General features: G+C 34.7%; 31 protein-coding genes and 4 non-coding genes across 58 annotated transcripts; 19 read left to right on the top strand and 16 right to left on the bottom strand.

Annotated features, from left to right (window-relative positions):
- Positions 1–1360: 1360 nt before the first annotated feature.
- Positions 1361–101874, top strand: LOC123309672 (potassium voltage-gated channel subfamily KQT member 1). The gene is made up of 14 exons (XM_044892884.1): positions 1361–1806; positions 11978–12267; positions 17214–17393; positions 27446–27844; positions 56722–56812; positions 69001–69127; positions 71240–71415; positions 74984–75241; positions 80595–80825; positions 85119–85308; positions 90921–91056; positions 94709–94865; positions 97249–97371; positions 101682–101874. The coding sequence occupies exons 2-14, from the start codon at positions 12119–12121 to the stop codon at positions 101799–101801; spliced, it is 2337 nt and encodes a 778-aa protein (XP_044748819.1). The 5' UTR covers positions 1361–1806; positions 11978–12118; the 3' UTR covers positions 101802–101874.
- On the top strand, positions 43958–46044 carry LOC123309673. Its single transcript, XM_044892885.1, has 2 exons — positions 43958–44005; positions 45122–46044. Exon 2 carries the CDS (start codon positions 45199–45201, stop codon positions 46024–46026), a length of 828 nt encoding a protein of 275 aa, XP_044748820.1. The 5' UTR covers positions 43958–44005; positions 45122–45198; the 3' UTR covers positions 46027–46044.
- A 5033-nt stretch (positions 101875–106907) lies between the features above and the next one.
- Positions 106908–117619, bottom strand: LOC123309995. Of its 3 annotated transcripts, none has more exons than XM_044893334.1 (3): positions 117354–117619; positions 109993–110122; positions 106908–109158 (listed from the first exon to the last, which is right to left on the bottom strand). In XM_044893334.1, the coding sequence occupies exons 2-3, from the start codon at positions 110112–110114 to the stop codon at positions 107346–107348; spliced, it is 1935 nt and encodes a 644-aa protein (XP_044749269.1). In that variant the 5' UTR covers positions 110115–110122; positions 117354–117619; the 3' UTR covers positions 106908–107345. The 3 variants fall into 3 exon arrangements, with proteins under 3 accessions (XP_044749269.1, XP_044749270.1, XP_044749268.1); XM_044893335.1 differs by lacking the exon at positions 117354–117619 and adding an exon at positions 116461–116572; XM_044893333.1 differs by lacking the exon at positions 117354–117619 and adding an exon at positions 111363–111604.
- A 13749-nt stretch (positions 117620–131368) lies between these two features.
- LOC123310162 lies at positions 131369–134572 on the top strand. Its single transcript, XM_044893573.1, has 10 exons — positions 131369–131512; positions 131583–131667; positions 131754–132115; positions 132174–132275; positions 132330–132653; positions 132707–133268; positions 133323–133463; positions 133519–134053; positions 134109–134296; positions 134356–134572. Exons 2-9 carry the CDS (start codon positions 131645–131647, stop codon positions 134274–134276), a joined length of 2217 nt encoding a protein of 738 aa, XP_044749508.1. The 5' UTR covers positions 131369–131512; positions 131583–131644; the 3' UTR covers positions 134277–134296; positions 134356–134572.
- Positions 134573–136065: 1493 nt separating this feature from the next.
- Positions 136066–152065, top strand: LOC123310583 (titin-like). Of its 2 annotated transcripts, XM_044894131.1 has the most exons (8): positions 136071–136357; positions 136415–136696; positions 138625–144989; positions 147366–147959; positions 148980–149271; positions 150622–150872; positions 151477–151623; positions 151724–152065. In XM_044894131.1, exons 1-8 carry the CDS (start codon positions 136204–136206, stop codon positions 151955–151957), a joined length of 8319 nt encoding a protein of 2772 aa, XP_044750066.1. In that variant the 5' UTR covers positions 136071–136203; the 3' UTR covers positions 151958–152065. The 2 variants fall into 2 exon arrangements, with proteins under 2 accessions (XP_044750067.1, XP_044750066.1); XM_044894132.1 differs by lacking the exons at positions 147366–147959; positions 148980–149271; positions 150622–150872; positions 151477–151623; positions 151724–152065 and adding an exon at positions 146049–146547 and having other exon boundaries at positions 136066–136357.
- Positions 149448–149529, bottom strand: Trnal-aag. The gene has a single exon. It is a non-coding gene; the product is annotated as a tRNA-Leu (tRNA).
- A 958-nt stretch (positions 152066–153023) lies between the features above and the next one.
- LOC123309231 lies at positions 153024–164842 on the bottom strand. Of its 3 annotated transcripts, none has more exons than XM_044892218.1 (6): positions 164686–164842; positions 159591–159738; positions 157661–157900; positions 154662–154957; positions 154125–154422; positions 153024–153388 (listed from the first exon to the last, which is right to left on the bottom strand). In XM_044892218.1, exons 2-6 carry the CDS (start codon positions 159679–159681, stop codon positions 153375–153377), a joined length of 939 nt encoding a protein of 312 aa, XP_044748153.1. In that variant the 5' UTR covers positions 159682–159738; positions 164686–164842; the 3' UTR covers positions 153024–153374. The 3 variants fall into 3 exon arrangements, with proteins under 3 accessions (XP_044748153.1, XP_044748154.1, XP_044748155.1); XM_044892219.1 differs by having other exon boundaries at positions 154335–154422; XM_044892220.1 differs by lacking the exons at positions 153024–153388; positions 154125–154422; positions 154662–154957 and adding an exon at positions 157028–157286.
- Positions 164843–166440: 1598 nt separating this feature from the next.
- On the bottom strand, positions 166441–166547 carry LOC123310617. Its single transcript, XR_006537389.1, has one exon. It is a non-coding gene; the product is annotated as a U6 spliceosomal RNA (small nuclear RNA).
- A 2246-nt stretch (positions 166548–168793) lies between these two features.
- On the top strand, positions 168794–168900 carry LOC123310616. Its single transcript, XR_006537388.1, has one exon. It is a non-coding gene; the product is annotated as a U6 spliceosomal RNA (small nuclear RNA).
- A 26726-nt stretch (positions 168901–195626) lies between these two features.
- On the top strand, positions 195627–197174 carry LOC123310394. Its single transcript, XM_044893864.1, has one exon. The coding sequence runs from the start codon at positions 195627–195629 to the stop codon at positions 197172–197174; it is 1548 nt and encodes a 515-aa protein (XP_044749799.1).
- An 834-nt stretch (positions 197175–198008) lies between these two features.
- On the top strand, positions 198009–200531 carry LOC123310393. The gene has a single exon (XM_044893863.1). It carries the CDS (start codon positions 198009–198011, stop codon positions 200529–200531), a length of 2523 nt encoding a protein of 840 aa, XP_044749798.1.
- A 590-nt stretch (positions 200532–201121) lies between these two features.
- On the top strand, positions 201122–203644 carry LOC123310392. The gene has a single exon (XM_044893862.1). The coding sequence runs from the start codon at positions 201122–201124 to the stop codon at positions 203642–203644; it is 2523 nt and encodes an 840-aa protein (XP_044749797.1).
- A 590-nt stretch (positions 203645–204234) lies between these two features.
- On the top strand, positions 204235–206514 carry LOC123310391. The gene has a single exon (XM_044893860.1). The coding sequence runs from the start codon at positions 204235–204237 to the stop codon at positions 206512–206514; it is 2280 nt and encodes a 759-aa protein (XP_044749795.1).
- Positions 206515–248984: 42470 nt separating this feature from the next.
- On the bottom strand, positions 248985–272642 carry LOC123309963 (homeobox protein vnd-like). Of its 3 annotated transcripts, none has more exons than XM_044893278.1 (4): positions 272478–272642; positions 252751–252956; positions 250424–250817; positions 248985–249567 (listed from the first exon to the last, which is right to left on the bottom strand). In XM_044893278.1, exons 1-4 carry the CDS (start codon positions 272573–272575, stop codon positions 249345–249347), a joined length of 921 nt encoding a protein of 306 aa, XP_044749213.1. In that variant the 5' UTR covers positions 272576–272642; the 3' UTR covers positions 248985–249344. The 3 variants fall into 3 exon arrangements, with proteins under 3 accessions (XP_044749213.1, XP_044749214.1, XP_044749212.1); XM_044893279.1 differs by lacking the exon at positions 272478–272642 and adding an exon at positions 260519–260675; XM_044893277.1 differs by lacking the exon at positions 272478–272642 and adding an exon at positions 255934–256763.
- A 3577-nt stretch (positions 272643–276219) lies between these two features.
- LOC123310106 (N-acetylglucosamine-6-phosphate deacetylase) lies at positions 276220–283842 on the top strand. Its single transcript, XM_044893488.1, has 7 exons — positions 276220–276618; positions 279092–279366; positions 280277–280406; positions 281019–281107; positions 281172–281310; positions 283231–283407; positions 283573–283842. The coding sequence occupies exons 1-7, from the start codon at positions 276426–276428 to the stop codon at positions 283749–283751; spliced, it is 1182 nt and encodes a 393-aa protein (XP_044749423.1). The 5' UTR covers positions 276220–276425; the 3' UTR covers positions 283752–283842.
- Positions 283843–284036: 194 nt separating this feature from the next.
- Positions 284037–362479, bottom strand: LOC123309483 (protein kinase C-binding protein NELL2-like). Of its 4 annotated transcripts, none has more exons than XM_044892629.1 (13): positions 362124–362479; positions 306799–306954; positions 303037–303464; positions 299234–299389; positions 299031–299159; positions 296482–296575; positions 296105–296296; positions 295295–295414; positions 293914–294174; positions 293299–293535; positions 292644–293233; positions 289522–289571; positions 284037–287026 (listed from the first exon to the last, which is right to left on the bottom strand). In XM_044892629.1, the coding sequence occupies exons 1-13, from the start codon at positions 362173–362175 to the stop codon at positions 286732–286734; spliced, it is 2760 nt and encodes a 919-aa protein (XP_044748564.1). In that variant the 5' UTR covers positions 362176–362479; the 3' UTR covers positions 284037–286731. The 4 variants fall into 4 exon arrangements, with proteins under 4 accessions (XP_044748564.1, XP_044748565.1, XP_044748566.1 ...); XM_044892630.1 differs by having other exon boundaries at positions 289551–289571; XM_044892631.1 differs by lacking the exon at positions 289522–289571 and having other exon boundaries at positions 362124–362477.
- Positions 362480–367447: 4968 nt separating this feature from the next.
- On the bottom strand, positions 367448–373781 carry LOC123309375 (V-type proton ATPase catalytic subunit A). The gene is made up of 9 exons (XM_044892462.1): positions 373621–373781; positions 373137–373227; positions 372969–373081; positions 372687–372914; positions 372460–372597; positions 372251–372402; positions 372065–372189; positions 368777–369387; positions 367448–368511 (listed from the first exon to the last, which is right to left on the bottom strand). Exons 2-9 carry the CDS (start codon positions 373210–373212, stop codon positions 368110–368112), a joined length of 1845 nt encoding a protein of 614 aa, XP_044748397.1. The 5' UTR covers positions 373213–373227; positions 373621–373781; the 3' UTR covers positions 367448–368109.
- A 1005-nt stretch (positions 373782–374786) lies between these two features.
- On the bottom strand, positions 374787–381179 carry LOC123309676 (phospholipase D2). Of its 4 annotated transcripts, none has more exons than XM_044892889.1 (14): positions 380955–381179; positions 380426–380614; positions 380217–380373; positions 379824–380151; positions 379611–379762; positions 379152–379432; positions 378446–378681; positions 378135–378379; positions 377268–377985; positions 376748–376959; positions 376526–376651; positions 376104–376344; positions 375678–376016; positions 374787–375597 (listed from the first exon to the last, which is right to left on the bottom strand). In XM_044892889.1, exons 1-14 carry the CDS (start codon positions 380998–381000, stop codon positions 375496–375498), a joined length of 3372 nt encoding a protein of 1123 aa, XP_044748824.1. In that variant the 5' UTR covers positions 381001–381179; the 3' UTR covers positions 374787–375495. The 4 variants fall into 4 exon arrangements, with proteins under 4 accessions (XP_044748824.1, XP_044748826.1, XP_044748825.1 ...); XM_044892891.1 differs by having other exon boundaries at positions 380426–380608; positions 380913–381178; XM_044892890.1 differs by having other exon boundaries at positions 380426–380608; positions 380955–381178.
- Positions 381180–381908: 729 nt separating this feature from the next.
- On the bottom strand, positions 381909–382027 carry LOC123310612. The gene has a single exon (XR_006537384.1). It is a non-coding gene; the product is annotated as a U5 spliceosomal RNA (small nuclear RNA).
- Positions 382028–384234: 2207 nt separating this feature from the next.
- LOC123310390 lies at positions 384235–404223 on the top strand. Its single transcript, XM_044893859.1, has 27 exons — positions 384235–384596; positions 386539–386756; positions 386814–387001; positions 387181–387248; positions 387300–387490; positions 387859–388019; positions 388484–388649; positions 388708–388892; positions 389766–389892; positions 389950–390133; positions 390272–390414; positions 391899–392007; positions 392088–392164; positions 392418–392446; positions 392862–393106; positions 395210–395409; positions 396686–396918; positions 397035–397105; positions 397651–397850; positions 397939–398102; positions 398161–398329; positions 400525–400706; positions 401048–401168; positions 402364–402547; positions 402956–403098; positions 403829–403937; positions 403992–404223. Exons 1-27 carry the CDS (start codon positions 384320–384322, stop codon positions 404096–404098), a joined length of 4251 nt encoding a protein of 1416 aa, XP_044749794.1. The 5' UTR covers positions 384235–384319; the 3' UTR covers positions 404099–404223.
- Positions 404224–405574: 1351 nt separating this feature from the next.
- On the top strand, positions 405575–416006 carry LOC123309255 (nose resistant to fluoxetine protein 6-like). The gene is made up of 13 exons (XM_044892270.1): positions 405575–405815; positions 406210–406469; positions 408848–409071; positions 411206–411282; positions 411348–411544; positions 411831–412003; positions 412519–412684; positions 413538–413725; positions 414047–414146; positions 414523–414703; positions 415088–415230; positions 415679–415790; positions 415899–416006. The coding sequence occupies exons 1-13, from the start codon at positions 405659–405661 to the stop codon at positions 415913–415915; spliced, it is 1995 nt and encodes a 664-aa protein (XP_044748205.1). The 5' UTR covers positions 405575–405658; the 3' UTR covers positions 415916–416006.
- A 934-nt stretch (positions 416007–416940) lies between these two features.
- Positions 416941–422835, top strand: LOC123309623 (neurogenic locus protein delta). The gene is made up of 5 exons (XM_044892823.1): positions 416941–417265; positions 419930–420227; positions 421167–421358; positions 421684–421875; positions 422332–422835. The coding sequence occupies exons 1-5, from the start codon at positions 417167–417169 to the stop codon at positions 422754–422756; spliced, it is 1206 nt and encodes a 401-aa protein (XP_044748758.1). The 5' UTR covers positions 416941–417166; the 3' UTR covers positions 422757–422835.
- A 715-nt stretch (positions 422836–423550) lies between these two features.
- LOC123309258 (RING finger protein 121) lies at positions 423551–426432 on the top strand. Its single transcript, XM_044892274.1, has 7 exons — positions 423551–423798; positions 423861–423895; positions 423976–424117; positions 424189–424343; positions 425175–425403; positions 425837–425970; positions 426077–426432. Exons 1-7 carry the CDS (start codon positions 423763–423765, stop codon positions 426297–426299), a joined length of 954 nt encoding a protein of 317 aa, XP_044748209.1. The 5' UTR covers positions 423551–423762; the 3' UTR covers positions 426300–426432.
- Positions 426433–427056: 624 nt separating this feature from the next.
- On the top strand, positions 427057–458337 carry LOC123309423 (protein kinase C and casein kinase substrate in neurons protein 1). Of its 6 annotated transcripts, none has more exons than XM_044892537.1 (9): positions 427060–427269; positions 450593–450991; positions 452951–453139; positions 453479–453490; positions 454899–455246; positions 455341–455445; positions 456602–456732; positions 456795–456943; positions 457736–458337. In XM_044892537.1, the coding sequence occupies exons 2-9, from the start codon at positions 450629–450631 to the stop codon at positions 457843–457845; spliced, it is 1407 nt and encodes a 468-aa protein (XP_044748472.1). In that variant the 5' UTR covers positions 427060–427269; positions 450593–450628; the 3' UTR covers positions 457846–458337. The 6 variants fall into 6 exon arrangements, with proteins under 6 accessions (XP_044748477.1, XP_044748472.1, XP_044748476.1 ...); XM_044892539.1 differs by lacking the exon at positions 427060–427269 and adding an exon at positions 427776–427799; XM_044892538.1 differs by lacking the exon at positions 427060–427269 and adding an exon at positions 435391–435541.
- Positions 458338–459369: 1032 nt separating this feature from the next.
- LOC123309477 (thioredoxin-like protein 4A) lies at positions 459370–460701 on the bottom strand. The gene is made up of 3 exons (XM_044892620.1): positions 460549–460701; positions 460050–460186; positions 459370–459918 (listed from the first exon to the last, which is right to left on the bottom strand). Exons 1-3 carry the CDS (start codon positions 460624–460626, stop codon positions 459705–459707), a joined length of 429 nt encoding a protein of 142 aa, XP_044748555.1. The 5' UTR covers positions 460627–460701; the 3' UTR covers positions 459370–459704.
- A 1162-nt stretch (positions 460702–461863) lies between these two features.
- Positions 461864–550496, top strand: LOC123310527 (dynein axonemal heavy chain 1-like). Its single transcript, XM_044894027.1, has 60 exons — positions 461864–462178; positions 463973–464080; positions 464138–464289; positions 464447–464755; positions 466195–466324; positions 466389–466524; positions 467098–467312; positions 467780–467947; positions 468515–468730; positions 469672–469931; positions 469986–470211; positions 470269–470412; positions 471452–471694; positions 472213–472393; positions 473058–473318; positions 473864–474055; positions 474469–474646; positions 478003–478135; positions 478318–478545; positions 479567–479705; positions 479846–480027; positions 480084–480247; positions 481093–481395; positions 481539–481652; positions 482061–482479; positions 489355–489465; positions 490592–490683; positions 515023–515177; positions 515708–516026; positions 517951–518164; positions 521222–521384; positions 522350–522468; positions 522528–522733; positions 523499–523661; positions 525455–525615; positions 526853–527068; positions 527877–528110; positions 528413–528575; positions 528664–528833; positions 529172–529380; positions 530831–530933; positions 531316–531565; positions 531623–531753; positions 533065–533170; positions 533236–533390; positions 533444–533632; positions 533689–534345; positions 536234–536544; positions 537302–537527; positions 537596–537791; positions 539998–540191; positions 540586–540740; positions 544657–545023; positions 547161–547458; positions 547513–547799; positions 547858–548126; positions 548616–548842; positions 549020–549201; positions 550018–550147; positions 550204–550496. Exons 1-60 carry the CDS (start codon positions 461912–461914, stop codon positions 550416–550418), a joined length of 12411 nt encoding a protein of 4136 aa, XP_044749962.1. The 5' UTR covers positions 461864–461911; the 3' UTR covers positions 550419–550496.
- Positions 479801–566316, bottom strand: LOC123310526. Its single transcript, XM_044894026.1, has 7 exons — positions 566255–566316; positions 503527–503712; positions 499649–499885; positions 498305–498410; positions 497322–497424; positions 493961–494154; positions 479801–479991 (listed from the first exon to the last, which is right to left on the bottom strand). The coding sequence occupies exons 3-6, from the start codon at positions 499856–499858 to the stop codon at positions 493965–493967; spliced, it is 609 nt and encodes a 202-aa protein (XP_044749961.1). The 5' UTR covers positions 499859–499885; positions 503527–503712; positions 566255–566316; the 3' UTR covers positions 479801–479991; positions 493961–493964.
- On the top strand, positions 566013–582839 carry LOC123310524 (ATP-binding cassette sub-family G member 1-like). Its single transcript, XM_044894025.1, has 9 exons — positions 566013–566320; positions 569945–570062; positions 579001–579190; positions 579942–580087; positions 580379–580617; positions 580674–580924; positions 581138–581306; positions 581459–581715; positions 582189–582839. The coding sequence occupies exons 1-9, from the start codon at positions 566209–566211 to the stop codon at positions 582594–582596; spliced, it is 1890 nt and encodes a 629-aa protein (XP_044749960.1). The 5' UTR covers positions 566013–566208; the 3' UTR covers positions 582597–582839.
- Positions 582840–596596: 13757 nt separating this feature from the next.
- LOC123310523 (ATP-binding cassette sub-family G member 1-like) lies at positions 596597–629813 on the top strand. Its single transcript, XM_044894024.1, has 9 exons — positions 596597–596980; positions 618417–618534; positions 620918–621107; positions 621508–621653; positions 626175–626413; positions 626605–626855; positions 627355–627523; positions 627636–627892; positions 629238–629813. The coding sequence occupies exons 1-9, from the start codon at positions 596866–596868 to the stop codon at positions 629649–629651; spliced, it is 1899 nt and encodes a 632-aa protein (XP_044749959.1). The 5' UTR covers positions 596597–596865; the 3' UTR covers positions 629652–629813.
- Positions 629814–631958: 2145 nt separating this feature from the next.
- LOC123309755 (galactose mutarotase-like) lies at positions 631959–633203 on the bottom strand. Its single transcript, XM_044893002.1, has one exon. It carries the CDS (start codon positions 633164–633166, stop codon positions 631997–631999), a length of 1170 nt encoding a protein of 389 aa, XP_044748937.1. The 5' UTR covers positions 633167–633203; the 3' UTR covers positions 631959–631996.
- A 414-nt stretch (positions 633204–633617) lies between these two features.
- On the bottom strand, positions 633618–645051 carry LOC123310060 (tryptophan 2,3-dioxygenase). The gene is made up of 8 exons (XM_044893428.1): positions 644894–645051; positions 640171–640325; positions 639983–640116; positions 639733–639924; positions 639454–639621; positions 638930–639179; positions 637739–637832; positions 633618–633873 (listed from the first exon to the last, which is right to left on the bottom strand). Exons 1-8 carry the CDS (start codon positions 644914–644916, stop codon positions 633714–633716), a joined length of 1176 nt encoding a protein of 391 aa, XP_044749363.1. The 5' UTR covers positions 644917–645051; the 3' UTR covers positions 633618–633713.
- A 3629-nt stretch (positions 645052–648680) lies between these two features.
- LOC123309369 (ATP-binding cassette sub-family G member 1) lies at positions 648681–716871 on the bottom strand. 3 transcript variants are annotated; one of them, XM_044892454.1, is made up of 12 exons: positions 716743–716871; positions 696496–696690; positions 681733–681850; positions 660097–660289; positions 655288–655433; positions 653811–654049; positions 653536–653631; positions 651485–651630; positions 651110–651278; positions 650311–650411; positions 650080–650232; positions 648681–649657 (listed from the first exon to the last, which is right to left on the bottom strand). In XM_044892454.1, exons 2-12 carry the CDS (start codon positions 696617–696619, stop codon positions 649313–649315), a joined length of 1830 nt encoding a protein of 609 aa, XP_044748389.1. In that variant the 5' UTR covers positions 696620–696690; positions 716743–716871; the 3' UTR covers positions 648681–649312. The 3 variants fall into 3 exon arrangements, with proteins under 3 accessions (XP_044748389.1, XP_044748388.1, XP_044748387.1); XM_044892453.1 differs by lacking the exon at positions 716743–716871 and adding an exon at positions 705332–705482; XM_044892452.1 differs by lacking the exon at positions 716743–716871 and having other exon boundaries at positions 696496–696916.
- Positions 716872–719889: 3018 nt separating this feature from the next.
- On the bottom strand, positions 719890–737665 carry LOC123309469 (ATP-binding cassette sub-family G member 4). The gene is made up of 9 exons (XM_044892608.1): positions 737187–737665; positions 733075–733382; positions 727670–727815; positions 726213–726451; positions 724857–725101; positions 723637–723805; positions 723476–723576; positions 720978–721133; positions 719890–720791 (listed from the first exon to the last, which is right to left on the bottom strand). Exons 1-9 carry the CDS (start codon positions 737383–737385, stop codon positions 720441–720443), a joined length of 1914 nt encoding a protein of 637 aa, XP_044748543.1. The 5' UTR covers positions 737386–737665; the 3' UTR covers positions 719890–720440.
- A 68665-nt stretch (positions 737666–806330) lies between these two features.
- LOC123309497 lies at positions 806331–1152998 on the top strand. Of its 4 annotated transcripts, none has more exons than XM_044892653.1 (5): positions 806331–806789; positions 1072360–1072565; positions 1102549–1102684; positions 1137979–1138335; positions 1152240–1152998. In XM_044892653.1, exons 1-5 carry the CDS (start codon positions 806708–806710, stop codon positions 1152317–1152319), a joined length of 861 nt encoding a protein of 286 aa, XP_044748588.1. In that variant the 5' UTR covers positions 806331–806707; the 3' UTR covers positions 1152320–1152998. The 4 variants fall into 4 exon arrangements, with proteins under 4 accessions (XP_044748588.1, XP_044748587.1, XP_044748586.1 ...); XM_044892652.1 differs by having other exon boundaries at positions 1152237–1152998; XM_044892651.1 differs by having other exon boundaries at positions 1137979–1138377.
- Positions 855909–857029, bottom strand: LOC123309498 (histidine-rich glycoprotein-like). The gene has a single exon (XM_044892654.1). The coding sequence runs from the start codon at positions 856801–856803 to the stop codon at positions 856048–856050; it is 756 nt and encodes a 251-aa protein (XP_044748589.1). The 5' UTR covers positions 856804–857029; the 3' UTR covers positions 855909–856047.
- Positions 1152999–1153433: the final 435 nt, after the last annotated feature.

The raw sequence follows: 1153433 nt of genomic DNA, 5'->3' as shown, positions 1-1153433 counted from the left end.
TCAGTATCGCTACTAGGCTACTCAAACTACTAGACGAGTCTGAACAATACTTCAGAATTTTAGGGAGATCGGCCACCGAATGCGAAGTTGAGCGAAGCTGTGCTTTTTCAATGCTAAATCACGAGCTACGTCACTCGATTCGTAGCTTGTCAATTATATTAGTACTGAAAATGCTCAGCTTCGCGCAACTTCGCATTCGGTGGCCGATCCGCCTTAGACAGTTGTAGTTAGAGAGCTGGCAACGAAAATTGGCAAAAGTTTTGTAATGGCTCATAATTAAATATGATTTAGTATTGAGGGTGTAAATTAGTCAGCACTCACTCTCAAGGTCAGGTAGTGGAACACCTAGCGGCGACGCGCTTTGATGTAGGTATATAAAATTACAACATACTCTGGAAGTATTTTGTAATGATTTAAAATAGTCACTCAACTAGTTGAGTGTTGAGAACAGAAAACTTGAGAAAGTGGTCAGACCTCATTTAAGTGAAACGCTAACTGTGGTCAGTACACCACAGAAGTTGCTGCCTTAACGATGTCGTTTCAAGAGATTTGTATAATGACTGAAAATGCATTTATTGCTCGAATAACATATATTACTTGGGAATAAAATAGTCAGACCACATATCAATTGAACAGAGGCAGTCAGCAGTCACCCAAAGTATGGATACTGTAATTTTACATAAATCAAAGAGAGTCGCTCGAGAGTGAGTGCTGACTCATGTACACCACCAAAACTAACTCATATTCAATTATAAGCCATTACAAAACCCTTGCCGATTTTCGTCTCCAGCTCTCGGACTTTTAATGAGTTTGACAGATCTGACGTCCTTAGGTATCTTGTATACTCCCTCGTGAAGATCCATGACTGCCTTCTCCATACGTATCCATACGTAGTCCAAATCCAGGAGCGTTCTTTCAGAGAATCATTGTCACCCCCCTTTGTAGGAGCTTACATTGGTCCTGCAGGTTTTGACTTTTATGCCATCTTCTCAGGATCATTGGCATTTCCATTTCCTTCAATACATATTCCCATATGCTCGACCCAGTTTCTGGCCAGGAGTTTTCCGCTGGAGCAGCTATTAATATGTTGAAACAGTTACACAATAACAATTGGTAGTAAAGATAAAAGAGGCGGGAAATGGAAGAATATCATAAGCAAGCGGAAACCTAATTCCAAGCTCGGAGAAAGCTATCACCAAATGCGAAGTTTGGTCACATGCGACGGCAGTGATATAATGCCCCGAAAATTTCCCATTCACGGAGATGTATTTTCCTCGGGACGCCTAATAGAGATTTATCGGTTACTTAACACATAACTCCGCATATTTTAATTTCCCGATTCCCCGTTCCCAGTCGAACAACCCCCGTGATCGTATTCAGATTACCCTAGACCGTCGTTTCGGCACAAGATCGATGGTCTCTTCGAGTTCTGGCACGTTTGCCACAAAAACGAGTGCGCGAAACCAACAGTTGGTTGCGAGAAGCCGTCGCGACGTCACGCGTCCATGTTTCAGGTGCATCCGAAACTAGTGAAAACGGTTTTTTGTCGGCGCTGCGTTTAGCGGTGCTCTGATCTGTGTCGGTGGTATTTACCAAACTTGGTTTCAGCCTTCCTCCTCCTTCTCCTTCCTTCTTTTCCTTCTCTCGGTCTTCTCAGCATGGATGACAAGGGTGCCACAAGTGAAAAGAAGAAGACCCCGCATGTACGTGTCACATGGTTGTACAATTGTTTCGACGAAGGTCGACGATCGATGGATCCGAAGACACAACTATTGCACTGCACCACGTTCCTGTGCAGATGAATAGGTAAAGTAGATACTTGGTACTGCAATAAGGGCCTACCTTGAACTGCAACGTAATGCCAAAGTCACTCGTGATGGGTTAGGACATTTTTACTCTTCACACTGAAATTTCTTAGGAGTTACCAAATCTCGAAACAAGCTAGCAGAACAACTTTTTTTCGGCTTCTGGTTTTATGTATATGTAAGACTAGATTATCCATTACCCTAGTGAAAAATCTTTTGTTCTTCTAATCCTGCCAAATTCTGCAAGCTAAAGGTTAACAGACCCGAACGGATAATGAAGCCTTTCTTCAAAATTTGACCACTTCATACTTTCTGGCTAACTATATTTCACTTAGCCAGAGATGGATCCAAAAAATAACCTAGAGAATCCATTGACTACTTTGAATGATGAAGAGAATTCATAATCAAAGGAAAGGATGATTACTTCAGGAACATTTAGTGAAAACAGAAAGATGGAACAATACAAATTCCACAATTTTTTTTAGAAGCTTAATTCGATAGAATTCAAATAATGTGAGTAAATATGTTTAAAGCCCTAGTCCAAAAACTATGGCTCTTCTTCTAAATAGAAACGATGCCATGAATTGGTACCAAGACCAAGGAAGGTCGCTATAGAGAAAGAAACCATTACTACAGAAAATTTTCGAGAAAATTCAAAGGGTAGATAAACCTGGATGAGCCAAATGTATGCTAAGCGAGCAGTGGTTAAAATGAGCAAAGAATGTCCATATTTCATTGAAAAAGTTCAATTATAGTGATCTTCTTCGAGACTCAATTCTGTAGAAAATATATTGACTACTTAACAACTTTGGAGCTATTTCAGTTAGGGAGCTGGTTGTCATTCTGTAAAAAATATATTGACAACATTAGAGCTATTTCAGTTAGGGAGCTGGTTGCCTTTTTGTTATATAATTTGTTCGTATTCAATCTGGATGGATATGAAACTTCAGATCAATACGAATCGATTCGGTTCTGAAGCTATGCCACTTTGAGGCTATCATTTTGGGGATAATTCTGTCAAGTGGCAGAAATGAAAAAATGAATTGGCATCCTTTTTTTTTATATAATATATATTTGAAACGCTGCCGATTGACAACATATAGGCCTCTCATGGTGACAGACCTCGTCCTTAATTTTTCAATATTAAAAGTCTGCCAAACAAACAAATCATATAGAAATTTTGGCAACCAGTTACCTAACCATTAAAAAAAGGTAACTCAGTGTTGAATCATAGGAATTTCGAATAGGGTGATGAATTAATATGAACATATCCTAAGTTGTTCAAGTAGGTTTGTTTAAATCTGTAGCTTTAAGCTTTAAGTTGGGTTCTGCTAGCTTAATGGTAAAGCTGACTGGCTAAACCCAGTATTCAAGAAGTAAACGTATATGTACCTGTAGGGAAATATTCAAACTTTGCAAGAATCTTAAAAACTTAGTGCAGAGTCAATTTCTTTTTTTCATTTGCTTCTCTTCGTTCTTCAAAGTCTATTATTTCATATACTTGTTTCGATTTCAAATCATCTCTGACCTGTCACCGAAACTGTTTATATAGGTATTTCTTTAAATATCTTCAAACAAAGTTTTCACACATTTCCTTTTTATACAAGAAGTACAAATAAAAATGATCTTCACGTCAGTAAATTTCATTCACATTCATGTTTTTGTTTGTGATGGTATTTGATTGCAGTCAAGGTAGGCCATTGCGATTGCTAAGAATTGTTTGAGCAGAAATTTTTCAACCTCCCTTCCCCATACACAATAAAACTGGCTTGTATTAGTTTTTTTTTCAATTATTCTGTGGATATTCTCCTCTTCGATCAGAGAGGTATTAAAATACTTTAATTATAAAAATTTTCTAAAATTTTGTGTTTCTCCTCCAAGATGTAAGAGAATGGGGAATAAAAATATGGTAATAATTTTGCAGAGATTCCCCCACTATCACTAGTAATTCCATGAAATGTATCTGGTAATTGAAACATAGCCCAAAAATATAATAGGTACCTAAGAAACAGGAAACAAAGGACAACGTAAAATTTCTCTTATTCATAAGACCTAACGACCAGCCTCATAATCAAACTTAAATTTCCTTTCATTTTCAAGCTTCTCTTAGACCTACTCAAAATAACACTAAATTATTCTTAAAGGGACTTTAAATTTGAGTATAAAACTGGCCGTTAGTAATTTGTAATACTCGTCATTATATTATATTTTGGAATCAATAATGATAAATGTATTTAAGGCCATCGACCTGAGTCCTTCAGCCAATAATAAATTCCAGTTACATTCTGTATGCATTTACAAAAAAAAAAGTATACAATATCAGTTACGTAATATCTAGCATATTCAGTTTTTGTCATAATGTGCATGTGGGAAATTTTCTTTGTGGTTGTCTAGGCACATCGTCTTGCGCTAGATCAGTTGGTACATCCTTCAAGTCGTGTAGTATCTTCATGAATTTTAAATTTAATTTTTCCATGCGCTGTTTGATCGGTTCTTCTTCGGTTAATTGGTATAGGAGATTATTAGGCGGGTTGTGTGGTTTGGAATTAATTTTTCAATAAACTTCATTTAACTATGTATATTGCAGTATAGCTATCTAATATATCTATATGTTTGAATCGTATGCATTTTATTCAATAAAAAATTAACTGTGATAATTTACAATGAAAAGTACTATGATATTCTATTTTACCAATAATATCTTTAGAATAAACATCTTGATTGTTCTCAAATAGATATCAATATAAAAAGAGGAATTCACTGAAACGGAAAGAGATCGCTGTAAATTTTGCAATACCCATGAAATGGCTCGAAGAAAGGGACCATGAATTTTGATGAAGGCCATGAATTTTCGACTTTCCATTATTCTTTCACTTTACTCGGTGTTCTTTGTATAATGCAAAGAAGGCACGGCACGTAAACTGTAAATGAGGACTCTGAAAGATTGATGAAATTTCTTATTGGTATCCCACATCAATTAATTATTTCAGGGGACATTGGAATTCTGTGGAGTCTTATTAACCATGATGAAGTGGTTGAGGTAATCATGAGTTGATCCTTATAGAGGGCTCCGGTCCAAGTTACTAACCCAAGAGTTAGCACAATACCTATCCTACTGCTGGGCACAGTAATAGACCTTAAGGTCGCACTGAAATTTAACCTCCTTACCTTACTAAAAACCACTGCTGGGGAAGGAAAATTTCTTAGAGAAAGCATCACATTTTGAATGTTCGAATCAGATAACTGGTTCCAAATATCGATATTCGTGAAAATCATGTCTGATTTACTGATATTTGTATTGAAACTCCTAGTTTCAATACTATCTCTAGACATATGTCGGACTTGACATTAGTTTTTTGTTTGTGATTGTGTCTTTCATCTCCAGTTTCGCATTTTACTTGCTTTCAAAAGAATTTATCGGCAAATAGCCTGTGGAATTTTGAAGATCGATATTCTGTGTCTGAACGTAATTCTCAGGTTCTGCTCTACTGTTTTCCAGGTCAACTATTAAGTTAGGGTTCTGATCTGTCGAATTGAAATTATCATCAAATTATATATGTACATGGCTTTTACCGACATTTATTATTGAATGCTACTTCAGAAATAGGGAGAAAATAGAAGGCGAATAGAAATATTCTATTGATAAATGTTCCAACGATTTCAGGATAGAGTATCTCAATGTTGCTGTAGATTAACAATTTTTCCAAAGCACTATTTCACGATCTGTCCCTTTTCCTTACTCTTGGTGTGAAATCATTATACAGTGCGCGTCAAAATTATGGAACAAATTAATTTTCTCAGAAGAAAAATATTTGGAAACAAAATCCTGAAACAGGTCAATTTTTGTTTCACTTTTACCAAATTTTTATGCATTTTTGACGGATTTTTGTGCACCCTGTGCTATCCTCATCAACCCTCTAAATTTTTTGAATAGGGAAAGTAGGTCGTCATGTGGTAGTTCAAAAAGGTTTTCAGTATGTGCACTTTGTCATGGCTCATTAACTTTGAGACGGTGGTACTTGATGAAATTTGTCACCGAATAAAGTTCGACCATTAAAGTTCTGTACAGAACTTTAATGGTCGAACTTTATTCGGTGACAAATTTCATCAGGTACCATCTTCTCAAAGTAAATGAGCCATGACCAAGTGCACAAAGTGAAAACCTCTTTGAACTAACTAAATTAAAAAAAAAATTTCTTGAACATTTCTGCACGTCTGTAAAGAAGATACAGAGACATTGGCAAAAAAGTACCACATGACTCACTTTCCCTATTCAAAAAATTTAGTGGGTTGATGGGATGTCACAGGATCCAACAAAAATGCAAAAAAATTTGGTAAAAGTGAAACAAAAATTGACCTGTTTCAGGATTTTGTTGCCAAATATTTTTCTTCTGAGAAAAACTCGTTAGTTAACTAGTAATTCTACAAATAAGGCCCCTAAAATTTGAAATTCTGATGAGGCAAATGAGAAAAATCTAAGAATGGGTCTGAACATCCTGCACTAATAAAAAATATTCAAGACACCACCTTCTGAGTTCTGCTCATTTGATATTTTCTGATTTTGTTTTTCTACCAATTTATTTAATCAATACATCAAAATGTAAAATAATTGGATCAAATATGAGGGGTCCACAGCTGAAGTGAACCAAGTCCATGCAGCCTAGTTTTTAGATAAATGTAAGCATATGCTTACATTCTAACCTTTTAAAATCTAAAGAAGTCACTTTCGAATTAATTGGTGATAAACAACTTCTAAGCCATTCATCTCAAAACTGAGATGCATGGACTTGGTTCACTTCAGCTATGAACCCCCCATATAAAAGTCCAAATACTACTCGAATGTAGATATATTATCTCTCTTTGGAATTTCAATAGGTCTGAAAAATAGCCACAATTCTGTTTTTAAATTCGACTGCAATCATTCTCCATCAATTTTGCAGACTTAATTTGAGTATCCACAATTGTGAATGGGACATAAAAAACAAACACATCGAAGGAAAAAGTACTGCTCAATGTAACATTCAGTTGATTCCGTGTTGATTTTTCATCAATAAGCCAAGCCCCATCCCATTCGTGAGGGGAAAATAACATCTTGGTAGCAAGAGGAAAATATTTTCACTAAGCCATATCAAATGTAAGTTCAACCACCGAAAAATATCCGAGTCATGTATAATTTCCGGATTGGAATGGGTATTCGACAGTATTCTGAACTTACACGGAGCCGACAACGAAGAAACCACATCAAAGAACTCATAAAAGCTCTCTTCTCATTTTTATTCTGCCGTTAGAGAACGAATACTTTACTACCCAGAAAACGAAGGAAACCTCATGAATGCACCCATTACCGACGACATTTCCCGACGTCATTGTTTCATATTTTATCGGAAAATCATTTATACCTTTTCATTTCATCGGAGTCAGTAACTGTGTCAATGGCGCATTCTATTTATAGGAATCGATGACCCTCGAGATATTCAATTTCGGAAATGAACTGCGGAGGTATGTCAACTTAAGAATGAAATATTGATTCCTTGAAAGGGATTCTTTGACGTCCCAAAAAAATAAACAATTAGAGAATTATTTCATTTTATGCAGTGAATTGATAGTCAATTGAGCATCCTGAATTATAAAATATATTATAGACATTAAAGTTCAATGTGTGGCTGTGTTTATTGAAGATTTGGCACAAATGTCCGAAATTATTAATAAATATTTCTTGAATGAATTGAATAGGCAAAAGATTTTTCCACAAACAAACTAGTTCATCCGCTTACCGTTTATTTTATTGGTGTCTTTAGTTGAAACCACTTCAAGTTCTCGCCAGAAGTGAATAATAAGCTACTGCAAACCTCATTCTCACAAACTTAAGAGAGTTAGTCGAAAAAAAGGTATAATACTTACTTGTTCTCCATTCAATTTTATTTTAGCACTCGGTTGGCCATGGAAATTTGACGCATTCCACTCTGTATAGTACGAAATTGTGGGGTTATGACGCTTGTCAAAATATTTTTTGGTTTAAAATCATCATGTTGTTAGTTTTAAGTCTAATTATGTCTAATTAATTCAGAAAATATGAAGTAGAAAATATGTGACGAATTCGACTGAAGTTTATACAAACTTTTGAATATATTTATTTTGCAATGGAAGAAAATTCAATTATTGACTTATAATATGCAGTAGCTTGTGAAGAGGTAATGTTGAAAGTCAAAAAAATCAAAGGAAGTTTTAAGGCAAGAGGAACTTTATCTTCAAACAGAAATTCCACATGAATTAACAATTAACAGAACAACATTTATGGCTTTTTATTTTCAATACTTTGATATAAAAATAAGAATGATTATATTTATTGATCCCTTAAGACATTTACAATGTATAGGACAAGTCAAATGAAAAATAGAAAAATTAATTCTACTTTTGACATTCATCAAAATCCCGCAGTAGCTTTTCGCATTCGTTCACCCTAAAATAAAATTGTAAAATGCCACCATTTTTTTTTGGTCTCCCATTAAAAGGACATTTTTGGTCATTCTCTTCATTCACAATCTTTCCGATTGTGGAAACATCCAGCTTCAATATAAGTCGTTTTAATTCAAATGAAACATTTTATAAATTCACTTACATCCTTGGTTGCGTTCACAAACTTACTCTGAGCAAGCTCTGAGTAAGCTCTGATTTCTCGAAGCGTTCACAAACGTACTCGTACTTTTAGTTCCTCAGAGTATGCTCTCTGAGCATTGCCATACTCATACTCTACTCTCAGAGTAAGTTTGTGAACGCACCCCTTGAGTATTACTCAAAGCTTACCTTGAATATGTTCGCTAACGTCTGATATATTGTAGATATTAGAATATCAGGGTTACCTACTATTTGAACGAGCGGACCTAAATTCTATATAACACTTCCTGAAACCCTGTCTTCTCTCTTTTTCAATCACTTTCTGTATTTTCGTAATATTAATTGATATTAGTTGTGGCAATGGTGATATGACATTTCATGAGTGCCAACTTTACTTCATTCGAGTTACAAAAACTTGAGAAAATTATTCCATGGCGAACCGAGTGCTAAAATAAAAGTGAATGGATTATATATATCGAATATCGACTTTCAAAATGTCATAGCCTACTAGACAACGAAATTTTTTGGACGCGCGTTATTATTATTCATGCATCTGTTGAGTTGATATCGTCTATCGTAAATCAATATCAATCACATTGTTTTCCAACTTTCATGTTTGTATTTGAGGAACCAGCTTAGAGCTCCAAGCCAGAGAAATCCACAGAGAATCCTTGTTACTTTAGTCTCTAATGGGGAATTTCAGATAGTCGTAGAAGTATGCTCTATGTTCAGAATTCTTGGCACATGACAATAAAACTTCAGCGAGATATTTGTTCGGTGAACAAACTATCCTGTTTCGTGAAACTCTCGGAAAAAGTGATCTGTACTTCATATTTGTTCATAGTAAAAGACAAAATATGATTGAAATGAATTGCTAGATCCCACCTCCTATCTTTTTCAAAAATTGATTCCACGAAATAATAACTCATGCATGATTTGAAAATAGCTTAATGAATGTATTTCGTTCATTCAAATGTTCACAAATAAAACAAATCACAGCTTCAATATTTGTTTTGTTGAACCTTTCATGCTCGGTTGAGAATCGTATAAAATACTGAAATATTAGGATATTTGACAATGACCAATGATCTGAATATTGTCAATAATGCGTTTGATCGTTATTTGATAACATCACATCGATTGGTTTTTCAAAACAGGTCAAAGTTATTACTAGAAAGTTTCCACGTAGAAAGCGAATGGTCCTTGACATTTCTGTGTCCCCCATTATCGACCTACCATTAAATCCTTTCCATTCTCATTTAATGGATATCCCATTTTGTGTATCCAGCTCTATCGAATGTACATACTACATGCATACCTACCTCAAAGCGTGACAGAGCCAATGAATAATTACAAACTCAATATTTGTAGCCAGTGGATAGCTCTTATCGGATTTATAAAACGATATCGAATTTCTAGTGTCTCCTTTGTAGATTTGGAATACTAGATACCTAATGTTTGTTATTTCCTTCACTCAATCACAAGTGAAATTTATATTTACCTGAAGTGAATTATAATAATCATTAGATAATGGCTAGATTGCCAAAAACTGAATTTTGTCAAGTCAATTCGAATTTCAATTACAAACCCTCCTGAGATTTTTCTTCGAAAAAGTTTATACGCCTTCGTCAACTCCATGACACCCTTATTAATAATAGTGCTGCGAATAGAATAGAATAAAATAACGTTTTCCTCAGATCATAAAGAAAAAAGAGATATACTAGATTTCAATAGCAGGGAAATAAAAATTGAATGAAGCGAAAACTGAAAGTCTCTGTGTAACTAGTATGTGGTTTGTTGGATTGTTAGTCGTTAGGAGCTCGTCTCAAACATTCTTTACGAGGCATATGTACTTCCCATGAGACAATATATGAAGTTTTTGGGACAAATTTGACCAAATATCGTTCAAAGAGTTAGAACGCTACTCTAGATTGTTAATGGGTTCTTCTAGGAAAGAATGTTGTCAAAATATCTCTGCCCAAATATGTTCGATGCAATTCATGTCTGGAGAGCGAGCTGGCCACTACATCCTTTCAATGAGCGACTGTGGTGAGGACGCGCATTATAACTTTAGCCTTCTACGGTTTCCACATTTCTTCCTCTCCAAAGAAACATTAACTCATCCCAGATATCATAAAGTTGAGTTCTGCTGGAGCCCGTTTCCAGTTTTCGGGATCACGGTATTGGTTGGGTCCGGGCTGCTCCTTGGCCTCCTGCACAGATTACCCTGTAATCTGTGGGGTACTGTCACAGATTCTTTGTAACCTGTGGGTAATGTCTCCTCCTCGTCTTCTTGGTGTCAGTGGGATTCCTGATCTTCCCGCACCTCCTGTTGAAGTGGATGGTGTTCTTTTCCATCTTCTTCTGCATTTCCTAGGAGCTTACGTTGCGTTTTTGCCGTTCCTATCAGTACCACATTCTGCACGATTCTATAGATTGTTTCTTCAAATTCTGTAGTAGTTTCTTCGGTATCGCACCTGTTGATGAAATGGCATTTGGGCTGGTCTTGATATCTTTCTACTTCCATTGTTTCCAGATTTGTTTCTCGAGGTCTCTGTATTTCGAAATTTCATTATCATTATTAGGATTATTATGATTATTATTCACTTATTAAGAGCTGAGGCTTTCGACGTTATAGCTCAGAATACAAATACAAAAATACAGGCAGTAGGTATAGTCTACAATAAAATTAATTATCCTATTAAAATGAGACTTTCATCAACAGCTGCTGCAAGCGAAACCATTATTGGTTCAATATGATCACTAAAAGTTTTCAAATTGAGAATTTATTGAAAATACTTGAGTGGACATGAGACACACCTATAAAAATAATTAAAACGAATTGACTTGTATCTGTCAATCAAACGATGATTTTCTGATCATTCTTTGTGAATTCGAGATTCAAAATATCAGGTGAAATATACGAATGACACCCAGAATAATTGTTTATTTTCGGTGAGAGCACCTATTCTTCAACGTATTTAGGACTGCTAGCTTTTATTGCAAAAGTGGGATGAATCAAAGTTCGAAGCAGATTCTATCAATGCTTCTTTTTTCTGAACAAAATGAATTCCAGAAACGTCTTCGATTGAACGTTCTACAAAACTTTGATTGTCCCATCAACGATTTGACAGTCACTCGATTTCCAAAACGAAATCTCTGAAGCCTTTTCATTCCTGAATATTTCAAAGAAATAGCAATTAACAATCATTCAGTGGACGTTAACAGATCATAATTTGATGAGAGAATGATATTTTGAATACTCATGACCAAATTATGCCTCAAAAACAAATTGACGTTTATCCGTCAATCAAGCTTTGATTCTCAGATCAATCTTTTTAAAACTGGGTTAATGCCTAATGAAACAGGCACATTACAGAACCCCAAGTACCTATTGGGACCTAAGATTATCTCATCTTTCATGTTTTACATCAACGTCCTGAATCTCTTCCTGAATAATTTGATGGATAAATCAAAAGAAATTTCTGCTCGAACAATCAGATTGATAATTCCGCTAACGAATGAATTTCTGTATAAGTACTTTTATTTTTACGCAGCGACTCCTCCAAACCAGCAAAACAACGTCCCAACTGGGATTATTGAAGAAAAACTCCTCATCTCGAACGGAAATCATGGAGTGGAAAAGGGGAAATAAGAATGGTCCCTAGTTTAGCCGCAAGGCTGATAGACTGACGCAAATGCTTTCATTTGTGATGTTCCGCGAAATGAACCGATCGGAACAAGAAAATTTATACAGAACCTCTAGGAAACTCAGCTTGGTTCCCTTGGCTGGAAATCAATCTTTCGGCAATCTTCACGACTGCTCCAGGAGACATTCTGCCATAAGGTTTGTATTTCCATTAAAAAAGAGATGGAACTTGTAGGTAAGCATGTACGAGGATATATTGAAAAATTTTAGCCTACTATAGAACCAAACAAAATTTCAGTGTCAAAATATTTTATTACTCAACATATTCTCCTCTTAATTGGATACATTTATTACAGCGAACCTGCAACCTCTAGACCTTTCAAAAAAAAAATGTTTCTTCTTGCTCTGCAAACCAGACCTCCACAGCTTTCATTACCTCCTCGTTGGAAGAAAATTTACGGCCTTTTAAACTTTTTTTCAGTTTAGGAAAGAGTTGGATTGAGCCAAAGCTGGTGAATAAGGGGGGTGTTCTAGTAATTCAAACTGTAAATCACGAATTTTTTGTATGGCAACATGAGATTTGTGTGCAGGGGCGTTGTCCTGCAGAAACAAAACACCTTTGGACACATTCCGCGTCTTTTCTCTTTAATTTCTTCCCGTAGAGAGGCCAGTAATGTCGAATAGTAATCTACGGTTATTGTTCTACCCTCATCCAAAAAATCAACCATTATTAATCCATGGCAATCCCAAAAAACTGAAGCTATAACTTTTCCAGAAGATTTTTGGACACGAAATTTCTTAGGTCTTGGGGGACCAGAGTGTCGCCATTCCATCGATTGTTGCTTTGTTTCTGGATCGTAGAAATGTACCCAAGTCTCATCCATAATAACAATTCGGTTTAAGAAGTCTACATCGTTTTCATATCGAGCACAGATCGAACGCGATGCTTCTACCCTTGCACGCTATTGGTCAACATTCAAACATTTGGGGATCCATTTTGCAGTAATTTTTCTCATGTCCAAATTGACGTGACCTATATGATGAACGCGTTCGTATAAAATATTGGGTGCTTCAGATATCCGTTTCAGCCCAATTCGATGGTCTGATCAAATCATATCATGAACTGCATCTATATTTTCGGAGACTGACACAGAAACTGGCCTTCCCGATCGATCATCGTCAATGGAAAATTTACCTCTTTTGAAGCTCTCAGTCCAATTTTTCACGGTCGCATACGAAGGACATTGATTACCAGTGGTATTAGCATATCTTTTTAAATCTGCTTACCTCTTAACCCTTTTAAATACAGGTACTTGATTGCGTAACTCTGGTTTACTTTTTTGACCTCAAACTTCACACTGACACTTCTAACGAGTTATTGTTCGTTGCTATGGCAACGCAATATTTGTTTATGCATGGAATTGGTTTAGGCAAACTAAATATCAATACATCCTCGTACATATCGCTATCACTATCCATTCTTGATTATACTGAACACTAACATTCAGACCACGTACCTAAATCACTGATAAATCTAGCGAATTTCGTAAATAATTAATTTGACAACATCGAATGAAAGTTATTGTTACAGGCACTTATGTATTCAAAAAATTGATTAAATCGCCCCGGGATCTAATATGTTGCTTAATGACGAACAGCCGGACGAAAAGTAAATCAGTACGAAAAGTGAATCAGGACGAAAAGTAGTCGCCTTCAAAAATAGTCGAGTTTAAATGTTACCTTTTGTTCAGATCGACGAAAAAGGTATTTATTCGACAATACTTCGAAAATAGGAGTCCCCATGATCAACAAATAATCCTTTGCAACATAAGTTATATCCATTTCTGTCACAAAAAGTAGGGGCTCCTATAGAGGGCATGACAAACTCTTCAATTATTTATGAAAAGTGGTCTTACTTCAGAAAAATTTATTTAGTAAAAGCAATTTATCATTATTATTAGTGGCCGCAGCCTACAGGTCCTAAACTCGTAGACAGAGTATTAGCCTGTTGTTGAAATGTCCAATTGGAAGCGGATAATCTGAAGAGAAGCAGGCGAGATGGATGAAACCTGCTCTCCGTTCTTGGGAATTAGCATATCTCGTGGCCAACACAGTGGAAATTTCAGAGAGGCTTGTATCTAATTGATTTCTTGTTCTCATTTCCTTCTGAAATTTCAATTAGATGACATTTTGAAGCCGATCATGGAACACTGTCCATATATTGACTTATTCTGGAAAAAAAAAATTAAATTGGCATGATTTATTCGAGCTTACAATATTCAAGTTGATGACAAGGCAATTCCAAAAAAATTATAATATTTGAAGTAAACCCTCATACATACAAAGTGAGCAAATATTAACTCACCGTATAAAATACTACCGAATTGTACATGAAAAGTTGTATTATTTAAGATAAAAATTGCCCTAAATATTTTTTAAGTTTCGTTTTACACACTATGTATAGAGTAATGTAATTGATGTCTGTATGAAGTGGGTAAATAAGGTTGACGATGTTGACAAATATATTCAAGAATAGTTTTTGTGAAGTTCAATATTTACTTACCGTGCCATTTCCAATACGTATTTTCAAGAGTTCGTGCCTCTGGTCCCATCATGCAATAAACCGTTTATCAGTGCTAACTGAAGAAAGTAAACTCAATATGTACCACGGATCGATATGTCACGGAAACAATACTTACAAAACAAAAAATTAGCAAAGGGAACAGGAAGATGAAGCTGGACAATTACTACTTTTTTTACAATAATGTCGATAGAGCTTTTGCATAATATAATACTAGCTACAAGGATTAAAATAAATCTTGTACCCAACGGAAGTGAAGATTCCTTTCTAATTCCTAATTGATAATTATAATTTCTCTACTTCTTTAGGTACTAAAAAAATGTTTTGGAACAAGTTAAGAGGTAATTGCTTGTGATTTGTGAATGTATTATATGTTTTCAATTCTATTATCGGCATTACCATATCAGACACAGTTATTATTTCCTATACTATGTATAGGAAATGATATGAAATTGAGACAGATCGTGGATACGAGTTGACAAAATAGAAAGTTCTGAAAAGCAACCAAAATTAAGACTGCAAACATTTTACTCAATACCAGTGCTTGAAATTATGCTAATTGTGGAAGATGAGTATCATGTCGTGATTTACTCAATAAGTTATTATCGATACAATAATGTGTGAAGGATATTGTCTATCTAAAGTCAGTTACTCATAAGCCTTGCTTCCCACTCAACAGCCGGAGACACTGGCAGCCCATCAAAGAGAGGAATAATTCACCCAGACTTCCCCATTTAGCACTTCCCGAATAATTATTCCATCAATAGTTACTGTTGTATTGTGAACATCTCGAGTGTATTCAATTGAGAAATATCGAATCCAGAATTGAAGCAGTATGTAATCCTCTTATCAACAACAATTTCGTTTCCAAGCGAGAATCAAAGTTTGAGAAGATGAAAAAAATAAATATGAAGTTTACCGGCCGTTCAGCCTGAACAACTCCGTATAGTTGGGGAGCCCAAGAGGGAAATTCGGGATTTACTCGAGCGTGTCAGATTAATATAAGGGGAGTTACCTTGGGCTCTGTAGAGTACCTCCTCCAAAAATTAGACCTGTATGTATTAAAAAAACCGATTATACTATTATGTATATATTACATACTCGAGCGAGTCAAATTAGGATATGTGGTTGATTATATGTGGTTAATTATATGTTGAAAAGTATATATTCTCTTAATCTGACAATTGTCAGATTGTCAGATGCGCTTAAATTTAAGCGCGACGAAAATGTGTGGGAGGTCGCCAAACTTGCAAAAAAAAAACTTCACGGGTACCTACATTCTCGAGCGCGGTGGCTTTTTTTCTTAATTAGAAGCTAATGATTCAGGAATAACGGGAAAAATATAATTTGACAGTTTCAGCTAGCCGAAACTACAAAAATAGGCTATAAAGGTCACAACCATCAGTTTTTTTAATTCTCTACTCCTATGCTTCAAATTGTTTTCGTATTCATTATAATAATATGATATAAGTTGTAGAGCATAACATTTTCTAATGAATTTTGCCTGAAGCAATTTTTTCTACGTTTTTGAGATATATGGCGATGAATGTACCTACATCAGACTGGGTTTCTACATTGACCTTGGCCTTTCACATGTGTGGCTGAGCTCCTCTCACTTATCACCCTCTAGCTCGAAAACGGTTAAGGGTATGAAAAATTGCTTCAGACGAAAGTTGTATAGAATTTCATTATCTACAACTTTCATAATAAATAAAGAAACGATTAGAGGTAAGGGAAGGAGGATATTTTTTAAAAAAATTTCCTTTTCATTACCTTCAAACTGTCCTATTAAAAAAAACCCTGCGATTAGTGTCCAATTAATGGGTCAACACGTCTGCAACCCCGAGATTAACCATCTTTATAGAAATCTGACACACTCGAATATGTAACGATTTTTTTGCATTTACAAAGGAGCGCTGTGTCCTTGCTTCATTTCGAAATTGTCAGTCCCCTGATTGGTAGCTTTCTTTGGGACCAATTAACATATCCTCTAAAAATCTGACACACGGTCGAAAAAACATTTGTTTACCATTTCTAATTTTTTTTTATTACATCTTTGAAGACCTGCAGACGCTTTCCTCATCGCTGAAAGTGCATACATCATAGAACCTCTATTTTTTCTACCATCTAATCTTCAAAATCTACTAGGTCTCCACGACGCTCGAGTAAACCCCGATTTAGCATCGTCGGCTCCCCAGCTACTAAACTCACTTATATTTCCTGTAGCAGACCATTCATTTATTCATTTATTTATTTCTTAATTTGGGATACAAACAGGATAAATCGCACCATGACCAACTGATAAGAACTTCATTAGAAGCACTAGAAATCACGATAAAAATATTACTGTTCAATGAAGCTAGGCTACGCCAATGTAAAAAGGATTCCACACAAGAGCACACACACACACAAAAGTATGTCACCTCATTCTACCATTTGGTGGCAATAACTGGAAAACTAGAAATCAAAAATCGTTATGCCTACAAAATTCATCTCTATCTTGCAACTTATATCAATGAAAATATTTTAATTCACCCTTCTACTTATGTCGTTCCCATTTTAGACCGGATGAACCCTCTCCGTCTACGTTCACTGGCGAAGATCTGGTGCTAAGTGTCCTGAAGAGTCCTGTGAATCATATGGGGCTGGATACGACCGGAACCCTAGTCACAAATTGCGACGTGACACCGGCTTCGGAGGAGGAGGAGCTTTGCGTTATCGATACACAGGATCAGGATACAAGGTAATGCATTATTGGTAATCTGGCAAGGATAAGGACGAGATGAGGGGGATTTGGATGCTCCCTTATCCCGTGAAATCGACGACTAAGATAAAATGTACCTATAGTTGGAATCATTTATAACCGGACGGTGCGTTGTTATACCGGTAGTCCACAATACAATGTCTATTAATCGATAGAAGAGTGGAAGTCGGTTTAAATTTTCCCATCGAATGGTTTTTTTTTGAGGCAGTTATTCCAAATCAAATTATAGTTGATTTAAGCTTTTTTATCATTGATGAAGAATGTAGGCAAATTATTGATTTCTGAAAAAATTACTTCTCTGGTCGAGACGCGAACTTACAACCTCTTGATTACCGGTCGAGTGCGCTTCCCTTAAATTTTTTTGATTCAGATTCCATTGATTAATTTTTCCTTTACAAACGGGTATAATGTTTCATAATTTATTCAGTTTCAATTAATCATTTCATATTCTGCGAGATTCATCTGTTGAATTCCTATAAATCCCATTTCTGTATGAAAATGCAATGAATATCATGAATAAGAAATGTTTTCAATTTAGGACTACTAAGCACGCTGGAGCACACAGATCATGATGATACCTAAAATTCCATGCATTTCCCACATGAGGAACAAATATTTTTCAATACTAGTACTAGGTATAAATTAATATCCTTGAATCTCTGGATACGATCAAAATTCTTTTGGCCGTTTGGATTTGAATATAGTTACATTGCTAAAGGAAAACCCTCCACAACTGCCCTCTGCTTCTTAGATTTTCCCGAGGATTTTCTCAAATCTTCCAATCTTGCTAGAGTGTTAGAAACCGCAATTTTTGTTATATTTTTCCCTACAATCTAAAAGAAAAACAGTTTAAGTGGAAAAACATATTTTCATGTTCATTTCAATTCATCATCAATTTGAATTCTCTACTAGAGGGTTCACCACGATGTGTAAGTGTTTTCAGAAAATTTCAGTGGGACTGAGCGTTTTTTATTCTTCATCGTACATAGGTTTTATAAATATCTTCTGAATTTGTAAATACTAGTTTTCAAAATATACATCCTACCGATGTCCTACCTTAATCAACCTCTAGCTCTAAAACGGTTTAAGGTATGAAATATTGCTTCAGGCAATAGATGTATAGAATTTCATTATCTACAACTTTGATAATGAATACAGAAACATTCAGAGGTACAAGTAGGGAAATTTCATAAAAAAATACCTTGTTATCATCTTCAAACTTTCAGATTAAAAAAACCCCCAAGGATTATTGTCATGTTAATGGGTCGACAAGTTTGCAACCCCAAGATTAACCATATTTATGAAAATCTGACACGCTCGAGTATGTACAAGTAACGATTTTTTTTGCATTTTCGAAGGACCGCTGTGACCTTGCGTCACATCCGAATTGTCAGTCTCTCGAAAAGTAGCTTCCTTTGGTTCCAATTAACATTTATATCCCCTAAAAGTCGGACACGCTCGGAAAATTTTTTTTTTAATCATTTTCAACCCTTTCGTACGGCCAGCCCCACCACGCAAACTGTCGTATTTACACGAATCTATTAACAGAGACACGTAGGACACATACAGTATCTTAATCTGACATTCTCGATTTTTTTTTTTACATCTTTGAGAACCTGCAGACGCTTTCCCCACCGCTGAAAGTGTCTCTTTCTACCATCTAATCTTCAAAATCCACTAGGTCTCTACAACACTCGAGTAAATCCCGATTTAGCTTCGTCGGCTCCCCAACTATAATCTATCATTGTCACGAATATAGGCTATTGATACTTTCCCCCGTGTAGGCTATGTAGGCCGTAGTTTCAATTTCGTTTTGTGAATGGTTTGCTCTAATCAATGATGAAGACAGATACGATAAAGGAGGGCAGTAACTTTCGGAAGTTTTTGTCTCAACTTTCCTCCAGACACAGCTTTTCCACCACCAAACAAACGAATAGAAAGGATATCACGTTTTATTTGGTATCAATTTCGGAACATCAGCACGGAAAGTATTATTTCATTGTTTATATAGGTGTGTTTGAGAATCCGAACAGGAACGGGAAGATTGGCTCTTTCGGTTCATTTGGGGTCGTGCACGAAAATCAAACGCTGGAAATCTGACCCAATGATAGGTACCTACTGCTTTATACTTTTCATCCAATTTAGGCTCTCAAAATTCATAAATACATAATCATTTTGGTATTTGGATTTGTTTGGGTGTGGATTTAAGGATTTCCAGCATCGAATAATACAGTGTTGCTTCCTAGAGTTTTGCATAGGGAAAGTGAGTCAATTGAGTATATTTCAAAGCATATGCTTGTGGAAAATGATTTTTTATTTATCGACTGAAAATAATGAAGTCGTCTGAAGAGTTGTTATTTGTATGTGACCATTTGAGAATGATAGAACATCATGAAAAGAAGTTTATGAATTCTCCTTTCAATAATTATCTCATTGAAATCGCATAATCTGAGATAAAAACGGCATCAAAAATATGTGGAGAATTACACAATGTACACTTCAATTACTTATCGGCATAAAAAGATACAACAGTGTGGAGTGAGCTTGTAAGAGTTAAGTTGTACCTTCAAATGGAAGCCACTCATTTTTTTGCGTGAAGATATCATGCCCGAATAGGTAGCGATAAATAATAATAGAGAGATGGTGAGATGAACATTTTGAGTACAGCAATTTTTTTTTACGAACCGAAAATTGGCTCATGTCTCCCTAACCCATGGGAGAGTTGAACAGGGGGCGAGAATTAAGTTTGTTTATCAGGAAAAACATTGGAAAAAAAACCATATTCAATGACCAACGATTGTCTATGTCAAGAGTCACTCTCACTTATTTCCGAGATGTTTTTTACTTTTTTGAACCTTTGTATATTTTTATATTGATTCCTATTATTCAATTTTCAAACTATCATCTAAGCTAAGTGCGGGAAACTTGGACCACTGATTATGTCTCCCGATCAAGTCATCCCGCACTCTTTTAATTCTATTCAACAGATGTTTTCTTGAAACTTTTACAACTATTATTAAAAAAGCTCATCGTTTGTAAAAGAATATTAATCAATGAAAGCAAAAAAACCAAATAAAACAACGCGCTTATTACACTTTTGAGACAGCCGCCACTAGTTGTGCCTTGCTACGAGTATGTCGCAAGCTATTCACGGTACAGGTAGCGCGAAACTTGAATTGAAATATTTGAGGTGGTTCAAGTCTCCTTCCTGAGCAAGTCTCCAGGACTTCCCCTGCATAAAGGAAAGGATTTAACGGCCTGTAAGGAAGGACACGTAATAAAAACAACGAAAATGCAGCAAGAAGACTGGTTTCCGAGTTATTAGCTCTCATCAGTACCGCATAACTTAATCCTTCAGGACTCTGCTGATTGTAGATTTTACTGCAATCGGACGGTTGTTATAACGTAGTCTTCGAGACTTTCTTCGGTTTATCCTGAATATAGACCCTCTTCCTTAGAGAAAAGCTCCACTATTATTTGAGCGCTGAAACAATTTGTTAAGAATAGGAGCAAGCTGCTATCCCGAGTCCAGAGTACTCATGGGTATTGCAGGTTCCTCCACCCCGTCTTCACCTTGAATTTGATGTAGCCTTATTTATGTGTGACCACAGATACTGTTGGAAATACCATGTCGATCGAGAAGTTTAGTGTAGAGTTCGCGGCGAATGTCTCATCCACTGGATTTGTTATTCTACACGGTTCATGTAACTTTTTCCATAAAAAGTTCCCATGAAGTTCCCATGAGTGAAAACTACGAATAACCAGAAAATAAACTTAACGGTGCTTTGGTTAATACAGGATTGATGAAAAAGGACGTAGATGTTTTGAAATGAAGTATATACTGTTTATTCTGGAAATATTTCTTTCACTGTTCAAGGAACATAAAGTCGAATTTGATCCTGAGGACTGCTTTGGATTCGGTTTGATTTCGTGAGTTCGAGAATGAGGTTTCTCAGAGGATCGATGTGCAACTCCTCTCTCCGATTATAACTCTTGAATCGAATTTTATAGTCTTGTACTATAAAAGATTGAAATCCTTATCGAAACGTCTCAGACACTGAACCTTTTCAGCAGCAGATAAACGTGCACGAGGCATATCCTCAGAGTTCAATCAATTCTTGGCATTCGAGTTTCACTCGTTTTTTCGGTTATGGGGATTGGAAACGAGATTTTTAGTACAGAATATAAATCGGATTTATTTTTCTGTGATATTTCAATATCGCCGCAAAAATTTTCGAATCAAGTCATTCCCATCCTATTTTTGTCAAGACGAACATGACTCTTGAATGAATCAGTAGGAGAACATGGGCCTATAACTATGTGACCAATTTAGATGGTTTAGAATTAGTTAGGTTTGTCATAACACCATACGAAAAATGCTGATAGTTTACAACATGAATATTCGATTTTTATGTATAAATGAACCGAACGTACAAAAGAGTTTTACTTTTCACACTTGTTTCAAACTATACAAAATGATTCTGAAATAAGTGGTCAATTTGAGAGCATATAAGGAACTATAAAAAATATGACAAAAACCCAATAAAAGATTCCTTAAATAGAAGATAGAGTCCCCAACGATCGCTCTCTCTCTCTCATTCTTACTCTCATTTTCAGGTTGCAAACTTTTCAGTTTTCATTTTACAAAATGTGAATATGAAAATATTTTATATAATAATAATTGATTTTCCGGGAAATGGTGCATCTTATCCAATATGAACAAGAGTATCTTCTTTATGTGAAAAATCTTGGAATTTTATATCAAAGTATTAAATAAATTAATGTACAAAAATTTTGTTATATTCATCTTGTACTACCCTACTTTGAAACACCCCTGAATTGAGTTCAGGGATGATTTTCTCTTCACTATTTATAAAATAACTAGTGAATGTACTACTGTTTAGATTCAGTGGTTCCCAACTATTGGCCCGAACAAGCCAAAATATGGTCCGCGAACTTAGAACATGGAACTTAATTCGAAGTCCTAGAATGACTTACAGTTTTTTTATTCAAGATTTAACCGCTGCTCTCAGACCAAACTGTTTAATAGATGGCTTTAGCGAATAGAATCAGTAGTACAGTCAATACAAACTGAAAAATTAGAGAACGTCGCAAATACATTCATTTTTGAAGATTACCTTCGAGCTTTTATTTGCAAACTTCAATTGTGATTATACGTAAAAATTTCCAAAAAGATGGAATCAATTAAATAATCGTCAAGACCGAACGGCTACATCGAGCTCCGTAAAATTTTCAGATTTATTACAGGTTGTCCTTTTGATGAATCTTTTTCGAACACAAGAAATCACCAACCTGTTCTTGTTTTCTCATTATGGCCATTACGTACCACAAAGATCCCAAAAATTCAAAGAACCCAACTATTGATCTTTTTATCAGGGCTGAATCGGAAAAAAAGAATAGGAAAAAGTGTTGCTTTTGACCTCAAGAATTTTCTGTTAAAATATTTGTCAATGTCAAAGACTCACCCTGTATATTTTGCATCCCTATAAACTGACGCATTTAATACCCCCGCCTTTATCGTTTCTTCCGGCTGAAAGGGAATTGTCCATTCGGAATCGGTTTGAGGGGAAATCATATGAGATCCATATCCCATTTATCAGAATTATCTGAACAAAACAAAGAGTTTACAAGTGAGCAATTTTTCAAATTCCCATATAGGAGATTACATTCTTCCATCCGTAAACGCGAGCAGGAAATAGAAGATACCATCACTCGTTCATCCATCGAATTTCAGATATAAAAGATAATACCTTCCGAAGCCTATTAGGTACACGAGAGACGCTGATGGAAAGATGGAATTATATGAAAGAAGGAATGAAGGATATATATTCTTTCAAGCATAGTTAGAAACTGAAATACCCATTTTCTGTCCCTGTTTTGGAGCACACGGTAGTCTTCGTTTCATCAGTGCATCCTGGAAAATATCGACCTTTAAATTTCGGGTGAATGACATAGTGACAAAATCTACAAACAGTACGATAGAATTCCCAACTCCTAACAGAGTTTAGCACTTCTGAGAAGTTTCGCAGAATTCTCGCAGAAATAAAAATACAGCCGTCGTGGGAAGCCTGATAGAAACATTGGAATTATTTCGTAGGTGCATAAAAACAAAATGTACAGGCCCATTTCAGCAAGAGAAATGGTTGAGACATGTAATGTAGGAAGACGTCTTCGAATTACATGCAATGTTGCAATAATTGCTTGTTATGAACCAATTTCAAGCGAGTAACTGGTTATCATCGGTATTTACCAACTGTATTCAAGCGCTTTTGGTCATTGTTGGTTTTAATCATATGACGTCATGAACTAGCACTTCAACGTCATAGATTTGGACAACAGATGGAGGCAGTTTATTATACTCGAGAGCTGGGTTGAACTTCTAGTCATTGAAGTAAGGGTAAAACCACAAATATTTGCGATAATTACCTACCGGTTATTAGCTTGAAACCGATTATGGCATATGATGAGGAGTAACTTGAAGGGTAGCTGTAAGTTGGGAAAAATCAAGAGGACCAACTGGTTTAGCGAGGCGTATCACAAAGTATCCAGATACACATTTCAAGATCGTTTTGCTAATATTACCGACGTATCAAAGAGCTGATCAATGATTTACATGCAGAGAAATAGGAATCTTAGGCCTCGGAGTTAAAATGCCACTACGTCGAATGGAAAATCTGGAAGAATGCTTTTACGTTGTGTATAGAGGGTGAAAACTTGCCAGTCCAATTATCAGTCACGACAAGGATGTTTTCAGAGAAAATGCCGGAACAGGCCGAATTTTTATTCGGAGGGGGACATATTTTGAGCAGAATTGTAAGCCGAAATCTCCTCAACCCTATGGTGTGGGGGCTATCACCCCTAAATTCTTAATAGGGAATAGTATGGTTTGCAAATTTTTATTGAGTCCTAAAAGCAGTTAGGTACATGTAGAAATATATCCCCCTTACTTTATAAATTGACTTGTTCTGGCATTTTCTCTGAAAACATCCTTGTCGAGACATAATTGTCCTCCAAGTTTTCAAATTGTCAGCCCCTGTAACTACTTCAGGGACTAAATGAAAATTTGCTAACCATGTAGAGGGTCAAGTGATCTTTCAATTGTGGCATAGCTCACCCCCTATTCCCTATTAAGAATTTAGGTTTGATAGCCCCTACACCTAGGGTTGAGGAGATTTCGGCTTACAATTCTGCTCAATATATGTCCCCCTCCGAATTAAAATTGACCTGTTCCGGCATTTTCTCTGAAAACATCCTTGTCGCGGCATAATTGTCCTGGCAAGTTTTTGAATTGTCACCCTGTATAGATACACTCTATATTGCCACATTCGAACTTTTTGCCTTTATGATTAGGAGTTGATGCAGAGAACAACAGCAACAGGTGGCAGAAATGGCAGAATAGTTTAATGATGTCTTCTTAAAGTGACGAATCTCGCTTCTTTTTTAGTATGAACGATGGTTTACTATTAATATATACAGGTATATCAGAATAATGGTCTTAGAAGACATTACCTACAATTAATAGCCATCAACACTTCTATTTAATTGAGTCAGTATAACTGCTACTCGTTATGGTTTACGGTAAGTCGCATAACCCATTTCACTGTCTAATTAAGATGGCTATCGCCAGATCATTTTGTCCAAGATTACACGATTTTCACAAAATGAGTTTTCAAACCACGTTCACCTTCACCCATCTGAAAATGCTATTGTAATAGCGAAACACGTATCGTGGTTTAAAAACTCATTTTGTGAAAATCGTATAATCTGTTTTAAATTCGATGCTTCTCGTCAGACCTTGTGCCTTATACAAGAAGAAGGGGATAATATTTAACCGTAGCGATTTCGTCAACCGAATTTAAATTTCATCTAATATGTGAAGAAAACAATGTAGGTGCACTATTCTTCAATGACTGATATTCAAGTTAGAAACAGGTGCCACAAACAGACATCGAACTTCTATTTTTGTAGATGACTCGATGCCCATATCATCCAGTTGCAGTAGGGTCCATTAAAGTTTAATTCTCCATCAAAATGTTTATTCTCCATTTTTCCCTTCAAAAATAACTGTTTTAAATTTGGATGGGGAATCAAATCTTAATCGACTTTTCTTCAACTGGGAATGAGTCAGGAGAATAATTAAAATTTCTGGATGTATATTACTGATATACTTGCATACATTGGAAAGAACACGATGAAATATATGATTGCCCCTAAAACTAATTCCGAATCAGGTTACAAATAGGTTGGAATTAAGATTGAATATCGCAGGAGAAACCATAAATTCTAATTGTCGTCATTAGTTGAGGATGGAATTCGTGCTTCAGTAGAGTCGTTTTTCTAACTCCAGGCATATAAATATTTTCCTCAAATTCACAGGATTATTTCGATTGGTTGGAGCTTGAATTCGATAAGACATATCGAATGTGATCTAATCAAGTTTCAAATTACCTTATTCTCATCTTGATATAACTCCATATCAATATACAGAATACTTACAGAACGTTACTGATACAGGGTGATTGACGGAGCCAATCCACTAAAATTATAGGGAAAAATATCGACAATATTGAGCTGAAAATTCATACCTAGGGGCTTTGGGCAATGATCTATTCGACTTTCATTTATTGTGATGTTTGCGAAAAGAAAATCGTTCGATACTCAAATAAATATCTCATTAACCAAGAAATTTAATCGTACAACCAAGTACTACAGATTTCATGTTCAACCACTCATTATTGAAATACGAATATAAATTGGGACATTGTGGGGACTAGGAGATCGTTGTATTTGTGTCTAGGTTATCTTTGAATGTAATTTTGCAAGGTGTATTTGAAGGTACGTTTTTTTTTAACAGAAGGTAGAACCGGTCTAAATGAAGCGTTTCAACAAAAATCCCCTACACAAAACTTTCAAAATGACAAATTTGAAAAAAAAATTGAAAATAATTACTGAAATAGATCCTAATACGACCCTAGACCAAAATTATCGCGAAGCAGTGGGAAAAAACTAATCTCCTGATTCGACCATGTGGTTTCGTTTAGGATATTGGCTCGTTCGATATTTACGTGGTAATGAAAATGGAAACTTAGGATTGCCGAATTGTTCACATTATTTTTTAGTAACTTACACGATTTTATGAGTTGGCTCATTTCGATACCAACTGACAGAAGAGACTTAGGACACAAGTGTAAAAAATTGAATAATACTTCAAAATCTCACCAATAAAATTCGACTGAATTATTCACGAAATTTTTTGCAATTGACATTACAATCTTCTTGTTCGAACATTCCAACAAATATCGTAAAAATGGGATGAAATGGGGAACATCATAGCACTTTTTCAACATAACCAACTTAAGCACTTTCAAGAAACTGACACGATTTTCTACATTTTTTTTTCACCCTCAATTGCACGATACAAAAATTATTATTCTTTCAAAAGTGTCCTGATCCTGATGCCTCTAATCCGATGAACTTGGTACTGAACCTGTCATTGCCCAGCCCTATGTTTATGTTTTGTGTTATTTTTGCGAAGCCAGAGTCACCTTCCACAGTCCCGTACTTTAAATTCAATTAAATTTTGTCGAACTTCTAGGGGTTGTATCTCAGGCATCTTGGATATTTTATATAGACCATTTGTGGTTAAACGACTTATTTTGATGAGTTCAACCTTCTGTCAAAAAAAAAGCCTCACCTTTGAAAACACCATCGATGGTTTATGGTCAAAATGAGTAGAAGTTTGAACATTCAATCCATATCAGTCGAAATCTTGAAGTATCAATAGAGAGTCGAAATCAATAAGACAAATATTTGAGTTTATAACCTGACAGCTTTGAACATTTTGACTTTAGAATTGAGAACCAAACCATTGCAGAATAAAATCTAGAACTCCATATGTAAACGAGTTTTTCCGTAGCAAAAATTATGAACTTTTTCAATGCTTAAAATGATAGAATATCCTATGAGTTGCTAGTACCACAGTAATTTCAACCTTTTTCCTCTTATTCAAGGTTCAAAGCTACCATCAGTGAAGATGAGCTCACTGAAGAGTTATCCGAACGGCTCCCTTTCCTCCAGAGGATCAGGAGAGGACACCGGTTTGCAGAGCCCCATCACAAACGCGTTCCCACACCTCTCAAGCGCAAACATCAGAGGTACACGAGGAACCACAAATCTAAGGATGTGATCCAACCCGAAGACATCGTCGACGAGGAGGATCCTGAAGAAGCACCGTCCACCACACCGAGAGGTGTACCCGATCCCTATTATCCCATTTACCTTCCCATCGACCAGGCCTTCAAGGCCAAGTACGTTTTCCACCATAAAAAAGGTAAAACCTTCCAAGAACGAACTTATGTGTTTTTAGAGCATCCGGGGGGATGGTTGTGTTTTTTCTACCATTTTACAGTGTAAGTATGAAAAAGTGTCAATGAAATAAACAAAAACTGGTGTCTACAGATATTTGAATGGAAAGTAAAAACAATACTATAACATTTGATTTGTCCATATAGAATATAACATACTGTTCTATTTATACTTCAAAAAATAATAAAGTTTACCACAATACAAACACAAATTGAACATCTAATATGGGGACAAAAATATCTGGAATAGTATGAGGGTCTGCTTAGAGAGTTAGTAAAAAGTAACACACGAAATTCATATCTTCGTTGTTTACTCTTCCGAAGAGGAATGCTCCACTATATTTTTATTTTGAATCAAGCATTTTATCATGAATAATCGATTTGTATTAACAATATGGGAGCTGGAACTTTCCAACATTCGTCTGATTATCACCTTCATTCATTCATTCTTTGCTGTATCCCGTTACCGAGCATAAATCTGCAAAAAGACTCAAAAACAAAACTATCGGTGCCATCAAATTTATAATTTTTTGGGGCTACTTGCAACTGTGTGCCCTCCTGTGACTGAAAAGACCCAACCGTGATCCTTCCACACCCCGGGTATGAATATTCGTCAACCAGATCTGGCCGCCGCTGTATTCTTCTCGAGTCTCCATTATAACTGTGGAATAAGGACCTCCACTGTGATCCGTCTAACTCTAGTTGTTCCCAGTTATGATTGGCATTAACTGATTTTAGGGATTGATGCAGTATATCCTCAAACCGCTTATACTAGCCTCCAGGTTTCCGAGCACCCTCTGTGAATTCGCTATACAGAGCTATTTTGGGGAGTCTTGCGTGTTGCATCCTCAGAATGTTGCCGCTCCATCTGAGTCGGGCTCTCGTTACTTGAGCCTCAATTGTTGTACAACTCGCGCGTTGCAAGACTTCTGCATTCGAATCTTTGTGGAACCATCTGATGTGCATTATCTGTCTTAGATGACGTTGTTGCGTTTGTTCAAGCTGTTTAAAATGTGGCCTGTAGGGCGTCCAGCTTTCCTTTCCATCAAGAAGCGTTGGGAGGACCATTGCTTTGTAAAGAGCTGTCTTGGTCTTCAGACTGAGGTCGTCATTTTGAAACACTCTGACCTTCAGCTTCCAGAATGCCCGTGATGCCGAATTTATACGGTTGTGTATTTCCGTGTCTAGGTTGGCGCTAGTATTTATGAAGCTTCCCAAATATTTGAACTGCTCGACCTGTTCTACAGTTTCATTCTCTAGGCTGATATGTTTTTGAAGGCTTTCTGGCGGACTTACCAGGATTTTGGTTTTGTCGATAATGAGTCTAAGGCCTAAAGCTTCGTATATATGTTGTGTCTTGTATCCTCCGAATGGGTCCGCTTCATCCGAGTCAGGCCCTCGTTACAATTGAGTCTCAATTGTTATACAACTCTCGCGCTGCAAGACTTCTGCATTTGAAACTTTGTGGAACCATCTGATGTGCATTCTTCGTCTTAGTTGACGTTGTTGCGTTTGTTCAAGCTGTTTAATATGTTGCCTGTAGGGCGTCCAGTTTTCGGTTCCGTAAAGAAGCGTTGGGAGGATCACTGCTTTGTAAACAGCTGTCTTGGTCTTCAGTTTGAGGTCGTGATTTTGAAACACTCTGTCTTTTAGCTTCCAGAATACCCGTGATGCTGAACTGATACGGTTGTGTATTTCCGTGTGCAGGTTAGCCCTAGTATTTATGAAGCTTCCTAAGTATTCGAACTGCTCGACCTGTTCTAGAGTTTCATCTTCCATGTTTTCTGGTGGACTTAGCAGGATTTTGGTTTCGTCAATATTGAGTCTAAGGCCTAAAGCTTGGTATATATGTTTATAGATGTCCAGCATTATCTGTAAATAATCTGAGCTGCTAGCGATAGGTGCGCAGTCGTCTTCATATTGAAATTCCCTGATAAACTTTATACGGGTTTTTGCTCTGAGGCGCTTCAGGTTAAACAGGCCTCCATCAACTCTGAATCTTATTCTAACACCTCTTACAGGCACACTCATGTCAGCAATTATCGAGACAGCTATGGCGAAAATATTGAACAGTGAAGGCGCTGACACGCAGCTTTGTTTTATTTCAGTGTTGGTTAAGAAATGGTCGGTTGTAGAGCCATTATGATGTATTCGTGTATTCTAACGGTGTTGTTCGTATGATTATAACCTATTTCTAACATTTTCGTCGAAATATGTATACATTCAACTTTCAAATATTATACCATTTAAATATCCGAATGAATCTAGTCCAACCCTCTCCCTCGTTTCGAACCACAGCTATAAGGGGGTTGATATTCTCCTGAACCATATTTTCCTCGTAGCTTCATCGTAATGACACGGATACGGATAATTCGTAGCATATATATTAATCCCTAGGGGTGAATACATCATCTCGCAGTGTGCTTTAATTTGTCACCTTACATAATAATGTTGCGCTGGCATGCCTCAAAGATATTTTTATATATGCGCGAAAAAGGTGAGAGTAACATGCACCATATTTTTTTACTTGCAATAAATGAAGCACCGTTATTAATATGGATATTTACACGAATGGAAAGTTTTTCCTGAATCTGAATGAACCAATTTGTAAGCACCGCAAAAGCACCTGCAACTCGGAAATGCTATTGAATGAAATTCTGAAATTTCAGAAATCGGAAAAAATACGAGAAAGCAAACTTATGTTTCCGGATACCTACAGGTCTTTATCATTCAAGAAGTGCAAAATTCGTGAATTTGAACTCCAAACTATATTCGAGTAAAACCAATATAGTAAACGTGAGAAAGTTAATGCAAAAATAAATCAGCATAATAGCAGCAGCAATGATAATTCGAAGCTGATAAAGCCAGTTGTCGTAGTTTTTTTTTTACTCGTTGACCGCAGCTTCATTGATGACAATGTCCTCAGGTTGCCTATTCCAAAGATGAGAGACCCTAATTGTTAGGAAGTAGTAAGTAATTAATTAAGTAAGTAAGTAATTGTAGGAGTAGTGCTACTCCTATTTGACAGAAAGAGCAGGCTTTGTTTTGATTGGAGACGACCTGAATCACTTTTTATGACATCTAGTGTTCCTCAAGGTATAGCCATCTGGGGTCCTCTTTTTTCTGATTTATACTATCATATTTTATTGTATGTTTCTTGAAACTCATCACCAAAATTGGTGGTTGTGTAGAGCTTATGATATAAAAATATCCATATCTAATTTTGTTCCCTTGATGTCCTCTATCAATTTGAAGAAGATATCTTTTAATTACTGAATGTTCAGGGATAATTGCTTGGGTAAGCACGGTAAATCCCAGAGAGCCATGGCTCGCACAGTGAATAATTAATAAGAGGCGAATTCATAGTAACCCATGCGATCAAGTAAAATTTCTCATACATTCCAGAATTTTCACTCAGACTGAACATGATTCGTACCTATGCCTTTGCCCATACTTAACAAAAAAGTAAACTTACCTAAGCCGAAAAAAAAATTACATGAAATTTCATACCAATGATAAAATATGCAGTGACATACCATCACGAAATTAGGAAATTCAATAGACAAACAAACAAAAATTAGACATTAAGAAATATTCTCGAATTCTGAAGAACCTATTTTTCCAAATCTCAATTCAACATGTTTCAAAATTCCGAAGTTTTGAAGCTTTTTATATAAGAGCAACTATGAACATCTAAAAATAATTTCAACATGTATATGAGACGAAATTTCAGCAGAGGTTATTCAGATACTATACAATTCAGCTCAGCATCATATAATACATCTAAGAGCTGAGTAAAAAAAAGCTCAGTAAAAAACAGTGTGAAAAACAGCTGAAATATTTTTTTATCTACTAAATTGATTCTTCGGAAAGACCAAAGTGTAGGTGAATACAAAAATAAAATGAAAAAGTTCAACTTATAAGTCAAGTAAAAATAAGATTCACAACCAATTTCGAAAATAGAATTATTGAAAGCTGGATGATTTATTGCTTTTTCTAATTTCCTGCATTCAAAACTATAGTCTACTTGACTTATTAGTTGAACACTATTAATTTCTTTTTGTATTCACCTACACTTGGATATACCTGTTTGGTCTTTCCGAAGAATCAATTTGGTAGATGAACTCAAATCAAAAAAATATTTCAGCTGTTTTCCACACTCACGAAAAGACACTGTTTTTTACTGAGGCTTTTTTACTAAGCTCCTAACTGTATTCTCCGTCTGAAAAGCATGCTATCTTATAGAATTCGGAATGAAACATAACATTCTGGGACGATCAGAATCAGGAATTGTAATCGAAAGATCAGTATCTATCTAGCATGATTGATGCATTTCGTTAGACTGCCGAAGTTCCTTGTAGATTTTATTCAAACTCAGATAACAGTAGGACCATGAAGGTTTACCCTACTTCAATCTTGGAATCGTGTTGTATGGAATAGCGGAGGAAATGGAAAATTAATCTAGAAGAAATGTAAGAATTGAATTTGAGGAATTCGAAACTGCATATATCTAATAACTCCGGAATCAATTATCTTAGATTAAGAGACAGTTGAATCGAAAGGACCAACAATATTCACCGGCAGATAAATCCAAGGCTAGGGTTGACGTTCGAAGAGTAGTTGCACAGCTTCATGAGGTGCAAATAATCCCATTAAAAACCAGATCGTTTAATTGAGACATTTCAATGTGAAAAGAACCGCCAAATTTGCGTAATTCCTAATTGCACCCATTCAAGACGAGTGGATCTAAAGCCTTGTCATTTCCGTAATTGCATTCACTTGCCAAGATTTTGAAATTTCGAATAATGAAAGACGCCGACTATCGAGCTAAATCTTTGGTAATCTATCATGATTCGACCTGATGTAATATTCCTAATTGGAATCTGCAGGGGAGGAGCTTTGACCGTATTTTTCATTCGACGATGGTACCTTGACACGGCATAGCGTCAATTCATAAATTTCGAGTAAGGGAAGCATAAACAACTGAAAGTTGTTCATTTTAGTTATTTCGAAGCTGTCAGTTATGAAGTGGTGAGAAAACACGCAAGAAGCTAATAGAGCCTTCGTAAATAAACATGATATGTAATTTATCGTTTTTTATATCATAAATGTTACATATTTTTCAATGCTAGAGGTACCTGCATGTTGTGTAGCTTCGATTTCGATTTTAGAGAGCTCTGCGTAACCTGAAGAAAATATATAAGTAATAGAGAACAGTGATACTAGTTTTCAAACAGGGACAATATTCAAATACAAATTCCAGAAATATAAATCTTCAGATGAACGAAATTAATGCATAACATATGGAAGAAACCAAACCAAATTCAGCAGCTCACTAATATTAGTGAGCTGCGCAGAATTATCTTAGCTAATATACATGACGTTCATTGATATAAAAATCAACAAATTTTACGATTAAAATCGAACTATCCATCCAACAACCATAATTCAGAGTAATAACAGAAAAACTACTCAGTCGACGGAATGGTCTCCCTAATTTTTTATACCAATCCATGATGTATCTGAATCATTTTCGTTTATTATTTACCAGCTTTAACCTATGAAAGTGTTATCCATTTTGGGATAGCTTCAGATATTCGTTTCATTACCTGCATCAGATTTGATGGAGGCCTATTTTACCTGAAGCGCCTCAGAGCAAAAACCCGTACCAAGTTTATCACGGAACTTCAATATGCAGACGACTGCGCACTTATAGCTAGCAGCCCAGAGGATCTACAGATAATGCTGGACACCTATAAACATATATACGAAGCTTTAGGCCTTAGACTCAATATCGACAAAACCAAAATCCTGGTAAGTCCGCCAGAAAGCCTTCAAACACATATCAGCCTAGAGAATGAAACTGTAGAACCGGTCGAGCAGTTCAAATATTTGGGAAGCTTCATAAATACTAGCGCTAACCTAGACTCGGAAATACACCAACGTATTCGGCATCACGGGCATTCTGGAAGCTAAAGGTCAGAGTGTTTCAAACCTCACGACCTCAATCTGAAGACCAAGACAGCTCTTTACGCAGCAATGGTCCTCCCAACGCTTCTTGATGGAAGGGAAACCTGGACGCCCTACAGGCGACATTTTAAACAGCTTGAACAAACGCAACAACGTCATCTAAGACAGATAATGCACATCAGATGGTTCCAGAAGTTTCGAATGCAGAAGTCTTGCAACGCGCGAGTTTTACAACAATTGAGACTCAAGTAACGAGAGCCCGACTCAGATGGAGCGACCACATTCTGAGGATGCAACACACAAGACTCCCCAAAATAGCTCTGTATGGCGAATTCACAGAGGGAGCCCGAAAACCCGGAGGCCAGTATAAGCGGTTCAATTATATACTACATCAATCCCTAAAATCAGTTAATGCCAATCATAACTGAGAACAACTAGCGTTGGACAGGTCACAGCGGAGGTCTTTGGAGTTATAATGGAGACTCGAGAAGGTTACAGCGGCGGCCAGATCTGGTTGGTGACTATACGCATTTTAGAACTTTATATTTTGCTAGCCGTAGTATACTGCACTACAAACAGTAGGCGGATGACTTTATTTTTTCATTTTAATGAAATGTCTTTTCAATTTTCAACACTCCATATCTCAGAAGTTATGCCTACTAAACCACTTGTGGCTTCAAATAATATGAATGTTTTCAAACAAGGAGTTGCCCCTTGAATCTGTATTTGAAATAAGTTTTTTCATTTAAACGTCTTTATAATTTACAATGGACAAAAACATCTCCAAACCCATTTTAAATCGATCAAACTATGAAATAAATATGTTTTCATCCAAAGCACAGAGCAAATTCAGAATCTTGGAGCTGCAATATTTCCTGCATTAAAAATCTCATTAAGAATCACATGTACATCATCATTGTGATTATCACATTGTTATAACGAAGTTACCTTTGAAAGATCTCTTCGATTTGCGATGCATCTATGTAAAGTAATGTTTCTCTCCTTAGTATAACATTTCAGAATCAAGAGTTTCGTGTTATGCATCAACTGCGTTGTTCACAATAAAAGACAAAAAAGTTACTCTAATGAAATATTTCTTTGGAAGCCAAACGATCACATCTCATCTGATGTTATCTACTCTGTTACTTTGCCAAAGATGCTTTGCAAATGTGACAACGAAATGTCACAAGTATTGGATGAAGGACCAAGTGAGGTGTCCTTTAATTTGATAGCTATATCAAGATCTGCATGACAAAAAAAATTCTGACTTCTACTAACAGAAACCATTTTATTCTTGATCTTGATCCGGATGACATGATCAGGTCATGAAAAATATGTTTTGGGAAGTCGAAAAACGTTTTTATTGTCGTGAAAGACATGTCACAGGACGTCAGAAATATGGTCGTATCGCTATATGTTAATATGTTACATGTTATAATTATACGCAACTGGAACAGGCTCCGCATTGCTAGGAACCACTTGATGATAATCCCCCACATCATTAAACGCAGGGTTCAGAATGAGATTGTTAGCTTCTCCGGTAGGAACCATCAAATCCGTATCTTTTGTCGGAGGATCATGCCATATGCTCTGTCTCCTTCTCTTATTCTCGTTCTCCATCCTGCAGACGGTCCTTCCGCAATGGTCCTGGAGTCCGTTCTTCTTCGCACAATGACAATTGCTAATGACAACACCGCCGCGTATTTCCAGGGGCAGTTTCTCGTTATTTTTCCTTTGTGCAACTGGAGTGGGCCCTTGAATTGATTGAGGTTTATTCTGCTGCGTTACTTGTGGCTGTTGAGCGAATTGTGCTGGCTGATTTGAGGCGTAATTCATCCCGTAATTAGGTGGATAATTCGGGATGTTAGCGTATCCTTGATTCATTCCGAATGATCCGTTAAAGAAGCCCTGCTGAGCACCCTGATTCTGGATGTTAGGTACGTAGTTGGCGTTCATGCTCAAATTTTGCCCTCCATAAGGCTGTTGCTGGATGGGATAATATCCTGCTCCAGAGTTATACTGACCACCATAACCTCCGGAGAAATAGTCGGTAGCCATCGCTCGTGGAAATTTCGAAAAAGTAAGTAGATTTATTTGAACGAAGGGAGAAATTCACTTTGCAAAATTTGTTTTATTTTGATGGCACTTTTACTTGAATTTCGAAGAGTAATTCTCGAAAATTCGTTGACGTATTCGGAAATTTGGAAACTATCTAATGTCAAACATTATTACCCCGGAAACTACCTTGAAATGGACTCTTAGATTTTGGACGACGATGCTTGTTTGAAAGTGAAATACTAAAATTGATTACTACTAATTTATGTTGAGCACGACGCACCTCTGCTGAAACTCCACCAAATATCAAACAAAAAGTTAGAACGCAATAATTTTCACATTCAATATTTCATGATGAAATAACAAGAAGTTTTCTATCTACGATTTATTGAAACTCATCAAAAATACCAACTATTTATTTTTCGAAATTGCTAATGCTGATTTTTGTAATCAGCAAAAAATTGAATATTACCTTGTTGAATATGGTACCGGCACATACGCCATTTTGCAACCATATATGAAGGCATTCATAAACAAGAAGATCATCAATAGCATTGAGTATTGAATACTCAAAATCAATAGCTAGAGATGAACTCAAAGTTTCTTACGATCAAAATTATATTCCTATTTCAAAGTTTCATAACAATACTCGTATAAATATGGATATACAATAGATTCAGTAGATTAGTTGTCCCACTAGTATTAAATAATGCATTTTGGCTTTTCCAGCATATTCATCAATCATACTGATAATAATCCGTTTGAGATAAACCATGATGTCGTATCCAAGTATTTCTGAACTCGATTCAATTAGTGTAACATCTCATTCGGTTTGAAATCCTCATGATCCCGTTGGGTTTGAAAGTTGGAAGCAGTTTAGCTCTGCATGACATGAACAATTTGTGTCGGAACATTCGCTGTACGAAAGTTACCAATTATGATTGCCACATCCTGTGTTGGATGAACGCTACCTTGTCACATCGATTAACTTTCAAATTTCTAAATGAACCGTTTTAGTCAGACCTCATCTAACCGAATGGTGTGAATGATTGAAGATACGAATTCATTTCGATTTGTAAAGAAGTTAGTGCTATGTTTCCATTTCCAGGAACTTCTCGGATACGGTCATGAAGTTATTTCGGTGCTGAAATAACATACCTACGGCAATAGAAAAGTCAGACTTAAAAATCAATTACTCGTATATTGAACAACAGGTGTTGATCTAAAAAGCTTTTATGATCGATGAACAATGTCCAATGGTTTTGTTGAATTCGATTGCCGTGGAAAAAACTAGAGTCCTACTTGTATTTATGTAATGCCAGGCCTAGCTTTTGCAAACTTTTTTTTATTACAAGTTGTCCGGATTTGACGTTCACATATTCCAGAGGGTGATTCTAGAGGTCAAAATGTGAAGAAAACTTCTTATCAACTTAGGTCCTAAAATGCATCATACGAGCGCTAAAGCCTCTACAACAGGACCTCCAAAAGACAAATAATTTTACGACAGCTCTGTCAAAATTCAAATGAAATTTACTTGGAGGTTTTTGGATAAACTGAATCTGGTGATAAAAAAATCACTGTTTCTCATCAGTGGCGGAGATAATAGTGGGGACTTTCGTAAAATGACTTCAAATTTTTGAGGAAGAGTGATCCAATTTAAATTTAAGTCGAGATAGGCAGTAAGTGGATCAGTTGTCATGCATGTCATCACAAAATGAAAATTTTCTCGGGAAAAGTGCTCCGTATCGCTTTCCACGAATGGTAAAGATACCTTTTTCCTTCAAAAACTTTTGAGGAGTCTATTTATTCGATTAAAATTCAGATCAGATACAGTTTGGTACCAAATATTCAATTCTACCTTCACTTATCTGAAAATGATATTGTGATAATAGCGAAACTCGTGTCGTGGTCTTAAAACTCATTTTTGTGAAAATTATATAATCTGCTTTAAGTTCAATTATGGATTTTCATCAATCCAATAAATATATGAAAGGTAGATCTGGAGTCTGGACATTTCGCAGAGTTCCTAATTATCATTTGCAAGAGTATGCGCTCTCTATTATCACAAATAAAAACGTCTTTTCGGCCTTTTAACAATTTGTGTTCAGATCTATTCTTTCTAGGCTAAGTCATACAATGCCAAATGTGAATAGCACTGCACAACGCCCAAAGTATACTAATACTTTCTCGATGGATACTAAAGTCTTGCGTCAATGTAACTATTTTTTCACGAAATAGAATGTATAACCATTTGAAACTGTAAAATCATAATACTTTCCTTACATTACAAGAACTCGGTGGAGAGTATAATACAGGCTTCAGTAGGCCCTTAAAAGCCCACAGTATAGTAATTCATCGTAACCGAACATATATCCAACCCATAAAATTCTCTAATAGTAGCCATAATAGCGACCTTAGATGTCCGATATGATATCTCATAAAACGATCCTTTCTTTTATGGAAGGAAATTTTACGTTCCGGGGTTACAATAGGTATACATCTATCCATCGAGCAAGAAAATACAAGCATCAAAGTAACACTGAAGGACTGGTTTGAATAACAAATGCCTGTCATGAAAAGTATCGATCATGTTGAAAGGATAATAGCTGTCGAGGTTTCGGACATACATATGGAATAGTATGAAATATCCATATCAAAATATTCAACGTGTGCAATGTAGCATCAACATGAAAAATGCATATCGCTGAGATATTCGAAAACTGTTTTTGTCGGCACGGCAACTATACGTTTCAGAATTACCTGAAAAGATCTGAGTGCTGATGGAGCGTTTTAGTGGAACATTGCTTTAATGTTCACCGAAGGATGCATCGAAATAATATTGCATCTTCGTGTTTTAGGATGTAACGAGCGTTCAAAACATAGAATATGAAATACCTACCAGTAAGGAGCATACTGGGATTGAGAGAAAATAGAAGCTGAATGGAATTAATCTATATTGATAAATATATCAACTACTTCTGGATCGAGTATCCCAATTGTTTTTTCAGATTAGGAATCATTCTAAAGTAATATTCCGCGATGTTTTCACCTATTTTTCGTGAAACAGATGTTAGAAAAGGGTAGTAGTTGGGGAGCCGACGATGCTAAATCGGGATTTACTCAAGCGTCGTGGAGACCTAGGGGATTTTGAAGATTAGATTGTAGAAAGAAAAAAAGGTTCTATGATGTATGCACTTCCAGCGGTGGGGAAAGCGCCTGCAGGGTCTCGAAGATGTAAAAAAAAATCGTCAGGTGTACATACTCGAGCGTGTCAGATTAAGATACTGCATATGGCCAACGTGTCTCTGATAATGAATTCATGCTTATCTGACAGTTTGCGTGGTGGGACTGACCGTACGGAAGAGTTGAAAATGGTAAAAAAAAAAAATCTGCGTGTCAGATTTTTGGAGGATATGTTAATTAGACCCAAAGGAAGCTACTTTTCAAGGGACTGACAATTTGGACGTGACGCAAGGTCACAGCGTTCCTTTGAAAATGTAAAAAAAAATCGTTACTTGTACATACTCGAGCGTATCAGATTTTCATACAGATGGTTAATCTAGGTGTTGCAAACATGTTGACCCATTAATCTGACACTAATCAGGGGGGGTTTTTCAATCTGACACTTTGAAGATGATAAAAATTCTTTTTTTTCGAATATTTTCTTGGCTGTACCTCTAATTGTTTTTGTATTCATAATGAAAGTTGTAGGTAATAAAATTCTACATAACTTTTGTCTGAAGCAATTTTACATACTCCAAATCGTTCTCGAGTTAGAGGGCAATAAGGGCGAGAAGCTTAGCCACACCTGCGAAAGGGCAAGGTCAATGTAGATTCCCAGTCTAATCTACATTCATCCAATTGTCAAAATGACAAGGTATTTCTATGAAGAAAATTTCGAAATTAGTCACGAAAATTTTAGTGTTGTCTGTGACTGTACCTTAGAATGTACTATTTTCCAACGAGTGAATTTTCGCTTCAGCATGTATCGCTAAACACCTCGCATTAATCGCCATATATCTCAAAAACGTTTGGACGTAAAAAAAATTGCTCGGAACAACATTTGTAGAAAATGTTTTGCTCTACAACTTCCATCATGAATGCGAAAAATATTTGAAGCCCAGGGAAGGAGATAATTCGAAAAAACTGATTTTTGTGATCTTTATGGCTAATTTTTATTGTTGCGGCTTGCTAAAACTGTCAGATTATATTTTTTCCTTTATTTTTGAATCATTAGTTTCAAAATAAGAAAAAACACCACCGCGCTCGAGAATATATACGTGAAGTTTTTTTTTTGCAAATTTTGCGCCCTCCCACACATTTTCGACACGCTTAAATTGTCAGATTAAGAAAATATATACTTTTCAACATGTAATTAACCACATATATCTTAATCTGACAAGCTCGAGTATGTACAATGATCTTTTTTTTTACTTTTCTGACAGGCTGTCCTAGACTAGTCCCTCTATATACAGGTCTAATTTTTGGTAGATATACTCAACAGGGTCCAAGGTATGTCCAGTCCACTTATATTAATCTGACACGCTCGAGTAAATCCCGAATTTCCCTCTTCGGCTCCCCAACTATAGCGCTTATGACGAAAGAAGAGAACTCCACAGGTAATCAATAATGTTGAATATGTGATGACAGAAGCTCCACGAACCTCTGTACGGTTCTCATCTCAACTGCCTGGAGTCCCCGTTGGCACATGTCACACGTATTCGAAAGAAGACATCAATTTGTTGCCATATAGATTGACATGATTATTACCCTCGTAGAATGATGTTCTGCCAGTGGTTTCTCAATCAATTCATTTATAACTTGGTTTTGTTGTTCTGGACTTGTCAATGTCCAAGATAAAATAAAATTGAAGTTTTCATCACTTTATATCTTTTTTTCCCCAATGGTAAGAATTCAACAGGACTGTATTGGTTTATTCTTTTTAGTATTTCAATATAAGTTCTCAAAATATTTCAAGCAGTTTATCTCTTAACTCTTCTAATGAAAAGCTACTTGCTTCACGTATTCATGTCAAATTGGGTTATGGGTCATCATTAAAATTAAAAAAATTTTGGTTATCCTTAGTACTGAAAAGAAAAATATGTTTGAAACCATTTCTATCCAATTAAAGAATACAACTACAAACAGTATTGAAGTTTATTCACATGAAATAGATCAATATCTGAATATACAATTTGGTTCAATTCCAAAGGAGAATATACCTCATCTTCTTTTGTCAGTCGGACATAACTTACATTTCGCCTTGGGACAAATATCTTGTAGACCATTGGTGCGTGAAGTGAAGCAACCATAATACTTGCCACCCCTCAATTCCCACCTCTTCGCATTTCTAGACAACCCCAACTGAGTCCTCCTCTCAGAGTTTGGATGGGAATTGGGCCTAAAATCGTTTTTCAAAGTGAAGGGTTTTCTCTGGACAGGGGATGCGTAACGGAATGGCCCAGTGAAGAGGTTGGGAAAATCTGAACACTTGTAATCTCCAATTACATTTGTCGGTCTGAAATTCTTGACCTCTTTATGGGTTGGCTCTTCATATTGTTGGACAGGCTCATTAGATGTAGATTGTGGCTCCTCAACCCTGGCAGGTGGAACGTAATTCGTATTCGGGGTTGCAGGGTAGGACATTTGCTGGGGATCGGCTTGAGGAGGGTTGTAAAAATTACCTGGAGTAGTAGGAGAAGGGTTGAAGGTATTCTGAGGGGACTGTCCTGGATTGTAAACACTTTGAGGATCCACACTACCTCCGTATTGGTTTGGAGAGGTAAAGTTTTGATTCTGAACGCTTTGGTTCGGATAAAACGACGTTTGATTAGGTTGGCCGTATTGGTAACTTTGTTGCACTGATGGGAGAGCCTGATTCATTTGGCTTGGTGAAGGGTTTTGTGGATTAGGTTGGTACTGAACTGCATTTTGAGGTGGCGGAGTGACAGGGGTGAAATTTGAATTCTGATTGTTTCCATATTGGTATTGAGGTTGGTTGTATTGGGGTACTGGAATTTGCTGACTCATCATCGGTTGATTGAACTGGGGAACTGGACTTGCTTGGGGAGCAACAGGAGCGGGGTCAGGTGGTCTAGGGCTCATCATTGGAGGTTGATAATAAGATTGGGGATTCTGCATTGGCATGAAATTAGAGCCATAATACTGGTTCGGATTCATTTGTATTATTATTCAATGTAAATCTTCAAGAATGTAGCGAGCTTCTTGTTGTCTACATAATAAATAACAGATTGATTCATAAAAACGCGAAGTTTGGAAAAAATTGTCGCACACAAATTTCGATTTTGACAACTTGTTGCCAATTTGTCACGATTCAGTAGACTTGCTTGATATTCTGTTCTGGAATTTCGGCTCTCCAGAAATAATCTGTTGAAACTGTATTGAACTAATTTTATCAAGTCAATAATTCATCCTGTCTTAAAAGGCAAGTGGGTTTGAAAATTAATTGTGACAATTAATTTTCTTGTGATGAATAACATATATACAGGGAATCAGTAAATAAATGCTTGGGACTTCATTACTCGATGAAAATTACTCGAAAGCACCCATCCTTTCAAGATAGAATGCGTCAACGAGTTAAATGTTTTTATTTTTTTCTGTTTCTGAAAAACATTGAATGAAATTATCAGTGTCTGAAAGTTTATTTCCCTTCATATAGTATTAAAATTTCACAGGATCAGAGAAATGTGGATTATTGAAAACTTACTTAAACTTGTGCCATGTGCCAACGTTTCTCGGATATATCTCCACGTCTTCGTGGCGACAAAGAAGAAATTTTCGAAGAAAATTAATTATTTTATTGAAATCTGAAATCTTAGACATGAGTGGAAGAAACACATCAGTTCGGCATAGTAATTGAATATGATTCTAGGCTAACCTAGATACGGAAATACACAACCGTATCAATTCGGCATCACGGGCATTCTGGAAGCTAAAGCTCAATCTGAAGACCAAGACAGCTGTTTACAAAGCAGTCGTCCTCCCAACGCTGCTTTACGGAAGCGAAAGCTGGACGCCCTACAGGCGACATATTAAACAGCTTGAACAAAACGCAACAACGTCATCTAAGACAAATAATGCACATCAGATGGTTCCACAAAGTTTCGAATGCAGAAGTCTTGCAAGGCGCGAGTTGTACAACAATTGAGACTCAAGTAACAAGGGCCCGACTCAGATGGAGTTTTAATGGAGACTCGAGAAGAATACAGCGGCGGCCAGATCTGGTTGGTGACTGTCCATGCCCGGAGTGTGGAAGGATCTGTAGGCCACGGTTGGGTCTCTTCAGTCACAGGAGGGCACACAGTCGCAATTAGCCCTTATAAATTATAAGTCTTTTTTTATATCTTTTTGTAGATTTGTTCCCGGTAACGGGATACAGCAATGAATGAATGAATGAATATGATTCATTGCATTCTGCGAATCAATGCTTATATTGAAGATACGGGTGTAATTTTCCTGGTTTCTGTATGATTCTGGTTTCATTTGTTCAATACGATGCTTTCTAAATCTACTGTGTGCAAAATCAATTTACCAACAGAGGGTAATTGTTAATTGGAAATGTGAATATTGATGATGCTGTGTTCATTTTTGATATGTAGATACTTGTGAGATTGTTTGAGGACTGGTTGAGCTTGTATTTCAATATAATAATATGTACCTAGTGATGTTCTTTACAAAATGATTAATCTCCTTTAGAGCCCTAAAAAAGTGGAAATATATTCAAGGAACGTGGCCGTGGTATTAGTTGAACTGTGTTTTTAAAAACCCACATTCCGATATTACTGGGAAATTCAAGTAATATGATCTTACAAGGAAATTGAATATCAGAGACTAAGGGCGGCATTTTAGAAATGTTGTTCTCACTTCGGTTGGTGCTTAAAATGGTTAGAACAAAGCCCTTTCAGAGCTTGTTGAATACGATCGAAAACGATATATTTCTAGTTCTAGTTGAGAGAAATGAATATATAATTTTGATGCATATGGAAACTAGAAATACTTGGAGGATACTTTAGATTGCATGATAATACATTTCATGGAATTCAATAACAATATCATGAATAATATTCAAAATTTATTATTGACCTCAAAAAGTATGCAGTAACAATGAGCATTGTCAGACAAAAATGTCAAATTCGAGTTTTCGGGTTGTCAGATTCGAATTTAAAAGGCGATTTTTAGCGTGTTACCGGTTACTTGTGGTTATGTCATCTGAAGTTACCGTTGTATTTTAGCGTGAAACCGGTTATGGAGGGGAAGTGATATGACGTCATATCCTACGTCATCAGTATTTACCGCAAATAACCCAGCTCGCGATCAGAGTTATAAGCGGTGACAAGGGATTGTTTATTTGTCAAATGTATGACACGATTGAATGAAAAACGTTATCGAGAAAAAAATCGCATTTTTCATTTATTATAATGTGTTCAAAGTGCTATTCTGTATAGTTCTATTCCTGCCGTAATATACTTTTGAGAACGAGTCCATGGACTTTACGGAATGTGGAAAGAAATAAAACATGAACCAGCAGAATGCAAGCAATGCTTTCTTGGAGGAATTGGATGTTGGCCACCAAAATATACCACTCGTTCATCAAAGAGAAGAATATTGATCTCCGCCAGTGTAGAACCTAATTCTTGGTAGAAAAAACATCAGCTGCTATAGAACCCATCGCAGTTTCCTTGAACACCATTCCAGAAATAGTTCCGAGCTTATACCAAGTTTCACCAGTATAACAGAACGGCCCGGAAAATGTTCATATTATATAATGCATGTGCTGCGAAGAGTTCTTTTTTCCACATTACTTGTGCGAATACCATTGTACATAAGTATGAATAAATTTTTCAAATATCTATCGTTCAGAACCAAAATATTCAGAATTTCACGAAGGTTTCCCCTTTTAAGCAGAAAAGTATTGTATCCAGTGTTCATTGGGAATGGATGGTCTGTAATATTCTTTTCGTATCTCAAAATGAGGGCTTATACTATTCAATCTACTATTAGTTATTTTAGAATACATTCGATCGTAATATCGGAAATAGTGTCCATGATGAAGCAAACTTGTTGCGATTCCATTTCATAATATAAGAGAAACTGTCTCAACTGAGTACTGAGTTGAGGTTATTTTTGTTTTGACATGTAGGTACGATCAATCATTTTACATAACCAATCTTATTTTTGCGATTCATACTGGTTATTCAAATCATTCTTCCCGCGGAAGAGTGGGGGGTAACCGCAAGATACCGCTTGTAACATAACCGGTAACACGCTAAAAATCGCTTAAAATTTCTGTATGGAATTTTTGAATAAAACACCATAGTATTTCGATCTAAATTATCAAAATTCCCTGCCTAAAAATGTTGGTGATCTACAACGGACAGTGTTACGATAAGGAAACTCTCTTATCCCATTTGAATAGAGTCGTAGAACAGATCCAATCAGTTGAAGACGTCAATATATCAGAGGGACACAAAGGGTGCTGTTTGGCGAAGAACTCTTGTCGTAGAATTTGCGACAAATGCTGTACATTGCGGCCCAAATTAGAACCAGCCATTCACCATTGTTGTGAAGGGCATCATCATTGTTGCGGTGATATTGCACCAATTAGCTGCGATATCAAAGAAATATGTGACAGAGAAGAATGTTCAAATTGTCACAATCACGCGCATCCCACAATATGTCATCATCACCCAGATCGAAAATGCATAACAGTTCACGAGAAACCACATATTCTGCCTGCAAATATTGCTAATAACCCAACGTGTACGTGCTGCAGGGGATGCATGAAAAACACCTGCGTAATCCTTCCACAAATTAGCAAAAATAGCGAAGCGAAACACACAAAATGTAAACAAATCCCTTGCATCACATTTCCAGAGGATAGAACTGAAAAATCTTCACCGTGCAAAGCCAAGGGGGACAACTTCAAAGGAAATCCATTCATTATTAACGAGAATAAGAACAGAAATAGAAACAATAATCAAGAGAAGCATCAGTCCGTAGCTCACACATCGTCACCGAAAAAATGTACCTGCGAAAATTGTCAAAGTGTTAGATCCGAAGACATGAAAGCTTTCGACTTATGTGCATGTAATAAGACCAATGGGTTGCAAGATCATTGTAAGCTTTGTCATATGCCTAGGGGCAGACTTGGGTATTTGAAAACTAATAAACAAGCATCATGAATATCTTTCAGAAAAAAATTAGACGATGTTGTTTGATCAACATAATCAACATAAAAGTCTAGAAAAAAAGTTTTTGATCGATTCATCCATATAACACAGATTTTGCCCTGTGTGAATGGAGTATATATTTATAATCGAAATAGGTAACTCAGGAGTGAGCTCAAAAAAACGTGGTTCATCTCGGATTATTGAAAAAACTTCTGTTTCGCAACAGCCCCACAGCCCTATAATCGATATCCAAAAAGTTTGAATCAGGAATACTTAAATGAACATTTTTCTTCTGGAGATCAATTATTGACTTCACAAAATTTCAACAACTTATGGTTCTTAGTTATTGGTATTGCACTTGTTAACTCTTATTGGGTTTTGCTGAAATCATGTTCTCTGGTTAAATTAGGAAAGATTCGATAATTCAGGTATCAAGGGCTACATTTTCATACAGGGAGTCCGCGCCGTGGGGCAGTGGTCAATTGCTCTAAATCTATTAACTTCACAAAAAAGAGTTTCAAATAAAACTTTCCTTTTTTTGAGTGGAGCATCTCCTAAAATTATTTAGAACTGTACAAAGTGTTTTTTCAGCACAGTTATCAACTTCGAAATTTTAAATGGAACCCTATATATTTTTGAATTCCTTGTTGAATTTTAATATGAGTTGGATAACACAATTATGTCTGAGTTCTCAACGGTTTTCGTGAAATTTGACTTTTTATTAATATATCGACAATTTGAGGTACTTACATAAAGGACTATAGCTCCGTCTCTATTCTATGTGATTGATTCAAATTTGGACTGTGTCTAGTCAATGAATAAAACACTAAAAATTCTTTTTGTAAATAACTATATTATATACAGGGTCCACGAAAACGTAGATCAATTATCAAAACAGAAATTTCATTTCTTTTCTGTTCATTATTCGAAAATTTTTTGTTCGCTTTTAGTTGTTTTAAATAATGAACAGACAAAAAATGAGTTGCCAAGGTTCAGACAGACGAAAAGAGTGTGCGGACGAAAAATATATACGGACGAAAAGTATATGCGGATGAAAAGAACTTTCCTTTAAAAAAGTCTACTTTTTGTTCGGAATTAGTACGTAATTCGTCATTTTTGTTTAGGTCGAAGAAAAACTTTTTTCATAATTAGTGTTCCAACGAATATATCAAATTAGGCGACTCACTTTTGGGCTATCCATTTAGTTCGTATAGCGTGACCTCACACGTGTTCAGAAATAGAGATATATCAGGTGAGGAATGTTACATGCCATATCGGAATATTTAATCAAGCCCGACGTACCTTCAAACTGAAAATTTAAATTCCGAATATCTAGTTATTTCAGAACATCATCCGAAATCTTGAATAAAAATCTGGAACAGTCGAGCATGCAATATACAGTCACGCTATTATAATTTTCCACTTCCCTGGGTTGGGTTTAACAATTGAATACTCTGCCAAGTTGATGATTTATGTTATCTCTTTCGCGCTTTTTAAACTGAAAAATAGCTTTGCGATAGGATTAAGAGTGGGCAAACCATTTACTCCAATTTATGAGATTTACTTCAAACATAATTACTCAGTCAAGTTGAGTTCAGTGAAAGAAATAGGATTTCTACTTATACAGGGTCAGTCAATACTGCCCCATTGGTCGATAATTGGAATTTTCCGCTATGAGAATGAATCGACTCTACTCAGCTCATAAGCTTAAATAATTTTTTTCACAGGCTAGTCCAAATGTGGTGAATCACGATACCACGCTGCTTTGTCAACTGAAAATACCAAATTTTTATATCAAATTCTGAATTCAATTTCGAAATACCCCTATTTTCATATTTTATCTGTGTGCGTTTTTGACGTAGGTCAATTTTCCGACAAATTTCATGGACAATGTGATTTCTCGAAAATTACTTTTTAAAAATGTCCATTTCTTCAAATGATATGCCCTAGGTCTTTAAGAAACCCTAGTGAAAAACTTTTTGACGTAGAAATTTCAGGGTTTGAACTGAAGATCATATCTTGAAAACCGTTCCGGATGAATGTATGATTTTATTTTAATTGAATTTCCGAAGTCTCTACGTTCGGTCTAAAAGACACTGCCATTTTTCGAAATGGCATTCAACAGGCAAAAAGAGTTAAGGTCATTCCATTTAGCTCTCTAAAAAACCTGAAAAGCATGAAGAAATAAATTTCAGTAGTTTATAATCAGCATCAGTCATATTCAATAAATCCATATACAATCTCACATTATTTTGAAGTTTTGAATAAGCACATTAACATAAAGAGAATTATATAAATTATCGAAAAAAAAAGATTTTGTCACTGTTTACACTGAAGAGCCAGAGAGATAATGAATTTATGCAAAATTTATAAAATATGATTTTTGCATCAAATGCTGCTTCTATTGAAAAAATATATCAACCAAGCAACTCATTTATTCATTTATTCACACAAAGGAACGCAAACAGGACAGTATCCAAAAAAACAGTGTTCGCTGAGTTAAAAAAAAATATTCAATATAAAGTAATTGAACAGAATAAAATTCCTCATTAAATAAAGATTGTCATGGTAGCTGTAAAAAATTTAAAGTCATGATTGTTGGGTAACAGTTTTCATGAACAATTTTACAGATAACCTGAAAACAGAAGCTTACATTTAAAAAGCTTCAACAGTGATCAAGGACGAAGAAAAATATCCACATGGGGACAAAACATATTACAAGTATTCGGCCTTGATCAACTTAAAAAAATATATATTATGTCACTGGACATCCTGTGAAAAAGCGGAGGCCTAGTCTAAAAATGTTTTCCATTTGCTGATGAAATTTTCATTTAATTACTATCCCAATGTTCGGTGTAGAGGTTTTTCATCCGTTTCGTCCTAGAAAATTTCGTGTTCCATAATAACATGTTGTGATATGCAATATCTCATCGATCATATCCAAAATTTAATCTGCCCAACTGTCATGTAATTGAGGGATGGCATGTCTTCATTTCTCGGAAGTCAAATTAAATCTCACCAGTGGAACACCCCGCTTTTCGTGACAGCCGTGCTATTATTTAGATTTGCCAGATTTATTTTCGCTTTCTTCCGCTATTCTTATGCAAATTTTGAAATTCGTGCGAATCCTGTCGGACTAGTGACCTTGCGCTCGGAAATTACTTGATAACTTTTGAACATCAACAATTGCTTTTCGTGGGATTCGTGAATAGGAAGAATAATGCTAATCGGTGTAACAATCCATCAGATAACTATAAATCCAGTTAATTTGTAATTAGAGCCAGAGAGGTTCTAAATTTCATACAAGAATTTCGCTAGAAGTGTTGTATGTTCCTTGGTTTACTGACCAACAATTAAGACTTGAAATCGCAAAAAAAATTCGATGAATTCATGAAAAAAGCCTTGACCCCCAAAGCTGTTTTCTCAGGAATTGCTAAAAATAAATCAATAGTTTTGGGTACCAAAAACAATTAAGGAATAACCCAAACCAAATTCTTACAGTTAGCTAACTAGACTGAAATTCAGCACACATTTATATTTCGTCCAATAAAAGACATCTTTGCTATACATTACTCATGTTATAAAAATTCATTTAAATTCATATTAATGCACCAAAATAATGATCTAAATTATCTTCGCTACATAACATCCATTGATACAAAAATCAATACATGTTACGATCTAAATAGAACTATACCAACCACCATCATTCGTTACTCTTTTTTATGATTCAGATGTCCGGGCAACCGTTTACTGCTAACTTTTTTAAAGCTCCATGACTGCAAATTGAGTTTCCTGCAAACTGAGAGTATGGAACAAATGAATAGATGCTGCTATCTGCACTCTGGGAGTTAAGGAAGTGAATTGAGTTTGGTCTTTTCACTTGTCAGGAGGCGCTGGGGTATGGTCACACTTCATAGCGTCTTCTGGCATTTAATTAATGGTCAATCAATTCGTTTAGTTTCCATCAAGATGGTAGTAACATTTGTTGATTGTTATATCAATAGATATTTTGTATCTGAACTGATTTATGTTAAAATAAATTAAAAAGACCTTGTAAAACAACTGTGCAACGTCTGCGAACAAATTACTTTCCTTATTATATTTATTAATTCTGCTTCACCAAGTGTATTATCGATTATATTTCAGCAAGTGATCAAATATTCATTCGTATGACGCCAAAATGTTGCGAATATATGATAAAAAATCTCTTATCAGTGGAAATCCTCGAGAGTAATCCTATTATAAAATTATTATGGGCGTTAATGGTAATTTCTGCTTACCGTTCATACCTAGGGCAGTTATCTGCATCCCCAATTTGGTTAAAATCACCACTTGCCATAAAAAACTGAGTTTGCTGTATATTATCTAGTCTAGAATGGGTACTTCGAGCTTGTTCGAAACGTGCTTGGATATCTGATAGGAACCATTAATGCGGCCATTTCAAGAGATTTCTCGATTACCTGAATGTTCATTCATTTCATTTATGCTTTTGGTTTATGGCTTCCTATATAACCATCCGAAATCTCCACAACACGTATTTTGGGACATGAGCGAGGGACGGTTATTCAAAGATTCCAGATAGTACCTAGCAAATTTTCGAGTTTAGATAACGTATTCTCGTTTTCTTGCTCTATAGTTTAGAATCATCGAACTATTTAAGTCTCCCTCGATATTATTATATATTATTAGCTGCTGTATTTCACACACTTCCCTCTATAATGGGCACAGTTTGTACTCAAGGCAAGGCTTGATGAAGCTATAATCGAGCTAGCCCATTTTGAGCATGTGAAAACTCGATTTTATGTGACGTGTGGCTTGTTGAAGAATAATTTGATTTTCCACCTCTTCATAGAAAATAAATTTTTCAATTGCCTAAAAACAAATTTCAACCTCCCTGGATTTCACAAGGTTATATTTTGGTAAATATAACATAGTTTGAAAAGTGCTCCTGAGAATTTCAGTTGTTTGGTAACGTAGACTGCGAGTTTAATTTCAAAAGTTTCGTAAAATCTTCGGCGCAACCTGCGTTACAGTTGATTTGAGCTTTCCTTCAGTGAGGCATTTCTTTTTTTCTGCAATCGTTCATTTTTCCTGTTATTAAATAACCTGCATTTCGACAATAACAATTCGACTGCATATGCTCCTGCTCTGGATCTGATTGTTAAGGCGGGCCATACACCTACCGACTTCTCTTCTTACTCTTTGTTCCTGTTCGTCCGAATTGAAAAATGCCTTGTCACAGTTGCTGCAAGACCATCTCACAGAGTGACGAAAGTATTCTGTGCCATTCTTGTGGGCATATTTTTCACATTGTATGTGCAAATATAACAAGTACTGATCTCAGGACGCTGCTTGAACTTAATAAAAAATGGTCTTGCCATTATTGCACTTCATCCAGAAGAAATAAAAAATCAAATTCAACCTCTTCAGTCTCCCAGCCAGTTCTGTCTCAGCAGGCTCAGGATGATGCGGCTCCGGTAACTATGAGGGAGTTTCACCTGCTTATGGCAAAGCTTGACAATCTCTCTTCAAATATCTCTTGCATGAGGGACGATATTGAGTCCATTAAATCTAGTCAGCTTCAGCTCTCGATTGTGGTGGCAGGTTGCAGCGCTAACATAGTAGAACATGATCGGATTCTCGCAGAGCACGCTCGTCAAGTGGAAGCTCACACTGCTCAGCTTTCCTCCCTCGATAATGGTGTTTCCTTGATCAAGACACAAATTGAGCAAATGAGTATCTTGACCCCTCACGAAGGCCATAATAGTCCAACTTCGGCCAATGAACTTTATGTTGAGATCGAGGAGCGTAGAAAGAGGTCAAAGAACATTATGGTCTATAAGTTGCCTATAGAAAACAACGTCACAAACCTTTTGGTACCTGTTAATCATATGCTAGCTGAAATTGATCCAAACCTCAAAGCCATTAAGGCCGTTAGAGTTGGCAAGAGAAATCCTTCTGATGCCTCCCTGAAGATCACGATGGAAAGTTCTGAATCAGCAATTAAGGTCTTGAAAGGTAAAAACAAAATTTCAAATAAAAGTGTAAAACTTCACTCGGACCTTACTCCCATGCAGATCCAACACTTGAAAGATTTACGCAAGGAATTAAATTGTCGTAGTTCTAATGGAGAAGATCTCACTATAAAATATTTTAACGGAGTTCCTAAACTTGTAAAATCATCAAAAAACAATATACAGGATCCCTTGGTAGTGCAGGGGAGGAGCTGAGTGAGGTTATGGTATATTATCAGAATGTGCGTAGTATAAGGGGTAAATCTAAGTTGTACGAGTTCTATAAAAATGTTAGCATTTCATCATATGATGTTATTATTCTAACTGAGACGTGGCTTGATCAATCTATTAAGAGTTCCGAACTTCAAATTCATAATAATTATAATATTTATCGTTGTGATCGTTCGCATAAATCAAGTTCTAAAAAGATGGGGGGTGGTGTCCTGCTTGCTGTTAAAAAGTGTCTTAGATCTGAAATTGTTCTTACTTCTAATGAGAACGTGGAGGATTTATTTGTCTTAGTCCGTGGTACTAAGAGTGTTTTGTTCGGTGCAGCATACATGCCTCCTTTGCTTGGTGTTGAGTATTTTGAGAGTCATTGTTCTAACTTTGAACATGCCATGGAATCTGTCAAGCCGGACTATGTGGTCATAGCCGGTGATTATAATTTAGGAAATTGTGTGTGGGTGAATGACGATTTGGGTGTTGGTCTTAGTGGTGTGAATGATTTGCGTGCTCAAGCTCTTGTTGATACCTTCGGGTTTTATGGTCTTCACCAGGCAAATGCAATAGAGAATGTTCATGGAAAAGTATTGGACTTGGTTTTCACGCAACAACACGATACCGTGGTTGATTGTGCGGTTGATGTTCTTTCTAAATTGGATGCGCATCATCCTGCACTTTCGTTTACTTACAAGTTCTTCAGTAATGTATACAATGAGTATGAGATCACTGCATATGATTTCAGGAACAGCGATTTTGATAGTTTGAATGTCTATTTCAGTTCAATTGATTGGGTTAATTCGTTGCCGGTTGATGCTTGATGTTCTGGTGGATACTCTTTACAATTGTATTTACGAGGCTATTGATGTGTTTGTTCCTAAAAGACGTTTGAAGAGAACTAAATTTCCTGTATGGTATTCACACGACTTGAGGCAGCTTGTATTGGAGAAGAAAAAATTTCATAAGAAGTTCAAAATATCTAAGTCTTGGGATGATTATCTTGTGTTCTGTAATCTGAGAGCCCAATGTAAGTCGCTTGCAAGTTCTTGTTACGCCTCCTATGTTGATCGGGTGGAGGGCCATATAAAGAATAATGTCAAAGCTTTTTGGAATTTCGTTAACGGAAAGCGTCATGATAACGATATTCCTTCTGAGGTCATGTATGGTGAGAGATGGCTCAACAGTGATCGGGACATTGCTAATGGATTTGCAAATCATTTCCAGTCAGTTTTTGCTGCGGCCTCTTATCCACCTTCTGGGATGACGGAGGGCGACTCCACTTCATGTTGTGATGTGGGTGGTATCTTGAAACTTGAATTGACCGAGGTTCTGCAGAAACTTAATAGCTTGGATATAAATAAGGGCCCTGGTCCGGATCAGATTCCCACTATTTTTTTACGCGGATGTTCTTCATCCCTGGCTTTACCTCTTCAAATTGTCTTCAACAGATCCCTTGAATCTGGTACTTTCCCATCCAAATGGGAGGAAAGTTTTGTCAGGCCTGTTCATAAGTCAGGAACTAAACTCAATGTAAGTAACTATCGCCCAATTTCCATCATAAGTGCTATACCTAAGTTGCTTGAACTGCTGGTGTATGATAGAGTCTATGAGAAGATTTTGCCAGGTATATCTCCTCGGCAACATGGTTTCTTGAGAGGCAGAAGTATCGAAACTAATTTGATACTTTTCACGCAGTACTCCATTGATGCGTTGGAGCGTGGGAGTCAGGTTGAGGTCATATATACTGATTTTTCGAAGGCGTTCGACTCTGTCGACCACTCAATTCTCGAATCTAAACTTATCCAATTTGGAATATGGGGTGCTCTTCTCAGATGGCTATTGTCCTACTTCAATTTTAGGATTCAATTTGTCAAGGTTAGGGATGCGCTATCTGACGCAATTCTGGTAACTTCTGGTGTTCCTCAGGGCAGCCACTTGGGTCCTCTACTATTCCTAATTTTTCTAAATGATGTATCCAGTTGTTTTTGGCATTCTCTGTTCCTGATATTTGCGGATGATCTCAAAATTTTTCTTGCAGTTGACAATAGGGAGGACGCTCGTAATATCCAGGCTGATCTTGACAGATTGGTAAAATGGTGTGAACATAATAGACTGCATCTTAATGTCGATAAGTGCAAGCACCTAACCATCTATCGCGGTAGTCCCCGAGTTGACTGCACTTTCTCATTGTCTAACAATTTCCTTGAAAGAGTAGACCAAATCAGAGATTTGGGTGTACTATATGATTGTAACATGAGTTTCAAGCCTCATGTTGATTATATTGTAAATAGAGGTGTAAAGTTGCTTGGGTTTATTATCAGACACTCGCAGGATTTCCAGTCGGAGGAGACACTTAAGTATCTTTTTGTGACGCTTGTTAGGCCGACGCTGGAGTTTGCTTCAGTTGTGTGGTCTCCTTATACGTACATGGACTCTGAGAGGATTGAGAAGGTACAAAATAGGTTTCTTATGTATATTTCCTTTCGCCTTGGCATGGAGAGGATACATTTTTCAGCTTCACTCATGAGATCTAGAATCGATCTGCCCTCATTGTTCCTTAGACGCAAGCGTGGAGATGTGATATTTTTTTCTAAGTTGATTTGTGGGGCACTAAACTGCCCTGATCTGCTTGAGCTTTTCAGCTTTCTGGTTCCTCCTAGGCGAACCAGAGGTAGAACTCTTCTTCATATCCATGGTTATAAATGTAACTATTCTAAAAACTCTCCTGTCCCAAGGATTAGCAATCACGTAAACGTTGCATCTGTCTCAGGAATTGACTTTTTTAATCGGTCTTTATCGGGGTTAAGGGGGGAGATATGTCGGGCGATTGTGGCGTGATCTTTGTTTTTGAATTCTTGAGACTTTTTTGTTTTCTTTTTTCCGCCTTTCGAGCTCCGCCTCAGTTTGAATTTAAATTAAGTTTAAATTTAAATTAAAATTGTAAAACACGTTGTCTACTGTTATGAAGTGCTTTTCGCTATCAATGTGCTGGTACTGAAATTTGTAAATCTTGTCCATTCCATTGTGTTGCACACAGTTATTTGTGTTATTTTTACTATTGTATTAAAGGGTATATCCCGTTTATTTCTTTAAATAAATAAATAAATGAATAAATAAATGTGGTTCTAGTGAAAAAAGTTTAAGAAATCCGCCGTGTCAAAATTTTTTATTTTGTTATTGAACTATATGAGGCCAATTCATGAAATTAAGAACGAAAATCGAGTAGTTTTATCTTTTGGAAGATTTTCAGAAAAGAAATTTGTGGAATAATAAGGGATTAAGAATTGTCACAGCGAATTGGCAACAAAAAGACAATCATAATTTCGCCGGCGTTTCCGAAAAATTCGTTCCTTACTCAAAGCTGAAATGAATTTGTTCTTATATAAAACATGAATAACATCAATAAAATGACAAAACCTTATCTGGAAAATTTGAAAAACATAGTCATACAAAATAAAATGGTTTCGGGAGTCAAAATGAGAGGTTGAAGCTTGCATAATATTTTAAAATTAAATTCAAATTTCATTCTCATTAATGAACACCTGGTGCGGAGAAGCTGACAGTTTTATGACACATTTCTATTTTAATCAATTGCAACGATAGAACTACATGTTAGATGAAATAACAAAATTTTTCCTCTAATTAATAAATCAGAGGAATTTTATCATTCAGATATCCCCAACTAAGAGGACTGAATACCATCAAGTAGTAGAGAATGGGTAATGATGCTAATAAATCTTGAGTTTGTGAATTCAATTCCGTCGAACAGCAGTTTGAGCTTGGCATTGAGGAATTGAATCTAATAAACTATGCAATTTAGGATCAAATCAATTCGTTCAATTTTTCAGTGCATGGCTTCGGCAGATATCTTTTACGAACGATTTTGTTAATTCAGTATGCTGTGATTAGAGCATTTCATTAGATTTAATGAAAGGTTGCTTCAATATGTCATCTCTAAAACTGAGTTGATTCCCTCAAGTCATGTTTTTATAAAATATCAAAAAAATTAGCGTCCTTTTCGATTAATTCACATAAAACATCGTCCCACAAATTGAGATACTGTGCGTTTTTTCAAAATGTTCATATGAATCTTACAAATACCATATGTACCGCTTGGAGAATACTAAGTAGATGGAATTTGCAGGATATGTGAACCGAAAGAGAAAGAGCCGAACATAATATACCTAACGTTCAAGAGTCCAAAACTGAGACAATGACTCTAACCTATTTTGTTGAGCAGGGATGTGGTTAAAAATATGTGATAACGTTTTTTGTCGAAAAGAATAGAAAATAATGCCCCCAGCAAAGATTACTTATAGAGTTAGGTTAGGATAGATAACCTGAACTAACAATTTTTTAGTGTATATAGTGGAATAAAACCATGAAATTTATTTTCATATAATATACGTTAAAATTTTCTGATGCTATTCAATCAAAATCCAAACTTACGAAGATATTTTTGTTACAGATTTATGCTAGTGCTAGTGTGCCTGATATTTAGTGTGTTATCAACGATAGAATCATACACGAATTTCGCCAACGAAACTTTATTTTGGATGGTGAGTATGAAATTCAACAACACAGTCAGACTAAGTAATTAATTTAAGATATTTTAATTTTTTTCAGTTTTCATATTATCATTTGAAAAAATGTAAAAATCGTTTCAGAACAATAAGCATTTCTTTGAAAAATTATTAGGATAGGACTTGCTTATGCTGAATAAAAACCCTGATATCCATAAATTTTCGTTTTGAGAGAAAATCTATGATGATTGTACCAACCTGAAAAATTTGAATGGTAGACAATTTAGTACCGAAATGATCCGAAAAAAACTATATTTTCCATTGAATCAAGAGTCTCTAATTAGTTTGAAGAAATACGTTTTTCAAATACTCTGGCACGTTACTTTTTTTCACCAGTAGGTACTTGAAAAATATGGATGATCTCCTTACCTGCTTAGAGAATTTCTCACTTTCACTCAAACACTAAGCAGTTTCTTCTAATGTTGGTTTGTGGGCTCAAAAGTATAAAGTATATAAAAGGTACTTCAGTGTTGTATTGGATTGATGAATATTTGTTCACTGAATGAAAAGTAATTTTCTAGCTTCTCAAACTCAAAATATTCGATCAAAAAAAAAAAGAACAACCGAATTCTAGACTCTTTGTGAAGCAGGCCAACATTTGAACTATCTGCGTCCTAAACCTAACAGAATTTTGTGTCGTAAGATATTAATTTTATTATGGGTCGAAGGAGTCTTCTATATATAGATATATAGCATGCCGTCAACTACTTGTTGCGTGACGGTGATACGTGATACGGTTGCTCGTCTGTAGGCCGCTTAAGAAGATCTGTTGCATGTCTGTACCCAGCTTCATGTTGTCATGTTGTCAAGCCTGCACAGATTCTGAATCAGTTCGCACAAACTTTTTTTTTTTTTTTTTCTTTTTTTTTGGTGTAGCAGGGGGAAAATCTGCAAACAGACGAACACACCCTCTCCTGAGGGGGAACAGTGTGGGGATTCTCACTATCTGAGCTCGAGACCCACTAAAAAACCCTTAACTGCTTCTTCATAGGTTCCGGGCATTTTGCCTATTAACCAGTTGACTCTTATGGTTTCTGGACTCTCACACGATCATAGTCGTGTTGATATTTGTATGCTGCCTATAGCTTTTATAGGTTAAGCTCTTCTTTGGTTACATTTAAATACTTAACTGATCTCTGGGTCTTCGGTGGTAGGTTCTTGACCTTCTAGCTTCTTCCGTTGGATCGTAGTCGACTAATCTTCGTAGTTCCTCATTTGTATGTTGTTTGGCTTTGTCGAATATCCTTTCCGCCTTTCTCTTCATAAATTCTGTAACTGGTTCCCATTCCAAGTCCTTGTAGATTTGTTTGTTCCTAACAAACCAGGGTACGTCCATCGCCATTCTAAGGAGTTTATTCTCAGTGGCCTGTATTTTCTTGATGTGGGTCTTGGCTGCGAAGCCCCATGCCGCCGATCCATATGTGAGTTGTGGTCGCGCAATTGTTTTAATCATCGTCAACTTGATGTTCTTATTCATGTGACTTCTTCTGCCTATGAGTGGATAAAGTTTACTCATTGCGGCTTTTGTTTTATCAACTGCACATTTGATGTGGTTTTTCCATGTAAGTCCTCTGTCAAGCGTCACTCCTAGGTATGTTGCTTCATTTTTCCATTCAACCTCTTCTCCATCAACTTCAAGGTTTTCTTCCATCCTCAATCTTCTCTTTTGCAGTAATATTGCTTGAGTCTTTCTTCCATTGATTTGTATTTTCCATTTGATGCACCATTTGAGTAATTCATCTATGGCTTCCTGCAGTCTCCGGTGTATGATCTCTGGGCGTCGATGTCTGAACGCTATTCCTGTGTCATCTGCGTACAAGGTGAGCATATTTCTAGCATTCTTAGGGATATCATAGACGTATATTACGTAAAGCAGAGGTCCAAGTACCGATCCTTGAGGCACTCCCGCTTCCAATTGTCTGGTTTTAGAGGTTGCTCCATCTATTTTCACATAAAAGTTTCTATTCCTCAGATAGTTCCTTATAATCTTGCACAGCTTGGTCGAATATCCTGCTTTTTTCATCTTGTAGATTAGGCCTTCGTACCATACTCTATCAAAAGCTCTCTCGATATCCATCAGAACTAATCCTGTGGCCTGTTTGGTCTGCATTCCTTCGGTGACGTATTCTATGAGCCGTAATAATTGGAGTTCAGTCGAATGTTCTCGTCGAAATCCAAATTGTTCGGGTGGAATTATCTTCAACATTTCTGTTTCCTCATTCAGCCTTTTAGCGATAACTCTCTCGACGATTTTTCCTAGTGCTGATAGTAGGCTGATTGGTCTATAATTTTGAGGAAATTTCCGTTCCTTTCCAGGCTTGTTGAAAACTATCATTTCTGCAGTTTTCCATCTCTTTGGGTAGTATTCGGTCCTCATCACTCCGTTTGTTATATTCGTCAAGGCTGCTATTCCTTTTCTAGGCAATTTCTTCAACATATAATTCGTTATCCTATCTTCTCCCGGCGCTTTCCTGTTTTTCAATTCATTATGATCTCTTTGATTTCTGTTGGTGAAGCCGGGTTTGGAATGATTTCGGTTTCCGGTGGTTCCATCATCAGTTCTTCGTTTGCCTCCACTTCTTCTTCTAGATCTTCATTGTCATCATCATTTCTGTAATTTATTCTGGCTTCTCTCTCAATCGAGTCGGCAAGTGCTTCGGCTTTTTCAAGTCTCGTATATACCATTCCGTTTGCTCCATGCAGTGGAGGTATAACTGTCTGTTCTCGTCGTAAGCGTTTTTGCATTTTCCAAGCCGAGTGATCTATTGTATTCAGTTCCCTTAATCTCTGGTGCCATCTGTTATTACGCAGTTCTGTTAAAGCATTTTTCAATATCTGGCTATGCTTATTCAGTTTCTTCTTGTCTTCTTCTCTTTTTGTTGTTCTGTAGATTTTTCTGAGTCTTCTGTTCTTTTTTATAAGTTCCTTTATATCCCTTGGCGTATCTCCGTGTGAATGTTTCGGAATTGGTTTCCTTATTCTCTTGGTGCTTTCTTCATAGGCTTCTTTTATTTTATTTTCCAATTTTTCAACTCCTTCATTTAATTCATCCCGGAATGTCGATAAAAAAGGATCAACAATAATGTTAAGTAATCCAACGATCAACCAATCAGATGTTTATTGCCTACAACTATTGTAGCTGGAGGAAGAAATCAGAGATGTTAAGTTGAGTATTTCGCTACGAAGTTTTATGAGTTCGGAATTACGAAGGTATCAGAAAAATATCAAAAGTTCATACAACAGAATGCAGATATTTGACTGATTGAATTCAGTAATCCGTAGAAAAATTTATGTTTTATTTCACAATGAAAAAAGGAATCACTTTTCTGCTAACCTATACTTATTTTAAATACCAATCACGCTCGACGTAGCAAACCGTCGTATTCAGAATATATTCGATTTCATTGAAACAACAAAAACACGAGCAAATCCATTCTACGATTTCGTCAGAGCAATAAACCGTTCTCTCGAATTGTTTCGAAAGGCCCGAATTGAATCGTTTCCTATCTTCCGATTGACGTAATGTATCCCAACGATTTTCAAATCTGCCGAATTTAACGCTCCAGAGGACGCCCTCATTTCGCCTTCTTGTTACAACTCTATTCTGCCCCTCGATCCAAGGAATTTCCCTGCTCTAGCTGACGTGAAATTTTCTCGTTTAATCGTTCACCTCAGCTCACATTCTAGTTATGTTAGGAAATAACACGGCTGCGTTTTATAATAAAGTTCATTATACTATCACGAAGCCCTGGAATATTTTCAGAATTATGAAGTTGAAACGAAGTTATTCCTGTACTTGGAATATTTGTTTTGGAAACAAGAGAATAGAACTTAACACAGTTTATACGATTATCACGAAATCAGTTTTTAAACATTTTTGAAAATCGTATAATCTGTTTAACGTTCAATTACATACGGATTTTCATCAAGTATCGGCCAAATCAATTCAAACAATAGAATATTTAGTACCTAATAATTCCGCTTTGTGTAGAATTCCTGGATTATTCGATTCTGTATATAGGAATTGACAGAAATATGAAAAGTTATGACTTTCGAACGTCATTCGAACCGATTCATAAGGGACATATTCTGTTTTAATGATTGATTTGTTCATCAGTAGAAATATAGGAAACACCCTAATATCTCTACTACTAAAAACCGAGTACATTGTGGTCAGTGAAAACACTTTTGACAAAGAAATGTCGCTGAAAACGTACTGTCAATACAGAAAAACTGTTTAATAACAGTTTTCTGTATTATAACTGAAGGGCTCGAAATTCGAATTCAATTCCTTGTATTGAATTTCAATGTCGACTTTGTTGAGACCAGAAAACAAACATCCTGAGCGACAAAACAAAAGTATGGTTTTGTTTTGTGATCAGAATATTAGTTTTCATTCGAACATTGTTTGGAATCAATTGATATCAAAGAAAAACACTGAATGTGCTATATTTTTATTTGCACTTCATAAAAAATTCACAAATATTTGAAATTATGGACAACGAATAGAGCTTTGACCGGGACACAATAGTATATGGTGATCTGTTATACGTTAAAGGTGTTATTTCTGTGCGATACGTTGTTTTGAATTGATTAACTTATTGAATTTGTACAATATCAGAAATTAATATGAACCAATATACAATTTATCATCATATAACATACAATACAAATTCCCCTAAATAGGCCCTTCATACAAGGGATGCTTCCTGCATAAACAATTTACGTGGATGAACAGGTCTCCATTGACTTGCAGTAGTTCATTGCATATGGTGTTGTCGCTAATGTTTGCAGGCCTTTACGCCCTGAAAATTTCATCCACTTTTCAGCACTGAAAATAAAAATCAATGAATAACCAAGTCACATGTTACCAGTTTCAATACTTACATTTCCATTATCCCTAGTAAATTTCGTGATCCACAGTTCTTCATCAATAATTTTCGAACGAATCTTGAGGTTTCGACCAAGAAATTGGACAAAAATTTCAATAATCAGCCACTAGAACTAGCCTGATAAGCAAAAGGCGTAAGAGAATCAAAACATTCAAAACTTCTTTGATCAAAATGGCCATCTGAAATCTCACAAAATTTCATTTGTTTCTGGGAATGTCCTTCGAATTAATATTTTAACCAGTATTAGGGCCTTAAAAACACATATGAAACACAGATGGCGCTCACATCAATTTAGTCGCTTAGTTTCCTATCTTTCTACTCTAAAATCTTTGTTTATCACATATTCGAATTCATGTGACGGTTGTGGTTGTCAGTTTTTATAAATATTTTTGAGTGGATAATTATTTGGGCTTTTTCATCATCTCTATATTTCGTGTTTTCCAACTTCAGAGTCTACTTACCATTTTATTCCGGAGTACCTTTGACCTAAACGCCTGAACTAATGATTGTGCCTGGTACCTAGAGAGACCTACAAATCCTAAACTGGGGAAACCAAACCTATACATTTAGACTAAGATTCAAAGAGCATCAAAAACTCACTCGAGTAACGAGTAAACCCTTATTTAGCATCGTGGGTTGCTGTACTACAATTCATCATTTACTCCTGTAATTTTTCACTTAAGGTCTTGATTTATCTTCTGAATTAAAGTTGAGGATTCTCTTGATGTCACTAGGCTTTGTTTTCTTCCAATTTGATAATATTTCCAGTCAAGAAAAATACGTTGAGTTTTATAGTCTTCGAAAATTAACTCCAGGATTTTTCACCTGTTTTTCGTGTTATATCAGTAAATTATCGACGCAGTGACATTGTTTCAATGGTGATATGTACAAGAATAACCCTGAAAATCATGAATTACTGAGAAATATTCAATATGCATTCAGCTTAACTTCAGGTTAAATTGAAACAACTGATTAAAATCATTGATCATTGTACAAAATGTGCATACATTTGAGGTTTTTGTCTTTCTTCTCCAGCCACGAGTGTCAGTACAAAAGCATTCCACACTTCACAGTTGGAATCGAATTATGTCAAACTGCACTCGAACTCTGAAGGCCTTGTCAAATATACATTGAAGAGTAGGCGACGTAAGAGCGAACCGGATTTAAGGGCCTCAGTGCGGTTTCCTTCACTTAATTTGGCAGGTCTCTAGACGCCTGTGACATCCTGAAATTTTAGCTGTAACTGCAGGAGGCCAATAAGTATGCCTGGAAGAAGTGGAAGAGTGAATGAATTCCCTTCATGAAGATATTCATTTTCTTGATAGGAAATTAATCTACAGATTCTACTTCATATATTTTATTTTATCTACCACCTGACCATAAAGTTACACTGCCAAAAAAATAAATATAGATGACCTACACTTGAATTCGTTGACTTCGTTAGTTTAAAAAAAAACGCCATTTTTGGATATTGCCAGATTTTTAAACACAAATTTATATTCAAGAACATTAACTCCCCTTTGGGAGAATCCTCTTCGAGATTTAAAAATGCCAGTTACGTTTAATCTTTAAGCAACAGTTCCTTCAGGATCATCAAGTCTGTTGCTTATTCTATGTGGAGCTCTCAAGTCAACAGTGCTCGAGTCACTTCTCGATAATGAGTTCGGAAAGGAAAAGGTTCATTGTGAAGTTTTAATCAATTCCTCCGCGAAAAAATCTTCAACCACTGCATCAGGTTTTTGCCGGCAGCTACTCATATAATTAATTGGATATCCGAATTGAAAGACATGAATCGTTATTTTTCACTCGAATTCCTTAACCCATGGAATTTTCTTCGATCAATTCCTATATTGCATCGAGTTTTGAATAAGGTTCGAGGATTCTTTTTGAATATAACGAGATGGGATCATTCATTAGCAAATGTGATATGAGAGGAATGTTAGTGCGAATTTCAAAAACACTTCGATCTGGAATTTATCGGAATATTCTCGGAAGTTTTGTACCAGTTCCTTCAGGATAGGACATAGCATTCAACTTTAATTAATTAAGAATGTTGTGGAATAAATTCTAATTTCCAATTGGCAGGTAAGATCATCATTTGAGATTGGAAAAAATCAAATAGACGAATAGATCCATGTTTTCCTTGGTCACAACATTACTTGAGAACTACTCAATCCATTCCATTTATCTTTTTATTCGAAGTTTTCATATACTCTCTAGAAGGTTCCTAAGGAGAGAAAAATCAAGAAAATTGTACGGAAAAACTCAATACGTATTAAACTTTGCTACTTAAGAATTTTTCTCTTGAAAGGCAATGATGATTTCAATGAAAATTCATGAGTGGGTCCAGGTGAGGCACCAGATTGTTCAGAATCAAGAGTCGAGACCAGTATGTGGCGTTGTAGTAGAAGTATAGGATTGATTCTTGAACGCCACGGATGATCTGGATAAAATTTGGTATGTGGGTCAGGTTGGGCCTTAGACACATAGACCATCGAGCTGCCTAGATGACGTAGCAATCGAATAGGAGATTTTTCTTCAATGGCTGAGACGAGATTTACTTCAGGTTTTTTTTTGAAAGGGGGGGTAAAGTTTAGTGCCACTGCAGTCTATTGTGACCCACCATCAGAGCTGATTCCATCACTGTGCCATCTGCAGCTCATCCTTCAGTTCTAGTGCTCTAAGGAACTCCAGTATCTGGAAGGGGTTAAAGGGAGCTAAATCCTCCTAATATTGTCTCGTCCAAGACATCCTTTGCTTTGACTTACAAAGTCGAGGCACTCTGTGATTAGGTGAACAGTTTCCTCCTATTCTCGAAAGAAACTAATCGTCAGTTTCTGATGAACCTATACTCATCATATGCTTTCTGAGGCGACAATGTCGTGTAAGAAAGCCAGGGAGGAGATGTAACTTGTTTTAACCGAGTTCCAGATACTTTTTGAAGTCATCCATTCCATTCGTTACTCCCATATCGGCTTTGAGTCGGTAACAAAAGAGTTCAATGCTTCGATAGCAGCTGCACTATTAGATTGGATCACTATATCACATCCTTTGAAGTTTCTTTCCAGGTTTATGTCTACACTCTACACATCTTTCGATTGCTAGTATATCTATCTGAAAAAAAAATCGAGCAAAAGCCTAACGAATGTGTGTATTACTCCTGCTGTTGTTTTTGAACTATCTATGTAAAATTTTATAGTATTTTCTTTGAGATTTTGGGTGCTGTATTTCCTTTTCCATTCTTCTTTTTTACATAGCATCGTGTTGGCATTCTTTTCAATAATAAACCGCTTTACAGTTGCAATCGTCGACTCATATCATGGATTATAAATTTATGTGTGAAAGACCCAGTGCTGTCATATGACCCCTAGCGACTGAAGCAGTTGTTGAGAATGATGAATCTTGCATTTATTTTACTGGAATTATGCTTTTCAAACAACTCGGCAGATTCATGCAATAAATAAAGCCAGATAAAGTTCCGCTGAAAAAAGAATTGTTTGTCGATGAATTTTCCTCTCTTGCTCTTGTGATGATGACTGAAGAACAGTAAAAGGAAAACTACAAAGGTTTAATGTTCGAACTGGGTACTATATAGAAAGGGCATAAAGTTTGGATGGTTCGATTGAAGGAAGTTTGGGAGAGGAATGAAAATTTACTACGTAACAAAATAAAAGATTATTCAGAATTCTGGCTGAGGTATGGGAATGCAAAATGCAGAAAGCAGGGTTGCTCAGGTCATTGGATTACCTGCAAAGCTCATTTGCTTCTCTATCTATTTTTGAGAAATGCAGTTAGGGCATGATGAAGAACTGTCCCAGAAAATGTGGGAAGTTCTTTAGGTTGCGTTCACAAACTCACTCTGAGCAAGCTCTGATTACTCGAAGCGTTCACAAACGTACTTTTAGTTCCTCAGAGTATGCTCTCTGAGCATGGCCATACTCATACTCTACTCTCGGAGTAAGTTTGTGAACACACCCTTAGTAAGTATCCAAACAACAACTTGGGAGTCTCACACTCCTGAGGAAGCGGTTCCTTGCAGTTTGTCTTCAAAGTGTTTTTCTTCTCCCACGGACGAAAAAAAAGTCGGTTATCGGCTTCTTGAATGAACGAGAAACCATTATGAATTTAAAAAAATATAAAATTGAAAAATCCGTTCATATTTTGCTTTGTCGATACAAACTGAAATCACGTTCGAAAAAACTTCGATGACTTTTCCCCACTAATCCACTGCCTTCCACGAGAGATCGATAAAGAGTTAAATGCAAAAGGTCGATCTATTCAGGTCGGATGAATTCACTGGAAGTCTTCGTTTGACGCTCAGATCCATTTTCGGTTGAAGTGGTAGTCTAGTAAAAGAGTAAAAGCCCATTCATTTTAGATGGAAGCATTTGTACGTAGGAACTTTCGATTTGTATTCAGGGGAACAGGGAATAAACCGCCAGTGAATGTAACAGTAATTATTTTCAAGTCTGAAACGAATGATCCCCGCAGTTACAACGAATTGGTGCACGTAGGGGAAAATCGATTAAAAAGATGAGGGTGCATTTTTTGCGGTACTCGTAATAATGAACGCCATGGCATATTTCCATAGTTCAATAATGATAGATGGTGTAGTGTAAGACGTTGAGGACATCACATATCATTCAAGTCCAGAAGAATTGTTCTAATTTTCACCTCCCATTGTTTAACCGCTACCTGATACAGAGTGCTACTGAGTCATTTCGAATAGCATAGAATAGATATTGATGAAAATTTCAACAATATGCCTTACCTTGGGAAAATCACAATGGCTTATGAGTTATAAATATTCTTACGAAGAAGATTGTGACGATGGAAAGTCCCTCTTTTTCGAATATTTCTGCTGAGAAGGTTTCTTGGAGAATTTAACAATTTTCAATGGTGCCATTATGCCCTACTAAAACACTATTTGGCCCGAAAATATACATTGTGTTTATGAGATCATCAAGTTGGACAAATCGAATTAATCAAAGCTCAAAATTTCCTGCAAAAACCCTATACCTAAGGTGAAAACTAGCAGAGTTATCAAGTAAAAACTTGCAATAAGGAAAGACAGCAATTTCGAACTACTTGATTAGCCTGTGTCTTCCGGAAACCACAAAATTCGATGTTTTAATGAATGAATTTTTACATTTCATGAATTGTTTATGAATTATCATCAATCCCTACAAACAATTCACTACCTATATTATAGGAACAATTCCTGAAATGCCAAAATTAATCATCGGAACACAAAATTGAAGTTTCCTTCTGTGGTTGGCACGACATCTTATGCCTCGTTGCAGAATCGCATCTTTTCCATCTGTTACGTCAATACCGTCCAATCAGAGCGTAGATCTACGTCTATCTACGAATCAGAGCACAGTCTGCTCACTCTCTTTCCTCCGAGATGTAATTCTGGAATTCTACTAGAGTCACACACCAATGTCACACACCAATCAAGCAGTTGGAAATTGCTATTTTTCCTTATTTCAAATTTTTTCTTGTAACTCTGAAAGTTGATGGTGATGTTCTGAGCTTTGCAGACGATACTGTAGTTCTGTACGAAAGTACTTCATGGTCAGACTAGAAGAGGGTAGTGATTCGCGACTTTGGTCGAATAGCAAAATGGTTACCACAGAGTTAACTTACTCTCAATCAAGCCAGGGCAGTAGATATTGGTGGCATACACTTGTATGATGAGTTAACGATTCCGAAAACATCCTCTGTAAAGAACCTTGGCATATTAATCGATGAACATTTAATTCTTGAAAGTGATCCATAAAAAAAAGATATCCTTCCCCACCAAAGCACTTTATGAGTTGGCCATTGAGTACCTGATGTCAGGCAACTCTTTGTACACAGGATCATTTTCAATATTTTTGAGGGAAAAAAACGTGTCAAAAAAAAGCAGCATCAACACCAAACAAGAGCAATGGCACGTGCTTTTGGACGTCCAAGATCAATTAAGAGAATCGGCCAGAGCTGCAGTTACATTGCCCCCAGAATATTTGTTTTAGTGCCCCAAGAATTAGAGAATAATTAATACATACATCCTATATCTACTACATAGTATAGACCGAAATAAAAATGGTAATGGATTATGTGGAAAAAACCTCCTCGGCAGAAATATGCAAAAAAATTGTCAAAGTCATAAAATGACTTTGCCAATATGCTTTCACATCTTATCACATTGATTGTTGTCGATGTTGAAGATAACCTTAATTATCCATTCATGCTAATGACTAAATTAGAAACGTTTTCCATTTTTGGAATAGAGCTTTGATCTCTGGGCCTGACGAAGGTGAGAAATAAACCACCGAAACGTCGCCATAGAGATCTAGGTTTTTATTGTTCCTTCAACCGATATCAATATTCTTAATATTTATATTGGAACCAAAATTTTAAGAATCATCTTGATGCCAATATATATTCATTTCAACTCATTTATTTATCCCAACAATATCAGGAGAGTTTCAAATGAGTATAAAAATAATTTTAAATATGATGAAAAATATATTCATAAAAAAGTATAAAAAAATTGAATAAGGTATCCACCAAAATATAGCGTGTCACTAACTCAAAATCCTCCCCACTTTTTAGCCGTAAAGTCAGGTTATCATTTCAGTACCTTGTAGCGATAAGTGAAGAATGTAATACTTTATTCATCATGAGTCAGTGACAGACAAAAGTCCCTTCTGGCACCCACTGCATTCGTATAGTGAACCTATATATGGTCTACACTCCCTTTTTATAACATTATTCAACTCCGTACTCCTAAAAAGTAACAACGCTTTTTACTAATAACATTCCAGAATCATATCATGAAAGTTTCCCCGCTTCAGAAACTTCAATTGGAGTGTTTCAACTCTTTCTCTAAATAAAAGGGACTTCTTAACTGAAAAAGACATAAAAGTTACATCCCAAGCACTTGTTTGCGAACTTCCAGAGGAAACTTAGGACTTTCTACTGAAATTCCGTCTAAATACAAAATATACGACGAGAATTGAAATTATGCGAATATGGCTCAAAGGAGAGCACTACGTAGTAGTTTCAGTTGAATGCATCAACATGCGCTCATTTATAATATATATAATAGAATTCATGACAAGATAAATGGTTGTGAGATGCCTTGCATTAATTAATGAGACTTCGGTGAATGTACGAAAAGGGATACGAAAATGTTTATGAAATAGTTAACACCGACAGTATATAGCACATATCTAAACCAACAAAGTAATAGGACCTTTCAAACAAATTTTTTCTTTTTTGCAGGAGATATGTTTGGTTGTTTTTTTCGGTGCGGAGTATTTGGTACGCCTATGGTCAGCCGGATGCAGATCGAAATATATGGGTGTTTGGGGTCGACTGAGGTTCATACGAAAACCCATTTGTATCATAGGTAAGTAGACTATTGTTATTCTCTTTGTCCATTTATGGTAAGGTGATGCCCTGACAGCTAAAACCAAAAAAAGCTTCTACTTTGAAGTTTGGCTATTTTCACTTGCTCTGAAATCTTGGCACGAGTTGTCGCAGTTGTGAAATGGAATGTGTAATTGAGGCGACAAGTATCAAAATTAGTATTTTCATTAAAATAGTTATGAAAGACTTGTTGACTCCATACAATATCTAAGAATTTTTAAAGGAAGTTCCTCAAACAGAATCGTCGAAATATCATTACTGGTTTATACTATACTTACCGTGGATGGTCTATAAGTCTTATATCAATAAAATTTCGCCCCATATTTATAGTGAAAAATTTTGGAGACATTCTGAAATAAAGGTTTCGTGACAGGAAAATCCTGAAAGAAAAAGGGATAATCAGCCCCCCAAGAACTAATGAGGTTTAGTTTGAAAGTGAAGAAGGATGTAATTGGAACATTAATTTGAAAATTATTTATTTTCTGTCAAGATATCAATGAGCACTAGGTAATTCATATGCTCTCATGGAACATTCATTTCAGAATTTCTCAAATATGGTATAAGGAACCTCTACCCAAGACCATATAATTGTTGTGAAAGTGAAATAAAACATCCTGATTTCCAAATTTGACTGTCTGTCTCATTCGATACCTGCTTAGATCAGATCCTCATACCATTAAAACAGAATTAAGTATCTTCTTCTATGAAACAAGTCTGAAGTGCAGCATTGCTCTCTTAAGAAACTCGAAAGGTTTCATCTTATTTTTGAATTGTTAATATTTCGACTCAAGATATGCAGGGTGTGAATGAATAATTGTGAAAAAATTCTAGGGTTGATTCCTTGCAAAAAAAATAGTGTGGGTCCTTCATACCTTTCCTTTTTTTTGGAGCAGCGCCTGCTTAAATACAGCCCCCTGAAGATGGAACCTAAATATCCATTTTTTACTTCCTTAGAAACCAAAAAACTGACAGAAATGAAATTGAGCAAATATTCTAAGGGAGCGAGAAGGAAATAAAAAAATTGTCAGCATGCATGATATCCGCCGACTAGCTAAATTTAAGTTCAAAGATATTTCGAGCTTATACGTAGCTGTTGATAAATAATTTTTTTCAAACCATTGCTTCCAGCATGAATTTAAAAGGGATTTTATTTGTTCGGACTTAATCAAGCTATGAAAACTTTATTTTTCAATTGTATAATATGAATAAGGAAGAACGTTTCTTGCGAAACAAAATTTTTGCCCTCTTAGTCCCATAGACTAAACTCTTAAGGTACCACCTTTAGGGCCACCTCAAAAACAGTATAAATATTTACATGAAAGACCCACATTTCTAAAATTTCTATTGAAAACGATTCACCCCTTTTCTTTCAATTTCTCGCAAATATCCATTTACACCCTTTCGTGATATTTAACAATAATACATAGAAAAGTCAATTCTGGAATTGAATAAATTGTTTTTTGATTTTATGAGTTGCGATTCTGTTGGTGAAAATAAAAAGATGATATATAAATGAAAATTGAATTCAACGGATCGTAACAATACATTCAAATAAGTTAAAATATAAATAGTGCTATATCTCAGAAGCACAAGTTGATATCAGCTCACGGTAGAACCGGCAACTGAAAATATTCGATCAATTATACATATCCGACATTACACTGTACCAAATTTTCAAAAAAATCGGGTTTCTGAAACGTCTGTCAGGCCATCCACCGGACCATGTTCATACAGATGGTTTATTTATGATTGTAACATCGCAGTTGGCTTTGAATTGACGCCCACTACGATCATTTAAGAAGATACTGTATGTTCAGATCTTTTCAATCATTGATTACATTCGATGAAATTTTGTTAAATGAAATGTTGTTGCAATACTTTCAGTATTGAGTCCATACTTAATTTTGAACACTAGAAAAATATCAATTTCATAATTTCTCTGACTATTCTTTGTCTACTCATCATCAATCTCCAAAAACACTGAATATTTGCAATTGTTGGTAGACATCGATGAGAATAACTAAATAAAAGCTCTTCCTCACGTTCATGTCTTGTTCGATCCAATCCCTACTGAAATTTTCCCATTTCGCAGACTTAATAGTTGTCGTCGCATCAATGATTGTACTTACCCTCGGTTCAAATGGAAGAGTTTTCGCAACTTCAGCCATTCGAGGAATACGCTTTCTTCAGATTCTCCGAATGCTTCACGTGGATAGACAGGGAGGCACATGGAGATTACTCGGCTCTGTGGTTTTCATTCATCGGCAGGTGAGAGGAAATTTTTTGCATATATTTTATGAACAGGTTGATTTAACGTGGTGAGAGATTTTGTTTGGGGAAAGGCATATCTTGGGTAATTTGGAAGATAAAAACTGTATGTCACAATTAATAAGGAATCGTACTATCACGAAAATGCATGTATTGAATCCCAGCTATGTGAAGCTGGCACACCCAAATGCGAATTTTGAAACAAAAATTTCAGGGTCGTTTGTCCATCGTAGGTCCAGGTTTATCCACCTTTTTTTTTCATTTGTCCAGGCACCGTTTAAGAGATATCGGAAAAGAACTTTTTTCGGTTCATTTTCTGAGCAGCACAACCAAATCGCAAAAACTTATTTTTCCGCAATTAGGGTTCTCTGCTCAGAAAATGCACAGAAAAATTTCTTTCCCCATATCTTCCATACGGTGCCTCGATGAATGGAAAAAAAATTGACAATCATGGATCTACGAGAGACAAACTATCCTGGAATTCGAAAAATCCTGAAAAAGCCTCGCCGAGATGGATGAAATTGTCAGATTTATTACTAGAAGAGTTGCTCTTTCAGAATATCTATCACTTTTCCATCTACGGTTACTTTTATTGAGAGATAAACGACTCGAGAGCTGACCTTCGAAAAATCCTGAAAAAGATAAGTTCAGTTAAAAATTCGTCAAGACCGAACGGTTGCACCTAGATGGATGAAATTCTCTCATTTATTACTAGAAGAGTTGCTCTTTCAGAATATGTATCAAATTTCCATATACGGTCACTTTTACTGAGAGATAAACGACTCGAGAGCTCACCTTCGTAAAATCCTGAAAAAGATGGGTTCAGTTAAAAATTCGTAAAGACCGAACGGTTGCGCCGAGATTCATGAAATTTTCAGATTTATTACTAGAAGAGTTGCTCTTTCAGAATATGTGTCACATTTCCATCTGAGGTAACCTTTACTGAAAGATAAATGATTGGAAAGCTGCCCTTCGGAAAATTCTGAAAATGGTAGGTTCAGTTGAAAATTCGTCAAAACCGAACGGTTGAGCCTAGGTGGATGAAATTCTCAGATTTAGTACTAGAAGAGGTGCTCTTTCAGAATATGTATCACATTTCCATCCATGGAATTTTTTTATTGAAATATAAACGACTCGAAAGCTCACCTTCGAAAAATCTTGAAAAAGATGGGTTCAGTTGAAAATTCGTCAAGAACGAACGGTAAATTTTTGATTTCAATATGTATAGAACTTCAAATGTTGAATACCAACTAAATAATATTTTGTACGATATTATATTATATTGTATTTTATTTAAAAAAAATGATAAACAAAACTGTAAATTAAAAAGGCTGAAGGACCCTAGGTCGATGGCCATTTGTTTAAAGACAATAAAGAACTGTTATATATAGAACTTCAAAAATTATATAAATCTCAAAAAAGTATATTAACAGTAGCGTAGACAACATTCATATAAATTAGGCTAAAAAACTGAAAAATTGCCTTATGTAATTTGACTAGCTTTAATTTCCACATCACTTTGGTAATATTGGATTTTCACACCGTGATGCAGAGCATTTTCTTTTGTCGGTATGTCACTGGTACAGGTTATTCATTTTTTTTCCTAATCCCTTGTAAAAATGTGGAACTAATATGCGCAAAATGAGTTTGAGATTTTCTACGAAAAAAGGTCAGCCTTGTGAGGCTTCGAAAAAGGCACATTCTTATCCTTCAGATAAACAGACCGACATGTTGAATGATAGACGTGATGTTGACAGTGAAACAAATTTGAATACCTGCGCGAACGAAGCCTCAGCCACAGCCAAGTTAGCTGTGAATGAACATTCAAATTGTCGAGTTAAGTTCAGTAATTGGAAAAATGAAGGGTTTCTTTCAAGATTATTCATTCGATAATCATCAGACAACCACGGGATTGTAATCCACAATGTATTTAAATTTTGATAGGCTTCAACTGCTACAGGTGACTGGTCATCTGCTTAATATCTACAACATCGATGGTTTGATGAGTGAACAACTCTTGTGTACAGTGTACATTGTTCTCATGCGCTTACTATGAAATGCAGATTAAAAATGGAAATCTTATAATTTAAATTTATTACTATCAATTCCAGAAATGTGAAGAGTATATTCACTCATAATCAAATTCGTCTTCCAATAATCATTATAGTAAAATATTCGAAAATAATTCAAACTCATGGGAAAATGAATAGAAGCGATCTTTAAATAAATCTAATTTCTGGACTTATTGGGTGCCACATAGGTACGCTCATACTTCAGTTTCTTCACGAACACAACCTAACAAATAAGCAGAACTTAATCTGGCACTGACATTTTAAGAGCATCATCAAAGATTATAGTCTTAATCTTTGAGCATCATTTAATATTCACTGCATTTGCAATTATAGTCTATAATCTTTGAGCATCATTTAATATTCACTGCATTTGCCCTGATGTCCTCCCCTTAGAATCATTTTATAACCTCGTGTAGTAAACAGATGGTGCAAGGATCTAAATGTACGTCATATTTTCGCCAGCATTGGGAGACAAACGCGGCGTTAAAAGTTCAACGTCATGTGTTTGAACTTCAGGCTTAATACCAGACTTTCACGGAATTCTTGTTTTCTAGCGTCGGTTCGCTACTAGCGTTGATATTTCACACTTAGAAATAATCTAAATGGGTTTGCTGAGATTTATCAAGCGGATTTGTGAGTCGCTCTTTTGACTTCTCGAAATTTTTCACTTGAAATCTCATCAAGCTAACATGCGTACCAAATGGACAAATTTTCAACCCTTGTCGTTAAGAGGATATTTAACAAACATTACCTAGAAATTGAGGGTTCTAATTCAACTCAACGATTTAATTCACCCAGTTTAAAGATGGAATTTCGTTGGGTATTTGTTTTTAAGCTCGATACGTTGCTACTCTCGATGTTACTTCTAGTTGATGTTTGTCAGACACTATTTCAACTATTTCAACGACAAGGAATAAAATTTGATATTTGGATATGTAACTTAATATACCCTTCAAGAATAGCTATCTAATCTGACTGCTCAAGCATATTTACAACAAAAATACAGTCTTTGATTCACTGAATTGTATGCAACTTAGACTGGCACTGTATGTTTAGGCCCGTTTGCACAGTTCAGGTTTAAGCCGTTTTCAACGGTGATCCTAGATCAATTTTTACAGTTTCGTTCAATGGTGGCAACTTGAATTGGTCTTAACTTTAAAATCATCTCAATACTGGACTGTAGGTTCAACCGGGCCAAATGAAATAATTTCAAATCTTACTTGGGTGTGTAAGTTGTTTGAATTGAAATTTTCTCATTTTGGATTGTATGCTTGATTATAAATAACAAGTTAAATTCTGAATAGTAGCACTATAATTGATGCCAGTAACTTGGTTACATTGGCAAGTAAGTCTCTTTTCCCAAATTTGTGGCAGATGAGTCATCATTCATTCGCCAAAATGAAACTTGGTCATTTTTAATTACTTCATCTGAAATTCTTTAGAGTTTTCACCATTGTATATAAGGATTACCTGATTTTTTTTTATTTATATTCCAGGAGCTAATCACAACCCTCTACATCGGATTTTTAGGCCTTATATTCAGCAGTTATTTCGTTTATTTAGCTGAAAAAGATGCCGTTGGAGCGGATGGAAAAAATACGGGAGATTTTTCAAGTTACGCTGATGCATTATGGTGGGGTGTCATCACTGTGACCACCATAGGATATGGGGATACAGTACCGAGGACATGGATGGGAAAGATAGTGGCCTCCTGTTTCAGCGTTTTCGCGATATCTTTCTTTGCCCTTCCTGCAGTGAGTATTGCATTTTTAAAATATCAACATCTCGATTGATTCTGTATATTTCGGTAAACACATTTTGAAGTCACTGCTTGGGTGAAATATTGATCGAAAGGAGATTGCTCTGTTGGAAATAACAGCACTAAACAAAAAAGTATTTGTACAATTCAAATCCAATATCATAAATCAGGTTAATTCTCAACTGAACAATATATTCCTGCAAGTATGCCTAGTTACGAAAGATGAACGAAACAAATGGAAGTTGTGTTTCAATGATTGTTTTTCATAATACATACTCATGAGTTTTTATCTTAAAATATCATAGTCAATGGAGCTGATTGCCAAACTTTCTAAATGATTTCTTCGTTAATAATATTCATTTTGCGATTATTACATTAACATAACATAACATTAAGTACCACGTCTGCCACCATGAAAGGCCTATGTTGCCAATTGATTCACTTCAAAACTAATGTTTTCACTTGGACTGATAGTTGTATTTATCCTCAAAAAGATAAAATCGAAGAAGCAGAAATCATGGCCTCTGACTTTTGTTTTAAACAATCTTTACTGTGAGGTTTTCATGATTTCAAAATATGCATATTCAATATTTGCGTGGCAGACCCTAATTGTTCAATTAATGACAATCTGAAGATGCACAGAAAAATGGCCTGCCTACATGGTAGCATGCGATGCAAAAATATAAAGAAAAATGTAGGCTAACTCATTTGTTCGTGTGTGCAACTTGAACTGATGATTGATTATGCTGAATTAGATAAAAATCGAAGAGGCAGACATCCAGACTGCTTATTTTCCGAAGGCAGTCCATTTGAATATAACCTTCTTCTCAAACTCTACACTAGCTTCAAATGACAAATAAAAAATTGTACGGTACCTCGCACGTTATTATTTGGCACTTGCTCTCATTTCGTTGCCAAATGGTTGCCAAAATGTGGTATGATACCTTCCGGCCAGTTTCATAATCCAATTTGAAAAGTTACTTCAATTCTCCAGTTTCATTTTTAGTAGAATTACATGAAGCTTTTAAATTAAAGGGACTTTGTGCTTGATAATGAAACTAACCGTTAATGAGGGTATATTTTGTAAAAATATAACTATAAATTGTAATTGCTGCTTGTTTAAACGAGTTTGTTATGAATATTTTGCCCAAGTCAATAGAACATACGTTCGCTAAGATACAATAGGTCGTCGCCTTTAATGTATCACCTTATACACTTCGAAATCAGTGACCAAAATAAACTTAGGTAGAGAAAAAATTATTCACTATAATGCTTCTTTTACAATTTTGCAACCATGTACAGGAAAATGCATGGCACATTATGTTCCTCCATCTCGTTGTGTTAAAAAGTTGTAGTTCAGGTATCAATTTTGTGTACACTGAATAGGGAGTCTTGCAATCTTGTATTGCCTTCTCGATTTTCGTCGTTAAGAGGATAACAACAAGAGGTAGACACGGATAAATTATTTAGGGCCATTTTTTTTAGATTTTTTATCCAGCCACTAGGAAATTCAATCGACTGAACAAAATCGGTTTTTAGTGTTCTGAACATTGTTAGGTATCTATCAAAATGAAACACGAATAAATCATATACCAAAATGGCAATCCGCTTCCTTACTACAACTTTTTTTCAATCCATTAGTTAAATAATTCAAAATAATCTACCAGCTTTCAAAATGTTGAACGAATATATGAATAATTTCAATTAATTTAATCTCTTACCGTGAAAATATAATAACACAGAGGCAAATATTCTATGGTTTCCGTACCAACATAGCCAATAAAGTTAATATAGGTTATAATAAAGAGAGTGTAGTTGGACCAACAAATGGATCGCCATTGTGTTTCAACATTGGTTATATTATATTTTCATTGATCCATCTGCTCAAATGAATTAACCTTTTCATATTACGAATATGAAAGGCTCTTGAAATTCATGATTTATTCGGCTGCAGTTATGCTTTCTACCAGTATAACTTTCTGGCCTGTTTTGTCAATATGACCTACCTGTTGAATTGCACCAATGCGCAGTGTGGGATACTAATGTCAATGGAATCAACTATTTAATGGGTCTATTCCTGAACTAATTCATTATCCAATTAGGATCTATACGCTGTCGGCCTCGATTATATTATGTATGAGTACCAATCAATATTTCTCCCAACCATTTTTGTCTTTGATTCTGATCGCTTTGAATATACAAAATAAAGGATGCGACAATTTTAATGATCAATATACATTTAGTATATTTTTTGGGAAAATTCCTGGGAAACAGCTCACTTTTCGGTGAACCACATGCTCCTAGGTCTAGCCCAGGTAACCAAATCTCATAACAGTTATGAAGCAGAAATGTATCCCGCGCTTCTTGTTTCATAACAGATATATCACACTAAGGGAGAGCGCCCACCAAAGTAGCGTAACACTGACATGGCGATGCAAAATAATTACTGAAACTTCACTCAGATGTACGATATCTGAAAATTATGAATCGCCTTTGTCATGTATGTGCCAGGTCAGTGCTAGGCTACTTTGATGGGCGCTCCCACTAAGAGTACAAATACAGGGCGCTTATGTAGCAGCTATGCTCCTATGTCCGCCTCAAACAAGGAACATATCTCATTTCTGAAAGGAGCAAAAATAGTTCAAACATGGATCTTGCAAATATTTGTTTCATGGGAGATCTATATGTATTACCTTCATGTGTTATGTTTATTATGTTCCATTTGTTATTGAGAACGCTTCAACAAAAATATGAAAAATTATGGAAATTAATATAAACTATAACATTGAACTCGAATTTTGATTTTTCAAATAGTGTGTTTTTATCAATCATTGTTGAAAAGAAAACTCAAAAACCTCTCACATCAGTTCGGTGAGGTATGTGAACGAATGAACTTATGTTCAAAAACAATATATACTCATCAAATTTAGATTACAAAATTGAAACCGAAAGATTAGTGCACACGTTAATAGAACTAGAAAGAATAAATTACATCATGCAAACTGCTGGGTTCATGGTTACTGCTCTCCAAGAAAGATTAGGACAGGTCTTTCTGGTCTTTGCACTTTCATGCATTCCATAAAAAGATTAATCAACAGTTCACTAATATTTTAGCTTGGGTCAAGAAGTTTTTAGAAAAATTGTGTCTATGTTATGCGTTGTGAGAATGAGAAAAATGCTATGCATATCCTTCTGAAGAAAACTCGAAATATATATGATTTATCCATTTATTTCCACATATGAGGTACATGCAACACGCGAGGAAATAACCTATATCGAAATCTACACCAAACAGGACATTATTTATTCAAATATAATTTTTATATGCTGGAGGTAATAAAAACAGCTTATTATGTTTAATAGGACTGCTATGAAAATACGATAAATGATTTATTGACCTTCAGTTCGATAGCCATAGCACATTCTTTTCAGTAATTCACCATTTCACTGGAAAATCACTATGACACACATGACACATAAATAACTAATCAAACGTTCAATATCTGCACTTCACTTCCAGTAATCCACTATTAACTGACAAAACGTCTAAATGATAATAAATACATATCAAAATGACAGTATCAATAGCATTTCTCACCATCCTCCATATTTCTTGTTTTACAGCGCCCTCGGCGATAGTTAAGACGCTTATTTATGGTGTCATGCTCTTTTCATGATCTCAAAATGATACATGGCAAATAAAGAACAATGTTACAAATATGTTACGTAGATATCATGGAGCGGGAACATGAAATTTACAGAATGTGGATGTAATTTGGATACAGCACAGTTACATCCCAAATGTCGTCTCAGACACCTAATGGTTACAGAAGAATAAGACATTACAAAGTTCTTCATTCGATCTCCCAAATATCAGACATCTTACTAATCCTGATTTGTTTTATCTTGAAATGAATATTAGCTCCCTGAAGATGAATATGAAAGCTGAAAGCTAGAAGATATTAACCGATCGAGATCGTTCGATTCTTATTCTCTCTATTCTCTATTCATTGGTCTCTTGGTTCCTTTTTCCTACTATACTATTCTAGTTCAGCTGAAGGAGATATCAACCACAACTAAGTGATGCCAGTGATGGTCTGATGGATTGAATTATTCGCCATTGTGAAATTGCTCGAAATCAGATCTGAACGCCAGATTATCACGAATCAAAGAGGGTAAATATTATGGAAGCATTCAGCCGGAAAATTCAGTGTGATGCAGGTCCCACATGGTGAGGGGAGGATTAGTTAAAAACGTTTCACTCGCCGGATTGTTCCGTGAAATCATTAACTGGACCCATTACAAGCAGCGTTATTGTTTGGCAGATTGTTAATCGTATATTTCGCTTTGTTCTTGGGAAATCTCTGCGTCGTTAGGTGCTGTTCCTGGAATTTATGGCCTAGGGTGAACCGGGAAGTTTTCGGCATCTGGGAGTAACTAAGAATTTCATCATAAGAAGTTTCCTGGTCTTGATTATCTCCATGAACATATACAAGTTTCGGGGTTCATTTTGGAAGTAGGGGGAGTGAAATTCTTCCTGGTCTACTTTTGGACTCTTTTTGGGGTTTTCCGTTGAAATAAACTGATTTTTAACATGACAACTCCCCTTGATATGAGGAGAAACTTTCACAATGTTGGAAATGAGCTTCTCGGTTGGTTCCGGGAGATGAAAGCTGGTAAATGGAGAAACAATTTTTTTTGTGGATAATAATCAAGAATAGCCGTACAAAATATAAAAATAATCAAATAATCAAGATGATGAAACAGATATGCTGACAGGAAACAATTTGGAAAGAATAAATGCTTCTTGCAACGAAGTTCGCAGATATAATAACTTCAAGAGTTATTAGACGAACAAATACTAGCATCATGAAGGGGACAAAATAGTTTTGAAAGTGGTGGCATTATTCTGAACAGGACGACTAAAGTAAATTATCCGAAGAACGATCAGAAAAAATTAAAATACTTATTCTTTTCCCTTTTTTATATCTGTAATAACAAAGCTTGCCATGAAAAAAGTGATGATATACGGTGCAACTTCAAATTTCAGTTACCATTTACATTTTATGAAAAGTGTGTTTAGCGACAAAACGATAACTCATTGAGAAAAGACATAGATGGATATCACTCAAGTTATGTTTACGACCAATTATGTTAAGGCGACGTTTCGTTTATTTTTATAAACATCCTCAGGGCACTAGAAGAGACAACAGAGAACTGTAATTAATGACTCAATTAAAATATGAAAGTTGTAGGTATAATATTGTGACTTGGTAAAATCCACTTGCCATCAGTATCCCTTCACTTACAGAAAATATATACTTCGTTGCTCATCAAATTCATTTCAGGGTATTCTTGGTTCCGGTTTTGCTCTCAAAGTGCAGCAGAAACAACGTCAGAAACACTTCAACCGTCAGATACCTGCAGCTGCAATGCTGATACAGTGCTTATGGCGCTGTTTCGCAGCAGATAAAAGCTTCAACTCCCTGGCAACTTGGCAGATATATTTGAATGACACCAACGAGACACCACTTAATACTGCCTCTAGTTCAACAAACTGCAATATCCCACTTTCGAAGGTGAATATCCATAATTTCATTTTGATAAAAAAACCTGTGTTTACTTGAGATGTTGAATGTTCATAGAAGCATCGATATTTGTAGCGTTTTTCAGGGATTACCTGCATTAGAATGCTTTCGCAATGCTGCTCGATGATATGTTAGATGTTTTGTTCAGTAATAGGACATCTTTTCATTGGGAAAGTTTGAAGGGTTGATAACTTGTTGCAATTGGAATGAGATTTTTAATAGTTTTATTTTGAGAATACTTTTTCTGGTACTATAATGTGCGTTCAAAAAAATTAGTCGTCAAGTGGGCTATGGAATTTTGAAGGTTTCAAGTTTTGTAGTTGAACATAAGCTTCTTCTGTAACATTTTTTGATTGATGAAACTGTAAGGAAGTAAGTAAGCTTTTCAGACTCTGCTATCATTTCCCCAAAAATTTACCAAAACGAAAATCGCGCTAGATCACTCTGTGAATGTTGTGTTATAAAACACCTGAAAAATTCCAAAGTCTTCTCGATATCATTAATCGAACCAGCTAAATTCAAGTATCCATATAAATACATAGGCCCTACATACAGGGTGTCCAAAACTAGGGAATCAAACGTCTCACCACAATACAGTGGACCAAATATTTCTCGATATTATCCAACTTGATATTTAACTCTTTGTTAAGCCTTCACTAAGTTCCTTTTAAGGGCAGATTCCGCATAGATTTCAGCTTTTTACATTGTGAAAGCTAAGGTGTGAGCTTACAGAATATTAATTTTATCTGCAGCCTAGTTGAAATAAGGCGAAAACTAGTTCTAATGAAATATCAAAAGTACCTACTATTCAAAAATGTAAACAACACAGTATCAATATTGCTCAAAGCAATTTCTGATGATCCTGAATTTTAAAAGGCAAAATTTCACAGCTGAGTACACATACGTTTGCGTCTATTCAGGAAGGCTTTTTTTCAACAGAAGGCAGAAGGTAGAACTGGTCAAAATCAAGCGTTTCACCAAAAATCACATATACAAAACTTTCAGAAGGACAAAATTGAAAATAAAATTTAAAATGATTACTGAAAGAGATCCTAATACGACCCTAGACCGTTTGTTAGCTGAATTATCGCAAAGCAGTGGGAAAAAACTCATCTCCTGATTCGACCATGTGGTTTCGTAAAGGATATTGGCTCGTTCGATATTTACGTGGTATTGAAAATGGAAACTTAGGATTGCCGAATTGTTCTCATTATTTTTTAGTAACTTACACGAGTTTATGAAATGAAGAGACTTAGGACACAAGTGTAAAAATGGAATAATACTTCAAAATCTCACCTATAAAATTCGTCTGAATTATTCACGAATTTTATCACAATGGGCATCACAATCTTCTTGTTCGAACATTCCAACAATCGTCGTAAAAATGTATGAAATGGGGAATATCATAGCATTTTTTCGACATAACTAACATAAGCATTTTCAAGAAACTGACACGATTTTCTACTTTTTTCACCCTAAATTGGACGATACAACAATTATGATGCTCTCAGAAGACCTGATGCATCTAATCCGATGAACTTGGTATTGAACCATTCATGGTCCAGCCATATGTTTATGTTTTGTTTCGATTTTGCGATGCCCGAGTCACCTTCCACAGTACCGTACTTGAAATTCGATGAAATTTTGTCGAACTTCAAGGGGTTGTATATCAGCCATCTTGGGTATTTTATATAGACAATTTTTTGTTAAACGACTTATTTTGATTAGTTCTACCTTCTGTCAAAAAAAAGCCTCGCCTTTGAAAACACCTGCATATAGATTTTTCTTCTCCATTGAGAAATTCCTATATGTTGGTTTTCTAGCGTTGCATTTCCTTATTACACGCTAGAAAACCAACATATAGGAATTTCGCAATCAATTCAAATGAAAGAAAATGGAACTTCTTCACGTCCACCAACAAGTTCACGACAAATTCTTTTTCGTATTTTGTTAGGAACCTATGTAATCATTTATATTGAATGAGGCACATCTCTCAGGTATATCCTCTAGTCCCGATCCTGTTCACTTCATCATATTGAAAATTATTTATAGAGTCAATACTCGAGAGACTGATGGAACATGCTGATCCCCAAGGATATTGGCTCTTGTAGCCTAGACCATTCCATCAATCCATACAATCCTTTCGGTTGTAGCAAAGTGGGTAAACATTTTTAATGCATCCCTCTGCTGCCCTGGGAATAAAGTCGGCTTAGAGCGAATAATTCTTAGAATTAATTTTTCAGTGCTGCTGAAACCAGCAGCTTATACTTTCGGTAATAGAGTTCAGCAGTTGTGAGTTACTATTAGAATGATCAACGAAACCGGGCCCTTGAAATACGTTAAAATTGGTTTTCTTTCCATCTTCTCAGGCCTTTTTGAGGGAACTTACCACACGCTGAATGAATTATAAAGGGTGAATCATTGACATGTACATTGTTGATGGTTCAACAGAAGGTATAGGTTCCTCCCAACGAATAAAACGATATAGTTGTTCCTTTTCCTCGTTATCCGAATGGAGCACGATTAGAAAACTGTTGACGTTCAAGAATACCTAAATGTTTTAGCAATTAATTATGTGCTAGGCAATTTTGTTTGTTAGATATAAAATAACGTTATAGATTACTTAATGGTGATGAGGAACGTTTTCGAATCAAGCACATAAGCTGCAATAATTTAATTTTGAAAAAACAAGATGATAACATTTCAAATAATTCAAAAAGACGGTATCAAAAAAAAACCAAATTTTATTATGATGATATTTAAGTTATTGAACAAAATTGAATTATTTTTCCACCAGAATTTTAGTAAATATCGGGAGTCAGTGGTGCAGCCAAGATCTTGTTTTGGGTTAGTTATCGATGATCTATGAGGAGAAGAATAGTAGCTTGTGCTATTATTGAAGGACATTTACAACATTTGAAGCGTTTTAATTCTGTTATGATTGTTATTTGTTTTCTGATGGAGTTAAGTCTTTTTTTTTCTGATTATGTTCCTTGTACCTTTGTTGAGTATAAAAATCGAAAAAATGTTCCCGAAAGATTGGAGAAAATAATCCTAAATTATGCAAATATTCAAATAACTCCTATCCCTAATAAATTTTGCATCATCAATAGGGAATTCTCCTCTATTTGGGTTATCACTGCATATGCAAGTTTAAACTGAATAATTATGAGTTTCGTTCATGATTCATTTTAAATGCACCGTGGAAACTATTCAAAATCATTCTTCAAATACGGGGTTTTAAAATTTAAATCGCTTGGTTTCAAGTTTACGATTTGGCCTACTAGAAAATAAAAAGAATAATGTCCGATCAGCTGGTTTATGAAACGACAGCTGTTGATTTACAGGCGCGTACCTACTGGCGAGCCTCAACTGCAACCGGCCAGAAAAATCCCATAAAATTTTACGACCTTCCTCGTTCGTCGCAGACTTCATAGACAGTCATCTTTGTCTATCTCATCATCAAGATGATGTATTTGATATCCTCTATTATCAAGGCATATTTCAGTCGATGTTGCCAACCTGTGCAATTGACATGAAACGCTTTAAATTTTAAATACCCATTTCTATTTCCATTTTTAATTTTTTTTTGGGAGAAACAGTTGAAATGTGACGTTTCAAAGTTATTCCATAAAAAATACATCATTTTCATCAGAAGGGGTATTCCCTATTGTTCTACGTCAACCAAGGAAAGGAATTACTTTACTGATGAATGCTTAAATTGCTTAAGATTTTTTCAGGAATTGGTGGAATTCTGGAAATATACAGTACAAGATATGTTTTCAGAATTCGTATGAGCTGGATATTCTGTAGGAAAAAATAGTCTTCGAGAATTATACGATCTCATATGTTTAATTTCTACCATATATTCTAAAGGAATCGTTATATTCAAGTCTGACACGAAACAACAATGTTAAACTGTGGGATTGTTTATTAATGAACGGTTTTTTTTGGCAACAGGCGTATACACTCATGATTTGTAACTTCATTTCATTCACATTAGGAATCGTCATCAAAATGAAATGATATTTGAAATATGTCCACACTGCCACTTATAATCATTCAGTATATTATCAAAACATTTCATATAATATTCCGTATTTTTTCATGGTATCCCGGAATAGTAGACGAAGTGCCTTGCATTATATGTCTCAACACTAGAATATGTTCAATGTGCCGTCATTAGATAATGCTATAGTTATATGTCCTAGGCTAGTTCTAGATTCAGTGCTTGATGTTTCGGTGTTGAGTTTTTATGGGTTGGGTCAGTCCCTCATGTTCCAGGTCGCTAAAAAGGCCTCAGTGCTTAAGAGAAGGAAATCTAAGAACAGAATGGAGAGATCCGACACCTTGGCTGGCACACCTGGAACGCCGCAACAAGACGCGCCGCCACAACAGCACTTGACGGCCGCGAACAATTCAAGATGCGAAAGCGAAACAGACATCATATACTACATGGAAGAGCCAAAAGCAGGTGAGATATATCTGAATGATGTGTACTATATCATCATCATCATCATACAGATACAGCCCTCTGTCTCCACTCCCTCCGGAGCTGACGGAATAAGCAACTACGACGACGTAGAGTAGCAAAGAGTAGAGTAGGTACTTACTTTCATAAAGATTTGTGAGGTCAGCGAAAAAATTTAATATTATGCACCTCGGCCAAAAACTTTCTATCATCATGCCTGTCCTTGGTACATAAACAATTTCAGTATTGTTTTTGAAATAATTTGTGAATTCCTTCCTGTCAATCTCTGATGATGCGCCTCAAATAGCCGTATCATAATTAACTTTTTTTTTGACATGGACCGAAGAAAGTCCTCCGAAAACATTTTGATAAAAAAAAATTGAAATTTGAAAGCCATCAAATAGCCTTTGAACGGGTTCGTCACTTGAAGCAGCCGGTACAACGGAATATTTGCATTTAATTCAAACAACACGTCCGCCATCAAAATTTATCGTGCCTTTCATCAATGCTTCACGATCCAATCGAAATATTTTCCGAAACCTTGTATAGATCAGGTGTGGTGGTGATGAAATACTCATAGTCAAATTCCCGAAGCTCGTGTTGCAATATTTTATTCAAGAGTAGAGGGTTTGCTTACAAAGGATGAATACCTTGGCTTGTAGAGTCAGGTTGGGCACTAATTTGAACCGTAACCGTTCGGTCAGAATTCTGAAATATGCAGGGAATGATAAATCACTCAAATTGGTTTCGTTTGTTCCATTAAACATGTATACATTATATATTTATGAATTCGGGATAATTGAAAAGCGGAAATGAGCAAATATTTGCTTCTGTGTACATATATGTACAGTTATGCATTGCTTTTCCCTATGGATGGCTAATTAGTTCGCTTACATTGGTTTAGTATAATAATCATTTGATCGCCCAGCAAGAAGGTACTGTTTCATCAACAATAGAATGAAACGACATCAAAATAAGTCAAAGAGGTCGAGGTTAGCATTACCCATACTTAAGGCCCTGAAGCAAACCAATCTGATTTATTTTTTTTCTATATATAGATCATTGGCGAGACTTGACATTTCATTGCGAGACAAAACGAGACTTTTCGCTGTCTCTCAGTAGTCTCGTGAATAGAACAAAAAAATTATACTTTAGAATCAACAGATTTCGTATTTGCATCTTTACTTCTAAGCGAATTGCAACGTTATATTCCATTCCATTCCAAAAACATTTTGTATTTCGTATTTTTAATATCTGCAAGTTAGTATCACTGCCTGTTAAACATTACGAGGATGTATTGATATCTAGTTAGCCTAGATCAGTTCCATGCATGAAAAAAATATTGCGTTACCATAGCAACGAACAGTAACTCATTAGAAGTGCCAGTGTGAAGTTTGAGGTCAAAAAAGTAAACCAGAGTTACGCAATAAATTTAAAAAAAGAAGATGTCCACCGAAATTGTGAAAATCGAAAAATTGGAGTATCGAGCCATCATCAAGTACTCGTATTTAAAAGGGTTTAGAGGTAAGCAGATTTACGATGATATGCTTAATACCCTTGGTGATCAATGTCCTTCGTATGCGACCGTGAAAAATTGGACTGCAAGCCTCAAAAAAGGAAAATTTTCCATTGAAGATGATGACCGATCGGGAAGGGCAGTTTCTGTTCTAGTCCCCGAAAATATCGATGCAGTTCATGACATGATTTTATCAGACCATCGAATTGGGTTAAAACGGATATCTGAAGCACTGAACATTTCATACGAACGAGTTCATCATATACATAGGTACATAGTTCACGTCAATTTGGATATGAGAAGAATTGCTACAAAATGGATCCCCACATGTTTGAAGGTTGACCAAAAGCATGCAAGGGTAGAAGCATCGCTTCTGATCTGTGCTCGATTTGATAATGGGCCTGTTCCGATATTGCTGGTTTTACTGGCCCGCAATCGAATAACAATAGAACTCGAACTAATGGGCCAATAAGCATGGTCTCTGAAATACTGACAGTACAGTTCAGGAATATCGGAACAGACGGTAAGATGTGGACTTCTTAAACCGAATTGTTACTATGGATGAGACTTGGGTACATTTCTACGATCCAGAAACAAAGCAACAATCGATGGAATGGCGACACTCTGGTTCACCAAGACCTAAGAACTTTCGTGTCCAAAAATCTGCTGGAAAAGTTGTTGCTTGCAATAACCGGAGATTACTATTCGATAATACTGACCACTCTACGGGAAAAAATTAAAGAGAAAAGACGCGGAAAGCTATCCAAAGGTGTTTTGTTTTTGCAGAACAACGCCCCTGCACACAAATCTCATGTCGCTATGCAAAAAATTCGTGATTTAGGATTTTAATTACTAGAATACCCCCCTTATTCACCAGATTTGGCTCCATCCGACTATCATCTCTTTCCTCAACTGAAAAAAAGTTTAAATGTTTGTAAATTTTCTTCCAACGAGGAGGTAATAAGAGCTGTAGAGGTCTGGTTTGCAGAGCAAGAAGAAACATTTTTTTTGAAAGGTCTAGAGACGTTGCAGGTTCGCTGTAATGAATGTATCCAATTAAGAGGAGACTATAATGAGTATTAAATTATTTTGACATTGAAATTTTGTTTGGTTCTATAGTAGGCTAAGAGTTTTTCAATATATCCTCGTATATATCTTCGAAAAATACCAAAACACTCATGGAAGAGTACAACCGGGCTTCATTGGCTGTGAGAGAAGACAAACACTTTATCAATTCATGAGGGTGGATGTAACGGGGTAGGTTTGTGAACACGGCGGTGGGATCCTATTGAATCCTCCATAATGGATGCGAACTGAGAATTGAGTGACGAAATGACTGAAAATTTCAGGCGGAATCTGAGAGTGTGTGCGCAGGAAGTTCAGAATAATTGATAATTTCCTATTCATTCGAATAATGCCGGTAGATGTGCGTACGTGTATTCAATACATTTCTTGTGATTGAATGAACATTGCGTTATTGTGAGTTAATTCTCGAGGAGGAAGTAATTTTCTGAAACTTGGATAATGCTTAGAAAAATGTGATGAATAAGTGATATGGAACTGAAATTCAGAATCCGGGTTTTTTTTTATCAGAAATAGGTACCATTAGTCTCTGGAAAATTGTTTTTTGAAACCGAAATTGAAGGAAACTTATGAGTAGTATGTTGGTCGGAAAAATTAATTTGAAGTTTTGGTAAACAAATATAATAAAGAGAACTCGGTGAAAGTTCAGGTTGCATTGGAAATATTCATTTGAATATTGTAGATAGTAACAGTATCAACAACTTTTGTAATAACCCAATACTTCCCATTTAACCTCAAACTCAATTCAGGAAAACACAAAGAAATGTTTCTTTTTTAATTATTTTCTGCAACAAAAATGGTTCAATGCAGAAGAAAATTACTGAAAACGTAGATTTTCACTGGTTTACAAATCTGAAACTTAAACCTTCTTAGGCACTTCCATATCTAGAATCTACTAATAAAAGATTTTTTTCCAATTCAAAAAATAATAAATTCAATAAAAGTTTGCATATTAAAAAGAGGTCATTTAATGATTAAAAATGAAAAAAATATTTTGATTTCGTCAGTGTATTCTACGTAAAAAAGTGGCTGTAGAAGGTTCAATTTTGAGATTGGTATCTTCAAAGACAAAAAAGTTATGAGAACTTTACGAAATTGTCAAACTCAAAAACGAAGCATCGTAGGAGGCTGCAGTTTTCACCATTCTTTCTTTCCCCGAAAAAGAACTCGAAAATGTGTCATCCGTTTTCTTCTAGCTACTTATAGTTCTCCAGATCCTCTCAGTAGACAACAAATTCTGCCCATCCTGTATATTGAAGATGCAGCAAAAATGCAGGAGGTGATTCCTTTGCTTTCGTGAAGAAATATGAGGTTGAATAGGAACATCTTCTAGGTATAAGTTTCAAAAATGTGAACTTTTGTCACGTATTGTTGGAAAAAATTGAAAGAGACTTCTTCCTGATGTCTGTCTTCCATCCAGAGGTTTGCCAGCCAAATCCTTTATTTTACTTTCTGCGGTATGTTCTTGGATTTCTGAATTACCTTGCTGTAACTTAATGGAAGAAGAACAGTCGGCTTCACTCTACAAACACCTCGATGAAGTTTGAGCGAAATAGACTTGTTGAAGATATATTCTCGAAGTACATTTATTAACTTAGTTACTTATTAGTTAGTATGCTCGGTCCCTAGGTACTACATTTTTCCTCCTTTCTGGACATTTTAAAATTCCGTTTCGAAAAATATCTCCTCTTTTAAGGAGATCTAAATTGAAAGCCAATTCGTGCTGCATCCGCAGGAGCAACCAGTAGTAAGAAAAAACCATTTCTGGATAATACAGCGGGTGTTGTAAAATGTTTCACAAGAGATTTTCTGTAGGTATATTCTTTACGACATGTGAAACATGAGGCCTTTCAACATCTCACTGTTCAGTTCATGAGGCATTCAGTTCCCTTGCTTTTGCTTTGAATGATTTCCATAGATATGTATTTCAAGTATACGGAAACTGATGGGTCAGGCCACATGATTGTTCAAGCATCCCTTGCGTTTGAATCTGATCTTCTTTGTGATCGAGGTTTTTGGCTGTGCTGAGAGAGTCTTCAACACTATAATCACCATTCTTGAAACGCCGAAGGTATTGCCTGCATGAGTTATCATTTGAAGCATTGTAACCTTAAAGTTCCACAAGCATTCGACGCATTTCAGTTGCACTTTTCTTCCAATTCAAGCAGACAGATAACACCTCCCACAAAAGCTCAATACAACTATTCAATACAACAAACAACTAGATTTTCGTATAAAATTTAACGCAATTTGAACTGAATTCCATGGATTGATATCTAGCCTCTCTGAAACCACCAAAATCAGCTATAAGCACAGTCGAAGCCAAAGCTGTTTTTCGAAACGTTACTTATTGGATTTGCACCCACTATTACTATATTATAATCAATTATTATCGATGAGATGGTAACCGGCAATGAACATATTCCTTAATTCGTGAAAACCGACTCAACAATAAATGTTTCAAGAATTTTTTCGAAACTAAACAACAAGTTAATTAATGACTGGTTTTGATCAAGAACTGACGACTGACTAATCTTTCAACTGTGATTACTGAGCTAAGATTCTCTGGTAAATGGAAAATTCAAGTTGGCATATTCAGCCTGTACGACTCGTCAGTCTTATTAGCGGTTAATGTCAATCACGGAAGGTGACCTATCAACTTGAGTGCTTCTGTTCCATGTTTGTTAGCTGCTTTCTGTCCAATGGAGCTACGAATAAGGCGGAAGGAAATAGAATAATGGACTCGCAATGGTTAATTCGCCTGCTGGCTGCTTTTCGCATAACGATATACTTTATATTGAACTAGCTGTTCGTGCTGAAAAGACCACAGGAATAATATCTAATATTTCAGTTTTATCGAGAGAATCAGCATGAAACAAAATACAGGGTGACCATAACCACGCACAGTCATTTGTGCCAACTGAAATTATTTTTCATCATTTTTGCTACAGAAAATTTCCATATTGAAGTTTGTCGCATATCGGGTTCGTTTTTCCATATTAATTTTTTTTTGCAGGAACACCTAATCGAATTCGGCGAGGTGAGCGTGAAAGTGCTAGAGGAAACGTGTTTATGAGCCAAACAAGCACAGTAACAGAGGCTGCAAGCGACGATATCGACGATTTTGATGGGGAATTACCTCGAGTTACTCAGTAAGATTATTTAGACGTACTAGACGTTCTTGTTGTTTTCTGTACCAATTATTGAATTACATTTTATTTCATCATAACGTTGCGACTTGCGACTCTCTATCGACACACGTAGATAATAGTTGGGGAGCCGACGATGCTAAATTGCGATTTACTCTAGCGTCCTGGGGAGCTAGTGGATTTTGAAGATTAGATGGTAAAAAGACAAAAACGTTTTATGAATTATGCACTTTCAGCGGTGGGGAAAGCGTCTGCAGATTCCTAAAGATGTAAAAAAAGCATCAGGTGTACATACTCGAGCTTGTCAGATTAAGATACTGTATATGCCCTACATGTCTCTGATAATAAATTCATTTTAATCTGACAGTTTGCGTCTTGGGGCTGGCGGTACGGAAAAGTTGAAAATGGTCAAGAAAATTTTTTTCGAGCGTGTCAGATTTTTAGAGGATATGTTAATGGGACCCAAGGGAAGCTACTTTTCAAGAGACGGACAATCGGATGAGAAGCAAGGTCACAGCGGTCCTTTGAAAATGCGAAAGAAAATCGTTACTTGTACAGGGTGGGCAAATTTCGATGTTTTAGCACTACAGCTTTTAAACCAGAGGAGATAGACAAAATCTGATACCCCATTCTCGTTCTCTTTTTCTGGGAAACTTACAATAGTAGTAGTGATTTTTGGCCACTTTCTTTTGTTTTCGAATTATAAGCAAAAATTGGAAAAATGGCGATATCGAAATAAATTTATATCTCCGCTAATACTGATGATAGAGCTCTGAAATTGAAACATTATACAGGCACTTTTTTACGTAGAATCCAGTGGCGTGCCCCCCTTTTTAGCGGGATTTTTAATTACGGAGCAATGACCCAAAGTTATGTTTTTTTAAATGGGAACATTAGGTTTCTGTGCAATTTTTTGAAAGCTTAATTTTTACTGATTTCAAAAATATATAACATTATATGGTTTGTATCAATATAAATAATAGAAAATGGTCAAAAACACTTTTTCCCAATATTTCTATGGTTTCAACTTTTGACGAGCACAGAGAAATGGAGTTTCCTATAACTAAAGCAGTCTCCTTCCGGCAATGTCATTATTTCTATGCTCTTTACCAATTTTCACAAAATTTTAATCAAGATATATTTCATAAATTTTCATAATAATGAAAATACTTATAGAAGGAGACAGTGGTAATCATACGATGCTTTATTTTTCTATGCTCATCAAAAGTTGAAACCATAGAAATATTGAGAAAAGAGGTTTTTGATCATTTGCTATTATTTATGTTGATACAAACCATATGATGTTATATATTTTTGAAATCAGTAAAAATTAAGCTTTCACAAAATTGCACAGAAAACTATTGTTCCCATTTAAAAAAACATAACTTTGGGTCATAGCTTCGTAATTAAAAATCCTGATAGAAAGGCGAGCACGCCACTGGATTCTACGTAAAAAAGTGCCTGTATAATGTTTCAATTTTAGAGCTCTATCATCATTTTTAGCGGAGATATAAATTTATTTCGATATCGCCATTTTTCCAATTTTTGCTTATAACTCGAAAACAAAAGAAAATGGCCAAAAATGTCTACTACTATTGTTAGTTTCTCAGGAAAAGAGAACGAGAATGGGGTAAAAACTGTAGTGCTAAAACATCGAAATTTGCCCACCCTGTACATACTCGAGCGTGTGTCATATTTTCATACAGATGATTAATCTCAGTGTTGCAGACGTGTTGACCTATTAATCTGACACTAATCAGGGGGTTTTCTTAATCTGACAGATTGAAGATGATAGCAAGGCATTTTTCAAAATATCTCCCTTCCTGTACCTTTTTTAATCGTTTCTGAGAATATATAGGTACTTTTCAACATGTAATTAACCACATAGGTATATTTTAATCTGACATGCTCGAGTATGTACAATGTACAATGTGCTAGAGAATTCCCCCATATACAGGTCTAATTTTTGGTATAGGTGCTCTACAGGGTCCAAGGTACCAAGGTCCCTATATATCTTTGAATCGTTTGATAGCCGGTTTGATGGCAATTTCAACAGTATGCCACATCTTCTACTTAAAAAAGAGGTGGATTGCCTAAATAAACCATATAGGTACCTAAAATGGAAATATTGAGAGTTATGGAAAAAAAATTTGAAATAAGAAAAAACGGTCGTTTGAAACCTTGGAACATAAATACATGGAATGGACATTGACGCGCTATGAATGCATTTGTTGTGGTACAAACATTCGATGCTTCTCTGTCTAGCGCGACACTAAGGCAGTGGCGTACAATAAATAAATTTATATAACTCCTACCTTTTTGTACGGAAAATTGACGTGACAATGATGTCAGATTTAACTACCTCAATTGTGATAAGCAACTAACTCACTTCAGTCTTTGGACAACAACAAATGTTTATTTTCCATTCCTTATTGTATCTATGTTCTAAGTTTGAAACCGTTTATCAGTCTGTGACTTCCGAAAACCGCAGAAGAAAAACTAAAATTTTATGATCATCCACATTATTTTGTCATTTCATGAAATGAATCTAAGGGAGAGCGCCATCCAAAGTAGCGTAGCACTGACATGGCACATACATGACAAAGGCGATGCAAAATTTCCAGATATCGCACATCTGAGTGAAGTGTCAGTTGCTTGAAATATGTCATTCACATATGTCATGTATGTGCCATGTCAATGCTACGCTACTTTGGTGGGCGCTCCCACTTATGATTTGTTTGTTGGGATTGTTGAGAATTCATCAACAATTCATGGAATGTCAAAATTATTCATCAGAACATTGAAATTTAGTTTTTTCTGTAGTTTCCGGAAGTCACAGAACTTACAGACTTTCAGATAACTCTGAAAGTGTCCAGTTTAGCTGGGTACTGGGTTTATTTAGGGAACTCCCCTCTTTTTGTACATAGAATATAGACTGAAACAATAAAAAAAAGATAACGTTAAATAGAATGGAATTCGAAACGGTTATATTTATAGAAACAGCCTGTCAAATTTATTTCTGTTAGAGGACTACATCAGATTCAACAATAATTAATAAAGTGAAAGTTCGTTTTCAACTGAAAATCAAACGACATTTTGTATATGATTCTGACTTGATGCATAACGGTCTGAAAAAAGTTATTATAATATTAGGTACATGAAAAACAGTGAAATTCAAAATCAACAGTGAAATGGATTCAGCTCTAACATGCAAAATAAACATGGCGTGAGAAGTCGCATCGATTAATGAAGCGGTTCGAGAGATACTATCTAAATTTTTACCTAATTACATTGGATGACATTATTTAGCAAATAAGTAGATAGCTAACAATTCTACCGCCTTTTGGTTATTTTTACATTTGAATTCCCGAAAAGCATTCTTATGAGAACCAAAATGAAAAAATGCCCAAAGGTGAGCTAGAACACTTGTTGCCTATCTACTCCTCCCTCTCTCCTACTAGAATTGTCCACAGCCTAGTGCACGTAGGCCACAGCAAGCCACTTATTATGAACGTTGTTTGTTGAAAAATGTTATTTTTCAATTCCATCGAGATCGAATACATTTTCATTATCAGTTCTAGTGAAAATAGTTGATCGAATTTCCTAAAAGTTACGTTTTGTAACTCTTTTCCCTTATAAATATTTCTTTCTATAGACTCACAGAAGCACACAAAAATGCTATTCGAGCAATAAGGAAGATTAAATACTTCGTTGCAAGAAGAAAGTTTCAACAAGCCAGAAAACCCTACGATGTTCGTGATGTGATAGAGCAGTATAGCCAAGGACACCTTAATATGATGGTCCGAATAAAGGTTGGTACATTTTCCCTGGATAAACTTAAATAGACTCTGGAAAAACCCTGAATGGAAAAACTTATAGTTGTCATTCTATAGTTTTTCTTCATAAAATTTCAGTATTTCAGTAAATATCTTCCTTTTGTTGTAAAATAATATGTACAATAATTGAATCAAAAGTTTCATAACTTAATTTTTCATCAGTGTTCGATAAGAGAAAAATATTGAATTATTTAAGAGACAGCTTCTATTTATTTGCGCAAATTATTACTCTGGAAAACTCTCTACTGATCCATTGCATCATTTCATCATGTATGTAGCTGAGTAATTTATCATTCGAAAATCCAATTTTTCACAATCTGTTTACATTGGGGCGTACCCGAGTATTCCAATTCGATGGATTCAATAAACGTATATTGGTTGACGTTCATTCAACTGAACGAGATGAAGGGTTATTGAAAACTGATAAAAAAAGTTGTCATATTGAGTCATAACTGTGTTTGGATTGCAACGAAGGGGTGGTTGGGAAATGGAAATTATTTTACACTACTCCGATTGTATGCCTTTGATTTTATTTCAAACAATTTTCCACTCCGTCTTGCTCCACGGTTATTTTTTGCGGTGATGCAGCAATGCATTTCAGCAAGCGCGATTATTGATCGTTCTCAAAAAGCTTTTCATTGGTTTTTACTTTCAGAGTGGAAGCAATAATTGATGAACTTTTCTCACATTTTCAGCTCATCAATAACTTTAGTAGTCCTTGTTGGAGTTGAAAGTGGAAATCGAATCGTTGAACTTCAAATTTGAAATATTGTATCTGAAGAAACGTCGACATTTTTTTTGTCTTCTGATAAAAAGCAATTTTGCGTATCTTCAATTCGAATGAATCTCCAAACAGTATTATAAGTATGTTGTGTACAGGGTGGGCAAAATTATTTGTCTTCTGAGGGGATCTATAAGAGCTAGAAGAAAACGGATCACACATTTCGGAGCTCTTTTTCAGAGAAACAAAGAATGGTGAAAACCGTAGCCTCCTACGATCCTTCGTTTTTGAGTTATTAGCAAAAAATGAGAATTTGACGATTTCGAAAAGTTCTCATAACTTTTTTGTCTTTGAAGTAACTGATCTGACTTGAACATTCTACAGGCACTTTTTTACCTAGAATCCACTGACGAGCTCAAAAAATTTTTTTTATTACGAATCATTGGGCGAACTTTCGTTTTTTTAAATGCAAACTTTTATTGAATTTGTTATTTTCGAATTGAAAAAAAAATCTTCTGTCAGTAGATCCTATGTAGAGAAAGTTCAAATTTCAGATCTGTAACTTCAAAGACAAAAAAGTTGTGAGAAATTTTCAAAATCGTCAAAATCTAATTTTTTGCTAATAACTCAAAAACGAAGAAACGTAGGAGGCTACGGTTTTCACCATTCTTTTTGAGCTCGGAAATGTGTCATTTGTTTTCTTCTAGCTCTTATAGTTCTAGAGATCCCCTCAGTAGACAACTAATTTTTCCCAGCCTGTATAGTGTACAGAGTTATTAAAAAGTAATGCGCAGAATTCATTCATTTTTCGGTATTTACAATTTTGTAGAGAAATGCTTGAACAGATAAATTTTCATTTTGAATCAGCAATGGATATATCTTTAGTTATTGAGGATCATTTGTGTATTGTGGTTATTATCACGATCTTTTTCCCAATATAGGGTTAATAAGGTTGAACTTATTGAATTCTAGTTTTATTTATGTATTTCGAGGTCAATGACATGCACTTCAGGAGTAATTGATGATTTTGAGGTGATATCGACAACATGTCCTCTTCTTAGGGTAGTAATTGATGAAAGATGAGGATATGAATTGTGTATGTTACTTCTTTTCTATTTCTTCTTCTATTTTCTACAATAGAAGTCTTCATTTAAAATATGCGAGTTTTGCTTGCATATTCCGAAAATAGTTGAAAATCAACGTCTATAGCATACACGTACACATACATTAGATCGACAACTAATGACGCAAAATATTTTTTTAAATTCTTTCAATATTCTTTCTCCTGAAAAAAAAATTTGATTATGCTGAAATAAACGATATAATAATATACAAGTTGTTTCACGAATAAATGAAAATATTGAATAGAGGACATCTAGCTCAATTGAAAAAAAACCATTACAGTATTTAATGTATCAGAGTGTTTTCTGAAATTTATTCATTTTGAAGTAACCAACATAAGAAACTCTCAGATCTATGAGTAATGTCGGAAGTCGAAGAAGAACAAATATTTGAGAAAAAAAATTATTGTTTTGCTTTTTGCTATCTCACTGCTTATCCACTGTCCCTCATACTTGAATATTTCGTACCACTTATAGTATTTTAAATATATTCTCATATATTTATTTTTCCTTCCAGGAATTGCAAAGGAGGTTAGATCAAACTCTGGGAAAACCTGGGAGCTATTTGGCAGGAATCGACAGGGTCGGTAATGTTAAACCTATGACAGTCGGTGCCCGTCTTTACAGAGTTGAGCAGCAGGTTTGTAAATCCACCTATTGAGTTTTGTAATTTAGGGTAGATTAATGATGAGATACCGTATTTGGTAAACTTTGAACAATGATATCACTTCTTGGAATAATGATATAAATTCTTGATTGAGATACACACAAGATATCTTCTGCATGAATAACTGCAGAGTAACTGTCAAAAAAGGCAACGAATTGTCCTATAAAATTATTTATTCTAATTTATTTCTTTTGAAGTGGAAATCGTATCGAAACAAAGAAAAAGATTTCACATTCTCACTCTTTCCTATTTGATTTTGCAAAATATTTCTAATTTGCGTAATTCAATGACTCAATAACCAAATCAACTTCCTCAACCGAATTCAAGAAGCCTCAGTTTCAAACCTCGAAATGTTTTAAAATGCAGAATCCTTGTATGTCATCCAAAATGGTTCAATTGTCACAAAATTTATTAATATTGCAAACTGAAATATTGAATTAAATATTTCAGGGTACCTAGGTAACCCTATATTTTGATTAGGAAAGTTGATTTCTGCGTTGTTTGAATTTTTACTAGAAAATGGTCTTTCCAGTTGAAATTACAAAAATGAATCAAATGGAGGTCTGCTGAAACAGGAATAACATTTTTTTTATTTTGAGAAGAATATAATTTGGCCTCTTCTAAATATTGCAGAAAATATCCATTTTGGGGCAGTGATGTTATTTCCACATCTACATAATTTTTCGATGTAGATTCTATTATGACTATAAAAAATGGAGTTCTAATTGAAAAAAAAATTTTTTCACGTTCTAGAGATTGCCAACTTTAACAACGATTATGTGACATCCTGTATTTTGGAAGCCTAAAAACGATAATTTTCCGAAAGAATTCATGTTTCAACAGAACTTTATTTTCAGATTTTTTCGACATTGAAATAGTTATTTATGCAACAAGTTTGGAAAAGCATTATTTTTCGTAATTAGCGTATTTCTGCGCAACGAGCGAAGCGCGTTGAGCAAATAAACGAAAATCACAAAAATACTGTGTTCCAATGTGTTTCACACAATATTTTTTCTAATTTTAAATAGGATGTGACTACTTGAATTCAAATAAAAAGTAACAAAAACGTATATAAAAGCGTCCCCCACAGATTCATTTTGAATCGTCTAGTGACGGAAATATTTATTTTTTACATGGCTGCTGAGGAAGCAAAGTATCGCTTCATCATCAGTTGCGAAATATTTTACTTTTCGCAACTGGTTGCTCCTCCAAACAAATATTCCTTAAAAGCCTCGTATATCTTAGTTGAAATTGAATAAGCATTACAAAGTAAGAAAGCTTTTTCCAGGGAATATAATTTCCCTTATAATTAAATTTTTTTCGACTAATATATTTCACTCGAATTTATTCAACCGTGTATACTCTGGTCTGTTATGTTTCGCCTGAATACCTCTGATGGAATTTTTGTGCCGGATCAACCAATCTCTGGAATTCTCATCTAGTCGAATGCTTCTCAAACAACAACTTTTGTGAGTGCATTTATTTGGCTCTTTAGATTTCAAACATGAGATGCCGAGGGCTAGTAAGTTCTTTTTTATCAATTTCAAAGAGAAATGCTTGCTGAAATTCGCTACCAAATAGATCCTAGCTTCAGTAAAACATATTTATCATCCAACGTTCAGAGAGCTGTACGATGCCAATTAAAATTGCACGGAATTTTATCATCATATGGGTTATGGAGAAGAAATATAATATGGACAGTATGAACTTACACCCCAATAAAGACATATACGTGTATTATACGTTTGAATGTGATAGGTTACGTTAAATAGAGCTTACCCTTCGTTGAATTTCGTAACGTGTTTTTCGAAACCTAAATTGAACCACACGTTGATTCAGGAATGGTTGAGTGACCCAGATCTTATGGTAAGTGTCCACCTGGGATAAAATCTCGACAGAAAATTTCGAGATTTATCTTAGGGCGTTGCTCATCTGAGCAATTGAGATACGTTCAGTCTCGCAGACTAATTCATAACTATTGGGACATAGGCTAAGGGCAGATTGTTTGGACAAAAATATGGTGATAGGACCAAATATACCTCAATAAAATATTGAAGATAGAGTTCGTTAAAGTTGAATTTTTTTATCGTTTTCTGCTAATAATTTCACTGTATATTTTTTCATCCGTTTTTAAGAAAAACACAATTAAACAGTTCAGAGCATCGGAAGGGAATTTGAAGTAACGATTTATTTATTTTATTTATTTGTTTCGACGATAAAGCATAATTGAAAACAATGTTACATAAAAAGAATAAACATAAATTAAATGTTCTACGTGGCCTCCTCCGACTTCTATGCCTTTTCGAATTCTTTCAATAAAGGACTTTCGAACTTCGAAGAAAATATTATTCTGTCCCCTTATGAAAAATTGAACTTTAACGCCCGCCTCTATCTTTTTCCACAGCAATATTTTATTGACGTATATTTGGTCCTATCGCCATATTTTGGTCCAAACAATCTGCCCTTAGCCTATTTCCCAATAGTTATGAATCACCCTGTATAAAGATGTTTATTTTTGTTTTCTAAAGATTATGTTTCGATTATTTACTCAATTTGAAAGAGCAGCAAGTCTAGTCCAGCCCTGAGTATATTTGATCATTTTGAATTAACTTGTTAACACTATTAACAGGATAACAAGTTCTCGCCATTAATGAATGATTTTCCATTTCAACATCAACTTCGTTCAGCTAGGAAATATATCGCAAATTGTCTGAACTTCGAAGAAAATACAATGTTTATTTGTACTGTTTCTTTCGGCCTTTCTATTCAAGATAATGAATTTCTAGTTCCTTTGTACAATATTTATATTAGGTATTTATTTCTGCCGCTCTGTATTCAGACAAAAGTGCAATTAATCTCCACAATTCGAATTCCATGAAGCAATCACATTTCTTGAGATAATGGAGAAGGTGGAATATCAAACTTCTATTTGATACTGACCATAGTTATCTAATTAATAAGATGTTCGGCATTATTCTAAGTATTTTCTTTGTTTGGCTTAAGGATATTGCATTCCGGTTTTCATCAATGTTTCTAAAATCCTATTCAAATACTCTGCAGAATAACGAATTTATATTGTTGGAAAATCTATTGTGATTGAGAAAAATAAATGAAAAACCAAGTACGGCAATGCTTAAGACAAAGAAAGTAAGGAGGTGAATTTGTAACCTTGAGAAGTGTTTAAGGTTTTCTGAATTCAAACAATAAAAATTCATAGAAAAACTACAATATGAAAACGAAGTTTGAAATACTTTCTTTGTTGTCTGCATAGAAGTGATCGCTTTATGGCATTGAACTATTGAGGGCGTAGTAAAATTATCTGAATGTGAAACTGAAAAACCCCTTTCAGTGATAAAAATATAATAATAGGAAGTCGTTATCAGAGAAAATCTGAGAAAACGTTTTTTTCTCCAATAAATATTGAGTCTTGCCTCTTAAATGGTATGGTACAGCAATCAAAAAGTGCCGAGTATGAATAGTTTGAAAAAAATCATAAAATTTATATTGTACACGTGTCGCGGATCTCGATTACGCTTAAGCAATGACATTTTTTTCAACAGGGAACCAATAAGGTCAATTGGGGCTATACATTTTTAAATTGTCTTTGAATATAAAGGATGTCGCAGCAAAGAAATAGAAACCAAATATATGTTTCTTCTTATGGAACTCACTGCATCTATTATAATTTTTCAAAACTCTACTGAGTGTTGGTAATGAGACATCGCATTGACGACATATTCAAATTATAATTTCGGTCTTATTTCGCATGGCTCACCTCGTATTTTATTTCTGCATATTAAAGCAAAATTCATTACCTTTGAAAAATATATTGGGTTCCTACTTCTTTCCTGAGACACGGTGTATATTCAAAACCAATTTCAAAATGAAGGCCCAATTGGCCCTTATAATGATTCTTCGTTAAAAAAATCTGAAAAAATCACTGCTTATGTATAATATAGATACGCGTCACCGGATGGAACTATACATAGTATAGCTGAAAATCTATAGTGGTTATTCTGTAAGTTGTAGGTATGTTACTTTTTAACGGATATTATTTTTGAAACATAAACATTAATCTAGTTATTCCGTAGACATTAAATGAAGTTATGCAGGAAAATAACAGGGCAACTGTTATTGCACATAGAATAATCCCTCTGTATAATATGGGTACCTATTGCAATACATAATCAATCATTATTTGTATATTTATAATCTGGTGTCAAAACCAGTTAATGATTATTCAGTTTTTGTTGTTGATAAATAAAACTTATTTTGCATTTCAGTTGGGCTCCATGGATAAAAAACTTGACACCCTGACACAAATCCTCAACGTTATAACACAGAAACAACAAAATCAGTCAAATATGGCACTTAGAGCAACAGAAGATAATGTTCACTTCTAATAAATCGATTAAAAACTGAAAGAGAACAAACATCTCAACTACTTTAATGCAAATAAAGACTTTGCTGATGGTCGCTTCGAGTGTCTTAGTGCTTTAAATCTTTGTAATTCGAAAGAAGTAGTTTTTCTTTGTTTGTTTGAATAGAGATGAATGGCCATTGGAATTTTAGGGTGATTTCTGAATGAAATATTAGAAATAATCAACCCAAACGAACCATACTCCCAATTCAACTATGCCAGAAAAACATCCATCATTGTTATTAAAACCATTCAGAGAATCAAATCGCAATTTTGAAAAACTACTTCTTCATTTCTGATATGAACGTTTTGGTATTACGAATACAAGCAATAATATTTAATACTACAGTTTGTTGAACTCGAAACTTTTGTATAAGTCAAATGTATAGAACATATCTCCTAAAATTTGTTAACCGAAAACATTCCATTAGCGCATTCATTAACTATGAAAAGAAGGTATTATATTTTTCTTAACTTGAAATTGATCATTCGTTCGAATAAGTGTTTAGCTGATTCGAGCGATGATAACATTTGTATTTCATCATCATGTGTGGCTTTCCCTCTTTCAATCTACGCCATGAAAAGCACAAATTGAATTGTTATATTGATATTCCAAAGGAATTATCATACAAAGTTTTGGTCATTTCTGGTAGGATAAATATCCCAATTAACTATATTGACTATTCGATTGTTAACAATACAGATATTTTTCTATCGATAGCGAAAAAAGTTTTTTACTTGGATTGAGTAGTAGTAAAATGAACATGTTTTTTCCTTTCATTTTATATTAATTCATTGTTCTTTTTGTAACTCCATGATTCTTCGATTAGACATATTTATCGTTGTTTATTCAATTTTGTAAAGTAAGTTCGAAAGGTAGTGAAAATTTTTCCTTTTCAATATATTTAATTGGGACCAAAACTATGAGAAATCTATATAAACAGCACAATAAGCCAACAGTTTACTCCGTTTCTTCATCTAGTTTCAACGATATGTAATATAGTTATTTCGAGTAGGATATTTATAAACGAGTAGTCAATAAAAGTTTTGTAAAATACTGACTATACTTGTGTGATTATTTGAATATTGAACTTAAAGAGTGATTCAGATGAAATTTCATATCTTCAATCTAGATTGTGCCTATATTTAGAAATGTAACTCTCGATGTGTACTAATTTTTATAGAACATAAGAAACAATTTTTCTTCATATGAGACAGATATTTGTTGTTATTCCATATATTTTTTATGTATCAGATGAAAAATTTTAACTCTTCATAGAAAATTTCAATATTTTTGTAGTAAATATTCAACCCGACCAATTTGCCTGAAATAATGTAATTCCGATTGTGAAATAGGGGTACCTAAGTATAGACAAGAACTTTTTATGAAATTTTTCCAAAAGGTTTGTAAAATCTATGTAGACCACTTCGAAGCCTTGTTGAATATCAGGTTTTACAGAAAATAATTATTTGCTTTCACAAACCCTTAATTTGTAACTTATTATTTTTTTAAAGGATTCTTGCATGAATGTAAGGATAACGTATACAATATCGAAGATTTAAAAATTATTGCAATTCATTTCTCATTTCCCAAACATATTAGACAAACAAGTCTAATTGAAATTAACCAGAAGGCTCTAATTAATTGCCAATGACTTAGAAGTCTGAATGTGCATGATGGGGTGTTGATAACCCCAAAACTATTGGTATAAATCAATTAATCCTAAGCTTCTTTTATATCGAATGATTTATTTGGGGCTATCATAATTAATATTGAATGTTTTATTTATAATATGTAGATGTTTGCTAATTCTCGCAAATATCTACTTTTGGTGGAACTCCAAAAATATTAAAATTCCAATTCATTTGAAGTCTCATATGAAGAATATTACAAGGTTTCAAAAACGAAAGACGACAATCTATTGATGTAAACTTATGTATACAACCCATTCATCATAATTTTACTCATTAGGTGAAGTATGTACCAAGTTTTTCTTATCACAATATCGAATTGTATAAAATCTAATGATCTGTCTATTTAACAGATACTATGTATTTTTATCGAATACTACAAAATCCCTAGGATTTTTATACCGTGGGATCCTCTGATTTCGGATTGTATTGTAATACTTAGGGGTCCAATACAAGTGGTTATTGGTATTATTCTTACTCCTAGACTTGTAGATACACAGCGTGAAAATATTAATCATTTCCTTTATTAGGATATAACTTAGTCATAGGCAATAAGTCGAAAAATGAAATTTGAATAATTTTCGAGACTATAACTAGGATAAACGGCCCAGTTTTTAGGGAAAGTTTGTTGATAGACGTTGGCCAATTATTTGAAGAGTGTTCACAACAATTTACAATTCACATCGTTCTATATATCTACCAACGATTTCAGTTCTGAAACTAAAACTATCTGAAACTAATCACTAAAATTCAATATCTTGATTCAAGGTTTTCTCTGAGCTGGGCTGTAAAATATTCTTTCGAGTGTGCCTCTGCATCTGTGATTGTGAATTAAACTCTATTAACTTTCCACTGAACCGAATTATGGTGAATTCATTAAGGGTAACAGAATATTTTGGACCAACACAAAAAATAAATATAAATGTAATTCTGTAACTTTGAGAACAGTCTACCAGATCACTGTATCGATAATTACAAAATAAGATGAGATTATCCGCCGAAAGTTATTGTAGCTTGTTACTGGTAAAATTTTAACGAAATATTCAAGCTTGTAAATAAAAATTGTGGAACAATTTTCAAGGGAGTGAGTATAAAGTATGAATGAATCATTGTTCGAGCGAAGGTATTGCAGCCCCAAAAACTGTGTACAACAAGCATCCACAGAACAGATTAAACATTTATATTGGATTTTCATTTCGGAAATTATTGATCAATCCTGAAATGGTTTCATAAAATATATTCATTCCCAATATTAAAAATATATATAATATCATCATATTCGATTTTTCGAATAATTAACATTGTATTCACAAGTTGATGGTTTTCGCCTTAATGATATAAATCTTTCATTGACCTATTGTGATATCATATTTCTATTCCGTTTTCTCGATAAACTTCGATCAGAAATATTCCTTCTGAGATGTTGAAAATTCATAAATTTAAATTAACGTTAGGAAAACATAATTTTTCCATATATGAATAAGTTTGCGAGAATTCACTTGAGGCCCTCAATATCGTTCCTTTCTTCGTTTTATTCCGTGAATTCATTATTGGAAGTATTATTGTTGATATGGCCTAGTTGCACACTTAATTGTACAAAATTCGTTTGATATTCTTGATGCAATATTGAAGAAACACAGGAAATTCTTGCTTATCTAAGCTATATAGTTGAAAATAAATACATGCCTCTTTGAATTTTGTTTTATTTCGAATTCCTCACTGCCATGTTACCAAACCAAAATTGAAAATGATTCTGATTATCACTCCGAAATTATACTTCTGTTGTTGTTGTTGAATTTCTGCGGTTTATACTCAGCTTCTGCGGCAAAAAATAGCCGAAAACTTTTCACAAAGTTAATTATTTCTATTATGAACAGCATTCCACGCATGGGTATCTACATATGATACAGTAACACAGAAAAAATATATAAAACATTATAGAAATTTTTTTAAGAACCATACTCATATTCAAAGTTACTAAAAAATAATCAACAACCTCTAGGAAAAAATAATTTTTTTCTTGGTTGTCCAATAATGATGTAGGTATAAGTTTCCTTTCTATAGTGTTCACTTAGGAGACTATATACGGGGTGGCCCACCCCAGACGCGGCGCTCATTTTGAGGGAGTAAATTAAGATATTTTGAAAATCTTTTCTTGTGGTGTGTGTAGGATGTCCCATAGCACAGTTTAAAATTATTGTCATATATACAGGGTTTTCGGAAACAAAGATATAGACTAAAGTTACACTTTTTTAAATGGAACACCCTATATTTGACCTCAAAAATGGAATGCAAACTCAAGTTATGATGAGTTTCTTCATATTACTTTATAGCTCAGAAGCACGCTTTATACAAGATAATGGCGAAAAATCGAAAATATGGAGTTTTTTTGAGTAGCAATTAATAAAGAAACTAGTTACGCCAGCGATACAGACAGAATTTTTTCGAGTAGACAAGTTGGCGTCTCCTACATATAAAAGAAAATTTCAATTCTGGAATATACAGAGAGATCATAATTAATTCTCAAACCATCAACTACAAATCATCGTCGGAAACTTTCCTATTTCAAATGGCACACCCGGTATTTCTATATCTCGTTGAACGTAAAAATCAATTTCGAAACCATCTTCATGAAATTTTCCTACATCTAAACCTGATAGTTTCCGAGCAATTTTCGATTTTTAATTCAAAAGTAGTAAATCATTTTCGCTATTATATCTCGTAAATGGTCCTTCTAAGGTATAGAGTGATTTGAAGAATATCATCATAATTTGAGCTCGTTCCATTTTTGAGGTCAAATACAGGATGTTACATTTGAAAAAGTGTAACTTTGGCTTATATCTTTTTTTTTTCGAAGACTGTATATATGACAATTTTTTTAAATTGTGCTTTTGAACACCCTTCAGACACCACAGGAAAAGATTTTCGAAATATCTTTATTTATCCACCTGGTATATTGCATAATGATTAAGCGCTACACGTCTCTCTCTTACCTACTTGTCATTTTTTGACAAACAAGAAAAAAATTATTCTCTCATTTTGGGTAAATTTAAATATAAGCGTGGTTTAAAAATATGATGTTAATATTTTGTTTTTTACTCTTTAGTCTTTGTTTTGTTACTATATCCAGAATTTTTCAATTTTGACAAATAATCACCATATCTGACAGTGGAAAACGCAGATAAGTACAAATTTTAAATCGTATCGGATCATAAAAACAAATGCCATCCAGTGTCATAAGCACTAACCCCAACATCTCTGAGATACAAAACGTCAAATGTTATAATTTCAGAAAAGGTTGTAATCTTTTTATCCTCGTTTTTATCGATTCCGAATATTTTTTTTTCCAGAAATATTGGTCAAAAAAATAATTTCATCTTTGAAATGAAAAAACATGTAAATAAAATACTTTGTTATTTATTTATTTATAAAATAAATACACCGCCTTCCATAGGCCCAACATCAATTTCCAACATTCAAACAGGATTTGTATAGGTAGTTTTTGTTTTCACCTTAAAACTCATAGCAAATGCCTTACTTCTTACTTTACATTACGAAATAACACATGGAGGACTAGAATATCTGGATATATAACAACCAATTAACATACATATTGTTAGAGAAATTTTATACGATTAGCACCAACTGATTAACCAAATCCTCAAGTTATATCCATCATTTTCTTTGGTTAATTTAAAATATTGAAATCTCACGAATATTTTCTACTTGGATATGTAGAATATAGTAAAAACAATAAATTAAATGTGATACATATACAATAACATTTAGATTTTAGATTGATCCCTGAGACAACACATTGACCGTCGAAAACATTTCAAGTCATCTCTGGAGAAATCCTAGATAAATTGTCTACAGAGTCTGTTTCATTCCTTGCACTATCTTGAATCTCTTGCACATTTCCAGGTAAATAGTCTTTCCAACTTCTAAATAAATACCTTGTGAACTTCCTCAGTTGCCTGAATTTACAATATGTGGCTCCTTCAGCTGATTCTAACTGTTGGGTTTGGATCAGGAAGCCCTTTTCCTTGAAAGTTTGTTCCAACTTTTCCCTCTGAAGGGATTTTCTCGACTTCCGCTTTTTATGTCGTGTACTTGTTTCTTGATGGGGTGAATTTGAGCTAGTGGTCGGTAGCTCTGGACTCAAAAGAAATTCTGATTTGACTTGTTTTTCGTTCAGTTCATTAGCCGGGAAAAATTTTTCCCCACAGGCTTGTAAGAAGGCGCCTGTGCTAGATCCTTGAGTGGCACTGGCTGTTTGCTGAAGCGTTTCTCTAGGGAAAAATTCATAACCTCTCATGCTCTTGTCACCAGTTCCGCTGTAATATCTGAAATTACCACCAGAATCTACCGACAGCATCTTTTTCTCTTGAAGGGAGGGTTTCGCACCACCTGTAAATTTAAATTTGCAAATACTGACTTCAGTTGCTGGATTTGTATTGTTTTCAGTTGGGATAGGCGGAATGAAGATGGCAGAACGTTTCCGTTTTGTGGGGGATTTCTCTGACGTTGCCGAGCAACTCCTCTTCACTTTACCTGGAGAAGACCTATCACTCTCATCCTCTATCTTACACTCCTTAGGTTTGATGCGAATAACCGATTTTTTTTCTTTTGATTTCGATTCCAACGGTAGTATATCAGGAGGTGGTCTCGAATTATAAACGGGCATGCCATTCATTGAAGCAAGTCTTTGGTAATACATAAGTTGTTCTTGAATAGACATCGGACCAGCTATACTTTCGGTTCCTGGCCATGCGCAAAATGGAGGGCTGTTAGAACTGGTCGCTGGCATCTGTGGGAAATCGGTGTGGTCAGCAAACTGCTTCAGTAAAAATTGTGGAACACCGTATTCGTCATTTAAATTGTCACTGTTTCCGATATTAACATCCAACTCTTCATCACTCTGTGGTTCAGATTTAACTTGACTTGTGTATGTATCATCTGAATTTTTGGTCAGCCTTATTTTCAATTGGTTATGGTCTCTAACGCAGAGATTCATGGGTTCAGATACAGAATTCTTGGAACTGCCGGATCTTTTGACTTGTTTCGACTTTTTGTTGTCTTCTTGTGTTAGTCTTTTCTCTAATAAACTACTTCCAATTTTGTTTTGTGCAACTTTTTCACTATTGTTTTTGTCGATTAGAGATTTCTTAGATTGTTCGATATACTCGTTTGCGTTAGGTGTCCCAGGTAGAATTGTACCGTAATTCTTATAAATCAAATGACAAATATCAGCCTTCTTGGGTTTCCTTCCTCTCCTCGGTTTCGAATTATCCAAGGTTATTTCCCCCATATAAGGTAGATCCTGGTATTTCATGACCCTGCTAGGTGGCGTTCGGAGACTTCCGAAGTTTTTAGGCTGGGTTTCTACAGGATTTGTCTGCTGCTCTGATTGCATCTTCTTGTATATTGTGCTCTGCATTTCCTTGATTTTCATGAACCAATTCCTAAGGTCTTCGCCTGCAAATTGCGGTGGGTCTTTCAAACTTAAGTTATGCCTCATAATTTCAGCAGGATCGTGTATGAGCTCTTCACTGCTCAAATCTGAAGATCCCACTGAGGATAGCTCCACCCTTTCTATGTCGTCTTCCAAATTGATACCTTCGAATTTGAACTCATCTGGCATATCACTGAAACAGGGAATAAGCAAGATTAAAAGGGTGCCTAATCGTATTTGTTCTGAATTTTTCAGAGAAAAAAGTTCTTTATTGAAAAATAATTCATCATATGTAGGTATATAAACTTCTTCTTTCCTTGTGAAGTGGAAATAAACAAGTAATGTAATGAACAATTAATACAGTATTCCTGAGCATCCATATATTTGGGTACTGTAAGCTGTTATCAAAAAACAGTTCATTCTTTGGCATTTTTTTCATATACATAGGGCTAGTATCAACAGGGAGGTATCTCGACTCCAATTGCTCCTTTAAAATCAAATTTAAAAACTTATCCTTGAAGTTATTTCATAATGTAATCGTACAGGTATTCAAGAACGTAGTTAACATAAGATTCATCACTAAACTGTGAACTGTGTAGAGCGTCAAAGGTATCTCTTTATGTCTTCCAAAATTACAAATTCATGAGATTTTTTATGGTGAATCAAAGCTTTTGTTTTCAGAATAATCAAAAATATATGTATTGAATCAATGATTTCTGTCGATTCCAAGCTACACCATATCTGAAGAAATAATTAAAAACTCTTTGGATGAAAAAGTCTTTCTTTCGAAGTATGCTTTATTTTCAGACATAAATAGGTACTTATTCATGTCAATATAGGCCGGGTATGAATTGAAAACAGCTACTCTCTTGCAAGACGCAGACATAGTGTCAATCATTATAATACATCCTGTAGTTAGGTCTACATTGAAGTGAAACTATTTCCGTGTTTCCTGTCAGCTGAGAGTTATATTTGACTGGTTGCAACATACACATCAATAAGAACAAAGTCTACGAAGAGTACTCACTCTGAAATATGCGATGGTTCAACATTAGGATCTAATGAAGGTGCTTCATTCATTTCGTCGCAAGTCATCTTTTTCTCTATTTCTATGAACGTTTGGGCTTCCTTAGGATCCTCGACTTGCATCTTTTCTTCTGAAATTAAAATCTCTAGTCAGTCACTAGCCACTAGATTTGATAATCTTCGATCGTATAGAAGTAACGGAGATTGAGAAACAATAAGTATGAAAATATGATAAATGAATCAGTAACAAGAAGAATCAGTTCCTTAGTCGCTTTTTCTAACAATTAGATTAGGTCAGTGATAAGGATATCGTGATGCAAAATTTCTTAAGCGAGATTCATGAAAACAAAGTCATGCTTTCAAATACATGATATTTTATAACCTGGTGGACATGAACACGATTATTGGGCCCATTTTACAGAAAATGCTTTTTTAGAACCTAGGAGCAGAGCGCCATAGAAATTTCAAGGTGAAAAGGATGTTTTATACAAGTGTCCTCGAAAATATCGTGCAATATTTCTAGGAAATATGGAACACTGAAAAATACGTGCTTTTTCTTCTAATGAACGTTACTCTCATTGAGAGTGCTGAAACCATTTACGAAGACCTAACGATAATCATTTTTTTCTACATAACTTCTGAAGAGAAAAGCATAGTATGCTACTGGATATCATTCGAGAATTCAAAGACACAAAGATACTAAGGGTAGTTTAAGAGCCCCCAGCTTTTTTAAAGATGCTACTCATCAAAATAATATCTTTCTGTAGAAACTAAGGATTCTGACATCTCTAGAATTTCAGCTCGATATTTCCTATTCATCTTGTATATGCCGAAAACGGAGGTATCAGATATAGAAATAATTTCAAAATTTCCAACATATGTTCAAATGAAGTTTTGGTTATGTTTTTTGTTATTATTATCATTTATGAAACTTCTATATTTCACGGTCAAATTTTTTCTACTTATTTGATAGTTTTTCTTTTATTCTTTTTTGCCCGGTTTTAGGCCCTAAATATGGTGTGAATTTCAAGACAGGTCATAATATTTCCCCATTTTTTATTCCGAAGGCTTATTATTAATATAGGCGGAAGCAACGTCACAATATCAAATCCATCGAAACTGCCATAATCTCACAGTTCTGTAAGTTAAATGATCCCGCATCAGTTTATAGCAAACATAATTGCAACAATAGCATCCAGCTTGCTTGGCTTTCAATTAAATCATAAATAATACCAAGCATAAGGAAAACTCTGAGAAGAAATAGATTCAAACATTTATGATCATGTTAATAGAAAATGAAAAAATTAGATCCAGCTGAAGAAGTTTTCAACTGTTATTATTTGCTAATCTCTCTGCCTGAAGAAATCTCACCTTTAATAATCATTTTTCACGTCTGACGGAATAAATCCTACGATCCATATAACATAAAAAATTACACAGAAACCTAAACAAAAACTACGGTAAAATGGAAAATCGGGTAAATATCGTAAATATTGCCTTAGCTGAAGGCTACTCGCCCAACTATTGACCAAAGTCGCCGCTAGACTGCCAACTAGAAAACCTGATCTAAACCGTACAAGGCGTCGGTTATTTTTGGCGTCCCGACGCCCTCTCTCGAAACCAGCCGGTATATTCTGAAAATGGGAGACACCGCAACAGTGTAACACGAGATTGCGCCATATTTGGAAGACCAACCTTACTGAGTTATTTTAAACTGTTCTTATGTTATGTCCTTCCCCTTCCTCCTGGTCAACATCAGTTTCCTATGCGATTCAAGTTGATCCAAAACGGATATTTTTGGATTTTGTATTTACAATCCTCGTTACGATACGCTGAGTTCATTAGAGCCATTATTAATAAATTTGAATGTTGCAGATTCAGCGAGTTTGTTTTTCTCCATTTTGTATGTTAGAAGTTTAATAGTTGATGATGTCTTGGTCATTGATCTTCCAACTTTTGAGATTACAGAATCGTAACAGTAAGAAAGCCCATATGGTCTCGAAAAATAAGGGGTTTTAGAACGTTTCGCTCATTAAGGGTGAATTTGCGTAATTGGAAATTGACAACAAAACACCAAACATCATCCAGTTCAGCGATGAACATTCTTCAGCCCCTTACATAGATGTAAAAATATAGAAACACCTTCATATCAATAAAAACCCACTAAAATATACTGAAAATCAAGGATCTCTTGTAGAAAGTCATACGAAACACGCTCGAGAAAGGAATGCTTGATCTTGTGATACTTTTGAAAAGAGTTAGTTACTTTTCATTTTAACTGTTGCTAGTAAAAACGTCATCTATCCATCGATTTTTTCCACGGCATGCCAAAATCTTATGACCAAAAAAATATGAAGAATAACTCTCCAAAAATGTGAAAAAGGTTAAATGTAGCCAAATTTCATTTGAACTAAATAATTAGTTACTGGATGCCTTAATAATTAAGTAACTCTAACTGGATGGAACATACTAAGTACTTGAAATTGGTGAGATAATGAACCTATATAACTAAATAAAAAGAGCTAATGAAAACATGGAATTATCAATACAATAATTGAGAATTGATAAAGAAGAAGCTCGCCAAATAGTTAACAAAATGAAACTATTAAACACAATTTGATGGAATGAACTGAATGGAGCAGGTCTGTTTCGATACTCAACCAACTCACAATTAGGTTATATGTTTTATTGATAAATGTCGAAGGGTCTACTGAATATTTTCTAATTTTAACATATAAGGTTATACTTTTTGAAACTCATTAACGTTTCGAAACTATTTACTTTTCATAACTGGTTACGAAAAGTAAAATATTTCGCAACTGATGATGAAAAGGTACTTGTTTCCGTTGTAACTGAGCAGAAAAACTCCTTCTCTATACGATTCAAAAAGAATTTGCAGTAGACTCCTGTATAGTTGGTTTTGGTACTTCCAATTTGAATTCGTAGCCACATCCTATTCAAAATTAGAAAAAAATTTGTGTAAAACACGTTGGGAAACACTATTTTTCGTATTTCGCATTCTTTTGTGCAGAAATACGCTCACAATACGAAAAATTATGCTTTTCCCAACTGGCTGCACAAATAACTGTTCTGAGATTAATGTCAGTGCATTTGTTAGAATGTATCTCATCATAAAACCTCTCCATACGAAAATAGTACTCTGTATTGCTTTCAACTAGATGTAGAGCGTTACTTCAGAAACATTTGGATTTTTTTTTTCACGAATTCATTCAAATCAGTGCCACGGAAATTTGTAAGTCCTCTTATGCAAATCCCTTCCTATAATCTCTCCCAATTATATAGGTTTATATTTTTCATTATCACCTTGGCTCATTCAGAAATAATAGCATACTGCAATCATTCTTCCTGGTCAAATTATGACGAAACAATAGCAAACAGCAAACACACAGGTTTTTTGGGAGTTCTTGATGGAAGTAATCCATTTCGGCAGTGGTACATTTTACGATGTAAGTATTATAATATGACCTCTAGAATCACGTACTGAAATGTACAAAGCTAGAGATATTTTAGAAATCCTTTCTAAAGTGCTGACATTTCCGTAGACATTTTCTCCACCCATTTCTTTCATTGATTTTATTTTCTTGATGAGTTGGACTTTCGGGAAAATAAGGACCAATTCCATATGCAATATACAAAGTCTACATCCTGTAAATACAGTTGTTCGAAAAAGTCTCCTGAAACCAGGGAAAAGAGAACAGCAAACCAGGCATCTGCCCCAGGCAGCATCTTCAGGGGGAGCCAAAATCATAATATGATATAGATATCCTCAAGGCAACAATTTGTGGTGGTTTGTGGTTATTCGGTTATTGTTGAAATACAAAAGTAGTTTCAGTTCGATTCAAGGGACATTTTTGCAGATACTGAGACAAAATTGAAGATGCCTCCATTTTTGAAACATTGTGCATTAAGTTACTCAACTGGCGCATTTGACAGTATCGATTTTGACCATCAATGAATTTTGCATCATTTAGTCCAACCTATTTTTTGCGACCATATTCGGCTGAAAATTAAATTCAAACATTACAGACATTTGGGAATATTCTAAAACATAAATATGGACGGGCCTCTCAATGTTATATTCGAATGTAGGTATTATTCGAATGAAGTTATACGCAATACTCGGAATAACATTGAAAATATACCTCGAAACACTTTTAGGTATTACCGCTTGAAAATGCTAAATTTTCCGAGCTTATAACTGGGTATATTTAGAGACTGTATGCATCAATTTGGTGCTCCAACTACTATCAGAATACAATTGTTAGCTCTTCTATTTTGGTACTTCACAAAAATACACATCTCGGATATCATGTATTCGACAACTTCAAGTCATGTTGCATAATTTCATAACTCAGAATATGTAAGAAAATTGCTGATGATCATGTGAAATCAAAATCCTCCATTCTCTTTTCCTATTTTTATTGCCAACTGATCCTCATACGTTGATCAAAACATAATTCATTGTCATAGTTTCCCGCTAAATTTAAATAACAATTGGAATGCTTTCTCAACAATGCCAATAAGTCATTTAGTCGTGTCAGTCAGTGGGGATAAGCATGACTGAAAAAAAAGTTTTAATATCAATTGGTTCATGCCTTAATTTTTCCGCTGATAAATATCTTTGTTTCAAATTATCAAAAATAAAATAGTATATAGGTAGTGTAAAAGTGACAATCGAAGAAATCTAGACACTAATCAGCCCCTTCGAGGGTTCCGTTGCTTTCAAAATTTGGAAATACAAACAAGTATAGTGAAGATCACACCTAGCAACTAGTAGCAATCAAAACTGTTTGGAATGAATTAGTTAATGAGAAAATCGACGAATGTGGATGGCTCTAGGCTCTACTGAATAGTAGAGCCCAGACAAGTATTCCAGTGCAATAGCGAGGTACTACAGGACGTTCCACAATCAACTGTAGTGGTATAGTGGATAAAAATATGTGTTTATTGAGTGGAATATCTAGGCAGAAAAATTGTTGACAATTCAATGGTTTTTTCATGTTCAATTCTGAAATTGTATATTGAAAACGATATATTTGGTTCTTCCCAATAAGGTTCCGAATTTTTATTAGATTCGCCATTCTTTCTCATCCGATTATTTTCTGATTAACTCTGCATTATGCCAAAAAATTAAGAAAAAATTCTTTTTTGGGAACAATAATACTTCGACATAAATTATGTCGACAATTTTGCGTTATTAGTGAACTATAGCAGGTGGCAATATTAACCAATATTCGAGATTTCTAATATATAATTACAACATCGATAAATAACACCTAAAGCCCCACTCTCCAACAATAATCGAATTTTCTATCGTCGTATGATGTTAACACAATATATTAGGCAATTATTTTATTGATGACTGTAAAACTGGTATCCATGGCTAAACGTTTTGGTAATTATAAGGAGTGAAGGAATATTATGCAAGCATTTGATCAGAAATCGTTCCATATCGTCATTAGAATGGAAAATTTCATTCAGAAAATCTTCTTATTTCAAAGATTTCATTTACTGATGATAATTTCTAAACTTGTTGAATGAAGAGGGGAAATACAAGATGAAGATATCTGACGGCAATCTTTCATTATCTTCGAATTTTCATTTCGAAAAGAATAAAATATAAAATTCTCACTCAGCTTCCCAAGTATTATAACACTTGAGAACCTATTGAGTAGGAAACATTAATAAAGAACATACAATACGGAGAGATACCCAGAAAAGTATAATACCTACTAAGTATTTTCATTTAAAATAGAGCCTTGAAACAATGCAGTGAGTTACCTGAATATATATAATTTCTTATTAGAAAATGCTTGAGGGAAACGCTTGTAATTTTAGAAATTATTTATCTAGAATGTGTATCAGTTTTACTTAACAAATGCTGCAAATCAAGTCAATATTATTGATATACCTGATCGTAGCACCTGTATGATAATCACAGAGACTTTATTAGTGATTGATACATCGCAGGGAACGTTGAAATGATTTTCACGGTTTTAGAAAAAGAAGTTTCACGAAATTCCACTAACAATGGAGATTATGCTAATTACAATGAATGTCATTTTCAAAATTCTATGATATTCGGTATGGAGTGACAAATAATAATTCAAAGCCGACTGAGATGTTACAAGTATTTATAAAGACCCTGTATATGTATTACTTTCAGTAACTGTCATTAGTGTCATTATGTGATTGTTCCATCAATAATTTCGAGCTCTTTTCCGACTAGGGTGGTTTATCGAACTTTAAATCGGACTTAATTGAAGATTATGCAAATAGATACCGAGCCCGAAAAATTAAATGTTATCTCGATTAATTGCATACCTTCTGAAATGTCTTCCCAATTGAATGAATATTCAGCAATTGTTTTCATGCGGCGATATGAATCATGTATGTTTAAATTTAATTCAATAGCCGTTATGAGTTGCAGTTTGCAAGATATATTTACCATAATTGTTTTTAATTGGAGCTAATAACTGGCGAGACTGAGACCATAGAATTTGATTAGGTAGTACTAAAACATGTTGGGTTTTCTATCCATTTCCAATTTATATTTTGAATACCCTGAACCATAAACAATCTATAACTGAAAACTTTTTAATTTTCAGGTGATGTCGATGTAGATTTTAAAGTGTGTTGCATTGCAGGTCTGTGTATATTCGCTGCAGGTATAATAAATATTACGAATGAATACTGCATATTCCAGCTTTAAAATATTCTACAGGTTTTCGGATTTGCTATGAAGATCGATGATAATGATGAAAATTGTTTATTGCTCCTTACAATCAGTATGAGCACCGTCAACATATTTATGTTTTAGAATTTTTCTTATATTTATAGTTCTTTCCAATTATTTTCTCTCGTTTTGTAGCTAGTTCCTCGAGTCGCCTGAAATTGAGGTTCCTCTTATTGTCGAATGGTTTATTATTTCTTCATTTAGGTTTACATTTTCTTCGTTTTTCACTATCATCACGTGTACTGAAACGAACAACTGAAGTTCACTGCCTTTTATTCGAAAGTTTACTCTTCTGATGATATTTCGATTGTCAGTCTTCAGAAAATCAGATTGGATTTTTAAATTTTTCAGACACCTTATTCATACGCGGAAAAACGTTGCTGTTAATTTTTTGAATGTCCTGTCAGACATTATCCTTTAAATGGACATTGGCTCAAATATTTCCTGCTATTTCTCTAGATAGGTAATCTACAGTTTTATCAGTTTTCTTCATTAATTCTTGTTCCCGAATCCTGGAAATCCTTAATTTCTATCAGTATAGAGATAATGTGATGGACTTGTTGATGTTTTCTGAATTAAAATGCGACTTATTCTATTCGACTCACTCGAATATCGATATTATCCACAGCATTTTCACTTAAATATCCGTTTGAAACACAACGAATCCACATCTATTATACGGAAAACACTTTCGATGAGAACAAACGGGAAAACAATTGAACAACCGGAAATTCAACCTTTCCGAACTTCTTATTGTGCCGAATTAAAATCCTTGGCATTCTTCGGAATCTGTATGTAAACTAGGAGATACGGCAAACAGAAAACGTCTCTTTTCCTTCGCGAGGCTCAATTTACTGCATTAATCACGTAAATACTTAAAGAATGTGTAGGTTTTCATTCAGGGCGGACTCCTTGGTGTATGTCAACTGGGCCACATGACACAATACAACATATACACATATAGATTATTAGTATGATCCTTGTTTATATAAAAACAAACTATAAACAGGGGTATGGTATATAGTCCAAAATACAACTGTTAAAATGAATTCCCAATGGAAATGAAATAATTTTTACAATATCAGCAGAAATAGCTTGCGTCAATCTACAGCCATATGTCATTTCCCAAAAATACATAATATATTCTGCTTATCAAATAGTATCAACATGACATTTTGTGCTTGTTTCTGCAAAAGGATTTGTGGAAAATTAAATAAGGGTATAATGGACCCTTTGCAATTTTGTAGAAAAATGCTAGGAGAGTGTAATTTTTTTAATTACGCACCTTTTCTCCTAAAATGGATGAGTTTGTCATGTACCCTCCACGAGGGATGAAAGTTACATAGTTAACTTTTATTTAATGGAAACCTTAACTTTTTGTGCCAGAAATGGATAGAAATTTTGTTGCTGAGGTTGATTTGGTCATTGATGGGATTTTTTCAATCAACACTTATTTTTATAGGAATGGAATGACTTCATTCGAATTTTTACTCTTCCTTTATTTCTTTGTACAGGGTGTCTCAAAATTATGCACAGACTCCTGAGACAGAACTAGAAGCCCCTAATTTTTATTTTTACCTGGTTCCCCTCTTAGGAAGATTTCGTTCCCAAATACAGGGTGTCTGTAAACAAATGCGAAGAACTTAGGGAGATAATTCCTCGATGAAAATAAGCAGAGGTAGTTCCCATAAAAATTTTCGAATTTGACCTCCTTCCAAGATACAGGAAGGCGATGACGAGTTGACAGTTTTTAATTTTTTTTTACGGGTTTCAAAAAACACTTAGTCATAAAACTATACTAATATGAAGCACTAAGTAGATGTTACTCACACAATTTTTTAGATTTCATAACTTTATTATTAGGGGTTGAAAATAACAACCCCTTATGACTTTCCTTGAAAAATTGTTTTCGTGGGATAGCTTTTCGAAACATAACATTCTCTTATGGTTTTCCATTCAATTCTTGAGAAAAAAAGTCTCTTGAAAATTTCGATACAGTCGATACTTTTCTGGGAATAAATAAAAACTTACAAGCAGTTCTGATCACTATTCATACCATTTCATCTTATACATAATAAGTGTTTCATAAAATGACTACCTTCCTCTAAAACACATGCATCAACTCTCAGAGAGAATTTACTACTTGTGAATTTTTATTTATTCCGAGAAAAATATCGACTGTATCCAAATTTTTTCTCAAGAATTGAATGGGAAACCATAAGATAATTTTATTTTTCGAAAGTCTATCTCACGAAAACAATTTTTGAAGGAAAATCATAAGGGGTTGCTGTTTTCAACCCCTAATAATGAAGTTATGAAATCTAAAAAAATTGTGTCAGTAACATCTACTTAGTTGTTATCATCGCCTTCCAAAGGCTGTATCTTGGAAGGGAGGTCGATTTCGAAAAACAATTATAGGAACTACCCCTGCTTATTTTAATCGAGGAATCATCTCCCTAAGTCCTTCTCCTTTGTTTACAGACACCCTGTATATCTAGTCTTTCCTTTTCATCTCACAATTCGATCATACGAAAATCACTGAATACACAGAAACTGATCTAAATCGCATAATTTCGTGCTACTTTTGTACCTACTTGTGTTGTGTTGGAATAGGTACACCTTATTATCCGTAGGTACATAAAATGTGGCTCAGTTGTCCAACACCTGTGGATTCAGATCAGTCGCGGATGGTTCAGCATGTAAATAGAGAGTAACACCGCTGGATGCTGAATAGAGCTGTGTATTTCGCCAAAGACACGTGGGTGGACCAGTGTTCTATTCGCTATTGCCCCCCCTTTCAGATCTGGGGTGCCCCACCAGAGCGCAAATTCTGGATTTCCTCGCACTTCTTGAAGTCTCGAACTAAACGGTCTTGAGTGGAATGTTTACATACAGTCGAAATAGATCAAAATGGGAAAGTTAACATAATATCGGAAATTCCTACGGATTTAACGTGGCCTTCCTATGTTTTCCAGGATATCTTACCATAGAAGGTGAAAACAGAAGCCGGATAAAATCGCGCTTCGCCTAAATGTCCAAAAATTAGTTTTTTTAGCATATGGAATATGTATGCAGATAGTTGTTGCATCATACTATTTCTCCTCCAAAAGAATAAATATTAAGAACACTTTCTTGAATTTGTACATGGATGGGACATTAAGTCCTTGCTTCTTTTCTATTCGATGTTTAATATTAATAGGGGGTTTTCCTGCAAAGGTAATAAAATAAAACGCATAAAATACTTATATAGTATTTTCTCATTTGAAGTAAAATGCTTAAAACAGGTCAATTTCAATTTGAAATTACTAATTTTTTCATTTTTAATTGAGGGTGTCAACTCAGCAACCACTCCACGTATTGTGGGGTCGATCACAAGTGTTCTGTTTTTCTCTGAGCAGTATCATTCTTCGAATGATACAATGATGATGATACAAAACATGAAAATATTAATTTGGATTCTGGTTTCTATAAGATGGGACACCAGACACCACAGTATGCTGGTGTTAATACTGTCAATGTGAGTAATTTTCCCTGGTAGATGAATCGGTAGAAGAGGCTCATCGAGTGGCCTACTCTATCCCCTGATTTAACACTACTAGATTTTATGAGACGTTAGATCCTTCCCTTCATACAATTTAGCATACGTTGGAAGCATTTTGAAGGCTGGCAATGTTCGCATTTAGCAAGAAGACAGAAGTATACACCTCTAGATTCTGCAATAGTATTTTCTTCGATACAAACTGTATAAACATACACATTGCAAAAATAAGAACATAAGGATATGTGCTTATACATAAAGATATAAGGACATATGGATATGTTATACAGGGTTTCCCATGGTGGGTGTCCTGTTAGACGTTTGCGGAAAACGGATCATAAGATTGTTCTGAAAATTTGGGTACAAGGGTTTACGCTTCTGATCTATCTAAAATCTGATCTATACTAAAATATTTTCAATATTGTGACGTTGCCACTTATAGGAAAAAAATACTACAAACCTCGTAATTTCAAATGGGACGATCTATTTATTTATATATTGAGTATTTTTGTCAAGTACCCATAACTATTCCTGATATTAACAGTTTCCACAATAGAGTGGCATCTAATGAAAAGGAGACAGAAAAGACATTTCATAGTTCCGGAGCTAAAATTATGAATCTATGTCTCTGAGATCCGGATGATGAGTTTGAGTTTAGTGTAGAAAAAACTTAATTTGTGATATACAGGTTGGTCAAAAAATTCCTCGTCTTGTCACTCCATACAAAAACGACAAAAGTTGATTATTTCAAATGAGACAGCCTACCCACTTTTCACTTGATATTTTCGAAGAAAATAACAATACGCATCCCTATACGAAAATCCCATGGTTTTGGAAATAAAGTCCAATTTCTATGAAAGTGAGAGTTCTCAGAATACTTAACTAATTTAATCTCACAAACATAATTTCTTGTATGAATGAAATAAGCACCTTCAGTGAAGTTTTGAATGATTTTAGAATCTGAAGAAATTAACGTGGCAGAAATTCTAATACGGTAGCAACAGAACAACAGAAGTCGTACCTTGAAAAACCTCACATTCATAGAAATTTGACTTATTTCCAAAACCATGAGGTTATATTTAGGAACATGATGCATAATTAGATGCCTATTTTGATTTGATTTTCTCTGGAAATATCAGATAAACAGTAGGGTGTTCCGTTCGAAAAAAACAATTTTCTACCGAGATGAAGACAAAGAATTTTGGAACAGCATGTATGTCACAAAACAATTTGTTTTTACAAGAAACTGATCCTCAGAACAGGCTCATGATCTCAGTGACGTATTCTCAAAATTTCAACTTACAAAAATATGAAATGTCTTCTCTATGTATTTCATTGTATCCATGTTTTTGGCATTTTTTGTAGATATCTGAGAAAGTATCAGGAATAGCGATAGGGAAGTACCAGACAAATATTTTAGTCAGATAGATCAGAATCGTAAACCAAATTGTCAGAAAAATACTATGATCCGTTATCCGTAGACGTTCAATAGGCCACTCACCTTGGGAAACCCCGTATAACGTATTTCAAAACTTATCGAAAGTAGTAGGATATACGATTCGAGATCAAGACGATCGACTTTGGTTGCTTTACGGATGCTACCCCATATAGGAAAATATGTCACATCTTTGAGCAATGGCCTGAATTACGTACTGAGTCAGTTGAAAAGTAGAAATTACCACGTGAGAGGTAATATTAGGAATATTGAATAATTTTCAGTTATTCCTGAATTTAAGCGTAATTTTGGCATATATCGCTATTAAAATTTTTGAATATATGAACAATTGAATCGCCGATGTCACCCCGTCGTTATTTTTATCGAAATATATCGAAAAACCGTCGAAAAATAATTTTTAAAACAAGTTTTATTGACACTAAAGTTCAAATTTTTTTTCTCATCAAGAAACATCTAAATTGGAAAAAAAAGAGAAAGGTGTGGCATCAAGGCGTCTTTTTACTCCAATTAAAAAAAAATCAAGGCTTCACTTAATAAATTGAAAGAGTAAATTAGGAACTAGTGAATGTCGTTTTTGAATGGGGATTCTTGAGGTATTACTTATGATAAATCATTTTAGTGAAAATCATGTAAGAAATTCAGTTTTTAGTTCAATCATGGTTTTTCATCAAGTATCGGCCACATCAATTAATTTTTTTCTGCATCTTTACAATCAAATGGGTCAAGTTATCTTGTGTCGCCAACCCATGACTATGCAAAATAAGGAAAATCGAAAATAGGTACATAAAACATGACAATAGTAACACGATATTTTATTCTCAGTTACCATAACTCCATATTATATGGAATAACAACATTCCCAAGAAGCAAACGTTGAAAAGAAAAACAGAATGGGACCGTTCCAACACGAGGGCGGTTATCTTCTGGAGGCGGTGGTAGTTTCCTTATAAGGCAGAGCGTTTGCCACATAGCGATATTCCGGAAGGTCAGGTATGTAGGCAGTAATAAAAATTTAACGGCAACAAGATACAGGCTGGATTCGAATGTTTAATTTAGTGGAACAGGTACAGTCATTGGATTACGATCTGCGGACAGAAATATACCTACCGCATCAATGTGAATCACCTCTTCTTGGAATAATAATTGAAACGTAGATAATGGAGTTTCCAATTCACATTTATGTCGATGAATTGTTGAAAAGTCGGTTTATTATGATTGGATTTATATAATTCTTTCCTCCAGAATGTTGGATCCAGGTTTCAGAAGTGAATCGCTGAAATATTTTCTAACTGAGAAAGATTTTCATTATAAGATTGATGAGTTTTTCATGCTCAGTGTGATAACTGTGTGTAACTGCAGGGCCGGCGCAAGTAATTTTGGCGACTGAAGCGAAAAAATTTTTGGCGCCCTTGCCAAAAAAAGAATTTTTTCTTCCTTGAATGATTGCGTAAAAAAAATTAAATTCGAGTGAATGAGGGATATTGAAATGTGCTATTATATAATACATAATTCACTTAGTGTTTCCAAGGTTTTTGAATGTGATGAAACAGCAAAAAAGAATTCTAGTTTATTCATACATAATTAAAAAATATCGTACACATAATTTTAAAAATAACAAAACAAAAAACTAGTTTATTTATAACAAAGCATGAAAAGTAAAACAAAATATCACATTTGTTAATGAGATTGAGATAGGAACTGTAAAAAAATCGTCATCACATAAGCATGTTTAAACCTACATACATAAAATATGAAAAAGCACATGGAATTTGTAGAAACTAAATGCATATAGCATTAAAATTTTATTAGGATTAGAACTAAGATAAATCACAGTATTTGTACCTTTCTAGATTTAATCCTGGCAAAATCATCTTTAATATTTTCAAAATCTATTTTTGAACTAATTGTGTGTTCAATAGATATTATTGCCAGGCCCGAAAGTCTCTCCTGATGCATCGCGCAGTGCAAATAATTTTTTATAATTGTAAAGTTGCTATTATCAAATACTTTCCCACAAAATATTTGTAATGTTTTATCACGTTTTTTAATTAGTCTCATAAAAATTTGGACTGTTGAAAAGAACAGAGTTTCCTCAGGTGCCTTAATATGAAAGATCCTAATTTTTTCCTTTGATGTAGGAATGAAAAGAGGTCCTAGACAAGCAATTTGATCCAATCTTCCTAATCCTATTCTACATAAAGCTTTTATTATTGCTACTCAATAGAATGAATCAGAGAGGAACACAAAAAATTAAACTTTTGATGGAAGCCATATTCAATTCGGAATATAAAAAAAAATTTCTTTCAAATCCAGAAAAATTTAATTTAATGAATGTGCGGATTAAAAAGTCATTCGATTGGAATGATTTCACAAACACAAATAGATGTAGAAACGAAATTTCTAGAGGAACACGCTGACCATCTTCGACTGATGGTGCTACCTACTCGCGGACATTCCTTCTGTTGGTTCTTATTGATTCGACAAATAGATCCAAATAAAGAACAAATTATCTTCCTACGAGCAACCTTTCAGATTATTTTTTATTGGTCATGTTAGACATCAGTGAAACAGAAATCGTGGATGTACATAGGTATGTATAATTTCGTTATTTATTGACCGAATATCTTGGTGATGGATGGAAACATCACAGAAAAAAAGAGTCTGATTCCGAAGACATAATTATGATCAAGCTTTTCGTTCTAAATTTTTCTTCACAAAATCTGATACCCAATTTTTCCCTTGAATGCGAAAATAATTGGAACGCGCTCATCCCATCTTCCTATCAGTTCAGGTTTGAGGAAATTTGAATGCGCATCCGAAAAATGAATGAAAAACACTTTCATCCGAACACTCCAAACGCAATTTTCCTGTGGGTTCCACAATACTTCCGAGTGCTTGATAAAGCGTCTGAGAATGGTCCATGTGCCAGAAATTCCAGAATTAGAATGAAATCAAACGATTCCATGTGGATTGAAAATATGGTAGTGGAAAATCAATTGTGTAATGTCTATGAACATTATTCGATTCCAAAACGAAATTTCATATCCTGTATACTCGATTGGAAAAAAACGTCATGTACCTAACTCAAGACACTTTTCGCGTACTCTCAGATCCAGAGACAACCAAGCTCATCTAGCGTTGCCAGTAGATTCGTCATAGAGAAAGTCTCTGCACGTCTGCACGACCAAAGATTTTCATACCTGTCTTTGACATGTGTGTGGCTGATAGCTTAATGGCCGCTCATTTCATAGAATTTCTTTGAATAAACGTGGTTTAAGAATTTATTCGTTGTTCAGTGTAATGGCGCAAACGGCCATCTAGGTTTTTTCGTCAAAGATTCTTGTGGTTTATCGTTAAAAGTGCCTTCAAAATTCGACGTCAAGTAGGCTATGGAATTTTCAAACTTGATATCTTGCATTCGAGTGTGAAGGAGCCAACAGATTACTCAAAAAATCGCTGCGTTTCAATAATGATTATGGTTTCACGAAATAGAATTATGAAAATAATCATCTTCATCAATTTTTTCGAGGTGATAGGTGTGAAGTATAAATATAAATAAATATAAAATAAATAATATAAATAATTGCTACATCGCAGCGTACGTCAATTTCGAAATTTTATGATATTTATCTCAACTCAACAATTTTTTAACTGAGAACTGTAAAAAGGACCAACCCAATTGTGTGTTTGTTTTTCATATTGAATCTCTCAAGAAAGCAAAATGTCTTCTATTTTTCAGAAGTCTCAGAATTCGACGAACTTTGTATTCAATATTTTTGAGAATGAATTTGGAGATTAACAAAAATGTGATGCTTATTTTTTCGAGATTGCTTCGAGAAAAAGTGATCCTTGTTCCACAATGATCATCGTTTCCCGAAGTAACATGAATAGGTTTATAGATATTAATCAATAGAAAACTTTCGTGAGTATTAATTAGTAGTATTTTGTCGTAATATTTCAAATTTAATAGGGAATCGTTTAGAAATGGGCGAAACATAATATTCTGACCTCTACTAGAGGAAGAAACTTGCCAATCAACTTCATTTGGAGGTAAGTATCTGTTTTCTTTAATGGAAACAGAAATGACAACACTATAAATATGACAAATATTCATTTAATTGAAGGAGATAAGCATAAGCAACACCATCAATCCATAAATGGTCCATACAAGGTCGTAGTACTCTCTCTATAGTCATTCATATTGTTGAATAGGAACATGAAACTTCATTCATATTTCGGATTTCACTCCAAGATCAATTTGTAACAGCTGCGTATAGTATATTTCTTTTTTTACAGAGATTTATGAAAAAGAGGTTCAGCTTAATAACTACGACTTCATCAGATATCAGACCTAAATAAAGACTGAACGTGGATAGCACCTATGAAGCATTTTTGTTCTGCTCTATTTCATACAATTCTGCTCAAAATATGCCCCCCTCCGAATAAAAATTGACCTGTTCCGAATTTTCTTTGAAAACATCCTTGTCGAGAAATAATTGGCCTGGCAAGTTTTCAAATTGTCACATCCTGTAACTACTTCAAAGAATCAATAAAAATTTGCAAACCATAGTATTCATGTAGACGGACAAGTGATCTTTGAATTGAGGTAAATCTCACCCCCTATTCCCTATTAATAATTTAGGGGTGATAGCCCTTACACCTAGGGTAGAGGAGATTTTGACTTACCGTTCTGCTAGAAACATATCCCCCTCCGAATAAAAATTGACCTGTTCCGGCATTTTCTCTGAAAACATCCTTGTCGAGACATAATAGTTTTAAAATTGTCAGCCCCTGCAACTACTTCAAGGACTTAATGAAAATTTTCAAACCATAGTATTCATCTAGAGGGTCAAGTGATCTTTCAATTGAGGTATAGCTCACCTCCTATTCCCTATTGAGAATTTAGGGGTGATAGCTCCTACACCTAGGATTGAGGGGATTTCGGCTTACAATAATTATGCTCAAAATATGTCCCCGTACGAATAGAAATTGACCTGTTCCGGCATTTTATCTGAAATCATCATTGTCGTGACATAATTGTACAGTATATACTGTATAGTCAATAGATAGATGTATAGATACACAGCTCAATCGGACATAAAAATTTTAAATCCAGCTGCCAGATTTGACCTTTGACTTGAACATGCATAAGTGCCTGCCAACATCGCAAGTTAATTAAATGAAAATTAGTGAAATAGTGTCAATGATAAAGTTGTAGCAACCCCGTGTATAATATGCAAACACATTTTCCTCCGTGCGCTACTTATAGCATCTGAAGTTTATATTTTATTCTGTTTTCAATATCCCACGAATATTCTTGTAGGAGTGATCCATAATATCCAAAATACTTGTTTGCATTTGTTCCAATTAAAATCATAAAATATCACGCAGCATCCTTTCAGAAGTCCCGTTCTTTCTGATTGAGTGACGCGCTCTAGCCAAAAAAAGCAAGTGAAAACTAATAACTTCCAATCATCGACTGGAAATGAGCACGAACCTTGCAGAAAAATCCCACGTTTATCCAAGTAGAGTCTATCTTTGAGCATGTTAAATATTGCGATTTTCAGACCGGTTGTACGACTACCTACCCACTGTACACAGTGGTATATTTTAATGGTAAATGGCTCGACAAAAATGTATGGAAATCGTATTGGTTCGCGTATAAATTCTACCCATGTGGGTAGGGAATTCGGTTCGATTTAACAAACAACATAATATAATGGAACGCTTTAGAACTTCCAAATAAGGACACCAATCGACTGGATAATCTGACAGAAAGTGTGAAAATTATGTGGAATGATTATATATGAATATATTTATTATACAGGCAGTAGCAAAAAGCATCAATGCCTTAATATCTCTAATTCAGTATCGATTGAAAATTGAATTTGTAATTTTGAATTGAATATATACTTACACTGTTTTGTAAACAAATGCGAAGGACTTAGGGAGATGATTCCTCGATGAAAATAAACAGGGATAGTTCCTATAAATTTCTTTCGAAATCGGCTTCCCTTCTTATATACAGCCTTTGGAAGGCGATGACAAGTTGACAGTTTTAAATTTTTTTACGGGTTTTAAAAAACACTGAATCATAACACTTTATATAATATGAAGCACAAAGTAGCTGTTACTCACACAATTTTTTTAGATCTCATAACTTCAATATTAGGCTTTGAAAACAACAACCCTTCATGATTTTCCTTCAAAAATTATTTTCGTGGGATAGATTTTCAAAAAATAAAATTCTCTTATGGTTTCCCATTCATTTCATTTCAGTCTCTTGCAATATTTCGATACAGTCGACACATTTCTTGGAATAAATAAAAACTTACAAGCTTACAAGCTTACAAGGTCTAGACCGAACAGTTGCGCCGAGATGGATGAAATTCTCTGATTTATTACTATAAGAGTTGCCCTTTCAGAATATGTATCACATTTCCATCTACGGTTACTTTTATTCAGAGATAAACGACTCGAAAGCTGATCTTCGAAAAATCCTGAAAAAGATGGGTTCAGTTAAAAATTCGTCAAATCGAACGGTTGAGCCGAGATTGTTGAAATTCTCAAATTTATTACTAAAAGAGTTGCTCTTTCAGAATATGAATCAGATTTCCATCTACGGTTATTTTTATTCAGAGATAAGCGACCCGAAAGTTAACCTTCGAAAAATCCTGAAAAAAATGGGTTCAGTTAAAAATTCGTCAAGACCGAACAGTTGCGCCGAGATGGATGAAATTCTCAGATTTATTACTAGAAGAGTTGCCCTTCTTTCAGAATATGAATTACATTTCCATCTACGGTTACTTTTATTTAGAGATAAACGACTCGAAAGCTGACCTTCGAAAAATCCTGAAAAAGATGGGTTCAGTTAAAAATTCGTCAAGATCGAACGGTTGCGCCGAGATGGATGAAATTCTCAGATTTATTACTAAAAGAGTTGCTCTTTCGAGATATGTATCACATTTCCATCTACAGTTACTTTTATTCAGAGATAAACGACTCGAAAGCTGACCTTCGAAAAAAATCTGAAAAAGATGGGTTCAGTTGAAAATTCCTCAAAACCAAACGGTTGCGCCGAGGTCGATGAAATTCCGAAATTTATCACAAGAAGAGTTGCCCTTTGAGAAATGCAGAGAAATGTTGTTTTGAATATCGAAAAAATATCGAACAAAATTTTTGTCTCGAAAAGATTCATAAAAGGTACTCATTATGAACACAACATTCCAAATCATTAGAACCTTTGGAAGTTGATCAAACGTATGTTATATTGATGAATAGGTACAGGTCAAGTTGACAAAAAGCGTTTTGAAAACAAAATAATAGATTGTTTGTGGATAATTCTCGTTCCTGCAAAAATTCAATAGTAACCAATCTCGGTATAAGGTACTGAATAAAAACAATTTGGATTCCTAAAGCAACGTTTCGGCTATATATTTAGCCTTCCTCAGGCAACCATGAAAAAAAGAAATGAACAAAAACTATCAATACGTTAATGATCATGTAGAAAGAACAATTCAAAAAAATCTTTAAAAACACCATATAAAAAATATCAAAAACTTTTTAAATTACTGACAGATAAAATTTATAACAATATACCTATCGCCGAAAGGTTGCCGTAGGAATCCAAATTGTTTTTATTCAGTTCCTTATACCGAGATTGGTTACTATTGAAATAATAGATTGTTATAAGTGATGAAGCATTCATTTATGACTCAAGTATTAAGCGAACTCTTCAATTTGGCGGAGGATCTGTCTAGACCCTATCAGAGTAGACGAATCTCCATAATAATATAATGTATAGGTAACTACTGAATTCGGTATCCTTTTAGAATAGTGTTACATCACAACGGTATTTCGTCATCATCATTTGCAACAAATAAAACAAGAAGGACCAACCCACCAAAAGTTAAGGGGAAGAGGAAAACCGTTGAACATTCGGAATTTTATTAAATTCGAAATATTACGGATCTGTTCGAATCTACTGATAGACTTCCTTGTAAATAGTTTAATCGGTTTTATCAAGAACTGAGAATAATAGGTTTCATGTGAATGCTTCAATTATGGGTTTTTTCAAATAGGGATGGTTATAACCAAAGATTATAGAGTTAGTTTTTTAACTCGTTGAGATACAACTATGGATATACAACACTAATTTTTTCTGTAACGAAGTTTCCTTGATGACAATACGCAGTACGGACCTGTTCGAATCAAAGTAGTTCAAATAGCATGGTTTTTATGAAGGGATTGATACAACACTATTTTTTTCTGTAAGGAACTTTTTTAGATAGCTTTCTAATTCTTAAACCTGGTTTATGGTAGCCTAGCAATTGACCAAAGATTAACTTTCTTACCTCTTTGCTGACATTCCAATCCAACACAGTAATAAAAAGTTATGTTGGCAACACTCATCTTTCGATGAGATTCTTTCTTTAGGGTTTTACTATGGAGAGTAGAGAGAAGGAGAACGATCGCTGCTTTGAGACCACAGATTTTTTGTCCCCTAAAATATGTACCAATAGTAGTAGTTCATGCTTTTGCCAACAGGCGCGCTGGCCATCACGAGAGTGCAAAATTTTGTTTACACAAATCAAATTGTAGTTGGCTCGTTGGCTGAGTGAACTGTTTCCCTGGTGACAGATGATAGGAATATTATTATTGTCGATTTTTGATAAGAGAACAACATATGACCATGGTGAAATGTTGAAGCGTGCGCTAGTATAAGAGTGTTTTGGCATCGGAAAGAAAAGGAGAAGAGATAAAATTTCCGAGAGCATTTTTGAGAGGAAATTGGGAAAAACCTTATCTCAAGAATCAACTCCCAATCAATTTGTGTGTCAAGAGCACTTTTGCGATGAAGATATCAAAAAGATGATGGATTCATTATAAACGAAATCGAAATTGTCATCCCTCGTGAGAAGTGGACTCTTCTGAATTAGAATATTTAACCAATAAAACTACATGGTTCAGAAGTAAATATTCTTGAAGAATTTTGTTGGCATAACATAATATATGGTTTATATCGGTTCTCAGCTGAGTATTGGCAAAAGAATCTACTCTAATACCTAAGTGATAAATCTGAGACTGCTACCTTTTGTTGTCTTGATGTGTACTGCTCCTCACTACGGATTTATATAATTTTGAAGATTAGTAAACCAACTAACATAGCTGCTTTCAATAAACAATGATAAACAAAAGTAGGTACAATTTTTTTGATCAGTGATTTCTTTTGAATTTCATTGATTTCGACTTGCATTTTATTGCATATAATTCAGAGAACTCATATTCAATATAGATTTGAAGAAAGGTATTTGAAAAATCATCAGAAAAACCACGATGACACATAACCTTAAATAAAATGAAGGCTGTTCATTTCAAATTGACGCTTGAATCCCCACTCCTTATCGATACCCGTTGTAATCGCAGCGACACCTATTTTCCCCGTTTTTGGAGACACATTTTTAGTACGGCGATCGTTCTCCTTCTCAGCATACATTAATTGTCTCCAGATGCCAAATCATATCGACCAATCAGAGTGCAGCGCATCTCCCGCCAAAACATTTCTCTGGTCTGGCCAACTTTTCCCCCGACCGGGTTATTCTCGATCTCGAACGAACTTATTCATGTAATCGTACCATTAGATCCTCTTAATTTTGATGATACTCTGTTATCTGTGAATGTAATAAGTTCAAAATTTCGCATTTCAGTTTGTTCTTTCATTAAATTTCGAAAACAGCGATTATTATCGCTTATACAGATTGCGAAAGAAGGTAATTAATTAATAATTGCTTTTTGACTATATTAAAATATTTGAACGAGTTTCTGATATTTGCCTTTCAGCCGGTGGTAATATCTATATCAGTTTATCAGCTCTAAAAAGCAGTTTTTATTGCTACGTTTGAATGATCGATATGGATCAAGAAAGGTAAAGTTTATTCATATGGTTCATTCCGATCTGAGTTACAGAATAGGGGTGATTTGATTGTTGTCATCAGCTTGCTATTTTTGTAGTAAACAGCTTCTTTGTCACATATGTGGCAAAAGGTTATCCAGTGTGTCTACATTCAACCGCCATATAAAACAGGTGCACCTGCAAGAGCCACTTACAGGAAAGGACACGAAGAATATTAAATGTCCACTTTGTGAGGATAAACTTAAATTATCATTTGGAAGCCATGACCAGTTAGTGGATCATATAGAAAAAATTCATTTTTTGACTATTATACGATCAACTCTTTATTTTGGAAACAAAGAGGAATTTGAAGCTTGGAGAGCAGTTGACAATAGAAATATAGATTATGCCTTTCAAAGAGGTCAAAAGATCAAAGATGATGAGTACATATACTATAATTGCAATAGGAGTAATACAAGAGGTGAGTATATTTAAGCTGTCTATCTAAGTAACTCAATTATTCAATTACTTCTATTCAGGATATGACAGTAAAAGTAACCAAAGATGTTCAAAAGCAGGAGGAAGCATTAAAATATCAGGATTATGTCCATCTAGAATTTGTGCTAAAATAACTAATTCTGGTAACACTTTTAATAATATAGTTATTGTACTAGTGTTGATTCATTCTATTTAAGGAGTAACAGTGAACTATATTGAAACACATGCTGGCCATGATGATGAACTCCGAGCCAAACATTTATCGAAGGATCAACAGGAAATGCTCGCTGAAAAATTATGTGCTGGTGTTACAAAAGAGAGAATACTTGAGGATGCGAGAATATTAGAGGAAGGGAAGCTCACCAGAATGAATTTATTAACAAGAGGGGATCTTGCATACATTATACGTAAATTCAATATAAACAAACAGCGTGATACAGATGACATGACAGCAACAGCCCTGAAAGTAGGAGAAATGAATAGTCAAGAAGAAAATACTGTTTTTTTGTTCAAACAGATAGGTAATATTTTTTCACTGATTATTTGTATTTTCCTGATATTTAAACTTTTTTAGGGGAAAATTACCCTGAGCTGAGAAACGAGGATTTTGCTTTAGCCTTTATGAATAAAATTATGGAAAAAAAGCTAAGAAAATACAGCAAAATCATTTGCATTGACGGCACCCATGGAACAAATATCAGGAATTGGGAACTCACCACAGTTTTAGTCAAGGATGAAAATAATATGGGATTCCCAGTAGCATTTTTAATAAGTAATCGTATGGATCAAACGATCCAGAAAATATTTTTCAGGTCATTAAAAGCAAGACTTCAAGAGTCCCTAAGATGCAAATACATTATGACAGATGATGACATAAAATATTTTAATGCTTGGTGCGAAGCAATGGATGATGTTGAAAAGCCAAGACGCTTACTCTGCACTTGGCATGTCATCAAAAACTGGAATATTCAAGGCAGGAATAAATTGAATAAACCAGATAATAAGAAAGAAATGAAATTAAGAATGAGAAATATCTTGAAAGAGACCAGTATTTCAAAATTTCTAGAATTGAAAGATGAATATTTTAAATATCTTGAAGAAGAAAATGAACTGGATTTCTTGAAATACTTACAGAAGTAAATTACCATATAGTCAGTATGGTCAAAACCATTTCATTATTTTATTTTCAGTCATTATTTCCAGTGCAATGAGAGAATTATGATGTGGGCCCACTGCCACAGAATAAATGTAGGAATAAATACCAATATGGCTATTGAGAGCCTGCATAAAGTAATTAAATATAATAAAATGAAGGGACATCAAAATTTACGGTACAATTTAATATATATAAACTACTCTTTTCACTTCACAACCTATCAATTCCAGAATCGAGAAATTATTAGACTTATTAGAAGACCTTGTTAATGAAAAAATGTGGAAAAGAGTCATCGAGTCTGAAAGGCCAAATGTTAATTCCTACCAATCAAGAGTTAATAGAGAGGCTCATATAAAGGCAGAAAAAGAAGTTTTGGAGAAAGTTGTCTGTCTAGATTCTGGTGAGTTTAAGGTTTTCTCAAGTAAGGTGAGGGACCAATTTTATATAGTTGATTATAATGAATTGTGTGATGACGATTGTAGAACTATTTATTGTGATAAATGTAGAATCTGCATTCATAAATACCAATGTACTTGTCCAGAATACACAGTAAAAACTGCATTATGTAAACACATACATGCAGTTGCTTTGATCGAAAAGAGAAGCGATTCTTTTCCAGGTCCAGGTATTGCTGAAAATTACCCACCTATTGATGAACCATCAACAAGTGGAGTACAGAAGAGGACAGAAATCAAAGAATTCCTAGATGAGACAATACAGAACCAAAATACTGTTCTTACTCTAGATCCAAGCAAAAAACGAGAGGTAAACTAGGAATCTTTGGTGATGGGAATAGCTTTGCATAGGATTTTAATTGTAGATTGTAATGAAGGAGATTTTTATGAAATTGGAATCATTAGATGATGAAGATTTTGATAATATGGTGGAAAATATCAACAAGCAATATGACACACTACAAAAGAATAAAGATCAGAGAGGGAAAAAAAGGAAAATTGAAAAACAATTTTATTACCCCACTAAAAAGTAGAATCTGAACATATTGAAAATGTAAATATGGTTTGATCATTTTTCGAATAATATATGTTTAACATAGCATAGTTTTTCAGGAAAGTGGTGATGGAGTGCTGTTTTGCTTTAGGAAAATTTATTATTACTTTTCTCTTTTTTCTTTTGAATTTATGTAATGTATAATATTTTAAGCCTTGTAGTTTTTTTATATGTTCTCGGTGGTGGGAGGTGATGGAGCAATATTAAATTTTTCCACTAACAAAGGGTCTTATCAGTAGTTACATTTAGAATATGTTGAGTCTTATTTTTTTCGAACTGACAGGTTGCTACCTCTTGTATGACTATATGTGTTGGGAAAAAAATAAAGATAATTGATATTTTTTTTTTATTTTGTCCGAATAGAATATCTGTTATCCTATTCTTGTATTTTTTTATATGCTGTTTAGGTGTGAAGGGAGATGCAATAGTATTTCAATTTTAAGCTCAACAATTTCTTTATCAGTAGTTGCTGTATGCTTTGATAGTTTTGATTATGTAAAAATGCTATGGCTCCGTAACTTTCTAACAATTATATTAAAATTATACTAATAAGTGTCTATTTTTTGAGAATACATCCTTTGTACTTTTTTTGCAGAAATAAACTTGAATTGATTTTACCCTTGTCTTTATTTTCAAAAGTCACAAAATTATTCTCAATTACTCTTCAAATCATTCATAGGAGTGCTTGTCCTCCTATTTCTTTCTAATAACTTGGTGACTCTCATAAAGCATTTTATGATTTTTGTCTGTAAATGAACTCTACCTTGAATCATTATAGATTTATATAGGGGACACTCATTTTGCTTTTAGTTAATACAACTGAAATTTGATACGCAACCTTCAATATACAGAGGCATTGATAAACGATAAATTCAAACCATCACTCGACAAATTGAACAGTTGGTCAATTTCCACATCAATTTCAAACTCGTCCAATTTTGGATTCGTTTACAAATCCATCGCCCCAGTTATATCTATTAGTGTCGGTAAAATCGTACCTGAAAGTATAAATTGATTTCAATGCAAATATGGGAATTCGGGATTCATTAGGAGATTTCAGAAAAGTAGGGAGGTTTACAGCTTTTGAAATCGGGAGGAATGGCAGCCTTCAATCACCCCAACCTAACAAACATTCTTGACTTGACGTCCATTTAGCTAAATTGAAATCGAAACGAATTAACAACAGTCAACTGCACGCAGTTACGCAGATCCATATTGATCATTAAAACGTAGAAATAAAAATTGCTTTTTAGAACTGATAAACTAATATAGAGATTACCACAAGCTGAAAGGCAAACATTAGAAACTCGTTCAAATATTTTTATAGTCAACAAGCAATGATTAAATAATTACCTTCTTGTAATACATTCGAAGGTAACTCAGTATCATCAAGAGGATCTTTGGTAACATTACATGAAGAAGTTCGTTCGAGAATAACGCGGTCCCGGGAAAAGTTGGTCAGAGAGAAGATAAAGTTTTGGCGGGAGATGCGCTGCACTCTGATTGGTCGATATGATTTGGCATCCTGGAGACAATTAATGTATGCTCTCCTTCTCTCTACTCTCCATAGGTTTTACAGAAATATCAAGAAGATATAGCAAACATCCTGCAATATTTTCTTGAGAAATAACTATATTTTTCTTATCGTTACTGTGAATCTCAATTAAGTTGATGACTGTAACCAGAATTTCAGTAATTACTGTAATTAGCCGGTTTTGAAGTTGAAATGTCAATTTATCCCGAACTTCGGTTGGTATGTTGGTAAACCTGACAAACGCGTACCAGTGTTCCGTACAGAAAACAATTGTTTAATATAAACAAAATGCTGATCACTGAACTTTAGTGATTTTTAAATAATTTGATTGAAATATAGTAAATATTGACTACTAGTGGACTTTAAATATATAATGGATGATGGAACAGTTGATATAGATCCCGATTTAACCTCTACTATTGGTGATGTACTGTTATCCACGAAAAATGATAAAACAGACGCCAATGACTCTACACCAACTTCTTCAACTGACGCTGCTTCAAGTTTTCCAGGAACTTCTTTAACCGGTATTATACACCAAAATGATGTTTACTGTCTAGTATCATTTAATTTTTTTTCATCAGTTTCAGAAGATCCTATTAGCAGCACATCATCAGATGTAATGGAAAGAGATAAACTCCCAAATATCAAAAATGAAAATAATGAAACAGATACAGTTGCTTCTAAGAATTTGTTAGGTGCCGATGGAGATGTTGATTTGTTAGATATGAATATACCAAATGTCTCTTCTGAGTTGATAAGTGAAGATGTAGAAGATATTGTTCAAGATTTGGAGAATTTATTGGGAGAACCAGAACCTCATCATGATTTCCCCACTAGGAGAAAAGAGAAAAGTCCTTTTGAAGGTAAATGTTTTTTGTCAATATGGCCAATTTTCTTGTGAATTATTGGATCTGTGAAATTGCTCTGCTTTCATCAGTAAAACTGGTCATGACGTCTACTGGTCAGAAAGTTCATCTTATTATTACATGGGAATTATAAGTAGATCATATTGTTAAGAGCTGAACCTCGGTCAGTTTTTTTATTTATTATTTCCAAAAAATTGTACAATACAAATATAAAACATACCTATGGAATTGAACAGTTTTTTTGAAGAAAGATTTCACTAATATATGAATGCCCAGTTTCTGAAACTTTGATCGGGAATTCATCGCTTGATTGGCAGATCTGGATTGATTCGTTTCATACTCATAATTTAGTTATGCATCAAAAAATGATCTATATATGTCTATTTATTGATTCCCAATTGCTACTTTTCAAATGTTTTGCAAATGGTATCCAAATAACTCTCAAATCGTGTACCAGGCACTCAAATCTTTTTGAACCAGATTGGAAAAGACCAGAGAAAATTGAGATTTCTGATGTTTACCAAACGCAAATGTAAACAAATTACATCAGTTTGACAGTTGACAGTGAGGTTAGAACCGATTAGACTCATAGAGCAAGTGATGTTTTTGGCCTCGACTTATGATCTGAATCAAACTGATATGCAGTAGAGATTGGTCTTTATATGGATGTCTTCAACATATCAATCAATATCAAGCCTTGTTCCTAGAATGATAATTTCAAACTGAACAGAGAAGGCATCAGTGAAAAATACAAGTCCCTTGTGATTTTCATGTTGTATGACTAGTTTTTTCAAAAGAGTCGAGCCTCTGATAGCTGTCCCCTAATCCAGTTATCTCATTGTCCTTTTTTATTTAGCAATTCATCTTTTCACGATAGGTAATGAGATTTTTTTGAATATCAGTTGGAGCTCTGAACAAATGTCAAATATATCACATCACAAGGCTCATTTACAAGGTGACAGTTTATCGTCTCGATTATATGATAATTTTACATTACAGCAGGGGTTGTCAACAATGAATAAGAATTGATCAAACATAAATGAAAGAAAGATATTGGAGTCGAAAAGAATATAGAAAATCCCACTGGTTCCAACAAATTCTACTTATGCTGACCCCAAGAAGACTTACATTAATAAAAATTTCATTTTCGTGTTCTTCCATAATCATATCATACCATTGAAAAATTAGTTTTTGATAGCTTGATTAATTTTTAACAATTAATTAATTTCTTGTCAAAAATATCTGTTTTGAAAAAAATAATTACCCTTGAATTTTTTTGCAACTATTCATTCATTTCATGTATGCAAATGGAAATAATGAGTTGGTTCCGACAATTTTCACTTAACAACAAACGATTAACATACCACTCACAGAAAAAAATCTATTCAAACAGAATAACATGCTAGCCAATGTTTATAAATCGTATAACAAGATGCTGTTCGAGCATATCAGGAACCCGCAGATAATTATTTATTCACAATATCTCTGGTCGTGTTGAAAATCATATTTATCATCTTAGATAAGTTTCAGATCCTAAATTGAATATTAACATAGAAAAGTGAGAATCTTATGATTATATTAATTATCTCATCCGAACACCTATAGCATACGATTTCTCGACCAAAAACAGGCAATAAAATCACCCCAAGTAAATGAGTCTTTATACTGACCTCTACTAAGTTCGCAAAATACACTCGCCTCTCTCTACTCCTATCGTTCTCTTAATCGAATCTTTCCTACTCCAATCGATCAATAGAACTATAGTACGAACTTGATACTTATACTACAAATGTTGATGTATTTTAATCTCAAAAATGTTGTACACAACTTATAAACTTTGAAGGCGGTTGAATTTTAAACAACTTGATCTAAATAAATTGATGATTTGAATAGCAACTGAATTGTTTATCCATTTTTCTTTATAGAAACAGAATTACTGGCTTCTCTGGATGATCAACTCAGTAAAAATGTCGATTCCAATTTATGTCCCACTACATCCAATACACAATTGCCAGAGAAAATCGAAATAGTTGAAGAAATTGAGTCTAAAAATGATGAAACGTCTGTAACAGGGGAAAGTGAAATAAGAGAAAATTCAATTCTTATAGAACAAACGGCATCAGAAGAACAACTTGTAATCCTTGAAATTCCTCATAAAGAAGAAAAACCTGAAATTATCGACGAGGTTAACTGTCGATCAGATAAATTGGAAGTGGCGCCATCTGGTCAATCAGAGGAACAAACTGAGACTGACACGCCACAGGCTGAAGCTACAAAAGAAACACCAGAAAATAAACCTGAGGAGAATGAAGTCAATACAGTTTCATCTTCAGAAATTGTTACACTTTCTCAAGTTCCTTCACATTCAATCGAAGAGAACATTGAAGGTAATGCAATGGAAGAAACAGAAGAAACGGGACAATCCAAGGATTTGCTGAAACTCACAGGAGATGATGATATAGGGAGTACAGAAAAAACAAACAATGATTCACAAAATCTGCAGTCAAATGAGGAAGACCAGGATAAAATTTCTAAAGACCTGGATTCAGAAGGGGTTATATCAACTCCTCAAAAAATTGAAAATGCTGATTCAGTATGCGAAAAGTCTCTTGAAACAAGTGAAGGGGTAGTCATTTCTGAACTAGTCAGTGAGGATGACAAAGATGCTGAACTAGTGGAAACTGAAAATTTTGAAGGACTTCAATATTTCATTACTGATCCATCAGAAGAAGTTGTTCCTTCTGATCCTTCAGCTGAAATTCTTATAACTGCAACTGAAGTAATTGATAGTCCAATTGAAATAATCGATGCTTCAACATCTTTCGTTGATGAATTAATCTGTGATCAAAATCCTGATCTGACACCCTCAAGTGAGGAAATTATTCGAGAGACTGCAGATAGCCTGCCTGAAATGACAGATACTTCTGTAGTTACCACAGATTTGAATAAGGACATCCTAAAAACTGACATAGAATGTGATGTAAATGTGACATCTTCGTCTAATCTTGAAGAATTGGAAATTAACGAATGTAGCACTACTAAAAGTCCAAAGGAAAGTAGTGAAGCCAATCCAGAGGTATTTAATGAAATATCTGAATGTGAACAACTTGTTGAGCCTGAGGATTCAGATATAGTTTTGAATGACCAAAATGTTGTAAATGAAGAAATAAGTGTTCACATTCAAACAAATACTGGTGGAGAAAAAACTGACTCTGGAATAGAACCAGTGAAGCAAATAATTGAACAAGTAAATCTAACTTCATCAGATGAATCTATTGCGATAGTAGAAAATTCAGGAAGTGATAGTACAGATACAGTTTCTGAAGAAAAATCAGAAAATCTTTCAGATAACATAAAACACTCCGTCATTGAGCATCAAGTAACATGTGAAGAATCTTCAACACCTGACGATCTAGAACAAAAATCATTGCCGTCCCTTGAAATTGTCCCTTCAGAAGAAACAGCCATCGAGACAGAATGTGTTGAAACCATTGGAAATGAACCTGAAAATCTCGAACATTTAACAGAAGTGAAGGAAGTAAAATTGGAAACTCCATCAGATGAAAGTGGGGTTGAAGAACAAGTAATTGTGAAGGAAGATATATCGACTGTAGAAATAGCAACAACTGACATTACATCATCAACCAATCAAATTACTGAGTCAATAGAAGAAAAATTAGCAGCTATTCCGAAACAGGAACTGTCCAAAGAAAATTTGGAGCTCCAAACAAGAGATCATGAGATTGTGAAAGAAGTTGAAGCTGAAGATATTTTGGGGATAACTGAAAAATATAACATTCAGTCTCCCCCAGATGGAACATTAAACAAGGAAGAAACAATTGAGCAAGAAAGTACTTCAAAATCAGAAATGATTTCTGTAACAAATTATGCTTCCTCAGATTGTAAAGATGATGAAAATAAAGAAATTGTTTCTTCTGTGGCAGAAGAACGGGACAAGGGTGAAGAAAGAACGGTTACAGAAGACATTTCAGGAATAGAAGATGAAGTAAGGGCTGAGATTGAACAAAAACAAGAAAGTTCAATCCAAGAAAATGTGCCATTTGCTGAGGAAACTATTATTGAAATATTTGGAGAAGATGATAACACAGAGTCAACTGGACCAGTTGAAGAAAATGTTGAAATATCTTGCTCAATTATGTCGCAAGAAAACATCAACTCAGCTTTCCCTAAAGACACCTCGGAAACATCGCTAAATTCTGAAAGAAATTTACCTGATCAAATCAATGCAGATTTTTCAAATAAAGTTTCTTGTTCAATCTCGGAACAAAATATGGTCCAAGGTGAAGTAGAAAATATACAATCATCAGAAACAAAAAACAAACAAAAAACAGAGGATGTAGAGAATTCCAGTGTAGAAAAATTGGTGCCTGTAAATGAAGAAATTTGCATTGAAAAAGTAATTATTTATGAACATGACTGTGATTCCCATCAGGCTACTCATAGTAATATTCAAATTGAACATGAACAAGAGGAAAGTAATACTGAAGAGATCAATGAAAAAATGGATGAGGAATCTGAAGCAGTTACAATCTTGAGAATTGAAGCTCTTGAAGGTGAAATAATACAAGCTGAAGAAGACTCTTCGAATTTTGCACAACATCAAACTGAAAATATTCCAGTCCAAAAAAGTGATGTTGCTGTTGAAGAAATAACTCAAACTCCAGTAGACTCATCGAATTCTCCTCAGCATCAATTAGGTTATCATTCTGAGAATCCTCCAGTCCAAAACACTGACGTGGTTGTTAATGAAGCTATTCAATCTCAAATAGACTTATTGATTTCTGCAGAAGAGAGTACTCAGTCGGATAATCCTCCAGTCAAAACTACTGAAGTGGATGTTGATGAAGCTATTCAGTCTCATGTAGACTCATCCATTTCTACACAACAGCAATCGAGAGGTCAATCTGAGAATGCTCCAGTCCAAAAAACTGAAGTAGTTGTTGATGAAGCTATTCAATCTCAAGTAGATTCATCGAATTCTGCCCAGCAGCAATCAAGTGGTCAACCTGAGAATACTCCAGAGACTGAATTGGTTGTTGATGAAGCTATTCAATCCCAAGTAGACTCATCGAATCCTACACAAGAGCAAACAAGTAGTCAATCTGAGGATACTCCAGTTCAAAAAACTGAAGAAGTTGTTGAGGAAGCTATTCAATCCCAAGTGGACTCGTCGAATTTGACACATCAGCATTCAAGTGGTCAATCTGATAATACTCCAGTAGAAAAAACTGAAGTGGTTGTTGAGGAAGCTATTCAATGTCAAGTAGACTCATCAAATTCTACACAAGAGCAAACAAGTGGTCAATCTGAGGATACTCCTGTTCAAAAAACTGAAGAAGTTGTTGAGGAAGCTATTCAATCCCAAGTAGACTCGTCGAATTTGACACAGCAGCATTCAAGTGGTCAATCTGACAATACTCCAGTACAAAAAACTGAAGTGGTTGTTGAGGAAGCTATTCAATGTCAAGTAGACTCCTCGAATTCTACACAACAGCTATCAAATGTTGATTCTGAGAATCCTCCAAACCAAACAGCTGAAGTTTTTGATGAAGTAAATCAACATTCAGTAGAATCATCACTTCATGATCAAAATAATTCAACTGCTGAAAGTCAAAATAGCCCCCTCCAACTAATCGCAGAACTTCCTGATGAAGAAATTCAACCTCCAATAGATTCTTCAGTATCTGAGAAAGAACAACTATCAGATGAAATTGTAGAGCAGTCCCTGGACACTTCAGAACCGTCTCCTTTAGAGGATGCGAAAATTGATGAGATTGTTGAGGAAATCGAAGAGAATTCAGATATGAACGAACAAAAGGAATCAGCGGTTGTCGAATCCATTATATCCAAAGAAAACGAAAATCTCAATCAAACACAAGATGTTTCCAGTTCAGACCAGCAGAGTATTCGGAACATAGCCGAAGAAACAGGCGAATCAGAGACGTGTCAACCAAATTCCACCATTTCAATAGAACAAGCCGCTGAAGAATCCAGTAGCGGCGCAGTTCCCGAACAAACAATGGAAGATCAAACATCGGCAGCTGTACAATCAATTTTGGAAAATATGTTGACTGAAGAAAAACATATAGAGAAGGTAATAGAGAAAGAGGAAACGCCAGTTGTTCATTCTAGTTATTCTTCATATGAAGTTCAAAAAGCTGTTCAAGAAATACAATGTATAACACAAATAGAGGAAGTTGTTGAAATGCCTCCTGAAGACATTGAAGGCATTTCAAGTTCAGAAAAACCGTGCAATTCTGAAACAATTAAATATGAAAGTGGCAGCTTCGAGGCAATGAATGTTCAACCTGACATTCCAGAGAGTAAAATAACGGAAGAATTCACTAATCTGGAACCGGAAAATACTTCGGCGATCGGAAACATCGAATCAGTTGTATCGGAAGAGGTATCTGATGAAAAAGTTGAAACAATTCAAGAAATAGTAGGTGACCTTGAAAATAATCAGGAATCCGTCACGCAGTCATCTATTTCTGATCAAGATCAAACTCGTCATGCTGTAGAGAGAATAGAGCAACAGTCACCTATTCAATCTAAGGAAGAGTCTTCTTCGGAGACAATGCAACGCAGCGAACCAGTTGTTATACCTTCTCTGGATCTGAGTGAGGAATCATCTAGTGAAGAGTGTTCGGATGAGGATAAGAAACAGAATTTAGTTTCATCAAGTACTTACGATCATAAGGACATGAAAATTATATCGAAAAACGTATTAAAGGTTGAAAAGGTCCTATCGAAGGTCGAATCCAAAAAACACTCTCCTAGAGAAATCCGACATAGCAGCAGAATAAGCGAAAAAATCAAACCACAAAGCTTGAGGGAAGATATGGATCAGCCGCTATCGGTGAATATAGACGAAGTTGAGAGAGAAAAGCCGTACAGTCCTAAAATAACAATAAAACCTATAAAAGAAGATGAACCGAATGAAGACAAAGAGGAGCATAAAGGTTCTTTGAAAATAACCATTACTAAACAATCCGACAATACACATTCAATCCTCAAAATGTGCAGTCCGGATTTCGAACATCGATTGAAACAGTCTGAAAATGACGAACAAAACGTGGTCCCAAAGTTGGTCATCAAAACATCAGATACCCATTCCGATCAGCATAGTCCCAAGATGTCGACTAGAAGTTCTAAACAAGCCTTACCGACGAATTCTAACATAAGATCGGGAAGTCCGAGAATCACTATAAAACCTATAGTTAAACCCGAAACTAAAGAAACTGTTACGAGTCCATTGAAAATTACAATCAAACCAATAGGTAAGCCGGAAGAGTTTTCTCGACAGCAGCAAAGACATAGTCCAAAACAAAGCAAGAATAAAACAGATGATGATCATTATAGCACTCGAAGCAAGATTATGAAATCGTCTGAAAATTCGGATGTGCACAGTCCGAAAGTCACAATAAAACCAGTGAAACCTCCAGAAGAGTCAGAAATGATGTCAACGCCAAAAATAACCATCAAACCAATAGAAAAACCTGAAGAAGCTAGAGTTAGCCCAAAGATCACTATCAAACCCGTACTGAGACCTGTTGAATTAGAAACAGAGGTGGAGGATGAAGTGAAGGAAAGAATAGTTCTGAAAATCAACAAAGGTAATCTTCCCTCTAAAGACGCAGAAAGAATAAGTAGAGAGTCTAGAAAACGAGAACTAGAGGAAGATAAATCGGAAAAACTGGCAAAGATAAAATTGAAGTTTTCCAAGGATGGAGATGCGCACATTGTCCACAAAAAAGAGACAGATACACAGTCTTTCAACAAGAGACAGCACGATTATGAGATAGAGAGATCCAAACGATTCAAGGCTGATGCGACAGACAGCGATGAAGATGTTAAGCTCATAGAAACAAGGCAATCTCCCATTGTGATTAGTGAGGATTCTCAATCTCAAGACAGTGTTATCATTATTGAAGATGCAAAAGATCCATTGGCCGATGTTGTAATACCTAAACCTCAGGTAACACCCCCGGTTAGTGCTCCAAGAAAACGTGGAAGACCACGGAAAGTGCCGTTAGTTGTCAGAGAGGAGTTTCTGAATGAACCAAAAGTGATCCAACCCACAGCTACTCCCATTTCTGTTCTGACCCCAGAGCAGCCCGCCGAGACCGAAAGCACAGGTAGACCGAAGAGAAGTTGTCGAGCTCAATCAGTGCGAGATACGTTAGGGATTAAACCGAGAAAGCCTTCCAAACCTCGTGGTGGTAAAAGGGGCGCAGGAGCTAAATCAATCTCATTTAAACCTGAGAAGGTGAGTTGAAAATCATTTTATTACTTTGAATACACAAACAGAATAAATTGGTTCACAATTTCTATTCACTCTTAAAATGAAAATATTTAATTATTATATTATATTGAGATTAAATATGGATTTAGTTAATTTTTCCGAACCTTTATTTATTTGTTCGTGTATTTTAAATTTTATCACATTGCAGTTCAATCATGAATCACTGAATCATTTTTTGTAACTGAAATTTTTACATTTGTGTTGGATGAGACATTTTGAGTTGGATAAAAGATAGTTTGAGATACAGACAATTAATTGTCTGCATGCCGTTAAAAATGCTATTATCAATTTGCGGTGGGTCAGATAAGCGATGTTGTTGCTGTGACATTACAGACAAGACATGTTCAATACACTTTAGGTATGTAGAGGCAGCGAGCCAATCCATTCGGCTAATGCTATGCATTTCCATGTGGTCGTTGACAATTTTGGCATTGAAGAAGAGCATTAATATAAAATTTTCGCCGATGGCTTCCTCAAAGGGAAAAATAATTAGTATTACAATCAAATCACGATACCTTACCGCTGTCATAATTACATTTATAGGGATTATAAAAGCGCCCAATAAAACAAATGCTTCCCTGAACGCACACCACCGAAAAGAGTTGTTGGCGTCATAAGCTACAAGTAGCTCGCCGGAATGAGCTATTGATTCAGGATACTGTGAAGAAGGGATTTCGTCATGCAGGTACCTACAGTAATACTGAAAATTCGATACAAGTAAAAAAAAGTAAATTTTCCCTCGAAAATTAAATTCAATTTGTGAGTACTGTAAAATATCCAATATCTGTGTTCTGATAATATCTTGTTCGAACAATTACACTTATGTATTGTATTTCGAAATTGTAGTAATTTCGAACCTTTTGAATGTTCTTTTTTGGCATTGTTAAATCACAATAATTTCATTCAAATAAAACATATGCAGAGTGTTAAACATGATTCAGCTGCAAAGTGAAAAAGCATTGAACGTCTTCCCTTTTTGTATTGGTGCAAATTGGCTGAATATTGCTTTTTCTTTCTTTTTAGAAAATGTCAAAGAAGGACAAGTAATATTGAGCCAGGGCTTGCAGATGGTTAAACTTTTTGGAGCGACTGTCTACTCTGACTTGTCAACGGAGATAATCTACTGGTCACATTTCCGATAATTTGAGTTCGTGTGAAATGGGCGCCCAAAATTTGGAACACTGACTTTTTTCGATGATAGCTTTAAAGATTCTTGAAAGAATAATATATTTCGTCCTGTTCACGGAGAACAGTTAACTTGGAAATATTTAAACGAACATCGAAATTTTTCATCATTCGGTTCCATTGTATTGATCGTTCTTCATTTCCCCATCAGAGCATTGATCAAAATATTTTTTCAAAGCGCGATGTTCGTTTGAATATTTTGAATGATGGTTGAAAAATTTGAAATGGAATCATTGAGTTGTTAAAAAAAATTCTTCAACTTCAAAATCAAATACATTTCGTTCATGAAAAAATTACTTGAGCTTTGGTCATGATTTGAAGATTGAAAATATTTCGAAGCGATTCCGTACTGTAATTAATTAATTGCACCAAAACTGATCAGTGAATGTGAAATGTAAATATTTTTATCAATGATTGCATTGATATTTTATTATATAGTGACTGAAGCATAAGTCAGTTGAGAAATTTTATAATAAAAAAATGGATGTTTGTAAATAGTAAGGTTCATCATAACTTTCTGTAATCGTTATGTTGTGGAATATCTTTTTTGTAATAGTTTAAATTAGAGATCGAATTATATATTATTTTTTTTTGACTGATAGAAATTCTACATCATTTTTTCTTTAATCGTAAAGAATTAGTTGTTAATCAAAAATTGTTTCTTTTATAAACATGTTAACAAAATTATCGAATAGTTATATATATATATACATATATATTTCAGAGAATAAATATTTTTTCGATGGTCGTAATATTTTTTTTTCGTTGAAAAATGAATGTGACTTAAAAAATTCTTCACATTCATCAGGTGATAGAAGAAATTTTTAGGGCATTTAAATGAATATTACATCATAAAAGCCCCGTGTCATCGGTTTAACAGCATTATGTGTATTCCTTTGATTCACAATGGCTAAAAATAGTTGCAAAATAGATAGTCGGAATAAAATATCTATTTTTAGCATTATACCTGCAGAGTTCCGAGTACGAAGCGTCTAGATTTATCTTTGTGAAATCCATATAATTCAAGTTCAGAGTAAACAGTGAAATTTAAATGCTCCAAAAAATTTCTCTATCTTTGTTGAATACAGAAATAACTTCGAAAAATTCCGAATAAAAAGCAGGAAATTGAAACGTTGTTTCTCATAATTTGTGTAGGAATCTGGGTTCAGTGAAGGGAAAATCGATGCACTCAAAAAAAGTTTGTTGACTGATAACGCTGTACAGGCTGCACACTGCTCTGGCATTCTGAAAGTTCCTTGTGAAAGCTCTCCAAAGAAGGAAGTGATTGTGAAGGAAGAACCGATCAAGCCGATAGGATTGAAGAGCCTCCTGGAAGCTGCAATAGATCAGAATATAATCGAAGTGATAGAAATCGACACACCAAGTAATTCGCCTAAATCAGTCGTCGATAAAATTGAAGAAGAATGCGTTGTCGATGAAGATGCTTCGGTGAAGATCGATAAAAGCATCAATTTGTCCCATAATATTACCGGAATCAAAGATTTCGGGATTCAAAAGGTGTCGGATTTGAGGGACGATGCAGATTGTAACAAGGAGCCTTCTGACTTCGGCGGAACAGACGCGGTGGCATCTGACGTTGAGATGCAGCCTCCAACTCCCGTTTTCGCTCCACCTCTGAGCGAGACTTCAGCTATCGATATTAACAGCACGACTGATATAGCTATGTTTGAAGAAGAAACTAGAATGAGTGCTGATGCCAGTAGCCGGGCACAAACTCCAGCAAAACAGGTAAACCTTTTAATTCTTAAATTTGTCGATTACCCAATAGCGCACGTGTTAGAGCTTATAGTGCGCTGAACAAAAAAAATACTTTTATATCATTTATTTCATCTTGGATACGATTGCTATGAATGCAGTCAGAACGTACACGTACATTGACAGAATAGAGTATTAAAACCATAAAGCCCAAGGGTTCTGAGTTTATAGCAACAATATTCGAGATAAACTTAATAAAATAGATAAAGTTAGGTTCGTTAAAATAATAGTTATTTATATAACAAGTGAGTAGTGAGTTAAATGAATGTTTAACTCACGAACACGAAGAGCGATAATGTTTATTTCTTCGAATGAATAAACATTTTTAACGCACGTGTTGTATATAAAATTTTATTCCATTCTGATTAGGGTTCAAATGATAAGACTATCTGATTTCTGAAAAGACATGAGAGATATCACTGAATTAATAGTAACTTACGTTTGTTTGATTTCTGCCACATTGTACATATTACGTTTCTCTATACCACGGTAACAAATGAATTTAATCCATCGGTTCTTCTTTAGAAAAGTAATATTCCTCAAAGTGAAAGTAGAAAAATGCTCCGAGAGGTAAATTTTAACTTTAAATTAGGCAATGTTTTTTTCATTTTTCTACAGTTTGCTGCACATCTATTGCTATATTCTTTGAGGAATATTTCACCACGGAAAAAACCATGAGATTCAATTTATTGATCCGTGCAGTGGCAGCTCGTGGTCATTAGAGAAGAGGAGGCTAAAAATTTTTGGGGAATGTTGGAATAAACTCTCATCAGTCATTAAAGTATATTTTTTAAATATAATAAAAAGATGCAAGTTCAATTATTTCAACGAAATATTTTTATTGGATCCATATCCTGGCACTCTTAAATTCGATAAGTTTGAGTTGTTACGTTATCGATAGTTGTTAGAAAATGGAAAAAAAAATTGAATCACATGTCGCGATATTCCTGAATGTAGTATGTACTAAATTTCCTTTCACATCCATTCCTGAAGGTTGTATCCTCGGACGTTGTGGTAGAAGAATCACAGAGCTCAATTCAAAGTACAGCGACTACAGAAAGCGGAAAAATCAGTAGGAGAAGTCGCCTGGAGGTTCATCAGGACCAGGATGGATCCGTTTTTACCGCTGATCAATTAAACGAGTACTATTGGGGTGGTAATGGGCCTTTCATGATTCAAGAGCAGGTAGCCCAATTTTTGGGTATTAAGTCCTTCAAAAGAAAATATCCCGGTATTCCGAGAAGAATGGTGGACATGCAGGAAAGGGATTATATAAGGGAAAACGGTAAGTTCATTTCGTTGCGTAGGAAAGTGACAAATATTTCGGAATATCGTGTTTTGAAAGTAAGACGCATTTACAAAAGGGACGAAGAGCAATAAATCTAATGTAGTGATATGGAATGAGGAGATTGAATGACTGCTTGAATATTGATACACAATAAACGGAGAAAAAAAAACTAATGGCAGCGGTGGGATTCGAACCCACGCCTCCGAAGAGACTGGTGCCTTAAACCAGCGCCTTAGACCGCTCGGCCACGCTACCCATATGACTCTTCATTAGGAATAGGCGATTTTCACTTCCCTTAATGAAACTGCATTTCTAATATTGGTCGATGTTTACTCAATTTGCGACAAAGTGCAGAAAGTAATTCTTTATCCGAAAAAAATTAGTATTTCGTGTAAAAACATGGGGTCAAATATGGAACATCTCTGAGATATGGTGTGTAAAAACAAAAGTTATTTCATTGATACAAATTTTTATTTTGTCAATAATGTATAATATTCAAAAAAGAAATGAGCCTTCCTACTGTTTATTTAAAGCCCTGAAGGCAGATTTACGGGAGGGGGTAATGGGGGTAATCAACCCCCCCCATGAGTATCGAAATCATACGATGTGTGGTCATGTGAACTATATTTCGAAGGTTATTTGTGGGGATTAACCTCCCCTCCATGAAAAATAGCTATATCCGCTCCTATAAGGCCAGCAGCCGAAATTTTTTTCTTGAAAAAGAAAACCCTACAAGGTTTTCAGATAATGAAGTTTTCAGCTGCAAGTTTGAATCTTGCGAGAATTCGAGATGGTTTCAGGGATGGTAACCATAAAGCAGCAATTTTGTACTATGTATTTATACGCATAAAGAGTAGACGGATACCTTATGCGACTTAATTTTTTTTACTATAATGAAAGACTGAAATTTCAACGAAATATGTCTTGCTTTTTCACTTTTATCAATGGAAACTTGAGAGGAGTTCTCATTTTTTATGAGCCACAGACATTCGGCATATCTTTTTTTTTTCAGGTGGGGTGGGTCGAAAATCTAGGGGTGATTTTATATTTGCTTGATAAATCGATGTATCCAGAGGACAGGAACACTACCTCAACCTGTCCTCGCCTAGAGGAGCTTGTTTTTCACGGAATGTTTTATAAACAAGTAATTACCTTCTGCATCCTTACCATCATTATTGAGCACTTCATATAATTCGATAAATTCGTCCATAACCTAGTCTCAAAATGATCCTCGATGTTGTAGAATTGTTTTTCATCATTGTTTCCTTCTCGGTGTCAGAATCTTACGTAAATCAATGAAATGTATCTGACGGAGTATCGTAAAACCAAAAAATATTGGATTTTCAGGACTAGCTTCGGAATCGATGTGCGATTTAGGGCTAACTGCTGTCAATAGTGCAGATATTTTGGATATCATGTACACGGATTTCCAGGACAAGTACGAGGAGTTTTGTAGATTCCAGAGGGATAAACAGGCTAAAGATTTGTTGAATAAGCAGAAAGCGTTGTCGTTGGCTGCCAATCAAGAGAAGAGCAAGATGGACATCTTAGAACAGGCTGTCCAATCTGCTGCGGCCTACAATGCAAACTTCAATAAAGTGAGTACAGATGATGGTGAATGAAATAATTCGTATTTTGCAAAAAACAATTTCATTTCATAATTTTATCACTCATTCCTTGGCAGATAGCGAATGTTGAATTTCGAAATGGGGCTTATCGGAATATTTGATCTCGGACAAGTATTTTGAAAGATTGGGAAATAAAAGAACACTATACATTTTGGTCTTTATTCACAATCACAGAATAATACACAGTAAAATATATTTTAAGAAGGTACTTAATAGTTAGTGGCGTGCAAGTGGAACAGACTCTTACTGTCCGTCTCCAGTTATTTACATTACTTTATCCTTGCTTTTTTCTACCCTTTCTGAACCTCTCGTTACTTACCGAACTCCTGAGTTTCGCAGAGTTGTTGATAATGAAGGCGTTAGCAGATTGTCTCTCATAGTCCAATGTAAAACACCTAATTTCTAATTTATTCAAACTATTTGTTTTCTAAAAGTATAGGATTTTGGATGCTTCTATTCTCTCAACTGTAGCCCAATATTTCGAAATCTGCCTCTACTCAAACTTATTTTCAAAAATAAGCGCCATCCAGAAAAAGAAATTGAACTCAATCAATGTTTTTTTATTCCTTTATAGACTAGAAGGGAACAAAGAAGAGCATGTATGGATCTACAAACAATGAATATTCACTATCCTAAAGGAAAGTTGAAGAAGATAAATTTGCCCAAAATTGGACATTATCCGGTCGCTGTAGTACCTGGGCAATTCACAGATTATTACAAGGTAATTTAGCTTAAAGTTTTTTTTTATCAGACGAAACATTTAGTCAGCTTTGAGTCTATACGCGTATGTGCATAACTATAACTTGATGTTCTATTTTCAGGAATTCACACCTACTGAACTCAACAACCTCCCACTGAACACTATGTTATACAATGAACTTTATAAGATCCTGCCTGAAATGAGCGATAGCGATTCTGAGAGCTCGGGATCCGATAGTGACGATTCCAGTTCTTCTGGCTCGGAATCTAATTCTTCATGCGAAGAAAATTGTAAAATGTGTGACAAAAGTAGTATTCATAGTCCTAGAAAATCACCACTTAACTCTAGTGTATAAGCTGAATTAAATGGTTAATGTTTTTTATTCCTAAACTTGTACATAAAATATTATAGTAATTATACATTATCGACAGGTATCTTATCAGTAATATATGGATGACGGTCAGTGTTTTGTTTTTATTTTTGTTTATCAATAATATAATTTTCTGGCTGGAATGTCATGACGTGTGAATTCGTTATAATGGCATTTGATGATTGGTAAGTAACATTGCTTATTGGGCCCTTTACCCCCTCTGTCACTATACATAATTTTACCAAAGTAGAGTGTTTTTTGACAGAAGGGAGTTACCGCAATTTCGTTAGCGATAAAATATGAATATTTCTTCTTTTGACTATTTTCGATAATATGAATTCAGCTTGCCACCACCCATATAAATTAGTTCTGATATTCATCTCCCATTTGTAATCATTCCTTTTTTATTTCATACAAGAATTACCAGATTCAAACATAACCCATTAATTTTTATATAATTAAATGTACAGACCAAGTTATTTTCATTGGTCTGTAGTACAGACCAATGAAAATAACATGCAACGTCTGCGCCTTAAGATTATGTCAGCTTTGGAGGTTACAAACGGAATGAATTGCGAAGCTAAGACAAACTTCTATGGATCTTGCCGACCAATATTATATTAATGAATTATTTATAAAATATACCATTTTATTGTGAAATTTTGTTTTTAGCTGGTTAAGAAAGGTTCATAGTATACTCATTCCAAGAGAAATAAATCTTAAGAAATTTGCTAAAATATCCAAAGATAAGGCGAGATGTACCCGGCATTTTTAGGCCCATAAGAAATGCATGGGGAATTTAGTAACCAGATGCGCAGATGGATCGCTATTCAAAATTCCCGCCTAACCTCACTTATATATAATCTATTTTCTCTGAACCTGCAAACGTAACCAAATTGTTACACCACCCCTTAAATTTTTTCGCAACTATTCATTCACACCTTGTATCTCAGTTTTACCATCTGACGGATCGATATGAAGAGGTAGGGTTAGGTAGATGGGCTTACTATAATAATATACTTATACCTATTATGATATAAATAAGAGGCTGTTTAATACATAATAATATTTATTATTCATTGACCACATCTGTGAACGAACAAAAATTTTGACTCTTGAAAATCTCACTTCGATTGACTCAGATGGAATGCGAGACACGTTTTCTTCTAGTATATTAGAGTCGGAAGTAAGATGCAAGATCAAATATAAAAAATAAAATAAATAAATTTTGCCTTCTATCCATTCACTCAAATAATATTAGTTGTATATTTTAAGGCACTTATTTTATAATGAGAGAAATAATTTGATCAAAAATGAACACTTTCCTTGAATAGATCTTCTTCTGGTTTTTGAAGCTCATTTGTGTGTCAGTCAGTTTATTTTTCGACCATAAACTTCCCCCTTAGTAAACAGCAGCTGGAACATTCAAAATCAAATTAGAATCACAATAACATGAAAATTATGGAATGAATTTCCTTATGTTTCAAAATTCTTTTTTGAAGATTTTGATAAAGCCAATTCATGGAATCACGAAAATTAATGCGGAGAGTTATATAAGCTGTGAATTGCCATTATTCATGTTACGTTAATACACTTTGATGATATGCAAAAATGACCCCTCAAAAAAATTAGGACACTTCATTTTTCGAAAGTTTACACCAAATATTTTCAGTTTGAAGCGTTTTGTATAGTAAAAATTCACATTTATGTGATTCAGAATATTTTCAAAATCAAGGGGGAATATGTAGTACACTCTGAATCAATCTCTTGATTTGGCAAATTGAAATCAAAATAAATGAATCGTCATATAGATATTTTTAGAAATACCAGCCCAGTGTTCTTTTGTGTTTAAGATATGAAAGTGGCAAAAATCTCCAAAAGGTCCATAATAATGTATACATCTATACAATCTTGCAATTGTCGATTCAAAAATTGCAACTGGATGGAGAAAAATGATTTGAGGTTAATAATTCACATATTATGCATAAACTTCACGAATAAGAACAAAATTGTCTGTGTCGAGATGATTTCAATTTGCCGAATGAAAATCTAGTATTTCTGACAAAATTATCGTGTTGTCCTCCATAAAAAAAGTTGGATTTCAGGTCAGGCATGATGGATCAGCAGCTGGTGAGGTCAGCTAGGAACTTACCGAACGGCCTGATGGGGTGTTTATCCCACAGGTACGTCCTCTTGACAGGGGAGAGGTACGAGTCACGGAGGTAGAAGGGTGACTTCCCCCAAGGGTTGAACAATGATAGTGGTCTCAATAGGGGGGAATCCCACCAGAAGGGGTCTCGGGTCACGGCAGAAATTGGGAGGGAGGGGGAGGGATTCAAAAGATCATTGAACAGTCTCTTACTTGCTCTTGGGAAACCGGCCAAATTGTATATGGGCTGACCTGCGTAGTTGAATCCTACTTCTGAGGGACGTGGAGCAAATTGACCAATCTAATGAAAGAAATTTTCAGTAAGAAAAAAATCAATCGATAATATAATTAGAGGTAAATTAATAATTAAACAAGGAAAAAGTGAGCATCTTTAACCGAACGATGCAGAAATGATTTAAAATCAAAACTTAGCAATTGTTCACAATTTCGCAGAAGAGTAATCTAAATATAACAACTTTACTTCTATTTTGAAAATTTACACTGCTAAAGATATTTTAGCAATGGTTTGTGATCACCCACCTTGATTGGAGTTGGAGAAAGTCTGGAGCTTCCAAATGCTGGCCACAACGAGGGGTACAGTTTGTCCAGCTCGGCGAGTCTGTCCAAATGATCGAGCCAAGCCCTATGGGGGTCGTATTTGTCTGCAGCTGGGGGTGGTCTCTTGCTGTAGACGAGGTAGAGTGGGTAGCGACTGAAGGGATAAGTGGTGTGGAAGATGGTTGGCCACTGGGTAGGATCGCGCTTTCCAACACGATCTAAATGTTCGGACCAAGCTCTATCGGCATCGAAGGGTTTTGGTTTCGTTATATGGAACACTAAGGACAAAAATGATGAATATGCGTAACGACTAGGACAATCTAAGGAGTACAGTCAGATCTACTCAATTTCTACATTCGTCGACTTATTGATCGTTACCCATCTGCGGATCTGCGTGCTAATGATGAATATAAAATTCTCAATAATTGCATGTGAAAAAATTCTATCTCCTTAAACCAGCCAAATTTCATATGCATTTAGTTTTAAGAAAAACATTAATCTCGGAAAACGAAGTATTGGCGGGCAAAAGTTGAAGCAAAGTGTCATTACTTCTTCCTACCCTCTGAAGTAAGTTGCATTTATTCACTGACAATCTATAAAAATATAACTTTGAAAAAAATGGTACGTTGTTTCTGTTCTTATTCTTAATATCTCCGAGTTTTTAGAATTATTTATCTTTCTTGATTCGATCTGACTGCACAACTGAAAACATAAGTTCATGGAAACAAAAGTATCAATACAGCTTGTTGGAAATAACTAGGTATCTAAAAAATTTCATTTTGATCAATGTTACTAATTTTATTTCACTCTTTGAAAATTTCCACGAATTAACTTGAATTTTATGGGATAATTCTAGTGTGTTAAAGGGTTGCTTAGTCAGCGCTGGTTTAAAAGCATTAATGAAAATGAACATCTTACCTCCAAGGCGACCTGTACTCAAATGGATCCCTCAAAAATACTGCAAATTCTCAAAAAAGATTTTTCCAGTTCTCAAAAAAATCGAAAGAAATCTGCAATGGGATGGGATCAACAAAAAAAAGGCTTGGATCGCCCTGGCAAATGCTGGAGACTAGTAATGTTAAAAAGCATTCGTTCAGCTTGAATGAATTAAAGTATTATCGGTATATGTGTAGGTATGTGGGTGGCACATCCCGAAGATGTCCAACAATCAATATCTTATGACTGATCCATGCTCGACAACACATTCTGAATAGTTTAGTGGTTAAGACTTGGCAGCTAGGAACGAATTTTTTCCTCCTACGCTACTTTCAATCTGTCAGTAACTCTCCAGTAATGTTTCGTCTAATATGAAATTGGGATTTGCCAATGGAAATAATCATTTCAGCATATCTGTAATCGATAATTTTACTAGATGTGTTATCCATACTATTCATTTGGAGCTAATTGTTCAATTAAATAAGGTTTTTCGTGACTACTCGTTTGGAGTCCTACAACAGTGGGGTAATTTTTAGGCATGTGGTGATAAAAATTTAACAAACGATTATAAACACAGCAATATAAATCAAGACGAGGAAAACAATGGAAAAAAACAGCTAAAGCGGAGACAAGCGTGAAGTTCACAATTTCACTCGTCTTGAGTTGTCATATTATCGTTTATATTTTTGTTCATAATCGTTTGTTACTTTTTTGGCAGGAATCTTCTACGAATGAAGTTGGAATAGAAACAAAAAACTTCTTCATTTGAATACTTTTGGTGCTTAGTTCCTATAAGCATCTAACAGTTTATATAATTTTCATATGAAAAAAAAATGATAGTGATTTTTCCGAAAATATGAAAATAAAATTATAATAACACTATCGGTGATGCTTTTTTATTCAAAAAATAAACATAAATTATCTATATGAATTTTATGGTTCCGATTACTCGACATTTGGGAAAAATATCACAATACAGAAATTGATAAGAATAAAAAGGGTGCATGATATGAGATTTGCAACAGACTACTTTACACAAAAAATTTTTTAAATTTCTTCTAGACTCCTTTTTTTTAATAAATCCATCATTTCCGAATGAGCAGATACTTCTTGTCTGTTTCAGTTTTCTGAGATCTCATGAGTCTGAAATTCTAGTATTTTTCTCAGAATTGTTTTAGAGGTATTTTTTCAATGTTTACCATACTACATACATGATGGTGTCAATATTCATAACAACAGGATAAAGCCAATGTTTCTTTTATTAATACTTATTTGAAAGCTCATTCTTTTGATATATTTTCAGAATTTGAACCTTTTGAACAACACTCTTTTGAGTCGAATCGATTATTGGACATCACACTTTGTTACCGGACAAGCTCAAGCGTTTGCGGGGCACTTTCCATTTGGAGAAATATCAATAACCAACTTTATTAAAATGTTTGTACACTAAATACAACGATAGTAGTAATAAATATATCAAATATAGTTCACATTTTTCCAAAGCTAGACACACCTCAGTAATTCGTATTAAAATTAGTTAATTTCATGTTAATTCTTGCTGCTCTCATACAATGTTCGAGAAATAAGAAGTAAAAAATTACTACTCGGCGCGACAGTCCGAAAAACAATTTCAATATGCGCAAATTAACATTGTGGGTCGTAGATTATGGGCTGTAAGAGATCGAAATAAATGAAGATATCAGTTTTGTGACGTAACAGAAAGACATAAAAAGTAACAAGTTGTTTGATTATTGATGAAACAAAAACACAAACATTACGTTACATCTATGATATACCTACATCTTGACAGTTGATATGATATGATATGATTATCACAAGATGATTAAAACACTGAAACATAAAACATTTCTAACGTTCTTCTACGATCTACTGATTCTGCTGGAGGTAACAATACGTTGGCACATTACGAATCGCTGTGTGTGAAGCTGATCTAACAATGAGTGAACGATAAGACGGCCACATCAATGTAACGCCACTGAGACGATTGGCGAAGACAGGAACGGCTTAGTTCAATTTGGACTTACCAGGCCGGTATCTGTCCAGTGAACCATAGTTGTGTGGGAAGATTTTGCGTGGGGAGTAACCATAAGTGTCCCTGTGCAGAGGGTCGTACCTGTAGCCGGGAACCTGGATACGGTCACCAGCTGCGATGGGGTCATCGTAGATGGATTTTGAGAAAGGCCATTCGGGGATTTCGCTGATTGGTCTGAAGATTCCACGTGGTCTGGTGTGGATTGGATCTGTTGCCCTTATGTCATCGGATCCTGCAGAAAAATTATATGATAAATATATTATTTGGGGTTCGAAATGTATAACGTTAAGTGGACTACGTTATTTGTTATGTGTTTCGCTACCCAATTAGTGTAGAGCTACCTAACAGATCATATATCGTATGCTTTTGAAATCGAATAAAAGTTGATTTCTTGATGTAATGATAACAATCCAGAAAGTTTTTTATTTTGTTTTATAATTTTCAAATTTTCTGTGTTGTACATTATATACCTTTCCGCCAAGAAGAAATCTTGTAATTTAGGAAAGTAGCTTAGACCGATATATAGGGTGAGTCTTTGACTCGTAGAAATATTTTAACAGTAGATTCTTGAGGTCAGAAAAAAACATATTTTTTACCATTTTTTCCGAATCGGCTCGGTTTAAAAGATACTGTCTGTTGGAAAACCATAACTATTTTTAGTTCTATATCACAAACAGTTTTATCGAATTAAAGGTATTTCGGAATATAGTTTTTCATTCATTTTCGAATACCTACAAGATATCACCCACGTCTTTCAGTTTTCTCATTATGACCATTACGTACCATAAAATTACCAAAAATTCAAAGAACCCAACTCTTGAAACTAAGTTGCACACGCTATCTAATGAATGTACCAACGTTTTGTAAAATAAAAGTAGTCTTCATATTTTCTCGTATAATGCGTCGTTTTTGAATAATTTGAATTAAATTAAAAAGTACCTGTAAAATTTGAAAAATTGGGTACTTTGGCTGAATGCAACTCTGTTTAAAAGATCCACAGATATGTAGTGTCACAGATTTAGCTAGTAACTCTGAAGGTTATTCTCTTTTTCTAGGGTTGGCACAGCTCATTATAAAAAAAAGTGTTTTGACCTCAAGGAATCTACTGTTAAATATTTGAACGAGTCAAAGACTCGCCTTGTATTTTATTTCTGGGAAGAAAAAACCTGGAATGCCAACCATCATATTATTTTACGCCTTCAACGAAGGAATTCTACAAGAAAGATGGCTTCTTCGATATAAATAAGTTTTTTTTTTTTAATGAAATAGATTATTTTCAATATCATCATCACTCATTTTCAAGGTCATTTTGAAAATAACATAACACGTTTGATTCTTTTCACTTAACCAGAGATATATCATCATTTTTGAAAAACTCGTAATTTTTTACCGAACACTCGATGTGTGTGAAGCGAAAATGATGTTAATGAAATTTTTAACTTTTTTACAATTTGATGGAAATAAATATATAATTTTTTCAATTCAGAGCAGCCTGATTTTTTTTATTCCATTGAAAAAATTCTCATTTTGCTTCATATCCAGAAGTTTATTCTTGGTTTCTGCTTTATCAGGAGGTTGTTACATTCGGTAATGAAAATTTGAAAATTCTGCTTTTTTGCTTTGAAAGAAAATTTTTCATTGCCGAATGTAACAACCCCCTGATATAGCAGAAACCAATTCAATGAATATATTTAACAAACATCAATTAGTTAGAAAAAGAAGGAATCTGATTCAACTCACTGAAAAAATTCAGGCAGTTTTAAAATGTTGAATAAAAAAAAAATTAATAGTCAAAAATTCTGTGTGGTATTGGGGATTTAATTAATTAAAATCGAAAAACCTAATTATAGTAATGGGTATTTCGATTTCCTTTAGATAGTTCATTCACTTCATGTCTGCTCTACAATAAAATAACAACTCACCCTTAAGGGAGCGAACAAAGGATTGCCAAAATTTAGCTTTTTTCGACGGTGTTTCATTTCTGCCGATCATATCAAAGTGATTCCGGAACATGATGATGCTGGTTCTTTCGCTGTTCTCCTCTGCAAGTGACTACAAATGGTTTGACTCCTACGAAAAAAAAAAACAAAAATATAATAAATCTCATAATCTTCATTGCGGTAGATAGGTGAAAAAATAATAAACTGAAATAATGATAATGTCAAAAAAAATCTATTAATACTTGGTGTGAGGATAATCAGATTTTCCTTGTATGTTGACATTTTTCTATTGACGGCGAATTAATTCATTATTTTGATATAATCTGTTTGAGCATAATAATTCACCCACCGTACATAAAACTTGTCTTTTGTATGAACTGTCTGGTTTCTCAGGTCGATTTAGTTTTGATGAAATCAATGGAGTGTTCGTTGTGAATCAGCTGATTATTGCAAAGTAAACAATAGTGAAGAAAATGCCAAAAAAATAAATAACCACTGACAGCAAATGTTCGTTTGCTAAATCGGCCATGGACGCCATGACATCCTAGACTAATTTGGTGAGAGCTCAGACTTCAGACCTCAATGATTAATGAATTCTGCAACCACTGGATCACGAACGATACCTGTTCTATTTTGAGGGTTTGCGCATACCATTCCCGCATCGTGTTCGATTAAAAATAGTTTTTAGTTTTAAATATACGTGAATGAGTTGTTCGACGGTTTTCCTTTGGAGAATAATGGAAATTCGTTTTCGAAATCGGTTTCATTCATATGGAGTTTCAATGTGTTGATGAACTATTTTATGATATGCGTATTGAACATTAGTGTAGGTAGGCTCCTGTCAAAATCTATTTCTATATTAACATTTCTAGAAAGACATATCAAAATGAAAATATGCAAACTAGTATATGGGCAAGTGACAAATGTATCCAACAAGACTTGCGAGGTGTGAGATTCAAATGTTCTTTTAACAACGAAATTGGATAACCATCTCAGGTTGCCAAGATTAGTTTATCCTAACATAATAAATTTCCAGATTTCGTATAGTTCTTTATGATGAACAACTCGTTGAGTCTTATCATTAAATCTTTTACCTACTAGTTTTTGGATTGCAATAAATGCAAATAAAATAAAATAAAATTCAATCACTGCCTCTCGATTTTCCTATCTATTCATGAAAAATGAATACACAAACAAGATATTAAACAAATTTTCGACACATTCGTTAAGATAAAGAAAAATATCGAAACTTTTGTTCGCAAATTCATTTTCCGGGATAAGGGTTAAGTTAAAATTTTTCTTAGCAATTGACTATATATTTTATTTATTGCTCTGAAAACGCTCGACATATGCGAATGAAATTTGGTGACATACAATTAAGAATTTTAATTTATGAGGTTTTTTTCAACGAAATATGGTAAGCCACTGAGATTTTTCAAACTAAAAATTATTTTCATTTCCTCCGTCAATTTGTTATGAAAAATCTCTCAGGCCATTTTCTCGTATAGGTTTGCCTTTTTATGCAACAAAGTAAAAAATCTTCAGATATATTTTTGGTTTGTCCGATACATCATGAAGAACTACCTAATACAACATGAAATAACACTAATGAATAAATATGCACAAAGCTACAACAAATTTCAAAATGATTTCCCTCAAAGATAGTCGGTTTTTAAGAGAAACTTTATCTCGCAAAAATGAGTTGTAGAGCAAACAGTCATTATTTTCTAATGCAGAATCATCCCCTGAAATTCGTCGCTGAACCACTGAGTGATTCAGTAGTTCGATTAGTAAAGAATGAAATTGAAGTTTGTTGCAGTGTGCATTATTTACTTAGATATCGTTAGAAAACTATGTAGTTACTTTATATTTTTTTGTTTTCTATATTCAATAAAGAACTGTCAGAAAATCAAAAAACGATGCCCTTTGGATTTCTATATTCTTTATCAAACTAATTTTGATATTTTCCTGAAGAATTGAGATTTTTCTGAACAAATAGAATTATGGATTTTCTATATTTTCTCAATTTCATAATTTTGATTTGGCTTTATAGTTACAAGAAAAAACTTTGTGATAAGTTGCTGCACTAATAATAAAGCATTGTGATTGTTTTCCTCATTCTTAGTAGATTTAGAATGATTTAAGTTCAAGGTTTCAATATTGATCTAACAAAAAGAAATCTGCTACAAAATATCGATTGAAATTATATTATATGGGCGAATTTTTTGTGCTTATATTTTCTCGAAAAAAAAATTTTTTTTTGAAGTTGGGTTTCAAGGGCCTGCCCTTTCCCTATTTCTGCTCTCTGTTTTCCTTCAAAATGAATAATTAGTGTCAGTGTCATTTGCTATTTCTGAGACCTCCTTTTATTACAAAACTTTACCAATCTATCCACATAACATAAAAAAACACATTTTGCAATTGGGTTCCTCCATAGTTTCATGAAATAGTTTTCCACCAATATCTGAAAACGCAGTGATTGTTAGTACATTATTTAGCGATATGCGATATATTATATAAAGTGGTGTGTAAAGGTTAGAGAGTCAAAAAACCCCTTTTTTTTTCGAAAAACTTAGTGTGTTTAAAAATAAAATTATTTGTACATCCTGAGTCCTCAACTAATCATAGTCAGAATGTACCATAATTCAAATATTTTTCAACCCTAAAGATGACAAAGGCAAAGCGTAAAACTTGAATAATATAGATTCAAAACTTTAAAACTTTTGTCGCTCAAATAGTCCGCTAAATATTCAGTATACAAATTTTCCCCAGATATCATACTGAAGACAAAGGTGTTTTATATCTATCTGTACAGAGGATGTCTAATTTTTACACTTTATATTTTACAATACTTTTACATCACATTTTACATGTGTACAATGAAACACATATTTTTGAGTATATTATTTGAATATTTTAATTTTCCTTTATTAACTCTGGTTTCGGTAACTATTATATAAAAAACCTTTTTAAAATAATCTTCAGCTTGTAAAACAAAACAATTGTTTATTGTCATTATTACCATATGACGAGTTTCACGAAACTTTGATTACCTGATCAACTCTTTGACAGTCACACGATTTCAAAAACGAATTAACTGAAACTTTTTATTTCTGAATAGGTATATTGAAATAGTAGCAATTCAAAATCATGAAATGAAAGTATATAGATCATTATTTGATGACAAAATGATATTCTGATTGTACATGACTGAATCAACGATTGAAAATAAATCGACATTCAGCCATTAATGTTTATTTATCATACTTCAATTTTCAAGGGTTCTATTATTATATAAAGATAATTAAATGCAAATCTATGTACGGAAGTTCTATTTTCAAAAGTTAAAATAATCAACCGATATAATTGATTATTGGCGTCAGAAATAACAGAATGTTTCCAACTGATGACGTGTGAGAATTCGGTTCATCTCCCACCCTTTTCACTTGATTATCCTGCCAACTTTTGCCACAGAGTCAGTCCATCTGCTGATAATCCGTGATATAATTTTCCCGTAATACCACTCGAAACCGTTTTTCGCCAAACCAATGTAGGGCATGGTATGCAACACTGAGGATCAAAATAGAACTCTAGAAATAACCTCCTTGAGTTTGAGCTCCCCACATCCGAATGGTGGGTAGCGAGTATCTAGTTTTGCGATTTTTATGATGCAAATTTCAGTCGTATTTTTAGAAAAAGCTTTTAGTTTTTCAGTGTAAGCACTATACCGAACATTCGAAGTTTCCATTAGAGTAAAAGTCTTCTGCCATTCAGTTTAGTTCAATGTCAAATGAAGATCACTATTTTCTTCATAAATCGATCAGAATCAGAAACAGGACACTATTCAGTGAATCAATTCATCTATTTTCGTTATTTAGATTGATTCATTATAATTTGCTGAATACAGATTAAAAGTCAATTACACAAGAATGAGGTGAATAAATTTAGGATTAAAATTTGTTTGTTTGCTTCCTGAAATTACTTAATTTCTTCCCATTTCATTCCTTTCGAATGATCACTTATAAATTTGCAGAGACAAGGTTATGCTTCCTCGCACCCTTGACTGTTTCTGCTGAACCAAAGGATCAACTGTAGTGTTTCTGAATAAAGGAATTAAAACTGTACCTACAATCTAAGTATTGATAATATAATTATTCGGGATATGTTATGCATATACCGAAAGGTTAGAACTATTTAGAGGCAGACTGCAGGAATATCCAAAACCGTTAAAAATACAGGGTGCCTTAAATTACAAAAAAGTAATATGTACACCAGTATAATCGCTTTATAAGATTATGACTACAAACCGAATTTCGTGTAGTTATCTCCAAAACAAATGGGTTATAAAGAAAAAAAGATAATTTTGATTTTCAGTTTTTTCAAGATATCTCAGGAACCATCAGAGATATTTCGGAACTGTTTACACCAGCACACTCATCCTTAAATAACGCAGTTTTTAAGTCACCCTATATTTATAACGGTTTTCGATATCTCTGGAGACCCCCTCTAAATAGTTGTAACTTGTAACCCTGTATATAATGTGTTAAATTTGAGCAATGTTGCCTACAGAAATTTTATTGTAATGCTGATGGTGTACTACACCAAGAAAAAAAATTTAAATTTGCATTGGCCTACTCATACTAATAAAATTCCACTGTACGAAAAGAAATTCTCGTTAAAAAAAGATCGACCAATTTTCAGATTTGCCCATTTATGAAAGAACCATGAATCGAATGAATATAATATAAGATCAGAAAATTCGAACTTATCAATTGAAGAGCAATTTACAAATTAAAGGGAGGTGAAGTTAATAGACAAGAAAAAATTTTCAGTGATGTTAAACGATGCATTTTTATCAATAGAAGAAACTTCAGTTTTCAAAGAAAACTAAATGAATTATTCGGTAATACTTCGTTACATAATTTTTTGCCACACAATCCACTTAGATCCAGGTACAAAGGACATCTTACGAGCTATTGTCACCTGAATATCCTCACAACCTCATAAAAAAATAATAAACAGGTAAAATAAATTCCCGCACTGGAAGCACAATGATCAAACTGTTTTTTTTACTGACCTAACTTCGGCGCAAGGAGCGTCGTGTTCGTTGACTAATGTTGTTCGGCACAAACTGCAACGACGCCTTCTAACGATCCAGCGTCTGGGTAACCCCTACCAGCTTTATAAGATATTTTTGAAAAACAAACTTCGTCCGAATTCGCTGAACATATTACGATATGACTGCGGGTTCGTTTGTTGAGAAAATATCCAAGAATAGATGGGTTTCGATTTAACTTATCGAAGGTCAGCGCGTTTTGTGGAAATAGGACACTGGGAGAAAATCTCGTGTAGTAGATACCTACCGACACTTTTACTTGTCGCGAAAGTTTGGTTTCTTACAACACACTCGCCGCGTAAAATGGCCATCCCCTTCATATTTTGCAGATTTAGTTGTAAATATGTGCTTTAACACATCCAGGCTTGAATTATATGATTTTCATTAACATGAGTTTCCAAACTACCACACGTGTTTCGTTATCACAATAGCATCTTCAGGTGGGTGATGGTAAACGTGTCGTGGTTTAACAACTCATTCATGTTGATGAAAATCATTCAATTTTGTTTTCACATCAATTATGAATTTTAATCAAGTTAGGGCCACATCAATTCAAAATTCAGGCTTTATTTGATACTTACAAAATATGATCTCTAATAAGGAACATTGATATTGAAAACGAAAGGACATTTAAGGTAAATTACTTATAGTCCCCAAATCAAACCAGAATTAACTCATTCTGTACATATGTTCCAGGAAAAAAAAGGCAATACGTTAACTTAGACCTTTCTAACTAACTATAACTATAAACTATAAGCCATACACTCGGCAAATGAATAAATATGATGATATATGAAAAATACGCATTAAGATATTTTATCTTTTTGCATGAAAACGAAAAAAGGCATGAGAGATTTTTGTCAAAAATCGAAAAAGGGTTTCAAATGTGAATTTTTTGGTTAGAAATATCTCAGAGGCGTACAATTTTTTCTTAAAAAAAATAGACCATTATTCGTATGAGCGCCAATGATGGAAATGAAAATCTCAAAAAAAGCGCCATAAAACCCACCGAATATTATTTGCATATTTCGATCCGTTTCCAAGCAATAAATAAGTATACAGTGAATAAGAAAAACTTTTACACCCCATATCTCTGAAAAGGATGTATTTGTATACAAAAGTTATATAGCAAATTGTTATTATTGTTTCATGCGGAATCACCCCCTGAAGTATTTCGCATTTATTCACTAACGCCCTGTATATGGTAGCAGAGTTCCAGCTGTCCTCTAACAGGTGCATATAAAAGCTTATTTTGATAGAGTTGAATGATAGATATTCATTTTAAGCGATTATTCACTAATTTGGTGAACAAAGATTGCTTGGATTATAAAAGATGAATATATGTACGCTGCTTTAGTATCATTTAAAACTATATCATCACACATTTTTTCACAAGGAACAAGGTGTAAGGTACTTATTTTCAAAAGAAAAAGACATTCATTTCAGTTTTTTATATTGACTTTTAAGAAATATAATTTGCTAATACATACTATATTCTGCAAAATTTTGATTTTGAAATACTTCAGTGGATTTTGCTATATTGGAGGAATATTATTTTTGTTCATTATTCTTCCTGAATTGAATGAAGTATGAAGATAGAAAAAAAAATAACAATGCATTATATAGATAAATGTGCCTTTGAAGGTTCATGATTTAGTATTATACATATAGGGTGTTCCTTCTTTTAAAGATGGACTTTTTTCAATGAAAGTTTCAAAAAATGTGGAACGCTTCACGATTTTGCGTGTCATCCTTGCGCAGGGGCCATGCTAATCTTCTCTGTATCGTTCCAATTTTAGTATATGTACCGCCGAAGCGAGTACATTTGTACTATATAATAAACTGGTATATAATTATAATTATCTGGGAACTACTGAGTATTATATACTCCAAATTTATGATTACAACCGAACGATAACTTCATAAAGAAAAACAGCAATCAACTAGTAATCTCAAAATATTTCAAACGAACAATCTCGATAGGTTGAAAATTCTTGAACTACATAAACATAACTGAAAAAACATAGTAATTTATTTAATTTATAAAAATTTCGCTGTAGTGTATTGTTAGTTGCCGGACCCACGCTCAGAAGTGCCATCTGTGAATGTGCATTTCAAGAATTAAGGGTACCTAGAATCAGGACCGGATTTGTCTTATTTGATAGTAACTATTTATTTACCATCTTTAAGAATTGAGCGAATATAAAAAAACACTTACCTTCACTGAAACACTTTCATTTAATAAAAATGCTAATTTGTCTGATATCAAAAATTGTATGGCTGATATTCAAAAGAATATATGTATATAAACAGGGAAGTCAAAAAACTGGAGATACTGTTACTAGACATACTATTATATGACTTACTTCATACATACTATTTATGACATTACTTCACACTAATGTGGCTAGTTTATGGGAACCAGAGTGTGAATGATTCTCCACAAAAATTTAAAAACTGCTTTACTTAATTATAATAATTTTGGCATAGAAACATGAAAATTGAGAACCGTGATTTCAATAGGTAATAAATCGGAATATGTAAATTGCTTCAATCTTTAATGTATCTCATAGAGGGCACTAAGTGTAGCTGAGTGTATTAACAAACCACTTTTTTTTTCTATAAAAATGAGAAAAAATTAGTGAAGAACTCAAAGAACCTGGTGCGATAACCTTTTTTGTTAAATAATATATTACTGCTGCTCAATTCGTAAGCTTTTTCGAGATATTTGCAATGAAAGTTTACTACATCATTTTGGCAATGTACTTACCGAATGACCACACGTAACGTTAAGAAACGATTCAACGAACACCGCAGAAATACACCTAAATCAGCCCTAGGATGCCATCTAGACGAACATAAACATAACACTGACTTTGACAACTTAAAAATACTACATAAGGAACATAATTATTACAAACTAACATTACTTGAACAATTGGAAATTCTGAAGAACAGAAGTAATCAACATTTACTAAACGATTTGATAGAATTTAATTTACGAGATAACAGCATAATAAAAATGATATATTTCCCGAACACAACACACAACGTTGGAAACTCGACAAATGACACCCCAAATTAATATCCTTTTTTCCACTACATTTTACATTTTGAACACGACAGGAACTTCGACGTTTGGGATATATTTCAAAGAATTGAATAGAGAAAAATTATTTCTTGAAGTTACATAATTCATCCTTGATCTTGTCTCATCATATACATGTATGTTTGCCAATTTACCTCCAACGACGGTAAGATTGCACACTCTCATTCTTTTACAATGACCACCGTTTACATAAAAAATAGCATTATTTAAATTGTGAAAATGTAATTTCAGCTGGCCTGATGATGGCTTAATCATAGCCGAAATCGATCGCCAAAGAATTATACAATAATTACAGTGTGTTTTTATTTGCATTCACCGATAATTTACTACATCATATAGGCAACTCATCTGAAATTGCTTAAATGGCTTTTGTGTTTTTATATTCCTATAGTGTGTAAGCTTCTGTCCAATGTTACACTCTGTATTTCGCAAACTGGCAACATTATTGAATATTGAATATATTATAAGAAAAAGAAAAATCATTGCAGGCATTAATTATCTACAATACATTTAAACTTTGATCGCAAATATTTCGAAAACGGTTAAGAATTGTTTCAGTACCTATAGGTTAGTGTTTTTTTTTTTTTGTAATATTTGCTCAGTTCTTAAGGGTGGTAAATAGTTATTGGAAAATAAGACTAATCCGACCCTGATTTTAGGTGCCCTTTACTCTTGAAATGCGCATTCACAGATGGCACTTCTGAGCGTGGGTCCGGCAACCAACAATACACTACATTAAAAATTTTATAAAACAAATCAATTTTTTTCACTTATCTCTATTTGAATCTAGTATTTTCAACCCATCGAGATGTTCGTTTGAAATATTTTGAGACTTCTAGACGATTGCTGTTTTTCTTTGATAAAGTAATCGTTCAGTAATAATAATAAATTTGGAGTATATAATACTCAGTAGTTCCCAGATAATTAAAGTTATATACCAGTTTATTATATAGTACAAATGTACTCGCTTCGGCGGTACATATACTAAAATTGGAACGATACAGAGAAGATTAGCATGGCCCCTGCGCAAGGATGACACGCAAAATCGTGAAGCGTTCCACATTTTTTGAAGCTTTCATTACTTATAAAAAGAATGTTCACCATTCAACTCTCGATTCTTGTATGATCATGAATACTCATTTCGCAGACTCATCAATTGCTTTTATTTTTATTTTTACTATATTCAGGGAAAATATCCATTAAAAAAAAAAAAAAATCTTCTAGTAGAAGTAAAGTCCGTTGAAAATTTTCCAAAAGAGGAAAGTTAATAGTTGTTACTAGATCATATTTCCCGAGAGTCAAAATGAAGAAATGAATGTTTCTTTTTATAAATAGTTGAGTTGATAACATTATTTCTTCGAAGACCTTATTTTTCATCCATTTTCCTCCCCTCATCTCAGATTCGGAAATATCACTTTCCGCCGCACCACTGATGCTCTATTGATTCGCCCTAAATTAACAATCATTATTAACATCATCTGCACGATTATATTCTTATCAATATCTCAGGCTTACTATTTGTTACTACGTTGTCCTTCAATACCTATCATCATCCTATTATTATTCATTTCGAAATTCATCATAGAGTTCAGTTAAATTGCTGAAAGTCTGATTAAGAAGTTCTAAAAATAAAATATGATTTACAATTTATTATTTTCATCGAATAGACTCGATTTGCGTCATTCATTGGATGTAAGTTACGCCTGACGTTGAGATCGGGATGATTATCAGCTTTAGTTTATTCGATCAGACCAAAATAACATGTTTACAAATAAAATGTATCTTCTTGTATGATCTGAAATTACAATTGGATCTAATATTAAAGTGAGAGGTCATATTATTACGTATAGTATGTATGTCCAGTATTGAAACATCGTTTATGACTTATTTTATTAAGTTAACTTAATTACTACTTTTCATAGTAGTGAATTAACCTCTTAACTATCAGAAAATCAAACAATTCTCCACATAATTCATTGAGTTTTTTTATCAAAATTATATCTTTTGGAACAAAAACTACTGTGATTGAAATGTTAACTAAGCAAATTAAAAATACGCCACAAACATAAATTAATTGAATTTTTTACAGTATTTCTTGAAATATTATGTAATCAAAATTATATCCTCCTGGAAGAAACTAGGGCATTCAAATTTCGAGTCAACAAAGCAAATAAAAAATTTCATTCAATCAGCCTCACCAAGGGACTGGAAGGGGAGCAGCCCCCCAGAAGAGTGACCCTCTTTTAAATTAGTCATAAAACACAAAAATCAAAATGCAGCATTTTGGGACAGTTTCGTTTTGCCATCCAAGTCTTCTCTTGATTATACATATGTGTAAAAGAAAAGGATTTTCTTGTTCAGACTATTTTAACATGTTCAAAAGCGTGAGGTGCAAGGGCACCTCACGTTTACCTCATATTTAAATAAACTAAAACAACATGCTTGTAACGCAACAGAATATTATTCCAAATTTGTTCACCTCATATTTAAATAAACTAAAACAACATGCTTGTAACGCAACAGAATATTATTCCAAATTTGTGTTTCATAATATCTATTAGATACTACACGATATTTTCTTGGCTTTACGGTTCTCAAAATCAAAGTATCTAATAGATATTATGAAACACAAATTTGGAATAATATTCTGTTGCGTTACAAGCATGTTGTTTTAGTTTATTTAAATATTTTTTATTTTTTCGACATTTATTATCATTGCATTATTATTCCTGTGAGATTTTCATAGAGTAAACTCGAATATATAATAAACTATAATTAACATTAACAATTATTTATATCTCCAATGATAGTTACAATTTTGTTTATTTACTTTCTGTTAGGAGGGGAATTATATGTAGGTAACATTTTCAGAAATTTTCAGCAAATAATTGTGGTGTTTGATTTACGAGAAATTAATTTCAAGATACTTCACTTTATTATATGTATCCACTATTTCATTTGAGATTTAAAAATCTTTTACATTATATAATTTCCAAAGGGCGAGAACAACTTTTATCAAATAAGGTCTGGATAGTTTTGAATGAACAGTTTGAAATCTCGTGAATTCATGACGAATTCTGCTCATAGTGGTGCTACAAGGTTTCATATTGGTTGTAGTTCTGACAACAGCATTTCACCATTAATGACGTAGTCTTCAATGCCTCATAATTTCCGTGATTACCTCTGCCGATAAAAGCAACGGAAATTCAGTGTATAATTTAGAAAGAAGCCACTCTCCCCATTGTTAGAAAGTGGCAAAATAATAAACTCGGAAGGAACTAATGGAAACTAAACAATTGAAGATAAACGCCACCGTTCACGTGTCCTTAATTGACGTGAAGTTAAATGAGCATACCTTCTGCAGAAGTCGCGTGCGGGGCACACGTTCCCACCCCCAAAATATCATCCCTTGTCTGCTCATCAATCATCCATTTACGTATTGTTTCATGTTGTTGGCGCTTAATGGGGCAACAGATTTCCGAACTTCATGGTGGTGCGATACGTTCAAAAAAAACCTCAAAGAAATATTTCCATGTTTTTACACTAGAATTCTATTGAACTTTTCTATGGACAAGAATTTGTTCGATCCCTTTCAGTGCCGAAATTATGAATAGAAAAATACTGGGAAAAATTATTCCGAATAAGAAAGTTTTGACTACGTTTAAATTATTAGGAATGAAGATTTCGCCATGGATTTAGCACTAGAAGCTAATTAATATGCAGTTTTAATTTTCATTCTATTGAAAAATACGAATTGGCACGTTTCATAACATATGGGTCAGTAAAGTTATTTTTACTTATCTCTCAGTTATGTTAGTATATTTATTATTAGCTTTGTTCAGACTGTTTACAAATGATAAGTATCCCACACTGGAAACAAATCAGGCCATTCGGTGGTAGAGCTTCAGGTACCTCAACTAAAATGAATGTCTTCTGTCTTAAATCTCTAATAAAAATTCATAGCAAATGCTTATTTATTTATACGAATTAATTATCAATAATAATTAAAATGATTTTTAATTCGACGCTGATTCTTGTGTGTGGAAATAGCAGCAATGACTAAATTGTGAACTCCTTTTTAATTACTCAAGCTTTAGAACTCTAATTATGCCTTAATCAGGAGAACTAAAATACAATTACAAGTTGGTATGAGAAATAATATGAATGAATATCATTGAGGTATTTAGATTCAATGAAGTCAAAAAGATTGTCAATAAATAAATTTCAATAACTATCTGATTGTAAAAGAAATATAACCAGATTAACAATGGCTTGACATTCAAAGTTAAAATCGAAATTCTGATGAGTTATTGGCAGCTAAATATTCGGAATATTGCATATTTATGCAATATTTTTTAGTTTTGAATTCAAAACTATTATACAGGGTGTATTTGAAGGTGAGCCTTTTTTTTTCAATAGAAGGTAGAACTGGTCAAAATGAAGCTATTCACCAAAAATCACCTATACAAAACTTTCAAAATGACAAAGTTGAAAAAAAATTGAAAATGATTAACAGAAATAGATCCTAATACGACCCTCGACCTTTGTTAGCTGAATTATCGCAAAGCAGTGGGAAAAAACTTATTTCCTGATCCTGATTCGATTATGTGGTTTCGTTTAGGATATTGGCTCGTTTCTCGTTTGATATTTACGTGGTAACGAAAATGAAAACTTAGGATTGCCGAATTGTTCTCATTATTTTTCAGTAACACGATTTCATGAAATGGCTCATTTCGATACCAACTGACAGAAGAGACTTAGGGCACAAGTGTAAAAAATAGAAAACTTCAAAATCTCAGCAATAAAATTCGTCTAAGTTATTCACGAATTTTTTCACAATGGTCATCACAATCTTCTTGTACGAACATTCCAACAATCGTCATGAATACGGGATCAAATGGGGAAACATCACAGCACTTTTTCAACATAACTAACCTAAGCACTTTCAAGAAACTGCCTCGATTTTCAACATTTTTTTTTCACCTTAAAATTCCACGATACAACAATTATGTTGTATTGTCCAGCCATATGTTCATGTTTTGTTTCGTTTTTCCACAGTCCCGTACCTGAAATTCAATGAAATTTTGTCGAATTTCTAGCTTCTAGGGGTTGTATCTCACCTTTGAAAACACCCTGTATATGTGCATTTTCTCCTCCTTCCTAAAGAATCTGCAGTCATCGTTTTCTGTTATAGAACCATTCTCATTAGATTCTCTATGACGTGGGTAGGTATGCCTTATTAAGGATTCCAGTGCGGAGGTGTTGCATATTCTTGCTGAGAAAAGAGATACTTCTTAGATCTCGAAATTTTGTTTTGAACTAACTTTTTGGAATTATCCAACTAAGGAATATTTCGCTAGATTGTTTCTCTTTAGGTTTTGTTAAATATTGTATTCGGTGAATAACGGTTATAATGCGGAATTATAATACCTAAACAGGATGCTTTTTCAACTTTGTCATTTTGAAAGTTTTGTATTGGTGATTTTTGGTGAAACGCTTCATTTTGACCAGTTCTACCTTTTGTTGAAAAAAAAAGCCTCAACTTCAAATACACCCTGTCTGTATAGAAGTGAGGAGGTAACCTCCTTGAAGCCAACCCAGAGTATAGTATAGTATGGTATAGTATAGTATAGTATGGTATGGTATAGTATGGTATGGTATAGAATAGTATAGTATAGTATAGTATAGTATAGTATAGTATAGTATAGTATAGTATAGTATAGTATAGTATAGTATAGTATAGTATAGCATAGTATAGTATGGTATGGTATGGTATGGTATGGTATAGTATAGTATAGTATAGTATAGTATAGTATAGTATAGTATAGTATAGTATAGTATAGTATAGTATAGTATAGTATAGTATAGTATAGTATAGTATAGTATAGTATAGTATAGTATAGTATAGTATAGTATAGTATAGTATAGTATAGTATAGTATAGTATAGTATAGTATAGTATAGTATAGTATGGTATAGTATAGTATGGGATAGCATATAGCATAGCATAGCATAGCAGAGTATAGTATAGTATAATTAGACATAACATAAAATTGGCAATTGGCACGCTTATCATTTATGATTAGACGAGGAAAACGATACATGTTAGATGTATCTGTTAGGTTGCAGTTAAATCGAATTTATTGAAATTTTTATACCTTCTTATAAGGAAAATTGAACTTCTTACCAACTGTAACCAGTCAGATGAAAGTCATAAACTAACGGAGGCACCCTGACTTCCGTCGTCTGATTGGAAACGTTTCAATAAGAAGATTGTAGAATCGTGTATCGATCTGGAAGGATATCAGTTTCTCCATTCAGGTCTCTCGCCCACTTTATACCCCATTAGGTGAAAATTTACGGGCAGCTATCATTTTTCCTTAGCAACACAATAAGCACTCTCATATTATATAGACGTGTTTCAAGTCAATCCCGGTTTCCATGGCTACCTGGACTAAACAAGTGATTGGTCGGCAGCCGGAAGGAAGTGAGCTGAACACGCCCATAAGTGACTGGGATCCTACATTTAACAAGGAAGGAATTTTATTGAGGAGAAAGGACGACGGGAGGCAGGTTCCGGTAATGCACCTATCCGGGAGAAATATGGGAAAAGTCATTATTATTCTGGATGGAGCGAGTTTCGAAAGTTGAGAGCTAAATCTTCGGTAATATTCCACCCGGAAGTTTTCAGAGGGGATGTTTCATTTTGATGAAAGTTTTCTCGAAGGAGAAAGGAACAAGAATTATTGTCGCAATGAAAACTTTATGCATGCCTTCGCCAAAACGTTTCTCGTTCGGGATTATGTTTTAGGGTTGAAAATAACGTTCGGAGACGCGGATTCGTTGTCTGGAACGTTTTTTATTGGAACCGGGAACATAATGAAAATAGGGTTGTATTGATTCACTTCCGAAATCAATTTCAATATCTATGCAGAAGGAATAATGGATCTATTTGTGGAAATAATTTGGTGTATGTTGTATGTATGTTACTGATTTTGAAAATGTCCTGACGCATATAAAAAATAAACAATAAAATTTACAATTGTTTTAGAGAAGAAAGTAGAATAGCTGAAAGCTCCAACACAGTGGATCCATTTCGAAACAAGATTATGTAAAATGTAGAACTACCTTCGAAGTGGCTCAAAAGATTGCTAGATTTAATACACACAATTTGAATATTCCTACTCAATGATACTACACACTGGCTTTGACCCAGAGGAGTTACAAGCGCAGAAGCACGGCGCTTCACGACTGCATAAAAACTCTTATGAAAACACCAACAATCTACTGAATATTAATGTATTATTAAAGCGATAGGTATTGGTTTTGATTGTTCAATAGATTTATAGCTATATGTAGGCTGTTCCAATAAGAACTGTCCATATAGTAAATGGACAAACTTTGCTACAAAAAACGAAGATTTAAACAAGAACAGGTTAGAAGGAGTATGTTGTGCTATAGCCTATATAGCTTCTCCATTACTCCATTTACTAGTATATACTGACAATTACTAATGAAACAGCGTCTATGTATACAAGGTGAGTCTTTGACTCGTACAACTATTTTTCCTATACCATTTTTTCCGATTCGGCATTTTAAGTTTTCATAATGAGCTGAAAAAACAGAATTACCTTCTGAATACTTAGCTAAATCTGTGACACTACACATCTCTGGATCTTTTAAACGCAGAGTTGTAATCAGCCAAAGTACCCAATTTTTCAAATTTCGCAGATGCTTTTCAATTTTTGAACATCAAATTACTCGGAAACGGCCCATTATACGAGAAAATATGAAGAATACTGTTATTTTACAAAACGTTCGAATATTCATTAGGTAGTTTAGAGAGTTGGGTTCTCTGAATTTTTGGTTTTTTCATGGTAGGTACGTCATGATTATAATGAGAAAACTGGAAGACGTGGGTGATATATTGTGTTCGAAAAAGATTCATCAAATGAATGATTTCAGTCGATTAAAACGTTTGTGATATAGAACTAAAAATAATTTTTTTTTATGGTTTCTCAACAGCCTGTATCTTTTAAACCGAGTCGATTCGGAAAAATGGTAAAGAGTAAAAGTGTTTCTTTTGACTACAAGAATTTACTGTCAAAATATTTGTACGAGTCAAAGACTCACCCTGTATAGAACTAAAATTAATTTGTTCGTGCTTTTGTACACACTCTTTCATATGTAAATACACGATCATATTTAAAAAATAATTATAATTAAGTATATAGGAATATGGAATAATGAAACAGAAACTTTTAATATACAGAGTTAGAACTATTCAGAGGGGGACTACAGGGATATCGAAAACCGTTAGAAATACAGCGTAGCTTATATTACGAAAAAGTTGCGTTATTCAAGGAATAGTGGTTGGGTGTGAACAGTTTCCAAATATCTCTAATGGTTCCTGAGATATCTCGAAAAAACTGAAAATCAAGATTATCATTTTTTCTTCCTAACTCATTTGTTTTTGGAGATAACTACACGAAATTCGGTGTGTATTCTTAATCCTATATAGTGATTATACTGGTGTACTACTTTATTGTTATTTAATCCACCCTCCATTTTTAACGGTTTTCGATATTCCGATAGTCAGCCTCTAAATAGTTCTAACGCCCGGTTTCATAATCAAACCTAAAGTCGCTTTAATTTTAAAGCTTCCTTCAACCCTACTAAAAATGACGTTAAAGGAAGCTTTAAGCTTAAAGTTACTTTAAATTTGATTATGAAACTTGACGTAACCCTGTATATTTCATTATATAAAAGGAATTTTTATACAAATATATTACCCACTCGATGACATTTGTCAATCGGTAAGTAGAAGTTTAAAAAGAAATAAGTTTAAATTATATTTTATTATATTAATTCGTGTTTCAACTAAAATGTTAACAAATTCATAGATATATAAAAAATTAATGAATACCTATCATGCAAAAAATATAAAAACTATTCTAGGTATAAATTAGTCATACTTATACACCTTATAAAATTCCTCAATCGTGAAATGTAGGTATATGGTTAACTTGATCTAATTTCTCTTGACAACAGATTTTCAAGATTTCATTCGAGATAGTACACTGTAATTAGTGTAATGATACATATCACTTTGCATTTAATCAGTTACCAAATCTATCGGATGAGAAGAAGAGTTCCTTCTCGACACGTGTACAATATCGAATAAATAGAACAAAAATTGGCAAAATTTCAGCTATTTCCTCAGCTCATAATATAATGGCTCAACAGTGTTATGTTTCCGAATGAATGTGTAATAACTCGAGTTTCGTTGTGATAATAATGAATACAATTTGGCCTTGTTCCATGGAGACAACTCTAATCATCATTTTTGTTCTCTCACGGGATAGAAGGTGAAGGAATAATGAAATAGAGCTCAATGAAAAAAAATGAAAATAGTAATGATGTAAAAGCAGCGGCTGACTTATATTCCAGTTCCATCTGGGTGACCTCAAAATAATTTTTCAAAATGAATCACACCTTTAGTTGCTCAACCTTTGTATTTTTAATTCGTCCCATTTATTGAAAACATTTCTAAATCCAGGTCACATTCCTATGATCAGCGACAGCATAGTTATCAATGTAAATAAACATGGTTGCAAAATCTGGAAGTAGGTGGAAAATACAAATTTACAGTTAGGTACGCCCAGCTTAACACATTCATTTTAACAAAAAAGGTTTTAAAATTTTAAAGAGCTTATGTTTAAAATAATTTTTGAAAAAAATACTGAGATGATGGGGAAAAAATAGTTACGTATACGGAAAACATAAATATTCTCAACTTTTGAGGAGCAGTTTATTGTTGAGTAATACCAACCCAATGTGCAAAATTCGCCAAGTTTCGTTTTAGTTTTTACATATTTGTGTATTCAGTGTTTTAGAAAACCATTGATAACCAATAAACTTGAGGCCGGTTTCATAATCAAACCTAAAGTCGCTTCAATTTCAAAGCTTCCTTTAACCCTACTTGAAATGACACTAGTGGAAGCTTTGAGCTTGAAGCAACTTTCAATTTGATTATGAAACTGGACGTTAGATGTTCATACCCCTAAATTTTAAGAAAATGAGAATAAATTATTGAAAAGAGAAGAGTTTAACGTCATAATTCATTGAAGAAAAGTTAATGGCCTTCGGAATTCAATAATTTGGCTGCATTCCGTTAATATTACTTCAATGTATGGTTTCTTCATTCAACAAACACATAAAATAGAAAATTCGAATTTTCAGCTCATCTTGAATTTGACAACTAGAAGAAACTTCTTGATTTTAGATTTTTAGCTGTGTAGAGTATTCTAAGTTGATGAAATCGTTACATAAATTTATTCGATTAAATCACGAACAGTTAAACAAGAAAAGTTCAGTATTATATCCTTTGAACGTTGAAAAGATAGTTAACCATGAAGTAAAACTTAATTTTCCCGGATGAGAAATCAGAAAACAAGAAAAGAGTATGAAATTGCTATCAATATTTGGTCTCGACAAACCCCAATAATCCTCACTACTACATATCGACAATCCAGAGGGGATTAACCAAACAGATCCCATAGGGTACAAATTGCCCTATTTGTGTTTGTCCACGCTCTCACACCTTCGATGTCGGTAAGACTGTGAAGGTTTCATTGAAATAGAACCGTGGCGGTTATGTCCTGAGTCGCAAATAGTGATCTGGTTATATCCAGGGCCGTCTCTAAAATATACATCACTACAACGCCAAAAACTTCAAATGGGAAGGACAGTTCGTCAGTTCGTGTCAACCAAGGAGTTATAATCGTTCAATTAAAGGAACAATTTCTTTAAGCAATTTAAGCATTTCAAAAATGTTCCTCCTACTTTGTCTGTCCTCATATTTTCAGAAAACTTAAATTTTTTTATTAAAGAAGGAGCGATGAAAACGTTTCGAATTAATTAATAATCTAAAAAGTAAATTTCTGTTTCCAACTGGCCAAATTGTTAATGAGAATATATTGGACCAACCTTTAAAAGAGTTTCTCCATATCTCAGACCTCAAAAGGCTCATGTTTCTAGAAAAACACTACTTTGTTTAAAATTTACGATTTTAAACTATCAAAATAGTAATTTTTTGCTCTAATTTCACATATTAACTATCTAGCTCATTTCTTCGGAAATTGGTGTGTAATTGATCGTTGATGAATTCAAAACTGGAAAATAAGTCCTTTGCAGTCGATAACAATAACTTTTCAATTCGTTAATGCCTCAAATGCAAATAACAAAATCATAAAACTTATACCACTATCGAATTGAAGCAAAGCCAGACCTGTTCGGTAAAACCATAAAGATACACAGGCATTGAATGGGTCGCACCTCAGTGTGTATAGCCAGCTCTGTTTGTAATGTTTTCAGGGGCAATTGAGCGAAAAACTGGGATCCACCCCACGCATTTCACGCAGATTTACCGATGGTTAGCCGGCTTTGCCAACCACCGGAAGTACCGTTTACCTTTGGACCGACTTTCTCATTCATTCTCGGTTATATCCTTCCTTTTGTTCCGTCTACCATTGACTAGAATTTTCTACGTTTTATCGATTCTAGTCTGACGCACACCTGAGAAATGACAAACTCTATTTTGGGTTTTCCTACAACAGGAAAATTTCCTTTTACCGGGAAAAATAATACTTTTAACGATTATTGTTCATCTTGAATGAAGTTCAATCATTTTTCGTGTATTTGTGTTAGAAATTCATATTATAATGGTTTTCTCATAGACCTGTATTTCTTTTTCAATGAGAGCAAACAAATTTTCAATAGGACATGTCAGATTTTATCAGATAACGATGCTTTATTTTAGTGCAATTGGAAAATTCCTTCAATGTTACCTATTCTTTAATCTTGTTTTGAGGACTTGCTGCAGAGTCAATTAAATAAAATTTTACTTGCCCTAAGCGAGTGCCAAATTAATATCGGTCATCTGGATAGGTAAAGAATCAAGAAATGTATATATATGTTACAGCTAATGATAGGTGTGAACATAAACTTAAGATTAGCCGGCTAAACTTAGGTTTAGCTTCGGGTATTTGATAATGTTAGTTTCTTCTATCTTTAACCGGCTAAACTTAAGTGTAACCACAGCTCATCGGCTAAAAATGTAGAAGCTAATAGAAAAAAATAAAAGTATTGGCAACTATGTGGGGCGCAAATTTTCAGCAATTAAAAAAATGTAAAGAAATAGTAATATAATCAAAATATTAATGCAATGCATTTTTTGTACGAATTTCATTTCACATATTTTCAATAGCAAAAAGCATTCTGTTAAGCAGTTGAGAAATTGAGAATAGGTTAGGTTAGGTATTTGTTTCTACTCTGTTTAAAGGCATTTTTATTAGCGAACCTGAAAATCTAAACGCCTGATGACAATTCGAGACGAACATGCTATTTTGATTGTGAGGAAAAACTGTTGAGTTAATGCTTATCTTTCGTCTTATTATTATATATAATTTGCAAGAAAATTGAATGGGCAAAAAATGAGAATGAAGACAAGAATGATGCCGTGAACTTTTTAATCAAAATACCAAGGTCAAATTCTGGAGAAGTATGAGCAGCAGTAAGCAGTACCCAATCTTGTTTGTAGCTAACCGGACTATTTCGCTGATAAGCTTTACGATGACTTCAACCACAGAACAGACCCTTGACTTACTTTATGACTTCAACTATTCTCATGTTCATAGTTTATTTTTATTCTTTTTTGCCAAAGTATTGAGGTTGGAAAGAAATTGCAACATTTTAGAAACTATCGTTTCTATTTCGTAAAATTTTTCTCCATAAGCCCAATTATTGTATGGTAGGGAAAATATACTTTTGTTCACAGAAAAAATACTCCATATCTAATGTTGATATTTCAAATCCTTGTGAGAACTTAAGCTCGATTTGAGCATTAATCTCCTGAACAGATAAAAATAGGTATCTGAAACCTCAGTACAACAGCATTCGATGCTATTTTGCATATTTAAATTCTAAAAATTGAAACAAAAACGTGTTCGCGTACATTCGTCCTCTCCCATCCGACCATTCAAAAGACATAACACCTCCGCGTGTCCATCGAATACATTTTTAACCGTTTTGTTTTGGATAATGTGCACATTGTGCACATTAGCTGGCTAAAGATGAAATTTTCTGACGCAGATGAATACTTTATCGAACTTTAGCCGGTTTAACCTAAGTTTAGGCGAATGTTAAGTTTATGCTCACACCTATCTTTAGCCGTATCTTAAGCCGGTTTGTAACAGCCGAGAATTCTCTAACAAATTTTGGTAAGAAAACGGCAGAGATTATAAAGAAATGTAAAGAATTCACGGCGCATGAATTCTCGAGTAAATTCTGTAGAGAATTCTCGTCTGTTGCAAACGGGCTTAACATACACAGGATCGTAACCAAGAAATTTTAACCACGTATTCTACATCAAAAATAAGCCCTAGTTTGTCATATAAACATATGTCGAGAAATGTTTCCTCTCCGAGATACGGGGTGATAAAATTATAGAAAAAAAAAATGTTTTTTATTGATAACTTTTACACTGCTTGAAATATTTTTATTGAATTTGAGACATAGGTTTTGAGCGTCAAGGAGCACTTTTTGCATAATATCATTTCTTTTCTATTCTACCAGTGGCGTCCGTACTGCAGCGGGACTGAATATTTTCAGATAAAAAATGATACGCCGCTGGTTTTTCCAACCATAAAAATTACTATTTGAATCCTTATTTAATTTGGAAATAATTCGGTTTCTTGACTATTTGCTGTACGAGGCACCGTTTCCGGTTAAAGAAATAAAACACATTCTCATGCATGAAGAAATCACCAAAATTTAATATGGTAGGTATAATAATAATAAGGCTATTTTTGTGAACGAAACGTGTAACTGAAAAAAATGAGCATTAACGACCACAGACCACACTCAAAACAAAGATAAAGAAGATATTCGAAGTATGAACCATTTTGCTGAACACATAATTCACATCGACATCTAACAAAGTTTGGCGATTTCTTCATGCATTAGAATGTGTTTTATTTTTTTAACCGGAAACAGTGCCTCGTACAGCAAATAGTCAAGAGACCGAATTATTTCCAAATTAAATAAGGATTCAAATAGTTATTTTTATTGTCTAAAAAACCAGTGGCGTATCATTTTTTTGTCTAAAAACATTCAGTCTCGCTGCAGTACGGACGCCGCTGGTAGAATGGAAAAGAAATGTTATCAAGCAAAAAGTGCTCCTTGGCGCTCAAAACCTATGTCTCAAATTTCATAAAAATATTTCAAGCAGTGTGAAAGTTATCATAAAAAACATTTTTTTTTCTATAATTTTAACACCCCGTATCTCGGAGAGGAAACATTTCTCGACATATGTTTATATGACAAACTAGGGCTTATTCTTGATGTTTAATACGTGGTTAAAAATTCTTGGTTATGATCTTGACCAGCCTGTATAAATGATTCACACTTAATTTTCACATGAAACAAAAATCAAATCTGATTAATTCCTTCGTATAAATTCGAATACCAAAAAATATGGGATCCCCCGAAAAGGCTCCTCAGTTGAATTCCATTCTTGTCGCAAAATTTCGAAGTCCTCTTTGATTACCTATATACCAACAAATACGGAATCTTTTCAATCTGGATTACCGACAACAATATATCGGAGAAGCTGTCAATACATTGTACCCCATTAATAAGGTTATTTCGAGGTGTCATTCAGTACTTTTCTGCAAGAAAAATATTCCGTAGGTGCACACAGAAGCGTTAAACGTTACCATTGTGCGACGATTCTTTTAATCCGCCAACATTACAGCTTATCTACGGTTCCATTCGTACGAACGCATTGAATGGAGGTTCAGTAGGTTTTATTTGGACAAAATAGATCTATTAAATGGTCTTTATGAAGACTGCTGTTGTTGTTATTTATTTATCAAATTTCCACTGTATATGTGTGTGTGTTTGGTGATCCGAGAATGATATTCCATTAGTTTCGACAACAATTGGCAATATACAGGGAGAAATAGGACGGTGAAAGATGTTCATCCATAAAGAAAACAATTCGAGGATTTCTCTGAGGTTCCATTAACATATTAAATTGGAAATGTACGAAAAAATCAACATTTTGCGATCCGTCTTCTGCAACAACAAATGAAGATAAGAGTTTTTCAAAAAAATAACAGGCTACATATTATTGATCGCGTGGAAAGTATGGATTTTCAAGATAAATGCTGCACACCTTCATTAACGTATGAATCTAACTTACCTTCTAAAATGCTGAACTTTGAATCATTATCGAGATCGTCCTGTTCAGTTCATTTGTCAACTGTCAATCGCCAGCAAATCTCTTGCGCGCGAAATTTAAATTTCTTCTAGTTTTCTTGATTTACCGAGTTTCCCCGGGAACTTTTTCGATTGTTTCTTCCTTCAAGACCTTCCACAAAGTATGACGAAGGTTGCAGAAAAGATATAAATAAAATCGGTTCAGCCGTTTGTACGTCAAGCCATGACACCACAAAACAGGGCTTCTTTTTTATTTATGAATTCTTCCTGAATTTTGTTGCTCCAATTTTCCTAATAAGACTCATTAGAATTCCTATAGAGTAGGCAAAATATTTCAGTGATGATTTTTTCTAACAGTAAGTATCCTAAACATTAATTTCTGTAGAATTGTCTGTTGAAATCAATTATATGTAGTATATGTACCTCAGACCCATTGCATCGTAAGTCTAAAAATATCGATTTTCTGGTTCCAGTGATTAAGATATTCTTTATCGAACTACAGTATCCTCTGCTAAAAATATATTTTATGAAGTTAGCTAGAGCTATAAAATCGTAAAACCCAATGTATGTATGTTTCAGCCATACTACAATATCTTTTTGGCCCCTCCTGAAATGTAGACCAGTTTTGTTACTTATACTATAATATGGATCTGGGCCACAGTTATATGACTTTTTGACTCGTACAAATATTTTAAAAGTAGATTCTTGAGGTCAAAAGAAACACTTTTTTCCTTCAAAATTTTTTCAGAATCAGCTCGGTTCCAAAGATATAGGCTGTTGAAAAATCATTAAAAAATGTTATTTGTAGTTCTATCTCACAAACGGTTTCATCGAATGAAATGAATTTCAGAATATAGATTTTCATTCATTTGATGAATCTTTTTCTAACACAGGATATCACCCACGTCTTCCAGTTTTATCATTATGACCATTACGTACCATAAAAACACCAAAAATTCAAACAACCCAACCCTTGAAACTAAGTTTAATTAAAGCTGTCTAATGAATATTTGAACATTTTGTAAAATAAAAGTATTCGTCATATTTTTTCGTATAAGGCGCCATTTTCAAGTAATTCGATGTTCAAAAATTAAAAGTATCTGTGAAATTGAAAAAGTGGGTACTTTGGCTGACTACGACTCTGGATGCAAATCTTTTGGAAAGATCCACAGATCTGTAGTGCCACAGATTCAGCTAGTTATTCCGAAGGTAATTTTGTTTTTCCAGGGGTGGCACAGCTCATTATGGAAACTTAAAAGGGCTATATCTTTTTATCAGGGCCGAATCGGAAAAAATGTTTCTTTTGACCTCAAGAATCTACTGTTAAAATATTTGTACGTGTGTATTGTGTATATTAAAATATGTATATATACCTTTGATGAAAGACTTATTTGTTAATATATGATTTTTGTGAAAAGTAAAGTACAATTTGAACTATTTTTTTCGAGTGATAAATGAAATAAATCTCTGACTATACATATTCAAGTTGATTTCTCTATGAGCCAAAACATTCTATACACCTACAATTTCAAATTCCTCTAATCGTTGCCAAATTTTGCCAACGTTTGTGAAACAATAGTTACTGAACCGTTGAAATACCAGATGATACCACGTAAATAAATCACAGTATCGCAACCATTATTTCGAGCAAACCATTTCAATTTGTCTCTCTCTCTAATTTTTCATGAATGGTCTTCGAGTTGAGTCTCGTGACTGTCGTGTATTATTTGAAATTTCGAGCACCCACTGAGGGTCATTCTTGATGTTTCATTGAATTTTACGCTTACAACGAGAACCTTGGGTGGCCCCTTGCAGATTTTATGAATGAAAGGCCAGCAAACCGCTGAATGACCGTGATTTCTTTCAAATAGGCGTACACTCAAAGGCACATGCACCACGGTAAGTGTGGGCGTGTATGGGGTTATGGGACATGCAGTCTGAAAATGTGGAATGTTTACAAATCAGTCAGTTTCACAAAGGGATGTGATATCCGTTATTGGAACTTTATTGTGGCTTGTGGATGTCACATTGGAAGATGAACGACTTGGAACAAAGGTTGCATCTGTTCAATGAGTTCAGCCCACGTATTTAAAATCTTGAGCATAATTTAACGGGGAGTTTTGGAGAAGATTCTTTTTATGAGGTGAATAAAGAACGCTCAATAGAAATCAGAGGTAAGTACCTAGATTCTCGAGCCCCGAATATTGTGTAATTCCGACATTTATCCTCCCTCATACTGTACGTTTCAAATTTAAAAAGATGAATGGAATGTATTTAAGTCTTCGATGATCCGGTCATTAGAGCCTTTTCAGGTCAATGGAAATCATCTTTCTCTGAAATGATTGGCAAAGAAATATTGAATTAATGTGGCCGATAAGTGATGAAAATCCTTAATTGAACTAAAACCAGAATTGTGCACAACATATCTTAGTAAAAATACTGGGTATTGTTATTCTGTAGTGTATAAAAAGCTCACTTGTAAAAGTATTGGAACATAGATGCAAGGAATGGAAAAGAAACATTTGTTGTTGTCCAAAGACTGGAGTGAAATAGTTGCATAGTATCGCCAATCATAATTGAGATAGTTGAATCTGACATCATTGTCACGTCAATTTTCCGTAAAAAAAGATAGGAGCTATATAAATTTATTTATTTTACGCCACTGCCGTAGTGTCGCGCTAGACAGAGAAGCATCGAATGTTTGTACCACAACAAATACATGCATAGCACGTCAATGTCCATTCCATGTATTTATGTTCTACGGTAAAAGTTTATTGAAACTTCTTTATAGTTCAATACATATCCCCCCATATGGAATTGATGATTATTGCAATTATATGATAGAACTGGATATCTTGATTCACCTCTTTTTTACGAAAGCGTAGAAGAGCCACATAATATTTTAAAAATATCATTCAATGTCGGAATTTATATACATCGGAACTCATACATCCTATATGCATAGGGTGACCTATGAATATGGATCATTCTCATTCTGTGTGTGGTTATGACCTCATGAGAAAAAGCAGAAAAAATTTCGAAGAACATTGGTGTAGCCAGGTTTTTTTTGTGAGTCCTAGGAAGCTAATAGTTGGGGAGCCCAAGAGGAAAATGTATATTATATTAATATAAGGGGAAATACCTTGAACCCTGTAGAGCATATCTACCAAAAATTAGACTTGTAGATAGGAGGAACTGTCTTGGACAGCCTGTCAGAATAGTAAAAAAAAACGATCATTGTACATACTCGAGCGTGTCAGATAAGATATATGTGGTTAATTACATGTTGAAAAGTATATATTCTCTTAATCTGACAATTTAAGCGTGACGGAAATGTGTGGTATTGCGGCAAACTTGCAAAAAAAACGTCACGTCCGGATTCTCGAGCGCGCTGACTTTTTTTCTTATTTTGAAGCAAATGATTCAAAAATAACGGAAAATATATAATATGACAGTTTCAGCAAGCCGAAACAATAATAATTGGTCATAAAATTAAGAAAAATTAGTTTTTTTGGTTATCTCCTTTCGTGGACTTCAACTTGTTTTCGCATTTATCGTAAAAGTTGTAGATCATAACATTTTATACAAATTTTGCCCGAAGCAATTTTTTCTACATTCGGATGTTTTTGAGATATATGGTGATGAATCTACATGGGTTTCTACATTGACCTTGGCCTTTCGCATGTGCAGCTAAGCCCCTCGCACTTATCGCTTGAAACAAAAGTTGCATAGAATTTTATTATCTACAACTTTCATAAAGAATACAGAAACGATTAGAAGTACAGGAAGGGAGATATTAAAAAAAATTCCTTCTTATCATTTTCGAACTGCCAGATTGAAAACCCTCCTGATAAGTGTCAGATCAATTGGTCAATATTTCTGTAACACGCTCGAGTATGTACAAGTAACGATTTTTTTTGCATTTTCAAAGGACCGCTGTGACTTTGCGTCACGTCCGAATTGTCAGTATCTTGGAAAGTAGCTTCCTTTGGGTCCAATTAACATAATTGTAAATTAATTTTTTTAACCATTTTCAACTCTCCGTACGGCCAACTCCACTACGCAAACTGTCAGATTAACATGAATTTATTAGGCTTGCTCGTAGAGTGGTTCACAACTTAATCTGACAGCCTCGATTATGTACACCTGATGATATTTTTTTACATCTTTGAGAACTTGCAGACGCTTTCCCCACCGCTGAAAGTGCAATGTGTTTATATTGCGGAACCAAATCGCTCTCAAGAATACCTATGTATATCGTATATCTGGAAATAACCCAAGCCGTCTTACCGTTAAAATGACCTACCTATATATAAGTAAACTGAAGGGACATATGAAAGATGCTTTTTTTAAACGGAATTTAAAAAAGGTCCAACGATATGACACTCTGTATAGCGTTGTCATATCCACGTTGTGACCTCTTATATAAGAAAACTTAGATAATATCGAAGAACACACTGTGTATATACATAATTATTAATTCATCATAAATGTGGGAACACCCATTATTATATTTCAGAAATATAATTGAGCAGACTTTCTATGGGAGCTAGAGGGCCGGCAAACAAATTTTGGTGATGTTTCCCTATGTGTAATTGCAAGGGGTAGAAAAAGCAACCCCTTAAATTTGTTTCGCAAAAAACTTATTTGCTTATTGTGAGTAGCCACCGTTGTCCTACCTATCTAAAAAGATACCAAAGTAATCGAGACGAGAGAAGAGTGGAAAAAAACGTACCACCGAAACAACGAAAAATTCAAAAAATAAAATGTTTTGGCCTATTATTGTTTCGTAGGTGCATTATACTTTTTTATCATTTTCTATGTGTTTGGTGTGTATGATGATCGATTCTCGATTCTCTGTCTTATTTTAGTGATCTTGTGTGTTAGGCGGTTGGCAATGGTGACTAACATCACGTTCAGTCGAAAACGTTTCCCTTATTATCTGGCAAAGAGAAATAAAATTAAAAAATATCAAACAAATACCATTCGATATATTTTCCTAGTGAAGTCGTTGTGCTTTCTGGGTGATAAAATAGAATAAATTTCATGTTTCAACGAATCCCAGCAATTCTCAGTCGGACAAAAATTACTACATACTCTTGGGGGGTGAATCGTTATCAAAAGCAGAAGTGCGAAGTTAATAGCGACTGCCGTGATTCGCTTGTTTCGCCATTCTGGGCCCCCCTGCCCAATAATACGACATAATAGATGTAAACCGTCGCGTCGGGTTCACTTAGCTCACTATGCTAGGCTTTATAAAGTGTTTCGGGGCTCGTTTATTTTCATTAGTTTTGTCACTGTAACTTAGATTCGCCCCCAGGGCAACGATCCGTAATGCACAAAGTGAGCCAGGCAAATGTAATAAGCTCATGACCGAACACGTTTGGGCTTAAATGTGTTTACGTTCAGGTTATACGTGTAGATATTAAATACAGAATTGATTGATTTTATGAGGGGGTTCTTCTTAATCTTCCCTAATATTCATCAAGGGTAAAACGATGTCAACAGCTGAAAAAGCAATTCAAATTTTTAGGAGACTATATTGGATATCTGGGCATCCATGCTTCAAAATATCGAATTTTGAAATAAACTGCTCAACAATTGATAGGAGTCATCTATAAATTCGTGCCATTTATGAAGTTATCTGGAACATCTCTAAAGCTGCATCCACATTATGCCGCTATCTCATCGAGAGAAGACTAAATAATTGCAACTGAAGTCGCTCGAGGCCACTGAGTTCAGCGGTTGGTACATCCTCACTATAAATTTCCTTTGATGGGGACCGACAGTTCAGCGATTTTTCAGCGGTACACAGCGGCATGTTGGCAGAAGCCGACAATGCATCCACATACACAGCTGCCTTGCCGAGCGGCAAGGCCGCTCGCCACACAGCGGCATCGTCAGCCTGTGCCGACATGCCGCTCGGTGCCGCTGAAAAATCGCTGAACTGTCGGTATCCATCAAAGGAAGCCAACGGAAATTCATAGTTAGGATGTGCCAACCGCTGGCCTCAGTGGCCTCGAGCGGTTTCTGTTGCAATTTTGACTCTGTACACCCGTGTTAATGTGGATGCGTCTTCTTTCGTTGGCTTTGCCGATTGTCAAAGCCGCTCGGCACAAATCGGCATAATGTGGATGCAGCTTAACATGCACATGGGTTCTTTTAAGCTGCATCCACATTATGTTACTGTGTGCCCATTGGCTTTGCCGATCAGCAAAACCTCATTGGCAAAGCAAACGAGAGAAGACGCATCCACATTAACATGGGTGTACACAGTCTAAATTGCAACTGAAGCAGCTCGAGGCCACTGAGACCAGCGGTTGGCACATCCTCACTATAAATTTCCGTTGGCTTCCTTTGATGGAGACCGACAGTTCATCGATTTTTCAACGGCACACAGCGGCATGATGGCACAAGCGTAAGATGCATCCACATACACAGCGGCTTTGCCGTGCGGCCTTGCCGCTCGGCACATAGCGGCATAATGTGGATGCAGCTTTAGGAAAAAAAATAGCATTTTCAGTTAGTAGGCTGCAAATAGTGGCATGAAAAGCATGTGGTATTTGTTGCTAAACTGTTTTTCCTCGTGTGAACGCTTATGTTGAATTTGAATCGACAATAATTGAAGAAATGAAAGCAATATCGATGCTTCAGTCATGCCGAGAAGACGTTTGGCTCCTGTGCAAGTATACGGTGTATACAGGAAAGGTTTTCCCAGCGAGAAGTGTCCCGGCGGCATAGCAAAGTGCTGTAAGTCGGGCTTGGAATAGGTAGTAGCTTATATTCATGGATCAGGTTGGTAGCGCAGTAGAGCTCAAGATTGCCTTTTGGTCATTGATGCTAAGAGGAACCGATTGAACGTTCGTGGCTTACGTAGACCTGCACAGCATATCCCAGTTTGAATAGGGATCAAAGAGTAAGCCAATGGCAGTGGGCCTATGATCACTATAATTGATAGTTGAAGATTGGAGTCGATGTTTATTTAGGGATGAGCCTAGATTTCGTTCGAAATTGAGTTGTTTGTTTCGCAGAACGCTAGTATGATCAACCAAAAATAGCAATATTATGATAATTGAACCAATAATCGTCCTGCTTGTGATAGCTTTTGGTGGAAATTTTATTCGACCATAATGCCAGTCGTCTGGTTAATGAAAATATGGAAGCTCATGCTATTGAAAGGATGGACTGGTTCTGTCCCCCTCAAGACATGTATGCCTCGAAGATTGGAATGCTTGAAATGAGCTCAAGGAAAACCAATCAGGTAATACTGGCTTTACTGAGATTTTCAATTTCAACTTTAACCTTTATAAAAAAAAATTTCCTGGTATTCAACATTTGAATGATTTAAATAACTTCATTTTTTCATTCTTTTCCGAAAAAAAAAGAATATCGATTAAAAAAGTTCTGGTAACATATCAGTTTTCATTTTTTCACTTTTGTACATTCTATTTTCACGACTTCTCCGACTAGACTCGAAAGAAATTATAATATCAACTTGATTACTCAGCCTTCACAGGCCAATTTCACCAAACGTTGATAACTTCGCTTTACTCAAACTCAGATTAAAATTCAAACAAACTGTTTCTAACATTGACATCTGCTTTATCTATGAAGTGAAGTAAGGAAGGTAAAGAAACTACACAACACAGAGACACTCCATTTCAACTGAAATTAAGAAGAGTTCATACCACTGGACTTTCTCGCTATACGTATTCGTATTGGCCGTAAGGGGGGTAAGACCCCGCTTACCCATTTCAGCAGGTTTGGAATTGCAGCCAACGGCGAGACTTTTCGAGTAACTTTTTTATGTGAGAATTCATTGAAAAAATCATTTCACTTCGGAAAGTGAATAACATGAATTTGTTCTTCAATGAAAAAATTTTTTCCGTTTGACGAGTAATATTTGCAAGAAATCTTAATAATATATGGATTAGTGTCACTAGCATTGTGTCAAGTTTCTTCGAATTTCCGGGTTTTTTGTCGGTAACAAGTATAACAATAAACCAGATATTTCTACAATCAAGATCACGACACAAAGTCATTTCGCTTTGATTAACCCAATCAAATGCCACTTTTCGTTAAAATTTCATCATCATTGAGCCAAGAACTCCAAGGCAGTATGACGATTCGTCATAAACTCTGCATCTTCAGTTGGAATCTCTATCCGCAACCCCCTGTGAATCAGGTCATGAGTGATTTCATCGTAAAGTAAACGAGGGTGCAATTCAAATAGCCTCAAATTTGCTAACTAAACTCGCCCCAGCGTTAAATGAAACAATACACCGTCGTTTATTGGGGTAGAGGAAGTCGAAGTTTAATAAAGACAGCTTTACTCCAACTATCTAATCTCCTAAACCTCATTCATGCTCAATTTCCTTGAATTTGCATGGATATTAGTTCGCGAAGGGTATGATCTAAGTTTGACGAACATATTAAATGTGGATGAAATCTTTAAGCATAGGATGATGAATTTGGCTTTCATGAGCTTGAAAGAATTACCCTCAGATCAATTATTTAGGAAATGTGTGTGCATGCGAATTATTATTTTACATACATTATATACAGGGTGAGTCTTTGACTCGTACAAATATTTTAACAGTAGATTATTCTTGAGGTCAAAAGAAAGACTTTTTTTACCGTTTTTCCCGAATCGGCTCGGTTTAAAAGATACAGGCTGTTGGAACACCATAAAAAATGTTATTTTTAGTTTTATCATTAACGGTCTTATGGAATGAAATGAATTTCGGAATATATTTTGTCATTCATTTGATGAATCTTTTAGGAACACAAGATATCACCCATGTCTTCCAGTATTATCATTATGACTATTAGGAACCATAGAAACACCAAAAATTGAAAGAACCCAACACTTGAAACTAAGTTGGACGCTATCTTATGAATATTTGAACGTTTTGTAAAATAAATGTATTCCTCATATTTTCTTGAATAGGTAATGAGCCGTTTTCGAGACTCACAGATGTGTAGAGTCACAGATTTAGTTCGTTATTTAAGAGTAATTTTGTTTTTCCAGGGGTGGCACAGCTCATTATGAAAACTTAAAATGACTTTATCATTTTATCAGGGCCGAATCGGAAAAAATGGTATGAGAAAAAAGTGTTTCTTTTGATCTTAAGAATCTACTGTCAAAAAAGTTGTACGAGTCAAAGACGCACCCTGTTATGCATTTTAGAACGTGAGTGGATATAAAGTTTTCTCCATATTGTGACATGTAGAGTTGCTCCCCGAAATATATGAACTCTCTTTCAGGATTTTTAGGTGAATCAAAATGAGAAACAGTTAAGAAATTGTTAAAATTATACACCTATATAGAATTTTAACTATTTATTGTTTGATTTTTTGAAAAAAAATTAAGGTGCACTTTTTCTTGATTGTGTTGTTGATATTTTCGGAAGAGAATATTAATATACCTACCTACCTATAATATTGATGAAAATAAAACAACTAACAAAAAAGCATTTTATTTTGTTGACAATTGTAACAAGTATTAATTCAATTCTTTTTGACACAAGTAGGTCAAACAAGGAAAAATCAGATTCAGTAACCTTATCCAACTGCAACTACCAACTATCGAACTACGTCAGATTTCTGGGAGTCTACATTGATCAATTCCTCAATTGGCGTCAACACACAACAATCATTTCAGTGAAGTTGAGTAAAACATGCTTTGCACTAAGATCAATAACCCAATATATGAATGAGAAAACCTTAAGAACAGTATATTTTGGAAACTTTGAATCCACCTACAAATATGGAATAATTTTCTGGGGAACAAATGAAAACTTAGAGAAAATATTCCTAATTCAGAAGAGAGCAATTCGAATAATTTACAAAATGAAATTTAGGGAATCATGTAGAGGAACTTTTAGATTTAGAGGAATTTTCACTGTTTATGGCCTGTATTTGTTTGAATGCCTTATGTTCTTACATAAAAATAGGAGTAGTTTCATATCTGAGAATATAAATAGTTACAACACAAGAAATTTAAATATAATGTTTCCAACCCATAGATTAACATTAACTGAGAAGAGCGATGCTTGTATGAGCATCAGAGCCTTCAATAAGTTACCAAATGATATAAAACGCATAAATAACTATAAATCGTTCAGGAATAAAGTTAAAAATCTACTGATTGCATTGGAACCATACAACCTCAGGGACTATTTTGAAGCTACTGAGTGAACTAAAAATTTTTGTGACGTCATTTCATTTAATTTTGGATTTATTGTAACTCTTCATGTAATTCGAATTTATCTGAAATAAAGAAATATCTTATCTTATCTTATCTTATCAAACTGGTTTTAGTGTTTTAAATGTTTTAGGTTTTATTTTTCAATTCAAGAAATTTTATATTTATGTTCTTATGATTATTATTTTTTTATAAATTGACATATTTGGTAAATTCGTCATGTCCACGTCAATATACTTGTTAATGTTACGAATGCTGACAAAACTATGAATATTTTTTTTTGTAGAAGTATCGAGAGAATCAAATAAATCAACATGCGTGATAGCATTTTAATTATTCATTAATAGTGGATAGAACTGTTGCATATTGATTTGAAGGATTGGAAAATAAAAAGTTTATGTCATATTGGAAATATCTCTGGCCCCTATGTTTCTCACGTTTAGAACATACTAAACGCCTCATATTTTCTGTAGACTTTATACGGAAACACACATCAACCTATGCATAGTGATGAGACACCTCTGTCAGCATACAGTAGGGTCACTCAAAAAGTCATGTTTGCGGTTGTCAAAGACCAATCTGCTGCCAATGTTTTTCTCACTGCCATTAAACGCCCTTCCCGACGTGGTCGGCCGTCGCGACGCGACGTTGTGCTAATAAAGACGCGTGTAGAGCGGTATTTCGGGGCACCCTTATTAGATCTTGGCAAACAATAAGCCGACCTCCGTATGTGTGGGATCAACGATTGTCGAAGTGGGGACTTGCTGGCATCGTTCACACCATGTAATGAATGTAATACAAGCCTCAAATGAATTATTGCATCAACAAATAGTTTGGTTAACTTCGACACCCTCCGGGACATTTAACTGTGTGCTGCGAACATTTAGAAGGATTATATTATATGTCGAAAATACTGGGGATCATTTATGTCATTTTGTGAGGAAATCTTAAATCAAGGCAGGATAATAAAGTCCACCGATATAAGGTGGTATCATTTTTATTGTTTTTTCAGTTTTTATTAAAAAACAACAAACAAAACAAAACAACAACATAACACATAACATATAACAACAATATAAAAGGACCAATAATTTCAGTGACTCAATAACAGTACTATTTCCCATTGAACAATGAAGCAATGACATGGAAAAAAGAAAACTCAGAATTAATAAATTCAAAAGAAATAATTTCTAGGAATAGGTAGGTATATTAGTTTAAGTCAGGAGAAGAAACGATCAGTTTTTCAACCATATCTACAAAGTGCTTTTCATGTTATCGTCTGTCCTACCAAAAAAAGTATGCACGCGATAATAAACTTGTCAATGCTTCAAGAATGACTACGATAATTGGATACAGGGTGGTTCAGATCTTAACCAAGAAATTTTAACTACGTTTTCTATGTCAAAATTAATCCTTAGTTCGTCATACAAACATATGTCGAGAAATGCTTCCTTTCCGAGATATAGATCTGGACCACCCTATCTCACTTCCACACAAATTTGACTTTGTTTTTTTTGAAACGATGAGGTTTTCGGATACAACGCATCTAACTTTACATCGTTAGGTGCCTATTCTGATTTTCTCTGAAAAAATCAGATAAAAACTAAGGTGAATGAATAAATTAATTTTTTGCCGTTTTTGTATCGAGTGACAAGACGAAGAATTTTTGGAAAACCCTGTATATCACAAACCAGGTTTTTTTCTGAACGAACCTCATCCTCCAGATCTCAGTGATCTATTTTAAACTTTCAGCTTCCTAAAATATGAAATGCCTTTAGTATGCCTATATCAGTGAATCCATATTATTGGCAATTTTTTGTGAAAACCGTTAATATCTCCAAAATTATTAGAAATAGGGATAGGGCGGCGCTTGACAAAAATACTCAGATGAGTAAAGAGAAGCGAAAAAGTTATAATAAATAGTGTGTCCATTTGAAGTAACGTAAACCGTAGTACCCAAATATTCAGAACAATTTTCGATTATTGGTTACGTCCATATTATAAACATTAAAATAATTTTCGCAGGAATTTGGACAAATTTTTATTCGTTATCCTTTTAGTACATCGCCAACGTTTCGAATCGGTTGTGATTCTTTCTCAAGGCTGGAATGTCAAAATAAAACTAGAAACAGATAAAAACGACCTAGAGACGATCTACCACTCACATGGGATTATACCTGATCACATTCCAAAACTTCAACTAATCAAAGATATAGAAAATTTCACACAAACAACGTTTCAAGATGAGGATGAGAGAAACCAGGTCAGAGGAAGATGCGTTGGAATAATCAACAACTTTGTGAGAATGAACCGACAACCCAAAGACCCATTCAAACAACACTTTATACGAACTGGAAGATTCATCAAGGAACACCCGGAAATAATCATAGGAAACTCAGATAAAGGTAACACCACGGTAATAATGTATAAAGACGAATATGTTACAGAGGCTAAAAAAATGCTGAATGATGGAGCAACATACAGGGCATTACCATCTGACCCAACCAAAAGAATCCAGAACAAAATTAATAATTACTTAAAACTACTTAAGAAAGACTCGATCATAACAGAATCACAGTACAAGATGCTAATATCGTATAATAATGTAGCACCGAAAATATACTTCCTTAGGAAAACCCATAAAAGAGAAGTAAAATTAAGACCTGTAGTTAGTAGCATAAAATCTCCCAGCTACAAAATTGCAAAATTCCTACACGAAATACTCAGTGATGTTCTATCAACCTCTGTGTTCGATGTTAAAAACTCATTCATGTTGGTTGAAGAACTGAAATCAACAGTAGTACCGGATGGTTATGAATTAGTGTCACTAGATGTAATTTCTTTGTTTACAAACATTCCGAAAGAATTGGTCATCAAAACAATCAAAGATCAATGGCACTATATTAAAAACTTCACGAATTTGAGAAGGAAAGAATTTGTTCATCTTGTAGATTTATGTTTTGAAGGAGGGTACTTTGTTTTTGAGGGTGTTTTCTATGATCAAATAGAGGGTACAGCAATGGGTTCCCCGGCGAGCTCAACATTTGCGAAATTAGTTATGCTCGCTTTGTTTACGTATGTGATATCAAAGTTGAATTTCCATATCCCTCTAATAAAACTCTATGTTGATGATACATTACTATTGATACCTAAAGAAAAAATTGAAGAGACTCTGAACGTTTTTAACTCATTCCACCAGAAAATAAGGTTTACCCTAGAAAGAGAAAAGAACCGGAGTATTCCATTTTTGGACATATTAATCATCAGAGAGAAAAATAGATTGAAAACAAATTGGTACACGAAGCCGATCAACACGGGTAGGTGCATAAATTTCCATTCCAATCACAGCTTCTCACAAAAGAGGAATATAGCAGGAAATTTGATAAATAGAGCGATTTCTCTGAGCGATGAGGAATATAGAATAAATAACTTGAATAAAGTGACTGAAATCCTGAAACAGAACAACTATCCAACATACTACATAAAAACCTGTATAAACATCTACAATAGAGCGAAACGTACTATCAGATCGAACATCGACACGGACGTAGAGACGGTGAGCACATCACAGAGCACATTAACATCACAACATATAACAACTAAAAAATATTTCAAACTAGTATTTTATCCTACATTGTCATATAAGATTGAAAGAATTTTCCGCGAATACAATAGTGCTGCAGCATTCTATAATGTTCTCAATAATAAGATGAAATTTTACACAAAACTAAAAGAAAGAACACCAATTTTACAGCAATCAGAAATTGTTTATAAAATAGAATGCAATAACTGCACAAAAATGCTACATAGGCCAGACAAAACAACTACTACAGGAGAGGATAAGACAACATAAAAATGATGCAGAAAAATCTCACATAACACAGGGAACGGCTCTCGCTGCACACGTCCATGCTGAAGGACATAAATTCAACTTCTCGGAGGTCACAGTTCTGGATTACGAACCTATCTACGGTAGACGGCTAATTAGTGAAATGGTGCACATAAGGTCCAACAACACAGTAAACTATAGGGAAGACGTCCAACATCTCAGTTTGGTGTATGATAGTCTTATATTGGGCAATGCTGGGGTTCAGTGACTCAAAATGGTGATTCTTAATTATGGATACAACTGAGAGCTTTCGGAGCCTCGATGTTTGTGTTGTTTGTTCATTTTGGTATTTTATGGTGAAAGTCATTTGAATGTGTCTAAGGTGCATCCACCAAGAACAAAATGTTTTGATTTAGTTGTTAAGTTGTATATTACCATTGTTGTTTTTACCTTATTGTTTTTTACCCGAGATGTGATATTTTAACGAACATATATAATGTTTTATGGGAGAGTTGAATGTCATCTCCATGTCACTCATTGCGATTTGTGGAACGTACCGTGAGACGATTCTGTTTACCCATGTCGTATTAACAACACATGAACCACTTGAAGATTGAATGAAATTTAATTCGAGATACTTATACAATTATTTTAATAAAATTGACGATATTCAATCCGATGAAATACGAGGTGAGTGGTAGATCGTCTCTAGGTCGTTTTTATCTGTTTCTAGTTTTATTTTGACATTCCAGCCTTGAGAAAGAATCACAACCGATTCGAAACGTTGGCGATGTACTAAAAGGATAACGAATAAAAATTTGTCCAAATTCCTGCGAAAATTATTTTAATGTTTATAATATGGACGTAACCAATAATCGAAATTTGATACCAGGGGGATTAATGAGTCACATCAGACATACTTACGGTGATGATGTGTTTTCTCGATGCAAAAATATTGTCAATTTGAACAGGAAACTGGCGTCACTGAGTAACAGAGTGATTTTCCTGTTGCAATGCAGATCAAAGGAGGTGTTCCCATCACATATAATAAATAATATCAGACAGGTTTATACACTGGAACTGGAGGAACATCCTTATTCATATTTGGTTGACAGGACCATGAAAAAGTTCCGTAGGTCAATTTTGAATATAGAAATCAAGATATCCATTTGGAAAAGAGATAACACGGAACAAAAACTGAGAAAAGCGCAAGAATGGGTGGTAGACAAAGTGAACAGTACCACATATAGTGCGATTACAGGCGCAGGAATCAGAAATTTTCAGAAAGTATTCCAGAGAGTCAAAACCGAAAATATTAAAAAGCTCGATAGACTAATTGTAGACCAGAGACACCCTGTGGGTGCTATACAGTCAGACCGATTCGTGAACAATTACACCGACGTCGCGATTCCTGAAGAAGTAAAACTAATTTTGGGACTCGGACCGAAACATGGGATTATACCTGATCACATTCCAAAACTTCAACTAATCAAAGATATAGAAAATTTCACACAAACAACGTTTCAAGATGAGGATGAGAGAAACCAGGTCAGAGGAAGATGCGTTGGAATAATCAACAACTTTGTGAGAATGAACCGACAACCCAAAGACCCATTCAAACAACACTTTATACGAACTGGAAGATTCATCAAGGAACACCCGGAAATAATCATAGGAAACTCAGATAAAGGTAACACCACGGTAATAATGTATAAAGACGAATATGTTACAGAGGCTAAAAAAATGCTGAATGATGGAGCAACATACAGGGCATTACCATCTGACCCAACCAAAAGAATCCAGAACAAAATTAATAATTACTTAAAACTACTTAAGAAAGACTCGATCATAACAGAATCACAGTACAAGATGCTAATATCGTATAATAATGTAGCACCGAAAATATACTTCCTTAGGAAAACCCATAAAAGAGAAGTAAAATTAAGACCTGTAGTTAGTAGCATAAAATCTCCCAGCTACAAAATTGCAAAATTCCTACACGAAATACTCAGTGATGTTCTATCAACCTCTGTGTTCGATGTTAAAAACTCATTCATGTTGGTTGAAGAACTGAAATCAACAGTAGTACCGGATGGTTATGAATTAGTGTCACTAGATGTAATTTCTTTGTTTACAAACATTCCGAAAGAATTGGTCATCAAAACAATCAAAGATCAATGGCACTATATTAAAAACTTCACGAATTTGAGAAGGAAAGAATTTGTTCATCTTGTAGATTTATGTTTTGAAGGAGGGTACTTTGTTTTTGAGGGTGTTTTCTATGATCAAATAGAGGGTACAGCAATGGGTTCCCCGGCGAGCTCAACATTTGCGAAATTAGTTATGCTCGCTTTGTTTACGTATGTGATATCAAAGTTGAATTTCCATATCCCTCTAATAAAACTCTATGTTGATGATACATTACTATTGATACCTAAAGAAAAAATTGAAGAGACTCTGAACGTTTTTAACTCATTCCACCAGAAAATAAGGTTTACCCTAGAAAGAGAAAAGAACCGGAGTATTCCATTTTTGGACATATTAATCATCAGAGAGAAAAATAGATTGAAAACAAATTGGTACACGAAGCCGATCAACACGGGTAGGTGCATAAATTTCCATTCCAATCACAGCTTCTCACAAAAGAGGAATATAGCAGGAAATTTGATAAATAGAGCGATTTCTCTGAGCGATGAGGAATATAGAATAAATAACTTGAATAAAGTGACTGAAATCCTGAAACAGAACAACTATCCAACATACTACATAAAAACCTGTATAAACATCTACAATAGAGCGAAACGTACTATCAGATCGAACATCGACACGGACGTAGAGACGGTGAGCACATCACAGAGCACATTAACATCACAACATATAACAACTAAAAAATATTTCAAACTAGTATTTTATCCTACATTGTCATATAAGATTGAAAGAATTTTCCGCGAATACAATAGTGCTGCAGCATTCTATAATGTTCTCAATAATAAGATGAAATTTTACACAAAACTAAAAGAAAGAACACCAATTTTACAGCAATCAGAAATTGTTTATAAAATAGAATGCAATAACTGCACAAAATGCTACATAGGCCAGACAAAACAACTACTACAGGAGAGGATAAGACAACATAAAAATGATGCAGAAAAATCTCACATAACACAGGGAACGGCTCTCGCTGCACACGTCCATGCTGAAGGACATAAATTCAACTTCTCGGAGGTCACAGTTCTGGATTACGAACCTATCTACGGTAGACGGCTAATTAGTGAAATGGTGCACATAAGGTCCAACAACACAGTAAACTATAGGGAAGACGTCCAACATCTCAGTTTGGTGTATGATAGTCTTATATTGAGCAATGCTGGGGTTCAGTGACTCAAAATGGTGATTCTTAATTATGGATACAACTGAGAGCTTTCGGAGCCTCGATGTTTGTGTTGTTTGTTCATTTTGGTATTTTATGGTGAAAGTCATTTGAATGTGTCTAAGGTGCATCCACCAAGAACAAAATGTTTTGATTTAGTTGTTAAGTTGTATATTACCATTGTTGTTTTTACCTTATTGTTTTTTACCCGAGATGTGATATTTTAACGAACATATATAATGTTTTATGGGAGAGTTGAATGTCATCTCCATGTCACTCATTGCGATTTGTGGAACGTACCGTGAGACGATTCTGTTTACCCATGTCGTATTAACAACACATGAACCACTTGAAGATTGAATGAAATTTAATTCGAGATACTTATACAATTATTTTAATAAAATTGACGATATTCAATCCGATGAAATACGAGGTGAGTGGTAGATCGTCTCTAGGTCGTTTTTATCTGTTTCTAGTTTTATTTTGACATTCCAGCCTTGAGAAAGAATCACAACCGATTCGAAACGTTGGCGATGTACTAAAAGGATAACGAATAAAAATTTGTCCAAATTCCTGCGAAAATTATTTTAATGTTTATAATATGGACGTAACCAATAATCGAAATTTGATACCAGGGGGATTAATGAGTCACATCAGACATACTTACGGTGATGATGTGTTTTCTCGATGCAAAAATATTGTCAATTTGAACAGGAAACTGGCGTCACTGAGTAACAGAGTGATTTTCCTGTTGCAATGCAGATCAAAGGAGGTGTTCCCATCACATATAATAAATAATATCAGACAGGTTTATACACTGGAACTGGAGGAACATCCTTATTCATATTTGGTTGACAGGACCATGAAAAAGTTCCGTAGGTCAATTTTGAATATAGAAATCAAGATATCCATTTGGAAAAGAGATAACACGGAACAAAAACTGAGAAAAGCGCAAGAATGGGTGGTAGACAAAGTGAACAGTACCACATATAGTGCGATTACAGGCGCAGGAATCAGAAATTTTCAGAAAGTATTCCAGAGAGTCAAAACCGAAAATATTAAAAAGCTCGATAGACTAATTGTAGACCAGAGACACCCTGTGGGTGCTATACAGTCAGACCGATTCGTGAACAATTACACCGACGTCGCGATTCCTGAAGAAGTAAAACTAATTTTGGGACTCGGACCGAAACATGGGATTATACCTGATCACATTCCAAAACTTCAACTAATCAAAGATATAGAAAATTTCACACAAACAACGTTTCAAGATGAGGATGAGAGAAACCAGGTCAGAGGAAGATGCGTTGGAATAATCAACAACTTTGTGAGAATGAACCGACAACCCAAAGACCCATTCAAACAACACTTTATACGAACTGGAAGATTCATCAAGGAACACCCGGAAATAATCATAGGAAACTCAGATAAAGGTAACACCACGGTAATAATGTATAAAGACGAATATGTTACAGAGGCTAAAAAAATGCTGAATGATGGAGCAACATACAGGGCATTACCATCTGACCCAACCAAAAGAATCCAGAACAAAATTAATAATTACTTAAAACTACTTAAGAAAGACTCGATCATAACAGAATCACAGTACAAGATGCTAATATCGTATAATAATGTAGCACCGAAAATATACTTCCTTAGGAAAACCCATAAAAGAGAAGTAAAATTAAGACCTGTAGTTAGTAGCATAAAATCTCCCAGCTACAAAATTGCAAAATTCCTACACGAAATACTCAGTGATGTTCTATCAACCTCTGTGTTCGATGTTAAAAACTCATTCATGTTGGTTGAAGAACTGAAATCAACAGTAGTACCGGATGGTTATGAATTAGTGTCACTAGATGTAATTTCTTTGTTTACAAACATTCCGAAAGAATTGGTCATCAAAACAATCAAAGATCAATGGCACTATATTAAAAACTTCACGAATTTGAGAAGGAAAGAATTTGTTCATCTTGTAGATTTATGTTTTGAAGGAGGGTACTTTGTTTTTGAGGGTGTTTTCTATGATCAAATAGAGGGTACAGCAATGGGTTCCCCGGCGAGCTCAACATTTGCGAAATTAGTTATGCTCGCTTTGTTTACGTATGTGATATCAAAGTTGAATTTCCATATCCCTCTAATAAAACTCTATGTTGATGATACATTACTATTGATACCTAAAGAAAAAATTGAAGAGACTCTGAACGTTTTTAACTCATTCCACCAGAAAATAAGGTTTACCCTAGAAAGAGAAAAGAACCGGAGTATTCCATTTTTGGACATATTAATCATCAGAGAGAAAAATAGATTGAAAACAAATTGGTACACGAAGCCGATCAACACGGGTAGGTGCATAAATTTCCATTCCAATCACAGCTTCTCACAAAAGAGGAATATAGCAGGAAATTTGATAAATAGAGCGATTTCTCTGAGCGATGAGGAATATAGAATAAATAACTTGAATAAAGTGACTGAAATCCTGAAACAGAACAACTATCCAACATACTACATAAAAACCTGTATAAACATCTACAATAGAGCGAAACGTACTATCAGATCGAACATCGACACGGACGTAGAGACGGTGAGCACATCACAGAGCACATTAACATCACAACATATAACAACTAAAAAATATTTCAAACTAGTATTTTATCCTACATTGTCATATAAGATTGAAAGAATTTTCCGCGAATACAATAGTGCTGCAGCATTCTATAATGTTCTCAATAATAAGATGAAATTTTACACAAAACTAAAAGAAAGAACACCAATTTTACAGCAATCAGAAATTGTTTATAAAATAGAATGCAATAACTGCACAAAATGCTACATAGGCCAGACAAAACAACTACTACAGGAGAGGATAAGACAACATAAAAATGATGCAGAAAAATCTCACATAACACAGGGAACGGCTCTCGCTGCACACGTCCATGCTGAAGGACATAAATTCAACTTCTCGGAGGTCACAGTTCTGGATTACGAACCTATCTACGGTAGACGGCTAATTAGTGAAATGGTGCACATAAGGTCCAACAACACAGTAAACTATAGGGAAGACGTCCAACATCTCAGTTTGGTGTATGATAGTCTTATATTGGGCAATGCTGGGGTTCAGTGACTCAAAATGGTGATTCTTAATTATGGATACAACTGAGAGCTTTCGGAGCCTCGATGTTTGTGTTGTTTGTTCATTTTGGTATTTTATGGTGAAAGTCATTTGAATGTGTCTAAGGTGCATCCACCAAGAACAAAATGTTTTGATTTAGTTGTTAAGTTGTATATTACCATTGTTGTTTTTACCTTATTGTTTTTTACCCGAGATGTGATATTTTAACGAACATATATAATGTTTTATGGGAGAGTTGAATGTCATCTCCATGTCACTCATTGCGATTTGTGGAACGTACCGTGAGACGATTCTGTTTACCCATGTCGTATTAACAACACATGAACCACTTGAAGATTGAATGAAATTTAATTCGAGATACTTATACAATTATTTTAATAAAATTGACGATATTCAATCCGATGAAATACGAGGTGAGTGGTAGATCGTCTCTAGGTCGTTTTTATCTGTTTCTAGTTTTATTTTGACATTCCAGCCTTGAGAAAGAATCACAACCGATTCGAAACGTTGGCGATGTACTAAAAGGATAACGAATAAAAATTTGTCCAAATTCCTGCGAAAATTATTTTAATGTTTATAATATGGACGTAACCAATAATCGAAATTTGATACCAGGGGGATTAATGAGTCACATCAGACATACTTACGGTGATGATGTGTTTTCTCGATGCAAAAATATTGTCAATTTGAACAGGAAACTGGCGTCACTGAGTAACAGAGTGATTTTCCTGTTGCAATGCAGATCAAAGGAGGTGTTCCCATCACATATAATAAATAATATCAGACAGGTTTATACACTGGAACTGGAGGAACATCCTTATTCATATTTGGTTGACAGGACCATGAAAAAGTTCCGTAGGTCAATTTTGAATATAGAAATCAAGATATCCATTTGGAAAAGAGATAACACGGAACAAAAACTGAGAAAAGCGCAAGAATGGGTGGTAGACAAAGTGAACAGTACCACATATAGTGCGATTACAGGCGCAGGAATCAGAAATTTTCAGAAAGTATTCCAGAGAGTCAAAACCGAAAATATTAAAAAGCTCGATAGACTAATTGTAGACCAGAGACACCCTGTGGGTGCTATACAGTCAGACCGATTCGTGAACAATTACACCGACGTCGCGATTCCTGAAGAAGTAAAACTAATTTTGGGACTCGGACCGAAACATGGGATTATACCTGATCACATTCCAAAACTTCAACTAATCAAAGATATAGAAAATTTCACACAAACAACGTTTCAAGATGAGGATGAGAGAAACCAGGTCAGAGGAAGATGCGTTGGAATAATCAACAACTTTGTGAGAATGAACCGACAACCCAAAGACCCATTCAAACAACACTTTATACGAACTGGAAGATTCATCAAGGAACACCCGGAAATAATCATAGGAAACTCAGATAAAGGTAACACCACGGTAATAATGTATAAAGACGAATATGTTACAGAGGCTAAAAAAATGCTGAATGATGGAGCAACATACAGGGCATTACCATCTGACCCAACCAAAAGAATCCAGAACAAAATTAATAATTACTTAAAACTACTTAAGAAAGACTCGATCATAACAGAATCACAGTACAAGATGCTAATATCGTATAATAATGTAGCACCGAAAATATACTTCCTTAGGAAAACCCATAAAAGAGAAGTAAAATTAAGACCTGTAGTTAGTAGCATAAAATCTCCCAGCTACAAAATTGCAAAATTCCTACACGAAATACTCAGTGATGTTCTATCAACCTCTGTGTTCGATGTTAAAAACTCATTCATGTTGGTTGAAGAACTGAAATCAACAGTAGTACCGGATGGTTATGAATTAGTGTCACTAGATGTAATTTCTTTGTTTACAAACATTCCGAAAGAATTGGTCATCAAAACAATCAAAGATCAATGGCACTATATTAAAAACTTCACGAATTTGAGAAGGAAAGAATTTGTTCATCTTGTAGATTTATGTTTTGAAGGAGGGTACTTTGTTTTTGAGGGTGTTTTCTATGATCAAATAGAGGGTACAGCAATGGGTTCCCCGGCGAGCTCAACATTTGCGAAATTAGTTATGCTCGCTTTGTTTACGTATGTGATATCAAAGTTGAATTTCCATATCCCTCTAATAAAACTCTATGTTGATGATACATTACTATTGATACCTAAAGAAAAAATTGAAGAGACTCTGAACGTTTTTAACTCATTCCACCAGAAAATAAGGTTTACCCTAGAAAGAGAAAAGAACCGGAGTATTCCATTTTTGGACATATTAATCATCAGAGAGAAAAATAGATTGAAAACAAATTGGTACACGAAGCCGATCAACACGGGTAGGTGCATAAATTTCCATTCCAATCACAGCTTCTCACAAAAGAGGAATATAGCAGGAAATTTGATAAATAGAGCGATTTCTCTGAGCGATGAGGAATATAGAATAAATAACTTGAATAAAGTGACTGAAATCCTGAAACAGAACAACTATCCAACATACTACATAAAAACCTGTATAAACATCTACAATAGAGCGAAACGTACTATCAGATCGAACATCGACACGGACGTAGAGACGGTGAGCACATCACAGAGCACATTAACATCACAACATATAACAACTAAAAAATATTTCAAACTAGTATTTTATCCTACATTGTCATATAAGATTGAAAGAATTTTCCGCGAATACAATAGTGCTGCAGCATTCTATAATGTTCTCAATAATAAGATGAAATTTTACACAAAACTAAAAGAAAGAACACCAATTTTACAGCAATCAGAAATTGTTTATAAAATAGAATGCAATAACTGCACAAAAATGCTACATAGGCCAGACAAAACAACTACTACAGGAGAGGATAAGACAACATAAAAATGATGCAGAAAAATCTCACATAACACAGGGAACGGCTCTCGCTGCACACGTCCATGCTGAAGGACATAAATTCAACTTCTCGGAGGTCACAGTTCTGGATTACGAACCTATCTACGGTAGACGGCTAATTAGTGAAATGGTGCACATAAGGTCCAACAACACAGTAAACTATAGGGAAGACGTCCAACATCTCAGTTTGGTGTATGATAGTCTTATATTGGGCAATGCTGGGGTTCAGTGACTCAAAATGGTGATTCTTAATTATGGATACAACTGAGAGCTTTCGGAGCCTCGATGTTTGTGTTGTTTGTTCATTTTGGTATTTTATGGTGAAAGTCATTTGAATGTGTCTAAGGTGCATCCACCAAGAACAAAATGTTTTGATTTAGTTGTTAAGTTGTATATTACCATTGTTGTTTTTACCTTATTGTTTTTTACCCGAGATGTGATATTTTAACGAACATATATAATGTTTTATGGGAGAGTTGAATGTCATCTCCATGTCACTCATTGCGATTTGTGGAACGTACCGTGAGACGATTCTGTTTACCCATGTCGTATTAACAACACATGAACCACTTGAAGATTGAATGAAATTTAATTCGAGATACTTATACAATTATTTTAATAAAATTGACGATATTCAATCCGATGAAATACGAGGTGAGTGGTAGATCGTCTCTAGGTCGTTTTTATCTGTTTCTAGTTTTATTTTGACATTCCAGCCTTGAGAAAGAATCACAACCGATTCGAAACGTTGGCGATGTACTAAAAGGATAACGAATAAAAATTTGTCCAAATTCCTGCGAAAATTATTTTAATATTCAGAACAATCCTATGATCTGTTCTCCGTAAACGTTTAACCCACTCACCGTGGAACACTCTGTATACTACCTTTGAGTATTCAAGATACTGCAGTATTCAATGATACTACAGTATTCAATGATACTACGGAAAAAAAGGATTCCGTTAGAAGACAAAATACTAAGAATGAAGAAGAAAAATTATTCGGAATATTGGACACTGTTTTATTTCTATTGTTTATTTCGTGATAATGCCGACGTTTCGAAACAAATTCGTTTCATTTTCAAGGCTAAAAATAAATACAAAATATATCATAAGACATACAATATGACATAACATGAAAATAAATTACCTAGTTACGATAAACAATATTGTACGCTTCTTAAAAACATCTAGACATCTTTCAGAAATCCAAAATTTATAGAGAAGGTATGCAAACATCTATCTTATCAGATATTATTTCCACGTTTATGAAGTTGCATCCACATTATGCCGCTGTGTGCCAATTGGCAAGGCCGCTCGTCAAAGCCATCTTTTTGGAAATTTTCCGATAGTCACCTTTCGAGTGGATTATCTCTAGATAAACATAACCGTTAGATGGAAATGTGAGACATATTCTGAAAGAGCAACTCTTCTAGTTATAAATCTGAAAATTTGATCGAGCTCGATTCAGACGTTCTGTCTTGACGATTATTGTGATTCCATATTTTTTGAAATTTTACGATAGTCACCGTTCGAGAAGTTTTTCTCTCAATAAACATAACCGTAGATGGCAATGTGATACATATTCTGAAAGAGCAACTCTTCTCTTAATAAATCCGACAATTTCATCCATCTGGGCGCAACCGTTCGATCTTGACGGATTCTCAAGTGAAATTTGCAATTTTTGAAAAATGCCATGTCCAAGATGAGAATGTAAACGAAGGGAGACAGGCTCTCGAAATTGCTCGCAATAGATTCAGCGTGTTCGAAAACCTATATTTCCATACAAAAATTTCAAATATCTGGCCCTGTTTAGGAGAAAATATTATTTTTGTTGTCCTCTTTACATTTTCGTGTTGACTTCGAAGAGCTCTCTGGAGTACAATTCTCTATTGAAGCATCAACTGTTCGGTTTTCTTCAATCTTCGGAACAAATTATATGCACTCCATATCCTAGGATAGTAATAGAACATCCTGATTTTCAGACAGAGTAGCAAATAGGTCATTTTCGGGGGGTCTAACCCCTTGCTCATTTTTGACCAAAAAAATTGAGATTTTCGAAATCGAGTTTTTGTGCTAGGGTGGAAGCCTTGGCAATGCTGATTATATAACCGGAAATCCCAATTGGATCAGACAAATATAACAGGAGATATCGCAAATTGAAAATTTGCTCAGTCTTCAGTCTTCTACAAACCTCCATTTGTGATTTTTTTCAAAAAACAGTAAATAACTCGAAAACGGCTCAAGATGGCTATAGGGAAATGTACATAAAATGAATGTGGAATATAAAGATACAACCGAAAATGTCAGAATATTCAGGGTGTTCCATTTGCATTAAGAGATTTGGTGCCATTTCCGATACAACAGGAAGTCATTGATATTTTAAAATATATCAGAAATGAAGTTCTAACCGACTTATCTTCATATAAAATTTGCACGTTTTCGAACAATGTAATTGTTCTTCTCAACGAGACATTTAGTGAAGGAATTGGTGTCTTGGTTCAGTTGTAGACTGACCATCAAGCATTTTCGTTTTCAACCCCCAGAATTCCAGCTGTCTATAAGCAAATATGTACACACCCAGAATCCGATAATAGATCTTCGCTCGTATACTTCCTACCATTGACAAAAAAAACAACTTTCTTGAATAAAAATTACATAATGGACCGTGTTACCGGACCGACGCAGTCAACAATGACTTCTTCTACCTCTGTGGTGACCGCGGCGGAAGTAGCAGGATAAAGGCGAAAAACACGTGTTTACGGGGATGTTTCCTTGTCGCCTTTCAATTACAACTTATAAAATAATCTTTCGGCGTAGGACAATCGATCACACCCTTACCTGCGTCCTTTTTCACCGTGTAAAATGCGACGCAGTGCGTTGGTCGTTACGAACCGCTTACGGAATGGTGTGTCTGAGGAGACAATCGCTTTCACCCCGCCCTATGTGTTCGGGCGTTGTTGAATTATTCGGTTCTTCCCTTCTTGATTCGAGCTATAGCAATCGATTACATGGAAGGTCCCATAGAGATTTTCGTTTCATTCTATTATGTAATTGATGACCCTGTTTGTACATCTGCCGTGATTACGGTTTGATCTTCGTTGGGATTCGTGGGGCTAACTTACAAAATTGAGTTTGTACGAAAATACAGGGTGAGCCTTTGAGTCATACCAATATTTTAACAGAAGATTCTTGAGGTGAAAAGAAACACTTTTTACCTATACCATTTTTTTTGATTCGGTCTTGATAAAAAGATATAGCCAGTTTAAGTTTTCATAATCGTACCACCCCTGAACAAAATTACCTTCAGAATAACTAGGTAAATCTAAGACACTACACATCTGTGGATCTTTCGAAAAGAGTTGTGTTCGGTCAAAGCACCAAATTTTTCGAATTTCACAGATGTGTTTTATTTTTGAACATCAAATTACTAGAAAACGGCACCTTATACGAGAAAATATGAAGAATACTTTTATTTTACGAAACGTTCAAATATTTATTAGGGAGATATCGTCCAACTTAGTTTCAGGAGTTGGGTTCTTGGAATTTTTGGTATTTTCATGGTGCGTAATGGTCATAATGAGAAAACTGGAAGACGTGAGTGATATCTTGTGTTCGAAATAGATTCATCAAATGAATGAAAAACTATATTTCGAAATTCATTTCATTCCATGAAACCGTGTGTGAGAGAGAACAACAACAACCTGTTTCGTTTGAACCGAGCTGATTCGAAAAAAATGGTAAAGGAAAAAAGTAGTTGTTTTAGCTCAAAAATCTACTGTTGAAATATTTGTACGAGTCAAAGATCCATCCTGTATATTCGACTTATCGATTTTCAGATAGGTCGATCAGAATGATATCCTGAAAAGAATTATCCCAATTTTCTGGAAATTTAATTAATACTCCTTAATTTTCTGGGTTGGAGTGAAATTTTATTGAGAACTATTAAAACCCATTCGAAAATTTGTCCTCTCGTCAAATAACTGCAATATTTGGGCTTTATTTAATTTTCCCTCTCGGGCTCAACTTCCGATGGCAAAAAATATTTGCCTTCAAAAAGAGGCCTTAGGTAGGTACTAGAGAAATTAATGGTTGGGCCAATTGAATGACGGTTTTTTCTTTCAATTTCATTTAGTTTTTGTTTAAGGAAGAAAAATTCAAGATGGAAGAAGGGTATTGCAAATTGGCGCATGAGCTTGTTTCCATTTGAGCTTGATGTCGCCACTGGAAGATCTGACTTGTTACTTGTTACCCCCCCATTGTGCGAGTTTCGAAATAGAAGGAATAAAAGTTTCACAAAGTCTAAACTAAACACATTCCATCGTCAGGTTCCTTAGAAATATTACGTCAATAGAATATGATAAAACTATCAGTATAAGTTGAGGCTACTGAATGAAAGTCTGGTCTTATTAATCTCAACACTTACATGCTTTGGCACGAGGTTAAGCTTCAGACACCTTTTGTTGAAGAGGATGTCTTCTTGATCTGTAGGCGTTTGTAGGTACCTATAGGCTAAATTAGCTAGACTGGCATTTTTCATATGGAAAAGTGTGCCCATTGTGTGAGTTTCGAAATAGAATAAATAAAAGTTTCATAAGTTTATTGGATACTACCGGTTTCGGATTGTTATTTACTTTCTATTTATTGGAAAATTTTTTGCGCATCTTTCTATTTATATGTTCATTTTACTTTCAGGTTGAAACTTAATTATTTTGTTTTTTTTTATATTTCAAATTTCTTCATTTTTATGTTCCTTAATTCTTAATTTTTTTGGAAGTGAGGCAATTTGTTTACTGGTTTTGATCAATGAAATACAATTTTCACTGCGTAGGTCTTTATATTTGTTTATTCCACTAACAATTGTATAGTTTTGATACATGTTATTGTGATAGCATGACACATGTAGTTGTAATAAAGCTATTTGTGAGAACCATATTATTTTGTTTTTGTTCAACTTTCGATTTTCATCGAAGTCCATTCATTCATTATTCAGATTTTGTGGTGATGAGGTCCTTTATTTTTCTTATAGTTCTCGAGATTCTCTCAGTGAGCATCGAAATTGGGACACCCTGTACAGCAGCGAAGATATACTTCATATTATATTGATCTCCTCAATATTCTCAATAAACGAATGTTCTGGAACATTCTATAGGCACTTTTTCAAATAGAATCCACTGACAAACTTGATTCTAGAAATCCTAGTTTTCGGATTATGAGACAAAGTTTAATTTTCTTGAATGTGATCTATTATTGAATTGGTCGTCGCTGAAATGGAAAAAATCGCCGACTTCAAAAATATTTAGATGTCTTGATGTCTATTGTTTTCTTCCTCCCTTTCTCGTGTAACTTCTGCTACATTTTTTTGCGCTATTTAACGAAAGAACTGACATTTCGTGAATCATTTTCCAACCAAGAGTTTCCTGTTGAGAAGGCTTCTTTCAGGATACATTGCGAAATATAAACTCAATGAGTCTGTGTATCATAGTTCTCGAAAATATTCGCCATTTTCAAAATTTTTAAATCAGTAGAGACATAATAAGGAGCTGAACTTATTCTGCAGTTTGATTTTTTTTTAATATATACGGATTGGATTTTATACTCCCCCTTCTTTGTATCATATTATATGCTCGCTTTAGTTATTGTTATAGATAATATAATCAAAGGAGATTTGATGAAAGTGGGCGAATTGGATTAATTAACTCAATAATTCATATTTTTTAGCGATTTTTTTCCAGTTCGAAAATTACAAATTCAATAATAGTTTATATGAAAAACCACGAAACTTTGTCTCATATTTCGAAATCTAGAAGATGAAAAAAATTTACAAGATTGTTAGAGGATTCTTACCTAACCTAACCTTGTACCTACTTGAAAAAAGTGCCTGTAGAAGATTCAAGATTTGGATTCGAAGCTTCAATGACAAAAAAGTTATGAGAACTTTTGAAATCTTCAAAATTTTTGCTAATAACTGAAAAACGAAGGATGGTAGAAGGCTACGGTTTTAACCATTCTTTGTTTCTCTAAAGAACAGCTCGGAAGAGCTCTTCTGGTAACCGAGATTCTCTCACTTGACGTTATGTATGTATTCAATTTCTTGTAACCCAAAATACCTAAATTTTCATCTTGTACCCTTGAACAAAAATTTTCTTTCTGCAGTTCTAGAAAACTCCCCCTACATCAATAATAGAACGGTCTCCCAAAAACAAGTATATAAAGAGGTGTGTTCGTGAATCCTCCTAATTGAAAATCAATCGAGCCAGCACCGGTAACAACTCAACCCCTAGCAAGAACAAACCAGGAGTGGGACAGGAAAGATGTGGAGAAAGGAGGGGTGGTACGAGAGGAAGGGTGCGCTGATGTGCGTCGTATCATAGAGTGTAAAGTCTTGTTTCAACAGACGGCGGGCCGGAAACAGGAAATTCATGCCGACGTCTGCATAAAGAGAGCTACGTTAGCGTCGGCGATCGCTGCGCCCCCTCGTGGATCATCTTTCAGCCGGCTAATTGGCGCCGCTGCCACGCAATTCGCGGACGCTACGCGTCTCTTTCCGGCAGCGACGATGATTTACGGTAAAGGAAGGGTTGACAAATTGACACGGAATGATTTTTTCATTCGGCGTGGAAAATAACTAATGATTTATGGGTAATTTGGGGAAGATGTATTTTCGAGGTTGGAGGAAATGGGGCACAACGAAAAACTTGAATGGATGGATGGCATTCGCGAGGTTTTTAATACCCTACTATAATCTATTGAGCCAATACATAGCTAAAATGTTTTAAGAAAGCAAACTGAAAAAATTATCGATATAATAGATCCTTATTAATCTCAGGTCTGACAAGCACAATAAAGCATTCAAGTTCGCATATGTCACAAAACTGAAAATTGATTTTTTACAAAATCACACCATAAACAAACTTCAAAGACTCCAAAACAAGGCAATTAAGAACATACATAATCTTACGTATGAGACCAGCACCATGTGGCTACTTGTATTAAAAGTTTCTAGTGATGCCGACCTAAGAGGCTGTAAAATATGAGCATTGTAAGTGGATTTGAAGATAAATGGCTGATCTGTTGAATTCAAGGATGAAGATATCATTCTGATGAACACAAAAAATACGGTACAAGAAATGGCCTTAATTTGTCATTTTCTCTTGAAAATGATGGTCAAACCTTCCAACATACTCTACAATAAAGTCTTATCATGATAGTAACTCAATTCTTTGGGAAAAAAGGAGAAGAATACCATAAGTTTGAAAAAGGGCTGAAACAATATATTATGCGTGTTCTAAATCGAGGGTGTTATGATTTTGCCAAAAAAGAGTAGTGGACTGCATAACAAGATAATTGAGTTGGAGATGGTATAAAAACATTTATTGTATATCATTCACAATCATAAAATGAACAAGTCTCCTGCATGAAGCTAATACAATAATAAAAAACAAATATTAATGATATCTATAGACTCAGAAAGACATTATTCAATTAAAATAAAAAGATAATCCAGAGCAAATGAGAAATCATTTAAGGTCCGTCTTAGACAGGTTTAATAAATTCAAAAATAACACAGCGTTTACAGTGACAGAGCAATCAATGAAAATTGATTGCGGGAGCCCCTGTATTCCATCAGAAAAACAGAAGTTTAGAATAATGAATTTTAATGAGAATACCGAGTTGTAACAATGATATAGGCCACATTGTATAAGTCTGATCACGAGAGAGAGATGAATACATTAAATGTGAGTTGACCAATAATTATGATGTAAGTATGAGCAGTCCATTAATCGTACAAGTTAAATGAGAAAAGCAAAATTAATTAATCTGAGAAATTCTAGAATATTACGAATGAAAAGATCAAAATTAATTATTAAATGAGAAGAACAATCATAATTAATCTGAGAAGGGCAAGAATAGTACCTATAATTAATATATGTACATTACGTTGGTCTTGAAGAGAGCTGAAATTTATCAATGAATACAACGTATTGTCAGAAATGGAATGCTTGCAAGTAAATCGTCCATCAGAAAAAGATCCATTTGATAAATTATGAGATGTGCAAATCGAGAGTACTAAGATAACCACTAATCGTTGGTTTCGAGAAGTTCAGAAGGCTTAAAACTAACATGTATAGCGAGAAAGATGAATGAAGGTGAGATTTTTTTTTTTTTTTTTTTTTTTTTTTTTTTTTTTTTTTTTTTTTTTTTTTTTTGGTGTAGCAGGGGGAAAATCTGCAAACAGACGAACACACCCTCTCCTGAGGGGGAACAGTGTGGGGATTCTCACTCTCCGAGCTCGAGACCCACTAAAAACCCTTAACTGCTTCTTCATAGGTTCCGGGCATTTTGCCTATTAACCAGTTGACTCTTATGGTTTCTGGACTCTCACACGATCATAGTCGTGTTGATATTTGTATGCTGCCTATAGCTTTTATAGGTTAAGCTCTTCTTTGGTTGAATTTAAATCCTTACCTGATCTTTGGGTCTTCGGTAGTAGGTTCTTGACCTTCTAGCTTCTTCCGTTGGATCGTAGTCGACTAATCTTCGTAGTTCCTCATTTGGATGTTGTTTGGCTTTGTCGAATATCCTTTCCGCCTTTCTCTTCATAAATTCTGTAACTGGTTCCCATTCCAAGTCCTTGTAGATTTGTTTGTTCCTAACAAACCAGGGTACGTCCATCGCCATTCTAAGGAGTTTATTCTCAGTGGCCTGTATTTTCTTGATGTGGGTCTTGGCTGCGAAGCCCCATGCCGCCGATCCATATGTGAGTTGTGGTCGCGCAATTGTTTTAATCATCGTCAACTTGATGTTCTTATTCATATGACTTCTTCTGCCTATGAGTGGATAAAGTTTACTCATTGCGGCTTTTGTTTTATCAACTGCACATTTGATGTGGTTTTTCCATGTAAGTCCTCTGTCAAGCGTCACTCCTAGGTATGTTGCTTCATTTTTCCATTCAACCTCTTCTCCATCAACTTCAAGGTTTTCTTCCATCCTCAATCTTCTCTTTTGCAGTAATATTGCTTGAGTCTTTCTTCCATTGATTTGGATTTTCCATTTGATGCACCATTTGAGTAATTCATCTATGGCTTCCTGCAGTCTCCGGTGTATGATCTCTGGGCGTCGATGTCTGAACGCTATTCCTGTGTCATCTGCGTACAATGTGAGCATATTTCTAGCATTCTTCGGGATATCATAGACGTATATTACATAAAGCAGAGGTTCAAGTACCGATCCTTGAGGCACTCCCGCTTCTAATTGTCTGATTTGAGAGGTTGCTCCATCTATTTTCACATAAAACTTTCTATTCCTCAGATAGTTCCTTATAATCTTGCATAGCTTGGTCGAATATCCTGCTTTTTTCATCTTGTAGATTAGGCCTTCGTGCCATACTCTATCAAAAGCTCTCTCGATATCCATCAGAACTAATCCTGTGGCCTGTTTGGTCTGCATTCCTTCGGTGACGTATTCTATGAGCCGTAGTAATTGGAGTTCAGTCGAGTGTTCTCGTCGAAATCCAAATTGTTCGGGTGGAATTATCTTCAACATTTCTGTTTCCTCATTCAGCCTTTTGGCGATAACCCTCTCGACGACTTTTCCTAGTGCTGATAATAGGCTGATTGGTCTATAATTTTGAGGAAATTTCCGTTCCTTTCCAGGCTTGTTGAAAACTATCATTTCTGCAGTTTTCCATCTCTTTGGGTAGTATTCGGTCCTCATCACTCCGTTTGTTATATTCGTCAAGGCTGCTATTCCTTTTCTAGGCAATTTCTTCAACATATAATTCGTTATCCTATCTTCTCCTGGTGCTTTCCGGTTTTTCAGTTTCATTATTATCTCTTTGATTTCTGTTGGTGAAGCCGGTTTTGGAATGATTTCGGTTTCCGGTGGTTCCATCATCAGTTCTTCGTTTGCCTCCACTTCTTCTTCTAGATCTTCATTGTCATCATCATTTCTATAATTTATTCTGGCTTCTCTCTCAATTGAGTCGGCAAGTGCTTCGGCTTTTTCAAGTCTCGTATATACCATTCCGTTTGCTCCATGCAGTGGAGGTATAACTGTCCGTTCTCGTCGTAAGCGTTTTTGCATTTTCCAAGCCGAGTGATCTATTGTATTCAGTTCCCTTAATCTCTGGTGCCATCTGTTGTTACGCAGTTCTGTTAAAGCATTTTTCAATATCTGACTATGCTTATTCAGTTTCTTCTTGTCTTCTTCTCTTTTTGTTGTTCTGTAGATTTTCCTGAGTCTTCTGTTCTTTTTTATAAGTTCCTTTATATCCCTTGGCGTATCTCCATGTGAATGTTTCGGAATTGGTTTCCTTATTCTCTTGGTGCTTTCTTCATAGGCTTCTTTTATTTGATTTTCCAATTTTTCAACTGCTTCATCTAATTCATCCCGGGTGTTTATTTGGGGAATTTCCGTGATTTTCTCCTGAAGTAAATTCTTATATTTCTCCCAGTCTGTGCGATCCTTGGTTTGTGTCTCTTCTTCTTTCTTGGGCCATGTCCCACTATGAATTCTATGGGATTGTGGTCTGAAGTTCCGTCTTCTATTGTATCAATGCTGATTTCTTCAGTGATGTCTTTCATTACGACAATGTCCAGTACATCGGGTAGTCCATTTACTCTTGGTATGTAGGTCGGTATATCAGGTCCTATCACAACTGCATTAAGTTTTTCAGCATAAATCTTCAGTCTTCTCCCATTGGTATTTTCCACCCTACTGTTCCATTCCTGCGATTTGCAGTTAAGATCACCAATTATGATTTTCGGGTGTCTTCCTACTAGTAGCATTTTTAGATCCTCTTCCAGCATGTCCTTATCCGGTGATTTATAAGTCGAAATAATCTTCACTTGTCCTCGATTGGTATTCACAATAATCGATATTGCTTCTACTTCTTGACCATTGAATATTTGGTCGAAATGGTGATCCATATTCCTTCTAGCCAGTATAGCAACGCCACCTGTGCTGTTAGGTCTATCATTTCTGTAGATATCGTAATTGGGAAATGCTATCCGAACGTTGGGGTTAAGTCTTGTTTCTTGGAGAGCTATGACATCCGGTTTCTTCTCTTCAATCAGTTCTTCGAATTCTGGTCTGCGGGCTCTCAATCCTTCGACGTTCCAAGAGACGATTATGAGATTGTTCTTTATCGTCGTATCAGCCATTAAATATTCTTAATAATTTGCTGCATCTTCTTTTCAATCTCTTTCTCCAGATTCTGCATCATCGTGCTGAGGAGGTTTTTCGTGAACTTATCCAGTTCCTCAGTGATTCCAGAAATTCCTTTTCTGGTTTCGGCTTTTTTGACGGTTTTTGCCTTTTCCGTCTTTTTCTCTGGTTTCTTCGTCTCTTTGACTGCTTTGGTTGCAGTTTCCTGGGGTTTCTTCACTTCCGAAGAGTTTTGGGATGGCCTCGGTGTATTTTGTGTTGGCCTCGAGCTGGTCTGGTTCGATCTTGGCGATCTCTTGGTCTTTTTAGTGACCAATTTCCATTCGCTACATCCCTTGTAGCTGGCTGGATGTCCTTGCTCTCCGCAGAGAACACAAGAGGCATTTCGCTCCTCGTTCTCCCTGGTAAGCGTACACTCCTTGGAGCTGTGATTACCGGAGCATTTCACGCACCTCCATGGAAAAGTGCACTTACTTTGGGCATGTCCATATCGCTGACAGCGGTAACATTGTCCAGGCCCAATCGTCCTTCTCTTAGGTTCAACAACACAGTTCATGTTGTAGAGCCTTTTCACCTCGAAGATATCCTTATTCTGGGTTTTAACCAGCAATAAGGGCATCGGCTGTTTTGTTTTATTTGAGGTCATCCTTATGACCTCAGCATCGACGATCCCTTGATCCTTGAGGTCGTCAAGGATCGTCGGGATATCTGCATCCAGCGGTAGGTATCTCACTACCGCGTATATTTTCTTTTCTTCCTCCCGTTGAAGAGTGTAAAACTCCCTATTTATTTTATGAAGGAAGTCCGTCATCCTTCTATGATCATCGGCGCTTTGTGGGACGATTCTTATACCGTCCTTTACTGTCGTCGCTCTTTGGTATTTAATACCGTTTCGCATTAACGCGTTCGAAATTGAAGTCCATTCGGACGTACCTCTCAGGGTCACAGGGGGGATTTTTTCTTTTCTCTCCACTGGAGTGGTTTTCTCTTGGTCTGGGGTTTCCAAGACTCTTTTCTTGTTTGTATCTTCATTTGACGAGGAGCTATCCTTTCTCACTCTTTTGGCGGGTGGGGAAATTTTGGTTTGAGGGGTTTTGACCACCTCCATCTTCTGTTTTTGAACCGGTAAGTTCACTTCTTGGACATTTTTCAAAATAATGTTCTTCTTGAGTGCTTTGGAGTAACTTTCCTTATTTCCCTCCTGCAACTCGAGCCTCTCCCTGAGATTTTTAATCTCAGCAACTAAGCTAGATACGCATCTATCTAACTCATTCACCCTCGCTTTCAAACTTGCGTTCTCCTCTCTCAAAATATCGTGTTCGGACACGACATTAGCGATTTCTGGCGCGTCTTCTTCCATTACGGAATCGCAGTCCGAATGGTCAGACATTTTAGAATCTAATTAATAATTACTTTGCTACTCAAAGAAATTGGAAATAAAATTTTTCAAGACAAAAGAAAAATGGCTGAGTTATATATTTTCTATACTATGAGAAAAATAAATCGACTCACCAGTGATATCCGTGGAACCAGCGATCTTGGAGGTGATCTGGACTCTACACTGAACACACTGAATTTGAACGAATTTCCGCTCTATAACGCATACACTTATAGAACTTACAAAAAACTTCGGAAGTTTCGTAGACGGAATCAAAAATTCCGTAGCTTCGCTAGTGTCAACTTTCACTTCGACTTTCTCTTTTACAACACGAGAGATGACGTATCGCACTGCATCGCTAGTGTACACTTTCACTTCGACTTTCTCTTTTACAACACGAGAGATGACGTATCGCACTGGTATCATTCAACACATCTACCTGCTACAACGTCTCGAGGTGAACTGAAAAATGAAGGTGAGAATGTCATGAGAGTACAAATTATAATGAGTAGATCATACCAATTGAGTATGCACGATTAGCAGAGCAGGCCTTTCAGGGTGGAGCCAGGGACGATAGTGTATCAGCCTCATCTTCCAGACTTCAATATATCTCATTTCCACTACTTCTGATATGGCTTTTGTACTTGGTGTTAGTTTGACGTTATCTGAAATCTGCTCCACTACTTCTGCCACTTGGGTTTGTTCAACAATAAAAAAAGCACATCCGTCGGCAAGTCGTATATACTGAGCGATTTGATGCAATGAACACCTAATATTTCTATTGATTTCTGCTAAAATGAGAAATGACAGTTACTTAATGAGTTCAATTTTCAGTCCTAGCCTTTAAAAACACCCTGTGTTATCGTATTGCTACAAGAAAAAACTTCAGATTAGGTAAAAGTTGAAGATATGAGAAAAAACGAAGCAAATCAGTTTGAAGGCTGCGTCCATGGACGAACCTCTATTTCTTCTGCTATCTTACCGCAACTCAACAATTCGAGTTTGAAAATTATCAACTCAACACAAGAAAATCGAGGGAAACATTCAAGAAAATGGGAATGATAATTTTTCTAGTTAAAATGAATTCATTCATTTCATCAGCCATAATTTAGTAAGCCCGTAGATCTACCATATTTGGTAGATTCACCTTTTTGGGCTGATTCATAAAATCCCATTTTAAGAAGTAGTACTTAGTAGGTATCTTTTTTCTAACGCCTTCAAGGAAGGAAACTTGTGCATTCTGATGAGGAGTTTGTATGAAGAATCTTAGCGATATGAAAACATATATGTACTTTTCCATTGAGTAATTCTGGTTGGTATTGGTAATGAAATAACACCAGCATTCACTAACAGAAGATGTTTCAAATTTTGTTCTGTTAGTTTATGTTCAGTATATTCTTGGTTTAATCGAACAAGCATGAACTATTACCAAAATAATTTCGAATTTTTACAACCACCCATCAATAATTCTTGAAGCGAGTATAAGCAATTCACAAGATCAAGTTACTACCAAAAACGAGTTACTGACCAAAATTTCTTAGTCTTGATTGGATTTCTACCCCATGCATGTTGTTTTCCCTATAATGTTCAATGATCTTCTTAATGAAACAATGTGAAAAAGCAGATGTTGTTGGGGTGACGCAGTTAAATGCTATACCACCCCTGCAAATTGTTCGATATTGGTAATAAACCAGCTGATTTAGTGTCTTAAACACCTGCTTGTCGGGTTATAGATATTCATCGGCTGATTTACCCTCTCGACTAAGTACCTGTCAGCTGAAAACCATGAACCCTGCGGTGAATCATGGATTTAATATCTAAATGTATCGTTTGATTGTTTCGTGTTTTGGTTGGATAGGAAAAAGGATTCGGCCAACTGTACAAAAAAAACTTGGTTGGAGCAATATTTGGTCACTATTTCATAGGTTAGAGCTCCAGAATTGAGATGGCATGAAAGATCGTTGATGAAGCTTACAAACACCAATGGTTCAAGGTAAGATAATGAATAAACTCGTACATAATTTTTTCAAATATTTCACTTCACGAGCCTTATATACCAAATGTTTTGTGATCTAGATCTATACAGATTTCGCTTCTATCTATTAATGAAACACTATGAAATCGAGAGGCGTCTATTACACACCTGATATTTACAAAATTCTTCCCAAAAAATAAGCTTCTATTTTTTTCTCTATAGTCTATAGCAACCAAAATTATAAGTTTACATTGATGCAAAATTCAATAAAATCTGAATCCAAAATTTTCCCCTAATTTGTTGTAAAATTATAATTTTGGTTGCTATAGAGAAAAAAATAGAAGCTTATTATAATAATAATGAGCGGATGAGAAAAATAATTGATTTGGTAAAACAAAGTATAGCCCAAAAAGCTATTTCCTGTAAGTATAGTGGGTATATTACTTACAGGCAATAGCTTTTTGGGCTATACTTTGTTTTACTAAATCAATTATTTGCTATTGCCTGTAAGTATAGCGGGTATTATATTACTTACAGGCGATAGCTTTTTGGGCTATACTTTGTTTTTCTAAATCAATTTTTTTTCTCATCCGCTCATTATTCTTATAACCAAAAAAAAAAGTTCAGTATTATACTGGGTAACTCGGCATGTTGGGGGAGTCCGGGAGACTTGCTCAGGTAGCAGAGTTGAACCACCTGAAATATGTCAATTCAAATTTCGGGATACCGGTATCATAAATAGATTGCGACATACTCGTAACAAAGCACAACTAGTGGCAGCTCCATTTTGGCAACTAGTGGCAGCTCCATTTTGTTCTGATGAGAACAGTTCAAGAGTGAGAAGGTTCAAGTAAGAAATTGAATAATTTTTGTTTGTTACACTGTCTGAAAAGTTTAATAGGTACGTGGTGTTATTTAGTTTTATTGCTTTCATTGATTAATATTGTTTTACAAACGATGAGCCTTTTTATAATAGTTGTAAAAGTTTCAAGAACACACCTGTTGAATAGACTAAAAGGGAGTGCGGAAGACTTGATCCATGTTATGGTCGGAAGACATAATCAGGTGTCCAAGTTTCCCGCACTGAGCTTAGATAATAGTTTGCTTCAAAAAAGAAAAGTGAATAATATAAATAAATATAAAAAAATTACAAAGGCTCAGAAAAGTGAAAAACATCTCTGAAATAAGTAAGAGTGACTGAAATAGAAAATATGTATTTCATACGCTGATACATGTGATGATGAAAACCTTGACATAGGATAGACAATCGTTGGTCATTGGAAATCGTTTCCTTTCAATGTTTTTCCTGATAAACAAACTTATGGTCAAGTCTCTCTCGACCCCTGTTCAACTCTCCCATGGGTTAGGGAGACATGAGCCAATTTTCGCTTCCTCAAAAAGGAATTGCTGTAATCAAAATTTTCATCTCACTATTCACTATTCATCTCTACCATTATACAGGGTGTTTCCTAATTGAATGTCAATATTTATGGGGGTGATTTTTGGGCCTATTTTAACAAAAAAAAACTTCATATGTCAGTGGCACGCCACTGACTGTATTCAACTATGAGCAAATTTGATCTCCTGAGTTTTTTTAGTCCGACGCACGGGTTTCAACTAAAAAAATTAAATCTACGTATGTCTCTGCATGGTGATATTGTCATATGTATGTATTGGATATTGTTATGATCATGCAGAGAAACGGTTTCTATTTTTTTAATCAGAAACCGTGAATCGGATTGAAAAAAGTCAAGTGATCAACTTTGGTAAGAAATGATTGAGAATTTCAAAAATAATTTTTATTTCAGGAAAAATCTGTGGCGTACCATCAATGTAAAAATAGGTAGGTCAAATTACGAACGCCACTGGTGGAAATTAAGAAAAAAGTGATACATTAAAAAATGCCTCTTGATTCATAGTATACATGTATGACAAATTTCATTAAACTATTTGAAGTGGTATTGTAGATATTGATAATAATAAATGATTTATTTTTGAAAACTTTACCACCCTGTATCTCAAAAGGTGAGACGTTTAGGACATATGTTCATATATTAATATAAAGTTTTTTTCTTAAAATTGGCCCAAAAATCACCCCCATAAGAATGGACATTCAATTAGAAAACATCTTGTATATCGTTACCTATTTGGGCATATCTTCAAGCAAAAAAATGAGTTGCAATCATGCATAGATACAATTTAAGTGGCTTCAGAGTGAAAAGGGGTTCAACTCTCCCGGACTCCCCATATGTAGTATACAGTTTGGGTAGGTATTAACACGTAGACATTATGATGATCATTTCTCATGAATTGTTTATATTAGTCAATACTCGTGTACAGTACCTACCATATACCGACAGTAATTAATTCAGAAACATACAATGGACTTCTTTGACGAATATTCGAATCACTCAAGGTTGAACAAGACCAATTTTATATCATATTCGTAGAAAAATTCAATCGTCAAATGAATCCAGAAATACTTTTGTGATAAACCTAATGTGCTACATTCAAAATTATAGTGAAACAATTAATCCTCAAAGTATTTGACATCTCAGATTGATTTTACTATCGATTATTCAGCGTTTACCAAATTCTATTTTTGGTACCAAAATTTTCTTGGAGTAAATCCGTCTCTGTAATAGGACTGACCCATCATCCTGACATCATCAGGTCACACTTTCCTCCTCCATATTATGTTATCCCCGCTATTTTTTCCTCAGATGTAAGTCGATAAGGTCTTCATAGAGGACATCATCATATTAAAACCGTTTTGTAGCCCCTGGTTATCGGAGAGTTTCGGCTCGAGTAAATCCTATGATGAATGGCCGAACGGATGAGGAATCCGGACCGTATTGCTGCGTCATGTCCACACCATTGACTCCGGCCTTCCGTCGCTCGGTCCAGATAGGATTCACCCCGGAACCGAGATAAGCCCTGCGGACGCACTTTTCATATGTTTATTATTATGATTATTCAACGGTTAATGTATCGAAAGGGGTCAGGGGTCGATGGTCCCTATGTTCGTCTCCCAATTTAAGCAGATAAAGTCGGTAAGGCCAAACCTCTGATCTGAGAGAATGTTTTGGTCATGCCATCACCAAGTCTTCTTCTTCGAATCAGAGCAAAAAGCTGGCGTGTCGAAATTGCTGTTTTCCAGAAGACATGATCTTTTTTCACTAATACGTTAGTGTAGGTTTAACCTAGATACGTGGATTACCATGAACAAATGGAGTGCAGAAAGAGGAGGCTTATTGAAACGTCGCTTTAACGCAGTAGTTCCCAACTATTGGTCAGCAGAAGCCAAAATATGATCCGCGAACTTAGAACATGGAACTTAATTCGAAGTGCGCAACTGATTTACAGTTTTTTATTAAGATCCAACCTCTGCTCTCAGACCAAATTGTTTAATAGATGGCGTTAGTGAATAGAATCAGTAGGTACAGTAGTACCTTCGAGCTTTCATTTGCAAACTTCAATTGTGATAATACGTAAAAATTTCCAAAAAGATGGAATCAATTAAATAATCGTCAAGACCGAACGGCTGCATCGAGCTCCATGAAATTTTCAGATTTATTACTAGAAGAGTTGCTCTTTCAGAATATGGATCACATTTCCATCTGCGGTTATTGTTATTGGGAGATATTCCACTCGAAAGGTGACTATCGAAAAATTTCAAAAATGAAGGAAACGATTATTTAAATAATCGTCAAGACCGTGTTGCATCGAGCTCCATAAAATTTTCAGATTTATTACAGGTTTATTACAGGTGGTCCCTGCTAACAAGATTAATATAAAAGAGGTTCCTGGCCAAGAAAAGGTTGAGAGCCCTTGCTTTAACGCGTGTAAGTTAAAGCTCTTCTAGAAAGCGTGCGGTGGCAGATAGTACCAAAGTTTGGTTGCTCTGGGCTGGTCATAAAATGGCAAAATGAACAAATTACACTGCATGATGTTTCATGCAGTGTTCATTCACCAGTGACACATATTTGAACACCATTGAGACCCGTTTGCACCAAACGCACTTAGTGTTAAGTGTCCCTTTAAATGAACCCTTAACTTAAATTAGGTACGTTGCACCAACTGTAAAGTGACATTTAAATGGCTAAAGCTAGCCTCAAATTTATGCGCTTCTCTCATGACCGCTTAGGTATGTAAGGGCGGGATTATAACCTAAAATAATTTGTTGAACTCATAAACTGGCTGCAGAACTGCTGTGGTATTTCTAATAACGTCAAGTACCTTTTATTGGAAAAGCCATTTCATTATCAATAATAATGCTAATTCAGCAACAAAAAGTTGTCACTCTTTGATAATAATATAAGAGTTTACTTGACACTGACTGGCAGGACAATAAAGTTAGGTTAATGAAATGACAACGATCATCGGCAACCGGCCAACCAATGAAAAGGCTTTATTAGACTAGAATGAAGTTGCACCAAAATAAAAAACTGAAATATCACTAGATATGAAAACTTAAAGGCCCCTTACTTAGGCCCGTTTGCACCAATACCCCTTAAAACGAGTACTTAACTAAGTGTCGTTTAAAGTTAATGGACGCTTCATTTTATTCCCAGTTGCACGACTGGCTTAACAGAATCTTAAGTAAGGGGCCCTTAAGTTTTTATATCTAGTGATATTTCTGTTTTTTACTTTGGTGCAACTTCATCCTAGTCCAATAAAGCTATTTCATTGGTTGGCCGGTTGCCGATGATCGTTGTCATTTCATTAACCTAACTTAATTGTCCTGTCAGTCAGTTTCAAGTAAATTATTATATTATTATCAAAGAGTAACGACTTCTTGTTGTTGAATTAGTATTATTATTGATAATGATAAGGATTGTCAAATAAAGGGTACCTAAGTTTATATAAGTACAACACTTTCTTATGTGAATTTGTTTTATTAATATTGAAGAGGAACGTGAAGAAAATGTCCTTATTGTTTATTGTCCTTGTTAGTACGAATCCGATGAATGATTGCCAAGCAAGTGGTGGTAAACTTACAAAGGACACTCAACTTCTCAACAGAAGAAAAGAGTTTGTTGCTAACTATAGTATGATTTGTGACACAAAATTGAAAATTGAAAGATTGATGGCAAAAAAATAAGGGCAAAAGAAAAGGCTTGATATTCAATAATGAATTCATTCAATTTTCAAAATCCATCAAAAATGGGAAGTTCTGCAGCCAGTTCAACAAATAATTCTAGGTTAGAATACCGCCCTCAAATATTTAAGTGGTCATTACAGGAGCGCTTAAATTTAAGGTTAGCTTTAGCCATTTAAATGTCACTTAACAGTTGGTGCAACGTAATTTAAGTTAAGAGTTCATTTTAAGGGCTACTTAACACTAAGTATGTTTGGTGCAAACGGGTCTTAAGATTCTGTTAAGCCGCAGTCGTGCAACTGACAATAAAATTAAGCGTCCATTAACTTTAAACTACGCTTAGTTAAGTACTCATTTTAAGGGGGATTGGTGCGTTTGCACCAATGAGGCCTGTTTAGGCCTGGATATCATTTTCATATACAGGGTGTCTGTGAACAAATGCGAAGGACTTAGGGTGATAATTCCTCGATTAAAATGGGAAGGGGTAGTTCCTATGATTTGGAAGGCGATGACGAGTTAACAGTTTTAAATTTTTTTACGGGTTCTAAAAAACAATAAGTATAATAATAAAAATATAAAACTATACATAATATCAAGCACTAAGAAGATGTTAGTCACACAATTTTTTTAGATCTCATAACTTTATTACTAGGGGTTGAAAATAACAACCCTTTATGAAAAATTAAATTCTCTTATGGTTTCCATTCAATTCTGGAGAAACTTTTCTTGGAATAAACAAATTTTACAAGCAGTTCTGATCACTGTTCATTCCATTTCATCGTATAAGTGTTCCATAGAATGACTACCTCCCGATAAAATACATGCATCAACTCTCTGCCTCATAGACCTTCGTATACTGCTTGTAAGTTTTTATTTATTTCAATAAAAGTATCGGAATACTTGTCCGTTTGATATTTTCTTTTGCAAAATGATTTTTCACTTATTACTATGTTTGATAGTTTTCCCGATATCTGAGTTGAATAACCTGTGGAAAATCCATCATATTGATGGATGACTAAGATGACTTTTGAATTTTCTTCAATGAACGTCACAAAATCTAGTAATCCGCTCACGTAAAACACACTACAATTGATAAGATATAAATGGTATCTTCAATCCACAATCTTACAGATGTAAAAAATTCCGCATAATCAAGTAACCATCGGTACTATATAATAACAATCCAACAACGTTTTTGTCCGGAACTTCTAGATCAAAATAAATCAGCATCGAAACAACATCATCAAAATAAAGAAATCTTATTGTGCTGGGACAATGGGACAAGACTAATGGCCCAACTCGAATTCTCTATTCAGCTAACTCCTCTGATTTGTCCTTTGTTCAGCTCTAATACAAGTTTGTTGGTGATTAATAAGCTTCTGAATAAACTTTTCAGCATGTCGAGATCCTAATTTCGAGATATTGAATAATGGTAACGCTTTATTTTACCATTCAAAGTGAGCACACTGAACCGCCATGAAAAATAGTGTGCTGTTAATATCTGTCTACATCCACATGGTATTGCTCCATGGCTTTTATGAATAACAAGTTCATGATTTATCGAAATATCTAAAGAAGAGAAGTAGTTAATCTGAAAGGCGGATAACACAATGATTCAGAGGATATTTAACAATTATCATCATATTCTGATTCATATTCTGCAGAACAACGAACCTCTGGGCATCATGGAATTCATGGCTTCTAGATTCACCAATGTGTTATGCCGCAATGAAAGATATCTAAGGACCAAAAATATTTATGAACTAAAATCATTTTTCAATAAATGATTTTAGTTTTAGCTAGAGGTAACAATTGAAAACCCGGTTATCAAGAATCCAATACTATTTTCAATATTCCAATGATTTATAATCATTTCCAAAGTTTTTACAATTTCTATGAAAAAATACAGATCAAAAAATCAAAAGATATAAGGTAGTTAATTTATCGCTACCTCTAAAAAAACACTTAGTTTTAAAAAAAAATGCTCCGAAAATACTGATAAAAAAATTGTTAATATCCTTGAAAATGCATTCAAAAATTTTCCTTATCTATAAATTAATGTGCTATCCTGAAGTAGGACCGAAGAACCAATAAAAAAAAACTGTCATTACCATCATCCTAAATGACTTTAGACATTTTTGTCTTTATTCCAATACAAAGGTGATATCGATTGAAATGTATTCTGGGAGCATTCTGCATTTCCTGAAACTTTTTAGGGTTTTCACTCCCAATCTCTGGAACAAAATCAATTAAAAAAAATAATATACGCTGGAGCAAATCGTTTATTTAAATTTTTTTAATTGATTTTGTTCCAGAGATTGGGAGTGAAAACCCTAAAAAGTTTCAGGAAACAAAGGTGATTTATTCAATTACTTTTTCTCCTTGAATTATTGAATTCCACAAAAAATTCTTTTTTGTGTTTAGTTTCAAGCTGGTGTTTTCTTCTTGTGGTTTAATTGTTACTCCTTAAGCTTTTTCAATGAATAATGAATTAATTCAAATGTCCACATCTGAAAGATTAATCATACAATTAGGTACGAGCTGAGCACTACTTTCAAAAGATATATAAACAACAAAATTTATCAGTTACTTATATCTTCCTCAAGAAATCAAATTTAATTATGTTGAGTTATATATTCATCTTCTCATATTCAGGCCACATTATACCTACTCATTTTGAAATTAATCCAGCCATCAATTTCCATATCAACGCTATCATCCCCTTCGACCAGGGAAGAAGAATATGTGCTCGATTTTATAGCACTGGGTTTATCAGTTCACAAAACATATTGAGCTGTTTGAACGAGGTTTCACCCCTAGCCGGACCCTAATCCATCTGCACATTGCACACTCAGCTGATGAAGCAAGCAAGCTACTTGTTGTGTCATAGATACCTACTATCATTTGTAGAACTTTTCCATTTTTTACAGAAGTTGGATATTTCAATGTTTTGGTAAGTATCATACTGATCATACAAAGTGAGGTTTCTCCTATTTTGTATCTACCACCCATTAACAATATATCTTTTCTTCTGGCTACGATAATATGGGAAAAGCTTGTGACTAGAAATTTTCTCGAGATAAATATACAGGTTGTACATGAATAGTTGCGAAAACAATTTAATGGGTGATTCATTGTCTAAAAACTTCATGAAAAAAAATTTAACAGCTCCTGCTCAGATACAGGCACTTAAAGATGGCACCAAAGATGCAATTTTCTACTTTTTTTTTCCTAGAAACCAGAAAACAGACCGAAATTGAATTGAGCAGGCCATGGAAACAAGAAGGCAATCGAAAAAAATTTTGCTAGTGTTCCCCCATAATTTCAGTAGGAAAGGTATGCGCTTCCTTGGTAAATTTGAGTTCAAAGAATATTTCAGCCTGTGCAACTCATGCTATGCATATCTGAGGATAATTATTGTTTCTTAAAACCGAAGATTTTTGTCAAAAATTTGAAAATACAATTTGAAGCATTAAGAGATTCGTATGGAATGGATGTGTTCAGCTTGAAAGCAGCAGATGTGTTGCTTGCAAGGTTACAAGGTTTTTTTTCAAAATTGTATTTGTGCCTTTTGGTTGCTTTCATCATTTCATAATCCTTAGAATGTGGCCGGCTTTCAAATCCAAGTTATATAGAAGAAAATTGATATTGTGTTTTCAAGAAAAGTGTTGATATTATTCAGGCGTTTCTTCGTGTTTTGTGCATCAAATTCAAGGTTTCGTCACAGAACTCAACTCTTTGAGTATTTTATATTCTCTGCCTCAACTACTAAAATAGACATAGAGACATGGACTGAGCATTCCCTTTCCCTCTGTGCATGAAAAACGGTCGAAGAAAGTGACAGGGAGAAACACTCACGTCTATGTCAACAGAAAAGTGAAAGGTATTGGCCTGACGATCGTTTCTCTCTTTGTATAAAATAGCAAACTTCCTGCTACTATTGCTGAGTCCATGGCGATTTCTTCATGCATGAGAATGTGTTTTATTTTTTTAACCGGAAACGGTGCCTCGTACAGCAAAAAGTCAAGAGACCGAATTTGCTCCAAATTAAACAATGATTTAAATAGTTTTGTCGGAAAAACCAGTGGCGTATCATTTTTTTATCTGAAAATATTTAGTCTCGCTGCAGTACGGACGCCACTGGTAAAATAGAAAAGAAATGATATTTTCAAAAAGTGCTCCTTGTTGCTCAAAACTTATGTCTCAAATTTCATAAAAATATTTCAAGCAGTGTGAGAGTTATTAATGAAAAACATTTTTTTTTCTATAATTTTAAGACCCCGTATCTCGGAGAGGAAACATTTTTCGACATATGTTTATATGACAAACTACAGTTTATTTTTGATGTAGAATACGTGGTTAAAATTTCTTGGTTACAATCTGGACCACCCTGTATAAAACGTTCGGAAGGATAGGGACGTTATTTTTGCACCCCATTAGAATTTGTCATATGAAAAATCTTCTTTAGATTACTTAATATCACTGATAGCCAAAAGAAGAAAACGACAGACGACATGAAAATATAAAAAGAGCCGAAATCATCGAATTAAATTATGCAGATCCTCCACGCTCTACCCCGAAATTTCCACAGGATATTCACGATATCCCGGCCTCGACATATATATTCAATCTGTCACAAGTAAAGACATGCGGACAAAAGAAATCGCGTCGTTCTGCATCGTGGATCCGAAACCGAGGGAGACATACATTCGGAGTTGTTGCGAAGCGAAGCGATTCATCGGGCAAGAAAATAGGAAGTTTGGTTATGGTCGCATTTCCGGAACCCGGGAAATCGACTCCCGACGTCGGATGGGGAAAATTACTCTGAGATTTCAGCAGCTTGCACCGCTTATCGAACAAACACTGCTCGATAAACACGAATGTCGTTAAAACGTATTAAATTATTATGTGAAATCAACTAAGGTTTGCAGCTGCAACTGAAAAATTCGAAGGGGAGGTTTGTGGAGGAGGAATATGTAATTGTTGGATGTTTTTGGGGTAGTTTTACTGAAGATACATTTTGAACATAGAATAAATGACTATTAGACAACTTTACTGTGCGGTGTTTTGATTCGGCTATCGGATAATTAACGACTACATTAAGGGAGAGCGCCCACCAAAGTAGTGTAGCAATGACATGGCACATACATGACATAGATGATTCAAAATTTTCAGATATTGCACATCTGAGTGAAGTTTCAGTTGCGAGAAGTATGTCATTCTCAGTTCATATCTGAAAATTATGCATCGCTTTCGTCATGCATGTGCCATGTCAGTCCTACGCTACTTTGGTGGGCGCTCCCACTAATGGTTGTATTCTGCTTTTCATCTGTAAAGCCCGTTTGCAACAGCCGAGAATTCTCTAGAAAATTTACTCGAGATTTCATGCGCCGTGAATTATGTACCGTTACATACGCACTTTCGGTAGAATTCTCTGTTGAGTTGCGTACTAAATAATCTCTGCCGTTTTCTTGCGAGAATTTTGTAGAGAATTCTCCAGAGAATTCTCGGCTGTTGCAAACGGGCTTAAGTTACAAATCTGTAGCGTACGATCGATCTGTCAGTGTCTGATTGACAGATTAGAAAATAATGCAATTCTGTAACTATCTTCTTTACTTTTGAACTACTTATCGTAAATAGTTACGGATTCCTCTAAGCTACAGATCACTAGAAATGTCCAGAATTGCAATTTTCCTGTAAGCTTATGGAAAGTTACAGATTATCTTACAGATTAAAGCAGAATACCACCATAAGATAGAAAAATGACTTTTCCATCCATAACTCAAGGCTTAATTAACGACAATCTTCCTTCACAAAAAAAAAACAACACTATTCATAACTTCTATAAATGGTGCGTTTTTGACTCGTATAAATATTAAAACTAGATTCCTGTGGTAAAAAGAAACACTTTTTCCCATACCGTTTTCTCCGATTCGGCCCTGATTAAAAGGAATAGCAATTTTTAGTTTTCATAATGAGCTGTGCCACCCCTGGAAGAACTAAATTACCTTCAGAATACCTAGCTGAATCTGTGACACTACACATATGTATTACTCAAAAACGGCGCAATATACGAGGAAATATGAAGAATATATAGTCTTATTTTACAAAACGTTCAAATATTCATTTGATAGCGTCCAACTTAGTTTCAAGAGTTGGGTTCTTTGAATTTTTAGTTTTTTTATAGTTCGTGATAGTCATAATGAGAAAACTGGAAGACGTTGGTGATATCTTGTGAAAAGATTCATCAAATGAATGAAAAATTATATTCCCAAATTCTTTTCATTCGATAAAACCGTTTATGAGATAGAACTAAAAATAACATTTTCAATGGGTTTTCAACAGCCTGTATCTTTAAAATCGAGCCGATTCGAGAAAAATAACAAAGGAAAAAAATGTTTCTTTTGACTTAAAGAATCTACTGTCAAAATATTTGTACGAGTCAAAGACTCACCCTGTATACATATGTTTAAAAGTATTAGATTATATCTTGCCTAATAAGAAACTGAAAAGTTTGTGTGCAATATTCTCGACCAAATTCAGGAAATTTCTCTCTCAAGTATAAACATATGCAAAAAAACAAAACTAAAAAGGTCAATATTCGAATTAAAAACAGAATTATATCATTTTCGTGGTTTCGTGTTAAAAAAAACGTCAGTGAAGATCATATATCTCTGTTTATAGTTCAATTTTGGATTTTCCTCCAGTATCAGCCACGCCACATCAATTCAATATTTAATACTTTTTATTAATATAAAATAATTATTGCAGGAATTTGGACAAGTTTTATTTTTATTTTGTATCCTATTAATACATCGCCAACGTTTCGAATCTTGTGTGATTCTTTTTCAAGGCTCGTATTTTATCAGAATTGAGTAGTGGAATTAATGTCTGTGAATTAAATATCAATGAATATGTTAACGGCATGCAGACAATCCTGCCCGGAGGTGTACTTTTTCAGAATTCAATAATTGTCTGCATGCCGTTAACATATTCATTGATATTTAATCAGAATGTTTGGTCTTCAAAAGTTGAATTATCCTCACATTAAATGAAAATCACTCCGACCAAGATTTTATCAAATTTGACGATATTTATTCCGATAAAATACGAGCCTTGAAAAAGAATCACGCAAGATTCGAAAAAATAACCAAAACCAAATTCCTGCAATAATTATTTTATATTATTGAAAACATGGACGTTACCAATAACCAATTTTTTTTCTATTGTTGTGCACTTTCCGTTCCGCAAAACGCTCCTATTTGGGAACTATATCTCTTTATTCTGACCCAGTTTCATTTTGAATTTTTTATTCTTTTTTTTTTCAAGTGGCCCTCAAGATGTTCAATTGTACACTTAATAACATTTGTATAACTCCAACGAGAAACGGGGACCACAAAACAGGCACTGTCAAGGTATGCGTCTTTGTTTCTCAAAGGATTCATAAAATCAGTGGATATTTTATTTTCAATTACACTGTACAAATAACAATAAATAAATATAAATAAAAATTACGCGTTGAATTGTAAAATCATGATAATTTTCCTTTTCAATCGTATGAAATTTTTCGTTGAATTAATCATTGGAAAAGGTTTTTCTTTTGTCCTCATTTTATTTTTATGTTATGGTGATATTATACTAGGATATGACGGAAAAGAACTTCTATTCAACCTAGCTTTTCTTGTCTATAAAATATATTTTATCATAATATAGTTATTTTCCTAACAAGAGTAGACAGTGATACTTGCCCGCACGAAATTGGCGTTGCCCGGACGTTGCGAGGCAAAGATAATAAAAAAAATTTCATCAAAATATTGCTAGTTTGAAATATACCTAATAGATAATCAAGAATATAAGATATTTCTCTATTCCTCATTCTTTAATATTGCCTTGGGTTTCCCATTAAATTTAAAAACGCGTCAGAAATCAGAATCTGATCTTCATTGAAGAGATCATCATGAATTTTATGATGTAAAGAGGAATATTCAACTGTAAGTAGGGATTCACCTTTCATCCGTCGAAGGACATTAGTAGCATTAAGAAGTTGATGTTGCGCCATTAAACGAGAGTGTATAATCAATCATATTTTAACTAATGATCGTACATTTGCGTGTGGTCAAATTCCTAAAAGCTATGCTTTTAAATCCTGTCCACTTTGAATGATTATAATGGAGTTTTTTGTGGTAGGATTACGAATAAGCTGAATAAAAAGGAATGGCTTCTTGAATTGAGAAGTCCCTGTTGGTATTCTACAATATGCGTATAATGAGCTCTTCTTGAATCGCCACCATGTGGAAGTCTTTAAGCGTTCATTTGAATCCATAACTAGGGCGATCACCCATTCAGATGCTAAACTTGCCTGGCTCCCATATTTTCATTTCTAATATTTTTGCACAATTTAGGGGTCCTGTTGTGGATAGTTCCTGATATTCACATTTTCATCAACTATTTTTTTTTCAATTTTTCGTTATACTATTTCTACAAAAACTACTACGACTACTCTACAACCGGTTACTGGGATTCAATTCAGTTGGATCGGATTTTTTTCAATTATTCCACTTCTTCATGATCGAGCAGATTTTATAATTAGACTGGAGCATTAGAACTAGGTCCCGAATGTTTTCGAATGAACTAAGTGGTAAATACGTCTAGATGATGAGCCCTTGAAGTTAAATATCTGGAAATAACTCTGGATAAGGTGCTTCTCTGGAATGAGCTTGTTGATAACACTGCTCGTAGATAAATAAGGGCTCTGATGGTGTGTGCATAAGTCAAACTTGGTTAGACTTGGGTCTGTAACCCCGAAATGTAATGGATGTACGTCATAATTGTGACTTACCAATAAATCAGTCTGGCATGACCAAACATTCATTCATTCATTGCTGAATCTCGTTACTGAGAATAAATCTACAAAAAGACTATTGGTGCGAAGAAAACTTATAATTTCTTAAAGATGCTTGCGACTGTGTGACCTCCTGTGACTGAAGAGACCCAACCGTGACCTACAGATCCTTCCACACTCTGGGCATGGATAGTCACCAACCAGATCTGGCCGCCGCTGTATTCTTCTCGAGTCTCCATTATAGCTGTGGACCAAAGACCTCTGTGTTCTGTCTAACGCTAGTTGCTCCCAGTTATGATTGGCATTAACTGATTTTATTGATTGATGCAGTGAATCCTTGAATCTCATATACTGACCTCCTAGTTTCCGAGCTCCCTCTGTGAATTCGCCGTACAGAACTATTTTGGGGAGTCTTGCATCCTCAGAATGTGGCCGCTCCATCTGAGTCGGGCCCTCGTTACTTGAGACTCAATTGTTATACAACTCGCGCGATGCAAGACTTCTGCATTTGAAACTTTGTGAAACCATCTGATGTGCATTATTTGACTTAGATGACGTTGTTGCGTTTGTTCAAGCGGTTCAATGTGTCGCCTGTAGGGAGTCCAGCTTTCGCTTCTGTACAGAAGCGATAGGAGGACCACTGCTTTGTGAACAGCTGTGTTGATCTTCAGATTGAGGTCGTGATTTTGAAACACTCTGTCCTTTAGCTTCCAGAATTCCTGTTAAGCTGAACTGATACGGTTGTGTATTTCCGTGTCCAGGTAAGCCCTAGTTCCTATTTTTGAAGCTTCCCAAGTATTATATTTGAACTGCTCGACCTGTTCTAGAGTTTCATCCTCCAGGCTGATATCTGTTTGAAGATTTTCTGGCGGATTTTGACCAATCAGATCATGTACGAGCGAAACCATCGACAAAGCAAAAGGCTGACCTGTGTGTGGCTCACAAGAGCACATGGGATCATGACAGATCTCTACATTCAGTAATTTATAGATCAGACAATGAGGCCATCGTCAGAATATCTAAGGAAGATACAGGTAATGTGAAAATTAAAATTTAGAGACCCTGGCCAATTACATCTTACAAGAGAACCTCTTCAGTGATGATTAAAAAGGTAAACTTTGATTAATACTTCAATACAATAAAGGTACAAAAGAGGATGGAAACCTCCCACCTCCCAAACTTTCAAAGAAAATACCTTAAAGAGGTAAATATTCAGATGGTTTAAAAACCACAACAGGATCTGGCGCTGGAGTATTTAGGGCAGGCACAAAGTGTAGAAATTCGAAAATGTGTGAATATCAGCCAGAAGGGAAACTATCGGAAATGCGTCTTAATAAAGATCAAGATGATATCAAATCGATATGGAAGGGGCCAAAAATGTCAGGAAATAGACAAGAATAACAAGGTCTTCTTAGTCTGGGAATGAAGAGGTCAATACAATTGCCAGGAGGGTAACACTAACACTACTTGCTGGCCCAGAATCATTCTGTGGTATAGGAAGATATATCTATGGAAAATATTTCCGAAAAAAGCAGAAAACCAAAATCCAAAGTATATATGGATCTCAGTGAGAATAAGTTACATCTCCTTTGTGGCTTTCTTAATGAACACTGTCTCCTCTGGATTCTGTGACAAGGGATAAGAAATTCCTCTTCACTTGGCTTGCTCCTTTGCAAGCCAATGGAAGGAATACTTTAGATAAGAAACTTGTAGGAATGAGGACGTAACCTTTTTGAAACCTTATGAGATGCTGGAGTTCATCAGAACTCTAAAACATTCAGCAATGTTCGCATTAAATGCAAGCTGAGGATAGCTTAGTGGTGAGAACAGCGGTGCACTGCAACCCCTCCATAACTATCTATCGTAATATCAGTAAGCTTGTTCCCAAACTCGAAAAGGTTTCCAAAGAGCTCCTGAGAGCTACCAAATTGGTACCTGGGAGTGGGAAAATAGGGATAATAATACATAACTAAGGGGAAAAATTCATTATGATTGATTATCGGCCTCAGAGAAATATTACAATTTGAAACTTATTGAAGATTCGAATCTCGATATGGAATGTACAATACAATAGGCTTAATAGCTGAAATAAGCCACATTTTTTGAGATAAATATCAACTGTTTGAAATCAATCAAGATAAATCTCCACCTTGAAACAAGACCATTTTGCAATAGTCGTAGAAAGTAGCTTTTTCAAATAAAGTATTGAAATATCATCTCAAATATAGGGAATTCGAATTAATCACATGTGGTTAATTGATTGATGATTGATTGATGAATTCAATTACATAATTACATCACATAATTGGGATATTCATGTTTCCGAGCTAATTCCGATCTTTCCTTCAAATTTCAAGTTCCTTTAGCACTTTTCGTTCGGAATTTAGTGATGAAAGATAGTTTGAAAGCATTTTCGTTTTAAAATTCGAAAATCAGAGATATTTGGTCTTAACGATAACGCTGTCGTTTCTATGAACAAACGCAAAAGAAAAGAGTTAGTTGGACGCTCATCATGTCTATCTAATGGTTACTCGAAAGTTTCAGATATCAGCCAGAGAAAATCCTTAGAAAGTTTCAGGAAAAATGCATGCTTCCCCAAAAATGTCTTGTTTTTATCTAATAAAAAACTAAATATAACCATTGACAACTTCAATTGTCATCAGTTAAATTGCTTTTCCAAAAGAGAACATTGAGACATTCTCAAAAATGGAAAGCTACCACTAATAGCGAATAAAATAAAATCATCCACCCTATAGTTGACGTCCTTCGTTCGTGATTATAAGTCGATTTTAATCATTCTTTCACGGCCCATTTCACGGGTTTCAATAAAACGAACTATATCATATTTCAATGTACTTCCAGAGAGAAACGATTGCATGTATATCTCTCATATCGGAAATCCGAAGCTACAATACAAATAAACCCTAATGTAACTGTTATATGGATGAGTAATGATACATCATGCATCGCCAAAGAATTGAGCTATCCATTGTTCGAGCAACGTTTTCGCTGGCGAGGTCAATCGATTTTCAGCACGCGCGGCAGTCCTCAGTCCTCTCCATCCAGGATTGCCGATTTTGCATTCTGCGGTTGACCACCCACTGGAAGTTCGCCAATTACAGAATTACGGGATCAATTCCGAATTAGCGGCATGCGAATCAAACGCCAATGGGAAATTGGTTAATTCGTCCGAATTGAGAATCGTTTAAGGACTTGCTGTCTTTGGCTCTGATAGTCACTGAGCAACGAGAGCAAATTTTAATGCATTCACTAGAGAATAATAATAATAACAGTATTATAAAACACTCGCTGATATGAATATCAACAAGTGTTACGATCTGAATCGAACTAGCCAATTTCTCATCGTCAGGACAAAGAAAGGGAGAGCGTTCCATCGAAAAAGAGTAGATACTGAGCATGATTTCGGTCTCATTTGATCTCAGAGCAATACAACTCACACTCCGATGGAAAATGCTTGAAAACAACCCCCCCAAGTCGGAACCCAAACGAACTGCGGTATTTGTCCTATATTCCTCATAATTCATTTAATATTCATTTCAGTAGATGGTATGCGTCTGAATTAATTCTTATTATTTTATTGTTCAGCTCATTCATTAATTATAATAACAACTATTAATTGAGTTGAAGAAATAAAGAAGATTAGAAGCTGATCATGGTTTCAGTTTTATCTGACATCATCAGAGCAATACAAATCTCACCTCGTTGATAAACGGCCCAAAACTGACGGAAACTAATTAAATGCTAATAGAATCAAGGACATAATGCATTTTCAGTCCCCAATGCAGTTCTTATGAACTCTATGGCCCATATCGATGCATTGCTCTACCCATAGATATAGAGACATGGACTGTGCCTTCCCTTTCTATCTATGCATGAAATACGGTCAAAAAAGTGACAGTGAGAAGCTGAACATCAGGCATGGAGTTGTCTTCTTCTAGAATTTTGATTGGTCCACACTCACCTCTATGTGAACACAAAAGAAACAGGTATAGGCCCTGCGATCATTTCTCTCTTTCTATAAAATAGCCAATTTCATGCTGGCATTGCTCAGTCCATGTCTCTATGTCTATGGCTCTTCTGGTCTGGAAATCATAGAGGGAGATTTGAGCTAGGTGGCTTGATAGCCTGTACTATTATATTATATAATACTTTATTTATACTCACCTCGTATATAGGCAAAACAAATATCTTTTTTATTTCTATTCGGCCTAGGTGAAAAGGTCTAAGCATTTTAAGTTTTCATAAAAAGCTATACCAGACTCAACAAAATTACACTTTTTTGTGGATTTTCAACAGCCTGTATCTTTTCAACCGAGCTGAAGTAGGAAAAATGGTAAAGGAAAAAAATCATTCTTTCGACCTCGGAAACGATAAAAACACCAAAAATTCAAAGATCCCAACTCTTGAAACTATAAGTTTTTCGCTATCTAATGAATTTGAACGCTTTGTAAATTGAAAGTATTCTTCATATTTTCTCGTAAAATGCGCGTTTAATGCACGAATATCTGTGACATTCGGAAAATTGAGTACTTTGGCTAAATGCAACTCTTTTTCAAAGATCCACAGATGTGTAGTGTCACAGATTTAGATAGTTATTCTGAAGGTATTTTTGTTTTTCTAGGGGTGACACAGCTCATTATGAAATGTTAAAACGGCTATATTTTTTATCAGAACCGAATTGGAAAAAATGGTATAGAAAAAAAGTGATTCTTTCGACCTCAACCTCGACATATTGTTGAAATATTTGTACGAGTCAAACACTCACCCTGTATATTATCACCCAATATTTCGCCAATTAAAAATCTTGCTAACGCTGCTATTGTGCAAGTCATTTTCAAATATTAGAATATTCTTGCTCAGATTATCCATGAAAAAAAAATCTTGAAGAAAACATGTAAAAATCTTACATCTCTCAAATTGTATTTGATGCACTACAGACATTTTATGATTTCCCAAATTGAAGGTGTAATTTTTGAGATAAATAAGAGAATCATCAAGTGATGCTTCCTGTAAGATAGGCGTAAATATAGAAGTTGAAGTAATTCAACAAAGTAAAAAATAAAATCTCGAAAAGGCCATTTTAAAAAATTATGTTTTTCATCATTTATTGTCTGTATATAATTCTTGGAATTTTATTTTATTTGATGTTGGGAGACAAATAATCTTTCCAGATTATCATCGATCAAAGGCGAATGGAAAGTTTGCCTCAAAATATTCATTTTCTGAGTACTTCCTTTGCACCCCTCTTCACAATAGGGGATCAATTTTTCTGACAAAAAGCCTGATTACTCTATTAATAAAAGCCGAAAAAAATAAAATATCCCCGAAGATTCCTAATGCCCTATAATGACCACTCATCCGAACTCTTTTTATGGAGTAGGGGACTCCCGCTGTTCCGATAATAAAAAAAGCAGACAATTGAGGCCGGTCCGACTGTCAACGACATTTCTTTTCAAAGACCCACAACTGGTAGCAATTCTTATTTATTTTTCCGTTTTCCGTCCTCCTTCGCGAACTCTAATCCAGCTTAATTTCCATCCGGTCTGCCTTTTTTTGTGCCTCCCGTTGAATCGAACTGTCGTCGGACAAATCGGGGCGTGAAACGGGCAGAGAAATTGGAAAAGTGAACAACTATTAGAAGCTGACCAGGGGAGGACTTGATTCGATGAATTTTTCATTTTTTTTCTTTTGATTATTTGGAATAACTTTTTGGAGGTGAATTTGTTCATGGAAAGTAGATTGATTTTGACACTTCTGTCTGCCATCTTCTCACTGCTGAAAAAAATGGTCAGTTCTACTACTAGCCCCCCATTTATTTCTATGAAAAATTTCTCGAAAATAAAATTAATTTTGATGTTCTACTATAGCTATACTATAGATATTATGATATCCGCCTTCTCGGTAAATTTTTCGGTAAATTCCGATTAACGTCATTATTATTTACAATATACAGGCTGTCGGGTGTCTATAATCAAATGCGAAGGACTTAGAGAAATGATTCCTCGATGAAAATAAGCAGGAGTAGTTCCTATAAATTTTTTTCGAAATCGACCTCCCTTCCAAGATACAGTCTTTGGAAGGCGATGACGAGTTGACAGTTTTAATTTTTTTTTACGGGTTCTAAAAGACACTGAGTCATAAAACTATACATGATATGAAGCACTAAATAGATGTCACTCACACAATTTTTTTAGATTTCATAACTTTATAATTAGGTGTTGAAAATAACAACCTCTTATGATTTTCCTTCAAAAATTGTTTTCGTGGGATAGATTTTCGAAAAATAAAATTCTTTTATGGTTTAATATTCATTTCTGGAGAAAAAAGTCTATTGCAAAATTTTGATATGACTACATGCCGCTAAAATACATGCATCAACTCTGCCCCATAAACCTTCGTATACTGCTTATAAGTTTTTATTTATTCCAAGAAAAACAAATTTTGCAAGAAACATACTTTTTTTCTCCAGAAAGGAATGGAAAACCATAAGAGAATTTTATTTTCCGAAAATCTATCCCACGAAAACAATTTTTGAGGGAAAATCTTAAGAGGTTGTTATTTTCAACCCCTAATAATAAAGTTATGAAATCTAAAAAAATTGTGTGAGTAACATCTACTTAGTGCTTCATATTATGTATAGTCTTATGACTCAGTGTCTTTTAGAACCCGTAAAAAAAATTAAAAACTGTCAACTCGTCTTCGCCTTCCAAAAGCTGTATCTTGGAAGGGAGGTAGATTTCGAAAATTTCGAAAATTATAGAAACTATCCCTGCCTATTTTAATCGAGGAATCATCTCCCCATCGAAAAGGAAATCCAAAAAAACAAGCCTTCAGAGCAATTCCTTAAATTGTAAAAAAATATTGTGATAAAATCTTGAAATTGAATGAAAATTTGTAAAATCTGCTGTATATTCTCAATGCTACCTACAAGTTTTCATCAAAAAAAATTTTATACCACTTTATGGAAGATAGAACTATTAATTCACTAAAAGTTTAGCTGATTACTATTGACTAATTATTTTCTCAATTCGTGAAGTCTCAACACAATATACGGATAGTGTAGTAATTGTATATATACTTAATACCTTTATTTTTATTGAAATATCTATTATTATCTATATGTATGGGAGAAAGAGATATATATGTAAACTATACCTACTTCAAGCTTATGGATCTTCTGGCTGGAAAAATCGAAGGAAAACGAGGAAAAAACTACCCAATACTGTCCTGAAGAGCACCCTGAAAAATTTCAGAGTGAATCTGTTTGTGCATGTTATGTTTGATTTGATTAGGGGTGAGTGGAGGGTCAGCCGTCCTCTTGTCCCTTTGTATCCGGGATATAAATCTGTACTGTTTTTTACGTTACATTTATTTAGACAGATAAATTATTGCCCTTACTGGCAAGGCAGCTAATTCATTAACTTCCACCGAACTGGACTCGGAAAAACTCTGACTCGATGAGAGTTCCATATAAGTTGAAATGGGTGCTTTTGTGCGAACACTGGAGCCACGAATAAATTTCCTACATTAACATACAACATTGACTATCCACTATTTCATTCAAGAAGACTTAAACATCCCAAATTTTGTGTGAAACCCATTATTTCGATGTTACTCATTTTACGGGGATGGTTTTCAATATTTTCGAACCATTTTGTTCATTACTTGTCTTCTACTGAAAAAATAGATTTTAAAATCAGCCAGTCCAGCAAGAAAACACCATTTTTGATTTAGTATTATAGTATTTCACTGATCAATGAATTGCACTTCAATTGTCAGCATGAAGTCAATTGGCATGGTTGATTTATATGCACCGTTTATTTTTCAAAACAGAAATATCGTTAGTTGTTCTTGTGCTGAATTGAACAGTTTTTTTACTTTCATTAATTATAGCATAAGCCCATTTTTCTAAAGCAGTTAAAATGAGAAGTTGTTAAATTCATGAAGTCCACGAGAGTAAAGCCTTCTGTAGGAAGTTGAGAAAAAAAACTACCTCGCATAAAATACACATATGAGAGTCCCGATCTTCCATACTCCTTCAAGAAAAGAATTCATCAAATATTCTCTGTAGATCGATTAATCAAACAGTGATAAGCTATTGATTTATTGAGTGCAGTATAATACTCGATAAAGAAAGTAAACACCATGTTGAATGATAACCACGTCGACTTTTTGTGCAAATATTGAACATTCTACTTTTACTATCACAGGTTGAAATCAAGTTTTAAAGATACCTACTTCCACTATTTCTCGATAAGGAGAAATGGAACTAAGGAATAATTCAATGGATAAAACAGATTTTTCGCTTTCATACATACGGTTAATGTATCAAATTCTTCGAAATTTTAATCATACGAGAAAACATAATCTATAAAAATATACAGGATCTTTATAATTGATCGTTACATCGAAGTAAGCTTCGACATATTCTCATTTTGCAGATTTCAATAATTTTCGTCTTTTTGAAAAGAAGAAGGTTCAATTTTAGTAAAGATTGATGTACTAAGATTATTGAGTATTCCAAAGCATAGAACGAACTTTGAAAGGCATGTTAAATACCAGGGCATACAATTTTTTAATCATCTACCTGTTGAAGTGCAGATCTTGAATTTTAAATCATTCAAGAGGCATCTGAAGGATCTGTTGGTTTCCAGAGCTTATAATTCTGTTGATGAGTTTATGGGCGATTCCATTACCACTTTGAACCACTCTCAATGAATATGATGTTTTTATTTTGGTATCAAATATATTTTTTTTTCTTGTCTTTATGTATCAATGTGTATATATTTTTCTTTTGTAGAACTGATTCATTGTACTGTATATTCTTTTGAATATTCATAATTTATAATATCTATATAAAATGACCTGCCTTATACACATCTTTGTTTGTGTCTTTTGGGTCAATAAATACTATTACTATTACTATAATGGAATAATTAAAAACACTGTCAATGTTTAAATTCTATGATACCTATTTGTAAGTACCGAAGAATATATGAAGCTTTAAATTCGGTTCATGATTTCATTGAAGAATTTGGAGCATGGATGTGGAATACGTAAAATTAAGGAACTTAGTAATATCGGCTCTTTCACACCGAATAAGATACTTCTTCACTACTTTTTTTTTTCAAGCAATATTTACAAGCACAATATCATAACTCGTCGAAAAATCTCATTGAAGTAAGATAGAAAAACATATCGCAAATATTTTTTATGGATTTCTTATCATTTTAACATCTGTTAAAAATTGAAAAATATTGTATTTACTTTTCGAATCTCCATGTCCTATCTTAAATTAGGTTTGAAGTAGTGAATATATCTATCTGAAAATATTTGTATTTTTATCTGTATAATCTAGAATTTTTTTGTATAGGTAGAGAGCTGGCGTACATGCAAAAATCCCAAGAAGTACAAAAAATAAAAAGATAAATAAATAATTATTGGAAAAATATTAATCTCAACCGAAGATAAAATAAAATTTATGCATTGAAGTGGAAGAAATCTTTAAATTTTATGAATACCTATATTGAATATATCAAGTAGCTTGATCCAATTTTTTCACTGGGGATCCCTTAATGACTATATCGAAAATTTCGTATGAATATGAAATTTGGCTTGCACATCAATCATTTTTCGAGTACGAACATTCCAAAGAGAACCTGAATGAATTCATATTTCAAAAGTTATTCTAAATGAACTCGACATAATGTATGTATAATGGTCTGGAAACGGTGCTACCACAACACTTACAGGTTTTGAGTTAAGAATTTAGAATAATCAGCGAATTCTTATTGATTTTTTAATTTGAAAAGTATTCGGGAATATCGTTGGCTCACAGATTAATTAAAATTACTCTTGAAGGGGTACTTTTTTCATAATCAAATAATCGTCTCTGTGCCGTTATAAAAAAAAATTTAAATTAATCTCAATCTTGCCCTTCTACACTGAATTATCTCGGATTATCTATGATTGCTGAAAATATAACCTTCTAATCATCAGGATAATTTTTCTTCGGTTTTGATGAGAAACTTCTCGAAACGAGAAATAAACCAATTTGATTGTTGAATAATATTTTTCAGTTTGTTGTTAGATTTCAAAATTTTCAATAAAGAAAAACGAAAGGTATTCTTTACGTTCGTGGAAATATATAACCTCAATGTGTTTCTATTCAGGCATAATACAATTGATGATCGATAGTAATCTCTTATCCATCATATTTTTCCACTGCTGTGGCGATAACACCTTATTTAATCTAGCTCCCGATCGAAATCTATCCGCTGGAAATAAATCCATTCAATGTAAAATAATGCTTGATTGTATTCAGTGTACTCTCTTATCGGTTTTCGATATAAGAGAATAATGCCCAATGATAACAATCACGCACACTGAAATTCAAGACGGAAAGCGGATCGAATGTTCCTGGATTTTCTTCTGTGAGATATCCGACCTCATTTCTATTACACTTCAAATTATATAAAAAAAGTTTTTCTAACCAATGACCAGGGCAGAACATATACAAAGCCTTTTGAAGACATGGCCCAAACGATTTTATAAACTGATATAGCTATAAGAGATTAAAATTTTGGATTCTACCCAGAATTCTCATTCAAAAGTTAGTCGATAAAAATCATCAGCCCATATACACAGATTACACCAATACCTGAATTAGAAACAAAAATATCCGTCTTGACTCCATAGTAGATGAAACAATAGATTACTCATTTCATTTCTTCTCTGATGGACTTTTGGATTGGCCAATAAGAACCCATTGAACCACAGTAGAACAAAAAGTTTCTACGCATGTTCTACTACTCTTGTAATGCTTATCTTTCTACTACTTAGCAGAATAAACAACATATGACTTTGTGCTATAAAAAATCTGAGTTCATGCAAAAAATTTTTAATTTTTGTATTCTTATAATTTTTTGATTGCCAACTATTTCTTCATGAATTAATTTCGTATTGTAATTTGCCAAAAATTCGACACTCTAAGGCCTGGGTTAGTCGGTCTACTCACTAGTTAATGTGTGTCCTCAAAAACCTGTTTCCCTTTTGTGATAGAATCTTTTGAGTCCCTTTCAACAATTTGCTTCAATACGAAAATAGTTTTTGACTAATGATCAATGTTGAATCTTTTAAATTTATCTTTCGATCGTGGGTATGAAAATCGCAAATCATAAAAAACAAAATGGTTTATCATGATTATCGAAATATTGCTACTGTCGCTCTTCCAATTATAAATCAAAAAAATTGTCACTTGACAGGTCAGACAAGGTGTTGAAATTGTTAGAAACATCTCTAATAGGTACTGCTAAGCATAAACTATAGGCTGATTCTGTAAAAAGTGATATGAAATATCGAGTATAGTTTTGGATATGTCTGCTTCGAATTTCTAGTATATCAACCGAAAGTACCTATAATTTTTTTAGTACTCTTTTATGTTCTACCTTCAAAATAAGTCTAAAGCTATAGTACAATAGTATTGTAGAGTCGTTTCACGATTAAATACTTTTCAAAAAAAATATATGTGGAGAAATAATATTTTTTTCCAAATGTTCATTTATCAGTAAACCGCAACAATAAAAGAGTACCTATAATCATATCTTCAATTTCTAATTATCCATCTAATGTCTGCACTAACTCAGACATTCGTCGATATCTGATTCTCATTTTCCCATACCAAACTACTTCTCACACTTGATCCTGGTTTAATCTCAGGTAAGTCAACCTCATTTCATATTTACTCGAGAATCGAGGAGCCTCTTCATATTTCCTTCAATGGGATTTGTTTATGAATAAATAAATATATATCATTTAGTCAATCACTTCCTGTCTCCTTACGGGAACTCACTTCCAGGTGAGGATTTTTTGTTCAGATATTTTGAGTGCAAGTGTACTTCAGGTGGAGTGGAGTATTTCACAAACATATTCTTCTTGGAATAACTATATTGGAGTTTTTATAGTAGAGAAGTACTCAATTTGAGACAAGCACTTCAATGTTTATCATCGAATATTTGGATTACGACAAGAGTCTTATGAGTTGGTGTTCAGAATATTGAATGAATATCTACTCTCCTCTGAATGTAGTTTGAATTACAATTTCCGTCGACCTGAACAAAAAATGGCATTTGGCGTATGAATTTCCGAACGAAAAGTCGTCCGCAGACACTTCTCGTCCGCAGACACTTTTCGTCCACCAACACTTTTCTTCCGGCTAATTAGATGTATAGCAGAAGTCTCATCCTTTTTATTTTATTTTTATTTCGACGATATTTCACTCAACGTTGAATACGAATATGCGAAAATATACATATATCACGCCATATATGAAAATTGAAAGTTACAACCATTTCCGGTTGAACAGGAAGTCGGACATACACCGTTTGCAACTTCAGTCCATAAGAAATAATATGTAGTGTCCATGTACTAAATCTCAATCCGATATCTGGCAAATTAAGATTTTTTGGGGGTGAGACAGATTTCTGTGACACCCGGTACAGTAGCTATAGAAATTCTTCAAAGAACATCTTTACATAACGCCATAACAAATAATATACATATAATAATTTGTGATGAAAATTATATGGTACAAAAACAACAACAAAAGAATAAAAATATCGCATTCAATTCACACTTTTTTTTACAAGAATTCGTAAACAAAAATATATTACGACACAAAAAACATGTGTGAGAAATAAAGCAAGCTCAGACCAGCTCCCATCAGTTGCCTCATTGAGGCTTGATCCCCTCTGGTTTATTACTGGCCCTAAAAGTGATTTTAGATATTGATATTGAGTACTCAATGTCACTGAGTCACGGAGTACTCACATGTATGAAGCCCTTCAATTAATCTAGGAGCTCAAAATAAGCACATCAGTCTAGTACCCACTTGGAGTATTTGAGCACCATTTTTGAGTACCTTATGCTCGAGTACTGCCCATAATATGTAATATATTATGTCTGTTATATTAAATGAAGGTCCATGCTCCAGATTGATTCGATTCAATCTGTTCATGAAACGTAGCATATCCTTTTTCCTGGTGACGTTCATAGAATTTGACCTGCGCAAAATATTTATCCTGAATAATGGAAAACAAAACTATAATATTTTCTGGGTTTGATCGGAGAAAAAAATTGGCAGCATGAATAGAGAAAAAATTTTTGTGCTATTTTGATAAAAGCTTGGATACAATTTTTCTTCATATCCGAAAACAGTTTTCGAGATTTTTCTACATATCCGAAAACAGTTTTCGAGATTTTTCTACATATCCGAAAACAGTTTTCGCGAAGGTCACCTGAGCTTATTCTAGATAGCTTTCACTTCGATACCAAATAAACACGAATTGTGCTCCATCGAAGTTATTTCAGTCCAATTAACACTGGACAAGACTTGTATAATTTCAGTTTTCTAAATTATTTATTTTATTTTGCCCTCCCCTTCTAATGACAACACCTGAAATGAACAAAACTACCGTAATTTTTCTCAAGTGCATTCATGTCGAAATATTTCAAATATGGCCCAGGGACACCTACTTATAGACGTTGTTCATACTGGACCATGTTTCTGTAATTTGAATAAAATTTCTCTAAAGCTGACTGTTTCTTTGGCGACTCCATCAAATTGACGGGAATATCAGATGTAAATATCACAAAATTTTATGGAAATATCATTCTAACGGTTTCATAATCAAACCTAAAGCCGCTTTAATTTTAAAGCTTCCTTTAACCCTACTAAAAATGACAGTAAAGGAAGCTTTAAGCTAAAAGTGACGTTAAATTCGATTATGAAACTTGACGTAATAAAGACACTTTTTTATTTTCTTATGTAGATCAGGGTAATCTGTATTTTTGCTCCAGTCAATCGCATTGATTGTAAAAAAAATTTTTACTCAAAAATCTGATGCATTTTCAATAAAGCATAGTCCGTCTAAAATTTTGAACAGAAAATAGAGGGTTCATGAATAGAAACAACAAATTATTCTGTAGTATATATATATATTTATATATTTATATTATATGTTAACTCTATCACATCATTTAATATATAAAATTGACTAGTCAGTGGTTAACCACTACAAAACCAACAAGTGTGCTTCGACAATCTGAGTTGATTGTTCCAACTCATTTTACAAAATCACATTCTAAAATCTATGTACACTTTTATACAAGACCTAACATTCAGTTATGTACATTTTTCACATTTCTTAACAAACTCATAAAACGGAATTCGTATTGAGAAACGCATCTCGAATGAAAATCATCTCAATAGAGCCTTTTCCAGTGATTGCATTTCGAGATGTTGATCTTCGTAAATAATAACATATTCCAAAAGGAACTACCACCATATCCTGGGTTGACTGTACATGAGATGGTGTGGATGCGCGCCCATCATGATGTTGGAAGGCGGCATCAAGTTGTCGCTTTTTGGGGGGCCACCAACGCATGGTTTTCCGTCTCTTACCAACACAGGTACTGCCACTCTTCTTGGAGATGGTAAACCCGCGCTTGATCCTTGGTCGTGAAGGCCTTTCTCGTGCTGAGCCCTTTTCGTCTTATATCTGCAATAATAAGAAAAGGTTATATTCCAGATCTGGTAGTCAAACTATGCTATTAACTTTTTGGATAATTTGGACTTTGGACATTGATTGTATGGACAGTAGGACACTAAGAACAGTCAATTATAAAAATAAAATAAGACAGAGATTCTTATCTTTCAAGGGGAATTTTTCACAAGTGAAAGGTGAATAATGCTATAGATTCCGGGTGAAAAAAGCAATATTGAAAAAATGACAATGTGTTCAATTCTGCCTTATCTTAATTTCGTAGATATGTACCCAATTTGTTTAGCTCTGCGAAACTTCATTTTCACTGTTGCTAGGCAATAGATAAAATAATCAAAATTTGATATTCGATCAGCTATAAAATTCGAAAAGATTATCACTGATAATAGCGTGCGAAATATGGAATAAGGAAATGTAATCATTCATTATACTCTTGGAAATGAAGTACCCATATCTACTCGAAAATTAAAGCATATTCTATTCTGCATATCTTTAATGATATCTTTAGGGGTAGGTACTAGCAACGGTTCTACCATGTGTTTGTGCATATCTAGGTCTGCCAATTAAGACCAGTAGAAACAATCCTCTTTCAATTTTTATGCAAATATTGAATGGAACAATTGTTCACAGCAACAATTGCGATGTTAGTAGAGATTATCGAATTTTATATTTAAGGGATAATTGTTTGCCCTGTTCCATCATGTCTTTCATTAGAATTTTGAATTTCATCCGAAGACTTGCTGAAATAGAAACCAAGGAAATGATTTAAACAGCAATTATTCAGCATGTACCCAGTCTCGATAATGGGAGTTTCACGTTCACAATCTATTTAGATCTTCACCCTGATACTAACCTATGATTCTGGAACCAAATCTTCACTTGTGTGGGAGTCAATCTTATGATAGAAGCTAGATGTTCTCTCTCAGGTGCGGAAAGGTATCTCTGTTGCCTGAATCTCCTCTCCAATTCGTACGTCTGGGCCTTGGAAAACAGAACCCTCCGTTTCCTCTTCTTTTGGTTCGACGAGTTTGAGTTGTTGTGTTCATCGGTCAGTTCTTTGTCATCTTCAAGGCCATCTTCATCGTCTTCCCTCTCATCTGCCGATGTGGCTGTGGGGTCGATGGTGCTGGAACTGTGATCCTTCATCGAAGGATCGACGCTTGAACGGTCTGATATTGAGGGACTCGTGCTGTCTGGACTTAGCTGTGATACATTTGGGAGAGGTAAGTGGTTGGTGATGCTAAGAGCTGAAAAAAAAAGTTATTTACAATATTTTTCACACCAATTGATGATCTACTACGTACTAAACCCATGACATATATCGGAAGCGGAAGAATATACAGGGTTTTTATAAATGATTATCTGGGCTGGCATAAGATATCTCATTTTCTTCGAAAGATTATTTGTAGAAGGAAAATGAATACATTATAGAGATGGAATAAGCTTTACTACATTGTAGGTAGTGTTGGAAAATTAATAGAAATATTTTTCTGTTGTTGTTTGCTTCAAAGTATCAATGTCAAAGTAGAAACTGATAATATCGAAGGTTATGTCTATTGTTTTAAAGCATGAAGGCTAGAGATTTACGTCAGTCAACAATCATGCGGAATTTGTTGCATGTAACAAGACGCTAATGAATAATATGATCAAAGGAACCCTAACTACCTAATTGATGAAGTTTTAGGTGAAGGTTTAGGTTTTAGGTTTTTTCATCAGAGTGACTGATGAAAAAGTTATTGTTGTCATTTGGATAGTTTGAGCAGAATAGAATATAATTTTAGCGACTCTAAGCGTAATAACAGCTAGGTACAATCCATTTCACCAACGAGAAGCGGCATAAGTTATACACTTCATCATCTTTCTGATACAGTTCCAAGAGAAAATTCAGTAGCTTTTGTTTGGCACATATCACAGTCATGTTGGCCATGAAGGGTCAGCAATGACAAAAAAGTTCTGGTAGCACGAAGACAATCCAGTACTGAACTACCGTAGAATACTATGTACACATGGATGTATCAAATCAAAACCCCAGTTTCAACAGAAGTTCACATCTGCTCAAAGATCGATGGTGACATAAACGTATCTTAGTCCAGATAGAACAAGAAGCAGCTGCTCATGTTCGATGTGAGGCGTGACTTGTGGATGTTACCGTGATTCCATAGGGTTCCCCCAGCCAGTAGATCGACAGAATTTCTTTTCAGCTACCGACATTTGCCACCTATCAAGGGTAATATATATCGGTTACAGCCCTCCATTCAAGTATCAGCTCTATCAACGAACCTTTACAATTTAAATTGGTTGTAGTGTGAATATAACTGTTCCCAGCACATAATCCTGTGTTCTGTTAGGGGCTTAATTGCACTAGAGGAGGGAGACCTTCTACTCGTACGAACAATGTCTCATCGCTTGGCCATTATGATTTTGATCCCTTCGTTTTCCACATAGAGTTCATAATAAAATATACCTCAGTAAGATGGCGTATATCACACTTATTACTGTCATTCAAGACAATTCATACGAGGTTGCATGGTGCTCCAAATGTCAAAACGACTGACTAACCCCCGGTTTCATAAAGCTTGATCGGGGAATCAACGCTCGATTGACGAATAAACGACAATTTGTTTTCAATCGATAATTCAGTCATGGGCATTGAGAATATCATTATCGCATCAAATTATGATTTATATACGTCCATTCAATGATTTTCAATTGATTCTCCCTCAAAATATTCAAAAATGCAAAGATCTCGGTGATTTCGTTTTGGAAATCGAGTGACTGTCATGTCGTTGATCGAGCAATGACAGTTTTATGAAACCCACACTGAGACATTTTTCGTATATTATTCAGAATCTACTATCAGCATAAATGAATAGAATTATAGGCACCTTTAGCTAGATATGCATACTTTGGTATGATATATTATGTTGGCAAATTTTTTCTAATCGAAATCGCGCAATGAATATTATTTTGAAGAAATCATCGAGACTAAAAAAATTAATTAAACGTTGTAGATAATGGAATTATGAAAAAATAAATAAATAAAATAATTATCTTATTCTACACAATGTTTTGAATTGTATTTGCTCCTTATTTTCCTCTTTGAAAATCATTCTTTATAACTGAATATGGAACTGAAAAACATAAACGTATGTTTCTGAAAAATATCGTAAAGATACTTACGTTCTGTCACCGACGACCAGTGCCTGTTCAGAGTGGTGTAGGGGTTCAAATCGGGCGTTGAATTAGCAAATAGGGAGCTATCTGCAGGAGAATTATCATAAGTGTTGGGAACATTCCTGTCCAGCTCAAGAATGTCGCTTATTGCGAAGCTGGCAGGCCTCTGTTGGTTTATATTTGTTCCAGTCATTTTCATACTATCCAGCAATCTGAAATAAAAAGATTATTTTATAGAAAAATGCCATCAGAATAAAGATAGATATGTTATCTATGTAAAGAAGTAATAATAGAATCTTCCGAATGATTTTTAGTGAATATTTCAGGCTATATTTTATATAATGGTGAGTTTATACAGAGTACTCAAGACCTAAGGAACCACCAAGCTATAATGGGCATCTTCCAATGAGATTGGTGCCTTTTTTTAGGTCATAGTTCTTAGGAAATGTGCATAAACGCACCATAAGACCATTAGAAACGAAAAAATCTAATTGGCAGGAGGTATTCCCGTGACCGTCATCCGCCCATTGAATTGCATGGTTAGTTTCGTTGGTCTTATTAGGTCTTATTTCAACAAAAGTCATATATTCAATGTCACCAGTAGTACCTAATTGCAAACCACCTAATGTTTCTGTTTTTGACGGAAGGATATCAACAAGAAAATGAAATATTAACTATGCCTTTCTGCTTCCTGCAAGCTTTTGTCATTCCAATGATCATTAGAACCCTTAGTCTTTAAGTATTCTTTGTCATCATCAGCTTATGTAACAGAAGTTTGGCAAAATCTTCCAAAGAAGAAGTTTTACCAAAGTATAAAAACACTGCACTGCAGCCTTCAGATTGCACGCTATCAAATTTGTATATTTTCTAATTTCAATAGTTCAGGATTTAGTTCCCAAGAAACATTTTTGAGCAAATGAGTTCCCTTGTAATTTATTTCGAAGTTTTTACGATAAAAACTCTGGAAGAATTTTTTCGATCGTTTTTTTTATGTTATGCCACAGATGCATTATTTGAAATATTTACAAAAAATCATTCTTCGAGAACAAAACTATCAAGTCTTTTTCATGAAAGAAGAACTTCATTCAGAAAGAATAATAGAATAAGCCTGAAAGCTCCGAGAATTTCTTCATGGATTTAACGGTTTATTACAGCAGTTTCAATGCATAATTGCACATATGAAAAATTTACTCCAGTAAAAATCTTTAATTCTGATTATCTACTTCCGCTACTATAAATAACAGATACCATTAAAGACAACACTCGGCTTAATGAAAATAAATTCCACCTATAAATCCGATCGCAAATGCAGAAATATTCCTATATCAAACTATTTATGTCAAAAGAAAAGATAACCAAAATATAAAAACAAAGACAAAAGAAAATGGAGTACGTGGTGATGAAAATAGAAATTTCAAAAATTCAAAACAAGTAACTCGGACTCGAACAAAATAACCAATTAATATTAGCAGCAAATTCGATTGAAATCCCAATTCAAAAAACTATATCCCTTATACTGAATTCCATTTGTCAAATTTGACGCAAAATTACAGATTTTTGGGAATCATGATGGAAGGATTGTATAGGTAGTATATGCTTTAAACAAATTTGAAGGTATTGATTTCAATTTACTTTGAAATCATTTTGAAATAAAGAGCTCCATTTACAGTACGGAGCAAGAAACGATCAGAAAAATCTTGTTTAGTTTGGTTTCAATTCAAATTTTCAATAATGTTAAAATACATCTTTGTTGTTTTAAAAATTTTCTGAAAATTTTTCACTCATTTACAGTTTTTCAGATTCTCATCTTCTTGCGATTTTCGTCGGAACTGTGAGAAAGTTATTTTTCTACCTGTTCGAACCAGCAGCGTGAAAACGCATCTGAATGACTCTGAGAGTCATTCAGCCTTTTGTGCGGCATGCACAACGAATGAAAAATGACCAAATATCATTCCGCTACTTCTCGACTCCTCTCGAGAACTATAAGAATTAACTGGGCCGGAAATAGATCCTTTCCGAATTCCGATTATAGCCGTAACCTGCTATTATACGTGCTATGCCCAGTTTGTTTCGATCCTTGACTGGACCCCTTGGGGCTGCAAGGTATAACAATAATTCTCCCTGAAGATCTTTATTGACGCTGAACCAGAGGTGACAATAAGTCAAATCCATGGAAGTAGCGATATGTCACGTACATGTCGTAAACAGGTGTCCTTTCGGACTTTCCGATACTCGAAATTAGGCATCCTCTCCATCGACCTGTAATTTTTTATTGACAGGTTTGTGAGAGACGAAAGACCGTCGAAATTGGTACTTGAATTGGGCAGAAAATTTCATGGACACGTGGTTTATTGCCTTGTACTCAAGAGGACAAATTGATCTTATTCTCTTTTTGTCTTCATCATAAATGTCTAGTTATTGAAATTTTTAACGAAACTTTTCTTCAAGTGTATCATTTTTAGTTTCAAATTCTGATAGACAAACTAATAATGCCTTTGGTAATTAGATACCAGATATCCTTATCCTGAAAAGAAAACGCGTTTCAACAAGATAATACGGTGCACGACTGATTACAATTTTCAAGTTTATGCATTACAAATTGATTTTATTCTCTTTTTGTCTTCATCATAAATGTCTAGTTATTGAAATTTTTAACAAAACTTTTTTTCAAGTTTATCATTTTTAGTTTCAAATTCTCATAGACAGACTAATAATGCCTTTGGTAATTAGATACCAGATATCATTATCCTGAAAAGAAAACGCGTTTCAACAAAATAATACGGTGCACGACTGATTACAATTTTCAAGTTTATGCATTATTTGTTTTTTATATTGCCTTCATATTTTCTTGTAGACTGTGGAGATATAATAACTGAAATAATAATTGAAAGGACTTATTTGGGTAAATTTGAATGTTTTTTCGGAAGTTGTGATCAGATTGGAAAAAAAATTCCTTTATTCTATACCAAAAGTATTGGAGAAACATTTACAACTTTCTGACAATAGAATATTAAAAGTTCCATTGGGATTTCTTCCTTCAAATTGTTATATATATGAAAAAATAAAAATCAAGACTTGGTTTTTTGTTGGAAATATAATATGTTTGATATTTTCTAGACTGTGGTTTATGAGCAAGGATTTTGATAGCATATTGTCGCGTGTTTAAGGGTAATGAAGAAAGAAAATTACCCTGGTAACGCCGATCGCATAGCCGGTGAACACCAAGCGCCAGGCAACAAAGCTGAGGCCCATGGATGCAGCAGCAAAGGAGGCCAATGCAGCAGTGCAGCTGCAGCTGAAGTAGTTGACGGCACTGTAACACTGGCAGGCGGCATAGTTATGCCGTCTATCCGAGGCTTCTCTTTCTCAGCCACTTTTCGAAAACTTAGCACTTCACCTAGCAAAACGCGAAATCCGCTTCGAACGAGCAAGTCTCCTGATGATGTCCTAAGTGACCGAAACTTGGTTGTGTGTTCGAAACTGAAAATTCCAGATTTCCTATCTGAAAATGTTACGTCGCACAAGCTGCGGAGGTTAAAGTGGTTAGGCACGCGAGCTTCAAGAGCTTCTGAAGCACCACTGAAGAGCGTTGAAGAGGTGTTCTTCACTCGAGAATCTCTCAAACCCACCAATAAAATTTATCCCCTCGGGGGTGGAGCTACGAGCGACCAATAAGGAACGGAATCCGCCCCTTTGCCGAAAGCTGCGTGTGCTTTAGCAGCAGAGGCCCTTTGTTCTCTTTATGTAGTTACTGAAGAGGCTTTTTAGGTCATTTGAGTGTAATTCTTGGTTCTCGATTTGAATACAACATACTGGTTTCTGATTCCATTGTGATGCTAATCGATGTATTGCCTGCATGATAAGTTGGCCTGTTCTTTATTGTGGTGGTGGATATTTACCCTGCCTTTCACGATGCGTTGTTTTGTGCTCGTATGAAACCATGTTGGTAATGATTATATAGAAGTCCATTTCGCTAAATATCTTTCCGATTCGCTGTTCTATTCGTTGAGTTGACAAACAGTATGTATCTCTTCATCATATTGCCTTTTTCAACATTCTTCATTCGAAAAATGCTTCTTGCACTATGACATTCAGATTGCTTCACTTTGGTCCTTCTTCTCTTGGAGGAGAAAGGAGAGCCAGAAATTTGAAACGTGTATGTACATTATTTTGAGTTGGTTTGTCTATTGAAGGCCAATGTTCCGATATAAGTCAAAGCAAAATTAGGCTTTCGACTTTTGAAAAAAACATGCCAGTTGAAGATATTACGAAATTTTACGTTCATTTGTGCGTTACCTCAAAATGATTATACACAAATTGCTATTCAATTCAAACTTGGATTTTTGATAACGCATTGAACAGTGAATTTATTATTTTGTTTCTATTCGTATATTTTGATATTTATAGGCTTTCCTGTACAAATTTCGGAAATGGTACCTACTTCCTTGAATCATAACCGTATCAAATAGGTAAACTATTTATTTTATATATATTATCATTATTATTTTATTACATACGTACATTTATGTATATTCGAAAATGTAGAATTTTTTGAGCTTTTTACTATTGTTGAGTGTTTTGAGAGGCATTGGTTTACAAAATATTAAAAATATAAAAAACATTGATACTTAAAATATTCATAACCAAAATTGGCTCAGATACAATAATTCAAAATTAACCGGAATAAATATCATTGTTATTAGTTTTTTTATATTTTTCTAGTCTTACACGTAGGTACCTATATTTTTACTTGTAATATTTATGAGCAAAAATATTTTTTATATGTTTATACATTTTTAAAAGTTTTTTTTACGTATTTTTTTAAAGAAATGAGTTTTTGTCAATAGACATTTATTTCGGTATTACTTCCCATTCTCTACATAGAATTATACGAAAGTTTATATTTTTGAGAATACTCAACTTAAAATTTCAAGAATACTCGTATCAGTCGTATCTGGGTCAATACGATGACAAAATCTAATTCTCAATTCTAAGACATATTGTAGATTTACCTATTAGTTTTGAAATGCAATTAAACTTTCAGCACTGGATTACCTTTAAGGAATTAGTTACACTTATAGTTTTAACAATGACATAATCTAGGTATAGGATCTATGATTCGATATATTTCCGGTTTCTTTTCCTCAGTGAAAAGTGTTTTTTGTGGAATAGTCTGTTATCTTTTACGACCAACACGCGAAAATAACGCCAAGTATGATTATTATGACATTTTCAATGTTTAGAAGTTCAAACCCCAACTCAGAGACAAAATGTGATTAATAGAGGAATATTATTATCACCAACATTTGCATGACTGATAATCATGACTAAAGTAAATGAAGAGTAAGTAAAAATAATAAAGTAAATAAAGAGAAAGTATTAGTAAAAGTAAAAGTGAAACACAATTATAATCACATATATAAGAAAATATATGACAAAAAATATGAAATATTTATCTTGGTAGAGTTCGATCAATGAGATTTGGGTTTGAGAAATTTTCTACCGTGTTAGTTCCAGTAGTTTATTTAAATTCATTGAGCATGACTTTTTCCGTAGAAAATTTTATTCTCTACAATTCTAAAGTCATTTCACCCTAAATGCCATCGTGAAAAGTATATACAGCAAAAAACTAAAAAAAGGTTTGCATTTCAACTTATCGATATTCTCATCATTTTTTGTAGATTTACTTCGGAAAAACCTTTCTTTTCCATATGTGGAAAATTTATTTTCCTAGTTTCGATCATTCAATGTTTAGGTATAATTCCTTCCAAAGGAACAAAAATTCGTCATGAAAAAAAAATCAAATAAAAAAAAATATATGGAAATGGAATGAACCTTGTTAGCTACATTATTAATTATTTCTAATTTAAGTAGAAAATTGTATACTTATACTATACAGATATAAATTTTAAATGAGTTTAATTTTCCGAGACTTATCATATATAACAGAATAATTAACGGTTTTTGGTAAATTGCCCATATTTTCAAATCTTTCACAATTACCAATAAATCATGCAGAGGCTTCACTAGCTGGATCAATTATATTTTAGCAGGAGCTTAAAAACTCTGAAATTCTCTAGGTACGGTTCAACTCAATTTTCGCAATGTAAATAATGAAATTTAATTTTTGTTCAATTAATCTATCATTGTATTAGTTAAAACTTCAACTTATGCTAGATAGTATATCTAATTTGTTTACGTAAAAGAAATTCAAAATCTTTAATTGTTTAGTGTTCAGTAGTTCAAAAAGGTATATTGATATTGACTTTATGATTCGTTAATAATGATATTAACGCAGAGATTATGATTTGGTGTATTTGCGTAAGAAAATTTATATTATGAACGGTTTCCAGTTGAGAATTTTTCTGAAACAGTATTATTATAATCAAATCTTTTTACACCTTCACGAGGATGTTTTATTAGTAATATCTAATAGCTCATTAAATTGATCCCTATTTTCCTATTTATTAATTAAATAAATGATGAACTATTCTTATACAGAGAGGTCCAGATCTTAACCAAGAAATTTTAACCACGTATTTTACATCAAAAATAAGCCCTAGTTTGAGTTTGTCATATAAATATATGTCGAGAAATGCTTCCTCTTCGAGATACACTCCAAATGCGACGAAATAAGAAATCGAAATTTAGCTGCTGCTGTGGGATCTGTTAGACGTCGATGTGAATTATGTGTTCAGCAAAATGGTTCATACTTCGAACATCTTTATTTGAATTCGTATTTGAGTGTAGCTGTTAGCGCCCATTTTTTTAATTACACGTTTCGTTTACGAAGGTAGTCTTATTTTTATTATGTACCATATCAAATTAGAGCGATTTCTTCGGATACGGTACCTCGTACGTCAAAAAGTCAAGAGACTTGAGATTGGAGAATTTGCTCCAAATTGAATGACTATTTCAAAAGTAATTATTTTTGTTAGAAAAACCAGTAGCGTTTTGTCTAAAAATATTCAGTCTCAATACAGTACGGACGCCACTGATAGGATTTAAAAAAAAAAAATTTTATGCAATAAGTGCTCCTTTATGCTTGTAACCTATGGCCGAAGTTTCATAGAAATATTTTAAACAGTGTAAAAGATATCAATAAAAAAATTTCTTTCATTTTAAAAATCTGTATCTGCATTTTTCGACATTTGTTTATATGACAAACTAGGGCTTATTTTTGACTGATCTGGACCATCCTGTATATGTGTATCATAATATCAGTTTGTTTTCAGCTAATCGTGAATTATTATTTACAATAATTCTACTTTGAAGATTTTGTTAATTTAATTCTGCGATTCATGCAAACAGTTCAATTAAAAATGTTGATCTATGAAATTATAGCAATGTTGAAGATTTGGTATCATTTTGTGTAATTTTTGCTTCTTTTATTCATGTTATTTTTCTGCTGGATTGAAAATTGAATTACATATCTCTAGCACTCTAGGATAACTATATTTCATTGAATAAACATCTTTCAATTTGATTTATTATTTATTATTGAAATATTGATTTCAATTAATTAATTTTTACCCTTATTTTGTATTTTTATTTCTTCTAAAGTCATTTATTTCAGTGGATCCCATCTCTTAGTAAGATTGTTAGTCGGTTTATTTCATCTGTAGTACCTAATATTTGTTTTTCCTTTACTATTTATAATCTCGAGTCTCGTTCTGTTATCAATTTTAGTTTTAGGTTAGGATTGGTGTCTTACTGTTTTTTATACTCAAGTAAAACTCATTTCTCGATTTTATTCGTCAAGTGATATTCTTACCGAAAAATTATTACTCATTATCATTGAGTCAACCCTCCCAATGTCACTGTTTATAAAACTATGGTAGAATCCTTGATTGCCTTGTTGAGGTATGAAATAGTTGCTAGGGGGGGTATGTGTAAGAATGCGCTGAAGCGCCGGTTGACTGCTATAATACTGTATAATATTCTGAAAATCAAAAATGTTTCTGTCCGATCTCATCTACACGACTCTACAGGCTGATTACAAATTCGATGCTCACCACTATCTTCCAAACGATACAAAATAGAAATTCCGTTTATTCACAAAAAGTTCTGCCTTTATGAGTCCTTCAATATGACGATTTATAATGGAAAATCGAAAGTATATGATATTCGAAAATTGCTTATATCTTCATTATTTTACGAACAATTTCAATGAAATTTTGAAATCCTCCAATATTGTCGCCATTTAATAAAATTATTACATTATTTGAAATCAACCTCCTAGATTAAAAATATGAATTTCAACTTTATTTTTCTGATGACAGCCTTTGATGAATAAATACAATAATATTATTTTTTGTTTTCAACATAAGTCTCAGTTTCTTTGAAATGAGAGTCAGATAATCTAGAGTACGTATAAATAGTCTTTTTCCATTGAGATAGTGAAAAGTAATTTTTATTCCTTAAGCATTATTATCCGTTCATTCATATATACCTACGTAATATAAGAAGACCAATTTTAATATAAAATTTATGGCTTTAGTATTACTCCAGGTATTTTCAAAATATCGTCAGAATTCCATTTCTCGATTCGAATCCCAAACAATCTTTGTCGAAAATTCGATATAGCTGCCATAAGAAAAAAAAGTTGAAAGCCGTATCTTGGAATATAGAAGGCCCATTTCAATAAAATGGTGTATCATTAAATGACAATAACATTCAAAGATTTCGAAATTTCATGAGAGTCATTCGTATAAGACAGAAGATAAAAACAATTTTTGAATATCATATATTTCAGATTTTTCATTATAAGTCTAGAACAAAGGAAGATATGTCGGATGTCGGTTCATACGGAATTTCTATCTAGTATAATTTGAAAAATAATAGTGTTGAGCATCGAATGATCGAATTTGTCACATTCCTGTAAATGTTTCTGAAGTGTATAGTGAAACACCCCGTATAATAATATAGCAAACTCACCCATAAATTTTCTTCGAAAACATTACTAAAACTATAATATTCACAAGCCAATGTACAAATTTTGTCACACTCGCACTACACACAAAATCACTTGGGGAGTAACAGAATAACATTGAAGAAATTAAAGGACGAGACAACATTTATATACTCGTAGAACTACAACTAGAAGGTATTTTCTTGAGAAGATAATGCTCGGCAGTCTAGGAAAAACCAAGGGTTTCTGTAGGAATATTCAAATGAAGTGGCTAACGACTGAAGGGATTTGACAGGTAAGTATTTACGCCCTACCCGGAATTCATGAATATTCTCCTTTCAGAAATTGGGTAACTTTTTACCTACAGCTCTACAGTTATTGCAAGTTTTAGATAAAATCGTTTTGCGCAACATTTGATGTCTTAGTTAAATCAGGGTTAGGAAAAAATTCCAGGACGGTCGATTATTTCGAAACACATAAGGGGTATAAAAAAAATCTGACATAATAGTAAGGGCTGTTGAAAATTGTTGAGATAATAGATACCTATATTTCTTTAAATTGAGCACATGTACATATATTATATTGCTTATTTTGATTGCCTACTGTGGGCGACCTTGTATATTTCAATATATTGCAGATCTGTTGATTTTTAACAATTCCACAACTTTTAAGCTTTAAAAACTTTTTTTGATAACCTCTATATATTTTGAAAAAATCGACCATTCGAGTAATTTTTCCTAACCCTGTGTATTATGTATGTTATCGAAATATCATTAAACGAGAATTGCAAGGCATCCTAGAAATCCTAGATAGTGCCAGTCAGATACATCAGTTTTTATTTTAATTTTATAATAGACTGTAAATTTTTTCACATCTCCATAACAAAATCCTATGAGAAAAAAACACCACTTTCCACTACCGTCCGTTTTAACCTATATACACTTTCCTGTGAGTTTCGAAAGTAGATATCACCCCGCTTGTTTGGAAATGTTTGAAATTCACTTGTTTTTATCATGATATGATATGAGATGGAAAGTTTTTCGTCTGCATTCAGTCAGAAAATTAAAGATTCAACAGAAAAATGACTTTCTAGGAGTTCGAGACATCCAAATAAATTTTCTCACCTCTCGATAATAATTCATCATCCCTTAAATTTTCATGAGCAGTTTTTTCATACTACTGTAGAATGATTATAATTTTTCTGAGTTAGTAATTTTTTTACAAATAGCCTTATAACTTGAAACGCAAAATCAAAAATAATTTTTTACAGGTTCTCATAGAACTAGCTCTGAAATGTTCTTTCTTCAGAATAGAAGCGTTTGGTTCAACTTCAGAGAACAATCGGTTTCTGAGAAAACATGAATAATTATAATCTCCCATCTCAAGTCAACCGAAACTATCCCTTAGATTAGACTTTAAGCACTTTTCCTTCTTGGGATATAAACGATAGCACAAAAGCAAATGGATATAGTGTTATACCTATGTACTTATGAAAAGGGTAGGGGTGTTATATCCTTCGAATAATAGGCTTTAAATTGACCACAGTGACCAATACAATCAACAGAGGCTCTGGTTTTTCCAAGACCAGGTCATGAGAAGTAAGTGATGACCAATGGTAACCAACCTTCCTTCAAGGTTCTACCTCAGGTAGGAACCTGAATGTTGGGCTGCATTATTCAAATTAATGAGGAAAAATGAGAAAAAATTCGTATTGCTTTCAAATTATACTTTTAATTATAAAAGGGTTACAGTCAACTTCAAATTTGACTTAAAATGATGAAAATTATTTCTAAAGATGTAGGTACTAGATGCGGTCGATAAAAATCTTCTCAGGAAAAAATATAATATATATGATATATATCCTAGGTAACATTTTGTAGGTATATTCATGTATATACAATGATAACATATTCATTGTATTTAATTTTCAGACATTAACTCCACTTCTCAATATTCATGTATATGTCCAATCTTCTTTCCGAAGAATGATTAGTATATTCTTCTGCATTTCGGATTTCAACAGTTTTTTACTTATTTTTTTCAATTAGTTACTCCAGCTAGGTGATGTATTGGACAGTTGTTGTGGAAACATTGTGGAGACATGGAATAGAAACTGCTTGTCTTATTTTTCAGAGCTTTATTAATGTTATTTTGAACTTCAATTTTTGCACTAGTGTGAAACAGAACAATGCTTTTTACCACAAGTGCCACATTTGCAAGACTGTGATAAATCACCTTAACAAAAATTGAAATTAGTTATATAATGAAAGTACAACAATATTAAGCGAAAATATATCAGCTTACTGGTTTTGATAACACATAATCCTATTCAATGGAAACATCATTTGTACTACCAATTTTTTCATTGTACGACTCATTAGGTCACTTCAAACAATGCATGCTGTTTTGTTTTTATCCACGAATTGATAAATAGCGAAACTATTAAATTTACGCTTAGTAGTTTTTATTAACGCATTATATTTATGTTGGATCTTTTTTGTAGTTTCCTATGAAGCTGTGTGTTATCCATTTTCCTAGACTAGCAAAAGCTCGAATTTCTATCCATAGGACAGCATTTTTATATACGAAAGCTATCATCATTAGAATATTTCACCAAAATTGAACTTAGAGAAAGAGAATAAAAACTATTTATATTATCTTTGCTTATATTTCTCCATAAGTATGTTTCTAAATTCTCTTTTTTGAATTTTTTTTGTATTTGTCGTCGCTGATATGATATTAAAACTTTTATCTTAATCGTTTTGTGAATTCATATTAGTTATTTATTTTAAAAATTATTTTAAAATTAACGTCAATTTCATCACAACATTTAATTACCCCATTGCACCAAATAATGAACATGGAGGTGCCTCTAAAGCCATCAGCCAGAACATATAATAGCACGCAATCACCTCCATGTCAATACTGTACACACTACACCAATGTTCAGCAACACTCAACTAACCAAATTTTTTACTCCTCAATCCTTATGCTTCAATGAATAGTATGTCACAAGTGGTAGCTTCCTTTGAGATTCAGATAGAGCAGTAGTTTTTTGTAAAAAAAAAATTATGAAAATCTCACTAGTTCACCAGAAACAACTGGTGAACTAGTGAAATTTTCCTTAACGTGTACAGTCTTTCATGTTCGACACCAGAGTTTCTTTAGGGAAAAAGTAGACTGAAGCCAATGAACCTCTTTCTCAACTGAACAAATGTATCTTTAGTATTTAACTGAAGGATCCAGTGAGAAAAATAAACTAGTCTCAACGTTCAAACTGCTTTGAATACATCGAAATTTATACTTGTCATAAAACTCTCAACACTGATTATTCTTTTTCGAATAAGCAAAGTACCTACTTGAGGAACGACCCAGACCCAGACTAAGATATAATTGAACAATGGAGTTTGTACCTTGAGCTAAACCATAAAAGTGAATTTAAAATGAATAATTTGTGTAAAGGGTTAAAGCTTATTGCCTGAAAATAAAATTTTGAAATTGGAAAACTATTGTGATGTATCTTCCTAATATAGGAAATATTATTATTATTTGTTATTCAGTTTTGTACTTAGCGAAGCTCTAGATTGCTTTAGACAATGACTGGTCAAAAACAGGTTTTAATATATCTGAAAGCGTTTGCATATACAGGGTTGGGATAAAGTTTGGCACCAAATCAATATATTCAAAACGGAATGGACGGTAATTTTGAAATTTATTGTCAGGAGGTGAATGGCAAGCACTTCGAACATTTAAAATGTTTTTTTTTTATTATTTTCAATAAATTTTTTCTACTAGTAAAAGCCCTGTATTTCTTCTTTTTATAGATTTTCATAAAAAATACGTCATGAAAAGCAGAAAGAGTTATCTAATACAAAGTATTTCGTTTTATTTCTCACTATTGATACAAATAACAACGATTTATTTATTTGAATGGATTTTTTCTCAAATGTACAAAAAGACTGAATTTCTTCTTTTTACAGATAATTTTTACATAGAGCCCGATATGGACAGATCCGAAACAAGGTACACTTTCAGAATCTGCAGAAATATACAGGGTGTCCCATTTAAATAAAAAAAAGTTTTGTCATTTCCGGTTAAACCGGAAGTATCTCATTAATGAAAATATGCTCATCAGATGCATTGTGGTCCATTACACTCAGCTGCCAAATTTCAAAAATATCGCCCGTTTTGTTTTAAAGATATTAATTTGGTGCCAAACTTTATCCCAACCCTGTATAGGTACCTACTTACATATCAATACAGTTGTAGAATTTATGAGACTATCTGAAGAGAAGAATATGAAAATTTCTAAAACTTAACAAAATGATTTTTAATTATTTAGAAACTTCAAATACCAACACTCAACAGATGATGAGAAATTATAAAGATTCCCTACTTATTGAAAAGAACTGAGAAATAAGATTGGACATAAGACATCAGTAAAAGTGAAACAGAAAAACTTATAATGGAAGATTAACAAGCACAATTTTGAAATGAGCATTATTTTTCAAATGACATATACCTGACAAATTAAAAAGAATCTGAGTGGATTAACTAAAAATCGTATAATAATAATTTGGGTCTTTTGGAAGTGTGAGATTTTTTGCGGGTGAGAATCTTTGAAGACGTGAAATATTTCACTTCAGTACTATCAATAAACCAAGGGTGAGGTCAGTTCCCAAGCATCGGACGGGAAATAAAGGAAGCAAAATTCAGACACCTGTGCAGGTAAGTGAACGGACGGACATAGCCAGGCTAGACAAGTGGTCGCCACTCAGAAATTCCAACAGGACCACCCGCGCCGTTTGTAGTAAACTTTGTAGTATATCCGTTCCATTCATAACTTTTTCTAGCCCGATTCTTGCATACAAGGGTTCCGAATGCTCGAAATCCTCGATTCTACACCTATAACTCAAAGGGCGCAGTTGCCTATTTTAAACATTTATCCTTGGAATATGGCACTTTTGAGGCTTTTTTAGTTTTATTCTCTTCAAGTAAAATTGGAAAATTGTAAATTTTATTCCACCTATACTCGATTCACTTTTATTTTAGCAGTCGTTTGGCCATGGAAATTTGACACATTTCACTCTGTATAGTGCGAAAATGTGGGGTTATAACGCTTGTCAAAACATTTTTGAGTTTTAAATCAACGCTATGTTGCCCATTCTACGTAGAAGTTTCTGTTATTACGTATTTTATCACAATATCGAATATCTTCGGAAAATATGTGCCGAACAAAATTGAAGTTTATACAAACTGATTGAAGGCATACCAAATCCAGTTATTTGCACATAAAATACAAGAGATCAGTATAATATCTGAATATGCACTAGCTTGAGGAGAGTTAATGTTCGTTATCTTCTTTGGCTAAAGTTTGAATACGTTACATCAGTTGTAGATTTCAAAAATATTAACCCGAATATGAAATGCATATGTTGAAGTGGTTGGGAATGGGTATCTCCCGAAGGAATCAACAGTTAATTATTACAAGAATGTTAAATTCTTCAACAAAAATCATCTTGCATCAATATATAAGTAAAAGGAATTAAAGGAAGTCTCAATCAAGATGAACTTCACCTTTGAACAAAAATTTCGCATAAATAAACAATTGGCAGGACAACTGGCGCGTATTTGTGGCTGTTCATCTTAATGCATTGATATAATAATAATAATTAGGTATTTATTGGTATACCTTAAGACATTTACAATGTATAGGGTAAGTCAAATGAAAAATAGAAAAATCAATTTTCGGGAACTTATTCTACGATGACATTCATCGAAAATCCTGTAATAAACTTTTCGCATTAATTCACCCAAACATAAAATTCTCAAATGGAACCACTTTTTTAGGTCTCCCAATATAAGGAAATTCTTTGTCATCCTCTTCATTCACAATCTTTCTGATTGTGGAAATATTCAGCTGAAATAGTCGTTTAGATTCAGATAGAACATTATATAAATTCTCTATTCTCTTACATATGTTCGCTAGCGTCTGACGTATTGTTGATTTTAGAATATCAGGGTAGGTATAACTATTTTAATGAGCGGACCTGAATTCTATAGCACTTCCTGAAACCCTGTCACTTTCGGCATTTTCGTAATATTAATTGATATAAGATGTGGCAACGGCGTTATGACATGAACGACATTTCATGAGTGCCAACCTTACTCCGTTCTAGTTACAAAAACTTGAGAAAATTATTTCATGGCCAACCGACTGCTAAAATAAATGTGAATGCAGTATAGTCACTGCCTCACTTACAACCAGTTCGCTAAAAAAAATACGAAAATTGTCAGCTGAACAGCGTTATGAATGGTCGAACAATAAATATGCAGCAGAAGATGAGCAGTTTCTTTCAGAAATGGGGTGTAATTTTTGTGAATATAATCAAATTAATTGTACAGGATAGTGACATATTCGATGCTCACTATCTTTAAAAACATACCAAATAGAAATTTCCTTTCTTGACAAAATTTTCATCATTGAATATGATGTCACTCAATTCCTGTTATCTCTAAGTCTTACTCATCATAGAAAATCGGAAAAGAAGAGTTATACGGATTTCTACTCTCTGTTTTTTCATCTACTTTTGCGATTCCCAGGTTTCGTTTGTGTACTTTCGAAATGAGATATGGCAACCCTGGAGACGTTCAAACACATTATCGCCAACGAACAGATAGACGGAAATGAGGCTTTTATTTGACTTAAACGCTCTTCGATAATTTCACGAGTCGTATTTGATGGGATTAACGCGGGGTGGTTCTGGGACCCACTGAAGGGTTTCTTTTCTTGAGGTGTTAACATGTTTGCATTTCTTTGTGCGTAATTCACCGCTGAAGAAGAAAATTCTGCTTTGGAAGGTTGACTGGCATCTCCAATCGAGCCGAATTCAAAGATACTTTTTGTGCGTTTTGCAGATGTGAATGAAATGAAAACCTTGATCTAATCTCCAATTTTTTATTCGCAGGCGTTGTTTCTGAAATCCGCTCTTTGAAATGCTAAAGAGATCTAGAATTGTTGTAGCCCATACATTCAAATGAATGAGTTGAAAAATACATGTAGTAAGCTACAAATGTAGAATTGAAAAAAGGCCCTTTTTTCTCTTTAGATTTTAATTTGAAAAAAAACATTTTTTCTACAAGCGTGAGCGTTCAACCTTTTTCCCGCACGCATTCCAAGTTGCAAAGAGTCACTTTCCCAAAACGTGCGGGAAAAACGCCTGCTATTTCTTTCCCGCACGCATTTGCGTGCGGGAATGGATTAGCAGGGGTTTTTCCCGCACGCAAATATTATAGAGTAAATTAAATTCTATCATGTTTCTATGCATAGAACGTCAACGATGAGAAACCCATAGTAATGACATGCAGAATTACGTCTGTCATTATATATGAATTAATCAAATGAGATATGATCTGTTTCGTGAAATGGATATATTTATATATTTCAAGCGCTTGTAGAAAAAATATTGTTCCTAACTCTTGCGTAAAGTGTCTTGCCCGCACTCAACTGCTTACCCGAACTCTGCTTCGCATCGTTCGGGCAACGGCAGTTTCGTGCGGGCAAGTATCACTTTCCGCACTTGATAGGAAAATAACTATTCTTCCTATAGCACATCATCTGCAGATAATGAAGGAATTGAACGGTCTTTGTGCAGCTCATTTTGTACTTGATCGAGTACTTTCATCTCTACTTCAGACACTTGAAACGACGGCACAATTTATGTCTTGCATTTTACATAGGGTCCACCATAACTATAACATACTATACTGAAGTACTCATGAGTTCTTCACGATGAGTGGAATTAGACAGTATCTACCAGGAATGTTGATGCTTTCGATTAAAAACTCCCAGTGCAAATAGTCTAACAGATTTTGAGAACGCCAATGGAAAAAGAGTGACGAGTACCCAGCGAGCACAAACATCCCTGGGATGTTTTGGGATGTTTCGAAAATGTTGGCATGAGGATGTTTCTTTGAAACGTAATATGCACTTCCCAAAGAGTTCTCCAAAGGCTTTTGGAAATCTTTATTTGTTCTGATCTGTGCCATCTGTGGCATTTCTTCGTCTACCTACTGAGAGGTACTGTCCAGTTGAAAATAATGTAAACGTGTGGATATCTTCTCTTGACGTCGCGTTTGCCTTGGGAGGTTTATTCCAAATAAACAATATACAATTCACCTATTTCATTTTGCCGCCATTTCGGAGTTGAAAGTTGATTGGTGATTTGTATAATATTAATTACTTCTGTGTGTTTGATTGTGAATTTAGGATCGATCTCTTCATAGTAACCAAATACAATTAATAAGTAAGTATAACATGAATTAAATATATAGTATAATGTCCAGAAACATACATATAACCTCAAAAGAATCCACGCTGCGTGGTTAATATTATTTGTGTATTTGGGACTAGGTATGAGAGATCATTGTATTTCTGTTGGAATAATCGAATGGTATATGGAAGGTTATTATAATTATTCAAGAAATAACTTTATAAAGATAATTCCCAGAATATTTTGTAAGATTACTCTTTGGACGATGATAATAATCATTCATCACTTGTGAATCACAAAATAATTCAAATTGTCCCAGAAAAGTTCTTGTTTTTGAAAACTTCTTTAAATTGTTCCATCTTTAAATATACCAGTACAAATAATTAAATAAATAAAATCGTTTCGCAAATCAACCTGTTCAGGAGCTATATATACAACTCAAATCTTCCAGATCCTTTCATGCAGCTATTTTCTCTGTTATTTTAATTGGAAAAAATCATCTTAACCTTCATATATTTTGTGAATTAATTGTTTGAATTGTTTTTATTTTGTAGATGTGGTCCATAAAAAATTCCAAATCACTAGGAAAGTATTCGAACTCTATGCCAAAGATTGGTTTAGGCATATTAGGCAGAGGAGGAGAGAAATGAAGGGAAAATAAATTTTTCATAATTTTTTTTTCATTTTCCCTTTCGGTACATCTAATATTATAATCAGTTTGTTTTCCATTATTTCTGTTTTTTTTTTATGTTGAATGGGATATTTCTTTTTGGTTATTTATGTTTGTTTTATTGAATGTGATATATTTTTTTGTTTATTCTCCCTTTCTGTAGTATAATATTTATCAATTGTTTTTTGTTGTTCAATTTTTCATGTGAAATGTGATTTCTTATCCTTTTGTACCTATTGAAGTATCAGTAAAATATTTTTATTCTTATATAGTATTCTGTATTTCATTTAAAAACTTTGTAGTTCATTTAAAATAGAATGTGGTATCCTCAAACATTCAAATGAAAGAAAAAAGGCCTCACAAAAGAATTTCATATAAAGTCTTATAAACAGCGATTTCGTGTGCGCAAAGCGCTTTAGAAATGTTCTATTGTGTACATGAAAAGGCTATCAAAAAAACTTCTGAGTAGTTCTTTTTGTGACATCCCAGGGACATCCATATAATAGCCGCCTGCGGCGGACATTGGCTGTTCTATAAAAGTTCTATTCATGTATAAACAGAACATCGCAGTGGATGTTCAATGTCTCGAAATCTCTTACTTTTAACATCTCTGAGATGTTTTTGTGCTCGCTGGGTAAGTAGGTACGAATCTTTCAACTGATGTTTACAGATTGAAGTAATTTATTTAGTTTCAGTTAGGTTAAGTAATAGCAATATTTCTACGAAAAATATCATACTTCTCATAAAACTTAACCAAGATATATACATATAAAAAAGTATGATTAAGTTGAAATTCTAGTGGTTTTTGCACAAACTATATAAGCCCCTGTCACTTTTCTACACACTAAAACTAAATGAATAGGGGTACATGTGACATCGAAAGGTGCAAAATGTTTGGAGCTTGGGAGAACTTCTACAGGGTGCTCTACGACGACGACAAATATTTTTAAAATATTATGTGGCCCTTCTACGCCTTCGTATCCAAGGGTCTATCCATTGGGCTGAATTATTAAAGCGTATTAAAAAAAAAGACAATAAATAGGTACCCTAATAACATATGGCTCATTAAAAATTCAAAATATATCCTCATAATGTCCAAAAAGTAAAACATTTCAACTCTCAACAAAAAAAATACGAAAATCATGTTATATCGTACACTTTTAAAGAAAATCCTGCTAGACGCATGAACGCATGACTGACACGTTGGTATAAAGTATATAAAATGTTCAAAGTATGTTTGCATGTCTATAATTCCATCAGTAGCTCAGAAAATTTGTTATTAAAAATTTTTCAATACTATCCTAAAATATATCCAACTCAAAAATCATGTTATATTAATTCAGGAAATTAATAAAGTCCTGTTCGTTAAGTGTCAATATTAAAATTGACATATTGGTGTAACTTTTATGGAAGGTGGAAGGGTCAAAGTACCATGCTCTATATAGAGCTCGTTAATTCTGAGAGTTTCAATTTCTTTTCTTCAAACTCAGTCTTCTGCTTTCAACCAAATCTTCACGTTAATTTAGAATTGGGTTGGAAAATTATATAAAATGTAAAAGTTACTTCTTTCTTCAAGCACATATCAGGATATCGAACAGTAGAAGTCGCCACTCGTCAGATTTTGTTGCTCTCCTGTCTCTCAAACTCGAATTGTTGAATAAAAATCACTCAATTGCATACATAAAATAAAAGGTTCTAGTATAAAATCCCTCATTGAACCTTTGAAGTGTGCCTACTCAAGGCAGTCTGCCGTTTTGATATTCCTCCCCTACAATTTCCAAATCATCCCATCGAGTATAATCACCGTAAATCAACATATTGAGTACTTGTAATACTCTCTCACATTAACTCAAATCCAAGGGCTTCAAGTGCTACTTACGCATATCTGTATTCCTCCTCCATATGAACATAGTCTGGTGGTATGATATGCCACGTATTGTCATACGGTCCGCACTCGTCATATTCGCTACCGGCCATACTTTTAGACGTAAAAAAAAAACAGAACCCGGCGTTTGAATCCGAACCACTGAAGTGATATGAGTGGCTCTTGCTGAGAGTAGAGGCTTATCTATCTATGCCAGGTGAAGTATCGACATATTGATAAGATAAATGCTTTAATATGGAAATAAAGATGGTGTTTGCCTGTTGACAGGTGCCCTGATGCGGAGTTTCAACCATCAATCTTTTTCGATACAGAAAACACACATGATTGTTTGATTTTACGGTTCAGTAGAATGTTCCAAAGCGTGGTTATTGAACTGGTTAACTCATTCAATAATTTCCTCAGGAAGAAACATCTGATTCCAATATCTTTACTATGATTGAAATGAAATTATATAAATGATCTCAAAAACACTATTCCATTCAAAAAATGGGCTTTCCAATAAGAAATCCCTGCTTCAAAATTGCAATAATATGCAGGCTGTATTAAAATCGAATATATTCTTATAGAAAATTTTAATTATGAATGGAATTTGATCAACCATATAGCCACCTCGTGCTCGTTTGCAGGAATCCATTTTGGACCCAATTTTCTATAACTTTTTCAGTCAAGTCGACTGATATTCCAGAGATTTTGCGTTCAATGTTTTGGCTCTATGAGCTCGGCCAAAATTGGATGGGATCAAAGATTATAGAGTTAGGTTAGGTTAGGCTCTATAATCTTTGGATGGGATTGAATGGCACTGGTAGCTCTGTAACAGTAAGACCTAGGAAAAAATGAAAGACACGTTTCCTACCTCGATTTTCAAAAGATGGATAATAGCCAAAACCGCAAACCTCTATTTTCTTTTGTTTTCATGTTATAAGTTTAAACTCATTTTTCGGCTCGTTAATGGGTGCTTCTAGTATTTCGGTTCAGTGATATCGAAAAAGAAATATATCATTTTAAAGACACTGTTTTATGTAAAATGCATTGGCGTAGTCAAAGATTTTTTTCAGTCCGCCACTTCAATGATATAGAAGCAAATTTAATTTTTTTTTTTAATATAAACCCTATATTTTTCCTACATACCTATTCCAGTCCCATATTTTTTTTATTCAGAATTTATAATACGTCTTGTCTCTAATTGTTCTTCCAACAGAAAAAAGTCTTAAACTAGTTCGGTCAAGTCGACAGGTCATTTTCATTGATAATATGATAATGCGTATAGAACTTTTTTATGCTTCTAAGTTGCGTCATGTAATGAGATACTTTGGAGATCACTTTCATCTGCCAAAGGAATAGTTCCTTTCTTATGTCTTAATTCTTCGGAACCCCACCATTACATGCCTTATTATGTTAGGTATATTATTTTTTATTTTTAGCTATCTTATGAATTTATTAATGATCCAGCGTGAATCAATAAATAAATGAAAAAAAGCAGATTTTCATGAACAACATTCTCAAAGTTGATTAAATCGAATATTATGAAATTTACCACCGAAACAAAATCTAACAATGAAAGAAATTATGGATTTTTGAAATTTTATATTGTTTAGCCCTATTCCCTGTGATGGAGGTTGTATCCGGTAGCTACCGCCATCTGGGTGATTTCGAATCCCCTATTGTTATTTACCCTACTATAAATAGTGGATTCTGGGATATGTGTAAAATACTGGCCATCTATGGAACAGGTTTTGAACTAGAATAATAGGTAAAACCTCATTCACGGCTACTTTCTCACATAACCGTTAGATGGAAATCACTGTCACTGTACAGAATTGTTTTTTAGAATAAAAACATATTTGATATTTGGATTAATTTTTCCATGAAATTTATTGTCGAATGTTAGACAAAACGTTGGATATAATAAAATCATATGATGGCAAAGCCCTATAAATGCTCAGGAGATCAATTATTTTATTTCAACATCTTTAAAACTTATTAATATGAGTATACCCAACTTTTGTTTTTCAAAATCGTTGCATTTCCTACCATTTCTCACAGAATCAGTGGGATCGGGATATGTTGATAACACTGAGGAAGTATTTCACAAGAAAATATCGCAAAAGTATTTTCCAACCATAGACTTTGTATTTCTGGAAGTTTGTTTTATAGAATTCAGAGTAGCTTGGAAAATTCTCCTGATTCCTGAAAGCATTTCACGAATTATTGTATCACGACTTCACTAATATTGTAGATATTTCATTCAATATTGTGAATACGTATTGTGAGGCACTCTAAGAAAACAATTGGCGGGTAAAAAAAATGGACGCTGGTGGAACACATGCATATTGCCCATAAAGTAAGTCAAGATGTGGTATGGGTGTGTTCTGTGATATTGCCCTCCCGCCATTGAAGTCATTGCTGTTACGGTTGCAAGGGTTTTTGTTGATTTTGTGTATATTTATGAAATTTATTGAATTATTTCAAGAATGCCGCTTTTGAATATTGAATTCGTAATATCTATTGTTCAAATTAACAATTGTATTATATCGTAAATCGTTATATCGTTTTTCCATATTTAATGAATCTGTTTCTGTGAATCAGCATTAAAAAACTGAATTGAATTAATTTATTCCGAAGAATATAATTACGACAAAATGAAAATGGACAGAATAAGATAAAATATATAAATAATAATCAGCCTTGCGTTTGGATGTTTTCGGAATAAAAAATAAATTTTAAATTAGCTGATTGATGTAGATGTAGATGAAGCTTTAGATACTAGAGTGCTTGCCAAATGGCACTCAGTTTTTTTGGTGCAAGTTTTATCACTCCTAACAGTAGATTTCAAAGTGTTATGTTGAAATAAATGTCTAGCCATAGATTTTATTATTCTTATAATTATAGTGTGGTTATAGTATTATTGGCAGATTATATTTCGGATGAAAAATTCTTTAATTGATATTTGAACTGATTATACGATTTCCTTTCGAAATGGTTAAATTTTAATTTCGATACGCCAAAAACCTCTTAATCATATCGATAACAATAATCATTTAGGTACTTATAGTGTTTGTGCTATCATCCGAAATATTGAGTAATAATTAATTAATATGCTCTCCAAGTGAAATCCGAATAGAGATAGATATCAATACTGCCTTGCTAACAAGAAAGGTCCTATCTGCAAAATGTGATGACTATAATATAATACAATAGAATTCTACGGGAAGAGTTACATTAAATTATGTTTTGCAATCAAGTCCTATTTATCGACATAATATATAAAATAAAACATGAAGAGTTTCTGAAATACTATGTGTTATATTTATAATGAAAAGAAACAAAAACCCCGGATTTTCTCAAAACCTAAATTTTGCAGATAGGACATTTCATGTTAGGACGGCAGAATGGTAAAAGTCGGTAATTATTGTCGAAAGTAGTAGTAACAAGAAACAATGCAAAAATTTCCAGTGACAGACTAGCAATTATAGTAGATATTAGAGAATGTCGTGAAAATTCTGAAGAGAAGAGAATTCCTCATATAAGTATAGGTACTCAATATCTTTTTCGAAATTCCTGAGAATGTATGATTAAAATTGAATTTGGTTGAATTTGAAGAATAAACAAAGACTCAATTTTGAATGAAATGGTTTTCTTACTTGAAAATGAAAAGAAGAACAAGATATTTTCAGCGACATAGAATCAAGTTGATATTCTCCATAACCTATTCAACCTATCCTATCATATGATTGTTGTCAAACAATTCGTTTTTACAGTTATGTTTCTGTCATCCAAAACCTCTCCGTAGATGCTCGAGCAGTGCTCTGAATTCAGATTAAAATGAGCGCATTGAGATAAGATGTGTATTGAGTACGATGTATGTTCAGATAAAATATGCAGTATTGGGGTCGATCAATCAATTCAGTTTTTATTCGGTGAAATTGATTCTCATTTTATAAGATGCCTCTAAAGCAATTCTTCAACTGTAGGATATTGCGTGATCACCAAATTATTGACGAGCATTTGTGGGTGAGAGATGGGAAAATTATTGATCCCGAAAAAATTTTCTTCGAGGAAAAGTGTACGCCAGATGTGAAGATTGATTGCGGTGGCCTCATTATTGCTCCTGGGTTCATTGACATTCAAATTAATGGTAAGCATTCAAATATCAATGATTCTGAAACCAACTCGTTAATTAGACCAATAATATCGTTCATCCAACAGCTAGCTTGCAACTTCTTATCACTATTTGATAGTGGGATTGAAAATCTTCACATTCCCCAAATTATTATAATCTTGGATAAATCACGAAAATACTTCTTTAAAGAGCGTATTGCATTCTGACACCGTATTATCAATATAAAACGGCCGGTTTCATAATCAAAGTTTATTCATATTTTACGGTATGAGCAAATCTCATTAATATACCAATATCTTTACGCAAGTTCGGGACACAATGCTCATGTGGAACGGGTGTTTTCTGTTGGGTCTTCCAGTGTTTTGTATTTGGTCTTGGCAGTGTACCAAAGAACGAAATACAGTGAGTGTGAACGCAGTAGCGGGCATCTTTCAGTGCGTATAAAAAAATGAAATGACATGCATAGCATGTGGAAATTCGCGAACATTTTCTTAGAATTTTTTGAACTCTACAAAATTCTTCTTGATCATTTTTCTCTATTTCTCGAAGATTACCCAACTTCGGCCAAAAAAGCATGAAATAAACGATTTCATTAACGACTTGTTTATGAAAAAGCGATATTTTTCGTCATCTCTTAATTATATAGGAATGAATTTAACACGAAAACCCACTTGAATAAATTCTGTAGTTTATAGTAAAATTCCCATCAAAATCAAGCATCTGGTTCCGGAGTTACTTAAAGACAAACATACAGAAGTAAAAATATACAAATATTATTTATTGTTGAAGTTAAATTGTACAATTATCTACTCATTTTAGGGGAATTTGTGGAATGTTGAATACTAAAATTATCATGATATTGATTTTCTATTGTCGAAGTAGGTGGCATCTCAAGATTTTCTATTCCTGATGAAGTTGATGGTATGTTTGAAATGCTCTGTATTGCATTTGCAATTTTATTAACTGTGTCTAATTCTTTTACCGACTTATCGATATATTCCTCGGCGTGGACTTCTAGAATTGTTGGTAAAGATCGACGAAAGCAGTATATGGTTTCGCAATTTTAAACATTTAGCAATCTCTTTTGAAAGGACGGATTTACGAGGGGGAGGGAGGGGGAGTAATGGTCAGGCCAAAGATTATAGAGCTAACTCTATAATATTTGGGTCAGGCTAAAGACTCTGCGTTCGGTTCTGTGGCGGTTCGGATTTACATATGGTCAGAAATTAACTAGGGGCTGATCAAGTGTTTTTATTTCATACTGATACATCAAAACAAATAAACCCTAAGTTATCGTATAACTATAAACATGGGAGTTATACTAAGCAGTTGTAAATTTTTAACTCCCCAATTTACAAAAACACACCGACAATTGTCAAATAGTCAAATTGTCTACTGAGGGGATCTCGAGAAATTTAGTAGCACAGCCCTCTTAACACACTTAGCAAAACTGTGTTTAACAGGGCTGTGATAGCAGCAAGAAGCAAGCGGATGACACAATTTCGAGTTCTTTTTCCTGACTAATTCAAATCTGAAAACAGAACCGGCCTATCATTTCTAGATTCTGAGTTTTGAACAAAAATTGAGAAATTGCCATTTTCAATAATGCTGAATTAGAAATAGATGCATAAAAAAGTGATTGAACAATCGGTAATTCCGATCACAAAGCATTGAATACACGAAAAATATATGCATATTTCAGTCGATATAGTAAAGCCTTCCTATTTATTGCCTTAATATTCAATAGTGAATCAGAAAGAAGGAAAAAGTTCATATATTTCTTTCATGAAATATTTAGCTGAATATATGTAGTTACATTATGATACATTTTTTAAATCAGCAAGAAATTTTCAAATCCCTGTCATATCTGTATCTGAAAATTTAATAAAATCATATTCGAATTACTCATAAAAAAGTGCCTGTAAGGATGTCATAATGATTTTCGAGTACGATTTGAAACAAGCGAGTAATTCAGCATCATAGAAAATGGCAATTTCTCAATATTTTTTCATAAGTAACTCAAATTCTAGAAATAATAGGCCGATTGTGTTATTAGATTTGTATTATTCAGGAAAAATGAGTTCGAGAATGTCATCCGTTTTTTTCTAGCTGCTATATAGTTGTTGAGATCCCCTCAGTAGACAACGGATTTTGCACACTGTACATTAGGTGATACATTGTTCTTGTGTAGGTCGAAATCCATAATCGATCAATTCAAGCATGTTTTATTAAGTTCTAATTTCTTAAATAAATTCTGCACTTTTCGGAAAAGAATAATTATCACTGCGGATTGACTTCAAGGAAAACGTATATATTTTGAATCTTCTCGCACAAAATATATACAATAGAAAAAGGTGTTAATTTGATGGCCACAAAAATTATCGAAAAGGAGCTAATCATTCAGTTTCTAAAGTAAAGTTTGCATTTTCCACTAAAGAATCATGAGTGTGTATTGACCTCTTGAAATATATATTTCAAATTCACTCAGGAGGCTACGGAGTCGATTTTTCGCACAACATAGACACAATAGAAGAAGCGGTTAACTTGGTGGCCAGTAAAATCATCGAAAATGGTATCACTTCATTTTGCCCAACGATCGTCACATCCCCTATTCCTGTCTATAGATCGATATTGCCGAAAATAAAAAGGACACCTGGTGGATCACATGGCGCTTCAGTTCTAGGAATTCATGTAGAAGGGCCGTTTATCAGCCCGGAAAAGAAAGGAGCTCACCCACCCCATTGCATAAGAGACTTCAGTAAGGTAAATATAATTTGCACAGCCACCAAAAAGGTGAAATTCCATATAAAAGGCATTTATTTTTATTATTTATTTATTGTATTTTTTTTTTCGAAAGTCCTGTTTCCATTTTCACTGGAAAGTTATACAGAGTTTTGGATATGTATAGGGGCAGTCAAATGAGTGTAACGGCCGTTTTCAATAAACCTATCTATCCATGGTTTCACTGACGATTAGTAACCATTGGTAACCATTCTTAAATATATCTACAGATAGATCATAGAAACGAAATCACATGCATTTTCTATCTTCAGTAACTGAAACAATGGATAGATAGGATTATTGAAAACGGCCGTAAATCAACACTAAATTAGAGATTTGAAAGATAAAAAATGGGATTCAACAAGGTAGTGAGAATAAATAATATTTTTTTATGAAATATTCTTCGAAATGATTACATGAAGTAGGTATCTGAAACTTTTGATATTTAATATCTCTTTAGGCGCGTTTTCATTGAAAAGAGAACACAAAAAATATGCAACGAGTTGATGGAGTCCTACTGGTCGCTAGTGTCGCCCTTCTAAAGATACTAGTGAACTATACAAGATGACTATACAAATATTTAAACATCAGTATATTCTTTAGGTCAACAGAAGCACTTTTTCGCTGGTACCATTTTTTCCGATTTTCCGATATAGCTATTTCAAATTTTCATGATGAGCTGTGGCACACCAGGAAAAACAAAATTACCTTCAGAATAACTAGCTAAATCTGTGACACGCCTGTGGATCTTTTAAACAGAGTCAAAGTACCGAATTTTTCGAATTCTCCATTTCAGTGATGATTCTTTCTTTTTCATTCATTCTGCATAAGAGATTGGAAGTTCGAGAGCATCTTATCGAGTATTTTAAGAACAACCCAAAATTTTTTTTAGGGTTTTGATTGTGTCGAGCTAGCTTATGGATCTTTCGAAAATATCAGCATTGTTACTTTGGCACCTGAACTTCAAAATAGCATGGAAGTGATAAAAAAACTGGTGGAGAAAAATATCGTTGTCTCCTTAGGTATGTTTGGAATAAATGGAAAGATATATGTATGGATCATCTGAATAATAGATCGAATTTAGCATCTTTTCATTATTTTCACATTAAAACTATTTGTGGAATTTCACATCTCCATTCTAATTTCAAAGTTTACAAAGACGAGATTGATATTAATATTGATTTTTTTCGTGAATTCCTATTCTTCATCGATGAGTTTAGGTTTGTTGAAAATATGATAATAATTTTCGACGGTATCAACTGTTGATATCAATTCTTTGATCACTCTCATGATGAAGTTAATGAAATATTAGAATATGTACATAGGTATGTACCTATATTGAGTTCCTCATTCATTCTTGTTCTTATCTATGAATAAAGAAGCGAAGACAAAAATTTTGAAAATACCATTATTTTATTCCTGAAATCAATTCAATACTTATTTGAATGGTAGCCAAAGAGTTTGAAATTGCATATGAAATGAAAATGTCGAAGATTCGAATTCCAGTAGATTATCTAGCTTTGTGGATTTGCTACATCTCGATCTATTTGAATAATTTGGGCTTGTGCTTGTATTAATTCGCATCTGATTTGCTCTAAAGTCTGGGTAATTTTTTTTTAAAAAACTTTTTACAGGACATTCTGTAGCTGATTTGAACAAAGGCGAGGAAGCGTGTAGGAACGGGGCAACTGTAATAACACATCTTTTCAATGCGATGTTAGGCGTAAGGTTTCGGACAATTCCCCAAACTCGAAATTTGTTCGCAGGCTGAAATACTTTCATTTCAGTTTCATCACCGAGATCCTGGATTAGTTGGTCTCTTGACGTCGGAAAAAATTCCTCAACCAGTATATTATGGATTGATATCCGATGGAATTCATACACATCCAGCGGCAGTAAGGGTTGCATATAAGTCCCATCCTGATGGTTAGTATTTTATTATACACTAGCTGAGCTAGTGCATAAACTATCTGACCAAGCAGCATTGAAATGAAGTTGAGGGTTTCTCAATACAGAAATAGACCATATACCGCGTGAACCGTGTGAAAAGCATGGATTTTCGAGATTAATGCTGCAAACACCCAAGAACTATTCATATACTGTCATCGCGAATGCAAGTTGCACTGAAAATTGTAAGAGACTAATAGCAATTTTAACGTAAATATAATTTACAAAACTTACAATCTGAAGTCTAACTGAAATAAAGTGAATATAAAAGTGCAAAGCACAATTTTACTGTACACGTAAAAGTATTTAAAATTAAAATACTGATTACTAATCAATCAGACCTACAATAATTAGTTAACTGATAACAAAAATGCTGAACTTTGAGAACGGTAATATATACTGAGATCGTGTTGTTGCGCGCGAAATTTAAATTTAGTTTAGTTTTCTTCATTTTCCCAGTTTTCCAGTAAACTTTTTCGAATTTTTGTTTGCGTTAAAACTTTCTACAGAGTATGAGAAAGATTTTAAAGAAGAAATGCATAAAATCGTTTCAGCCGTTTTTACGTGGTGCGATGATTCATTCATTCATTGCTGTATCCCGTTACAGAAAATAAATATACAAAAAGATTGGAAAAAAAAATCGGTGATATCAAACCCTAATTTCCTAGGGCTACTTGCGACTGTGTGCCCTCCTGTGACTGAAGGACCCAGCCGCGATCTACAGATCCTTCCACACTCCGGGCATGGATAGTCACCAACCAGATCTGGTCGCCGCTGTATTCTTCTCGAGTCTCCATTATAACTGTGGACCAAAGACCTCCACAGTGATCTGTCTAGTGTCCCAGTTATGATTGACATTAACTGATTTTAGGGATTGATGCAGTATGTCCTTAGACCGCTTATACTGAGGTCCTAATTTCCGAGATCCATCTGTGAATTCGCCATACAGAGCTATTTTGGGGAGTCTTGTGTCTTGCATCCTCAGAATGTGGCCGCTACATCTGAGTCGGGCTCTCGTTACTTGAGTTTCAATTGTTGTACAACTCGCGCGCTGCAAGACTTCTGCATTTGAAATTTTGTGAAACCATCTGATATGCATTATTTGTCTTAAATGACGTTGTTGCGTTTGTTCAAGCTGTTTAATATGTCTCCTGTAAGGTGTCCAGCTTTCGCTTCCGTAAAGAAGCGTTGGGAGGACCACTGCTTTGTAAACAGTTGTCTTAGTCTTCAGATTGAGGTCGTGATTTTGAAATACTCTGTCCTTTAGCTTCCAGAATGCCCATGATGCCGAATTGATACGGCGAAATATGGATGAAGTTTCATATTAGAACTAGTTATTTCGAAAACTAAGCAAGATTAATTAAGGCCCAGTTGTACAGTTCAACACAGCCACACCAAAATCTCGAAATCGGCTTTCTATCTCAATTAGCTCAAGATGGGTCGACTGGTATTGTTTTTTCCCTTTAATCATCAGTAATCGCTTATTGAACACAGTTTTCAAACTCAAATGAGTTCTAGGAGGTAGGTAAAAACGCATCAGAATAAAACAAATATTTCGGTTGCCTATAATAATTCTGAAACCTTGAGCGGAGATTGCCGAAACGAACTCTTAGCATACCCTGATAATGCCATGTCCCTAGTTCTTTTCCTTCAGAATTTAGGTTATTTAGATCGGAGAAAATTGACTTCGACCCGAATTATTCACCGATAATGAGGCCAGCCAAATTGTTTGAGGCAATTTTTGGTTCAAAATTCGAAAATTATTGTAATAATCATAAGATTTGGGCAAACTAATAAGGCACTCGTCAATTGATTACCTAACACAAATAAGCGACTATGCAGAAAGGACAAGATTGGCTGTCAAAAAAGAATGAAAAAAACTAAAACTTTAATTTTTAGGAGCAGTTTTGGTGACTGACGCAATAGCAGCTCTTGGTTTAACTGATGGACAATATCATTTGGGACAGTTGGATGTTGAAGTTAAAGGCGAAAAGGCCATGATAGCAGGAACCGATATATTATGTGGCTCAACTAGTAACCTCAATCAATGCGTACAGAAATTCCATAAATACACAAGTGAGTTAATCGATTATCATGATCCCATAAAATTTGAAAAATATGGTAGAGTTGGTTTATTGCATAGTGAGGTATCTCACCGATGTTCCAGAAGACAAAAGTGTCCTTAGGAAAAATTCTTCAATGTTTTTGCAAATGCAGTAAAATTTTTTACTTTGATTGCAGAGTGCCCAAAAGCCTTCGCACTCGAAGCAGCTAGCCTTCATCCAGCGAAGGTTCTCGGCATAGAGAAAATTAAAGGAACACTAGATTTTGGGGCAGATGCAGACTTGATCTTTGTAAATGACGATCTGCGTGTACAATCAACTTGGATTGCGGGAGAAAAGGTATATCCCAATTTCTGATGGAAAGGACTGATATTACAATTAATGAAAAATTCTTATAGATATACCTATACATAATTGTATTTTATTAAATATATTTTATATTCTTCAATCGTTTTTATACCTGGAAATGGTATTTTTCTTCATGGAGATATCGGGCTTTTTCAATTCATTCAAAGATATAAAGGGAGGCCAGAAGACGCATTTCAATGTGTACGATAGTCACACAAGTGAGTGATCTCAAGGCAAATTTCTAATGATCTGAAATGTGTATAGAAGTCGAAAAAACGAACACTGTTTTTTTTCTCATTTATTTGTAATAATGATTGGCACACATTCATTTACAACAGATTATACAGTCATTGTTCTGATCAATAAATTCAATAAAATAGTAAATGATTTGAAATGAATTTCAGAGGCTGAAAATGATTAGCGGGAGATTTCCGATAAAGTTACAAGAAATCATGAAATCCAATGTCCATTGTTGAATATGAAGCTTTCAAACAATTGGATTGTGTAACTGTGTTCTGAAAGTGGGATAAAGTTTTCCTAAATTTTTTTTTTCAATTCATTCACATCCCTATGTTTCCTAATATAATACTTCAGCAATGATATATTATGTACAACAGTGACCTTTTTGTAAAAAAATCTGGGAAATAGGTACTGCGTCATCCACAATCGGATAAAAATAAATAATATAAAATAAGATTAATATACAATTGTTTAAAATTCTACTTGAAAAGTTGCCAAACATTCGTTGTTCAGCAATTAGCAAATCCTCGGAAATTCCTCAAGTTCAATGCCCTAAAAATTCAATGCTTTATTTGTGCTAGGTATTTACATAACTTTATATCATTTTTAAGCAGATATACTTTTGACTTTACCCATCATCGTTTCTCTCAAAGGTGACAAATACATCAATAATTGAAGCTCAGATTTTAAGTTCTATATTTTATACAACTTCTACATTTAATGAATTATTCAACGGTTTAATATTGAGGTAAATTATTATTTTGGGTTTTCTACATTAGTTTGTTATCAATCAAGAAGTAACTGGGCGACAATAATATTAACAATTTAAATATGAGGAGGATAAACCTTCGAATTTTGCCAACATTAGTGCAATCAGTCGCAATCAATAATATGCAACGCCCTATAAAACTTGATAAGTAGAATCAAAAGTATTTATACATAAGTATTCAAATCATGCCGTAAGCGACATTTGACAAGGGATAGACTGCAGGAACTAATTGTCATATAATGGTTATTATTAGTCTCATTTGATAATATCACAATTTTAATATTGCAATAATTTTTTAGTGGCTAGATATGCTTCCATTACTTAGGTATAAGACTTCATGTAGCTTGCAATAAATGTTTTTCCCGAATTGCAAGCAAGCTCAATTTGACTAGAGATTTTACTTATGCTCATAAAAAATTAAAACAGACTACCAAATGAAATGTCTATGAAAATTATTTCTTACTCAATTTAGGCTACTCCTCAAAAACACTTACAGTGCTTCTAGCATAAAATGTATATATTCTTATAAAAATTACGGATATTTCAATAGCAAAATTGAAACAGCTGTAGACAACATCGATGCCATAATTATAGATTTTGATATTTTCAGTACCAATTAAGTTATTGTGACTTGATATCACCATTCAGGATTAAGATATCCTTGAGCTTTGAATGAACTTCGCATTCTCTTATTACAGCTCAAAGGAAAATTGACAGTGAATTTTTAGTTTATTAATTGAGTTCTCAGCTATAAAACTATGTCTTTGAAACACTTTTCGTGCTTATGTCTAATTATAGTATTTTCTCTATATATTCATATCTATCTAAACTCCTAACAAAGTTCTAGTCGAATGAGTAATGCAACATTTAACGATTAATCAACATAAGATCCGAAAATTGATATTTATATAATGATATTTTTCCGCATTTTATGCTTTAAAAATCCAAAATTCTTTCACAATATATCAACAATTCGTTCTGAAAAGCTCGTTAGGTAACTTGTTTAAAAACTTCACTCGTCTCAATTAAGAACTTGAAAATGAATGAATAATCAAACTTATCACGGAAAATTATAGAAAAGAGAATTTAAATCATATAATTATTCGGTAGAGTTGAAGTAGTTTTGGGAAAATTTAAAATAATATCAATGAGTAAAAATTCAATTTGTCAGAAAAATTTCAGTTTTTAATTATATCTCTAACCTTCACAAAAATCCAAAAGTTGCTATCAATTATATTTTATCTTCACTCAAAAGCGCAGTCTTCGATGATTAAAATTTTTCACAAATATAATAATCTCAATGAGGATTTTCTTCAGAATGGGAATAATTCATCTTATATTTTTTGTCGTTGAGAGCGTCATACTTATATGTTAATACTATATTTTGTATACCAGTAGTTCTACTTTCAATTATATGTTTATAACATTTATATAATACTCCAACAACTGCAACATACGGCTACTCAAGCTCCATTTGTAGGGACAATAATAGCTTTTAAAGCATCTGCATAACTTTATAAGATCTATCACTTCAATGTACTTATTTTAGGCATAATTATATGAATTCCCATTAAAAACTAATACAATTAATTCAGTGAATCAAGACCTAAAAGGCAAACTTTACGTTGAATAGTTATTTGAGGTGATTCTTTCAAGTTTTGCATATATTGATTTGCAGACTTTTGGAAAGAATCGAATTGTTATAAAAATTCAGTTCGAGGAATATTCGTAAAAAAGGCGCTATTGAAGCTCTTCCAGGGGTTTTCAAGGAGATTTATACCATGGACCTAAGTAACTTGGTAGTCTGAATTTAAATGATGATTTTCAAGTTCATTAGTTAATTGTATATGAGTAATACAGTGCTATCGTTGAAAGAAACAAGCAAGTCAGTAGCACACAAAGCTAACTGTGGAACAAGGAAGACACTTGGTTAGAGGCCTGGCAATATTTAAGTTGTGCTTATATGCACAGAGGCCGTAACTATTGCACAAGTGGTTCCAGGAATGTAAGACGATTCTGTACGTAAGATAATTCAGCCCCCAGATGGGACAGTAATTCCCTCAGCTTGTTCTGACTTCTTCTGGTAAGTGCTGGTGACACTGCTACTATCCAAGCGATAAGACGAACTATACTGTCCATAACTAGTGCTGATCTGCGTGGAGCCGACGATTTTGTGCTGCTGAGGAGAGGACGAAGGGACCGTAACTCCGTCAAATCCAACTGCGACTGCATTGTCATTGCAATGGAGATTATAACTGCAGCAAATTGATCCGTCCTATGAAAAAATAACAGACTTTTAATGATCCTCTGGCGACGTTTTTCTTTTCGGTCACTAAATTGGTTGCCCAAAATTTGTGATGGACCTCAAAGGTGCTCAAAAACTGGAAAAAGGTGTTCAAGGTGCAAGTCCACTTTTTTTGTGGATTTCAACAAACTCTTGCATTCAACCATGTGTCAATCTACTTTTATTGCAAACTTCAGAAATTCTTTTTATTTGTATACAAAATGAAAAAGGTCACAAGGTATCACTCGACGTAACTAGGTTTGGATTCATACCTCCTATTGATACCTTTTCAGTAAGAAAAAATTGTTGATAAAACTGATGAGTTGTTAATATCAATTCTCTATATAAGTGATAAAAGCGTAACACAAAATAACATATTTTCGGTTTTACCATTTTTTGTTGAGAAATGAGCCAATAGGTTAGTTTTTATTTTGAAATACGCAAATTTTCAGGTATAGTTGAGTAAGATGGTGCCTGCCGAATAAAATCAATACATAAAAAAAAACTTTCAGAGTTATCAAGAGAAAACACTGAACAAGAGAAAACGGCAAATTTCGAACTGCTTGATTAGTCTTCGACTTCAAGAAACTACCGAAGGCAGTTCGATTAACAATTTTGAAGATTTTTTTTGAAGAAAACCTCATCAGCAGAAATATTCGAAGAAGTGTGACCTCTCGTTTCGAATAAAAAAATTAAAAGATTGGAAATAGTGACACTAAATCCAGACGCCTATCGCCTGTCGATATAAAAATCAACAAATGAACTAGCCAACTTGTCATCCTTCAGGATGCCGACGGAAAAACCATAGCATCGGAGAAGAGTAGATGCCGACCATGGTTTCGCTCTCATTTGACATCTCCACACTGTATAACTTCATTCCGTCAGCATTCTGAACTAAGGCAAGTTGGTTAGTTTCCGTTCTGAGTAATACAATTCGATTTTGATTGCCCTTGTGACCTTATAAAATAAAAAGATTCGTAATTTGGATATTCATCATCAGTATCATAAAAGTTTGGTTTCAGTCAGCTTGCGTACATGCCAATTCACAATCACATGTTCACAGTTCATTCCTTCATACTTTATATTCAACGAAGTATTCATTCAGTCAAAAGTGTCATGTTCATGCATTATAGAGATAAAAACTAAGAGTTATGTATATAGCGATACACATCTATAGAGTGCTCTAGAATGATCATATCTGCAAGATTTGTGAGAAAAATTGGCGGACACTGGCAAAATTTCTGTAGGAAATTCGTATTATGCAATCATTTTCGACATATCATTATTTAAAGATGCAATATTATGCTATGAATGGGTTCATTAGAAAAATTTCAGTTTGTGCAAACACAAAAGGATTAGGCTGCAAGAAAAATGAAGAGACGTCTAATTTTTACGTTTTTCATTTCGCGTTTTCGATTATTTAGGAAAAAAGAGTATTAATATAGCTTGACCTTTATTCACCTTCCCCAGAATTTCTTCCAAAATAACGCAATGCCTTTCCTTTTTGTTTGTAACTCGAAAACGTTGAAGTGAATAAGATATCTTTAAAAAAATAGTTTCTTCGACTTGACGAACGGGGGCATGTGTTTGAAGTTGAAGGTCGACCTTATGTATTTTCTTCTGTTTTGATAATGGGATTAAAACCGAAACATGCATGTCAACGAAATTTCAAGTAAAACTGTGAAACTAGTCAAGTGTTTAATTTCTTTTATTAATGTAAAAATAATATTTCACCAAGTGATAAGCAAGGAATCAATTTCGATGTGAGAAAACTCACAAAAGTTAAATTTCAGCGAAAACGATGGGAGCGAGAAGGCAATCAAGAAAACTGTTGGTGGCGATCCCCTATAATTTCAGCGGATTAGAAAATGCCACCCTTAATTTGTTTCGCAAGAAGCTTTTTTGCTTATTCATAATATACTTACCTAAAATTGAAAAATCGATAAATTTTGGGCATGGGCTTTTATACCCCTTGCAATTTCATTTCTGTCAGTTTTTTGGTTTCTAAGAAAATGGAAAATGGCTTTTCAGGTACCTATCTATCATCTTTAGGGGGCTGCATTCAAGCAGGGATGCTCAAGAAAAATTATACAAAAGACCCAAACAATGCTTCAAACAAGGACTCGCCCCCTAAATTCATTAATTTTGTATACAGGCTGTATAGGAAAATTTGCTACTTTCTGCACCCCTAAAATAAGATTCTCGAATTCTGCCTTCTCTACGTATGGATTTATATGGACATTCATTTCATTCTAGTGATTTTTCAAATGAAACAGGATTAACGATAGTGTCGAAAATAATATGGATAGAGGAAATCGCTTCGATATGTGTTGAAATTTCAATATGCCAGATCTCGCCATGTCAAGTTTAACTGAGCTCTAATAATATAGGTATATAGACTACTAATAACTGATAATGCAGGCAAATAATAACAGGCACTACTAGAGGTGTGTATTGTCTGAGTGTAGTTAGAGTGACGTGATTACCGATGCACACAACACGCGACATTGCTCACCAGTTCGGCGCAGAACGGCACCTGGAAGGGAACTTAGTGTTAATTGTTAGTATTGCTAAGCTTAGCGAGCCTGCTCTAATGCGCAAAGGCCAGCCATGCATTGTTCTTTATACAAAGGTTAATAAAAGTCTGGATTATGCATTGACTTTGTGGTACTCAGTCAACAATATCAGCCACTAGTTTCATCGAAATGTTTGACCACAGGGGTTTTTATTTTGCCATCAGCCAAATTGAATGAAAATTTGTTATTTTGTAGATCTCAAATCGTCGTCGATTCTTTGAACCAGTTATTTTTATTTTCGTTTTTTCACGTTTAAAATTAAGACTGATTTAGGAAGAGTAATTCGATTCCTACTCAAAGACATAAGCTGAACGTTAGCTACTCAAGTACCTACTGCTGAAAAAATTACTAAATGGGGAGCAGAGGAACTTTTGTTAAATGCCGGTAGTCGAATCGAAGTATTAAATACACTTCGCAAAAAATTAACGCACATTATGGAAATCTTCAATTTATTCTACAACTAAAGGTGTTCTCAATGATAATTATTTTTATCAGAATTATGCATGCATATGTTATCTACTTTCAACGGTTTTCGTCAATACAGATGTTTTTTCCCAGCAGGAATAAAAAAAGATGATATTATCAGATTTTGAATGTATTGGCTCCATTCTAAAATCAGTTGTTCTCGATCAATTCTAGTGATCAATAGTTTTTCTTTCGTTTGATTTTCTACACACGATCGCCATGCAACGCGAAACACGCAATTTGACCCAAGGGAATGTACCCATGCGGCAGCTTTGCGAGAAGAAGGGTGGACATACACAAGAATTGCAGAAAGGTTTGAAGTTTCCCATACAAGTGTGTCCAGAATGTTGCAGCGATTCAGGGAGATAGGTATGAATGTCAGAAGACCAGGACAGGGTAGACCACGGGTAACAACTGCCATTCAAGAACGTTACTTGAGAGTTTCTTCGTTGAGACAACGGTTTACAACCACTCGCCTCCTTCAAATTCAGCTTGAGCAAACTCATGAGGTGCAAATTAGCACTCAGACAATAAGAAATCGCCTCAGAGAATATGATTTAAGGCCTCGTGTCGCGGCCCAGCTCTTACCCCAGCCCATCGAAGGGCGCGTTTGGATTTTGCGAGAGAGCATATCCATTGGGAAGAGGCCGATTGGGGAAGAGTTCTCTTCACAGATGAGTCTAGATTCTGCCTCTACCATTGTGATCGACGTTCCCTTGTATACAGACGTCCACATGAAAGATATGCTCAGTGCAATTTCCTGAATACTACTGGTTTCGGGGGAGGATCGATTATGGAATGGGGTGGAATATCTTTGACTGCTCGCACAGACCTAGTGGTCGTTGATAATGGAGCTATGAATGCTGATAAGTATATAAGGAACATTCTTGAAGAGCATGTAGTGCCATTTGCCCCATACATTGGTGAAAATTTCATTTTTATGGACGATAATGCCAGACCCCATCGTGCCCGCATCGTTCAGGAGTACCTTGAAGAGGTTGAAGTCTCTCGAATGGAATGGCCAGCAAGAAGTCCAGATCTCAATCCGATTGAGCAGGTTTGGGACAACCAATAGAAGGCTGAGAAGTTCTGAAAATCATCGAGCTACTCTTAATGACTTGGGAATCCAACTCGGAGAAATCTGGGAAGGATTAGATCAGAACATTTTAAGATCACTCATTTTGAGTATGAACCGTCGTTGCCGAGCTGTAATTAACGCAAGAGTTGGAAATACCAAGTATTAAATCACTTATCAGCATTTCAGTATTTTGAAAATTGTTCATTTCTCTTCTTTCACATAAGATTCGGTGAAATCCTGAATTTTTCTTCCATTTAATGTGTCCTTCCCGAGAGAACATAAAAAATAAGTTATAAAGTCAATGTAGAGTTAACTTTCATTGAAATTGAGATTTTCAGAATGTGCGTGTTTTTTTGCGCAGTGTAAATCAATGCAACACTTGGCCTTCAACGACCTGAGCTTTCTCACAAATGGCTTCTCAAAATAAGTATTTCTCTGCGTACTCGTATATTTCCTTCTCCGATCAAATTGTTTAGCAAGTACTCCGTCTGGAGTCTGATGAGTAGACATGTGTTAGAAAGCTTAGGTTGTTGAATGTCAGGTGTCACATCGATTTATATAGTACTGCATTGCAACTACTGGCATTTAACAAAAAGTCCTCTGCTTCATTTGGTTGGCATCGTTGGTCGAGTTATGCGGTACCGATGAGCTTGAAAAAAGAACTGAAATCATGCTGTTCAGCAGAAAACCGAACGTCTGCAAAATGAGAATATTGGTCGACCACTGCTTTGTTGCGATCATTTATAAAAATCCTGCATTAGAATTGACGAAACGTTGACGTTATTTATATCAATAATAAAAATCCCCAATTGCCGAATGTTACTGAATAATACAGAGTAAAATGTTAAATCACTTATCATTGACTCAAGTTTGTAAAGTGTACATAAAAGGATTCTATTCTTGAATACTTTCGCTATGTTACAGGGCGTCCTTGTCTTGTACATATATTTGATAAATAAAAGATTCCCGAGGTCAAAAGAAACAGTTTTTCACTTCCCCATTTTTCACAATTCAGCTCGGTTGAACGTATACAGGCTGCACAAAATCCACAAAAAATGCAATTTTCAGTTATATCTCACAAACGATTTTATTGGCTGGAATGATTTAGGAAATAAGTGAGACATATAGAGAAGTACCCCCTTTATCGCAAGCAAGATTTCTTTGTGAGAAGATAAAATTTCTCCGATATTTATTTCATCATTAGGAACTGAAATGATTATTACGATTAAGAGATGGAATGAACTAAAACATTCTAGAACCTTTGTATAAGGACATGCTCATGATACAGTTCTAGTTTTCTTCGATGAGAACAGAAATGAAAATGGATCTGATAATGTACACTTAAGGCTATACCTGTATATGCACCAAGCACTTCAATACATTATGGGAAACCATACCTTTATATTTTAATATTAGTTACGGGACATTCAGACTAAAAATTTCTGATACTATTTGACAGAACATAAATACCGAATCTTTCCTAACTTACCTTACACTTGCATGTAACGCATGGGTCATTCGGATCAACGAATTCTGAACCTGATTTATAACTTCTGCTAATGTAGTTGCAATCTCTTCCGTCTCCAGTTGCATTCCACATGCACTGATCTTCTTCGCAGTGAGGACAGCAGTCGTTGGGGCCTTGCACTGGCTTGGAACAGAGCAAAGGAGGACATTCCAAATTGGAACAGTCAGTTTCCCCGTACAAACACTCGCAGGATTGACATTGGTAAGACCATTTTTCTCCGTGCATGAGATCCACTCCTGGCAATTCTTGGTGTGCGCATGCTTGTCTCAAATCACACTGCGGACAGCAGGGGTCATTTTGCTTAGCAGGTATGGAACAGTTACAGGATACTTTCTCGCATTTTATCACACCTCGGTTGCAGGTACATTTGGTGCAAGGATCGTTAGGATGGGATAACGTTTTGCCGTGATCTATTTCTGTCTGTTCGAACAAACAACTTAATCTACAATCGGGTTTTCGGGGTGGACACCTGCATTCGAAGCCACCAAGAGTGTTGACGCACGTTGCTGATGGGTGACAGCTGTCGATTTCTTCCTCACACTCATTTATATCTGGAAGACAAAAAATTTTAAGTTGGTTTGAAAATGCAAAATATATGGATTCAGGTTATCCTTACCTGTACACAGCGTGCCCAAATTATTGTCTGATCCAGGTCCTTTGAACCCTTCTTTGCATGTGCAGTAGTACCATCCAATCATATTCACACATCTAGAGGAAGATGTACACCTGTGGGCATTGGTGGCACATTCGTCCAAATCTCTTTCGCAACTAGGTCCTGTGTACCCGTTGGCGCATGCGCAGATACCTGGTTTCTTACATATACCTCCGTTCATGCAGCTTTGCTCGCAGATAGCTGTTTATATGGAAAATAATAAATATTTAATAAATAAAGAAAAACTGGCTTTGATGATAATTGAATTCACTCAGGATGATAAACTCTTTCGTTTGGCAGTTTATAGTACCTAAATATGTCCAATGGCGGCTCGTAGTCACTCAAACCGAGAAGACTGAATCTTTGAGGAGTCAGGTCTCTGTGAATGGATTACAGAGTCGGCCATTGAAAACGAAACAGTGGCTGTCTTAGTCACATGGTGTTTTAAGTTTGTCAAATAAGCTTTTGAACATTTTTACAGATGGGGAACGTTAATACTCTGGTATGGGCGGTATGGCATAACGGAGAATGGAGAAGATTTTGTGGTGTGGTTACTATGATGAAAACACGCATACTCACGTTCACATTTGTATCCATCTCCGGAATAACCTTCCTTGCACTTGCAGTGGTAGCTGCCTTGAGTGTTGATACATTCAGCGTTAACATCACACTCGTGCTCGCCAGTATGACATTCGTCCAGTTCTGCACAGTTGAATTTGTCTATCCGTCTGTATCCTGGCAGACATTCGCAGATATAAGATCCTGGTGTATTCACGCATCTCGTATTTTGGTGGCAGTGGTGACCCTCTTGACCACCTTCCTGTTGACATTCGTCGATATCTGCGACAGAAAAAACGGATTCTTTTGAAGATTTCCCAAATCATTGTTAGCAATTCATTTCGAGTATATTATTTTCGACGGTTAAAATAGCATATAAATCTGAGAGTGAAGGTGAGGGACTACGAGACTTGATTGAGAAAATCTTATAAATTCTTTTCGAAATCAACTACCCTCAGAGCCTATAGAAAGTGACGTATAACTATAACCTACCGACAGAATGCCAAATAATATATCCTAATAACCTGTCGAAAACGCGAACTTATATATTTTCTTTTTTCCTTCCGAAGATATTGGTATTTTATCAATTGGGGTCCCCACCTTCAATGAATCCCTCTGTATAATCACGAAGTATTAAATCGGCATTTAATTAAGCTTTACCCATTTAGATATTCTACTCCCAATTGAATACACATTAGTCACCTAAAAGAAATTATAGCGATAAACTTAAAACAGCCATGAAATAATTCACTTCCAAGGCATTCATCAATGTCTGGTAGGAAATTCAATAATTGAACATTGCGGGAAAATGAGAAAACAGATGGCACCCTTGCGTGACAGGAATTCGTGCTGAATACTTCTTTCTTTAAACCAGACAAGGTTGGTTCAATCTATCTGCGAGAAGAAAAAGTTGAACTGGAGACAAGGGCTAGTGCAGTAGTAGAAAAAAAAAGAAAGGAGTATTCGTGGATCGGAAATTTTGAATGCGAATGTTAGTTTGGGATCAACGAAAGCTTTGAATAAATAAAATACTCATTTACTAAATGTTATGAGGGAAGAATTATGACTTTTGGAATTTTTCCCAAACAATTAAACAAGCAGTATGAAATACTACACTCTCTCCTTCCTGAACCTTTATTTCCACCCAATTCGAAGAATCAGTACCTACATTTTTCATTTTTCTAAAAGAATTACACCTAAATTTCATTAGCGAAGAATTAATAATTGCTATTTCATTTTCATTGAAATCTGTATGTATATAACACTTAAATATTATTAAAGTTAGTACAGATTATCTAAATCTTATCGTTAACCATAGCTGAAAATAATACAACAGAAAACTGTACAAAAGGTCTTCGTATGAATGCAAAAATGGTTGGTGAAAAATGAAATGGATACTTACCAGTACAATTTCTGCCATCTCCTTGATACCCTTGAATGCACTGACAAGCATATGTAGTCTGTAGGTTGAGGCAGGTGGCGTTAGCATGACAAACATGACCTTTGGCGCAATAGTCAACACCTGTTATGGAGTTAGAGTTAGTTGAAAGCCATGGTTAGTATTGCAGAAGCGGTTGTGAAAAAGACGGAATTGGTTAAACATGAAGCTAGTTATGTACAAGCTTATTCGTTATATTTTACAGGTTTAAAATCAACTCAGGAAATCATAATCCAAAAACTTAAAGTAAAAGTACTGTAATTTGATAGTTTATATGAAATATAATGTTATAGCATTGAGTATTAACCCCGGGGTTGAAACTCAAAGGTTTAAGTGAGCACCTATCATATGACAGCTGAACTTATAGTTATCCACCAGAAAATTAAATGATTAAAGAATTTCAAAGAACGGTAACAACAAAATATCTTTGACCCATATTTGTGACAATGAATTTTTTACACTTTTATGTATTGTGTGTTCTCAAAATGTATGTCTAATTTTATGGCAGCAGCTGATAGACGCCACTATGCTATACCTTTGTGCTAAATTCAGTACTGAAATTGAGTAGGTACCTATTAACTTCGCGCCCATATGATATATGTAAATATTCCAATTTTCAGTGCTGAATTTTGCATACTAGCAAGTGGCTTTGAATCAATTTACAAAATTATCAATTAAAAATAAACAGATATGCGGGAAAATATTTCTCTAAGTTTTCGGAATTATACAGATGATATGTGCATGCATGTAAATGTGATTAACGTTTGGACCTACCTGGACAAAACTTGCAGCAGTTATCTGCCACACTGAATCTCTGCTCTGGAGGACATGTCAGTTTCGGACATTGAGTTTCCGGGTTTATCTTCTTGCAGTTCATACTTCCATCGTTGCACTCACAATCCATGCACTTCGTGACACTCACTACTTCACCATGATCATACGGTGTATCAATCATGAGGCAGCTTCCTGAGAAAGAGTTGTAACATTCCTTCTGATCAGAATTTCATCACTTGAATACAAAAATAATTCAACATTCGCATGAATTGAATGAATGAAAATATTTCGATTCAGATGAAGAGATGAGGTCAAAAAAATTAGCGGCAAACGCCCAAAATTAGTTTCTGAATACAAGAAATAACATTTCAACTCACTAAGACACTGCGGACAGCACTCTCCTTCCTTCAAGACAGGATACTTGCACATTGGCTTCGGACATTCAATTCTTCGACATTCAACCGTTCCATGCTGCAATAAAAAATTTCATTAAAATATCAATTTTTCAGTCCCAATAATTGGGAAATTCCATCTACTTTATGCAGTATTTCAAGAATTATTTTTGTATGTAGTATGTACTGGTTGATTGATTTTATGTCCTTCCCTCCTTCAACTTTTTTGTGTCCCTGTGTAGAGAAAAATTTTCGTTTTGAAGTTCCCTGATTAATAACGAATTTTTGAGACAATTTTTTAATGTATACATGGTGCCCCAGACAATCCGTGTGTGATTTTACTTTTCCATTAGATTTTTTTATTCTCATGAAAATTATAAATCTTTTTTATCTGACATACCTCATAACTAGATATTGACATAAGAAATAGCAAAAAGAACTTTTCGTAGTACAAAAACACTCTTATGTGGGAGGTAGGTATTCAATAGATTCTCTTCTTCGATTAGTTATTCGTATATACTTTTTACCGTTAATTAATTCAATTCTGATTTCTTTCGAAAATATCTTTTTATACGGCGATTCAAGATATGAAGGATGTCTGATGAGAAAGATTCAGCATTTGCAGAAGAATGAGAGGATCAATTAAAAAAATAGTGTAATCATTTGAAAATAGGGAAAAGGACTATGCACGGGCTTTTTTGAAAAATGCTTGGAGGGGTAGATTTTTAAGCAAATTTTCATGTATAATTGAGGAGTTTCTTATGCATCATTTAAGAGGATAGGGGTGGTTGAGTATTGTTATTATCATTATGATAACAAGATCAAAAGTCAAGGCAAAAGCGGCAAAGCATATAAACTCAAATATTGAATAAGACGTTAACCATATATGGATAAAGATTACAGAAGGCAAAAAGTAGATATACCTATAGGTTTTTTAAATGGCAACCCTAGCACTTTGTGCCAGAAATAGATAGAACTTTTGTTGTTGAGGATGGTTTGGTCATTGATGAGTTCTTTTTATAAACTTTTTTCATTATAGACATGAAATGATTGAATTCAATGAATTCTACTTTTCACTTATTCAACGTATTGTGAGGTCAATAACAAACATTTTCCGTGTTCCTAATTAATCTTATTCGCTGAATAAAGAACGTATCTATTACTTAAATGTTGATTTATTCTTGTAAATGCGGTTTTTATTTCAGATAATCAAAAAATAACGAGAAAGGTATGTTTTCGACGAAACTTCAAAAACATCAATCACCCCCAAACGGATTTTGAAATCCGTGTTCAAAAAGTTTAACCATTTCATTCCTATAACAATAAAAGGGTGGACGAAAAACCCTATCAATGACCAATTTATCCTCAGCAAAAAAAGTTCTATCCATTTCTGACACAAAAACCCCTCCACCCCATTCCTCCTATGTATAAAATGTTGCGAACTTTAATGAAAATTAACATGTTTTACAAGATAATAAATACTGAAGATATCTTTCGGGATTATTTCAGTGATTCATTTTTTATTCTCTCTTTATCTTGGAACTTTGAATAATTTCTTATAGTCCGAGAGCTGGCGACGAAAATCGGCAAGAGTTTTGTAATGGCTCATATTTAAATATTAGTTAGATTTGGTGGTGTACATGAGTTAGCAGTTAGCACCCACTCTCAAGGTCAGGTAGTGGAACATCTGGCTGCAACGCTCTTCGATTTATGTAAAATTACAACATCCGTACTTTGGGTGACTGCTGACTGCCTCTGTTCTATTGATATGTGGTCTGACTATTTACTCTCAAATAATATATGATATTTGAGCAATAAATGCATTTTGAGCCATTACAAATCTCTTGAAACGGCATCGTTAAGGCAGCAACTTCTGTGGGGAACTGACCCATCGCTTTTCACTAAAATGAGGTCTGACCACTTTCTCAAGTTTTCTGTTCTATAAAATAGTTGCGTGACTATGTTCAATCATTACAAAATACTTGTAGAGTATGTTGTAATATTGTATACCCACATCAAAGCGCGTCGTCGCTAGGTGTTCCACTATCTGACCTTAAGAGTGGGTGCTGACTCATATACACCCTTAATACTAAATCACAATTAATTATGAGCCATCACAAAACTCTTGCCGATTTTCGTTGCCAGCTCTGGGGCTATTATTATCATCAAGGAATTTTTTGTAACGATTGGCCGCCTCTAATATCTGGTCAATCTAGGCCCAGGTTTAGTCAGCTTTATAGCTAACTAGGATTTGTCTTATGACAAATCCGCCACTGTGTCTGGACATACCCAAAGTTGCCACACGCATTAAGGCCTGGTTGCACAGTTCAGGTTCAGGCCAAGTTCTAAGTTGATCCTCGATTAATTTTGATAGTTTCATTCAGTTTTTTCAGATGTACAACCGGGCCTAAGTGAATTTTTCAGTTATGATAGGGACTAAATGTTCGATAAAGAATGTAGCTTGTCACCACAAACAAAGGTGCTATCAGTTCTTTGCGACATTGGAGAAAAAATTTCGAGACATGTTTACTCACCACACAGGAACACAAATCACAGCCGCTTTGCCACCTGGCGCCATCTGCGTGCACGGTGCCGTTGATGTGACACGAGATAGGACAGTCGCACTTCTCCACCCCCGAGATGCGTCCTTCGGCGGCGGACAACTGCAAAACAAAAAATTTTATATAATCAAAACAGTGTGCGGACCAAGGTTGACGTTACATGGTAGTCCATATACCCTTTCGGTTAGCTCCTGAAGATGCCGCGTCAGCTCCTGCACCGTCGACTCCAGCAGCGAGAACTGGCCACAGGTCGGACACGTGGAGTCCAGGTGGGGACATACTAAAAGGTACCCATGGGGACCGGCTATAAATTGCACGTCTTGCATTGCACCCTGGCGATAAATAAGAAAAAATTAAAGTGTCTCGAAACGAATCATCCCTACTAATATTATAAAGGTGCAAATATGTGTGTTTGTTAGTTTATTTGTTTGTATGTTTGTCTTTCCATAACTCTGGAGCCATACTATGTTATAGAGAATTTATCAGAATCAGATTAGATTCTCTTTTAACATTCATTCCTATTCATTAAAAAATGACGCAAAATATCAATTTTTCCTAAATAAGTCGTTCATGAAGCTATTGATTTCAGGCTTTTATGAACGACGCTGGGTGAACTATAAGAGATAGAGGAAAACGGTACAATTTTGTAGGGCTCCAAAAGTTCCATAAAAAGTCCGCTAGGGCATATAACCAACTTTCGAGGATAACCGACGAAAACAAATTTTAACACTTATTCAATCCAAAATAGTACTCTTTTATTTATTCTTTATTTCTTCTATTTTATTTTATTTATTTTTACCCCTCAGAATCAGATGTCCGATATTAATGGGAATTTCACAATAGTGTAGAGTTGTAGAGAATTTATTCGAGTAGGTTTTCGTGTGAAATTAATTCCCATATAATGAAGAAATATATCGATTTTTGTCATAAACAAGTCGTGAATTTATTTCAAGCTTCGATGGCTGACGTGACGCTTATAATTTACAAGAGATAGTGTAACTCAAGCCAAAGTAACTAGCTGAAAGGGATTTGAGTGACCGGTCGAAATTTCGTACACCTGCAGTGGCTAATTCCAATGATATTGAGTTTCTTTGACAACGTTACATTTTGAGGAAAAGTTGAATATTTCACTTAATTTTTCTTAGAGCATTTAAAAATGCAAGAAAATAAAGGATGATTCATTTAAAAAATATAACTCTTTTAGAATATTTTCCTCGTATAAAATTCATAATTTTCAAAATGTAGTTCAAACCGGCATATACAGGGTGTTTTCAAAGGTGAGGATTTTTTTTGACAGAAGGTAGAACTCATCAAAAGAATTCGTTTAACCAAAAATTGTCTATATAAAATATCCAAGATGGCTGGGATACAATCCCTAGAAGTTCGACAAAATTTCATTGCATTTCAAGAACGGGACTGTGGAAGGTGACTCCGGCATCGCAAAAACGGAACAAAACATAAACATATGGCTGGACAATGAACGGTTCAGTACCAAGGATTAGATGCATCAGGTCACTTTTGAGGGAATCATAATTGTTGTATCGTGCAATTTAGGGTGAAAAAAAAGTAGAAAATCGAGGCAGTTATTGAAAGTGCTTATGTTAGTTATGCTGAAAAAGTGCTGTGATGTTTCCCTATTTCATCCCATTTTTACGACGATTGTTGGAATGCAACAACAAGAAGATTGTGATGCCCATTGAAAAAATTCATGAATAATTTTGACGAATTTCATTGGTGAGATTTTGAAGTAGTATTCTTTTTTTACACTTGTGTCCTAAGTCTCTTCTGTCAGTTGGTATCGAAATGATCCATTTCATAAAATCGTGTAAGTTGCTAAAAAATAATGACAACAATTCGACAATCCTAAGTTTCCATTTTCATTACCACGTAAATATCGAACGAACCAATATCCCGAAACCACATGGACGAATGAGGAGATATAAGTTTTTTCCCAATGCTTTGCGATAATTCAGCTAACAAACGGTCTAGGGTCGTATCAGGATCTATTTCAGTAATCATTTTCAATTTTTTTTTCAACTTTGTCATTTTGAAAGTTTTTTATAGGTGATTTTTTGTGAAACGCTTCATTTTAACCAGTTCTACCTTCTGTTGAAAAAAAGCCTCACCTTCAAATACACCCTGTATATACTTCCCCAAAGCTTTTACTGAAAAAAAATACCTTTCGGCTACGAAACTCACGCTGTATATTCAGTCAGAAAAATTAATTGAGCTCCCAACTCAGGATGGATATCATTAAGTAGATGCTTTTGGTGAACTGTAAAAACTGAGCGGATAAAAAATAAATTAATTCAATGACAGCAATAAAAGGAAGATAATTCTTTACGTAATGAGGATAATAAAATATCAAATTATTCTCAATATGCCAGAAACACGTCAAGAGCAAACCATTATCAACACCCTCCACAAACGCCCTCAGAAGCGAAGGCGTGAAAATTTAATGTGGCACTCTTTTCGTCATTCCTGTTTAGAATAACGCCAACTCGCATGATTCGGTGAAACGTTGCATGATGTAAATGACTTGTAAAACAGTTTAGTATGCAGAAATATTCTCACTCCGACAAACTCCTCAAAATTAAAATTGAACCAAGAAATTAACCTCCATCGATTATATAGTTTTCCTACGCAAGATGTTTGAGAATTTCGTAGTAGCCATAATTCAGTAGTTTTGAGTTTTACACAATTGATCGCTTTGGGACGAAATGAAATACGGGATAATATCATAGAAGTTTTTAATCAGAACTTAACCCCCTGAAGTTTATATGAGTTTTCCGAGCTTTTAGAATTTTAGCCGCTTAATTTTTCCCCTGCAATGTCCAGCAATTTTCAATCAGAACTTAACCCACAAGAGTTTTGTGAGTTCTTGGAATTTCACCTCAAGATTCGTAAAGCTTGATCAGGGAATCAACGCTTGATTGACCAATAGACGTCTATTTGTTTTCAATCGATAATTCAGTCATGATCATTCAGAATATTATTCTCCCATCAAATTATGATGTTTATAGGTCCATTAAATCAATTGCTACTTGTTCAATATATTCAGAAATGTAAAGGTTTCAGTGATCGTTTTAGAAATGAAGTTACTGTCGAATCGTTGATCGCACAATCAAAGTTTTATGAAACCCGCTGTTAGTTTTCTGTTAGAATTCATATCTTCTGTGAATTTAGATGGAGTTTTTGAGCTCTATAGTAATGCCCTTCTTTCGCTAAAACAACGTCAATCGCACTTCTACAGGGTAAGCCTTTGACTCGTACAAATATTTCAACAGTAGATTATATTATTGAGGTCAAAGGAATTACTTTTTTCCTATAATATTTTTTCTGATTCGGCCCTGATAAAGAGATATAGCCATTCAAAGTTTTCATAATAAACTATGCCACCCCTGGAGAAACAAAATTCCCTTCGGAATAACAAGCTAAATCTATGACAATAAACATCTGTGGATCTTTTAAGCAGAGTTGCATTCAGCCAAAGTACCCAATTTTCCGAATATCACAGATATTTCTTATTTTTGAACATCAGATTACTCGAGAACTTCGCATTATACGAGAAAATACTTAAAGAATACTTTTATTTTATAAAACATTCAAATATTCATAAGATAGGGTCCAACTTAGTTTCAATTATTGGTATTTTCCTCGGTATTTTCATGATACGTAATAATGAGAAAAGTGGAAGACGTGGTTGATATCTCGTATTCAAAAAATATTCATCAAATATATATTGAAAGCGTTTGTGAGATTTTCATGCTTTTTCAACGCCTTTATCTTTTAAACCAAGCGGATTCGAAAAAAAGATATAGGAAAAATGTGATTCTTTTGACCTCAAGAATCTACTGTATTTGTACGAGTCAAAGACTAACTTCTTATATTTGAAATGGATTTTGTGCGGAATTATCTCTTAATGACCGAAACCTGAAGACGCACTGAAAATCGATAATTACAACATTCCATTACTCACCTTATAATGATAAAGGCGATTTCTTTGTCCTAACCAAAGCTGCTTAGCTTCGGTAAAGTTACGATCCGGCTTTCCCGGCCTTAAAAGTCTTTTATACAACCTATTACAGTCCACAAAAAGCTCAACAACCGAGCCACTAACAGTCACAGTCATACGATGCCACAAATTGTCCGCTAGCTTATAATGAAAAGTTTCTACGTGCACTTTATTATCTTCTTTCGACAAATAATGAAATCGGATTTCGTTTTTCCGACCACTCGATTCGAGCTCCAGGTATCTGTTGTAGCCCTGGACGAAGCTCAGGATGATTCCCGTGTTCCCCATGTCCTGTTTTAAGTAGGCGCTGATCGTGAATTCGGGACTTCGGCGAAGCATTTCTGACACTTGCTCGAAGGCTGGTGATGGTAGTTTCAGATTTCTATTATCGCCTGGAACAAAGCAAAATAGTTATTACATCACTGCAGAGAATTCAGTTATCTGTAAAATACGGTTTTCGAGGTTTCCTTAATTCTATAAAAAAACGTAACTGGTAACTGGTCACTTTGTACGTGTGTCCCAGTCGAAAACTTTTTTCTTTCACAGGAGATCAAACTCGTTGGCCTGGCTATATCATTCATTTTCTAGAATATCTTGGACACCGTATAAAATAAAGAAAAATATTCATATGCTCATAAAACAGCACAAACCTAGCACAATTCTGCACTAACAACTTTTTCAAAATAGAAAAGTGCTGGGCCAACTTCACTCGTATCATAGAATCTCCACTCGTCAGCTCATGCTAGACTAATTTTCAACGATAAAGACAAAGATAAAGAACCCAAACTTGATTGATAAAGTTGAAAATATGATGAAGAAGTCTCTCACACTTTCTGGTGAGTTCATGCAGAGTCCCTGAAAACAAAAACCTGAAAAAGTAACATATCTAATTCGGCGATCACATGAACTCCATGACATTGTTCTTAGGTATTTGTTCTTAGGAACTCTGCGTAAACATACCACTCCATCCCAGTTTAATCTCAATTTATTTGAGGCTCTTTAAGAAAAAAATACTTAAATGAAGTTATATGTTCACCAATTCTTTCCACATCTGTCGATTTTTTACAAAATAAAGATTTGAAATTCTCAAAATGAGTACAGGGTGTTCATTGGTAAATCTAGGTACATGTTCAACGTCCAGTTGCAGGTGCATTAAAATTGAATGCTCCATCAAAATGTTAGTCCTCCATTTTTTGCTTCAAAATTGACAGTTTTGAATTTTGATGGGACACATCTGTCGATTTTTTACAAAATAAAGATTTGAAATTCTCAAAATGAGTACAGGGTGTTCATTGGTAAATCTAGGTACATGTTCAACGTCCAGTTGCAGGTGCATTAAAATTGAATGCTCCATCAAAATGTTAGTCCTCCATTTTTTGCTTCAAAAATGACAGTTTTGAATTTTGATGGGACATCAAATCTTTATGGACTTTATTTCAACTGGACCTAAGTTGATTTGATCGTCTTCTTGAGTAATATAATAAGATTTTGTTTCCTGTTTTCCTGCCTTGAAATTTTTATTGATGCTTTACTTCCTAATATTCAAAATTACACGTTTTTGTCATTTGAATTTGCTTACATATTCTCAATTTGCTATCCTGCAAACTTCATTCAACAGATATATGAATAGAACATCTACTTTTAAAATTCCGCAGCCTACTGGACTACAAATTTTAATCAACATTCGTTATAAAGGTTAAAGCTAAGAGCTGAGTATAAAAGAGACTTTTTATGCTTTTTACACTTAAATATAACCCTTCCAGTATTTGCTATACCTACTGGGATCAATTCGAGCTTGTGTGGTGTGTGACTCTTTGCGTTATTTTACTTATAATTTTATTCCTTTTGAAGCTTCAAATCTTCATTATGAGACATGTAGATTGTAGACCCTATAACCATAACTTGAAATACCAGGTGGCCAAAAAGCTGATTTCAGCTTTCTTCAAATATTGAATTGATGTAGCCGATACTTGGTTAAAATCCATCATTGAACTTAAAACAGATTATACGATTTTCACATAATCAGTTTTTAAACCACGATACTTGTTTCGCTATCACACTAGTATCTTCAATACACAAAGTTAAGAGCCAAATCTTTTGCGAAATTATGGCAATTCGTACCAATAACTTGAAATACCAGCATTTTGAATACCTGGTATTTCAAGTTATTGGTACGTTATGCCATAATTTCTCATTTGTTCGAACTCAAGAAGTATTCTACCTTCAGAAGAGTGGCTCCTGTAGTTTCAAAATACAGAAACTCAGATTTTCGTCCTTGATTTTCTCGTCAATCTAGATGAATTGAAATGTTGTTAAAAATCAATGTATTGAAGTTTTAAGTTAGTTTATTCGAAAAAATGTGAGTACAAGTGGTCAAATTTGGATTGAAGTAGAACCGAATAATTTAGAGGTGTGGTTAGGTGCTCTTAGGTTGGGACAGTAAAAAAACTTTTTGTTAAAACATTTTTCTTCCCCAACGAAAATATACCTGAATAAATCCACATGTTGATCCCACAAAGGGACAAATCAGAACCTGGAGAGGGGTACAAAAAGTAATATAAAAATCGGAAGAAAAATTTCTTGATGGAATTGACATTTTTTCGACTTCTTTTTTTTTCAAAGAGATTAATATTTCTTAACTTTCACCCTCCGTTCAGTATATATGAAAACCTGTACACGCAAACATTTAAATGATGAGAATTTAAGCTACAAGGTCGAATGGCTAGTGATGTTAATGACCGGAAACGTAAGAAATCGATCACCCTTTCCTGCGTTTGATCGCGAATCGAACCAATTGAAATAGGTTATGACCTACGTACTTCCCTTCAGCTGGGCCAACCTTAAATAAATAGGAATTTCATGCGAACTATATTTGGTTGGATGTATCCAGTTTAACTTGAAAATTTATAGGGTTCCTAGAAGTCTAATCAATAGTTTGTTCCTCATTCGTTCAAGTCAACTGGTTTATATGTACGGTTCGTGCAGAATAGAACCGTGAAGTCCGTTCTTTTATCGTATTCCACTCCTCAGCCATTTTTATTGCTTTGGGGGAAATTTATCACTCGACTCCTCTAGCCAAATTTCATTTCGTCCGACAAAATGTATTGAGTGAATTTTCTGACCTACACTTTCGTGATTACTTTGGGGAAGACCACGATTAATCCAGATCCACGTAGATTTAAGAAGTTGGCATCGCTCGATCAATCAAGTTATTTTCAGAGATTCAATGAGCAATCAGTTGAGCTTTCCGGATGGGTATTGGATTTCGATTTATTGTTTTCTGTTAATTAATAATCGGAGTTGTGTTTGTCGCATTAGTCTAAGAAATAGTGAGTGATAGAAACAATTGGAAAAGAGTGTTTTCTTGAAACTCTTTAAGCGTTTTCTCTTGCAAGAACTGACCCACGAGGAATGAAAGTAAAAAAAGTTCAAAAGCTTTTAATCTTAATTTTTCCTTGTTAGGCAGAATCTTTTTCAATTGCTTCTGAGAAATAGTATGTTGAACTTTCAGCTTCTAACATAGAAGCATTTCTGAAAATGATTTTTCATTTTCAGATGTTGACAGAAAAAAGTTTCAAGAAAAGTTTTTTTTAAAAGTATTTTCAGACACTACTTCGAAACCAATTCGTGAACGTTTAAAGTTTCAATTCTTGTAGTTATTCAAATCGCCTTCTGAAAGTAATTATCGAAAAGAATGGAAAAAAATGTAGTGTTAACAACACTCACCTTGCAAAAGATAGGCCGGTTTATTTCTCTGAGGACCATCAGTTCGTGAAACTCCACTCCAGTTGGTGTTAGGCAAACCCAAGGCACCCAGAAGATCAATTGTTTGACGCGTTGTATTTATAGTCGACAGAAGACCCGATGGGTCTAAGCCAGTAGCTGTAACAAAACAAAAATGAAAATATGTAATATTAATTTGTCCTAATCTAAAAAAGAAGCTCCTCAAACAAGGGCCGGTCACAGCACCACTCAACCACCCTGGGCCAATATTTTTCCAAAACACGAGAAAAAAAAATATTAGGAAAATTTTTGTCCGTTCATGGAGCATCAAAAATATAATAGTAATGTAGAGCATGAATAACCTTATTAACAAGTGACATATTGTGAAAACTCATTCATTTTCACCTCATATTGTGGTTAAATCGCAATCATTGAGGTAACAATCAATAATCGAAAATTTTTCTTTTTATACCCTCAAAAATATTTGCTTCCATTGAAATACCATTCAGGTTTGAAAATTCAACCGTGATATGGAAATCTAGACATCAAATTCTCTCACTATTGCATGTTCATTCAACCACATCACACTATATAAGAAAGATAATTTTTCTGAGAGATGCGCGTGTTGAAAGTTGACATTCCAAAGATTTCGAAAAATATGGGGTCATTCAAAAATTCGTCAAGACCAAGGTCGATGAAGTTGGGAGATTTATCACTAAAAGAGTTACTCTTTTAGATGTATAACTTATAGGCCTACGACTACTTGATCTGGGGTGACTTATATTCGTCAGGACCGAACGGTTGTACCGAGGTCGATTAAATTTTGATATTTATCTCTAGATCAGTTACTCTTTCAGAATATGTATCTTTTTTCGCTCTACGATGGTTTTGCTGGAAGATACGCGTGTCGAAACTTGACCTTCTATTATTTCCGAAAAAGATAAGGTCAATTAAAAATTCAAGAACAAACGATTGGACAGGGTCGATGAAATTTCGAGATTCATTACTAGATCAGTTGCTCTTTAAGAGTATGTGGTATTTTTATAGCTCTACGATGATTTATACGAAGAAGAAGAGTTGGTCTTTCGACTCTATGATTATTTTGCTGGGAGATACGCGTGTCCAAAGTTGGCCTTCGAAAAATTCCGAAAAAGATGGAGTCTTTTATAAATACGTCAAGACCAAACGGTTGCACTGAGATTGATGAAATTTCGTCATTTATTACTAGAAAAGTTGCTCTTTGAAAATATGTATCACATCAAGCTCTACGATGATTTTTCTGAGATATACGTCCATAAATGGAAGGCCTTAAACGATGCTTAAGCATAGAATCTAATAGAAAATAGAAAAATTCAATTTTTTTCACATTATGCTTCGATGACTCACAATTCCTTTGGTAACCTTACTTAAACAGAATAACAACAGTGGTTTCTAATCGAACAAAGAGAAAATTGGTGATCGAAACAGTTGTACCTGATATCAGTTGACCATCTAGACCTAGAGTATCCCAAAGGGTTTATTAATTTATTTATTCATTTCGAATAAGTGAACACAAACAGGTAAGTCAATATGCAAATAGTGCACACAGGTTAATTATAAAAAAATAATTTGTTTAATGATGGATAAATGCTTTGAAACCCTTCTCATCTCATTGTTGAATGTGAACGTAGGAGACCTGGCCAAAGTATTTATGAATCTCGGTATTTATTTGATGAGAGGTGGAATTTTGAAATAGAAAACCATTTGTGCTGGTGTGGAAATATTCAGCTTTCCTGATGTTTAGGTCTGAAAAAATACTGACGGTTATCTTGTGCTTATGAAAATTTAGATACAAACTTTGGAGCGCCCCCAAACATGAGCTCATTTACACTGCGCACTGAACGAAACAAGACACATTAAATGGAAAAAAAAATCAGGATTCCACCGAATCTTATGTGAAAGAAGAGAAATGAACAATTTTCAAAATACTGAAATGCTGATAAGTGATTTAATACTTGGTATTTCCACCCCTTGCGTTAATTACAGCTCGGCAACGACGGTTCATACACAAAATGAGTGATCTTAACATGTTCTGATCTAATCTTTCCCAGATTTCTCCGAGTTGGATTCCTAAGTCATTAAGAGTAGCTGGATGATTTTCTGAACTTCCATTCGAGAGACTTCAACCTCTTCAAGGTACTCCTCAACGATGCGCGCACGATGGGGTCTGGCATTATCGTCCATAAAAATGAAATTTTCACCAATGTATGGGGCAAATGGCACTACATGCTGTTCAAGAATGTTCCTCATATACTTATCAGCATTCATAGCTCCATTATCAACGACCACTAGTTCTGTGCGAGCAGTCAAAGATATTCCACCCCATACCATAATCGATCCTCCCCCGAAGCCAGAAGTATTCAGGAAATTGCAATGAACATATCTTTCATGTGGACGTTTGTATACAAGGGAACGTCGATCACAATGGTAGAAGCAGAATCTAGACTCATCTGTGAAGAGAACTCTTTCCCAATCGGCCTCTTCCCAATGGATATGCTATCTCGCAAAATCCAAACGCGCCCTTCGATGGGTTGGGGTAAGAGCTGGGCCTCTTGCCGCGACACGAAGCCTTAAATCATATTCTCTGAGGCGATTTCTTACTGTCTGAGTGCTAATTTGCACCTCATGAGTTTGCTCAAGCTGAATTTGAAGGAGGCGAGCGGTTGCAAACCGTTGTCTCAACGAAGAAACTCTCAAGTAACGTTCTTGAATGGCAGTTGTTACCCTGGTCTACCCTGTCCTGGTATTCGGACATTCATACCTGTCTCCCTGAATCGCTGCAACATTCTGGACACACTTGTATGGGAAACTCCAAACCTTTCTGCAATTCTTGTGTATGTCCATCCTTCTTCTCGCTACCGCTTGGGCACATTCCTCTTGGGTCAAATTGCGTGTTTCGCGTTGCATAGCGATCGAGTGTAGAAAATCAAGCGAAAGAAAAATTATTGATCACTAGAACACTAGATTTTAGAGTGGAGCCAATACATTCAAAATCTGATAATACCAGCTTTTTTTATTCCTGCTGGGAAAAAACATCTGTATTGAAGAAAACCGTTGAAAGTGGATAACATATGCATGCATAATTCTGATAAAAATAATTATCATTGAGAACACCTTCAGTTGTAGAATAAATTTGAGATTTCCATAATGTGCGTTAATTTTTTAGCGCAGTGTATTCCATCGGAGGATTATTGGGGTCGGACCATAGCAAATTAGGGGGTCGCTCGACTTGCACCCATCTTAAATCATAATCGATCCTGAAATGAGCGATTTTAACAATTTGGCTATACATGCGATATGTAAGCAGTATGTAGAAGGCTGGACTGAGTACTGAAAATATGCAAATATACAAGATGATGATAGTGTACATTCCACTCCGATACGACGGAATTCTATATTTCCCAAGTCTTAGTTCGCTTTCAACGAGGGAATTAACTCAAAAGCAGAACTATCACGAAATCCTATTTGATGTTATCTCACCCACCGCCCCTACAGTTTCGTTCCCGTTTTTTGTTGGGTCGATAACTACAGCACGTTGTGAGGGTTGGGGATTCCTTTGCCGTATAATTTCAATTTATACGACCCTCTAATCGTTATCAATGCTGTTCGGTCTCTGCATACTTGTGTCACGTTTGGTGGTTCGGGTCTTGCAGGGAAGTATGGAAAAAAGATTTTGAAGCGCATCCGAGAGATATTGATACTTTGCTTCTGCCTTATTTTCTCGATTTATCTCGATACTCCTGAATAATTCAAGAATAAGTAAGTAAGGAAAAGGGCAAAATTTAAATACTCATATCAGAATATAGTTCAGAAAAAATAAACCGAATTTACGATATCTATAATTGTAAATTATGGTTGGATTTATTTGGCCATTTCCATCATTTCAACTTATTCCACTACAAATGTTCCATCATCAACAATTGTAAGTTATAATGAAAACATTTACATATAGTGTATATCAATTTGAAATAGTACCACCTTCAATATCTCTGCCCCATGAAAAATCAGAAAATATGCAAAAAGATGTGAATGATGGTTCATAGGGGGACATTTCATACGGTTGTTTCTAATTAATTTGAATCAACCCTGTGAGCGTGATGACAGCATCCCCTAAAATCTTAAACTGGCAGGGGGGTTAAGTGCCATCCAGTTTTTAAAGGTAGTTATATATAAGAATGGGTTAAGAAACCCCAATAACAACCAAACCAACCATTAATCTCATTTAGGTAATGAATTTTTAATTTTAATATGACGAGAGAGATTTTAAGTGTGGAGAATCGGCGTTAGATAAAAATATTGATTTTCACCAGGTGAGTAAGTGATTTTCAGTTTCATTTAAATTGTGTGCAGGAAAAAACATTAAATTTCTCGATGTTGTGTGAACTCTTCAGTTGTCTCTAGGGAAAATAAAGCAGGTGCTGATTTTTTGGGGTAGCTGCCCTTCCTGGTTACGGTTCAGCGACTCCGATTCAATCTATTTCACTGAGGAATCGTTTAATTTAAACTGCTATTGCTGAATACCGAATAACTGAATAAACGGACGTGTTTTGGGTACAAAATTTTATCCTGAATAAGATTTACATTTCAACTGTTCGCTCACACATTATTCTGATTAAGTGTTATAGAAATGTAGGTGATATGTTTTTGGAATTTATTACAGAAAATATTACACTTACAGATATTTATTTTATTTTATTTCAAGATCAAATTTTGATCATCAAAATCACAATTTTAGCTACAGCTCCTAGGTGACGACTTTTTTTAATCAAATTAATAGGATGATACAAATGAAAAAAATTATCCTATCTTCATTTTCATTTTTTCTTCGTACGTTTTTTGCCTTCTGATTCATTTTTCAACAATAAAGATTTCACACAACCCTTATACTCGAAGTTGGATAAGGTTGAATTCAGAGTTCAGATTCATAAATTTCATTTCATTCTTTTTGAAACGTGCTTTTTCTTTTTCTTAACAATACGGATTTCTAAAAACTGCCTCATGGTCTTAGCTGGACTAGGTTTAATTCATAGGAGACAATGTTTTTTCATAGTTCTATAACTTTCTTCTACATCTTTGAATATATCATAAACTTCGCAGGAAATATCTTTTTTGCGTAACATATATATCGGACTGTGCGTGACATACAGTAATTACTACCTGGATGGCTAGACATAAAACTGAGTATAAATAGAACTGGTGTCCACGTATTTTCATAATTTACATGATGATTTTCAAACCGATAATAACTGAAATTTCATGAAACTCTGAAGAACTTTAATCTTAAGTAATGAAACATGTGAAGTGATATTACTGATATGAGTAATGATGGATTTATGCAGCATTCCTAAGAAGTAGTGCTAAGAAGAGGAACAATATACCTAATTGGCATATGGCTAGTGAATGCAACAAGTTTCATAGTCAATTTTAATTTGACTTCCCTTTAATTTTGAAGCTTCTTTTAGTCCTCCTTGAAGGTGGAATTCAATGAAGATTCGGAATCGAAGGCAAATTAAAACTGATTATGAAACTAGCTGATGTTAGTCTCTAAGGGCACAATAGCAGTTTCTTCGAAGAACAATACATTCTTGATGAAGCGTCAGTTTTACGAACTTAATGTCGTGCCTACTGCTACATTTTCATTTTCTTATATCATCTCTCGTCATTATAGCTATAAATCGATGTAATTCATTATTTGGAGAAAAAATTAATAAACTTCAGAGGAGAAAAATATATTATTCGAAATCAACGTCCACAAAATATTTATAATCAATAGAATCTGCAGCTTCACCATTAACAGTAAAAAATTCCAACAACCTTGAGAAATTTCATCATCCTTTGCCAAAGCAGACTCTGCCAAGTAGGTCAATAATTCAGGAAGAAACTCGAGAGTAAAGCAACCTAGAGGTCATTGATAATGCAGGATATACCAACCAAGACACGCTACCCCTAATAATTGAATGAATATGTTGACGGCGTGCAGACAATTATTGAATTCTGAAAAAGTACACCTCCGGGCAGGATTCGAACCCGCGCCCCTCTTGATTACCGGTCAAGTGCTCTACCCAACTAAGCCACCAGAGGTCACGGTTTCCATCTGCGTTGACGGACCTATACTGAATCAGAATCCATATGTTAGTACGTGTCTCCTTGTGAACGTTTTATTGTTCGCAAGGGTTGGAGATTGTTAGGAGGTGGTAAGGGAACAACATTCACTTTCAGTGATCATCAAGATCCTTTTTACCCATTACCCATGGCATCGTCGACATTTAGCGACATCTGCAGGGAGCGGATGCGGAGAATCCGCATCCCGCTCCCCCTAAATTGATTTTTCCTAAACCATTTTGGCACTCCAATTTTCATAAAACGTAGGATAATGAGGGAGCAGTTCTCAGAGGGTTATGTCCGTTGAAATTCTTCTATCTACTACATTTTTTGTTTGTAGTTGAATATGTCTCAGAAGTTGCCTACTCCTCTACGTACGTACGTATTGAAATATTGATGAAATGTTTATGTTTTTTCGAAGAGTTAGATCAATTTATTTTATTGTTTCTGTTAGGGGATTTTTCGTATAAATGCTGCTATAAGTGCTATATTAGGTATATTTTTTCATTTTCATATAACGCTACATAAATATGAATTTTACAATATATCTTCATTATTTTCTATTATCATCGCATTATAAATTTTTCTGTGGAAATTTTCATACTTTCAATTAAAAAAAAGTAATTAATGCCACAGAACTTTCAATATGCTGGTGCTAAGCGTGAAGTCAGCACCAAAAACTTGAATTTGGAAGTGATTATACGATTTTTACGGAATGAGTTTTTTGAACCACGACACGTGTTTCGCTATCACAATAGCATCCTCAGGTGAGTGAAGGTAAACTATTTTACCTTATCCAAAAACTTGAATTGTCAATTTCTCAAAACCTACAATTGGCAATAAAAGTTTCATACGGCGCTGAATATTTGGTACCTATAGTTTTAGAATAAGTGCTTCAAATCTTTCAACCCAAAAATGAGGGTTGCCTTAAAAAAATCTAACCTTTACCCCTTGTAGAGGGTGCTTGACAATCTCCTCATTCATACATAAAAATTTACATAATTCAAAGTTAAAACTGACGAGTTCGAGCATTTTTCTACAAAATAGTAAATACCGAAAATATGAATATTTTTCAACTCACGAACTCTCTCTGAATATTCAAGTTACCGGTTTCGTGATCTAATTGCATATCTTCAGTTTGATGTTATTTATTAAAATATTAAAGAGAATCAATCAGAATGAATCAAAATTGAGAACAAACATAAACAACTCAATCTGAAGATTGGGTAAAGAAACTAGACAAGAGAAAATAACAAGTGTCACTTGATTTCTGGTTATGCACACTTTAATTATTGAACTACATGCTGGTACTGTGTGTTTAGATATAATCTATAATTAATATATTTGATGTTTTCACGGATGAAATTATTTACATAATCTACAGGGTATTTCAAAAAAGGTGACCCAGTCTCTAAGATGGGTAGAAAACTGAAAAATAATTGGGGTTTGCTCTGTAAAAAATTTCGTAAAGCTATCATATGATAGTATTGAAGAAAAAAATTCAAACACATTTTTTACTATTGTCAACATACTTGAGGTTTCATCTAAGCGACAATGAAATTCTAATGCGCGTAATGCCTACTAATTAATAATAATAATAATGATTAATGAGTTTATTATCACTTTATACCATGCAGCAACGGTTTTTACTTCATAAATTTCAAATGAAAATATTCCGAAAACAGTGCACAGTATCGAGTTTTACCAAGAATACCTTCTTGGTGTAAAATTGAATGACGTTTGAGTTCACTAGGAATTTTGATGAATAAATCTCACCTTGGAAAAGTTATGTTCGATACTACTTGGTACTAACCGTCTAACTAGCGACCTCTGTGAGTGTCAGATATGAAAACGAATTCATTGGATAAATCCGCTTCCAAAACATATAATGGTAAAAAACTCCATTTCAATGTTGCCAGTAGTTTCGGCCAAATCGTAAAAAATACGTATAAATCATTTTTTTCAACGTCCTATATCTGGAATACAGATGGTGTTACGAAATTTTTTACTGGGCAAATCTCGATTATTTTTCTGTTTTCTACCTATCCCAGAGATGGGGGTCACCTTTTTTTTAAAACACTATAATTCCCTGCCCGTTTGTGACCCAGCAAAGTATAATATTCAGAATGGGGGTTGTCTGGACATTGGACCGAGACTCCCCCATATTCCAGTTCAGTCTAGCAGCCTTGGAATCAGCTGAGCGAGTCAGGGAGAGCGTAGCCCCCAGCCAGCGGAAACGGCAGTGATGTAAGCCGGGGTCTTCCATAACGACGCGGCGCCTCCAATACTCCCGTTACTGTTACGGAGCCTCGCTAGCCGAGACGGCGTCGGTGGAATGCCAGATTTACAACTCTCTGCTTTTACTAGCCTAACGGGCGCCAACGCTATCCCATAACCCGAATTTCCCCCTGTTTCTCCTATGACGAGTGCAGGAGGATGTTGCCTCCTCGATAATACTTAAACTCGAGCTGCAGAAGAATATAAATTTTTCTATCGCGTTATTGACGCAATTACATCAACATTAACGGCGTTACAAGAGCCCTTTTACGGTTATCGGGAAATAAATCTAGATCACATGATTTTCGTCTAACTTCGTTATAGCGTAAGCTATGTGTATCCGATAGTATACTCGAATGTATTATAGATCGACAATAGGTACATAATATTAAAATAATTATTCATGGGGTTCGACGGATTTTTTCGTCATGTGACTAAAAATATAACATCTACCCTTCATTCATCTGGATACCATAAGCGAATGATTCTGAGCCCCCCAAGGTCGCCTAAAAAAATTCGTGAAAATTTCAATTTCGACCACTTTTTCCTTCTGAAACCTGAAAGCTTGAGCCACGGCCTGAAATACCTCAAAAACGCCTTAGAAAAGCTCGAAAATTTTGGCGTTTCTCCAAATTAATTCCTTTCCTGGCAAACCTCGATGATCAGAGAAAATTATGGGGTTTTGACAATCGATGTCAGATTGTGGTTCATAGGTTAACGTCAGTCTTGATTATGGAGAGTAGAGAGAAGGAGAACGATCGCTGCTTTGAGACCACAGATTTTTTGTCCCCTAAAATATGTACCAATATGGTAGTTCATGTTTTTGCCAACAGGCGCGCTGGCCATCACGAGAGTGCGAAATTTTGATTTACACAAATCAAATTGTAGTTGGCTCGTTGGCTGAGCGAACTGTTTCCCTGGTGACAGATGATAGGAATATTATTATTTTCGATTTTTGATAAGAGAACAACATATGACCATGTTGGTGATGTTGGTGAAATGTTGAAGCGTGCGCTAGTATAAGAGTGTTTTGGCATCGGAAAGAAAAGGAGAAGAGATAAAATTTCCGAGAGCATTTTTGAGAGAAAATTGAAAAAACCTTATCTCAAGAATCGACTCCGAATTAATTTGTGTGTCAAGAGCACTTTTGCGATGAAGATATCAAAAAGATGATGGTAATCGAAATTGTCATCCCTCGAGAGAAGTTGACTCTTCTGAATAAGAATATCTAACCAATAAAACTACATGGTTCAGAAGAATTTTGTTGGCATAACATAATATATGGTTTATATCGGTTTTCAGCTGAGTATTGGCAACAGAATCTACTCTAATACCTAAGTGATAAATCTGAGACTGCTACCTTTTATTGTCTTGATGTGTACTACGCCTCACTTCGGGTTTATATAATTTTGAAGATTACGGTAAACCAACTAACGTTAGCTGCTTTCAATAAACAATGATAAACAAAAGTAGGTACAATTTTTTTGATCAGTGATTTCTTTTGAATTTCATTGATTTCGACTTGCATTTTATTGCATATAATTCAGAGAACTCATATTTAATATAGATTTGAAGAAAGGTATTTGAAAAATCATCAGAAAAACCACGATGACACATAACCTAAAATAAAATGAAGGCTGTTCATTTCAAATTGACGCTTGAATCCCCACCCCTTATCGACACCCGCTGCAATCGCAGCGACACCTATCCTACGTTTCCCGTTTTCGGGGACACATTTTTAGTACGTCGATCGTTCTCCTTCTCTCTACTCTCCATAGTCTTGATGGAAGGTTGGTAGCGATCACAGAGCGAGGTGTTTTATTTCTATTGGACCAGATATATAGAAGATCTATATCTATGTATTGGACTCATAAATACTGTTTTTGGCCTCCGTAGGTGTAAAAATCATTTTATTATGTTTTTTCAGATGTATATCTGAACTCAATGTAATCCCTAAACTCAGAGGCGTATATAGCCAATATTTTCGGGGGGTGGGGGAGGGGGCGAGACGCTTTTTCCCCATCGAATGGTTAGGTTAGATAAAAATTTTTAATTGGGATTGAGATTCGAAGGATAATAAGATTTCCAGAAAAACGATAATATATTCGAAGAAGAGAAGTTCTACAGATGCACGCGACAAATTTTGAAATAGAATTCAACCAACCTTTCGAACTGCTATTGAAATTATGAAAATAAAGAAATTAGACAAAAAAATTAATAATCAGCTATTAGAAGGAGCTAGCGATACGAGAATCGAAACATTCAAAACCTCTTTGATCAAAATGGCCATCTGAAATATTACAAAATTTCATATGTTTCTGCAAATGGCCCTGAAATCAATCTTTTAACCAGTCTTAGTAACACATTCGAATCACAGATGGCGCTCACATCCCTTTAGTAGATTCATTTCCCATCTTTCTACTCTATAATCTTTATGTGAAACGAAATCATTCGAAGAATTGATCGAATAATTATTGAATTCGACCTAATAATTTTTTCACTCATGAAACGTTTTTATAGGACTCAAAACTAAATTCCTTGGGGATGAAAAAATGTTCGGGTTTTCGTTACATCGCATAGCCAAAAACAATTTCATTTAAATGAATTGGTTCTTGTCTAAAAAATTTTATCACTATCAAGAATTAGGGAAGTCATAAAGTAACCGAAAATGAAACAAATTGAATCGCAATAGGAGCAGGAATGACGCTCAAGAGATGAGTTATGATCCAAACATTATGTTGATGACATTTTGAATTACCTGACCAGGTTCAGGTCAATCTACACATGATCGAAAAAAAATGGTTTGAAAACAAGGAAAACCCACAGAAACCCAATTCTGAATTCTCACAAACATCAAATACCTACTAGTGATTCATCTCAACAAGGAATCACTTATGTATTTAAATTTTGAAAATCTGAGTAGATCTGAAGGATAAGCCTACTTGACAACGCATTTTAATGAACATTATTTATGGAATATTTCTAGATTTGAGACTATCAAGCTAATCAGGAGAAAAATGAATTTTTATTTTTTGATACGGAATATATAAGATACAAACAACAGCATCCTATATGGTAAGAGAAATAATATTTAATCACGTTTCTTATTCATTTCAATCACTATTGAGAATCTGGGAAACAAGTATCAACAAGTTTCATCTAGGATGATTCAGATGGAGATCGAATCAAAAAACCAGAGTGAAGTGCAATAATCTGGCTTCAGTCCAAATAATAAATCGGGAGAATCCCAAATTAATGGTTATGATATTCGGTTGGCAAACCGTCCAGAGAAATAATCATTTTGGACTCTTTATTAATGCTGTAATACTCCCGTATTACTTTCGAAGTCCTTCGTGCCTTTGGTGCATTTCCATAATTTTGTTAAGTATGTGACGGCCCACTTGGGAAAGATATTTGAGTCAGTTCAGTAGATACTTGGATTTCTAGCAAGCTTTATCATACTGATAAACCTTCGTTATCTAGTACGAAACTTAATATAACCTCTTCTAAAATTTTCTGTTTCTTTTACAAACTTTGAAATGTTTTTGTAACCTCTTCTCTCGGTCGAATTAATTACTTAAAAAATTATATTTTCAAATTCATTGCAGCAAGACTGAAACTTTGTAACAGTTTGTAACAAATATTAGTAGGGTTTAGGCGCCCTTTGACCACAAACATCTCACAACCTAGGAAAATAGTTCGACTTAACTTAATAAATTATCTGTATAGTAGCGATGTTCGTAGGCTACGGTTAACTTTAATTAAATACGAATATTTCAACGAAATCGTAAAATTGGCGTTTCTTGATTTCAACGAAGCATTTGGGGTAAAATTTATATGGCAAACTCAACCAGTCATTGTTTTTCCAGGCATGCAGAATCACCCCCTGAAGATAGTCGCACTTATTCACTAACTCCTTGTATATTAAGACGATAAAATCTACTGAAACTTCAGGTACCTACTTATTACAGCGGGGCATGATATAATAAGAAAAAGTCTCTTGGTACAGAAGAGGAAAGTTGGTTGCATTATATCCGTACAAATGTACCAATTTCCATTTCGTATCTTCATTGTAAGCAGCGAATTCCGTTTGGAAATACATACAAAATTTTCAATGACAAATCGTTAAAAATCAGATTCAATTCAGCTCAGGAAAAAAAACATATTATATAACCCGAGATATAACCTGAAATCTGAATTTCCAATTCCTCCTGCTTTCCAAATTTCTGTTCACTCCAGATCATTTTTACGACAACAAGATAAATCACGTTTGCACGAACTTAGATAACAAGAAGAAGAATTAAATTGAGAAATTGTGTATATACATTTTAACCCGCTAGTGTCAACATCATCAAAGCAGCTTCTAATGAAAAAACAAGAATAGTTAATAGTTAAAGTCAGTCCACATGAGAGAACTGACAGAAATTGCTGTAAATTAAGTGGAGGCTCATTACATGTCGGTAACAAATTAAAGTGTTGCAAGTTTTGTATCCGGTGCAAAATCAAACAAACAAATGGAAAACCGCCAACTTGTGTTGTCATCATCCAGGTGCGAGTCTCTTTTGAAGAAGTGAATTCAATTCTGTATGTGATACCCGATTTTAGAATGCATGAAGAATTTCAAGAACACATGGGAAAGAGTTTGCAGTTTGTTTCGATTAGTGTGTTCGAATATCTGAAAATCACTAAAATGTTCAATTTCTGGCATTATGTTACCTTGAAATTACTGTTCACATAGTTGAAAAGTCTGAGATTTAAATAATAATGTTAATATTGCTTGAAATACGAATTATGTTTGTACTTTACTTATGTTAGGATAACGACCAGTACCTACATCCTGAAAATTTTCATGGGATGCAATACAGTAATGTCAAACAAAAAAATCGTTAGTGTATTATTACTTCAAATTGATTGAGCACGAATTTCTCACCATATTGAAGAATGGTTGATTCGAAGCACGCAATACTGTGAAATTTGCATTCAAAATCTACTCATTTATATCATTTTGCGCATTCATTTATATGCAAATATTTTTATGGTGTACGAATTAGTTCAGTCCGTTTTGAAAAATTTGTTTTGACTGCAATTAACGTTTTATAGTGGCTGATTATGAGGGTTTCAGAGAGATTGGACTCCATAATATTCAGTTCATTTTGCTTTGCATTTCGTAGAAAAACCTTTTTTTACTGTGTTTATATGTTGTATTAACTAAACAGCATTTGTGGGATGTTTTAGTTTCAAGCTTGAATTGGAAGAAGAATGCAGCTTAAATGCACTGAATGCTAGTTCAAATTTATGGTGACAATGCTATAACTGATAAATCATATAGGAAATGCTAGACTTTTCAACAATGGTGATTTCAACGTTGAAGACAAGCCTCTTTCTGGACAGTCAAAGAATTGGAGGCATTAATTGATGAATATTCGACTCAAACTTTCTAGTGAAACTTTTGAACACACCCGTTGTAGTCTACAAACATTGCCCTTTCTGATTACTGTTTTCTCGAACTGCTCCAACTACTCACTTATGCCTCAAAAGAAGAGGCATCTTTTCGCACCGGAATTCGAAAATTGCCTGAGGGGTAAAAAGAGTAGTAGCCAGCGATGGGGAATACTTTGGATGATCTGTTCCTTCCTTAAGTTTAAATTAATTATAAATATATAAACAAATAAAGATAACTCTCCAAAATAATCAGATGGAAATTATAGAATACAGACCTCTAGAAGATTCTAGAATGGAACCTTTATATACTTAGCTACCTCGATCGATAGAAGACAAAAACTTTCTTCGAAAAGTGCATGTGTTGGTATTTTTACATAATAAAGTAACAAGCTTAAAAAATTCTGTCTGATTTTCAAATGAACTCCCAATGCAGACAAAAACTGAACAGAATACATTCGAATTCAAATTAAATAGAAGAGATCAATAACAATAAAGTTTGAATGATGTTTATTATGATTATCATCAAAACTGGATAAGCTGCATTTGAGAAACAAAATTTATGATTATTTTTTCATATTCTCCACGTTTGATATTTTCCTAATAATTAACAAATATTCAGTTGAAATTTGAATTATTGTATGAATGTTATAATTTGAAAAATTCCTAAAGTATTGGGAAAACGTTGTTCACATAGAAAATCTGTCTACTAAACAGGGGGTCTGTAAACAAGTGCGAAGGACTCAGGGAAATGATTCCTCGACGGAAATAAGCAGGGGTAGTTCCTATAAAATGTTTTCGAAATCGACCTCCCAACCAAGATACAGCCTTTGGAGCGAGTTGAAAGTTTTTAATTCTTTTACTGGTTCTGAAAAACACTGGTGTCTGTAAACAAATGCGAAGGACTTAGGGAGATGTTTAATCGATAAAAATAAGCAGGGGTAGTTCCTATAAATTTTTTTCCAAATCGATCTTTCTTCACAGATTTTATTTTTTTTACGGGTTCTTAAGAACACTGAGTCATAAAACTATACATAATATGAATCACTAAGTAAAAGTTACTCACACAATTTTTTTAGATCTCATAACGTTATTATTAGGGGTTGAAAATAACAACCCCTTATGATTTTCCTTCAAAAATTGTTCTCGTGGGATAGATTTTCGAAAAATAAAATTCTTTTAGGGTTCGCCATTCGATTCTGGAGAAAAAAAGTCTCTTGCAAAATTTCGATACAGTCGATACTTTTCTAGGAATAAATAAAAACTTACAAACAGTTCTGATCACTGTTCATTCCATTTCATCGTATAAGAGTTCCACAGAATGACTACATCCGCTAAAATACATTTTATTATTTTCAACCCCTAATAATAAAGTTATGATATCTAAAAAATTGTGTGAGTAACATCTACTTTCTGCTTCATATTATGTATAGTTTTATTACCCAGTGTTTTTTAGAACCCGTAAAAAAAAATTGAAACTGTGAACTCGTCATCGCCTTCCAAAGGCTGTATCTTGGAAGGTAGGGCGATTTCGAAAAAAATTTGTAGGAACTACCCCTGCTTATTTTTATCGAGGAATCATCTCCCTACGTCCTTTGCATTTGTTTACAGACACCCTGTATACTTTATACCCAATATGTATAACCTTACAAAAAGGGACCTCAAAGTGTGGAGAAATATGCACGAAGAAATAAAAATGCTACAGTACAGATTTTTTGAGCATCGCTTAAGGAAACGCTCATAAGGTAAGGTATACTGAAAAGTTTAATTATTTCACAAATTATTATTTTCAGGAATCCCCTATTTCAACAATGGATCGCGAGATCCCGGAATTCGACCTCTCGGATCGAATTTTACTGCCAAAATTTTATAGGCAACAGTGGCACATTTGCAGTAGCACATCAGCGACATCGTCGTATTTCACACTTCCCTCGAATTCCCACAGGAAAAGTCCGGATCTCCTCTTGCCGCAGTCTCAACGGACGCGCGTTTCACCTTAATATAGCTTGTCGCATCGTCTGATCCAGATCAGAGCATCATATGTAGCCAGGTGCCAGACGATTTATCGTGGGTCCGACTGGATTTGATTTGCCAAACTAACACAATACTTCAAGGATGCCATGCGAAGACATCTATTTGAGACCGAAAGACTTTCCCAGAATCGCCACCTTTGACAGGGGACCACCGACGATGCCGATCAGATAAAGATGAAAGGGTTTTTATATGCAGAACATCCGCGGAATTCGAGCCCATTCATGCCATGAGGTCAATGGGCCAAACCGCGGGTTCGGGTGATCGAATTCTTCTCGATATTAGATGAATTTCTCTGATATAGACTGGTCGAGAATGCCAACGGGGTCTGAAGAAAAAAAGAAAAGTGTTTGGAACGTAGGCACAGGTGACTCGCTGCATTGTCTCACGATATCTGGAGGAATGTTGGAAGGTTCTGCAAAATTGACTGCCACTCAGTTTTGCGAAGCTTTGAAACCTTCAGAGGATTATACTCTGTAGAATTTCATTTGGTTTCAGCGAGACAGTCAAATATCTCAACTATCTGCACTATTAGAATTTAGCAGGAATATTTTGGGACGAGAAAATGAATTTAATTCAAACATTTTTTTCCAAATCTAACAGTATACAAATTTGTCTATACATTATATCCTTTGCAAAAAAATGCTTCGATTTTTCTTCTCAATAGTTACAAATAGTTTCGAATGAGATCCCAAGGTTTAAAAAAAACCATTGCTGAAGAATTTTTTTGGAATAATTTGAAGGGAAAGATGAATGCTCTATATTCATAAAAAATTATAAGTGGTTTTCAATGGTAGATAACAATGAGGAATCCGACATTAATAATTAATATGAAAGTTTTTGACGGCATGCAGATAGGAATTGAATTCTGAAATTAGGGGGTCGTAGGTTCGAATCCTGCTCTGGGTGGTACTTTTTTCAGAATTGAATTCAATTCCTGTCTGCATGCCGTCAAAAACTTTCATTATAGTATATTTCAGACATTAACTATCATCACAATTAATTATAATATTATTAATATTAAATTCCCCAGAATATTTGGAGCAACAATATCCAGATACAGTAATAAATTAACATGAATAAAACCTTAAATTTTTACACAAATCAACTTGCCCTATAGGTATGTTATTAAAGTTTGGTTCCCCTTAACAGTAATGTTAGCATAATCTAATTTCTCTTTTTATTGTGCTCAAATGAGAGAATCCCCAGGTGTATATACAGTAAACTAATAAAATTAATTTGATGGGTGCCAAAAGATCAGAACCAACATCTCTAATTTTCAGGAATTATCTGCACACATTTTTTTTTCTAATCGCAGTAAAAGAACCCATGTTTGAGCACACTCAGATTGAAATACCTTGATTATATACCCCCCTTGAGGCTTAGGACAAGTCTAGGGAGATAATGTTTGCTGAGTGCAATACTTATAAAAACCAGTGAAAACATTGAGTATCAAATTTATACGCAATAATATTGAACAGTGATGCTTTTAGATATAAGGTTCGCATGTCGAGAGGTTCTCCCTGTACTTTCCGGATATACAATGTATCGATGAACTTATCAGATAGATTTCATATTTTTCTAACATAGCAAAAAGATGAAATCGTAAAACGGCATCCATAAAAAGTAATTCTTCTTTATGGCTGTTCTGTCGTGGTTGAGGGTGCATAAATTATATGACATTTGTGAATAGGAGGAAAAAATTATAGAACATGCACCATAAAATTCATGAACAATAAAATGAGTACAAAATTTTTTACTCGCCATAATAGTAAATTTATAGTTCTTGATACTTATACTTAGACACTAATGAAATATGTTGAAATTTGATTATCGCTCTATTATTTCATCATAATTACTGGAAGTAGTAACATGAAATTCAACATGTTCAGGGTGGGCAAAATTCGTTGTCTACTGAGGGGATCTCGAGAACTATAGCAGCTAGAAGAAAACGGATGGCACAATCTCGAGCCCTTTTTTCATGACTAATCCAAATCAGGTCTATCATTTTTAGATTTCGAGTTATAAACAAAAATTGAGATTTTGACGATTCCGAAAAGTTCTCATAACTTTTTTGTCTTTGAAGTTACAGATCTGAAACTTGAACCTTCTTAGGCACGTTCATACGTAGAATCTACTGACAAAAGATTTTTATCCAGTTCAAAATTAACAAATTCAATAAAAGTTTGTATTTGAAAAAATGAAAGTTCACCTAATGATTCGAAATTAAAAAAAAATTTTTGTGCTCATCAGTGGATTCTACGTAAAAAAGTGCCTGTAGAATGTTCAAGTTACAGATTTGTAACTTCAAAGAGAAAAAAGTTATGAGAACTTTACGAAATTGTCAAACTCAAAAACGAAATATCATAGGAGGCTGCGGTTCTCACCATTCTTTGTTTCTCCGAAAAAGAGCTCGGTAATGCATCTTCTTCTCAAACTTCCCATTTCAAACCTATCTTCAGAGTTTGGTTTCTTTAGAGGAAAAATTCTTCAAAGCTTCGAATTAAGTACATATCTATATTTCGGGTGATAAAGGATTTTATTGTGAGTGTATATTATATGAAATCGAACTTTTATAAACCTCTTACCACAGAAAAATCGTGATGGTCAAAAATCTAAAATTGAAATAATTCCATAAGTGGATAACAATCATCTTAATTTATATTTTCCTAGGAGATTTAGGTAAGACAAATGTCATATTTGAATAGATAAAAATTGAATTTAATTATTGTGACATACCGAGTGGCTGAAGAGGCTTAGTTAAAATTGACCAAAAAAAAAAAGAGAATTGCAAGCTTCTGGAATTAATGTTCTGTGATCCCCTTTCTTGAGGAATTCAGCTTGATGCTATGGGGACTCGAAAAATTGATAAGCGTGAAACCCTCCCCTACATCCCTTGCATACCGCACTAAAATCATCCAAGCCATTAACATGAAATCACGAATTCATTATATCCCTGATGTCTCCCTAGAGGACGAGGGTCTTAATGAGAAATTTAATTCAGAATATTCCATGCTATGAATTCGGGGTGCAGAGAAAACTAGCAGTTAAATCATTAGAGATTGCAACTGTCAAGGAATAATGATGCATATGATTGTCCAGACTCTACCGAAATTTTGTGTTAGTGAGAGTACCCTTTTTTCATCACCATGAGAAAAAAGTGAGTAAACCTTGAATGAGCTTCTCTTCACAATATTGTTGTAGAAAGGATGAAATTTCTTTCACTACTTAATAGTATTTAATGAAAATTAAGGAGAGAAGAATTTTTTTTTCAGAATTGAATTAGGTACCAAATTTATGGACCTATGATTTTCGTGAAATTTGAGCTAGAAGTTAACGTCACAAATAGTATGAACGTCATCACACAAACATTTGAAGTAATTCTTACAGAATTTCCAAGTGTTTTCCCATATTTGAATGTTTTTATTTTCATTTAAGGTTTACATATGTTTACAAAATAATGAATTTCGAAAAAGGATAAAAAAATTTATTTTTCGAAGTATTTTGTTGTTTATTTCAAAAATTTTCCATGTTATCTCATACCTAAGCAGAGATAGGTAACCCAAAAAAATATATAATGATATAGAAAATACATTCTTAAGTGCTAATAACAAAACAAAATCCTTATGTTGAAAATATGAATCTGTTTTCAGTTCTTCAATGAATTGAGAAGTCGCAGTAGCATTAATCTACTGAAAGTGTTTGTTTTACCATTAAAATCAATATAATTTTTGTGTGCAACGTCGCTGTTCTCCCCCTGTTATTATAAGGGCAACAAACACACGGTTCAAAGCACTTCCTTGCCGTACGGTATATTTTTCGGGCAGATACCATTAGATGAATAATGAAGACATAAGACATTAGCAAGGGGTGGTTGTAATAGCTCGTGCCATCTGAGGGTGTATCAAGTATTTGCCTTATGCCGTTTCGAGAGATTGAATTTCGGATCTGTCGCACTATTTCATACTTCGATGGACTTAAGTTGCTTGCTAGGCGGTGGCATATGTGGATGAACATTTCTAATGGTTTGTGATGACACGTTGATATATCCATTTCCTGTACTGATACTCCTGAAAATGAAATGCTCAACCTTGTAGACAGTTTCCTCGTAATTTAGGGGCCTAACATCTATCGGTTTAACCTCCATGGGAAATTCACCCCCGTCAGAATTCCCATTGGGTATTTGGAATTTTTCTTGATATTTTTTTATATTGAAGAGGAATTCGAATCAAATAAAGTATGCTGGTCATTGATGAGTTCATCGAATGGAATATTTGGGATAAATATGACAGACGCTTCATAATTCTTGAATTTCGCAGTATTCCCAATTACGATTCCAATAATGGAAAATTATTCGTATAGAAATTTTTATGAGACCCTAATTCACTCTCTGATAAGTTAAAATAGATGTAGAATATGGACAAGACACCGTTCTTTTCCAAGATGTATGTAGAGGGTGGGCAAAATTCGTTATCTATTGAGGAGATCTCGAGAACTATGAGAGCTAGAAGGAAACGGATGACACATTTTCCAAAACAAAAAATGGTAAAAACCATAGCCTCCTACGATTCTTCGTTTTTGAGTTATTAGCAAAAAATGAGATTTTGACGATTTCGAAAAGTCTTCATAACTTTTTTGTCTTTGAAGTAACAGATCTGAAACTTAAACCTTCTACAGACACTTTTTTAAATAGAATCCACTGACGAGCTCAAAATATTTTTTTATTTCGAATCATTAGTCGAACTTTTGTTTTCTAAATGTAAAATTTTATGGAATTCAATTTTATACTTTTGAATTGGGAAAAGAATCAGTAGATTCTACGTATAAAAGTGCCTAAGAAGGTTCAAGTTTAAGATCTGTAACTTTCAAGACAAAGAAGTTATAAGAACTTTTCGAAATCATCAAAATCTCATTTTTTGCTAATAACTCAAAAACGAAGAATCGTAGGAGGCTACGATTTTCACCATTCTTTGTGTCTCTGAAAAAAAAGCTTGAAAATATGTCATCCGTTTTCTTCTAGTTCTTATAGTTCTCCAGATCCCCTCAGTGGACAACGAATTTTACCCACCCTGTACATACCAAATACCTATATGACCTGGGTTTCCAAACTAACTTAGCTACCTGTATCACAGAAAACCTTATGGAAAGAACAAATCTAAAATATCTCCGAGTGATAACAAAAAATTTTCATCCGGAAATAATTTTTTTTTATAAATTTCTAGAAACAAACAGTACTATTTCGATATCTGATATATGGCAGTTATCGATTATCGTCGAAACCATAGAATAAATTAGTGAAAATGTTATGTTTAACGAAACGACCAATTAAATTTAAATTCAAATTTTAATATCTCAATAACGCATAGATTGAGTGAAAAAATTAAATATGCTGAACTCAGCATAGAACAGCCTTCCAAATGAGGTATCACCCCCATCTTCCCTATTCAAAGGCTTCAAGAGACACGGTTTTGTATTTAAACCTATAAGTTGTGTCCCTGGAACAAAAAATCGACATGTCCGAGCGTTTTTATATAAAAATTCGGTTCTACCGATCTACAGATCCTTTTTCCGTTTTCAATGGCCCACTCTGTATTGTTGTTTTCATTACGATGAAAATAATCGTTTTTGATTTCTAAAAATATAAGGTATTTATTATTCATTGATAATTTCCTTAGTTCCTATATTGTTCATTTTAAAATTCTTTTCACTTGATAAAACTACAACTCTAGAGAAATTTTAGAAATTGTCCCCTTAAGCTTCAATACAGGCTAATAAATCTAAGATCATTTGTTTTCACGTTAATGAACATAATATGTTGCATTATTTGATGATATTTTTCTCGTTTCTACTAATGTAGAACGAAAATAGTCGCAATCTGAACAATTGGATATTTCAAACCAACAAGGATTACTAAAAGAATAAACCACATAATCTCAACTGAAATTATTCATCACCATTGAATTGGACCTCGATGACACAAACCCATAAATCGCTGCACCATCTTCTTCTGAACTCCACCTAATGAGAGTTGTCCGACTTGTGGAAAATGAGAGAGCGTTAATTGGGTGAATCAAGAAGTCTGAGTTTTAGCCGAGACGTAAAATGAGTTTGGACATGGGCCATTTAGATGTCAGCTGCTTCTGCCAGCAGGTATAATTCAAATGAAATCTGATTTGCATCTCCGACGGTTGCTTTTATGTCTGATATATATATTTTTGTGAGTTGATATGAATTATACTTGCAGCGATTTCCTAGAAATTTCCTTTCCTAGGAAACTAGGAAAATGGAAAATTCCGAAGAAAATGTACGCTGTATATATTCAGTGAATGCTTCCACAATGGCTCTCTTCATAAAACGTTAGGTTAGGTTAGGTTAGATTTTCTAAAATTATAATCCATAAACCTAAAGGAGTCTTGTTTCTTATTTGATACGATATATTCATATATCGTATATATACACTGTATATTTATAAGGACTAATAGTTCTTGTCTAAATTCTGTCGTTTGTGATAGTTATATTGTATATTCAATGTCTCGTTTTTATTTGTTTAGATGATTTTTCCTGAAGTAGATCTCTCTACCTCTATCTTCACATGAGGATTATAGAATTTCTTGAAGATATTTCCTGGAAAACAAGAGAATTTTTCTCTCCGCTGATGAATACCTTCCGCATTCAGAGAAGAATAAATATCAAACCAACCGCAAATAAAGAAACACCTCAGGACCAGACAAAAATTCATTTAATCCATAGCCGGCAGTACAAAAGTACATAGAATTTGTTTGCCTTCTATCCCATTCGGAGTTTATTACTACAATAAATTCAAGGTTTTGTTTGATTATCGAAGGAGTCGAAAAGTAATTTTATCTGTAGCACATATTTGAACGTTGGTTATTGGGAGCGAAATGTCATCAGTACTGATGGATTGATAATGTTGGGGTTGGCTGTGTGAACTCGGGCACAGATGGGAAAGTTTTTCTCTAGAAATAGTGCAACAGAGGGTGTGGAATATGATGAGCTGCATGAGGATGACATCGATTATAGCTATACAAAATATTTATTCTTTTAGTCAATACTGTTGGAAACAAACAAAAAATCATTTCTTTATACATCAAAAAAAATATATTGAATTTTAATTTAAAGGCCATTTTATTTAATTTGCACGTCTTTAGCATTTCTCAAAAGTTCAAGCATATGGCCTTAGTAATTCGCAGCGCCACACATAACTGATAATTCAAAATCCAGTTATATTTCTCCGAATTATTTCTGTAATTTTTTCAATCAACTTATAGGGCTTTTTCGAAAAAGTCATTCACTATGGTATATAATTTGCAATAAATTAATAACAGTTATTTGTCGTCTTATTTCATCAGAAATAATTCGTTGGTTCAAACAAAAATCATTTTCTGCTGATTTTTCCATCGAAATTTGCAACCTGTGCTCATTATGTAACAAAAGATGAATTCGATATCTTTATTACAATGGTTAATTTTTATTGTTTCATTGATAACTAAAAATTCATTCAGCTATAGTTTCTGATCCAGGTATAATCTTCTCCAATATTTTCATATTTCATCATACATAATATTAAAATACACAATAGATAATTGAAATTTTTATAAATGGATTTTTTGGAAAGAAAGGAGAATTTAATTTATCATTATTATTATTTATTTAATTTTTTAATAGACAGAATAATTTAATGTCAACAATATACAGGGTGAGTTTTTGTCTCGTACAAATATTTCAACAGTAGATTCTTGAGGTCAAAAGATACACTTTTTTCCTATAACTTTTTTTTTCGATTCGACCCTGATAAAAAGATATAGCCATTTTAAGTTTTTATAATGAGCTGTGCCACCTCTGGAAAAACAAAAACACTGGATCTTTTAAACACCGTTGTATTCAGTACCCAATTTTTCAAAATTCACAGGTAGTTTTTAATTTTTGAACGTTAAATTACTCGAAAATGACTCATTATACGAGAAGATATAAAGAATACTTTTATTTTACGTTCGAATATTGATTAGATAGCGTCCAACTTAGATTCAAGAGCTGGGTTCTTTGCATTTTTGCTATTTTTATGGTACGTAATAGGTCATAATGAGAAAACTGAAAAACGTGGGTGATATCTTGTGTTCGAAAAAGGTTCATCAAACCATATTCCGTAATTCATTCCATTCGATAAAACTATTTGGAGATGGAACTAAAAATAACATTTTTTTTTATGGTTTTTCAAGAGCCAGTATCTTTCAAACCGAGCCGATTCGGAAGAAATGGTATAAAAAAAACTCTTTCGTTTGACCCAAGAATCTACTGTAAAAATATGTGTACGAGTCAAAGGCCACTCTTTATTTTCATTTGAATGAAATAAGTAAACAAATGAGGAATGTATTCGTAATAAGTGGATATCATTTTTGGTCAAAATCATTCCTTTCGAAAAGGAATTATTACTGAGCATTCAATGGAGTTGAATATTCCATTCAGTTATCCAATACTTAGAGTAAGCTCGAAAAAAATACGAAAGCAACCTATTTCGAGAATCGTAATGATCTATGCCTAAATCTAATGTCTTCCATTTTCGCTTTTCGGCTTTTAATCATCATCACTGATTGCGACAAATATTTTCACAAATTCTGGAATGTTATATTTCTATCCGATAAGTTCTCAGATATATCACAATGAACTCAGCAAGCTATCACATATTTTCTGAACTGACCTAATGCAAATATCACGGTGCCGGTGTAGGAAAAACGAATAAGGTGAAGTAATTTGAACTACGTTTTCCCGATTTCCTGTTTTATTTATGGGTTCATAAAGTTCTTATATCTATGAGGCTTTGACCTTTATATTTCATCTATACGAGGTCGTTTACACCCCAGAGAATTTCAATTATCCCCGTTACATTATCCCCCGGCTGCCTGGAAAGAAGGGTCAGCAGAAACTCCCTATTGTAATTTCCGAAATTAATTAAATTTTTTCTGAAGGTAATGGATTGGAGTTACCTGCTAGGATAAAATATTCGAATAGACTTGATTTATCTATTCAACGAAGATGTTCTAACCCGTAGATGGAAATTGAATAAAATTGAGTAGATATTTCCAGATTGAAATATTCCTGAATGTGTAAGTTGAAGAAGAAAAGTCAAGATGAGAAGTGCAACAATTTGAAGAAATTTAAGTTTGAAAGAGGAATTGTAGAAGAGGAAATTGAAAAGATATTGATATAAGATTGCATTGAAATACATAAGTACCTACAATTTATTTATAGTTTCATTTCAAAATCACTACTACTATTCCTTATTTATTATATTTATTTAGCGTATGACGAATTAGTATACAAAACATATACAGGGTGTCTGTAAACAAATGCGAAGGACTTAGGGAGATAATTCCTCGATGAAAATAAGCAGGGGTAGCTCTTATAAATTTTTTTCGAAATCGACCTCCCTTCCAAGATAAAGTCTTTGGAAGGCGATGACGAGTTGACAGTTTTTAATTTTTTTTTACGGGTTTCAAAAAACACTGAGTCATAAAACACACATAATATGAATCACTAAGTAAAAGTTACTCATCTCATAACTTTATTATTAGGGGTTGAAAATAACAACCCCTTTTGATTTTCCTTCAAAAATTGTTTTCGTAGGATAGATTTTCGAAAAATAAAATTCTCTTATGGTTTCCAAATCAATTCTGGAGAAGAAAGTCTGTTGCAAAATTTCGATACAGTCCATACTTTTCTCGGAGTAAATAAAAACTTACAAGCAGTATACGAAGGTCTATGAGGCAGACAGTTGATGCATGTATTTTAGGGAGCGTTAGTCATTCTATGGAACACTTATACTATGAAATGGAATGAATAGTGATCAGAAAAGCTTGTTAGTTTTTATTCATTCCGAGAAAAGTATCGACTGTATCGAAATTTTGCAAGAGACTTTTTTTCCAGAATTGAATGGGAAACCATAAGAGAATTTTATTTTTCGAAAATCTATCCCACGAAAACAATTTTTGAAGGAAAACCATGAGGGGTTGTTATTTTCAACCCCTAGTGATAAAGTTATGAGATCTAAAAAAATTGTGTGAGTTACATCTACTTAGTGCTTCATATTATGTGAAGTTTTATGACTCAGTGTTTTCTAGAACCCGTAAAAAAAATTAAAAACTGTCAACTCGTCATCGCCTTCCAGAGGTTGTATCATGGAAGGGAGGTTGATTTCGAAAAAAAATTATAGGAACTACCCCTGCTTATTTTTATCGAGGCATCATCTCATTAAGTCCTTCACATTTGTTTGCACACAGCCTGTATATGACAACAAAATTATTACTTATGAATTCCGTTTGATTAGTAGATATTTATTCAATTTTTCATATCGAATAAACGGTTCAATTTCCAATCGATTTTTGAAATTATTACAGTACCTGCTTTACTTAATTTAGGAATACATTTATTTTCAGTGTTTGGAAGGTTCCGATTCTCTAACTAGAGCATTGGTTCAATTTATGTCAAAATATCGTACTCTTTTATCTAATATGGAGACGACAATTCGAAGAATTGTCATTTCATTAATGTTTGCTGGTCATTATCAGAGAGGCTGAAACACATATATATATATATATATATATATATATATATATATATATATATATATATATATATATATATATATATATATATATATATATATATATATATATATATATATATATATATATATATATATATATACACAAACTGTAGACCAGTTTCGGGATTACTGTCCCTCATCAGTACAGTGCAGTGTAACACATCTCAACCGGAGGATGGTTTCTTCAAGCGAGAAAGAGGGCTCGCCATGAGGGATATTTTTCAATCCTCAGCACGACGCGCCACCTTTACAAGCCTACTAGTATTTTTTGTTACATTTGACAACTATCATCAGCTTGTGCACAGAGTTGCAGAATTGGCAAAAAGTATATCGTAATCAACGAAAAATTGCCTTACTGATATCCATTTATGCACGATAATTGTAAAACAATAAAACATTGAACTCTAAAAGAACAGGTTATGATGCTGATGATGTTCGAAAAACTATTACACTCTTTATCGTGACGTTTCTCAGCAAGTCACTGCACTCCAAACTATATTCTTTCTGCAAGAAGCAAGTGTTTATGATAGGATGTGGCCACCTTGTTTACCGGATTTGACTCCTATGCCTGTAAATGCAATTCTTTCTGAATGAAGCACTTGTAATGTCACCTACTACATCATCCAAACTTTATCAAAGCAATCGATCAAAATCGCTTAGTTACATAACTGTTTTCCGATAGATCGATTGCCATCATCATCTCAATTGTGCACTTTCTGATCCCGAAACGTCTTTCCACCAGCTGCAGCGGAACTTAGCTGTTGGGGTTTTTACGGCCGATGCGGTGAGTGAGTTATTTCCGCTGAGCAAAAGTCAAGAATTGCTACTTTGAACATCATGAAAGGCCATTATCACGTGCCGCACTTTTATTTCGCTAACGCGACTACATTTGCCACGATTGTTGGGGGATTGCTTTCAATCCAATGCATTGGGTGAACCCTAACGAGCTTCAGTTGTGGGGAAAGAATGAGCTCCGCAATGTTTTGAGAGTGAAAAGCCATAAATATCATCTCGAATGGTGCGGAACGAATTTCTGTTCGAAGATTTCCACACAGAACGTGTATCTGTGAATGGTGAAAGAGGAAGGAAGAATATATATCTAGTGAACATTTCATGAACTGTAGTACCAATTTAGTTAATCGAATTATTCATTATGAACCTTGATATTGGTCGCAAGCTCTTCTGCTACCGTTTTATTTTAGTAGGTACTACGCATTTGCACATTTCTTCTTAAGTATAGGCTCAACTTTTCCTTATTTCCCTTGTCAAAAAATATTTTGGACCTTCAATACGATTTTTTTTTAAGCAGCCCCAGCTCACATACAGCCTAATGGCACTTGAAGAGCAATTTTTAATAGTTTTCTTAGAAACCAGAAAACTGTGCCAAATGAAGTTGAGCAGACGTTCTATGGCAGCGAGAAGTCAATAGAAAAAAAATTTGGCGGTGTTCCCCTATACAGGGTGATTCATAACTATTGGGACATAGGCTAAGGGCAGATTGTTTGGACCAAAATAGGGCGATAGGACCAAATATACCTCGATAAAATATTGCTGTGGAAAAAGATAGAGGGCGTTAAAGTTTAATTTTTTTTTCGTTTTTTGCTAATAATTTCCCTGTATATTTTTTCATCCGTTTTTAAGAAAAACACAATTGAACAGTTCAGAGCATCGGAAGGGGATTTGAAGTAACGATTTATTTATTTATTTCGACGATAAAGCATAAATAAAAACAATGTAACATAAAAAGAATAAACTTAAATTAAATGTTCTACGTGGCCTCCTCCGACTTTGCTTATTCTTTTAATAAAGGACTTTCGAACTACAAAGAAAATATTATTCTGTCCCCATATAAAGAATTCAACTTTAACGCCCTATACCTTTTTCCACAGCAATATTTTATTGAGGTATATTTGGTCCTATCGCCATGTTTTGGTCCAAACAATCTGCCCTTAGCCTATGTCCAAAAGTTATGAATCACCCTGTATAAGGTCATAATATTCGTCTACTAGGCAAATTTAAGTTCGAAGTTAATTCCAGTATATGCTACTCACGCAACGTACCTAGTGATAAATCACTTTTTGAAGATTTTATGTTACTGAACTTTTACTATTTTGTATTGATCATTTTCATCAATTCTTTCCTTTAACCAATTTTCGTTCATTGGGACTTTTGATCATTATGTTTCATTTTATCATTCCGTCATGTCATTTTACTCGTTTAGTTACATTGTTTTTAATTTTTTGATTGTTTTTTTTGCTGGTATAGTGTTTTCTATTGCCTATTATGGATCACCCATATATCAGGACATTCACTTCAAGAGCTAAATTGTAACTAAAAACACTTGCAATTTTCGCCAGCAATTCAAAATGAAAGGGACCGAACTAATAAAAATTCCATACTCTTCTCCAATGATTGAAGACTATCTACAGAGCATACATAAAAGCCATGTGTCAAACAGTTATGTCACCTTTACATGTCATATAACAAAAAGTTATATGTTATAAGTTTTCACTCCTTTTCATATCATAGCGTAACAATAATTCTAAACTTCACTCATATTTCATAGTTACAATGAGTACAAAATTGAATTATACTATGAACAATCCCCTCTGTATATGTATAGGTGATGAAATTTCCTAATTGCATTATCTCCGTACGCGACCATTCATAACATGTTAGGTCTTTATACGCAAGTATTTATCGCATCAAGGGTATTTGCTAATTAGTGGGTAGAACTAATAGATTGAGTTCAGAAGCTTATTCCGAAGTGTGGTAATTCAGGGCATCGTTTTAATATATGCACCTATTAATCATTTAATTGAAACACCACAAAGCCTTGTAATGGGCAGAGCAGGCTTAATAGCTTCCTGGGGGATGAATTTCGAATTATTCGAATCGCCAATTTAGAGATTTTAAGTTTCGCTCCCTTCTAAGGATTTTACAGTGTATTGTCCGACTCTTCTTTACCCGATTCAGTTCTCAACAATTCGGACAAAAAGGAGAAAAGAGTTCAGTAATTTTCGAATATCGACCCAGTAGATATTGCATCAGAATAGGGAGCCTCAAATTCTCTTAAATTGGGATTCGAAGAAACACAATGCAAAAGATTAATTTACAGCATGACTTTTCGAATAAGTAAAGTACACTGCTTGAAAATTGATATGGATAATTTGCGTCCATGTAATAATATACATATAAAGGGAAATAAAAAACGATTTTGTATAATCTAGGTTAGGTTAGGTAAAAGCAAGCAGCTCTTGCTCTTCTACCCCCCTAAGTATACAGGGCGACAATTTGAAAACTTGTCAGTCCAATTATGTCACGACAAGGATGATTTCAGAAAAAAGGCCGGAACAGGTCAATTTCTATTCGTAGGGGGACATATTTTGAGCAGAATTGTAAGCCGAAATCTCATCAACCCTAGGTGTAGGAGCTATACCTCAATTGAAAGATCACTTGACCCTCTACATGAATACTATGGTTTTCAAATTTTCGGTTGAGTCCTTGAACTAGTTACAGGAGCTGACAATTTGAAAACTTGCCAGGCCAATTATGTCTCGACAAGGATGTTTTCAAAGAAAAAGCCGGAACAGCTCAATTTTTATTCGGAGGGGGGCATGTTTCTAGCAGAATTATAAGCCAAAATCTCCTCAATCTTAGGTGAAGGGGTTGTCACCCATCTTCTTAATAGGGAATAGAGGGTGAGCTATACCTACCTCAATTGAAAGACAATAGTATTATGTAGACGGACATATTGTCTTCCACTTGAGGTTTAGCTCACCCTCTATTTCCTATGAAGAATTTAGGGGTGATAGCCCCTACAGCTAGGTTTGAGGAGATTTCTTCTTACAATTTTGTTCGAAATATGTTCCCCTTCCCTTTAAAATTTGACCTGTTCGGGCTTTTTCTTTGAAAACATCTTTGTCGAGACATAATTGGCCTGGCAAGTTTTCAAATTGTCACCTTCTGTAACTACTTCAAGGAATGAATAAAAATTTGCAAACCATAGTACTCATGTAGAGGAACAAGTGATCTTTCAATTGAGGTAAATCTCACCCCCTATTCCCAATCAAGAATTTAGGGGTGATAGCCCCTACACCTAGGGTTGAGGAGAATTCGGCTTACAATTCTGCTCAAAATATATCCCCCACCGAATAAAAATTTACCTGTTCCGGCATTTTCTCTAAAAACATCCCTTGCGCGACATAATTGGCCTGGCAAGTTTTTGAATTGTCACCCTGTATACAGCATTTCTACTAGAACTATAGCGATTCCACGCTCTACTTACTACACTTTGGAAACCAGAAGACGGTTAGCAACTTCTTGTTGAGTTAAATCTTCGTTTACCCAATTGTTCAAGATGGAAGGCTTCTAAACTTCTAAACTAACTGTTAAACAGTTATTGATTCTAGACATATAACACTGGATGAGTTTGCAGTTGCCCTTTATCGCACATACCAAAAAATATATAAAAAACCTACAAGATATGAGTTTCCTATAATTCAATTCGATTCAGGAGCGAAAAATAATAAGTAAAAGTAAAAAATAATAAGTTTTCTCTCGAATATCCACTTCAACTTTTGAGCATTGTATTTCAACCGTAGGATCCTCACGTAAATGGAAAGATTTTTCATTTTCCATTTTTGAAAAAAGAAAAAATTCCACTGTAGGTGAATATGAACATTGAATTTACCAATGATTGAACAGAGGGGAGATCTGACTTATCTTTAGTGTTCAATGGGGGACACGAATGCTAAAAGGTTGAGAACCTGTGGTATAAATCATCATCAACCTTCACGTAGATCACATTGATTATATTTCTTTCCATTTCGAATAGACCTCAACCCAATATCATGGAATATTCTCACGTATTTGATAGGTTTTCCTTCCTTCTTCTGCAATAAAAGTAAGAACTTCAAATCAGAAAATAGATAATTTATTGGCGAAATAAACGACGAAGGTGTATTCCTGCACGCATAATTTCGTAACTTCATATGGCCGTATTCGCATAAATTACACTTTCCATATCGGAAATTTGTATTTTAAGGACTGGAGACCGCACAAATGTTTCCGGAGGGTCATTATATAGACTACATATTGTCGTTAAATTTTCCCCGCATTGTGAAATATAGTGTTCGCTTTGCATAGCCGGAACTAGAAATGTTGGGCCGAGGTGGTTGCGTTTGCGGTCTCTGTACATTGATTTTGCGGCTCAGAATATTGATTCAGGCCCGGATTACCATGAATTTGGTATTTTATGCTGAATAGATGGGAACTAAATACGACTAGTATAGTCCATTCACTTTTATAAAAGCAGTTGAAAATCTGACACATTCTACACTGTATGTGTCGTACGAAAATGTGAGGTTAGAACGCTTGTCAAAACCATTGAACTAAAGAAAGTTCTTTAGTTCAATGGTCAAAACATTCACTTTCAGCATATTTGCATAATTGACGACATTTTTCATATGTACCAACCTTACTCTTCAATCCATTCAGTTACAAACTAAACTGATTGTATAAAAGTAAGCGTTTTCGACTTTGGAAAATATTAAGATGCCTAATTTAACTCCAAAACGAAGGAGCAAATTTTGAAGTCAGTTCATAATATTTTGAGTAATTCACAGAATAGATTCAATCAAAAGGTGCCTCATTTCGTCACTTCATTAGTTATACAGGGTGAAGAAAACACTTTGTATTTTGAATTACAAATAATTGATTAGCTTTTTAGAAAGAAGCTAAATTATGCTTCAATTTTTGGTACCGCTTAAAGTTGTCACATCAACAATTATTTTTTTATGAATTTTTTAATTTGGATAAAGTTCGAAAATTGCAATTTATTTACCTGAACAGGACATAATCATCTTGTGCAGGTCGAAAATAAATAATAAATTTTCTTAAAAAAGTCACTGAAGGTGAAGAAGACTATAATAATTTGTTGATATATTGGGTGGCCACCCCAGACGCGGATTTCACTTTGAGGGAGTAAATGAAGGTATTTTGAAAAAAAAATGGTGATGTGTATAGGGTATACAGAAGCATATTTCAGAATTCGAAAGGCTGTATCCAATTTGAAAATTCGGCAAGAGAAATGTATACAAGCTGATGGTTTTTATTTCGAACCACTTTTGAAATATCGTTGACTCAGCAATTCATTCGTTCCTATTTTTATTTTTATTAGGTACTCTTTACTGTATTTTAGTTTTTTTCATTTGTTATTGTTTCGTTACTGAAGTGCTTATTAAAGCTCTGAACTTTTTTGTTAATTTTCTACTAATACATTCGCATTTTATATTCAAACATGAGATTTTCAATTCTCTTCATGGTGAAAAATTCAAATTTTCGAACTTTATCCAAATTCAAAAATTCATAAAAGAATAATTCTTGATGTGACAACTTTGAGTGATACCGAGAATTGAATCATAATTTAGCTTCTTCCTAAAAAACGAATCAATTATTTGTAATTTGAAATACAAAGTGATTTTTTTGCCCTGAATACTTTAAATGAATATTAATGAGTCCGGCCCTGGAATAATGAAATAATTGATATCTTTCTGACTTGACCTTAGCATGTGTCAATAACCTCCCAAGTTTCAATAATATCCGTCAATAAGTTTGGATTTTATGATGATCTAAGTATTTCCATGAAGTTGGAAAATCACCCTGTAGCTTTCTAGGGAAATCCAGAAATTAATTTTTTATAGTCAATCCGTAACCAGCTAGTCCAACTCTATCTCTGGTAAGAGTATGTACAGTTATTCCCCGGACACCCTGTATATAATGGTCATGGTGCACTGAAAAGTGGTGTAAAAAACTGAACGAAAACATACAATTTTGCTGTGGAGGTTGACTGATAAAGCTGATTTATTGAATGTCACTTGTTATCCAAATATTAAATAAACATATATTCCGATCTTTTTTGTCGTGCGCCGTCCGAGGGGTTGGAATGCAAATGTAGTTTTTATTCGATCCCAGCCCAAATCCCTATTTCATATTCATAGTTTTGTCGACGGTCAATTTTCTTTTCAGGATCGAGCAGACTGATAAAAATCCCCAACAGATTTTGAATTTGTTATGTACACAATAAGTTGAAATTAAGCAATTGGACACTGTATTTATAGCAGAACGTTGCAATGAAGCTCTGTCAAGTTGACAACCACAAATTCCAATTTTGGAATATAAAATTCAGGTTCTTTTGCCCGTCGTGGATCCATGATTGTCCACCTATTTTTTTCATTTGTCTAGACGCCGTTCAAGTGATATGTAAAGGAAACATTTTCCGAGCAGTTCATTTGACCACCTTCAGAACTATAAAAATCAACCATGAAAAATTTTGGAAAATACGAAGTTGGCTATGCAAATGCGAATTTTGAAACCAAAAATTTCGAATTGTTTGCCTTCATAGGTCCATAATTGTCAACCCATTTTTTTTCCATTTGTCCAGGCACTGTTGGATCACTATACAGGGTGAATCTTTGATTCATACAAATATTTAACAGTAGATTCTTGAAGTCAAAAGAAACACAATTTTTCAAATTTCTCAGATACTTTTTAATTTTTGAACATCAAATTACCCGAAAACGGCTCATTATACGAGAAAATATAAAGAATACTTTCATTTCACAAAACGTTCAAATATTCATTAGATAGCATCCGACTTAATTTCAAGTATTGGGTTCTTTGAATTTTTGGTATTTTATGGTAAGTTATGGTCATAATGAGAAAACTAGAAGAAGGGTAATATCATGTGTTCAGAAAAGAATCATCAAATAAATAAAAAACTATTATCCGAAATTCATTTCATTCGATAAAACCGTTTGTGAGATCTAAAAGAACTAAAAATAACATTTTTTATGGCTTTTCAACAGCCTGTATCTTTCAAACCGAGCCAATTCGGAAAAAATGGTAATGGAAAAAAGTGTTTCTTTTGACCTCAAGAATCTACTGTTACAATACTTTTACGAGTCAAAGACTCATCCTGTATATACATACGAAAACCCAAAAGTACTCGTACTTCCTTGCGTCTAATATTCTACGATATATGAAACACGCCATATTTCTCTTCAAAAAACTGTTATGTCCCAACAGAATTGTTTCCAAATGAACCCTTACATTCATTGGGGGTAAACCTCATAAAGTGATTCCGACAAAAAAGGAAATTGAACTTGTAATCAACGTTTGCATCTAACTGCTATAATTTTCACCCCATGACTTCCACCAATTGAATCCTCGAATCAAGTTGATGTATATGTTTCAAAGGGTCAAGGCGATATCATACAAGGCACATAAACGCACAACTTGAGAAACCGAGAAATTACATCTGGTAATGTGCGTCCTTGAGGAACAATCCTCCCTGATTCGTGTTTATCTCAAGTAGGAATTTGTTGTGATTTGCTCCCGGCATCAATAATTAATGACCATCATTTTCCTCGGTAAATTCACCCCATGAAACCCTGATTCAAGCTGTTTGATCCCCTTGAACTGGGGAGGTTCCCCGCAGAAAAACTTTGGAAAATAAACAACTCAATACGGAATAAATTGGAGTGGTCAAGGGTTATCCTTCAGGTTTACTACGTACTCATAATCAGTGGAGCCACTGAGTAAGATTACATATCCTTGAGATCACTTCCCTGTTTTTTACTCCGAGTATTTTCTGGGCCTCAAACAAACAAAATTAATCTTCGAAAACGGTAAGGGAATTTTTCAGGATTTTCAAGGTAAATTCATGTACTAATCATATATTCACTTAAAAAAAACAACTTATGGGATATGCACCTTGAGATTATTGAAATAAATAAACTTCAATCACAGGTATTTTACTGCCGACGGGCGACGTTTAAAAAAATTCGACGATACTTTTTTAATATATATACCTATTTCTCAAGAATTTAAGCCGAAACTCCCGCCTAGTTGAAATTCAATTTTTGATAGATGTTATGTCAGTTAAACTGCAATATTTGGGTAGCTGCTTGAGACAGTATAAGTATTATATGACAGTTGGGTCATTTTATACTGCGACATGATAACTTTATCTTTAAGTAGTTTTAATACTGAACGCAAATTTAAATTTGATCACCAAAAAATTTTGGACAATGAATCGAATCGTTACAACTCCGTTCATTTCAGGAGTCAAAAATCTTCATTATGTTAATATATGCGATATGAACGCCATAGAGTCGTCCACAACGATTATGATTCAGAGCGGGTTTCACAAAACCTTGATTGCTCGATCAAGGATATGATATTCACTCGATTTCCAAAACGAATTCACTGAAACTTTTTCATTTCTGAGTATTTTGGAGAAATAGGATCTGAGAATCATTAAATGAACGTATATAGATTACAATTTGATGCGAGAATGATATTCTGAATGCCCTATCTACTCAATAGCGTTGATTCTCCGATCAAGCTTTGTGAAACCGGGTGTTAGACGACTAAAAAGATGCGTTTACTGTATTTAAGATGAAAAAAAAGGATTTATCGCTCATGAAACACCATCGAGTGTTGGTAACCTAACCGTAATTCAATCATACATTATTGATTGGTTAAAAACCAATAAACAAAATGGCGAATGCGCTAGGGTTAAATTTCTGATCAGCATATGGATACACCTATTATACATGGGTATATTTTTCCATAATCCTCTGTTAATTATGATTCATAAATCGAACGATCAGCCAAAGTAGATGAGATCATCAAGTTGATTGATCTCTAGAAATGTGATAGATATTTTCAAAATCGCTTGCAGCTAGAATCGTGTATGTATGTGCTGCTCCAATGCATGATTTCGCTTCCATTCATTTTTGTATAATGAAGGTTTGAATGAAAACATTTGTATTGTGAATTCAAGATCGCAGGTTCGACTCTGTGCTATAAAAAAATTTTTACAATCTGGAATGTTGTGAAATTTGGAGTTTCAAACCTAGTCGAGTGGTTTCATATGATCCCTATTCTGGAATTCTAAATTTTTAGCACTCTTATTGAAACATTTCAAATATATTTCGCATTCATTCAATGGGCACACAACGTTCTATATCATTACTCAAATTGAAAATCATTTTGAGCCAATCTCAAATCTGGTTGACATCCTCTCATGTCAAAGGCACATAAGTTATACTAAAAGTCTTATCCAAACTAAAATCTAAACGAATACTTCTCCACTTTCCCTAAAACGAAATATTAACCGAGGAATAACCTCACTCTTTTTCAGATATCGTTAAGGGCAGCTTTCATGAATTATTCATATGAACACTCTGTATAATGATCGACCTTTAGCAGACGAACAGAAATAGGAAACACGATAACATTGCGTGTAATACATACTTAGATCAATACGTCGTCCGTTGATGACGTTACTACCGAATTCGTAGTATACAGTATACCCCAGTGAAATTTCGGTAGTTAAATATTTTATAGGGTGTTCCTTCGACAGGAATGATGTAATGCGTACAAGGTGATACTTCCATGTAAACACGAGATATGGAAAAAATGGTAAAAACGTTCCGAGGAGTCGTCCTAACAGTGTACCCAACATAAAAAACTTTGTGAGGCTATAACAATTTTTCCAAATTCCGAGGTGATATTTTGTATCCAAATATGAATCGATAGGACAAGCACGAACTTTTATTCAAAGTAGGTACGTCATTTTTCCACTTATAATTATTCTTTTTCAGAAATAGGAAATAGGCACCTCTTACCCTGAAGTCAAAATTAGGGAATTAATTCAGTTTATCATTTATTAATTGGAAAATTGAGAAAAAAACACGCCAAATAACAGATAATTCAGTTAACAGTTGGGAAAATACATCTTCGTACATTCATAGAACTTTCTGGAATAACTTCCGTTATCATCTCGGAAGGATAAGAAATAATTATACAACTTTTATTCAATCCTCTCGTTCTAAATTGAATCTTTGCTAGATAAAACCTCAGCCCAGTCCACCGACAAATTAGGAATTGCGGCATCTGTTCTGGAGCAGACGCCCAAGTTCTGAATTCTGGAGAATTAAATTCAAATGAATCGCTGGAAATTCAATCGAAGTAGAAAGTTGAAACAGTGCCCAAAATTACAACTGCAGTGGGCCTAAGAACCTAAAACTCTTTCCTGAAACTTCTCGTCTATTTTCTTGGAGTGATGAGTTCTTATGAATTTGAAATATTATTAAATGGTTCGAGTTCATTCTTTCCAGAGCAAGAGAATGGAGGAAATGATCCATCCATTGCGGAATGGTTCAGGATATTTATCATCGAAAATGCAAAATAAATGAGTGAAGATTCGATTGATTCACACAGCATAGAAAGGCCTTCCAAATGAGTTATCACTTACCCCACCTTCTCTATTCAAGATATAGGGGTTGGGGTTGTAACACTAAGGGTTGAAGCGATATTGTTTTGAATTCATCTTAAAATTTGGCCCCCTGAAATCAAAAATCGACTTGTTCGAGCATTTTCAATTGCCCATTCTGTATATCTGGGCGCAGTTTTCTTTAAACCACACAATATACGATTTTTTTGTCCAATTTGGGCTGAAGAATGTTGGAAGAAATATAAAAATCAACATTTTTTTTTCATTATTTCTTGCTCAAATTTAGAACAAATGTCCTGATAATATTTTTGGTCATCGTGATATTTTGTATGTAAAGTAATTGAATTATATCTAGTAGGCATATAAAGCCATGAGAATAGGCATTATACAGTGTGATTGGACATAGGCTAAGGGCAGATTGTTTGGACCAAAATATGGCGATAGGACCAAATATACCTCAATAAAATATTGCTGTGGAAAAAATAGAGGGCGTTAAAGTTGAATTTTTTTTTCGTTTTTTGCTAATAATTTCATTCTATATTTTTTCATCCGTTTTTAAGAAAAACACAATTGAACAGTTCAGAGCATCGGAAGGGGATTTGAAGTAACGATTTATTTATTTTATTTATTTATTTCGACGATAAAGCATAATTAAAAACAATGTAACATAAAAAGAATTTAACTTGAGTTAAATGTTCTACGTGGCCTCCTCCGACTTCTATGCCTTTTCTAATTCTTTTAATAAACGACTGTCGAACTTCGAAGAAAATATTATTCTGTCCCCTTATAAAAAATTCAACTTTAACGCCCCCTATCTTTTTCCACAGCAATATTTTATTGAGGTATATTTGGTCCTATCGCCATATTTTAGACCAAACAATCTGCCCTTTGCCTATGTCCCAATAGTTATGAATCACCCTGTATAAAGGGTATATCTGAATAACACTGATAATTGTAATAGGTGATTCTATGGTGGTAATTAAGGTAGATATTTGGTATAAATTTTTTTTAAACTCCCCCGGAAAAGTTACACTCTTCCGAAGATCAACAAAAAATTTTTTTTTCTTATTTTCCCTTTATATCAAACTTAATTCATACTTCTTCTTCAAACATATTTTACCTCAATAAATTTGTGAAGGAATACCTTTAAAATAAGGAAAGTAATACGGAAAAATGATCGCCGGTTCCCTACGTCATTGTTGAGTTCATTTACATATCATAATATGTAATTATTCTTAAAAAATGTGATTCGCCAACGTAATTTCATTAGCATCATGTAACATCTGACGCAATGGAATTGAAGAATGAAGACTATTGTGAAATTGCCTAGTCGAAACTAAATGTTTATAAATTTGATCGAAATAAACAATTCATTCATTAAATTCGCAAACCTCCTGACCATTAACGCTAAGTTCTGGTCAGGTAATCGAAAATCTAGGTGAATGATATGTTCAATCGATACAATAATTAATTAACCTTTAGGAAAAGGTTTTCTTCAACAGTTTGTAATCTTCATAAAACAAATCGTTCAACTAAATCTTTTTCCTTGAAATAACTATTTTCAAGTATATATTTGTTCAATTGTAATGGCCACGAAAACATTTTGAGATTGCAACGTCTATCAGGCATTGCATTGAACAGTTATTCTAAAAATAAAATTCCGTTTAATATTAGACTTCATTGGTTATTATTAGGAATTCATGAGAAATCAATTGATATACATTAATTTTCAATTGAGATTTTCGACGCAATTAGAATGTTTAGACAGATTTATAACATGAAGATTCATTTGATTGTGCTTTGCTTCATAAAATAAACAATTGCATTGATAGAGTCGATTGTATTTTCAGAAACTCATTTCTATATCCTGAATTATTATCACACTAACCTCCCTTCAAATTATTGATCATTGTAAAAATTGGTTTTGCACTTTTTCGGGAATGGTCATAAAGTGTCTGCTCATCAATGTGGGAAGTTATAGTTGTTCCCAGCATTGTAGTTGTTTCCATCATTGTCATATTTGTAATTGTTGTTCATATCGTTAGGATAATGATTTAGGTGAAAATTGGGGGTTGTCAATTTTTTTGGAGATTTCCTATATCATCTTCAAGGAATATTATCCAAATGACTTCGAAATTATAAATACAGGGTGTCTACAAACAAATGCGAAGGACTTAGGGAGATGATTCATCGATGAAAATGAGCAGGGGTAGTTCCTATAAATTTTTTTCGAAATTGACCTCCCTTTCAAGATACAGCCTTTGGAAGGCGATGACGAGTTGACGGATTTAATTTTTTTACGGGTTCTAAAGAACACTGCGTCATAAAACTATACATAATATGAAGCACTAAGTAGATGTTACTCACACAATTTTTTTAGATCTCATAACTTCTTTATTAGGGTTTGAAAATAACAACCCCTTATGATTTTCCTTCAAAAATTGTTTTCGTGAGATAGATTTTCAATCTTGCAAAATTTCGATACAATCGATACTTTCCTCCGAAAAAATAAAAATTCACAAGCAGTATGCGAAGGTCTATGAGGCAGAGTGCTGATAAATGTATTTGAGCGGGAGGTGGTCATTCTATGGAACACATACGATGAAATGGAATGAACAGTAATCAGAACTGCTTGTAAGTTTTTATTTATTCCGAGAAAAGTATCGACTGTATCGAAATTTTCAAACCCTAATAATGAAGTTATGAGATCTAAAAAAATTGTGTGAGTAACATCTACTTAGTGCTTCATATTATGTATAGTTTTATGACTCAGTGTTCTTTAGAACCCGTAAAAAAATTTAAAACTGTCAACTCGTCATCGCCTTCCATAGGCTGTATCTTGGAAGGGAGATCGATTTAAAAAAAAAATTATAGGAACTACCCCTGCTTATTTTCATCGAGGAATCATCTCCCCAAGTCCTTCGCATTTGTTTACAGACCCCCTGTATAGAGTCCTAACTGTTATTCAATATTATCCCTCTTAAAGCTGGAAATTCAAGAAATATTTTTTAGAAGAGGTCTGTGATTTCAAATTCCTACACATACAAATTTCCTTTAATTGTCACAATGTGAATAAGAAACTAGTACTTTGCAATTTGTGAGAACAAAAATTTTGCGACATCAATTTTCTCGGGTTTCCTAGATGGAAAGAAAGCCTTGATACCTATTGTTAAAATTGCGTGAGGATAAAGACATAAACATTATTGACCTCTACTGTTCAAGATTGCGTTCGATGAGTAAAACATTTTGGCAAAGTGACAACAAGAGTTGCGACAAGTCTATAGTATCTCCGAATGGTCAGACTGTTTGGTAAATATTTATCGTGGCAATAACATCAGCCTAGTCCCAGACGATTGAGTTTAATTTTACAGCCAGACTCCAATGATCCCCAATAATTTTTTTCAGTTATTTCCTTCGATTTTTTGGCACGGTAAAATAAACCGGAAGATTTATGTCATTGCCGCGTTTCCTGGTTACAAGCAATTGCGAATAATCCGTTTCAAGAAGAAGAAATTTTTAATATGAACACAATCTCAAACTAGATATACAGGGTGAGTCTTTAACTCACACAAATATTTTAACAGTAGATTCTTAAGGTCAAAACATACACTTTTTTCCCTCACCATTTTTTCCAAATCGGCTAGGTTTAAAAGATATAGGCTGTAAAAAACCAAAAAAAGTTATTTTATCTCTATCTCACAAACGGTTTTATCGAATGAAATGAACTTCGGAATATAGTTTTTCATTTATATGATTAATTTTTTTCGAACACAAGATATCACCCACGTCTTCCAGTTTTTTCATTATGACCATTACGTACCAAAAATTCAAAGAACCCAACTCTTGAAACCAAGTTGGGCACTATCTAATGAATATTTGAAAATTGAAGTATTCTTTATATTTTCTAGTATAATGCGCCATTTTCGAGTAATTTGATGTTGAAAAATTAAAAAGTATCCGTGAAATTTGAAAAATTGGGTACTTTGGCTGAAAACAACTCTGCTTAAAAGAGCCACAGATGTGAGGTGTCATAAATTTGGCTAGTCATTCTGAAGGTAATATTGTTTTTCCAGGGCTGGCACAGCTCATTATGAAAACTTAAAATGGCTATATCTTTTTATCAGGGCCGAATCGGAAAAAATAGTATAGGAAAAAAGTGTTTCTTTTAACCTCAAGAATCTACTATCAAAATATTTGTACGTGTCATAGAATCACCCTGTACAGGGTATCCGGAGATCAAACCGACAAAGCTTACGAGGTTATAAAGAATGTCAATATAATTTTACAAATTGCCATATACCACACGAATGTCGTTACTGAGAATGTCATACAAAGTGAATTAATTATTAACAAAGCAGAGTAACAATGAAAAGCCTATATGCTATAGTCAATGGGTTATTTTTTCCCTATCACCCCTAAGTTGACTTAAGAGTGATTTTCATTTAATTTGATCTAGTATCAAAAATAATTATTGAATGTACTAATCATTTCAGATTTTCGTTATCATTGGTATTGAAGATGATAGATCAACACCATTTTCGAGAACCATCTTTTTGAGGCTCTAACTTTCTTGGTGATTTTTTTTGAGAAAAATTTCATTGAGATTTTCGTCATATTTTTAATTGTTATATATGCTCTCATACCCTTAATTTCAGAATAACGTTGTAGGTGTCACTCGACCCCATTTAAGATACTTGAGGGGGTTTACACCCCGATACACCCAAAAATTCTAAATAAAAAATGTGCCCCTCCAAATGAAAATTGACATATCGCGTCAATTTTTCTTTTGAAACAACATTCAGGAAATAAAACTCATTATTACTTTCGCAAGAGGACGTCTCTTTTAATGGTCCATTCTACACAGAGATTGATTCCGTATCGAATCGAACTTCACCAGCACGAAATTACCCCTGCCATCCCATATTTCATCTTAGACATCACAAATGGGCAAACATCTTCGAATCGATATCCTTGAAGCCATTCTCCGGTCTTCGTGATCCTCTATTCGCCTGGCGAAAGCCGAAAAACATTTCCTAATTCTTAATCTCGGAAAATCAGACTATTGAATCGAATTCTGCCCGAAGAATATCATCCCCGGCATTGTTCGTTCCCCGCTTATCGAGTTTCCAGACTTTGGAGAGACTCCTTTTGTTGACTTTGTTCCTCGCATGACGGAAGGATGCACATGTTATACGGGCGGTTGGAATTTTCTGCTCTTGAAGGATATAAGAACGGATTTCTGTAACTAAATACTCCGTTACCGCCCGGAGAATTTCCGACTTGAAAGGCACATAAGGTGGGGTGATGCATCAATAACATTTCGAAAATAGTCTGGATCATACGAAGTGTAGGGAAGGTCAGTTTGATAGTTCTTTAGATTAGCTTCCGTGCGAAGTTGGGGAGTGCCTGGGTGGCGTTATTTCATTATGACGGTTCGAAACATCGTGTTTTATTAATGCTTGTTCATCCTCAAGGTTCATACAGGTCATGTTGACGATTTTATAGAATGGCCAATTTCTACTTGAAATCCTCCCAAATCTTGTAAATTCCAGTGGAATCAAATAAATAGGAATATTCCTGTTAGCATCATCCATCAAAGTCGAGTGCTTCAATTTCTATGGGTCGGTTCTTAGAACTACGAGGATGTATTGATATCTAGTTAGCCTAGACCAGTTCCATGCATAAAAAAAATATTGCGTTACCATAGCAACGAACAATAACTCATTAGAAGTCTCAGTTTGAAGTTTGAGGTCAAAAAGTAAACCAGAGTTACTCAATAAATCAAAAGAAAGAAGATGTCCACCGAAATTGTGAAAATCGAGCCATCATCAAGTACCTGTATTTAAAAGGGTTAAGAGATAAGCAGATTTACGAAGATCTGCTTAATACCCTTGGTGGTCAATGTCTTTCGTATGCGACCGTGAAAAATTGGACTGCAAGCTTCGAAAAAGGTAAATTTTCCATTGAAGATGATGACCGATCGGGAAGGCCAGTTTCTGTGTCAATCCCCGAAAATATCGATGTTAAAACGGATATCTGAAGCACTGAATATTCCATACGAACGCGTTCATCATATAGTTCACTTCAATTTGGACATGAGAAAAATTGCTGCAAAATGGATCCCCAAATGTTTAAATGTTGATCAAAAGCGTGCAAGGGTAGAAGCATCGCGTTCGATCTGTGGTCGATTTGAAAACGATGTAGACTTCTTAAACCGAATTGTTATTATGGATGAGGCTTGGGTACATTTCTACGATCCAGAAACAAAGCAACAATCGATGGAATGGAGAAACTCTGGTTCTCCAAGACCTGAGAAGTTTCGTGTCCAAAAATCTGCTGGAAAAGTTCTTGCTTCAGTTCTTTGGGATTGCCATAATCATGATTGATTTTTTGGATAAGGGTAGAACAATAACCGGAGATTACTATTCGACATTACTGACCACTCTACGGGTAAAAATTAAAGAGAAAAGACACGAAAAGCTATCCAAAGGTGTTTTGTTTTTGCAGGACAACGCCCCTGCACACAAATCTCATATTGCCATGCAAAAAATTCGTGATTTAGGGTTTGAATAACTAGAACACCCCCGATATTCAACAGATTTGGCTCCATCTGACTATAATCTCTTTCCTCAACTGAAAAAAAGTTTAAAAGATCGTAAATTTTCTTCCAACGAGGAGCTGTAGAGGTCTGGTTTGCAGAGCAAGAAGAAACATTTTTTTTTAACCTTGCAGGTTCGCTGTAATAAATATATTCAATTAAGAGGAGAATATGTTGGGTAATAAAATATTTTGACATTGAAATTTTGTTAAGTTCCATACTAGGCTAAGAATTCTTCAATATATCCTCGTAATAATAAGAAAGGCATCAATCTAATGGGCAGATGGCGATCACGTGAAAGCCAATTAGATCGTTTCTTCATTATGTCTTAGTTTTTATGGTGAGTTTATGCAGAGTTATTATGAATTAATACCTAAGAAAGGGACCAATCTAATTGGTAGATGTCGTGCACGTGTTTGTCAGTCATCTATCCATGAGATTAGTGCCTCTCTTAGGTATTAATTCTCAGTTACTCTGCATAAACCATTAGTAACGATGCATGAACCGACCCTTCCACTGATTCTTTACGAAATAGAGGCACCAGTACGAAGAGCCGAAAAATAAGTTTTCACTTATAACTTGAAAACAATAGAAGATAGAGGGATGCGGTTTTGGCCATTAACAATCTTTCGAAAATCGAGGTCGGAAACATTTTTCTCTAGCTTCCATTCAATTCCATCGAATTTTCCACCCTGTACAGAATTGTTCGTGCTTGATGCTAACAGCAATAGTTATTTCAATCCTACACCTGAAGCATTTTGCGCACACGCGATTACATCCCCTAATTCTAAGGGTGGGAGGTAACTTTCCAGAAATCCTGAAATATGTAGGAATATCATTATTTAGAACAAAAAGTTCTAAGATAAAATTTGAGACCCCTACCATAAAAATTTGCGGAGGTCACGTATCTCCATCCCCTGGTATATGGGGGTAGTGGTTGAAAGTTACAAGTTTCCGAATGTTTCCGTTGTTTGTCTACTGAAGCACTACCCTTAAATTTTTGTTGATCATCAGTAAATCACGAAATCAAGGTTTTTTGAATATCGATAAAATTTGTATAAGTATTAATGTTATTCAATTGAAACTGCATATTTTCGATGAGTTCATCATTGGCGTGCCTTTTGCGAGGTGTATATACTTCAATTTGACACAGTTCGGCCATAAATCAGGCTTTTTTTTATCCAACCTAGTATATCAGAGTTCGTGGAAAATCGTTCAGATCGAAAATTCGAGGACCAAATTTTCGAATTGACGACGCCTGCAGTTGAAGTTCGAGTGGCGTGACCTGCTTCGAAGGCTTGTATCATTTTTCACCTATTCAGCTTAACTGAAACGTACGGCCTCGAACTTCCTATCGAGGAATTTCGCAATTGTGTGCTTCCTCAGGCGATTAAATTCGTTTTTGAAACGTCTGAGTCCAGCGAATTCCTCCTCACATTGAGGATAAATCAGATCTACAAAGCCGAATAAATCGAGCAAATAAGGCTTAATGGGAAGGGTGTAAATCTTGCGGTTTCCGGCGGTCTGAACCGGCCGAAACCGCACAAAGCTGAAGGAATAGGATAATATATATGGTATTTTAATGGTTTTTACGGAGTGTTTGGAGTTGAATCGTTCCATTTCGAATGTCCCCTCGAAATTTGGATAATTTGGCACAGTCAAGGTGAGTTTATACAGCAATCTGAACAGAATAAAAAAATAAAATAAGAAGTAATAAATAGAACTAAAGATTTATGTAGATAACCCAAATAAAATAAGAGAATAAGAATGAACTTATCAAAAACGAATCCTTTGAAAATGACCTTTATATTATGCAAAAATAAAATTCTTGTAGGTATCATTTAGAATTTTTTGTTCAGTCCATAGAACCAACTTTGAGAAACCTGGTTTATTTTCGTGAAATATTTGTCACTAGCAACATCCTGCCACCCAAAATAATATTTTTTATCATCTTTAAGGCGCTCGAAAAACTCAATTTTAGAAAAGAGACAAGCCAACCAAAAATTGTTTGTTCCCTTGCGAGCTTGTCCTTTGAAAAAAGAACGTTGTTCTTCCTCAAGTAGGCGTGGTTTATTGATTTGAAACCGAAACTGCTCTCAAACGATTGGGTTGAACGCATTAGTGAAGAATTGGTGTTTATAACCAATTGTACACTGTATCCTAGACCCTGCAACTAGATAGAACTCGTTTATTTCCTTCCACATTGTACTAATACAAATAATTTGCTAACAAATGATTTTCACATTGAGTTGCTTTGTTTCTGAGTTTTACTGTTTCTTGTACAACTATAGGCTGTAGAGTATACTGGACGTTTTCTCCTGTGATTGATTTTTATCCACGTTCCATGTTATATCTTATTCAAAAGAGGTCCACCATTCGTAAAGAATATACCAGCAATGCGTACAAAGAGGAAACTGTCTTTAAACAGATCAGTATAACTTCCAGAATCTTGAAGAATTTATACCAGCAATGCGTACAAAGAGGAAAATGTCTTTAAACAGGTCAGTAACTTCCAGAATCTTGAAGAATCTATACCAGCAATGCGTACAAAGAGAAAACTTTCTTTAAACAGGTCAGTAACTTCCAGAATCTTGAAGAAGGCCTGGAAACTCGGCCGAAACGTTAATTCATGAATTGAAGGATACTCTTTCTGAATTCACGTCCACGAGAACAAAGAATTCAATGGAAGCATGAATAAAGTAATGAGAATTACACTAAATAAATACAGGGTGTACCAAGTTCGAGAACCTATTAGACGTTTCTGGAGAACTGGACCTATTTGAAGTCTGAAAATTTGGATAATGATATTGTTCGGCATTATCTACTGAGCTAAAATATTCTTGAAGCCTAAGCACTTTCAGTTATACAGGGAATGAAAGTAAAGTTTTCCAAAAAATTTTTTTTTACTTTTTCTTTCCTGATATGATACAATATTTTATTCTGAATATATTTCTCCAAATGGTTTTCATAATATTGAGGAAAAACTGAAAAAAAAAGGAAATATGTTCGATATTCCTATTTTAAGTATCGTAAGCACAAAACGTTTTCACATTTTTGAAGTCGAATAATGTGGGGATATTGTACATTTTCTGAATCTAGAAAAACTTGCCACAGGGTATTCCAAATGTTGTGTCAAAAATTGGGATAAAGATTTGCCCATAACTTTAGTTTTTCAAATTAAAACCCTAAGTTTAACTCTAATTTAATTTACTTCTATTTCCTGTATAACTGAAAGTGCTTAGGCTTGAAGAATATTTTAGCTCAGTAGATAATGTCGAACAATATCATAATCCAAATTTTCAGATTTCAAATAGGTCCTGTTCTCCAGAAACGTCTAATAGGCCCTCGAACTTGGTACACCCTGTATAATCAGCTACAAAAAATTTTTCCTCTAAAACGTAATCCGAAAAGTATTCAAATCTCTAACTGGATCTGGTTTCAAAGGCAGTCTGTTTTATTCCAACTTTCATTGACCCTATATTCTGTTTTGTATTGACCCTGATTGCAAATATCGATCCTTGAATCTGAAGAGCTCTATCATGTGGGAAATGGGTCGTACCTTGCACTCTACTTCTCCTACATAACTCACATTATGAATTGAAATCAAAAACTGATCGTAATTTATTCAAGAAATATTGTAAGTGATGAATCATCGCATTTTTCGAATTGTAGACGAATTAATTTGCAACTTCAGATTATTTAATCATACGCGATATTTGTGGTCGTAAGGTGTCTGACTTTCTAATGCCTGGTCTCACTAGGCTCAATCAAATTGATTTTACGGATCAAAATTTTTTTTTACCTACAACGGAGCATTCTCAAATGATCAAATTTCGATCGAATAATATCTATTTAGTATGAACCCGTATAGTGTTAAAAAATAAAGGATAGGTTCCTTGAAAATGATTCATTTCTTACATGTTAACATTAAATCATGACAAAACTATCCTTTTACAAGAAAAATTTTGTATTATAGCCGTAGAAAAACAAACCTTTTCATTCATTGAAATGGTTTCGCTCATATTTAACCGAACGTCTACAAAGAGTTTTATTGTGAATAATGGAAAAGAAACCAAATCTGAAGTATTGGAGTCGAAATTTGGTGTGCCATGTAGTATTTTGGGGCCCATTCTCTTTTTAATCTTCATAAATGATTTGTATTCCGCGATTTCAGACTTCATAACTGGTTTTGCGGATGATTTGAATATTATTATACATGCTAGTGACTTCCAACATCTATTTGATAAGGCAGATGACTGTTTCAGCAAAATTAAATTATGGTTCAATAATAATAAACTCATTTTGAACAAAGAAAAAACAGCTGCAGTATTGTTTAGTACAAGTAAATTAAGAGTTAAAGAAAAGTCCATCAATTTGGATGGAAATAACATTAAACTAGAAGATTCAACCAAATTTTTGGGAATCTATATAGATGGATTTTTGAAGTGGACACCTCACATAGAATATTTGTCGATGAAATTGAGTAAAGTAGCGTATGGAATAAGATCTCTCCATAACTATTTGAGTGAGCATTGTATCAAAGTGGTTTACTTTGCAAATTTTGAATCACTTTTGAGATATGGTATTTTATTTTGGGGAACAAGTCCGAGAGTGAGTGACATTTTTATTGTAAAGAAAATAATTATAAAAGTATTATTTGGATTAAAATTTTCAGAGACATGTAGGGGAACATTTAGGAAACATAAAATTTTAACAGTGTATGGTATTTACTTATTTGAATGCTTGATATTTTTTTTTCAAGAACAAGGAAACAATGTTACAGCACACAACAGTTCATAATCAAACATAATCAAACAGAAGATTTAGAACCATACTCATTGTCAGAGTATTTTGATTTTAGGCTTAGTAATCCATCAGAGGGTAGTTAATTGTAAATGTATATTTTTTGGACACTATTTCACTCATGTTGTACATTATTTGAAATAAAGATATTTATCTATCTATCTATTTTGGGTGTTTTGCTATTGGAAAGATCGATGAATTCATTATATTTTATTCCCCCAAAACTACTAGGAAAGAAAACAATATCAAGTTAATAAACACCCAATCCTCTAGATTTTGACGAGAGCATTTGATATTCATTACCCGAATGATTCCGAGAAATTCGAATGGAATAACCAAAAACTTTTATCCACATCTAATTGCATCCCTTCTGCTGATTTGCCGACGAACTGTGCTCCACACCATTACGTGATAATTCAGCATCAGAATTGGGCAAATCGGGGGGAAAAGACTCTTTCAATATAGCTAATGGTGTTTCAGATCCCCTTTCACTAGGGAGTTCAGGCTTATATCTTGTTATCTTCGTTACTATCATTCAAAGGTCCCTGGAAATTAGTCATGTATTCACCTAGAACGCGGAATGGGGTGGAAACGATCAATTCTTTCGTCGGACTGAAACTAGCAAAGCTGAAATTCAGTAAGAACTGGATTTTACGACGTATGTGGGAGCAACGAAAACCGAAACTGCATACAACGTTGGAAATAATTATGTAGAAGGATATGGATTTGTAACTGGGCTGAGTGATATCAACATTGATTCTTCATTCAGTGTTCAATAAATTGAATATAGAAAAAAAAATTCTCTTCATTTTTGATCTCTTTTTCTTCAGAACACATTCACACAACTACTATATATTCACTGATAAATAACATTTGAATTATAAAATACAAAATGACCTTATGTGTGACTGACCTCGGGTTTCATCTTTAGCTTGATCGGTGAATCAACGCTTGATTGACGAATAGACGTCAATTTGTTTTCAACCTATAATTCAGTCATAACCAATCAGAATATCATTCTCGCATCGAATTATGAGGTTCATATGTCCATTTTCAATTGCTACTTCTTCAATATCTTCAGAAATTAAAAGGTTTCATTTATTTCGTTTTAGAAATCGAGTGACTGTCAAATCGTTGATCGGTCAATCAAAGTTTCATGAAACCCGCTGAAAGTATTTCATTTCAGAATGTTCTATTATAAGTTTTGGAAATTATCGATTTAGTTTTTTAATTAATGCATTATCTTTCTTGATTTTCGCCAAAAATGCTTTACATATTAAGTTTTTCGCTTCAGAATGTATCATGCAAACCGGAAATAAATAGAGATGGAATCCTCCACAATATTATACACTGGATGTACGTTATCTCTGGCCAAGTTTCACAATTTGATTCTAAAGGCAAATTTCAACAAAAAAGAATTATGGTCCAATAATATTACGTCATAAAGTAATTCAAGATTCTAAAAGTTCGTAACGTTTCACAAAGCATACCTTCAAAATTATAATCGAAAATCTTTCCTAAGAAGTGCTTACTATGAATTTTGATTAATATTTTTTCAAGATAGGTTTTGTTGTGAGTGAAAAATATTAGAATCTTGAATAACTTCCCAATGGAAAATAATCGGACCATATTTCATAGGAACTATGTATTTTGTTGTAAATTGCTTGTAGAATGAGTCTATGAAATGTTACCTGAAATAGCCTTCGGATTTTGAATTACAGAATATCCTCATGCTTGAGGATATTCCGCCAAGCTTATCAATTTTTTATTCGATACATTCATTAACGTTTTTACTCAACCGTAATTTTTATCAAAAATGTTTTTTCGTTTGATGCACCCATCTACAAAATTATACCTTATAAAAGCTGAAAATGAATAAAGTTAGAATAATTTACATTGTTACTGACAAACGGATGAGTATTTCATAATTTGAAACATAAATTGTAAGTTTTGGATATTATAGTCCTCATCGACTTTTTTTTTATAAATTACATTACATTGTTGCTACCAAATAGAGTTTCATATATATCCAGTGAACATTATACTCCAATTGAAACAAATTAATAAAACGTGTTCAAACGTGTCAAGTTTCTGTTGTTTCTTTAGCAATGTTTTCATGTGGATGTATTGTTCTGCGAGATTGTTCTGACAACGGATTTTAATCCTTCATTCTACCATCAAATTATGATGCAACTGTAAATCCAAAGCTGATTCAGTTCATATAGCTACCTATCCGAGTACCTATCCCTTTGAACTCACGTCATTACCAACAATTTTCACAGACAGGTGCTGTCTAGGTCATTGAGCAAGGGGAAGTTGAACAGGGAAACATATGTTGCTTGACCAAAATAAAGCAAACACAAAAAGACAACTAAAACTCGAATCCAATGGTACTGAAGTCTAATGGAAACTGAATAATGTTTTAGATATAATATTTGATTGAAAAAACGAACAAATTCAGGTTATCAATCTCGGAGTTATTTGCAGTCGGAAAGATCCTGTGGGCCTCTGTCAGGAAATGCTTCGTTTCCATGACAAGGTACAGGGTGTTACATGATTTCCAAATAAAAAAACGAATCCAGAACTCCAAACTCCATTAGGAGAAGACTGGAATCTTGTATCCTAGCTAGAGGCGGCCATTTTCAGCAGTTTTTCTGATTTGAAACGGTATTCTAAACAGAGTTTTAGGTAAATACACAGGGTGGCCTGTGTACTATATTGAAACTGGTGCTATACCAGGTCAGTACTGTTTACATAGCAGTAATTTTTAGAAACGAAGATATTTGAGTTTATCCCAATCTGTAGGCAAAGCACTAAAAAATCTGAGGTGAGGAAGTATTTGGTAAAAATAAATTTCAAAACGGGGAGATTTTTACTGATTCACAACAGTTTCACCGGACACCCCATATATTTCTTGTTATGATATCGTTGGTTCCTTCAAATGTAGGAGTTATTGTGATGAATAGTTGAAATATAAATACGGTCAACATTATTTTATCGTTGAGCTTACTCAATAAAAGACGATAGTCGATAATCGAAAATATGTCATATTAAAAAAAATTCAATCAATTAAGCAAATAATTTCTAATTTCCCGTCAAATTGATCAAAAATGTTGTTGAATTTGCCACGCTGCGCCGGTTCCACTTCAATAATGAATTGTTTCGAGTAGACCTTCGAATAAACGGATTAAAATCATGCTTTCCATCAGAAAATTAATTGATAGTTCGATATGAATGGCATCGTTTTAATAAGATTACTAGAAGATTAACTAGAAGATTATTACCTTGTGTATCTATTTTGGCACGAAATGGTGAAGTGAATGAATCAAAGCTTTCCTAGGATAGGAATATTATTCAGCCATTTCGTTCCATATCGATCCATCATGCAATATAATATTATATTTATTATTTGAAACATTATTCGAAAATACTTCTGGAGAATAACTATCAGATATAGATACTGATTTTGAGCCATATGTTAATAGAGTTAATACCATGAAGAGATACCGATTCTTTAGGTTAATTATTGTGCTCTGAGATTCTTGCCACCTTACATCGCTGTCCACTTATATGCCAGGTGGCCCACCCCAGACGCGGCGCTCATTTTGAGGGAGTAAATGAAGATATTTTGAAAATATTTTCTTGTGGTGTGTGTAGAATGTCCCAAAGCACAATTTAAAATTATTGTCATATATACAGGGTGTTCGAAAACAAAGATATAGATCAAATTTACACTTTTTTAAATGTAACACCCTATATTTGACCTCAAAAATGGAATGGCAAGCTCAAATTATGATGAGTTTCTTCAGATTACTTTATTGCTCAGAAGCACTCTTTACGAGATAATGGCGAAAAACCCAAAATATGGAGTTTGTTTAAATACCAATTAATGAAGAAACTAGTTACGCCAGCGATACAGACAGAATTTTTTCGAGTAGACAAGTTGGCTACCCTTACATATAAAAGGAAATTTCAACTCGGTAATATACAGAGTGATAATAATTAATTCTCAAACATCAACTACAACGAATCGTCGGAAACTTTCTTATTTCAAATGGCACACCCGGTATTTCTACATATCGTTGAACGTAAAAAGTAATTTCCTAAGTATATTCATAAAATTTTCTTACATTTAAAACTGATAGTTTCTGAGCAATTTTCGATTTTTGATTCAAAACTATTATAGTAAACCATTTTAGCCATTATTTCGTAAATGGTCTTTCTAAGGTATAAAGTGATCTGAAGAAAATCATCATAATTTGAGCTTGCCATTCCATTTTTGAGGTCAAATATAGGGTGTTACATTTAAAAAAGTGTAACTTTGGTCTATATCTTTGTTTTCGAAGACCCTGTATACTCTGTATATATGACAATAATTTTAAATTGTGCTTTTGAACACCCTACACACACCACAAGAAAAGATTTTCAAAATATCTTTATTTACTCCCTCAAAATGAGCGCCGCGTCTGGGGTGGGCAACCCGGTGTAATAGGTATAATACGAAATATATATATTTTTTCGAATGTCAGCAATAAATAATACAAAATGAATATATCGAATGAGAAAAGGCGAATTCTAGGGTAATCACGTAACCAGCTATTTTGAGTTTAATCACATATGATAGTTTCATCTTTTAATTTTATTTTTCTGATGAATTCTCGTTATCAAATCAGGAAGTATATTAAAATTTCTGATTTCTAGAGAAATAATTCGTTGCTGTTGCACCCCCGTATTTAGATAAATTGATGATGATAATATTTATCTGCATTAAAATCTTCAGAAAATAGTTAGAGAGAAATTATTAACAGATTTGTGCGCATATAAGGCTGGAATAAAATTAATATTCCTTGAATAAATAACTCCAAATGCAAAACGCTAATGCCCGTCAATTGATTTTCAATTACCTACCCTCATTTTCTGTCAATAAAATTTAGTGTTTTTCTACAACCCCTTAGTCGCGAGTCCATCCAACCTTTTCTCAAATGGAAACATATAAGATGTGTGAGCTCGTTGGAAAGCTCACGGATAATGGAATACTACCATAATTACCATAATTACTACCATAAAGTTCTGATTAACTCAATATTAATGAGTTAATATTGGCTTTTCCTTCGAAAAGCATTATCATTTTGAGTTATTGGTTGAGGAAATATTAATTTTATTCCATACTCATGCCCAACCCTGTATTATGCAAGTAGATACATTGTAATTATCAGAAAAAGTAGATTTTCGGTCTTTCCTAAGTTAGTCTAAAATTTTCTTCCATTTTCTAAGGTTCTAGCTATAATTGTGTAGATGAACATAGTATTATTGTTCCAGAGTGTTTGAATTTAATTGCTTGCCTTTTACACAAAATAGGCAATGAGAAACTATATGCTGACACATCGAAATTCGAAAGCAAAAACTCAATCAGTTCAGCAAGGTTGACACGATTTGATGATGCTGTTTGAAATTACGAAAGTTAGTCCAAGCTCTTGCATGTGATATCAATTTTTTTTTCATTTTCATTCAGGAAATCCTAGTCGATTCCATATAATCAGCAATACCTCAGAAAAAAAATGTTCGTTGTATCTTCTTTAGTTCTTTGGCCCTCTGGCACTATATTGTATGAATTTTCAACAAAATTCAAGATTATAGTCCATTGGAAGTATTTCAAAATCATGAAGACCTTATTTTCCATCTATCTGATCTAGATGGTCATCAAACTAGAGGCTGGAATGAGCAGGGTCTAAAATGAGTTCTGAGCCTTGTCTCTTCTTCTATAATGTGATGAGGAACTTTCTGAAGGAAAGATCGCATAATGTAGGTAGTTATCGGTTCAGAAGGTCATTAAACTATAGGCATAGTAGGACATCCTCTAGGCAAACCCCACTAATTGAATTTCTGCAGAGCCACCTTCATGAGGATGTCATAGATTCTCATAGAAAGTGATTATTTTTGAGCAGAATGACCTGGAGGTTATCGAATGGATAGCTGACAACTAACCTAGTTTTGAGTAAGGGTTATACAAGCCAAGCATGCCGGTCAATAGATCCCAGTGCCTAGACCTACTTCCAGCGCCAAATTCGAACTGCTCGGAGCAGTATTATCCCTTTCGGGTTGATCGGCCTTACCTGAGGCAAGCCACAGCAGGGTGGTCCAAGCCGCGAGTAGGCTAAAGGCCATGTCCTATGTCCGCGGCCTCTCCAAGTGGTCAGCCCGAAGGACGGCCCCCGGGAAGTCGGCCCATGAGGGAGCCGCAGCCCTGACTTCGTCACCCACTTTCAGACGAGCCCTTTTCACGCCTTGCGCGACCCTTTCGTTGACACTGTCGCCGCTGCCCTCGTTGTACACATGTTTGTTGCCCAGAATCGTGAGGGGGAACGCACCACATAGACCGTTTACAACCACGGACCGTGCAAAACTGACTGAAGCGGCGTATTGTGACGAGCCGTCTGTAGAGGGTCCAATTCGACGACGTCCGATGTGGAATGGACGTGCGCCGACGCCGCGACGTTCAGGATACAATAGTGCCGTCGCGACGGAGGTACCTTGGGCGCTTGGAGATCAGATGGCTGCAACTGGCGATTCTTGCCGCTATAGAGATATGAGGTGCATTCGGCGGCTTTCAAGTTCTCGTGATGGAATGGATACCGAATTGTTATACTGCTACACAAGAATTCAGAAACTTTTTTCGCAAAATTTTTGAAAATGAGAAATCTGAATGTTTTCTCACTTATCTAACTCATTCTTTGGCCCATTTCAACAAATAGTACAGAATCAGTTCGCTCAAAACATTTAAAAAATAAACTCCAGTAAAGAGTATAGCCTCCTACCCCTAACAGAGCTGTTCTCATCGACTACCAAGGCTATACCCTTGGTTTTTTTTCTGTTGAATATTGTTGCCTGGTTTGGCTTAGCAATGTTCATTTCCAAAATTGACGCACAGCTCAATCTATTCATGAGAATTATTACATGAACTATTAGATCTTCACAAAGGTTACCACTTCTTTCAAACATTGTACCGCCCCATATTCGCAAACAAAGGCAGTATGTCCGTCTGGAATTTATCTCACTCCATTCCGTATTCATTACCAATTCCCTCCTTTAATCCGGACTTAAGTCTTATGGATCCAATTGCCTTCTTAATTTTAGTTCGAATACATATAGTCTACGAGATAATTCGGCAGACACAGCGAGTTTCACAAAACTTTGATTGCTCGATCAATGAATAACGTTAATCAAGCGTTGATCCTCCGATCGAGCTATGTGGAACCGAGGGTAAAATGAATGTTCTCAGAACAAATCCTATCATACGTTTGCTCTTGGCTACTACAGATGCCATGTGGACAAAATTTCATCTAACTATCGAAAGTAACTCCTCGATACAATTTTGAAAGGTTCTACCATGCATAGACCTATGCCTAGTTGAAATTTAAGTTGATGATAAAATGATACTTCTTTCATCATTTCTGCACGAACGTTAAGCGAACTTGTGGGTTGTGAATTACTAGTCTAGTACTTTTTCGATTGGAGTTTCAAAAACTGCCTCCTTTTGAATGTGAATAAGAAGGATCTTAGATCTAGTAAACCTACCACCTACCTAACTTGCAAGTGCGTAACTGAGATCATCAGTTGGTCTTGAATCTTCAAGCCAGTGAATTGAAACCTTCTAATTTTATAAAATTCCTTGGCCTTCATGTTCATAAGAATCTTAGTTGGAAATATCATGCCGATTATGTTTGTTCAAAACTAAGTAGAGCGTTTTTCGACCCAAAAAGCTTATATATGTATTACCTCAAGATTCTCTGATGTATGCGTACCTAATACCTAATACTCACTTGTGTAAACTCAGCTCAGCTATACGCTATAATGAGAGATTCGCCAACAGTAAAGCTGTTCTTCTTGTATAGAAGAACATAATCTGCTAGATTTTCAAACCTAGGAAGTTCTGTTCTTTTATACAGAATTGAATAAGGTGTTTTAGTGTTTTCCTTGTATATAATATTCTAGGCTGACTCTTGTAAGTCTTGTACACTCATTCTCTCATTAAGTGAATGAACCGTGTTCCACCAATATAACACACGACATTAAGAGACTCCATATTCCAAAACGCCGCACTTCGAAATTTCGGCAATTACCTAAGTATGTATAGTGGCATCAAATTTTTCAACCATCTGCCCGATATATTGAGGGTTTTGGAGTACAGAAGATTCAAAAATGAAATTAAGGCCTTGCCTCACCGAGAAATGCTTTCACAACAAGCACGAGTATTTTGAAATGGTCGTAAATTAATATGCAGTTTTTTCTGCTATTTTGTTGTATTCAATTCATTTAGTGCAATATTTTGCATTTTTCTCAATTTTGCAAGGTTTGGTAAAGTGTCTTATACAAATGTATATTGTCTTAAAGGATGAATATTACCATTATTATTATCGGCATCATCTCATTGAATATCACAAATAGTTGACATATCCTTAAACAATTAGCCTCTGATTTTGTTTCAACCCCGAATAAAAACATTCATTATAATCCTTTCGAATCTTTTGTGTACTGACATAAACCTCATACAAGCAGGTACAATATGGCAGTTCACAGTCCAGCGGTCATATACGAACGACCACATGACGCCAGGAGTGAGCCACCTGCCCTCCCCAAGCCATGCTCAGTCAAGTATAAGGACTCAACCGGCTTCCTTGAAATGGATAACGGCCTTTCGAGGTGTGTAGCACGTGTGGCGGTCAGAGAAATAATTACTTAAGTAAGTTCTAGACGTACCCTCCAGAAGAGGAACAGTTGGTGGAATGGAATTTTCGTCTTTAATTAATGAAAAGATGATATCGTTTGAATTCCTCGGGAACTTTAATCTCTTAAACCTTTTTAAAAGATACAAAATTTAATAATGTAAAATGATACCTAAATTTTGATTGAGTTTATGGAATTGAATCGAATCCCCTTCGTATGAAGGGTAGTATTACAAAGTATGAAGTATTACAAAGATGAATTTTTGGGAGTTACTGTAAATGTCGTATTAAACCACCAGTAACTGTATGGTTACACCTTCAAGTTGATAATTCGGTTACCTCATCTCAGAAGGATATCAAACCTATAAGCGTAATCCACTACCCTGGGATTTGGAGAGGTACTTTGTAGATCTTTTTTTTTTAATTTAACATTGTCAATTTGAAAAAGTACCACCCTTATGTCATGCAAAAGAGGTAAACTTATTTTCATACGGTTTTGGCAGCCGCAACTCCTTGAATTGGAATTGATAGGGGGGGAGGTTGAGCAATACCTCATTGTCCTTATTTTAAAGGTAATTCGATTGCCTTTTGAAAATGCTATACGATTTTACTTTTTTGCTAAAACTTCCGAAAAGTAACTAAGTGATAGCGAAATCCATTTTCAGAACTGGTGCGGACTGAGTCACTGAGTGTATATTCTGCAATACATACAGTACCTAATAAGTAATTCCAAAAGATTTCAAGCTAAATTAGCAAATAGAATTTGCTCTTATAGCAAATTCCATTAGTTGAACTGGAGCGTATTGAGTGCATATTGCAAACTTCGATACTATCTGTTGTAATTTTGATATTTATATATTTATTATATTATGTTATATACTTGGGTACAAATTTATGTAAACAATAATTATTATGATCCTAAATTTTTTGGAAAAATCGAAGCAGAAGTCAGATTCAGAACTAATACCAGCTTTTTCCCGCTCCCTCTCTCTGTTATTTGATTACCGCAGTGATGAAGCCCTTTCTGCCGTCTGAGAATTTGAGCAAATGGAGTTTTATTATTGCTCTGACGAGGTCAAAGGCCAAAACCAGAGTCAGCATCTACTATTTCGAAATGGTCTTTCTGCTAATACTTTGAGTGATGGTGGTTTACTAGTTCGATTTAGATTGTAACATTAAATTTGTTGATTTTATATCAGCGGGTGTCAGGTTTGCTGAAAATAGATGTGATTTCTGAATTACAACTGAGATGACTACACTTAATTTCAAATTATTCTTGATAATCTGAATAATCTCAATGACATTATTGGATGTTTACTGAAATACACTTAACAATAGTCAAGTTCGTGTATTTTAGTAAACATTAAATGTTACTTGTATTTCAGAGAATACTGAAATACAAAGAAAGAACATAAGATCAAATCAATAATATCACTTTCTGAATTACAAATGACGCGGTTTCTGAAATAAAAATGTGATTGATTTGAATATTGAATTACAATTTATGATGGTGTAATTAAACTGAGTTAAAACTGGTGGTTTCCGAAATGAATGTGACTATTCTGCATTTAAATTACAATTGACGGTTCCTGAAATGAATATGATGTATACAGGGTGTTAGGTAAATATGCGGCAAAAATTCAAGAGGTTATTCCTTTGATTATTTTTGAAAACGCGCTTTGTTGCGAAGATATAAGGCGAAAAAGAAGGAAGACTTACCGGCGAAGTATACCATGTTTAACTTTTTGCAACAAACGCTATCTTAGGAAAAGGTATGTCTCCCATATATATGGGATATAAAGAAGATCTTCTCCTCTATGGATCAGTGCCATCAGTCATTCTGTATTAGTTCTTACTGCTTATTGACACTTTATTAATTCGCTACTCTGCACGTTATTCATTCTGAAGTCATTCTGTATTTAGTATAGTATTGGTTTTTGATTAATTCTTGAGCGATTCTGCACTAATAATTATTAATTCGATATTTTTCAATTGATTCCGCATTTTTGCTTGATTTTTACTTCACACTCATTGTTTAAAACGCATTTATAGATTTTTCTTGTCGTTTACCTGGTGTACGAGTGCGATTTACACGCCAATAGTATGACTGACTTAAGAATTATGTCGAAGAACTTTAAGAGAATTCCACCCATATTGTCCGGTGAATGAAAGTCTTGGTTCTGGCTGTCGAAACAATCGGGAAGATCCGGAGCGCGTTCGAGAACGGTTCCCCACTATATTAAATACCCAATAATAATACTTAGATAATCTTTTAACTGCGTATAGTACTGTTTGTTGCTTCCATCTTTTGTACCTAATTTACTACATAGTTTATATTATGAAAGTTTTAACGGCATGCAGAAAGGAATTGAATTCTGAAAAAGGTACCACCCAGAGCAGGATTCGAACCTGCCTGGGTAGCTGAGTTGGGAGAATACCTGACCGGTAACCAGGGGGTCATAAGTACGAATGCTGCTCTTGGTGGTACTTTTTTCAGAATTCAATTCCTGTCTGCATGCCGTTGAAACTTTCATGATATTTCAGACATTGAACTATTATCACTATAGTTTATATTCCTGTAAATCAGTGGATTTTATGATTGCACAATTTCGAGATATTGAATTAATTTGTGAACTCGGAACTCGCGGTTTCGGTTTACAGAACCTGCATTCCAGGTCAACAGCAAACGTCATCACGGAGAAATAAAACACAAATTTTTCAAAACAACAATATATTGCCGGATTGTTCACAATAGAACATTTCAACTACATTCAAATTCTAAACTATCATATTATGAATTTGGACAACTGTACAATAAAACATTCTTTATTTAAAATATAAAGCAATAGGAAATTATAGATATGAAAATTTGTACGGAGCGCTTCGAAAAAATGTAGACACGTGAATTAAACATAACAGATAATACTGAGAAAAATCTCAAACTGCAACTTCCCTAAAAATATTATTGGAATGAAGGAAAAATCAAGGTGAACAGAAATAGCTGAAACCTTCACCACTAAGTCCTGATTAAAACTAATTATTCTTAATTTATAGACAAGGTGATCCAAAATTACATCAGAAAATTGAGTATACACAAAGTTCATAATATCATTTTAAACGACTCATCAAGTATCAATACTATAAGGATCCTTTCATTTGGAAGATTTTTCATAGGGCATTTTTAGTCTCAGATGAAGTTTCAGATACAATCTTGATCCACCTCATATATATACATAGTATTGTACACATACAATGGATTATAAACATATGTATGATATAATGGCCTTTTCAAATAGATTTGGAAGTGAAACACCAGATAAACATGTGTCTTAACTGTTTCAGGGGCCTTCCTGTTTCCTAAAATTATTAATTTTATTTAATCTTCTAAGTTCCTGAAAGCTTGCTGTATGTCTTCATAAAGTTGATCAAAATCAGCTTTGATCTTTGCCTCTCCATCTTTAACAGGATCCTTGAATTTCATACTGCTGAGCTGGTACAGAATATTGCTCATAGCCTCCCTGATTACATTCCATGTAATCTTGTTTTCAGATTGAGCGGTTGTTTCAACGGCATGCCTGGCCATATCATAAAGACCAATCATGTTCTTCAGCATACCAACAGTCTTATAGAAGGGGCAGAATCTGTCATAGGAAGAGTACGAATTCTGTTGCAAGAAATCTTCCTTCAATAACTTGGCCACCTCCAGAGTGATCTTGTCGGTTTCTGCAAGTGATGCTTTACCTACCAGTTGTACAATTTCAGACAAGTCTTCTTCTTCCTGAAATAGTAGACCATTGATATCAATAGATTCTGCTAAAAAGGGTCGAAATAAGTATATATGTATCTTTAAGTAGGGAATTACGCAACAGTCTCACAAAAAAATACACTGGCCTGAACCCAATCAAGCAATATACATATTCCAAAAGGTTATATAAGTTCAGATTAAATCAAATGCAATGGTGGTAGAGTGTGAGATAAATTTCACCGAGAACCAAAATCCAAAAATACCTAAGATTAGGAGAGGTTAAAAACGGATGACCCACCTGTAAGATCTCCTTGACCTTGGTCCTCAACGGCACAAACTCCGGGAAGTTCTTGTCGTAGAAATCATCCAGAGCCCTCGTGTACTTCGAGTACGAGATCAACCAATTGATGGAGGGGAAATGTTTACGTTGAGCCAGCTTCTTGTCCAAACCCCAGAACACCTGCACGATACCCAGAGTGGCGGAAGTGACGGGATCTGAGAAGTCACCACCGGGAGGAGACACGGCCCCCACGATAGAGACGGAACCCTCGCGATCTGGGTTGCCGAGACATTTGACGCGGCCAGCTCGCTCGTAGAAGGAGGCGAGACGGGCTCCCAGGTAGGCGGGGTAGCCAGAATCGGCGGGCATCTCGGCCAGACGACCGGAGATTTCTCTCAGGGCCTCGGCCCAACGGGACGTGGAATCCGCCATCATGGACACGTTGTAGCCCATGTCCCTGAAGTATTCGGAAAGCGTGATGCCGGTGTAGATTGAGGCCTCACGAGCGGCGACAGGCATGTTGGATGTGTTGGCCACCAGGGCGGTACGTTTCATGATAGATTCGGTCTGACCTTCGATCTCTACGGTCAATTCGGGGAAGTCACGGAGTACTTCAGACATTTCGTTACCTATAAAGTTAAATAAATTTTTGGAAAATCGCAGAGTTTAGCAAGATTTTTAGTGTTTAATCGAAACAGGCTGATGGGGTTGAGCTCTTTACAGATTAAACAGTTCTGAACAGATACAACATTAAAATTGATCCTTTTTCTAATGTTTGACTAGAATTTGTCAGAGTATGGAACAGCTAGATGGAATCAATTCAGCGCACACTTTTAGAAAATACCGAGACACGTCACCTTCAAGTTCTGAAATGACTTTTGACGTGAAATTGTCATCCCCAAATTTAATTGTCTTCAGGCGCAGCTTCAACCCCCAATCTTTCTAAAGGGTATTATGGACTTGAGACACATAATTTGAAAAAATTTTCATTAAGGTTATAAACTACAAAAAAAAGTGGAGCACCTAGAGTACTGATTACTGGGTGTGTTGGATGGATAAACCAAACCTGCCACTGCGACCAAGCGGTCTATTGTAGCACACAGGCAAGCTCGTAAAGTTAGATCTCCCCCCTCCAGTCCCATCCTACTCAAAAAGGAGATGATGTCGGAGGGGGAGTGATTCTTGAGTACCTCCAGGACCATCCTCGGAGAACCAAATACTCCAAGTCTGACCCTGATGCCGCCGGGCAGTCAAAGGATGTGCTCAATCGTTTCGTCCTACTCTAAGCATAGTCTGCAGAGCGGGTCATCGACGATGCTGAGGTTTTCAAGATAGGCTCTGAGTCTACAATGTCCTGTGAAAACCACCATGATAGATCTCAGATTGGTTCTAGAAAATCCTAGCCAACGACTGGTGTATGGGCTGGGAGGCACTGATAGCCCTATTGTGCGAGAACCCTGTGTATGTGCGAGTGACGCAGTCCAGGATAGTTGCGCCAGTACTCCAGGACCTTTTGCCGGTTTGTTCCGTTCCCTGATTAAGGAATTGGAAATTCCTATACTTGGTTCCAGGCCAATAAGCGCTGATGTTGCTCCTTCTCTGGCTAGAGCGTCCGATACTTCGTTGCCTCTGAAGCCAGAGTGTCCAGGTACCCAAATCAGTTGCAGTCTGTTTAAACTTCCCAATTTGGAGAGTTTAGATTTGCGTTCAAATACCTGTGCCGAGTTGCATTTGTCTGCTGCGAGAGATTTAATCGCAGCTTGACTATCCGTTAGGATTTTTATTGACCTACCCGCCCAAACCATGATAAGCAAATGGTTGGCGCATAGATCAATGGCGAAGATTTCTGCCTGAAATGATGTCGCCGACTTTCCCAGACTGGCACTGAGTTCAGTCAGCGGTCTACGACTGTAGACTACGGCTCCAGATCCCTGACTGGTTCTGGAGGCATCAGTAAACCAGCAAGGTCCTTGTAGATAGAATTCCTTGTGACGGAGCCATTCGTCTACGCTTGGAATCAGAGAACTGAAGGTTCCATCCGTGCTGGTTCTTGTGATTATTTGATCAGTTCTCATGCCCATCACCTCGTCTGCCTCCAATTGGACTGCAAGACGATTGGGCACGAAAATGAGTTTGTCAGGCTCTAAAAAAAAAGCTTACAGCACGCTGACAGCACGCTGTTTTCCCAAGCGGTCAGCCATCCAAGTACTAACCGCGCCGGCGAATCTAGAGTAACTAAAATAAAAGATTTTTATCTATTTGAGCTTTTGTATAACTCAAAAACCGGTTTTTCCAATTTCCACCAAATCAATAGGCTTCTTGATACTGTGGAACTGCATGATCCTGCAGAAATCGAGTTCGACGGCTTCAAAATTTCGGAACTGAATGTATGGATTCCGTGATATATATATTTTTTAATATATTTGAAAATGTGAGGGGGCGGAGCATAACAAGCGCCTATAGCTCCGCAAGAACTGGCGCTTGCAAGTGCCACTTAAGTGAATCAAGTAATCTTGACTTGTGCAATGGGGGCTACCGTTTTTTTGCTCACCAGTTGGCGCCTTTGTAGAGTGAGGTCCTGAACATAGACAAACTAATGCAAGATTTGTTCATCTACGATGACGGAAACTTGTCATTTCACAGATCAAAATATTGGAGAAATTGAATATATAAATATTTGGTTACTAATCAATATCTTGTTCGTCATGTGTGTAAGTCCCTTTCTGACAATGATTTGGCTTCACTTCTTTTATAGCATTAAACACGTAATATCAAATAAGAGTATTATTGATATATGGAGAGTATTATTGATATATGGAGACCATAAACTTAATATTAATCATATAGTTGAGTCTATGATTTGGACCTCACGCTACACTAGCACATCTAGCGGCGAATTCACACGCGGTAGCCCTCATTCGAATAAATTCCCAATTTGAAGTCTAATTTTGAATGATTTCATGAACTGGCGACTTGATAATACAATTAGAGCACTACTACAAAAATTCCATAATCAAGGGACAAAAAAATCAAATGCCACATGAATTGGGATAAATGGAGTGCCGAATTCCCCGATAATCAAATTGTAACAGAACACTTGGTAGAATTTCCACTCAAATACCATTCATTTGAACAAATTCAACTCAAGTTAAAATCAGTATAATTTAAAGTATTTTTAGCTTTCTAGGTAGTTTCTATCTAAAAGACCGCTTGCTGCAAACTACCAAGAATATACACAGCATCAAATCAATGCATTTTCAAAGAAACAATTGTTATATTAAAATAGTCCAGAGAAATGTTAATTACCTCTTTCTCCGCAACCTACGTAGACAATAACATCAGAGTTGGAATATTTGGAAAGAGATTGGGAGATGACGGTTTTTCCACAACCAAAAGCACCAGGGATAGCAGTGGTACCACCCTGTACACATCTGAAATAACCAAATTTTTACTGTTTTACAGTTTTCAAAGAAACAATTGAAGGAAACTCACGGGAAAAGGGAATCCAAAACTCTCTGTCCAGTGAGCAGAGGATGATTTGCAGGCAATTTCTCACTGACTGGACGAGGCTGACGTACGGGCCACACTTGCAACATAGTGTATTTGGTGCGCTCTCCATCAAATTCAGTTTCCAAGACAACATCCTTGAAGAACAAATTACGTTGAAAGTTTCATTTCAGTCATCTTATACAATAACTTACATCTACGGTGTAACTTCCTGGTTCTGCGATGTAGGTGACTGTACCTTTGGATTTTGGTGGCAACATAAGTTTTTGCTTCACCAAAGTATTTTCATGTACAAGAGCATAGATGTCACCACCAGTTAAATGAGATCCCATCTAAAACATTACATGAAATGATTATAGAAAAAGTAATAATTCAAGTAGCACCAAATGAAATAATAATTTAATCATCGAGTGATACTCACTTTGATGTTACAAGGATTGAAGTCCCACTTAGCAGTTCTTGATAAACAAGGCACGTTGATACCCTTAGGGATGTATATACTTTCTGTTAGGACATTGATATCTTTCAAAGGACGCTGGATACCATCAAAAATGGAACCCATGATACCAGGTCCCAGTTCAACAGACAATGGTTTACCAGTACGCAGTACAGGATCTCCAACAGTAACACCAGAAGTTTCTTCATATACCTGATAAATGAGTGATACATTAAAAATTCCAACAATAAATAGAACTCAACCCACCTGAATTGTAGCCATGTCGCCTTCAAGACGAATAATTTCACCTACCAATTCGAAGTAACCAACTCTCACAAGTTCATACATAGCCGATCCACACATTTTTTCAGCAGTTACGACTGAAAATTTTAAGTATAACTCCTTGTTTAAGAAATTAGCAATTTTTCTATTTACCTGGACCAGAAACAGCATGAACATACCCATAGTTGGATTCTCGCTCCTCATCACTTATTTTCGGCAGGTTAGACATTTTGGAGTATTTTACCTATGAAAACAATTGCGTTGTACACAAAAATTAAAATAATCAATAAATAAAAAAATAGTTTATTGTACAAGAGGAAAAAAAGAAATAAATAACTGGAAATACTAAAAGAAATCTACACTTGATGAAGTCGCGTGACCAGACTACGCCTTCCACTTTTAATTAAATCAAAATAATTTAGAATTTTCGAATGGAAAAACTATCAGTTAAAAGAAAATTCAACTAGAATAAAACGAGAATAATAAAAAACTATAGTTGATAACGATTATACTAACAAAAGATCCAATATAGGACCTGATATATAGGTCAGAAAATCAATAGGACCTGGAATATTGAAACCAATAAAATTAGAAGTTTTTCACGAATTGTCACTCACAAAACGAAAATGCTACTCACTGGACGATCAGTAAAAGGAAAAACACCACAGGATCGCTAAAACCTCGCCCAATTTCCCAAAAGACTGAAAATATGAGCTACCGACGTAAACCTGAATTCTGAAATTGTCACAAGGTTCTGAAGAGTCAGCTGACTTGTCTGATGTGTGATAAAAACTTGGAACACAGAATATTCTGATCTGATCTTTTGATATAAATTTGACATTAAGGGGAAAATCGATTTTCCCCTAAAGAAAATCATGATACCGCTAACATTCAAAATTTTCACTAGGGCAATTCAGAATCCACCCCTACTTTTCTAAATAAGAAAAATAAGAGTTCTTTCAGGGGTCGGAAAATTCAAAGAAATTTATATTGCCGCAAGAGGAGGATTAAGAAAAAATTGATTGTATTGATATTTGGGCGATCTCAGCGTTGGAATTTTTTAGATTAAAGGCGAGAGCCTTCAGTCGACAATCGTGAATGTCAGACTTCAGTTTACGCTTCCTTCATGTTGCCGTCAATTAGTCTCTAAAATCGGATCCAAGGAAAAAGTCCTTATTTTCAAATGGAAATTTTCTATATATATAATATGTATATACGTCCTTAGGACTCGCAGTCGCGAGGGCAGAGCCTAAAAGACTTTTAGAGTTTGTTACATATTCGACATCTAGGCGACATTGAATTCATTTTTGAAGGTAAATGGTTGCCTAGATAATAATAAAAAAAAATTAATTAATTAATAATATTTGTCAGGCATTGCCTCTGCCTTTTTTTTAATAAAGACGTTTAAAAAGCCAATGATTTCCCTATTTCTGCCGACGACTATCATACAGAGTTCAATGAAAAATATTAGATTTTTGTTCTAGGTTAAATGGTTAAAATACAAATACCGGATATAGGTATATCGGATTTTAAGTTGAACCGTTTCTCACATTGAATATAATTAATAGTATACACCTTACAGCTAATAAAAAAAATTATTCTTACTTTAACGCATTACGCGGTGCGGAAAAACTAATTAACGCTTACACGACAGAATTTTTTTTTAGCTTTCCTCAGTACGTTCCGGCGAATCAGGGCGGATGATGTACTAGTTCACAAACTTTACAGCTTCCACTGTAGCCTATTATGTGATGATGTATATAGCTTGTATATATAAAACCTAATAAAAAAAATAATTGAAAGTACTCAAAAATCACCTTTATTTTTGTGGAAGACATTATAATTACACCTATATAACAATTCAAACTACAAATAATGGACATGATTGACAAATACTTGGTTTTGTTGAATTAAATTATTAGCACTTACACTAATACACACACCATCAAAAGCATTACAGAAGACAAAAAAATCAAATTTTTTTGGATGGATCCAAGATACTTAAAAATTAGGTTATTTCAAATTTTCTACATTATAATAATTATTATGCATCTATATATTCTGAAGTATAAAATATTTGCCTTAATTTGTGTATATAAAAATTTTTTCAGTAAAATTAATTGATTTACAATTAATGTGCTTGTAAAAGTAAATCTAAAAGCTTTTGTACAGAAACTGACAGAATTTGATTAAGTTTGCTCAAATAAAATTTTCAGCATTAAATTAGTATTAAAAATTTTGTTATAAACTTCATTTTCACATATATTTTTTACTATAATAAATTAATGATCAGTAAAATAATTTAATTAAAATTATATGACATCTTTGAAAAAAAGGTTATAAAACTATGTAGGGGTAGTTTTGAGTTGTCTGTAATAATACTGTTTTGTTGCAAGAAGAATGTTTATACTGCATTAGTCACTTAGTACTAAAATTGAATGAAATTTTAATTATTGAGTATAATGAGAAGGATTTTCTTTAATTCAAAATAGCTGCTTTTGTTTATTCTCTATTATGTCCAAAGTGCAGTAGGCATTATACCTTCCATTGAATTAGCAGAAGGGGTTAATAGCTCCTGTGATAAGAATTTCAGTGGTAACAAAACGATATGACCCTGAAATCAAAAACAGACCTCAAAATAAAAGCACAAAAACCTAATAATCCATAATACGTCAAGTGTAGAATTTGAAATACCTGAATAGTATCCAACATTTTTTGAGCTCTAGCTGTTTCAGTGGTATAATATGGTTCCTCTTGTTTATATTCCCTGAGTTGCGAAAATGTTTCCACCTTGTCTGTTGGTATGCAATGGAACACTTTCTCATAAAGTTCAGTATTCAGCGTTGCTGTATTGTACCAAATTTCCTTATAGAATGAGTCAATAATGGGGTCCGAGACATCAATATTGATATTTTCTGACTCTTTTCCCAAGATACCCAAATGTTCTTTGAACAAGTATTTTCGTAGGCTTCCAGCAAATTTTCCACACTTATAGGGCTGACCATTCATTACACCATCCTCAAAAGTTTCATCCTGGAGAAAGAATAATTATTGAATAATCTGTGTATTGAATCACAAAAAATTATTCAATACTTCAAATGAGAAATGAAAATTGGATACCTCTATCAGAACAGCTATTTCAGAATCTCTCTTTCCAATCAGAGACCTATCATTGATATTAGCTGACCCGCAAATCACAAGCTTATCATCTACAATCATCAACTTCGAATGTACATAAATCAGCTCAGTGATAGGTTCATCATTCAATATTTCATGATTTCTCAAACCATAAAAAGATATGTATTGTGATGGATCGTTTATACCAGCTTCTCGTAAACGATTCAAAAGAGCATCTTTGCCCCTGAAATATTGAAATCAGTCGATTGATTTCTTCTGACAGACAATAAAATATTTTCAAATGATTCAGATTTTTTTTATTACAGTGACTTTATACCTTTATGGGGGGTATGAAGTCACTGTACTTTTCATTTCTACTGTGGGTCACCTGTAACTAGAATTAGTACTTCTGGAAAATACCTTACCTAGATATCGACGCATAATTCCAATGCGTTATTGCATGAAGAGAAGTTCCAGTTGTACCTCCGACTTCACCTTCAAATCCAGGCAGGAGTGGTATCACAACATAGACTCTGAAAACTTCTCTAGCCCTGAAAGTTGAATCCCCATAAAATTTCAAGATTTGTTATAAATTTAAGTGATAAAAGATGCCCCATAAAATTTTTCTCAGCATAAAAAAATCTTACTTGTGAGCTCGAACTATCCTCTTGTACAATTCATCACCTATCCGATTTTGTGTGTTAGGGTTGTGGAAAGATAAGGAGATGAAAAACTGATTTTCAATGTAGATATAATGTTGAGCCATTGTGATACACTGGATGTATGCCTCATGAATGCTTTGTTCAACAGTGTCTGGTTCTAAAAAACCACAAGACCAAGTACTTACACTCCTTAGTGCCTGATGGGACAAACATATAAAGTGGTTCAGGTGGGAGAAAACAATTATAAAAACAGTCCATATCATTTAACATAAATAATGGCGACAAATAAATAAAAAACCACTAAAGGGAGGAAGAATGTAGGAGAAGAATGTAAATTACTTGGTATCAGGTATCATTGAAAAACAAGCATTTCAAAGGAAGAAGTCTATCGTGCTTGGATCTTGAATCACTGCTTGAATTTAATTACTTCAGTAGCGTTAATTTGACAACTTTGGATGGTTTGCCACATGACCCGTTTTGTAGATTAGTATATAGGAAAACTCACTTGGCAAGTAACCTCATAGCATCCATTTGGCATGTTAATTGGTAGAGCCTTGAATTCATCATAGCTTTTTGGCAACAAATATGGATACTGCTCATTAAATTTCGCCTTTTCCAATTTAGTATTATTCCATCGGTGTATAAAATGCCTTGCTATATCCTTAGCAGCCTTGCCCACCACACACATACCTATGTCATGCCAAGGCATCCTAGGGGTTGTATATCTGTCAATAAAATCATCAAAGGGCTTGTCCAGACTGCTAAAATCCTGAACAATGAAATTAACATAGTCCTTGCCAGTCCACAGTTTTGTGGATCCATCTAATAAATCTTCTTCTTCTTCCTCCATCTCACCATTATCATTTTTTTCACACTGATCCGTTTCATTGGGATTGTAAGATAAATTAATTAGATTTTTTCCTTTCTTCATAGTTTTTTTCAGATTTACTAGAACGTTTTTCCTGTTGGATTCTGGAGTATTGCATTTCAATTTATCTAATGGTGGCGGACGGAGTAAAGAGTCACCGGGTTCCAAGGTGGGAGTTTCCAAGGGATCCGACTTATCTTCTTCTGGAGTATTGGGTTTCACAGGGGGAATTGGTGTTTGAATATACACAGGTTTTGGAATTGGATATATCTTTCCCCCTTCAGGTGTACTTGAGGTTTTTTTCTTTCTTTGAGTAGTATCTAACTTAGCATTTATACTGCCTAAATCGGTTAATCTGAAAAACCAGTGTTTATGGCAATAATCTGAGAAATGAAATAATTTATAGGTTTCTATTTAATAAATATTTTGTATTTTTTTTATTTTTGCAAATTGAACACCCTTTATATTTAAACATTTTAGTTTTTATGAACTGAACCACCTTACCTGTGTTTATCATCATCCCATCTGCCATAACATAAATCAATACCTCCTACAAAAGCATAATTTTGATCAACAACAACCATTTTCTCGTGGTGAGCCCATAAAAAAACACCTACTTTAGCATGATCTGGATGTCTGAGCACCTTTATATTGTCATGCATCAACGTTTGCTTGCTGTAATAGCTATTCAGACCTAGAGCTAACTCCACTTCTTTGTACAGAAGTATGAAAACTTTAACACCTTGACTCTATAACAAAAAAGCAAGTGGAAGTTTAATCTTTGCGCAGTTATTGGGAATTTTTCCATAACTTACTGCTTTACGCTTAAGAACATTGTCGAGTCTCCAATAGTGGCCATCAATAACTGGCCTTTTGAGATAAATTTCTGGACTCAACCACCAATCGGTTATGAAAATTTCTTCTTTAGCATTCTCTAAAGCATCTGCTACAGATGACATGTATGATTTTCCATCCACAAACCAACTGGCTGTGATACTATTCCTAACTGGAGCATATGATCTATGCCTGTTGGATAAGACAAATTCTCTTGCTGAAAATTTTTGTCAAATTATCATATCCATTTCCAGTTCATTAAGGGTACCGCACCATTAGAATAGAAAATGGCTTAAATTAATATTGTTTGTTTTATGCTATCGAAAATAGTCAATTAATTTCGATCAAGGTTCGAAAAGTAGTTAAATCCTCAATTCTCAACAGAGAACTTACAGAAATTCTTGAAAATTCTGAGCTGAAAGCTTCTGCTTTCATCTTTAAAACTCTGTATCTCAAAAACTAGACATACGATTTTTGTATGCCCATGACAACTAACCGGAGAGAACAAAATTCACTATACCATAAATTCAGGAAATTTAACCGAACTCCATTTCCCATTCAAATTGAAGTTTTCATGGGTCTAATATTCTTGCCTTTAGAAAAGGTTTGTGGTGTTGTTGAATATTCAAGATCATGATCATCAGTTTTTACAGTACCTACTTCAATAAATCAACAATTTGAACTCACCTGTGGTACCTGCAGTTTCTTTAAGGGCTTCAATCCATTCTTTGCATTTTCTCTTAGTCCAACTTTTGAAAGTAATTTGACGGCTCATTGTAAGAATTTGAAAACCTGTGTGTAAACCTACCGAATACATTCCAGAGCCAACTTCAAATCCTTGATCAAATAAAATAACAGCGTTTATCCTGCCATCATTAGGATTTATATAACCGAAGTATGTATCTTTGACAAAAAACCATCTTTCTGACCATCTTGCACAAAATATTTGATCCTTCAGAAGTTGACACCTCAAAAGTTAAGATACCTATATTTCATCAATGAAATAATTTGTTTTCATCAGCAAGGAATACAAACAGTATTCCACTTTTATATTGAGGAATAAACAAGCTCGAAACAAGAATAACAATTTCTCCAAATGAAACCTCAAGTTCTTACACAAAAAACTATATTTCAATTGAAACTTACTTTCTACAGCACCAGCAGCTGATGAGACCAAAACAGTTACATCCAGATTGTCCTGGAACGGTGCTACCATTTTTTTTCTTCAACATGCCTTCTTTTCCTTTCTTCCCCAGTCCTATTACAAATGAAATTTGAGATAATTCAAGGAATTCGATCTAAAATATCAATAGATTTGTTTTCCTCCAACGCATACTCAAATAGATGATCAGAACTCACAGTGGCAGGATGATTCCTATAAATCCTTATTGATAGCAAGTTATTCAAATAATCTTCTAACTGTCTTTGCCTTGATTCCAATTTGTCGTATGAAACTAATACTTCAGGTTTTTTGGGGAACCTAGGCAGTGAACGTTTTTTCTTCTTTTCTCCCATTTTCTTTTGGGCATCTTTAACATAGTTCCTTTTGTTCTTATGAGTTTTAGTGGGAAGAGGAAAATTCAAACTTGTGCGAAAAATAATGAGCTGTTGATGAAGATTCTGAAGTTGTTTGTACCGTTTTTTTATGTCCCATGTGAATGGTCCGTGTGTAAGAGAAATAGTATATCTGCGATAAATAATAGTTCAAAAAGCGCTCCTCAGAATGAAAGACAAAAGTTAGTCATTACTCACAAATTTGGATTTAAAAGATGTGTCGTAAGATTCCTTTCACAATGAGTAATACTGACATAGATATCTTCTCCTGGTATAAAAACTTCTCTACTAAATGAATTAAATTTAACTGGTTTATTGTGAATTGTACTGAATGAACGACCAGTTTTTCCAAATGCTGAAAAGTTGAATAAATACCTTGCATAAAAATTTTCATAAAGGAGTTTTACCCTCAACTTCATCATCAGACAGAGCTATAGCCACTGGGCCATCTCCTATGTCTATTATTGATATAGGATCTGGAAGAGCCAGTTCTTCATCAAATTCTCCGTCATCTGACTCTAGCCTGGGACGTTTGTCTTCAGCTTGTTCATGATGCTCATCAGTAACAACTTGAATATTATCCATTTCAACTAAAATTAAACTTACAATGAAATACTCTGCATTCCATAACCCATAACCATTGAATTTGAAATATGTAAATTAAGTACCATCCAATTATTTCTTCTGAGAAATATAGGTAATAACTTTAAATAGTTAATGTTTTTTAATTAAATAGTTAATACACAAACTTGTGTAGGAAAATTGAGCATTTGAAATAATCCAGTTGAAGAAAGTATTATCGATTTCTCTGAGGCAAGTATGTGAATTATCTAATCAAATTGCAAATGTAGATAATCTAGATATTAGTTCAAGAATTCTATTCAAAATAGTCACAATTTTTAAAGGATAAAGATCAACAGGTTACTGCCAAGTTACCTTTTTTCAATGCTCCATTTACCACATCGAAGACTTGCTCAAACATCCAAACCACACATTTCCCGAGATTTCAGTGTCTTCTCCATTGACAACTAATTCAGAACTTACAGAAACAAGTAATTTATTTTACTGTAAACAATTAAATGAATTAATGGAAATTGTCGGAATTTCTAACCTATGAAATCATTCATGACTGTGTCTGTGTCATGTGCTTGTCGATGATCATGCAAACGATTGTATTTTTCAAATATCATTATCAAAGGGGTAACAATTTGTTACTCTTTTTGTTATTTATTATCTTAGGTGTTTGCCAGAACCTAGAGAACAGTTGTTGGTGGTAGTACAAATTACATTTGTACATTGACGTTTATACTCCTCAATCATAATGAGAAATACTCCTCTGCATGATCATAAAAATAAAAAATACTTTTCAATCATCACAAACATGTTATGGATAATTCTTCGACTGATTGTTGTTAAGTCCAGGGCCTCCATGGGTTAAGTGAAATTTCTTCGGATCTTCATGATTGATACCTAATTTATTGTGCTATTCGCTATTCTGATTAATGAACTTAATTTTTATTTGTAACAAGTAGAAAGTTTTCTCCATCAAATTACTTGAAGTGTAAGTAAAAATATAATTCCAAGATTAAATCTTCTTTCAATAATTCTGATCAATCTGATTCTGAATGCGAAGCAGAACAACAGGTATTTCTCAAATCATAAAATTATGACCAAAGGTTGATGATGACACAGGTCTTTCCCAAAGATTATTATAGACTATAATACATATTTGGTCTTTCCAATCCAGAGCCAGAATGAATAATGAATTATTCGCTGGATGCTGGATCAGTAATTGCAATCATCGCTTTGATGAACACATGTTATGTTATATCATCATTCATTAACAAGTTGAAGAACCATTAATTAAAATTATGTTTGATTACTCAAGGCGGCCTATCGGAGATAGGCCTACAAAAATTGTTTATAGACTCATTTGAGTTATCCCTCCCCACGGAAATCTTTAGTAAAAGGCGAAAGATTTATTCGCACCTGAGGAGAGATCAGAGTGACGAGTAATCGGTTTTCTGGGGCTTTTATCAGGACACGTAGAGTTGTTGTGAGGTATAATCGACCAAGTTTCCTGTTAATTTTGAACAACTGTATCCATGAAATACAATTTCGTTTTTTTAAATAACTAAGTAAATACTTACTACCCATAAAATAAAACATAAATGAGCCATGACGTGAATGAATTAACAAATAAATCCCGAAAAAAGTATATATTTAATTTCAATTTGGATCTCCGCGACATCTAGTGGTGGTTAGGCTTACTATATTGCACGCTGTGAGCTAGCGCCATCTTGTTCTGTAACGACTAACCGAGAATTGAAGTGAACTAGAACATAAACGTTTCCAAAAGAATACTGAACTATTGAATCTTTTGGAACAATAGGTATTTCTTTTCCTCTTCATCTTGAATAGGATAATGACACAATGAAATAGAAAACATAATGGGGCGAATATTTTTACCAAAGTGAAAAAAATGGAAGAACACATTTATATAATAATAAGTGTAATAAAAATAAAAATAAAAATGTACCTACCTATACAACTTATCTATCATGTAACATGTAACTTAAAACTAATAAAGCGAATTTGATCAGCTAGTTAGCCAATCTAATGTTAATAGATGAACTTTTAATATAATCCCAATAAAACCTCCAAAAAAACAATTCTCTGGGACCTTTAGGTACCTATTTCTTATTGTTGAGGTTTTGGTAATAAAAGTCCCTTTTTATCTCAGATGGACTTTATGGGTAATAATAAATTCTGAATCGTTGTGTAAAGAAAAGTTGTCCTTAAACAATGTCTGAACGTCTGAACCTTTATGTTTATCGGTATATTAGCCGACTAAAGTGGTCCTATATCCTATATGGGTCCTAGGTCCATAGACTTATTTATTATTATTTCAATATGTCAATCCCTAGGACCTATGTTGATAAGATTGCAATCTTCTCAAGAAACTTGGACACTATGTTTCCACCCACCCTGTATACAGGAGAAGAAGTTCTCAATATTGAAAAATGTTTGGTACATATAACATGCTCTCTCCTATCCGAACCTAAGTACCACAGAACACACCCATGTTGACTTTTGACCATTGACTTACTTTATGCTAAGTACCTATATAGGGCCTGTTCCGATATTGCTGGTTTTACTGGCCCGCAATCGAATAACAATAGAACTCGAACGACTGGGCCAATAGGCATCGTCTCTGAAATACTGACAGTACTGTTCAGGAATCTCGGAACAGACGGATAAAATAATGTCGATTTTTTGATCGAGATCAGCGGGAAGCCCTTAATATAAAACACATTGCCTTATTTTTCAATTTTTATAGTTTTTCTCCATCAGGATACAATTATAGAACAATTAATCAACACCAAAATTATGAAAAAATTATTGTGTTGCATGTAAGGTGTGACAATCTTGAAAATTATATTCGCCGTTGAAGGCAATAATTATGTTGCAATTTTTTCATGATTGTATGCTTATTCTACTGGGCTATAAAGCCAACGAATCTTAAAGAACAACGTTGTTCTTTTTTAAAAATACACTGTACAGTCTATTTTTCTTGAGAAGTTTTGTTTAGTTTTTCAAATTAAATGTAAATAAAGACCACATTTTAAACTTCATTTACCATCTAATTAAAAACCTAACCAAAACTAGTCTTGAAAAGTCGATATATCGACAAAACATCGCTTTTCTTTTGAAGCAAGTTGTTTTACATTTCAAGTCCTATTCAAAGAACATCAACTAGGTATACAATGAACGCAGTATAATATTCAGAAATTCATAATAGAGAGTCATTTGGGTAAAATAAACTCTATATATCTATGTATGGTAGTTTGTTCTTCATATACATAAATTTTGTTTTTGTTTAAACCGCTAGACCCCATATTTATAGAGCTATTTCTATATTCATAGAATGATTCATTCGATCTGGGATCTGGGATGAATGTGGGATTTAATGTTAAAATATTTGCCCTACTACGTCTTGAAAAATAACTTTTGATATACCTATATCTACGTCACAACAAACAATCTATTTCCACTCTTGATTCCAGTCAAAGCTACCTGGTGCATTGCTTATTTAGGGAAATTAATGTTTACTTAACACGTCAGTAAGCTTTTTAATCTATTGTTGGATTTTTCTGATGACAAATAATATCACCTCATCATTGTTATCTTCGGGGAGAAATTGATCAAATAGATATGTTGAAATTCCTCTTTGTTTCTGATCATATTAATAAATAAAGCAGGTGCTTGTACTGTTGTGTGAGACGTGAAATTGGGTAGAAATGAAGTTGATTCTTGGTGTTTTTGTTGTACTTTCTTTGACATCCAGCAACTGCCAACCAGCGATTTCAGACAGCGTTTTAGAAGTCGTTTCTCTTTTAACTAATTCTACACAATTTCAAAATACAGTGCCCAACTCGAACTTGTTTTCTTTGTATCAGAAATATATCTACGCCAAGCAATCTTTGAAGGAGCTGTGGAAGATCGATTCGGTTTGTTCGAAGCAAATATTTTCAGTTATTGAAGGCATCGATAGAAACGAACTATGGGCTCTTCAGAGTGAGTGTAATCTGTTTTGAATTCAAGACATATTTCGAATCATCAACAAATGAAACATATTTATTTCTCTTTGAATTCGAATGAATGAGGAATTCTCCCAATAGTTTTTTATATATATTTTCAAATATTCCAATAAGAAATAATTTGAAGCTAATATACAAAATATTTACCTAAAAGGTGACACAAACGGCGCGCACTCTCAAAGCATTTAGATTTAGAAAGTAACAGAAACAAATATTCACACATTTATGAGTTATTCAAACCTATTGCATTTCGATCTTTCTACATATAATAAATATCCATTTTCTGTAATTGTGTGTCTGTTTATTTGTTTCAATATCAAGCGAAAATTATCGAACAAATCTTTGAGTAAAACTTAAATGAACAGAATGTTTGTTCATCATATAAGGATGCTTTGCAGTTTATGTTTATCTCACAATAGTAATTATCACTGAAAAAAATTGCATTATTTATTGCAGTTGCAAAATGGTGAACGCAGAAACTTACCTTCTACTACCGTACTTATTTTTTCCCAAATATTGAAAAAATATCAATCCAATTAAAATAAAGCTTATTAAATAGTTGTGAAGGATACGAAGACTTGTGCAAATTTCGTAAGGATCGTATCTCAAGAAACCAACCCTATAAAAACCGATAAGTGAAAAAATGTAGCACTACTATTAGATAATACGTCATATTTAGTATCCTTGATTAAACGGCAAAATGTCTTTAGGAAATAAGTTTCATCCTTGTTTCGTAGCAATGTCACAACTTCACGTCTATTCTGTAGGTTCGTAACAATCGTTACATGTAGCAACTGTCTTTTTTTTAACCAAAATTCTACAGAGAAATAACGATACAAATGCATTTCGAAATAATTGTTGAGAGACGAATGCTAAAACAATGTTTTTTAGTCTTGTCAGCTGAGGATTAACCATCTGTTCAATCACATTTTCTATTCATCCTGCCTCTGTCATCTATGGACATTAAACAATCATTCATACCTACTTTCTAAACAACACCAACATCCATACCAAGCCAGGACTCAAACCCAGGGCTCCGACAGTCCAGTCAAAAATATTTATTTAGAAAATTATGCACAAATTATTCATATAGGGGGAGTTGCCTTTACAATTAGTTCAGTATATATATACATGCTTATCTGGGATATCATGTATGAGGATATTGAAGAGAGTTGGTCCTCGGACTGACCCTTGGGGAACTCCTGTGGCAATATTTTTGATTTGGGAGACTGTGAATGTTCTCTTTGTCATGTATGAGTTTAAGAGCTTGATTAACGATGTCAGAATTGCGAATCGTCTTATATAAGATGCCTTGGAGCCAAATTTTGTCAAACGATTTTTCTATGTCAAGTAGTATCATGAAGGTGTTCTTTAATTCATTGAAATGTGTGATGATATCAAGGACGATTCTTGTGATTTGGACGACAGTGTGGTGTTTTTTCTTGAAGCTGAATTGAAAAGGATCTTTCATTTTTGATTTCGCCTGAGATTTAATTGTTGAGACGGTTCAGAATTTTTTTTTTCGTAATTTTACTTACCTATTGATGAGGATGAATGTAGGCTGATTGGTTTTAAGTAACCTGTTTTCTATTTTGTCTAGGTCTGGTGTTTTTTTATTCTTCAGTTTTTTAATATATTTGATTGTATACATATTTGAATTTTCCAGTTAAATGTTTTGTTGCTTTATTTCGTTATTTTCGGAAGTATTTCTGTCAATTTATTATAGATGAAAAGTTGCATAATATGAAACAAAAATATACTCACTTTGTCTCGTATTCAAAAAAGGGTACCAAAAATATTGCTAATAATCGGCATATTAGCTGTAACCTATTTAGATAAATCTTTTACATTGATCATGAAAATGAGCAAAGCTTTTTTTATAATACGAGCAACATGCATGATCAATTTATCTTTTATAGTGATGGACGCAACAGCAAAGTTACCTGCTGGAGTATTGTTTGGGAATATCCTTAGTCTAGGGAACTATGAAGAATGTACTGAGATCCATCACTATGATGGCAATCTCAAAACAGATATCAAAGGACAATATTGTTCAGCTGTTGTGACCCTAGGAAAATCTACTGTAGATTTTGATATGCTCGCGGAGACCGATAACCTAGTTGAAGCTGCAGATGAGGTAATTTACCAACTCTCTGATTATTTTCAACATCCCAGCTAATTGTTAACATTTTAGTTTGATTTTACCAACGTCAGAATGATATTCGGACTATGTGTACCCTCTGGTTGCAATTCCAGAGACCTTCAAAATATCAGTAATGCTATATTTCCAGATTTAGCACCAATACGGATGACTTTCATGGAAAAATTCTGTTCACTCGGGGATACAGAAAAGGAACTACCAACTAGGAGTATCATTGGTTTGTAAGTGACTGAATGAAAATTTATTTTTATTTTAACTGCATTTTAAGCTTCGTTCAACCTAAAAACCTAATCAAAGGTTTTATTTGTATTCAAGATTTTCAAGAAGAATATTACAAATCCACTTTTTATTTCATTTTCTTATAAATATCGGCTAGATAATCATTGCATTGTAATTTCAGATGCATATTTTGTTCTTTCGGGATCTTGCTAATTTTTGGAACTCTCGCTGACTTATTGGACCCAACAGGTAAGTAAATATTTCTTCAATAAAAAAAATACCAATAATGAAAAATTCAAGATAACAACGCCATCCTCAGATGTTTCTCAATGTACTCGAATGGAAAGAAGCTCTTTAGCTCTAAAACAGGGGAAGATTCGCTTCTTTGCTTGAATGGTTTGAGGGTTTTGAGTATGATGCTCATAATTTTGGGACACAGGTTCATAATGACCAATGGGATGCCCGCAGTAAATAAGATTGCTATAGAACGGGTGAGTGAGAAAAATTTAGGGCACGTCATTTAAAAAATGGACTTTTGCCACCTGTAGAGTGATCCGAAAAACTGGTGAAGACTTGAAAACTCGCCATGAATTCACCAAAAAAATCATATATTTACCTGGAATGGTTTTCGAGGTATGATCTCTAGTTGAAAACCATCATATTAAAACCATCATGTCATGAAATCATAACGATGAAAGTTGTCAGAAAAAGTGGCCAATTGTTGAATTGAGGTATTTCGAAATTAGAATTTCCACACAGAGTTATCCAAATATCGAGCACTATTGACCCACCCTGTTATAACTTGTACTTTTTTTACCTACGTCTTGTATCATTGCCTGTGCTTTTTTCTCATTCTCAGTGGAAAGAAAGTTTAGAGAATTATATCTTCATCGGATTGGGATTTGCAGTTGATACCTTTTTTACCATAAGTGGACTTCTGGTAGTTTATTTGTGCATGAAGGCTCACGAGAAGGGGCAGTCAATACAGTGGGGAATGTTCTATCTACACAGAATCTTGAGGTGAGTACTCTGTATAAAAATGAAAGAGCTGCAAGAATCACAGTTGAAAAAATTTAATAATCAACTGTTCTTCGCGAAATGAAAATCTTCTCCAATTTCTAAAACCTCTACTCGTTTTCTTTGAACTATTCATATTGTAACGTGTTTTCTTGGGGAAAATGGGTAACATTGTTTGGCTACTTAGCTACAATGTGATATGAAAATTAATTTCCATTTGTCTCCTTTCTAAGGTGAATTGATTTTTGAGTAAAATGGACAGCTTTTCTATCCTATACACACAGTTGTGTGTTCTGACGGTACTGTTTTCAATGCGTATTATCATCAAGTATTAATAAATTTGAATACTCAAAAGTATTATATTGTATTTATTCTGTTAGAATAGCTCAGCACTCAGATATAAAATGGCTTACAATAACTATAGTGATATAGTGAAATAATTTCGAGAATATGTTTCAATTTTTCAGGCTGTCACCATCGTTGATCATGATTGTTCTATTTTATGCAACAATGGTTAATTTCATACAACACGAGCCATTCGCTATCGTGGATGATTACGTGGGGCAACCCTGCAGAGATTATTGGTGGACAACTATTCTGTACATTGAAAATTATTGGAATCCGAATAATATGGTAGAAAAAATATTTGAGAAATGAAGATCTTGTATTTTTACCATAGTCATATTTTTAGTGTGCTGTTCATACGTGGTATTTGGCTATCGATACTCAGCTTTATATTTTATCGCCGTTAATTATTATTGGTTTGAGGAAATTTCCGAAGAAAACCATTCTTATTATGGTTTCCATAATTTTGTTATCTATATGTGCCGCTTTTGAAGTCACATGGCAGAAAAAATTGGGTGCGACCTTCCTGAAGTGAGTATGCTATGAAAAAGTAGAGTATTATTGTATTTTCCCAGTAATTAAATATTTGATATTTACATCGATACCGGTTTGAAAAATAATCTTGGAACTATGGGATTCACATGCATAAGCAAGCTGCAAGAGACCGAGTGTTTAGTGAAACTACAATTGTAGTTGAACAAGTTTCGCAGAAAAAAACAAAGCAAAGTGTGAAGAACCTTAGATATGTCGGAGGTCATGGAAAATATTGAGAAAATAGAGTTGGATCTTCCATATGCAATGTCCCAAATCACTCAGCTGTAGAGTTCTTTTTGGAATTGCTGGCAATGGCAAGGCATTCAGTCACCAGGTGATCTCTGGTGTTTCTTGATACTCCTTCTCACAGCATCCATACTCTTCAGTTTCTGCTAGACCAATTGCCATTTGGAGCTTCCTGAGGCTCCAATGTCTTGTATAAGGAATCAAGTGAGGAGGTGTAGCATACTGCACATACGAGTATACTTACTGGTAATATTCAGATACTTCTGATGTCACATTTCTGGTAGTTTCCAGATTCATTTCCACAAATCAGCTGAGTGAGCATTTACTGATAGCTACTCCAGCGCCAGTTCTTGTCATAGAGAGCTTATTTTTCGTCTTGATATGAGAAAGAGTCAATATATCATACTCAGAGTTCGAACCCCATGAGAATTTTGTTCCTTATGGGACGAGTTTTTGGAGGATATCAATTTCACTCCAGTTTTTAAATAGGGAATTTGAAAGATGCTTTAATTCTTTCCATATGAACATTACCATACAATGTAAATACACGACGTTGTAGTAGTTGAATGTAAATATGTAATTAGTTACAGAGTAGTTTCCAGAATATATCTACCCTTTTTTCAGTCAAAACCCCCTGGAATACAAGAACTTATACACACCGACCCACATTCGAGTGCCTCCTTGGTTGCTTGGAGCAATTACAGGATATTTGATAGCGAAATACAAAGGCCAGAAATTGAACCTCGACAAGGTGACTCTTCATTGACAAATCTATAATGTTTTAAAATAATGTAGAATTATGTTTCAGATATCGGTTCTAATTCTTTGGATCATTTCTGTGGGCTCATTATTATTTATCCTCTTGATCCAGAAGGCTTATCATGACAATGACTACAACGTGTGGTATTCAGCTATTTATAATTCACTCGCAAGACCACTCTGGGGTGCAGCAGTTTGTATGATCATAGTACTGTGCGTCTTTGGTAAAGGCGGTAAGCTGTTACATCAATTTATATGAATCCACGATTAAAAAAAATGCCTCATAAGTTAGGCTCATATCGAGAATTTCGTTTCTTTTCTATATTTGCCTGAGAAATTCTTTGCGTTCAAGTTGAATTTTTCCGTTTCAGGTATTGTTAACAGCTTGTTATCCTGTTCCTTATTCAACGTGCTGATAAGAATGAACTATGCAGTATATTTGATTCACATGATGGTATCAGTCAGTATTCTAGCCAAAATAAGGACGCCAATATTCCTAAGCAATTTTACTGTTGTAAGTATTGTTGGATGGTTTAACATAATCTTTATAATACCTAAGTTCTACAAGATGAATCGGAAATATAGAGCATTCTTTCTAGGGATTATAGGACATCGAAACAATATGTGGTCTTTATATTGTGAAGTTATGTTTGAAACTGCTTATGAAGGGGGTAAAAATCCTCGAAAAGGACCTGGCAATAATCGAATTTTTCTGCATTTCTTCCGCAATAGGTACCATAACAAAATGTTGGATTTTATTTGAGGATACCAAGACACGTTATTAACATGTGCTTGCTTGATTCACTAAAGTAGTCCTCAAGAAGCGAGTTATCCTTTTCCGCACCTATTTTTTTGTTACCAGTTTTTTTTAGATGATACTTCAAAATAGTATTCTTTGCAACTCTTTCTTAAAGAAAGTTACTTTTGATATATCATCCAAAAATACAACATTTTCGAGTAATTCAAGTTTAAAGATAGATAACACATTTCTTCATCTTTTAAAAGTTTAACCTTAGCAAGATGAACCAACATTTTCGACCACTATTTCTGAATAGTGCTGCTGGTATGAAATCAACACTCGATATCACTTGAATCAAACAATTTAAAGTAGCATATAAAGATAGCATGTCTTTGTACCCTAGAATCATATGCAGAATTTCAATTCATTAGAGTCCCTCTTTCAGAAGTCAATAAAAGGAATTGTCAATAGGCCCTTTCTGAGGGTTGTGCCAACAAATGATTCTTTGAAGAATATTATGAATCTTAGAATCGTCAAGTTTTCTCACCATCAATGAAAAAAAATTTTTTGTTTCCAAAAACAATGAGTGATGGCTCGAAAGACATAAGAAAATTTTTTTCAAGAACAAGAATTTTTTCCATACCATTTTCCAGTGATTGCAATCTTTCAGTCCGTTTGGAGTGCATTAAAAAAAAACTACTCCTTCGTTTCCGTGTGGATGCAATAACTAACTCAGAATTTTCGGAAGAAAATAGATGGACTTCATTGAGTCCACTATATGGATATATCCTGCAAAATATTTTTTCTTGCACTTTGACACATTTCTCTTTCAAGTTTTCGTTACAACGTTACACTGGTAATAATTGTTTACTTTGGTACTACCAAAGAAAAGTTGCTTTCTAGATTGGGGCAGAGCAGGCAAATTTCTAGCCTGGGCTCCATCTATAACGAATGAATTCGTAAAAAACTTTCATTAAAATCTAAACCGTGCTTTTAATTGCTTTTTGTTTCATTATTTTATTACGACTCATAACTTCTTTATCAACTTTACAAAGTGAATAATGCAGGAAAATTGGGCCAGAACATTTCTTATTGTTTCATGCGTAGATCATTATTATGCATGTTACCTAATCTATTTATATCTTTGAAAATAACCTGAGTAACTGGAGCAAATATTGAAGACTTTTATCATTTTGGACACTAATTTTCATAAAATGAATGAGACTAAAAGATAACTCATTTATCCAATTGCGTTCCAGATCCATGAAGCATTAGGAGATTACTTCATCGTCCTACTGATAGCAATCTTTTGGACTTTGGCCTTTGAGTCGCCAATAATTGCATTGGAAAAAATTTTATTTCCCAGAGGTAACTATACTTTTCATATCATACATTCGTGCAGATTTTGAGTAGGTACTTCGATTAAAAGAATTATTTTTCAATTTCAGATGAACGATGCAAAAATAAGTTGCCTCTGGATAAAAACAATTCAGACCTTTCTGGAGGAAGTTGTGAAACGATTATTGTGAAATAGTTGTGTCTAGGCTTATAACATAACATTAAATTATCATCGTTAAGTAACATCAATATCATCATAATTTATTTACTTCCTACTGATGAAATATGAAAATTTTGTATTTTTATGCTCCTTGTTTCCTTCCAAATTATCACTTTTGGAATACTAGATGACCTATTTTCTCTTCGAATGAAGATTTCAACTTTTCCAAATCGTGGAATTAAATTTTGTTTTCAAAAAATGTTTTATGGGCCTTATATAGCTCATGAAAGTACCTTTCAAAATTAATAGGTAGGTAGGTAAATATTGAGAAAATAGCTAAACCTTTCTTCAAAATATCTAATTTTCTGAGCGAAATAGTTGTTGCAATCAAAGAAGTTGGATCAAATGAAATATTGATGGTGCTGGTGCTGAGATTTGAAAGTATCCCCCTCCATGCGCTTATTACCCTTGTCTCGGTCAGTACTGCAGCAGGTGGTGTCTTTCCATGAATCCTTGAGGTTAAACTAATCCAAAGCTGGTTGTGTTGACCCATTTTTTACCATAGCTTTTTTCATAATGAAAATTGTTGTTTTCCATATGAAGTTATTAGTATAATTAATTGTTCCTTACATTACTCATTTCATGATAAACTTTTATATGTGCTAAATACTTGATAAGAGCTCCCTTTAATTACTTTTTTATCGTTAAAGTAACTTTCGTAAAGAAAACATTTCACGAAGCACCTTCCAGCCATGCAACTCAATATCGCCATTTTTTACGTTTCATTTTACTTTTGCATAAATAATTTTGGAAATGTTGAATCTTCAAAGTATTTTAAGCATACCGTTAATATTCTCACGAGGAAGTTAGAAAGTGTAGTGGACGAATCCTTGATCAACACGGAATGTGGTAAAGATTTGAAATTGCTGATACACGATTTAATTAAACGGAAAAAATGGGCCATTCAAAGTAAGTATATAATAAACACTAATTAGAATTCAATATGATCTTAGCGGATGGAAATAAACACGTCGTGAGTTCAGTAGTGTACCTATATCACAACATAAAACATATCCCCCACATTTTAAGAAAAGGGTCCCTGCTCTCCCTTTAAGTTTCGTTTACTTGAGGCGGCAGAAGATATGGAACATATTTTGTAGGATCTCTTTCGTCCTAATGTACAAAACACCATACTTTCAAACAATTTTGGTACCTAGGTATATTTCGGTAATCTTCTCAACAAAAACACCCAGAAACTGTAATGAAACATGAGTTTCTTTACAGTGTCATATTAGTCATCAGGCCTACCAAGGCCTAATGCACCTGAGAGTTAAAAGGTCTCGGGCAGCAAATAGTGAAACAACAATGCTTTACGGATAAAAACCAATATTTAAAAATCATTGTATTATAAGTATTGAAATTACTCTTAATAAAGAGTAAGCGCGCTTTGTTGCGCCCTCCACTGAGCTTAGATAAGAGAAAATTCTCTCTAATCTTTGCCACTAGGCGCAAATAGTTGGGGAGTCGACGATGGTAAATCGGGATTTACTCGAGCGTCGTGGAGACCTAGTGGATTTTGAAGATTAGATGGTAGAAAGAAAAAAAGGTTCTATTATGTATGCACTTTCAGCGGTGGAGAAAGCGTCTGCAGGGTCTCGAACATGTAAAAAAAATCGTTACTTGTACATACTCGAGCGTGTCAGATTTTCATACAGATCTCGGTGTTGTAGACGTGTTGACCCATTAATCTGACAGTAATCGGGGGGGGGTTCTTAATCTGACACTTTGAAGATGATAAAAATGCTTTTTTTCGAATATTCCCCTGCCTGTACCTCTAATGGTTTTTGTATTCATTATGAAAGTTGTAGATAATAAAATTCTACACAACTTTTTTATGAAGCAATTTTACATACTCTTAACCGTTCTCGAGTTACAGGGCGATAAGGGCGAGGAGCTTAGCCACACATGCGAAAGGCCAAGGTCAATGTAGAATCCATAGATTTATTAATCTATGGTAGAATCCCAGTCTAATCTACATTCATCCAATTGTCAAAATGACAAGGTATTTTTATGATGACAATTTCGAAATTAGTCACGAAAATTTTAGTGTTGTCTGTGACTGAACCTTAGAATGTACTATTTTCCAACGAGTGAATTTTCGCTTCAGCATGTATCGCTAAACATGTCAAAAACGTTTGAACGTAGAAAAAAATGCTTGGGACTTAAGTTGTGGAAGATGTTATGCTCTACAACTTTTATAATGAATGGAAAACAGGAGGAGATAATTCAAAAAAACTGATTTTTGTGACCTTTATGGCAAACTTTTATTTTTTCGGCTTGCTAAAACTGTCAGATTATATTTTTTCCGTTATTCTTGAATCATTAGCTTCAAAATAAGAAAAAACGGCACCGCACTCGAGAATGTACAATGATCGTTTTTTTTACTATTCTGACAGGCTGTCCTAGACAATTCCCCCTATATACAGATCTAATTTTTGTTAGAGGTACTCTACAGGGTCCAAGGTATGTCCATTTATATTAATCTGACACGCTCGAGTAAATCCCGAATATACCTCTTCGGCTCCCCAACTAAAACATAAATGCCCACTATTCCAATAGAAATGGCTAGACAGAAATTTGAATTACTGCACACTAAGCAGCTGCAACATTTAATGAAATTTCCAAATCATAGAATATTTCAATGCCCACTGTGATGGTAGAATTATTTTCAAATGAATTATATCCTGTTTATTGAGTATGACTAAAAAATGAAATACCTATAGGAAACAAAATTAATAATAAGGTTTTTGTGAGATATCCATTCAAGCATTTATAGACGATATTTTATCGTTTTAACGATCCCAGCTTTTGTTTCCAATTATTATTGTAAAAATCTTGTACTTCAATTTCCTTCTTTTACCTTCACCCTCATTTTACAATATATGAAGTAGCGTGGGATAAATTGGTCTGCATCCCAATCATTCATTTCAGTGTTCATGTAAAAAAACCGATATAAGGAATAAAGGTTCTCATAAATAGGTATATTAACTTTTTCAATGAAAAAATTTGCAGTGATTGATGCAAGTGCTAAAATTGGATCCGGTTTGCTTGTTGGAAATATACATCAAGTAGGAAATTTCGACGAATGCCTGGATATCCGGGTTGAGATTGATAAGAGGATGATCACAGGACAGTACTGCAGCATTTTAATCAGTCCGAAAAATTCCTCTGAAGTTTCCTCAGAATTCAGGGCTTTTTATGATCCATTGCACGTAAGTAAAATGCATTCTTATCAGAATTTTTATCAGAATTTATTCTGATAAACGCATTCAATCTCTGACGACATTTTTCAATTATGAAAATGGCCAAACGTTGTAGTTTACAAGAAGAAGAAAAATTTGCCCAATGTAGGAAGTCCTGTTTAAAACAAATCTACACTTTTCTGTGCAAAATATGCAAGTTTCACAATGTGGAGGAATAACACAGACTGATGCAAGGGCCTACCATAAAAATAGTGCCCCAGAGGAGCTTATCGAATTCTAGAAGATAAATACAGATTTGAGTTCAAAGTAACTCAATACTTTTTGTAAAAAAACAAAAACATCAGTGAACTCTGTGAATTTGGCACTTCTAAATGTGCATTTTTAAGCAAAAATTTTAGAGTCCTTTGTACATCCTAGGTCCATGTTTGTCCACCCTTTTTTTCTCGTTTGTTCAGGCACCCTCGAGTACGGAAAAAAGGTTTATCCGTGCATTTTCTGAATTATCAGCAATTTAGTGTCATATCGTATAAATTGAAAACAAAAGTAGAACATGTCTGATCAATTTGAATTACTGAGGCAGTTCTTACAAAATTAATTGTTTTCAATACTAGAAAAGCTGAGAAGCAACGTTGAAGACATCAAAATTCAAGAAAATTTTGTTAGCTTTGGGACTGCAATAACAACTATACTAAGAGAGACCATTTTATCGCTCAACATACAGGCCTGGGAGAGTGAAGTAAATTTACCATGAGTTCTATTGAAAAATGGTCAATAAAATGACAAGAAAACGTATTTGCATCATGCTAGATTTCTTTACTAAACTTCACAGAAACGTTCAATTACAAAAAAAATGCAAAGAACAGAATGAAAACATAATATTCATCAATATTATGTTTGTGGATTTCCATATGTATAGGAATCTGATCAAATGACCAAATAAAACATTTAAAAGGCATCTAGAGATGATCTTGTCTTTTTTTGGGTCAACTAGATAAAGTTTTTGGCTTGTTTGTAATAAAAATGTAAAATATTTCAATTGAAATTTTTTTCTTAGTTATCAAATGATAAAGAATACCTATGTGTAAAAGGGAGGAGTATCATTAAACTTTACCTTTCACAAGTATGATTAAGCGTTCAACGTTTGATTATTACAAATTATTTACAAAAAATGTTCCCTTCGTTGTTGATTGAAATGTAACTGTGGTTTTCAGAAAGTGTCTTCTAATATTTCATTCAAATGAGATATGAGTGTTTTTTTTATCTCATTCTCTTTCTGTAATTCTAGATAGCAAGTTATGTGAGCAAGAAGGCCATTAAGTTCCTCCGAAGAAACGTAAATTTTCTCAAAATGTCATACGGAATATGTCTTCCTTCTTCTTGCTCTTTGGATAACATACAAACTTTATGGGAATATATTGAGATGAGTTTATCTCCTCCATTCGAAATTCAGTTCAATGATCTTCTGTGTGATTATAAAGATAAACCAAGATTCAGCTTTGGAGTGGAACGCTACATATTGTGAGTATTCGAATTTCCGCAAGATATGAAAATTTACAATTAATTCATTGTAATGAATTAATATATTTCGAACATTCGATTTTGAATTACCCATTGAAAAAATGTCTCTCTTCTAGAATGGCCTTCGCCTTTTATTTCTGTTTACTTCTTGGGGCAACTGTCTATGATATTTTCTACTTCGGAGGAGGTGAGTAGATTCAAAAATTTCGGAAGTACATTTACAAAATATTTTATTCCATTTTTGTGCTTTTGTTCCAGAAATATACAATACCGTTCAATGTCCGCAAATTGACCACATTTTCAGATCTCCATTACTATTATTACAGAAAAGATATGAGTTCAGGACCCACCTATAAGTTCACAATAATGACAAAATATAGTACGAATTGGAAAAATATATATCCATATGAATCAGCAGAAAAAATTGAAATTTGATAAGAGAAAATAATAAAACATCATAAAATAACATTTTAGGCCTAAAATGATTAAAAATAAATTCTTACTTATGCGCTGACTAGAGCATATTCCGTCAAAGTTTGAATCATTCTTCTAGTCCAAAATATTTATAAGTTATGGATCGATCGCACTGCCGATTCACCCTGTGTAGTGTAGACGTTAGTAAAAAAAATTGATATTATCCTCGCTGAGAGATTTGAGATCTGTCACGAAGCAATTTGTTTTTCTTCTGTTCATACAAGATGTGATATTTTATGTATTCATAAAATTTTTTAGATGAGCTATCTTTGTCGAGTTATGTATGTACGTTTTCGTTGAAGAGAAATGCTCAAAAATTATTTTCGACGCAATTGGGTGAAGACAACATATCATGTATCAATGGTCTCAAGGTTTTGAGTATGTTCTGGGTTCTTCTGGGACATCGAGTTATGGTTAATGCTTTGTTGCCAAATGTGAATTCATTATTTATTTTTGAGGTATGTGCCCTATCTTAAATGAGAAAAAAATATATCTTGGGACATTTAATGAAGATTGATACTCAACTTCTTTCTGATCTATTTTCAGTGGAAAGACAATATGGAAAATATGGCTATTTTAGGTGCTACAGTATCTGTAGATTCTTTTCTAACTATAAGCGGTTTATTATTATCTTATATTTATTTGAGATATACGGAAATAAAGAATATAAGGGTGAACATGATATCTTTTTACATGCTTAGAATATGTAGGTGAGTTATAGCTCTAATGAAAATTCAATAAACTTTCATATCTCCCCATCTTTCGTAGATTAACACCGCCCCTTTTGGCCACAATTCTGACCTATATAGCAGTCTTGAAATTTCTCACAGATGGACCAATATGGCTAGCTTTTTCAACAAAAATGGCTTTCAATTGCCTAGTTTATGGATGGATGAATATATTATACGTAAACAACTTCTTGTCACTCAAAGATCAGGTATGTTAACATAGCTTTAGGCTGCTGATGAATGGGCAGTATCATATTATTCTTCAAAAAAAACTCTAGGTTGATGAAAAAGATTTATATAGTTTTCCAGTTGCTGACGTGACAATAGCTATAATAATTTCCGAATCCTGCAACTTATGGCCGAAATTGCTCAATTGATAATTCTCTATATAACGAAATTTTGAGTGATCTTTTTGTATTATATGTATACATAATCAAATCAGTAATGAAAATAAGAAATTAAATATTTGAAATTAATGATAACATACTTAGTACTTTCTATGACATCCATTGTAGTGATAATAAGGATGAAATTTTTTTTACCAAAAATAAGGCTTATTATTTGTTCGATCTCAATTATTAAAAACGAATTAAACTTTTGTTCGAAATTCGAACATTATTCTAAAAAATAATCAAGTTCAATAATATGGAAAATTCCATCTGAATTATTCACAAAACTGGGTCACGCCGAGCGAGCCGTCGATCTACCGAATTCTGCTGACTGGCTAGAAACAATTGATGCAACCGGGGACTCCGTCAGTGCAGTGATACCAAATATGGCAATGTTATTTCTATCGTCATTATTCAATTTAGTATATAAGCTTAGACTGTAATTAATAAAATCATCATTCATCTACAGTTTGATCAATATACCTCTTCGGCAACTGTGGAGTTAAGACAATCCCTTGAACGTTCTGAGTCTGGTCGTTCAGTTGCCCTAAAAACTTCAAGCAAGTGTTGTTTCAACCAAAGAAACAACATTTTTGGTCCTTCGAGCCGGATAGTCTATCCCAACATTAGTGAATGGGTTGGAGGGATTAACTCTTTCTCTCGGTAGATTTCCCATTTTCTGGACACATGGAGTGGAACGATATCGAGTGCATATAACACAACTCCTTATTATGTGTTTGATTTTATTTTTTCCATGTGGTATCCAGTATTCTTGTCTAACTTGACTTAATGTCAGTTGTGTTCCTCCATGCAGGGTTTCGTAGTGTGCGTTTCGGATAATTATGTCAGTCAGATGGCATTTTGTTGGTAGAATTATTGGGTGTCTTTGGTTGAAGCTCAGAGATGAGTTTTGTAGTCTACCTCCAACACGAAGCACTCCCTCTTCGTCTATGTAGGGGTCTAAGTTTTTAAGGTGATCAGATGGAGGCTTATACAAAAAATGAAACAAGACTTCTGGAAGAAATGGACATCGGAATATCTCTCCAGATTGCAACAAAGGAGCAAATGGACGGATAAAAAAGAAAACATGAAAATAGGAGATATCGTACTAGTCAAACAGGACAACGTTAATCCCAACTATTGGCCCTTGGGAAGAGTGACGCAGTGTCACCCAGGAAACGACGGATTTGTGAGAGTGGCTACGATACGATGCAAAGATGGGAAAGAGATCAGAAGACCTATAACCAAAATCTGTATACTCCCGGTCGAGCAAGAAGAAAGAAGAAACGATAAGACTAACAAAGTCGGACCTTCCTCGAAAAATAAAGAATTCCAGACGAGAGACCAACTCCGGACGTCAGCACCCATTCATGACCATGCCCAATAAAGCACTCGATCGAGTGTCACACAAGTTAGAAATAGGAAATTAAGAAATAGGACAATAGAAGTAACAGATTACCAACACTGGAGCTCCAACATCATAGCCTGCAGCATTTCGGCCTTGGGAGTAATGTTCGAAATTCGAACATTATTCTAAAAAATAATCAAGTTCAATAATATGGAAAATTCCATCTGAATTATTCACAAAACTGGGTCACGCCGAGCGAGCCGTCGATCTACCGAATTCTGCTGACTGGCTAGAAACAATTGATGCAACCGGGGACTCCGTCAGTGCAGTGATACCAAATATGGCAATGTTATTTCTATCGTCATTATTCAATTTAGTATATAAGCTTAGACTGTAATTAATAAAATCATCATTCATCTACAGTTTGATCAATATACCTCTTCGGCAACTGTGGAGTTAAGACAATCCCTTGAACGTTCTGAGTCTGGTCGTTCAGTTGCCCTAAAAACTTCAAGCAAGTGTTGTTTCAACCAAAGAAACAACAACTTTAAAAACATATACATATTGTTAGAATGAAGATGTATTCACAATTTCATTTTTGGAAGGAAGGAATAGATTTGCGTTTTCACTAATTACAAGTTGCTCCATGAAAGTTAATTTTTTTCAGTGCATTTCTCAATCCTGGTATTTATCGGTGGATTCTCAATTGTATTTCCTCTTTCCCTTAATTTTCTTTTCCATTAAGAGGTATCCCACGAAAACATTTTATTGGATGTTCATTATTGGAATTTTGTCATCTTTAACTACAATCTTCATAACAGTGCATTATGGATATAATTTCATTATGGAGTGAGTATTGTTCTTGACTTGAAATTTTGATAACGCACACGCCTTTTTCTGTGTTAAATTTTTCGCTTTTTTTCAGAACAAAAATTTATCATTATGAATATTTGGCTATATTCACCAAATTTTGAACTTTGCTATTTTTCAATTTTTCAAAGATCCAGTTTATAGGATATATCATAATTTTTTATTTGTTTCGTCAGTGCTACGAACTGCTCGAAGTTATAACACGAGGAGTAATTTCAATACTACCTACAAAATCAGATCCAAAAATATGAATGAATCATACAGGAACATGCACCTTGAAGATTTTTTATGGAATGATTAATGATGCTTTCCATTCTTAGTTTCAGATATGTAAATACTATTTATCAAAGTACTTTCTTGAGAATGCCTGTCTGGTTGATAGGGGTAACTACTGGATATTTCGTATTCAAATATAAGGACCAGGAAGTTCCCATAAAAAGAGTAAGTTTCCTTCAATTTTTTGGATAATATACGTTCGAAATCACTACGTCTGCTTTTGTACCTTCTCAGAAGAAGGTTCAATATACAGAGTAAGCCTCAATCATCTCGGAAAGGGGATTTTTATAGATTTAGGTGTGCCAGGATTTTGTTATATGGCCGTTATTATGGTAATATATAAATATTACTTTCTTCCTTTTTTTAATTATTTTTGATATACAATGTTTTGTCTGTCGACTTTGACACATAACAGATTGTTTCTCTTTCTCTGTAAACTAGAATGTAGAAACTACTTTTCACCAAATCATTAAAAGGTTCAGTAGGAAATATGTTACTCATCCCAATTCGTGGGCAATATACTCCTTCTGACGAAAATGATGTATTTTTTATGAAATATCTTTGAAATGTCACAATTTGAAGTAACCATTTTAACCGTTTCTCAAAAAAAAATTTTTTTAAGTACTTAAAGATGAAAAATAAAAATGGGTGTTTAAAATTTAAAGCGTTTCGTTTGTATTGCACAAGTTAGGAACATCGACTGAAATATGCCTTGATAATAAAGGACAACAAATACACTATCTTGATGATCTTTTATGGCCGGTTGCTGTTGAGGCTGGCCTGTGTGTACGAGCCTTATGATTCCTGCGAATCAACAGCTTGTATTTTATAAACAAGCCATTGTTCTTTTTATTTTCTAATAAGCGCTGTTGCCAAATCGTAAACTAGAAATGAAACGATTTAAATTTTAAAACCTCATATTTGAAGAATGATTAATGATTTTGCGTAGTTTCCATTGTGCATTTGGAAAATTCATGAATTAAACTCATAAATACTCAGTTTGAACTTGCATATGCTGTGATAACCCAAAATGAGGAGAATTGCCCATTGCCGTTTCGTACGTAAAACTGATCAGAACTCACATTCTCATTTTTGCGAGCGCAAAAGTGACACTTTGCCCACTTGTTTGGTGAATGTTATAAATTAAATTAAATTGATTTCCTCGGCCATCAGTACATGACACATCATATGGTAAAATCATTCGGTGTTTATTATTCCTTGAAGTATAATAGCATACCTATATCTGATGATTTTACATATATCAACAGAGTATGATGTATGTAAATACAATATACGGGTAGCAATAATGAGAAAAGATGAGGGATGTTCGTCATAATCTGCATTTTATTTTTTTTTCTAGCATATAAAGACTTTATTATGGATTTCGTCATTCATTATTCTCAACGGAATTGTGTTTGGTCAGGTTTTTCTCATGAGGAATGAAAATAAATCTATATTCAGTGCGTTATTTAACGCTTTCGGAAGACCGTTATGGGCACTGATGATTTGCTGGATCATATTTGCATGTGTTACGAAGAATGGAGGTGAGCTCTTAAAAAAATTGAACAATTAATGAAGAAGAACTAGCCTGGTATTTCAGTATGTGCTATTTTGTTCATTTTGATCTGTTTCATGCTGAAAAAACTATTCGATTCAAACATATACTTGATTATACTATGAGGAAACTGATGTACCGTATATCAAACACAGGTTGTAACAAAATGCCAGAATTATCTCATAGAATGAATACTGATAAGGCACCCCAAAGAAGAGCTATCTGGCTATCTGAAAAAAAATCTATCCCGACTATCCCCAATGATATTAGAAATGCCTTTTTCCAAAATAATGATGATATTTGGTTAGATAAATAAGAGTCATATATCCTCATACTTCACACAAAACTCGAAATTATGGTAAAATATCGAGAAAATAACGTTTTCCTCGATTTTCAGGAGTTTTGAATACGATGCTATCATTACCGATATTCAATTTCCTTGCTAAATTGACCTACAGTCTATTCTTAGTACATCTGTTGGTTATTTTTGTGATATCTGGAAGGAGAAGACACACTGATCATTTCAGTAATATCAGAGCGGTAAGTGAATTGAATGTGGAAGATTTACGGATTAAGAGATACCTATACCTATAATGAAAAATCAAATAGCGGAAAAGCATAGTAGATAACGTTCGTTGTTTGATTAAACTAAAGTAACTACATACTCAATATTGATTGTTATTTGTGATTTTGATTAATAAAGCTGTCTGCAAAATTCAACACAATTACAATGATATCTTGATCTTAAAATTTATCATATGACACCAGAAGATTCCCTGTATTGTCCTTCAGTTTATTCTTATAAGTAAAAGTTATCTCAGAGCTCGAACTCGGAAGATAAAGTAGATGAGGATTTTGACTTGGGCGATCGGCGAATCTGATAATGTTTTATGCCACTATGCCCACAGTGTCCTACACCTACAGGCAGTTAGATTTGAATGGACTGTGTATAATGAAAAAATTAAATTACCAGGACCAAAAGGCTATAGTTGAGATTAACTGAACGTGAGGATAGAATATCTATAAGTGGAAAGAAAGTTTTTTATTTTAGAAACTATCATTCAGATGACGCTCAAATTTCACGTAGGTACAAATTCAAAAGATTATTTTACAACCTAGTACTAGGTTTCAATACGATTGGATTTTTATTTATGGAAATACATATATTTATTCTGGAAGCAAAAGGGGTATTGAGCTGGATCAGCAACTGAATGAGTCCATCCTTCACAGCAGTGCTATACGTGAATTTTCGAATTTCTTAAAATTACAGATCCATGAATTCTGTGGAGACGCAATCTTCAGCCTAATTGTTGGTACTTGTTTCTCCCTTCTATTCGAATCTCCTATTATAACATTGGCGAAGAAAGTTTTCAGAAGATGTGAGTTTGTTGTTTTTTTATGATTTCGATGACTTCAACGAATTGTTGTTTCAGTTGAACAACTCACAGAGGAAAAAGAGGTTTCAGTAGTGGAGGCAATAATAAGATATAAAATGTGGTTCCTTCCTGTTGATGTCTACACTCATAGTAAAGTCGAATGAGAAAGGTGTTCCTTCGAGATTCGTGAGAAGATAAGCCATGAACATTTGATGGACGAACGAATGTTGAAACAGTTAGTACCTTACCATATAATTTGTAATTTATTGAATAAAATTGTTGGAACTTTTTTTGTTAATTTATTGCAATACTCACATCACCATCATTTATTTATTTAGCCTATGGTCTACGCGAACACACATGAAAAAAAGAAAGAGAGAAAAGAAAGTAAATACAGGTACACACAACACAACACTAGAACACACTTCACAAATACAATCACAATCATTGTCTCCACTATCACAGCTCCAGGCATAGCTGTTCGAGAGAATGGTTTCTCTATAGTTTGGAGGATCTGATCTAAGTAATATCTATTGATGGCAAGCAGCCCTCTTGTAATGCGCATCATCCAATTCTCATAACCTATAGAAGATGTGTTCTCCTTGAAGCTTCTTAGACAGATATTATATTGATGTGGCCGATACTTGAATTAAATCCACAATTGAAATAAAACACTGAATCATTATGATTTTCACTTACATAAGCACACACGTGTTTCGATATCACTGTAGCATCCTCAGGTGAGTGAAGGTAAACAAGAAGTATCAAGGAGTAGATGTAAACAAGTTTTCAGTTTATTTCTTTGACAGATCGTATCATGAGCTAAGGCTAAATGGTAAATCAATTTAAGTTATGATGAAAGCTGCTCAGTTAATTTTTCTATTATTCTCAGTCAGCAAAATCATTCCTTAATTGAAACGAGTCTCCTGATCCAATTATGTCATACTGACAAGTTAGGTCATCACCAAACATTTTTAGTTCCAAAGAACCTTTGGTGAATCGTGATGGACCTTCAAGTACTTTTCTGTGGCATTTTAAATTGCCATCTCTTTTCCACAGGTACAGGTATAGTAGTGAATCTCCTATACTTTGGATCAACTACGCCCTCTTCAGTCATATACCCTTATGTGTTCTAGATTGAGGGTGACTGTCTTATATCTTTGTTATGCTTATTGGAATATGCAACTACTTCAAATAATCATAACCAATTGATATGGAATATTTTAGTATCTTGAACTAATTTTTCCCCATTAACACAAGAACTGTCGGGGTTCGTGGTCATATTCCAATAGCACTCATTGGTTACTTGTTTGAGTATTGGAAGCGAATCCAAAAGAGTTGCTGTCAGTAGACATGACACCTTTGTTCAAGATAAGAAAGCATGGCAGTTTCCTTGTAGACCAACACTGGAACTCACAAATACACATAAAAATTGGGGAAACTTTATTGCAAGACATTTCGGACATTATTATCTATTGAACTATTCACTTTGTAACAAACAGACGTGATTTTGAACACCTATTCAGGTCTCAGAATGACTCAGTTTTATCAACAAACAAATGCTATTCAAGTGAATCCAGTATAATAGATACTAAGATTTATATGCACTCGAACTTAAAATTTTGATTCATTATCTTCTGTAATGAAAGTGACAACAACAGATAAAGATTTAAGTAATCGATTGATCGATTGGGTCTTCGCAGTATTTTCACGAACTTCCCAGAATGAATGTTTTCAATCTTTGCATTGTAATTTTCAGTACGTTTTTGGCCTTGTCGTATGGGGACCACTGCTTGCAACGTGCTGAATCTGTGAAATTATCAGAGATATGCTCGAAACAATTGAAGAACTTGTGCAAAAATCATGACCTACTATTTTCATGTGAGTACATTCATGGGTAGTCAATAGAATGCAAATCAAAGACATGGCTTAGGAATGTTTGATTTCATTTAATTTTCCGAAAACGATAACTTCATGGTACTTTCGCACATACAAAACTGGATAAGATCAAATCAGGTCAGGTCAGATCTGATCAAGTGGTAACTGTTTTTTGATAACATATAAGTTGTCGAAATAATTTCTCAACCAAGTTATCTATAAGAAAATTATGTTGATGAAGAAGTGTTGTTATTCTGGCTCTAACCAATTGAACTAGTAGCTATGAAACTTTCTGGCTAATTCCGATCAAAAAAATATATAAATATTTGACCTGAAAATGTTTGCTTTTGTATCCAGGAGAATGTTTGATCAATATTTGTCTAGTTTTTTTTTGTAGTTTGGGATTCTTCTTCAAGACAAATTCATTCAGGTTTGTCAGCTACAAACAATGAAGATTTGGGAAATTACGATCAGTGTATATCTATAGATGAAAAATTGGGAGATACGAATATATTAGGAAAATTTTGTCCTTTACAATGGGCGACTGCATTACCTAAAAATATTCTGACAGAGCTAGTCGTCGCTTTAGAAGAATACAATCCAATAAATATTTTGAGGCATAATGAAACATCTCGATTGGGATCGAGCACAGAAAAGGTAGGTTCATCCAAATTCAGCAACAGAGAAAAGGTTCTGTTCCCTATACCTCCAACATACTATAATTACCCTGATATTCAGGAATAACTGAAAAATATTCAAAATTTCTAATATTACCTCTCGCGAAGCAGTTAAAATTCTGATGAATAAATGTCTTCAACACGCTGTTATTCCGGATACATGGCAGAACGCACAGGTCACCCTAATTCACAAGAAAGGAGACAAACTGAATCTAGAAAACTACCGCCCAATCAGTCTCCTACCCCATCCATATAAACTCCTGACCAAGATAATCACTAATAGGCTTTCAAATAAATTCGACGATTATCAACCAGTTGAACAGGCAGGTTTTCGAAAAGGATACAGCACGATAGAACATCTCCAGACAATACGTTTACTTATAGAAAAATGTAATGAGTACAATGTACCCCTGCACTTAGCCAGCACTTCCAGGGAATGAATAACGCAAGGATAGACTCCAGATATAGAGATCTCCTCAAGCAAATATACAAGAAAGCTACCATCCAAATAAATATAGCAGAAAATCTAGCCACTCAAAAAATTAGAATTAAAAGAAGAGTTAGACAAGGAGACACCATCTCTCCAAAATTATTCACCCTTGCACTGGAAGATGTATTTAAAAAACTAAATTGGGAGAAACGGGGTATAAAAATCGACGGACAACATCTCACCCATCTAAGATTTGCCGACGATATTGTACTCATAAGTAACAAAGTAGAAGAACTCCAGGAGATGTTGAAGCAGTTGAAAGAGGAGTCAGAAAAGGTCGGCTTGAAGATGAACCTAAGCAAGACCAAGGTAATGAGTGAGCAGGATTTTAAAGTCGAAATGGATGGTAGTGAGATCGAAAAGGTTACTGAATATGTATACCTGGGACATACAATAACCCTAGGAAAACAGAACCAAACTGCGGAAATAACAAGAAGAATCCGTATGACCTGGGCCGCAGTGGGAAAACTTAGAAATGTTCTGAGAAATCCAGACATTCCTATAAATCTCAAAAGAAAAGTATTGAACACCTGTATACTCCCAGTTTTGACCTACGGCGTAGAGACGATGACGCTCACAGTCCATTCAGCAAATCGAATGAGAACGACCCAGAGAGCTATTGAAAGGGCTATGCTAGGAATCTCCCTGAGAGACCATATTCGAAACGAAGAAGTCAGGAAGAGAACGAGGGTGGAGGATGTGATAGGTAGGACAGCGGAGCTGAAATGGGCCTGGGTGGGACATGTGGCTCGTCAGGATGAGGGCGATCGATGGACCAAAAGAATTGTACATTGGAGACCACGAGAGCATAAGCGTAGCGTAGGAAGACCACCGAAACGCTGGTTAGATGATGTCAAGTCAAGAGTTGGAAGATGTTGGCACCAATTGGCTCAAGATCGAGTAAATTGGAAAATTCTAGGGGAGGCCTATGTCCAGGAGTGGATACGAACAGGCTGTTGAAGAAGAAGAAGAAGACCTCTCGCGTGGTAGTTTCTGCTTTTCAACTGACTCAGTTCGTAATTCAGGCTATTTTGCTCAAAGATTTGGGTTATTTCCGTATTTGGGGTAGCATTCGTGAAACAATCAATGTCGATCATCTTGATCTCGAATCTTATGTACTACTTCTCTTCTCCTTAACGTACTATTTTGCAATCCGATATTTCTGTAGGGGCCAGAGATTCAAAACGATTGAAGATTCAAGTCTGATTAGGGATATGAGTATGTTACAAGATTATTTGAATATGTATACATATTTAAAAATATTCTTTGTTCCATCTTTCCCTTCGAATGGAATATAACGTATCAGAAAGTTCTGAACTTTACTGACCAAATTATTTCATTTTTCTTAGTTGATAGCAATAAAGGGGTTGCATACATTGCGACTGGTTTACGGTATTGTTCTCACCGCTGCGCCATCTACAGCAGTTCTAATGAACTGCAATATCTGGGAAGGAAGTTTTATCCTCACACCTATTAATTATAAATTTCTTGTCCAAAGCATTATTGTCGTGGGCTTGCAATGGCCCCTTACATGTTATAATGCTTGTATATAACCACTGGTTGAGTGAGCATGAGATTCTTCCTCTGCCTTACAGAATCTAGCTCGTCAGTTTCTGATAATCCCATTCACATCAGATTTCTGATGGCTTCCTGAGGCCACAGTATAGAAAGGCAATGAGAAGGTGTAGCTTATTCTTATAATGAGATCCATATCGTTTGGATATTGCAATCCAAAAGAAATTTATGGAGTGATGCAACCCAGCTAGATTCCGCCAGAGGCATTCTCTTTCGGTCTCCTCTCCTTCCTAGTCTCCTTCTCTCAAAACTATTTCTCAAAGATGCATCTTCCTATTAATTTACTCTTATAGGTGGATGTATTCAAGCAGGTGGTTAATCTACAAGCCAATGCCGAAAAGGATAATATAATTTTGATTGGATCAATCTGCATACCCGATGGTTGTACACCAGAAGAATTCACTGAAGTGTTCAATCCGTATATTTACCCGGTTGACTATACTGTCCAAAATTCCTCAACTAATTGTTTCACAAAAGAAGATATTTCCCACATGTCAACATTTCAAATAATTGTCACGTAAGTTAAATGCTCCAAAAACAAGCATTTATAAGACACTAGGATTTATGGATTTTGGTAGACCATTATTAGTTCTTGGTGCATGGTGTAATGTATTCCAACAAAAGTTAATTCAGAGATAACAATTATCGGGTTTATTTCGCACGATATATGTTGAAAAACTTTCGTATATTCTATCATCTGAAAACAGCGAACAGCCCACAGGGCTAAGAAAGCCCAGGTGACCATATCTCATAACAGTTATGAAGCAGAAATGTATCCCACGCTCCTTGTTTTATAACAGATATATCACACTAAGAGTACAAATACAGAGCTCTTATGTAGCAGCTATGCTCCTATGTCCGCCTCAAACAAGGAACACATCTACTTTCTGAAAGGAGCATAAATAGTTCAAACATGGATCATGCAAATATTTGTTTCATGGGAGATCTATATATATTACGTTCATGTGCTATGTTTATTATGTTTCATTTGTTATTGAAAATGCTTTCAAAAAAAGCATTAAAAATTATGGAAATCAATATAAACTATTGCAATATTGAACTCGTATTTTGATTTTTCAAATAGCCTGTATTTATCGATCATTTTTGAAAATAAAATTGATTATTGTTCTCCAAGAAAAATAAGGGCATGTCTTTCTGGTCTTTGCACTTTCCTGCATTCCATAAAAAGAATAATCAACAGTTCATTAATGCAGGAAAGTGCAAAGACCAGAAAGACATGCCCTAATTTTTCTTGGAGAACAATAATCAATTTTATTTTCAAAAATGATCGATAAATACACACTATGTATTTGAAAAATCAAAATACGAGTTCAATATTGCAATAGTTTATATTAATTTCCATAATTTTTCATGCTTGAAAAGAATACTATATGCATATTTCATATCTTCCTGAAAAAAATTTTTAATATAAGTATATGATTTATTCATTTACTTCTACGTATGAGGTACATGCAACACGTGAGGAAATAACTTATATCGAAATTTACTCCAAACAGGACATTATTTATTCAAATATAATTTTTATATGCTGGATATAATAAAAACATAGCCTATTATGTGTTATAGGACTGCTATGAAAATACGACAAATGATTTATTGACCTACAGTTCGATATCCATATCACTTTAATTCTTTTCAGTAATTCACCATTTCACTGAAAAATCACTATGATACACAAATAACTTATCAAATGTTCAATATCTGCACTTACTAACTTTGAGTAATCCACTATTCAACTGACAAAACGTCTAATTGATAATAAATACATATCGAAACGACAGCAGTATCAATAGCATTTCTCACAATCCTCCATATTTGTTTACGTTTTACAGCGCCCTCGACGGTAGTTAAAACGCTTATGGTAACATGCTCTGTTCATGATCTCAAAATGATACATGGCAAATAAAGAACAATATTACAAATATGTTACGTGGATATCAGGGAGCGGGAACATGAAATTTACAAAATGTGGATATAATTTCGATACAGCACAGGTACATCTCAAATATCGCATCAGACACGTAATGGTTACAGAAAAATAACACATAACAAAGTTCCCCATTCGATCTCCCAAGAAAACATAACAGATATGTTACTGGTCACTTGGGAGAGGACAGAGTTCATTTCTTCATGAGAAGTTAGAGGTCAGTTATGAAAGTAATATTTACTCAATATTAATATTTGATTGAAAATAGTGGAGAAAATTTCAACAGGAACCCCACTGATCGAAAGCTGAGAAAACTTTATCCTGCAAAAATATATTTCTCGTCTTCAGGAACAATCTTTTCATTGGCACCCTGAAAAATGGAGTTGGACATTTCCATTCAGATCGTAAATAATATGATATTCATATAAACGGGGGTTAATTTTCCCAATATCAATAAATATACCTATACGTATTTATGCAAACTTGGCATGTACCAAAATCGAGTCAAAATTAGAGATTGCCACAAAAGGTGGTGTTCATATTTGAGAAAAAGAAAGAATATGGTAGTTTTTTTTGTTCAATTCCTTAATGGATCCTCTTGAATGGATTAATTATTAATATATCATATAAATTATTAATATCATATAAATTATTAATATCATAATAATGCCAAACATAGAGAAAGTTCTAATTTTTGTTTCAGAATTTGTATTTGTGTTATAGTTTCAATAGTGATTGTTTCAACAGCGTATCATGCTTGGCTTTATAATAAAAATAAAGGTTAGTTATCATTCTGGAAAATCAATGAGGAATATATCACTATCCATCGTTTTTTTTTTTAACAGAAGAACCTCCCGAAATCATCAAAGCATTTTCCGTCCTAAACAATGGAAAGAAACTATTCAAAATAAGCTGGGGTAACAAAGAACAAATCCAATGTATCCATGGACTAAGATTTTTAAGTATGGTGTGGGTCATTGCAGGACATACATTCGCAGGGGCTGACTCTATTCCACATTTCAATCACAAGGATGTAGAAAAAGTAAGTAGCTGAATAATTTTAAAGGAAGGGATTCCACACTTTTCTCAAGGAATATATCCAATAATACATTTTTGAAAATAATAAACTCATGCATGTAAAGTTGAAAAATAATCAAAAGTGGATTTATAAAACTAGTAACAGACATAAATCGTTCGTGAGCGAAATATATACTTTCTTTTTCTAGATATTTCTCAGTTTTTTCAGTTTCATTCAGCATTTTTAAAAACCATTCTAATCCTGAGATATTTGCAGTTTTGTGATATAGTGATTTCGTATATTTTTGTAGTGGAAATCTCAGCTATACTCTGAGTATATACAAGCTGGTCATTATGCTGTAGATACCTTTTTTTTTCTATCTGGTTTTCTATTGGCCTATGGTTACATGAAACAGATGAAGGATGTCCAGGTTTCCAAACAAATAAAGTCCATTCCACTTATGATCCTTCATCGTTATCTTAGGTAAGTCATAAAAATCAATATTGAACATAGGAAATAGAGAAAAAGAAGCTTTTCAAAAAATTTTCAGATGTCTGCATAAAAAAAAACGTGAAAAAAACGTGGTCCTCAATTGACTATGCAATCTAAAATTGTATGTATTGTAAGTGCGGTGTCACTTATAGAAAATTCACTATTATCCTGAAAATATACACTTACTGATTAATTAGAGCACTCCACCTTACTTAATTTCGACAACACAATTCAGGAAATTCACTCTTGTATTTTCCTTTCCCAACTTCTGTAATAGTTTAGCTGATGATTCGAGCTTATAAAATAGTTTGTTTTTTGCAAACGTACAATAACAACGGCATATTTTGATTGACAGGATAAGCGAAAAGTTTTACTTTGTAAAAGATGGAACTAGCCTCATGAATAATACATAGTATATAGTATAGTATAGTGAGAAGGGGTTACAGTTCACTGCGACCTTAAGGTCTATTGTGAATAATACATACCTATACCTACTATTATTTCAGACTGACACCAGCTGTAGCTGCACTATTTTTCGTTTCTCTTTCGTTCTTGGAATCGTTGGGTAATGGACCATTGTGGATTTATAGTTTAGAGGTGATAAATGAACCGTGCAGAAAAAATTGGTGGAAATATTTCCTTTACATCCAGAATTACGGTTCAGATAAAATGGTGAGAATTAATTGAATACCTCAATGTAGGTATCAATGCACGTTTTAACACATGCCACAATCAACTAATCGCTTTGTCAATTTGCACAGAATGTTTCAGAATATGATGGACCTGCATTAGCAGCAACAATTTGTTGTCTTTCATGACTCGAAATTAACATGGAATAAGCTACTAAATGCTTGATTACCGGTCTGTAAACGTCTGTAGAGTGTTAAGACATTTGTTCAGGTCTTTATTCAAAACCCATGCACATTTCATTTCAATTGAAATAAATGATGGCAATCTTGGTTCTTTATAACTATTCTTAAAGAGTAGATATATCAAGTTACATATTTATACCAAGTATATGAAACTCTTATTCCTTGTTGTTTGCAAGATATTCAACTAATATCAACTAATTCGAAAATGGGGAAATCTCATTCATCCCAATAAAATAATTCTGGCAGTTTAAAAATGCAATGTCAAAAAGTAATCGTTTATCATTGTTTCGTCAAACAAAAATGTTGAATAAAAATAAGGGAGGAAGTAGAATCATATGGAGCGGATATTGGCGATCGACCCTCTTTCGAAAAAGCAGCATCACCATAGTGCATTTTATTTCATTTTAGTGATTATTTTCTTATACTCAATACTATCTTTACTTGACGGCTTTTTAGGTATCAGTTATTTTCTTCATTTACGTTCAAAACATGTTTATTACTGTAGAATCTTCTAAAAGATTCAATTATGTGTTTCATACTTAAGTATAGGTATATGAATAATGAAACCAGAAAAATATGTATCTGATCAAAGGTACCAATTTTGAAAACGAAGTGTCAGAAAATGAGAATCTAATCAATTGTTGTTTTTGCAGTGTTACCTTCATACTTGGTATCTGTCCGCCGATATGCAAATGTTCTTGGTTGCTCCTATAGTGCTTATTCCAGCATCTGTATATTTTCGTAGAAATCTGCGTATAGTTATATCTGCACTGGCTGGGTTGACGATATTCTGTGTGGGTTTAACCATAGGTATTCGATACATTGTAGATGATTATTCTAAGTGAGTACTATTTTTGAAAGCCAAATCTGAAATGAGTTAGCTGAATATCAGATGAATCTACAAAAAAAAATCTGCTAATAGATCAAACCATCTTATAGTTCTAAGGAAGTCTGTACAAAAATTCTGTCAAGTTAATGAGGAGAACTGAAAAGATCTACGGCATGTCCTGCTGTTCTAAAACAATAATAAAATTTTATATAAGCGGCATTTTAATCACTATTGGGAAAGTTTATGCGAAAGGAATAGAAATCCACTAATTTTTGAGTTTTTTTTTTATAGTAACACAAAAAATTTATATTAATACCTCACGTTTTATTTCAGTGAATATGATACCCATTCTAGGCTGTCTGACTACCTAGTGGGAATAATTGGAGGTATTTTAATACACACTCAGAGAGGAAAACATATCAAAATAAATAAGGTAATTGTTAATACCCATCGCTTGATTCCGAAAAAAAAATTAAGTAGTATCTGAAGAGAAATTTAGCAATTTACCACATTTCCTTCTTGTTTGCCTATTATCAAAAAGTCACCCTGGCCAGACCCAAGTGGCCTGAAGTTGGTGTTCCCTTTTTTTATACAAGAAACAATCATTACATGGTAATTTGTGTCTGGCTACATGGAAAGAGCCCAAAAGCAACAAAATGTAACTAGCCTTTTAACTTGGCAATCTTGGCATATCCACCACTTGATTCTCCGTATTGAATAATCATTTTCTAGTCATTGTGTGTTGTGAAAGAGCTTTAGATCAGCTCTTTCACAACACGTAGATGAAATATTGATCTAGATATTTTCAGATTCTCAATTTAGTGTTGTGGATTGTATCTCTAGCATTAATGATTTTCTTGGTACTTTATCTCAACGATGTTGTTGAAAACCCAACAAAAGACAAAACGAACTTTTTTTATGCTATACAGAGACCAATATGGAGTGCTTGCATATTATGGATAATATTCTCTTGTCATCATGGTTATGGAGGTAGGTTTCTCACATGAAAAGTAGTTAGTATGGTAAAGGAATAAAAAGTCGCTTTAAGTGAGCTCCCTTGTTTTCTTCTTTTTTGAGTAATAAGAAATAATAAGATCAAAACAAAAGAAACAGCAAAAGAGTAAACAAAAGTATGTTTTTGGAATACTCAATTTATTGAATACATTTAATTATAATTTATTGATATTAGAAAATGTCTTCAATTCTCATCAGAAACAGTAAATAACCAATAAAATGATACGGGAATACAACAATTAACCGTAACCGTAAATGAAATAAAATTAATTGCACACAATGTTATGTTTTGTAGTTTTTTCAGTTTCTTTCCTTCGCGTTAGAAGCAGACGTTGATGATATTATTTTTTGTTCTTACAGGAATCATAAATAGATTTTTATGCATTTCATGTTTCCAAATCGGCTCAAGATTATCTTATTGTATGTACATCGTACATTTATCACTTATCATTTATAATATTGGAGCAGTAAGAACATACCAATTCGTCAACGACTACAATGTGGTAAGTGAAAAAATTCTTCTTCATCCCCCATGCATTTATTGTTGTTCGATGCCAACCCCGCAATATTGAGATTTGATATTTGAAATTGATGTTCGGTGGATCACTTGATGAAATACGATTATAGGTAATATAAATGATTTGAATAATGGAGAAAAAATTCACTCGCATTAGGTTTCAAAGATTTCAATTGAATTTTGTCAATCGATCGAGTAAAGAACCTTCATACCTTCATAATTAAAAATGGAGTTCCTTAAGAACTCTGGACTTGAACGAGTACTTCTTGTAGTATCAATGAACGACTCAAGATAGTGAAAAAAATGGCTGAGCCAACAAATAGATTTGTGTTGGCGACACATAGGAGTATTGTTCTTGCGACATCTATCTAGACCTAGTCGATTAACAAGTATTTAATATTCAACTCAAAAATTATAGTCATAATTTTTTACAGCTTTATACAGTATGTGGAAACGTGGTCGCATCTCTAATAATTTCTTTACTATGGACACTAACATTTGAAGCTCCAATGATTATTTTGAATAAGATGCTCCTAGGAAAATTTGGTAAGTGGCGTCAATGGAACTATTTAAAAGAAACTTTGAAATTAATTGGCTATTAAGCCTTTGTAAGATATAAGCATTCCTCATTTCTGATTTTATTCTTTATTTCAGAGTCTCCCAAGAAGTGACATAAGAGGTTGCATAATATTCTCTCCGAATGTTCGTACTCTACGAAAAATAATTGTTATACTGTAAAAATACAAAATCCAATTTTCTATATTCTTAGGATTTTTCATGATACGAATTCCCTTAAAATTTGCAGTTACTATTGAGCAATTTGAAAAGGCATGAGTACATAAATCAGTCTGTTATAACTTTTTGACTTTTTCTTATTTCGAAAATAACATTTGAGCTGATTTCAATTGCCAACAATTCCGCGTAGATTTTTCAATGTTTCCACTTCATTGTTCTATTTTGGTAACAGTTATTTATCAGCTAAAAAAATGTAACCCCTTTTTGATTTTAAATTTTCTGTGTCAATGACTAAAGATTTGTTGATATACCGGTAAATATAGGTATTTATACCAATAAATTTACATGAAGTAGGTAGGGCTAATCACACGAAAATTTTCAATAATTTTCGCCTTTGAGAGGCACAAAAAAGGTACAAAAAAATCAAATTTGAATCAACTCCACCTGGTTCAAGACGGATGTATTATCGATTAATAATAATTAACATAAAAGAACGGAAAATTACACTAGAGACGAAAAAAAATTAAAACACACAGATCATTGAAAAATGAAAAGGGTGGGACCAAGAATATTCACCTACTTACAATAGTTTCAACTTCATGATTATCGAAGATCAAAGATTATTGAAACGATATATCGAAATTGAAATATTTTTTTCATTCCTGATATTTTTCAATTTGAATAGGGCAACCTGCAAAATTTCATAAATAACATTCTTTTCGTTTTATAGATATTTACTTGCTCCCATACTTTTTCAAAACCCTGCGCACTGTGCTCTGTAGTGTGTCTTGTTTGTCTCCTATTATTAATTATTCTCTAGGATTTCAACATTCAATATTATTTCATATTCTTAAACTATAACATTATTTATATCGATTTAGGAGAAATGATGACGATTAGGATCTTGACCCACATGAATCACCCTCAAATTTGAATATGTGCAAAAAATAAAATGTAGAAAATCCCCATCGATATCTTCTACCTGTATTAAGTCAGTAGGGATCAATGACTTGGAACTGGGTATCAATCAGTGCAATAGGCGCATGAGGAAACAGTTACGTCCAAGAACTTGAGTCGAAGGAGGTCAGTTCATTGAAGACAAAATAAGCCGAAGAAGTTCAGGGTCGCATTGTTTTTTACCTGTTATTATTTAATCTTTCGTGATTGTTTTTTTCGATAAAAATTTGATGAAGATCGTACTGATGTTAAAGTATTTGCTCTTAATAACTTTTTTAACTCATTGCAAAGTGAGCGGTTCCCGGTATGTGCCCAAGTGGAAAAAGCAGGTGAGTTCTCAGAAAAGAAATTGGATGTAATTGTTGAGAAAGTTACAATGATGCACAAATACGATATTTTTTCTTGTACCCACTACGGAAGACTTTCGTTTCGAAAATAGCAGTTGATTTTTCAATCAGTAGTTTGAAATTGTATCATTAAAAACAGAGATTTCGTTTTTTTTAAAACCATGAACATTTCCCGTATAATTTCAACCATAAAAAATGTTTACTTGTTGGTTTTGAATTCTAACGAAATATTTGTATCATACAAATTTCGCGAAAGGATTCTGGGTTGAGGAGTATGTTTATGGAAATTTAGTCGAATCAGGAAGAACTCTGTTGTAATTTTACTCATATAAATTTACTAAAATAAAACTTTTCGGAAAATATCAACTAAAATGAAGCAAATTCATCTGATAAATATCTAGGTTCCTACTTCATTGATTTTTAAAATAGGTAGGTACTTATATTTACGTTTAGAAATCTGAAAAAAATTTGTACACTGTGAAAATTCCACCATAGCATATTAAACTTTTCTCCTATAACATTTTTTCCGATTCGGCCCTGAAGCAAGATAAAGCCATTTTAAGTTTTCATAATGAGCTACGCCACCCCTGGAGAAACAAACTTCCCGTCAGAATAACAAGCTAAATTTATGACACATATCTGTGGATCTTTTAAACAGAGTTGCATTCAGACAAAGTACCCAATTTTCCGAATATCACAAATATTTTTGAACATCAAATTATATACCTTCTCTAAAACTGAGCATCAAAGATTATAGAGAACTCTATAATCTTTGCTGAGCATTATACTAGAAAATATAAGGAATACTCATATTTTATTAAACGTTCAAATATTCATTAGATATCGTCCAAGTTAGTTTCAAGAGTTGGTTTCTTTGAATTTTTGGTATTTTTATGGTACGTAATGGTCATAATGAGAAAACTAGAAGTCTTGGGTAATATGTTCTGTTCGAAAAAGATTCATCAAATCAATGAAAAACGGATGTTCCGAAATTCATTTTATTCGCTTAAACCGTTTAAACGGTATCTCACAATGGTGAAATAGAACTAAAAATAATTTTTTTATGGGTTTTCAACAGTTTGTATCTTTTAAAATGAGCCGATTGGGAAGAAATGGTATAGGAAAAAGTGTTTTTTGACCTCAAGAATCTACTGTTGAAATATTTGTACGAGTCAAAGACTCACCCTGTATAATAATTATAAATGATATTATATTCATATTATAGTAACGCACAATAGCAGGAAATTTGTTGATACCTAGGATTCACATATAAAATTAGAGTCGTCAAGAGTAAAAGAATCAAAACATCAGGAAATGAAAAACTTGCTCAATAAATTAATACGAGAATAATGGAAGATAAGAAACAAATCAACTCGATAAAAAATGTATTTCCATCGTAAAAATGTACCGCCCTTTGCCCTTTTATTCTTCAAAGTGGAGTGCTATATCATAACTATCTTTGGTTATGATTTGAGTCAACTATATTTGGTCGCAGACAAGAGTGCTTTGCATTTATGTGGACATGCAAGTTTCTGTTCAGCTCGGAGTATATGTCCCACAGTGGATGGCGTATCAGACGTTTATAGAGAACTAATCACAATTTTTGCTGAAAATTTATTTTTTGGCTTTACGACTATGAATTGAAATATTTTCAGACTTACGCAGCTTCCGGTTATACAGGAAAAAGCTTAACATGTACTCTCTTATTTCATATGGCACACCAAGTATACCTTTACATCTTTAAATAGCCGAGTGAAAAATTCAACCGTATGCCATAACTTGCTGAAAAATCAAAGGTTTAGGATGAGTTGCTGGGATTTTTATGACGAAAATGGTGAAAACTAGAGGTCACACTTTGTTCAATATATATTCCTCCTGAGGAAGTTTTTTTCGACAAAATCTTCACCATTTTCAATTCTTCTATTATGTAGTATTATACACTTTTTTCTGTTTTGACCGAAAATGTACAGGGTGTTTATCAGAAGATCATCAATTGGACACATCGAATTCAGCAAATATAAAGATTTTCAAATTACCACCTCGATTTTTTAATATTTCAGTTGATTCTATTCAAAATAGGAGAGATGTTACCTAAATAAACAGTATACCTCAAATGAAAACTTAGAGAGTTATCAAGGAAAAAATTGAAATAAGGGAAAATAGCAATTTCGAACTACTTGATTCATGATATGTGAAGATTAATTATCGGAACATCGAATTTTAGTTTCCATCTCTCACAGTCCAATTGAAAACCTTGAGTTTTGATGATTTCAAAATTTTACTTCATTCACGATTGTAAGAAAATTATTCCTACAATATTTGCCCATCCTTTCAATATTATCTATATTCATTTCAATATCTCAATATTCGCAATGGCAATTTCTGACATTTTAATATTGCTATACTTTTATACAGCAATATCCCAATGTTCACAGTCTCCTGTCTGTAATTCTGAGTCTGAATATGAAGTTCTATTATTAGTCATAAATCACAAGTGATTAATAAATGAATAATCAGTGAATAATTGCTCATTAATCATATGTGATTTATCAAGTCTGCTCAAGGAATCGTATAGATTATGATCGCTTGTGCATCGATCATGGATATGAATATTTCAGTATTACAGATACTTGTTTAATTTTATAGGCATGTGAAATACCTGCTTCTCAGAACGAGCATTCTCATTACATATGTACGGATGATGGAGAAGTGAAATGTCTGCCAGGTTGGACTGGAGACCTTTGCGATGTTCCTATATGCAAATCAGGTTGCGACCCCATCCAGGGTTATTGCAACAGACCGGGAGAATGCGTTTGCAAATTAGGATACTACGGAGATAAGTGTAATAAATGCATACCTCTGCCAGGATGTCAGCATGGGTTCTGCAGGGAAAGCTTCGAGTGTAAATGTAGAGAAGGTTGGAAAGGAGTATTTTGTTCAGAACGTACGTATAACTATCCAATTCTTTATTATTAATTTATTTATATTTATCTATATTATTGAGCAGGTATAAGCAAAAGAGCTTATCTGCCTTTCTGGTTGGTTTTTGTAGCGTTAAATGGGTGAAAAGAAAACACATTACCTATATTTACTTGTTATAAAGCCATCTCGACCAACTAAGAATTTCAAAATGCATGAATTCTAATAAATTCAGTAAAGCTTTCATCGCAAATATGTATCTCGAAATCTCTAAAACGTTTGGCAATTATGCTATTGAACAAGAATTGCTGCACTTTTCTTCCAATTGAAGCAGAAAACTAAAACCTGCCACAAATGCTATAAACACGTAATCTTACGTATTTTACGCAGTTAAGAAGGTTTTTTGTTCTGAAATTCAAAGATAATAAATGAAGTGAATATAATATGCTGATGGCTAACCATGCTGAAACTTCCAAAATCAGCAGTCACTATGCACTATAAAAAATTCACAACATTCAAAGTTTTTTTTAACGAACCAAATACATGTAATCTTCTCATTTGAAAAACCTCTGTTTTGTCTTTTGTCAAAATTTTTATTTTCAATTTTTGTAAAAAAAATTTCACATCCGGTATTTCGTAAACATATCAAGTAGCAAAATTGGTAAAAGACCTATTTAGTGTAATCGTTAAATAATCACACCTGTAGTATCTTCAGTTTATGGATTTCTCTTTCGTTTTAAAACCTGTATCTGGTTTCCAAGTTCGAGATTCTTCAACCTTTTCTTCAACAACCAATTTTTATCCGTATAAGCTGCAGAATAAATTGCAACTCACTATAAGTAGGTAAAAAAATGTAAGAACTATTTGCGTCTTCACATAATGTAGGAATATTATCATAGATAGGTAATAGCGAATATTGAAATTGGTAATTTTCAAAAATATTCATTATTTGGTTATCTATCAGCTGTTTGTGGAAAAGATTGTCATCCAGCAAGAGGATATTGTGATGCACCAGGAGAATGTAAATGTCGGCTTGGCTGGGCAGGAAAGAGTTGCCAACAATGCCAAGTGTTACCAGGCTGTCAGCATGGCTATTGTGAGAAACCTTTGGAATGTAGATGTTATCCGGGTTACACAGGACTGCTCTGTCAAATTCGTGAGTATTTTTTTTACCAAATAAGCAAAACAAAATTTTTCTGCAAGAATAATACCAAATAATTTTCTTTCAGTTTCTAATATAGGTATAATTGGCAATTCTATATTATTACTTTATTGTCATCATTAAACACATACATAAAAGAAAATTGGACCTCTAATCGTCTCCAAAAATTACGGAACTAAAATTTTGTTAAAGATATTATGTAATGACTAATATAGTATCCTTAGTGGTATTATTCAATACCTACTCAAGGATATACTATAATGAAACCTTCCTAAGTGAGTTGGGGTATCACTTCATACCATTTTTTATATTGTTGTAGCAATTTGTTCCAAAACTTGCCACCGAGAGAGGGGTTATTGCAGGAAACCTGGCGAATGTAGGTGCAAAGTTGGTTGGTGGGGCAAAAATTGTGACGTGTGCTATCCTTATCCAGGCTGTGTTAACGGGGATTGCCGAAGACCATGGGAATGTAACTGCAAAGAAGGCTGGGGAGGAATGTTATGCGATGAAGGTAAACTCTAAACTCTTCTCAAAACGAATATACGTACGATTTAAATTTGGTCCTATCAACTTTTTCATCTGAGTGATTATTTTTCTCCTTATTCGAACATGCTGTGCAAACTTTTCGCTTAGGTATAGGTATTTTGAAAATGATATCACACAAACAGAGACAACCAAGTTGTCTCTGCACACAAATAATGGCCATATTCTTCTCCACATAATTTGAACTAGATTCACAAGATTTTTTCTAATTTTGATGAATAAAGTGACACTTTTCAAAACTTATTGTCGTTTTCAAACGTTTTATTTTTCGCAACTAGTTACGAAAAGTAACTGTATAAATAAGTAGCAAATAATCATGCAAATAAGTCATCTAAATGCTTCCACCACATTTTAACTTGTGTATTTTGAAATATTTTGTTTTTTGATTTTGAAATATGAATTGAAAAAAGGAAAATTTTTGCAGAACTCACATACTGCAGGGACAACCCTAATACTTGTCAAAATGGTGCAAAATGTATACCACTAACCAAAGAAGATGGCAACTATAGATGTTACTGTCGTGAAGGAAGTTATGGAAGAAATTGTGAATACACTGATGTTTACTTCACAACAACTTCAAGGCCCCCAATGACTTCAACTACTAGAAAGACAACATACATAACTTCTAACCTTACTTTATCGCATGTTGATCCAAACCCAATAGTGGTGATTAATGAACAAGTATCCTCGGAATCAGATAATATTACAACAAATGTACCGACTTTGGCTAGTTCAACAGCGACTACTTCAACAAGCACCACTATTTCTACTATTACAACTGATAAAAATATTAATTTGAATGACACGAATTTCAGCTCAAACAGCTTGTCCGAAAATGAAACTTTCTGATTCTGAATCCAAAGATTCGATTTCTATTTATTTGTTATTATTTATTTTTATTTGTATCCAATATATAGTAATTAACTTTGTTATTGTTTCATTTCCTTTTTGAATTTAAAGTTAGAGTAAGAAAACAGATTTCGTTTAATATTCAGTTCGTGAATGTGATCTTGGCTCCTTGGTAGAATTTTGGATAAATGGAGATGATAAGATGAGATTCTATTTATCTCTTGGCTTGCACCAGAGCAGAGCTGTGCCAAAGCAATGTGCTTATTAGTGCTTGTGAAAGCACTGAAAGCACTAATTTTTTTGTGCTCCCGAGCATTTTTCGAAACTTCATGCTTAGCGATTCGAGCACTTTATCGAAATTATCACATCCAGTTTCATGATCAAATCCAATGTAAGTACCTAAGTACGTCTTCGTCACATTGGTTCAATTAATATCAATTATCAATCATTTGTTTAACGTTGTTCTTGATATCAGATATTGGTTTACTGGAGATAGGGTCTGTGTGTCTGTTGATTGGTATTTGAACTTAAAACAGTTATATATGTTATATCTGTTTTAAGTTCAATGGATTTTCATCAAATATCGGACAACTCAATCCAATGATTGGTATTTACCTACTAACGTTGCATCTTTGCATGAAAAATGTATGAATTCCAAGAGTTGTAATATCGTGTTTGAAATCCTTTACCTCCGTTAAATGTCGATACGTATATCGATACTTTTTTATTTCCGACATTCCGACATCCCTATTTCAAAGATTAACCTTTTTTTGGTTCTATGACCAATAAGTTTTTCTTTGCTTTGACTTTGATCTTGATTTTGATGACACTGACAGAATTATTAATAGTTTCAATTTGTTGTTGTTTGAAAAGTCGATTATTTAAATGGGTTCCCATAAAATAATTTCCCACTGTCCTTACGCATTGTGAAGATTTGGAATTATTACAGTATTCGGATGCGACGATATTAAATATAATTTGATATTGATTAGGTTACAGTGTAAACATGGATTTGCACGAGCCTGTTATTTTAGGAAACAGGGTAAAACTGATGTGTTGTAGTTTAAACATGCCTATCCATCTAAAATATATTCACTTTTTCAGACATTCGATGAGTTGTCCCAAGAAGAAAAAATGAGGTTAGGAAACACTTCCTCGAAAATTTTATTAGAATATATTATTATTATTTTGAAATCTATAAGTTCCTATTGAATTTCAGATATGAACATCAAAAGATGCATGAGCAACACAAGGGACATGATAAGATGCACGCTGAAATGTTTGTTGTGCTAGTAATTACTTTAATAGTAGCTCAGTTTTTGTTGATAGAATGGAAGAAAAGACATTATCGAACATATTCGGTGAGTTACCAGAATTCTCTACAGGATCAATAGAAAGCAGGACCTTTCTTATAAATTTTTCAATATTTCAGTTTGTTACACTATTAGGTTTATGGCTAGTACCATTTTTTTATTCCCTCAAATACCACTTTTGGAGATTTATTTTCACATGGTTACTGTTTACCTGTATATCAGGACTAATAGCTAAAAAAGCAGTTGAAAAACCAATTCATAGGACAACACCAAGGTAATTTCTGTAAGAAAGATTTCTTTAGAGTACTTGATGCAGTTGCTTGAAAGAGGTTTCGTTGAAAATTTATAATGTTATTATTGATAATTCACCATGTTTCAAACAGCCTGCTTCTGGAACTGCTTCATGAACTATTGGGAAAGGAACGAAAACTTCCACAATTTTTTAATTTTGGAACAAAGCTCAGATTCAGAGAAGGTTGCTTCTTTCTGAACATTTGATGATAATAAATAATTCTTGCTACCTCTAAGTTTTCCCAATAGATTATACAACTTTGAAATGATAGTTTTAACTGAAAATATTTGGGGTCATTGCCACTAGAAATACAGTCATTATTCACAAATAATCTGAAATAGTTTTTACTTACTAAGCTATACAGGCTGTCTTAGGTTAGGTGTTGCAAACTGATAGGGTAGCTAGTTCTAATGAAAATCAGAACAAACATCCTAGGTCCTAACTTCTACAACTTCTGAGACACAGGGTGTTGTAATTTAAATTATGTATTTTGTTTGATCTTGTCAAGATTTGAGTTGAAGGCTACTAAAGACAATGGCAGTATTGAGCATTATTTTAATTTGCTGTTTTAAATTTTTTTTTTTATTTTCTTCAGCCATTTTGGAATTATGGAAAAAAAATAGTTATACTTTTCCAACTTTAACACCCTGTTCTTGTAGGTTGTTTTTATATTCATTAGTACTATCTACCCTATGGGTTTGTTACTCGTACTGTGGGACACTCTGTACATGTAACTATCATTTCCCAATAATACTTCATAACTTTTCCTTTTATTATACTAATAGAAAAAACATTCATAGCTATTTATTTTAGATTGGTATATAAATGGTTCCTATTTCTGTATAAACTTAGTTATGTTCTTGGTCTCATAGGTTACTTTGTATTTCTGGCAACCTTTTTTGGACTGAATATTGTTTTTAATTCGAAACCTAATTTGTGGATGGAATGTGGAACTTTATTTGTATTTTATGGAGTGTATTATGGTGTTTTGGGCAGAGACATATCTGAGATATGTGCTGATAAAATGGCTTCTCATATTGGGGTACAGTATCATCTTTACATTAGTTTTTATCTTTAGAAATAATAATAGATACTTTGCCAATATAATAAATTTATTTTTGTTATAACATTGACATCCAGATTAGCTAGTGTTGTTACATTTCATTGTGAAATTTGTTACATTTCAGTTTGAGAGTTGTTTCTTATGACAAATTAGCTATTATGACATTATGAACTATGGCAGTTTGCACCTTTTTATTGAACAAAGATTAAGCTGTTAAAAAAGGTGGTTTAAGATATTAATATCGTTTAATGAACAGTGCATATGGCCATGAAAACATTACAGTAATTTCACAGTAAGAATAAAATAACCTCAAAAAGTCAAAATAATTTGTGCAATGAAAATTTTGAGTTCTGTTATATTGGCAGCTCCTCTTTTAATTATGTGTTTAATTGAGTGCAATAAATTGTTTTAGTATTACACAGATCAAGGAATACCTACAAGACACTTAGACCCCAATGTATGTGCAGTTTGTGGTAACAAATTGCTTGTACCTGAAAATGAAGAAGGAATCATAGAAAATACTTATAAACTGAGTTGTGAACATGTGTAAGTTTTGAGAAAAATGCTTGTAAACAAGTGTTATGCCCCCCCTTACATTTAAGATGACAGAATTTTTCTAGGAACTTGAACTTGACTTATATATTTCTTTCAGCTTTCATGAATTTTGTATCAGAGGTTGGTGCATTGTAGGTAAGAAGCAAACCTGCCCATACTGCAAGGAGAAAGTGGATCTGAAAAAAATGTTCTGTAATCCTTGGGAGAAACCTCATGTTCTGTATGGGCAGCTTTTAGATTGGATAAGATGGTTGTTGGCATGGCAGCCAATGATCATTTTCATAGTGCAAGGAATAAATTGGGTGTTGGGATTGGAGTGAAACATTTGATATTTGCGTACTATTTTTTATGTGTATTCATGCACTAATTCCATCTGGATTGTTGGATAGTTATTTATGAAATTTAATATTGTTGTGTTTTCTTTGATCTCAATAAATATATAGTACATTCTCATCTGCTGTTTTTAGTTGGAACTATACATGTATATTGGTACATGTATAGTATATTTTATTAGCGGCAATGGTCATAAGGCATAACTTAGGCCTTGTTTGCATTGCACTATTCAAGAGGCTCATAGTAGTCATAGTCATAAGGCAGACAACTAATTACATTCATAATTCATAAACCCACGGGTTTATGTAGTGTAACTAAGACCAAGCCTTCCAATTGATTGCCACAGAAATTTAAAAAATGTCATAATATTCGCAGACAACATAGACTCCTTTGAAGAAAAAATCTCTCTTAGAGAGGGTTCCTAGAAACTATCCATCTACTTTTACTTTCTTGCTTATTACAAAATGACATTATATAAGGACAACATATAACATATCTCTAATTCTATGATGCCGGGGACACGTATATTAGTGTTCTGTGGGGGAAAATTGTTGTCCTTATCAATGGAGGGGACATTGTAAGGACAATGTTGTTCTCACACAGGGGATTTCTAGAGTTGTAGGACCCATTTTGAGAGAGGTTACTTTGTCTATGATGAAAGTTACAGATCGGCAAAATGAGATGGCGCAAGCTGTCGCATTTGGAGCCCCATCAATGAGAATAACGATGATTAGATATCCCTAGTGTATCTCGCAGGTTGAATTCGATGTAATATAACTGTACTGTTCGTGCTTGTGTGAGGTGTAATGGTGTGTGACTTGCTTCGTTCTTATTTGACGCATCGTTTGATTCTTTTCGAAAAAAGTGATATTCATGTCTGTTTAAAAAACAACCTTCCCTGAACTCTGGATTTTGTGCCCGATATATATTGAGGCGTTCCAGATTTTCCATAATAAGGTAAACAAAGTGATGACGTTTAGATACATAGGTTAAATTTCAACATATAATGTTGATTTTCTGGAGGAAATGTAATCGAGATAGTTTTCCAACCATTGCAATGTATTTTACTTGGTTTCCTCACTCTATAGGAAAATGATAAGCTGTAGTGTGATAACATTTTCTTGCACTCAACGAGTGCCTACCTGTGAATCAAGGTCGTTCAAAAAAATCATACGTTTTGAATTGATAGGTTATCTATATTTTATCCTATATTTTCACTGAAATTGCTCATTTTTGACTAAATTCACTAATGTTATTTATTTGGTGTTGTACGGTGTTTTAGAATGTGAATTTCTAATGAAAAACTTTTTCATGAAAAAAAGCAGGGGAAGTTTAAGATATCATATCAAATTAGTATAGAATACAGATCAATGATACGAGATTAATTTTTCTCAGATAACCTACTTCTGAATTTGTGAATTCTAACCGGTTCGGTTTTTTAACTTCAGTTTTCACTATTTTGCATGAATTTCCCAGTAACGCAACAGGTAAAGTAAATGATTTTATTTGCTATTAGATTTTTTCAAACTTTTATTAAGCATATTTTATTGGTATATATACTATCTCTTCATGAAGGTAGGTATCTAAACTAAATCTTTTTTCGACAATTATAAGGATTTTTGAATATTTTTCAACTGCATGAATATGTTCCTTATACATATTCATTTTCCTGTCTGTGAAATTTCCTACTTGATATTCGTATATTGTAGTATGATAAATGCTGCGAAACACTGAATATAAATTGAATTGAAGCTAGAGTTTCGTAGTCGGATCATTTTCCTTTGCAGATATATATGTATTCCTTTTAAAAGTTTTATTCGATCATAATCACTACATATACTATTCAAGTCTCCATGCTTTAATACAGGTAGGTATAATTTTCATGTATTGTGTCCACATCTCTACGTAATTTCGAAAAGCGAAAATTATCACACCCCTTCTGAGATTTCCATATTTTACGTTTATTTAGATTTCGCCAAACGTCCAGGCTTATTCTTTCCTATAACTAGAGATAATTTGAATGAATTTGTTACAAAAATTCGAATTTTTCGAATTTTCAATATTTAATCATTGAATATTTTTCATACTTTTAAAATTTTTGAAAACTTTTCCTATTGACCTTGGAAGAACAAAAATTGATAATTATGTTGAGTAGGTATGCAACATACCTAATTTATTGCGGATATGCCTGTATGATTTCGGATATTAATTTAATATACCCTATATGTTTATGAGATATTTCCGGCATTTATGAAATACGGCATTTACTGAGCGGCTATATATTATTGAAATTTTGTATACTTTTTTTCGAAATAGCTCTGAATTTCTGGAACATTTCTTTATTTCCGATATATTTTTGATATATTCTACCGTGATAGAAATAATTAATTAATTCTCGCTTTAATTATATTATTTTTTTAATTTCCATATTTTCTCGAATTTTTTCTAACTTTTCGCATTGGCTTTGAAACAGTTCATATGTTGCGGATATCATTTATAAATTTTTTCTCAAAGATTTTCTGTTTCTGAAATGTTTCAGGTATTTTTCTGTTATATTTTCTATACTTTCTTTTGCATAGATTTTGTCCACCATTTTCTGAGGTGAAAATAAGTCGATCCCTCTGTTTTACCGGAAAGGGGATTTATTCATTAGTCATTCATTTCCGAAGTATTTCTGAATATTTCCGAAATTTCTGGAATATTTCTGTTATTTGCCAAATATTCTTAATATTTCCTACATTTCCCAAATTTTCCCGTTATAGTTAAGTACCTTTTATTTATATTTCCTAAATTTCGGATTGATCTTGAGAGAATTTTAATTCATACATTGCCGATATTTATTGAATATTTCTGAAATATTTCCGACATTTTTCCGATATTTCTAAATATTTTCGAAATTTCTGGAATATTTCGAATATGTCTAGTATTTTCAAAATATGTATGTATATTTCTCAAATATTTTCCATATTCCCTCGACTTTCTTGAACTGGAATAAAGAGCCCCTTGCCTTTGTCTCATGGCATTTACTTTCGTGGGTGTAATAATTGACATAGAAATTTTATGGTTTCTTGTACTATTCGACGATTATTTATATTGCGGCATATACAATGAATTTTTTTCAATTTATATCCTGAAAAGAATGGGCCCAAACTAAATTCTACAATAGAAATGTTGAAACAGCGGTCAATGACTAGTGCCTTCTATTATGCGCCCCGATATGGTTTCTGCAAAATAACACGACAGGTTGCTTTCAATTTGGCCAAGTGGGACGCGCTCATTCATTACACAGAATATTCGTAGTCGTGAAGGAATGGGTGAATAAATTACTCTGCTCCATCATCAAGTGCCACGGTTGGCATAGCTTCGAATTTTCCGCAAATTCTTTTTTCTCCGGAAGATCGTGCATGAATCATTCCAAGATTGACGGATTTTAACGACTCCAGGGATGATCCCTGTTTAGGTTCATTATTTTTTCGGAGAATCATTAGAAATATCCCACAAGCGCGCACAAACACAAACTCATGATTCCACACAAGTTGTTTTTTTTTTTCGGTCCACAGGTACAGTTTACGATTTGTTTCCATCTGTGTCATGAAATCGGCTTTCTTATCAAGGGTATATACTTTACTGAAAACGAATCAGGTCGAATCATAGGATTCTACTGAAAATAATATTTGTATCCCATAATTTATCAAAGAACTAGTTGCGCTAAGCCACCTAACAACGCCTCACACGCGCGATACGCGTCTTAATTTGCGCTTAGCTTAAAGGACAAACCTGCCTCGTGTAAGCCCACTATTCGCCCACTATCAAACTGGCTAAGCTGTGAAAAATTTCCTCGTTGAGTCATTCTAGGCATGGTAAAAAATTGAAGCAAATCTTCAAAACGTATTGTACGATGGTCAAATGCGAATTATTTAAAAAAAATGCAATTATCGCCTACTTACTTTTTTGTGCGAACAGGCGATAACACAAAAACCACTCTGTTAATATGGTTGAAAAACTGATCGTTTCTTATCGTGACTTAAACAAAAATATTCCTAGACATTCTTTCTAATAAATTCATCAATACTCGGTTGGGAGTTCTGTTTTCTGTGTCACTCAGTACATTCCTCCGAAAAAAACATTCAAAAATTATGTCGCTTGAAGATTTATATCCTGAGCGAATTTTCAGTCGCATTGTAACAACATTTCCCAATTCCCGATTAGTTCGGGATAAAATTGAAGCAGTCTATAAAAATTGAAGGAATTCTACTTTGAACTACGGTTCAACAGGATGTGTGAACATGGTCTTGAGAGCACAGGCGCACTTTTACGACGTAAAAGCAATTTTCCACATAAGCTCGAATTTCAGACTCGTTACTTTCGTATCTTACTACCACGAAACATGAATTTTCGACCGTACGCTCCATGAAATTTCAATTTCGTCTAGCAGTCCGTTCAGCCTGAGCAATATCAGGGTCGGTTCTCACGTCTTGAATTCTCAAAGATCTCCCAACTAACGAATAGATATGTTGCCGAAGGGGCCATATATGAAAAATCGATAACATGTACAGAATTTAAATCATGTATAAAGTACTCAGTATTGAAATAAGATCAACGTTATAGTGGGACAAGTGTAATCAGGCCTTCTTATGATATTTTCATACCTAACTGATGAACGTTCTGAAACGTTTCTGGTCCTGAATTCGAAATTATTAACGTTTTCTTACCCATATTACCTTTTATTAACCTCTTTCAGTTCCAATTTCGAAATATTCACCTTGTTTTTTATTTTGACTGCATTTATACAAATTTTGGGAGCGTCCTTTACGATTTTTGATTTCCCTTTTCTCCCACCAACATTATTACACATACCTATATAGTATGACAAGTAAAACTCGATCGACTAATGGACTATTTTTTATTCCACTTATTCTTCTACATACACACATCTCCATACCAACGTTTCGGCACAATTCGTGCCTTCATCAAAGCTCAAATAGTTATTCATATACCAAGGACGAAAAAAGTTTATTACAGTCGATACTCGACTGTAAAATTATAACGTTAATTGTTATTATACATACATATGAAAAAAGAGTTAATGTACCAAGGACAAAAAACTGTCTATTACAGAGTAGAGCCTGCAAATTGATAGCCGAGGCTAGCAAGCAGGCGAGACAATATAGACAGTTTTTTGCCGACGTGCATAGTACATTTTTCGTCGGCACATACCTTTATGGGTGTGCTATAAATCGCACCTGATCGTATTGGCCAATTCCCTCATCTCTGGAGGCTAATGCTATTTATATCCATATCGCTCACTATCAAAAACCACATTCTTAGTTCACTCTATTCCTTAGAATTAATTTGACAATAGCAAATGACAGACATGACAGTTCTTGTCTCAGGCCCTTATGTTTAAAACAAATCCTGGCTCTCGAAATTGATTTATCTCCACTGTCGTATTTGTTTCTATGCGACAAAAAGAGCGGACGAAAAGTGTTTACGGACGAAAAGTATCAGATGCGGACGAAAAATACTTGCCATCAAAAATAGTCAATTCTTAGTTCGGGAATTAGTACGTAAAATGTCATTGCATGTTGAGATCCACGAAAAAATATATTTACTTTGATATGACAAACCTTAGAACATAAATACATAGAATGGACATGCTATGAATGTATTTGTTGTGGTACAAACATTCGATGCTTCTCTGTCTAGCGCGACACAAAGGCGGTGGCGTAAAATAAATAAATTTATATAGCTCCTACGGAAAAATTGACGTGACAATGATGTCAGATTTAACTCAATTGTGATTGGCGACACTAAGCAACTATCTCACTCCAGTCTTTGGTCAACAACAAATGTATATTTTCCATTCCTTGTATCTATGTTCTAATATGACCTACCGAAAATACTACAAACGCACAGAAAAAAAAACACAATATTACGGGACTATAAATATACATATGTAAATATTGTTAAGATCATATTGTGATCGTGAAACACGCGTCGTGATTTAAAAACTCATTTTTGTCAAAATCATATATAATCTGTTCCAGTTCTATACATATATAATATAAATATGAAATGAAAGAATATTGGGATTCTTGGACTAATTTTCTTTATTGTTCTTCAATACAAGAATCCCAATATTCTTTCATTTCATCTAACTAAATGGACGATAACCTAAGAGCAATAAATATGAAATCTTTTCTGATTTACTTCACGCTCAATTAAAACTTCATATGTGATAACTTCATTGTGATAACTTCGAGCTGAATATTTAAATGTTCCATAACTATCCTGATATTCGTTTGCCTACCTATCTTCCAGGAGTGATTACTCGGAAATTCATTCCCTTTACTACACCTTCTATGATGTGAAATTGAGTTAGTGAAAATTCATCTCCTGATGTCATCATAAATTCACCACTATTTCTGCATCAACTTCGGCGTCGTTTTTACGTTCCATTCATTCAACACGACCGACGTAAAGGGAGAAGAAGGGACTGAGGGATGATCGTAAATTGTCGTGGACTTTAATCTGAAAGACATCAAACAAATTTTTCCGTATTTCTGATCCGAGGGATTCGTCTCGTTTGACTTTCATCTCTTCCTCTGATGGTCTCTTGGATCACTCCATCTCCATTTTTTCTCGTTATTTTCTATGAGGTTGAAAATGTTGAAATTCCTTGTTTCGTTTAAACGGAATGAAATAACAGACTCTAAAACACACTCTTTAATCTGTCTTGAGTGTTAGTTCGTCGACTATTGATCTACCCATCCCTAGTGAGGCCACAACGATCAAGAGTATGGAAAATTGATTCAGACAAAAGCTTTATAGAATTATCTACAGCTTTCATGGTGAATACAAAAACGATTAGAGGTATATGAAGGTAGATGTTTGAAAAAATTGATTGCTATCATCTCCAAACTGTCAGATTAAGACACCTCCTCTGATTAGTTTCAGATTGATGTGTCAACACGTCTGCAACTCCGAGATTAACCATCTGTATGAAAATCTGACACGCTCGAGTATGTGCAAGTACCTAACGATTTTTTTGCATTTTCAAAGGATAGCTGTGACCTTGCGTCACGTCTCTTGGAAAGTAGCTTCCTTTGGGTCCAATTAACACATACTCTAAAAATCTGACACGTTCGAAAAAAGTCCACAACGCTCGAGTGATTCCCTATTTAGCATTGTGATCTCCCCAACTATTGAATAGTATACTGTTTTACGTGATCCGATAACCTTATTCGATAAAATAGTTGGGGAGCCGAAGAGGGAAATTCGGGATTTACTCGAGCGTGTCACATTAATATAAGGGGACATACCTTGGACCCTGTAGAGTACCTCTACCAAAAATTAGACCTGTATATAAGGGGAATTGTCTAGGACAGCCTGTCAGAATAGTAAAAAAAAAATCGATCATTGTACATACTCGAGCGTGTCAGATTAAGATATATGTGGTTAATTACTTGTTGAAAAGTATATATTCTCTTAATCTGACAATTTAAGCGTGTCGAAAATGTGTGGGAGGGCGCCAAAGTTGCAAAAAAAAGACGTCACGTGTACATTTTCGAGCGCGGTGGCGTTTTTTCTTATTATGAAGCTAATAATTCAAGAATAACGAAGAAAATATGATCTAACAGTTTTAGCAAGCCGAAACAATAAAAATTTGCCATAAAGGTCACAAAAATCAGTTTTTTCGAATTATCTTCTTCCCTGGGCTTCAAATCTTTTTCGCATTTATTATAAAAATTGTAGAGCATAATATTTTCTACAAATTTTGTCCCAAGCAATTTTTTCTACGTTCAAACGTTTTTGAGATATATGGCGATTAATGCGAGGGGTTTAGCGATACATGCTGAAGAGAAAATTCACTCGTTGGAAAATAGTACATTCTAAGGTTCAGTCACAGACAACACTAAAATTTTCGTGACTAATTTCGAAATTGTCATCATAGAAATACCTTGTCATTTTGACAATTGTAGATTAGACTGGGATTCTACATTGACCTTGCCCTTTCGCATGTGTGGCTAAGCTTCTCGCCCTTATCGCCCTCTAACTCGAGAACGGTTAAGAGTATGTAAAATTGCTTCAGACAAAAGTTGTGTAGAATTTTATAATGTACAACTTTCATAATGAATACAAAAACGATAAGAGGTACAGGGAGGGAAATATTCGAAAAAATTTTATCATCTTCAAAGTGTCAGATTAAGAAAACCCCCCCTGATTAGTGACAGATTAATGGGTCAACACGTCTACAACACCCAGATTAACCATCTGTATGAAAATCTGACACGCTGGAGTATGTACAAGCAACGATTTTTTTTTACATTTTCAAAGGACCACTGTGACCTTGCGTCACGTCCAAATTGTCCGTCCCTTGAAAAGTAGCTTCCTTTGGGTCCAACTAATACATATCCTCCAAAAATCTGGCACGCTGGAACAATTTTTTTTTTTACCATTTTCAACTCTTCCGTACGGCCAGTTCCACCGCGCAAACTGTCAGATAAGCATGAATTCATTATTAGAGACACGTAGAGCATATACAGTATCTTAATCTGACACGCTCGAGTATGTACACTTGACGATTTTTTTTTACATCTTTGAGACCCTGCAGACGCTTTCCCCACCGCTGAAAGTGCATACATCATAGAACCTTTTTTTCTCTCTACCATCTAATCTTCAAAATCCACTAGGTCTACACGACGTTCGAGTAAATCCCGATATAGCATCGTCGGCCCCCCAACTATAACTTCTGGGTGTATTTATGGACGAAAGGTGGATGAAGTTTAAGAAATGAAATTCTGAACAAAATACTTTTTTCTTGCCATTAAAATCGTCCGGTTGATTTCGGAAAACACAACGGAGGGGCGATTTTTGAAGGAAGGGATGTTTTAGTAGGGACATTGCCGACCAAGAAAATCTGCGTATGAGAAGATACTTGGAGTCTCCTTCGGAGGTTCCGTTCTGCCGAGCGCCTTCAGCAGTCATCATTCAGGAATTCTCGTTACCTACTCCATACACGATGCTTTCATACAAACTAGCTAGACCAGTCGCTCAAGACGCTTCTCCAAGTGCGTTTCTTCGGAAAACTGCGAAATTGTTCGCGTGAACTTTCTTGTAACTTGAATCGACTCCGTTCAATTTTTTTCGATCGAGTGTATAAGTCAGTGTCTAGCTACAGTTTCGTTAATGAGGATATAAACAGTTCCATTGGCCTGGTCAGGAGATGGTGAGATGTGGATTAATTGTATTCATAATTACCACTAATAATCAATGTATTCATCAATGTGTATGTTCATTGACTCCGGTCGTGATAATGGTTTAAACGTTGGGTTACTTCAGTATGTGGAGCTGCGCGTAGTGATTTGAATATTTCCAAGCATTGGCAATCATTTTAATCCACTTTCTTTTCCTTCTTTAGATACGCACGAAGAAGAAAATGGAAAAAATATGCTAATAATTGGCGGATTCTAAGTTTTATGGGAATGCCAAGGTATATCATTCATATCATTTGATACTCATGAATGGAATCATCCTATTCTTTCTGAAAAAAGCAGTAATAGCCAGGTTATACAGGGTGTTTCTGAATTAACTTTCTAGTCATTGAAGGAAATCGGAATAATAATAATTGTCCATTATGACACCACCCTGCTTCTTTATTTAACAATTTATCAACCAATAACCTTTCAGGACTTCATGTGAGAAAGTCAGAGATCAATCTTTTTTTAAATTGAAATAACATTTGATGGGAAAAGTAGGTAAGGACATGAAAAATTGAAACGTTTTTCGATTCATTCTGACAAAGATAGAGTATTGGACATCGATAAACAAAAAAAGAGGAAAAAATATATGAATTGAAACATTTATCATGCAGAAAATCCTCAATTGAATAGCATTAAATTGATTTTTTTTGACAGTACATAAACTTTTCGAAAAAATTGCGAGATCGTTTTTTTCAATAGTTGTAACATTTCAAGGTTACAAAAACCTTTAGAAGCTGCCATTAGATAGGCGTTAATATTTTCGATCCACCAGATTTAATTTTCCTATTGTGGGGAGTGAATGAGAAAGCATGGAAACCATTTTGACTATCCTTGACGATCCCGTTACTAACTGGCAGTAATTTCAAGACTATTCAGCAAGCATTACATTACACCATTTACAGTTGTAATTCAGAAAATAATCAATTGAAATTCAAAAACCATCACTTGTATTTCAGCTTAGTCAAGTTTATTTCAGAAAACAGCAAATGTAATTCAGATTGGTCATTTTAATTTCAGAAACCGTCAATTGTAATTCGGATCAGTCAATTCAATTTCAGAAATCCTCAATTGTATTTCGAAAAATATATAAAATTGTAATTAAAATTATGGATTGAAAACAAATTGACGTTTATTAGTCAATCAAGCGTTGATTCTTCGATCAAGCCTTGAAACCGGGGTTAAGTTGACTAATCTGAAATGCAATTGATGTTTTCTGAAATATACTTGACAAATCTGTATTTCCATTGATCATTTTTGAATTACTTACAACTGGAAATAGTTTATTACCTACTTGGCTCTAAAATAACGCTTTATAGTTCAAAATTTGAGCTTCATTTATCTATAATAGTCTATTAGTGATGTGATTTCCACTAAATTCTGCCTTCATAACCATACTTTACATCATTCAATTGGAACAGTAGTTCCAGATTTTGCATATTTTTTTCTGCTCGAATAAAAATTTGAACACAATGTTAAGAGGAGTTTATACCGCGGGACTTTCTCGCCATCCGTATAAGGCGTAAAGGGGGAAAGACTACCAGAATTTGGGGTGTTGCCGGAACACTTGAACAATAAGTAGAAGTTACGAATTGCAGCGAATGGGGAGGCTTTTCGAGAAATTTTTTAATGTGGAAATTCATAGAAGGGATAATTGCACCTCGGAAAGTTAATAACATGAATGAACATTTGTTCTCCGATGAAAAAAAATTTTTTTTCTGTTTTACTATTAAAAAAGTTTCTGACTGTCCGAGGTGAAGAACTGATTGAATTGAATTATAATGAAAACCACATATAAATCATTGGTTTCTGGCGTAAGATATTCATTTACTCTTTTTGAACTGACCATTAAAACGGTATAGACGCCTCTTAACGTTATCGGTTCTAACTAGCTCGGAAAAACTGAGGGAAAAACGTAGGTAACATTCAGACTTAAGATATTCCATTGTGTATTATACCATTCAGTATTCAACCTGCTTAATAATAATACTTAATGGTATTAAACACAAGGATACAACATACGTATGTGTCTTCAATTTGTGGCGATGTGATTTTTTCACAATTATAATGACTCTGAAGTTATTCATGTTTTTTATATCTTAAAATCGTTTTCTTGGGTTGTTGAATAGGGCGATGACTTTTCCCTTACATTTGATATGCTGACAACTGATCTGCGAATTTCGAATTTAGGTTGCTTTCAATCATGATAGATGCGTGAGCTTGCTGAGAAGTCATTGTACGTATGCAATAAATCTTCTTTATATTTATTTATAGGTTTATAGGGAGGAACAGCGTCAGTAATCCATTTAAAAATATCGATCATCCTATAAGTGGATTAACCGGTGCGAATTTCCATGACCTATTTGAATTTGTTAGCCGATCCAGGAAATGGGAGCGGATATGTAGGTACATATTCAATTTGATTGGTATTTTTCTTTCAAACCGCTCGTGAAAAACTGAACGAAATCAATGGCTCCAAAAGATCCACGTATGACACTTTTTTTTTAAGGAATGAGAATTTTTTGCATTCACAGAGTGATTGAGAGAATTTATTTTATTGTATTTCTGCTGTTATATTTTCTTTAAGAGATGAATCATTTATATTATTATTATATACTCGATCTCCAGTTTAGTGCTTGCTCATTTTTGGCTAAATGTAAGACACTTAAGAACTACTATAAAAAGTGTCGAATATCCAAACCAGTGCATATTTTAAAATTATCATATACTTGAATCGACTTATCTTTCGAAATTGTATGGATTTCAGCGCTTGTATTCACATCAGGAGTTACTTTAATCGTTGTTTTTCCACAAGTTAGTCAGACGCTATTATTACAATCGTGAGTAGTGATTGCGTTTTTATCGAGGTTTTTATATACCTTCATGAGAATATGGAACCCTGAATCGAAAAGAGCGACATTTAAAACTTCGAAGGCAAGTACAATGACACATAAAACATGACGCCATGTTTTTTGTTACTACTGTACTTCACCGGAAATACCCTCACCCTTCCTAATTTAAAGGGAAGACGCTACCTCATTATATCGAACACAAAATTTAGTAGAAAGAATTTGAAAAAACCCGAAATAATTACTCTACTTATACCATAACTTACGCCAGATAGTGTCGGTTTAAGTTGTACTTATCAGATACTTTATGCGCCATCTTACTTGCATGCAAAGTTTCATATCGTCTTTCTCGTTTTAATGATATTTACTTGGTTCCATTTTTAATTTCCACCTGTATATTTATTACCTTTATTCTGTGTACTCCTTTGCTTATTGGAAAATATTGAAGTACCTACGCATAAATTTTCTCATGCATAGGTAATAGTTGGGGAGCCGACGATGCTAAATCAGGATTTACACGAGCGTCGTGAAGACCTAGTGGATTTTGAAGATAAGATGGTAGAAACAAAAAAAGGTTCTATGATGTACCTATGGTGAGGAAGCGTCTGTAGGGTCTCAAAGATGTAAAAAAAAATTGTCAGGTGTACATACTCGAGCGTGTCAGATTAAGATACTGTAGATGCCCTACGTGTCTCTGATAATAAATTCATGCTTATCTGACAGTTTGCGGTGTGGTACTGGCCGTACGGAGGAGGAAAAAAATGTTTTTCCAGCGTGTCAGATTTTTGGAGGATATATTAATTGGACCCAAAGGAAGCTACTTTTCAAGGGACTGACAATTTGGACTTGACGCAAGGTCACAGCGGTCTTAATCTGACACATTGAAGAAACACATATTTCAGTAGTTGATGATAAATTTATCCTTGAAAGAAAACTGATCTAGATTTTAGCAAAATCTGAAAGTTAACTTAACTGTTCACTGACTATTGACCACGAAAATCCTATAGCCTACTTGACGATGACGACGCATGTTTTTTAATGCTCGTCGTGTATTGCATGTATTTTTTGACACGATCTGATTTGTGTCGTCAGTTCGATTATATCACCAAATGCATAATACGAGATATAATATCTCTGGTTTTATCGTTGACATTATTGTATTACAAACGCCTATTTGATATGAATGGACCCATTGTATCCGAGCTTGTTGACACAAGTGCTATAAACTAGGTATGAATAATTTTCCTGTTGATGAATTCTGGAACGGATTTCATTTAGACAGAACGCTTAATTCTATGTGTGTCTGTCATTTCCATAAATGAAAACTATTAGCGAATTCCATTCGTACAACTAGATTAGGATCTGCTGGAATTATTTCAGTTCAAAGTATGCACTCAATGCGCAACCATTTTACCAATGAAATTCGCTATAATGGCGAATTCCAATGGTGAAACCAGATTTTGATGTGTTGGAATTATTGTAGTAAGTTCAAAATATGTACTCAGTGAGTACCAGTTTTAACAGAATTCGCTATATGTAAAAGGATGATTGAAACTTCGCCATCCAGAAAGGGGATTTTTTTTAAATTGTAGTTCTGATCCAAATTATATTTTTACTGCCTCGCAATTAAACCCAGAATTACAAAATTGTTTTAATAGCATAATTGTCTCGATTACAACGATACTGTTGATTCACTCATGGATCAACATTATTTTGAAAATAAAATATGCTAATAGTCGACGTTTTCTGTTAAATCTCTCCAATGTTAGATGTTGTTGAATCGGTAATTATTATGTTACGAAATATTAACCAACCATACTCATGCAACGGTACCAGAGTTTCTGTTAAAAAATTGACGAAAACCGTCATTGAGCAACTATATTAAATGGCAATTACAAAGGAGAAGACGATCTTATACCTCGCATCCTCATGATTTCAACCGACAAGCCATTAGAGTTCAAGTGGTTTAGTGCGACTTTCATTCGCAGTGACAAAAAATAAATCGCAACGACAGTCCTAGAGTGTTTGAGGCATTAATTTATAAAATCCATGGTTTTTGTACGTATATAGCCTGTTTCCCTCCTGCCAAACCTTCTACTTTATTTGTTTACCCACCAAGCAACAAAACAGAAAAGTTTGCAAGAAGGTATTGCAACAAAAAAGTCGTTGTTTACTTTGGATGCATAATATAATCAATTTATGTATAGTTAGGTATATTATGAATTTTTCCAATGAAAATTTTAAAATAAAACTTTCATTTGTCATACTATTCTAACTTTTTTACTTCCAATTACTGAATATTCCCTCACTATGACATGACAACGTCTACTTGGTCATCTAGTTGACAAAAAAAAATTTAATGAAACACTGTGGAAAAACAATTATTGTGATATTTATATATAGATCTATAGATACTTATTATTGGTCATTATATTTTTATTAACTTAAAATATTAAAATTCAAACTTTGACATCTGCTTCGTCTATGAAGTGAAGTAAGGAGAGTGAAGAAACTACACAAAACACAAAGATACTCTATTTTAACTTAACAAATTAGACCTAAATCGGCGAATTTCTTTCCAGTTACGTCTAATCTCGGTTTATGCCTTGGTGAATTTTAATTAGTGAATTTAGTTTTGAAAAAGAGATTCGCAAGGTATAAGATACTTCTCCTTAACAATGATTGTTGTTAATCTGTTTATCCTCGACAATTACCAAAATAATAGTACGAGGTAAATTCAAGTATATCCGTGAATGATATCGAATTTCCTTATTTTTGGCACAAAACATATCCTTATTCGTTTTTCTTTTACATCTGATAACAATATTAATTTGAACATTTCCTGTAAGTTTTTGGAGTTTCGAAGGCAGTGATTTTATTTTTTCTATTTTCACATACACATGTGTAAATAAAAGGTGATAGTGTGATGTTTCATCTCATTATTACTCTTCATAGTGTTACCTCGCATATATGAATTGTTTAGACAACTATTTAACTTTTCTACGTTTTTTGCAAATGAATACTTCCATTCACGTATACTAATTTCTACGTTTTCTCTCTCATCTGAAATGAAAGGAATAAAAATACAAAATAGTTGCAGAAATGGTTCCTGCGTATGAAGTTATATGTTCGTTTTCTCAGGAGCGAGTATTCTCGAACCATGCTGTAAATGAAATAATAATTATGAATGATTCAATAATTCGATGTAACCAACGCTGAATTATTTAGGAGTTATTTCTACAAACAAAAATTTTTCATTTTTATTCCTTGTGTGCAAAAACTGGGGGAGTATTTTCTGAAAATGGTATGTTTATTATTTAATCAATGACCACTGATATTTTTCTATGTACAAGCAAAACCATACTTTCGCTAGCAAATCATCGTATTATCACTTTTTTAATAGTTTGAACCGAAAACAATTTTTTTCGTCATATATCTTAAATTTTTTCCGATTTATTTCTGTTAACATATAATACCATATAATTAAGGTATGTATATCACCTACTCTCTACAGGGTCTATTATAGATTATTGTAACATCGCAGTTGGCTTTGAATTATTCTGTGCTCCTTCCCCTTTACCGAAGTGTTTTGAACTAAATATCATAGAATTTTAAAAATAACGCCTAGTCCGATGTAACATCATTTTAAAAATCCTGTATTTGTGCAGGTATATACGATCTGTAAATGAGGTGATTCTATTAATTTATATTATTTCTTCGATATTTTCTATAGATATACTCTCCAGGTAACTATGTAGGTATTAATAATGATACATTTATCATTTATCTCTATGGTAAACTATTGGCAATGGTAATAATTGACATCGAGAACGATATTAGTTATAGTTCGCCCTATAATATTTCAGTGCGGGAAAGAAATAGCAGAGGTTTTTCCTGCAGCGTTTGGAAAAGTTACTTTTTGCGACTTTGAACGCGCACGATTGTAGATAAAATGCTTTTTCCATGACTTGAATCCCTAAAATTCATCATATCGTACCTAATTTGAATTCCGTAAGCATAGGGATTGATATCATCATTAATTCGGTGATGCAACAATTGAAACGAGCACATAAAGATTACGATAAGAGTCGTGTATTTATTTGTATGATGATAAAGTCCATTCAATCCTATGAGATTCTTAAAAACCTATTCCTCTCATTGTCACTTCAAAGTCTCCTTTCTGATTGTTCGATAATGTAGAATGCATGTTGATCTAGAGCTTCTACTCGGCTTCTAGAAATTCAAGTAATGAAACTCTATATGTTGTCACCAATCTGAATTTCATTTCTTTCAACTTCACGATAATAATATTATAGAAAAAACTAATAATAAGACAAAAACAAAAAAAAGTTCCGACATTTCTACTTGAAAATATGTATTTACATTGTCTTCAAGACTATAGCTGTTACATAATTTGTTACATGATACGTATATTTTCCGAAGATACTACAATTTAAAATCATTGGTTTAGTGCCCTTTTAAGAACAACACATTCTGTCCAATGTGCTCACTCTAGAATATATGAAGAATTTGACTTTGATGCTAGTGACTGTCGCTGTGGATTTACTTCTCAGATTTTTCGTCTACCACTGATTGTCTTGTCCTAATAAATTTATTCATAAATCAATATCATATTTTAAATGAAAATGAAGCAAATGAAAACTTGTACACAAAAAAGCCTAGGATGTTTGTTCAGAATTTACGAGATCACCTACAATAATTTCGAGATTCCGAAAAAAGTTGAAAAAATGCGTATTACTGGTATGCAGGCAGCAAGTAAAGTAATTTGAATATGAAATAAAAGCTGACAGTGACCTAAACACCGTTGTTAACTCTGACAAATAGCTTCCTGTTGTGTAAGGTCATAAAATTGAATTCATTCTTTTGACCAGCCCACATAAACTATTGTTGATGTGCAGCCCGAATTTAGGATACAATGCTATCAGGAATATGGCAGATAGGTGTCGGCGGTATCCAGTTTCTCGGCAAATTGAGCTTTTTCACAACCTTGGAAATAATTGGTCTTCCGCAAAATTTCACGTGCTCCAAACTAATATTTTATTCATGTTCAAGATTAATGAATGGGTAGAAGGGAAGGAGGTAGAGAGAAAATAACTTTACAGAATTTTTTCACTTTCACTTGTTTCATTGTTCAGGAGTCCTGTTCGATATTTTTATTGATATGTTGTCTGAACTCCCATTTTTAGCACAACCCTGATGGTTTAGAAGATTATTAAACTAGGTTGATGATTATGTCGAATTCTTCTAGATGTATTGCAGTTTTTCGACGGGTAACAATATTGAGAATGTTTTAGGAAGTGTGAAACTATCAACACATTTCTAGCAACACATTTCTAGCAACGCATTTCTAGCAACGCGTTTCTAGCAACGCATTTTTAGCAAAGCATTTTCAGCATAGCATTTCTAGCAACAGTTTTATGGGTGCGCCGTAACTGGTGATTCCAGAAAGCAAACCTAGCTCATTGAATTATACTTTTCTAAATATCCGGTGATTGTTGAGAAATCTTGAAAATTTCATATATGATATCAGCATTCAATGAAATCCAAAATTTGCTCTCAGGATTGTGAACGAATATGAAAAATTCGACTGCTAATGTTATCGTGTCCAAAGAAAGGTTGAACTGTCACAAATTTATATGAGGTTTAATACCTATATTATTTTTGATATCTAAAAGGATAGATTATTGTCGAAATAATCTTTTATCGGGAAAAAGGAATCTTAGAGAAGAAGTGAATTGAACATTATACTCATCTTTGATAACATGTGCAAGAAAAACTGGATCAATTCATTTTTGAATTTTGGCAGGATTGTATACGTCCTTGAATCGTCACTAGTCTTTTACAATGATAAAAAATGGTAATGAATTACACTTAATGGCTCGCGTTTTTTCGTAGAAAATTTTCTATTTTTATCATGTTAGGTTATTTGATTGTTTCAAAATTGTATTGGTACCTATACGAAGGAGTCATTGACTGTTGCATGACCTAGAGTCTAGACGCCACGCCACGCACAAGTGGGTACCAACATCGCAACTTACCAAGTTCAATGTCAAGTGTAGGGAGTTGCAAACATGATTCATCTAAAAACTATGATTTCTTTTTCAGTTTCCGTTCACGTATGAACGTTCGTTTACAAGCGTAGGTACTTACAACAGGTAAAATCTCATAACAAATGTTCAGGCTTGGAGGTATAGTGACGAAGCTAGCAAAGCATTGATGAATAATTGGTTTCACATCCTAGTTTGTCTATTTCCTATTGAAGTTTCTGATTTATTTCTTCTACCATTCCGTGCCAACCTTCCTATTGCTCATTTATTTCCTCAATTTAAAGCGGAATGCGAAACTTGAAAACAACGGATCATGCCTTGAAGTTCCATCAGTTAGGTTATTTCGATCTGAATTCGAATAAAAATTGGAAAAGAAAAACGCTCGTGTGTAGTCAGTAGGTTGTGCGCGATCTCAAAATGTATTTTCAAAAATTCAGCTTCGATTAAGTTGAAAACTGGCACTTTTCTCTAAAATATCTTTTTGATAGTTCCTGCAAAGTTTGAGCATCTTCTCAGTTAACGAATTTTATTTAATTTTTAATGTCTTTGTATCGGTACTTTTTAACTAGCAAGTTTGAATTTCATCGGTTGGGTATAAGCTTAGATTGGTTCCTTTTTATATGTCTTTACTGCAACTACTGCTCTGCTGTGCTATTTATTTCGGATGACATATTTATAATTTTCCTTTCCAATGCAATCGTTTCATTCTTTATTCAAAACTACCACATTGTCAGAGAAAAAATTGATACATTATTCCCTGTGGATCTTACACTTCTAATGTCACTCAGTATATTTTGTAGAATCCATCAAATTATGGCAGATACCGGAGCCCACCTTCCACTATTCATTGGCTATTAGCTGAGGTAATAATTTCAGACTGCTTTTCAAGGTTTAGCTGAAATAGCTCGTAAAGCAATGAAATTGTCAGGCTAACGATACATAATTCGTTGCAATTGCGCTAAAGATATTGGATTTGCAGTCATGCTGTTATTATAACCTAATACTGCTGGTAGTTTTGGAACGGTTCATTTCCTAAATTATTCTCACTTCATATCCACTTAGTGAAATGTATTGGATGTAGTTTACACCTGCTGAAAGGTTCGTAATTTTCAGTTTTCAATCTTGGGTTGAATTAATTGGTAGGGCTGATATGAAGAGTTATTGCGACTTTGGTTGTTCTTACGATCCACGTTAAATGGGATATCATTTCATGCAACATGATGAAATTTTGAGACATCAATTCATTTTTGAGAGGAGAGTAATGTCTGTGATAATTTATCGTCAGTTCAATTATAATCTTGTGGAAAATCTTCTGAAATGAAAATGCCTCAATGTTCGAAAGAGAAAAGGTATCATGCTTTATATTGTGATCCGAAATTGGTGAAACACTATACCACCCTGCTTTTTAAGAGCAGAATACTCAATTATTAAAGCATTTTCGGAATCTACATGTTTTAACCGAAGAACATAACTTGAAAACCATTCGAGATAGATGTATGATTTTTTTTTATTTAATGCTCGAAGAGTTTTCAAGTCCTCTTCAGTTTTTCACTCTACAGATGCAGGCTGCAATTTTTCGAAAATGACCTTTTAAAAAATGTCAATAATTCATTAAGAAGATCTCGGAACAATCAATCATTCTTTTCTGCACAATGTCAGTTATTTCATTTCCATTTGGGTATGGTTGGACGAAGATTGAGCTTGAAAATAGTGTAAGAAAGTAATCGAATTGATGTTTTTAGATGCATTTCATTCTAGGTCAGGGATCTCGTTTTACCGATATAATCTATACCAACAAAAAGAAGGCGACTGAGGTAATGAAATTATCTTCTTCGTGGATACGGATTATAAACAGCAATTGATCAGCAGTTGAATCCGCCCTATTTGACTTTAACGGTTAGAATCGAGACTCCGCTTCTATAACGCTCAAAAACACTAATGAAATTTTATACATCTCCCCCACAACGCACACTGCAATATTCTTATGATATGAGTGGAAAAAATATTTTATTCGCGATTTTAGTGACATTAGGTGAAAACAGGTATAAATAGGTATAAGATAATGAAAAATTCAGAAAAAATTTTCAGATATATATTTCAGTAAAATAACAAAATTAAGGTATCCACAGTGATGAAATTTTTCACAAAAGAAGGTAACAGCCATTTTTTGATTTGCTGCATATCTATTCTCATATTCCATGAAGAATCCTACCTATTACTCGCAATGTTGTGTGGCATAAATAGTCATTTTGAACAAAAAAGGGAAATATTATCTTATATTTTATTCGGAACGCCCAGTATCTGTATAGTATTTCAGGCTTATTCATTTCGGAACACCTCATATATTCATCGGAAATCCTGAAGAAACGAAATATCCATGTAACAGATAAAGGATGATTTGAAATGTGGGTTTCTAGTTTCCCTCTAAATAGCTACTTCTGAAAATGCTTCTTTGTACACCTGAAAGCATCCGGTGGATCTTTGGTAATGGTAAATTGTATTCGATGGGAATTATCATGATCTGGGAAAGAACGGAAGTGTATCATTAAAAACATGAAGAAATTCACTTGTATCATGGGAGGATAGATCGACCTTCGGTGAATTTATATTTTATGACGTGGTGTAATCTGGTCTAAGATTTCCAGAGTCCATGGGCAATTATTATTATCAGCTCGACTCGTTTTGTTTGACTCAATAACAACAATAATTGCGATGGAGAAGGCAAAAGCATACAAATAATGTCTTTGAATTTATGTCATATTGAATGGTTCATTATTGTAGAGAAGAATCTGATCAGATATGCTGAAAATATTGTGATTTATTATTGATAGAACGGAATTCATATTCAGGCCGCACTTGACTGCCTTTATCCTTTATGGAGCGAACATATTAAGTAGGAAAAAGTAAGTGATGGAGTCAAATTTTACTTTGAGTTAATGCAAGTTAACCTATATCACCATTCATATGAATCTTCACGGACGATGAATATTCTTAATTTGGATAGATCAAAATTGAGAGTTTTTCGAGAATAGAAAATTTTCTTGCAAATGTTTGAGGTAGATTCTAGTTATCTACTAGAATGCCACTTTACACTATCGCCGCTATGTTGCTCTGAGAAGAGACCTGAGAAGGAAACCTTTACTTGGTTTGTGGATTGTTATCTTTGATTGAGTATGTAGGTAAGGTTACCCTACTTGCTGCAGAGACAATCATTATTCGGTTTAATGTGTTGGAATCTAATATAGTGTACATAACAAGTCAACGTGACCAATTCAATTCGTGAGGTCAGTCTGAATGTTGACCTTGGAAGCGTTTTGCTCACCATTGAAGTGAATAATGAATTCAAAATGGGTTAATCAATCAGATCGATGATCAAACCATGTTATCGTTTTTTCATGACGTCGAGTTTAGTTTTTCCTTACCCTATTTGATTAAATAATACAGACGATAATACTAGGTCCCGTGCTCAAAGTGAATCAAATTGACACAATTGGAAGTAACACAAAATCTCCTGAAATTCATAAACGTTTCTTCAATACATCAAACTATAACAAAAGATGATTAACCCTAGACATCTTACATCCACATAAAAAATCCCTCGGTGAAGTATTAAATACTGCGAATGCCAGTCTCTTTCACATACCGAGAGTTTCACAAAACTTTCATTGCCCGATCAACGACATAACAGTCACCCGATTTCCAAAACGAAATCACTGAGATATTCAGTAATGCAAATTTGCTTTACTGAATATTTTGAAGGAGTATCAATTGAGAATCATTGAATGGAGGTATATAGATTATAATTGGATGCGAGAATGACATTTAAAATGCTCGTGACTGCATTATTGATTGAAAACAAACTGACGTTTTTTCTTCAATCAAGCATTGATTCCCTGATAAAGATTTTTGGGTCAAAATGAGAAGAACTCAAGCATTAAGTATAAATCTAAAACTCGTACTCAATGATCATTTTTATACACAAATTCTCACTTTGATTAATTAATGAAGGTTTTGTTTATTATTTACTATTGTTTACTATTTACTACCTGTGACAAATTTCCTTTACTTTACCTTCACTTACTTACCTACAATTTCCAAGGCGGTAGCGGAATGGTGGGGAGTTGATGTACATACCTTATTCAGTTGTTATTTATAAAGGTTTGCTGAGAATATTAACCGAGAATTCCTTTTTCATCTTTGTGTGCTGCGACAGATGAATTCATTGATTTTTGTACAAAAATTGTGTCATAAAACAATGAATTTCTTACTAAGCTTGTGTCTAACGATTCGTATGGTTTGAAAGTAAAAAAATTCTTGTCCTAAAGCTATTAAATACAAATTCATGAAACTCGGAATGTGTTGCCCCGAGTCTACCAACAGAAAACAATCCGTGGATTAAGTCCACGTTGGGGCTTGACCGTACAACATTCCAAGTTACACATGGTCATCGGGAGCGCGTAGGTTAAATATTTCAGACCAGAAACAAGCTCATATTTATCAAGTGGTTATTGTGTATGTTCTAAAGAAGGGGAACAACGTTCTCAAGTTCATTCATTCTCGCTTATAAAAGATTTGTCTGACTCATCAGTCTGGATCGATACACCAATCTAATTAATCTCCCGTAGTTTATCTGGCAATATTCCGATATCTTCATAGAAAACGTGCCTCTTTTTAAGTATCGTTAATTAGATCAGATTTTTCTCTGGAGATTTGTTCAATGCTACATGAAATAGAAGACAGCTGCCCAAGGGAGTTTTAGGATGATTTATAGGATATTAGATTCTGACTCGTAAAAGTTTTACGTTTGCTGTATTGATGGAATCTTGTCTTGCTGAGATTTCCCAAGATTCGGATAATAAAATTAGGTCTTTTTATCAACTAGAGAATACTCACAACGTATGCTGAATTTTTGTACAACATATAGAACATATTCGATATTCAAACTGTTATTGTTCGATCGAATTGGGGTAAATATTTCCAGATGTTGATCGGACTACATATAATAGGAACTGATTAAGTTCCATTAAGAAGCAAAATTTTCTTCTAAATGTACCATTTTTTCCGAATCGGCTCGGTTTAAAAGATACAGGCTGTGGAAAAACTATAAAAAAATGTTATTCTTAGTTTTATTCCACAAACGTTTTCATCGAATGAAATGAATTTCGGAATATAGCTCTTTATTTATTTGATGAATTATTTTCGGAAACAAGATACCACCCACGACTTCCAGTTTTTCATTGTGACCATTACGTACCATAAAAATGCAAAAATTCAAAGAACCTAACTCTTGAAACTCAGTTGGACGCTATCTAATGAATAAATAATTGATCGTTTTGTAAAATAAAAGTATTCTTCATATTTTCTCGTATAATGCGCCGTTTTCAAGTAATTTGATGTTCAAAAATAAAAATATCTGTCATATTTGGAAAATTGGTACTTTGGCTCAATGAATCTCTGTTAAATACTGCTAAAATATTTGTACGAGTCGAAGACCCACCCTGTATATTGTAGCGATCGATATACAGGGTGTCCCAGAAGTTGACCACAAGCCGGAATCGGTTAACAGTCATAGTAGTCGTGTATTTTTCGAATTTTATTACAGTTTTATTCGAGAAAAAGCACACCCTTTGATGATTTTTGAACTCGTGTTGCTACGAATCTTTACTTTTTTCCAATTTAATTTTTCCTATGTTATCCTGAATAGTGATTCTGTATCCTGCAACCTTCAATTCCAAGCCAACTGCTCCAGGTTGAGAGAGGATGGTACTTTTTGCCGAACCAAAAATTTTTTCGATGAAACTACTATCCTTCAAGTATTCTGGGTCAGCCTGTATTATTCATGCCCGCATTTTAATTCTTCGAATATAGTTTTTTTCTTTTTCTTTTTTAAGATACTAATTTTTTCGATCAAACTACTACCCTTCAAGTATTCTGGGTCAGCCTGGTATTATTAATGCCCCCATTTTAATTCTTCGAACATAGTTTTTTCTTTTCCTTTTTTAAGATACTAACCACAATCACTATTACTTATGTCATTTCAATGACATTCAAATTGTCAAATTTTCGTTGTTTTCCAATACACATATTTTTTTCTTTCTTACAGGCTGTCCGAGATAGATTTTAGGCTAGGGCGACAGATATGTCGCACCATAGTGATGACAACATGCTCATAGCGACAAGCGATTCTTTCTGGGAGCCCAACAACTACAAGAAAACGACCAAGAGGATCGAGGATGGTTTGAAGCTCACAACTGACCTGATATCCCTCATATCGGAACGGGCGGAAATAGAGAAGGCTTACGCGAAAAGCCTGAAGACGTGGTCGAAAAAATGGAACGAAACGATAGAAAAAGGTCCCGAATACGGAACGACTGAGGCAGCGTGGAAAGGGGTGCTCGTTGAGGCTGATAGACGGTGCGATTTGCATCTTAGGATTAAGGATAATTTAATGAACATGGTTGTGTCTAGCATAAAGAACTGGCAGAAGGATAATTTTCATAAGGTAATCTTCACATATATCCTAAACAGGACGATCGGTACTTAGACTCCCACAGGGGGTCATATTAGAGCTCATTTACAACAAATTGAGTCCCGTGTATTATTAGTCAAAATAGATGATTATAGAGGGTGAGTCTTCAACATATATTTTAACAGAAGATTCCTGGGGTAAAAATAAACAAATTTGCTCTTCACCATTTTTTTCAATCCGGATTGTTGAAACTGCATACAAAATGCAATTTTGTGTTATACCCCACTAACTCCGAAGACAAAATTCCACCCATAACTTCCAATTTATTCATTATGATAGTCATAATATACACATACCACAACTCTCAAATGTAAGTTGAACTTTAACGAACGAATATTTGACCATTTTGAAAAATAAAAGTATTCTTCATATTTTCTCGTTTAATACGCCTTTTACGAGAAATTTGATATTGAAATTAAAAAAAGTGTGTACTTTGGCTGAATACAATTCTGTTTAAATGGTTCGCAGATGTGTAGTGTCTTGAAGTTTAATCAAAAAACAATTTCAATACTAATAATAAATATGAAAATATCTTTATCCGAATTTTTTTTAAAGATTTTCAGTTGTGTCGGTAGTAATAGGGAGTGAATATCCTTTTTACTGTAGGCTTGTTCGTATAGTGGTTCACAACAGTTGTAAACTGTACAGAGTAAGCGCAAATGGATTTTCGTTACCCTAAAATGGAATTGCGCTTGCTCTGTACAGAGTAAGCGCAAATGGATCTTCGCTACCCTAAAATGGAATTGCGCTTGCTCTGTACAGTTCACAACCGTTGTAAACCACTCTACGAACTAACCTTATAATAGATTCACATAATTCTTCAAATCCAATTGCGCCCGGGTACACCTAAATCAATATTACCAACACAAAAAATTTACGCCAGTGTTTTCAATTTTTATATTTTTCTAGATAAAGTAATTAGACATACCTTCATATATTATGCTTTTTGAATTTTTTTCATATCTTGCTACATTTTCGAGATACAAAATAAAGATCAATTACAATTCCTGGGTGGTACCTACTCGATAAGAAATATCCTGGTGTTATCGAGAGTCAGTGAAAATTGAGTTCCCCCTATTCATCTTAAGGAAGGATATATTTGTCTGAATCATACGTAAGGGTTTATAAACAGTGAAATATCGGTCAGTTATAGGATTAATTCTCTCACGCACGAACTCAGGTATTCAAAGGCAGTCAAATTTGAGCGCTCAGGCGCCAAAAAAGTGAAAATTATATCGTTTTGAATTCCCGTCACATGGTAAGAACGTGAAGAATGCTAGCGCGAAATCAGACGAAACCGGTGAAATTAAATATGGAGAGGACGTCTCACTCTCACTCTCGTATGAAAGAATAAACCTTGAATACTGAATAGTACAACGTACAACGGCAGAATAAACGGAAGTGGACAATGATTTTTGCGAAAGATTTTTATCTGTCGGAAGAAAAATAAATTTTTAATTATTGATGGAAATGAGGGTAATTAAAGTGGCCTACATGCCAAATGATGCAATTGTAGTAGATAATAGCACTTGAATTTCTTAAGAAAAATGGATGTAAATATATAGTCGATCTGAAATAGTATCAATTCACAATAATTTGTTTGCTGATTATGATAATTACCTATATCAGCGGTACGGGAAACTGAAATATTTCAGTGTTTTTATCCTTCTACAATTTCCTTTTATTCGGAGGTCATTTGAAATAGAAAAATGAATGATGCCTGAAATTATACAATATGAAATTAGAAATGTATGGAAAATTCTTCCATCGATCTGAAAAATTATCATCATAATTATAAGTGTGATGAAATTATACATGTGCTAATTTCTCCACTGATAAAATTGAAATTTCTTTTAAATTTTCACATCGAATGAGATGGTTGTGATAGTTTCTCATTTTTTACGCTGAACTTAATTCAATAATTATTTTCAGTCGATGATGCAGCTCAAAGAGAAAAAGGATATGGATGATGCATTCAAAAAAGCTCAAAAACCGTGGGTAAAATTGCTCCAAAAAGTAGACAAAGCGAAAAACGACTATCACACAGCCTGTAAAACAGAAAAATCAGCAATAAATCAAGAAAGAAACGCAGCAGGTGACAGCTCATTATCTCAGGATCAGGTGAGAATCATCAATAATAATATAATTGGTTCAGAAAGGAAATTGATTATTTTTGTGGCGAATTCATTCATTCGCAAAGTGTATTTTCGAAAGTTTCTTCGTCCAGAGAGTATTCTATAAAATTCTCTTCTTTCCACTATTTATTGATTCAATTAAAGTGTTGAACAAAACATTCTGTTGTAATTTCATGTGCATGGACAAGAGTATAACTGAAATTATTATCATCATTGTATTATTTTTTTTATATTTAATGTTATTATTTAAGTTACACTCTGTTCAAACTCCAAGTTAGTAGAACCTCAATTTATGATAATTGTTATTGTTTTTGTTTCATTATAGCGGACGTCTGCGGTGAGTTGATTGAATTTTTTATTGAAGCTTTCCCGAAAGCTGCTTGCTCGAATTTCGCTTGTTTCGCAGGCAATAAACTCGAATCGAGGTTTATTTTAGCCTATGTAAATAGCAAGTGGAAGTTGCTGACTTCTACTCCGCAATGAATCATATGCTCGTCAAATAAATACTCAATTATGGCCTTCATTAATTCAACAGTTACGATGTATACGCTTGAATATTTTGAAATTCAAGATATAAAATACAGTTTGCTTGAGGAAAAATCAGTAATTATTACATGGATGAAATATTTTATTCAGATATCCATGCATCCTTTTTGATGATCTTTCAAGGCATTGGTAGTTGGAAATAAGTAGCATTTTGTTGTTTTTCTGTACCTTCTTGCATATAAAATTTCGAAGTCTTCGTTGGAGTTGTGCTTTACATACAACAAATGCTCAGCAGACATAGAATTCTCGTCTGGTGCCATTAATGAAGCAATTCCTGACGATGTTACTGTGATAGCGTCGTAGCTAAATAACTCATGTTAGTGAAAATTGTGCAGGTAATTCAGATTCTACTCGAATCAAACTTATCTGATTGGACATTGGAAGAAATCGTCTCGACTGCAATAAGTTGATTGTATCACGCGCTGTGGAACTAGGGATCTTCTTCATTCTATTGCGGAACTTGAAATGAAGAGTAATCGTGTTTCTCCAGTTCCTTGGGCTAATCGATCCATTTCACAACGATTTACCGCGGCAAGATGTGAGAAAATCCTTACACGAATTTTTTAGTTTCATTTCAAATTTAGGTATGGTAGTATATTGTTAGTACCATTAAACCATGTATACCTGTCCATTATTCGGTTTATTAGGCATTTCGGAATGACGTAGGTTATCCATGCTCATTTGAGGGGCAGACAAGCTATCTATGACATTGATGATCGCAAAACTTTAAATTCTACCAGCCAATATTGTTAATAATAGTCAGTTTTCTAGCATACCGCACTTCCATATCACCACTGAAGGATATTAACATTCATTGAAGGAAATTTTCTCGGGAAATTGAAGAAGATTTATAAAAGACACAATAACATGAACCTACCCAACGCTTGTTGGTCGCTTTTATCCTCAGAATTTTTTTAATTAATCAACTTTGTTAATCAAAGATTGTTGTCGACTTGTGAATGCCTTGAATGATGCAACCGCTTATTGCCTCGTAATTGATGATGCATTTGAAGTTTTCTCACTCTTGCTTGATGTTTTAAAAGAACTCTTTTCGAATACACTAATATCTTGATAATTTGTTTTGTTTTGTATATATTGCAACTTGCAACTTAATAGATTTTCATTTCAAGTTCTCAAAACAAGAACCAATATAATTTGCCCATTATCCATTATTCTGTATTGATATTTGCTACTACCAGGTGAAGAAACTGCAAGATAGGGTTCAGAAATCGAAGGAGGAGGTGCAGAAATGTAAAGACAAATACGAAGCTGCCCTTACTGAGATCAATCAGTACAATCCGAAGTATATGGAAGACATGACGGGTGAATTCGAGAAATGCCAAGAAATGGAAGCAGTCCGTCTCAAATTCATCAAAGCCACCCTGTTCGATATCCACAAATATCTCAACATCTCTCAGGATCCCACGCTCAGCCAAATATACGAAGAATTAAACCATACAATCAATAATGCCGATTTTGAGAAAGACTTGAAATGGTGGTCCAACAACCACGGTGTGAGCATGGCAATGAATTGGCCCCAATTCGAGGTGAATATTACTTATCTGTACTCACCCCCTTTTTTTTCGAAGCATGTGAGTGTGATCTTAATATTTCCGTGTTTGGTTTGTTATGTTTCTATAGGAATACACTGAAGAGTTCAGGGACATTCACAAGGGCAAGTCTAAAGATGCTCCAGCTACAGGCATTACGCTAATTCACCAACGTCCTGTCGGAGAAGATGTGCATGTATGCTTTAGTTTATTTATTTTTTTTAATAATTTTGAATGCTTTTGATTTTTTTGTGGCTTTTCCCAGAAAAACTTAATCAGGTGTGTTTCGTAAATAGCAAAAACCAAAGTTTAAGCTCTTAACATTACTTTAAAAATAAATATTCCTTTTTATTTGGTTCATCTCAAAATATCTTAATAGGAAGTGTTATAGGGTACCTCTTTGGTAGGAACGAAAACATCTACATGAAATAAAAAAGTTGCTTTCGGAAACTACAGATTGGATATTAGATGTATCTTGATACATTGTTTCCACTTCAAAAAAAGAATTTAAATTCGATAACAAAATCCAGAATTGTTTACGAAAAAAAAGTGTATTGAAACCGATACATTGAGGCCTATAAATGCTGTTCAACAGGTTATACAGGGTGATTCACGTAAACTGTCCTCTAAATGTATGCAGGGTGATTCACCGCATTGCCCATTTAGAGATTTGTGGAGAACTAATCATAATTTTGTGCTGAAAATTTGCATGCTAAGATTTTCAAAAATGAACTTACTCCCAGGAATATTTTCAGACCTCTGCAATTTCCCATTATACTGGAAACAGCCCCCTCCTATGTCTTAATTCAAATGGCACACCTAGTATATCTTCACGTCATCAGATAGATGATTTGATGCCAATTTCTACTACACCTTGGGTAAAAACTCAACTTATGAGTTACTGGGATTCTCTTGAAGAACATGTTGAAAATGGGAAGTCAAACTGTTTTTCAGCCATTTTCAATTTTTTCATTATGTAGAATTATAACACACCATTTGCTGTTCGGATCTTGAATGCACGGATTGTTTATGAGAATTCATTAAAACTCTAAATTTACAAATTACAACCTATATTTTTTATTGGTTTAGTCTATTCTTTGTAAAAAAAGGGAGTTACCTAAAAAAACCCTATACCTTTAATGGAAACTTTCTATGTTATAACAGAAGAACTTGAAAAAAAAATCTCATTCAGTTCTCTTGATTCTTTTAGTGGACACTTCGCGTGGAACACCCTTTATGATTTTACTATAAAGCAAATAGAGCCCATTTTAACAACCGGGCAAAAGCGTACAGACCATTTTTCGATAGACGAAAGCATTATTCACTTCTAAAACATCTTCATATGGTTTCAGGAATTCTCAGCTAACAATAAATCAAGACCTGTACCATCCAGCAAAACAACAATACCGGCCACAAACCAGGAAAATGAAGTCAGAAAAACGGATCCAGCGGAAAGCCCAGCCAATCGATCATCCACAATAACGTGAGTAAACAAACTATCTATCCACAGTGTGCGTTTGCTACAATCAACCTTCATTCATGCAGAAACGGGACAAATAAAGAAGCGAATCCCTTTGAGGAAGAGGAATGGGATGAAAGCGACGCGTTGGTTGACAACGGCGAACCAGGTGTACCAGTCAAGGCTCTTTATGATTACGAGGGAGCAGAAAGTGATGAGCTCAGTTTTAAGCAAGGTATGCGAAGATTAAAATTTCCTTAAGTTGTTTCTTGTTTTTGCGCAACCCAATATGTCCAACAACGCAAATGAGATTAAGTTGAAGACTATAAGTACTTGATTTTGTAGGTTCGTGTAAAATTTGAGCGTCGTCACCTATTTTATGGTGATATATGATCCCCAAAGAATATTGCAAAAGTGTTTCGTATCGGTACTTAGCAATTTCTAAATAATTTTCAATTAAATTGAATCGGCAATATTTTGAATATTGAAACATTTCCTGGTGTACACATTTACTAATTTCATAAGCACCGAGTGGAAAAAAAGAGCGAATTCAGAGGGTTGGGAAGTTGTATCGCTGTTTATTCTTGCCGGCCGCGAAAGAAACCAAACGAGTGCACAAGCAACACTCTCGAAGTCATCAGGTCGGTAAAGACCAAAAAAAGCTCGAGAAAATAGAGATTTGAGTATCAGAGAAGCCCCAAAATGTTCTAGTTGAATATTATGATGATATTATCTGAAAAAAACTCCTTCAGTTCTCTTGATACTTCTAGACGGGACACTTTGCGTGAAACACTCTTATCGTCACAGGGTAATATACACGAAATGAAATCACTGAGATAATTATTTTCACAGCTCCCTTTTATGACGTAGTATTAAATTTTGATGAAATGCTCAATGTGGAAATAATCCCATCATCTTTGAAAGACCATTTCAGAATTTTCGTCAACTTTCACAATAACTACTTTTCCACATCTCCGATGAATCTAACCCGAGAAAAAAGTTCAATTTATGTATTTGTTTTCTTCAGGTGACGTTTTTGAAAAACTCGAGGATGAAGATGAGCAAGGTTGGTGCAAAGGACGCAAAGACGGTAGGGTGGGTTTGTATCCTGCAAACTATGTAGAAGTTATTCCATAATAAAAATTATTTGTGTCAAAATATGAAGAAGAAAATTGTTAATTTTTGAGAAATATTTATCAGAGCTTTCGCTCATCCAGATATAGATTTTGATGTTGTGTTATTTAATGAGAATGAATGCTGTCTTTTCAGACTTGTACAAATAGATTAAAAGTGTAAATAATATAACATTAGTAATCACGAGATTGAAATACAAAGGACAATTTAATGTACTTGTGCAAGTAGATATATGTTACGCGAATTTGTTAGGAAACTGATTACAAAACTGTGAAAAATAAATACATTTTTGTATATTATAAATTATATAGGAATTTTATTTGGATTCGAAAACTGTTTTAAGCGTTATTATTCCTTCTGTTGAATTCTTAGTTTTAAAAGAACTATTTATTAATAATCATAATTAAATATATTTCTTATGTTTTTGACAAAGTATAGATTTTCTTATAATGAATTTCCCTGTGAGATATTAAATTCCGTTGGCATTTCAGAATACTTGAGTGTTTCATTTAAACCCAACATATATCACAATTACTTTCTGTCAAAATTTATTGACTATTACATTGGAATATCAAACAAATCTTGAAAAAGAAACTAACACGAAGCACAAAGGGCACAAATGAAAAGTTAAAAGGCAATACTACCTATTTTTTCGCACTTTTTTAGGAAGGGTGGTGCTAGGCCAAATAACTTTGGGACCACTGATGCCATGCAAAAAACCAAGTACTAACTCTAGTTACAGAAATTGACACCAGGTGTCACTGTAATGTGATTTAAATAAAAGAAATCTACTTTTTTGAGCGTCTTCTCAAATCAGTGACTACATACCCCCCAGGGGTATAAAGTCACTGTAAAGGACTCTATAAAGAAGGGCCCAATATTTTGTAGAGGATAAACACCCAAATTACCACTATTAGATAGGATGCGACAACATCGCGATTATTTTGCGAAAAGAACATTTCCTCTATTATAACCTGAAATGATATTCATTCGGATAATTCCCATACTGTGATTAGCAAAATTTTCTGAATAGGTATCCGAATTTCATGAAGCTCGAAAACAGTTGGATCGACTACGACCAAAATCAAAAGGCTTTGTCACCACATTTCTCATCTATTCATATTGCGAACTGTAGTGAGCCCACAACAATTTTTCAAAAAATTTTAATACCTATTTAAAATTTGTTTTTGCGATCTCACCTTACTCTTTTTTCAGAGATTCTACAGATAGAGTCGTCTGAAATGGATCACGATATGTAGGTTCAGGACTGCAGAATTTCATGTCAACAGGAGATTGGAAGAACACAGGTGTTGTTAAAGGTTACGTCACTCTAGCACACATTGGCATAGCAAAATAAGGCTCGCAACCCTTCCAATTGGCCTTAAACAGAATTGCACCTGATTTCTATCTTCCTGAAATCCTCATATTTATTTTTTTTAAGTAACTCGAAATAAGCTTTTCAGGGAAAAAGGTTGCGAAGTGTTGCAAATGGTACCTTCTCTGCGGACTGTTGATAAAAACAGGTTAAATGTTTAAAAAATGTTTTTAATTCTTCTTGAAATTGATACACAAAGACTTTTAGAATCGATCTCAGGACACTCAAGATAATTTGAAATAAATAATAATCAGTGATAACTTGAATTCAAATTGATTGAAGTTCGATTTTACTGATTTTCATTACCAAAAAATTTCCCAATGTACAAATATAGATAGTTAAGTTCTCTAGTTTCATAATATAAAATAATCACAACATTCAAGTATTTTCTTCAGAAATTATAATCAATCATATTGCCAATTTTAGGCAACGACCAATCAAAATCCTTTATTGACTTCCAAAGATTACCTACCATCATGAAAAATCTTCAGTATCTGTATTTGGTTGAGTAATCTTTGGGTGAAACTACCAAACCTCTGCCCTTCCTAGCACCTCTATAAACAGTTTCCAAAATGTCTATCATTTCTTGTTTATCTTCTAATGGCCAGTTTATTTTGTTGTTATTTCCAGTACCCAAATCTATCATAATATGCTTATTTCTGAAGAAAAACATAATGGTACAGGGATCATACAGTTCATACCTGCAAAAATAAATTTATGATGCATATACTTGATATATGAAAAAGTAGAGAATGAACCATGAATGATTCAGACTCAACAACAAAAGAAATTCCAGCAGTTCTCAATCAGATACAATTGAAATGAAACTCACATTTTATTGAAGTCAGGTACTTCGGTTATATCCACTAGATAGATAACAGCAAAATTCTTCACTTTATCTGCTATACTATAAAGAACCTCATCCATTTTCATACATGAAGGGTCCCAATCGTGTCCAAATCTTATTACCTAAGGAAATAAATTTATTAATGGCTAAGAGCTCTTCGTTTACAGTTAGATAAATAAGTGTGCCTGCTATAAAGGTACAGTAGCCAAACCTACATAGAACATGACCTAAGATTTAACAGATAGGAGACCTAGCAAAATTGAGATCAGGAATCACAGTGTACTATTGTACACAGTGTACTATTGTACACTGTGTGAAATCTTGGATATTTCCAAGATTTCTTACATTCATAATATTTAGAATTGTAGGCAACCGATATTTCAATTTGTATACAAGTATAAGAGATCCCATTTAACTAAGCTATATTTCAATCTCGACTTCTTTCTCCCGATACTAAAGTCTGTTAAGTATAAGAGATACTTACCACAACACGATCTTCTTCAGAAAGTATGGCTTGGTCCACTTGCCAGCCGTTGTGCAAATGAGCTAACATATAAGACATTTTGCAAGGATTGTTATATACTTTTGTGAAGAATGGAACTACAACTTACTCCGCACTCCGTTGTTATTGAATATCAAATAAATTCCAACGATGCTCAGAAGCTCACAATATGTTATCTGCGGTACCTTGTTTTACAGTTTGTTCGTTTGTTGTTACTGCAACTGCTTCACTGCTTCACTGTTTCACTGCACAGAACACACCGACTTACTTTATGTTTCACTGTTTGTTCTGGAATGTGTAGAAAATTTCCTAACAATCCTAACCTAACCTCACAATTTGACGTTTTCTCTCAGAGGCATCGAAAATAAACACTGATCCATAGAATACTCTTTACATTGTAGTTTCAGCCTCAGATCCGTTGATTGAAGTATTGTACAATATATGAAATATTGTATATATTATACAATATATATATACAATACATAATAACATATAATATCAATCAACGCTCAGATCAATAAAATTGATCTTAGATTATAGCTCTTTCATTTCAGATTGGCATTGGCGTCGCTTGAGGGGTAGGCATGGGCAACTTCAATCTCAACGACAGTTTCTCAGAAATAAGGAGCTATTTAGTTGCTTATTGCCTTAATCCTTAATTACCTGTAGAATCACTCCATGAAATTTGACCAGAAATTATTTTCACTCTCTGTTATGGAGGATAACCTCTGTAAAGGGGAAGAACTCTTCTCCGACATTTTCTGTCTAATTTTGAACCGTATATCGCATATGTTACAGTGAATATTCTGGTTATTCAACTATTTTTCGGTTTCTTTAGCTGCAATTTACTCGTGAAATAATTTCGCAAGGGAAATTTCGCTAATGTAAACGCAGCTTAACGTGGGTGGTTAGAAGCAGCTGTTTGATCGAATAGAGAAATTTCTGTATACTGTAAATCAGACAATTTACGAAATTAGCTTAAACAAACCATCTAATTTAACTATCCACTATACGCAACGTTCGAGTAAAACCCCCATCATTTGGGGGCTCCTAAATACTTGAGTCCTGTTGCAGGACACTGAATATTTTTTTGTTTTCCATTCAGTATATATTATTGCAAATAATCAAAGAGTAACAACTGTTACTCTTTGAAATAATGAACAAAAAACTCCAAGTTAAAATACGCTGCCTTGAAGAGAACATTATTGTATTCTATTCGGGTTCTGTGATCTTCCCGGCGATGTGATGAAAGAAACTTTTAAACTTTCCGGAACCAGGCAACAGTCGACAAAAAATTGCCGTCTCCATAATATTTTCAGATTCCTTGAGTTGTCATTATTTAAAAATGGAAAATGATAAAGATAAGGACAAAAAAAGGAAAAATAGAGACGGAACAAGCAGGGGCTATTATTCGGAGTTAGCGACAAATTTGAGGTATAAACAAGAAGTCGAAGAAGACCTACCTCCGGGAGCCCCTAAAAGGACCAAGTTTATATGGCAAGTCAAAACGGAAAAGGACGCACCCATTCTGCCGAAGCTAGTCAAGCCGATCAAACCTTTATTTTTGGCTCCGGCAGAAAGATGGATCACTTTCCTGGAAGATAAACAGATAGTAAGTAGAAGGACGAAAAATTTGTATGCTTTATCTTCATCATTTTCCATTTCATAAAAATAAATATAGGATATTTCATGTTACCACGGTTATGCGATGCTCATTTTTTATCTGGGTCAAGGCCCACTTCGTTTTCGAAAAGTGATATTTGGAATAGAGCACGAAAATTTTGTTCAATAATAGTTAGTTTTTGTGTTGTTTTTGATAATTAAATACTTATTAGGGTCTGTAGTGTCATGATAAATTTTATAGTCCCTTCATTTCTTTGATTTTAAAGTTCCGTTCAGATTCAATTTACGACTTGAGGAGTCTTCAAAATTGAAGGGGCTTCATAATTGTATATGGAAATGTCTGATACTACATAAAGGTGTACAGGGTGTATACATATAAAGTATGCCCTAGCGGGACTAAAAAAAATCACAAATTTTGAAATTAAAGGTTCTTTTTTGACGCTTAGTACAGTTTCTGGCAATAGTTGCAGAGCCTTCGAATTCATTTTTATAACATATGAGAATACGGAAAAAACAAACAAAGATATGAATAAAACAATTAACAGCGGGTTTCATAAAACTTTGATTGTGCTATCAACGATTTGACAGTTACTTGATTTCTAAAACGAAAAATGAAACCTTTTCATTGCTGAATATATTGAACAAGTAGCAATTGAGAATAATTTTGGAGGTAAAAACATCATAATTCGATGCGAGAATGATATTCTGAATGATCATGACTGAATGATCGATTGAAAACAAATTGACGTCTGTTGGTCAATCAAGCTTTGATTCCCTGATCAAGCTTTATGATCTTGAACTAATTTTGTGAACCTGTGGTTTAGTGCTTCGACAATCTGATGTAATTGCACATCCTTTTCATTGTTAGCATTTGTAATCTGATCAATGTTATCAAAATAACACACAATATTTCACATTAACAGAAAATTACAACAGCATACTACAGAAAATTAGCAATGAACAGGACGAAAAGGATATAGAATAGGAATATAACAATTTAATTAACCTATTTCAGTTGAAAAGCAGAAAACTGGTTGTTCTAAGTATACCTTGTTATAGTTTTTGAAGACTATCTGGAGGAACCATTTAATATGTCCGACATTTTGTAACTTTGTTCATGAAAAATTCATCAGGTGTTTCAGGAAAAAAAAATAGAAATAACTCTTGAAGGGTGTCTTGTTTTCAGACTTTTGGGTTGCTTCAATTGATCCCCACCCCTTTCGTGGTATTTAGTGATTTCAATATTTTTGCTTATCATTAGAAATCTCTTCGCCATCGAATATTTGGACCAGAGAATGTTTCAGGGGGATTGATGGTATCTACAGTTGCTCTGTTATTGTGAAAAAAATGAATATTTTTCTTTATTTGCTTGATTTGAGTATCAGTTCAAATTCTAAAATTACTCGACTAAGCCTGAGATCTTAAATTTCAGATCCTTCTATATAGTTTACTACTAACTGATTCACATTATTTTCCGATAAAAGCCGAGGAGGATAAAGTCTTTTATTCAATTTTTAATCATTTTTTTCATGCCGAAATCATTAATTTTGAAAATTTTGACATAATGATCTTGATTCAGTATTTGTACATTGGACTGATAATGAATATTTCGTGTTGAAATTTTCATTCAATAAAATTTTTCTGAGTCTTCTGAGGTTAATAAGAGATTCAGATTTGTCTGCTCTCCAAGAAATATCCCGAGCAATCGAATAATAATTTCATATGTTGGGTTTGAATGTGATCAAGAAAAACCAATACTAATTTATCTGAAACTAAATTGCAGAGTTTTCCCGTTGAGACCTTCAAACCCAAAGTGCAGCTACAACATCAAGTGGAAATTGGTGACTTGCCTAGAAATGTAGCCATTGAGAGAAAAAGACGACAATATGCTGTAAATTCAAAACTGTATTTCGAAATCCACTACTACTCTAAAGTTATTTATCTCCAGGCCCAGAACATTGCCGACATCCTGCAGGATCTGGAAGTATCTCCAAAATCCTTGATACCGGTTGATTCATCTGTACCTTATATGGCGAATACGATGCAGGCAATGAATTTCCTACCGCTCGAATTATTCGACAATGAAAAATTTGAAACCAGGTGAAAATTTTGGTCAGGACCCCTTCCTCACACTAATTTTCGACAAGGAATCATCTCTTGAATTTTTTGCAACTATTCATTCAAACCCTGGAATAACTAAATCACCATAGATACAAATGTTCCTGGATTCCTGATATCTAAACCATTTTTTTTCCAGGACTCCTGAATCTTGGCTGGAACACGGCGTTGTGGAAGGAGTCCGACATCCTATACCTGGCAAAGCCTTCTTGAAAATTCAAGATCCGATGGAAACCTCCAAAGAACAGAACTATGACTGGATAAACGTTGCAGTTACAGATTATTTACCAGAAAGCCAACTATGGTCAGTTTTGACACTGGATGGTTCCCAGCGAACTTTCAACTTGCCTCGCATCTACATCATGTTCAGCGCTGAAAATCCAATGATTTTCGGCGAAAGGATCAAGGCAGCAGTGGACTTGAGGAATCAAGTAGAGGATACAATAAGGTGGGCCTTTTAAAAAAACGATGTTGTGAAACTACCGAAAAGATAATGAATTGAATATAATGCTAAAGGAATAGTCCGAAAAAAAACTGCGGATATTTCGGTCCTTATAACGTGATCACTTACATCAAAACAATATTTATTATTAATAACACTCATATAGGGATAAAAGAATATTAGATGTAATTTCTTCATGAAAAAAGTTCTGAGATGGTGGATTTTTTCCATGCATATAAAAAACTATATAGTATTTTATTGAATGCTCAATAACGAACCTACAAAATAGATATTATGAACGTCAAGTTATGAACAATGAAGTTCCTCCCTCAGTGGATTCATCATCCAACGAACTTACCTCTACTCCTGAGCGAGTACCTTTATCCTCCCTTCCTCTGATTGGCACTTCGAAGCCATCTTGAAACTACTCTCTTCTACTTTTTTCTTATCTATCTTTTTCAAATGTAGGATAAGTTTTTGTAAATTTATGACAGTTACTTTAATGATTATGCTGCAGGCATAAGTTGTTAACATACTTCAACTATGCAAATTATTATGTGCAGATAACTGCACAAATGGTCATGACGAATTTACTTCATGGAAAAATTGAATGAGATATCTTTGTACTATGATAAAATTTCACTTTTGAGAATTAATAGAGTAAAGATTTGGTTTAATTTTAAGTGAATTCAACGGGGGATGATTTTCAAGGTTGAAAAAATATTTGGAATATCATTCTCCTTCGTCATTTTGAAAATGATTCGGTTTTCAAAACTCCACAACTAAAACAAGAAAAATCGATAAATCTACATATACTCATAAATAATTATCTCTATATTATGTGAAATATCCAAATAAAGGCTTCAACTGTTTCCTTTCCAAAGAGTTGTAAATATGTTTCGGCAATCTAGTTGGATATTAAAACCGTTGGTGTTTTCAAAAATCATAGGTTGTATTTCCATCAACATTTGCTATTAAAGTTATCTGTGAAAGAATTAATTTTCAATATACAGAGAACACATGAATACAAAATATTGTTCTTGTTAGTTTAGTTTCGCTTTTATGTTTTGGGTACAAACCTCATAATGTTTCATGATGATATTTTATCCTTTTCGCATGAAAGGGTCCCCCAATTCCTGCTGAAATTTCCAGAGTTTACGTTTCTAGAGTTGTAGATTCCAAAAAATCCTTATTTTCATCCGTCTACAGTTGTCCAAGCTGTTTGTCGAAATGAACTGGTGGTAACTCAATGAAATTTGATTCAAAAATCCATCACCATCAGATGGTAATGCTTCAAGCTTTGAAGTTATTATGAATTATGAGTATTAAAATGGGGGAATTAAATATGGACAATTTTTCTTAGACCTCTGCAAATATGTGATTCTCACAGTGCAATATTTCGTCAGTTTATAACCCTGAGGATTTAATTATTTCTCAAAATTCAGATACGAATTTTATTTGGACTGCATGCTTCTAACCGGAACCTTGGACTTGGACGAGAAAAGCGTTTTGAAAATAAGAACTCTAGCAACCAGGAGTCAAACAAAGAACATTAATCAAGAACTCCTTCAGAAGGTACATTTTATGATTGCTATGTAACGGATATCCATTTGTGTAATTATTTTACGTTCAATTCCAGTTGGAAACTGAAGTTAATTTGAGTTACAAAAGGACACACGGAGAGATGCAATTTTTGCAGAGTATCCAAAATACCCAAACGGATACAATATCGATGGTCCCTCAGAAAATGGTTGAATCGGCGCCAGCACCTAGGGGTAAGCCAAATTCTGAAAAAATTTGGTGGCCTATATTTCTCTCATTTTCGGGTAGTTGGAGTTGCATCAGAGATTTTTTGATCTTATGCTTCATTTCAATTCTGAACTTTACAACAGAGGATTGGACTTATATTATACTATTCAACTTGAACCTATCTTTGAAATTTTTACCATGGAACTTTTTCGATGAGACAAAAAACTTTTCCATTAGATTTATTATGTTAACTTGAGTGGTTACTAAATTTATTGATAATGAGGCAATGAAAGCAATAATAAAAATTAATTCAGATATGAATATCAACAAATGTTACGATCTGAATTGAACTAGTCAATTTGCCATCGTCAGGACAACCAAATGGAGAACGTTCCACCAAAGAAGAGCAGATACTAACCAGAGCTTCGGTCTCATTTGACCTCGTCCACGTCCATCAATTTCAAGTGTTTTTCCATCGGAGAAGGAGCTGTGTGCTCTGACGGGGTCAAATGATACCGAAACCATGGTCAGCATCTGCTCTTCTTCGGTGGAACGTTCTCCATCTTGCCAATTCAGTTCAACTTGGATTTGTCTAACAGAAAAAGTGGTTACGGGTGTAATCGACTTCAAAAAGAAGCGTGAATACTTCAAGTGGATGAATATATACGTGATACCAGAAACGTACATAGCCATGGAGTACGTGGTGAAGGAATGCATGAAGGTATCAACGATGTCGCTCTTCACCGCCAGTTTTGGTGCAAAGTATGTTTCGTTGGAGGAGTTTGATTCGATACAAAGTCTAATAACGAGCAATGTGAGTTTATTTCAGGCTTTTCAATATAATTAGAGCGTTCCATGCTTTGTACATGTAATAAACATATTGTATCGAATTCCTGTTGATGTTCTCCGTGAGTTGCGTAAGATGCGAAACTATGGACGCTTACCTAAATGTGGTTGTTTCAAATAATAGATATGTTTCTGCCGAAAACTAATGAAACACCTCAAACAGTGGAGCATGCAGTATCAAAAATTCTTTGAATATTCTTCTGCATTGCAAAGATACAAATATTTTTCGTTCATAATGATGCCACCTCACTTTGAACTATTATTACAAGGATTACCTTCTTTTTTAACCAGAGCAAAGCATTTTTTTCCCATATTAAGATTATATTAGATTCAATGAAATTCAATTTAGTCAATTCACTTACCATTGATTCGGATAAAGTACGTTAAATTCATTTTCAATTCCAATTCGAGAATAAATGTAGATGAATTTTTCAGCTGATAAAACATTTGAGAGGACCCTGGCTAGATTCTATCGTTTTCAACATACGCGCTTGTTTGAGGGATGTCGGTAAGGGCTGGTTCGACATGCAGGAGAAAAAGTACGAAATATATGAAATAGCGAAAATGACGAGGTTTATGGAGCTGGTTAAACATAGAATGCAGGTACATGAAAATTGTTGTTTTTAGGACCTGCCAACAATGATACGGAATGATGTATATTTGACATGAAGAAGGAATTCTCTCCATATGCAGGACAGGAGAGCTATTTCCATCATTTTGGCTTTTTATATACAACAGTTTTGCTAGCATTTGCCAGTCCAAATGATGCAAATAGCCCAAATATCTAATATCCCATTAAAATATTATTTCATTTCAATGACTGAAATCTCCCTAGCTTCACCATAATATAAGTTACATTTCAAACTACTCATGAGGATCACAACAAGGCTACACGTCGAGGTGTTAACTTCTATTCAGTTCACTTTTGAGGATACAGCCAGAACAACTTTTTTTTGCATTTTCCTTTGGAATACCCATGTGAGAACAAGTTTCTTAGCATATAAAATTTCTCGCTAATTTCGTTAATGTATATGCGTTTTTATATACTTCGAGAAGAACGTGTGCGATAGTTGTGACTGGACATGTTCCAAGTGAAGAACCCCAATATTTCAGAAAATTCATGAAATCAACTGCAGAATTATATTTAAATAATGGATGAATGATTTGCAGTATACTCTGAGACTTCTCGTTCTGAATTCTATTAACATATGGATAAATATGTTGGAGACTCCGTGCCAGCCTTGTATGGAAATAGACGACGATTATGAATGGGGAGATGACTTGATAGCCAGTCGTTTCAAACCACCCGCAGCTCCTTTGTTCCTCCTCATCCTCAGATTAGAATCAGATGGACCTCATTTCTCTACGGATCCAGACCAGTTTGAAGTAAGTGCAATGGCGCATGCTCGACAATTCTTGAAAGAAATTTCAATACACAAAAGGTTTTTCGATATTTCATAGTGGTTCATATGTCCAAAGAAAACATAATCAAGATGGAATCCAAGTAAATCCTAATCTCATAAGAAAGGCATAGTTGACCAATATGGAGGATACTAGCCTAACTTTAGAAATAGAGAGTTTAAGTGCTGCTATAAACGTTCAACATCTACGCATGTGCATACTTCAGTTTTCAACCTTAACGTTGGTGTAAGGTTTACGGCTTAAGTGAAGTAGCGTTCCCTCACGTATACCTTGAAATTAATATTTATAAAAATCGACGAACGGTTACCGAATGTTAAGCGAATAGCACCCTATTTCATTCGTATATTTTCTCATAATGGATGAAAGTTGCATGGACTATATAGGAAATCCGCATTGATTCTGCAGTCATCAAAAGGATCTTGTTATAAAACTTTGTCATCAGATTACTTTCAGGAGGGAAATGGCTTGAACTCCACTGCAATTCTCATGTTTAAAAAATGCACTCTTTTAATTTCATTGATAATGAAATCTTCCACGTCGAAAATTTTTCTATATCATGCATATAAATCATTGGAACATTAATTTTCCCAATATTAATCCAGCTGTCGAGGTTCAGTATTAGAAACCATAAAATACTGCTCGGTTTCCAACAGAATCATTGTTGAATAGGTATATGAAGCTTGAATATTTCAAACATTTCGTCTTTTAAGTCCGAGTACTCAAGTTGTTCTGCTTCAAGTACAACTTTTTTCAACAATAATAGAACAGAGCTTGTTTAAAAATGATAAAGACAATTATCGGGTATGGGTCATCTATGAGTGACCATTGTCGAGCCCGTATTCCTTTTCGGTTTTCACTTCATTTGCCATTCTTGAGTAGTTTTCAAAGCACATAACACGTTTCAGAAAACGCTGCTGAAGCTTTATGACAATGGCATCAGGCAAACTCATTTCATAAAGCAAGTTCATCCGTATCTTCTACCAAACCTACGGTTTCCGGAAGACCTGTGTCTGTCTTCAGTAGGCCTCTTATCAGAAGAAGTATCTTCAGTACGTGATCGCTTCGTACTTGCTTATAAGAAAGCATTGATACCACTGAAAGCTTACGCCAAGAAGTTTTTCGCCTATTTGGATCTCTTCAATAGGGATATTAATGCTTATATAACGTAAGTTGACGTCGCACAAATTTTTCATTCTGACGAGATATTATTCCGTTGAAGGAATTATAAGGCTGCGAACCATTCGGCATCTGAGTATAAGGAAGAAATAACTCATCATTATCGACAAAAGAACAATCTTGAGGCAACACTACCCAGCAATATATCCATAGGACCATTTATGGTGAGCGTTGATACTTTGAAGAATTTTTTGATGAATAAACGACAAGATATAATCAACAAATTACTCGATACGTTTGCTGTAAGAATGAAGGATCTGATCGAAGAGGTAATCCATCCACTATTTTATCTTTTCGCGCGTTAAAAAATTTCCATCTTTCCACAGTCGATAGACAATTACAAAACTATACAGCTGAAATTGAATGAGAAGCCAGATTCTATTGAAGCAATTTTTGATATGAGAGATTGGATGGAAACAGTTCCTATGACCGTCAAATCTTTCGAGGAGAACACCAAACGATACGTTCTGGTGAGCTTGTTTCTTATATCCCATATCTTTATGAATGATAGTAAAACTGCGGTGGGCAATATTCATATATTGCAGATTTCAATAATTTTTACGATTTAGGAACATAAGTATACGAAATTTCAATGAGAACTGAGAATACAATAATAAGAACGACTTTGAACTTTTTATTTTATGTATGTAATGGATACATGCACTCAATTTGGTGATATCAATATAAGCGTTTGTTCACTGCAATACCTCATCTAGTAAATACTGACTCATAGAAAAACCATATGAGTTATTCACATTCAAGTTAAATAAATCGTTTCAGGATCATTAAAACCGAATAAATTTGTATTCAGTACGGAGTATCTGTTGAACCACTGATTCATTTCAGCTTTAATACCGTTTTATATCAATAATATCAACATGTTAATATCTTCAATGCTTTTTGAATTGATATTTATTTGTAATTCACAGCATACCATCTCATGTATAACCAGGTAGAGTGTAATAATAAATTGGACCTCGCTCAAACTATTCAATACAACTATCGCATAATCGTTGATATACATCAGTTAAAAGCAGATTATCATCAGATCATAAGAAAACACACCTTTTGTATGAGCAGAATTTGAAGTTATCATTTTTTTAATTAAAAAATTGTTCTTCCGTTCGATAAGCTGATTCGATGAAAGATATTATGCTAAATTGTCTAGTGAAATGTTGAGAAACTGTGAGCAATAAACCAAAATTGATATTTCGTTATCATGTTCTGTGAAAATTTAATTTAATTATCCGTATTCAGTTGTGAAAGGAAATGAAAATATTGTTTTGCGAGCTCTTTCAATAGAAAATGTGTGTCAAATCCACCTAGATTATGAAATATTCATCGAGACCCGATGAAGATAGTTATTGTAGATATTCAAAATCACAAACTCACCTTCAGTTTGACATGCATATAGTAAAATTTGACTGTCATTATCTTTTACATAAAAGTATCCATTAGGATTTTAAGGAAAATTGTGCATTGTAATTAATGATCATCAAATTTGAAAAGGAATACGATGTATTGGAATACTTTTGGTATGCTTTACCTCAAGAGGATTTCGAAAACAAATGGGAAGCCATCGGATGGCCCTATAAGTTGGTGAAGACCATCGAAGAAACTGACCTTTTCCTGAAAGAAGAAGAGGAGAAATATTTCAAGATACAAGTAGCAGATGAATTTGCTCTCCAGGAGAAGATAGAAGGCCTTACCGTGCAAGTTGTTCAACTGCAGACGTTGAGGGACTTCGCAAGGGTATGTCCTGAAATCTGATTTGAAAATCCCCCATTTCTAAAATGTTTCAAATTTTATTCATGATTTCATTGAAGTTTTGATCCACAGTTGTAATTCAAACTGAAAGAGACTGTTATCTGGATTTGCTCTTCGAATTTTTGAACATTGTCATAAGGTAAAAAAATTAAGCTTGTCTCAACAAGCTCCATTTGCTCGAGTGGCTAAATTTTCGTCCAATTCTGTACTGTGAAAATTTTATTTGGATATCCATGTTCATTCAAGTAATAAAGATATTGGATCCATTTTATGAAGATCGGCTAAACTACCAGGTCAATGGGTCTTTCCCTCAATCAGTCGAAACGGGCAAATAGTGTTCTTTTATCAGTTGTGCAATTGTTTCGGTTTGCTTCTTTTATCTGTTTTCTAGTGGGCACTAGTTTTTTGTTATAGACATGATGAAGATGAAGATTCCCTCTGAAATACTTACTATGTAGCTTTCATATGATTCTTTAAAAATTAAATTACTTTCTACATTCAAGATTCACGAAATTGCTGTCGATATGAGGAGGGTTTGGAAAAACATGAAAGAAGCGCAAGAAACCGGTTTACTGCTGAATTCGAGACAGAAGCTTTTTGGTCAACCTGTTGTACCCTTTGACGACCTGAATAAGTTGGTCAAAGAGTTCGAACCTTACAAAAGCTTATGGGTGACAGCTTCAGGTGAATATGAAATTCTGTGAAACTATAATCCGAAGAAAATATTTTGCACATAATACTGGTAAAAAGAATTATGTTCAAGAATATGTTCATCATTGATTCATCGAGCTACGATCAACATTTTTCTATAGATATATATCTTGTACCAATTGGAAAAATTACCTTCCATATAAGTTAGTCTCAAAGTCAAAAAGAATCACAATATTAATTATAAAATTCCCCTACGGTGAAGTGTTTCATATTTGGTATAAACTTGCGAACTCTCGTTTTAAATAATCGGATCCCTTATATTTTGAAGGGGAGGAGAATTGAATGAATACTTATTTTTATAGGCGGCTGAACTACCTTTTTGAAAATGTGTCATAGGTAATCTCTCACAACCTGAAGTAAATTTCCTCAAAGAGGACGGAAAAAAATTTCAAAAAGAGACCTAAAAATGACACTTTTTGAGATCACTGAGGTCTCAGTGAACCGATTATCATTATCTGAAAACCGTTGTGTGAAAGCTTCATTCATCATGATCACAAATAAGTCAAATAAAGACTGTGTGTTGTTTGATTCAATTATTGAAGTCATGAAGCCAACTACTCTTCAAGAAGTACATCATGTCTTACTTGGAATAATTCTTGTGATGAATAGTCGATTAAGAGTAATTTCATACTTTCAGATTGGGGAAGATCTTATGAAATATGGATGAGCAATCCTCTGCAATTCATAGATGGAGAATCAATCGAAAGAACCTGTACCGAAATGCAAAAAACCATGATAAAGTTGACGAGAACTTTTGCGGATATTCCAGCCGTACAGAAAGTTGCACAGAATGTAAGAGAAGAAATAGATCAATTTAGGCCGCATATACCTTTGATCTTGAGTCTGAAAAACCCTGGAATGAGAGCTCGACACTTCGAAAAGTTCTCAGAAGCTTCAGGTAAGAAGATAAAAAGTATGGGACGAACGATACGATAATAAGCATTGATTCACTGAACGATAAAAGACATTGAGGAGATGAAAAGTTCGTTAAGCTGTTGTTGATAGGATCAGGTTAAGCCTGTTAATGGAAATTTAACAAAAGTATGAAACATTAAATATTACTATGCAACTAATTAATACCTACCTATAGATTACTTATATGATACTCTAATGTTCTATGATATTTTCTTCTGGATATAAGTTATATTTTTGAGTATTGAGGACAAGAGCCTGAAAATCAATAATTTTGTAATAATATTACTTTTGACTATTTATTAGGTCATTGCCTAGAGTCTAGAGTAATAATATCCCCCTCCTGACATTTTTCGAACGTACTGTTCACATTATCTTTTTTATTATTTTATCAGATAACACTATTCCTTGGAATATTCAACAAAAATATATCATTCAATCAAACTCTGTTGAAGAGATATTCTTTCCTATTTTGACCTCCTTATTTACTAATTGAAAGTTCTTTCACTCTAACTTTTGACTCTAACGTAGGAATTCAAGTGGATATTGGTCCTGCCACAACCTATCAATATTTCGTTGATCTGGGTATCACGCAATACGCAGAACTTATCAGTTCCATATCTGAAGAGGCTACCAAGGAATACGCAGTTGAAACAACCCTCCAGAAGATGAAAACAGAATGGGAATCTAATGATTTGGAATTAACTTTGTATAAGAGTACAGGTAAATTGAATAGCATACTTGAATTTGCCCGAATAAGGTACTAATTCAGTTGAAAATAAGAACTAAGAACATGCTCAAATGAAATTTCGCAGAAAAGTTCATTTTAATTGCGAATACAAAAAACAATGAAAACATTCTTTCTCATTTATTCATGATTACGATTTCACCTAATGAACAAATATGTCCTTTATGTACATAATAATCATTGTTGAAATAAAAAATGAACTTAATGGTTAAGTTTAATAACTTCTGTTTGTTTCTTCATTAGTCTAGATTGCAGTACAGAAATTTTAAATTTGTTAATCATTTATATTTTCCAGAAAATAAAGTTGAATAAAGAATAAGTGCAAGATTATGGTTGAGGATTTTCTAAAAATTCTTTTTAAAAGCATGATTCTTTTTTACTTTCACAGGTACCTTCATCATGAAGGTTACTGATGAACAACAGCAAATGCTTGACGATCATATCGTCTTAACACAGCAGCTGTCTTTCAGTCCTTTCAAGGGGCCTTTTGAAAAAATGATAGATGATTGGGAAGAAGCCTTGAAAGTAACTGCTGCGGTTATTGAGGAATGGATGGAAGTTCAGAAGTGCGTATCATTATTGTATATGATTTTGAATATGCCTTATACATAGGAAGGATGAATTTGAGGCCCTTCATGGACATTGATTGAAATCAACTTACCAATAAAATAGTACAGTACCCATAACAAGAAAACTTGAGGCTCTTAATCAATAGGCGTAAAGCACAGATAACAGAATCATATAGATACGACACTTCCCTAATATGGTGAAAAACGCTGTTTGCCGCCGCCATCTACACGGTGCGATTTGAACTACGAATTACAGAGACCCAACTTATCGATACAAAAAATCGAATTTAGCGCGAAATTCAAATAAGCGCTTTGGCGCAAATTCGAATTATTTTATTTGTTGATTTTATGCCGTGATCACACGAAAGCAACTTATGGCTGAGTTCGGCTTGAAGTTCTACAGATCGAACGGAGAGAGCACGGGGAACGTGACGTCATTATTAGATCTCGTTCCCGGTCATTTTCAAACCCGAACGTATTGGGAGTTCCCTGTCGACATCACCTAGGAGTTTCAAATGGTTGTCAAGACGAGTTGACAACTTTTTGCCGCGTCCTATTTTGGCACTCCGAAAATAATTTTATAGAAATATTGGTGAAAACCAACGACGTAATATGCATAATATGCATTCGATAAGTGCAATTTGTAAAAACAATTAGTGATCATTTCGAAATGGTAGAACACGACATATGTAAGAATGAGAAGATTTGAAAATTGTTTTGGGTGCTTTCAAGATTCCCGCAGTTCCTCGGAGCTCAAGAAAACAACGACCAACGTTTAACAGAAATTTGGTACTGGGTACTGACCTCATTGTGCTGAGCTCAGTTTGCCGTCACCATTAACTAGAGGTGCTGCTTGCTTGTGTGATTTAATTATGTACCAAGAAATAAATAGTAATATCATAGTCATTTATTTATATGCTACTATTTGTACTATTTGATTTTTGTTTGTTTAAAAGTTTATCTGATATTTGAAAGTGCAAAATGAATTTGAACCATGCTATTATAAGATTTGGTGTTGAACTCTTTTTGGATTATGAGGAAGAGGAAAGTAAAGGCATCTGAAATGGTACCAACTTTTGTCTTCGATATCAGATTGAATTCTCTAATGATTCCGCAGAAAAATTTTCTGAAATCTGAAAAACATCTTCAAATTTTCTCATTCTAATATCAATAACTTCGAGATTTTTGCTTCATATTCAGTTGCACAGTCCGAACAAATCATTCTGTTTTCCATTATGGCGACAGGGGCAGTTTTTCAATGAGGTACTCGTTAGTTTTTGTCACTGACGGCAGTTACAACTTCACACTTGACAGATCCCCATCGTTCTCTATAAGCAAACTCGGGGAAGTGCGAGCGTGATCGGAGAACATGCTCCGTCATGACCCGAACAGAAAAGGGAATACTCAGAGATCGAAGTCGAACGCGATTGAAATACACTTGACGTGCTCAGAGTCGAAAAGTCGCTAAGCCGAACTCAACCTAAGTCGCAAATCGGTCTCCTACCTGATTGGTGAGATCGCCATAAAACTCGACATTTACGCCTATATCACCAATAAGGCTATTGAAGACTGGTTTGCTACATAAGTTGCCTCCGTGAGCTCACGACCTAAAATGAAAAATTATATCGGAAATACTTTTTCAATAATAGCAGATGTATGTGAATGTTTGATACAGATTTATACAACTCCTCCATCCACTCAAAACCTTAAAAATCTAATGTTCATTAAAATCACAAGCATTGAGATATGTTTGTAAGAAATTAGAAAATGAATGTTTATTCAATACAGTACATTTCTGTTTACATACCCCTTATGGAAATGGTAATTATATTTCAACTCCTCACATCTATTTGAGTCAACTGAATACAATAACTTATAGCTTTTATCTTTGGGTTTGGGGAAACAAACTAATTTTCGAATAGGTAAATCAGCTAAAATGAGCATCACCTACATAATACCTGTTGTACCTATATCTGCTCAACAGATAAATCTTGGTAATATTTTGGCTTGATGATTTCAACCCACTTTTTAAAAAGAGCTGTCTCAGTTTTGGAAACCGATGTCTCTTACGAACAACATCCTCACATCCAAATACACAATAAGTTTTCAATACCATATTTTTTGGAAGATATCTTGAACTGTCCCAACACGTGTTCTTTTACTAATCACTCGATTTCTCTGAAGAAATTCTTCTTTCGAAGGTGAGATTTTCAGCTTATCTTTTGATAATTCCCCGCCAGTAAAAATATATTCGAATTTGTACATATCCATTGAAGACAACAGTGACATTGATATTTGACAAATTAATTTCATTTTTATTTATGATTCTGTTATCTGTTATTCTGTTATTAGAACATAAATATCTATGTTCCAAGGGTTTAAACGATCAACAGAGTCATCTATAGATCAAACATTGTAATATTTGCGTTTACAGAGTCATCTTATCGATGCGATTAGAACTAAATTTGCGATTTGGAGTGGGGGTAAGAGAGTGTCACGACCCTGGCGTAAAGTGAAATACACGCATTTGAATATATTTGATGTACTTCTATTTATCACCAATATTTAAAATCCATTCCAGCAATCCGGAAAATGAACGTTTTTTCGTATGTTAGTCACAATATTCATTTCTGCTTTCACTGCCATTCAAAAATATCATAAAGTTTGCTGAACTGTTTCCAAGTAAACAAAGCTGTATGCCTCTCCTTTAGTATTTATTCATTCAATACCCACTGGTCTTATTTATATTAAACAAAATAATTCAGATGCATAACATCCGCAGATATGTAATTAAATCAACGAACGGTACGATCTAAATCGAACTAACAAAGTATCATCGCTCGAAGTATTACCAGAAATTTCATTTCGTCGACAAAGAGTAGATGCTGACCATAGTTTTGGTATTATTTGACCTCGTCAGAGCAACAAAACTCATTCGTCAACGGAATGCTATGAATTGCCGCTTTATTCCATGTCAGTAGCAGGTATGATGTATTAATACATCGTAGCGACATCTGACAGAGAAACGGGAACCAACCCAATTCAATTTCCTAACTCTCAGAGCGAAGATAGCACTGATAGCAGTATGCATCCATATGCTTAAATCCCATATTGCAGATATCGTATATTACGATAATTAAGCAAGGGAAAAAGGGCGGAAAGGTTCGATCATGGCAGTAACCGATCTGCATCTGAATTAATTTGTTTATTATTCACCTGCCTTACTATGAAGGCGTGATCCATTTCCTATTATTTATATTTCAAACAATCTCATATGGTTAAATTTTCACAGTATTTTCGAAAATATGATTATCCGAATGCCTTTTCGGAAGTTCACAACTGTTTTTTCTTAGGCAATGGATGTACCTGGAGCCCATTTTCACGAGTGAAGATATAACAAGTCAACTTCCCCTAGAAAGCAAAAAATATAAATCGATGGAGAGAACATGGAGACGAATCATGCGATCTGCGTATGATCATCCTAACGTGAGTAGTATATGAATTATTACTAGTCTAACAGTTCCCAAAAGAGGCTGATACACCTTCAGACTGTTTTTTCTTTGAGAGGCTTCATTCTGTTTTTTCTTTTCGCTAGATTTTGACGTTTGATTTTAAAATTTCTCAATCACTACCTAATAATGAACCTCTCCTTCATTCTACGAGTTTAGATTATAGAGTACTGTGGTGACAGAAAACTGTTGGAAAGTTTGAAAGACTGCAACCACATATTAGAAGTTGTACAGAAAGGCCTGACGGATTATTTGGAGACGAAGAGGATGATCTTCCCAAGATTGTATTTCCTCAGCGATGATGAACTCTTGGAAATCCTCTCTCAAGCGAGAAACCCTTTGGCTGTGCAGCCGCATTTGAGGAAGTGCTTCGAGAATATTGCTACGGTAGGTTGATAACAACGAAATATGTCATTGTTTTGCAGGACTGAGTTAATTGAGTTGATACCACTAATTAGTGTGCGTTTTTCTCATCGTTCGGAAGGGTTGATTATCTATTTTTGAAAATTTTGTTGTTGGATGCATAACTACAGGAATTATGAAAGTGTATTTCTTCGGTACTTGTCAAAGTTGAGGAATAATTAGGGACTTGAAGTGAAATTATTTTCAAAATCCGAAACGAATGATTACTTTTGAGGATCATGAATGGAAAGCGTAGGTGAATAATCAATGAGATTGATTCATATGCATAAATTGATATAAAATCAAATAATGTTACGATCTTAATCGAACTAGCAAACCACCATTATTCAAAGTATTGAAAAAATAGCATTTCGTCTATAAAGAGTTCATTTATGAGTTCGATTTCGTAGATTCTTTTCCTGCTTGGTTATCGTGATGTACGATTCCTGCAATCTGAGAGTTTGAGCAAATAATGGACGCACGCTGTTATCTTCACTCTGAAAAGGAATTGAGTTGGCCCTGGTTTCCTATCTGATGGCGCTAGGCCTCTAGCCTTCATCACACTGACTACTGACAACAAAGGAGCCATCAATTCGTTCCATTTTCGTCGAGATATTAGTTGTGTTGCTCTGATGAGGTCAAATGAGTCCAAAACCGTGATCTGCAACTAATCTTTTCCATCAAAATGATTTTTCTGTTAATATTTTGGTAGATGGTTGTTGGCTCGTTGGATTTAGTTCGTAACATTTGTTGATTTCATATAAGTGGGTATTATGTATCTGAATTAATCTTGAGAATGTCTGAACTACAGTTTAGCTACAAACGAGTGGCAAGTATATTACTACAGTACCTCATACGTACATAGGCAGATTGAATCTGATATTTCTTTTTTGATTTGACTGATAAATGACTCAGTAGTAAAAAAGATTTGGTAAAATTGAAGTGAATTTCAAGTAGTGGATACCATTGCTGATTGTGGATGTTGTAATAAGAGTATCCTCCACAGTTGAAATTCGAGTCAGACTTAAAAATCACCAGGATGTACTCAGCAGAAGGAGAAGGAGTTGATCTTGATCCTACCCTCTATCCTGTTGGAAGTGTGGAGAATTGGCTTCTTCAAGTAGAAATCAGCATGCAAAACACAGGTGATTTTCTCGACGAACCGAATTTCTTAGCAGATTTTTTTTCTCTTCGTTCGTAGCAACAATTTTGTCGGTTAACGGTAGGAGAAAAAATTATCCTTTATATTTTATTTAAACAAATACAAACAGTAATAGTATTCTAGTGAGAACAATAATGGGCGCTGCAACCGCTGAAGTTATGAAGGCAGAAAGGACGCAATGGGTGATGCGTTGGCCAGGTCAGGTGGTTATAGCTGGAAGTCAGGCCTTCTGGACAGCAGGTGTCGAGGAGGGCATTAAGAATGGTGCGCTGGAAAAGTTTCATAAAGAAGTTATGTTGGTAAATGTAAGTATGGCGTGAAACTAATCAAATATCTCCTTCTGAACTGGTGAGTTTTTTAGTTGGACGGGCTGAGAAACCTTGTCAAAGGAAGTTTATCATTTCTGCAAAGGGAAATACTATCCGCACTTATTGTTATTGAGGTGCATTCTAGAGATGTGACGCAAAATTTGGTCGATTTGAACATCTCGAATGCTAATGATTTCGATTGGATCAGTCAATTGAGGTAAATATGAGTTGTGACATATATTTATGCATATATGTACCTGTATGTGTTCAGAGCTACGTCACTGATATGAACATGCGCGCAGTCATTAGCTGATCAGGTGATATATGAATAAAAGGACAGTTTAAACCTACAAGTCGTTTGAATAACGTTTGGTATTCAACAAGTTGCAAGTCTGTACCTAAGGACCAGTAGTTGTGTTACGCTATACAGGGCGATAAAATTTTAACAGTAGATTCTTGAGGTCAAAAGAAACACTTTTTTCCCTTAACATTTTTTCCTATTCGACCCTGATAAAAAAAATAGCCATTTCAATTTTTTATAATGAGCTTTTTCACTCCTATAAAAAGACTTCAGAATAACTAGCTAAATCTCTGACACTACACATCTTTCAAACAGAGTTTCATTCAGCCAAAGTACCAAATTCTTCAAATTTCACAGATACTTTTTGATTTTTGAACATCAAATTACTCGAAAACGGAGCATTATAACAAACTAACAACGACAAAACTACAAGAGACCATAAAGTTTAGTATAACAACAAAGCTTCTTTTTACATTTTCGTGTAAATACTATGAGAAAAAAACTTGAGAGAAATTCAAACTTCAACACCTTGTATCTCGAAAATGAAACGTTTGCGATCCCATGTATATGGAACTTTTTTTTCCTTAAAATTAATTATGAAATCTCCAATTCAGGAACACCCTATGTAAAAGGCTAATTTTTGATATAGGCGGAGTTCCCTTTTGATAATCTGACACGCTCGAGTAAATCCCAAATTTCTCTATAATTGAGTACCCTAACACAACGAGAATATCCATTGACTTCCACTGGAACATTTTCAGATATTATTGGGTTGTTGATCAGATGAAAGTCAGAGCTGTTAACGCAGAGTTTCCTTACGGCAACGAATATTTGGGGAACAGTGGAAGATTAGTTATAACTCCGTTGACCGATAGATGCTATTTAACATTAACGGGAGCTCTTCATCTCAAATTTGGAGGTGCGCCTGCTGGACCTGCAGGTACAGGGAAAACGGAAACTACCAAGGATTTAGCGAAAGCCATGGCAAGGCAATGTGTTGTGTTCAATTGCTCAGATCAGCTGGATTTCATGGCAATGGGAAAGTTTTTCAAAGGATTGGCAAGGTATGAAATTCCTATGATTTGAATGAAGCGATGAACAGCATCATGAACAGTTTTCTTATAAAAATAATATCCTATGGAAATCTTGGAGCCTAATTTATATTCTTGGGACAAATATAAAATCAATGAAATTTTAATTTGTGCAGTTCTGGAGCTTGGGCATGTTTCGATGAATTCAACAGAATTGACATAGAGGTTCTTTCTGTTGTTGCACAGCAGATCACAACTATCCAGAAAGCTCAGCAGGCTCGATTGGACAGGTATGTTTATATCATGAACAATAATTATAAGATATTGCAAAATAAATATCAGATCAGAATGTGTATCCTAATAATAAGAAAAATATGATCAGTCATATCTAGTACTATAATTGCTATTGAAATCCTGAACTCTTACCAATCTTCAAACAATCTAGGATGTGGATATAGGATAAAGGCTGTATCTTGGAAGAGAGGTCGATTTTGAAAAAAAAATTATGTATTACCCCTGCTAACTTTCATCGTGGAATAATGCCCTTAAGTCCTTCGCATTTATTTACAGACAAATAGGAATATTTTCCTATTTCTGGAACTGTGTTGTAGTTCCAGGATTATTACAAGGATTAATTTCAGAGTCCTTTGTGTGAAACTAACATTGAATTTCGTTATCACAGAAGACCTTTTTTTCAGATTCTTTTTCGAAGGCTCTGAAATCGTTTTGAAAGAATCCTGCGCAGTATTCATCACGATGAATCCTGGATACGCGGGACGCACAGAGCTTCCGGACAACCTCAAGGCTCTGTTTCGTCCCGTTTCCATGATGGTCCCGGATTACAGCTTAATCGCTGAGATCTCACTCTTCTCATTCGGTTTTGGTAACGCCAAACAGTTGGCGAACAAAATAACGACCACCTTCAAACTGAGCTCTGAGCAGCTCAGCAGCCAGGACCACTATGACTTCGGCATGAGAGCTGTGAAAACTGTAATAGCCGTTGCTGGTAATTTGAAACGTGAAAGACCACAGATGGACGAGCCGCAAATGGTGCTGAGGTCATTGAGAGATGTCAACGTTCCTAAGTTTCTCAAAGATGATTTGAAATTGTTCAACGGTGAGGACAATTTTCAAGTTAATTTGTATATTTCGTAGGTTCCGTTTATGTTTTGGGAGTTCAAATTTTGGTATGTATAATTTTATATGAGACTGATTTGGTTGTAAGTATTAAGATGCCCACAGATTACTCTGACGTGACGTGGGAACACGTCATCATGCGCATGATTCCAAAATTTAAGAGGAAGCGCCCACCAAAGTACTGTAACGTTTTCTTCACTTGATTAAAACGTCCAACTTATTAAAATTATTTATTTACACTTAATAAACTTATAACTCACAAACTAACTATTTCACTACTATTTATTTTCACTCTTGTTTATTTCCACTAGTCGCTTGCACTGTAACTGTACTTGTACTTACTTACCTGCTCCTCCGCTGGGCTTATATAGGCGCCGGAAACATTCAGGTACCTTCGCGAACCTTTCTGGAATTTCTCGACCGCTCTGGTTCTCGAAAGGTCCGACCGCAAGGGCCGGACTGGTTACACTGTCCCCTCCTTAAGCCTGTTCTGTCCCAGAACAGATTTAGTGAATTCCTCCGAGGACCGTGGCGAAACTTGCTCTCATCACCATTCCTACAGTAGCCATTCTGATGGAAGTAGCACTCCACAGTTTTTCCAGGCTCCCTGGCCTGCTTTGGGTTGAAACTGCATACCAGGATCCGTATACCAGTCCCCTGAAATACCACCTCCAGCATGCTTCGCACAACTCGCCAATTCAGCTGGTCCAATCCACAACCGAGCTTGGGAACAGCTAATTTCCTAACTCCAAAGCGTTGAAGGTCTTCTTTCAAGCTATGCAGTGCCGTCCATAGATTCTGATAGGTTGGCTTCTGATAGGAATGTCGCTTGGTGACTAGGTAATAAATGAACCGACCTTCAGCCTTCAATTTCAAAACTTTTCCGATTCTTGGCTGCTGTCGCAATAGTTGTTCCTGACGTCCAAATTTATTTCTGAATACTCTGGCTATTCCTTTGCTCATACGAAGGTCCTCCGCTACGCAATGAGCGAGAGAGTATTCCTCAGACACGGTAAAGAGATCTTGATGTACTTCCTGTGTAGCGCCGAACCGTGCAACGCGTGTCTCACCATAACGATCCATAAACTTCTGGTAATCGCTGCTACCTTGCATCGGGGCTTCCACAAGACGTACCTCTTCTTTGTCCTGCGCGTACGGGGCTAATCGGTTGAAATGGACAACCTTTGGTTTTCCTCTGGGGAGCTTCCTTATCCGGTAAACTACATCATTTATCCTCTTGATTATTTCATACGGTCCCTCCCACTGTCTCTGCAGCTTTGGTGAAAAACCTTTCCTCCTTTGTGGATTATGTAGCCATACCAGATCTCCAGTGGTGAATCCACCTTCAATAGCCTTGATGTCGTAGCGCATTTTCATTCGGTCACTTGCTTGCTGCATTTGATTGCGTACCTTGTCATGAATGTAATCCAGCTTGTTCCTTAATTTACTAACGTAGTCCTCCCCAGCTACGTCTTCTCCAGGCTTACATCCAAACTCTAAGTCGCAAGGCAGCCTTATTTCTCGGCCGAACATTATACTGGCTGGAGTTTCCTTGGTAGATTCTTGAACCGAAGATCTATATGCCATGGTGAATAGATGTAAATATTCATCCCAATCCCGCTGGTGATCAGAAACTACTTTGGCCAGATGTTTTCCCATGGTCCGATTCATTCGTTCGACCATGCCGTCTGATTGTGGATGAAGAGGTGTAGTCCTTGTTTTGTGAATTCCCAATTTGCTGCATACTTCTTGGAATAGCTTCGATTCAAAATTTCGGCCTTGATCACAATGCAGCTCCAGAGGTATTCCAAATCTGCAGAAGAATTCTCTGACCAATTTATCTGCTACCGTACTTGCCTCTTGATTAGGAATACCGTAGGCTTCTACCCATTTCGTGAAATAGTCCATCGCTACCAAAATGTACTTGTTTCCATGATCTGTTTCGGGAAAGGGGCCAGCGATGTCGATAGCTACTCGTTCCATGGGAGATCCGACGTTATATTGCTTCATTGGTGCTTTTCCTCTACCATAAGGTCCGTTAGCAGCAGCGCAAACCTTGCATCTTCTACACCAATCTTTAACGTCCCTCTTACAATTTGGCCAATAGAATCGCTGCCTGACTTTTTCCAATGTCTTGGTTATCCCGAAATGTCCACCTGAAGTTCCATTATGTAGTCTGTTCAGAATGTCTGTCACACGGCTCTTCGGCACAATCAACTGAAGTCTCTGCTCAGTTCCATCTTCATTTTCCCAACAACGTTTCAGAAGACCTCCATCAATCTTCAATGTTTCCCATTGTGCCCAATACGACTTTACATTCTGGCTCAGTCTGGATACTTCTTCCCAAGTAGGTCGTCTACCGCTCTTCTTCCAACTCAGGATTACTTTCAAGTCGTTATCCTCTTCTTGTGCTCTTTGAATTTCTTCAGGTAGCCAGTCGTCTTCGATTACGGTGGTCCGCCTTAAATCGATCTTTTCTTCCAGGCGCGAACAATGGCTGGTATTCTGGGAACACTCAATGGTTTTGGTCGAGTCATTGTCTACCACAGCGACTCCTTTTATTTTCCCAGCTGTAGCCCTTTCAAATTCTGGACGATTTTGCTTGAAATGCCTACTTTTGTTGCAGTTCCAGCACACAGCATCCTTTTTCCTAGCAAGTAATATTCTGCGGACTTTTTCTCTGACAATCTCCTCAACAGATCGATCTGTTTCTTGCTCTTGTCGTACACGAAGGTGTCCTCTATGCGACGCTTGCTTCGCTGCCTCAATTTCCAAAGCCTGGGCTAAGGCATCATCAATGGTTCTAGGGCGTGCTACTCTCAGGGCTTGTTGTATTTCACTATCCTTTATCCCATCCACGAATGTCTGGATTGATAGCTGTTCCAGGAAGCTATCTGGAGCAGATGGATAAGCCAGCCTAACTAATCTCGCCACATCAGCTTCAAACTCCAGGAGATTTTCCCCTGTTTTCTGCACTCGGTTCTTTATTTGTGCATGGTATACTTGTTGCAGATGAGCATCGCCATATCTCAACTGAAGTTTCGATGTAAGAACTTCGTAACAGGCTTGTTGACACTCCGGGATCGTCTGTAGAATGTTGAGTGCCTCTCCTCGTAGAGCTATAATTAATGCCGTGGCTTTTTCGTTGTCGTTCCAATTGTTCGCCAGCGCAGCAGCTTCAAACTGTTTTTGGTATGTCGACCAGGGTATTTTTCCATCAAAAGTTGGAGGCTTGATCTTCATTCTACTACCTTCGCCGTCATTTTCCGCTTTCGCTGTGCTGTAGGGTGTTGAAGCCAAAATATCTGTTCTGTTTGACATTCTTTTCAAGGAATCTATCAATTTGGAATGATGTTCAATTATTCCTGCCATTTCTTCCAATTTTCCATTAACGTCGTCATAAACTTTGCCAAACTTTTCGTCAACTCTATCAAACTTCTCGTCTACTTTTTCAAATTTTTCATTTATGGTTTCCAGTTTCTTATCCAATTTATCTGTAAGTTGACTCACCACATCATTACAATTTTCCTTAATCTGGTCCATGTTCTCATTCAATTTTCGAGAGTTTTCTTCCATTTGGACCATTTGTTCGTTCAATTTACAAGAGTTCTCGTCCATTTTCTCATTTAACTTACAAGAGTTCTCGTCTATTTTCTCATTCAATTTTCGGGAATTTTCTTCCATTCTTTCGTTCATCTTACTCAAAAAGTCCATTACTGCTTGAGTTTCCATTGCGTTCTGTAATCTTGTGGTCACTGGCATGAACAAATAACCGAAAATATTTATTTAATTCGAGCGATGTTGAACCTCACACGTGACACCAATGTAACGTTTTCTTCACTTGATTAAAACGTCCAACTTATTAAAATTATTTATTTACACTTAATAAACTTATAACTCACAAACTAACTATTTCACTACTATTTATTTTCACTCTTGTTTATTTCCACTAGTCGCTTGCACTGTAACTGTACTTGTACTTACTTACCTGCTCCTCCGCTGGGCTTATATAGGCGCCGGAAACATTCAGGTACCTTCGCGAACCTTTCTGGAATTTCTCGACCGCTCTGGTTCTCGAAAGGTCCGACCGCAAGGGCCGGACTGGTTACAGTACCGTAGCACTGACCAAAGTTGCGTAGCACTGACCAAAGTAGCGTAGGCACATACATGACAAAGGCGATGCAAAATTTTCAGATATCGCACATCTGAGTGAAGTGTCAGTTGCTTGAAATATGTCGTTCTCAGTTCAAATCTGAAAATCATGCATCGACTTTGTCATGTATGTGCCATGTCAGTGCTACGCTACATGGATTCACATGTAATAGGTCTACGGATATACAGGAATACAGGAACTACCTGGACATCTTTTTAGAAATTTTCCAAAAATAAATCCCCTTTACTTTTTTTCTCAATTATATTTGGCTGCTCCTGCTTTGGAATCACCTGTATTCCTCTTTATAGTATACTGTATTCTTCTTTATAGTTGACATGCAAAATATGCAGAAAACCTAAAAGTCATCCTACTGGACGACTCAGTTTTCCCAAGTACTGTCATGTACTAATTTTGTTGAAAAACCTATCGACAATTTACTGGATTTTGGACGTATTTTGTTGAAGGCTCTCTAGCGACCGTAGGCTGCATTTTAGGACCTTAGTTAATATAAAGTTTTCTTCATATTTTGATCCCTAGAATCAACCCCTTGAAATATATAAACGTAAAATCTGGACACCCTGAATAGACGACTCAAGCCGATACGAAACACTTCCTAAACTATTTTCATTCTCGACATTCTCCTCAGTGGAGAAGAATCCTTTCCAGTCAACTGCATAATTACGATATTATTCTCCTGGGCCGCATTTTGAAACATTTTCCTTCGTAATAAGGTTTCTCCTTCAAATTATTAAATTGACCTCGTTGAAATGTTATACAACAAAAGTTTCCGTTGAAAGTTATAATTGATTTTGATGCACTGCTGCTTCATTGTTGCATCACACATCAAAAAGAAGCCTTTTTAAGTAAAGCCACACAAAAAAAACTGTATTTTTACTGAAAAAGTCCTTAACCAGTGTGGAAAAATGGTAAAAGAAATGTTTTCAGGAACCCCAATCAGCTCGACAACTTTTCAAACATCTATCCGGTTGTAAAATCGCTTAATTGATATATCAGAAAATAACATTTATGCGATATCGAGAGTAAGTTATCTGTGAAAGAGCTTTTATCCGATATTAGTTTCAAAGTATATTTTATTGATTCTAACATATTAGGTCTGCAAAATCAGGAAAATTAATAACTGTCTCGTTTTCCTAATGGCGACCAATGTGAATTTATGATCGACCTTAAGGAAGAAAAGATCGCGCTAACAAAGAATTAATGTATTGTGGGTCATTCGATTGAAGCTCTCGAAAGCAAAGTTGAAGTTCTTATTATAACTAACCGATCGAGGAAACAGAAAATGCTACAAATTACTTAGTACCTTCATCATGTCATAACTTTGTACCTACTGCCTTGATTTGTCACTATAGATATACCAAATAATATGTCTCAATAAAACCAAGTTTACACTACATTGAATAGATACCTCTTCAAAATTAAATTAGTTCCTTTCAATTTTCATAAGTCTTAGATCTTAGGAACTTTGCATAAACTCACCATAAGTATATCGAATTTTCATTTGATTAATGTTAAGATAAAATTGATACATTAACAGACGTAACTAGCAACAATATGGCAATAATGGCAATCGAACGAAAGACACCAAGAAAATATAAACGCTGCGAGACTCAGACCAGAACAGTCGATTAAAAAAAGATTTTTGTGTATACAGTGAGAGACATGTATTTTAAACAAAATATTTTCACAATTGAAGACTGCATAAAGATTTTAGAAAGATTCAAACAATCTGGTTTTGAGGTCAGGAGCTTTCATAATATCGTTTGAATACATATTACGAAATCACGATTCTCAAAATTATGAGTTAATAAATGAGAAATCAATGACGTTATACGTAATGAAGAAAAAAATGAATAATTGTCGTTCTGACTATGCCCATTCTGCCCTTTGTATTACTCAATTTCGATACTGAACATAAGTTTGCATCTTTTCCAATGTTTGGATTAAAATTCCTTTAAATATCGGGAAACTCGTAAACTCCGTAAACTCCCACGTAATTGCAGATAACGCTGCAATAGCTTGTCAGAGTTGAATAGCTTGTCAGAGATGAATAGCTTATCAGAGATGAATAGTAGAAAACAATCATAAGTTTGGAAAATTGCATGGATAAATCTCTCTTCAGTAATAAAGAAACCGAACAAACTTGGGATATAATGCAGTTTGTTCAGGATTTGATATAATTATTATATGAAGGGAGCATCAGGCTCCATGATAATATCTATAACTGAATCGATAAAATTCCATAACATTCGAAATAAAAAACCGAATAGGTAACAGGAACAAAAATATATGATTGGAAATATCATGCTTGCACGGATGTTGTAAGAGTCCATCGATCAATTCCAAACGTTTATTCATCGGAGAAGAAGCTGTGGTTCTCTGACGAGGTCAAATGAGACCGAACAGGTCAGCATCTGCTCTTCTTTGGTGGAACGTTCGTCATTTAGTGGCCCTGACGATGGCAAATTGGTTAGTTAAATTCAGATCGTGACAGTTGTTGATATTCATATCAGCGAGTGGTATGCATCTGAATTAGATCTTATTGTAAAATTTCGATATTTTGAGGCTTGTTTCTGTTGGCCTCTAACCTCGACTATTATACGCGCTTCTATTTTTTGCAGTGTAGAATACAAAATCCTGCAAATTCAGTAAAAAGTCATAACTATAATTCTGACATTCTCCAGGTATCGTATCTGATCTCTTCCCAAGGATGGTTGAAGAAGCGGTTGATTATGGAGCATTAGAAAAATCCATCAGAGCATCCAGCATCGAAATGTTATTAGAAGATGTTGATGGTAAGTTTCGAAAGACATTAATCGGGTCCAAAATATGTCAAAATTCTCAGGAAATATCAGCCATGCATTTTTACAGGTCTTCAAAGAGGAGGCAGAAGCTCATGAAATCATTTCATCATAATATGCCCATGAGTGAAATCTAAAAGTTAAAGAACAAGTGCGGAAAGTAGTACTTGCCCGCACGGAACTGCATCGGTGCATAGAGACATGACAGAATTATACTTACTCCTTAACATTCGCGTGCGCAAAAGAGTAAGCAGGCGTTTTTCCCGTACCGTTTGCGAAAGTGACTAGTTGCAACTTGAAACGCATGCGGGAAAAGGGTTAAACGCGCACGCTTGTGATAAAAATAATTTTTCGATTTCTATAACGGAAATAGTAATAAACATGAATTATATAAAGGGTTGGGCACAATAAGCGGAATCCTTGTTTATTGCTGAACTGATAGGATAAATTGTTCCAGATTAAAGTTAGTGTGACCTATATTAAAAGTTCGTCTAGTAGGTCATCGCGTTGAATCGCCCTGTAAAAAATTGAATTTTCATTGAATTTTTAATGTTTATTTTTTCTCTCAGAACCAGTTGAATATGTTTCCTCATTCTTAGTTGTTTTTTCTCAAGAAAGATAGCCTTAAACAACATTAAATGACGTTAGTAAGTTAAATTACAAAATCTTGAAATCCCTCTTGTTAACATGGCAACATCAAGAGGTAAGATGAAAAGTCAGGATATTTAATCATTTCTCTCAATTTTCAAATGGTCGGTGGAACGAAGCACTTCGAAGCGGAAACTGCGATCGATAACAAAATTATAACTTTCTTTTAAAGATTTTGAGAAATCCTTCTCCTTTAAGCTTGTCACGGATATCGGAATTTGAGTTTATTTCAAGAAGGTGTTCCTTCCTATCCTATCTTCGAATACGATATCTGATACTTCTCTACAATTTCAATCAATTCTATAAACACAATTTTCCCGTTTGCCCCTCAGCTGATTTAGGCAATAAGAAATAGGCAATCAAAATAACAAAACTATCTCTTTGGAAATCACAAAATTATGGCGAACGTTGAAAAACTCACAATCAACTTCAAGAGGACAAATTGAAAATTCAATTCAAAAATTTTTTTCAGAATACGTGAAGAAAGTTATCCAATTATACGAGACGACCATCGTTCGTCACGGCCTGATGTTGGTGGGTCCAACTGGATCTGGAAAAACAAAAGTGAGTTGAATTCCTCGATCCATCCGTATTTTTTGATGCCAATTAATTCCTGAATAAATTTTAATTCATCCTTCTCTCAACTCTTCAAGAAGTTTCTTAGCAATGCCATTGTTCTGTTCGTTGTTCGAAAGTGGAAAATAGAGTTGGAAGAGGTTTCGAGTTGGAATTTATTCGGGGGCTTGATCGCTTGGATTCTTTTATCGGATAGTTGTCAGAAAATATTTCGGAGGTTCATGGAAGTGGAAATGAGATGAGTTTCACACTTAGAGACTTGGTGCTGATAATAAGGAAGTACGAAATTCAACTCGAAACAGATTATACGATTCTCACAAAATGAGTTTTCAAACCACGACATGGGTTTCGTTATCACAGTAGCATCTTCAGGTGGGTGAAGATAAACTAGGCAGAACACAAATAATGCTGAACGGAAATATTTGGTACCGAAACAAAAGTATATAAACAAGCATTTGACTCTACTCCCAAGAATTTGGAAGGGGTAATGATAGCTTCCGGACCATTCGGAGCAATTTGGGACAGAAACTGATCATTCTAGAGCAGGGGTTCCCAAACTTTTCTTGGCCAGGGACCTCTTTTATATTATTCTTGTTAGCAGGCACCACCTGTAATAAACCTGTAATAAATCTGAAAATTTCATGGAGCTCGATGCAGTCGCTCGGTCTTGACGATTATTTAATTGATTCCACCTTTTTGAAAATTTTTTGATACTTTCCTTTCGAGTGGATTATCTCTCAATAACAATAATCGTAGATAGAAATGTAATATACATATTCTGAAAGGGCAACTCTTCTAGTAATAAATCTGAAAATTTTATGGAGCTTGATGCAGCCGTTGGGTCTTGACGATTATTTAATTGATTTCATCTTTTTGGAAATTTTTACTTAGAATAACAAAGTTTGCAAATAAAAGCTCGAAGGTTATCTTCAAAAATAAATATATTTGCGAAATTCTCAAATTTTTCAGCAAGTTTATATTGACTGTACTACTGATTATATTCACTAACGCCATCTATTAAACAGTTTGGTCTGAGAGCAGCGGTTAAATCTTAAATAAAAAAGAATTCGTGAGAATTTTCAACTTCTCCAAGAGCGAACAAAGTAATACTGAATATAAACCTTTTTAATGAAGTTATCTACTCTGAGACTAGGGATATTCTGCGAAAACGCATTAACTATCGATTATGTTTTTACCTGAAATTTCGAGAACCTTCTATCTTATTTTCCAAGAGGATACTATTTTGCGAAAAATCTGTATTCGTAAACAGACATAATGATTCATGTTTATTTTGAGAAACCAAAATTTTGTTCAACTACTTAAATTGTACAAAAATAAATTAAAAGAAGTTTTATATTTCGAAGAGCGAACAAAAAGAAGAAAGTGATAACACTATAATGAAACCATACTTTCTGAAATATTCTTTTAAAAATGAACTAATACTGCAAATGTGCAGAAAAAGAAAGTGTTATGATAACGTTAAAAAAAGTACTTATTATTATTTTTCCATGCAATAGTTAACAGAAAAAACTGCACCCTCATGCGTAGCTACGCCGCTACCAGACAGAATTGAATACGGTCGATAAACTTTTAATCGGGGGTTTTTAACCAGTCTTTTGATACCATTTTGGGCTCAAAATCAGAAATATAACTTTGGACAAAACAATATACTATTATAAATTAAATGGAAATAACAGGTGGCGTATCGTGATGAGATATCTCAAAGCGGCGTCCCAAGATCGCATAAGACCACCATCCTCCACTCGAGAGATTCAGTGCTATACTGTACTGACGAGGGAAAACGATCCCGAAACCGGTCTACAGTTGCACTTGAATTTTTCGAATTCTCTGGGATTTCCTATGATAGTTCATGACTAACTCACACTATTGGAACGACAATTCCTTCGGAATTGTTATTTCCATTTAATTTATCATTCTTCCGATGCGCCCGGTTAGGCGCTTGGAGTGCTGTACGCTTGTACAGTACTCTTTCTTTTTGTAATATACTATTAGTTCCTAGGAACAAACGCGCAAATACGTAAATTTCTAGACGTTAGAACCCTTTCAGTAATCGAACAATAATTATTGTTTGAATAGTGTTCGATATATAGTCGATAAATGTGACATAAGAACGTTTATTCGCACTTTACGAGGTTAGTTGTTGGCAATGGAGTGTAGGTGGGGAATCAATTTACAGTTTACTTCGACCGATGGGTTTGGTGCACTCTCTTCAAAGAAAATGAAGTAGGTATTTGCGTTTATCACGCTGCCATCGGAAAACTCTCATAAATTTCCAGAGAAGTTTGCATCCCTAGGTGTGTTGCGAGTTCGATACCCTTGGAATTTCTTGGCAAAGGCATATTTTCGGAATACTTTCAATTTTATGTTCCATTAGAAAGGATGTTATCTGGGGCTCCTGCATAAGGGCAACTTTTTAGTTTCGATGTTTGACAAATCAACTGGTTTTCGGTCAAAAACTGGTAACTGAATAATTGACCATGCGTGGGGTTCTCATGAATAGTAATGTGTTATTTTTATTCAGAATACATTATTGATTTTTTATTTTCATAACTATCTTAAATATTCATTATATCTCAGGATACCAATATCATGTGAGAAAGGATAGATTGGATAGATACCCTTGTATGATTCGTTAATTGTCTGTTGGATAAACATTTTTTTCATTAGTGTATAGCTGAAGCAGAAATATATCTCGAAATCTGTAATTGTGTACTTGGAGATTATAATAATAGAATCTGTTCATCGCAGTTCTAGGCGCTCTTTTCAAGAGATAGTATTCTTCACGTTCAAGTTGTCGGATAACAAAGCCAATTTCTATTTCTGGATCAATAGAAACCAGGCTTGGGTAACTTCTTCGCTATGTTACTCAACCGTCACTTTCAACTAATCCGTAAGAATTATTCTTTTTGCTCTAAGGACGAGCAGAGGATATATACAAATCCGATAAAGTGAGAATTAAGTAGTTTCTCGATTTATTGGATCATTTTGAAATATTTCTTCACAAATGAACATCTTCTTTGCATCTTGACCACGTGTTACGGCATGTTGACTAGGTCAGCAATTACGTCACGATTATTATGCACGCATGCACAGGAATTGATATGATACTTAAAACTGGTCAATTCAGATATTGAGTCGAGATATTCATTAATTTACGAATCAATAATATTTTGGAATAATCGGTAATGAAAATGAATTAGTTCATCACTATTTATTATATGTATACAATTGAAAAATTCCTTACCTATTCAATTCCATCTGATCAGTTTCCAAAGACAGCGTCTGAATGTTGCCCCGCACATAGTGTACAGTATGAAATTTACACTGAAGTTGGTGTAATAAAGAAGCATCGCTACTTGCTGGGTACACCAGAGTAATTCCGGCAGTGGTTTCTCGAATAAAGTGAATCCAAAGAAGATCCAAATCCTTATGGAATAACTGTGATATGATAAAAACAGAGTTAAGTTTCAAGTACATACTAACAAAAATTTTGACACTACTTAATATTAGCTTTGTTTGGTTCGCACTTGAAAAACTGTTCAGAATCGGTTCAAAGTAGTTGAACAGCAATGTTGTGGGAAACTACGCGCAATCAGCTCAATCTGAATAAATTGATGTGCGACTATTTGAAACCGATCTGGAACCAAAATCGAACCAAAACATGTTATAAATGTGGAAGTCCGTTTGTTTGTTAATTTGTTTATTTGTTAGTTCATTTGTTTGTATGTTTGTCTTTTTATAACTCCAGATATTGTGGAGAATTTATCAGATTAGCTTTTCGTGTAACATTTATTTCTATAAAATGAAGAGATGATGAAAAATATAGATTTTTTCTCAATAAGTCGTGCATGAAGCTGTTGATTACAGTCCACGTTGGCATGAATCTAACTTTCGAGGACAACCGACGATAACCAATTTTAAAATTTTTAATTCAATCCAAAATAATGTTCCACTTGAAGATAGTCTTTACATAACTCCGGAACCAGTTGCCCGATTTTGATGGGAATTGCACTATAGTGAAGATAATTCATTTGAACCTGCTGTTGATTTTTTGCTCATTTTGATTCTTGAATTATTCGAATAATAGCTGTACTTATTCTATCTTAATGAACTTATTATATCTTAATTTTATCTTAACTAGCGTTTTTATGTAATATTGCGCGAGTGAAGCTAGTTTTCAGTAAAATTATTTTAATGCAATTTGAACTTACTATGGGCACTGCCAGCTATAGTGGCGTCTTCCAAAGACAAATAAAATATGTCTGAAAATCAAAGCTGCTCGACTTCATTTTATGAAATTTCTACCTTTACTATCCATATATAATCATCAGGTTGAAAAAGAATGTAGATTTCGAGAAAATCACAATTTTTTCGAGAAGTGATTTTTTTAAATTTTTACTCAGTACTGCCCTGTTTCGATTGAAATGAAATTCCTTGGAAATACACTCGGTCTTCAAGGATGTGATATATGATATTTCGACTGAGCAGTCAGTATAGTAATTATATCGAGTGAATTTTTTCGTTTTACGTATAAAATAAAATGTTATCTCTCGAATGAGCTGGTTATTCAGCTTACATTAATTCTTCGAACCGATACGAATTTCGCATTCACCTTTCATCATCCACCAATTTGCACATTTTCATCGCGGAGTTCCACGTTTTCAGATAGATGATGAAAATTCCGGTAAATTAAGGCTGCTGAAGTTTTGACTGTTAATTAAAATTATTTGTACTCCCTTTAGTCGATGTTGACGGGTATGATACACTTTGTCCTTATGAAAAGGAAAAATCGATACTCAATTTTGTTGTAGCCGTTTTCGTAAACCATGTTGGAAGGAAATAATGAGAGCAGAACAGTCGAATTGCGAGAATTTGATTTGCCCATTTTTGAAAACTCTATCTGGGAACTAAATTTCATTATTCAAGAGCGCGTAACATAATATTGCGACAGGAAAGCCTGTTGGAATAGAATTATAGCAGCCGAAATTGCATTTCATTATGTTGCTAAAATATCAGTTTGAAATACTGGATTCTGTGTTTTTCAATAATTGGAATCGATGGAACCGAACACTTCAACTAAATATTGGAGGAAATGTGTTTCATCGAACTACAGAGCGATCTTTTCTGTCATACTGAAGATTATGGAAGGCGTTGTATAACTGTGAGTTCCTTTTTTTATATAGCAGGCGGAATCCTCAAAAAGACAAAGTGTGGGGATGCTCACTCTCCTGTGTTAGCAAACCACTAAACCTAAGCTGGGGAATATTTTGCCTCTAAACAATTGATCTCTTGATCGGTTTGATTCTTCCTGTGTGCTGGGCATTTTATTTATCCTGTTCGGATATCATTTCTTGGGATTGTTTCGATGAGTTGCCGAGCTTATTTTAATATCTTCTCAACTGATCCCTCCTTCATCTTTAGTAAATGCTCATTCTTCTTCTGTCTTCGTCCAGGACCTAGGACATATCAAACTAGTATCCAGAGTTTTTGTTTTGGCTGTTCCTTCGTTGTTTCGAATGAGTTTTCTGTTTTCTGCTTTCCTGTTCATGAATTCGGTGATGGTTTCCCACTTAACTCTTAATTTGATTCCGTATCCTATGAGATACGCCATATTCACGCAAGTATTATTCTGTGTAGAGGGCTGCATCAGGTTGCATAATGAAGTATATTATATACATATATAGACCTCATTTCATTCAAACCCACAACTATTTCCGCCATGCATGTTTGTTGAGAATACAGTGTCATTAGTTAGTAATGTTGGTTTTTTTATAAATGCTCTTGCCAAATTAAGGGTTAAAATCATTGTCATTCCTGGCAACCCAAGGTGCATCTATTGCACATAGTAACATACTGTTTTCTGTTGCCTGAATCCTTTCGATATAACCCTTTGCTGCGAATTCTCAAGCACCCTATTTGTCAGTTGAGGTCTAGCTACGACTTTGATTATTTTCAGTATTGTCTCTTTCGACATGTGGCTCCTTATATTTATCAGTGGGTACACTCTATTATTCATCGATGCTTTGGTTTTTTCAATGGATTATATACGTCAATCCTTTATTTGAGGTAATACTTAAATAATTCGTACCGTTTTTCCACACGATTTCTTATCCTTCAACCCCGCCAGGTTGGTTGTAGCCGTCAGTTTTCTCTTCTGAAGTTATATCGCTTCGCACTTCTGCCCCTTGAGCTTTAATTATTTTCCACTTGATTTACCAGTCATTTATTTCAACAGTAGATTCTTAGAATTTTTTTTCTATGACTTCTAGCTGGCAATTATAATGTCGTCTGCTTGAGATTGAAAAAATCGAGAAAACATTAAAAAAAAATCGAATGAATGAATGAGAGATACAGCAAAATATATGCAATGTGGAGAATTGAAATATATAAGCACACAAATATATTGCGCAATACCATTTAGCAATATGGAAAATTTAAAATATTTCTTGATACTATATTCAATATCCTATGACTTTTGTTCAAAGTTAGCTATCTCAGATTCATCAAATTCTATTATCTTATGTTCAACGATGAAAGAATTAGAATAATGGCCTCTCGTTTCTTCAAAAAAATATTTCTTCAAATTAATAATGAGCATACTTTACCTTGGTAAATTCAATCCGACGAACACTGATGATATTATAAGAAGCATTTTGGTTATATTATCTTGACTTCTTGATGACCAACTATTATCAGAACCCCGTACATCTGAAATAAAACATAATTTTTATAACTCCCCAAGGAGCATTTTAATATATTTAACATTTTTATAAATATAATTTCAGTATGAGTTGCCCAATTCGTATAACAGGGCATATAAAAAGCGCAGACATCAATATCATTTACCTGCATGCAACAATATTGTGGATGAAAATAAATAAATGTAAGTGTATGAATCTGAACAGATCTTTGTCAAAATAAGTATAAAATTCTCAATGAAATTGAAGTAAGGACAGTTTTTTCCGCTAAAATTACATAAAATTCTAAAGGTGCGCTTCTTCAAAATTGGCTTCCAATTGTGCTTAATATTAAAGAAAATAGTTATTCTAAATGGGGGAGAATATGCGCACAAATACTAATGAACGAATAATTTTTCTGTGAAGAGTTTCTTCTTGACGAGCCTAATGAACTTAATATACATGGTGTAAATGAATCGTTGCGAAGAAACTTAAGGGAAGATTTCCTTCGGAAAACAGAGTGGGTCTATCATATAAATTGAAATGCAATTGAGCAGACATTTTATGGGACCGAGAAGGCAATAAAAAAACGTTTTGGTGGTGTTCCCCTATAATATCAGCATGATATCCGCCTAGTAGGTAAATTCAGGTTCGAATTCCAGTTCTTTTGGCAAGAAATCACAAGAGAAATTACATGAAAGACAACACTAATTTTTGACAAGGAATCACCTAAATTTTTGGCCAAATATTTATTTATACCCTTTATATTGCTACACAAACATAGTCGATTCATTGCAAAGTCAATAATAATTGAGAGTTCTGAATGTCAAATAATAGATCCATTGAAATACATAACTGGAGCAATCAAACTACAATTTCGAAAAAAAAAACAATGAGCAATAATAACTTACGTATCTGCGAATTCCTTTCGCATAAACTTTGGTGCGTACTAGAAGACTTTTTGTGTTTAATCAAAAACGAAGAAGAGCTCTTTCCTTTCCAGATGGTACTATCGGGCTATAAAAAAAATTATAATGTAATGAGATTCCATATCTACTGTCAAGTGCAAACTGTGAAATAAATGAACTAGGAGAGAGCCTTATAATGAGTTCGACAATCATATTTGCATCCCCCTTTTCTGTATATATGTTCCAATTTTCTCTTCTGAAAGAGCCATTTCCATTTCCCCGATTTTTCATGCTGATACTTTTCGCTCTCATGTTTCATGTTTTTTTTTGTGAAAGCATTTTTCCTTTCGGTAAGATCATCTCACTGTCATATATCGTTTTCGGTATGAGTTTGTCGTTTCAACGGACATCATATCAGACTCCAGATTACAACTGTGCCATACGCAACCTTTTGAAGTTTCATAAATGAGCCAGTAAGCCTTACGTATTGGTGATCATTCTGATTTTCAATCATGTAGGTATCTATATGATCTGAAACATGTACATCCGTTTTAATTCACCCTTGTTAGTGGGCGAAATCGGATCAATATTGACAGGCCTATTTTTCATCTGGGGGAATTATCCGTCGCTTGAAAAAAGGCACAAAAAGTATGTTTCGATTAATTAAAAACAAAGTTTGACTCTGAAAAAGTGAATTAGCTCAGTGTTCAACTCCTTCCTTTCCAGATCGAAACCGACTGTGAAATTTATCTTTTCACATGTCTATAGATGAAAAAAAAATCTAATACTTTTTGCTTCTTCATCGAATACCTATTCATTCATTCATGAGTTACTCAATGGCTGACCGCTGATGTTATAATAATACTAGTAGGTAGGGATTATAAGAAGAGTTTTAGCAGGCTTGGCGTGAAGGGGTGCCATACAATTTTGCGTATGATAGATATAAAAGCTTAGGGAAAAATGAAAGTAAAAAAACCCTACCCTACAATACCCGTGAGTGTAGTGGATTGTAAGAAATGAAACTGTTTCTCAAAATGAGCTGAAATAATTCATATTGAAGGGCATCTTGCACTGCAAAAATTTGAATAAAGAAATCAGAACAATAATCCTGTATTCAACGAAGCTGGAAAAAAGAAGAGATTCCCTAAAAATTTCAGACTGATGAGTCCACTATCGGCTCTTGAAAGAATAGTTGAAAGAGTAATATCCCTTAGCCCAGAAGCTTACAGAAGACACTGAATACTTAGGCTTAGTTGGAGGAACGCCCATTAAGATTCAATCTAAATACATTATATTTGGAATAAATGGATCGTTGTTGTTTTTATATAGTTAAATTTTAATACATACCCTGGACTCGGTAAAGGGAATGTTCCTACTCTCATTCTCTTCAAAAAACCGTCCATTTATTTCCTTTTCCAACATTTTCCTGCGGAACATAATCAAACTTCTGGCGATCATTGCGTTCATCAGAATGATCATGATGAGAGGAACAATGAGAGTTACAATGGTGTCTACGAAATTAACAATCTTCATCACTTCTTGATACTGTGGTAGCATTTCGCATTCGAATTCGTTGAAGTCATTCTGAAAATATAATGCAAAAAATCAATTATGTTATAACGTAAGTATAGAACATTTCTTGAAGAAAATAAATTAGTGTACATTATGTGAGCTGAAAACTCAGAGTCAAAAGTACTTAGTTTCCAAAAAAATCAGTAACTGATCATCTGATTTTTTTGCTATTACGCGTTTTGTAGATCACCTTTATTGCATCACAATATCATTTTCAGATATGTTCAGTTGAAAGGTAGAGGTCAAAGTCAGTGAAAGTGTAGAAGGGCTACGTCATAAAATATTTTGAATATTTATGAATATGAAAAGTTATATTTACATTTTGAAGTCGGAATTCAAGGAATCCAAAGTCTGAAATTTGAGATTCAGAATCAGAAAAATATATAATATAAATTCAGGCTCTGCAGAAAATTAGATTATGAAACATTTAAGCATATCATCATTGAATTCTCCGAAATGAGATTTTCTTTCCATACTAGAATGAAAACTATTTTAAGAATCCTAAACAGTTCTATCATGATTACCATGTTTCACAAAAACTTTCGCTTAGTTTACTGGACTAGGTCTAGGTATATAACTTGACATGAATACTACAAAAATTTTTGTTTATCGTACCATATAACTTGGGATCAATACTTGATGAGGTTTCCATTTAAATGTTCCTGTAAACAATCTAATAATATAATCCAATAATCTAATAAACGTTGAATGAGACTATACATTTTTCCTGTTCAAGTTCTTCAAAATGGGAAATTCTTCAAAAATTGAATTAAATAAAATATCGGTTTAGGCTTAGAATATAGAATAACAGGAAGGAGCATATTGCTCATTTCGATTTGACCGGAATAGAGGAGAAATATGGCCGACATATATTTCCGTTTCAACAGTGGCGTAGGACAATGAAGTTTCCAAAAAACTAACTTCAATAGTCAGTTGATTCTGATTAATCAAAAAAATTAGGAAAGCACTGACGTAAAGTCAGAAGTTTTTTCACGCTCCTTCAAATTGATAATCAAAGCGGAAATTCACCACGCCTAACACTGCTTGGCTATAAACTTAATGGTATTAACGAGGGTATTAAGGTCTATGACTTAACATCACCTACGCCCATGTAGTGTTATTGTCATGGGATAACCTTGTTATGTCATGAAATTCAGAAACTCATAATTAATACCTGATATTCAGCTTAAAAAATCACCTACCTATGAACTATTCACGCTAAAATATCCAAAATCCTTATTTCCAGCAAATTTCAAGAATCCAAATTACCAAAATTAAGTTAAAACATCACTTTGTTCATTTGGCCACAGATAACAGAATCATTTGACTTCCAAGTCTGCCACTTTTCAAATCAGAACTTGGAAGACCAATATGGCCGTTTCCGTCGCACAATTCCCGTCACATTTATTCGAAAAAGCTGGTACGTGATTAAATTTTTTTAGGCATTTTCAAACGATTTATGCTTCGTAGCGATCTGATTGTCCGTTCAAAAAGAATTCGATGCTAAGGAAGAGAATTGCGTATTATTTATTCCACTCAGAGAACCCAACTATAAAATTTCTCCATTTAGGTGAATTGATTGAATGTACATCATAACCTTGGTATTTCTTCGGATTCAAAGTTTTTTGAATTGTTGTATGCCGTGAGATTTTCATTTCATCTTTTTCTTCATTACTTCACTGAGTGCTTTCTGAATTTTCCCTTCAGAGCCTGTGAGATATTGAACCTTTCATTTGCATATTTTCCTCGCTTTCAGACAGTGGTACGAAAAGCTTCGGCTATGATATAAAGCTGCAAATGCATCTAATTTCCATGTGTCAATTCTGAACATACATATATTATAGGTATACCACATATTTTGTCGGAGCATAGGTAAGAAGTTGACATGTACCGAATAGGATGCCGTCAAGTGGAGGAAATTTGGTCCGAACTGAAGCAAATCGACGATAACAAATAAATCTGTCATAAATGTTTACTACTCCCTATTCATTTATACACTGTGCAAAAAAATTAATCTCAATTTTAATGAAAGTTAACTCTACATTGACTTTATAACTTATTTTTTATGTTCTCTCGAGAAGGTTTTGAACGAAACAAGACACCAAGATTTCACCGAATCTTATGTGAAAGAAGAGAAATGAACAATTTTCAAAATACTGAAATGCTGATAAGTGATTTAATACTTGGTATTTCCACCCCTTGCGTTAATTACAGCTCAGCAACGACGGTTCATACTCAAAATGAGTGATCTTAAAATGTTCTGATCTAATCCTTCCCAGATTTATCCGAGTTGGATTCCTAAGTCATTAAGAGTAGCTGGATGATTTTCTGAACTTCTCAGCCTTCTATTGAGGTTGTCCCAAACCTGCTCAATCGGATAGAGATCTGGACTTCTTTCTGGATATTCCATTCAACCTTCCTTCAATCTCTTCAAGGTACTCCTGAACGATGCGCGCACGATGGGGGTCTGGCATTATCGTCCATAAAAATGAAATTTTCACCAATGTATGGGGCAAATGGCACTACATGCTCTTCAAGAATGTTCCTTATATACTTATCAGCATTCATAGCTCCATTATCAACGACCACTAGGTCTATGCGAGCAGTCAAAGATATTCCACCCCATACCATAATCGATCCTCCACCGAAACCAGTAGTATTCAGGAAATTGCACTGAGCATATCTTTCATGTGGAGGTCTGTATACAAGGGAACGTCGATCACAATGGTAGAGGCAGAATCTAGATTCATCTGTGAAGAGAACTCTTTCCCAATCGGCCTCTTCCCAATGGATATGTTCTCTCGCGAAATCCAAACGCGCCCTTCGATGGGCTGGGGTAAGAGCTGGGCCTCTTGCCGCGACACGAGGCCTTGAATCATTTTCTCTGAGGCGATTTCTTATTGTCTGAGTGTTAATTTGCATCTCATGAGTTTGCTCAAGCTGAATTTGAAGCAGGCGAGCGGTTGCAAACCGTTGTCTCAACGAAGAAACTCTCAAGTAACGTTCCTGAATGGCAGTTGTTACCCGTGGTCTACCCTGTCCTGGTCTTCGGACATTCATACCTGTCTCCCAGAATAGCTGCAACATTCCGGACACACTTGTATGGGAAACTCAAAACTTTTCTGCAATTCTTGTGTATGTCCACCCTTCTTCTCGCAAAACTACCGCTTGGGCACATTCCTCTTGGGTCAAATTGCGTGTTTCGCGTTGCATAGCGATCGAGTGTAGAAAATCAAACGAAAGAAAAACTATTGATCACTAGAATTGATCGAGAACAACTGATTTCAGAATGGAGCCAATACATTCAAAATCTGATAATATCATCTTTTTTATTCCTGCTGGAAAAAACATCTGTATTGAAGAAAACCGTTGAAAGTGGATAACATATGCATGCATAATTCTGATAAAAATAATTATCATTGAGAACACCTTCAGTTGTAGAATAAATTTGAGATTTCCATAAAGTGCGTTAATTTTTTTGCGCAGTGTATTTTAAGTTTATTGAACGGTTTATGGAAATTCATTGATGGTCATATTTATGCCGGATTTGCGGACAAGCTTCTAGCGAATATTCATTCAAATTCAAAATATTATAACTGTTTAATACTTATGGAGGAATTCTTATGGTCTTATGTATATGAATCGAAACAAACCTCAATTATTCCAGCAATCCAGAATGTATAGAGCTGAGAGGTAAGAGCGATGAATATCAAAACGCTGACGATTATTCTCGCTCTTCTAACAGTACAAATTTGAGGCCTTTGAAGTGGATATTGTACGGCAATGAAGCGCTCAACGGTGAAAGCTACAATAAGCCAGACGCTCAGGGAAGCACAAACCTGAAAAGAAATAGCTATTATGAGAAATATGCCGATCTCTGGTATCAATATTTCTTAACAGCCTTAGGGGTTTGTGAAAAAATTCTCTGTTCTTGGGGGCCTATCAATAATCAACTCACTCAAAAATTACAGAATCGAGAACAATGTTGGTACTTGTATTTCTTTAACTAAATACTCAAATATTTATCGTATTTAGTAACACCTGCTATCCTTTGGCTTGAAGGTAAATGAAAACAACAAAATTTTTAAATCCAGGGGTAGAATTCGCTCCTTAGCTTTATAATTAAATTAAATTAATTATTGGTGGTAATGATCCAGCGCAGTGAACGTCACAATTTCTATTCATTCTTCGGAATGCACATATCCAGAAACTCAATATTGTGGAAACTTCTACGAGACTTGAACTGAAATGCAGTTGAATGATGAATATTCTGTGTATTCATTAGAATAGTTCAGTTTGCAATGGAATCCTGATAATAATCATTCAGCCAAGGCTGATCTTGTTCCAGATTTCATTTCAGTCAACAGTACACCCTCTTTGAACAACTTATTATACTATGGAAGGGATTCAGCTGTTCCTCTACTTCCTATTGACTCATTTGTGTACCTTTGTGAGCATCAATTATTTGAATTAAATTTAGAGTTCAACTCCTGTATATCCTGCCCCGTTTCTTAATATCATTCGCTTATAATAGAATAATTCAGAGCAATGCTTGAATTAAGAATAAGAGATAGATTATCGAGAAAATTTATCTCAAGCTGATGATTTTCATTGCGGATTTAATTCTACATTAATGAGTATCCGTGGAGATGAATGGCGCTTGATGAGGGACAACATAAGAGGAAAATGAACACTTCTGAAGAGTAAGCACAAATTATTCTTTAAACCTATTAATCGGGAGTGACACCCTTCGCCTTCATCTGCTAAAAATGATTCACATTGTTCTCGAACGATTATGGGAAAAATAAAAAATGAGGAATAAGTAATCGTTCATTACGACGGTAATATTCATGCACAAAACATTGGAGCACAGCCGAATTAATTAATGAGAATTTGAGGATTATTAGATCGTAATCTAGATATTTCCATCTCCAGATCTCCATCAATGGGGATTTTATCACTCTTTGGATGTTTGGATCTTAACAATCATAATGCACTCTTACAATTTTCACTTCACAAACGGCTACAACTCAGGGAGCTCCAAAATGGGATGTGAGGAAAAGTAATCATCTCAGCATGACGACCATTTGGAACTTCCTTTGAAAGATTGTCCCGCTCCATATTCGTAGATAGATTGAAGTCTTGAGCTCTTAATAGAATAAATCTCATTTCTTTCCGAATTCATATCCAATTCTCCTCTATATTCCCAACAATAACCCCCGGTTTCAGAAAGGCTGAACATCCTATTCTCTCATCAAACCATGGATCCATATACATATATCCATTTAATGATCCTCAATCGCGGAATTCTTCAATATAATCATCATAGGAACATTTAGTTTCGGAAATCGAGCGGCTGTCAAATCGTTGATCGGACAATCAATGTTTTTTGTGAAACCCGTAGTTAGATTTCCAGATCGAAGTCGCGTATAGACCTTTCTGCCAAACTGTTCGTTTTTTATGAAGGCGATAAGAATATTCGGCGAGCTTAATGGAAATGCTGCAGTATTTTCAACAAAGATCTTATTACGGACCCTTCTTCTCAATCACGAAAATCTTTTAGGAATAAGGTTCTTGCCCTAAGCTTATTTTACGTTGCTAACAACTCTGCCAATGTGATCTGGACTTTCTTCCTCCTCCCCTTTCGAACATCTGAATTTATTGTTCTCCTTGCTGTCCCATTTCAGAACCCTGATGAAGACAGTGAAGTGAAGTCGAAACTAGTTGTCATTTTATCCAAAAAGCTGATTTTATGAATACTTGAATCATTGATCTAGAAATCTGTGAATCTGCACGATCGTGTATCAACAATACTCAATACACATTTCTTCAATGAAAATCATTTTTCATTCTACTTAATATAGAAACTGTAAGCTCAAAACTGGAGATGCCTGAAAATATTGAGACAAATAGGTAAAGGGTCATCATACAAAATATAGCCATGTGTCGATATTAATTAGGTTCCATTTTCCGAATACGAATTCATCAATTACTATCAAAAAGATGACACAGAAGTAGGACCCATTAGCCATCCTCGCTACAACTTTCGGTTTCGCCAAGTACCTCAAATTAGTTGACGAACGTATTTTCTCTCCTACCGTCCGCAGCTTTTCTATTGGAAGGCATATAACTCCGTTAAAATATAATTTCCTACTTTGTATTGCTAGGGAGATTTCGGAGAATTCTCTTGAGGAAATGCAGACTTTTTTAACGAGTCGAATTGTTATCCACAGATTCTTGGAATAATCATTATCAATTGAACCTATTCATCGGAATACTCAGAAGAATTTTTATGTTTTCAGTAAACCGTTGCATATAAAGGTGATCACATTTTGGATACATTTCGACTTTCTTCAGGCCTTGAGGTGATTACAGCGGGTGAAAAGTATTCACACCTTTTAGGTGATTCAGTGAACCATCCAAACAAACAATTACAGCCTCAGATGCCGTTTGCTTAAATCGTTTGAAGATCTTTTCGCACCCTTTGCTCTTTAAATTACATTTCCATAATTTTTCGTTGATCTAGGTAGCGGGACATGCCTACCTACCCTAAGGCCGAATATTAATTATTTATCGAAATAACTTTTCTGGCGATACGGCTAATGTAGAGGAAAATTTTCAAAAGGTTTACTTAGGACCAATTTTACAGTTCAGACTAGAGCCGAGTTCAACGTTGAACCTTGTTCAGTCTGAGAAAATTGAATGAATTTATCAAAATTGAGCTGGGTTCGTCCTTGAACTCGACTCTAATCTGGACAAAACAAATGGGACTAAGCTCTCATTTTCATGGACTTGTTTCTGTGTTATTTTCGATCTTATTTTAACCTAAGATGCCTAATGATATTCGAAACACTCAATGTATTTCGATGCAGATATTCGAACAATACTGTAATTAATGCAGAAGCATTAATTAGTGGATTTTGGTTTTTACTTTTATACTTTTCATTACCTTACAGCCTTCTTTCCTAAAGTGGCTAGTTTGTCGTGGAGAAAACCTCATTCTAGGAAAAATATTATTATTTATTTATCACATTCTGTAACAAATGATTCCCATACAGGATATTCCGGAATTGAAGCGAAATATTTCAAAGGGTGATTCTTTAGCAAAAATTAAGGGAGTCACTCATATAACTTTTTGTTCAACACCCTTTTCCCTCCAAGTCTCAACCCTTAAAATTAGGCAAGAAAACTTACATCCACTTCGGAAATAAGAATAAAATCAGGACAATGTAACTATTTGTCATAAGACTTCAATTTGACAGCAGCTTACTTGATTTTTTCTATTTACTATGAATTTTTGGGAAAAGAAGCTGAGCAGTATTCCTTTTTTTTGTGATCAAACTAACAACTTCATGATAAAAAGTGAAGACATAAAAAAGTTGATGAAAGACAGATTGAGTCTGTCTTTTCAAATAAATTTTTTGAATGGGAAAATATAAGCGCATTAAACAGTTCTGATTTTTCAGCCCCTTGTGATTATTATTACATTTTAGTTAATGAAAACCCTCAAAAACTGCTATTTTCAGTTATATACCAAATTTAATTCTTCTGAATTTTTCCAATGTATATTGAATAAATTTTTTTACCCAATCTTAAAGGGCTGTAACTTGGAGGGAAAAGGGCGTTGAACAAAAAGTTATATGAAACACCACCTCAATTTCTTGTGAAGAATCACCAATTGAAATCTTCCGCATCAATTCAGAAATACTATAAAATTTATTTATTTTTATTCAAAAATCCAGTTTGGGTTTAAAGGTTCTTTCAGTTCTGCGGAAAAGAGAAGTTTTAAAATTCAAGCCGACTTTAACAGGCAGTTTCATGATCATTTTCCCCATAATCTTAGTGTTTTTTCAATTTCATTCTTAGTAGGACTCAAGGATGGTTCAAATTTAAATGGACTACATAATAAAATCAATCAGGATACTGGTGTTGTTGTTGGTTGTCATGGTTGAGTCACTGGGTGCCTTTTTGACTAGATTCATAATAAAATTTCCCTTCAATTTAAAAGCTTCCTCATGTTTCGTTTGTAGAAGGACTGAAGGAGGCTCCATAATTAAAGGGGCTTTAAATTGAAAATGAAACCTACTGTAAGAGAATATTATAATGTTTCATTTTTCTTCAAATAAGAGGTGCACTCAATTTTTCCTGAATATACAGGGTGTTTTCTGATTGAATGTCAATATTTATGGGGTTGATTTTTGGTCCCATTTTGAGAAGAAAACTATACATGAACATATGTCCTAAACGTCTTACCTTTTGAGATACAGGGTGGTAAAGTTTTTAAAAATGAATAATTTATTATCAATATCTACAACACCACTTCAAATACTTCGATGGAATTTGTCATAAATGTATACTATGAATCAAGAGGCATTTTTTAATGAATTCCTTTTTTTTTTATTTCTGCCAGTGGCGTTCGTACGTAATTTGACCTACCTTTTTTGGCAGACATTGATGGTACGCCATAGATTTTTAATAAAATAAAAATTATCTTCAAAATTTCTTCAAAAAATTATCTTCAAAATTTCTTTCATTTCTTACCAAGATTGATCACTTGACTTTTTTTAATCCGATTCACGGTTACCGCTTAAAAAAATTGAAATCGATTCTCTGCATAATCATAACAATATCCTTAATACATACATAATGACAATATCACCATGCAGAGATATACGTAAATTTTATTTTTTTAGGTGAAACCCGTGAGTCGATATAAAAAAATTCAAGAGATCAAATTTGCTCATGTCAGTGGCTTGCCACTGACTGTCTAAGTAATACCACCTTGTATCTCAAAAAGGAAGACGTTTAGGACATATGTTGATATAAAGTTTTCTTCTTAAGATGGGCCCAAAAATCAGCCCCATAAATATTTACATTCAATTAGGAAACACCCTGTATGTCACATTTTCGTGAAAAAAAATACATTTTACGATATACATATTTGGATAGTAGGTAGTTTTCTGTCTGAAAGTAAATAATATAAATATGAGCTGAAAAATTAACGGCATGCAGACAACCATCGAATTCTGGAAAAAGCACTTCCTGAGCAATACATTTTACGATATATTCCTTCTTGTTTCGCAATTCACTTCAATCACTATCTGTATCATTTTGAGATGCCGCATCTCTAGTTTTAGCAGGTATCATGGCAGAAAAACAATAATGCTTATTCAATGATACCCAATTTTTCCAAATATGCCTTATTCTTTTTATTCACTCTTTTTGCGAGAGTATGCCACTTTCCGAAAGGAATAATATTGGATTGATGTTGCCGATAGAAAGTGAAAATATATTTGAAGCTATCCTAGATACTGGAGTTAATTAGAACTCTAGAACTGGGTGGCGAACTGTAGACGATATATCGTCTATCTTGAGCTCGCAGTGCAACCGCAACTCCCTTCAAAATATACAAACTGTATGGTGAAAATCCCTGAATTACATGATTTCCAAGGATGATGGTTTTACCGCTACACACTAGCTTCTTCAAAGGGGTGGAGTAGGTACTTAGTAGGACCTCTGCCTCCTGAAGAAGCTAGTGTCAGTGGCGTAGCTTGCCTTAGAGGGGCCCTGTATCAAAATGTGTTGAGGAGCCCTAAGGAAGGGTGAAGTAAAAATAAAAGTAGCAAAAAATGTTCAATTGGTATCGAAATGAATATATGTACTTATAATTAAAAGTTCTAACTCATACGTGGTGCTGGGAGCGAAATAATACACAAACAAATAACATACAAACAATATAAAATAATATACAAACAAATAATAAAAAATACCAAAAATTTAAGATACGCTTTTCTAGCATTTATTTCAGCAAATCTATTTATCAAATCAGCCAAAGCTGATGACGATTTCAGTTTTTTGAGTTGTTCCCCCTCTATTGACAATAACGACAAGTCTGACAGCCGTTCCTGTCCCATAGAAGTCCTCAGATAATTTTTTATGAGTTTTAATTTTGAAAAACTCCTTTCAGCGATTGCAGTTGTAACCGGAAGGGTCTAAAATAAAAGGCATGCAGTAATATCGTTGTTTACAGACATTCGGGGGCCGGGGGCCCCTAAAGCCTGGGGGCCCCGTATCACTGATACCGCTGATACCGCGGTAGCTACGCCCCTGGCTAGTGTGAAACACAGCTCATTTTAGTGAAAATCATGTGATTTAGTTTCATTGTTTCGAGAAGATTAATGATAAAAAAAATTCAGTTTCAATTGGTCCGAAAGCAATATTCACCTACCGAGCTCATATAAACGAAAAACTGGCACCATCCTTCAGTGTTGTATATTTCTAAAATCCCGTTGAAACTACACTGAACAACAGTCACAACTATGAGGAAGCCAAGGTCCGCAATCGCCAATACGGCCAAATAATAACTCGAACTCCTCATCTTCAAATGCGACGACATGAAAACGGTGAAGGATAGGCAATTTCCAACGATACCAACGATTGAAATAGAGGGTAAGTAATAGGTGTGCAACAAATGGATAAAATATCCATAGGGATCACAAGCGTCGGCACCGTTCAAATAATCCTCGTCCGCGATATCGCTGAAGTTGTCACTTAAGTTCATCCTGACAGGATACTCCCGATAAGATAACACCAATTATCCTGACGCGGCGACAAAAGTACGGGCGGAAAATAATAACAACCCTTTTCTCTCGCCCGTTCGGGAGAATAGTCGGAGTTCTGGTTCTTCGGGAATGCCGCAGGTCCTTCGCATTCTTCAGGATACTGCTAGGGGTTTCGGATGTTGTGAACTGATTCCTCCACCGTTTGCCGGCCACGCGTGTGCGCGTTCAGGGAATCAACAGGCTGATTGGGAGTTGATCGGGAAGTGTAATAATCCCTGCGGAAATTGCACTTCTCGAACAAAAATTCAGGATTTATTGGAAAATTAGGATAAGGACCTTGGATCTTTACAGTTTATCTGCTCCGTGCGCTCGAGAATTTCGCATCTAAAAGTAATGTTTCTTATTTCAATGATGAAACACATGTGAAATTCGGACTTTTATGAGGCTACTTTATATGCTTATGTTAGTTCAGTTATGGTGAGATATAGTTATGCTAATGTAATTTTTGAATAAGGGATTCGAAGAAGGGTGTGTTTTGATATATTCATCATATGGGTTTACGATAATCAACGTTTCGGATAGCATTCGCCAATGATCTCCAGGGATTCGCTTGTTATTTACCGAAGATCGAAAAAGATTTCCTTAAAAAAACAAACTTAATTTCTTTAAGAATCAGGAATCCGCTTCCATTGATCCTCCACTTGAGAGATGCGAGGGTTTCTTCTTTTGAAAGGGTGAAGTTCTTGGGTGTTCATCTCCACAGCACTTTGAGATGGTCTGATTCTCAATATCAACCCACTTTCCTCCTGAAGACCACTCTTCATCCAACAGACCACTGCTCTGTATGTCAAATTCAGAAGCGTAATTTCCCGAAAGAAGTAGTTGTCGTTTTATATGAAGGAGTCTCATTATTAAATCCTCAAACCAATCTTTGGGAGGTTTTTGTGTTTGATAACGTAATGAAAATGGTTGTTCAATACTTTTTGACCCTTTTTCAATAATTCAGCTGATCAATTCAAGGAGCCTCATTGTTCTTCAGTCTTTCAATTACCTTCCATTTCTTTTCAACTGTATATACAGGGTGTTTTCAATCAGACGTGAACCTTGGAGGGGGTGTTAGTATCACTCATTTGCTCAGTCAGATATTTTTATTACTTTCTTAGATTAGAAAAAGAGAAAGAACAATTTTTTTACAACTTTCGTATTCATATATTTCTTTCTGACATCCCGTTACTAGAGTAACGAAATCTCAGCACTCTACCCCTACACTACCCCCTTTCTAGTGACCAAGTTGTCACGAAAATTAAAATAATAATCCTAAAACACATAAACTTTTTCAACAAAACGTCTTGGGAATTTCACCGATCGACCACTACGCGTAATAACAGTTTTAGTTGGCATTTGGTCACTTCTATCCATCTTGGTAGAATTTGAGGGTTGAGCACCGACGGCAGATTGTGGTGCATGAGCAAGGGCAGGCATCATTACCCTGTCGAACTGCGTACGAACCATCTTCAGAGTCTTCAGACTCCAACTTAAAAGCTGGTTTAAGCCGATCAATAGATATGTTGATGCTTTCCTTTGATGTACAAACAAACATACAAATACTTTTCACTACGTTCTAAATCTTTGAATGGCCCTTCATAACCAGGTTCTAAAGATTTTTTCACTCTATCAACTCTAACAAAAACATGTGAACAAGTGTATAAGTTTTTGTGTACAAAAATTCTTGGTGATGATTTATGCTCCACTACAAACGGTTTCAAGGTTCTCATGCATTTTTTTAAGGTTTTTAGAGAAAGTTTCTGGTTCTGTTTGGACCTTTTGATCTTGGAAAAATTGACCAGGAAGACGAATAGTCTTGCCCAGCACTCTACCCCTACAATTTTTCTTTTTTTGCTTCAATCCCTTTTCAAATCAGAATCTGCAGAAACGAAACTAGTGCTTGCATTCTAACGAAAACATTTTTAGGCAATAAAGAAGGAACAAGGCAAGTTTTTTCATACATAAATTTTGAAATTTGAAAGATGCAGGCAAATTGATATAAGAAATTGATTTTTCTTCTCTTCACATACCAGCTTTTGAATCATACTAATTCTTGTTCAACATCTCAATAAGGATATTTATGCTTTTTTCATAGGTATCATATTTTTTCCTGATGAAAATAATCCAAAAATATAATCAAACTTGTTCAACGTAGAAAAAATTTATGAAAAATGAAGTAAGGTGAGAAATTTTTTGAAAAACACAAGAACTCAAATATCTCGGAAACTGTTGATTTTTGGTAATCAATAAATAATATGGCTCAAACGACAGCAAATGAGTGATACTAACACCTCCAAGGTTCATGTCTAATTTGGAAACACCCTGTATATAGAAGGTTCGCCCACTCTCTTCAATCTTCAAGATCCTGATCTTAAGAGCTCCTGACTGTCTACGTTTCTTTCCATTGTTCCTCAAAATTTCGGAGCATCTCTTCAAAATTTCCTCCTCCGTAATGACTATATATCACCCTTCTTATTTCTGTACATATTCATTCTAGGTTTATTTTCCAGTTTTCCTCGGAGTTTTTCCTCATATCTTCTTGCTCTTCCGGGATTCTTCAATAGTTCGTCTGTATACTTCTTTCATAAAAATAAGAGATAAGGTGAGAACACCTCTTTGCTTCCTTGAGTTTGGTAGCTATCCCTCTTGCATAGTATACTGCGGTTCGGTAGTTCATTTGGGCACTTTAGTATTCAACATTTTATTATTTTATCCAATACTTCCAAACCAATTCATTGGCGCAATTATCCATTTCTAGATAGAAGTTTAGATAAATATGCTCTATAAATAGGCTCTATAACTAATCCACAATAGATGGAAGAAAGCGAAGAAAGTTATAATGAATAGGGTGTCCCATTTGAAATAACGTAGGGTGTAGTATTTTTTATATAAGCGGCAACGTCGCAAGATTGAAAATATATTAGTAGGATAGATCACAAATAATACCCAAATTTTCATAAGACTCCTATGATTCGTTCTTCGTAAGTCCGTAAGCATCTAATAGGCCACCTACCTTGAAACACCCTGTATTTTCCAATACGCCAATATTTGGTGGATTTACAGGAATGTAATAATGTGATTCAATATTGATTATTTAAAAAAATGGGGTCCAGACAGCGTAAAGTTTGTATACTGCCAAAACTTCATCCAATCGGTATCCAAATTGGTAAAAAGCATTATACGGGATTCACATATTTGAATTGGGCTGAAGCCATGTAATAAAAAGTATTCCAATATTGAATAGAAACGGTCGATACTGATGAAAATCCATACCTAATTGCATAAACCAAGACCGAATTACATAATTTTCAAAACAGAAAGTTTCATGAAGTTGCACGTGTTTCGCTAAATTGATTTTGCTCTATGTTATCTGAAAATGCTGCCGCATTATCGAAATATTTGCTTTGTTATTGGAGCCCTTTGTAGTGAGAATTTTTAACTAAGTAAAAGTAGAGTCCTTTCGAGAACTATTATAAAATTATTTCGATTGTCAATATTCTAGGGTTATCACTTGAGAGGAAGCAAAGAGTGATTCTAGTATAAAGAATCCAGCTTGAACACTTATAATTATTAATGAAAGACTTTTCTTCCTCGATTATCAGCACTGTGAATTCAACTCTCTGCGACAATTTTTGGTGTAAGTCTTCAATTTTTGCACAAAATTTATACAAAAACACAGTTCGAAATTTTAAAAAGTTTGATGAACGGCGAGAAAAAGTCCTAAATCTTAAAACTTTTAGGACTTTTTCGTGATGAACAATCAACATTGTTCAATCTTTCAGATCAATATTCATCAACTAGATGAATATTTTTTAATCTTTTTACATACGCAATTTCTCAACTACAAAAACAAAATTTGTAGTATATTTAAAATGGAGATAACACTTCGGAATTGTCGTTCCACTAATGCGCGCTAGTCATGAATCTGCGCAGGAATTCCCAGGGAGGCTGTAATATATATACACAAACTGTAGACCGGTTTCACGATTATTGTCCCTCATCAGGACAGTGAAGTCACTTATCACACTTATCAACCGGCATTAATGGAACGACAATGGGGTATTCTCCTCAATTTGGGTTATTACTGCATATGCAAGTTTGAACTGAATAATTATGAGTTTCATTCATGATTTTTTCTATCTCATCAAGATAATGTATTTGTTGTCCTTTATTATCAAGGCATATTTCAGTCGATGTTGCCAACTTGTGCAATTGAAATGAAACGCTTTAAATTTTAAATACCCATTTTATTCTTCATTTTTAAGTGCTTAAAATAATAATTTTTGGGAAACGAATGAACTGGTTATTTCGAAATGTGACGTTTCAAAGATATTTAATAAAAATTACATCATTTTCGTCAGAAGGAGTATTCCCTATTCAATATTTTCGTTGGGCCCGTAGCACTTGCCGGCAGAGTACTGTGTGCTCCGTGGTACAGGTCTTTAAATTCGTAGCCTATCATTAGGAGAATTTGACGAAAATCTGAATTCCCTGTCTCATTACTACATACCGAGTGATGGATTCTGTTATCCTTTATTTCAGTGTTATCAGATCCTGAAGAAAGCCATGACTGCGCTCAAAGGAGAACCGCAACCCAGCGGTTATCCCTTTGAAGCCGTTAAAACTTATGTCATGAACCCGAAATCGATAACCATGGGTCAGCTGTACGGTGAATTCGACTTGCAGACGCACGAATGGTGAGAAGAAAGTCAATCAATATCCATAATTGAAATTATTACGGTATAATAAGGAGAAAACCGTTATTTCTTAAAAAAGGTGAACAGCTTAAACCAGAAAAAAATCTTCATTTAGGATAAGAGCACAGTGTTGTGTCTTTCTGAAAGAAACAAAATAAGCGGTTTTGTCCAATATTTTGAATCTATTTTTCCCTTGCTCTTACGGTCAGAGAGCTGCCATTAAATTCCATCGAATTTTATTTTACCAACCTTGTTCATTCCAAATGAGGATTAATCTGATTCAGCTGAATGATTCTTCGCTGTTGACCGTCAATGTTGCCAGTCAAATCATTTATGTCGAATTTGGCCTTGTAATGTAGAATATTCGCTCATCTGTTAGAAACAAAATTGAAAAATGTCATGATTAATATGATCTGTGTATGCTATGCTGTTCAACTGCTTTTAGATTCTTTTAATTCTTTATGTTTTCTTATACTACATTTATCAATTTTCTGTCCGAATCCAACTACATATTTCAATTTCTTTATTAGGACAGATGGTATACTCCCATCTCTTGTGAGAGTTGGAATTATAGCGGAAAATAAGGATAAGAGGTGGTATATCTTCGATGGACCAGTAGATGCTGTATGGATCGAGAATATGAACACCGTTTTGGACGATAACAAAAAGCTTTGTCTGAGCAGTGGCGAAATAATCAAACTTCGGGATACTATGACGATGATGTTCGAAGTTGCTGATTTGGCTGTTGCCTCTCCAGCGACAGTCTCCCGTTGCGGTATGGTTTACTTGGAGCCCAGCGTATTGGGATTAGAGCCCTTCATTAACTGTTGGCTGAATGTTCTGCCGGCGGTGAGTTCTGATCGAATTCTGATAATTGCCAAACGTAATTCCTCGAACTGAATTATTGAAATTACTTCGGTTCTCTTAAGATATACTAACTGACAAAGAAACTGCAACACACAGAAGGAGCTATTTAAATTTAAAATTTTTTTTTTTTTTGGTAAAACATAGATAGTATAGCAAGGAGTACATGATTAAAATTTTGAGAAAAGAAATGAAGGGTTTACAATTTTTTTTATTAAATTTGTTTATAATGTGTTTGTTCAGCACGGTTATCTATACACTCCCCAACACGTCTTGGCATTGATGCAAGAAGATGGTCTATATCTTCTTGAGGGATACTATCCCAAGCTACCTGTACTTCATGTCTCAGAGCCGCCAAAGTCCGTGGGGCTGGGGTAAATTTCCAAGCCTTCTACCCATGATGTCCCAAAAATGCTCTATGGGCGAAAGATCGGGGGATCTGAGCGGCCATGGCAAAAGATTCACATGGGTCGCTTCAAAAAAGTTTTAACTAACTCTGGCAACATGAGATCGAGCATTATCTTTCTGAAATATTGGATTCTCAAGCCGGTTAAGGTAAGGGAGAACATATGGCTCCACTATTTCTTGAAGGTAACGAATAAAGACTAAAGGTGACCTACTTCCATGTACAATAGCACCCCATACCATAACGCCTTCTGTCCGGTGTACATAACGCTCAACATCAAAATGAGATTCACGTCTCTCTCCTCAACGTCGTCTTACCCTTCTTCGGCCATAATGTGCACCCAAGGAGAATCGAGATTCATCAGAATAGACGACCTGAAGCCATTCCACATTCCAATGTTGTCGTTTTGCACCACTGTAATCGTTGCGGTCGATGCTCCACCGTAAATATGGTATGTATGGTAAGAGGTAACACAAGATGGGATCGATAATGCTGCAGTCCAAAAGACTGCAGTTACTGGATGGCCTTGTTCTCCTAACCACTCATCAGTCAAAGATCGAGTTGTCGCAAATCATTCTCTAATGGCCATAAGTCTTAGACGCCGATCTTGAACTTCATTTGTGCCCCTTCGACATCCGGTGCCTTCTCTTCTTCGATTTTGGGCATTATCAAACCACGCTTGACAACATCTCGTAACAGTAGTTGGATTTCTGTTCGTACGGTTAGCGATTTCTCGAAATGACAACCCTGCCTCCTGTAGACCAATAATTCGACCTCTTTCAAATTCACTCAGCTGGAGATAAATACCGCGTACACGTACTCTAGGCATTTTAACAATTACTAAACATCGACATTGGATCTCCTAGAACAGCTGGTTTGTTATAAAATTTAAAAAATTTGCAAAAAACGACTACAATATTCAAGTAACAAAAAATTTTCATTTTAAAAAACCTTCACGGTTATTTTTCCAAATTTTAATCATTTCTTGTTTGTTATACTAAAAAAATTGAAATTTAAACAGCTCCTTCTGGGTGTTGCAGTTTCTTTGTCAGTTAGTATATTTCAATACAAATGAGCCCGCATTATACGAACTTATGAGGAGTCTGTGATGTGTAGATATTTTATAATTTTTTCTTTATTGTTACGAATTTGGCTTCGACAAAATTGTTATTGTTTTGGGAGACATCTCTGGATGTGTGCGATCATGAATTTTTATCTATTATATTATGAGAGGACATGCTTTTTTGTTTTAAATGGTTTGATATATTAAGGGAATATATTCATAGCAACTTGAACGTGAAAAGAACGTGGAAATGAATTTCATAATAACCCTTACTTACCCTGTATTCAAGAGGGATTGAAAAGGTGGTGACATCAAATTAATTATCCTAATATCTTATAATCATCATCCCCAGAAATGTATATAATTCTGGATCCCCTCCTGATTTCCCTTGTTCGAAAAATATTTGTGAAAGTATAAAAATGAAAACCATTATATTCCAGCTTGCGAAACCCTTTGCGGACCGACTGAAAAATTTGATCCAGATTTATGTTTTACCAGCAATAGAACTGGTTCGTTACAAGACTAGGGAAATTTTAACTTCCGTCGATTCAGCTCTGTTAATTCACTTCTTGAGACTCATGGATTTTCGTTTCCTGCCAATAAGTGGGAAAGATAACAGACCGCCTCCAAGTGAAGGATTCCGAGCCCTTCTAGGTGAGTTTTACATTCAGGTGTAATGGAAATGATTTGTCATTAAAAGGTGCCTAACAAGAATTTTGGTCATAGGTGTGATTGAATCCGGACTAGGTAGGGAGGAATCATATGTGCTGACAGAAAATTTCGGTTAATAAAATGATAGAATGACAACAGTATCGATTTCAACTAGATACTTTTCGGAATAGAATTTACTGGAATCTCATGAGGAATTCAATCTTCCAAATCGAACCCATATAATATTTTTATTCGGTGAACTTCCAGTTATATCCATGAATCTTTCCTCTTTAATCTTATCATTTTAATCAATAGATTTCAGCTTATCTTAATGCTTTGTGTCTATAGAACTACCCATCTTCTGTATCACCGAGTGTACAAATTCTACCTAGCTGATCATTCCAGGTTACTTATCAAATAATAATATTCAGGGAGTTTCAAAGCTCTTGATTTCATCGAGGAATAAAAAAAAATGATTGAAAATTTCAATATATATATTCTTCTGAATGTCGGCATTCAATTCAGCAATACAACACGACGGTGAGTGTTTTAGTCACCTTCAACAGAAAATAAGTCGGAAATATTCTCTTGAAGTGTCGGGCTAATTCAGATTCCTTTGTTAATTCACAGCCTTCTGAAGGACTCTATAGACGGTTGTGGTTAATTGATACATTCCGAAAGAGGAACGAAAACAAAATTCATGTAGGATATCAAGTTCAACTTCTTTTCGTAACAAATGTAACCCAATTTCTTGAAGTTAGTTCCCCCTTCAATTTTCAATTTAATAATTCAATCATTTAGATGGTTTTGTCATAATACGTTAGACCACATTGTTTGATTAAATTCCTTTTCACAAAGATAGCATATAAATTCTCCGTAGCGTTATACAAACATTCCTTATAATTAATTATTAACAACAGGAAAGATGACAAGAGTTCGAATAAATAAGAAGTGTTTCCTAATTGGAGTGCCAAAATATGAAATGCCTATTTCTATATGTGAAATGAAATTACCTATTAACGAAGAATGACTTTCGTTCAAATGATTTTGATATAATTGGTATTTAATTTTCAGATAAAAATTTAAACAATAAAATAAATTAATGATGGAATCAATTGTGAATCACAAATAATGTTCAAATATGCTTTAAAACGCTTCTCGAGTAGTGAAAACGTAGACTTTTGCAGATTGTAGGAACAACTGTATTCAGACTATGATGTATGGATTCATAGTTTTGATGTTTATTATACATCTACCTTCTACAAATTGATTAAAACTATTGCTTTTTTTAGTTAGATGCTTTCTTCAATTCCATATTTTTTTTGTCAATACCTTTACCAAAAATACTGTAAAAGTGGATTCAACTATAACATTTACACGAATATGAAGTGGACTAGTTTCTATAACATAAAATCGATGTTATGTGGCAAATATTTTCAGGCCCGGATCTACGATTTTTTCTGACCGGGGCAAATATTCATGATGGCGCCCCCCCCCTCCCTTCTAAGGTTCGTAGGAAAAATCTAATTGCATATTCGTCATCACTTTCAACCCGAGTTATTTTTTTCACTAGTTCGAGGTCGTATAGATTACGAATATGCAATTAGATTTTTCCTAAGATGAGTACTTTGGGAAAAAATCACTCATATTTTTTCCCATTGTTCCATTAAAAGTTATTCTTTTCCCAAAATACTCCCAAAAATTGCATAAATAAAAAAAAATTAAAAAGTTTGTATTTACAAGAATGTCGTTTGCAACCCGCCATCGTCTATCGTTTTTACCCGCGCTTCATGAACGAAATTATTCCGATAAAAAATTAATTTTTTTAACTACATATATCGACCCGGATCATTTTACATATTAATTCAAGGTAGATCACGAATATGCAATTAGATTTTTGGAGGATCAGTATTTTGAGGAATAAATCACTTTAAGTGCAAAATTTCGGAAATATTGGTCAACTTTGAGGAGCTGTAGCAGCTAGAAAAAAGGCACTAGTCATATGCTGTTTTTTTGGTGATGAATTGGTTCTTTGCAAATATAAAAATCCACATTTCATTCATCTATCTCGAACGGTTCAAATTTTATGAATTTTTCCGCGAAGGTCCAAAATTTCCGATTTTCCATCGACCAAAACTTGAAAAGTAATTTTTTTTTAAAATATCTGTTTGCATATTCGTGTTTTACGCCCTCGAATTAGTGTACAGAATGAATTCGGTTTTGATCGGAGACCAAAAATATTCTTCAGAAAACCGCCCACTTTGTATATATTTCATTTTGTGAAAACATTAAAAAAAAACTCAATTTCGTGAAACTTTTGTATAAAACATTTTTTTGTACCTCTCTTAGCAACAAAGTTAAAGGGGGGCTCAAATTATGGTGAAAAACTCGGTACATCTATGGAAAATTTGAAAAAATTTCGATCTTACCGATTTCCACCATAATTGGTGTTTCACTAAAGCATAGATTGCGAATATGCAAACAGAATTATGCTGAAAGGATTAGTTTTTATGTTATGGTCTATAGAAAATCGGAAATTTTGGCCCTTAGTTCCAGATGAGAAGGTGATGAGTCGGCAATTCCCCAGGCAAAGAAATTACTGCTTGCGACGCAGTGTAAACATATCAGATCTTTCAACCTATTTCACCCAAGTGTGGCGGTCATTCGTAGATGACTGAATAATATGCAGTTAATTTATCCCTCATAGATTTTAAAGATTTTAGGCATAGTGATGGTTTATCATGTTTCCATTCTACAGTTACCATTTTAGCACTAGAAAATTAATTTTTTCCGAGAAAATCAAATGTAAAAAAATTTTAACCTCTGGTTGATTTTGGCGCCCCCTTAGGCTGGCGCCCGGGGCAAGCGCCCCGCTTGCCCCCCCCTAGATCCGGGCCTGAATATTTTCCTGATTTGAATATCGAGTCGTTTGATCGCGAGGAACAAAATAATCTTTTCGTCTTTTCTCCTCAGAACGTTTAAGATTAATCTTGTAATAAAATGAAAATTATGAATTTTCACAATTAAGAAAAACGATAAATTTTTTCACATTTATTGCAGGAAGTTTAATGGTACCCTTTGTTGTTTCTTCTATGATTTGGAGCATTGGAGCTACTTGCGATAGCAGTGGTCGCAATAAGATAGATAAATTTGTGAGAGATAAAATGCAAACCAACGATCACAATCCAAAATTTCCAAGTCCTGGAATAGTTTACGATTACAAGTGAGTAATTCACTAAATTCATTTTTATGAAATTGATATGATCTTCTGGATGATTGATTAGTTGAATAAATAACTAGTTGAATCAGGATGCAAAACCCAGCTTTATGCATAATCTATAATAGGAAGTATAATAATTCAAAATAATAAATTTTAGTTGTTGTTGTTGAATACTTTTACATAAATTATCCTTACTATTATAAAAGTAGTTGCCAATTCCCTCAACCCTGGAGGAGTGTTATTCACATCCATATCACTATACATTCTTGACTAAAATGAACACTAATATTCAAACAACGTTCTTAATTCACTCGTAAATTCTATCAGATTTCTTGAAGAGTTAATTAGACAAGAGCGAATTACAGCTATTGCAACAGGCACTAATGTTTTCATCAAATCCTCGGTTTTGGAAAATGATTAATCGCCACGGTCGTATTTGTTTCTTAGCGACAAACAGCGGACGAAAAGTGTTTAGGGACGAAAAGTATTTGATGCGGATGAAAAATACTTGTCATCAAAAATAGTCGACTTTTCGTTCGGTAATCATCACGTAAAATATCATTTTATGCTGAGGACGACGAAAAATGAAAATACAAAAGAATGTGACCTCTATCTTTGGCATTTATTCATGATGAAAAATTATAAAATGTTCTGGGTAATTTTTCATCATGAACAAATGTTTTGGCGAGATATGCTAGGTTGAAGAATCAATTACATAGAGCCTAGTGCCGATTCGATTCGAGTTTATGAATGGAGAGGATAAGCATATATATATTAAATAGTGTACACTAGTACAAAAATATTTTGAGCCTAAAGCTATAGGGTTAAGTTAGTAGGGTATATAAATAGGTTACTTCTTACATCAAGCCAATGCAATTTTATTTCCATCAGTTTCATCGATCTGAGTAGCAAATTCATCGATTCATTTCTTTTTCCTTTACCTTATCACATTCGAACTCATGTTATAGACTGAGAGATGGTGGTTTTGGGGAACCATCGGATTCCGGTGAGCCAGAGCAACCATATTGGGAGCATTGGATGGAAAAAGTTGAAGAATACAAAATAAACGTCGAAATGAAATACTCCGGTAATCACATAAAAGAATATAAGCCATCACAAAAGACTATACCATGTACCATTTTATAGATATCGAAGTACCAACCATCGACAATGTCAGGAATTCATATATGATTGGCGCCATTTTGCTCAATGAACGAAATGTACTTTGCGTTGGACCTACAGGAACTGGAAAGACATTGACAGTTATCGCTAAACTAGCGAAGAATATGCACAAAAAATTCATTTGCGATTTCATGAGTTTTTCTGCTAGGACTAGCGCAAACCAGACACAGGTGATGATGGATTTCATAAAAAAAAAATGATACTTCCTAATGGAATTATAGGGGCTACATCCTGAGAAGGAAAAAAACTATTTTGAAATGACATTCACAAGTGTTCCGGTTAACTTTCGTACCGAAAAACAACCGGATGACACATTCGGCGGCGCTTATCGTCATCCTGTCCATAAATCCTCGTTGGGATATGGAGAGGCACGGCATCTTTCATACCATCGGGTTTTATGGTTCAGTCTTTTCCTCTCCGATATCACTCGAATCGGATGTTAATGATTTGACCGCTAGGGAGCGTTTAGAATTTTGGTTTCGTCAATTGTAATGACCACGTGATTCGACAGTATATGCGCACCGTACGGATAAAAACCGATGAATAATTTTTCATCCGGTTGTTTTCAGGTAAAAACCTGAAGGTAAAAAACCCGAAGGTAGAAACCCGTGATGTCAAAAGAGCCTTATATTATTGACTGGTGCTGTGTGTTGATCTTACATCAGAATTAAATAGTGTATTCGTATGCAATAAATTCCTCTGCTACGTTCAGTATTTTCCCAGTTACTAGTAAAAAAGAGACCAAATCACAAAGAACACCCTTTGTATCATAAAGTTTCAAATTTGAGCTCCATTGCAATGTTACAATCAATAATTAAAAAATTGATTATTGACGCGTTTAAAAAAACGCGTTTAAAATTGTTTTGACTTCTCGAACTGGCTCGTTGCAAGGAATGCCTTCGCATGTAGGATTCATCCATTTTTTATCTATGAAGGATCTCATTGATTCCAAACTGGATAGAAGACGTAAGGGAGTTTTTGGACCACCAGTTTTGAAACGCCAGATATTCTTCATCGATGACTTCAATATGCCAGCTTTAGAAGTGTATGGCGCTCAGCCACCGATTGAGCTCATACGACAGTGGATGGACTTCGGAGGTAGGAAGAATGTTTCTACCAAATAATTCTTTGAGAGTTCGTTGATTCTATCACAATGAATTCATATTTTCATCGAAGCTTTTGGCGTTCAATGATCTTATTTTGTAACCTTATATCTGAATAGCCAATTTGAAACATAAATGAAGATATATAAGATTTTTTATGGAAATTGAAGACCATGAAAACATCGAGCGAAAAACTTCGTTGTGAAGTTTAATTGATATCGATTTCATTACGCTTTCGCAGCTGCTTACATTGTTGGAATACGACAAAAGAAAGAAGGATATGGATTCCTAGACAAACTTAATCTCCAGATTCTCAATTTTACATTTCACATTATTCAACAGGTTATTCGGATTGTATCATATCAGAATCACATTTTCCTTATTCACTCGATTACGTATGTGAACCAAAAAATATTCATCTCGTTTCCAAGTATCCATTTCCGATTTTGGAATATGTTAAAGTAATATGAGAATGATATTTCTTCTTATTATGGGAGCTATACTTCATTCAATTTTATTTTAGCAGTCGGTTGGCCATGGAAATTTGACACATTTCACTCTGTATAGTACGAAAATGTGGGGTTATGAAGCTTGTCAAAACATTTTTGGGTTTTAAATCAACGCTATGTTGCCCGTTCTACGTAAAAGTTTCTGTTATTACGTATTTTATCACAAGGTCGAATCTCTTCGGAAAATATGTGACGAACATAATTGAACTTTATACAAACTGATTGAAGGCATACCAAATCCAGTTATTGGCATGAAAAATACAAGAGATCAGTATAATACCATAATATGCCATAGCTTGAGGAGAGTTAATGTTCGTTATCTTCTCTGGCTTACATCATTTGTAGATTTCAAAAATATTAACCCGAAGATGAAATGCATATGATACAGTGGTTGGAAATGGGTATCTCCCGAAAGAATTGACAATAATTACAAGAATGTTAAATTCTTCAACAAAAATCATCTTGCATCAATATAAGTAAAAGGAATTAAAGGAAGTTTCAAGTTAAGATGCAACTTCACCGTTGAACAAAAATTTCACATGAATAAACAAGTAACAGGGCAACTTGCGCGTACTTGTGGCTATTCATCTTAATAAATTGATGTAATAATAATAATTAAGTATTTATTAGTACCTTAAGACATTTACATTGTATAAGACAAGTCAAATGAAAAATAGAAAAATCCATTTTAGGGAACTTATTCTCCGATGACATTTATCGAAAATCCTGTAGTAAACTTTTCGCATTAATTCACTCAAACATAAAATTTTCAAATGCCACCACTTTTTTGCTCTCCCAATAGAAGGAAATTCTTTGTCATCCTCTTCATTCACAATCTTTCTGATTGTGGAAATATCCAGGTGAAATATAAATCGTTTAGATTCAGATGAAACATTATATAAATTCTCTTACATTGCATATGTTCGCTAGCGTCTGACGTATTGTGGATTTTAGAATATCAGGGTATAACTATTTGAATGAGCGGACCTGAATTCTAAATAGCACTTCCTGAAACCCTGTTTCTTTTTTTCAATCACTTTCGGCATTTTCGTAATAAAAATTGATATTATTGTGGCAACGGCGTTATGACATTAACGACATTTCATGAGTGCCAACCTAACTTCGTTCTAGTTACAAAAACTTGAGAAAATTATTTCATGGCCAACCGACTGCTAAAATAAATTTGAATGAAGTATATGTGTTACTCTTACGAAACAATTTCACCTTGAAATTTATACGTATAGGTGATATAACTAATTCGATGTTTCCTCTTTACAAGGGTGGTATGATAGGAAGAACATTGGAGAATTCCGAAAAATAATTGACGTGAATTTTGCTACATCCATGGGCCCCCCAGGAGGTGGCAGAAATCCTGTCACTGCTCGTTTACTCCGTCATTTTCACTTCATTGCTTTCTTGGAGATGGAGGATTTTAGCAAGGTGAAGCAATTGGATTTTCTGAGATTAATATTATTTATATATACAGGGTGGGCATTTTAAAACGAAACAGACGAGACAACAACAACTTAATTGTTGAAGAAAGTAATTATGTACCAATAATAATTATTTCGTTGTCTAATGTTCACAATTAATGGTTACCATCGTAATCACAGAATGAATTAGTCAAATAATGGATGATTTCACAGCGCATGGTTAGCGGAATGACTGGTACTGTACGAAATTCAAAATTGAATATCCCGAAAACAAATGCATTGAATGAGAAAAAAATTAATACACTGAATTCAGGATAAAAAGACCTTTCAAATGAGGTATCACTCACCCTAACTTTCCTATTCAAAATTTAGGCGTTGGTGTTCTAACACTAAGGGTTGAAGCGATATAATTGTGAATTTGACCTTAAAAGTTGTCCCCCTCGAAACAAAAATCGACGTGTCCGAGCATTTTTTCGAAATAAATTTATTCCGCCCGTTATCTCGTCTGTTTCGTTTTAAAAAGCCCACCCAGTATGTATCTTCTCAGTAGGACGTCCCCATACAGAAACTTTTCTCCAGATGATATTCAAATTTTGCATGAACCTTCAAAATGTAATCTGAAGTACGAAGTAGATATTATCTGCATAATTTATAACGTAACTTCATTATTAGTGGTTGAAAATAACAACATAATGTACTAAAATTTTGCAGGAGACATTTTTCCAGAAAGGCATAGGAAATTATAAAAAATTCAATTTTTTTAAAAATATCCTCCTCTCGAAAACAATTATTGACCAAAAATCATATTAGATTTTCATTTTCAACTAAGGACATATACAGAACAATAATAAAATTAAAACTGTTAACTGCGTCTATATTACACCTACAGTTTCTAACAGTTTTTGGGCCAAAATGTTTTCCCTTATTCCATGTGGATGCAGAAAAATTCAATTTGATATTTTACTGCGATCACTGCAAACACGGATAAAGTGCTTTATATAAAACCCTTTTAATTATTTCAAACACAGGTAACAGCTGAAAAGGACAACGTTGCTAATTAGCTTGTGATATCGGAAACTAGGATGATTACTTGTAATGGCAGTCATCTAGTATCGTAAAATTTAACGTCCTCTCTCGAAAACAAAACCGCTAATGTTCAGACATTCCAAACTATTTGTTCTTTCTCACCGATAATGAATATTTGGTTTTTGCGGAATTCATGCCCGTCTGAACTTCAATTTCAGCGTAATATATTCGGGACCATATTGAAATTCTGGTTAGACCGTACGCCAGAACAGAGTGACTATTTCGAAGCAATTCTCCTGTCATCAATGAACGTCTATTCCACGATATTGAAGGAACTTCTGCCCACTCCTGCCAAGACACATTATACATTCAATCTCAGGGACCTGAGTAAAGTTTTTCAAGGATTACTAATGTTCGAACCCGAACAAGTGGAGGTAAGCTTTCCTGAATTATTGATGTCCATGACACGTGAAAGCTTTTTATGGTGAAATGTCATCGGGCCTTCGTTTACGGATCGATAAAACAATTTATTAAAATCTCTTTTGGTGGAAAGATTTTCACATACATTCATGAAAGCACATTCAATTTTTTTTTTCTCAAAATTCGAAAGATGAAAAATTGTTATCATTGTTTATTTGAATTCGTTGAGCAGTTAACAATTCAAACATCAAACATAACTCATTTCACTCTTTTTCATGTATAGAATTTCACAGATATTCCTTATTTTTGAATATTAAGTTACTGAAAAACTACACATTATACGAGAAGATATGAAGGATACTTTTATTTTTCAAAATGATCAAAAAATAGTCAATAGTAGTATACAAATTACTTTTTAAGATATGGGTTCTTTGAATTTCTGATATCTTTATGATAAGTCATGGTCTTAATAAAGAAACTGAAAGATGTGGGTGAAATTTTGTGTTCGCAGAAGATTCGTCAAATCAATTGAAAACTATATTCTGTACATCAATCCATGATGAATCGTTCGTGAGATATAACTGGAAATTAAATTTTTTTATGGATTTCCAAAAGCACCTTTTCAATCGAACCGGATTAGGATAAAATAGAAGAGGGAAAAGGTGTAGCTCTTCTGAAAACCAGCTGCTGGCCAGAATACTGTTCTTGGTTACTTATCATAAATCTGGAGAAACTATTTTTTTCCAGCACCATGGACAAAGCTGGTGGTTCACTCATGAGTAGAAAATGCTCAAACTTTTTCTACTTTACGTATTTTTTCAGGATATTACAGAAGTGGTTCGATTGTGGTATCACGAATGCATGAGGGTGTTTCAAGATCGACTAGTTAACGATGAAGATCGCAACTGGTTCAACGATTTATTGAGGAAGACCATCAAGGATAACTTTAAATTAGATCCTGAAGAAGCGCTGGGTTCTAATACCATTCTCTTCGGAGATTTCTTGGACCCCCAAGCAGATATAAAGCAGTACAAACAAATTACAGATAGAGAAAAGGTTAGTACGGAGAATTTCCATCGCTATTCCCAATAATTTTCAATTTGTATATTGTTATTTTATTACCGTTTGGATAACTTGACAACTTGGTAATCAACTCACAACTATTATGGGAATTAGGATAAGATTGATGACTTGAATACTGTATTCAGAGAATAAAACTTGCACAGCTGCATTGAAATTGCATTTTTTATTGTAACTCGAAGTTTGTAGGTCCCTCTGTTGTTGCTCCTAGAGGAACATTGGGTTTCTTTTTAGATTGCTTATTATTTGGATGAAATAATTAAGGATAATTCTTTCAGTTGTCAGATGTACTAGATTACTACCTAACTGAGTACAATAACCAGAGCACCAGACCTATGAGGCTTGTCCTTTTTTTGGACGCCATTGCTCATGTGTGCAGAATCTCGAGAATAATACGTCAACCTATGGGAAATGCACTTTTATTGGGCATGGGAGGATCCGGTGAATATTTCATTCATTTTATCAGTCTATATAAGAATAAGTATTATATTCTGTAGAAGTTCAGATTTTCAATATTTTCGTTATTCAGGACGACAAAGTTTGACGAGGCTGGCTACTTTTATGGCAGAGTTTTACCGCTTTCAAATAGAATTGAGCAAGGTGTATGGTCCAACTGAATGGAGGGATGATATCAAACAGTTGATGCTAAAAGCTGGTTTACACCGCGTGGAAACAGTATTCTTATTTTCTGATACTCAGGTATCTTTTACTATCTCACCTCTTTTCTAATTCTAGTTGATATTTTTTGTGATCCTTTTATGTAAACATCATTTTATACTTATATGTAAGACGAAAACTACGAACAACGAAGATTGAATTGAAAGAGAAAATCAATACAAAGTTCATACAACTGATTATACAAATAATGTACTGAGTTTTCTTTTCAATGAGAAGAAGCATAACTTATACAAATAAATACTAATAAAATTCATTCATAACGAGAAGGATATATTCAGGACTCAGGAGGTCTAAAAGCAATATGGGTTTCTAATTAATCGAATCGTACCTATTCATTGAATTTCTTATCTCAACCACAGATCAAATCAGAAACATTCCTTGAGGACCTGAACAACATATTGAATTCAGGGGATGTTCCAAACATCTATCAACCGGACGAGATGGATTTGATTTATCAGAATATGAAGGGAATCCTACAGGAATTGGGAATGACCGCTACAAAATCTAATCTGTTTTCAGTTTACCAGAAACAGGTCAGATCGAATCTTCATACTGTCATCACAATGAGGTAAGTATTGATAGGTTTTGGAAGCTCACATAGCCTTCTATTATATGTGCTCAGTAGAATCTCACATTCACAAGGTCTGTGATAAAAGATCTCTCTTATGTGTAGTTAAACTTGCCGACAGGTGAATTTACCAGCTTAAAAGAGTTTATAAAAGAGACATAAATGTAAACTTACCCACCTGAAGATGTGACGTGGTTTTAAACCCTCATTTTGTGAAAATCATATAATCTCTTTTATGTTGAATTATGGATTTTCAAGTATCGGCCACATCAATTCAATACTTTAACGAACCTAAATATATAAATGACCTGGTTTATATGCATTTTGGAATTATTCCTCGGAATCCTTGGTCGAATACGAGGCAACTGAATCGGTAGAACTAGAGAATAAACCAGTCCTAAGAAGAATGAATTATATCTATAAAAAACACTTTGGATGATCCCATCAAGTCAAGAAGAATAATTTAGAACTCTTGTACACTCTGGGTGAATAAATTTTTTTTAGTAGAATCGCCTAAGGAACAAGACGACCTACTTCAATCTTCAATTATTCGATGTCTCAGAAGGTCAGCAATATCCGGCTTATCGCGTCTTATTGAAGAGCTCAAGATTATACTTCGCTGAAAACTAATCAAAAGGGGGGGGGTATTTTTGTGTAAAATCAATTCTAGGAATTCTTTTTTTCACAAAAACAACCCCCCTGATTAGTTTTCAGCGAATTATAACCTTGATATCTTCAAGAGATAGTGAATGATCGTGATACATTTTTGATAAAAGTTCCTTCGGTTGCTGCAGTAATTGCAGCAAAGGAATTGCCTATCATCATTGTTGCTCTTGGTCAGACCAAGAACTTATACACCGGTTTCTTGCAATTTTAGCAGCCAATTCTGCAACCAACATGTATTTGCAATTACTGGAAAAATGATTGCTGCTGGAAATTTTTAAAATTTATGTTGCAACAAAATAGCACTTCTTCACATAATGCTTTTAATGTTTAATGTTTTGAATATTTTCCACCTGAAAACACAAGTTGACAGAAAGTTACCCTTACAAGGCACCAGATTTTCCCTCCCTCGATTTTTATGAACTCTAAAATCTGCAGAACTCAGTTCGAAAGATTTCGTTAATATGTTCAATTCCCCTTGTGTTAAATTTTATAGAACTCTAAATTTGACCCATTCTGGTTGTTCAGTTTTAAATCATGCAATTAATAGTTTGTCATATCAAAATATCATATAATGGTAATCCGCTTATGAAGTATGAACAAATGGTCACATGATTTCTTATACTATCCAATATAACAAAAACAAATTTTCGTTTTTAGCAATATCTCTCCTTAAGAAAACACTCATATTCTCAATAGGTCGTTTTGGAACTGCAAGTAGTAAATGAGATTAAGCTCGTTTTGCGAAAACCTCTGTTCAGTCGCAATAATTGATTCTCATTTTCAGTCCAATTGGAGAAATTTTCCGAGCTCGTTTGAGACAATTCCCTGCACTTGTGAACAATTGCACTATCGATTGGTTTAGTGCGTGGCCGGACTCCGCATTACAAGTAAGAATTGCATAACTTTTATTTTCGAATGAGGAATTGATGCGTAAGTATATAAAAATAATTTTCTGGGGGTTATATGTGTCTTTGCATTGGCATAATATAGCCATAATTTTATGTATATTCATCATTGGCTTGAAATCGCGAAGTTTGTAGATAATATAGGAATTAATTCAGGGGAACTGGTAAACTCAAAATTCCAATACCAGGGAAAAAGGAAAATATTGTCCTACCCCATATGATTCAATTCAATATGAGTAATGTCTCTACAAACCTGAGAAAAACCTTGAAAAATGACTATTAATCTGAGGATTTCTTTAAGCAAGCCCCCAGTAACCTTTGAAATTTTGTTTTCATATTGAAATTTTTTTTTTCTGTTCTGCAGTCTGTGGCACTTCAGTTTCTGGATGATATCCCTGAATTGGACTGTTCGGAGGAAGTTCTGAAAGGAATCGTTGTTGTCTGCCAATTCATGCATGCCAGTGTAGTCGATGCGAGCGAGCTTTATAGGCAGGAACTTTCAAGACACAACTACGTTACACCTACGTCGTACTTAGAACTACTCTCAAGTTATTCCAATCTCATAAATGTTAGAAAGAATTCTCTTCTTGAGGGCACCTCTCGACTTCGAATAGGTAGGTGATGAGATAGATAAAATAATTCTCCTTCTTAGTGGGAAACATTCATTCAAGGTTTGGAAAAACTACAGAACACATCTGAAGAAATCAAAGTTCTTCAAGAAAATTTGAAGGTGATGAAGCCTGCGTTGGAAGAAGCTGCTATTGAAGCTAATATAATGATAGAGAAGATTGCAGAAGATACGGTAATGCGGAACGGACTTATGCATTCCTTCTATTAATACGTTTACGTAGGTTTAAAAAAAAATGATGTGAATATCCCTTAGCATTCAATAACGAATCTCCTGCCAAACTCTGCTATGATTTCTCTAAGTAAGAGTGACCTTTATTTTATCAATAAAGTACAACGTAAGAAGAGAAGGCAATGTGATGAGTGAAAAAATGTTTTCATGGAACAAGGTTAGGTGGTCTCTTCATCTGTATTGGAGAGCATGATAGTACTGAAGTATTTTTAGTGGGCACAAGGGCAAATGGAGAAAATATGCAGTTTTTATTCATTAATCAGCACTTCACTTTCCTATTCACTTCATTCTATGTTTGAAATATCCTTGAATAATACATTTAGCTGTGATTCTGGTTGTTTCAAAAAATTAGAGATATTTTTAATTGAGAATACTACAGGGTATTTCTAAATTGGGGATACAAACGAAAAGAAGATATTCCCTGAGTAATAGTGAGAAAAAAGTCTCATAAACATGGCACTGCAAACTATTCGTTTTCGTGATACAGGGTGTTATTTTGTCTGGAGCACTGTCCCATGTTTTCCTCCAGAACTGTTTTTTGTTGAGCCACTGTTAATTTGAAAAAAATTAAAAAGAAGGCTTGTTGTTATACAAAAGTTTATAGTCTCTTGTCGTGTTGTGGTATCTGCTACCGATTTCGAGAAAAGAATTCGAACGATTCTTTCCAAAATCCCCAGAAATATCCAAATTTTCATAAAAATTCAGTTGGTAAGCAGTGGTGAATAAATTCATTGTCAGTTTTGACACATCAAATTGAACTTGGTATTCCTAATATTGAATGTGTTTTCACAACTTGTTTTGATGGAGGAACATCCTGTATAAAAACATAATTTCTTCATAGAAGCTGTATGATGTATGATGCTGGCTGCTGCATTCTATACATCCAGTAATTAACCTTACTGCTATCTCTAAGATTACTCAATAGGATATTTCTTCATCTTCATGAATAGAATAGAAATAAGGTGAAGGATTATGCCAGGAGTTCCCTGATATTTCGAGCCGAATCTGCTAGACATAATGTCAAATGTGCTTCGTGCTTCTCGCGATGAAAATATACCATATACTTTCAAGAAGACAGAGATAAAAAAAAGTTCGAAGGAACTGGAATCAACCTTGACTTGAACAGAAGAGTGATTAATGTTTCATATACCTTCTCACCCTACTGTAAAATATATTTGTTGAATTACTAAGTACTTCGATGGTTTTTCTTCCTTCTTTTCCTTTCACAATTTCACATTATTTTTCACAATATAGAAAGTTGCCGAAGAAACCAAGGTGCTAGTCGAGAAGGAGGAGTTTGAAGCAACGAAAAAAGCTATGGCCACTGAAGAAATCGCAGAAGACGCCAAGAGAGATCTGGGTAATTTATTTCCAAGACTTCTTGCACTTGGGAAATTGCTACTGAGTCTTTCATTCTTATCTTAGCTGAGGCGATGCCAGCACTGTTGGCAGCCGAAGAAAGTTTGAAACAACTGAATAAAAACGATATCACTGAAGTGAGAGCAATGAAACGACCTCCAGGAGGTGTAGTCTATGTCATTGAATCTATCTGCATAGTAAAGAATATAAAACCAATCAAGGTATAGAATCGGAATTGACTAAAAACGTTTCCTAAAATCAACTTTTTTGTAAGGTCGCAGGGACAAAAATTGGCGAAAAAATTCTGGATTATTGGGAGCCTGGCAGACAAATGTTAGCTGATCCTGGTGCTTTCCTTTCATCCCTTATGAATTTCGATAAGGACTCTATCACAGAGGAAATGATAGAGAAGCTAACGAAATATGTTAATGATGAGGGTTTTCAGCCAGAAAAAATTGCGAAGGTATGAGAAATTCGATTTTGATTCAATCTTTTGATTTCATCGTTATTTTTTTTAAGATTTCGAAAGCTTGCACATCACTTTGTATGTGGGTACATGCAATGTATAAATTCTATTTCGTCAACAAGAGCGTTGCACCGAAAAAGGCTGCTTTGAAACAGGCAGAAGAAGATCTTGCTAAGACAATGGCGGCTTTGGCTGAAGCTAAAAAAAGAATGAAGGCTGTTATGGATGGCCTGGAAATACTCCAGAAACAGCTCGCAGAGAAAATTGCCTTCAAAGAGGAGAAAGAACAGAGTATTGGTTTATGTGAGGAGAGAATGAATAGAGCTGTTAGGCTTCTGACAGGTCTAGGTGATGAGAGAGTTAGATGGATAGGCACTATTGAAAATATCGAAGCAAGTATAGTGAACGTCACTGGGGATATCCTCCTCAGTGCAGGAGCAATTGCGTACCTGACACCTTTCACAGACAAATATAGAAGAGGTCTGCTTTCGGAGTGGATAGAACTTGTTGGAGAGAAGAAAATTCCCCATTCAGAGAATTACGACACAGTTCTTACCTTAGGAGAACCCGTAACTATTAGATCATGGCAGTTGAGTGGACTACCAAGGGATTATTTGTCGACCGAGAATGCGGTCTTGGTATCTTGTTCAAAACGCTGGCCACTCTTCATCGACCCACAGGGGCAGGCGAATAAATGGGTTAAAAACATGGTGAGCAAAGAATTTTTTTTGAATTTTTCATTAAATATTGCACTCTGAATTAAATTCTTCGCATCAGCCAGTTTATATACAATAAACATATGGAGGGTGGTTCGAAACGAAAAAAAATCAGGCACTGGAGATACTAGAAATAATTATACAGGGTGTTTCACAATAGGTTCGCCATAGGCTAGTGGTAAATGCAGCTCATCTTGGCCTTTCAAGAAAGGCTAATAGTTTTGGAGTTTTATGGATTTTAGCCTTAATTTTCGATAACTATAACGTGAGAATGGGTGGTAAGACTCAGAATATCGAGATTTATCTTCCAAATATCAAAATCTATATTTTCTGGATCAGTTGGAAAACTTTTGTTTTCAGAATCGAACAAAGGACTTTCTTGTCAATCCAATTCAATTTTCACTTCGTATGGCACACTTATTGTTACAAAAGAGAAGTAAACGAGCGAAATCATATTTCATGTTCATCAATGTTCTCAATTATTCAGTTATAATTTTCATTGACACCTGCTGATATTTTGGGATAGCAAAATCCCTGCCTTCAATTATTTTCCATTCTGAGACATCAACATACCAAGTGTTTAAGCACGTGGCCTAAAAATTGAATTTGAAATATGTATTATCGAACTATGAATTCTTTCGAAATTGTCAAATATTACATAGAATTACGGGTGAGTACGATCTAGGAAAATGTATTGTGTCTTTGCTCTGTAATATGAGAAAGTTCGTATTGCTCGGAAAATATGGATTTTGGTACATTGAATAATCATGATGTGAATTGATTTCTAAGTGAGATTCCACCTGCCCTTCTGCCTAAGATTTGATGATTTAGAAAGAATTCATAGTTCAATGTAATTTTTTGGCAGCGTACTTGAACATATGGTGTTTGTTGATGATTCAGAATGATAAATAATTGAAAATATAGATTTTGATATTTGAAATATAAATCTCAATATTTTGAGATATTTGGGTTACCACAGCATATGCAAGTTTAAACTGAATAATTATGAGTTTCATTCATCAATTTTTCAAATGCACCGCGGAAACTATTCCAAATCATACTTCAAATATGAGGTTTTAAAATTTAAATATCTTCGTTTCTAGTTTACGATTTGACAACAGCGCCTACTAGAAAATAAAAAGAACAATGGCTTGTTTGTAAAATAACATCTGTTGCTTCACAGCCATCATACGGCGCGTACTCACTGGCGAGCCTCAACAGCAACCGGCAATAAAAATCGAATAAAATTTCACGACCTTTCTCGTTCGTCGCAGACTTCATAAGACAGCCGTCTATGTCATCAAGATAGTGTATTTGTTGTACTTTATTATCAACGCATATTTCAGTCGATGTTGCCAACTTGTGCAATAGAAACGAAACGCTTTAAATTTCAAATAACCATTCTTATTTTTCATTTTTAACTACTTGAAACAATTTTTTTTGGGAAACGGTTAAAATGGTTGTTTCAAAATGTGACGTTTCAAAGATATATTTTTAGTTACATTTGTCACCTGGTATCTACCCAGGTGTCACTAGGCAAGCTCCACAAGTTCGCAGGTTTTCAAAGCACATGAGACTCTTCTGAGATCCTGAAGTTTCATCTGTGTGAAAATAAGTTATGTCTGGTCGCTGGGAACTTGGACTATAAAACGGTGCAGACCCCCCTTTATGTTAATATTTTAAATGCGCTGAAGCTCACAATTTTCGAGATATTCCAGAAATAGTCGAGGAACTAACTCTTTTGAAACTTAAATGAAAGCATTAATGATGATAAAATATATCATATGAGTATGAAGCATTGTAATTGAGCCTTGAGTACTTTTTATTTTGAAGAAGGTTGTAGAGATGAACAACAATCTTCAAGGTGTTTATTCCCTTCTAGGAAAAAAATAATGGATTAGCCATAGCTAAGTTGTCAGATAAAAATCTCATAAGAACATTGGAATCAGCGGTGAGATTTGGAAAACCTGTTCTTATAGAGAATATTGGATTGGAATTAGACCCGGCACTCGACCCTGTACTCTTGAGACAAGTGTTCAAGCAAGGAGGAACAATGGTTATGAAACTAGGAGAGACAATCGTGCCTTATGATAATAATTTCCGACTCTTTATGACTACGAAACTTCCGAACCCTCACTATACTCCTGAAATTGCTGTGAAAATTCTTCTAGTGAATTTCACACTAGTTCCCAGGTAAAGGACAATCAGATTGATTAATCATGAATAATGGTCATCGTTGTGAAATTTGAATACTTATTTGAGGCAGGTCAATGCAATGAATGAAAACTTTATTGTATACATATAGGTACATTATTTTTTACGAAGTTAAATAAGGGGTTGCAATGGATAAAAGTAAAACGTTTCAGAAAGTGTCACTTTACATGTCATATATCATAATTAGAAAAAATTACTTTTTGAAATTTCACATAAAAATGAATGGCACTTATGGATTCAATTTGTACGCGGCCTGATAATTTCATTAGACTATCGGAGTTTATTCGAAACTGCAAGAGGACAAAAAGACAATCTCGATTAAAACCACGCTATAGAAATTCCTCTTCTGATTCTCGAACTTGAAGCAACACAATGGGAATTCCTTGTCAACGTTGGTAGACAGAAATTCAATATTACTCTACTGTATCGTTTTGTGAATTCGACTTGCGATTGAATAGACTGACTCTTCACCGAATTAACAATCCTAATGTCTTGGAAATGGTTCCTTCCCTGGCATTCCAATTCTAGCCATTTCGTTGAGAAATTAAGCAAGGATCCGAATTAATCAGGACTGAATTATTGTTTAGTTTTAGTTGGCGAATGTTTTTTGAACAGGGTTTACGATGCCAAAAAATATCAGTTTAAAAATCAGTTACTTTATTTATTATTTCCAAATTTTATGGCTTTTCGCTTTAGTGTATACTTGGTCTTAAATATCTTCTTTGTGATATTTAAGTGGCCTCCAAGATCAACTTCTAGCGTTAGTCGTGATGCAAGAAAGACCAGATCTTGAGGAGCAACGCCAACAGATTGTCGTCAGCACAGCCCAGATGAAGGCCGAGCTGAAAGAAATCGAGGACAGGATTCTGTATAAATTGAGCATATCCGAAGGTTCTCCATTGGATGATCTGGATTTCATTATAACTTTGGAAGCCTCAAAGGTTAAAAGTGAAGATATAAAAGTAAGTTTAGCGAAAGGAACGTCTACCTTGAGAACAAATTCAGTAACTCCTCAATATCACATTATTAGAACAAAGTGGAATCTGCTGAAATCACACAAATCGATATAGATAATACCAGAGCTCTGTATATTCCTGTAGCCAACAGAGCTCAAATTTTGTTCTTCTGCCTGGCTGACCTTTCCAACGTTGATCCGATGTACCAATATTCTTTGGAGTGGTTTATATCGATATTCATGAATAGTATGGCTGTGACTGAGAAATCGAGTGAGTTATCAAGTTTTATTGCCTCAATTCTACTTGTTTCTCTGACTTATGTAGCAGTTATGCAGTTATAACTATAATCACAGGAAAAAGTGAGCCCTAACGTTAGGTCTACCAACCTGCCTCAAATGCATTGATGCAAACGGAGAGCCAGGGGCTTTAGGTAGATACTGATAAGCTGCATCCATATTATACCGATGTGTGCCAAATGGAAGGCCGCTGCGCATGTGGATGTACAGTCGGCTTATGCTACCATGCAGTTGTGTGCCGCTAAAAAATCGCTGAACTGTCGGTCTCCATCAAAGGAAGCCAACGGAAATTAATAGTGAGCCAGCCAACCGCTGGCCTCAGTGGCTTCGAGCAATTTAGACTTTGTACAGCCGTGTTAATGTGGATGCGTCTTCTCTCGTTGGCTTTGCCGATGAGATTTTGTCGATTGGCAAAGCCGCTGGGCACACAGCGGCATAATGTGGATGCACCTATACACATTAGTGATGTTATAATTCGAATTAAAAATAATCGTTAATCCGATTATTGAAATCGAGAATTCGAATGAAAAATAACCTGATTACAGAACCTAACTTTAACCGTTTTGCATCGTTGCATGAAGATTATGAAGAAATCGATGAATGAAATAACCTGAAATCTAAAACCTTTGAGGTTGGGCCTCGGCACTAGGGTGTAGAGAATCGGGCAGATTCTAGAGTTCATGTAAAGGTTGTTAATGGGCATTTAAGTCTTATTACTTCTTTTAACAGGCGTGGACTAAGACATTTCTCATCTCGGAATTGAACGGAAATTAAAACTTCTTTCATTTCTGACTATATTCAATGATATTTTCGGTAGAACTTGGTCCACGATTAATAACGATAATTGAATCGCAAATCGGTCATCCTACCGATAATAATGAGGTAGGAAGAAATGAAAAAATCTCTTATTTATTTTGGATGCTAAATTCAAAACATAAGTAATGAAACTAATTGATATTGCAGTCCGGTCCTTACCGAGCTTCGAAACTCGATCGAGATAGTTTCGTTTCGAAAACATTCAAATGATGAGTAGAATTCGAATGTCTGCTCGACAACCTGCTGCAACCCCATCGCCACCATTCGAATGCTCGATTCGTAGGTTTCAGTATAGAACCAAAGGTTTCAGGTTATTTTTAATTCGAATGATCATTCGATTATTGAGATCATTCGAATCGCCATAATCCGATTATTGAAATCATCCGATTATGAACAACACTAATACACATGCTCAAAAGTCACACGAGAGTATGCGGTCTTCGTCACCACAGTTTTATGGGATTTTTATTGCCGTTGCAGGTTCCGCTAGTCCGTGAGTAGGTACGTGCTGGTGTCACATACAGAAAACACCCGTTGATTTACTTTATGGTGTCACACACCACAGGTTGCTAGTGGAAATAATGTACAAGCTTAAACCAATTAGTCCAATTCAATTTAATTTGAATGTGTGGCAGGTAGCATACTCGCATTCTCTCGTACAATTTTTGAGCATCTGTACCTTAACATTTATTTACTCCATCTACTTCTATAAGAGCAGTCGGCTGGACATGAAATTTTGACAAACCATCTTGTATAGGACCAAAATCATCGAATAGTATATTTGAAATTTTTTTTATCTGCTTGTAGACAATAATGGAATTCTGAATTAACATTTCCTTCGGTAGCTCAAATGGCAGAGTGCTTGAACGGCTATCAAGGGTCGTAGGTTCGAGTTCTGCTCGAGGAGGTAATTTTTTTCAGAAATCAATAATTGTCTGCATGCCGTTAAAAAAACTTCAGTCTCAAACATCAAACTAACTTCTATATTATATATACTCGATACCGTCTGATATATTGTCGATTTCAAAATATGAGGGTTACTATTAATAACTTATTTAGAATGAGCGGATGTCGATTCTATATTTTGTGCTATTGCACTTTCTGATACTCTTGTCTTGTCTCTTTGGCAAGCACTTACTACTTTCTTGTAGCGGTAACAAGAAATATTAACTTTCTATGTAGTTAATTAATTCTGGCAACCTCATTTTGACATTCTAGTTACAAAAGCTTAAGAAAATTATTTCATGGCCAACCGACTCCTTTTACAAAAGTGAATGGAGAAAACGTAACGTTAGCGTCAACTTTTTCTTCTCCTCAACTTGTACCTATTTGGGGTTTCCTTTTTTAATTATTTTTAATTAAAGGTGAAATTGCCCAGAGGGTGTACATCATAAATGAACATTTCACGTTCAGCTTGTTCACCAACGTCTGCAGAAGTCTTTTCGAAAAGCACAAACTTCATTTCGCCTTCCTGATGTGCGCCAGGATTTTAATGGACATAAATAAAATTGATGGCCATGAATGGCACCATTTCTTAGCTGGAGGATCGCCGATAGGGGTATGTTCCTTTACGTTACTGAAATAAAGGTTGCTGAAAAACCTTTGATCATTCAAAGAAGTCTTTGACGATATCTGAAATCGATAATTAATAGTTCTTAACAAGTTGCGTTCTTGTCCGCTTCTTCAATTAGGCAACCATTTTCTTCCATTTCATTCACCTATAATTTGTCAAGTATTCATTATTTCTATTAACAATAAAGGCTCATTTACACGAAATACAATAATCGAACATGATATAAAATATTAAATCAGTAAACAATACGTAGGATATTGTGCTTGAGAATTTTCTGTATGTTAATCATAATGTCACTGTATTTTCTGAGTGATTTTGTGAACAATTATTTTTACCTGGAAATTACCTTTTTTATCAGTTATATTTTCTTTATACGTAGACGGATCGCAATCCCTGTCCTGAGTGGCTTTCCAGTAAATCCTGGAATGAAATTTTATCCCTGCGAGTACTTCCTACATTTGAGTCATTCACGAACACGTTCGCAGTAAAAAAGGCCCATTATCAGATGATGTTCGAGGCACAGGAACCCCAACTGTGAGTTTATATTGATTCAATGTTGAGTTGCAATATTGGTACCTATTTGCTTGTCTCTGTGTTACTGAATACGACTTCTAGGTGTAGTTAATTCTAGAATTATTTATTGTGCCACATTACTGGGGAACTGGTTAGTAAATCCATTAGCATTTTTTATTTTTATCATGAGATATAGAATGAGAACAGAAAATTTTCATCATATTTCACCAACCGCTAATTTGTTCATTAATTTTTATATATTTATTTATTCATTCATTCTACAACTCCACAATTTAACCCACACATACTTATTAAATAAATCTACAAAACTACAAACATGCACCTAAGAAGCGTTTGCACCAAACGCACTTATGCCCGTTTGCACCGTTTCGCTGGTAACCATGGTTAAACTAATCGATGTTTAATATTTAAACGTTGCTTAGCGGTTGTCGGTTTGCACCGTGGAATCATAATCGCTGTTTACTTTAATCATCGATAGGTTTGGCAACACCACTTACAGCATAGAAAATTCAAAATTTCAGCCAAGCACATCATAGAAGATAAATTAAAAAGAAAAAGAATTCAAGGTTTTGTGACTAAAGTTCTGTTGTCAAGGTGGAAAATTCGAACATTTCTTTTGGAGTTTCGGTGTTGTGCTTCGAATTTGAAGTGCGAACATGAGTACTCTGAGTAGCATGCACACATTCTATTAGTCTAGGAAAAGAAGCCTTCTTGTGAAAGGACTGTTGGATTTGCACTATTTCCTCATCTTTGGCATTTTAATGAATTCGGAATATAATTTACCAATTGCTAATGAAAATTTAGCAATAATTCTTGATGCTGTCGATACATCTACATTTATGAAATTGGCAACAGAAGCCAAGTAACCAGCACTAGCATAAAACCTCAATGTAGCTATCAATTGATTTATTGTTGCCACACTATTATTCCTGAAATATCTATATTTCTATAATATAACTAATTATTAAATTCCAAATCATTCTCCATATATGGCAAAACACGAAAAAAACACGGTTTCTTTCGTTAAACGAAATCTTCTGAAAAAATTGAGGTCCATTCTTTCGAAATAATTTCTTCTACAGGGAAAACATCTGGGAACTTCCAAATCATTCTCCATATATGGCAAAAAAAATAACACGGTTTCTTTCGTTAAACGAAATCTTTTGAAAAAAGTGAGGTCCATTCTTTCGAAATAATTTCTTCTACAGGGAAAACATCTGGGAACTTCCAAATCATTCTCCATATATGGCAAAAAAAATAACACGGTTTCTTTCGTTAAACGAAATCTTCTGAAAAAAGTGAGGTCCATTCTTTCGAAATAATTTCTTCTACGGGGAAAACATCGGGGGAATTCAAATTCGATATTGCCAAGTGCATCAGGATCATCATCAAGTAATATCTCATCTTCCAAATCATCCATTATTAAATCGAATTTTATATCGACACAAATAGAAAACACAGTTGTCAATCGAATTTGAAGTATTACTTCAATCAACGTTTTAATCGAGCTTTAATCGAGCAAATTTCTGCGATTAGTTTAAACAACGTTTGAGGGCCTTATAATCAACGTTTAGGAACGGTGCAACCCGGTTAAGGAATTAAACGTTGTTTAAGAATATAATCGTTGTTTAGAGAAACGGTGCAAACGGCCATTAGTGTTAAGTATCCCTTAAAATGAACCCTTAACTTAAATTACGTTGCACCAACTGTTAAGTGACATTTAAATGGCTAAAGCTAGCCTTAAATTTAAGCGCTTCTGTTATGACCACTTAGGTATTTAAGGGGGCGATTCTAACCTAAAATAATTTGTTGAACTCATAAACTGGCTGCAGAACTGCTGTGGTTTTCTAATAACGTCAAGTACCTTTTATTTGACAATCCATTTCATTATCAATAATAATGCTAATTCAGCAACAAAAAGTTGTCACTCTTTGATAATAATATAATCAAAGATTATAGAGTAGAAAGATAGGAAACGCCCTCATATCGCTAGTACTAAAAACCGACTACATTTTGGCCAGTGAAAACACATTTGACAATGAGATGTCGCTGAAAACGTATTATCAATACAGAAAAACTGTTTAATAACAGTTTTCTGTTTTATAATTATAAAGGGGCGCGAAATTTTGTTTTGTGACCAGGATGTTAGTTTTCATCTGAACATTGTTTGGAATCGATTGGTATCAATGAAATACGCTGTTGGATGTGATAAATTTTTATTTGCAATCTATAAAAAATTTACAAAAATTTGAAATTATGGACAACGAATAGAGCTCTGACTAGGATACAAGAGTACATGGTTAGGTACGTCAAAGGTGTTTTTTCTGTGAAAACGTTTTGAATTAATAAACTGAGTTGAATTTGTACAATTTATATCAGAAATTGATATGAACCAATATTCAATTTACCGTCATAGGATACACATTTCCGTTACTTACATATTATTCAAAACATAATTTTCAGAACCACAATTTTCAGAACCACAATTGAAAAAAAACTAACAGAGGTATACAAGACCTGTATTCAAGCCCGTTAGTATAATTTCTTCATGCTTTTTTATGATTTCTTCATGGTATGGTCTCTTTATGGCACAATATACAAATTGATTGACGAATGAACAAAACACTCACAGAAGGTTTTATAAAACTTTGACTTTCCAAACGACAATTTGACAGTCACCCGATTCGCCGACGTGGAAGTATAAAAGTCATAATTTCCCCTAAATGGGCCCTTCATGCAAGGGATGCTTCCTGCATACAACAATTTACGTGGATGAACAGTTCACAATCGACTTGCAGTAAAATGTTCATTGCACATGGTGTAGTCAGTAGTGTCTGCAGGCCTCTACGCCCTGAAAATTTTATCCACTTCGTAGCACTGAAAATAAAAATCAATGAATGACCGAGTCACATGTTACCAGTTTTAATACTTACATTCCCATTTTCCTTAGTAAAATTCGTTTTATTTGATCCACAGTTCTTCACCATACAATAATTTTCGAACGATATTCTGAGGTTTTCGCCAAGAAATTAGACACAAATTTCAATAATCAGCAACTAGAACGGGCTTGAAAAACAAATGGCGATACGAGGTTGTCTATGGATACGAGAATCAAAACATTCAAAACCTGTTTGATCAAAATGGCCATATGACTCTGACATCTCGCAAAATTTCATATGTCCCTCGAATTGAAATTTTAACCAGTCTTAGGGCCTTAAAAACACATTTGAAACACAGATGGCGCTCACATCACTCTAGTCGCTTCGTTTCCTATCTTTCTACTCTATAATCTTTGAATATAATAGTTTACTTGACACTGACTGACAGGACAATAAAGTTAGGTTAATGAAATGACAACGATCATCGGCAACCGGCCAACCAATGAAAAAGCTTTATTGGACTAGGATGAAGTTGCACCAAAATAAAAAACAGAAATATCACTAGATATAAAAACTTGAGTTGAGGGTGCCTTACTTAAGATTCTGTTAAGCCGCAGTCGTGCAACTGGGAATAAAATTAAGCGTCCATTAACTATAAACTACTCTTAGTTAAGTATTCCTTTTAAGGGGGATTGGTGCAAACGGGCCTAAGTGATTTAACTTGTTTTGTGCAGTGTTAATCGAGGATTTTTCTCTTTTTCTAAATATAATATCCTTCCTATAATAAACCAAAAAATAAAAATTTATAAACAAAAACATGCAAATCAACTGTGAAATCAATCAATCAATTCCATAAATGAAGTATAGTTTATATGTACAATAGTCTTATATTGCATATAGAATCTTCTACAGTTTCTGATATTCAAGGGTAACAAATTGTAGGCCCTCGGGGCCAAGTATTTCTCTTTACGTCTCAAACTATAGACAATATTCCTTTGTTAAATTCATAAACAAAAAAATTCTTCCCATAATTTCAGACAATCCCTGCCAGAACCCTTCGAATCCCAGTTATCCTTTTTCCAACGATTGTTGGTTCTGAAGTGCCTTCGTCCTGACAAAGTTACGAATGCCATCCAGATATTTTTGGCTCATGAGCTCGGACAGCGATTTGTTGAGCCTCAGACCACCGATCTCGGTGAAATGTTCGCGGAGTCTGGTCCAACCGTACCTTTGATATTCGTTTTATCAACGGGTACAGACCCGGCCGCCGATTTATATAAATTCGCTGAGAGGATGAAAATGGCGAAGAGGATGTTCTCGATTTCGTTAGGGCAAGGTCAAGGGCCCAGGGCAGAAGCCTTAATTAAGAGCGGCTGCGATGCTGGATCCTGGATATTCTTTCAGGTAACCTCTGAGAAGAGTGTTTAATTATCATCCATGGTTAATTTGAATATCATCAACAAAAATTATTCTGCTACGTTATCTCACCTCAAGATGCACAGATTGTTTCATCTTCTTCTTCTTCTGTCTAGACCTCTTCCCATTTATTTGGGGTGCGCCTTCCTTGCCCGCATTCTGTCTTGTATTGTGACACCCGATGACTACCGTAGCATGCGCATCACTCTTGCGTTCAGTTTCCTTCCCTGGATTTTGTTAATCAATAATTAATCAGTGATTAATTAATATCATAATGCTCAACGAATCAGATGATTCTAGTATATTATTCAACTTGCATATTATGATAAAAAATAATATGAGAGTAGAATATTACACTTTATCCACGAGCGATGATATCTCTATTCATTTCATTATCTCAATACTCGCTTCTTCTGACTATTCACTATTGCGAACAGCATCTGTTTGTTTGCGGTTATGATCATTAAATTCGACAGACCGCTGAATATAGCATAATTTTCAGAATTTTTGAGATTTTTTTTTTCGAAATACTGTAAATTTTGGATCTTAACGTTCCCATTCATATTTAAGTGGAACAAACTGAAAAAACAGATTATTCAATTTGAATTTTGCAAGAATTCGAGAATTCTTTTTCTTGATGGCACTTTATAAAATACAGTCCATCGAAATGTTATTTCATCTGCATTCTAATATCCAGAAATTGATGAATTTGAAGGAGAGTCTCAAAACTATCAAACAGAGTTTGTTTTTAAGTTATAAGGTAAATAATCGAGAAAATTCACGTAATGTGTTCCACGAGCCTCAACAATTCATTTCCACAAATTATACTCGGTTTGAATTGGGAAGCTTAGAAATGTCCACTAACCTGAAATTGGTGCTGTCTTAGGTAGGGATGAACTATGACAGTTTTTGAAACTTTTAGCCCGGGTTTCATAAAGCTTGACCAGGGAATCAACGCTGGATTGACGAATAGACGTCAATTTGTTTTTAATCGATAATTCAATCATGATCATTCACATTATCATTCTCGCATCAAATTAAGATGTTCCTACGTCCATTCAATTATTATCAATTGCTACTTCTTTGATATATTCAGAAATTAAAATGTTTCAGTGATATCGTTTTAGAATTCGAGTAACTGTCAAATCGTTGATCGGACAATCAAAGTTTTATGAAACCCGCTGTTAATGTTTCTGAAGGTTGAACTGAGTCCCATCGGTTTGGTTATATTTCGTCTGAACTGAACTAGTTTGATCATTGAGTATTTGATCGAAATTGTCAATAAAATGTCAGAAGTTTTTTGAATTTCTTCCCCGTTTTTTCAATTTTCTACTGAATAACCACTGATATATCTATGGGAGATGATTCCCCAATATAAGGGTCCTGTAGCGTTCCTCGAACAACTGAAGAACAGAAGAATCATCACTTGGAAGACTGGACCTGGTCGAAAGACCCTCCCAGTCAAAAGCAAGATTAAGCTATAATTAATTTGAGTACTGAAGGCATTTCTAACGACGAGGGTGATTCTCCACCAAGATCAGCAGAAGATTTTTGACGCAGAGATGATATTCCTCCCAATGCAATTGAAAAACAAGTTATGTACCTATGATTATTCATTTTTTTCTTCAGTCATCATCAAGTCTTGAAATAAGTTTGGATGAAGGTTTTATTATTCTTTTTTTCTCGTTTTCTGCTCTGTTTCTTTGTTTCAGATATTATTTCGAAATGGAAAGAGGATAAAGAAATTTTTATGTCAATGGAAAGGAAGCCCTTCAGTATTCAAAGCTTATTCTGTAAACAAATTTGTCATCACTACACTTCCCACGGGGAGACAGGGTTTTTTTACTGAGGTTTTTCCCTAAGCTCTTGTATCATACTCCAAATTGTATGGTACCCCGTTACACTAACCTTTGCTAAAACTCATACATATGCTATATTGTTTGATAACTAAAAATGTATTGCTTACATTCAAAAGAATATATATATATATATATATATTGAGTATTTGTGCTGGGATTTGATATGCTGAATATAGCAGTAGGACTGACAGACGTGCTAATGGACAGGACCATCTAAAATCTGAAATGAGTGTATTCACAAAGTCCAAATTATCAATATTTTGCAGAACTGTCACTTAGCACCTAGTTGGATGCCAAGACTGGAATACCTCATTGAAAACATCGAGCCGGAAAATACCCACAGAGATTTTAGGCTGTGGTTAACATCGACACCTTCGCCCCATTTTCCGGTATCCATATTACAAAACAGTTCAAAAATGACGATAGAGCCACCGTCTGGCATAAAGGCTAATCTACTCAGGGCTTATATCAGCCAGGTAGCGGAGCTGAGTGATTTCCTTCAGTCCGAACATCCGAAGGCTCCACCTTTCAAGATGCTTCTTTTTGCCCTCTGTCTATTCCACGGTGAGTCGACGTTTCATGAAAAAAAAAACAGTTTTAAAACTCTTTCATTTCTAGCTGTTCTGTTGGAAAGAAGGAAATTTGGCCCTCTGGGTTTCAATATACCATACGAATTCACCACGGGTGATTTGAAAATTTGTATATCCCAATTGCACATGTTCCTCATGGAGTACGATCAGACACCATTCAAAGTACTGACATATACTGCTGGTCACATCAATTATGGTGGAAGAGTTACTGATGACTGGGACAGAAGATGTCTGATGAATATCTTAGGAGACTATTACGATCCAAAAGTTGTTGCCCCTAAGTATCGTTTCGATCGCACTGGTGTTTACTATCAGGTACGATTTTTACCAGGCTAGCCAAATATTTCTGAATAATTAATATTTTTTCGCAAAGTTACCTCCAGACGCGTTATACCTAGACTACTTGGACTACATCAAATCACTTCCAATAAATGATGATCCAGAAGTTTTCGGAATGCACTCTAATGCTGATATAACTTTTGCCCAAGCACTAACCTCTAGTTGCTTGTCTACATTGTTGATGTTACAACCAAAGCAAATTGGTGGTGCAGCTGCGAGTCAAGAGGAAGTTACAGGAAACGCTGCCAAAGATATCTTGGAACATCTACCCCCATTATTCGACTTGGGGGAAATAGCTAGAAAGTGAGTAAAATGGCATTGCTTCACCAATCCTTCTCACTTCTCACTCATCAAATGAAGGAAATTAAAAATTATTGAATAATTGTAGTAATTTCTCAACAATTTGACTTAAATCCATTAATTCTAAATTCGCATATGAATCAAGATCTAAACTTATTTCCCAGAAAAAGGTACGTATAAGGTGATATCTAATTGGATGTAAATATTCGAGGAGATGAATATCCAGTCGACTGAATCACTGGCTCACTTTCGTTTTTATTAAAAAATATTACAAAACGTCATGGTTTCGAAACCATGGTCAGCATCTGCTTTTGGCGGGTTCAATTCTGATCGTAACACTTGTTGATTTATTATTTCAAAATAATTTCACAATTGTCAAGAAAATATACCGTCGCACCATCCTTGGAACTGAAGTCTACTGAAATTATATTTTTTTGAAAAATTTGCTGACGAATAAACTGAGTTCACCCTGTATTTGGTTGCTTGTTTCAGATATCCTGTACTCTATGAAGAGTCCCTGAATACCGTGATAATGCAAGAGGCTATACGATATAATAAGTTACTAAAAGTTATATCAGATAGTTTGAAGGACTTACTAAAAGCTCTGAAAGGATTGGTGGTTATGTCGGAAGCCCTAGAAAAAATGTCAAGAAGCTTATTCAGTAACCTGGTTCCTGAAATGTGGGCATCAAAAGCATATCCATCGTTGAAACCTCTAGGTATGTATCCAACGGTTTAATGCAAAATTGGGGCTGTGAGTGATCGAATATAATGATTGGTGGTTTAAAAACTCATTTTGTGGAAATCGTATTATCTGTTTTATGTTCAGTTATTGATTTTCATCGAATATAATGAATATCAGAATATTTTCAATGAGATGATCTGCTCGTTTTTAGCGGCATGGGTTTCTGATCTTCATGCTAGAATTGAATTCTTGATCAAGTGGAAGAACGAGGGTATTCCACCAGTTTTTTGGATCTCTGGATTCTATTTTCCGCAGGCCTTCCTAACGGGAACCCTTCAGAACTTTGCAAGGAAATACGTGATTTCAATAGATACCATCAATTTTGCATTCAAGGTAAGCCATTACCAGATACGAAGGTTTCGGTGCATGACCACATTCTATAAATAAAACCTCAAAATATGATATCAGACCCGTATCTGAATGGAAAATTAACTGTAATATTTTCCACCCCAAGATTTACATAATTTTCAAAATTTCATTTCAATTTTTATATCATCGAGAATATTGTTGTATCCTTAAAAAAATTGTCATATTCGCAATATATTTTTCTGACTATGCATTTATGTTTGACTTTTGATCACACTAGAATGAAAAGTTTTTGCGCAACCGATCAAATTTATTTTTGGTATTGAATAGTAAGTTCTACGGACATAAAAACTTTTTATCTCCAACTCAATTGAAATAAAACAAAGGTCAGGCTTGTATGAGTTGTAAGTATTGAATGTTACTCGAGTCTGAAGCTTGATTGTCTTTCTTGTAAATTTTTCCTTTCAAGTGTGCCAAATTTGCAGGTTCGCTAATAATTAATGCATTTCTTTCTTTTTTATTTATTCAATTTCATATATTCAAGAGCCCTGTAATCTTCTTCATTGAGCAGGATCAAAGATGCATATATACATGTATATAAATTATTCAATTAGTTTTTTATCCCCCAGTCAAATTTGATGGAACCAACGTTCAACATTTTTTTTGAATAATTTCATATAAATTATGTTTTTTAGTGAATTTATATTATTTTTCGCCTTCAACAGTATGTTACTCATTGATGAATCGATCCGATGCAATTTCGGGAGTAATTCAAAATTCTTTATATTCTCTCATATTACATATATATTATATTACATTTTCAATTAACGTTAACTTTTGAAGGTTTTACCCGAGAGACCAATAAGAAGGCCCCCAGATGGCTGCTGTATATGGGGCCTATTTCTGGAGGGCTCTAAATGGAACTACCAAACTGGTCAGTTGGATGAGTCAAATCCTAAAGAATTATATACGGGTAATTTGTTTGATATATTTTCTGTATAAAATGCGTGAAGGGTGTTATGTTTTTAGAAATGCCTGTAGTGTGGTTAATACCGGAAGAAAATCATAAGAAGCCGGATAATACTTATGTTTGCCCGGTTTATAAAACCTTAACCAGGGCTGGTACGCTATCTACCACGGGACACTCCACAAATTATGTACTGGCGATAGAGGTACCTACCAATAAACCTGAAAGACACTGGATAAAGAGAGGAGTGGCCCTGATATGTGCTCTAGATTACTAAGATTAAAATTCGATTTCAAATGAAATCTCAGCTATAACGTGTACAAATCAATATATCTATAAAATAAAATTTCAACTACGATGAATTTTTTTTGTGCATCAAATAATGAGGTTTTCCTGACTTCTTCCTGACATGTTTTTGTGGTGGCTTTCCGACAATGCCGAACACACGCGATCAGGGGCAAATGATTTTCCCAACTCGTATCCGTGATTTTTGCTGAAACGGTTTATATTGAATTGATTGTGCCGATGAACAATCACTAACATGTGTTCAAAAGAATTCACCTTCCCCCATCTGAAGATGCTATTGTGATAGCGAAACCCGTTGTCGTGGTTAATTAAAGTTAAACAATTCATGTTAGTGGAAAACATATATGTAATTCTGTTTTCAATTCGGACCGACTCAGTTTGACAAGTTATACCTTATGTTCGAAAAAAGAATAACCTTTAAGAACAGCCTGATGTATGTATTTAAGGATGAGTATCCAAACTACAGATCATCGGTACCTTGAGTTGGACGCATTCAAGGCCTCCACGATACTTATCAGGATTTCGAATAATTCATCTGGTAATTAAAAAATCGTTAGTGATTTCAATTTGGATCGAAATTCCATGTTAATGACACCTCATTGTTGTGTCGACATCATATCCTGGCTCAGAGAGTAGCAACTGAGGTAGAAGTTTCTGAATTTACTATAATTTCATCCGAAAGAATAGATCAGTTGTAAGTTGTACAGGAAAAATTGTGTCTCATTAGAAAAAAACATTTATAATGAGTTGAATATGGTTGAATATTGGTGAGACTCAAATCTGGAATTTCAACACTATATTTTGAAAAAAATGTGGCAATTTCAAGAAAACCATTTTCTTATTAATTCCAAGCAAATAAAATACATATTTGAATCTTAATTTGTAGACATAGCCTCTACAACTCTAGGGCCTTCTACCTCTATCTTTATTCCTTACTAGCTGTGCTCGCTTTTTATTTTATTTACTTCGATTACTTGTTCCAAGATGGTGGTGAAATGGCAAGGAGCTGAGAAGTGGAATTTAGTAAAGCCTTCTATGGGGATTTCTTTTTCCAAAAGTCAAAGTTGAGCCCATCGAACTATTAATAATTCATCGGTGGGTCCTCAAAGTAGCCGTCACGTGACAACGCGATGCGCGATATATAAATTTATACCCTTATACGTAAGGGTATAAATTTGTACCCTATACGTAAGGGTATAAATTTAAAACTTTCGAATATACCTGTCACGAATTACATTGCGTATTACATCAATTTAGCCGAAATTATCTAAATCAATAATTGATTGGGAAAATATAACATCTTGGAACTCAATTGATAATAACTAGCACCAATTCTTATGAATATAAAAAACACGCATAATCGAGATGAAAACATCGGTAACCTGTCATACTTCTGAGGATACATAGTTTTGTGGTTAATTTATATTTGTGGGATATGGTATCATCTCTCTGTACAGGGTGGACAAAATTGGTGATACCTGAATTACAACTTTTTCAACCCAACGAGATAGAGGAAAATGCATGGCACATTACGGTCGTCTTATTTCAAGAAACTGCTAATAATGCCATAATCAACAGCATTACTCTATCTTTTGTTTTCGAGTTATAGGTCAAAATTAAAATTTTAACTTTGATTCTTATCTCCGTTTCTGTCAGCTAGGATGTTGAAATGAAAACATTATACAGACACTTTTTTGATAGCTATCCAGTGGCGTACTATGATTTTTTCCAACAGGTATATTTGAGGGTCTATAATATAAAGATGTATTTTTTCTTATGAAAACAAATGACTCAGAAATACTGAGGCTGATGTATAATATATTTCTGAAACGTTAAAAAATGGCGATTCTTTCTAAGTCATACCTCAGAAAATAAACCTGTAGGAAAAAAATCATAGTACGCCACTGGATTGCTATAAAAAAGTGACTATATTGTGTCTGCATTTCAACATCCTAGCACAAACAGAAACGGAAATAATGACCAAAGTTGAAATCGCCCAAATTTAAATTTTGGCCTATAACTCAAAAACAAAATAAGATAGAGGACTGCAGTTGATGGCATTATTAGTATCTCGAAAAAAAACGACATGAATGGTACATTCATTTTTCTTTATCTCGTTGGGTTAAAAAGTTGTAGTTCAGGTATCACCAATTTTGCCCAGCCTGTACAGCGTGACGCAATTGAATTGCGTAAATAGTAAATAGTATATTGAATTATGATTATATATCTCAAGCTGAATTTCAGTGACTAACTTTCTGCGAAAATTGATTGAGAACTGAAGAAATTCATAATATTAAATCATTAATTAGAAATCATTAACTACAATATCAATAAGGACGACCTTGACGCATATTGATACGAAATAAGATGGATAAGTGGTGAGTGAAAAACACTATAAGGAAGTTTTCCCAGTACCTGATGGACTACATTATCACGAATAAAAAGTGGTAACCTTAGGTGATGATGAATCACTGTTTTTCCAAGTACTTTTATAGAAAAGGTTTATGAATAGTCATAAGATATCGTTTATAATGCACAATCCTGAAAGGTCCACAAGTGAAATCAATTTTTGCCCTCGATGTAGCAATAATGAATGAATAATCTTCGGAATTATTGTACCCCGATTACATATTCTTAATTTATGACTAAAGGAGAAAAATGTTATTCTAAATAATTGTTATGGGGTATTTCCGTGATCGACTTTTCGATTGTGTCTGATTTTCATTGGTTCTAATCATGTCGATGTCTAGTAGTCTGTAGTAAAGTAAAGTGAAAATTCCCTTCTTTAGAGAAAAGGCAGAATAGTGGGCATCCGATTTTTCATGGAGCTTAATTATAGGTAGTTATCGCCTGAAAACGAATCATCTTGGATACATCGGCTTGGATCATTAGGATTAGAATAATAAATCTGTGAATATTTATACTTAAATTGCTTGATTTTCAATCGATGAATGACTTATTGAAAAGTTTCCAGTGAGAGGTCACCAGAACAAGGGATTGAATGTAAAATGGTTGGTACACCATTAAAAACTTTGTGGAACCCACTGTTATTGCAATATTTTTAAAAATCAATGATAATGTCTCTTTTCAGGAACACGAAGAAATTCTAACAAGATACAGTGAAACGTGAAACTTCTTCGTATTTGCCCCTAATAGCACACAACGTCCATGGGACGTACAATTTATGTCCATTTAACGTCGGAACGTCCATGGACTTGATTTGTATGTCCTTTGGACGTCCGTTTCCGGACAGTTTTAGGACGTCCACGATATATATCCATTTTTAGTCCGATTTATGTACAATGTCCGTATCGGATATCCATTGGATGACCGTGATGGACATAAAACGGACTATATGACATATAGTTCCAAAATAGTCCCTGACCGACTTAATACAGGCAATGTCAAAAATATGTCCTTACTGGATATCCATTAGGTGTCTGTGATGAACATAGTACGGACCATATAACTTATATGGTCCGTATGACCGTATAACGTCCATGACGGACACCTATTGGATATCCGGTAGGGACATTTTTTGAATGTCCATACTGGATATTCACTAGGAGTCCGTAAGGGACGTAATATGGACCAAATAACATGTATATATTACATGGTCCGTATAACGTCCATGACGGACACCTATTGGATATCCGGTAGGGACATTTTTTGAATGTCCATACTGGATATTCACTAGGAGTCCGTAATGGACGTAATATGAACCAAATAACATGTATATATTACATGGTCCGTATAACGTCCATGACGGACACCTAGTGGATATCCGGTAGGGACATCTTTTGAATGTCCATACCAGATATTCACTAGGAGTCCGTAATGGACGTAATATGGACCAAATTACATATACACGTTACATGGTCTGTATAACGTCCATCACGGATACCTAGTGGATATCCGGTAGGGACATCTTTTCAATATCCATACCGGATATTCACTAGGAGTCCGTAATATGGACCAAATAATACATACATGTATATCAATGAACACCAAAATTTAATATTATTTTTCACTAAACTCCATTTTTCCGCTTTGTAGTACCTATATGAATATCTTATGAATATTATATTATGTATAACGTTATGATGAACGAAGACTAAATACTTGAGTAATTATTATTATAAAATAATCTATGTTTGAGTTTTAAGACTTTAGTTTTTATTATATGGTATTTCTGTATTAATCGACTACTATTCCATAAATCAGTTAACAATACAATGAATATGTTCTTACAAGTAGGAATATCGTATAGTCTCGGTAGCTAGGACGGTTGCAGCGAAGACTCAGTAATGCGATGTCCCCACGTACTCGCGAGTTCGAATCCGGGCCAAGTGTAAAAACTCTCTAGTAAGTATGGATGGAAATAAGAACAACACAGATAACACCATCTGCGTCTGAGTGTAAGACATTGGGTTCTAGGACATTAAAATTCTAATAGATAGGATAGCCAACGTCGTGGTAAATTTTTGTACCGTTGAGATAGCTAATGATGGTCTCAACGGGATATCCATTGGACGTCCGCGATGGACGTCCGAATTCGGTTCAAAGTTGTGACATTTGTACGTCCCTCGGATGTCCATAGAACGTCCATTGTACCAGAAATGGACGTCCCATGGATGTCCGTAATGTCCGAAGAGGACGTCCTATGGATGTCCATAGGACTACTTTGTGCTATTAGGGGCTTCATTATTTGCATATAACGTAGGCTTTTGAAAACGAAACAAATGGAATTATTTAAAAAAAAGCTCAAATAAGTCGATTTTCGATGTAGGGGTAGAATTTTTAAGATTGTATTCATAACTATATCGCTTCAACCCTTAGTGTTACCACACCAGCCCCTAAATTTTGATTAGGGAAGAAGAGGTAAATGATACCTCGTTTTAAATGACTTTATATATTCAGTTCAGCATATCTTATTTGTTTTATTCAATTCAATCATTTTCCAAATATTCACATTCAAATTCTGTACAGCACTGATTAGTCCGTTAAATATGCTGTGTGAATGAATCAAATTTTCTCTGATTTATTCTGAGCAATAGTTTCCACTTTCGTCGAAAAGATGGCAGCATTTTATGAACGTCTTTTTTCAATTTCAGCAGGTTTCGACTTTTAGTCAATGGTGTGAATAATATGAATGAAAATTTGTTCTTCGATGAAAATATTTTTCAGTTTTTTTTCCGTTTGACGACAAAAAAATTTCTGGCTTTCCGAGACGACGAACGATTGAATTGAATTATAATGGAAACCCCAAATAAATTAGTGGATTTCCGACGTAAAATATAACTTATACACTAGATATCGAAAATGAATGAGTGGGTGAAAATTCGATTGATTTACATAGAATGCTCGACGGGAGAACCAGTGTCGTTCAAATTTTAACGTGGATATTTCGACAGCGAATAAATTAAATGAAAAAGAAATTGAATATTCTGAGCTCAGGATGAGATAGGTACTTCTTACACCATCTTCTGTTTTCAAAATTTATGGGTTGGGGTTGTAAAACTAAGGGTTGACGCGATATGGTTGTGAATTTAATCTCAAAAGTTCTTACCTTCTACAAGAAACGATTGACGAAACAAATGACTGGTGCATAAAGCGGAAAATCAAGCTCAATGGACAAAAGAGCCAAGCAATATTACTTGAGAGGAGAAGAGAGCGACCCACAACGTATCTAGAAGTTGACGGCGAAAAAATCGATTGGAAAAATGAAGCCAAATATTAAGGAATAACGCTTGACAAAGGATTAACTTGGAAAAGTCATATCAAACAAGCAATCGACAGAACGAAAGTAGCGATGAATAGACTCTACCCTCTGATAGAAAGAAGAAGCCACATGTCGAAAGAGACAAAATTGAAGATTATTAAAGCCGTTGCTAGGCCTCAACTGACTTATGGATCAGTTGCCTGGGGTTTCGCGGAAAAGAGCCATATAAAAAGAATGGGGAATTCCCCTCAATTTGGGTTATCACTGCATATGCAAGTTTAAACTGAATAATTATGAGTTTTAAATTCACCGCGGAAACTATTCAAAATCATCCTTCAAATATGGGGTTTCAAAATTTAAATCGCTTTGTGAGGAGTTCACGATTTGGCAACAGCGCATACAAGACAATGAAAAGAACAATGTCCGATCAGCTGTTGATCTACAGGCGCGTACTTACTGGCGAGCTTCAACTGCAACCGGCCATAAAAATCCCATAAAATTTTACGAACTTCCTCGTTCGTCGCAGACTTCTTAGACAGCCATCTTTGTCTATCTCATCAAGATAATGTATTTGTTGTCCTTTATTATCAAGGCATATTTCAGTCGATGTTGCCAACTTGTGCAATCCACATGAAACGCTTTAAATTTTAAATACCCATATTTTTATTTTTCATTTTTAAGTGCTTAAAATAGTTTTTTTGCGAAACGGTTGAAATGGTTATTTCAAAATGTGACGTTCCAAAGATATTTCATAAAAAATACATCATTTTCGTCAGAAGGAGTATTCCCTATTCAGGCCACTGAAAACAAGCTGCTACAATGTGCAATAGATGCACCTCGATTTGTCAGGAATAGACAGATTTATAGGGACCTAAAATGGGAAACCATAACGGAATTCATGAACAGAAAAGCAGAGAAATTATTCGAAGCGAAAAACCACCAGAATCAAGAACTCAGAAGACTAGTAGACTACGACCCAGAGGAAGACAAAAAGAGGCTGCTAATTTGCCGAAGCAGAGCAAGAGATCAATTAAAAAGAGATTAAAATAAGAACAGAAACTTATTAAAAAATCCAATAAAGTGTTACCCAATAGAGGATAAACACATAAATCCCAGCACGATAGTGTGCGAGAAGAAAACCGATTGAGAGATGAACGGTTTATAGGCAAATTCCCGGAACCAATATTCAAGAAGCAGTTAAGGGTTTTTAGTGGGGTCTAGAGCTCAGTAGAGTGAGAATCCCCACACTTGTTCCCCCTCAGGATAGGGTGGTTCATCTGGCTTGCAGATTTTCCCCCTGCTACACCAAAAAAAAAGTTCTTACCCTCGAATAAAAGATCGATGTATCCAATCACTTTTTCGACATAAGTTCCATAGATAAGTTCATTTGACTGTTATCTTGTCTGTTTCGATTTCAGCAATTCTGTGTATACCTAGAGCCTCGCATAAGAAAAAACTGCCTGAATTATTTAATTGAGATGAATCAGATGCCTTCATTTCGAGTTAGTTGATGTTTTCAACTATAATGAGAATTTGATATTTCATTTTAAATCCATATCCATGGAGGATGAAATATGTAAAATAGTCATAAAATATAAGAAAAATTATCGATTGTCTCATCTGAAAGTTGGTCACGGTGTGTAATATTTTCTTACATCAAAGTATTTGAAATACTAATACTCTCACTACTGAATTCATTTTTGTTAGACAGACACTAGGTTTGTATTATTTTTCCCCGAATTTTTTTTATTTCCCATTGCAATTCGTATATTTATACTGAATAACATAATCCACTCATAATCAAGTTAGACTTTTCGAATTAATCAGAACAAACCTGAATAACAAGTCTGTGAAAAAATCAATATGCGTGTTTATAATAGTTTTTTTTTAATTCTCACGTTGGCATTTATGTGTACCTTCAATATTAATTTGCGGAGGGTTGAAAAAGCATTAATCAGAAAATGAGATTTCATTAGCGCAATCTTGTAATTTCAAAGTACACAGTATAATTACTTTCATGTCCATGAAATAAAAAATAGTTATTACATACCTACCGGAAGATTGTTAATTGTTTATGACAAGTATATCATTATAACTCATTCTGAAAAATGAAGTTGTCTTCTTGTAATGTTCATCCGTAAGTTCTTGTTCTGGTTAAAAACTGATGGTTGATATGCGTTCCTGATGAATGCAAGATACTAAACACCCCAGACATTTTTTATGATGAAAAGTAGAATATTTAAGGCGTAAATTAACACTGATGTTGTCTCCTGGGGCATGATTTATAAATCTTATATTCGGCCGATAATGGAGTATGCTGGTCCGGCTTGGTGGACTTCTTTGCGAGGCTAGGTGGATGGGTTGGAGTCTGTTCAGAGATGGTGCACCAGAATTCCCTACGGTGTTAGGAGACCTGACTACAAAACAAGGTTGATAGTGCTCGATATGCCCACATTTGAACAACGACGTGCGAGAGGCGACTTAATATTCTCCTACAGAGCGGCCCATGGTCACTTTGGTCCGGATATTATGAATATGTACCGTATGAACACGAACAATTTACGGGGCCATGGATTTAAGCTCGCGAAGGAAAAATTCAGGACTACCCAGAGGCAAATGTTTCTGTCAAACCGAGTGTTCAATGTTTGGAACTCCTTGCCTGAAACCGTCGTAGAATCGTCTTCAGTGAATGGATTCAAGAACAGCTTCGACAGATGGGTGACCTCGTCGTGATGACGGTGTTTCTATAATTTTTTTTTCTCTTTGTTTTCAATCATATGTATTAAGTTCATCTTCAGGTGTTCAATTTAAACTTAGTTTTTATGTGAGTTTATAGGTGTATTCCTCTACTCTTATTTAAATAAATAATAATAATAATAATAATAAAAATAATAATAAAAAAATCAGCGATATCTCATTTTAGTATTTTCAGTTCATTGGAAAATTTCTTCTTTTTTCATCGCTGCTATTGAATATTTCTTTGAATTTATTGAACGAAGAATAACGATGCACTCACTAAACTTTCCAGGGCTCATAATCTCCCTGATAATTTCATGTTTTTGCGCTAGTTCGCAATAGCTGCGTTAACATATCAAAAAAAATTTCAACTGAAGTGGAGAGATCCCGTTCAACATGAGATATTCATTCCTACAAGCAATTAACTGATTCAAATTAATGGGTCATCAATTTTTAATGTTCACGAAACGAACACCCGTCAACCCAAATCGAAAAGCATTAAAAATAACACAATGAATAATTGCATAGCAGACTCGTCCTTCAAAATGACTTACGTAACTTAAAAAAACCGTTTTCACGTGTTTCTTCTCCACTAAATCGACCAATGTCTCATGTGTCGCACACATTTTTGTTTTTTTTTAGACGTTAATTGAGATTTTATTACCCATATTATTAAAAGACTCCATATTAAGATGGTTGCATTTTCAACTGTCATATTAAACTATGCGTAGGTAATTTTTCATGACAAGTTACATCAATCACGAGTTAAAAAAAGATCAATCGAGGAGTAACGATTATCTACCTTGAACCAACGTTAAAATGAAGATCAGGAATTACATTATAGAAACTATAACTCGTGGACATTGAAATTGAATTTTTTCTTTTAGTGAAAAAGTAAACTTAAAAATCCACTTTACAGTTTGAATTTTATTATTATACTCAGCTATTGTACCTTTCTATTAGGATCGAGGATCCACAATATATAATGAACTGCATTATGTTACATTTGATTTTGTCGATGAATAACGCACAAAGATTCACAATAAATTTGACCAATTATCGAAAACTTTCGAAAAAAATTTGAATAGTAAATTACCTATTTGAATATACTGTATGCAACATGATATTCGTTCTTCCAATTCGTGTTTACTCCTAAAGGAATGAACATGTATTTGCTTTATTATTATCTACTACGAACAAAGTGATATTTCTAGTAAAATGCCGATATTCAAAAAACGTGCCACCTAATGGCTGGGTTTTGAATCGACAGGTATTACAATGAGCGCTTTGATCGAGTATGAGACTTTATTTTCTATAGGTACAGTGTGTCCCAGACCACAGAAACGAAGAATTTAAAAAACAGGCCAACTTCTGTTTTGAGGGGGACGAGCTGGTATAATGAGTTTCGTAAAAATCCATGAAGGTGGAATCAACCCCCAACATATTTTGAATAGGGAAGAGATGTCTAGTGTGAGTTAGTTTAAAAATTATTTACTTATGTTCTGTACACAACCCAGTTAAAAAGTTTAAAATCGTTTCATTTTTCAGGAAATAATATAACAATTAACTGTTCAACAGACAGTTGAACCGCCCAAACTCAAAAACCTAAGAGTTTTGAAGAATCCGAATATAATTGTCAAGTTCTGTATTAGAGATTTTGACGACCTTCTTCCGAAAATTCTTCTTTTCTGAGTTCTGGGGGGGATCAATTTTTGTTGGGGCACCCTGTATTTTAATTCAAATTTATGTTTTTTGAAAATGATTCTTCTTAAATATCTGAATGCTGAATGGTAGGTTGACAGATCTCCAACGATAAAAGTTTCTGATAACATATAAAATGAAAATGCATCTAAAGAACTTCCTAGAAGTAAACATTGTAAATTTGATAGATTGCACCTTGTACTTAGGAAATGAGTAAGAATCTTACAAGAATATACGACGTTTATTCTTATAGTACATTCAACGAATTATTGTCATCCCAGTACCGGTAGATTCGGGTGACTTAGGACAGTCCTGTAACTTGGGACAATTACCCTCCTTGCAGATTTCTTTGTTTCTTACTATTTATGAGTGAAGGACAAACTTATAAGATTGTGTAGCGTTTTTTCGGTAATTTTAACAATTATTATTATTATTTAACAATTTTTCGCAGGATATTATTATTTACATTATTTTAACAAATAAATCACCAAAGAATGAAAGAAATCAAGGTTTCCTTGTTTTGTTTTGTTTTTTTACATTTGAATTGCAATATATTTACTTGCCCTGTAATAGGGGTTTATCATTTAATATCCTTACTGAATTTCAACTATATAATCACAAATTCTAATTTTTCTAAACTATACACCGTCCCAAGTCACCTATTTCATTTGAGAATTGAGAAATCAATAGATTTTAACTTGGGTCCCAAGCATCCCAAGTATTTTATTTTTTTCAAAATTTATATCCGAATTCTGAAGCAATAATCAATAGTCTGAGTCATTAAGCATATTCGAACCTCTTGTTCAGATGAAAATAGGTCACCGTTTTGAAAATATGACAAGTTGAATTCAACAATCGTCCCAAGTCACCCGAATCTGGGCCTTGAAAGTCCAGACGCAGCTAAATATCCGGTGACAAAAGATCTCCAATAATTTCTTCAGGTTCAATCGCAGAACTAAAATCTATACCTACTAAAAAATAAAATTGGATTATCTGTCTGTAATTTTCTAGTATTTGATTTTTTTATTCCTTTGACTTTTTTGCACTTTCTTAAGTTATATGTTTGATAACTATGTGCAAACATGTTTCCCCAAAACCGTATCCTCCGATGGCTTTACCAAATCAATCTCAACCATCATGTTATTGTGAAATTCCAAAACATTACAAAAATTCCAACGAAGAAAATAAAAAATTATCACAAAGTATGAATACAATAGGAAGTGAAACAAATTTAGTGAGATAAATCTAACGAGTGACCAAAATTTATGGTGCATCAAGTAGACAGACATAGACAACAATGTCAGTAATCTTCATCAGTTTCTTGAAGGTAGAAAGGTAATTATGAAATACGTTTAGTTCCGAGATACACCAGTTATCGGTATAGGTATAGTAATATCGTAAGCGAATGGGAGAGCTAAGACCGGAAAATCCGCTGAGGACCACGAAAAACTTCCAAACAAAAAACGAATAACCGGAGCGTGCTGAGCAATTACTCTCGATCCGGCAGCCAGCAGATAGGAAAAACCCAAAAGAGCTGGAAGTTAGGACAGTGAATTTAGTTGTATCTCCTTACTTAGTCATCATCTATTCTTGTTACCTTTGATACTGAAATCAACGAATGTTACGATCTGAATCGAAGTAGCAAACCACCATCACTCAGAGTATATTCGGTATCATTCGACTTCGTCAGAGGAACACAACTAAAGCCGCGACAAAAATCGAATGAATTGATATCCCCCTTTATTCGATGTCAGCAGCCAGTACAGTGCAGGAATACACCCTGGCGACATCTGGCAGTAAGCGAGGACCAATTCAATTCACTTTCCTAACCCTCAGAGTGAAGATGGCAGCATGTATCCATTTGCCCAAACTTTCAGATTGCAGGAAATGTATATTCGCGCTAAGCCAGCAGGGATGAAAACCGCCAGAAAAGTTTTTATTCTCGTCAGATTAATATAGGGTATATTCACCGGCTGCTGATGACATCGAATCAATTCATTCCATTTTCGGAGGGGCTTGAGTTGTGTTGGTCTGACGATACGAGGTCGAATGAGACCGAAACTATGTGTAGCAACACTTCCTTGATGAAATGGTATTTCTGATAATATGTACTTCGAGTGTTAGTGGCTTGCTATTCATATTCAGATCGCAACATTTTTTGTTAATTTACCAATAATTAAAGTTAGTGGAATGAATAATTCCTTATTTTACTTCAAACCCTTCCAGAGTATTTGAGCACCTCGTATTCAAACCCACTTAGTCATCGCTCTGTTGAGTAATTTAGGCTAGCATTGTGCCTCAAAAAAAAAAAAAAACTGATTCTCCAAAGGTAAGCACTTACTTACTTGTTTCTTCCTGTTGTCTTCTTCTTTTTCTTCTTCTTCTTCTATTGTCTTCTTCTTCTCCTCCTCATGTCCCCCATTACATTATAAGATTTACAAGAGGTGCATCTTTTCTGTTCTTTATACCAAAACCAAAAAATAATAGTACTAATTATTGTGTTTCATTATGAAGTATACTAATGCAGTTGTTTCCTATTCTGCACTTTGTTCTCTAAGAATGTACTAATGAGATACTACTACTAACGTTCAGGAATTTGTGTAAAGTGAATGTTTAGTGATAATTCAGGAAGTTGGGTAATTATAATAAGAATCACTGAAGCATTGCAGGGTACATTGATAAAATGTAAGGAGGACAATTATCTAATTCGTTCAGGAAATGTTCTTTTTAATTGCGAGAGATGATCATATGTTTGAAAATTATTAAGATTTTACTAATGAGCGCGTTATTGTGATGTACCTAATGATATAACAATTGGCAAGCACTCATAAATTTCTACAGCATACAATTCTTCTTAACTTCTTCTTAACATTCGTATAAAATATGCCAAAAGAGAAGTATATCCAAACAGCGAATGAATCATCATTGATAGATAAAGCTAACTATTTGTTGTAATATTTTATAAATCGTTCACACTGCAATAAATATGATGACCAAGGTCAATTTATCATTCATTTACAACAACCTGACCCAAACCAGATCCACTCAGACAATTTTTAAATATATTTGGGATAGGATATCTCTCGATAGACCTACTTTTTTACTGTATGTTTATCTCCATGAAGCAATTTGAAATAACTCTGCCCTAATGGTCTATATTTGATCGCAAAATAAAAATCACAGATAAAGATGCATGGGCGAGCCTGATTTTAGGTGGCAAAAAGCAAGTCAATATTATTGGAAATGATCAAAAAAAGTGTGTAGAAAATTACAGAACGAGGCAAAGTGGGAATATACAAACACTCCAGATGAAATTGTATTTAAATTCTTAGGATGTTTATTATTGTGCTTCCATTAGTGCATCGAAAAAATATCCCTATCGTAATTTGAGACACACGAAAGCATCCAAGAGGTGGCCTGATTAAATTACGGACACGTTTAGTTCAAAAATTAATTTTTCAATAGAGAGCTGCATACCTATTCTGATACAAAATGATTATTCATAATAAAGAGCTCATATAAAATTCGAACTTGAGATTTGTTTTATATTATTTGTATCTAGAATCTAAATCATCAGAAAATAAACATGAAGGGAAATAGATATACAGGGTGGTCCAGATCGTAACCAAGAAATTTTAAGCTCGTAATCTACATAAAAAATAAGCCCGCAAAAGGTGCCTCGTACAGCAGAATGTCAAGAGACCGAATTTGATCCAAATTAAATAAGGATTCAAATAGTAATTTTAATTGTCGGAAAAACCAGCGGCGTTTCATTTTTTTATCTGAAAATATTCAGTCTCGCTGCAGTACGGACGCCACTGGTAGAATAGAAAAGAAATGATATTATGCAAAAAGTGCTCCTTGACGCTCAAAACCTATGTCTCAAATTTCATAAAAATATTTCAAGCAGTGTGAAAGTTATTAATAAGAAACATTTTTTTTTCTATAATTATTTTAAAACCCCGTATCTCGGAGAGGAAACATTTCTCGACATATGTTTATATGACAAACTAGGGCATATTTTAGATGTAGAATATGTGATTGAAATTTCTTGGTTACGATCTGGACCACCCTGTATATTCCTTCAAAATTCAGCAACACATTTTTAGTTATCAAACAATATAGCATACAGCCTATGAATCAGTTTTAGTAGAGGTTAGTGCAATGGGGTACCATACAATTTGGCGTATGTAACAAGAGTTAAGAAAAAACCTCAGTTACAAAACCCTGTTTCCCCGTGAGTAGTGTTAGTGTCAAAATTGTTTAGAATAAGCTTTGCTGAAGAAACAATGCTATACTAAACTTACAATGTCTTTTTTCATATCGATGATTTCAGAATGCATAAGAAGTAGTTCGGGTTTCGGATATATCGATTGAAATACAGATTTCATGAATTAAAACTTTTGTGTTAGATATACCGGGTGTTGAAAAACAGAGTTTCAGTATTTTAGGAGCTGATTAAGGACCTCAAAATAAGTAAAAAATTTCATATAAACTGCATGGGTCCACCAATAAGCCGTTCTGGAAATATAATTTTCGGTTTTCAAATTAACTACTAAGCGCAACCAAATACGATATTCGATTTATTTTCATTTTTCAGATGTCTTGTTTACTGAACTAACAATTGAAATCTTTTTCAGTCGGTTCGTTAAAAAAAGTCACAGCTGTCATCAAACATTGCTTTTCATATGACATTCCCATACGTGCATTTATGAGTTATGTAGAAATTTTGCTTGTTTCTAAAGAATATTAAAGGAAGTACCTATATGCTTTCCGAAATATTTTCTATCTTTAATTAAATATTAATAAATACTTGCAGGAAATCATTAAAAAGCGGAAATTTACAATTAATTACGAAAATGCCATTCAAATTAGGTTATATATAATAATGTAAACAAAACACTGGGTGAGATCAGGTGCTACCTGACAGGTTGTTCGATTGTTGCGAACCATTACAGTAGATATAATTCATAGTTGAGAAGACATTAGGGATTGTGTCAATCATTCTTTATCGGAGAAATGATGCGCTAGATGGCACTCGAATTTTGCATGATCCTTTAAATGATTTTTCTATTCTAGAAAAAAATAACAGTTTCCAACTCAGTCAGTTCTGTATTTCTCGAAATATGAGGAAATAGTTTTCTCGCCTGGAATCAGAGCATCGATGAGTGGGTTCAGTATTTGGATGGGTTACCGCTCCGATTACGAATTTGAATAGGCGCTCTTTTGACTCGCGTCATTGCTTTTCCCATAATATAATATTGTGGGAATCATGAAGCTACAAACCGGCATTTAATTTTTTTTACCAGTCACATCAGGTTTCAACCGCTATATTATCCATATTCAAAAATTCTGAGCTTCAAAAAAATACCTGGGAGACCCTGATTTTCACATCATATGTCGATTGTCTTGTCTAGCACCCGGTCCACAGCGCAGCAGTGAGCACGCATCTATGAAGAATATAAACAACGCTACCAGTAGAGCGCGGAATTAAAAAATGTTCGATATGATTTGGTAGTATCAGTTCATCCTAAGTAAAACTACTATTCGTTGTTTGTGCAAGTTGATATTCAAGTTCAATATATCCAAACTTGTCTTCATTATGAACAAGTCCGGACTTACTGTGAACAAAACATTGAAATATTTACCTGAAAGGCCACCTGTGGATATTGAATTCCAGGATTTAAGTTTCAGTGTACCTGTTGGAAGAAAAAGTGAGTTAGCTATCTTTTCCTCCAATTTATTTACTTAAAATTAATATTAAGATTTTTATCTACTACTCAAAGACTGATTTTGAAAAGTTGTTTAGGGTCGATCGGAATTAAATTATTTACTAAGTCCATATCCTTTTTCTGATGAGGGTCACTTAATTATTTCATTACAAATCCCTATATACATAAGTCTGGAATCAGTAACTGACAAAATCCATTGATATTCAATTGAAGATAGGTAACAGAATGATAATTCAGACTCGAATACATTTATATATTCATTGAAAGATCGAGGGCTGTTAAACTATCTTTAACCTCAATTTTAAAAATAAATATGTGCTACAAAACTTGGTTCTAGCTCAAATTTTGACAAGAGTTTTCTTATTTCAAATCCATTATCCTTGACTTCCCTTCAAATACAGGAAAAGAATTTCCAAACCCAAATTTTGAAAAAAAAAAAGGAAAACGAAACACAACAGAGAATATTCGCCAATGGTTTATTTTCAGAAAAATAATAAGTCTGAAATTTTCTTACAGTGATATTGATTAATATTCTTTTTAGTCCAGAAAAGCGATATCAATTTTTCGATTATAATAAATAAAATAAATAAAACTATTATATTTTGTTAATCGATGATTTTCGATTTGTCCAACATATTGATATTTTTTGATATTATTAAAAATTATTTGTGCTGAAATCAAGTTTTGTATAAGAGAATAATTTTTGGATATACTTATGTATATCCTATAACTATGGTGATAGGAAATACTACCGCCGAATCCCAATGTAAGTCGATCACTTTATAAAAAAGTCACGGAATTATCATATAAAATGTGTCGGCTAAAACCGATGTCTTTATGGAAAAAGTATTTTCGAGACTCACTTCTCTCATTATACGATTATGAAAATTCAATCCAAACCATTTGTGAAGATATTCCTACTGAATGAAATTAAGTTAAAAAAATTTCAGGCTTGTTTCCAAAGATCATATCATTAAAAATTGCACATCAATGGATTATGTTAATAATCGAATCCCGGATAGTGATAGAAGTTGGGATTTTAAATTGAATAATTACTAAGTAGTTTCACAATTTGATAAGTTTTTGCGAGGATATAATCATTATTCCTTCAATGGAATGATCATCATAATTATAAAGGATTCCAATATTTAATTTACTGTTGGAAAACGAAAATACGTGTAACGGTTTATAAAACTTGTTTCGATGAAAATTCAATAATTGGGTATTTTGATTCTAAAATGCATTACCTACTGTTCGACATAAGTAGAGAGGTTTTTTTCATTTCAGTTTCTCGTTGTTCCGTTATCGCATCGTTCAGTAATTTCAAAGTAGGTGTCAACATCCTATTATTCAACATGTATAATCAGGCTTGATTCGACTGAATATCTTTAGATTATAGAAGCTATTGATTGACAAGCATTGTTACATATTCGAAGCGTAAGGAATTGGTGAATGCTTGAGGGTGGATTGAACTTTTGATCAGATTTTTGAATTATCTCGTTTCCTAACTCAAAGAAGATGAATGGTGTTGAACAAAAATGCCCCTCCAGGTAATTCGTTCAAGATTTCAATGATATCGATTATTAATGACTCCAATATTTTTGCGACATACCTAATACCGCATAAATGTTAATCCTTGAAATACTTGGAAATCAGAAGTTGAGATTTTTATCGTCTAGTTAAAATGCAATAATATTCATTAGTATGAAGTGAATAACACCCAGATGCAGATAAAGATGTTAAGTATTATTGTCGTAACTTCATATGTTTACATGGAAAGTATGAGGCTATTGTACTCTATTTTGTGTCATTAATCTAACACTGAGGGAATTTATAATAGTATATCATTAACCCTTCAGGAGGAATTTTTTAAGGTTAATTATCCAATTTTCAACTCTCTCAATCGATAGATTGGAGTCAATCGCTGGCAAAAAAATGACACACAATAATGTTTGGAGCGAATTTTGTGGATTAAGTTTCCGTGTGAATTTATGTAAATTTGAGGAGAGTAATGGCCTTTTTTTGTACTCGTTTCGGATGCCGATAATTGCCGAAGTAAAATGCAAGCCAATTAGTTGAACAAACGATTTTGTAAGACCCTTCAGACTCTTATTTGACTTCTTCAAATGAATCTCTTTCGTACAAAGAGCACCCTGCATAAACAATGTTTTTGATTGATTTCAAGCTTAGTAATTAGGTACTAAATTTTTAAAGACTCCTTAAAACTGAGAAATGTTCCGAATTTTAATTCAAGCTAGCAGGAGAAATGTTTCCAGGAATTTTTTTATAGAATTGCATGCTTTATTGTGAAATTGAACTTTTGAAACTTAATTTTCCTAGTACAAATTTGAAGAGAGGATGATAATCCAGTGACCCACTATTTCAGGATGTTTTCTCATATGAGTGTCAGTGCTTGTGAATGTGTTTACATTTTGAATAAAAAAGGAAAATTTCCCGAGAAAGCACTGGATCATTTTTGATAACACTCAACTCAGCATCTGCTCTAGATGACCTTTGTCTGAGAGATAGTCAACGTAGATCCACTTAATCGTGCAAAAATAGTACTTCCTTCTCAATCAATTGTTGTCATTCTTCATGTTCCTAGAAATGAATCCCTAATTAGCTATAAAATAAATTAATTACTTATTTTTTGTCGACATCACATTTGCTAGACAATACCATCAAAAATAATCAGTTGATGATTGCAGATATAGAAATACATGTATTATTGGCCTATGCCTTCCTCAGATGAACTAATATTCGCAATACAGAGTGCGAGATCATTATTTGAATGACTTTTAAAGGGTCGCATTCTTCAATAAGACATCGGATATCCTATATGTTGATGAATCTTCAGTCTAGGTTTACAGTAGAAAAAAAACTTGCAATTTTGTAGGTACAGTTTTTGTTTTGATAAAATTCAACTTCTCATGAAAAAATCTTCTACAAATAATACACATTGAATGTGAATGCGAAATCTTTATTCAAATGAATAAAGATTTCTCATTTTTCTTCAGGGATTACACAAAACTTGACGAATCACAATATTTCCTGTGCCAACGTCCCTGATGAGTGATGAGTTCAATTAACATTAACATTATGTAGCTACAGCGTAATTAATACAATAGATCAGTAAAGCGTTATCGTCGTCAGAAAGTGGTGTTCCCTTGCATCACATCTTCTTGTATCCTGTATAGAATTTTTGTCATTTTATTTTATTTCATCACGTTTTTCAATTGATATGGATGGTGAATCTTGAAAATACTCTGTTCCTTTTAAGAATTTTTTTTTTACCTTGATAACAATATTTTTTTTTCACCAATAAATGACAACAGCACATTTTCTTATGGAACGTTGACGTAAAAAAAATAATAGTTTTGAATTAATAGATATTTTGATACAAATATCTATTATTTAGAGCGCAAAATAATTTCATAAACGACTGCCCGAATTCCATGAATTAATGTTTGCGATTGCCAGGATTCAAAAGATGAATTATTCTCATGATTTATATATTTATCTTATTTACAACATATTTTATGCAGTTTTAATATAAAATAGAAGATATATATATATCCCAATTTTTCTAATTTCGTTTATTTTCAGCTTCAAAACTCATCCTCAAAAGTATCAGTGGCAACTTTCGATCAGGCCAAGTGACAGCTATTTTAGGGCCTTCAGGATCAGGAAAAAGTTCACTACTTAATATACTAGCAGGATACAAGTAAGTCCGCAACAATGAGCGAAAGACGTGAGACTAGGAAAACAGTTTTCTTTGTAGTCTATAGATTTCGCGAAAAATCTTACTGTGCAACTTCGTAGTTGGTATATATCTACAACTAATAACTATCCGAAAATTAATTCATGCAAGATATGGTATTTGAAAATAGCTGACAGCCAATATTGGATATCATCTACGAAAATCATATCATATTCATGCTATGATTTTGTGAAGAGAACGGTTCATGAAAGTTAAGTTGAGTTTAACACTTAATGGCGTAGAAATATACCCAAGTCTCATCCATAGTAACAATTCGGTTTAAGAAGTCTACATCGTTTTCAAATCGAGCACAGATCGAAAGCGATGCTTCTACACTTGCACGTTTTTGGACTACATTCAAACATTTGGGGATCCATTTCGCAGCAATTTTCCTCATGTCCAAATTGACTTGAACTATATGATGAACGCGTTCGTATGAAATATTCTGTGGTTCAGATATCCATTTTAGCCCAATTCGACGGTCTGATAAAATCATGTCATGAACTGCATCGATATTTTCGGGGACTGACACAGAAACTGCTCTTCCCGATCGGTCATAATCTTCAATAGAAAATCTACCTCTTTTGAAGCTTGCAGTCCAATTTTTCCCGGTCGCATACGAAGATCACCAAAGGTATTAAGCATTTCTTCGTGAATCTGCTTACCTCTTAACCCTCTTAAATACGGGTACTTGTTGATGGCTCGATACTCCGATTTTTCAATTTTCACAATTTCGGTGGACATCTTCTCACTTTTAATTTATTGCGTAACTCTGGTTTACTTTTTTGACCTCAAACTTCACACTGGCACTTCTAATGAGTTATTGTTCGTTGCTATGGTATCGCAATATTTTGTTATGCATGGAACTGGTTTAGGCTAACTAGATATCAATACATCCTCGTGTATATTTTTTCTGTTCTTCATTTTTTATCTCTAGGTAGCATGACCTATTTCTGCAGACAATTTTCAGGTCAGAAATATTCTTGAATATTTGCACCCAAAAAAGTTCTCCAAATGTTCATTCTAGGTCGATGGACAACATAAAATCCCACTCAATCATTAAATGCACTTATATTTAAATGAGGAAAATTTGCATTTGATAGTTTTCTGTTTCTAAATGCGAACAATCATTTTTCAGTTCATATAAAAAATTATGGATTTTACAAAATATCGCTCTATTTTCTCAGCGTATTTGGGAATAATGGTGAAATTGCTTTTTTTTGTATATTTCATATCATGTTTTGTCTTATATATATTCCTCCAGGAATAAGGAAATTCGTCAACACTGATCGAGAATCAAAGTTCCCTCTTTTTTGATCGACGATGATGTGACGAGATATTCAATATTTTTAAAATCACCTTTTGAAGATAAATATCATCGGATCGATGATGTAAAACCTCATCTTGATTCACTTCAATTCTTTTTACCAATTCATTAATATCCACCTCAATTTTCAAGGACGAATCCGTTGTTGAGAGCTATCAGAAATTGTTTTCTTATTTCAAACATCAAGGTTCCACTGATAGCAGAATAGTTGTTCGAATATGCTAATTCCAAAAACTATACATTTCTTCAGTGGTGTTTATACCGGTTGAATTATTGAGCTAGTTCAATATATTAAAATTCGGGAAACGAAATTTTCAGCGTTCTAATTGAAATGGTGATCATGGCAGCTGCTAAGCCTCCAAAGCATTACTTATTTATCTCGAGATATTAAAATCACCGTGACATATCAATGACTTCCTCATCAAAACTTTTGCTCAGAAACCGCCTCCACGGACTACGATTAATCGTTAAACTCGGATATAAACTGATGGATTTCAATTTTAATTCAACTTAATCCTCTCAATTGCGACCCTGAAATCATTATGAGTAGCTCACAACAAATTAGTAGATGAAAATCCTGAAATTTCTTGTTGAAAATTTGGTGGAATTAATAAAGGTTCTGTAATCGAATAGTAGGCTAATCAATTTAATAAGGTGATCGGAAAAATTGAACCGAACAAAAATTCTCGGGAGTGGAGTGCCTTTCATCCGGTACGTTTCTATACAAAGCTGATTTTTTACGATTTCTGGTTAGTTCACATTTTCTCACAGTACCTACGTGTTGCGTTCTACAGACTCAACTAACTTGACTGCCTTTATGTATAGAAATTATGTCAATTGAAGTTACTTATCGCCTGCTTTATATTTACCAAATATGGTGAAATATGGATTCCCCAACAGTCACTATTATAAGTCATTTTATTTTGATCAAATGAATTGCCGTATGTCATGGAATTGTTCACATCATTGTAAAATTTTAAATCAATAAAATTTCTCTGACGTGAAATTTTCAATGTTTGGCATAATACGATAAGAAGACTTGAAAAGAAACTATTCTACATTAGAAATGGCTGAAGGACTTCGGTAGATGGTCATTTCACTCTGTCAAGAAAGTACTTACTTATTATTATTATAACTGTGAAATGGCGATTTTTATACTTACAAAATTGGGATCCATTTATCACTCCTGCGTTTCGACCTTAGAGCGTTCAAGAATTCTCTAGACAATTTCTGCTACTTTCAAAAACACAATGAAGATGTATGTAGGGAAACACATACAGTTTTGTTTTTCAATTATGTATAAAGTTTTAATTATCGCAATAACCAACTTATTCTGGTAGTAGTTTGGTACATTGTTCATCAGTATTATGAAATAAAAATTGAATTAAACTACAAAAATAAGAGATATAAAAATGTCTTCTATCGAAATCCATTCTGATTGTATACGGACAAAAGTTTTCATCGGCCTTGAGTTTTTGCCATCGTAATTTTTTTTCGTCCATCACATAGTTTTTTGGTTACTTGGTCATTCTTCTTCTTGAATGGACTATTGTGGTATCTTTTACTTTGGTGTTCTCGGAATTTGGGGTTGATGTTACTGATTAAGTGCCAATTCGATTGTGAGCTTTTCTTTTTCTTATGCTTTGTCTCGTAACGTCTTTGTGGAAAGATTTCCTTAGTTTCCTTCAATGAGATCGACAGAAAAATCTAGTAATCATCTTGGTCATTAAATTTTTCACGTGTATCAGAAAGAATGACTCGTTTTCTTCATATAAGAATAATATGTCATTTTGTGCGATTCATACTTTTTATGATATCGAATCATAAGTTATAGATATTATTTTTTTTACACTAAAAAGAGGACTACATTCGATTAACAATGGAGAATCAAGTTAGAAGCCACTTGAACAAAAAACCTTAAACGGACATAAACAACTTTGTAGCTGTTGCACCATTAGAAAAGTGCAGCAGGATTCGCAGGATTGCCAACATCACAAATGGCACCTGACACACTGTGAAACCCAGCTCTATATGACTCCAATTTTTCCGCATATGTCGTTTTGTTCGCATTTCCCCTACTGGTTGAAGGATATCATGGGATATGCTTACATTCGTTTTGAACCTCATTATGACAGTTTTTAGCAATATCTGAACCACGAGGATTAAACTTATAGATTTATTTGTAGAAAATGGTTCTGTCCCTGAGGTTATAGAGTATTTGTCTGAAGTCCTTTCTTCAAGGTAATGTAAAACAAGAAATTATTTTCCCCCTATTTCAGCTGGGACGGAAAACCTTCAAAAATTTTCAAGACAAACAATATGCCTACCCACATTTGGCATTTAGATCCTGCGATTAATTAAGAGTGAAAATGCTATGGATATACTTAGCTTCACCCATTATTTGGAAAAGTTCAGGTCAGAATTTCGCTAATTTCTACATTTTCCATTTATAAGAATACTATCATACTTCGTTTGAGTATTTTTCCATGCATGTATGCTAATAAATATGCAGCCAATTGTAACGGACGTGTCAAGAATAGTTGATGGTGGACTAGACATTCCTGAATCAGAATTGAGTTCTTTACCCTCCTCTGAGTGTAATGCATATGATTTGCCTATGAAATTCACTTCCACAACCACAAAATGCTTCCGGCCTTGATAGACTATCTGGTATTTCTAGAGCCATTTGTTCTTCCTATAAAATACTCGTTTCCTATAATGCAATTCATGAAAAACTGGAATGAGTAACATATTTCTTCGTACTTGTTCAAGAATTCACTCTTATGAGGAGCTGAAATATTTTGATGAAGTGATTTGGTTCTAGAATAAATTAAACAAAATCTATTGTCTTGCTGTTAATTATTTGAGTAATTTTTGAATAGCTTTCGGAAATTTTCAATTATAATCTCTATAAATCATGCATGGCTAGTTTATGAAACTCATTCGGATGTCTGAATCAAGGATAAAAAAATAATGATCTTGAAAAGCGAAAGTAATTTCGACTTCTCATTTTTTACTGAACTCATACTGTAGAAGATACAGAATATCCCCATGGAAAATTTACGACCTTATTCATGTTCGTATGTGTATAATTTCTCCGTCGAGATATTGGCTGAGCAAGAGTCCAATCTGTATTCTACATAATTTTATATTCATATTTCCAAACTTTCAAGCACATATTCCATAATTCGGGGAAGTCACTAATTCAATGTTACATCAGTTCTTATTCTTGTTAGCAATGAACTGTCCTATATATTTCAATTTGTAATGATCGCATTTTCTAATTTATCTTCAAGGTAATCGATAAATAATAATCCGAGTTTTCTAAACTGCTGTTCTAAGGATACCTTGTAATTCACGTAGATGGACAAATGCAGGTACCGAATGAATATAAGGATAGATTTCAAATCGAATAAACGAATTCTATGGATCTTTTAACCAGAGTTGCATTCAGCCGACTTGACCAATTTTTCGAATTCCACAGAAATTTATTTATTTTTGAATAATAACTACTTTTATTTTCGAAATCGCTTTAACATTCATTAGATTAGAGTATTCAACTTACTTTGAACAGATGGGTTATTTGAGTTTCGGATATTTTTATGGTATATATCTAATGGTCGTAATGGAGAAACTGGAAGATATGGACGGAAGAAGATTCATCACATCAATGAAAAAATATTTTCCGAAAATCGATCAGTATCTATAAAATCAACATCAATATTCTAGTAAGTAATGCACACGATAGAACAAAAAATTAGTTATCGTGGTAAATGTAAAAGGGACAAAGCCTAACAAAAAAACCATTTTTAAGGAAGATAAAATGATCCATATAATGAATACTATACTGAAAATGTGAGACTCTGCACTACACCTACAGATTGGAAAAAGCACACCAGCTCTAAGATATAAGGGTTAAGGATATAAGTCAATAACCTCCAAAAATTAGTTTTCCAGAATGCTACAGTAATTATGTATATAGACTCAGTGGAATCTTCAGTCATTTCCAATCCGAAAACCTTGTGGCAGTTTGCAAAAAGTAAAAGAGGAAATCCTGTGGTAGTGTCGATCAGAGATAAGAGCTCTGGTAGTGTTTTGACGGATCATCAGAGTATTGCGGAGGAGTTTTCGAATCACTTCATTTCCGTATTCAGTCCTGCTCATTCTGTCAAAAATGTCATGCCGATGAACAATAAATATAGTTCACACCCTATAAACTTGAACAGTATCCAATCTGAGGTTGTTATGAAGAAGATCAACATACCCAATAAACCCCCTGGACCAGATATGACTGCTGAAAAATTGTGTGCATGGCCTCGTTAAGCCACTACACAAGTTGACAAGTTGTTCATTATGTCTTTGAGAGAGGGTTGCTTTCCACAAATATGGAAAACCGCATTAATTGTTCCAATACATAAATCAAGCAATAAACAACTATTAAGAGAACAGCAGACCTATATATATCTAAACTCTGCATTATTGACAAAGTTTTTGAATCGATTATTTTCGATTTTTTATGCATTGAGGTTAAAGGCCTTTTAAACGTTGAGCATCTTACAGGCTTACAGTATGTTGGGTTTCATCAGACTTTGTGAGCATCAATCCCTTAGAGTGTTATATATGGCTTGTGTGTTGAGCTACGGATCGGTGATTTGGAACCCTAATTAGGTACAATATCTATACTGACCGACCAGAAAAAATTCAGAAAAAGTTCATTAATCATGCCAACAAAAAATGTTACAAACATATTACCTACTGATGTTCAGGGACGAGTAATGAGTAAGTTAGGGTTAACGACTTTAGCTGACCAGAGAATGTTGAGGGACGCAAGGTTTATCTACAAGACTGTCAATTCTTTCGATTCCACTGAAATGGTGAATATACTCAGTTTCAATGTACCTAAATATTGCACAAGAAGTAAGTTTTTATTTCATATAAATAAAAGTTCTTCTAATTACCATATGAATTCACCTTTGATAAGATGCTGCAAAACTTATAATTCTCTGTCTAGTCTCGCTGCCGTTGACGTTTTTTCTGATTCTTTATTGGCCTTCTCTGGCACTTTGAAACGATTACTGAGAAATAACTGAATTTTGTCTTGTTTTTGTATTTTTTATTCATGGTTCAGATAAGTGCACTGTTTTCGTTGTTATTGTTTATTAAGTAACATTGTAATTGGATCATTAATTTATACATAACTTTGGGTTCGTTCCGTCTTGTATTCCTTCAAATAAAAAAATAAATAAATTAACTTCAAGATATATGGTGTTACAGTACATAAACTTGACACCAAAGAAATAAACATTCGAAACATTTTGTCTTTGTTTTCATGCTGGCGGTACCTATGAAGTAGATATTCTATATTATTTGATTGGTATCTCATCAATAAAACACAAGAATTAACTAGTATGAGTAGTATGACATGAGATAAGTCACTTAAACAGTAATTCACTTGAAAGTAATTTCATAATATGAGCATCAAACCGATATGACATGCTCGAATTAATTATTATGATTTTATTCTTGAAATAACATACTCCGTTATCAAAAGTATCCACAAAAATTCCTGGTTTGAGTGGTCCGATAATTGAGTTCAGTAGTTTAAGTTGGGATTCTCCTAATTTTCGCCAATTTTCCTTGGGAATTTCTCGATATAAATTAAATACCCATAAGAGCCCATTCAGAGCGGGATTCCATTTAAGTTTCCAATATCCATGGTACCATAGAGGTTAGTAGTACTCAATAAGATCATTGCAGATACAAATGAATATTCAAGAAATCCTTATGAACTACTCCAAGGTTGATTGGTAGAAATTTAGTCTTATTACTCTTGGCACAAATTTGTTTAGCGCATTCCCCATATATTGTGAACCTATTTTTTTTAATGATATGTCAAGCAGCGACGTCAATAATTACTCACTGAAGAACCATGCTCGAATTCCACATTTTGCAATAGCCAAGATATAAGCTGGTGTGATATGATCAAATTCTCCTATTATTTATTTGATTAGTGATGCCCACCAGAATCTCGTTCTCGATACAAGACTCTGGACGAGACTTGACATTTAATCGAATTTCTGCTACTGATCATTGGGATAACATTTTCGATGAAAAGTTATATGAATAAGGAGAAATGATTCCAAAGTTTTCCAATTCAGAAGCAAAACTACTTTATTGTCCAAAATATTGACGAGACTACGAGACCGCTGAGAGACTCTCACACGAGACTCGAGGCGAGACAAGACTAGAGTCCACGAAACGAGGCTCGAGACTTCATATGTCTTTTCGGCGAGACGAGACGAAACTTCATTAAAGCCTCCTCTCTTTGGTCTCGTGGGCATAACTCTAATATTGATGTTCTCCTCTCATTTGAGGAATAATATAACCATTACCACACCATTTTGTACTATGGACTAAATTAAACAGGAATCTCCTCAATATTTTTGAATTACCGTCATTTCTTAAGTATGAAACTATGTTTTCTCGTTTAATTTTTCTGGTAACATCAGTCGCAATGCTTCCATCCGCTGTCAGCTTTGATTTATAGAACCTGTATATTTGGAACAATTTCGTTCTTTCCAATTTATGACCGGAAAGTGATGGTGATTATAAATTACATGCATATTTTGTCCTTCTGTTACTTTGTAAAGCTATCTACACTTTGGGGAACATGCGTACACTCATTTTCATAATGAAATTAATTGCAAGGTTAATTATGTGCCATAATAAATCCGCATAATATCATGACGATATTTGTTTGTTTTTATAATAATCATATTTGTTGCTTTCTAATTTTCTCTTCGATGATTGAATGTGTTGCTGAATGTTTTATGCGAAATTAATATGTAGAGAAAAAACAATGTCTTTATGAATGATTGTATAGCCTGTAACTTATACCTATGATATCTAGTTCAAAACATTTAGTTGGGAGCAGTACTGAATGATGCAAACCAACTAAGATATATTATAGTCATTTAAAATGACCATCTAAATTTGAACTGTATTAGCTCTTTGACGAAAATTCCCCATTTTTTATCATATTATACTGGGGGTTGTACTTGAAACACACTTTTTCAGAGATGCTCTGCTGACATGTGAATAACTGAAGGTTTCGAAGGCATCAGCTGATTATTTTGGACCCGAGGCTGAAACTCCGAATATATCAGTGATTTGGGGAGAACTTAGAAAAACTAGAAAACTAAAATAAAACGAACGCATGTAACGACATGCTATTAACGATTAGAAATTCAACATGTAATCCGACAGAAAGTAAATGACTTATTACATGATTGTCACCAAACCAGAGATTTTTTAACACAACCCGTGTTTCGCTATCACAATTGCTTCTTCAGAAATGAAGGTTATCCATCAGGTGTCATATTTTATATCGGACACTCTGTATTTTCCTATTTGGTTCAATACTCAATGGTAACCATGCGGAAACCATGCGTTTTTTCTCTTGCTTAGTTGTCGTAATATGCGATATTTGCAATTTGGGAATTTAAGCATATGGATGCATACTATTAAAGCTTGAAGAGTAAAATAAAAAAATTAGTTTCAATTTTATTTTTCCAGAACAGATGACACTACGGGTAACATATTTATCAATGGAGAAAGAAGGGATGTGGACAAATTCAGCAGGATATCGAGATATATTATGCAAGATGATCACATTCAACCTTACCTCACAGTGCTGGAGTCAATGACTGTTGCTGCAGATCTTAAGTTAGGGAGTTATGAAACCAAAGAAAATAAAGGAAATATGGTAAGTTTATCGAGAAATTCAGTGTCAAGAACTCATAGTGGTTCCTTCAACAATTTTTTTACTCGAAATTTCAATGAGTAATTCTAAGGAGTGGTATTAAACTACATAATGTGTAATTCAACTACTTCAAGCCAGTTTGATGATTGGTCATGTGACAGCATTGGCTTTACGGTTGGGTTATGCAGAGTTACTAAGAACTAAGACCAAATCTAACGGGCAGATAGCGGACCCCTAAACACCATCTACCATTTAGACTGTTTCCTTTCTTAGATATTAGTTCTAAGTAATGCTGTATAAACCTTGGAACATAGATACAAGGAATGGAAAATAAACATTTGTTGTTGTTCAAAGACTAGAGTGAAATAGTTGCTTAGTGTCACCAATCACGATTGAGATAGTTGACTCTGACATCATTGTCAAATCAACTTTCCATACGAAACTGTAGGAGCTATATAAATTTATTTATTTCACGCCACTGCCTTAGTGTCGCGCTAGACAAAGAAGCATCGAATGTTTGTACCGCAACAAATACATTCATAGCACGTCAATGTCCATTCCATGTATTTATGTTCCAAGACGATCCGACCCTTAGACTGGTTTTCATTCTGTAGATAAGGATAAACATTTAGTTTCTTCAGGTTATCACGAAAGAATGAAGAATATTTATTTACATTTATTTTTTAACTCTTTTTCAAATATGTTAAAATGAAAAATGTTAAAAGGTTATGACTGATAACGCGATGATTTTCAGATCAACGAAATATTGGATTTATTAAATCTCAGCCGTTCTAAAGCTACTCGAGCTAAAAACCTATCTGGAGGAGAACGTAAGCGATTATCGGTAGCCTTAGAATTGCTGAATAATCCACCTGTGATATTTTTGGACGAACCCACGACGTAAGCTACTATTATTTATTTTCATTTCATCTTCATCAGAGGTTGTACCAAAATTCGAAAGCATATTTTTGACGAAAGACCTCGCACCATTTTTATAAAAAATGGTTTCCTGTTAACGTTCCTGAATTTTTGGTATGCTGTAAATTTTGACCTCCCTCGCAAAACTGTCCCTGGGAATCAAAAAATCGTCTGACGAGTTTCAGAGCTACAGTGCTTCCGAATCGGTTCAGAATTGCACTACTACAAAGTTAATAATAATCAATGAAATTTCTTGGACTTACTCTTTTTCAGTGGTTTAGATGACGTGGCATGTTCGCAGTGCATAGGATTATTGAAACTTTTAGCTTTAGGAGGAAGGACTGTGATATGCTCTCTGCACACACCAAGTGCGAAACTGTTTTCAGTTTTTGATAATGTGTATATACTGAGTCAGGGACAATGTGCTTATCAAGGCTGTGGATCAGAGGTAGTTCCTTATCTTGAAAAAATAGGACTTGTTTGTCCAATTTCATATAATCCAGCCGATTTCAGTGAGTCAATTACTAATTCAGTCTTCATCACGAATTGCTGATCCGCGTTTTTTCAGTTCTGGAAGTTTGCAATCAAGAGTATGGAGATTTCCAGAAAAAGCTAGTGGCTTCGAGCGAAAATGGCCTCAACATGAACTATGTTAAAGAATATGCTGTAAAGAATCAAATGAACGATGAGTCGATGAACAAGATCAAGAAATATGAAGATCCCCATCATAAAAAACATATCGAAGATAGGGGATCTACTTTTTGGCAGCAGATTTCAATTCTCACAATGAGAATATGGATTCAAACTTGGAGAGATAAGGTGATTTTTTGCACTAGATCTGGAATGGCAAGAACTTTTGTACATCAAAATATTATATTATGTATTTACTGGAAGGTTTAATGAAGGCTCCCACACTTGAATTTGAGCAGAACAAGCTGAATTGTGTTGATTATTTAATATTTATATGAATATAGGAATGAAATGAAATATGCAGACAAAGAAGTTATGTGGGACATTTTCTAAATGTTTCAGAGTGGTCTTCTACTGAGAACATTTATTCACCTATTCTTGGGGATACTCATTGGCAACGTCTACATCGGAATGGGTAACGATGGATCAAAAAGTTTATACCTTTTTGGATTTTTTTACGTTTGCATCATATTCTGTATGTTTGTTCCTATGGTTCCATTTTTACTGTGGGGTAAGTTTATTTCTAATGTGAACTTGTAATAGGAGGGGAGGAGAGTTAAAATATTTGTACTAGTCAAAGACTCACCCTTGATGCATTAAGTAAGAACCAAATGTAGGAATCAACATCAGATATAGGGATTTATGAATTTTGTCTCTTTTCAGTTCCAATGGAGATGAGAATTTTAAAAAGAGAATATTTCAATAGATGGTATGGACTGGGATCCTATTATTTAGCAGTTACAATAGCGAATGTCCCCATACAAATGGTTTTACTTGGTATATATGTTGCACTTACATATACATTGACGTCACAACCAATGGACATTTACAGAATTGTATTATTCTACATCATATGCTTCTTAACAGCAATGGTGGCTGAGAGCTACGGTATAATAATGGGTGTAATATTCAATATTGTGGTGAGTTTCATCATTATCAAATGATATACAAAAAATAAAGAGAAGAAATCCGGTATACAGGGAAGTGTTTGAAAAAAATCCCGAAAATTAGCGATTTCGAGAAAATTGCGAAAAAGTGTGAGCGGGTTACAGCAATTTCCTCCGAGTCGATCTCGAATGAATTTCCATCTTGGCTAACTATAGCTCTTATATTTCAATTAAATCAGTTCGTCATCTCGGAAAGTCAGAAATTTTTTTATTCGTCAAACGGAAAAAAAAATTTTGATTGAAAAACAAATATTCATTCCTGTTATTAACTTTCCGAGGTGCCATTATCTCTTTTGTGAATCTCCACAGAAAAAATTTCTCGAAAAGTCTCGCCATTGGCTACAATTCGTATGCTGGTGAAATGGAAAAAAGACGTTCGTTTAGTGCTGCCATGCTTCGTTTGTAATTGAGTTCGAAACTCTTTATAACAATTTAAATTTGCACAGAATGCCCTCTTTCTTGGAACAACCTCTAAGGTACCAATGATGCTGCTCGCTACGTACGGTTTTGGATCTGGCTATGACGCAATACCAGGATGGATACGCTTTTCAATGTACTTCGATTACCTCCGTTATTCCATGGAGGGACTCATGGCTACCATGCTGAGAAATAGAGAAATAATACCTTGCCCAGAAGAAGAAGACTGGTGTCTCTACACTGATGTCAGCTATTTCTTGAGGAGCATGGGGATGGAAAATTCCATTATATGGGTCGACATAGTGGCTCTAGTCATTTTTCTGATAGTTTTCAGGATTGTAGGTTTCTATTTACTCAAACAGAGGCTACGGCCTAACAAATACTTGAAAGCTGTATATGTGGTGGCGAAATTGGTTAAATCACATTTTGGACCTTGAAAAGTCTTGAGATTTTATCGAATTGTTGCTCATTCAAAGAATGTCGAGGTAGAGAGGTGCTATAGAACCCCGGAGTATGGTTGTATTTGAAAATAAAAATTATAACAAAGAGACCATGGATGTTGTTCTCCAATGAAAACTCAAGACCTAATTAAAAGCTACAATCATTGGATTTTATGTAAATTCTTATAATAAAAAATAAGACATGTCTATTTATAAATAAAATAAGGTACTTATATGAAATGTGCTCGTTGTTTCATTTCAGAATAATTATACTCAGCAATATATCAACTGTGGAAAGATACTTGAAAACATAATACCTTCCAGGATGAATAAACAAGTTGATGTGGACCAGAACAAGAAAAAATGCAAACTCGTTTGAAAAATTGTATCAGTATACTGTGTAACTGCATGACAAATTCTTGCCTATCCAGATGTTTCTGGATATTTCATTTTCTTCCTGTAAAAAATTTGCTTGATATTTCAAGCAAAATTGAAAATTAGAAGTGGATCACTACTGACATTTAATCATTTTTCTCAAAACATTATGCGGTGTATTATAATTATGTGGTCCATATGAAGAAACAAGATCGTGAGGAACTGAAAGAAACTATTTATTGGATCTCTATATACAGTAATTCCCAAAAGTAACGAATAAACTCGATAAAATGGTTGTGAAAATTTTTCAGGAAAAAGTCGTTAACCTACTGGTTGATTATCTTTGACTCCCCATCTATAGGCGAATCCAACTACCGATGAGGGCGCTGCGACTTGTCAACAAACATGGCGGAAAATGAGTAATCATCGTGAAAACTCTATTGTGAAAGCAATGTTATCGTAGATTTTATTCGATTATAGAGATATTTGTAAAGGTAGTGAATAATTATGGGATTATTGATTGTGCTCGGGTTCCTCCAGAACTTTCCTGAACATGTTGGTGTCGTTTGATGGAAGATTTTACAAGAACTTATATCCAGAAGATTTCATTCTATCATCACACTCACATGAATTATGTAATTTGTGGAAATAAATGAATGTAAATATTTGGGATAATTTATTTGGATGAAAACATATTATGCAGTTCAAAATGCCAACACAGAAATTATTTTCCAGTAATTACAATCAACTCAACAAGACCGCCTGAAAATTAATTCTACAGTTGTAATTTCATTAACGAAATTTGAAATTCTTGTCGAACGGTTTAATTATTGATCACTTTCAACTGCTTGCAAAATTCCAAGTCAAATCACTACTTTTCATTTAAAATGTTCCCAACGTATCATCCCTTGAAGATTGCAAGTCCAGTAATGCATGTACAACTTCAGGTATGTCAGAAATTTAATCTCATATACTTTCTTCTGCTCAGGTTTCTCGGCACTATTGAAATCATGGAAATGAAAATTCGCATTGCCTTTCTTAATCGTCCAACACTAGAAAATTAATCTAGAACAAAGATATCTCCTAACCTAAAATTATAGTGAAAATTGGTAAATAGTTTCTCAACTGAATGACACTGATATAAATACTCACTAAATTATTTTAATACCTATTTTTCTAGTCAGACATCCAAAAAGTTTTGTGAATATAGTCCACTGGTAACCGAATATGTTATGAAAATATCTAACCCAAAGAAGTAAAACACAAGTTATTACTCACTTTCTAGGTTTGTGATTTGGCCGCTAGGCGGCGTTTAGATTTTTGGATTCGCCAATTAAATCTAAATACATCCATTTGTGACTCTTAGGCCCGGTTGTTCAGTTTGGAATTAAGCCAAGATTTAAGTTAATCCTAGATTAACCTCACATAATTGATCTTAACTGTCAAAATTAATCTAGGATAAACTTTAATCCCGAACTGAGCAACCGGGCCTAAATCTTTACAACCCTAAATATTTGAAGTTATCGAATGAAAAAATCCCAAAAACAAATTTCGTATCATTTGGTGAATATATCTTGAGTAGATGTAGATGACAATGTAATTCAGAAGATATTGGATCAATTGGAATCAACTATTTACACAGGAGGAGCTAGGCTCCCCCTGCTGAGTACCTAGCAAGATTTTAATGATTATAGAATAACATATCGCATGAAGATCAAAGGAGTTTGTATTTAAAATATTGATTGAAGAAGAATTCAACATATAATTGCATTTTTGTTCAAATCATTGTGAACTTCATATCCCAGTATCTGAAACAAAAGAAATATGACAAACATTTATGCAGTAAGAGCATTTCAGACGAAAATTCTGAAGACTTTTTGATTATACATGAGAAAAAAAGTTTCTTGAGAAAAAGATTTAAGAGCTGGCTTCTTCCACAACTTGCAATTTCATATTTTATATTCAACTTGCAATTATAGGAGAACACTACCAGAATTTTTTTGATCCTCTTCTCGCTTCCATGTCTAGTCATACTAGATTTTTCATTGTAGTGATTGTTTCGTGTTTTATGGTTATTTGGATGTACTTATTGTGTTTTCTTTCTCTTTTGTGAACATATGTTATTACTTTACCAGTATATTGATATTTTTCTGGTTTTTTTAGTGAATTTTATATAATAAGAGACAATTTTTTGGGCTTCTTCCTTTAAATTTTGGAATAGGAGTATGCTAAATTTTATACCAATCATACGGTTTGTAAATATATTGAATTTTCCAAATTTCGAAATTTCATATCCGTGTTCATTCATGATTGTGAGGGTAAATATAGTGTCCCCTTAAGATTAATGGTATTTTAAACTTCGGAATAGGATGATACGAATTCTCAGATTGAAATTAATCTATGGTTTGAATTTCAAACCATAGAGAAAGTCTCTGGTTTAAAATTTCCTGCAGAAGTAGTAGAAAATAAGGAGAGATTAACTGAACATGTGTCAAGAAGGTATTCAGCATATCCTAGCGAAATTTATTAATGTTACCTACTGAATGGAAAGATATTTGAACGCCACATCCGAGAAAAACTTTCGCAATTTACCGAATGTTAGGTTTTCTGAGGTAGGTAAATTTCCCACCCAGATAATTGAGTACATGTACACTCAACGCATATAACCATGTTTGCATTTAAATCACAATTCACAGTTCTGAATTGTACTACCAACGCCATCTTACCGCTCTCCGTATATTAATACTAGAACTCTTTCATCGCAAAGTACCGATTCTTCACAGATGTCAGAAGCGATCATTTTTGGAACTTATTTGAAGGAGGAATAAATCAATTTTGAGTTGGAAAAAAAGTACCTACGTATTTTTAAAGAGTGGAAATTTCAAATTAATATTTCCTATATGTGTTATCATTATCATTTCTGAATCAAATAAAATTTTTTGTATTCTGTTCAATTATGAAACATGGGTTTTCAAAATGTTACTTCGAAATCGAAAAATACTGATGATGAGAAAAAGATGTGTGACATTTAATCTTAAAGCCGTAAGCTTGTAGTTTGGGACGTAAATGATTAAAATTTTCAGTTGCAGTCTGAGCTATTAAGAAACAAAAAAGTCATAGTAGGTATCAAATCTCATGATTTCAGCCACAGCAGTTTCATACAAAATGAATAAACCCATCACAAGGGTCGTAGTTTTGAAGAGTTTCAGTTCAGTTAGAAGATATTTTTCGAAAAACAATTGTATTCAAAATTTCTCCAAGATATTCGAAAGTAGAATATGGTCAATTATTGACCACTCATTCTAGAACACGCTCAAGTATTAGGTATACCACTAGAAAAGTATTTTTATCAAAAAAATTCCGTTTTTCATAGTTTGTTTTGGATTTCAACCACATATGCTTGGAAACTATATAGATAATTGATCAACTGTAGGAATTTCTTATTTCTATTGTTCATTGAATCGTACATAGCATCATCATACATTATCATTATAACATTAGTCATTACTCAGAAGCAGAAAGAAAAAACAGTTGTTGTTAGGATTATTTTGTTACTACTATTTCCTGGTGCCGAAATACTAAATGAAGGCCACGCTTTAGTGAACGTTGACATAATAATGGTTCCGACAGTGATGTATCGATGTGAAAAAAATGCATGGAATGAGTTGGGTCGATGAAGGTATTGTATGAAATTTAATGGAAATATCATAAAGTATTTTTTGTTGGATGTTGGTTGGCTCTTGAATTGAGGAAGTATAAGGCTCCCCTCATACTATCGGGTTTCAAATCGATGTCCCGAGTATAAGGCTTCTTTCACACCTTCACACAGAGGTTTCTTTCCATCGGGTTTTCATCAAAAAACAACCGGATTGAAAAAAATTTCTTGGGTTTTATCCATACGGTACGATAAAAATTCACCCTCAGTTTAGAGTGATTTGATCATTTATTTTCTCGTTTTGGTTTTAATTTACCTAATTTTAATTTCACCCTTTAGACCAGCTGTCCAGAGATAAGACATCACTTCGTGCTATTATCTGAGAATCTCAGATTCCTCCTTCACCTATAATTTGCCCCAACTTGCCGTATTCTACCTCTACTGTTAGTACTGCTTGTGTGAAAACCCAGGGGGGACAGAAAGAACTCAGGAAGGGAGCCGTATTGTTTTGTTTTAGTCTTGCTTGAACCCTATCCCTGCTGAGTTCATTCCCCGTTAAGTGTAAGTCTTGGTTCTGGCTGGCGAACAAATCCCGTGGCGCGTTAGGGATCGAATCCCCTTTTCCTTCTGTTCAACTCACTTTGTGAATTCACCACTTTATCATTGCCGAGAAAAATCTCTTTTAGTTGTGTGAAGTGGACTGTCTATTCCACCTTTTGTCCTGTGATTTTCACTTGACTAATTCAGGTATTTTATAGCGCTGTAAATCGGTGGATTCTTAGAAATGTGTAAAAGTTAGTGCCTATTGTGTTTCTAATTGCGAAACAACGAATGAAGCAGGAAATGAATTTTAAGAATATATCGACAATATTGTTTGCAAGACTAGGTAATATGTCTGTTCGTAATGTGTACGAAAGATCTCTGAAGTTTTAAAATTTTAGCCTTGAAAAAAAAAAACAAGCACTTTCGAAACGTTGTCGGCACAGTAAATAAAAGAAGTCCAAAAATCCCAATATATTCTTTTCATTCTAAGCATAAAGGACGATAACTTAAGAGCACAACGAATAAACTTTCTGAACTCGGATTTTGACTTTCACTAGTTATTGCTAATACCCTAGATAACAACGAACATTGTCTTCGACGGGAAGCCACCAGGGTAGGTTTGCTATTTTGCCCTTTAAAGAATAGCTGGCGCTCAAACATCCGAGGAAACTCCGTTACAAACTTCAAAGACAAAAACTTATGAGAACTTTTCGAAATCGTCAAAATATAATATTTTGCTAATATCTCAAAAACGAAGGATCGTAGGTGACTACGGTTTCCACCATTCTTTGTTTCTTTGAAAAAGAGCTAGGAAATATGCCATCGGTTTTGATGACATTTATTTCCAACTTGGGACACCCTATACTGTTGTTTAGGTTCTTGATTTAATCAACAAACTGTGAAAATAATTGTATCAATTTTGAACGCTAATTCATTTGATCTGAATTGAGTGTTTAGTTCAATCACCTCCCTCGGTTACATACAGGGTGTTTCCTAATTGAATGTCAATACTTATGGGGGTGATTTTTGGGCCCATTTTAAGAAAAAACTTTATATGAACATATGTCCTAAACGTCTTACGTTTTGAGATACAGGTTGGTAAAGTTTTCAAAAATAAATCATTTATTATCAATATCTACAATACCACTTCAAATATTTTAATGAAATTGGTCATACATGTATGCTATGAATCAAGAGGAATTTTTAATGTATCACTTTTGTCTTAATTTCCACCAGTGGCGTTCGTACGTAATTTGACCTACCTATTTTGGCAAACATTGATGGTACGCCACAGATTTTTCCTGAAATAGAAATTATTTTTGAAATTCCCCCAATCATTTCTCACCAAAGTTGATCACTTGATTTTTTTCAATCCGATTCACGGTTTCCGCTTAAAAAAATAAAAACCGTTTCTCTGCATGACCATAACAATATCCTTAATACATATCTACATATGACAATATCACCATGCAGAGACATACGTAGATTTTATTTTTTAGATGAAACCCGTGAGTCGGACTAAAAAAAATCAAAATTTGCTCATAGTTGAATAAAGTCAGTTGCGTACCATCTGACTGTCTAAAAAATACCAACCTCTATCTCAAAAGGTAAGACGTCTAGGACATATGTTCATATAAAGTTTTTTTCTTAAAATGGGCCCAAAAATCACCCCATAAATATTGGCATTCAATAAGGAAACACCCTGTATATTAGTTCTATAATTGGAGCTTCAAGATTTTATGACCAGATGTTAAGCTGCGTCTGGATTTTCCAGGCCTTCCAGAATGTCAATAATTCTTGAATACTCATCGGGTCATCCGGTAAAGACCCGATTCTATGAAAGAATCCTAAAGATTCGTCAAACACCAATGTAATGTTTTCATAGTTCAAAATTGTAAAAAAAGTCGTTTAATAACGGTTTAACACCAGATTCAGATGCATCCTGCGACATATCTAGTTCTAACTATTACATCGTCTTCCTAAATGCTGTTATCATCGCAGTGTTAGTCTGATTTGAAATAAGTAAGAATCAGCCTATACCGGAAGATTCGAGTGACTTGGGATAGTTCTGTAACTTGGGACAAAATTACCCGCCTTGCAGATTTCTTTGTTTCTTACCATTTATGAGTGAAAGGACAAACTTATGAGATTGTGTAGCGTCTTTTCGGTTAGTTTAACAATTACTTCGAGTTGAGTTTGCCGTGACCAGAGCGTTTGAATTGACAGGAAAAATTAACGAATTCAGGAGAGTTAAAGCGCGTTTTTTTATGGCCCTTATACTTTCTAGTGTCCTGTACGTGTGTTTCACTTTGTTCATGTGTAATTTTTTTTCTGGATGCGTGGGATATTAGATATGTCATGAAACAAGGTTGATTACGAATCAAACGGGAACAAGGATCTCATTCATTTATCTTGTTGTTTCATAGGGTGACTTGGGACAATGCCGAATAGATATCTACAAGCGGCGCATTGGCAGCAGGAAATATACCGATTTTTCGCAGGATATTATTATTATTTACGTTATTTCCACAAAGAAATCACCAAAGAATGAAAGAAGTCAGTTAGTTTTTTTACATTTGAGTTGAAATATATTTACTTTCGCGGTAATAGGGGTTTATCATTCAATTTCCTTACCGAATTTCAACTATATAATCACAAATTCTAATTTTTCAAAACTATACACCGTCCCAAGTCACCTATTTCATTTGAGAGTTGAGAAATCAATAGATTTTAACTTGTGTCCCAAGCCTACCAAATCGGTGGTTGACTTGGGACAAGTATATTTTATTTTTTTCAAAATTTATATCCGAATTCTGAAGCATGTTATACCTACATCCAAATCCATAGTCTGAGTCATTGAGCATATTCGAACCTCTTTTTCAGATAAAAATAGGCCACCGTTTTGAAAATATGAGTTGAATTCAACAATCGTTCCAAGTCACCCGAATCTAATTGAAAGCCAACTCCGATGCAGCCATATACCCTGTATATGGTACGCCCTGATATTGAAGATAATATGTTTCCATTAATTCTCTTCAGTCTGACTGCATCGTGGGATTTCACTATACTTATAATATGTGAACGATGTAGAAGAATGTAAAACGAGTACCAGTAATGAATAGTTGAGGTGCTCGGTGTATTAAGTTCATGATAAACCACTTCATTTTATGCACCGTTTCTATATGAAGCAAACACTGAATCGCTGGAATCGAGAAACATTTTCTAGGTAAATCTAATATAATGTTCCTCGTGGACAATTTTCTTCTTTCTGTAATACCACAATTTGTTTCAACCTGGAGCTTTGTTGTGTTTGAAAGTGACTTATCCCCATCTTATTTTCAGCCATGTTATCAAGTTATTCTAGACTGCCCTTAGTTTAGTTCGAAATATTTGGTTTACGGGAGTGGCTGTCTAGCCTGTATAACAATTGTGTTAATTATTACGGTAATGGAAAGGTTTCCTGAACTTTGAGATCAATGACGCTGCTGAATATCTTATGTCTAAATTATATTCGTAATTTTCGCCATTTTATAACATCAATTGTCCCCTGTAGATTCGGTTCTTCATACTTCTTCTTCATCAATGTCCAGTCCAGATGAAATAGCCCATAATCTATAGGAAATTCGCCAATATATCCACCCCATAGAGCCCTTTATTATAGGATCGAAAGCATTATATTCTTGCCTGATATTCCGTAATTTTTGGATTTTGAGCTGAAAATTGTTTCAAACCATTGTTAATGAAGGATTCATGGTATTCAGAAAAGATCGAAGATTTAAAATTTTCACTTCCAAGGTGGATTGTGAGTCTGAATGCGCCAGTGGATTTGATAATGTTTATATAGTTGTGGCCGTACAGGCATCTGATTCTTTCGCAATATTTGAAAGAATAACGATACTATTATTTTGAATTGAAACTCAGTAATGAGAAGTGAAGTTAGAAATATTATTTCACTACAGATCGAAAACTCCAATCTTTGGAATTCTAACTACAACTCCAATATTCTACACAAACAGTTCTTCAAGTCGAGATTCCCAGAATTTCCAGCATATCTTTCTGACAAATATTTGGAAGTTGATTTGACAGTCTTCAATGTTTTCCTCTCATGACTCGTTTTGTATATTTGTATATTACAGGATCAATGTGGAAAGAGTTCGAAAAAATTGATCGTTGAGTAGGCTATGGAATTCTGAAGGTCGATATCCTGTACTCAATGTAGAACATAGCTCATATTGTATTCTTCCAAATCTGATACAAATTGTTCAAGTTATTCTTTCGGATTTGGTGTTGTTTCTATCAAAGTTTTTTTTTATAGAAAACTACGCAAGAGAGGTAAATGGCATCACTATTTTAAAATATTTTCAGTTTATGACAATTTCGATGCAGCTATTAACATTCGAAATTTTATACAATCCTGTGCATGTGTGCATATAACATGAAAAAATATGACTTGGTTGATAGCAAGAATGTACTGAGTCAACTATAGACATAGTAATGTAACACTAGAGATAATTTTCCTTTGATAACACATTCGTAATTAGGACTGTAACATCTGCGATTGCAATGTTGTCATATTTCCTTGGGATAGTTTCTATTGATTATTGTGAAGTCACTCAAATTTTCGAATATAAAATTCGTTCAATGATCCAGTAGTTCAAGCTTTCCTATGGAAATACAATCTCTAAAAATCATATTCCAATTTGATTCGAAGTTCGGATTTTTTCTAATAAGCGCTCTTTAACGTGAATAAAAGTATTGTTTGGCTCTCAAGTTTTCTCTCAAGTTTTGGCTCTGATCATATTAGGCACGTTACATATATATTTACATATTCAGAACATTACAAAATGTAGTGTAAAGAATGAGTTCAGGAGGAGGCCTTTTTGAATAAAACACTCCAGTGGAACTGTGGGACAATAAGCTACCAATAGAAACTCCTTTACTTTTGTACCTACTTGTAAATCAAGAAACCTTCATACCCTAATGCCCTAATCTGTAACTTGGCTAAGAGAAAGAAGAAAGCTTTTTGCCACAGGTTTTCAGATAAGTTGAAAGTTGTGTCCAATATAATTAAAAAAAATTGTAGTCGCGAGACATTGCCTTAAATGTCTTACTGCAACACTTAACTTGTTTTCGTTTGATCACTCTGTACGTAAACGTACTCTGAATTTAGTGGGAGCATAGGAAGAAGAGAGAAAGAAAAAAGCATAAGTAACGTAGGTGCATTTCTATGTAACTCTTGGCTTCTCTCTGTCAATAAACCGTTGACCCAGATTCTACACTTCTGCGGGACCTTTCGAGATACGTTGGGTTGGGACATACTGAAACTAATAAGCCTATCAACATTTTTCTTTCGTTTGAGAACTGCTTATAAATTTTTTCTAAATAATAGGAAAAAATGTTACAGTTTTTATTCCACTTTTGGACTTTGTCATTTTCTTGGCAAGTTCGGTTATATTCGAGCAAGTGATGCAGATGAACTATCATCTGCAGTTTGCCGAACAATTTTTTTTAGAATTCTACTGGTTATAAATTTAGTACGAATACCAAATGCTTAAAGACTACGAAATAAAGTGCATTTCGAACCATCGATTTTTGTACTACTAATATATAGTGCCCTATTCATACTTGTATAATGTGTAAGAAAACATTCGTGGCAGATAAAAATGAATGAAAAATTTTTATGTTAGTATAGTATGGTAGTTATAGTATAGGGCTGAGGTCGAATCATCGTTTGATTTGTTTTGTACCATAATAACTAAAACCTAATGCATAAAAGATGTATGATTGTCAAGGTATCCATTGTATACATCATGTAGTTTTATTGCACTATTATTATTTCTTCGTCCAATGCGGAAATTTTTTGAAGATATATTATGTATAAATATTGTGTGTTTATTGTGATGTATGAGAATATCTAGAAAAAATTCCTACATTTATAAATTGACGACATTTGCACTACGAATGAATTCTTGAAATAAGTCTGCTGTAATTAGTTCGAATTATTCCCTAATTGAAGCGGAAGAAATATATAAGTCGTAGCAATACATAGGTTAACACATCTATCATTCTGTATTGATCTAGAAAATACTAGGTAAATTTCTTGTGTTTCATGGATTTGTATAATATTATACCAGGTGATTCTCTAAAGAGGTTCACTGCTATAACTTTTTATTATTGAAGAAAAACGAAAAAACTAGTTCAATTTACATTTTTAACATATTTACTTGCTCTGCCATACATCCGGTTTGACCAGAAATGACACTAACATTCGATTTTTGAATGGGACATCCTATATATTTTTACTTGCAGAAGAGGATCTTCAGTTACTTGCTTGGCATCCCCAATCTATAAGATTGCTGTAAATGTAAAATTTCCTCAATTTTAGGTAGGTATATCATGAAAAATGTCCATAGGCATACGGAAAATGTACGAATAGTTTTGGAGATAAATAAAGAAAGTAAAAAGTGAAGCTTCCTGTTCATTATTATAATTATTATAAATTCTACAGAATTTACAATAATTCCTAGAATAGACCACAGGCCAATTTATTCTGTGAATGGGTACAAAGTATCAATCATGCTAATAGATACAGGGTGAGTCTTTGACCTGTAAAAATATTTCAACAGTTGCTTCTTGAGGTCAAAAGGAAAATTTTTTTTTTATACAATTCTTTTCGATTCGGCACCGATGAAAAATATAGCCATTTCATAATGATCTGTGCCACCCCTGGAACAACAAAATTACCTTCCGGATAACGAGATAAATTTGTGACACTACACATCTATGGATCTTCTAAACTGAGTTGTATCAAGTCATTTTGCCCAATGTTTCAAATTTCACCGATACCTTCTATTCAAAAAAAGGTGTATTATACGTTTATATTCATATTAAGATAATATGAAGAATACTTTTATTTCACAAAACGTTCAAATACCTATTCATTAAATAGCGTCCGATTTAGTTTTAAGAGTTAGGTTCTTTGAATTTTTTGTATTTTTATGGAACGTAATGGTCTTAATGAGAAAAGTGTGAATTGTGAAATAAAAGTATCTATTCTTCATATCTTCTCGTGTAATGCACCGTTCTATTAAATAGAAGGTATCGGTGAAATTTGTGTTTGAAAAAGATATATAGAAATATTTATTTCGAAATTCATTTCATTCCATGAAACCGATTGTTAGATAGAACTAAAAATAACATTTTTTAATGAGTTCTCAACAGCCTGTATCTATTAAACCGAGCCGATTCGAAAAAAATGGTAAGGGAAAAAAGTGTTTTTCTTGATTTCAAAAATCTACTGTTAAAATATAATAGTAGTCGAGTCAAAGACTCACACTGTATATTTGAAGCGCTTTTTGAAAAAATATTTTTCCTAACTCGTGCGGAAAGTGTCTTGCCCGCACTCAACTGACTTGCCCGAATGATGAGAAGCAGTTTCGTGCGGGTAAGTATCCACTTTCCGCTTTTGTTAGGAAACTATCTAGGTATACTGCATTCACATTTGTTTTAGCAGTCGGTTGGCCATGAAATAATTTTCTCAAGTTTTTGTAACTAGAACGGAGTAAGGTTGGCACTCAGCTGCCAGATTTCATAAATTATTATTATGACTTTAGCCTTGCGGCTTTCACACTCCTCTCCAGAGGAAAATTCACTTATCCCAGATATCTCAGATATCAAAAGGATTAAGCTCTGTTGGAGCCCTTTCCAGGTTTTCGGGCTCGTGGTGGTGGTCGGGTCCGGGTCGTTCCTCGCCTCCCTGCTGTAGGTTGGATTCCTGCTCCACCCGCACTTCCTGTCGGAGCAGACGGTGTTCCTCTGCATTCCCTATGTACTTGCGACACTTGCGTACAGTTCTCGCCGTTCCGAGCAGTACCGCTTTCTGCATGACTCTATAGATATTTTCGTCCAACTGAAGTTTATTATTATTATTATTATTATTAATACAAGTACAAGAGTTGAGACATAAGTCTATAAACTCAAAAGAAATATAAATTGAAAATTAAAATATCGCCCGTTTTGTTTTAAAGATATTAATTTGGTGCCAAACCTTATCCCAACCCTGTATAATGTTTCATCTGAAGCTAAACGACTTATACTTTAGCTGAATATTTACATAATCAGAAAGATTGTGAATGAAGAGGATGACAAAGAATTTCCTTCTATTGGGAGACCCAAAAAAGAGGTGGCATTTGGGAATTTTATTTTTGAGTGAATTAATGCGAAAAGTTCACTACAGGATTTTCGATGAATGTCATCGTAGAATAAGTTCCCGAAAATTGATTTTTCTATTTTTCATTTGACTTGTCCTATACATTGTAAATGTCTTAAGGTACCAATAAATGCCCAATTATTATTATTATATCAATGTATTAAGATGAACAGCCACAAATACGAGTCAGTGTTCCTGTTAATTGTTTATTCATGTGAATTGTTCAAAGGTGAAGTTCATCTTGACTTGAAACTTCCTTTAATTCCTTTTACTTCCATTTATGCAAGATGATTTTTGTTGAAGAATTTAAAATTCTTGTAATGTTGTAATTATCTGTTAATTCCTTCGAGAGATAACCATTCCCAACCACTGCATCATATGCATTTCATCTTCGGGTTAATACTTTTGAAATCTACAACTGATGAAACGTATTCAAACTTTAGCCAAAGAAGATAACGATACTGATCTCTTGTATTTTCCATGCAAATAACTGGTCTTGCCTTCAATCAGTTTGTATAAACTTCGATTATGTTCGTCACATATTTTCCGAAGAGATTCGACATTGTGATAAAATACGTAATAACAGAAACTTTTACGTTAAATTGGCAACATAGAACATAGCGTTGATTCAAAACTCAAAAATGTTTTGACAAGCGTCATAACCCCACATTTTCGTACTATACAGAGTGAAATGTGTCAAATTTCCATGGCCAACCGAGTGCTAAAATAAAAGTGAATGGAGTATATGTCTTGGGCTTGAAAGTTATTTTTCCCGTGCTCCGAAATTGAATAATTTTTCCCGAGCTCTGACAATATTTTTCTCGTGGTCCATGAATAAATAAATACAAATTCAATGAAAACATATTTCATACAAAGGCAAAAGTTTGTGAATATAAAAAAAGTTAAAAAAAATCTGTAATTCAGATGCTATTTCTCAGATGAAAACAAGCCAGATTGTCCCAGATAATTATCCACTAAGTAATCAATAAAGAACTGCATCATCAGGAATTTCCGTTCCCAAGTTTGCCTTCATTTTTCTATAAAATTTTCATGAAGCTCGGTATCTATTTTGTGGTTAGGTACTACACGCAACTCCATATTCTCCCCGCAAGTGTTTATTTTTCTTTTAGTGTCATGCAAAGTTCAAACTTCTCCATCGCATCGGATAAAATGCCTTGGACAAAGCTAGCGAACAAATATAAAACACAGGATCTCCATCCGTAAATTGCCATTGCTCATCGCACGCATCCGCAGCGGTTTCTACTAAACCATTTAGAAATTGTCGCGGCCGAGTTTCCACGCCAGCTCGGATCAGAACAGCTCGCTGCTCTTCTCAACACGGGGTAAACATCGGAGGAAGTCTTTCACTCGGCCAACGTTGTTAGTACGCAGGTCGAAGAAGGATCCCCGAAAATTTCGGTTTTATCGAATTCACGATTTAAAGTGTTTATGTTTATATGACTGTGTAGGTGAAAGTGGGAAACATGGAAGATAGTGTACAGGTGATGGCTAACAAGAATCTGACGTACTTTCCTACTAGGCCACCGGTGAATATTGAATTTCAGGACCTGTCCTATGCGGTGCCGCAAGGGAGGAAAGGTGAGCAGTTTATTCTATCGAAAGGGTGCTGTTGTCATGACTACGGGAGTTTCACTAGTCGAGGAAATAATTTTCATTCGATGTGGAACGCTGGAAACCCTCGTATTTTCCTAGGATTGAACCGGACCATGAAAAGAACGATAGTAAAAAACTATATTGTCCCTTGACATTGGCTTCATGAATATTATTCTGATACTGAAAATCGGGTAGCCTTGCTTGAATTTTCATTTTCGTGTTAATCCAAAGAAGAAACAAAGCGATTCGAAATTGGGGTGAATGATGAATGAAATAATATGTTTTCCTTGGTGTCTGAAAGAACTGTTCTTTCTATATTATAAGAACTACATAAATCGATGTGCCAATTTTATTTGTTTACTCCCATAGACCAATTACAATTTGACGCCCTTTTGATTGATCGATTAATTTAAACAAATATTTCAAATTTTTTATTCTATCAGTCAATTAATTTCAACAGAAAAAGTAAAGTGATACAACTGATGAATCGAAAAATTATAAATTATTTCACAGTATTCTTTTTAATTGTTTTTCAGTATCAAAATAAAAATTTGACAAAAACTACTCTTCCTGAAATATTGACTGAGCAAACTAAACCTTCCATCCATCGAAGTACGAATGATTTTCTTAACTCTTTTCTCTGCAAACTTTTTCACTATCTGCTTCATATCACCCTTGCTGATAATTTTGGAATTGCTTCTATAAATCCCCAATGAAACCTACAGCAAAAAATTGAAATCGAGCAATATATCTTGTAACCTTAACTTTTATAAATTAGTGAATAGTTAACTGCATTCACACAGGTATGAATACGTACTCCACCTTTTTTTTTCAATAAAAATTTTTCTGTTCAGAAAAAAGAACACAATTTGTATATATAAATATTATATATTTCATCAATAAAAAAAACAACAAAGTTAATTGATAATTTTAATGAATTTATCTCTGTTATGTTACAGTGTATATTTTTTCATGGAATGAATTCATCGTGTGATTGGCCGAAAATTTACCGCCACTAAGACACGGGTTGATTTAGTGATTACTGTGGCAGTGATGCCAATTTTTTTCATCCAATGATAGTTCTGATGGCATGATTATTTTCAAATACATAATAATAATATATAGTTAAATTGAAACAATTCTGCTAGAATTTCCCAAGTAATATGCAATGTGGAAATGGATAATTCGCAAATTGTTCAAAAACCTCAATTAGACGAGAAAAAACCATTCATATAATTTTTTTTCGTTGCCCTTATGCAAAAATAGAAATATCGTCGCTCAAATTGGTGTGAAAACCGATGTGCGATGAGTGTTTAATCAGTATAAAATAACGTTCATTTGAACCTGTACATTATATTGAATTTTTCAGTTGCCATTTTTTTTAAGTTCCAAGTGGTGAAAGCAGTGAACGCAAAAAAAACAGAAATAAACTAAAATCTCTGGAACCATGAAGCAGTTGTCTACATATTAATTATAATTGTGGTGATCTCATGATATCTTCTAATATATGAAGCTGTTAATCATTATAAAATGAATTAATAAAATTAAGACAGATCGTTAAAGTTTATGATGAGCTGTGAAAAGCATCGAAAGCAATGTCCATTTGCCACTCGTTTGATTTAAAACACCAACTTATAATAATAATGATAATGAGAATTATTTCACACTGTGAAATAACATTATATTATATTTCCTTTACCTATGAAGGTGCATCAATAAAAACCCACCTTGAAAACTCTCGTCAATTGTTTAGTTTAGGATATTAGTCCACTGACATTTTTTTACAGTGTCATTGATTCCAGCAGTTGAACGATAACTTGACAACGAATTACCTCAGATTCAACAACTGTCCGTTATTTTTCAATCAAATACTTACTCAAAGTAATGTAATCATAATAACTGGTCTTCAACCAATGACTGAGAATGAAAAGGCTGAAACCCTGTAATTGATTTTTAATTGACCTAATTTTCTGGCAATAAAAATGAGTGTTTTCCTTCTCCGCAACCCTGCCCAACTTCCGTTTTTCTTATGGAAACATTTACAATATAGGGGCTCATTGGAAAGCTCACGGAAAATGGAATGCCACTATAATATTTGTTTTAATTTTGTGGTTATGAGAAAAAACACAAAACTCTCTCAATTAATAACTCATATTGAAAACTCTGATTGATAATCACGAGACTGAAATAAAAATAAAGAAACACAAAGATTCGTTTGTTCGTATAATTTTGGATAGGGTTGGGACTGAAGGGGTGAGGAAAAATATGCAATTTTATTCTCAAGAAATATGTACAATCGGAATTCAATTAACGTGTTTTGAGAAACTTAGTTTATTTTTTTTGAGAGACTTTTGTGTTTCTTCTGATAGTTACAGAATTAAATAAAAAACAAAGGTTAAAGTCGCATTACAACAAGCCCACACATGGTATATATTAGATGGGGTTGTGGAGAAGGGGTTGAAGAACCACTCCATTTTATGGTCAGTAAATGAGGATTATTGAAAATTAATGAACGGGTTTCAGTGTTTTCATTTTGAATTATTGGTAGAAAAAGATATAATTATAGCAGATATGAAAATTTTGGTCTAACGCTATATAAATGGGATCCTACCTGATATATCTGTGCATCCTTATTGTTGCTGTTATTCATAGCCTAAAAGTTATTTTAATTTCAGAAAGATATGGATAACAATTACAAAATTTCTGCAATCCAACAAGCTTTTCTTTCTTGCATCCACCGATGTGGCTACATAAAAAGAAATTGATTTCTATCATCTTTTTGTAAGTTGTGGGCGATACCCATTAAAATGAACGTAAAGAATTCACTTCTACTTTTACTTCATTATCATAACTGAACACATCGAAAAATATAGTGTAAGGAATTCAACATTGTCAAGTAAAAATCTTGAAATCCTTTGTATCTCAGTATGCTTGTAGAGCTCACAATTTATTAACTCGAAATTTGCAGCATTTCCCTTGAAATTCGAGTTGTCGAGGTTTCAGTCTAGATCATACTTGTGGAAATAGAAAGTACGTGATGTTGGAAGCGTTATAATTTTTTGTTTTTCCTGAACCTTTTTAGGGTTTCCACTCCCAATCTCTGGAACAAAATCAATTGAAAAAATTGAAATAAACACAATGAACTGAAAAAAAAACTTTGAAATTATAATTACATAAGTAACGTTTCGGAGTCTATATCAGACTCCTTCATCAGACGAAAATCAATTTCAAAAAATCTTCTGAATTTTTTCTACTTGATTTGCTCCTGACAAATTAGTGCAAGAATTTACGCAAGAGCAAATCGTTTATTTCAATTTTTTCAATTGATTTTATTCCAGACACTGGGAGTGAAAACCCTAAAAAGTTTCAGGAAATGCAGAATCCTCCCAGAATAAATTTCAATCGATATCATAATTTTTTGTGTGTGGATATATGGCGAATCAATCATTATCAATTCTTAGTTTCGATAAATCGACGACATTCAGTTGATGTTCAACCAAGCACGAAATTGAATCTTTGTTAAGACTGATAGAATGAGAATTCGCCATGAGTCTAATATTGACTATCGCTCCATCGTTAAATTTGAACACGCGGAAACCTTTATTAGACACCTGACCCAGATAATTATAGGGAGATATAGCAATAGTGCTTTCCCTTATTTACGTCACACTATTTTGACGATGCTGGTTTCACAAAACTTTGATTGCCCGATAAATGATTTGGCAGCCATTCAGTTTCCAGAATTAAATCAATGAAACTTTCTCACTCCTCCAAATATTGAAGAAGTAGCAAATGAGAAAGAATCACTGAATGGACGTAGGTACAGATAGATCATCATTGATGCAAGAATGATAATCTGAAAGCTCATTACTGAATTATGTGCCGAAAACAAATCGATATGGACCAGTCAATCAATCATTGACTGCCAGATCATGGTTTGTAAAAATGGGGATTAAAGGGGGAAAATTTGAAAACTCTGTCTCATAGAGTAGAAAGGTAGATCAGAGAACTTTAAGTTTTTTGATGAATATCGGAATTTCGAAATATGTTAACCTGCGTTCATCTGTTTCTTGTTTTCACCATCAGTACGGAAAGTTTCAACAAATCTTTATTGATTAATTCAATATAGTGATGTAATTGGATCTATACTAGGGGAGGAACTTGAATTTTAGCAGCAATTGATAAGATTTCCAGAAAAAACTAATTTGCTCGGTTGAATACCAACATCTTATAGAAATATTAGAGACGAAATACTTTCAGAATGATTGTTGATATATCAAACATGAAAAAATGTTTTGACATCATCAAATTTGAATTTGTTCAGTAATTTTCGTTTTAGTTATTGGACAAATATTTGAATTAATTCTGAACTGATATAGAAAGAGAGTAAAGATTATTATTCGGCACTATAATTTCCAATATAGTAACATCCTAAAAATAATGTATGAAATTGCTAGAGGTAGAGTAACATCCTTAAAATCTCTCGTTTTGGCTATCGATTTTAATATTATAATATTTTCTGACAAAAACTTAATTTTACCTGTTCCAGAAAGCTTTGTACAGGGTGTAAACCACAAACATCCTTAATCACAGTTTCAGAGACAATTGCAAAACGTGAAATAACTAAATATCTCATTCTCAATATCAACAACTAGCCTGGAAACAGGCAACAGTTTTATTCCTGTTGAATAAATTTTTCACGAGTGAAAAAATTTCAATCAAGTAAATCTCTGTATCGAATTGCAAATTAGTTTGCCTAAAAACGTATATAAATAAATAGATTATTTTTTGTGTCCAAACTAAATTTCATGTTTCATTCACCAAACTGCTTTTGAGTATATTAGATAGTACCCAAGAAACTTTCTGTCTGTAGGTACATCAAGATGTGAAAATTCATCGAATATGTCCGAATTTCCTTTTCTTCTATAACGAGAGAGGTCGGGTTCTATATTTGAAGATGTCATTCTAAGAATATCCCTAGTCTCGAAATTCCGTTCAACTGCATATGCCATAACTTTGTTGTTATGATGAGTGCGTTTGTTTTTAGTGCCAGATTGAATGGAATATTTTATGAATGTATGAGGACATACAGAAACGGGAGGGCTCCTCAATTGCACTGTCTGGAGATGTTATCGTTTTTTTTTCTGTTGCTGATTTCAAAAATTAGTTTAAGCATGAATTCTTTCGCGATATCTGATACCACCAAAAATTCTAAACTAAATAATGAACTTCATCATAACATTATCGTTCTCTGGACTTTCACAACAATTTTCACAGCTTAATATCTGAAAAAATCTCATTTATTCTGCTTATTCAGCTTAATTAATCAATTTGCTTAGATGTCATAGACTGAAATGAGTTGCGATGAGCTTGGGAGCTGAGTAGACGTTCATTTGTATTTGCTTGAATGCAATTTCAGTTGTTATCTCAAATTGTGGAATCAGCTGAGATGCATAGTTGAAGCTGATTACACAATCGAATAGCACTTCCTGCGTGAAAAGAAAATTACTCACGTATTGTCGATTGAACTCGAAAATCCCGTTCATACTACCTACGAGCTGCGAAGCCTTTATTCATGTTTTGTAGGCTTATTGACATACAGGAACTGTAAATCTAAGATTTTATACAAGGTCTCTATTAGTGATTGTAACTCTCCAGGTGGCTTTGAATTATGATATACTGCATATTAGTGAATTCAAGACTCCGATCATCCATCCAGATACTGAACTAACCAAAGCTCCTATATACATATAAACTTCATGTTTTTATTGAAAAATTTCTATTTCTATTACAGAGTAGGTAGGTACACAAGTACACACATCATTTTGTAGCTCTTAGAAATCCGTTTTATGTGGAAATATAATACCAATGTGTCTTATGCAAGTAGGTACTACTCGAGGATTTTTCTTCAATCTAAAGTGTTACTACACTATTTAGATTATCAAAGAAACAGTCTTCTGATATCTTCTTCTTCTTGAACTTTGTTCTGGTGTAGAAGGTTGTTCAGTCGCATATTAAAAAATGACGAGTGTTGAAAATTGAAGAGTCAAAATTGCTTTTTCTTCTGATGGTATTAAAGATGTCAAAAAAACTATTCGTCGAATATAGTAGGTATATGATTCTCTTCATGTAATTGCTTTCGGGAATTTTTTGCGCTAGTAATCAACCTTCTTGAGTTTGGCAATGCCGAGTGACTCGTCATGCTTTAGGTTAAATAATACCTACATAGTGCCTTCATCAGAATCCCAACCCACAATTTGAACATTTATAATATAATATAGTAAAATTTACCCATGGAAAAATAGAAGATCTCTTCTTGTAAATTGTTTAAATTTTTTTTCTATCGTAATTTCAATTGTTTACGACTCGTTTGAAGTAGTTTTTTTCGAACTTTGAACTCGAAGCCTTAGGGGTTGCCAAGCTGTAGGGGGGTCGCGAGAATCATCCCACTAACAAAAATCAATAAAGTTCGGAAAGACAGATTCTGTTTTGCTGCTGTGATATTTAAATCGTTTTCCATATTTGATTAAATTCTTTGCTTAATCTTTTTTTGCGCAATTGATGAACATGTCAATTCACACAAATACTAGGTGATAGAAAAAAAACTAATGTTAGAGGGGTCGGGAAATATTTTTTCTCACTATCTAGGTCATGTCATGAAAAAGTTCGAAAAACACTGTTTCAGAGTATTACAATTATTTTTGGCTCTTACCAATTGTATTCCATTTTTTCCTTGAGTGTCTTTTTCCATACACTGGCCAGGGAAAAAGTTTTACGTAATTTTTTTGTATCCTTGACTAGGCGTATCGAATATACGCTATCTACATTAATGTTTTGTTTTTTCAGTTTGTCGAAAAACAAGAAAAGAACTAAAGAGAAACTAGGGAAAATAGTTCTTATATATAGAATTATGTAAATATTGTTTTTCCTAAATAATGATTGCTTTATTCGATTTTTCTGAATAACCCAATAACTTTTAATATTACACATTGTTTATCAAGAATATTTTTTCTGTTATAATTACTACTATCTGAGCATGTAGGTAATCAACATAAAAGGGGCACATAAAACCGTTATATAACCGATAATCCAATTATTTGAGAGTAGGCCAGAACTCAGAATTTCTTCTGTAAAATGTAGGGGACAGTTCCTTCGAATTTGACAGCCCATGAACCGGACGCTACAGTTTTCTACTACACTCGATAGTAATTTAGCATCCTTTACGTAAATCCCATTTTCGCACAAAGGCGCGAGCCACAGGGTCAGCCATTTTCCAAGAGATCTCGATCGATGTTGCGAAAATGGGATTTACGTAAGGGATGCTAAATTACTATCGAGTGTGGTAGAAAACTGTAGCGTCCGGTTCATGGGCTGTCCAATTCAAAGGAATTCTCCCCTACATAAAGAATGTGCATTCGCGATACACATTTCGAGAACCGAAGATTTTCTATCCTTTGATGAATACTTTTCTTGTAAGCATATTTTGATAGCATAAAAAATACTATCTTACTCCTACCCGCTCTTGAGTAACAAACTGTACAAACCGTAAAGCTACTCAACCATTTTTATGCAAATTGGAGTATATTGTAAGGAATTCATTCTAATTTCCTCTACTTCTTTCTGTAACCTAACCTATCAATTCCACAATGATTTACAACGACAAGTAGTTCGAGAATATACAATTCTCACACAAGTTTGTTGTTCCATTTTAAATTTATGTGTGGTCACCGTTTATCCATGAATAGCTATCAATTATTCGGTATATAGGGAGGACAATCAAACTCCAATGTGAATAAACAAATATCAATGCGAAACTCACTAACTATGGTATAATTATAAAGAAAGTAACAATAATCAGTAATGGAATAAACTGCAACAGAGAACAAATAACAACAAATACATGTGAAATGGAGCACTGCGTAGCTTGTTTCTGAAATTTGTACCTGCACGTATCAGAAAATCAGAAATTTCGACACTTGTGTCGATATTCCTTTATAATCAATGAAATTTTCAACAAGACAAGGACCCATTTAACTATCAGTGTTTGTGTGTGATAATTTCGACCAAATCCGAATTTTCCTAATTCCGGCCACAATTATGTATTATGGAATTGTTGTTTAAGATGTGGCAGGTTCAAGATGTTCGACATGTTTCATGATTATGAGATGAAACGTGATTCAACAATTACAATTATCTATGTGTATTCAAGGTCGGATATATGGATTATATTCTTATTGGTTCCAGACGAAGGAACTCATCATTGGTTGATATTTTAGGATTTTTTAGGCTTGCACAGCAGGATAGTTCTCAGGCTTAAAACTCTTCGTCTTTCAATAATATGAAACTCTCCTCCATCTTCTAGATCGTTTATTTATTTCGATAAAGGAAGTCACATAAAAAAATCTCTGGAAAAGCTTTTATATCAATTATATCATGAAAACATTGTGGAATAACGAAATGACTGGTTTGATTAACTTTCCAAGATTATTTTATCTAGAATGCATGCCAGTTTTCAACTATTAGTTTATTATGTCACATTTCCCGATTTCAAAACTAAAAGTTTCGATAGCAGCCTTATTGCACTCAATTTTTGCACTCTGATGGTTTTTATATTTTGCATCTAAAAACATCTTCATGGCAAACGGAGGACTTATTTTGTTTTCATGAACTCTGATTTTGGTTGATTCAATGATTTTTGTTGGAACATTTCATACATTGTTTTATTAACCTGAGTAATACTTCTCGTCACATAAATGGAGCCTTATGTTCTGTTTTTCTTAAACTATCGAATTCATTGTTGAAAAAATTGGTTAAATTTTACCCTTTTTCCTAATCCATTCGTGGAGAAAAATGTTTTTATTATATGAGTGGACATGAAAATGTGAATCTCCCTCTGCTCTTCATAAGCTGATGTTGACGAAAACACAAAGTGCTGTTGTATTTTGAAAGAATAAAATTTGCTCTAACCTAAATTTGTTAATGGCTTCGTTATACCATATTTTATTCTAAATTATAGATTCCTTCACAATCTAATTCCATATCTCCCTCCTCCCTCCACGAATGATTTCGATTAAATAAGCTGTGACAGACTAGACTGACTAGCGCCCATTCTTTTATATCTGATGTGAGGATTTCAACAAATCAATCATGATTAGTTGGTCTAGGATCTCAAGCTTCCAGAGATATTTATAAAGTTCGCTATCTTGTAATTTGTTTGGTATAATATTAATGCTAATAATAAAAAAAAAATTGGAAATAATCGCTGTGCAGTCTAATATCGTATTGATCCTGTTTCGTGATCTTTGATCTCATCAACTTTCGATTGTTAGACACTTATGTTTTGTTTAGTCTATATTCTTTTTCGATAGATTGAGACTTCTCCGAATAGATGAAACTATACCTTGGCAGACAAAAGTGAAAAAAATATGTAATGTTATCTTCATCCAACATTCTACCGCATTGCGGGATATAACACGAAACTGCTGAAATAGAGAATGGATGCATAATCACCAACCATGCTATAGTTTTTCATGGTTTGATGGAACTGCTATTTCACTTCGTCTATTCTCTGAAACGGAACGATTGGCCTACTTTTAGGAAATCGCAATTTTTGGTGGAGTAGTAGATTTTTGCATAGTACATTGATAAAATCAGTTGATTAAGAAATATGTAATAATAGACAATATTCAGAATAGTAAAAGTTAAGTGCTATAATCAACTGCGTATTTTAATTAACCTCAAGAAAGATGATTACAAGAATTACCCTCCTGGCTATATTATTTTTTCAGTAATTGCACAATGATATATTATAAAATACCCATACCTATTATTATTAATGTTACTTGCCACTTCTTTGATTAGTTCGAAACGGCTGTATAACGAATGAGGGATATTTGATAAGGAATTCCGATTTGAGACTTAATAAGGTTCTTCAACTTGAAACTTACCACTTACCTAATAACCAGTAACGTTATGGATTTATGAAAGGGGACGTATTTTGATAGGGATATACGAGGATGTATTGATATCTAGTTAGCCTAGACCAGTTCCATTCATAAAAATTCATTAGAAGTGTCAGTGTGAAGTTTGAGTTAAAAAAGTAAATCAGAGTTACTCAATGAATTAAAAAAAAGAAGATGTCTACCTAAATTGTGAAAATCGAAAAATTGGAGTATCGTGCCATCATCAAGTACCTGTATTTAAAAGGGTTAAGAGGTAAGCAGACATGCTCAATACCCTTGTAGGTGATCAATGTCCTTCGTATGCGACCGTGAAAAATTAGACTGCAAACTTCAAAAGAGGTAAATTTTCCATTGAAGATGTTGACCGATCGAAAGGGCCAGTTTCTGTGTCAGTCACCGAAAATATCGATGCAGTTCATGACATGATTTTATCAGACCGTCGAATTGGGCTAAAACGGATATCTGAAGCACTGAATATTTCATACGAACGCGTGCATCATATAGTTCACGTCAATTTGGACATGAGAAAAATTGCTGATAAATGAATCCCCAAATGTTTGAATGTTGACCAAAAGCGTGCAAGGGTAGAAGCATCGCGTTCGATCTGTGCTCGATTTGAAAACGATGTAGACTTCTTAAACCGCATAGTTACTATGGACGAGGCTTGGGTACATTTCTACGATCCAGAAACGAAGCAACAATCGATGGAATGGCGACACTCTGGTTCTTCAAGACCTAAGAAGTTTCGAGTCAAAAAATCTGCTGAAAAAGTTCTTGCTTCAGTTTTTTGGAATTGCCATGGAGTAATCATGATTGATTTTTTGGATAAGGGTAGAACATTAACCGGAAATTACTATTCGACATTACTGACCACTCTACGGGAAGAAATTAAAGAGAAAAGATGCGGAAAGCTATCCGGAGTTGTTTAGTTTTTGCAGACAAATCTCATGGAGGCATGCAAAAAATTCGTGATTTAGGGTTCGAATTACTAGAACACCTAGAACATTTTTATTAGGTTAATAAAAAAACTTCAAATTGACACTGTGAGTTCCGGTTTTTGATGTTAGACATTGCACAAAATTTTGTTGGAAAAAAGCGGTCATTTGGAAATTATTAGAAAATATTGTAGCAACCTCTGAAAGGCTGCATCGTCCAAACCAAGCATTTTTGGATAAGGTGGAATTCATCCAGTCCATCAGTCTGTCGCTGTATCTTGGTTCTCCTTATTCGAGTTCATTGGGGTTTTTACGAATTTCTTGATTTTTTGTCATGATACTCTCATATTCTCTTTTTTGAGCGGTCTTTAATCGCATATTCCATAATAACGACATTTCGTTACACATATAATTATATCTATAGTCGGTAGCAATCAATATACATGTTGCCTATTAATCTCGAAGATTAATGGTTTCTACCAATAGTAGATGGAGTAATAATGAATGGGATTCAACAAACCTCCACGGACAAATATTCCTTTCTAAAGTACATGCTGGAAACATTTTCAGCGAACCATTCAGTTAGTTGGATGGCTGTACTTACCAGCTCCACTTGCTCAACGAGAGCAACGAAGGTTATTGCCCTAGGTGAAAGAAAGAATCCCTTTCAAGCTCCTGACCTGGAATAGTCTACAAAGACGACGTTTACGATTGAGTTACCATATTCCTTCTATTTTCTGAAGACTTGCATTTAACCGATTTCCTCGTGAAATGCATGCATGGCTTCCGAACGTGATGTTTGAGATATTAATCGCAGTTCAAGATTCTGGAAACTCTTCTGAGATTGTTTTTTTCTTTGTCTTTTTTGTTATTTATAGGAAATATTCAGAAGAGTATGTTGTTTATAACTGATAAAATTTTCCAGCTGCACTTCTGTATTTATAAACTTACCATGAACTGAAGTAATGTCATTTCTAGAAGAGCTTGTTATTCGATTGAAAAAATCCAGATATATAGAAATCATTGGTGATAAAACAATCAACACCCGTAAATAATAATTTCAATAAATAATAATGAGGAAACTCCAGTCTAGCAAGAACTAGCAAGTACCAGATGTCAATCAGGGTGTTTATATATAGTATGCATTGTTAACAACCTGTTTGTAAGAAATTGTCAGATTTAAATCATCTTAGAAATTCTAAACTTTTCTCACTTTTTCATCGATAATATTCAAATAGCAAGAGATATTTTGTTATAATTCTCGTTATGTTGTTAGCCTTTCAGTATTCCATTTTCTACTCTTTGAGAACCTTTTTCTTAGGAATGTTTGGATTTAGAGCATTAATACTGGATTATCTTTAATTCAAGAAACACGCCAAATAATCCAAATAGGATTAGCACTATGCCCTTTGGGGTAACTCTTGATAACTTCACTATAAACAAACAGTTGTTTTAGTTGTGATCTTATTTTTATTTTATTTTTTTTAAATAATAAGAATCTCTCAACATATAGAAAATCTTGACGCAATATCCCTTGCTCTTTGAATTTTATCAAAGTTAAGTTTTGACACCCAATATCTAGGAAGGGGGGCATATTTGATCCCATGTTTCTGCATAAGATATCAAGAGGTGTCTAGTAGTCAGTTCAAAAAGAGGAAATGAATATCTTACGTCAGAAACCACTAATTTATATGGGGTTTTCATTATAATTCATTCAACCAGTTCGTCATCACGGAAAGTCAGATATTTTTTTATTTGTCAAACGGAAAAAAATTAAAAAAATTTTTCATTGAAGAAAAAATGTTCATTCTTGTTATTAACTTTCCGAGGTGAAATTATCTCTTTTATGAATTTCCACATGAAAAAAATTCTCGAAAAGTATCGCCATTGACTACAATTCGTGTCCTGGTGAAATTGAAATAATACGATTGTTGTCATCTTTTCGACGAAAGTGGAAACTGTTGTGATATTCGTAACTTCCACTTATCGTTCAAGTGTTCTGGCAACACCCCACATTCTGGTAGTCTTTCTCCCTTCACGCCTTATACGGAGGGCGAGAAAGTCCCGTGGTATAAACTCCTCTTAATTTTTTTGCAGAAGGAATTTCCCACTGCATTTTTTCCGCATCTTTAGTATGTGTGCGTATAAAATGTTTTTAATAGGAGACACATTAAATTCGTTTCCCTCTATAATATATTGGAATGAACTACCCAAAAATATAGGCTTATCTAATAATATAAAAACTGTTGATACGCTTGTTGTAATACAGTCCACTTTCTGTGGACACTATAATATATTGTAACCCTTGATCTTTTTTGTCCAACGTCGTACATTGATTTGAATTGCAAAGCGTTCAAACCCAATTCGGTTAAGTCTATTGTTTACAATCAATGAACAGCGAGTAATAAAGGAGAGGTCCGCATAACGAGTTCGACATCCCATTTCTATTTCGAAGTAAACTTGTGTATTCTTATGCAACTAGCATCGTTGTACCCATTTCACTGTATTGTATAATATGATAATAATTTAATCGATTTTAAGCAGGTCAAAGACCCTTCACTTGGTAGTGTTTCAGACAGATAGATGAGTATCTATCTAACCATGAGTTTATTATCGATCTTCTCTGACTGAGTTTGGCGTCAACGGTTCTCTACAAATAGTTACTACTTGAATATTTCAACAATGCAGGTCATGGAGTCTGCGAGAAAGTGTTCACATTTTCTGTGGTGTTCATCTCTAGCGAAAGTAAACATACTCGACAATATTTGGAACATACGAAATTATCAACTTGGTCCTGATATTGACTAGAATGGTTCACGAATGCTGAATCTGGACCGATGTATTATTTTAATTTACTCAATAAGCTGATTGCGACGATATTGAAATGGATCATGTCATTCTCGATAAAAAATATCTTCATTGAAAAACAATCATTTCAAGTGGAATTTGGAAATTCCTCTTTATTTTTTTTAATTCATGAATTCAAGATGGTTGCTGTGAAATGACGAACAAATTCAATCATTAAAATTCGATTTGATTCCAAATAGAGGATTCCATCAAAATTACTGATTCTGAAATTCTCTTTACAGTAGCTCATAGATGAGAAAAAACAGTCATTTCCATCTACTATAGAAGTCGATGGTGTAGATAGACTACACCACCATTTACATTTCCATCATGAATCTTAGAAAACTACGAAAAAATGATTGAAATGGTTCAAGTGTGACACTCACACTTGAAAACAGGGCGATTATTGCTTGAATTACCCATTGTTCAGAGATTCCTTGTTCCATTTATTTCATTCTTTCAATTTAATGCACCTCACCAATGGTTGCTGGGAATATTAAACAGATCTCCCATAGCGTTCTAATACGTGACTCATATTACTAATTGCTGTTGTGATTAACTCTGCTGAAATGTAGTGGTACTAAATTTCCATAAAGATCAAATGAGAAGAGCGAACCAAAACAGGCCTAGTTGAGCAATCAACGGAGTATAGCTTGTTTCTTGTTTCAAAAGAGAATATTGATTTAGCGTTGCTGTGATGTGAGATGACTTTTTTGTCAAAGCAATCTGCTTTAAAAAAAATTATTTGTTAATTCTTCAAGAGGTTCTCATTTATTTTATTAAGAAGATATAGTGAATATTGTAATATTTGTGTTGAATTCTGAAATTTATATAAAAAGTGGGTCAACCAAGGGCTAGTCCTGCTGGGCTCTATTTTGTAATCAACATGACTAAACAGATGAGTCAAAGAAGTAGCCTCAATATAGTAGACGAATAAATGAACACACAGATGCGGAAGAGCGCGTAAGGAGGAAGATGCTGCATATTAGAGGATTAATAATATAATATTCATTGGAGTATCTTGAGAGTATCTTCGTATCTACGATGTCAAAACATCCGATGCAGATATAGATCATCAAATAATAAGGAAGTTCTTAGAAGGACACCATAAAAACTATTGCTGTGCCTAAAGTGCAATATGTTTTTTCTTCGATCTAATCTCAGCTATATTATAATTGGAGTTGGAAGCTGAAGGCTATTACATTGCTTATCTCTGTCAATTGTGAAGTAGAACTCTCAAACATCGATTTCGGTGGCATAGTTATAACTTGTGATCATTATATAGCATGGCTTGAGTGTTCAAGATGGAATTGTAACTGTTAATTGCGGTTTATTTATTTGGGTTTTGATTTATTATCTTTTCATTGAACTTTTCAAATTGATTATTTTGATGAAAATTATAATACAGAAATGCCAACCTTAAAAAAAGTAGGGGTAAAATCGAAGAATAAGTTCGAGTACCCACTAAACATGCGCCTTTTTCAGTACCAGGCAATCTCTTTCTTGATCGTTTTATTTCTCCTTTCACATGTGCTGGGGCTTATTTGTTTATTCTTTTCTTTCCGGCTTTTATTTTTCAAGTTCTCCTATATATTTTGCTAGCAGCTTCAAAGAAAATCTCTATGAAGAATATAGCTTGAAATTAGTGATTTTTCTCTTAGGATTCGATGCAAATACAGCATATATTTCAATTTCCCGGTTCCAATCTTCTCTGGTAATAAGTATTTTCTAATGAGCTTCTTCAGAATCCACTTATGCGGATGCTAATTAACCCTCTCAATAGTCAAAAAAGAGTATGATGACTTTGAATAGCCCTATGCTAAGAAACTAACGTAAAGATGAATTGTAAACAAAGTGAAACTTGGTAATAAACGTTTTGTCGTATTGTTGACTAATAATGATTCATTTCGCAACGATAAGGAAGAATGAATGCCATTTATTTGAATAATTTCAGTTATTCACATTGATAAGGAACATTGACATCAGCCCACTTCCTCTATAGAGGGAAACAGGGAGTAATTCAGGATCAAAATAAAGAGAAAATTTCCGATAAGATAAATGAGCTCAAAAATAAAAAAACATTTCTAGCGTTTTATTAGTTCAAAGATTATCAGTATCAAGAAGTTGACTGGCGAAAAGAATAGTCTCATCGAGATATCTTTTTGTCTTTATGTTGAAGAATGATTCCATAATTAGCGTTAATATTGATCAATTAATAAAATAATAATCTAGACTGAAAAGTGTGTTCTGGGCTCCAAATCCCGCACTTCTTGTTCTATTCCAGATGATTTTAAAAATAAAACAAAACTTACTATTTCACAGTTTATTCCTAAATGAGTTTTGCAAGGAATCTAAAGGGATTGCTGCTGTGGTTGGTCCATTGATAAAGAAGCTGAAAAAATCTCTAGTTTACACGCTTCCGTAATTTTTGCGTTAAAGACTCTGTTATTGTTATTGCTACCTAAAAACATTGATAAACAGAATAACGTAGGTTATCCATGAGTTACCTATTTTTATATATTTATAAAGAGGTGCGTTTCTTCAAACTTTTATGTGTTTTAAGATTTTTGAACAATATTGATAAACATATTGCTTACATATTTCCTCTGATTAATATTTACGTTTCGATAATCACCTTTAATAAAAGCGGTAGAATTTGTTCAAAAATTCAATTCCATGTGACACTCGACTATTTAAAGTTTCGAAAAATATCCAGTAATTTTATGAAATGTTATTCATTAAACTTCACTACCTTTCTCTTGCATCTAATGATTTTAGAATATTTGGTACAAGCCTAAAAAATTCTCACCCCTTTACGTTGGTCAAAAAATCATAATTTGTTCCCTTTCGATATTGCAGAAGAACATAATCTGTCATTGCCATTCATATCTATTACTACCGAGGCTACTAAGTGAGTGTGCCACTGAGTAGCTTCAGGAATACATTTGGAAAAAATAGCATTTCAAAGCTTCCTCCTTATCATTACATTTTATGAGTATGTGGGTATAGGTACTGATTAAGTTATGTTATATTGATTATGTATATCATTTGCTTCACAGAAAAGCAGGCACAAATGAAAATAGGTTTAGTTGACTTTAAAAATAAGTTTTTTTATTGCTTTGAAAATTCAGAGTTTTTTTATCACATAGATGAACTTCTATTTTTATCAGTAATTGTTGAAAATAAAAATCAACGCAACTAGAAAATTGCGGTCAAGTTTATCTTGTATCGGAGTGTAGGAAAAATGGAAATTAGTTATATGGTTACATGAATAATGTGTGACCTTTCCCTTCGTTTAGGTTCAATGCAATGTTTTACATTTCCTGCAGAAACAAGAATATTTCGTTGGCTGCGCTCGATAAAAACAATTCCTTGAAGCTTGTCAACTACATATATTGTAAATTTGAAAGATTACTACTGCTAAAGTACTTATTCCCAATTCTCAAGAACGTATTCAAACAAGTCTAGCAAATGGTGCAATATAAAGCAAGGCCTAGAAATAAGACCCACTATTCTGACGGAATATTTTCGTTTTATTTAAGCTCTTGATTTCTGCGAAGAAAACCAAGCCTGTGCATAAAACAATAGAAATATGCCGTTCCATCTCATCGAATTTTGCCCACCCTGTACTTCTCTATTCAAGTATGGTGAATACTCCGAGACCTTACTTGAATGACATTGTTATGAATCTCGCCTGTCTAGTGCTGCTGGCATTATTCAATTCAGACTAGTGGTTAGGCTCTTTTGCTCATCTCGAAACAATTGACGGAAGCAATCGAAATTATTCTCCTTAATTAATGCATGTGAGGATATCATTAATTCGTTACAATCGATCGTATTTTGATCGACTAGTGAATTTTCTTGCCAGTCTTGTTTCGGGAATTTCCTCTGGTTTTATTTCCGAACGTTTTTTACTTCTTGAACTTTAGAATGATTGGAGTAGTTTTGTATTACAATTATAATTCAATCTTGCGGAAAATGAATCAATTACGGGATAATTCCTCATATTTAATGATATGTTGATATATGTATTCATAAAGCTTATTATAACTCCTGAAAAAACTTATACATATGTACCTACTGCGCAAGAAATGTTTCTCATTGAATATATACGAGTATCATTACAAGGTATATCAATTTGAACACTGAACCTAGAAGGATAGTTAGAAACTAAGTTGAAAATTGAGGAATTAGATTTAACTCAATGAAATAATTCATTTTCAAAATTTAATGTCAATAGGTAGGTATTTGCTTGTCGAAGACTTTCGAGGATATTAATGGTACTTTTTGACATGGGAGATAAATCAGGATATCTCTCAGAATCTCTGAAAATATATTTTGTGTTCTCTACCAATCTCCGTAGCCAATCAAGAGTAATCTTTCTATTTTATGGGTTTCGTCTAAGTGGAGTATTTTGTCGGGTTTTTCAACAAAAGTTTTTTTCTCACAATAAGACAAACCAATAAATATCTATGCTAATAGGTAATATATGAATAATATAATATAATATATAATATGCTAATGCTAAATAACTATGACATTAACCTGAATTATTTCATTGAGTTCAATCAGATTCCATAATTTTTTAATGAATTTATTAAATATTTTTTAATATGAAACATATACAACTTGATATTGCCGTTGAAAATAAAATAAGCATTGCCAATCAAAAAAAAATATTCGTAAAGTTTGGATAAACTCTATTACATTTTCTCACATCAAAAACAGAGCAATTTAAAATACTTACCAATCGACCTGTCCGTCCATATTTACAAGAAAAAACTGTCTTTAATTTACTGAGTTCATTTCAAGTTAGAGGCCGGCTTCTTATATGGCTCAAGAGGGATGTACACCGTTCACCTCAGTTCAAAACGGGAAAAGGTATATCTTACGTCAGAAACCACTTATTTATATGGGGTTATCATTATGATTCAATTCAATCAGTTTGTCACCTCGGAAAGTCAGAAAATTTGTTATTCGTCAAACGAATCATTGAAGAACGAATATTCATTCATGTTATTCACTTTTCGATGTGAAATGATTTTTTCAATGAATTTCCACATGAAAAATTCCTCGAAAAGTCTCTCAATTGGCCAGAATTCGAAATCTGCTGGAATTGTAAAAGGATGTTCGTAAAATTCTCCGATCTCTTCGACGAAAGTAAAAACTATTGTAATATTCTCAACATCTACTCATCGTCCAAGTGCCAACATTCTGGTAGTCTTTCCCCCCTTGCGGCTTATACGGATGGCGATAAAGTCCCATGGTATAAACTCCTCCTAATGACTCCTGTTAAATGTGCCCCCAGAGCTAGTGACTAGAGAGTGCATTAAAATAAAAAATATATGAGAAATAACATACAATCTCTCTCAACTAGTTGGGCAAGCCATCAAGTGTCATTAGGATATTTACATTGAATGTAGTAAGCTATACGGAAAAGACGTTGAATTTAATGTCGCAAAAAGCATAATCTTATAACAAAGACAAATACTGATGATTATTCCGCTAATTTCCCAAGGAATGCTTTTTCTCAATAAAAACAAGAACCAACGAAGTTAATGATCTTCAGGTATGTTGTGCAATTTTACTTGAGAAAAACGAGGTGAATATTCATCATTATCTTACTTTCATTTTATGTACAGCATGAAATTAAACAAGTCGTAGATTCCTGAGTCGAAGAACATATTTTTCGTTTGTATCTGAATTAGGCTCTGTTGTTACCATGTTAAGGTTATGAACCAAATGTGATATGCCTAGCCTTTTTATATATTGAATTGAAATAACTGATTTGAAGTCAGGAGCTTTAGCGGGCTTTCAAAATTTAAAACCTGAGAGTTTCGGCTCGAAATTTTAGAGAAAAGAAATTGTGCAAAATTATGTAACGCTCTAGTTGCTAGGAACAAGGGCGCAAATAACTCGTTTCGAGAGATATCATTAATCAGCATTTAAAGGAGATACTGTGAATTATACGAAAAAAGATGTTTGCTCAGCCATTTTGAATCAGTACTTGATCGTTCAAAAAAAAAGTCCAATTCGTTCTTGGATATAATTTATTATATAATTGTCCTTCAATTGACAATGAAGAAAATGATTAATAGTTTTTGACAAAATCTAGGATATAATTTGGAGTTATATAAGGAGTCTTAAGTTCATTTCAACAGAATGAGTTAGTCTATTATCATTATATTATCATTAAATGATCATTTGTTTTGCACCATTGATATACTCTCATTTCATGCCAAGTAAGTCGGTGAATACTCTATATTCACCTAGCATCTAGCAAACGCTCGTATTATACCACTGATGAAGAGAAAAATAAAAACTCTTATTATCGAATTATTTTTTTATGGCGGTTGTGGAAAACATCGTTTTTGTGTGTTCTTTCAGTTGAATAATGATAAGTTACCATTATGATACTAACGTTAGTCGTTTCCGTAAGTTTTTCATTCACAATTCACTGTGCACTGTGATTAAGGAACGATTAGCTATTATTTCATTGCTCACCTATCTGAGTTCGGAGATCTATAAGAAATCCTAGTAGAAGTTTTGATACTACATATTTTGACACGAAATAACATCGAAAATGAATATCTTACTTCAGAAACCACTAATTTATATGGGGTTCTCGTTATAATTCAGTTCAATCAGTTAGTCACCTCGGAAAGTCAGAAATTTTTTCATTCGTCAAACGAAAAAAAAATTTTTTTTCATTGAAGAACAAATATTCATTTATGTTATCAACTTTCCGAGTTGCGATTATCTCTTCTATGAATTCCCACATGAAAAAATTTCTCGAAAAGTCTCGCCATTGGCTACAATTCGTATCCTGGTGAAATTGAAAAAGACTGCCATCTTTTCGACGAAAGTGGAAACTATTGTAATATTCGTAACTTCTACTTATCGTTCAAGTATTCCGGCAACACCCACATTCTGGTAGTCTTCACGGCTCATACGCGGATGGCGAGAAAGTCCCGTGATATAAATTCTTCTTTAATTAACGTTGAAAAGACAATTAGTAATTTGGAGCGCGACTTGCATCCGCAATTAAGATAAATAAATTGACCACAAGTGTGTGCAGCATTAATCTCGAAAATCCATGATTTTCACAGGGTCAATTGTATGTAGTAGCCTGTTGCCTTTTGCTGTGTTGACAAACCCTCAATTTTATTTTACAATAAAAAAAGAGTCACTGCCATGAAAAACTCAATGTAAACTCAAAATGAAAAATGGAAATAATACATAATATTATAGATATTAATATGTACCTACTCAATCAATTTTTTTATGAAAAGTTCAAAAAACTTTTTTCACTTTTCATATTTTTCTAACTCAATGTTCTTCATTTCTCATTTTACTTCCAATTACTAAATATTCCATCGCTATGACAGGGCAACGTCTACTGGGTTAGCTAGTAAATAAATAAATATTGATGCACATATAAAAAATCTGTGGCGGTCAGAATCTCCCTACTTGGGGGGAATCCCCAAAATAAAAATCAACCAAATAAAATAAAGGCAATGGATAGAGTCATACGTCCTAGTGAATGATTTTAAATTGTTCCTATTTTTGACTATCGAAATCTTTCTTGTGGTTGAATGTGAAAGTTGTTATTTCTCAATTTCGCACGGCTATACTTTCATCCGAATCAATTTTTAAGCGGCACTCTTTTCCTTGCAGGTACAAAACTCATATTGAGAAATGTCAACGGTCAATTCTATTCAGGACAACTTACGGCAATACTTGGACCCTCTGGAGCTGGCAAAAGTACACTTTTGAATATATTGGCTGGTTATAAGTGAGTATCATTCATTTCAATCGAATTTGAGTAAATATTACATGCATTCATGAAGCAATGATTTATTGTTTCATGGAGTATATAATTTTTCAACCACTCTGGTATATTGAAAATTGTTCTGTAAACGATTTTTATCAATTGAAATAATTTTTATGTTACTTTTCTTCAATGTCCAATAAGATGTGCAAAATTGAACTACAGAAGAAGAAAAGTAGAAAAATCAACAAATGTAGATAGCAAATTAAATCTTAAATGAATAATCATATTGGCAAAGTCTTGTTACCTTTTCTTCATATTACCATATCTGCCTATCTTCATGTTTATTCTGATGTTCTATTTTGTTAACTATCGAAATCTATGCTTAGAATACTTAGGTAGTTCAAACAAGAATTGCTTTTCATTCATCACTTGTTTTAAATGTATTTCATTTTTCATTTCATCATCTGGAATTGATATGTGGGAAATATTAAGTTCATGAATGTTTCAACAAGAATTAGTGATAGTTTATTATGAATAAGTATCTTCATTTTTCTGTGGTACCTAGTACAGTTTTACCTCTTTCTAACTCTCTATTTCACTAGCGAAATATGGAAATTGATAAAGCAATATTACGTACATCCAAAAAGTTAATGACCCAGACGCGCTTTCACTCTTCAAGCGAATTTGAACTGGGTTAATATACTCGGTTTGAACTAATTTGCTCATTGGTACTTCGAGATGTTTGAACTTACCTAGGCCGACGTCATCTGAAATTCATTCAATCTTAGGCAGTTTCAGAGAAGATGCTCATTTAACTGGTAGCTCTTTATTTGATTAGGAAGATTCATAAACGAGAAAAATGAGAATGTTTGTGATCGCGGCGACAAAATAAACAATAAATTTGTTAAGAAGAGAATAATTAGATATAGATGACAAGTTAGTTGAGGCGTTTTTCGAATATTTTTCAGTTGTGTTGTCCTAAAGTTGCTAATCCACTACTTTCATCAGGTGTTTTTAGACAAACTTAAAAACCTATAGAAACCCTAGGCAAACTTTATGTGATATCATTAGCTCAAGGAGTTCAAGGATGTTTTAAGTCCAATAAAAGGAGATATGATTTTCTTTTGTCCACAACGAAGAAAGAATAGTTCAACGAGATCATTAAGAATTCTGAAAATAAATCCAAGGCTTTCTGAAAGATGATTAATTCTCTGACAAACAATAAAGTTCAAAACGAAATGTCTTTCAGTCAAAGTGATCACTCATCTCTGGCAGATAAGTTCAATACATTTTTTGCAGATATTCCAATTAAGTTGACTGAAGGATTAACTAGATCTCTCATTACGGATACTCAGAGCAAACTTGATAAATCTTCTTTCATGTTTGATATCACACCGGACGAAGTTGAACAAGTTGTGGAATCTTTGAAGAACAATACATCATGGGGTCACTAAGAGATACCGATAAAAGTGATTAAAGTATCCGTATCCATAGACTATATCACTGAACCAACCTTCATAAACAATCGTTCTTTCAAGGAGGGCATTTTTCCGGTTAATCTGCATAGCATATATGTCCTTAACAACTCTAGACTTATAAGCATCGTTTCATCATTTTCTAAAGTTTTTGAAAAGATTTTAAGTAACAGGATGTCGAAATTTTTTCGCAAATTCAATGTTATTTCGGTGTCTCGACATGTTTTTGCGAAGAACAAAACTATTCAAACATTTTGGATGTCTTATATGAGATTGTTCTTGCTCTGGATCATGGACCTCTGTGATCGACTGTGTTGATCATCAGAAACTTTTGGAGATACTTGATAATTGTGTTATACTCGTAAGAGATAATCAACTAAGACTTTTGGAAACCTATTTGAAATCCAGAAAAGAACTGGTGGTCCTGGGGGCTAATGGTGCAATCTTTTTCTCAAATGAGATTGCAACAAATTTAGGAGCCCCTCAGGGCAGTATTGTTGGCCCTCTATTGTAACTAATTTATATTAATTTTCTACCTAAGGCAAACAGATGTGAAAGTGAACCTCTATTTGAGAAAATGGAGTTATGATCTCCAACTTATTTTTACATAATCTGTATCTAACGACTGGATCACTACAGTGATGACCCAAGTGGCAACGTGAATAGCTTGAAAGACTGAAGTAAAATCACAGTTGTTTTGACTAAAAGCATTTTGAAAAATTATGTTCCTTTGAGTATGAGACGTTCGGTTAGGTAAGGTTAGGTTAGGTTTGGTTAGGTTTGGTTAGGTTTGGTTAGGTTTGGTTAGGTTTGTAATACCGCCCCAGAATAGTAAAAAATTGGAAAAATTGAATGACAATCAGTATTCAGCAAACATAATCTTCGGTCAAATTAGTTGCCAAGCTAGAAAAATATTTCTACATTTGCAGATGTACTGGCGCTACAGGAACGGTATTGATAAATGGAGAAGACAGAAACTTGAAAAAGTTCAGGAGACTATCTAGATATATAATGCAACAAGATCTGGTCCAGCCCTGGTTGACCGTACAAGAGGCAATGGTAGTTGCTGCTAATTTAAAACTGAACAAGGAAATGTCTCCTCAGGATAAGCTTCTAGCAGTGAGTAAGAATGCAGATCATTTTTCAGTGAAAGCCTCCCTAATACATTTCAAGTTCATTAACAGCAGAAGGTTATTGCTATTTCGGAATGGATCAAACTATCATTTAGTCATTTTTCACAAAAGTACAGTAAGTAGTTACTGTTATTTCAATACGAGTCCAGAATTCGAATTCGAATTCAAGGTACCTACACATTTTTTTAAGATGTCATCGTAATTTTTTTATTCCATTTGAACATTGATAGAAACAAAAAATGCACCTTCATGTTGTCAATGCATGTTTTGTAAACTTGAAATAAAACTCAAACTATATCGTGAAACATCTTTTTATAGCTGTTTATATTCATCTACAATATTCACCAGTGCTGTAAATTACAGAAATATATTTTTTCCTCCTGTAGATCGATGACGTGCTGGAACTGCTGAGGCTATCAAGTGCAAAAAATACTAGTACGGACAGATTATCTGGGGGTGAGAGAAAGAGGTTAGCAATTGCTTTGGAGCTGTTGAATAATCCACCAGTGATTTTTTTAGACGAACCAACCACGTAAGTGTTACACATAAATTACGTGAGTGTTTATAAAAGCACTGTACTCACTGATTGATAGCCATACTAAATGATTAATAATTGATTGTTAATGGCCTGAATTTGATTGAAACAACACAGTACATCTGGAATAAGTCGCATATTCGTGGCTGCAATCAATAGGTCGTAGTATTATGGATTGAATGAATGAATTCAACAATATTCGAATGAATTCTTATTACCTAAGTTAACTATGGACTCGTTAATTAATTATTGCGTCTTTCGCATGGGATAGAAGTTTTGTCAGGTTGAAATTACTATGGAAAATACATGCATAGTTCGAAAAGGATATATATTTATCGATAAATAATTTCTCGAAGAATATAATGATTAACGGTCAATTTGGTCTGCTTTAAATAGTTATCGTTTTTATAATATCCTATGACTTAAATAAATGATGTTTTTTTCGTATGATTAACAATGCCATCAGGAAAAAATGCCATTTCTAAGATGACGATCCACTTTATGAAGAAATTAAGGCCAAGGTTAAACAGTTCACATTCATTGCATTGCAGCCTAGTTCAACGTTGAACCTATTCCAACCTCTCAAAATTGTGTGAACTTGTCAAAGTTGAGCTGTGTTCATATACAGCTTGAATTTGAACTGCACCACAGGCCCAAGTTTCATTTGGCAGCTGCCTTTTTTCCGCAGAATATATGAGTTATACAGGGTGTCCCAAAACTAGTGAATCAAACGTCACACCACGATAGAGTAGACCAAATACTATTGAATGACACCAATATTAGTTCATCGAAAATGTACCGTTTCAAAAATAATCAGAATTTTATGAAAATACCTAAAGTTGCCGATTTTCGAACTATTTTTTTCAATCACAGGGCCAGTTTGTGACAAAGGATAGCGATTTTAAATCATATCAATCCTAGATTATTGTTTTATCACATCTAATTAAAATTATTCCAAGTAGTTAATCGAAAACCCAAGTAAATGTAAATTGAAACAATTGTTTTTTATGCATAATTTTTATTACTCAGAATAAACCCCCTCTATACGGGTGATAATATGGGCGAAAAACACTGTCCTTAATCACAAATTGGCCCTGTGATTAGAAAAATAGGCCGAAAATCGGCAATTTTAGGTTAGGTTTTTTTGGAAACGGTACATTTGCGCTCAACTGATGTTGGTATTTGATCTACTCTACCGTGGTGTGACGTTTGATTCACTAGTTTTGGGACACCTTGTAGAATTATCGTTAAAAACATAGCACTATGCCCAATATTCCACTTTGAACTCTTTTCATCCTTTTTTTGTGGTCCAATATGATTAAACAAAATTGAAAAAAAATCAAAAACACCCAAGATTTCTAATGTTAACCAGTTTTTTGTTGGAAAATTGGTATTTGCGTTTCGAATCAATACCGATTCGAAAATAATTTATAAACTATACAAAAAGCCTGACTCGAGATTGAAATAGTGTGTTCATCCTGCGAATATTCAGCAAAAACGCTAATGAGTATGAAGTGACATGATATCCATAAACCCTCGTGTAAAATTATTTTTTTGGTGTGCTTTTGAGGAATTATTCGTGTAAATTTGATCATTTCTATTAGATATTGCCATTAGTTTTTATAGGAGGAGGTAATCAAAACCCGTTTCTTTCAATTCATTGAAAAAAAAATGACTTGTTGACTTGTCATTTGCGTACTTTTATATTTTCTTGAATAAAAGCAATACATTTTTAAATGTCAAACAATAGATCATGTGTATATTTGTAAGCAGAGTTTAGTTTAACAGGTAACCATACAATTCGGCGTATGATACCGGAGCTTAGGAAAAAACCTCAGTGAAAAAACACTCTCACCCCTTAAGTAGTGAGATGTTGAATTTTTGCTTTTTAATTTTAAACTGAAGACTGAAACCCTTTCTCGTTGCTGATCACCATTGTATTTCGAAGAATATCATCTTTGTGTCAAAATCAAAATCTTCTGTAGATTTTGATAATAAATCTCTTTCATCGTTGAACATGCGATCAATATTTTGAAATTAACAGTAGTCAACATCTTCAGGTTCGGTCTTTCAAGTGATGATTTTACTGTTTTAAGTTCCTCATGTTAGAGAAAATGTCCCTTAAATATAACGTGTTATTCTTTACAAAACAAGAAAAAAAAGGCAGGACTTCAAAAAACTTTGGACACTTTATTATATGTGTAAAAAACATCGAAGTAGACCAAATTTTGAGCCGAAAATGCTCTCGAATGATTGAGTAGTATTAAAAAATAGATCGTTATCAAATTAAATTCTGTACGTTTGTCGAGTCATCCGTCCATAAATACTCTAATTTCGAAAAAATGCTACAAGAAACCGGTAATTTTCTTAGGCCCGGTACTTTCACCTTCGAATAAATTTCATTCACTGTCAATAAGTATCCGTCAAATAATTTCCTATCTGAAGGATACCTTATTTCGGTGTTCTCAGATGAAATTATTTGACGAATAACAATTCTGTGAAAACACGGTTTACCTTCTACTTTTCACTGATTAATGTAAAATAAGAGATCGCATTGTAAAAATTGTCATAATTTTAACTACAAAGCAAATATTTCGTGAAAATCACACAAAAAATAACCATACATCCAGAATCTTAAAAATTCAACCAATAATGACGTACGGACATTCGATCTATGACAAATAAAATCTTATTAACGAGTTTCAATGACAGATTTATTCGATGAATAACACTATCTGAAACTGAAAAGACTGCATTTTTACTCATCCTAAGAATAAGACTTATTTATCGAATAAATTTAGTTATTCGCACGTGAAAGTACCGGGCCTTAGTGAGTTAAGGTTCTAAATGCGTCGGCTGCATAAATGGTCAAAATCTGCCGTTGGTTTCGGAGTTATAGGCTTTCTTCTCGGTCCAGTGGAAAATAACAATTCAATGGAAGTGAGGATTTTAAGAGTGTGCATTTCCATTTTTTTGTATTCATTAGCTGATAACTTTAATTCCTGAAAAAATTAATGCAAAATTATTTAAGTTTCGTGAGGATATTAGTTCATGAAACAAAAATAAGCGAAGGAAAAAACTAATTCATGTCATCAAGAGTGGAATAATATGTTCTTTATTAATCTGAGAATATTCAGTAAAAACGCTAATGAATATGAAGTGAAATTGCCTGTATAAACCTTTTTTGCTAAATTACATTTTTGGAGCTCCATTGATGATTCATTCATTAATAGATGATTGCTGTTTCTATTGTTAATCATTAGTTGATTCTTGTAGGAAGAGTTGATTGCAATCGGTTAAGGAGAACTAGTTTTCTTTAATGAACCGGAGGATGATATTATTTATTTGTTGACTTGTCAGCATTAGTATAGGAATAAGGTATACACCAGAATTTTTTTCGACACAGCACAAAATATTTCATAAAGATCTATGTGAAAAAGCTTCCTGGTAAAATTATTGAAGATATTCATACGTATGTATTCCTTTGATCATTGCTGTTATTATTGTCTTCCATTAGTTGATTGTTAAAGGAAGAGTTAATTGCATTTGGTTGAGGTCAACTCGTTCTCCTTAATTAATTGACCGGAAGAAAATGGAAACATGAGTTGTGAGTTTGAAAGTGAGGACACCATATGAGAACATTCAATTTCGTTTGGGATTTCATTTTTTTAATTTTTTTAGACTATAAAATGTTCAAAATAACATATGTCAAAGTAGTATCTGTCTTCAATAACTACTAATGGACATTGCTTTGCAATTTGTGTAGCTCAATTAGGTAGAGGTTAGAGGGTTCGCTTAGGAATCCGAGATACCGACTTCGATCCTGGGTATAGAGAAATTTTCTTGTATAAGCGGTATGCTGTGTATAAGTATAACGATTTAGATTCAATACTCAATGGTGTATGTATAGACACAGAAATAAAAGCTCCTTGAAGAGCTTCTGAGAGGTATTTACAACCTCAGTAGCTAGGAAAATCAGGATAGTAAAAATATAAGAAATATAGATGAAAGTAAACTTTGATATTCTCCTTCGTGGACGTTACTCGACAAGAATACTGAATTTTTAGTAGGCAAATATGTGACAAAATGAATGTGTGAAAAAATCACATTTAACCACTTTTCGGTTTACGAGTAAAATTGCTTACCGATACTTCTTCCATCTGCCGATTCCCTTGAAAGGGAAAATTGAGAACAAATTACAGTGACATGTGTTATTCCATTAAAAAATTTTGCAGTATTGAGTCTATTTCGTTTCTTTTTTCATGATGATAATTCGACTTCCTTCATGATGAAATTCTGAATTCCGTCCCTAATTTACAAAGCTAATCCTATTTGAGTTATTTGTCTCAATCACAGAAGGTGCTAAATTTTTTAAATTTTTATTAACTTGTTCTTGAGGTAGAGAGAGATTGAAATAATCAAGTTAACTCACATTCATTGTTTAAGCAGGCTATTGATAATAATCACGGTTTTGATTTTTTTTTAAATGAGAATTTGATAAATTTTTCTTATTTTCAGAGGTCTGGATGACTTGTCATGCTCTCAATGCATAGCATTGCTGAAGCTTTTAGCCAAAGGAGGACGAACTGTGATATGCTCGATACATACACCGAGCGCTAGATTATTTAATAGTTTCGATAATGTTTACTGTGTGAACAATGGACAATGCGTTTATCATGGTTATGGTCCATCTGTTATTCCATTTTTGTCTAATATAGGATTAGATTGTCCAACAACTTACAACCCAGCTGACTTTTGTGAGTGATACTATTATATATAAAGTTTCTGGAAATTATTAATTTCATTAATTAATAGCCAATGTCACTAACTTTGCGTAATTATCGGTTGAATTTTGTAGACCGTTCTTAGAGGTCGAATAATAACTTTAATAATAATAACTTTTTGTTACAAAATCTGTTTCTCTTCACGTTTCGTTTGTGTTTTGCAGTGATAGAAGTTTGTTGTGGAGAATATGGTGATTTTCAAGATAAAATGGTTTCGTGTATAGAGAATGGTCATAATTGTTACGACAATAAGAAGCCGGTTAAAAATGTAGAACAAATGATCGAAGAACCAGTTAATGAAAATGTGAAACGTCAATGCAGTATTTATTCGGACAATAATCCAGTGAAACGATCAGCAACTCAGCAATTTGTGGTTCTTTTGCTGCGGATGTGGTTGCAAATGTGGAGAGATAAGGTGAGAAAACGCAGCTTCAATTCAATTATTAAATTGCCAAAATAGCATTTTCCCTGTGATTTATTTATTAGATAAACAACGTTGTTGCACAAAAGTTGATGATTGATTTCAAATTATCTTTTTTCTAACTTGACCCATTGTCTATACTATGCCACAGCATAGTGTAGACTATGCTGCACTACATTTGATCAAATCGAGTTCTGTCAGTGTCTACATTGCCACCTTCTACGTCATAACTCTTTTCAAAGTTGTATTTGCATAGCAAAGGTCCTCAAATGGATTAGGCCGTTAGCATTCATATTTTAACTTCACGAGCATAAATGAAGAACACAGACAGTGTAAAAAAATTTTCTCGAGTTCATTAAACACTTGAAACATCCTGGAAATGTTCCTTGAAATTTATGTTGGAAATTATGTGGTCTATCGTGTCAAAAAAATTGGCAACTTCTGGTAATCATAATAGAAAAATGAAATTAATTCATTAATTCCAACATTTCAGGGTGGTTTGGCTCTGAGAGTAGCAGTACACACACTTCTGGGACTTTTAGTAGGCAGTATTTATATAGGAATGGGACAAGATGGTTCGAAGACTATTTTCAACTTTGGCTTTTACTTCAATTGCATAATATTCTTCATGTATGTTCCTATGATGCCAGTATTATTGCAATGTGAGTATATCGAAGATATTGAAGAATAATTCAAATGTCTGTTTCGAAACTAATTCTTCTTTATCGTCGTAATATGATTAAAAATAACTTTTTTCTTTATAATTTTTTATAGTTCCAACTGAAGTTCAATTATTGAAACGAGAGCATTTCAACAGATGGTATGGCTTGGGATCCTATTTCATGGCATTAACTTGTTCGACAATACCTCTCCAACTAATTCTGGGTTTTCTTTATCTTGGATTGGTTTATATTATATCCGATCAACCTATGGAATTGTACAGATGGTCAATGTTCTATTTCATTTGTATGTTGACTGCAATCATTTCCGAAAGCTTGGGATTATTGATTGCGACGAACTTGAACATTGTGGTAAGTTTTACGTTTTACCGGCTATTACAGCTAATTGATTCACTATCCAAGAAAAAGCTGTTTACGTAAATGAATCTCAGTTATTATGACTAATCATCTTGGAAACCAACGATTAAAAGAATTAAGGTATAAATAGCATTCACGTAACTCATGACGAAAGATGGGTCATCTTTACTCCTCCCCTAATCACTTTGCTCGCACATTTGCACTCGCAGAAATTCTACATTCTGAACAAAAATTCGTCATCAAGTAGACTTTGTAACGAATAGTTTATAGTAGAAGGCAGGCTAATCGATCTACCCGAATACAGAATATAAATATTGAAAACTTCATAGCCCACTTGACTTGTCCGCATAATTGTCCGGGGACTTTGAGACTTGAAAATTAGTGGGGCTACTATAATATATATACTACTGGTAGTGGGGCTACTATAATAATTTGAAAGTTTTGTTGGTCCTGCAACCTCATTATTAGGAGTTGAAAATGAGAACAACGGAATCTTTTATGATATTTCAATCTTTGAAGCACCTATCTGACAATTAAATGAACGTGAAATCAAAATTAATTTTTTTATATATTTATTCAGTTATTTATTTACAATAACAAGAAAAACAACTGGATAAACTTAATAACATATTCCAATATTACAAATAATGACAAAAAAAGTAACTTTGTGGAAATAACAATAATAAAATAACCTATGCTCCTTACAAAAATGAACATTAAACAAGCATATAAGTAAAAAAAGATTGTCAGATACTGTAGTGTCTAGACATGTACCTACCACGTTAGTTTTTTCTCAATTGTAACAGAGATAAACTGAATACATCCGCTTCATTGATGTACCAGTTGTGAAAGCGAGTTATTCTCAAAAACAAGGAGTTAAAATGCAGAGAGGTTCTAGCCTGCTATATGTAAAACCGACACCATCGACGATCACCAAATAAAACATTGAAATGAATTTACTGTATCACAGGGATGTCAAAATAATTCCAGTCTTATGTTGCTAACGTAAATAATAATCCTTAATAATTGAATTGTTAAGGCAGAATTCAAATGAATTCAAACTAAATATGATTAAATGATAAATGATATTCAGACCCATAACACCTGCTGATTCAAAAATCCCCAACTGTTAGGATCTTAATCCAACTAGCTATCCACCATTCCAATGAAGAACTTACTCTTCAAGGAAGAGTAGATGCTGACCGTGGTTTAGATCTCTTGATCTCGTCAGATCAACACAATAAACAATATTTCTTCATGTTTCCATAATTCTTAAAATTTGAACCAAAATACTTCTCCCTATCAGTGGATAAATTTCTTCAATACTTTTTTTTTACAGAATGCTATGTTTGTTGGACCAGTTGCAACAGTTCCTCTGATGTTACTCGCCGTATATGGTTTTGGTTCCGGAGCAGAAAACATACCTTTCATCATCAGAGTTTCGATGTACTTCAGCTATCTTCGTTATTCAATGGAAGGTCTCATAGATGCCATGCTGAGAGACAGGCCTAACCTTCCTTGTCCAGATGATGAGGAGTTCTGCATTTTCACTGACTTGAATTACTTCATTCGTGTGATGGGAATGGAGAACACCATATTCTGGGTTGATATTGTTGCTCTAGTTTTTTGTATTTTATTGTTTAGGGGTGTTGGTTACTATTTATTGAGGCAGAGATTATCCCCTAACAAGACATTCTTAGCAATTCAATATATTGGAAGATTTGTCAAATCCCATTTCAGTATAGCACGATAGTACGTTATATGTTAGTTATTAATGTTTTGTGTTTCTATTTATTTTTGATACTTATATACATCATGAAAAAAAGCTTTAATAATAGATGAAGTATCTAAGATGGAGACTAACTTTTTTATGGATCGTTGATAAGATTTATTATAATAAAAAACGGAAATTGTTGATTGGTATTAATTTTTTCAGGAAAATTCCAATAACCCTGCGGACCTAATAGTAGTCCATTGTAGAAAATGATCATTTTTATTATCGGTTCCCACTGTGACCACCAAACGTCGAGAAGCTTACTGATTTTTCTATAGTTAATCCTTAAATAATGCCGGAACTACTTTCATCAAGCAAGTATATCCATATGATGCAAATAAAAAGATGTTTATTCCACTATAGAGTAACCAAAGAGTTCCTCTTTGTGCCCTTTGTGGGGTACATCATCTGTGTCAACTCCAAGTGGAGGATAAAGACAACAATGCATATTTCAGAATAAACGCAAGAATACGAAATATTTTCAAACTCCTGCATTTTCTATTCCTTCAACACACATGATTTCTATACAAATCAGCAGATATACCTACATATATGATACATTGAAGCGGATAAGCTTCAATTTTGGTGATAATTGATATTCGGCAAGAAATTGAAATCCATTTTGGTCAAGCAAATACTTATATAATTAAGAAGAGATATTTATATCCCTAGTACCTACGTCCATGAATGGATGTACCTACAATGGATGTCCAATATTGGTTATACATAGTACGTCTATGAATAGATGTACAAGGGATGTCCAATGGACGTCCATTTCTAGTCCATGTCCACATGTACCAAATATGGAACTTTTATGGATGTCCAATAGATATCCTGTGTTTACTGGGGAACGATCGATAAGGAGATTTGGCGGAAGCGTGGAGAACTATAAAAAAATGATGAAAAATTAAATAAAATATCTACGGAGGCGTAGAAAGAAGGGCCATAAAATATTTGAATTTATGAAGTCGAAGTTTATCTAGCTGAGTTTTCACTATTATTCGGAGAATTATTACAATTGGAATTTATTTCAGCAGTCTTCAATACTTAAACGCTAGAAGATGTGAATGGCAGAATCCGATCAAAAGTAGAACCGGATCAAATTGTACAAACTTAGGCCGGTATTATTTCTTTCTCGAAGATATCAATAGTTATGCAGCCTCTCGTACGAATAGCTTTTTTGTTATGTATTTCTTGTGTCACGTGCTATTGAATTGAAACTTAGTAACTAGTGCAGGGTTGTCCAAATTTTGTTACGATCTCAGAAACTCCTAGTCATGAATTCAAACAATTGTAAAAGATTCCCACTTCACGTCACAGTGCTACTTTTATTTGTGATGAAATGAATATTGCTGGATGAGTTTTTTTCAATAAACCAATTTTCTATCAAGTATAAGCGTTTATAACTACAACTACAACTATTTGATAGGACTTGCAACCCATAATGATCGCACCTACGAAAATATATGTAATATACAGGGTGTTTCTAAATTGAACGTACAAAAGAAAAGGGGAGATTCCTTAAGTGAGTTTAAGAAAAAAAAGTCCCATAAACATGGGGTCGCAAACGTTTCGTTTTCGAGATACAGAGTGTTGAAGTTTGAATTTTTTTCAAGTTTTTTTCTCATAGTATCTACACTTCACAAGATATTCAACTGAAATTGGCATAGATATTACATTTAAGAGTTCTCACCACGTGACATGGCAATTTCGATAGAAGACCTACAGGGTGATATTTTTTCTGGAACACTGCCACCTGTTCTTCTGCAGAACTTTTTTTTGGTGAGCAACTGTTAAAGAAGCTTTGTTCTTATACTAAACTTTTCGGTCTCTTGTAGTTTTGTCGTATCTACCAACGATTTCGAAAAAAAAAATTTTGAACGATTCTCTCGAAATCCTCGTGAAAATCCAAATTATGATGGGAAGGCCACTTTGTAAGCTGTGGTGAATGAATTCAGTGTCAGTTTTTATGGAAATTTTCCTGATCTGTAGCGATGATTCATAAAGTTGAATATCTTGTGAAGTTTAGATACCATGAGAAAAAAACTTGAAAAAAATTCAAACTTCAACACTCTGTATCTCGAAAACGAAACGTTTGCGACCCCATGTTTCTGGGACTTTTTTTTCTTAAACTCACTTAAGGAATCTGCCCTTTTCGTTTGTACGTTCAATTTAGGAACACCCTATATATAGGAATCACAAAATCGACTATCGCTGACTTGGTCTTCCATTCGTGCTTCTTAGTTACCTCCCCCTCCCTCTAGTCTATTGAACACAATCCAAAATATATCGCAGTAGTAATATTTCTTATGAAAAAAGGTAACTTATTTTTGTAAAAGAAATTTGTAACGCATAGTATTATAATAGATATCGCCAGGATTGAGAATGAAGAAAGGAACTTTATCTTGATGGTTAATAGCGTCTGGAAAATACTGTGGACTCAAGCAAAAACCTCCATGTTTGTTATAGTTTTTTAGACTCTTCCCAACCAAAGTATCCAATTTCTTAGGATCACCTTTATAGTTCTCAGGGGCAACCGGCAATTTATTTCCAGTGTAGAACTGGACAGTTGGCTGATTTGAATACACCTCTAAGATCCTTCCACTTTGAGAGTGTTGAACTCTAGCAACGAACGAGTCTTGTTGGTATTCCCCTTTGGTAATACAATAATTGTGATCGAAGCCAATCATATCAGGATTTCTTATGAAAATCTCTTTCAACAATTTAGGACTCCTCAGATCGAAAGGACATTTATCAATTGGAATTCTATGTCCAGTTGGTATCATCAACCGGTTGACTTCAGATATATGTTCAGCATTTATACTAAAACTGTGGTTGTACAGCTCTGCAGCACCAGCATCGTGACCTGCTAAATTGAAGTAAATCTGGTTCGTAAGGTTGACCCAAGTTGGTTTTGTGGAATACGCTCTGTACTCAATTATAAACTCGTTTTCATCTGTGAGTTCGAAGAAAGCGTTCACTATAACATCCCCTGGAAAACCTGCGTCGTTGTCAGGTGAATGGTGGCTCATAACGACTCTTTTCTCATCGATTCTTGAGCTCCAAAGCGCCCTATCAAATCCTTTAGTTCCCCCATTCATGTGATGAGGTGGTATGTTCGCGTCTAGTCTGAATGTTTTGTCCCTTATCGTTAAAGCTGCATTAGATATCTTGTTGGCCACTCTTCCTATTGTGGAACCCATATAATAAGATGGTTTTTCCTCATATTGCTCGAAGCTAGAAAAACCGAGGACTACGTCGTCAATACTGCCTTTTTTATCGGGTACTTCCATAGCAGTAACTGTAGCTCCATAATCAATCATTTGTACCTTCATTTGATTCTCATTTTGCCAAGTGTATCTAGTGATCGGCTTGTGTTTTCCGGTTTCAACATCTTCGATCATATCAAAAACGTCATCATTTATCGTTACTTCTTGTGTTTTCTTTGGTCTTGGGGGGCTTATAGGATAAGAAATCTTTCGGCCGCATGCCATTCTTATGACAATTTGTCAAAGATAATGAGCTTGTCGTCAAAAGAATCACAGAACTCAAATCGTTCCAATTTACAAATAGTTCCCAAATGATTGGAGAGATGACCATTTTCCACTCGTAGACTCGTATCTTTAAAACAACTCATCGTAGGTCTAAATGTAATACATAATCTAAAAAAACAACTCTTCTAATAATAAATATCGCAATTTCAGCGAACTCGTTGCAGTGGCGGCTGCATGCATGAGGGCCATGCCACCTCACTAGAAACGCCCTTGTGCGAAACCCAATATTTTTATGAAAATATCCTTAAAACCAACGACCAAGAATGAAGTGCATGACCGTTGATTCTAGTTTATGAAAATTATTAGTTGTTTCAAAATACTGTCATTTTTTGGAGAACTACCTGCACTCTCTGTATCGTATATCGTACAGTTGATGTTGAATGAATCATAATTAATTATTCAGACAAAAAAGTTTATTAACCACATTCCTGATCAATAATATACAATGAAAATATCTGCAAACTTCACACAAAAAACATCCAAACAGTTATTCTTTCTTCTCAACATTACCGTTGGTCAATGGATTAACACCTCCCCAGATGAGACACAATTTACTCCTCATGTCGTTGGTTAGTGGAGGAATATAAGACCGTGGAATCAAGAAAGTGGACAAATTGAAGAGGTCCACAAAAACTTTATATCGATCACTGGAAAAAAAGATTTAGTCAGTTCATCATATAAAAGCACATTAGGACATTTTTGTGGGAGTTTTAAATTTTTTTTTTTTTTTTTTTTTATTTGTAATTAACGTGTCTCGGCAACTAGGCCATTGACACATGGTACAGAGTTCTATTCATCTAGGTAGTACAGACATTAATGTATACAAAGAATGGGTATCTACAGAAAAGGAAATAATTTTAGATACATTGATTATATGTGGTTGTACAATTGGCATTCTTTCAAAAATTTCAATGTTGCTTCAATTTGCGTTGCTGAGTTGAGGTTGTCCTTTAAATTTTCTTTGAGTTCCATTCGACGACGGATTTCATCATAATGTGGGCAGCGAGATAGAAGGTGTTCTACAGTTAAACGAGTTTCTCGACAGTATTCGCATATAGGATGTTCTTCTGATGACATCAAGTAGCCGTGTGTAAGCCTGGTGTGTGCTATTCTTAGTCTCCTAATTACTATTTTGTCCTTTCTATTCAGACTGATTTTTAGCGGGGAATCGATTTCAGGTTGGATTGCATGTAGCTTGTTATTGCTGCTATTCCACTTGGTTTGCCAGTCTCGAAGGGATTTCAACTTTATTGTCGCCTTTAGGTCTGAGTGCAACTGAAAGTTTGTGATGGGAAGATCAGAGGATCGTGCCAGTTTCGCGGATTGGTCTGCAACTTCGTTTCCTTCTATACCCACATGAGATGGTATCCAAATTATGGTCGTGGAGATGTTTTTGTTGGTTTTAAGTATATGGCATCGTTCCTGAATTTTTTGTATTAGTGGGTTATTAGAATAGATGTTGGATAGCGACTGAATTGATGATAATGAGTCTGTGAATATTGCAATATGTTGGCCTGGCGTCATGGTGCTGAATAGAGACTTGTAGATTGCGAAAAGTTCACCAGTATGAATGCTGCTGGTAGGTGGAAGTTTGTAGGATACTGTGTTATTGTGTTCGTTAACTATCGAGCATGCAACTCCGTGTTCATCTTTAGATGCGTCGGTGTAAAATTCCTCATCGAATTTCTCCTTGGTTTTCAATTCAAGGAAATGTTGTTTCAGAATTGCACCATGAGTTTCCTGTTTATTGTATCTATGTAGGACTGTATTTAGCATCGGTTGGTGTCTGGACCAGGGAGCATGTTTCGAGTAGAACATTGGCACTAATGAGTTAAGATTTATGGACTCTGAGTGCTGTTGGACCATCTGTGGAATTGAGAGTAGCGTCATAGGTCTTATAGTGGTTGGGTATTTCGATGTTTTCATCAGATCATGTGCTGGATGGTTTGGCATAGCAGACACCTTCAAAGCATACGAAAGTAGAGTTTGCTGTCGACGAAGGTTCAGTGGCATTTCTTGTGCTTCTACATGGAGGCTCTCTGATGGGCTTGATCGGAAGGCTCCAAGGATGATGCGGAATGCTGTATTGGGTACGGTATTCAGTAGATTCAGATTTGTTCTGCATGACGTGGAATACAGAATGTTGCCATATTCCAGTTTTGATCGAATTACTGATCTGTAGATTCTCAGCAAGATTTCTTCATCGCATCCCCAGTGATGATGAGATAGGGTTCGAAGGATGTTCATACTTTTCATGCATTCACCTTTAACGTTTTTGATATGTTGAGTCCAGGTAAGTCTTTGATCTAAGGTCATTCCTAGGTATTTTAGATGGTCAACTATTTTTAGAGGTAGGTCGTTAATTGTAAGGTGGGGTGGGACAGTTTGATGTCTTCTAGTAAAGCGAATGACTTTTGATTTTGAAGAGGAGAAGTTGAAACCGATGTTTCCCGCCCAAGCAGTTATACCATCAAGAGCATTTTGTAACAGTTTGCACGTACTGTTTGTGTTCTTACCTGAACAGAACAGGAGCAGGTCGTCAGCATATAGAACTAGTTTTATTGGGGCTTTGATAACGTTGCATATGTCATTGATGGCTAACAAGAAGAGGGTGGCGCTTAGTACGGAGCCCTGGGGAATACCATTTTGGGTGGTGTAAGAAGCTGACATTACACCATTTACTTTCACTTTGAAATTTCTGTCGGTTAGGAAGTTCTTCAGAAAAAGGAATATATTGCCACTAAGGTTTATGTTTTTTAATTTAGACAAGATACTTTCACGACTTGTGGTGTCAAATGCACTTTCTATATCAATAAGTGCGGCAATTAGGTCTTGTTGATTTGCGAAGGCATTCGCGATTTCTGTTTGTAGTAAGACAAGGTTGTCTGTGGTGTTACGTTTCTGCCTGAAGCCTGATTGTGTGGAGTACAGAAGGTTATTTTTCTCAAGGTGCCACATAAGTCGTTGGTTAACCATTTTTTCTAAAATTTTACACAAGGTACATGTCAAGGAGATTGGTCTGAACGTGTTAGGTGAGGGTCCTGACTTGTCTGATTTTCTGATGGGAATAATATGAGATTGCTTCCATTGGGTGGGAAACTGATGATTGTTCCAAATGTCATTATATATTTCTAGGAGTTTGTTCAATGTTTCTGGATGTAGTTGTTTGAGGAATATCATAGGGATGTTGTCTGGGCCTGCTGCTGTGTTCTTCATGGAAAATAATGCCAAATTGAGTTCTTGTATGGTAAAGGAATCATTTATAGAGTTTTCGGGATCATTTATTGTATTTGGTTCTTCATTTTCGAGGTGTGTTGATGTTTTTGAAGTAACTGTTTTATCGTAGTAGTGTTTTGCTAGTATATTTGCCATGTCTTGGCTATTGGTTCGTTGTTATCTCCTAGTATAGAGGGTATTTTGTAGTTTGTGTTGTGCCCTTTTATTTGTTTTATTTTCTTCCAAATTTGGGTCGACGGTGTGCTCGAGGAGATTGTGCTGACGTATTTCATCCAGGAGTCACGCTTACTCTGTTTCAAAACTCTCTTAGAAACTGCTCTACATTTTTTGAAATTTATTAAATCCTCTTGGTTTCGGGTTCGTCGGTATTTGTTCAGGGCGCATTTGCATTTTTTAACTGCTTCTTTGCATGATTCGCTCCACCAAGGTACCATCTTCCTACCTGGAGATATCGTGAATTTTCCGACATATTTTTCGGCGGCTGAGGTCAGGATATTTGTGAGTTGGTTAGTGGCCAGATCTATGTTTGAAGAAAAATCTGTATTTCTCATTTGGATGTTCACCTCTTCCGAAAATGACTCCCAGTTGGCGTTTGATATATTCCACTTAGATACGCTTTCTGTGAGAGGTACGTTTTGGTCGTTTATTGATATGGGGAAGTGGTTGCTGTCGTAGAGGCTGTCTAGAGTATGCCAGAATAAGTGAGTTGTTGTGACTGGGTCACAAAGACTGAGATCGATTGAAGAAAATTTGCCAGTGGATATATCGAAGTGTGTGTTTTCCCCAGTATTAAGTAAGTTGAGATCGTGGTTTATCATCAGATCTTCAATTATCTTTCCTCTGCCGAATGTTTTTTCCGAACCCCATATTGTGTTGTGCGAATTGAAATCTCCTACCAGAATGAAAGGTGTTGGCAGCTGATCTACAAGATTGGAGAGTTCCAGATACGTGAGGTTGTGATTTGGTGGTATATATACATTACAGATTGTGAGAGTTTTAAATTTATTTTCATTTCGCAATTGAAATCTGGAGTAGATGAATACCTCGATATGAATTTCAGAATAACTACATTATAAATATCACTAAAACTTATAGAATAAAAAGGAAATGAAACTAAACAAATGATAAAGCTTGTGGTACATGGCTTATGCTCCAATGCAATACTGTCAATTTTGATGGTGATTTGCTGCAACATACTTTGAAGTTCGAATAAACTTTTATCAAGAGGTATTCAAACTTTTCATTTTCGATATAACTTAAAACGAGACAACCTACCTTAATGTTGATCGTAAATATTGATAACCTGATGATCCTCCTGTTCCTAATTGTGTTGATCCTATCATCCTTTGCACCATTAGAACATGATTGTCTGTAAAAAAATTTCCCCTTTATTGAACCTACACTGTACGTTCATAGCACAGAAAATCAATATGAATGAATATTGAATAATTGAATTTTTGTGCCTTTCTAATTGTGGTATTTGTACCTTGTATTTTGTATTTGTGGGAAATATCAAAGCTCTGAAACATAGTCGAACAATGAACATTTTCAAACTATATATTCTTCGGATATATTTCTTTCCGTTTTATGTTAACCCGCAAACACCATGAGAGCTGGCATTTCTGAAAGTCCGTGAAAGTGAATGGATGTATAATTTTTTTCATTATATGCCAAAAATATATTCATAGGTACTAGAAACTAAAGGGTGTTTCAAATTGCGCGGTTTTTTTTAAGAATAAATAAAATATAGATGGCGCACCAAATTCGTCTGGGTATTTCGACTTTTAAAAAGTACGATGTAAGACATTTATAAAAATGGCTTCGTACAAGATACAACAACGCGTTCAAATTTTTAAATTATTTCATAAAAATCAGCGTTCTGTGAAAAGTGTTTTTAGAAAATTACGTGAATTTTATGGTTTACATTATCGTCCATCTGAAAGCACTGTTGGTCGAATTATTAACAAATTTCAAGAGACCGGTTCGGTGATAATCGAATTTTTGTGGCCAGAATATTGATAAAGAGGACATTTGGTTTCAACACCTCACTTTGCAAATGACACAATTGATTTATTGAAACAATAGTTTCCGTTGGACTTTTTTCTTTGGGGGTTATGTGAGAAGCCAGGTCTATAAAAATAATCCACAATCGATTCCTGAACTAAAGAATGAAATAATTCGTGTCATAAGTGAGTTAGAGCCTTAATTATGTCAAAATTTAATTGAAAATTTAAACAAAAGAGTAGACGCCTGTAGAGCTGCAAGAGGAGACCATTTGGCAGAAATTATTTTTCGTACATAAATGTCATAACTGATACTTCAATTACCAATGAACAGTTTTTGAAAACGATTGCAAATTATGTGTTTTATTTATTTTTAAAAAAAACCGCGTAATTTGAAACACCCTTTATGTAGAATTTACTTTTCATATCGATATACTGTTTTGTGTTTTGAATATATACTTACATCTCCATTTTGTAATGAGTGAATCTATATCCATGAGCAAAGTCAAAATCTGATGAGGCTGGCTGAATCTAGGCTCATCTCTGTAGAAAGTTATCATAATTGCACCTTGTAACGCCTTATGGGAAAATCTCCTCTCTCCTCTCTTGATCAAGGCTTCATGTACACATGGATCGAAAATAGACTCATAGATTTCTTGGCGTTGCTCTAAATCTTTCAGTTTATATGTTCGTATCCTCTCATTGTCTTCTTCCTACGTACGTGTCAATTAATCAAATTAATTCGAATGAAATTCAAGAATGAAAAAAAAAAATGTTGTTGAGGTGAAAAGATGTTTGTCGGATAAATACCCCCAAGCGATATACGCACTAGTAAAGAGAGGGATTTTTTACATAATGCTATTCAAATTATTTTCTTATTTCTCATATGTATGTATAGGGATATTTTCATTTATTTTCCGATGACCTGACAGCTTTCAAGGATTGTCCAACTTGAGTATGTTCTGAAAACAAACTCAAATATTTTACCTCTGCTGCTGCTCTATCTGTTTTCAGTAGACGTTCTACGGCTTCCCTGTACTTTCCCCAAAAGTTAAAACCATCGAGTTCTAATCCAGGAGTTCTCTCCAACCATCTCTGCACTAAATCTGAAAGAGCAGGTTCTTTTTCCGATTTTCCAATCAATTCTTTTGCGTTCTGAAACCAAACAGATTCTTTGACTTCTTCACAGTTTTTTATCATAGGGAAAACATTAGTATCAATTGCGTCTTATATTTGATCACTTAGATCTAGTTATGTTTTGCTCACTTCATCATTTCCAAACACTGTGTTGTAGTCTTGGTTATATTTAACTCTATGTTCTTTCCTCACTCCTAGCTTATTTTCGAGTAACCTGAACTGCAAACTCTGGAAACCTGAAGCCGGTCTCAAATAATCCCTAAATTCCATAAAATCTAATGGTGTCATGGTCTCGAGTATCATAACTTGATCAACCAGAACCTGTAATGATAGAAATGAGAGTTATGTTGATATATTTTCGCGATCAATTCGTCAGAACCTTCAATATCAATACTACTCTCTGCAATCTCTTGAGAATTTCCAGGGTTTGTGTTTCCTCCAAAGAATCCATTGTGAACAATTTTCTGATCGAGTCCAATTCGAAAATAATCTGTTTGAACCATAACTCGTAAGCTAAAGATTAGAAAATGATTCAATAAAACTTCAGTTGTGAATTCCCTCTCTTACCTTGATGGGTAACAATGAAGAGGTGTTCATCGTGAACAGGCTTGTCACTCTGGGAGCTTAGCATTCTTTGAGCATTTAGAATTTTATCGAGCATCAAATATTCTCCATAGATCATTCCCTCTTCAGCCCCCAACTGACTGTAATCTTGGCCATCCCTAGAAGAGAAATAATTTCGTTTTATAGCAATGTCATTAATGATGATTAAAAAGTGAAGTGTTTCGCTTCCTCATAAAAAAATATCATGTGCGTGATCGAAGAGTTGTTGAGTTTATGTTGAAGCTATTTTAAGTAGAAAGAACGAAATACAATATGAAATATATAAATTGCCTTTGCTTCAGTGAGGATAGGAGTTTATATTGAAAAGCAACCTTTAGAAATCATCGGTACCTATTCCAAAATATGTGCCATAATGCATAAAAATTTTGGCTAGGGACCAAGGAACTTCATTTGATCATGCGACTGATTCTTTGGATTCACTAAGGGTAGTTATCATGGGGTGAGTTTTCGAATAATTCGAAATATGTTTGAGACCTACTCTTTTCCATCGACAATTTATAAAGTTATTTGTCGATGATCTTTTCAAGAAAAAGCTTCAAATAATATTATTTTGATATGGTCGGGTAATAGTGTTGAGACAATTTTGTATATTATAAATTTAATTTATATGTTTCAAACAACAGAATTGAATAAAAGGTATTTGTTTTTACGAGAGGTCAAGGCCGAAATTTCTTCGACGTTACTCGAATCTCAAAAATAGTAAATTTACTCATTGGATTGATGTGGATACTTGATGAAAATCCATAACAGAACTAAAAATTTCAATTGGATACTTTTATTATCAACGATGAGTTTTTTTAAACTACACGCGTTTTGCAATCACAATAGCTTCTTCATCTTGATGGAAGTACTAGATCTATCATCTTTTGTTGTCAAATAGTAATGCGAAGTTATATAAAATAAGGCCTTCGAAAAAATTTCTCAAAAGTTTTCGAAATTTCGTCTTCAATTTTCTTCTTTTTTCAGAAATAGTCAGTCCCTTCCTACCATACTTTTATTGCGCCAAAATATAGTCTCATCCCCACGTTGCTAATCAAAAATGATATTCTTGAAATATTATAGGATTATGATAAATTCATTGGGAATTGTCTATTTCGTTGGTTATGCATTCTCTCAATCCAAGCGATCGAAATTAATTATCTACTTTGCAGTAGATGTACAAAAAAACAGTTGTGGGTATAGATTAGAAATCCGAGATATTCTACGAAGACCAAGTTCTGAGAAATACCGATTATTTGGAATACATGACAGATAAGGATTATTGCCGAAATTCATTCTATATAATCATAATCAATAAGTGGATTATCATTGTGAAATCATAACAAACTGAGTTTCTTCATTGACTAAGAATTGTTAAATTCTATCTTAGAATATAAATAAATAGAAATTTTCAAATGTAGACAAGGACTTTATATATAATTATAATATCGCACTGGGCACTGAGAGATTCTCATATTTTGCTCATTTCAATATTCTCATCTTTTGGAAAGAGAATGTTTACAAATTTCAATAAGAATCAATGCCATGTTATTTTAGCAACAAATAATTCAAACCCTACGATATTACAATCATTTATAAAGACCCTATAGAATAGCACAGTGAACTATGGGATTCTTGTCGTTGATAGAAAATTATTGATCATGGCTTCATCGGAATAGGTAGGTAGCTCAACAAATCCTATATTCCTTCAATACAGGGTCTTTCACGAGGAACCTCACCCATATTTATACGGGAAACTACTGAACGTATTTTCATGAAATTCAGCAGTTATAAGTATTTCACGATGCTGATGAAATCTAAAATATTTTCAAGGCATGAGCACCTCCGGTTTTTCCGGAAATGACGTCAACTTCCGTTTTTCAAATTAGAACACCATTTTTTTATTGCAGAAATAGATTCCTTAGAAAATTTCAAGTTATTTTGATGTAACATTTTTCAGTTTTGGTTGGAAAATTCTCTCTGAGCGGGAAAATTCGAAAAAAAAATCGAAAATAGAGCTCCGCTGAAACAAGAATAACTTCGAGGTTTTTGGATGGAAAATTTTCATTTTTGGGATTTTTCAAGATGTAAGATTGATGTATCCACTTTCAAAATCGAAATCGCGATTCATGATACAGGGGGTGAAAAAATCGCTTTCAAAGTTAGGGATGACAAAATCGTGAAAAATCAATTTTTTCAAATTAGAACCCCATTTTTTTATGGCAGCTATTGAATCTACGTTAAAAAATAATGTGAGTGTATGCATCACACCCTTGCCCTAAAGTGGATATTTTCTGAGTTATTCACAAAAAACTGTTTTTCGTCTTGAATTTTCAGCTATTTCTTTTCCCTTCACGCCAAAAAGAAGGAATTTTCAGGAACTGTTACTTAAACCATGTTTTAGATTTTACTACCCTAATATGCAAGAGAAAAAAGTTACAGGTTGTTCCTAAATAGATGGCGAATTTTGATTCGAATTTGTATCGGAAACCTCTTTATTTCAACTAATCGGCCATCGGTTTTCTCTCCAGTGATAAATAAATAATTTCTTATGAACCATATGCAAAAACTTACCATGTTTTACATTCTTTTTTTTTAATGATAGATATCATTAATTACATCTGCCAAATTACTCTTTATTCAGTAGCATTTTGTGTTTACTATTAATTTGGTGATAATTCGTATTAAGTTATAAAATCGACCACTATGTCTAATTTTACCATTTATTTAAATCTCATTCTACTTCATGGAGAATGTAATAAAGTTGTAGATAGAACGATTCGACTGTTCATTGAGAGGTTTCCTGACCGACCTAGACCAACGAGAGATACCATTAACAGAACCATGACAAACTTGAGAAATGTCGGATCTTTCGTTAAGAAAACTATACACAGAGAAAAAAGTGTAGTAGAAGATGAGAACAACGAAATTACAGTTCTTGCATATTTTCGTGTGAATCCTCAAAATTCTCTCAAAGATGCCGAGATTGATCTGGGATTATCTCAATCGAGTGTTTGGAGAATATTAAAAAAACATAAAATGCACCCATATAAATTCAATAGGGTACAGCATTTGAAGGAAACTGATTTCGTCAGGAGAACAGAGTTTTGCGAAGCTATGATGATTCGATTTCAAGAGAATGAAAACTTTTTGGACTGTATAATTTGGACAGATGAATCTAAATTCACAAAGAATGGTTCTTTCAATAGGCATAACAGTCATTATTGGGATGAAGAGAACAACCACCACTTCAGACAATGGAACTTTCAAGACACCTGGAGTTTCAATGTTTTTTGCGCCATCAGAAATAATGCAATTCTCGATGTTCACATTTATGATGGGACTTTAACTGGTAAGATAGAACACTACACATGTTTGCATTATTTAAAGAATGTTCTCCCTTAGGAGATAGATATTCTGACATATTGACTCAAATAATTGAGCCGCTAGTACAGAACCATAATGACTTATGGTATCAACAAGATGGCGCGCCTCCACACAATTCACTCAATGTGTCAAATATCCTCTACAGGCTATTTGAAGATCGATGGTTGGCGAACAATGGTCCACATCTTTGGCCACCACGCTCTCCCGATGTAACTCCTTTAGACTATTATGTTTGGGGTAGGATAAAAAATATTGTCTACTCAACTCCCCTGACTGATAAAGAGGACTGCATTGAACGAGTCAGAAATGCGTTCAGGTTTGTTTAGATTTTTAGATTTATAGTTTCGAAACGCAATTTGGTTTTTAAACACTTTTACAGATCTCTTCCTCCCGATGAAATAAGAAGAGCAAAGCACAAAGCATTCCTGAGACGTATAACTAAATGTCTAGAAATTAACGCTCAAAACTTTGAGCATCTTCTCTAGTTATAACTGCGAGAGTTCTCCTAATAGTAACTTGAAGTCGGTTTCAAGAAGGGGTGAAGGGAAAAGAAATAGCTGAAAATTCAAGACGAAAAACAGTTTTTTGTGAATAACTCACAAAATATTCATTTTATGAATATATATTTTTATAGTGTGATGCATACACTCACATTATTTTTTAACGTAGATTCAATATCTGCCATAAAAAAATGGGGTTCTAATTTGAAAAAATTGATTTTTCACGATTTTGTCATCCCTAACTTTGAAAGCGAGTTTTTCACCCCCTGTATCATGAATCGCGATTTCGATTTTTAAAGTGGATACATCAATCTTACATCTTGAAAAATCCCAAAAATGAAATTTTCCATCCAAAAACCTCGAAGTTATTCTTGTTTCAGCGGAGCTCTATTTTCGATTTTTTTTTCGAATTTTCCCGCTCAGAGAGAATTTTCCAACCAAAACAGAAAAATGTTACATCAAAATAACTTGAAATTTTCTAAGGAATCTATTTCTGCAATGAAAAAATGGTGTTCTAATTTGAAAAACGGAAGATGACGTCATTTCCGGAAAAACCGGAGGTGCTTATGCCTTGAAAAGATTTTAGATTTCATCAGCATCGTGAAATACTTATAAAAAATACGTTCAGTAGTTTCCCGTATAAATATGGGTGAGGTTCCTCGTGAAAGACCCTGTATACGTTTTCTATAATTTTGCCCCAAGTCATACAAAATTACTTTTGGCATTCATAATGAAATTTAAAGCTCTATTTTAATGATGTTTATCAACAAAAATTCGTAAAACGTATTGAAGATACTTACGGGCATCTTAGAGGACAGCTCATTCTCAATCTTTTCTATTAGGCAGCTTAACAACAACTGAATTCTGATAATGTGTAAATGATATATCCGTGAGTAGATTCAACCAACCTGACGTAATTTGTTGGGGCAACAGTCTTCATATTTCAAGTATCGAATAACTTATTCTTCGAAAATCAATACTTGTCCAATTGATCCAAATAGTTTGTCCCCAGTAGTTTGTGAATTTGTGTAGTTTTATCGGTTTAGGTGAAACTTATAAATAGAAGGTATACTGGCTGTCCCAGAATGAATTAGCCCCAAACCTCTCATAGTACAGGTTGGGCAAAATTTGATGAGATCGTGTGGCAGCTCTATAACAGTAAATATAAGAGCTGGAAAAAATAAATGGTAAATTTCCGACCTTGATCCTTCAAAGATGTGGACTGGCCAAAACCTAGTTTCTCTATCTTCTTTTGTTGTCCAGTTATATAATATAAAAATAAAATAAATAAAAAAATTCCTTGAGAAAATGCAATTTATTTTTAAATAGCTATTTCAGAGACTACGAAGGCGTAGAATTTAACTAAATTCCGACTTCAAACTCGGAATTTTATTTAGTTCAGAACTTCTACAGGGTGTTCTACGACGACGTAGATTTGTTCCTGAAATAGAGTTTGCTTTTCTACAAATATTCAAATTCATATAATACTAGGTTTTCCCACATTTATGATGAATGAATGATTATGTACATAGGGTGTACATTATTATTTGAGTTTTCTTCTATGGGAGGTCATAACAATGATATGACAACCTTTTACAGACATGACATGACATGAATGTTTTTTTAGATATGACTTTTTTTTAGGTATATATTATCCGGATATTTTATAAAAAATTTCCTTCTCATATGTACTTACTCGTGAGGCTATCTCAATGGACAAGAAATCAGTACATGTTTCTTACATGAAGAGGTCATTACAACGGTGAGAGAACCTCATATAGGCTGCTCTATGACGAATTGGTTCATTTCCAAGTATATTGATATTCATGAGAGTATTTAGATTTCACAAAATAAACAAGTTGTTCTTTAATAAATATTGAACTTGGTGTATTTTATTGAAGAAAATTGTCCTTAGGTACATGTTTTTGAATAATTATGGAATTATGGTCGTAGACAGGTACCTACTTCGTGTCACCCGAAGACATTGAACTAAAGAAGTTTAGTTCAATGCCCGAAGAAGACTATTTGTCAAACAGAAATTATCTTGAAGAAGAATGGTAAGTACTCCTTCGAAACCTTTGAAAGTGTTGAAAGATTGCAGAATTGTTCTAACAACGAAAATTTAAGTGTAAATCTCAAATATTCGTTAACAGCTGACATTTGACGAAATAGTCCAGTTCATTTTTTTTTGGATTCGTTGATCGATGGGGATCACAGATTACTGTAATTTGTGATCGATATCAACGTCGAGAAAGTATCATTGGACTTTCTTTGATAAAACAAGGATAGAATATGGTGGCGCCGCCACGAAACAAATCTCTTATTTTCGATTTGGTCTAATGTCATTATCCATGATGTCATTGCATTCAAAAATTGATGAGTGCATACACCATGTTTTTAGACGTCTTAATTATACCGTTGATCCCGTTTACACCACACCAACATTCTTTTATCAGATTCGTACAGACGAAATACGGATTCACACGTGAAATGGTGACAGAATTTATGCTTTGGTTTTTATTCCGGATCGTTTGACCACAAATTATCTTTTCTACTCATTCCAGGAATGAGCTATAAACTCAGAATTCTTTGAATAAGGGATTTTGTCCTGCAATTAACCGATCTTGTGCGACGGTTGTGTGAACACCCTCTCTTTGGAAGACGCTCTGAATTTGGCCTCTCAATCGAATATACACTGCGCAAAAAAATTAATGCACATTATGGAAATCTCAAATTTGTTCTACAACTGAAGGTGTTCTCAATGATAATTATTTTTATCAGAATTATGCATGCATATGTTATCCACTTTCAACGGTTTTCTTCAATACAGATGTTTTTTCCCAGCAGGAATAAAAAAAGATAATATTATCAGATTTTGAATGTATTGGCTCCATTCTAAAATCAGTTGTTCTCGATCAATTCTAGTGATCAATAGTTTTTCTTTCGTTTGATTTTCTACACTCGATCGCTATGCAACGCGAAACACGAAATTTGACCCAAGAGGAATGTGCCCAAGCGGTAGTTTTGCGAGAAGTGTGGACATACACAAGAATTGCAGAAAGGTTTGGAGTTTCCCATACAAGTGTGTCCAGAATGTTGCAGCGATTCAGGGAGACAGGTATGAATGTCCGAAGACCAGGACAGGGTAGACCACGGGTAACAACTGCCATTCAAGAGCGTTACTTGAGAGTTTCTTCGTTGAGACAACGGTTTGCAACCGCTCAGCTCCTTCGAATTCAGCTTGAGCAAACTCATGAGGTGCAAATTAGCACTCAGAAAATAAGAAATCGCCTCAGAGAATATGATTTAAGGTCTCCTGTCGCGGCAAGAGGCCCAGCACTTACCCCAGCCCATCGAAGGTCGCGTTTGGATTTTGCGAGAGAGCATATCCATTGGGAAGAGGCCGATTGGGAAAGAGTTCTCTTCTCAGATGAGTCTAGATTCTGCCTCTACCATTGTGATCGACGTTTCCTTGTATACAGACGTCCACATGAAAGATATGCTCAGTGCAATTCCCTGAATACTACTGGTTTCGGGGGAGGATCAATTATGATATGGGGTGGAATATCTTTGACTGCTCGCACAGACCTAGTGGTCGTTGATAATAGAGCTATGAATGCTGATAAGTATATAAGGAACATTCTTGAAGAGCATGTAGTGCCATTTGCCCCATACATTGGTGAAAATTTCATTTTTATGGACGATAATGCCAGACCCCATCGTGCGCGCATCGTTCAGGAGTACCTTGAAGAGGTTGAAGTCTCTCGAATGGAATGGTCAGCAAGAAGTCCAGAACTCAATCCGATTGATCAGGTTTGGGACAACCTCAATAGAAGGATGAGAAGTTCAGAAAATCATCCAGCTACTCTTAATGACTTAGAAATCCAACTCGGAGAAATCTGGGAAGGATTAGATCAGAACATTTTGAGATCACTCATTTTAAGTATGAACCGTCGTTGCCGAGCTGTAATTAACGCAAGGGGTGGAAATACCAAGTATTAAATCACTTATCAGCATTTCAGTATTTTGAAAATTGTTCATTTATCTTCTTTCACATAAGATTCGGTGAAATCCTGAATTTTTCTTCCATTTAATGTGTCTTGTTGCGTTCAAAACCTTCCCGAGAGAACATAAAAAATAAGTTATAAAGTCAATGTAGAGTTAACTTTCATTAAAATTGAGATTTTCAGCATGTGCGTTAATTTTTTTATTCGCAGTGTACTTTTCACAACCGAACGATATCCTGTACTTTTAGTTCTTGCGGTATTGCCCCACGTTTTACCTAGTCCTGTGTAGCATTCCTTTTATTGGACGTAGTTTCTTTTCTTGACAGTTTTTTTGTTTTAGATATTTCAGCTCGGGTTTCTGCTGCGTATCTCAAATTCTCAATATTGGCCTCACCGCAGTTTCTTAGATACATAAACCTATTCGGTTGCTATTTACGGATGCTTCAGGTTTCCAGCGAAATTCGCCGATCCGCAATTTTAATAGGAAATAGACCTCCATATCTATGCCCTTAGACCTTCAGGTTAATTCGTCAAAAACGGCTGGAAATGCAGCATAGGATAACAACATAAAACTATCAAATTTACTCAATCATTTTTTTATTACTGAGTTACAGAATCAATGCAAACTAATGTAAGCATCCTACATACATATCAAAATTAGGTTAAACAATTTAACAGGCACTATCGAAGTTTCAGAGCGATTAGAAACCATCTCATCTGAAAACTACAATTCTTTTTCCAACAAAAAATTCAACCAAAAGTAATTTACGAAATTTTTCAATCATACGTAGTTCTTCAATAGAAATGTAAGACTATAATATGCTCTTTCTCAACTTTAGTTTATGAACTCAAATATGTCTTTCTTCATGTATCTAAAGCGTTGACAATAAATATTCAACTTTTACAAAAATCACAGAAATTAGAAACTACTCATAAATAAAACAATAACTCACTGGTGGTACTCTTCGCAAACATAATGTTCAAAAAATCTTGACAGCACCCCAATTTCGGTGTTGAATAGTAATACAAAATATATATGCAAACAATACTGAACTTTCAGTCCACATAATATGCGAACATTATCCCACATAGTCTTACCCTGAGTTCATTCTAATTTAAGGTTTATGTTACTATCACAAAGGTGGTGAATTCGCGGTATGGATTCAAATTAAAGCTCTTTGGTAACTCTCATTTTTCGAACAAGAAGCAAGCTTATCTTTTAGTTAGCTTAAGCCATAATGAGAGATAGGTGGCGGCATGCATTATACACCAAATAGCTACAATCACAGATAAATTAGACACTAAATCAACGTCCACAACGTCCATCTCCTGCAGGAAGGTGTTGGGGTTGGAATAATGGCAGTATACTTCTTCATCTGGACAAGGAAGATATTTTCTGTGCATTCCGTAGATTGAATATACAATTCCATGAAATCCTGCTCTGTAGTAGCTTATGTAATACATCCATCGGAATATGACTGGTGTATTGATATACGTGATACAGAATCCGAATATGGAGAAAAGGCACGCTACGACCGGTCCAATAAAGACAGCAATCTGAAAAAATATCTCATGAAAAATTCGGAAAATAAATTTTATACTTTTGACCTTGCAGGATTTTTCTTGTTACTTATAATCGCTCAGTATATGTGAAGGATAAATTAAACAAGAATATTATATGCTAATAGATAATCAAATATTTAAGAATGAAAAATGTTTCCTATTCTAGTCCCACAAAAATCTCGTATGAAATTTGGAGAATACTAAAAGAAAGTTATATAACTCAAGAATAGTTAACATTCACTAAACAGAACTAAAAACAGTATTATATGATTTTCACTGAAACATGAGTTGTTAAACAACAACACGTGTTCCGCTATCACAATAGCGTTGTGAGTTGGGTGAAGGTAAACTTTCAGAAACTACATTGAGCAAGTTGATCATGGTGAAGTTTTTAATATAATCAAATTTATACACACCTTCATAGGAATTGAAGCACCAAAGAAGTATCCCCACGCTTGGGCGCATAAAGTTGAAGATGTAGCGAATAATACGAAAAGGTACATCCTAAAGTCGGTTGGCTGTTCGGTCAAGTAGTAAGATATAGACAGATATAACCAACAGCATAAAACCTAAAAAAAATAAATTTATTCATTTGGCTCATTACGAATGAATTATTTATATTTTCATGTTCATTTCAAATTATGTACCTGAAATGGAATATCTATCAGCACCACTGATAAAATATAAGGACTCAGTTTGTACCATCTGTTGAAATGTTCCCTTGTCAACACTTTCATCTCCAGAGGAACTGTAAAAAACAATCAAGACGAGATAAATGAGATTATTCAATATGTGTTAAGATGCAAAAAAAATTATATATGGACAGCGATGTTATACTTTTGTATTTTCAAAGCTTAATCGGGAAGAACTCATTAAAATGAATAATTTTACCCCAAATTGACTATAAAAATATTCCAGATGATAGAACTATCATCCCCCCAAGTCCAATGCGATTTCAAATATGGAATTAGAAGCGGTAAGAGTTATTATTGATCCGTCATTGTTTACAAAGGTTCAGTGCATTCAATGCTGGATAATTAGGGGGTCATATGAGAAAATTGATACAATGATACACCCGGTATACCGTGAATATCTGAAAGGGCGATTAGGTAAAACAATGTAGAAGAATTTAGACGTTTCTGAAATTATTCATTGTAATTTTTACGTCAGATGACACTCTTCAAAAATGGTGAAAGCTATAAGAAAATTGTATGAATAATTCAAACCGATTTTTTGAAACTATCGACCAATAAACTTGAGTTCTGGGTTATTTTTTTTGTCAATGGTCAGTACGCATCGAAGTGAATGATGCAGTCATTATAATCTAGAGTGGTGGTATCACTCCACTGTTCATGTGTAGCCCACCTTGAGATAAAAAAACGACTCATCTTTGATAACACTCTGTATAGTAGTCTGTCATTTCAATAACGTTTCAAATATACTTACATGATAGCATCACAGACATCTGACCAGTATAAACCACAAGCAAAAGTGTACCGTACATATAGACATAGTTTCCCAAAATGGTATTGGCCTTACTTCCAACTCCTCTATAGAGATATCCGAATATTAAACCGATGAAGATGTGGGCTAACAACCTATTGAAGAGATACATCTGAAAATATTCATGAAAATTAGTGACGATAGAATTGGAAGAAAGCGATGTTCTTGATTGATACTATTAAGACTGACATAGAAATTGTGATATTTTTGGGTGAAAATACAGAAGTGGGTATTAAGTTTTGTTTGTTTTAGGTTGGAAGATCTCAATAATTCGAGAATATTTTCTACGATGTCAATGTAATGCCCAAATATACTCACATATCCTCTCTTATTTTCCAGTAGATTCCTTTTGTACAGTAACAAAAATTGCATAATAACTGCAGCTGGTAGAGGTGATACATCCTCTAAATAAGAGCTCATAAGTGATTTTCTCCATTTAACGGATTCGTCTAGTAATTTCTTCTCTGAAAAAGTACAAGAAAATATTAAGGGTATAACCACGAGAAACTAAGCTGTGTTTTGAATAATTTCTACGAGTAGTTCTTCTCCACATTTTGGAAAACCAGGAAAAATTAAAGTTTTTCAATCAATCATTCCATTTCCTAATTACAGTTACAGATATGGCTTATTTTCAGAATTTGCAGATTGTGGAAGCTGATTCTTTTGGTTTCAAAATGTTAGACATCGGTCCATAATATTCAATTCACATTGCTTCGAATTTCATACAAAAACCTCGTTTTATACTGTGTTGAATATGTTAAATGTAGTAAAGTAAACAATATTCGCGGAAGGTTTTAGTTTTCTCTGCTTTTATTGCAAGAAAAGTGCAGCTGAAATGGATCGACTGCTTGTGGAAGTTTATGGTGATAATACTCCAACTGATACATAATGTAGGGAGTGTTTTCGGTGTTTCCATACAATTGAAATACATGGGAATTCTTCGAACAACAAATTGCCTCATGATCATGAATTGAATAGTTTGAATGCGGCAATGTTATATCATGGGGAATTACGGCTGACTTGAGCAAAAGTAGAATAAGCCGATGAAGTTTTCAAACAGAGGAATAATATGGTATCAATTTCCGGACTGACGTGTTCTACAATTGATTACGATATTGATTGATGATGTTCTTCTTGAAAAGTCCTTGATACTCATATGAGGACAATACTAAATAACCTTTGCGTTATACTTAATTATAATTGTTGTCATCATATGATATTCTTGTTGAAAGCGGGTGTCATTTTTTGCATTATTGAATTAATGAGCTTTTACTGTCTACTGTGGATTCAACAATTCTTCCATGCGGCTATTTTTGTAACATATCTACTTTTATGGGTCAGTGTTAATGAACTCTTCAATATTTTAATATGCTTCTGAAAATTTGCTTTTCTATTGACCATGTTGCAGGGCTGCTAAGTAGCAGTTTGTTATGTAACAGCTGCATCACTATAGAAACACTCATAGCGATAGAGATGTTCCATAATATATGCCTCACATAGGGTTCGTTTCATGGAAGTCTCTTGCATTTCAGCACAATCACAGAAATGCTGTGGAAAATGAGTATTCGTTTGATGATGAATATGTTACAGCAGGGCAAAAAATTTGGAGAATAATCTCGGAAAGATGCCATTCACAATGCATAAAAAGAGAGCGTCCAATAATCCAGTCAATCAGAAATTTTGAGTAACTGACTGTGCCATAATACTTCTAATCAACGAAGAATGTTTGAAATACCAAACGGGAACAAAGCGAGAGCAAACCAATCAACTACTGTAGACTGTAGACCCTGAGACCTTGTGGATTTTGAAGATTAGATTGTAGAAGGAAAAAAATGTTCTATGGTGTATTCATTTTCAGCGGTGGGGAAAGCGTCTGCTGTACCAAAAAACCTCAGATGTACCTATATACTCGAGCGTGTCACATTAAGATACTGTATATGCCCTTCCTGTCTCTGCCTCCTGATAATAATAAATTCACGTTAATCTGACAGTTTAAGTGGTGGAGCTGGCCGTATGGAAGAGTTGGAAATAGTAAAAATATAATTTTTTTCGAACGTGATAGATTATATGTTATATGTTGATTGGACCCAAAAGAAGCTGGAGAAGAATGACAATTCGGAAGTGGCGCAATGTCACAGCGGTCCTTTGAAAATGCGGTCATCGTCTATTCGGACAGGATGTCCTAGACAATACCCCCTATATACAAGTCTAATTTTTGGTAGAGGTACCTTCTGGATCCAAAGTATCTCCCCTTATATTAAACTGACACTCTAGAGTAAATCCCGAATTTCTATTTTGGGCTCCCCAACTATATCACTATTCGTATTAGGTGCCCATGACTCAGATTATACCATAAGAATAATGCTTACCTTTTGTTTCCTCCAATTCTTGAAGAGCTTGAACTTTAGCCGCTCTTGCTAATGTTTGAACGTCGGTTCCGTGCTCTCCAACTGCAACTTCCATAACTGCAAATACAAGTACATAAATGAAGACAAATTACAGATCAAGACAAGATAATTATTTGGATGTCATGTCATGATTTCATGTTCCCGAATTTCTTCGCAGACGATCATTTCATTATTTCATTTTTGGAATATGTACACAAATCGGAGTGAAACTTCTGCTTATTAATATAAAAACTCACGGAAATCTGCGGGATTGTGATAAGCTGGACAAACCAATCCCATATTCGATAAATATGGAACCAAGTCTCGAACGCTTCCATTATAGATGCAGTTTCCTTCAGCAACAGAATAAAGTCGGTCAAATAATTCGAACAGTAGAGCAGAAGGCTGATGTATAGTGCAAACCACGGTCCTTCCATCTCTGGCCAGATTTTTCAGCAAAGTTACTGTTTGGGTGCAGGATGCACTGTCTAAACCTCTGCGAAAATATGTAAAAGTTAGTTGAGATATGATATTATGGCTCCCCTCGATTTGATGAAAAGAAAGTATTATTAATGATTGGTTTATGCAGAATTACTAAAAACTAATAACTAAGAAAGGGACCAATCGCATGACAGATATCAAACACGTGAATGTCACCTGCATATTAGATTGGTCCGTCTTAGGTATTAGTTCTTAGTGACGCTGTATGAACCGACCTTAACATGAAAATTGTAACATCAAGGAAGGAAGCGAAAGGTACGTTCATTGTGAACAAGTTAATGAATCGAATTAATATCACACGGAAAAGCTTATAGGAAAATTTAGTATTGCATGCTTGTTCATGCTTAGATGTAATTTGGATTTTAATTATCTCAAGTTAGTGTATTATGGAAATTTTTATTCTTTCCTCTCTTATGCAATAGTTTTCTGGGGGAGTTCTTCATTTATGAGTGATATCTTCATAATTAAAAAAAAAAAGCTTCAAGAATCATGCTGCATCTAGGTTTCAGAGAATCATGTAGGGGAGTATTTAAGAAAAATAATATTTTAACAGCCTATGGATTATATTATACAAACAAAAAAAAAGAAAAACCATTTCCAACTTCAAGCCACATCTGTAGCTACGGTTTATTTCCCCTTTGTCACCAAATTTATGCAATAGCGTTATATGACGACTCAATATTGAGAATTTCGACTGGCGTTATGTGCTACCAAAGCCCTCATGTAATATAGGTGTTGTTCCAAACATGATTTTTCATTGTAAATGAGTGAAATGAATATCTGGAAATCAAAATGTAAATTTTACTTCATAACCCAATTAATATTGCATCTTGTAATTCTTATTGAACTCTCCTATCATTTTTCGAGTTTCGAAATCCATTTCACTGAATATTAAAAGTAGTACATTTTCAATCTCAGTGATGAAAACTTAATTGTGAGAACATGGCGAATATTCATCATTTCCACATCAACACTCAATTATCTAAATGTTTTTTCATGATTTCGTGTCATCTAATTGTGTGTCTGTCGCATTGCAATACCGTAATTGGTTGTCAAGTTCATTCAACTTAGCCATCCTTATGCACATGCACATGTCGCAAGTTCTCAACCATGGAGGACAAATGAGACATGTTAATGGTCGTCACTAAGGCGGAAAAGGAGGACAAAGCCATTTGTGTAAACCACTACACTTGTGTACAACCACCAAGATAAATAAGAATAATAATTACTCACGTTGTGGGCTCATCGAGAAATAGAATTGGTGGATTACTCAATAGCTCTAAGGCAACAGCCAATCTTTTCTTCTGGCCTCCAGATAAGCGTGAAGTCATCGTGTTGTGACATCCGTCGAGTCCTAAAATTTCGAGGATTTCTACGACCTGCAAAAATAAGTACGTGAAATAGAAAAACGAAAATAAAACTATGGAAATGCGTAACACTTCATCAAGACACCGTCTGTTGCTTTAGCAGAATAAAAAAGCGCCATGCCCCAATCTGGGAACTTACAGCGTCATTAAATTATCCATACCTCAACATATCAAGCAGCAATAATACGGCAGATCTGATGAGAAGGAGCTCTGATTCACCAGAACACATAATTCGACCTGAAAGATCTGTGGACCTCATCTCATACAAAATTTCATTAGAATAGTTGATAAAAAATAGTAGTTTACTGTGAGTAGCCAGTAGCCTGCACTGCGGCGGGACACATTATTTTCATGCTGTTTTGTATTATCTTTCATTTCGTCGAAAAATTTAAGTTTGTTTAGTTTCCTCCAATAGTTTTCATTACGTTCGATAATTTTAAATTTTTGCAGTAGGTTCCTGTAGCATGATTGGAAAAAAATACCCGAGCTTAATTTTTTTGAAAACATTGCAAATGACTGCGATTTAAAACTGTTATCCTCATTCTGGTACTCTTGAAAAATTTTCCAACATCTGTCTTAAAGCTGACCTATTGATAACTTCAAATTTTATTATTCGACGACAAGGTATTTTTCTATATATTTATCTATTTCTCGGATACGAATGGATCAATTTGAATAATTCGAACGGTTTTCTCTATCTATATTATAGATACATCTCGGATTGTCCCGTATAATTTCCTGTTATTTACGTGAAACATAATTTTTTTTGCGGAGGATCAGCAACAACAGCTATACTTTCGAATATGCAAAAATTGTGGAAGAAACATTAGGTTCCCAATTCTGAATGATTTTGTGCCATTTTATACATACCAATCAAACATTTATTAATTTTTTTCAAATATATACATATTTCACTTTGAATGTTGAATTTGAGAGGTTGTTATGTTCTTTCTCACTAATGGTATTAATGAAATTACGGTGAAATATATGCTCCACCACATTCACGAATTGATAATGTCATAGAATGCTAAAATTTTATGTGGAATATTTAACTTGCATAGGTACGTATATTAATTACAGAATCTGAGAATCATTCCATGAAATGTATATTCGAAAGGATATTCTATCTATGTATTTCGATACTTTTTCGCTATGAAATTATTCATTCAAAGTTCAAGGAAAACTGGAGGAAAGCTGATTTTTTATTGAGCCATCCATTTTTTCCATTAGAACAAACTTGATTTTTTTAGTGGGCTCATGGAAGTTCTTATCTTAGTGAAAAATAGTCTTTTCAAACTATTTCTTTTTCTCTTTCTCATATATTTCTTTGTCTGTTGCTTTAGTTCTCATTGGTTTTCGATAAGAACAATATTTCATTTTGGAAGATTATGCTTTTGTCAGAAGTTAGGGTGATCTTTTAGGAATTGTATACTTTCACCTAGGTATTATATACTTACACCAGCACGGTGACTGAGATTTCTTTAACCTTCTCGTGGTCATGGTGTACAGAGTGGGCAAAATTCGTTGTCTACTAAGGGGATCTCGAGAAGTGTAAGAGCTAGAAGAAAACGGATGACACATTCTTTAGCTCGTTTTCAGAGAAACAAAGAAAGGTGAAAACCATCACCTCCTACGATTCTTCGTTTTTGAATTATTAGCAAAAAATAAGATTTTGTCGATTCCGAAAAGTTCCCAAAGCGTTTTTTATTTGATGTTACAGATCTGAAACTTCTACCTCCTTAGGCACTTTTATACGTTGAATTTAATAACAAAAGATATTTTACTATTCAAAAATAAAAAAAGTTTGCCAATGATTCGAAATTGAAAAAATATTTTGAGCTCGTCAGTGGATTCTTCTTAAAGAATTGCCTGTTGAAGATTCAAGTTACAGATGTGTGTGTAAGACAAAAAAAGTTATGAAAACTATCGAAATCTTCTTCTTGCTAACTCAAAAACGAATCATCCTAAGAGGATACGGTTTGCACCGTTTTTTGTTTCTCTGAAAAGAGAGAAATGTGTTTTTTTCTAGCTCTTATAGTTATCGGGATCCCTTCAGTAGAAAACGAATTTCACCCACCTTGATGTACAGTACTGTATGCAATTGGATTTCTCACAATGAATTGTAAATAAACTCATTAAGAGATGCATTATATATAGAGGACCATTCTGCACACTGTTCCTAAATATTTTCGACACTGAGAAATTAATGTAAAATTGAATCAAATTAATTTCCTAACTACACCTATAGCTGGTAGCTAGCTGATGAATCTTTTTCAGAACTTGGTTATTATATACCAAAATGAAAAGTTTTCCTTACAAAATGCAGCATTTGGGTGCATCAGGGGTGAGCTATTGAGGAAAAAATGGAGCAGTAATTACGAAATTGACTTGAATAAATACAGAATTGCAAATCGTTACATTCCTCATGAATTTTGAGAACTGGGTGTTTAGGTCAAGTGGATTTTTAACCTTCAGCTGAAGTTGTATTACCCAAACCAGTATTTATGTGTTAGTGAATGCTATTGATCTATTGAGATGCACGGCGAGACTTCGTCATTTCAAAATGACTGAAATAAATAAAGAACAAAAAGACACAATTCTTCAATTAATGAACATTTTCATTTATGTAATTCAATCATAGCATTGGTTATTTTCCCAACACAATTTTTTTCATAATTTAGAATCAATAAAAAATGACCTAAAATTATAAGAAGAACAAAATAACCTAATCAAGAAGTTCACTGTTTACAGTTTTTCCCTAGGTTCCTATTGCAAGTTTTTCCTTCATTACTCTGAAAGTTTTCATAGGTTTATTTAGGTAACTCCCCATTTTTTATGTAAAATCGCCAGAAATAATAAGAAATACAGACTGTAATTTGAAAATCATGAGTTTCGATGAATTCGATTCATCTCATAAACACCCTGTACGTTTTCCGTCCAGAAGCGGACGGTGTTTCAATACTACATGATAGCGAAATTGAAAGTATGAATAATTTTTTCGAAAAATTTTTGACGTCCAGTTTGCAGTATTTTTTGCATGAGAATCCCAATTATTCATAAACCGTTGAGTATTTAAAATGTTGAAATGGATTTAAACCAAGCCAAACATTTCCAATTTTCTACACTGCCATATGGAATAAAAATATTCCGGCTGCATGAAGATGGCGCTGGTCTTCAAATTTGCATGATTCTTATGCAGCTATCAGAACTAATGGGCATCAACAATTAGGTATCTCATCTAAATCAGATGGAGAATCTATTTCAAGGTTCTATGTTATTGTGATTTGAATTGTAATGCTAATTGAATTGATTACATAAGGAATAATAGGTATCCTGTGGCAATCGATTTTAATAGCCTGTAGGTAAGTTATGGGAAAGATTTCGAATGGAATATTATTAAAATCCAACGGACTAGAAAAAATATTCCAGTACTTTCAATTCATCCATATTCTGAGATAAAAAGTAGTACCTACATGCTCAGAGTATGGAATTGAGAGAGGGATACAAGAAGTTATCGTAAAATCGAAATGAGCATTTCCAATTTAGTTTCAGTTCTTCAGAATTCCGGAATGTTGTTCATGCAACAAAAATCGAACCTTTAGGTACGCTTCAAAAGCATTTTTGCACTCTATTCCATCATTCTCAAAATATTCTACTTTGGAAATAAAATATCTTCAAAATGATCAGGTTTTGAAAAAATTTGAAAACATCGGATATTTTCATTAAATTTCCGGACATCAAACTATCACTTATTAATTTTGAATAACACTCTCCTCAAAAAATTCCCTGAGTGTGGAAGGATCTGCAGGTCACGGTTGGGTCTCTTTAGTCACAGGAGGGCACACAGTCGCAACTAGCACTAAGAAATTACTTATAATAATAATAATATAATAAGTCTGTTCGAGTTTTTTTTTCTTTTTTTTCTTCTTCTTCTTTTTGTAGATTTATTCCCGGTAACGGGATACAGCAATGAATGAATGAATTAATGAATGAATGAAGGAGCTTCATAGCTTTTTGCACCGTTCCACAGTGATTAAATTGTCAAACCACAATGATTTAATAGATTTTCATAAATCGAACGTATTGAAGTATGCAATAATTCTTTAATGAAACAGTGCGGAGGACCACAAACGCCGCAAAGATTTTAAGGATTAAAGAAGCAGTTTCAGTCCTTTTTAAATATAGAAGAATCATAGTTATTACACCTGATTTGATAGATGTTTTATTTCATTTTTGTATTTCTGTTTAATTGAAATTGGATTTTGAAAGTTAAAATATAGGTATAGTATATAATATACGAGTTTTTCTTGATTTTTTGGGCATAATTAAATTTCAAAAAAACTTGTATTCATATATATTCAATAACCTCTTTGGGCTCTTTTTCTTATTCAGTTTATTAATTTATTATTGTATCCATTCCAAAATATACGACGCTCAAAAACAGAATACTCAGAACAGACCAACATGTCATATTTCCAAAATGATATTACTTTCTTCAGAAGAAACGATAAACAACTGTTTCCTTTCGTGGTATTTTTTATTTCTGGTATATGTAGAAGGAATTAAAAATATTATCTTTATTTAAAACTAGGATCAGAAATTCGTTTTATTCGTTTTGAGTCAGCTCGTTGTTAAGCTCTGCCAGTATAAATAATTTCAATTAGATACTACTCACCTGTTGTCTTTTATAGGCATGTGTCACACTATATCCTAATTTTAAATTGGCTGCGAATGTCATAGATTCATGAACTGTTAGACCCAACCTCAACTCCTCGTCCTGCGGGATGTATGCAGATAGTTTTCTGAATCGTGGGCTATTTGTACGGATCACGTCGTTGTAACGCACTTCTCCAGAACTGCCTCTGGCACTGAAAAAAAAATTACTACGTTTAAACAAACTTAGGTAACCTTTGAAATTTCCAAAAGCACCAATTTCACAGTCAAATTACTGATAACTTGGATTCATTATATCGGATTTATCATGTAGCGGAATTGTATGAGAATTATACCCATGATTTCAATGCCAAGAATATAGAATTCGGCAGTTAGTGAATGTCTGATACTTTTATGCATCTAAGGAAATGATAGACGCCTACACTTCTTGCATGAGTTCTCATTGTCAATATTGATGATTTTCATAATTTGAAGTGTGCCAAACTCGCCAGTCAGTTTGGCAGTTTATTTCCGAAAGGTGCCAATGGATTGAAACCAACCATATAATGTCACCCTCCGAAACCAAACTCTACCATTCGTTCTGATTTTGCATGGGGGCAGAGATATTAAGGGTCTTCAAATGGACACACTGTATGTTAAATTGCTCAGTGTGGATATGCCCCATTAATAAATTCCACGCTGTATAACATTCATTCTGCCGAAGGTCACGATTATTGACATATAACATCAGCAGTAGTACCATAACCATGGACAAGGTTCCAAATGAAATATTCAGATTTGAAATATATGAATGGGTCAAGTATGTTTATTGCTCAATATACATCTTGATGAATCCAACGTGGAAAAAGGTTATTGCGATTATTTCATTTCGAATATTCGACATCGAATTAGAATTCGACCAATCTGGAATTCGAATAAATCACCACTATCCGGAGATAGTGAATGAAAAGTAAATCGATTGTATGAAGTGTATCAGACATTTTCTTTCGTTTTCACAATGCTTCACATACTTCAAGAAGACTGATAAGAGTTTTCGTTGGAAACTGAAGAACTTCTGACGACAAATATTCCCAAAGTAATTCTCCATTGTCCTGCCAATGTGAGAAGGCAATTAGACATGCAATATTTGAACATTAGAATGTTTACATGTTTTTGTAATAATCACACACATCTCAGTTGATTGAACTCTGTATGGTATTATTTATACATTGAATGTCGGTATCCTGCAATATGTGTCAAACAAATAAATGAATCATCATAAAACATTGATGTGTTGAGTGTTAGATTGCTTTTTATTGTTTATTACGAATAAAATCAATTTCGATGGAGAAAGTTTGTATGCATTCTTTTAAAAAAATGTCGAAGACACGATTCTGATGCACATATAGGTTCGTTTCATGGAAACAACATAAAATTTGAGTAAGTGGTAATACTCAAGGATATAAAAAATCTATCTGCTGCTTCCTCCAGCATGAAAAAAGTACCCACTGAAAACTAAAAAATAGTTCGTAAATATGATTTCAGTTCAGAGTTTTCCACATGAGCCAAGCACGATGCCAACAAGTATTCCAAATATGTAGAGTCGATTCTACTCAGCGCATAATTTAAAATTATTTTTAACTTTATATGTTGATCTGAGAGTGGGGTAACACGATGCCACCCTCCTTTTCATATGAAAATAACCAATTTCTATATCATATTCTGAATTTACATGAAACACCAAAAATTTCATGATTAATCTCTGCATGCCTTTTTGACGTAGACCAATTTTTCTTGTCAAATTGATTAAGATAGTCTGATAACCGTTCGAGATAAATGTATGATTATTTGAAACTCTTCAGAAATTTAATGAAAGAACCTGAATGCATCTCTGGCGGTTTTCAAGATATGATTTCTAGTTAAAAACATGAAATTTGTCGGAAAAAGTGGAATACGTCAAAAAGAAACATGGATATATTATGGCAAGTGGGGTATTTCGAAACCAAAATTTGATGTATATCTAGAATATTATATGTAAATGGGTATGCATAAAGTCGAAGTAATTTCAGCTTATGCGCTAATTAAAGTCAATTCCGCCAAAGTTTAAATCATACTCCCTGTCCAACATTATTTCTAATAGAATGAGCACTGTTGACTTATACATGGAATTCTTTTTCATCGAGATGGTTTAGTTTATTCTTCTCATTTTATTTTTATATTTGTCAAATTTGTCAATTTCATTTTATGAAAGTACCTTTTACTTTAGGTCTGTATTCAAGATGATTCTCTATATTTTTTAATACTTCTAATGATTGTTTTTTTACTTTAGGTTGAAATAAAATAAAAGTTACAAGTGTGAATAAAGAACATTACACATACAAGGTCATGTACAACAAATTGGTTTCATGAGAGTGCCAAATGTTCATGAAAGTACATACAATTTTGTATTTCTTTCCATTGTTTTTTGAATGTGTTCTAACCGAAATTTTTATTTCTTAGTCATGGTTTGTTTTATTCCATTCGTTTGATTTAACTTATATTTTCATTTGCTACACATTAAAATGTATGAAGATGAAGACGAAAAAGGTTAGATGACCTATTCTGTCGTAGATTCGGCGACCCCTATCTTCTTCACATCTATTCAACGAAGCATCCAACTATCCATTTTATCTATCTATTATACTATCCATTAATTGTTTTATATTAAAAATTATAATGCTGCGTGCTATAACAGGTTTTTATTCATTCAGTGCCTAATTATGCAAGAGAAGAATGTTGAACAAATAGATACAGATTTGAAAAAATTATTTCCACGAATGCACAAGGTGTTTAAATGAATGATGAGAAATTAATGTTCCATTTGATTTGCATGAATTATTTTTTTACTTTTGATAATTCGCGATATGCATACGTGCTCTACTATCAAATAATAATAGCACGATTCGGTGGCTCGGTATAGAATGTCAAGGATTACTATTTCATATACGAACTTCTTTTTTTTTTCTACTTTCGCCAAATTTCATTGATAATTTTTTTCAAACGTACAATAAAATCGTCATAATTCTGACTGACAGGATCATCGACTGTCATCGAGTTCGAGTTCTTCAGAAAAAGTGTTTCTAGGTCAACGATGAATTACTTTTCCTCCGCCAGTTCTCCCCTGATCAGTTTTGTTACTTATGTGGAAAGTTCTCTAGAGATGGTCAAAATAAGTCTTATTTAAATTACTTATTTTGAAATTATAGTTGTCAATCTAGATAAATCTGTCTGCTGTACACCATGCTACAAAAACCTAACTGACTGGTCTCATAAAAAAATGTGACGCTTCACTTTACGAAGCCGGTCATTTGGCGTGAAAAAAAAAGATTACATTCCTGAATGCTATTTTTATCTCAAAAATAATATTGAGACCGTTTCATATTGTAACGTCCGAATACCCTGAATGATGATTAGATGAGAGGATATTCTCGAACAGGGACGTATCGATATAAAAGACGCGCGGTGGGCTCGAGGGGCAGTTAGTATTCTGAAAAGCCGACAGAACAGTAAATTCGCGAAGAGATACAAATTGCAAAGTAGCGAAAGTAAATTAGTGAGTTTGTAAATTAATTAGAGTGAGTCCGTGTACATAAAAAAGTGTAGTAGTTGTATAAATTAGACGTGCTGGAAGAAAGACGATTCAAATAACCTAAAGAACGTTACAATATATAAATCTTGAATTGAAATAAATTCGAAAGAGATATGAAAAAATCAGTAAAATCATTTTATTGTTTTTAAATAAAACATATCATTCTACTTTGAAAAACACACCATCTATATCTTGTTACGGAATTTTGAAAGGCCCTGTGTCAATAGCAACTTCTGCTTGAACTGAAGAATTCCTATTTTCATCGAATGGAATTCAAACTCCTATATATTTCAGTTAGTTACCATAATCATTAGCACGTAATTATAGCCTATAGTCCCAGATGAATTCAGGCCATGGTCAATGAAATATTGGTGTAACATCGTGTCTCGCCTTCGAAAGAAATAAAACTGAGATCTGAAGAACCCCCTAATATTCTGAAACAATTATTATCGATTGGGAAATTTTTAGAAATTTGGGTGAAATAACACAATATTGTGCACTACCCATAAAATGAGATGAAATCACTTTCCGGAAAGGTAATTTTTGGTAAAAGTGTGAAACTACAGATTTAGGTGAACGATTAGCTATTATTTCCTCTGGAATTATTTCACGTTCTTACGGTTGAAGTGTAGAGCAATTGAATATTTCATTTGAGCGTGACGCTAATCCTCTGAAGATGTTATATTAAAAGCGCTTAGTCTAGTGGTTTCTAAAAATCTTGTGGAAGAAAATGATATATTTTAGTCTTTCTAGTTAATTTCGAACAGATAATCCTCAACATTTGGTATCAAAATAAATCACTTCCTATGCTGTCAGCTTTCACCACTGGCAGAATAAAATATTTACAGCAGAAAATGCCTACTAATGCTTAGGAGGAGGAAAACATATGTTGTGTCATGATGATGTTCTCATGAAAAATAATGTTTTTCCTGCTTTAACAATTTGTAGATCCGAAATTGACTTATTTGGAACATATATCATGATAACATGCAGTTTTTAGTAAAAATGATCTTAAATACGAGTATATAACTTCATCAATTCTAAGAGTTCATTTGTCACCATTGATAAAATATATAGAAATTGAATACGCGCGTGTAACTTCTTATTTCATAACTCTGGAGAGATGTCAGATTGAGAAAAAAACTCCCTACGATTCAATTTGCAAATGACAATAGATTTTTGGGATCTTCTCTTTGAACCTTAGGTTTCCCCAAAATTAAAACTCAAATGAGAAAGTAAGTTAATATCAGTTTTTGTACTTCGTTCCTGACTAAGCAATTATTTTTCACACAAAATGTTGGCAAGGGCGGCTCGTCAGAGGGGGCAAGGGAGGCTATCTCATATAGCTTAGCTGATCAGCAAAATTCATAATGTAGGTACATACATTTCTGACCTATCATAATTTTCATAAATGAATTTGAACTGAATCCTTCAGAACACCAGATGAAAATCGGAGGATTTTCATCTAGTCTGTTACTTTTATTGAGAGACAAACGACTCGAAAAGCTGACCTTCGAAAAATCCTGCAAAAGATGGGTTCAGTTGAAAATTCGTCAAGAACCAACGTTTGCACCTAGATGGATGAAATCCTCAGATTTATTACTAGAAGAGTTGCTCGTTACTCTTTCAGAATATTCATATAATGAAAAAAAAGGGTGGATAAATATGGACCTACGATGGACAAACTACCCTGAAATTTTTGTTTCAAAATTTGGAGGTGCCAGCTTCACATAGCTACGTAGGTACGCTCACAGTTCTCATCAGCTTGCCGACTGACTGGGAATATCCGAGCTGTCAATAGGGCAAAGGAGGCTGAGCTCTGTTGGCTATTTACGGTTTCATTGCAATTTAACGGCTTCGTGGTTAACTCGAATTCTGGATTCTTTGTGATTTTGCTGTCAGGGGTTAATACTGGATCGAAAATATAAGGAATGGAATAGAGTAAATTAAATATTGCGAAATTATTGTACATTGAAATATGGGAAATAATTTCAGTCAGCTGGAATATCTTGGCAAAAAATAAATCTCATCTCCACGATAGACGACTCGTTCTCAGTGGACGAAAAATTTTTTACTGGAAACCATTTCCAAAGAAAATTAATTTAAGAAAAAATATCACTTTTTATTATATCGAAAAAATATAATGATTGCCTGCTAATACTCGAATTCATTTCTCATCAAAATTTTAGCCCCCTTGGTTCAAATGACCACGGGCCGCCACTGCTTGTAGGTAACCTAAGAACAATTACTAAAAGTCTTCGAGATACCTATTCTGATACAAGCAGCGCGAAAGAGGATATATTAATCAATAGAAATCAGAGCGAGATTTATCTATTAATTATCAAGAAAAATGAAAAAAATCGCAGAGTAGTAGGTATCAAATAGAATGTTCGAAAGCATCATCTTTTCATTGTCGTTCATCATTTGATATTGCGGAAGTATTTTTCACGTACGATACGTCGTATGCATACGCAAATTATGGTTACATTAAAAAATTTTGAATGGAAAATCTCTTGAATATTTAGACTGAATGAATTCCTCATTTAAATGTTCGAATTGGGCAAATTGACAATATTCAAGGTTATTAACGAATCCTTTGAAAACAGGTATGATGAAAAAAAGTTTTATGTGATCTAGACACCGAATATTGGATATTGTCGAAAATCAAACATTCAGCTCATACGGAGAACCTCCCAGATAAATATGCTAAATACATATCACAAGTATGCAAAAATATCATTGATTAAAACATGAAATGGACGAAAGAATACCAGTGTACGGGGAACTTCAGGGTGTTATATAAAGACATTTTTTCCTCCATGTAGAAAAACTTCTAAAAAATTTTAAACTAAACAAGAACAGTCAGGTACAAGAATAAATTTTTTCAAGTGTTATCCAGAAATCTATTGTGATGAATCATTTATTTTTGCTAAGGATAGCTTGCAAAATTTTCCAGTTAAATTTCTGGGAATCTAAACTGTTCTTATCAAGCAATATTTGATACATCAAACTTAATCAAAAACAATTTGGACACATTGATATATCGAATATTTGTTGATGAGTACACTTTATTCCCAGAAATTTAGCTGATTAGTTTTGCTAGCTATTCCTTGCCAAAATGAATTATTCATGACAATAGATTTCTGGATAACAATTAAAAAAAATTTATTCTTATGATATTGTATCCATGCATGACGTTGCTCTAGAACGTGCGATCTAAGAGATAAGTTCAATTACAGTTTACGAATGACTTATAGGTATATCTAACCACACGTTTTCGATGAAAAAATTTTGATTTCGGGAGATGAGTGACTAGAATAGAAATTAAAGTTTTTCAATGACTAAGTCACGATCAACCATCCCATCAAATGTAAACAAATTGGAAATTCATATCATGTTATATACTCATGGAAACTGGAACAGGGGTAAAATGTAATTTCAATTCAGTTCTTGTACAATCATTGAGAGTAATTTCCGGATATTTTACTCTTTTTATACAGAATTATTTTATACAATTCAAAACTATTCGTACTCACAACCATTATCAAAGTAGGAACTAAGATAAAAATCATGTCCCTGATACTGAAATAAAATTTATCGTCATAGGGCCATGGAATTTTGAAGGTCCATGAAACAGATTCCTATCTCAAAAAAATAATATATTAGGTATTTAATAAAGTATTATATTGAAAAAGACGGAAGCTGCTGGGAGATTTCCCTGAGATTGATATGATGAAGTATTGACGCCGAGATTGACGATATTCCGGCTAAAGATAATAATGTGCAACATTAGAATTATCGAAAGTAGTCAATGAGTTTTCATTGAAGGGATGATGATAGTGATATTGGCATTTGTTAACAACAAACTGCACTCGCTGTTGAACACGCATGAGTGCATGACACACGAATATCAAAGAGCAAATCGTAGCATTCTTTTGAAGAAGAAATATAAAAAAAGGACAATTTTTAGATGTGACAAGGCCTTCCATTATTCCGCATATTTAGTGATATTTTTGATATTGTATGTGTAGTTGTATTTTGCAAATTTTTTCTAGTTAATTCATTTATTCTCATTTCACTTTCTCCTATGTCATTTACTTGGAATTCAAACTGAATGAATTCAATTTTTATTCTTCTGAACCGGTTTTTGTCAAGATTGCATTAAAGATTAAAACGACTGCAAGCTAGTGCTTATAAACTTTCCAATTACCGAACGACGTACTTCTGCATATCGAAGGCTCTTAATCATATTGGTGAATTTATGACTCAAGCTTGACATTCATGGATATTCATAAAGCGTTTCCAAGTATTTACTTCTCATCAGCGTTTAATCAAGGACAATATTGATGCATCAGCTATCCCCTTTCATCAAGCAGTACATCAGTACTTACTTCTTCGAAAATATAATAAGTTGCGTATGAAACAGAACACCTAGTATTGATGAGATTATTACAACGAATTCTTCCATGCATGCGTGTTAGGGTTAGGTGAGCAATCGATCAAAATGTGAGAAAAATCTAATAGTAGGAAAAAAGAAAAATTAATCATGTGCTGGAACTTCTGCATATGGCTTATCCACTCAGAAACACGTCAGGGCATACAACTATAATGGTCGATAAGAACTTTGAAACTGGATGGACTGGACAACGTTACCCTCCTTAAAAATTACAATCTTCCATACGGTAAATTTCCTCTTGAGTTCGAAGCAGAGGGGGATGTAAACATTCTCCCTTTTTCCCTTAATGTTCTAAGGGTGAAAGAACGGGAGATCTAGATGGCCAAAAAACAAATCTACTTGATTGTTTTCAAAATGGGGAAAAGTAATGCTAATGAAGTCATGCAAAATCTTGTTGGTAAAGTGGGTTGGACAGCATCAAAATATAAGACAAAACATGTGGTTCCACCACCTCCTGCACGGCTCTTATGTTGCCTGAGATGAATACCAAAGGTGACCTTCATTCATAAGAAATAACACCCATACCATAACCCATACCCATACCGAAAGGGTAGTGTAGATCTCGTCTTTCACCACACTACCTTCTTATCCTTGTACGGCTAATAGGCATACCCAAACAGAATCTGGATTAATCACTGAAAATAATGTAAGTCTACCGTTTCCCACTGTTAAAGTAACGTAGGAGAATATTTCTAGGTTCTAATTTCTAGTTTTGATCGATAGCCTAAAACAGATAATGAATTTCCAAGGTCATATTGTGTGTTATGTAGATGACACAGACATTTTAATCAATGAAATATCTTTGAGTGTAGCGCAGAATACTGCGGAGGCTGATAGGCAGAAATTACAATGCTGAATGGAAAATAACCTGCTAGCCTGACTGTGGATAAAACAAACATGAAATTTTTTCTAATATCTAGCGAGCATCCTACTGACATGAACTTCCATATACATATAAACTCATAAACATAGTTGCAATAACAATCACAGGAATTGTTCCTGTCCTACTATACCTTATAATACAGGGTAACAATTTGAAAACTTGCCAGTCCAATTATGATTTTAGAGAAAATGCCGGAACAGGTCAATTTCTATTCGTAGGGGGACATATTTTGAGCAGAATTATAAGCCAAAATCTCCTCAACCCTAGGTGTAGGAGCTATCACCCCTAAATTCTCAATAGGGAATAGGGCGTGAGCTACTTCTCAATTGAAAGATCACTTGACCCTCTACATGAATAGTACGGTTTGCAAATTTTCATTGAGTCCTTGAAGGAGTTACAGGGGCAGACAACTTGAAAACTTGCCAGGCCAATTATGCCTCGGCAAGGATGTTTTCAGAGAAAATGCCGGAACAGGTCAATTTTTATTAGAAGGGGGACATGTTCCTAGCAGATTGTAAGCCAAAATCTCCTCAATCTTATGTGTAGAGGTTGTCACCCCTAAATTCTTAATAGGGAATAGAGGGTGAGCTATACCTCAATTGGAAGACAATAGTATTATGTAGAGGGACATATTGTCTTCCAATTGGGGTTTAGCTCACCCACTATTCCTTATGATGAATTTAGGGGTGATAGCCCCTACACCTAAGTTTGAGGAGATTTCGGCCTACAATTTTGCTCAAAATGTGTCCCCCTTCCTTTACAAATTGACCTGTTCCGGCTTTTTCTTCGAAAACATTCTTGTCGAGACATAATTGGTCTGGCAAGTATTCAAATTGTCACATCCTGCAACTACTTCAAGGAATCAATAAAAATTTGCAAGTCATAGTATTCATGTAGACTTGTAGAGGGACAAGTGATATTTCAATTGAGGTAAATCTCACCCCCTATTCCCTCTTAAGAATTTAGGGGTGATGGGTGATGGCCCCTACACCTAGGGTTGAGGAGATTTCAGCTTACAATTCTGCTTAAAATATGTCCCCCTCCGAATAAAAATTGACCTGTTCCGCCATTTTCTCTGAAAACATCCTTCTCGCGAAATAATTGGCCTGGCAAGTTTTTAAATTGTCACTTGTCACCCTGTATATCTTAGGTACACTTGTATGTATCCTCTAACTATTTCTCTAAAGAACAAACCAGCCTCGCGTAAGGTCATTCTCCAGTCAAAACATTTCTTCCTCATCTTGGTATCTTATTCGACTCTTGTTAACAAAGAATCAATATTTATCTTGAAAAAATTCGTAATGTTTACAAATCAACGTTCCTTCGCAAATATTTAATTGATCAATTCATAAAGAAATCCTTTTCGAGTGATTTGTTTTCGATAAATTAGCAGTTTCGTATGAATATCCAGATAATTGAACACATTTAAATTTCGGAGAGATTAGACTTTGAAGGTTGAATAGATAAAATATACCTATATGAATATTAATTCGAGAATTTAAAATCGCTCGATTATCGTAATACAGTATTGTCATTTCAAATTATGGAAATATTGTTGGTTCATATTGAAGTATTCGACAAAAAAAATTGAAAAAAAAAGTATGTAGGGCTGATTGCTTCCCTGAAGAAAGCTCCCGAAGCAGAAATATAATTTCGACCAATGATATGAAAGATAAGATACTTCTATTTTCCGATATCTATAATATTCAGAAAAGGTGCATTCATGAAAACTTTGAAATAACTCATCATCCAACCAACATTAACTATTGAATAAATTGTGAGGATATCTTTGGACACTATAGGAAGGTGAAATTGATGAAGTAATATCCTTAGCAGAACACAACAGCTTTCAAATGAAAATCTTCTGTTTCGAGATTTTTTCTGAAACATAAATTCTCTGATTCTTTTAGATGGATAACTCTGTATATTTCTAGATATAACTCATTAATCGTTTATGGCTGAAAGTTAGCATTCGAGACAGAGTCAATTGCGTAAATATGAGCGATATAATAAATATACTTACTTGGTTTTAATATTCAAGCTAGAAGTTCAAGTTCAGGTTTAATGCGTCAAAGTAAAAGTAATCTTTCAATTCATCAACCATAACTACAACCAGCGTTAATGTTAGAGTAATCCATTGAGTTTTGATTGTGGAAGCGATAAATCATGAGTGTCAAGGCTTATTTGAACATTTGATTAGAGCATTAATTGCATAGCTGGAATGTTTGGCAATATTGCATAGGGTATTTGGAACAAACTTGACAACTGGTGCAATATTTATTCGAATCGAAATTATTGTCGTAAATCTTTGGTTCATAACAAAAAAAAAATGATTTTATAGGTAGATGGAAGACACATTCGAAGAATTTTTATTTTCATTCTCATTTTCGATAAAAAAACAAGATTTTTCACATATTTCGAACACAACGTTTCAAGTGTTCCGAATTGCATAGTCGAAAATAATTTATATTCTTAGGTATAGAGAGAAGCAATAGAAAATCATTATTTTATGGATTTTAGATCTAACCTAGGATCTAATTCCTTTTTTAATCGATTTTTACAACCCTGAAAGCTTTCAGTGGTCGTTAAGGGAAGTATGCATCAGGACATTTTATCAAAGTTCCAGGAGAATTTCTGGAAAAGATCTTGGTAATCTGTGAAAATTCATTTAGAAGCACTGTTCTACTTTTTTATGTGGTCCCTTTTTCAGAAATTTATTTGGTTTATCGCTTCCATATTGTGGGATAATTTCTAAGTGGAGAAAAAAAATTGTATTCTTAATACTACATAATACTAATCCTCCTAACCTTGTTAAGTAGGCATATTCTTTCGTCAATGTTATATCTACACATGAGAATAGTACTTCTAAGTTCACTCAAAACAGATTATACGATTTTGAATTATGGATTTTCATCAAGTATTGGCCACATCAATCCAATAGGTACTTCTATCTGCATTCTTCCTTTTGGTTGAAAAATTTTTCATTCAATCTGGATTGCAGTAATAAATATATAGCGAATTCAGAAATTACAATTAATTTAGTTAAATTCGAAACGTATATCTGCTGACATGAATTATCGAACAAAGAAGTAGGTATACTCAAAAATTCCTATTCTTCAAGAGAGCCGAATTTTTTTTTATATGCTGTATGAGTTTTGAAGCAGAAACCTGGAATCCACAACCAAAAACAAAAAAAAAACACAATAATAGCATGATTTTTATGAATTGAGTGTAAACAATTGTTAGCCTATTTTTTAAGGCAACCATATTCATATCAGGAAGTTATTTTTCTATTCTTCCTGGGGTGAGCGTTATTCTGACCATTGTAAAACTGTCTCGACGGACATTTAAAAATATGTTTAATGAAAAGATTTTTTCAAGGTCAAAAACATGGCCAGAAGTTTTTGAGATGTTTGGTCAACATCAAAGATTATAGAGTTAGGAAGATAGGAAACCAAGCGTATACACTTGCGGTAGCGCCACCTGGTGGTTCAATTGTTGTACTAAGATGCCAAGAATGGTTAAAATATTTATTCGACGGCCATTTGGAGAAACATAATTTGACTTTTGTAAGATTTGAAGAAACATGGCCGTTTTGTTTTGATTCTCTTTCAGCTCGTCGTTTATTTAGTTCATTTTAGTCGTTTATTATTAGAGTTTTTTGTGTATTTCCTTAGTGAAAACTTCAAAATCAAAGAAAAATATCTTTGCTCAAAATGTCTTATGGAAACTATTGTATGGTGAGGAACTGTGGAAACTGTAGTACAAAAGATTCTCCGAAAATAAGTTTTTCGAATTTACCATAAATATCTGAACGTAAGTATTGAAACTCGAACAATGTGACTCTGATATTGATTGATTTTTATTTTCAGTACTCTGAAGTGAATAGGATTTTCAGTATGTCCAGACATTGACTTGGTGAACTGCAGTAAAAAAGTTTCTCCTGGAATACATAGAGTCATTATAGATTCTTTGAGGTTGCATCTCCTAAATACTGAGCAGAAAAAAGAAATTTGGTTTCTGATGTACAATGAAATTAGTCTATGTGAAGAGTTGCACTTTGGCGATCACCACGTTGTCTATGAGTAAGTGGTGAGACAAGCTGAGGATGGTATAAAAGAGTAAGTCCAAAACTTCAAGTGAAAACGACAGAGCAATACAAAGTACTAGAGAATCCAACTGGTCGAATTTGGAAATAATTTTTAACTTTAAATCTGATTTTCTCAAAACCAAATAAAATGCACTTGTACTCCAAGGCTCTTACACTACAATTTTATACATTAGAATAGATACACGTATTTCAATTTATCACTGAATTTTATCATTTATAGCTGGATATATGTATTATTATGTTGATATGCAATTCATGTTATTAGTGAAGTTATTTGCATTTCGGAGTTGACTTGTTATTCTTACATATCTTTACCGACATACAGGTTACACCTATGTAAATTTGTTTTTAATTGTGGTTCTGAAAATTCTGTAACTAATATGTAAAAGAATTCTTGAGATATGTTGTATCGAATATTTGTTCATATTAATTTCTGATAAAAATTTTACAAATTCAACTGATTCTATTAATTGGAAAAAAATGTATTGTGTAGAAATTACACCTTTGATATATAAAATTCCATCATGTTCTGTTGTGTCTTATATTCAGAGCTCAATTATTTGTGTACAGGATGTTTTCAAAGGTGAATTATTTTCACCAATTGTACCTTCCGTTAAAAAAAAGCCTGACCTTTGAATACACCATGTACAATCTTCAATTTTGTCAAATTTTTCTATATATTTCAAATAAAAAGTATAGCAAATCTAACACAGTATTTCATTGATATTAATTGATTCACAACAATGTTTAGATGAAAAAAACATCTTGATCACAAAACAAAGGCCTATTTTTGTTTTGTCGCTCAGGATGTTTTTTCTGGTTTCGACCAAGTCTACTCGAATTCAATAAAAGGAATAGAATTCGAATTTCGCGCCCTTTTATTGAGGAACAGAATTCGAATTTCGCGCCCTTCAATTATGAAATAGAAAACTGTTATTCAACAGTTTGAGAGCACGATTTCAGCGCCACCTTATTGTCAATTGTGTGCAACACAGGCCAAAACGTATACGCTTTTTAGTACCTACTAGCGATATGAGGCTGTTTCCTATCTTCCTAACTCTATAATCTTTGGTCAACATGAAGCCCTTTCACATTGAAGACCTACAGAAAAGAGACAAGTATTGGCCTGATGACAATCATTTCTCTCTTTCTATAAAATAGGCAATTTCATGCTGGTATTATTGCTCAGTCCATTCCTCTATGTCTGTGCCTTGATTAGGTAGTTGAAACAGATCAGGATTCTCTAACGTCTATTGCATGGTTCATATCGAATGCGATACTACAAAATTGACAATGAAACCTACCAATTACTGAATACTTTAGTGATGTTGGAAGCGACATTGTCACGATAGATATTTGAGAATCGAGCCCCCAACCACAAATAGTTGACAATGTATTGCGCAATTGGGTTGGAATTATTTATTGTTGTGCAGCCTGCAGCTCTCTAAACAATAAAATTGTTTTCTGTTCCATTGAATATAATAGGAATGTTTACACTCTTGTGTGGAATGATAATCATTAAAAATTATTCAAAATTTTATTAGCAATTCAAAAAAGAAAGCAACAACACGCTATATTCACTGATAATTATCTCTGGTGTTCCGAGATATTGAACAATCCATAACAGGATTTTTAAGTGAATGTTGCAATAATTGGTGTAGTTCTGTCATGTTTGTTCTAGCGAATTGAGATATTTTGATTCTAGGAACAGAAGATTCATTTTGGGGAGTACTTGGCTTGTATTTTTCCATTTCAATAAATAAACAACCTGAATATTGCAATATTGGAAAGAGATAGCCATTTTTCAACCTTCGAAATCAGTTGATTTTTTCCCTTACCTCTTCCATTTGGGGCTTACGAAATTAGTATATGTGCATACCCACAAAATCTTCGGGTGTTATGATTAATGAAATGCATAAGTTATATTCATAGATACTTAGATATTTTGTTTGTTTTTGTCAATATAACCTCTTCTTGTTCAATACTTTTTTTTATTGAATACTGAGACACTCAACTTTTAAGTCGTCGAAACTAGATTGGATAGGAATACAAATTATCCAAATTATCCATATAATAAATGTTAACAAGCTTCTAAATCCAAGTATCTCATTAGATTACAATATGCCTTTGCGTTACAATTCATTGGTTACAATCTTCCATGATAAAATAATAAAATTAATTCTTAATTCAAACGAGCAAAAAAAACATAATTCCCAGGGTTCCATTTTGTTATTCATGAATGATTTGAATTTCTTTTTGCTCTGCCTGTTTCTATTGTATGTAGATGATTGTAAATTGTTTCGCCTTATTTTTTACATGCAGGATTGGTGGGATCTTCAGGGACATCGATGAACCGATTCATTGATGCATGAGAATCCGGAAAATCTAGAATTCTTTTTCAATACAACGTTGAAGGTAGTGATTTTTTAGACTGAATGTAGAGATCTGGGATTCTGGGAATCTTAATCTTTTTTTGATCAGTGGCTTACTTTTGTGCCCCATGTGAGTGCAATAATTGTTTCTGAGGGAATCAGAATTCTCGGTTTCTTAGCATTCCAGGTTCCTGTTTGAGACTCGATCTCTTTTTCTTATTCTTACGGAGGTCAAAGCTAGAATATTGATGTGTATCATGGAATCCTGGTTATAGAGTATATGTTGATAATTTGGAGAAAATACAGAGGCGATTTCTGATGTTCGATACTTTCATGGCTGATGGTATCTATACCAACCCCTAGAGGGACGCCAACTGTGATGGGGTCGCAATCTGTGCGAAAAGCTGTCATTTCTTTTCATGTACAAGTGTATAAACCAATTTTATTTCTTGGCTTTTTAATGAGTCTTTGTTTGTGATTTTTTTTTTCCAATATGTAATTGGCTTAGACTGTATTTCGATGTAATTATCGAATAAATAAATAATATGGAGAATAGCTTATATAAAGGGTATATGTCGATTTGAAAAGTTTATTTTCGTCATTGGTGTCGGAGCATAGCAATGTTATTTCTAGTATTTCTAGTTCCAAAATCACTAATAATAGATAGTATACCAAGCCCTGTCTTACGTTATCTGCTTCAATATCCTCACTATAAATTTCGAATAGTAACTTTTGAGTGATAATGGTCCAGTGCTCTAATCATTTTTCTTGTTTCACAGAAATGTCTTTGAGCAACCCTCCTAATGATTTTGAGGAAAAAAATAATCATAGCTGAAAATCATATTTTTCATGAATTTTCGTCTTTCATCTTCATCCATTTATATTATGAATTTCACTTCCTTTACATCTATAATAGATCATCCGGTTTGTGTTACATGCTTTTATGGAGGATAACATAAGGAATTATCCATCAAAAGTATTCCTTTTTTTACTTTAGTTTCTGTGAAAAATTGTGCATCCAACTTTTGAATTGTCTTGGTTAATGCTATTCAAACAAACGTAAACTTCAAGACTGCTACAGGTTTTTCTTCGATTTCAAATCAACCTGTCCGAAGTCTGGTCAATTCGTAATATCAATGATTGAATGTAGAATAATACCTTACACTCACAATGACCTCGACAGTACGAGCATCAACACAATTAAGAACAATGAGAACCTTTTAAGGCCAATAGCGACAAGAATAACAATTAGATACATAGCAATCCTACTCCTTTCCAGTTTCAACTCATGACACTTTTCTTCAGATGTATCACATAATTTGCTTTAAAAAAACAAAAGTTAAATTGCAGCAGTGAAATCTATCTCCGTGAAAATGGCAATAAATTCTCGTAAAAAAAAGAAGATGAATGAGACAATGTAGGGTTTCCTTGAGGATTAAGTATAAGTAGGTAGTTATTTACCTATTTGGAGATTGTCGATAAAATGAGAGCACGGTTTTTTCATTTTATGATGCTTGTATAAATTTTATGATGCTTGTATTCTTCTTCTTCTTTCATCCTTCACTATGTGCTAGGTCGAATTCCATCCACACATAACAATGCATTCTGTTCTTACTTTCATTTCACATAAATGCAACACAGTTGTATTTCACATGATCTAATAAAATAGTCATAACAAATAATAAATCATACTATTATTTTCAAGTTATCAGCATTGTCAGAATGATAAGGGTCCTCCATCTCATAAATAAAAACGACAAAAAGTGGCAGGAAATAGGACAAAGAAAATAGATGTTAACGTTTATTCACATTCGTAGCGACGTTTCGCAAAGGTGACCCTCCCTTCTTCAAGCCTACAATTTATTAAAAGGAATCTTTACATGGTATAGAGTTCACCAAAAATTATCAACTAACTGATCAAAAACATGTATTATCTCAAACAATAGTTAAACATTAGGTCCGGATGAAGAGGATCAAAAAAACTACTAATATAACAAAACATTCAGAAACAAAAAAACAGCCGGCCAGCTATCTTAAAAAAACTTTACAATAGAATAACTCATCAATCCTATTAATCAAGAGTCTCTGTGGTTTTATTTCGACTGGCATAATGGATTAATTGGATTGAAGAGTAAATATTGTACCTGGTAGTTTGAGTTATTTTATTGTTCTTTTAAGAGAGCTGAGCGGCTGTTTTTTGTTTTTGAATGTTTTGTTATATTCGTAGTTTTCTTGATCCTCTTCATCCTGGCGTAATGTTTAACTTTTGTTCGAGTTGATACATGTTTTTGGTCGTTTTCATTATCAGCATTTACTTTTTTATTCGTTCTCTGTTTCCTTCATACAAGATGTTCAATAATCTGGAAATTCCAAGCGTCTAATTTGGTACAGTTTGTTGACCTTTTTTTTCGTGGCTGTAAAGATAATGCCTGAAAACACAAGTGGCAAATATTTTACAAAAATTATGAGTGCTTCATTCTATTCGTATTTAAACATGCTCGAACACTGTAATGAATTTAAGGATAAGATAGATTTATTCTTTCATAGTTCTAGTTCCTTGAAGAAAATAATGAAAAACCACTTCCTCACGACTTATTAACTTTTCACCAGCTTGTACATAATTTGAAATGTTTTGCTTCCACTGTCATGCTAATTGCTCTCACTGTTGATTGTTTATTAGTGAAATTGTAGAGTTTTATTTAGACTTAAGAAATCTGATTTTAATTTACACTTCTGATGAAAATTTTTCTCTTCTTCTAATCTACTGTGAAAACATCTTGTGAGTATTTAATTACCTGTACCTATGTACTCCATAAGTGGAATAAATAAGTAAAATACAATTTTCATTATTGCAATATGGATTTATAACTGTCAATATGCCAAATAGTTCTATTCGACTAGATTATAAAATAATATTAATCCTATTTTACTGAACCGTGTGCAAGGTTTAGCAGAAGAAAATATCAATAAATTTTCTTTATTGAAAAAAAATCAAATGATAGAAGAGCATGTTACTCATTCTGATATAGTTTTAAAATTCAATACGCCAAAGAAAAATATAAATTGATAAATACATCAGTTATTAAGAAGTTTTCACTACCAGAGATTCAGTTTAACAGATTATATTAATTATTTAATTTCATAATTCATTCGAATTTATTTCTGGTTTCTGTATGTATAGCCACAGCCTTCTCAAACAATAAAGACGGCTGGGTATACCCTATCAGGAAATGAAAGTGGCTCACTTTCACTACATTGGATCCTCTTCGAGAGAATAATCATACTCATTTTTAGCGATCGCAAGAGTGAATTTCACTTTCGATTTCATACGAGATCTTTCACTGACACGACAAAAGTGTGCGCATGGTGGTGACCACAAGACAGAAGTGAAAAGTTATAGGACCTACTGTAAAATTCTAAATGATATATATTTGACGAAATTCAATAATAACTGAACTTATGTCTGAGTGAAGTTGATTTGATTTCAAATTCTCTTCCAAAAATCCAAAAATAAATGGTTTTTATAGTCTAAATAAAAATTTATAGAAAATCTGGATGAGTAAATTAGGATAGCTACAGAAGGAGCAACAGGTTGCATCACTCTCCTTTTTCAAACAAAGCGTCATTACTGAGTCATTTAGCGTGAGTAATTTAGATCATGTGATTCTGTGAGCCATACATATAGAGTAACCTTCAGCTGCACTTGAACTTATGTTGATTATAACAATTACAATGTGCTCTATTTTCGTCTATTTTATCAAATCCGGCTTGAAGCTAGAAATACAGGGTGTCCGGGGAATAACTGTACATACTCTTACCAGAGATAGAGTTGGACTAGCTGGTTACGGATTGACTATAAAAAATTAATTTCTGGATTTCCCTAGAAAGCTACAGGGTGATTTTCCAACTTCATGGAAATACTTAGACCATCATAAAATCCAAACTTATTGACGGATATTATTGAAACTTGGGAGGTTGTTGACACATGCTAAGGTCAAGTCAGAAATATATCAATTATTTCATTATTCCAGGGCCGGACTCATTGATATTCATTTAAAGTGTTCAGGGCAAAAAAAACACTTTGTATTTCAAATGACAAATAATTGATTCGTTTTTTAGGAAGAAGCTAAATTATGCTTCAATTCTCGATATCACTCAAAGTTGTCACATCAAGAATTATTTTTTTATGAATTTTTGAATTTGGATAAAATTCGAAAATTTGAATTTTTCACCATTAAGAAAACTGAAAATGTCATGTTTGAATATAAAATGCGAATGTATTAGTAGAAAATTTACAAAAAAGTTCAGAGCTTTAATAAGCACTTCAATAACGAGACAATAACAAATGAAAAAACTAAAATACAGTAAAGAGTACCTAATAAAATAAAAATAGGAACGAATGAATTGCTGAGTCAACGATATTTCAAAAGTGGTTCGAAATGAAAACCAATAGCTTGTATACATTTCTCTTGCCGAATTTTCAAATTGGATAATTACAGCCTTTCGAATCATATCACCATTATTTCTTAAAATATCGCAACAGTTGATTATTCTGTTCATCAGCTGTTCTCTTCACTGGAAGAAGTGTAACTTTGGTCTATATCATTGTTGTCGAACACCCAGTATACATAAGAATAATTTTGAAATATGCTTCTGTATACCCTATACACATCACCAATTTTTTTTTCAAAATACCTTCATTTACTCCCTCAAAGTGAAATCCGCGTCTGGGGTGGTCACCCAGTATATCAACAAATTATTATAGTCTTCTTCACCTTCAGTGACTTTTCTAAGAAAATTTATTATTTATTTTCGACCTGCACAAGATGACTATGTCCTGTTCAGGTAAAAAAATTTCAATGTTCGAACTTTATCCAAATTAAAAAATTCATAAAAAAATAATTGTTGATGTGACAACTTTGAGCGGTGCCAAAAATTGAAGCATAATTTAGCTTCTTTCAAAAAAGCTAATCAATTATTTGTAATTCGAAATACAAAGTGTTTTTTTACCCTGAACACTTTAAATGGAGATTAATGAGTCCGGCCCTGGAATAATGGAATAATTGAGATCTTTCTGACTCAACCTTAGCATGTGTCAAGAACCTCCTAAATTTCAATAATATCCGTCAGTAAGTTTGGATTTTATGATGGTCTAAGTATTTCCATGAAGTTGGAAAATCACCCTGTCGCTTTCTAGGGATATCCAGAAATTAATTTTTTATAGTCAATCCGTAATCAGCTAGTCCAACTCTATCTCTGATATGAGTATGTACAGTTACTCCCCGGACACCCTGTATAACCTGCATATTGAATCAAAAATTCATTCGAACGATAATAATAACCGTTTGAAATTAATTGTTTATAACAGAATGCGCCTGTATAGGTACTGCAACATTATTGCAGTTTGTTCTAGCTTTCACATAAATTATTACTGCACTCTCTCGAGTAACAGGACATGATTTCAGTTAAGCTTTTGTGTTTCAAATGAAAGTAGTATGGTGTTCACGCAACAGATAGAATAAGAAAAATGGATTTTCAGCAAGCGTTCGTTTGTAGTGACCGACATCATTTCTGATTATAAATTCGTTTATCTATCAGCTGAAAATCAATGAATGGACGTTAATTAACGATAATCCAATAATGAATCAACGAAATACTTAATCTTCACCACACAAACATTTTCAGGTGTAACACGAAATGTTCTCAGATCTCTCCATAACGTTCTTAATTGACCTTTCAAACTCTGTGAAACAGAATGAGGCTCTCTTCCTTGTATGATGCAAGATGCAAATATGACGCAGTGAAAATTAGGAACTTCCCAAACATATTTCATGACGTTGATGGAAAAATAACATAACATGAAGTAAGTTAAAAATATCTCATTGGCGATAATCTCATAGAAAATTACAGAAAGTTGAAAAGCGTATAATGTAAGTTATACTCAAGTATCTGCTCATTTTCATTTCGATGTCATATACCTACTGTGATTTTCGAAAAATGTTAGTTTGGTTATAGAAATAGCTCGAAGAATGAGACCACCACTGAAAATATTTTTAGAATTTTTTGCTTGAAAATTATGTCGATTTCAGTATCTGTGATGGAGCAACGAGCAATCTTGATAAGGACCTTGTTCGACTACAAATTCCCATTACTTTATTTATATCAAAACTCAGAAACCTGAGTTTTATGAACAAATTAATCTACTCACACAAATCCTGCCAGAATATTGAGCAGCGTAGATTTTCCAGCTCCAGATGGTCCCATGATGACAGTAAGATCTCCAGACTTAAATGTTCCTGATACTCCATGGAGAATTTGTTTGGTTTCTGTAAAAAAAGATATTCGATCAAGAAGGCGAAGAAAAATTCATAATCAGTGTGGAGACAAAATGGAATAAATTAATTATTTCGGTTACTGTGAAGATTCTTGAAATATCCCGAAACATTTAAAAACTTGAGGGTTACACCTGTATCGAATGGGGTTGAAGGTAGGGTTCTCATTTTCACGGTGAGTGAGGGTGAGTCCTTGAATCGTACAAATATTTCAACAGCAGATTCTTGTCGAAAGAAACACTTTTCTCCTATATCATTATTTGCGATTCGGCTCCATATTGAGTTTTCAAAATGAGCTGTGCCACCCATGGAAAAACAAATAACTTTCAGGTTAACTAGCTAAATCTGCGACACTACACATCTGTGGATCTTTCAAACAGAGTTATATTCAGCCAAAGCACACAGTTTCTCAATTTTCATACACAGTTAGTTTTTTTTATTTTTGAACATCAAATTACTCGAAAACTCTTTGAATTTTTGGTATTTTTACGATACGTATTGGTCATAATGAGAAAACCGAAAGACGTGGGTGATATCTTGTTGTCGAAAAAGGCTAATCAAATAAATGGAAAACCATATTTCGAAATTCATTTCATTCGATAAAACCGTTTGTGAGATAGAGAGCTCTCAAAATAACATTTTTTAATGGTTTTTCAACGGCCGTTTAAACCGAACCGGATCGGAAAAAAGTGTAAGTGAAAAAAGTGTTTCTTTTGACCTCAAGAATCTACTGTTGAAATATTCGTACGGGTCAAAGACCAACCAAGATAATAAGTTCATTACATTTGGCTTTTCGACACTGTATATTTCAGAATTCATTATTATTAGGGTCTCATATGCGATTCATTGGTTAACAGTGATTAAATTTAATGTATTTAGCAGGATGTTGATTTACATCTAAGTACCATTCTTACTCAATACATAAATACATTTGGAACTTATCAGTTATAAAAGATTTCAAGCCAAACATAAATGTACTACAAAGTCACTTGATTAAGGGAAATATTTGATTGAAAATCGAATGCGTAGCTCGTTTTTTAATTTTGGACTCGTATTAGAATATCAGTGCCTTCTTCACTTGTATTCTAAATAGTTATCGTTTCCAATGTTTCCATAATGATGAGAATTTCTTACATAATGATAATAAAAAATGTTTCAACTCACAATCAGTGTATCTAATCAATAGTAATTTACATAAAAATTTCGATTGAACCTATTATTCTCCACTTTGATAATACTCATCCACCTGCTTTTATCTCTCCTATGAGATACGTAATGCATTCTGATATTTCCATTCATTGTGGCTCCATTGTCAATGAATATTTTTCGTTATTTCATTCAATATCCCGTTACTTATTTCTGATTTCGTTAATTCCTCACAACCATGTTCAATTTATCGGAACGAAAAAAATTACTATTTGTCAAGAGAGAATGCTGAAGGGGCCCACTTGGTAGTTGATATAACATTAATTGACCTGAATAAGTGCCTTCAACGAATATCTATCCTCGTGGAGTACACAATTGAGTATTGATACGATGAAAATTATACGATTTGCAATAACATTTATGGAAGACACCAAATAACTTGACTTGCGTCACAACCTAAACTAATAAAATAGTTAAAATATTAATCTGATTTTCTGAAAATCGGAAAAGAAAAAATGATCACAAAAGAATATCAGTCTACAAATACTAACATCAGATAAACTAAAATACAACGTTGAAACGGAGGGTACTTTTGCGATGCTGCTTCTCACATTGGGGGCTGAAATTTTCCATTTTGGTGTCATCGAGGAGATAACACTTTTGTTTCGAAACGAAAACAATGCGGTCGAGATAATTCAGATAAGTTACTGGTTCAGCAAGCTGTCTATTTCGAGGTAATTATGGATTTATCACCTGTGGAAGACGAAAGAGTGAATTGAATTTTTTCTGTCACTCCTTCCTCAGAATTTTCGAAACCAAGATTGTTTTATGATTGACAAGAATGTAAAGATGTTAAAAAACCGAATAAAAATATTTGAAGGAAATAATTTTGAAGATTTTGAATAATTTTGTCTATAGAAGGAGTCATATTGTTCGAGTATTTTTCGTTGAACAACATTGTATCGAAAGAGCTGCTTCAAACAAACAATGAATATTAGATATATCGATTGAGATTTAATCTGGAAGGACACAGCATCTTCTGAAATTCTTTAGGGTTTTCAAGCCCAGTTTCTGAAACAAAATCAATTAAAAATTTAAATAATCGATTTGCTGCTGTGTAAATCTTACACTAATTAGTTTGGAGCAAATCAGATAGAAAAAATTGTGGCCTGACAATGAACAAAAATGGAATTTCAAAATGATAACCTTGTTATAAATAAATGATAACTTCGTTACGTTTCGGAGCCTATATCAGACCCTTTCATCAGATGAATTCGTGAAAATCTTTAGAATTATAGATTTTCAGTTTGTCAATTGACATAATGCTAACACACTGAGACGTTGATTCATTTAATTTTGAAATTACCGGATGTCAGTTCTTTCCTCGGTAAATTAATCCAAATACGATATTTTCCTACTGAATAATTGGCCAAATTATTATCTTGATCCAACAAAATATACGTGGACTCTTAAATTTTTTGTTAATAATCCGGTTTTATCATTAAAATTTAGTATTATCCCAATCCATCATGTGGTCTGCTGTATTAAAAAACACTTGATCTGCCAGCTGTGATATATTAACTTCTCTATTTTTAATGTTATTTTTATGTTCGCGCTTTTTTATTTCGATAGGTCTAGACATCTCACCTGTATAAGTTTTACCACAAATGGGGGAAATTTTGTGAACACAATTTTTCCATTTTTGTTTTTCATTCATTTTGAGTTTTGAAAACATTTCTTAGGTTGAATTTGGAAACGACTGATTCTTCTCATTTCTCTGAAAGGTCATTAACATAAGGAATGACCTTCCTTGCTCTTCACGGTTTCCTGGTTGTTCCTGATCATCAATATGTTAATGGCCTTTCAGAAAAAATGAGAAGAATCGGTTCCACGTGTATTTTGTCGGATCAAGATAATAATTTGGCCCATTGTTGAGTAGGAATAGATGGTATTTGCATATTAATTTACTAAAGAACGAACTGACATCCGGTAATTTCGAAATTAAATGAATCAACGTCTCCGGGTGTTGACATATGTCAATTGACAAAGTGAAAATGTGCCATTCTAATGATTTTCCCGAATTCACCTGATGAAGCAGTCTGATATAGACTCCGAAACGTAACGAAAAGATTATTTATTTATAACAAAGTCATCATTTTGAAGTTCCATTTTTCGTTCATTGTTAGGCAACAATTTTTTCTGATTTGATCCTGACACATTAGTGCACGAGTTTACGCAGGAGCAAATCGATTATTTCAATTTTTTAATTGGTTTTGTTTCAGAGACTGTTTCAGAAAATGAATATAAGAACAATGAAATTGTTTCATCAATGGCACTGGAAGTTCTACGTTTGCTGAACATCTGTTGAATACAAAGCACAACTGCGACGAAAACGAAATTTCAAATATATAAGCTAAAAGTCAAAAATTAAACAAAGATTGGAAATCATCAATAACTCCTCATTATTGAATTTATTTCGAGTTTTTGTGTTCAACTATTAGTATTTTCGTTCGTTAAGTCGCTAACATAAAACAAACATAAAACATAAGAAATTATAAAACGTGCATGTGAAATGAAGAAAAAATAAAAACCTTCGTTAAAATCTAAGGGAGGATGATATTATTCGATAACATCGTGTAATATAGATTTCTTTATCCACTGAGAGAAAGTTAATAGAGAGTTTCCATTGCTATATTATTTAACGACCGATCCTCCGACCGTACCTGTTCCGTAATTGCTCTGAACGTTTCCGGAAATTACCATTACCGTAGAACCTGCTATCTTGGAACATTCTGCAAATGCTAACACATACGATTCGCTTGGCAGATAAGATATAACCGTTTTGAATTTAACACATGTAAGGAAACCCATTCTGTCAACTTCAAAGAATGAAAAATCAATTTTTCAATTAAATTAAAAAAAATGGAGACTCCAATGTTCCAAGTTATCCTCTGAAACTGGTAATTTAGAACATAAAAATTGAATGCATCCATTTTCAATTGCACCAGAGTAATTTGAAACAAATTTGGCCTATAAAAAAAAAGTGATGAATAGAGGGTCTATTCATCACTTCTTTCAGTAACGAGAACATTTGATTGTGAAATTCCTTAATTGAAACTAATTATAAACTCCATTGACTTTTATTTTAGCACTCGGTTGGCCATGAAGTAATTTTCTCAAGTTTTTGTAACTATAACGGAGTAAGGTTGGCACTCATGCAATGTCGATAAGGTCATAAGGCCGTTGCCACAAAACTGATATCGATTTAACATTCTTGTAATTATCCGTTAATTCCTTCGGGAGATACCCATTCCCAACATGCATTTCATCTTCAGGTTGATTTTTTTGAAATCTACAACTGATGTTACATATTCAACCTTTAGCTAAAGAAAATAACCATCAACATTAACTGTACTTAAGCTACTACATATTATGTGTCCATAATTCAATTTTCTTCCATAGCAAAAAAAAAAATATATTTAAAAACCTGATCTATTGATGTATTTTTCATGCAAATAACTAGATTCAGTATGCCTTCAATCAGTTTATATGAAATTATGTTCGTCACAAATTTTCGACTTCATATTTTCCGAAGAGATTCGACATTGTGATAAAATACGTAATTACTGAGAGTTTAACGTAAAATGGACAACATAGCGCTGATTTAAAACCCAAAAATGTTTTTACAAACGTCATAACCCCACATTTTTTTACTACACAGAGTGGAATGTGTCAAATTTCCATGGCCAACCGAGTGCTAAAATAAAAGTGAATGATGTATAGATATTATCTTCAGTGTACAAGGTGTGGTGTAGTGAATGGATAATATATGTTGCCCGCGGGTAGAGGACTTTATGGCGGTTCAGAATAATATGTTTTATGTTTAGTAAAATTCCCTCAGTTTTCGAGATATTGGAGATTTTCGAAAATTCGGGGAAATTACACCCTTTGCCACTCGTTTTGCAGGCAAGACTCCAAATGAAGGAATTTTTTCAATCAGTTTTTGAATGGGGTTCTTGGATAGATGCGCTATCCAATGTAATTTATGACTTTTGGGCGCATGCACAGATTTTCATTAAACTAAACTAAAATTTTCTGTGTTCCTTTTTCGTTTAGTTCAACATAGCGTGGTGTAAAAAATAATACCTGAGTACCAAAGCAAGAAAAATATGCCTGTTTCATTAAGATTCCGAAATGGTATACTCTCTGTATTTCCAGCATTTAATATAAAACAAATTGAGACATGCAAGCAATCTTAAGACAATTTAATAAAGCATACAAGTTTGAATATTTTTGTGGCAATAGCATATTCAAATTCGATCCGAAAGGTGAGTTGAACTGAGATCTATTCAATAAATCTCAATTGCTACTTCTTCAATATATTGAGAAATGAAAAGGTTTCAATAATTTTGTTTTGGAAAGTGGGTCAAATCGTTAATCGGGCAATAAGTATAAGCTCAAGGTATTTAACTAGTCGGGAATATATCAATAAGTATTGCGATTCTACCTAAATACTAAAATCAACACTATGACACATAATAGTGTTATTTTTTTCATAAACTATACAATTTTCACCAGTGAAATCAGTCCCAATTCTTTAGTGAACAAATGTCTCGACAATAAGTTGGGTCTTCTACAACAGAAAACTACCTCATTTCTTACACTTTCTACATTGTTGTAGGTACCTGTATCATCTACATTATCTGCAGAATATTGCATGCAATAAGACTCGGGAATTAAAATTTTCTAAAAGTGGAAAACATTGCATGACGACTATAATGAAAGGAATAACCATTTGCAAATGACGAAGATTGACAGTCAGTCCACTTGGGTAATTGACTTGTCACGTGTTTTCCACAAATAATTGAGAACTTGTGGGAGTATGTTGACTTGTTTTTCAAACAATGCGGAATCAATATGCATAATTATTTTCAGAACAATAGTAAAAATTCCATTGTTACCTAAATAATAGAGAGTTTGCAACCTACTGCGAAACATTTTCCCAGTCAAATTCATTTTATATCAGTTCGAATATGAAAAATAACACCATTTTTTGATAAAGCCTTCATTTTCAATTTATGTAGTTGGAAGCAAAATAATAAGAGGTTTTTTAATGTCATACCTGAAATTTCTAATTTAGTAAGCAGAAATTCAACATTGAAAAATATCTTTGGACAGTAATTTTCATGCTAGGCAGTTCGAATTGAGCTTTCAAGGAATTTCGTACCTGATTTCAGAAAAAATTGAATGTCTATTGCATCTTATGTTCCGCAATTGCCATTTATAATTAATTAAAAGCACTGTATGGGAAATATTCACGTGAAATGTTGCATAATTGAATCCTATATCCTATTCAAAGTGAAGAAATGGTTTTTTCAGCAACCAACATGCGTTTCATTCGTATTATCCATATGTTTTTATATCATTTCTTTGGAGAACAATTGGCAATAGTCCTCGAATATAAAATGAAAGTATTTTCATGAGTTTTTATGGCCTAAGTGATTGAGCACCGAATGGAAAGTAGCACAAAAGTGACGTTTATGTATGAGTAATTTTGAAATCATCCTTCAGGAAAATGAGTAGTAGCCAATGGAATCTTCAATTCATGTTAGTTGACAATACAGGATTCATAAAAACCTTATTGAATAGCGGTGCAACTTTACGATGATTTCATTACAAATGTCAGGTACTCATTCATTTTTGTAATAATTTTTTTCATGAAGCTATTGTATAAGATTGCACAGTTCATGCGGGTGACATCCGTTCTTGTCAGTGAAGTGTTCTTACTGTTCTTCTAATTCGAAAAGGGGGAGAGTTTATAAATATTCCTATGAAGTAAAATCTGTGAACACCAAAAAGACCATATTGACAAAAAATTTCAGAATGCCCGTTGACACGGCAACTGGTTTGTGAGTTCAGGCGCTCATTCGAACTTACTGATCTGAAGCCGATTTTCTGTCCATGGCAGACTCTACAAGCCAATCGATTCGGCCTGAACAAATTTTACTTCTTCTTTCACACGTTCAATGAGGATGCGGCTTGCACAAACTAATATGACAGATTGTGCAGTTTGCGCATATGGCTTGAACGTGCATACAAATGGAACAATTATTTAATAATTCAATTTATTCGCTATTTCTTTCTTTATTCATTCCCAACAATTTCTACAAATGGCAATTTTTGAAATTTTTCCGGTTTTATATACTTGCTAGGAGAGAAAATTCATGAGAAGTATCGAGAAACGCTCAAAAACCTAACCAACTTAAACTCTTTTCACATCAACAATTTTGTAAGCTGACTTGGAAGACATAATTATTTCATGCTGCCACGAGCAGCATTATTGTAACTTTCGGTAGCTCCTAATTTTACTTCTTCGTGTTGTTGCAAATTTGACATCTCTGAGTAGACGAAGGGTATCCACCAAGAATACAAGGGATGAAACTTTCTTAAACCCAATTACTTCGGTCGATGTGAAATAATATCAGTGTAAGTACCTATGAAAAACCTCAATTTACATCTAGAGCAAAACATTCTTTAACTTGATTCCTATGATGCACCGATTTTCGAATAAAGGTTGATTCTCGCTATACGTTTCATAATCTTCCCATATACCTACTTCCACATCTATACACTTTGAGACAAATATTTGTGTATTCACACTATATACATAACCATACACTATGTGGTCGATTGGATGATTGTCGCTTCATTACGATACACTTATGCCCTGTTTCTGAGCCCAGCCGATAACCATCATCAGTAATATTAGTTCTAAAACGTCAACGAATGGATAAACTGTGATTAATTATGTGTGAGTTTCTGAGTTCACTTCAATGTATTGACAACTGTCAATCAGATAACTGGTAGATTTCTAGAGATTAATCCATCCAGTATCCTTCCATCACTACTCATAATACCAAATTCTTACTAGAATAGTATCTACTAAAGTGAGGTCAAATGCCTGTAAACCACAAGGCCATCGTAGACGGTTTAAATTAATCCAAGGTTATTGGAAGTTTTTCTTTCCGAGCAGGCCTCAGCAACTAAAATCACCAGTTATCAGTCCATTAAGTTTATCAAATAGATTAACTCCGATGAATAAATCTCAGAAGCCGGGCATTATTGTGACGGACAACATATGGAAGCCAGAAAGAAAACACTTTCTAGAGACGAAAATATGATAGAAAGGATATTTTATGGTATGTTATGGAGACCAAAGGTGAAAACATCTCTGCAAGACTGCCTGTACTTCATACCTAGCATAGGTCTTAAAGCCATTTTTTGCTTGATGAATAAATTATCAGAAAATGAACTATTTCCACAGCAGACTATACCATACGATAAAATCGACTGAATATTTGCAAAATAAACAGTTTTCAAAGTGGACATCAACTGACTTTTTTCAGTACATTGATGGAGCACATAGCAGAGTTAATTCTTTTCTCCATAGATTCAATATGAACCTTCCATTTCACCATGCAGTCCACATGAACATGGTGGAGTTATCCACTGAAATACATACACAATCCAGCATTATTTCACATGGTAATTCCAAGTTAGGTCTATCTGTATGAAAAATAACACACGCTGTTTTACTTGGATTCAAACTCAAATCATTTCTGGAACACCAATCCTTCACACTAAGAAAGACCTCATTCAATTCAACTGCCACACTACTCAAATCATTAAAAATTTTGATTAGATTAGTATCATCATCATTAATTAAATGATTGATCGATATAATAAGGATGATCATTCATATAGATTTGAAATAAAAGAGGGCCTAATACACTGCCCTGTAGTAGGTACATCAAAAATTATATTTCCCTCATCAGAAATGTCTATTACAATTCTGACTTTCTGTTTTCATTCTTCAAATGAGTTCAAGTTGTTCACTTCTTACTCCGGTTCCCATTTTCAATAGTTTTTCATGATTGACAATATGGAAGATATAGTGAGAATCAGGTCTAAATAAACCTTGTTTAGACTTGAAGCATTGAATTCTCAATATAGGCGGAGAAGTTCAGGCTGAAAGTGCAAAAAAAAGGAATACTCATTAGACTCAATTAGATTAATTCGGTACCTATTATAGGAATAAATGATCGGAGGTCCCATCATCTCTCAAGCAGCTACACGTGCCACAAGAAGATCTTGTCAGCTCCATTCTATGAAACTAGTTTTATATTGAACAGGTTATTTGTCAGACCTCCTCTCGCTGGATTGAACTGTTACCAGTTTAAGGCCAAGAGATTCTCTCACCTTCAGACAATGCTGAAAAGAATGGGTTGGAATGCCTGATATATCAGATTATCGGAAACACTATTCTACAGCTTTCGATCTTGGCTGATGACCATAATTTGAAAGTAGTAACTGTTATACCAGAAAAAAGAATAGAGTGAGTAGTGGAAAACGGTGAACTATGAGATACTGAATATACAGCATGAGGAGAAATCATACAGAAATATATTGCTAATTTTGTGAGTGAGGTTAGGAATATATAGAAAAAAGGCGCAATAGTATATCGTAAGTACTCGTGGCCACTCGGATGTTGCCACAAGCTACGTCACGTCATTGGCGTAGCTATCATAAAATTATGCCGATGATATGCAATCAATTTATACCTATATCTACTCCTGATTCTCTAACTCGTCCCAATCGTGGGATCATCTTCAGCACATCCAGTGACACATTCTATTGAATATGACAGTAGCCTTACGACTTTCACATTTCTCTCCACAGGTACATTCACTTCCCCGGTAGAGCCAGTGATGCAAATTTTCCAATGTAGATTCTGAATAGTAATTGTAATTAGAAATTGGTATTTTTTTGACAATTCTTCGTGTAAAATCTTAGAAACAACATGGTTGGTCTCCTTCTGGCAGTTTTCATCCAGAAGTTTCCCAACCAGAGTGATCGGCGATTTTTAAGTGATCCTGTTGCAGCTTTAACGGGGTAGAACTATCAGCATCACAAATTACTCGATAAAGTTTTGTTAAAACCGTTTTGTTTAGGAAATATTCTTGAAGTCCTCCGATTTCCTGTAACATGCGGTTGGAGAAATCCAAAACTCCCTTACCACGAAGATGTCGTGGCAGCTTTGTTCGTTCTATTGAGCTTTTAGGTCTTATTTCTGATGATGTTTCGTCAGCATATTTTCCTCGATAGGGATGGTAAATCGGCGGTGATCCAAGAGATTATACCGAATCAATAGCTCAGCTCTGAGCAAACACAGATATTAATCGCTTCGATCAGATTCTTGCTTTTTACACTTGGTTTTTTATGTTTCTCAATCTTCAAGTGAACTCCTTCGTCAATTATCTCTTCGTCTGGCTCCCATTCATCTATCTAGCCTGTTTGACCTCAAGATATTTGTACATATCTCTGACGTGATTTCTGCACGTCTTCTATTTTGTCTCGTAATATTGAGAAGGCGATATTCATCACAGCCGAGATCACAGCTCTACTGCCGCTCCTGATAGCAAATCCTTAGCTAGTAGAATTCTGTCGATGAGACTATTGTTATTATTTTATTATCTTAGTTATAACGTTACTTATTGTCTATGCTACGCCAACTGGGTTAACAAACCCAGTATTGTCAATTGGACTTGACCTTGCCACCCTATACGTCATTATCCTTCGAATTTGCTTTGAACGGACCTGCGCCTCTTTTCTGTATGTTCTTCCTATGTTAATCAATTCGTATTCAGAAGTTCAAACTCCTGAGGACACGCGGCGAATGTTATTTTGATTCCAAAACGTTGATAACAACAAAAGACAAAAAATATAGAATAATAATCTAAACTTAATTCTCGTATAATCAATTTAATGAACATTTTCGATCGAATTTGATCGTCCGTCAGTAAAATTCATTGGAAATTGGTGGATCTACCGATAATGGGGGATACACATCCATTTGGATCGACGATTCCAATCGCAGATAGCCAACGCAATAGTACGTATGACCCGATTGATATTGGACCGACCGAAAACCCTACACGGGCATGAGATGACGCAGGCAAGTCTAAAATTTCCCCACACACATATGGGCAATTCCACCGACTAAGCCTTGAATCTTGAATGCGATACCCTTGGTCATCTTGCCGGAAAAAATCGTTTTGAATTGACCATTTAGAAATTTAATTATCTACGTCTGAAATTGGCCAAAATTCCAGCATTGGGCTAGTCAAGATCGAATAAATCTATTTCAACAATAAATACAGATAACATTCTTCGTAATCTGCAGCTGTTGTTCCAACTTCTGTAGTAGATTCTTTCTCAAATAAGAAATGCCAGAACGTTCTGGAGAGATCAACATTATTACTATTTTTGTTTACAGTGGATATTTAATTGGAATATCTGCATGAATATTTCCAGAGTTGTAGAACATCCGAAGACTTCCTCTTGATTCATCGATTATGTTATCTTTGAGTTATGCGATTTTTGAACTTGTTTCCTTGGAACCTTATTTATTGGCCATGAGTCATGCCATTTAATCGAAACAGCAAGTAGTAGCGAAAGTATCTGCTGCAAGGGAATATAATACTTTCTCGAATTTTATGCCATTCTCTGTGGGTAGGATTTTATTTGAATGTTTCTCAATTCATTGAACGAAATTCGGGTTCGTTGGCTTTTCATATCAAGTAAATTAATCTACTAAATATGCTAACATCATTGTCAAATGACTTTGCGATATAATTATGTTGGAATCGATGAATCGAATATCAGAACAAGTTAAGCTGGTATGTGTCTACATTTGCATCGGTTAATGAAAGAGGTCGTTAATTTTGGTTGATGTTGATATGACACAGAATTAAAAGCAGCAATTATACAAATTCAAGTTTATGGTTACCTCATAATCAGAAAAGAATGAAAACTACTCTAGGTAGGTACGTCAGTCGGATTAGGGCACAAGAAATAAGAACTTTGGTTGCAGTATTCAGAAATATCTTTTCTCCTGTCTTTCATTTTCAAACAAAATACGATACGTACGACAAACAATTCTGAAATAAATAGAAAACTAGCTTCAAATCAACATTATAACTGCTGTCATAATAATATTAATTCATAAGTTCACGTAATCGCTGATTAGATTGGTTGTCTTGTTATGTCTCAGTTCTTAAGAACTCTGCTTGAAATCACCAAAGATTTGTCAAATTCAGGAATGTATTTCCAAAGTTTTTCAACTGAAGTAGACCTAGAATAAATCGTTTGTGTGAAAATGTGAAACTTTGAAAGAGTTATCCATTCGAAAGAAAATAACCTCCGGTATGTCAGATAGCACTATCTAATATTCCCTTGAAATTTTTCATGGATATATCCCTCGATATATCCACATAAATTTTAAAGGTGGATTGCACAAAATGCCTTATATAGTATCAATATCTATTATAAAATAATAGAATACTCAAAACATCAGACAGTTCGGTAGACAAGTAGGAAGGAAGGTAATTTTTTCTCATTTCACTAATCTTTTCACTTTTTTCAACTGCAATCCTTATAATTGTGTGAATGGAATTAAAGAATACCTCCCATTCATTAAAATCATTAATTGACCCAGAAACGTAGAAGAATAATACAGATTCATGGGACACCAACCACTCAAAGGCTCATTTCCTAGTAAATAATTTGAATTGAAAGCTGGTAGAATTAACATACCTATACGTGAGCTGAAGAACGTTGATATGAGTCAGTGCTTTTTCCACTTAATACTAAGGTAAATCAATGGATAGGTATTTTTATTATGTAGGTATATTAATTGAGTTATAAGGAAATCTGTATTGTGTTAGAATTGATTCTGCGATCATACATAGTTAGAACTGATCTTTTAATTTCTTTTCCGCATGTAACATTTATTTCATGATACAGAATTCAGAATTCTTCGACTTCACTCGTATACTAATGGCATGCTTAGTCATAGCATGAAATCGATGTATCCGCAGTATTGGTTGAAACAATGGAAATGCACATTTAAAAATACACATAACAAATTGAAAAGTGGTTACTTTTTGCCTTTTTTACCTCTTTAATTGTCTTTCATTATAACAGAGAAATAAATAGAATATTTAATTGTAATTCGTCTGGATAAAGCTGAACAATTTGCAAAATACAGCGATATATCGTATAAACAGGATCTTCATTGCTTGATTATCTTTAATCATATGAATAACTTCATTTAATAAGTATTTGTATGTTGTTGGTGGTGTTATCCACGCTAATAATTTTCGTGTAAATGCAGATTCAAGGAATCAATTCCTTCTCTTTCTGAATAATTATTGTTAAAAGCTTCTTTAATAGAACGCCATATAATGAAAAACAACACTCTTCAATGAATTCTTTTCTAGAGGGTCTAAAAGGGATTTTCTATTTGGTCTTCTTAGGGGAAGTACGATTCTAGATCAAGCCGATCGACATTGATTGCTTTACGGATGCTACCCCAAATACGAAAATGAGCAATTGCCTGAATTACGTACTGAGTCATTTGAAAAGTAGAAATTACCAAGTGGGAGGTGATATTAGGAATATTGAATAATTTTCAGTTATTCCTGAATTTCAGCGTAATTTTGGCATATATCGCTATGAAAATCTTTGCATAACATAAACAATTGAATCGCCGATGTCACTCCGTCGTTATTTTTATCGAAATATGTCGAAAAACCGCAGAAAAATGATTGTGAAAACAAGTTTTATCGACACTAAAGTTCTATTTTTTTTTCTCATAAAAAAACAACTAAACAAGAGACGGGGTGACATCAAGACGTTCTTCAACTTCAATTTTAAAAAAAATCAAGGCTTCACGTAAGAAATTGAATGCGTAAATTAGGAACTAGTGAATGCCGTTTTTGAATGGAGATTCTTGAGGTATTATTCCCCCTTAAATCTGTTTGTGATTTGATTCGATGAGAAATATTGGAAATCTAGGACAATATTCGCTCTGAATAATTAACAAAAATGTATGCATTGAGGTCTTTGTGAAATACGTAACAAAGTGTATCTGTAAATATAATATTTGAATATGAAGTAGGAATTTTCCTCAATTATCATCCATTCTGTGCTTTCTAACGAATAATCATCTGTGACGTCTTCGAGAAAAACAATAATTCATAGTTTTTGTTTCGATATCTGGATGAATAAAATTATAGAACATTATTTTTTTGGACAATTTAATTATTTGTAAAAAAGTGCCAGAATAAAGTCATATTGGAGAAAGCTTCTAATTATGTGTTACCTTATCATTCAACTAGAGGGATTTGGAAGCAAGGGGATGACGTGACAGAATTCTTTAAAGGCCCATATCTACCTTCAATGAAATTTTTTCGCATAATCATTTGTGTAACTTTCAATGAAGGTGTAAAAGTTGTGATAACTCTTAAATAGTTACAGATGAAGATATCAATTCATGAAATATATAGTGAAAAGCATTCAAAACAATTTATTTGTTTTTTTAACGAATTTTCCGTTGCTGAAGAGTTGAAGAATGAAAATTAGGTACTCACCTTTCTGAAATTTCCTGAAGGACCATTGTGTTGCCTGGAAGGTGATATTATCGAATCTGACATCAATCGCCTGTCTCTTGGGAAAACTGTATTCCCTCTGTTTCCCCTGCACAATTTCGCACATGTTGTTGTTCACATTGGCGATCTTATCTTGAATCGCGAACTCATAGGCACCCTCACTCGCTTCTCCAGCCACTGAAGAAGAAGAATTGTTTGACTGACAGCACTTTAGGGAACTCATTTTAATATCTATTTTGTTTTGCGACCATCAATGATTAATATTCATTCCGAACAATAGCAGAAGCTACAGGTTGTTTGTTAAATACGAGGACTGCGCGGAACAACTGCTACTGATGAATGGGTTACGGCTGAAACCGCGTGAAAGTGTGTATTGGACCGAATGCACTGAAGTTCGTAAAGTTCCTGTGTATATATATAAACGGATAAAAATAATTGTGGATGGGGAGGATAGGAGCGGCTCCTATTCGAATTTCATTCTTATCTTTCTTTTCTACGAAGCGATACGGTTTATGAACGCAGTCGTCTCTTGCGATCGTGTTGACGACAATGTTATCATTGATCTGCAGGTCTTCTGTTTGAGAATTTGATATAATCTTTCCTCTATAAAACCACAAATATTTACGTAGCAGCTGCTTGTGTATCCATATCATAAAGCTCGTAATACCTACGTATCATCAGGTTGATGAAGGTATACTGCGAAGGCGTAGAAGGGCCACAAATATTTTTCGCTAAATTCCGACTTCGAACTCAGAATTTTATTTTGTTCTGACCTTATACAGGGTGTTCTTTGACGACCTTCATCATTTATGTGTGTGAAGTTGGCACAGCACTTTCCGATTTTCGAAAAAAAATTTTTGTGCTGAATTGTGCTAAGTTTGTGCTGATTTGTGCCGTTGAATTTTTTGTTTTATTCCACACGGTTCTCAAAATATTTCACAAAATGTATAGAATGGGCTGGCCCAGCACTTATCGAAAAAATGAGTTTTGGCGACTGAAACAGGTTGTGCTATGCATGTTCAGTGTTGTGTCGTTCGAATTTTTGCAAAAGTCACTCTTATCTCCTGGAAAATCTAAAATGAAGAAAAAAGTTAGCCCAGCACTTTTGATCTTTCTCCTCAAAAATTTGTGGAAAAAGTTGTGCTACATTTGTGATGACTTGTGCCGTAAATATTTTCTGGAAAATTCGTCGAATTTTCCGGGAAATCGCGAAATTGAAAAAAAAGTTAGCGCAGCACTTTCGTTTTTTCTCAATGAAAACATATGTGAAGGATTTTCGTGAAAATTTGCTGGGCTGGGCTAACTTTTTTTTCAATTTCGCGATTTCCCGGAAAATCCGACGAATTTTCGAGAAAATATTTGCGGCACAAGTCAGCACAAATGTAGCACAAATTTTTCCACTAATTTTTGTGGAGAAAAATCAAAAGTGCTGGGCTAACTTTTTTCTTCTTTTTAGATTTTCCGGGAGATAAGAGGGACTTTCGCAAAAATTCGAACGGCACAACACTGAACATGCATAGCACAACCTGTTTCAGTCGCCAAAACTCATTTTTTCGATAAGTGCTGGGCTAGCCCATTCTATACATTTTGTGAAATATTTTGAGAACCGTGTGGAATAAAACAAAAATTTCAACGGCACAATTCAGCACAAAATATTTTTTTTTGGAAATCGAAAACTGCTGGGCCAACTTCACACACATTGATCATTTTCCGAAATGCTGGTGGCTTTCCTACAAGTATTCATAGATATACTAGTAGATGCTTATGATGAAATGATGTACAGAGTGAGCAAAATTCGTTGTCTACTGAGAGGAGCTCAAGAACTATAGCAGCTAGAAGAAAACGGATGACACTTTCAAAACTCATAAATTTTTTGTCTTTGGAAGTCACAGATCTGAAACTTCCAAAGGCACTTTTTCACGTAGAATCTACAGACCAGCTCAAAATAATCTTTCATTTCGAATCATTGAGCGAACTTTGGTTTTTTTGAATGCAGACTTTTATTGAATTTGTTATTTTTGAATTGGAAATTTTTTTTTATCAGTACCTATTTCTACGTATCAAAGTGCCTAAGACAGTTTAAGTTTCAAATCTGTAGCTTCAAAGACAAAAAAGTTATTAGAACTTTTCGAAATCGTCAAAATCTCAATTTTTGTTGATAACTCAAAATCTAGAGAAAATAGTTCTGTTCTTTGTTTTCAGATTTGGAGCAGTCAGGGAAAAAAACTGGAGAATATGTTATCCGTTTCCTTCTAGCTGCTATAATTCTCGAGATCTTCTCAGTAGACAACGTACGCCCACCCTGTACACAGAGTGTTCCATAACAACAGGAATTTTTTTTTGGCATATTCTGAATGTTTTATGACAAAATTTGTTTCTTATATGAATACTAGATGCTCGTGAAACTCTCAATGGGTAGGAATATTATGTACATTCGGTGATCTTTGATTTTCCTTTAGATTTCTTACGTGAAATGGCAACCAGATATACTGTGATATTCATGATAAGATTTGAGTTTTACAAAATACACACCTTCTTTTTGAATAATTAAAATTAATGTATTTGGGCAAAAAAATTTTCATTAGGTACATGTTTCTGGGGAATTCATGGTCGTAGAGAGGTAGCGGTGATTTGGTAACGCTTTCCCCACCCCATGTACTAAAATCGACTAAATTTTCGTGCAACCGTGAAACATTGAGCTCCCCAGGACCCCATGTGACGATTTTCTGTATACAGAATGTTGTAGGATATATTTTCTGTGTTTTCCCCTGAGGAAGTCATAACTATAGAGTGGAAACCATAAAAAGATTGTTCGTAATTACCTCCTCATTGAAGAAAGCAGAAGATCATCCAAGAACCATGTGTTTAAAATATTCCTTATCGACTTTGATACTATTCTGTACCTTCATATGGAAAACTAGTTAGGTATATATTAAACATTCGGTATATCAAGAAATGATCGAAGCCGTCATAGAACAGCCTGTATGAGATTTTCATAACGTTGTTATGATTCTATCATTGAGGAGAGTTGAATAATATCAAAGAACATCCTGTATAATTACCTAACACATTTATCATAAATGTGCGAACACATAATATGAATGAATTATGTAGGTATTCATTAAGAATACAATGTGCTTCACATTGGGTTACGAAACCAAAAACTCTCATGAATCCCTCTGTACATGGAGAAATGATCTGTGTCTTCGTAGAACACCCTTTGAATCTGGTCCATATCAGTATCAAAGTATTTAGCGAAAAATAATTTTTTTAATATATTATGTACCCTTCGTAGTATAGTGATATGAAGTAATAATAGATTTTATGATATTATAGAGTAATAATAGATTTTATTCCATTTTGACGTTTAAAGACGACAACGACAGTATTCAACCCGTAGCAACCAAGATGAGCTGATGTTTACCCATTCAGTGAAAAAAAAGTTTTTTAATTCACAAATGAAATAAAACAACATAATGAGCATAATTAGATTAAAGTCATCTTGCTCTTGTTGCTATGGATTAAATAATACCCTAGCAACTAGCAATCGAAGCGATACCTTTCATGTGATTTCATAAATTACATAATTCTCTTAAAAATGTTATCATTTGAGCCATAATCAGAATGGAATACAATTTTTTATACAACACGTGAGTTGTAAATGTTTATTCATTCGAACAAAAACATTTATTTATTTAACTCACTTGTAAAAATTACTTTTATTAAAAAGCTGTGTCGGATCTATACGGGGCGTTTCATGAACATTGCGAACAAATTCAGGATATCAATATCTGACTCATCTGAAGTAGGAAAGGTCCTTTGTCTGGAAATCCTTCGTTTCCAAGATACACAGCGGTTCATGAATAAAAAGCACGATATTTCCGAAGACTAGAGCTGACGGCGGCCATTTTCAATAATTCTTGCAATACAGAAATCTTTTTTATATTATAAAATTAATTGTTGTTAATGTTAGATTGCTATACTCGAATATTTCTCTGAACAACAAACGATTTTCAGTTTTTCACTGAAAAGTGCTTCATCCTAGAAAAAAACCCAGACACTCTTTGAGTTCTGAAATGAATAAGAATTGTAGAAAATAATTCAGTAGGAGTTTATACCACGGGACCTTCTCGCCAGCCTTATAAACAGGGAAAAGACTACCATGTGACAATGTGGGGTGTTGCCAGTACACTTGAACTATAAGTAGCAAGTTACGAATTTTGTAATATATTTCAACTTTTTTCGAAAAGATGGCTGAACTTTACGAACGTCTTTTCTTCAATTTCAGCAAGTTCCGAATTGTAGCCGATGGCGAGACTTTTCGGGAATTTTTTGTATGGTGAAATTCATTAAAAGTATCGTTTCATCTCGGAAAGTGAAAAACTTGAATGAACATTTGTTCTTCAGTGAAAAATTTATGTCTTGTCGAGATGACGAATCGAGAGAATTTTCATTATAATGAAAAGTATGAAAACTCCTTTATAAATCATTCATTCTTATTCTTAAAAATGACGCACTAATATTTTCCTCAAAAACATGAAAGTTAATGCTAACACGCACGCCACTGCTGAAGCCAAGGGTTATTCAACGTGAAATAATGACTTCGATAAGGTATCCATTTTTACCACATCTCTTTCAAATATGTCAAGCCATTTCAAAATATCGAGAAATTTGTTATTTCTTTGGAATACATTCAACTCCTTTTGGAAACAAAGCAGTTCAAGATATAAACATAAAGAAACTTTCCGACTCCGACTAACTCAATGAAAAGTATCCTGAATTTGTTTGATGTTTATGAACCACCCCGTACACATGGAATAAACCAGCCCGATATTTCCATAAATAATCCGAAACTCCAGTCGGTTGTTTTTAAAAAGGAAATTCTGAGACCTTAAAATGAAATATCACTTGAAAACTCTTAAAATTAAGTTGCGTATATGAGAGTGACCTTCTATGAGTTGAATACATCGATTATTGTTTTTTGGCTATTCCTTTACAGTTTTGGTTTTCCCATTTTGATATTACAATATGAATCCATAGAAAGTTTGTATACTTCGACCTTCACTTCACTCAGATCTTCTAAGTATAGAAAGAATTTTTCGTTTCTTTATTAGGTAAAATTTTTAATGCCCTCCTAGTGCTTTCGTCGAATCTCCCTATCGATCTATTTATAGACAAAATTTAGTATGCTCATTCGAGGCAGACTTTTATGTTTACGATTTTATGGACATTAGTTTTTATGGTTATTACTCAATATTCAGGTTTCCTGAAGAGACATTAACGAAAAACTACAAAAACCGACTTTTTGAGGGGACATATTTGACCACAAGGAGTAAAGCTCATCTCTCGCAAGGGGCAAAACCTCATTAGGTCATTAATGAAGCCAATAAAACTATTTCAGGAAACAAAACCGTATTGGGAGATTTGTTCCTAGAATCACTGGATCCTATATAAGGATGTGAAAGTGTGATTTATGATGTCGATTCAATTTTGAGAATGTTAGACGTAAATATCAAAATGCATCAAAACATTGTGTTATCTCCTTCCATAAAAACGAAATACATAGTACATAATTCCAATAATATAAAGTCCAATTTGTGTTACAAGTCATTGTAGTGTTTAATTGTAATTAAACAAAAGGAGTTCAGACCATAGTATCGACCCTATACTACAGATTATGATGTTGCTCATTCGAAATTGTTCGAATTGAAATAGTTGAAGCTGTTGAATTGACAAACTTTGGAATGGGAATTAAATGAAAAAATTATTTAGTATATTTCGGAAATTTCTCGTTCTTTGTTGCAATAATTGGCTGTAAAAAACTCCAAGGACAGCTTGTGGATATTTATCTATATCTTAATAGCCCGACATTTCTAGATATCCATGTTAGGAGTATATTTTGACTAGAAGGGATATATATGTTACATCGATGGAAAGGTTAATTGGCAAAAAAATGTATTCGAAAAGAATACCGCGATTAGGGTCCCAGTAAACCTGATTGAAAGGAAATTTGCAAATTTTTCGAATAATCAATGGATTGCATTGAGTAGAATCACACAAAAAAATGTCGAGTGAAATTCAGTAAGAGCAAAGAGTTGTATTTGAAATATTTCAATAATATGCGATACAAATTTTTTAAAGCCAGAATTAATACCTCATCATCAAAAATCGGGTAGTCTGAATACTCTGAATCGATGATTTAGCTTTGGAAACTTTCTTAAGCTACTTTCACGCCATCTGGTTTTCGCCGTCGGGTTTTTCCCGATATCCCGAGTTATATTCATAAAATGCGACCTTTAACACGTGTGCAAGTTCACATTCGCACCGAAGAGTTACCCGGCGATGGTACCTTCATATCAGTGGCGCGGAGATTTGAGAGCTTGATGTGAGCACACTGTGGGTAAAACCCGATCAAGATTTTTCTTCCGGTTGTTTTCAGATGAAAACCCGACGGTAATAACCAGTCGTGTGAAAGGAGCCTATATTAACAGCTCAACACGATAAGTTCTGGTTATACACTCATTTGCACAACTAGGAGGACATGATCGATTTGCTTCGAAAATGCAGAATCTCAGGCTGCCTAAGTCAATGTAAAGGAATTTCCAGGTTTATGGTGAGTTTATGCACAGTTACAAAGAACTAATACCTAAGAAAGGGAAAAATCTCATGGGCAGATGTCAAAAACGTGAAAGCCAACTGTCAATAAGATTGGTCCCTATCTTAGGTATCAGTTTTCAGTAACACTGCATAAACTCACCATTATGAATTATGGAGTGAATTGACCATGTGAATAACCTTCACTAGGATATCGTACTCAACGGATGACATATCTGGAAATTGCGTTGGCTTTTTCAACAAATTGACTCCGTTCAGTTTAGCAATTATCATGGATTGTGAAAGGTATGAAATGGCGCAGAACAAGAGGTCCTATTACTTCCTGGGCGGACAATATGCTTTTCATAAGAAGTATGGGAGGAGACCTGTTTCCATAAAACAACACCTCATGCTTTTTCACAAACCATATCATCTTCTTCATTTATTCCTACCAACAACATTATCCAAATTCATATCGGTGAATTGTGAATTTGCTACGAAGAAAAAACCTAATCCTAGCTAAAGGGTCTCTACTGATTTGTCCGATTTAACAGTTTGTTAAACTGCCTGTCAACGAAAACGAGAATGGAAAAGAGTTATAGTTACACATATTTCAAGTACCAATGTTCTAAATTTCCGGTAACAAGTACATACTGGAAAGTTGGCCAAGTTTCAACTTTTTTTTGAATTTGTGTACTCTTAAATTACTTCGGGTTTTCGTTTCTGAGCAAAAGTTATGCCACCATATGAATAATGAACAGATCGAATATATTTTTCAACAATGCCCTCTGTAGGAAACTTCAGAATTTGGCCAACGGAACGCAGCATATCTTGTGTCATTATTTCAAAGAATATTAAAAAAATCCAACGTAGGTACTAATATGATGCCGAACCAAGAGGTTATTCTGTTTAGCATAATCTCGTATGTTTATCGAAAATGATCAAAACTTTCCGACTATTATTAAATGTTCTGGTTTTGAAAATGAGAAAGTTTAAGGTATGACGAATAAATTAATAAAGATGTATTTGAACTTATATGTGTTTAGAATCGATATATCATTCATTGGATTGATGTGGCCAACGCTTCGAAGATCGATAATTGAACTTAAAACAGATTATACGATTTTCACAAAATGATTTTTCAAACCCCCTCACGTGTTTTGCTATCACAATAGCATCTTCAGGTGGGAGAAGGTAAACTAAAATATTTGGTATCAAAACAAAATATATAAGCAAGCATTTGACTCTTTTCCTAAGAATCTAGAAGGGGTAATGACATTCGGAGCAATTTTTGGTCAGAAACAAATCGGACTAGAGCTACTAGTGGTAATTACCGACCGGAAACGCTAGAGTAATTAGATGGCAGGAAGCGATCGTAGGATCGGTCATAAAATAATTTAGAAAATAGAATTTTCTATTAACTTTCTATGAGGTCATAATAAAATGTTTATTCATCGATGTTATCGAAAACTATCATCTTCCCTTAGATTTCAAGGAAGTTTTTCATTCATTCCTTCTTCAACATTCAAATTTTATAGTTTATCTCTTTTCGTTTATTTTATGTTAGCGACTAAACTGTCGAAAATACTACTAGTTGAACACAAATATTCACAATAAACTCATAAAGGAGTATTTTTATAGAGGTCAATCTGGTCGTTGAGTAAATCCGTCGAATACTTACATTTATTGATTCCCAAACAAAACAAAATAAAAAATTTATGCGCTCTTATATTGTTTTCTGAAATTTTCCTCCAGTTTGACCTATATAAAAAGATGAATATATGAACAATCGCTACAAGTAGTTTGATAAACTCCACATTCGTCTAGCATATTCGTTTGATCTTTATTATTCTTTATGTTTTTAACTAGAGTATTTTTCATTTTAAAAGCTAATTTGATACCTGTCGATTACAAAAAGTTTGATATTCTTTCAGAACTCTTTCCTAAATAACATGTCACTTTATATTTGTGATTAGTTTCTATTTGAAAAAGATGAACTTCTTTTCTTATATATTTTGTTTCGGTACCAAATATTTCACCCACCTGAAGATGCTATTGTGATAGCGAAACAGGTGTCGTGTTTTAAAAACTCATTTTGTGAAAGTCGGACAATCTGTTTAGAGTTCAATATATCATTCTGTGAATCAAGTAGTATTATACATTTCCTACACCTCCTAACAATTTTTATATGCATATTTTGTAGCAACTGAAAACTCCAACTTACTGTGTGTAAATATATGGTCACCACATTCGAATACTCCCCAAATGCACTTTGAACACTCTCCTATGAACGAAATTAAAAAACAACGAACGGGACAGTAGTCAGTTACGATAAAACCAGCATTATCTAATATTATGAACTGATATTGTGGTTGCAATTGCTATTTTATCAGTGATATCCCAACAGAGATATGAAAATGTGAAATACATCTAAAATTATACCTATGTTTCAATTTACCATAGTCATCAAAATAGAACTCGATTTTACTATGAATAGGCTCATTTCATTAATCTCTAAAATTTCCAACATAGATGGAAATAATTCATTCACATTTCCCAAAAGTGACTTGATTCTCACTTTTTCATGCGTAGGTGCAAGGTATTTGGTATTTAATTGAAATATCACGAGAGAAATTAAATCCCGGTAATAAAATTGAGATTTCGATATCAGCCTGTCCAACGAAATATTATTTAATTCAACTCGAGTGTGGTGCTTTTTCATAGTAGAAGGAATGAATTTAGGTGGCATCATTACAATAGTTCCAATAGCATATGTACCCATAAGACGAGGCAGTCCCAATCTATGGTATACAATATCCTTTGGGGTAAAATCCATTGAACCGTGGCATCTAAAAGAAGTTATTAGTTCAGTCACTATCTCATACTGTTGAAGAATATAATAACATCCATCAAAAATTCTCGAAAAAATTCGAGTGTTGTAAGTGTAGAGGTTCCAAGTACCAAATCTATAAATAATCTATTATATTAGTCGAATATACAGGATGATTCACTGCGAGGGCCTATAAGATGTCCATGAAAAACTAATCAGAATTATGTGCTAAGAATTTGCATGTTGAAATATTCAACAATGAACTTTCGTCCTAAAATATTTTCAGACCTCTGCAACATCCATTTACTGTTTTATTTCGAATGACAAACCCAGTATATCGTTAGGAGTGTTAGGACGTTAGATAGCTGATTTGATGGCAATTTCAACAGTATACCATACCTTGGATAAACATTGAACGGTTTATGATTAATTGGTATTTTTATAAAAAAATTGTGAAAACAGGAAGTCACACTTTTTGGAATATTTCTGCTGAGGATGATTTTGCCAAATTTCTATATTCCGATAAATAAAATAAATTTTGACATTTCGTAAAGGATATCTGATACATAGTTTATTGGGTTGCTTGAAAATTCATGAAAAGTCACAAAATAATGAATCAGTTCGAAATGGGTTTTTACCCTTATTTCGAATTTTTGTTAACTTGAAAGTTTTAATTTTATGTACTATAGAGTTTATTCATCTAAGCCCTCTCTTTGTTTGGGTCGAACGGACTGAAATAATAAAAATTATAGGGTGTAATTTGAAGATCTTGCGATTCGATTGATTTTATTCGTCCAAATTTTTGATCATTTCAAAAATACCTTGAAAATTTGAAATTCGAACAGCAGACATTTTAATAATACTAAATAATAAAAAAATCATAAAGTTTTTTTTTGGAAGAAACCTCCTCAGCAGAAATATTCCAAAAATCTCCACATTTTTAGCACAGACTTTTCTATAAACGTCTAATAGGCCATCGCGGTGAACACCCTGCATAACAAAAACACATTTCCTGAATTTCCGGAATGTCTCAAGTGCCTCAGGAATAGGCTAAGTGAATACGTAAAAAAATCCTATTGAAAAATGTTAATATTAATATAATAAATATTAATTGTAATATTTCATAAAAATCTCTCACTGAATCTGCCATACCCTTTCGAGCGAAAGTTTATTTTTGAATTTTGTGAGAAATGTCACTTGATTATTATCAGGGTTGGCATAATAGATCGTAATTTGTGAAAATATTGACCCTTCATCGAAATGTTTCGACACCTACACACCTTTCAATTTTCATTCGAATAATAATAATGTATCATCTTCTCATTGATACAGCAAATAAATGTTACGATCTAAAAGGAACTTTACTTCATTCAAATTTATTTTAGCAGTCGGTTGGCCATGATATAATTTTCTCAAGTTTTTGTAACTAGAACGAAGTTAGGTTGGCACTCATGAAATGTCTTTAATGTCATAACGCCGTTGCCACAACCATAGAAATTATAACTTACAATGGAAGCGGTAAAGGAAAGAGAAACGTGTTGCCTAGAGAAAGATAGAGCTAATAGTGGCAAAAAACTCGATAAAAGCGCTGTTTACGAGTGTTTAGTTTGCTGTTGTTGTGCTTTTTGTGCGATTTTCCCGAGTGTTTTGAAATAAAAGTGTTCAAATAACACTAATACATCTAATACATAATGGTTATATCTTGTGCAGCCATAAACTGTACAAACTGGTGGTAAAAAGAAAAAATTTCATTCCCATTGAGGAGGACTATTTTATGTTTATGGCAATAAAAATTTGAAAGTAGGATCAGTGCCGTCAGTATTTAACTGTAAAACCCAAAAGAAAACTTTTAAAACCGCACAGCTCGCGTTTGGGGCCCTATGTTTATATGAACTTTTTGCCTAAACATTTCCAAGGGAATATACCCCTAAACTTATTGTATTGAATTTTGAAACACTCTGTATTCATTTAAATTTATTAAATATACCATTACTGCGATTGCAATAGGATTTTTATTTTTCTTCCCGCGAAGTTCCTTGAATTTTCATATTCATGAATTTTTGTAGCTATAAAAACAAATAATCATTCAGGCAATGCATACCCCCAATATTTTCATGTTTGCTCCTAGAATTGTCATGAAAAACGCACAAATAACTGAATTTCCATACTCATTCAATGCTTTTTAAATGGAATTTGCGGGCTTTTTGCCACTACTAGCTCTATCTCTCTCGGCAACACATTCATCCAAAGCTCGAATATGGGAGGGCTCATCCATGTTAGGTTAGTATATCTATGGCCACAACTAATATCAATTTTTATTACGAAAATGTCGAAAGTGATTGAAAAAAGAGACAGGGTTTCAGGAAGTGCTATTTAGAATTCAGGTCCGCTCATTCAAATAATTATACCCTGATATTCTAAAATCCACAATACGTCAGACGGTAGAGAACATATTCAATGTAAGAGAATTTATATTATGTTTCATCTGAATCTAAACGACTTATATTTCAGCTGAATATTTCCACAATCAGAAAGATTGTGAATGAAGAGTATGACAAAGAATTTCCTTCTATTGGGAGACCCAAAAAAGTTGTGGCATTTGAGAATTTTAGGTCTGCGTGAATTATGCGAAAAGTTTACTACAGGATTTTCGATAAATGTCATCGGAGAATGAGTTCCCTAAAATGGATTTTTCTGTTTTTCATTTGACTTGTCCTATACAATGTAAATGTCTTAAGGTACTAATAAATACCTGAATATGATAATTACATCAATGTATTAAGATGAATAGCCACAAATACGCGCAAGTTGCCCTGTTACTGTTTATTCATGTGAAATTTTTGTTCAACGGTGAAGTTGCATCTTAACTTGAAACTTCCTTCAACTCCTTTTACTTATATTGATGCAAGATGATTTTTATTGAAAAACTCAACATTCTTGTAATTATCTGTTAATTCCTTCGGGAGATACCCATTTCCAACCACTGCATCATATGCATTTCATCTTCGGGTTAATATTTTTGAAATCTACAAATGATGTAGCCAAAGAAGATAACGAACATTAACTCTCCTCAAGCTAGTGCATATTATGATATTATACTGATCTCTTGTATTTTCCATGCAAATAACTGGATTTGGTATGCCTTCAATCAGTTTGTATAAACTTCAATTATGTTCGTCAGATATTTTCCGAAGAGATTCGACATTGTGATAAAATACGTAATAACAGAAACTTTTACGTAGAACGGGCAACATAGCGTTGATTTAAAACCCAAAAATGTTTTGACAAGCTTCATAACCCCACATTTTCGTACTATACAGAGTGAAATGTGTCAAATTTCCATGGCCAACCGACTGCTAAAATAAAGTTGAATGAAGTATAGATAACCACCATAATTCTGAGTAAGTATCAATAGAAATTTCCATGGTGATGAATTGTATTTGATAGGTAAAAAATTTCGTTAATTTGCTTCTTTATGAATCCAAGATAAGTGAAATAATTTTAAGGGGAATTGTGGTAATGGATTGTAAGATAAATTTCTCTTGTATCTATAGAATTTTATTCAACCAATAAAGATTTATTTCACAGGTTAGTTATTTTTGAAGGAGTCATTCTCAGCAGGATCGTAGCAAGAAATATAATTTTTCTGTAGCTTTGAGGATAGTCTGGAGAATTGTCTAAAACTTGGGTAAACGCTTGAGAGGTTTATTAGACGATCTGTTTAACAACCTCAACCATATAATAATCGTGAATTAATGTAATAAAAGAGAGATTCAACTTCCTCATTAAGATATTCTTCCTTAAACTAATGAACTTTGATAATTTCCCTAACCAATTCGAAGAAATCATACTATAGTAAAGTTTTCGATTTTTCACCTATTCGAGAACTTTCTATTTTATCTGCTGATAAGTTGATGGAATTTTCCCAAAAATTATTTACTACTGCAGTACAGGATGCATGAAGGCTAACCCGAATAAACAATAGTGAAACAAGTATTTCACAAGATAAGGAAGAAGCTTCAATGCAGCATTTAGTTGAAATTTGTTCGAATGAAGATAACAGAATATAGATAAACAATAACGAAGCGATTTTCGAAAAAAATTGAACATGAACCCAAAACTTTTTTGTTATTCAAAGTTACCCTTTATTTGATTAATTCCTAGTTAGAATTTATCTTCCGTTCACAATCGTATCGGGAAAACCACAAACACTGTGAATTTTCCATTATTATTTGGTAATGTAAAAATATTATTTGTTGATTCCAATTGTCGGATTTCAAAAAAAATGATACTTTTCTTCTCGAATAAATTTAGATAGTCTAGTAATAAGGAAATTATTCAACAATAAATATATTTGTGGTTATATGAATTATGGTGAGTTTATGTAGAGAACTTATATGTACCTAAATACCTAAAAAAGTGACGCCATGGTGTCCCTTTCTTAAGAACGCTGGATGAACCGACCCCTATTACTTCATTTGACAACAACCTGAACATAAATTCAATAGCAGTCTCCATTTTTTGCCCAAACCCCTAGAGGTGGAGGGGAAGGGGGTTATCAAAAAAAATTATATGAAAGACCCACTTACTTTTGCAGAACCACGTCTTAAAATCATTTAAAACAATTCAGAAACTGAATATCTGAACAGAATTGATTATTATTTTCAGTTGAGTGCTTTTGTACCTATACAGTATAACCATATTCTATAAGGGATTTTCATGCTCTATATGTTGATGTTGATCATTCACCAAACATCAATTTCGTTTCAATGTCCTTCAGGATGGAGAAACAAACAATAATTCTCGCATTCAAGAAGTAATTCATCTATATTTCTACTCGATTAACTTCGTGGGCAACATCTCAGCTTGCAATTTATTTTCATCGAATGAAATTCGCTACAAAATGAAAGTATTTCAATGAATTATTAGTGTACTTATAGTGTTTCAGAATACCGTTCACGTGTTTTCGTAATATGAACTAAAATGTTTCATGATGTGTGAATTTGAGATTATTTCTGATCCCCATTTTTAATGATTCTGCAATACACACACAGCTACATTCAATATTAGACGGACGAATGGGAAAACTCATTTCGGCCGATAATATTAGACATATTAGCCGCGGGTTTCCCAAAACTTTGATTGCCCGATCAACGAATTGACAGTCACTCGATTTCCAAAACGAAATCACTGAGATCTTTGGATTTCCGAATATTTTGAAAAAGTATCAATTGAAAATCATTGAATCGACGTATGTAGATCATAATTTTATGCGAAAACGATATTCTGAATGCTCATGACTGAATTATCGATTGAAAACAAATTCACGTATTCGTCCATCAAGCGTTGATTCCAAGATCAAGTGGTGACTAATTGACTAAGGCCCAATTTCACCACGGATATAACCCGAGATTAGACCTAACTGGAGTAAAGTAAAGAAACTAGCAGATTTCTGTTATGACGCATCTTAATTCAAGTTAAAATGGAGTGTCTCTGTGTTGTGTGGTTTTTTTACCTTCCTCACTTCACTTCATACACACAGGATGTCAATGTTTGAAACAGTTTATTTGAATTTTAAAGTGAGTTGAAGTTAGGCGAAGTTATCACCGTTTGGTGTAATTGGCTCTACAAGCATTCTAGAAAAGCTCTAGAAAATTCAATTCCATTAAATTCTCGTGCATACTAGGAACTTTTGAAAACTTATTCGACACAACGAGCACTGAAATTCAAGCCTTTTTCAGAAGGTCTAAACTGTTGGACTTACTATGATATGAATTTGATTTAGCTATCATGAAATGTGGCAAATGTAGCAAGAGAAGACGAAGCAACATACAATACCAAATCGATATTTCTTTTCTTGACCAAAATGTCCTTCTTGTCTTCAGATAGGATTTCTCTCAATTCTTGATATCTCTTTCTGATCTAGATTCATCAAAGATAGATACATATTATGTTCTTTAGTTTCTTGTTAATCTTCATGAAATTACGAAATCTTTCAATGTTATCCGTCATTGAGTGAACTGAAAATCTTTTTCTCCAAATTGGCCTGCTAGATCTCAAGATACTATTTCGCAACATTTTTCCATGACGCCGTTATTGAATTTTAATCGCAAAATTTAAAAATAATATTTTTAATTCAGCATTTCACTCGGTTTTTCCAAAATTGAAGTAAGATTTTTTATAGATATTTTCAAAAATAATGCCAGTCATAATAAGGAGGTCTCCAGCGTTTGAAAATATTTTTTGTCGGAAATCCTATTTTCAATTCAGATCTGGACAAACTGTGTGTAATGTTTAGTTTAGAATGAATACCATTCTACATTATTTTAATGGAAAAATTCAATATTGCTGTTGTATATAAAAAAAAAGTTGTATGAAATCTAGAATGCAGACTTGAAGGAAATTTGTACCATCAGCTTTTAACATTTTTGATTTCAAGATGGAAGCTGGGCTGCTTGGAGGACCATTCGAAAGAATGCAAAAAGTTGTCTAATAAATGTGCCAGTTTCGACTCGATATAGCTCCATCAGTACAGGGTGGGCAAAATTCTTTGCCTACTTCTTATAACTTTTTTGTGTTTGAAAATACAGATTTGAAACTTGAACCTTCTTAGGCACTTTTATATATATAATCTACTGACGAAAGATTTTTTTTTCAACTCAGAAATAAAAAATTCAATAAGTCTGCATTTAAAAAAATCTTAAGTTCGCCTAATGATTCGAAATAAAAAAATATTTTGAGCTCCTACGTAGGAAAGTGCTTGTAGAAGGTTCAAGTTTTAGATCTGTTTTTTTAAAGACAAAAAAGTTTTGGGCACTTTTCAAAATCGTCAAAATCTCATTTTTTGCTAATAACTCAAAAACGATTAATCGTAAAGCCGGGTCCAGACTATGTAACAAAACATTTTGTTAACAAAGTTATACAACAAATGTGTTATACAACTTTGTTAAATAACTTGTTATAAAATAGCAGAGACATCCAGACTTTGTAACAGAATAAAACTAAACAAAAGTGCTCATCTGGAAGCAGTGGCATCTGTAGCATTGAAAATGTCCTCAAACGTAGAAGATGTCATTTTGGCAGCAGCAGCTTGCGTGATTTTATGAAGACGAGTGAAATCTCATCGTTGAGAGCTAGAGGAACATTATAGTTTAACAACTCTTTTGAAGTATCTAGCAATGGATGACAAAGACCCATTGACAGGGGACATTAAATGTAATGGTAGTTTTAAAAATTTCCTAAGTATGACAAGTTCTGATTTCGAATACGAATAAATCAAATCGTCCATAAAATAGGCAAAAAAAGCACGACATTTCAAGATGCAATACCAGTAAAAGAAAGATTGGCGCTGCAGTAAATGTTTAATAACACAAGTGTGGACAAGTTGCGGCGTGTTTTATAACAAAGTTATATTACTTTTTTGATCTTTACCGACACCCAACGGATAACATAAAATTTGCTATATAGCAAGAAAAATGTTGTATAACATTGTGTTATATAACTTTTTCACTTGAATTTCTCTAACAAGTTATATAACTTTGCTATATATCCTGTTTTGTTACATAGTCTGGACCCGGCTTAAGGGGTTACGGTTTTCCCCATTCTACGAGTTCGATGTTCCTCTGACGAAGAGCTCGGAAATGTGTCCTCTATTTTCTTCTAGCTCTTATAGTTCTCTAGATCCCCTCTGTATACCAAATTATGGTCGTTTAGAGGTGTACACTAAAAATGAATAACAAAAAAAGACAAAAGCTACAAATTCTCATTTGAACCAACTCATAATTTCATTAATAGCTACAGTAACTATATACTCTATATATAGCTACAGCTACAGTGACTATATAAACATAAGCGCCCTCTGACTGGTTTCAAGTAGTTTCCTTACACTTATATAAAGCACTGATTGTTCACCTTGCCTCTACCCTTCATAGCTGTGCCCAAGATAGTTTAAGGACACAGTAAGGAAGCTCACACAGAACAAAACTATTTCACCAAACTCGCAAAAGCTCTTCAGCTTCAAGAAGGTACCTCCTTGTCTTGAAAGAATAAGTGATCATTTTATTACATTTTCTTTATGAAACGGAAATTTAAATAAGCATTGGACTGAATCTTTCCAAAGAAATAGATTCAACATCTATCTGACCATACGTTTCCATATATCTTCAAATAAATTTCGTTTCAGAAATTGATTATGATAAAAATTTCATTGCCAAACTAGATAAAATTGACACTGAACTCCTGTTTTGATAACAACTTCCGAATTTGCCGCTAGGTTCAATAAAACGGATTGAAAAATAATCGTTCAATGTTCTTGAAATTTATCAAGTTCTAAGCTGACCACAAGTATCGAGGTAAAAAAAGAGATAAACATGTTATGACTCTGAATTGTTGCATCCTGGTTCCTGTTCTCCAAATATCTCCGAAATATTCAAGTACATCAAAATCGTTATCGGTATGTTTGATATTGAATTCTATGTTTTTTATACGCACAATTTTACAAATGAATAATTGTTTATTTCAGCGTAATCAAGTTGCTTTTTCTGAAGGAAAGGTCGAAAAGAAAATATTTTTGAATCATTCGAGTTACAGGTTACGAAATATTTACATCTCCGTTACTCAATTCGATAACATAATTCCTTTATTATCTGTGAATTTGCCAGATAGATCTATCAAGAAAAGATCAAAAAAACATACCTGAACTCCTGAACTTTGATATTGAGTTCTCTGCATGATTTTTATACGCACAATTTTTACATATTACTTTATTGGTAATTTCGGCTAAGTCAACTCGCATTCTCTGAAGGAAAGGTCATAAAAAAATTATTTTTGAATCATTCGTGTTACAGTTTACGGAATATTTGCATATCCTTTTCTCAATTTAATAATATTAATACTTTTTTGTTCGTAAATTGACCAGTTGATTCTATCAAGAAAAGAACGAAAATATACCTGAATTCTGAAATTCGGAAGCAAATTTCATAATTGCTATAGTAGTTTGAAAAGTTTTCAATACAAAATATCGTATTGCAGTGGGAAAATATAACTAATATTATTCCGCAAATAATTCAGATAAAATCGACTGAGTAACAAAGCAATATAGATGTTGAATTTGCAGTTATTTGGGCATGCATTTTATCAGCAGTGGTTTGAAAAATGAACAATGGATTCATTTGAATTCTCCTTTCCCAACCTAATCACTTTAAGAGGTGTCACACCGTTTTAGTGGTCAGTTCAAAATGAGAAAATGAATATCTTACGTCAGAAACCACTAATTTATATGGGGTTTTCATTATAGGTAATTCAATTCAATCAGTTCGTTATCTCGGTAAGTCTGAAATTTTTTATTCGATTCATTGCTTCATTTCAGGTTTATCTTATCATTGCTTGGACACCCAGTATAAAAAAACAAATTATTCTCCCGATTTTCCGTGAGGTTTGTTTACAAATAATAGTACTAGTGCAGAGTGCAGAGCTTTCATTTATTGGATAAGTAAATACAAAATATACAAAGCTAGCTTTCTACATATTTCAGATTCCAAACAATCATACAATTTTTTATTTGGGTGAGAAACTAATAAGTACTCCCATTACTGACACGTTCCGATTTGAGATGATTAGATGACTATAAAAATAGAAAAAGTTCTATAGTCTAGCTCAGAGTCTAGTAAAATATAATTTCAGCAATCAAATACAAATTAACACATCAAATACGATCTCATATCATAGAGGCTATTAAGTTTGAATAAGAATGATTTTCCTGCTAATCTGAGCATAAACGAATGGAACTTCTATTTTATGGTCAGAATTTTTTTAAAGTTGAGCGAGCAAAGTATGAATCAGCTCACGAAAAAATGGAGATCAAAAATAAATTGTATAATAAATAATTGTATAATATAATGAATGTCCCACCAATTATTTCATATTGTTGTTAATAACTTGATAATGAACCATTGAACCAGGAACACAGCTTCAATAATATCCTTAATAATAATTGTGATTCTTGATGAGATACTTTTACAAATAATATGATTATGAAATTCAATTCGTGAAACTCTTGGTCATAAAAAGTCTCAAAAATCGAAAGACCTCATATCAGTTGCAACAATTGAATTTAATTTCATCACTTGTTTATGAACATTCAGTCTAAAGACCACTGGGTCTCAAGATCGAAATAGTTGTTTGAAATTTGCTTATTATTTATAATAGGCATGGAGGAAATATCGAATTACTACTTCTTTTCGTTGGTATATACCTGACTTTTATATATTCAGTTTATCGATTGAGTTTTTGCATATTCCGTAATTTAATATTCACGTGATGCTGTAAAATATCGATAATTATATACCATTTATATAGTGAAATTTTCTATAAGCTTGCTTCATAGGATTTTCGAAGTCATCTTGATAAGTCAAAAAAAATAATTAAAAATAATATATGATATCAAACAACAGTGGTGATAAACGAGTCGTAATAGCTCGTCTTCTTAAAAATGGTATAATTTATCCTCTGCTAATAAACGGGGATAGCGAAACACTTTAATTAACTAATAACTCATATTAGTGAAAATGAGATATCGATAATAATAATTTATTGTTGAAAGTTACATACTGAGAAGATATTGGAAGGGAAAGATTCGTTATCTTCGCAAAACGACATATATTATATTATTACCATAACATGGTTGGAATATTCTCAATGGAAATAATTGAAGAAAAACCGGCGGCAAAGTACTGAGATCCAATGAATTATTAGAATTATTGAAAAGCATTTGTATCTGCATAAAGCACAATTCTTCGGAGCCTTACCGTGTCAAAATACAATATAAAATGTCAATCCAAGAAACACTGAAACTTATACCCAGAGACAACCTAACCTCACTCGACTGAAACCACTGTCAATAAAGGGATATTATTGACATTGACCTTGAAGGGCTGCTCCAGCTGGAAAATGAAATAGAAAATAATCGATTCTTTCTTTCTAATCTTCTTTGAAATGTGACGTTTCGTATCTTCCATGCGTATGCGCTGCATCCCTTAATTCGTCCCTTATTCTCGTATTGCCTGCATTGAGTATTTTGCACCTGCACCCAACTGCCGACCAGTGGCGTGTTTGCAATTCGTTACTAGGGATACTCTCAAAAAATTACCTATTATGTAGCACCCCAATTGAATCATCAAAAGTATTTCGATAAATGTCAAATTACAATATAATAATCAACCGAATGCAGTAATCACGAACTTGAATGCTAACCGGCTAGCTATTTCAAATTTTAATTTTTTCTGATAGAGTGACATCATTAATCCGCTCTAGTTTTATGTAAGAAGAAACGAACTATTGTAAAATCATTTGCATATATATAAAGTATTGTTCTGTTAATTTTGTGATTATCCTGATTGAGAGAGTGTATTATTATAATGCAGAAGATCGAAAAACTTTTTTTTCAATCTTGAAATTTATAGCTTAGAATATATTAATTTATATGAAAAAGGGCATAATCCTCTTCTTTCCAAAGAACGAGAATGAACAATTTGAGTCTCAGTGATAGTTCACAGAAAAATTGGGATGACTGACAAATCATAGAATTCATTCGATAGCCATAATCATCATTATGTTTAACAATAATAAACAAGGCAGTTCTGCTCTGAACTTCCTGGAAAGATCAACAACCAATTTTGTTTACCGGTGTTGGAAAATTTTGAATGATTAAAAATTAAATAAATGATAAAAAATGAGTATTATTGTGTAACTCCTAAAATTCACATAAGGAAGTTTTCAATTCATATTGTGAAGAGATGGATAGAACTATATTTACCTATCAGCTCGTGATAAATGGACACGTTTTTTGTAAGCAGGTTCTGCAACGCAACAAAGTGAATGAATCTCAATATCATTGAGTATTACAATTAATATTCAATATATCTTTACAGCGAAATGAACGCAATTTATAAAACTCTGGAGGGAAAGTACAATGACGCTCAACCATATTTTTTGTTTGGTTTCAGCAGAACTAACACGAGACACCCTGTATATTCTTGCTCGTTCGAAATCTTACTTTAGTTCAGCGGCAATGAGTTGACAAAACGAGATTGATTTATGCGTCATTATCATTGTTTCTGATATATGCCTGCGGAGTCGAAGTTTCATAAATTAACTTGGTTTTATAATTTATCCCAACCGTGTATACTGGCAATTTCTCATCAGAATCTCAACGTGGAAGTAATAAGGTCGTCAAGTCCTACTATAAAATTTTTAATGTTGATGTTATGCCTTTGTGCGCTTAACTTTTAAGACAAGGTTTTGTCGTAATTATCAAGTTGGACCTTCGAGAATCTTCAAAAAAGTTTATTTTAAATGACGCTATAGACGGGTTAATGTCATTTTAGTGGTTTACGTATTTATTTGTATTTTATAAGGTACCGTCTCGACTTGCTGCGTCATTTCATTGAACTAATTTTTTCGAAAGACATATGATCCCATAATAACTTTCTACTTAATTGATGATTCGTACAAAATATTTTATTTTTCTGTATTTTAGTGTGCCTATCTACTCATTTATCTTATTCAATAGGAGTATCAAATGCATGGGTAGATGGCCAAAGAAGAACCATCACTATATACATAATGAAACTATTAGCATTGAGTTCAATACTCAATGCTATTAGATATGTTCACCTTATACTTTTTGGTTAGATTGCAGTTGTATCATTGTATAAGGACAACTTACAATGGTTATATAGTTATATACCTTATACAATACTCTAGCAAGCATAACAGTGCCATCTGTCATACGTTTTCTACAATGTACTTTTAACTAGAAGATATCTGCCTTAGTTCAAGCATTTCCGATATGAGTATACTCCATAGTATTCCTATTCATAATATGTACCATTTAGTATTGAGTCAATACTTACCTAATGATAATACGTGTATACATATTGGGTTGTAACCATTATTGACTGCTATTTGTTTAATTAAATTTAATTCACTATTAAAATTCTCATGACTCATAGGCACGTAAATTAATCTATGGATCATACTGTGAAAAGCAGCCATTTTTTGTTTCAAGGGATGGTTTAATATTGCGTGAATTGTTATGTCTGAATAAGTTGGTTTGTGGTGAATGCTGAAATTATGTGAATTATTGTTTTTTATAATCCCTTCCCAGAGAGACTGGAACATATATTCACAAACTGTAGACCGGTTTCGGGTTTATTGTGCCTCATCAGTACAGTGCAGTGTAACACTTAACACTTAATCGGACCGGTTAGCGAGAAAGGGAACCCTTCATGAGGGATATTATTCAATCCTCATTACCACGCGCCACCTATCCAACCAAGACTGAACCAAGCCTCACTCACTCTGTAGAATCCTACACCTCCTCCCAAACGATACCACATGACGTGCAGTCAACGAAAGTTCAACTATTCGCCGAGAGACTGCAGGAGGGTATCAGAGATCGCATGCAGACCGCATTCGGTCAGGATTTCAATACCTGTCTGAATACACAAAGCTCTTACGGAAAAAAGAACTGACTCTTTTTGAGATATTCTCGATTTTTCCCACTTTTTGAAGAAAAGTTGTTGGAGTCACGCTGCATGTATCCATGTGAAATTTGACACGATCGATTCCCTAGACCTTAGAGCTTTATAAAGCTTTTTGCTGTTCGTAAAAATCGATCGAAACATTGCGGAGTTTTCCAGTTTTCTTCGTTTTTTTCGACCCAAGGTTCTCCCTAGCGCATTAAATTTTTTTAAAGATTAAGTTTCTATTTCACAATCTGCTTTCATAATGCACCCAATCAATCGATATCCAACTTGTTAACCGCCCTTCGTTCAATTTCTCCACCAACAAAATCGCATTTCCACCTGAAAATTCAGATGCTGTTTTGAAGTCTGAGGTTCAATTGACAGTTCTGCGTTTACTCAGGGGATTCGCGGAGGATTAAAATATCATTCTATAAATAAAATGTATTCTTTCTTCTCATCAACAATAAATAAAAGTGTTGAAATAAGTACCCAATTTACATTAGATTGAATTGCATTGAACAGTCTTTCTCTTTGTCCATTCATGATTTCATGTCAAAATGACAAACAACTGAAATAAATGCTACAAAATCACAGAAGCTTTTTATGTTCCTATAAATAAATTTTGTACTTTCATCTTAGTTCTAACATTTAGGATCATAATCGGTGAACATTGCGATAAAAATGATTTTTGAAATCATTTTTTCTCCAGGAATTCTCTTCTCTGAAGAAATTTGAATTTCTGAATATTTTTGTAGCATCCTACGACAATAATTATTTATAGTTGAATCTTCATGTCTAATATCTAACATGTAACTGAACTTCGTTTGTTCAGATATCTCATTTCTTATATTCTATAATTCTGGAACATATCTGGCGTTACTAATAATAAAATGTATAAGTTCTATCTTCGGCAAATAAATAAATTAAATATCTTGGGTGTACAACACAGCCACATCTAACACATGAATGTAGTATATCTACCTAATAAGTATCATTTTGAGTCTGAGCAATATGTATGATGCAATTTTCAAAACACACATAATTATTAACAAAGCACCAACATCATTCCAGAATTGATCTCCTCTGAGTCCAACCTCTTGAAGGAATCTTGATGGCACAGCATGCATGCAATAATCAGCTTCTTCTGGGCATTCCAATTTCCTCCTCTCCAAGCCATAAATAGCACCCACAATGCCTTCTAAGCCGTATCTTAAGAAGGACAAGTAGCTTCCCCAGTATAAGTAGCTTGGTAAGTCTTGCAGTCGTACTCCAAAGCCAGCGAACATCATGATAGGGACTGCGAGAGCAGGACCAACGAAATTTCCGTTCTGGAAACAGTTCAGCGATAAAAAATTGGAATACTTTTTAGTAATTTGACATCGTGAAAATGTGAGAGGTTGCTATAATTCTTTCTGTATTCAATTTTCGAATTTTATTGTTACAAATTACGAACAAATAAAATACAAATACAAAGAATATGAGTGAACCGAGATACTCATATACCCAATACTCACAATAACATCGAAAGCGGAACCAATCATGAGACCGAAGCTTTGCGATACGAATGTGACTAGTAGACATATGGCAAGAAACATCGTGAAACGTTCCATTTCCATGGGTTGTCCGGTCATCCAGTATATCTCCACTGCAAAAATCGTTCCACAGAAGATCTGAAAAGAAATTAATGAAGCAACAATATAAGTTTGGAAATGTGACATTTTTCATATCTGTTGTCTTCAAAAAACATATGTCATGTGAGGCCTCCTCGAAATGTTTAAAGGCGCATTTATACCAAACGAGCATTATTCGCGAACACTGTTTGCAAACAGTAGTACGGGCGGTGTAAACAGTCATCGGCGCCGAACAGAGTTCGCAAACCCTGTTTTCGAACGTTTCAGAGAGCTCGAGCTCATTTCGCCACATGCCGGTAAAGTAACGTTTCATTATAAAGCACTGTTTGCGAACAATGCACGCAATATGCACAGGCGGTGTAAACACTCATCGACGCCGAATAAAGTTTACGAAGCCTGTTTCAAAACGTTTTAAAATGCTCGATCCCGTTCCGTCTCATGTCGGTAAACCGACGAATCATCAAAGGGATTCGGATTTCCTTGCACATCTGGCGTCATATCATCGAAATCACCGGTGGACCGTGATAAGTTATTGGGTCTTGGTATTTAATTTATTTTGAATTTTGGTTAGATCTCTTGAATCGTGATTTCATAATTGATCAATCCATTTGAAATTGAGTCAATTTACGATGGCTTCACAGACAGACGGTAATAATTTTCGATATTGATGGTTTTGAGATTCGGTAAAGGTACATGACACTTCCATAAGAATCTCCCGTAGCCTAGGCTGACCAGATTATCCAATGTTCAATGACGGACGGACCTGATTTATATATACAGGGCGAGTCTTTGAATCGTAAAAATATTTCAACAATATAGATTCTTGAGATCAAAAGAAAAATTTTTTTCTTGTACCATTTTTTCCGATTCAGCCCTGATAAGAAGATATAGCCATTTTAGGTTTTCATAATGAGCTGTCACCCCTGGAAAAACAAATTACCTTCAAAATAACTAAATGAATCTGTGACGTCTGTGGATCTTTCAAAAAGAGTTGCATTCGGTCAGAATTACACAATTTTTCGAATTTCACAGATATCTTTCATTTTTGAACTTCAAATTACTCGAAAACTATATTCCCGAATTCATTTCATTCGATAAAGCCGTTAGTGAGAACTAGAAATAACATTTTTTTTATATTTTTCAACAACCTGTATCTTTTAAACCGAGCCTTTCGGAAAAAACGGTATAGGAAAAAAGTGTTTCTTTTGACCTCAAGATTCTACTGTGAAATATTTGTACGAGTCTATAAGACTTCCCCTCTATATGATTCCAGCTACTCAGTTTCCTACAACGTATGGCGATAAAAAAAAATCTATTTATTGAAAATAGAGAAATAATAAAAGTCTCTATTACAACACAAAAACGAAAATTTAATAATATTAATATAATGGTTGTGCATTACACTGTGGAATGAGAAGAGGGCTTCAGGCGTTTCTAGAGAAGCTTCTTCATCCCCAAAATTTGAATGTCTCAAATATTTGGTGAGGGAGGAAGACGCTGCTGCATTAAATTTTTTTTTATGTTCGTAACTTGAAACATGCCGTACATTATCTCTTCTTCCTCCAAATGCAATCTGAATTGGCCCAAACACTTCGTACATTGGACTTCAGAATCAAGTTTTGTGTTTTAAAAAATGGAAATTCTTTCGAAAGATCTTCCATAAATTTGCACTTTCTTTTTTTAATATCCATCTCAAATAATCTTGGGAAAAATACTGAATTAAATTTAAGATTTTGACAGACGTTTTCCAGTGACGGACTTCTTGGACGATTGATGGACTGTCCGTCACAATGACGGACGTCTGGTCACCCTACCGTAGCCAAAAATCGTTAGTGCCAGTCTAACCGACGCTGGAATGCTCTCTCGATGATTGATGTCTTTCTTGACACTTTTTCCTCAATTTTGTCCGATAATGACATGCGGCTGAAATTTCTAAAAAGTTCAGTTTCGTCCGCTCTCAAGTCATCTAGCAGCTGGGTAAAATTTCTTCCTTTTAGAAAAGAATTCACCCAGGTTGTTCGTCTCCTCCTTTGGCGTAGTTCTTTCATTTCAGAGATTATTACTATCAGAGACTCTGAGTACTATAGATTCAGTAGAAATTGCAATTTTAGATAATGAGGGCTCCATGCCGGTGCACTTTAGAGAGACCTCGTTGAATTATCAAGAACAACTGCTCGTTCGGACAGGCGCGGGCTGTGGGAACACCTCCCATACTGAGTTTTCGAACGTTTGCAAACATTTCAAAACGTTTCAAAACGTTTTGAAACGTTCCAAAACAATGCTCGTTTGGTGTAAATGCACCTTAAGAAAGATATTCTGAACATGTAGCGATATTTTAATGCCTTTCATCTTATTCTAATTGAATTCATTGATATACTCACTGATAATGGAATGTCGATTAGAGTTACAGATAAATAGTACATCTTCATCGAATACCACCTATTGAAGTGTTCTTTGATTAGAATATTCATTTCTGCAGGGACTGTAAATAATTGTTAATGTTATAAAATAATGAAATTTTTCCTAACAATGTTTTACTCACAAGTCAATATGGTTAGCATCATAGGTGACATCATATTATGCATCAAAATAGAAAACAATAAGTTGTAATTATCCAATGTCCTAGATGCATTGTCCCCTGCTTGCCAGTACAAAGTTCCTAACATAATACCGACCACTATATTAACAATAATTCTCATATATGTCAGAGTCTGAAAATGAAACAAAACGTCGAATGAAATAAAAAACTTAGTAATTCCTTTAGGTTTTCCGCGAAACGAAGAATTCTCTCTCGCATGTAATAATTGCTTATAGAGAGATAACTTTCCTTTAATTATACATAATATTTTTGTGAATATGCTATCATATTATCTCGATTCTCCGTAGGTATAGAAGTTCTGTAAGCTTGTACGAGTTCGCAGAACTCGTTTGATGCAATTGCATCAGAATTTCAGTAATTGACGACATTTTCGAACGATTAGGATTCTCAAATATCCTGACATTATTGATATTTCATGTATATACGCCCAAGACTGTTTGGCAATCAAATGCCGAATTCAATTCACACAGATGCTACAATTCCGTTTTAATTATACAGGGTCAGGGGACTTTATAAATTATCGTAACAATGCAATTTTATTTTTTGCCGCTTCCCAGTAACAAATATCACGTCATTGTGATTGTACCTACACTGATTTCCAATCATGAAAAATTTCGTAGAACTTTTTTCCAAAATTCCTTGAATTAAATTAATCGGCCAAATGGGAATATTTTGACCAAATGGGAATATTTTGACGCTCAATACAGAATTAAAATAATTCATAAACACTCTTCGCCCAGCGGGTTTCATAAAACTTTGATTGTCCGAGTAACGATTTGACAGTCACTCGATTTCTAAAACGAAATCACTGAAACCTTTTCATTTCTGAAAGTATTGAAGAAGTAGCAATTGAGGTATGAACATCATAATTTGATGCCAAAAAGATATTTTGAATGATCATGACTGAATTATCGATTGAAAACAAATTGACGTCTATTCGTCAATCAAGCGTTGATTCTCCGATCAAGCTTTATGAAATCCAGGGTTAATCTATCACGTTGATTGTGAAAATACATACATGTTTCTATGGAGCGTTTGAATAAATTGATGAATGAATTGATTATGCTTCATGCTTCATAATGTTAATTTTTCAATATGGAAGTGTTTTATCCAGAAATTTTATTAGGAAAAGTTTCAGAGGACCCATAATCTTTCACGCTCACCTCATCTCTCTTCATTTTGATCCAACCCCTCCTCAAAAGTACTTTCAGTTGATTCCACTGCGAAGTTACTTCTAAACCATCTTCGTCATCATCCATGAACTCATAACTGACTAAATCCTTCAAGGAAGATAAGGAGGGTAGTTGATCACCTTTGTGGAAATATCGCACAGATCTACCGTTGTCCATTGTTTGCACCATTTTGTCCACTATATCTTTTCCATATTCTCCACACGCTAACTCTATAACTGAAGGAGGAAAAAATGCTTTGTAAAACATCTGAATCAAAATGGTTTCCTACATTCGACAATTTCTTTGACTAATAACAAATTTACACCTCAAATTCAATCTTGAGTATAAATTCCCAACACTTTAGATTTATAAAATTTTTTTATACCAAGTGACATAGAAAATAGCCAGTATTAATGAATTCATTAGAAATAATTATTTTGGAATATATTTTTTTGAGACACGATGAAGGATAAGATGATAAGAAGATGGTTTTTCAACCATATCTACACAGTGATTTTTTGTGGTGAAATGAACTATTTCCATGCTGGGAAAATCCGTAAATTTTACGCCAGGAATCAACATAGGACAATGGAAGTGAACTCCAACATGCGATACATTTCGAACGTCAGGTTGCAATCAAAACACTGGGCTCCCATGTCATCGATTCTAGGATTGTATGGGAGTGTATAGCAAAATATTTCTACAAGAAAGAGTTTCAGGACAAAGAAAAAACTTGAAGATCCAAGAATAATCTGGTCAATAGCAAGAATATGCTACACTTCCTCCCTAAATTTTTACACTAACATGAATCAATCATGAGAATGGATCCAGCAGAAAGTGACGAGTGCAGAGTGCTGAGGATCAAGAAACACAATATCACCTCTCTGGTGATAGAATGCCTAAGCTAACGCAAAACGATTCTGCGAATAAGAAACTTGTAGGAGAGAGGAAGTCGACTCGTTGAAGCCATCCCAAATACTGGAATTCTTTAAAATTCTAGACCTTGATGGCGAACTGTTGAGGACATATTGGCAAAAACAGATCTGAAGCAGTGCTACGCAGCCATTTTAGGGGGAGCGCCCACCAAAGTAGCGTAGCACTGACACAGCACATACATGACAATGGCGATGCATAATTTTCAGATATCGCTCATCTAAGAGAAGTGTCAATTGAGTGAAATATGTCGTTATCAGTTCATATCTGAAGATTATACATCTCCTTTGTCATGTATGTGTCATGTCAGTGCTACTTTGGTGGGCGCTCTCACTTAAAGTACAATCTAGCATGTTGAATGGCATTGTTACATACATAAAAATCAGGAACTCAAACAGATTGAGTTCTACTCACCATAATCCGCAGGATTATGGTACATGGGACATGGTGCCCCTAAGTCATTGAAAAACTGTACCATGCTTTTGGTTGAACCTTGGTAGAGGCACCTTCCATCACTCAAAATATACACCTGGTCGAACATCTGGAACATGGTGGCGGATGGCTGATGTATGGTGCAAACTATATTTCTACCTTGCCTGGCCAATAATTGCAGCAGGTTGATGCACTGCGAGCAAGACGAGCTGTCCAATCCTCTGAAAATTTCAAAATCATAATAATTATTTGTTTTAGTTTATAAGGCTTTTATTAGAAAAGTGAAGTGAGTTACATGAGAATGGTATTTCCTCTAGCACTTTTTAGTTTCATCACAATAAATCACGTAATGATTTTCAAATGGCGAATTCTCGAGATCAGTAATTTCTCTGCCTTCTACAGAAAAATGTGTTGAATCTTCGAGAAAATATAGTGTGCACGCATCACAGATGGCACTAAAATACAAACGAGAAAAAGGACATTTTTTTATGTGAAGTAAGACGGTGGTTCATATTGTTTTCATGAATATTTCTATATACCTTCGATCTCCGAATAAGTAAATATCAATGGAGATGAAACAGATTAACAGAAAAATATTATTGATTTTTGAGATACAACCTAGCCTTGTAGTTACAGGTTACAGACCTCTGTAACTTCTTCATAGCAACCTGGCTATGAAGACAGCTCTTAAGGTCTGGGAACAAGGACAATGGCCTGATAGTGGACTGTTTAGGGGGCACGCGAGGGCTCTCAAGATGGTGGAGGATAAAAACGCATCGCTTTTTTATGGAGGGGACCCCGCAGGCACCAGTTTTTAATTCGCCGAACCCTACAGAGGGTAATTGTTCCTGGAACTATGGTCTACACCAAACAGGCTTCTTGTGCCTTAAGGTCCCACTAAGCGATGACCCTGTGCTGTCCACAAGGACTGGACTGGTCCATGACCGTCCTCTAGTCCTGAGGTCAAAAAACTCCTGGCCCTTGAGATAAAACAGCTGAGTCTGGTGACTAGGGCAATAACTGGCCACCTGCTTGAAAAACATTTAAATAAAATGGGACTGACCGGTTGTTTTCTTCTTCTGCTCATCTCCAGTAACCTTTTAGAGTTAAGGACGTCACAAATAGAAAAAACAACACCTGTCTGTCGACTTGTGGCATTTTTGTCAGCGTGTCTCAGAGTTTGAGTCTCTCCAACTACAAGCGGACGAACAATGGGTCACTAGACTTCTGTTCAGTCCGGTGGGACACCGCACATAGAAGAAGAAGAGAAAGAAGAAGAGATACAACTCATTTTTTATGTGCAGGCCTTGGTCATCACGAAAATGTATACGGAATTTTTATTCGATCAGAAAAACCTATCTAGACAAAATACATACTGCCGCTAAGTGTATATGAAATAATACAAAAAGGCCACGATGTGACCTGTTACTTCTACTTACGTCGTTGGCTCATCTAAAAACATCACAAGTGGATTGCTGATCAATTCGAGGGCAATAGACAGTCTTTTTTTCTGTCCTCCTGACAACTGGCCTGTGAGGGTATGTTTGGCTTTGACTAATCTCAGGGTAACGAGTATTTCATGAACCTGAAACAGATTTGAATTAATTCCAACTTCCCTTTTTCATATGAAAAGTAAGTTCGATTCGATCAATATCAATCTCATAATGATATTTGAGAGCTCTACTATTTTGGGGCATGATATGCCATGAAATATTAAAATTTTTGTTACAAAAATTTAATGTTATGTCGTTTATCATTTAGAATAGGTTAGGTTAGGTTAGGTTTATTGATTCCAGACTTTGGAAAAATGATTATTAAGGATATTTTTGAGGGTTTGAACTCGGATCTTGTCTACTGTCCCAATGCTCGAAACTGCTCCTCACTGTTGGAGCTCAGCTTGTATGGATTCAATTACGTTATGATGGATTTATACGGGCTTCCTGAGAACGGAAATGCCGATAGTGATCGTGGAAGCATCTGCAAAAAAGGTTGGTTCCTTTGTTAGGTCTTAGTTAATAGGAGTTGTATGAATAAAACCATCATAAGGTAGTTAAATCTGCACGAGCTCAGCTCATGCAATAAGGAGTATTGTACAGAGAATTGGAAAAGTACAAGAAAGCGTACAAAACTCACCATTATTCATTAAATGAATAATCAGCGAATATAATATGAATAATTATACTTATTACGGATTCCGAATTCGCTGAGATAAATTAACTTTCTATATAATCTGGCAAAAAATAAAAGGAAAATATGAAAAGGTATGAGTGATAATCTTCAACATCCTGTTTATTTTGTAAATCACTGATTTTTGATTTAGCTGTATAAATATTTCACCATATTAGTCCATAGTCAATGGAACTGATACATCGCGAAACCATTTTTTATTTGAAAAAAAAACCTTCAAAGCACATACGCCCACGCTGTTGAGTGTTGGTGTTTGTACATCAAATTGCTAAGTATTCAATATTAGTTAATTCTTGAGAACAGTGATAAGACATTCAGTTTTAAGTGCTGGGTCGATTGCCACTCATCAGCAAAATACAATGCAAGTGCCTTTTACGACAAAAATGGATAGCAGCTGGATATGAGTTGATATTTATTCATCTCAAAGGTTAAATTATTATCTACAACAACATTGATTATCATGTTAGAAAAATCATCTAAAAAAAGGCCCGATTAATCATCACAAACGATTGTAAATAATCGGACCCCACTTACAATAAATGATACTACGCGTTTGTGAACACTTTGTACCCACAATCCAAAATCCTTTATTTTCCTATCAGAGAGGAATGCGTCATTGTGAAATATTAGGAGATCGATCCTTAGGATAAAGTACTCAGGTAATAGATTCAGATGCCGATAAAAATTATTTATTACAAATGCTCTTCAAATGAAGGTAATATCTAATTAGCTGAAACAATAGCATAATCTCCAGAAGGGCAAAATTATACATATAAGTTCTTTCAATTGTTATATAGATGATCAAGTCCAAAAGGTATCCTCTGGTTGAGTTCGAACTTCGGAAATACCAGACTAGAATGATCTCATATGAGAAAAAGATACGATCATTTGGGATTTTACAAGTCTCTGCATGGACTAGACCCGTGTATTCATACTAAATTTGACTGGTATACATAAATTTATCTAAAATACATAAGCTTGGTGAGGACCACTAGATTTGTGCCTATTGAATTACGAACAACTATAGAATGATCACGTTTTTAATCAATTCGAACTCTGCATAAAATAGGTTAACCTAACTACCTGAGCACTGCTTGAAAATCATAAGAGCAGGTAGCGTCAAATAGAGGATGCGCAGTGGAGAAAATATTCTTGGGAGAACCTAAAATACAAGGTGACTCTGAAATGTCGAGCAATTTTTCTAGCGGTGATAGAAAATAAAAAATAAGTAGACTTTTTTCAACGAACTTATGTCAGAAACCTCTTTGGCTACAACCTTGGCCAACAGTATTTCTAATCAACATTAAAACGAGGACATAACTGAATTATTTCTGATTGAAATATACTTAAATTGTGAAAATAGTGTACAAATGTCGTACAATCCCATACTATTACGGCTTTCAAAAAAGCTGTGAAGCATTGTCGAGTTCTTGAATTTGGAATGAAGATACTTATATGGGACATGACGTGCCTTCTGGTGTAATATTAATGATATTTTTCTTGTCCTTCGTATAATGGGTGCAAAACATTTTTCTACAGTAAGTTATCTATACAGAATAAACTATAATATGTAAATGCTAATAGATTCTATACTCAAGAATATCCTGATGACCTAGAACGTAGAATACCTACTGACCATGAAAATCAACATCAGTAAGTTCTGCCAACTCTGAACGAATGTTAGATTTTCGGGATTTATCTGGAATATCACATCAAGTTCATATTTGTAACATGAATAATTCCCATAAATAGGTGTTCATGAAAGCAAAATTTATTTATGGAATGTGCGATACGTTTTATGGTATTGTTGCATTCGCAAACAAAAACAAATAACATTCTGAAGGAGTATTTTATGTTTATCTACACGAATAACTGACCATTGCGATAAGTGCCGTAAGCGTGGCTCTTATCAGCTGCTCAATGACCCGTGTTTAGGAAATCTCCAATTGGGACAATAGAAATGGAGTAATGCATATCATTTGTTATTGCTCATCTGTGATAATGCGACTTTGTGTTCACCAACAACGGGAGAATGGACGGATTTTGAAATCACGACGAAGATATTTTGTACTTCCTTGATTTTTTTTGAGACAGCTCCTACGCTTTTCTACTCACTTTTTATTTTGGGGCGTTTCGGGGTGACATTATTGAATACCATATGATATAAGGTCTTTCTGTATTTGTCCAGATTTCTGTTACACCTCAGATATCCAAACAACTGAGAATTTATGAATCTGGTACCTAAATGCCTATCCATATCGACGCCTATGCTATATTTCCGATATAAAATACGATTAAAGAGAGACAAAGTTCAATACTGTTTTGCTCGAGGTGTATACCTACTTTAAATACAAAATATTCAAGTATTGAGTAATTACGGGATAGAAGTGCTATTAGAATTCCACCCCTGTGTAATTATACAGGGTGATTCTAATCTTTCTGAAATATGATTGATAAAAGTGGATGCACAAAAGTTTTAATAGGATGATGAATTCTTGTCGGGTATAGTATCAAAACTGTCCTACACGAAGGGCTAGAGGTACAGGAAAAGTCAGAAGAAAGATTCCAATTCAAAACCCTCGCCTCAGACTTTTGACTCGAAGGGACCGCTTCACGCCCACAAGATAGATTGAGGACCAATGCTTTGCAGAGCAGAATAACCTAAGTTCCTAAGATTATATGCATCCAGATTTTGTTTAGGCATGCATGATGGACGTGCAAGGTGAAAGACAAGATAATGAATCTCATTATTTTCTGGAGAAGCAACATAACGTGTCACATTCAGATGTAAGTCAGAATCATGTTGACCAGGTATTGTCAAAATCACGTTGACTCATTTTGAAGATAATCAAGTAGATTTGTTGCCTTGACCCATAGTACACGTTTGGGATATTATAGAAACAAGATGAGATGGAATGGAATGAAGAGAATTTTTCAACTTTTAGCTGATATTTGACCCCAGTTATCTAGTGAAAAGGCGGATATCGTATGTAAAATAGGCCGACCAAAAATCAGACGAATAAAACGAATAAAGATAAATGGATTCTTCCTCAAATAAACGAATTCTATTCCACAATGATAGAAACGTGTTATTATTAATCATCAGTTACAATTATCATAACAGAATTTGATCTCATTAGCTCACAATATATTTATTTCCATTCGTTCTTCCTTTAACCTTGGGAATCTCTAAGTGATTAGGTATCTAGAAACATGCAGATTGAGTGTGCAAAAGTGTAAGTTCAATTTTACAGTTTGTGGGCGGAAAGTTCAGTTTAATCATTCGATGAATCATTTCGAAATTACAATACAAAACAATGAAATGAAGCCTTGTCTTACGAGCATACTGAAATATGCCAACATTTTTGCATCATGCCTTATGGAAACAACAATTATTCAATTTTATACAGGGTGTTTCGAGAAGCGAAAAGGGTCTATTATAGTTTGAGATTTGTCGATCTACGTGTTAGACCAGAAATGTTTGGAGGAATCTTGAGCGAATGGATCATTCAAAAAAATTCCTCCGGAATTTTAAGACTGCAAGATACAAGAAGTATTTGGATCTAAGAAATAATAAGTTACGATTCCTCAGCGGCTTCTTCAAAGGACATTGTCGCCTTAGAAAGCATATTATTATGATAATAATGGGCAATCATCAGAAACTGATGATTGTAGATTATGTGGGGAAGAGCAGGAAACTATTGTTCACCCATTGGACTCAATGAAGTTGAGTTGGGGCACAATAGACCTTGAGGTCGCAGTGAACCTCCTTACCAAACTACAGGGTGAGTCTTTGATTGGTACACATATTTTAACAGTAATTTTTGAGGTCACAAGAAACATTTTCACCTTTACAATTTTTCCGAATCGGCTCAGTTTAAAAGATACAGGCTGTTGAATAACGAAAAAAACTTATTTTTAGTTCATTGAATGAATTATGTATGATTGAGTTCTTGAAGTTGCTCCCCAAGCGCTGAATGGGGTCTATTTTGCAGGTGTTCGTTGAATCTTTTTTTTTTCTTTTTGCTGAATCTTTTTATATGAAGGACAACCCGAATCATGAAAGAAAAATTCTTGGAATACCTTAAGAATAGACCCCATTCAGCTCTTGGAGAGCACCTTCAAGAACTTAATCATACAACAAACTTTGATAACCTTGAGATTTTACATAGCGAAAATAATTACAGAAAGAGAAAATGAATATCTTACGTCAGAAACCACTTATTTATTTGGAGTTTTCATTATAATTCAATTCAATCAGTTCGTCATCTCGGAAAGTCAGAAATTTTTTTATTCGTCAAACAGAGAAAAAATTTTTTTTTCATTGAAGAACAAATATTCCTTTATGTCATTGACTTTCCGAGGTGAAATCATCTCTTCTATGAATTTCCACATGAAAAAATTTATCGAAAAGTTTCGCCATTGGCTACAATTTGTATCCTATTGAAAAAAGACGTTCGTTAAGTGCTGATAGCTTTTCGACGGAAGTGGATACTATTGTAATATTCGTAACGTTTACTTATCGTTCAAGTGTTCTGGCAACACTCCACATTCTGGTAGTCTTTCCCCCTTTACGCCTTATACGGATGGCGAGAAAGTCACGTGGTATAAACTCTTCCAACTTTATGTTTGACTTTTGATTTTATACGATACTTACTATTTTTAGTTTCTCCCTCAGCGATGTATCCGTGGGCAATTTCAAGTCTGCAGCAATCATCATGCTCTCCTTGACCGTCAGGAGCGGTTGTAAACGATCATCTTGAGTGATGTAGCAGGACATTTTTCTGAAAGACCTCATGTCTCTTTCTTCTCCATTTATATACACTGTACCGTCGATGTCAGTCTTCCTGTAGCCACTCAACACGTCCAACAAGGTACTTTTGCCAGCTCCTGAGGGTCCCATAATGGCGATGAGCTGACCTGGTGGAAATCTACCGCTAATATTGTGTATGATTTCCTTGTAACCTGTAAAATTTCGATTACAGTTCAGTGAAAGATTATATTAAGTGATGAAATAAATACCTATCTACCTAAAAATTGAACTTTTTATCATTATTTACTGTCACTGTAGCTTAATTTGTTTTTCCATCAAGACATTTAATTATAACGTAGAATTCGAAAAAAATTGAAAATTGCATTATTGCATGCATAAATTTCCTAATTGTCTTGAAAATTCAACGAACAAGATGAAATTATGATGCTGTCGTCGCCATTAATCTACCTTTATTATCAACGCTACCTAATTGCGAAATAATGAGTTGAAACTTCTTCAAGATGGAAATTATTTTCATTCTAGCAAAAAATAATAGGTTATATTTTCGATCAGGTCACAGAATTTCGATTATTTTATTGATATTTTGCGGTTGGTATTTTTTCTCTTGAATTAAGTCGTTCAATACGACTGAATATTTGGAAATCTTCAAGAAGAATTGCATCCTTCAATAATTTCTTGTTTTCCTTTTATTCCAAGAATTAACGTCTTTAGGAAATGGAGACTGTATTTAAATGATGAAACTTTGTTTTGATGCAATTTCAATTCAGTTGTTTGTATGACATTAGTTTTTAATCATTCAATTTCGTTTACGTTTGAACTATAAGCATTATGAACAATTGTTCACATTTTGTTGTTGACATTCTTTGTCACAGCAGAGAATCAAAAAATCTGAAATATGTATTTTATTATTTCTTGTACAATACGTTCAAATGAAAATCATTCATTGTTTGGAGAAGGAGAATAAGATCTTGGTGAAGTAGAGAGCGTCCCAATCATAGGAATTCGGCTGTTTCTCTTTTGCATATATTTAATTTTCATCATCAGTCTACATGTATATGAAAAGTTTATAATTTTGAAATGATAGATAGATACTCTATAAAATCCGTACTAGATGCTTCGAAAAATTAGTTAGGGGAAATAGAAAATTATGATAAAAAAATTATTGTGTTCCAAGTTACAGTTCAATCCTTAGGGCCAAAAAATAGAAAAAGGTTACAATTCAATATGCTTTTACCTCGACACATTCAGCTATTCGTCTCCTTTTTTGTATCCTCTAATGTAATTAAGCTCCATCAAATAATTATGTGAATTTTGTAATCTAAATAAGGAATTCTTCTCTTCCAATTAATCTTGATAAATCTCAAAATTTCATTGGATCGAATGAATATTTGCCTATCCGAATGATCTATAATGGTTGATTTCATCCTTCAAGCTACAACTCCATGTTTTATAATAATTGTTCCCCAACATAGAGTTATTCGAACATTCATGTGAAAAAGAAGACAAGGGCTAAAATAGTTCGTTGACAAAGATGGACATTTAAGTATAAATATAACCGCATAGAATAATTATAGAATGAAAAATGCTCTTTTGCTCCTACTGCTTTATCTCACCGCTTCTTTATGGAGAAAACAACAACACTTGTAACCTTGAAAGGAAAGTTAAAACGTTATTCATTCAAATTAAATACCGAATTATTTTCGCGATCTACAAACTTCATTTCCTTTCTTTAATTTGTGACGAAGTGTGTACGCGTGTCTAACAAATTGGTAGATGATAGATAGCAGGAACATGGAGCAATATTTTATTCTTCGTGTGAAGAAATCTCAACTCTCAGTGAAGCTCATCGTTAATAAAAATTAGTCTTTATTATTTTGTGAAACTAATCAACATTTCTTAGCTTTGTGAAGACTTTTGACCATTGTCATTTCTACAGATATCGTTATATCGACTTTGAGGATGATGATGAACTGTACTCGTGCTAGTACTGGCCATAGTTGCTAGGCTGCGAAAAAAATTATCCAACGTCTTTTCTGAAGAAGATCATTGAAATCATTGTGTTTGTTTTCAAACTATAAGTTTTTTCAGTTGAGATGACACATTTTTTTTTTTTTTTTGAGAAAATGACAAGCGAGATGCAAAAGGAATTCATTATTTATCATCTTCCTTGATATCAAAATCATCATAGCATGGAATAATGGAAATGTCACTTGCTACAGGTCTATTCTATGAGATAGAAATATTTGACTGTTGAGGAAGCATTTTCTGTCCAATTTCATGGTATTTGTGCTAGGTTTTTAGAAAATAAAATTTGAAATTTTTAAAAAATATGGGAGGTGACCCAACTAAGAGATGGGTCTGTTCAATTCAAATAGTGGTCGTGTATTTATTTTCACTTTGATTGAAAACGATTAAAGTTTCCATATTTATATAATGAAAAAATTAAATTATCTTTTTCTGAATAAAAAATGTTAAAATCGTCATTTGCACCCAAAAAAGATTAAACGCCTACACATTTGAATGTTTTTATAGCAGTAAGTGTAGAATATTTATTGTTTTGTTAATTCCTTGTTTTTATTCATTATTTATTTCGATAAGAAATAAACCTTATCATGATTATTTTTTATTATGAACCAATAGTTCATTCCAAAATATTTTTTATTAGTTATTGAATATTTTGCATAACATAACGTACGCGTCTAATTCAGTTAGTATATTCTTTTGATAGTTTTTCTTGTGTTGAACTCAAGAATAATGCCAGATTTTGCATTCTAGAAAGTTAATGCTTAAATGAATGGAGGTATAAGCTTCTCTAGAACATACTTCTGTTTTAGGAAATAACGGAAATTAAATTCGGATGATAATTTTTTCAGATAATGTCACTTCTTAGAATCAGAGAGTGAGGAAAAATAAATCTATCTATTTTTTGAAAAGACTGACCTTGGAATGATTATGATTCATTTCAATGGAACACAATAAAAATTCAATGGATTGGGATGACTTTTCAATTCCGACTTGAACGAAGTGTTAAAACTAGAAAAATTAATGAATATGATTGTTGTATCGATAGATGGTTTGTGTGTAAATGAATTAGCGACTACTTCATCGCAGTTGGATCGAAGTACCTACGGCAAATTGATTCCTCTTGATGATAATTATAATAACACAGTTGTAAAAGGTATATAGTGTAATCTTTCATTTTTCAATTCGAAGAGGATCAAACGATTTGAAAAATACGAGGGAGTAGATATACAGATTATCTGAGCACGATGAGGATATTGATGAAAAACTTCCTTCGAAGCGGTACATGTCAGTAGTAGAGTAACGATTTTCAGAAGAAAATTTATTTGAGAATGCTCTCAAATATTCTATCGGATATATTAGATCACTTAGCGTACAATGATCGAGAGATTCATAAAAGCTTATGTCATTTTTAACAGGTAAAAAATGTTCATTGCTCATTAATTCAAGATGAAAGCTTCAATAAATCAACTTTTATTATTGATTTTATTGACATCTATATAGGAATACAGCAGATATTATTAGAGAGCAGACTACGATTCTCTGAAAATATTGGGCTTTAAATTCTTGACTCATGAAAAAAAAAATGGAATTTCTGAAAGATATATAAATTGCCAATTTTCCCATGACCTTTCGAACGATCTTTTCCTTCTAATTTGTTTCGGGGAAAGATGATCGTGGACCAGAATAAGGCAATCGATGATTCAATCATGAAAACCGATAATTGAATAAGAATGCTTATAAATTATTATTCCATTTCCTTGGAATTTACCGATAGCGCTAACAGATTCCGCAATAATCGATTAATGGGGAAGTGAATGAACTCAAATATAACAAGTTTAACCCATTTGTCCAGCACTCATCGTAAACAAATCTTTCTTTTTCTCTCTGATAGTCATTGGAACATCTGATGGCATTCGGAAGAATTAAACTCATACTATAAATTCACGAATGTTTCCTTCACAAAGACCTACCTTTTCTGAATCCCAGAGGGGCTGAGAATACGATATTTTGAAAGGTGATGTCCACAGGACTCCTAGTAGGAAGCCTATTGAATTTTGCGTCATTTTTTCCAACTCCACCACACCGCACTTCGTCTGTACCTTTGTCGTACTGAACAGCACTGTCACCATTCACGGCACCGTTGGATACTTCGTGCATTATAACCTCCATGGTTCTTTGTTTCTACTCTTGATCGGGCTATTCTACATCAGATCCGCGATGGCAACAAAGGGGAACCTTGGTACTTCAGATACGAGCATTGACTGCAGCGTTATCTTGCAAGTATGGTCACTTATATAGATTTGTCGTATACGAGCATTTTAGGTTGAGATTAAAGTCCGTCATCGAAAACTGCCATGAAAATAATTTTTTTTCTTTGCTCATCACCGATGACCGATCCCCGTGGTAAAGGTCCTTTTATCGTTTCCGTTGCAGTTTGGGAAATTAGTAAGCTTGAACCGATCAGTCAACGGTGTAAACAGTTCTAATCGATTATTTAAAGGTGATAATCTGTTTCCTAATTAAAGACCAGTTTTTGATTAAAAATGATAATTCCAGTTTATTTTTCGGAAAAAGTGACGTGAAAGGCAAACTTTGGAGTGTGAGAGTCAAATGAAATGAAGAGGCATCTTAATTGTAATATGGAGATTACACGCAGCTCTGTGGACTCTTATCTGTCTGTCTGTCTGGTGGAAATGGTATCGGTAGACGCTGAAAGTGATATTTGCAATAGAAAACATTACACAGAGGAAAGAGTAACGCACAAAATTCATATTTTTGATATTTACTGTTTTATAGAAAAATGCTGGAACAAATCAATTTTTATTTTAAATTATGCAACTTTTCATGTATTATTGAGGAGTGTGTCTTGCACCCTCTACAAGACGAGTAGTTGATTTCTATTAGTAGCTACCCTTACCATTTTGTTTGACAACAAAGCTTAGAACTTCTCGTGCTGGGAATGATTTAGACATGATGGTTTTTTTATCAACCCTTTCTTCATTAAGTATAAGAATTAAATTATTCAATTCAATTGGAATTTTTACATATTAAGTATTTGGTGATGATCCAATCACTTTAGAAGTGGTTATCGAAAACATGGCTATTTTCGTAGGGTAGTACTTGGTACTCAATGAATCATCATTCGACCTCAATGATACTCAAACGAAGGAAAAATTCAGGTTCAATAAGCTCAAATATTTCATGAAAAGACCTGATAAAAACACTCATCAATAATCAAATCATCCTAGCAAGAAAAGGTCTACCAATTTCTGGCACAAATACTCAACTTTCCTGTATCCCAAGGATATGATTGTGAGGGGAAAACAGCAGTAACCATAACCATAGACAGACATACGTTCATAGAAAAGTGTGTTGAAACAAGACGAGTAATGACCAATTACGTGAAGTGAGGAGCTCTTGTTCAAATTCATATCCAGTGTTTGGTCATCCATATTTCTAAACAAAGCCAGAGAGAACTTTCAGGAAATACATACAGTAAAAAAAAAATCGCACTCGGCAATGTTATGAAATTCTGAGTGACACAATGAGTTACTTGAAATTCCGATGGAAAATTGTTCTTTAGGATAATTCTTCATTCTTAAGTGAAAGACCTCCACGAAATTATACACCAGTCTTCGCATATTGGTAAAAACTTCACGGCTACAATGAGTTTCACTTGTTTCAGTTCAAAATCATTACTCGCAAATTCATAAACATTCAGCAGATTTATTAGCATATTTGGACACTGAAAATTTCAAATGCTTATCTCTTTCTTCTCGGAGGATGATGTATTTCCGTTCTGACAAACGGAGAGAAGCAAATATAACAACGAATTTTTCAACAAGGTGTCCACATCAATCCTTCAATACTATGTTTGTCACAAAATTAGAAAACGACTATTTCCCAAGAAAAATTTCTTTTTCAATTTTGAGAATCTGTGTAATTGAGACCATTTTGGATTCAGAATTTTGAAATTGAAGAAAATAATGCATGTGATCGTTTTCACAGAAATGTTCAATACGTTCGCCTGATTTCCCAAGATTTAAAGAAATTACATTCAGTTAGCGTTATTTATCTGCCAAATTTAATTTACATTCATTCATTTTTTTTAAAGTGACTGATACGAATTATGCAGATTGTATCACAAAAATAATACAGTATTTACCATAAAAAAATAATTTGATTTATTCAAAACACATCATTTGATTCGCCAACCTATAACTAAACTGGAAGAGAAGGGGCCTTGAACTTTCCTATTGGCTTCTTTTTCTTTTCTTTTTCACATTTGGAATTGTCTTCGTTTTTCTGTACCGGTTTACTCTTCATTAGACCAGCGAGTCTGCGAGTCTAGTGAGAGAAGTTATTTCATGTTGCATAAATATGTTACAATTTAATTTCAGTTGATAATTGAAAGCATATTATGTACACAAAAATGCGTTTTTTATTAATACTTCATGAACGTTTAAGCAGGTTGTCTGTAAATAAATGCGAGGACTTAAGGACATGAGTCCTCGATGAAAATAAGCAGAGGTAGTTCATAATTTTTTTAAATCGGACTCCCTTTCAAGATACAGCCTTTGGAAGGCGTTAATTTTTTTTAAAGGTTCTAAAAAACACATAACATGAAGCCCTAAGTAGATGTTACTTGCTCATACAATCATCTCAAAGTATATACAAGTAAACTAAAAAACAGAACTTTAAAATAGTAATGTTCATGTTAATCATGTTCATATGAAATTCCTATCGAATAAATGGTAGGTATTATTAACAATTTTACTTTGCACTATACTATTTATATGATTCTCTTTGTATCTGCACTCCTAAATTTTGTTTAATTCGCACTATTAAGTTATTATATTTAATGTCTCTTCCTCTATCTTGTACCTCGCTTCTCTTTATTCTCATATTTGCGTTATTTTCCATTTTTCTGGAGCTGCTTCCGAATGAAAATCCTAAAACAGTTGTCTATAAAACTAAGGACCTAAATCCAACATATAAAAAAACAAAGTTTTCCTTCTTCTTTTATTATTTGCGCTAGTTAACCTGCCTTAATAATCAATAATTATCAAGGATCATTTTACGTGAAAAAATTAATTGAGAATCAAAGTTGAACGTATTCATCACCTTCATGTTAGGTAGGTACATCAGAAATTAATTGGGTTTCAATAAATTAGTTGACAATACACGTCAACAAACTTCAATAAATACGTCTATATAACAGGGCACATGCTCTTGTAGGTAGGCACCTTATTCGAATGAATCTTTATACAGTATGTTTCAACGAAAACTTAACACCTCGATTTTCCGGCTCTAAAAGGAAAATGTGGAATATCGATGGATATTATGAAGCGAAATTTTAGGGTCAAATAGTAATTGATACGAGCTTCAAAATTGGATATCGCTATTAGTTACGGGGATTTAAAATGCAGAAAAGAAATAACAGAAATTAACGAGTCTGAACATTTTCATTTTAAAGGTGTTGAGTTTTCGTTGGAACACCCTGTATATAAAGAATTCATAACATATTATATGTCAGAGCGATTTCAGGTTGGCTCAAAGCTGCTAGATTCGATTACTTGCCATTTGTTTCTTTGGTTTCTTCTCTATTCAGCGAGTAAATGTCCTGTTTGTTTTGTTTATTTCTGTCGAAGTATTCTGTAACGATTGCGAAGTAAATATTGAGTTTATTTTGGTGACTAGAAAAAGGAGTGACTTAAGAAAATTGTAATAAAAATTAGAGGCAATTTATGGGACAATTCGAAGGAATTAGAAAAAATATTTTGTTGTCATAATATATCCTCTCCCTCATTTGTAGGTGAATCTCCGCGAAATATTAACGCTGTGAATTTCAAAAAGTATTCAAGATCTGAATAACTGAGACATGTTGGGTTGGAGTTCTTTCTTTCAAATTTGAATATGAATAGTTGGGTGAAGCAATCTGGAATATTTCGAAGAAAATAATAATTGGACTCTTTCGTTAAATTATCAGGGATTGTAGTTGCAATAATACTTGGGATTACTCACGCGAAATTTTCATCATCATGTTGATGAAATTTTTATATTGCAACGATTGAATTGAATATTGCTATTTTATCAATTATCAATGCTGAGCCAATCGATCTCAGTTCGACTTATAATAAGATACACTTTTCGAGTACCTATCTATTCCGATTTGCCAAACAATAAGATTAAGGAGCACCTTTGTATTGATTTTATTTTTACACAATCAAAAAGAAAGCAAATTGGGAAACCTTGAAAATGAACACGTGAAAAATTCAAAACTCGTCTTATCTCAGTACCTTCGAACGTATGGCCATACTTCAGAATTCATCCATTCTCATGCAAATTGTGCTTTTGACCCCTTCAATGCAATTCGGAAATATCTTATCGTTAAGGTACAATGTCATGAAATGATAATACTTTCCGATTCATCGAAAAACACAGTATTTTTCAATAGAGTGTTGGACCGTGAGATTTTGAAATTTGTGTTTAAATTGAATTACGTTCAACATAAATATGGTTATTGTGAATCAACAAATGTTAAATGAGAGGGAACGTTAGTAGGACTATTTGTCCAAAAATTTTCACATGATCTGTTGTCAATATTTATGAGTGATAGTAGTGGTCAAAGTCTAAGATAATGATTATTCCACTAGGAATATTATCTATTCCGATTCAGTGAACCATATAGGAATTCCGCGAAGGATTTCCTTTTCGTTGTTGAATATTCACAGCCCTGTAAAGTAATATATCCTCAAAAACATGTAGTTTTTCTCGAAACTCAAAGACCGAATAGAATCAGGTCAAGAAAAATTCAATCAGTTTCAGACTAGAAGCTGCCCCAGTAACCATTCTATATTACTTCAATATTGGATTTTTTTTTCAAAAATCTGATTGAAGGCGAGAGTTCAAGAGCTCGGGCACATTTTGAAAGAATTCAAGTTTCAATTGATCGCATACCTAAGTATTTCTGTAATTCTAATTCTTCTAAATTCGTTGGCTCAGTTTGATAGGTTTTTTACAGATCAAATCTATAAATTCTAAGTGTTTATTCCATAGGAAAAATCAAGAGGCGTCGGATCTGGTTACAGGGCATGTCATGCTACAATCTACAGGATCTCTGCGAGCAATCAAACTATCGGGAAAATGTTCACTCAGAAAATTTCAAACTGGTGTGGCATAATGAGGAGATGTTCCTTTTTTGAGAAGGTTCTCAAAAGTATTTCCTTAATTCGAGGATATATCAAATTTTAGAGCATATCCTTTATGTGCTTCAATTTACTTCTAATGAACAAGACATTCATAGTGAAAAGTGTAATTGTATTTATTTATTTATATTCATAACTATACATAAAAGATACAATTTAATTACCAACAAAATCACAATTACCAAATTCATCCTCTTATCAAATAAGGAAATGACTTGAAAACTTACAATATACCTACTTCTATAGTTCATTCAAAATAATATATTGTTTGACGAGAACGAGGGAATGTACAATTTACTCATTCATAACGATAATGACGTTTACTTAAGCTTCTAGGGAATAGTGCAAATTGACTACTGAATTTTTCTAACGGCTTTCAGATTAAATACCGAAATGACATTTAACTTCGATAATTAACCTTAACTGCATGAATTACTTATTGTGCAAGAATTTACGCAGGAGAAAATCAAACATTTCAATTTTTTAATCGATTTTGTTTCGAATACTGGGAGTGAAAACCCTAAAGAGTTTGTGAAGACTACAATGAATTGTTGAAATATACGATGTGGAAATGAAATCACGTATGCTACAAAATTTTGAGAGAAAAATTAGAAAAGCACTGACCTGAATCAAAAGCTATTGCGCGCATGTTCAAAAATTTTGATGTCAGATTTATTTATATGATTTCAATTGAAAATATTTTTCAGACAAAAATTCCTAGGTATCTACTGATTGAAGTGGAAGGAAAAATTTCGTAATCAGTTTGTATATTAAACTAGCGATTAACGATCTCGAATATGAATTCTCTCGTATAAATAAACTAGTTGATTAAATAACTATTATTATTTAATTGAATTTTGTCATAAGTCATAACTTTGATGAGATATATGCGAGCAAAATCTCACAAACATAGTTAATTGCTTGAGGAAGGCCATTTTTGTATTTCTATCCAATATGTAGTACCTATAGGTGCAATAAAATAAAGGCGGTTCCATAATAGCCCATGTTACCTTTGCCCCTTTATATTTGTTTTTGGGAGAACCCGTAGGTACAGATTACTTATCAACAAGCAGTTCGATGTAGCCCCCAATAATGAAAATATTTTCAGCTCAACAGATATAGGGCCTGTTCCGATATTGCTGTTAGTACTGGCCCGCAATCGAATAACAATAGAACTCGAACGACTGGGCCAATAGGCATCGTTTCTGAAATACTGACAGTACTATTCAGGAATATCGGAACAGACGGATAGACAGTCGCAATACCCTTTATAATTAATATTAGTACAACTTCCACTCAATCCATAGCTATAAGAATCTTTCCGAATCACTGCCGTCTAAATTTAAAGAAATTCATAATGTATTTCACTTAATTCATAATGATTTCAAATTGAAATAAATCCAATATTATTGCGAAAATGGTTTTGATTCTCGATAATAATGAAAGATTTCATTTCTCAATAAAATTTTTATATACAAATGTTTTCGGGTATCAAAGCTATTATACTCTAATATAGACATAGACATTTACGAATTATTCTTGGAACAAAATAATGGTGAATTCTCTTTAAAGCATTGCTGCTAATTATTAGTAATGGTGTTTATAATATTATATTGTGCTTATATAATATAGTATCTAATTTGAGCCTTCCAGTTGTACTCTGTCATAGTCCCAGGGCTGAAATATGAGGTTTGAGTTTCAGATTGGCATAATATGAAGTTTTTATATAATTAAAAAATAGTTTGATGATTTACAAAGTTTTTGTGAAAGTTGAACTGAATCAGACGTGTTGGGGTATTGAAATTCATATATCCATATAAAAATATTTTTACTGGATATTCTTGGCATTGATCGTTAGAATTTTTTCCATTTAAACTAAGATCTATTCTAATTGAAATATTAAAATTAAATTGATATTTGGACATCTTCCGGAATATTTTCAATGTTGAATTCATCCGTTATAGGCAACCATATCTGAACTATAAAGTTTGTCGTTCTGTCTCAAAGGTGGCGCCTCATGATAAGATAACAAAGCTTTTGACTTGTTATTCACATTCTCCTTTTCGTTTTAGACATTTAACACATTCAGATATCATAATGGGGAGAGGAAGGAAAAATACAAAACGAGCTAAATCATATTGAACATAGCTGAAGTCATGATAGGATTTGCAAAGTTCCGTACTTAGCAGAGAACTACTAAAAATATTTTAAATAAATTATTCTTTATAATTCGATCCGTCATGCCGACAAAACCTAAAATATAGGATGGCATTAACCTTTTTCATAGACCTTACAAAATCCAATGAATGCTTATCAAGACCATACGTGTTGAGGAAACTCAAGGAAATGGGAATTGAAGGAAATGCATTGTCATGGTTTGAATCCTATCTAACAGAGAGGAAGCAAAGAGTTGTAATCAGGAAATCTGGAATAAAAGCCAAATCATCGATAGATCAGTGAAAACATGGAGTGCCGCAGGGAAGTGTACTGGGTCCAATATTGAACCATATTGAATGGCTCAGAAAGAAATTGAGTTCTTTGGGTTTTGATATAAGAATGATATATGTGAGAGTCTTGATGGATTATGTAGGGAAAAAATTGCTATAGAAATTGGCTATCAAAAATCGGTAAATGTTTTTGACGTCATTCTTCTGCAGTTTATATAGTTTATGTAATTTATGTAGATTGCAATATGAAATAAAGTATTCATCTATTTATTCATTCTGGCCTGATAATGATTTGGATCATTTCTAAAAATTATTTTAATGAAATAATGTTCAATACCGCTTCAGAATAATCTTATTATTCTTATAGAGTATGTAAATATCGGTTGAAGGAACAATACAAAACCTAGATCTCTATGGCGACGTTTCGGTGGTTTATTTCTCACCTTCCTCAGGCTACAATTGACAAAAAAACAATTTAAAACACAATAACGACACTATTATAGTACCTACCTACATAAAATACAAAATTATTATTCTTAATTAATGAGTTGTTATAATTAAAATTAAATATTAACAGTCATCAAAGCAATAATAAATAGTATGAAAATGCGCATCTGGTTGAACGTCTGGTCAAAGCGGCCAGCTTTGGAACCCAGGAATGTGATTTTGGGAAAAAATTCATCCAAATACGTCCGACCAGAACAAAATTGACGATAGCTATCAATTGTGTTACTGAATATGTATAGTGATCAGTTTTAATTAGCCAAGCATCCTATGTAGAATTCATTATTCCTGAAAATAAATAAGGTTATTACAAAATAGGTAGGTATAATATAAAAACTCACATAGATAATTTTCCAGAATTTCTAATCAATAAAGCTACAATTTTCCATCAATTGGGGTCATAATCGGGAAGCATTCAATTATTTCCGCCAGCAATATGAAGGTTGGTGTTCATTCAAACCATTTTTCTCGAATCATATTCGAAACGAGTAGATCCATCGAACAATGAATATCAGGCATCCCTGCCATAATACAAGAGATATATTCCCTGGAAACGATGACACAGATCGAATTGATACGCACAGACCGGGAAAAAAGCAAATAATCCTAAATGAATCGTATCAATTTCATTTTGAACACAAGCTGGAAACATTTTTCATTAGCGACATAATGGATCAGACGGCTGAAGTGGCTTCGGTAATTCAAACTGGACCAACATGTTTGTAGTCTAGCTTTAAATATTCTATTTGGCCCCTGTATGACAGTGCATCATGGTTTTTGTGATGAATGTTCCGGCGTACAACCCGGAATTATGTGTAAGTTCGGACTACTGGGACGGTGATTTATACCAAAAATGCTGATGGCATAAATGCTCGACGATATTAATTACATCTTATTTATGTACGGTTCGTCATGATAATTATTCATGATGAAAGTTTTGCGCTTCTGGAGTTGGGGAAGGTTTGCTTATGTAATATTCTCCAAACAGAGGGCCTCCAATGTTCAGGGTAGTCTGATGTTGAAGTGGTTTTTGCTCATTTGCAACTTACTACGTGAGGCAACATATTAGCTTATAAATTTTTTTCTTTATTAATTTATTGCGCATCAGTTTCACACAACATTAGCATATGAAACAGAATCATTTTGCATATACATATTATGTAATAGGAAATGATTGAAAAGCCAAGCAGATTCAGAATATTCTTGCAATATTTCTTTCTTTGTTACTGTTACTACATGTTATTCCTAGTTTATGTTGCATAGTCTTAACCGATATTAGATGAAAAGAAGTAAAAAGATTTATTGAAACAATTACTGCGCACGTTTTTACGCATACTTCACATTATCAGATCACCAGATCACCAAGAAAAAATTATTTTCCCCATTTTTGTGTCTTTAAGGCCCAGTTGTACAGTTCAAGTTCAAGCTGAGTTTATGTTTTTGAACCCAGCTCAACCCTAAAACTAGGTGCAATGTTGAATTCGGCTCAAATTTGAACTATAGAACCAGGCGTAAAAATAAGCATGGTTCTTAAAAAAATATTTGTCGAATATTTTTTCACACATCTTTACACAGTAAAGTGAGGTCTGTTTTATTGTATTTTATTCAGCGGTCTTCTAGAACATCAATGTGATCGCAATAAAGTTTGTAGCGGTGTACCTCCTCGGTGGAAGAAAATTTACTACCTCTTAAACTTTTTTAAGTTGAGGAAAGAGATGATAGTCAGATAGAGCCAAATCTGGTGAATAAGGGGGGTGTTCTAGTAATTCAAACCCTAAATCACGAATGCTTTGCATGGCCACATGAGATTTGTGTGCAGGGGCGTCGTCCTGCAAAATCAAAACAGCTTTGGATAGCTTTCTGCGTCTTTTCTCTTTAATTTTTTCCCGTAGAGTGGTCGGTAATGTCGAATAGTAATTGTTCTACCCTTATCCAAAAAATCAATCATGCTTACTCCATGGCAATCCCAAAAACCTGAAACATGAACTTTTCTAGCAGATTTTTAGACACGAAACTTTTTAGGTCTTGGAGAACCAGAGTGTGGCCATTCCATCGATTGTTGCTTTATTTTCATAGTAACAATTCGGCTTTGTTACTGGATCGTAGAAATGTACCCAAGTCTCATCCATAGTAACAATTCGGTTTACGAAGTCTACATCGTTTTCAAATCGAGCAGAGATCGAACACGATGCTTCTACCCTTGCACGCTTTTGGTCAACATTCCAACATTTGGGGTTCCCTTTTGCAGCAATTTTTTTCATGTCCAAATTGACGTGAACTTGTGAACTATATGATGAACGCGTTCGTATGAAATATTCAGTGCCTCAGATATCCGTTTTGCCCAATTCCACGGTCTAATGAAATCATCTCATGAATTACAACGATATTTTCGGGGACTGACACAGAAACTGGTCTTCCCGTTCGGTCATCGTCTTCAATGGAAAATTTACCTCTTTTGAAGCTTGCAGTCAAATTTTTCACGGTCGCATACGAAGGACATTGATCACCAAGGGTATTAAGCATATCTTCGTAAATCTGCTTACCTCTTGACCCTTTTAAATACAGGTACTTGATGATGGCTCAATACTCCAATTTTTCGATTTTCACAATTTCGATGGACATCTTCTTTCTTTTAATTTATTGCGTAATTCTGGTTTACTTTTTTGACCTCAAACTTCACCCTTACACTTCTAATGACTTATTGTTCGATACTGTGGTAACGCAACATTTTTTTTTGATGCATGGAACTGGTCTAGGCTAACAAGATCAATAAATCAATACATCCTCGTATAATGAAAAGGATAGCAGACATATAGTTTGTAAAAAAGTTTCTTCAAAACTGATATGCAAGATCTTAAAATATGCATGAAAACCCATCTCATGCTGTATAACACCAGGTGGGAATAATGCTCTATTGGCCAATAAAGCAATCAAACAAAAAAGTATCCCCCAATCAACTAAATAAGGAAAGCCCTTTATATAACCCATAATGAATTATTTCGAATGCGTAAATTACCCGGCTTATTTCGCTCATACCAACAACATAATATCTAAATAGTCTATTTTCTCGGGGGAGCAAAATAACGAGCTTCACTAATTACGTGTTCACTGGAAAAACATCGTAATCGACTTACCAGATCTTGCCTGCTGAATGCCGACATAACAACGTAGAACAACAGTTCTCTTGGTACCATTCAGATCGCAAAACGGTTGCTGTTATTGTGTTGTTGCACTTTTGCAGTTCGTTGAACAAGCAATAACATTCGATTGAATAATTATGGGTTAAGGACAAGTCTGGTCCTTTGTTTTCAGACGGTGGATTATACGATGTCACCGAATCTTCAATTCTGAGTATTCGGGTGTTTGTGACGCTAAAAATTGAATAGGGAATTCTGCCGAATTCAATTGTTTTTGTTGGGAGAGCAAACCGATGGGAATAGATTCGGGTTCATCATGTTATGATTGACGGGCGAAGGCTTTGTGTAAATAGCATGAACTCATAGGGGATACACAAATAAAAACACTCTCATTTCGGATCCACAGGAAAAAAATAGTTCGGTAGGTATCTATAGATCTATAGTTTAATCTGAATATGCATCAGAAAGCGTGATGAATAATTTCACCTCGTAATAAAAAAAATAATATTATCATACATTTTGCACAAAATGTAGATATTTGTTCGATGTATACAGGGTGCGTCTTTGACTGGTACAAATATTTTAACAGTAGATTCTTGAGGTCAAAGGAAACACTTTTTTCCTTTACCATTTTTTCCGATTCTGCCCTGATAAAAAGATATAACCATTTTAAGTTTTCATAATGAGTTGTGCCACCCCTGGGAAAACAAAATTATCCTCAGAATAACTAGCTAAATCTGTGACACTACATATATGGGGATCTTTTGAACAGAGTTGTATTCAGTCAAAGTACTCGATTTTTCAAATGTTCCAAATACATTTTAAGTTTTGAACATCAAATTACTGGAAAAAGGCGAAAATATGATGACTTCTTTTATTTGGCAAAACGTTCAAATATTCATTAGATAACACCTAACTTAGTTTCAAGAGTTGGGTTCTTCGAATTTTTGATATTTTCATAGTACGAAATGGTCATAATGAGAAAACTGGAAGACGTGAGAGATATCTTGTGTTCGGAAAAGATCCATCAAATAAATGAAAAGCTATATTCCGAAATTAATTTCATTCGATGAAACCGTTTGTGAGATAGAACTGAAGATAACATTTTTTTACGGTTTTTCAAGAGCCGATATCTCTTAAAGTGTTCCTTTTGACCTCAAAAATCTATTGTTGAAATATTTGTAGGAGTCAGAAACTCGCTCTGTAGACTCTTTATCTTTTTGCGTGGCCATATTCTCATATGAATGAATACTCAAACATCCCAATTTCTTTTGTAGGTTTGTTTATCAATGATTATCTGATTTAAGATGCATAGAGAATAATCTATCATTCTATCTACAGATTTAGAAATTTTGAGGAATAACTTTTTCGAGTGGCGTTTGCGTCTTAACCCAAATAAAACCGAGGTTTCGTGATTCCATTTGAATAATCATTAAAAATATAGAAAATTGAGTGTAGTTTTCGGTAATTCTCTCTTGGAACATAACTTCAATCCTAAATATCTAGGAGTTAAGCTGGATTCCTCGCTAAATTTCAAAGCCCATTTGGAAAATTTGCGTCTAAAGTTAAAAACCAGGAATAATATCCTTCATAAACTAGCTGGTAATTCATGGGTTGCTGATGCAGCTACTCTTCGAACGGCAGCTTAGCTTTGGTTTTTTCGGCTTCTTAATATTGTTGCCCCGTTTGGGTTAATAGTGCTCATGTGCAAAAAATTGATGCACAGCTGAATCTTTCCATGAGAACTATAACTGGAACTATTAGATCTTCACCTATTCAATGGTTACCAGTCCTTTCAAACATTGTACCGCATCGTATTCGTAGACAGACTGCGGTTATGAATTCCTTGAATAAATTCTGATCCTATCCCGACTCGTTTCCAATTCTATCCTACATTCCAGAAAATACGATTCCAAGGCTGAAGTCGCTTAAACCATTATGGTCCAACTCTTTTCTTGATTCGAATATAAGGAACAAAGACCTTTGGCAGTCTGAATGGAATAGGTGCACTATTTTCAACGAAGAATTAGTTACCGATCCCACGAATAGAGTTTCTGGTTTTGATCTTCCCAGTATTATGCTACTCATATTGGAAGCTATGATATGTAAGAAAGACCTGTTATCTTTAGGCCATTTCTGAGGCTTTTAGCGCCCTCAATAAGCTGTTTCAAACAGTAGTTTATTAGACCAAGAGCAGTTTTTTCGAGGTGCTATAATCCTTAGAAATATTGCTGGACATTTTGGATTCATCTTGTGTAACTCTCGATTAGAACCTTAAACAAAATTATCTAGGTAGAAGACAGCATTAAAGCTTCGTGTGTAGTGTCGTTTTTTCCTTAAAATGGCGATAAGGAGAGAAAATGTCTCATGGCTACACAATATCCTGTTATCCATCGTCAATATCTGAAATTATAATTATTTCTACTCAAAAGAACAAATTGAAGAAAATTCGTGGTATCCCCAAAATATACTTCAATTTTCCTGCACTACACTAATTCACTCCGCTCTCTATCTCTTCCTCATAATATATGCAATTGCTGATAAGGTAAGGTGTATATCTAACATCAAGATCGCGGTATAGCAGGCACTGATGTATTAATCCAAAGTCACAAGCTCACCACACAACCTGGGAATAAATCACTGGCATCTGCGATTAACTTGGAGGATATTGGGACGTCGGCTCCATGAATTATAATCATGTGTGTACCTACTAAGAGCACCATTAAATAGAAGCCGTAATACTTAGTGCCCTGAAATCGTACGATTTCAGTCAATCTGTTTTTAATTAGTTTCCTTAACAAGTATTTGTGTCTACTCTTTATATACTCCAGATGATAAATTACGAAATGAGCAGTCAACATTTTAATGCCAAAGTCCAAATACAAGGTAAAGCCGGTAGGGTGGAACTTTTATTCTTGCTTTCTTCATAAATAATCTAGAATAGCCATATCTTTTTTATCTAGGCCGGAAGGGAAAAAACGTGCTTTTTTTGACCTCGGGAAGCTAGGGTCCAAATAAATGTATACCTTAACTTATACAGGGTGACACTTTAAAAACTTGCCAGGCCAATTATGTCTCGACAAGATGTTTTCAGAGAAAATGCCGGAACAGGTCACTTTTTATTCGGAAGTGGACATATTTTGAGCAGAATTGTAAGCCGAAATATCCCCAACCCTAGGTGTAGAGGCTATCACCCCTAAATTATTAATAGGGGATGGGGGGTGAGATTTACGTCAATTTAAAGACCACTTGTCCCTCTACATGAATACTATGGTTTGCAAATTTTTATTGATTTATTGAAGTAGTTACAGGAGGTGACAATTCGAAAACATGCCAGGCCAATTATGTTTCGGCAAGGATGTTTTCAGAGAAAAATCCGTAACAGGTCAATTTTTAAAGGAAGGGGGACATATTTTGAGCAAAATTGTAGGCCAAAATCTCCTAAAACTTAGGTGTAGGGGCTATCACCCCTAAATTCATCATAAGGAATAGAGGGTGAGCTAAACCCCTATTGGAAGACAATATGTACCTCTACATAATACTATTGTCTACCAATTGAGGTATAGCTCAGCCTCTATTCTTCATTTAGAATTTAGGGGTGACAACCCTACACCTAAGACTGAGGAGATTTTGGCTTACTATTCTGCTAGAAACATGTCCCCCTTCGAATAAAAATTGACCTGTTCCGGCATTTTCTCTGAAAACATCCTTGTCGAGACATAATTGGCCTGGCAAGTTTTCAAATTGTCAGCCCCTGTAACTACTTCAAGGACTCAATGAAAATTTGCAAACCCATAGTATTCATGTAGAGGGTCAAGTGATCTTTCAATTGAGGTATAGCTCACCCAGTATTCCCTATTGAGAATTTAGGGGTGATAGCTCCTACACCTAAGATTGAGGAGATTTCGTTAAAAATTCTGCTCAAAATATGCCCCCCTCCGAATAAAAATTGATCTGTTCCGGCATTTTCTCTGAAATCATCCTTGTTGTCACATAACAAATGGACTGGCAAGTTTTGAATTACTAACTGAATAGATTAGTCTCAAATACAAAAACAAAAACGTTGGTAAAAACGAACAAAGGTTTCGTTCTGATCGTATCAGAGCAGGTACAATATTGAATTAATTCAAGTGCATCAAAATGCATTAGTCATTACATTACTACCGCTACTCCCATAATGTACCTAATCATTTCAAGTTATCAATCCTGAAATTATTAAAGCTCCACTCATGAAACTCACTCATAATACATTATTATGCATTGCCTTATTAATAGGTACTCGATGTTTACCTGATACCTACTTTTTAATTGAATTTTGTTCCATAAGTAATTATTGTAATGGAAATTTCTAGGATTTCTAGGATTTCCGGCTCGGAAGGATAATGAATTTCTTGTTTCACTTTTGATTTTAATACTTCGTGAAAATGGATTTGATAAACGATTGTTTGAAATTCACATTTCACATTAGGCAAACTTTATTTTCACTACTCCACTTTTTTCGATATTCATTATTAATTTATCATATTAAAAGCGGGTTTAGTAAAACTTTGATTTTCCGATCAACGATTTGACAGTCGCCCGATCTCTAAAACGAAATCCCTGAAACCTTTTCATCAGATATCAAGACTTTATTTGATATGTTTTGGGTGATGCCATTTAGGTTCGTTACACCTCTCTCATGAATGTCTTTGACCCTATTGGCGAAAATATTAAATTTGTAATCGTTTTTCACAATCTTCTGTTGATGCCAATTTCTTATCACGAAAAAAGGTTTTAGATTCAGGAAAACATAGTAACCTACTATAGAAACCAACAAAATTTCAATATCAAAATATTTTATTATTCAACATATTCTCCTCTTAATTGAATACATTTATTACAACAAACCTGCAACGTCACTAGACCTTTGAAAAAATTTTACTTCTTGCTCTGAAAACCAGACCTCCACAGCTTTTATTACCTCCTCGTTGGAAGAAAATTTACGTCCTTGTTAAACTTTTTTTCAGTCGGATGGAGCCAAATCTAGTGAATAAGGGGGGTGTTCTAGTAATTCGAATTTTTTGAATGGCAACATGAGATTTGTGTGCAGTTGTCCTGCAAAAACAAAACACCTTTGGATAGATTTCCGCTTCTTTTCTCTTCAATTTTTTCCCGTAGAGTGGTCAGTAATGCCGAATAGTAATCTCCGGTTATTGTTCTACTTTTATCCAAAGAATCAATCATGATTACTCCATGGCAATTCCAAAAAACTGACGCAAGAACTTTTCCAAGCAGATTTTTGGACACGAAACTTCTTAGGTCTTGGAGAACCAGAGTGTCGCCATTCCATCGATTGTTGCTTTGTTTCTGCATCGTAGAAATATACCTAAGTCTCATCATAGTAACAATTCGGTTTGAGAAGTCTACATCGTTTTCAAATCGAGCAGAGATCGAACACGATGCTTCTACCCTTGCACGCTTTTGGTCAGCATTCAAACATTTGGGGATCCATTGTGCAGCAATTTTTCTCATGTCCAAATTGACGTGAACTATAAGATGAACGCGTTCGCATGAAATATTCAGTGCTTCAGATATCCGTTTTAGCCCAATTCGACGGTCTGATAAAATCATGTTATCGATATTTTTGGGTACTGGCACAGAATCTGGCATACCCGATCGGTCATCAACTTCAATGGAAAATTTACCTCTTTTGAAGCTTGCAGTCCAATTTTTCATGGTAGCATACGAGGGACATTGATCACCAAGGGTATTAAGCATATCTTCGTAAATCTTCCCACCTCTTAACCCTTTTAAATACAGGTACTTGATGATGGCTCGATATTCCAATTTTTCGATTTTCACAATTTCAGTGGACATCTTCTTTCTTTCAATTTATTGCGTAACTCTGGTTTACTTTTTTGACCTCAAACTTCACACTGACACATCTAATGAGGTATTGTTCGTTGCTATGGTAACGCAGTCTTTTTTTTATGCATGGAACTGGTCTAGGCTAACTAGATATCAATATATCCTCGTATTACCGTCGATAATTCATTGTAAGTATTGTTCTAATCTCTAATTGCTGCATACTTAGTTCCATTCAGATAAAATGGTTATATAAGCTGATATGGGTGGTGAGAATATCCAGAACGCAGATACGCACGTTGTGCGGAGTAAAATGCAACGTGTGTCAAACAATTTATGCTGGAACTTTTGTTATATTAGAACGGTTACCCAAATTAAGCCATAAAACGTCTTATTTCACCAGCGTCAAGTATGAGGTGGGCTGTTGTGGTATATTATGTCCCGTGTTCTCTTGTCATATTTGGAAACTTTATAGCCTCCTCGGAAAATTATGTTGTAGACGGGGAGATCCCGAAAATCCCGAAGGATGTATCGAAGTTTCGCGTTGTCCCAGGAGGACCTGCTGAAGTGAGTTGTGATCCGAAAATAATATTTGTGATCTAATTTGAGGGGTATATCGGAGATTCGTTGTTAATACGGGTTGAAGCCGGTGGATCACATGGTAATTGGTAGGGACGAATACAATTTTTCACTGACGCATGTAGGAACTTGGTTCGCAACGCAATAGCCGAGGTTGAATTTGAAACTGAATAATGGTGAATTCACATCATTGAGTTTCAGGGATCTGGCCGTAGGGTAAAATTGAACCTTCGTCTGTATGCCGGAATTCTAACAGAATTCATTTGAAGAAGTCCGCACTCCGCACCGAAATTACCAGTGAAAATAGGAGTTATGATCTTTGTATTTAACCAAAACACTGACCTCAAAAAAATTGTGTCATCTTTTATTGAAAAAACCATCTCTTTAAAGTTGAATAGATTCAATAATTAATAGTTTTCAATGATGAAATCGAAATTTTCAGATGATTTGTAGGGTTAATTCATGTTCAATTTGAATTCTTAAGAAATTATCATTTTCTCCAAATCCTGATATACATAGTGAATCTTTGACTAGTACAAATATTTCAACAGTATATTCTTGAGGTCTAAAGAAACAGTTTATTCTTTTACCTTTTTTCAGATTCGGCCCTGATAAAAAGATAAAGCCATTTTGAGTTTTCATAATGAGCTGCGCCACCCCCGGAAAAACAAAATTACCTTCAGAATATCTAGCCAAATTTATGACACCTCACATCTGTGGATCTCGTGAAAAGAGTTGCATTCGGTTAAAGTACCCAATTATTTGAATTTCTCAGATATTTTTTATTTTTGAACATCAAATTACTATTACTATACTTTTATTTTACAAAACTTTCAAATGTTCATTGGATAGCGTTCAACTTAGTTTCAAGAGTTCTTTGAATTTTTGGTATTTTTGTGGTATGTAGGTAATGGTCATTATGAGAAAACTAAAAGACGTGGGTGATATCTTGTGTTCGAAAAAGATTCATGAAATAAATGGAAAACTATATTCCGAAATTCATAAATATCATTCGATAAAATCATTTCTGAGAGAGAATTAAAAATAACTTTTTATATAATAACAGCCTGTACCTTTCAAACCGAGCCGAATTGGAAAATGGTAAAAAAAGTGTTTCTTTCGACGTCAAAAATCTACTGTTGAAATTTGTACGAGTCGAAGACTCACCCTGTTCTTTTTCGGCATTTTCAGATAGGTAAAATTTTTTTTTATTCGAATTTGAATAAGCTGATACGCATAGATCAAAAAATTTTTGCATCACCCTATATTATTCCCCAAAGTATTTTTTCTTGATCAAGAATGAAGTTTACAGGGTGAATCTTGACTTGTATAAATATTTAAACTTAATGTTCCTGAGGTCAAAAGAAACACTTTCTCTCTTAATCATTTTTTCTCGGTTGAAAATTTACAGGCTGTTGAAACTCCATGAAAAAATTTACCTAATTTCGAGTTATATCTCACAAACGATTTTATTGAATGGAAAAATTTTCAGAAAATAGTTTTTCATTTATGTGATGAATCTTCTCCGAACACAAAATTACATCTAATTCTTCCAGTTTCTTCATTATGACTATAATGAGATATTATAAAAATACAAGAAATTCAAAGAAAGTAAGTTGAACGCTCATAATGAATATGTAACCATCTTTTAGAATAAAAGTATTCCTCATATTTCCTCGTACCTATAATGTGTCGTTTTAGAGTAATTTGATATTAAAAAATAAAGAATATCTGTTGAATTCGAAATATTGGGTATTTAGGCTGAATTTCACTATACTTAAAAGATCTACAGATACAGGTGCATAGTTTCATAGACATAGATTTATCGTGTGATTTTAAAGGGAGGTTTGTTTTTCTAGAGGTAGCTGAAGTTCTTCATAAAAATATTAAATGGCTTTATTTTTTATCTAGGCCGAATCGGAGAAATGGTGTAAAAAAGTAGATTTTTTTGTCCTCAAGAATATACTGTTGACATCTATGTACAAGTCGAAGACACTCCCTGTATATAAATCAATAGATTAGTCTGAAAAATACACCAGTTTTGTACAAACTTTTTTATCCACTCTCAAGCTTTCTTTCCTAAAAATAATATCCTATTGAAAAAAAATTCACCCATGGAATATTTTTTTGGGAAAATTAAGTCTAAAATAAGTTTTCACCTCTCTAACATATATGCAGGCTTGAATACGCCTACCTGTAGTGGTCACCAGATTAGAGATGTGCTCCTGAGGGATATTAGGCCTCAAGCCCTAAGGCTTGAACAAGGCATGCAAATTTCTGGACAGCTTCTGCATGATGCAACTAACCTGCTAAGCAAGCACCAAGCATTTTGAATGTGAATCGTAAAAACGATTGATGCCTTCAGTTTCAAGATACCTGTTTACAGCTCTGATGCGATGAGGTCGACAATTATCTCCCATAAAAACGAATGGGTCTTCTATGAACTTTTGAGAATGGCCTTCATCAATTAGAGCCACAATTCTTACACAGCCCATCTCACTTATCACTCTTCGATTCATGTCGGCAGTCAAAATCTACAATTTTACTGCTTTAGCTAACGAAATAATCGCACTAAAATATGACCAATAAAAATTTTTTGAAATGAAAAGAAGAATAATTTGTACTTTATGGATCTTCTCAATTTTGAAAGTGAGCCACTTGTTGAAATAAGAAACCGAGTTAATTAACCACCACACGTGTTTCACTATCACATTAGAATCTTCAATAATTGCTGAAGGTAAACTCTCATCCGCCACGGACTCCTACAGTACTCTCCTTAGACGGCTGTGCATTAATCTGCTACTCTGATAGCGAAACACGTGTAGTGGGCCACTTATTGTCAGAAAGAACTTTATATATCTACAGAAATTGGATAAATCATTTGAATGCACATTCAAATTCATATTTCTCTGAATACCTCGATAGAATTGAACCTGATAGGAACAAAAAGCTTTTGACTTCGAACTCAAAATTTTCCTTCTATCAGTGGGGAACTTCCCAACGACGTAGGTAGAGAAGAGAATAGAAAAGGAACTGTAAATTTAAAAACTTTACCCCAATACAGTTGAAATCGCGTTGGTAGAACATTTGGAAGAACTTGAGAAATTTCTGAGTCAATACAAATAATAAATTCTCTTACTCTGTGTAGATTTGCGAGAAACGAAGATCGACTTGATTGAATACGGGCAGGTTGGGAAGTTTTGTATTTGAAAACTTCGAATCTCCTTGCATATTCCCGGCTCAGTACCAACCGCTCGGAATCGTTTATACTTTGTGTTTCGCCAACTCCAACAACAGGGGATAATACCAGATTTCCTGCTCACTCCTGTTCATGATGAAATGGGAAATATGATTTATATGCGTATAAATATTTTTGGATCCAGACTCCGGAGGAATATCATTTTGAATCGTTCCGAAATGATAGAATGATAGAGAAGCCCTATGTATAATAATCGATTTTTCATCAACAACAGTTTCACGTCTGTCATTTTGAAAATGATAGCATTTTACTCTAGTCAAAATTATAATAGTATCGAACAAAATAAAAATTAATATTTATTTGTCACACAAAACCTGAAGCAGGCCTTTAATAGAATTGACTGCTGCTTAAAAACAAATATAAGTACTTCAATCAAGGCAAAACGTGTTTCATCCAAAAGATTCAGTCGAAACTAGTTAGGTATATCAATGTTGAAGATCAGGATTCTGTAAAATAATTTCTTTGTCTTGCAATGACAGGTAAATAATCTTATCTCATCCTTATTTTAGTTCTATTTGAGATGTTTTTGTTTTGTGTTTATCGTTATTTGAATAACTTTGAATTAATATTAGCGCCATGGCATTACTGTTAAACATCGATATTCCTTTTCAGTAATCTTTTAGTAGATATGTGATAAATCAATATTATTTATTTTTATGAAATATATTTCTCAACAATATCTGTAATAACTATATACTATATAATACTCCTATCTATCTATTGTATATATATTCTTGAGAATCATTGGAAATCACAAGAAGAGGTATTTACATGCACATATGTGAGCATATACAGGGTGATTCCCCCCATGGCCTTTAGGAGATTTAGAGAGCACTGATCATAATTTTGAGCTGAAAATTAGATTATTGGAATTTTCGACAATTAATTTAATATTTTCGGACCCCTGCAATTCATTCAGAGATTTCAGATATCTTTTTTTTCTACCTGTGATTGTAGTTAAAGAACAAGCATACAAATAACATACTTACAAATAAACAAACATCAAAATAAAGACTAAAACAAATAAAATATGAACAAACCTGAAAGAAATATATCAAAAACTAACAAACATACCATTGTCACAAATGCACAAATTATGTTTGTTGATAAGTGAAGAAATAACACACACCTTACATATCCGCTCCGTTAGGTTCGCTCGAATTTTCCTTCCTCTCGTTTCATATAACCCCCGATAATTAAGTCTGTTCATCCCTCTATTTTGGATGATCCTGTTTTCTTGAAGCTCTGGTAAGATAATGAAAATTGCAAATTACTTCAATGTCATAATTTGCGAAGGCTATGCAAAGCACTTAAATTCAGTTGAGGGTTAAAGGGTTCAGTTGCGCCTTTATAGAGCAGAATTTTGCAATTTGTATAATTGCTTTACATCCATTATGAGGCGAGATTTGATGAAATATTCTACATGGTTTATTATTGAACTCATCTCTTTGAATGAAGAATTAAGTTTTAATTAATGTGCCCGTCTTTGAATCGCGTTTCATGAGCAGAAACTTACCGTTAACTATTCATAATCTGGCAACGAATTATTCCCCACCTTTATGGACGGAAGATTCTTTTGATGTTTTTTTCGAAACGAATTCAGGAGATTTATCAGAGGACCTTGTACTGAGGAAAATACTCACTTATGGTTAAAATTTTGGTGCAAATTTTTCCTGTTCGTTTTTTTTAATGTTCAATGTAGACATAAGCAAGTGGAACTGTGAAATGTTGAAAGCATGAATTCTGTAATTATCCCAATTATCATAACACTGCGAGCTGAAATTTCGAATGGATCACGTTTATTTACGAAGCCGATGACCAAATATAGGAAAATTATTCAATATCACAAAAATAGTAATGTTATGTTGTAAATACCAACCCTTCAATTTTCCTCTCAAACCAGAAAGGATATGGAAGAACTTTTGAAATTTCTGAAAGTATTTTTCAAGTAAAACAATAATCAGTTTGCCAGGGGATTGTTTTTTGATAGATTTGCCTTTCAAATAGATTCTTCTTCTCACAAGATTGAAGTTGAATGGTTTAGACTAGGTATATAGTGCGTAGAAAAACCAGACGACATCATGTATATATAGCGGAAATTAGGTGGCAATGGGTGGTATCCCTGGCAAGGCAGACAACTCTTTGGACTCTTTGGAGACCTCGAGAAAGAAAGAGAAGAATAGTCGTCTTGAATATAGTCTAACGTTTTTCAGAGAAGATATCCCTTTTTCTCTAATCTCGTGGATAGAGACGGATATATGGTCAACCGTCTTTTTTGACCTCACTATCCTCACCTCAGTATTTCGATTAAATAATGAGAAATTCATTCGAAATCATTTGGCGAGCATGGCTCAAACACTATTTTTGAATCATTGAGTATCGAATAACAAGAGGGTGCATAAGACCTGAAATTGAGAAACGGAAAGGTACTTGAATATGGCCGACTTCTGTTTCCATATTATAATATATTATAAATATATAAAATATTGGGCATGTAAAATACTGCCTGTGAAATGTTCTACCAACATCCGTTTGTTTTTGTGTTCAGTAAAGCCCCAAGATGAACCATATTGAAATATATATTTGTTTACAACTTTGACAGCAATGAAAAAAAATTTTGATAGAGAACATAGAATTGATTGATGTTAGGTCTACGATGAAGAAAAACCATAGACATAATCTATTATTATGACTGATGAGGCATTCTAAAGGTAAGGGTCGACATTTCCACATCGTACCTACACAACGCACGGATCGCATTAAAATAATCAAGCGATGCATCCGGGCAGCACGATACGTATCAGTCAGTGGACGCACTCATATGAGTTTTTATACAAAGTATTCTGAAATACTTTCGATGCGATCCGTGTTTACGCTTACCTTTATAATATGGCAGGTTCCGTTCGCAAGATTTTTCATAGGAAAATCCCGGCATGCTCCTTCTTGGCATTTTATATACTACCTTTTGAATTGATATACGTTTACATGTAGTTTATTTGCTTACACACTGTGATTTTGAAATAAATATGGAATGCTCTAAGTAACTCGCCTTATTAGGTTATACCTACTTCCAAACCAGCGCTCAGGACACGAGTGCCAAATCATTCTTGAGAAAAGTGTTATTTTGTCTAAAAAGCAGAGAATGCGCGGAAAATGTTGACAAACGTGCTTTAAAGTCGAATAACACCGCTTTTTCCATATCGGTTCTTCGAAATTTCCATTTTGGCATAAAAACTTACGAAAGTGACGAATTTTGGGACAATAAAAAATTCGGTAGGTACATTTGCGAGGATATATTGAAAAATTCTTAGCCTACTATAGAACCAAACAAAATTTCAATTTCATTACTCAACATATTCCCTTAATTGGATACATTTCTTACAGTGAACCTGCAAGAAGAAAATTTACGACCTTTTAAACTTTTTTTCAGTTGAGGAAAGAGATAATAATCGGATGGAGCCAAATCTGGTGAAAAAGGGGGGTGTTCTAGTATTTCAAACAATAAATCACGATTTTCTTGCATGGCAACATGAGATTTGTGTGCAGGGGCGTTGTCCTGCAAAAACAAAACACATTTGGATAGCTTTCCGCTTCTTTTCTCTTAAATTTCTTCCTGTAGAGTGGTCAGTAATGTTGTATAGTAATCTCCGGTTATTGTTCTACCCTTATCCAAAAAATCAATCATGATTACTCCATAGCAATCCCAAAAAACTGAAGCAAGAACTTTTCCAGCAGATTTTTGGACATGAAACTTCTTAGGTCTTGGAGAACCAGAGTGTCGCCATTCCATCGATTGCTGCTTTGTTTCTGGATCGTAGAAATGTACCCAAGTCCCATCCATAGAAACAATTCAGTTTAAGAAGTCTAAATCGCTTTCAAATAGAGCACAGATCGAACGCGATGCTTCTACCCTTACACGCTTTTGGTCAACATTCAAACATTTGGGGATCCATTTTGCAGCAATTTATCTCATGTCCAAATTGACGTGAACTATATGATGAACTCGTTCCTAAGAAATATATTCAGTGCTTCAGATATCCGTTTTAGCCCAATTCGACGGTCTGATGAAATCATGTAATGAACTGCATCGATATTTTCGGGGACTGACACAGAAACTGGCCTTCCCGATCGGTCATCATCTTCAATGGAAAATTTACCTCTTTTGAAGCTTGCAGTCCAATTTTTCACGGTCACATACGAAGGACATTGATCAACAAGTGTATTAAGCATATCTTCGTAAATCCGATTACCTCTTAACCCTTTTAAATACAGTTACTTGATTATGGGTCGATACTCCAATTTTTCGATTTTCAAAATTTCGGTGGACATCTTCCTTCTTTTAATTTATTGCATAACTCTGGTTTCTTTTTTTTGACCTTAAACTTCACACTAACACTTCTAATGAGTTATTGTTCCTTTCTAACTTTTTTCATGTAAGGCATAGCCAACCTGTGCTCCGCCATTCCATTAATCGATGAACTGCAGCCAAATCGAAGACACCACCGGGCGCATCCCACATAATCGCTAGTGCGAAATTCAATCAGATCCGGCAATAGGGCCCCCAAAGCTCGGCGTAAAATGGAGGCGCCAAAGCGTGTCCGAGCCGACAAAGCTTCGGCGTGTTCTTCGGCAGAACTGTCCTCCTAACCTAATCCGTGAATTTATTCTCGTAGGTTATCTGAATCGTATATCTCAGGAGGACCGAGGCACTGGTGGTCTCCATCTGGGCATACTAATAGTAAAGCTACAGATTGTACTGATAAATAGATACCGCCACCAGACACCCCGTCAGCCTCGGGGTAGCTATTTATGGTGGACGAGAGGGATATTCCGCGCCGCACGGGATCACGGAGAGCCTGCAAATTAGGGTGGCTTGGCTAGAGAATTATATCTAATAGGAATTATTGAATTCGGCCTTTCCGCAGATATTGCTATCGCTGGTCTACAATTCAATGATGCAGACCAGAGGATGCCAGTGCTTTTTGGACGAATATAACGATGCGACTCACGAAAAAATCATGGGTGTTTCCTATTTTTTTAAACACCCATTTAGGTTGTCAAATCTCGACAGGTACAGTAGATCGAAATGTTCCGAATGGTGTTAGGTTTATGCTGCTTTGTACTGTTGAAATTCCTTCATTCCATAAGTTTTTCAACACAATGTTTAAAATTGGCCAACTCGGCAATTTTCTAAATATTACATAGTAGCAAAGATTATAGAGTAGAAAGATAGGAAACTCCCTCATATCTCTAGTACTAAAAACCGACTACATTTTGGTCGGTGAAAACACATTTGACAATGAGATGGCGCTGAAAACGTACTGCTTAATAACAGTAATCTGTTTTATAATTGAGGGGCGCGAAATTCGAAATATTTTCCTTGTATTGAATTGCACTATCGACTTTGTTGAGACCACTGAGACGAGAAAACAAACATCCTGAGCGACAAAACAAAAGTATGGTGTTGTTTTGTGACCAGGATGTTAGTTTTCATCTGATCATTGTTTGGAATCAATGAAATACGCTGACGGATGTGCTATATTTTTATATGCAATTTATAAAAAATGGACAAATCCAAAATTATGGACAAATCTTTGACTAGGACACAAAAGTATATGCTATTCGTCAAAGATGTTATTTCTGTACAATACGTGTTTTGAATTGATGAACTTTGTTTGTACAATTTATATCAGAAATTAATATATTTGAACAAATACTCAATATAACATAATCACATTCACATTTCAAGAATTTCCTTATATAGTAGTTCCATATTCAGAACAACAGTTAAAAAAAACCTTACAGAGGTATGAGGTATACAAGAAGGTATGTTAGCCCATCAATATAGTTTCTTTATGATTTTTTATGAGTTCCTCATGCAGAATATTGTCCCTTTATAACACAATATACAAATTGATTGATGAATGAACAAAACACTCACAGCAGGTTTCATAAAAAATTTGACTTTCCAAACAACGATTTGACAGTCATTCGATTCCCAAATCAAAATTGAAACCTTTTGAGGTTTTCACCGAGAAATTAGACAAAAATTTAATAATCAGGAACTATGAAGAGCAAGATGAACAGAAACCGGTAAGAAAATCAAAACTTTCAAAACCTGTTTGATCAATTCAATTCAATTCAGTTCAATTCAATTATTCTTTATTCATCCTTTGGACGTAGAATGATGTACAGCACAAGTCAACATAAGCAAAAAAGAAAAACATGAATATAAACGATTGAATGCAATCAACAATACTACAAAGATAAGAGAGAAATAAATCAACTTAGTAAGTCACACAGAAACTCCTGGGTACTATACGAGTAAAAGCATTCATTAATCAATAAAGATCTGATCTTTTTTTTAAACTTCTGGTATCAAACGATTACAGCTCTTTTGGAAGATGATTGTACAAATGAATCCCAGCAAAAATAGGGATGATGCTAGTGCTATGATGTGGTATGCGTAACATATTATCATGTCGTGTCTGGTATTGATGAAAGGCAGAACACCTCATTAAGTTGAGATTGTTATATTTTACATGTGGGAGACAATTCAAAATGTAAGCACATGGAAATGTGAGAATTCCAAAACTCTTGAATGTCGATCTACAGGACTCCTGGAGGGTCCAGACCAAAAATCAACCGAATGATTTTTTTTTGAGCAATGAAAATTCGATCCAAATGACCATCTAAAATCTTATAAAATTTCATATGCTATATATGCATATTGCCATTCAGAAGCAAATGGCCCTCGATATAATATTTTCACCAGTGTTAGGGTGTTCGTAATACATTTGTAACACGAGATGGCACTTCACATCACTTTAGTCGTGCAGTGACTTTAACGAGTCAGTGGCGACAATTGGAAATTTAGCAAGAATATGGCGGCTTAGAAGCACAGTTTTCAATGCTATGATCTCTAATTCGGAATGCGGATTGGCTCACGTCACGTTACGTCACGTGACCAAATCCGCCATATTCTTGCTGAAACGATGAAAAACGAGAACACAATTGTCGCCACTCTCTCGTTAGAGTCACTGTATTTAGTCGCTACGTTTGCCATCTTTCTACTCTATAATCTTTGCAATATTTGCATATTAGGTTCCAATGCATGAAATAGATCGTGCTATACAGCTACTGAGTTGTGCCATTGGAATTCCTGAGAAAACCCCTCTGATTTTTCGGATAACCAAAAATTAGGAAAGATGTTAGCCCAAAACTCTCAGTTTATCTTCTCAGAAATTGTGCTCAATTTGTGTTGTCTTGTATTTTGAATAATTTCAGACAAAAAATAAGTTAGCCCAGCACTTTCGTTTTTCTTTAATTGGAGTATAAGCCCAAAATTCTACTAACTTAATGCGTTGAAATACGACAAGGATGCCGTTTTGGCCATTATCAATATTTTGATTGCAAATAACATATTGATGTTATTTGAGTTCTAACTATCCCATTCTCTTAAATTGTATATGGTGCAGTGGAGTTGAAACAACCTGTTTTGAGGTTGTGAATAAGATATAGCTGCCTGTGAATAATTTCTGTCTTTCTTTTCATTATTTGTTTAATGCTTTCGAATTTCAGGTCGGAACAGAAGTTTTGTTCTTACACAAATACAAGAAAAACTCACTTTTAAACAATATTTCCATTCTGAAATTACTTCGTGTTACATGCAATTGCGAGTGTTGGTTCTTTATGAACTGATTCGTACATCGAAAACGTGTTCTAGCTAGATATGAGAATTTCATTCGATAACTTCCCTTATCTCCGCGGCTTACAGGCTACTAAGATTATAGCGAAAATATTCTATAAGTTCGCTCGTTTTCGGTCCCGAAAGTGGCAAGATTCCCGTAACTCAGGATAAGGACCCGAGATTCAGCTACATATTTGCAGAATTAACTGGAAATTTGTGTGTTGTGACGTCCTGGATGTCCGCTAGGAAAGACTATAACAGTATGTGTTATCGAGAGTGCCGCCCTAGATACAGGGATTACATCAGGGATTATCCTTAGGTATGGACTCCCCAATGCTAATTCCGAAATTCCGAGTGCCATTTCCCACCCTCATTGTCTACTTACTTATTGCGCCCTCACCGTTCCTCGGCCGCCACAATTTCAATTATGGAACAGCGATATACTCGTGGGATGTATCTGAGCGTTGCAGTGTGCAATGTTCCAGGACAAAAGTAGTTAGTTTTTATAGAGTCGAATTCTGCAAGTGTTTCTTTTCGAGGTGTGATCACTGCTGTTGAATGAAGTCCAGCCAATCTAAGAAATTCGGTTTTACACAAATATAGTCGCTATTTAAAAAGGTTCGCCTTTTTAAACAGGCGGTGGAACGGGTCAGAATCACCTCCATACAAACCTTTCAAAATGAGAAAGTTTGAAAACTCATTTATGAGATACAAGGTGCGGCAATTGGTTCTACCACATTTCAAAATATCGTGGGAAGGGAAAGTGATGGTGAGAGGAGCGTGGGGTTTGTAACATTTGACGCGAAATTACATCTAGTTTTTAGTTGTCTCAATGGTTGAGTCTCGTGAGCATCCATTGTGCAGTCCCCAAGGCGCTCTGCAGAGAAACATGCGGCTGCTCTTCAAATTTCGGATAGAACCATGTGACGAATTTTACACTGTGACCTCATGTTACACCCGTACAATATTGCTATGGTCCAGGAATTGTCCCCAGCTAACTGGGAAAGATGAAATTGATGCAAGGCGATTCTGGAGGCAGTTCCATCCACTGCTGTGTTATGGACGAGGGACCAAGCATATTTCCACGTTTCGGGGTGCGTCAGTAACCAAAATGCCGCTACTGGGCACCCGAAAAGCTTCGTGAGCTATATCATAGACCACCTCATATCCCCAAGGTTACGGTTATGGCCATTGGGATCATTGGGTCTTATTTCTTTGAGGAAAGTGGTGATATAGTCACCGTGACGTCCTGATGATACTTTAGTATGTTTGAGGAATTTTTGTGTCCAAATATTGAGGAATACGGGGAAGACCACAACATAGAGGACTTCTGATTCCAGCAGGACGGGGCTTCGGCCCATATAACCCATCGTTCTCTTGAGATTTTACTGGACATGTTCCCCGGTCAAGTGATCCCCTCACGGACATTGCGTGGCCCCCTCGCTCGCCGGATTTGAGTCCCTGTGACTTCTTCCTATAGAACTCAAGGCGTAGGTCTTCAAACATCGCCCTAGGACCCTTGAAGAGTTAAGGAAGGCTATTCTGGAAGCAATCATCAAAATTGATGCCAGTATGCTGATGAGAGTCAAGGAAAGACTCCGCGAATGACACCAAATGTGCATTACTTGCCAAGGCTGTCACTTGGACGAGATTATTTTCAAATCATAGGTGAAAAAAAACTAGAAGCTTTCAGAATAAAGAATTATTTTTCAAATGTCTCATTTCGTTTTTATTTGACAGCTCTTTCGAATGTTGGGGAACTAATTGCCACACCCTGTAGATCCTAATACAACTCTCGACAGTGATTTGAATCATCGGAAAATTTTCTTATCTCATGATGAAGGAATCAGTCCTAGGGTATCGTTCAAAATATTGACCCACTACCCAGTTTTTGAATTTCAATGAAAATTTAAACCTAGGATATCCGCGTTTTTCTCATGAACTATAAACTTGTAACTTGGGAGATTTTTCATGAAATGGTGAAATTAAAAACGTTTTTCCTATTGATAGCAAAAGAATTAAGACGCCAGTCCTAAATGTCCTAGGAATGAATGGGATGTTAGGTGAGGTTATGCATCAAATGGGTTCAAATACACACCAATAATGAAAGTATTCAAATTATTCACAAAATATCTTCGAAATTTTCAACACAGTCTTTTTCTTGTTTGAATTGGGATGACTTTTATGGAGTGGGGTAAAAATATGGTAGAAATAATGGCAGTTTGTCAACAGAAAATGTCTCAAGAACTTTCAATACAGTCTCCCAACTTTTTTTTATTGTTTTTACACAACCTCTTACCTCCAACGAAACACCCATTTTTCAAGCGACCCAAATAACAAATAGTATCGAACCATTGTAAACAATGATGGTCCAATCATCTGTTTCGTTTTTCTACGACCGGTCATCGCCACCGTACAGTACAGTTTAGGGGATCAGAACCCCGCAATTTTGCGAATTTTTCTAAAGCGATTTTTGGAGAAAAGATTTGTTTCTACCGAGGTTTCTACCTTATGTAAAAAAAATTTTATCTTCGGTATTCAATATTTTTTTTAACATTGCATCGAGCATGTCTGGCAGGGAAGTTATTTTAGAACCAAAGAGTCATAATGTTGTATTTGAAATTCTAAAAGGTGTTTGTTGATATAAAATGAATACATAGGTATATCTTTATCTTTGTAATTATAATCGATGCTGTCTGTTTGAAAAAAAAAAACTCTGAAACTCATTCATATTTGAAGAGGAAAATAAAATCGTTTTTCGATATTCGAAAAAAATATTTTTCTCGAGTCTAAAACGGAGGGCATAATGGAACCGCCCTTTCAGAGAGGTCTAAACAAATGTCCTCCCTAGTAGGTATACATCAACCGATCAACAATCTGGGGGAGTTTTCTTAAGCTGGATATTTGGAGCAATTTGTCTCAAAACTTGACAAATTGTCTCACAAAGTATATCTGGGCTAGTAGAATGCATGAGACGAGCTCGTGGAGGACCAACAAGGTACTATAGATAGTATAGCTCTTCATTTAATAATACTCTATCATTCAAACCCAGAATTTTTCAATTTTTCATCAAACCTTTCATCTTTCATACCTTCGTGAAAAATACAAGAATGTCAACTAAATCTGATCAAAATAAACATCTTAGAGAACGGCGAATGACCTGAGTAGTCAATGCTATTTAAAAAAAAATCATCATTGGGCGTATATTCATGAAATGAATTGATAGAAGGTCAGTGATCCCTATCAATTGTTGAGCAGTTAACCGAGTTTTTCTCATTTGTATAATCAAATATTCTTGAACAAATCTGGGTGGGTTTTATTTACCTTTCTTTCCCTGATATTTTAGAATTTATCTGCCCATATGTAAAATTTGTCTGGTTGATTTCATCATAATTAAGAGAAGGTGAAAGGAATTGATGGAAGTTACCCCCTGGAAATAATTAATTCGTGCTGAACAGAATCAAAATAAACATTAAAGAAATCGACTTAACCCTTTGCTATTACGAACAAATATTCCCTAAAGAAATATATGCTGAAATTGTATGGTCTTTGCTTCACTTTATGCAATGAATAAAAAATATACCTTTAAAAGGCTGTGGAATATTGAGCAATGAAGGAGAAACTGAGCAAAAAACTTTTCCTATAAAAATACTGCCTTTCTTTTCCAACCTCGGAAAGTTGAATGATTTAAAACTTCGCGGATTTTCAGACGTCTGATACTGATTCTTCTGTTGAAGACATGGCCAAACTCTAGTCTCTGCATATTGGAATCAGAACTTTTGATTCAATACTGGAAGTTGCAAAGAAACTTCATTGCTTATCCTGGAAATATCAATTGGAATGATGAGTTAAAGTGAACATATTGTGTGGTTTTCCCAATATTTCCTAGCACATACCTTACTAAAATGAAATTCTCCAATACTCCTTCGAGATATTATTACCTCTCGATTCCTACGAATGTCTAATTAACTGTAAATAAGAATGCTCTCTCTTTTTGTGATGAACACATGAAATATTTAGTTCATTGAAAACTAGCGTTTTAAAAATACGTCGTCAAGTTTTCCATGAAGTTCTACTCAACCCGTAAAATCACTTTTGGGAAGTGTTACGAGCAATATTTTTTATGCAAGCCTATTTTTGCCATTCGTTTCCATTTTAAGGATTTGAAAAGAGGGGAAATACATTTCATACTTCGAGAATATTTCCTGAGAAAACCTTTTCGTCAAAATTTTATCCAAAAGCAATGTTGCTGATAGTTCTACTCCGGAAAAGCTTCCAAGGGATCACCCCGAAATAGTCGAACACTCTGCAGAAACTGATGAGCAAAACATTGAAGACACCAGAACGAGGTCAACCTTGATTACGTCGGCATATCTGTGTCAAAACACTGGTTGATCGAATGTTGCTTTCCGAGACAGAGAGCCATAGAGGATCAAGTGATTCCAGCAGGGAATTATATTAAATATATCGCAAAGGCGGCAAAGGATTCATCAGTTGTGTCACATATCCAAAATCAATCATGATAACTCCATGGCAATAAAAAAAAAACTGAAGCAAGAACTTTTCTAGCAGATTTTTGGACACGAAACTTTTCTTAGGTTTTGGAGAACCAGAGTGTCGCCATTCCATCGATTGTTTGTTTCTGGATCGTAGAAATATACCCAAGTCTTATCCATAGTAACAATTCGGTTTAAGAACTCTACATCGTTTTCAAATCGAGCACAGATCGAACGCTATGCTTCTACCCTTGCACGCTTTTGGCCAACATTCAAACATTTGGGGATCCATTTTGCAGCAATTTTAAATTGACGTGAACTATATGATGAACGCTTTCGTATGAAATATTCAGTGCTTTAGATATCCGCTTTAGCCCAATTCGACGGCCTGATAAAATTATGTCATGAACTGCTTCGATATTTTCGGGGACTGACACAGAAACTGGCCCCCGATCGGTCATCATCTTCAATGGAAAATTCACCTCTTTCGAAGCTTGCAGTCCAATTTTTCACGGTCGCATGCGAAAGACATTGATCACCAAGGGTATTAAGCATATCTTCGTAAATCTGCTCTTAACCCTTTTAAACACAGGTACTTAATGATGGCTCGATATTCCAATTATTCGATTTTCACAATTTCGGTGGACATCTTCTTTCTTTTAATTTATTGCGTAACTCTGGTTTACTCTTTTGACCTCAAACTGCTATGGTAACGCAATATTTTTTTTAATGCGTGGAACTGGTCTTGGCTAACTAGATATCAATACAGCCTCGTATATACAGCATCTGTCTGTGTTTGTGACTATGAAGTTTGATGGACCAATTAATCATAAATAACAAGGGATTAATGAATGTCTTAATGGAATAGACATCACATTATGCGACGATAGTGGATAAAGGATGTTTTTCCTCCAATAATCTTAAAAAATGGCCATTTTGCATTTGGATCATTATTCCGTCCGAAATGATGAAAACTCATAATTCTTCTGAGATAACGTGGAATTTCAATATAAGTTACTTCATCACGTGAACTATCCCGGTATCAGTGTGTTCCCTGTCAGGAGAAATCTATGAAAAATTGGAGGAATAAGGGACTTGACACAGAATAAAGGTCTAGAGGATGATTGTGAATAATACAGGGCCATACTGGATCTAATAAGAAAATGATAAAGCTGCGGATATTCGGTAGAAAAATGACTCCAATAATAAAGCCTTCGGTGAGTAGGTGTGCGTGGTGGGCTCCTCTGGAACATTTCTTCCAAGGGACCCGCTATCTGGAAGAACGGATATTCATTTACATCGAGAACAGATTTTCCATTGCATACGGATTCGTGAAATATTCAAGACCAGGACGAAGAGGTTCATTCTATTATGAAAATCTCTCGAACCGTTAACATTGAGGGAAATGAATGAAATTTTCCTCGTTTTCATTTTGGCATGATTTACTTCTTTTATTTTAGTCGGATTATAAAGCTTCTACTTCCACTTCTCCTCACTGACAGTAATACAGGTTATTCCATACGTGACGGTGAATTTAAGAATGATAGATTTACATAATTAGGTCGCTGGGAAGATTTTACATTTACTGGTTATGGAGGTGGATTTCTAAATAGACGAACAGTATGGGGAGTCCGGGAGAGTTGAACCCCTTTTCACACTGAAGACACTTGTAGTTGTATCATGCCCAAATATATATTTTCGAGATGTTTTCATACTTTTTTGAACCTTTGTATATTTTTTTATATTCATTTCTATTATTCAATTTTCTTTTTTTGAAGCCAACTATTATCTAAGCTCAGGCGGGAAACTTGGACCACTGATTATGTCTCCCAAACATAGAGTGGGTCAAGTATCCCGCACTCTCTTTTAGTCTATTCAACAGATGTTTTCTTGAAACTTTTACAACTATCATCAAAAATGCTCATCGTTCGTAAAACAATATTAATCAATGAAAGCAAAGCAATAAAACTAAATAACACCACGCACCAGTTAAACTTTTCAGACAGTGTAACAAACAATAATTATTCAATTGCTTCCTTCAACTTCCTAACAACAAAATCACGTTTAACTCTCTCACTCCTGAACTGCCAAACGGGAGCCGCCACTGGTTGTGCCTTGTTGTGCCTCGTGTATGTCGTAGATAGAGGAAAGAGAAAGATACCGCATTGCGCAGCTACGAAGGAGAGCTCTCTGTGTCCAAGATCAACTTGTTTTTGTTTACGTTTACCCCAATCCGAATCTATCTTTTTCGGCATATTTTCCTCAAATTACACAATTTCCTGGCATGTCAACACCGAAATTCTTGATACTCAAGTCTTAAAACGCACGAAACACTATTACATCGAACACAAATACGATAATAAACATTCAAATATTGGGGTAAACGTAAACAAACATGGAGTAGATGCACAGTAAATGTTGGACACACTTTTCTTGTTGTTTACGTTATCTTCCCCTTCCTCTATCAACGGTGTATGTCGCAAGCTATTAACGATATCGGTAGCGCGAAATTTGAATTGAAATATTTGAGGTGGTTCAAGTCTCCTACCTGAGCAAGTCTCCCGGACTCCCCCTACACGTGAAGCCAATTTTCTGGGAAAGGAATGTAAATAGACTCGAACATCGAAAAATGTTGTGTGTTCCTTCCATATTATGATGCATAAATTTCGCATTTATAGCAATTTGCCGAAGTTGAAGTACACTGCTCCACAAGAGTTAGGGATATCGTATTCAATCATTTTTAAAAGTATGTAATCTTCGAGAAAATCGCTGTAAAATCATTTAAAACTCAATAACAAGTTGAATCGATAGAATAAAAATCAGTAGGAGACATTTCGTCAATCTGGTCGCCTTTTTTCTGAAGTTTGGTTCTTTGCATATGCTTCATGAATGTTCCTATTTTGAAATGAAGTCAGTTTATCAATGGTTTCGATTTGAAACGGGTTTTCTGAAAATGCCAAGACGTAAATTAACAAACGTTGAAGCTAATAGGGCTATCGGAATGCTACAGGGTGGCCTAACTCAGGTTGTTGTAGCGGAAAGGATCCAAGTCAAAGTGTGATATCTCGACTTTGGAATAGGTTCAGGGAGACAGGTTCCGTGTTAGAAAGACCAAGGTTTGGTGGGCGACGAAAAACAACACCTGCTCAGGATCGTTTCATCACCGTTTCGGCGAGAAGAAACCCTACATCTACGTGTAGAATGCTACGGAATACTCTTCAAAATGCAGATGGGGTTCAACTTTCCATCGAAACCATCAGACGACGTTTGAGAGAGGTCAATCTAGGTTCTACACGTCTATTAAGAGGAGTTCCATTAACACGTCACCATAAGCGTCAAAGACTGGAATTTGCAAGACAACATAACAATTGGACCGATCAATGGCGTAGTGTCCTTTTCACTGATGAATCCAGATATGGACGATTTTCATATTCTCGAAGAATAAGGGTATGGACAATCCCACGCATACCCCGTAATCGTCGCTATGTCCAAGAAGTCCATCCATTTCGAGGGGGTACTGTTATGGTATGGGCCGGGATATGTTTCAACGGGCGCACAGATCTACACATTTGTCCTGGGAATATGATCGCCTCACAATATAGGGAGCCTGTCTTTGACAATGTTGTGCCAAATTTTCACGCTGCTATAGGTAAAACTTTTCAATTTCTAGACGATAACGCTAGACCCCACCGTGCAACCATAGTTGAGAATGCGCGCGAGGAGCTTGGTATTCCACATTTACCAATACCTCCACACTCCACATGTTGCATAGAACATGCATGGGATATGCTCCAAAGAAGATTAGATAATCATCAACCTACTCCAGAATCCTTAAATGATCTGAGAGAGCTTCTGCCCCGTTTATGGAAACAAATTCCTCAAGAAATGTTCAACAATCTCGTGTTTAGTATGCAAAGAAGATGTCAAGCTGTTATTGATGCTCGTGGAGTCCATACATTGTATTGATAGTCTCAAAATGCTTGAATTCTCTGGGAATAAAATTTCGTTATTTTACTCGATTTTTCTTAACCACCCTGTATACGCTGCAGACCAACAGGCTAAAATTAATTTGCAACTTGAAATCATATTAATATGAATTTTCATCACGAAAATCTAATTTTAACTATATTTTTTTGCAATTTAAGTCAATATCCCTAACTCATGTGGATCAGTTTATAATACCTACGCCTCTTTAATTGATTATTCTCGAGAGCAAAGCTTTGAAATCGGTTAATAATTCATAAACCTCAACTAAAAGTTGAAGTACAACAAGCACAGTATTGTGCTGAAAATTCCTACTAATTGCTTTCAGTCTATGACCTGGTCCTCTGAAGTATTCTTATAGAAGAGCGTCATCCGGTTATTCTGGAAACAGCATGTGTGAATCCATTAGTACTCTGAATGAAGCAGGTGGCAGGTGATTATTTCAATAGATATCTTCAGCATACTACATACATACCATTGAGTTCAATACTTAATAAGAGCAGCCTACTACACTATAAAATCACTCAGAATCGCCTACAGAAAACACCCACTATTTTTCTTCCTACCAGATAGGATATCGAACAAATATATCTTTTCCCTTTTAGTCGTTTAACTCGAGGAAGAAACTGGATATAGGTGGCAGTAAACTTTCATTACCGAAAAGCCAAAAAAAGTAGGAGCTTTTCGTAAGGGAATATTTTAAATTAATTGTGTTCGGTACGTGTGTTTCGCCATAGCAAATGGTGTCCTGAAAGCCGGGCTTGTTGATTTACTTTAGCCGACTTCTTTGAACGAACGTTTCACTTGGTCCAATTACACAGAGACTACAATTTGTCCCCAGTACATATAAGATGGGCCGGATAGTTTCTGCGGAGAAATTGAGTTTGAGGATCATTTCACCAGTCTCAGCTTCTTGTTTCCAGTCGTGTTTTTGCATGGAAAAGACGAAAAAGGTGATATATAAAATATATAAAATTTTCGAAACTGAATTTCACTGTATCTACCTTAATATTTCCTTTATCTTTACTTGTGAAATGTGATTCACCCATAATTTGGGTTTCTTCGCAGAATATAATAAAGACTTGAATTACTACCAAGAACGTAAACGTTATAGCAAGAAAAATCAGATATTGGGTATTTGGACAATAATTTTATTTATTCTTCTTGTGACAGTGCCGACGTTTCGCAGTGCTATCGACTTCTTCTTCAGGGCAACAAGAGAATGACGCAGCACCAAGACAATACCCTAGTAATCTATTCACCTTAATTTTCACTAAATTCTCATATTAACAAGGTAACACTTTCTGTTCGAAATATACCGACCGTCATAAAATCATGATGTTGCCTTCTATTGAAGCCCTGAAGAAGAAGTCGATAGGACTTCGAAACGTCGGCACTGTTACAAGAAGAATAAATAAAATCCTTGTCCAAGTACCCAATTTCTGATTTTTTTTTAACACCATGGATGATACTGAATCACGATGTAAACGTTAACGTTATATTGACAACTACGCATGCGCATTCGTCAGATCTTGAAGTTAAAGTTAGTCAGGTTTATTTTATTTTTTTTTTGGTGTAGCAGGGGGAAAATCTGTCAGACGAACCACCCTCTCCTGAGGGGGAACAAGTGTGGAGATTCTCACTCTCCTGAACTCGAGACCCACTAAAAACCCTTAACTGCTTCTTGCATATTGGTTCCGGGCATTTGCCTATAAACCGTTCATCTCTTAGTCGGTTTTCTTCTAGCACACTTTCGTGCTAGGATTTATGTGTTTATCCTCTATTAGATAACACTTTATTGGATTTTTCAATAAGTTTCTGTTCTTATTTTAATCTCTTTTTAATTGATCTCCTGGTCTCCTTCGGTAAATTCGCATTCTCCTTTTGTCTTCCTCTGGGTCGTAATCCACTAGTCTCCTGAGTTCTTGATTCGGATGGTTTTTCGCTGTTTCGAATAATTTCTCTGCTTTTCTCTTCATGAATTCCGTTATGGTTTTTCATTTTAGGTCCCTATAAATCTGTCTATTCCCTATTCCTGACAAACCAAGGTGTATCTATTGCACATCGTAGCAGATTGTTTGTAGTGGCCCGAGTTCTTTTGACATGGCTCTTTACCGCGAAACCCCAGGCAACTGATCCATAAATCAGTTGAGGCCTAGCAACGGCTTTGATTATCTTCAATTTTGTCTCTTTCGACATGTGGCTTCTTCTTCCTATCAGAGGGTAGACTTTACTCATCGCTGCTTTCGTTTTGTCGATTGCTTGTTTGATATGACTTTCCAACTAAGTCTTTTGTCAAGCGTTATTTTTCCAGTTGATTTCTTCGCCCTCAACTTCTAGATTCCTTGTGGGTCGTAGTCTTCTCTTCTGTAGTAATATTGCTTTACTCTTTGGCCATTGAGCTTGATTTTCCACTTTATGCACCAGTCATTTGTTTCGTCAATCGTTTCTTGTAGAACTCGTTCTATTACTTCTGGGTTGCGGTGTCGACCTGCTATGCCTGTGTCCTCAGCATATAACGTTAGTATTGTTCTTGGATTCTTCGGAATATCGTGAATGTATATGTTGTACAGAAGTGGCCCAAGTACTGACCCTTGGGGTACTGGTCTCTATATCTCTTGTTTTGGACCATTCTCCTTCCACTTTCACGTAAAATCTTCTATTTTTGAGATAATTCCGGATCAACTTGCATATTTTGATCGAATATCCACCACATCTCATCTTATATATTAATCCTTCATGCCATACTCTGTCGAATGCTCTGGCGACGTCTAGTAAAACAAGACCTGTAGCTTGTTTATTTTGGAATCCCTCTGTAATGTATTCTGTGAGCCTTAATAATGAGTCCGGTTTATATGGCCTACGTAAACTAGCGTCAACCAAACGTTAAACGATAGCACTCTCAAGATATCTAGATGAATATTTCGAAAGCCTGTGATCAAACGTATTTATTGAAATGGTTAACAAAGCCTTCAGTCATTCAAGATGTTTTCGCAACAACCAAGTTGCTTTTTTCAAGAATTATAAGAATGACCCATTTCTAAAGGATATTATTCATCTGGAGAAAAACAAATGAACTTCAGAGTCAATCAACAAAATCAAGATGTTTGATGACGTGGACTTAAAACAGACAAGTATTCATCCAATTTTCAATCCTGCTCTGTACACGTTTCTGGGATATTCCAATTATTCGCAGTATCAACTCGAATTTCATTTCCAAAGAAGTTCGTTTTCGCACAGCACGGTCTCTATATATCAGAAGTTTCAGACCCTCCGGCAAAACATTTCGGTGGTAGGAAGACCAAATTCTGTTGAATTAATTTTTCCTTTTATTGAGTTCTTCGTAGTAGAATCGAATTATATTTCGTGGTCCCGCTCAGTATTCATGATATTTTCTTTTAAGTCCCGTTAGAAGGGACTGGAAGACATACATCGAATGAAGGGAAAAGGATTCTGCCTGGAACGAAGTATGAGAGCGGAAGATCTGAAGATTTTCCCGATAAACCGAAGCATTCGCCAATTTCCAATGGATTTTCGAATTGCCCCCAGTCACGCTTGATGAATTTCTTTGTTAACCAAAAAGTGATGTAATTAGAATTCACAAATGGTATTTTGGCCAAATCGTATGCTCTTTTGGAATATGTTATTCGATATTACTCTCTAGATTGTAAACTTCACTAAGTGTTAATTTGTATTTGCTGTGATTCTTACATACTGGTTAACAGAGGAATCCCCATCCAATTTTTCCTCATTATTCTCATTATGATAATAAGACAAAATTCAGTGACCAAAACGAATTTGAAATTGGAAAAATAGTAATAAAACATGGTATTATTTTTATATAGCCTTTCCTCTCAAATGCTCACCTCTGCGTTGCTTAAGTTACGTCTTAGACCTTGTCGTCTCAGGATACCTGTGCCACAAGATAATCTATTCGAAACCGCAACCAAAGTTGCACTGACAGCGTTACCAGCTTTTTAACACCTTCTAACGCAGCTCCTACAAAAAGATGGATCAGTCGAACATATTCTTGTGATAGTTCTTCAGCCTCCGCTGACAGCGTCCCTCAAAAAAAGAGATGACCTGCAAGTGACTTTTCATAGGACTTGTTGACTCTCTGCACTCCAATACTATGGCGAGGGTCTTGCTAGGCGGAATAATCTTCAAATCTCTTACAAACTAAGATCCTCATTCCTCCAACATATCCTATAATCAGAATCACCAACCAGTTTGGACATTATGTGTTTGCATTTTTCTTTTTTCTGCTGTTCTATAGAAAAGGGATATTGGCTTTAGGACTGCTAATGGGGTGAATAACACACTCTCTTCAAATTGTCGACGTTTCGATCCTGTTTGGGATCTTCTTCAGGACTAAAAAAGTTTATTAAAATATCAGACGAATGAACAATTTGGTCACAATAACACAACACAACATTACATAAAGTTCCCTGAGAAAAAACTAACATTCAGGTGGAAATTTCATATACAACTTACCAATTTGGTCGAATGTATTACGATGTGGTAGAATTTGCTAAATTTCATCGGAATTGTGCGTATAATTTCGTCAGATCTATAAAATTTATTATGAACCGTATGTGGTCTTAGCTCGGCTAATATGGTACTGATCGACGGTGTCTTGTTTTTCTCCCTAACATGTTACGGTGCGACTCCCACGACGCGATGCAGATTTATTTTTTATTAATTTCTCTCATTAAGTTATTATAAATTATGCTCAATTTTTGAGTATCTGTTCGGATATCAACTGTGTCACGTATAAAAATGTGTATCATTTCACTAATACACCTTTTGTGGTAGTTGCTTTCTTTATCCAAGATTTTCACATCATTAAAGTCAAAATTATGATTTTCTTGGAAGTGGTGTAAAGCCAGCGCGGTTTTTTCGTTTTTGTCTTTATTATTTTCTTTACAATCATATGTATGCTGACGTATACGATTTTTCAGGTATTGTCTGGTCATGCCGACATACGATAGGTTGCAGTCTCTACATGGAATTTGATACACCAAATTAGAGGTCATTAGTTTTGGATGAGAATCTTTCAATTTGGTGTATATTATCTCAAGTTTTGTTAGAGGATAGAAAGCAAGCTTGATGTTGGTTGAGTGATTTTTCACCAAAATTTCAATCTTTTCTGATAATCCCTCAATGTATGGAAATTTATAATAGATTTTATTATGGTTATCATTGGGCTGTTCCGTGTTCCGTATAGTGGTTTTAACAAATTTGTTTTTATAGAGATGTATAGTCTTGTTCACTAAATTTCTGGGGTAATTGTTAATTTTTAAGATATTTTTTATTTTAGTCTCATTAGCTGGCCAAAATTCTTTACTACTGAGACTGTAACATCTGAACAACATATTCCTGACCGTATTAATCTTATGTATTTGTGGATGGTGTGAAAGGTAATTGAGAACCCGGTTTGAAGAAGTTGGTTTGTTATACCAATTGGTTGCGATTGATCCATCGGTTTGTCTGATAAGTTGGACATCTAAAAATGAAATTCTATTTTGTGTTTCCTTTTCTAAAGTGAACTGAATTCGTTTATGGAAAGAATTGAACGTATTGATAAGTTCATCGACTTTATCATAAGGAACAGCCATGAATGTATCATCCACATATAACTTCAAAATTGGTATTATAAATGTAAGTTTTTTTAACACATTTACTAATGACATAGTGCATCACCATGTTGGCTATGGTAGGACTCGCCGGATTACCCATCGCCGTGCCCTCAATCTGTAGGTATATTCGTCCATTAATCGTAAAGTAACTGGAATCAAAAATGAACTCTATAATCCTACATAACATAGTTCTACTTAATTCTGTATAGGCTGATATATGAGACCAATTTTCCTTTATGATGTGCAAAACTAACTGCTTCGGTATATTAGTAAACAACGAGACCACGTCCAAAGACACTAAAACATAGTTTGGGGGTAACTGCACTGTTTTTACTAGTTCAACAAGCTCAAATGAATTCTTCACATTGTAGTCAAAAGTTGTAGTCCAAGGAGATAAAATTTGGTGAATATAATTGGATAAGTTATATGTAGGAGAATTTAAACAACTAACAATAGGTCTCATGCTGAGATTAGGTTTGTGCGTTTTTCTCAGTCCATACATTCTTGGTGGTAAAGAGTTATGTGTTTTAAGTTTTTTCATTGTGGACTCATTTATTATATGTTGATCGAAAAGGTCCTTAACTAATTCGTTGTTTTTTGTTTGAAAAATAGAGGTAGGATCTTTGTTAAGGTTCGTATATGTAGCCTCATCATTCTCTAATTCACTCATGGCTGCCGTGTAATCATCTCTATACATGAAAACCGTGCTATTTCCCTTGTCTGATTTAGATATAATGCATTCAGGATGATCCTGAAGAAATTTTTTTGTTATAATAAGGTTCGTCAAGAATAAATTTTCCTTTTTGTTATTTCTTTTCATTTTATTACAATGATTTGTAGTGATGTTAGTGAAAGAGGATCTAAGGTCATTTTTTGTTTCCTCAGAAAAATCTGATTGGCTATTCAAAATGTATTCAAAGTCTTTAATTATGTTGATATTTAATTTATATTTAGGACCTGAGTTAACAGGGATGTTGAATTTCGGACCTACACTAAGAATTTGTAAAACTGATTCAGGTAATTGTATGTTCGTATAATTGAAAACAACATTATTATTTGTTTCCAGCCTGAATGTAGCCCTCTCATTACATAAACTTTGGATTTTATTCAAGTTATTGTTCTTAAGTGAAATGAAATATCTATCATACGTTTCATGTGTTTTACGAAAAAACGTCGTGGAGACATCCGCAGGTATTCGATTGTTAATTCTTGCTCTGATTGACGATTTTTCCATTTCAAGTCTTTTCAATTTCCACAAAATAATTTTTATTTCCAAATTTAAAACTGCCATTTGACATCTGTTCTTGATTTTTTCAATTTCTTTCGTATATGGACTTCCTTCCGCGTATAAAGTGTCGATACATCTAATATTACTTGCAATATGTTTAGGTGAAACGTTTTTTGTTCTACAAGTCAACAGAAATATTCTTCGATTTCTCGCCAGAGCTAACTTCCGATTGACATTCATCCAAGATTTCAACAACTTCGCAACATCATACCCGTAATCTGTGGTGATGTTCTGAAAAAAGCCAGTGCTAACTTCCATATCAACAATCTCGTCCTTGCATTTAACTATAGAAAAGGGATATTGGCTTTAGGACTGCTAATGGGGTGAATAACACACTCTCTTCAAATTGTCGACGTTTCGATCCTGTTTGGGATCTTCTTCAGGACTAAAAAAGTTTATTAAAATATCAGACGAATGAACAATTTGGTCACAATAACACAACACAACATTACATAAAGTTCCCTGAGAAAAAACTAACATTCAGGTGGAAATTTCATATACAACTTACCAATTTGGTCGAATGTATTACGATGTGGTAGAATTTGCTAAATTTCATCGGAATTGTGCGTATAATTTCGTCAGATCTATAAAATTTATTATGAACCGTATGTGGTCTTAGCTCGGCTAATATGGTACTGATCGACGGTGTCTTGTTTTTCTCCCAAACATGTTACGGTGCGACTCCCACGACGCGATGCAGATTTATTTTTTATTAATTTCTCTCATTAAGTTATTATAAATTATGCTCAATTTTTGAGTATCTGTTCGGATATTAACTGTGTCACGTATAAAAATGTGTATCATTTCACTAATACACCTTTTGTGGTAGTTGCTTTCTTTATCCAAGATTTTCACATCATTAAAGTCAAAATTATGATTTTCTTGGAAGTGGTCTAAAGCCAGCGCGGTTTTTTCGTTTTTGTCTTTATTATTTTCTTTACAATCATATGTATGCTGACGTATACGATTTTTCAGGTATTGTCTGGTCATGCCGACATACGATAGGTTGCAGTCTCTACATGGAATTTGATACACCAAATTAGAGGTCATTAGTTTTGGATGAGAATCTTTCAATTTGGTGTATATTATCTCAAGTTTTGTTAGAGGATAGAAAGCAAGCTTGATGTTGGTTGAGTGATTTTTCACCAAAATTTCAATCTTTTCTGATAATCCCTCAATGTATGGAAATTTATAATAGATTTTATTATGGTTATCATTGGGCTGTTCCGTGTTCCGTATAGTGGTTTTAACAAATTTGTTTTTATAGAGATGTATAGTCTTGTTCACTAAATTTCTGGGGTAATTGTTAATTTTTAAGATATTTTTTATTTTAGTCTCATTAGCTGGCCAAAATTCTTTACTACTGAGACTGTAACATCTGAACAACATATTCCTGACCGTATTAATCTTATGTATTTGTGGATGGTGTGAAAGGTAATTGAGAACCCGGTTTGAAGAAGTTGGTTTGTTATACCAATTGGTTGCGATTGATCCATCGGTTTGTCTGATAAGTTGGACATCTAAAAATGAAATTCTATTTTGTGTTTCCTTTTCTAAAGTGAACTGAATTCGTTTATGGAAAGAATTGAACGTATTGATAAGTTCATCGACTTTATCATAAGGAACAGCCATGAATGTATCATCCACATATAACTTCAAAATTGGTATTATAAATGTAAGTTTTTTAACACATTTACTAATGACATAGTGCATCACCATGTTGGCTATGGTAGGACTCGCCGGATTACCCATCGCCGTGCCCTCAATCTGTAGGTATATTCGTCCATTAATCGTAAAGTAACTGGAATCAAAAATGAACTCTATAATCCTACATAACATAGTTCTACTTAATTCTGTATAGGCTGATATATGAGACCAATTTTCCTTTATGATGTGCAAAACTAACTGCTTCGGTATATTAGTAAACAACGAGACCACGTCCAAAGACACTAAAACATAGTTTGGGGGTAACTGCACTGTTTTTACTAGTTCAACAAGCTCAAATGAATTCTTCACATTGTAGTCAAAAGTTGTAGTCCAAGGAGATAAAATTTGGTGAATATAATTGGATAAGTTATATGTAGGAGAATTTAAACAACTAACAATAGGTCTCATGCTGAGATCTATTTTCAAACAAAAAACAACGAATTAGTTAAGGACCTTTTCGATCAACATATAATAAATGAGTCCACAATGAAAAAACTTAAAACACATAACTCTTTACCACCAAGAATGTATGGACTGAGAAAAACGCACAAACCTAATCTCAGCATGAGACCTATTGTTAGTTGTTCAAATTCTCCTACATATAACTTATCCAATTATATTCACCAAATTTTATCTCCTTGGACTACAACTTTTGACTACAATGTGAAGAATTCATTTGAGCTTGTTGAACTAGTAAAAACAGTGCAGTTACCCCCAAACTATGTTTTAGTGTCTTTGGACGTGGTCTCGTTGTTTACTAATATACCGAAGCAGTTAGTTTTGCACATCATAAAGGAAAATTGGTCTCATATATCAGCCTATACAGAATTAAGTAGAACTATGTTATGTAGGATTATAGAGTTCATTTTTGATTCCAGTTACTTTACGATTAATGGACGAATATACCTACAGATTGAGGGCACGGCGATGGGTAATCCGGCGAGTCCTACCATAGCAAACATGGTGATGCACTATGTCATTAGTAAATGTGTTAAAAAACTTACATTTATAATACCAATTTTGAAGTTATATGTGGATGATACATTCATGGCTGTTCCTTATGATAAAGTCGATGAACTTATCAATACGTTCAATTCTTTCCATAAACGAATTCAGTTCACTTTAGAAAAGGAAACACAAAATAGAATTTCATTTTTAGATGTCCAACTTATCAGACAAACCGATGTATCAATCGCAACCAATTGGTATAACAAACCAACTTCTTCAAACCGGGTTCTCAATTACCTTTCACACCATCCACAAATACATAAGATTAATACGGTCAGGAATATGTTGTTCAGATGTTACAGTCTCAGTAGTAAAGAATTTTGGCCAGCTAATGAGACTAAAATAAAAAATATCTTAAAAATTAACAATTACCCCAGAAATTTAGTGAACAAGACTATACATCTCTATAAAAACAAATTTGTTAAAACCACTATACGGAACACGGAACAGCCCAATGATAACCATAATAAAATCTATTATAAATTTCCATACATTGAGGGATTATCAGAAAAGATTGAAATTTTGGTGAAAAATCACTCAACCAACATCAAGCTTGCTTTCTATCCTCTAACAAAACTTGAGATAATATACACCAAATTGAAAGATTCTCATCCAAAACTAATGACCTCTAATTTGGTGTATCAAATTCCATGTAGAGACTGCAACCTATCGTATGTCGGCATGACCAGACAATACCTGAAAAATCGTATACGTCAGCATACATATGATTGTAAAGAAAATAATAAAGACAAAAACGAAAAAACCGCGCTGGCTTTACACCACTTCCAAGAAAATCATAATTTTGACTTTAATGATGTGAAAATCTTGGATAAAGAAAGCAACTACCACAAAAGGTGTATTAGTGAAATGATACACATTTTTATACGTGACACAGTTAATATCCGAACAGATACTCAAAAATTGAGCATAATTTATAATAACTTAATGAGAGAAATTAATAAAAAATAAATCTGCATCGCGTCGTGGGAGTCGCACCGTAACATGTTTGGGAGAAAAACAAGACACCGTCGATCAGTACCATATTAGCCGAGCTAAGACCACATACGGTTCATAATAAATTTTATAGATCTGACGAAATTATACGCACAATTCCGATGAAATTTAGCAAATTCTACCACATCGTAATACATTCGACCAAATTGGTAAGTTGTATATGAAATTTCCACCTGAATGTTAGTTTTTTCTCAGGGAACTTTATGTAATGTTGTGTTGTGTTATTGTGACCAAATTGTTCATTCGTCTGATATTTTAATAAACTTTTTTAGTCCTGAAGAAGATCCCAAACAGGATCGAAACGTCGACAATTTGAAGAGAGTGTGTTATTCACCCCATTAGCAGTCCTAAAGCCAATATCCCTTTTCTATAGTTAAATGCAAGGACGAGATTGTTGATATGGAAATTTCTGCTGTTCTTTCATGAGCACATCATTTTTGATAGGGAAGGAAAACTGCACGACAAAGTTTAGTCCAGCAGAACTATTATTGCCTAGATCTGTCAAGTTGCTTTTCCAAAGGTATACACTACCAGATTAATGCAAGCTTTGTCATTCTCAACAACTGCTTCAATATCTAGGGGTGCATATGGTAGCACTGATTTTATTTGTCTAAACTCTCTAGTCGATACGATAAACATAAACCGCTCTCAGATGGTAGAGATCTCAAAATGTCGCATTGTGTCCTCTCTATATACCCCGGTGAATCATGGAGTCTACAAGCGACAGGATGAGCATAACAGTTTTCAGAACACTCACAAAACCACAAACCGTAGGCGCATAGTCAGATGAAAATACGAGACTATCTCTCTAAATTACTGAGACATAATTCATTTGGAAGAAACAGCCAAACGTCGTTCGCCGGCGCAACTAGAAAATCCGAAACTAACAATCATTCTTTCGTGATTGCACTGGAAGCTTGCCTCCGTCACGTGGTTTTACGTTTTGCTGTTACGTAACGTGGCTCTCGAGGCAGTATAAGTGCGTTATGTGGAACATTTTTTGAAACTTTTCAAGAATATCAATATTCCATCTAGCTGAAATTATCAATGAATTCAGACAGAAGTTTAAAGCAGTAAAATTAGGAGAAGCATGGCCTCCTCTCCTCTGAGGATCCGTCACTGCCCAATGGCCATTTCTTATGTTTGTTGATGGTGTTCGTATTCCTGACTTTGTAAACACCTGCTGACCTGCAATTCATTATTGAAAATTTATTGACTTAAGTGAGCACTTTCCTTCGATTTTGAAAGAGTTCACATCGATGAAATGTTGTTTGTAAATCATAAAAGTCAGCTGAATTTTATTTCCTTCAGAGTAATCCCTACACGTTGGGGTTGGAGGGATTATTCAAAATGAAATCTCACATCGTGTCCCATATTTCGAGTTGTACAACATATCGCATGTGCCAGAGTCGTTAGCATGTACTCATTACTGAAGTCAATTTGATTAATGACTGCTGCTGGATTCATATCGCCAGTTTATTGGAATGTTTATGGATTTATCAGATATTTTATTCGAATATGCAATTGTTTTTTCCATGTAATAGGAAAGCTTCTCAAGATTGTTGACTCTTGGGTGACAATGTAACAGTTGGATGAATTTTTCTGAAATTTCGAAGGGTTTTTTGTGGGTATATTGTATTGAACAATGAAAAGCAAACTTGACATAAATAGTTTCCTAGATTCTTTCAATTCTGCGAAAAAGCCTTTTTTGTGATTGTAGTTGTCTGGTCCATGTAGGGGTTATGAAAACAAAATTTCCGAGTTAGTAGACCATTACTGCAAATCCGCCGAAAAAATTAGAAAATTCATATCCAAAATCACATTTGGAGCTAAAATATTCGTCTTTCATATTTTCTTTATAACTGTACACGCCTGTTGAAAATCACATTTGGAATATTTTCTTGGTTCCTCAATTTTTTCCAGTTATCAAAGATCTGATTACCCAAATTTCTCAGTGGAAATTGATTCAAGTGGAAAAATGAACCTGCGTTTTCATCATTCTTTAGGTACTCAAACAAAAAACCGATGAGTCTCGTTTTTCCTTAAACACCTATTTAAATTTTAATTGAACTTTATCCAATATTTCAGAGATGCGCTTAAATTACATTGAAGAAATGCTAATTCAGGAATCAGAATAACGAATACGGCTCTGCACAGTAGTACAGAGCGAGTTAAATGACTCGAGGAAGAATCCGTAACTTGCAATTAAAAGTTAGAAGATGTAATAAAAGTTGATATTCTGGCTTCGTTCGATTGTATTTATGGGAGGACACAAATCGTGAACATGATTCGTAGGAAACACGAGGAATGTCAGGCGGTGAAAATAAATTTTGGAAACATAAAAGTTCAATTAATGGAAGCCAACCACAATTGAACGATTAAGAAAATATATTGTTTTATTCGACGAGTTTTATTTTAGGATTTGCTTAATTTCAAAATATAAAAGCATCGTTCTGAGCTAAATGCATCAGGAATGTATACTTATATCCTTGGCGAGCTTTATTTTTAATATTTTTAGATTTGACGAGCTTTGTTTTAAGATTTGCTTAATTTCAAAATATAATAAGTAGTGTCATTCTGATTTTTTTTAAACAGAATCAATGGCTAAAAGTTGCACTTCAGTTGACTGCAGGTTAGTGGTATTGTATGAGAGGAATGAATGGGTGTAGGATTCTACAGAGTAAGTGTGGGACAGGTAGCGCGTGATGAGGATTGAAAAATATCACTCATGGCGGGCCTTCAATTTCGCTTGAGGGCTTAACGACACCATCCTTCTCTTGAGATGCGTAACACTGCACTATACTGATGAGGTACAATAATCCCGAAACCGGTCTACAGTTTGTGTTTATATGTTTCAGCCTCTCTTGGAAGTCCTGCGCCGATTCCATGACTAGCTAGCATTAATCGAACGACAATTCTTTGTCTTTTGCTCATGAGTTCAAATGGGACAAATGCTATGATTTAGGATTAAGGGGTATATTCTTGAACTGGATTCGCAGTTATCTGCATAGTAGAATGGATTGTTTCATAGATCACCATTTTTTAACCAGTCAGTGAACATAATTTAAATTTGGGGGTGTCACAAGGATCTGCACTGGGATCACTCTTGTTCTTTATCCTTACCATTTAAAATTTTTGGATTAGGTAGTATTATAACAGAATTTACTCTTCGTACATAAAATGTACAAGGTGAGAAGATCATCAAGTTTGACGAATGGAATTCATCTAAACTCAAGATTTTCAAATAACAACATATATTTTTTATTGTTTCAGACGACTCTATTAAAAAAAGGGAGGGGTTAACCGAATAAACACTATACCTGAAATGGAAACTTCCAGGGTTGACATAGTACAACTTGAAATATGGAAAAGAGCCATTCCGCACCACTTGAGTATTTTGCGAACATTGGAAGCCACAGAGAACAACTAAAATTTTATGTTCTGATAAATAATTTTGACATTTCATATATTGTATCTAATAAATTGTTTGTTGGAATTATAGAGAGACATGGACTGTGCCTTTCCTTCCTATCTATCAAAAAAAGTGACAAAGAGAAACTGAACCTCAGGCATGCAGTTGTCTTTTTCTAGAATTTGGATTGGTCCACACTCACCTCTATGTGAACAAAAAAGATACAGGAAATGGACCGACTTACTTTTTTCTTTCTATAAAATAGCCAATTTAATGCTGGCATTGGTCAGTCCATGTCTCTATGTCTATGGTTGGAATGTTGAGTATGTTATGACATAACTGACAGTTACTGAAAGGGTTTGCTATGGTTATTGAAAAAATTAACTCGTTACCGTTTTATGCGGATATTTCTATGGAATTTGCGTTTGAAATTCAATTTTTTACTGTAAAGTGGTTCATCCCAGTCAAAAAACGCAAAGGCACTTTTTGTTTTAAATTGATTAAGAATTGTAAGAATGAACATCATGTTGGGAAAAGAATACTATTTTTTCGTCCCAATACATTAAAGTCAGTATACGCCACTGTAGTTGCTGAAAGGAGCCATCCAACGTAAAATGATCCCCTTAAAGAAGTGTTTCTTTCTACTAAATCTCCTTCAAATACCTTAAGACGTCTTCGACGAATTCGTTGTATATTTGTGAAACGTGTGTACCTGAAAAGAAGCATTTCCGGACAAAGGCCTACAGGACCTTTGTGACTCCAAATTATATCCTGAATTTGTTCGCAAAGTTGATGAAACACCATGTGTTACTATAAAATGAAAACAACACAATAATTTCACCACCAACTACCTCTGTAACTTACCTACTCAAAAACTGGCTTATTGTGGGGGATTCAAGACAGAACATTGATTTCATCCGATTCTCAGAGCTTCATTAATGGAAACAGAGATATTCATTACGCCGTGTCGTAGGATCAGTACTTCCCCGAATCAAAATGGTGATATATACATTGGCCGACTTCAATAAAACACGTTTCACGTTGAAGAATTGTTACGTATGTTCATAAATACGGGCCATATCCGCAGAAATTTCATTTGTTTTTGTGCTCCCAGATAATTAATTACAAATAGTAGATTCGGCGGCTCGAAAACCGACTAAACATTATCAGCTTTATTGGACTTCCATCCGCGAATGGTGGCTCCGCTATTTACGTAATGATGTAGTAAATTCGTGTAATTTGGGCTGGATGGGAAGACCGTTGTTTTTACGCTCTCCATCCACCCACATCCCTAACCTCCCCCACAAAAGGATTATATCGAGTTTTTCCTCCAACGCTTCAAATCAGTATTGATTATACATATCCATATATTTATTTGAAGTCCGTATTAAAAATTGTGTTTCCAAATGACCCCAGATAATGAACCCATTTGGGTTTGTTTTTATTCATTTATTTGCATTAACGTGTCTCGACAGCTATGGCCATTGACACAAGATCACATTGGGTTTGTTTCTGAAATTTTTAGTATTTATTATAATAATGCAACCACGGATTCCTAAAAAGATTTTGAACAGCTTTTCTGACCCTTTCAATACCTACCAAAAAAAATTTATATACAAATAAGCGATAGTGAAGTGTGGATGATACGGAAAAAACCTCAGGCAGCAAGCGTACTCGTCATAATGACTAAAGGTGCCTACAGATTACTCTGACCTGACGTGGGACCACGTCATAATGCGCATGATTCAAAAATATAACATATACGATATGCGCAGGAGCGTTCAAATTGCTTTGACATGTGTAAATGCACGTCCCACGTGCAATATGTTAGATTTTTGAATCATGCGCATAATCTATAGGCCTTTGTACTTTATAGGTCATGTCCGACGTAATACTGCCTTGGAGTTTGACCTGATCCTGACGTATAAATGACGGTTAAAGTCAGCATATTTATGACGTCATCAGGACACACAGGGTGAGTCTTTCAAGACTGACATAAAAAAAATTTCTTTTTCATTATCATTCTAATAATTCGTTCGGCTCGGTTGAAAAGTTACAGGCTCTTTCAGTTATGTCTCACAAATGATTTTATTGAATGGAATGATTTTCGGAATATAGTTTTTCATTGATGTTATGAATCTCCTCCGAACACAAAATACCACCCCCAGTTTCTTCATTATTTTAATGCTGATTATGACCATTACATACCATAGTATTACCAGAAATTCAAAAAACCCAAGTCTCCACTTGGTAGACAGTGCCTGTTGTGAATATTTAGGAAATGGAACTGTTTATCAGGAGCTCCATTATATTACATAGTTTGCCGAGTAGTAGATATTTTGCCTCAATACCCCACAAGCCAAGAAAATATTCTCCTCTGCCAGTCCAAAGCTTCTGTTGGTTGAATTGGCAGTGATGTACTCTTATATCTATTACAATTTCAAAAACATACATTTCTTTTCATAATTTTGTAGGTGTCGCAAATTTTATGACAACGGTATACCATAGACTTTTCAAAAACATCCACATTTCTTACTTTGCAATATATTTCACAAACTCCGGAAATATTTAACAAAATTTAATGCAATGCAATGCAAAAAAAACTGTTGAATGGTTCTAAAGTTATGAACTTTTCTATGACACATAGGTATATTAATGAGTCAAAAACTGAGCCAGAAGAATCTAAGAACTGGGGTTAGTTATATCGACAATTTAGTGAAAAACAAAAAATTTTACAAAAAAGGTATTTAAAAAATCAGAACATATGTCTGCATTTTATTTTCGTACACCGGTATACATATAAACATAATATAAGCATAAATTTATTTCCAGAATTACAGAAAAAGAATATCTAATAATTCAGTTACAGTTTGAGATTGATATCTATTTTTTAGCAGTTTACACAATAATATGAAGAATCTGCAACCTCTCAACCCTGCTGAATCTGCAACCCTCAAGGGAACCAGATCAGCCTAAGTTTAAGTTTCACCAAAGCAAATCTTGTGTGCTGATCTGATTACCCATAGTGTAGTGAGCATGTAAGGTAAAATTTTTACTTAGAGAGTAAACGAACAGTAGGGACAAGCCTATATATATATACGAATTTAAAAAATTTCATTGAAATAATCCTGCTTGCCCGTTCATACACTGCAGCCCAGGAGTTCGCAGAGAATAAGAGAGCAGTGTCGTCAGCATATGTAATAACACTGACATCTTGAGAAATATTTCCGATATTATTCATGTAGACTAGAAAGAGAAGAGGACCCAGCACCGTGCCCTGGGGCACACCTGTATCGATCAATATATCGATATGGAAATATTTGAAGGATTATGCCTATTGTCAGGCCAATTGTTTGAAAAGAAAAAAAGGCATGGACCATGTATACACCCGTGGGTCACCATGTATGTAGGTGAACGCACATTCATTCTCCTCTTTTTAGAAAGGGCAGAATTTCTCGATAATCAGAATGTGGTATTTTCTCGTAGTTCTAGAGCCATTGTGTATTAAACCCATATATGGTACTACTCAGTACAACTAAATGTATAATTGTTACCTATATTGTAAGTTTCTAGTTGGAGAATAAAACAGGTAGTTATATGATGAATCGATTACTGTTATATGCCTAGGCACGAACAGAAAAATGCCGCATCATTGACGACTCTGCTCGTGATTGACACAGAAAATTTCTTTCCACTGACGTGTTCAATCCTACGCTTCAAAAAATCTATCAGTATAGTTTCTCATACCTTCATTAATATTTTATGGATATTGATTAGAAACGTCTTCATCACCTTCAAATGGACTTGAGACTTTTAATTGAAATGAATTCGCAAAGCAGACACGCAGCAGGGAATGTGCCTAGGAATAGGGTTAAATAATGCAAAATATGAACATATGTTTCTGTCGTAACTAATTTCGCCGTGTTCATTGTTATAGAAATAATTGCTTCACGCAATAAAGTAATTGAATCAGCCACCATGAATAATTAAAAATGCCAAGGGAAAATATTAATGTCAACAACATGGATAAAAGGAAATCTAGAGGATGAAAAATTGTATGACGAGTTTCGTGCACAATCTACGGAGTTCTTGAGTCGACCGTTTACTGTTTTTGAAGAGTGTATTTGAAAAATAAACTTAGTAGTACTGGAAAGGACATAGAAAACCTTAGCGTTCTTTGAAAATGAGACCATATTTTTGAGTCTCATTCCAAAATTGCCTAATTGCTTATGATGAACCAAAATCGACACAAATGGGATTAGCACAGTAACATATTGGTTTTAGGTTGAATACCAAAATACGAGGATGTATATTGATATCTAGCTAGCCTAGATCATGCAGTTCCATGCATTAAAAAATATTGCGTTATCATAGCAGCGAACAATAACTCATTAAAAGTGTCAGCGTGAAGTTTGAGGTCAGAAAAGTAAACCAGAGTTATGGAATAAATTAAAAGAAAGAAGATGTCCACCGAAATTGTGAAAATCGAAAAATTGGAGTATCGAGCCATCATCAAGTACCTGTATTTAAAAGTGTTAAGAGGTAAGCATATTCACGAAGATATGCTTACTATCCTTGGTGATCAATGTCGTTCGTATGCCACCGTGAAAAATTTTACTGAAAGCTTCAAAAGAGGTAAATTTTTCATTGAAGATGATGACCGATCGGGAAGGCCAGTTTCTGTGTCAGTCCCCGAAAATATCGATGCAGTTCATGACATGATTTTATCAGACCGTCGAATTGGGATAAAACGGATGTCTGAAGCACTGAATATTTCATCGGTCTGTGCTCGATTTGAAAACGATGTAGACTTCTTAAACCGAATTATGACTATGAATGAGACTTGGGTATATTTCTACGATCCAGAAACAAAGCAACAATCGATGGAATGACGACACTCTAGTTCTCGAAGACCTAAAAAGTTTCGTGTCCAAAAATCTGCTGGAAAAGTTCTTGCTTCAGTTTTTTGGGATTGCCATGGAGTAATCATAATTGATTTTTTGGATAAGGGTAAAATAATAACCGAAGATTACTATTCGACATTACTGATTATTCTACAGGAAGAAATTTAAGAGAAAAGACGCGGAATGCTATCCAAATGTGTTTTGTTTTTGCAGGACAACGCCCCTGCACACAAATCCCATGTTGCCATGCAAAAATTTCGTGATTTAGGATTTGAATTACGAGAACACCCCCCTTATTCACCAGATTTGGATCCATCCGACTATCATCTCTCTCCTCAACTGGAAAAAAGTTTAAAAAGTCGTAATTTTCTTCCAACGAGGAGGTAATAAAAGCTGTGGAGGTCTGGTTTGCAGAGCAAGTAGAAACATTTTTTTGAAAGTTCTAGAGACGTTGCAGGTTCGCTGTAATAAATGTATCCAATTAAGAGGAGAATATGTTGAGTAATAAAATATTTTGACATTGAAATTTTGTTTGGTTCAATAGTAGAATAAGAATTTTTCAATTTATCCTCGTAATAATACCGTCGTATTGGTACCACCAATACAACGAACCAATTCAGTACGTGCAAATGTTGATGTGTTGACCCTCGCTGAATACCTAGGGTAATGATATTTTCCAAAAGATCCACCCAACTCTGATGAAACAACTCATGCTAGTGAAAAGTATATTAAATTATATATTATATTATATTAAATTATATTATTATATTATATTATATTATATATTATATTATATTATATTATTATATTATATTAAATTATATATTATAATTCTGGTTTAGTTCAAATTGGAATGGCACTACAAATGGTAATGGAAAAATTCGCAAAGATAATTCTTCCGGCTGTATTTCATGTAATCAAAAAACCAACCAAAACTGTTTTCGAACATACCTCTACTATCTACAGAAATCAAGACTGGTTAGGCCAACGTGCTCTATTGACTGCAAACACTGTAGGGTCCGACCGAAACTAGTTTTTATGGCCGAAACCGAAACCGAAACCGAATTTCGGCTGCGGTCTCAGTTTCGGCCAAAAACGAAACCGAAACCGAAACTTCAATAATGCCATGTTTCCGTGGAAGAAAATTCATCATAATCAGTCTTTATTTTTCAGTTACATAATAATAATCTCGATAATCTGATCTTAAAACTGATAATCAATATAAATAAATAAACATATAATTATTTTTTGAATCCAGTGAATAATTTGTGGTTTTAAAAAAATGTCGAAATGAAATGAGTAATTCCTTCCATATCTTTCCAATTTCATTAAACTTCGAATTACACACACTAGTGGAAAACATGAAATGAAGAATGCAAACAGAAATATTTTTCTCAATATTTTTAATTGTACGAGAATATTCTTTCAACTTGCTCATTTTGATGACTATCTTGTCAATGAACCAAAGATAACTCAGAATGCCGATCAAAAAAGCTGTAGAGATCTTTATTCAACGTTATTTAACGACAACCAGTGGCGGATTGGCCTTAAGGCTAAAAGTAGGCCTGATAGGGCGGGTGTTCGTGACAAAAACAGAGTAGGTGAAAATAATTTGACTAAATTCAACAGGGCTAAGTGCCTAGCGAGTTGCAAATCCGTTATTGACGACAACGTGAATGATATTGTAGATTTTATTTCATATACATGATGTGAATGAAACCAATAGAAAATAAGACTTTTGTCTTCGTCCTCTTCTATCGTTTCGAGATAATGTTGTAATTTATAGGTCATGATAGCAGTACCGAAATTTAACAGCAAACTGCACAAATGCAAAGTTCGCTTCGCCAAGACCAGTCACGCAAATGATTCGATATCATCCAGCGAGGACAATTACAATGAGCGCATACGCGATGAATAACGAAAGAGTAACAATTCTATGGATAACCCTTAGCAGCGCAGCTGCACCGAACTCAGTTTCGGTTACGGCTGTAGTTTCGGCTGGATTTTGGCCGAAAACGAAACTGAGCCGAAACCTGTTTTTTTGGCCGAAACTAGGCCGAAACCTAAAACGAAACCGAAAGTTCGGTCGGACTCTAAAACACTGTTGATATCAATGAACTAAGTTTTAACAACTGTATAGAATACAATTTCTGGCGTATACAAAAAATATTTGTTTTCAAAGAGGCACTGTAATGAAAATAATCAATTTACATACTACTAATATATGCATAAATATGTAATCAATTAAAAAATTTAAATAGAAGTTTTTCACTTCACTTCTCTTCACTTACTTACTATTATTGCTCAATATGTTCTTATTTTTCATTTAACTTTCAATTTCTGAATACCTTGACGTCTGCCAGGTCAGACTCTTATACTATTTCCATTTAATTTTTTTTTTCTTCCAGATTTTACTTCTAATCAAATCAGGCCAACGTCAGCTGGTGATACAATAAAAGTAAGAGAGTAAGAGAGAACTTCAATGTAAAAACCCTCGCAAAATTGGATCCTCACTCTTTAAAATCACATGTTTAGAATTAAGCTCCTGCTCATTTGTCGAATATGAAAATTATTCCGATTAACAGAAATGATTCACTTTTGGATTTAATTGATTATGTAATCCCGGACATTCTCCTATCCTGAAAGAGCAAACCACGGTACCACAAAAAACTTCTTTTCGTGAGCTGTCGAATCATTTCCCTGACTTGAAAAATGTCCAAGACCAACCCTGCAAATACACAAATCACATCCAATCCTGACGTTTCGGACTGAAAAAAGCCGCAATATCTGCGGAAATAAATCCCCAAGAATATTTATGAACGAATCAATATTTGTGCAATGTTAACCACTATTTCTTCGGGTATATATGGAGCCATTTATGATAGCGGCCAAACTTCTCCCGCCACACACCCACACGTGCGAGAAATGATTCATTCAAGAGCTGATGGACTGCTGCACAAATGCCATCCATCCATCATTCAGAACGGATGTTCGATTGGTTCAACAAACGCGAACAATATCGTCGAAATCGGCCATGTCGCTTATGAAATGTTTTCTGTTTGTCATACGAAAATCTGGTTATTAATGGAAATTCGTTTTATATTTAATGCATTTCAATTTGCGGTTCAGCCTATTAGAATATCGAATTTCGGTTGACTGTGTTTTCCATGGGAAAGTTCTTCTGTTTTTGTCGGATAGGATTTATAGTTTGGAGCATTCAGGAATGACGTCCCATACATTCCACGATAAACTCTTATAATTTGTATTTTTGATTTCATAACGAAAAACGCTACAAAGTAGACTGCTCAAAAATTGTAGTGGATATTCCAGAAGAAACATACTCTTTGCACTTGGATTAAATTTTCAATAATAGTCTTTTATTATGACTTTAGCCTTGCGGCTCTCCTCTCCAGAGGAAAATTCACTTATCCCTGATATCTCAGATATCAAAAGTACTAAACTCTGTTGGAGCCGTTTCCAGGTTTTTCGGCTCGTGGTGGTGGTTGGGTCCGGGTCGCTCCTCGGCTCCCTGCCGTCGGTTGGATTCCTGCACCACCCACACTTCCTGTCGGAGCAGACGGTGTTCCTCTGCATTCCCCATGTACTTGCGTACTGCTCTCGCCGTTCCCAGCAGTACCGCCTTCTGCATGACTCTATGGATATTTTCGTCCAACTGAAGTTTCCTTAAGTTCTCTAGTAGTTTCTTCGGTATCAGACCTGTAGATGAAATGACAATAGGGATGGTCTTGACATCTTTCAGCTTCAACCTGGTTCGTTCTTCGAGATCTCTGTATTTTGAAATTTTTTCAGTGTGCCTATCTAGAAGATTGTTACTATTTGGAATCGCCTCGTCGATGAATAGAGCTCTGTCCTCATCCTTGTTGAGCAATATGAGGTCTGGTCTATTTTGAGTTATTTTCCGGTCTGTGAGAACCGTGCGATCCCAGTAGAGCTTGTGATGTTCATTTCCCAATACAACATCCGGATGGTAATCCTAATAAGGAATCTTTTTCCAACTCGGTGGAAGTTGATATTTTAGTGCCAATTCTTGGTAAAGAATCTTGGCAACGGCTTCATGTCTATTTTTGTACTCCAAGCCCGCGGACTTCTGACATCCCCCGGTGATGTGCTGGATAGTTTCATGTATCGCACAGCGATAACGACAGCTATCGTCCGCCACCGAGGCATCCTTGGCGACATATTTTAAATAGTTCCTAGTTGGAATCACTTGATCCTGGATGGCGAGCAGGAAACAACCTTCCGGTAGTCAGCCAGTAGTTCGACGTAATCATGGTTGACCTCGTTCTGGTGCCTTCCATGCAAAGGTTTGCCAATGAGCTTCTGCATTTTGCTTTCTGCATAGTGTTCTACGGCTTCCCAGTGGTCCTGCTGTAGCTTTAACGGTGTAGAACTATCAGCAACACAAACTACTTGATGGAGTTCTGATGAAACAGCTTTGCTCAGGAAATATTTGCGAAGTCCTTCAATTTCCTAGGACTTACGGTTGGACAAATCAACAATTCCTCTACCCCCAAAATGTCGTGGCAGCTCTGTCCATTCTATTGAGCTTTTGGGGTGATGTTTATTGTGTTTAGTCGGCATCGTCCTTATTTTCTCTGTAAGGCTGCTAAATCGGTGGTGGTCCAAGAAATGATACCGAATGAGTGCAAGCGTATTTATTAATCGCTTTTATCAGATTCTTGCTGTTAAGACCACTTCTCATTATTCTTCTCAATCTTCGGGTAAACTCCTTCGTGAATTCTTTCTTCATCTGGCTCTGATTGATTTTTCTTGCCTGTTTTATGCCTAGATACTTGGATGTATCTCCTTCCTTTAATGCTTCAACTTCTGCACCTTCCTTGAGTTTAAACGTACGTACGTACGTCTTCTATTTTTCTTCTCGTTATGTTCAGCATAGTATTATGACTTTAGCCTTGCATCTTTCACACTCCTTTCCAGAGGAACATTCACTTATCCCAGATGTCAAAAGGCTTAAGCTCTGTTGGAGCCCTTTCCAGGTTTTCGGGCTCGTGGTGGTGGTCGGGTTCGGGCCACTCCTCGGCTTCCTGCTGTCGGAGGGATTCCTGATACACCCGCACTTCCTGTCGAAGCAGAAGGTGTTCTTCTGCATTCCGCTTGCACTTGCGTACAGTTCTCGCTGTTCCCAGCAGTACCGCCTTCTGCATGACTCAATAGAAATTTTCGTCCAACTGAAGTTTCCTCAAGTTCTCTGGTAGTTTCTTCGGTATCAGGCATGTAGATGAAATGACAATAGAGATGGTCTTTATATCTTTCAGCTTCCACTGTCTCCTGGTTTGTTCCTCGAGATCTCTGTATTTTGAAATTTTTTCGGTGTGTCTATCTAGAAGATTGCTGTTATTTGGAATCGCTACCTCGATGAATAGTGCTGTGTCCTCATCCTTATTGAGCAATATGAGGTCTGGTCCTGGTCGATTGTGACTTATTTTCCGGTCTGTGAGAACCGTGCGATCCCAGTAGAGCTTGTGATGTTTATTTTCCAATACAGCATCCGGATGGTAATTGTAATAAAGAACCTTTTTCGTATTTTGTATTATTATTATTATATTAACGCGTTAACCTACAGTTAATACATGTAAAATAAATATTTTCAGTGATTTTCATTAAAATCGATACACTTTTGTTGCAGAAAAAAAAATTTATTGTAGATATTGCAACTAACTACGACTCTCACCCACAAAGTTTCTCGATACGAAGTATAATTCAGCCAGCAATCGTTAAATCAATTTCACCCCTAAAACAACCACCTACTCCTGTTCCGGAACTTTACAGAGTTCTCTTCATTGATATTAATTCACTTATAATTTATACTAGATTCTCCTACCAACACACTTCCCTCTCAATTAAGTTTCCTGCACTACACGTAATATTTCACTTTAAAGAAGAATCTTTTGAAAGACTTCATTTGGAATAAAACCATATCATTGAAAAAATTTTTGTTGGAGGAATCTTACTTTCGTTCTTTTCCCCCACACGAAATTCATATTTCCATTATAATGATTGAAATTGATATTTTCATCTAACTGTTTATTGTTTGCCACTCACAACGATCATTCATATCTGCGATCCGAAAGATTCCATCTCAATTTGCGTTTTTCTTCCAGCCACCGAGTTGTCAATATTCAATCACATTACCGAGAGCGAGATAATTCATTAGGTTCTATTCGGTTCCTATAAATATGGATGCATTCGTTTCTCTTATCTCCGTCGGTAGCATATCCAGTGAAACGTATGAGTGATTGACCCTTAAAGTGATTGGTTTTCACGAAATGCTTCGCTACTTCGTTTTTCACAATTGCTTGCCAAATTGTGTTTCCACTTCCAGGGCAAATAGATTGTCTTGGATCCCAGATAGTGTAGGGTTGGATTGATTGGGGGTTTTTCATTCCAGTATTTTATCGATTAAAATATAAATAGGTTTTTCGTTGAACTGCTCCTGGATATTGGAGCTCGGAATGATTATTTGTGAGCTGCACTTCAACCCCCAAATGTGAGGATACATCATAGATAGATAAGCTGTGAGAACTTCGATAGGTTATTATTCGTCTGATTTTTACGAAGGCGTAGATGGCGTAAAAGGGCCAAGGAATTAGTTCATTTTCAATCCCGACTCTAACTCGGGATCTCTAGTTATATGTCGGGATTATATCATATAACTTTCCCGAATCCAACGCAGTCGTAATTTCTTCGAGATTATGAACATAACAAAACACGGAAAAGGTTGGGCAAGGTCACATTTTCTGGCGTTCTGAAACATGATGAGAAGTACCTTTCAACTACTTCATGTGAACTGCATAGAAACGTTGATTCATTTAATTCTGAAATTACCGGATGACAAGTCTGTTTGATCCAGCAAAATACACGTGGACTTTTTATAAACGAAAGATAAAAGAGTCCACGTGTATTTTGTTGTGTCAAAATAATAATTTGGGCAATTTTTCGGTAGGAATAGATCATATTTGGATTAATTTACTGAAAAAGTAGCTGTTATCCAGTGATTTCAAAATTAAAGGAATCAAAGTTTCCATGCAGTCTCTGTTTCTATGTATTGACGACGAGATTGACAATTAATGTCAAATAAGAAGCCGAATACTAACATTCAGACCACTTATCTAATTCACTGGTAAAATCCAGCTGATTTCGTGAAGTATTAATGTGACAAAATCAAATGACAGTTATTGTCACAGGCACTTATGTTTTCATCAAATTCTGTATTGACAAAATTGTTTCAACCACCCAGGAATCTAATATATTGCTTAGTGACGAACAGTGGGACGAATAGTAAATCAGGACGGAAAGTACTTCAGTACTTCAGAATATGATGAAATGGGGAATACTCCTTCTGACGAAAATGATGTATTTTTTATGAAATATCTTTGAAACGTCACATTTTGAAATAACCATTTCAACCGTTTCTCCAAAAAAAAAAAAATTGTAAGCACTTAAAAATGAAAAATAAAAATGGGTATTTAAAGTTTAAACCGTTTTGTGAGAATTGCACAAGCTGGAAACATCGACTGAAATATGCCTTGATAATAAAGGACAACAAATGCATTATCTTGATGAGCTAGACAAAGATGGCTGTCTATGAAGTCTGCGACGAACGAGGAACATCGTAAAATTTTATGGGATTTTTATGGCCGGTTGCAGTTGAAGCTCACCAGTAAGGCCTGCCGCAGACATGCAACTTTTCAGTTTTGCAACTGTTTAGTTGCAGAATTGAGCACAATGAATTTATATGGGGCCGCGCAGACATGCAACTGAAAAGTTGCAGCGATTGCCTTTGTGTGCGCCCTCGAACCGCTTGCAATCATATTTGAAGGATGATTTTAATAGTTTCCACGTTGAATTTGAAAAAATCATGAATGAAACTCATACTTATTCTTGCTATATCCAAGGTTGGAGGTAATATGAGTCTGCGAAAATTATGAATAGAATATTCTGAAACAAATGTTCTATCTGTACAGGCACGTAGCCGAAAATTATGGGGTTGAAATAAAGGACATCTTGCTGAAATCTGTTAACGATAAAACCAAGATCCATAATAAAACTTATTTTTGAATATTGAGCAAAAAAATTGTAGGGTTTATTGGGCTATTTCCATCATTGTGGATCCTTCTCTTCAAATAGATGGATCGAAGGTGGTGGAGCTAAGCCATCCATGGACTGCAAGATTCATAGATTTAAATAGTATAGATTTGTCGCCAAGAAGGAATCTGACATTCCCAGTTTTCCATTGTAATTTGTTTCAGTTTTTATTATGATTATATTCCGAGGTTTTCTTGAAGAGTGATGGTTGATAGATTTTGCGAAAAATTATTAGGTATTGCATGAATCTACTTAATAGTCAACATCTGATTAACGAAACCCTGTATTAATTTAAGAGAGAATGGTTTAAAACAATACCTCTGTGAGTAATGAGTGACTGAATAACTTTGTATTGAATTTTTCAAACTGATGGAAATAGATTATACAATAAATTTACAATTGATCCACGTCAACGTTTTCAGATAAAATTGCAATACAGAAAGAAGTATTTACAGCTTCTCACAACAGAACAGTAACATACTTAAACTAAGTTCTTTCGGAGAAAATAATTCGATTAATTGCAATGTTACTAAAATTATATGACAGATTATACGATTTCATGAGTTATATTTTCTCAATTTCCCAAAAGAATCGTTATATTTAAGTCTGTCTTATGTTAGCTATCATCAATGTACCACGAACACGACACGACTAAGTTGAATCCGAAAGTTATAGGTTATAACCCCGACTTATATCTCGAGATAAGTCGGGATTAAAAATAAAATAATTCCTTGGCCCTTCTACGTCTTCGTAGATTTTCAAAACCCATATTAAGAGCTCCTTCGGAGAATTTTATACGATACTTATTTGATTCTGTATGCAACATTTTGTGTATTCATAGTTCAGTTTTTTCAGCAATTTCTTCATTATTATCTGCTGTTTGAATGATATTCAAGTAAACTCTGCATTTTGTTCTATTCACCTCCCCCACTTTGTCTGTTTAAGGACCATTGAGTATAGAATAGTCTTCCACGAATTATCTGGCGAATAAACAGAAGAGCTTGCCGGCGGATCCCCATTATTCTAGTTCTACCTATATCATTAGTACAACATTGTCGTTCCCCATTTAACCTGATGAACCCGAATTTCTAACACGAACGGTTCGGCTTCGCATATCAAATGTCGGAGACTCGTATTGTTATAGATAGTCTTCCTGCTCTTAGAGAAACGGAACTATTAGCCTGAAACCACACATTTTCGAATTTAATCACGAAGTTGTTGCGAAATTTTGCGAGGTTTCAGCAAAACACGAATAAGGATGGGTTAAAATTATTCAGGTTCCATGTAATGGAATGATATCGAAGCTGATTCATATAATAGTACCACCCTTGATATCTTTGCATTAAACTTTGAATCGAAAATTATGGGGGGTAAGACATAAAATGAAGTCTGTATGTTAAAATAGTTCATCAGTTTTCTTAACTGTTATATCAAGATACGAAATCTCTGGGGATACAAATGAGTCTTGAACGACAAGAGTGAAATTATCTATCAAAGGAGTTAATACCACGGGACTTTCTCGCCATCCGTATAAGGAAGGCGTAAAGGGGGAAAGACTACCAGAATGTGGGGTGTTGCCAGAACACGATCAGAAGAAGTTGCGAATAGTACAACAACTTTCGTCAAAAAGATGGAAGATGGTCTTTCTTCAAATTCAGCAGGTTTGGAATTGTAGCCAATGGCTGGACTTTTCGGGAATTTTTTTTATGTAGATGTTCACTGAAAAAATCATTTCAACTCGGAAAGTGAATACCAGGAATGAACATTTGATCTTCAATAAAAAAAATTCTATTTTTTGGTCCGTTTGAGGAATGGAATATTTCTGTCTTTTCGAGATGAAAAACTGTCCGAATTGAATTTTCATGAAAACCCGATATAAATTAGAGGTTTCTGACTTAAGATATAACGTAATGAAGGATTCGAATCCTGCTCTGGGTGGTACTTTTTTCAGAATTCAATTCCTGTCTGCATGCCGCTAAAAACCTTCATTTCATTATATTTCAGACAATAAAACTATCATCACAATTAAGATATAACTTTTCGCTTTTTGAACTGACCATTGAAACGGTGTAGACCCCTCTACCAAGATACAGAATCAAGCTTTGCCATGAATTTTTCAAATTCTGTTCGATTATTTTTGTATTCTCTCAATAAAGTGTGGCAAAAAACATTCAGTAATGTATACATATTCAATTGATTAAATTCATAAAGATTCTAAATTAACTCTGTTATGAGATGAACACGATGTTAAAAATTGACACGAGAGAAAATATTATTGTCACTCAAGAGAAAAAAATCAGTCCTCGGAAACGTGGATAGTTCCACATAATATTATTTCGCGAATTGAATGATTGAATCTTACAGTTTATGCAGATATCGAAAAACTTATGAAATTCATTGTACAGGGTGATTTCGCGAACTTTTAAGAAATCTCCGAATTTCTGAGATATGATTCAAGTGAGTAATATATCCCATGAGGATTTGCAGGTCTATCCATAGGATATACTTTCAGGACTCATTATGGATATCCATACGTGGCTATGAAATGTAAATTTAAATTTATTCAGTCTATCCATAGGATATCCATTCAATACTCATGCTGGATATCCATTCCGTGGATATGAAATGTATATGCATAAGATATCGAACCACGGAAGTGAGTAGGATATCCCATTAGGATTTGCTTAGTCTATCCTTGCATGGATATCCATTGTACATCTATCCTTGAACATAATAAGGACAACCAAAAAAGGACATAGAAAGGCTATCAATAAATAATAATAGATAATCATTTTTTGCCAAATATCAATAAACACCAAAATTCAATATGTACTATTTTTCGCTAAACTCATTTTTTCCGCTTCATACTATATGAGTATCTCAATTGTGTACGATGAACGAGGACGGAATACTCGAGTATTGCATACCTTTATAAAATAATCAGGTCACAATTTCGACCCAAGAACTGGTGTCAAAGTTTTGCATGTTTGTGAGAAGGGTCTTCAATTGGATCTTCTGGAGATCAACAGAGCGTTAAGGTCTCAAGAGTACAACTGCGTCAATGAGCAGATTATTGATTGTTCAACATTTTTCAATTCCATACGAGATTTTTGATGAGTTTCTTTGTTTTTGTTTGCTCGTGGACTATTTATTTTTGTAATTTCAGACAATATTGAAGAACATAAAGACATCTGAGATTTCTTTCTTGAGTTTCATGTGCTTTCGCATGTTCCCCTTTTTGTTGAACATGTGATTGTTGATATGTTTTATTGTGATTTCAATTGTTGAACATGGATGTCGTTATTAGTGTATTTTCCTTGATGATTTTATTTCATCTTGCTCATGTTACATTGTTGACGTTTTAACAACTGCATCGGTAGGTTATAATTTATATAATTTGTGATCCTTTCATTTGTTTGACAAATTTGTTTGATTTAAGAGCACCTAATGATGGCAAGTTATCTTGCCCAATGCATAGTGCATAAATTAAATAATATAGTGGAGTAGACCATTTATTTGTTTATAACTATTATAAAAAACTCCACCGATATTCAACCGCGGTAGTAAGAAGGATATCCCATTAGGACTTGCTCAGTCAATCCATAGGATATCCATTATGGACGTCCATAGGATATCTATCATGGATATCCATAAGATATCCAAAACGGTCACACTGTCACATCCCATGGACGTTCATAGGATATAAAGGATCCTTCAACGGATATCCTTCGGACGTCCAACATATCCATCATGGATATCCATAGTATATTCATGGGATGTATGTGTGCTATTTGGGTATCTCACATTAAAATATTTCTTTATCTTATCCGGAACACCCCGAACACCATTTCACTAATGAGTCTTCTAGGATGAATAAAAAACACTCCAGATGAACAATCAAGTGTAGTATATGAGATTGACTGCTCGAAATATGGAGGAGTGTTTGTGGAGCATACATTGTGATGGTGGTAACAAAACAACCTTAACCCAACACTTAAAAAAAAGGACACAAGTTTGACTTTAATGATGTCAAAGTTCTAGATAACTAAGAAAAAAGCTAAAAAGCATTCAGTGAACTTTCGAAAGACACGAACAATCGATCTTATCTAGCTTCCTGAAACCATCCTGAAATTTATAAATTGGACAATGATTAACCAGATGATTTATGATTACTTCTGGTTCCCCGCATTCAAAACCACAACTCAATTGAATACCATCGAAAAAGCATACTATTGCAACGTCCGTGACCTGTTCTTTACGATTCAGAATACATCATAAATCTTTTCGAGGGATAGCTAACTAATTCTTGATTGAAAATAGTGCACGCATTCCATTCAGACTGCAAAAGGTCCTTGTCCCTTATATTCGAATAAATTTTGATTGATTTTTATGATGGTTTCCAGGATACCCGTGAAGGTGAATATTTTGAATCGGAAAGATATTGGAAGATCTAACTAAACCTCAGACAACCGTGAAGTACAGGTGTAAATTTTCAACGATTCCTATAACTCTAGGGGGTGATCGCCAGACAAATACAGCTGGAAAACCCATGACGATAATTATAGGCTAGACACGAAGCTCACAGACAGACACAATCGAACATTTGTTCTTAAACCAAAAACCACGATACATTCTAAGGTGCGGCACTGAAACAGCTGCGGACGTTTCCTCTGAAAAATGGCCTTCGCTTGCGCTACGGTCCGATGAGTCGGTGAACTTATTGTAACATATTTAGGGCTAATTAAATACTTAATGATAATATATTAATTGCAGACCATGCAGACTTATGGGGTGCAGGGTGTCGATAACACACGATCCAGCGCGACTGCCCACGAGTTTGCCGAGTGGGAGTGAAATACCGTTGCCGCCGTAGTGCGATTCTGACATCTGTCGCGGGCGTAGGGCTGGGAATCCCCGTGCGACAAACGCGTTCGCGGCTAATTTGATTTTACGCGCAACTTTAAAACTGTGCGTGCGATCTTTCGCAACCAGTAAATTGGAGACGATTACCAGCTTAATTGGAATACACTTAATCTTCACCTTATCGCGGATCAACAGAGCCTATTGAAATTAAACTTTGTTGTGTTTGTACAATAAATATTATCGTCTGCCTCAACCCAGAGCTATTGTTTTGGATTGAATGAACTATGTAGTTCAGCACTGAACCAACATCAGGATCTTACAGTTGTCATTTGTGCCAAAGTGTGAATTTTTCGGTGTGGAATTTGAAGTGATCTGTGCGATATGATTGGTTGTAATTTAAAGAAATTCTGTGGAACGATGTCCGTCCGCCTCCAGTTATTTCTGGCCTGTTTTCTATTTAAAGGTAGCGAAATTTATTTTGGTCCTCGACCTGCACATAGCGAATAAATAGTGCTTGATAACATGAGAGTAGTCGACAAAATTGTTGCGGTTCAATATTTACTTAAAAAAAACATTTTTCAATTAAACATTGAACTAACATAATTATTCTTTTTATCGATTATGAGAATATATGGGTATATTCATATTTTCATGACTGGCAGTGTCGAAAAACATAAAAGAAAATCGTAAATTGCTCATGTCCCAGTTCCAAAACAAATTTTGAAGTCCCTTCAATTTTGAACGAGATATTGAATCTTCCTTTAGTCCTACTCACATTAAAAATTAAATTCTATAGGAAGAATTCAAATTAAAGGGTCTTTGGAATTTATTATGGGACTGAGGCATAAAAAATTTACGATTTTATTTTCTGTATTTGAACACCAGTGATGACAATACTCCTGAAAATATGAATAAATACATATATTCAATAAAAAGTTAATTAACAATGTTATAATAAAAAATTGGCGAATGATCGTCATGGTAAAACGTCGTGGTAACAATGTTCCCTTCATTCCTCTATTTAAGAAAAAAATTCAGAGTGAAAATTGTGCTCATCATTGATAGAGCTGAATTGTTCAATGAATAATTTTTTCAGTTTTATTTTTATTACAGTATGGTAGATTTTGCCACAATTGGATTGATGTGGCAGTTACTAGATTTTTTCTCTGTTTTTCTGTTTTAACTTGGATTTTTCCACTATAAGAATAATATATTGTCTTTTCTACATTTTTGGTGATTTTGAAATTTTCTTGATTTTGATTTTTCACCTTATTCATTTGAGCAATAAATGAAGTCTCCATCAACCATCGACATAAATTCACTAATTTGATATTCGATATATAGAGTGTCCCAGGATTAAAGATCAATAATTCACCACCGTATTATAGGATGAAAAATATTCGAGAGAGTTCGATACATTTTTTTTTCATGACGAAGCTATAGCCCTACTGAATGAATTTCTTTTATTCATTATCGCCTCAAGAATCAATAAAGTTGTTGTATGGTTTTTTGGTGCCCCCATCTCCTAGGTAGGTATTATTAAGATCGCAATTAAGATATTACTAAAATTTCAATCAGTTACACTTCCAACTGTTAACCATAGCACACTAATAGTCATTCAGTAATATCCTGGGTAATATCATTGAGTATATTATAACTCAATGGCAAAATCGAGGGTAATTTGATACTGTTCGATGCTGTGAGGTGTTGACTCGGGTGTTTGAAATCCTTTTTATTTTTCATTATGTGTCGTTAATTGTGAAATATTTTTGGTCGGCTATATACTCGGCTATATACAGGCTGAGTATTTGACTTGTACACGAGCTTGTACATATATTTTAACAGTAGATTCACAACAAAAGAAACACATTTTTCTCAACCATTTTGCCGCTTCGGTCTAGATAAAAAAAAGCTATTTTGAGCTATGCCAACACTGGAAAAACAAAATTTCTTTCAGAATAACAGGATGAATCTCTGGCACTACATATCTGTGTGAATCTTTCCGAAGATCTTTCAAACCTACTTTCAAACAGTTATATTCAGCTCGATTTCAGCAAGAAATTTCGAAATTTTCGATTTTCGAATTTCAGAAATATTTTATTTTCAAATATGTTTGATATTTGAAAAAACGAACGAGAAAATATGAAGAATAATTGTTTTCTCCAAAATGGTCAAATCGGAGGTCAAATCTTTGTTAGTTAGCGTTCAACATATTTTGTAAGGTTTTTAGAATTTCTGGTATTTTTTTGATATTTAATAATAATAATCGAGGTTATGATGAGTTGTGGGTGAAATTTTGTGTTCGGAGAAAATTCATCGCAAACATGAGAAACTATATTTCGAAAATCATAACCTTTCATGCGTTTGTGAACTGAAAATAACATTTTTTCATAGATTTTCATTAACTTGTATTTTTTCAACTGAACCGTGTTGGAAAAAATAATAAAGGAAAAATTATCGAAAAAATTGTTCCTTCGACCTCAGGAATCTTTTTTGTTGAAATATACGCACAAGTCAAACACTCACCCAGTATACTTTCAAATGACCACAAAACGCGCAAAAAAACAAATGAATAATGATGCTGATTAGCCAAATCCTCGGCCAAATGTAAAATACTCGGTAAAATATTTCTTTTCGACTTTTCTTTGAGCTCTTCTCCTTTTCCTGTTAGTCTATATTTCAGTTTTCTCGACATGAATAAATCAGCGTCTTTTCAAATTTTTGGATGAATAAGTATATTCAATGTGATGAACTGTACGGGTGTGAAGGCAGCAACGGTTTCCAGCAACGGTTTTTTCATTTTCGCTTTTACCATACAGATTGTAAAAATACCTGTTGTTCGGGATTTTTTGATATGAATGGGTTATTTAGAACATTATAAACACAGTCTATAGGGTGAAACAATTTGTGCATCGAAAACTACCCCCACCAACCCCCTGAAATTTAACTATCTTGATACACAGTGAAAAAACCCCGTTGCTCGGAGTTTTTCTATGAAAATGGGTTCTTACCCACACACTGAACATGATCTATATGGTGAAATAATTTGTGCATCAAAAACTACCCCCTCCAACCCTCTAATGTTGAACTATCTTGATACAGTAAAAAGTATGAAAAAAAACCGTTGCTCGGGGTTTTTTGATGGAAATGGGTTGTTACCAACATACTAAACACGATCTATAGGGTGAAATAATTTGTGCATCAAAAACTACCCCCCTCCAACCCTCTTATGTTGAACTATCTTGATACAGTAAAAAGTGTGAAAAAAACCCGTTGCTCGTACTTTTTTGATGGAAATGGGTTGTTACCAACATACTGAACACGATCTATAGGGTGAAATAATTTGTGCATCAAAAACTACCCCCCTTCAACCCACTGAAGTTGAAATATCTTGATACAGTAAAAAGTGTGAAAAAAAACCGTTGCTCGGGGTTTTTTGATGGAAATGGGTTGTTACCAACATACTGAACACGATCTATAGGGTAAAATAATTTGTGCATCAAAAACTACCCCCCTTCAAACCACTGAAGTTGAAATATCTTGATACAGTAAGAAGTGTGAAAAAAAAACCGTTGCTCGTAGTTTTTTGATGGAAATGGGTTGTTACCAACATACTGAACACGATCTATAGGGTAAAATAATTTGTGCATCAAAAACTACCCCCCTTCAAACCACTGAAGTTGAAATATCTTGATACAGTAAGAAGTGTGAAAAAAAAACCGTTGCTCGTAGTTTTTTGATGGAAATGGGTTGTTACCAACATACTGAACACGATCTATAGGGTGAAATAATTTGTGCATCAAAAACTACCCCCCTCCAACCCTCTGAAGTTGAAATATCTTGATACAGTAAAAAGTGTGAAAAAAACCCGTTGCTCGTTGTTTTTTGATGGAAATGGGTTGTTACCAACATACTGAACACGATCTATAGGGTGAAATAATTTGTGCATCAAAAACTACCCCCCTCCAACCCTCTAATGTTGAACTATCATGATACAGTAAAAACTGTGAAAAAAAAAACCGTTGCTCGTAGTTTTTTGATGGAAATGGGTTGTTACCAACATACTGAACACGATCTATAGGGTAAAATAATTTGTGCATCAAAAACTACCCCCCTTCAAACCACTGAAGTTGAAATATCTTGATACAGTAAGACTTGTGAAAAAAAAAACCGTTGCTCGTAGTTTTTTGATGGAAATGGGTTGTTACCAACATACTGAACACGATCTATAGGGTGAAATAATTTGTGCATCAAAAACTACCCCCCTCCAACCCTCTGAAGTTGAAATATCTTGATACAGTAAAAAGTGTGAAAAAAAAACCGTTGCTCGTTGTTTTTTGATGGAAATGGGTTGCTACCAACATACTAAACACGATCTATAGGGTGAAATAATTTGTGCATCTAAAACTACCCCCCTCCAACACTCTTATGTTGAACTATCTTGATACAGTAAAAAGTGTGAAAAAAACCCGTTGCTCGTACTTTTTTGATGGAAATGGGTTGTTACCAACATACTGAACACGATCTATAGGGTGAAATAATTTGTGCATCAAAAACTACCCCCCTCCAACCCTCTGAAGTTGAAATATCTTGATACAGTAAAAAGTGTGAAAAAAACCCGTTGCTCGTTGTTTTTTGATGGAAATGGGTTGTTACCAACATACTGAACACGATTATTTCACCCTATAGACTGTGTTTATAATGTTCTAAATACCCCATTCATATCAAAAAATCCCAAACAACAGGTATTTTTACAATCTGTATGGTAAAAGCGAAAATGAAAAAACCGTTGCTGGAAACCGTTGCTGCCTTCACACCCGTATGAACTGTAGGCTCGGCTGTAGGTTGTGGTGTATTTCATTATGTGTCAATCTTCCAAAACCAGATTCGGAATATTTCGATGATGTTAAATAAACATGTACCGCTATACGTACATTGATACGAATGGAATCATCAATGGAAGAGATTTTAATCATGTTTTTCGCATTCGTCGTAGGTAAAAATTATTCTGATAACCCCTGGCTTCGGCGAATCAGGCTAACTTCAATTTGTCAATGTAAATTGGAACATTGGTAGAAGGTTTTAATTTGAGATTATTGCTGCTCCGATTGATAATGTATTAATTAACTCTTTGAAAAACTTTTGAAGAAGTGGGACAAACACATTTCCGAATTATTCCGAAGCAACTTCAATACGAACGTAGCTCCAAACGTAGCTCTCATGAGGTCGTGGAGCCCATAAAACGTAGACTTTTTTGACGCCATTAAAATCAAAACGACTGCTATATTCCCTTCACACTCATTTTGCCCATTTTCGTAGCTCACCAACTAGAAATGAACTTAATTGCTCAACCAAACTTTATGGGAAGACAAGCGAAGATTCTCGAACTCAAACACTATTAGGGAAATTAATTAGCATATGTCCATTCATGAAAGCAATTCTACTTCCGTTTAATTGGAGTTTTCGAGAAAATTTAGCACACTAGGAAAAACTAATAACCGGAGGAAGACCACCAATCGAACAGGCTTTCATCAGGAGGAAGAAAAGAACAGAAATTTTGAGATATTACTTGGAAGCTCGCTTGAAAGTTTACAATGCGTCGCTGCTTCTATAACCTTAAAAATTATTTAAAGCCCTCACTGAGGTGTGCTGTCCGCTCGGCTGTCCACTATATGAGCTTTCAAAGCGATGAAGCAAGCCGTAATAGGTACTAATTATTATCCGAGTTATTATGGGACAGACAAAAAATTTAGTTTTCACAGACGTAAATTAATTTCTCATCAAACAGAACTTATTACGAGTCTGAACTACCAAAACACGCACCTCATCCATTTTCACTAGTGTTATCGCTTTTTTATGATCTAATGAATTGTATCATGGTAAAAATATCTGAATGCACGAACTATTGTACCCAAACTCGCACCCAAATTATTATATTGAACCTCTTATTTCCTCATTTCTGACTCATGGATTATTTTTTATAAAACCTCGTTTAGTTTGTCGAAGTGGATTTATTACGCATCTCTGGCTTTTCATGAATGATGTTTCGACTTTCAATGCCCTTCTAACACTAGTTCTACCTGTACTTCCATTGAGTCACTCAAGACCTCGCTCAAGACTACTCAACATGGAACATATAAAATATATAATAAATAATAAAATATAGATGAACTTTGGTTCATACGAGGACCTTTTATTTGGTAGGTTTATAAAAATGGTAACATTTTCAGACCTGAAAATGAAAACCATCGACCCCCTAAAACGTCGTCATAACCATTAAATTAATTAATTTTCAAATTCGGCCCTTAAATTTTTGAAAACTTGTTGAAAAATTGAAGTTTTTCAAAATGTGAGGGTGAGTTTGAAAACAATTAATTTTTTTGTGGCAATGTATAGCATTTTGACGGAAATGACTGAAATGATTGAAAATTGGTGGGAATCAACTTTGCAATTTCACCTTAATTTTTTGAAAAATTAATCAATCTCTGAGCAAAATTTAATGTTCCGTAGCAAGCTGGGGTAGCGATTTTATTGTTGAAATTCATAAAATTCTAATTGTTTAAAAAACGCTAATATTTCATTCAAGTTTTTATACATATGATATTCTGAACCCTTTATAACCTGGTCTATTGCCAGTTTCAATATTGTACAAAATTCACCTAGACTCCCTCTAATGATTATAGAACTCCCAAATCCTTTTGTATGTTTTGTTTGTAGATCTAATAAGCAATTTATCACGTATTGATTCATCAAGACAATTTTGTTTCCATAATTCTTATGTTTGCGTAGCTGATGAATAATTAAACATATTGCTATTAATTGCTTTATTATCAAGATAATTTTATTTCTATAATAACTATTATTGGATTATTGCTATTGCTTGACGGATATGTTTTTTAGTCCAAAAACTAATCAATTAAATGAATTACCCAGAATTGGTAATTTCATTCGATAACATGTTGTATATCTAACTCAATATGAAATTATCAACCATTGTATGACTCCTTTATCTGAAGTTTCAAAACTCGTTTCTACTTGCTAAACCTTCTAAAGAACCTTACAGTAAAGAGTTCTACAAATTATGAATATTGGACTCGACTTCAGAAGAGTTACATATTTATTTTTTTTGTATACTAATTGGTATCCGTCCTTCTGAACAATTCTTCACCCCTCATGAAAAATCTTTGGTCAGCTTGAATAAACGCTTCTCTAGGACTATACCTCTACGTTTGATTGTACCCTCAACTTTCATTTACTTACAATCTATGTTGATCAATCCCTATCTGAATTGACTTGAATTGCTTTATACTCTCGATGAAGAACAAAAAAGATTTCATATCCCGAATATTTAGCACAAACGTGTATGTCATCCCTAAAAAGAATAGAATTCTATGCAAATTCCACCAAAATCTAGAATATGATCGACTACAGTTCATCGCGCGAATGGTTGCAATTGAAAGTGTCCTCGTTCGTTATTGAAGCCTTTGACATTTAAATTTTGGGAATACCATTCCTCCAACTGGATCCGTGTTTTCACTGACAATTCCCGAATGTGAACACACTCACAAAAATTTTAGCTTATTTCCATGGAATATCAAGTTTGTTCATTGGGAACAGGTATGGAGGTAATTGAATTTGATTTCGATTTCCGATCATTTTGTTATCTTATTGGATGTTTGAAGGGCACTGAAAATACCGAAGTTTAAGCGTTGGAAATTTCCCTACTTGCTACCAGGTAAAGAAATCATTACAGTTGAATATAAAAATCGAAGGATTTTGATCAATTTTCGTTGTTTTAGAATTTTATTGCAATCAATGGGGATGCCAGAGAGTTCTGATACAGTTTGATAAAATGAATTATTTTTAGATTTTTGATTCGAACAAAGTGACTCCCCTCGAAGAGATAAATGATTGGCAGATATCTAAGAAGAAATACTCATTATCACATCCGTGATCACATTATTTCGGCTGTTCAGTAACTATATGATCAAGCTTCTCAAATGTGAAAAAAATTAAGAAAATTTTTTTTAATTCAACATTCTTCGCAACAATTGAAATTATTTGTTTCTCTGCTTCAATTCATTAATAGCTGTACATGTACATTCTGAGGTGAATTCCGAGTTTCCAATACTGTCCAATACTGAATTTTTGTAGCGTTAATAGAACAAAAGTTCTCGCAAAAGTTATCGAAGCTTTCAAGTGAATAAACACAGTGAATAAAAAACAAAAATTGATTCTCTGGAAAGGGTTCACGTTTTTTGGTTCATTAGAAGTTAGAAGTAGATCAGTAGATATAAATAAATATTCTTTACGAAGTTTGGTCACATATTGAATCAACAGCCCGTTATCATTGCTTCAAATGGGATCACAATATTTTCCGTTTTCTCATGGATGCTTCTCGTTCTGAATGAGTAACTCAATAAAATGCGTCCCGTATTTATCTCAACGTAAAAAGACTGGATGAGCTTTTGATTGCAGGAAATGCAGTATTTCGAGTATACCCAAATGATAATTGAGATTTTCGTCATTTACCCGAATCAATGGATTTGAAAATATCACTCACGTGATTTTCTCACAATATTATATGAATGACTGAATGAACAGGATTATGAACTCTTGTTTTCTGACGTTTTGTTTCCCTAAGTATGAGAATTTGAGATGATTGAAAATTGCTTGGAAAAATAAGGTTTTACAAGGTTTTTCAAATTGTGTGAATAGCTTGTTGTGTGTATGATTGATATATTATTTAACTTAGTGAACTGCAACGCAAAACTCTCGGTTAAGTTATTTCTGGGCCAAGCATATTAAAGCTTTTCAGAATGAACCTATTATATGTAAGGTGCCGTTTTTATGAAACTATTGGATGACAAGTATTAAATGGGAATCTTATTAACTGATGAGACCGATCTTTTTGATCCCAATAACTATTTTGCTGCTCAAACTGTGTTGGAAAATTCAGCCATCATCAATATTTCACTCCATATCGATCGTCAGTGTCCTTGTCTAAGGTTACCAGTTGACGAGCCAGTGAACAACAAGCTGCTTGAATTAGTTCCAGAAAGAGGAGCTATAGAAATAATGCATTCAGAGAAATCCTATTGCTGATTCATTTTTAGGAAATTATGCGACCGAGCAATGAGTGAAAATCACGTTATTCAGTTTTTAGTTCATAATTGATATATCAGGGTGAGATGCAGATCATCCCATGGAACTTGGTATCAATTTCAACTAAGCGCACAATTGAATTTTTGGACATCCATTAAACCCGAAAATTTCTGTTGCGAAGAGGACATGTTTGGATTTGACCTACAATACTCTTTGAGTGAGAAATTGTCTCCTCAAGTTCTTGAATAGGTAACGTGGCCCATCATTTCGAAGTTTTTCAGAATGTGTCGCTTTGAGTATAGTGTCGTATATACAGGGTGCGTCTTTGACTCATACAAATTTTTGCAACAGTAGCTTCTAGAGGTCAAAAGAAACACTTTTTTCCTCTAACATTTTTTCGGAATTGGCTAGGTTTGAAGGATACGGGCTCAAATAACCATAAGAAAATGATATTTTTAGTACTATCTCGAGTACTATCTCATAAACGGTTTTATCCTCGGTTTTATCGAATGAAATGAATTTCGGAATATAGGTTTTTCATTTATTGGATTAATCTTCTTCGAATACAAGGTATCACCCACGTCTTTCATTTTTCCCATTATGACCTACCATATAAATACCAAAAATTCAAAGTACCCAACTCTTGAAACTAAGTTGGACGCTATCTAATGAATAGGTGAAAGTATTGTAAAATAAAAATATTCTTCATATTTTCTCGAGTAATTTGATGTGCAAAAATTAAAAAAATTGGGTATTTTGGATGATGACTCTGTTTGAAAGAGCCATAGATGTGTAATGTCAAAGATTTTGCTAGTTATTCTGAAGATAATTATATTTTTTCAAGAGTGGCACCTCGGGTAGCACGAAAATATCATTTTATCAGGGCCGAATCGAAAAATGATATAGGAAAAAAGTGTTTTTCTTACCTCAAGAAACTACTGTTGAAATATTTGAACGAGTCAAAGGCTCACCCTGTATATGTATTGTTCTACATTGTGAATAGAAACAACAATATTATCTCAATAAATTATTGATGATTTTGGAAAATTAGCCAATTGTTTCATCTTCGAACATTCGTAAAAAAACGTATTAAAATTTCAAACAGAAGAAATATGCTCGGAAATATGTCATTTCTGTCGTCTCTAATCATCATAGGACAACAATGATCTACATGAATTTATGGGGAATCATTTGAGCCCGAGGAAGTTGATGCGGAGAATGCGAAACGTTTCCATATATAGTATATTCAAGAATGATTGACATCCCAGTAGGTCTTGAAAGTCCAGACTCAGCTTAATATCTGGCCACAAAAGAGCTTTAATAATTTCTGTAGTTGTCATCGCAGAACTGGAATATATAAATATAAGTTAGAAAAGCATTTGGAAAGAAGAAATATTCAAATTCAGAGCATATTAATCGGTATTCAGAATTGATACAATAATGTTTCCAATTTCTACGAATAAATTAAAGACATACAACAGCAGTACAACATTCAAATTATCTCAGTGCCTAGATTCACATATAATAGTTCACTGTTCATTCAAAATACCAACCTGAATTCCGCAACACAAAATCTTAAATTATGGGATACTAGCTGACCCGGCAAACCTAGTTTTGCCATTTAAATTATTTCTAGGGTAGATAATAATAACTAACTCATCGTGATTGCTCGATTGATCGTAAGAAAAAGGAATGCCTTTTTTTCTGTTCTGTACAATTTTTTTTGGGAATATTTCGTTATATAAACCTTGCCCTAACAATAATAAACACAACAAAAAAATAATTGTCCAATTTGGTGCGATCGTTTGAACAATAAAGCATTTTGAAGTAAACCATAGATCCTCTTTTATTAATATAGATTACCAACTTAAATTCGATTTTCCATAGCTAACCGAGATGTCGATCATTATTGAATGGACTATACAATTTGAGAGTTTTGGTATTCATTTCTGTCCTTTTCCCACAAACACTTTTCTTGTCGTCAATCAATATCAAGATTAACACTACCATATCACTTCTTTTTGGGTTAGTGTTGGACGCTCAGGAGTTGAAGATATGGAAAAGTCATCAGATTATGAGTGATTTCCAAATAGAATTGACAGGTGGGAAGAATGTCACCAGTCACGTGACTAGTTAGATCTTAAATATCGTTTCTTATATTTTACTCCCCCAGCCATTAACCCAGCATCGGCAGTCGAGATATAGGAAGTATAGTCCTTGCTTGGGAGATTTAAGCAAAGCAAAGAAACTTCCGGACCGAAATTCTTATTCAAAAAACCCAACTTCACGGGGGAAACATTGCATGCTGGAACTTTTTCCGAAACGAAGAAAACTGTGATTTCTGTGTTGTAAGTAATGCGCCTTTTCTCTCATATTAATCAATCCTTCCCTGAAGTTTCTTGGGCGGGTACAGATTTTTTGGGTGCTCTGAAAACGAAATTAGTTTCACTAAGTTCGGAGTTCAGTCTACCCCGGTATGAAAACCCTAAAACATTGCCTCAACTCCACGAAAGCCTGCGAGGAAACAAGAAGTGGGGGATCGTTATGGAATCGAGTTAACGGTAGTGTCCTTAATTCCGGCAGAAATTCTCATACGAACGATAATCGCGAGGAGGTTCAACCTGCGATAAAGTTTCTGGTCGATTTAACTACGGGCCACGAACACAATTTTATATTAGGTCGTGATTGGATTTTCAGTGCTGTGACTGGAAAGGTGTTATCTGCACTATGAACTCCCCGAAAATAACCGTTTTCAAGTTCGGGTAGTTCTGTGATGACTCCGGGTTACTACACCGTGAACTCTATACGCCCGAACTGGGTTTCTGCTGAATTGTTGCTTATTCTGAAGCTCGCAAGAAAGTGCCAACGAGTAACGTAAAATAACTGACGGCCAGTTTCACAATCAACTTTGAAATCCTTTCAAGCTTCCTTTAGTGTAGATAGTTTAGGTAAGACTGAAGGAATCTTTAAAATTGAATCGCGAATTAAAGTGACTTACAATCCCTCGAAAAAACCTGAGTGCACTAATGTACAAGGTGGGCAAAATTGGTGATACCTGAACTACAGCTTTTTAACCCAACGAAATAGAGGAAAATGAATGACGAATGATACATAACGGTCGTCTTTTATGAGAAACTAATAATGCATTCCTCCATCTTCTTTTGTTTTCGAGTTATAGGCCAAAATTTAAATTTGGGCGATATCAACTTTGGTCATCATCTCCGTTTCTGTTTGTGCTAGAATGTTGAAATGAAGACATTATACAGACACTTTTTTGATAGCAATCCAGTGGCATACTATGATTGTTTCCAACAGGTTTATTTGCTAAGCTATAACATAAAGTTGTGTTTTTTTTGTATGAAAACGAGTAGTTCGAAAGTACTCAGCATAAATCGCAATTTTTGTAACGTTTCGCCTATATACAGGGTGTTTCCTAATTGAATGTCAATATTTATGGAGGTGATTTTTGGGCCCATTTCAAGAGAAAAACTTCATATGAACATATGTCCTAAACGTCTCACCTTTTGAGATACAAGGTGGTATTATTTAGACAGTCAGTTAGACACTGACTGTATTTAACTATGAGCAAATTTGATCTCTTGAATTTTTTTAGTCCGACGCACGGGTTTCATCTTAAAAAATAAAATCTACGCATGTCTCTGCATGGTGATATTGTCATATGTATGTATTAAGGATATTGTTCTGATCATGCAGAGAAACGGTTTTTATTTTTTTAAGCGGAAACCGTGAATCGGATTGGAAAAACTCAAGTAATCCACTTTGGTAAGGAATGAATGGAAATTTCAAATATAATTTTCATGTCGGGAAAAATCTGTGGCGTACCATCAATGTCTGCCAAAATAGGTAGGTCAAATTACGTACGAACGCCACTGTTGGAAATTTAGAAAAAAGTGATACATTAAGAAATGCCTCTTGATTCATAGTATACATGTATGACAAATTTCATTAAAATATTTGAAGTGGTATTATAGATATTGATAATAAAAGATTTATTTTTGAAAACTTTATCAACCTGTATCTCAAAAGGTAAGACGTTTAGGACATATGTTCATATGAAGTTTTCTTCTTAAAATGGGCCCAAAAATCAACCCCATAAATATTGGCACTCAATTAGAAAACATCCTGTATATATTATACATCGCCCTCAGTCTTCCTAAGTCATTTCTAACTACAGTTTTCATAAGAAAAAACATCTCTTTTAGTTATAGCTCAGTAAATATACCTGTTGGAAGAAATCATAGTAGTCCACTGAATTGCTATAAAAAAAGTAAATGTTTTCATTTCAACATCCAAGCACAAACAGAAACGAGGAAAATGACCAAAGGTGAAATTTAGACCTATAACTCGAAAACAAAAGAAGATAGAGGAATACAGTTGATCGCATTACTAGTTTCTCGAAAAAAGACGCCCGTAATGTGTCATTCATTTTCCTCTATCTCGTTGGGTTAAAAAGTTGTAGTTCGGGTATCACCAATTCTGCGCCCATCCTGTACAGTAGTTGGGGAGCCTAAGATGGAAATTGGGGATTAACTCGAGCGTGTCAGATTGATATAAGGGGAGATAACTTCGACCCTGTAGAGTACCTCTACCAAAAATTAGACCTGTATAATAAAGGGGGAATTGTCTGGGACAGCCTGTCAGAATAGTAAAAAAAAAAACGATCATTGTACATATACTCGAGCCTGTCAGATTAAGATATATGGGGTTAATTACACTTTGAAAAGTATGTATTCTCTCAATCTGACAATTTGAGCGTGATGAAAAAGTGTGGGACGGCGCTAAACTTGCAAAAAAAGTCACGTGTACATTCTCGACCGCGATGACTCGTTTTCTTATTTCAAAGCTAATGATTCAAGAACAACGTAAAGAATATAATCTGACAGTTTCAGCAAGTTGAAACAATAAAAATTGCCCATAAAGCTCACAAAAATCAGTTTTTTGGAACTATCTTCTCTCCTGGGCTTCAAATTATTTTCATACACCTTATAAATGTTGTAGAGCATAACATTTTCTAAAAATTTTGTCCGCTGCAACATGATTCTATGAGATCTACTGACTCCAGGTGTAATGGGGAATTCTCCTCAATTTGGGTTATCACAGCATATGCAAGTTTAAACTGAATACTTGTGAGTTTCATTCATGAATGTTTCAAATGCACCGCAGAAACTATTCAAAATCATTCTTCAAATATGAGGTTTTAAAATTTAAATAGCTTCGTTTCCAGTTCACGATTTGGCAACAGCGCCTACTAGAAAATAAAAAGAACAATGGCTTGTTTATTGGGTAACATCTGTTGATTTACATCCATCATAGGCGCGTACTCACTGGCGAGCTTCAACAGCAACCGGTCATAAAAATCCCATAAAATTTTACGACTTTCCTCGCTCGTCGTAGACTTTATAGACAGCCATCTTTGTCTATCTCATCAAGATAGTGGATTTTTTGTTCTTTATTATCAATGCATATTTCAGTCGATGTTGCCAGCTTGTGCAATAGAAACCAAAAGCTTTAAATTTGTATTTTTCATTTTCAAGTGCTTAAAATAATTTTTTTTGGGAAACGGTTGAAATGGTTATTACAAAATGTGACGTTTCAAAGATATTTCATAAAAAATACATCATTTTCGTCAGAAGTATTCCCTATTCTCATGGATAGATTTAGCTGTGCATAAATTTTTTGCACATGAGCACCATTAAACCAAACAGGACAAAGTAGCTTTATGTAATTAGTCTAAACGAAATAAATATTGAATAATTCCTAGTCTCTCCTTCGAGTAGACACCATCTAACTTACTATTGAGAAAACTTGGGATCATGAACCCTTTAACAACTTAAAACTTTATCGTAATTTACGTCTTTCATGTTCTGAGAGAATCAAGTTAACAACTTGGAAACTCAACTGTATTTCAGGACGAGCGCTGTGCACTTTTGAAATTGGGGCATTCTAGCTAAGTTGAATGCCCTTTCAGTGTCGTGAATTTTCAAAGAATGAAACACCGATGTCAAAACCATAACCATTTAATGTTTTGTGGAATACTGCAATACTCCCTTGAAGTTTTCCAGGAAGCTTAACGAATTTATAGATGAAACATTCGAAGCAATTGAAAACCAAATTGTTAGATGCACATCAGAAGGAAGGTGTACGTATTCTTACTTTAAATTTTTCTACAGCTGGGCAGAAAAATTATAGCATTACGAGCTCGAATACGAGCAGCATTACCTACATCATACGAAAAACAAATAATAGCACCATATGTGTTCATGCCTTAAAAATGTTGCTTTTATTCATAAAACTGAGTTCAAAAACAATCTGAGATGCATGAAAAAAGAAACCTTCGATTTTAATATCCTACTGAAGACGCTGAACAATCGATACTAAATGTGGGTTTATGAGCGAATTACTTCCTTGGTTTTGTATCGATAAAATGATAGCTGTTTTCTCGGAAAACTGCAATGCGGCGACCGGAAGAAGAGAAACAAGCGTGGATAAATATTCCGAACCCGTCTTTGATTTCAATTCGGAAGAAATAAAGATTTTCCCAGAAGGCATGTATCTCAAAGACACAGGAACAACAATCTGATATGGAATCTTAATCATCAGAAAAAACAGCTTGGAAAATCTGCAGAGTTCAACAGCAGCATTGGATTCTCCTTTTGAAAAGATGTTTCCGCATATTCTCATTGCGGTATAATACGCATCGTTGTATCCTTATTTTTTGTTAATTTCCACGTAATTACCTTATTTTGTTGATGATGTGACGCTTTATGCCCTACGAAGAATTTTTGAATGTTTCTGTTAACTGGTAGTTCTTCTATTAGGTGTTTCAGGATTGTTCATTCATTTTGGGCCATCCTGTTTCATGTATACAGGTTGTACAGTGGAAGTCTGATTTACTCATAAAGAACTAATCGAAATTTTATGCAGAAAAAAATTCAGGCTTCCCCTCCTAGTTTATACCGCAAACTATACTATCTTCTTACTTCAAATGGCACACCCAGTTTATCTTTGCATCGTTAGATAGCTTGTTTAGCAATGTCATACCTTTGGTGACATTTCAACGGTTTATGAGTTATTGACGTCGTTTATCTTTGCATCGTTAGATAGCTTGTTTAGCAATGTCATACCTTTGGTAAAATTTCAACGGTTTATTAGTTATTGGGATTGTTATGAAAAAAAAATTAAAACGGAAGTTTGCACTTTTTGAATATTTCTGCTATACTCCATTCACTTTTATTTTAGCACTCGGTTGACCATGGAAATTTTACAACTTCAAGTCTGTATAGTACGAAAATGTGGGGTTATGACGCTTGTCAAAACATTTTTGGGTTTGAAATCAGCGCTTTGTTGTCAGTTCTACGTGAAAGTCTCAGTAATTACGTATTTTATCACAATGTCGAATCAATTCGGAAAATAAGGAGTCGAAAATATGTGACGAACACAATTGACGTCTATACAAACTTATTGAAGGCATACCAACTTTAGTTATTTGCATGGAAAATGCAAGAGAAAAGTTTTTGAATATAATTTTTTTTCGCTATGGCTTGAGGAGAGTTAATGTTGGTTATCTTCTTTGGCCAAAGGTTGAAGACGTTACATCAGTTGTAGGTTACAAAAAAATCAACCCGAAGATGAAATGCATTTGATGCAGTAGTAGGGAATGAATATCCCCGAAAGGAATTAACGGATAATTATCCGTTCTATTATTAATTTCTTCAATAAAGGATCATCTCGCATCAATGGAAGTCAAAATAATAAAGACAGGGTTCAAGGCAAGAGGAACTTCACCTTTAAACAAAAATTTCACATGAATTAACAATCAATAGGACAAGTGGCTCGTATTTATGGCTGGTTATTTTTAATACTTTGATATAATAATGATAATTATATATTTATTGATCCCTTAAGACATTAAAAATGTAAGTCAAATGTAAAATAGAAAAATTTATTCTCTGGAACCCATTCTACGACAACATTAATCGAAAATCCTGTAGTAACTTTTCGCATTCGTTCACCCTAAAATAAATTTCTCAAATGCCACCACTTTTTTGGGTCACCCAATAAGGAAATTCTTTGTCATCCTCTTCATTCACAATCTTTCTGATTGTGGAAACATTCAGCTAAAATATAAGTCGTTTAGATTCAAACAAAATATTATTTGAAATTCACTTACATTGAATATGTTTGCTATCGTCTGATATATTGTGGGTATAAGAATATCGGGGTTACCTACTATTCGAATGAGCGGACCTGAATTCTAAATAGCCCTTCTTGAAATCCTGTCTTCTTTCTTTTCCAATCAATTTCGGCAATTTTGTAATATTAATTGATATTAGTTGTGGCAAGGGCATTATGGCATTAAACACATTTCATGAGTGCCAACCTTACTCCGTTCTAGTTACAAAAACATAGGCAAACTATTTCATGGCCAACCGAGTCCTAAAATAAAAGTGAATGGAGTATAAATAGGTAGGTTTAAAAAAAATCGTAACCATATACTGGTAGGTATAACATTATAACCTCACGGTTACCAAGAAAAAACTTGAAATAAAAAAAAACATCAAATTCGAATGCCTGATTACTATTTGACTTCAAAAAGAGATATCTAGAAAATATTTCTATATCTTCTTGCACCAAAGGAAATAAAAATTCGATGTTTCAAGTGATAATTGTGACATTTCATGAATTGTTTGTTCGGATTGTTGGGAATCCATGAACAATTCATGAAATGTAAAAAAAAATTTCATCCAAACATCGAATTTAAGTATTCCTTTGTAGTTTCTGGTAGTCACAAAATAATCAGTCATCAACTGCATGGAATTCGAATTTTCTGTTTTCCCTTAATTCAAGTGTTTCCTTGATCGCTCTGAACGTTTCCATTTTCGGTATTGAATATATTTAGGTAAACCCCCTAATTTTTCACATTTTTCATAACCCCTCCCCTCATCATGTATTTTTGTATAGTGTTCGCTATTGAATGACAAAAACACATAATCTGCGATAATCACCAACAAAATACAATCTTCCTTATGATCGCTATTGTAGCAGCACACTTCCAACGTTATTTCCATTATTCAGCATTCAAAAATAAACCTTTCCAGGCTCATATAGTGGATGCCAGGCTTCACGGCTGAAATATTTCGTTTAACAACCTCTGTAAACGGATTTCATACTATACCCACACAGCATGGAATATTGCAGTGAAAAATTTCAAAATATTTTCAAGAAAGATTTCATTGAAATATTTATGAAAGGTTTCGACAATATTTACGGCAAGAAAGTTTTCGCAAGATTGGCAGAATATTTCCATGATATGTAATAAATGTTTCATGAAATATGACTTCATAAGATTCATTAATATTTCATGAAATATTCTACGAAATTTCTATGACAGATTTTGCAATATTTCAGGAAAATAAATATCCATAGGAATCAGAATATTTGTGAGAAATATTCCTTAAATTTTTCAAAAAATATTTGCAGGAATATAAACTAAATATTTCTAATTCGCCTACATAATACATTGAAAAAAACCTTAAAGTAATATTTCAGTGGAAGATTTTCGATGAAAAGCTGAAAGTGTAAAAATTATATCAATTTTCATTCCCGAAATCTTACTGAATGCTGTTTGAAAGATTGGCTGGCCAATAATTTGTATAAAGATCGCTAATATGTATGAAATATTTTGTCTTCCAAAGTACCTATAATGCAACTGAATATCTCATTAACGTTTCAAGTAATACTACAATAAATATTTCAGAATCGCTCCAGAATATTTCTTTGCAATATTTCTGAAAGATGAAGTGGAAGCCCAAATAAATTGTCAATATTTCATGAAATATTTCAGGAAATGATATTTTGATTTCACTGAAACGTTTTCAAATAAGAATTCATATATTTAAATAAATATATAAGAAATACTGCAAGAATATTTCAACACATCTCCGGATTTTTGTGCGGAATATTTTGGGTTATATCCGTGAAATATTCTACTGACTTTTTATTTAATGTTTTGTCGTTAGCATCCCTCTTGTCTGAAGTTACTGTCTTTTTAATGTGTGAATATGCTATTATTCTTTTCGCACTGGGTAGTCATTATAGTACGTCGAAAGAGCAAATAACAACAACAAAATATCTATCTGTATGAATATATTTGACGTTATAGTCTATACCTTGTTTTTTCAACAATTTATAATTTCGTCTGAAACAATATTGCATAGAGTAGCATTAATTTATATTTCATTTTATCCCTTGAATTACTTCGGAGATACTCAATTACATTCACCTACTACCCCTTTATGTATATTAAATTCATCTTTAAATTTTCGTAATTAACTTTCAAATAACGCGCTCTTCTCTCGACTAGACTAGTGTGCGTCGACGCGGCATTCCCAGTCCCCCCCGATAGAATCAGCAGCGATGCCAGGTTGGAGAAATTTTCCTAAGATTTATTTTCCGATGTCCAGAAATCTGTTCTATTTCATATATTACACTATCTTCAATTACTCTAAGCCACGGTTTAACATTCTACAGTTCAGGTTCAAACCGAGTTCAAAGTTGAATCCATTGTAATTTTGGACAGTTCAGTTCTATTTTGTCATTGTCAGGCAGTCAGTTGAATTGGGTTCAACGTTGGATTCAGCTTTTATCTGTAACTGTATAACCGGCATTCAATCATTATAAGTACCTAATAAATAATTTGTGGAGTAGATGTATTATTTTTAATCATATTGTCTTACGAACTGACTTAAAATAAATAATTTTATTCCTTGGATACAAATGAACTTAACAAGTACTACTTTCAGAATTCGATATTCTCTATATCTCTATCCGTTCTTCTCAAGGCTTGATAAAAATGAAAATCAAGAATCTAGGTAATTCAACATATTAAAGATTTACTCTACTCTGGATACCGTATACTGGGGAATAAAATTTCTGGACCCGGCAACGCTGATCACTAGCCACTCTAGCCACCTGCTTAGTGCAGAAACGAGAAACGGGAGTACGTGAGATTTGGGTTTCATTAGAAGAAGCGCAAGCCGAACAAGGAAGCATTCATTGGTGCCATTTTGATTTTGTCGTTTGCGCGTTGTCTCGAATCGATCGTTTTGTGTGTTTGTGTGAAACTAACGTGTATATTGATATGGAACGAAATAAATTCCAGTTTGATTACCACTTGATTCTTGGTAAGTAACTTATTTCCTCTTTAACGTTTTCAATCTACTTGCACGTGTTATTAAATCTATCCATTTGTGCCACAATGTCACCGAAATATTTGTATATGCCCATTTGGCTCCTGTTTACTTTAGCGACCACCTTGGATGTTTGTCTTCGATTTTTCATCAATTTCAATTAATTCGAATGTTGGCATTAAAAGAACTCGATGAGTTTATGATTTCAGTTAGTTTATTATGAAAAATGTGGGGAATTTTTCAGTTTTCGATGAAATATAAATAATGGTTTTGAGGTTAGTTTATGTTAGGACAATGAAAAATCATACTTGTACATGAAAATGCCATTTTAAGATATTAATTAAACGAATAAACGATTGGATTTAGTTATTGAAGGGCTGAACAGGGAAAATATTACAATTCGACTGATTTATATCGCAATTTTCATAAAAACTTTGAAAAATTATATCTCCCAAACTACAAGTCTCCTAAGGTTGAGACATGTTACCAATCGATTTTTCATACAAGACTTTATCTAAGAAAAAATCGACGTCAAAATCGGAGGTGGGCACTAATCTAAACTTTTTTTAGGTTGAACCTATTCAATGGAATTTTCGAATTATTCTTCATTCTTTTTATATCTATTTTAACATGTGATTGGGAGCTAATGAATTCCATGTTTTACGGATTTCTACTCGTATTTTTATTTTTTGTTGTTTGTTTACCTATTTATGCAAATTATATCATTTGATTGAAGTTGGTATCATACTTCATACTTTGAATGTTTTGCAGTAGCTTTTGGTGTAAGGACAAAATATGAAGAAGCGACAGATGCCGAAATAATTCAGTGTTACCCATACGGATATGGTTAAATGACTTCAGATGGTGGACGGAATAAAAAGTGAGTTTTATGATGTTTTCATATCCTGAGATTTTTTGCTTTTCTTCAGTTCACCCTCAGAATAGAATGAATTTTGTGGTTCTTTTCACGACTACTTGCTGTGCGAGTTGCTTTCAAAACAGAATCTGCACTGAAATTGTTCTCGTGATGTGAATTTTTTTAGGGATTTTATTGTTTTGTGAATAATGACTTCACTTTATTATTTATTTATAGAGTGTGAGAGTCTAACTTCAAACAAATTCTGTGAAAAAGGGCAGTTTTTTGTTGTAAATATTCTAGCACAGGTTGAATTAGTATTTTTAAATGGCGCTTTCTTAAGTAAAGGAATATGATACTGTAATTTGATACACCATCGAAATTTTTTTTATTTTTTCCGAGGGGGTAACCACTTCCGAAATCGATGTACTTTTGAAGACCGAAATCATCATCCAAAATCCCGGAATCATCATTCGAAATCCCGAAATCATCGTCGAAATCATCTTGATTTCCGAAATCAATGTACATTTTTCACATAGTGGTTATCCTCTCGATTTTTTAAGTCCATTTCTGAATGCTATCGATTGAAATTTATTTTAGGAGGATTTTGCATCTCTTCATAAACTTTTTAGGGTTTTCACTCCCAATCTCTGAAACAAAATCAATTAAAAATGAAATCAACGATTTGCTCCTGCGTAAATTCTTGCACTAATTTGTCAGGAGCAAATTAACTAGAAAAAATTGTTGCCTGACAATGAACTCAAAATAAATAACGTTGAAACTATAATTCTTTGTAACGTTTCGGAGTCTATATCAGACTCCTTCATCAGACGAAAAAATCTACTTTTGAAAATCTTCTGAATTGTCGTTGATTTCATTTTTAATTGATTTTGTTTCAGAGATTGGGAGTGAAAACCCTAAAAAGTTTATGAAGAGATCCATTTCTGAATGTACCAAATATCAAAGTCTTATTTCTTGTCGTTGAAAAGATATTCAACAAACATCGACTAATTCGAAAACGAGGGAATCTGATTCAACTCGAAGAAATAACTCGGTTATTTCAAAAATTGAATGTCACGAGGTTCTTGATAATCATTTTCTGTCAAATGGAAAGTCGAATAAAACTGATTAATGAGAGTAGCAGCGAAGATTAACGAGGATATTCATTAGTTTGTCGTTCTGTGGGTCACAACGTTTGTTGAAAGATCGAACAAAAGAATATTAAATGAAAACTTAATATTTGGGTGCGTATGTGTAACTTAAGAGTAGTCATAAAAAAATCACAATTGTGCGCAACTTAAACCTCCGATCGCTCTGTCCGGGCATATTTACAAAAAAAAACTGCCTTCGGTATACTGAATTTGTTCAAAGTTAAAGACTTGCACTATATAATCTTCTGTTACCATCTATTTGTTCTAATAGCAAAAATCACACCGATGAGGAATTTGACAAGTTGAAGAAAATATATTTCAGTAAAGTGTATCTTTTCAGTACTATAAATATTCCATACCACCAATGTAGTGTCATCTTGTACCATAGACATAGAGACATGGACTGAGCAATGTCAGCGTGAAAATGTCTTTTTTATAGAAAGAGAGAAATGATCGTCGGGAATTTACCTGTCTCTTTTTTTGTTCACATAGAGGTGAGTGTGGACCAATCAAAATTCTAGAAAAAAACATCTGCATTCCCGACGTGCGTTTCTCTCTGTCACTTTTTGTGACCGTATTTCATGCATAGATATAAAGGGAAGGCACAGTCCATGTCTATGTCTTGTACTGACAGGTGCTTTATAAATAATTTTTACATCAGTTGGCGTCAATTTCGAAATTCTATGATGTTATTCAGTTCAAAACCCTCTAGTAAGGAGCATCATTCGAAGCCAAATGCTATGCAACAATCTTTAATAAAGACCCCGTATTTACTGCTGCTGAATTAATTTTCTGAAAAGTACATATTAATTATTTTTCCTCCAATTTTGCGATAATTACCCCAATTCTTCATAGAAGAACTTTCATGACCCTAAATTGACAAAATATGAAACTTTCTGTTTCTGAAAAATCATAAAAATATATTTATTCCAGGAATGCCAGTACCCAACGACAATTTCCGTTTCAATTATCTGCAGATCCAGATGACGAAGATAAAGGTTTCATTGATACATATTTTAATGTAGGTAATGGAAACTGAATAAATTCTTTTAACTGATTCTGTTCTATTCAATACAAATATAACCTTGTTATACTATTTCAGGAAAACCTTATATATATATATATATATATATATATATATATATAAATATAATGTTCCTCAAAAAAATATCTTGCGAGATCTTTGAACAATATTTAGCAAGGGACTTTGAAGATATGTGTTCAAAGTATTGCTCAATTCTTCGGGAACATGTATTTTATGAAGTTACCCAGCTACCCTGGCGAAATGTTGTTCAGAGAATTTGCAAGATATTTTTTGCATATTATTGCAGAAATGCAGATAACGCTTAATATAATTCAAAACATTTCCTAAATTTTTATGGAAATATTTCCTATTATTGCATATAAATCCTACAAAAATATTTCTAGAAAGATTCCAGCAACTTCACACAAACATCGCAGAAATATATTTCGTAACATTTCAGAACCCCTCGTTGGAAGATTTCGAAAACCTCTTCTGAAGATTTCAGGAAACATTTTCTTCAATTAGAAGAAATCTTGCGTAAATATTCCATGTAATATTACTATGATCTTTAGAAGAGATTTCACATAATGTTGTAGAAAATATTTCAAAAATCTATATGAAATATTTCATGAAATATTTCAATGTGAGAAAAAGTCGGACATAACTTTATTTCATGAATATTTCAACGAAAGATTTATTAAATATTCAAAACCTTGCGTACAAATATTTCATAAATATTTGACAAATATACCATGCTATGTGGGTATGCTGCAGTGGCATGAGATCCGAATTTTTGGAATTCTGCAAGGACTAACGATCTAATTACATGCAACGCAAATGCTAAGCTGATACCCCAATGCAGCGGATGTGTGTATTTTTCTCGTTGGAGCTTGCTGTTGCATTAATGAGATTACTCATTATTCTGTATATCGAAGAATCTGATGTACAAAAATCGCAGCATAAGGAGTGCGGAGCGTGCGTAGTGGATGGAGAATGCCAGATTACAGAATAGAGCACTTTGCGCTGTTGACTTCCAACTCAACACATCTTTTGTTATCAGCCACGCATAATCGCGTTGATGTTTATTCGTAAAGCAGCGATTAATGGTCAGTTCGATAAGCGAAACCGGATGTCTCGTTTATTAGGAAAAAAATTGCATTTTTGAGAAAATAGGTTTCCCTAAACAGGCTCTGAAGAAATACGGAGATTTGAATGCTCTTTCCTGAAGAAGCTCCTATATTGTCATTCATACCCTACGAGTGGGATAATTTTGTTATCCTATTACGACAAACTTTTTTCTGTAGGTGCTCGATGCTTGTAAAAATAAATATAACCGCCTTGTGTAAAATCAAAATTATTTGGGATTTTACCAGGAAGCAGTGATCAAATCATTGATTTCGGAGGAGAAACAAAAATAAAAGGCTCAGGTGTCGTTCGTATTCACTTTTATTGTCTACTTCCTCCGCCACTTGTCCTCTTCGGGACACAAAAACAACAGACTAATATGTGGGCAAGACTGCTACAGAAATACAGCTGTATGTTATGAATAAATTCAAGATTTTATGTTCTATTTACTTCTGTAGATTTCAGTTTGATTCCTACTGCAATTAATTCAACACGAGAATGAATAAGCCTTAATGTGAGGTTATGATTAGTCACATCTTCTCTTCTTGTTCATCCACGTGTTGAATCAATTGAAGTGAGACTTTTTCAAGTGCATATATTGGGGCAAGTGCGGATCCTCTGTTTCATATGAATGGAAAATTACAGTTGCCGACGAGGGAAGTGAGGAATCAATTCTTGATTTGGAATTTTTATCTATGTAAAAATTCTTGAGAATACTGCACTTGATAATCTTACTATAACTTGAATGGACCAAAATCGCAAACAAATATTTTAATCTATGATAATTGTTTATGAATAATTGAGACTTAAAATATTTAAAGGGTAAAGGTCGAATTTCGAGAATAGGATGATGCAAATAAATAAATATTCCTGCATTATAGTACGAATGCGCTGTGACGGTTAGTTATGATAAAATATTGCAGTTACATAATATAAATCTCGATATAAATGAAGTTAACCCAGAGGTGAAATAAGCAGATTTATCAGGCTCATCTTATCATCACCTCTATAAAATCCTTTGATTCCTTTGTGCCTCAACTGAATATTAGGAAAATCAAAAACATATAACATAATTCGAACAAAAATATTATATACAGAAACGAACAACCCTTTTCAATTAAAGGTGGCACAAATACATACCACTCATATTATTCAAGCATCAAAATCAACTCATCACAACCATGAAGAAAATTAATGAATTGATTTCATATGCCAACGACATTCCCTATATGAGTAATGTGAAATAACAGGACACAACAAAGTTATCTTCACACACCGTTTATCTGTGATGAGTAAACCTCACCGAAACATTTCGCGATTTATTATGGTTTAGTGACGAATTTATGAAGCAGAAGGTGGAGTCAAACCACTTGAATTCATTATAAACAGAGTTCAATAGCTCGGCTCCTATACAGCATCAGAAAATAGGTGCAGAAACAGATGTATTTCTATTGTATATAGAGTTGGTTCAATTTGTATCAACCCTTTGAGCATGATAATATCAACCCCTAAAATCTTGAATGGAAAAAGTAGTGGAGTGACACCTTATTTCGATGTGATGCGATTTGTCTTGTTAGTACTACCGAAAAACCAAAAAAAAAGAATAGTTACAATAGCAATGATTGCAATGAAACATGAAAATAATTGAAAAATGTTTACCTATTATAAAAAAATTTTCAAGATGTGGTTCATTATGTTCTAGTCAAATATGACCTAATCTTAAAGTCGACCTCACGTTTTTCATTTCGGGGATGTGTTTTATACACAATCGACTTTGTAAGCCCCAAGCTTGAATTTCAAAAACTAAGACTCCAAAATGTACTTGCAATAATTGCCGGCACCATTTCAAAGAAGTCGACAATCCAAAACACAAAACGGAAGGAAGAGATCTCGGAAGAGAAGATTATTTTTATCCTAATTTTGTTCATAACTATGCAATAAATCCGAATAACTTATTTGGTTAATTAGAACGGATGCTCATTCTCGTAAATCGGTCTTATCTGTCTCGTAGATCGAGATGGAGGTAGATAACAAACAAGAAAATGTCAGAGTGGAGTGAATTAAATATCTAAATATAACACCTGGCATACATCATTTTAAATCCTTCAGCGTGTGTTGGAAATGAATGCTTGCGGGCGCAGAGGCATGTGCTACGGTCTACGATCTTCGGAAATATACAGTAGTCCTTCTGGTTTATCCATCTATAATATAAAATCTGAGTACAAAATGATGCGTGTATAGATGGGAACTACGGAACCGTTTAATCATTGCTTACTCAGAGGCCGGTGTCGATTGAAAAATGTGCTTTGCTGATAATGCAATGGGAATTGTGATGATCCCGAGCTTTATTGTTATTATACCGTAGAGATTTGTTCCACGTGCTTTACGATTGTGAAATATCTGCAATTACCCGGAGTGGAAAATGGTTGTTTTTAGACCAGAAGTTAGTTTTAGATTTATGCGCGTCCGTTCTTTTTCATATTGGAAAAATTCTGACCGAATTTCAACTCGAATTTCAATTGAAATATAACCGAGTATTTAGTTTTACCTATACAAAGACCGCATTACTAGAAAATAAAAAAAAAATCCGAAAACTAATCGGATTTACAAGACCTTCAAAACGTTATTTCAGAGCCCAGAACCAAATATCAACTTATCAATTTACATTTACATACTTCAGGCAGCAGCGTTAGTTGCTTTTCTCATTTTTCAAATTTTCTTGCAGCAAATACCAGTGCTCTGTGTCAAAATGTCCCCAACCTAAACTTCTGAATGCTGTCTAATCCACAGCACAACTAATCTATCGATCCTCAATATCAAACTTCAGGATAGAACACATCGGCTGATATAATAAGCCCTAGAGCAATGGCTGCATGTTATATCGCATGAAATCGAACTTCTCCAGTAGTAATTCCCTTTATTTATACGGCTTGAGCTCGATGTTGATTCGATTCTAAGGCTTCTTATTTTATATAATACCGCCCGTTCCGAGGGATGAAAATGTCATCATGAACGAGTCCCATACGCGTGACTTCCTGGGGTGGAAACTTCTCATGCCATTTTCCTAAAGGTCCCGAAATCGTTTGATGAACGAGCCCCATGTTAATAATCTCTCAACGAGTCCATTATTCCCCTTGTTTCTCTCAATGTTTTTCCCTGATTTCGAGGATTATTCTCCTGACTTCACTTCACATTTTAGTGTTTGGCAGATACCTATTACTTTTTATTTTTTATCCCAGGTAGGTCAACCATTCATCATCCTATCCCAAAGAGGATCTGATGATGAACTAGGGACATCGGCAATATTTTTTCGAAATGCCCACTTCACCTCAAGTGGTTTAGTGCAGTTTTCATCCTGAAATTTCCATCATACAATAGAATGTTCTCGAGGCCTTCTGGGAGTTTTCACTTCATATTTCAACAAAAGCAGACAAGACAAATCTGTCGAACAGTATGCAATTGGTATGGTGTTCAGGTCACATGTGCTTTTAATCTCGCTTCTTATAATTAATGCAGATGAATGTAATTTTTATCTCATTTTATTCTCTGTTTTCTTTGAGTTTGTTGTTTTTGATTTAGAGTACATTTTGCAAGTTCCTTCTACATAATAATAAAAGTGATTTATTAATATTTGTTTCAATGAATACGATTACCTCTATGTATCATTCTGGACAGGGTGAGTTATTATTCGAGATTGCATTGTAGATTGAAGTAGTGCCTTCATTCTTCTGTGGTGATTAGGAGAGTAACAAATAGTTTCCGAACTGTTAATCCTGGTTTATCGCAATAATGATTCACCGGCTAGTCTAAGAATAATTTATGCAATAATTTCCGTCCTATTTCAAGTCTATGGAATTGACCTATCGATTCCATGATTACGAACAAAGTGAATCTTCATGTCGACTAAAAAACTGTAGTTTCTGGATAGGGCCTGATCGTTTTCTAATTTCTATTTATTCTTGGGAACTGGACGAAATATATGTAATTAACCAGGAACGAATTCTTATCAGTCGGAATGCTAATGGTCAAATTATTAGTTCCGCTACATAGACGAAGTTAAGAATAGGTATAATGGCATTCTGGGCTGCCTTATCAATCATTTCACATGCGAAAGCTTTTGACGGCTGATTGTTCTGAACGATTTTTATCGCCAACTCAATGTACCTTTCAGAAAATTCTCTTCCAGAAGTTGACCACAATTATGATCCTTCCGATAAAAAAAATAATGACGTCATTGTGCCTTTTTTATATCGAAGCGGAAGGAGTTTGCAACTAGCACACAAAAGGTTACGTTACATGATTTGTCAGTAAATAAAGCTGAAGCACTTCAAGTGGCTTATTCATTCGATTAACAAAGTATTCGCACATGAGTTGAAGGTATTTTGAATAATCCATGCTACGCCACTGCTAAAGAACCGAGATTTGTCAGTGAGCGTGAATGTGCCACTTTCTACGTCATCAACTTCCAATCGGTTTTGAACTGAATTGCACCCCTTTTCTAGATCTCTTTGATCTGGCGTACCTTTTACATATGAGCAACGTTGATGTACAGAGTGGACCTTTGAAAACGGAAGAGCGGCACTGCAGTTCGTCAGAACAGAATTATTTGAAAATGCTCGGATACGTCGATTTTTGATTCTAGTGGGACAACTTCTAATAGTTGGGGAGCCCAGGAGGGAAATTCGGGATTTACTCGAGCGTGTCAGATTAATGTAAGGAGAGATACCTTGGACCCTACAGAGTACCTCTACTAAAAATTAGACCTGTATATAAGAGGGAATTGTCTAGGACAGCCTGTCAGAATAGTAAATTAAAAAAAATGACCATTGTGCATACTCGAGCGTGTCAGATTAAGATATATGTGGTTAATTACATGTTGAAAGGTATATATTTTCTCAATCTGACAATTTAAGTGTGACGAAACTGTGTAGGAGGGCGCCAACTTGCAAAACAAACGTCACGTGTGCATTCTCGAGAGCGGTGGATTTTTTTCTTATTTTGAGGCTAACGGAAGAATAACGGAAAAAATATAATCTGACAGTTTCAGCAGGCCGAAACAATAAAAATTGATATCTCCTCGTTGGGTTTCAAATTGTTTTGGCATTCATTATAAAAGTTGTAAAACATAACATTCTCTACAAATTTTGTCCGAAGCAATTTTTTCTACGTTTGAACGTTTTCGAGATATATAGCGATGAATGTACATTAGACCGAGTTTCTGCATTGACCTTGGCTTTTCGCATATGTGGCTAAGCTCCTCGTCCTCTAACTCGAAAACGGTTGAGCTTATGTAAAATTGCTTCAGAAAAAAGATGTATAGAATTTTATTATCTACAACTTTCATAATAAAGACAGAAACGATTAGAGGTGCAGGAAGGGAGATATTAAAAAAATGCCTTGTTAACATCTTCAAACGTCAGGTTAAAAAAAACCCTCCTGATTAGAGTCAGATTAATGGGTCAACACGTTTGCAACATCGAGAGTAACCATCTGTATGGAAATCTGACTTATCTGATCATAATTTCTACAGGAATCAAGTGATCCAGATATCACTTTTCACATCCCCAGAAAATTCAATTAGGTTATCCGACCTATTGTGTGGAAGCGATCGGAAAACAGTTGAGCCGTGGATGCTATATGGCAGATCATTCTCCAGATTGATGATTTTTCCATGTAAAATCCGGGGTAAAATCATTAGACGATCTGGTAACCAGTAAAAAATGTCAACGCTCCTTTTTCCCTCATTTGTTTCTATCTCGAACTTTCTGTTTTTTTTAGAGGCGCCCGACATGCTGCCTCAGTATTCCTTCTTTCGCCATCTCTGGGGAATGGCATCAACAAATTCGGACTGAAAAAGGGATTTCTCTTTAATATTTGAATATTACCCACAGGCATTCGGAATATCCGTTGACATTTTCAAAGGAATGTATAAAGTTGTTAGGGAACCTCCGCAACTCAGTTCGCGAATCCTTGCTTCCTACCACGTTTCCTTTTATTATCCTCCGTTGAAAATTGTGCGGTTTCCTACTCCTTTTGGATGCCTTTTTGGCAGGAAGTTGGGAATTTCTACTAGTTATATTCAGCGCTCAATATTTCATGAAATTTCTATTGTCAGAGAGTTTCTGGATGTTGGATTTGAAGCGAAGTGTCTGTTACCACTTTTTATATCTATGTACCTCGACTCAACTTTCATATAGAGAAAACAACTAATAATAATAATAATATTTTTGTTTAATTTAGATCATCCAACTGCCTTTATTAGATTTCCAAATCACTACGTCGTTCGGCCATTTTTATGGGCGATTGAAGCGCATGCCATCTGCATTTTTACTTTATGATCAAACTGTTTTCTAGTCGTCCTATCAGCCTACTAGCCTATTTAGAAATCTACCTCAGCCAAAACAAGTATTTTATTTGTCTCTCAGTATACGGAAAATAGTAAATTATTGGGTACTCTGAACAATAAAAAAAATAAACCACAAAATATACACAAGTATACCCATAAAGCTCAACGCTTGGATAAGAAATAATTTTGAAAATATAAATAGAAAAAAAAAAGAATGGAAGCAAGTGACATTGCTGTTTCACCAAAATAGTTATTTACTTATTTTGCGTTGCCAAGCCTTTAACGATGCAAAGGTGGTATTTTGAACATTTATATTATTTATTTAAGTTGAGAATTGGTGATATGTAGAATCCGGCAGATTTTTGAAGTCTAATATCTCGCAAACAGAGCCATATCCAAAAATTTTATTTTATATTTTTTATCGAGAATATCAGCCTCTATACGTTCCCTATTTTTTTTTGCCTCGAGTTTTGAATAGTATTTGGTGTGTATACAGGGTGTTCTACAAGGTCTATGACAAAGTTTGACAGAACGTAGCTGTGCTTCTTTTGAACATTTTTCTCCTATGAACATAAGTCCGACTCGTTTTCGTTTAGGAGTTGTAAACATTTGGAAATTGTTTTCATGTTTTGATTGAGTGGGCCGGAAATATCGGTTGATGTGGTAATTGACTTTATTTCATTTGACACTTGTTTCACTAAGGATGGTATCAACAATAACCGTAATGATCATGTATGAGCACTGCAGAATCCATATGCCATTAAACAAAGACGATGTCAGCAGCGTTCCAATGTGAACGTTTGGGGTGGGATTTTCAACAATGATTTGATGCCAGTACATGTTATAAATGATCGTCCAAATGCAGATTTGTATGAACATTTTTTGGAGTACAACCTGGTTGACTTCACTGATGACTCAGAGCTCAACATAATTGGAAATATGTGGTATCAGCACGATGGTGCACCTCGACATAGCGGGAGAAAAGTAGTCAGTTGGCTGAATGAACAATACCATGAACCAATACAATGGCCATATCGTTCGCCTGATCTGACTCTATTAGATTTTTATTTATGGGGACATATGAAGCAGCTTGTTAATCATGTTTAAATCCAATCTCATCAACAATTACTTGAAAGAATTCAAGATGCAGCAAACCAAATACGAAACGACTGAAATCTTATCCGCCGAGTATCGGCATCTTTAGTTCGTCGGTGGACATTTTGAACAATTCATGGTCTCGAACTTTAAATTTGTTATCATGATATGAACATAAAAATATGATTTTTCGAATGCTTATATCTTCTGAACAAAAATGAATCAGATATATGTTAATAGGAAAAAATGTTCAGAATAAGCACAGCTACCATCTGTCAAAGTTTGTCATAGAGCTAGTTGAACACTCTGTATAAGCAATTTATGTTTATGAGCGAAATATTCTTTTTTTCATGTAATTGTCGCTAGAAAAGTGCCCTAAATGCGAGCTTATAGTGTATGTCACAGCAAGCGCAAAAATTTCCATATCGACCTGTGTAATCCCGAAGGTATAGTTTCAAGATGCCAAATTTAGAAATGAACGGGTTGGCTCGCAGATCTGCCTTAACAATAGATACCTTTACCTTTTCGAAGGAGGCATCAAAAACAAACGAGAGACGAAACTCGTCAAAAAAATTCGATTTAAAATGCCCATGGACACTATATAATCTTTATGTTTCGTTCATTTGGAAAAAATCTGATGAAAACATGTTTAAATAAAAAAAAAATTTTCTTCGTTCTCGAGTTATATTCACGTCCTTTCGAAAGCAAAGTCATCAGCCTTAGTCATATAACTTGAAATGGTTTATGTCAATATCCTTCTAACGAAATCACACTAAAAACAGTTCAATACCTCTACTGAATTTTGCTGAAAAGAGCCAATTTTTCACCAGAAACATACGTAATATTAGTACTGCCATGACTTATTGGATGGGCACACTTCAACTTCTTCTGCGTAGTTTGAAAATGATAAATGCTTTCGAATAACTAAGTTCGTTGGACGATATATCGACCGTAAAATGAATTTAGCGCAAAGGGTTCGCAACTGAAACAAACTTATCGGGGTCAATTTGTACAATTTGCTCGTGTAGCTATTCAGCAAACCGAAACATATTGATGTAGTCAGCAACCATTCATCAAACTTACTTTTATTGATCCTCTCATTCGAACACTTTTTGTGAGGGCTCATCAATGAAAAAATGATATTCTTTCTTCTAATTTCACTGCTCAAAACAAATTGTAAAAACACATACTTACCGTAGATTCGGGTGATTTGGGACGATTGTTGAATTCAACTTGTCATATTTTCAAAACGGTGACCTATTTTTATCTGAAAAAGAGGTTCGAATATGCTTAATGACTCAGACTATTGATTAGGAAATATACCATGCTTCAGAATTCGGATATAAATTTTGATAAAAATAAAATATACTTGTCCCAAGTCACCCACCGATTTGGGAGGCTTGGGACACAAGTTAAAATCTATTGATTTCTCAACTCTCAAATGAAATGGGTGACTTGATACAGTGTACAGTTTTGAAAAATTTGAATTTGTAATTATATCGTTGAAATTCGGTTAGGAAAAGTAAATATATTGCAACTCAAATGTGAAAAAACGAAACAATACAAGGGAACTTTGATTTTTTTCATTCTTTGGTGATTTCTTTGTGGAATTAACGTAAATAATAATATCCTGCGAAAAATCGGCATATATCCTGCTGCCTATGCACCGTTTGTAGGTATCTATTCGTCATTGTCCCAAGTCTCCCTATGAAACAACAAAATAAGTGAATGAGATGCGTGTGGCCGTTTGATTTGTAAACAACCTTGTTTCATGACATATCTAATATCCCAATATCCCACGTATCCAGAAAAAAAATTTCACATGCACAAAGTGAAACACATGTACAGGACACTAGAAAGTATAAAGGCCATAAAAAAACGCGCTTTTACTCTCCTGAATTCGTTAATTTTTCCTGTCAACAGGAATCAATTGTTAAACTTACCGAAAAGACGCTACACAATCTTAACTCTTACTCATAAATGGTAAGAAACAAAGAAATCTGCAAGGGGGGTAATTGTCCCAAGTTACAAGACTGTCCCGAGTAACCCGAATCTACCAGCACCTAACTATTTTCAAATAAAAAATACTTCAGATTGGAAAAACCCAAAAAATAAGGTTGTACATATGTTCGTGAAATTCTGGAAGTGAAATCTGTCCTCTTAAATATGATACATGAAGTAATAATAGTCATGTGAATTATTAAAAGCTCAGGTGAATTTTATTTGAAATTCAGCAAATTCTCCTTCAGTCAATTTGAAATAATAAGTAAGATCGAGGCATATATTTTTGAAAGATTGGATCGAAGAGATTATAGTTTCGTTTAGTAATCCTTGACACCAATTTTATTCCCGTGATGAATGAATTTCTGAACTATGTATCATTTATCAACGTGGTCACTCAAATGAACAATGACCATCTGGTCCTACCTAATCTCATTAATTACCAGTGAAATTCGGGACACATTGACAAAAAATGCATTTTAATTAGGTTTCATGAGATCTTAGCTGCCAGATATTCTCCTGGTTTTCCATGAATAAAAGATGATCCTATTCTGAATTTTTCATGAATGCGTATTCATTAGTGCGATATTAAAATTTGGACATCCGAAAGAAAGTCATCCGTGTCAACACAATGAACACAGTTGGTAGACCACACACTGCGATGTCTCGCTGGAAATGGGAAATGTTAACATAGAATCAATTACCGCTTTGTGCAGGGCTTAAAAGAACGAAAACTATGCGACAAAATGTTTACAGGATATCCGTTTTTCAACAGCACGCCATGAAAAGGTCATTATCTGCGCATCGTTTCCTCGGTGGCTTCTTTGGAGTTCAATTTTTTATTAATATTATGGTTCGAACTTCGAACTTTCTTAATATTTTGAAATCGCCTATTTTCATTATTGCCTGTGGCAGTTTTGGGGCAATAATTCATGATTCAACCATGGCTGTTAATAAAGAATCACGATGTGAGTAGCTTATGAGCCAGGTGGGGTATCTTTTGCAAATTGTACTATTATACTATTATTGTAAGTGAATTCGAATTTATACTTTTTTCTTATTTTGTGGTCAATGACATCCACTTTAGTAGTGATTGATTTTCTGAAGTGCCATTTTAGAAGGTAAGTAACTTTTTAATGACCTATCTCAAATTGAGATCCTAAATGCAAAAATAAACGAAAATGTTATAGATAAAACTTATCTATCACATTCATCAATTACTATCTCCCGAAAAAGGCACGTTTTCGATAATATTAATCATTCCTAAAGTGTATGTCATCACCATCAAAATACCTACATGAAAAAGTAATGATACGAATTCAATAAGTGAAATGAATAATCATATCATCCCTAGAATTAAAGGAGTAGTAAGAAAACTATCATCAGCAACAAAATCTATCCATTTACCTAGTACGCAAACTATAAAGAATGAATGTACCTACCTAGAAACGTATGTAGGCCTAGTGTAATTTGTGGAAATAATTTGTGAATTTTCCAAATTTGGATAACTATACAGGGTGACAATTCGAAAACTTGCCAGTCCAATTATGTCACGACAAGGATGATTTCAGAGAAAATGCCGGAATAGATAAATTTTTATTCGGTGGGGGACAAATTTCTAGCAGAATTGTAAGCCAAAATCTCCTCAATCTTAGGTGTAGGGGTTGTCACCCCTAAATCCTTGATAGGGAATATAGGGTGACCTATACTTCAATTGGAAGACAATAGAAGGTATTATGTAGAGGGACATATTGTCTTCCAATTGAGGTTTAGTTCACCCTCTATTCCTTATTTTAGAATTTATGACCTGTTCCGGCTTTTCCTTTGAAAACATCCTTGTCGAGACATAATTGGCCTGGCAAGTTTTGAAATTGTCACCACTTGTAACTGCTTCAAGAAATCAATAAAAATTTGGAAACCATAATATTCATGTAGAGGGACAAGTGATCTTTCAATTGAGGTAAATCTCACCCCCAAATCCCTATTGAGAATTTAGGGGTGATAGCCCCTAGGGTTGAGGATATTTCGGCTTACAATTCTGCTCAAAATATGTCCCCCTCTGTATTAAAATTGACCTGTTCCGACATTTTCTCTGAAAATATCCTCGTCGAGACATAATTGGCCTGGCAAGTTTTCAAATTGTCACCTCCTGCAACTACTCCAAGAAATCAATAAAAATTTGGAAACCTTAGTATTCATGTAGAGGGACAAGTAATCTTTCAATTGAGGTAAATCTCACCCCTTATGCCCTATTAAGAATTTAGGGGTGATAGCCCTTACTCCTAGGGTTGGGGAGATTTCGGCTTACAATTCTGCTCAAAATGTCCCCCTTCGCTAAAAATCGACCTGTTTCGGCATTCGAATTGTCACCCTGTATACTTAAAATTAAAGATATCAGTGAGAACTGGTTCATCCAAGAGAAATAACAACAACGAATGTTCCAGCTGAGATAGTGATAAATTTTCAACAAAAGTATAAATCTTATGCCCTCCCGCTGTGGAGAAACAGATAATCACAACTTCCCTACATTCTGCATCTCATTACAAAGTTCGCAGAATTATTCAACCGTACTTCACCCTGTGAAGATACCACATCATTTGATTCGAGATGCGCTCAATATTGACGGTTAAATCAACAAAATTCGAAATGAATCGAGTTTGCTCTGAATTCGTTATTGCTAAAGTTCCTACCTAATTGATTTCGTACCTCCTACAGATATCCTGGATGGTACATTATTGAATTCAGAAGTTCTTCAATAATATACTTTGCTCTCTAACGATAACGACACCGAAATTTAAACAACCGAATCATGAGTTCGAAAATTAAAAAAATCATAGTCATAGCTTTCCAGTGGGGATTTTTTCTGCAGTATTTTTACTTCAATTTTTAGAGAAATTGGGGATTCTGCTAGCTCAACTTATGATATTGTAGAACCCCGAAGTTAATCGAATATATATTTATGAAAAATCAAACAAAATAATAATTTAAGGGAACCATTGGAGATTTCGGTTTGGTGCGTTTTTGTTATGAATGGGCTCTGCTGGTTTTACTGTAAAGCTGTAACTAAATGGGGAACACAATACTTCCAGGATTATTTGATGCTAATTTATTACCACAGGGCTCTTCAATTATTGGAGGCATTAGGTTTCCGCGAAGTCAACGATTATATAGTTGGAAGAAACCGATAATGGATTGTTCATCCAGAATATTATTACACTTTTATTTTACATTATTTTAGGGCGAATTCATTACCTTAATCAGGAAGTTTTTGCTCGATAATTTTTGGAGGAATGGTATGTTCAGCTAGCCCAACTCTCATACCTAGCTCGACCCAGCCAATGAACGCAAAAAATGGGTACATCTAGGCTAGCGGAACATCTGATTCTTCCAACATTTAACCAGCAAGAAATTTCTCACAAGGGTAAGAAGTTAAAAAACTAGGTACGAGATAGAAACTATGAAATTTGTTTTCTAAAAACGCTGTAACATTCTATGCCTATATTTGAATAGTTCCTCCGATAATATATTAGGATAGCCTGTGAAAAATGTCATCGATATCGTGAAATGGTTTCCACTGACGGAATTTTCATGAAAATCGCGCCCAGGACTCCTCTCAACGTTTTTCCCTGTAGAGGGTGAGTTTTTGACTCGTTTAAATACTTTAACGGTAGATTCTTGAGGTCAAAAGGTTTTTTCCTATACAATTTTTTCCGATTCGGTCTTGATAAAAAGGTATATCCATTTTGAGTTTTCATAATGAGCTGTACACCTCTGGAAAAACCAAATTACCTTCAGAATAACTAGCTAAATCTGTGACACAACACATCTATGGTTCTTTTAAATAGAGTTGTAATGAGCCAAAGTACCCAAGTTTTCAAATTTCACAGATACCTACTTTTTAATTTTTGTACATCAGATAACTCGAAAACGGCGCATTATACGAGAAAATATGAAGAATACTTTTATTTTACAAAACGTTCAAATTTTCATTGGATAGTGTCCAACTTAGTTTCAAGAATTTCTTAGAATTTTTGGTATTTTTATGGTACGTTATGGTAATATATAAGTAATATAAGTTTTGCTGAAAACGTTCACGTAGGTACATTACTAGATGGTTCTGGTGTGATTTGCGGCACTCATTAATTAATGAGAAAACTGAAAGACGTGGGTGATTCATTCCGTATGTAAGATAAAACTATAAATAACATTTTTCAGGGATTTTCAATAGCCTATATCTATTAAACCGAGCCGATTAGGAAAAATGGTAAAGGAAAAAATATTTCTCTTGACCTCAAGAATATGTCGAAATATTTGGACGACTCAAAGACTCGCAGTGTATAGCGTAAAATTAACAGAAACAGCCAAAATCAAACAGTTTGGGATACCCTGTACATGCTGAACATGAGTGAATGAAGAAATATTTGAAATTGCCGGAGTAATATCGAGTTGATTGTGAAAAAACTTGAATTGAATTGTTCAGTTCAGTTATGGACTTATTTTTTGTCGAAATACCATCATATTTGTGTACATTGACTTCGCAAAAAAAAATATATTTAATGAGCTGTTAGAAGGACTTCTATGGTCATTTAAGGGGCTGCTATCGCTCCACTATTTAGCTAATCTCGAATCAGAATTACAATGCTAAAAAATATCACATCAGGAAGTCATTAAAATTGACATTCATTGCATTGAAAGGGTGTATTTTGTAGATTTATTCTACATCGCATGACGTTATATATTCGAAATAATGTCCATCATTATCAATATTAATTATTTTCAACGCAGAATATCGAAAATTTGATTAAAACCGCGATCAACCAACGCGAACATTTCCCGGCATGGGGTGATCCAAATTAAACCAGGCCGAGGGGCGGAATATGACTGGCCGCATGAAAAGGACAAAGTAACTGCAATACAAGCAGCCCGATTACCCTTGAAGGACGAGGCCGGCCCTTGAAATTGCCAGTGACTTATAAGTTACGGAAGACAACGAACAGTAGTATTTGTTTCGACGTGAATCACCCCGTAGCACCTCCCCCGCCCTACGCTGGGTTTCTGCCATAAATACCCGTTACATTACTACTGCCGTAAAACGGGGATGGCGGGTGATGCACCCCTTATTGCGGATCCCTATCGCCGTCGATCTGACCCTGCTGCGGTCGGGAGCAATTATACCGACGCATAAAAATATATGGCTGGAAATAGAGAGGACATTGTCATCGCGAAATGGTCTTCATTAGCGGCTCTGCGATCCGCAACCAAATTCCCGGCTATGGAATAAGGGTTGAAAATTTGATGGCGTCTGTTCGAATGAACTGATGAATTTTTCGTTGAATCGCACTGGAATAATATGTCATAATGTCCAATCACACTTGTTAGACTTCAGGTTGAGTATCTCAAAAATTCACCTTCTGAATCGAGAAAAAAATTTACTGCCAAGAAATATTTCACTATGACAGTAGCTCTTGGAAGACCTCAGAATATTTTATTTCGAGGTTTGGGTGTCCTTAGAAAGTCAAGTGTAATAAATTTGTGATAAATTCTATATATGTAGTCGAAATGCCATTTCCCTATCACAATTACTTCAAGAGTTACAAGTAGTTGGGGTAGAACCAACACCAAACAGCAGAAGAAGGAAATGACAAAAATACAAAAAAAAACTTGAAAATCAATAAACAACTACATAACACGATATGGGGAGGTAGGAAAAGTTGATGCTCATAGCATTTTATTTATTTATTCATTTATTTATTTAGTATACAAAACCCGAGGTATAATATATGTGGCTCAAAACAAATATAACAAAAGAAGAGACACAGAATGGGCAAAATGTACAAAAAAAGCTGAAAATTCCTTAATATACAGAAAAAACAACAAAACAAAGAAATAATAAGATAAAAAGAAGAATTAAATCAATTTTGGATAGTTCTACACCAGCTATCAAACATCACCTTGAATTGGTTAACATTAGGCGCACACACAACACTACACGGTAGATTGTTCCAAACATGGAACACTCTGTTTGACAAAAAGTGTTCACGTGAAACCGATCGGAACGCTTCTCTGGACATATTTGAAGTTACGATTTATTTATTTCATTTATTTATTTCGATAAAGCATAATTAACAACAATGTAACATTAAAAGAATAAACTTAAATTAAATGTTCTACGTGGCCTCCTCCGATTTCTATGCCTTGTCTAATTCTTTTAATAAAGGACTTTCGAACTTCGAAGAAAATATTATTCTGTCCCCTTATAAAAAATTCAACTTTAACGCCCTCTTTTTTTTTCCACAGCAATATTTTATTGAGGTATATTTGGTCCTATCGCCATATTTTGGTCCAAACAATCTGGCCTTAGCCTATGTCCAAATATTTATGAATCACCTTGTATTATAACAGAAGACTCCTGAAACCAAAATAACATATTATAACTTAACTTTTTTTTTTAATTCGGATCGGGTGGAAAGATACAGGCTGTCGAAAATCTAAAAAAAAAAATGTTATTTTATAATTCCATAAAAATACGAGATGTTCGAAAAACCTTATCCTCAAAAGTGATTTAAACGCCCACTAATGAATATATTGCTATTTGGAAAAATTAAAGTTTTTTTTATATTTTCTCATGTAATGCGCCATTTTCGAATAATTATATTTTCAAAAATAAAAAATCAGTTGAATTCGAAAAATTGGGTTCTTGGCTGAACGCCACTCTGTTTGAGAGATCCACAGCATCAACATTCAAACATTTCAGATTTGTAGTGTATATTAAGTTTATTAATCTGAAGGGGATTTTGTTGCCATTATAGTGTTTATCAACTTGACAAAGAAGAAGAACGTTTGAAAGTTCAGAGAAAAAAGCATTTATTTATGTAAATCGAATAGAATATTAATAGGTTATATTTGAATCTGGTCACTTTTTCACGAAATTAAATGAACAATAAACAAATATAATAATAGAAGATGAATAACAGAGCTAATATCGCCAACGAAATTGCGATAACTCATTGTCTAATGAATATAACTTCGTTCACCAAATGGAAAATGTGAGTTTATGCTTGTTATTCTGAAATTAGAAGCTTATTTGCAAAGTTGAAATGGTATATTTAATGTTTGGAAAAATTTCAGTGTCAGGTCGAGTCGGAAGAAATTGGTGAAGGAAAGGTGAAATCAACTGTTGAAATATATGTAGAAGTCTTAGACTCACCCTGTATATCTTTATATCAGGTAATTACCCATATAATACTTAATTTTTTTTTCAGGTAAATATACCAGTTTGGCGAAAGGGATCCCGTTGTGCTGTTGACATGTTTGGTAGTATACTCAAGACTTCTGGGATGGTTTTTATCGGAGTAATCAGTGAGTTTAGTTCCGATTCGAAATTTTGTCTTTGTTTTTTTATGAAAAAAGTGAGGAATTAATATCCTCCTGAAAGTTGCTACGGAAATCTTTTATATGGTATAAGAATTTTTTCCATTTTCGGTTCTCTCAAGCACTAACTACACCAATTTGGGGATTGATCAGGAAGGAACCCAATTAATTTTTAATCATTTATTCTAGCTTTTCGGATCACTCTACAGGTGGTCCGAAAGACACCGCGATTTTTCGAAAATTACCCTAGCAAAATGTTAAGATTTTTCCTCGATTGGTTTCAATGGCATGCAGCTTTCGCCAATCAACCAGAACTTTTTGCTGCTATGGTACAGAAAAATTAGTAGAAACTGGGAACTCAAGCTGATAAACCTTATTACGCTGATCTTTGTGTGGTGCACTACCGTTTTCGACTAATAAGCACTACCGTTTTTGATTAATTAACAGCGAATCCGTACAAACAGGATACAGATCAGATATACCTTTCACCAGCCATTGGAAACTGCATTGACACCGTGTATGAACGAGATAATCTGATCGTTTTTGTTTTTGAGTAATACATTCTGCAGTAACTTTATAGCAACTCGCTCCGTCAAAGCCTTGGAAGCGTCCCTGTATTTGCTTTGCCAAATTGAACAAATTGATTTCTGGAATCCAAGTTCCATTCACCGGCTTTTGTTCTCCTTCACACTGATTCTATCATGAAGCGACTGCTTGATTGTGAACTATTGATGTCTCTGATGGAGCATAAATTATTTATCGTACTCTGAGGTTTCCTCTGTACATTGGCTCCGGTTCGACTGAATGTCTCAACGTATTACCTATCTGTATTGACTCAAGATTGCTTCACCAAATATTTGCGATTGGAATTTGAAACTTCACAGTATAAGGGTTATTCATCGAGTTTTCTGTAGATTTGAGACATTCGGGGTGTCTGTTGAATGGATTAAATTGCTGCATTCACGTGAATAATAGCCGTAATATGCGAGTAATAAATATGTTACTTTATCCACCGTCCTGCAAAGATTGGTTCTGAAATATTTCACCCCATTATCAATGACATTTGTATTCATTTCTCAATACCTACTTTCTACTGCAACTTTTATACTTACTTATTAGTGATGCCCACGAGATCAACGGGAAGAGAATCGCCGTGGAGTCTGCTCTCGTGGGCCCTAGTCTTGTCTCATAGTCTCTAGGTTTACAACGTTTTGTGAAATCTAACAATAATTATAACGCCTACTCTATTTGAACCACCTGGTAATCTTCTTCAATAATTTTGCTTTCGGAAGTATAATTACAATAGTGTTAATTCTTCTGAATTTTCAAAATGAATAGAGAGCTTCCTGACAAAGATTTTTAAATTTTCGATTTCAGTCGTCTTATTTTGAAGTTAAGAGGAGTTTATACTACGGGACTTTCTCACCGTATAATGCGTAAAGAGTGAAAAACTACCAGAATGTGGGGTGTTACCAGATTTTCAATTTCACCAGGAAACGAATTGTAGCCAAAGGCGAGACTTTTCGAGAAATGTTTTCATGTGCTAACTCATAGGAGAGATGATTTCACCTCGGAAAGTTAATAACATCAATGAATATTTATTCTCCAATGAAAAATTTTTTTCCGTTTGATGAATGAAAAAATTTCTGACTTTCTGACGATATGACGAACTAGTTGAATTGAATTAAAATGAAAACCCCTTATAAATAAGTGCTTTCTTACGAAAGAGATTCTTTTTGACCACTAAAACGTAGACCCTTTTAAATGTTATAATATCATGAAACATTATATGTAGGATATGGAAATTGAAATTCTTCATTTTTTTCTAAAGCCTTCTACACACACAACCGAATTCGGTTGGGTTCAACTGTATTCGATTAATTCTTTGTTATTTATAAACCGCATTACTCGTCAAGTCAATTCAAAATGCGCTCGGATTATGAAATGGGGGAATCCAAGGAAGCTATTCAAGGAGTAGATACCTGATTTAATATATCAATGTATGGAAGAAATAGTCTTCTAAAATATGAGTATACAGATTTATTCATAACATCATAATCATAATGATTTGAATCAAAATATGACGATATGATCAAGTAGCACTCAATGAAATTATTGCTGTGAAGAAAGATCAAAGTTGAGTTTCTTTCGTTTTTGCTGATAATTTGAGCGTTTATTTCCTAGTGTTATCAAAATCGGCACACAGGCATATCAATGCGAAAGTAATCTCATTTCATGTATTAATTCAAATTTTGCTATAGCGGACGCCACGTGAATGATTTTTAATATTGAATTGATTTGGCCGATACTGATGAACATCCATAATTGAATACGATTTTCACAAAATGAGTTTTTAAACAACGACACGTGTTTCGCTATCACAATAGCATCTTCAGTTGGGTGAATGTAAACTCCACTGTCAAACTAAATAAGAGAATCTACAGAGAGATATTTTTTCAGGGGTTGTTCTCCCTTTTTCTCTCATGGATTTTTTAATGTGGGCTTCTGGTATTATAATAATAATAATAATAATAATAATAACCTTTATTCAATTCATAGGACATTTGATTGTACAAGAATTAATGTCAAAAAAAAGCACAAGAGTTAAAGGGTTACATTCCTTTCCCTCTTACAGAAATCCATAAATTCTTCCATGTGGAAGGTTCACATTTCATTATAAATTCATTTAATTTTTTAATAAACAAAATTTCCCTATTTACATTACGAAATTGCATTGGTAGAACATTATACAACTTAATACACATATACATAGCATTATTGTGGGTCCCAGTTAAAGAGTGTACTGGATAGAGATATTGATCAATTTGCCTTGTTTTTAAATTATTATTTTTGAACTTCTCGAATAATTCTTTGTGCTGCAGAAGAAACTTTATGCAATTATAAATGTAAAGTCCAGTCAAGGTATGTATTCTGTGAGCACGAAAAACACCCCTGCATGTTTGCCTGTATTTCATACCAAATATAGATCTTATAATCATTTTTTGCTTAACAAATAGGCTAGGTATAGATGAACTATTGCCCCAGCACACAATACCATATGACAGGTTAGATTGGAAACATGAAAAATAAACAACCCTCAATGTAGGAATATCTACAGACTTTTTCAAAACATTTATGGCATACAAAGACGAATTTAATTTCTTGTTCAACTGATCTACATGATTTTTCCACTTCAATTCGCTGTCAACATGAATACCCAAAAATTTAGTAGAACCAGCAATTTCAACATTAGTGTTCTCCAAAACTACACTACTTGGTAACTGAGTTTTTGATCTAGAATTATGAAAAATTACACATTCCGTTTTTCCAGCATTTAATTTCAAGCCATTCATGGAACACCAGTCCTTCACATCGACAAATGCGCTATTCAGTTCTTCAACTAATTTTATTAGATCATTTAGTAATTTCAGTATATTGGTATCATCAACATACAAAATCATATTAAGCAACTGACTAATATTGAAGGGCAGATCATTTATGTAGAGAATGAAAAGGAGTGGACCTAAAATGCTGCCCTGTGGCACACCACGAGTGATCTCTTTTTCTTCAGATATAAAAATATTGTTATCAACATTAATACGCACTTTCTGTTTTCGGCCTTTAAGATATGATTTCATTAACTTGAGTTGATTGTCTCGAATTCCATAAGCTTTGAACTTCTTTAAAAGTATATCGTGATCAACGCAATCAAACGCTTTAGACAAATCCATAAATAAACCAATCGGAATTTTGCCTTCCTCTAAAGCTTCTGTAACTTTTTGAGTTAGTTCAAAAACTGCAGTTGTTGTATTTTTCTTATTCATGTATCCATGTTGGGCTGGGCAGAAAATTTCGTGTTTTCTGAAAAACTTAACAAGACGATTGGCCAAAATCTTTTCAAATATCTTAGAAAAAGTTGTTAATAGATTAATCGGTCGGTAGTTGCCAAGATCATCCTCAGTACCCGACTTATGTATAGGTGAAACAATTGAAACCTTAAGTGCACTTGGAAATATACCAGTTATAAAGGCCTTATTAATAATATACTTTAATGGCTCAAAACTCAAAACTTTTTGAACCCCCGACTTTTTTTGGTTACTCAGGGAATATACCCTTGAAACTATTAGTATAATAGTATATTGATTTATCAATTCCTCTCAAAAAAATTATATTTTTATCACTTCCAATGAAGAAATTAATATTTTCGAAATCAGGAACACATTTTATACATCAAACGTCGCAAAGTAAGGTGGTTCAAAGAATTAAACTTTCTATTTGACATTGTACAGCAAGGTTATTTCAAAATTTTCAGAAAAGTTCTCGAGGAAAAAAATTTCGCTAGATTTCCGAGAATTCCCCCTCCTAAACGCCCCTAATTCATTCAGAACTTTTCACATTGTTTGTATTTTATCAAGAATCACACTCCGCTCTGCATCTATACCAATACATGAGTATTATCGAATAAAAACCTGCCAAATTGCAAAACATTCAATTCATGGGATATTGGTTACGTGATCAGTATAATTTCCGTTCTTTCATAGAATCTACATCTACCAATTTATGTGAAAGCCAGCGAAGAGTCAAACGAACCTTCTGTGGCAGACTTCTAGAATTAACTTAGAAATGTATTTCGTGTCAGGTTCATTGCAGAATTTAGATGTGAGGAAGCCTTTCGGTGTAATTCTGGGATATACTCCAATTTATGGAACGTCTTTCATGAAACGTTCTTAATTAATAAGTTTCACTTATGGATGAAGTGGCATTCACCTCTTCTGAAATATGAAAATAAAATCGCTGTTTTTTTTTAAATACTGCATGTATTTGGGAATTTCAAATTGATTCATTCTTCAGATAGTTCTAATTAAATGTCAATATTTGAAGGGGTCTATGCATGTTTGAGGTAATGTTTTCAAAAGAAACACAAATTTCTTGAAAAAACTAATGGTCAATTGAAAAAAATTATGGTGTGTTTTTTTTCTGTCAGCTTTGCAACGAGCCCACACATGGCTAATGTTTCTTTTTGAGAAAAGGAAGTGGGGGGGTTGCAGCTAGGGGGTTGGAAAAAAAATAAAAAAATTCAATTTTATTGCCAAAAAATTGAAATCAACGATAAAAGGCTGAAAAACTCCTGATTACGAACAATTTTATGTTAGTTAAAAATATCATAATATCAATAACGCATTGGCCATAGAATAACGGTTTCTCGAAATTCGTTCAGAGAAAAGTAAAAAACTAATATCGAAAATAAAACTTGAACGCCATCGTTTGAATATAAACGTCCTTGATGATTTTTAATGCCTTATATATAGGTACTAATGATTAATGTGTCAATGATCTATCCTGATTATCTGTCAGGTACACACATTTATTTACCTAAACGATAACAGCGGATTTTAATATATGGTGGAATACATCATCAATAAAAAACGAATGACTCTTTGTGAAAAAATGTTATTTGCATCCGTTAGATTTAGCTTCTTTCTACTGGTGAACGTTGTTCAATTCATCTTCCACTCATAATTCGAACTCAGGTATTTCTTCATTTTATGTCAGCCTCAGCGCGTATAGTCCCGAAATTATTCAAAAAGATTGAGTGCAGGTGAGGAGAAAACAGCCTCCTCGAGTTCACGTAGTTCTAATACAGCTGATGGCGTGAATTCCCCAAAGAATGGATTTCATTTGTGTAATGGCTGAAATACAAGGAAACTTACGATGTTTCAGGGGGTGTGCTGATTAGTGAGCGTATTCACATCTTATCACCTTATTTCGACTCACTCATTTATTTGATTTTCACAACATTGCGAATATGTATCAATGAATTTAATCGTATTATTTTGGCTGTTTCTCGAACTTCTAGGTCAGATTGACAAAAATATTGAAAGGATTCTCGATCTCGATTCTCGCTAAAACTCCATAAATGTTTTCCATACAATCATTTGTCCTTGAGATATGACCGATTTCACAATTTGTCTATTTCTAAAATATAGTAAAACTCTTCTATTCTTTGATATTTTTGAAAACGGTAAAAACTTCATTTACTTGGAATATTTGAAACATTTTTAATCTCTTTAATTTATAGTGAAACTGAGAGTGAAACAGAACCTCGTACAGAACACATTTATTGTTCCAAATACAGATATTACCAATTTACTACATTTTGTAAAAAAAAAATAGCTTATACTTATCGATATGCCATCGATATCCTAAAAACAGAAAACACATTCTAAAGAAATAGTCATATTTTATTTAATATTTTATGAAAAATGTAGCACAAAACATTTTTATAGTAAGAAGAATGGACGAGTTCAGAAACGTTTGCCAACCTTGTAAACAATAGAAAAAACTTTTTCAACGGAAACGTATCTTTACAAAATTATATTTGTGCCTTTCGGTTGCTTTAATCATATTACAATCCTTGAAATGTCCCTGGCTCTCAAATTCAAGTGATATGAAAGAAAACTTATATTGAATTTTCAAGGTAAGTTTTGACGCTATTCAGTCTTTTTTTATGTGTTTCTTTCATTATAATTATAGTTTTATCCATAGATTAATGATTTATGCATTATTAAACTAATAATAAATAATGCGCCTTCTCTTTATATCTATGCATGAAATACGGTCAAAAAAAGTGACAGAGAGAAATGCACGTCGGGCATGCAGTTGTCTTTTTCTATAATTTTGATTGGTCCACACTCACCTCTATGTGAACAAAAAAGAGACAGGTAAATGCCCGACGATCATTTCTCTCTTTCTATAAAAAAGACATTTTCATGCTGACATTGCTCAGTCCATGTCTCTATGTCTATAGAAACCATAAATATAATGCACGAAACACGAAAAAACCCCTGAATAATTTAAAAACTTACCTTGAAAATACAATACACATTTTTTTTTCTACAAGCGTGCGCGTTCAACCTTTTTTCCGTACGCATTCCAAGTTGCAAAGAGTCACTTTCCCAAAAGGTGCGGGAAAAACGCCTGCTATTTCTTTCCCGCACGTATTTGCGTGCGGGAATGGATTAGCAGGGGTTTTTCCCGCACGCAAATATTATAGAGTAAATTAAATGCTATCATGTTTCTATGCACAGAACGTCAACGATGAGAAACCCATAGTAACGACATGCAAAATTACGTCTGTCATTATATATGAATTAATCAAATGAGATATGATCTGTTTCGTGAAATGGATATATTTATATATTTCAAGCGCTTGTACACAAAATATTGTTCCTAACTCTTGCGTAAAGTGTCTTGCCCGCACTCAACTGCTTATCCGAACTCTGCTTAGCATCGTTCGGGCAACGGCAGCTTCGTGCGGGCAAGTATCACTTTCCGCACTTGATAGGAAAATAACTATTTTCATATCACTTGGACCTGAGATACGGGAACATGCCAAGGATTGTAAAATGATGAAAGCAACCAAAAGGCACGAATATAATTTTGGAAAAATACGTTTCCATTGAAAGAGCTTTTTCTATTTTTTACAATGTAGGCAAACGTTCTTGAACTCGTCCATTCTATTTCTATTAAAGCTGTTCATAGGGCGGAATCAATCTTTCATATTACCATTGAGTATTTAACATTAATACTCAATGATATTACACAAGAAGCATTCTTCCGGCAAATCGATCTTATTCTTGTTACGTTAAATTTCGATTTTAATGTGTGGAGCTAAGATAAAGGTAATTTTATTCCTATAGCTCGATATTTTGCATGATAAAGTTTCAACCTATGCAGAAAAAATTCGAATTTGTTCAAAACATGATGGTGCCCAAGTTGTGAATTTAGTAAAAGTAAAATTTTAGTTCCTAATTAAATTAAAGGTAACATGATGTTGCTTGTTTAATAAGAAAATCTGCGAAAAGAAAGATTGATCTCACTGCATGAAATTCCATTGTAGAAAGAGGAATTTTCTGGCGTAGTAATCCTCTGTGTCCGATTTTATCAAAAAACATTGATATATTGTTGCTCAATGTTTCATTATATGTTCTGTAGATAAAATATAGAAAGAAGTATCATATTCTGAGGAAGGAAGAAAATTTAACAGTTTTCTGATATATCAAAGAAGAGAGGAGTTATACTGCATTATCGCATGGTCAATTAAAAAAGACATGAATGTATTGAAAAGCACTTTTCACTTATGGGGTCTTCAATAAAATCGAAATAGGAATTTTTGTAGTTCCACTTTTTCCGTTCAATTCCATGTTTAATTTGGGAAAAAAATGTGAAGATTTTTGTGGAGCAAGCTTCTTCACTGCTAATCTTAAGGATCCATGTTGCATTGTAGGAAACAAAAAATATTTTTAATGAGAATTTATTATGTATTGTATCAAAAACAAATCAACAAATGGAAGTTGAGAAAATCATTTTCTCCAACTCCAGAAAAATACAAACACTAACAATTAACAAGCAAAATTCCTGAAAAACCCAAACATTCTCAGTGGTGTCCACTGCTGAAACCATATTCTTTACCACCGGAGCTAGATCCTTTCTTTCCATAATCATCATGGTGGGAGTGATGGCTTTCGTCTCCATGGTGTCCCTTGAAACCTTTGTGGTCTTCATCGTAATGTCCCTTATCACTGTGTCCTTTCTTTCCGAAGTGATCATCATGGTATCCAGATTTGTGGCTACCTCCCTTCTTGTGGTGACCCTCTTTGCTTCCGTGGTGTCCATGATGGTGACCATGTTTGGAGTGGTGTCCGGCTTTGTGGTAGTCATCGTAAAATTTGTGTTGTTTGTGGTAATCGTCCTTGTGGGATTTGTGGTGATACCCGGTGGTTTTGTGACCTTTCTTGTGGCCCTTCTTCTCTCCGAATTTTCCACCTTTGTGGTGTTTACCATGCGCATGATGTTCATCGTAATGATCGGCCTCATCGTGATGGCTCTTGTGGTGACCACCTTTCTCTGCATGATGTCCTTCCTTGTGTTCTTTTCCGTGTTTTCCGTGCTCGTGCTTTTCGTGATGGTGATCGTCTTTGTAGCCCTTGTCACCCTTCTCACCATGCTCGGCGTGATGATCTTCGTGATGTTTTGATCCGCCTCCGGATTCGTGATGACTAGAATGACCATGGTGCGAGGCAGCTGGCACTAAATCGAAAACTTCCTCGTCTTCATTTTCCACTATTATTCTACCCGATGCGTAGGCAACGTACAAAAGGAAAACACTCAAACTTAAAATGAGCCACCTCATTGTATTGTATTGGATGAAACCGAGAGTTGAACTGATTTTGGAGTTGTGAATTGGCGTATTTATACTGACAATATTTCCTCATGATGATTAAATTTTCGCGGTGAATTTACCTATGACATTGCTGTTGCAAAAATACAAAATGGGTTCGATATTGTACCGTTTTTTCTTGTTGGTTTCGGTTTTATGTAACAGGCTTTCTCCATCGTTGCAGTTTGTTGCTTGATTGAACTGCATTACTTAAGTCTATCGATTAATGTAACGAAAGATTTGGATTTGATTGATAAGTGGGACATTGTTGTAATCATACCGCCGGTGTTTATCGCTGATTTCAATTATTGATATTCATCATCTGATGGTATCGAATATTACTCGATTTCAAACCTATACTGATATTCCAAATTATTGGAATCGATGAGAGTTGGTGAATTCAGAATGCACGAGCAAAGACAAGAGAAAAAAGAATATTTCACAGTACAAATAACTTATATTATCTGACTCGGAATGCCAATATAAGAAGTGTTTTATCACCTTCAGACGGTTTCAAAGTATTTTTACTGTGATTGAAGTTCGTTTGGAAAGGAAAAAAAGACCTGCAACCCTGCAACAAAAGGTGATTTTCATGCACATATTTTTTCCGACAGACCTTATGTGTTGGTGCTCTCCAACGTAATTTAATGAATTTATAACGTAAACACAGTTCGAAATTCTGTAAATCCGACTTATCCTCAAAATGAAATGGTTTCTAGACATTTTTCCTCTTTTTTATACGTATCGAATGCTCAATTTTTTATTCGTATATATGAATGTGCAGGCAGTTTTATATTCATTTAATCATTGAGAAATAGCCAGAGGGATTTCTATCACAACTTTGGAAAACTATATCCAAGTTGTCGAAACAGATAAAATTATTTCACAATTTCACATTTAGAATTTTTTTGAATTATGGATACTTTAAGCGAAATTTCATTGCAAATAACCTCATGATATTTTTGAATAAAAGTACATGAAATTAAAATATTATAATTATACTCATGTTTGAAAAGAAAATTGACTAAGTATTCAGAGAACATGGAAAAACGTTTTCAAGCAGGTACATTGCGCAAAAATCCAAGTTTTCCAGAAATCCGGAAGTTCAAATCAAGCATGGTCAAAATAGTCAGAAAATATTCAGAGTTAGACTAAAATACTACTATTTTTTACCAGTCGAATTTGCAGTTTTTTTTCAACGGGTTTCCTGAAATAACTTGCCTTCTACAGGGTGATTCACAACTATTGCGACATAGGCTAAGGGCAGATTGTTTGGACCAAAATATGGCGATAGGACCAAATATACTTCAATAAAATATTGCTGTGGGAAAAGATAGAGGGCGTTAAAGTTGATTTTTTTTCCGTTTTTTGCTAATAATTTCACTGTATACCTATATTTTTTCATTCGTTTTCAAGAAAAACACAATTGAACAGTTCAGAGAATCGGAAGGGGATCTGAAGTAACGATTTATTTATTTTATTTATTTATTTCGACGATAAAGCATAATTAAAAACAATGTCACATAAAAAGAATAAACTTAAGTTAAATGTTCTACGTGGCCTCCTCTGACTTCTATGTCTTTCCTAATTCTTTTAATAAAGGACTTTCGAACTTCGAAGAAAATATTATTCTGTCCCCTTATGAAAAATTCAACTTCAACGCCCTCTATCTTTTTCTACAGCAATATTTTATTGGGGTATATTTGGTCCTATCGCCATATTTCGGTCCAAACAATCTGCCCTCAGCCTATGTCCAAATAGTTATGAATCACCTTGTATAGAGATAGCTCGTGAAGAATACTGTTAATATTAATTTTAATTGTCGATGGAAAGAAATTGAACAATTAAATTAGATGACACTCACCACAATAAATTGTATTAAAATGATTGCCTCATACGACCTCAATTCACCAAATTCATTTGGCGAAAATTATTAACTATTAGCTGAAATATTCCATGAACTCAGCCTCATGCTTTTTCGGCAATACTAAATCAATCCTGAGGACTTTTTAGATTTCTTCCTGTAGATACATAATTAGAAAGGCAAACAATGTCTGAAATACTCAAGAGAAACTTCATGGTATTCTTAATTTTTCTTTATCGAGGTACTTTGAAACTTCAATTTCGAAAAGTGAAAATCTATTAATATTCCAGAGTAATCGAGGAACTTGGGGTGAACTTAATTAACTTCCTGATGCTTGCATGTTAAGGGCTTTACGCCTAAATACTCAATTATGGAAAAATTAATTTGATCTTTTCATTCTCACAAGCCCTAGGGGGAATATTTCTGCCGTAGGAAATCAATAAAATTGTATTAATTACATAGGCAGAGAAAAGCAGATGCAAATAATGCTTATCATTCTGCTGTGAACTCCGAACTGAACAAATTGATAAAACTGAACGCAGGGTTCCCAAATAGTTCCTTGTTTCCACATATCCTCTCAAAAACAACCTCAACCCAAATGACTTCTTTCGATCTTCAGTCATCGAATGGTTTTCATTCGATCTGAACAATAAGGAATAATAAGCAATATTGTAGTGAGAACATTTTTTCTGCTATACATACGTAGGGAAATAAATCTAATTTTCTGAATTCTACTTAAAATGTTAATCTTGAAATAAACTGGCTAGAAAGTGTACATTCTAGCCAGCATTACCTCCTTCCCTGAGAATCTGAAGCCTAAAATTTTTCACACAGGCCATTTGTTCCTCAATTTCATATCAAAATTCCAATGCAATTTTGATGATTTATTGAAATTGTCACATAAGATGAAGATACTCGCGTATACAGAATATACGTTTAAGCCATCAAAGACCAAGTGAAAAGATACTTATTTAATGTTGAGAAAAGTTGTGCTGGGCTGAACTTAGGAAATGTTTTCAATGCTTGTCCAACTCACGATTATTTTTGTACCTTTCATTTTATTTCTCCATAACCTACTAAAACGGTCCTTACTATTGTCCTCCAAAAATTGTCATGAAATTACGTGAACGCGTTCAATTTTTGTTTGTTTCTATATAACGTACCAAAATTGCTTTCACCTCTTGGAAGATAACCATGGCGTTGTATCGAGAAAAGATCATCGGGACGGAGACCGTAACGATGCCCTAATTTTCATTGACCGTAGAACATTTGCTCGGCCTTTCCACCATTCCATTGCGAGAAATTGCATGCGCCTGTTATGTATCGGAATGCTATCCTATTATTTTCAATCTAATTTCCTCCGATTCTTTTCATTCCTATTCTTGCGCTCCCAGAAATACAACGGAAGAACCTTTGGTTCTTTCCATGTGTATACACAAAGCGGGTCTCTATAATATTGATAAGTTGAAAATTGTATTGAAGGGTGTTTCATTTGCCTGCAAATGTTCTTTTTTTAAAAACTTGTTGTGTTTTGCGTTGAACGAATTTATAATATTTTTGAGCGAAATAGAGCTGGAAAGGTGTATGCTAATCAACTGATATTCTCATTTTACAGTTGCAATTTTATTTTGTTTCTTGTCAATTTGGAATTGATAAATGTCAGAACTTGATTATTGCTTCTTAGTTGGAGAGCCAAAGAGGGAAATTCGGGATTTACTGGAATGTGTCAGATTAATAAAAGGGGAGTACCTCTGCCAAAAATTAGACCTGTATATTGGGCGAATTGTCTAGGACAGCCCTTCAGAATAGTAAAAAAGGATCATCGTATATACTCGACCGTGTCAGATTAAGATATTTGTGGTTAATTACATGATGAAAAGTGTACATTTTTTTAACCTGACAATTTAATGGTGAAGAAAATGTGTTGGAGAGCGCCAAACTTGCAAAAAAATCGTCAAGTATACATTCTCGAGCGCGGTGGTTTTTTTTCTTATTTTGAAGCTAATGGTTTGAGAATAACGAAAAAAATATAATCTGACAGTTTCTGCAAGCCGAAACAATAAAAATTTGCCATAGAGTCACAAAAATCAGTTTTTATCGCATTCATTATAAATGTTGTAGTGTATAACATTTTCTACAAATTTTATCCGAAGCAATTTTGTTATGTTTGAACGTTTTTGAGATATGTATATAACGATGAATGTAAATTAGACTGGATCTTCTGAAACTCTTTAGGGTTTTCACTCCCAATATCTGGAACAAAATCAATTAAAAATTGAAATAACCGTTTCGCTCCTGCGGAAATTATTGCACTAATTTGTCAGGAGCAAATCAAGTAAAAAAAGGTCAATTTCTGCAAATCATTTGAAGTGTAGCCCTAAAAAGTTTCAACAGATACAGAATCCTCCCAGATTAAATTTATATCGATACATTAGACTAGGTTTCTAAATTGACCTTGACCTTTCGCATGTGTGACTAAGCTCCTCGCCCTTATCGCCCTCTAACTCGCAAACGGTTGAGAGTATGTAAAATTACCTCAGATAAAAGTTGTATAAAATTTTATCATCTACAACTTTCATCATGATTCGGAATCTCCCGACCTTCCTGAATAGTGTCAGATTAATGGGTCAACATGTCTGCAACATTGAAATTAACCATCTGTATGAAAATCGGACACGCTCGAGTATGTACAAGTAACGATTGTTTTTGCATTTTCAAAGGACCGCTGGGACCTTGCGTCACGTCCGAATTGTCAGTGTCTTAAAAGCTTCCTTTGGGTCGGCTTAACATTAATTCATTCATTCTTTCATTGCTGTATCCCGTTACCGGGAATAAATGTACAAAAAGACAAAAAAAAAAGATCAAAGGTGCGAACAGACTTGTCATTTCTAAGTGCTAATTGCGACTGTGTGCCCTTCTGTGACTGAAGAGACCCAACCGTGACCTGCAGATCCTTCCACACTCAGGGCACGGATAGTTTCCAACCAGATCTGGCCGCCACTGTATCCTTCTCGAGTCTCCATTACACCTGTGTACCAAAGACCTCCACTGTGATCTATCTAACGCTAGTTGTTCCCAGTTATGATTGGCATTAACTGATTTTAGGGATTGATGATAATATGACACGCTCGAAATTTTTTTTTTACCATTTTCGAATCTTCCGTACGGCCAGCCTCACCAAACTGTCAGATTAATCTGAATTTATTATCTGCGACACATAGGGCATATAGAGTATCTTAATCTGATACGCTCGAGTATGTACACCTGACGATTTTTTTTACATCTTTGAGGACCTGCAGACACTTTCGCCACCACTGAAAGTGCATACATCATAGAACCTTTTTTTCTGTCTACCATCTTATCTTCAAAATCCACTAGGTCTCCACGACGCTCGAGTAGGCAAATCCCGATATAGCATCATCGGCTCCCCAACTATCTCATTAATGTCAGTGTCAAATTGAGTTGCCAATTCGATTTTGATTTATGTCATTTTCATTCTGATCAGCGCCAATTTGAACTTGAAAAGTTATAGAGATCAAACCCCGGTTTCATTAAGCTCGATCGGGGAATCAACGCTTGATTGACGGATAAACGTCAATTTGTTTTCAATCAATAATTCAGTCATGAAGATTCGGAATACCATTCTCGCATCAAATTATGATCTATACACGTCCATTCAATGTTTCTCAATAGCTTCTTCTTCAATATATGTAGGAATGAAAAAGTTTCAGTGATTTCGTTTTTGAAATCGAGTGACTGTCATGTCGAGGTTAAGTGGCGTATTCGTTAAGAGGTGAAAATTCCATCGGAAAGTAAAATTTCATTTTGTTTAACGTTTCATTGATCACCAATCAGATATCTGCTGATTGGTGGAGCCATATCTTGTCTCTTGATGTTCTGGTCGTTTTGTGAAATGTTTTCGTTTCTCAAAGGTTGGGTTAGACAACAAATCGAAAAATTCTTCGGATTATCCAGTTGTTTCACGCAAAATTTTGTGTTGGACATGTACCGTATGGGTTCATAATCTCGAGATCTCGACTTATACATTCGTTCTTCAATGAATATTCTTCCAAAAAGTGAAGTTTCACTTTGTTTGACCTCTCATTGATCAGCACCTCTTCTTCTAACGTCCCCTTCAATCGACACTTTACTGGTTTTCCATTAGTCGATGAATAATGAAACAGCCACAACTGCCGTTTTGTGATGTGAATAGTCTTCATCAGTGCACAAACAATATCAATTTTCGCACCTTCATCTAATCGAATATTCATAGTTCCAGGATTCGAGTTTGACGTGGATTCAGTGCGTTTCAGTCAGGATCTATCGAGAGGCCCTCGAAATGGTTGCGCACCATATTCTCTTATCTTTTCAAATGTCCATCAAAAGAGGTATCGACGACAGGTTCATTTTCCCCTTGCTTTCCGTACCTTCGGCCAATATTTGAACAACATCAATAATTTACATTTTTAGGGAAGTCGAACCGATCAATGGCTTCCATCTTTGAACAGGTATTGTTACAGTTGGCGTTTTGTCATCAATGTGATTTCTACTGGACTCACTGATTCTTCGCTCTCGACACTAATTTGTATGAGAAAAAAATGGTTGAAGAATCAGAAAACTAAGAAGTTACCGAACGAAAAAGAGGACATTTTATCATTTTGGTGAGTTAGAATGAATGAATATTCTGGCCGAGGTTCTTGGTGAACTTTTGGAGATCCAAATTGAAGAGATTACCTGAAAATTCTTCTTTGGTAAATAAAACTGAAAGTTGGAGAAAAAAGGGTTCGGGTTTTATTCATTCGAATCGAATCAGTAGTGAATACAGTTTTTGTACCCAAGTTCTGAAAACTATATCGCTACACTCCATTCACTTTTATAAAATCACTCGATTAGCTATTAAAATTTGACACATTCCACACGGTATAGGGAACTCTAACGATTTGTCAAAATCAGCTAAGCTTTTGTTGCCGTAGGACACACAAGCTTTTCCCTCCATTGATTCGCATGCTCTTTTGGTCGAGTATTATGTTTTGTGCATGTTTTTGGAAAATGTTCTTCCCGACGTTAGATTCGAGTGATGAGTCTATAACTTGCCTCTTTATAGTGATAATAAAAAGCTTTGTGTGCCCCACGAACAATCAGCTGATTTTGACAAATCGTTAGAGTACCCTATAGTACGAAAATGTGGGGTTAGAATACTTGTCTAAATATTTTTGGGTTTTAAATCAGCGCTATGTTGTCCGTTCTACGCAAAAGCAAAGAGTATCTGATAATCTTTGGTAAACGTCTCAGTTATAACGTAGGTACCTCTTGCAATGTGAATTTACGTCGGAAAGAAAATCAATCCGAAAATGTGATGTGATGAACATAATTAACGTTTATACAAACTGATGGAAACATTCCTAATTCAGTTATTGGGAAAGTAGAGTAGATCAGTTTTTAAATATATTTATTCATTATTCTTGCATTGGAACAAAATTGAATTATTGCTACATAATATGCATTTGCTCGAAAAGCGTTCGTGTTGGTTATCTGTTATTGAAGACGAATAAAAAAAATCAACCCAAAGATAAAATAATGCAATGTACCTGGTTGGTCTTTACAATCATATTTCGAAGGTTTTTCAACATATTTCAATAAAAATAGTGATATTTTTATGTCTATAATTGCGAGGTCGACACAACCAAAAGAAAGAAAAAGAACACAAATTCAACAATGGACAGACCATGAAGTACATAACCAAAAATTGTATATTTTACGTCGTAATTTTTGAGTTGTTTTTGGAGGATTGTGCAGATTGTAAAGAATATCATACATTTTGTAAAAACACATATGCTTTTCCGAACTAAAGGTCTAAATTTGAAAAATCGACGAAGTAACCACATCCTCATTGTTTATCAACATAAATATCCTAATATGAAGTTGTCTTTGTAGACTTGAGAAAGAAGAAAGTTTCTCCTAAACTTTGGCAAAGTTGTGAATAAAAAATTTAGAACCACAGCCTAATTTGTCCACATTCCCGCAATAATTCACAGTATTTCTAATATTACTTCTAGCGTGGTAATTTCTACTTTTCAACTGACTCAGTTCGTAATTCCTTGGGAATAATTCTTAAGCAACACTTTTTTGAACTAATTGAGCATGAAAAGTTTGACGAAGAACTATACACCGACGCCTCCAAAGACGAGCAGGGAATAGCATGCTCGATCACCAATGAATCGAATGCCCCATTATCCTACAAACTCCCATCCATCTGCAGCATCCACACTGGTGAACTCTTCGCAATTTATAAATCTCTTTGCAGTCCTCTTATCCCAGGTCAAAAGCCCGCAATACTCACAGACTCTTTATCTTCAATTGAATCTATAGACAACATTTACTCGAAGAACCCTCTGGTACAGCAAATTCTAGAACGATGCCATACCCTTAAAGCGAACCACTATAATCTGGATCCCATCACATATTGGTATAACAGGAAACGAAGCTGCAGATCAGGCCGCAAATCAAGCACGAACTTCCGACCTTCCTGTGACCCAAATTCAACTTCATACAGACCTCAAAAATGCCATAAAGCTGAGATCCTTACAGGAATGGCAAGTCCAATGGGAAGGAGCTAGCACTGGACTACATATGATACAACCCAAAATACATAATCCACCACAAATTGGTTTGGACAGAAAAGACAAAACCGTAGTAAGAAGACTTCGAATAGGCCATACCAAGCTAACCCACAGCTATCTGATGTCTTCAGAAAATCAGCCCAAATGCGATCACTGTCACAATACCCGTCTAACTGTTGAACACTTACTATCTATCTGCCCATATTACGGAGATGACCGACGACGACTTGGGCTGAGAGAGAATCTTGGAAATATCCTCAATTCACAAAAACAAATTGAATTAGCTCTTAAATTTCTCAAAAAATGTCAACTTTACGATAATATATGAACTTGTATATTCTCAAATTTTAGTTCTCTAAGCTTCGAATACTTAGATTTATATTTAGAATCAGTTAATGTGTACTGTACCTCGTGTCAATGATCTCGATGTCGAGACACGTTAATTCGAAATAAAAAAAAAAGTTTGTAATTCAGGCTATTGCTCGAAGATGTGGCTTATTTCCGTATTTTAGGTAGCATCCGTAAAGCAACCAATGTCGATCGTCTTGATCCCGAATCGAAAAATCGAAATTGATTCATGGCCAACCGAGGGCTTTTATAAAAGCGAATGGAGTACCTATACGTAGTTGATTTCGGCAGTTTTCGACCGATTTTAGACATACAGCGAGCTGCGAGGAACGAATTTCTTCGGTTATTCGCTGCTTGAGTTTATCCTGCTGAATAATAACTAATTATATTAGATGTGTAAAAGACCATCCTCTAATTGTGTGGCGCTGAAAAACATCAATTATTATGTAATGAAAAGTGACATAAAATATTATAACTATGTAATGTAAATACTGAGATGATAAACCATGAATAAATTGACTAGTTCCAACACACCCTTTGAATTTGCGGTACTCGTTTGATCCCTTTTTGTAAAGATAAAAAAATGATAACATAACAAATTTAACACGAGAAAGACTTAATAAACATAATGGGTTATATTCCAACCCAATTGGAGAATTTATGACGATTCCTAATGACATTCTCAGATAACAGTCAAGAAAAAAGAAAAAGAGACATGCAGGTAAAAAGAAAACTTAATCGAAACAGTTAAAACAATGTCAATCTTTCTTGGCTTGAATCTTCTCACTCTACAATATTTCTGAAACATGCCAATAATAGAGGTTCAGAATGGTAGTTTGCTCTCCGCACCTTAGAATTAATGCTACTTTAGTTAGCTTTAGTAATACCATTTAGCCTCAAATACTCGTTTATATTTAGGTTTATTACCTCAGCTCTTTATACTATGGAAGGTATAATAAAAATATAAACAGTACAATGAACAACAATATACAAGCTTCCAATCTTTAGTTTCATCTGAAATGTAGCTGTATTTCGAGCTGCATTCACTCTTGATTGTCTTGATTTCATCAAAATTTTCATTTTGTTATATATTAGTAGGCAAGAAATTCGCGGTTGAATCAATAAATAATTTTAGAAGGTGAAAAAGAACAAAAGATTGCGTATATCGAAAACGAGTTACCTCAAAACCCCGAAAGAGGTTGTTTTGAATTGAGCTAGCTGTCATTTACTTTCAGTTTGAGATTGTTCGTTCACTCCTGACACACTCTGTATATGGATTATGTACAGTAATTATTTTAAAATATCTAGTTCATTACTGGAACAGTTACATCTGTATAATGGTAGTCGAAGTCACAATTGGGACTTTAGCACACAATTAAGAGGTAGTGAAAAGTTGGCCTGCAGGTATTTTGCGTATACAAATTACATTCTTGTTCCCCTATCCAGTTCCGCCATGCCCATTCGAAAATTCTCGAGTTAAACGAAAATTTCCCTCGTTGCCGCTGTTGAGACTCCTCCGCAACTGACGTCTTGTTTGAGTCCGCACCGTTCTACTTTATGTCGGTCTCGGTGGCTCATTACCCCAGTCCCCCGTGTGAGGGCTGAGGGAGACATAACTGGAGAAGGCAGGGATGTTATCATGACCCGTAATCCGCTACCGTACGCGGTCTTTGATGTCTTTTTGTTTCATTATGACAAGCTGACGTTGATAAGCCTGGTGTGAATTACTGTATGAGAGTGAAGCGTCAACGCAATACTTTTCGCTTTACGGGGTGGCTTTCACATCGGCATAGGGAGTATCGGGAACACTTCTTGGCGAGAGGGAGAATTTGGGGGGTAAGAATGGTGCTTCAACTATTAAGCTAGGTTTTTATGCAAGGATATGTACTGAAGGAAGTGGCAACTTTTTTGAAACAAAAGAATTGTGTCAGATGTTGGGATGAAAGAGTATTTGTTTCAGCTCCCTGTGGATGTCCTAGGGCCCATTTCGACTTAATGTTCTAGTTCTTTTTTTTCGCTTTGATTTCTAGTTTCTTCGAGGTGCGCCTATGCGATATCAATAACATACTTTTCGAATTGATTTGATGTGGAAATGGAGTACACAGTACTCCTCGAAGTATTTATCCATTGAAGGGGTCGACAAGACAAGAATTTTTGTCTTGATGATAAACTTCTTGTCTTGTCTTGAGAAAAAGTCTAGTTATTTAAACAAATCATGTTTTGACGTTTTCTTCACATATTAACTCTTGTCTTGACTCAATAAATTTCAAGATCTTGAAACACGACAATCTGGTGGTTTCTCGATATTTATTTGTTTTCTGACGAACTTAAAATGACGTCGACTAGTTGCACCCTTTACCCCGTTTAAAGTGAGTGAGTTTATTATTACCTAGAAAATATAAAAAGAAAGCTCAATAGAAGAATGAAAATATTCGGCTCCCTTTGGTATAACCACACGCCACCTCACACAGCGCATTGGCCTATCATATGATCAGGCAGTGCAATTTGAAGAATAACAACGTTTTGGCACAAAAGTTATTTTAAATTATATTCTTTTTAACTTTACCGTTTACTATTGTCTAGTTACATCAATTGAAAATGACCTTCTACGTCATCACCCATAGAATCGGCTTTGAACTGAAATGCAACTTCTTTTTATACGAGGATGTATTGGTATCTAGTTAGCCTAGAACAGTTCCATGAATAAAAAATAATGCGTTACCATAGCAACGAACAATAACTCATTAGAAGTGTCAGCGTGAAGATGTCTACGAAATTGTGGAAATTGGAGTATCGAGCCATCGTCAAGTACCTGTATTTAAGAGGGTTAAGAGGTAAGCAGATTCACGGAGATATGCTGAATACCCTTGGTGATCAATGTCCTTCGTATACAACCGTGAAAAATTCGACTGCAAGCTTCAAAAGAGGTAAATTTTCCATTGAAGATGATGACCGATCGAGAAGGCCAGTTTCTGTTTCAGTTCCCGAAAATATCGATGCAGTTCATGACATGATTTTATCATACCGTAGAATTGGGCTAAAGCACTGAATATTTCATACGAACGCGTTCATCATATAGTTCACGTCAATTTGGACATGAGAAAAATTGCTGCAAAATGGATCCCCAAATGTTTGAATGTTGACCAAAAGCGTGCAAGGGAAGAAGCATCGCGTTCGATCTGTGCTCGATTTGAAAACGATATAGACTTCTTAAACCGAATTGTTACTATGGATGAGACTTGGGTACATGTCTACGATCCAGAAACAAAGCAACAATTGATGGAATGTCGACACTCTGGTTCTCCAAGACCTTTTCCAAGAAGTTTCTTGTCGAAAAATCTGCTAGAAAAGTTCTCCCTTTAGTTTAGAGATTACCATTCGACATTACTGACCACTCTACTGGAAAACATTGGAAAGGTTTTGTTTTTGCAGGACAACGCCCCTGCACACAAATCTCATGTTGCCATGCAAAAAATTCGTGATTTAGGGCCTGAATTACTAGAACACCCCCCTTGTTCACCGGATTTGGCTCCATCCGACTATCATCTCTTTCCTTAACTGAAAAAAGGTTAAAAGGTCGTAATTTTTTTCCAACGAGACGGTAATAAAAGCTGTGGAGGTCTGGTTTGCAGAGCAAGAAGAAAAATTTTTTTTGAAAGGTCTAGAGACGTTGCAGGTTCGCTGTAATAGGAGGACAATTAAGAGGAGAATATGTTGAGCAATAAAATATTTTGACATTGTTTAGTTTTATAGTAGACTAAGAATTTTTCAATATATTCTCGTAACTACTCTTGATTATCATAAAGTGGTCTTATTTTACCATAGACCCTTCAGTAAACAGTACGTCTGCTAAACCATTTGGCTCTGATTCTGACTCACAATATTCACTAACACGCAATACAGGGAAACGTAAGTTTTAGTAAAAATATAAAATGATCGGTGAAACTAAAGCGACTTCGACTAATGCGAGTGAAAATGATAAATCTGTGTCTGAAACCGTAGATGCAAAAAGGCGTGAAAAGGAAAAAGGAACAGTATTGTCCAATGCAAGATAGTGCATTACGGAAATTATGTTATTCCGATTCTTATTCCAGGTCTTGGGGGTCCAGAAATATCCTATGGTGCCGACTATTGTTTTTGTCTTGAATACGAATAAAATAAATGAAGCTAAGTGCGACACTAAGTACGATGAATTCAAAACTAGGAAAGGAAAGACCGAGGCAAAGACTTTTGTGTCTTTCGTTACCCTGTGTTTCCTACATAGTTTCAAAATGTTTCAGCCAGAACACGTTAAATATTTTATTCTCATGCAAACAAACACAATTGAGAAATACCCTGCATGACGGAAGTTCTCATGTTCGAAAATTCAGAGGGAAATTCAGTCTGCACTGTCTTCTCATGATAAGACAATGAAACTTTAAGCTGCTTGGGTTTCCTGAGTTTCGATTAAATAAGGTATCCAGCAGTCTTTCTCACTTATTGATTCATTATATTATGTATGGGGAGTTCGGGAGAGTTGAACCCCTTTTCACTCTGAAGCCACTTAACTTGTATCTGTAAATGGTAGTAACTCATTCTTTGGCGTGAAGATATCATGCCCGAATAGGTAACGATAGATAGTAGTGGAAGAGATGGTGTGATGAACATTTTCAGTACAGCAATACTTTTTTTACGAACTGAAAATTGGGAACCTAACCCATGGGAGAGTTAAACACAGCTCGAGAGAGACTTGACCAGGAAAAACATTGAAAGAAAACAATTTCCAATGACCAACGATTTTTCTATGTCAAGGTTGTCATCATCAGATGTATCAATGTATGAAATACATATTTTCTATTTCAGAGTCACTCTCCCTTATTTCCGAGATGTTTTTTACTTTTTTGAACCTTCGTATATTTTTTTATAGTTACATATTTCTATTATTCAATTTTCTTATTTTGAAGGCAAACTATTATTTAATCTCAGTGCGGGAAACTTGGACCGCTGACTATGTCTTCCGACCATAGCATGAGTCAAGTCTCCCGCACTTAGGCTTTTCAACAGATGTTTTTTTGAAACTTTTACAACTATTAGTAAAAAAGCTGATCGTTTGTAGAATAATACTAAATAAAACCACGGATCTATTAAACTTTTCAGACAGTGTAACAAACAAACATTATTCAAATTCTTACTTCCTAACAACAAAATCACGTTCAACCCTGTCACTGCCGAACTGTTCTGATGGCGGCCAAAATGGAGCCGCCCCTAGTTTTGCCTTGTTACGAGTATGTCGCAGGCTATTTACTATACCGGTAGCGCGAAATTTGAATTGAAATATTTGAGGAAGTTCAGTTCTCCTACCTGAGCAAGTGTCCCGGACTCCCCCTATACAAGGACATTTTTTTTTCACTTTTCTCAGTTGTTTCCAAAACATGAATTTTTCTTGTAAGTCTCTATATACTAATGATTAAGTATGATACATATATGTTGGTGATAAAATATTGGTAATTATGGATTAATTACGAAGGTGAAGCTTACTGAAAATGTCTTGAACAAAAAATAGAAAAACACAACTATCCTCAGAGATTGAGTATACGTGGAAAATCTGCATACTTCTCAAAGTATGTATGAATTAAAATCGTAATAGATCTTTTTCTTTATGCTTCTATTCTACACTGGATGGATGTTGAATTCCATTTGATAGTTTTCCCTTCCTTTCAACATCTTATTTCTCTTATAATGAACAGATAAAGAGATACTACCCTCATTAAAATTGTCATTAAAATATTCCACTTCGTACTCGTACAAAACAACCACTCATCTCACGAACGGGGTGGAAAATTTCCTTTGTGTTGTTCCTTCATTTCTTCCCTCCCGCTTCGAAATTAACCTTCTTGAGGAAACCGAACCCTGAACGATTCCGTTGATGTCAAATGAAGATGAATAAGGAACGCCTAAGCGTTCAGAACATCCGAAAGAGGTTAATTAATCTGTTAGCATACAAACCGCATTACTTCTTCGCCCTTTTGAATGTGCAGCCCGCCCCTGTTCCGGTATATGGCATCGGTGGTGTTATTTTACGGTTTAAACGAAGCATGTCATGACAGCATTACCATAAAGAACGGGCACGAACTCAATGCTGCCAACCTACCGGTACTTCAGGCACTCTTAGCTTCGTAACGATTTTTCCGATGTAGCGAATTTTGTGAAGGTTTTATTGATCAGATTTTTCACGCTGGATGTAACATTTTGTGTTTTTGCTGGTAAGGGTTTTTTCGACATCATGTTTTCTTACACAGCTTCATTAAAAAAATCGATGCATCCTTTTGGAGTTCGTTGTCTGTTGAGGATTAGAATTTAAATGTTGTACGCCCTTAAAGCATCGATGCTTTTCTGGTATAAAATGGAATACAAGTGATTCTTTGAAATCAGAGCCATCTCTTTCGTAATTAAATTCAAAACAATAATTTCGGAAACAACGATTTTTGTTATAATAATAATAATTAATAATAATAATTTTCTTTATTTACCCAACAGGAATATCCCAATTACAGGGTAAAGTAATAAGTATTTGTACATTACAACGTGTTACAGCATTTATGAAATAATATAATCCAAAAAAAACCAAAATATAATGAGAAAAAATTGGTATGGTCCCCATACATTATAGTACGAAAACGTCCAAAGAACAAGAGGTTTAGGAGGGCTGATTCTTCAATGAATGAGTCCTTGGACTCCCTCGAACAGAAAACGATACCTTTGCCAGCTGGTACACTCTGCGCAGCGCACCGTTATAGGTAAAAATGATTAATTTGAATTTTAGGAGGATTTATTTTTGTTGCATCTACATTATTACACAATTATGAATTTTTTTATGTCGTTTCGGCTGTTTCTAAATGCCTGGCAGAAGCCATTTTTATGAGGAAAAAAGTGGAATTTGACATTGAGTATTAACCCTCCTTGAGGGTTTGAGTACTAAGAGGTAAAACTTGAAATTCGACATTAATTCGGATGCTAAAAGAAGGCAGACGCCTTCAAAGTTTCAAAACTCGCAAAATACAATGTTATCGGATAGGGCCATAGACATATTAAAAAAAAAAAGGGGTTATAAGTCTATGGATAGGGCACTTGCGAAGTGAATTATTACAAAAGGGTCAAAAAACCATTCCAGGAAGGGTGAGAAATTTTGATATTATATTATTTAGATAATCAATACTCAAACATGAAATTGGCAGAAAACAGGGAGACACCAGATATAATATTGCTCCAATATATTTAAGTGAAGCTCAAGAGAAAAATGGTCTACACCTTAAAATATGTCGTCTGCGCTAACGTCACCAATTTGTAAACATGCAGCTTCGGATAGAGTAACCTCAATTTTTCTTCGGAAAAAATAATCACTTCAACGTCGAAGCAATTCATCTTCGTCGAAATAATAGAATGAATTTTACGAATTACGAATTTCGAATAATGAAGTAAATGTTAGCAGTTTTGTACTCAATAAAAAAAGCTAAAAATGCAGGGTGTCCCAAAACTAGTGAATCAAACGTCAGACCACGATAGAGTAGACCAAATACTATTGAATGACGCCAATTTTAGTTCAGCGAAAATGTACCGTTTCCAAAATAATCAGAATTTCATGAAAATACATAAAGTTGCCGACTTTCAAACTATTTTTTTCAATCACAGGGCCAGTTTGTGACAAAGGATAGCGATTTTAAATCATATTAATCCTAGATTATTGTTTTAACACACCTAATTAAAATTATTGCAAGTAGTTAATCGAAAACCCAAGTAAATGTAAATTAAAACAATTGTTTTTTCTGCATAATTTTTATTACTCAGAATGAACCCCCTCTATAGGGGTGATAATATGGGCGAAAAACGCTATCCTTAATAACAAATTGGCCTTGTGATTAAAAAAATAGACCGAGAATCGGCAATTTCAGGTTAGGTTTTTTTGGAAACGGCACATTTTCGCTCAACTAATGTTGTCATTCGATAGTATTTGATCTACTCAAACGTCGCACAACGGTAGAGTAGATCAAATACCATAGAAATACTATCGACTGACAACATTAGTTGAGCGAAAATGTGCCGTTTCCAAAAAAACCTAACCTGAAATTGCCGATTCTCGGTCTATTTTTTTAATCACCTACTCGTATACGAGTAGGTATATTTCTATAACCTTGAGTTGAGACCTTTTTTCATCATTCACAAGAATGCTGAAATTTACTTCATTACTTGAAATTTACTCTAAAATATTAGGCTTGTTCGTAGAGTATTTCACAACGGTTGTGAACTGCGCAAAAGGATTTTTGCTACCCTAAAATGAAATTGCGCTTGCTCTGTACAGTTCACAACCGTTGTGAACCACTCTACGAACAAGCCTATTGATTTCATACATATGGGGTTAGATAAAGAAAAAAAAAATAACAATTTTCAAATATCGCTTTATTGAATTAAGTTTTACAACAGATGCTTTAAGTGACCTCCATACTCTAATACATGCTTCAGACCTTCTAATGAATGATTGCTGTATTCTGCCTGCATATCAACCGATTCAAAATCAGTGTATCGTTTCATTAAATTAAATTGCACAAAAGGTGTTCAAAGTGGCCACCATGAGCTTCTAGTACATATGCTCTACACCTTCTTATGAATGATTGCTCTATTCTGCTTGTATGTCCCATTTCAGCTGCTGAAAATTAAAAAAAAGTTTCGAATTAAAGAAGGCCTTGATTCATTGTAATAGAAATTTTTTTTCATTGAATTCTGCAAATACTGTGGGTTATACTATTTCTGAACCTTGATAAAACAGGCATGATTTTGTTTTTACTTCGGATTTCAGGTTCCTAACCATATTTTCTTACACGACGTTAGATTAAACTTAGCAAAACAGGAAATTAGAGTTAGATATTTGTTAAAAAAACAATGCATGCCCCCTTCAAACTCTTGCTTGCAAAGCGATCGGCAAAGAGTGTTATTTTCTCGAATTTTGAAAAACACCGCCATAACGTGATCTACCTGCAGGTACCATATAATCCATATTGAACAGACAACAACAACAACAACAACAATTTGAACAGACTGGCAATTATCTATCTCTTCTTATCTAGTCTCATGAGAATACGAGATATTCTCTTTACAAATCTGGAATTTTCCACAAAGCTCTGATTGAAAATACCTTCATATTTCATCAATGTTTGACGAACACAGAAGTATAATTGGAATTTGGCTTTTTCTTATAAGTATACTCTTTTGGTTTAGCCAGAATTATTCAACACGAACTTCTGGAATTTTTATCGGGGAACATGAGAATAGTACTCGTTCGAAAATTACAGCACATATCTGACAAAGAAACAATTTCTTGATGTTCGTGTAAACAAGCTGAAAGGCACCAAAACGAGATTTGTTTCGAAATGTGAGAGACAAGAGTGAGGATTATGTTTCCCATATTGTGTCTGAAGTCTATACGGAAATAACCCACAAAAATTGAGCGTTATAAACATTCGATATTACAGAGGAAAGGATAGAATGAACACGGAAAAACCGGAGAGCTATTTCGACATTGATATCAACACGAAGATTGAGTGTCGGTGGTATATTTGTATAACTATGTACATAATCCTGGACAAACAAGTCCCTTTTATTCAGCTCGTTTCCAGTGAGTTTCTCATCAAAAGAATATGGATACATTAGGTTCCTTGAAAATGAATGAAAAACATAAATATTTGTTCAGTTGAGCAGGAATTTTAAACTCTTTTTCTTGTTAACTTTTTTGTATCCAATCGCTGCTCTGGATGGATTTGAAAGAGTTCTGAAGTTTCTGATAGAAACTTTGAATAATTCCGGCAAATCAAGTTAACAGCTATTATATGGTCAGAAACAAAAAACAATATTTCCTATGTTGAAAAAAATGAAAATCGTATAATTACTCTTCTGTTATGAATTTTTGCAAACATCGGAAAAATTTGTTTCTCGAATATTTGACCTTAATATAGCTGATATTGAAAAGTTTCGATTTTTTGATTAACCTCTTTTGACATGTTTATTTCGTAGAACTCAGCAAGTGCTACTCAGAACTCTTCTGAGATACATTTCTGCCAACATACGAAATTTCGAATTGCTGAACTCATTATAACTCTCATCAGAGCTTGGGATCCATTTTTGCCAACATTGAAATATTGTATTTTTCTTAATTTCTGCCTTGATTATTTCGATATACTAACAGCTGATGAAAAGTTTTGTCTTTTTCGATGAAAACATGAAGTTGGCGCTACCTATTCTGGAGGTAAATTTGATGTGATAATCGGAAATTTGGTTACTTTGGCTGAATGCAACTCTGTTTAAAAGATCCACAGATGTGTCATAGATTTAGCTTGTTATTCTGAAGGGAATTTTGTTGCACGGCTCATTATGAAGCTTAAAATGGCTTTACCTTTTTATCAGGGCCGAACCGGAAAGAATGGTATAAGAAAAAAGTGTTTCTTTTGACCTCAAGAATCTACGGATAAAAAAATTGTACGAGTCAAGGACTCACCCTGTACAGTAATGCATGCCCTCAGTCGGATATGTTAGGAGCGAGGAAAGTTACGCCCGGTCCTGAAACTGTTTCGTATCACTATGTCCCAAATTTATGCTCACTTGATTCAATATGCTCCCATACACAGACTACCTTCACATCAAATATTCTATATATTGAATTACGGGGGTAGCCAAAGCTCGGAAGGAAAAATAAACCACTTCAACCGTACAAAAAGCGGCCTGGATTCAGTGAAATGGCCAGCATATATCAAATTATACTCGTTAATTCTGAAGCAACGTAGTTAGGTTAATTAATCCTCCCCTGACTCGTGCTTTTAGCTGCTTGGATTCGAGCAAAATTTCCGAATTTTATTTTTGTATGCTCTGCTTGCACTTTCAATCGCCTGAGGTATAATTAATTATTCTGTAAACAATACCGCGAATTAAGGAGTCAGCTCTGAAATAATGTTATCTTGAGATCTATTGTCCTTGTTTTTCACATCAGAAAGAGAATTGAATTCATTGATCTTATCGACAGCATTTTTTTCAGTATTGCCTTCATTTCTGTTATCTGCTATGAAAGCTGAGTGGATGGGTAGTGGAGTGGGTTGTTGGGGTGTCTTATTTGTGTAATTTTTCGTATACAGGTTCGTTCTTCTACTCCCATTATATCCTGAGCTGGTTTTGGTGACTTTGAGATAATTGTATACCCATAGTCCAATAAAGGTCTGCGTATCTTTTTGTAGATCATAGTTGCCGTTTTACTGCTGACTCTTAGGGGCGAGACCTGAAGTACCCAGCTCGTGTGCTAGCTGTTTTACTTTGGTATTTTAAGTGTGTTTTGTAGTTCATTTTGATTGATCTGTGTGCCCAGATATTCGCTTGAATCAGTTGGAGTAGTTGTGTCATTTCCAAGTTTTGTAATGTGAGAGTTTGCGTTGATTTTGTGATTGAAGATGAAGTTTTGATTTTGCTTGGTTGGGTTTTATTCTCCATCGTCTCATCCATGCCACCGTGACACCTGCCAGCTTCTTTAGTTCTTTTATACGTTCTTTTAATATTTCGTGGTGGGATATTGAAGTTGTCTCATCAGCAAATTGTAAAATATATGCATGCTCGTTGATTTTTTGATTCCTTTCATTGTATAGTTTGTACATGTCACAGCAGAACAAATTGTAAAGCAGAGGAGAGACTGGAGAGCCTTGTGGTAGGACCTTGTTCTGCTGTGAATTCTACTGAAGCTTTTTTTTCAACCAGTGCCTGCCATTATCTGTTTAGAAATGAACTTTTTATAATTTTTGTCTAATAAACGGCGTACCAGACACTGTCGAAGGCTTTTTGAATGTCCATAATTAGAGCAGATGTTTTGTTTCCCATTTTTCTATTGCTTTGAAAGTGTGAAGTGAGTATTACTGAAGAATGAATAGTTGATGTCTTCTTCTTGAAACCGAATTGGTATTGTCGTATGTACTGATGTCTCTTTAAGAATTTTTTCCTCCCAATAATTTTTTCAAAGTTTTTTCTCAATGTAGGTAGAAGTGTGGTTCATGAAATCATAACTGATTGACCAAAATTTTTTATTTTGTTGATTTTCACTTCACATCTAGGTTCACCTGCCTCATGGAATCATCCTGCCTGGTGGAAATTAAACATCCGCATAATTCTAAAATACAGGCTGTGAATAGGTAGTTGCGAATGTATGAAGTGGCGATAATTTTTTTCGAAAAAAAATTTATTGATCCCAAGATATGTAGCTTGAGTCGTATAGGCTGGAATCATCTTCGTACACGAATTTACTTAGTAGTTAGGCGGATATCATACTAAAATTATTACGAAATACAAAAAAATTTTTTTGCTTGGCTTCTCACTCCTATAATCTGCTTAGTTTCATTTCTGTCGGCTTTCAGGTTTCCAAGAAAAAAATTGAAAATTGCTTTTCAGGTCCCCTCTGTAGGGGACTGTATTTGAGCAGGCGCTGCTCAAAAATATTATATAAAAGACCCACACTATCTCTTGACAAAGAGATCCTTAGAATTTTAATTAATGCAGATGAGGTAAATTTGAAAACACATAGATATCATTTTGATCCAAATTTATGCAGAGAATCCTAGAATGAATGTAGATATGACTTGTTTTGTTCCTCAAAATAGCGATCTTGCTACACTACATTGTGTTTCTGTTTAAGTACGGTTACAAATAGTTTGAATCGATAGATCGTATAAATTGCATAGAATATACAGAATGTAGGATGCATGAATAGCTGATATTCAGTAAAAATTCAAGCACAGGTGGGGAAAATATAGATAAGAGCCGGTCAATATGCTCCCACTAATTCAGTAAAAAAAAAACTAGTCGAATTTGCAAAATTCAATTAAATTAATTGGTTTTTACGTATTCACTTTTCATATTGGAGAGTGTTTCTTATTGTTTATTTGGATTTTGGTTAACCTTTCAACTTGATAGTTCTTTTTTTAATTCACAAAACCCAGTGACCCGCTTATACAGGGTGTTGAACGTAAATTGAACGTACAAATGAAAAGGGGAGATTCTTTAAGTGAGTTTAAGAAAAAAAAGTTCCATAAACATGGGGTCGCAAACGTTTCGTTTTCTAAATACAGAGTGTTGAAGTTTGAATTTTTTTCAAATTTTTTTCTCGAAATCGTTGGTAGATATGACAAAACTACAAGAGACCGAGAAGTTAAGTATAAGAACAAAGCTTCTTTTTACATTTTTTCAAGTTAACAGTTGCTCACCAAAAAAAAGTTCTGGAGAAGAACAGGTGGCAGTGTTCCAGAAAACATATCACCCTGTAGATCTTCTATCGAAATTGCCATGTCACGTGGTGAGAACTCTAAAATGTAAAATCTATGCCAAATTTCAGTTGAATATCTTGTGAAGTGTAGATACTATGAGAAAAAAACTTGAAAAAAATTCAAACTTCAACACTCTGTATCTCGAAAACGAAACGTTTGCGACCCCATGTTTATGGGACTTTTTTTTCTTAAACTCACTCAAGGAATCTCCCCTTTTCGTTTGTACGTTCAATTTAGGAACACCCTGTATATTAGATACGTGAAAGATACTAAATAATAGGATTCGATGATTTCATATCTCAAAACGCAATGTACCTGATGATCTGGGCTCATGAAAAGTAACATATCTGACATTTTTAGATCACGTGCTTGTTAATGTTGTGAAAAGAACATACAGGGTGAGTCTTTGACTCGTACAAATATTTTAACTGTAGATTCTTGAGGTCAGAAGAAAAAATGATAAAAAGATAAAGCCATTTTAATTTTTCATAATGAGCTTTGAAAACCCTGTAAAAACAAAATTAACTTCAGATTAACTAGCTTGTTCTGTGAAAGTACTCAAATGTGGTTCTTTTAAACAGAGTTGTGTTCAGCCAAAGTATCCAATTTTTCAAATTTCACAGATAATATTCAATTTCAAATTTCTCGAAAACGGCGCATTATACGAGAAAATATGAGATATACTTTTATTTTAAAAAAAGGTTATGATAACTAAAGGTGAGAATGAGAAATCTGGAAGACGTGGTTGATATTTTGTGTTCGAAAAAGATTAATAAAATAAATGAAAAACTATGATCTCAAATTTATTTCATTCGATGAAACCTTTTGTGAGCTAGAACTATTAATAACATTTTTTTATGATTTTTCAACACCCTGTATCTTTTAAATCGAGTCGACTCGGCAAAAATGGTAAAGGAAAAAAGTGTTTCTTTTCATCTTACTTATCTACTGTTAGAATATATATACGAGGCAAATACTCGCCCTGTATATTTTTGTGTGTTTATTGCCCTATAGCTCTTCCAATAATGAGGTGCTCATTCATTATTTCTCAGATGTTTTGTTTGAAATTATATTGTGGTTCAGTATAATAAATGAATAATGAATTCCCAGTAATCTTAATATTATCCAAATAAACCTGTAGCCTTCTTGGAACTAGATATGCAGTACTGAAAAATAGGGTAGCTCTTCAGAGTAATGAAGAATAAATTCATGAATTCATTCTTCACTTTGCACGAGAAAACGTAATTTAGCGCAACAAAAAACTAGCAATCATCCCGTATGAAATCCCCCTCAGGCGAAAATCTAATTATGGTAATTTATTGTTTCTAAAACGACAACGTGGCATCAGAGAACGAAAATTAAACATTCCCAGCTTACCAATGTAGTTAATAAATTCGGTGAAGAAGTTGTCTCAGCGTTCCCTTACTCGAAGCCATTTTCTGCCGACCGACGTGACTGACAGAATTCCGTACATGTTCAGATTGTGTAAGCCGCTCTTTGAAGTAATTTATAGAGAATGTTTGAATTAAACCTTGGAGGACTTTCCAGCAGCGTTAAATTCACTAATTATTTCTGGGTCCTCAGATTCAATTATTCCGAAATATCCGACTATAAATCTCGGTGAAATAACGATTTTTCGGGGTAGGGCTTACGCTCCAAATCTGGTAGGTATTACGGAGACCATCTCATTACGTCTGTCTAGAGTTCGTGCCTCATTCGGTGTGTAGTTAGTTTTTCTGCGGGAATGATTGGAGTTCGAATGAATATGGCAGTCCCATTGAAAAATCTGATTTTTTTTTGGTGCTGTTAATTTCAACATGCAGGGGAAATGGACTAATTGGAAATTTCACTCGGATTTCTGACCAGAGATTATTCATTGACGAATATCCTTTGGAAAATTTGAGAGAGATTGGATTACTTCTCAAGGAAGAAATTTTTTGTGAATAACAAGGTGAGTCAAAAAAATGTGTACAGAGCTTTCTGGGGGTGATAGTTCATTGAAAAATTTATTTGATAAATTAAATCATTATCCAAAATGCATATTGGAGCAGCTATATCCTTCCAAAGTTGATAAAATTAAAAAATTCATCCGCATAACTTCTAAACGGTGACTGCCACCAGACTGAGATATCGTGCATAAATATATGTTGTTAAAATACATTTTTTTATTACACTTGTACAGGGTGCGCAAAATTGGTGATACCTAAATTACAACTTTTTCAACTCAACGAGATAGAGGAAAATGCATGGCACGATACGGTCGTCTTTTTTCGAGAAACTAATAATGCCATAAACTGCATTACTCTATCTTCTTTTGTTTTCAAGTTATAGGCCAAAATTAAAATTTCAACTTTGGTCATTATCTTCGTTACTGTTTAAGCTAGGATGTTGAAATTAAAATATTATAGACACTTTTTTGATAGCAATCCAGTGGCGTACCATGATTTTTTTTCAACAGGTATATTTGCTGAGCTATATCATAAAGATGTATTTTTTCTTATGAAAACATTAGTTTAAAAGGACTTAGAAAGACTGAGAGTGATGTATAATATATTTCTGAAACGGTAAAAGAAATGGCGATTCTTTCTAAATCATTTTAAACTACTGTTTTCATAAGAAAAAACACAACTTTATGTTATAGCTCATCAAATAAACCTGAAGGAAAAAATCATCGTATGCCACTGGATTGCTATCAAAAAAGTGTCTGGATTGTGTCTTCATTTCAACATCCTAGCACAAACAGAAACGGAGATACCTAATGACTAAAGTTGAAATCGCCCAAATGAAATTTGGGCATATAACTCAAAAACAAAAGAAGATAGAGGAATGCAGTTGATGGCATTATTAGTTTCTCGAAAAAAGACGACATGAATGGTACATTCTTTTTTTTCTACCTCGTTGGGTTAAAAAGTTGTAGTTCAGGTATCACCAATTTTGCCCACCCTGTACATTTCTAATATTGAAAAGGCGTTTTTATGAGTCATGATTTATTTGGAACAAATTCTTTCGTTGTATTCGTGATGGTGAAAATATAGGGTTATGCGATGGAACGAAGAAAATTACTTAAAGAAGGTCCGCTAATCCAAATACTAAAAATTTAACCGTTTTCGAGATTTTTGAGTTTTTATAGTCACATGATGTCATCAGATTTAGAGATTAATGGATAACTATATTTTAGCCGCCCATGAACAATTCTGTTTTTAATGTCATCGATGATATAACCTTCCTGTGCCGTTGATAAACAATAAGTACATAACAATTATCTCGCGATGAATGAATCTGCTGACATCATTTGACTACAAAAACTAAAATCTCTCGAAAACGGTTCGAATTTTTGTATTTGTTTAAGAGTAACTTTTTCATGCAATATTCATCGCTCCATCGAATGTTTCTATTTTTTCACTAAAATAAATAAAACGAAAGAAGTTGTCCCGAAAAAATCATGACTCATCTTTTGAAAACACACTTTAAAATTATAACGATACGATAGAAAGGTCAAAGTAATGAAAAAATGTATGTCAACAGCATACATTTATACATGAAATTTCAATATGGTGGCATTCACCGTTTGAAGTTACGCGGAGATATTTTTTTAATTTTATCAAATTTAGAAGGTTTATCTCTCTTAGAAAGCATTTTGGGACATGAGTTATCGAACTATACTCCTTTTTCAATATACTATCACCCCTAGAAAGCTCGGTACACATTTTTGACTCACCTTGTAAATTGATATTATTTGATGAAAGTACCATACAGGTGTAGATCGTGTCAAACTAAAATACATATAGGTAATGCAATTGAATACAAATCAACATAAATCTTCTATATTTCTCTCAACTAAGAAATCACCTGCTCTATATATAATAAGCTTCTTCAATCAGAAATTTTCTATTTGTTGATTTTGTAGGTGTCTTGCTTTATTCTAGAAATTTTCAAATCAATCTTGTCAATTCATCCCTTAAAATCTGCTCTGACACCTTCTCTTATTGTCTGCCTTACATATTATTGACGGATCAACTGCAAACATTAGGTACCAATTAAGTTTTAACTGATTTATTCCCGGTTTTATAAAGCTTGATCGGGGAATCAACGCTTGATTGACGAATAAACGTCAATTTGTTTTCAATCGATTGTTCAGTCATAAGCATTCAGAATATCAGTCTTGCAGCAAATTATGATTTACATACTACCATTCAATGATTCTCAATTGATTCTCCTTCAAAATATTCAGAAATGCAAGGGTCCCAGTGAGTTCGAGTGACTGTCATGACGTTGATCGGGCAATAAAAGTTTTATGAAACCCACGGTTATTATATGGTTTTGACCTCGGTTTTGACGATTATCGTAAACCAGATATCAAAATATAACTGTTTGTTCCTTTCATTGAAAATAACGGTAAAAATTGTTTACTCATTAGCAGAGAGAATTGAAATAATTTCTTTAACACAAACGTTGTTCAAAATTCATGTGAATATTTCGAGAACAACTGTATTGAATGCAAAAAATTTAATAAGCTGAAATCAGTATAGAAAGGCCCTTCTTATAAGGTATCACTTACTCAATCAAAATATAGGGGTGGCAATTGTAATGTTCATACTCTGTTAACATATGAACCTTCTCCGAGGGTGGCTCAATTTGGCAGTTTTGATTTTTTCTCATGAAGGTGATATAGCCTTCATAAATTAAACAACTTCATAACTCTAATGTGATACCATGCATGTTGATTAACGGAAAATTTTCAGTCTATTCCCTAACCTGAAATGAAGCGGTTTTTTTTTCTGAATATTCATTCCTGTTGAGATACAAGCTCTATGCAAGGAGTGCATTTAATTAAACGTTGAAACTCTCGTTATTGTTTTCAACCTTCCAAGTAGTTATAAGGGGATGCAATTCCAACCTCTTGAAATATTCGCCTTATAGCTCTTTAAGAGATGAAGATAATACCAAAACTGATCCTAGTCCACCTTTGAATCGCTGAATTGTGAATGTATTTCCAACATCATGATAAAATATTCGCCAGAAAGCTTTCCGGTGAGAGGTAATAAAAATTATTATTTGAAATACCCAAGCTCACTGGGTTGGGATGGATAGGAGAATGTACCCAAGAATAGTTTGATTGTTTCGAATTCAAAAAACCGTTCTGTTGTGAGGTGAGCAACGATCAAATATACTTTTCACAAACAGTTTTGAGTCTGATAAAAAAAAAGTCACTTAATAAATTATAGAAATCGATACAACAGCAATACAAGGAAATGAATTTTGGAAAACTATGACTGAAGGAAATGAAATCGTATTACAGAACATCATTCATCACCAACACCAATTTCCATAACTTAAGAAATCAATACACACAGTGAGCGGAAGAGTTAAGCATAAAATTGATATTTAGCTATGCGAATCGATAGATGCCGACGTACTTTTGTAAGGAACCCCTCAAGTACGGCAAATGACATTCTGACGACCCTGTGCGTTGAAGCAACAATACTAGGTACATCAATATAATAGGCAGTAATATTCAAGTTATTGATAATTAAAAAAGGTGAGCAATTTATCAATATTATAATAGATTGTTCACCATGTATGTTCACACAATTCAATAAATAACAGATAAATTGGTCGAAAATAGTACTGATCTCCCGTTTTGAACTATATCGAATAGAAAATATTGGTAACACAGCAAGTAGTTGGAGGAAGCCGCTGCTGATCTCATACCAGTGTGTTCTTGTGTGGTATGGGTTTGTTAGAGATCCACTCAATTTCACTAGCCCTGTTTCCTCTGTTCCTTTTCTTTTTATATCCACTGAGCTACAAAATTCTGAGTGTTATTAATTAGCCGTAACGTAAGGACTCTTACTGAAGCTGCGAACTTCCTTTCGTAATTGTCATTACGTCTGAAACGTCAGTCAAAGTATCTGACTGAACTTAATTTAAAAGTTTCATACCTGTGGTGGCTCTGCATTTAACTTTTATAAGTGGATTTCTGCCGACAGGTCGTAGTATGTTTAGGGGTTTACTTCTAAACCATTTAACTTTCAACAATGGAATTAGCTGGTTTATACGCGCGTTAGTTAGAGAGCTTTTTCAAGTTGGGGTGCGATGCGAATATTTCTTAATGGAATTTCGCGGAGTTTCATAGGTGATATCATATTTAATTACGCGGCACTCGCGTAGCACAGTGAATTTTGAGAACTTGCGAACTTTCTTTTATGATCGTTGCTTCCTCTCAAGAAATTCCGAATACAAGGGTTCTTCGTCCACTATCCTTCCCCAAATTCATGCAAATTTCCTACTACATCTAATTTAAAAAAAAAAACTCAGCGAAGGTTGAACGAGGATAAGAAACCGTATTGTCTTTCCATGCATTAGTTATCATTCACTTATTTACCTGAACCCAATGTACCTACTATATCATTTTGAATGTCCTGTACACCTTGATTGCTATTAAAGAAGAGCATAGTAGTAAGTGCACACATTCCAATTTGTCTTTATACTGGGTGCCCGTTCCGTGAATGCATTGTCAAGTGCGAGGTCAATCTATGGACTCTTATGATGATATGTGGGTTCAAAAAAATTACTCAAGTAGACTTTGGAATATTGAAGGTTCTGTGATTGAACGTAATTCCTTTCTTAAATTACTGGAATAAAAATATATGTGAACATTGACGATACGAGGATATATTGAAAAATTCTTAGCCTATTATAGAACCAAACAAAATTCCAATGTCAAAATATTTTATTACCCAACATATTCTCTTCCTAATTAGATACATTTATTACAGCGAACCTGCAACGTCAATAGACCTTTCAAAAAAAAAGTTTCTTCTTGGTCTGCATACCAGACCTACACAGCTCTTATTATCTCCTCGTTGAAAGAAAATTTACGACCTTTTAAACTTATTTTCAGTTGAGGAAAGAGATGATAGTCGGATGGAGCCAAATCTGGTGAAAAAGGGGGGTGTTCTAGTGATTCAAACCCAAAATCACGAATTTTTTGTATGGCAACATGAGATTTGTGTTCTAGGGCGTTGTCCTGCAAAAACAAAACACCTTTGGATAGCTTCCGAGTGTTTTCTCTTTAATTTTTTACCGTAAAGTAGTCAGTAATGTCGAATAGTAATTTCCGGTTATTGTTCTACCCTTATCCAAAAAATCAATCATGATAACTCCATGGCAATTCCAAGAAACTGAAGCAGATTTTTGTACACGAGACTTCTTGGTCTTGGAGAACCAGAGTGACGACATTCCATCGATTGTTGCTTTGTTTCTGGATCGTAGAATTGTATCCAAGTCTCATCCATAGTAACAATTCGGTTTAAGAACTCTACATCGTTTTCAAATCGAGCACAGATCGAACGCGATGCTTCTTCCTCTGCACGCTCTTGATCAACATTCAAACATTTGGGGATCCATTTTGCAGCAATTTTTCTCATGTCCAAATTGAAGTGAACTATAGGATGAATGCGTTCGTATGAAATATTCAGTGCTTTAGGTATCCGTTTTAGCCCAATTCGACGGTTTGATAAAATCATGTCACGAACTGCATCGATATTTTCGGAGACTGACACAGAAACTGGCCTTCCCGATCGGTCATCATTTTCAATGGAAAATTTACCTCTTTTGAAGCTTACAGTCAGTTTTCACGGTCGCATACGAAGGACATTGATCAAGCATATCTTCGTAAATCTGCTTACCTTTTGACCCTTTTAAATACAGGTACTTGATGACGACTAGATACTGCAATTTTTCGATTTTCATAATTTCGGTGGACATCTTCTTTCTTTTTTTTTTATTGCGTAACTTTGGTTTCCTTTTTTGACCTCAAACTTCACACTGACTAATGAATTATTGTTGAATGAGTTATTGTTCACTTATACGATGAAATGGAATGAACAGTGATCAGAACTGCTTGTAAGTTTCTATTTATTCCCAGAAAAGTATCGACTGTATCTAAATTTTGCAAGACACTTTTTTTTCTCCAGAATTGAATGGGAAACCATAAGAGAATTTTAGTTTTCGAAAATTTATCCCACGAAGACAATTTTTGAAGGAAAATCCTTCGCATTTGCTTACAGACACCCTGTATGTGCCGCTTGTCACAGGTATAGCGACGCAAAAAAAATTATGTATGTATATATAAACTGTCAGAAAGAAAACGTGACGTATCGAAAGCCAAAGCCCGCTTTGATTCTTCAGGAAACACGTAATAACGTAAGTTCTTGCGATGGAAAATAAACCCGTGTAAACAAATCGCTCTCAAAGGAAACCTTAATTGAATTTGTCTGGCAAATCTGGGCTACTGACTATGCATATAGCTAACAGTGTGCCACCAACCAGGCTCGCTCTTGTCAACGCGATGAGTGAATGTTACTTTTCACTGTATATTGCCCGCTAACAGATTTGTTGAAGTCAATATTTGCCTGAAATTAATTGAGTCGATCGATTCTGTTGAAAATTGGTGTAGGTGGTGATTGGAAAGATGGGGAGAGATGAAGGGTAAGAAATTCTTGGAATTGTCGAACGTGAAATTCAAACACAGCAATGTTCTGTCGTCACCCTTTGGAAATAAAAATATTCAATATCATAAGAAAATTTTTCACTATAGGACGTTATCAATGTGACAAAGAGAACAAATAACTTCGTATAACAGCTTAACGAATTGTATGATTTTGAAAATATTATAAGAGAAAGTCTGTCGAAAAATGCTGGGACTTTTTTGAAAAATTCTGCTTCTTCTTACTTTTACATCTTGGGGCTGTACTAACAGAAAAACCCCATTTTCATTTAAAGGGTTGCTGTTATCATGCTCATATGGTTGATTCAAATTGATTGCAACTAACCATATAGAATGTCTCCCTCCCAAGTTTACCTCTTTCTTCATTTCTTCTGATTTTTTATGTAGGCCGAGACATTAAGAGTGGTACTTTTTCAAATTGACACACACCATATTATATAATGAAATGGTGCAACTGGTTTTGTCAGACGACTTTCGAGGATTTTTTACGGAATTATTATAGAAATCTTTGAAATAATATAGACTTTATCCCTATCGCCCTAAGTAAGACCCCAGTCCTTAAAAATTATACATATCTACACGTTCACAAAAAGATATCGATGAAAATGCCAATCCAATATTTCCAAATTCCCTAAATAAATTGAAGGGTTGTGTAGGGGTGATCTTTCGCATAAGAGGAACTCGCAAGTTTTTCCCAACATCCTGAGAGTATTTTTTGGATCTTCTCCCTCGCATAAATTCAGCTGACAAAATGATAAATGCATTCCATTAGAAGTTGGCCCATGTTAAAGTAAGCGTAAAAAAACATATCAATCGGTCCCGCTCTTAAGATACCCCATTTCGATAGTTGAAAAATGTGGAACGCTGTAAAAACATGGCGCGGAAAGAAACACTAAGCTATTTAAATATAGAAGGAATCGGCTTCTGCATCTGGGGACGTCTATGTTTCGCGTTGATTAATGTTCTGTTTCCAAAAAGCTTTCAGTATTTTCCTTGTTGTATCTGTGATGACAGCGTAAGCGTTTGAGGGCGGAAAATAATTCTTACAATATCTCTGGAGTCATCTCTGTCCATAAGGAAATACATTGCGGAATTTTACACATAGTAACTTCATCAATAGAATAGTCCAAATGTACTGTTCTATTCTTTTTTTTCATACGGTTGAATCTCCGATTTAATTTTTTGAGGAATTATTCATTAAATTTCATTGAGGAGTGTAATTATGACCAAAATTCTTCTTCAATAGTTCTTTGAAAAATTTCAAATTTTATTATCTACTAGCTGACCCGGCAAACCTAGTTTTGCCATTTAAATTATTTCTAGGGTAGATATAATAATAATAACGAACTCATCATTTTAAATTTGCGATTTACTCGATATAACTTAACTTTTTGTCCAAATGTCGAAAACCTATAAGTACTCTATGATTGCTCGATTGGTCGTAAGAAAAAGGAATGCCTTTTTTCTGTTCTGTACAATTTTTTTTGGGAATACTTTGTTATATAAACCTTGCCCTAACAATAATAAACACAACAAAAAAAGAATTGTCCAATTTGGTGCGATCGTTTGAACAATAAAGCATTTTGAAGTAAACCATAGATCCTCTTTTATTAATATAGATTACGCAACTTTTCATATGGGAGGGAGTGGAAGGACTCTTTGTGTGCCTTAGGGTCTGAATTTATTTTTATTAGTCGTCACCATGATTTGGATTGAGATGCATCAGGGCTTTGTGGCACTCTTCAGAAGTGATTTATATTTTTGAAGTTTTTAATATGGTTCTGTCGATGAAAGAAGGAAGAACATATCAATTACATGTTCATTTTTGGAAATGGGATTTTGATATCAGCTCAACCGAATGACCGGTACTGTACAGAACTTAAATATGAATATTTCGAAGACGAATCGACTAAAAAATCGAATATGCGAGGTTTGTTCTACCATATCTTCCCCATTCAAAATTTAGGTGTTGGTGCTGTAAAACAGACATGTGGTTGTGAATTTGATTCTTGCCTGTTCAAAATCGGGGGTGTTATGATTTTGTGATAAAGGAGTATTGGACTATATGACAAGATCATTGAATTGGAGATGGTATAAAAACATTTATTGTATATCGTTCACAATAATAAAATGAATAAGTTACCTGCATAAAGCTAAAACAGTAATAAAAAATAAATATTAACATCTATAGACTCAGATAGACGTCATTCAACTAAAAGCAGAGATAATCCAGAGCAGTTCAAATGAAAAGTCACTTGAGGTCAGACTTGGACTTTGAGAAGTTCAATAAATTCAAGATTAACATAGCGTTTGCAGTGACAGAAGAATCAATGAAAATTGTTCGCGAGAGCCTCTTTATTCCATCAGAAAAACAGAAGGTTAGAATAATGAATATTAATGAGAAGACCGAGTTGTAACACTGAAATAGGCCAAGAGGTGAAACTACATTGTCTAAGTCTGATCATCAAGGATAGATCAATACATTGAATGTGAGTTGACCGATAATTATGATTTAAATATGAGTAGTGCTTGAATCGTTAAAGTTAAAGGAGAAGAGTAAAATTAATTAATCAGAGAAGTGCTAGAATATTACAGTGAGATGAAAAGATCAAAATTAATTAATAAAATGAGAAGTAAAATCCTAATTAATCTGAAAAGATCAAAAATAGTATAATTAATACACATTATGTTGGTCTTGAAGAGTGCTGAAATTTATCAATGAATATAACATTTACAGAGACGGACTGCTCACAAGTAAGCACGATTAGAACGTCCATCAGAAAAACAGAAGATACAATTGAAATTATGAGAGGTACAAATCGAGAGTACTAATGAGGGAAACCACTAATCGTTGGTTTCAAGAAGTGCAGAAGGCTAAATAATAACATGTATATCGAGCAAGATGAATGAACGTGAGAATGTATCATGAGAGTACAAGTTACAATGACTTGATCATACCAATTGAGTGTGCACGATTACCAGAGCAGGCCTTCCAGGTTGGAGCTAGGGACGAGAGTGTATCAATCTGTATCATGGTTTGCCATTGATCATAATTGTACCATAATTGACAAGTTCATTTCGTGTTCTGAAGGAAAACTACTAAATCAATTCATTCATTTCATTTTTGGCGAATAGTTGCACTATCGTTGACTGCACGTTTGTGGTATATTGTAATGGATGGGTGTAGGATTCTACAGAGGAAGTGAGGCTTGGTTCAGTCTTGGTGAGAAAGGTGGCGCATCGTTATGATGATTGAAAAAATCTCTCATGGTGGGCACCATCCTCCGGTTGAGATGTGTTACACTGCACTCTACTGATGAGGGACAATAATCCCAAAACCTGTCTACAGTTTGTGTTTATATGTTTCAGCCTCTATGGGAATTCCTGTGCCGATTCATGACCAGCTCTCAATAATGGAACGACAATTCTGAATTGTCGTCTCCATTTCTTGATGAATTCATTCCGTCTATTATATCCTGTGTGTCGTTTTCGAAAACCCATTTTGTATGGTACGGCATCGCCCACATTTATAAACACTGGTGTACAGGACACAAAGACTACATTCAAAAACTCTAGAAGTTTGCCAAAAACAAATGTCTGGTATTACATTCTATAAGAATATATGCACTAGGCAGTTATAGAAAGTTTGCAACATTAAAATGGCATAACAAACCGATAACAAGATCTTATTCAATAATATTACCCTGAAAGGACTTCCGTCCTTCCCTGTTTAATCAGAAATCCGTAAGTTGCACCTATAACCCAACGCTCGTAAATTCCAAGCTGCGTTACATTCAACATTGAAATGATTAGGGAATAGAGGAAACAAACACATATCTTGGAGAATTTCCTGTACGCCACCTACGGTAATCTCGATGTTCGCATGTACGGAAACAAACGAGCGAGCTGCAAGTGTTGGCCGCGCCACCTAAATGTCGAATGTGCAGCTCGGTAACTTCAAATAACGACTCAATTGAGGATACAAGTTAGTTGCAAGCCGGGAAAGTTGTAACATAGCAAGACGTTGATAATTTAATACTCGTTCTCAATTAGCAGACCAAGCTGTTATTAACACGGAAAGTTATCTCACAGAGGTTCGATTATATCAATTGGTGTTGGGAATGAGCGTAGTAGGACATCGCGTCTGCTCCAGCTAAGAATGAGCTGGCTTCTGTCTGGTCAATTATTTATTGATCTAAGTTTCCTTATCCATGCAATGTTATGATAGAAAGAATAAGTAGTTCTCAAGCAAGGCATGAAAAATGTCTAACAATGCTATACTCATGGTTTTTGAAGTTGAGTTTTTATTCAACCAAAGATGAAATTCATTAAAATAAATAATATTTCGAAACTTTCAAAATCACTTTTGAAGTTCAATTAAATTTAATGAAATATGCAGTAGGGATCTGTTACCAAGCGAAACTCTTCCAGCCTTCAGAACAAAAGTCCTGCATACATTTAGAAGCCCAGTGCAGTATGTATTGCTTCCACACAAAAAATGGCATCAGATACCTTATACATTATATATTTAACTTACCAGAAAGTTCATTAAATATAGTCCTTTTCGTTTCAACGTGCGTTCGAAAATTTCGTCAAGTAGGCTATGCAATTTGAAGATAGACAGTCTGTGTCTGAACGTAATTCTTAGCTTTTGCTATACCTGTACCATTTAACAAGTTTACTGTCATGTTAGTGTTCTGTATTGCTGTTGTATTCAAATTATCATCAAACTATAAACATGTGTTCTACCAAAGAAGAAAAAAAGGTAATCAACAATGTTGAAAAGATGAAGAAGTGTTCTGATTTGATCTCAACTTGCTGGAGTTTCCGTTGTCACATATGTCACACGAATTCGAAAGAAGTCAATTTGCTTCATTATAGATTCATTATAGTTCATCTATGTATACACTGACGTGTTTTCAAAGCCTTCTGCCAGTGGTTTCTTTTCCATTCACTGATAACCTGAATCAATTTTTTTTTCTGATGGAGCCTGGTTCAATTTTTCTGGATATCAACTCTTAAAATACGATGATGTGGAGCAGCAAGAAACCAGATTTTTTTTATGCAGCACTATCTACTTAATTCTCAAAAAATTTTAGTTTCGAGTGCTAGGTGAATTATGGGACTTTGATGGAACTTTGTAACAGCAGGGAGAAAGAAAAATCATGCCTTTTATAGGTGAATTGAGTTTTGTTTGGTACAATAATAATTTTCAACAAAATGAAGCTTCGGCATACACATTTACAGAAATCTTAGCTACTCTAACGATGTTTATCAGGATCTTCTTATTACACTCAATAAGCTCAATTTTCCTCAAAATCACCTGACCTTACAACATTTGATTTTGTCCAATTGAAGACTGAAATTATTCAAAAATTCTTTAAATCAACGATGATCCTTCCATTTTGAATGCTACTCCAATAAAATTATGAAGAACTCCGAAACCTGAAACTCATTTCAATAAAAATTTCTGAAAGTGCCTTTTCATATAATATTACGATGTATCTATAGGTTACTGTTATCGTTGTTTTCATTTTGTAAACATGAGGTGATTAAATTTAAAGGAAAGAGTAACGTCGAGAGTAACGTTCACTCACAGAACATCAACCTCCAAAATTCCATAGCCTACTTGACGACGAATTTTTTTGAACGCACATTTTTTACTTCTTTCCATACTTCATCCCAAGCCTTTATGTGCAGATAATTAAAATAAAACTACATGAAGAGTCGAATTGCCGCAAGTGAAAAAATCTTTGTAGAAATTCACAACATTAGTCTGAATCAAAAAAGTTTGGTAGATAAATGTTCCATTACAAAAAATAAATATTATTTATCGAATTCGATTTTCTTCTTCCCTTTCACGAATTTCCAAAGAAACGAAACATCAATGCAATCCGATACGTCGTAACTCGTAACTCTAGAATAAAAGCAACGCAATGGTCCTCTCGGAAGTGAGGAATTTCTAAGAACTGTTCCTGGAGCGTAAAACAACAGATTTATGTCCCATTCATTCTCACGAGGTGAAGGGCATAAAAGGAGAGCCGATACGGTTAAATTCGAATATAAATATCGCTGATATTTCATTTCAACAAGACGTCTCACCTCACCCGGAGTAACATTCTAAATTTCATTCAGTAGAACGAATGCAGATCGTGTTTTATGAAGGTATACATTACAGAAGCCTTTGGCTGTCGACTGTCGAACGTTAGAAGGCTGTTCGGCACCGTGGAGCAAGTATTGTGTTTCGGTTAAACTTTGTAGTTAAGCTGACACTCAATTTATACATTTGTTGGGTCACAGCAGCTCTTTAAAGGTTTCCGTCAGTAATTAGTAACGATACCCTGCCGCCACAGACACAATAAAGGCTGCCGCCTCTGTGGTTCGCATGCTGAAATTTATTGGCGAATATAAGATAACGACTTTGGTGGAATTAGTCTCGGGTGTAATGAGTAATATGTTGTTCTTAATATCGAATGACCCAAGTATAATTCCCTCTTTCCTTTGAAGTAATTGCATTGCTTTCCTAACTTTCTATCTTCTACTTAGCAGACTGAGACTTTACAGTTTTCTTTTATGTTGAATGTGTTAATAATTTTGATTGATTCAGGAGGATTAAGTAGTTGACCGACTTTGTGATCTACAGTCTTAAGTACAGACTGAGTGAAAAGTAACGCATAAAATAAAAAAGGCAACATTGGCCAGAGCATCCTCAGCAACAAGATTTATTCATTTTAGCACAAAAAGCAGCCATTAACAAAAACTCAACAACCCCTCATCCATTGAAGATGCACGACAAAGGTTTGAATTATACATTGAAAGTTGTGTTATTTGAAAAAAAATTACCGTGCAGTTTCCTACAAAATACAAAAATACAATACAAAACAAAACAACAGATCAGTTACCCATCCAGGTACTCTCGACACTACTTGGTTCTCAGAAAAAGAAAATTGGTCGGAATTTTTCTAAGAATTCAAACACTATAAAATTGAAAACTAGTCATATGGCTGAAATACGTTTTTGAGTAATCACCATCGATTGATATTTTTGCTTCTTTCTCGAGGTAATTTTATTTCAAGTAATAACTATGATAGTTACTGAGTTTCATTTCCAGTTAATGGCTATCATTTTGTATCATTTGAAAAAATCAAACGCCACGTCATAACTTAGAACTGGATAAAACTTTCTACACTATTAATACTCCCCCTAAAACTGAACCAAGTTTCAAACTATCTTCAGTGAATGCGTTGATGTGCAAACAGCTTTCGACTTAATTTCATAATTTCGATTCGGAGAATACGTAATAAGGAGATATATTAATTCTAAACTGAAACAATAGTTCCTGGAAAATATGTGAACTATGTATAAATATTTTTATCCTGGCTTCAACATTAAAAGCTAGCCTTTCTGAAAAAAACCGTGCAATATGGGCGAAGAATTCGGACCAAAACGAAAAATACTCCAACTTTGCAATTATTCATTCTTCCATTATGAGCAATTCCAGTTATAAAGGTTTATTTTTCAATCCGTACTACCAAACTGCCCATCCTAGGTTAGTTCGACAGATGGACTGGCATAATTGATAGTTCAAAGGGAGCAGACTGTATAAAAGGAGGGCAGGCTGAAATATTCACGAAGTAATTTCCGTTTTTAGGTTTTGAATTAGAGGACGCTTTTATCTCGTATGTAAATTAATGTACTACATATGGATAGGAGGGCGATTTATATGGAAATGTTTTTGGAGGATGATGTTGCTGCATACCGCTCCATCTGGATGCTGTATTCGGATCTTTTATCTGGTTTTCCGAACTTATTTTTCCGAATGGCCTCTTCATGTTTTTGATTCATTAATTCGAATGCTGATACTCAAGATTTACGAGAAAAAGAATCATTCTGTAGGTGTAGGTATATAGAATTCAAATTTCGACCTCAAATTCTTACCCAGGGCCGGAAATACCTAGGAACATATACCTACTTCTTTTCTATTCAAAATTCAAACAGAAGTGGAGTTCAAACCATTGATCAACTCATTCTGAGGGTTGAGAAAGGAGGAATAAAATAATATTTTTTCAAATGTTGGCGATAAAATATTTGATACCCTCATTGTGATTATTTGAATTTCTGTCAAGTTATGTTCAATTCAGGACCCTTATTTCATAAATATCTCTAGTATTGAAAATGCAACCTTGAATTTCAGATAAAGATGCCATGTTGTTAATTTGGGATACTGCTAGTGAATGTAGTTCGGATTATACAGGGTGTCCTGAATCAACATACATATATCAGGTCAAAATTTCAAAAAAAAAACTTCATATCAAGTTAGGTCCTAACATGCATGCACCTCACAGGCGCTAGAGTCTCCATAATCCAGTAAATTTTCGATAGCTTTGTCTTTGGTGGATTAGAATGAACTTTAGTACCTAAATGGGAGTTTATGTATAAACTGAATCGTTTGGTGATATGAAATTGACTGACTCCAGTCACTGGCGGGGATTCTTGAGAGGGCTGTCATAAAATAAGAATTTCGAAAAAAAAATAGACAATTATTTTTGAACGAGGCAACCTTCGTTGAAAAAATCACGGATATCCTGTATAACAATGTAAATGGAATGGAATTGAATTGAAAAATTAAAGTTTCTGCATTCTTCAGAAACTGAAAATGTGTGGGAAAGATCCAAAGTTGCAAAAAAAAACGTCACGTGTGAATTCTCGAGCGCGGTGGCATTTTTTCTTATTTTGAAGCTAATGATTCAAGAATAACGGAAAAAATATAATCTGACAGTTTTAGCAAGCCGGAATAATAAAAATAAATAAAAGGTCAAAAAATCAGTTTTTTTGAATTGTCTCCTCCCCTGGGCTTCAAGTCTTTTTCGCATTCATCTTTAAAGTTGTAGAGCATATCATTTTTTACAAATTTTGTCCTAAGCAATTTTTTCTACGTTCAAACGTTTTCGAAATATATGGCGATTAATGCGAGGTGTTTAGCGATACATGCTGAAGCGAAAATTCACTCGTTGGAAAATAGTACATTCTAAGGGTCAGTCAGAGAAAACAGAAAAATTATCGTGACTAATTTCGAAATTGTCATCATAGAAATACCTTGTCATGTTGACAATTGGATGAATATAGATTAGACTGGGATTCTACATTGACCTTGCCCTTTCGCATGTGTGGCTAAGCTCCTCGCCCTCTAACGCGAGAACGGTTAAGAGTATATAAAATTGCTTCAGACAAAAGTTGTGTAGCATTTTATTATCTACAACTTTCATAATGAATACAAAAACGATTAGAGGTACAGAAAGATGAATATAAAAAAAAAGCATTTTTATCATCTTCAAAGCGTCAGATTAAGAAAACCCCTCCTGCAGAGTGTCAGATAAATGGGTCAACACGTCTACAACACCGAGATTAACCATCTGTATGAAAATCTGACACGCTCGAGTATGTACAACGATTTTTTTTTTACATTTTCGAAGGACTACTGTGGCCTTCCGTCAAGTCCAAATTGTCAGTTCCTTGAAAAGTAGCTTCCTTTGGATCCAATTAACATATCCTCCAAAATTCTGACACGCTGGAAATTTTTTTTCACCATTTTCAACTCTTGCGTATTCCGCGCAAACTGTAAGCTAAGCATGAATTTATTATCAGAGACACGTAGGGCATATACAGTATCTTAATCTGACAGCTCGAGTATGTACACTTGACGATTTTTTTTACATCTTTGAGGCCCTGCAGACGCTTTCCCCACCGCTGGAGGTGCATATATCATAGAATCTTTTTTCTTTCTACAATCTAATCTTCAAAATTCACTAGGTCTCCACGACGCTCGAGTAAATCCCGATTCAGCATCGTCGACTCCCCAACTGTAATAAAGATTTATAATTGTTTTACCGTTTTATTGTATTGGCCAACATTGTTATTATTCAGCAACAAATTCAAATACACTAAATACAGCTGACCTCGCACCTGACATTCATTCGAAAATTCTTAAATTGAGTTAATTAATTGATTTCACTAAGGTGGCGGGTCGACAACAATGAATGAATTGTTGAAAATACGAACGCAACTTTGGTCTCCATTTCGAATATTTTGTTTTTTAGTAAATTTTTGAGTCCTCATTATGAAACATTTTTCTCGTGTTGTCTCTTGGCAGATCTGTTTTTTTCTCTTCAGGTACATAGTCTTAATCTACACGGCGGCGGTATAGAAAGCAGCGCGCCATATCGGATTACGGCGACTGCAATTTTATTCCGAATGCATAATAAATAAATCGGTTATGGCACGTGGCCGTGCTATGCTCCGTGACAGATTCACGCTCTGACGGATCAACGGTCGCCATACGGAAATTGTGAGGCTCAATTTGAAGAATGAAGAATATGAGGTCTGAATCCGGCGCTTAGATAATTGAGTTGGGTATCGTTGTTCAACTTCATTCAAAAACAATCCATGACGAAATAAACGTCCTAGATATATTTGCGGATAATGGAAATTTTGGTTTACGATTGCCGAAGTTTGTGGTCGGTCGATATTACAATAGTGTTTTTCTCTGCCTGAGGTGCAGTAGTTTGAGTACATATACATACAGAATAATGCTGGAAGTTGGCGAAGAGTTGAGAACTGCAGTTTTTTCAGTTCATGACTAATTAGTGCAGAATTGGAGCCGTTAAGTGCTGCCTGAAATGTATTGAGCATCGTTGCGGTCTTCCAGTTATACGCGATAGTTGCGTTTATTGCCATACTTGGTCGTCATAAGGGCCGGATTGTGACTTTTGCTGCTCATATTGCTGTATTAAAATGAATCCTTCTATTGGCGTCGACCACTAGTTCAATTTCTGACCAATTAGAATAAGATATTAGACTTCAGTGAAATCAAATACTCGTACATACTCGGAATATTCAATTTGAATCATTTTTTTTTCTGTAAACATAACGTCACACGGTATAGAAAATCAACAAGTACTGAAATCAGCAGGCCATGTTGAAAATTACGCTCTCAGATTTTTTGTGGGGATACAACCTTTGATATCCTCACAGTGATCATTTGAATTTTTGTCAAGTTGTTCAATTCAGGACTTTCATAAATATCTCTAGTATTGAAAATGCAACCTTGAATGTAAAGTAAAGATGGCATGTTGTTAATTTGGGATACTGCTAGTGGATGGAGTTCGGATTATACAGGCTGTCCTGAATCAACATGCATATATTTTAGGTCAAAATTTCAAAAAAAACTTCATATCAAGTTAGGTCTTAACATGCATGCACCCCACTGGCGCTAGAGCCTCTTCATCAAGATCTCCATAATACAGTAAATTTCGATAGCTTTGTCAAAATTTTGTGGATTCGAATGAACTACATGAGAGTTTATGTATCCTCTTGTGATAGGAAACTGACTGATTCCCATCACTGGCGGAGATTCTTAAGAGGGCTTTCATAAAATTAGATTTTCGAAAAAAGAAATAGATTCCTCAATTATTTTTGAACAAGGTAACCTTCGTTGAAAAAATGACGGAGCACTTCATTCTATACTCTCTTATGGAATAATTTTCTGGGGAAGTTCCTCTTTTATGAGTGATATTTTCATTGTTCAAAGAAAAGCTTTGCGAATCATGTTACATCTAGGAGTCAGAGAATCATGCAGAGGATTATTTAAGAAAAATGATATTTTAACAACATATGGCTTATATGTATACAAAATTTTGATATTATTTTCTAACAACAATCATTATTTTGATGCAATACAAAAATAATAATAATAAATAATACAAACAATACCAGAAAAATCAATGCTTTCCATGTTCCTCCACATACTAGTGCGAAAAGGGAAAAATCTGTAGATACTGTAAGGCAGTGAATCTGTTAAATGTTTAGGAGCATTACTTGTAATAAAAAATTCAAGAAGTCACTGTATAACTTTTTTCTGTCTAGTGAACCATATAACTTTAACGAATTCAAGGACTATTGTAAAAACCAATTTTATGTTTTTCAATAGGTTTATGTTAATGTAAATTTATGACATGTTCCATTTAATGCAAGAATGATTTTTTGAATGATCATGACTGAATTATCGATTGAAAACAAATTGACGTTTATTCGTCAATCAAGCGTGGATTCCCTAATCAAGCTTCATGAAACCCGGAGTCAGATTTTGAAAGGTGGAAAGTTCCCTTTGCGCATAATCCCCGATAGAGGTCCGCGAACGTTTTATTGCATGGGAAAACTCGTGCAGGAAACGATTTTTTCAAGTATCGTCTAGCAGTAGGAGAGTTTTTATCAGTTTTTTCGTGCATAACAGTTATTTCTTGATTTGCATAGGGCACCATTTTTCTCGAATCAGGACTTTTTGGAGACACAGGAAGGTAAAGAATGCCCACAGAATTTTCGTGTTTCAGTGACAATATCAAAGTCAATGATTATAGAGTAGAGAAATAGGAAACGCCTTCATATCGCTAGTACTAAAAACCGACTACATTTTGGCCAGTGAAAACACATTTGACAATGAGATGGCGCTGAAAACATATTGTCAATGCAGAGAAACTCTTTAAGAAAAGTTTTCCGTTTTATAATTGAGGGGCGCGAAATTCGAATTCTATTCCTTGTATTGAATTTCAATATTGACCTTGTTGAGACCAGAAAACAAACATCCTGAGCGACAAAACAAAAGGATGGTTTTGTTTTGTGTCCAGGCTGTTAGTTTTCGACTGAACATTTATTATTTACAAAATTTTCAGAACCACAATTGAAAAAAACCTTACAGAGCTTTACAAGACTTGTCTTCAAGCCCGTCAGTATAATTTCTTCATGTTTTTTTATGATTTCTTCATGGTATGGTCTCTTTATGACACAATATACAAATTAATCAATGAATGAACAAAACACTCACAGAAGGTTTCATAAAACTTTGACTTTCCAAACAACAATTTGACAGTCAGCCGATTCCCAAATCGAAATCCATAAAACTTTTGCATTTCTGAATATATTGAAGGCAGAATCTTTGAATGGACGTATAAAAGTCATAATTTCCCCTAAATGGGCCCTTCATGCAAGGGATGCTTCCTGCATTCAACAATTTACGTGGATGAACAGTTCTCAATTGAATTGAAGTAAAAGGTTCAATGCACATGGTCACATGTGACCAGTTTTAATATTTACATTCCCAGTTTCCTTAGTAAAATTAGTTTTATTTGATCCACAGTTCTTCACCATACAATAATTTTCGAACGATATTTTGAGGTTTTCGCCAAGAAATTAGACAAAAATTTCAATAATCACGAACAAGAACGAGTTTGACAAACAAAAGGCGGTACGAGAATCGAAACATTCAAAACCTCTTTGATGAAAATGGCCATCTGAAATCTCAGAAATTCCATTTGATTCTGTAAGTGTCCCTCGAATTGATATTTTAACCAGTCTTACGTCCAGTTTCATAATAAAATTAAAGTTCACTTAAGCTTCCTTTTGTGTCATTTTTAGTAGGGTTAAAGGAAGATTTTAAATTAAAGCGACTTTAGGTTTGATTATGAAACCGGCTTTTAGGGCCTTAAAAACACATTTGAAACACAGATGGCGCTCACATTACTTTAGTCGCTTCGTTTCCTATCTTTCTACTTTATAATCTTTGATCAAAGTGACAGACGCCTCTATTATAATTTTTGAGATTAGCAATCCGTGGTTTAGCTGGAATGCATATCCTCACAAAATCATATTTTTCTCTTGAATGGTTTTTCAAAGTTTCTCTTTTCTCCAAGAGTGTTTGAGAAGTCTATTTCTCTGATTAAAATTGAAATTAGACCACTTTATCCACCACTGATGACAAGCAGTGAAATTCTTTATCACCATACGATTATGCAGTACGTTCAAAAGCCTTCATTCACTGAAATTAATTTGAATTCTCCAAATTTCAATAAAGCTTCATTAAATTGATTCGATTTGGAAATAAATGAGGAAGACACATGGAATCGTGTATCTAGATCAATTTGACTCTTGTGGTCGATAGTAAATTTCCACCAACATTATGCTTTTCATCCTTTTTCTGGGTGACATGAGGTTCAGTTATGTAAATATTTGTACATGAAGGATGAAATATCTATTTGAAAACTGTCAAGCATGTTTATGGACGGGCTTTCATCTTGTGAATAAAAAAACCAGAAAAAAGTCAATTTCATCCTCCTGCTCCGAATTGCACTCCTGCTGTGCTGGAATCTTCTTAAATTGCTCCGCAGCAACGTCTGCAGGAAAGTTCGACTTCTTGTTGCTCTCGTTTCTGACCTCGGTTACCTGTAAATAACCAGCCATAAATAGCGAAATAATTTTCCAATAATCTCGCAAGACCGCCTTCGATTCTCATGCCGATGATGGTGTGATAATTTCGGGCTGCACTCACTTGTGTGCCCCCGCCCCGATTAACGAAATCGAATTTGAATGGAAATTCTGCGAGCTCCCCCGAAATTCGAAATTATAACATTGTTTAGAGCGCTGCTTTCGTCTAATCGATGAAGATTTATTGGATTAGGCTTCGTGTCAAACTTAATGTATTCACGAATGTTAAATTCAGTATGTAGGATGCCTTGAAGGTGAGTTTGGAACAACTTGGATAGAGCACACCGAGTTCGATTATCTTGAACAAGAATATCTGTCTATTTGTATCGCGACTACCTATAGCGTTGATGAATATTGGATGATCTTGCTGTTTACCTGGAAGTTCCCCATCAGCGTATACTCTAACGTTCCTAAATAACCCAGTTTTCTTTCTGCTTCAAATGAAATCGATATGGAATACGTTAATACGAGGATATATTAAAAAATTCTTAGCCTACTATAGAACCAAACAAAATTTCAATATCAAAATATTTTATTACTCATCATATTCTCCCCTTAATTGGATACATTAATTACAGCAAACCTGCAACGTCTCTAGACCTTTCAAAGAAAATGTTTCTTCTTGCCCTGCAAACCAGACCTCTACAGCTTTTATTACCTCCACGTTGGAAGAAAATTTACGACCTTTTAAACTTTTTTTCAGTTTAGGAAAGAGATGATAGTCGGATGGAGCCAAATCTGGTGAATGAGGGGGTGTTCTTGTAATTCAAACCCTAAATCACGAATTTTTTGCATGGCAACATGAGATTTGTGTGCAGGGGCGTTGTCCCGCAAAAACAAAACACCCTTGAATAGCTTTCTGCGTCTTTTCTCTTCAATTTTTTTCCCGTAGAGTGGTCAGTAATGTCGAATAGTAATCTCCGGTTATTGTTCTATCCTTATCCAAAAAATCATTCATGATTACTCCATGGCAATCACAAAAAACTGATGCGAGAACTTTTCCAGCAGATTTTTGGACACGTAAACTTCTTAGTTTCTTTCTTGAAGAACCAGAGTGTCGTCATTCCATCGATTGTTTCTGGATCGTAGAAATGTACCCAAGTCTCTTCCATAGTAAAAATTCGGTTTAAGAAGCCTACATCGTTTTCAAATCAAGCACAGATCGAACGCGATGCTTCTACCCTTGAACGCTTTTGGTCAACATTCAAACACATGGGGATCCATTTTGCAGCAATTTTTCTCATGTCCAAATTGACGTGAACTCTATGATGAACGCGTTCGTATGAAATATTAAGTGCTTCAGATATCCGTCTTAGCCCAATTCGACGTTCTGATAAAATCATGTCATGAAATGCATCGATATTTTCGGGGACTGATACAGAAACTGGCCTTCCCGATCGGTCATTATCTGCAATGGAAAAGTTACCTCCTTTGAAGCTTGCAGTCCAATTTCTCACGGTTGCATACAAAGGACATTATTAGGGTGTTAAGCATATCTTCGTTAATCTGCTCACTTCTTAACCCTCTTAAATACAGGTACTTTATGATACTCCAATTTTACGATTTTCACAATTTCGGTGGATCTTCTTCCAATTCATTCCGTAACTCTGGTTTACCTTTTTGACCTCACACTTCACACTGACACTTCTAATGAGTTATTGTTCGTTGCTGTGGTAACGCAATATTTTTTTATGTATGGAACTGGTCTAGGCTAACTAGATATCAATACATCCTCGTACTAAAGAATGCTCTCTCTGTTTTGAATGCGACCAACAATTTCTGCAGTTCTTGAAACAAGTTTCATGGACTTTTCAAGTTGAAGAAATCTACGAATCAATTCATTAATTCATCTTCACGGACGCTGTGAGTCGATGCGGATACCACGAAGTGGCGAAGCGAATATTCGGGACCTAGAAGGCTCAAATAAACCCACATTGAGTTGAAATTCACTCTGAATTTTGCGCCTCGGCAATTCCGGCGTGAGGAAGACAAATACTTAGGAGCCCAGGCTTACAGGGGGCCCAGGTCCACAAAAATCATTTAATTGAAAATAAGAATTTGAAATGCATAATTTCTAAGTCCAAGTAGGTACCTAGTTTGCTTTTTATATTGAACAAGGAAAGCGCGTTTCGATGAAGAAAAATAATAAAATGACTTTCGTCATCAGGTATATAATTTTTTGGATTATAACATTGCTGTTAAAAATGAGCGAAATATAATTTGATAGTCTAGGTGCTTACCATCGGATAGTAGCACTTAATATAAACGTGATATAGACAATATTGTTTACCCTCCACTTTAGCTTTATTTCACGTCATTTTTGTGACGCGATATTTATTGGAAGTTTCAGGTTATTTGATTCTATCAACGCCATACTCAAAACAGGTTTAATTGTTTTTTTTTAAATTGCTTGAAATCGGCCATTTTTTTTTTATTTTTAACGTCATACTCGCGTCACATGAAGAAAATCGTACATAGTTACATTGCCTTTATTGACCTTCATGAGATGTCATATTATTTGTGTGTAATCTGTGATTTCAACGAGTTCAAAATATAAACTGGGCCATTTTGTCAGCTGTTAACGAATATTTGTGATTTATACTTTAACTTTCGTTGTAAAAACAAATCTGCTGATATTTCAACACTAGGAGTACCTACTATTGTTCTTCAAGATGATTTCTGTTGGCAAATTGTATTCACAAGGAGGGTAATTCAACATGAATTCAATGAAACACAGTTGATTAGGGAAATATCCAATATATTCAGTTGGCAGAAACGGAGTTTTAACTACACTCATGAAGAATATAATATTTGAAGAACAGGCCCGAATATATTGATGTTTCTCAATACATGCTAACAATTCACATTACCCATTTCCAATACAGTTTCTTTGATTAAATATCATCAGTTGCTATGAAACTGCTAACTGATTCATCTGATTTGGTTCTGGCTTAAATTCCAATAACAAAGGGTGGTAGTGTAACAACACCGAATTTTTAGCTGTAGTTCTTGATTGTCCATACAGAAAACTGAACGACATGTTGAGGAAATGAAAGTTCTATACACTCTTCCTCGAAACTAATACATTTTCACACACCAGTCATGAAATATCAATTGACAATAAGCTGTCAATTTTCAAACAGCGCTACCTACAGTGGGGAAAGTGAAACTGATCCCATATTCTGAAAATTGGATAAACATAATCGAGTGAGTGCATACACCATGTTTTTAGATCTCTTAGATGACCCCACCGTCAGGAAATCACCATCATGTGGCATTATGAGGTACGTTTGCTGCCCAAGCAACAACATTGTCGGAATATATATAGACTGTATGCAGATCAGATGTTTGTATAGCCAAAGAAAATACATATTTCAATAATCCAAGTAGTATTCATATATCAAAAGAACATAATTATTATACATTCAACAATTATTGGAAGTAATTTGACACTTGTGACAGTTTTGGACTTTGTTTAGCTACCTAGCATCCTAGCATGTTTGAGACACCTCGTCTTCAGCAACTATAAACTATATAATGGCGTGCGTATAGGTATTGAGGTTCATGTTTTAAACCATTGATGTATAACAGATCACTATATACTTATTTGTTCTATATTCAAATATTAGTTGTTCAAAATCTAAAATTTTTGTCCTAGCTTTTTGTTAATCGCAAATTGAAAGTTTAGCAAATCAGACAGCGTTTTTAATTACTTTCAATTGATTCCAAACAATATTCAGATGAGAACTAACATCCTGATGACAAAGCAAAACCATACTTTTGTTTTTTCGCTCAGAATTTCTGTTTTCTGGTCTCAACATAGTCGATATTGTAATCCAATCCAAAAAATGGAATTCGAATCTCGCGCTCTTCCGTTATAAAACAGAAAACTGTCATTGAATAGTTTTTCTGCATTGACAGTACGTTTTCAGCGCCATCTCATTGTCAAATGTGTGGAACACGGACCATTATTTAGTCTGCTTTTAATATTAGATATATGAAGGCGTTTCCTATGTTTCTCCTCTATAATCTCTGATCGTTATTATTTGCAGCACTCGTGTTAGGTATTCCCCATTCCTTTTGGAAATCTGCAACTCTCTCAATATAAATCGACGGAAATTTCCCAGGGGAGAACTCAATTTTTTCTCTGTTTCTGAAATCCCCAGCATAACATTACCGCAGATATAAACCTGATGAAATTGCACAGAAATAGTTGTGCTAACGTTATCTTTCTGTGATGATAAAGCTCGTTGAATGAAATTCCATATCCTCCCGAATTCCGAAAGGACTGGGCGGCTGCTTATTTATACACAAAGGAGCCCCCATTTACCATATGATGTTGATGCTACTGAATCACTTTGATCCCTTTATGCAAATTTGGACAAACCATTAATACCCCACGTTGTGGGAATTTATCAGCCGCGCTCGATAATTTGTTAATGATCCTTGTAATATTGCAGGCGCCCCGGTTATATTTGTCGTGAGTTATTGGGCTTTTACTGGAAAAGGGTGTAGGAATATTGAGTGGCCTCGATAGATACCGCTGACGTTAGGTTATCACTCAAGATCCTCTTGGATCCCACATTCGCTTCAGATCGTAGGAACTCGAGGAATGTGCAGATGATGCAGCTTTCTGTAAAGGATAGCCGCTTTTAAGTTGTGTCAATTTGTCGCGTTACACTGGCTTGAAAGTATTGCTAGTTTCTCGGAGGTACGAGTATGTCAAATGCCATGTCCTGATATCTTTCAATACAAAGCGTCAACACTGGATTTCCCCTCATTTTAAATGGTCCTTATTTCGCCTTATGCTCGAAATTCAACCACTCTTCGTTGAACATTAATTCTATCAACCTTTTTACAAAATCTTCATAGTATATATTTTTTTGAATTTTTATTTTAAGGCAGTAGGTGTCCGTGTGAAGTTAGCACCCACTTTTTCGAATTCAGAAATTTTTTCTTTGCATTTTGTTACTAACCATTTGTAACAACAAAAGTTGCGATGTTCGATTTCACTCCAAAAATAAAGTCTGTCGTTAGTAACTATGGGGAGTCCTAGAGAATTGAACGCCTTTGCACTCTGAAGCCATTCAAGTTGTATCTGTAAATGGTAGCAACTAATTTTTTAACGTGGAGATATCATGCCCAAATTGGTAACGATAGATCATACTAAAGTGATGGTGAGATGAACATTTCGAGTACAGCAATTCTTTTTTAGGAACCGAAAATTGGCTATGTCTCCCTAACGCATGGGAGATTGGAACAGGGGGCGAGAGATACTTGACCATAAGTTTGTTTTTCAGGAAAAACATTGAAAGAAAACAATTTCCAATGACCAACGATTGTCTATGTCAAGGTTTTCATTATCAGATGTATAGGTGTATGAAATACACATTTTCTATTTCACAGTCACTCTCACTTATTTCCGAGATGCTTTTCACTTTCTTGAACCTGTGTATTTTTTTATATTTATTTCTATTATTCAGTTTTCATTATTATGTCTCTCGACATAGGTCAAGGTCAAGTCTCCCATGCTCCCTTTTAGTCTATTAAACAGATGTTTCCTTAAATTTTTCGCAACTATTATTAAAAAGGCTCATAGTTTGAAAAACAATATTAATTAATGAAAGCAATAAAACTTAATAACACCACACACATATTGAACTCTTCAGACAGTGTAGCAAACAAAAGTTATTCAATTTCTTACTTCCTAACAACAAAATCACGTTTAACACTCTCACTCCCGAACTGTTCTGATGGCGGCCAAAATGAAGCCGCCACTAGTTGTGCCTTATTACGAGTATGTCGCAAGCTATTTACGATACTGGTAGCGCGAAATTCGAATTGAAATATTTGAGGTGGTTCAAGTCTCCTACCCGAGCAAGTCTGCCGAACTCCCCCTATTTGTAAAACAAACATTTCAGTTTGTAACCAAACCTATAATGGGAAAATGACACAAGAAAAGAAAATTCATTTTAAAATTGTTGATATACAAGCCGAATATAGCAATCATTCATTAGAAATTGTGGAGCATGTATAAGAGTTCATGGTGTCCACTTTGAATATGTCTTGTGAAACTTGATTTAATAAAACCGAGAATAAAACGATATTTTAAAATTTTTATTTTGTCTCTCACTCTCATCATCGAAACCCACAGTAATGAAATCATCATTTTTAAGTTAATTTTAAGTAATGGAGTGAATTTCAGCAAAAAGTCGTGACTCAACGTAATAGGGATCAATTTTCAGATTTTTTTTCTTGATTACAAAAGTGCTTGAATTTACTTCAGTATTTGAAATTCACTATAGGGCTTAATAATAAATGAAAACGAGAGAATTCAACCATTTTAAAATATCGTTTCATTGAATTGAGGTGTTCAAATTGACCATGCATCCGGAGCTATACTAGATGCTTTACACCTTCTTAATGAATGATTTTTTTTTCTTTCTGCCTGCATGACTCATTTTAGTTGCTAAAATAAAAAAAATTGCATTGTAATAGAATTGTTTTTTATTTAATGCTGGAAATACCCTGAATTATGTCATTTCAGAATCTCAGTGAAAGAGTCATGTTTTTTCTTGCTTTGGCACTCAGGTTACCCTATTATTTTTTACACCACGCTTGGGGAAAAAACCAAAACTATGCATGCTCCCCAAAAATCATAAATCACATTCGATAACGCAGCTATCCAGGAATACTATACTCAAAAAACAGATTGAAGAAGGGTTGCAAAAAGTGTATTTTTTTTTCAATTTTTGAAAATATCGACAACCAAGGAACTTTCACTATACATAAAACATATTTTTCTGAACCGCCTTTACGTCCTCTACCCGCAGGTATCATATTGTCCATTCATTACGCCACACATTGTATACTTGGGACCCTGTATATTGAAACTATTATTATATTCGGATGTACTCAATAATGAAAACCAATCAGTTGCTATATCACCTGATAATAAAACACCTTCACCGAGTTGGCTAAAAAAAATTTCCCTCCCTTCTTGTGACTTTCGTTCCGCTGATTATAAAAGATAATGCAATTCCATGGATGGCATAAAGAAACGGCTAAAATTTAATTCGTCCGTACTTGTCCAATCCGGCGAAATAAAGATGAATGAAATCTCTAGATTATGGATGCTCGCCCTTGTTAACGAAATACGTCGGTTTTTTATCCGTGCATCTCAGAACATGGAATATTTATCATAATCTTCGGAGGAAACTCAACTAATTCATTTTACTTTAGTTTGAATCTCCAAGAACAGCGAGGTAACGAAATACTCCTTAAAGTCGTAATGATTTGTTGCTTCCAGTAAATTCGGGAATTAAAAAGTTAAGTGTGTTCACTGAAGCAATTTTTCGTGTGCCGCCTTTCAGTTTACGCTCGGGTAATTTATTCAAAATACGTCGCAGGGAAATGAGTGCGGCTATTAAATGGTTGGATCCCTGATGCCAGGCGATATATCGAAGGTCCGCTTTCGGACAAAAAAGCGCTTTCCAGATTGCGTTTTTTTATAGTTTGATTTAACTTTCATTGATGCCGGACACTCGTGTAAAAGATGTTTCGTAAAGAAATGATTTGAAAAGAGCAAATGACAGTTATTGTCAAAGGCACTTATGTTTTTATCAAATCCTGACTCTCGAAATTGATAAATCGCCACGGTTGTATTAGTTCTAAGCGACAAACATAGCGGACGAAAAGTGTTTACGGACGAAAAGTATCTGATGCACACCAAAAATACTTCTAATCAGAAATAGTCGACTTTTCGTTCGGGAATTAATTCGTAAAATGCCATTTTATGTTGGGGTCGAAGGAAAATAAATTATGAATTCTTACTAGCAAATTTGATAGATTAGCTCCATTGTCCAAATCTTAGCGGGCCAGTTTTGTTCAATTTGCTATATTTGCACTGTGTGGACAGGGTTATGATGGAATTTCATTGTTTCAAGAAACTGTCTATTAATAATCAAGAAATGATATCAGATTAGTGCGAAGATGGGCCTACCTTACAAAAAAAAATGCAGAAAATAATCGATATATTCTATTCTTTTTAGGAACGACAACATCGTTGTCAAAACTTTCGCCTCTCCTCTTACTGCTCACATAATCATTTAAGGAATAAGAATTTGAATCCAACAATTTGGAATTTTCAAAAAGTCAGAAACTTCTTAAGTCTACTACAAATAGAGTTTAAGGTCTATTATATAGTATATTGCAATGGCAAAAAAGATTTGTAGCCTTTAACTGCAAGAGCGAGAGCAGCGAAGCGAGGGTGGGTAACAGCTAAGGGCTGTATTTCTTGGTATTTCAACATTGCTCGTCAATGTTTTGACTGATATTTGGCAAAATATTCCTGAAACTATCATTGATAACCTTATTGACACAATGGGAAATAGAGCAAGAGCACTACGAAGAGCTAGAGGAAGCTCCACCCTATATTAAATCTTGTGGCTTACTGTTGTCATTTCAGGCAAGTTAACCGTATTTAAATAGCTAACTTAATACATCCTCTTTATACACGGTGTTTGATAAACATGGCGAACGAATTAAAAATCTCGTTCAGAATATTAACCTCTGGGTAATTTCTCGGGTTATCTGGAGTCGAAAAAGTCCTGTAGGCTATTGTCCGGAAATACTCCGTTTCTAAGATACAGTGCGTTACATATTTTACAAATGAATAACAAATTCGGAAATCGATGAGGAGAAACTTGAAATCCCGTATCCTAGCTGAAAGCGGCACAATTACAATAATTGTAATTTGAAAAGCTTTTCGATGTAATGAAATTTATTGCTTGATCGCTGAACTCGAGTAGCTTTTTGAATAACAACGGTAATTGGTCGCAAAATGTTTCCGACCAATTTCAGACGATTTTTATTGTAGATATTGAGCAACTTAACAGGTGAAAATACAATCACCTAACCCAAAGGGCTTGAGAAAAGAGGTTCCAAAGGAAAATGAAACAGGGATCTAACCTTCCTTCCGTACAAGCTTCTTGGTAGTACCCAGCTGATAGAGAAGACACAAGGCCATTCACTCAAAGGTGCTCAATATCAAAATGATATTATTTTGGTGTTGACTGATTGACGACACTTTGTTTTCGGTTCGCAAAGCGTCGCCACCGACTAGGACAAAATCCGTCTGAAAAACCCTCGGAAAAACCCGAGTCTGGCAACCTGACATGTTTACAGTGTAACAGTTATCAATTTTTAACTGAAAAGTGGTGCATCCTAGAGAAAAAAACGCAATGACTTCATTGAATTCATTTTCGAAAAAATACACTTGCTTACTTTTTTATTCATCGAGTAACTGTAGTTGCTGAAGACAATTAAAAAAAAGACAATGAAATGTTTAATGTTTAGGCTCTCAAAAATATATTTGATACAATTTATCATTTTGCCTCAACAAAATACTCAACTCTCATCATTCCTTCTCATGGAAAGAAACGAAGAACGTTAAGCGCATTCTGTCCCTTGCCAATATTTTTAGCGGGCTGGGGGGGTAAATCGCTGGTTTGTTCAATACCGAAACAATTTTTTTATAGGCCCCTATTTGTGACGTAATTTCCATATGAAAGGAAGTACAGCGATGTCGAGAGGAAAGTGGCTTCGTATTAATATTTTCCCAGCGATATTTTTCAGAGTTGAATACCTTCCTCTTTCGGCTTTCATTTTAGGAGAATATTCAGAGCACCACTGCGAGGTTCTCACAGGTCGAACGTGGAAAATGCGGTCGAAAGTATGTAGATAATCTGACATCGAACACTTCAACCATTCGTTGTTATTCGATGAAAGAAAATTGAATGTTTCAAGTTTTATCTCACACTGATGAATAAAGTTATTATTATTAGTTTGAATTTATATCCCATAAATGCCAATTCACAATGATGTTGATGGTAATGGTAATGTTAACGGTGAGCATAAATAATAATAAATTCAAGAAATAGTGATGTGAACAATATCGTAGTAGCTTTATTATTCATTATTATTTAAGCGTTAACATCATAGCCCACTGTTAACATTGATATTACCATTAACATCATAGTGAATTGGCAGTTAAGGGGATTTCTGGGTTAGTAAATGGAAGTATGAGGATGTAAAACGTCTCGTCTCGTGTGATGTATACGAAATATATTGGTTATTTCGAATGATAAAGCTTTTTAATCACGCATATCGAAAAATTATGAGCTTCTTTGGAATTTCATCAGACCTGATGCATTTTGTGGAACAAGCACAGCGATAGGTGAAAAATACATATTTTTACCTTATAATATATGAATTTGTATATGCAAAGTGTTCGACTGAAATATGTTGGGCATCAATTTTTATCGTTCCTTTTTTCCCTCACTGTGAAAGCTACGATTAATTTTTTTATTGATTCACAGTTTTTTTTTATTCACTTCATTTTTCTGGCTAAATATCATTATTTTTTTTATATTTGGGTCATGTCATTCTTGGAACCAGTGATAAACTGATTTTTTATTTTGTCAATTTTTTTTTATTGTTGACAGAAATCTTCACACACTATTTTTCTTTCATGAATATATTCAAATCAATTTCCAGAAATGAATTTCGGAATTTGTTCACTTATAATAGTGGATTCCGAGCCTCAAAGATTTATAAAGTTTTCCTTTTCAAGATTCGTTTTTGATTTGTTTTGTCATGAACTCATTTCGTCATTTCTCAATCATAGTTATTGGAGAAACAATGATATGTTTTTATTTGGATCAAATCAAATGTGGCAATATTCGCATAGGTAAACAATTAAACATAGTCTACTGCTCTCTGAATAAAAAGATTCGTTTTTTTTGGTAATTCATTTCTTCAATAACCCTACTATAGACAGTAAAAAGCTCTTTGCATATATGTTTTGAAATTGATGCTATTTTCTAATTCTCCCTAACCTTAACCATATCTGAACCATCTTTTACTGAAGCAGTCTTGTGACTCCCATGCTCTGAGCAAACCGTACGCAAGGTGATATCATTTCCCTGAATCATTCCATTAAATCAGACTGTCACTGTCAGTTTCACCCCCTTTTTATAGATAGGGTGGAGCGGAAACCATCGCGAAAAATTCAGAAATGAGTCAGAATATGCAAAAAGGAATTATATCATGGTATCTGAATCACATTACAGGATACGATTTTTCATTTTTCACGTAGGGGCTGAACCCCAGTTCATTTTTAATTCAACGGAAGATAAGAAAATGACAGAATTAAATTGAATCGCTCATTCCCGACAGTGGTGAACGTCGATAAACAAAATGTTCGAATTAAACTTTGCCAATGAAATGAACCGGTGACAGAGAATAGGTAAGGAATGAAAATACTCGGGTATATTTCTCAAGAATATTGCTCTGAAAAAAAAATTGATTTGAACATAAGCTTTTATTTGTGTTGAAGTTTGTGCTTCTTGATTTTTTTTTCAATTTTTCGGAATGAAGCGTTTACTCAATAAATAATTAGATTTTCTTGAAAAATGCGAAAATCCTTCATATTAACCGTTGTTCACAGTATCAGAAACATGAAGAATTGATAAACGTTCTGGAAATTTCAGTAACCCGAAAATTGAGTTTATCGAAAAACCTAAGGATTACTTTCACTTTCAGAAACATCTAGAGATACAGACAAAGCATATTATGTGTCAATAGAATAATTCTCTTTCATAGCAAAAATAATATACTCTGATTTATTCCACACGAATAACTGAATGAGGAATTCGTTCGATCAAGTCATATAAAATGCGACGTTCGTCGCATACATATTTTCGAAATTCACATTGTGAGAAATAGGTAGGTATACTGCATTCAAATTTATTTTAGCAGTCGGTTGGCCATGAAATAATTTTCTCAAGTTTTTGTAACTAGAACGAAGTTAGGTTGGCACTCATGAAATGTCGTTAATGTCATAACGCCGTTGCCACAACTAATATCAATTTTTATTACGAAAATGCCGAAAGTGATTGAAAAATGAGACAGGCAAAGATTATAGATAATCTTTGGAGACAGGGTTTCAGGAAGTGCTATTTAGAATTCAGGTCCGCTTATTCAAATAGTTATACCCTGATATTCTAAAATCCACAATAAGTCAGACGCTAGCGAACATATTCAATGTAAGAGAATTTATATAATGTTTCATCTAAATCATAACGACTTATATTTCAGCTGGATATTTCCACAATCAGAAAGATTGTGAATGAAGAGGATGACAAAGAATTTCCTTCTATTGGGAGACCCAAAAAAGTGGTGGCATTTGAGAATTTTATGTTTGAGTGAATTAATGCGAAAAGTTTACTACAGGATTTTCGATAAATGTCATCGGAGAATAAGTTCCCTAAAATGGATTTTTCTATTTTTCATTTGACTTGTCCTATACAATGTAAATGTCTTAAGGTACTAATAAATACCTAATTATTATTATCACATCAATATATTAAGATGAATAGCCACAAATACGCGCAAGTTGCCCTGTTACTTGTTTATTTATGTGAAATTTTTGTTCAACGGTGAAGTTGCATCTTAACTTGAAACTTCCTTCAATTCCTTTTACTTATATTGATGCAAGATGATTTTTGTTGAAGAATTTAACATTCTTGTAATTATCTGTTAATTACTTCGGGGAATACCCATTTCCAACCACTGCATCATATGCATTTCATCTTCGGGTTAATATTTTTGAAATCTACAAATGATGTAAGCCAAAGAAGATAACGAACATTAACCCTCCTCAAGCTAGTGCATATTATGGTATTATACTGATCTCTTGTATTTTCCATGCAAATAACTGGATTTGGTATGTCTTCAATCAGTTTGTATAAACTTCAATTATGTTCGTCACATATTTTCCGAAGAGATTCGACATTGTGATAAAATACGTAATAACAGAAACTTTTACGTAGAACGGGCAACATAGCGTTGATTTAAAACCCAAAAATGTTTTGACAAGCGTCTTAACCTCACATTTTTCTACTATACAGAGTGAAATGTGTCAAATTTCCATGGCCAACCGACTGCTAAAATAAAATTGAATGAAGTATACGTTATAGTTGGCGAGCCGACGATGCTAAATCGGAATTTGCTCGAGCGTCGTGGAGACCTAGTGGATTTTGAAGATTAGATGGTAGAAAGAAAAAAGTTTCTATGATGTATGCACTTTCTGCGGTAGGGAAAGCGTCTGCAGGTTTTCAAAGATGTAAAAAAAATCGTCAGGTGTACTTACATACTCGAGCGTGTCAGATTAAGATACTATATATACCTTACGTGTCTCTGATAATAAATTCATGTTAATCTGACAGTTTGCGTGGTGGGCCTGGCCGTACGTAAGAGTTTGAATTGGTAAAAAAAAATTTTTTTCGAGCGTGTCAGATTTTTAGAGTATATAGTAATTGGACCAAAAGGAAGCTACCTTTCAAGAAACTGAAAATTCCTACGTGACGCAAGGTCAGAGTGGTCCATTGAAAATGGAAAAAAATTATAACTTGTATTACATACTCGCGCGTGTCAGATTTCCATACAGATGGTGAATCTCGGTGTGGCAGACGTGTTGACCCATTAATCTGACACAAATCAGGGGCGGTTTTCTTAATCTGACAGTTTGAAGATGATAGCAAGGCATTTTTTTAGATTTCCCCATTCCTGTACCTCCAATCGTTTCTTTAATGAGTTGTAGATGACAAAATTGTATACAACTTTTGTCTGAAGCAATTTTTCATACCCTCAACCGTTTTTGAGCTAGAAGGTGATAAGAGCGAAGAGCTTAGTCACATATGGGAAAGGCCAATGTCAATGTAGAAACCCAGTCTAATGTACATTCATCGCAATATATCTCAAAAACGTTCAAACGTATAAAAAATGGCTTCGGACAAAATTTGTTGAAAATGTTATGCTCTACAACTTTTGTAATTAATGCGAAAACAATTTGAAGCCCAGGAGAGGAGATAATTCAAAAAAACTGATCATTGTGACCTTTATGACCAATTTTTATCGTTTCGGTTAGCTGAAACTGTCAGATTATATTTTTTCAGTTGTTCTTGAATCTTCAGCTTCAAGATAAGAAAAAAAGCCACCGCGCTCGAGAATATACATGAGGTTTTTTTTTGCACTTTTGGCGCCCTACCACGCATTTTCGTCAAGCTTCAATTGTCAGATTGGAATAATATTCACTTTTCAACAAGTAATTAACGACATATATCTTAATCTGACACGCTTGAGTATGTACAATAATCGTTTTTTTTTACTATTCTGACAGGCTGTCTCCGAAAATTCTACTCTACAGTGTCCAAAGTATCTCCCCCAAGATCTCCCCTTATGTTAATCTCACACACCTGAGTAACTCCCGAATTTTCCTCTTGGGCTCCCCAACTATTATTACTAAGAGCTTTATGTAGAAAGGACAACATAACATTTAGGTACTATACAGTGTGGAATGTGTCAAATTTTCCAAGCCAACGGTCTGCTGTGATAAAAGTGAATGAACAATAACTACTGTATAAGATTTCCAGAACTTCTTGAACCGAGTCTTAAACTCCCCTCCTTCCAAGTGCTGTTAAGATGAAAAATGTGAATTTAATCTTTTGTCTCAAGATTTTAGTTGAAGATTATACGCAAATACTGCCAAATGCCCGAGAAATACTAGAATGCTGCCCTCTTCTATATGGCCCATATTCAAACCATTTTTCCTGGAATATTCATAGTAATTTGGCATACGGGATCAAATTAACAGGCGAAGGGCTCGCGAATTTACGAAATTAATTTCGAGTACATTTCTCAGGCAGAGAATGAAAACAGGACATGACGGCCTGTTCTGAAACTCCGGGGCAATTTCGAGTAACGAGGTGGCAAGTAACTCAACCGAAGAATTCTCCTGCTGACATCGAATTTCTTCGAAGTTGTTCACTATTAACTTCGGAGTTAATTGAAAGTTCGAACAGTAATAATATTATTTTTGAGTAACCTCGCTCGTGATTTCAGAATCGCTAACATGTCTGCAGATGGATGAGAAATCAATATGTTCATGCTTGATTTCATTCCCTCTTTCTGTGGAAATTTTAATTTTTTATATTTTTTAGATTGAAATTTGGGTGCTTTCGTTTTGATTCATGCTGGTGGATAAAAATTATCGTAATAATACTTATTTGTTAAATTAAATTTTTTGAATGGTTCAGTTTGATTATTTGATCATAAGATATAACATAAGTTTGTTTCACACGTCAAAATGGTGGCGAAATGGGGTGGCCTTCATTGGATAGAAATCACACAGGTGTCCCAAGTTGAATAATTTTGAATGTTTCTCGAATTTTCAGCCTAGGTGGACAGAAATGTTGAAAGAACTCTCGATCACAATTTCTGTGAGATACACCTATCTGTTTTGGACATAGATATTGCCAAATTCGAAAACCTAAAATTTCATTCACGCAATAGTATGTTCTTTTTTTATCATATTTCAACATTAGATTTTTGAGGTTAAAAGAAACACTTTTTTCGTATACCATTTTTTCCCATTCGGCCCTGATAAAAATATATAGCCTTTTTGATTTTGATAATGAGCTGTGCCACCCCTGGAAAAACAAAATTACCTTCAAAATAACTAGCTAAATCTATGACACTACACTTCTGTGGATCTTTTAAACAGAGTTATATTCAGCCAAAGTACCCAATTTCTCAAATTTAACAGATAGGTACTTTTTAATTTTTGAACATCAAATAACTCGAAAACGGAGTATTATACGAGAAAATATGAAGAACACTTTTATTTTAGGAAGGAGAAAAGTGTTTTTTTCAACCTCAAGAATATACAGTTGAAATATTTGTACAAGTCAAAGACTCACCCTACATGTATATGCACATGCAATTATTATTATTATGATGAAATGTTTTGGTGAATTTCGGATAATTTCAATTTCTTGTTTGAGATATGTCAGTATAATCTATAGAAGAAAATTTGTATAAAAATTTTTGGCATCCACCATTGGGCTATTGCACTGACTAATCGTTATGCACACTAAGTTTCTCAACAGAGATAGATTGTATGTTCTGTTCAAATATGGAAAGTAATTGAAATATCTATAATAATAATTCTCAATTGTTTACTCTTATCAATTTCCTTAAAACACTTAGGGATATCTTGAAAGGTCCTTAGAATGGAGTTCTGTGATCTATTATTCACAGGAATTCAATAAGTAATGAATGGGTCACTCGCTTTCGAGGATAATTTGTTATGGATTATGGCCCATCAAAAATATATGGCCAAACATGCATTCGTTCTGTTTCGTTGATAGTATATTCAATTGATAGATGTTTGGCTACTATGCCCCATTATCAAGGGTTTTAACATATATTTTGGAAGCATAAAGCCTTATGATTGCAGAGTTGTATATGAATAGGGCGTGTCTGATGGACTAGGCTAAAAAGCCTTTATGAAACTTCATGATTTTTGATTATTGTGTTAACTGTTCACACTGGTGTCACTAGTTATTGTAAGACGAAATAATTGTCATTGTTATATACACTACCCTAATTTCTAGTTACTCAATAGAAGGCATAAGTATATACCATTAAAAAACGACTTGTGATTTCTATGTCCTACGAAGTTTATTTGAAGTGAAACTATCAAAAACATAAAAAGGTGTCATTGATGTCTTCAGTTCATGTCGTCTAGTAAAAAGTAAAAAGAAATGTATAAAATTAATACCTTCTGTAGAAGAATGTAGAAGAATTCCGGAACAGGTCAATTCTTATTTTGTATTACGCAGCTTTTCATTCCTCAGGCCGAATTATACATTAAACGCTTTTTCATTCAAAATGAAAATTGACTTCTTCAAGATTTTTCTACGAAATCGTGAATGTTTCTTACTCTCAACTGACTCTGTATATGAGGGGGGGTGTCTATAAAAAGCACGCTTCATCTCATTCAACGCAGAGTTTATAATGATTAGCAAATTCAAAAATTTTCTGTGATGTTCATCAATTTTCATATAGGTTACTTCCATTATGTTCAAACTATAGTTTCGGAGATATTGTCTAAAAACTAATGTTGAAACATTTTGCAGTATCTCTGAAAATTGGGCCTGGATTTGCAGTTCTTTAGTATGGTAAGGAATTGGCCTCATTCGACGCAATATTCAGTGCCCTAAAGCTCTTTTAGTAGATGCTCCTTAATATTCTGATTGACTGGGAAAATACCACCGAAAATCTTCGGAAACACCCCTGGGGGAGGAATATTTTTGGGTACCAAAAGTGAGCTCACCTCCCGTCCGAAGCAAAACATAGGATAGTCTTATGGGGTCACTAATGATGACCTAAAACCAATAAAACTTTTCTGGGAGTTCATTTTTTTTTAGTGTCAGTATAATTGGTCCTTTGAGTATTTGATTTTCTATCGACTGGACTAAAAACGCATAAAATCTGTAGAATTCCACGAAACGACATCGATTTATGTTTACAGTCCTATTTTTCTCCCCATTAAATGAAATGAGTGAGTTGAAATGAAACTTATAAACTCATAACTCTTATTAGAAAATAACATAAATATATTGATTTCCTGAGGTCGATATTTCCCCAGTTTGTTGTTGACTCTTCTTCATTTCGAAGAAAAGACGTAATTTTGCTGAAGGAACTCGAAAATCCATGAAGTGGTTCCCACTTAAAACATTCTCAAAATTAAAACTTTCAATAAATTTCGATACCTTTAAATTGCATTCGACGACGGTTTATTACATTCCCTCGATCGAAATGGGAATTCAGGAAACACAGCACATCCAGAAAAACAACTTTATATTTCTCAGAAATGCAGGCGTCACACAATTCCATAGAAATCAAAAAGGAAACGGCAATAAAACGTAGGCTGTCTCCAAGAATCGCTAATGAAACCCGCTAAAAGTAACGCCATAAAACATACCTCACGAAGAATACTCCAGGGAATTTCAACCCCTAACATCGCCTCATTCATTCCAAATTTCGAATTCATCATGGTGGCTGTCGGGCTGTGGGAGCCACAAAGAGTTCTTGCGGTCAAAAAGTGGAGTTATTACCTACGTTAGCATACCTTATCCTATCGATTCTTTTTTCATCAAAGGGAGCTCACGACACCGCGCTCCTCTCCAATACTTTTTTGCTTTGAGTCCGCTAACTTTCTTAGTGGAGGAAGCGTATATTCTTTCATCGTTTTCTTTTTCCAATTTACGGGCATGATATATTTTCTCGAGGCTCCCAATACGACCAAACTTTTTCCTTACTCGCGGAGAAAAGGGGGAAGATAAGTTGAATTTTATTTGGTAAACAGGGTGCTTTCATTCGAATGGAAAGCATATTATGTACGTGAGTTCAAGACAGTCTGATATTTCTGGGCCATAATTTTCGTCGTTAAATATTCATTCAACATTTCTCTTGATGGCTCTTGCACAAATTTATCTCTAGAAATGGCAGACAACCGGGTTAAAGCTAATTCAAAAGATACCTTATTGCAAGGGAGATTGCTTAATTACTATTTTTCAATTTTAGTTTTGGTCCGAAATAGATAGTATATAACATTACTAGCAAGGTAAGAGGGTTTTTACTGGCGAATGGAGGATATAACTGACGATCCGCAAGCGAGTCAGTTACCTCCTTGAGCCAGTAAAACCCGTTACCTTGCGTGTATTGTTTTATATTTTATTTGTTTCTCATTTGTAAAAAGGTTAGATAAATTCCAAAAAAATCTCAATAATTTATCGCAAATGTCTTAAGCTATGGAAGCGTTGCCATGAACATGTCTGTTTATTTTTCTTTACATTTGTTTTGGCGAAAGCGAAAATGAATGTACCAAAAGAAATTATTGCGGCAGCCAGCAGTGTAGCTTCAAGTTTATTACCTGCAAAATCAGCTTCAAGGTACGAGCTAGAATACGACGACTTCAAAAAGTGGTAAAACAAAAATAGTGTGATTGGGGAAACTGAAGATTTTTTGTTGGTCTACTTGAATCAACTATCAGCTAGATTCAGTTCAAATACTTTATGGGCAAAATGGTCTATGCTGAAAAGCTGATTGGAAATGAAAGAAAATGCCCCTGTTCGCAGGTTTGTTTTCCTTAAAAAATTTATTGAAAAATATGTTTAGTTGTCATTTGCAGATTTCAAAAGATAATAGCGTTTCTGAAACGAAAAAATGAGCGTTATACGCCAATAAAGGCCAAGGTATTAAGTAAAGAAGAGGCTGAACAATTTCTTTTACATGCTCCTGATGACCAGAGGTTGCTGGCGAAAATTGTAACAATATTTGGGATTGTTGGATGTTGTCGATGTGATGAAATTCTCTCCTTAAACATGAATGATGTAGAAGATATGGGAAAATACGTTATTGTGACATAGCGGCAAACAAAAAATTTAACAACAAGAAGATTCACCATAACCGATGATGGCTGCAGCTTCAAGCCCTGCATGTTATACAGAAAATATGTAAATCTTCGGCCTCCTGGAACAGAAAGCCTAAGAATTTTTTTTGACATACCGACATGGAAAGTGCATTTCCCTTAATGTTGGCCAGCACACTATTGGTAGTGTCCCAAAGCAAATAGCGAAATATTTAGGTTTAAAAGACCCAGAGCAGTTATACACCGGCCATTCTTTTCGCAGAACTGGAGCCACTATGGTTGGGTAGAAGAGCACCGAAATTGCGATGAGTTATGTCGATGATTCGGTCAACAAAAAAATCGAATCATCAGTATCAACTTTTTCATAATCAAAAATCTGTGTTACTGGAAATAACAATTTTACCATGATTTTCAACATATATGACGATAAAACAAAATTTTCTAATGTAAATAATACTACTAACTTGTAAAAATTTTGCAAGTTAACTGTCAGTTTTATAAGTTAGTGACTTGATAAAATCAACTTTCTTGATTAATATTATGTTTTTGGAAACTGACGTTTACAAATGAGAAAAAAATAAAAATTATTTTTCAATCTACCATAAACGTGGATAATATTACCTTCTATATTCACATTCATGTTTAGGGCAAAGGTTCGATCTCATTTCAATAAGATTTTCAGTTAGAAACTAGGTGGAGTATCCCATGATTTTTGTGAAAGCCTTATCCATACTAGTTGGGAATCAAAAAGGGTTAAACCTAAACAAATTGCACTGTAAATCCCAATTTTGAATTATGAGGGTACTGTATTATGAACCTACACACAACATACCTCGATCGAAGACTACCTAGAAAAAATACGCCACTCGATAATTTCCTCCTATTCTACACCCTTCATCCATTGTACCTTGAAATTGCTAAATTGCAGACTGCACAAAAACTGATAATTTCAACACAAAAAAATTATCGCCTTGATGATTTATCATTATTTTTCTTCTTCGAATCTTTAATAACTACAATATGTTGATCACACTGAATCCCAACAGCTCTTTTCCAAGAAGTAGAAAAGCCCTAAAGACATATTGGATTTTTTGCGCAGGGGGTTGTTAATGCAGGTTTTTTTGTTTCCTGAAGCAGCAAAAGGGAATAGGTTAAACCTGGATATTTCATGAAAACGTGATTCAATTCTTGGTATTGCTTCTATTGTTAGCAAAGGGGTTTGCGACCAATTTCAGATCATAATTATTGTGGATATTGAGAAATTGAACAGGTGAAAATGCTATGACTTATCCCAATGGGCTTAAGAAGAAACCTAGGCGAATCTCCACTGGTCTGGTAGCAGAAAGGGGGTTTCAAAGGGAAGGGAAAGAAAAAACAAACCTTTCATCCATATAAGCTTCGTCGTTATCACCTCTCTGATAAAGAAGACACAAGGCACTTGACTCAGACTTGCTCAATATCACTCTGGTTTAATTAGTAGATGATTTTAATAGAGACGCCAAATGGTGCGATAAATGCGGTGATATTACAGAGGACAACTTCAGTTTCACGAGAAAAACTTTGGCGCGTCCGATGAGGAAATTGTTGTATTCTGATGAAGAATTCCTTTTTGTGCCCGCATGGTGTCGCCAGCGACTAGGACAAAAATCCGCCTGACAAACCCGAGTCAGGCGACCTTATTAATGATCGGACAGCTTCCAATATCTGCTATTGCATTATTTTCAGAGCTAGCTTTGAGTGTTTAAAGGGGGTTAGTATTCAATAGAGCTAGATATTCCAAGCACTGAGGAAATGTCCTTCGAGCATTAACCACTTAAGTACTCCGGAAGCCGGAGCACTAATCACGTTTTCCAAAAACTGTTGAAAATGGCCTTTTTTTAATGTTGAAAATTGGCTTCAATCGAAATAGTAAAGTGAAAGTTTTAATCATTTGTGAAAATGACGCTTTTCAAATTCAGACACTTATATTATTATTGCCGTATACGAAACGGAGTATAGCGAAGTTAACTTTTTTTCGAAGTATTGTTTTCCACAGTATAATAGTAAAATGTGGATAATTCAAAGAAATAGAGAAATTGTATTTCAATTCGAAGAGGAATAAGTGGAATAATAAAAAGGAGTGATGGCGAAAATCTGGCCTATAATCACATATCAAGAAACGATAAAGCCGTCCATTCATCCTTTCTCCATTAGATTTTTCTTCTGTTGATCTTTCTTGCAACAAATAATGGGGTAGCATCCGGATTGAAATGGGGATTATTCTTCACGGGAGAATAAAGAACCGATTTTTCCGAACGTAGCAGGAAATAAATTATTCTCAAAGTTGCTGAAATTGCAATCGACGATTCTCCTCCATCGGTATTTTAAATTATTTATAAATCTAGTCCGGATGAAAGCTACTATGTCGTATATGTTCAGACGTCTCAGGCCCGCTTCTTCCATTTGCTATATATCATTGCTTCGGAGCTGAGTGCATCAAATTACCATCTTACAGGATTCATTTAATGCTGCAGAAGAATGTGGGGATATCAGATTATGTGGGGCACTATGTCGAAGTGCTTTGAGCGAATGTGATTTCAATTTCTGAATTAATGGGGATAATGGGATCAAGATGTATACGGATTTTTCAGGGACCTTGTTTGTTTTTGTATTATTCGATCAGCATAACGATGCTCGGTTTACCAAAGCATCGATAACTCAAGGGGCATTTGAAATAGCTCATGTTTACACTGAGTTGACGCCTTGTTAATAATTTATCAAAGTACCTCAACCAAATTTCATTTTTCACCCGGTCTACTTTCATGAGAAAATTTTTTTGGATGACAGGTGAATGTTTTTATTGCTTATATTGCATATATGAAAATTTTGCATTGATATCACAATACTTGATGATAATCCATAAATGCACTGAAAACAGGATTATATGATCTTAACTAACATGAATTGTTTAACACGACACGTGTTTCGCTATATTACAATAACATATTCAGGTGGGTGAAGGTAAGCTTATCTACCCACTCTGAACTTTCTCTAGATGATGCCGCTCTGAGAAGTTCATGAAGTGGAGTTTATGAAGAGTTACTGAGAACTTAGACCTAGGAAAGGGACCAGTTTAATTGGCCGATACGTGATCGCCATTGAATTGGTTCATTCCTTAGGTCTCAGTTCTTAGTACCTTCGCATAAACCATCAGTTTATGAACTTCCCAGTGCGGCATCATCAGTAGAGAGTTTACAAAAGTTTTCTCTGTTTCTAAGGTTTGTATGGATTGAGGCTGTGGAAGCCTTTTTTCCCCTAAAAATTAGAGCCTACTGAGAAGGTGGTGAAGTTGCTGTTTCCTCAAGGGGTAATCACCAACACACTACTGACCACTAAAACCCAAATTCGTTTCAAAAAACACAATCCTATAAAAAAATAGCTTGGTAATGATTTCACCTCGAGTTTCATTTTTTTTTCAAAAACTCTGGGAAATACGAAAAATTAGGTACCGGAAGATTCGGGTGACTTTGGACAGTCCTATAACTTGGGGCAATTACACCCCTTGCAGATTTCTTTGTTTCTTACCATTTATGAGTGAAGGGACAAACTTATAAGATTGTGAAGCGTCTTTTCGATTAGTTTATCAATTAATTTCTGTTGAGTTTGCCGTGACCAGAGCGTTTTTTTATGGCCCTTATACTTTCTAGTGTCCTGTACATGTGCTTCACTTCGTACAAGTGTAATTTTTTTCTGGATACGTGGGATATTGGGATATTAGAATATATGTCATGAAACAAGGTTGTTTAGAAATTAAACGGCAACACGGATCTCATTAATTTATTTTGTTGCTTCATAGGCTGACTTGTGACAATGCCGAATGGATAGAAGCGGCGCATTGGTTGCAAAAAATATGCCGATTTTTCGCAGGATATTATTATTTACTTCATTTCCACAGAGAAATCACCAAAGGATGAAAGAAATCAAAATTTCCTAGTTTTGTTTATTTTTTTTGTATTTGAATTGCAATATATTTACTTTCGCTGTAATAGGGGTCAATCATTTTATTTCCTCACCGAATTTCAACTATATAATCACAAATTCTAATTTTTCAAAACTATACACCGCCCCAAGTCACCTATTTCATTTGAGAGTTGAGGAATCAATAGATTTTATCTTATGCCCCAAGTCTCCCAACTAGGTGGGTGAGTTGGGAGAAGTATATTTTATTTTTTTCAATTTACATCCGAATTATGAAGCATGGTATATATCCTAATCGATAGTCTGAGTCATTAAGCATATTTCAACCTCTTTCTCACATGAAAATAGGTCACCGTTTTTGAAATATGACAAGTTGAATTTCAAAATCGTCCCAAGTCACCCGAATCTACGGTACTTCTTTTACTCAAGAAAAATGCGATTAATGTTACAATAGTGATTGAAACAGTATCAGTGCTATTTAGAACTGAGAATCGCTCATTCTAAAATCTACAACATTTATATCAAACGGTATCGGACATATTCAATGCAAGTAAATTTATATTTCGTTTCATCTGAACATGAACGACTTATTTTAGCTGAATGTTTTCAAAATCAGAAAAATTGTGAATCAAAAGGATGACAAAGAATAGCCTTCTATTGGTAGATCCAAAAAGGTGATTCTTCAAACTGCAGGAGCCGAGGCAGGAGCTATAAGGAAAAAGCGCCAACAAATTTAAACTACTATATTAACCTCGCTTTTGACACTCTGTAGCTCCGTAACTAAGCGTTTGTGGACCTATATTTATATGAACTTTTTGCCTTAAAAATAGTCGAGGAATAGATTCGTAAAATTGTAGCACAAAATTATTAAACAGACTGTATATGGATTGTGTAGAATAATTTTTAGCTGGATCGAAGTTTTCACTTTGGGTGTCGGGGTTAGGGCAATTTTGGGATAGTCGCACCGTCCTAACACCACTAATAAGAAGTGCAATTTTCGTTTCCCAAACCGTTGAATGGATATAATAATATTCATGAGTGTTTCCTCTTATAGTTCCTGCGTCCATTATTTCTTTTCATCTGCCTTTGCCAATATCGAAGTTGAATTGTGGATCCCCTTGATCCGTCTACCATGAAAACAACTTTTTTTTCCTCCGAATTAGTTTCGTCTGGTGTGGCCATTTCTAAGGTTACGTATATGATAGAAGAGCGGAACGCAGAAATCCGATATTCGCGAAATCAGCAATTTCAAAGACGAAATGCGATGCCTGCCTCGGATATTATTTACTGCCCCATAATATTCGTATAAGTTCCGTTTGGCGCAGCATCGGCGTATCCAATCAATTCCACCGAAATACATGCAACAAACATTTCGTTCTTTCGTTACATTCTTTCTGGGAAATTATTCGACGTTTCTCGATATAATAATGCAAAAAAATTGAAACGTAGATGTGCATTCCTATTGCGTGCATGGTTTCTAGGGTTTCCTATGGATTCCTCTGGAATTACGATGAATAGGGAATGCTCCTTCTGATGAAAATGATGTATATTTCATGAAATATCTTTGAAACGTCACATTTTGAAATAACCATTTCAACCGTTTCTAAAAAAAATTATTTTAAGTACTTGAAAATGAAGAATAAAAATGGGTATTTAAAATTTAATGCGTTTTGTTTCCATTGCACAAGTTTGCAACATTGACCGAAATATGCGTTGTAAAGAACAACAAATACACTATCTAGATGACATAGACAAAGATGAAGTCTTCGACGAATGAGGAAGGTCGTAAAATTTTATGGGATTTTTATGGCCGGTTGCTGTTGGGGCTCGTCAGTGAGGACACGCCTCATGATGGCGGTAAATCAACAGCTGTTATTTTATAAACAAGCCATTGTTCTTTTTCTTTTCTAGTAGGCGCTGTTGCCCAATCGTGAACTAGAAAAGAAGCGATTTAAATTTTGAAACCTCATATTTGAAGAATGATTTCGAATAGTTTCCGAGGTGCATTTGAAAAATTCATGAATGAAACACATAATTATTCAGTTCAAACTTGCATATGCTGGAATAACTGAAATTGAGGAGAATTCCCCATTGTTTCAGTACCAAGTAGAAATACTTGGAGAATTATCAATCTTAAGTATATCACTAGAGATAGTCCTATTTTTGGAGGCAATGATTTGTACTACACTGGAAACAGATCAAACGTTAGTGCTGTAGGATATCGTTACGTAGTTTCATTTTTGGAGATGTAAGATCAGCGTATAACAATATTCAAAACTGATTCCAAAGAAAAAAATAATTCTTTTTTCTCGTCCAAACCACTCACAATCAGAATAAGAATAAGAATAAGAATAAGTTTATTACATCCCCTCAGACAAACAACCTTTGTATGGGACAGGTCATACAGTTTTACAACAACAATATAGACTTATATAAAATTAGAACAGCTATTGAACTTATGTGAAATTAGAAAATTGATTATGTTTACAATTCAAAAATTCCCTAAGACTATAAAAGCAGTTGATCAACAGAAACTTCTTAACTTCCTTTTTGAAAACATTATAAGGTAAGGTCTTGAATCTGTCAGGCAAGTGATTAAAAAGTTTAATGCCGTTATACAGTGGTGATTTTTGGAATTTTGAAGTCCTGTGAATTGGATATTCAAGAGTGTTCTTGTGTCTTGTGTCATGTTCATGGAACTCACAGCATTTTTTCAGATTGACAAAGTTCTTCTTAACAAATAATAAAGTATTCAACATAAAGATACAGGGAACACTTTCCAAAAGAGGAATTCATCTAGTTTTGATAAACTCATACAAATATTTTCCTTTTTTTGATGACTTGAACCTTTCAACTTTCATTTTTCACATTTAAATGTCTGTGGGTAACAGAGGCTGGAAAGAATGAAGACATTTACATTTATTCTCATTTTTCAGAATTTATTAAAAGATATATATTATTATTTATATTTATTCATTTGATCTTTTGCCACTTTCAAATTTAGGAGCGATTGTTTTCTTCAGTATACGTCAGGAAGTATTTAATGAGGGTTGCTTTTACATTTGTGCCAGTTCACACTCTGACGATTTGACATCGATGGACTATAAACTATCGAAAATTGAAATGTTATATATGTATAGCATGATTCAGTCCACAATTTATCAACTATTAGAGTTTATTTTCTACGAATGAAACTAATTTATGTACAAATTTTTCTCGATATTTTCTGATTAGTATCCAAATGAAATGCATACCTATAATTTCCTTATGCGGAAATTGATTTACATACGACTAACCATACAGAATCTGTCAGATACTTGGAATATCCAATCAGTATTGTTTACCCCTTGTGATCCTGACCAAACAAGTGATGTTGACCGCAAGGCAGAATTTCAATAATGTACACGGGTTAACATAAATGTCAACAATATCTTGCGGAATGGGATATGCTTGAAGGCCTGGGAATTTTAGATGAGGGAGCGAGCAGTATTTATGTAAACTAGATAAAATGGGGCACGATACAAAATTAGCCTAGACGTAAGTATATTATTGACCTTTTTTTCCACTACAATAAGAAGAAAATGGAACTTTTTTTTCAAAAATGGATAGATTTTAGGAGAGATTGATGTTTTTGATGAAGTGTTATTGAAAACAGGTTAGTAATGGATTGATTATATTATATACAGGGTATGTCTTTGACTCGTACAAATATTTTAATAGTACATTCTTGAAGTCAAAAGAAAAACATTTTTTCTTTACCATTTTTTCCTTTTCGGTCCTGATCAAAAGATATAGCCATTTTAAGTTTTCACAATGAGCTGTCACCCCTGGAAAAACAAAATTACCTTCAGAATAACCAGCTACATCTGTGACACCACACATCTGTGGATCTTTTAAAAAGAGTTCGGTCAAAGTATCCAATTTTCCGAATTTAACAGATTTTTTTTAACATGAAATTACTCGGAAACTGAGTATTATACGAGAAAATATGAAGAATACTGTGATTTAAAAAACGATCAAATATTTATCAGATTACGGCCAACTAAGTTTCAAGAGTTGGGTTCTTTGAATTTTTGGTATTTTTATGGTACATAATGGAAATATTGAGAAAACTGGAAGACGTTGGTGATATCTTGTGAGAGAGAGATTCATCAAATAAATGAAGTCCATTCGATAAAACGTTTGTGAATACCTTTTCTTATGGTTTTTCAACAGCCTGTATCTTTTAAACCGCGACAATTAGGATAAAATGGTAAAGGAAAAAAGTGTTTCTTTTGACCTCAAGAATCTAGTGTTAAATATCTGTACGAGTCAAAGACTCACCTTGTATATTAGCTTCGATTTAAGCCTTTCTCGATCGTTTCATCCAGCAAGAGTGGACATTTTGTTTTTTTTATGGCTCGTAGACTTTCAGGCCCAACCTTCCACGCCTGAATAACAGTGTTTTTCGGACTACCAACGTGAATTCCCATCTGGGTTCTCTAAATTTTCAGTCGGAGAAATCGAGAGTGAATGTCGAAATTGACCTTGAATAAAGTCACAATGAAAGTCTTCCCAAGAGCCCAATTATAGGAACATTTCATTGAAACTTCGTAAATGAACATTCAGCAACCACCAATTGCGAAACTTCATGAAGTCACGTTTCAATAGTTATCTACTAGAGAGGTGCTAGGGAGATAAAGGATAACCCTCGGGAATGGGACCTGAACTATTAATCAGGTAACGCCTTATTCTGTTATGAGTAAAGGTCTAGTGGCCGAAGTATAATCTCTTGATAACAAAATCTCTATAATATTAATTGGGTGATCTCTGGCAATTAATCTCCTCAACGAAATTCATTCGAAAAAACTGACATATTTTAATATTTGGCATCTAGGAATTTATGAAAATCAATGTCAATTGATCCTCCATGTAGCATGACCTTGAGATATTGAGATTTATGTATTGTGTTTTCATACTATTGACAACATAGGTTAATAAATTTTTTTTGGGTACGGATAGGAATATTGTTTATCCAATCCTAGTTAAAGATCTATTTTGTTTTGGTTCGAAATAATTTTGAGACAAACTTCTGAGTGTTTGAAGTTTGATTTGCCCGAAGGAGTCTATGATTGTACATTTAGCAATTCCACACCTACATAATAGCGACTGAAAGCAGTTATTTGCTGATTTTGGGCCTGTACAACTATTTGCTAAGCAGGGTTGATTCTCGGAGCAGCTGGGTTTATGTAATTTACTATCCTTTTCTCAGTCATACAGAGCTATACACTATTTGAAGTCTGCTGAAAAGAGCATTTTCTTGGTCTTATCATAGATGTGGCTGTATTCTTATCTTTGTGAGATCAGCTCAATCTTTGCGTTCCAGAAAGATCAAGTCTTATACAGGGTGAGGCTTTGACTCGTACAAATATTTTGACAGTAGATTCTTGAAGTTAAATGAAACCCTCTTTTCCTTTACCATTTTTTCCGAATCGGCTCCGTTTAAAAGGTACAGGCTGTTGAAAAAAAAATTTTTAGTTATATCTCACAAACAGTTTAATCGACTGAAATAAATTTCGGAATATAGTTTTTCATTTATTCGATGAATAATTTTCGAATACAAGATATCACCCACGACTTCCAGTTTTCTCATTATGATGACCATTACGTACCATGAAATTACCAGAAACTCTCGAAACTCTATTCAAAAGATCCACAGATGTGTAGTATCACATATTTAGCTACATATTCTGAAGGTAGTTTTGTTTTTCCAGGAGTGGTACAGCTCATTATGAAAACTAAAATGGCTATATCTTTTTATCAACGAAACGAAAAAATGAAATTGGAAAAAAATGTTTCTTTTGACCTCAATAATCAACTGTTAACATATATTTGTACGAATCATTACTCACCCTATTTTTCGTTGTTAGAAAATCCAATGGTTCCACCTCGGATGGTTGGTGGTATGATCCTGTTTAGTTTTTTTCTTATAATATACATATAATATAATATAGTATAACGTTTTGTTTTTTACCTAGTATTTTATATGTTGGGTTTCTAGGTAGAAACCCAACATAATGAATGAATGATACATATAATATAATATTGTTATCTGAGATTGTCGTCACGATTTTTGTTTAAATCAGTATCTCCACCTCATTGGGCCATATTCGGTGAATCCTCGCCACATGGTTGGAAATTTGGTTCAGAATTTGATGATCCCAATTCCCCAACTAATCCGAGAAACTGCAGAAAAAACAATAACATAAATAATGCAATGGGATTTCGGCTGCTTGAGTATCCTGAAAAACAAATGAGCCCATAGGAGGCGCGTAACAATGAAACCAATTTGTTCCTGGAAAATCCACATCTGGCCTCGTAAAAGTAAAGAAGTGGAACAGAGAGTTTATCTTGTGCACACATAAGAACGTAATAAGTAAAGAAAAGGGCTCAATCTCCCTCTAATGAAATTTCTTTTTGTTTCAGGTTTGTATGGAAGGGCTGGTTTATCAGTTGAAGAAGCAGGAAACGCTAAATCGAATACTTATTTAAGATGTTAGCGTTGTAGCGAATCAGACTCGAATCAAACAGAGGGTTATATTTCTGTGAGTACCTTTTCCTCAAAATGTAAGGTTTTATCAAATACTGAAAATGATAATCTTCAAGATTGCATTAAGGCTAAACTAATTGCAAATCGAACATTTGTCTGGATTTTGAATACAGCCCATTCAGCATATACAGAAAATTAAAAAAGAATTGAATATTTCCTTGATCTCGATACCTTATTTTGTATCAGGGAGATCTATTTATATACGTAACTACTAACCTCCAAATTGAGTGAGAAATCATTAGTCATGTATATGATAACCTGAAGTAAGGATATATGATTTTACAGTTCGATATTTGAAAATATTCCTCAAAATTAGTGTACCTACCTAACTACATCAATATTCTGTCATTCCACTCATATCTTTGAAACGAAAGTAATCTGAGGATGAAAGCTAATATGAAAAGTTTCATGAATATTAGGTAACATACAATGGAAGTTGAATGCCTTATGAATATATAAAACTAGAAGTTTTGGATCGATCTACAACACCTTGGATTTTCACTGTTTGAAAAAAGAAGTGGTCAATGAATAATATATTCAGTTGAAATCGTGTTTGTGGACACAAATATTGCCTATAAATACCTAAATTAGGTTGCATAGAATATTTTGTCTTCGAATTCATCAATATTTTCTAGAAATAGTTTCTCCAGTATATTTCTCGTATCAGATACCTATTTTAAATACCTAATTTAAATTTTCAGCACATTCTTATGTATGTACCATTCGAGATGAGAAGTTTTTCAATAATTAATATTATAGGGTTAGTCTTGTATATTGGTGAAACTACCAACTTTAGGATTAGGTACATACAGGATGTGTCTCACACGAAGGCTTACTTGAGAGTGTCGCGGACAGAATCGTAAAACTACACTACTTGAAAAAATTGAGAGATCAGAAAAAAAATTCAAATTTTTAGGTGATATTCAACAGACTGTGAAGAAAAATTGTGGCTCTGAGCTTATTTTTAAGTCTGACTTTAAAAAAAGATTTTTTTCATTGAATCTTGAAAAACACTGACAACAAATTTTTAAATTTTTTTCTATTGATTTTGAATCTATGGCATTCAAAAAATTTTCTTCGACCTAATCACCATATGGACCGGAGAACCTGTTTATTCAGCTTCAATTTCTTTTTTTTAAACTTCGATACGATCATTTTTCGGAGGGATATTGGATTTTGAATGGAATAGGATAATTTTGTCTCCGATAATCAATATCTCAGCAACCAATTAGCGCTCAGAAAGTTGAAGGTGGGTTCCTAAAACTTAAATAATTTCTTCACAACGGTAAGCTATTGTTTTTTGAAAAAAAAATGTCATTCCTACATTCCTAACAGGATTTTGAAAAAGCAAGAAAAAAGGTGGCTTTTTGGAGAATCAAGCGCTAAATCCAAAATTTTGGGTAAGCCCCAAATGCTGAGTATGCCTTTTGCAGTTTAATATACACACAAAAGTTTAAGTTCAATCCAGTCTGCTGTTTTTTTGTTTTACTCCATAAAATTTTCGTGAAAATTAAAGGATCCCAGTTTTCGTATCCACTGAAAAGCTCATAATCCTTCACAAAATATAAAAAAATTCTCGGCTTTTTGTACATGTTTAACGTGTATAATAAAAAAAAATGTTTTTTCACTTACTTCATGACAACAAAAAGCGCCGACATTAGCGTTGTGTGTGTACCACGTAGGAGTTACATGGTAGGATTTACACGTGTGTATTTGACTGTGTGTTTGGTTCTTCAAGAGAAATGAAACCCGATAGCTCGTAAAAGGTTGCTCCGCATTTAGTGACTCAAAAGTCATTCTCTGAACTGTGAGGTATCAAATTTTTTCAAATTTAATTGACATGAGTTTTTTTCAAACTACCAACTTTTTCTTTAATTTGAACATAATCCTGTTAAGGATCATGAGCTCTTCAGCTCATCATCCAAATAATGGACCAATTGAAAAAAAGAACAGTTGTCCGAAAGATTGTAAGCATTCGGATACGATACGCCTATTGAAAAATTCAACTATATAAGTAGTTCCTATAATTTTGCATACTCATCAGCAATTCATGGAACTACCTTTTTTACGCCCTGTCCATCAAAGTTATTAATGTAACATTGATGAGACCTTATTTACCCGATACCCTCCGCCGAAAAGACAATCAATCACGTGCCCACTTACAATTAACACATTTCCAACCTATGCCAACATAACTTGTCGTATCTTATTCAGCCAGAAGTCATCTGTTTCGTGTTCAGCACGTGAGTTACGTGATTGCGGGGGTGAGGCAAATAGCCAAAATTGATACAACCTCCCGTTGTCACGTGCTTGAAAAGCTGGCCTCGTTCGACCAACAGCTGTATTCTTGCTCTTAACACCTGGTGAATAGCTCGTCCCCATGAAATATCGTGGCTTTGTTTTCAAGTAGGAATAGAGTTTGGCGTACGTTTCGTGTTATCAATGGTGACCTAACAATTTGAGTGGGCTTTGTGTTGATACATTGAAAGTATCATAGATCTATTGAATCCAAGCATTCAGAAATCGAACACTGTTATACGCATACCGAAAAGAGGTATACCAATTCAGTGCGACCAATTGGTATTCAGCGAAATTCTCGATGAAAAGCGTTCGGACTGACTATTTCATAGAACGATTTGTGTAAATCCTGGGTACTTTGTATAGAAGTGCTAGCTTCTACCTCAATGAAAATAGTGAATAATGATTTATTTATTCACCGGGATTGGGAACATATTTCGAAGGTAGAAATATGAAAATCATAACTCGTTGAATGAGGAAAAGATTCCAAGCCCATATGATATGAGATCATGATACATATACAGGGTGTTTTCAAAGGTGAGACTTTGACAGAAGGTATAAGTCCTAGAAGCTACAACCCCTAGAAGTTCAACAAAATTTCATTCGAGTCTATCTGTTTAGTTTCATCAGGTCACTTGAAAAAATTCTTGTAATAACTTAGACGAATTTCATAGGTGGGATTCTAAACGAATATTCTATTTTTTCACACTTGGTCCTAAGTATTTTCCCGTCAGTTGGTATAGAAAGGAGTCATTTCATAAAATCCTTCAAGTTACTGAATAATGATAGAAATTCGGCAGTCCCAAATTTCCATGTTCATTCCCACGTAAGAATCGAACGGGCCAACAATATATCTTAAATGAAACTATATGGGTGAGTCAGTCATCACGAGAATAGTTTTTTTCAGTTAACATATTTAATTGTGTTTTAATTTTTCATTTTGACAGTTGACAGTGACTGTATTGGTGATTTTTGGTGGAATGCTTCATTTAGACCAGTTCTCCCATCTGTGTAATCTAACTTTTTGTGCTATTTTACACATAATAAAGATCATTATTTTACACATAGTTAGTCACAAAATATCATATTGTATATTTATAGTGCCCTGAAGATGCTTTCAAATAGAAGCGCAACGTCGGCTCCAAAGCAAACAGTGTTCTTGTTTCAATCGATTCTTCACCCCCAAAGAAACAATCACAGTAGATATTTAGGAGAATCATCCAATATTTTCTGAATACAGAGAATTATGTTTGGATAAGTGCAAATAGCACAATACTACTCAACAAAGCTCACATATTCGCAAATAACATATATAATGTCATTTATAAGTATACTCTTAACTGATTGACTTCGATTGGTGGAATACCTGAATGAGAAACCATTCAAACCACTGCAAATGAATTGCAATGAAAAAATGAATTACTCCTTAAATACAAAAAAAAAATAACTGAAATTGTTTCTAAAATATGCTTCTGCTTGAAGTTATATATTGTTTACGTTCTGTCAGAAGCTGTTTTCAACACAATGTGACCTAATAAATAGAAACAACAAATAATAGGAATCACTATTTTTTTTCAGTTTTGAAAAAATTTCTTCTAAAAAATAGTGCATAACTCATTGTACATAAAAGCTTCTATCTAACAACTTCTATTCTTATTCCTTGAGTTCCAGAAATTGGGAGAGAAAACCCATAAAAAATAACAGGGAGAATGCAAGTTTCCCCAAAAGTATCCTTCAATTAAAAAATAAAGACAGTAAAGACATCTTCAGCAATTTCGGTAATATCTCCCCGACGCAGTTTTGGAATAAGTCATCAGAAATCATCTGATTTCCTTTTGAACTTTTGAATGAGCATTATACAGAGTGAATAAAATGTAACCCACGAAATTCCTATCTTCGGTATCTACTATTTTGTAGAAAAATGCTCAAACATTTTCATTATATCAATGAGGAGAGGTGAATGATAGTTGAGTTTCCTCAAATGGCAACCCTATAAGTATAAGTTATGGCATAAATTGGTGTCTCTGTTGTTGAGAGGTACTTGTTGCCATTAGAAGGAACTGAACTCTTTACACGTCGTAGAGAGTAATATAATATAGTAAATACTGCAGATATAATTTTCATATGGTTTACGTACGATATTACGATATCGGTCAATTTTCGTCAAGATAAAATTATTAGCAGAAATATAGCAGACTGACAGACAAACAAATCAGTAACGAAAATTTTTCAGCTTTTCATTCATCACCACGCTTGGTATTCATAAAGCATATTTCTAATTACGAGATTTTCGCCACCACATCTAATAGCTCAAAATATGACAATATCTCAACCAAACCGTACATCAAATGTACAATGGTTCAATGATATCCTCTAATTCAACCATAATCAATCATAATTACTTCACGGTTGCTGAATCGTAGTTAACCAGGGACATATGTGAATACACATTACCACAAATCAAAACTGCGGCAACAATAAATAGTCAAATAATCGCCAATATTGCATCCAAAATAAATCAGATTCCTATTACCGGTTGTATGCAAAGCTTCGTATGTAAACACATAATAATATTATATTGCCTGCCGAATCTGCTACACAAACTCCGATCAAATGCTAATACGACTTCTGATTAAAAAGAGTGAGTAAATTTTAATGAGTTCATTATTTTGAGCAATGAATCACAAATGAAATATTCACAATTTATATTTCAAAATGCGTACAAATAAATTCATGTACACAGTATCCCATTTTGACCAGTGTCTTCTCTTTTTCTTGTATAGAAGGAAGGTACTACCAATTACTTGCACCAGATTCGGAAATTTTAAGTATATCTGTTGTTGAACAGATTTGTTAAACATCTGCGACTTGCGACTGTGTATCCTCCTGTGACTGAAGAGACCCAACCGGGACCTACAGATCCTTCCACACTCTGGGCATGGATAGTCACCCACCAGATCTGTCCGCCGCTGTATTCTTCTCGAGTCTCCATTATAGTTGTGGACCAAAGACCTCCACTGTGATCTGTCTAACGATAGTTGTTCCCAGTTATGATTGGCATAAACTGATTTTAGGGATTGATGCAGTAAATTCTTGAACCGCTTATACTGGCCTCCTGGTTTCCGAGCTCCCTCTGTGAATTCGCCGTACAGAGCTATTTTGGGGAGTCTTGCGTCTTGAATCCTCAAAATGTGGCCGCTCCATCTGAGTCATGCCCTCGTTACTTGAGTCTCAATTGTTTTACAACCGGAGCGCTCCAAGACTTCTGCATTTGAAACTTTGTGGAACTGATGTGCATTATTTGTCTTAGATGACGTTGTTGCGTTTGTTCAAGCTGTTTAATACGTCGCCTGTTGGGAGTCCAGCTATGGACCACTGCTATGTAAACAGCTGTCTTGGTCTTCAGATTGAGGTCGTGATTTTGAAGCACTCCTTTAGCTTGCAGAATGCCCGTGATGCTGAATTGATACAGGTGTTCATTTCCGTGTCCAGGTTAGCCCTAGTATTCATGAGTCTTCCCAAGTATTTAAACTGCTCGACCTGTCCTAGAGTTTCATCCTCCAGGCTGATATCTGTTTGAAAGTTTTCTGGCGGACTTACCAGGATTTTGGTTATGTCAATATTGAGTCTCAGATCTAAAGCTTCGTATTTATGTTTATGGGAATATACATTATCTGTATATTCTCTGGGCTGCTAGCGATAACTGCGCAGTCGCCTGCATATTGAAGTTCCGTGATGAACTTTGTACGGGTTTTTGCTCTGAGGCGTTTCAGGTTAAACAGGCCTCCATCAAATCTGAATCTTATTCCAACACCTCTTACAGGCATACTCATGTCAGCAATTATCGAGACAGCTATGGCGAAAATATTGAACAGTAAAGGCGCTAACACGCAGCCTTGTTTTATTCCAGAATTGGTTGAGAAATGGTCGGTTGTAGAGCCATCATGCTGTATTCTAGCGGTGTTGTTGGTATGGAGGCTTTTACACACTAATAAGAATTTTTCGGGTACTCTCACAAATACGTTTTATCTTATGTGCAAAAATTCAAGGAGACTAGTTAACAATTGAAAACACCACCCAAAGTCTTCAATGATGAAGCTAATGATATAGGTGTTTTTGGTTATGTTCTTATTGCCTGATTATTAAAAACTTCTAAAGTTCGTCTTAATGACGTTGTGTTTCTGTACAACATTTCCCTGTCGGTAGCCTGTACGTGTATCTTGCAAGGTTTCTCGAATAACCACTTAGATCGAGATATCATTTCATTGGTCGATTTTCTCACCATTATTCGAATATGAAAACGTCTGTTGGCATAGAAACTCTTTGGCTTTCGTTGTTATATGAAGACTACTTTGTTCTATCAGTAATCCCTACAACAAAATATCAACTAGTTTTTTTCAAATTTCAGCGACTTTTCATTTTCAATGCTTAATTCCTTGGCACTCTCAATAAATCTCCTAATAGTCAACTCCTTTTTATGTTGACATTCTCAGAATCTTCATCAGATGACCGTATTAGTAATTAGTAATTATTATTTATCAGTAAAAACTAACACCCCACGATTTCTGATGTCCAGGAGCATCGTTGTGAGATGAAATTCAAGTGGAGGTTACTTCATGTAACGTTTTTGATATATCGCGTGTGGCCTCCACAACCCATTTCGCATTACTCAATTTTGAGCACACGTCGAATAACTCACAGCCTCCGAACGATAAGGATGTCGCTTCGGTGTCCGGTCCTGTCCGAAAATCGCCGGTGATATCGTTAGAGGCGGCATTCAACTCCATGTGGCTTAATCGACCATATAATAGCAAACCTTGCTGACCAGACTGCCATTCGCAGAGTGTGCTAAAATAGTGGCCACTCGGTTTTAGCGCCTATTAATACTTGTAATATGACACGGTCCTGTCGTTGGATACCATTAGGTCGTCGATTTTCTTACTCGATAAATATTCTATATATATATATCTATATCGAGACGGTTTGAAGGGCATCTTGTATGACGTCATAAAATTTCCGGAGATCGGTTCTGGGTTTGGGTTTCTCAACAATTTCCGTTGACGAGGAAAAGATGATAAAACTTTTCGCTTAAGGATCGATGTATTCTTCGTCCTATGTGTCAGCAAGGCTCGATTGGACAGACAGGGCTGAATTTCAGATTTCGTTCAGTACGATTGTTCGAACAGAGGAAAGCGGATTTTAGCACTTTGGGATGAAACTGTTCCTGCAAATAAATATCCCATTTGATGCTATTTTAAATTTATGAGAATTCATTCAGCCGCATATAGCTGCTGACTTACAGGTTGAGTCTTTGACTCGTATACCATATATTTCAAGAGTAGATTCTTGAGGTCAAGAGCCAACAGTCAAGTTTTCATAATAAGCTACGAGGATGTATTGATATCTAGTTATCCTAGACCAGTTCCATTAATAAAAAAATATTGCGTTACCATTGCAACGAACAATAACTCATTAAAAGTGTTAGTGTCAAGTTTAAGGTCAAAAAAGTGAACCAGAGTTACGCAATAAATTAAAAGAAAGATGTCCACCGAATTTGTGAAAATCGAAAAATTGCAGTATCGAGCCATCATCAAGTACCTGTATTTAAAATGGTTGAGAGGTAAGCAGATTTACGAAGATATGCTTAATACCCTTGGTGATCAATGTCCTTCGTATGCGACCGTGAAATTTGGACTGCAAGCTTCGAAAGAAGTAAATTTTCCATTCAAGATGATGACCGATCAGGAAGAAACGGATATCTGAAGCTGATTATTTCATACGAACGAGTTCATTGTATAGTTCACGTCAATTTGGACATGAGAAAAATCGCTGCATAATGGATCCCCAAATGTTTTAATGTTGACCAAAAGCGTGCAAGGGTAGAAGAATCGCGTTCGATCTGTGCTCGATTTGAAAACGATGTAGACTTGGGTACATTTCTACGATCCAGAGACAAAGCAACAATCAATGATTGGTGACACTCTAGTTCTACAAGACCTAAGGAATTTCGTGTACAAAAATATGCTGGAAAAGTTCTTGTTTCAGTTTTTTGGAATTGCCTCGGATTAATCATGATTGATTTTTTGGATAAGGATAGAACAATAACCGGAGATTACTATTCGACAGTACTGACCACTCTATGAGAAAAAATTAAAGAGAAAAAACGCGGAAAGCTATCCAAAGGTGTTTTGTTCTTGCAGGACAACGCCCCTGCATAAAAATCTCATGTTGCCATGCAAAAAATTCGTGATGTAGGGTTGAATTACTAGAACATCACTCCCATTCACCAGATTTGGCTCCATCCGACTATCATCTCTTTCCTCAACTGAAAAAAAGTTTAAGGGGTCGTAAATTTTTTCCAACGAGCAGGTAATGAAAGCTATGGAGGTCGGGTTTGCAGAGCAAGAAGAAACATTTTTTTTTGAAAGGTCTAGAGACGTTGCAGGTTCGCTGTAATAAATGCATCCAATTACTGGAGAATGTGTTGAGTAACAAAATATTTTGACCTTGAAATTTTGTTTGGTTCTATAGTAGGCTAAAAATTTTTCAATTTATCTTCGTATGCCACCTTTGGGAAAACAAAATCAATTCAGAATAACAAGCTAAATCTATAACACTACACATCTGTGGGTCTTTAAGGCACAGTGACATTCATTCAAAAACGAATTTTTCGATTTTCACAGAAATAAAATTCCCCGACAACAGCGGTCTACTTTTATGAGTTGTGTTTTTTGTAATTTTGTGATAGGATAGAAGATATGAGATATAATTTTTTAAGCATGCTTCTACAGTATGTATTTTTTCAACTCATTGTTCCTTTGGTCCTCAGGAGCCGAGTCAGAAACCTTCTATTAAATATATGTACAAGTCAAAGACTCACCCTGTATAAATATTAGCAAATGTTATGACCGCGATGGAATGACCATACTATCGAAGATGAGTAGACGCTTATCATGGTTTCGGTATCATTTTACAACGCCAGAGTAATTCAACTCCCACTCCGATGGAAAAATGTTAGTGTCTCTTTTAGAACTGATGGACTCAAATCAGGTACTAGTAGTGGCGTTGTAGAATCAAATACTCGAGGATGTTGACTACTAGATGGCACACGAGTGCATGATACTCGAACCTTCGAGTTTTCTTTCTCTGGCCAGGTCAAACGAAACCTAAACTAGAGCCAGCATCTGCTTTTTTTCGATCAGATGCCCTCCCTGTCAGGTTCCTAAACAATGGCAAGTTGGATGATTTTATTTAGATCAGCGGGTGACACGGATCTGAATTAATTCATATTATTGCATTTATACCTCACTGTTTAAGGTTTTATTCTTACTTTCACTTTTTTTATAGTTACATTACCTAATCGAAATTGATTCACTTGGAATCTTAATTACACATTGCTGCGATAGGAAATTAGAGGTTCTCGATATTCAAATAAAGAAATACATCCATCTGCTATCGGCGAACGTTATACCATAGATTCATCAGCATTCGTTCCGTTATAACAATAGTGGGGCCATACTCCATTGTTGATCCTCAGTATCAAACATTCATAAACGTTCCGAACGGTCAGTGGACGGGGTAGTGAGCCAATTTCCTTTAATGTTCCCACAACAACTGATTCCGGTTCTGGTGGAGATCGGCACATAAACATTTACGTATAACGCAGAGGTGATGACCGCACTATGAATCGAAAGTGGCACTACCCTTTTACACAACCTCTCTCCATTCTCTCGTCCAGTTCCATCTGCTTAATATTCACTGCCACTCCACCGCTTGCAAACTAACTTACTTCCTCTGGAGATAATTGAAATTTGCGGCATTGCCTCAATTTGATAACAATGACTTGTCCAGTGTGTTCTGTTAGACCCCACGCCGTAGAACTTAGCCCTTATTCAAACACTTGGATGTACTCGAACAGCTTCAAGCATAGAATTCGACTCTAGAAAATGCAATGTAAAATCTACAATAGGGTTGCCCCGATTTTAACACAGATTTTGCACATGGCGGTAATTACAACGTTTGGAGAGTGAGCTTGGTCCAACCTATAAAATGTAATCAATGCTTGTTGATTCATGAGCAATGCAGGTAAAAGGCCGGTTCACACTACTGTTTATGCTCGCCCATTTTGGAATTATCTAGTGCGCTAGTGTGGCTCGTCTTACTCGCGGGGATCCGCTTCATGCGCAGTCTTGTCGGCGTTCACATGACTAGAGCGGATTGACAAGCATAGCGATCCTTTTCTTTGATGTACCAACGACAAGTGGCAACTCAAGCCATAGGTTCGGAAGCCTTTCGCGCTTGTCTCTCGGCTCGAGCTATCGTCTCCATAACTCGCGAGTTACACAAGCACGTGTAGTGTGGACCGGCCTTAATAGCTATACCTTCTGCATTAGTATTGATTCAAATACAGGGTTGGGATAAGGTATGGAAACAGCAAACTATCTTTAAAACAGAAGGAAAATACTCATAAACTTTGCAGGCAATTCAAATAAGGCATAACGCACCAGAAGAAATATTACTGTTATGCTACTGTTCTTCCTGTTTCATCGGAAATACACTTATATTTTTTTTCAAAGGAGAAGTACTTTTCGTTTACAAGGATTTCGAAATGTATTTTAATTTAAAAATTCGTACATACCTATTTAAGTGGAAATAAATTGAGAAATAGAGAAAAAATTCACTTTACCGTTGGAGAACAAGTAAATTTATTTACTTCAGACTAATGGGAACAAAAACGTAGACACGTGTAATAAACTCAATTAAGAATGATTTATTTTAGCGAAAAAGATCGTATTGAAATATCAATGGGACCATCCAAGAAATTTTGTTCATATTTTGCCTCCAGAAAATAGTTATTTTCCTCACAAGTGTGGAAAGTGATACTTTTCCGCAAGGGACTGAAGTTAAGCTGTCGAGTTTTCTTGAAACTGACGTTATAAGAAATTATATTTTTGTGCGCCCAGTCGCATAGAAAAATGTTTGAAGCGCAAAGCTGAAGGTAAAAACAGGGATGTTTCACATTGTTTACATGCTTACCACTCAGCAAGGAAAAACTTCTTTCCATTAACGTTAGAGCCCTGGGCATTCACTGATTGGACAATAATCTAACAGGAACGATAATGGCCCTTAAAAACGATAAACCATTACACAATCGTTTATCGTGATCATAAATATCTTTCTGAAATAATGTGTTTACTCACCCAACAATTTGACCTGTAGTAATTATGTTATGATTTCGATTACTAGAAAAAAATATCTCAAATTCGATATTATATATCCTTCCAGAATTCCCATAGCTGAACTTCAACAACCATCGTTGAGTTTTTCAAAGGGTAGGTACTCAATTCATATTCAAATATGCACATCTTCTGAGGTAATGGGAATCAAACATGGAAATTTTTCCATTGTTTTTGTGGATGAAATGAAAAATGCAAGAGGTATTACGTAAAAATTTTCGAAAGGTTAATATAAAAGTAATAATTTTTCATTATTCCACAAAGGAAATATTTATATCAATGAAAACCCGCCGATATGAATATCAACAAGTGTTACGATCTGAATTGAACTAGCCAATTTGCCATCGTCAAGGCCCCAAATGGAGTACGCTCCATCGAAGAAAAGCAGATGCTGACCATGGTTTCGGTTTCATTTGACCTCATCAGAGCAACATAGCATTTTTCTCCGATGGAACTTTATTCAATATTGGCACGTGCTACTGGGTACTATACATTTACCCAGAGCGCCACCCAATATTAAACGGTGTCCGATTCAATCCCCTCCAGATAGACGAAGACAATTCAGAACGGCGATTCGCTTTGCGAACAACAGACGTGTGACGAATTGAGAAGTCTGGGAACACGTTCAAATCACGGCAGAAATGATGCCAGCTGTACAATAATAATAGAATGTAACACTTGTTGATATTCATATCGACGGATGGTATTCATCTGAATTTATCCTTATTATTGTATTCATTGCCTCCCTGTTTAGGCGTGATCATTCTATTATTAAAAAATTGCTGTTTTAAAAAATTCACTTTCACTTCAGTAGATAACAATAGCAGATAACTGTGATAGAATTGTATCGATTATCACTGCATAATACTGTGTGTCTCGAAATAAAGTTTATAAGTAAAAAATATTGAATAATCGAAGAAAAATAGAGAGAATTTTCAAGAGAAAAACGGATGTCTCCATAGCAACGCAAAGTATCGAAAAAATGAGTAAACCAACTCGAGGTGTTGACTCAGCAATTTACTCAAGCTAAAAAACTCCGAAAAAGCCACCACATCTTGAAATTTTCCGCCTGGAAACAAAAAATATTCGCTTTCTTACATTCCCACCCCGTACAACAGGAAGAAATGATAAGAAAGTCTGCATCGGTTATGAGCAGACCAATGTTCGTGCTTCACAGCTCTAGCGAGAAATCCAACATCGTTGTAGAAACGTGAAAACTATAGTTGAAATAAAAAGGATAGAGCTTTGCACCTCTGTCTACAAATCGAAGTTATGGTAACTCAAAAAAATTAGGCTGTTTTTTAGACGTCCCACATCAATTGCTATTTAATTTACATAAATGATGATTGTTAAAAAGAAGGAGTATAAAGGGAGCCAGGTGTGTGGTCAAACATCAAACCTTGGTTAGTTATAACTCGATGTTGGGGATTTAAATACGCACCACCAAAACTACAGCAGGAAGCTGGCTTCATCTTGAGATCTGCTTTGTGTTGTAAATCTTGTCAAATATCAGTCCAAGTAATTTTTATGAAAATAAAAAAATCGTTTCATCCTGGTACGAATACCATTTGACAGCTAGCAGGATGACTTTATTTACGTTCGAAATTTATTTTTATGCCCTCAGGCCCAACGTTGAAAACAATAAACGGAAAGTTGAGGATCCTGAAAAACAAAAGCACAGGGTATAAGGAACTGAATGACACCCAGGGCATGCTCGTAAGCTCTATAATAGTACAATATCCTGCCTATCCTTGAAGCAGATTATGCTGATGGTAATTTTAAACTGAAAGCGTCCTCACGTGTCCTTTTTCGTGTTGTAAAAGACACTTTGTCTGAGCCGAGCACCGTTGAAAGGAATCTTCAGTTTGCGGATCTAGAGTGCCACCGGGTTCCGCTCGGGGTTCTGAGGGCTTCGGCACTCCGAATAAAGCTGACGAAGGTTGGTCGGTCCCCACTCTTGTCATAACATGGGGTGTGAATGTTGAATAAATTCAGCGAACAAGAATTATTCGATTATGGTAAGACGGACAATCTTTCACGTTATAACGAGACTGTTAGCGAGTTGGCTCCATTATTATGCTTACGTAAAAATCACATTTTTTCAAGAAATGGGTCCAAATATCCAGCAAAGCTGTAGAAATGTGCTCCATATTGTTGAACGGTCGTTCTAGCGAGGATAGTCGTCTAGACATCTGTGGAAAAGCCATCGAGCTTTTCCAGGAGTGATTTTGAAATTCAGTAAGGTGTTCTTGATATAAAATAGGTATATCTTTATAATTATTGTAATCCAAGCTATATGTGCTTCTTTGGAACTCATTCCCATTTGAAGAGAAAAATAAAATCATTTTTCGATATTCGAAAGAAAACTTGTCTCGAGTTCTCGAAGAGCAACTCTTCTAGTGACCATTGTTGAAATTTCATCGAATTTAGTGCAATCGTTCGGTCTTGACGAATTTTTAAGTGACCCTATCTTTTTGGGAATTTTGCGAAGGTCAAATTATGACACGTGTATCTCCCAGAAATATCACCGCAGATCCAAATATGACACATATTCTAAAAGAGCAACTCTTCTAGTTAAAAATCTCGAAATTTCTAGGAAAGCCTGTCATAGTAGTAAAAAAAAAAGGATCATTGTACATACTCGATCGTGTCATAGAGATATATGTGGTTAATTACATGTTGAAAAGTAAATATTCTCTAAATCCGACAATTTAATCGTGACGAAAATGTGTGGGAGGGCTCCAAACTTGCAAAAAAAACGTCACGTGTACATTCTCGAACGCAGTGGCTTTTTTTTTCAATTTGAAGCTAATAATGATTCAAGAATAACGGAAAAAATATAATTTGGCAGTTTCAGCAAACTGAAACAATGGAAATTGGCCATAAAGTTCACAAAAATCAGTTTTTTTGAATTTTCTCCTCTCCTTGGCTTCAAATTGTTTTCGTATTCATCAAGAAAGTTGTAGAGCATAACATTTTCTGAAAATTTTGTCCGAAGCAATTTTTTCTACGTTTGAACTTTTTTGAGATATATGGCGATGAATGTTCATTAGACTGGGTTTCTACGAGGATTTCTACATTGACCTTGGCCTTTCGCATGTGTGGCTAATCTCCTCGCCCCTATCAACCCCTAGCTCGAAAACGGTTAAAGGTTGAAATATTGCTTCAGACTAAAGTTGTATAGAATTTTATTATTATGTCCAAGCCCGACCTCCCAACACTTTGCGAAACATTCAACTGCCCGGATACTTCTCGCTAGGAAGACCCTTCCTGTATCCACCCTATGATTTGGTCAAATTGCACAAGAGCCAAACGTCTTCTCGGCATGACTGATGCGTCGATATGGCTTCCATTCCTTCAATTATTGTCAATCCATATCCAAACTAGCAGTTAAACGAGGAAAAAACAGGTTCAACAACAAATATCACATGCTTTTTCATGTTATCATCTGCAGATCACTAAAATTGATCGTTTCCAGAAAGAAAAGCTTGATGGTTTAAAAAATAAGATGATAAAAAGAATTAAAAAAAACTCAGTTTAACCTAAAAGAATACATGTATAACAGATGTTGCAGTTAACTCAACAGAAGCCACGAATAGATGGAAATTTATATGTGATATCTATCCATTGTTGCGCAGTGTATTCTGTTTATTTAACCTATTTACATTTCGGCATGAGAAGTTTTTGGTTTTACTACCTTCCTGAAAATACACCGAATAATGGCGAACAAAATTCGGAGGAGAGATGAAAAAAAAAATAAACGTCGTTGCTCGTAGCGTTATGCGCCTACATTTACAATCGGTAGCAATATATGGGGGCATATTCTAGCCAATTTTATATCCAAAACGCTATAAATCCGCCAATATAATGGCCACTCATACTGAAACGGTTTATAAAACACTAGACTGTCTGTTTCTCCCATGATATACGAAAATTTAGAACGCATCTGTTCGGATCCAAACGAGAGGCAATAGATTCCTCGAAATCCAACTACAGTCATTACGTTTCGATGTTAACTAATAAAAAGACATTAAAGTGATTTGGAGCAATGTTGTCCAGTCTCCAGAGTACCGTTCTTAGCCTGCGGCTCGGACCTGGGCATCTGTAAAACATGTAACGAGAATGTTTGTATATGGGTGTGGGCTCCTGATGACTACGCCGCCAGCCTACCACATCTGGACACCCGTTCAGAAGCCACTAATAGCCATATTTCACGGGAAATTGGTTCTTCGATGCGTGTGATGCGGTTCAGAAATTTTTATTCGTCCATGCCACGATGGCGATATATGCAAATGTATGCACTACCCGAACAACACGGTTTTTTACTGCTACAATAAAAAAAAACGACACGGCTACAACCGAATACGATGGATGTGATCCATTTAGCGGTTTTATTCGTGAAATCAATAAACTAACAGATGTCCTAACAATAGGGGACAAAACTGGATGAATGAATTGCGGGAGTTATTTCCGATCGTTCAATGTTTCATTCGTTTAATTGCAAAGTTTATGATTTAGTATGCGGCTTGGGTGCTAGTATGGAAACGATGACAGATACTTCATTACTATTCTAAATAAGCATTCATGTATTTATTTATTCCTTCGAAAACTTGAATTTTGAAAGCAGCATGTTATGTCCATAGATCAACGGGCAAATCTCTTTTTGGAAAAAGTGCTTCCTCATAGATTATTTCGGTTCACTCTGAACAACCCTAAAGGGTGGTCATGACCTAGATCATGAGAATGACAGAGAAAAGGCTATTAGCATATATTTATCCCAGAGAAACACAAAGTTGATGTATTCAACTTTTTCAAACCAAACATTCTAAATGAATCTCAGAATTACCTCGAGAATTATACCTACTTACATTTCTTTTATCTATTATAACCATAATGGAAAAATTCACGTTCTCATATGTTCGATATTGTTGTAACCACTTATTTTATATTTTCCTCAATTTAACGCTGAACTGATCTGGTCAGATTCACTGAAGCCAATTTTCAGTAGAATATGGTCTTCATCTCGTATATTCTTACTAAATTTTGAAAAAAATTCGTGCATATTTCATTTATAGCACTCATTTATATAATGTTCCATGAACATAAGTATTGGTCACTTGTTTCATGTTTACATGTTGATTTGAAACGTGTAGGATTAAGGGTGAACAAGGTGGTAATAAAGAAAGAATATGTTCGTGATGGCATGATTCCATTGTACCGATAAATACAACGTAGTTTTTTTTTCTTTTCTCTTTTTTATATTCAGATAAGCCTCACCGTTCGAACAGTTTTTAATTATTTGATCAACTGTATTCGTTTTACCTAATATTGGTCTTTACAACAGAATACACAGAACGAACACCTAACTTGTAATCCATTTACTCTGGCAGAGGAATCTATTCTTTTTTGGCTGTCTAAAGAGATGCTCATCTTTAACGTAGAAATGACAATTCTTGGAACGTCTAAAGCTCTGGCTACATGGTTTATCAGTTGGAGCATTGTCACCATAAATTTCCACAAATATTAGATGCATTTCAGCTGCGCTTTTCTTTCTCTTAGCGCAAAACTTAAACTTTCGCAAGTGCTATTCATTTAACATATAATTTAAAAGATTCAACACAGTAAAACAAGTTTTGTTTTAAACTCCAAGCGATATCAACCTAATACTATAGACTGATGCCCAACCTCCCTAAAACCATACAAACAATTGCTCTAGCACTTCTATTTTACCAGATCCTCTCACTGGACATCGAATTTGGCTCACCCTGTACAAATTGCTTCGGTTTTATGTCCAGTGAAAGGATCTCCGAAACCAGAAGATCTTCAGCTAAACAGATTACACGTTTCCTAGTTCTTTTTCAGAGAAACAAACAATGGTGAAAACCGTAGCCTCAATGATCCTTTATTTTTGATGAATTGAGATTTTGACGATTCAGAAAAGTTCTCGAAATTGGTTTGTCTTTGAAGTTATAGATATAAAACTTTGAATCTTCTACAGGCACTTTTTTATGAAGAATCAACTGACAATCTTAAGTATAAAAAATATCTCTTCTAGATTTTGTATTATGAGGCTCTTCGGACTCATGGGTTACACTTTGTTTTCATCAATAAGCATTCCTTAACTCGCTTGTTGTATATTTTAATATTATTTGCTGTGGGACATTGCTTCAAGCGTCGTTATATTTAAGGAATAAAATTTCTTCTTCCTTTTTTAATTCGGAATCAAATCATAATTAAAAAACTGAGAAAACTAGAAAGAAGCATTGAATAATAGAGAAGATATCTATAGAGACTTGACAGAAGAAGAAGTGATGGGTAAATATATTCAAAACCTAACTTTCCAAAAAATATGGTTCTAAATAATTGTTCTCCATTTGCGTCATATTTTTCTGCTCATTGTAGTGAATAATTCTTTTTGTCGATTCGAATTCCTGAAATACTTCAATAAGTGATGATTCTTCTGTTCTCGTATGATGTTGGAAGAACGTTACAGCATCCTCTTATTTGGGAATCATATCCCTACAGGTATTACTATTGGGAAAGAAGGGGAAAAGATCCAAAAACTGCCACTATATTGACAAATTTAATACCTACTTGATATAACCTTTTTCACTGCATAAATTCAAGTGTATCGATTACCTAACCAATCTTGAATATCTGAGCATCCATTCCAGACCAACATTCGTCGTTCAATTTTAATTTGGGTATAGACACTAGATACCTTGATAAAAAAAATTTCAGGTAGATGTTTAGACACAGTTGAATACCTACGTAGCAAAAAACTTATTACCCGCCATATCCGTTCTTTATCAGTCACTCTTTGATGAGATCACTAGAATGTTGGGCGATACATCATCCCAATAACCTGAGCCCACGGTTTTCATATATCGCAAAAACGATATCTAATAGATCTTCACTGAATAACACTTGGCAACAGGGTTTCGGTATGCTGTCCGGGTGTCAGGCGTTTGTCCTATCGTGGCGATTTGTCAACGCCAAGGAGAAATTCATTATTATGTGTACCCCGGGGGTGCCGATATACGATACGAGATAAACCACGCGGCGAATCAGTTGAATAATTGCCTAGCCACCACTTTGCTTTGTGCTGCGATGTTGCTTGTCTCTCCTGCTTTCCCTTGTATCGGTTGAGTTATGTTATCATTAGAGTTTGTAGATTTACTTAGCTGCGCCGTTAAACTTATTGTGGGATGAGCGTTTAAGGACAATACCGTATATGTGAGTTAAGTCTTTGTTGCTGGGGGGTCACATAAAGGTTGAATTTGAAGAAATTGCCATTGAAGACTGGATTGAAGAGTTTTACTGAGGCCCCTTGAATGATATACTCAAATAGATGAATTAAATAAGTAGTATTCTGTCTCAAATTCATTCTGAATCGATCTAATGAAGACCAAAAAAGAAAAAGACCATCACAACATAAAAATGTGGCGCATTCGCCATTTTGTCATATATTCTATTCCTTTTTATGGTTCTTGTGTCATCGTGATGAACTCTTTCGGTGAATATTGAAGTAACAAACCCATTATTCTTTAGTTTCGTATTAATTATTCATAACATCGGTGAAGTATTTCTGGCAAATTCTTGAAGACGAACGAAACCTCCTAATCCGCCATTTTGTAACACATGGTCAATTTATAGTAATAAGAGTCTTCATCTTCAGTAGGCCTATAACGGAGGTCTAATAAATTTAAAAAAATCACGCATACAAAAACAATTATAATTATAACTTCATTTGAATATTATGAACAATGAAATAATAGTTTCTATACAGCATAGTGAAAAATTCGGTGCATGCTCCTAACTGTACCAGATAGAAATTCGGTTTATCGACAAAAAAGTTCTACCTTTGCAAATCCTCCAAAATGAAGTTCCTCAATTCTTGATATATTCTTTTGTTCTGAATTCATGATGAAAAATCGGAAGTAGATACATATTATATTCTAAAATTTTATATCTTCTTTCTTTCACAGACGATTCCATGAAATTTCGAAATCTTTCAATGTTATCCTCAGCTATTGGGAATTTCAAACAAGCGATACTCCCCCTCGTGTCAATTTTTGTTAATGAAAAGCTAATGCACTTTTATTTATTTACATCGAGAAACGGAGAATATTTTGGTGTTTCTATAAGAGTTTCTATAAAAAAAATATCTTAATCTGTTGAAAATATCTTAATCCTTCTCGTGGCAATGGACAAAGCTCAGTGAAGTTTTCATAATTTGAGCAAATCTTCGATAACGACTTTCTTGTGAAGATGTCAGGTTTTACTATTTTCTACGAGGACGTATGTACCTCGTCCTTATAGCAGGATAAAGTTTCTGTACATTTCAAATTGGTTACGAAGAATAGAAGGTGAATTAGCTAACCTGGATATATAACCCCAAAATGAGAGGATTTACACAAAACACAAATCTGTTTCCCCCACAGAGGAGTTTTTCCACCTAGTAGGTTGATATACATATGAATTTCGATAACATTACCACGAAATTCATTTGGAAAATCATTTCTGATTTCCAGTTCAACTTGGATAAGTTTTCTTTGCATCAATGTTGCAATTTTAGCCATTGTATATAATGGAGAAGGCAAGATATCATAGTTGTGGCTCTGTATATAATCAATTTTTTTCTATTGTAATCGTGAAAAGAGCCAAGAAGTTCAGTCAAAATTGGGAAAAAAAAACCATAAACTGAGAAAAAAGGATTTATTCGAAGAGAATCTCAAAACCCCTTCAAAAATGACACTAACTGCATTAACTCATCACCATCTACATTTTAATTCCCAATAAAATGGAATTGGCATCAACCCGAAATGTCAATATGTCAAAACACCTCATTGATTTATCCAATTTGATTAGTATTACGGAATACAAAGAGGTACCTATGACTTCTATATACAACAAATATTATTATATTATCCTGATTCTGTATAGGTAACGAAGTACCCCTCAGAAGCTCTGTGAGCTTGTAAGAGTTCGGAGAATCGGTTGTGTTATGTGTAGGCTTTTTTACTGTGCCCTCACGCCACCTTAGGACAGCACTGTTAATTTTAACCCAACAGCGAATGATGGCTCGTACCCTACCAATTAGAAAATTTCTTCCCTAGACTGGGATCGAACTCAGCACTTTGCGGTATGCTAAGCCGACGCTTTAACCACCAAGCCACGGGCGCAGTCACCTTCTTGATCATCAAGATCATGAAAACAAAAACAAAAACAGGAAAGACTGCCCTTTATACAATTATTAGCTTATTCTGAAAGCTGTTTCAATTAATTTGAGTCGGTACCTTCTGATTAATATGCACTTTTCTTTTTTTTTAACACGAGCAGCCACTGCTTCTGTCGCAATGTATGGCAGGTTCTCATTGATAACAGAATTCTGATATATTTTATTTTTTAGTGACACTAAGTTTGCACAAGTAGAGTACCCTATCTTCTTCTGAAGATGAGTATCAATTCCATCGGATCAGATTTCAGCCATGTGATTGAGTATTGGGAGAATAACATTCAAATGCCTATCTATAACTCGGAAACCATTAAGGAAATTGTCATCATTAAAGAATTTAATCGGTGCATTCAAACCATTAACCTGTCCTGATAGCTTGTTCCTCGAAACAATCGCTCAAAAAACCAAATAACAACGAGTCCGTCTAAAAGGGCAAAATCTATCAATATCATGGTTATTTGATGACATCAAATGAGCATTGTTTTTAATGAATATCGCGTTATTCAAGGTATTCCTTGGGTAATGAACTCGATTTCAGATACACTTCCATGGTACTGAAGATGATTACTTCCCTCTAATTATGATATGTTCAAGTCTTTCGTGAAATATTTGCTTTGTATCATTTGGATTTAATAACATAATGAAATGTGAGGAAATTTTATGGGTCTGTAGGATTTCCAGCGTTATTTCAGTAATGAACTAAATGGAAAGAGTTTTCATTATAATCGTGTTGAGTTGAGAAAAATCCGTGTTAAAAAAATAATACTTGTTGAAGAATCCCTCCTTGTTATTATGTCCTCATTACTTTTTATAGCCCAAAAAAGATTCCAATTTCTTCAGTCAATTTTCCAGAGAAAGAGCGTACTTTTACGGAGCAATTTTCGATAGCCCTGAAAGTTCCATTCATCGTGGGCGTTTTGAAATCTGCAACAGTTCATTAGATCCATATCTGGATCATGAAATCTCTATCGGCGCTACAAAAAACTTCCGGAAGCAGGGCTGCGAAGGAAAGAAGTAGGTGTTGATATAACACAAAAACCGTCCGGCTTTGTATCCATGAGGATTTCATTTATTTCAACTCGAGCAGTTTCGATAACGGACTATTGACGACCCCTTCCGGATCAAGACAGGCCTGGAGTCATGGCTCACTACCTCGGCTACTCGTTTTACGGGTCAAAGGAACCCATTATTATATACTTCTATCAGACCAGGCACTACGGGCTGAGGCCCCCTTGATTGTCTGCGAATTTTCGAGGATTTCTCCTTATACGAGCTCAACTCACTATCGGACTGTGCTTCTCAAACCTATTATATATGTTTTGCCAACCTGTCTTCAAACCACCCACATTTTGTGTCGTTGGATATGTTCAATAGTCAATAGATTGGAACGATATCCACTTCAAAGGATATCTACCAGATTTTTGTCGGTATATTTGTACCTATATGGAATAGGGGAATTGTAGCGAATTCGAAGGTAGATTCAATAAAGTTGACATGCTAAATTCTTAGGTTAGAGTAGAAGCATGTACTCCTTCGGAAATTTCTCAATTTTTTTATGAGGATATAAAACTACTTACAAGTTCTAACCGCCGCATAGTGGGATATTTGAAAGACGTAGGTGAATTAAATGTTTCCATCGGGATTTGAGTACCATAAGGTGGTCAAATTAATAAGAAATATTACAAAAACACAAAAGTTTCAGACACATTTATGCGATACAAAAACATATTTTTCCAGAAATATTGATATATCTCTTATCTATACAACAAAAATAGATATTTATATAAAAAAAATAAAACAAAAAACATTATTCAAAGAAAGTGACATCAAGTTAATATACCGGGTGGCCCACCTCAGACGCGGCGCTCATTTTGAGGGAGTAAATGAAGATATTTTGAAAATCTTTTCTTGTGGTGTGTGTAGGATGTCACAAATAACAATCTAAAATTATTGTCATATAAACAGGATGTTCGAAAACAAAGACATAGACCAAAGTTACACTTTTTTAAATGTATTAAACACCCTATATTTGACCTCCAAAAAGGATTGGCAAGCTCAAGTTATCATGAGTTTCTTCAGAATACTTTATAACTCAGAAGCACCCCTTACGAGATAATGGCGGAAAATCGAAAATATGGAGTTTTTTTAAATGGCAATTAATGAAGAAATTAGTTACGCCAGCGATACGGACAGAATTTTTTCGATTAGACAAGTTGGCTACTCCTACATATAAAAAAAATGTCAACTCTGGAATATACAGAGTGATCAAAAGTAATTCTCAAACATCAACTACAAATAATCGTGGAAAACTTTCTCATTTCAAATGGCACACCTGGTATTTTTATATCTCGTTGAACTTAAAAATAAATTTCGAAACTATCTTCATAAAATTTTCCTACATCTTAACCTGATAGTTTCTGAGCAATTTTCGATTTTTAATACAAAACTAGTGAACCATGTTCGCCATTATCTCGTTAATGGTCCTTCTGAGGTATAAAGTGATCTGAAGAAAATCATCATAATTTGAGCTTGCCATTCCATTTTTGAGGTCAAATACAGAGGGTTGCATTTAAAAAAGTGTAACTTTGGTCTATATCTTGAACCTGTATATATGACAATAATTTTAAATTTTGCTTTTGAACACCCTACACACACCACAGAAAAGATTTTCAAAATATTTTTATCCACTCCCTCATAATGAGCGCCGCGTCTGGGGTGGTTCACCCCGTATAACACATTTATATATTTTCCGAAACAGTGCTTCCAAAATATGAGGTAGCAAATTATTACTTTTAAAAATCAGAATAATTTGGATAAAATCGTAAATTATGATCATGGTTGTTCATAAATAGACCTTTTTGAAAAATATATTATCAGAATAGGGAAAAAAGGCAAATTAACTAAAGATTCAGGTGAAGTTGGCAAAGGTTTCTATTCAATCCTAAATTGGTGAACTGATGTTCAACACTGAAGTAACATATATAAGTAACATAACATATTAACAAACAACAAAAAAGTACGAAGATATCATTTTGTCAAACTCATTCGGTTTTATACTCAATTGTATCAGTATCGAAAAAAAATCTATAATTAAATAAAAATTATCATTGTGAAAAATTGATATAATCACTGTCTTTCGACATTCCCTACTCACGTCGATCTGGAAATCTACTTACCACGTTTATTACCCCTCTGCTCGCCTTTCTGTAGAGGGTTCTGTTTGTAAACACTGAACATATCTGTTAACCAAATAGAGCCTCTACTCCATGCTGAAATTGAAGTTACTGCACTCATCCAACAAAATTGATATTTCTCTGAATGAATTGAATTGATGTCGGAGTTTATGCTTTCAGTTAAGCGACTGGGTTTGTAGTGCTGTCGCTTGCACATCTCTCCGAACTAAATGGAGCAATTCTTGAATTCTATTCACGCGAAGTTTAATTTTTTGCAAATCCCTTCAACCAGCGCTTCAAAAAGTATATATTCGTAGGTGAGATTTCAAAACCATTATACTATGTCACTCGATTTCATGCAAATTATGCATGCAATAGATAATGTCTGTCTAAAATTGGATAATGGATAATTATTCTGTCTAGATTTTTATGTAAAGTCCTTTATCTCACCAAACTAGATATGTCGAATCTGCTGGTATAATAACCTCAGTATTTGTCGGAAAACTTTATTTGATTCGAATACGAAAATATACCGTATGTTTCATCGAGAAACATGGAGAAAATTTTTGAATTTTCCTGTGAATAGACTCTTTGGTTACACATTTTCATATCAATAGTTTCGAAAGTTGTTCTTCTGTCAAACAATCTTTGTTAATGTTGCTACTGGCGGTATAAGTATTTTCATTGCATAGGTACTTATTGAATGCCGTGAATATAATACTACAATCAGCAAAATGTGGATTCCATCTTCCGAACTGATAGTTTGCACTGTTAATCAAAGATTAAATTCTGAAAACTTTTTTTTTTAAAGAAATCTTATGCTTGGACGAGATTTATGGATCCTTCTATGAAACTGTCCATACATCCAAGTGTTTTATGAATATTGGTATCAGTTTTCTTTACACATTTTAGGAGCTATAAAATTTATGTTCTCCTTTTTCCTCAAACCCTAAAAATGATGATTAATGTAGAACGCTTGGATATAGTTGTCGGATGCTACCCAATTCTTGTGCCAAATGTCACTAAAATAACTCCATGCTTGGAATAAAGCTAGTATATATATTTAAATTTTGATTAATTTACTGATGTAAATTACTTAAATCTGAGAGGAAATTATATATTTTGACGTGCTTTATTCCAGATATTTCAATTGATGCAAATAATTAGTCAAAACTAACTGTGAAATGCGAGCCTAAGCATGAGAAAACAAAATGCAATTTTTCTCTTCCCTACATAATAATTTCAGGATTGTGAAATGAAAAAAATTCCATTTTTTTTCCATAATGAGGTCCAAGTTTTCCCATGAAATCTCTTAAGAGAATTCCTCCCACGTCGAGTTGAAGCTCTAACTTTGTTTTTGTCTCATTGTGAATCCCAAACTCATTTTACTTTGGCGACTTCCGTATTTTGCCTAATGTGTTTTTACGAATAAAGATATATTTCTACAGGAATTTAGAAATGAAATGACTCTTGTTGTGCATGATGGCTTCTTCATTTCACTCAGTTATTTTCTACTCTGAGTGAAAGTTCTAAATTCGTATTCCATTTGTTGTATGGCGGTCTCCCCTTTTTTTCACCAAAAAGGAAATGCACCACACACAATTTCATTTTCTTCTACAGTACTTATTGGTAGGTTTTAGGGCTACCAAAGGAAAGAATTAATTAATGTCCATTCTTCCAATACACAAAAGGAGTTAATTGAAAGAATTTTTCTCATTCTTTGATGATATATGGTAGAAATTCAAAATACTTGTCACATAATGATAGTTGAAGCTAAGAAATAAGAAATGCATTTTTTTTCAATAAACTAAGAATGAATTGGTCCCATTTTATTTCAAGTTGTGTAAGATATTATTTCAAAATACCAGGCTTGATACCAGAAAGATTGAATCAACGTTTCAATAAAGAGGTACCCATAACAAATCCTAATTAGAAGATTGAAATATAATATTTTCTCATATTATTATCGCAGACCATATAAATCGATATTGGTGATTTTGTTGTCGTGTTGGTACAGACACTTTACAGTGAGTACTATTATACAGGGTGAGTCTTTAACTACACGTACACATATTTTAACAGTACATTGAGGTCAAAATAAACACTTTTTTCTTATTCCATTTTTTACGAATCGGCTCGGTTTAAAAAATACAAGCTGTTGAAAAACCATAAAAAAAAATTATTTCTAGTTCTATCTCATAAATGGTTTCATCGAATGAAATTAATTTCAAATTATAGTTTTTCATTTATTTGATGATTTTTTTCAGAACTCAATATATCACCCACGTCTCCCAATTCTCTCTTTATAACCATTACTTACCATAAAAATACCAGAAATTCAAAGAAGTCAACTCTTGAAACTGAGCTGGACGCTATCTTATGACTATTTGAACGTTTTGTAAAATAAATTTAGACTTATTAGTTGTTCAAAAATAAAAAATATCTGTTATATTCGGAAAATTGGTTACTTTGGCCGAATGCAACTCTTTTTGTAAGATCCACGGGTGTGTAGTGTCATAGATTCAGCTTGTTATTCTGAAGGTTATTTCATTTCTCCAGGGGTGGCATAGCTCATTATGAAAACTTAAAATGGCTATATCTTTTTATCAGGTCCGAATCGAAAAAAATTATAAAGGAAAAAAGTGTTTCAAGAATCTACTGTTGAAATATTGTACGAGTCAAAGACTCACCCTGTATATGGCCTTATGAACAAAGGTCTTGAAAACTTTCACTCTCTCATATAAACTTGAATATGGAAATACTTTCTACATAGAAGGATTGTAGAGGAAAATCTCTCAAAATCATAAGATGTCATGAATTTATCAAACTTGAATGAGGATGTTTCAGGCATAGAGTGATGAAAATTTCATCATATTAGAAGCCTAAGCCTACATCCATCAACACGTTGCGTTCACCCCACAAAGCATCCCACCTAATTATGTATTACGTCTTCTATGGAACACTCACTGTTGTTTCAAGATAAAGACTGCGCAAAACCGAATTAATTATTCAGTCAGATTAGGTGCCAGATACAGCATTCAATCAGAGGAGCTCATTAAATTCTCATCGGTAAAGAATGGCGTAATGAGGGGGACCTACATTGTATCCTCCAATATCTATTTGTAATGTAGTTCGTTACTAAGAAATTTTTACATTCCCATTCATTTGTAAGACTGATGTTGAAATTTAATTTTTGTCAATTATGGTAAAAATCTATCCATATGCCACAAATGTCACTCGTTACCATGCTCGTTACCTATATTTGGATTTAATGGTCCGTTTGTAGGAACGTTCATTAGAATTTAATGCCGCATTAAAATTCAAAACTGTCATTTGCCGGGGAGTAATGTAGTATCAAAATTTAAATGCAACATTGAATTTTAATGGACCTTCCTGCAACTGGGGTTATATGTAGGTATACAAAAGCAGTTTTTTTCATTTTTGAATCTTTCATAATCATAATCTACAGAAATATCAGCCGAAAATCTGAATAATTCAATGCAATTTTCGAGACATTTTGCAGTGCAAGTGCAACTTTGTTTTCAGAGTATATTGTACCTTTATTTATTGAAAGTTGAGTACCTATTATACTTCTCAATCCTCGACATTTGAATAATTTTTTTATTTGTTCATTTATTTATTGTACAAGGAATACAAATAGGGATTGCCCATAAATAGTATTCACATATTTATTTTATGAGCAAAATAACCAGTGACAAACTGATAAACCTAGTTCAGGCACAGTATACAGAACAACAAATGAAAAAAAAAACATCAAAAGATCTTTGGAGGAACAATTTCGAAATAAAAACATTACCATAAATATTTTCTATAACTTCTCGAATTTTCATACGAATTAAACGTTTATTATTCGATGCATTGGTTCCCCTCAAAGGAATGAAAAAATTTTAGTTAATTCCGAGGTTAATTTATTCTTCATTTTGAATAATTTTCTTTGAAACGTGTTTTCTTCCCCTACATTCCATTCGTCCATATATCCACTATAGAGAAAAAAAATTTCTTGAAATTTTTACAGAATTCCTTTTTTGACTGTGTTTCGAAAAATAATAAAGGAAAAATTCATCGAGTCTTCTTCGTGGGAACAAGAACTCATATCTATTAGAGTTGAAATTGTTGACTACAGAAATTTTTTATTTGATATAACCAGTTACGTGATTTATGTTTCGTGGTCGCATTTTCAGGTATAAAGGTAGGTAGTGAAAAGACAAATGAATATGCTAATTATAAACACAAATTTCATTTAGACACAGATTATTGAGTAAATGAAATATCTATGAAGCCTAGCTTAATATTTGTTGGCCTTTGTTGTCAATGAAGAGAACGTTGTTCGAACTATTTTAATTCAAATAAAATCACTCAATATTTATGTGTCAAATTCGAGATTTTTATTTTTGCTAAAACGAAGATTCGAATTATTAAAATAATATGAAATTTTATCTGATCATATCAGTTTAAATTTTTAGATATTTCGTTCGTGAGAATTTATACGTTATAATAGAGAAAAAAGTGAGTATATAAATTAAAATTACAAAATGCAAATAATCAGGTAACTATACAATAAAAAATAACATTGTCTGTCTATCTACTGATCTCATGATTCGAAGCAATGATCAATAATTGAAAAAGAACTAAATTATTCGGTTTCTTTCGAGTTGAATTTTGGGGTGAGGCAGGCTCTATTATACAAACCTCTAAGTCTTTCCGAGCGAGAAAGAAACCACACGAAAGTTGAGTAATCAGAATGTGCCAAGGTAACACTCCAAACCCTGAAGCCATATGAGAAGAAAGCAACAAAAGCCTAATAAAATAAATATTTTAAGGCTAACTAAACGCAAATGTGAAAAAATCAATCATCGTCAGTTTTGCAAAACTGACAAAAGTTAAATTAGAACCGATTACGCGCAGTGGTGGGTTGTACCAATTCGACTCATAGAGTAAAGAGTAGTGTTTTGGCCCTCGGTATTTATGGTTATGGTTTTTCTTTTAAGCAAAGCGTCCCAAAAAAGTGGATGTATTGGACTTCAAGTTATTGAATATTTATTCAATAATGATTCATCATTTTAGGTTCAGTCAGTTGAACTTTTCCTGCAGAAAAACTCTAAACACTGGAAACGTATTTTTTTTTGTCAATTTTTGAGAAGCATATCTCCATTGACCGGAATGAGAGGGAAGGATGATTTTCTTCGCGAGACCGAGGAAATTAGCAGCATCGCAACTTCACCTTATCTACCCCTTTCTCGTTCGAACCAACTCTTTTTTCTGCAACGAAAAAAGATAAATGCGGAGATATGATGCCTCATTGTACAATGCTGACGTAAGGTCATAGGGGCAAGTTAAAATGGATGGGGAGGGATGACGGAAAAGTTAATAGGAACTGGGGGGTGACCCTTTTCAGCCCTTACCTTTCCGTGACGCCACCGCCACCTCTTAGTGTACTTTTCACTCGAACAATAACAATAGTCGTCACCTAATCAGCTACCTTTGTCCTGAAGGCGACACGTCCAGGCTTAATTAATATGAAAACTACCATGTGGGGGACGCTACTCCAGAACGGTTGTGACCTGCACTATATTGTCCTGAGCACCTCCGGGAAAGTAATAATCTGGGAGGCAGGGCTCAGGAGAAATTGTCCCAGTTTCTTTGAGTCGGTGCTTTGACTGGGGAGTTCTGTAGTTGACCGATTATTTCAATTTTTCGTGAATGAAAATGAACTTTTGGCTATATTTTTATTTATGTTAGAGATATTTTAAAATTTTTTAGATGGTTTTCCATTTGCACGTTATATTTTCTGAGCAGAGGAATGCGTTTCCATCAGGGAGCTATACAGGATGGTGCCAAATTCGATGCTCACCACAACTATCTTCTTAACTACACTCGGTAGAAATTCTGTTTATTGACAAAAAAGTTCTGCCTTTGCAAGTCTTCCAACATGACATCACCCAAATCTCATTATCTTATCTTGTCCTAGATTTATAATGAAAAATCGGATATAATATATCCGAATATCGGAAATTCCTTTTTGTTTTTATGGACGATTCCAATGAAATGTTGAAATCCTTCAATGTTATGCAATTTCCATTGAAATCAGCCTCCTAGATTTCAAGATACAACTTTCAAGTTTTTTCTTATGACAACCATAATGAATTTTCCGATTGAAAAATGAATAATGATATTTCATTCAACATGAGACTTGGTTTGTGCGAATTCGAATAGAGAAGGGGAATTTTGACGATATTTTTCATCCATTTACCATTTCAGATTGCTGTCCAAGTTAATTCTCTGAAGAAAGTTATTTTTAATTTATAATTTTTAGCAAGTAAAGGGATGAGTTGATGACATTTTGTAGCGGCCTCATATTTTTGGACCTCTGTTAAATGAACTGCAAAAAATTACACCGGTTAAATCAGTAACAGATATACCGGGGGAGACGTTAGCAAATTTCTCCATATTTTCTTTTAGGATGCTTTTGATTGATATTTTGAATAAAAAATCTTATAAATGCAGAAGATACACACAAAAAGTTTATGCCTAAATTATAAACGTAGCATACAACATTTTCGAGAAAAATTCCATCTACGAAGGAACTCTATATAGGGTGAGTCTTTGACTCGTACAAATATTTCAACAGTAGTTTCTTGAGGTCGAAAGTAACACTTCTTCCTACACCATTTTTTCCGATTTGTTCCTGATAAAAAGATGTAGCCATTTTGAGTTTTCATAATGTACCAACTCACAATATTGCTTTCAGAATAACTATCTAAATCTGTGACACTACAAATCTGTGGATCTTTTAAACAGAATTGAATTCAGCCAAAGTACTTAATTTTTCAAATTTCACAGATACCTTTCAACTGTTGAACATCAAATTTCTCGAAAACGGGCATTATGAAAGAAAATATAAAGATTTCTTTTATTTCACAAAATTTTTTTATTGGATAGCGTCCAACTTAGTTTGAAGAGTTGGGTTCTTTGAATTTTCTGGCACGTAATGGTCACAATGAAAAAACTGGAAGGCGTGGGTGATATCGTGTGATCGAAAAAGATTCATCAAATAAATGAAAAACTATATTCCGAAATTCATTTCATTCGATAAAACCGTTTGTGAGATAGAACTGAAAATTATTTCTTATGGTTATTCAACAGCTTGTATCTTTCGAACCGAGCCCATTCGGAAAAAATGGTATGGGATAAAAGTGTTTCTTTTGACCTCAAGAATCTACTGTAAAATTTTTGTACGAGTAGAAGACTCATCCTTTAAGCCCGTTTGCAACAGCCGAGAATTCTCTAGAAAATTTACTCGAGATTTCATGCGCCGTGAATTCTTTACCGTTACATACGCACTTTCGGTAGAATTCTCTGTTCAGTTGCATACAAAATAATCTCTGCCGCTTTTTTACCAAAATTTGGTAGAGAATTCTCGGCTGTTACAAACGAGCTTTATATGGGAAAATGAATGAGCATATGACATATGTTTTCAGGAAGTTGTAAACGATATATGTATTTCAGTAGTATTTTTTATTCGGTATATCACATTTATCAGGAGACAGGAATGTCTCATCTATCTTCATAAAAACGGAAACAAATTCAATCAACACCTAAACGAGAATATACAACTCTATAATATTAAAAATAAGAACTACACCTATCCCAAACATCGCCTGAAAAGTACTGAAAACCAAGTAGAATATAGATGCTTGAGATTCTTCAATGCGCTACCGACTAGAACTCAGATGGAAAAGAATCAAAAAACAAATGCATGACCATTTAATTCAACTGGAACCGTATAGACTTGAAGATTTGTTTGTAGATGAATCGAACAATTTTGACACTGTTATTATTATTATTATCAATAGAGATCTTGAACATATGTAGAAGAGTCGAAGTTGGATGAAGTTTATTCAAGCAATAATTGAAATTATTCAATTTTTTCCCTTTATTTACATCTCCATTTTCGACTTCTAATTCAGAACTCATTTGTTTCGATTATGAAGATTCTATTTTGAATCGTACGTTTATGTTTATCGAAAAATTGTTTTCATTTTTCGCTTCCAGATATAGAATTAATTTTCCATATTTTCCACGAAAACAGATAGCCATACTCGTACCCTCTGTTAGCGAAGGACTGTACCCTACACAATTATTTTTTTTCAAAATTCTTAAAATGTCCTGAGAAGAAAAATATGCAACAATTTTGTAACGCCTCCATATTGTTTTACCCGTCACTGACTGAAACTACGTCATTATGTCATAATTCCATGGAGGCCATCAGAAAATCTGAGGAATGTACGCATTTTCACTCAGTACTCCCCATTAACATCTGCCTTCAGGGAAACCACTACGAAAACAAATCGTACTGCCCTGAAAATATTGAACCGTTTGAAAGAGCTCTCTGAAGTGAACAAACCCATAAAATTTGATCGAAATCGGACCTTGCAGTCCAGAGTTATGGCTATCGCAAATTTTGGCCAATATTCATGAATCACCCCGTATCTCCGAAACTAATTGCCTCAGGATACAAAACAAGCAAGTTTTCTGAAAGGCCTGGATGTCCTGCATTCACCATTGCGCTATGGCCAACGACTCATGAAACACCCTGTATGTTCATATGTGAAAAAAAGAGCACATTCTCAGACTTGGTTTAAGTCAAGTGTTTTTGGGGTAATTTTCGAAAACAAAATTCAACAATCCAAAACCAACAATTCAAAACCTCATCAAAATCAATAAATCAATGACGTTCTCGATAGAGCAATTCATCTGGTTTTCCATATGAAAAAAAAAGGATATGAATTAACTTATATCAGCAATTCTCGAACCACACCGAGACTGAACCCGGAAAATTCACCCCGACATGCTGTCCTTCATGAATGGCTAACCTCGTAAAAAAACCCTTCACCAGTTGCTGAAGGAAAGCATCGGGAGGGAGAAAGGAATAAAACGAATCATCCAAACGCTCGTGGGGAAGAAACGCTTAGGTGGTGGAATCGGAACATTATTTTTTCGTTAAATGAGAAGAATCATTTCCACTTTTGAGTACGGAGGGAAAACGTTCAACCGGTGAACGCCGCGATCGATGGGATGGGGGAGGTCTGTACGTGGAAACGCGACCGGAAAATTATGGGCCGTTTTTTGTAGCGTTGCCTCGTATCGAATTTGTAAGTACGCACAAATCAGTAATATATGAGAGTTTAAATGGAAGACTGCTGCGAGAGATTTATGGCAAGGTATCAACTGGAAAGAGGTCCTTTATTGCTCAGCGACGTAATGGCACTTATTCCGAACCGCATTCGGTTCACCATATCGTTATGTATGGGTTCTTGTGGAAGTAGTACGTTTATCAAGCGAACTCGGGACCTAGAAACCTCGGGATATTTCAGCGAGGTTCAATTAACATTTACTACATGGATAAGTTTGAGGAAGAATGGATAGAGTTCAACTTGATGAATACTTTCGAGTAACAACTCGAGTGGAAGCTTCTATGAATCCCAGTTTGTGAAGTTTTAGATCTGTGATAAATACGAAGATGTGTTGATATCTAGTTAGCCAAGACCAGTTCCATGCATAAAATAATACTGCGTTACCACAGCAACGAACAATAACTCATTCAGTCAGTGTGAATTTGAGGTCAAAAAAGTAAACCAGAGTTACGCAATAAATTAAAAGATAGAAGATGTCCACCGAAATTGTTAAAATCTAAAAATTGGAGTATCGAGCCATCATCAAGTACCTGTATTTAAAGGGGTCAAGAGGTAAGCAGATTTACAAAGATATGCTTAATACCCTTGGTGATCAATGTCCTTCGTATGCGACCGTGGAAAATTGGACTTCAAGCTTCAAAAGAGGTAATTTTCCATTGAAGATGATGACCGATCGGGAAGGCCAGTTTCTGTGTCAGTCCCTGAGAATATCGATGCAGTTCATGACATGATTTTATCAGACCGTCGAATTGGCCTGAAACGGATATCTGAAGCATTGAATATTTTATACGAACGCGTTCATCTTATAGTTCACGTCAATTTGGACATGAGAAAAATTGCTGCAAAATGGATCCCCAAATGTTTGAATGTTGACTAAAGCCTGCAAGGGTAGAAGCATCGCGTTCGATCTGTGCTCGATTATAGATATAGACTTCTTAAACCGAATTGTTACTATGGATGAGACTTGGGTACATTTCTACGATCCAGAAACAAAGCAACAATCGATGGAATGGCGACACTCTGGTTCTCTAAGACATAAGAAGTTTCGTGTCCAAAAATTTGCTGAAAAAGTTCTTGCTTCAGTTTTTTGGTATTGCCATGGAGTAATCATGATTGATTTTTTGGATAAGGGTGAAAGAATAACCGTAGAACACTATTCGATATTACTGACCACTCTACGGAAAAAAACTAAAGAGAAAAGACGCGGAAAACTATCCAAACGTGTTTTGTTTTTGCTGGACAACGCCCCTGCACACAAATCTCATGTTGCCATGCAAAAAATTCGTGATTTAGGGTTAGAATTACTAGAACAACCCCCCTTATTAAACATATTTGGCTCAATCTGACTATCATCTCTTTCCTCAACGGAAAAAAAAGTTTAAAAGGTCGTCAATTTTCTTCCAACGAGGAGGTAATGAAAGCTGTGGAGATCTGGTTTGCAGAGCAAAAAGAAACTTTTCTTTTAAAGGTCTAGAGACGTTGCAGGTTCGCTGTAATAAATGTATCCAATCTAGACGAGAATATGTTGAGTATTAAAATATTTTTCCGCCGACCTCTCAATAATAGCACTGTTCAACGTACACGAAATTAGCTGTTAATGAACACTTTTATTTGTATAATTTCCTATTAATGCAATATTGTCATGGGTACCCGAATATAGAAGTATTCAGCAGCTTCACAATTTTTTTTGTTATTTGTATGTCGCATTGATTTTCGTAGTACCTAGCGGGTGGATTGAGAAGAGATGAATTGTGGAGGCAGAAATATTATGATGATTAGAGAGTAATCAATATATCTACATATGTACTACAACTCCAGCTTCCACCAGCTCCACACATTCTTTAACAGATATTATAGGGAACGATATGAATGTGAATTACTCAAAATGTCACAACTCGAATATGCCCTCTATGAACTTGTTTGTTCGATCGGCCGCATAAATATCAACATTCCGATATGAACATAGAAAATTTATAAGGTGTCAATGATAATCTTTGGTGAAAAATTTGACTAGGTATCGATAGAAAATTTTTGCAATCAAGAATTAACATTTAATTCAAAATGTGGTTGACGGAAAAATCTTGTAATCAACTCGTTCAAGAATTGAGCGATTAACAACCTAGTTGATTAAATATCTGTGTATCTGTGAAATTTTGTTTGTTTCTATGGTAGGCTCAGAATTTTTCAATATATCCTCGTATAACAGATGAAATTTCGACGACAAACAGACAAGTTTTTCATTCTGCTAAAAGTTCCTGCTCGAGCGGGACCAGAGCCCACTACTCCTTCATTTCGGGTCAAGTGCTCTGCCACTGAGCTACTACCTAGAGGACAGTTCCATCCGCATCGGGACACCCTTTCTGCCAGAATTCATTGCTACGCACTGCGGGTTCTCTCACAAACGGTTTAATCGATTGAAATGAATTTCGGAAAATAGTTTTTCATTTATTCGATGGATCATACCACCCAAGTCTTCCAGTTGTCACATTATGACCATTACCTACCATGAAAATATCAAAAATTCAAAGGAGCCACCTCTTGAAACTAAGTTGGGCGCTATCCAATGAATATTTGAACGTTTTTAAAATGAAAGTATTCCTTATAGTTTCTAGTATAATGCGCTGTTTTCGAGTAATTTGTTGTTCAAAAACTAAAGAGTATCTGTGAAATTTGAAAAAGGTAATCTTGTTTTTCCAAGGATGGCACATCTCATTATGGAAACTTAAAATGGCTATATCTTTTTATCAGGGCCGAATTGAAAAAAAATCGTAAAGAAAGAAAAGTGTTTCTTTTGACCTCAAGAATCTACTGTTGAACTATTTTCACGAGTCAAAGACTCACCCTGTATAAAATTCCATTCCATTTTGATTATGCTGATTATACGGATTGAAGTCAGGGGCCTTGAACTTTATATAGAATATTATTCGACGAATTCGAGGCGAAATTGAAAAAGTCCAATGATTTGAATTCCCAACCGCCCAAGGCACCGGGTGTATGTTCGTAGACGACGAAGAACAACACAACTGTAATAATTTTACCGAAACAGAATATCAACGAACTCCTTGTTCCCGAAAAACTTTCTGCGATTGCCATGTAAATGAATCGGAAAAAACTTCCGAAAAGAATAAAACGACCACTCCGCCCCGTCGTTCCTGAGTAACCAATTATTCCACACTCTATCCAAACAAATCGACTATTTCTCGAAATTCAGATTATGCAAAACGTGTATACCTGACAAGCGGGCCATTTGTACCTTTTGCATCGATTATAGATTAACCCAATTCGAGGATTGTTTTAAACTACATTTCTGGGAAAAGATTTAATCTTTCTTTCCATTAAATATCGTTAGCTAATATATTTCCTCATTTCCTCCCCGGATCCCTGAACCCATGCGATTTTCATGCACAACGTGCCATTATAGAACGCTGTTGCACGTTAATCGAGCAAAATTCAGAGCACGAGTGCATTTTTGCATTCCCATCGACATTTCGAATGGCCGGCAAAACGACGTCATAAATATCGCATGATTTCGGTCTATGCCAGGCCACGAACCGCACTGGTAAATAGGATAGTTCGGCTCAGGAGAGCCACCATTATTAATATTGATCAAACTCGATTATACCCACAAAAAATTTACAATAACGATAAATCAGTAAATCTCAGTAAATGAGATTCGTAAATGTGCACAAAACGGGCTTGAAAGCATCGTACGAATGATGTTCTATGCCTAATCGAAAAGTTTTTATAATAGTTTCCTACCCCTAAAAGCCTAGCATTATGCATCATGAGTCTCATAAAAAATAGACGAAAGAAAATTCGATTAAAATGACACAATATTTTATTTACCATTTTATTACATCGATTCGATTGAAAAAATTGTTCATCTCTCGAAATATCAATACCTAGATCGGCCAGAGAATTGTTGGAACAAATTTCTATAATATAAATTTGTCATATCAAATACCTTATTCATTAATTCTTTTGCTGTATCCCGTCAGCGTGAATAAATCTACAACAAGACAAAAAAACAAAGAACAGACTTATAATTTCTTAGGGCTAATTGCGACTGTGTGCCCTCCTGTGACTGAAGAGACCCAACCGTGACCTACAGATCCATCCACACTCCGGGCATGGATAGTAACCAACCAGATTTGGCCGCCGCTGTATTCTTCTCGAGTCTCCATTATATCTGTCCACCATAGACCTCCTCTGTGACCTGTCTAACGCTAGTTGTTCCCAGTTATGATTGGCTTTAACTGATTTTAGGGATTGATGTATGTATCCTTAAATCGCTTATACTGGCCTCCTGGTTTCCGGCTCCCTCTGTCAATTCGCCATACAGAGCTATTTTTGGGAGTCTTGTGTCTTGCATCCTCAGAAGGTGGCCGCTCCATCTGAGTCGGGCCCTCGTTACTTGAGTCTCAATTGTTGTACAACTCGCGCGTTGCAAGACTGCATTCGAAAATTTGTGGAACTATCTGCATTATCTGTCTTAGATGACGTTGTTGCGTTTGTTCAAGCTGTTTAATATGTCGTGTGTAGGGCGTCCAGCTTTCGCTTCCGTAAAGAAGCGTTGGGAGTACGACTGCTTTGTAAACAGCTGTCTTGGTCTTCAGATTGAGGTTGTAATTTTGAAACACTCTGACCTTTAGCTTCCAGAATGCCCGTGATGCCGAATTGATACTGTTGTGTATTTCCGTGTCTAGGTAAGCCCTAGTACCTACTTATGAAGCTTCCCAGGTATTTGAACTGCTCGATCTGTTCTAGAGTCTCATTCTCCAGGCTGATATATGTTTGAAGGCTTTCTGTCGGACTTGCCAGGATTTTGGTTTTTGTCGATATTGAGTATAAGGCCTAAAGCTTCGTATATATGTTTAAAGGTGTCCAGCATTATTTGTAGATCCTCTGGGCTGCTAGCGATAAGTGCGCAGTCGTCTGCATATTGAAGTTCAAATACCTTAAGCTTTCGACTGTTCGACAGAATTTTATGAAATGAATTTGAAGGGACTAATGAGATACCAATACTCATTTTATATGCTTAGTTGCACAACTTTCGTCTGATAGTATATGTATTCATTTAAATCGACACTAATGAAGATTTACAAGTAAGAAATCGATGTGCCTATTTCGATCGTTGCAATCTCGGTTGCAGTTCACTTTTCAATTCATTTCATTATTTGAATTATACATCCTCCCATCCCAATTTTTCTGCTCTAAATTTTTCAAAAATCTATTCGAAGAGGTGACGTTTTTCTGCTTGATAAAGAAGAAATGTTAGTACTATCACCTATATTATATCCAAAACGATATAAAATTCAAAAGATAAATATTCTATTATGAAGTCCGTCAAAATATTGTAAGCCCAACCCTGCTCATTCGTTAAACTTTTCGGTATATGAATCAGGTGCAACTAATTTCGCAAACTGCATGTTACGTGCCTGCGAAGTGAAAATTATTATAACAATCTGCGGGGGTAAAAATGTCCCGCATATATAAAAGCTCCTCTTCTACCTTTTTGGCAATTCCAGGCGAGTCGGTCGGAGTGAAATTATAAAGTAATTTACAACAATAGTGTTGCGCTGCGAGCGCAATTCACAAACATACGAATTTAAAGGGTTTGCAAAAGTTGGTGAAACTTAATCTTCAGAATTTATGCGCATCCTTCCACAGTGTTCATGTGTTTTGGGATAGGTAAGGGAGATTATACGACTCGTTGACATCTCTCTGGAACTTATGATGGTAGGATAATGCTCTGAAAATTTTCCTTCTTCTTGTTAACTTCCATTCAGGAAAGAAATTGTTATGGAATTAAGTACGACTTCGGTAGATAAATTATATCTCACTTGAAATCACTCAATTTAGGGTAGTATAAGGGATACGAGCATTATTCTCGAACCAGACCTTGGTTTTCAAGATTCTTAGATCTGAACCTTGTAGGCCCAGTTATTCAGTTTGAGATTAAAGTTGATCCTAGATTAATTTTGACATTTCAGTTCAGTTCTGTCAGTTAAATCTAGGATCATCTTAAATCTTGGCTTAATCCTTAACTGAATAACCGGGCCTTATATTTTCACCGTTTGGATTAAAACAGCTAATTCGGAGTGTCGAGATATTACGTGACTCTACTCCATTCACTTTTATTTTAGCACTAGGTTGGCCATGGAAATTTGACACATTTCACTCTGTATAGTACCAAAATGTGGGGTTATAAGTTATGACGCTTGTCAAAATATTTTTGGGTTTTAAATCAGCGCTATGTTGTCTACCTAAAAGTCTCAGTAATTATGTAATTTATCACAATGTCAAATCACTACCGAAAATATGCAGTCGAAAATATGTGACGAACATAATTGACGTTTATACAAACTGATTGAAGGCATACCAAATCTAGTTATTTTCATGTAAAATAGAAATGATCAAGTTTTTAAATATATTTATTTTTGCCTATTGAATGATTGACACATAATATGCAGTAGCTTGAGTAGAGTTAATGTTAGTTATCTTCTTTGCCTGAAGGTTGAAGACATTACATAAATTAGTAGAATTTGAAAAAATCAACCAGAACAAGAAATGCATCTGATGCAGTGGTAGAGAATGGGTATCTCTCGAAGGAATTAACGGATAATTATAAGAATGTTAAATTCTTCAACAAAAATCATCTTGCATCAATGGAAGTCAAAATAATCAGGGGAAGTTTCAAGGCAGGAGGAACTTCACTTTAAAAAAAAATTCCACATCAATTAATAGGATAACTGGCTCGTGTTTATATTTATGATTGTTTATTTTCAATACTTTGGTATAATGATAATGATTATATATTTATTGATTTGATCCCCTAAAACATTTACGAAGTATAGGACAAGTCGAATGAAAAATAGAAAAATTAGTTTTGAGGAACTCATTCTACGATGACATTCATCGAAAATTCTGTTGTTTGTTTTCACATTCGTTCACCCTAAAATGAAATTCTCAAATGCCACCACTTTTTTGGGTCTCCCAATGGAAGAAAATTCTTTGTCATCCCCTTTATTCACAAATTTTGGAAAAATTCAGCTAAAATATAAGTTGTTTAGATTCAGATGAAACGTTATATAAATTCACTTACATTGAATATGTTCGCTACCGTCTGATATATTGTAGATATTAGAATATCAGGGTTACCTACTATTTAAATGAGCGGACCTGAATTCTAAATCTCATTTCCTGAAACCCTGTTTTCTCTCTTTTTCAATCACTTTCTGCATTTTTGTAATATAAATTGATATAAGTTGTGGCAACGACGTTATGACATTAACTACATTTCATGAGTGCCAACCTTACTCTGTTTTAGTTACAAAAACTTGAGAAAATTATTTCATGACCAACCGAGTGCTAAAATATGTGAATGGAGTATAAGTACCTAATGGAGAACAATAATTATTCTAAACGTTGTGTCTGATCAAATTCTAATGATAATAGCCAACGTTCGTGTATGTGGATCTAAATTATTCATAGGTATGGTTCTCGTTATTGAGCCCCACGGGGCAAATAGTCACTGTAAGTTTCTTGAATATCATCTTGAAAAGCCACCTGTATAAGGGAATTTAAGCGCTAATTGTTCTGTTAGGCTGGTTTTTATGAGACTTCGAATTGAAGGTGGCGGAGGGTAAATTTCGAGCCAATTTTAGGTTTGAAAACGAAGAAAGAACAAATTTCTTAAAAATATCGTCATATCTTGATGAAATATTGACTAGTATTTTTGCAAGCTCAACGTTAAACTTACAGAGTTCGCTTTGTCTGCAAAAAATGCAGAACGAAAAAGGTGCATTGAAATTATTCCCTGAAAAAAATTTCAAGTTTATTCTGGCTGTCAAAAGTAGCTTGATTAATCGGTGATCACATTACGTGAAACTTAAATAATGAGGAAAAAGTTCTAAATATCATCTCAAGTAACCGGTCAAGAAGTATAACGTCGAAAACATGATGTACAAATCAAAACATCAATACGATATGATTTCTTCAAGACTAAGTTCGCGCACTTGACGTACGATTTATCGACAGTCAACACCATCGGTATTTTTCACCTGAAAGACGATAGATCGAAACAAATGAAGTGAAAATTGTTTTGCTTCATTGAAATCTGAACATGAAATGAAAAAAACTCCAAGTCGGAAGTTTGTGTTAGAAAATATTCGCAGAACTTTCCTCGGAAGTTCCATACTCTCAAACTTCGCAGAACTCTCTTCAAGCGATGATAATCAGATAGTTGAGAACTGTTTGGCGATGCATTATTCGAAAACAATTGGAAGAATCAGACAGAAATGCGAGATTGGGGAAAATTTTTTGATTTATCCTCGAATTTTTTGCATGTGCGGGTTTTGTGGATCGATAAAAAGATTTTCTTTCCTAATTCCACATATTTCCTTGGAAGCTCGAGAAAGTTTTCTTCACCAGAATTATCCATGAAAATAAAACGATACTATTCAAATTACTGAATGACGCATCACACGATGGATGGTCCTTTTTATGGGAAATTATTTACAACTTTGTTGAAAATTTTAATGTGCGAGTTTTGACACTGAATTTTCTTCCAACCCCTGCAACAGCCTACTACTTTCTTTTTTTAAATCCAGTATTTGAAGTAAGAAGGTCTGTTTCCGGTAAAGCTATGATATTCAATTGCATTGATAACGAAATGAAGGCTGAAAAAAGAATCATTGAAATATCGTAAAAAATCATTGATAAAAATTTGCTTTGCGACGATCCGAAAGAAGTTTTCGTAAATCTATGTTTAGGTATGGGGAGTCCAGGAAACTTGCTCAGGTAGGAGACTTGAACCACCTCAAATATTTCAATTCAAATTTCGCGATATAGATATCGTAAATAGCTTACGATATACTCGTAACAAGGCATAACTAGTTGTGGCTCCATTTTGGGCGCCATCAGAACAGTTTGGGAGTGAGTGGGTTGAACAAGATTTTATTGCTAGGAAGTAAGAAATTGAATAATTTTTGTTTGATACACAGTCTGAAAAGATGCTTAGGTGCGTGATGTTAATTAGGATTATTGCTTTCATTGATTAATATTGTTTCACTAGCGATGAGCCCTTTTAATAATAGTTGTAACAGTTTCAAGAAAACATTTCTTGAATAGACTGAAAGGTAGTGCGGAAAAGTTGACTCATGCTATGCTCTTGAGACATAATCAGGGGGACTAGTTTTCCGCACTGAGCTTAGATGATAGTTTGCTTAAAAAAAGAGAAAAATAAAAATAAATATAAAAAATATAAAAAATATACAAAGTTTCAAAAAAAGTAAAAACATCTCAGAAATAAGGGTGACTCTGAAATAGCAAGTATGTCTTTCATACGCTGATACATCTGATGATGAAAACCTTGACATAGAAAACCATTGGTCATTGCAACTTGATTTCTTTCGATGTTTTTCCTGATAAACAAATTTATGGTCAAGTATCTCTCGCCCCCTGTTAAACTCTCCCATGGGATAGGGAGGCATGAGCCAATTTTCGGTTCTTAAAAAAAGAATTGCTGAACTCAAAATGTTCATCTCACAATCACTCTACTATTATCTACAAAATGTAAAATTTTGTTGTGAAGAATTTACTGAAATTTTATTATTTGAATTTCGATTTGGCAACATGTCATTCCGGTGTCTGCGTACACCTCATCAAGATATGGGAGACATGTCATTGTGTGCACATTATTATTTTGAAAATCAATTCCAATTCATTCATACGAGAGATTCATAGCTATTTAATAAAACTATTAAACAGGCAAGCAATTTTATTCAATACAGTCCACTAGAATCAATCTTAAAAATAAGAACCAGCAACCTAAATATCAAATAATTGTTTAATTAAAGAACAAAAAGTAAACTGAGAAAAATCTTTGAAACAAATATTTTTCGGATAGTATAGTACAACTCAAATATACATTCCAACAAAGTAAGTGTTAGTTACCAATAGACCCACATGCATTCAGAGTTCAAGATTTAAGGAACTTCTGTTAATGCAAGAGCTATCAATTAAAAAAATGTAATCCATCCCTTTGACACACACCGTGCCTTATCAATCGTAATTTAGTTGAACACATCGACATTAGCACGAACCGTCGCCCCGTGGGAAATATAAGTCCGTAAAGTAATGCGTGTCAGTTCGCTGTAATATGGAAACTATTATTCAATGCTAGGTCTATAATACGGCTCTCGTAATTCATGGACTACGCCATTCCCCAGAGATGAGCCAAGCTTAGGGAAGCTTTTTCCTTTGACCAGTGTTGAAATGTTTGTTCATTACAAGAATGTGTCCGTTCCTTCGTAATAAGAAATGTTCATCATTTTCTACCCAGATTAGCGTGGGATTTAATTTACGACCTAAACTGTTCTTTCCCCACGACCAGGGGAAAAAGTTCTGGTCGCTTTATTTTCGAATTATCAATCCCCACAAAAAGTTTAATTAAGTCCTGCTGGAAATTCCGTCCTATTCTCTGCTCCTATACGACGCAATTTCGACTACATTTATTCCATTAGGTCACGGTCCATTTGGGAAATTATTTTCAGTAATTTGAAGGATTTATTTTTGGACTGATATTCATCCCACATATAATAAAAGATGATCAAAACATGAAGAACATAATATACAATAAACATGAATGAATTGAAGATATTCAGAAAACTTGCATTCCATAGTATGGACAATTTTATTTCCACAGCATCCTTGTTTCACCTTTGGAAAATACTTCGAAACAAATTTGGATAATATTTGATGGCAAGAACATCAGAAAGCGACTAAAATGCATGGATACACTAATATTAACTTTTGTGGATGTGAAATCAACTAAACCAAATAATATAATAGCTAGTAAACGAAAAGAACGAATAGAGTCACAATAAAGAGAAATGAGACATTTTTGACACATTTGGTGGTGTTTCTATTTTACACCATTTCCAGTTGTAATTCAGAAATGATCAATTGAAATTTAGATTAATCAAGTTCATTTTAGAAACAGTCATGGTATTTCCGATTAGTCAATTTAATTTCACGAATGGTCATTTGAAATTCAGATTAGTCACATTTATTTCAGAAAACATCAAATGTAATTCAGATTAGTCAATTTAATTTCAGAAACCATCAATTTTAAATTAGATCAATCATTTGTAATTCGGAAAGTACGAACATTATTCAAGGTTATGTAGGTACGTGTGGATTTTCTTCAGTATTTATTCGATAGCTCCGTACAGGATGATTAATTCTAAATGGCCCTCTCTTCTGTTTTAAAAGAGAATAAAAAAAACTTTTTATAATTGAAAATAGATTGTTGAAAAAATGTTTCTTCCTTTATATAGAGTGTTGCAGAAAGCCTGGATGTGATCCTTTTTGATTATTTCAAGTGGGTCTCATTTCTTATCCAATCTTTTAATTCTCCTGAAACTTCTGCATCTTCTTTATCGTCAGTTGTATATGTTAACGCATACTTAATTCAATTGATTTTTTGATGACTTATAATTCATATTTTCTGAAATTCAATTGACGATTTCTGAAATAAATGTGATGAAACTGAATTTCAAATGTCTGAATGTGATTTGACTAATCTGAATCACATTTGATATTTTCTGGATTTCAATCGATTTTTCTGAATTACAATTGAAAATGTTGTATAATTAAACGAATGATTCAAAAAAACATTGAAATATTCGAGGTGGAATGTTGAAACAACTTCACATATGAAAAAATTCAAAAAGTGGATCGTAACACAAATGTCCTTTCAATATCTGATTTTTGTCCGATTTTTTGCTAGTTTGCAGTTTTCACGTAGGCGGGTTACTGGAATGGTGAATATAAAATTCATTTTATATCAAGCAATTTCATTTCAAAAATCGACAAAATGAAAATCTATCCATGTTGTCTATGGTTCTATAAACAAAACTGGTCGAATTTCGAGGTCCTAAAAATATTGTCATTAAAATTCTTGTCTATAAAAATTTAATCATAGAGCATATGTATATATTTTCTGAACATGAAAATTGACAGGCATCATATTGATGTTTCGATGAACAGGTTACAATATCCAGTGATCTTCATAGGTGAGCGGGCACCCTGTACGAATGGATCATCGGAAAATAACTGTCCACAATTGATATTTTCGCAGTTCAGTAATTATATTCAGTTGAATGACTGAAAATCAAATTCTTTCAAACTGGGGTGGGGTCTAGAAAATTTAAAACTATCACTTTGTACGTAAATTCGCTATACGAATATTTTTTTGTTTTTGTCATAATATGTCCCTTCTGAAAGTCAAAAAGAATGGAATCATGTTAAGAATGAAAATTATGTGAATAAAAAACATTTCATACCTCACTACTTAAGCATTAAATTTTTATTTCGGAAATTTTCTGAATAGAAGTTTCCCTGAATAGAAACAACAGGAGGACTGAAACCCCCACAACATATTCATGTAGGAAGTCTGTTTCCTGCGTATAAATTTGATTCAAAAATCATTGTCGTGGTCTTTTCACGCTTTCATTATCCGACGAAAACGGCATGAAGTGGGAGCTCACGAAATTTGCGAAGTTTAGGGTTTCTACATCAATACGAATCAGGAGGGAAAAGGAATTACTCGGTTTTCCGCACTTTTTTATAGGTGTGATATTCCCGAGCTTAGGCGACCGAGGGTCGGAATTTTATAAGTCACAATTCCGAAAAAGTTATGTTATCTCGAATTTTCACGCGCATTTTCTAGAATACGATTCTGAATTCATATTTAAAGACCCTTCTCAACTAAAATTTTCATGTGGATCGTACAGTGCCGCAGTCTTTTAGGGAATAGAATTTTTTTAGTTGGTAAGTCTAAAGTGTAGTAGGTCGCATCCCCAGATTCATCCCAGTTGATAATTTTTTCCCGGAAAGGTTAGTTACATATCAGAATTTTCCTATATTCATATAAGAGACCCATGTATCATCTTGGGATATTATATTACACTTATACGAGTACTAAGTATTATCCTATGAGTATAGAGGAATAGTAGGTTACATGTAATATTAATTGCAATAGTTAAGACTTTATTATATTGAATGTCGAGAATTTAGCATTGTCCGCTTCAGAAAATAAAGCTTTTCAAAAATCAAAGTGGATTATTCAGAAACCTAATTGATTCATTCTAGTACATTTAGTGTACTCGAATAGTACAAGTCAATATCTGTCTGCCATAGTTCTCAAATGACCCAATTTAAACATTTCTACTGCATTCAAAAGTCAAACATAAACAAAAACAAAAAAGTTTTATTTGCTGAATATGCTTGGACTTCTGGCATCATCTATTTGACTTGCTTTTCCGAATGGATCTTAAACCTCATTTTTCCTTTTATAGAAGTTCTAATAAAATGAGTGAAAACAATGAAACTAACTCCACAATTCATTAATCTTTTATGATGATGATAGAGGATTGTGTGGTTTGTCCAATTACTGCTTTCCCTTCCATTCGTAGAAAAATCGCTTCTTTGTGAAAAATAATAGAATTTCAGTGCATCTGGATTACATATCATCTACATCCATATATTTGAATTCTGGTCACAACTTTTTAATAATCATGAGTTTACTGCACAATCCATTCCTGATACCCCCTTCCTAGCTCTATTTTCGATAATATACAATAAGATCTTATTATGAAAGGCTCTTCAAAAATAAGCAATCCTCCTCATTAAAGAAGTATCCAAGGTGAACATTTACATCATCGCTCATAATGTTTTTTCGCTAAAATGCAGATAATAACGAGGATGATACATACATACTGGATCGGAAAAAGAATGAGCAGTATAAAAAGTATGCAAGTGCCCACAAAACTTTTTCAATCAAGTCAACCAAACTTTTCAAACAGATAAAAACATTGATATACCAGAGAAATCTGGTAATATCTCATACAAAGGGGATAGATGCGTATATATGAATTTTCTTCCAGTTGAAATTTATGGACTGAAAGGTTAAAAGAATGAAGAAAGATTAAAAAAATCTGAACAGCCGTATCAATATAGCACTTTCATAAAAGCGCCACTATTAAGTTCCGTTTACAGGCCCGTTATCGGAAAGCGATCGATGATACTTTTATCTTTATACGGTACTTTCAGACAGAGAACCCATAAATAATTCCTATCATCGCATCATACTTTGTAAAGGCCACTTCCGACATACGTCAGCCAGTTAGGCACGTCTGACCCACAAGTTCGCGTGTTTTGTCGACTTGAAAAAGCCCTGCCTCATGATTTTATGTGTGTAACGTTGTCTAGTACTAAATTTTTATTGTCTCCTCCTCCGAAAAGCACATTCGAGTTTACCCTTGCTCTTTTTATTGGCTCCAAATGAATATTTAAAAGCTCCCTATTCTCACTGACGCTGCTGCTCGCGTAAATATCAACTGCATGAAATGAATCTTTTTTCGAGTGGTTATGCACGAGAATACGAATGAGATGAAGTGGCCTATATCATAAAAAGATGAAGAGGGCTGTAGGTATACGTGTTATGGTGTTTTTATTCGTGGAACACAGCCATACTCCCTTTATGATGTAGAATGGTTGATACTTGATGAGCTTCATGCCGGGACAGTTGCGGTTTATGATTGAGGAACATATTTTGAATTTCACTCAAAAGCATAACTACCTATACTCCATTCAAATTTATTTTAGCAGTCGGTTGGCCATGAAATAATTTTCTCAAGTTTTTGTAACTAGAACGGAGTAAGATTGGCACTCATGAAATGTCGTTAATGTCATAACGGCGTTGCCACAACTAATATCAATTTTTATTACGAAAATACCGAAAGTGATTGAAAAAAGAGACAGGGTTTCAGGAAGTGCTACTTAGAAATCAGGTCCGCTCATTCAAATAGTTATACCCTGATATTCTAAAATCCACAATACGTCAGACGGTAGCGAACATATTCAATGTAAGATAATTTATATAATGTTTCATCTGAATCTAAACGACTTATATTTCAGCTGAATGTTTCAACAATCAGAAAGATTGTGAATGAAGAGGATGACGAAAAATTTCCTTTTATTGGGAGACCCAAAAAAGTGGTGGCATTTGAGAATTTTAGGTTTGAGTGAATTAATGCGAAAAGTTTACTACAGGATTTTCGATCAATGTCATCGTAGAATAAGTTCCCGAAAATTGATTTTTCTATTTTTCATTTCACTTGTCCTATACCTACATTGTAAATGTCTTAAGGTACCAATAAATACCTAATTATTATTATTATTATATCAAAGTATTGAGATGAACAGCCACACATACGCGCCAGTTATCCTGTTAATTGTTTATTCATGTGAAATTTTTGTTCAAAAGTGAAGTTCATCTTGACTTTTAACTTCCTTCGATTCCTTTTACTTCCATTGATGCAAGATGATTTTTGTTGAAGAATTTAACATTCTTGTAATTATCTGTTAATTCCTTCGAGAGATACCCATTCCCAACCACTGAATTATATCTATTATCATCTTCGGGTTAATATTTTTAAGATCTATCTAAACTGATGTCACGTATTCAAACTTTAGCCAAAGAAGATAACGAACATTGACTTTCCTGAAGCTCTTGGTTATTATGATATTATACTGATCTCTTGTATTTTCCATGCAAATAACTAGATTTGGTATGCCTTCAATCAGTTTGTATAAACTGAACAATTATGTCCGTCTTCCGAAGAGATTCGACATTGTGATAAAATACGTAATAACAGAAACTTTTACGTAGAACGGGCAACATAGCGTTGATTTAAAACCCAAAAATGTTTTGACAAGCGTCATAACCCCACATTTTCGTACTATACAGAGTGAAATGTGTCAAATTTACATGGCCAACCGCGTGCTAAAATAAAAGTGAATGGAGTATAGAATGATTGAGATCACAATACAAAGTCCAAGAGAATGCGAATTTTTAATTAATCTCCTATCACACTGTCATTTTATTTAATTCTGCTTAGTTTCACATCACGAAAGTGATGGCTTCAAAGCTAAAACGGAACTAAGAAGCTACAGTTAACATAAATCAACCTTAAACGAGGTTTTCTCCGAATAATTCAGTTAATTCCTATCCGGGCAAAACAAATCGAAAATGCAACATTCCCTTCTCCCATTCCCCGCTTTCCCGAACGTTACTATTCGTCGAAAGCTCTGTCTCGTCATTGTGGCAAGAAACAAAGTTAATCAATAAGGCACGAATTGAGAACACAAAAAGACTACGTTACTGGATGCTTTAAGATGACAAAAACGGTCGCCTGTTTTTATGTCTATGGTTTCCCTCCTCCTTGTAGTCCACCCCTCACAATCCAATGAGTTACTCATCACCGCCAGCAACATTTCTCAGTATTATTGTTCTCCCGCAATTTAATTAGCTCAGATAGTATTCTTTATTCAGTTTTTACTGAATGAAAGCAATGTGTCAAGATGTTTGTGGAATTATGTTTCATTTTTGATGAACCAAAATTGCGAATACAGGGTGCAAATCCGATTGATGAGTTTCAAAGGGCTATAATCAATAATGAGTGGTAAGAGAGACAGATTGGTTACTGCGAACCCTTCCGCGCTTTTTCTCTAGTTTAATTATCGTAATATACGATTTTGCAATCTGAAAGTTTAAGCATATGGATGCATTCTGCAATCTTGGGTTGGTTCCCGTCTCTCTGTCAGTCTCCACTGACATCGAATAAAAGAAGCCGGAAATTCATTCTGGTTTCGTTGACGAGGGAGTTATGTTGCTCTGACGAAGTCAAATGGGACCTAAACCATGGTCAGCGTCTACTCTTTGTCGACGAAATGGAATTTCTGGTAATACTTTGAGTGATGGTGGTTTGTTGTTTCGACTTAGAACGTAACATTTGTTGATTTAATCATCGACGGATGTTATGCATTTGAATTAATTTCGTCCTGTATGTAAATTTTGTCAAAAGAACTTTATGACATACTGAGGTTGCTACAAATCTTCTGATACGGTCTAATTATAACAGGTTTTTCCTAAATAATTCTAAAACGGTTAATTTATAATATTATTGATCAATAATGCTTATTAATGAAAATCTTCGGAGAATGTAATTTCATGACGTATTTTCTACGAAGCATTATTACAAAAACACCCTTTGAAAGCTACCCTAACGTAATTCAACGAATCGAAGTAGCGTAGTAAAGTCCGTTCACTCTTGCTATACAGGGTGAATTTGAAGGTGAGACTTTTTTTTAACAGAAGATAGAACTGGCCAAAATCACCTTTACAAAACTCTCAAAAAGAAAAAGTTAAAAAAAAATTGAAAATTATTATTGAAATAGATCCTTATACCACCCTAGAATGTTTGTTAGCTGTATTATCGCAAAGCAGTGGAAAAAACTCATCTCCTGATTCGACCATGTGGTTTCGTTTAGGATATTGGCTCGTTCGATATTTACGTGGTTATGAAAATGGAAACTTAGGATTGCCTAATTGTTCTCATTATTTTTCAGTAACTTAATCGATTTTATGAAATGGACACAAGTGTAAAAAATAGAATAATACTCAAAATCTCACCAATAAATTTGGTCTGAAATATTCACAGATTTTCTCACAATCTTCTTGTTTGAACATTCCAACAATCGTCGTGAAAATGGGATGAAGTGGGGAAATATCATAGCACTTTTTCGACATAACTAATATAAGCACTTTCAAGAAACTGCCTCGATTATCTACATTTTTTTTTTCATCCTAAATTGCACGGTACAACAATTATAATTCTCTCAAAAGTGACCTGATGCATCAAATCCGATGAACTTGGTACTGAACCATTAATTGTCCAGCCATATGTTTATGTTTTTGTGATGCCGAAGTCACCTTCCACAGTCCCGTACTTGAAATTCAATGAAATTTCGTCGAAATTCTAGGGCTTGTATCTCATCCATTTTGGATATTTTATACTTATAGACAATTTTTGGTTAAACGACTTATATTATTTTGATGAGTTCTACCTTCTGTCAAAAAAAAGCCTCACCTTTGAAAACGCCCTGTACAGGCTGAGTTTTATCATTGAGAATTAATGAAGACTCATCGACGTTATCCGAATGATAGATTTTATGCGAATGGACTAGAAAAGTAAAACAATTTTGTGAACTGAGAAGGTTTTGTGCATGCTGTGATATTTCTGTGGGAGGGCCTATGATGCGTTTTCCCACTAATTTGCTAGTTTTCACAGGCGATGGAAATTTTATGCTTGATTTGTGGTTCGAAAGTTTTAAGTGCAAGTTGAACCTAACTATTTATGCTACCTAGATCTACAGTAATTTTTCTTGGTAATAAAATTGGACAGTTACCTTCGAATCAAAAAATCGAACAGAAAACATTATCGTCCTGATCCCTAAAAATATCATCGAATTTGATATTCAATACATAACAATGGATCTAAAACGGCGGAATCTTCGAAACGTAACCGATTCAGAGATTTATCCCTTGAAAGAAATGCGGTTGAACATATGTATGCATTTATATAAATCACATGAGATTCCGTATTTGGAAGATAGAAATACACGAAAGGGAAACAGATGAATTTATAGTGTTCGCTCCTTGATACAAGCCATCATGTCACATAGATTTGTTAGATCTGTATCCTTAATACATATATATTTCTCTTCGGAAAGGGGTGACAAGAAGATATCGAGGCATGCGAACACAACCTGACGTTTATTCGCTTAGGAAATAAATGGTTCAACATAGATTACAGCGGATATCGCTGTTTCTTGCTTTTTCATTATAACTTCTCGTTCCTTGTAGGATTGATGTCAGACCTTTTGATTTCTTTCACTTCTCCGAGTGCATGAAAACGGATGCTATAAGTTGCGAACTTCTGTCTTCCTGCAAAGTTGATTAAGGAGGAACTGAAATTGCGGTTTTTGTCGGAACTGTTTCGAACTCATTCATTACCACTTCTCAACAGTTTTCTCGCAGTCAACGTAGACTATTTTCTGCGCTTTATTAAGGGTTATGCAAAACTGGTCTAGCCGCACTGCTGATAATTTTGAAATGCAGCTTTGGGAAAACTGGAAGGAACAAGAAACGAGTTGTGGAATATTTCAACTTTTTTAAATAATTTTGCATAAACTTGATGTACGGGTCGGAAAGATTCCGATTTTTGCATGAATTCACTTGATATTTATGGAAGCTAAAAAATGGAAGATAAAACTTTGTTCTTTTTAAGGGTAGATTCGCAAATAACTGATTGCTATTATATGCTTGAGTCATTCGGAGACGATCAAGTTTCAGAATTTCGATAAATCAGAAAATAGAGAAAGATGAAATGTCTTAATAATTTGTAAATGATGATTTTCCAGATGTGAATTCACCATTAATCATAGAATGAAAAATAGAAATGAAATTTATCGGGCAAAATGTCTGTTTGGTCTCTGTCACAGTTTATTATTCAATACTGCCAAGCTTTCGGCCTTTTACATGGTCATCCTCAGGGCACTAAAAATCAGTCGAATGTAAACAAAATCAATGAAATATCACATTCAAACTGAACTTAATAGAGTGATGAACGAACAGAACAACGACCGTGGCAAATACATCTACACATCAAAAACTTTCAGTTAAGATATTAAAATTCTTGACAAAAGGCAGAATAAAATCAAATTCGGCTGCATCGAGCTCCATAAAATTTTCAGATTTATTACTAGAAGAGTTGCTCTTCCAGAATATGTATCACATTTCCATCTACGGTTATCGTTATTGAGAGATAATCTACTCGAAAGGTGACTATTTTCAAAAAGAGGGAATCAATTAAATAATCGTCAAGACCGAACGGCTGCATGGAGCTGAATAAAATTGTCAGATTTATTACAACAAGAGTCGCCCTTTCAGAATTTGTATCACAATTCCAGCTACGGTTATTGTTATTGAAAGATAATCGACTCGAAAGGTGATTATCGAAAAATTTCCAAAAAGATGGAATCAATTGAATAATCGTAAAGACCGAACGGCTGCATCCATGTCCATAAAATTCTCAGATTTATTACTAGAAGAGTTGCTGTTTCAGAATATGTATCACATTTCTATCTACGGTTATTGTTATTGAGAGATAATCCACTCGAAATGTGACTATCGAAAAATTTCCAAAATGATGGAATCAACTGAATAATCTTCAAGACCAAGCGGCTGCATCGAGCTCCATAAAATTTTTCAGATTCATTACAAGTGGTTCCTGCTAACAAGAATAATGTAAAATAGGTCCCTCGCCAAAAAAAGATTGAGAACCCCTGATCTAGAGTATAGGTATACTGAGAAGTCACTTGAAGTCTCTAAGGACTGAGGAAGTTAAACTAATTCAATATTTACACAACATTCACAACGACAGAGCAATCAATGAAAATTGGTTGCGATAGCCCCTCAGAAAAACAAAAGGTTTAAATAATGAATTTGAATGAGAAGGCTGTATTGTAATGATGATGAAGTCTGGTCATCAATGAGATCAATGCATTAAATGCGAGTAGATTATTATCAATATGAGCGACGTTGGTCTTGAAGAGTGTAAAATTCAACAATGAATACAATATTAACAGAAACGGACTGCTTACAAGTAACCACGATAAGAAAATCAGGAAAATAGGAGGTACAAATGATAAATTATGAGAGTTACAAAATGAGAGTACTAATGGGGAAAACCACTAATCGTTGGTTTCGAGAAGAGCAGAAGGCTTGCGAACCAATCTGTATGTCGAGCTAAATGAATGAATATGGGAATACAAATTATAATGAGGAGATCATCCCAATTGAGATAGTACACGATTACCAGAGCAGACCTTGCAGGGTGGAACCAAGACGAGAGACTGTCAACCAATGTTCATGGCTTAGCAGTGACCGTTGAACTATATTAGAAGAGTTCACATCTTGTTCTGAAAGAAATCAACTAAATCCAGGGTCGACGCTGGAGAACATGAGGATTCATTCATCTGAAACTGAATGAGAGTAATTAGTTATATGTAAGTGAGAGTTTAACAACAGAATTGACTTGAGAAATCAAATATACTGATTCAAATTGATGAGATAAAGACAATGAATCAGCATTCATTATCAATGTAAAGGAAATGAGAAAGTTCAATTCTGGTGTAACATATCATTTCCATGTGAGAAAATCTTGAGAGGACAGGAAATCTATGAAAATTGTGAAATATGACCTTTGAAATCTCCGGAGAGGGGCCACTGCGCCGGTCAATCAGCGTTTTCTAAGGCACCATAGAGTTTGCACTTGAGATTTGGGAATTTGTAAGTAGCGTAGACAAGAACAAGGTCGGAGGGGGCATGGTCAATTTTTAACAACATAGATTTCTAGAGTAACGTTTTTCTGGGAGTTCAAGTGTTTATTCAATTCCTACAACGTTTTCCTAGAGCCCATAAAAAAAAGCTGCTACGGTATCAATTCCCCCTTCATGATCTACTGCATCAGTGACTAGTCCAATTCGCAGGGTTGCTTGAATTCATGACCCCAGGAACCCCTGCACATTTTCAAAAGAATTACTCGCAACAGCTTAGCGGAAACACCGGGAGCATTACCATGCCCGGAAACGTTGAAATTCATCGTTCTATCGAAAGCAGTCGCCCTACTGGATCGGGTGGAATAACAAAATACGCAATAATGCATCCTCAAGTCAAATATCGCGGCAGTGGGAGCGTGAATTCTCGAGAAATATTATGACATCGAGATAGACAAGACATGTTATGCGCATATCTGAAGTTTTCGTGTGCCTCCTAGGTCTCGGGAAATTCCTCTAGGGCTATATTCGGGGGAGAAATGGAGGGTACAGGTGCTTTGAATGTATCCTTTTACTCTAGTGAGCCGGGAATGATAATACATGGCAGTTGTTTGTGCCATCGTGTCTACCGTACCTATATACGCATGGCGAGAATTATTTCCCGGTATTTTTAGATCTGGGATCAGGGAAAACAATTTTTCTTCGAATATCACAGTGTTCTGCATCCCGATCAGTTCGATATGTAGATTTAAACCAGCCAACTCACCCGGCCAAATTCCTATTTGTAACATTCTTATTTGGTGTCGGCTAAAGCTTTGGTAATGTCCCTATATGCATTAGCAATGTGGGTGGGCTAGCACTAATTTAGCTGGTCTGAAACCAATATCTGTCTTGATAGAAAATTTTCCTCCGATGGAACCCAAGGCAATTGATGCTTCTCATTGAGAGAGCATCCTCTGCTGAGCCTGATCTCAGCTTAACGGTGTTCTAACTGGCAGGCTATAAACGGGGTTAGCTGGTGGCTTCTTTCGCTGTTTATGTAGAGGTACAGATGAAAATATTGAACACCTTCGGATCAACGGTTCTACCTCACTGAGTTGAGGATAATACACCGAAGAAATCCACAATTGGCTATTACTACGGTGTAACTGAAAGAGACAGCTTTTATGCCTCTTCTAAAACTAATCGCCTTCCCAGTAAATCAAGAATTTTTGAGCCACAATAATAAAAAAGGAACAAACAATATGGAATCTAATGAACCAAATACTAAGATCCAAATACTTACACTTAATTTAAAAAAATTCTCAATAATAGGAAAAATAACATTTTGTATGCCAAAGCGAATTTTCTTGAGGCATCTACTTATTAAGGAAGATAACCGTCTGACTCCCACCCTAATCATGAAAATCATGTGAAAAGGGTGGGCTTATGCAGAGTTACCTAGTAGAGACTGAGGCCCAAAAAAGGAAACAATTCAACTGGCAGAAGGCATTCACTTGAATCAGTGTGAAAGCAGCCACGAGTTCCAGCCACGCGTTTGCCTCGGCGCCTCGGTGAAGCGGTCGGCCCGCTCGGGGTGTATCTTGATTCGTAATAAAGGCTGGTACGGGATTGATATTGAAAAGTGGTAATGAAAATGAAATTTAACGATGTTCTCGAAAAGGGGTGAGGGTACTGAGTATCTACAACCATTCTGAACTATTTCTATGAATGAATAACGAGCTAGTGGGTTGATAAAATGGAAATTTTCTAGTTTCGAGTTAAATTGAGATATTTGAATTTTTTTTCCAGTGAATATATTCCCTTTAACATGCTCTTTAAGACCTATATACCCACTGATTTTGTCGGGCACGAATTCACCCCCCACTACCCCCAACTTGTGTGTTTGAAGAATTATGCTAAGTCGGGTAAAATTGAGATATTTGAATTTTTTTTTCAGTGAATATATTCCCTTTAACATGCTCTTTAAGACCTATATACCCACTGATTTTGTCGGGCACGAATTCACCCCCCACTACTCCCAACTTGTGTGTTTGAAAAATTATGCTAAGTCGGGTAAAATTGGGATATTTGAATTTTTTCTCCAGTGAATATATTCCCTTTAACATGCTCTTTAAGACCTATATACCACCTGATTTTGTCGGGCACGAATTCACCCCCCACTACCCCCAACTTGTGTGTTTGAAAAATTATGCTAAGTCGGGTAGAATTGAGATATTTGAATTTTTTTTTCAGTGATGATATTCCCTTTAACATGCTCTTTAAGACCTATATGCCCACTGATTTTGTCGGGCACGAATTCACCCCCCACTACCCCCAACTTGTGTGTCTGAAAAATTATGCTAAGTCGGGTAAAATTGGGATATTTGAATTTTTTCTCCAGTGAATATATTCCCTTTAACATGCTCTTTAAGACCTATATACCACCTGATTTTGTCGGGCACGAATTCACCCCCCACTACCCCCAACTTGTGTGTTTGAAAAATTATGCTAAGTCGGGTAGAATTGAGATATTTGAATTTTTTTTTCAGTGATGATATTCCCTTTAACATGCTCTTTAAGACCTATATGCCCACTGATTTTGTCGGGCACGAATTCACCCCCCACTACCCCCAACTTGTGTGTCTGAAAAATTATGCTAAGTCGGGTAAAATTGGGATATTTGAATTTTTTCTCCAGTGAATATATTCCCTTTAACATGCTCTTTAAGACCAATATACCACCTGATTTTGTCGGGCACGAATTCACCCCCCACTACCCCCAACTTGTGTGTTTGAAGAATTATGCTAAGTCGGGTAGAATTGAGATATTTGAATTTTTTTTTTCAGTGATGATATTCTATTTACAATGCTCTTCAAGACTTATACACCACCTGATTTTGTCGGGCACGAATCCACCCACCACTACCCCCAACTTGTGTGTTTGAAAAATTATGCTAAGTCGGGTAAAATTGAGATATTTGAATTTTTTTTCCAGTGAATATATTCCCTTTAACATGCTCTTTAAGACCTATATACCACCTGATTTTGTCGGGCACGAATTCACCCCCCACTACCCCCAACTTGTGTGTTTGAAAAATTATGCTAAGTCGGGTAAAATTGAGATATTTGAATTTTTTTTTCAGTGAATATATTCCCTTTAACATGCTCTTTAAGACCTATATACCACCTGATTTTGTCGGGCACGAATTCACCCCCCACCACCCCCAACTTGTGTGTCTGAAAAATTATGCTAAGTCGGGTAAAATTGAGATATTTGAATTTTTTTTTCAGTGAATATATTCCCTTTAACATGCTCTTTAAGACCTATATGCCCACTGATTTTGTCGGGCACGAATTCACCCCCCACTACCCCCAACTTGTGTGTTTGAAAAATTATGCTAAGTCGGGTAAAATTGAGAGTTGGGGGTAGTGGGGGTGAATTGGTGCCCGACAAAATCAGGTGGTATATAGGTCTCGAAGAGCATGTTAAAGGGAATATATTCACTGAAAAAAAAATTCAAATATCTCAATTTAACCCGACTTAGCATAATTTTTCAGACACATAAGTTGGGGGTAGTGGGGGGTGAATTCGTGCCCGACAAAATCAGGTGGTATATAGGTCTCGAAGACCATGTTAAAGCGAATATATTCACTGAAAAAAAAATCAAATATCTCAATTCTACCCGACTTAGCATAATTTTTCAAACACACAAGTTGGGGGTAGTGGGGGGTGAATTCGTGCCCGACAAAATCAGTGGGTATATAGGTCTTAAAGAGCATGTTAAGAGGAATATATTCACTAAAAAAAAAATTCAAATATCTCAATTTTACCCGAATTAGCATAATTTTTCAAACACACAAGTTGGGGGTAGTGGGGGGTGAATTCGTGCCCGACAAAATCAGTGGGTATATAGGTCTTAAAGAGCATGTTAAAGGGAATATATTCACTGAAAAAAAAATTCAAATATCTCAATTTTACCCGACTTAGCATAATTTTTCAGACACACAAGTTGGGGGTAGTGGGGGGTGAATTCGTGCCCGACAAAATCAGGTGGTATATAGGTCTTAAAGAGCATGTTAAAGGGAATATATTCACTGGAGAAAAAATTCAAATATCCCAATTTTACCCGACTTAGCATAATTTTTCAGACACACAAGTTGGGGGTAGTGGGGGGTGAATTCGTGCCCGACAAAATCAGTGGGCATATAGGTCTTAAAGAGCATGTTAAAGGGAATATCATCACTGAAAAAAAAATTCAAATATCTCAATTCTACCCGACTTAGCATAATTTTTCAAACACACAAGTTGGGGGTAGTGGGGGGTGAATTCGTGCCCGACAAAATCAGGTGGTATATAGGTCTTAAAGAGCATGTTAAAGGGAATATATTCACTGGAGAAAAAATTCAAATATCCCAATTTTACCCGACTTAGCATAATTTTTCAAACACACAAGTTGGGAGTAGTGGGGGGTGAATTCGTGCCCGACAAAATCAGTGGGTATATAGGTCTTAAAGAGCATGTTAAAGGGAATATATTCACTGAAAAAAAAATTCAAATATCTCAATTTTACCCGACTTAGCATAATTCTTCAAACACACAAGTTGGGGGTAGTGGGGGGTGAATTCGTGCCCGACAAAATCAGTGGGTATATAGGTCTTAAAGAGCATGTTAAAGGGAATATATTCACTGGAAAAAAAATTCAAATATCTCAATTTAACTCGAAACTAGAAAATTTCCATTTTATCAACCCACTAGCTCGTTATTCATTCATAGAAATAGTTCAGAATGGTTGTAGATACTCAGTACCCTCACCCCTTTTCGAGAACATCGTTAAATTTCATTTTCATTACCACTTTTCAATATCAATCCCGTACCAGCCTTTATTACGAATCAAGATACACCCCGAGCGGGCCGACCGCTTCACCGAGGCGCCGAGGCAAACGCGTGGCTGGAACTCGTGGCTGCTTTCACACTGATTTCACTTGATCGCTATCTGATCATAAAATTAGAACTATGGTGTTCCACATCTAGCATTATCTCCAAGATTCCTTGACCCAAATCCAGTCAAGCTGCTTGATACCAATTACAAAGAGATCTAGTTGCAGCTTTTCAAACCACGACACGTGTTTCGCTATCACAATAGCATCTTCAGATGGGTGAAGTTAAACTGTGTACCTTCACCCATCAACTCATATTGTGAAAATCATATGATCTGTTTTAGGTTAAATTGAGCAGTATTTTCTCAATTTTCTCTGAACATCTAGGTCATATTTCTTTATGAAAATATTTATATTATACAGGGTGTCTGTAAACAAATACGAAGGAAAATAAGCAGGAGAAGTTCCTATGAATTTTTTCGAAATCGACCTCTCTTCCGAGATATAGCATTTGGAAGGCGATGAAAAGTTGATAGTTTTTATTTTTTTACGTGTTATGAAAAACACTGAGTCATAAAACTATACATAATGTGAAGCACTGAGTGGATGTCACTGAAACAATTTTTTTAGATCTCATAACTTTATTATTATTGGTTGAAAATAACAACCCCTCGTGATTTTCCTTGAAAAATTGTTTTCGTGTAGACTTTCGAAAACTAAAATTCTCTTATGGTTTCCCATTCAATTCTGGAGAAAAAAACTTACAAGCAGTTCTGATCACTGTTCATTAGAATGACTACCTCCCGCTAAAATACTTATTATATTAATATGTCTATGTAAAATACATGCATCAACTCTCCTCTCTGCCTTACAGACCTTCGTATACTGCTTGTAAGTTTTTATTTATTTCGAGAAAAGTATCGACTGTTTTGAAATTTTGCAAGAGACTTCTTTTCTCCAGAATTGAATGGGAAACCATAAGAGAATTTTATGTTTCGAAAATCCCTCGAAAATTTTTGAAGGAAAATCATACGGGGTTGTTATTTTCAACCCCTAATCATAAAATCATGAAATCGAAAAGAAATGTGTGATTAACACTTATTAAGTGCTTGATATTATGTTTAGTTTTATGACTCAGTGTTTTTTAGGACCCGTAAAAAAATTAAAAACTGATAACTCGTCATCGCCTTCCAAAGGCTGTATCTTAGAAGGGAGGTGGATTTCGAAAAAAATTTATAGGAACTTCATCTGCTTATTTTCATCGAGAGATCATCTCCCTAAGTCCTTCGCATTTGTTTACAGACACCCTGTATAATGAAATCCTCATTTTTCTTATCTAAAAAACTCCACATAAACATATTCCGAGGGGAAATTGAGTTTTTCTGAAGATATGTTGGCAGAAAATATAATACCATAATATATTCCAAGAAAAAGGAACTATTCCTAGTTTGACATCTCGTTCAATAATTTTTCTGTTTACCATTTCTGAAACAACACGGGAGCAGGTATAACCTTGATAAATCCTCCAACACGACCACTTGGAGCTTCAATATTCAACCGGCGAGAAACCGTTGATTAGTACATGCAATTTCACCCCGGAATATTTCACTCTGTTACAAATTAAAGTCGTTATTGTTTTCACCGGCTCTGAGCGCCATTGTGCTCAGATGCAACCCCCTTCCGTGTGCGCGATAATTGGTTTAGCTAACCCAGATTTATTTTGTTCCGAACTGCACTTGTCACTGATTATATTTTTTCCGGACGTGTAGGTAGGCTATATTTTTCATTATTAAGTTTCGCCGTATATCAATGCATGGAGAACGTCGGAGTCTGCGGAGCAAGGATCGTAAATCAGTCGGATTTTTTCGTTCGTAGCGTTTTCCTGATGGAAATGGAGCCACGTTGAAATTTCTAGCCTCTGTTGTTTCAGGGCTAACATAGGTCACCATTTCACATGGCGTGGATTTACTGCTATCTTTCATTTACATATACAGGGTGAGTCTTCAACTCGTACAAATATTTTAACGAAAGATTCTTGAGGTGAAAAGAAAAACTTCTTTCCTATACCATTTTTTTCCATTCGGCCCTGATAAAAAGATATAGCCTTTAAGTTTTCATAATGAGCTGTGGTTCCATTCCTGGAAAAACAAAAACACCTACAGAATAACTAGATAAATCTGTGACACTACACATCTGTCGATCTTTTGAACAGAGTTGTATTCAGCCAAAGTACCAATTGTTTCAAACTTGACACATACTTTCCAATTTTTAAACATCAAATTGCGCATTATAGGTACTAGAAGTTATGAAGAATACTTTTATTTTGAATATTCTCAAATATTCACTAGATAGCGTCCAAGCGTTTCAAGAGTTTTGTTCTTTGAATTTCAGGTATTTTTATGGTACGTAGTGGTCATAATGAGGAAACTGAAAGACGTGGGTGATGTATTGTGTTCGAAAAAGAATCATAAAATGAATTAAAAACTATATTCAGAAATACATTTCATTCGTAAATGCCGTTTGAGAGATAGAACTGAAAATAATTTTTTACGATAATTTTTTACGGTTTTTCAACAGCCTGTATATTTTAAACCGAGCCGGTTCGGAAAATATGGTAAGGGAAAAGAGTGTTCCTTTTGACCTCAAGAATCTACTGTTGAAATATTCTTACGAGTCAAAGACTCACCCTGTATAACGTGCAAGAAATTCGTCGTCAAATAGGCAATGGAATATTGAAGGTTGATGTTCCGTGTCTGGACGTGGCTCTTAGCTTGTACCTCCAAACTATTTCGCATAGTAGAAATATGTAAGCACCTCAATGAAATAAACGTCTTTCGTAATTTTCGATATGATCGAAAAAATTTCCTAGACGACTCTACCAAAAATAAGGAATGTTTACGAATGTTTTTATCAAATTTGAACAATCTAGGTTATATTAGAAGCTTAGCATTACGTTTTAGCACAGAATAAATAACGTAGAACTAATTCTGATGTCCTCGGAATTATATATAATAGGAAACCATTGGTTGTAGTACCAATAGAAAAACACTGTACTTCAAACTGAGTCGACCTTTCGACAGCCTTTGCCGATTTATTCAGGACTGTAAAATTTCATTAATGACACGAATAATTCAATCTCCCTTTATAACAATTCCGAAGAATTGTCGTTCAATGCCCAGAGAACTCGAAACATCCAAATACAACTGTTGACCGGTTGCGGGATCATTGTCCCTCGTCAGTACAGTGTAGCGTTGAATCATTCCGAGCGGAGCATGGTGCCTTGAACGGAATCGAGGCGACGTTTAAGAAATAGGGAATACTCCTTCTGGCGAAAATGATGTATGTTTTATGAAATATATTTGAAACGTCACATTTCAACCGTTTCCAAAAAAAATTATTTTAAGCACTTATGAAAAATTAAAATGGGTATTTGAAATTTAAAGCGTCTCAATTCGATTGCACAAGTTGGCAACATCGACTCAAATATGCCTCCATAATAAAGGACAACAAATACATTATCTTGATGAGATAGACAAAGATGGCTGCCTATGATGTCTGCGACGGTCGGAAAATCTTATGGGATTTATATGACCGGTTGCAGTTGAAGCTCGCCAGTAAGTACGCGCCTGTAAAGCAACAGCTGTTATTTTATAAACGAGTTGATCCGACATTGTTCTTTTCATTGTTTAGTAGGCGCTGTTGCCAAATCGTAAACTCGGAACCAAGCGATTTAAATTTTAAAACCCCATACTTGAAGAATGATTTTGAATAGTTTCCGCGTTGCATTTGAAAAAATCATGAATGAAACTCATAATTATTCAGTTTAAACTTGCATATGCATTGATAACCCAAACAGAGGAGAATTCCCCATTCTCATCCTGATGCGCCACCTGTCCCGCAGACTGAACCAAAACCTCGCTTTCTCTGCAGACTCCTAAACCAATTCATGGCTCCCAAATCATCCCAAATCATCGAATGTAAAATCATTCATCAAGAGACCATAGGCGAGTCAAGAGGGTTCGCTCGCCAGACCACATTCGGTCGCAAATGCAGTGAAAATAGAGTACACAGTACTCCAAGTGCCGAAGAATTGTCGTTCCAGTAATGCTAGGTTTTTAAAGACTTTGCTGGACAGATGGTTCATCGTTTGATACTCCATCCCCCGTTTGGAATATTCAGCGCTACAATATACTGACGAGAGACAATGATCCCGAAACCGGTCTAAACTGGCGTTTGGATGTTTCGACTTCTCTGGAATTTCCTACGCCCGTTCATGACTCGCATAATTGGAACAACAATTCTTCAAAATTGTTTGAAAATTCGAAAGAAGTCGTAAAATATAAACATTTCTGTTCCGTTGTTCTTGCACTTCTTTCGGCCTGCGGTCGCTTTACAAATTGTTGTAAATCCGATGGCTGCAGGTAGTAGTTATATCTGGGAGCCATGAATTAGTATAGGAATCTGCAGAGAAAACGAGGTTTTGGTACAGTTTTTGCGGCAGAGGTGGCGCATCGTGAAAAGAATTTCTCAAAACGCCGTCCCGATTTGGTTTAACATTCCATCCTCTGTTTGGAATATTCAGCGCTACACTTCATTGAAGAGGAACAATGATCGCGAAACCGGTCTACAGTCCGTTCTTCACTTGTTCGCAGTATTGGAACGACAATTATTTTCCAGTCTGATATTTCCAACCTGCCCAGTTGGCACTTGGAGTACTGTGTATACTCCATTCACTTTTATTTTAGCAGTCGGTTGGCCATGGAAATTTGACACATTTCACTCTGTATAGTACGAAAATGTGGGGTTATGACGCTTGTCAAAACATTTTTGGGTTTTAAATCAACGCTATGTTGCCCGTTCTACGTAAAAGTTTCTGTTATTACGTACTTTATCACAATGTCGAAACTCTTCGGAAAATATGTGACGAACATAATTGAAGTTTATACAAACTGATTGAAGGCATACCAAATCCAGTTATTTGCATGGAAAATACAAGAGATCAGTATAATATCATAATATACACTAGCTTGAGGAGAGTTAATGTACGTTATCTTCTTTGGCTAAAGTTGGAATACGTTACATCAGTTGTAGATTTCAAAAATATTAACCCGAAGATGAAATGCATATGATGCAGTGGTTGAGAATGGGTATCTCTTGAAGGAATTAACAGAAAGTTAAATTATTCAACAAAAATCATCTTGCATCTTGGATATTTGGGAACGATTGGTGAAAGTTCCTTACAGCGTTTTTCCAATCAGAGTGTGGGATGTATATTTTATATTATCCGTTTAACGTTTAACGTATATTGATTTCTTGTCTCCCTGGGATGAGTCTTTGGGTATAACCTCTCATCGATCGTTTATAATTCCTCAAAAGTAAATAAAAAGGTTTTGCATGATCTTCAACAAAAAAATCGTGCCTCTCTTTCTCGAAACAACAGTTGCTTCATCCTCCGGATTTTTTGGCAACTGTCGAAATTTAACCACCTGAAGAAATAAAGTAAAAGTGAGTATAAATATTTGGATACCCCGTCTAACCCTTTTTCGATTCGTGAACTCGGTATCGCTGGCGTCTGCCGTTATTCGGGTCCTGCTTTGTCGTCCACAAAGCATTTGTTAATTTACATTTTTACGTTATTATTGTGTTTTCCGCACGGCCGATCGCGTAAATCATGCAAATCCGTCGCTCGGACGCATTGTGTCCGACCCTATACGAGACAAATATAAAAGATACCGATGCAGCCGACACACTCGTTGTTCGTGGCCCGGCTTATTATTTAGTACCAGTTACCGGAAGGTTATTCCGATGTCGCAGGAAGTTTAGCGATAAATTATCATATCCGAGTCGCATCAGGGGCGCCGGTGATGGGGATGGCGTTTTATCGCAGAATTGACTGAATGAGATTTGAGTAATGCGTTCGCGAGGAGGAACGGTTATTTATGTACCCGACTAGATATAGCCGGCCTGGGATTTTGTTTATCCATGACTTATCGATACGTGATGAAGATTTTGGCATGCAGTAAGGGCACATTTCGAATATTTAGGGTTCTTCTCTTATTCAGTTTTGTTGTGGTAACGTAAATTCACTTCTTCAACTCTATACATTTTCAAATCAGGCTGTGACCAACAGAAAGCCCATATATCCCGAATTATCCCCATCAACATTAAATCTCGTTCATTAATTTCTTTCCTACATTCCTAGTATAAAGGATCGAACATATGATAACATTATAATAGTCCGAGAGCTGGCAACGAAAATCGGCAGGAGTTTTGTAATGGCTCATAATTAAATATGGTTTAGTATTGAGGGTGACATTGTCAGCACCCACTCTCAAGGTCAGGTAGTGGAACATCTAGCGGCGACGCATATGTAGCTATATGAAATTGCAACATACTCTACTATTTTGATTGAAAATACTCATTCAGCTAGTTTATAGAACAGAAAACTTGAGAAAGTGGTCATACCTAATTTAGTGAAACGCGGTTGTCCAGTTCCCCACAGAAGTTGCTGCCTTAGCGATGTCGTTTCAAGAGATTTGTAATGACTGAAAATGCATTCATTGCTCAAATTTCATATATTATTTGAGAATAAAGATAAAATAGCAATCGAACAGAAGCAGTCAGCGGTCACCCAAAAAACAGATATTGTAAGTTTACATAAATCAAAGAGCGTCGCCGCCAATTGTTCCACTACCTGACCTTGGAAATGGGTGCTGACTCATATACACCACCAAAACTAACTTATATTTGAATATGAGCCATTACAAAACTCTTGCCGATTTTCGTCGCCAGCTCTCGGACTATAAGGTTATCATGGCTGTCTTGGCATGTTCACTCATGATTCTGAAACTCCCTAAGGTACAAGATCATGACTTTCTGATAGTAGATTGTAGGTTTAAGGGGGTATGCGGTGCGACCTTGTGGTTTATTATGCCCCCAGCAGAGCTTCTCGCATCACTAGGTCTTCTACTGCTAGCCCTCCAGTATCAGAGTTCTAATGAACTCCAGTATCTGAGAACGATTCAAGGGGTTTACTGTCAAGCCTATGGCGGTAAAAGTCTGTAAGGAAACCAGAACAGAGGTGTGACAAGGGTTTAGCGTATATCCTTGCTAAGAACCGGGTACTTCTCAGATCTGGCAAGTTCGAAGTTGAAAAAGAAAATTTGGAATTACACAGGCTCGCAAGATTTCTCTTCAGCTGTTTTGTTTCTTTTGAAACTCTTCCTTACCATTTAAAGGAGTTCGTTTCCTTTCCTAGCAAGTTTGTGTGTTGTTCTCTTCATTTTCTTTGATTTTCGAGTGACCAGGAACCTTGCTATATTTGTCTGTTTCCTTTAGTCTAAAATATTTCTGCCCAATGATTATAGACCTTTGGAACTGTGTACCTATACCTACTTGTGATTGTCTGCATTGGGAACAATCGTCTATGATCGTCGACCAAACCTACTAAAATGCATGACAGTGCATGCCTGGTGACGTAACGTACTGGAGGACGAGGCAGAATCTCGGATCAGCATTCCACTGAGCACTCTCTTCCATTGAGACAGCCTTTTAAATGGGATACTGGTTCATCGCGGCTGTATAAAACCATTAACCAAAAATCAAGCTAGTAGGTACATATTTTCATCGGGATCAGTTTACGTCTGCCAACTAAATCTCATGAGGGTCGCTGTGAACAATAGAACAATTCTTACATCAATTCAGGATGTTCAGGAAAGAAGTTGAGGAATTAGGACTGAATGGTACATATTGCTAAAGAATTTTCTCTTGTAAGTCTGGATCTGTTTCTGAGAATTCAGAATGAGAAGTCTGAATTGAATTCATATTGACTGTAGTCGAACATTCAGGCCCATAGAACTGAACTTCAAAACACTTAGTGGTGGTAGGATAACTCAAACCACAGATACCCACATACTTTAGGGATCGGATTCTCTGCTTACAGCCTGTATAGACTACTCTAACGATTTGTCAAAATCAGCTGATTGTTCGTTACCGTGGGGCACACAAAGCTTTTTATTATCACTATAAAGAGGCATTTCTGAGAAAGTTATACTCTTACACTTTAATCTAACGTTGGGAAGAACATTTTTTTCAAAAACTTGCACAAAACACAGTACTCGACCAAAACAGCATGCGAATCAATGGAGGGAAAAGCTTGTGTGCCCCACAGCAACGAACGCTTAGCTGATTTTGACAAATCGTTAGAGTCCTCTATTCGATTTGACAGACCATTTAAACCTGATGCTTCTTTCAGTTTCACTGGAAAATAAACTTAAAGAAGCTTTTAAATTGAGGTGATTTTGAAATTGATTTTGAAGCTGGCTGGTTAATGAATGAAAGCAGTAATCGGCAGTGCTCGTTGTTGAATTTCATTATACGACACCTTTTCCAGGTCCTCAATTTGGCCTCCACACACTTAAGGCCTACCTTCGTCTTCTTTGCGCCAATTATAGGCTGAATGAACACCATATATCCTACTGTTTCTCCAAATTATATTTGAGGAACTCAGACTAGAAGATACATTGTCAGAAATTCCCTATCTTAGTCGACAAGAAAGTGGCCCTCTCATAATAGACAGATAGAAAGCGTCGCTGTGGACCACCGAAAGTTGAATGATAAATATGATAGAAGTGCACTTCCTAACGCTATATTATAAAGTATCCACGAAAAGCTGTCTAAGTTATGGAGACATTCAAAGATAATATAGTGATGGTATATAAAATAAGTACACACTTACGGTATTTTATGAATACGTATTCCTCTGTGTATGAAACTACTCCAACTTTAACTGAATCATTTTCATTCGTCTCTGTACACTCAACTTATAATACCATTTTTTTTTCACGAAAACTTAAGTTAATTATTGGTATTGGGTTCGAATGAAATATGTTATCATATATTCTAAGGAGGGAGCTCTTTTTGAAATACTATTGATATTTATTATATCCGAAAAATTTATGGTCGAAACAGCATTTCAGTTTTTATTGAATGCGTTAATGTAAAAAGCTGCTTTTAAGCTTTTCTAATCAGTTACATTTGGGGAACAACATATTTCGAAAAAGCCTTTCCGTTAATATTCTTTTCCGATATCCTCGACTAACTTTGGCCCTGGAATAGCCCTACTTGAAACGTCTGCAGAGGTTGCAGTTACTTCGTCCCCAAAATATCCCGAACATGCTTTATGGGCGGAACACTGGCAGATAGGGAAGTTGATGGCAAGAGATTGACATTATAGCCTGCAGATCGATACATAAATAGGCGGAAAGTAAGTGTACTGCTAGAAAATTCTTACTACTGCTGATAAAATGGAATCATAATATGGAGGTCTGCCGCTTTATACAGTGCTTTGCGTTCAAATTGCCTCCTATGAATACCGTAGGAGATCTTCCTCTACTCCACCTTCTCACACTTTATAAATAATGTCAGAAAAATCCAAGAGAATGAAAACCTATCCAATAACCTTTGGATTATTGAGGAAAAACTGAACAAAGGGACGCCAAATGGATTCTTTTCTCATTCTTTACAAATGGCATTTTTGCACTTAATGCTAATGATTTGTCAAAGTGTTATTCATTTGAGCCATCTGTTTATATTCATCTACTCTGGAAAAGGTAAACCCTCGCATAAAACTATGTTTATTTCTATTTTGAATTGCTGGATATTTCACTTCGACGGCAACACATATACTGAAACGTCGTTCCACCATTTCCAAGTTCGGTGAAAGAAGGATCTCTAGTGAAAAAGTTATTGGAGTTTTCAATAAAAAAATATAGGTATGTGAACGATGTGCAGCTCTAGTATTGCGTGAGAATCTTTCAGCATCATTTACTGTAGCTGAACGAAGCATCAACCGTAGACTCTAGAGATAAGGCACAGGTACGAAACTTTCCTTTGATTTTCCTACCATAATCCACTTGTAAAAGTTGGGCAGTCAATCATTAATAAGCTATATTCTGTATGGCATTCAAGAGTTGCAATATAAGTTTGGGTGCCGAGCTCCAGACATGTGTACAGTTTTTAAGAACTATTCTGGTCTGAGTCTTGTGAAATAGAAGAATCTGATTTGGCAAGAAATATTTCCTAGCTTTGAGCATATACATATTCTAAATGTTGTCTCTAGTTAAAGTGACGAAACTGGGGCATATTTCAATCCATCCGAACCGACATTCCATCACCATTTATGAAAAACAATAAAAGGATTGTTTATTCAAGCGAGCTCCATATCAGAATGGATCGAAGACTTTGGATATATTAAATGATATCGATTCTCCATAGCCCTCAATATTCCGTGTCGCAACATTCTAAACATTCATTTCTGAAGAGATCGTACCTCAAAGGGATATTTTCAGGTAGGTACGCCACTGTACATATACACCGGCCTCATTGTATCAGTTAAACATCTCTATCTGAGAATATAACACAATCATTCCGTTATTTTATTGTCGACTAATGACGAACAGGTGAGTATAACAATGAAGCTTTTATGTTCGAAACTGATTGATAGGGAACACTACTTAAAATCGTTATATTGTTGAACAGGCCATTTACAGTTATGAATGATGGACAGGAATTAAGAGTGAAATAGATTTTAGGTATGGAAGTCAATTGTTGTTTTCAATAGATGTTGAATTTTTGGTTAATGATTGCCGTTGGTTGGTATCAATGAAGATATGTTGGATCCAGTAGTACAACAAAGTGCTTTTTTCATTATGTGACTGTGACAAGAATGCAATTCTGCCAGTGCTGTAGAATCTGGGAGGGATGGAAGAATCACCTGCCCCTGTCACAACACTTATAGTTGCCATGAGAAACGTTCACTTGACAGTAGGACCTGTAGTACCTACACTTTCTACCAAAACTGACAATCATAGTTCAGAAGGTTTCGAAGTAGTGGCAAAAGTGATTCATATGTTTTCAAATAAAGCACTCTGTAAGGGGAGACGATGTGGAAAAGTAATTTGGGCAAAATATTCATATATTGAGTTCAGGATCTCATTTTTAGTTGAAATATTGCCAATGAAAAATGATACACCCTATATTACCATAGAATAATACTATATGTTATTATTGTCCAATCTAGCATGTTCTAACCATGTGAAGTCAACGAGAGAAGAATATATGCCAAAATTTTCTTCCAAAATATTTTATCTGTAGGAATAATGGTTCGTTGCTTTCTCTCAGTTTAAATCCTTGTCAAAAAAGAACACTCGGTTATTAGACTGAATAAAAGCATTGTTACACCTGATCGAGGGAACCCCTCCACTGTAAATAATCGGCTTTTTATGAACAGTTATCGAGTTGAATTGTAAGGGAAGACTAACTGGTGTGCCCTTTCATTTTCCGATTGCTTCCTGCCTTATCTTTATTAGGTTATTATGTTCCCTTTCATCGCCAACAAAAAAGAGTTAATTGTCAACCGGGGTGGATCTGGCTGATGAAATTACATAATTACAGACGTGGAGGAGAACCCAATTCGCACAATTCGGGCAGTTTTTCATCATCGAAAAACACGATATTCTGTCCCATATTCGCACTACTCTAGAAAATGAGATTGGACATGTTGATTTGGGCTTATTACTGTGCTTCATCATTCTGCTACGAAGCGCCCACAAGATAGTCGCTAGATGAAATTTCTACACTAGATCTGTTTACAAAGGGCTCGGTGAGTTTTTCAACAATTAATGAGATGGTGTAGCGCTTTGAATGCGACTGGATCTTTTGATGTTCAGGGACTGTAATGTAGACTAGATACATGAACGGGCGGATATTTTTGAGATATTCGATGAAACATTCGTTCGCAAGGAGTGAATCCGCCATCAAAATACCGTTTGCGTCAAATATCTTCCAACTCGATATTTCATTGAAGAACAACCAAATTGATTGAATTGAAAAACAATCGAACTTAATTCCCTCTTTGAATAACGTTTTCGAAGAAGGCGCTTTTTTATAGATGAGTTATGGGGAGTCCGGGAGAGTTGAACCTATTTTAATTCTGAAGCCACTTAAGTTGTATATCAGTAAATGGTATCGACATATTTTTTTGCGTGAAAATATCATGCCCAAATAGGTAACTAGAGATAATAGTAGAGTGATGGTGAGATAAACATTTTGAGTACAGCAATTCTTTTTTAGGAACCGAAAATTGGCTCATGTCACCCTAACCCATGGGAGAGTTGAAGAGGGTGCGAGAGAGACTTGACCATAAGTTTGTTCATGAGGAAAAACAGTGAAAGAAAACAATTTTCAATGAGCAACGACTGTCTATGTCAAGGCTTTCATCATCAGACGATTCGGGGATGTTTTTTACTTTTTTGAACCTGAGTATATATTTTATATTCATTTCAATTATTCATTCTTTTCTTTTTGAAGCAAACTATTATCTAAACTCAGTGCGGAAAACTTGGACCACTGATTATGTCTCCCGTACATAGCATAGCATAGCATGGGTCAGGTCCTCCCCCACTCCCTTTTAGTCTATTCAACAGATGTTTTCTTGAAACTCTTACAACTATTATCAGAAAGAATCATCGTTTGTAAAAAAATACAAATTAATGAAATCAATAAAACTAAATAACATCACGCAACTATTAAACTTTCCAGACAGTGTAACAAACAAAAATTAGTCAATTTCTTACTCCCTGAAGGCCGTTCGCAACAGTCGAGAATTCTCTACCAAATTTTGGTAAGAAAACGGCAGAGATCATTTTGTATGCAACTGAACAGAGAATTCTACGGAAAGTGCATATTTAACGGTAAAGAATTCACGGCTCATGATTACTCGAGTAAATTCTCTAGAGAATTCTCGGCTGTTGCAAACGGACTTATCTGATTCAACTCTTCACTCTCGAACTGTTCTGACGGCGGCCAAAAAATTGCTAGAGACAAAAATGTTTCTCCATCGAAAGACTTTTCCTAAGTTCGAGCTTAAGGTTCAACAATTCAAAGGAATCAAAATACGCCGTTAATGTTCAGTGGTGTAGTAAAAAGTGACTTGAGGGGGTCCATCTTATAATTATAGTTTGGTGAGGGGGCTACATTTCACTGTGATCCCATGTCTATTGTGCCCCCCATAGAGGAGGTCCATCAGGAAGAAACTTAAAAGTTAAAAGTTAAAAGAGAATTTTAAGGGTTATTTTCGTGACCAGATTCTGAGAACAAACGAAAGACCATTCTTGGGGACAAAATTCAGAATGATCCCTTCACGATGGTGAGTAAAAAGAAAACTCCAAAAGGGCATCCAACCTCTGAACATTCGCGAAAAATATCATCAAATAATACCCATTAAAAAGGTCAAGTACCTGTCAAAGCACTAAGCTTCCAGCTATTCTGTTCAAAAGTGCTATGGGAATTCCGAAGAGAATTCAATGAAAAATGGAAGAACAACAAGGTCTTTTTTATGTCTGGTAGTTCCACAATCAAAGGAAATGAGAGGAATAACTTTCAAGATAAGAAGTTTGAATCCATGGCTTCTACTGATCGAAAACTTTATGTTGTATAGAAAAATGCAACTTACTTAAAAGTTTCAAGGAGTTTCTTGAAAACTCAAACACTGCAAGTTCTGAGAAGTATTCGAATTATAGAGGAGAAACGCTACAACTTTTCACTGGCTTCCTTACAATGCCTAATCAGATTAGGTCTAGCCTCGGATCTAGCAGAAACCAAAGAGTGTAGATTCTATGTAGGAGGAGGAAGCCTCAGAGATTGTCATTCGAATTCTAGAAATAGGTAGAGGGCGAGCTGCAGATGCGGTGTAGCGATCAGAACATTTCAGACGAGGTGCTCATATCCACAGATCCCAGTCTGTAGACAGAGTTCTACAGAAGGCCCATAAGACACCAACCTACCGTGCGACAAGTGGCTAACTCGCCTCTTTAGGCCACTTGTCCCCAACAGCAAGTCATTCTCGAAATTGCGCAAACTCCCAGTGCGCCATAGACCTTAGGGTGTCTTAGTGTCTTAGTAACCCTTGAAATAACCTACACTCAAGTAACTTCATGTTGGAGAATCATCTTTCATGGATGTATTACTCATCTATAAATGACAAAAAAACTTCGGCCTATTTAGGAGTGACCAATAAGGTTCCAACGTTCTGTAATTTTTGGACAGTCGAATAGATTTGTCCAACGACAAGAAGGATTAAAGTCTATCACCCAGTCGAGTGGACATTTGTCGTGCGGAAGATCCCGGTTGAAGTTTACGACCCCACATTTAGATTTACTTCTGTTACTTAAGTTCCGACCCCTAATGCCCCCAAATTTATATATCCGCGCGTCCCTGAAGCAGAATTGATAAGATCGATTAGTGAGAGATTAAAGAGGGCTGCGGAACTATTGAGGTGGAAATGGATCGTCAAACTTCATTCCGATTCGAAACTTGTTAGGAGCTATATTTCCGAGTCTTTAACTCGACTGATGGAGATTGCTATCTGGGAAAATGGAGTTCGGGAATCGTTGGAAATGTTGATATCGACACTGGATCATCATTTATAGATTTCAGCCCATTCACATTTTATATTTTGCGAGCATGATTTGTGGCGTATTATTGTTCAACAGTTAACTGTCCTAACTGAGTGTGATTATGAAGGTCAGTTCTTCAATCAACGCACAACACGAAGTAGTATCGCAATCAGACTGACATGCATGAATTAAACGTCAATATCAAACGAGACATCAAATATTTCGCGCACATAAAAATTCTTATTGCGAATGTGGATATTGGAAAATTGATATTCTCTTGAATGCAGTCTTAGGACCGTATTAATAATCACATCTCAAGATGACCGCTTTTAATAAACCCATATTGAGTCTTTATCAGTTTGATACTATCTCAAGAAGCGAGTCTTGAAACTCAACTTATGGATGTCTTGAGTAATGATCTCAAGCTAGACTTGAAATTATAAAACGAAAAGAGAAATTATTATTTTTATTTTTGCTTGACACTTTTTCATCACTGTGGCTAACATTGGAGTGTAAAGAAGTAGATAACATTCTTGTTCGTCGATCGATCGATCGATTTCATCGTAGAAGCTAACCATGTCTTCCATATTTCCATATTTCCATATTTTACTTCGATAACGCTGATTTTTGGAAGCCCAAAATATAAATCACGGTCAGTTCACATCTTGAGTTAGGGACGGACCATACTCAAAATTTAACGTTTCCCAAACCTATATTGAGCTCATTTGAGGACATCAGGCACATTTATTAATAAGCCGCTACTCAAATGAGATCGCAGATTGAAAGGTCATCTTGACAGCGTCTCAAGTCAAGTCAGTCAATTAGACTGTTGTCCCAAGGCGCATCTTAAGACATTCTTACAAGTTTAGATCTGATTATTAATACAGGCCTTAGGCCTTAGTTGATCTTTATATTTCTTATTGATATTAGGAAGAGGTTATACCACGGGACTTTATCTCCATCCATATAAGACCAAAAGGGGAAAAGACTACCAGAATGTGGGGTGGTGCCAGAACACTTGAACGAAAGTAGAAGTTAGGAATATTACAATAGTATCAACTTTTGGCGAAAAGATGGCAGCACTTAATGAACGTCTCTTTTCAATTTCACCAGGATTACGAATTGTAGCCAATGGCGTGACTTTTCAAAAAAACTTTTCATGTGGAATTTCATAGAAGAGTTAATGGCACCTCGGAAAGTTGATAATATGAATGAATATTTGTTCTAAAATGAAAAAAAAAATTTTTTCCGCTTGACGTTTATATGAAATGTTTGTGTCATTTCTCAAGGTTTAGAAATGTTTCTGAGTGTTTTTTTTTCTAGTTTTGAGTGATGCAATTCCCCAAAAAATTTTCAGATTTTTCCTATGGGTAGTCACAACTTGATAGAGATTCAATTTGATCTAATCAGTGAATATATTGGAAAAAAAATATAGAGGCATTTAACTTCGAAACGATTGGGGATTCCCATTCAAGAATTATTGATATCCTAATAGACCTTGCATGTTCAGACACTGCTCGATATTTGGTCACAGAATATCTCCAATAATTAAATTAATTTTTGTAGTTCCAATCACAGAACACAAAATATATGAATATTGGAAAACTCATTCAAAAGAAGAAATATTCAAATTTAGAGCTCATCAATCAACTTTCGAAATTGATACTACTTTGTTTCCAATTTGTTCGATTAAGAGCATAAACAGCTGTACAAAATTCAAATTGTTTTTGGTCAGTGCATAGATTCTTTAGGTCAATGGTTATTCTCAAGCCCTACCTGAATTCTGCAACACAAAATTTTAAGTTATGGGCTATTACCAATTTAAATTCGATTTTCCATAGCCACCCTATATGTCAATAATTCTTGAATTGACCATAGATTGCAGCGACGTGGTGATGAAAGTTCGAACTATAAATAGTTATTAAGGTCATTGTCATTTTTTGAGTGGATTTTGAAAACTCGTCAAATAAATAAATTTTTTCAGTTGATAGTGATTTGTTCTCAATTTTGAAGATTGCATGATAATAATAAGCAATTTCAAATCAATAAATGACATGATTTTTAGTATTTATGAGAAAAATTCCGATATAAACTGAATCAGCTGTTAAGCTGAAATGAAAGAAATGATATAATAATGAAGTTTGTGTGAATATTATTGAAATTCATATGTAAATCAACTTACTATGTGGAAAATGTCTCCTATTCTACGTAATCAATTTGAAAAGTAGAGAAAAATTACCACTCTATAAGGACAACATACAAATGTCCTTAAACATTGACTAAAAGTTCGTTTCATCGTAGAAAATAATGAAAACTGACACCTTCAAAAGAAAGTCTTAGTCGAAGATTTGCTCGAAGGATCCAAATGATGAAAACTTAGGCACTTACCCAAAATGATGTAATTGTATGCTATCCTATGAGAGTATAGTAAAAAAAATTAAGAGGAAGTTCAGTGATGAAAATTTCAGAACTTTGAACTTTCTTAAGGACTCACAGATCTGGTATATTGAGTTGATTTTCACACACAACATAATTCTCAAAATAGGTATGATCATCTACTTTTTCAGTGAATTCGAGAGTTGTACATATGATTCTTTATCCTTCGAATCGATATCTGAAAAAACACAATTTTTTTGCATATTCGTAGGTACAGAATTTTTTCTCGACTTTCTCGAATGAATTTCCAGCTGTTTGTTAGTCAGATTTCAAATACACAAGGATAAATGAGGTGGAAAAGTGAAGTGAAATAAATTGTATCATTGATATTGGCAGAAAGGTAGCGGCCACCGAATCCGGTAATGGCATCAAGGGAAGCCGAGATTCGTCAGCTTCGGCCACTCCGCAGTAAGCCTGGTACATTAAGAAACGTCGGAGCTGCTTGTTGTTGCACACACCACTGATTGGATAGCGGGTAATCTAACTTAATTGAAATTGGATTGGATTGATCATTGGCGAGCTTATACCTCAGAAGCCGGTCCATTTTACACCAGACACGACGCCCTATGCTATTTTCTTTGGCAAATCCTCTCCCAAATTCCCTCCGTATGTTCTCCTTCGAGTCGATAGCTTGCGCCAGTCCTCATCTTAGCTTTGATGAGATGACAGGTGGAATGTAAGATTTCTCTTCTTACTGTTCAAATCTCCTCAAAATCAATATAAGAAATTTCTGAAATTTTATACATACGAGGATATTGAAAAATTATTAGCTTACTATAGAACCAAACAAAACTTCAATGTTTCTTCTTGCACTGAAAACCAGACCTCCACAGCTTTTATTACCTCCTCGTTGGAAGAAAATTTACGATCTTTTAAACTTTTTTTCAGTTGAGGAAAGAGATGGCAGTCGGTTGGAGCCAAATCTGGTGAATCAGCGCGGTGTTCTAGTAACTCAAACCCTAAATCACGAATTTTTTGCAATGCAACATGAGATTTCTGTGCAAGGGCGTTGTCCTGCGAAAACGATACACCTTTGGATAGCTTTCTGCGTCTTTTTTCTTTAATTTTTTCCCATAGAGTGGTCAGTAATGTCGAATAGTAATATCCGTTTATTGTTGTACCCTTATCCAAAAAATCAATCATGATTACACCATGGCAATCCCAAAAAACTGAAGCAAGAACTTTTCCATCAGACTTTTGGACACTAAACTTCTTAGGTCTTGGAGAACCAGATTGTTGCTTTGTTTCTGGATCGTAGAAATGTAAAGTCGCATTCATAGTAACAATTCTGTTTAAGAAGTCTACATCGTTTTCAAATCGAGCACAGATCGAACGCTATGCTTCTACCCTTGAACGCTTTTGGTCAACATTCAAACATTTGGTGACCCATTTTGCAGCAATTTTTCTCATGTCCAAATTGACGTGAACTATACAATGAATGCGTTCGCATGAAATATTCAGTGCTTCAGATATCCGATTTAGCCCAATTCGACGATTTGATAAAATCATGTCATGAACTGCATCGAAATTTTCGGGGACTGACACAGAAACTTGCCTTCCCGATCGGTCATCATCTTCAATGGAAAATTTACCTCTTTTGAAGCTTGTACCACAATTTTTCAGGGTCGCATACGAAGGACATTGATCACTAAGGTTATTAAGCATATTTTCGTAAATCTGCTTACCTCTTAACTCTTTTAAATTCAGGTACTTGATGATGGCTCGATACTCCAATTTTTCGATTTCCACAATTTCGGTGGACATCTTCTTTCTTTTAATTTATTGCGTAACTCTGGTTTACTTTTTTGACCTCAAACTTCACACTGACACTTCTTATGAGTTATTGTTTGTTGCTATGGTAACGCAATATTTTTTTACGCATGGAACTGGTCTAGGCTAACTAGATATCAATCTATCAATCCTGGTATAGTCGAATTTTAATGTTAAGAGGTTCCCAGCTGAAATAGAAGAGTGTTCAGTTAGTTTGTTCGATAAGGATAAAGAATTTGAAGAAACTTTTGTTAATTTATGGGTAACTAGATTGAACCCGCAGTTTGGCTTGCCCAATATTTCATAGTAGGACGCAAGTTAGGATATCTTTAGAATAATTCAAAAAAGAAAATGATCAGAATATCAAGAAACCTCCCTATGAAAACTGAAATTGAAAAGAAATAATGATTAATCACCATGTGATGGAAACCCTCACGATGAGAAAAACAAAAAATAAACTCCAATTTCCAAAAAATTCTTTGAAAAAAAAACTACAACTCCCTATGATCAAGGACTTCTTACGATCCTTGATCCCAAAATGATCGTGCCCTTTCTATATAACCTGGCCTGGAAGTAGACACGTTTCCTGCTTAAATTCGTATTTCTTTACCCTATCATATCTCGCAAATTACTTTTATAAAACTATGCTGTAGTGAGCATTCTTCATCACAAATAAATTTTCATATTATATCATTTCATGCCAGTCAAAAACCCTCTTCAAGTGGAACATCATTCCATTCAATAATTTTTTATTGATTTAAACATGTTAAAATTCGTTATCATGGGTTATCCTCGGAAGTCAATTGTACTTGACCATTTCCTCTATCTCTTATAATTTGCCCATCGTCGGCCATGCAAACCTTCATTCACAACTTCTTTATGGCAAAATCGATATTTTTCGTCATTTCTGTATTATATAGGAGTAGGAATGAATCTCACAAAAAACCTACTTCGAATTCTCTAAACCTACCTACTTTAGCGGAATTCTCATCAAAATCGGTCTCTGGTTCCGGAGTTATGTGAAGACCATTTTCAAATGGATTATTTGGAAGTGAATTAAAAATGTTAAAATTGAAATTTAGTTTCTTAAATCTTCAATTTGAGGAATAATTATTTCAATTATGGGGATTTTGTTATGGTTAAAATTTCCTCAAAATCAACCTCAATAATATTTCAGATTCAATATATTTCAACAAGTTCTGGTATTGAGAGATTTCTCATCTCAAACAAAATAGAGTTCAGTTAGTTTGTTCAATGCTCAGTTCCTTGAGTATTGGGAGTAAGTAATGAGAAATTTATTTATTAATGAATCGGTTAGCTAATGGACAATTTTTTACTTCTAAGGAGATATTATAGGTTTAACCTGACAGTTCTGTTTCTACCCGCAATTCTCTAGGGTAAAATGGGGCGATTAGTGTAGAAATATTGACGCAGTCAATGTGCAGGTGAAATGAAAATGTTGGTGCATCAAATTTATATTATTGGTTCCGTATTTTCATCCCACTTTTATTTGAGTCAGTGGTGACAACTTTGGATGAAACTTGTAAGTTAAAATATATATGTACTATAAAAAATTAGGTCATCCTAGGTTGCCATTTAACTCTCATTCACAATAAAAAAACCTTAAAGGTCAATATTCTGATCAGAATCATATGATTGATTGAGTGATCACCCAACAAAGATTTCGCGTTTTTCTCGTGAATTTCAGAAAATGCAGATCACACACGATCTGGACTCGTAGGTATTATAATCTATTTTATCGATTTGGTATCTTTTTAATTTCATATGTAAATATTCGTTTTTCGTGCAGCGTCGAACGTTTACGAGTAGAACCTAAATTCGGTTTTCAATCATCGCCTGAAATTGTATCAGTGCCGGCGATTTCCAGGAAGAGCTATCATTGAAATTCGAGAAGGATTACCTCCCTCCATTCCCCTTCCCACATAGCTCCTCTATTCATAGAGGCGCAGCTCCCATTTAACTGAAAATTTGATAGAGATTGAATTTTAACTTTTGCTCGAATTTCAGTCAACGCTGTAAACTTTCCGAATCAGTTAACGATAGATGAGATTGCGAGTGGGACACGATTCTGCAATAATCAAATTTTTCAACAAGCACTAATCTAATAAAGCGGGAAACTGGTGAGGAGAAGTCCGGAATATTTAGCAGCATATTAGGCTTCATTTCACAAGGAGAAGCGCAAATTAGATTGAGATATGTTGCAAAGTTATTTGAACAGAATGTCTGACGAGAGCTACTGAACGGAATTTTGTTCCAGACATTCCTATACCTAGCGTCTTATAGTTTAGGTTAGAATTGGCCTTTTGCAATTCATATTGTTTTTCTGCTACGCTTATAGCTTTCAACTTATTTAAAGATGAGGTTAAATTGAAAAAGTAATTTAGTTATTTATTTTATGAATATTTCCATTCTCAACTATGAAGTCTTTAAGAAGTTTTCTTTAAATTTCAGTCAGTTATCGTTAGATATTGATGCCAATCTTGATAATAGACAATGACCCATATTTATTTTAAACAGTGTTTGCCAGCTAGCATTTACAGGGTGTTACCAAATAATTGCAAAAATTTTAGGTAGTGATTCCTTGTCGAATATTAAAGTGGGTCTTTCATGTAAACTAAGCACTTTGGCCTTTCCTTTTAAAGTACACGTTTTCAAAAATGTAAAACATGCTCGAGTGAATGAATGAACACGCTTTCAAAAATGTGTGAGAAAATGTTTTACAAGTGCTGGACAGTTTAGAAAAAGGCATTTTGTGGTCATTGGATGAAGACTAGTAGTCTTTATATAATTTTGTTGTAAGAATGAATGAAAAATATTATAATCAAACATGATTCGAACATCCAGAACTAATTTCACTCATTTTCATGATTATTGAATTGAAAAATGCTAATTTTTCAAGACATTTTATAATAATTTCATATTTTTCAATTGTTTCAGGTATGTGAGCCAACATCATCTATATTTGTCTTTTATAATCACATCATCTTGGTATGTTTTTTTTATTATTAGCTAATAACTTTTTATCTCTCACATATGCATTTTATTGAATGTTCAACATGTCTTTCTTCTGAATAGAAGAATACACTGTTTGTTTTCGAATGTATTTAATTCGTTTTTTGTAACAGAAGGTAGCTTGTCAGAATAAATCATTCCACCCTTATAAAATAGTGAGGCAATCATCCCCAAGATCTAATTGGATTATGTGAAATGCTCGCCACTTCGTGATTTCTTTGACTTGTTGAAAGATGAAATATTAATTATGAATGGCAGAAACAATTTCAAGAAATAGTCGAAGATGAACCCATATCAAGTTGGGAGCTTTTGAAAAACTTGGTATATCATGACCAGAGGGTGAACAGTGAAGAAGAATTGGGACACGGTATTGAAAGTGCTTGTAAAATTGTTCCTGTTTAAATTATTGCTAAAGTATTCTTGTCCACATTCTGAATCGGCAAGACTATGTGGACAACTTCGAACACTTTTTTTATGTGAGGTTTCGAACTCTTAGCTTTTTTTCACATTGGTGTTTTTTAAGAGACATACTGACTTCACTTCTCATAACAGGATATTTGAGGACATACCTACATCCTAAGTTGTGAACTCATTTTTTATTAAAAACGGACGGATATAACCATTACCAATAAAAGCACCTTGTACATTTAAAGGCTTACAAGAATTCAACAGAAATTTTTCAAGAGACGTTGAATTTGTATGAAATAACATTCATGTATGTATTTTCATTGTTACACGAACTGGAAAGTAATTCGCGTGAAAGGTGTTTTCGATTTTCATGTTTCAGTGCTTTAAAAGGGCGAAAATTCGAATTGTTTTGTTGTATTTTCATTTGGGGCGACAATATTTTCATTTGAAATTGCGCGTTTTATGGAATGTTTTTCATTCATAACAAAATAACGTTCCAATATCCGCTTTTTCGTGAATGAATACAGGGAAAATCTATTGTAATAAAACTGGATATTTCAGGTGAGAACAGCATGAAACTTTTCGCATATAAAAGGGGAACACACATTTGCCATCACCTGTCGAATTGACTCCGATGAATATTCACGTTTTGCTTGATGAAATACTAAAGGTCTCCTATTATACATGTCCCAGTTTTTTCCCGCCAGATATATGACAGTTATAATGGTATTCCTTTTCATGAATGGTTGAAAATGTATGCATTTATATGTTTGTCAACAATGAGGATTATTTTCAATACTTTCTGTGGTCGTCGGTAAATATCCCCTTGAAAGTAGGTGTACAAATTCTGCCCATATATAGATACTAAGTATAATAGGAAATCTTGTTTTTCTCCACCTACATATCGGCACTATATTTCAGGGAATTGTTGGAACATTATTCCAACCAGCCGAATTAACTAATGTAAAAGCTAGCAACCTCGAAAACAAGCCAGCTGCGTCTTCTACTTATCGTGAAATATAAGACACTTAAAACCCTGCGCTGAACGAGTTAGAGAAATTCCTATATATTCTGCTTGTAGAAGAAGACTCAACATAAAATATATGGTTTACTTACAGCATGAAATGTTTTCCCATCCAAGTTCTTACCTATCCAGATGCTGCTTGGCTCCAACGTTGATAGAATTTTCCGCACTTCCGCTTAAGGTTTTGCTAAATTCGGTTGATTGGTTTATTTGTTTTCGATGAGCCACATTATAAAATACTGTCTTTCTTCATTTCAGGGCAAATAATGATTTTGAGATATCAGATAAAGACTGAAAGAAAATCTTGACATAAATAACAAGTGTACAAAGAATTGCATTGTACAGCAGAATACGAATTTTTCAAATTTTATGTAAGGTACTTCAAGAAATATTTCCAGGAATATCCAGATATTCTTTATTCTTAGGGGTATTAGAGGTTTAACACTAAGTAGGAACAATTTTTTTAACATAATTGTTTGCAATATTATGGATATAGTGAAACAATAAAAGATGCTACGGTACCGATGATCATTTGGTACAAACATTTCTCCTACATTATAGTATAGTATAGATATTTTCAGCTTCTGGGCCTTACAGAATTACAGATTGTTGGGCGTTTCGGTCTGACCACCGGACCTGCAAACGCGACCAAAGCGGTCTATTGAGGCCCACAAACAAGCTCAGATGGTGAAACTTCTTCCTCGAGCCCCATTGTTCTCAGTAAAGAGGTGATGTCACAGGGGGAATTGTCCTCTAGATCCAGCTTGAGCGAACCAAATATTTCAAGTCTGTCCATATCGGTCGCAAGACAGTTGCAGAGGATATGCTCTCCTCTAGGCAAAGCCTGTAGAGTATTTAATTGCTTCTGGGCCTTCGTTTACTGAAGCTGAGAAAGCAGGAATTAAAAAACAAATATTAAAAATATTATACACAAGTTTTGATCCGTGATGTCTGTTGTTATTTCGTCCTCAGTTTCATTATTTTTTGAGATGGCAATAGCCCCGATGATAATTTAAAATAAATCGAAACATCGGCATTTTGTCCAACTGAGTCTCTGCAAACTAGACAAAAAAAAACCCTCATTACTAAGTCACAGTCTCACATTGGTCTTTTAAATTAAACGAATTGGTTATCAAATCTCGTCCTTATAATTGGTCAATAATGGGTAATTTCAGCTTGAGGACTGGTGAAACATCAACGGGAAACAAAAAACCCTTGTTAAAATTGCCAACGTTTCGAATCTTTATTGATTCTTCATCAGGGCTATTTATTGGGTTTTTATAAATAGCCCTGATGAAGAATCAATAAAGATTCGAAACGTTGGAAATTTTAACAATGGTTTTTTGTTTCCCGTTGATGTTTCACCAGTCCTCAAGCTGAGATTACCCATTATTGATTAAACGAATTAAAAATATATGAAGATTTTCATTTTGCCCGACCAATTCTCGTGTCTTTCTCTCATTTGTTAAGAATTCTAAAGGGTATCATCTTTCGGGCCTTTATCGTTCAGGTTTTACGATGTCCCTTGACGTTCAAGTGTCCCCTAAACATTATTGAAAACGAAATTCTTACCTACTTTCACTTAAATGGGCTTAGGTGTCCCTGTAAAGTTAGGCATTATTGGTGAAAACGAGCATTAATTTTTGGTTATACATTATTCTCATTACATTGCAAGAGTTACTCGTAAGATGTCCCTGAAAAAAGAGTAGGCAAGTGCAAAGGGCCAAAGAACTCTACTCGATAGCTAGAGACAGAGTGGTAATTGTCTCTCCTCTAGTCGCTCAAGCCTTGTTCAGAGTAGGCTAGTAGTTTAATCCAGTAGAATGTAATTCAGTAGAGTGTAATTTAGTAGCTGAACTCGACTTAATTCTTGGTGTTCACACACTAAATTAATAGCTACTTGACAAAAATACTAGCCTAGTCTGAACAAGGCTTAATTCAGGTCCCACTGTCACTTTCACACTCGCTTTCAACACACTTTCACAAGGAACCGCATCTCATCAATAAAATCATGCAATCCTTAGCCATGAGAAGCACGTTTCAGGGCACTCTAAAATTTCGCTGTTTGGAACATTTTTCATACAATGAAGAAAGATTACGTCTAAACAATTGAGCAATGAATAAAATAATAAGCAGAGCCGTACCACTCGATGATGTGAATATCAACAAGTGTTACGATCTGAACTGAACTAGCCAATTTGCCATCGACAGAGCCACTAAATGGAGAACGTTCCACCGAAGAAAAGCAGTTGCTGACCATGGTTTCGGCCTCATTTGCCCTCGTCAAAGCAACACAACTTCTTCTACAATGAAAAAACGTTTGCAATTGATGAAATCTTATTGCAGACACTGCTTCAATCCCCTCCAGATCGAAACCCAGACGAAGACATATGTCCCATATTTCCTTTAATTCAGAACGCCAGCTTGCTTATTGCAAGCAACATGGGTGTAAAGAGAATTGAGAAGTTGGGAGCACATTCAGTTCACGCAGAAATGATGCCAGCGGTAGAATAATGGAGAAAGATCACGCCTTGACAGGGAGGCAATGAATACAATCATTGCCCACTCAGTAGCGTCTGATAGTATTCAATAGGAGTCCACCAATTCCCAATTCCAAACGTTTTTCCATCAAAGAAGAAGCTCTATTGCTCTGACGAGGTCAAATGTGACCGAAACCATGGTCAGCAGCTGTTTTTTTTCGGTGGAACGTTCTCCATTTAGTGGCCCTGGCGATGGGAAATTGTGGCTAGTTCAATTCAGATCGTAAAACTTGTTGATATTGACACCACTGATATGCATCTGAATTAGTTCATTTTATTCTTCATATATTTTTCCATTAGGAGGGACTTTTCTGAACAGTAAGAGAAACTATAACATGGTAAGTATGAACGTTGACACAATCTGAAACAAAGGTTCATTGGAATGTTTTCGCATTCGTTCCTGTATTTAATTATTCCGAGCAATGCCCGGGCGTCCACTACAACCTGAAACGGCGTCGTAAGCGCCATTTAGACGAGACCCTCCTGAAAACCTTGATTGAATAAGTTGTCGGTCGGAATCGTTCTCACCTCCCATACACCCTTATCTCCGATTTGGGCCGGCAAGCCACGTTCTGTACTTCTGTTTGTCTTTCTCCCACATCTAGGCACATTGCGAAGATGCTTACTGCGTTCGAATATAAACTAAAGCAATGCTGCCTAGTCCGCTGGATTACAGGGTCAAAAGCCCTTCTCTATTTGGAAGCAGATACGTCCGCCAGTTCAGATGTGGAATCTAGAAAGCTTGGGCTCGCTTCATTTAAATATCGGCCAAAGTCCAATTGCACAGGAAAAACACCTATCCAATGATTTGTTTTAAAAGTGAACCTTTTTTGAAGAGGTGGAACGGTTTAACCGAATACAATGTACACAAAACTTTGAAGGAAATGTAGTTGAAAATTCAACCTTTTATTTTAAAGCTTCTTCCAGTTTGACTAAACATACTAAACATAGAAACTAGAGTAGCTCTAAAACTGAAGAGACTTTGAATTGATTATGAAACTGGCTGTGGCTACATTGAGAATGATTTTCACTACACCTTCGGTAATAACCGAAAGTCAATATGATTACCTCAAAAATAAGTCAACACAAAGTGCCATATACAGTTTCACACAGGCAATCCTAAAATATTTGGAGGAGGGCGATATAGGGATGAGCATCTTTTTAGACCTCTCAAAGGACTTTGATTGTTTGGATAGGAATCTCCTCCTGGGTCCCGATTCTCGAATGTGTAGGAATTAGATCCTATAGGAACATGATCCCATGCTTTCAGTTCCCATAGGAAATCATAATTTGACGTGATACCTATTCTCGAATTCGATGGAATAGTTTTTCCCATAGGATTGACAGAGTGAGGTTTGTCGATTATAGTGTCTTGTCCTTTAACGAATACACCAATGAAAAAGATGTAAATTATGTTGGTAATATGTAACATATTCTGTGGTATGTAGTTCTGAGGTTATATTATTTTGACATTGAACTCAATGAATGAAAACTTCATGACTTCAATATTGTGTTCAAAGTGTTTTGATATATTTTTATTACTACTTGTTCATAATACATAAGACAGCGAAGAAAGATGGATAGAAACGGAAATAAAAGAGATCGAGGAGGGGCCAGTATCAGTAAGGAGTAGAAAAAACTTCTGATTGAAATAATGGAGGCGTCTGAGGACTTGAGAGACTTAGGTCATTGGCGAAGAAAAGGCATATACTAAATAATTATATATATACATATATTATTAAGTCAGCATTAAGTTTTCAGATAAGTTTGTTGAAATGTTATTTCTTGTTGAGTCATTATTGTTGCTGTAATTATTTATTATTCAGATTCTTGTTTTATTGTCACATAGCCTGTTCGTTAATTGTTGTATAATAATTTCGTTTACAATGATAATATACGCTGAATTTTCTCTACTGTTGGTTTTGTTCTCAAACATATAAAAGAATATTTCATGATAAGGGGTAAATAATCATAAAATGTAATAAAAAGAATATGTTCGATATAAAACTGTAACATCCAAATTCAGAGGAAATATTTCCGAAATGGTCGTTACGGTGAGATGATTACTTTTCCTCACGTCACATTTTGGAGCTCCTTGAGTTGAAAGTGTCTTTGAATATTTTCTGTTGTCGACGTTTGTGAAGAAAATATTTCGAAAATGTTTGGTGATTGTTATGATAATCAGTTATTGTGACGGAGTTTGCAACGCAGCTCGTTCCATGTGTAGATGGCGACCAGCCAGGCACATTTCAAAAAATTCAATGAATGAATATGTCCCTAATATTGATTTCCGAAAAATATTGATTCGCCAAACTGTCGAAATGAGAACATAAACGTCAAACGACCCTGTAACGTCAAATTTTCCTACTGGAAACAGCTCATTCCCATAGAAAAAACCATAGGAAGCAGTTCCTCTGAAATGTAAAGGAATATATTCCCATACTTCAGTTCGAGAATACAGAATTTGAAAATTCCATGGGAAATGTCATTTTTTTCCTATAGGATTGCATTCCTACACATTCGAGAATCGGGCCCCTGGAGAAACTATGAAGTGAGAGGCTGTTCTCTTGAATGGTTTAGGTCCTATTTGAGTGACCGGTCACAGAGAGCATGGAGGAATATCAGTCAGGTCTGAAGTACACACAACAGAAATCATCCAATGCAATATATTAGGGGCAGTTTTATTCATTGTCTATGTCAACAACCTCGAGATTACAATAAGAGAATCAAATAATTTGGATTTTGACCTGATACAATTTGCAGATAATACAAATATGCTAGTAAGAGGAAGGAATATACAAGAACTGATAGAGAATACAGACAAGATTCTCAGAATATTAATCAGTTGTTTCGAGAAGAACAGACTCTGCAGCAATAGAGAAAATTGAGAGTAAATTCAATCGTTAGGAGGTGAAAGCTGTAACGTTTTAAAGACACAATAATTTTCGATATCAGCCTTATATGAGTCAGTAGAATTGACATTTTTCAACCATATACACGAGATAAACTGTCTATCATATTTTCTTGATCATTTTATTCTTAGTTTTCCAGTGAAGTGAAGTGCATTAAATAGTATATAAATCAAAGGAATGAACTTGTTTTAATCCCTCAGCGATCCGAACTAGCCAATTTGCCATCGTCGGGACAACTAAATGGTGAACGTTCCACCGAAGAAGAGCAGATGCTGAACATAGTTTGTGTCTCATTTGACCTCGTCAGAGTGTTGCTCTGAATCAGGATTAATTCTTATTATTGTATTCATTGCCTCTTTGTTAAGGCGTCATCTGTCCTTCATTATCCATTTTTATGTGTTTTGTCTTCTGTGAAAATGCGAAAAATGCGAAAATATTTAAATAACATGTGATGAACAGTTTCTGACTGAAATTTCAGACGAAGCATGGAAATTATTCGTGCAATATTCCAATCTCAGCCATTTGATACAATGCATCCCTCAAAATGATCCATGCATCCCAAACGAAAAACAATATTCCGATTTCCATAACTGGACAGGGCGAATTAATGTCAATTAACTCAATAAATGGCCGTAACTGATACACAGATGCATCCAACAATTACTGATATTAATATCGTAGATCAAATAACCGTCAATGCTACGAAATCATACATTGCGATATGAAAATGTGGACCGAATTATTCTCGTTGAGCAAATAGGTATGTATATTCCCAGTATCATTGTGTATATTATTCCGTCGCTCGGAGCCAATGGCTGGAATGGTTAATGTCTTTCGGATATCCAGGCAAAGGATACCAATTCGGAATGCACGCCTTATCTTTGCCAAAATAAACAATCCCTTCATTTGCGTCAGCGTTATCTGCCCCTACGGCGTCATTTCCGAATGCGAAATATTTTTGTCTGATGGAATGAATGAAGATCCTTTGGTAAAAAATGTATAATTGCTGGATGTGTTATTTTTTGAAACAATGCGAATCATGGAATGAAGTATCGGTGAAGTAACACAACGCGATACAAAAACTCATTATTCCATAATAATCCAGTAAAAATTTACAATAATAACACTCAAGTTGGCTAGACGTGATTAAATGAAAGATTGATTTAAAAAAAATATACATAAACAAATGTCCGAGTACAATAAATAATAATGATAACAATGCTGACAGAACGTCAAGAGCGTCATTCTAAAAGCTCAACAGAACGAAGAGAGCTGCCAGGACATCTTGTAGGTCGAGGAATTATTGATTGTTCCAACCGTATGTCCCAGGAGATTGAAGTACTTCATGGAGTAGTTTGTGATGCTGATAGTCCTACTCCGTTAAAAGTGCAACTGGATCACCTAGACATAGTCGAAAACTCTATAGAAACCAAAATGCAGAAACTGATTGGCAAACCTCTGCCTGGAAACCACCAGAACGAGATTAACCATGATTACGTCCAGATATCTGTATCAAAGTACTGGTTGACTTCCGGAAGATTATTTCACGAGACATAACATTTCATCATTGTCATCCAGGAGCAAGCAGCCATGAATTATATGGAATATATCGCCAAGGATACCTCTGTGGCGCATAGCTGTCTTCGAGACATGCTATTGCCCAGATTTAAGCACCAAGAAAATGGAAAAGGATTCCTTACTGCAATTACCATGAAGATTCTCTTTTGAAATGAAATGCTCTACTGGGATTGCACGGTTCTCACAGACCAGAAAATAACTCACAATAGACCTAAACTCATATTGCTGAATGAAGATGAGAATTAATAGAGCACTATTCGTCGACATGATGATTTCAAATAACAACCTACTAGATAGACACATTGGGAAATGTCTCGAAATGCGAAACTACCAGAGAATTTCAAGAAACACGAGGAGAAACTTCAATTGGACCAAAATATTCAGAAAACGTTTCTGCTGGGAAAAACGAGAAGAAGCAAGTGCATGGGAAATACAGAAGAACATAGAAATGAACACCATCCACTTCGACAAGAAGTCCGAGGAGAGTAGGGGTCCAAATGACAACAAGGAGACGAGGATGAAACAGGACCCGATCCACATCAGAGAGCCGAGGAGTAACCTGGATCCTACCATTAACATGAGCCCGAGAATCGTGAAAAGGTTTCAACAAAGCTTAATCCTTTTGATGACTGAGATACCTGGGATAAGTGAATGTTCTTCTGGAGAAGAGTGTAGAAATCGCAACCCTCTAGTCGTGTAAGAAGAAAAAATGAAACTGGAGGGGTTTATGTTGTGAACAAAAAACAGTGTTTTCAAATTTTTTGTTCTTCTTCTTGTTCCTCTTCGTTCAGGACTCAGTCCTGTCTTTCCTGCAATGCTCCTCCATCTTGGGATGCCAAAGTCCAGCTCTCATACCTGCATTTTGGTGGTCTCCCTGGGAGTCTCAAGGTGTTGGGCTTCTCTGTTTTTGCTATTTTGGGTAGTCGATTGTGGGGCATTCTATCTAGATGGTCTCTCCACTGTCTTCGTCTAGTTCTGGCTCATCTTAGCAGGTCGCATATCTCTCTGATTTCCTCATTTCTTTTCGGGTCGTATAATGTATAGCCCGCTATATTCCTCAGTATTCGCATCTCTGTTGTTTTCAGCTGTCCTTTGGTTTGAGCATTTTTGGCTCTCGTTTCAATGGCATGTCATGACTGTTGTTGAGAATATTATACGTTACCAATAACTCAGTATATCCGCGTTATAAAGCCAGACAAAGGAAATAAGTCAAAGATGATCTGGGAACTCTTCAATCAGGGCATAAAGCATAATTGGTTACGTGAATTGAAGATTAATCTGGCTTGCAGACACCTTGCTGAGGTATTAGCATGCAGAATGCAGAAAACAGTGTTGCCTGTTTGCCAGTGGGTCACTGTCTTCGAGTCATCAGTTCCCATGAACTTTGAGGACTCTGCAGCTCGCAGATCGCAGTATGTGGAGAAGGCGCAGCGTGAAGTTATCGCCACTAATTTGTTTCTTTCTTTAGAATCCATGATTTTCAAAATCTGTATCAAGAACTCTAGAACTCTTTCAAATCTACTCAGATGTAAAATAAAAATGAACATGCAACATGCACCAGGTTTCTCATCGAGTGTGATACCAAAAGATTATGCAGATGCCAAAATATATAGGCCTGAATGAATGGGATATTCGGGTGATATCGAGGCTGATAGTATGTACTGGAATCAGAGTCGGAAGATAGGGGTAATCACTATGTACTCAGAATATTCTTTTCGCAAATAGTTTGGAGTCACTGCAACAATTTATGGACAGCCAATTATATGGTCTCGACATAAACACAAGTGAGATTAAACTAATGATCATCAAGGAAAAAACGTAAGTGCAAGTCATTTAACAATAACCAGAAACCCTCGCAGAAACCTATAGAACTGGTTAGTTTCCTCACTCACCTCTGAACTAATGTAAATAAACAATAGGGCTATTCGAGGGAAATATGCAGTAGAATTGGGAAAACTAGGTCTGCTTTCTACGGGAAGTGAAATTTGTCTAAAAGCCATCACATCAATATACAACAAAATGATGGAAATTGCCCAGAATGTCCTACAATAATTTGACCATATTATCTGATTCATAATTCTCAGCGACATAGCAATTGATTTTTTTCAGTTTAGAAATACATCTATAAAATATCTAATTATTTTCCAAACAAATGTAGAAAACATCCACTTCGATTCAGCAGCCAAGAGCGGAATAATCATTCAACGAATTAGTTGGAAACCGTATTTTTTCTTATTTGGACATATAAGTACCTACCTTTTTCCAAAACACGTTTTACTTTTCGTTACTAACTAGAAAACTACATTTCCATATCGTCAATTCAAAATATTTAGATATATTTAGCAACCTTCTTCCAATTCTGTTACATTCTGTGGAGCATTTTATTTCATTCCATTTAAAAATGGCCGCACAGGATCATTTCGAATGAAACTGCTACGAAACACTTCCTACTCCCAACGCAATCAACAGATGACACCAAATCCACCCCAAGGGTTTCATCTAACATCTTTTCATTAATCGATATTTCCCTAGTAGGAGTCCCGAGAGTTGTCGATGGTGGCAACTCATTTTCGTTACACTGAACGTAATTTCTTTTAGCAGTTTTTCGATATTTATGTCGCGCGCTAACGCAATTTTCCAATATCCCCCAGGCTCCAATAATGAAGCAGAAAGGACCAAGGGAAAAGGACTACGCCACATGCAGACGAACTGGTACCCAAGATTTCTACCCTTGAGATTACATTAATGGAAAAATCGTGAACGAAATTCTTTTATATTTTCTTTTGACATTTTGTCATTGAGAAATTGCGGAATATCTGGGATTATCGCTGAAACACTGAAATTGAATTTTTCCGAAAGAACATAATGAAACAACGGATTTGGTATTTCATACGCATTTTCCAATTGAATAAAGTTTTGATCCCACTTATATATACAGGGTGTATCATTGCTAATTGGAAATATTTCAACCATAGAATCCTGAGCTCAAAATATGAAGATTTAACCCAAATCTCCCAATCAAAGGTGTCTTCTTTCTGACTTATAGGGTATTTTATTTTAAGATTTTTAAGCTATTTTTGCTCAATATTCCGAAAAAGTCCGAGCTATCATTGCCATATTTGGCAAGGAGTGTAGGTTTATGAACCCCACAGAATTATGTCAAACAAACGTTGCTTGCTATTGCCAGTGACGTACTGTCTTATGCCTCCCAAATTCTATGCCACTAACGAATACAACTGGGCAAAAATAGTTCAAAAATTTCAATATAAGACCCTTTACGGTAAGGAGACACATTGCATCCAGAAGATTTGACCTAAATCTCCATATCTTGAGCTGAGGAAATATTGTTGAAATATTTCCAATCAGTTATGATAGGGTGACTCTTTGACTCGTACAAGTATTTTAACAGTAGATACTTGAGGTAAAAAAAACACTTTTTTCCTTTCCTATTTTTTCCGAATTGACACGGTTCAAGAAATACAGGATGTTGAAAAAACTTAAAAAATGTTATTTTTGGTTCTATCTCACAAACAGTTTTATCGAATGAACTTTATTTCGGAATATTATTTTTTTTGTTTTTTGGATGGAAATCTTAGTTTTGTCTCAGGTATATTTCGTTATTTATTAAAACTGAAACTGAAAAATTATTATTATTATTATAGTCTTTCATTTATTTGATGAATCTTTTTCGAACACAAGATATCACCCAGGTTTTCCAGTTTTTTCATTATGGCTATTGCGTACCATAAAAATACCAAAAATTCAAAGAACCCAAGTCTTGAAACTAAGTTGGACGCTATCTGATGAATATTTGAACGTTTTGTAAAACAGAAGTAATCCTCATATTTTCTCGTAAAATTCTCCGATTTCGAGTAATTTGATGTTCAAAAATAAAAAATATTTGTGAAATTCGAAAAATTGGTACCTGACCCATTGCAACTCTTCTCAAAAGATCCACAGATGTGCAGTGTCACCAATTTATCCAGTTATTCTGAAGGTAATTTCTTGTTTTTCCAGAGTTGGCACAGCTTATTATAAAAACTTAAAAGGGCTATATATTTTTATCAGGGCAGAATCGGAAAAAATGTTATAGGAAAAAACTGTTTCTTCCGACCTCAAGGATCTACTATTATAATATTTGTACGAGTCAAAGATTTCCTGTATACAGTACAGGAACATTCAGTCAAAATGTATGGAAAATAAGTCACATTTTTATCTTCAGCTCTTCAAATATTTGACACGAAGTTATTAATTATCAATATTTTGAGTGTCTTGGAAGGCAATCTCCTGAGCTATGCACTTTTCTAAGTAATTATTCGTCAGAACATCTACGACGATATACATATTTCCATTGATATAATTATAGTTACTCGTTTTATTTTAATTAAAATTTCGACATTCCTTATAAATTTTCAATATTTTACTTTGAATAATGTATTAGGAAGATCCAATTATAAACATCATGATGCACTTTTCATTATCCAGGAATGTTATTTTCTTCGGTTGAAATGGAAATGAGTGGCATTATCTAGAGATTTGGTTCTAGTATGCAGGCAATCCATATTCAGAACCCTTCAGTTGATCGTGTTGTTTTGAAATATCGAATAACAAATGATTATTCCCGAGCGAATAATTAAGAGGGATATTATTTGCATGTAATATAGAGTTTGGAAAGCGTAAGAGGATAAGGATAATATTTACTCAATATGGATAAAATATTTACTTTAGATCCAGACTTGTTATCTACCATTTAGAAGACACCAAGTCTCGCCTGTACTTGAATTTCAAATAGATTTTGGACTGCAGACTGATTTCGTAGTTTCTCTTTTCAGCTGACATTTCCATGAAATTATGTGTTTTCTAGCGGAGTAGAACAGATCGTGTTCTTCAGCAAGTTTTTTCTATTCAGGTTTGAACATTCAAACGTAACGCTGGGAAGTTACTGTGGTGGTGACATTCTCATGGTTGAAAAAGTAAGAGCCTATCACTCTGAATTTAGATACACCACCCCAAATTGTGATTTCAGGTGGGTGTAGTGTTTGTTCATGCTTATCATTACCGGATATTTTGCTTATTCACTATTCTCCTTCTTCTTCTTTTTCTTCTTCTCATTCATCGATATTTTCGATCTGACAGGCCAGTAGGAAGTCCTCTGTTCACACTATTCTGTGTATTTCACTGTTTAGAAAAGGTAAAAATGTGCCTCATCGGGAAATATATTACTATGTAAATATATAAAGAATTGAATCGCTACCCCCCGCTATTTTTATCGAAGTATGTTGAAAAACCGTCGAAAAATGATTGTGAAAACAAGTTTTATAGACACTAAAGTTCAACTTTTTTTCTCATAAAAAACTAACTTAATTGGAAAAAAAAGGAAAGGGGTATAAAGGGTAAGTTCTTTAACTGAAATAAAAAAATCAAGGCTTCACATACAAAATTGAAAGCGTGAAATAATAACTAGTGAATGCTGTTTTTGAATGGAGATTCTCGAGGTATTACTTCCCCTTAATAAAAAAGGTTCTTTGCATCAAAAATGGATGACTATTTTATAAATAATCTAGCGAGTGTCTCGCCATTCTGGAGTCTTTATTATGTATCAACTTTTGAAGCAACCTACCAAATTTGCTCAGTTCAATACAGTCAGTTGAAAATTGGGGAACAATTGATTTTAAAATATATTTAGGCAGAAATGACATTTCACAAGATGGAGGGCCAGTGTATACAGGGTGTCTGTAAACAAATGCAAAAGATTTAGTTAGATAATTCCTCGATGAAAATAAGCAGGGGTAGTTCCTATAAATTTTTTTCGAAATCGACCTCCCCTCCAAGATAAAGCCGTTGGAAGGCGATGACGAGTTCACAGTTGCTAATTATTTTTACGGGTTCTAAAAAACACTGAGTCATAAAACTTCACATAATATGAAACACTAAGTAGATATTACTCACCCAATTTTTTTAGATCTCATAACTCTATTATTTAGCGGTTGAAAATAACAACATGTATTTTAGGGGGAGGTAGTCATTCTATGGAACACATGATTAAATGAAATGAATATTGATCAGAACTGCTAAGTTTTTATTTATTCCGAAAAAAGTATCGACTGTATCGAAATTTTGCAGGAGACAATTTTGCTCCAGAGTTGAATGGGAAACTATAAGAAAATGTTATTTTTCGAAAATCTATACCACGAAAACAATTTTTGAGGAAAAAAAGCTTGTTACTTTCAACCTCTAATAATAAGATTAAATAATAAAGTTAAGAGATCTGAAAAAAATTGTGTGAGTAACATCTACTTAGTGCTTCATATTATGTATAGTTTTATGACTCAGTGTTTTTTAGAACCCGTAAAAAAATTAAAAACTGTCAACTCGCCATGGCCTTCCAAAGGCTGTATCTTGGAAGGGAGGTCGATTTCGAAAAAAATTTTATAGCAACTACTCCTGCTTATTTTCATCGAGGAATCATCTCCCTAAGTCTTTGGCATTTGTTTACAGACACCCTGTATAGAAGCATTATTCAGGATGATATCACAAAAACAGTGAAGACTTGTAGCAACAGCGGTAAAAATACCTTGACAGTGTGTGGATTTTCTCGATTTTGTCCATAATTTTCAAAATACATGACCTAGTTTTTTTCACCTCTCTCTAATAGCCAGTAAGACTTGACTTTTGAATTTTGAATGGCTCAGTAGGTATAGCTAGTCTTAAATTTTGAATCTCTATATGAATCCAGATCGTTCTGCGATCCACAACAATCAGTCAATATCGAATTGAATGCAACTGGTCGTAACTCGAAAAGTACTGGCTTGCGTTTTCCATGCTCACTTGCTGATTTCTCCAGAAATATTCCCACAAGTATATTTTCACGAAACCGTAACCAACCCTCGGGAATACACGAAAAGATCGGCCGATAATCGTTCGAAGACAAGCAACTCAGGTCGTCACCACTGGAGAATTTGACGTATCGCATTTCGAGTTGGTCTATTGCCGATCAAATAGGCCATCCCTGGTGGCGGACATCTTCCTCCGGAACTTACACTGCACGCTTGATTTTATATCGTAAACTGGAAAGTACGTCCCGCCGGAATATAAAACTGACGGGACAGAGATTGCTTTTCGGGCGTTCCATTTTCTACCACTTTATTTCTTTAATCGACTGAAGTCTCGAGGCTGACGAATGTCGACAGTGCCGAGTCCCGGTAGTCCTGTCATGCTGAATAGCCGAAATAATATTGCTTCCACTTTTTGACGGATATTCTTCATGATATTTCGCCGTAACTTTCGTACGTTGAACCTTCCGTGCTCCCTCGGTGCGCCAATTCCATGAGGATATTCGAACCATGGATATTTTCAGCGGGGTTAGCTGAACCGGACTCACATCATACAAGTTCATTGAATCGACCACGAGCTCACACTACTGTAAACCCATAAAACCGATTCAATGCGAAACATGTTTTTTTTTTCATTATTTCCAATAATGAATATATTATCATGCTTCTACCTCGCGAATAGTTTTTTTTGTAATTTTCTGGGACATAAAAATAAATTCAAAAATATTCAATTTTTTTCTTTTATAGCTTGAAAAAAATAGCTTATAGGTACTCAAGTTAGAGGAGTGGAGAAGCCCAAGCTTTATTTCGCCTCGTCATTGTGATATAACAGGGTGTCTGTAAATAAATGCGAAGAAATAGAATCTTTGAACCCTCCGAAGGAGCAGCCTCTGGTGTTCTTATTTGCTACTACAGGTTCTGAGAAATACCGAGTAAAATTATTTTACCTATTGTGAAGCACTCTGCAGATGTTCTTCGCGTAATTCTTTCCACCCCTTGACTTCATTAGTAGGAGTTGAACATAATAAGATTTACCTGCGATAACTTTTTTGCAAGAAAATATGTATTAGAAAAATCTGCTTATGTTCTTCTTATATGCTGAGAAATTATGTCGTTCCAATCTGGCATTTTCAGCCCAACAACATCGAGCTCCGAGCAGAGTATAGATGTCCCAAATTCGATGCTCACTTGAAGCATTCCGAGAACTGTTAGACTCAAAGAAGAAATCTTCGTACCACCGTGTTTTTTTCGAAAAAAAAATTTTACGTGTCCCATTTAAAAATTTCTATCACTCGTTATGGCTATAACATGAAATACAAAAGTGGCAATGCATAAAAATCTCGAAAATGAAAGGAAATTTCGGTTTGTATTTATGCAAGCATTGATACTTGTGAATGAAATAAATTCAGACTCAAAACACCACATAGATATAATTCTAGGGATGTGCTAAGAAATCCAATACACAATACACAAATAATACAGAGACTTCACAGTCCGAAAAAGTTAAATACTAGGAATAATATCCTTCATAAACTAGCTGGTACTTCATGGGTGCTGATGCAGCTACTCTTCGAACGGCTGCTCTTGCTTTGGTTTTTTGGGCTGCTGAATATTGTTGCCCCGTTTGGGTTGATAGTGCTCATATTGGAAGAATTGATGCAAGGTTAGAGGTTGAAATAAGACGGCACAGACCTACGACGGCTCACCTCTAGGTGCGTTCTGCACCCCCAGAGTATCCACACCAGCAGAGTATTGTACTTACATTAGGGTTGAACACTGAATAGTAAGGGAAAATTATGTAATGGTCGCATTAATACTTGTGAATGAAATAAATTCAGACACATAACACCACATACAATTCTGGGGATGTGCTAAGATATCCAATACACAATACATAAATAATACAGAGACTTCAAATTCCAAAAAATTAAAATACTAGGAATAATATCCTTCATCAACTAGCTGGTACTTCATGGGGTGCTGATACAGCTACTCTTCGAACGGCTGCCGTTGCTTTGGTTTTTTAGGCTGCTGAATATTGTTGCCCTGTTTGGGTTGATAGTGCTCATGTACGAAAAATTGATGCAAGGTTAGATGTTGAAATTAGACTGCCCAAACCTACGACGGCTTACCCCTAGGTGCGTTTTACACACCCAGGGTATCTACACCAGCAGAGTATCGTACTATCATTTGGGGTGAACACTGGAAAGTAAAGGAAAATTAAGGGTAGCCACCCGAAAGTGCCCCCCAGGTATCCACGCCGGCAGGGTGGACTAACAGTAGGAGTGGAACTCAAAATGTGGCATAGGACGGATGAGATGGGAGGCTGAGATTCCAAGATAATAAAACGGAATCCTTCTAAGATGAGAGTGCATTTTTACATAGAAAAAACACAACCTCATTACAACAGATGCGCCGTGGTACGTGTACAACTACATCATACATAATGATTTTATGATACCATTTATGATATCATTAAACGAACAACAAAATACCATCACAACCTAGAGGGACATGACAAAGCCTCATAGACTAACCGGTACAAAACCCTTGAGCAAAAGAAGACTTCAGAGAACTTGGCCAATTTCACTTTAATTGAAGTATTGTACAAAAGTATAAATAATGCTTGATATTTTCTTCATGTCAGATAACATATTAACACATTTACTTGATACTAATAGTAGATTGTAAATTTCAATGAACATGACACTACTGATATAAATAAAATAAACAAACGTCACGATATAAATTGAACTAGCAAATCATCATCACTAAAGTATTAACACAAAATATCATTTCGTCGAGAAAGAGTGGATAATGACCGTGGTTTCAGTCTTATATGACCTCGTCAAAGCAACACAACTCCTACCGCGACGAAAACAGAACGAACTGAACCCTTTCCTCGCGCCATCTGACAGAAAACTTGGTCCAACTCCATTAACTTTCCTAACTCTCAGAGTGAAGATGGCAGCATGTATCAATAGATACACTGAGCTATATCTCAATCTGAGTTCGAAAGTTTGAGCGATGGATACAGAACGTACCATTTGTTGATTTCATGTCAGCGGTGGGTATGCATCTGAATTAATTTCGTGTATAATTTACCTCCCTTATCCAGAAGGTGCGATCTCTGAATGATTTATGATTTTAATGATTGTTTTTCAGGATATCTGGTGGAACGTTTCCGTTTATATATGATTCAGATCAGGGACAATTTTGTCATTCAAATTTGTCAGTCAACACATCCCCTCTTAAATCCTGAAAGTTCCGTAAAGCTAGTATGGTGTTTTCAGTCACGTGGAAAATTACTTACGAAATCATCTACAAGTTTAGCATTACAAGTGAAATCTCTACTTTTTTTCTTCTGTTCCTTAACATCACACATGAGTAAATTTATTTATTTCAGATTCATCTATATTTACCGACTTTCTTCAACATCAGTTACGCCCAGTAACGTTTCTCATGAAGTCATAAATTTTAATAATACATCCCAAATTGTGAATATTGACACATATTTTAGCAATTATTCGATTCTCCAGAGAATCTCGTAATCGTACCCTGGACACGAAATTGATAAATGAATTCGCACAAATGCGGGCTTGCCAGGCGAATTCTTCGCATCTTCATCAGAGGTTCAAATTATCACCACAATGATGTCAGCACAACGAAACAATGCCGGCTTGATGTGTTAAAGCAAATGAAATAAATTACACATATTTGTTTAGCCAGGGAATAATTCAGGGGTATTTTTCACAAGTGCCCGCAAAGCCACGTTTCTGAAAAGCTTAATAAATTACAAAACACAGCAGGGTGCGGCCTACTTTACAAGCATAATAATAAATTGTGGTGTATGGGGGTCCTTAATATTTTCATTGCAATTACGGAGTAGAGTAATGGCGGCATTATTGTGACTTCTATTTTGAAATATTTTTCGATATCATCTGGACAACGTTCAACTTAGCGTGCATCCATGTTGCTGTTATGGCTTTTATTATCTCCAGGAAATTTACGATGGCATTTTCGCCTATTTGACAACGTTGGAAGTGGTGTTCTCTATTTAAAATTCTTTCAAGGGTGTGCTGTATCAGTATTTTAGCAGATATTAATGCACCAGATTCAATATACGTTCCCTCTACTAGTCTACTATATAGGCGAAAGTTGAATTTTTGTGAAGAGAAAGGTTTTTATTTGTAACAAAAGATTGGATTTACAAAATTTCTGATAACAGCTTACTCTCCATGATAATCGGAGCCTACGTCGTTAAACAATTGTAGCCCTTCAAAACGACTTTCTGATGATGTATTTTTTATGAAACATCTTTGAAACGTCACAGTTTGAAATAATCATTTCAACCGTTTCCCAAAAAAAAAAATTATTTTAAGTACTTAAAAACGAAAAATAAAAATGGGTATTCAAAATATAAAGCGTTTCGCTTCTATTGCACAATTCGGCAACATCGACTGAAATATCCGTTGATAATAAAGGACCACAAATCGTAGATAGAGGAAAGAGAAGATACCGCATTGCGCAGCTACTAAGGAGAGCTCTCTGTGTCCAACATCAACTTGCTTTTGTTTACGTTTATCCCAATCCGAATCTATCGTTTTCGGCATATTTTCCACAAATTACACAATTTCCTGGCATGTCAACACCGAAATTCTTGATACTTAAGTCTTAAAACGCACGAAACACTATTACATCGAACACGAATACGATAATAAACATTCAAATATTGGGGTAAAAGTAAACAAACATGGAGTAGATGCACAGTAAATGTCAACAAAAACATAGAGATGTTGGACACACTTTTCTTGTTGTTTACGTTATCTTCCCCTTCCTCTATCTACGCCACAAATACACCTTCTTGATGAGATGGACAAAGATGGCTGTCTATGGAGTCTGCGACGAACGAGGAAGGTCGTAAAATTTTATGGGATTTTTATGGCCGGTTGCTGTTAAGGCTCGCCAGTGAGTACGCGCCTTATGATGGCTGAATCAACAGATGTTATTTTATAAACAAGCTATTGTTTTTTTCATTTTCCAGTAGGCGCTGTTGCCAAATCGTAAACTAGAAACGAAGTGATTTAAATTTCAAAACCTCATATTTGAAGAATGATTCTGAATAGTTTCCGCGGTGCATTTGAAAAATTCATGAATGAGACTTATAATTATTTAGTTTAAACTTGCATATGCTGTGATAACCCAAATTGAGGAGAATTCCCCATTCCTTCGTATCAATCTGAATCAATATAAGACAGTTTTTTCGTTATATTGACTTAGTATGAGATTAAGATACACGGAAAAGAAATGACGCAAATGACGAAATATATATAGTGAAATCATATGATTAATATCAGCTTTGGATTATTGTTGAGTATATGAGTTGAATAGAACGTCAGCGTTCTAATCCTTCTCACCCCGTCAGTTAATCTCCTATCTCATTTGTCCTATAGATGTCACAATTTCATATCCATTCAACAGACTAGAGGTCAATCCCCACATTCCTGCTTTTCTACTCAATCACGTCAGACTGTTTCGGAGAAAATTCATTTCACCCCCAGCGTATTGGTCGCTACGTGTGGGGTTGAAGCACAATCCAAATTGCCGCGAGTGTTGTATAACATACAGTTTCATTCCACTCAGCACCCCTTGAATCTAGCGCGGTTGTTTTCACCATATGTTAGGCTACCCTGCTTATTATATGATGAAGATATATGGGGACAGTATGGGTGTGTTTACACGGCTTTTCAAGGTAATTTTCGAAAAATTAGAATATATTCACTTGCAGGTTGCAAATTAGGGTGCTGGCCTCATGATAATCTTGTTATCCTTGATGCATAGATATCATTTTTATGATTTCGGTTTATGCGTCTCGCTTGTTCTTCATTCAGTGCTTATTTATATTTATTGGATCGTTTCCGAACTTCGAAGGATTACGTTGTCACGTAAATGAAAAAGGTATTTTATTTAGGAGGTTAACACATTCTTTTATATTGTCATTAGAGCACTCCAAGTCGCAGAAGTTCGATAAAAAAATTATTCATTAGCAAAAATTAATCATTAGGAAATAAAATGGTGTTGTATTGAAAGTATAACCCTGTCTTATACAGGGTGAGTCTTTGACTTCTATATTTATTTTAACAGTAGATTCTTGAGGTCAAAAGAAACACTTTTTTTCTTCACCATTTTTTTTTCAATCGGATCAGGCTGTTGAAAAGCGATAAAAAAATGTTATTTTTAGTTCTATCTCACGTCTTCCAGTTTTCTCATTATGACCATTACGTACAATCAAAATACCAAAAATTCAAAGAACCCCAACTCTTGAAGCTAAGTTGGAAGCTATTTAATGAATATTCTAACGCTTTGTACAATAAAAGTATTTTTCATATTTCCTCGTATAACGCGCCGTCACAGATTTAGCTAGTTATTCTGAAGGTAAGTTTGTTTTTCCAGGGATGGCACGCCTCATTATGAAAACTTAAAATGATTATATCTTTTTAATAATAATATATAATATATAAATAATAGGGCCGAATCGGAAAAAATGGTAGAGGAAAAAAGTGTTTCTTTTGACCTCAAGAATCTACCGTTAAAATATTTATACGAGTCAAAGACTCACCCTGTATAAAACCAGTATAAACCTAAGATGAATTATGAAAACACAACCTTCAAATAGTATCGTTCGTTTTGTTATCTGTTTTGACAGTAATTTTAGTTAACTTTCGTGACCCGACAAGCCCATGCGCATCTATCTGCGTATTAAGTTGCCCATAATAAAAAAATTGCGCTCAAATAACGTAAAAGTTGTGAGTTGGCTTGTTATTTGTTAAGTTATATTTGTTACTTGGCTGCATGATCACTCTCATTGAAACATAGTCATTCAACTTAAACTCAAACTTTTATATTTGTTATTTGTTATTTTGAGCTGTATGAATCCACACTAAAGCTGCATCCACATTATGCTACTGTGTGCCCATTGGCTTTGCCGATCGACAAAATCTCTATGGCAAAGCCAACGAGAGAAGACGCATCCACATTAACAAGGGTGTACACAACCTAAATTGCAACTCAAGCAGCTCGAGGCCACTGAGACCAGTGGTTGGCACATCCTCACTATAAATTTCCGTTGGCTCCCTTCGATGGAGACCGACAGTTCAGCGATTTTTCAGCGGCACACAGCGGCACGTTGGCACAAGCCGACAATGCATCCACATTCACAGCGGCATGATGTGGATGCAGCTTAAAACGTATCGTTAAGCTGATGTGGATGCTGCTTCAGTCGCAATTTAGACTGTATACACCCATGTTAATGTGGATGCGTCTTCTCTCGTTGGCATTGCCGATGAGATTTTGCCAATCGGCAAAGCCGCTCAGCACACAGCGGCATAATGTGGATGCAGCTTAAAGCTTTCCGTTGGCTTCCTTTGGTAGAGACACAATGCATCCACATACACAGCGGCTTTGCCGAGCAGCCTTGCCGCTCGGCACACTGCGGCATAATGTGGATGCAGCTTGACAGTTCAGCGATTTTTCAGTGGCACACAGCGGCATGCTGGCACAAGCCGACGATGCATCCACTTAGCCTAGTTGCACACACACCGATTTTGGACGGCCCGGAATAAAATCGGCCGATATTTTATCGGTAGCAGTTGCTAGCACACTAAGCCTAGTTGCACACACACCGATTTTGGACGGCCGATTTTTTATCGGTCGTCCAAATTCCAATAGTGAACCACGCGTGGGAACGGGACCTGGCACACACGCCGACCACTGATCGGTGACGGTAAAATGCCGGTGAGAAACCGTCCAATACCGGCAATATCGGGATGTAGTGGCGTATGTGACTAAGTACACGTTTATACAAGCACCGATTGTTTACCATTGAACTCAAGAAGGAGTTCTTTCTTGAGTTCAATGTTTTTTACCGACCTTTTCAGTCGAATTCGTTTGCCTGATCGTTTGGCCGGTAATAATCCGGTGAGTGTGCTAGCAACTGCTACCGATAAAATATCGGCCGATTTTGGACGGCCCGGAATAAAATCGGCCGATATTTTATCGGTAGCAGCTTGCACACTAACCGGATTTTTACCGTCCAAACGATCAGCCAACTTAAGTCGACTGAAATGGTCGGTAAAAAACATTGAACTCAAGAAAGAACTCCTTGAGTTCAATGGTAAACAATCGGTGCTTCTACAAACGTGTCCTTAGTCACGTACGCCACTACATCCTGGTATTGCTGGTACTGGACGGTTTCTCACCGGCATTTTACCGTCACCGATCAGTGGTCGGCGTATGTGCAAGGTCCCGTTTCCACACGTGGTTCACTATTGGAATTTGGACGACCGATATAAAATCGACCGTCCAAAATCGGTGTGTGTGCAACTAGGCTTACACAGCGGCAAGGGCAAGGCCGCTCGGCACACAGCGGCATAATGTGGATGCAGCTTAAAGGCGGCTACAGACGGCATGTCAAGCCTTGGCCTACGTCCGCTAGTTCCAACGTTTGCGCAGAGTGCATAAACATTTGCCAAGGTAAAGTCAACTCTGGCGCTGGCCAGGGTTCGCCTAGAAGGCGTTATTTCAAATACACATCAAAGGTACTTGTGGAGACTCGCCAGTGGAGTTGATCAACTATCAGGCTTGAATGGTTTGTAGTTGGTATCCCTTATTGAGGAAATTCGTAAATATTGGTGTTTTGTGAAGTACGTTATGCCTGGTTAATACTGCAGTTGATGTAATCAAGAAGATTTAACTATTTTTTTTTTTGGGGTATGTATCCGGTAGCCATTGAAAGTGTGATGATAATAAGAATAATAATTTTTGTTACCGTTGCCGAAATTTTTCTACCTTTCAGAATTGTTCATCAAAGAAATAACTACATTTAAAAGCACCTTTTCCACCGACTGCTCCAGGTGGAACATCACAGCAAGCCGGTAATGAGTAGTTCTTCTTCGCCAATCTTGCCGAAGTGTTCGGAAGTCCTCCTTTTTCCTGACGCTCTCGGAGGTGCGAACTTATGAATAGAAAACAGGAGATCAAAGGAATTCGTTATTGGAATCGGAAAGTTCCGAACTATTCGATCTGAAAAGGCAAGATTCTAATGATATTAACGAACTCGAAGTTGACCCGGAGCCATCGATAAGTGAGAAGGCGATGAAAGCGAGGCGTGTATTTCGACGCCCGGATTTTCCCCTTTGACGGGCGTTGTGTAGATGGTTATAAACGTATCTTGGAAGTGGAAGGCTAAGGCAGAAGTGGCCGCGTTGTGATGCGAGGCACGTCAGGCGTCACCGGTAGGTCAACGCTGAAAGAGGATGCTTGAATTTGTACGCGAGACCCACTTTTCTTCGCGACGCCCCCTTGGAGTTCGTGCGCCGCTTTAAATGTAATATTTTCCTAGGATCTCTGGGACAAATTGAATATTATATTTCTTGATATTTTCGTGATCCGCGACCCAAGATACGTATGTACCAACACGTTCTTCCCACTTCTCAGATACGCGTCTTTCGTCCGGATGGCGTGTAGGAAATACATTCGTCTTTAAAATATGCTGGATTTCTTCTGCGGGGATCGATCGCTTCGGATGTGAAATTCGTTTCGAAGGGAATACGATCATGAATTCGTTAAGGGTTGCTGTCGAATCGGTGATTGAAACAGAGGTAACAGTAGGGATCCCCTAACAGGATCTCTTCAGAATGAAATTTTTATCCAGGAATACAGCAACAGGCAACACAAAAGTTCTGTAGTTATACGAGGATGTATTGAAATATAGTTAGCCTAGACCAGTTCCATGCATAAAAAAATATTGCGTTACCATAGCAACGAACAATAACTCATTAGAACTGTCAGTGTGAAGTTTGGGGTCAAAAAAGTAAACCAGAGTTACGCAATAAATTAAAAGAATGAAGATTTCCACCGAAATTGTGAAAATCGAAAAATTGGAGTATCGATCCATAATCAAGTATCTGTATTTAAAAGGGTTGAGAGGTAAGCAGATTTACGAAGATATGGTGGTCAATGTCCTTCGTATGCGACCGTGAAAAATTGGACTGCTGTCTTCAAAAGGGGTAAATTTTCCATTGAAGATGATCGATCTGGAAGGCCGGTTGTGTCAGTCCCCGAAAATATCGATGCAGTTTATGACATGATTTTATCAGACCGTCGAATAGGGAATACTCCTTCTGACGAAAATGATGAATTTTTTATTAAATATCTTTGAAACGCCACATTTTGAAATACCCATTTCAACTGTTTCCCAAAAAAAATTATTTTAAGCAATTAAAAATGAAAAATAAAAATGGGTATTTGAAGTTTAAAGCGTTTTGTGAGAATTGTACAAGCTGGCAACATCGACTGAAAAATGCTTTGATTATAAAGGACAAAAATACACTATCTTGATGAGATAGACAAAGATGGCTGTCCATGAAGTCTGCAACGAACGAGGAAGGTCGTAAAATTTTATGGGATTTTTATGGACGGTTGCAGTTGAAGCTCGCCAGTAAGTACGCGCCTGTAGATCAACAGCTGTTATTTTATAAACAAGCTGATCGGACATTGTTCTTATCATTGTCTTGTATGCGCTGTTGCCAAATCGTAAACTCCGCATAAAGCGATTTAAATTTTAAAACCCCATATTTGAAGGATGATTTTGAATAGTTTCCGCTGTGAATTTGAAAAAATCATGAATGAAACTCATAATTATTTAGTTTAAACTTATATATGCAGTGATAACCCAAATTGAGGAGAATGAGGAGAATTCCCCATTGGGCTAAAGCACTGAATATTTCATACGAACGCGTTCATCATATAGCTCACGTCAATTTGGACATGAGAAAAATTGCTGCAAAATGGATCCCCAAATGTTTGAATGTTGACCAAAAGCGTTCAAGGGTAGAAGCATCGAGTTCGATCTGTGCTCGATTTGAAAACGATGTAGACTTAAACCGAATTGTTACTATGGATGGATGAGACTTGGGTACATTTTTACGATCCAGAAACAAAGCAACAATCGATGGAATGGTGGCACTCTGGTTCTCCAAGACCTAAGAAGTTTCGTGTCAAAAAATCTGTTGGGAAAGTTCTTGCTTCAGTTTTTTCGGATTGCCATGCAGTAATCATGATTGATTTTTTGAATAAGCGTAGAACAATAACTGGAGATTACTATTCGATATTACTGACCACTCTACTGAAAAACATTGAGAAGAGAAGAGAAAAGAAGTGGAAAGCTATCCAAAGATGTTTTGTTTTTGCACGACAACGCCCCTGCATACAAATCTCATGTTGCATGTAAAAACTTCGTGATTTAGGGTTTGAATTACTAGAACACCCCCCTTATTCACCAGATTTGGCTCCATCCGACTATAATCTCTTTCCTCAACTGAAAAAAAGTTCAAAAGGTCGTAAATTTTCTGCCAACGAGGATGTAATAAAAGCTGTGGAGGTCTGGTTTGCAAAGCAAGAAGAAACAATTTTTTTGAAAGGTCTAGAGACGTTGCAGGTTCGCTGTAATATATGCATCCAATTAAGAGGAGAATATGTTGAGTAATAAAATATTTTGACATTGACAATATATCCGCGTTACTATTAAACTTCGATAGTCTTGAACATTTCGGTGCTAAGGATAGTACAGCTTCATCCAGTAACAACCATTCTCTAGCAGATATTGAGTGAAACATTTCAGACTATTACACCTAAAATAAGTGGTGACACACAAAATGTATCAATAATAATCTTATCAGGGATGGGCCCAATCCAAACATTCAAGGATAACTTCTGCCCAATTTTCTTATTCTGCAAGCGTCGAGGTTAATTATAAAATCATTTATCAACACCGCTTCTTGTCACTTTCCCGTTGAACAAAAGAGAAGCACTCAATTTTGAAAACCCCGTTTATTTTGTTCCATCTTTTCACAAAAGGAGGGATTTACTTTCGTCTTCAGGCCAAACCGTCACCTTCAATTTGACAGCTAAGAAACGACATTTTTTGCCGCTTCCACTATTCTTCAACGTAACGAAAACTACAAGACACTACGTGGTGTCATTTGGAGCGGCAATAATTTGTAACTACTAACCAGTTATTCGTCGCTGCAAGATTGAACCTGTACCCAAATCTCCTCTAGCGTAGTTCTACGTAGTTCTTCCTTCACCAAATTAGATTGTTCAGCTTTATAATCTCGAAACATTAAAACATTCACTATTATATTATTATGCTTCCTAGGATAACAAACTCCCTCTCCCCTGAAACTTCTAAATAGTATCAATAAATCCACCGCAGTTTCAGCCGTGAGTACGGAAAACTTTTGGGAGATTTATCTCCAGAAACCACCTCATTCACTCTGGTATCATTTTATCACTCACAGTACGTTGTTTCTGGGAAATTTGCATATTTATTGTTGGCAATTCTTGTTGATGTACGTCTACGAAATATTCGGTTATATTACAGGAGCGTCGTTCTCATGCGGGATGACAAAGATACGAAAACATTTCATATTGATCGATATCTTATTATCTCAAACTTCCAAAAGTTATAATTTATCGCAGAGTTGGAAATGACGGTGCATGGATTCCATGCATCATCATTTCCTGTCTATATTTTCATGTGTTGATTTTAGTGAAAGATTCTTTGAATTTTAAAGGGTTTTCTTCAGTACAAAATCGTTGGTTTGACATCAGAAGTAAATATAAATAAGTGGTAAGTTGCTTCACCATATATATTTTTTCTGAAGTAGAAATATAGTGAGAAGCTCTTGAAAGCAAATTAATATATTCGAATGTTTTTTCAATTCATAAAAATGATAGATTTATTGTTTTTCCTTTTGAACACCCAACAAAATATTGTATGAAAATAGTTATCAGGTACTAAAAAACATGTTTCACAAATTTGAAGGATAATATATGCAGATAGGTGCAATTTTTTTGTATTAGAAAGAAACACACAACAATTTTCTGCCAAGCAAAAATTTCCGAAAAATTGTCGGATGGTCAGAATTTCCCAAAATCTTTAAAAGAATGAAGCGGAAAAATTAGGACATGCACTCCCAAAAATGATATCTTCAAAAAGAAGTGACTACAGTCAATTAGCGATTAAAAAAAAAAAGTTGCCTCATAGAACAAGTAATCAAAAAGTTTGACATTATTCAGGTTTTCAGAAAATCAACTGTTGTTTCTATTTGTCCAGAGCCTCGCACTCTAAATGAAACCATGAAAAGTATTTCAATAGAATTCAACGACTGATATACAGAGCGAGTAAACAGTAACGTTCAAAAAGTTATATCTTCAGTATTTAGTGTGTATTAAAAATAATGATAATCAAGTCACTTTTTCAATCAACTTTTTTATATGATTGAAATTGTCATGCTACGACCGGGTGGAGGGTAGTATTTTTAATAGCAATCCAAACTTTTTGTGCCAGTAATGAATATATCTTTTGTTGCAAGAAATGCTTTAGTCATCGATGAGATTTTTTTATCAACACATTCCTATGCTAGGGATGAATTGGAGGAAAAGAGAACACTGAAAATATTTTCATGATCGACTTCACAGTACGTGAAAAAAATTAACATTCAAATTGAATGAGCTTCATCGTTTTATAGCTATAATAAAGAGTGAGTTGATTAAAAAAACTCATGAATGATCCAATAATTCCGAGGAAAACATCGCTTTGTGGTACATAAACTCAGTTTTGCCATGAAATTAAACTCGTCTACCCTCCACCCCTCATAGAGGTGCATGACAAACAGGATCAATTATACAGGGTGATTCATAACTATTGGGACATAGGCTAAGGGCAGATTGTTTGGACCAAATATGGCGATAGGACCATGAATTTTTTTTTCGTATTTTGCTAATAATTTCACTGTATATTTTTTCATCTATTTTTAAGAAAAACACAATTGAACAGTTCAGAGCATCGGAAGGGGATTTGAAGTAACGATTCATTTATTTTATTTATTTATTTCGACGATAAAGCATAATTGCAAACAATGTACTTAACATAAAGAGAATAAACTTAAATTAAATGTTCTACGTGGCCTCCTCCGACTTCTATGCCTTTTATAATTCTTTTGATAAAGGACTTTCGAACTTATATTTATTTTTTATTGAGGTATATTTGGTCCTATCGCCATATTTTGGTCCAAAAAATCTGCCTCCAGCCTATGTCCCAATCGTTATGAATCTCCCTGTATATGAAATTTTTCGAGACTTTTTCCACAAAGTCTTCAATACCGAGGATATGAATTTGTGCCCTACTTTTTACTCGCTATGTATAAGGAGATATGTAACATAAAAAAAATAAAAGAGAATTTTGAAACAGCCGAATGAAAAACCAAGACAGTTCATATCTGCAGAAAAAAACAGAAAGAGAAGGAGAAGTAATTGTGTCACAATAACCACAGTCGAATATTATGGAAAATAAACGTCCTAAATGCAATTTCGTGGTCAACACAAACAAATAAAATGTATTGGTAACAATTCAACTCATTAAAATGAACGACAATAAATGATTCAAAATTATTGGAGAGCTTGTAGTCTCATAATATCTTCAGGAGGTCATGACCCTTGAGAGCTTCGAACTCGATCTGGCCTATTTCAGGGAATATTCATGAATTAAAAAACAATTTTCATTTTCCTAGTAAGGTATATGGCAAAAATATTCATAAAATACGAAATCTAATTAACTGCTTTCTCGTTGGACGCCTCGAAAACGACATAATTTCCAGAAGCAGCCCACACTGGCAAAATATTGGATAAATTTGTTGAAAAAAATACTGCAACAGAAGCAAACTTCCCAGGTTCATTCGGTCTAGTCGAAAAAAAAATGTTCATCTAGATAGCATTTTTAATTAACACGGTTTTATTGAACACATGGAAAGATGAAATAATTTTTCCAGTTGTTGTAGAATTGTATCTTCATCCAAAAATTTTTTTTTCGATTTCCTAGCAGGATTAGCACTTTTTCCTATTCTATAATTCCGAGAGTGGTAACAAATCCTCTGATGGTGCCTCAAGTTTCTGAAACTACAGAACAACGATGAACAGAGACTGATTTATTTCTGTCGCCTCCTTACATCAGAAGAAATGCAAATCAAACAAGGATCCTATAACTACGTGCTTTACTCCGATACATACATTTCCGAGAAATTGCAGATAGGACTTAGGTAACGTCGAATAAGGGCACCTTCATGTTTTCGGGGTCAAGTTCCCAACTTAATTATAAGCAAGGTAAACTACACCAACTTCTTAGCTGGAAAGTGTCCTAATTGGCAGACCACTTCAGTGTTTCCTACAAAATCTTATTAGGGATGAATAGGCAAATTCCGCTGGAGATCGTTGTACATGGATGCACTGCTGACTGTTAGAGTATGTCGAAGTCGTTATTAACGATCATGCCGCCAACGAGATTTGTCAAACCGTATACTATCAAGCTAGACTCAGATTCATCATAAAATAGAATTATTGCTCAAGTGAGCACTCCAAATTGATCGGAGTTAATTGATGATTTTTTCTAGATGGATGGAATCGAAGGGTTGCAATGAATATCTGAACTCAAAACACGAGAACAGTAGGTATTCAATTCTCACTCTGAACTGGGTCTTGTAAAGTAGAAGAATCTCTTCTGGTGTGAATAACATTCTTGGGCTGATATCCTGGCTTATTTGCAGGGTTTTTCTCGATGCTAGCCACATCTTAGAACATAGATACATGGAATGTAAAATAAACATTCCAAAGACTGGAGTGAGATAGTTGCTTAGTGTCGCCAATCACAATTGAGACATCATCATCACATCAATTTTAATCACAAATAGATATACTTCATTCAACTTTATTTTAGCAGTCGGTTGGCCATGGAAATTTGACACATTTCACTCTGTATAGTACGAAAATGTGGGGTTATGAAGCTTGTCAAAACATTTTTGGGTTTTAAATCAACGCTATGTTGCCCGTTCTACGTAAAAGTTTCTGTTATTACGTATTTTATCACAATGTCGAATCTCTTCGGAAAATATATGACGAACATAATTGAAGTTTATACAAACTGATTGAAGGCATACCGAATCCAGTTATTTGCATGGAAAATACAAGAGATCAGTATAATATCATAATATGCACTCGCTTGAGTAGAGTTAATGTTCGTTATCTTCTTTGGCTTACATCATTTGGAGATTTCAAAAATATTAACCCGAAGATGAAATGCATATGATGCAGTGGTTGGGAATGGGTATCTCCCGAAGGAATTAACAGATAATTATAAGAATGTTAAATTCTTCAAAAAAATCATCTTGCATCAATATAAGTAAAAGGAGTTGAAGGAAGTTTCAAGTTAAGATGCAACTTCACCGTTGAACAAAAATTTCACATGAATAAACAAGGAACAGGGCAACTTGCGCGTATTTGTGGCTATTCATCTTAATACATTGATGTAATTATAATAATTAGGTATTTATTAGTACCTTAAGACATTTACATTGTATAGGACAAGTCAAATGAAAAATAGAAAAATCCATTTTTGGGAACTTATTCTCCGATGACATTTATCGAAAATCCTGTAGTAAACTTTTCGCATTAATTCACTCAAAAATAAAATTCTCAAATACCACCACTTTTTTGGGTCTTCCAATAAAAGGAAATTCTTTGTCATACTCTTCATTCACAATCTTTCTGATTGTGGAAATATTCAGCTGAAATATAAGTCTTTTAGATTCAGATGAAACATTATATAAATTATCTTACATTGAATATGTTCGCTATCGTCTGACGTATTGTAGATTTAAGAATATCAGAGTATAACTATTTGAATGAGGTGACCTGAATTCTAAATAGCCCCAGTCAACCAGTTTCAGTCACAGGGAAGTTGTTGGGAATTACCACTGTGGAAATGCGACTTCACAATGTTGATTTATAAAAAGGCCACCAGTACTTACTGGAGAGTGCTTAATGTCCGCAACATCGCATATCGCGGGTAATTACCCAGTACATCACATAGTAGGTGTAAAAAAAGCACCCTAGACAGCAACTTTGCGACTCATTTTGGAGGTTTTTGGAACGATTATTTTGACAGAATAAACTACCAATGTGTATCCTCTATTGAAGTTATATTCATGTTCAATTTGATAATTACCATCGTGGCAATCAATTTGCACTCTATATTCGAGGCGTTCCGAGGAAAAGTGACCCAAGCTAAAATTTTTCTGAAATTGAATTAACAGTAAGAACTGCCTGAAAATGAATCAAAATTTTATATACTCGTAAACTCAATTTCAGAAAAAATGTAGCTTGGGCCTCTTCTGCTCTGAACGCCTCATTTGTACCCTGTGTTTACTCTTTACTCTTACCTACATATATTTCGCATTCTGCTCTCATCCTCAAAAGGGAAATTGAACAACTATATGAATTACTGATATATTTTTATTCAAGATTAACATATTTCATACAAATCCAAATATATAAAATAAAGAACATATTTCTTGTTATAAACCTTCATTCCACTTCAGGAACGGCATGGTCCAGCTGAAGAAGAAAAAATCAGAGCTGTATTGATAGTAATAAATTGAGTGTCATGAAAAATCTAACAACAGTAGAAGGTGATTTTTTCCAGCACAGTATCTAAAATAATAATTTGAAGTTCTCTCGATGATTCAAATCAATTCCAAGTTTGATTTTGAAGGTTGTGAATGTTACTTATCACCTAAATTCATATGAGGTATGTTGAAAGTTGAACGTTACAAAGGTGCAAAAATAGGGAGGATAAGAGGGCCAAGAAGTGATCATGATGTAGTCATTATTTCAATAGGTTATATAACTACTCACCTTTTACTGCACGTTAATTAATCAATCAACGTCGAGTAACACTTAACTAAAACGAAATTTAATAATAGAACAGCTCTGTTAAAAAAATTATTCTAAAAATTCATTCATAAAGATTTTGTTTGTTCATTCTCTCAACACAACACAGTCACAGAACGAAACACGTCACACCACGTTTTGCATAGCGGGATTTAGGTTATGAGTTAACCTCGAGACCACGTGCTGATAAATAGAACACTTCAGACAGTTACTGAAAGTTTTTCTTAGAGAAGTCGCTGGGTAGAGTTCATCGAAATGTATTCACAACACATCATTTCATGTTCTAAAAATATCACAGATTCAATATTTCAAAAATATCAACAGAGAGAAGTCGCATAATAGTAGCTATGTTCACTTCATCGGAACATCTCGATATGATGTTTCATGTAACCACTAGGGATCTAAACTTGAGGAATTCGCAAACTTAACAATATGCGGACGTTAATGTCCACAATGTGAAATCTTAAGTACATCCATGAAACTTCTCGAAGAAGCGCTTCAATGCGATATTTTTGGGTACTCCCTGCGACTTACTGTTACATTTCTGGTTGACTGGGGCACTTCCTGAAACCCTGTCCCTTTTTTCAATCACTTTCGGTATTTTCGAATTTTCGTAATAAAAATTGATATTAGTTGTGGCAACGGCGTTATGACATTAACGACATTTCATGAGTGCCAACCTAACTTCGTTCTAGTTACAAAAACTTGAGAAAATTATTTCATGGCCAACCGACTGCTAAAATAAATTTGAATGAAGTATAGGTATGTATGTAACTTTTTCTATATAACGTCACTGCCATAGTGTCGCGCTAGACAGAGAAACATCGAATGTGTGTACTACAACCAATTCGTTCGTAGCACTGAATGTCCATTCCATGTATCTATGTTCTAAGAGTCACATGGACTCTCCTTATTGAAGCTGTTTCTATTTATTTCAAGCCAGAAATCACGAATTGGGTTTTTCGAGAAAAGGCGTTTTTTTTTGGGATTCCTTTGGACCAATTCGTTCACCTTATTAAGGTCCATGGAATCGATTTGATGCCATTTAGTGAGGTGAGGTTTAACGACACTGAAAAGTGTGTCACTGGTCAAGGCTTCAAAGTGGCAAAAGTCGCGAAGCTGAAGATGTTCTCGGTTCTGAGAGGAACGCTTGTATAGATGGAGGAAGAAGTTGGGTGTCGAAATTAAGTCTTCACGAACACATGGATGTTCTTGTTGGTGAGAAAATTCCTCGTCAACTCACAGACTCTCATAACAAGGAAGTCTATTCAAAAAAGCCTGATTCCAGTTAAATCGTAGGCTTTAGATATTTCTATGTAACGCAACTGATCTCCATATTGCTCAATCTTTGTCCACCCATGCGTCACGTAGCTGAGGAGGTCATCTGTTGATGAGTGTTTATGGCGGAGCCATATTGCCTCTCGCTAATTCATGACTTCTGACAAAACAGGTGTTATCGCAATTCGGGGTTGTTTGATGAAAAACACTTCTTCTCCTTCGATGTTATAGGCTGTAGCTACTCGTGCATCTTTCCAAGAATAGGTTCAGATACGACAAAATTTAATTGAATTTCAAGTGCAAGACCGTGGAAGGTGTCTCCGGCATCTCAAAATGAAATAAAACATAAACAAATGGCTGAAAAATGAATGGCTCAGTACCAAGTTCATCGGATTATATGCATCATATCACTTTAGAGATAATCCTAATTGTTGTATAGTGCAATTTAGGGTGAAAAATAATGTAGAAAATCGAGGGAGTTTCTTGAAAGTGCTTATGTTAAATATGTTGAAAAAGTGCTATGATGTTTCCCCATTTCATCCCATTTTTACGACCATTGTTGGAATGTTCAATCACGAAGATTGTGATGCGCATTGTGAATAAAATCGTGAATGATTTAGACGATTTTACTATTGAGGTTTTGAAGTATTATTCTATTTTTTACACTTGTGTCTTGAGTCTCTTCCCTCAGTTGGTTTCGAAATGAGCCATTTCATGAAATCGTGTAAGTTACTAAAAAATAATGAGAACAATTCGGCAATCCTAAGTTCCCATTTTTATAACGACGTAAATATCGAACGAGCCAATATCCTAAACGAAACCACATGGTCGAATCAGGAGATAAGTTTTTTCCCACTGCTTTGTGATAATTCAGCTAACAAACGGTCTAAGGTCGTATTAGGATCTATTTCATTTATTTCAACTTTGCCATTTTGAAAGATTTGTATAGGTGATTCAGGGTGAAATGCTCCATTCTGACTAGTTCTTCCTTCTGTTGAAAAAAAGCCTCACCTTCAAATACACCCCCTATTAACGTAAGAGGACAACATAAAATCGATGAAATTATGTGGAACCATGATAGACAAAATAAAAATCGTTCTTTCTTGAAAATATACTATTGACTGATGCCTCATCGCTTCTTTTGAAAAGGTAATTTAAACCAATTATTGTTCTATATTGGTCACAGGAAAATCAAAATCGGAATATTTGTATACTGATTTGGATACGTACAGGGTGGGCAAAATTCGTTGTCCACTGAGGGGATCTCGAGAACTATAGCAGCTAGAAGAAAACGGATGACACATTCTAGCTCTTTTTTGATGACTAATCCAAATCTGAAAACAGAATCGGCCTATCATTTTTAGATTTCGAGTTATAAACAAAAATTGAGATTTTGACGTATCCGAAAAATTCTCATAACTTTTTTGTCTTTGAAGTTACAGATCTGAAACTTGAATCTTTTTGGGCACTTTCATACGTAGAATATACTGACAGAAGATTTCCCTCCAATTCAAAAATAACAAATTCAATAAAAGATTGCATTTAAAAATATGAAAGTTCACCTACTGATTCGAAATGAAAAAATATTTTAAGCTCATCAATGGATTCTACGTAAAAAGTGCCTGTAGAAGTTTCAAGTTTCAGATTTGTACCTTCAAGGACAAAAAAGTTATGAGAACTTTACGAAATTGTCGAACTCAAAACCGAAGTATCGTAGAAGGCTGCGGTTTTCACCATATTTGTTTCTCCGAAAATGAACTCGGAAATGTGTCATCCGTTTTCTTCTAGCTTCTATAGTTCTCGAGATCCTCTCAGTAGATAACGAATTTTGCCCACCCTGTACTTGTTATCAACAAACGTTTTGTTTGGACCGGCATTTCTCAAGATTATTATATAACAGGATCTTTTTCTATTGATAGTAACCTTAATGCAGCCAGAAATATAGGGCTGCATATCCAGCATATCGAGAGCATTAGCAATCTGTTTAGCTCCTGCTGACTTCAACACCTATTAAAATCCAAGCGCTGTACTTTCCTGAGATATTTCACTACCGGCGATGAATACTCGAAATTTTCGCGCCTGCAAATTCTCTGCTTCAATCGCGTATCGTATCCACAAAAATTTTTATAACCCTATAAACCCGAGGCGGAACCTCCAGCATCAGCAGCTGTCCTTTGTTTATTCGCGAAAGGACGGATGCTGAAAACATGTTATAAACGGTTCTATTCAGTTTGTTGCATCTGACTAAATTCGTTAGGTGTAGTTTCGCCGACGAAGTTAAATGTACCCTGCATAAATTCAATAAAAAGTTTGTAGTAGTCAGCAAAGCCAAAGTGTATCGACATCGCATTCGAATGCTATTAGCGACGTTACTTTGCCGTTCCCAGAAGACCTATAGATACTTCGGAGAGGATATGTGTAAGAGAGATCGAGTTTAGTCTTATCCTGTTAAAATTTCGGTATCCACAAGGACAGCCTTCATTATTTCCGACTGACCTAATTCTGTTGAAGTTTATGTGAATGGATGTATTTCTTGGGTTGATTCTGAAAGGGGTCGTTGGTGCAACATTAGAGATGTAGTAGGTGCTCTTACTCCAGATCCTTTTGTATGTCGACATCGTGTGTGTGAGACACCTGACAAACCGAGTATGTTCGCTAATTTCAATGATTCATTAAAATACTCACGTCCCCGTATAAAAAAGAAATTTGTTAATGGCTTCGTTCTCGTGCCTTTTGCAATCTGCAAGTGTTTTTTCCTTCGAGGCTGACAAAGTAACAAGTCAAGTAGTTGGGGAGCCGAAGAGAGATATTCGATATTTACTCGAGCGTGTCAGATTAATATAATGGGATATTTCTTGGACCCTGTAGAGTACCTCTACCAAAAAGTAGATCTGCATATAGGAGGAATTGTCTAGGACAGCCTGTCAGAATACTAAAAAAAAAAACAGTATTGTACATACTCGAGCAGGTCAGATTAAGATGACGTCACGTGTACATTTTCGAACGCGGTGGCTTTTCTTTTTATTTTGAAACTACTGATTCAAGATAATATAATCTGACAGTTTCAGCATACCGAAACAATGAAAATTGGTCACAAAAATTAGTTTTTTTGAATTACCTCGTTTCCTGACTTCAAATTGTTTTCGCATTCATTATAAAAGTCGTAGGGCATAACATTTCCTACAAATTTTTGTCCGAAGAAATTTTTTCTACGTTCAAACGTTTTCGAGATATATGGCGATGATTTTACATTAAACTGGGTTTCTACATTGACCTTGGCCTTTCGCATGTGTGGCTAAGCTCCTCGTAGGTCCATGTTTGTCCACCTTTTTTTTTCATTCGCCCAGGCACCGTTTTAGAGATATCGGAAAAGAACTTTTTTCGGTTCATTTTATGAGCAGCACCCCCAAATGGTAAAAACTTATTTCGGATGGTACAGATCGTTTGTCCAACGTAAGTCCACTTTTGTCCACCAAATTTTTTCATTCATAGAAATCAATTTTTGAAAATTTTTGAAAGTGTGAAGTTGGCACCCCCAAATGAAATTTTTGAACCAAAATTTCAGGATCTCTTGTTCACGGTAGGCCCATGTTTGTCCCCCTTCTATTTTCATTTGTCCAGGCACCGATTGAGAGATATGAAAAAAGAAATTGTTTCGGTGCATTTTCTGAGTAGCACCCCCAAATTGCAGAAACGTATTTTTAATGGTATAGATCGTTTGTCAAACCTAAGTCCACTACTTTTGTCCACCCAATTTTTTCAATTGTCCATTCACAGAACCATAGAAATCCATCCTATGCAAATTTTGAAAAGTGTGAAGTTGGCACCCCCAAAAGAGAATTTTTGAACCAAAATTTCAGGATCGTTTGTCTATCGTAGGTCCATGTTTGTCAATCTTTTATTTTTCATTTGTCCAGGCATCGTTTGAGAGATATGGAAAAATAAGTTTTTTCGGTACAATTTCTGAGCAGAAATTCATCAAGACCGAACGGTTGCACCTAGATGGATGAAATTGTCAGATTTATTACTAGAAGAGTTGCTCTTTCAGAATATGTATCACATTTCCATCTTCGGTTACTTCTATTGAGAGATAAACGACTCGAAAGCTGACCTTCGAAAAATCCTGAAAAAGCTGGGTTCAGTTAAGAATTCGTCAAGACCGAACGGTTGCACCTAGATGGATGAAATTTCCAGATTTATTACAAGAAGAGTTGCAAGGCTCTGTGGGTAGACAAATGGAGTAATTAGGTGAACTAACGTGGTACAAACCATATTTATTATCGTTTTCGCAATCTGGCTGAGCTGCTCAGAAAATGCACGGAAAAATTTATTTTTTCATACCTTTCAAACGGTGCCTGGACAAATGAAAAAAAGGGCGGACAAACATGGACCTACGATGGACAAACGAACCTGAAATTTTTGTTTCAAAATTCGCATTTGGGGGTGTCAGCTTCACATAGCTTGTTGAGCAAGCAATAGGGAGCAGACAACTACGGGAGGAAGATATACAGGAACGAGGAAAATGGAGTGTTAGATGCGAGAAACAGCAGACGCTGTTAAATCCGCTCTGCATAGACATATTATATAGTATTGAATTTATTTACAGGAAAATCTCACTATTTATACTGAAAGAAAAAGAAGCAGTAGGTAAATATCATATCTTACTTTCATTAAATTGTTCCGAAGACAATCCATAAACAATTCATTCAATACCAAACTAACAAAAATAATAATCTTAAGAGGAGTTTACACAACGGGACTTTCTCGCCATCCGTATAAGGCGTAAAGGGGGAAAGACTACCAGAATGTGGAGTGTTGCCAGAACAATTGAACGGTAAGGAGAAATTACGAATATTACAATAGTTTTTACTTTGTCGAAAAGATGGCAGCGCTTAACGAACGTCTTTTTCCAATTTCACCAGGATACGAATTGTAGCCAATGGCAACACTTTTCGAGAAATTTTTTCATGTGGAAATTCATAGAAGAGATCATTGCACCTAGGAAAGTTAATAACAGGAATGAAAACTTGTTTTTTTTTTCGTTTGATGAATGAAAAATTTTTTGACTTTCCGAGGTGACGAACTGATTGAATTGAATTATAATGAAAACCCCATATAAATTAGTAGTTTTTGACGTAAGATATTAATTTTCTCCTTTTGAATTGACCACTAAAACGATGTAGACCTCTCCTAATCAAATTCATATTGACTAGATAAGGCAATGCTTGCATAGTTTAAATTACGGAGCATGTCTACTGAGTTTAATTGTTGCCAGAGAAGGTCCTGGAAGATTACACATAACTCTGGTAAAATATTTCCCTTATTAAAAGGAAATCGAATAAGAATAAGAAAAGTGAACCCACTCCGTTTCTTCAGGGTGAGCTGAAAAGGAGAATGGATCGAAGATAAGAGCGGATAAATGCCTCCGGATAGATCCCAAAAATAATTGGGGTTGAGCATAACTTGGAAGGTGTCAACATCGTTTTGTTGAAGGGCTGCATTTTGTGTCCAGGCTTAGCAAACATGAAATTGATCGGCTGTAAACAAAAATGAATTTGGAGGATCATCTTGGTGATCAATCTACCGGTTTTTCTTCGCAGGTGTCATTCATACTTATGTGTTATCTTATTATCTTCCCGAAAAAAGTCTTGTGTGCGTTAGAAGAAATTTGTGCACTTTTCAGTTCAACCCTATTAGGTACTCAATCTGTATATTTTTGAAATCTGCAAAAAAAAAAACAAACATTATTACTTAATTCATTAGGGTTTTGGCCAATACTTGATTATAATCAATCAAATTAAAAACTGAGTAACCTGATTCTCATTAGGATGAGTTATTTAACGAATACACGTGATACGACCTACCTGAAGATACTATCGTCATAGCAAAACACGTGTATTGGTTGAATAACTCATTCTAGTGAAAAGCAGGTAATTAAATTTTTTTTTCATTTAATTGGGGAGAATTATTTCTCCCTCTCTCTATGTGAACGTGACTGAGACACATGCACTGTCTCCTCCATTTACGTTCTCAAAGACGAGTAAATATACCGGGTGGTTCAGAACTAGGGAAACGGTGAATTTAGTTGGCGTACAGGTGGAAAATCGGAATTCTGATACTGGGCTCTTTAGTAATTTCGGCCAAGGAATCTAATATGCCCATCAGATTTTGGGCCCAAAAGGACCCTATACGAGATATGAGGCCCATCTTTAAATTTCAAATGCAAACCCATCTTTTTTATAGCAGATTGGGATACAGCGGGATATTCTAGATTCGAATTAGTGCTTTAAGCAACATTTTTTCACCACATTGGAAAATACGAGGATGTATTGATATCTAGTTAGTCTAGATCAATTCCATGCGTAAAAAAAATATTGCGTTACGATAGCCACGAACAATAACTCATTAGAAGTGTCAGTGTGAAGTTTGAGGTCGAAAAAGTAAACCAGAGTTTATTTATTCAATTTATTACGCAATAAATTGAAAGAAAGAGGATGTCAACCGAAATTGTGGAAATTGGAGTATCGAGCCATCATCAAGTACGAGTATTTAAAAGGGTTAAGAGGTGAGCAGATTTACGAAGATATGCTTAATACCCTTGGTGATCAATGTTGCAAGCTTCAAAAGAGGTAAATTTTCCATTGAAGTTGATGACCGATCGGGAAGACCAGTTTCTGTGTCAGTCCCCGAAAATATCGATGCAGTTCATGACATGATTTTATCAGATCGTAGAATTGGGCTAAAACGGATATCTGAAGCACTTAATATTTCATACGAACGCGTCCATCATATATAATAGTTCACGTCAATTTGGACATGAGAAAAATTGCTGCAAAATGGATCCCCAAATGTTTGAATGTTGATCAAAAGCGTGCAAGGGTAGAAAAGCATCGCGTTAGATCTGTGCCCGATTTGAAAACGATGTAGACTTCTTAAACCGAATTGGTACTATGGATGAGACTTGGGTACATTTCTACGATCCAGAACCAAACAACAACGCCCCTGCACACAAATCTCAGGTTGCCATGCAAAAAATTCGTGATTTAGGGTTTGAATTACTAGAACACCCTTCTTATTCACCAGATTTGGCTCCATCCGACAACATCTCTTTCCTCAACTGAAAAAAAGGTTAAAAGGTCGTAAATTTTCTTCCAACGAAGAGGTAATAGGAGCTGTGGAGGTCTGATTTGCAGAGCAAGAAGAAACTTTTTTTTAAAGGTCTAAAGACTCCAATTAAGAGGAGAATTTGGAGAATATGTTGAGTAATAAAATATTTTGACATTGAAATTTTGTTTGGTCCTATAGTAGGCTAAGAATTCATCAATATCTTCGTACACCTACCTACTGATGACTTAAGTTGAATCTTCATTATTTTTAATATTGGGAAAAAAATTGAGGAATTGAAGATGTCTTTAATTCCTAAACCATCATCTGTCAAAATTTTATCCAGAATTTAAGCTGAAAATTTAATATTCTCACAGTGAGTTTCAATCGAATTTTCATTTTCGTATCAACAAATGAGATCCAAAATATTTTCCCTCTCTCAAACTTGCACCTCTACCATCATTCTCCTAACTTCACTTTGTGTTTGTTCGAGAATAGTCAACATTCCCGAATTTTACTTGTGTAAAAGTTTCCGAATGGTATGACGATAAACAGTATTAATTGGATGTCGAATCTTCAACTCCGTAAAGTACCAAAATGGCGTAATTTGGGAAGGGTCACCCTTTTTAATGCGGAAAGACACAGGGATATTGCCTGCTGTAAAGTTCGGAACCAGGGTGTTCTCGTTAAGAAGAATCACCTTTTTATGGCGGAGTTTTCCAGCAGAAAATGCCCATTTTATATATTTGCGTTTCGCTAGATACTCGATTTTAATTTTTGTCGGTTATCTGCTTAATTACACGGGCTCATTTACAGAGGAGGCAATGCGATGTTTGTTGCCCTTTTCTCCCTCCTCTTTCTCCGCAATTTAGTATACGAAATAAGGGTCGGGTGTATGGGTATTTGTGGAGGATGAACTGGGTTTTGTTTTTGTTGGTTGGACTCTGAACTGGATGAATTTTATTCAGTCTTAAGAAATATGGTTATTGTAAATGATGAGCTTTCCTTCTCGAACAATGATTCTATGATTTTGATGAATTGTATGGTTTATTGAATTAATGAAGGAATAGAAGACAAGTTAATGGAATATTTCGATTCGTTGGTCTGCATAAAACAACCTGTCCTTCCCTTGAGTAATTGAAATACAGGGTATCCAAAACTAGTGAATCAAACGTCACACCACGATAGAGTAGATCAAATACTATCGAATGACAACAACATTAGTTGAGTGAAAATGTAGCGTTTCTGAAAAAACCTCTAACCTAAGGTTGCCGATTTTCGAACTACTTTTTCAATCACAAGGCCAATTTGTGATTAAGGATAGCGTTTTTCTCCCATACTATCACCCCTATTCCCTCAATAGGGGTTTATTCTGAGTAATAAAAATCTTTTAGAAAAAACAATTGTTTTGATTTACATTTACTTAGGTTATCGATCAACTACTTGAAATAATTTCAATTAGGGGAGGATTAAACAATAAATCTTAGTTCAATATAATTTAAAATCGATATCCTTTTTCACAAACTGGCCCTGTGATTAAGAAAAATAGTTCGAAAATCTGCAACTTTAGGTATTTTAATAAAGTTCTGAATATTTTGGAAACGGTACATTTTCGTTGAACTAATGTTGGTGTCATTCGATATAATGTTTGGTCTACTCTATCTTGGTGTGACGTTTGATTCAATAGTTTTGGGACAGCCTGTATATAACTAGGTACAATACAAATTTCACTGGGTGAAACTACAGGCGAATTTCAACAAAAAGGTTCCATAAAACATGGTCCAATTATCTCCAGCTGTGTATTTATCAACACAAAAATACGCATAACGTGAAAATTCACCTGCAGCAAAATTCATTGTACACCAATAAAAATAAAATAGTTTTCGATTAGGTTTGAAGTTGTCAAGATATGCCTGGCTTTAACTTACACACCCTCCACAAGGCGCATCATAAAGGTGTATTATCAATAATAGGGTATGATAGTGACAATAATATCTATCATGGATTGAAAAAAAAGAGAAAAGAAAACACTTGAGGAAGATTATTTTTGTTGAGGTTCATAACCAGAGTGCTCACTCATCCTCGTACTGAACTAGCCTAACGCTTCTTGCGTGTCCCAAATATACAGGGTGAAGTTCACCCTCACCCACCTGAAGATGCTATAGTGATAGCGAAACACTGGTTTTAAAAATTCAATTCAATATTAGTCAACAACTAAGTTGTGATTTGGGTGTTGAATCACCTGTTTGTGTTCCATGTTGGGAAATGAATAAATAAAATAAATAGCATTGCCAGTTAACTTTTGAATCTCCTGAACCCCCACAAGTGGTGTTTTGAAATTCTTTAGGGTGTTCACTCTCTGAAACAAAATCAATTAAAAAATTCAAAAAATTGATTTGCTCCTGCTTAAATTTTAGCACTAAAGGCCCGTTTTCTCCTATACCCCTTAAAAAGAGTACTTAACTAAGCGTCGTTTAAAGTTGATGGACGCTTAATTTTATTTCCAGTTGCATGACTGTGGCTTAACAGAATCTTAAGTAAGGGGCCCTTAAGTTTTTATATCTAGTGATATTTCAGTTTTTTATTTTGGTGCAACTTCATCCTAGTCCAATAAAGCCATTTCATTGTTTGACCGGTAGTAGATGATCGTTGTCATTCCATTAACTTAATTGTCCTGTCAGTCAGTTTCAAGTAAATTATTATATTTTTATCATAGAGTAACAACTTTTTGTTGTTGAATTAGCATTATTATTGATAATGATAAGGATTGTCAAATAAAGGGTACCTATAAGCTTATATAAGTACAACACTTTCTTTGTGAGGTCTTGTGTGAATTTGTTTTATTAATGTTGAAGAGGAACGTGAAGAAAATGTCCTTATTGTACTTGTTAGTACGAATACGATGAATGATTGCCAAGCAAGTGGTGGTAATCTACAAAGGGCACTAAACTTCTTAACAGAAGAAAAGAGTTTGTTGCTAACTATAGTATGATTTGTGACACGAAATTTAAAATTGAGAGACTGATGGCATAACAATAAAGGCAAAAAAAAAGGCTTGATATTCAATAATGAATTTATTCAATTTTCAAAATCCATCAAAAATGGGAAGTTCTGCAGCCAGTTCAACATATTATTCTAGGTTAGAATCCCGTCCTAAATATTTAAGTGATCATTACAGGAGCGCTTAAATTTGAAGTTAGCTTTAGCAATTTAAATGTCACTTAATAGTTGGTACAACCTAATTTAAGTTAACACTAAGTGTGTTTGGTGCAAACGGGTCTAATTTGTCAGGAGCAAATCATATGGAAAAAATTGTTTCCTGAAATTGAACGAAAAATAGAACTCTGAAATGATAAAACTTCGTTACGTTTTGGAGTCTATATCAGACTCCTTCATCAGACGAATTAGTAAAAATCTTCAGAATCGTAATTTGAAGGACTCCAAAACGTAAAAAATAGAGTTCTATTTCTCGTTCATTGTCAAGCAACAATCTTGTCCATATGATTTGCTGCTGACAAATTAGTGCTAGAATTTAAACAGGAGCAAATCGATTTTTGAAATTTTTTTGATTGATTTTGTTTCAGAGACTGGAAGTGAAAACCGTAAAGATTGAAGCCCACACGGGGTCCTTAACACCCACTTTAAGAACCTACGATCTAAATGGTCATGCAGAACTAGTCACCTAATAACTTTTCATTGAGTCAGCATTTTTCGGAATTTCCTAAAGCACACAAACTCAATAAAATATCCACATCAGTTCCTCATAGGAATATCGCGAATAACGAGTCATAATTAAAATTTTCTGGTTCACCGCTTGTGGCTGGGTTAGGGGATGGATCGTGAGGGAGATACGTCACCCCTCAGGATGTATCTGACTCATGTGTCAGTCCGAATTAAACAATGCCTTTCATTGCTCTGTTCCGCCACGAGAGCGGCAAACTTCCAGTGATTTATTACGCTGCCAGAAATCATAAGGATTATCGAAAATGCCGGGGTGGCGTAGATTCGTGACGGCTAGATATTGTTATTATGGCGTGGTTGATACAGCGAACTTTGCCTTTTTCTTGTTTGGGCCGTTGTTCCGCATGGATCCATATCTGGGGCACGATATCCCACTTGCATTCTTGGAAAAGAGCAATTAGTATACTTGGCCCGTTCCTTGCGAAGTTGGAGAGGGGCCACTGAATTATTTTGAATCCCGATTTCAGCATTAAAATGTCTACATTTCGGATACCATTTTGAAAGCGATGTGCGATTCGAAGTTTTTTCAACATGTTGAAATTTGAGCCTAAAGATACAAGAAGTATTTTTAGAAAGAACGATATTCCACGAGAACGAAAGAATATAGATTCCTAAAACAAATTTTTTATTGAAATTATTCGGATTTCATTTGGAATCCAACAAAATATAAATAAAGATAATATAACTTCTCATTAGATATGAAAATGCCTCGGAAAATACATACTAGTTACTACACCTCAACGGAAAAAAATATAATAACATAATTTAACTATATCGCTGGACCCTTAAAAAGAAAATATTTTGAATCAACTCTTGATATCACGTGGCAAACCGTTATATAGGTCTGGTAAAGACCTATAGACTAGGAATAGGAAATATTCCATGAGAGGAAGAGGGAAGAAAGTTAAAGGCAAAGGTAAATGGTAGTAGAGGAGAAAAATATTTGTTCTCTTCATTTCGCGCCTGGTTTTGTTCATACATCTTTGTTCCATTCATTGATTAGCTGGCTCTACAGAACTTTTTCCTAACTTGTATACCAAATACCTCAGCAACGTAGACTCAGATGAAGAATTGGTTCAAGTATCAACAAGAAGGTTATCTCTATATCTACTTAGATATAGATCCAATTTGTGTTCACACAGTTCGTCGGCAATATTGTGAAAATCGACGGAATTCAATCTTAGAAGACTAGAGAGACACAAAATGAAGTATTAAAATTATTACATCATCTTACGTATGACTATCCAATGAGTGGGAACTTTACGTACATGTGAGGTTAGACAAGTTGATTAAATTGCAACAGAAAAATCAGAATCTCTCGAAAAGAAGTCACTACCAACCACGAAACGTTACTATTCATTTCATCACAGAACGAAAGCAAAGTTTTAACAGCATGCCAAATTATAACAAAAATTCAATAAAATATACATTTGAAAGTTAAAGAATTCAACTTAAGTTAACTATAAATACGAAAGATTGCTTAATAATATTATATAGGTACCTACTCGGCCTGTAGTCTTAAACTCAAGGTTTCGTCTAATTTGACACCAAGGTTTTCATTTCAAAATTTTATTCATCTTCTACTTCTCTTAGCGATTTTTTTCTCAAAGAACATGATATTAGATATCGCATAATTCACTTTCAGCTGATTATTTGTATTTCATTTCATCATAGTCAGGTGACGATAACTTGCAGTAGGTAGGTAATTCATATTTTTCACGATATCGTTCGTGTTAATTAGGATTAGTGAAAGTGCTTGTGGTTTTCCTTGTATTAGACGGTACTAGATTAAAAATTGTCATTTATTTTTGTAATTTTGATTTCTATTTCAGATAATTTATCAATACGGCACTACCCTACAAAAAAGACAAGGCATTCGATAACACTTCAAAAATAGCAATCACTAGTAATGTTTATTTCATAATTAAAATTAATAATTAAATATTCTAATTCATTAAGGTCAACCACTTCATCCCTGTAATAAGAAAAGATTTGAAAACCATTACTTCAGAAACATTCTCGGAATATTTGAAAAAGTGTATGATATAGACACTTAAGTACCAAGTTATCGTTGGTTTCCAGTGATTGTATTTTCGTCCAATTGAAGCTTCTAAGCATTCTCTGGTAGTTTCTTCGGTATCAGGATTGTAGGTGGGATGACAATATAGATAGACTTGATATCTTTCATTGTCTCCTTCTTGGTTTCTGAAGATCTAGTAGATTGTTGATATTTGGAATAGCCACGTCGATAAATGGTGCACTGTTCTAATCCTAAGTGGGAGCGCTCACCAAAGTAGCGTAGCACTAACATGGCACATACATGACAAAGGCGATGCCTAATTTTCAGATATCGCACAACTGAGTGCCAATTGCGTGAAATATATCGTTCTCAGTTCATATTTGAAAATTATGCATCGCCTTTGTCATGTACATATGTGCCATGTCAGTGCTACGCTACTTTCGTGGGCGCTCCCACTAGCAGATCCTGTTGCAGCATTAGCACAGTAGGATTCTGCTACATTAACGGTAATACAATAATACAAATATGATTCAAACGAAAGCCCAATTTGAATAGAAAATTCTGACATCAGTTTTTTGATGAATGATGAATATCGTGATTGTGTTAGCTTCACTCCTAGGAGAACACGAGTATTGTTCAACAATTTGAGAGCGAACATCTTTTTCACTAGGCTTATGAAATAGCCTTAAATTATGACAAAAAAAATCCCCTCTTACGATTGTAAGAGGTTTCGCGAGCTCTACAGGGTTAAGTCATTGGCATACGTATATTTTGGTAGTCCTTCATTTTTCAATCTCGAAAGGGTTTTTCAGTAAGAATACAACTGGGTATACCGATTCGTAGTTGTCTTTGTAATAAACAATATTCTTCTCAAAGTGCCCCAAACAAACAACTCCTTCCGTCGGAGAATATCATAACGGAAAAAATTGCGGGGGAAATTAAATTTCTAATCTGTACGAATGAAGCGCCCCATCCGCTCCATTTCGAGTAAATATTCAACGACTAGGAAGAATTATGTTTCGTCTAATCAGGGAACGCCGCTCTATTTAACATCGAATTGAATACGGTCTGGAGTATTTACTGAGAAACCAAACTGGGGGAAGGGAGCCCCGGATTCTTCGCTGTCTATAAATATAAATGACACGCCTCCCCGACCATCCATGTTCCCAGGGTTTCCGCAGCGTCATTTGCAAAACAAATTGAAGAGTTAACATCATGCAGCACTTTACAGATTAGGACTGGTCACGATGGAGCTCATCTCCGCTTTCTGAGGCACGTACTGCGTGCGACAAAAGAATGATTCAATCTCCCATTTGAACCTCCTTCGAACCCTTCGCGATGATTTCCTCTGAATTTCCGATATCCGTTGATAACTTTCAGTGCGAGTTCCTGAAGAGCAACATGAAAGGAATATCTACAAGTGGAAGCTGAAGTTTCATCCAAGTTTTCTTTTCCTTTTGGATCTCGTGACAGTTCAAGCTTGGTGCTCTTTCCGACCCTGGATATCAATGGTCGAAATTACGAATTTCAAACTTTCGGAATGTTGTGGTGAAGTTATTTGTTGATTTTATTTATTAGTTTGGACATTGACGATATGGCTAAAACTTCTCATTTAGTCATTTGACATTTCATTGATAACATTCTACTAGGGGAGCCCGTACTTATTGATATTTTTCTCTTGAAACTTTCATGGGTTTTCTCTGCCAACCTCCGAAACACAAAAACTAATACTGAAATAATAATAACTAATACGACTAAGGTCTTATTTTGGAAGCCTTCTGCTATTGTGTTAACCAATGATTGTCCTGCTGCGTGTTCTTTCTGAATATGAATTGCTGTGTAGGTAAATTGTAGATTTCAAGGGTAGTTCCACTCTCCACTGCACTGCAACCTTGTAATATATCGTGCCTCCTAACAGATCTACATCGTCTACAGTTCGCTCTTCGATTCCATATTTGAAATTAACTCTAGGATGGTTTCAAGAGAAGTATTCCTTGCCCCTAAAAGTTTGGGGTCTTGAGCAGTTTTTGCGTGCGATGGTGAGACATTTTGTCACCAGATGATAAGGAATTTCTTCATCCTGTCTACATTATCTGCGTTCGCTATTCTGCTAGACCCATTTTCATTAGGTTCCTGAGGTGGCAGTGTCCTGTCTGGAGGTGTAGCAAAGTCTTACTGATAGAGATACTTCTTTTTGGAATGTGCCAAAAGATCCCTCCAGAGTAATTTCTGTCGGTTTTTCTTCTCCTGAATTTCTTTCTTGTAGGTACAATTTCCTGTACCAACCAGTTCCAGGCCAATGAAAGGAGTTTGTGTTCCTGGCAAGTTATTGGTCCCTTCACTATATCTGTGATACTGACTAAGAACCTTGACTAAATAGACCTTGTTTCTTGCCTATTTCTTTGAGTTTCTTCACCACTCCCATACCATGCCCTTTCCCAATATTCCTCTCTACTTAGCATCGTAGTGAATGTTTTCTCGATGTTGGTTTTCTTTATCAGACTCGTTGATGGCATGTACTTAGTCAAAGAGGACCATGTAGGCTCTCTGAATACAAATTCTCTCATTACTGCTCTAAAGGTAAGAGATTTAGGTTACTTCTGTATGTCTTTCATTTTTCCAGGAGCCTACACATTCTTCATAGCCTTAACAGTCTGTAGTCTGTGGGAATTTCGTTTCTGTACCAGCTTTGTTGAACATATTGTTATTAATGTTTTGTTCTCATGACTCCATTCGTTAGGTCAAAATATGAATGTTTGTTGAAAAAGTTTCCAGAAATTTTGGTTTATTGGTGCTCTAGCCCCCCCAAGGCTTTCGCAAAAGGTCCCTCATGATCATTCAGCACATAGAACTTTCAAGTATTGTTCAAGTAAAATAGGAAAAAGGCCAATAACATTATTATATGAACCTACAAGTACATCCATCTATTGAATGTCAAGGTAATTCGCAAGAATTTTGTTCGTGCTGTCATCTGGTCCTTCTTTCAGGGTGGGTGGTGAAAAATTCTCTAGAGCCATCGGGGTGAATGAATTGGCATCCAAATATTCCTCACTTATCAAAAAAGTTTTTTCGCTTCAGTGCATTATTCCAGCAACGTTAAATAATCTTTCCGACAGTGAAATACAGCAAGAAATATCTGGTATTGATGAACCAGACAGTGACAAGGGTCTTCTTTCCAGTTTAAAAGATGGAAAAAAAGTGGATCACTTCAACTCCGAATGATCCCGAATCATGTCCTTCATCAGCACTTTCAGCTCTTGAGAAATGTTGCAAAGATTTTTACCCCAATTTGTACATATTTTTTCAAATATTTTGTGCACTTCCCGTAACAACAGCTGAAGAAACAGAGCGCAGTTTTTCTTCCTTAAGGAGACTTAAGAAGAAGCACTATGGCAGAAAACTGCTCGATTAGCTCTTATGCTATAATTGCATAAATTACTAGAGAGTGATTGATACAAAAATGGTTGAGACCAGATTTACTAATGCTGGCCCAAGACGCTTGAAGCTTCTATGTAATAACTAAAAACTAGTAAACGTTTTAATATTCGTTTTTTCTTTTTTATAGATTTATATTTACAAGAAATCAAGGTTTTATTTTATTTAATAACCAAAAACTAGTCAATTCTGACATAATTTGTTCTTCGTAATTTTCTATAGTTATAAGAAATAAATATTTTTGTTACATTTTCCTCTTTTAGTGGATGTTAGCTGAGCCCCCCAATGCACCTTTCTGGGTACGCGCCTGCTTGGTCTGGTAGATGGTTTCTCGAAGATCCCTCGCTGGTGGAGACTGCTCGATTCAGGAGGACATAGCCTTAGAAGTTTTGACCCTTCACGACATAATGCTAAATTCGGTATTTTCTGGCATCTTTTTCCATGTCGCGAATAAGTTTTTTTATAGGGCCTTCCAAACTTCATACCATTGAGTATCAATAATGAAACTGAATCCACTTCATTGTATACGGAACATCGCCTCTAATGATAAACATGCTACAACTTTCCTCTCCAGGATTTTCACCGTTCGAAAACATGGAACAGAAAACTCACCGTCTGTGAAAAAATAGAACGCTTGTGTACGAGAAAACATCGCCAAAGAACCCATGGCGAAGATCAATATCTCAATGCTGTAGTCGGGGAAGTGTAAACAGAACGATGATGGCATCTGGAACTCTTTTGGTTTTAGGGGATATTAATGAAATTTATGGATGTTTCTATCTCCCCGAGAATCCCACTGAATAGAAGACTCACTCGAGCGTTCTACTGTGAATGCAGATAAAGTATAAATAAGGGGGAAGTAGGGAAAAATGGAAAATATGACGTTTGTCGATTTAGCTGCGATTCAGCTTCTGTCACAACCAAAGATTAGAAGTAGTTTCCATTTCTCTCTGCAGAACGAATGCGAATATTCGAAACGTGAAAGCTCCAATTTCTGTCTTGTATTTATTCCGAGATATTGGCTTATGGAATATACGATTTGCTCGGATACTGGGACAAGTTTTTCTCTAGAAGAGGATATCTGGTCAGAAGGATCATCGAAATAACAGTTTTCAATTGTTTTAAATATTCAACCAAAATTTTTCGAGTTACATTCAGACATATACAAGGCGTATTCTGCCACTACATATTGAACATGCTGCTTACTTTGATTCTGTGGCGCTTTTCTATTGTGTCTCTTCTATTGGAAATATAGTGGTTCTTGAATTTTTATAGCACGTGTTGATATGAAAGAGTTAGAAATATTTGAAAAAGTGAAATGTAGTTAGAATTTTTGAATTTTAAGCCTAACTTTTTGTGTCAGACATGCATAGTAGTTAGGGAGCCCAAGAGGGAAATTCGGGATTTTCTGGAGCGTGTCAGATAAATATAAGGGAACATACCTTGAACCCTGTAGAGTACCTCTACCAAAAATTAGACCTGTACATAGAGGAATTGTCTAGGACAGCCTGTCAGAATAGTAAAAAAAAAGACCATTGCACATACTGGAGCGTTTCAGATTGAGATATATGTGGTTAATTACCTGTTGAAAAGTATATTTGCTCTTAATCTGACAATTTAAGCGTGTCGAAAAAGTGTGGGAGGGCGCCAAAGTTGCAAAAAAAATATACGCCACGTGTATATTCTCGAGTGCGGTGGCGTTTTTTCTTATTTTGAAGCTCATGATTCAAAAATAACGGGAAAAATATAATCTGACAGTTTTAGCAAGCCGAAAGAATAAAAATTGGCCACAAAGATCACAAAAATAAGTTTTTTTGAATTATCTCCTCCCCCGGGTACTAAAATTGTACAGCCTAACATTTCCTACAAATTTTGTCTCAAGCAATTTTCAACGTTCAAACGTTTTTGAGATATATGGCGATTAATGCGATACATGCTGAAGCGAAAATTCACTCGTTGGAAAAAAGTACATTCTAAGGTTCAGTCAGAGACAACACTAAAATTTTCGTGATTAATTTCGAAATTGTCATCATATTCATTGTCATTATAACAATTAGACTGGGATTCCACATTGACCTTGCCCTTTCGCATGTGTGGCTAAGCTCCTCGCCCTTATCTCCCTCTAACTCGGGAACGGTTGAGAGTATGTAAAATTGCTTCAGACAAAAGTTGTGTACAATTTAATTATCTACAACTTTCATTATAAATACAAAAACGATTAGAAGTACAGGCAGGGAAATATTCGAAAAAAAAGCATTTTTATTATCTTCAATGTGTCAGATTGACAAAACTCCCCTGATTAGTGTCAGATTAATGGGTCAACACGAGGCTCAACACGTCTACAACACCGAGATTAACCATCTGTATGAAAATCTGACACGCTCGAGTATGAAAAAGTAACAATTTTTTTTTTACATTTTCAAAGGACCGCTGTGACCTTGCGTCACGTCCAGATTGTCAGTCCCTTGAAAAGTAGCTTCCTTTTGGTCCAATTAACATATCCTCCAGAAATCTGACACGCTGGAAATTTTTTTGTTTTTACTATTTTCAACTCTTCCGTACGGCCAGTTCCACCGCGCAAACTGTCAGATATGCATGAATTCATTATCAGAGACACGTAGGGCATATACAGTATCTTAATCTGACACGCCCGAGTATGTACACCTGACGATTTTTTTTTTCATCTTTTAGACCCTGCAGACGCTTTCACCAACTCTGAAAGTGCAAACATTATAGAACCTTTTTTTCTTTCTAGCATCTAATCTTCAAAATCCACTAAGTCTCCACGACGCTCGAGTAAATCCAGATTTAGCATCGTCGCCTCCCCAACTATAGCCTTTTTGTTACTGCAGAGGGTGATTTGATATTCTTGAAGAAAGAGACATGCCCTCTATTATGTTAACAACTTGATGAGTTATCCGAAATAAAAATCACAATTACAAAAATAAATCAACATGTAATTGCTACGTTCTTTCATCTTTCATCAATCACTCCCCTACGAATTCAAAATAATAAAAAAGAGTTGATTCAAAAATACCCCACCAATGACCAAATCCTCCTTAGGAACAAAAGGATTTCCAAAGAAATCAACTTCTTTCCACCCCTTATAGAAGGGTGACATTTTGCATAATTTTATGAAAATTGATCTATTCGACAATTGGTAAATAACGAAGACATGAATTATTTACTTTTTGCTCACTTTTTACAAAATTTACATGTATACTAAAGTGGATATATTGTGACAGAATCTTGGGCGTTTTTTTTTCCTTTCCTTGAAACATCCTAGTTATATCCCTTTGGGATCTTATGTGGGATAGCTAGAATCAGTTGGTATGGATATCAGACTGTAGATTATTCACAGGACAACTACGCCACATTTCACAAACACAACTTCGGTGACTAATTCTGCTAACGTCAGCGTTTCCAGATAACAAATTCATGACAATCGCCCGTTCCACAGTTATATCCCCGGCATCTTCCTGTCCCAACCTGTCCTGAATTGATGGCGTTTCCCCTTATCTTACGCCACATCGTTCATGTACATTTCCTCAGATGCCATGTGTCGAATAGGACATCGTATTGGCAACAAGTTTCGGCACAATGCGGTATAAGGTAACCATTTCTGAAATCGTATGACGGAAGTAGTTACATAGGGTGAATTCTACGAATGCCTGGAGTGAAATATAATTGGTAGAGGGTATAGAGGAATATAGATGAAATAATTGGCGTGAGAGTTAGTGCAGATCTTCTTTGTTATAATTTCTATCATGCGGAGATAATTTTAATTGTCCTTCGACAAGGGAAATGTTCGATGAGCTACAAATTTTTTACACATTACTCAATGAAGTCTCAAAGTTCCACTCCACATTATTCATTTATTTAAGGTATTATTTGGTACATATTACGGACCTATAAGAGTCCATAATCAGCCATATCAGCCACTAAATAGAATTCAAACTAATCAGAAGAAATGCCAACAGAAAGTAACAGATTCAAAAAGGAAAAACTACTTTTCTTTCTTCAAATAGATTCTTCATTCTGAATCTATGAAGTAAGTATACAAGCTTATGGATCAATGCATCTTCCTTCGATGTCGATGCTGTGCTGAAGGGAGTGCTATGGTGATAGCGGCCACATTAATTCAATAATTGAAGTATAGATATATCAAAGTAGTTCTTTGAGCTTCACGCATAGGAGCCACGTTTTCATTATTATTATTTTTATGACTTTAACCTGGCGGCTCTCACACATTCACTTATCCCAGATATCTCAGATATACAAATTAAGCTCTGTTGGAGCCCTTTTCAGGTTTACGGGCTTATGGTGGTGGTTGGGTCCGGTCTGCTCCTTGGCTCCTTGATGTTGATCGAATCCTTGCTGTCGGTTGGATCTACCTGCACTTCTTGTCGGTGTAGATGTTTCTTCGGTATTAAGCTTGTAGATGTAATGACAATGGGAATGTTCTTGACGGCTTTCGCTGCCTCCTGGTTCTTTCCTCGAAACCTCTGTATTTTGAAATTTTTTCAATGTGCCTATTTATAAGATAGAATGGAATCACCACGTCGATGAATAGTGCTCTATTCTAAAGCCCGTTTGCAACAGCCGAGAATTCTCTAGAAAATTTACTCGAGATTTCATGCGCCGTGAATTATGTACCGTTACATACGCACTTTCGGTAGAATTCTCTGTTGAGTTGCGTACTAAATAATCTCTGCCGTTTTCTTGCGAGAATTTTGTAGAGAATTCTCCAGAGAATTCTCGGCTGTTGCAAACGGGCTTTATACTTATTCAGCAATCGAAACTTCGTCATGAAGGATGTCATGTGAGTATTAAACAGTTTCAATATGAGGTCAGGTCTTTTGTAAGTTATTTTCATGTCTTTGAGATCTCTGCCATTCCAATATAGCTTGTGATGATCATTTTTCAATACAGCATCCGGATGCTTATTGTAATAAGGAACTCTTTTCAACTTTCGAAGTTGGTATTTTATTGCCAATTCATGATGTGACATTTTGGCAACAGCATCATGTCTATTCTTCTACTTCGTGGTCGCAAACTTCTGGCATCCCCCGGTGATGTGCTGGATAGTTTCATGTGTCGCACAGCCACACCGACTGCTATGGTCCACCACCGAAGCATTATAAGCGATTTATTTTAAGTATTTTCTTGTTGGAATCACCAGATTCCCGATGGCAAGGATGAAGCCCTTTGTCTCCGGAAGTCAACCAGTTACTCGTCGTTACGTGGACGTTATCATGGTTGACCTCGTTCTGGTGCCTTCCAATCAAAGGTTTGCTAATCAGTTTCTGCATTTTGCTTTTTGCAAAGTGTTCGACAGTTTCCAAGTATTCCTGCTGCAGTTTTAATGAAATAGAACTACCATCATCAGAAACTACTCGTTACAGTTCTGATGAAGCAGCATTGCTCAGGAAACATTCTTGAAGTCCTTCAATTTCCTGAGGCATACGGTTGAACAAATCAACAATTCCTCTAGCCCCAAGATGTCGTGGAAGCTCTGTTCATTCTTTGAGCTTCCAGAGTGATGTTTATGATGTTTTGTCATCATTCTTCTTATTTTTCTCTTTAAGGCTGCTTAAACGTTGGTGATCCAATGAGTAGGTTATTGAAACTCTACGAACTACGTACCCACCTATTGCGATTTACGCTGCATAAACAGAGTGCTCAGTTTATTTGGATTGGTGGGATGCGAATAACGTTTTTTCCAGTGTGAGCCATGGCGCGTCGTTACCAGTGCCCATTTTCTCTATTTTTCATGGAAAGCACGTTTTAGCTAACTGCGAACAAACGCAATGTTATGCTTCATCCAATAATGAAGGTGAACCATTCCTAACAGCGTCCATTAATGATATTACAATACAGCCTACTGATTCGTTCGATACCCATCGAATGGAAAACTTCATTGGATCATCGTGAACCCAGAATGCCATTAATTGAACAGTATAGGCAGCGTAATCTAGAATAATCCTTGGTACTATCTAAGCACCGCATCGGCTCTCGAAAACGGGCTTAAACAGGTCACGAGTTATCAATCTGCAACCTTTTAAAACATTCTGGCCAGGCGATATTGGATAGATTCCAAAATGAATGTGTTTTAATTAAACCGTATTGTTGCATTTTCGCGATCACATGTGCAGAATGTGAAAGAAATTCACCTAAATCAATTGCATACAATGGATCGAACACTCCGATCCGGCAGAGCCTGTTAAGCCAGCATGTGAATGACGGACACTGATTCGTTGCGTTGTTTCCGGTCCGTGTTAATATTTTTCTGATTTATTGGCAATGGCGCAAACTGATTCGACCGCATTCTTCATTTTTTCATAACCGGTCGATGTTGATGAATATGAGTGTAAAGAACACGTAGCTAAGTACATATCCATGAACTCAGCAGTAATTTTTTTATGTATCTAATCCTACATACTAGTCCACAGAACGGGTCAAGTAGTAGAACCACCCAACCTGCTGTAAGATCAGCATGAGACTAATGTTGAAAATTTCGAGAATCCCGAAGTAAAAAAGGTTGGTATAGCAGGAAAACTAAATAGTCCAAGAGCTGGACCAGCTCTTAATTAAATAGGATTTAGTGTTGGGATTATACATGAGTCAGCCAGCATCCATTCGCAAGGTTTTATAGTGGAACACCTGGCTTCGACGAGCTTTGAAGTATGTAAAATTACAATATCCGCATTTTGAGCGACTGCTGTCAGCCTCTGTTCCATTAATCTATTTACACATAATCTATGATAATGGAGCAGTAAATGGATTTTCATCCATTACAAAAATCTTCCACCGACATCGTTATGGCGGTAACTTATGAGGATGGAGGGGTACTGACCTGCCGCTGTCTATAAAAATGAGGTCTGACCACTTTCTACAGTCTTTTTGCACTGTTAACTAGTTATCTGACAATTTTCTATTATTACAAAACAGTCAGTGTAGAGGATGTTGCGATATTACATACATCAAAGCGTGTCGCCGCCAGGTGTTCCACTACCTAACTTCGCGAGTGGGTGCTAACTTGTGTACACCATCAATACTAAATAATATTCAATTATCGGTCTCTACAAAATACAAAACTCTTTCCAATTTTTGTTGCCAACTCTCCGACTAAAAGAATTAAGCTTCGGAGTGGTAGGTGAATGATATTTCAAGCCGGACTCACTGGTCTAAAACAGAGTTAATGGAAAGTAATTACATCTTCGGTATTTACGATTTTGTAGAATAATGCTCGAACAGATTTGGAATTTTTCGACATTCAGTTTTCAACTAAATAGGGAAGAATAACAACGTTTCTTTAGTCTGGGTTTCTGGAAAAAGACACAAGAGCTTCCATTGGTTTGGAAATCTTCTCCTGTTGTGTAGAAAATATACCTACAAGGAATCATTTCAAGAAATTCGTAATGAACTTTAACACTGCTTGATCAAAGAAGTATCTGAATTTTATCCTCCCTACTGGATTTCTTACAGATCACTGTCGCCTCAGCATGAGAATGGGAACTGCTTTGAGGAGGAGGAAGAAAGTTCAGATCACCTGGTAACAGAATGCCTTACCATTGCAAGAAAACGCCAAAAATGCTGCGAATAAGAAATTAGAAAAGATTAGAACTCTGTAACTGGATAATGAGCTGTAAAAGACACAGCGGCGTAAAAAGTTCTAATGGGGGGACACAATAGATTTCAAGGTCGCAGTGCAACGTACCTCCTTCTTTATTAAAATCTATAATCAATAACATCAAGTTTTCATAGTGGGTCATGCAATTACAAAAATAAATGAATATGTTATCGTTACGTTTTTTCATCCTTCATCATTGACCACAAAATACATAAAAAAAAGTTACAATTCGCATTTAGTAAGTCCAACCACTGCATCCCTATAGTTAAGAAAAATTGATCAACAAACCTATCAATGACCAAATCATCATCAGCAACAAAATGTCTATTCATTTTTAGCACAAACAACTCATCTCACCTCCACCTCCCAACTTTTTTCGTTGCTGAGAATCTCTGAGGTCATTGATGGGGTTTTCTATCAACCCTTTTTGTAATAGGAATAAAAATCGTACGATATTTTTTGTAATGAATGAGTGATAATGTCTATATCAGTGATTAGGACAAATTCAGATGCACACCACCCGCTGATATGAATATCAACAAGTTATTTATTGTGTGTTTTGTGGCCAATGACACGAAAAGCAGGAGTAATTGATATTCTTATTATTTTGAATCGACGTGTGAAGACACTCACCATACTCAGATTGAAAAAGGAATATGACACTTGACCCACATTTCCCATTCAAAAACTTGAGGTGGTCGTTTGGATGCTATAAGGAGATGGAGTTAGGGATGTGAAATTCCCATCAGAACACATCGCTCTCTGAACCGGAAGAGTTATAATGGGAGGGTCTTGGAAAAATCAATTGTTTGACTAGTTATAGAGGATGGCGAATATTGGTTGGGCCATACTTTCTAAAATAATACCATTTTGTCCTATACATAGGAAGTACCATATCTGAAAGTTGTTCCTTTTCAGATTTATTTCGAAAATTTGGGTTTGATATACTAGATTGACCTGATCGTCGACATCAATCGAATATTCTTCCATAATATTCAGATTTGTTACCAATTTTCATATCATTGCATAGTGTATTTGGAATTTTTCCACACATATGTGAAAGATGCATGTATATTTCATGGTATTAAAGACATTTCTCTTTCAAAGTAAAAAATTAAGCTTGATCGTTGAACAGATAAGATAACTGAATTCCTATTGATCTAGAGAAATGACTATGATTGCATGTTGATTCCCATTTGGGAATCACATCACATCTTCACGATTATGCCTAATGCCTAATGTTTTATCTACTAACTTAATACCAATATTCACTATTACGAATGTATGTGTTAGTTTCGATAATATTTTTCACCCATTGATAGTTTTCGTCAACTTATGTTCTGTTTTTGTTTCAGATGTATTTTGCATACAGCTAGAAGAATTAAGAGTTCCAACATATGCAGTCAGAAATCAGAGTGTGACTCTAGAATGTTATTACAATCTCGAAGGCGAAACCCTATATTCAGTCAAATGGTACAAGGATGGCCACGAATTTTACAGATTCGTGCCGAATGATGTTCCACGAGCTCAGTGTTTTACTCTGCCAGGTGTATCGGTAGATGTAAGTCCAATTTTGTATTACAAGCATTAATGATTATGATTTATGAGGATATCTGTTAAATCTTCGTCTGAAATTGATAATGGATTTCGAATGCACTAAGCGGAACGCCGTATGTTGTTGTGTGTTGTAATCAATTTTGATTCGATTGGGAATTGATGCATTACACTCTGTAAATTATCTCCCCCAACTCATTCTAATGAAAATCATGTAATTCACATCAATGCAGTATTTATAGGGAATTGAACATATATGATTCAATCATATAACTGGAATAAGCACATATCTTTATCGTATGAATTATGAACTTCGCTGAAAATTTTCACAATATCCTCAGATTCTCTGGAATAATCTAACACAGTGAAAGAAATGTTGTTGAAATAATTCATTAATGAAATATGCAAGAAAAAGATAAATTGATTCTTGAGTATGGTTTATCCAATGCATGCGCTTATTCACTAAATTTTGGCGGTATGTGCTGGGGTGAGTTCACGCCATTTGAAGAATGGCGTGCTCTTGGGGTGATTGTTTCGTCCCACAGCTAGGGTCGGACTCATCAGGTAGGTTAATGAACCCTAGCAGCTACCTACGACAATCGCCGAAGCAGCGTAGTTTGTGCCTGCTATAAACGCCGGTTACGTCGAGGGTATAGAGTGTTGCGTCGCCGGTGGCGCCATCGTTTGGCGTATGCTGCACCGCAATAGACGTATAATCTACCCTGTGATCGCAACCGTCGTGCGCAGTGATGCCATCGTTTGGCTACCCTTAGTACCATCATGGTGAGATGAAGTATTCCTCTACCATGGGTACAACTACGCCGCCACAAAATTATGCACATTTCCATTCAAAAAGATGCATAGAAAGTTTTGAAGATAGAGGTAATAAACCATACTTACACATAGGTATATTGAAAATACCGAATTCCAATTTTAAATTCTGAAGAAAAATGAAATACCTACTGAAAATGTGTTTAGGGGTTGAAGAGAAATGCAGGTTTCGTTCATCAATTTATTAGTGATCGTAAAAAAGTGAATGCCAATTTTATTAATGTTTCAGTTTCCTGTACTCAATCTGCGAATGAAACCAAAAAAGTGCATTCAGCTGAATTTCGATAATAAAGTAAACAATAATAAATAAAAAATAAAGCGGGGTTATCAGATAATTTTTGTGTTAGCATAGTGGAATCGCTTATTTATTTTATAACACTGAATTGGAACGAATTGAAAAGAGGAGGGTCGAATGAAAACGCAGGATCAAACTGTCTTCTCCGGCTCCCAAATGATGTCTGGCGCTTGCGCGAAAACACTATGAATTTATCAGCTTTTAGTCATTACAACTAACTGAAACTAAAATTTGGTTGTAAATATGGCAAAGTTTTTGTGTGAAATTTTTATTCGATTTGAAAACAAGATGTTTTAAGCTTGCAACGCCCTATTGTATAACGTGTGTTGAAAAAAAAAACTCACCTAACACTATTTACATCTTACATATTCGAAACGTTATAGAAAATGAAGGAATCATTCCCAATTTGATGAATTTTTTCAATGGCTCGTGATAATGTTTGAAAATCACAATTTTTCAAATTAGTGTGATAATACGATATTGCAGGAAATTCATGTTCTGTATAAGGGCTAATGAGCCAATCCTGAAAAAATTCCTTAGAGTAGCTAAAGTTTCTACACTTGTGGAAAATAACTAATGAATAATTCATCGAAATTCGATTCAGCTCTAAAAAAACATGATTATTTCTCCTTCATAACCTTCTGCTGTTAAAGTTCCATCAAAGAAAATAGGTTCCACAATTTCCCTTTGACTGGTGCATACCAAACTTTTTGGTTGCTATACAGGGGGAGTCTGATTCGTACAAATATCATTTCAAAACAAGATTCTTTAGATTAAAAAAAAAATTTTTTTTTACTCACCATTTGTTCCGAATCGACTCGGTTTAAGAGATACAGGCTGTTGAAGAACCATAAAAAGATGTTATTAGTTCTATCTAACAAACGGTTTTGTCGACAATCGACATGTCGAAATGAATTTCGGAATATAGATTTTAATTTAGTTGATGAATCTTTTTCGAACACAAGATATCACCTACGTCTTCCAGTTTTCTCATTGTGACCATTACCATAATAATACCGAAAATACAAAGAACCCAACTCTTGAAACTAAGTTGGACGCTATCTAAATGAATATTTGAACGTTTTGTAAAATAAAAGTGTTCTTTATATTTTCTCGTATAATGCGCTATTTATAAGTTATTTGATGTTTAAAAATTACAAAGTATGTGTGAAATTTGAAAAATTGGGTAGTTTGGCTGAATACAACTCTGTTTAAAAGATCCGCAGATGTGTAGTGTCACAGATCTAGCCATAGAATATTAAAAGTTATAGTAATGAAGTAAAATTTGTGAAGTATGATTTTTCTCAACAAGGAGATCATCACCTCATGGATGAATTTTTTATGAACAAATGTGAAGTGTCACAGATTTAGCTATTTATCTTAAGGAAATCTCGTTTTTCCAGGGGTGGCACAGCTCATTATGAAAACTTAAAATAGCTATATCTTTTTATCGAATCTGAAAAAAATGGTATAGGAAAAAGTGTTTTTCTTGACCTCAAGAAATATTTGTGCGAGTCAAAGACTCACCCTGTATAAATGTTCTGTGCCTACATGGGTAGGTAATCAACCTTTTCAAGGGCAAATTTCATGTTTATTGAAACAAATTGATTTCTTGTTTTTTTCAAAATCGTGTGGCATATGCCAACGCAGACTCCAGCCAGTTGAAAAGTTGTTCGTGGAGCTTCTGTCATCATATTTTCAACATTGCTAAATAACATTGAGGTGTTTTTCTTTGGTCTAGCACTTTTTTGTTCGAGCATAACTGGTTCACGGAAAACACACATTGCGAAGCATTACTTTGGTAAGATTGATAATAATCTACAGCAATATTGGGATTCTCTGACGCTGAAACATCTATGAATAGATGATTTCCACCTCGATTTCTACTCTCCTATTTTCTTCAGAATTTTGAAGTAGGATTCAATAGCATCTTCAGAATTTGCTGATAATTTTAATACATCAAGAATGAAAAATGCTAACTTGGCAGTTCACCTGGAAAATGGGGCAGCACAAGCTAAGATTAACGTTTCAAACGGAATATCGACGTTCAAAATTCTATGCCCTACTTGACCACGAATTTTTCTGAACGTACGATATAAACCAGGTAAATACTAACACAAATTTATTATTTGGCCACGCAGTCCCAAAAAGAATTAACTATGTCAGTAACTCCAGTGTTGAAACCTATTTTTAAAGAGATCAAATGAGCTCCTTTTGAGTTCCCTTTCTAAAATGTAGTTGATCAGATGGTAGGCATATGCGTGAAACATCCAGTTCTTTATTCGAACAAAAGAAATTTCAGCAATTCAGTCATCCTCGTTTGAAGCGTAGAGCAAGCCCAAAGCGACCTAGAAGCCGTGTCCTAAGTGGCGCGATTGAAAGAACAATTTCACTCTATGTTTCACAATGTTACCCCATCGACTGCTCCATTCTCTTTATATCGGTAGAAGATTACGCTTCCAGTTATCCACAGTTAGGCCATATCCATTTGCGTAACATCGCTACCAGAGTGCACGACCCGGAACTCTATCGCCAAGAAACGTTTCTCTTTCTGCCCAGATATTAGAATAATCGTTTCCGGAAAACGATAAATTTTTTACTGGAATTCAATAAGAGCAGCCCTTTATGGGGGGCAATTTCGTTTCATCGGGGTTTCTTTCGGAATCATTTGCGTGAGAAAGTCTTTGACATTTTTATGAGGAGGAGAAGGAATGGAAACCTCAAAAAATTTGGCTTTCATCGGCAGAATGAATTGACTGACGCTCTGCAGTCATTACGGCGAATTATAGGAAATTCTCTTGGAATTTTTTCCACGAAGAGGTAAAGTGGAGTGTTCGTTTTGTAGAAATGAGGACCATTAACTGCGGATTAAAAAGGAGCTTCTTTAGCTACGTATATGCTTGAGAAATGCCGACAGTGATATAAAGAGGTTCATAATGGTAATTAGTTATTTACGTTACCTCATCAGCGTTCTTTTTGGACTTGAAAATTTTCACCAAATGAGCTGAAATAATCGATAACTAATAACAAATTATGAAGCTCATTCGAAGCTCCCAAAACACATATCTAAAAAAAAAGTGGCAAAATTGACGAAATCAAAATTCAGTGAAAAAAATCGAATTGATTCAAAATACTCTACACCTTCAAAAAAAATAATTTAGAAACTACGGGTATACTCCATTCACTTTTATTTTGGCCGTAAAATTTGACACAGTGCACTCTGTATAGTACGGAAAATGTTGGACGCTTGTCAAAACATTTTTAGGTTTTAAATTAGCGCTATGTTGTGCGTTCTACGTAAGAGTCTCAGTTATTATGGATTTTATCACAATATAGAATCACTTCGGAAAATAAGAGATCGAAAATATAATTGACGTTTTATACAAACTGAAAAGGCATAACAAATCTAGTTATTTGCATGGAAAATACAAGTGATCAGTTTTTAAATATATTCATTTTTGCTATCGAATTATTGACACATAATATGCAGTAGTTTGAGGAGAGTTAAGGTTGGTTATCTTCTTTGGCTAAAGATTGAAGACGTTACATCAGTTGTAGATTCAAAAATAAACAACCCCAATATGAAATGCATCTGATGCAGTGGTAGGAAATGGGTCTCTCAAAGGAATTGACAAGAATGTTAAATTCTTCCACAAAAATCCTCTTGCATCGATGGAAGTCAAAATAATCAAAGGATGTTTCCAGGCAAGAGGAACTTCATCTCTAAACAAAAATTTCACATGAATTAAGAATTAACAGGACAACTGGCTCGTATTTATGGCTATTTATTTTTAATACTTTCATATAACAATAATAATTATATATTTATTCATTCCTTAAGACGTTCACAATGTATAGGACAAGTAAATGAAAAATTAATTTTCTGGAACTTATTGTACGATAAAGTTCATCGAAATTTCTGTAGTAACTTCTCGTATTCGTTCACCCTGAAATAAAATTCTCAAATGCCATCACTTTTTTGGGTCTCCCAATAGAAGGAAATTCTTTGTCATCCTCTTCATTCACAATCTTTCTGATTATGGAAACATTCATATTTCGATTAGATTTCTATAAAACATTATATAAATTCACTTACATTGAATATGTTCGCTACCATCTAATATATTGTAGATATTAGAATATCAGGGTTACCTACTCTTTAAATGAGCGGACCTGAATTTTAATTAGCACTTGCTGAAACCCTGTCTTCTCTCTTTTTCAGCCACTTTCGGCATTTTTGTAATATAATTGATATTAGTTGTGGCAACGGCGTTATAACATTAACGACATTCCATGAGTGCCAACCTTACTGCGTTCTAGTTAATAAACTTGAGAAAATTATTTCATGGTAAACCGAGAGCTAAAGTAAAAGTGAATGGAATATATAGCCTTGAATACAGGCACCTTCACCTTCCCTTCATTTGTAGGTCAAAATCTGAATCATGCAGGATTCTTCCTATGCGTGCAGTAAAAAACCGTTTTGAATGGCTCGTTCACCAGCTAATAAAATATAAGTACCGACTGCCTACGCGTCTGAGAATGGGGGATAAATCATACGATTTGCTTGAATGGAAAATTCGTAGATGCAAAGCATAACGTACGCAAAGAAAGGTTGGGCCATCTCTGTTGAGGGAGATAATGAGAGGTTCTTCCATTACGGAATATAAGTTATCTCCGAACATCGGCGAACCTGTAACCTGTAACGAATATGATGCATTGTTAGCTACACTGAGATATTAAGGCAGTATTTCTTCCTAACAACCCCAGCATGGCAACGTAATGCTGCTTGCAACACAGCCTGGGATATTCTATTCTGAGAGATTTGCGATTAAATTTTTCTTCATTTTGAAAGAAGAATTTGCGAGCTGAATTTCCACTGACATCTACCTTAAGTAGAAGGGAAATTCATAAAAATTTGAAGGAATTTTCTATTCGCTCATTATATCCCCGAGCGAGGATCTTGTGATCTCGAACTCCCCCGGTTTTTTCCACATTAGGAATTTACGGAGGCGTTAAAGATTCATCCTCGGAATGAAATACTTTGCTGTTACCTCATTATTGTTCCAGTTGGCACATCTACTGAATTAGTTCAATCTATGGATGTACCTGGTGAACGGTTTAGGGCCAAAATAAACTTGGACTGCCGACAAACTCAAGACCAAGATGTCATTAAAAGTTATCAAGCCTGTTGCTCGAGTCTTCGAACTTTCTGCATAAACAATCTCTGTTCAATCAACTGGGACCCCATCACTTTCAGCGATTGATAACTTCGAAGCACTGTCATAATGATATACGATCATATCTTCAACTTTTACTCCCTAATATTGAGTTCTCGAAATAATAAGAATCCATTTCCCGCTGAAAAAATTCATGTATTATTCAATATGTGACTTGGCACACCGTTACCTGCAAAATAGAGAATGAATGAAAGGTATTTATAATAGGATACGACAGGATGAGATAGAACTATACTTCTTCAAATATTGAATTGATGTGGTCGATATTTGATGGAAACCCATACTTCAGCTAAAATTTAATACCATGTTTCTCACTGACATGAGTTGAATTTCACCAAAACACGTATTTCGTTGTTGCAGTAGCATCTTCAGGTGGGTGTAGGTGAACTGAAATATTTGACACCGTCTTTCTTATAAAAAAATTTTCTCAGCCCACCTCTTTTCGAGATATCACCCCTAAAAGGTGGTGACTAAAATTCAGTTTTTATTTTTTTTGCTAGAATTCCAGTATAGTTAGAAACTTGAAATTCTGTAATTCCAGCATTTATTATGAACCTCTCCACATTTTACATCTTTACCCTTTTCCACTCAATTTATTGAAATAATTATAAAATATAGTTGTCCTCTTTAGCTATTGATTTTGAGAAAAAATTCAAGGATAAGAAAAATACCCGTGGTTAGTTCTTTGCGAGTTCACAAAAATCACAGAATTTCAAGTATCTAGCTTGACTTGAATTTTATAAAAAAAAAAAATAAAAACTGAATTTCAGTCAACACATTTTAAGGGTTATATCTCAGAAAGGGGTGGGCTGAGGCAATTTTGTTATAGGAAAGACCCATCTTAATTTCATACCAGCATTAACCTACTGAATGTCGCATGAATTTAGGAGCATCCCTGTATAAACAAGCAATTTACTTAACTCTAAGTATCTGGATGGGGTTATGATAGTTTCCAGAACATTCAGAGCAATTATAACCCTGTACGGAATTTATTATATCCACAACGAACGTGTTGCTGAAAAATAACAAAACATAAACGAAAAATTTAAAACAGGTTATTTCAGTCTACAATACAAATAAGCACTGCATATTCGCTTAATGAAAATCAAAATATGAGGATATACAACTACAAGGAAGCGGATATAAAACTCAAAGAAGAATATATGTAAATCGAAATCAAGAATTTTGAGTATCCTATATTTTTCAATGAACTATAGTTCATTCATACGGGCATTTTGGGCAAATCTCGGGATGCGTTAATGTTGTTTTTTATTCTATAGTACACGTCTCATAATCTCACTGATGAGAGGATATAACTCATTTTTACACGTGTGGTACTTCTGGGAACAATCCTAGGCAAGCCATGCATTATTCACTGCTCAAGATTAGGGTATAACGAAACAATATTCTTCGAAAAGCTCTGGAACATATTTTGAAACAAGTGCCTTATATCTCAATTGATATGTTTACAATATCATGGAAAAGACGTATAAATATTCCTTCCAGAATCTTCAAAACGAACCAGTTTTCGATCTTCCATTTCTTCAAGAGACCATTAAGTCGATATAACTTCCTACATAGTCCTCACTTCTCCCTTCTCAATGTCTATGGAAGTGAACCTTATCCGGAATATTTTAGAACGTATAACAAGGTATTCAATATCATGAGCCCTCATTTCTATGCGATTTCCTCTATATCCAATTCTGAATTCGAAACTGACAGTCGGATATCAGCATTCCTGATAAATTGATATCAGACATATTCTTTTATAATTTAGGTATGTTACGAAAATGCATATGTAGCATTTAGGTCGTACGAATTTACTTCATTAATTTCAGAAACATTTACAGAGAAAACAGTAGGTATTCGGAACATCTCATTTTGATGGGTAAATATGGCGAATTTAACTGATAATGCCATTTACTAGAATCATTTTTAAATAAGTAACAAAAATTGGCTCAAAACTAGATGTTTCACTGCTCCCCAGGTGATTTATATCAGGTAAATCGGCTGGCCACGAAATAGTACCAAATCGCCCTATACAGAAGCGTAACAAATTGTATTGTATGTGCATAAACGAATACGTGACGTCATTTTGTCTCACTCACTATTCGTAAAATGATATAATAAAATAGAGCCAGATTAAAAATTCCTAACCACTTTATCACCATAAACATGTACTTCCTGCTTCCAGTAACACATCAACTCAAATTTCACTACAACCCGTGAACGTCATATTTGACGTTGACGTTATTTATCACGTTAACTGACATACATACATACATGTCAGTATAGTTTCTTGGTGCTTTTTTATGATTTCCTTATGACATGATCTCTTGATGACACAATTCCCAAATTGATTGATGAATGAACAAAACACTCACAGCAGGTTTCATAAAACTTTGACTGTCCAAACAATAATTTGACAGTCACTCGGTTCCCAAATCAAAATCAATAAAACCTCTGCATTTATGAATATATTGAAAGAGTAGCAATTGAGAATCATTGAATGGACCTATAAAGGTCATAATTTCCCCTTAATAGGCCGTTCATGCAAGCGATGCTTTCTGCATACAACAATTTACGTGGATGAACAGTTCTCAATTGACCTGCAGCACAATGTTCATTGCACATGGTGTAGTCAGTAGTGATTGCTGAAGTCATTGTCTTAACACCCTGAAAATTTTATCCACTTCAGAGCTCTGAAAATTAGACTCAATGAATGAGCGATTCACCTGTTACGAGTTTTAATACTTACGCTTCCATTTTCCTTAGTTGAGTGAAAAACTTAATCTCGGAAAATCTATTTTATTATTTGATCCACAGTTCTTCACTATTCGAACAATATTTTGGTGTTCTCACCAAGAAATAAGACAAAAAAATTCAATAATCAGCAACTAGAACGAGCTAGATAAACAAAAAGCTGTACGAGAATCGAAACATTGAAAACCGCTTCGAGCAAAATTGACGTCTGATATCTTACAAAATTTCATATGTTTCTGCAAATGACACTCAAATTAATATTTTAACCAGTCCCAGCATCTCCAAAACACGGTTGACACACAGATGGCGCTCAAATCGCTTTAGTCGCCTCGTTTCCCATCTTTCTACTTTATAATCTTTGGTTAACTTATTAATTACTCAGAACTTTCAATGCTCTAGATTCTTTGATCGTTTGATAAATCAAGGAAAAGCAATGCATTCATAAACCGCAACTTTTACATTTTCGTTAAAAACAGCTTGTATAGTTTTTTTTGGAAATTTTTTCGAACGGAATAATGGAATGATTCTCCGCACACGCACGAGGAATATTCATCCTGTTCCCGTGGTATCGAACTGAAATATTTGCCATAACTTCATTTGATACGGTCTGAAATATACCACATAATCCGTGACAACCTAATATATTCCAGAATCACTTCATGAGGTTTCGACAAAAAAATCGCCGTGTAATTTTCCGTTCTCCATTCTCCGGAAAAAAACTGACACATATTGGATCCAGCGGCATGGTATTCAAATTATATGCAAATGATTCATTTCTTGCGCCCTGAGCTCCGTGCTGGGTTGCCAGCCAAATCATTTTTCTCAGCATATAACTTCCAACTTAATTGTGTTAAATTTTTTTTACCGTAGATTAATGAATCGTTTTCATTTGAAATTTTGGGTTGTGACATAAATGTTTTTTGTCATGATGTGATCATGAAAGAATCCGAAAAGGATTACGTACAAAAAACACATTTGTTGTTACAGAAGAAAAATAATACTGTAGTAGATGGGTACAATAGTCGCTCAAATAAAGGAGTCCCATTGCTTTCATAATATACAGCATTTTCCTCTCGCATGTGACATACGGTGATGTTTTAAAAGCCATTTTTAACGTTTTTATGAAAAAATCAGGACTTTGGTAGCAAGGAGCATTTTCAAATTGAAAATTCCTCCGATGTCTATTTAACCAGCGAATTCGCCATTTTGCAAAACCATAGACTGAAAACTTAATGTTGGCGAAGCAACACATAAAAGGTGTTCGACAAATGAATTTGTTTATCCCTTTTATGTTTAAAATAAAATAAATCAATGTACAGCGACAACAACTGATTTAAGGCATGCTCAACATTAAGGCTTACTTATTTCCTTGATCTCTATTTCATTTAGTGAGTTACTAGTAACCCCGCTGATCTAATTTTCTTTGGAAAATTCACCTTTTAGGGCTGATTCCCCTCAGCCGTAGCTCGAGCCTTAAGCCCTCCCAGCTCAGCTCGGTCATCGCCTTAAGAAATAGATATTTTTTCCATCCAAGAAAAACAGTTCACGTAGCTGTAGGTGCCCAGATATGGTGGAGAGAAAATAATAAGTTTTAATATACACAATTCGAAAAAAAGGTCCTGTAGCTCTTTCGTGGGCCTTTCCCTTCCAGTTGGGGTGGGGTATAACCCATCTTCAAACCATTTTTTACTTATGGAGGTAAATCAGATTTGATATCCTGAGGGATATTTTCTGGGTACTCGTTCAAAATCTGACAACATTGCCGCCTTGGGTTATCTTCTTTTGCAGGCACACTTCTCATTGTTCTCCTTGCGGCCGACAGCCAACCAGCAACTCCATGCGCTAAATTTTGATTTATGTATCCGACCTGGGAAAGAATTTCCACGCAAATATATATTCTCTTCACTGAATTATAAGTACTCATTGCGTCGAAGTTGACGGATATGAATGATCGAGCTCTTTCCATGCATAAATGTGCTTGAATTGCTGGAGAGGTGTTTCAATTTCACCCACAATCTGCACACTTCAGCGGTCCATTAAAATCGCTATTAATGGTCCTTCACAAATGGATATTCGCGGGGTGTTCTGTTGTGCTTGCGATAGACTGCAGGGAATCGTTTTGGATGATTTTCAGCTGTAAGGAGCAAATTTTATATCTTTGTAAAATCTGGTTTTTTCTTCGACTCGATCAAATCAACAAATTTTGGTTCAACATATGATATATGTTGAAAAAAGAATTTTTATTTTATCATATATTCAACTTATTTATTCCTGATTATTCACACAACTTACTCACTTTGGATCATAGAGCAGAAAAGCGAAATTTTCAAAAGTGGAAAAGTGAGGTTGTTTTGTTTACTCCTTCACTAAATGGCAAATGAAAATTTGAAAACATTATTGGGCTTTTCGTTCGTTATTTTCACATGTAGGTACTTTGGAGTAAGCTTCGTTAGAAATGCTGCAGCTAATTTTAACTCAATTAGGTGAGAAACAGACAAGCTTCGGATCATAGATTCAATTAGTCTATGGCTTCGGATGAAGCAGAATATTTCGGTGTGAGTGACGGCATATTTGATTTTTTTTGTAAGCAATCTATGATTACCAAAATGTTGAGTTTGGAATCTGGCTTATCTCTAATTATACTAAAACAAAATAATTATTTGGCTCTTCTTTCATTATTTTCACGTGTACTCCTTTAATTAAGCCCGTTTTCCCTGGCTATTTTTGATTGCATATTTCTACTGCCAATTTCGCTCACAGTACAATTAACGGGCATTCAGCGTTGATTCTAACAGAATTTGTTATTCCCCCATCTGTTTTCTCTTCCACTAAATGATACAGGAAGGGATAATGCTGATATGTTGATTTATACTGAGGTTCTGATCCATCCGAGTCGAAAATTCGTTAAAAAGATACATGAAAACGCTCTCACGATTTTCAATGTACTGTTGCCAACTGATTCTAATCTCAATTTGGGAGTTTAACGATCATTCCGGCAAAAAGCCGTTTTTCTCTATTGAATTTACACTCACCAAAGAAAATGTACAAGTATAATTGTGTCATCTTTTTCCTGTTGCATTTTCAGAAAATAAAAGTTAATAAAGCATTCTGAATTTCGATATGACGAGTAAAATTCACGAATAGAGATATAATATCAATGGTCCTACTGCAGAATTGGAAGCTATGAAGAATCGCAATGATTGCCGTTTATTTTATATTCATGATAAATAATTGCTGGAGATAAACAAGCAAGCACTTCGTGAGATTTGTCATATATCTCGCAAATATTATACAGCGTGACTAGCAACTAGTCAGTAATTTTGGAGACAATATAACTTATCCACTTCGAGAGTAATTACTGATGTTTTCAAAGTGTTATCGAAAACATGCCTTTTTGGTAGGGTAATGCCTCATCTGCATAAAAATCACAGTTACAAAAATAAATAAACATGTTCTTTAATCTTCCAACAATAACTATCCTACGGAAAAGGCATATTTAATATAACACTTCCAGAACATCAATTACTGTTGAAGTATAAGTTATTGGCCCCAAAATACATAAAAGAGTAAAAATTTTAATTTGAATTTAACAATTTCATCCTTGTAGAGAATAGGAGTTCAATAAAAGAACCATCAATGACAAAATCATCTTTAGCAAGTTGTTGCTCTCCATTCCTCGTAAAGGGTGCATGACGAACTCAATTATTATACATGGAAGAATTGTGTGCGTTACTTTTCACGCACTCTTTATTATATTATGATATACATTCAAGAAATATCATCTGTTCATCATAAAGTGAAATTCAGTTCTACTAATGAATGTCATATGAAAATAACAATAAAGTTTCTTCTTAAAACAAAGAGAATCTCTATCTTGGTCGGTTTTTTTATAAGAGATACTCCCAACAAATTCACAATTATGGACAAAATCGAAGATGGTGGTCTCACCAGCAAATCAAAACTCACATGAATCACACCATCAAGAAAAGTTCGAGTTGCAAAGTGGCGTATGCGTCAGTCACACATTTCACTTTTAGATGAAAGATTGGATGACAATCATTAGAATATATTTGGAATTTCAATAGTTTATAACTCTTGTTTTAGGAAGGCAAAGTAGAATGTGAAAACTATCAACATACAATTGTCCAAACGATATGAGTCCAATGTCAAAATGTCAAATTTTGGGATAGCAGTGAAAAATTTTACCAGACAATACTAGTGTTTCTAGTCCTCAGTACATAAATATCATAAGCATCTTCCGTGGAATCTAGGTCTGACGAGACAGCAGAAATTCCTATATGCTATGTATTAAAATTAACCATGTCTAACTTCATATAATTTTATGTTTTTTTTACAGAATAATCAGATATGTTAATATGTGTCTAAATTAACATCCATTACAAATCAACATAGAGCGTACAGAATAGCCGTCTTTATATACCCGTTTTACTTATAATAATATATTTTAAAAACTCACTTAATCAAAACAAAGGTCGATATCTTGAAAAAGATTTCATCGAGACCATTCAAAAACATTAAGTTCCTAATGAATTCCTTCATCTCCTTCCCGATATCTGTTCTAGAATAACACGACTCTACAAAAAATTTCTCGTTCTTTGTCCTAACATTTATATTAGGATTTTCCGGTTAATTATGCACAAAAAAGAAAAGAAAATACCTTTTTTTGGTATAAAGTTTGCTTTTGTGATAGTTATGGTATAAATACTCATTCTTGATTTTTTTTAATTATTTTTAATAATTCAAAAACCGCGCGATGAGAGTGGGGTGATTACCCTTACAAAGTGTCACTAGTGGGCACTCGAGTCATAAACAACGATAAGGTTGTTTACAAGCCCAGACAAACTTCAAATGTCGTCAAGACAGTGTAAATACGATGCCGATGCATTTTTTTTATATGTGGTCAATTTATTATAATTCGTGACGTGAAATACGAATTAAAGACATTTCACGTTCTCTCTGAAGCCTATGAAGCATATTTTGACTTTCCTGTTTGGAATCAAGACAAGCCATGGGCTCTACATGTTGCTTGTAGTTATTGTAAATGATATCGTTGAATCAGTCTCCTAAACACAGAAGCAAACTTTTTCATGCCATATATTTTTTTTTCGTCTAATTAGGATCTAAACTATCGAAATTTTATGCTTTGGAGTCAAAGTCAAATTTGATGTTGACCCGTGTAATTTTTGGTAGTAGGTACTTTTATTTTGTCATACGTCTGGTAGTCTTTACCGAAACAATAGATCACAAAAAATGTATAACATGAACACAATTCATTCTAGAATATTAGCTTATATTCTAGTCGTTTTCATCAGCAATTTAGAACAATTAATGTACGATGGGCATTTATTTATCACTTAATTGATTAAAGTATTACTCAATTTCTGAGACGTTCATACCTCCTGACAGATACTTCTCAATTCTTATAAGAAAAAAATGGAATGCCACAGAAAAACATACATACTGTACTTCGAAGAGAAAACCATTTTGAATTCCTGGTTCATTTCGTGACAAAAAATTTCTGATTCCTTTTTTTCGTATTTTTTTTTATTATAGAGTACCTAATAAATAAATAGTCAGTTCTCAAACAAAAGTAACACCGCGTTTCTCACTTATTCTCTATCACCATTTAGCTTGAAAAGGATGCTTAAAAATTAAAATATTTTTTTTAGTTTTAAAAAGCTTATTACCTTATTCTCGAATGAATTGATTGATTATTAAGACTATCTGCAAAAATATAAGGACCAAACGACTGAAAATATTTCAAAGCCATAGCAATAATTTCAAAGGATTCTAATCTAGCCCATCAATAAAATTCGCTAATATTATAAATTCATGCACACATTTTTATTCTCAACCTCTTTGAAATACATCACAGCAACAAAGTCTGAACTACCTACAAAGTTTTCTAGATTTAATTCCTTCTTTTCTTTGGTCGCGAAAAAATGGATATATAATGCCATTAAAACGACAAACTTATCCAGACCAGAAACGACAAAATTGGCCGTAGATAATTCCTATTTCTTTACTACGGAATTCTTCCTGCAGCGCCCGAAGGTATTCAATTACACGAAACTTGAGGAATGAATTGTGACATTCATCCAGCATTCAATGAATCCAATTTGACTCGAGTTATTTCATTATTTCCCCAACTACCCCAATTCCGAAGAATCCCTTTCTCCTAAACAGAATCAGAAATATCAAGAAGAGTATGTCGCAAATTCCCCAGTCAAATATTTCGTCAATATTCATGAAGGTTAATGAGTCGAGATGAATTCGAGGAGTTGAATTTTCAGCAAGAATTAGCTGTGTCAATTGGATGGACATAATAAGTTTCTTCAATTCTGTATAAATAAACTCGCTTTCAATGGAGCTGGCGAAATTTACTCAAACTTAGGGCTAATTTCACGAAGCTGGTATTTGGGTACCAACAAACGACGAAGTTGAGCGCTGATTTTTACCAAGAACACTCATTTTTCTTGAAAATTATTATGGGTTTTGACTCCGAACATTTGAAACGTTAGAAATGAAAATGTAAAATTGCTTATAGGAAATTTCACTATAAACGAATACACTATTTCCAGAACAATGTTTCCTGACAAGGAATTTTGACGCACTGTGAAATAATAAACCAAAATATTCTCTTGAAAGCAAATTTTTCTGTCACATGCTCATTTGTTATAATCATATTCACTTCACAGTGAACTGAATAATTTTTTTGCTTCACTAGCACATCAGGTTCTGTAATCAAATCTTTGTTTTATTCGCCTCTGTCATGTGATTTCTTGTTTGTTTTTATTGATTGATTTTACATGATCTTCTATTTGGGATCTATGTGTCTCTACTTTTATATTATTTTGTCCTAATGTTTATCGGACTCTTTGATTTCTAATGGTCGGATGTTTTTCTGTATACATAGGTACAGAAAACCTCATGCATACAGTTTTTTGATTCCCCTGTTTCTTATTCATCTTTTTGCCCTAGCAAAGAAGTCATCGCAAACTTGTATGTATAATATCGAAATAATCTTTTCTGCCTTATAAGGAATTAGTCAGCATCTCATCATTTCCTTCATTATTTCTAGATTCAATGTTGTTTATAAACAATCACACAATGGATAACGCCCTCGTAGATTTCGGCAGGTAAACCATAAAAGAAATTTATTCAGACACATAACATTCATTGACATAAAAATCGTTCTTCGATCTAAATCGTCCTAGTCAACCACCATAACTCAAAGTATCAACAGAAAAACTATGCTCTGATTTCCAGAGAAAGAAGATGCTGATCACGGTTCCACATCTCCCAGCTCAAAGCAAATGAAACGAATTGAGGGTTGCTTGATTCAAGGCCGGTAGTCGCAAAGTGTAGGCCGGTGTAGGAATATATCTACCTTAGCGCCATCTGGCAGGAAATCAGGTTCAACTCCATTCAACTTTCGTAACTTTCGAAGTGACGATCTCAGCATGTAGGTATCCATTTGCTTCAAACTCTCAGTTTCCATAAACTGCATATTACGGTCATCAAGCAGTCGTGAGGGTGCAGGGAAACGTTCGAATTCCTTGCAGCAAGCGACTTCTTTGACATCGAAATCATAAAATGATTAACGCCTTTATATATCGAGGCAGGTAAATAATAAACGAAATGAATGCAGTACATCTGTTGATATAAGAATCAACAAATGTCACGATCCACTAGTCAAAGTATCAACAGTATCCCTCCTATAAGCGCTAGAGTATATTCCTACACCGTAGCGACTAGTGGCATCGAATGTAGGGGCTATCAATTCGTTGTATTTTCGTCGAGGTGTAAGTTGTGTTCTCTAACGTGATCAAATAAGACCGAAAACATGGGAAGCATCTGTTCTTCGTGGTTTCTATAAACAATCTTTTTTTTGTGTAGAGAATAAAATCATCTAAACCAGGCATGGGCAAACTTTTTGAGGGGAGGGCCAGATAAAATGAAAAATTACCTAGGCGGGCCAAAAAAAAAATACACATTTTTACAAGTGATTAACTTTTTTTCGATTTTTACATCAAACATGACTTACATCCTATAAAAGTAAAAAAAAATGACAAAAATTAATTATTGTTCGGTAGAATACGAAAGAGTATGTGAAAAATGAAATTGTGATTGAGCTTCTAAGAATTGTCCATACTCTGGTAGAAATTGGCCGTGATGATGCTAAAAGCTGGTCACTAAAGGTGCCAACAGATTACTCTGACGTGACGTGGGCCCAAGTCATAATGCGCATTATTCGAAAATCTAATATAGGATTTTTTGCGGGAGCGTTAAATTAGTCAGACGTGACGTTGACACGTGTATTCCCACGTTCCCACATTGAACGCTTCCGCGCAAAAACCGATGTTAGATTTTTGAATCATGCGCATTATGACATGGGCCCACGTCACGTTAGAGTAATCTGTAGGCACATTTATAGTCGGTTGCTTACGCTGCTATTCATAATGGAAAACACCTGATCACATAACAATATGCAGTTGTTTCCGATATATTATGATTATTCATTAAATATGCCCACGATACCAGATTCCGCCCGTCATATTTGGTGCTCCTCCCTCCAGTAGTAATGTTGTAAATATTAGTCAAAGGTACTTTGAAAGACGTGATTGTTTGTTTCTTGAAATTTTTGAAAAATATGTGATATTTTTGTTGCTCTCATCAATGAAAATCAAAAGGTCAAAAATACTTCGAATTACACAGACGTTGACAACGAACCAAACGAAAATTGTAATGCTTGATTCGTTACTTACCACCACGAGCATAATATCATCATCTCAGTAACCGTGCTGTTGACTGCTATAACTCGAGGTCTCAAGACTCCCAAGCAAATCCAAAATAATTTAGTTTAGAATTGAGAGAACTAGAACACTACACCTATGCTAAGTTGCGCGCAAACTTTGCTAAACTAAAATTAATGTTAGATCCAATAATTAATACCGTTCTTAAGGCTCAAAAATTTTCATTTAGAAGGAAACCGTTACTTAATCGATTCAAACTACGCAGAATCGAATAATTGAATAAATTTTCATGTATTAATCACACTTGAATACTGCCTTCATGTTTGGAGCTCAGCAACAAGCCGTTCCTTGCAAGTTTTGGATTCCATGCATCACTATTTGTGTTCTGTGATGCAGTCGTTGGAACATCGAAGGAGATTTGGCGACTTTTGCTTTTTCTGGGGATTACAAGAAATAATGCCAGCCGCTGCCAGATGCACACGCAGTACTAAGGCTGAGCCTCAAGCACAACTCTATGTAATTTGAATAACAAATTGGTGGAATTTTATTTGAGGGATTCAGGGCTGAAGTGAACCAAGTCCATGCAGCCTAGTATTGAGATACATGACATAGAAGTTGTTTATCACCAATTAATTCAAAAGTGACTTCTTTAGATTTGTGTAAAGTGAATGTAAGCATATGCTTATATTCTAGCCTAAGTCATGTATCTCAAAACTAGGCTGCATGGACTTGGTTCACTTCAGCAGCTATGAAGCTCCCATTTATCAGTCCTTCTTCCACCTAATACGTATAATCTTCAACATTTTAAGATGATAATAAACAGTACGCAACTTACGCTTTGAGACAACTCGGTATTAGGTGACATTGCTTTTCCTTATCAGGGGTGTGTTCATAAACTCACTCCGAGAGTAGAGTATGAGTATGGTCATGCTCAGAGAGCATACTCTGAGGAACTAAAAGTACGTTTGTGAACGCTTCGGGTAATCAGAGCTCTGAGTAAGTTTGTGAACGCAACCCAGGCGGTCAAACTTAGAAAACAAAAATACTGGTGATTGTTTCAAAATCTTGACGCGGGCCGGATTAGACTTTCACGTGGGCCGGACCTGGCCCGCGGGCCGTAGTTTGCCCATGCTTAATCTAAACGATATTGTCAACTTAATTTATAGGTTTCTCTATTTTGTTCATCAGAACACTGTTGTGCTCTCGGTTTTGCCTGCAAGATTTCGTGCTAATCAGTTAGTTGGTAAAGATCCTTTTGAGTTGTGGAAACTCATTTTATACTTTGAATCTATGCTTCTGATTTTGTCTGAAACGCCTTTATTTCAGATGTTGGCAAAAAAAAAGAATTTTCAAGAGAAATGCCATATAATAATCAATTTAACAAAATTTTGTGCTAAAGTGTGGTCATGAAATTATAATTTTTCCTCGAATCATATCAGATTGAGAAATAGTAGATGTACCCATTCTGACTTTAACTGATTTCTGACTTTTGCGTACTAATAATAATAAGTTTTAATAAATTAATTTCGAAATTCAGAATTGTCCTTCGACCATTTGGTATGTCGACTGCTGATTTTATAGATATAATATAGGGCATCAAATTTTTTACGTTGATTGGGAAAACGAAAATGTCTTCTTGAAATCGACAACTGTTATCAGTAAACAAGTCATAACCTTCACAGCATTTCTTACCTTACACAGTTTCCAACAGAAATTTCATAACATTTGAAAAGGATAATTAAAAAATTTCTCATGACCTAACGAAATTGAGCTAAAATAGGAGAAGAACGAGCTGTAATTTCATTACTACCTATCGTGAAAGATATTTCGAAGCGAATTCTTGAACATCCGTAGTGAGTTGTCGAAATCCAATACTACTGTGGAATAAAAGCTCGACCTGCTCTAAATTGATTCCGATCCTCCCTTACAAAACTACGACAAACAGATATTCGATACGAATGACAAGAAAGGCGACTGATAAAAGGCCAATATTCAATCTATTTCCAATTTCTGTCAATAGATCGGCCCGTGCGACCTCAGGTGATACATCACGCGTTTTTGTGAAGTAGTCTGCTGGCAAAATTGATCGCATCATGTAGCAATGGCAAAACCCTGGCGTTATATGCCGATAGATCCAGGACCTTGGACGCGACTTGAAAAGTGATTATTCCATAAGATGTTGGAATTGAAAATATTTCCTCGTATCCTTATTCTATTCGGTCACTGACTAAGAGTTTCTTAGTCTGCAGATACGAATTTTCTTAGACTAACTCGAAAATGACATTATGGCAAAAATATATTCACCTACTCCCGTTTGGTTACTGTATCAACACAATCATACGCTAAAGCATATTTGCTCTACATCGAATAATAAAAAAATACCCTGGAGACCTTTATTAAAACTGATCCATGTATTGTTCTTCTTAAAACAATTAAGACTCTATGATGTCTCTATTTAGAAAGAAGGATCTTAAAACTTGAAGTTTCTTTTTCCAAATAAATGGGATTACTGTGGTCTTGGTTGGCTTAATAAATAAATAATAGAATAAAGAAAAAATGAATGATTCGAAGAAGAGTAGATGCTGACTGTGGTTTCGGTCTTATTTGACCTCATTAGAGCAACAGTCGTGTTATCGACCCTGATAAGTAAATTTAACTCAAAAAGGCTCGTCGTAAAATTGTTCAGATTTATTTGTTTATTTATTGAAACCAGATAATTATATTTACAAGAGCATACAATTGCAAAATATACCTGTAAAGGTAGGCTACGATACTTGTTCCCAGGACTGGTTAAAAAAAAGACAACTACAAAATCATACAATAATGCAACTTAAGACTACTCAAAACTAAATAACCTGAATAAGATTCTAATAGATTTATTCGAATTACAAAAATTATCACACCGTAGCATTGGTGAATTGTTTTTCTTTAATAGTGAAGTTTATTCATTTGCTGCTATCCATTGCTTAATTTTCATTTTCCTATTTATTTTATGCTTTGAGCTCATTAGGAAGATTGTTGAAAGTTAGCACAAACATTGCAGCATTTGTCACTAATTCTTTTCTTAGCTGTTGTAATCTGTACACATTTAAATCTAGTCTTGCTAGTAGAGTTCATAAATATCTCTTTGAGGTTATACAGGGTGATTCATATAATAACTATTGTTACATAGGCTAAGGGCAGATTGTTTGGACCAAATTATGGCGATAGGACCAAATATACCCCAATAAAATATTGCCGTGGAAAAAGATAGAGGGCGTTAAAATTGAATTTTTTTTTGTTTTTTGCTAATAATTTCACTGTATATTTTTTCATTCGTTCTTAAGAAAAACACAATTGGACAGTTCAGAGCATCGGAGGGGGATTTGAAGTAACGATTCATTTATTTTTTTTATATATTTCTACGATAAAGCATAATTGAAAACAATGTAACCTAAAAGGGTTGAAATTAAATTTAATGTTCTACGTGGCCTCCTCCGACTACTATGCCTTTTCTAATTCTTTCAATAAAGGACATTCGAACTTCGGAGAAAATATTATTCTTTCACCTTATAAAAAATTCAACTTTAACGCCCTCTATCTTTTTCCACAGCAATATTTTATTGAGGTATATTTGGTCCTATCGCCATATTTGGGTCCAAACAATCTGCCCTTAGCCTATGTTCGAATAGTTATGAATCACCCTGTATAACATTGGTATATGTAAATAATTCTTTTATATTTAATATAATATGATTATTAATAAATTTAAAATTGTTGACTAGCTTAATCTATTTTGAAGAGTTTGCAGTGTATTCAAAGAATTACTATATGCCCCACCCCAGGCAGAGATTCCATAGTTTATCAGACTTGAAAGAAAGCGTAGTAAATCATTCTTAGAGTCTCTGTAAGCATTATCTTGGATAGTTTATAAAAAAGAAAAGTTAAATATTTAGTTTTACTAATAATGTATTCAATGTGGTCATCCCATTTTAAGTTTGAATCAAGAAAAACACCCAAAATTTGCAGCTGTCAACTTAACCCTCTAATACCCAAGTCCGCCTTGAGACTGGTTGAATATAAGTGGATACAAAATTATTCTGCCCATGTCCGCCTTCAGTATAGGTTCATTTTGTGAGAACAGGTGTTAATGTAAATCAGTTAACTATTTGCGAAAAAAAGATGTAGATTACATAAGCTAATTTGAAACTATACGGAAATAATTATAAAAAAGGAAAAAAACTTGGGCATTCGAGGGTTAAGTTAGCTTAAATCGATCAATTTGAACATTTAAATTGTAGGAAATTCTTGAACAATAGCTCCCAAAATTCTTGTATACAGATTTTTTTATATTTAATGATAATTCATTAAACGCAAGCCACACCGCAATTTTATTCAAATAAATATTCATTCGAGATTCAACTTCAGCATATGATAGGACAACTGTATCATCAGCATAGGAAACAATGGCGTTTTCTGGTAATTCAGTTACATGTCATATATATACAGAACAAACAAAAGAGATCCTGGATCCTGGTGTGGGACACCAGTTGTAACTAATTTTTGTTTGCTGTCCTCTTATTCCATAATTTTTAAGTTTACCTAACAAAATTTATTAGATTTACTGTATCGAAGGCCTCAGAAACATTACAAATATACAGTACGTATCAATTTCAGCATTTTCGAACTGCAGCATGTTGATTTATGTCCATCCTATAAAATGTCGAAAACAACCTCATTCAAGGGGAACTTATTTGAATACGATGGTAGTAATGAACTTGTTGCCAGTGACAGTCTGCATATAAGTTATAGATCCCTTTTGTGCAACTACTGAAAAAGGGTCTCTGTTCTCAAAGTAGTGCATTCATATGTTCGTTAATTTATTCACATGAGAATCGTTTTGAAGGGTCCTTGGTTCCTGATTCGTTTTCATAGCAGGGTACTCTCCAGAGTCCTGAATTAATTATAATCCTTACAATGATGAAACACATATTCACATGATTATTTGAGTGTTCGAATATTATTCTTGCGCGTCTTCGGCCCAAAATTAAATAAGTAGAATAAAATGTATGCCTCCCTGTTGGTACTGAACGAACAATGGTTTCTGGTTGATCTGTGTAACTATCTATGTATTTGAAGGATAAAACACGAAACATCCCATCATACTCTCCCGTACAGTGTACATATTTTTCTTCAGGAGATAAAATTGAGTTTTTTCCATTCTCATGTCTCGTACAGAATCGAAATTTCATATTTTCGTTCACAAAACGCAGAACACCTGTTTCATTATTGCCGGTGTAATTAAGCGCTACATTAAAACTGACATCATAAAAAAATTCGTGCTCCTAAATTAAATGCAGCCTTTTCATTAATACCCACTAACGACTGATTAAAAAGAATTTAGACAGACTAATTTTTCTGTTGGTTTCGTTCATTCGTTATCATATAGATTATGGTTACGAAAGCTGGCAACGTTTTGGAGTCATCTAGATTTTTAATATTAACAGAGGCCATGAGAATGGGGAAGATCCGTTAAATAAAATACCTACCTGCTGAAATTTACTGGAATTCTACGAGGGAAGCGATTCGCTTAGCTTCTTCTCAAATTGATGCAACTTCTTGGGACAGGGCAGTCGATTTTTATCATTTTTATTGAATTTGGACAGACAAAGGTTTATTGCAATCCATTTAAAAAAGAAATGGATATCTCAATGAAGGAAGAAGTAGCCTCGCCAATGAAGTAACAAAACTTCCAGTTGTCTTTCAGAAAAGCTTCAACTAAAGCCCACGCTCACCTAAAAACTCTACTATACATGTAGTGATAAAAACTCATCGGTAGGTTAAATTATTCAATTTAGTTTTCAGTACAAATGAGGACTTTTACCAAAAATGAATTTGACCGTAGCAGAGATGACAATTATTGTCACGGTGTTTTTATTCAATCGTGGTTTACGAAAATAGCTCAATCCTATAGCTCTTATACAGAGCCGTATCGTAGAGCAAACGAAAAGAGTTTGCGGGTAAAGAGTAGAAACAGACGAAAAATACTCACCTTCAAAAATAGTCGATTTTTAGTTCAGAAATGACTCAAATGTAATTTTTTGTTAGGGTCGACGAAAAAAGTGTTGTATTGGATGAAAGGAACCCCTTTCATTAATGTGTATAAGCAAAAAACCCTATATCTGTGTTATTACCCCTACATTTCCGAGAAATGAATATTGCAAACATCGGCTTCGGTGAAATTCGAATCAATTCGCTATCGCACAGTTCGCATCTAAGATAAAATCTATATATTCAGCAGTCGAAGATGAGAATTCAATATCTCGTAAATTCTCAGTCTTGGGGGTAGAGGGAGGGATTTGAATAACATGAATGTTGGGGATACCTCCAGATCCTGTTCAAATCTCAATGAGATTTCCTTTTCTAGCCGAACACCGGAAATTTTAGCTGGAATCTCAGTCGTAAATGTAGGAAGATTGGGCTCTCATGTTTGGTTTACGACCGACTAAATGAAAATGGTAAATCTTCTGCTTGTGTTTGCATACAAAATGGCTTGAATTCACTTTTTACCTCCCATATTATGGTTTGAGCATAATAATGAGAAGAATTGTGAATGGAAAAAGGTAAAAGTAAACAGCAAATCTCAATAGAGAACGTACGTGAACAGTGTGCTAATATATCAGATATCTACGTACCGTAGATTCGGGTGACTTGGGACGATTGTTGAATTCAACTAGTCATATTTTCAAAACGGTGACCTGTTTTTATCTGAAAGAGAGGTTCGAATATTCTTAATGACTCAGACTATAGATTAGGATATATACCATGCTTCAGAATTCGAATATAAATTTTGAATAAAATAAAATATACTTGTTCCAAGTCGCCCACCGATTTGGGAGGCTTGAGACACAAGTTAAAATCTATTGATTTCCCAACTCTCGAATGAAATAGGTGACTTGGGACTTTGTATATTTTTGAAAAATTAGAATTTGTGATTATATAGTTGAAATTCGGTAAGGAAATTAAATGATAAACCCCTATTACAGCGAAAGTAAATATATTGCAACTCAAATGTGAAAAACTAAACAAAACTAGGGAACTTTAACTTCTTTCATTCTTTGGTGATTTCTTTGTGGAAATAACGTGAATAATAATATCCTGCACAAAATCGGCATATTTCCTGCTGCCAATACGCCGCTTGTATATATTCGGCATTGTCCCAAGTCACCCTATGAAGCAACAAAATAAATGAATGAGATCCTTGTTGCCATTTGATTTGTAAACAACCTTGTTTCATGACTTATCTGATATCCCACGTATCCAGAAAAAAAAATACAAAGTGAAACACATGTACAGGACACTAGAAAGTATAAGGACCATAAAAAACGCGCTTTTACTCTACTGAATTCGTTAATTTTTTCTGTCAATTCAAAACCTCTGGTCACGGCAAACTCAACAGGAATTAATTGTTAAACTAACCGTAAAGACGCTACACAATCTTATAAGTTTGTCCCTTCACTCATAAATAAAAGAAACAAAGAAATCTGCAAGGGGGTAATTGTCCCAAATTACAGGACTGTCCCAAGTGACCCGTATCTACCGGTACAAAATTTGATTTCTAGTGGTTTGACCCAATTTATGATATCGAGTTCAGGCCGTATGATAGGTATATCTCAAAAATACTGAAATTCAGATTTGCTACTTTGAATAGGCAGATTTTCAAAAGTTATCGGTAGGTATAGTTATCACATTATTATTCAATGGAAAACAACATATTCCTACTCTCATTAGTCTCATCATTATAAATAATGACATCATTAAGTAGTAGTCCATAATCAGAATAACCACATACTATCAAGAAGAGATATAACTAACAAACTTGCACAGACAAGAAAAAATTCATCATTGGTACATAAAAAACTATTTTCGTCGACCTGGACAAAAAATAACATTTTACATACTAATTTCCCAATGAAAAGTAGACTTATTTGAAGGCAAGTACTTTTCATCCGCATAATATTTACGTCCGCAAATATTTTTCGTCTGGCTGTTCGTCACTTGAATGTGACGAAATCGGCTAGATTTTAAGGGTAAATTGAGTACGTGGTTTGAATGTAAGTGTTGATCAAGTATGATCAAGAATGGATAGTCATAGCGATAAGGATAGATGAGACCCATCAATCGAATAAAAATGAAATATGCATACCTCGACTATTGTCTCGCCTGCTTTCTAGCCTAGGATGTGCCTCAACTATGAATTAGTAGGCTCGACTTTAATAGACAGTCTCCGTCCTTGGTTCATAAATAACTATTTCACTAAAATCTGTTGATAAGACGATACTGCTTCTGTATCAAAAAAGTGAAAAAAATCACGAATTCACTAGACGATTTGAGAGGAATCTACGAGGGACATTTAATTATTGGAATTCGAATAGAGACATCCTATTCAAAGTTAAAAAAATATTTTTATCACGAAAAATAATGCTTTCTTCATTTAGTTGCACAAATAACTATTTTCTATGAGTTTTTGTTTCTGTTTGAAACTCTGATCAATATGACCAAACTAACTTCAATTTGTGAATATTTGAGGGAAAGTTTTTTCAGTGACAAAGACTAGGCCTTTTGCTAACTCATATTCTTATATATTGGGTGTCGACTTACAAAATGTTATGCGACCAAGTTTCAGGAAAACTATTATCGCTCCATTTATAAAGAAACCGTGGTCAAAAGCCATCCTGCGGGCATAATCAATCCTCTGAACCTTTCGATAGCAGGTTAATCGATATGAAAATAAATTGATGATTTCTTTTAACATCTCGTTGTAGTTGTAACACGAAACCTCTGCTGGTTTGGGTTAACCTCTGACAAAAGCTCTTTTCATCACATTTTCACCCTTATCGATCAAGACTGGAGCCCTTTTTTTGGTGGACATTACATATGTTTCACGAAAAAAGGTTGGCTCAAAATTATGTTACTTATCAACGAAAATATTCCTGAATTAATTGAAGTAATTCATAGAATATTTCCACTCGTCTTCATTTTTCGTCCAATTTTGGAAAAGGCATCTGAACAAACCACATGCAATCAAAGTGGAATATTTCTATATTGAAACCTATCTGATGATTAATTTATTTGAATATGTTTTGCACATGAACCATCTACTAGGTATTATCTGAACGTGATTAGACCTGTTAAGGAAATGATCCCATACAAGCAACATCAGCTAACCTTTCATTTATTCTTTGCATGTTGCTTGATTCAGGCTGTTTGCTCTATGTGTTTGTGGCGGGCTTAACAAGAAAAAAAAATATCTGAAGGAAGACTCCAAAGAGTTGAAACGTCGCGTCGAAAGTAGCCCGAATGAACTATTCGAGAGAAGGATCGGATTCACGACAGTTTCTACATTCCGGTGAGGCCAAATGTAAACATCATTAATTTGACCGCTGCTGCTGTTGCTAGAGGCCTGCCTCAAAACTCTTTTGAAGATGGTTCTTTTGCCCGACAGACTGATTCCAATTCCCGCATATGAAATAGATGAAGCTGCATTCGTAATCAACTTGCGAGCCGAAGTGCACTTTGGCACGAAAGGTGGCTCGTAATTTACAATTCGCAATGAACTTCGGACAAAATACTCAAATGAGTTGAACATGTTACTGACCACAACATAAGCATTGCAGACGATCCATAACAGGCACGAAATTCCCTGCCGAAGAGATAAGTTGCAGCTTGCAATAAATTTTGACGACTTCAGATTCCGTGCCATAGTTGAATTTCATCATGAATGCCGAATGGTAACATGCCATCTGCTTAGCTTCCGTGCCGAAATGCACTTCTACCATCCGTATAAGACGTAATGGGGAAAAAACTACCAGAATTTGGGGTGTTGCCAGAACACTTGAAACGATCAGTAGAAGTTACGAATATTACAATATTTTCCACTTTCGTCGAACAGATGGCAGCAGTTTTTGAACTTTTTTTTTCAATTTCAGTAGGTTTTGAATGGCCAATGGCGAGACTTTTCGAGAAATATTTTTATGAGAAAATTTATTGGAAAAATCATTCTACATCGGAAAGTGAATAACATGAATGAACATTTGTTCTTCAATGAAAAAATTTTTTTTTCTGTTTGACGAATAAAAAAATTTCTGGTCTTCCGAGATGAAGAACTGAATTGAATTATAATAAAAACGCCATATAAATTAGTGGTTTCTGACCACTGAAAAGGTGTAGGTCCCTTAAGGCATACTAGACAAAAAGCGCAGGCTTGCAGATACTGGCCTCTAACCATATACTGGGTTAGTCTCTGATTCATACTAATATTTCAACAGCAGAAAAAACACTTTTTTCCTTTACTGTTTTTTCCGAATCAGCTCGGTTTAAAAGATACAGGCTGATGAAAAATCATAAAGAAGTAGAGTTTTACCGATTGAAATGAATTTCGGAATATAATTTTTCATTTATTTGATTAATCTTTTTCGAACACAAGATATCGCCCAAGTCCTCCAACTCTTGAAACTAAGTTGGACACTTCCTAATGAATATTTGGACAATTTGTAAAACAAAAGTATACTCCATTTACTTTCATTTTAGCACTCGATTGGCCATAAAATAATTTTCTTAAGTTTTTGTAACTAGAACGGAGTATCTAGCAAAGAGTAACAAATACTCTTTGGTTCTAGCCAATCTTAGTTGGCACTCATAAAATGTAGTTAATGTCATAACGCCGTTGGCGCAACTAATATCAATTGATATTACAAAAATGACGAAAGTGATTGAAAAAGAGAGAAGACAGGGTTTCTGGAAGTGCTACTTAGAATACAGGTCCGCTCATTCAAATAGTAGGTAACCCTGATATTCTGATAACTATAATACTATGTATCAGATGGTAGCGAACATATTCAATGTAAGTGAATTTATATAACGTTTCATCTAAATCTAAACGAATTACATACATATATTATATATTAGCTGAATGTTTCCACAATCCAAAAGATTGTGAATGAAGAGGATGACAAAGAATTTTATTTTTGGGTGAACGAATGCGAAAAGCTACTTCAAGATTTTCGATGAATGTCATCGTAGAATAAGTTCCAGAAAATTATTCAGCTAAATTTGGTATGACTTCGATCAGTTCATATAAACGTCAATTATGTCCGTCACATATTTTCGACTCCATATTTTAGGAGGTGATAAAATACGTAAATACTGAAACTTTTACGTAGAACGGACAACATAGCGTTGATTTAAAACCCAAAAATGTTTCGACAAGCGTCATAACCCCACATTTTCGTGCTATACAGAGTGAATGTGTCAAATTTTCATGGCCAACCGAGTGCTAAAATAAAAGGGAATGGAGTATATTCCTCATATTCTCTCGTATAATGCGACGTTTTCGAGGAATTTGATGTTATAAAATAAAAAATATCTGTGTTATTCCAAAAATTGGGTACTTTGACCGAATGCAACCCCTTATAAAAGATCCACAGTTGTGTAGTCTCGCAGATTTAGCTTGTTATTCTGAGGGTAATTTTCATTTTCCAGGGGTGGCATAGCTCATTATGAGTGCTTAAAATGGCTAGGTGTATCTTTTTACAAGGGTCGAATCGGAAAAATGGTATAGGAAAAAATTGTTTCTTTCGACCTCAAGAATCTACTGTTAAAATATTTGTACGACTCAAAGACTCAACTTGTAGGTTCTTCGTAATATAATAAGTAAGTCAGATACTCAGTGTTCATGATATGAGAGATATGGAGAACGATGAACTTTGGTTCGTAGTCTTATAGAAAGCCAGGGCAGTATTTTATTGCTGTGGGATGAAGTAAAATTAGACTACAGTCATTCTAAATGCAAATGATGAAAAGATGAAAGAAAAGGAAAAAGTGACTGAAGAGATGATGATGAAATAAATGATAAAATATTTGATAAAAAGGTTCGAATTTCTAAATTTCCTGGTGAGGCACTACCTCATAGGACGATCCTATACATTATTCTCATTTTATGCTTATGTGTTATTCATTCTTACATCTGGCTTCCCAAATTCATTTTCAAGTACAAATTAGGGAACTATGGATAAGAGGAAGCAATGAAAAATACAAATATTATTTCAGATGGAGAACTCGACGCAGAACACGGTCACGCTCACTTCAATTCAGCTGCCCACTTCCGGCATCTACCGCTGCGAAGTGTCAGGGGAGGCCCCCTTTTTCCAGACGGTCACCGAAAGGGCCGAAATGATAGTAGTTGGTAAGTGGATTTCTGTTTGTCCGCATTATTGAATCAGAGATATGGGACGGAATATAGTCGAGGGAAAAGATGGAAAGATTTCGCTGATACAATATGGCTTGGTAACCTCATTTGGGACGTATTGAACGGTTCAATCAATGGCAATTCATGATGTTGGTCATGAAAATATGGTGAGAATGGGGTCATCACAGTATATGCAAGTTTAAACTGAATAATTATGAGTTTCATTCATGAATTTTTCAAATGCAGCGCGGAAACTATTCAAAATCATTCTTCCAATATGAGGTTTCAAAATTTAAATCGCTTGGTTTCTAGTTTACGATTTGGCAACAGCGCCTACTAGAGGATAAAAAGAACAATGTCTTGTTTATAAAATAACAGCTGTGGATTTACAGCCCTCTCAAGGCGCGTACTCACTGGCGAGACTCAACAGCAACCGGCCATAAAAATCCCATAAAATATTACAAACTTCCTCGTTCGTCGCAGACTTCATAGACAGCCATCTTTGTCTATCTTATCAAGATAGTGTATTTGTTGTCCTTTATTATCAACGCATATTTCAGTCGATGTTGCCAACTTGTGCAATAGAAACGAAATGCTTTAAATTTTAAATACCCATTTTTATTTTTCATTTTTGAGTACTTAAAATTTTTTTTTTTGGGAAACGGTTGAAATGCTCATTTCAAAATGTGACGTTTCAAAGATATTTCATAAAAAATACATCATTTTCGTCGAAAGGAGTATTCCCCATTGTCATGACTGAATTTGTCTTTGATCATAGCGCATGTCTGACTTCGAAAACGAAGGAATGTCTCAACGGACGAATTCTCAAAAGAACAATTTGATTGGCATTTTTTCAATTCATAAAGTCTCGAAAATATCTGAAAAGTTTATTCGGATCCAATGAATACTATTCGAGTTATTCTCCGATTATTAAAGGGTCCTTTGACGCTCAGTGTACAGTAATACATATACCTACATTAAAACAAATATGAATCGACTGTGAAACTTTGACTAGATTTGAACATGTGTTCAAAGACGATGGGTGACCACTGTAGTTCGAAAACCGCCTGACGGATTTGCGTGATATTCACGCAACTTTTCAAGAACAGAAATCTAGCGCCTGATCGGAGGCAGGGGTGGCTCGTGAAAGTATAAGATCGTGAGGCACATAAAAGAGAAAAATTATTATTATAAAATAATAAGTTTCCGAACAAAATTTGTATAGTGAACTCTCCTTCGTCAGTTACATAATAATCATTAATAATAAATTTTTTATCAATATGACAAATTATTTTTCTCATTACTATAGGGATGAATACTCAGACATATCTTCCATTTACCTTGAAACATTGTGACGATTCGCTATACAAAAATAGTAGAAGTTGTAGAAAAACCGTTATATTTATTTGAATCAGTAGGAAATACAGATTGAGTCTTTGATTCGTACAAATATTCTAACAGTAGATTCTCGAGGTCATAAGAAACACTTTTTTCCGTTACCATTTTTTCTGAATCGGCACGGTTTAAAAGATGCAGGCTATTGAAAAACCATAAAAATTGTTATTTTTGAATATATCTCACAAAAGGTTTTATCGAATGAAATGAATTTCGAAATATAGTTTTTCATTTATGTGCTGAATCTTTTTAGAACTTAAGATATCTCCCACGTCTTCCAGTTTTCTCATTATGACCATTACGTACGATAAAAATACCAAAAATTCAAAGAACACAACTCTTGAAACTAAGTTGGGCGCTATCTTGTGAATATTTGAACATTTTGTAAAATAAAAGTATTCTTCACTTTTTCTCATATAGTGCGCCGTTTTCAAGTAATCTGATATTCAAAAATGAAAAATATCTGTGAAATTCGAAAAACTGGGTACAACCCTTGTTAAAAGATCCGCAGATGGGTAGTGTCACATATGTAGCTACTTATTCTGAAGGTAATTTGATTTTTCCAGGGGTGGCACAGCTCAATATGAAAACTTAAAGTGGCTAGATATTTTTATCAGGGCCGAATCGAAAAAAATGGTAAAAACCGCCATATGAAAAAATGGTATTACTCTGTACAGGAAAATTTGTGTGACACCCTAGTTGCTTAGTTTCTTTTTACTCACTTGTCCTAAAGGTACACTTGTAGTGTTCAAATGGATTACATTAATTCATTATTATTTATTATTACTTTCGAAGTGTTGCAACCAGAAAAAATCAATTTTTGATCGAAATGGACAGAGAAAAAGAGCAGGAAAGGTGTGTTGATGTGTGTGATCACCTGAGTCAGTTCCATTTCAACTTTGATGTTCAATTTTTACAGTTTCAATTTTATGTTTTCAAAATGAAATTGATAAATGACAGTTTGATCTCAATTATTGCCAATTTGCTTCTGATTAATGCCTGTTTGAAATTGATGTTGCCAATTTGATTTTGACTAATGTCATTTTGATTCTGATTTTCGCCAATTTGAACTTGAAAAGGTATAGACAAGGAGCACGGGGGCTCAGCTTGCTCGATAGAGTCCAGGAATGTGTTTTCTCCTAAGAAGTCAACATACTATTTTTACGCAAATCGTTTAAAATTCGACAGATATCAATTGATTTAAAAAAATTGCTCATTATTTTTTTCAAATTCGTAATAAAATAGGTTGCGTTACTATGGAAACGTATTAAATTGTCGAACTTGATGCATATGAATCTAGTTGCTGGTCTTTTCGAAAACAAAACAGTGTGAAATGATAAGTAATGATGAATTTTCCATTTCTGGGACTCCTTCAGAGCTGGTTGAGTCAGTGAATACTGCTTCATTCGAATTATTACCAAAAAAATCAAGAGAAAAGCACCAATATACATATAAACGTTTCATGGACTATCGAGTAAAAACACGAGTTCTTTCTCAGAAAATGTTGTAATGGCATACTTTTTGACAAATAACTGTAAACATAACAAATTGATTTTAAAATGTATTTTGCATGCGTCGAGATTTTCAAAATATGAATTGACTCCTTATAGACAGTGTTTCCAATCATTTATGTAGAACACTAACAACTATAAGGACATATCATTTCCTTACAGTAAGGAAATGACTCTTAACTTTTTCTTCGAGAAATTTCATCTGGAATGTCAAAACTTCCTAGCGATTTGCGGAAAAATTACTGTTTCCTATCAATCTATTTGCAATCCTCATCAATAATCCTAGCAGTAAACGCAAAACGAGCAACGTCAGAGGAAGATTTGAATCCTAAATTATCTTTCGATATCGAAATTTCAACCAAGAAATTCCCGCTTTTGTATTCGAACGGCATTACCACGTTTCAATAATTGCGGATCTTGGGACGTTCCTGGCTCTTGCGGAGTTCGCATCACCCTCCACGTACATAAATCAAAGAAATTCCGAAACGATCATAACTATATTGAATGAGAACTTCCTCGGAGCGGGAGTCCATCAATTACTTCACGGATAGTTTGCAGTCGCATCAAAACCGGGGAGAGACATAGTGAATCACCGAGCCGTTTCGGAAGAAGGGATTCATGAAAATTCATCAAACGTCTTCGCCATTTTCTGACAGAGAATTATGCTGCTTTGTCAAAGGGTTTCGGGAATCATTCTTTGAAAAGTCTGTCTAGTTTACGTTGAATCTCAAAAATATATTTATCTTGCGTTTTTTACTTGTATGTATGGGTTGGGTTAACTTATTTCCTTATAATACTATTTGGTATACATGCGAATTTTTAATCAAAAATTCAGGGTCGTTTGTTCATCGTAGGTTCTTGTTTGTCCTGCCTTTTCCTTTAGTCTGTCCAGGGTTGTTCAAGAGATAGGGATAGACATAATTTACACCGCTCAATAATTGACAGGGATCACTGACTTTTCATTCAAAGATTAAAGAGTAGAAAGATAGAAAACGTCCTCATATCTCTAGTGCAAAAAACCGACTACATTTTGGTCAGTGAAAACACACTTGACAATGAGATGGCGCTCAAAACGTATTTTCAATACAGAAAAACTGTTCAATAGCAGTTTTCTGTTTTATAATTGAGGGGCCCGAAATTCGAATTCTATTCCTTGTATTGAAATTCAATATCGATTTTGTTTAGAGCAGAAAACAAACATCCTGAGCTACAAAACATAGGTATGGTTTGTTTTGTGATTAGTATGTTAGTTTTCATCTGAACATTGTTTGGAATCAATTGATATCAATGAAAACCGCTGTTGAATTTGATATAATTTCATTTGCAATTCATAAAAAATTTACAAAAATTGAAATTCTGGACAACAAATGAAGCTTTGACTAGGACACAAAAATATATGGTGATCTGCTATACGTCGAAGGTGTTATTTGTTTGCAATAGGTTGTATTGAATTAATAAACTTAGTTGAATTTGTGCAATATACATATATCAGAAATTAATATCAAATAATATTCAATATACCATCATAACATACACATTCCAGTTTTTCACATATGTATTATTTATAGAATTTGATATGGTCTCTTTATGATACAATATACAAATTGAATGAATGAACAAAACACCCACAGCAGGTTTCATAAAGCTTTGACTTTCCAAACAACAATTTGACAGTCACTCGGTTCCCATATCGAAATCAATTAAACCTCTGCATTTCTGAATATAATTGAAGGAGTAGCAATTGAGAATCATTTAATGGACCTATAAAGGTCATAATTTCCCATTAATGGGCCGTTCAAGCAAGGGATGCTTTCTGCATACAACAATTTACGTGGAAGGACAGTGCTCAAATGACCTGTAATAAAATGTTCACTGCACATGGTGTAGTCAGTAGTGTTTGCTGAAGTCATTGTCTTAACGCCATGAAAATTTCAACCAGTCCTGGCGTCTTAAAATTACACTTGACACACAGATGGCGCTCACATCACTTCAGTCGCTTCGTTTTCCATCTTTATACACTATAGTCTTTGATTTCAGCAATATTCGTTTCACTTGTTTATTTTGTTCAGATACCACAATGAAGAGTTTCGTATTTTCAATTGAAAATATCAGAAATTCTAGGTTTGAATCACGGAGAAAAATATTGAATGAAGAGATTCTTATTTTTTTATTCATTTCTTCAGTTTCGGGATACTAACAGTAATAGTCCCAGAAAAGTATCCTCTGAGACATAAAAAACTATTTCAACATCTTATGGCGTACATAAGTGGCAGCATAACATGAAACAACAAAATAATCACTGAAAGAAAATTCCTCTGATACTCCGCGAAAATTATTTCAAATGTTCATTAAATGGGTCTTAATCATTGCAATATTGATTAAATAAACTACACATTCTCATGATAAGCGAATGAAGTGAACAAGTATCTTTTTATATCTAAACTTTCTCGTAGGAACGTGATGAAGTATCATGAAAGTCAAGTTGGATATACTTATCATGAAAGTTTGAGGTTAAGCACAAATATCCCTTGGTTTAGTATGCCACCATCTGTAATTAATCGATTTCCGAACATGATACTGTAAAAAAACAACTCCAAATATTCCAATTTTTCCTGAAAGAACACATGCTTAACATGCTTAACTCAACTAAGCCACTATTGAAGGGAAATTTATACGTGTTCTCCATCACTTGTTGAGTATTGTATTTTCCAAGGAGGACTCAGATTAAAACGTTTGTCCACCCACAGAACCAGAAAAATACTATATCAACTCAATCTGTTAATTCAATAAATTTTCGTGGAAAATAATGTTTAGTCTGTAAATATACGGGGAAGTATAAAATTATACATCTTGCTTATAGCAGCTAACCGCTATCAGCCTGAAACTTATCAAACTTCAATCGAGAAAGTTAGAAGGTGTACTAGGCATTTAGTTAATGAATATTTGACGTGGGTGTTTTACTTTCAGTCGAAAATTTCTTGTAAATTTACCTTTGTTTACATGAACTTAATCATTAACTATAAGGTGGGTATGATGAGGAAACTTCTTCAATTCTCATGTCTCCATCTCCCCTGCCGTTAACATTTCCAACAGGAATCTTCCTTCAATCTCGAAGGATTGTCTATAAAATATTCTAAAGGTGGAAGAAGAATGAACTGCTGAGTACACAGGGTATGTCTAATAAACAAATGCGAAATACCTAGGTAGATGAATCCTCGATGAAAATAAGCAGGGGTAGTTCCTATAAATTTTTTTTGATATCGACTTCCCTTCTTAGATACAGCCTTTGGAAGGCCATTTCGAGTTAACAGGTTTTAATATTTTTTACGGGTTCTAGAAAACACTGAGTCATAAAACTATACATCATATGAAGAACTGAGTAGATGTTACTTACACAATTTTTTTAGATTTCATAACTTTATTATTAGGGGTTGAAAATAACAACCCCTTATGATTTTCGTTCAAAAAATGTTTTCGTCTGATAGATTGTCGAAAAATTAAATTCTCTTATGGTTTCCCACTCAATTCTGGAGAAAAAAAGTATCTTGCGAAATTTCGCTACAGTCGATACTTTTCTAGGAATAAATTAAAACTTACAAGCAGTATACGAGAGTCTATGAGGCAGAGAGTTAATGCGTGTATTTCAGCTGGAAGTAGTCATTCTATGGAACACTTATACGATGAAATGGAATGAAGAGTGATCAGAACTACTTGTAAGTTTTTATTTATTTCGAGAAAAGTATCGAATGTATCGAAATTTTGCAACAGACTTTTTTCTCCAGAATTGAATGGGAAACCATAGGAGAATTTTATTTTTCGAAAATCTATCCCACGAAAACATTTTCTGAAGGAAAATCATCAGGGGTTGTTAATTTCATTCCCCAATAATAAAGTTATGAGACGTAAAAAAATTGTGTGAGTAACATCTACTTAGTGCTTCATATTATGTATAGTTTTATGACTCAGTGTTCTTTAGAACCCGTAAAAAAAATTAAAAACTGTCAACTCGTCATCGCCTTCCAAAGGCTGTATCTTGAAAGGGAGGTCGATTTCGAAAAAAATTCATAGGAACTACCCCTGCTTATTTTCATCGGGGAATCATCTGCCTATATCCTTCGCATCTGTTTACAGACACCCTGTATATAAAACGAGATGAAATAGCATATAGAGAATTGGCCTTCGATGAACAAATTATTTGATTATCCTAGAAATATTCTTCGATGAATCTGCAGTTTATTGGATCTGTCAATGTGAGCTCGTAGACATCATACATTTTCCTAAAATCTGGAGCTCATGATGTAAGTCGCAGATTATAGTATCGAACATTTGGAGGGACATAGTGAGTGCAAGCTTCATGAAAATTCATCGAACGTCCCTGCCATTTCCTTTTCACTGGAATTATATTTCATTGCGAAAATTCGAGCATGACTCCTAACTGAAACTTTGACTGTCGTAGTACGTGAATTTAATAGCGCACGTAGCGGTTCCAAGTTCGCTAATTGGAATTCAACTTTATTTTCGCGATGTGTAGAGAGGAGAACTTTATTTTATGGAATATTTAATTGATACATCGTGCACAATGGGTAATTAGTTGAGGGGTAATGAAGTGAATGAAATTAAATATGCGGAACCCTGCTTCTGGAATAAGATTGATGGACTCGCATTATTACTCGCAATAATATCATTTTCGATTACCAAGTTGTGCGATGAGGAAATGCTGGAGATGCTTGCAAATATTTTTTAGATAACTAACTCTTCTGTTTATTGAAAATGAATAAGAATTTGAAATATTACTTTGGGACATCCTTTCGATATCTGTTGATTTATTTTCAACCTACTATTCCTAAGTCTATAGAATAGACTTCTAAAAAGTCACTTCTGTTTATAATATACATGCCTATTTCATCATTACATGTTTTGTCATTCAGTAAAACCATGTGCAGAATGCTTTTTACAACACCGTTTGTTGTTAACTGATAATATTAATAGTACCTTCGTCCTTTTAGATATCACACAGCTCAGGATACCTATGTTAAGATATTGGGTGTATACAGGATGAGTCTTCGACTCGTACAGATATTTTAAAAGTAGATTCTTAAGCTCAAAAGAAACACTTTTTTTCTATAACATTTTTCCCGAATTGGCCCGATTTGAAGGATGGAGGCTGTTGAAAAACCATAAAAGAATGGTTTTTTCGAATGAAATGAATTTCGAAACAAAGTTTTTCATGCAGGTATTTGATTAATCTTTTTCGAATACAAGATATCAATCACTTCTTCCAGTTTTCTCATTATGCCATAACGTACAATAAAAATACCAAAAATTCAAAGAACCCAACTCTCGAAACTAAGTTATGAATATTAGTGAAAAAAGTATTTTTCATATTTTCCTGTATAATGCGCCGTTTTCGAGTAATTTGATAATCAGAAATTAAAAAGTCTGAGAAATTTGAAAAATTGGCTATTTTGGCTGAAAACAAGTCTGTTTAAGAGATCCACAGATGTGTACTGTCACAGATTTAGCTAGTTATTCTGGAGGTTATTTTGTGTTTCCAGGGTAGGCACAGCTTATTATGAAAACCTGCAATGGCTATATCTTTTTATCAGGGCCGAATCGGAAAAAATGGTATAGGGAAAAAGAGTTTCATTTGACCTCAAGAATCTACTGTTGAAATATTTGTTCGAGTCAAAGACTCATCCTGTATACATACATATATTGAAACAATGTACTGAACAAGTTCATCTGAAAAATATTCAACGGTGTTGCAGAAGCTTCTAGAATATAACAATTGTTTTATATTCATCCTAAACTGCCTCAAGTTCATATTCTTGAATCTATCATGTAAATGGTTGTAGAAAGAGATACCTGCAGGTGTTGGCGTAGATTCAAATTTAGAGGTGATGTGCCTGGGAATACTGATCTTGTTGAAATGCCTTATGCCTTGTGTTATAATGATGAAATACCTCATGAGATTGTGCAAATTCGATCTCACATACAAGAGACAATTCAAAATATGTAGTAGTTGTGGAGAATTTTCGAAATTTTACTAGTTGGACCAGTAAATTTCGACAAAATTTTTGCCTCCAGTAATATTGAGATATATGATATCCTATACGACTTCATTGCGCACTGTAGGATACAGGTTTGAGTGACCTTGTTGTTTTTCCTCTGTTATTATTTGCTTAGGTTATACAGGATGTATTTGAAGGTGAGGATTTTTTTTCGACGGAAGGTAGAACTGAAGCGTTTCACCAAAAGCCACAAAAAAAAACTGAAAATGATTACTGAAATAGATCCTAATACGACCCTAGATCGTTTGCTAGCTGAATTATCGCAAAGCAGTGGGAAAAAACTTATCTCCTGATTCGACCATGTGGTTTCGTTTAGGATATTGGCTCGTTCGATTATTTACGTGGTAATGAAAACGGAAACTCAGGATTGCCAAATCGTTCTCATTATTTTTTGGTAACTTACACGATTTTATGAAATGGCTCATTTCGATACCAACTGACAGAAGAGACTTAGGACACAAGTGTAAAAAATAGAAAAATACTTCAAAATCTAACCAATAAAATTCGTCTAAATTTTTCACGAATTTTTTCATAATGGGCATCACAATCTTCTTATTCGAACATTCCAACAATTGTCGTAAAAATGGGATGAAATGGGGAAACATCATAGCACTTTTTCAACATAACTAACATAAGCACTTTCAAGAAACTGCCTAGATTTTTTCTACAATTTTTTTTCACCTTAAATTGCACGATACAACAAGTATGATTCTCTCAAAATTGACCTGATGCGTCTAATCCGATGAACTTGGTAATGAACCATTCATTGTCCAGCTATATATTCATGTTTTCTTTGGTTTTTGCGATGCCGGAGTCACCTTCCACAGTCTCGTACTTGAAATTCAATAAAATTCTGTCGAACTTCTAGCGGTTGTATCTCAGCCATTTTGGATATTTCATATAGACAATTTTTAGTTGAACGACTTATTTTGATGAATTCCACCTTCTGTCAAAAAAAAAGCCTCACCTTTGAAAACACCCTGTATAGATGTTCAATGTGTAAGCCCCTGGAAGAACCTAGCAACATTTAGTCCCAGGAACTTGACACGCACAACTGATGTTTTGAAGGATTGATCTCCAACGTTCAATATCGGTGTAGAGTACTGAATAGTATCCCGATATGAAATTTAAAAATTTGAGTCATGTTTAAGTTGATCTTAGCATTTAATTAAAGCATTCGTTTATATGAGATAAAGTTTTTCAGTGCATCCGTCTAAAATTTCTTAAATTGAGGCGTTTGTGGACTTCAGAGTCTTCAATGTCTTCCATATTTCGGAAAAGCATTACGTTCTCTAGAAGAGCATTTTTTTAACAACGGGTTTCACAAAACACATTTTTTAAAATGAAATCTCTGGGTTTTTTTAAAGCTTTGAAAAAGCAGCCATTGAGAATTTTCACATGAATTTAGATCGATCGTGATTTATTGCAAGAATGATATTATAAATGGCCCCAATTCATCGTCAAAAATCTACAAAGGTGTAAATATGTTTCACCAATAAATTCGGATGTTTCTTGTTGAAAAAAAAGAGCAAAATATGGGGGTGGAATTCTGTAGATCGTCCATCATTTCACAAATTCGTAAAATTTACGTAAATTCAAATTTTCTTCGTATACTAGAAACCGCCATTCATCACGAAAAATAGAGAACTTAATCGTCTGCGCTACCCTTTTACAATTCTAGTCAGGTTCATTCTTTCGTGTCATGCTGCAACAGAACATTCCGTCCAAATTTATCCCAAAATCTCCAACGTGCCTCAGAGACGTCGTCAACTCCCACAATTAAAGCTCTCGCACAACAATCAACTTTGTTGTCTCGCGTATTTATTTATTTTCCGCTGAGCAAGACTGTAACAGTCCAATTTGCATATTCAAACTGCTGGAAATTGCAACCTTAACGTAAATTTAGTGGCAGTAAAATAAATTAACGATCAGGAAAACTTATTTGCCCCCTGTTATTCCGTCCTAAAATCAATTGTGTCTGGTATTTATACAGTTTGATAAATTGCCCGAGATGTAGACAGGACCTTAAATCGAAGGGAGATTAAATTCCTGGTATCCTAATTTCGTGCTTTATGGTATGGCTCAATTTTCAAGTGTCATAAAATGTTAAAGGAAGTTATCTTTCTCTCACCTATTGGTTATTGCATTGTATTCACTGAGTGTTTGAAAATTTGTCTTTTAATTTTTCATTAATCAGCGATTTATAGAAGGAGAATCAGGGAGTAAGAAGTAGATTTTTACCGAAATGTCAACAAAAAACTCTGAGTCTCATTGTCTGCGTTTCTTCTGACCTCAAGAATCTAATGTTAAAATACTTGTAGGAGTCAAAGACTCACCCTGAGATAGGTATATTTATCTGTTTTAATTTAGTCTCTTTGTTTTCGAAATATTCACATTTAAATATTGTACAGTACTGGCAATTTAGTTGAGTATGCTGTGTGAATCAATAAAATTTTTACTCATTTATTTTGATGTTTCTATAATTCATTAATTCATTGCTGAAACTCGTTAATGAGAACAAATCTACAAAAAGACCAGACAAATCTACAAAAACCAGACTATCGGTGCGATCAAACTTATTATTTCTTAGCGACTGTGTGCCCTCCCGTGACTGAAGAGACCCAACCGTAACCTACAGATCCTTCCAGACTTTGGGCATGGATAGTCACCAACCAAATCTGGCCGCCGCTGTATTTTTCTCTAGTGGACCAAAGACCGCCACTGTTATCAGTCTAACGCTAGTTGTTCCCAGTTATGATTGGCATTAACTGATTTCAGAGATTGATGCAGTATATCCTTGAGCCGCTTATACTGGCCCCCTGGTTCCCGAGCTCCCTCTGTGAATTCGCCGTACAGAGCTATTTTGGGAAGTCTTGTCTTGCATCCTCAGAAAGTGGCCGGTCTATCTGAGTTGGCCCTAGGTACTTAAGTCTCAATCGTTATACAACTCGCGCGCTGCAAGACTTCTGCATTTGAAACTTTGTGAAACCATCTGATGTGCATTATTTGTCTTAGATGACGTGTTGCGTTTGTTCAAGCTGTTTAATGTGTTGCCTGTAGGGAGTCCAGCTTTCGCTTCTGTAAAGAAGCGTTGGGAGGACCACTGTTTCGTAAACAACTGTCTTGGTCGTAAGATTGAGGTCGGATTTTGAAACACTCTGTCTTTCAGCTTCCAGAATGCCCGTGATGCTCAATTGATACCGGTTGTGTATTTCCGTGTCCAGGTTAGCCCTAGTATTAATGAAGCTTCTCAAGTATTTGAACTGCTCGACCTGTTCTAGAGTTTCATTCTCTAGGCTGATATATGTGTGAAGGCTTTCTGGCGGACTCACCAGGATTTTGGTTTTGTTAATATTGAGGCCGAGGCCTAAAGCTTCGTATATATGTTTATAGGTGTCCAACACTGTCTGTAGATCCTCTGGGCTGCTAGCGATAAGTGCGCAGTCGTCTGCATATTGAAAGTTCCGTGATAAACTTTGTACGGGTTTTTGCTCCGAGGTGCTTCAGGTTAAACAGGCCTCCATCAAATCTGTATCATATTCCAGCACCTCTTGCAGGCATTCTCATGTCAGCAATTATCGAGACAGCTAAGACGGAAATATTGAACAGTAAAGGCGTTAACACGCGACCTTGTTTTATTCCAGAGTTGGTTATTAAATGGTCGGTTGTAGTCCCATTATGCTGTATTCCAGCGGTGTTGTTGGTATGGAGGCTTTTATACACTGCCAAGAAATTTTCGGGTACTCCAAGGCGTCCCATGATTTTCCATAGCGCTCTCCGATTCACCTTGTCGAAGGCCTTACTTAAATCCATATAGGCTGTTTAGATCCTTGATTGTTGTTCACGGGCCTTCTCTTGCAGCTGTCGAAGTCTAAAAATTAGGTCCACCGTACCTCGATTGGGTCGAAAGCCGCACTGGGATTAACGTGATGACTTTTCTAAGAGTGGAATCAGATGATTAGCCATAATCTTCGAGAGAATTTTGCCGGTTTTTATAATAATCGTCAACTGTCATACACAAGGCATCAAAACATAATAATTTAGTAGATGTTCTATGGATTCACAAGAACGGAAAAAAACAGCAGGAGGTAAAGCCAAGTTGTTCAAAATTAAGATGTGAATGTTCCAAAAATGAATAAATTAAATGAAGAAAATTGAATATGCTAAACTCAAAATAAAAGGCTTTTTTGAAAAGGTATTACTTACACAATCTTCCTCATTCAAAATTAAGGGGTTAAGTTAAGTTTTTATATGGTTCTGAATTTCATCTTGAAAGTTGACCCCCTCGATTCAAAAATCGACTTCTTCTACCATTTTGTGTTCATTACGCCTTTTATGTTAAGATTCCATTGCAAAAGCCCACCCTGTATACTTTTATTTCAATTCTCTTAGCAATGGCAAACACTGCGTGTACAATCTTACCGTCCATGCTATGTTATTCCAAGAAAATTTTCCTATCAGACTGAAAGTCCAACAATACGTGCCTGGACATTATACAGGAAGAGAAGGTTAGAAACAAGGTTGAAGCACTCTCTGGAGAGCCAGCAGCCTTATCCGGAAGGAAGGCAAATAGCTATTGGAGCCTTTTAACTGTAATCGTATCCATTCCTCCCTTGAAAGCGCTACTAGCGCCAATCGAAAATTGATCAAGCTATTATGAGACCCTCAACGAAATTTTTCCAGACTGCGCTTACGATTGGGGAGGTAAATAAAAAACGCACCGTGCCGGCATACAAATTGACCGAGAATTCTTGCTCTCTGTGACGTTTTTCATTTATTTCTACGTGGCGCCGGAGTTTGTCCGGAATATTGCGCGGTTTTCTTTAAAAACTCAACGACTTTATGACTGATGCCACTTCAACCCTTGTGAATTATTTATCCCGTTGTGCTGCAGGTAATGGGTTTTTCAGTTTTTATTTCGTGGAGATACATGCCGGGGCCGAAGTCGTTTTGCACATTGAAATGGAAAAGTTTATGATGTCCCGAATTAGCTAGTTTTCGAAGTGAGCGGAACGGAAACACTTTTGATGGCTTATTAGGGAATTCCGAGAACATTCCATCTGCCCAATTGCAACGAATATTCGTGATGAGTATACCGAATATTCGCCCTATCTTTTGAGTAGCTGGATATGGAATGAAATAAAAGATGCGCATGTAGAGTTTTTTTGTTTTACTCAAATTCAAATGAAGGGAATATAGTATGAATATTTCATCTCATTCCTCTAATTATTTAAAAAGGAATTCTTCGTCGAAAGGATCAAATAAAAAACGCAAGGCGACGTTTCGGTAATATTTTTTACATTTCATACATATACATCTAAACAATCACAAATCGAAATATGAAATATACAGTATTTCCAACCAAAAGATCTTTGAAATTTTTTTCAAACCAACTGGTTCAAAAAGTTGACTAGAAATAATATTGATATTCAATGATAGAAATAACGAATACAGGACACAATAAAAATATTCGTGTTGGTCAAAAATAATAAAATCTCATATCAAAACTAAAACCTAACATTGTCATGGGATACAAAAGATATTTTGATAAATGTTTCGTTTTTTATGTGATTTCCGCTCCATAAATTCGATTAAAAATAACACCACATATCAAGATGTAAGAAGAACTTATACGTTCGAAATAAATATCAAGATTTTTTAATTAAATTCATATATACGGGGTGTTTTTGAAGGTGAGGCTTTTTTTCGACCGAAGGAAGATATCATCAAAATGAGTCGTTTCACCAAAAATTGTCTATATAAAATACCCAAGATGGCTGAGATACCCTAGAAATTCGAAGGTAGGGTATCTCAGCCATCTTGGATATTTTATATAGACAATTTTTCCGAAGCCGGAGTCACCTTAGAAATTCGTCAAAATTTTATTGAATTTCAAGTACGGGACTGTGGTACTTGAAATTCAATGAAATTTTGTCGAATTGAATTTCAAGTACCACAGTCCCGTACTTGAAATTCAATAAAATTTTGTCGAATTTCTAAGGTGACTCCGGCTTCGGAAAAATGAAACAAAACATAAACATATAGCTGGACAATGAATAGTTCAGTACCGAGTTCATCGGATTAAAGACATCAGGTAACTTGAGGGAGTAATAATTGTTTTATCGTGCAATTTAGGGCGAGGAAAAAAATGTAGAAAATCGAGGCAGTTTCTTGAAAGTGCTTACGTTAGTTATGTTGAAAAAGTGCTATGATTTTTCCCCATTTTTAGGACAATTGTGAGAATGTTCGTACAAGAAGATTGTGATGCCCATTGTGAAAAAATTCGTGAATAATTTAGACGAACTTTATTGGTGAGATTTTGAAGTAATATTCCTTTTTTCACAATTGTGTCCTAAGTCTCTTCTGTTAGTTGGTATCGAAATGAGCCATTTCATAAAATCGTGCAAGTTACTAAGAAATAATGAGAAAAATTCGGCAATCCTAAGTTTCCATTTTCATTACAACGTAAATATCGAACGTGCTAATATCCTAAACGAAATCACATGGTCGAATGTATAAGTTTTTTCCATTGCTTTGCGATAATTCAGCTAACAAACGGTCTAGGGTCGTTAAGGATCTATTTCAGTAATCATTTTAAATTTTTTTTTCAACTTTGTCATTTTGAAAGTTGTATAGAAGATTTTTGGTGAAACGCTCCATTTTGACCAGTTCTACCTTCTATTAAAAAAAAGCCTCACCTTAAATACACCATGTATACCACTTATATTCTCTGATCTCCTTGGATAATCTCTTGCTGACATTATTTTCCTTCGTTAAAATCAAATGAAGTTGAAAATCGAAATTGTGCCCTTTATGCTGTCTAGATAATCATAACCATAATCCTATATAATCTTTAAATATTTATTCCTCTCTTGTTTTAATCTAGATTTAAGGTATTTTTCAGTAGAAAATATCTTTTTAATGTAAAATACTTCAAATCTTGAGTAAAACAACTGATGATTGTATAAAGATTATATAGTATTATAAAGTAACAGTTTCACCAAATTCGACTGAAACTGAGCTGGAAGTATGTTGGCGTCACAATTTGATAATGACATAATAAACAGGTTATATGCGTATATGCCAAAAAATTTTTCCACAAAAAAGTCAGCGTGTCCGGGTTGTCTTTCTTCAATGGTTGAATGAAACGTCGGTGTGAGAATTATGAACTGAACCACAGGATTACCCTCTTGAACTTAACCAACAAATTTCTTCTGCTTCAGATATCAGTATTTCATTGTTAAATCACATTTTTGAGTAGGTTTTATATCCTTATCGTATACTATAATAATTTTTGTTATATTGATCATAAACATCCTACAAAAAAATTATTTGCATGTTGATATTTACCAAAGCTATAACCGGAAGTATTATAATCAAATCATCCAACTTATTATACTCCCATACCTATTATATGAACCCTTAATCAAAAATTCCTCTATAGAAATGACAATTCAAATTAATGGATGCTGTGTTTGAGGCAAAATGTACACTTTGATGTAAATTCGAAATAATGCAAGCCAAATGAGGATCGTAGGTCTAACAATGTTGAGAGAATTATTTGAAATAATATTTATTCATATTCCTGTGAACTTCGTTCAAAATCATAATCACTTCATAAGTTTTTCATACATTCCAGCCAAATTTACGTTCAGTTGTTCCATTTAACGGTATTTTCGAAGCTGCATAAGGAATTTTATGGGACGAACTCCAAGCGTTAACCTGAAATTTAAAAAGTTTGGCCAGCATGGCTACAATCTAGAAATATTGCAGTATACCGAACGAACGTGGAACTTAATTAAAAATTTACATAATGATTAAAATTAATTCGAACATCCACGTTCCAGGAATGTTATTTATAAATCTGCAATTCTAACAAGAACTTTCGTCTCGTGTTTATATTTTTCAGACAACCGTCAGATTTTCGATGGGTATTCTGGCTCATGATGATATTGTTCATTTTACTCAGGATATGCCATTATGAAGGTTGATATCAATAGGCCCGATGCTAGTGACACGCAAAAATAGGAATTTAAAAATATAGCTTTCCTTCCCGGATATGAATCTATACCAATTCAAAAATATAGCTTCTCTTTTTGGATATGGAATAAGATGTATAGTGATAAATTATAAATATATGAAACGATTCCTTTCCATATTGTAGGGAAGTTGTACTTGATAACAAAAAACCTTGTATTTTGCAAAATCAGATCACAAATGAAAAAAATTTCACAACCATTGAATTGACTGGGAAGTATTCTAATTCCCATTGCTATACAAGAGTTTGTATCCCATCAATAAAAATTTTAATTTTACACAGATTTCATTGAACATTTTTTCATTGAAGAACAAATGTTCGTTCACTTCATTCACTTTCCGAGGTAAAATGACTTTTTCAATTGATTTCCGCATGAAAAAATTCCTCGAAAAGTCTTACCATTGGTTACAATTCGAAATCTGCCGAAAGTGAAAAAAGAAGTTCTTGAAGAGTTGCAATCTTTTCGACGAAAGTGGCAACTATATTTGCAACTTCTATTGATCGTTAAAGTGTTCTGGTAACACTTCACATTTTAGTAGTCTTTCCCCACTTATGACTAATGCGGATGGCGATGAAGTTCCGTGGTACAACCACCTCTTAACAACGGTAAGGGATCTTTAGTTGAAATAACCCAGTGCTTTTTGATTCGTTCTTTCATTTTATCTAAGTTTTGAGTTACTGAAATTAATTAGCGTTTGTCATTGGGCTCGAGGCCAATGCAAATTTATTCAGCTATTTGTCTTGACTCAATAAAATGATATACTGACAAAGAAACTGCAACACCCAGAAGCAGCTTTTAAAATTTTCTTTGGTAAAACATAGGTAGTATAGCAAGGATGATTAAAATTTGGAGGAAAAAAAAAAGTAGTTTACAATTTTTTTAATTGAATTTGTTAATATGTAATGTGTTTGTCCACTTCGGGTATCTGTACACTACCCAACAAGTCTTGGCATTGATGCAAGAAGATGGTCTATTTCTTCATGAGGTGTACTATCCCAAGCTACCTCAGAGCTGCCACTGTCCGTGGGGACTGGGGTAAATTTCCAAGACTTCTACCCATTATGTCCCAAATATGCTCTATGGGCGAAAGATCGGGGGACCTGGGCGGCCATGGCAAAAGATTTACATGGGTCGCTTCAAAAAAGTTTAAACTTACTCTGGCAACATGAGGTCGTGCATTATCTTGCTAAAATATTGGATTCCCGAGCCGGTTAAGGTGAGGGAGAACATATATGGCTCCACTAATTCTTGAAGGTAACGGAGCGCTGTCTTGTTACCTCGAATAAAGACTATAGGTTACCTACTTCTTCGGCCACCATGTGCACCCAAGGAGAATCGAGATTCATCAGAAAAGACGACCTGATGCCATTCCACTTTCCAGTGTTGTCGTTCTCTGCATCACTGTAATCGTTGCCGTCGATGCTCAAACGTAAGAGATAACACAAGATGGAGTCGATAATGCTGCAGTCCGAAACACCTTATACGGCGGTAAACCGTTCGGACAGTTACTGGATGGCCTTGTTCTCCTAACCACCCATCGGCCAAAGATCGAGTTGTCGCAAATCGGTCTCTAATGGCCATAAGTCTTAGACGCCGATCTTAAACTTCATTTGTGCCCCTTCGACGTCCGGTGCCTACTCTTCTTCGATTTTGGGCATTATCAAACCACACTTGACAACATCTCATAACAGTATTTGGATTTCTGTTCGTACGGTTAGCGATTTCTCGAAATGACAACCCCGCCTCCCGTAAAACAATAATTCGATCTCTTTCAAATTCACTTAGGCTCTAGGCATTTTAACTCTACTTTGGATCTCCTCAAACAGCTGGTTTGTTGTAAAATTCAAACAATGTGCAAAAAACGAGTACAATATTCAAGGAACAAAAAATGTTATATGAAGAAAACTTCACGATTTTCTCCAAATATTAATCATTTACTCCTTGCTACACTATCTATATTTTACCGCAAAACTTTTTTAATTTAAACCTCTCCTTCTGAGTGTTGAGTTTCTTTGTCAGTTATAAACAAGCAGTTGGCAAATGGAATGTCCAGAGGTATTTTTTCATCATTCTTTTACCAAACAAAAAAATTGAATAAAACAACTAAGGACAGTAGCATCCTATCTAGCGAAGATTAGCGAGGATATTCATGGTACGTAAGGATAAATTTTCTTTTTCATGATCTCATTTGAAATGGCATTGCATCTCGTCTCCCGATTATTCCATTCAGGAAAGGAATTTTGTGTCGCTGTCCCGAACGTACTTCCAAAAAATCCTCTTCAGGAAAGTCAAGCCGGATATTTCTTGCAGAAAGCGAGGTATCCAATTCAAGTTGGCTCGCCTCCTATTATAAATTGAAATAAACCCAAGTAAACGCCACGACGTAATGCCAGCCCGACATCGGCAGAGATTACGGGTAAAAAATCCGGAGGAGATGAAAAAGACAATGTAATTACTCAATGCCACGGCAATGCTAAGCTGCGTTGTGTCTTATGTTAATCCGCCCTAATCCCCCCCGTTTCGAAGCGACACTATTTCTGGCCGGGGTTACCCCACAGGGATGGATCCTAAATATCCTATTTTAAATACGGGTCTTCCTTGGGGTTTTTAGGTCATCGAATCGATCATATGAAATATGAGCGGAATTAAAGAGGTTAGAAGCGAAATATTCGGCCGATCCGCATCAAACTAGAGGATGAAACGTGTTCCGACAGTTTTTTCTGAAAGAAGCTTAGTGAAGAAGTGAGAAATAATTTTTCGTTTATTCGACTTTATCTATCATGGTTAATATGCTCCATTTGCGGAAAATATGAAATGATGTCATGGAATTCGCACAAATCTGAGCGTTTTCAGACAGTTTATGTTTCCAACACTGTGCTACGTTGCCGGTGCACGATTAATTTCAATCGTTTTGTGTTGGTCAAAGAGTCAGATGAACTCCATAAACTTTGGTTTCGGATGTTTTCGTTGTTGTTTTTTTTATTACATAACTTTCTCACAATCAGTTCGCTTCAGAACTACCAAACTCCCAAATTGAAAAGTTCCGTTCCGATTCCTAATTTTTATGTCTTGCATCTGTGAGTATCAAGGATCAATTATATTAGCTGTATTCGGGTTCGAATTTTGGACAGTCGAAGAATTGTTTTGGAACTGTTGCGCCCCAGTTTCGGATCCTAGAACTCTTCGATGATGGTTCTCCTCATATATGGCTCGTAAAATATGAAAAAGATTTAAATCTCAATCTCTGTTATATCTGTATAACAACTGTATTCATCAATGAATACAACATTTACAGAGACAGACTGCTTACAAGGACGCACGATTAGAACGTCCATCAGAAAAATAAAAAATATAATTGATAAATTATGAGTGGTACAAATCGAGAGTACCAATGAGGGAAACCACTAATCGTTGGTTTCGAGAAGAGCAGTGAAACCGAAAACTGATATGTTTTTCGAGCACGATGGGTGAATATGAGAATGTATCAATGAGAGTACACCTAAAATTTATCGAACAGTTCAGAATGAGATTTTGATCAGTTCTTCCTGGAAACATTGGAAAAATAATTTTGGCAGCGTCAGTACCTGAATAAGTGACTTTTCTGTTTATGAAGTTGAATTTTCTCTCTTGAATTCTTGAACACTCAGGACCATAGTGTGTAGCTCCAATTCTTATTCGATACCTTGAGTACCTATTCAAAGTTTCGTGGACCCTACAATACACCGATTTAATCTTCTTTCTCTATACTGTAACTTCGCTTTAGTCCTAATTTTACTAAAAGGTAGTGAACATATCTGTTTTCAATTTATCGAATGGCCTTGACGAAATATCTTATCCAAACCAATGAACTATTCCTAGGGTAACTATTCATTCGATAATTTCACCCATAATCCCCAGCATTTCGGCCAAAACGGACCTGTTATTTCCGCATTCTTCCCCCATTCCCATAACTCAGGAGTCTTTCGTTGAGACATCTCATTTTTCATGCAGTTTCCCCAAGTTGGTCACCCATCATTCAGATAAATTTCCTGCCTCACTTTCTAATGCTACGTATTTGGCCTTATAACGTTCCAAACGATAATAATTGAAGACATTTGATTCGTTTATTTTTATATATATGCCTTCCACATTCTTGAGAATAAAGATGCACAATATGTATGTTAGCAATTGTTAATTTGACCCCCCTTACAATATAATGATAATATCCGACTATTAATTGCGAAGGAAGAATAAGAGTATAGAACCCATGCTCTGTGCACTTTGTGCTCCAATGTAACCTGCTGTCTCTATGCATAGGTCTAAGCGACAATTACTCGAACTACCTTGTCGCGCGGTACGCTTTTTACCTGACCCTTTGTTAGAGCACCTCCACGTGCTAGATAACCGACCGCCATCTTACTTTGTGAATAAAAAGTACGAACCACGTGTTTTATTAAAGCTAACATGTATATTTTAGACAATCTCAATTATATAACTCTTCTCTTGAAACGATACTTGTAAGCGTAGCTCATGATTGTTGTGATAAACCTATGTGCAAAAAATTGAAAAAGATAATCTTGCCCCTTGAAATTTTCAGAACATTGTAATGCGAATCGTGCAAAAGAGTAAAAAACTCATGTTTGTTTAATGCTCAGCAAGTTTCCGAACCACACCCTCAACCTAATTTTGTATTTCCCTGGAAACCGAATGATTTCGCAGATGTATCATCTCACAATATACAATCTATCTTTCGAATATCAAATACGATCTATGTAGACTTTAATTATTAGGGTTCACCCTTGGTTGGCATCGGGTGAATGCTCTATTCGTCCTCACAATATTGATTTTAGATGTTTGCTACCATAATCATCGGTTTGTAATTTGGATGTTCACTAGTCAGGACGGTTCGTTATCGGAAATCCGAGTGAATTGAAGAAAGATCCTTACATATTGGAGCATCAGAAATTCAGACGGTTTTGTTACTATCGGAAGCGTCCTGTTTCATGGCTAGGTTTATATGGAATTTCTGTCGATTCATGATCCATTACAGTGCGTTATCAAACAAGAATTAACATTATCATCCTATATTACTTGGATTAAAAGTAAACGAATAAATTATGATGATGAATCGAAGTGAAGTTATTATAATTTCTAATGAAATTATTTTTATTCGGAATCAATTCAGACTGAAGAACTTGACGTCCGACAACTATTTTCACTTTAAATTTATGCAAATGATTTTCGAGGTAAATCACAACAAAGAAAATTGAACACCAATATCATACTAGAGAACACCTTTGAATTATTGAAGTGCGGAAAGAGAATAGGTTAATGGTCATGCAATTATCTAGTACCGAAATTGTACTCCATACTTCCAAAAGAACTGAAAAACATAAAAAGTGATAAAAACTTCAAGTATAGTATATACTTAGTGAGAGAAGAGATATCATAGCAAATATCATCAACTAACTCAATTAAAGTAGGCGACAAATTAACCATAAATTACCAATAAAAAAAAATTATTATGTAACAATTCTCAAACGGCTACAAAGAAAAATTCACAACCTTGCAATGCATAATATACCAATATATAGGACACATAACCTGGAAAGGACAAAAATTAAAACCCCAAGATGGCAATAATTTCGACACAAAAATGATTGAGTAGGTATATTAAATTCAGTGAAATTATTTTTGCTTATTTTTGAAAACACAATGAACATGAATTTCACAGAATCGTGATTACAATTCTGTTTTGAAAATTTGCATGTTGAGGCTTTCGACAATGAACTGTCTTCCTGAAAATTTTCAGAGCTCTGCAGTTATAAACGGAAGTTGCAGAGAGAAAATTTATTGTCGAAAATCGCAATATGCAAATTTCCAGCACGAAATTTTGATTAGTATTCCTACAACGTCTAATACGCAAATGCGGTCTCAAATATGGCGGTCAAGTCAATCTTGCGCTCTTATTGAGACAGCTTGTATATACAAAAATATTCTTAGAATGTGCTAGTGAACAATATACAATCTTGAAAAGGTACCACCCTTTATATCTCGGTCCCTATGCAAAATCAGGAAAAATGCAAAAAGAGTTAAACTTAAGCTCGCATATGATTGGTTGCAATAAAATTGTATCAACCCTGTGAGCATTATGGCAACAATCCCGATAATATCAAATGGGAAGAGGGTTTGAAGGACACCTTGTTTTAAAGGTGATCCAAATGCTTTTTCAAGAATGGCACAACTTTGTTTGTATGCTCTTGCGAAACATGGAAAAAGAGTAGAATAGTTACAAATAGTTACAATGAAACATGAAAATTTCACCATGAAAGGGTTTCAGAATGTTATCCATCATTTGTAGACAAAAATATAACCTATTTTCAAATTTTATCTTTACGTTTTGGAAAACTTAAACTTTATCGGCTTGGTTTGCTTATTCTTCTGCTCAATTCTTCTACATCTCGAGGCTATGGCTTCGAATGTTGAGAAAAAAATCTAAAAGTGTCAAGTCTGGGAAGCGTAGTGGCCATTCAATTGGCCTGGCCGTCTTCTACTTCTCTTGGACATGATCAGTGAGCCAATGCCTCCCTGGATGAAAGTATAATGAGATGGAGCTCCCTTCCCCAATTATGTAAGACAATGGGTCACAGAAAATTTTCAAGAGAAATAAATTGGTAGAAGAAGGCCGATTAAATAGCCACCACGTCTCTTAGACTTCAAACTTTGACATTTTGTCCTCTGGAAACATTCGAAGTTGATTGTGTATGAAACAAAGCCCCAAAATTCAGAAGAATTGAAAGTAAGAATACGCACAGCCGAGAAGTTGAGGTTTTCCTAAAAGTAAGGACTGAATTTGCAAATAAATTGTATTTTTGTCTATGAAATAGTGGACAACCATCTGAAAATCGTTTGTTGTATTCAATTTCTTATCATTTTTATGTTACATTGTAACTCTTGCTATGGCTATTCTACTCTTTTATCTTATTTTTCGAAGTTCTAACAGAAAAAGTCGACAATAGGGCATTTCTCAAAAAAACAATCTAATTACCTTCAAAGCAAGGTATCCCTCAACCCTCATTTGAGATTTTTGGGGTTGCTGTCATCATACTCACAGGGGGAATACAAATTTACTTGAACCAACCGTATAAAATGACCCACCAACCAAAATTTAAATCTTTTTGCATTTTTTTTATTTTACATGGGGGCCTAGATGAGTTGCACTTTTTCGAATTGACACACTGTATGAATGGCTGCAGGAGAAAAAACTGGAATATCTGCTAGTACTTTAAATGGCAATGATACGCCAATAACAGCGACCATCATATACCGGGTGGCCCACCCCAGACGCGGCGCTCCTTTTGAGGGAGTAAATAAAGATATTTCGAAAATATTTTCTTGTGGTGTGTGTAGGGTGTTCAAAAGCATAATTTAAAATTATTGTCATATATACAGGGTCTGCGAAAACAAAGATATAGACCAAAGTTACACTTTTTTAAATGTAACACTCTGTATTTGACCTAAAAAATGGAATGGCAAAGAGCTCAAATTATGATGTTTTTCTTCAGTTCTTCACTTTATACTTTAAAAAAACCATTTATGAGGTAATGGCGAAAATGGTTTAGTAGTTTTGAATCAAAAATCGAAAATTGTTCAGAAACTATCAGGTTTAGATGTAGGAAAATTTCATGAATATAGTTTCGAAATTAATTTTTATGTTCAACAAGATATAGAAATACCGGGTGTGCCATTTGAAATAAGAAAGTTTTCGACGATTATTTGTAGTTGATGTTTGAGAATTAATTATTATCACTCTGTATATTACCGACATGAAATTTTCTTTTATATGTAAGAGTCCAACTTGTCAACTCGAAAAAATTCTGTCTGTGTCGCTAGCGTAACTAGTGTCTTCATTAATTGCTATTTGAAAAAACTCCATATTTGCGATTTTTCGCCATTATCTCGTAAAGGGTGCTTCTGAGCTATAAAGTAATCTGAAGAAACTCATCATAATTTGAGCTTGTCATTCCATTTTTGAGGTCAAATATAGGGTGTTACATTTAAAAAAGTGCAACTTTGGTCTCTATCTTTGTTTTCGAACACCCTGTATATATGACAATAATTTTAAATTGTGCTTTGGGACATCCTGCACACACCACAAGAAAAGAATTTCAAAATATCTTCATTTACTCCCTCAAAATGAGCGCCGCGTCTGGGGTGGGCCACCTGGTATATGTGAGAGGGTGAAAGCATGGAGCGCTTGATATTCATGAGGAAACTGAACGAATCATTGATACACCTCAAATTTTCCCCTCGTACGGGGAAAACGAATATGGGGAAAACGAGTATGAAGAAAAGCCAGATTAACGTCCTCACGTCTGATATGTCGGAACTGTCAGTTTTCATTTAACGGAAAATCAGATCCGAACGGTTCGGTCCAATTTTTGAGATGGTTCTTTCAGCGGCGAAATCCCCGTCGTCGCACAAAAACATCGAGTGGCGAATTCACACGCTAACCCCGCCCGAATGGCCCGCATTGAGACGTTTTCCCGTCGTTCATTAATTTCCGTCCGGGCGGATGGCCGGAACTACAAAGGAGAATGAAACGCCGGATGAAAAACGGTACGGAATATCCCGGTAAGTATGTTTTTCAAGCAATCTCATAAGATTATTCAATTATTCTAAAAAGGGATTCAGTCGCCACATTCAGGCCCGCCGTTTTTTCCTACCTGCCATGCTAGTTTCCATCGAGAGCAGTTTCCCTCGCAGTTTTCCTTCGTTATTTAACTTTTATCCTTCTTTCTGAATTCGAAATAACTTCCGCGATTTCCTTAACACGTCAGGATGGTGACAGATTGCGTTAGGTGGAAAAATCATGAAGGAATTTTACGGCGACCCGGACGATAAAGCCTTGATTTATAAGTTTGGGTTTTTTCTTTGGTCCTTCAGCCTCGGATGATGAAAGATTTTGATTGAATGCGGCACGTAATTCGAGAGTTCATATAATGCAGTGATTATATCACCTTTATGATATGGGAAAAAATTCCCAATATCTTTGTTAATTGATTAAAATTAGAATTAAAATAATATTTTGAAATAAGTAACATATAACAACCGGTATTATGGGACTTATACGGAAGAATTTCTAAGAATATCAGGGTGGCATTTGGAAAAAAAAAATAACAGACGAAATTTTATTTCCAAAAATGATTTTTGATTCGATTATTCATAAAATGAATAAGTCACCTGCATGAAGTTAATACAGTAATAAAAACAAATATCAACAACATCTATAGACTCAGAGAGACATTATTCAACTAAAAGCGGAGATAATCCAGAATAGTTCAAATGAGAAGTTAATTGAGGTCAGACTTAGACTTTGGGAAGTTCAATAAATTCAAAATTAACACCACAGTGAGAGGGCAATCAATGAAAATTGATTGCGAGAGCCTCTTTATTCCATCAGAAAAACAGAATAATCAATTTTAATGAGAATGCTGAGTTGTAAGAGTGGAATAGGCTAAGAGGTGAACCTAAATTGTCTAAGTCTGGTCATCAATGTGAGATCAATACATTAAATGTGAGTCGAGCAATAATTATAATTCAAATATGAGCAGTTATAAGTTAAATGAGAAAAGTAAGAATATTATAATCGATATGAGAAGAGCAAGAATATTATAATCACTATGAGAAGAGCAAGAATATGATAATCACTATGAGAAGAGCAAGAATATCATAAAAGTAACGTTGGTCTTGAAGAGTGCAAAAATTCATCAATGAATACAACATTTACAGAGACCGACTGCTTACAAGGAAGGACGATTAGAACGTCCATCAGAAAAATAAAAGATACAATTGATAAATTATGAGTGTTACAAATCGAGAGTACCAATGAGGGAAACCACTAATCGTTGGTTTCGAGAAGAGCAGAAACTCGAAAACTAGGATGTGTATCGAGCACGATGAATGAATATGAGAACGTATCAATGAGTAGATCATATCAACTGAGTGTGCACGATTACTAGAGCAGGCCCTTCAGGGTGAACCAGGACGAGAGACTGTCAACCTGTATCATGGCTCACCACTGGCTGTTTACCAATATTTGACAAGTTCACATCGTGTTCTGAAGGAAAACCACTAATCTAGGGTCCACCCTGGAGAACATGAGGATTCATTCATCTGAAACTCGATAACAGTAATTAAATGAAATGAACTGGTTCGAATAAAAGAAATGACCACCAAAAGACAATAAATCAGTACTCATTATCAATGAGAAAGACGTGAGAAGAATACAATTCTGGTGCTACATACCCTTTTCCATGTGAGAAAATCTAGAGAGGTCTGAAAATCTATTTGAGGGGTGAAATATAATAAAATATTTATTCATGATTGAGATGACTCTAGAAAAAGTGTGAAATGAGCAGTAGAAAATGAGAATCATCAACATGTTTTGTAGACTTTTTAAACTCTCGAACGTGGATACATTTCATTCATAATGAAATCACGAAAAAGACATGGAAACGGATTAACTAATAATTTTGAAAAGACTGAGGGTACATAACCTTTTTAGGAGAACAAGTTAGCATCAAAATTCGACGAGAAGACTTTGAAGAGAATTTCTTGAATGAGATGGACTAATAAAGAAGTACTACAATAATCGAGGTTGATGAGAAGTCAAGTCAACAACGTGAACAAAGAGAATAATAAGAAAATGTGTAGTTTTCCGCTTCTGAAACACTGAAAGTGGGGCTGCCGCTTAGGTCAATTAGCGCACCACAGAATTGGGGTACTACATTTTAGATTCATCTTCAAATTGAAAGGTAATGAATATCCTGGCAAAATATCTAGACATCACGATGAATCTGCAATATATTTAGTTTCTGAAAAACCACAATTTACTTGTACATCAATCGAGAATAATTGATACGCTGTTCAATTGATCATTATGAAAGCAAATAATTATGAAATGATGCACGAAATATTTAATTTGTCGTCATTCTATGGATGAAACATGTTTATATTCATTCATTCACATAATGACAACACTATATTACTGAATTCTATAGAATGACGAACTATCCCCGTGTTTGTCCAATTTGTCGCGGTCAATAATCATATGTTCAACCAACCTATCATTCCATTTACAAATATACTACTCTTAACAGATATATAGATACATATGAGCGTTCTATATTTCTTCTATTTATCAGACCATCATTTCAGGCAAAATATTCTAATGTGCTCCCCTCCACAGCTATGAAATATGCTACAAATGTAGATGAATTTGTGGGAGCAATAATTTGGAATTTGGGTGAATAATAAAATGGAGAACTAAATTGAGGCAAATGCCAGTTTTATTAGTACTACGGTTGATTTTTCGCTTTATTCAACTTTTCGTTCCATTCAGCACTTATGAAAGAGAAGTATTGTAGCATATTTTTACAATTTTGGTGGACATCTTCCTTCTTTTAATTTATTGCGTAACTCTGGTTTACTTTTTTGATCTCAAACTTCACACTTACACTTCTAATGAGTTATTGTTCGTTGCTATGGTAACGCAATATTTTTTTATACATGGAACTGGTAGAGGCTAACTAGATATTACTACATCATCGTCATCATCGTATGAACAAATCAAGAGTCTTGGCATCCTCCAATAATAATGAGTTAGAACTCATCATAATACCCTATTCTCTAATTATGTAAGAGAATACGATTCTTCAGGCAAATTTGAAGGGTTGTAGCTCCTGTAGAGATTTTTGACGTTTTTTGCAGTCTCCATGTAGCTGATGAATATATTTTCCACATTCTAAAATCATGCAGAAGATCTGATAACGTAACATAATCCGCCATATCTTTCCTGAACCTGTTCTGTTAAAGAGGGAAAATAATTCTGATTTTCGTGTCAGATTAAGATTAATTAAGTTAGCTGGTTGAACCTTCAGTGCAATAATCTCAAGCGCCAGCAAGGGAAGGAGTAAACTGTTTTATAAAACTTCATCGCTCACAAAACCACAATTGAGGCACTCAGAAGGATATGCCCGCATCCAGCCAAACCAGGGATGCCCTCAGCACCGAACTTGGGAATGAACCCACCACATTTATAACTCCTTAGCTTTGACAGAGTTTTTGCATGCCGCCTGATTTATGTGTTTCGTGCTTCAGACTCATATTGAACGAACGGACGTAATATGAGTGGTCTCGTTTAAAATATGGATCGTTTTTCTCCTGACGGAAGTAAAAAGCCCAATATATTTCTTCTGCATAAGCTATCGGCCTCCTAATTCCCAAAAATCAATATTTTGTACGACTTGGAGCATACTTCGGGGATATTAAATTCTCCATCAGAGTCGTTTTATTGCTTAACTGAAGACATTTTCAATGGGGCTTCGATTTCGCGAGAAGTGGAAAAGTTGATTAATTTTTTTCGGGCAAGGAAGTCATCGACGGAATGAGCTCGATGTGATATTGGCATACTGCTATTTGGAAATACGTACTGCCTTCAAATATTTTCCTCAAAAAATCCTCTCCATATTAGCTTTATCCTTCCTAAGTAGAAACTCGAAATGTGTCAAATGTCAAAGGAACCACGAATATTATGATGACCAGTTCAGAAATGTTTGCCAACCTTGTAAATATTCGAATATACTCTTACGTAGTTTTTTTTAATTATATTTGTGCCTTTCGGTTGCTTTAAACGTTTTACAATCCTTGGAATGTCGCTGGCTCTAAAAGCCAAAATTTATATTGTATATTCAGGGTAAGCTTCGACATCATTCAGGCGTTTTTTTCGTGTTTCGTGCATTATATTTATTGTTTCGTCCAAACACTAATAATTTATTCATTATTAGATTATGGTTTCATCACACAACACAAAACACATTAGTAGTTGAGGCGTTCTATGATGAAACCATAGTCTACTAATAAATAAATTATTAGTCTATGGATGAAACCATAAACGAAACACGAAAAAAAAACGCCTGAATAATGTCGAAACTGTTACATATTCGAAAATGTTGCATGAAGTGATTCTCGAGATTTTTATTTTGCTATTTTTTTATAAGAAACCATGTTTCGCATTTGTCTTTGATCTACTATCAGACAAAGTTCTTAAAAGCTGAACTCTAGCCAACCGACCTCTATAAATATATACAGAGCAGCATTATATCAATAGAAAGAAAGCACAAGTTTATTCCATGATTTTCGGCTACATAACTATCATTATTCTGATACAATCATTATAAATTGAGTTTTTGTAGCCTATATCATGCTATTCATATATTTCCTGCTCTCACCTATAGTGAGAATTTCTGCTAGTTTATGTATAGCCTTTTCAGTCTTCATGTAACATGCTAGCTCTGCTGTTAATTATGAATAAAAAAAACGAATCCAACATCAATCATTTTTTCATATTCTTATTCAAAACATAATGCCTGTTTCAACAGGTATTATTATCTACAAATGCATCGTCAGATGTTCAGCTAACTGTATAGTGGTCATAAATCAATCGTATATTACATTACACCGTGTTGAACGTATACAGGTTGCAGTGATAATGTGTGTTATTTCATTGATGAATAATAATGAGACTCATTTACATGTATAGTTGAAATTAACTACGCAGTTTGCTGATTCTCGTCAAGGAAAAAATCGTATTGAAATAGAAAGGGTATATTGAATTATGTTTCTCCATGTATAGTTTGATCTGCCTGCTCATTAGGTATCCCACACGTGTAGTGTTTCTTTCGACCTCAGGAATCTTCTGTTACAATGCAGGGTGTTTTCAAAGGTGAGGCTCTTTTTTTGACAGAAGGTAGAACTCGTCAAAATAAGTCGTTCAACCAAAAATTGGCTATATAAAATATCCAAGATGGCTGAGATACAGCCTCTAGAAGTTCGATAACATTTCATTGAATTTCAAGTGCGGGACTGTGGAAGGTATGACTCAGGCATCGCAAAAACGAAACAAAACATAAACACATGGCTGGACAATGAATGTTTCAGTACCAAGTTTATCGGATTAGATGCATCAGGTCACATTTGAGAGAATCATAATTGTTGTATCGTGCAATTTAGGGTGGAAAAAATTTAGAAAATCTAGGCAATTTTTGACTATGTTGAAAAAGTGCTATGATGTTTCCGTATTTCATCCTATTTTTACGACGATTGTTGGAATGTTCGAACAAGAAGATTGTGATGCCCATTGCGGAAAAATTCGTGAATAATTTAGACGAATTTTATTTGTGAGATTCTGAAGTATTATTTTAATTTTTACATTTGTGTCCTAAGTGTCTTTTGTTGGTAGAAGCCATTTCATAAAATCGTGTAAATTACTAAAAAATAATGAGAACGATTTGGCAATCCTTAGTTTCTATTCCCATTACCAAGTAAATATCGAACGAGCCAATATCCTGAATGAAACCACCACGACCTAGACAAACGATCTAGGGTCGTATTGGGATCTATTTCAGTAATCATTTTCAATTTTTTTTTCAACTTAGTCATTTTGGAAGTGTGGAATAGGTGATTTTTGGTAAAACGCTTCATTTTGACCAGTTCTACCTTCTGTTGGAAAAAAAACCTTACCCTGTATAATTAGTAGGTACAAGTCAAAGACTTATCCTGTCTGAATTATGGATTTTTCTTCAAATGAAAATGTCCATTGTGCTACCTGTTTTAAGCGCAGTGTAAACAGGATTACTCACTGCGCTTCATTATTATCAGACTGTTTTTTTTTTCAATATTTTTATTTTATATTCTTTTTTTATATCTTTTCTGCATTTTTTTATCGATTTCGTGTGAGCTCTTTTTGCTTTTGACATCCAGCAGTTTCTATACATCTTATGAGCCTTACAGTTTTGATTTGTGACATCATCTATTTCTTCGACATAGTAAGAATGATAGATGAATCACGAATATGGTATACTATACTTTGTACACGGTTGTTGAAAGATCCATAAGTGACTTTTACTCATGCAGCACAAGTGATTGATGTATGTCATAATGATCAAGCGAACAGATAGATTATAATCAATTAATTCAGTAGGCGTGGACCAAATGCATTCTGATTCTCCTAGTTTATTCTAGCTGAGCTTCAGGGTGTAATTTCAAGTATTCATAGCATGAGAATAAGTCAATCGAATCTGGACCGGAAAGCATTCTGCACAAGTGTGACAACTTGTGTGAGACAAACCATCTCATCACGGAACCAACGACTCTATTTCTTCTGAAAACTCGACAAACTTCTGGGAGATCAATAATAGAACTCGATTTCCCGCATTCCGCTCCCCAGGAAACTACGAGCTTTTCATCAAGAGAACTGCCGTTGGAATGAAAACCATCCATGTCTCGTTGCACCAACCAATTCGATCTGACGCGAAAGAACAATATGGCATGGCGAAGAAGTCGGTGTAAAAACTGATTAAAATGTAGATTCGGATGGTGGAATATTTAATGGGAATGTGCAAAGTTTTAAATATGCAAACTGCGGAATGCACATGGGATCCGGACTGGAGGGGATGATTACTCGGTTCGGTAATCAAATCGGGCATGATGTTAGGATTTTTCTGAGGGAGGATGGATAGCATTGAAGGCTGAAGAGATATCATAAAAAAACAAATCTTGAGACTTATCAAAAAGGATATATAATTGCTATTAAACTTAATCAACTGTTATCCTATCAAAAGGAGTATATGGCTCAAATTCTTCCAGATAAAATACAGGGGGTATTTGGAAGTTGAGGCTTTTTTTCAACAGAAGATAGAACTGGTTAAAATGAAGCATTTCACCTTAAATCACTTATACAAAACTTTCAAAATGACAAAGTTGAAAAAAAAAATAAAAAATTAAATACTGAACTAGATCCCTATACGACCCTAGACCGTTTGTTAGCTGAATTATCGCAAAGCAGTGGGAAAAAATTTATCTCCTAATTCGGCCATTCTTCGTTTAGGATATTGGCCCGTTCGATATTTACATGATAATAAAAATGGAAACTTAGGATTGCCGAATTGTTCTCATTGTTCTTTAGTAACTTACAAGATTTTATGAAATGGCTCATTTCTATAACAACTGTCAGTAGAGAGTTAGGACACAAGTGTAAAAAATAGAATAATACTGCGAAATCTCACCAATAAAATTTGTCCAAATTATTCACGATTTCATAATGGCATTACAATCTTCTTGTTCGAACATTCCAACAATCGTCGTAAAAATGAGATGAACTGGAGAAACATCATAGCACTTTTTCAACATAACTTACATAAGCACTTTCAAGATACTGCCCCGACTTTCTACATTTTTTTTCACCCTAAATTGCACGATACAACAATTATGATTCTCTCAAAAGTGATCTGATGCATCTAATCGGATAAACTTGGTACTGTAACATTCATTGTCCAGCCATATGTTTATGTTTTGTTTCGCTTTTGTGATTCCGGAGTAACCTTCAGTTCCCTATTTAAAATTCAATGAAATGTTGTCGAACTTCTAGGGGTTGTATCTCAGTCAGCTTGTATATTTTATTTAGATAATTTTTGGTTGAACGACTTATTTTGATGAGTTCTACCTTCTCTCAAAAAAAAAGCCTCACCTTTGAAAACACCCTGTATATTCAACCTCCTGATTGATGCGGTATATCAGATTCTGTTTTATATTCAAAATCCAGTGAAGTCATCAGGAGTTCCTCAGAAGAAGTTCGTCATGTCATATTTTTACGATTTACTTTTTTCAAACGGCATCATTTTTCCTTAGCCATTGTAATTTTTGCGAGAATGATAACTAAACTTGTGAAATTTATGTCACAGTTTTTACCGTTTTCAAAAATCTTTTTTTTTCATCCCAATTCTATAACAGGTTAACTAACGGTTATATGGCAAGTGAAAAAAAAAATAGGTAAGGTTGAGAAAGCAAATCGAAGTATCTGACAGCCTCAACATTGATAAACTATACCTTTCTCTCTAATGATCTAATCACACATTGAAATTTGGTGACATTCTAGACAAAACTGTTGAAGTTCTATAAGAAATCTTGTACCTATTCATCCAGAGCGAGATCTCTTTTCATGAAATCAGTTGCAAAGAATGTATTCAATCTTTTTTTCTTGTACGTAGCACAAAGCGCTAATATACAGGGTGAGTCTTTGGCTCGTACGAATATTTCAACAGTAGATTCTTGAGGTCAGAAAAACACTTTTTTCGCTTACAATTTTTTTCCGATTCGGCTCCATTTAAAAGATATAGGCTGTTAAAAAATCATAAAAAATGTTATTTTTTGTTCTACATCACAAACGATTCTATCGAAGGAAATGTATTTCGGAATAAAGTTTTTCCTTTATTTGATTAATTTTTTTCGAACAAAAGATATCACCTACGTCTTCCAGTTCTCTCATTATGACCATTGCGTACTATAAAAATACCAAAAATTCAAAGAACCCAACGCTTGAAACTAAGTTGGACGCTATCTAATGAATATTTGTTTGTTATGTAAAATAAAAGTTCTCTTCATATTTTTTCGTAACATTCGCCGTTTTCGAGTACTTTGAGGTTAAAAAAAATATTTGTGAAATTCGAAAAATTGAGTGCTTTGACTCAATGCAACTCTTATAAAAGATTTTAAAACACACACAGATTTAACCAGTTATTCTGAAGGTAACTTTGTTTTTTCAGGGATGGCACAACTCATAATGAAAACTTAAAATGGCTATATCTTTTTATCAGTGCTGAATTGGAAAAAATGGTATAGGAAAAAGTGTTTCTTTTGACCTCAAGAATCTAATGTTGAAATATTTGTACAAGTCAAAGACTCATCCTTTATACTGGTCGTTCGAAAAAACACTGTCTAAATTTCTGTGGAAGTCTACTAGTCGATTTTCAAATTGTCAATAGTGTATTCCCACCAAAAATTTTGTTTCAGAATAAAAAAAAAAAACCTAAATGCTGTCGGTCTCAATGTGTTTATCATCCCTTTCTTCTTCTTCCTGAAGACAGATATTCTCGGAAACGGCAAAGTTTCGAACACCATTATCAGAATTTTGCATACGTTAAAATAAAGGGTTTGAGATGACAAGTTCTGTTGGTCCAATTAATGAAATACAAATGCAAAAAATCCATCTATTTTTTCGTTGTGAATAGAAATGTAGAGATGAAACAACTTAGTTCGCAATTGAACTAATCTATTTATGCCCTTTTCTGTGAAGAAATTGGTCCAATATAATTCACGGAATTCTATGTTGAAATAATGCTAACCGATGTTCGAAATATTATTTGCTCACATGTGAAACCAACTCATATTTTTTTCAGCTCTACCAGAAGAAGGCCCTAAGATTACGGGTGGAAGACCACGGTATCAAGTTGGCGATACAGTACGCGTAAACTGCACTGCAGGCAGGTCCAAACCGGCAGCTGTTCTGAACTGGTTCATAAACGGCGAACCTGCGAACGCATCTTTCCTGAAAGGACCCGACATAATAGTTACCGGCAGAGAAGGACTAGAAACATCAGTACTTGGTCTCGAGTTCACAGTCCGCCACAAACATTTCAAAAGGGGTGACATGAAATTGAAATGTTTGGCCACCATTGCAACGATATACTTGAAGAGCAACGAAGAAAGTGTGGAAGGGGAAAGGCCACAAAGAGCTTCTGTACTGGAAAGTCGAGGTACGGCAGCCCCTGTTAATTCGAGAGCTGATAGAGTTCAAGGTAATGGGTGCATCTTAGTATAATAGCTATAAAAAGTTCAATTGGACGAAAATTCATGTTTGAATAATGCAAGGTGATAAACTACTCATGCATGCTCTTGTGGGATATACTCTGGAGGCCTGATTGGTTGTGGCATAGCCCCAATTTCTCCATTATTCAGTTGTCATGATACCTTGACAGTTGTATGTGCTCAAGGGATTTACGCAGATCAATAATGATCGGGACTGAATATTTTATAGTACCTACTTGGGCAAACATACATATATAGATATAGAAGGGACAAGTCCCTTTCAGTGATGAAATATCGACGTAATTCTTGTTTTTCGAAGTTTTTGTGAAAAGAAGAAAGTACTTGGACACCCAGTGCCATATTGTGCTTATAGATATTACTCTCTCCATCTCTCCTTCGCCAAACCTTTGGAAGACTACTCCTCTTCTTCGGTATTTAAAATTTTTTAAGCTAATGCTGGAACACATCAGTATTTATTTTTATTTACTCACCTTTCCATGTATGAGGAAGTTACTTGAGTTTTTTCAGCCCTCCCTTTTTGGGACTGAATGGGATAAATTTCTTCTTGTTGAGGATGATCTGGTCATTGATTGGGATTTTTATTAACCTTCCTTTCATTATAAGGATGAAATGCTCGATCTTATTGAAATCGAATTTTTTTTGTTCTATATATTTCCAGTTCAATGACATACTCTTTAGGGGTGATTAATGTTGTCAGTTTTATCGAAAATATGCCTTTTTCGTAGGGTATTTTTTTGAGAAAGGTGAAAGGATATGTTAATTTATTTTTGTAATTGTGACTTTTATTTAAGATAATTCCTTCATTACTTCCCAACGGAAATGGCATGCTTTCGATAACATTCCTGAATTGACCTCAAAATATACAGGGTAATTCTTTGACTCGTACAAATATTTCAACAGTAGATTCTTGAGCTCAAAAGAAATACTTTTTTTTGGTTATTTCTTCCGATTCGGCTCGGATTGAAAGATACAGGCTGTTGAAAAAACATAGAAAAATGTTATTTTTAGTTCTATCGCACAGACGGTTTTATCGAATGAAATGAAGTTCGGAATATAGATTTTCATTTATTTGATTAATCTTTTTCGAACACAAGATATTCTTCCAGTTTCCTCATTATGACTATTACGTACCATTAAAATATTAAAAATTCAAAGAACCCAACTCTTGAAACCAAGTTGGACGCTATATAATGAATATTTGAACGTTTTGTAAAATAAAAGTATTCTTCGTATTTTCTCGTAATAATGCGCCGTTTTCGAGTAATTTGATGTTCAAAAATTAAAAATATCTGAGATATTCGGAAAGTTGTGTACTTTGACCGAATGCAACTCTATTTACAAGATCCACAGATATATGTAGTGTCGTAGATTCAGCTTGAAGGTCAAGAATGTACTGTTGTAATAATTGTACGAGTCAAAGATTCACCCCCTATAAAAAATGTTATATTTCATGTAGAATAAGTTTAACAATTTCATTCCTGTAATAACTGTTGATAATAAAGGACCATCAATGACCAAATTACTTTGCTCACCTGTTTGTGTAGGTAATTTTTCACGAAATAGTATAATAATTACAGAATATTTTTGCCTTACGTTTTAATCACTCATATTCATATTCATATATTCATATTCAATTCGCAAATTTCTGGAAATGTTCTATAAAATGATGTTGTTTAAATTCTGCATATTAGTACAAGTTGCACGCTTATCGCTGGAAGAAAATTTTGTCGCCCAATGAATTTTCATAAAATATTTCATTTGGATAAAATGTCGCAATGAAACGGTATAGAAACCTGATACTCTTTCATACTTCGAAAGAAAAAACATTTGACATCCTTTGTGGAGCTCACGCCACCACAAAAGCAGTAGACAGAAAAACTGGAATGTTACTGAGAAAATTCAGGAAAATTTTTTTCCAGATTCATACATTAAAATCCTATAAAATGCAGAAATTTCTATATCTAATGCATATTGTTATTAATAAGAAATTTGGTTTCATCAGAGAAACCACTTAAAAAAAAACTTTTTTTTTTGTTGGACTACACTTACAGAAATTCCTTCGAGCAAACGGTCACATCTCTATTATTATAGTCAGAATGATTGAGCTGTGAAAAGTTACAATTTTATGGATGAGGTTTAAAACTCAAGCTTTTATCATCATAATACCGTTATAATTAATTCTGTAGTTCTTCCTTGACATGACTAATAATCTTCATATAAATTAACTCATATACGAGATATTATTATTTTATTTTCAACCTTTGTTTATTTCGTTTCTTTCTAATATCAATGAACTACGATTATGGAATTTTTTCGAGATGACTTCTAAACAAGCAAACCAATTTCAGAGCGAACAAGTTAACCTTTCAATAACTTCAGCCAGCATCAACCTGCCGTCTGCCGCACTGATTATAAAAAGCATATCAACCTCGATTTTGACACTTAATTGTGCGAAAACCAGAGCGACATTTTCAGGAATGAAAACGGAGCGGCGGTCTTGATAAGTAAGCACAAAAAGGCTTGCTATGGCTGCCCGTTAATTTACCTCAATATTCGAGCAACCGCAACACCCGCTAGAAAATTGTGTTTTCGCAACCGTTCTGCATAAAACTTCAACATTATATCAAAAGTTATTCTCATTCACTGAAAGCTAAATGAAATGAACTAAATGTAACGGCGCATGAAGACAGTACAGTTGAAATATCAGAGATGTCAAGGATATTCAACCGTATGAAATTTCCTACTGGAGACTGAAATGTATAATATCGGAGCTGTAATAAGATTTTGAGTCGCTACTGCTGCTTTTATCATATAATTCCATTGTTTTCGTTCAATTTCATTCTAAGGTGGCGTGAAATCGATAGGTGTTGCTAGGATATTTTCCTCTCAGTTTTCTCCCCTGGTTTCCTAGGGTTCTTTATATAAAATCGAAATGTGACATCAAAGTCGACTTTGTTAACGTGCTGATCTGAAGGAATCTTTTATGAGAGGACTTGAGCAAGTTCAGACATTCGTTGAAAATTCAGGGAAACCTTATCTGTAATACCTACAACAAACAATGTCATGCCTTCCATCGTTGTCATTTTTTATTTATTTATTTATTTATTTAGTTGCTCATTCATTGCTGTATCCAGTTACCGAGAATAAATCTACAAAAAGACAAAAAAAACGGTGCGAACAGACTTATAATTTCTTAGGGTTAATTGCGACTGTGTGCCCTACTGTGACTGAAGAGACCCAACCGTGACCTACAGATCCTTTCACACTGCGGACATGGTTAGTCAGCAACCAGATCTGGCCGCCGCAGTATCCCTCTCGAGTCTCCATTATAACTGTGTACCAAAGACCTCCACTGTGACCTGTCTAACGCTAGTTAATCCCAGTTATGATTGGCATTAACTGATTTTAGGGATTGATGTAGTATATCCTTAAACCGCTTATACTGGCCTCCTGGTTTCTGGGCTCCCTCTGTGAATTCACCATACAGAGCTATTTGGGGGAGTCTTGTGTCTTGAAACCTCGGAATGTGGCCGCTCCATCTGAGTCGGTCCCTCGTTACTTGAGTCTGAATTGTTGTACAACTCGCGCGTTGCACGACTTCTGCATTCGAAACAATCTGATGTGCATTATTTGTCTTAGATGACGTTGTTGCGTTTGTTCAAGTTGATTAATATGTCTTTAACTTCTAGAATGCCTTTGATGCCGAATTGATACGGTTGTATATTTCCGTGTGTAGGTTAGCCCTAGTATTTATGAAGCTTCCCAAGTATTTGAACTGCTCGACCTGTTCTAGAGTTCAATTCTCCAGGCTGATATCTGTTTGAAGGCTTTCTGGCGGACTTACCAGGATTTTGGTTTTGTCAATATTGATTCTAAGGCCTAAAGCTTCGTATATATGTTTATATTTGTTCAACATTATATGTAGATCCTCTGAGCTACTAGCGATAAGTGTCCAGTCATCTGCATATTGAAGTTGCGTGATGAACTTTGTACGGGTTTTTGCTCTGAGGCTCTTCAGGTTGAATAGGCCTCCATCAAATCTGAATCTTATTCCAACACCTCTTACAGGCATACTCATGTCAGCAATTATCGAGACAGCTATGGCGAAAATATTGAACAGTAAAGGCGCTAACACGCAGCTTTGTTTTATTCCATTTAGATGCTAATTACATAAGCAAAGGATTACTTTTACGGGATCATCTCCATTTACAAATGAAATATACAGAAGTAATTAGGACGAAAAATACCATAACACCTTTGGACATCGGCGCTTTCAGGAGCACTCTTCATATTTACGATATTAACTTGTGGTAACAGTTAATTTAAAGGTTGTGGTTTTTATGATCCGAATACTAACTAAGATAGATTTTCATTTAATAAAAATAAGATACCGAAATATTGACTCAAATAATTGCGCCGCTAGTGAATAACGATGCTCAGAACTCATGGTTCTGAAAAGATTCTGCTCCTTCACGAACAAGAGTTAATTTATGTAATATTTTGCGAAGACCGGTCGCTAACAAGCTATGGTTATCAATGTCGTCATCTCTGACCACCACGTTGACCCGATCTAACGCCCTTAGATCCTATATTTGAGATCCTATATTTGAGGAACGTATAGGTAACTTCCCCAACTGATGAAGAGGATTGCAAATAACGAGTCAGGAATGCATTTAGGTTAACTTTGAATTACAAAAACCTCTCTATGAAATCATTCACTAATTGAAATACTTTTACCTACAGATCTCTTCTTCCTGTTGAGATTAGTGGGCGCCACATGAGGCATTTCTGAAACGCGTAAACACGTTGACATGAACAGTTAGAGCTGCAATTTTTGTGTTGCTTCCGCTGATCATGATCAGAATCATTGGAATCATTTTTGAATTTTAGGCGAAGAAATGCAACAAATGTGATTTCGTGATGATTAAACGCGTTATCAGAGTATTATTTCTTGAATATCTCGAAAATGGTTAATTTTAAGTAAATATATGGAGTATTTTCTATGGAGTTCAAGGAGTAGAATCGTATTTCCAAGAAAAAATGATTTCCCCTTTGAAATAGGCAAATTTCTCTTGAAAACTCAAATCGAAATTCGGTATCTGCGATTAAGTAATGTTGAGAATTATTCGAGTGAATCATAATTAGAGGGAAAAACGTACCACATGGTTTCACAAACTTTCACATTAATGAAGAGTCCACGATTGGTTCCCACGACATAAAACATATTTCACTTCAGTATCCTATTAATCTTACTTCGTGTACTAATTGGTATACGAAACTCATAATCCCAGAAAGGATTTGATAAAAATAACTGTGGACAAATAAAAGAGAATAGACAACTATTAATTTGTTCTCATTTCGTTTCTTGTATCATGTTCACCATGTTCATTTCAAGGTAGGAATAAGTAGAATAACAAGGCGGTTTCTAGCTCACATTCTCTACATCGTTGCTTATGATTTTCGAAGGCATTCTATCATATTTGATGAGGTTGTGGTAGGGTCCTCTGTTCATGTTAATGGCAGTAGTGTTCGTGAAAGCCCTTAGGTCATGTCAATGGTGGTAGGTGTCGTGAAGGCCGTTTTGGTGACCTTGGGGGTATGTAAGATACGCTTTTGTCCTGTTTGGGACGTGAAAACCAAAACACTGATAAAAAAATATAGATCTCCATTTCAAAAATGATGATTGGACTTGTCTGGTAGAATCCTTGTTCATTTTGTTTGGACAGAGTACAGAGCAATAAGGTCCTTGTACATGCAGTTGCAGAGTATCAGCTAATCAAAAATCAAAATTACATGTCCACAACGGACTAGGCTTTGCAGATTAATTTGTTCTAATTTCGTATCTTGTATCATGTTCACTATGTTAATTTCAAGGACTCTATTTTAATCGTGGAATTTATGAGCAGTGGGAAACGGAATCCTTCACGTCGCTGTTTTATTCAACCCAATTATCCTAAAATGCGGAAAAACGCCATGTTCGTATTGCAGACAATTTCGCCGAGGAAATGCGTAGTGCCGGACGCATGAAGGTTTTATATTTCGGCTCAATTCCCTCGCACACTTCAGCATTCACATACATATACCTACGTATTCTGTCGTGTCGGTGAAAATGTTATCAACAGAGGATAATACGTTCTTTTTCTACTCGATCGTTATTCTTTCAGCCGTGACGCATCTCGTCTGCTCCCATAGACACGATTTTCCTCCAGCTATGTCTCGAACTATTTGGCTTCTCTGGAGATTTGATGAGATAAAATAACGGAGACAAGGGGAGTTGTTGCTGTCGGAATCAACACCTGCCAGTCTCTTTAGGTTCTTCTAAAATCTAGGTATATTGCCAGGGAAGTTTCAGCTTTCACTTTGCAAATCGACGTTATCAGTGTTCACGTTTTTCGCCCGTTCGTTGATTCAAGGAAAAAATCGATATCTTTCCTATAATTCAAGAGGTTGGGATTTCTAGCTACTTAAGAGGCGTTTATACCACGGGGCTTTCTCGCCATTCATATAAGGCGTAAAGGGGGAAAGACTACCAGAATTTGGGGTGTTGCCAGAAAACTTGAACGATAAGTAGAAGTTACGAATATTACAATAGTTTTCACTTTCGTCAAAAAGATGGCAGAACTTAACGAACGTCTTTTTTAAATTCTACCAGGATACGAATTGTAGCCAATGGAGAGACTTCTCGAGAAATGTTTTCATGTGGAAATTCATAGAAGAGAAAATTGCACCTCGGAAAGTTAATAACATGAATGAATATTTGTTCTTCAATGAAAATTTTTTTTCCGTTTGACGAATAAAAAAATTTCTGACTTTCCGAGATGACCAACTGATTGAATTGAATTATAATGAAAACCTTGTATAAATTAGTGGTTTCTGACGAAAGAAATTCATGTTCTTTTTTTGAACGGACCACTAAAACAGTATAGACTCCTCTTGACTGCTTCAATTTATTTGAAGAGGCGGGATCCACAACGTTTACAAGACTATCAATTCAAAAAGACCTGAACTTATTTCTTGACGATCATTTTTTCAAGCACATCACTTTTACCCCCTCAGGAAATTACAAATTCGTGGGTGAAGAGGAAATCGTTTAATTATTGAAGCTTCGAGAAAAGAAACCTGTTTCAAAAGAGAGTTTACTCTACAAAAAAAAATGAAAAACTAATCGCTGAAGCTAATCTTCAGGGTATATTGATCTACCTTGCTGCTAACAACTTTACCAAACTAAAGGCGTTGTCGGTTGTCGTTGTTCAATAAAAGTCACATATTTTCGACAATTTGTTTATCTACATAGTACAATATTCTTATTTGTGGAGTTTGAATTCCTCTTGCCAATGAGAATTCATTCCGGATATTTATTTCTGTTTTCCAAAATTCGTTTTTTTTCCTTGAAAATCGTTTTTACTGTGATTTTACATTTTCCTAAATAATTAAATTCGATTATTGGTATTGTGAGAAAACAAGTAAAATTTCTCTTGCTGCATTTTGATACTGTTTATTCATCCGCAAAAAACTTCGTATAATTTATTAATTCTCATGAAACAACTTTCGATGCGCAGTTCTCGAGAATATCCAGCGTTTCTGGTGTATCGATAAAATATGGTATTTCATTCGAGATTTTGCAGACTTTTATTCACAGTGTAATGCAAACTGTTTTTCTGCCCATTTCCAATGGACTTTCAACAATTTCAAATAATAGGAGTGCAAAATATCAATAGAATCAATACCTTGAAACAGAAGATGGAATAAGTAGAATAACAAGGCGGCTTCTGGCTCACAACCTCTGCATCATTGCTTATGATTTTCGAAGGCGGTCTATCATATATGGTGAGGTTGTTGTAGGGCCCTTTGTTCATGTTGATGGCGGTAGTGTTCGCGAAAGCCCTTAGGTCATGTCAGTGGTGGTAGGTGTCGTGAAGGCCGTTTTGGTGACCTTGAGGGTAGGTTAATATTTCGGTGGACCCGCTTTTGTCCTGTTTGGGACGTACCAACCAAAACACTGATAAAAAAATATAGATCGGACTTGTTTAGTAAGATTGCTCGTTTATTTTATGGAGACAGAGCAATGATGTCCTTGTACATGTAATGGCAGAGTATCAGCTAATGAAAAATAATAATTACATTTCCACAATGGACTTGGCTTTGCAGATTCCCCACTCCGACTCACTGAAGATGACAGAAAGGTGGCAACACATATGTAGTAGCAAATATTGAACTTTAATTGAAAAGAAAACAACAATAGTAGTTGAGTTTTCGACATATAGACACTGTGACTTAATCCTACGTTGTAGTTATGGATTAGTTCCTCAAAAACACGCATTATTTCACGGAGGAACAATGAGATGATGACCATTTGGAAAAGCCCACCAGGTGGTTCTGTACGTCCAGTCCAATCGAACCATAAATAATATCCGAGGCGATGCCAGTTGTAGAGCGAATCGGTGTAGGAGAATCTTGAAATATTCCGGATAATGGCCATGAATATGCATACCTGCCATCAGATTACGAATAGGACTTGGCGACGTAATCTGCGGACATCCTGCTGGAATCTTGGAGAAGGACGACTTGGCAGCGAGCAGCCAGCTCGAGTTTTCCAGATCCCGAACACGTCGTAAATTAGGGTCGTGAAGTGGCGGTGCCGTATTCGGGTCTCAGCCGCGCCGCCACACGTATTGTATGGAAATTATTTATGAATTTCGTTGGCCATAAGCCAGCACAATGTGTACGGTCTCTGCCAATCAGATCCGATTCCGAGAACGGGATCTTTGCCTTATCGGGGAGGTTAAAGGTCACTCCGGACCTGAATTGTGGAACTTTGGGATTCATTCTGGGCGAACGTTTCGTGATTGGACCGGTTAAGATGAAATTGATACGAAAGTTCAACCTGTGGTTGATCGGAAAGTAGTCCGAGAGCGTGCAACCAGAAGTTGAGATATTGACGCCCTGTCGTTTCTGGGGATCTTAATTGGAATTTTATATAACAAAAACAGAGATTTTTTCCCAATATGGACTTTTATTCTAATAATTTATTATCAATAATGATCTCAGGCATGAAATTCTTTGCCTGAACTTTCCGCCCCTGATTTTCGTTTTCCTTTTTTCATTGACATTCGCTGCTTATGCCACACATATGTGATATCGTCCGGTTCGACAGTATTTTCTTATGCACAAATTCGACGTAAGATGCGAATGTCACTCATGTGCCTTCAGATTACTCTGACGTGACGTGGGACCGACAGTTTCCGATTTTTCAGCGGCACACAGCGGCATAATGTTGATGCAGCTTCATAATTCGCATGATTCAGAAATTTAAAGCTGCAATCACATTATGCTGCTATGTGCTGAGCGGAGTTGCCGCTCGGTAAAGCCGCTATATATGTGGATGCATCGTCGGCTTGTGCCAACATGCCGCTGTGTGCCGCTGAAAAATCGCTGAACTGTCGGTCTCCATCAGAGGAAACAAACAGAAATTCATAATGAGGATGTGCCAACCGCTCGCCTCGGTAGCCTCTATAGCTGCATCCACATTTTGCCGCAGTGTGCTGAGCGGAGTTGCCGCTCGGTAAAGCCGCTATATATGTGGATGCATCGTCGGCTTGTGCCAACATGCCGCTGTGTGCCGCTGAAAAATCGCTGAACTGTCGGTCTCCATCAAAGGAAACAAACAGAAATTCATAGTGAGGATGTGCCAACCGCTCGCCTCGGTAGCCTCTAAAGCTGCATCCACATTTTGCCGCAGTGTGCTGAGCGGAGTTGCCGCTCGGTAAAGCCGCTATATATGTGGATGCATCGTCGGCTTGTGCCAACATGCCGCTGTGTGCCGCTGAAAAATCGCTGAACTGTCGGTCTCCATCAAAGGAAACAAACAGAAATTCATAGTGAGGATGTGCCAACCGCTCGCCTCGGTAGCCTCTAAAGCTGCATCCACATTTTGCCGCAGTGTGCTGAGCGGAGTTGCCGCTCGGTAAAGCCGCTATATATGTGGATGCATCGTCGGCTTGTGCCAACATGCCGCTGTGTGCCGCTGAAAAATCGCTGAACTGTCGGTCTCCATCAGAGGAAACAAACAGAAATTCATAATGAGGATGTGCCAACCGCTCGCCTCGGTAGCCTCTATAGCTGCATCCACATTTTGCCGCAGTGTGCTGAGCGGAGTTGCCGCTCGGTAAAGCCGCTATATATGTGGATGCATCGTCGGCTTGTGCCAACATGCCGCTGTGTGCCGCTGAAAAATCGCTGAACTGTCGGTCTCCATCAGAGGAAACAAACAGAAATTCATAATGAGGATGTGCCAACCGCTCGCCTCGGTAGCCTCTATAGCTGCATCCACATTTTGCCGCAGTGTGCTGAGCGGAGTTGCCGCTCGGTAAAGCCGCTATATATGTGGATGCATCGTCGGCTTGTGCCAACATGCCGCTGTGTGCCGCTGAAAAATCGCTGAACTGTCGGTCTCCATCAGAGGAAACAAACAGAAATTCATAATGAGGATGTGCCAACCGCTCGCCTCGGTAGCCTCTAAAGCTGCATCCACATTTTGCCGCAGTGTGCTGAGCGGAGTTGCCGCTCGGTAAAGCCGCTATATATGTGGATGCATCGTCGGCTTGTGCCAACATGCCGCTGTGTGCCGCTGAAAAATCGCTGAACTGTCGGTCTCCATCAGAGGAAACAAACAGAAATTCATAATGAGGATGTGCCAACCGCTCGCCTCGGTAGCCTCTATAGCTGCATCCACATTTTGCCGCAGTGTGCTGAGCGGAGTTGCCGCTCGGTAAAGCCGCTATATATGACGATGCATCGTCGGCTTGTGCCAACATGCCGCTGTGTGCCGCTGAAAAATCGCTGAACTGTCGGTCTCCATCAAAGGAAACAAACAGAAATTCATAGTGAGGATGTGCCAACCGCTCGCCTCGGTAGCCTCTATAGCTGCATCCACATTTTGCCGCAGTGTGCTGAGCGGTGTTGCCGCTCGGTAAAGCCGCTATATATGTGGATGCATCGTCGGCTTGTGCCAACATGCCGCTGTGTGCCGCTGAAAAATCGCTGAACTGTCGGTCTCCATCAGAGGAAACAAACAGAAATTCATAATGAGGATGTGCCAACCGCTCGCCTCGGTAGCCTCTATAGCTGCATCCACATTTTGCGGCAGTGTGCTGAGCGGAGTTGCCGCTCGGTAAAGCCGCTATATATGTGGATGCATCGTCGGCTTGTGCCAACATGCCGCTGTGTGCCGCTGAAAAATCGCTGAACTGTCGGTCTCCATCAAAGGAAACAAACAGAAATTCATAGTGAGGATGTGCCAACCGCTCGCCTCGGTAGCCTCTAAAGCTGCATCCACATTTTGCCGCTGTGTGCTGAGCGGCCTTGCCGCTCGGTAAAGCCGCTATGTATGTGGATGCATCGTCGGCTTGTGCCAACATGCCGCTGTGTGCCGCTGAAAAATCGCTGGACTGTCGGTCTCCATCAAAGCAAGCCAACGGAAAATTATAGTGAGGATGTGCCAACCCCTGGTCTCAGTTGCTTCGAGCTACTTTAGTAGCCATGTTAATGTGGATGCGTCTTTTCTCGTTGGCTTTGCCGATGAGATTTGGCCGATCGGCAAAGCCGATGGGCTCACAGAGGCATTATGTGGATGCAGCTTAACGGCTTTGCCGATCGGCAAAGCCAACGAGAGAAGACACATCCACATTAACATGGGTGTACAAAGTCTAAATTGCAACTGAAGTCACAGAGGCAGCGGATGGCACATTCACACTATAAATTTTCCTTGGATTCCTTTGATGGAGACCGACAGTTCATCGATTTTTCAGCGGCACACAGCATCATGTCGGCACAAGCCGACTATGGATACACATCGGCTTTGACGAGCGGCAAGGCACAGCGGCATAAAATATGGAACATGGGGTTTTGCGCGGAAGCGTTAAAATTGTTCTGACGTGACGTGGGAATGTACATCCCACGTTAGATTTTGTTAGATTTTTTAATCATGCGCATTATGACGTGGTCCCACGTCACGTCAGAGTTATCTGTGGGCACCTTAACATATGAGTGACATGGACACCTTGTGTTGAAAAAACAAAAATTATAGTTTATTATCTGTGAACATTGAATATTCAGCTCTAAGATAAGAGTTTCCTCGAATAAAAGGGAGGTGCATATAGCGAAATAATCACCTCCAATAATTTATTAATAAACCGAATGTATTGAAAATACGCATGAATCACCTCGTCTATTACATATCACATGTTCACGTTCTTTTCAAGAAACATAATGCAATCATCGATTCATTGTTGTAACATAAGCGAAAGATTGAAATGAGGAAATCTAGGCAAAACGGTGTGATGCTCGTTTTCACCAATAGCATACACTTAAACATCCCGTATCTATTCCTCAACATGAGGCATTACCTTACTCTACCTTCAACTTTAATTCATTTTCTGTAAAAAAAAATCAATTTTACAATGTTGTACTTAGTAAGGAGTTCCTGACCTATATTTATAAACATTTGAGTAACCATATTATTAGGGACGCTGCGTATTAAATTCATTCGTGTTATACAGGGTGTTACCAAATGAATACGAAGGTTTTATGAGAATGGTTTCTTTGTGAAAATTACACGTAACCTTTTGGCAGTCTGAATGGAGAACGTGCATTATTTTCAACTTAGAATTAGTTACTGATCCCTCGAATAGAGCTCCTGGTTTTGATCTTCCCAGGAAAATATTGTGTATTATGAATCGTATAAGGACAAGTCACGGACGTCTGCAATAGTATGCTTTTCAGGTGGAATGCAGTTAAAATCCCTAGTTATGAATGCGGGAACCAGAAGAAACCGTAAATCGTCTGGTTAATCATTGTTCGATTTATAAATTTCAGGATAATTTTAGGGCTATACATGCAGTTTCCGAATCTTTTTGAATTGGGTTGTCAATTTCAGGTCGATGAATCGTGAATCTAATTTTATTATTTTTATGCTTTTGTTTCTCCCTATTTCAGATAAAAGGTTCTGGTATCTTGGAGAAGATCAATTTTTGCAGTGCGACATGCCCTTCAATATAAAATATTTCCGCTTAGTTCGTAAACAATTTCATTTCTTACAATAAGCTACACTCACGGGGAGATAGGGTATTTTTACTGGGGTTTTTCCTAAGCTCTTGTATTATACACCAAATTGTATTGTACCCCGTTTAGGCTAACCTCTGCTCAAACTGTTTCTCAGACACATGCTATAATTTTTGTTTGCTGTTAAAAATTGTTATGCTTTGTATCGGAAGAATACTCAGAGATGTAACCTAAAGCTCGTAGGTCTGTCCTATCAAAAATAAGAAAAACAATTACTATTTTTTTCTCAACAGTTCTGAAGAGTTAAAAAAATGCGATTTTCATAATGTTCAATTCATTTTTTCAATAGGAAAACAATAACAATTGCTTTTACGGACACAAAGCAGAGGTAAAAAAGATTTGCAATCAATTGTTCTTTGTTTGATATAAGTGTGAAAAAATTGAACGGGAGATGCATTTTTTTCCTTCAAAAAATCACAACAAAAAATAGAGTATACAACCTGTACTTTAGAAATTTATGAAAATGATTCGGACGAACAGATCATAAATTATATTACGTAATTATTTGTAGTTCGTGAAAGTGAAAATAAAGATATATGAATTTTTTTATTCGTTCCAAGTGTAGTTTTCTACCTTCATATTAATTGCAGGAACATTTCCTGAAAATACCGACTTTAATATAGACGCCATGTGAAAGCATCCAAGCCAACGGAACTTAATTGGACCACCCGCTTAGAACAAGCTAAAACGTGTTCTCTTTTTTTTTCAGCAGCTGGATGTAGTGGACTCTCATTCCCAAGATATTTGATCGTCCTTTTGTGTTGTGCGCTCCTGCAGCAATCAAGGAGATAATTATCCAGCAGATACCAAAAAGTTTGAAGAAAGCCAAAGACACTTGTATTGATAGTGAGTGATATTGGATAATTGTTGCTTTGTACATTCCTTCCATGATTTTCTTTCTTAAGCTAGCGATTGATAGAAACTTCCATTATTTTATTCTGATAAATTAGAATACACATTATTTTCCATAAATTATTTTCTTCAACATGCGTTCATACTGAATCGAAAAAAATTTTTTAGTTTTCAGTTAATTTCGAATCTTTTTTTTATTTTGTAAAACCATGCATCTAGTACCTAAAACTCAAAATTTCTCAGTTTTTCGAGGTCAGTGAAAATGAGTAGATTTTTTATGTTTTTATTTTCTTTCATTTGAATCAAATATAGGTATATCCGCAGAATTCTCGTATTTATTTCTCGTTAGGCTTTTGCTATCCACCTCTTAAGTCAGTTCCTTCTAATGGTGGCTAGAAAACTAAGCAATGGCGTTAAGGAAATCTTATTTGATGTTGAGTTTATCATTATTATATTTATTGTGGGTGAAATCAACAATAATTGCTCCCTTTTTTTCATAAACTGTACATGTGGTTGAAAATCAAATATAGGAAAACTTACAATCAAAAAGAATTCGCTCATCATAAAGCACTTCTAAAATCTTCTCATTTTTCACAGATTCACGAATAAAATCAATAATTGAAACGAAAAAAACGTTGATAAAAGCAGGTTGTATATAATCCTCAAGAAAAAATAAAAAACTTGAAAACTATCGAATGAAACTCGACGTCTCTCTTCCATCAGGATTAAAGATCTTGGTTATATAACTTTCAACTTGCTTCTGATTAATATGATGGAAGTTTTTATGATGCTCATTGAAACTCAGTTATCATTATTTCAATCGATGTGACATAAATCTTCGCATACCTTGAAACTGTAAATATAAATTTAAATTAAATTGTAAGGATTTTCATTGGATAATACCAAATTTTTTCTCTAGTCTATGCATATTTTGGAAATTCTTGTTATATGAGAGGCATTATCATGTCAATTAGTGAAAGATGGTGAAGCATATCCGAGACTCTAATATCATCAATTCTATCAGTCCATATCATATTGTAACATTGAATATTGA

This window comes from Coccinella septempunctata, chromosome 3 (genome assembly GCF_907165205.1).
Source record: "Coccinella septempunctata chromosome 3, icCocSept1.1, whole genome shotgun sequence".
NCBI lineage: Eukaryota > Metazoa > Arthropoda > Insecta > Coleoptera > Coccinellidae > Coccinella > Coccinella septempunctata.
This window is presented reverse-complemented; position numbering and strand designations above follow the sequence as displayed.

Bases quoted from the DNA above. Each gene is read 5' to 3' on its own strand.
- LOC123309672 (XM_044892884.1), top strand. From the start codon at position 12,119: ATGCTTTCATTTGTGATGTTCCGCGAAATGAACCGATCGGAACAAGAA. The intron at 12,268-17,213 runs GTTTGTATTTCC...TTCCCATTTTAG, and splicing joins AGGAGACATTCTGCCATAAG to ACCGGATGAACCCTCTCCGT. The intron at 85,309-90,920 runs GTGAGATATATC...TTTTTTTTGCAG, and splicing joins CATGGAAGAGCCAAAAGCAG to GAACACCTAATCGAATTCGG.
- LOC123309673 (XM_044892885.1), top strand. From the start codon at position 45,199: ATGTTGGTGATCTACAACGGACAGTGTTACGATAAGGAAACTCTCTTA.
- LOC123309995 (XM_044893333.1), bottom strand. The intron at 109,159-109,992 runs GTGAGTACTCTT...TCCCTGTTTCAG, and splicing joins GAACCATCGCATATTTCAGA to TGATATGCCAGATGAGTTCA.
- LOC123310162 (XM_044893573.1), top strand. From the start codon at position 131,645: ATGATCGATATGGATCAAGAAAG. The intron at 133,269-133,322 runs GTAAATTACCAT...TTTTATTTTCAG, and splicing joins TTCTTGAAATACTTACAGAA to TCATTATTTCCAGTGCAATG. The intron at 133,464-133,518 runs GTACAATTTAAT...TATCAATTCCAG, and splicing joins AAGGGACATCAAAATTTACG to AATCGAGAAATTATTAGACT.
- LOC123310583 (XM_044894131.1), top strand. From the start codon at position 136,204: ATGGATGATGGAACAGTTGATATAGATCCCGATTTAACCTCTACTATT. The intron at 136,358-136,414 runs GTATTATACACC...TTTTTTCATCAG, and splicing joins TCCAGGAACTTCTTTAACCG to TTTCAGAAGATCCTATTAGC. The intron at 136,697-138,624 runs GTAAATGTTTTT...TTTTCTTTATAG, and splicing joins AGAGAAAAGTCCTTTTGAAG to AAACAGAATTACTGGCTTCT.
- LOC123309231 (XM_044892218.1), bottom strand. From the start codon at position 159,681: ATGTTCCGGAATCACTTTGATATGATCGGCAGAAATGAAACACCGTCG. The intron at 157,901-159,590 runs GTGAGTTGTTAT...ATTTTTCTGCAG, and splicing joins CTTTGTTCGCTCCCTTAAGG to GATCCGATGACATAAGGGCA. The intron at 154,423-154,661 runs GTGGGTGATCAC...TTCTTTCATTAG, and splicing joins TTTCTCCAACTCCAATCAAG to ATTGGTCAATTTGCTCCACG.
- LOC123310394 (XM_044893864.1), top strand. From the start codon at position 195,627: ATGAACCGACAACCCAAAGACCCATTCAAACAACACTTTATACGAACT.
- LOC123310393 (XM_044893863.1), top strand. From the start codon at position 198,009: ATGGACGTAACCAATAATCGAAATTTGATACCAGGGGGATTAATGAGT.
- LOC123310392 (XM_044893862.1), top strand. From the start codon at position 201,122: ATGGACGTAACCAATAATCGAAATTTGATACCAGGGGGATTAATGAGT.
- LOC123310391 (XM_044893860.1), top strand. From the start codon at position 204,235: ATGGACGTAACCAATAATCGAAATTTGATACCAGGGGGATTAATGAGT.
- LOC123309963 (XM_044893277.1), bottom strand. From the start codon at position 256,079: ATGCCGCCTGCCAGTGTTACAGTGCCGTCAACTACTTCAGCTGCAGCT. The intron at 252,957-255,933 runs GTAATTTTCTTT...TTTTTATTTCAG, and splicing joins ATGCGATCGGCGTTACCAGG to ATTGCTGGATAGTATGAAAA. The intron at 249,568-250,423 runs GTTAGTATCAGG...TTATTATTGCAG, and splicing joins ATTTGGTTCCAGAATCATAG to ATATAAGACGAAAAGGGCTC.
- LOC123310106 (XM_044893488.1), top strand. From the start codon at position 276,426: ATGCCTCTAAAGCAATTCTTCAACTGTAGGATATTGCGTGATCACCAA. The intron at 281,108-281,171 runs GTAAGGTTTCGG...CTTTCATTTCAG, and splicing joins TTTTCAATGCGATGTTAGGC to TTTCATCACCGAGATCCTGG. The intron at 281,311-283,230 runs GTTAGTATTTTA...TTTAATTTTTAG, and splicing joins ATATAAGTCCCATCCTGATG to GAGCAGTTTTGGTGACTGAC.
- LOC123309483 (XM_044892629.1), bottom strand. From the start codon at position 362,175: ATGGCCTTTAGCCTACTCGCGGCTTGGACCACCCTGCTGTGGCTTGCC. The intron at 303,465-306,798 runs GTGAGTGTTGTT...GCTTTGTTCCAG, and splicing joins ACCGGCCTATCTTTTGCAAG to GCGATAATAGAAATCTGAAA. The intron at 296,297-296,481 runs GTGAGTTGAAAT...ACTCTTTCTCAG, and splicing joins GTGCTGTCCGCAGTGTCTTA to GAAGCTGCCTCATGATTGAT.
- LOC123309375 (XM_044892462.1), bottom strand. From the start codon at position 373,212: ATGTCTAACCTGCCGAAAATAAGTGATGAGGAGCGAGAATCCAACTAT. The intron at 373,082-373,136 runs GTAAATAGAAAA...TAAAATTTTCAG, and splicing joins TCATGCTGTTTCTGGTCCAG to TCGTAACTGCTGAAAAAATG. The intron at 369,388-372,064 runs GTAATTAACATT...TTAACTTTATAG, and splicing joins CGTAGGTTGCGGAGAAAGAG to GTAACGAAATGTCTGAAGTA.
- LOC123309676 (XM_044892889.1), bottom strand. From the start codon at position 381,000: ATGTTTGAGCAAGTCTTCGATGTGGTAAATGGAGCATTGAAAAAAG. The intron at 379,433-379,610 runs GTAAGTTTCAAT...TTAACTTTTGAG, and splicing joins AGCTGCTGGTGCTGTAGAAA to GTGTCAACTTCTGAAGGATC. The intron at 378,682-379,151 runs GTGAGTTCAAAT...AAAAATTTTCAG, and splicing joins AGAAACTGCAGGTACCACAG to CAAGAGAATTTGTCTTATCC.
- LOC123310390 (XM_044893859.1), top strand. From the start codon at position 384,320: ATGAAGTTGATTCTTGGTGTTTTTGTTGTACTTTCTTTGACATCCAGC. The intron at 398,103-398,160 runs GTGAGTTATAGC...CATCTTTCGTAG, and splicing joins TACATGCTTAGAATATGTAG to ATTAACACCGCCCCTTTTGG. The intron at 401,169-402,363 runs GTAAGTTTCCTT...TTTTTTTTCTAG, and splicing joins AGGAAGTTCCCATAAAAAGA to CATATAAAGACTTTATTATG.
- LOC123309255 (XM_044892270.1), top strand. From the start codon at position 405,659: ATGAATGTTTTCAATCTTTGCATTGTAATTTTCAGTACGTTTTTGGCC. The intron at 405,816-406,209 runs GTGAGTACATTC...TTTTTTTTGTAG, and splicing joins TCATGACCTACTATTTTCAT to TTTGGGATTCTTCTTCAAGA. The intron at 412,685-413,537 runs GTGAGAATTAAT...TTGTTTTTGCAG, and splicing joins ATTACGGTTCAGATAAAATG to TGTTACCTTCATACTTGGTA.
- LOC123309623 (XM_044892823.1), top strand. From the start codon at position 417,167: ATGAAGATCGTACTGATGTTAAAGTATTTGCTCTTAATAACTTTTTTA. The intron at 420,228-421,166 runs GTACGTATAACT...GTTATCTATCAG, and splicing joins AGGAGTATTTTGTTCAGAAC to CTGTTTGTGGAAAAGATTGT. The intron at 421,876-422,331 runs GTAAACTCTAAA...AAATTTTTGCAG, and splicing joins AGGAATGTTATGCGATGAAG to AACTCACATACTGCAGGGAC.
- LOC123309258 (XM_044892274.1), top strand. From the start codon at position 423,763: ATGGATTTGCACGAGCCTGTTATTTTAGGAAACAGG. The intron at 424,344-425,174 runs GTAATTTCTGTA...TATTTATTTTAG, and splicing joins ATTCATAGGACAACACCAAG to ATTGGTATATAAATGGTTCC. The intron at 425,404-425,836 runs GTACAGTATCAT...AAATTGTTTTAG, and splicing joins AAATGGCTTCTCATATTGGG to TATTACACAGATCAAGGAAT.
- LOC123309423 (XM_044892537.1), top strand. From the start codon at position 450,629: ATGTCGCACCATAGTGATGACAACATGCTCATAGCGACAAGCGATTCT. The intron at 455,446-456,601 runs GTATGCTTTAGT...ATATGGTTTCAG, and splicing joins CTGTCGGAGAAGATGTGCAT to GAATTCTCAGCTAACAATAA. The intron at 456,733-456,794 runs GTGAGTAAACAA...TCATTCATGCAG, and splicing joins AATCGATCATCCACAATAAC to AAACGGGACAAATAAAGAAG.
- LOC123309477 (XM_044892620.1), bottom strand. From the start codon at position 460,626: ATGTCTTATATGTTAGCTCATTTGCACAACGGCTGGCAAGTGGACCAA. The intron at 460,187-460,548 runs GTAAGTATCTCT...TTATTTCCTTAG, and splicing joins CTGAAGAAGATCGTGTTGTG to GTAATAAGATTTGGACACGA. The intron at 459,919-460,049 runs GTGAGTTTCATT...TTATTTTTGCAG, and splicing joins GTACCTGACTTCAATAAAAT to GTATGAACTGTATGATCCCT.
- LOC123310527 (XM_044894027.1), top strand. From the start codon at position 461,912: ATGGAAAATGATAAAGATAAGGACAAAAAAAGGAAAAATAGAGACGGA. The intron at 467,948-468,514 runs GTACATGAAAAT...AATGATTTGCAG, and splicing joins TGGTTAAACATAGAATGCAG to TATACTCTGAGACTTCTCGT. The intron at 547,459-547,512 runs GTGAGTCGACGT...TTTCATTTCTAG, and splicing joins TGCCCTCTGTCTATTCCACG to CTGTTCTGTTGGAAAGAAGG.
- LOC123310526 (XM_044894026.1), bottom strand. From the start codon at position 499,858: ATGCTACCACAGTATCAAGAAGTGATGAAGATTGTTAATTTCGTAGAC. The intron at 498,411-499,648 runs GTATGTATTAAA...TTTTTTTTATAG, and splicing joins TTCCCTTTACCGAGTCCAGG to CCCGATAGTACCATCTGGAA. The intron at 497,425-498,304 runs GTAAGTTATTAT...GTTTTATTTCAG, and splicing joins CGAAAGGAATTCGCAGATAC to ATGTACGGGGTTCTGATAAT.
- LOC123310524 (XM_044894025.1), top strand. From the start codon at position 566,209: ATGAACAAGTCCGGACTTACTGTGAACAAAACATTGAAATATTTACCT. The intron at 570,063-579,000 runs GTAAGTCCGCAA...TTATTTTTCCAG, and splicing joins AATATACTAGCAGGATACAA to AACAGATGACACTACGGGTA. The intron at 580,925-581,137 runs GTGATTTTTTGC...TAAATGTTTCAG, and splicing joins TTCAAACTTGGAGAGATAAG to AGTGGTCTTCTACTGAGAAC.
- LOC123310523 (XM_044894024.1), top strand. From the start codon at position 596,866: ATGGAAGATAGTGTACAGGTGATGGCTAACAAGAATCTGACGTACTTT. The intron at 618,535-620,917 runs GTGAGTATCATT...CTACATTTGCAG, and splicing joins AATATATTGGCTGGTTATAA to ATGTACTGGCGCTACAGGAA. The intron at 626,856-627,354 runs GTGAGAAAACGC...CCAACATTTCAG, and splicing joins TGCAAATGTGGAGAGATAAG to GGTGGTTTGGCTCTGAGAGT.
- LOC123309755 (XM_044893002.1), bottom strand. From the start codon at position 633,166: ATGGCATGCGGCCGAAAGATTTCTTATCCTATAAGCCCCCCAAGACCA.
- LOC123310060 (XM_044893428.1), bottom strand. From the start codon at position 644,916: ATGAGCTGTCCTCTAAGATGCCC. The intron at 639,925-639,982 runs GTTCTGACGAAT...CTATCATTACAG, and splicing joins GAGTAGTATTGATATTGAAG to GTTCTGGTTGATCAAGTTAT. The intron at 639,180-639,453 runs GTAAAATATTTG...ACACGTACGTAG, and splicing joins CAGATAGAGCAGCAGCAGAG to GAAGAAGACAATGAGAGGAT.
- LOC123309369 (XM_044892452.1), bottom strand. From the start codon at position 696,736: ATGAGTTCCCTAAAGTGCTGTCAGTCAAACAATTCTTCTTCTTCAGTG. The intron at 651,279-651,484 runs GTGAGTATATTT...GAATATTTTCAG, and splicing joins TGGAAAATAAGAGAGGATAT to ATGTATCTCTTCAATAGGTT. The intron at 650,412-651,109 runs GTAAGTATATTT...TGTTTTTTACAG, and splicing joins GATGTCTGTGATGCTATCAT to TTCCTCTGGAGATGAAAGTG.
- LOC123309469 (XM_044892608.1), bottom strand. From the start codon at position 737,385: ATGGAGGTTATAATGCACGAAGTATCCAACGGTGCCGTGAATGGTGAC. The intron at 723,806-724,856 runs GTGAGCGTGAAA...TTTCATTTTCAG, and splicing joins TCAAAATGAAGAGAGATGAG to ACTCTGACATATATGAGAAT. The intron at 720,792-720,977 runs GTGAGTATTGGG...AACTGTTTCCAG, and splicing joins GTTCCGCTTTCGATGTTATT to AACGGAAATTTCGTTGGTCC.
- LOC123309497 (XM_044892650.1), top strand. From the start codon at position 806,708: ATGATTGGTTGTAATTTAAAGAAATTCTGTGGAACGATGTCCGTCCGC. The intron at 1,072,566-1,102,548 runs GTAAGTCCAATT...ATATTATTTCAG, and splicing joins TGCCAGGTGTATCGGTAGAT to ATGGAGAACTCGACGCAGAA. The intron at 1,102,685-1,137,978 runs GTAAGTGGATTT...TATTTTTTTCAG, and splicing joins GGCCGAAATGATAGTAGTTG to CTCTACCAGAAGAAGGCCCT.
- LOC123309498 (XM_044892654.1), bottom strand. From the start codon at position 856,803: ATGAGGTGGCTCATTTTAAGTTTGAGTGTTTTCCTTTTGTACGTTGCC.